The sequence below is a fragment of the Xiphophorus maculatus genome, chromosome 1 (assembly GCF_002775205.1).
Source record: "Xiphophorus maculatus strain JP 163 A chromosome 1, X_maculatus-5.0-male, whole genome shotgun sequence".
Taxonomy (NCBI): Eukaryota; Metazoa; Chordata; class Actinopteri; order Cyprinodontiformes; family Poeciliidae; genus Xiphophorus; species Xiphophorus maculatus.
In genome coordinates this window covers 21,797,867-22,854,752 of record NC_036443.1, presented here as the reverse complement: position 1 = coordinate 22,854,752, position 1,056,886 = coordinate 21,797,867, and the positions used below count along the sequence as shown (strand labels likewise).

Sequence of the window (1,056,886 nt, the reverse complement as noted above, 5' to 3'; positions counted from 1 at the left end):
ACTGCTTGAGAGCAGAAGCATCATTGATTGCTAAAGTTTCTGTCACGTTTTGCTTAACAGTGACCAGTTTATATCCATCTCATCTAATATGGCCTACTAGTTTAATTCTGCTTGTGAAGTTATGTAGCTGTGAACTTGGCAGGTAAAGGACCTGATAATTCTGTCAAATGATGTTAACAATGCTTCTTTATTCTGAAAAGTAAAACATAGTGCCATTGGCCTGCAATAAAAAACTCGAGAGGAAAAAGTCAGAGGACGGTGGTGATTTCAATTTACATAGTCACAAACATGTGGTTCTATTCCTGGAAAAATAAACTCACTGACAGGTACTTCTGCTTTTGGAATAAGGTCTTACACATACCCTGTGACACTCAACCAGCTAAAACTGACTGGTAATAACATGATGACATTTGAAGTGTAGTGTAAGCTAAGCCTCGCAAAAATAATACCTGGCCTGGTGAGACTGTTTTGGCTGCAACATTTAGCTAATAGGGTCAAAATGTAGCTTTGATGAAAACATAGATATCATGTCATGTTTCAGTGCTTCATACTAATGACTGTGTAATGTGGAACACTTTATCAATTGAGCTTTTTTAGCCCTTGTGTTGTATTTTTTCTACAGCTATTTTTAGCTGTAGAAAAAATACCCTAAACTATCTTTTTCACACTTGAAATTTTATGACTTTTCCTAAATTGACCCTGTCATTAGAAAAAGTTATACTTTGTTTTTGTTTATATTTTCATGTGGGCTGTACACCGCTAGAGTACAAGGAATGTCTTGGGTCATTTTGGACCCATGCATTATAAAAAGAGTTCAAAGGCCATACACAAACTCTCTTTAGTACACATACACACCACCCCACTCACACACCTGCCCCCCCACTTACACCCCCACACGCACACGCCCACCCATACATACATATCATAGAAACTGGATTGATGTATGAATTGAACTTGCATTTTACCTGCACCTGCACTCTCATTCTGCAGCTAACTCCCCACATCACACAAGTTCCCAACACAACAGAAAACAATCTCATACATAATAAAAACAAATTAGGTACAGAGGATATGAAGGTAGCTATGCTGAAACTGAGTACAGCTAGTTGGTTTCTTGCTGACGCCATGAGTAGACGTTTCACTGCCCAACAGGTGCTATGTTGTATTTTTGGATATACTGTCCTACATGGGATCTTCAGCATAAGCCGTTGACCATCTGATGTTGAACAATTTCTTGTGCTGAAGATGTTCAACTTAGGAGCGTCTTCATATGGTGAAGAACATCTTCAAGATCTTCAAGATTTTCTTGAAACTCTTGTGTTGAACATTTGTGTTCAACATGGGATGTTCTTCATCTTATGTTCAACGTGGGGAGTTAAGCATAGGATGTTTTTGTCTTATGTTGAAGATGTTTATCATAAGTTTATCATAAGAGCATCTTTATAAGATGAAGAACATCTCCACCTCTAAGATAAGATGTTATTCATCTTATGTTCAATGTAGGTTAGGAAGGATAGGAGGTTCTTTGGCTTATGCTGAAGATGTTCAACATAAGAACATCTTATAAGTTCAACATCCTCAACATCTTATGTTGAACAGATGTTCATCTTGTGTTGAGGATGTTCAGCATAAAAACATCTTCATGAGATGAACATCGTCTCGTGAAGATTTTCTTCATCTTATGTTCAACACCTTATGTTGAGCAGAAGATGTTCTTGTGTTAAACATCTCATATAATTATGAGATAAGAGCTGATGTTAAATTGTTCACAAAATCAAGCTACACTTTGTTTTGTTGTGTTACGAGAGGTATTTTTGTAATTCACTGCCTAAAAAAATATAAAGGAATGAACCGTTGACTAAAAAGTTCCAAACTGGTGACTTTTTGTTCCGTTTCAGTATAATTAATCCAGAAGTAATAACTTCACATTTATATAATTACAATAATAAACCTTTACTGTGTAAAAGAAAGCTGCTACAAACTTGGTTTGTGGTAAAAAGTAAAAAAAATGTGGAATACTGTTGATTGTCTTTTTGTATTGTGCAACAAAAATACATGATAAAAAAAATTAATTAAATTGAGTTGAATTGATTAATATCAGATTGTTTCATCATGCAGAATAAGATTTTGGATTTAAAATTCAATTAATTTGCTTTATTTTGGGGCTTTTGTTAGGGCGGGTCATTTTTGACCAGTAGGACACGGGGAATAAACAAAATGTTAGGATCGCATGAGGGTTAAATGCCAGAGACATTCTGAGAGTTTTCACTGACCGTATCTGTCCCTTTATGACCAGAGTGTACCCAGTCTCTTATTACTACCTCCATCAGGATTATGCACAATGGCACAAAGCTTAAATCATGTCAAACTGGTTTCTTGAACATGACATCGAGTTCACTGTATTCCTATATGGGTTCCACAGTTAACAGATCCATGTTCAATAAAGCATCTCTGGAATAAGATGGAAATGGAAATTTGCATAATGGATGTTCATCTGACAACACAATAGTAACTGTTCGATACTATAATGTCAGAAAGGACCGAAAATCCTAAACATCTAAAAAATGTCTCTGATACCTTGTTAAATCTCTGTCAAGAGGAATTAAGGCAGATCTGATAGCACGAGGGGGTCCAACACTCGTCCACAAAGTGGCCAGTGAGTTTATGTTTTGATGGTGCATCAGTGACAAATTTTCTACAAAATAAAGTGCAACATTTCTACAAAGCATGTTAGCCACATCTAGAAACACGTGTTTCATTTGGAATTTGTTTTTGGTTTTTGCCTTTACTCCATTGATGAACACAGATTTATTTTATTTTATTTTATTTTTTACAGCTGGTATAGTTGGCACCAGTGAATTTACCAATTTGGTACAAAGATAAATATCAAAAATAATAATTCTATAAATGATCTCTGTAAACCGTCCTAGCTGTGATCAACAACAACAAAAAGTTAATAACATTCAGTGTGTCAAATTTTTATTGCATTTTATATATGTAATGTAAGTTATGTTCGTAAAATTTACTTTCTGTGTTTATTAACATAAATGAAAATATACATATACATCTGATTCCACGTAAATACATTTGGCCAATTTTGGGTTGTGCTCATTTGACTGCCGCTGCTGTCGCCTTGGAAACGGCTCATTGGCGCCGTGTTCTGATTGGTCCCTCCCCGCCATATGCGGAAGTTGATGCCTTACCTGTCTGTACTCCTGAAGGTGGGTTGACACCTGTACGGTCAGCACCTTGCGCAGTTTTGTTTCCAGGAACAGCCCCCAGCTGTGCGAGGTTTTATGTCTGCTATGGACTGAGAGTGGACAACAGCCTTATGTGTGTCTGTGAGGACAAAGAGTACCGAAGTTGCTGCGGAATACAAAACTTTCTGTGCGCCCTCAGGTAAGTTATTGGGAAATGTTCCTGATGTGACGCGTTTCTTTTATTTCCGAATGTGCATGAAGGAAAAGAACGCTGTTAAAACCCATTAGTACTTACGCATGAGTTAATAAAAATAGACTTCTGTGTGGGAGCCGTTTTAATCGAATTTTTTCTCGTTACAGATGAGGCTTGTATCTCATTTTCTCTGCTTTTCGTGAATCTGTCGTTATGTTGCGTCGATATCACTTCGTTTTATTATAGTTTTTTGTGCTTTAGTGAATATTGATTGAGGAACAAGTGCTAATATTTGCCTTTTAAAGTAAATAAAAGCTCTTCAGCACGGATGGCTGCCAAGCTAAACATTAATGAACTATTTCTATTCACTCCTGCAGGCTTAAGCTCCTCACTGTGGCGCTGCCCCTGACCTTTTGTATGGGCTACAGTAAACCATTAACCAGTTCAAGCAGACCTTCTGCCATTGAAAACATACTTAACATTTTTTGGACCTTTTGTGTACTACCACGCTCGCAGTTTTACATTTGGAGCCTGTAATTTATGGTACTGGGGGTTTTAACAAGCCTGGCTCACAGAATGTACTGATGGAAACTGCTGATTATCCCATTTTAGTCAAATAGTTGTAGGTGTTTTTGCTGCAGGTGAACTGTGATAACCAGTCCCTTGGCTGAATCAGATTTGTCTCGGAGCCAAGGAAGCAAGTAAAGTGACATTCCTGACACCATTAGGTCTGACTCAGCTGTGGGTGCCACTGTTGCACTGCAGGTTTCTTGTCCTGTTCTGCACTGGAAGGTGTTGTCCCAGTTGGCTCGGTCCTGCATTTTCTGATCTGAGTGTCCTAATGGGAGGGACAGTAATTAGCAGCTATTGAAGCTTTCACACGGAGACCAATATGTGTTTAGTCAACCCCCTCATGTTTTCAGAAAACATTTCTTAATGTGGGTGTTTTTTTGAAGATCAGGTTTTTCCCCAGCTTCCTATTAGCTGGCTGTTTATGCCAGCACTTCCAGAATATGAGAAGCCATTCTGGTGTCCTGCAATGTTTTAGTTGAATTTGCAAGTAAAATGGCATGATTTGCAAATTAGTTTCTAGTATCTCATAAAATAAGGCATTTCCCTGTGGATCAATCACTTCCTATCCTTTCAGTAAACAATATGATCTTTGTTAGAATTTGTCCACATAGAGTGAACTTTGGTTTTCTAGCTTGTATTCCTTGTAAATTTTGATGATTATGGATTACAGATTATAAAAACTCAATCCAGGGTCTCAAAAAAATTATAAAAGATGAATAGAAAATACTATTTTAAACAAAAATGTCAGACTTCTAAAAAGTATCTCCATTGCTATGCACTCAGTATTTGGGTGGACCTCCTTTTGCATGAATTTCTTCAGCAATGCAGTATGGCATGGAAGGAATTAGCCTGTGGGCCTGCTGAGGTGTAGAGGAAGCCCAGGTTGCTTTGAAAGCAGCCTTCAGATGCCTCTGTTGTTGTCTTTGGTTCAGAAATACCTTATCTCATTGACAAGTGTATCCTATGTGCTGTATACGTCCTTGGTGGGTCTGGAAGGACTTGATCCACCTTGTGAATCTCTTCTAAAAAATGTTAGCAGATTTTCACTAGAATTCTCACAAGACTGCTGTTATCCCTGTACTTGGTGCATCTTCTCCTCCACCCAACTTCCTATTGATAGGAATGACTTCAGCACTCAAAGATGCATGTTTCTTACATTTTTGTTTCAGAAAGCAGGACTTTTAAATTTCATATTTCAAAGGAATGAATACAATCTCATAAAAGTGAAGAAATAGACTGAAATAAAAGTTGGTCCTAAATAAGTAAATAAAATTACTTTTAGTGCACGATTGTTTCTACAGACTTGAGTTGTGCGAACATACTTGTATCTGAAGCCCATTGACTGCATTTTTCAGCTGAACAGTTTTGGTTTTTTTTTTATAAAGATTTTATTTTACTCAAAACAACATTTTGAGCCATCTGGTAGATTGATGTGTTTTGTTGTAAATCACTTTACATCTGGGCTGTACTATAACATCTTGAAGTTATAATAGGCCCAGGCGGTGATCAAGAAAAGCATGTAAAGGATACACTGCATGTGAATGGAAATGAGATAGTTATGGGGATATACTGGGGATCTGACAATTGTGATTTAATGTATTTTTACTTTTATGTATTTATGGTTATTGTCTATTGTTGTACTGTACTCTTGTCCCTGCTTCCAAGACAAATTTCTCCTATGAGAGACGAATAAATTATATTTTCTTGCATCCATGCCAGGCAAACTTGTGGAAAACAAAGCATGTGTGCAATCTTTATTTTTGCTGTTTCGAAGCAGTTACTCAAATATTCTGAGATAAGAGAACAATAAAAGGCATTCTTGCTGTACTTTGGCAAGCGCCACCTGAAACCTGTGTGCAGGTGCAACAATGTCATTTACAGTACATTATATTCTATTTATTTGATGACTATACTGTTGTTTTTACTGATGCAGTCAAAGTGAAAACTCAAGTAAATCTGTAAGTGCATATCTTTTAGCTTCTTTTTCAGGTCAAAGGTTTTTTTACATCCTGGTAGCCTTTTTAGTAAATCACGACTGGGTGTATTGTTTTTGTCATGCATGCCTTCCTCATGACTGGTCTGTCAACACCAAGTAGTTACTTGAAATGACATCAAGGAAGCAGAGAAACATTCCGTAGCACTACACAGCACATCAGTTGTCTTTGCATAAATTATACATGGTGCACAGTCCACTATTCCACGTCTCACCATAGAGCTTTTCATTATTCTTAATCTCTTCTGTTATAGTACTAAGTCAAACAATATTAGAATTATGATTGTGTTCAATTATGTCCTCTTCTGCATGTCCAATTTTAAGACAGAATTTCAAGTTTTCTTGAAAAGAGGGGGAAAAAAGTTCAAGAGTAGGGTTTAAGAATTTCACTCGAGGCCAAGTTTGTGATCTAAATGCACAATTATATTCATGTACTTTACAAAAAATTAATTTCACATGTGAAAATCGCATGTAAGAAGCATATACCATATGAAAAATGTAAATGTGGTTCACTTAACCCTTTCATGCATGAATTATGATCCTTTGTGTCAGAATTTTTTTTCCATTTTTAAAATTGTTTTTCTTAAGGCATAAAAAAAGGTAGGAAAATATTTTTTTATTTTTTTTTTATTTTTATGTGATCAATTGTAATTTTGTCCAAATACAAAGTTGTTATTTGAAAAATACATCAGTAGTATTGTTCCTTAGGGGTTATCTGATGTCACAATATTTTTTTTACTTGCAGTGGAAGGAGGGACCGGGTCGGTTCTCATGCTTTTTTGTCTGTCGGCCATATTGTATTTAACAAAAATAATTTCTTGCATTTGCAGCTGATGGCCAGTAGTTGATGGTATATTTTATGATGCATTAGTGTTCACTTCAGTGGTCTGTGTGCATTTATAACATAAAAATCCACAGGAAGCACAAGAAAATGGCTTTTAGATAGCTGTCCACTGTAGTGACCACTATGCATGAAAGGGTTAAATTGTCACTTATGAATGTGAACATTTTATGGTAGAAACCCACTTTATTCATGGGTTTCATATATATTCACCTGTAGGATTTAAATATATATATATACTGCTCAAAAAATAAAGGGAACACTTAAACAACACAATATAACTCCAAGTAAATCAAACTTCTGTGAAATCAAACTGTCCACTTAGGAAGCAACACTGATTGACAATCAATTTCACCTGCTGTTGTGCAAATGGAACTTTGTACAGAACAAAGTATTCAATGAGAATATTTCTTTCATTCAGATCTAGGATGTGTTATTTGAATGTTCCCTTTATTTTTTTGAGCAGTGTATATTTTTTAGAAATTCAAAGTTAAAGAAGTTTGATGCACTTTTGTATTCAGCCCCATTTACTCTAATACCTGTAAATAAAATCCACTTCTTGCCTTCTGATATCATAATTAAAATTTGATCTGCCTAGAAAATATTTAGAATGTTGTTTCCTTTATTAAATCAAATGTCAGTAAGTTGCATTGAGGTTCTTGTATGAACACTTTTGCAAGGTTCTCCATTCTTCACAGAAAACATTTAGTTATTTTGACTTGTAAATTAGATGTTTCATGTCTAACAGACCGTAGAAGTTTAAAGTTTACCAAAAATTGCTTTTCACTTTATGATGAAATCAATTGAAGAGAATTATTTACTCATTACTCGAAGTGTTTGCATTTCATGGTAACTAACTATCTTGTTAATGTTTTATTTAAATGCAAACACTGCTTTCCATGCAAATGTTTTCTACTTCAGCTATTATTTTTATTTAATGATCTCATTAGCATAAGGAGATGCATTTCAAGACAGTTGTTACATTATGAAGATTGTTGAGCTGTCAGTAGTATTGTTGTGGCATTTATCACTTTGATGAAAACGTGCCTTTAAATGTACTAATTTGCTGGCTATATTTAGCCTCCCACCCCATGTTTATTATTATTTAAGAGATGCAGTTTAAACCGATATTCACAATATTGATGTCTTGAGATCTTTCTTTAGCATGTTCACTTAAGTTTTATTCCACATGCTTCCATTTATTTTCTTCACCCAGTCTCTCTTGTAGCAAAATACCAATAGAAGATGCTGCTACTATTGCCTCATTTCACAGTTGGGATGGCAAGCTTCAATGGCTTTATCCTGTCTGAATGGCATTTTACCCCAAGCCAGTGTAGGACTCAGCAATCAGTAACAATCTCTTGCCAGCAAGTGTGTTCATAGGGTCTTGTGCTTTTGTTATTGGGTTGAAACGGACATTTTACACTAAAGTTAATCAGTTTGTTGTGTGTTTATAGTTGAATATTTTAATCAAAGACGAAGTAGACTTAACGGCGTGCACAATATTCTTCAGTTTTCTCTTGATGTAACACAAAGAAGCAGAACTAAATGTTCAGCAATCAGAGAAACTTGTGGTGACCTGGATGTTTCTTATACACTTATTTGTTTGTCTTCTTCAAACGTTCTCTTTTTCACTTTACAGATTCTCTCCCAGAGAGGCTTCAAGTGAGATTTACACAAGCAAGACTGGATAGTGACACATAGGTCCAGCACTAACGCACGTCTTCATGCAATGTCGAAGAGTGGCACATGGCCAGGCAACGTTGCCATGGAGTCATTGAGTAACATGGACAGTGCAGGGAGCTATGACAGTGTAATCAGCACAATCTCTGCCTGGGTGAGTGGCGTTGTAAGTCTCCTTATGTCTTTCATCAGATTTTTGTGAGATTATCCCATTCTTTAAGGTCGATTGGCAAAATAAAGGGAAGAACAAAGATTTGTGATTGGTTGTAATGACATATTTCAGCAAATTTACAGACCTAATGAAAAAGTCTCAGTATAAGTAGTTGTATAAAGTGTGTCCTTTAAAATGAACCAGGAGGAAACACTAAAGGGCATGAGTCATTAGTTTTACAGGTTTTCCAATTTAATTGAGTTTAGACATTTAGCTTATAATAGTTCTTCTTATTAAAAAACATTGAAAGGAAAAAAACAAGCACAAGACAGCCAAGAACACAACCAAAAGGTACCAAAGCATGATCACATTTCATCTGTCACACTATTCAAATGCCATTAGTCTGTCTGCAGTATTCTCGCAGCAACATGCCCTTCGACCCAAAAATATCACTTCAAGTTTACGTTACACATGTTGTGGATTTAACAGAAGTAGGAAAACTGACATTTGTATTTAAATTTTCCTCTTTGGCTAAGACCCAGGAAAAAAATGCCACTGAAGCAAGTTACCAGTAAAGGAACATATTTTTACCTGAACAATGTTTTGCTCAACACGAGCACTAACCTCAGTGATCTGGCTGTTGACGCCATCTGCATTCTGCATTCCAGTCATACCATACATTGTGCTCGTCCCTCAGCTTTGGCTTATTGGTTCCCTTAGATCCAAAATTCTAGTTGTTTCTTAAGTTATTTGCAATGGAAGGCCTATTGTTGGAGGATGAGGAGAAATCTGCCCTCTCTACTTTCTATGGAGCTCACCCTCATTTCCTGCATAGATAGTTTTTCCAGCAAAAACTGCTGTAGCCACACATCCATTAAAACAATACATTCCTGTTCTGTTTTGTGTGTATTGCCACAGAGCATGACAGGCTTCAAGATGGAGGACATGTCATTATCATTGTCTGGTCTTCCTGTTTTAGATCTTACTCAAAAAGCCAAGTGTTAGAAATGTGTAAGATCAGGTGAAAGAACAATGGCATTTCATTTTTTTTTGACTTTGAACTTTGAAATGACTTCACGATACTTAGGCTTTTTTATTGTTTTGCAGAGCGAGGATAGTATGGAGTACCTATCTGCTGAAGAGAAGGCATGTCTAATGTTTCTGGAGGAAACAATCGAAGCACTGGAAGTGCAGGAAGACAGTGGCTTATCAAATGACGAGCCAGACATGTGGTCAAAGACTGAGACACAAGATCAGATAAGAAGTAATGGTATGCTTTGCCAAATACTTCTTGGGTGATTTCTACAATAGTTGAATGTGACATGCATTGTCTGTATGAATGACAGTGAATGAACTGTTAACAATACTTTTGTTTTGTTTTTTTCTTAGATGTTCCCACTGAAATGCTCAAATCAGGAAGTCTCAGGATATCCACCTTAAGTCCCCACACAACAGCAGATTCTCCATCTGCTGGATTAACCACAGAGTGTGGAACTGAGCATCTCGCTGCAAATCAAAACTCCAACCCACAATCTGCTTCCACGTCTGCAGTCGGCATGAAATATGTTAAAACAGAGGACCTGGGAGTTGAAACTGGTCCTTTGGTGTCTAACTCTGGCTACACAACCTCATCATCAGATAAAACAGTTGACGTTTCAAAGTTGGATGGAGATCTTGTCCTTGAGAATGTCACAAATTCTGGAGATGCCTCAGAGAATGATCTGGATATAATCCCTCCACCAACAGACTTCAGAGATGAACCAGAACCGGACTTGTTACCGGAAGCCATGACGGTGGTCCCGCCACCAGCAGCCATGACCGTGGAAGCCATGACCGTGGTCCCACCACCGGAGACCATGACCGTGGTCCTACCACCGGAGGCCATGACCGTGGTCCTGCCACCAGAGACCATAACTGTGGAGGCCATGACCATGATCCCGCCACTGGAGACCATGACCGTGGTCCCGCCACCAGCAGCCATGACCGTGGAGGCCACGTCCGTGGTCCCGCCACCGGAGGCCACAGCCCCACCCCCACCATCAAACAGCTTCACAAAGCAAAAACAAACTGTTGATGTGGAGCAGATGCGCATGAGAGCCTCTGTGAAGAGATCTGTTGTAGACTCTTCTGCTGCTGAGGATTCTTCTAGCAAAGCCTCAGAAGTTGCTTCACTTTTACCTCAAATGAATCCCCCTACTGAGCCTTCAGAGCCCAGAAACCCACCTGCTGTGGCCCCAAAACCTAAGAAGCTACCTTCAAGCATTATTTTAAAGTCACCGACGACACCAACACATGGAAACCCAGGGCATTCGGTACCCTCCCAAGGTGACCGGATGTTGTTGGACCCTCAGAAGGTTCACATGGAGGCCCTCAAAAAGCTTGGACTGCTTAAAGACAACAAGGAGGAAGCAAGTCGTGCTGTAAGCCCTAAGATTTCTCTGAAATCTGCTTCACACAAATGGTCACCAGCGAGCCCCTCTCCTCCAGTCAGTCCTGCTGCTCTTCTCACACCCCCTGTAACACCATCTCTTACCCCAGTCATTAGTCCCCTACAAGCCATTGTACCCCAACAGTCTGTGCTGGCTCCTATTATGTCACCATCAGCTTCTTCAGCATCTCCTCCCATTGAGGATGTTGATATCCTCCCAGCACCTGCAGCTTTCAGCGATGGATTTGGGCTTTCAGGTGATGAACTTCCTGCTGTCACAGAGGCCCCTTTCAGTACCCTGCCTAACACATCGCCACCAAAGGTGATCAATATGAAATCGGCAACCTTGGAGCGATCTGGTTTGGGTCTGAGCAGACAGATGTTCAATCAGAGCTTATTGGAGATAACTGATGGCGAGCAAGATCCAAAGCTCCTGCGCAACACTCGACCAAGACCTGCCTCTCTGGGGACTAGGAAAGACTTTTCTCACACTAAAGGTGAGGGTTTGGTGGCAAGCGGAACGTCAGAATCCCAGAAGCCCCAACCTACACAGGCATTCCACCGCAGAGAGTCTTCTAAGCTGCCTCGATCTCAAGGCATCAGCGTGATGATCTGCCCTCGCGCAGAGAATGAAGAGGACCGGCGCCAGGCCCTGAAGAAGCTGGGACTGCTCAGAGACTAACTTCCAAAATGTACCTTTATATATTGTAAAAAGACTGATGCAGACTATATCTGGGTTTAAAATGCTGAAGGAGTGCCTTAACCACATTCTTATGCTTCTGTTTTCCACTGAATACCATGTGGTTGACTGTATCCGTGTTTCCTTTGACCATCGAAATGTCAAAATTAGTGTATTTCACAAAACTGCAATGAAATTTTTTTTGCATCACACAAGTCATGTGATCAACAACTGCATGTTACTACTTGTAGAAAAGATTAAGACAGGAAGTTGTAGGAGGATAATGGCGCTGCATTTTTTTAAATGATTTATTGCGTGGAAAAAGATTATTCACATGTGATTTTAATTGCTTATCTTATTTAACGGAAACACCACAATTGTGTAATTGTTTTTTTTGACATTCGGAATGTCAATAAAGTTTTACACACATTTATAATGGAAACGGAGCTTGTGTTTCACTTCTCTTACATCAGACTCATGGTAGCTATAATGTCTTTGATATTATTTACCTTTTAGAGTCTGTAACAACATATGTTTTTTTGTTTTTTGTCTGCTGACTTGTTTGACTTAATTCCAATGGGTGCTGCTGACTGTTTCGACCCTTCACCATTTCATACTTTTGCAGTTTTGGTCATTTTGTGCCTAACGTTTTTGGGTGCTAATAGGAGTCATCTCCCACCAGTTTTTTCTCACAGACCATTTGTGAATTTGTTCTCACCTAGGGGATGTTTCTTTACCACTGTGATTTTCAATGCTTCAGAATAAGTTTTTTTATCTAATCCACTCGTAGTCGACTGCATTTAAACGTGATAATGAGACTTTGACTAGGAGGTCTTCCATAGTTGTTTTGGGCTAGTAAGGGGTCATAATCTCATATATCATTTGGCCCAAACAGGAAGCAGAATTGCAGTCAGTTAAGTAGGAAATTGTAGGCAATCATTGGAAAATAACAGATTATCCGAGGTTTGAGTATTTTATAAAAAGTTGTTTATGAATATTTGTATATAAGGAAGAAATGAATTGTCCCATGGGCCTGAAATGGGGATACCAATGGGCAAACTGACCCAGAGTCTGTTCTGTTTTTCAAAGACTTTTTCTCTATTTATTGTTAACCGTATCCTGTTGACTTCCTCAAACAACTATTTTTATGTTTTCATTAAATATATAACTGTATAAAGCACTTTCTACTTGTGTTGAAGCCTCTCTTTCTGTGTCTTTAAAAACAAATACGGTACATGATCAAAATCTGAAACATCTGCCTTGTTTGGCTCATACATTAAAAACAAAACTCTACACTTCAGCTACAGCAATGTGGAGTCAGTCTGGGAGCTGTAGGTATCAATGCTGTAGGTATGCAATGAAGATGATATAACCTGCATTTAAAGTGTGTCATAATTATTATTCACAATGATGTCAGCCTCCATATGTCACATCAAAGCAGACACTGAAGCACAGATTCAGGTTTGGTTTTCCACTTTTGTGTGTGTGTGGGGGGGTGGGTGTGGCGTGTGTGTGTGTTGGTGGAAACACAGGTGCGACCTGTTTTTCAGTCCTGATGGAAGATAGTTGCTAAAATCACTTGACTGAGGAACTTGAGATCACCTGTAAGCTTTTAAGTACAATTAGTTTTGCTCTTTTAATCTCTTTTCAGTTCACTGCTTGCATTGAAAATGGAACTAAAAATGTGAAATGCATATCATGCATTACTCTGCATTAAACTTCTCCCTAACCTATCCAGCGTGTTCCTTGTACTTCATGATACCTCTGTTCATTCATTTTCTTTAACAAACTAATAAACCTTTATTGGAATTACTGTAATTGATTATTTTAAACAAAGCTGAACTCTATCCACCAATTCAGTGTCTTTTAAAGATCTTATTTAGAGGTATTGGAGTCAAAAGCACAGAACACAAATGTGCACAACACTTTCCAAAATTTGATTTGCACATATATTGAAAATTATGCATCTTTTACCTTCTATTTCAATATGTTGTGTTTCTCTATTATATCTCGCACAATCCCATTGCTGTAGATTGATGTTATTGATTGTAAGGAGGCAAAATGCGACAAGGTTCCAGGGATATGGACATGTTTGCATGGGGCTGAATCATATATCCAGTCTTTCTTTTCTTGATTTCATTTAGCACTTTCTACACATGTGAGGCCATATATTAATTAGCAACCCAGTTTGTTCACTGTGAGAACAATGCATCTCATTTAACTACATAACTTTGCATACCATTAAGGGTGTGGTGCAAGAATGAGCCTTACACCATCCACCATTAAAAAAAAAATTTTTTTTACTGTTGTTGTTCTGATCACATCTGAGATATTTTCTGAGCCTAACTTTGTATCCAGCACCTCATTTGCAACACTTGTTGACAGAATATTTTCATATGTTGATGTGTTTATTTTTATACATCTTGCACAAAAGGTGAACTGTCAGGGGTAGCAAACACCAGCCAACTAAAAAGGGAATTTAAATGTTGAATATTAGCAAATAAAACACAGGTGTACTTGGTTGTATTGTAGGCTTTGCAGTCAAATGTACAAAAAAGACATACATTTGCAGTTAATTTTTTTTTTAAGATTCTGTACAGAAAAGAAAATGGAAGAGAAAGCAACTCAGTGTTGGCAAACAAACACCAGAGGCTTTGTGCTGCTCTGTGGCATGTTGCTGTGTGAGTCGACTCTCTTCTGACAGCTGACCTTACTGAGGAGGAGTGTGTGACAGCTCTCGTCACTTTACCTGTTACCTTCACAAGCCTCGTCTATCAGGTGCTTTGAATTACATACCACCATAGCCTGCAACCACAATGTGCAGCATTCCTACTATGAACAGTTTGCAAAGGTGACACGTCCCCAGAGACGAAATGAAACTTAAATAATTCAGTAGTTGGCAGGGTTAACTTTCCATCGTGTCAAACATGGTTGACAGACAGGGTTATTTATTTAAAACTAAAAACAAAAAAAATGTAAATAGTGTATTTCAAAGAGGATCAGTCTAAGAGCATCAAATCTGCAGTTGAAAGTGAAATGACAGTTGTGTTCATCATGTGACCCCAGCTTTAAAATATGGCAGACCACAGTAGAAACTCCTCAGAGAACTTTAGACTCTGCACAGTCTAACGTGCAGAGTCTAGTGTGAAATTAGTACTACAGCCTAACAATGGAACATTAAAGAACTGTCTGCAACTAAATTAGATGTGATCCTCACTCATTTCCTATCTGTGGAATAATAAAAGCTGTTTTAGAAGGGCCCACAGTGTTTGAGCTGTGACTTTATCTTCCACTAGAGGGCAGTCTGGATTCATCAACCAAAATTTCAAGCTGTCGGAATCACATGTTGAATACACAAATATTTTACATGTATATAAACCCTTCAAGTTTTATGACGATCATATTAGTATATAGGAAGTACTCTTCTTCTGCTCTTCGTCTTGCATATTTGTGAAAATAAGCCCTTTTACGTTCTGTTGATTTAAAGAGAGAATAATCCATGATTCCATGATTGTTTTCCTTTTCTCTTAAGTGCTGAAATTACAGGCAGATAGGCTATAAAAGAAAATTTAAAAAAAATTATGAAAATAATGTGTAATTTTACTACTAACTGTAATTTGAAACCAGAAAGCACTGAATTGTGTTCTCTAATTGTGCTTGCAATGCACTTTCTGTTTAATGTTTTTGATTTGTTTTTATGATTATTGTTTTTTGAAGGATTCTTACAAAGTGAAGAGTATTTGGCATTTGTTGGTTAGTTGTTGGTCTGATTTATATAATAATTTAATTGTTTGTAATTTATTAAACCCAAAAAGGAATTTGGCATTCATTTGCTTGTATCAAACTACATATTCAAGTCCTTTTGAAGCTCAAGAGTTGAAACATTCACAGTAGCACATAGTCTGGGAACACATTTTTATTCCTTCTAGCTCCTGTTCTGGTTAAAAGCTCAGCCTAGACATGAACCCTTATGTCTTTAACAGAAGTTTTTTTTTTTTTACTTTTGAAAACAGAATTTCTTTGTCTTTTTCTGTGAAGAGGAAATGATTCAGATTTGGGAATCAAAACAGAGAATAACGTAAGGACTAAATCTGGGCGATTTGCGGGAAGAATTTACTCACTGAAGTGAGTAAGGAAAGAACACCCTAAGCTTGGAGATTCATCAGTGGGTTAATGATTTTTTGTGGTTTGATAACAGTTAAGTGTAGTTTTCTGTTTTTCAGATAAGCTGAAACTCTTCGAGACTCCTTGGAAACATTTCCCTTGTGACAGGAGCCAGAAGAGGCTTTCATAGCTGCTGGAATATCTGGCTAGACGATGAGCTCATGGGACTTCCCCACCATATTGGCCTTGTTCTGTACTTACCTTCTTACATATTGTCTGTCTGAAGCAAGCCACCCTCCCCCCCTTTGACCTTTCCTCCACACATGAGTTGATCATGGAGGATTAGTTGGGACAAAGTGAAACAGAGCCACCACCGAGCATGCTCAGGTTTGAGCATGCCTAGCCAAGTTCTGCATCATTAAAACAGTTAGCTGAGAATAAATGTCTATCATCTCTGCTGTGTTTGAAATTGCCTGCCAGCAGATATACTTTAAGCACAGTACACTTGAGGTTAGATTATGCTTCTTTGAATGATAAAACCACAGCGAGGATTACATTTGGGAAAATATCCATCGCTTTATCTCATTTGATCTTGACTAGTCCACTTGATTGTAGGCGCTCACGCACACTCACACTCAGCTCAACACACAGCTGCTCCTGCATGCTGAGTGTTACCTACATATCTCCTGCTGTAATGGTAAAATTCACAGCTGCGGGAAATAAGAAGGCATAATCTAGAGAAGTGGAAAGACTCATTAGAAACCTTCCAACACAGGCCCTCTGCAGCAGTGCTGCTTCTTTCACAGTACTGCTTTGCTTCTTAGAAAAACTGACATGGCAAAAGAAAATCTACCCAGGATTCTTTTGGAAATCTACCCTAGAATTGGATTTAGGGTACCGGTAGTATTTTACAAGATAACAATATTGCGCGGTGAGTTATATGACACGGCATGTCAATAGAGACACAGTAGAGCTGAGTTTAATTAGGCGTATCGATAAGCAACCACTGAAGATGTTCATCTATGTTGAAACTACAGTTTGTAGTGTGAGAATTCAATGACTCTTTGAGGCCCCCCTTCTAATGAGCTGGGGCGCTACGCAGTAATGTAGTTTTCTTCTGCCACTGACTCTCTGGGAACAGACATGCAATACCAAAATCTGTGAGTTACAGTAATTTTGAAGACATACCAGAAAAAGAGTTTTTCCAAGTTAGTAGAAGATGAACTTTTGGATGCAATCACAGCGCACAGTATTTGTGGATAGATCTCAGTCAGCCTTTCACTTCTGCTCACTGCAACTTTACTCCATTTCTTCATTGCAAAACTGCTCAGGCTCCATCAGGTTGCCTGGGGATTGATTGTGAACAGCCCTTTTCAAGCCCCATCACAAATTCTCTACGAGATTAATGTCTGTCCTTTGACTGAGCCACTTCAGAACATCCACCTTGTTGTATTCAAACCATCTCTGTGTAGCTTAAGCTGGATGCTTCAGGTCGCTGTCTTGATGGAAAATAAATATTCTCTTGCAGATGTAAACAAATGGTCCTACAGGATTTCTCTATATTTTTGCTGCATTTTTTCTTTTACCTTCTACCTTTACAAGCCCTCTGGGCCTGCTGCAGAGAAACACCCCACATGGCAACAGCATTTGCAATGGCTTTCCCTACAGCATGATGCTGCACCGCAACACTTCACAGTGATGACGTTATGTTTGAGTTGATGTGCAGTGTTCGGCATTAGCCAAACATTGTCATTGAGGTGGTGAGGCAGATGCTGTAGATCCAGGTAAGATGAATAAATGACTTTAATAACTAAAACACAGTCCAAGCAAGCCCTGGCCGAGCGGAAGCCAGGGCTCGACGCCGGTAGCAACCGTTAAAACGACTGGATACACGGAGGACGGAATGCACATTAGACGAGGAACCGACAGAGACGCAGAGGTGACACTAAATACACAGGGGGTAATTAGGGAACGAGAAACACCTGGGAGTAATCGAGGGGAGAACAGGACAACACGGAGACACCGAAAACTCGAAATTAACACACAGAAAACACAGAACATGACAAACATAGCAACTTATCTGACATCCAAAAACTCCATTTTGGTCTCACGAGAACAAAGAACTTTCTTTCACTCGACCATGAAGTTACCAAACTAGTTGGACTTTGATATGAGTTTTCTTTAGCAATGGCTTTCATGCTGCCACTTTTCCATAAAGTGTGACTGGTGCAGAACCTGGACAACTGCTGTTGTATGAAAAAAAGACTGTAACTCCTTCAGATTTCAACTTTTTCTCTAGTCTCCTTACATGGTCATGGTTTGTCAGGGGGATCTTATTTACATAGATTTACACATGACATATCCCTTCCATTTCTTGATAATAGATGTAACTGAACTCCAGTTACAGCTCTGTGCTTTGGAGATTTTTTTAAATCAATCTCTTCACTTACCCTTTTCCATAACATTTCTCTGATTTGATTTTAATATTCTTTTGTCTTCATGCTGTAATGGACCTTCCATTACAGCAAGAACACAGCTGTCCTTTTATTTTGCAATAAAGCAAAAATCCAGATATTGTTGCTCATGACTGATTTGTAAAAGCAATAAAAAGGAAAAGACATCCAAGTGTTTGAATACTTCTTATAGGAACCGTACATGACACATCTTTCTCCAGATTCATTAAAATTTCAGATGTGTTGATTTTATTGTTCTGGGATGTGTATATTTTTACTGCGGTGAAAAAAAATTATGAGCAAAATCCAAAATGAACAAAGAAGCTAGGTGACATCATCAGAACTGTAATTACCAGTGAGGTATATAATTCTAGCAAAAATAAACCAAACCCTGAAATAATAATTACTCTTGTGGTCTAAAAGAAAAACATTTTTAGTTTTCATTTTTATTTAACATTTTTGTGCAAATACAGTGAACCTGTGACATTTTTACTCACTGTCGTACTGCTTTGAGAATTTCATTCCAGTAAACGCTTAGATAGCCGGCATTTGACTCAAAACTCTGCTTCTTCTCTCTTGATAACTAGATTTCCTCTTGAACTCTTTGCTCTCTGTTAGTGCCAGTGACCGAGGCTGTGGTCGCGAGGCATTCCAGGGGCAAGCCCGCAGCGCTTGTGTGATGACTGCACTAAAGTGTTGAACTCAGCAAGCCACTCTGTTCCCCTGTGGTGCTGGCCTGGTGAGTACCAAGACATCCTGCTGGGCCTGCGGTGGTGTTGGTAACCTCGCATATAAAGAGTGTTTTTAAAAAAAAAAAAAAAAAGAAAGAAAAGAAGAGGAGAAGGGGAAAGTTCTGTGCTGTGATACCAAGTGGTTTCATGTATAAATCTTTCACATGATCGGAGGGCAGCTTCTTACACATTTGAGGTGTCCCCAGCTTAACTTGTGGCAAACAGCATTTGCAATGGCTTTCTCTGAAGAAAGGGTTTCATGACAGCCAGGTTTAGCGCGAAGCTAACCGTTGTCCTGCCAAAAGAGCTGCTACAGACTTAGCATTGGACCACTACAAGGTTGTCCTTATCCAGGGTATCATTTCATTCAGACTTTAAGACACATTTTATACACAAATGGATTGTTGGATGCACTGTTTGCACTGTGTTTTATTTAGGAGTATCAGAAAGCAAAGTACTGTATACAAATCCACATCACATTTAAAAATATATGTATTTTTATTTTGTTTTCAACATTTTAATTTTGTATTTTTGCTTCAATTATCCACTGCTTTGGTCAGTCTATTAAAGCCCCAAAGGAAATGCATCGTAGCTTGAGGTTGCAACCTTGCTGTTGCCTTTGTGCATATCACATCTCTGGAAGGTGTTGCATAAAGCTATCTCTGTCCCCATAAATTTCAGTCCAATTTCACTTACTAACCATGGAAGACCTTTGTTGCTCTCCCGACACCTTCTCCATTCTCCCTTTGCTCTTTACCTAACATGCAGCCAAAGTCCTCTTCATGAGGAGTATCATAAATTAAACATCACCTATGTTTCCCTTGTGTGTCTGTCGGTGTAAAAAATAGCTCGTCTCGGTGCGCAGTGTGTTGCCCGTGCACAGCACTCTGTCTTTAATGACGCGTTGCCAAGAAAAGTGTGCTGATCCTCTGCAGCAACTCGTGCTCGGTCTCGGCTGTAACCGTGTGCACTGACTTTCTCAAACTCCCAGAGTGGCTGTGAGCTCATTTGGTTACACAAGTGCTCACAATTACCCAGAGATTTGGCCATGGAGACACGGGATATTTCTATATCCATGTCGGATGTTATTTTAATTACACCAAACTGCTCGACTTTGTGCTGCAGATTGACATGGTTTCTTTCTTCTTCTTCAGAGGCGTCTCTGAAAGTTTACCTGTAACCAAGTTTATTTCTGGCAAAACAGAACAGAGAGGCTTGCGAGACCATATTAAATCACATCTTGTATCAAGGCTTTTAATTTAACTTAATTACATTATCACAAGTCATCTCTAAAGCACAGGTAATGACAACATTCAGATAGGATGAAAGATAATGAAAATCTGCCTCGAGCCATTTAAGTTTGTATGTGTGTCTTTAATTCTCTGCGAGGCAGAGCTCTTATCTCCAATCAGCATCATTGTGAAACCCTAATTATATTTGATTGAGTAAAAGAAATTACACATGAGAAAAGGGATGATAATTATAGTGCAGAAATCTGCGCGCACCATAAAATGCAAACATAAATGCATTAACACAGCTGATTAATTCAGGTGTGAAAGAGGCGACAGGTGTGAGGATGCAGATGGTCTGAATGCGTTGACGCTTCTTGAAATAAAATTGTTGGGAATCAAACTCGTCAAGGATCGTTCTTTGATTTGGGGGTTAATTTTGTGCTCATAATCAGGCGTTTGCAATAATGACGGATATAGAACATCTTTAGTGCAGCAATTTTCACTCGGGAAGCTTTAATGTCCTGCTGTTGTCCTATTTTCAAAGAAATGTTCTTTCTTTAGAAAGACTCCCAATATTAGTGACACCAGACATGACTTATTTGATAAAGAGAAAGGAAAATTCCCACTGGGAAAGACCCTGTACTAACAGGCAGATAATATGGTGCTGGTTATGGTTTTGGATCAAGATGACAGCCAACAGTATGTGCATGCAGGTGTTTTGGTAACCATATGATTCACATAAAGCTTTCACCAAAGCTCCTGTAAACAATTACTGATTATGAGTTATTATACCTGAGGAAGCAATTCATTCTGGGTTGCACTTTAAACAACCGCTGTAGCCCATTCTACATCTTAACTGAACATAAATAATGCATTTTTAATGTAAACCACTGGTAAATACAGGTAGAGAGCCTTATAACAAATTTTATACAGAAGCATAATTTCAGTCTGAAAAATAGAACAGGGCAACACAGAAACACACATGACAAAATGCCAGTTATGGCTTGATTCCTTCATGTGAGTGGACTGGATAAGTTGCTACTGACGTCTGATGAGAATTTTATGTCAGCTGTGCTTGTAGAAATGTATCTGTAATGAACCTCTATCTGTTAGAGTCCTGAGTTGTTTTGAGGTTTTATTTTTTTGTTCCTCAGTTTCTTTCTTGGGTCAGTGTTGTGTCTATTTAGTTTTAGTTCACTCACTCTTTGTGACTATATTTTATTTTTTGTCTATTTTTTGTTACTCTAGTTTAATTATGTTTCTTAGATCTATTCTTCAGTATTATTTTCTAGTCACCTATGTTCTCTCTCTCATCCCTTGTGCCATTTTTTCTCTCTCTGTCCCCTCACACCTGCAACCTGGTACATCATCAGCCCAGGTCTTTTGTTAAAGCATTCACCCTCCCAGAATTTAAACCCTTCTCTTGCTCACACTCCTGTTTGGTTCCTCCTGTTAATCCTTGTTACTTCCCTGGATTTTCCTGAATTTGTTTTGTTCTGGATTCTTGTTTTTGTTTGGCTCTGGCTCCCTGTGCTGCCATGCTTTTTCCTTACTTTTTTGTGTCTTAATTTCTCCATTAAGTCTCTCAACGTGATCCATGCTCCTAGCTCTTGTCTGCATCTTGTCTGCATTTTGGTCCATTCTCAAAATTACACCTCCTGCCAAGAGATCACTTTCAGAATGGCATTACTGAAATAAATTAACTTTTCAAAGATGTTCCAAGTCCTGAAGTTAATGTTGGATTGCTAAGTAATTGTAAAACAAGCTTTATTGAATGGAAAGTGGAAAAAAAGAGAAAAAATTTCCTGAACATGTATCATAAGAAAAGGGGGCCCAACAGAAGTTCTGCTCTGGGCCTCATATAACCATGGCTCGCCTCTGCTTTAAATTATCAGGTATAAATGATGATCTCCACGCTTTACTGGGTAACTACAGAATGCAATCTCCAAGCTATTACTTTTGTCATCTGAGGCGTTTATAAACCCATCAACCCTGTTGCCCCCCCTTAAGCTCTCCACCTTCTTACAACAATTGCTTTTTACCACACTGCCGTGACGGCAATTTATGTTTTTGCGCAGGTGCACGAGCCGGACCCGCACCTCTGCGCACGTGGTAACCCCCTGCTCACCTTGAGCCCAGCCAGCACCTGCGTATAAGTTCCTGCAGAACAAAAAAAGAGAGAGAGGAAGAAAGAGAGAGAGGCTGAGGTAGGAGCTGGAGCGTCGGAGGAGTCAAGAGCACTGATCGGACGCTCCTTCCTCTCTCCTCCCCCTTTAGACCCCGTCGAGCACTCCATCTCTCGCTCCTTTCCCCCCTCTCTCTCTCTTTCTTAAATTGGCACCGTCTCTGAGCTCGAACCATGATAACAGAACAGGCTTATTGCGCTCCGCGTTGTAGGGCTCTCCTCAACCCCGATCACTTTAAACTGAAATAAGAAGACGTTTAGAGGAGAGAGAGGGGGGAGAAGAAAAAAAAAAAAAAGAGGATCGCACCGTATCCTGTCAGCGGGTGCTCAGGAGGAGTAGCAAGACACTATATTTCTGCCACACACACCCTTCTATGTTCTGTGTGCTCCTGCGCATCGCAGATCCCAGAAAGTGTTCCTGTCGTGTTGAACTAAAGGAAAAGTTACCATGTATCTGCACGCTTTGGTACGCGCAAGCCTTGGATTTGTGGGTTTCCTTTTGGTCGCCTTTGTCCAACAGTCAGCTTCAGGAAGTAAAACCACTCAAGGTAAGTTGTCGCCTCCAAGTGCCTTTCATTTTACTAATTGCAGCCGATCATGTGCCTAAATTAATCAGACTGAAAGCAAACACGTGTCCAAACCACTTAGAATCAATATCAGGGGCGCCCACAGAAAGTTTTCAAAACGGGTGGCCAGATTTTTTTTTTTTTTTTTGAGGGGGTGGGGGGCACATAATCTTGGGGGTGGCACTTAACAACCAAAAGCCAAAACTAAGTTTTGTTGTCATGGGATAGAAAGAGGGCTAAGGAGCAAGATTGGATTTATTAAGAAGCACCAATCAATCGGGTCAATTTTTCCTTTATCCGTTTTGTAAAATGCATAAAAAAATAAGTGAGTTAAACCATTTTAGACCCACAAAAATGTAATCCAGGACCATGAACACCTACTTTTTTGAGTTGAATAAAAATCAGGCAAAAGTTCAGGTAGCTTTAATGTAAAAATGTGGGAAATCTTTCAATTTTAAATTTATTTATTTTGTTGACAAAATAAAACAAGAAATACAAATATATATATATATATATATTTTTTTTTAAGTACCAGCAGAACAGACCTAACAGAAAACTGGAAATTGGTATTGGCCAGGAAAATGGTGATCAGTGCATCTTTAATTATTACTTAGTAGTTGTGCACTGCAGTGGACACCAAAAAAACTTACTTTTCTATCTTAAATTATTAATAAAATATAGAATTTAAAATGCTACAAATGAGATTTGGTTGGACAGAAAATTTATTTGTCAGACATTATTCATAAAACATTATTTACAGATTAAAAATGACAGAGTGCATTATTGTTGTTAAACAATGTAAAAAAAAATGTCATGTAAAATTTATAATTGAGAATATGCATTCTTAAATGAGGAAACACCAGAGACCGGTAAAAACTGTGCAAAAAATAATAATTTTGTAAGTCTAAACCACAGACGTGAAGTTCCATGTTAATCATAAGGGTGGACAGTGTTGGCACCACAGATCTGAATCAGGCAAACCATGATTACTTTGAAACAAAGATCTATAGTTTTTCAATTCCAGTTTTTTTGAAGCAGATGCTTCCTGTTTATTCTACGTCTCATTTTGCAATTATTTAATTGCTTCTTATTGTCATTCGTGCTGTGTCAATCTGCACAGTTGCTTATATTTATGAAGACTTGCCAAGACAAAAACAAACAAACAAACAAAAAACCCACAGTGAGACTTAAATTAAGTTTTGTTTTTTTCTGAGTTTGCTGTTGTTGGAATGAAGCTGCTTGCTTTGATCTTGAGACGGCATCGGTTGTGTGAACGGTTGCGTTTTGTAGGTAATCCTGCAGGTAATCGTAGCAAGAATACGGGGAGGTATTTGTCACAGTCTAGACAAGTATTTGACACCAGCCTGCAAGACACACACACGCACACACAAACGGTGGAGTCTCTGTCTGTCAGACACTGCAGCTACAGTGCTGTCCTCCTCCCTCATCTTGTGAGAATTCATTCAGACCAGACTGACCCGACCACCTTACAGGAACAAGAAAAGACACGGTGTAAAACCTTCGGCTCTCTGATCCTCTCTTCTTTCTCATTCCACCCCCTCTCACAGGTTTTCATCACTTAATTTTCCCACAATACAAACGCCGAGCAAAGCTACCAGAGTATTTGCATGCAAAGACACATCATGGTTTGTGTGTGAGTGGCTGATTGTGGTCAGTGATGTTTTGCACTCACAAAAAGACATCTCTCGGGCGGTCGGCAAGGCAAAAAGAGAGAGAGAGAGAGAAAGGGGGTGGGTGACTATTTTGCATCCTGGGTGGTCTGCCCCCACTTGTGGGAAAACTCAATATTTACATTTTGCAATTAGAACTACTTTTTTCTCACTTTATTCTCCACAACATCGATTACACACTTCCTTGTAGCGTGGAATGCTCCTTGGGAGCAAGCGGGGCTGTAATGGCATGCACCTGTTTGTTGGTCACCGAGTGAAATGCTCCGGACGATCCACTTGATCGACTTCTCCTCCGGTTCCTGTTTATCGGTGCAAAGTGTGCTCCTTTGCTGCGGCTCTGAAGCTATTTGTGAGCATGTTGTGGGCCTAACTGCAAATAAATATTGTGATTTAATGTTGATGTCAACTCCAAGATGCTGAAAAGTCTTCAAAAATGGAAGTGGTTTAAAGAAGAAAACCAGAAAGAGATGAACAATAGCTGGATTAAAACAAAAAACAAAACAAAAAAAACACAATTTGTTGGTTGAGTATTTATTCAGTGCAGATGTTGTCTTTCATCAAAGTCATTCTAATCATGGCACTGTTTCTGGCACCAGCCATTACTCAAAGAAAAAAAAGGGAGTGGGAGAGGAGAGAGAGAGAACGAGACAGGGAAGATTTGAGGATGTGGTGGAGAGAATGACAAAGAAGGGGAAAAATGAGAGCAGGGGAGATTAAATGCACGGAGAGACCAGCTACAAGTGAGCAAAGAAAAAAAAAGGGAGCTGTACACGTCATGGCAAATCACTTTCCCCTCGAAAGGAGTCAGGATCTCTTGCGGTAGCACCAAGGCAACGGTTGGTGTGGGGCTGACATGCTGCTGTGGCTGGCTGTGTTGGTGTAACCTCTGCTCCGGGGCCCTGAGGGTCTAAAGACGGAGAGCTGCCGGAGTGGGGTGGAAGGCCACATGCAGGCCCTGACACACTGTGGGAACCGAGCGGCCTTAGTAATATGAGGCCCAAGTGACGGGGAGGCTTACCTTGAGATGCTAACTGAGTCTGCTCTGGCTGGGTGCGATGGAAGGGAAGAAGAAATCCCCCAACGCTCACTCACCCCTCTCCTCTTGCTTTGTTTGCTTTGTCCCCGCTTCCTCTCCTTTGCACTTAATGAAGGAGCCATGCTTTTTCTTAGTCAAATGCATCCAGTGACTGCATTACACCCACTCTGTCAGCCATCGCAATCATCTCAGATGATGATTAGCAGAGCTCCATTTCATTGACTTTTATCCATTCTTCTTTATCTTCTGACATGACCAGATGTTCAGCAGGTCTGTGTAAGACCGCAGCGTCTTTATACAGTGACTCTTCCAACATTTGGGCAAAGTCATGAATCAGTTTCTGGAACTACTGTGATCCAAAAATGCCTGTTGCTAACACTGTTATCATGCTGAAAGAAGGCAACTGTACATTTCACTCAAGTACAACAAAGACAAATACAGTGGTTTGGAAATACATTATAAGGTTTTCCCCAGAAAACTTGCTAAGCCCAGTAGTTGGAGCTCTCTGCAGTAATTCATCCAGCAGCTCACCGTGTATTTGAGTTTTAAAAATGCTTCAAGTTGACATGAAATTTGAAAATATCACTTGATAATTATGTGTTATTGAAAGATGCATAAATAAACACAAACTATAAAGTATTTAAATATGCAAACATTAAAATAAAAAAAAAACTTAAATAGGCAGTGCTAAGCCTGGTGGGGGCACGAGTAAAGCCTGGTAGCCCACCAGACTTATAACACAGTGGGAAAACCCTGTATTATATTTAAATACACTCCATAGAAAGACGTACGATTTTGGAGATTTGTTTTTTACATTAAATCAGACAGAAGTTTTTCTGTAATTCAGATTACCAAAGCATTTATATTTGCTAGATACTAGTTTAATAAGAGAAATAACTTGTAGGGATTTTGTTTTATTACTTTCAAGCAGCTTGCAGTATTACAATTCCTTTCAAACAACACTTGAAACACACACTCACACATGGCCATGCCGTCAAACTGGTCTGCCTTCTAAGTAAGAGAAAAATATGGGAGTGTTGTTTCAGCCAACTGATTGACAGTGTGCAGCAACAAGCTATACTAATAAAAAGAGGTTTTTACAACCTTTGAAGGTCAATAATTATTAATGGCAATGAGAGTTTAAAAAAACAAAACAAAAAAAAAACAAAACACACTTTTTACCCTTTGGCCAGATTTTATCTCATAAAAATGCAAGGAATAATGTTTTTGTACTACTCAGATATTTTCAACAGCTTGAGGTGTAACCATAAGTATAGCTTTTATCATTTTAAATTCTCATCCATTTTGCAAGGTATGAGAATAAGACCTCCATTAAACAGCTTGGTATGAAGCTCTCTCTTTTTATCATCTCATCATCATTAAGGACTGACTCACAGGAACAGTATGATAAAACTTTTGGTGTTTTGAAACCCAAACTGTGACAAACCTTGACATCTTCAACTGGCCCATGCGTGTATATTGGAAAGTTTTCTCATAATCGTCTAATTTGTGAGAATAAGGATGGAAGACTCCTTCCATTCATAAAGCTTTGACATTTTTATGACTTGTAATGTTGGAGGGATTGCAAGAACCTGCCGTTCTTAAGCATAAACTTTATTGCAATCTCCTTGTGTGGGTTTTCAGTAGGCCTTTCACTTTCTATATAGGGTTAGTTAACCTGCTTTAGCTTAATTGGTAACTATGTAAATCTGAATAGATTTTATTTTTGAGTACAAAGAATCTCGTATGACAGTATGGACGAGCATCTTCTCCCTGTGATGACATCCTTGTGTCACGTTGTTTAATTTTTAAATAATTTTTTAGAAATTTAGATTTCTAAATTTTAGAAATTTTTAGAAAATTTTCTATGGTTTTAGAAAATTTTCAAAAAATATTAAAATCTCAACTTTTTCGCATTTTGTCACACTGAAACACTAAACGTCAAGAGTTTATGTAAAAAAAAAAAGAATGGCACAGGAATGTGATTTTAATTATTTTCCTAATAAAAATCAAAAAAGTGGAATGTCTAGATATATTTAACCTTTCTGACACTAATAATATTTAGCCTCCATTTAATATTAGCAAGAAAAGTTTCAAGATTAAAGGACACAAAAACAGGTCAAAAATAAATGTATAGAGTAGCTTCAGCCTCCTATTGTCATCATGAGTCAAAAACGTACAGCAGTAATGACGAATTGACATATGACAAAGGAAAATATTTTGCAGCGCTTTTACACCTTGCAAGACACCTAAACTGACAGGCCTGGCAAGGAAGGCCTCTAGAAATCAAGAGGGCCATTCTGCCTTTGGAGGAGCACCAGAGATCAACATGTATATTAAAAAAAATCTCCCTATAAGACAAAAAACAAATGCATACTACACTTTTGAAATGAAAACCATGCATGCGTTACCTTCCTTTTCACAGTTATGCGCTACTTTGGGTTGGTTTGTTACTCCTTACAAGATATACTGTATGTAAGTTTGTGCTTGTCATGTGAAAAAGTTACCAATACCTTTTCAAGGCATTTTAAAATAAAGTTTTTGACTTCATATTTATGCCCTTTGGTTGAAAGAGTTGAAGGTTGAAAGGATCATTCAGACAGAGCTTTACTCCTGCCAATCGCTGTGGCCTTGAACTCAGTAGATTGTGCTGTTTATCAGAAAGGGAGAAAAAAAGACTGGTGGCCAGAGACTGCCTTCTGTTATGCCGAGTCATAATGCCTCGACATTTGGACAGGACTTTAACGTCTCTCGTCATATTCACTTTTCATTTCACTGACTGCCTGGTTGTTGCTCTGTCCTCTCACTGTACCAATGGAATATGCAACTGTCAAACCTTCCTCTGAGAATGACATTGCCTTTAAAACAAGCAGACTTAAAAGTGCCTACTTGTCTGCTTAGGTGTCATGCACAAATGAGAAACATAAGATGTTCTTTATTCAGGCTTTCTTGGAAGGAAATGCTTCCAAGAAAGCACAGAGTACATATATTTTTGCAATCAGCATACTCTAGGAGCTTTTCACGTTCTCATTATGATCAGAGCGCTCGAGGTAAGTTCAGCCTTGTCGTGACCCCGGGTCACTCTCTGATGAGTGGGTGGAGGTTACCTGTCCAGTTTCTCTTTAAGCAGAAATTAAATGTTAGCATCTCATCTGTTCCTTTAAATCACCCCTCTGGGACAAATAGAGTTTCATTGAATTGTTTGAAACTGGTGCTCCTTGGAAGCTGTGGATGTTGTTCATGAGAAGAGAGACTTTATCAATATTATCCTGGCATTAGTAGAGTGGTGAAAAAAAAAATCTAATTCTGTCTAAAACATTAAATGTATGACTGATTGTTTTCTGTAAAAATGTCAAAAACTCTGGGTTCAGTTTTTCCACTGAATGTTAACAATTGCATCAAGTCAATATACTTCCTAACATATTAATGCATCTTGGAGTTTTCTCCATATTGCTATGTTACAATGTCAAGTTTCGAGGAATCTCCTCAAAGCTTGTTTATCATTTGTGATAATTCTACAGTGAAAGGGACATTATTTATGTTCTTTAAGTGAATGTTTATATATATACACACCCCCACATCTAAAACGTGTGTTGTGCATTTGTATTCATCCCCAGTGAGGGAAGTGTCTACACTAAATTTGCACATCTATAGATTTAAACTTTTGCCCACTCTTCTTTTGTAAAATAGCTGAAGCTCTGATTGCATGCAGATCATCTACAAACAGGAATTTTCATCTCTTGCCAGTTCTCAGTTAGATTTAGACACTTGAAGCTTTTCTTGGAACTGTGCCATTGTAGTTCTGACTGTATGCTCAAGATCATTGTCCTGCTTGAAAGTGAAGTTGTGTCCCAGTCTCTTCAGGCTCTTAAAGATTTTCTTCCAAGATTGGCATAGATTGGCCTGTGCAGCTTCATCCATCTTTCCATTAACTCGAGCCAACTCCCCTCCCTCTGCCCCACAGCATAATACTACCACCAACATGTTTTACTGTAGGGCTTGGTTGTTCAGTGTTGGTTCCTCAGTACATGGCGTTTTGCATGAAGGTCAAGAGCTTAACATTTTGATCTCATTTGACTTGAAAACATTTTTCCACAGAAAAAGTTTTTGTTGTTTTCCTACACGGCTTGTAGCAACATGCAAAGTCAACTCATTATTGGCTTCATTTAACAATGACTTTCTTCTTTTCACTCATCTCTAATAGTAGTTTAAGTCTAAGCCTTTTTCTGTCTAAAGATTTTTCCACCTGAGGTGTTGATCACTTCAGCTCCTCCAGAGCTTCTTTGTCGGTTTTAATGTCTCTTTTAATGTCTTTGTAAATCCTTTCTCTTTATTTGGTGTGTGAGCTGTTCAAAGATTGATATATGTTTTTTAAACTGACCCGGCTTTAAACCTCTCCTCAATTTTACTTTGCCTGCCTGAACTGTCTGTTGTGTTCCTCAGCCTTCATGATATTTGATCACTGATATTTTCTGAGGGCTTCACAGAACAGCTGGATTTATACTGAGATTAGATTACACACATATAGCTTTACTATTTTCTCATTAAATAAATTAGGTGGATTTGTCTATTACAAAAAGTTCAGATATAAGATTTCAAGAGTGTATTTGTTTTGTGACAATGAATACTTTTGCAAGGGACTGTATTTGACTTGGTATTTTCTACAGTAACTGCATTTATAGGTGTTTTAACCTAGTAGGAAGTGATTTCTTTTCTTCTTGTATTAAAACCATAAGCCTAAATCTCCACAATGCTTATTTAAAGGTTGCTTGGGTTAATGAAAGACTAATTACACATAATGTTATGCATTAGCTTTCTCACACATTTACATCTGATAAGACACAAGCTTTATTAAAAAGGGATTGAACAATCACAAAGCAATTAACACTCCTGTGTCTTCATTGTCATATTTAGCGTAAGTAGATTTCTTTTCAGTACGTCACCTGATAGATCTGTAGGAATGTGAAAAAGCTGAAAACCAATCAACATGCTTTTATGCTTATTTTTAAATTTTTGTCTTAATTCGTTCATATAGTTTGTCTGGCCTGTAACTAACCAGTAAGTGTCTTGCAGCTATTTTTTTTAACCCTGCTGCAAATCAAAATGATCACAGAGGATTGCAAAGATATGTTGAACTTAGCTTTTCTTGAGATGCCCTCCTTTGCTTTTCTTTGATAATTAAAACTGATGTCATTCCTAATACCTTGTGCAACTACCTGAAACCAGGCAGAACAAAGACCTAGTTTATTCCATACACAATCCAAGGTTTTCCTCTTGTTTGCTCAGCCTTGCTATGTGAATAAAATGTAGGGGCTGATGTCAGCATGCAGTTCAGTAAAGCTTTGCAGAGACAGTTTGTACACAGAAAGGAAATCACATCTCAACCTTCCTGATATATAATTTAACAACGGAGAGGCAAATAAAGTTGAAATTTGCAGACTTTAATTTGTTTGTATCTCTGTTGGTTAGACAAACAAGTTCATCAACTAAGAGATGGTTTATATATTCAGAGAAGAGGCAACGCCACAGAGTTTGTGGGAGAAAGAATTCACTGTAAAACATAATTTTACAGGATCATTTCCCGACCTAATGACCTTTCCCGCATGTCTTCCCCCTCTCTCATTACCCACTTTTCTGTCTGAACACTAGACACTAGAGTCAATAAAATCTTTGTTAAAAAATGCAAAAAATTTGGTATCTTAATTGTGTGACTGACGTTATAAAATCAAACTACATCTGGCATAACGAAAGCAATAAAATGGGAACCAGTTTGTCCTGAAAGGGCGTACTGCTGTGTTGTGCTGCATGTCTTACGGATGCAGAGATGGGCACCAAGGCGCTGGCACAAATCCTCCAGCTCCCTAATGACCTGTTTTCTCTGAGCACTATGGCACGAACCGGTGTTGTTTGGTATGCTGTGTTCTGGTCCGACGTTTTCAGGAGATTGCTAGACTCTGGGCAGGCAGAGTTAAACCCAAACGTCTAACTCACTAGTAAATCCCATTCTTGCTTGCAACAAGAACGGGACGACCGTCAGCCATCAGGACCCCAGAAACCAACAAATCATAGTGGGTGTTCCCAGTCTCCTGACACCGCCATGGTCACTCACCCCAAGCTCTCAAACCCAGTTTCACCCCATTCATGCTCCCACACCCTGAATAACCCAAGCTCGAAGAAGCATTTTCTTTCGCTGTTGCTGGAATATGCCTTACAACAGCATGAGATCTTTCTGAAAGTACTAACATACTTTGCTTATCAAATCAGTAATGAGAAAAAAAATACAAAAAGAATGGCTTGAATGTGTATGTAAACAAGATGCATAGCAAGGTCTAATAAGTTTATCAAACAACTTGCAGAAGAGCTGGATTGAAGTTTAATGTCAGCTGAACTTCTGAGACAGTGGAAGTGACCTCTGCTGAAGAAGATTTTTATCCTCCTCTACTTACAATTTTTTACTTAAAATATCAGAATGTTGGAATATCAATGATATAATGTGAAATAGTACCTACATAAAATCCAATGTCATCGTTAAACATTCAAAATCAGAAATCTAAATGGATTTGTTGTTCATACTTTTAAGTAGAGTTGGAGAAAATAGATAAAAATACAAAATTGATCAAATTTTTGTATATCAAAAACAACTTGCTATATAATTTAACATCCTCAATTCCCCAAATATCAGAGTAAGGATCTGAAAATATTCATGCCTGCTAATTTTCCCCAATTATCTTCACACAACCCTATATTTCCTTTGCTTAAATGTTTAAAACTTGTTCCTTCTTTTATGATGTACATTGTCACAATCCACCTATTTCAATTTCTAATAGCTGCCAATCCAGATGATTTGAGAAATTATTCCTGGATCCAAGTCTCAACCTTACTGCCAAATGGTATGCAATGATCCCCAAAATAATCAATAATGCTACTTCTTTTTATCTGCACACATTGAGCCACTGCTAAACAAAACCGTAATGTGTTGACACAGCAGATACCCTGCGCAAGGAACCTATCAGCTATTGAAAGCTTCTTTCAAGGTACCTTTCCCCCCTTTCCTTTTTCAGAAAAAACACTTTATCAGCAGCTGGTGAGACCTTGGCGACCTAGACTTCTTTCTTTGGTACATCCACAACAACTTTGAACCTAGCGGTTTGGAAACTCATCAAAGCTTTACAGTACAGAAAAATACAGAATGCACTTTAATCTAAACAATGTGGTCCAAATGATGGTTCTCTTAATGTGGCATTGTGGTTAAATGTAGAAAACTGTCCTCTGTCATGCTGTCCATGGCCTTCCTGTACAGATGTGGTAGTTTATTGATGACATCCCTGTTGATGAGTTGGTACTGATGGAAGTCTGACCACCATTCATGTAATATTGCTTGGATGCAATATTACATAGACTAGAACATGTCAGGTGAAATTGTATTAAAATCCTGCTTTCAAATAACCATTCAGTCTTAACCTCATATTTTGATACCCCTGTATGTCAGCTGAAGTCTTGGTGAGACTTCAAAGCACCCCAGCCAAACTCACCAGGTCTTAGATTATTAATCCATTCAGCGGTCGCATCACAGACTTTGCATTTGTTTTCATGTTTTATGACTTACTGATTGGGGAACTGTGGAGAAGATCTCAGATGTTTCTCCATCCGTCCTTCCTTCTTTTGCCCTCCCACTTATTCTTCTCTGTGACCTCGGGGCTGAATAATGAGGCTGCGTCTGTCTTTAAGAGTTCTGTGGGGTCAGGGAGGGGCGTCATTATTAGGCCAGTCTATGTTGGTCAGCCTTGTTGGAATGGGGGGTTGGGGGCCGGAGAAAGAGCCTTGTTTACAGACTGTGCATGTTTACATTCCTAATGGTAAGCGCCAGTTTTAGTGACTGCTGGAAGTGAAAGGAAATGCTCTTATTCTGCTTAGTAATGGAAAAATCCAGCCCCAATACATCCAGGAATCCAGATGAAAAAAGCCAAGTTATTTATTTGGTGGGCTCTGGCCTGTGCATTGTGGGCAGAAAGAGGAATGACTTCACTGATGAATCTGACACTTCCTAAATGGACAAGGGCATGGGAAAAACTATACAATTCCCTGCTGTATTTAGTGAACCCCACTGAGCTCCACATTTAAGTTCATTTTAGGTTGTTTTTGTAATAATAGAAAGGTGAATCCCTGGTTTCATATTTGTCATCCATCATGCAGGCATTTAGGTATACATATTATTTTCAATCTGTAAATCACCTCTTTGTTTTTAAAATGAGTTTAATAAATTATTCATAAGTGTAGAAATGGTCTTACTAAGCAGTCTGTATCTCTCAAATGCTATATATGTATATTTTGAAGATAAACTAATTTACAACTTCAGAAAGGGAGATTATTCACACTCACTCAGGAAAAACTCTCTACAATAACTGTGGAGGAGCTGCAGGGACCCATGGCTTAAGTGGATCCACAGAAAGACTTGCACTGTATATTGAATTGCTTCTCCCATTACACAGTTAATATATGCAATGTTCCAATACCAAACGACAGCTTGGATGCAATATTACATAGACTAGAACATTTCAGGTGAAATTGCATTAAAATTCTGCTTTCAAATAACCTCCATCCCCAATCTTGATTACAATGATCATCACAATTTGTCACTGAGATCACGTCTCCGTCATGATGATGTGATAATTATTGACATAGCCATTATGATTTGTTGTAGGTTTTCCTACAGCCTTAGTTTTTAATTACCGGTACAAGTTCTGTTAACATATTGACTTTTTAATCTAGATTATTTTTTATCTTTCTGCATTCACCTGCCTTCAGTCTGACTTGAACATCAGTTCTTCAGTTTATATACATAGTGGTCGTTCTGAGTGGTACCTTTTTAAAGAACCTTGTTTTTCCTCATACTTTTTCATAACAAGCTCTTTGAGTTCCTGGGTTCTGTCTGAAATTTTTTGAAGGATCTTTTTGAGGATTATGCGCCTTTGAAGCACTCTTAGTTTGTTTGGTTATTCATTAAAACTTAGTTTGTCGTCTGTTGGCTCTGCCTGTTTGAGTCCCAATTTGAATCCTCCAATTATACATCTCCTGTACCTCTGCCAGAAAAATCTGAGGCAGAAATTAGTAAACAAAGCCAAGAGACAGTCTACGCAAAACGGTTTCACTTTGTTTTTATTAACACATTGCTGCTGCTTTGTGTTAAATGTGGGATGCATGCACATTGAAACCATTGGCAGGCATACAAAATGTGAAGAGAAATAGACGTTTTCGCTTGTTAGCAATTACCAGTATGTTTCCTCTGATTGATCATATCAATTGAAATTCAATTTTTATTTTAAATGATTATTGGCAGGTCTACGCTAAGTTTTTAATATCATTTATCCAGGTTTAGACCTACAGACATAAGAAATAATCATTTTATTTAGTTTTTGTTTATCATGTTTTCAGGGTCTTTACTAGTAAAGTTTTTTGAGCTTTCTGATATTTTTGTGTGATGTACTTATTTATGTATGCATTACTTTATGTCAAAAACAGTAAACAAGCTAATTGAGATCACTTTGGTTTTTATCTGGAATGGTGCTATGCAAATAGTTAAACTTAGTTACAAAACTCAAATTAGGTAAAAAAAAAAAAAGATTTCTGTTGGGTTTTGTTACAAAGTAGCTTCGTTTAAAGGAAAAAAGTGAAAATGTTACGTTTGAGCTTCTCAGAAACATTGCTTAGTAAAGGACACGCTTTTTTTTATGCAAAAAGTTAGCATTTCTAACTTTTGCTTTGCCCTGTTGAAACCTATGACCAATAATCCTTTCTCCCATCAGCCTTATGTGAGCAAAAACTTGTATCTGATTTTAAATCTGTTAGTAAAGTGAACCCAAAGGAAATGAAGCATTTTACAAGCGAGAGGTTAGTGAGCTGGCTCGGTAATGAACTGCACATCCAGGTCACTGAGCTCCACCTTTTGCAAGTAGCAGTAGTTAATAGCTGCTTTACAGCTTAGACAGACAAGCATTCACTTTATACGTCCGTTTGACAGGAAACAACTAAAAATATCACACCCGTGCTGTAATTGCTACTTTGCTGTCTTTATAGTTGGTACTGTATCTGGCCAAAGCAGCCACCAATGAATGTAATTGCTGTGTGCAAAGTGGAAAGTGTCATGTCAGTTAGCTCTGCTTGGATTTATATATGTTACACAGCTGGACTAAGTGCCACCCTTCCTGCGCATAAAATATGCTTCATGAGGCTGCAAGAAATCACTAACAGTTGAGGAGAAATGCTAAGAGGAAAGAAAAATCTCTTGCAAGTAACAAATTATATTTTGTCCCTTCAGCTCCTCGTAAAAGATTTTTAGTAGTAATGTTCATCTAAAGACACGACTTCTGATAACGACACCATCATGTTAGCTTCTGTGTATTGAACTTATTATTACTCTACGATTCACTTAATTACTGTAATAAGTGTTTTCCTTCAGGAGGTGGTCTGGAGGTTTGTGACTCATAGTCTATTAAAGCCACACATGGTAAAGGAAAGGAACCAGATGCCTGGACCATCAAAATCACAGAATGGCCACTGTTCAGTCAGAACTTGAGGTACCTAGAGAAACCCTCAGTAAATGACACGCTTTTTATTCTGATGTTTCCAGGCTTTCGTCCTTTCTGTTTCACTGAGAGGACTATGAAATGTTTATGGAAGTGCTGACAGATTGAAGAAGCTGGCACAAAGATTCAGTGTTTGCTGGTGTGAACTGCCTCCCATAATTGACACAATAATACAGGTTTAGCATATACAGCACCCTCTACAGGAGGACAAATTTTTAGTTTGCCGGCTGAGTTCAGCAGATTTGAATTTAAACTGTCCTGGTTATTCAAAGTTCAAGTATCCTGAACTTTATCAAAGTTTTCTGGCATTTCGAAAAGAAGCAGACCAAGACTAAAAGCTGAATATTAGTCTCCTCTGACAAGACCAAATGGTTCCAGTTAGTTTTAGTGGTGTTTAGCAAACTCTTCACACTTAAACTTTTTACACAGAGACCTGGTTCACATGTGGATCATTTTAGCCATTTCCTGACTTCTAATGAATACCACACAATTTCTCTTGTCTTTTCCATTTTCAACAGTGGCTTGTTAGACTGGCTTCTTTATCATTTCTTGTGCATATATCATGGGGGGAAAAATCTGAGTCAGTGGAATCAGTAGAGGATATCTTTTGATTAACTTTTGGCTTTTAATCCTATTTTAGAATAGGATTTAATAACAATAAAATACTTTTCGCATATGAACAAACTATGGACCCACACTCTCCACCTATCAAACCTGCTGCTAACAGTATGACATTGCATTTAAATTTTTTCCCAACATTTGATCTTTTTCTTAACTTTTTGATTTTATTCTTCAAATCTAATATCAGATTTATTCCAGATAATTTAACTTTATTGTATGATAGAAAATTAAACTAAATCAGCAAAAAAACTTCACTTTTTTCTCCTTGTCACTTTTATTCTCTTTTGGAGAAATAAAGACTTTTTATTCCCTATAATTACATTAATAAAATGGACAAATAAGACAATAATTTACGTAAGTTGAAATTTGACACTATTTTCTCAAATTACTAGACATTTGAGTCAAGACTTAATTTTATAATATTAATTCCTAAAATTTTGTGTTGCTTCTAAAAACGTCAAACTGTGACCTTTTATGTTAATTTGTGGTTTTTTTCGTATGAAACAGAATTTCCTACAGTACGCCTCTGTATTTTGTACAACCTCAGTTGGCACTATTCAGGTCTTTGCTTGACTGTAAAACTTTTTTGCTGCATGGTCTGCATGCAAAATGTGTTGTGTGCACCTTAACAAAACAGTTATTTTGTTGCAGACATTAGCACTAATGAGTGGATCCAAGCAAGAAATAAGCCCCTAAAAGCCTGCTTACTACTTATACTTAAATGCCTTGCATATAATGGCAGAAATTAATGCATTCATAATGTATTTTACCTCGCTAACTTGTCTGAATCTCATCTTGCATGTTCCTATCTACGCCTCTGTTTTCATTGGATTATTCTGAGGCTCAGTGGTCCAAGCAAGGAGGGACATGGGCCTCTGAAGTTGTGATCACAGTATTTGAAAGCCTAGGATCAGTCAGTGGTTATGACTCCTAAACGTTTTAGAGTGTGTGAAGGATGAGTGTAAATATCCCAAATGGAAGCGGTGGATATTTTTATTCAAAACCTTTTAGAGGCTACCTGGACAGCCAACAGTGTGTCCCTTCATTAGCTCAGAGGGAAAAATGGGCAGTAGCTCTGGTGAGATGCTAAATCTTGTCTCATGTTGACGTCTGCATTTCATCTAAATCTTTTTTTTTTCTTTGTGGTTTGGAGGGTGGCCAGTGTGCTGCCCTGATTGACCTAAAAATGCCCCGGTGTGCTTTAAAGGGTCCTCTCAGATCCACGTTTCAACAAAAAGATTCAGACGGCTTTGTATCAGAAATGTAGGTGATGAGGTGAAAACTCCCTTCAAGCACTCTTAAAAATTCTTGTCAATAAACATAAGAAATTATTTTTATTGTCATTCACACTATTAGAAACAACAGACATTGCATAGAATATCTAGTATTATAATTTTAAAACATATTTAGTTTAGATCTTGAATCTGATTTGTTTGTTTTTCATCTTTATGTCCACATATAAGTGTTCAGTAACCAGATTTCAGCCAAAGCTTTGAGCATGTTCAATTCATTTACTTTCTGGACTTGAAGAGGAAAACATCTCTTGTAGTTGTGAAGGACTGCTAGATGAGGACTGAACCACCTGTGAATGCTTTGTGACAGACGAAGGACCCACAAAAGCAACTATTGTTCATTGAGAAGAGTTAATAGCAAAATAGAAAAAGAATGCTAGATAGCTCCGAGTACTTGCCAAATACAGCCACTAAGTTAGCAGTGAAACATTGAAAATTTAAGTATTCAGAACATTTTAAGATTCACTTGACAATATTTTTACATGCACAGATTTTTCTGATGTCTGCCATTTTAGAAAATGCTTATTTCCAGATATGATGTCTGGCTTGAATGTCTGGCATTGAAATCCGATTGTTGCTGAAGACCCTCACTCTTTGTTTCCATACAGAGTTTCTGCTCAGTTCCTAAAGTATTATTTAGACCTTAACTCCGTCTTGCTCAACCGCAATCTGAACTGTAGTGTAAGTGTGGTTTAAAGATAGATAATTACAATACTTTTCTCTGTAATTATACTCAGTTTGACAAACACTGTGATCACAGGAACAGTCTTTTAAGGTCTTGAACTCAGTAGCCTTCCTCTTCTACCACAAAGAGCTGATGAAAAGGAATCTGAAATGGACCTTGTGGAAAAAAAGGGAGTTGTACTTTGCTTTTCCTACACATATATCTGTTATTCTAACAATTTTTATTGCTCCCGTAAAGAGCATCAGTCATTCTGGTGCTATAGACTAATATTTAGAAACTCCTTGCAGGCACCGTACATTCTGCTACAATATTCGGATCTCCAATCAGTCTATTTCTGTCTCTGGAGCACGGTTGATGGGTCAAAAGGGGAGCAGGTTTGGGGCAAAGCAAACAGTGAGGGTCTCAAAACTCCAAGTAAACATTACCCTGCATATGAACTGCACACCTTTGGGCCTGCAATTCTCCCACACACTCACACTTGTGCTCCAGCTTCTCCAGTCTCGTTTCTGGTCACACACTCTTCAGCCGGCCCAGTTAAATGCGCTGCTTATCCTGGGGCCTTCCCATAAATCAGGGAGGAAACACACCTCTGACAAGGTCTCACCTCCACAGCCAGCAGCCCTCTTAGGCACCTCTGACTCTAATGTGAGGCCTGCTTTTGAAAGAAGCAGAATAAGTTTACACTGAAATGCTCTCACCAACTTTTTTTTCAATTTAATTTGTTTGATTCATCTACAGTTGGGGGCAAAATAATGATGCCCTACTTTAGTATTTACTTTGTTCAAAAGAAATATTCACATTGATGTCTTTCTTGTTTATTTGTCTCTGTAAAAGAAAGTAGCATGATTCCAGATAAACATAATAAATTAACTTTGTTTTAATAAATAAAGATATGTTGTACTTGGTTTATGCGAAACATACAAAATCACATCTTAGACTCTGTCCAAAAACGATTATTCTAGAAGTTCTGGTCTTTGTCTTCATTCTTTCTGGCGAACTTGTTGTTGTTAGAGAGCAAAGATTCTTACTCACCTCTGAGGAATATTAAATGTTCGCCATTGATTTATGATTGGACAGGAGTTTACTTTCACATCAACAGTTTTGTGTGAATTTGCTTGGACGATCAGAGCTGAGCATGTTAGTGGTTGTTTTTAATGTCCTCACTTGTGTATTGCTTTCTATTCTGTGAAATGGCTGCGTGAACGGTTCTTAAATTACTTATCTAGTTAAAGCTGCTAACGTTTTCTTTCTGACGGTCTCAAACAACTCTTGGGATGTCACCGTGGTTCTCACTCTAATGTAAACTGTTAAGAGCAGACAATCTAAAGTCTTTGGTTGCGTTCACACCAAATGAGTTATGCGTGTCAAAAACGCATCTGATGCTTCAAGTTTGACGCGTGTGCAGTTTGAATGCAGATGCTTGACATTTTGCTCCACACCTAGCATTTTGCGCGTTGGGCATATCTGGTTTACATTCAAAATCTATGTGGAGGTGCGCCAGACGTGTCAAAATTACTCTAGGCGTTGCCGGGCGATTTGTCGGACACGTCAAACGCTCAAAACATTCCAAACGCTTAAAATCTTAAGCATCTTAAGCGTGTTTCGTGCATCTTAAAATTGGATGCACGAAACACGCCACGATGGACCACAAATGGACTTTGAATGTTAACCAGATGCGCCTGACACACGAAATTGGTGTGAACGCACCACTGAATGTGAAACAAACTTCTCATCTTACACACCTGATGTCATCCATCGAAAGTAGGAACAGATGTAGAGGTGATCTAAATTATTTTTCACCAGATATAGTTTTTTTTTGTTACATTAAAAAAAAATAAAAGATCCTTTTAAATTTTATTATTTAATGATATTTCCTGAATGAATGTTATTAATCAGCATTGTTGAGAAGGATATCAAATATCCATGTCCAAAAATATATTTGAAAAAACACCCAAATGTCCTAATTTGTCATGGCTGTGTAAAAATGCCCTAACCTACTGTCATCAGTCTTCTTTGCTGAGGAAAAAGATGTACGTCCAGGGATTTAGTACAAGTCTAACAGCAAATTTTAAAAAATTATTGAGCAAGAAGAACATCATGTGTGAATCACTTCCAGGCAAAATGTTTTTCATTATTCTACGACTTCCTCTCATCCAACAAAATCATTAAATTCAATATTCCAAGGATGTCAGTGGGTTTAAACAAAGACTCGCACCATTTGTGGATTTAATATGCTTAAGTGCCTGAACCAGAGGAGTACTTCAAGAGCAGCAATATTCAAAATGACACTATCCCTGGAGGAAACTGTTTAAACATCTGAGCCATTGCCCAACATGTCTTTCTACTTTAGTTGTTTTGACGTTGTTTATCCATCCTTGTCTCAAAGCGCCGACTTCATTCTCAGCCGCTTCAACTTGTTTCCAACAACTGTGATTCCTCAACACAAAAGAATTAAACTCTCAATGAAAAACACAATCTTTTCATCTCAGAGCATGAGTCAATTACCAAACAGCATTACTGAACACACTGTACTCAGAGGATCGTCTCCTGGACTGGAGCAAAAAGCTGTATTGGTTCTGACATGTTTATTTCCATGGCAAAGCCTCTTTGGCTTTCCAGCAATACCAACACATGTAGCTTTTGTTGTCCATGTGTCTGCTGGAAGGCTCCCAGTCGCCTTCATGGCTTGATTTTTAAACAGTGCTCTGACAGACGTGGATTATTCAAGTTTATGGGGCCAGCCTTTCTTCAGTTGTATTTATTTGATTTTCCTTGGCTGAAATCAAAGACAGCGGGAGAGTGTGAGACCCATTTAACATTTAACAAAGGTGTTTTATCACTAATCTGGGAACTTCAAACAATTTCAATTGGTTTGACCAGTCAGTTGTTTATTCTTACATCTAATTAAGATACAAAAAATAACCCCATAGTTGAAAAATCAAATGTTAAACTCAGTACTTCTCCTTGTAGAGTGTCAAATAACTTAGTAAAATGTTCAGCTCTGGTAGTTGCTAAACGACTGGTGAAGAAAAGCTTCAACATTAGCAAACCTAGGAAAACAGCCTTATTGCTCCATGTGGACGCTGTAGATGTTGATGCAAAAGACTGAATTATCCTAGCAAACCACCCAACATGTGTACTTCATTTAAAGATAAACACGAGGCAGAAGATGTAACATTACATTTGGCATCAGTGGTACTAAAGAGATAGATGGAGTACTTCAGATGTGGAGCTTCATATTGAAGATTTATCAAAGATCTTAGCTGTTGAAAGTATTAGAAGTCCTCTGTCCATTTATGTTGTTTTTCATATCTTGAAAAAATCTAAACATTTCTATTTGTCCTTGTTAGTTTCCAGTGTTTCCAGTCTATGTTAACTGCAGTTAATGCATATTTCTATGTTGGACAAAATAGCCAAGTGAGAAAAATGGTAGTATGCCCTCCAGCCCTTAGCTCAAGATAACCTAAGCCACTACAACTATAAGTTTTGTCCAAAAAAAAAAAAGTTTTAGGTGCAGTCTTAAAAGTAGATAGGGATTCTGCCTCACAGGCTGAACCTGGGATCTGATTCCACAGGAGACTACACTTTTAGAAAATCTGCTTGATTATTATGAGATTTTTACACAAGAAGTAGATTTTTAAATGGCATGCTGCATTTAACAGAGAGCAAACGAAATTGAGCTATAAGAGGAAACATGATCTCTGCTTTCAGTTCTCGTCAGACCTCTTGCTGGAAGAATTTGAATAAGATGAAGGCTTTTGGCTAAATTTTTGGGGCCTCTTGATAGTAAAAATTGCAATAGTACAGCCTTGGAGTAATGTACTGACTAGTTTGTCTGTGTTAGTCTATGACATGTTTGTAATGTTGGCACTCTTGCAAAAGTGAAAGGAGAATCTCTGTTCATTTCCAGTGCCATTTTCTTCACATGAGGATTACGGATTTTTCATTAGCTATTGGCTTCTGGTACTTACTGTTTTACTAGACTTGTGTTGAACAGAATAACAATTTATTGGAAATTATGTGTAAATTGCAACTTTTCTTAAATGCCAAACAGTGTATATTATGCAATATACATATATATTACTATATATGTATATTATGCAATTTAAAATATTACTATATCACACACATTTTCAGAATAAAAATTAGAAAAACAGAAAAAGGACTAGCATGTGACATGTTCTTACATTAAATCTTTATAAGAGATGTGTTTTTTTTTACATATTTGTTAAAACTGTTACTCTATCATGTCAGGATGATATTAGACAGATAATCAGTGTAAAAAAAAAGAAGGCGCTTCTCTGCCTTGTCCCAGTGCTAACTAGAAACAACCAATCAGAACTAGGAGGACAGTTTTAGCACTGTCAATCATGCTTGTGTAGTTTGTTGTGGCCCAACCAGTTTAGGTCTAGGGAAAAAAGATTGTTCTCATTTGACCAGGATGTTTTGGATAGATATTTTCTTATCACTTGAAACCTGCATTGTTTTGTATTCTCTGGTTATTTGATCTGATATTCAAATTACCTCTCTTCTTACTTTTGTTTTTAAATGTTTTAATGATTTTGTCCTGCTGTACCTCTGAGCTTCTTCTCAACCCCTCAGGTCAGCCAACCAGCAACTTTTGTAGGTTTTGAGGTCCAGGTGAAATCTCAGAGGGGTCAGCGCCTTTTCTGTTGTTGCCCCTCAACTGTCTAGTAACCTGTCTCTGCATGTTAGAGAGGTTTCTTCCCAGCTTGCTTTTAAAACTTGTCTAAATACCTATTTTTATTATTCAGCTTCCAACAACAGTAACAGTTTGGCCTTATTTGTTCTTTCGTGTTTTGTTTTGTTTGATTGTACTTAATTTTTGTCAGTCATACTATATTTGTCATATATGTTTTTCTTTTTAATATGTGCTTTTAGTATGCAGTTATGTGCAGCACTTAGTTTCCGCTGTGGTTCTTTTGAAGTGCATAAAAAATGAATAAAGTTGATGTAGTATGATATTAAAACTAATTTGATGATCTAAAACATGCAAGTGTAAGGAGAAAAAAAGCAAAAGCAGAAAAAAACCTGCGAGCTGGCAAATATCTTTTTACAGCACCGTATATTTAGTTTTAAGCTCCTGCAGTTTTAGTAACAGGGATTTACAGCATGGTTGCACTGTGAAATAGTGGTTAGCAGTGTAGCCGCATAACTAAACTGTCTAAAGTTCATATCTCTATGCTGAGTTTTCCTTCCTTCTCAGTGGGAGTGTGTTTTCAGTTCTGTTTTCTTCCACAGTCTGAAACAAAATACATGCTTGCTTAATTTGTTACTGTGAATTAATCTTAGTGGTTAGTGTGCATGGATGCATGTCTTGTATCCGGCTGCATTGTTTGTGTTATGAACGAATAAGTTTTAGTGTTGACTCCATGTCTTATTTCTTGAGTGCTGGAAATAGACACTTCAACTCTAAGGAACTGAGGAATCATAAATTAAAGGTTAGCTGCATGATTTTACTAGCTCAGGTGGTGTTGGCAAACACAGAAGCTGTATTATTTAATGCCCTACATGGGCTACAGACTGCAGTCTGCTATCTCCGATTTCTGTGAAGCCAAGCATCAACATAGAAGTTATATAACATCCCAAACTCTTATAAGCTAAAGCGCAGAGCTGTTATTTTGCAGCCAACAGGCAATAAAAGCATCAAACACGATTAGAATTTTAAACAGAGAAAGAGAAGGATGTCCTGAATACACAACAGTGTGTATTTGTCAGTTTGTGATGTTTATGTGATCATTGCAGTATTCATTCTGAAAAATGAGACTGCTCTCCAGGTGAATCCTTCATCCATCTTCCGCAAAATGTTTATGCCAAATTCAGATTTTGAATGCATTTGAACATGTGAGTGGTCCTTGCAGACCAGAAAGATAAAGTGAACAAGTTCTCCAGGGGGGAACATTAATAACACAATGAAAAGACGAATTCTTTCAGTTTCTGCAACAATGAATCTCACCACAGAGCTTTGCACCAAGAGCCCTGACAGTAAGACAGATATGTTGCTGTGATTAATACCTCTTCTATTAAAAAGCATACTTCTTCACCCCTTGTGCCCCTGCTCATAGTGTAGACGACATGAGACAGGATAGAAGAGCCAAGCTAAAGGGCTAATATCCCTCTTCCATAATAATCAATGTAAGCTTGACAAAAGTCCTGCAACAAACTGTAGAAAATTGTAAAATATGTGCCACCTACTCAGAAACGGTGCTGCATACTAAAATACACCATAAACTCACGAAGGTTGATAAATCATTATTGGAAAACACTTAAGATCCACCAGTGTACGGTGTCAGGTTGGATTTCATTGTAGAGACAAAAGAAAACAAATGTTTAATTTCTGTGTGTTCTGTGAGTACAAACCCTTTTCCAAGGTTAGAATGATAAAATGTTTTTTGTCTTGAGGTTGACTCAGATAGAGACATGGTATTAACTTTGCAGAGAATACTGTGTTCTGAGAAATGTTGAAAGATGCACTCTAACAGTTATACATAACTGAACCAAATTGGTTGAAAAAAAAGCTTTTAGATATGGTTATACTCTATTTATTTATAAAATATTAGATTTAATTCTGCACCTGTTGTAGTTTAATTTAATTTAGGGTTATTAGGTAACACCAACTTCTGCATCTCAGTTCAGTCTAAGATCTTATTAGGAAACTACACATGGTTTTTCTCCCTAATTTCTCCCTGTGGCTCCCTCACTGTATTGCAATGAAAACTTTTAACATGGCCATAAAAAAAACTTTCCCTAGATTAATGTTGTAAAAGGCAGATCTATAAAGCTTCTGATGGAAATACAGAAAGGGCCATTTATGCTAAAGCCATGAAGTCTCTTAATTTGTTTATTTGCACATGCAGCTGAAAAGTATTTTTATTTATTTTTTTTTAGTACCTGTTTTTATTTTTTTATAAAATGTAATTTCCACAGTTTGGAAAACAGGAATTTTCCTCTTGTGATTGTTAAATGAAATGTTCTAAGGTTAACAAGTGAAAAACAAGACGAAAAAGAAGCTGATACCTCTCTCCGGATTACATTGGAAAATGAAGCCAAAGCCTCTAGCAGAGCATACTGGGCCCTGGAGATCCAGGTTTAGGGATCACTGCTTTATACCATGTTGCTGTTGCCATTTAATATAGAGCAAATCATTTATACCAAATATTTAATCAAAGCCACCGCTAGTTCAAGAAACAAAAGGCTTTCGAAAGGCCTAGTAAAGACTTAAATCTAATTGAGGAGTTGTGGCATGACCCTAAAGAGGATGTTCATGCTCTAGATCCCTCCAATGTGGCTGAATGAAAACAATCAAACAAGAGTTGTTCAAAATTTGTCCGCATCAATATAAAAGACTCGTTACTAATTGCAAACACTCGATTAGATGAGATCACAATTTTGTGGGCTCCTCAGACTCTGGTCTGTCTGCAATTTTTTTTTTTTGCTCCTTTGTGATTTTACCTCTTCCTTTTGTAGTTATGTCTGAACATAGTTTACAAATTTGAAGCATTTGTAGGTTTAAAAAAAGCCCAGCATCATTTTGGTGCACATTCATGCCGAACCAAAAGGTCCATAGTGAAAACCTTGGCTATGAATACATGTACAGTTACACCCTTTAGCAGGAACATCCTGTACTCATAAAAATACCATGTTTAGTCACCTCTGGTAGCTCTCCAAAGCAGTCTGTTTGGTGCGCTGTCGTTTAAATGAATGTGGTCAAAAAGTCATGGTAAAGAATTTAAAATACATTTGATAAACCATATTGCATTTATTGGCTGATGCGTACAAAATTTTCTTGGAGTTAGACGTTGTGCTGTTTGTCAGAGTTCAATATTAAATTGAATATATAAATCTTTGACATTGGCGGTCAGTGATGATGTATCAAAAGACTGACATGAGCTCCAAAAAGTCTTGATATTCTGCTGCGTTTTTGTCATTTCCCTTTGCCGCCTGCAGACTTTATGTGTAGCCCTATGTAGCTGATATGCTAAGCCCAGAGGTTTAGGTTGTAGGTCATTTCCCATTGGGCTCAGGAAACTCCTGCAAAGGGTTTGTGATAAGAGTGAATTTTGAGAGCTATGTAAACCTGATTAGGCCATTCTTCCCCTGTGTGCAGGAGGGTAATCCCAAACACCTGGGCTAGTTAACTGAGATTCTGGGGGATTAGGAGCTCTGTGAAGGCAAACCTGATCTTGCTTCTGGTTATACCCATTTGCATTCTTGTCTGTTTATATTCGCTTCTTTTGTCATTTGAAATTAGCAGGGTTTTGATAACATTTTCTTTTTCTCCAGAGCAACTTTGAGATTTTGCCAAAATCATCTATTCGTGCTTTCTTTCCGGGTAGATATGGACTGCACATTCGTCTTCGATGAAAGATTGTAATGAAGGAAATGTATTTCAGACTGCTGGCCAATTATTGTTTTAAAAATGATTTTTCATTTTTATCCATTAGTCAATAGGAATGCATGAGCTGATCAGTAGGTTAGTGTTGGCTCTATGAAATTCCTGAAAAATAATTACACGAATAGAAACAATTGATTTACTTCTAGAGGTGCTATATAAATCTTTTCAGAAGCATAAATATTTTGTTATAAAGTACTACAAAACGGCTGGTTTTGTAGTACCAGCCATTTTCCATTATACTTTGATGTTTTAATTATAGAGTTGTCTTATTTGGGGTGTCCAAATCTTTTTGTGTTGTAAGAATCTTTTCAAACTGACATGAAACATTGTTGACTCTGACTAAGAAATAAAGACCAGGCATCAGTTTTAAAGCTGCTAACCAGCTAATATCAGCTTGTTATCTTTGTCCTACTCTATACATATCAGTATAACAAAATTGGATTTTTTTTTCAGTCTTTTTAATGAAAACAAAAGAACAGTAGCAATAATTTCTGAGTTTCTTTTGTATAAAAGCAATTCAATATAAATTTGTTTTAATATTTTGAGTAAACAATGATGCTGTAGTGTTTTTATTTAATGTTACAAAACCACGGGAATCTCCAACAGCCCATAACTATAATATGAGGATGTAAAGAGTTGACTATTTCTCAGTTTTCAATTCTACATAAGTATTCAGCTTCCATCATATTCTCACAGATTTTTAACTGAGGAGGTTTTCAGTTCTGCATATGGACGCTTTTACTCCAGAGCCAAAAGTTATCGAATTGAAAAAGAAGTTTCAATTTGAGACAAGAAACTACATTACTGTCCAAAATCCTCCCCCTCTGCTTATTTGAGCTGCCGTCACACTGATTAGACAGGGTTAATCTAGCTTATGACACCATGATGACATGCTGGAAACATTCACTGACATGGTGCCTTTTGAGAGAGGTAGACCATTTTTGTACAGGAGCCTAATCTTCATTGCAATTCCAATTGATATTGTTTCAGCAGCTCCAAGGTTCAGAACTAAGCAGCTGGCTGGTTTATACTTTCATTTTTACTTTTTTTTTTTTAGACTGTCCAAGACAACCGCAAGTGGCAAGAACGTTAGATTCTAAGATCTACATTTCAAAAGCAGGATTTTGTTTGACTAAAATTCGGGGAAATCAATTCAGAGATAAAGCACACGCAACAGATTTATGTCTATTGAATGTTGTTTTTGTTGATTCTCCATCTTCCAGGATGCGCTATATCTTCAAGTGCTTAAGAAAAAAAAGGTCTACTGGACCCAACACACATCCGTGGTTATCTGTAACAGCTTATTTACTGCCCTTTCTTCCTGCTCTTTCCTAGATGTGGATGAATGTGCAGAGGCTCTAGACAACTGCAGCATCGACGCCATCTGTCAGAACACCCCAAAGTCTTATAAATGCATTTGCAAGTCTGGCTACAAAGGTGATGGCAAACACTGTGAAGGTAAGTCCCATGGTGCCTGATGTCTGAGATTTAAACCACTGCAACCCTCTGTGCAAGCCTGCGAGGAATGTTGAGAACACTGCGATGCATTGCCCTGTACAGCTTTATATACGCTTTTAAGGCCAGTGACAGGCTTGATAAGAGATTCTGTCTCAGCTGAAATAACTCATTAGCTTTGCAATTTTCCCAGCGAGGGAGGAGGACCAGCCGAGAAAGCTACAACCAGAGGAAAGTGGAAGCCAGGTGCAGAGTGCTCCTTTGTGACAAGATGAAATGAAGCAGTAAATTTCCTACACATGTTTGAGGAGAAAATTAAGATAGTGGCTGAAACGGCAGTCGGAGGCCCTGCCAAGCTGTCGGGGATATTCACACTGCCAGCAGCAGGACTTTCAGCCTAAAACAAGTTTGTTTTTGTAGCCTCTTTTAATGTGCTCAAAACCCTCAGATCATTATATCCAACCAATTTTATTACTGCCTTTATAAAAACCATATTTCACAATACTGTTTGTTTTAAACCAGCATTATTCTTTCATGTATTCGACTGGGTACTTTTCATGGCCTTGCGCCTTAGGTTATAAAAGTTTGTTTTATTGAGTCTGTTGTAAAAAATTTCAGTTTCCATTGAAGTGTAGGTTAGTTGAGCTTCTTAAGGACGCGAGAAACAACATTTAAAAGCAACATTCATCAAATTAAAACATATCAAAGTGTTGCATTAAATCTTGGTACAACTTATAAAAGAATCTTTTTTGGCTGACAGCAGAATCAACTCTCACATCAATTTTTGATTGTTCCGCTGAGGTGAGCCATGCAACAATATAAAGAAGATGCACACAGTTTCTTCTTTTTATGTGGAAGGAAAATAATAGCTTTTAAGTTCTTGTCATACATGGGAATCTCAAAAGTACGGCATGTGTTTGTATCCAGGTCCCCTCCATAACTACTTCACCAGTACCTTTACCACAATTACAGTTCCAAGTATTTTGGGATATGTTTTTTAGGATTTAGAGACAACGTTTGTACCAAAGTTTTTGGTGATTATACAAAAAAAAAAAAAAAAAATTGAAATATTGTTTAGTAATTTAAGCCTGCTTCAAACTTTTCCACATAATAATTCCTGACTTGTCTGGTGTGTTCTTTGGTCATCATAATGCTGTATGCTGTTCTTTCCTTAATGTTCTCTAACAAATCTCTGAGGCAAAGTTATGGGCTATGGAGCCTTAATCTCACCATAAATACAGAACAGATGTATTTATACTGATATTAAATAACACTCAGCTGGACTCTACTTTCTAACTTGGTGACTTCTGAAGGTTTTTATTTGTGAAAAAGCATTAAAAGTGTGTATTATGTTTCTTCCATTAAACAGTTATACACTGCTCCGTGTTAGTCTAGCACATAAAGTCCTAATGATATACTCCGTGGTTTATGGTAAAGTTCAAGGCGGATGAACACAACACTGTATGTTGGTAGTATATGTGTAGAAACCTGGGGCATTGCACAACCCGTCACTCATTGACTGCGTAAAGAAATTCCACATATGAGAGCACGGTGATGATAGAATCATAACGTTTGTAAGTTTTCTTTCTCCGATGGCAACAGAAAGATGGACCAGGGTTTAGGAATGCTCAGCAAAGTACAGATTATTTATTAAAGGATTTTCTGTGTGGTCAGGACCCCAAAAATGTGCTACTTTACTTTCCAACAGGACAACATAAACTAACCAAGCTTGAAATGTTAGAAAATAACTCCTCCAATAAAATCTGGAAATCTTGTTTAGTAGAACAGAAAGGGCTGAATGCTGCCTTTGGAGGCTACCTATTTATAACATTTGAATTTTACTCATTTTAAGCAGACAAAAATGACAATAATATTGTAAAAAAGTGAAGTAATCTTAACATGATATTGTAAAATGGGAACACTTGCAATGATCTGACAGCTTTAACCAACAAATTCATTTAAACCCTCAGAGAAATGGCCTCTAAGAGGGGATTAACAACAGGAATGATCTGTTTTCTGTGGACTACCTTGTGTTAAATGGAGTTATTTTATGTTCTCAGTCCACCTTGTTTGGGCTCCCATATAGGCCTCTCAACACTAATCATAACTCCACTTAGGCTGTCATAACAATCTCCTATCTTCCCATCTCTCCGTCTCATTTTTTTCTTTAATGTACCATTTCTTCCAGTTTCAACCACTCAATCTCATCCAACTGCCCATATTTGCATTTCATCAGTGATTCATAGTTTGTCTGTAATGTCATCATTAAAAATAAAGCAAAGACTAATTTTATTCCAGATTCCTTTCTGACTGCATACATGCTTGTGAAATCATTTTGTTTACTTTAACAGCTCCGTCTCTTTAGTGTCCTAGCCAAAAATATGTTTTGTATGACTAGCTGCATATTTTGCCACTGACTTTGTTCTCTGCTTAATGGTAGAGACTTTTAATGTCCAGTGTTTAGAAAAACGCTGTTGATACTTGTAGAATGCTGCCTGTAATAAAATTCCAAGGGGGGTGAAAAGGGGATGTCTTGGCATGAATTTGGTCAAAACTTTAGGGCATTAAATATAGCATAAAACCTTGGCTGTCAGAATGAGGCTTTAAAAGCTGAACAATAAAAGTCAGAAAAATGGTGGCGGGTGTCCAAGTTACATCAGTAGCAGGTGAATCAGCTTTTTGCCTCAGCTTGTTACTCCTCTGAAGTACTCGTTAGGGAAGATGAGAGCAAAATGGGGGAATTTATACTTTTTAGAATTGTAAGGAATACATTTTAATTTAATCATTGAACATTTAAAAATGGAATTCTTTTAATAGTATGAAACTTGAAACTTTGGAGCAAGATAATGTATTTTTGTTCTCATTAAAATCAATCATCTTGTGTTGAGGGTTCAGAGTTTAGACATTTCCCAGCTGAGTGATAATTTGTATGAACTCCTGGAGTTTTACATCTGGAATAATACTGTCACTATGCAAAATGAATATCTCTGAATAAAATGGTATAGCAAATCAGCAAAGTGCTGACAACCCATTGTCTACTCATTACTTTAGCTTAACTAAAGTGATTCATTAACATTTTACATGTTGTTTTGCACAGCAGGTAAATGTGTAAATTTATCTGTCAGTAAAGTAATATAATCTGAGTTTGAACATTTTAGAAAAAATTTGACCTTTAAGTATATATTTATTCATGTTAATATATGTTTGGGTTTTTTGTTGCCATTTTTAACCTTCTCAAATACAAGTAAAAAAAAAAAAGAGAAGGAAAAAAATACACAATGCTGAAAAACGGGCAAAACTAATACAGAAACAGATCATGTCGATGGCCAGAACACAAAGTGTTGAAGTGTTTTTACAAAATTACCAATTTTTCTCCAATCTTGTTAATACTATGGACAACCTTGTTTGGATAATACTGTTTTTTCTGTGTAATTTAACTTCAATTTATTGCAGAACACTTGCCTATTTGTGGATTTTGTCATAGAACATAGGAAAATTCATCCTGGGATGCTGAAGTAACTAGGTGCAATATTACTTGACACAATCATGGCTGGCGTTTGCAAAGCAATTAATCCACAATTTTTTATTTTTTTTACTTTGGCGCTGATTGGCTGTATCCCCAATAGCATAAGTTAAAAAGACTGTAGATGTCAGCTTCTGTGGTATTTCTAAGATGGTTTCCCCTGTGCTTGTTAATGAATATTAAAGTATATTTGGTGTGTGAACTGCAAAAATAGGGAGTTACAACTGTTTTAAGGGTTCAGAATTCATATATTTTAACTATTTGCAGGCTGTAAAACATTTGTATTGAAACAAATTATAATCTCTACTCTGCTTGGTTTAATTTGTTTTGGGTTTTTTTAAATTTAAAACTTGTTTTTACCAGTTCTGGTTTTGAGCAGTTCTGAATTGATTTGGCTTTGTGTTTTAGATTAGTAGCCTCCTGACATGTTTGACAAACTATTTACAGCTTTTTGGCAGAGGCCAGAACATTACTTTTAATGACCTGATTTTTCAGAGTTCATAATGCCATGAAGTCTAATGAGGTTCATTGGGTGTTGAGAAGTTCCTCTACCCGTAGCATCACAGATTCTTCACCACAGTTAATATTGAGCACGAGATGCTTCTGGACGTTGGAATCTTGGATTCATGTCGACCAATGTAGATGGATTGTTACAATAAAGCTTAGTTTTAGTCTCACTCCAACAAAAACTTTTGTTCTATTGAAAGTCACCACAGCATTTAGCAAACACCACACCTTTTCATTTGTGATGGTAGAGCAGAAAGTATGTTTTTCAGGTCTCAGGTCTGAACACCTGGTTGGCATTTTGATAGTTCTAATGGTTTTAATGAGGATTTGTTGACTCCGACTCCAAGGAGCCACTGTTTGCTGCAGTTCTCCCACACAAAGTTTTGGATATTTTCTTTAACCTTTCTTACCACCATTGTGCATATTTGCAAGATAAATGAAGTGTCCTGAATCAGCCTACTGGCCAGTAGCTTAATTAAATACATACCTGGTTCATGTCATAGTTACACCCCAAGGAAAGATGAAGTCATATGTTACTAATCAAAATGTCCTTTACACTCTGATCAACTTAAAAAATAAAGTATAAAAAATGCTCAGTCACATTAGTTTTATGGGAATTACTAGAGGTGCAAATAAGTGTGGCACTGATCATTTTGTAAAATGCAATTACTTACTAACATTGACCTTTCTCCTCTGTGAATGATTACACTTACGGTAAATTAGAGGTTGGGCTGCTAATGTTTTTTTATGAAATTATGCTACTGAAATAAAAGACAGATTTGTTTTTAAAGCTGTTGCACATCTTGACCAAGGGTACCAGTAAATGTGTAGTGTGCTATAAACAGAAAACATAGCGTGCTTCGTAAAATCCAGTTTGGGAAATAACATCAAACCTTGCTCTGTCTCTTTATGGCACAAATGAAGACAAAGGGTCTGAATGTTCCTAAAAGAATTATAATGGAAAGTGCTTCAAAACACCTTTCATTATGTCCTTAAGCTTTAAAAACACTTAACCATCCTTTGTAAATCAAGAGATTATTTTGTCCCCGGATTCTTTGAGACTGCAGCTCTTTAAAGGAGCTGTAACAGACTTTTACTAATTAATATCCCTGCTAATAAATATGTGTTTGAGATGTAAAGTGTGAACAGCACAGCTGAACAGCCAGTGATATTTAAAACTTTGCAATATTTTTCTTTCATTTTTCCAACTGCTTTTATGTAGCAATATTTGTTTGTATTTAACCAACATCACTAATACAGCAAAGCTTCCATGATGCATTGGAATAATCTATGTATTTAAGTGAGTTTTTGCTGACTGTTTCAAGTTGCAGTTTCAGTGATGCAAACATCACGGCTTAGCTGGAGCTTCGTGTCAGTCTGTTTCCCTGTTACAGTGCAGCTTTCTTTGCATATTTCCATAATCTCATCACGCTTAAAACTGCAAACATTAAAAAAAATATCTATGGTAAAATACAACCAGAAATCATTTGACTGTTTAATGAGACTGAACAAGATAAAGGAGTTGCTCACAATAAAGCAAAGTTGAGTTTCTGCGTATTTCAGCTTTTTCATGCATCAGCGTTTGCAAGTTTCTGTTTTGCTGCTTTCTGTGAAAGTTTTGCTTTGCAATTTTGGTTTGAAATTTTCTTGCATGTTTATATTTGACCTTCAAAGCAGGCAGTAAATATCATAAAAATTACATTTAACATTAAATCATGTTTTTAAAAGCACAATTAAAAATTTTGAGTGTCAAGAACTGTGCAGAGCATGATAGTAATAACACAAATAGTTTTCCTTTTTTATTTTTCATTGAATTTCAGCTTTTTGTTTCTTTAGTTGAATGTTGCTATTTGAAATGTACTCTTCTCAAAACACTTTATTTTTATTATTTATTATTCATCCCCTCGTAGAATTAAGGTTTAAAGTAACTTTTAATTTAACCAATTGCGTCTGGTTAAATTATAATAAATAAAATAAATAATGTTTTAGACTCGCTCAGCCAGAGTCCTGACTTGAATCCGATAGAGAATTTGTGGAGGGAAGAAAATATTATGGTGATGGTAGGGGAACAATCCAACTTCTAAGACCTGAAGTTCTTCACCAAAGATAAATTGTTCAAACACTTGTAGAGTCACGCAAATTTAGTCAGCATTTAAAAGATTTTTCATTGATTATTAGTATAATCATAATAAATTAAAGGTTAAGGTATAATACATCTTAACATTACATTTTTATACATTAAAACATATATAATTGTGCTCAAAACTGGTACTACTTCTATTATGTTATCTTTTGAAGGTTTCATTTTGTAAAAACACTTGAATGAACATTAAGATTCATATCTGTGGGGTGTATCAATAATTTTGAGTTCAACTGTAAGCATGTTCACATTTGTTTATTTTTTTTATTTCCCTGCAGATGTCGATGAGTGTGCGACTGAGTACAACGGAGGGTGTGTCCATGAGTGCATCAATATCCCAGGAAATTACAGGTGCACATGCTACGACGGTTTCCGTTTGGCCCATGATGGGCACAACTGTCTCGGTGAGTAAAACTGCTTGCATAGTTCCAGCAGCAGCAGCCTTTGTTCTGCATGTTTTTGTCAAATGATTTAACTGTAGAGCTGAAGTTTGTCATGGAAAAATCCTTTGTTAGGAGGATATTTATTAAGAATATGTATCACACTTGGTCTGATTTGGGCATTAAGTCTGTGTATAGCTTGTTTTTTTCAGCATGAATAAGGTCTTTTTAGGAATGGTGATGTATGACTGAAGGCTGGTTTGAACTGCTGCTTTGGATATCTGCTACTTCCTTGCTCAAGGAGCGGTTATTCTACACATATGTTTTTACAAAACGAAAGTTGAAACCTTTTTTATAATAAGCAGGATGAAAGGGAGAAAAAAATTATGAAAAGATTTACACTGAGCTGAGAGCTCAGAGCGAGCCGTGAGTCATTGATTTTTCCCATGGTGTAAAATTTCACCATTGTGCCGTTCAACCTGGCCTCACACAGGACCTGTAACACTTAAACTGTTGTGAAATTAAGGGGGATACAGCTCCCTTGCTGCTGCTGATAGTTGCTTAACATAGACATCATCCACCCACCCCCATCCTGTTTCTCTGTCTTGCCCCTTCTTTCCCGTTCCCCCACCCTACATTCCTTTTGTTTTGCTTTGAAACCCTCAAGTCAAACCCGCTGCTCCTCAGAAATCATCTCTCCAGGCTGCTATTTCAGCATGAAGCGTCTTCTTTGATTTCTTTGAGGAGGAAAAAGGCGTCTTGTTACAGCAGGTTTAGCTCTGAGTTCAAGTGATGATTGAAAAATGTATCAACAGTTAACAGTGATTCAGTGTAAAAAGCTTTTACATGTGGGCACTGTGGTAACACATTTGTATTACTCCCACATTTACCCAATGAGCTACATGTAAGGCTGGGATTAAGGTACGCTGGAATGGAAAATGCATTTTTAGATTAGTAATAATCTTGTCCTGACTTGACTGTGAACTCTTGGCTCCCTTGTGCTTTTGCCTTTCTCTCCCTCTATCTTCATCGCTTGTGTCTGGAGTATAAATTGGGACTATTTTCCAAGTCATTTAGCAGCAGCGTCCAGCGGCTCATGGATCATTTGTCGTACCATGGATCAACTACTGCCTTGCGTGCAGGTGTGTAATTGTAATCCGTGGTTGTCTGGCTGCTGCGTCAAAGTTGCATCTATCAAGCCCTTTGATAGTTTCTCAAAGTGAAACTTCCCCAAGCCAAGAGAATGTTTGTTATATTTTCACGTAAACCTGATTTCGGTCAGACAACTCACGTGTAAATCTTTCAGTACATCTGTCATCCAAACGCTTCCAGGTTCTTGTCACTTAAACGCCGTGCTGCTCAACATTGGATGATGAGCACTTCTCTACTTGACAATGTTTTTTGCATATCAGGAAGTGATGAGAAGTTCTCTGATCTCGGAGCCCAAGGGGCATGCTGGAGTGGTGGAGGGTCAGAAGCAGCAGCAGCACAGGCTGGTGCAGCATATAACATTCAAAGTGCAGCTGGAAGTTTTGAATCTTAAATAGATTGGCCAAGTAATTAGGGTATTCTTTACATATTCTGCAGAATGTGAGAGTCATCACATGTGATGCAGCAGCACATGTTGAGTTGACTGCTGGAAGTAGCTTGTAGCGGTTGCTCCATTTGTTGGAAAGTGCACGAGCCATTGTGGAAAAACTTTGAGATAAAGTTTGAGTCCTTTCATTTTTTTCTCAAAAAGAATCCTGATTCTGCCAAATTAGTAAACCTACACTTTATATTTACACCTAACTCACTGATATTACGCAAGGATTAAAGGGACATGTCATGAAAAACAACCCTTATGTTGCGTATGAAGACGCTTGCCTTTCCTTAAGAAATTAAAGTTCTTTTGGAAAGTGTTTCTATGCAGTTTGTTCATTCATTTATATACCCACAGCCCCTCCACCCATCTCTCCCCCTGTTCATCCATCTGTTTGCCCACCATCCATCTGTCCATCCATCTATCAATTCATAAACCCATACATCGGCCCATGCATCTCTCCTTCAGACCATCAATAGCAGAGGTGTCAAACTCCAGAGGTTCTGTGTCCTTCAAGTTTTTGATATATCCCAAGTCCAGTTCACCTGAATCAGATCACTAAACTGCACTCAGGTTCATGAGGAGGTAATTAAAGTCCTGCTAATCACCTAATTATGCAATTCAGGACACATGTAATAGTTGCAGAAGGTTGACCCTCTACAATTGGATTATGACACCTCTGTCATAATTTAGTCCATTCAGTCATCAAGCAGTCTGTTTATCCATCTATTACTTAGATTTAGTATTTATATCGTCAGAATAACTACAAAATTATTTAGGATTTTTGCTCAATGAGTAGAAACCCAATTTTAAAGAAGTGTCTTTTTCCTAAGAATTGAGTTCCTTAATACCTGCGCTCTGCACTGCTAAGGTAATAATCCTCAACACAAGCACAAGCGAGGAGAGGAAGCAATGCAGCAGAGGTTTCATGTTAAGACTCCAGCTTCCTTTTCCTGCTTTAAGCTCTTTTCTGGCCCCTAGAGAAGACTGGTATTCTTTGACCTGGGAATAGAGAGCCGAAGCAGATGGTTCCCACACAAGGTTAGATCCTCAGAGCCCAAAGCAGGAGAGGCACACCTGATTCCTAAGAGTTAATTCAATTTCGAGTTCGCAATCTTCAAAGTGCATTACCCCATGTTGTTCTTCCACAGAGCTGCATTGATTTGATCTCTACATTGCTTTGCTCTTTGTGGTCATGGTGCACTTTGAACTCAGAAGGAGGTACAATGCTTTTCTGTTCCAGGAAACAATATCTGTGACTGTCACTTAATTAACACAAGTTAGGACAGCGTACATGCATCCTTGTCTACTTCCTGCTGCATGTGCCTCACAGCTCCTGAAAATTGGATGGGTTGGCAGTGTAATAACATTGGGCGGTGGCAGAAGGCATTGAAGCGTGAAGCAGAACGCTCCGCTGTGTGCCTCACTTGGGGACGCTCTGGTTTCTGAGGTCTTCCCTCTGTCGACCCTGAACCCCCACAAAGATGTCAGAAAGTCAGCAAGGTGGAAACAATGCAATATCACAGCAGACCGCTTCTGTCAGCGTGGAGAGAGATGTCACTCACTGTATAATTTATTTCACACAGAGCTATTGTACCCGACAGGAAAAATGGATATGAACCCTGTAAAACTGTAAAGAGCAGATATTTTTGTATTTCAGAGACAAAAAATTAAGAAACAAAATCACATTTAGCATTTTAATGTGCCTTTTAAAGGAAGCAAGTTATTTTAAGACACACCTATTTCAAAGAAAAAGAGTTGTTTTTATTACAGTCAATAAAACAGGAAAGTATTTCCATCTATGTATAACAACACAACTTATGAAACAACACTCTCCTTAAATATTTTATGTTGATGACAGGATGTTGCTATGCAAAAAATAGCTTTTTACCAAAAATAGATTAAATGGTGCTTATTGGCAACATTTCTTTGTGTCTGAGCTTTTGAGATCCTTTCTCATCCCAACATATGTAGCATTAATTTAAAGTGACTTTTTTGGACTAAAGTTAATTATTATGAGAAAATTAATTGCATTTAACTCGTTAGACTTACTAATTTTGAGTGGCTTGAATAATTGTAGCATCGAAATAACATTTTTACATCTTCATTAGTATATTGCAAGTGACACATGTGAGACATTGAGTGTGTAGAGAAAAGCGAGACTTGCACAATTTCCTAACAAAGCTTTATGGTGACAGTTTGGAGAAATAGGAGGGCTGGCACCTGTGAGCATCAGAGTAATGATGCTTGTCAGAAGTGGAGCAGAAATTGTTTCAAATGTCACACTTTGTGTTTTCCCTCTGCATTGAAACACAGACAGACTTGGCTTTGACCAAGAGAGCTCTTCAGTTGTTCCAAAAGGTGCCGGTTTGACAAGTCTCCAAGCAACCGCACTCCTACTCAGACCATATTTCTCCTGACCTCTTCCTTATATCACCATTTAAATGTTCACTTTATAAACACAAATTAGAGCTGGAGACTTTGACCTTACTTCTTTTGTGTTAGGTGGAAATGTTGGTAATCATTAATGCCAGACTTCAGTTACTCAAATATAACAGCATGACTTTTCTGGAACTTGTGTTTGATTTTTTTCCCCCTTGTGTTTGATTTTTTTTTTTCTCTTTTAATCTGACAGTTCTTTTGTTTTTACATCATTTTTTTTAGACTTGAAAATGAGTATAACTATCTTGAGCTATGAGTTTGATCAAAACTGAAACAAAAAGTTGTCACAATTATGACTTTTTATTGCATATTTTTTATTCATGACAGAATTATGAGGAAATTAATTATTTAATTGCACCTATTCCATGGTGAAACTATAAAAAATATGTGCTTTTTTGAGTCTGAGGAAAAACTAAGGAATTAGTGTCAATTTAAACCAAAACACACATCCTCTTTGCAATGAAAACCAGATGCAGGAAGCCTGATCGGTTCCCCACCATAACACCAGCATCCCCACATTTATGACCTGTGTGTTTTGGTTAGGGTCCCACAGAAACCAAAATACACTCTTATCATTGCTAACTTGTCAGTCAAGCAGCTTAATATCATAAGCATCTGTATAGACAGCCTCTTTCCTCACAACCACAAATACGTTTCTGCTTTTATCTGGAGCTAAAAGACACAAATAAAGATATTTCTTTCAGTTCTGTAAAAAGAAATGCCACGGTGGTATACAGCCTGAGAGTGACTCACTTGGGAAAGCAAAGGCAGGCTTGAAATAGAAATTATAGATGTTTGACAAGAGTACCACCAGACCTGTGTCTCTGCCTTGTTTACTTGCATTCATCATTCTGCTCTGTCTCGTGTGGCTCCTCTGTCGCACAGGAACAAATACACACACCTTGGCAGGCCATATTCCTTTGATTTTTATTGACCGACACTGATTTGGTTTGTATTGATTGAAAAGGCTTCAATTCCCTCTGCAATCTATAGGGAAATGAATGTGCTTTTACTTTAACCTTCCCCAAAGACGCGACATGATCTATTACATAAAAGCAACCTTATGGGAGAAGCCTCTGAGGTATGGCTTTGAGATGGCAGGTAGGAAAAAAGTCACCTCCTTTCACTCTCTTCGCTTAATGGTTGTAATTGTACCGAGACATAGTGCTATGTAGGAAATTCGGATTTGTCTCGTTTGAAAAACTTTGCTTGGATGAGTTTTGCTGCAGCTTTCATAATCCCCAGAGATTAAATGAAAGGAAGCAGCATGCTGATGTATCATTGAACAGGTCCTGACAGCGAAAAGATCAGTGACCTTCATGCTGATTTCCTCTGCAAGGTTTTACATCCATTTGCCTCTCCTCCTGATGCAGCGAACAAAAGCTGCACACCTCTGACAGGAGCTCACACTTGAATGTAACTTTAAATTACTTTTCCTAGCCATATTCTCAATTTTTACTTGTCATCATATGCTTATGGGCATAGAAGTCTTTGAAATTTACCCCAGTATTAAAATAAATCTGTCCATTTTTTTAGTGTTGTCAAAACAAGATCAGAGAATAAGGTAATCTACCAAAGAATCTTTAGTGTAGCTATTAATTAATAGCAAGGCAATGATGGAATGACCCCTTCATAAGGAGGGTTCATAACCGTCAGGAGAAGAAATTTAAGGTACTATTATGATCAGGAAAACCTGAGCCGAAAGGCAAATCTTTCGATTTATTAATCAATTAATGTTTCAACATTTGGCCATGATTAGAAGATGTGGATCACGGCAGTTAGAGTGAAATCTCTGACACAAAGTAGCTAAAAAGTAAAATGTTTTTCCATTGGGTGAATTAGTTCTCACTTACTGTAAAATATTCAGAATATAGTAACTGCTCCTCCACACCGTGAGGAATCAGCTGAGTTGCCAAAACTTGTAGTCAAGTAAGAGTGGCAATACTTCAATATATTTTTACTCAAATAAAAGTAAAAAATAGACATCCAAAAAATACTGAAGAGTAAATAAGTACTTGGTAAAAAAGTCTGTTGATCATGTTCAAGTCATTTTATTGTTGTATCGTCCATCCACTGGGTTTAGCCACTTGTCCCTTATTAAAAACAACAATAACAAAAAATTTAATATCTACAGTAGTCAGTTCCATAGTGGGCAGTTTTTTATTTGTTTCTCTTTATTAAAGCAAAGCTAAAACATACTGAATTGTGACTTTTAAGATAATGTTTGTAGCAATCCATGGTCTGAGTACTGCTATAATCCTAGTTACAAACACATGTTGTCTTACCAAATATTACAAATGTATTTTGCAGCATTTAAAAATGCAGGTTTGTGACCAGTTTCTGATTTACAGTGTAAGATTTTACCTGCCATTACCAGTTTTACTTGATGCCAGATTCTCTTTAAAACCCAAAGGAATATGTCAACCCCAGTATTATTTAGAATGTTTCTGCACAGTTCCTGATGACATTGGTCATACTGCATATGCAAGAGGAGTTGGGGTAAAACTGCTCATTTTTTATACTAAAGCACAGACAGAATCACACCAGCTGATTTTTAAACCGTCTTCAGGACTGTTGAGAATTAATTATTCTGTGTTTTTTCCTTCTATCTCTTTTAGCTAGTTGCTAAGCTAAGGCTAAGCTAAACCTAAAGGAAATCACATGTTAGGAAATCCAAATGAGAGCTGGGGTAAGGGATGACACACTAGATAACGCTCTCTTTGGGGCGTAGCTCAGAGAGACAAAGGGAATGGGAAACTCTTGTGGGGTGCCTTTTTTTTTTTAGCTTTACTAACTGCAAGCTATGGTCTCATGGTGTACTCCATTCAGCCTTAACAAGCTGCAGATAGCCCATCTCTACACATGCCAAATAAAATACATCTTCTTTTATCTTCAGTGCTCACTCTGACTTATGTTTAACACATCACTGATATGGAAAATTGTTAATTTTAAGTCTTCGCTCAGTGATAAGATCTATGCTGAAGAACTATCAAAATGACAGAGTAGCTCTTAATTATGATTGATTCACTGATTGAGAAAAGATCAGATTGTTTTTATTATTTCTGACTGGCTGATTGGTCCAGACCAATCAGGCTGAAAATTATTCTGCTTTGGTCAGCAACCAATTTATCAGTGCATCTTTGACATTATTTAATAATCAGTAATCCAGCCGTTTTCTTTAAAAAAATTCTTTTTGTCTTTGCAATCATAAATTGTGCCATTTTCTTTTTTATTGTGAAGTTTTTGTATTGCTGGAACCATGTTCTTCTATGTCATTTATTTAGTAAGTTTCAGCAAATTGCTTTCATTTAGTAAAAATTTTCATGTTCGTAATCTCTTGAAGTTTTAGCCTGAACTGAAAATAATGTTATTTGGTTCAGGTCGCTATAGCGGCACAATGGCTGAGCTCTTACAAGTAGTTTCACAGCCAAACAATGAAAAGCTATTCCTGACGCCGCATGGAATCGGATAATTCTTGTTCATTTCTGACAACCTCATGGACGACAAGTCTGCCGGAGCTGACAAGAAGAAAAAAAATGTTTTTGCAAGAAGTCTCCCTGTGAGTGAGAACAGATTAAGCAGCACTGGGAAGAGTGGAGTAATGCTGCATAGTTGGAATACAAGTGTAGTTTTCTAAAAACAATCAATTGTTTGTGGTTTTCTGACTTTGGAAACAAACTGCTTTGCAGATTTTCGCAAGAATGTACAGATGAGTGAGACACGCAATCATGTTCACATGCAACAACCCAAATCACATTGTTAAACCACTCATCATTATTACATACATATACATTGGAGCTATGAGTTGTTTTATTGTTTAGGCTAACATAAACTGTCAGGTCTTTGAGTGAAAATGTGAAATTGACAAACACAGCTATAACACAGCAGAAAGCAAAAAATGTGCTTTTCATAATCCCCTATTAAAAATAACTTGCAAAGACAAAGGTCTTTACGTTGCAATGTTACATTAACAATGGTATAGTCAGTTGATACCATTGTTTATATTTAACACACAGTCTGCTATTTATTAGGCATATTTTACATTTAAACGCAAGAGGAAAATTAGCTCAATTTAATGATGTGCAACCAGAAGGTTAGATTCAAATGCAACTTATCTCAGTAAGCAGATACTTTGTATTTGTTGTGACATGCACAGACTCTGGTGCCTCTCCACAGCTCAGAGGAAAGGGACTAAAGTGATGAGTTACAGGATAAATCTGAGATTAGAGTATTAGTTGGCTGCTGAAGGCTACCAACTCTCTCGCAGGTTTGCTCAGCCCCATCCACCATGAAATGAACATTTCCAGCTGAACCCACCGGCGGGGCTTTAGGAGTGGGAAACTCAAGCCTTAGACTGGGCTTAAGGTTGTAAGCATGCTGTAGACTGGAAGCCGTCAGACGTCAAGGCAAGGCCTCTTGTCCTCTTGGCAAAGCGATGGCCACTCAAATACTTATCCTGGGGTATTGTTGTTTAAATGCTTCCAGACTCGCTTTGGAGAAACAGTGAAATTCCAGTCTGGATGTTTAGGAAAGAGTTTAGACTTGGAAAGTTTATGCCAACTCATCAAATTTGGTACCTGGGAGTCTGCCTTGGTTGTAGAACCAGAAAAATTGATTTAAATCAAGTATTTGCTTCGTATTTTTATTTGTAAATGAAAATCAACAGCTAGCAGATATTTGGATTTGCATAGCAGATGTGAACAAGCTGCGTGTAAATAAACTATGGGCGAGATAGAGGTGAGATGCTGGGACTAATAAAAGGTTTGAAGCGGTTTTTAACCATGAGTCTGATCAACTTTGAGTTTCCTGCTGATGAAAAATCAGGATTTTATGTTACTTAATACATATGCAAATAACAGGTTTCATTGTGGGTCTGAAGATAAAATGTAATGATAAAGGAGCATTTGGCCATATTTAGTCAGGTTAGAGTATAAAAGTATTGTGCAAATAAATGTTAGTTAAATCAAAGTAAGTCATATCCCAGAAAGATTTAGGGTTAAGATGTTTTTGTTATAAAATTTGTTTCTAAAATGAAATGAGACAGTCATCTTTTGAAATGTAATTTAAATCAATCTAAAACAACAAGAATTTAATATTGATGAGCTGCAAGTCTTTCAGTTTGAAAGACCTACTTGCCATGACCCTTTTCTTTCTCATTCTGGACGCATCAAGAATGTTAATTTTACTTCCAATTAGAAGAATCTTGTTTCCAAAATTAAAAATTACTTTAACGATACATCTGCCAGCAATCTGAAGTGTACGTCAAACTAATGTACAAAGGATTTATCAGTTTCAGGAATAGATATCATCATATCATTTAATTAATTATCAGTATGATGGATATGCATCATCAAGAGGCAGCTAATTTATCATATAATTTAACGGAGCAGCAATCATGTTTAATATAGTTATCCAAATGTTTTGTTAGTCAACAATATTTACATTTTAACTGAATTTGCGTGAATATTCAGGAAATGGCATTGTCAATCATAAATAATTCCTTTATCCAACTAGAGAAACTGAATTTTCAGAATATATTGTAGCTGATTAAAACTTAATCAGTCAATCAACCTTTGAGGAAAGTGGTTTAGTGGAAAGCTTTGAGTCAGCCTGACATTAATTTGAGTTGAAAGTTTGGGAAAGGAAATGGAGAAATGAAGTCAGTGGGGGCTGACTTTCGATCCAGCTGCTTGGCCACCACTGAACTGTCAGAGATATAATGTAACAGATAAGCTGAAGACTTACTGTGGTTCGAACTCAGCTATGGTATCACCGCTCTCTCTCTCATCTAATTTTTTTCCTCAGCAGGTGCTACTCCTATTCCACCCCTTTGCTCAGCTCACAGGGAATATTTTGACACAGTGTTACATCTCTGATCTGACAGTCATTCTGCGCAAGGGAGGAACTGACCAGTTTATTTGGTTCAGGTTGTAGGATGAAATGGACATGAAGGAAAAGATGATTTTAAAGAGAACTACAGAGCCTTTCATATGGGTAAAGAGAAAAACAAGTTTGTGCATGTGTTGTTCATATAGCATTTCATACGAATGGCGATATAAAGTATGATAGATGAAAATAAAAGAACTGATATATTAAAAACACTGAAATATACATTATTTAAAAAAACAAAAATGTATGAAATACACAAAATATGTCAACAACCAGTAGTAAAAATGTAAGCATCACCTAAAAAGTAACAATATACTGCATGTCAACAAATCAAATGCTAAAACATAATAGAATTAAGCCGATATTTAACCGTCAGTAAACAGCTAATCCTAGTTTAAAATGGCTGTTTTAAACCTCAGGCTTTCAGATTGGTGGTTCCAGCTTTGAGGAACAGAAAGTAAATTCTGCCTCCACTTGTTTAGTTCTGGTCCAAGAAACACTAAGTGAGCAGTTCTCAGAGGACCTGAGAAGTCTGCATGGTTCATAACTGACCAGCAGTTGCTTGAATGATTTTTACAGAGTTCGATTCTCTTGCTGTTCATTTAATGTCGGACTTATGTGTCTGTCAGGTCTTTATGGCATGGTTTCACAGCGGCAATAAGTCAAGCTGTCTGGCATCTTCCATTATACAGTGTGACAGAAGTTTATGTCAAGATTTTATACGATCCAATTTGCACAGTGTGACATGTTAAAGTACCATACAATTTCTTAAATCATCAACAGTCAATCTATCATCCAACCAGACAACTACACTGGCCCAAAACTAAAAAACTGTTTCTTACTGCAAAATACGGGTCTAAAATGATGAAACTACAGGGTGTGAAGTTTAAATACCTTTCTAACCTCTCAGGCCTGTTATAATAACTCAAACCCAAACTGCTAGATGGTTCTTTTGCAAGCCAGGATTCACTTTGAGAAAAAATATCTTCATATTAGAAAAGCTGTGCCACTATCTTATTGTTATTGTAAACATTTGCTACAACATTGAATGATAATATTGAAATATTTTCTGTTTCTTGGTTAGCTTGGGTTATCAGTCACTTGCTTAGCATGTTGTTATCTTAATAAAACTGATATGGCGGTACTAATTTCTCGAATCTATATCGCTGTGATGAACTCTACTCTGGGCATTTCTAAAACTTTCTCTCACATCTAATTATAAAGACATTGAAAAGTTGTTTTTAAAACATAATGATTTAAATCTTGGTATTCCTTGACACCTTTTTATTTCTTCCATCCCTTCACCTCTTGCAAGCGAAATGCCAGGGGAGGACGGTGTCTGTCCACTCACCTCCTTGTCTATGGTCTGTCTGGACCACAGAGACATTTCTGAGACCAAGCAGTGGGATGGATGCACAGACAGCTTTGATGACAGATAGCTGCAGTTTTTCACTTTCTGGCCTCAAATAAAAGTCGGAGTCAGCTAGAAACTCCCGCAAAGTCAGTGAACCCTCTAAAAAAAAAAAAAAAGAGGGAGAGAATGAAAGAGTTGAGTATTTCTCCAAAATAAGAGTTCAGGAGTTTTTGTAAGGCAACCACCATGTTTACATGGCTCTAAAGCTCTGCGCGAGGCCAAATGTTATATATACAGCCAAGGCTATCTGAAAAACCAGCGGACATGGCCTCCGCAAATACAACCAATCTCCTAATCTCTCTCAGTTTGAATTCTCCTTTTCCTCTCGTCTCCTCAAATGAAATAAGGTTAGAGCAGAGGCTTGTCTCATTTTTCAGGAGTGAGACAGCTCTTTTAACTTGATTAAAATGTTTTTCGTTTCTCTCCGGCCCTTTAGAGAATTCTTAAAAACTGTCTAAAGCCCAAATAACATGAGCACTTCTTCAAGCCATGCCAGAACCCCTTTCCGCTTAGAAATATTTGCTTTGGACGCCAGCCTTGCCCAGCACACAACACAGGCAATTATGGGAGCTATTTAAACAAGGGAGATCTACTGACAGCCGACGCCTCATTTGGAGGGATGAAGGAATCAGGAAATGAAACCTTCATTGATGCACTGAGGGTATGGAAAGAGAAATCCCCTTGGGGCCCCGTCTGTGGCCGTTTGCGTATCTCATGGGCATTTTGAGTGTTAATACTTGCAGCATTTGTTTAACATTTATATGTTTGGATTTTTTAAAGTTTGTGATTGTGTTTAAAGGAAAATCAGGCAGAGACTTTATGCATATATTGCAGGATTTTTTTTTTCTTGCTGGAGGTTTGTTGTTACCTACTCAGTTTATCTCCAAAGGTGCAGCTGCAGTTTGCTGGCAGCTTCCAGGGTCCTTTCTCCAGGGACCATAAGTAGCTCCCTTTTTCTTTTAGTGTCAGTCTCACTGTCTTTCTCCTTCTGGAGAACTCTCCTTCACCTGGCGGTAGAGTGACACTTTTCCCATCAGCCTCAGCAGACAGAACACACTGTTTTTAGTGGGACAGAGACAATTTTGATGACTGGATGTGAGAGCAGGACAGAAAACCTGGCAGTCTGACGAGGGTGATAAGTGCTGCTACCTGTCACTGACCTTCTCGTCAACTCATTCTTCTTAGAATGCTGCATGTGTCGTGACACTGTGATTAATTGAGCTTTTAAACAGAAAAAGAAAACAAGAAGAGTGATGTTTTATTTCTGTCTCCTCCTGAGATGAGAATTCCCCAGAAAGAAAACTTGATCCAGAGGTTTTCTCAGACTGGACAAATAGACAGTAGATTAGTTTCGGATGACATTTTAATAACATTAATCATAATATAAAACTTGTGTATACAACAGTTTTATTTATTTATTTATTTTAATCATGGATAAAGTTGCAGTATTTCGGGTTGTTCTCAAATGGGAGTTGGAGATAGATTAGATTAATTTGGACTTTGTAAGCTGAGTTTTTTTCTGATTTGTCGTGGTGGAGAGAGAGCTGAACAAAAAAGTGAAGCTCTCAGTTTACTGCTTTACCTGTGGTCATGAGATTTTGATCGTAGCCAAGAGAATCCGATCCCAGATACAAAGGTCAGGGATCTAAGACCAAGATGGAGGCTCAGCGTCTCTCCAGAATCTGCTCTTTAGTGGTTTTTTATCTATTCATTACTGGACTTTTTTCCCCGAATTGCACAGCGTTGCTGCGCTACAGCAGACATGAACTTCTGGACATTTGGAGCTACAATTTTGACTCTACGATCGCCGATCTCCGACTAATCCCAGAGATCTCCAGAACACCGGAGGCTGCTCACTTCTCCCGGCTGGGTGGAAGTGTACGCAGGCCGCGACGAGAACGTAAACAAAGGCGGGGTAAGCGTGGAGGGGTGCGAGCTAGGCTAAAGCTAACACCACACGGGCTCCCTTTACCCAGCCTTTTCCTCGCCAATGTCCGTTCTCTGGCTAATAAAATGGACGAGTTACGACTATCCATCACGACTGACAGACGGATTATGGACTCAAATGTCATGTTTTTCACCGAAACATGGCTAAACTACAGCTGCCCGGACAATGCTATCCAGCTAAGTGGATGCCACACACCGAGCCGACAGGACAGCAGATGACTCCGGCAAGACCAGAAGCGGAGGTTTGTGCATTTATATTAACAAAGCTTGGTGCACAGACTCTGCTACTACCGAGAGTCACTGCTCACAGAATGTGGAGTTTTTAATGGTCAAATGCGGACCTTATTACCTCCCAAGGGAATTCACCTCGATCGTCCTCACTGCCGTGCTTCCGGGTTTTGTTTTTTCTTCCCCGCCTTGCTGCTGCTCACTGTTGGTTGTCGTGTTGGTTGTTTATAAAACAACCTGAAGTTTCTGAATCGACTCATCACTCATTTAATCTCTAAAACTTGAAGATTGCGGTTGTGATCCATTGACAGCTGGTAAACCTTCCTGTTTCGAGCAAGTTATCATTTCACCCACCTCCTCAGATAATCCGTTACTCGAAGGTCAGATTTTTTTCCCCTTGCATTGACTCACTTGATGACGGAAGATGGCGAGCTACCCACCCACCATCTGGTGGTAGGAAAACGGAACTACACTTTCCCTACAGGAAACGAACTAAACTTTGAGTATTGAAAAGGGAAAATAATTATTCTCTCTTTGTTCTTGGATCTTTTGTGGACTCTATTACGTTTGAAGTATCACTGATTATTATTATAATTGTTTTTGTTGGTTTGTTTTTTTCCCCTTCTGTTTTTTTTTGGAAATTTATTGTTTTGTTGTTTTGGTATTATTATTATTATTATTATTATTATTATTATTATTATTATTATTATTATTGCCACTGCAATAAATAGCAATATTAACAAACTTTATTTTTTTGTATCAGTTGTATTAATTATTCACCCCACTCATGACTCCGTGCCGTACCTACTTCTGATTATACAAACTGGTTAACACTACCCCTCGCAGTCAGATCTGCTCAGTTGAGAAAAGCGCTACACAGTTCTTCCCAGATTCTACCAACATGTCTCCTGCCACACCAGAGGAGACAAGACCCTGGACCATGTCTACTCCAATCTGGCTGGAGCCTACAATGTGACACCCCTCCCCAACATCGGACAATCAGACCATCTCTCCCTGTTCCTCACACCTCGGTACTTACCACTCATCCAACGTGTGAAACCTACCTGAGGACAGTAAAGGTGTGGCCAGAGGGCTCAGACGCTGTGCTCCAGGGCCGGTTCAGGAATACAGATTGGACTATTTTCCACCATACAGACTTGGATCAGTACGCCTCATCTGTACTGAACCATATTTCCACCACCATAGAACGTGTCTCCACCTGCAAACGCATTACCATGTACCCCAACCAGAAACCCTGGATGAACCGAGATGTTTGTCTCCTGCTGAAGGCCCGCAACATCGCCTTCAGGTCAGGGGATGCACAGACTTACAGTGCAGCCAGGGCTGAGCTGAAGAAGGGAATCAAGAAGGCCAAACACCACTACAAAAGGAAGGTGGAGGATCATTTTTCTAACTCCAACCCCCGACGTATGTGGCAAGGCCTTCAGATTCTCACAGACTACAAGAACCCCAATACCACCCCCGCTTCTACTGATGTCTCCTTCCTCAACGAATTTAACAACTTCTATGCTCGTTTTGAGGGAGGGAATACCACAACTGCAACCAAAGCAGCTACCACCCCAGGCCAACAGCCACTGACTTTCCTCCCCACTGACGTAGGAGCGGCTCTGAGCAGGATTAAATCCCACAAGGCTGCGGGTCCTGATGGCATACCTGGACGTGTCCTCAGAACGTGCTCTGGGGAGCTGGCAGGAGTGCTGACGGACATCTTCAACCTGTCCCTGGCCTGCGCTGTGGTACCGACCTGCTTCAAGTCTACTCCATCGTCCCAATCCCCAAGAATCCCAACCCAACCAGACTCAATGACTACCGCCTGGTAGCCCTTATCCCCATCATTACCAAGTGCTTGGAGCGGCTGGTCCTGGCACACCTCAGATCCTGTCTCCCCCCCACACTAGACCCCCACCAATTTGTATACAGGCAGAACAGGAGCACAGAGGATACAGTCTCTATAGCGTTGCACTCTGTCCTTTCTCACCTGGACAGTAAGAACACTTACGCCAGACTTCTGTTCTTAGATTTTAGTTCAGCATTCAACACTGTCATCCCATCACAACTCATCACCAAACTCACAGACCTCGGCATCAGTCCACTCATGTGTAACTGGTTGCTCGACTTCCTGACCAGTCGACCTCAACATTTCCGGCTTGACAACTACTTCTCATCCACCATCATCATAAACACCGGAGTGCCACAAGGCTGTGTGATGAGTCCCTTCCTCTACTCCCTCTTCACCTACGACTGCAGACCTGTCCATGGCTCTAACGCCATCATCAAGTTCGCAGACGACACCACGGTGATCGGCCTCATCAGAGATAATGACGAGGCCACTTACAGGGAGGAGGTAGACCGTCTGGCTGAGTGGTGCGACAAAAACAACCTGCAGCTGAACACCGAGAAGACCAAGGAGCTTATCGTGGACTTCAGGAGGAACTCTGACCTACATCCACCCATCCACATTAAGGGGACAGTGGTGGAGCGTGTGGACACCTTTAAGTTCCTGGGAGTCCACATCTCCAAGGACCTGACTTGGACGACCAGCTGCTCCAAACTCATTAAGAAGGCGCATTAGCGCCTCTTCTTCATGAGGACCCTGAGGAAGAACCACCTGTCCTCAGAGATCCTCACGAACTTCTACCGCTGCACCATTGAGAGCATCCTCATCAACTGTATTACAGCTTGGTACGGGAACTGCTCTGTCTCCGACCGGCAGGCGCTGCAGAGGGTGGTGAAAACTGCCCAGTATATTGCCGGGGCACCGCTCCCTGCCATCAAGGACATCTACAGGAAGCGGTGTTTGAAAAGGGCCAGGAAAATCACAAAGGACTCCACTCACCCAACATACACACTCTTTTCCCTCCTGCCCTCTGGGAGGCGTTACAGAAGCCTACGGACCAGAACCACCAGGCACCGGAACAGCTTCTTTCCCACAGCTGTCACGCTTTTGAACGCCTCCTGACATAAAACATAAACTATAAGGACTGTACTCCCCTATCCTCTCATGCAACAATAACACATGGACTATCCTCACACACACACATCATGGACTGTTTTCTTCACACACACACATACAACCTGTAAATTTTATCTGCCATTATTTATCTTGTGTTATATTATATACATATATAATCCATTCCCTAACATTCTCGTATATTCTGTATATTCTATATATTCTGTATAATCTGTATAATCTGTGCATATACAGTAGCTCCCATATTTATATTTATATTTATACACAATATCTATATCTTTTTGCTATAACCCCTTATAGTCCATACATACATAGTCTTGTACATCTGTAAATAAATATTTATATCTCGTAGAGCACTTCTGGATAGACGCAAACTACATCTCGTTGCTTGTACTTGTGACAGTGCAATGACAATAAAGTTGAATTCTATTCTATTCTATTCTAAAGCAGGATCAAATTATGAAAATAATTAGTGATACAACTGCAAATCTACCCAGACTTGGCCGTTGACTAAACTGACTGGCTGCAAGTAGAGCGTCAATCAGAGAAGCAGCTAAGAGAGTAAATCTGGAAGACTGGCACAATGAGACATGGTTGCAGTAGTATCATGCTGTGGGGATATGTTTGTCCAGCAGGTGAAAAAGAACCAGGTCAGAGTTGTTGGGAAGGTGTTGGGGAAAATGTCTCAAAGGCTGGGCCAAAAGTTCACCTTCCAAAATGGCTCAGATCTAAGCATCTTCACGTGTTCATGGGCAAAAACTTTGGTTTCCAGATGTTCAGCACCGTTTGAGACACACCTGGAAGACCTGCAGCTAAAATTACAGACAAATCTGACTCAAGGGTGCTGAACACAAATTCCCTACATCGTCTATATATTATATATTAGGTGAAAAAAAAAAAATAGAATAATAAAACAAATAAAATGCATTGAATCTTGTGTTTATAGTAGGACAAAATGTGAAAGGTTTGATAGGTTTCTAACTATTTTTATATTATATTTATAAATAATTTAAAATGTCTCAAGATACTATTTTATTTTCTGGCTATATAGGAGGAGTTACTTTGGGGGTCATTCATAGTGAGTGTCCCTTTTTTGCCTGAGCTTGAGGCAACGCTTTGCTAAATACTCTGTACGTACTTGAAGTAGATTCTCTCCCCCACTGACTTTGAAAGAAAAATATCCCACTCTTCTCTTCCTATCTAAACTTTTCCTCCCCCTCTTTCTCGTCCCTCTCCTCGCATTCCTCCCGTCACAGGGCTGACAGACACTCGTCATCAACAGGTACTCTGGCCCAGTTGGATCAGGTTTCCCCTCTTTAACGGATTGTGCTGCATTTGCATTTTTATAGCTCAGTGCTGAACAGTTGGAAGTTTTAAATGGAGCTTTCAGGTTTTTGTCTAGTTTTTTGTTTGCTCTTAGTATTGCTTTTACTCTCACATCACAACTTAAAAGTTTTCAAAGAATTTCATTAAATTTAATTTATTTGACCATGTTTTTTTTGTTTTTTTAAAGGAAGATGACCTCTAGATTCTTTCGGAATACTTAAATGTTTAAATCATGTTTGCATCATCTGTTTGGCCCATGGAGCAAGTCACAATTCAATCTCAGACAAGTCCCGCACAGACTGTCTGTGCAACATTTGTTCTGTTTTGAACTGTTCTCATTAATTTGTGTGTGGTTGTGTTTCCTGGCAGACGTGGACGAGTGCTCGGAAGGCAACGGTGGGTGCCAGCAGATTTGTGTCAACATGATGGGCAGCTATGAGTGCCGCTGCAGGGAAGGATTCCTCCTGAGTGACAACCAGCATACATGCATCCAGCGGCCTAAAGGTTATTCACCTGCACACACGCTTTAGACAGATCATGTATTTGTTCCCTTACAACTTTCTCCTGTGCTAGTTTTTTTTTTTGTTTTGTTTTGTTGTTTTTGTTTTGGTCACACTTAATTTTAGATAAACTAATTTATAAGATATACATAGTAATACCAAAACACAGTTTTCAGATTTAATTTAATAAATGAGAAAAGCAATCTAAACCAACCTGGTCTTATGTGAAATGTAATTGCCTCTATTTTTCAATTAACCAAAATGTTTTGTTTAGCTGCATATGCACCACTAATGCCTAATTACTGCCTAGTGTGTAGCAAATAGAAATCGCCTAGTAGAAGAAATCAAATAGATTGTGTATCATCCAGTTGAATAGAAGAGCTCAAAAACAACACATAATGTCCCAATCAATAACAATAAAGAATAAATCAAGAAAAGGTGAGAAACAAAGTCTTTACTAATCCATGAGGTCACAAAGAAACCCACAGCCACATGTTAAGCTCTGCATGTCTCATTTGCCTCAGTTTAGGTGAAATAAAGTTAAGTTCACGATTCAACAATAAGGAATATGCTGAGCAAAAAATGGCTCAAGGTAAAACAAATTGCTGACTAAACGGAGAACAAAAGCCCGTCTCAGATTTGCCAAAAAAAAAAAAACATAGTCCCAAAAAACTCTCAAGACTTTTGGGGAAATATTTAACAGAGTAGCAAGGCCAAAATGAAACATTTTGAAACTTGTGGGTCCTGAACGCAAATGGAACACAGCACATTTGAGTGTGATTTTGTGGGGCTGCTTTCCTGCTTCAGGACCTAGACGACTTGCCAAATTAGTTGAAACCATAACTCTTCTTCTTTTACTACAACATTCTGAAGGAAAGTGTTTGGTCATAAGTTTGTGACCCAAAGGTTAGGCAGACTTGGGTTGTGCAGCAGAACAATGATCCAAAGCATACCAGCAGTTCCACCGCAGAAGAGATAAAAACGGAAAGTTTTTCAGTGGCCTTGTCAAAGTCTTGACTGTGATGTGACTGTTAGTGTTCTTTAGCCTTGGTTGCTGTTGCCAACACAATCAGTTACTAAGTTAAGGGGAATTATTTTGCTACACATAGCCATTTTGGTTTGGATAACTTTTCCTTTTAATAAATGATATCCTCATTTAAAACAGCTTTTTTGTATTTTCAGTGTATTTTCTTCTGACTTTGGAAGTAGTTTATTGATCTGAAACAGTGAAGTGTTAACAAAAAACTGAAACATAAGCAGCGGACACTTCAACAGCACTGTGGTTTCATTTTTGGGTATCGGGTCTTGCCCTTACTGTACAGTTTGCTCAAACATGATTACGATACATTTTAAAATAATGATGCTGTCAAGTCTTTATGTAACTAGCAGATATTCAGGAATAAATGGAGGGCGGGATTAGCCCTAACAAGCCCTACAACAAGTTAAAACAGTTAGGTTGCCACTCTTCAAAGAGAAGAAATGAAAAGAGGGGGAGAACAGGGATACATCTTTTTGTTTTCCACTCCCCTTTTCAAATTGAACCTATCTAGCACTTGGCTGCTTTTCAAGTTATCTGTGGTATGAGAGTGGCCTGCGGGGGGAACTGCGAACAGTGAAAACAATTAAAGGTGTAGCCCAGGGCAGACACACCTCTTGTTTATAGAGCGTTCCTATGGGATGGAGACGTGACAGGAAAAGAGCCAACTTGCTCTGAGGCTCGCTCACCACACACAGCAGCTCCACAGACATGCAGACGGTTTTAATGTCAAACTAAGTTGTCAGGAAATGTCTTTGGTGGCTATGAAGCGCTGGATTGCACAGAGCCTGTAACAGCTCTACACTACACTAGCTCTTTTTTTTTTTACAGTGTACTTTGTGTAGGATTTTGTTGCTTTCTTACTAAGAGATTTAGAGATTTTTCATTGTTTCTGCCAATCTTTGTGATACATATTTTTAAGAAATAATGTTTTCATAAATCTATCCTCATGTTTAGAGAACAAGAGGAACATAGCTTATGAAAGCAGATATTAGGGTTGTAAAATGACTTTATATTTTTATTAAACCGATACTAGAAAAAAATATATATTCAAAGATACTCATTTGCATCCAAATCAATATAAACTGACCTATTTAAATTTGCCCAAATTGTCTGGGAGCAGCGCTACAATAACAGGCCCTTAGTCCCTCCCTTCTCCACAGCCGCTCGACTGACTGAAACAAAGAATTGCTGTAAGTTTCTTACATCCAGATAAAACATGAGCGGCCATCTTTAGCAGACCAACAGCATTGTTCGGACAGATGGAAAGCTAACTCTATATGTTTAATTAAATATTATCTTCACAAACACAAACAGTCCAGGAAAGGTGCTATGTTGGTCTGAGAACCCCATGGAGATGCGCTTCCCAAGTTCCAAGTCACGCTTTGCTCAGTGCCAATTAACACAAAAAATTGTTCAATACTTGTTAGTTTTGACCTAATAATGGAAGGTTTGGCTATATATCGCAATTAATCGTATTTTCTCTTAACTAATAAGAATTGTCCATTCCAAAAATGTTGCTGCTTGGTATCGGTCTTGAGTTTAAAACTTTAGCTTTGTGCCAACCCTAGCACATATGAGATACTATATCTACTAGAAATGTTGGAAATGCTCTATACTGGTGATTTCCAAACAACAAAATTGGTCGTGGGCCAAAAAAATTAACAAATTTAAAACATTTTTAGAAAAAAACAAAACTAATTTTATCTTAATTTGTTTTTCATTATGCTCAAAAATAAACTAAGCGTGCAAAAGAAAAAGATAGTCAAATATTTGTATGGAGGGCGTGTAAATAATGGCGTTAGCCTTGTTGAAAGAAAAGTCTCCAATAAAGACTTTAGTGGCACACCGTTTTCTTTTTTCTTGCCCAGGATTTTTTTTATATTCTAAAAAAAATTAAACAACTAAAAAGCACTTTCTACATTTAGCAAAGTTCAATAAACTAATTAAACACATCTAGTTGCACCAAAGTCTGCTTTCAATTAAAAGTCACTGGATGTACAGTATGTAGTCCTACTAATTATCAAATTAAAAAGAAAAACCAAAGTGTGGTTATTAAAAGGCCAATAAGTTCTGTTGTAGTCTTGACATTTAACAATGTAAGAGGATTATAAATTGTCAGCAAACAAAGTCTTCACTTGCATCAGCTGGTTTTGCTGCAGGGTCAAATTTATCAAACTGCAATTTGGGGCCCCAAACAATCAATCTAGGGGCCACAAATGGCTCAAAGATCTGGTATCCAGTCTGAAAAATTGTATCCATCCATCCATATTGTGTATTTACAAAATTCAATAAAGAAGCCTGAAAACGTTGGCAATTAAAGGCTGTAGAAGTGTGAAAATTTGACAAGTAAAAATTGCAGAATTGCTGTGTTTGCGTTTTGACTCGGTTTTTTGCTGCCCTACGCAACTTTGCTCAGAGCTTCCAGTGTTTCTGTGAAGCAGCAGACATAATGACCAGCTGTTATCACTGTCAGAAAGTTCGTTCATTCGAGGAATGATTATCCAGCAAAGGCTTTTACAACTCCTCAGTTCCAACAGACTAAGCAGTGTTGTGGATGTCCTTTTTTCTAAATCTGACACAGTTCTTCCTGTTCTGTAAACCCCAGACTAACACAGCAAGATTCGAGTGTCTTCTCATCTCCGTCTTTTTCATCCCTCTCGTGTGTTTTCTCAGCTAAGTACTCGTATGGAGAATCATTAAATTGAGATGCTCATGATTCTCCCGTATGATGAAATGAGGATCTTGGAAGTTTAATTTATGAGCTCCATCTGGCCTACTGAAGTGTCAATGTTTACATTTCATAAATGCTGTGTGTGTTTTTTTCTTTTTTGAATGGACTGAAAAGCTTGACCATGAAATTTCAAGCCTTTCTACACATCAGCGCTATCAGAAACAGATTTAGAGCAGTCGTCTGATTTTGCCAAGTTCCTCCAGTCTTTCGTCTGTTTATGTTCATGATAAATGTCTCCAGTTCCTGTTAATATTCCATTTTAATATTCATTTTGTCCTTATTGCTCCCAGATGAGAGCCATTGAATTCAAAAGATTAAAGCTGCCATAAATCTGCAAACTTCCTGTGCTCATCAGATAGGCGCCTATTTATTGTTTCCTTATTTTTGAAAGACCAAGAGACAGAACAACCACTCATCTGCTTATTATTACCGCTCTTATTACAAGAGTATGTGCCTGAAGGATAATGGAAGTGGTTAGGAAGTGACTTTGCAGAGTTTTTGGGCAACAGCCCCTGAAGAATTGCTCTAAATATAAAAAAAAGAATCACTAGAAAATGGATAAATGTTTAATCCCCTCACTCAGGTCGATTTTAAATGGAACCATTGGTGCATCCTGCCAGCCCACCTCTTAAAAAGCAGAGTCTGGGTTGCAGTTTGATTATGAGGTTTATTGTCATCATTAAAAAGACATCAGCTTCCCATTTCTTCCGGTAATAGCTCAGGTGTTCCATCGGCAACGTGTGCTGATCTTTCTGGGTGCAGTTCAGAGCTGGTCATAGAAGCGCCTGCTGCCTCTGTTCGGTTTCTCCTGCTGATACAGAGCCACTGCTTGGAGGGAGCCGGTGCCAATTAGGCAGCAGGGGTCTTTCAGCCTCCCGGCTAATGACAAGGCTGCTGCTGGCCTGTCCCTTATTATACCCACCCTTTCCCCCCTCCCCTCAGCAGGAGCAACTTTGGCCAAATGAGTTTCTGCACCGTGTTGTTGGCCAAAAATGTAACAGTCCATTTATTCACTTCAAACATCCCCAGCCTAGAAATTAGGCTTTTCACGAAAGTCAAGGTGCTTAGCAGTTGAAAGGAATGCAATTTGGATCAGGGAGGGTTCCTCCCGCTTTACATTTGATTTATTTTCACTTTTATTCAGGACAACAACGGGGACATTTGTGCTTGAGATGAAATCCAGAACATTGAGACTCAGACATTTTCGGTTTAGTCAGCTGACACATCCATAATGTCGGTCCTCTTTCTTTTTGAAAAACCAGGCAATAACTTGAAGTGTGCACTGATGCAAGTCACTTATGGTGACTTATAGGTTCAGTTCATTTGCTTTTAGTTGTGAGTGCTGAAAAAGAAAACATACTCAGGTCAGCTGCATCATAAAAACCACATGCTTCATGTTTTAAAGGGATTCAAAAGGGAGGAGAACATATTCTAGACATTTGTTCAGATTGTCGGTTTTGCAGTCGAGAGACTTTTTGCAGATTGGATTTTTTGAGGCATGAGTTGAAGTCCAAAACTTTAAATTCAAGTAGTAAGCAAATCCCTTGTCTAGTTATGCAATTTGATATAAGTAAAATAATTTTGATATTAATGTATTATTTTAAATTGTACTTTATCCACAAGAAATTGTAAAAATTGTCTAAAAGCAGTGCTGATGTTGCTTTCAACTGAAAATGTTAACAAAAAAACAAAAACAAACAAAGCATCCAATAAATTAAGAAATGTAGACTGATCCATAATTAAAAATATACATGAAATAAAAATAATTAACACAGTACAAACAGCTTCAAAATTATACGAGTAATACAAGATTATTAAAATGCTAAAATGATTTCAAATTTTATATAAATGATGTTGAACTGTTGACAGTGATTTCTGTGATAAAGGTTAATTTTAAAGACTTAACTGTAGATCTGCTAACTGTGAGTTGGATGTCCTGATTTTTTTGTTTAGTTTTATTTTTTCAAAGAAAAAAGACTTTCATTATGGCTTCAGGGAAGACATCATAGTTTCTCTCTGTCTTGGAATATTTTGCATTGAGTCCATCACCTTAAACAATGGCCAAACATTAATGCCAGCTCTGGCAACCCATACATAACATCGAGGCAGCCGCAGGCAGGACTTGCATTGGTTTCTCCAGGGTTGCAATTAAGAATCACTCTGAGACACTTACTCCTGTCTGGATTTAACATCTTACTGAACATTATGAGAGTCCCACTGCTCAGCAGCCTATCTGCTTTTTGCGTGATGCTGCGCTTCACTTTGCTTTTCTGTAACTTTTTGCCCATGTCCTGGAAGAGGACGGCTCCTTCACTTTGTCAAGAAAATCCGAGCTCATCCCACTTCCCCATGCTGGAGATTTTAGTTTAACAGTAATAATAAATAAAGTTATCTTTAAAATGAATCACTCAAGTGACATCAGGGCCCAGCAGTAGACTTAAGTGTCAATAAAGTTAGTTTAACAGTAATAATAAATAAAGTTATCTTTAAAATGAATCACTCAAGTGATATCTAGGCCCAACAGTAGACTTAAGTGTCAATAAAATAAATCTAGTTGTGTGTGTTGTTTTTGTCTCATGCAAACTTTGCTTTAATTCTACTTTTCTCTATTTAATCATAAGAAATCATAGTCAGTCAGAGAGAGTCATGAAGCAAGAAAAGCAGGTTTCCTGGAAAAAGAGGAAGTAAGTTCCAGCCTGCAGATTTATAAAAAATAGCTGAGACTATTTCTTATTTTAAATCATGAAAGTTTTAAAGAATGAAATCTAAAACATTTTGGGTAATTTGATAAGATTCAAAGTAAAATACTTATATTAATATTGGTTTACTTGTAATAATATTTACACGAACATTTGTGGGAACAGTTACAAGAAAAACAAGTAACTGTAACTTTGGCATCAAATAATTAGAATCATGTATTATTCTTGGTTTCTTTTCAGAAAAACATCTGTAATAACTCACATTAAGATTATAATAAGTATAATTAATAAGTTATGGTTATAAAATCATAAATGAATGATAAATCAGAGAAGCTGAAGAAAATAAATGTGATATAAGTTATGGTTATAAAATTATAAATGAATGCTAAATCAAAGAAGCTAAAGAAAATAAATGTGATATAAATGTGATTTTGACATTGAACTTGAAATGGTGTAAAAGGTGTAACTGCAATTAAACATCACTGATATGTTGGAGGTAGAGAGTAGGTGAAAGGTGAAAGGCAAGGAACTAACAGGAGAGCAGAGATGATCAACGCCTTATTTAGAGAGTAGGTGAAAGGTTGTGCAGGCAATGGACATAGGAGGTTGAGCAACCCTGAGACATTAGCACAGACATCAGGAAATGTCTGTAAGACAGTGATGGATATGAGATCATCTGTCTGAGCAGTCAGAAACCCTATAAAAGGTGAGTGCAAAAGAGGAACCGTTCGTTGGATCCTCCGGGCAGCTTCGAGCCAAGATCGAGATGGACAAAGAACTCTGCAGCTGAAGAAGAGCCGGGGCCACGGAGCCGAAGACTGTCCGGCCATGGGGACCAACCCGTCAGCCCCACAACCTGTGGCTTCAAATCGCACTTCTCTCATCGGCTGGGTTCAGACCCCAAAGACAAAGATGAAGACAAAGGCAAAGACAAAGAAGAAGAACTGGTGCCTTCCTTCCTGCCAGCACCAAGTCCTGTGTGACCTCACCATCCATGCGGAGAGGAGGCTCATCAGACCTACAGAGATCCTGGCCTTCATCGATCGGCGTCTTCCTCCTGCTGCAACACCTTCTTCATCATCAGACCTGCGGAGATCCTGGCCTTCATCGATCGGCGTCTTCCTCCTGCTGCAACACCTTCTTCATCATCAGACCTGCGGAGATCCTGGCCTTCATCGATCGGCGTCTTCCTCCTGCTGCAGCACCTTCTTCGTCGTCGTGCCAGGTCTGGGGTTCGAGGCGCCATGCTCCGTCCGTCTCTCTCAAAGGTTCCTTTTTTTTAGTTCTTAGTATCAGCAGTAGGGAAAGACAGACTAGATGATTGATTTTACTTATTTGATTATTTCTGCTACTGAATTAAGCTGTACTGACCCTTGCAAAAATGCCTTACTAATAAAATATTTAGCATAAAGAAAATCTAAAAGATGTTGTGGACATTCAGTTAATGAGTCACCTTAAAGTTCTTTGATGGTTGTAAAATAGCTGTGATGTTTGATTCTGGAGAGGAAAAAGTTTAAAATGTTTTTAAGTTGCTGGTAGCCCAAATTTAAAACGTCATCCTTGGGACTCGCCCGAGTCACTAAAACCTACCTGGTTCAATAACAAATGCAAGTTGTAAAATAAGAGAACGAGCGACCGTTAACAGGTGTGCTCTGTGAAACTAGTTGGCTGTAGGCTGCTCAGTCTGGCTAATTCACAGAGGGAAGAAGGGTGGGACACCTGGATGTAGGCCGTTAAAAATCAGGTGAATCGTTTCTCGAAACCAGCTTAAACAGAGTTTACTTCAGTTCTGGACAGGGTAAATCCCGGCAGATTTAGGAAACTCAATTAACCCGTTAGATGGAGAGCTGGTAGCACATCTCCCCTCTCAGAAGAGGAAGCAGAGAGTGAGACAGTAGAGACAGAAAGGAGGGGGGGGGTGTTGCGCAACAACAACTTTTATTGCAGGATAGAGTAAAAAAATTTAGAATCATGGAGGTTGGATTTGAGTGGAAATCCTTCTTTTCAGATTTGGAATATGTATAATTTCTCATCAATTTCGCAATGGTGTTCTCCTATGTGTAGGTCTATAGCCAAAATATTCCAAAAAAGTGCACTGATGTTTGCTATTGTAACACAACAAAACCTGAAAAGGTTCAAGATGTGTTAATACTTTTGTAGGGCCCAATATTTTACGTTTATTAACTTCAGCGTCTATTGCACTTAAAATGACTCAACTAAATACAGTCCAACATGACATGACATTTTTGCAGTCTGCGATGCAACGAGTGCATGGGAAAGGCAATGCTTTTGCCCTGTGGGAGAGTTACTATTAATCTGGAGTCTTGTGTGAACTGAATATTTGAAGAGTCTGCTAACACTTATAAAGCAGAACGTTGCCTGAAAATAAAAAGATAAGATTTAGTTCACCTATAATATGATTTTAATAAGTGACTGACTGGTTACACAAGACACCTCATCTCTGCGCAGACTTCCAAACAGAGCAGCTTAAAGAAGTCAGAGGAAATAACCACTTGCAAAGACGTCAGGTCCTCCTGGATCAAACTTGCTCTCACAACTAATCAGTATGGCAAAAGGGAAGGTTTCTACAGTATGTGAGCAAAGCTTCAGAGCAGCCACAAGGACTCTAATGTGATCATCAGGCTGGTTTAAACTAATTCGGGAAAAAGAAAATTTTGATTACATCAGCCTCAGTGCTTTACGTTCAGCTTTTGTTGCTGAAGGAAGCTCAGCATACAGAGGTTTTTAAAGTTTCCAGAAATAAGGATGTCATTCAGTACCCTCCACACGTACTGGTTCCTCTGATGAAGATGTACAAAAGCCTGAAAATAAAGTCTGTATTTAATGCAGTATCATTATCTAAAAAAATGTATGATTCTATCTTTATTTTGAGTCTCTTTATTCAGTGTGAAAACCCCCCCCGTAATAGTTCAACACAATAAATGTAGATTAGGTTTTTTATGTGTAAGTAGCTTAACTGAGGATCTGGGAGCCTTTAATTGGTAATTCATAACATCCCGAGAAGGCCATGGTTTAAAATAGAAATTGTGCAAAACCTAACACCTACACATCTCTACTGTTAGAGGATTGCTAAAATAAAATAAAAATGTGGTTGGACAGGAATTCAAGCTTATCCTGCCATTGGAAACTTTGGGCAGGATGTTAAGCAGGCTAAAATAATCTGAAAAGCTCACTGTTGGAGAACTGCAGCAAACAGTGGCATTTGGAGTTGGCCAAGTCTTCATAACAACCTTTAATTGTTACTACATGTCTACAACTTGTTTCTCAACCGTGCCTATAAATGTCTGCCATTTGTTAAATACTACTGGGGAATTTAGCTGCTGAGTGCTTCAGCAACCAACTCTCCAGGTGGATCAAGCATAAAACAAAGGTCGAATTCTGTAATTTCCAAACTATAAACTGCTACTGCTACACACTTTAAACACATCAATGCTGTTAATATATGGATTTTTACCAAGTTTTGAATGATGAAAGAGGACAGCACAGGCTCAAGAGCAAATTTTCCCTGACACAAAAGTAACATTGAGGGCAACAATGAAAGAGAGAAACTGAAGACGACGATTTTAATGGGTTTCGTCCCAGGAAGTCATTGATTGTGGTCAAATACTTTTCCTGCTAAGCTCTTTTTTTCTAAGCAGCCATGATCCAGGCACTGTTCAGAAAAAAGCACTTATGGTACATATTTGTGTAAAAATCTTTCAGTGTAGATACCTGCGACTTATAGTCAAGTGTGGGCTAAATGGGTTTTTTTTTCTTATCAAAGTTAATTACATTCAGGTGTGCTCAATAGCTCTAAAATAACATTATGTGACAAAGCACGTTTTTGTAATTTCCTGTAGATTTAAATTAAATATCTCCTGTAGTAGGAGAGATCTCCTGTAATAGGAGATGTTTAATGTAAATCAGGTAAACTAAAAATGGGTCATCATTGGATCTACTTCCAGGATAATGGTCCAAAAATGCAACCATATAATGATAATTGAAAATTTTCCAATTTCGATGGTCACCTGGCCATCTTTGTTCCTTAAACCTCTAGAAGCCATAAGCTTATGAGTCTTTATAAATTCTCTTAAGATCATAAAGAGTAATGATTAAAAAAATGCTCTCTGTCTAAATGATGTAATTTAGCAAAAATATGGAGTTGTATAACGTATTAACATCAAGTTATCCACCAAGTGTGCTACACATGTCTATAATTATTTTCTCCAAACGTAACCTCATTTCCCCCTTTTCTTCGCTCGATTGTGGATTTAAGTGTTGCTTTTATGTACACTCCTCACACCAGGAAATAAAACTCTGCTGCTATTCTAGCCACATTTAATAGCATTTCAGAAGGATTTTCCCCCTTTAGTGCAACAAATCTCTCAACACAATGGGCATAATTACACACACCATCATTTGTACAGGCACACACCTTTGTAATTTCATCTCCAGTGTAATCCTGCTGGAGGCAAGCTGTCATGCTCTTCATTGACATTTAGATGAAGACTAGCGTGTTGACTTCGGAGAACATCGGTTCTTTGTTGTCTCGTGAAGTAAGAAGTTTTCCATTTAGTGTGATAAAATCCACAACTCCTAGGCGCATTATATTCTAAATTAGAGTTCCAGGTGCAACATTCCTCCTGTGTAAAATCACGCCCTGGATCTAAGAACCCTGCTTTATTGCTGTTTTTCTTATCTGAAAACATAATGTCCGTGTAGTAGACGGTTTCACGTTGTAATGTCGTGAGGTAATGTGCTGATAAATGAGCACTTTCAATTATTCCAGTGATGCAATGTTTTGAGCTGTGGGCTGCCAAATAAAATGTTTGTAGGATGATTTGATTTACTTTTTGTTCATATATTGCACTGTTGTTTCCCATTGTGCTGGAGCCAGTAGGGTTCTCATATGTTCCCCCTGTTGGTTGTCAATAAGCCTGCCCTCCTGCCTGCTTGTCTGTGCATTGGCCACAGAAATGTTTTTACAAGTGCAGAAGTCACTGCTCCATTGCTCTGCAGCCCAACCGTATAACCAGGCTCTTTTCCTATTCTGGGGAAGTGGAGCAAGGGCTTTTAGCTGCAGACACAGCGAAGTGACACGTGAGGCTTTTTTTTTTGTCCCCTTTGGATTTGTCTTCCTTCTTCTTTTATCTCTGTATATGTCTTTTCAGCATAATCTGCCCTCACCCTCCCTCTTTGTCCAGCCTTTGCTCAGTTCCCGTGCCCCCAGTACTTTCCCCCTCATCCTTCAACAAATATACATCAGTGGCTGGAGCTTTTTCAAATGTTTGCGGCCTTGCTGCTGAATTCTCCTCACCTCATTTGAGACTGGCATCCCTTTTTTCATTGCTTTCTTCAAGGCCATCCCTAAGCTGGCCAGCCCTACGTGGGCTTGCTGATTTTAAGAGTGCTGGAGGGGTTTTTCCACCAATACTTGGCTGCTATGTCTTCAATCAAAGTGCTAGACTGAGCTTTGGAGAAACAAATACTTTGATTTTTTCGGGGGGGAAACGATCTGTGCAATACCAGCCAGCGTCTCATACAGTTTTTATGTCTGTGTTAAACAAGGTGGGCATCCTGGTTCTGCTCTGTTTTCCTGTCTTTTGTGTTGAGAGGGTACTGGGTTCCTTTGGGATTGCACAGTGAGGTCACCTTGAGAGAATGGGAGGAAGAGTGAAGCCGAGAGGGGGAACATACGCAGCAGGTGCTGCACAACTGTCTGTGACACAGATGGGCAGAATCTTACTGTGTTTGCAACATGCATATATTATGCAAATGCACCTGGGTGGCTGTTCATACATATATGTTAATGCTCTTTCGCACAGATGTAGGACCTTACAATGTTTTTAAAGTAAAACACAGGTCATGCACACTAATAAGTTTTTAACAACCAGTGTCATGTTTATGAAAGCTAACAGAGTTAAATATACATGTATTTTGAAGTTGGATAATTCAAGGGTGTATGTAAAATGTTGAGACCTTGAGACTAGTTGGAAAACTACGGAGCCCCTAAGGGGACATGGAGAGAAAAAAAAAGGAAAGAAATCCCGACTTATTATCTCGAGATCCCGACTTATTATCTCGAGATCCCGACTTATTATCTCGAGATCCCGACTTATTATCTCGAGATCCCGACTTATTATCCCGACTTATTATCTCGAGATCCCGCGACATTTCTGAAAAATCGCGAGTTACTTTTTTGGGGGGGAAAGGCATGTTTTTATGCGGTAAACGTGGGGGAGTGTGTCTACATTGATTATGGAGGACGACTTATATCATTTTCTGCGGTCCAGAGATGTCCCAGAGGAGGATATCATGCACATGCAATTTAGCGTACATCCATCGGTAACCGTGAAGCTGTCCAGAGGACTGTAGCTGGTTATTAATGAATTCTACCAAAACTGCCAAGTCGGAAAAGGACTTGCGCCGAATGAGTCCCCGCGCTCTGAAAACTCTCTTCAGATGTCTCTCACTAATACTAAATCCATGTCTGCTGTCAAGCGCTGATTTAATGTGTTTATACTCAAGCCCAAGCTCGAAATAAAAATCTATATATCTACCACAGTGATGGAGGACACCCACATGGGTGGGTGTCCTCCATCACTGTGATTAGGTCGTTATGTACTGATGTCGGGATCTCGAGATAATAAGTCGGGATAATAAGTCGGGATCTCGAGATAATAAGTCGGGATAATAAGTCGGGATCTCGAGATAATAAGTCGGGATCTCGAGATAATAAGTCGGGATCTCGAGATAATAAGTCGGGATTTCTTTCCTTTTTTTTTCTCTCCATGTCCCCTTAGGGGCTCCGTAGAAAACTGTTCACTTGCAGATGTACTTTAAGTTTTGAACTTGTCCACAAGTTGTCTGGGTCCCACAGTAAGATAATTGTCCCGATTTGTGACCCGATCTTCCTGTTCCTACAATCTTAAGGATTATTGAGATGATGCTAAAGATAATTTCCTGAGATATTCCTCCTGTGTGTGTTGTGCTAAGAATGATATTGTCACCTTGGAAGAACATGTAGACCAAGAAATGTGAGTTTGGGTCTCTTCAGACATTGGGGCCTTCTTCAACAGATTTGTTGTGGTTTTCTATATCTACATGGTTTGTAGCAAACTTGAGTTCATTTTTTCAGCTCTCTTTCACAATTGACAGCTTTGAGGAATATGTGACTAATTGTTGTCTGGATTCCTCAAATTCTCCCACCAAAGCTGTGTGTCACTGCAGGGATTTTCCATAAGATGATGAAACTTGGGATATTGTTGCATTACCTAAATCTGGGTTAGAATTCATAACTTTATTCCTGACCTGACTGGTGTATTCTTTGATCTTTGTGTTGATCTTTGTTCTCTGATGTTCTCCTAAAATCCCTGATGCCTTCAGAGAAAAACTGTATTTATACCGAGATGATATTCCTGAAATATTTCATTTGGTGGTATAAGAGTAAATGGGGCTAAATTCAAATACACACCACGCATTTCCAGGTTTTGGTCATCAAGAAAATCATCCTTTCTTTTAGTCTGTCACAAGACACTCCAAATGAAGTTCTCAGGTGAGTGTGTTTGTAATGTGAAAAAATGTGGAAATCCTAAACTCTTCTGAGCATTTTGCAAGAAACTTAAATTGATTCTTTGGAAACAAACAAAATCACATAGTTGCCAGCTGTCTTTTCCATTCTCTGGTTGTTCGTGCTTTTAATGGATCCTTTCTGGAAAAAGGGGTGAGAATGAGGTGTCTCAACAAGGCGTTTGGGACAATCACAACCAAAACCAAACAGTAGCACTCTGATGACTTTCCTCAACTCTATGGACTGACTTTGTGGGGAGGAGTTAATCCCTCGACCAGCTCTTTGCCCTGCCTGACCATCTGCTTGGCGGCGCAGCTCAAAGCAGTCCAGATATTTTTCCCTTTCTCTTTTGCATGCGCTGACATTTTTATCCTCCCATTAAAACTTTTAAGGGCCCATTATCTAAGAGGAAGGAATGCTGCTTTAATAGTGTGGTGGCTCCATTCTTGGGCCCCTTCTTTTCAGCGTGTATCCACCCAACTCTTGGTGGCGGCTTAAAGTTCTTCTGCAAAGAGGCGACCGTCTCCACTCTGAGCTGCATGACAGCAGATTGGGTCAGACCATGACCCATCCTTTCACCAGCCCATGCTCTCAAAAGCAGACTACTAACCCTTGACATGCCTTCCACCACTCCAGCTCCTTTGTTTCAGTTTCCCTTCTACATGGTTCTCACATTCAAGAGATCTTGCAGATTTGGTCTTAAGAACTCATGCTTCCTTTGGTTCTTTTGTTGGAGGATTGAAGGAGTTGCCGTTTTATCTGTTGTTAATTTGTCTCCTGTTGCACAGTTTCTAGTTCTCGGTTGAATAGTTCTCATTATAAATGTCACGTTTCCATTAGCTATGAGTGTAAAATAATCATTAACAGAAATATAGGCTCGCAAATATTTATTCTGTCTAATTAATCTATATAATGTGTTTCACTTGGTGAAATACTTCCTAAACAACACCTAAATCGTTTCTTAACCATGACCAACTACTTTGACGTCTTTCAGTCTCGTGAAAGAGTCTTATGTTCACCACAGTACTGAGACTGCCCTTGTCAAACTGTTCAATGACATCCACATAAATACAGACTGTGGAAGAACCACAGTGTCAGTTCTGTTGGACCTCAGCGCAGCTTTTGGCATGGCTGACCACAACATAGCTGGGCCTAACTCTCTCGTACAGAAATGGTTTGAGTCTTACCTAAAGAACAAGCTCCTCAGTTTGGACAGAAGTCACATATGGGGTAACCCAAAGTTCAATCCTGGGAACCCTCCTATTTAATAGCTACATGCTCCCACTAGCCCAGGTCATAACAAGCTACTTAAATAACTACAGAGATGATACACTGCTCTACATTACAATGTCATCAGGTGACTTTGAACCCGTCCAACCATTGAACAGATGCTTAGGACAGATAAATGTATCGAGGTGACATGACTGTGGAAGAACTAGACTCTAGGAGAACAAAAACAAAACTGAAGTTAGTATTTTTGAACCTAAAGAGGATGCTTAAATTTCAGCTAGAATCTAGCTGTAATTGCCCGAATTCTATTTGTGGTGAACTTTGAGAGTCACATAAAGACAGTTACAAAGTTGACAAACATTCCCAGGATTAAATAACTAATGTCCCAACAAGATCTAGAGAAACTTGTCCCTGTGTTTATCTTTAATTGCTTTGATTTCTGCAGCAGTGTCTTCACAGGTCTGCCTAAAAAATCAGATGGCTGAAGCTGATCCAGAATGCTGCTGCTGATGTTCTCTCTAAAAACAGGGCTATAGGGCATATCATCTAAAGTCCTTACACTGGCTTTGTTGTATCAACCCTTCAAAATCATCAGGTCATTCAAGTATTCTGGTTCTAATCTCTTTATCCCCAGAATCTGGAGAACATGGAGAAGCAGCATTCAGTTTTTATGATCCACTTATTTGGAACATACTTCAAGAAAACTGCAAAACAGCCAAAACATTGGGGTCCTTTAAACCCAGGTTACCAGCAGACTTGTTTAAAGTTGATTTTCAATAATCTAATTTATTGAACTTGACTGTAAATCAATTCAATTATTTTCAGAATAATAAGCCTATCTAAAGAGACTTTAACAAATACAGACACCTCAAATAAAAATTTGAGATGTCCATGGATGCTTGTGGGTATTAAATTATGAATACAAAATGCTATTTTTGGCAACCTAAAGTAAAAATATATTTCTAATGTGACCAAGTTGGGGCAAAAAAAAGTCACCCAGCTTGCTCACCACCAACAAGTGGAAAGAAATCCACCACCAACTACTACTGAGAACTGCACACATGCTCTCACACACACACGCCCACACACACCCCACACACATCTGCAATTTAGGGAGCAGATTTCCGCCCCAAATAACCTCCCCCAACAATCGCACTCTAAGTGAGTAAAGGAGGGAGTTACCCAACCAACACTAGAACAGTCACACAATTAACCAGGAAACGAAACTGCAGCCAATTACGTCCATCCACAGAACGTGGCCAAGGGTTTCCATCGATGACGACACCCTATGAACTGCAAACCATGCCCACTGGTAATCTACAAACCAGATTTTATGTTTCCTACTGGCAAAACGGAAATTCATCATAGCCAAGTAGATGCCTACCTGACAAAATAACACCATTTTGGCTGACAACTCAGTGCAGATGCCTCGCGGCTGCACAGTGATCTGGTAAGATAAAAGAAAAAACAACCGTCCAGTGTACAGCTGCTTTTAAAGAGGTTGATCCATTTATTCTTTTTTTTTACACCCCTATCCCTATTGGGGTTGGGAGGGGTGCTGGTGCCTATCTCCAGCAAGACATTTCGGGCGAGAGGTGAGGTACACCCTGGACAGGTCGCCAGTCTGTCACAGGGCAACACAGAGACAGACAGGACAAACACCCCTACACACACACACCCACACCTAGGGAGAATTTAAAGATACCAATTTACCTGACAGTCATATTTTTGGACTGTGGGAGGAAGCCGAAGTACCCTGACAGAACCCACGCATGCACAGAGAGAACTCCATGCAGAAAGACCCTGGACCTGGAATCGAACCCAGGACCTTCTTGCTGCAAGGCAACAATGCTACCAACTGCGCCACCGTGCAGCCTGAGGTTGATCCCCAGTCCTCAATCATTGATGCAAATGAAGACTCCTGAAGCAAAGCTCACCTTGTCACACTAATTTTGATGGTATGTTGATAAAATGTGTCCCACCTGTTAAATAAGAAGCAAAATCTCAAAAGATATGAGCAAAAAGTTTTATATCTGCAACTTACACAATTTTATGTGTGTCAAACACTAGGTAGGTAGGTAGGTAGGTAGATAGATAGACATTGAAAAAGTGATCTCATTTTGTTTATCAAGTAAAGAAACAAGCTGTCACATCTTGTTTTGTGAAATGTCTGTGGCAAAGTAAAATCCGTCTAAAGTCTTCACTTGTTCAGACTCTCACTTGTCCACTTTGTCCCCTTCTTCCTCTGAGACCATTGTCCTTGATCCCTTTTGTTTCAAGTATTTATTTTTTTTGTTAGACCTTATCAGGCTTAATAACACACCTTTAAAAATATCTCATTATCATGTCGTCGGGCTGATAAACACAGTTGTAAAGTGCGGTTTCTCTGCCCATGGGGCATTCAAGGGCGTATTCGGGCTGGGAAATGTGCATAATGAATGTCAGCGTGGCATCACAAAGAGTCAAAAGCGCAATGTTTTAGGATTCTGGTGGTGGTGTTCACTTAATGTCATGTCCTGCAGTTACTCCTGCTGATGAAGCTGAACTTCCATTAAGTTAATGGCAAACACACAAATTGAGTCCTGTTCAAGAAAATTAAAAAATACCTTTTCCTAGTTGCTTCCTCCCAGAGGACTAAGTGGTTTATTTCTGTAGGTATGAAAATAAGAACTAGAAACGTAACAAATTAAAAAAGTGCTTATGGCATCAGATGGATATTTAGAAGCTACTTCTCATGGATTTGAAAGAAAAGATAGATAGATAAAAAACAAAAAACAAAACTTTTAAAGGCAAGAAACACACCGATAAAACCCCCAAGTTATGCTTAGTGTCACATTTTAGCAACCTTACGTTAAAAACCTGGTTCTATCATGATACCAGGTGTTGTTTCAGTGCATTTTTCTGGACCGCATTCTTCTGAAAAGGTTGATAGTAAACTGGTTTTTGTGTTGCATTGATAAGTCTGCTGGTTATTCATTCTGCAGGTAGTTATCAAACCTTATAGTTCACAAATAAATCCTGAAATTTGCTGGCTTCTGGCAGCAGCATTACCTTTAAGTGTTTTGTTCAGAGGTCACATGCTGTGATGGGAGGACAAAGTTATGGGCACTTTAACATGCTCTTTCATTTCAATATTCCCTGTTCACCACAAGTGCCGAAACTGGATGGATCCGTTTGGTGTTAAGCTTTGTGAAAAACCATATCCCCTCTGATTTGCTCTTTAGATGACATTTAAATTAGCCTTATTCAGCTACAGGTCTGTTTCCTGTCCAGATTTCTGAATATGAAGTGGTCTGTAATAAACAGAAACATGGGTTACCGCTTAGTAGAAAGTCTGATTGACTGATTGTGTGTTTTGTTTTAACATTTTGCTTTTTCTTCATAAAATATTGGCTTCTGTCTGCCAGTAAGTAATATCCTTCCTGGATGGTAGTTAGAGTGATGTGCTTTGGGCAGATGAAAGCTGAAACTGGCCCCATCTTTGTCAACACTTGGACTTGAATTGGTCCTCAGAGAGATGAGGAGCCAGGTTTTGGCCTCAGTCTCACATGTTATGGATAGGTGGGAGTGTTGTATTCACATTCATATGAGATTATGAATTCAGATAACCACCTTGGTCAGTAATCATAAATGGCTACAAGAAATTTACTCTGGTGTAAATGGATGAATGCATTCTGCTCTGGGTGCAGATAGAAGCAGAGAAAAGAAACCAGGAAACTCCACATTGGCTTCAGGCATCCATGTGACAAGCTGTGGAAATCCTTGCACTTTAAACAATCAGATATGTTGACACACATTCAGCTTAGCATGGCCTCTTTCATTTGGGCGTTCATGTCTGATGGCCCCAGCCTCTTGTCAAGGATGTAAACAGCTATCACAGGAAAGTGGGAGAGGATTGCATAACCTTCGTGTGCTTGTTGACAGACTTAAAGTGATGGACAGCACATTAGTCAGAAGGTCAGAATTCTTGATTAGGTTGACATCACCCAAAGTTACCCAACTCAATATCAGTGCCATCAGTATAAGCAGACATGCAGTGTCTTGCAAAGTGCAAAATTATTTGCACCACTTTAACTTACAATCACAAACCTTTCCATATTTTTATTGGGATCTTATGTGATAGACTGGCAGAAAGTAAGGTATAATTGGGAGGGAAAATGTAAAACAAGTGCACCAAATATCATAGTTATAGAGTTTATCTTTTGTACAATTTAATTTCAGTGAAAATAAAGCAGATCTGTAAAGATTTCAGAGGTTTGCTAGAAAACATTCATGAAAACACTGCACCATGAAGTTCAAGGAACACAACAGACAGGCCAGGAATGAAGTTGTGTGGAGGTTTAAAGTACAAAAAAAAAAAAAATAAATAAACATTATCTAAAGCTTTAAACTTCTCACAGATCAACCATGAGAATATTATAAAACTATGGCATAGGTGCAGCTCTGCCAAGTCATGACTGTACAGCTACACTGGCAGTCCAGACATAAATCAAAGAAGCAGTAAAGAAGCTTATGCTGACCCAGGAGTTGTTGCAAAGATCTACAGTTCAGGTGGGAGAATTTGTTGACAGGAAAATTGTTAGTCATGCTATCCAGAAATCTGTCCTTTATAAAACAAAGGGACATAAAGAAAGTGATGTTCAGTGGAAAGGGATTAAAAAATATAAAGTTTACAGGTCAGGTTTTTGGAGTTTTCTAAAAGAAAATTTAGCTGAAACTATTTGCTATGTTAAGACAACAGTAACGTTGATCTTTCCAGCTATAAACACTCCCAGGTGAGTTTGGCATCAAAACAATGGATGAAAATAAAAAAAAACAACATAGCTAAAGTCATTTGACAACATGCTTAACATTTTTTATGTAAACCCTGAATAGGAACCTTTGATTATTATCCATGACATTTTGTTTTCCTTCGGTACAAACAAAGTTTGACATATTTCCCATTTCTCTGGGCCTCTAACAAGAGAACATGCCATTTATAAATTTGCCACTTGCTTAAAATTATCCACATTTATAGTCAGAAGCATAATTTAAAAAAATAGTATCAAGTGGAACTGCAATAAATAAGGCTGGACAAACATCCATGTTTATCTTGCCACCATGGACAGTTAGGAAGATGATACGAGAGGGAAAGAAAATCTGCACGGAGTTGAGATCTTCAGTAACACCGTGCTGTCAGTCACCATAGGAACTATTTATTTTACGGATTTCAAACAGATGTTTAAAAAGGAATCAATAATTGCAAATGGTGCTATGTAATTTTTGGCTTTGGAACGCTTTCAGGTGCTTGTTGTACCTGTAATAAAGTAATCTTACATTCATCTTTCGGAAATTTGTGTTGCAATAGTTTAGTCAAATACTTGCAGACGTAGGTCATGCTTTAAGTCATGGAAGTGTACACTGACAACCTTAATTTACTGGAATGAGTTTTGATCTCACTCTCTGCTGGGGGAGTTTTATTTTTTTGTGTTCCGTGTTTCTTTTCTTTATGGGGGATTACTCCAATTAAAATTACAGCTCTATGGAATCAGCTCCTGCTGGGAGTTTTATCCTTTTCTCTTGGCAGCCTTTCTTTTTATAGCTTGGAAACGGTAAGCATGCTCCAACAAGAACCTGACTCTTTGTGAAGGGATACTGAGCATGTCAGTCACCAGCAGTCAGCAGGCATACAAGGCTCCTTAGGTCAGAATGCGTGACAGGCATTTGAACATTTGTAGTCCACTTACCATCTCTGTGATATTTAATGTAAACCAAACTTGGTTTATGGCATGCTCTGTGGCTTTAAAAACAGTGTCTAATCTTCATGGGAGCTGAGAGATAAACTTTCTCTACAAACTATACATGTCCTTCTGTTTTCTTCACAGTGCAACCAGAAGGCACAAAGGAGGGGCCCACCTGCATGGACAAGAACCACGGCTGCGCTCACATCTGCAGGGAAGCGCAGAAGGGTGGCATCTCCTGTGAGTGCCGACCTGGATTCCAGCTCACCCGGAACATGAAGGACTGCAAACGTAAGTCATCCTAACCCCATGGGTTGCATGGAAACATGCACAAATGTCAGTATGGCTGCTTTATTGGCTGCTCAGGAAGAAGGTGATTGTGGTTTGGAAACAGGCCGGGGGATGGATAATCGCACTCACCACACAAACGTCTTCCAAAAAAAGTTTGAAGTTGACATTTATGTGGCATTACCGAGCTCTGACTAATCTTCTCACTGGTGCTCGTAAAAAATAAAAAAGAAACATGTTTTTCAAATAAGTAGGGATCATTTACACAACCGGGGCAAGTGTTGGAGGTTAGTCGAAGGGGACCGCTCAGACAGACAGCGCGCACTTCCTGTTGCCGCGCAACAGAGATCATCCTGTCAGAGCTGGGGGCCAGCGCCTGATAGGGTGGGGGGGATTTGTCTGTGTTTGGATAAGGATTGGAGAAGTGTTATTCTATGGCTTCTCAATGACAGCTCAGGAAAAAGGCGAAAGGTGTTGGGATGGGAGAGTTCAGATAGGATGACGATGGAAGCCTCGGCTCGACCATGCTCTTTTTCACTCTGTCATCACAGGTTCCTTTGAAAGGTTAAGCTCTTTATACGCTCTGCTCCATAAATGTACTTCACAGAAACATGCAAAATTGCAGTAAAAATCAAAGGCTTCCTGTTATGATTCATGAATTGCTGCAAAATTAACTGAGCTTGTCAGATTTCCCTCACAATCTCACACTTCAGACTCAAATAAGGTGGCTTTTGTATTGATTGTAATGAGTGCTGAAAACAAGAGGTAATTATTCCCTATAATTAAATAAAAATGTTTCCCCTTTGGCCCTTTTTGGAGGTACTAGCCAAGCTGTATGCTTGCTTTCACCTGTGATAAAATATTCTGCCACAATCAAATTTTGTACATATTTAAGTTTTTACAGACTTTCACATTTTTTGAATCACCATAAATAATGAAGTGATGTGTAGTTTTGATCACTTTAGGTTATATTTACATTATTTTACATCAGATCATTCGTGCATTAAAACCGTACAATTAGTTTTGTTCTCTTCCTCATAATATGACACTTCTAATTTGTAAAGATCTGTTTTCCCAAACAATTCTTCTGATCTATCTTTTGAGATTATTCATAATAAGACCTAGGAATGTCTTTTTGTATGTTGGGAAAAGCTGCTGTGATAATTAGTGTGTTTTTGGTGTTTGATTTACTAATGCTGGCTGTAAAATTGATATCAAAATAGAAGAAAAAAAACATGCAGAGGAGTTTGCACTGACATCAGTGCAATAAGAAATTTCCTTAGTGATTAAATGTATTCAAATTAAAGACTGGACTTATACTACTGCTTTAAAAATAAATTTATTTTAGGACATTTTACACTTTAACCAAGGTTGAAGTACAGGCATTGAGTAGTGTATTTAGCATGAGGAATGAGGCATCCTGCACAGATTTGGTGTTATTACAGAGCAGCTCATCATATAGCAAGAAAATGCTAACTTGTTTGCTAGCATTGCTCCATTGAAACAGGGTTGACTTTTAATCTCTGCATTAGCAGCAGCTCAGGCAACAATCAGTGCTTCTGATTAGGTGCTCTTTCTGAAACAAACCTTACTGAATGTGTCTTTGAAGCCATGGGAACGACTGGGTGCAACCTAAGTTCAGTGTTTACGCGATGGAGCATATGGCCCAGTGAAAGAGTTGCATGTTATTTACTCGTTCTCCACTTCCTGACACCTCCTCGCTGACTGTTAAAAATTCGAGAAAAAGTTGTGTGCACACTCCTCTTTAATTAGCTCGTGTTTACTCCTGCCTCCTTTCATAGTGACGTGCAACTACGGCAATGGAGGCTGCCAGCACATCTGCGAGGAGACGGACCATGGCCCCAAATGTTCCTGCCACATGAAGTTTGTCCTCCACAGCGATGGAAAGACTTGTGTAGGTGAGTCATCTCATCCAGAAACAACCACAAATGACAGGAAATAATTCTTGTTGAATGAGGAAATTACAGCACAGTGGGATCTGAGCAAATTTAATTAACATTTAAAATGGGGTTTTACGTGATAAAATGCAAGCTGAGAAACAGGCTTTGTTACATTTAAGAGACACTGCTGAACTTTTTCTAATGATCCGTGACATGCAAGGTCAAAGGGCTACCGTTCACTGTTCTCTCCTTTTCGTGCTACTTTAGCGTAAACTCCTCGCTCCTGCATCTGCTTCTGCCTCTCTTCCTCCGACCTTTTACTGAACGCTGTCTTTTTCTCTCTCTGTTTTCCACAGTCATGTCAGAAACACACACCCTCTCTCAACCTGTGGGTCACTTACTTCACTGCTTCCTGTCTGAGATTAACTCACACACCTGATCTAACCTTCCGCTGGCATGTATCAGTGTTTGCCTCAGGTTACTTAGTTTGAGGGAAAATCTATTGGCTACTCGGATCATATTGAGCCATTCTGAAGGGCATTTTCTAACCAGACAGTATGTGTCCAGGAGAGTCGGAGCATAGTGCTTGATGGATAACCATGCAGAAGATTGTTGATATTTCAGTGATGGAGTAGAAATAAATCTGATGTTAATGCAGAGACAAAGTAGCAGTACAACCTTTGTTTTTTACCTCCAGTGCTTGCAAAAATATCTTCATACACCTTCCACTGTTAAACATTAGGTCCATTTATTTTATTGAACTTTATGTGATAGACCAACATATGGTCCTGCATAATTGTGAATTGGAAAGAAAATATTAAGTTTTCAACCAATTTCACAAATCAGAAATTTGTATTCAGGCCGTTTTACTCTGATGGTACTTCAGAATAATAATAATAATAATAATAATAATAAAATTAACCAGCTGCCTTCAGAAGTCACCTCAGAATGGCAGAGAATAAAGTCGTGGAGAAGTTTAAAGCAGATTAGTTAGGTAATAAAACATTATATCAAGCTTTCAACATCTCGCTTCACCCTTATCCACCCATTATGTCAAACAGAAAAGACTTTGCAACTCCAAACCTAAAAAGCCACGGCAGTGGTACTAAAATGACAGGCTAGAAGCAAGGAGGGTGATAATCAGAGCAGACCGGTGGTAACTGTGCAGGAAGACTCTGTTACTGGACAACTTTTAGTGGTGCAGTGGACAAGTCTGTCAAAAACACAGCTATTGTCAGGAGAAAGCTGTTCCTCCCATCTGGAGTTTGACACAAACTAAATAAGGGACACATGAAAGATTTAGAAGCATTGGACCAACATTCACCTTTTTAGCCTGCATGCAAAGAATGTGTGGAGGAAAATGAAAACTGCGCATCACCATAATACAAGAAGAAAATATGTTAAGAGGCTCGAGATTCAAGCCTTTTGATGTGTTTATAAAAGCTCAGTTAACTTCAGAGTTCTTTCACTCCAGGACAGTTCAGGGGACTAAGTTGAACTTGCTAAGAAAATGTTGAAAAATTGACATTTTTACTTGGTTTGTTCAAACTGTTCCAACCAATAACAGTCTCATGCAGCTGCAACAGCTGTTCATTTGGCTGCTATCACAAGAAGTTTTAACATAAAGAGAGCATTTTTTCTTTTTAGTTTAAAAAAGAAAAATAAATAAATAAATATCTTTATTTATTTATTTATTGGATTATGGATCTCTATATTGGGAGCATCTCATTGAAAACTTTACATTTACTTAAACCCATTCTTGCTTGTTGCTGCAAACCCAAAACTTTTAAACAGAAAATATGATGGGATTTGAGATAGCTAAAATGTTCTTGGGTTTATTAGAAAAGTATATTCTTACCAGGAAGACAAGAATGATGGATATTGAGCTAAAAAACACCCCTGGCTATTAAATGTTAAAATGTCTTGCCATAAGAGAGACAGTCATCAGGATGCTGCTCTGTATCTATGCCCCAAAAGATTAAAAGATGGGGACTACATCATTCTGCTTCTAAAACAAACACACCCAACCCTTTTCAGATTTTTTTATTTGTAAAATAAACTATCTAACCATGTTTTTTTCCATCCAGTTTACAATTATACACTTTTTCGTTGGTCTAACATAAAAACCCAATAAAACTCATTGAAGTTTGTGGTTTGCAACACAAGAAAATGTGAAAAAGTTATGCAAACTTCTTACTGCGCTGTATTCAATCAATGAGCAGAGTTATTGTCTGCAGTTCTCTGAGCGTAAAATTAGATTTTGAGCAAGTTGGATAAGACTTATCTTGAATCAAGATGAGCATCGAATTGATTTTGGTAGGTGCGTCTGCAGCACAGCCCGGTGACGTTGGTGCTCGGTTTCAGCGGCTGTTAAGTTTGAGAGCATGGTTTGAGTAGTGCCTGATTAGCTCAGTGTTTCTGGATCCCTCTCACGACCGCAGTCCTGATGAGAGCCAGACCCATGTCAAGGTCTGGTCAGCCAACCTGTCATTATTGCTGTATCCCCGTAGGCCAGGATGATACCACAAAGTTGACCTCAACCAAATTATACGTCTTTGCCAGTCGTTTTCGAGGCAGAGCAAATGCACGTTTGTTGTGCCAGATTAGGAAGCAGTCAGCCAGTTAAAATCTCCGATTTCCCCCCACAGAGTCTGGGGTTGCAGCGGTGAGGGAGCCATACGCCGCGGCAGGCTTTTGGGCACTCCATTTCTTGCTCTCTGTATTACTTAATAAAGTCTCAATCAAAACAAACACTCATAGAAACCACTGATGAAAAAGTGAGCGACAAGGATGATGGTGCAGTCTGAATAAGGGAACTCTGCACTGGAAAAACTTTATAGGATTAAAACGTTGACTTTAAATGCAAAACATACTGAAACATTTTGAAATCAAAATTGTTGTGTCTATAATATTTCGGTTTTCTATGCCAGCTTTAATTCAATAAGTCATCCATCTGGGGAAAACAAAAAGCAAGAGGTAACTTTATATTTAACCATGAAATCTAATTTCCGTTCGAAATGCCAAAATTAAAACTTTGTGAATGTCTCCGTGGAACATACTTCCTTTCTTGTAAGCCAGTGTATCCAGCAGATAATCTCCAGAGGCATTTTGCTTTCTTACGGGTTTTGCTGGTGGATAGTATGCTGCAGCTTTTCCATCAGTCCATCTTTGAAGGGATTTTATGTGTATTCTGTCACACTTTCAATCATTTGTTTTGTGGTGATTCTCCTTAACCAAGGGTTACTCTTGCTTATCTTTAATAATGCGCCATGCGTCACTCGGTTTGAATCTTCATTTTTCATTCTGCCTGTTTCACTTCCGTTGGTGTCCTGCTTGCTGCATCTAGAAGGCTTGTATGGATGCAACACGTACACTGCCGTCCCTTAGACAAAACGTTCACAAACACAAACTACTTGAAGTTCGATTTTTCACAAGTGTTATTTGGTGGTGTGCAACAGGAAAGTTCAGATATCAGAGATGAGAAGTCACCATGTGGTGGCATTTATGTTGTTAGCACAGCAAATCATAAACACTCACAAATAGCAGGCAGATGCAGGAGTTCAGTCATTTGAAGAGTCAGCTAAACGATGCAACGCACACACAAACAGTATGAGAGATGCATTTTATGTATGAAAACCATAAAAACAGGGACACAAACATATAGTGTCCTACATAAATGCATGCATGTAAACACGTGCAGGTTACATGCATACGTCCATGAGATAAACAAATTGCTCTGGGTGGTCTGGATTCCCACTTGTATCGCGCAGCACCCTGTACGTAAAACTGCTTTTCGGATGCTGCATGTTGGGACAGGGAAATGTTGTCTTATCTGTGCATGCCTTTGCTGTTACCCTCTTTACTTCAGCATCAGATTCACCTGAAAAGGGCCACCTGTGGATGCCGTGATGGCATTCTGAAAAATATTTTGGTTTCAGTGGTAGAAATTACATTTCTACCAATAAAACATAAATAGTTCAAGTGAATATTTAAAATTATGATATCAAAACTGCAAACTAGGCAACAAACTGCTGGGGCTGCATGACATGTCAATTCATCATTAGTCTACTTCCTCTGTATCCAATATCATATCCCAAAGAACTGCTAATTATGTAAATGTCTTGCATTTAGGTTTGCTACGCCACTAGTGTTTAATGCAACATAAATATGTTTCTGAAGTAAGCATGTGGTAAATTAGTCAATTCATTAAGAAATAACAACTAAGTTGCTTCATTGTCAAAACAGCCAGAAACAATTTTTTCAATAAAACCTTGTTGCTAAGATGGAAAGAAAGGATTTCTTCCCCCAGTAGCTCATTATCTGGGTTCTATGTTTGTTATAAACTCAAGTACAGAAAGACTTTAGGTGCGTCTGCAGCACAGCCCGGTGACGTTGGTGCTCGGTTTCAGCGACTGTTAAGTTTGAGAGCATGGTTTGAGTAGTGCCTGATTAGCTTAGTGTTTCTGGCAATTTAATTATCTGTTTATTTATTACAAGTCATATTGTTCTCCAGCAGCAGGTTTTCCTGATATTGCGTAGCCTTACACTATGCCATGTAACTACTAAATTGTATTGTATTTTAATTCTATGCTAAAAACCAAAACGAGTGTTATGAAAATGTGAAGTGGAACTGAAAAGATGCCTGGTTTTAAGTTGTTGCAAAAAAAATCTGAAAAATGTGGCAATTCCTCTTTATTTTGATGCCCCTAAATATATTATAGTTCAACCAATTGTCTTCAGAAATACTCTAATTAGTAACCAGAGTCCACCTGAGTGTATTTTAGTCCCAGTATAAATACAACTGCTCTGTGAAGAACTTAGAGATGATTTGGAAAATATCAGCAAACAAACTGCTTTATTGAGACCAATAAACACAGCAGAAAGGTAAGGGACAAAGTGGTGGAGACTTTTAAAGCAGCATTAGATTATAAAACAATATCCCAAGCTTTGAACATACCGTAGTGCACAGTTCAACACAAAAACAAATGGAAGCATACCAAGAAAGAGCTCCACAGTTCAGGTTGCCAGATTTGTGGATAGGCCCTTAAGCACTTGTTCCCTACAGTCTCACATGGTGTTGGCATGGTGTTCCAGAAATTGAAATAAAGTGCTTTCACCAGTTAAGTAGAAATGTACCTTTATGCTTCCCAACCCTGGCCCTCATGGCACACTGCCCTACATGTTTTAGATGTCTTCCTTCTTTAAAACTTCTAATTCAGATAATTCAGTTCAGCAAATGCCTGTTAATCAGACATCAATTGAAATTGATGTCTGAAACATCCGGGACAGTGTGCCTTGAGGACCAGGGTTGGGAAACAGTATTCTAGCACATTATACTCAACACAGCATTTCATCATTACCTTTGTGGAGGATAGTAGGAGCTAAACGCAGGAAAGAAAACCTGTTAGAGGATGCAAAAATCTTGAGACAGGGGGGTATTTCAGCATTCCTCTCAAAGTCCAGACCTAATTGAGGATACATGGCAGACTGAAATTGATGATGGCACACACTCTTGATCTAATCAGTTGCTTGAGATCATTTTCACAAGAAAATGGCTGAAAACTTTAGTTTTTAGATGTGCAAAGCTGGTAGAGACAATCAAAGGATTTCTATCTGCGCTGACTCAAGTTGGGGATGGGATGGTGACTACAACTGCATGCCATACTTTCCAGATTTTATTTGTAAAAAACGTTTAAACCATTTTACAAATACGCACAAATATGTTGTATTGTGTTTCAATTAAAGTCCAAATGAAATATATCAAAGCTTTTGCTTGTAATGTGACACATTAAATGAGTGTAAATACTTTGGCACCCTACCGTCAAGGGTCAGTGTTGATTCTAACGTAAAGTAGTTCATGAGTACGATATGGTACTTGGAAAACCTCACCTATCAGATTTACAGGAAACTTTATTCACTGTAATTTGAAATTGAATTCGTCATAAAAAGCTAATCTCTCTGCTGCAGCTTTTATTGACAGCACAGCCGCTGTCAGGCCGCCAACAGTGTTTTGACAAAACAGCCTAACAAACTGAAATCCTGAATGATATAACCATAAAAGATCTCAAAAGACACCATAAAGTGCAGAACTGAGTCTGGCTGTCCTTGAGTTTCAGCTTTTGCAGCACTAACCACCACTTGATCTGTCTGTCAAGGCTCATACTAACCAGCAGAAGCCTCCTCTCATACGCAAACAGCAAAAATGTCTTTTTGTCGGCAGTGTGTGGAACATTTATTTGCATGACTGCATGTTGCGAGGTAACACTTTTGCCTTGATATGTCACCTTTATTTCAGTTTAAGCAAAAAATAATAATTTAAAAACCTGTCATTATCCCTTTGTTTTCAGGATTTAGTGTATGATAACTACTTTCTGTTGAGTTGTGACCAGGGAGAGGCTGAATCCAATTTCTTGAAAAAATATCAGGTCATTCTGTTGTATCTATGTCGTCTCCTGTTGGTATAAACGAAGATTAAAGATACTTGATGCAGAAGAAATAGTTTTTTTATTATTATTATTCATGCAGTTCATCAGAAATTTCACTTAAGTTTTTTTTTTTTTTCATTTTAACTAAATCAATCTCTGCAAGAGTTGGCACCTGTGTTGGGGCTATTTGGCAGATAATGGATGTGGGGAAAAGCACATTCTCACACTTTAAATGAGGTAATGTCATTTTGACTCAACCTGATGATGTAGATGATGTGAAGTAGAGGCTTTTAATATTAGGAATATTATTATTCTCCATAAACGCAGCTGAACAAGCCTTGATGTAGTTCAAGGAAAGGAGAAAATTGTTCACAGCTGCACAAGCGATGAAACTTAACTACTTAACTTTGGTTCTGGTTACAAAGCTTGAAGACAACTTGATGATTTATGTTTTTATCATAAACAGGAAAAAAAATCCAAATGAGCTAAGAAAATCCAGGCAGCCATCTACAGACTATAGACTAAGCTATTAAATTCACAGCTGATGATAAAAATTGATTATTACATTGTGGTTAGGAAATATAAAATTTTGCCATATAATGGTTGCAGAAATCACATACAGTGTCTTAGAAAATGTTCATAAACTCATTAACATAAACTCATTTTATTGTCATGTAACCATATACTTAGAATTTAGTGGGATTCTATTTGAGAGACCAACACAAGTTGTGCATAACATGTGAAGTGGAGGAAAGATTACATTATGTTTTGATTATTTATTTTTTTTTCCAAATTCAAATCTTTACGGCTTGATTTGCACTTATCCTCTGGGTCCACACTTTGTAAAAGTGAATCCTGCTACATTTGCAGCAACAAGTCTTTTAGGGTGTTTACACATCTAGAGATTTTCTAGATTTTCTAGATTTAAATTTTCGCACATTTGTCTTTGCAAAATAGATTGAACTTAGTGGGTCTGATTGGAAATATATCTATATAAGTATAGAAAACTACAGCCTATATCCAAATTCTTTCACCTTAAAATTATACCATCTGCTGCATTGGTAGATCACATAAAATCCAAATAAAATATAAGTCTAATTTTGTTATTGTAATGTGGCAAATTGTGAAAAAGGTCAGGGGTATGTAGAGTTTCTTAAGACACTGTATGGGAACGTCCCGTTTAATGTTTATTGATATTAATTCAGCCACAAAATCTCTAAGAAAATACAGTACAGACCAAACGTTTCGACACACCTTTCTAATTCAATGGGTTTTCTTTTTTTTCATGACTAATTATAAGGCAAGAAATCCCACTTATTAACCTGACAGGGCACACCTATGAAGTGAAAACCATTTCAGGTGACTACCTCTTGAAGCTCATCAAGAAAATGCAGAGTGTGTGCAAAGCAGTAATCACAGCAAAAGGTTGCTACTTTGAAGAAATTAGAATATAAGGGGTATTTTCAGTTGTTTTACACTTTTTTGTTTAGTGCATATTTCCACATGTGTTATTCATAGTTTTGATGCCTTCAGTGTGAATCTACAACGTCAATAGTCATGAAAATAAAGGAAACTCATTGAATTAAAAGGTGTGTCCAAACTTTTGGTCTGTACTGTAGGTTATTATACAACTACAAAACTGCTAATTAGAACAAGGAGGATATATTGTTACCTCACCTTTACATTGTCCCGTTCAAGTGCACACCAAACTAAAGTGTGTGTGTGCATGTGTGTGTGTGTGCATGCAGGGGAGAGGAGTGTCCAGTCCCAGGCAGCCCCACAGCTGTTCCCCAATGGTAAATATGTGTTTATCTGGCTCCCCTCTCTCTCTGGGGGTCTGTGGGTGTGGGGAATAGAGCAGTCTAACTGAGCAGACACTGCTGAAGCCCCTCCCCTCAGGACAATGTTGTTGAGGGATGGGGGGGGCATCATCCTTCTGACCTTTGACCTCTGGCTCCCCCCACCAGCTTCCTTTTCCTCCTGTGAATGCCCTCTCAGTAACAGCCACTGCCTGTGATAAACCACACCTTTTCCAAACACAGCTGCAAACAGGGAGCCTGTGACCTGCTGCGGAGAAGTTATATAACAGAGATGTTTCAGATGTGCTGCGTTTCATACCGACACACAGGGAGGCACACACCTATCGCCTTCAAGTCACTCTCACACCGGCACATTTTCTCAGTCAGCCCCAAATGTCAATATATATGCATATACTGTATATGCTGATGTCTTTTTATTGTTCTGGGCCACAGAAATCAAAATGGGGTAATACTGAAGTTTTTATGTTATAACTCATGCTGGGACCAAATGTCAGATTTATGTCAACATACATTTGTTGACTAAAGTTCTTACATTTAAGTAAATGTTACAGTTTTCTTTCTAAAAATCTACCTAAATATACTTCTTTCTACCCTACAGTTTTCTTCAGTTTTGGGTTTTTTGTGACACCTTGTCATAAAAAATGTATTGGATTAGATAATCTGAGGGTAGAATCCTAATACAGATTTGATTAAGGCAAAAAAGCTATCTGCTTGAGATTAGTTCAGTTTCACCATCCACAGCCACAGCTGATTGCTGCTACACCTGTAGAATCAAGAAATCACTTAAATAGAACCTGTCAGAAAATATGAAGTCTGTTAAAAGGCTTCTGAAAGTCATACCCAACGCTTTGATTTAAAAGATATTCTGTGGATTGGAGAGACAAAAGTGAAACTTATTTCAGAAAGTGTGTGTCTCGTTGCGTACAGTGACAAGGTCGTCTTCATCATTTCAGTGGAAGCACAAACATGGTGTTGATGATGTGATGGTCCAGGACTGCTTTGCTGCATCAGGGCTTGGATGGCTGCCATAACTGATGGAACAGCGATTACTTCTCTCTTCCCAAAAATTCTGAAAGATAATGTCTGGGCAGCAATTTGTGACATAAAGGTCAAGAAACCTGTGTTATGCAACAGGACAAAGCTTCAAAGCGCACTAGCAAGTGGAAAGTTTTGGATTGGCAATTAAGGAGCAAATCCTTTTTCATAGCACTGTGGATTTTAATAATGCCACAAATCCTTCTGGACTCTGTGATTATAAGCTGGCGTTTCATTCATTTGGTCTGTTTTAATTTTCTGTTCCTACTTGCTTTCTGTTTTGTTTTCTATTTTTTACTGTTAAAAAAAAGGAATGTGGCTTCATATGCCACATTTGTACATTCATAACTGACCATGTACCAAAATGGACAGTTTTGTACATTTACGATTAAAATGGATTATGTATTTATCATGCTTTGGGTTAAAAGCAAAAATACTAACAATTTAATCTTAAGGTTTTTAGTGTTTTGTAATGATCGGGAGGTATTTGGAGTTTACTTGTTTTTTCATCAGCTTTTTTATTTTCCCCACTTGGTTTTTGTTTAATAAATACTGCTATGGTGGAACCTGACTGCACATTGAACTTTTACCTTCAGTTTCTTAAATCAAAAGTCGTAGCTCACCACTGCACTAACGGATGTGTTGTTTGTGGGTGCATTAGCATATAAAGCGAATAAGATTACCAGAAGTCCAAAACAATCAGATTAACTGTGCTGTTTTTACGAGTCAGACCAAAGACTTCTGCTTTATTTGTGTTTTGATATGACTGATGTGAGTGAAATTAGGCTTGCAGCATTTCAAACACTCCGCCGTGGTGTTCCTAAACTCCATCATCATGGCCTATTAGCTGCAGTGAGAAAGCCAATAATGTGTCCATGGTTTAGATTTACTTTTTGCAAAAGATAAATCACAGAACTGAGTGAGCCTCCTCTTTTTATATGCATGTAATATCATGTCCAAAACTCCGGAGCATAATCCTTTTGAGGAGTTTCATCTTTCGCTGTGTGGCCAAAAGTGATTTCCTTCACTGAGAGCACTGAGATGTGATTATATCAGCTGAGTAGTTCAACCCACTTTTCAGGATGGGATGCATTTTCATTGAAATAGCAAAGACAGCAGAAACATTAAGTCATAAATCTGTGAAGATGTATCAAACCCTTATATATCAAAGAGATTTACGATTTAATGATAGTATGTAAGAAACTTGGAGAGTAGGTTTGCTCTCAGAGGAAGAACAGAGAGTACATGAGGGGATTAAGGTACCATTTGTTGCAACTGTATCTACATGAACTCTTACTTCCACACATCCTACAGTACAACCGTCTGACCTATTTCAGTATTTGGTGTCCTAGTTTCTGTGCCTTTTCTCAGAAACGAAACATAGGGAGACGTGTTTTGCGTGCAGCTCAAACAGGCTCGACTTCTGATCGTCTGTGTACCAAAAGCCCCAGATCTATCTGTAGCCCATTCTTCCATGTTTTGTTTGTCTGGTTTGTCTGTCTGTGTTTTCAAGGGGCTTCAAATCAAGGAAGTAGTTACATAACCACGAAAAAGTATTCATACACCTTTAACTTTTTCACATTTTTCCTCATTACAGCCAGAAAGTCGAATGCTGAATGTATTTTATTGGGATTTTATGCAATAGTAGACATAACTGTAAAGTGGAAGCAAAGGTTTTTTATTTTATTTATTTTTACACACATTTGTAGTTACATTTAATTTTTTTTACTCTGTCACTCAGTAAAATTTAATGTAACCTTCACAAGTCACCTAACTATTAAAAAGAGTGCACCTACGTCTAGTTTAATCTCAGTAGAAATCCAACTGTTCGCCAAAGGTCTTGGAGGTTTTAGAAAATATGTAACAAATTGCAGAGAGCTGAGGAAAACAGCAGACAGGCCCCCTCTGAGCATCCAACGCAGAACTGTTCGTTCAGTCCTCTGAAAATGGAAAAAGTGTGGCACAATTACAAACCCACTTTGACGAAGCCATTCACGCCAACAGACAGGCCAATGTAGAGCGTATTAATTAACTTTAAAATGTCACAGTTGGAATGCTATTCCCAGGCTGTCCCCATTTTTTTTCCAGGAGTTCCCAATCTGTGATACAATCTGTGGATGTAGCTGGAGATTATTGTGGCGAAAAGAAGACCTTCCAATCTGGTAGACTTGAATAAATCACAAGTGGAAAAAATTGGTCAGCTATCATAGGAAATGATTGACTAGTGTAATGGTGTGTTGATCTATTGTAAAATCCTCATTTATAAGATGTATGTCTTATAGTAGTAATATGACAAAATGTGAAAAGCTTCAAGTGGGATGAATACATTAGACTGTTATCTTAGAAGTCCAAACTTACTAAACTTATTGTAGTTGCAGGCTTGACTTATGGGGGAAAAAACCTCCAGGGTTTTCTGAAAACAACATCTTCTGCACCCAGGCCATCCATCCCAAGCAAGACTCTGATTTTAGCCTTTTTGAGGATTTTTTGAGGATGACAAGACGCTTGTCATCACCTCTGATGCAAGTCAAGAGTTACTGTAACTAGAAATCATGTGGTTTCTATGAGATTATGATCACTGACTTAGCAGCGTCTCATATATTACTGCGGATCAGCTTCAGACCAAACACTTTATTGGATAATATTTGCAAAAGTCTCTTACTGTAATTGCGCGTCCCAGCCCTGTAGATGCGCCGATGTGGCTGGTGTGCTTCCAGAATACACAAAGAAACGCCAGACCGTTTGTCTGTCTCCTGCCTTTACAGAATCATAATGTTAGAAATGTTTCTTCACTCTTATAACACATGGTCATTACAATTTGATGAGACAGCTGTCTGACTGAGCATTTTGAAAGCGTGTCCCAACCCTGTCTTATTGTCTAGTCTCTGCAATTATTGAATCCACAGCACTATGCTCTAACGTCTGTCGAAAGACTGGGATTTCAAACACCATCATGAGATTTCTTCCCCCTGCATAAACCAGTCAGAGCAAATCTGTGTCTTGATTGTTTGTCCTGATGAAAACACTTGCGAAGTTTAAATGAGAAATGTGTCTCCATGGCAGACGGATAAATGAAAACCTCTATCAAAAAAGACATCACTTCAGGGTGGAGCAACTCATTCCGGGGCAAAACTGTTGATTTTTGAACTCATCAACCAAACAAACACACCCATCCTGATCCACATAGAGCAGCTCCTTCAGAAGCTACTCCTCCCAGATTCATCAACACAGGTTGCCATGGCAACAACACTAACAACCAGCCCAAAAAGAAGCATTCCAAGTGGACATCCCTTTCTCACAGCAAAGCAGAAGTATCATAAAAAGCCTCGACGTTAATTAATGTAAGCATATTGTCATGCGTGATGTCGTTTTTTACACAATTTGTAATGACAGAAAAGAGAATCAGAGTATTACATTTTGATAGAATCAGAAATAGTTTAGCCCCTGTAATACTTTTCTCCATTTCTGCATCAAGTCCGAAATATCTTCAAATTGTCAAACACAAATAATTCAGTTTAAAGATGCAACCTGGAGACAGGTCCAGTTCACACCAGTTGTACGGAATCCAGCTTGGTCCAAATTCAGTTCATATCAATTTACTTCATTGTAATACAATCCAATTATATAATCAGATTCTGGGTCTAGTTACCTACAGTCCCATTCATTTTTAATTATATTGCAACTAATTCTAATATATTTGGCTATGTATTACCAATTTGTAAGAAGTAAACTTGATTGCATCAAGTCATTGACTTTGCAGCGATCCCTAACACATGGTGGCAGAGAAAAGAAAAAAGCTTTTTTTAAGACTTCTGTCAGAACCAGGCCAATTGGCTGTGAACAGCTCAGGAATAAGAGAAAAGGGAAGCAAAGAACACAGGAGCACTGGAATACAAGTACTTTTTATCTAAAAAACAAAAAATTCACAGAGATTATTACTAGAGTATCTCTGTTGATAGCTACATTTCAGTGATAAATGGCTGAACGCTGAAGCATTTAACAAGTAGTAATGGTCTTTGGGGAAGAAAAGCAATAGGTCAGTGGATTCAAAACAGGTCAGAAATCAGAGTTATAAGGAAAATAGTCAAAACAGTCTAGATCAGAATATATCATGCTGCCTGACTTACTGGAGACCTAGTTACCATGTTTGTGTGAATATTTAATTGATTTAATTGTGCATTAGTCTATCTGCTGCAATAAAACCAACCCTATGATTCATCTGGTGCTCTTCTAATGATGAGTAATATGTTCTAGCTTTTGTAGCTTTATAGAGGATTTGTAGACGGCTTAATTTCTCCAACTTACTAGAGGTCTGCTCCAAATAAAACCAGAAGCAAACCTCTTTTTATGATCACCTTGTTTTTCGGGGGCTGCATGGTCTACTCACTCTATGACGTTCTATGTTGTGCAACCTATAAAACTTTTTCTTGCTTGGTCGTGGATGCTGAACTTATGATCAGGGCACAAATCCAATCACATGGTCTGTATTTTACCAGTGCTTAATTTCTAGCAATTACTACTACTATTGATTTAAGCTTGTACGAGAGTGGATTCGCCGTTTATGTTCACTTTAAAAATTGGTTGGGCAATAAGTAGTTGCTCCTCATATCCTTATCATTTATTCAGACAAAATAGACACATGTACATACAAATAAACATATTTAGTCCTCTCATAAACAGCTATGTGACAATGACACATGTGTCAGCTATGACACAATTTAGCTGTGTTTGCTAGCTATATTTCCCAGTCACTACTTTTCCCCACACCTCCTTAAATTTCTTTTCTAATATTCTGCTTCATCTGCTGTATTGGAGTCTGCTCCGAGTATTTCTTTTTCTTTTCTCTCTCTCTGCTTCAAAACATTTAATTAGTTTGCTGTTCTTATCACCCCCTCCTGTTGACAATATTAACACTGTTGATGATAGCGTGGCTCCTAATTTTTGCTGTAATACCAGTACACAAGCATGCTGTTTGAATAAGTAGGTCAGGACAACAAATTACTTTGTATTTTCATCTGCCTGCTTGGTTCCTTGCAGAGACCTGTGCCGTGAACAACGGCGGCTGCGACAGCACATGTCACGACTCGGTGACAGGAGTTCGCTGCAGCTGCCCTGTCGGCTTCACTCTCCAGCCAGACCGCAAGACCTGCAAAGGTAAATCGCTCATCAACCGCACATCAGGGCGGCGTTCACGCTGCACCTGTCCTGCTGTCATGAAATTAATTTCCTGTATGTCCTGTTGCCACGCAGAATAGTCCTCATCTGTCCTTCTGGAGTTTTATATTAATAAAAACTCATCAAGATGTTTTCTGCTTGCAGTTATGGTTGTAAATATTTTTACTGAAATCTTACATTACTTTCTGCTACTGAGAAGATTTTTTTTTGAGACACCAGCATCCATTCTCACCTTAACCTTTCAGACGCTTTGCATAGGTCTACTCTGCATGATATCTTCGATCGTATTCAACTCAGACTCTATGACTACATTGCTGAGAAAAGCAAAACGATAGCAGCAAACATTCTGTGATAAGGCCAGACTGAGTCACACTTGAGTCTCAATCAACCTCTCGAGAGTTCATTTCAAAAATCTTTTTGTGTAGAGCAAACTTCTTTTATTCTCAATTTTAAACTTACATTTTATTGCAAAAAGTTTAGTTTTTTCTCTCCACCACAAATGTGCTAAGCTACCTCCGGGGACTTTTTTTTTCCATGCCTGGTTCGGTCCTGGAGTGAGAAACCACCCACATATACAACAGAGCAAAAGTGGATTATTCCTCCATTCGGAAGAGGGACATAGGTGACTGAACACTGGTGCAGAAACATAATCTGGTTCAGGGAAATACAGCTGCTTGACCCGCAGGTTCTCTTGTCCTGCTCTGTCACGACGGTTCTGGTACAAAAAAAAAAAAGGTTGCAGGGACTCTGAATTCATCGTTCTCTTTTTTTTCCTTGTTAAAAATCTCCACCAAGTTAATGCTAAAACTTAAAACTTTCTTTACACAGAAACATCCAATAAAAATTAGGCCTACATAATAAACCATTTTATGATTAACTATAAGTATTATCTTTGCTTATATGAAACTAGCTGTATTGGAGAAAAAAATAGAATCCTCTTGCTTCTGAAACTCTGACATTTCTTCAGTTGTCAAACTATTGGTAATGAGTTTTTTTTTAAAGATGATGATTCAGATTATTTATGTTCTCTTATTTAGTTTATTCAAGCTTATTAACTACAAATATGATCCTATGTCCAATAAGCCGTCGGCAAATTTTCTTCAGAAAAATCTAAGGAAACTCGTAAAACAAAGACATGATTGTTCCCAGAAGAGCAAACTTAGATGTCTGCCTGTTTTGTTTGACTTGTAAGGTAAGATGAACACTGATAAAATCACAATGACTCGTATTAGTTTGGTTTGGGGGGAAACAAGAGGAAAACAAACCCAGGTGGCATTGGCACAAGAAGACAGGCGCTTGCTTAAGGCAAGGCACTTGAAAAGGGGATAGAGATGAACGGAGCAAGCAGGAGATTGATTCATTAATGCCACTTCTTATGAAGTTATTCTAACCAGATGATGAAGGATCCATTGAGAAAAAGACACTATGTTTGTGACAAAGATTTAGAATTCATCTCTTTAAAACTTTCCAAAGTAGATAACAGTGAAAAGCCAGGATGAACAGATGACACATCAATTATCTCTGTTGTATCGTATCTCCCCCACCCTTAATAATACCATGGAGCTGCTGTCTGTTTAAAAGCCACACAACACAGCCCACTAATGAACATTGCAAAACAAAAAGTAGATTACTTTCTGCTAAATCAGAACAGTAGTGTAGTGTTTAATTTACCGCTTCCTCTGCAGGTTTATCTCATCCCTTCCGTTGTGATGAGTGATTTGAATTACCCACTACTCATTTGTGTTTTTTATTTGCAGACATTGACGAGTGCCGTCTGAACAATGGGGGGTGTGATCACGTGTGCCGAAACACCGTGGGCAGCTTCGAGTGCAGCTGCAAGAAAGGCTACAAGTTGCTAACCAACGAGAGGACATGTCAAGGTTTGTAGCGTGTTTTTTTTTTGTTTTGTTTTGTTTTTCATTTCTCGTTTTGTTTTCTAACTCCAAAATGTGTTTCACTGTGGATAAAAAAGCTGGTTAATAATCAGAAAAGGCATGGAACTGAGGAACAAAAGGGTGATTACTCAAAAACAAACAGGGGTGTATTTATATATACCAGGTGTGGATTAGAAAAATAAAAGCACAATTCAAACTTGTACAACAATTTCTGTTTTGTTTTGTGTTTTTATTTATGAAAGTTGAAGATTTGACTGGAATATAACTGAAGTTTTGGAATGGCATAAACCAAAGCTCAGACCAAATCTGTCAGATAATCTGTAGTAATCTGAAGTAGATGACTCCCTGTAGTCTGTTAGATTTTGAGAAATTTTGCAAGGCTGAAACTGAATCAAAGGTGGAATTATAAAGTATTAGTTTAAAGGTGTGCACAATATGCAGAGCTGTCATTGCACCTTTATATTTCACTTTATTTATTTTTCCCTCCAAAAAAAATTATTTTCTAGGTGAATTATTGTGGATAAAAATATTTTTAAAGGATTTATCATAGTCTTATGTTTTAAGTCAGAAAAACCTGACTTTAAATCAGGTTTATTTCTATAGCCTCCCCCTATAGATTTATTTTATATTCATTGTTTTATTTCTTGTCATATTTAGATTAGAGAAGATCCATTATAAATAAAAACCTTGAGCTATTTATAAGCATTTAAGTTTTACATCAAATAAGGTTTGCATCAATACATCTGTCTTTAAAAGGTCCAGATTAATTTAGCATTTTAGCTTGATGACTGTATGTAAAGCTTTTGATTAGAATATTTTTATAATTTTTTTGTAAATCCGTAGGATAACACTTCATTTTAGGGAACACAAATTAAACATAATTAGCAGCTATTAATTTGCACATCAGAGACATAATGACTCTTCATTAGTCATCCTTAAGCAGTTGTTAATTGCCTATTTGAAATTGACCCAATTCTACATGTAAAAAGGCCATAAATTAGGAATTTTCTCAAGACGTCATCTGATTATGGTCTGTTGTCTTTGTAAGTACTTATAAAGAGATGGTACAAGGAGGATAACACCTCTTTTTGTTTTCTTATTTAACAAAGAAACAAGTTTCAAGTGTCTCACAGTATTTCTTTTGAGACATTCTCTATCGCCTCAGGTATGGAAGAAATCTTTTATATAGACGTCCAGACAGCTTTTGGTTTTACATTTAAGCTGCTATGTAGTTACTGGTAATATTCAGTAGAAAATAAAAAGAGGAAATTGTTTTCACATTGCAGCTCTCCAGACTTTAATAAAGTAGACATTTTGACATTTCCTGACTTTTTTCTTTTTGAGATTAAAGGGGAAGCAGGCTAGTGCATCCAAAGCAACCCATTTCTTTCAGGGTGCAGCCCATCACTTGGTTGCATAAGCAATGTGCTCAAAAATGACTTTACAATGTGTCAAGAAGACTCAGTATTTGAAAGCTACGTCAATGAATAAATATCAAACTAACAATGAATTGGCGACCTCACTACAGAATGGAAACTTGCTTTCACTCCTTTAAGGAGTTCATTGATTGTTCTCTGGTATCAGCTGTTGTAGTTTGGTGTTTTGTTGAATAATAAAACTCTTTTTTAGATGTTATGAAGTGAGACAAAGTTATTATCCTCGTAATAAAGCCTTTTATAAGTTGCATGTTGAATAGAAGTTAAGATCAGAGTTCACAGAGAACAGCTACTTTGCTCAATATTACCAGAGAATCACAGGTATGATCTTTCTATTCTAATCACTGCATAGAATTTTTAAATTATCATCTTTTACAATATATTGTTATGATTACTAATACTGTTGTAATTGTTAATCAGAACCTGAGTATGCTGTTACACCTGAATTTTGCCTCTGTGGGAGAAAAGACTATTTATTCTACTGTGTGCATGGAATTTCATCAATGTGCATGGAATTCACATAAACAAGTTATTTCCCTAAAATAAGGTTTTATTAATAGCAATAAAAATGGATAGCTTCTCCCTTGATGCTATAAAATGAATTTTAGCATATTCTTTTGCCTTCAGAGATACCAAAGTGAGCCTTCCTGACTTGTTTTTTGACTTTTGATTGTAGTCATTGCTCAGCAGAAAACTGGTCATCTAGCTGGAGGAAAAATGGTTTGTCATGGCTGGGTAAAGTTTTGCCATGGCTTGGGTCCAGTTCGAAAAGCTCCACTAAGTCTTGGATGGATCCAGTCACTAGAAAACTTTGTGTTAAAAAGAAACAGGCAGACTTGAAACGTGGGGCAGATCTTGGCTTCTCTCCATGTGGAAAAACAGATGACTTTTTTTTTTCCCCCTTTCCCTCTCATTGATGTGGTCAATCAATACTCAGCCTGGTTTGCATCAGTGTCAGGCAGTGGGTTTACAGCTGGTGCTCTTAATCACACCACTCTCTATACACCAGTTTAACATCTCATGTGGTCAGTAAAAAAAAGAGAAAAAAAAGAAAGAAGCTCACATTTGGGGCAAATGCCTTTCTGTCATTATTTGGTGCCAAGCAATGTAAAGTTTATTTAGCCACAATAACACAGATAAGTGAGAAAATGTGGCCCTTTCTTGGTAGGAATGTAAATCACAGCTTGTTTTTAGTGGCACGGTGCCATAAAGGAGTCATCGGTGCGCTGTTGTGCACGGGGTCAGTGTTGGAACACTGTTGTCCTTGTTTGCTCCTGTGTGTTTTGTCTGGAGACAGGGGTTGTGATAAAGCTCACCTTGTGTTGAGTGAGGTGCTGCCAGCTTCACACACACACTCCACAGTGCTGAGTCACCTGTCAGCCTCTTAACCTTTCTTCTCATTCCAATCATGTTTTCTCTCTTCTTGGATTGATGGAAAGAAAAAAGGGTGCAGTCTTTCCCGGTGAAGATTACATTTTATTCAAATTGGTTCTGCCCTGATTAATGCAGCTACCACAGGAATCTGTGGTGTCAGGATATTATTAAATAACTGGCATATTAAAAAAACTGGCTCATTAGAATGTAAACAGTAGTTTCTCAGTGTGGGGTAAGCTTGAAAAGCATTGCATCTACACAAAGTTCTGTAAGTTGCACATAGTTTAATTACATTTTCTTGAGTCATCTGTCACCATGTTTTATGTAAGATAAACTTTTTTAAGCTTTACTTCATGTTTAATGTTGTTTTCTCATCAAAAACATACCTGGAGTGTTGCTTTGATTCTTTCATGCATGTTGGAGAAATCTTTGAATTCCCTGTGGCAACCATTTGGATTTGTAAAACGCTCGAGGGGACGAAGCTCCACATTCCACACACAGGTCGTCTTCTGAGCAGCAGTTTCCAAATCGAGCTTCTGCATTGCAGTTCAGTGCTCCCCTTCCCCACGACTCACCCACTCAGCTCCTTCAGACTAGCCAGCAGCAATTAGTAAACACCTGGTGGAACTGTGCATCTCATTACATGAACTATTTCTCTTTGTCCAGTTCTTCAACAAACATTTGTAGCCACTTAATAGAGGAATGATGATGTGATGAGGTGCTGAAGGAACAGAAACTTAAAGAGACAGAGCCCTAATTTCAATGTGTTAAATTGTGAAATTTATTTTAAGTCATGTTTAATTTATACAGGTGACACTATAGCGATTTGGAGAAAATCATGCTTGTCAGACTAAGTTAAACTTGTCAGACTAAGTTGAGAGTAGGGCGGGTGGATAATTGGGCAAGCATGAAACTGCTGTCCTCTGGTCACTTCCCCTATTGCAAAAAAGGACAGAAAAGTTATGTTTGTTATGAAGGGCAAAGTAAAACCTGACTCTAAAAGCCTTCAGATGTACTGTTCGGGACAAATTGACACCACACTTTGCATCCTACCCATTCAGCAATACCTGCATCTAAATCAAATCTGACAAACCAATTACACTATACCTATTTCCTCCTGTGGTCTCTAAAGACGTACCAACTTTTCATATATTTCAGGGAATTCAGACATTTAACTTGTCCTTCATTTTACCCTTCTTGCTTGGCTGCTTGACTCATTTCTGTTGGCGGTTGGGGCATTTGTCACAGCGTGCAGCTCAGCAGCACGGCTGAGCATGCTCTGTGCAGTCACAAACCTTCACCACATGTTGTAAGCCATTTGAGACAGCGGTTTTCAGAGAGCAGTGGAGCGCTTGTCATGTTCTGTAAGGCCCATTAACGCATTCAGACTTCAGGCTTTTTTTTTTCTTTCTTTCAAAAACAGTCTAAAACCTGAGGGTTTTCTGGAAAATTGAAAACTGTCCACTGAAACCTTTTATCTTAGCCTTTGAAGAAACAAAGAAATAAAAAACATGTAAAAGGTCAACCCTTTGGCTTTTGCCTTTATTTAAATACAGCAAAAAGTCTGAGGACAATCTTGCATCAGGACTGAGATCCATCCATCCATCCATCCATCCATCCATCCATCCATCCATCCATCATCAGCTTATCTCACAATCAGGTTGTGGCGGCAACAAGGACACCCTTACATCATTCTCCCTGGAGGTACTACAGTTTGTTCTGAGGAATCCCTGGTCGTTCCTAGGTTTGATGGAAAATATAGCCTATTCAGAGTTCTTAGTCTGCTTCAGGGTTTCCCTGGAAAACCTCCAAAGAAGGCATTCGAAAGACTTTCTGATTATATAATCCTTTTTATTTCAAAGAAGCATTCTCAGACACAAGCCTTGTCTTCAAAGGTAAATGTTTTCTAATGGGGCAACAATGAACGTGCTTGAGAAATTATTTGTTGGTTGGTGTTTATTAACTTTACATTACAGTTTTTTTCCTCTGTGTGGTATATAGTTGTCTTTGTACCAGTAAAGGCAATTATGGTACTAGCACCATTTCTCCATCCATTATCATTAACAAAAGCCATTTTTAGTTATCCAAGATAAAAAGAAGCAAATAATGAGTGCAAGATCAAACTATACACCTACACTCAGTGTAATATTCTGCCATATATTTAACATGTTAATCCTGAATGCAGTGATTTTGCTGTAATTTGGATGGGTTCTGTTGCACTGATGCAGACATTTGCTGTCATTTGAAGTCTGGAGGTATAAAAATTAAACCTAGGGTTTAGTTTTTACACTAAACCTGGAGTGTAGTGTAAAAGCACTAAACTCTAGGCTAGTGTTTGTTGGTTTGTAAGTTAGGATGGAGCATTCGTGTGAAGCTTCCATCAGCATTCTTTTAAAGTCCTGATTCACTTATGATGCAATTTAAGAAGCTCATCAGAACTCATGTTGTCTGGACAAAGAAAATGTTTTTGGAATTCAAGCAAAATGTATTTATTTCTTTTAATCAACCCCTTTTAAAAAACAATGAGACCTTGCTGAAAACTGGAATGAATGGAAACTTGTTTTTTGCAGCCTTGTAAATAAGTGTTGTAGCAATCGTCAGCGCTCTGTACTTTGGGTTAATGCTAAACTATGTAATAATAAGTTACAGATTCACTTGTGGCGTCAATGTTGCAATAAGAAACCTTTTAAGGATAAACTCAGTCACGATGATTATTTTCCATTGGGATTTAGAGTAAAGTTTATCCTTAATTTGCCAAAAACAAACACTTTTTTTGCAGCGCTGCACACAGTGTGTGCCAACAAGGAGAGCCATCAGGACTCCAGACGTCATCAGTAATCAGTAAGGGCTCTCTGTGGTGTTGGAGTTCAACAAGTCCATTAAAATCATTTAAATTTTAAATATTTTTTTTTTACCTAAACCGCTTGCTAACCCATTAAATGAGATAAAAACTGTCTAATCTCTTACTGTTTAGAGTATGTCTTTGTCAGCTTTGAACTTTCTAGTGATTACCCCGTATTTATGAGTTTGTGTTGGTCTGTTGTATAAACTGCTAGTTAGATTCACTGTAGTTTGTGGTTGTAACCTGACAAAATGTGAGAAAAGTTCAGCGGGTATGAATACTTCTGCAGTTGCAGGGTAATAACTTTGTCATCTTGTTGATGAGCCCTGGGGCTATTTAAAAACCTAGAGGAGGTTCACTTTATAGCAGATGAAAGCATGATATTCCTGGGAAAATCCAGGGAAACTTTAATAAACAAGCCAATTAGACATCACGGAAAGTTGTTGCAAACCCCTATTTTCTCCCAGCATGTGCTGCCTGAGCTTGGCAAAGACTGACACTGACATTAAAGAAGAACTTCATCAGAAGTCCTAATGGCATGCAGGCTTATGAGAGCCTACTGACAGACAGACAGGAAGATGCTTTTCTGGCTGTGGAAAGGGGAAATCAGAAAAACAGAAACCACTGAAAGCTGCATTGTAGTCTACAATGGTAAAAATGATCCAACATTAAAGCACTTTTAATTTTAATTTGATGCTGGATTGAGACACTGATTCATCGTAGCATGTCTAAAGTGTAGAGAAGGGAGAAGTTTGTCAGGTTCAGCTTCATGAACAGAAGATATGATATGAGGGTGGGACGGCAGAAGATCCAGATTCACCTGCTTTAAATCATTTTTTATTGCTTTGTGTTTTTGTCTTTGCAGATATTGATGAATGCTCTTTCGACCGTGCCTGCGACCACTTCTGTGTCAACTCCGCTGGCAGCTTCCAGTGTCTCTGTAATAAAGGCTACGTCCTGTACGGCCTGGCCCACTGTGGAGGTGAGCCAACATGTCTGTCTGGGGGGGCAAATCTCCTGTCTGTCATCCTTTGTCTTCATCCCAAACAACCTTTTTCTAATTCTTTCATGTCTAACAGAAAAAAAAAAGATTTGCATAAGGTATTAAGTATTTTTATAAGCTTTATACATAACTTCACTCCAATTTTACCCAACCTTTTTGAAAACACTCGTATGACAGATGATTCAAACACTTGCCATCCACTGTCGATGCATTTTAACTATTTTTGATGGTATCTCTCATTTTCCATCACTGTCATCAGGGTTGCATTTACAGCTTGCAGTTAAATTGTGTTTTATGAATACCTCAATCTTATGAAATCAACACATTTTCCTCAACTTTCCTTCCTAATACTTTTTAATGCACTGGTTTACAACCAAGTGAAAGTCTTCAAAACAATCTTCAGTCCTGACAATGTTGTCCCATGCCTTTATGTCAGCATATGCAAATAGGAAAACCTTCTTTACACCAGAGTCTGCAGTCTGAAATTAGCATTCAGTTAAGAGAATAAATGATCCTTTGGAGAGTCTGCAGAGATTATCTGGGGTCCACTAAGAATGATTACCCAGGATGGTGGGCAAGTGTTCCCTAACTGTTTTTCTTATGCAGAAAATTTGTAGTGATTGTTTGGATTCTTTTTGTTGTGGCATCAGAAATCTGGATAGTTTTCTTGGAGGAACCATTTCTACACCTGTGACAGTTTAGTCATGACATGTAGTCCATGGTTATCAAATACTCTGAAGCAGAACTGGTCATGCTACCCTCATGTCCAAGTTATATCCTTGTCAATCTTACAAAGGCTTGGCAACGCTCCAAGCAATTTGATGGAAAGATCTCACCACCTCATCTGAAATACAATCTGCTTCCCAGGTTATGGTACATTTAAAGACAAAAGCACAGAACCTCATTCATACACTTTGACACGTTTTATCCCTTGCAACCTTTTGCATGTTGCAAAACTTGTCACATAATACAAAGTCTGATGACTTAACTTCCAAAGTATTGGCAGGCAACCCGGATGACAGAAAATCCATAAAGTAAATGGCATCTAGCTCTACATCTGTGAGTTGAAAACTGCCTGCCAAGGAGCTACAAACCGAATTGAAACAATACTTTTATCTCACCTGGCTATTACCCTTCACAGGACAATTTATTGTCTCATTGAAATGAGCCAAATCGGACATCACTAATACATCACATTGTTAAAACTTTAGCTCCACTGATATCTTCTACAACTCAGGGAGAGGCATATGTATTCACCAAGTATGTTAAATATACATTCCTTTGCACTGATTTCTTCTAATTATTTTATTTCACTGAACAGTTCTACTAATATATTGTTGTATTTATTAAAGTCATTTAAATCACCCCAAAAGTTGTCGATTCAGGTTAAAAAAAAGAAGACAGAAATACTTCAAAAACATAGAGGCCATGTTGTTTAAAGTTTAGATTTTCAAGAGTTTGCCTTGCGATGAGAAAAAGTTTTCTCTGCATTCACACACAATGCTGTATCCAGGTTTTCAGGTTTATTAGGTTCAAGAGATCCGTTCCACAGACGGGTGGCTGTATTAGCTGTCAGCTCCGGGAATAAATGCCCCTGAATTGGATTTGCAAGGCTTTTTCTCACCTGATGGACGGCGATCAGGGCCCGCTGGGCTGCTGAGAGGAGCAAAGATGGTCTCAAGTAAATGGCTCTCCATACTATTGTTGAGTGAGCAGTTGATGAATGATTTCCCCTCGCTTTTCAGCACTGCTGTCACAACTGTTAGATAACCCCTGAGATTTATGGTGCTCCCAGTTATACTTCTCTCATTCTTCTGCACAACTAAGGTTATGTTATTTCCTTTGTAATTTATGAGCTGGAATACGGCTGTACAGGAGAGCGGCGATCTGTGTTTGACAATAGTCGCCTTTAACGAAGCCAATTAGGTCAGTGTCCTTCTGTCAATAAGTTTCCCTTTGCACAACAGTTCAAGCTCAGACAGATTGGATGAAGAGGGAGAGCACATTTTTAAGCTTTGCCTCACATTCTTAACTAAATTTAAGTCTGAATTTTGACTTTGGCTTTTAAAATATAATTATCCTTTGATCATTGCCATATATGATCTGTAATCCAATAGATTTTCTGCCAGTACTGCCTTGTTCAAGCATTGCTTTCTGAAGAAAAGCATCCCCACAGCATGCCGCTGCCACCAGCAGCTTCCAGTGGATAGTGTGTGTTAAAGGTGATGTGCAGTATTAGTTTCCTGCCACACATTCAGCTTTGAATGTTGTCCAAAATGCTCAGCTTAGCTCTTATCTGATTTGAACAGCTTTTTGCACATGTTTGTTATGTCTCCTTTAAGGCTCGTGGCAAACTTTTAATGGGGATTCTTATGGAGGCTTTCTGCTCTCCAGCCCTTTGTAGGGGACTTACCAAGAGCACAACTAATAGCTGTCCTGTGGACAGATTCCCACCTGATATCTCCAGCTCCTTTCAGAGTTACGATTAACCTTATGGCTTCTTCTCTGATTAACGCTCACTTTGCCCCTGCCTGTCAGCTTAGGTGGATAACCGTCATTTGTTTTGTTTGCAGTTTTTCTGTACGCTTACCAGTTTTTAAATGATGGATTAAACAGTGCTCGGTGAGACCAACAAAAGATTTGAGTACTGGTAATCCTGCTTAAAACCTTTCCATATTGTTATCCCTGACCTGTCGAGTGTGTTCCTTGGTCTTTATTATGCTATTGTTCATTAACGTTTTTCCCAAACAAACTTTTACAGTATTTATACTGAGATGAAATCACACGTGGTTGTAACGTAACAGTTTGTGATTTGCAAAGCACTGTTAATAAGAAAATTGCTTAAGTTTTGATTAGGATGTTTAGTTTTTAAAAAACACTTTTTAAGTTCTTGAGGTTTTTAATGAAAACACACAGAAAAACCTATTGAAATTTAAATTCGATGACATTCTGATGAACTCACCTACTCATTCAGAAACTCCTATGCCTGACGCTTGGGTGTCTGAATGTCATTTTATCTTTCTTTTTAATTTGGGGATTTTTCTTCCCTTGGCTTGTCTCAGCACTGATGAACATGCACAGAGATCTGGAGAAATGTTAGAATGCAGCATTTGATGATAAAAGAAGTCTGGCAGATGAGCTCCTATTCCATCAGATATCCATTAAAGGTCTTTGTCCTTTAAATTGAGTGCTTTGATGCGAAGGATGAACAGCACATCCCTCACAACGTTTTCAAGCAGCCAGCTCTGCCTGTTGATGAAGTCATCATCTTCTTCAGAGAGTGAAGCAGCAACGCAGGCTGTTTTTATCTTTTCACGGTAAATAATTAAATGAGACAAGAAAGAGCTTTTCATATCAGCAAGCCAGATCATCAATCACGGCTATTATCTACGTCTGTTTCCTCCTTATGTGTGCGCCACTTGTCCGCGGCCTGCTTAAAGAGCTCGGCTTAACCCCGCGAGCCAATTCTCTGTCTGGCCCCGAATGCAGCCAGACTCCATCTGGATCCCGGGTGCTTTTTGCGGTTTTAGCTCAGCATGTGTTTGAAAAGGTGATTATAATTTACTGCTTACCACACGTCTTCCTCCCCAAAGAGCCCGAAAACTTCTGACCATGAAATTGAATGTGGGTGACATCAAAACAAGAATTCACTTCTGTTTACACGCAAACACATTAATCTGCCATGCATCCAAAACCAACAAGGAGAACTGAAGCAATCATAGAAGAACTCTTTGCAACTGGAGAAAGCCTTACCTTCTACAAGATCTAGTGCTCTCGTGATATTATTTCCTAATACTTCCTTTATCATTATTTTTTTCTTTCTATCATTCTTTTTTCTTTCACACAAAATCAGTTGTGCCTATCCTGTCATGCTTGTTCATAAAATGTTTCTGTCACTGCGTCTTTTCGCAGATATTGATGAGTGCAGTATCAATCGTGGAGGCTGTAAATATGGCTGCATCAACACTCTGGGGAGCTATGAGTGTACCTGTCCGTCTGGATACAAGCTTCACTGGAACAAGAAGGATTGCATTGGTATGTGACAACAGTGCCCCCTAGTGGCTTCTTTAGGAGTGTGTGTGTGTTTACTGTTTTACCTAAAATTGTTCAACCCCAACAAAATACCCAAGCTACTAGTTTAAAAAGTTTGACACAACTGATATTATGAGTGGTTTCTCCAAACTGAATGCAGAGAGACACTTTTAACGTCTTCTGTTATTTCTAAGTTGCTCAACTCCTTCATATCAAGCATTTTTAGGACTTAGCAAAGAAACCTTTTGCTGTTGACACCTGCTTTAAATGAGATTCATCGGTAGATATGACCTTCTGCCAGTGTTCCTAAAATATATTATTCCATAACTCAGGATTCAATATCTGAAATTGAATTATATTCCTCTGTTCTTTTTCAAATACCATCTACATCTTACATTTTTGAAAGAGTTTAAGTCAGGAAGCTATGATGGCCACTCTATCTTCTAGGATGTCCCATGCAACCACACATTTGCTTTTTCTTCCACATACTTCAGGTTTCCAGTGTCACATGAAGCAGCCTCAGAGCATCACTGAACCACCACCATGCTTCACTGTAGGCAGGGTGTTGTTTTCAGCATTCACTTTCTTCCATTGAGTTTGACTTATTGCTGCACATACCGGCAGCCTTTTGGCTAATTCAAGCTGAACCTTCAGTGCATGCTACTGCCAAGTCTTTCTGCAGTTCATTGAAAGGTTTTTGACCACCTGCTTCTTCTGGAATCTGGTGGCACTGATGGCTTCCTCTTTCTGCCACCAGGTGGTGCACCCACTGCTCATATGACAGTGAAATTTGTGAACTATGCTTCCAGCTGAATCTGTAGAAAAATCCAGGGCCTTTGCCATTTTTTTGTATCTGTTCCTTGTTTGTGTTTGTGAAAGACAATAATCCCTTTTCTGGGGATTTTTCCTTTTGCACAATTCTTTTGACTTTGCATCTTTCTAACATCCAATGAAATGTTACCTTCTGTAGTTCAGGTGTTTGAAGTGTTTTATCTCAAGGACATCTGATGTAACTAATCAAGCCTGTGATTTGCTCTATCTCCATCTCTGAGTGTGGAGTGATTTACGAGTACCTGTTCTTATGAAGTACTCACTTCTGGGCACTGAATTTGCAAATATTCACTAAATGTATGATCTAGTCTTGAATTTGAATGCAATCCTTGTATTATGAGTTCTTTTGGCTAATTAAACAATTTTTGTGTAATTTATTTATTGCAAATGCCTCAACAATTGTGCATTTTGCTGATAATCTGGTATGTTGTGGGTGTCAGATAATTGTAACTGCAACTCCAGCAGCTGTTGTGCAAGTTTTGGACATTTACCTGTTAGCTTTCTCTCTTGTAGAGCTGGTGAAATGTCCTCCTGGACTTGTGGCACCGAGGGCCACCCTGACCTGCAGCAGGACGGGCAAAAAGGAGAGCTGTTCTCTAACCTGTGCTTCCAAAGCCTACTATCTGGCAGGTATATATATCACACCGAGTCAGGGTACAAACACAAAACAGCAAACTGGAGACATTTGATCAACAGTTCTTGCTCTGGCACACTCTCTTTCAGGGACAAATAACAGCTACTCAGTCAGCTGCGGCATCCCGATTCTCACGGGCAAGCCCCCTACGAGGATCAATTCCAGCATCATTCAAGGCTGCGTAGGTTTGTTATCTGTTGGTTTTTATTTAAAATCAAATATCATGAACTATAGCATCACAGGTTTTCGTCTGATTGCTGGTAGCAGCATGATGCTTCAGTGTCCTTCCACCCACCAGGCTGTGTTTGTCTGTAGAGACTTTGGCGTCTCCAGTGAAACAGAAGGCTTCTTTCAAGATTAAAAATGCCAAATGTCACCTGCATCCAAAGCTGACAGGCAGAACCGAGGACAGGGGACGGACACTGGGACCAGGTCAGTCTCCATTAATGTCTGTTGTTCTTCACTGATGGCTCAAGATCAAAATTTTACCAAGCCAAGTGACACAAGAGTCCCAATTGGATACTAAAATAAAGTTCATATCTGTAGCATTTTAAATCACATATGGTTTAAAATTAAAGTGTGGTAAAATAACATATCGTGCATCAGTATTACATAGTGTTAGTTTGTCTTGTGATTATGTTCACCATTATAGTAGTCTTTTGTTCCAAAAGGAGTTTCTGCAGAGCCATATGCTTTGTACACATCTAATCGGTTCTTTTTGAAAATAAATGTCTCAACCATTTCATTTGAAAAAATAAAATGTACACACAAAAATTGGTTTAAGAAAAGTGTTCATCCACACGCACCAGATGTACAGGTTGAACGACTTTTAAATGTCGATTTGGAATCATGTCGAAGCAAGTATGTGGATTAATTGGTGCAGATTGTTATGCGCTGGACCCTAAATCTCCATTTTCCCCTGTACACATACAAACACAACAACAGAGGTTTCTCAAATCCCCTCCTTAGTGAGAGATTTTAGCTAGATGAAAGGCCAACGTGCATAAAATGGTTTTAGTTTTTCAAAATATCTGTGTCTGTGGACCAGTCCTTAGAGTGCTGCTCCAGTATGGGGTTGCCTCAGTTAAGTTGAGGTAATAATGCAAAACTTACAGCAAGATGCATTCTTGAGAAAAAAAATATATGTTGACCAGTGATTCAGTGTTACTGAGAGGAATCTGCAAAGCAGGTCACCCAACAAAGGCAGAACAGAAACTGCAGCAGCCAATATCCTCTCTCTTTCAAAGTGAATATCATTTATAAAAGATGGAAGACCTAGATTGTTTAGAAAAAAATGAAATGTATTATATTCCAGATAAAAGATGCACTGCCTCTAGTGCTTTTGTGATAAAGTTGTAAAAAGTGTCAGAATTGTCTGATTGAACTGTGCAGTGCTTCCTCGTGGTTTTCAATAACGTTGTCTCTGCAGGAGGGGGGCAGCCTTGCAGCAACTGCCAGGTAACATTTGTTAACCTTACATGTGACTCCTCCAAGAAAGCTAAAGGGCGACATGCTCGCAATCCCTCTAACAAAGGAGTAACACGCATCACTTTGGAGCTGGAAGCTGAAGTCAAACCTGGAGACACGACAGGTAAGTCATCTCACTACCGCTCTATGTTGATCCTGTTGTCCAGACAACACGTTTCATCATTACTCTGAGTCACAAAACGTTTTTAAATCGAAGTTTTTTACTGATCAGGAAGCTGCAACCTCAGCTGTTTGCGGCAGCGCATGGAGAAGCAGGTGAAAACGTACATCAAGGCTCTGAAGAAGTCCATCAACCAAGAGCGATTTCTGATCCGGGTTGCTGGTTTGGAGTATGAAGTGGCCCAAAAGCTTCCTCAGGTTGCACCCATTCAGGACCACTGTGCCCCAGGCTGGGAGCGGGTCAATGGCAGATGTGGTAAGGCTGGACTAGTAAGCTCAGTTAATTCTTTTTAATGCTGACTCATCTCTCACCTGTGCTACTTTTTGATGTTTTTTTTTTCCCAGTTATGTGCTTGGCAGGATCCTACTACCACGGGGGACAGGAGCGCTGTGTCCAGTGTCCACCCGGGACTTTCCAGGAGAAAGAGGGCCAGCTGGCCTGTGACCTCTGCCCTGGCAGCGATGGACATGGGGCTGTTGGAGCACGAAACATCTCCTCTTGTGCAGGTGAATTAAACTGAGCGTCCATCTCATCTCGTGCAGCTCATAGAAATGTTCTAATAACCATGTTCTGTGATCCTTAAATCAAATGCAGGCCAGTGTCCTACTGGTTACTTCTCCAGCGATGGCTTCAAACCCTGCCAGCCGTGTCCTCAGGGCACCTACCAGCCAGATCTGGGAAGGACACTTTGTTTCCCCTGCGGTGGAGGCCTGAGCACGAAGCGGGAAGGTGCCAGCTCCTTTCACGACTGTGAAGTCAAAGGTCAGATTTGTTTTGAAAAATATCTCAAATATTAGATTTCACTGAATCAGCTCTTCAGTGAAACATTACTACTGTACATCCCTCCTAGCCTGCCATTCCCTGAGATGGGCTTTGTAAACTAGTGCTACAATAGTTTGCAGAAGTATGCATACTTGTGAAAGTGTTACATTAAGTGCACAGTGTACGGCAGCAAACTGATAATATGACATTTTTCTCAAGATTTTATGAAACAAAGTAGTTCATAATGGTGAACTACTGAAGTAAAAGAATACACACAATTCCAACAGTTGAAATTGTTAAAAATATAGCATGCATTCATGCAGCTGTCTGAAGATAAAACAAATGTTGGAGTAGATGCTGTAATCTGTTTAAGTGTAAGATTTATGGCCTAAATTTGAAAGATGATGTGTGGATGACATCACTACAGATGCTTCCTCTTGTAACACTTTATTTGACGAGGTGTGAATAAGACTGACATGACACTGTCATAAACATGACATAACACCTGTCATGAACATGAGTAAGTCTTCATGAATATTTATTATGGTTGTCATAAAGTGTCTTTCTTTAAATCATGACACTTTTAATACAAAGTTGACATTATTCAAAATGCCTTTGTGACATTAATTAAAACATTAATCTAGACAAAAATGTCTTGGTTATGACAACTTGACATTAACCAAGAATCATCATATGTCATAAATAAGTCATGATAGTAGTCATAATGTCAATAAGTGTTTTTACACTGTCAACAGCTTTAACAAAACAGTAATTAATATTTCCCCCTACCTGAAATAAAGTGGAACAAGTAGGACCAACAATAAAGATTTCATTAAGCTTTATTACACTGTCAACAACTGTCATTTAATAACAGTCATTACGTGTCATTACAGTGTGATTAATATTATCTCATACCTCAAGTAAAGTGAAACAAGTAGCAACAGTTATGAAAATGTCATTAAGTGCCATTACAGTGTGATTAATATTATCTCTTGCCTCAAGTAAAGTGAAACAAGTAGCAACAGTTATGAAAATGTCATTGCCATTACAGAGTCAAATGCTATATTAACAGTCATTAATAAACACCTGGAAAACTGAGAATTTTCAGACATGTTTTGTTTGAGACAATATAACACTTTCTTAAACAACTTACATATTTACACTTCAAGCTTAGAAAGTTATGCATAGTGATTAATCTTGATTAATCTGATGCATTTTTTAATCAATTGACAACACTAATATTTACATTATTTACGTTGCACCTCAATGTTCAAACGGTAATGCAACAAAATAGGAACAATTTCTGTGCATAAATGAAGTTAATCAAACTAATTTGATCAGAATTAATGGTTTTTTTTAACTCCACCCTGCAGTTCAGTGTTCTCCAGGTCATTACTACAACACCACCGTCCACCGCTGTATTCGCTGCCCAGTGGGGACCTATCAGACAGAGTTCAGGCAGAATTACTGCATCACCTGTCCGGGAAACACCACCACTGACTTTGATGGGGCCACAAGCGTCTCGCAGTGCAAAAGTGAATTGGAACATTAAGACCTAAAATCTTCATATGTTTTTTATTATTATTATTATTATTTTCAAGAGCTACAGTCTAACCTGGCCTGCTTTTGTCTGTCTAGACAGGCAATGTGGTGGTGAGATGGGCGAGCTAATGGGTTATATTGAGTCACCTAACTATCCTGGTAACTACCCTGCTAACGTGGAGTGTATTTGGAATATCAACCCACCAAGCAAGCGCAAGATCCTGATCGTGGTGCCGGAGATCTTCCTGCCCTCAGAGGATGAGTGCGGCGATGTTCTGGTCATGAGGAAGAACTGTGAGTTTTCTCTCTCTCTGGATTCATTAGAGTTAATAGAGGGCATAAATAATATGAGGAAGGATTATCTGTGCTTGTGCAAGGGTCAGCGACATCCATCACCACTTATGAGACCTGTCAGACGTACGAGCGGCCCATCGCCTTCACTGCTCGCTCCAGACGTCTGTGGATAAACTTCAAGTCTAATGAGCTCAACAGCGCCAGAGGTTTCCAGATTCCTTATGTTACCTATGATGGTACGTAGCATCCTATCCTAGTTCACCTTGGTAGACAGTTACTTCTGCAAAACATCACATACAGTTAAGCCCAAAATCATCCTTAGTCCTTGGAAAATTAGGGCTTAAAGTAATCTGTTATTTGGTTAACATGTCTTTTTTCTGACTGGAAGTAACAATAACATTTTAGAGCAGCACAGTGAGAGTCCAGACTGAATCTAACAGTGAATCTGTGGAGAAAGTTAAAGATTAGGGTGATGGCAAGGAGGTTTTCTGACTTCAAAGATTATGAGCTCATCGCCAAAGATAAATTGTCAACATACCAGCAGAAATATGCGCAAAGTCAGCTAAAGCTTATCATAACGGCTTCATTGCAGTAATGCCAATAATGATTTTTCCACTGATTTAGAAGGATTTAAATAGATATCGCCAACTTTTTAAAATATCAATAAAAACATATTTTACATTTTATAATTTTTCAGAGATACCTGTCTCATTTCCTGTCAGAAACAAACTTCTCAGTTGGTTTCAGTAATTTTAAATCTAATCTGAATAATTTAAACTCAATTAACACAGTCCTCCTCTATCTCAACCAGAGCTTGTGTTTTTATAATGTTAGAAAAGCTTGCACAGAACAATTCACTTATTTTTTTACAACGTTCTCCAGCTTTTGAGTTTTTGTCTTGCTTTTATGGACAGTGAAGTGTTAAAATAGCATCAAATAGCATCAATTTTACTTATTTTACTTATTTTACTTTACTTATTAAACGTTTTAAATTACTATAACTCTCGCATCTCGACTGAAAGAGATTCAGATTCCAGCATTGGCTTCTGCAGATGATCAGTCCCACTGCACAGCTCACAGGATCCAAGGCATAAAGACAAATCCAAAAATCCTTTGGTTAATTCTGAAGTGGCACAAATACATTTTTCATATTCGCAGTGTTGTGATTGGTTAACATCCTATATGTACATCTTTTAATCTATTGATTTCTAAAATGGAGACGCTAACCTGTGGAAATATGCAGCAGTGAAACCAAATACAGTGTTAATCCATTCATGGTCATGACATACTTTTTATGATTCAGTGTAGTTTTCATCACAATAAATGATCTGAAACATCCCAGCAGACAATGGTAACATGAGTTAAAAGGAGCCTCTGCCTTGAGGGGAACTGCCTATGGATTATATTATTTAAAAAGCTAAATGCATTATGGGTTGCATTGATGATTTTTTGTGTTGCTTTTATTGATTTCAGAGGACTACGAGCAGCTTGTAGAAGATATTGTGCGAGATGGAAGACTCTACGCCTCGGAAAACCATCAAGAAATCCTTAAGGTCTGTGCCATTTTTTAGGTGTTAGTCATTTATTTGTACATGATGCAGTCAGATTTAGGATGATTCAGTTGAGCTGTGAGTTTTTATTAGCAGGGTTTTAATCCCAAACAAAACTGCTGTCTTTGAACATAAGCGAAGTTGAATAATATGGAAAATATTTGTTGGCATTGTCATACTAGTTGTGTAATTTGTCTAAAGTGTCTTTTGAGAGGAGTCACACTCCCTTGATATTTTTTTTTCACTTTTGTTTACATTGCTACTGCAAACATTACTGTATTTTATTGACGTTTTATGTCATAGACATACTCATAGTAGAGTGGAAAGAAAATGATGAATGATTTTCAATTTAAAAAAAATTACAAATCTGAAAATCAGTGTTTTATAGAAACTACCTCTCATCATTAACTATAGCTGCAAGCCTTTTGAGGTGTGTCTCTACCAGCACACATAGAGAGTGAAATTTGAAGCCATTCTTCTCTGCAAAATAGCTCAGCCAGTTTGGATGAAAACTGTACGCGAGTCTTTACTGCAAATTCTCAACTGGATTTTTTTGTGGCCTTTGACTGGACCGTTCAAACACATGATTATGCTTTGATGTAAATTATTGGCTGTATCTCTGCAGGTCTTCTTCAAGCCTTGTCCTGTATTTAGCTTTGTTCATCTTTATATAAACTCTTGAGGAGCTTTGCTGCTCCTGCTAAAGAAAGGCATAGGATTACCACAGCATCATGTTGCCACCACCATGCTTCACCATGTAGATGGTGTGCACAGAGTGAGGTAACATGTTAGGTTTCCACCACGCATAAACTGCACTTAAGAAGATCACATTTACTAAATTGGTTATTTGCAGTGAATTTTATTCAGGGTATTCAGAGTAAAGGGGGGTTGGAAGTGCACGCATTCTACACTTTTCAGCTGTGCTTTTGTAAAAATGATTTTCATGTTCCTGTCACTTCACAAAACAAAGTCCTGTGCTTGTAATCCGACAAAATTTGAAAAATACTCAGAGTATCAACACTTTTCTAAACTGGTCAATTATGAGGGAGTTTTTAATTGATTAATGCAGAAATTTTGTTTGACACCTGATTGTTGTTTTTTTTTCCTGCAGGATAAAAAACTGATTAAGACTCTTTTTGATGTGCTGGCCAACCCAAACCACTACTTTAAGTACACCACTCGGGAGTCCAACGAGATGCTTCCACGCTCCTTCATCCGTCTCATAAGCAGCAAAGTGTCAGCGTTCCTGCGGCCATACAAGTAAAAGCCTGCAGCTGCAGAGAGGTACCGGATTGCAACACCCACCCCACCGGCCCACGCCTTCTCCCTGCTCCTCTCCCGACATTCCCTGCCACCTTTTAGGCCACAACTCTTCCAGGACTTCTTAACACAAACCCTATGAGACACTTCACTCAGCAGACCTGAGAAATGCCCGACATGTCGTAACCCCGTTTGCTCTTTAGGTTTATTCTGTCTGTCTCCAGGTTTGTATTCCTGCGCTCTAGCATTTAGTGGGAATGTTGAGTATGTGAGTGGTTTCTGTTGTGTTGTGCAATGGAACCACGTATAAGGAAAAAAAAAAAAGCTTATTTCAGACAGTAGGAGTGTTGTTTTGTGTGTGCGGTTTGAGCCTGATTAGAGCTTGTTATTGTGTTTGCTCCAGTTCCTACCATTAAGTGTGACTGTTTGTGTTGTGTAAAAGTGTTGTGTAACTCTGGTGCCATCGTTGGTGTCTGAGCGCTGTCCTCGAGGAGGAGCGGTCGCTTAAATCCTGAGTTTTCCAGCTCCATTGAAGCCCGGCTGTATTTTTGAGCTCTTAGAGCCTTTTCCAACTGTTAAAACAGTTCTACCGTGTTTTGCTCCATCTGTTTAGACTGTACCCGTGTTTCCCAACCTCCGGGTTATTTCTTATGGTCGTTTTTTATTTTTTCGTTCCAAACCAACTACAAAGCAAACACAAAAGTGTGGTTTGTCATTCCACGGAACCCAGCGGTCATTCGGGAGATAAATGATTGTGAGAGATGGGATGATGTGATGTCTGGTGGAAACATGTTTCAGAGAGTGAGAGTAATGTCTCTGTGGGACATTATGTTTGCTGCTTCTTTTTAAAAAGGTCACTTTAATTCTTCAGTCTCATTGTCTTTCTCATGTACTCTTCATACTAATATTCTGTAGGGTTTAAAAAAGGGAAGCTCAGAATCCACAATAATTCTGTTTTTTTTTACAAGCATTATGTTGATAATCTCTCATTACTCGTCTGTGGATTTACGAATTATTTTGTTTTTGTTCTTGTAAATAGTGAGATTAATCTAGACGAGGGTTGAAATCTTTAATCCTAATTTTTAGGTCCAGTACACTTCTTCCCAGATCCAGTTGCTTCTCCGCCCCTAAGCTCCCACTAGTCTCAAATCCAAAGACACTCAATACCCCCAACTCGCTCTGTGTCCTGTCTCAATGAAGACAGCTCTTCCAAAGACCGCTCAGATTGGGCAGCTCGAGTAGTTTTCTGCACTAGATTTGGAACCCACCGTCCCTTCTGGTTTTTTTTTTATTAAAGTGCAATGAAAAAAGAAAAAAAAAATGGTTCCGCTTAGTTGCGACCCACATGGAAATTTGCAAAATCTGTTTTGGGCTGTGGTCTTGTTGAGATTATTAATCATCTAATAATACTATTATCATCAATTCATCGTAGGCAGAAATTATTTAGGCGTAAATGAAAAAAAAAGTAAAAAAGCAAGAATTTGGTTTGTACAGTAAAACAAATTTTAAGAGTGACTAAACAGGGTAAAATAATTTAAGTGTAGAGAAAATCTAACAATTCTGGCTTGTATAAGCCTCAGCCAGAATTACTGTTTGAGGAAATCTTCTCATTTGCCTTTTACATGAGATTTTACGAAAAGAAAAGGTTTGTTTGATATTGGACACAGGATTCCTTCACATTTTTATCTCAAAATGCTGTACTTTTCCAGTCTCATTGTTCCAAATGTTTGAATTCTTTGTTGGTTCAATTTTAAAGTATAAACACAAAATTGCTGTTGCCTGAAAAAAAAGTATGGATGAATAAAGATACTGAGTTGAAATCCACTGTCAAATTGATGGGGGATAAAGTCTGAGAATACACATTTTTAGACCTGACAAATATTTTCGTTCAATTCCAGATGTTTTTCCAGATTGTGTGGGAACCCTGTGTACAAAAACATCATTGTCACCTCTAAAAAAATCACCTTTTTACACAGATTAATTGGTGTGCTGAGTTTGGGGCAAATGTCACTTTTTTTATGACCAGGCACTTCATTAACTCCTCCCAGTGGGAAAACTTTAGCCCAAGATTTAGGAGGCGACGCCCTTCAGTCAGTATCACTTTAAGCAACCTAGGAACAACGAATGAATGGTTAGTCAACACGTGACCCTAAAAATCCACTGACCTGGACATTCATAAAGAGAAAGAAAACTTGCCCTCCTGTATGTATGTATTTTTTCCCATTTTTGTAAATAAAAATTAGTTTGTTAGGACACTATATCCCATGGACCATACTGGATTAAACAAAGGGAATATGCCCTCACTGTCAAATCTGAGGGTATTGTTGGGTCAGACCTCTTATATCAGTTTATAATTTTTTCTATACACATTTCACTTATACATCGGACAGAATATTCTCTTATTTTGGTGTGCTCGTGTGACCCACATGCACCCTCTCTTCCTACCAGAAAGAGCTTCTTTCCTGCATCCTGTTATTGTTGTTGTTGGTTTTTAATGAGGTGTTGCCTTTAAAGCAATAGTTTGCTATGATGTATTGGAGTTTGATAATGATATTTGCACTTGAAATGTTATTGCTCATGTAAAGAATTGTCTGGTTTTTGTATTGTCTTTTTAAATGAATGCAATTTGTGTTCCTTTTTTTTTTCTTGTAGCTTGTTTGTTCATAAGATTCTCACTCACCGTTTAGTCTAGTAGAGATGATACAGTGTCAGCAGTTTGGAGAAAAAAGATGGGAAAAAAACAACTTTGTACAGAGGGAAATCAAACAGGTTTACACTTGTTACTGCCCAAGACACTTATTAAAAATAAACATACTGTACTTCAGCTTCCTTTTCAACATATTTAATGTCTTTGTAATGGTTGTACACAGGAGCAAAAATAATAAACAGTGCATTACTAAAGGTTGATTTTAACAGTAATTATGCTAAAGGCATTGATAAATGAGTGTATGAAAATTGGATTAAATATTATAAGATCAAAGGTTTGTCAGCAGATTAGCCCCTCTTCATTTCTGCAATATAAAACAAAAGTGAAGGCATTACTGAAAAACGTTCCAACACTTGTAGTAAAGTTGCATCTCAGTAAGCTAGAATATATGGGAAAAAAATACTGTATTTGTAAAGTCAAGAGTCAAACGGATAGATTGATTACACACAGAGCTATATATCAAGATGTCATCTTTGTTTTGTTACATGAGGTGTACTTCTAATTAACATCCAATATGTAGATTCTCAGATTTGCTTGTATATGAATATTAAGAGAAAGATGAGACCCCAAAGCCAATGATGCAAACAGGTAGAAGGCCTTTATTAAAGCCACCTGGACTTAAAGCAGAACAACAGACTGACCACGTTCATGCTTCTCTGTTGATGCAGTAATTTGTTCAGTGGGACTCAAAAGTTTTCTTTACATTGGTAACCTTGGTCTAAAAATTTGGTTTACTAGCTATATACTTCAAAGTTTACATAAATAAATGTTTGAAATATATTAGACTGTGTGTAATGAATCAATATCAGTTTCACTTTTTCAGATTGTATTAACAAAATATGTACTTTAGTTATGCTGTACTATATTTTATGCTCATTAGTTTTTTATACCACAAAGAGTACTTACTGGGAAGACATTTTGGAAGCCTCTGCAGCCATTGGCCCTCACTGCCACAGGTGATGTGTGCTGGTCCAGAAAAAGTATAGCCAGACTTGCATTTAAATGAACTGATGGCCTCCATAGGGCGATACGTTTTCTTGTGAGAGTTAATCCAGAAGGCATTGGGAATATTTGGTGACCGGCATCTTATAACTGTCAAAAGACAAAAGAGATTTTGTAATTTTATTTATGGAATGGGGCACAGGGTGCAGAAAGTTGCCTAAAACTCTGTGACAGATCATGACTAATGACCTTTGCATTGTGGAGGAGGTGAGCTCCATGTCCCATTGTTGGTGCACCATATCTCCCTCGATCCCACAAGGCTCCCCACTTGGCACCCATATTGAATCACATTCCTGAATGTGTATGGCGGCTCCTGGAAATTTCTCCTCTGAGCATTCGTCTCTGTTGGCTCTTGACACTCGACAGCTGCAGGGTGTGCAAGAGTTCGGAGATGACTCCATGTATTAGCAAATACACAGGTCCCAAATGGACAGGCGAGTTAGCAGACCTCACCTTCACAGACAGGAGGACGACCGTCCCAGCCGTTGCTCATGCAGTGCCTGGTGGCCCGACCTACGAGTATAAACCTGGTGAGAGATCGATCAAAAAGTCAATTCCTAAAATGTAAAGAACAACGGGAGATAAAGAAATATCATATTGCAGGGACTGTTTGTCTCACCCCTCATCACACACAGCTGTAGCTGTATCTCCAAACTCTACACCGGTGTAGACGAACTGTCCGTTTGACATGTCTCCAGCGTGGCCACACAGCTTTCCTTTAGACACAAAACAATACAATAATGTTACGGAGGGTGAATGAATGAACCTTTTCACATTTAACCCAATACAACAAATAGAAATGTGCGTTTGTCTGATTTTACAGGTTCGATAACCTCTTTAGCTCATGACAATTTTGCTGATTGTTTTTGTTTTTTCCAAAATGATTTTAAAGTAAAGACAAGGTTCAAAATTTAAGAGCTTATTTCTGTCAATCAAGTAGTAAACCAACAACATAATGATTCTAAAAAATGTAGAAGCTTCGGATTTATAAATCATAAGCACAAATTTGCGAACTGAAACACTTTGTAAATATTCAGTTACTTTTTTCTCCCAAACAGTTATAAATACTTTCATGAATTTCCAAAACCAGAATTGTTCAAGTCTTTAGGAACATGTCAAAAGTTTGAGGTGTCACTCTCTCTTTTACAGCTTTACGTGATTATTTAGTACTTTAAGTATTCTGGAAGCATACGTAAGACTTGGGGAAAATGTCTTGGACGTTAAATGTAAACTTTCCTACGTTCACATTTTAGCTTCAGAGGCGTCCATTTTCCATTGTCACATTTGCGAATCCTGCTGCCACCCGCTGGAGTATATCCCACGTCACAGCGGTAGTAGACTTTGTCGCCAGAAGAAAACGAGGTCATAGTGATGTACTTGTCAGCAAGGTTGGCATTGGCGCTGCTGAAAATGAGTGGTGCATCACATCCACCTGCTGTGTATTTCAAAAATAGGGGAAAAGTTCATGTCATGGGGGAAAAAAAAAATAATCTAACGTATTGCACAAAACAAAACCTGATCTAGTCTTTACCAGCGTGACCGTTTACAAATCAAGTGTATGAAAATACAATGGATGGAAAAGTGATCATCAGTGATCATTTATAAAAGCAGATGTTTTGGAAGACCTTGGAAAGAATATTAAATGTTAAATTACAAGGGACAGCAGCTTCAGAAAGAACAGTAAGGACTTCATTGGAAGGCTTCTCAAAATAAAATGTACTTTTTAAAATAAAATTAACCTATTCTGTAACTATTTTCCGTGGCACATGAGACCAAGGAGAGATGTCAGGCAAAAACCGCACAAATGCCAGATACCAACTATCTGGCATCTGGTATCCACATTATGGATTCATGATGTGGGCTTGTTCTGCTACTACAGCAGGGGTCCCAAGCCCAGCACACCTGCTTAAGTGACTTTATTTACCATATTAGCAGAAGATGGCCAATCACCCATTTATGTAAGCCAGATGTGCAAGCAGCAGGAAGACATGAAGGGCAGCGGGTCCTGACGACCAGGTTTGGATCCTTCAGGAATCATTGAGTAAACCATATACAACTCTGTATACCGAAGTATTTTAGAGTTAAATCCAAGTCAGACTGTTAAAACAGTTAGTAGTTAATGATGATGATAATGTTAAATAAAGCCATGTCAATATCGGTCGCATTTAATCCACAATTTCCTGCATTCACAAAAATCCATGTCAGGTTTTTGTATCACGGGCAGTGAAAGTCCACCAGTTGGTCACTGTTGTCAAAATATTGTTTTCATACATTCAGATCGTATAATAAAGCTGTGCAATTCACTTCCATAGCAACCAGTGTATACCATGCTTCTACATACATTTCTGAAAGATTGGGTCAGGAGCTAGTGAATTCCAGCATTGTACTTTGATAAAAAAACACCTGTGCAGAAAGCCATCCATCATATTTCCCTTCCGCTGCATATTTCACAGACAACTGTTAGTGGTAATATGACAAAGTAGAAGCAATTCAAAGTGGCAGCAATTCACCCACAAAGTGATGGGCCTTGTAAAATCTCAGAACTGGAGCAGCAGATGCTGAGATGTACAGTGAGCAGCGCTCCCTAATTTTCTGCAGTCAGACCTCCAGATTAAATCCAACACAGTGCATAGAAAGTTTCATGCTGAGGGCGTTCAGCTGCACCAAGTCTTACATAACAACATACAAAATGTTGGAGGCAATAGTGTAAAATATGTCCCCACTGTTCTAAGAGCGACAAGTCATGTTTATCTGACAATCCAGCGGATAAGTATGGATTCATCACTTGCCAGAACAGGACTTTCCTGACTGCTCTGTGTCAACAGTAAGGTTGGGACAGAAGGGATTATGGTGTGGAGCTGCCTGCCAGGAATTGGGTTTGGCACCTTAATACCAGGAAAAGGAACGCCTAAAACTTCAGCATTCCAAGACATTTTGGACAACATCATCGCTCAACTTTGTGGGAACAGTCAGAGGAAAGATAGCTCTTTAAGGACATAGAGGGGCAAGTCTGGTGTGGAAGGGCTTGATTGGCCAGCACAAAGTCCTGACCTCAATGAAGATGAATTAAATTGAAACTGGGAATAAGGCCCTATTGACCTAACACACTTCTAGAAAAATGGTCAAAAGTTCCCATAAACACATTCCTCAACCTTATGGAAAGACTTTCCAGAAGAGTTGAAGCTAATATAGATGTAAAGGGTGAGCTGACACATTGATCTTACAATGATAAATTCAATTTGATATACTGTACAGCATACCTGTGTACAATAAAAAGAAATAATGACAGTGGGAGATAATGTTTTTGTACACTTGAGATTAGATTTAAACAAATTTGGATCGTGGTAAAACCATTTCATTTATACTATGTCCCTATAAAAACACAAGAATTAAAAAAATTACTTTCTTTTTCCCCAAGATAAACTGTAGGAGTAGATCTTTCAGATAAAAAGGGATGGATGATGGCAAATTACAAAAATAAAATAAAATATATGACTAGCTAAGAAATATCATATGTGCTTACCAGGCCTTTTATCAGGGGACAGTAAACACTGAGGGAGTTTCGGCTCCCACTGGCCATCGGACCCACAGGTGAGCTGCTGTGCTCCATCCAACTGGAAACCAGTGCTACAGGTGATGTTCATGGTGTCTCCAACATGGTGAACTGAAACCTCCGTGCCACTCTTCACTGAGTTGTTCACCACTGGACTAGAGCATGTGATTTTTTTCTCTGGTGAGACAATTGAATTGGTAATTAATTTCAGCAAAGAAGGAAGCATGGAAGTTTTTATTAAAGCAAATTGTGTTTTTAACATGTTAAATATATATTACATAACGAGACCCATCCTATGACTGATTAATGAACCGTGTGAGGTATATCCAAGCAGTTCAACGTCAGGTGTGTCTCTTCCCGCCGTGGAAAGATGATATTCTTGTTCATTTATCTTTGTAACATTTGTAATAGTCAACAAGAGCCTCAGTTTTTAAAAGGTTTTCTTCAGATTTCCCTTTATTTAGCTCCAAATATCTTCAGATCAACTCTGAGTCACTTCCCTATCCCTGAAAAAAAAAAATAAAAATTGCTGATAATTTGTTGTCACCATGCGTCACCATGGCAATGGTGGGTTTGGGTTAATGTGCAGCTGCAATCAAGCAATTGGTGCCACTGGATTTTATTTATGGGCATCAGAATACAGTAAGTGGGGGTAAATCCAAATGCACTTCATACTTTTCAGATTTTTTTTTTTTTTTTTTTAAACTAAACCATGTATCCATTTTCTTCTACTTCACAATTATGTGTCACATTGTGCTGGTATATCACATGAGACCTTATTAAAATAGTTTGAAGTGAGTGGTTGTAACATGGCAAAATGGATTAATGTGAATACTTTTTAAGGCATTTTGTTTTATAGGTTTGTGTTTTTAGTTTTTAATGATAACTGGTCATTTTAGATGGGAAATGGGTGTGGTGAAAATAGTGGTATTATGACCTCTTCAGTAACACACCTTATTCGGCACAAGACATACTGTATGTATGATTAAATCAAAAATGATCTCATAACTAATGAGCTCTTACAAAGGTGGAAAATATGCACCAAACAACTAGGGGATTAGATGAGCTGATGTCACTTCTCGTCATATTAAGTGTCAGAATTCCCACCCATACAGAGTTGCTTTTCATCCTGTTGCAATTGCAGAGCGTCACTTTATAATCTTGCAGTTTAAACACCCAGCCGCCTACCTTCACATGATGGAAATTCACCAGTCCATCCAGACCTCTTGCATATCATGTAGCTCATTCCTTTCAGCATGTATCTGTAAGCATGGAAATACAGTTTAATATACACCATAACGTTTACATGTCTTACAAAAATTGTTTCAGGCAAAGCTTACCCCTCGTTGCATTTGGCATAAACTTTCTCCCCAACGTACGTTTGGCCTTCATAGCGGAAGTGTCCATTGGGGAGATCTCCGGCGTTGCCACATGCTATCTCTGTCAGAAGTTGATATGAGGAACAATGAAAAGATGAGGATGGAAATCCCAAGATTGAGTTAAGGACAAAAATAAATCTAATTCTTAACACCAATGAACTTACCAAAAGGCAAGGGGTTCATGTCTAAATGAGCATTGCCGTATATTATGTTGTCTTCCACAGAGATTTGTTTTTATAACGTTGGAGTTTCCCATTTGGTCTACAGTCAAATATTTGAAAATGACAATACCATACTGTGCTAAAGTATTTATAATCCTTGAAAGTTTTGTTCAATGTTACAATGATAAAATTTAATCTATTTTATTGGGATTTTATATCCCAACTTCACTTGTTGAAAGTAAAATTTTTTTTATGGGTATCAGAGAAAAGAAGGCTAAATACAACACATGCCACACTTCCAATTTTATTAAAAAAATATTTTTGTTTTCATTCTTAAAGAAAGGAAAATATCGTACCTTGCTAAGTACATCGTGTAAACTACATGGGAAAGTAAGTATTTTTGTTTCAATCGTCTAAGCATAATATGGAAGATGGTCCTTACGGCCATACTCAAGCTGACATATGGGTTCTGATTAGGCTAAATATTCAGATTAAGGTTACCTTTAAAACATAATGTTTAAGCAAGTATTACACTTTTCAATAAGCCCATATCTCTTTTTTTCTTTTTTATTGACGTAATATTCTAAAGTTAAATGTGTTTTCATTGGCTGTAGGCAGAGAATCATTCTAATTAATGGAAATAAATGCTTGAACACATCAGCCTGTGTGTAGTTACCGCACATAGTGTATTTCACTTCGTGAATTAAGTTACTGAAATGAATGAACTTTTCTATAATATTCTAATCCACTGAATAAGACAAAAATTTTAATTGGCTGATAAAAAGAGAAAACCAAAAGAACGTTCCCCCCTATGCTCAGCAGAGGGCGTGAAAGAGCTTATAAAATTGGTCCAAAGGCGCATTTTATTTATTTTAATAAGCATTTAATCCTGTTAATTCGTTAAAAAAAGCAAAGTCTGATTATTTGTCACTCTTACTTTCGCATTTTAGAGTCAGTTGGGTCCACTTTCCATTCAGACACTCCACAGATCTGCTCCCTTTGGATGGAGTGAAGTCCTCGGCGCAGCCGTAGTAAACCTTCTCCCCGCTGCTGAACTTCTGTCTAGACGTGAATTTGTTTTCCAGTCGGGTGTGCGGATACTCCAGCGGAGCGGAACACTCCTGCGCCACCTGAGCTGTTTATTTAGTCCATGAAAAATTAAAGATATTTAATATGAAAACACTAACAGACAGACGGACGCACGCTAATGAGTTAAAAAATATCAATTTATCTATTCGGGTTTTTTTTTTTACCTGTTGCTAAAAAAGCAAACGATAAAATCACAATGGTCCCAGTGGCGATCCTCATGGTTGTTCTCCTGTACAAGAAGCGATTATGCAAAGCAAATACCAACGGGAGAGTCAGATGGAGTGATTTATAGAAGAAGGCTGGCACAGCCCTGCTGAGGGCAAAGCTTTCAGAAAAAAAACAGACGCAAGGAGACAGTGGGAAGGGAAGGCAAGGCGAGGACGAAACGTCAACAATTGGAATATTTTCAGAAGCATTTCAAAAGTGTTTTTTAATAAAAAGCATTTATTTCTATTGTAGGAAAAACGTAAATATTTGTTCCATTCCCTATAATTAAGTATTTCAATATGTTTGATAGTAAAAACGATGCATATTAATAATAGTTTTCTTTTTATATCAATAAATAGTGTAGTCTTCCAGTCTCCAGTCAGCCTTACAAACATTAAATAGAAGACGAAGAACAAGATGGTTGGAAACACTTGACAGCTCCTCACTAAAACCCCCATTAAATCCAAAACAATAGTGTGAAGTCCCTTTTTATGTCATGAAAACAACTAAAAATATGAAGCAATACAGCTGAATAACAACAAAAACAAGTGTATTTCCTAAAACTGATATGAAAGTACGCGACACAATGCAGTCAAAATTTAAAGCCGTTATTCAAATCAAGAGACTTTGAATACATTTTAATTTTATTTTTTGTGGTCTAAATCTATCAAATATTATCAGTAGCTGAGCAGTCTGGATCTTTGGAGGAGGTTCAGTTCAGCACTTTTCACTTGTTGTGTAGGAATATCGTTATTTTCCAAGTTCATGTAGCAGCTCATCCAGACATGAAAATGTTGTTAAAACCCTTTGAAAAATCAATACTGAGAAAAATGGTTTTAAACCAACAAGTCAAAGATAATTATTCAGTTCTTGCAGATAAAGTGGCTTTTCTGTTTAATTTTTTTTAAGATATGGATTACCCAATAAAAATCAACATTTATCGCCCTGTTACATGCTTGACTTGGCAGGAAGAAAACTGGCAGCATATTATTTAAGATTGCGGCCCACTGTTAGATATCTGTTGTTTAAGGTTTGGTTATATCCTGCAAATCCTCCATTTAGACATCTAGTCCCATTTGCTTGTTCTATACCATTCCATTACAAAGTTTAATACATTTGGAACTGATTAATGTTCTCATATTAAATATACTAAGTATCACTTTGACTCCTAATCTAGAGTATGTGAAGAGATATTTCCAGTTTGAGCATCTTTTGACAGATAATTTGTGACCTTGTCTTTTTGTTTGTTCACAACATCTATTCTTTAATTAACACTGAGATGTAAGCTAATAAAAAGTGGAACATGGAGGTTACATTTACCATTATTGAGAAATGTTGCCCATTTAATATGTTCAATCCTAATAATAAATTATGACCTTGTGGTGAATAGTTGTCATGGTTTATGATTCATAAGAACCCAAGTGCAGAGCAAAGGAATTTAATAACAAGACAAGCAGTACTTGTAAGAGAAACTCACATGAAGCAGAGTAATAAGAGGAACGAACAAAGAACACTGAAAACCAGGAGCTTAAAAACTGACTCAAGGTCAGAGAATGACATTGGATCCAAATGAGCTTAATCAGAGGAATGTGTAGCAGCTGTGAAAAGAAAATGCTGAGCAGGAAAACTGAAGAAAGGAGACTAAATAACACAGAAGGAGTTTAATTGAACACAGAGAAGAAGCATAGGACTAAAAAATATACTAAAATTCACAATACAAAGACGGGAATGAGTAGAAACCTGAACACCAGTGAATGAACAAAGACCTGACCAAACCATAAAAAAAATTGATAAAGAAACTCTAAATGGCAATGAAAAAAACTTAAAAACAACCATAAAACAAACAAATGAAACAAGTGAATGTCAAAGCCATTTTCATTCTGGGCCATATCAAGATCATGTGTATTCGCAGAATGTATTGATAAAGCTTATTAAACTATATAACTTCACAAGTAAGCAGTGTGGAAAAAGTAAAAAAAATACTGCCACCTGCATGTGAGAGATAGCAGTCACTTAAACCAATGTTTTGACTATTTTTGTGGAAAATATTTGCAATAACTTTCAGTTATGCTGTAGCACAAAAGATGTGAGGACATGTTGATTTTGCGAGAATTTCTGTGATCATGGAATGAAAACCAGACAGACTAATTTCTGTAATTTAATTTATGAAAAATAGAGAAATAGTTAGACAATGTCCTGATTAGAGCTTTTATATGACAGTGGTCCTTTCTCAAAATATCTGAGGTCAGAGAGAAAATGATCTACAACTCTTTATCAATGTGCAATTATTCAAGGACAATCACAGGCGTCAAAATAATTTTAGATTAGTCTCCGAAGGACTGATTGTCTGTTTCCTTCCACATTTCCCTTGTGACTCATTTACTCTCTGATGAAAGTGTTTTCATGTAAAGCAGATTATTAAAAAATGAGCCAGTTTTACTTTTTAAATTTTAAATCTGAAGAGATTGGGTTAGTGTTGGTTGTAAGTTACAGTATTTACAGTTGCATATGTGTTGCATCACTTGTTTGCTTTTAAACTGGAAAAAAACTGAAACAGTGACTCTTCTGAGGTCATCACAGCATTTGATGTGTTTTCTTGCTGAAGGAGGTTAGGTTTGTCATCAGACGTCATAAAAAGACGTCACATAAAAAAGTCCCTCGCTGGTCTGGGCCTGGTGATGCATGTCTGCTTCTGGAGTTCAGGCTACACCCAACAGAACAGGAACATGTTGTTTTAAATTAAAACAGTGTGCAATTGCAATACAAGTCCTTTCATTTAATAGATGTGTGCAGACTTTAAAGCTCTCTTTAAGACGTACAAATACATCAATATTGTATTCATTCGATGCAAATATTACTTTGCAAATCATACTACTTTGAATACTGTTAAGTACAGGCCTTAACAGAGTCTCACTGAAATAAATAAAGGCACTTGCTCAATTTAATTCCAAAATAAAAAGCCAGCAACATAAATAAAACTCCAACATTACTAAGTGGTTTAAAACTTCTTTGGGTGAATTCGGTATTGTTAATTATACCTCTAGTATAACAGTAGAAAGGAGGGATACATTCAGACATAACAAGACATCAGAAAAGAGAAAAAGCTGAATTATTTTTCACAGACTAAAGAGAAAAGTGCAATCCTGCACTTTTAAAGGGCTAGACAGAGTGTTTCATTATTTCTTTATAGCCTTTGTTTGTGAGCTGAATCTAAAAAGCAATTCCACAAGCTTTAATCACAGTTTAAAACAGGGTAGTTACATCACTGTCAAATTACAGCAAGGAAGGGCACATTGCATTGGAATGTTTACAAAGGAAATAGAAAATCAAAAAATTATCAGAGGACAAATCAAGGCTGTCTTCAAGAGACGCCCTCTTCTTCCCTTTCATACTGACTGAGACTTACAAATTATGTCGCAAGTTTAGGTCTTTTTACTACAAATCTTTCATTTGCATATTTGGCATGAACACAGTGCAGATATAATGGCTATCATTCAGAAGCAGTGAGTTCATACATGTACGTGCAAAACCATGCTAAAATGGACAAACTCAAAATAACATAATGTTACACAGAAGAGATGCATTTTCTTAATATGACAGCTGGAATTTTACTGATGATCGGCAGAGCTGGGAAAACGTTCCCACAGAGGAGTCAGCCTTGGACGGTTAAAGGAAGGAGTGAAAACACCGAGGCGAAGGCGACTGAAGTTGATTGTGCAGATTAGAGGAAAATACCCCTATGTGCTTTTTTCTCCCGTGTCTGGAGTGCTGAAACAATCCAGAGAGTTCTGCAAAAAGGAAGAGTGGAGTGCATTAACAGAAACCGCAGAGCCAAACAGAAATGAGGTGTTTGTTTTGACTGGTGCTGAACAGGAGTTAATATTGAACTCTGAGGTTTCAAGTCAGAGTAAGACAGGTTGGTTGCAGCTTTCTTGGCTTCAGAAGGGAAGCTATGCTAACAAAGGTCACTTTGTGGGCAACAGCGCAAGCAATAACATTGGAAACACTAGTCACATTCATTATAAAATAGCCTGCATGTTACATTTTTCACTTCAGGAACTGTGTTCAGATACTTTAAGCAACAGACTGAGCCTTGCTATTTGAGTTTCCTTTATTTTCATGACTATTGACATTGCAGATTCACACTGAAGGCATCAAAACTTTGAATAACAAATGTGGAAATATGCACTAAACAAAAATGTGTAAAACAACTGAAAATACCCCTTATATTCTAGTTTCTTCAAAGTAGCAACCTTTTGCTGTGATTACTGCTTTGCACACACTCTGCATTTTCTTGATGAGCTTCAAGAGGTAGTCACCTGAAATGGTTTTCACTTCATAGGTGTGCCCTGTCAGGTTAATAAGTGGGATTTTTTGCCTTATAAATAGTCATGAAAATAAAGAAAACCCATTTTAATTAGAAGGTGTGTCCAAACTTTTGGTCTGTACTGTATATCCCATTTTGTCACGTTGCAACAACAAACTTTAGTGGTAATTTTATGAGCCAGGCCAAAAAAATAAAAAAAAGCCATGTACAAATTTAAAGAGAAAGCCAAATACAGTAAAAACACGAAAGGTGTGGTCTCCATGTGTTTTCACCCCCGCACCAAGTAACCGCCCTGTGTCACACCAAATGTTTTCCCTATTAGCATTTTTTCAAAATGACTTTGAGACAGATTTGAACATCAGTTTTTAATAATTGCAACAGATTCTACATTGGATTTAATTGTGGACCATTCTAACACATAAATATTATTTGATCTAAACCACTACTGCTCTGGCTGGATGTTGACATTCGTCTTCGTAAAGTGTTCAGCTCCACCCATCAACTCAGACCAGATTCCTTCTCTGGACTGAGGAAAAGCATCCCGATAGCATATAGCTATGTTATTCTATGGACGTTTGCTCTATGTGATCTGTGTTGTTTTTGGCCATGTGTAACACTTTGTAGTAAGGCCAGTTATTTCAGTTTTGGTCTCATCAATATTCCAAATGTTTGCTGTTTACATGACAAATTGCCAATTTATTTTATTTTTTTTACAAAACAACTATAAAGGGCTATCTGGGATTCTGGAGCCTTTAAGTGGACCTTTAAAGGTTCCATTATTGGTCTTTTGATGTACATTTTTCCTGATGCCGATTAACCACCCAGTGAGACGTGTTGCAACACCTTAAACTGAGGAGGTCCTAAAGTCATCCCAGATGCCAAATCTTTCATGTGGAGGATGAACCAGTAGTTACTCCAACCTTCTCCCACTGAGCTGATCTTCTTTATGTATCCCCAACTCCAGCTTGTAAATAGTTAAAATACTTTTATTAACAACCCAATTAGTTCAGGGTCACATTTATCTTTCACACAAAACTTTCCAGTGCTACTCCAATGCAATGTGACCTTCTGCTCTGTGTTACCAACAGTACTGAAGGCAATTTTTTTTATTACATCTCATAGTTGGCTTTACAAGCCTTCAGTGGCTGCGGGAGGTTTCTGCATGACGGTCCATCATTTGCAAAAGGCTAATTTAAAGTCTCAAACTGCATAAACAGTTTGCTGCTCTGGAAAACTCTGTCCACAAATGTTAAGAACAAAATCGGCGGCAAAATAAAATCCCTGCAGGAGTACTGCTCCCCCTGACGAATTATGTTCTCACTTCGATTACACAGGAACTGAAAGGCCTGCAGTTAACTCCTAATGTAACATCCACAGAAAACCACAAGGCCTGCTCAAAGTTAAAACATTTTAAATACTGTTAGGGCCAACTCCCATGGCCAAACATCTGTTTGCAGCAATAATATAAGCATGATTGGCTTAACATTCAAGCAGTAGCTAATTTAGTTTATTTGTTATAGTTCTGAGCAACTCTTAAATTGTTTCATTTCATTTGTAGATTTAAATAGAGTGCCTACAAAAAGTAATCACCCCCTGGGATGATTTAGCCTTTTCTAAATTACTTTTACAAATCCATCCTGATCCAAAAAGGTTTGACAAGAAACTTTCATGTAAAAGTGAAAACCGATTTCTACAAAGTAGCATAACATTAGTGACGGCATAAATATTCACCCCCTTTGTGGTGGCTTGTTTGTGGTGATGTATAGTGTTTGGTATCTGCCAAAGATAGCCTGAAGGCCATCAGTCAAGCATTTCGGCCTTGACTGATAGTCGAAATGCTCCATTATGATCTAATTTCTTCCAATTGACCACAGAGTTTGATATGAGTTTTCTTCAACTGTGGTTTGCTCATTTCCACTCTCCCATAAAGCTACGACTGGTAAAGGACAGTAATTATATGAATGTATCCAGGAATATTGATTAATCAGTGAATGGACCTCATGGCTGTTTTTATACTACAATCACTTGAAACAATGTCACTCCACTCAGGTGATCTCTGTTCTACTTGTTGTGAGACTACGAGCAATAATTGGCTGGAACTCTGTTGAATTAGGTCAGGGGGTAAATATTTAGGAAAATCACTTATTTTGTGTGAAATATTTTTACTTAACCCATTTAAAAGCACCAACAACAATTGCCAGACATTTTTTCTATCTTATGAAAGCTCTAAAGGAATTGTTTTGACTTTTGGCTGCCAATTGAAGTTTTAAAATAAAATAATACTCTGTCTACTCGAAGCAATATCAATTTCATGTATCTAGTGTGAAAGGTCACATGACCAGACCTCTTTACTTCCTGCCTGTATCGCTGGAGGTAAATGTCTGTCTCAAACTTGCACAAGAGGAAGTCAGTAAAATATACTTTAACAAACAAATATAATTACAATATTTTGTACATATGAACTTAAAATGGTATCCCTTAATTCATCATTTAATCATAAGAAGAGTAAATGTAAGCATGGCAACAATTGTTGCAGCTAGCATAATACATAGACAGCACTATGCTATGTGTCAATGGCTTGCCTGTTTATTCTATATGCCTTGCTGTTTCCACACAGCTTAAAAATATCAGATATTTTAGATCCTCCAGACCTGAAGGAACCTCAAAATTATGTCTTCTACATCACTGTCATTCTCACAGTGGAAACCCTTCCCAAACCTACACTATCCCTAAAGGCAACCCTTTCCACAAAATGTGGCCTATGCTCTGAATGACAACTACAAGATGATGCCACGCCTGAAACTAGTTTAGGAGTCGGACTGGGCCAAAGTGTAGTGCTTGGTCTGGTGGAACAGGTAGTATTTCCTCCCAGATGCACATTTGTCATACTAACATTTTTACCTGGCTTTGCGTCTTTGATGAAATTACTAAATGAGGTTAAAGAGACAATGACATCTGCAGGATGTAGCATTGAATCTTTATGTATCTAAAATATTTCTGAACACTCTTGTAACTATTCTTTTTTACAATAGATTATGCATGTCACAATTTTTCTTATTCTTTTATATGTGTACATAGGCCAGTTTTGTGTAATTTAGACTATGCAGTTTCCCACCAACAACAATTGTTGCCGAGTATAAAACCTACATTTTCACTAACATAATCAACATAAAATGTAATAATTCATAAATATCATGTGTTGGGGAGGTCCAAGGAATGAAATGCGTGCACTTATTTTGCAGGACAAAATTTGGGATTAAACGGGTTAATTGTCATTATTTTGTAGATATCGGTTTTCAGCTTCACATGAAAGTGCTTTTTGGTCAAAAAAGGGTAAAACATCCAAAGGGTTGAGTGCTTTTGTACCACATCAGGGAATGAACTGGTATTATAAATTACAGAATGTTTTTGCACACTGACTAAAAGCAGTTACATTTTTAATGGACACTGACCTCTCTTTGCAGCGATTTGATGCCCTTGGATATCGGTGTACTGGGAAAAGCTGGAGGAGGGAGTGCGGGTGAAGGTGAAACATTGCTCATACTGTACATACGGGGCCGTTTAATCTGGTATTCGGTGGACAGCGGATCAAAGCTGTTCCTGCGGAATAAAAGTGGCGGCGTTCTCACTTTGATCTGTTCAAAGAGGAGCACAAAAACATGTTTGGGTAAATTAGCCATTTGTTCTAATAACTTTGTAGGTCTGAAAATACTTGTACTCTGAAACAAATCAGCACCAGTGAGTAATCCGTTACCAAAACAGACAGAAATGCCATGTTGGTTTCAATAGGCAGCATATTCCTCACTACAATAGCAGGAAGTTTCTCAAGAAATGTGTTGCTGCATCAACACACACTGTCTGAACGCCTGGCAATTAACAACTATTTAGAAAAAAAACTCCAGAAACAAGATCAACATTTGCGTGTCACTTATTAGAGCAATTGGATGAGTGTGTCAGAGGAATGACTGTATGGGATTGCCTAACCCCATCTATTTCTGGATGAATCTGATGTTTGATCATCCCTGAATTGCTCATCAACAGCTCACCCCATAAAGCTATTCAAAGGGATTCAGTCTCTAGTGAATGACACATCAACACTCTCCGCAGCTGTGACGCAGCTTCCCCTGCTCATATAATATTCCTGGAGTTGTTTTCTTTCCACCGGTATCTGCAGATTTTCTTGTTTTATTGAGTGACCCGGTTTAAAGGCAGTTTTCCATTATTACTTTTAACACAGTCTTTTGGTGAGCTAGCTGTAGCGTCGCACTTTGAGCTGACGTCATGGCAAATAAACGGTCGTTTATATGCAGCACTTTGTGGACCACCAGAGGTCCGGGGACCACAGTTTGAGAAAACCAGGGTTAAATCAAAGTTTGGCACGGTGCTGGAACGAATACAGATCAAATCTGAGACTCAGGAGTGATGCTGTATGTTATCTGATGTTTGTGTATTACTGCAATGAATATGCCTCTTCTTGATAACTGCACAAGTTGGACTGTTATACCTAAAATTTTCTAAATACATGTTAAAAAAAAACAAGCTAGTAGTACGGACTCACAGATGGATAGATGGACCTTTCATCACTTGAAACAGAGATACAAAGAATGGTGGATGGATAGATGGACTGAAAATCAAGTCTGCAAAAACAAATGTTTTTTTGTTTTTTTTTTTTTCATATTTACCAAGCCCTGGAAAATCCTTCAATCATATTCCACACTGTGTAATTCATATTAATAATGGAGTTTCTTTCTGTAGCTTGCATTTTTGTGAATCTGAGTTAAGATTTTACCTGAGAACAGTGTTATTTGGTGTAGCTGGGTGAACGTCTGACTTTTTTAAGCAGGTAAATATCGTAAGGTATAATTTTGGTTGGAATTCCTAAGGAGAGATCGGCTCCAAGCAAGTCTATCCTGTCCTGACAGGTCACACACCTTAGGAACACGTACTTTATTTTAAGCGAGGCTGATGGTGATGGCCGAACTTTTTTGTATAAAAAACAACTTACCAATGGTCTGTCCCTGTGAGTGTTAACAGCTTCCACTTTCAGATCAAACATTTCCACTTTGCATCCTAGCAGAGGCAGACGGAGCAGAAATGTATCAAAACAACAACAAAACAAAGAAATATGCTGTTTGACTTTCCTATAAGCAGAATAATGACTTACCATAAGCCACTGGGGTGAGTTTCAGGACAGTGTGCAGGGGACACTTCATGTAGGGTAGATCATCTAAAGCCAGAAAAAAAACAAAGTGACTGGTGAGGTCATGTTGTATTTTTATTCAGTCTTACTTGGTTTGCTGTCTTATAAATGTTTGTGTTTTTTGTTACTTTCTTAGAAAGACACACCCATGCTCTGCTCTATGAGCTATACACCACACGCCTTTGTGGCAAACTCTGAAGAGCCACATGTCCACTGGTGGAAATACATTCAGACAAAATACCAGTCAGAGTTGGAACTCATCTAATTGTAGCCAAGCCTTAGGCAAATGCTGACCCATGGACCACTTCCAAAAACTGAGGAAATGTCTGCACATGAATAATTATAGTTCTGTCAAAGATCATTTTTCAGTCATTTCCTTAAATGAAATAAAAATAAAAGGATTTTTAAAATGTTTCTGTGACACTAGCACAGTTATTGACACTCTCTTCTAGGAGGATGGACTAAAAAAAAAAAGTGTTAGTTCCACTGGCAGGTTATTTCACTTCCAAGAGTTTTCCTGTGTTATTATAAGTGAAATAATCTGCTAATGGAACATGTACTGTTTCCATCAATGTTAAAGAATTATTGATTTAACACAAGCTCCTATATTTTGTAAGTTACTTTTATTTTATTTCAAGTATACTCAGATATTTGTACTCGAATCTAGACCAAAAATACTTGGCAAGAATTTGTGTTTTTGCAGTGTGCAATGTGTTGTTTCCAAGCCTATTAATGCAAAACTTTTGCAGAAAGAAGAATGTGGGACAAAAGGGTGCACATGCAACAGAGACAACCAAAGTCTTGAAAGAATTGTGTCGCAAAGCTCGATCAAGCTTTTGGGGAAGCGTTGCAAAAAATATGGGGAAGTATTGCTCCTGCCTTCAACCACAGTTTCATGTCAGTATTATTGCAAACTGTAAAAGAAAACTGATGATCAAGACAAAGTTTCGTCCTAAGAAGAAACACATGTATGATCCAGTAATGGGTTTAGGTCAAAACGCCAAAAACACACCCAGTGTTACTGCTCTGCAATAATCTGGTGAAGCAGGACGTCAGTAAAAATATAAATATCTCTATTAAATCTCTTCCTGTGCTAAAAGTGGGTGTATCTGTTTTTTTTACCGAGGCTATAGACTTTTCTGAAACTACACCTCCCATCTTTAAGGTCTGGTACTCCCACCACCAAAGGTCTGGCATATGAAAAAGGTAAATAAATAAAAACTGCTACACATTTATGAAAGTTGTATTGATGTTTGTGTGCTATTACTGTTCAGCCCACTTGCAGTGAGTTGCAAAACTATTCATACAACCTGGACATTTTTTTTACTTAGTGTCACAATACACCCACAAACTTCAAAGTATTTTGCTGGATGGTAGCACAAAGCAGCACATCATCGTGGGTTGGAAAGGAAATTTCCTTCAGCCAAGTTGATGGGAAGATGGGTGCAGCTGAAGTCTTTTACAGAGACTGTAAAAGACTTAAAACTGCTTCATAACACAACACTCACATTGAAATGGTTTAGATCAAAGCATGTTACGAGTAAAAATGGCTATGACTAAATCAAATTAGGAGTCTAGCAATACTTGAAAACTTCAAAGAAGTTCTCCAACCAGCCACTTCTTGTGTTTTGCTAAGAAACATTTTAGTATAAATATGCAAAGCTGGTAGAGACATAAACCAAAATACCTGCAGCTACATGAGGTGGTTCAACAATGCCATTTTTTGTTTTTATCTAGAAAAACAAATCTGAAAATCATTCATGATTGCCCATTTATTCTACCTCAGAATCATGAACTACTTTGTGCTGGTCTATCATATAAAATCCCAATAAAACATATTAATGTTTGTGGTAGTAATGTGACAATATAACTCCAACGGTTATGGATACTTTCACAAAACACCTAAAGGTGCAACATACACATTTATGTTCAAACCTGCATTTTTACGTAAATAAACCTTGTTAATCAAGATGATCTCAGTGAAAATATTTAAATTTGCACAATTTGACAACTTTGTGAGCCCACAGTAGTGTAAATTTGAAATGTAAGGCAGAGTAAGTGATTTATGCTAGTAACCTGCGCCCTTGTCCAAGAAATAAGCGAGCAAACAGCGCATGACAGCCTGATGGCAGATGACCAGAACGTTGCCCTGTCGCTCCAGCTCCATGATAACCGGCTCCAGACGCTGAACCAGGTCTTGGTAGGACTGTTAAGAGCAGCACATATTTTGTTCAAGACTATTAATATATTACAATTTAAACCTCCTTCAGGGAGAAATAAAAGGCTGTTACCTCTCCACCAGGGTAGCGGTAATGGTATTTGTCCTCGTCTCTCATAGCAAACTCCTCTGGGTACTTTTCCTCAATCATCGCATAGGTCATTTCCTCACACACTCCCTGAAACATAACCAGCATCAGTCAGTCAGTGAGGACTTTCTGCATGAATCTGACCCTCCAGCTGGTTCATAAGGACACACACAGCGTCGATTTCGTTAAGTATCTTCCACTGCTCGTAGGGGACACCCAGCTCTTCCGCCGTCTGAATGGTAGGCTTCAGCTGGCTGGTCCAGACCTTCAGGTCAGAAAGATTTTGCTCGTTCACAAACGCTTTCAGTTCCACAGCAAACTGTGAAAGACAGCATACAAGAACACTCAGGCTGGCAACTAAACATGTTACACGGTATCTGAAGGTATAAGACTTTTTAAAGACCTTTTTAATACCATATTGAATGAAATTTAAGAGAATAAAACTGATATAGCTGATTGTTGGGGGGGATCCTGCTGGATTAATATAAAGAATAGTAAAAACAGTGAAACTTGTCAAGTCTGTTTGTGGCTCTTGCCAGCAGCTGTGTGCTTTTCACACTATATATGGCTCTCTATAGCCTGGAATTTGTAATCATAAATCTTTTTCCATAGGCCTACTTGTATTTTTAATACATCTGCAGATTTGCAAAACATCTTATTTGGAATTTCAGACTTTGCCCTATTTGTAGGATTTTAGTCAACCGAGACAAGATTTATGGTTAAAAACACGCAAGTTCACCTTATCACTTTGAACACACTATGACAAGAGACTCGTCGGTCCATAGAGGTTAAACGTATCACATTTGCAAAAAATTATCTTGTGTATCTTTTGTATTTAAATATTTATAGAGGTAATAATTAAAATGTCATCTATAATTAAGTAAATGAGCACCTTCTTTCCTCTCTCTGAAAGGCCAGAGTCGCCTCCCAGGCGTCCCTCCAAATTGTGGAGGCTCTCTCCATGCCGACAAAGGTAGATGGAGTGGGTGTGCACATGGATGTTCATCAGGTAGTACACTATCTTACTTTGGATGGAATCCTGCACCTTGTTCACCAAGAAGCGACGGCCAACGTTAATGACCTTAATAAAGGACAGGTTCCTGTGGGTCACAGTTAAAAAAAAGTAGCAGTTAATCGGAAATATTTACATAAACAAAGACAAGAAGACCATCAAGGTTGAAAAAAAGATTGCCCTTCCTGTGTTGTTTAAAAGTCTTTGGAAACTTTCATTCTGTAACCTTGTCACATGTACACAGGACGTAAGCTGCAGTACAGAAATTTATACATTTTCAAGCTTAGTTTGAATCTTAGTTTAGATTTACTGACTTATAAGATACACTGTTTCCACCTGCTGGACAAAGTTGGAAGGACACAAAAGTTGTTGTTTTTTTAAATGGCAACAAAAACAAAACTGCTTTTCACCCTAAAACATTCTGCTCGAAAATATTCTAAGAAAAATAAAATAGATTTAGTTTAATTACAATAGTGACAGAAATAAAAACCTACATATCAACTAAGGCACCTTACATGTCATGTTCGTCCGGTTCTAAAGGTTCATAGGTGACTTTATAACACTCTATTCTCTTTAGAAAATCGTCCATGACAAGTTCTCTGTCCCTTTCAGGGTAATCTGGGCTGGAGACCTTCACTTCCTTTGAGGGACAGAGATTTAAAAAGGTGATTCAGAGTGAGGTTTTAACATTTAAAGAATGGATGTTTAATTGAATACACAATAAATAAATAAAGCAATATTTACCATGATGTTTTCAGCTATGACCTCTGGATCATCACATACTGATTCCACAAAAAAGACCTAACACAAAACAAGCAGAATTTTTTATTTTTTTTAAATATCACAGTACAACTGATCACTAGAAAAATCCCTACTGTAGGAAAAGTAAGATTAATAAACCCACAGTGAATAGCTGAAGCCATTGAAACCCAGTGAAGCTCATGTTCAGTCCGAGTCTGAAAGTATTTATTTCTTATTTATTAATGTTTTTCTGACCTTGAATGAATTTTCTTGTGCAAAATTAAGGATGAGTGCCCTCCTCTCCCTGGTAGTGTTGGTGGCATCAAAAACCTGACCAACAACAGAAAACATCTTAGAAAAATAAATAAAAGAAAAAAAGAAATCTTTGTGTTTAGTTTTAGTATCCTTACAGCAATCTGACCTCCTTCCTTGCTCAGATAGGTTTTAACATCCTGCAGTGCCACCAAAGCACACTGTCTGTGGAGGCAAAAATAAATCACCTTACAAAACCATGAAAAAGTCTTAAACGAAACTTAACATTTTGTTTTGAGTGGGTCACACAGCCACAGTTGGAGAATAACATTAACTCTCCAACTGATCCTGTAACATATCTAGACATGTTCAGTGGTTTGACTTAAAAGAACTAAAGACCTACAGCGGATAAGCAGCATCTGAAATTCTTATCCTTAAAATACATTTTACTTTTGTTGTTGATGCAGTCTAAGATGTTGGACCAAATTATCTACATATTATGATAGGATATGCACCCATAACACTAAAATACTAGTTTATTCCTTAATTTAGGTTTGTGTTTTATGACTGAAATACACACAGATCAGTTTTAAATGACAGTAAAGTGATAATTGTGAAGTTGAAAGAAAAGAATACACTTTTTAATACCATGTTTCATTCTCCTTCCTTCACAATTTTGTACTACTTTGTGTTGGTCTTTCAAATAAAACCCCAAGAAAATCCATTATGGGGTTCCCAAAATGTGTGAATACTTTTGTAACCCACTGTAAAGAAGATCTTTGTCACTCACGTTCTAATTTTCATTGCCTCTTCATTGTCATGTCTGAAGAAGTCATAGGACTTGTATGACTGCACTGCTTCTCTCCTATAAGCCCCAAGATTAAAGACTGCAAGGAAAACAGAGTGGAAAAAAAGAGATCGAAAGGCAGAGATCAGGATTAAAGTCTGTGCGCTGTCTAGGCAGTGACCTGTGTTTAAACAGCCTGAGCCACGCAGGTTCTACTGCATTCCTTAAAGGTGAAAACAGAAACTACAACTTCAAACAGAGCAGTGCTACAGGGGGCGCCACTCTCTGAAACTCCTTAGCCTGAAGCCCAACATTTTTATGAGTCATATGTTTTAAAAGTACTGCAACATTAACAAATAAGCAATGTACCGCAACAACTTTTTTCATGTGGTTTCCACTGTTTTTATTTGCTTCTTGTCTTGTAGTGCGATCAAAATGTTCTCCCCTGAATGAAGATCCTGCATGTTTTGTGAGTACTGACCCTTTGTTGGAACTCCGATCCAGTTGAGGTAGCGTGTCAACTTCTTGGAAATGTACGTTTTCCCCCTTGCAGGCAACCCAACCAACACAATCAGAAGTGGAGAATTGGTCATGTAATAGGCCCAAGCTGCAGTTCAGAGACACAATGAAATAACAGCATTTAGGCTTTTGAATTTGTGAAAAATATTTTATGGCCTCTTGGAGTTCCTTCAAGGCCAAGGATTCAAAGGTTTAGCGGTCAAACAGACATATTTTATAAACAACTACGGAAACACACTGAGTACACTAGCAGCAAGATGTGGGAGTGTTACGTAATGATCCAATGTCACCTCTGCACATGTGAACTGGGTAATGTTTATAATGCCACCTGTTTCAGGTTGCAGTTCATGAATAAATGTTCCCTGTGTTCTGGAGTATAGCCGCCGGGTTCAGTGTTCCAACCCTTACAGGCTTGAATTGGGAGTGAACAATGTAAAAAACATTTTTTCTTTTCTGCTCTAAACTGCACAGGGAAAGATAAATCTATCCAAACAGGGGGCTGGCGAGAACAGACTTGACTGAAGATTCTCGGAACAGAAACTCAGCTGCTTGGAAACCTTCATGTTGAAGATTAGAGCTTACAAGAATTCTTGAGAAAAAAAAATAAAAATAGACAAGTTTGAATGTCATTCTACAACAAAAGGTCTGATGACAAACACTTTTATAAACAGGGATTATTCTAATATTTACAGACCTTTTGAGTAAATGCATCAGTGCATACCTTTACAAACACACTAACACATACCAGTAATGAGAGAAAGTGCATCACAGTTGACATTTAGCATTGTGTGCTGGCTGAAACTATATTATCTTCTGTTGCTCGAGCCTCACAAAGCTGGGACTCTTTATCAAGTGAACATTTTGAAATTTACAGCCCAAATCTTAAGAGAACATGCTAAATAATACAGTAGTTAAGGGGCACACAGAGTTTAATATTTTAAAAAGAATGAGTTGGGAGTTTCAGTTTTGCATTAAACATTTTGAAAACAGAAAAACAAATCACTCACAGCCCTTCTTCTCATTGCTCTTTAGGTCCGTCCTTTTGGACTCAGTGGAGCTTTCTGAAGCAGTACAAGGTTTCTTGTGTATGGCAGCCATTACTGGGCTTGATATGCCTCCTTATGTCCAGTTACAGCTGGCGTAGGGACAGCGATCGCTGGTCTCTGGGAACCATGCTATAACATGTCACACCCTGCATGAAGAAAAAGCACAACAGTCAGATTGCATATAATCAGATTCAAGGGAAAGTAAAGACAAGACTTCATGCAAATATAGAAATCATTGGGAAAATATTTTACATGTTTAGTAAAGTATAATAGGCATATTCTCAAAGATAAAATAACAATGTGGTTAAGTTAACAATTTCTAATGCTAATTTTATTCATATATCTTGTTAAATTAAAAATGTGGTGAACAAAAATGCAAAAAAATGCACACCTTCAAACCAAAGAGTGAAGTTAAATAATACAATTGATACAAATTGTAATACAAATGAAACATAACGCAGTGTCCTTCTCATGGGCTTATTTAATTACCTTTGAATAAAGTGATGCTCAACGGTTGAACATGTTAGCTAAAACTTCCGCATGTCAGTATTTGCATGTCAAAGCTGTACAACAAGCGCGTTGTAAGTACAAGGGTTCGAAATTTTAATGGTTTTAATATGAACATAAATCGCCACTCTGGTTGTAAGACTAAGGGCAGAAGTCACGATTAATCTTTGTCAATTTGTTACTACTGTAACCGGGAGTTGCTACTGTACATGAACGCGCACCGACAAGAGCTGAAAACTTGTACGTTTACAAATAGAAAAGGCATCCTGAGGAGAAACTCTGCAGCATAAAAGCTCGACTGAAGAAAAAAATAAGGATAACATACCAAAAACCAGCCCAAGTGGATCTAATATCCAGTTCACTTTCGTCAATGATGCTACAACTTGACCTGAGACGCGGACGTCACTTCAACGTCCCTTTCTTCCTCTCGGCTTCAGCTCCGCCCCTTCTATCTCCGTTCTTCTACGGGAAGTTCAACTCTGAAGTTAAAGTAGCAGTTCCGGTGAATAGTTTCAAAATAAAGTAATGACGTCATTCTAAAGCTAACTTCTTCCTGCTGAGACTGCGGTGCACTGAAAGTACTTTACCTTGTTCATCTAAGATACACCTTATTTGCATTGCTGACTATAAGTATTAGTTAAATCATTTTTTATTGTGTTTCTAAGTGTTTCTTCTACCGGAATCTGCTATTTTGTAAGCATGTTATTTATTTGTATTTATGTCTCCATTTTGAATAGCCAGAATTTGCACATAACCTTACATTTTTATCTGTCTAAAGTCATCATCTTTATGTATTAAAGTCAGATGATCATATCAGTTCCTTGAGTAGCCTTTTAGGAAATATGTTTTATTAGAGAGTTACTTTTTACTTGTACTTGTTATGTATTGTAGGTGCGATACTTTAACTTCCTAGTTAAAGAAAGATGTGGTCCATCTTGGGTTGTGAATTGCAAATTGATTAAGGCTATAAATGCCAAAGTATTCAGTGTTGCTTAACTCTTGTCCCAATGCGAATAAACAATGAAGAAATAATAAAAAAATAACTATATAACAATAACAAAAATAAGGTAGGATAATGTAAAGAAGGGTAACTTAAGACTTTTTTCTGTTATATTTGGTCGCATTTAAATAACAAAATAAATTTTTGGATTTCTAGTTTGTTAATTTAATTTGTTCTATGGTTTTGTATGACCTTCTGTTTTCTAATAATATGTTTTATTCTAAAAGTATTTTTTTTTACTTTGTTTTAGTTTTGTTGAAAGTAAAGAAGAACAATTAAATAATACTAAACAAACCATCAAATGTGAGTTAAAATAATGTTAGCTAGGATTGCATAAGGAGTGAAAATTCGTTGAAGTTTTGAAATAATTATATTTTGTAAAGTAAATAATCCCTACTCTTCATTGACTGATTCAACATTTAAATCGATAAATCTTTTTTAAAGTTTGTCTTTGACAACAAGCCAATAGGGGGAGCTATAATCAAGAAATGGACAGGTGATGTGTACTGAATTCTTTTTTTCTTGAGGTTTTGTTAAATGGGTCAAGGATGAAGTAACTTTGAAATGTTTATAGAAAAGCATTCATGATGACTGTGTTGGATTGTGTAGATATGTAGAAGTACACATAAAGCACACACATTGCATCCATATGTGAGAAAATTACTGGGACCAGTACAGAGTCATTACTTCTAACAGGTTACTTTTTACAGCCTGAATGCTTGTTTTTGTTGCTGCTCTACAATCTGCAGCAACAAAAAACAAAGAGTACATCAGATATCACATTAGGTAATACCTGCTGCAGTTTCTGTTCTAGACAATCCGAAAAATAGAATATATTGTCAGAATTTTCATAATACAATTGTCCATATTGAGCGAATGGACTGCAGTTTTTGTTGTCCTTATGGCAGGTGCTCTTTTTTCTTACTAGGGCTAATATGAAGCAAAGGAAATCAGTTACTGATCTTTGTTTTATTTTTGGTTATAAAGCAAATGTAACAACTGAACACAAAACAATTTGGAAACACAAAGACTGGTTTGCTGGATATTTTTTTTCTCTGTGCCATGTTTAAGAAGAGTTAATAGAATTGAGACAATTCATTAATTTTATACACAATAAATAAAAATATGCATTCCAAAAACTCAGTGGCATTCTTCTTTAATTCTACATCTTATGTAATACAGAAAATATGCCACATAAATCATTGCAATCACAATTCTTATCTTTGAAAGAAACTAGGCTCACAGTGTCTAACTAATACACAGTTAACTTTAAACAACCCTTCATGTGTAAGATATGTGCTTCTCGTGTAAAATTATCCAGTACAACAGATTCTGGAACTACAGTTTTTGCTTATTTGACTAGCTGGCTCTCTGAGAGGACAGACATGTGGCCAGGGAGATGAGGCCACTAAGGATAGGTTCTCCAGTAAGAATGTTTATTTAATGATTATGTGTTTCAGTCCATCCAGCAGCCACAATAAACAGATTCCTCACATAGCCGGAAAAATATTGCCTCACTCATGGTGGCTGAAAAGCACATTAGCAAAATGCACCTCCAGAGTTGCACCTTCCGGTCAACGTTTGTCCATTTTGTAGCCCTTTGAAACTCGGGAAGTACTGGTAAACTGTCTAAAGATCCCTGATCGGAGGTCTTGCTCTCAGTGTATGGGCAGGTAAAGGGATCCGGCTCGAAGATGATATGAAAAAAAGAGAGAAAGGGCTTTCCACCATTCGTCACAGTTATAAACGCCAACGCACAGTACATACCCTGAATGCCTCACACAGATCATTTGCAAGACCCAGTTAAAGGAACACTGAAAGTTTACTGGTAAGAATCTTTGTATATCTTATATTAAAGAAAGGCCATGCTTTCAGAGATTACACAGTAACAATAAAAGATCTGCAGTAATGTTTAGAATTTACTATAGGTGTAATATTAACTTGGCAGCTAATATTACCATTGGATCATGAATGAGTGCAATAAAGAAAGACAGCAGGAATGATGACCAGGACATGTAGCAAAGGGATGTTTAATGATTTCTTTGGACAATGAGGTGCACATGTCCATTGTTGTTATACAAATAGAACTGATTATGCAGCGCTGTATCAGCATTCCCAGTTCAACATCCTTTGCTTGATCATTTATGACTGACTCAAAGAAGAAGCAATACATGTTCCGAGTGTCACGCATTATCTGACCAGTATGGGGAGAACCAGCTCTTAGAGAAACAATCTTTACCAACCTAAAAATGGAGGGGCAAAAGTGCCAGAATTCTATTTTAAAAAACCCTGAAATATGTGATAATGTAATTGAAATTGGTAATGCATAACATAAAGTATCTCTAGTTACAAATATTCCAATTTATAAAATGCAAAAATATCAAAAACACCGTTTTAAAAAACTGAATTTATTACAAAAAGCATCTATGCTTATTTTATAATCCTGTCTGCAACAATTTATTTGATTGGTCAGATTTACTAATCAAAATGAAATTATGATCAAAATTATGATAGACAAGGTGATTGTTCTGTAGTTCTCTGCTGCACAGACAGATTAAAGCAATCAGGCATTAGGGTCTACTGCGGATGAGCAAGTAAAATGAAATAATGATAGGATGCTTAATGATTAATTCATATTTATTTATTTAGATGTAGTAAAATATTTAATCTATTTTGAACTTGTTTCATGTAATCATCTCATTTTTAAGCAATCACATACTACATAAACATTTTTAAAAAAATCTATTTGGTGAATTGTAGCACTTTTGCCCCTCTCTACCTGTATGTCTGAAGGATCATTTGCAAAGTCCAGCTCCAATCATAAAGTTCTCAAATTTATTGTTTTGAAAAAAATATTCTAATTAAAATCTATAAGACATGACATGTCACATGAGGCAAAACACATGAAAAAAAAATTGCAGTTGAACTTAAAACATTTAAATAAAAATTTAAATAAAGTGATCAAATGAAACTGAAATGAGAGTTGCTAACTTGGCAGAGTAGAAATTTTCTTGCATTTCAAACATTTGTTAAAATTACATGTTTATGTAATTTATATTAAAAATGAAAGTCAAAAAATACGTCAAATTACATTAAAACTTAAAGTAAAACAGTTGTACCTCGGTTTGATTCTAAAAAAAATTAAATAAAATAAAAAAATCATGATGCAACAAATGAGAAGACAGACATGTCATTCGTCATATTAAGACTGTACAAAACTGCACCACACTTGGGAGAGGGAGGAGAATCTCTTAGAGGAACAATTACTATGTCCGGATGCATAAGAAGTGTTTTCGAAAGGTTCAGAGCATTTGGCCAAATGTTTTAAGCTTATATAGCAAATATTCAATGTATAGTGGTTTTACTATCAAGTGTTCAACCTGAGATTTTTCATTCCAACAGTACAGTTCACTTTTTTTGTCCTTCACATTAAGAAACAATTTAAGAATGGACACCTGCAACTTGCATTGGTCTGAATTATTGCTTTCCTATTTTGATTCCTTACCAGGAGTGAGTAACCCTCCCTTCACCCTCCCCACCTCACGCTGCGGCTTGGTTGAACGGGAACGCCACATTGAGAGGTGAATGTCTTGGTCCCCCACATCCCATTGGGATGCAGTGAAAAGTTAGAATGATTAGGAAAACATAAAAGGTGGCCGAACTTGATCTGTCGTGAACTGAAAGTGCGGTGACCAAGTCATAAGTTCATACATTCCACTATAGATGATTAAGCAGTCTTTCCATAAATCCCTTGCTCAAAAATCAACATAAGATTGGATATTGATCGACAGCTTCAGATGAATGTTTGTGAAAGGGAGGAACAGAGGAAAAAGATGAAGTGAATGATTGCATCAAGCGCTAATATATCATGACAGTAAATGTACTCGATTTATAAAAAACTAACTTGGTGCTTAACACTGACCTCTTTCTAACAATTATTCTGGTATACAGCATTTACAAAATTAACATTGTAATAGTGTGTTATTTATAATATATGCTACTGCCTTCCTCTTGTTCTCTTCGGTTCAAACGCCATCTTGTATTCCTCACACAGTAAAGAGCTTGCACCACACGCCAAATACAAAGAGAGAACAGGAAGACTCTGTGGACAGTGAGTACACCTGCATGTGTGTCCTGAGTGTGTGTGTGGATGGTAGCTCAGCTCGTAAACCGCACAGCCACAATTTGCCGGTAGACTCAGCAGTGAGGGTTTTTATTTTTTTTTCTAGAACGTAAACTTCTGGGATACCAAGATTTTTCAGTTCACAAGGTACATGATGTCCTAATCCAAGACACTCGCACAATTAAAGACAGTCTTGAAATATTTTAGGAGATAATTATAATATCAACAATAACAATGAGAACAATAGTATTAAACATCTGTGAAGGTTTTTTCTGTCCCAAGGCGGCCAGATCACGACCTGGAATATTACAGTGCCCTGTGATCCTCACGTCTTTTATCCATCAGCCACGCTGCTAAAGCAGATCGGCCTCTGTGCATCCGTCATACACGCGTGTGTGTGTGTGTGTGTGTTCATCTCACAACTGTGTTTCTGTGTCAACAAGTATCTGAAAACTAGTCAGGATTTTGTTTCATCATCGGTGGTGGCTTGTTCTCAGAGGCGGGTCTGGGCTTCGGGGACGTAGATTTCGATGCTGTCAGCACTTTCCGTGGCGGAGTTCTGTCGTACTGACGCCGCCTTTTTCGCTGCCATCAAACGTTTTCTGGCTTCCTGCCGCTGCTTGTCCACAGCAGAGTCCACGCTCCTGTCCTTCCCTGTTGACAGCCGTGGCTTGGACGGCTTCTTTGGCACAGATGATGGAAGCTGCTTGTTTTCATCCTGAGAAAATCATGTTACAGGTAGAGGAATGTGAGGGAAACTAAATGAAGACACATCAAGTCATAATGATAATTAAAAAGTAGTAATAATCTCAAAGTTGAAAACAAAGCAATCAGTAAAAAATTGGACCTTATTTAAGGTAGCAATTTGATGATTAACAGTAACAATAGTACTAAACATTGTTCTCATTGTTATTTATATAATGACTATGTATGTGTAATTGTTGTACATTAGTCTGACAGAAATCACCTTCTTCTCTGGCTTCTCTGGAAGTTGCCAGTTGTTTGCTTTTAGTTGGTAGAGCTCATCGAATTTCATGCTGATGTCTTCTATTGAGAGCTGCAGCAGATCCCAGAAGCCTGCAAGGTCTTGTGCCGTTGGTCTTGGGTTGGCATTCAAGTTCTATTTTTTGAAAAAAAAAAATAAAAATAAAAATCCATTTAAAAAATTTTATTAAATCAGAAATTGAAGGAAATATTTGACTTTTCTTTGTTAATGCTAAACTACTAGACCAAGAGAAAACACATCCTCACCATATGTAAAATAGGAATAGAAAACTTTGTTCTGATGAATATACAAGTCATCAGTACAGCAGGAATCATATCACACACAAAATGAAAGTTGATGGATCAGTTTAAATTTATAGGGCAATTACCAAATTTTAGAGTCACAAAACCTATAAATTAAAAAAAGGATGTAAATACAGCAGTATGTCTGTAATTATATACAATACAATTACAAAACTAAAACAAAAAGGAATAAAGAAAGCATGGTTCCACATGTCTCTTAAAACTGAAAGCTTAAGAGATGATTGTCATTAACTTCATCTTTTTCCTCTATGCAGCCTAATAGACTATTGTTGTGCAGAGGACAGACGGTTTTCTTCATTAAAAACAGGAATAATTTATAAACATGTGGCCATTTAAACACAGAACATTGACTGAATCAGCCCTTATGCTTGATCAGGGAATCGAGATGTTTGTGAGCATAAAGTTTGTCAGGTAAAAAGCTATTTCCTCCAATGCCACTTTTACCTCTTTATATATCCTCCTTCAGTACAAAAGCACTGATATTTAGCCATAAAAATTTTAATTAGCAGAAATCTCTTTTTTTTTTTTTTTTCACGTGAGCCAAATGAAAGAGTGACTGCAAATGCAACTATTGTGAGCTACAAGTCTGACCAAACTGGCAAGTAAATCGCACAATAATGAGAATATCTACCCTGTAAATAGGGTAGCATTAATCTGCAGAGAAATACTGAGGGTGTAATAAAACTACTCACCAGATTCTCGTTGCAGAGGCCTCTGAACTGCTCAAACTTCTGTGAAATGAGAAGCTGAGCACTCCCTACTGCACTACGGATTGTCCCCAACACTGAAATTGGGAAAGACACACAACACGTCTTTACACTTCGCACAAGATGTAAAATTATGAGCAATGTTTGTTCGTCTTGTCACACTAAACAGCTTTTTTACAAGCCCTTCATTCACTATATGTTTTGCTTCTAATTCAGTAATTTTATTCCCTGTATTTGCATGTAAATGGGAACTCATTATCGAATGTCTCAGAACAGAAAGAATGACTATTTGAAAAGCCTTTTACTGCTCATTGTCTTCCCTCATTTATATTTCAGAAAGTAGATATTGACTGGTCTGACAGCCTGCTTCGTATTCTGGAAGATGAAAACATCACATGACTGCAGTGGAGTTAAACCATCTAAAGCAGAGTTTACACCCACTTTAATGGTCTGCAGTAGTTGAGTTAATGGCAGTAATGGATGCACTGCTTTAACTCAACAAACGCAAACACATTTCAGACAAACTACAGAAGTCTGTGAAATTTGTCCTTGCTTTAAAAAGCAAGGACAGAAAAAAAAACTTAGTATGGATATATGAATAAAGTACGTACAGAAGAGGTAAAACAGAATCAAATGTTGCCATGAAAACCAAAAGGAAATGGATTAAAGCCAACAGTCATATAAGCTGTAGACTCTGCCCACCTCACTAAACATTAGCATGAAAAATGCAAGTTCAAAGCACTTGGAAGATTTTGGCCAAATCATCCTTTGCAATACAAATTGTGCATGCAGTAATAATGCTATGACTATATATTCATATTACATTATGCAGCTCTAATGCATGTTGTAATTCATGAAGATGGCAGACATTCAAAAGTCGACTGGGGCTAAATGTTTTGATGTTCACTTACCCTCCTCTGAGAGATTGTTGTCTTTGGTCTCCTGCTCCATCTGTTGACACCAGCCCTCCATGCGGCCTGTTTCTGCCTGCAGAAGCTTCAGGAACCAGTTCCCGTCTCGGAGGCACGCTGGCGTACTGGAGTGCACACCGTCTCCCTGGGAGCTGCAGTTCTCAGACTCGAGGCTGGGGTCTGGAGGCGGCAGGGAGGAGGGGTCTAAAGCTGGATCCAGAGTCTCGGGAGGCAAGCTGGATGTCCTTGATGGTGCCGACGTGTGTTTAAGGTGATGCTGTTCCATGGCTTTGTCTTGTCCGTTAGTTGTGGTGCTATTCAGAGTCTGGCTGTTGGTGCAATTGGTTGCGTTTTCTGTGGGTGTGGCATCCTGCGGCTGAGACTCAGCCTCTGTATTTTGTCTGGAGGCCATGCTGTTATCCCGACTGAGACTGCAGAGATATGAACAAAAACATCAGCTTCTGACAAACCTAAAGAAGATAATTGGACTTTGGACCCATACTATGAGTTTGAGGACAGACTGCATTAGAATCCAAAATAATGAGGCATTAAGAGCCCAAAAAAGACATGACATACGGGACAAGACAGTAGGAAATCTGGAAAGAAATGTACTACGAAGCATTAATGTTTATGAAACTGCTGTCATCTGATACAACAGGCAGGAGAAAAAGCAGCAAGCAGTCAAATAAGATTACAGCAAAATTACTCGGAACAGAACATATTACAATGGCCAGCTTCACTCTAGGTTCCGCTCAGTAAAGTCAAATTAAGAGAAAAGAGAAATCAATCAGAGGTTTGTTTTGCTGCAAAGCTAACTGCCAGAATCACCAACAACCAAGATGAACTATCAGTAAAGCTTAGCTATGGGGGAATAGAGGCTGGAAATACACTACTTACACACATACTGTACATAGGTGTTCATGGAGAAATAAAAATAAAAAGGTTAACATACTACTCAGCATCAGAATTCTGTGACAGTACGCCAACAATGACCAGGTGTTAATGTTAATCGGTGCCGTTTCTAGGATGCGATTCACTCCAAATTATGTAAGAAACTGGTTTGTGCCAGGAATCAGATAAAATCTACTTGACCATTATCTAAAAATGAAGTCAGTGGAAGCACAAAACTTTAAGGAGCTATTTAAAAGACAACTATTTCCTACTGAGGCATTTCAGCTGCTCACTCAAGCTTCTACAGCAGATGCGTAGACTTTATCAGGTCCTGGTGATGTTTATCATTTACAATTTCAAAGTTGTGTTAGGCTGTTCTATTAATGATAACCTGATTAAATTAGAAAAATAAAAATATAATAAATTCTCAAAGTAAGATCTCTGAACTTTAAAGTGCTTACTGTTCAGTGGAAATGTGTTTTCACTGGGACAGTTATTGTGATCTCACAAGATGCTTATGTTTTCATCAAGTTTGAAATAATGAAAGAATTGCTATTAGAGCAACAGTCACATTCAGCATCCTGAATTATCATTTATAAACAGTGGAGATGTGAGGCCAAACTGGAAACTATAATGCTCCTCACAGCTTGAACAGATCAGATATTTTACAATCATCAAGAGGAAATCAAATCCAGTTTTAGTGATGCCCTCATTACCTTAAAGAGATTAAGGGTTAGCAGTCGTTTGACACAGTCACAAGGTTTAAATTATCAACTGGCACACTGCTGCATTCACAATGTTAGAGAATCCAGCTCTTCATGAGAATAATAAACTAATTACGCTAAAGATTTCCCAATAGTTTATTTCTGGACAAAGAAAATGCTCTGGCAAAACCAAATGTTTATATGGAACTAAAACACCCTGGAAAGAGTCTAACATATAAATAAAAAAAGACTAAACTGACTGTAGATGGAGGGCTGAGATATCTGTTTGCATGTGTAAACATACAGTTCTGATGGAAGGAAGAAAGCAAGCCTAATAAAGTAAAAAGGTGGAGCCTCAAAAAAAATGTTTGGGAGTAGTACAGAGTTCAGAAACGGCTGTCACACTCAGTGTGATGTCACTTCTGAACGGAAATAATTATTGACCAATCACAGCAAGAAGGATAGAAAGAATGATAATACTTGTTTGTATATTTGTAATTATCAAATATATTCAACGCTACTTACGGCCTGCCGTTCTCAACTTGAACGCCAATCGACTGAAACTTTAAAGGTGCAGTCAGAGGTAAGGGCTCCTCTCTTGGGACTGGAAGAATACAATCCACCTAAGATAACAACAACATTAAAACCTTAGAGGATTGTAGCTCCAAAGGCTTCCAAGTTTGTATGTGGAAAACCAAAGCAGGCTTACCTGGATTCCAATAGAGGAGAGCTTCCTCTTGGGTGCCGTTGGAGGCTGCTCTAGGCTGGCACCAGGGCTCACGGTGTCATTTTGGGACTGAGTAGATGTTGAGATGGTGGTGGTCGCAACAGTGGTGGAGGAGAGGTCACGGGGGGCAGGAACCGGGGGCCCAGAGCCTGCAGCGAGTGCAGGGCTTATGATTGAGATGAGGGGTTTTGGGGGCTGGATTCTCTTCAACAGGCTGCCCGTACGTATGCTACAGAGACTGTCGGATGAGTTGCTGCGCCCCGATTGGCTGTTGACTTCGCTGCCCCGGTCTTGTTGGTCAAGGTATGTGTCTTGGGCCGACTCAGTGCTGCTCTGCAACGTCACAGAGATGAGGGGCTTTGAAGTGGAGCGAGGTGGGACTGGTGGTGGAGCCTTTCTATTGCTGACTGTTTGTTCACAAGAGACAAGAAAAAAAAAGAAAGCGTAAATTTAAAAAAAAAGCTCTTATCTTTTTCAGAGTTAAAAATAATTCGCAAAATTAAACTTATACAGTTAGATTTAATAAATTAAAATGTGTTTCAATGAGGCTCGTCAGTCAGATTGAAAGTACCTTTTGAAAAATAACCAAGAAGGCATTACACATACTTGGCATAGCACCACATTTCTGTATTACATTTTTTTATTAGTCTGATGTAATATTCAAATCTTAAATGTCATGATTTTATTAGCTGTATGTGGAAAATTCTCATTAATAGAAATAAAATCTTGTATAAATCTGAGTGCAATCGATACATATAAAGTGCTTCATTAAGTGACATTGAAATAGGGGACATTTCATTAATATTCAAATTTATTGATTGGTTCTGCACACAGTTTGGACATATGGGAGATATGAAGGGCCAAAAGTTAAAACCGTTAGCATGTCTCACTTGAAAAAACTAACCTATGCTTTGCCTTTATTACTGCATTTATGAAGTAGTACTGACTGCTACCTCTGTGCTTCTCTGAGATGAGTTTGTACTGATGGTTGTGTTTCACTGATGTCAGTGTGTCTCTTGGGATCTGCTCTTACATGCCACACCTTTATATGCTTTAAGCTCTAGGGAGTTTCTTCTGACTTGCCTGTTAACAGCCTTCTTTCATGACCACAGACTGACAGACACAAATCTAAGACCTATGTGCATTAATTAAAAAAAGAGTTAGACATCATTTTGGATTTTGCGTTACCCACAGCATGAAAGGTTTTGCTAAAAAGTATAAATAGAATGAAAGGGAAGTTGGAAAGCAGAGAGATTGGATTAAAAAAAAAACTGACAAACTAGATCTTACTTATCTATGCTTTAAAATAGAACTGAATTTTCAGTAAAGCATATATAAATTTCTCTATTACCGGTACTTTGAAATGCTTCCAATGCATTTATGCCATTTGATAATGTAGAAACATTTTTAGACTAAGAGCAGAAAATATTGTGAATCAATTAAATTCAAATCAAAAATACTTCTTTTATGGCAAATGTAAACTTGGTGTCATAATCCAAGTATCTTCAAAGAGTTGTTGTGGATGGTGATCTCTTGACATGCACACAGATTAATTTCCAGGCAGCAGACATGATAGCCTGTGTAACATGTCCTGGATGACAACATGTGTTCTTGGCAAGTACTGCCAATCCCCCTAGTGGGTTAGCAGGATAGTGTCTCAAAACTACAGTCCACAATATGAACAGCACGTCTGTTAGGCAGCAGAGCACAGGCTAGCTACCTGAGCAAACAGCCTGACTAATTAATACACTCATTTACTAAAGGTTATTCTATGAGAATATCAAACCAGAACACACCTGCTCGGTAACAGACCTCTCGCTCACTAGTCTCCTTTTTGAAGGGTCACTCAGTTTGATAGGATGACCTCTAGGCAGACTTGCACATGAACCATATATTTCTTCCATTTGATGATGGATGTGTCGGATCTCCAGGGGATGTTCAGTGCTTTAGAGGCTTTATGTATCCGTCCCCCTCACTTATACTTTTTAATAACCTTATTTCTGATTTCCTTGAAGGGTACATTTGTCTTCATGCTGTAATGGTAGCCAGGAATACTGATTAGCCAGTGAAAGGCCCTTAAAGTCATAGGTGTCTTTCTAATACAATCATTAGAGATACAGCCACTCCACTCAGGTGATTTCCACTGACCTAATTACAAGACTAGCACCAGTTGGCTGGACCTCTGTTGAATTAGCCCTAGCACAAATATTAATTGTGATTGGGGGAGAAAAAATAACCTTTTTTTCTCTCATGAGTAAAAACAGCAGGGATGGTGTTAGATGATGCAGAATTCCCTCGTCTTGTAACATTTAGGAGGACGGGGGACAAATGTCACCACATGTTGATTATCAAAACATTACTAGAACATTAGAGAATCAAACCATACCACAACCATCTGGCAGAATACAGGTCTTAAAAAACATACGTAATGGATAAAATACTTGGTTTAAAATAGCTGACCAGGCAATTTAAATTACTTTTGCTAAAGATTGAAAATTCTGTGGTAATTTTCTCCAGTAGTAGCTTCCATCTAAATAGCAAACCAACACCCTGTAATTCTGAGAGAACTGCACTTCCATCAGCAGCCAGTGACGCAAAGAACCAGTAAGGCCCTCATTAAATCCCACTAACATACACAAACACGACTCTGGAATCCAGGTCATGCAATTCAAGTACTGCAAGCTTCTCTGGTCTGCAGTCATAGTCTAGTCTCACAAAACTCCACTTCTCAAGGACACAAGATAACATTTATTCCAAATGAATGAGGCGTCTCATACAGAACTTGGAGCACAGATTGATAACATTCCTCTTGTTGAAGAATGTGGCCAAGTAACTTTGAATGACTGTTACATTTGGTGTCTACGAGCAAACACTTTATCAGGGAAACACACATCAGCTTCTGAAACTGTGGACCTTTATCAGCCTTTTAGTCTGCAAGACATCTCACCATTATTCTTCAAACTCAAACGCTGAGCACCTTTTGGGTGTGTAATATAATCCCCTCCACTTAAATCAATATGATGTACTTAGAGGCAGACAACAGCTACGTCTAGAATATGACGGACGTAAACATGACTTGCAGTATTGTGTCAAAATGAATCTATAACCGTTGGTTCTTGTTACAATTTATTTTTTCAGGGGCCCAAATACTTTTTCATTCATACATATTTCCACACGACCAACATCAGCTATATCAAATAAACAAATTGTGTCACATTTCAACTCTGCTTCATAATACTCCAACTCCATAAACAGGTTAGGTCAGAGACATCAGAGCACTACTAATGGACTTCTCACATCTACCTAACACTTCAGTATGCATGTGATGTTGACATTTCCATTAATGTATCTTTACTGAAAAGAATAAAATAACTTTAAGTTGATATTTTAAAATGAAATTCAATCAATAAGGCTGACATCTGAGTTTATTTAGATACTTTTTCAATTAATAAAAACTGAATTTGAGGTTTAAAAAAAACTGGTTATGAGTTTCCATTGAAGCACCAAATTTAGTAATGCAGGTTCTTGCTGGAGTGACTCAGTAAAAATTTGAATGAGCCTAGTATATGAGAAAAGGTGGTAGGCGAGCCTCTTTCCACCATTTGTTTGTTTTACTCTGCAGGCTGACAGGCCGTGGGAATCAGGTGAAAAGATTAAAACAGGGACACTTTCAGACTGGAAGTACATTAAGGACAAAAGAGGCAGCATAAATATATTTTAGCCTTGTCTGACTCATTAACTGCAGAAGTTTGCTTTAGAAATAAAATATTTTCAAAGGCTTTTGGCTCTAAAATGATCTTAAACAACCAGAACAGATACAAAGTCTGATGAAAACATAATCCTGTGGTGAAGACATGGAACAAAAAGTACACTGAAATACGCTTCACTGCATTTATTCAAATTACTGGTCAGGATCAAATGATTGAATGCAGGCAAAAAGGCCTTTGATGGGACAAAGTTACACATCAGTGCTTTTCCCAGCTGTCTTGAATATAGCATTACTGTCATGCCTAGTTTTCATATTTTACTTGAGAAAAGCCTCAGTTTAGTGACACATGAATATAATGGTAAAGTTAATACACAGTAAACCTACGAGAAAGGCAGACAAACACATCTAAAGCATTTGAACATATCTCACTTCTCCTTTGAATGTTAATTTTGCTTCAGATAGCCTGCATCATAAATCAGCTTCCTATAACAATTTAGACAAAGTACTTGTGTTTTCCATTGAAAACAGCAAATGAGTAACATTCCACACAATACTGAATTTATTCTGTTCTCTTGTTTATACGTCAAATCCAAAAATTAATATGTACAATATTAGCATAGTACTCAATATTTTTTAATGAGCAGTCTGGTGCTTTTCTAAATGACAGCAATTAAGACAACTTTATACAGATTTGGTTTGAATTTTTAGTTAACATGATACTGTGTCATTTTCATAATGAAAAAAAATTAATCTAGGATGCTGTGTATATTTGTGAAACTTTTATTCAAGTTTCACAAATATAAAACTGCTGTGGTTCAGCAGAACAGTAAATGATTTTACAGGGTGTTAAAGAGCATGTTTTAAATAAAACATATTATGTGCAAAATAAACTAACCTTTAAAAATAAAATCTCCCTTTTAAAAATGCTTCAGAGTTTAACCCTACACCATGATATAATAGAAAGCTGCAAAAGGTTAAATCTTGGGTTTCATACACCCGGGTCTTTATAAAAATGAAGATTTCCGCCACAACATTTTAAAAAATATACACACGGGAGAATTGTTTTAAACATGCCAAACCAATAGGGGGCAGTGTAGGGCAAAGATAAAACCTGTCAGCCAATCACAATCCTTCAAAACAACCACAACTTCCTGTTGGGGATGACTATCCCTAGGAGGTTCATTTGTGTGAACAGACAGAGAGGTTAACTACTTTTAAATACAATGCTGGAATATATTAAGTTCATAAAACACAAGACGATGTCGAATGTATCAAACCAAGTTTGAAGATGTTGAACAGAACTGTACCTCCGTATTGGGAGGAATGTCTGGTGTAATGCAGCTGACCTCCAAGCATTTGTTCTCCTTTGCAACTTGTCAAATTAAAGCAGCTGGCGAGAACAAGCAAAAAGCGTCTGGACCGACATAAAAATCAGTACCTCAGCAGCTACTTTTCCTCAACTGCATGGCCAAACAATAACAATGGCCACACAGACTGTGATGTGTGGACCTCTAAATCACCAGTTTAAAATGTCCACATGCAAACACAAATAAGGAGACTTCTCAAATCTCCACTTTGGTCTGAGTTCTTATTAATCTTTTTTTTTCATATTAAACAGAGTTTACATGTGGATAAATGGCCAAATTGCATTAAAATCTATTTGGTTTCCCAGATATCTGGCTACATATGGATTAGGTCTTACATGTCCGTAATGATTAGGACATCTGTACATTTTTATTTCATTCATCTGTCACAGAAATCTCAACTGAAGTACATGATGATCATACCAGTCCATGTTTTGTCTTATGTTAATTTATTAAGAATGTCTCATACATAATCTTATGCCTTCTGGTATAGTAACTATGACATTTGTTTCTCAATAAATGCTTGCATCACAGCTAAAAGCTATATTTGGATGCAAAATGATCAGGCTGCCTGGAATTCTTCTACATGCCATTAGTGCTGGAAAAGGATGACTCCTTCCTGTACACAGCTACTGGCATGATGCTCATCACTAAGACATCTGCAGCTGAAACTACAGTTGGTTTGCCCATTCAGTTTAGAGATTACCTCATCAATGAGTCTGGGAGGAAGAGGGTGTAAAACTGTGGAGGATGACGCACAGTCTATCCATGGTAATACACAGGCAGGCTCTGGATTAACATGAACACACCCTGTAACCACAACGAAGCTTCAAACCTGATTTCATGACGTCCAGCAGCCTTGTTACATGTCTAGTATTTTAGCCCGTCTCCACAAATGTAAAATAATCTTGTTTCAGTGTGGATGTGGAGTTTTGATGCACACACCAGCTTGTTTAAAGGTGATTTTCCTTAAAAGCCCTCTGAAGAGTCTTAACAGCTAAATTGCACTACAGTACAGTAATCAGATGAATTATCGATTGTGTTCCTATAAACTGACTAGAATGTAGCTGCTACATGGAAACGGCACACGTCTCTAAACAATAGATGCACAAATCGATCAGCCAGAGACCAGAATTGGACGATTTCCCCCTGAATGGCTGTGGGAAAGTTTTCCCTCTATCAATAAAATGAGTCAAATCTAAAAACTCAAACCTACTACCTGTGTTAGAGAACATAGATAATTTAAAAAAAATCCTCTTAAATGTCATAGTAGGAGCGAGGAATAATCAACATCAGCAAAAGTTCCGTAGTACAGACTACTGGCCTGGGAAAGAATAATCAATTAATCTTTATTGTAAACCCAAAGTCACTCAACTGGTGTCAGCAGCTGAATTGAAGTCTTTAAATGTTTATGCTCAAATTAGTCACTGCATCTACTCACCCTAAATGAGATATCATGTAGAATTAATAAATACTTATGTCTACTTTTGATTATAAAACCCCCAAAACAGAAAACAGAACGTTACTTGCTAAATGGAAATAAAATGAAGTACCATGCAGTTTGGATTTTGAACAGAGATTAACTGATGAATACAACAAAATGCAGCCGTGGCTTCCCTTCGTGTCATTGGAAACATCACTGTCATATAATTACACTAAACGTATCGGAAAAAGCGATTAACTTAACCTAAAATCTATTCTTAACTCAAAAAGGAAAAAGCTGGGATGAAACGAATATCCAGTAAAATAACCCTGAAGCTGTTTCCTGTTATTCCGGATATTTTTTTCCCGTTACTTTGGATGATAGTTCAGTCGTAATTGAACAGCGTTGAATAAAGATAATCCATTTCCTCAAACTAAACCAGGTAGTGCAGTGTGACTGCTATAATAAACGGATTGATTATTAATTTTCCTGGATGACTGCCATGTCCATACCCGGAGAGTTCACACGACAGCTCCGCCGGTTAGCTTTCACTGTTAGCCGAGAGATGCTCGCCGCAGCGTGCTACCCACACCGGGCATTTAACGGTGTAATGGCCCGAGGCATTATGTGATATGATACGGGCGTGGAAACCACAAAGAGAAGGCTTTTAGTCTCACTGCCATTACTCTTGCCAGTAGCAGCCACGTTACTACCTCTCAGCCTCGCCTGCCGCACACAAACGATCCTCGTTTTTCTAATCCTAACCGCTTTCTTCATCCACAGTAGCTAGCTACCAACACCATCAACGTTAGCTCGGGTTAGCTTGCTGTTGCTAGACAGTCGACAACAAGTAACAGACCGAACAGTAACGGTTAGTAGTGATAAATTACATAAAATCTTACTGTGCTGTTGGTAGCTCTGAAATCCTTATTTTCTGTTCATTCATCAGCAACAGACAGACGGTAGACGGTGCCCCGCTGTTGGATACACAACGACGGTGTAAAGAAAAGATTTGTGGTGCACGCCCTTAACGCTGACGATTGGAGTCCACGCTGTTGGCGGCTGATGTCCGACAACGATTGGATAGAGGCGAAGCTCGAGGTCATCGAAGATGAAGGTGATTGGCTTACGCGTCAGCGTTACGTTCTGTGTGTGAGCTTGTTAAGGGTAGGTGCGTTGCATTTCGAGAGCGACGCCGCGGGAACTGAATCTAGTCTAGACGCAAGAAAAACAACCTCGGATCCAGGCTATTGTGGTCTATTGTTACCTCGGACAACAAAGCAACTCTTGATTTGAGCCATTTCTGTTGCATTGTATCAAAAATATATAAATAAACATGGGAATCGTTGTGAAAGATGAATTGTGAAAACCATCCGTGGTTACTGCAAAACCAAGTAATCTACAATCTGAAAAACGTAAAAATATTTTTCAACGTTTTTATTTGAATATAAATAAAATAAGAAATATTTTAATACATTTTAAATAAATATTTAATAAATATTTTAATAAGTATTTCTTGTACATTATCTTAATATCATGACGATAATATGCATGATGGTACATTATGGTCATCTTTCATATAGGGTTTGACATCAGGATCATATTTCTGCTCTCACTAGTTAGCTTCCTTCTTCCACTTGGTATGTCAGGGTGATGGACGTTGATGAATGAAACCCTCTATGCATCATGAGCAGCTTCCTTGTCTTGGTAGAGGTGGATTTGATCTTTTTTTGGTCATGATATTATTCTAACAGGGTATCTGATGACTGACGGGGTGTATGTGTGTGTGTGTGTCCTTTCAGGTGATTTTTTAGATGCATGCTTACATGCTGAATTTCTTGCAGGTCCACCACTGTGTCTATTCATCTGTGGGATCTTGAACATCTGGTATGTTTAATTCTAGTCATTCAACCCTTTCTGTTATAATCATCTTACCGAATTAGATAACATTTGACCAACTCGAATTTATGTTTCAGTGTCCAAGGTGAATGTCGTTGTTAGGTGAGCCAGTTTGTCGATGTAATGCTCATTCTTGGCATACAGCTTGATGCGATTCAAAGGGTGAAGTTGTCATCTGCAAACACTGCTGCTCCCAGTTGGTGTAATTCTTAACTGACGTCAACAAGTAGACTTTCATAAGGCTAGTAGACTTTCAGAAGGTGCTGTATTAGTTAGCCTTGGTAAAGGGCCATGATGATTCAATCGTGATCTTATAAGTCAGCTGTGAGGTACCACTCAGATGGTGTTGTACAGAAATATATATAAATAGACAGATGTCATAACTGAGAGCTGCCACAACTTTCGTTTAGGAGAATGCAGAAAACTAATATTGACTTCAGATACATTGCAGCTTTTTACATTCTTTTACTGTAAGCTTTATTATTTAAAGAAGTTGAACCCTCATTCTATCATGCAGCTTAACACAAACTTATTTTTTCATCCTATATTAACAATGCAAATAATTTGCATTGTGCGTGTATGCAATTACTGTGTAAATTGCCAAATGGGATCACGCACAAGAAGCCTGTTTTTTTCTTAACACAGGACTACTGCACTTAAAGATCCTCCTCCAAGTGGTACTCACTTGTGTTGGAGCTGTAGCTGTAGCCTACAGCGGTGGGCGGTGGTGTCTCTGAGTCCACTGAAGTTGTGTCTTCATCCTGGGAACAGCCCGCCTGGATTGCCCGCAGGTAACTGTGACTGCGAGAACGGAAGCACGTGGGAGCAGGCAGATCCAGAGCCTCGACTGCCTTTGATTCCCCCTCACAGTATGGTAACGAGTGTCCACAGCCCTGAGCGAATACCTGAAAGAACGTGTGCAGGCTGACGCACTGAGGGCAGAGGGCAAGCTAACAACCATACATAGGCAGATTTATGCTCACATGGGGGTGGGAGTGGGACTGGGGGGTCCCGAACTAACATAAAGATAAGTCGCTGAAAAAAGGTTTTCACATAGGTGAAGCATAATCTTTACATTTTGTAGAAAAATCTTAATATTTTTTTTTAAAGTTCACTATTCGTGCTAGATATAATTGTATGTGGGTGAAATAAATGAGTGATTCTGAGTGTATGACTTGAGTCACCTACACTGAGGACAAAAAATAAATCTGAGTTTAAAATTTAACCGAAGGAGAAGGAAAATATTATAAAATTACATAGTATTTCCTATTTCTAACCATTAGTATTTAGGGTAATCTTGCTGTAGTCTGCATTATGTCATTTAAACTATCACAGATTTAAAACATAACAGGATAATGCAGACTTTTTAAAAAGAGGCTTTGTTAAAAGGTTATAATCAGTTAATATCTTGGTGGCAGTAAATAATTCTCTTAGTATGTTTATTTAGTAGTTAGTTGTGCCTGAAGCTAATAGCTAGCCTTAAGGGTGCCAAGACCAAGGAAGGCTTCTTCTTCCTAAAGGAACTTCTATTTCCAAATTACTATTTAGTGTGAATGGAATTAATTTTATTTTATCCCTTAAACTGTCCTCACATTTGGATTGGATGGTTATTTGCAGAGATTTTGAGTATTATTTCCAAAGGAAATGAAGGTAGAAAGTGATGCTGCATCGATTACCTTCCTATGTCAAATGTATACTGAGAATGAAACAAGTTAAGGATTTCCAGGCAAAGTAGCAGTTTTATATATAAAAAAAGTAAAGCATTGTAAAGATACAAAAATAATCATAATGATTTTGGTAAACACTATATTGTTGATTTTTACGCTGTCTTACTTTTATAACAGTGAGCTACTCGGACCAGAAATGCTTTACATGTTCTGTTCTCGGTATGTTTTACACAGAAAGATAAATGTTGATGCATTGGCACCTACAGGAGGTGTGCAAAATGAATGACATGATGAGATTTATCTGTGTGAGGAAAGACATCTGCTTATCACCTTTTAATAGAACTTCACTTTAAATACTCTCTCTTATAGAGAAATAGTCATTTTGTTGTTGGTAAGGTTAAAGATGAAATAAAATGATTTCATTTCATGTTCTCCTAAAAATAGCTTTTCTTTCATTGTGAGAACAAGTTGAGATATCTGGAGCTATGCTAAGGCTTTAAAAATATTCTTTTGTCTATGCAAAGAATTTCAGTAACATAAATAAATAACTTGTAGGATTTTTTTTTGGAGGGGAGATAATGAAATCCCTAATAACATTTGACTTCACATTTATTCAGATGTATATAAAAAAATAACATAGTATGACTGACTTTACCTTAATCTCAGGATAACCTGATTCTTTCAATCATTGCCTAGTTTATGCAAAACATGTCCAAATATAGCAGCGTCTTTGCTTCTCTGCAGTTCTATTTTTGCTTCAACTTATCATATTAGGTGGTTCAGCATTCAAGTCAAATTCTGGATGAAGTTTTCCAGTTATCCAGGTAATATATTTTAACAATCTGCAAATGTTCTTTGAGCACTTTTATTATTGGGCATATTCAAAAACTATTGGGTGTTTGAATACTAGTATCTAACTGAAACAATAATCATATATCTTGAATGTTTGTACATTTTGTCACATTACAATCTTGTATAGTATTTATATTTTATGCACTAGAACAAAAGAAAGTATTGCAAACATTTTAAGTGAAAGATATATGACTTGAGGTTTTACATTTTGAATCTGAAAAGTGTGGCTTGTATTTCCACCCACCCTCCTAAGTCAACACTTTGTAGAATCACCTTACGTTGCCGTTGCTGATACACTTCTTTTGCAACAGTTTTTCTTTGCAAAATTGCTATGGTTAAGATGTATGGACAGTCTACCAACATTCATGTTCAACTGTTGTCACATATTCTCAATTTGATTTCAACCTATACTTGGACTGGACCATTGTGACATGAATATGCTATGATCTCAACCATTGTGTTGTAGCTAGGGCTGTATGTTTGGTGTTGCTGCCCTTCTGAAAAGTGAACCTTTAACCAGTCTCATATGTTTGCAGCCACTAACAAGTTCTACAACAAGTTTTACCACTGTTGATTTTTCCATAATCTCCAACCAATATGCCATGTCTCACCAGTGACTCCACAGATTGGTGTCAACACCATGTCTCACGGGATAGTGTTTTCAGAGGGATGTGCATTATTAGTTTTCTACCACTAGGAATGCACGATATATTAGCATTAACATTAATATTGGTATATTAATCAATTGGTATCTGTCTGATATTAAGAAGTCATTTACTTTTATTTTGTTGCTGTTTGAGTATGTGTTTTGGGACAGAGGACAGTGGAGGATGGTGGGATATTTAACTGAAACAGAAATGCAGTTTTCAGTGATCTAAAGAAAATATATGTAATATATACAATACAGGTACATATTGGATGTCTGCCATTACAACAATATTAGTATCAGATACTAATACCAGTCCATCCCTGTCCACTACATTCTATGGGTGTGAATAATTTTGCAAGAGACTGTATATGTCAGCCCTAATTTTACACAGCTGGTAGAAATGTGAATTTATGTAGATTTGGCAATGTTAAAATAATTACACACAGACCTTTTACCTGTTAAGTAGGTAGTAAGGAAAGAAATAGTAATCGCAAATAAAAGAGAGTGCAACACATTTATTCATATTGTAGACCTACCTGAGTGCCCAAGCCTCTGCCCAGTGTGCCGGAGCATTGGCTGAAATCACTGTTCCTGTAGCGAGGAGGAGCCTCCACAGGGCTAACCAGGCAGTCCAAGTTATCAAGGCTCCGATTAGTAGGCAGCTCTTTGAGGGACGGCAGGGAGCTGTGGGTCGGGAATTTGATTATTAGCCTCACGTGAGTTTGAGAGTGGAATAAGTGTAGGTTGTGTTTAATTGATGATTTTCTGGGGATATTTTAAATCAGAATCTTAAAAAAATTCCCTGTGGTGTTGAAAGATTAAATACTGCTGAAATGTGTGGATGGTGATACCGTATGTATTAGCATGTAAAAAGCAGCACAGAGGAAACAGCAATTTATAAGCTGTCAAAAAAGTTTGTTAAATACCGTAGTCTTTTTCATTGGCTTGGAAATCAATTTCCTCTGTTCTGGCTTACAAGGCTGGTTGGTGCTGTTAGTGGCAATGTGTGCACTAAGCAACAGCACATGCTGAAGGGATTTGCATGAAGCTAATTTCCATGTTTTTACATCAAGGTCTTGAGGAAGCAAGTTTAAAAGTCAAGTGCAAACATGAGCTTCAGGGTACCTACAAGGTGAAAGATGGTACTGGTACATCAAGGGCCAAAAATGCCACAATAAAACAAAAAATAAAGACGTTTAAAAAACATAGACAACACTAAAAAAAACCCCACCTAAACAAAATAGATAAATGAAATGCATAAGAATTATTTAAATGTGGATTTTCTATTTATTATATTTTCAAATTATTATTTCAAATTATAAATATATATTTGAAAATATTTTTTTACAGTTAATATAATAAATTAGTAGTAAAGTAATGAACATAGGTTTGTTTTTTCATTCATGCTTATTATACATTTAGGTAATAGTTTTTTCAATTTATGTTCATCTTATGTAATATTTCTTTTTAAAAATATGTATTTAATAAACATCAAGGTAATCAGTTTATACTGGATGATTGTGTCAAGGAACATGTACGTGTGTATATATATATATATATATATATATACAACTCAAAAAGCTTGTTTGTATATCTTTTTAAATAAATAGACGCATGTTTTACCAGATTACGTTTCAATATTTATGTATGCATGCTTGTGCTTATTTATTGCACTGTGGCACTTTTGGCCCTATACTGAGGCACTAAGGAAAAAATATTAGGCAAGTGAGGGCAAAAAACAGGTGGTGGGTAGTAGAGGGAGGGCAGGTGAGGGTGAAAGGAACACCACACTGCCTGCCTGTGGATCACACTGACCTCAGATGCTGCATAGAGCATGCACTCTGCAGAGGAGACCACAGAAAATCCTCCCGCATGAGAGCGTAGCAGCGAGACCTGTCCATGTGGGTGTAGGAGTAGAGCACACCATTTACAGAACGATGCTATATGTCTGTTCCCATATGCTCTAATTAAATCGCAGCTCCACCTTCATGCACAGCCTCTGTAACTCGCTTTAATAAACGCTGCGGTTGTACAATGGGATGGTTGTTAGTGAAGGGATGCTGCCACCTGCTGTTTATCTTTGAGGAAACAACGTTAACAAAAATAATTTACTGGTAATTTATATTTAAAGAAAAAACATAGACTAAAGGAAAACGATAAGCATGGTAGCCAAAGCCAGAATTTCAGTGTGACTTATTTAAAGTTGCTCACTTGCGAGGTGGTGGTGGTGGCTGCTGTTCACTCAGGGATGACTGGGTGGCCTTCAGGTAGCTCTGGCGACGTGCTGCTGATTTCGGAGAAGGTTTGGGGCTTCCCTCAGATTCCTCACTGTCTTCTGGGTCTCCCATTGCTTTAACATAGCTGCCGCTGCGCATCCTCCTACATGGGATCTCCGTTCCCTTGGTTCTTCCATGACCCAAATTTCCGGTCCAGTCCTCCAGAGGAACCTGTATAACAAATACTTTCATGTTTTCCTCATTTTAGCTAAGTGTGATAAAGTGACTCTTTATTTTCCTGATAGTGTTAGCAACATTCATCTCCAATTTTCTGCAAGTGAATAAATGTTACCTATAAAGGATATGTAGCTGAAATCTGCCAATTGTTTTAAAAATTTTAACAAAACATTATGAACAATAAACTTACTAGAGAATTGAGGTTTGTAGTTGTAACTGGACAAAACATGGACAGGGTTAAGGAGTAGGGTGTAAAATTTCTCTGTAAGTTGGAAAACTCCTACCTGTAGAAACTGTTGTGCCAGGTCCTGGTGACATGACTTTGTCTTAAGCAGAGTCCTGTTGACAGTAGCAGAGCCTTTCTGCAACACTTGCCTGGCCTGGTTCAGAGTGAGCGTGGACCAAGTGCCCCTTTTTACCGACATGTCATCCTTGCTCCCCCTGTTTCTTGGCTCCTCTTCCTTGGCTCCGACCTGCATCGCAGGGCATGCCAGGAACTTGAGGTCGCTGCTGCTTTTTGAGGTTTTAAGAGAATGTGCAGAAATTGTGTTATAGCCCTGTGGAATATGTCTGAGAGCAGTCTGGCTATCTGACACCGCTCTGCCAAGAGTCATCATACTCAGTGGGTTGCGGTAACCTACAGCAATAGTGCCAGCTTTGGTAGTGTCAGTGTCCAGAGCGTCATCTGAGCCCCAAAGGCCTAGTGTATTAGGTCTAGGTCTCTGTTTTGATCCCTCAGTCTTAGCCCTGTCTTTACTCTTACTCCTGCGGCTTGGTCTGCCACCTTCCTCGCCACCTCCTGTTGAATTTAGGCTGCCTTTCAGCCCCGAGTTCTCTAAAGACTGGGATTTGGCGAACAATTTCTGCACAGAGTGCATGATGTGGCGGATCCGACCGGGGCTCTCACTGCGCTGCTTAGACATTCGTCCTCTGTGAAACTGTAGAGTGCTGAAGCCATCTCGCTGCAGGGGCAGGTGCCTCTCAAGCTGATCCAAAAGACTTGAGGGCAATCGGTTCATCTTAGCTGCTGCTGCAGAGGATATGGTGGCAGATCCACTGGTGATCATGGGAGCACCAGTCAAACCCAGACCCAGTCCCATACCCATTGACAATGAGGTGGACAGAGCAGCGGCCCTGCCCCCTTGCCCTACTACCCCGCCAGGGATACAGCTCTGGGAGCAGTCGAGCTGGTCAGAGTGGGGGGTAAAATGCAGACGAGGGAAGGTGCTGCTATTGGGAACCTGGCTGAAAGGCAGCAGACAGTCAGGGGTCAAAGAGGTGGGGCTGGTGGGAGTGTAGTGATGGAGATGTGGGTCCAAAGTGCCATAGTGGTTTATTGTAGGACTCAACAGAAAGGAGCTGTGAGGATCAGACGTCAGGGGGCACAGAGGCTTCTGAGCACACCCTGCTGGTTCACATGAGTCAGACAGGTGGCGACTGCGGCTGGCTCCTAATCCTTTCATGGTGGCCAAGATGTCGAGCTCAAAACATGTCTCCAATCAGTCTGGGTCCAATGATGGGCTTCACCTGCATTAGGAAAAATGGAAAGCAAAAAGAAATGATTAAATGAACTGAAAATGATTGTTTAGTATTACACTTGTACTGAGCTAAATTAGCAAAACTTGTGTTCTTTTTCTAATTAATTATGCATGAACAATAGTTAAAGAGCCACTTGTTTACAATCTTTGAACTGCAGAAAAGACTTTTACTCCTAAAGCTTAAATGAGTGAGAATCCAATTAGAAGTGTTTAATTTTCAGAAAATTAAATAGGGTAAAAAACTAAAGAAGTAATTTACAATCTCTGCAGCACGGGGCTTTTTACAGCATTACAAAGCCTGTCTCCTCTTAATAAAGTTTCATCAATAGTGCAGTGAGTTGTTTTAATAAAACTAACCAGCAGATGGGGCAATAGTAGAAGTTACACAAAAATCGTTTAAGAAAAAAAAACCCATTTATATTGCAGCTAAAAACACTAACATTTAGGAAATCCATATTAATAAATAATACAGCACTAAAATAAATGGGTGCAGAGAAAAAGAACAAATAGATGTTCTTTAAATATGTCTATTCAAAGATCTTGTGTTTCAGCTGGGTTTTAATTTAACATGTTTAATAAAATGCATCTTTTATCTGGTGTTTTAAAATATTTTACTTTGATTAACAAATTAAGTATCCCTTTTTAAAATGTCTCAAAGAATTTCATTTATTTTTTAAAATTTATTTTATGTTAAAACATTTTCAAATGTAACAAGTTTGGCCTAACCGTTTCAGTTTTAAAATACAAGCTTTCAGTCCACCTACTATTTCCTGTAACCAAAGGTTTCTTCCAAATTACCACAAAAATTAGATCTTCAGCTATATTTTTATGGTAGTAAATATGGACTTCCTCAGATAAAGCAATGATGGGTTTATGTAACTTGTATAATGTTATGGAAGTCATAGGCTGTTCTGTTGAACTTATGAAACTTCAAGAGCTAATGTTAAAATCAAGACAGTTGTTTAATTTTAAGCTTTTCATGAACTTTAAATAAAGAAGAGACATACATTATTATTGCCCCCATTTCTGCAGGCCAACCTTCCAAATCCCATAGCATGGGACTTGGAAGTCCCATGCAACCTATTCTATTCTATTTTGTAGAATGGACCATTTTGTAGAATGGGCCTTAGCCCATTCTACAAAATAATGAATTTGCTCATGAAGCTCATTTTATACTGACAACCTCAGAACTTCATTTGTATATCTAGAATTAAACATTTATTGTTCTTTTTATTGTAAAAAATCAGCTTCTCGTTCTCTAATAATTTTATTAAGACCTCTTCCTGTACTGCGCATTCATGTTTTAATAAAGAAAAAGGTTCTTATGGAAAAATTAGACCTCACAAAGATCTCACATTACATAAAAATCACAAATGTACGTTAAATATAGTTGTAATAAATGTTTAAACTATTCCGGTGCACCATTTCTTTCTTGTCACCCGAGTGATGTATACTTAAAACTTAAATTAAACGTCTTTGGTTTCAGTCACAATCTGCTTTATTCTGCCACGAATCACATAAGAGAAAAACCAGAGTTATTATTCTCAGCAAACAGCACAGCTTTCTCTTTTTATGGTATGAATTGGTCCAACCAGACAGCCACAATCTCTTTATTAAACATCATGGTGATGTAGAGCTTTGAGGTATAACACTGACAATGCACAGAACTTTTTTTATGACTCATACATGTAAATGAGATTAATATTTAAGAGCTGCTATTTGTTCCAGGGAGTTGGACCCTCATTTCCACAAATCTTATTTTGTGTCTTTGCCAGCCTCCTAAAACCACTTACTGCAGCGTTTGCGGTATTTTGATTCTTTCCTTTAATACCAAGAGGAGAACTTAGATACAGGATAAAACAATTATTCTGCTTTAATTATTACATCCACTGGGAAAAGTATGCACTGTTTTCTGGCTGAATTAAGTAATTTATCTAAATCCTGAATTATTTTCTGTCACCACACATTACCCTCATATTTTTAGTGGCATCTATGGTTAAAAAAGGAGGCAAAAACCCTAAAATTAGAGAGACACCAACAAACAGGCCAGAACTTGAATCATATGATTTTACACGCGACTTGCCCTGCTTCATAATCGCTCCATATGATCACAAAAAAAGTCAATCTGTTTTCAATCATTGAACACAACACAGATGAACGTTGTCAGGTTATACGGACAGCAACATTACTCTGAGTATAAGTTGCTACTGAAAGAGGAAGATCTATAGCTATTTTCAGTAACAAGAAGCACAAAATATGTAGGAAGCTTCAGGAAATGATGGAGGGCTTTTGGAGAGGCCTGCCAGCCAACATGCCTTCAATTTCCATATTACAGAAAGCCAAATTTTTCACACTCTTTCTGGTCTAATTAGTGATATTTCTCATGGATTTAACTTGACATGAGTATCTAGGATCTTTACATGACTCCCCTTTTCCCTCAGACATAAATATGTGACCCAAACGTAGATATTTTATTAATGGATTCTTCAAAATAAGAAAAACAAGAGAGCATTCCTTTCAAAATAAGATGTATATTGATTTTAATAAGTTATGAAATTGCTACATAATTAGCTACTTGCCCAAATGTCTCCATATTTACAATGAGAGTCCTGATTGAAACATTTAAACCAACTGGAAATGTGATATACGAAGACCCGTGTTGGTCTTGGCACCATGCACAGTGAGTAGGAGGGTAAAGCTCACTGTTAGAGAGAGAACTGAAGCTGACTTTTCAAAATTAGATCATGCGAGTAATGTTTCACATATATTTAACGAGGATTACCAGTAATTATCAGTAGGTTCCCAAATTATTTTATTTCTGTTACCGTATTAAGCATAATGATGCTCAAGGTAGAGGAGTTGGCAATACTTTACCAAAATGACCAGAACTAGCACTGAATGAAAACCAGGTACAAACGTGAGTGAAAAACTGATACTTTAAGGTGAGTCTCTACAACCGGTTGGCACATTGTCAAAGCTGACTTTGAGCAGAAGGCAAATTACACCAAGGTTATGAAAACTTACATTTCACGCAGCAGAAATTCATGCTGGATTAAATTCAGCCTAACAGATGCTGTCTGTATCTGAGTGGAATGACTCACCAATCAGTCAATGGTGAGAGCCCTCTCCCACAGCAAGCATGAAATCTTGCCTGGGAGCTGAACGTGGAATGTTAACTGCACACATTTTCATTCCAGCGTGTTGCTTTGCCACTTCTTGCAGCTCTCTGACCTCCCATACAATCTAAAGTGTGAGAGCAGCCACTTATCTGAGTCAGTGCTCCTGGTCGCTCACAGCAGAGTGCTGACAAATACACCAGCGCTTTACGACGGCACAGCCTGCCGCAATTCATCCACCCAGGCTGACTGCAGCCCAACATGTTCGCATCCTGTAGGCGCCACTGCTGACAAACTGACACACACCTACACAATGACACACCAACACACACCGACACACACGTCGATGTGTTAAGCTGCTCACCCACCCATCTCCCGCACAAATGAAACTCTGACAAGTGTTGAGTATCGCAGGGGCAAAGATGAAAAAGGAATAACGTTCACAGTTCATGTCATTCCATCAAAGGTTCAGTGCATCTATGTCTACGTGTGTGATGGAGGCCAGTGGGCTAATGCATAATTACAGGGTGGGTGCAGGTAATGTTAGCAAATACAGCATGTATCCATGGAGGTTTGTGGATTCATAGAATCACAGGAGTCGCTTTGACAAGCAGAATCGTGTGTGTATTCCCACATGTGCTCTGAAAGCGGCATATTAGTTGCATTTGTGGCTAAAATGGCTGAGATTTTACAGTTCTTTCAGGTATTAAGTTATGTAATAATTCCAAAGTGATAGGGACACACTGGAAATTTACAATCAAAATAGAGACTGGGGTTTTTCTGTGACAATTATTATATCCAATTTGATGTATGATGTTTGCAAAAGAAACAGAATATATCTATATGTGTAGTAAAGTTAAAATAATGTAATACCTTTTCCCATGTTTAAATGTCATTTGTACATCTTTGTGTCATTTACTTTGCTTTTTGTATTGTTCAGCCATTGTCAAAAAAGGTAAAGGAATACAAAAAGTGGAAAAGAAAATCATCCACACACTTATCAGAAGGATAAAAAAGACTTCTACTGTAAAGTATATGACATCCACTGCCTGTTCCCTTACTGCATTTAGGCAACGTTTTAACAAGGTCCAAAATGTAAAATTCAGTTGCTTTTTGATGACTGTTTAAAACTCATAAAGACATCAGTGGAAATCTGTCAGCTGAGACACAGAGAGGTTATAACAACTGCACTAAAATCTGGTTCCTGCTCAGGCATAAAACCTGGTTACTCTGGATGCAAAGTTTAGATACACTAAATGAACCCCTTATGCTAATGAACTGCGTTTTCCGGTCTGCAGGATGTACTGAAAGTAATTCTGCGTTCTTCTATTTCCTGACCATTTGGGAAAACAAAAATAATCCTGTAAAAATGACACTGACAAATGACTGGCAATTAAGTTGCTATCTTTTGTTTCTTTTTTGCAAAAGGCTTTTTGTGCATATAGAGGAGCTTTCTGGCCAGCTAACGCATTTAAGTGCAATAATCTCCCTCTTTTTATGTCTATTTAATGTCAAATAATTCCTGAGGGGAATATCTAGCCACTAAACGCTCCACCATGGAGACCAGCTGGTCGCTAACTGTGTGTTTGATGCCGAGTATGTAATGCAAAGCAGGCTCAGAGTACTTTTTTTTGTACTGTAAACAGCTGCGTACTGCAGAGGAAAACAACAACACAAAATTATGAGCAGTGAGTTTGATCTGAAGGGAGCTGCAGAGAGGGGTAATGATTCTCTGCGGCTTCATTACTACCAGTGGCTCATTCACATTAACCATAATCATTCAGATTAGTATGCAAAAATATTGACTGGAGTTGCTTTAAATACCAAGAGACAAAAACACCCCTACACCACAGTTACACAAAGGTAAGAGACAAGCAAAACGTAATAAAGGCAGCAGTTAACTCAATGTGACTACATCAACAAAAACAACAAAGTAAGACAAATTAACAGATATTTTTTCTCTCTTAAATACATTAACATCACAAAATTCTCAAGTAGAAAACTGACCGCACTGCAACAAATTCACCTGTTGCCATTACTGCATAAAGGGAACACATGGGAAAAGCTACTACGTCTTGTCTGAGACATCTTTACAGCTCAGTTTATTGTGTGCCCCAGCAATCTGAGCAGAAAACGACTTCCATTCAATCATGCCTTGATACAGCACTACACACCGCCTTGATTGTGTTCCAGACCTGGGACCACACCTAATGCTCACTGTTGGAAGATGTCTGAGACTTTGTAAATTTTTTTTTAATGCACTCTAGTTCCCACTAAACTGCATCGTCACATGGTGAGTAAGTGTGATACTTCCATTCTAGAAGCACCAGACTCTTCTGCCTGAAAATAAAATATATTCATGAACGAGCTGCAAAAATCGATCACACCAGTAATAATGATCTTTGTGATCAAAAACCATGAAATTGTGTTTGACCTTACAGTGCACTGAATTAATTTAATGCCAAAGTCAATAAAAGGTGAGCAAAGTTGGGAAATCAGGTAGATTTTTCAAAATTAGAAGAGTGAAACGCATGAGCACACAGAAGCCGTGATTAAACTTTTGCAACATGAAGGCTTTATAGACTAATTTAAAAGTGAAATCAGTTCTGATTGCACTTATTCTCTTTGTCTAAGCCAAAAAGGAAGGACAAAAAAACATTTACAGTTAAGAAACAGAAACACACACTCTAAACTCACACTAAATGAACTTTGGCACAGTCGTAATCTACCCAGGGCCAATGTAATAGCAGCTGCTTTGTCAAACCTTCATCGTTGGCCCGCTGAGAGGTCACGTTACGAAGCCTGACGCTGAAGTATGGCTCTGGTTAATTCTGCCGCCAGGCCTGCTAACAAGCAGAAGCACAAGAGCTGCTGGTCTGTGTCCCACAGAGCCACCAAACAGGCCTGTAATAAATGTTTCTTGTAACTGTGCACTTCCCCTGCAGCCTGCAGTGATGAGCAGAGGGAGAGGCGAGAGAAATATCGATCTGTTCTCGCTCCTTGTTCTAAGGGTGAATATACAGCTGCTGGCTATTGGCTCCCACAGTCTCCAGCAGTAATCACCTCTTTCCTCTTATTGTTTCTCCAAGCCATCCACCCTCCTTTACCCTCATGTCCTGCACTTTTTACACAACAGTCCACTACGATTACTCACTGCAAGAATGAGCTGTAGTGCTTTAAGTGATTTCTGTGGCTCATTTTTTAAGTTCCTGTTTGTTTGCCAGATTTTCTAGATGAGAGTAAAATAAAATGCTGTGACATCCGGTGAAAATGTATCCGTCTTCTTCCAGGCTTCCACAAGTACAAAGTGCATGCTTTCACTAATAACACTTAAGATGGGCCATCCGCTATCCCCACTGTCTGGTGAGAATATACTAATAGCTTGTTGCACTTGGGAAGTTATGTCATCTGTGCTTCCTGTGGATAAAATAAGTGTTATTCTCTTCTGACTCAAGCAAGCAAACAAAATTTTATTTATGGGGAGCACAGGGAAAATTAAAGTAAAATTAATTTAAAAGAATTTTGACAACTTTATGAATTTGTCTATCAGTAGATTTCACGCAGTGGGGCATGGACATGGAGACAGAAGAACACAATAATTCGATGTGACAAATATAGGGTGAGAGGAGAAAAATTAAAACAAGAATTAAGGAAATATGGTGTGGAGACATGAAAGATGACTATTGGTTGAATTCTATAAAGATTGTAAAAAAATGAATTATTTTAATTTTAAAAAATGGAGATTAGCCAAAAATAAATAAATAAATACTCCTTTCATTTTCTCGGTGTTGTATGGAATTGAACGGTTTAATACAGCTAAATGTTTCAATTAAGGTCAACATTGAAAAATAGCTTTTTGTTTTGGGTTTTGCATAATCATATATCCAACCAGTAATGAACCTGGCTGCACGTCATTGATATGTCCTTAAAGTGGCAGAAACTAATACTTCCATGTATGTTTTTTTTTGTTTTTTTTTACCGGTGACTTAAGTATTTAAAACAACAATGCAAAAATGTTTGTGTGAGATTTAACGCTACCTTAGTAGATACAAACAGTCAATAATTTAACAACAGGTCATTAGGGTGATATTAGGGCGATGGAGTTCCTTGGTTGATGCAATTAACTGGATGTCTGCTGCAACAAACTTTCCCTACTGCACAACACGGATCTGAACAAACATAAAACAGGAACTTTTGTTTAGTAAATTTATTTTTTTTTAATTCAGAAAAGAAATTGCTCGCAGTTTTCCTGTCTCATGTTTTGGAGCCCTAGCCTTGACTAGTTGCCTGGCAACTATGTAGAGGCAAAAAAACATGCTGGTTTCTTAATATAACAAGAGGTCCAATTAAAACTTTTCTTTAAGCTCTAATATTCACTGGTTCAATGAATTTAAACCCACATCAGTTGCTTATGCAGTTGCGTATCTGTGCTGTGTTTAATCATCTCTTTGCAAAAGCCGTGATAACACTGATGTTTTTCATTTGCCATCACATCACAATCTTTTCTTTTCCAATAATAATTAACTTACCATCTCAAACTGAAAGTTCAGTGCTCTATCTATGGCCAATGATTATTAGCTGAGTTATTCTCAAATCCAACCCTGTTAAAACAAACAGTGTTTGCAGAGCAAAGCGTGAGATATTGTGTTATAGGGTAATTGTTTGAAAAGTGTATAATATTTAAAAGTGTATAAGGCTGGCTTAGCTGGTGATCAAATTGTGGATGCTACAATGTAGAAAGGCAATGCCAGAATGGTATTTACAGAAAATAGTTCATCCATGTATGTTACAGAAAAAAGGCTGGACAAAATATCAATAATAATATGTCATAAACACATGATCAATATCAATAGATAATATGCCTGATTCAATATTAATTTTACAGAGTATTCACTGAACTCCAATCCAGCACCACACAGCATTACCTAGAAATAGGACAGAAACTTAATGCATAAAATCACTTGAAATGATAAGCACTGCAAATTATTTTAGTGAGTAAAATAATTCCACAAGATGAGTAACCAAGAATATAATAAAAATTTAAAATAAGCCAGAACCCAAATTCCTTCAAACCAACCTGTAACAGGTTTGTTAAATAGAGGGTTTTTTTCTTCCACAAAATAAATAAGACCCTATGGAAAACCATCTTCTGCATTGGATTAGCCCGGCATTTTGAACAAAACAGAGAAAGCATTTTTTTAGGTAAGAATATTAATGAGTAAAAAAATCTCTAAATTAATTTTTATTCTGTTGAATTATTGTATTAATGCATCATCTATGGATCAGTGATTACAAATTTCTCATGTTTCCTGTTTCTATGCCACAGATAATCTAAGTACGTTCTCTTTTTAGTGCCTGGATTTCAAACTGCAGAGATGGCCAATACGACTGCATGTCCAGTTAAATACCAGAGACACACGGATAAAGCTGAATCATTCTGACAGTGCAGCTATAACTGGAAAAAATATTTGTTTTAGGCATTGTTTATAACATCAGAGGCTGAAACACAGAGAACCTCCCCGTAGAGAGGAATTAACAACCAAATGTTCAGTTATTTCAAGACAGAACACATGAAGCAGTGAAAGTTTATTTTATCTCTATTTTCTCTCTGCAACCTGATACATTTATCAGCATTTTAAGCTGATGACACTGTTTAGCACAAGCCAGTTGACCCAGATAAAACCTGTAGATCAGACTTTTACTATGGGGCTTGTCATGTTTTGGGTAAGTCACAGGTACTGTGGTGAAATCCTGGGAAAGACAGTGAGCCAGATGGGCTGTTTCATGTTGCTTCACAAGCAAGAGCAGCTGACAGCTTCCGTGCTGCTCCTTCTGTGTTTACAGAAGCTGTGCGAAGCACCTGCTTAGCTCTTCCAGGGATGTACATGTCAGAGAAAGCAAACATGCGCTTCAGAAAGTGAAAGGCTTTTACGGCATCCGGCGTGAGCTTCGCTGCTTCCCTGTCACCCCTGTTTGAGTCTCCCCTGCTGGATGAACTGGGAGATCATTGGAACGATTAAAGGTCAATTCTTGCAGGGGCGGAGCGTCAGGGGGGCCTGGGGGGCGCGTTTTTGAGCCAAGACAGCAGTATGGTGTTTATAGTTAAGCTTTACATTGGAGCCGTCTGGAAAAGCATCTTCCAGATCGTCCAGTTTGTGTGAATGGCGGCGCGCGCGGTCCGCGCCAAATTACAAACATCCAGAGGAGCACGAGGCTCTGCGACACGCTGTGCATGCGGCGCCTGCTGCGTGCTCGGTTCAACGCGTCAACAATAAACGTAGCTTCAGCAGTTGCTAGCTGCTCCAGGCTCTGAGTTGAAATTGATAAAGTGTCTAAATGAACCCATCAGTGGTTCTGAGCGGATTTGAATTTGTGTTGTTTCATCATTAGTGACCAGTAGCCTGATGTTTCTGTTGTTCTCTTGGTTTGTTGTACTTCATGTCAGATGGATTTCAGAATGACATAGTCGCGCTCTGTGGTGGTGAATCTTGTAAGATCCGCTGTTGCAGGCATGTCTATGTTGTAAAGTTAAATTATCATGATACTTATTATTTGGGTATGGGGCCCGGTCATTAGCCCCGCCCCCTGGCCCGACGCTGACTTGTTCCGCTAGTGAATTCTTGTCTTGCATTTTGCAGTTGCTGCCAACATATAATAGCAAAAAGCTCCAACTCTGCAGTTGTGCATGACAGAATGCATGTCATAGTGCTGCAGAAAGGAACAGAAATAGGATTTTCATTTTGAATGAAAAAATGCATATCTCGAAACCAGCTGACTTCAGAATTATTAGCCCATCTGTATAATTTAATTCCAATATAAATACAGCTGTTCTGCACAGAACTTAAAGTTTTGTCTTAGACAATTTGTGAACAGTCAACCTCAGACAAACCAGAGATAAAGTTCTGGAGAATCTCAAAGCAGTGTTAAAATATAAAACAATAACACGCCTCATGGAGCCTTGCTCAATCCATCATTTGAATAAGAAAAGACGATGGCACAACTGCTAACCAAGTGAAATAGAGCCATCCATCTAAACCAACAGACTGTAAAGCAGGACATTAATCAAAGAAGCAGCCAACAAGCCCATGATAATATTGGAGGAGTTACAGAGACTTGTAGCTTAGGTGGGAGAATTTGCTGACTCGACAGCTATTAATCATGTATTACATAAATCTGGTCTCTAAAGAGGAGAGGCAAGAAGAAATCAGCTGTTGAAAGAAAAGACATTAGGAGTCCAAATTTACCAGAAGCCATACAGCGTCTAAGTTTAATCAGAAGAGAATTAGACATTTTGACCAACATACAAAATGTCGCAAATCACCTTAAACACAATGATAGTGGCAACATTAAGCTCAGGCTTTTCCTTGAGCAGGCAAAGGGAAGTTGATCAGGTGGAAGCAAAGAATAAATAATGGTAAATGGAGTGATATTCTGGAGAAAATTGTGTTGAGACTGAAAAGGAGTTAAAACTGTTCACCATGAAAGCCTCATTTAACGTTTAGCCAGAACTCCCATTTAGAATAAAGCGTGTACATATCTTAACCTCGTCCAGTTAAAGTCTAGGCCTGAGATTCTGCTACAATAGCCCTGTTTCCAGAAACAGTTTGAAGTGTTGCATTAGAAAAGGTTGATGGAAATGGCAAGGTTGGAAATAACTTACTCAATTTTGCAAAAAAATGTTTTTATGCTTTTATGAGGTGTTTTCTTGGGATGAAAACACAGTTTCTGAATAAGTTCGGATGTAGCAAACACTTCCCTCACATGACTGATCAGCTATCGCCATAAGGATAATTAGAATTGCATTTTTCATGTAACATCAGCAAAACCAGTTGACATGACAGAATAATTACAACTTGCCCGACAGCAGCACAGAACCTCGCTCCATTTTTCTGAGATATGTGGTCTATACGCTAGTTTGCAACCTCTACTTCCTGTTATTACATGCATAATATCATCATCCGATGACATTACACTTTGCATAGCCTGGTCAATTCACTTCAAATAAGCACATGGAAATACCCTAATTTGCATTTTCTATTTTTGTCTATTGGAAAATTTGGAAACATTTGAAGGCGTATGATTACTTTAGATATTCATGCCAGCAAAAGTAAAACTGATTTAAAAAAGAAAAAAATTTCTGAATTTAAATGTGTGCATCCCTGCCTTTCTACACCAGCTCTGTATTATACGCTGTAGGGGGAGTTTATTGAAAACTGGAAATTTTTCTCTGTGTCAAATTGACTTTGACGCTGTATTGGTTTAAGGCAAAAAAAAAGAAAAAAAGACCAAGAACCCAAAGGCCTGCACGTGTTAACCTCTGCAGTCATGTGTTGTTGTGTCACGCGTTTTAAACATTCACATCCCAGTGTGTGCAAAACTAAAATCAACCAGCCATAAATTCAGAACAGGAGTTGGGCTGTGGGGAATTAATGCAGCTATTGGTTAGTAGCTGGCAGGGTGAATCCTCCAATGGTGCTTGTTAAAAGCCCTGCCAGAGCTGTAATAGCCCCAGAGGGTTAGGCTCTGAGAGGCCGGGCTTAAGTCTACTCTGGATAATGAAAAGGCAGAGGAGGCCGCAGTAAAATGGCTTTGTTGGAGCTTTGTTTAAGTTTTAAATCTGCTGCTTGGCACCCATGGCAGCACGATTACTTTAATAGTCTGCTGGATAACTAACCTATTTTTAAACTGCTAAGGTTAATTCCCTGCAGCCTTGATTCAATCCACTATTTGAGCTAAAGCTCTGTGTTGTTTATCTGTTTAAGTACTGAATGTATGACAGGACAGTGACCTCAAATGATCTAATCGCCTGATCCTTTATTCAAATCAGAAAAATTTATGTATTATTTTAGCCAACGGGGATCCTAACGACGATAATCATTTCACAGGGATGCAAAATTCATGTGGGAACCAACATATTTGAAGGTCAGTTCCATATTTTTTGAAAATTTGACCTACTGCAACATATTGCAGCACAGGGAATTTACAGTTGCATTACCATAAATCACAACTGCTCCAGCTACAACTTAGTACAGCTCTGGGGTGTCAAATTAAACGGGATTTCTCAGAAATAGTCCCACGTAAATCCCGCGGGATGTAAGCTCGGGCCATCTGAGCTGCAGCTGTCCCAAGCTGCTCAAATTGGCTGTAGGACTAGAAACAAGATGAAATTAATATGCTGTTTTCCTCTGTGTTGTGTGGATTAGAGAGACAGGATTTGGGATTCAGAGAGTAGTGCCTGCACATGACCAGAGCAAGCAGTTCAAGTGCAAGCAGTCGGAGCGGTGGAAAGCTGAGCGAAGGGCGCGAGGAGGAGGAGCATATCTGCTCATTAACAGCCATTCTTAAGCTGCAGCTGAGGCTGTTGTGAAGATTACAAGGTCATTTTAAAACGCACTGATATTCTTATCTATAAAAAGCACCACAGTGTGGTGGTGTAATTAAAATGAAAATCAAAGCTGCAGACAGCCAGGAGTGAGAGAAATGGAGTAACAATCCCCAGGATACCATTTACAACCATAAGTGTGTAATTTACAGACATGATATAAGAATTACTGCAGGTTAGAATTATCCATGTTGCATGTGTGGCATGCATATATCTACAGCAGACTAGTAGAGTGTGATGATATCTAAAGCAAAATAATGTTTTAAAACAACATCCCAAGTTTGGGACATCTGACATCAATAACGGTTACCATGATGATCCTTGAGAAGCTGGTCAGACAGAACTTGGACAAATCTAAATACAGGGAATCATGAAAATCTATTATGCAAAGAAGATTGGCAAAAAGGCAAAGCTGGTAGAGCAGGGGGCTCCAAATTTTTCTGTCATAGGACAGAACAGGATTTGAATCACTTTATTTCAAAACACTTGTTAAATTTAGCTAATTTTAAGCAATTAAATAAAAGCCGATTTGGGTGCAGCTAAGTCATCTGTTCAGTAAAAGTCTGGATAAACAGCTCTGGAAAAAATCAAGAGGCCACTGCACTGAACCTCATTAAAACCTTCCTGGTTATTCCACCAAATATTGATTTCTGAACTCTTCCTGAGTTAAAACATTAGTATTGCTGTTTCTAAATGAATATGAACTTGTTTTCTTTGCATTATTTGAGGTCTGAAAGCACTGCGTCTTTTATTTTGACCATTTCTCATTTTCTGCAAATAAATACTAAATCTTTGCTTGGAATTTGGGAGGCATGTCAGTAATTAATAGAATAACTATAATTATAATAAATAATTGACTCAAACATATACCTAGAAAGAGTGGAACCAGAAAAACTGATTATTTTAAGTTTTTTTTTTTTTTTTTTTTTACCAAATATGGTTCTATTTATTATAAAATCTTGTCATAAAAAGACATACTTTGCATTGTACTTAAAATTTTCCATTGTCCATTTACTTTTAAAAGGTTCTGAAATTCATGTATTCTTTTCCTTCCATTTTATGATTTTATGTTGGTCTATTGTATGCAAACAAAACATTAAAAGAAAGCTTTACAAAATCTTGAGGTTGTAGCTAAGAGTTTTGCAACGTATAAAATGCAGAAACCGCTACCAGAGTTGTTGCACGTTTCTGGCTGGAGGTTTTGGAACTGATTTAGGGAGGTCAGTGTGAAATTTTGGGATGCATAGAACTTCTTGAAGTCCTAATCAGAGACTTAGTCCACTTATGCTTTTCTGCTTGTTGCCCTCCCTTAGAAATTTTGTATAATGTACATAATGTGTCACTGGGTTTCAAAATTTAAAGGAATCCTGGGAAATGTCTCACTTCAGAAGATAAGTCTTACATTTGATAAATCTCTTGAGCTGCTTTGGTGATTAGGCAAGTTCGCTTAGTGATATAATGATTCGGTCGAGGAAGTCTTGGTCACAGAGAAAGCTGGTTCTTCCATCAGAGCAGAGTCTAAACAGGCCTGGGGTAAAAAGAAAGACACATGGTGACAAAGGCCGCGGCCACACACTCATCTGTGCTCACGGGCGTGAACAGTCTTCTGCACAAGAAGGAGGCTTGAGGGAAGAAGTTGTCAAAGGAATAAAATTTCAGCACAGAAAACGTTGGTTGAGGCAAACAATGACTAATGTCAAGGCTGTAGCAGAGCTTGTGGCAACTGCAACACTGTTGGTCATTTTATTTATGTCTGAGCAGTTAATGAGACCAGATTCAGCTTCATGGCTGAAGGCAAAGCAAGCACACAAACAGCTTCAGACTCACGTCTTGTGTTGTCCCTAACATGTTGTCTTTGTCCAGGGGTGCTCTGAGCTTGAAAAGCATCACTTGAACGTTATTCTCCCACTTGGATTACTCTTAAAGAGGGAATGCTACATTGTGTGTAAATCACTTTTTTCTTCACTTGGCTGCTTTTAGTTGAAATCCATATATTTAAAAAAAAATCCAGAAAAAAATAAATCTGGCATATTTTAAATGTCTTCTGTGCCTAAAGTATTTTCACTGACATATTCAGCTGCATGTGGAAGAAATACGAAATACATTATCTATCCTCCTGCCATAATCTAACTTTAAATATGAATTTTGCTAACAAATTAAGAAAAAAAAAAAAAATTGTAGGATTAAAGAATTTAATATCCTCTGAAAACATTTTAGTATAATATTCAAAAATGGAATATGTTATTTGAAAATTTTCTCAGTTGTCTATGTTTAGTGACTCAAAATGAGATATGTAATATTAATGATTGGTTATCATGACTATAACAGTATGGTTCCTTATGCAGTCTAACACATTGTGGCCCATTCTTAGATCATCTATGGAGAATCTGTTCAGATTATCATCTCCAAGCATAGGAATGGTCCCAACCTTGTCAGAAAAAACAAAACCTAATGTAAAGATGAGTTTTTATAATAGCATGCTTAAATTGAAAATACTTCATAATTGTTTTCCATTTATGAGGAAGTGTTGAGTTCAAAGAGGTCATCCTTATTGATATTTGGTTACATTTCTGGATCTTTAATGCCTTACTTTCTTCTCCTTTAATCTGAAAACACTTTAGGAAGTCTTTACTCAAATAAAAACTGGAGTTTAGATGGTGAAATGATCGCTCCAGTAATAGCAGATGGGGATAGTTTTGAACCACAGAACTTCATGCACATATGCACTTTCCATAAATGGCAACTTGTGCAAAAAATATCCATGTCTTTTGTGAGTGTGCCTATATCTGTAGCTCACCTATAATACAGTTGGAGGAGGAATCTGGCAGAAAATGCAGCCTGGAGTTCCTCCTGTGAAATTTGACAATGTGAGCCTTGAATTGCATAAAATCCAGCCAGCACTTTTTCAAAAATTCAGAAATATTATACAGCCATCCCTTAGCAGGCAGTCAGTGTGGAGCTGATGAACCGGAGGTGGACAGAAACCTCCACCATGTCTCAATAATGACACGCTGTAGCTTCAACTTGGGAGTACTTCCTTAGCGTCCCATGTGATCTCCATGTTGACAAAGCTAATCAGTCACTGCGCTCCAGCCGGTCCGGTCCATGCATGCGTGTCACTAGGGGGACACGAGGGGCAATAAATGCAGTTTACGGCACGTAGCGGGATCCACGTCCAGGAATGCTGGGCAGCGTTTCAGCCAGTGCAGTGTCAAAGTCATTTATTCTCCACCGTGTTGTCATCTTGGAGAGAAAATGAGTGACTAAGCCTTCAGGGCGGGAGGAGTGAAAATAGAACATCTGTCTGTGGGTTTAAATGATCCACTCAAAGCTTCCAGCAGCATTTTGTGTCATACAACTGTTATACGTTTCTTTCAAGCCACAAACACATTATCCCACATATAAACCGGAGTGCCCTGGTAACAGCAGAAAAATGGGACTTCAAGTGTAATCTCCACTGTGTCACACACCAGCTTGACTCATTTTTATTCCCAGGACGTGCTGCTGTATACGCATCTGCTCTGCTCATGATGTGCTTGCCAGTACACTGAGAATATAGTACAGTACATCTACATATTTAACTTTCTCTGCAAAGAAAGGAAGACAGGAAAGGAGACACTAAACCACAAGAGAAAAAAAAAACCCTTTAATTAAAGTTTAAAGATAAGAAAAGACACAGAAAGGGCCAGGCTTTATTTCATTTTACTTTACTCTGATTCTATGCTTCTGCAAGAACCTGTAGGTGCATGCAAACCTGGGAGAAATGATAGTTTTTAACATAATTAGTGAACTGAAAGTGGTTAATTTAATTCTTCTTTATATAAGCATTACCATATGAACCATACTGTTATGCCCAAAAGTAAAAATATCCCTGCAGAATTGGATTTAAAAATTACTTTTATGCAATCCAGAAGTTTGATTTCTGATGGGAAATGAGACAAGCGTCACTCAAATAATAATAAAACAATGTATGTGTTTTTTATTTACATTAGATTTTTAAAAAGCATGTCAAAAATGATTTTTTTGACATGCAATAATCCACTAATTATTGACATACTCAATAAGCAGTAGAACTATCTGTATTTGCTCAGCAGCTTTTTTCCCCCATGTTTTTCCTGGTGTTTTGATTATTTACTTTTAATAATAGACTCAAAGTCTCTGAAAAGCTAAACTTGCAAAGATCAGATATTTGATTTGTTGAAATCCTACAATTGACAGAGGGTGTGCCTACTTTTTTATCATGATTATAAAAACAGATCAAAGCCTGATTAGAACTGTGGCAAAGATTTCAGTGATTTATTTTCTAAAATTCTGCGTTATTTTATTAGATCAATGTTTCAAAACTAAACTAAGACCACACCAGCATCAATTGCAAGTAACATTTGCATACATTTACATAACATTTAATCTGTTCCTGCTGCTGCTGGGCAGCTAATTAGCTATCTGGCCTCCAAAATAACTTTAGCTGTAATGTGATTAAACATTTGTTTCCTCAGGATGAGACATGGATTCATGTTTCTGAGATAAACGCTGCAGCTTTAGCAGGAATGTGGGTTACAGTTCAGTATCGATGCTGCCTGACTCAACGTGTCCCTCTGCTCTACAGAACATTTTATGAGCTGCTGAAATTTGATTGGATCTATCAAACTAAGCTCCTATAGGAAGATCTAAAAGTGGGAAGCTAATTTCAACGATATGCAAAGGAAATACAAAACTGAGTAAATATATTATGACTTGCAGTGCCAGCAATAATTATCAGTATCCCTCTGGAAGACGCATAAAAAAGAGGAAACAAGTTATTTTCTATTTTATTAGTAAAACCCAAATTTACATTTGATGTTTTTCTGGACCTCCTTCTTCTGCAACATCTTTATCAGTTTTTGATTTTTTTCATTCCAGTTTCCTTTGTAGTTTGCATAACAATTGAATGGTGGTCCGTTTAAATGTCTTGGCAATTAAGAGTATACTGATGTTATTTTCATATATAAAAGTGTTTAATGGTATAAACTCTTAAAAGGTTCTACAGTCTTTAGAAAAGAAGCAGCCCCAAAGCATCACACATCCTCCACCATGCTTAATTGTTGGGTGAGAGATGTTTTTCCACATATTAATGCTTTGTTTAATGGCAAACACACCAGGAGTTTTATTTTTTTTATTTTTTGCTAAAAAGCTCAGTCTTTGTTGTCTTTGTAAACTCCACCTTTCTTACTTTTACTTTTGTGATGGTGGGAGAGAAAAGCCTTTTTTTTTAAACACATTCAACAAAAGCTTTTTACGGGGTTACCAATAACTGTGGTAGCAAATATTTTGTTGAAAAGAATACTTTTGTACCATTTTTACTACAAACAATAAATAGCAATCGAATTAAAGGTTGGAGATTTCACGTTTCTTCAGCGTGAAATTATTTCTTCATATTTTTTGATTATTTAATTTAAATTTTTTTACACACCACACTCATACCAATACTATATATTCCAACATTACATAGCTGTTGATACAGGCTAAGTGTGCTGCTTTTATTTTTGTTTCTCAGCTACAGTTTAAACATACTTCCATCAAAACCTCCTCTTTGTAGACAGAAATTACAAAGTGTGTGAAGAAGAGGACATCGCAGTGGAGCTCATACCAAGCAATATCCCTCCAAGAGAAATAGGAGTTTTATTTTCTGCCTTCTGTGAGGTTTTGTGCTAAGATTAGAGCATCTAAATCAATAATTTCGATCAAATGAACAAATGCTGTTATGGAAAACAAATAACTGTCCAGAGTACAAGTGAATTCAACAGCATATGTAAACTCATTGTTTGCTAAAAACAAAACATAAACATATTGATTCAATTCTCTGAATATTATTTCATGCTTTTTTTTTAACTGCCACATTGCTGCAGGAGTATGAATAGATCCTCAGAGGTCCATTTCTGCTTCTTACATTGTCTCCACCATAATTATAATAGGCTCGTGTGGTCGAGTCACAATATTCCTGATAACAATGGCAAACTCTTGGCATGCTTTGCTCTCCAAGCGTCAGATCATCTCAAAGCAATTCTACCAACAAAGCATCAGTCATGACAATAGAGTCCTACTTTTCTTCATAAACAAAAATAAATTACAAAAGCTTCCGAATGTGTGGAACATTTTATTCAGCAAAGAAATCCATTTAAAGCCAGCCAAATGTGCCTCTAAAGCTTCTCTAGGATTTTAGTTTTTATGAATGCTTCCTTTGCCTTGTGGAGATAAACAAGGATGAATCCAAGCTCTGCTTGATGTTTCTGGTCATAATCCAGTTACCATCTCTGCTTTAAATTACTAACAACACCAAGGTTTATTAACACAATTAAATGCAAACTAGATCAATTTCACTTTTATGTTCAAGATAACTAAATGATAGAGAAACTTTTAAAAATGTTACATCTTAAGCTACCTTTTATTAAGTCTTTTAATCATCATTTTTTAAGTTTTTTTTTACCCCTAGAGTCTTTTGCACTACAGTCTTTTGTGGGCTCTAGTGCCCCTAATATGAAAGTAGGCTGACAGGAAAGGGGGAAGACATGCGTCAAATATCGTCAGGTCCGGGAATCGAACCCGCAACGGCCAAGTCGAGGACTCAAGGCCTCCAAACATGGGTCACGCTATCCCCTACGCCACCACGGCACGCCCATCATGTTTTATGTTTTGATATGTTTCCTGTTGATGTAATTCTGACAAAGTGTTTAGTAAATGTAATTAATTTAAATGAATTACATGGTTAATTTTTATTTGTTGCACTAAATTCCTTCTGCACAAAAAGAAACAAAGCAAACCCACACAGTGTAAGAATTACTACTGTTGTATTGATATTATTATGTAATTTTACCGTTGGGATTTATTTTTGCACTGCACTGAAACATAGGAACTCCAATTGCTCTTATTCTATAATAAACCTTGATTTGAAGCTGTTTGGAAATCACAAAGTTAAGCAAAGGGAATTCTCACATCTCTGTAGCCAGCCACTCTGTGCTAATTGCAAGTATAACATAAAATTTGCCATCTTTTCTTTAGCATAAGTAAAGTTTACTGTGACTCTTTGTCTCTTTCAAGTGGTGTGAGCATTTCTAAAACAAATAGTTAATGACGGCTGATGGCAGAAATGCTTGAAAAGGCTCTACTTATCGTTTTAAAAGAGGAACTTGGCTTCAGAGAAGCAGAAAACTGCAAAATGACTACAAATGTCTGAATGATGCATTACTAATCTAAAGTCATGCAATACTGAATCACTTGGGTGTTGTTTACAATTTTTCTTAGTCAGCTTAGTGAATTTCTCACACCACTATAACATTTGCAAAACAGTAAGAACATTTCTTAAAACAATACAAAATGCAAAACCAAACCTGATAACCTGCAAAAGTGAATCTCAAAACTGATTCACATCAATAAAAGTGTCAGTGACATCAAATGAAGTTGGGACAGCATTGTTTATGGACAAGATAGACAAATGGCTTTGTCATATTTTCATTAAAATAGTTCAGTCTGTGTTTTTCCATGCAAAACAGACAAATCTTGCTGACACTATGTGAAAATGCTCCAGACAGCACTATAGACTATTTGCACAGCCATTTAAAATCAACACTACTCACTAAATTCAGAAGGTTAGACACTACTCTTTGTTGGTAGAAGATATTGAATATGTATGCTTCACATGTTGAGTCTAATTCTGATTTGTTCACAGACTTGAGTAAATGCAAAGTACACATTTTTTACAGTAAATATAAGAAACACTGGGTAAAGTGGTGCATAACTGTAAAACAATATCGCCAGTGAAACCTGAGGTTGATCTGAGACAAAGTGCACAACTTAGCAGTTTTGTTTAATACTTTGGATATTAATATTTTCTCAGAATATTTTGGATATTCTGAGAAAAATATCTCAAACACTGGAAACTCCAAAGAGCTGAATGTAACATTAGAGTCAGAAGACAGACTTTTAGTAATGTAGATATTTCATAAGTAATATAAAAGTAATTACCAATCTGCTTTATCACCCAGTATCTTTACTGGGGAAAAAACAAAATTTTTTTACTGGATTTTAGTCTGTTTAGGAATTACGTGAAACACTAGTGATGTTTCACTTAAAATACTAATAAAACAAATAAACAACAAGAAAGGAAACCATAAAAGACAGTGAATGAGTGTATGAAGCCAGAGTAAAATCAATAATATTCTCATCAAATTATCAAATGTTGAGCTAGCAGTCCAACATGAAGCTCCTCAACACTGAGGGTACTTCACACTCGCAGTAAATGTGGTGTAATCGGCAGCATGACCTACAGACCAACCGTTTGCTCAGCTTCTCCATTTCTTCAATAACCAAGTGCAGGATTGGAGGATGAGAGCTAAATCTCTGACTTGATGAAAACAGTGTTCCTCAAAGTACCCTCTGCTGGAAGGACACTCATTTAACAGATTGATAGGGAGCTTTATTGCCTGCCTCCTCTTATGCTTAGACTCTTACCATCCCCTCATCTCCTGCCCTCTCTTTTACCTATTTCTCCTTTTATCAGCTCCCTTTCTCACCCTGACTGTCTTCCTTTGTTGCAAACACAAACACACTGCCTCTAATGCCTTCTGTGTCCAAAATGACCTCCTTACCACCTTCCCTGTGTTCCTCTATATCTCTCGGTTCAGATTTCATTATTGACTAATCGATAGCTTTACTGAGATATCTTCTATTAATTTGATTTGTTTTACACCCAGGTTCTTCCAAGTAGTTCAGGTTCCTGCCATTACCTAAAAACAAGCATGCTAGATTAATTTGTGACTCTAAATTGCCCGTCTCGTGTAAATGTGTGTGTGTTATTGAATAAGAGCATCACAAACTATCCAGGGAATTAGCCACTCCTCTTCCACTGACTGTGATAAACCAGCATCATGTAGCGCTGCAAAGAGAAAACTGGTAAAGAAAATCAAAGAATAAAAACCTAAGAAAACAAAACTATAACGAGAAATGACTGACATGCACTACAAAACGGGTTGGTGACTATAATTAGGTGTTGTTTGGGTTTATTTTCTAGCTTGAGTTGATTAATGAACATACTTTAAGCAGACAACTAACTGAGCAAAGGGAATATTTCCCGTGTAAAAAATGAAGTCAGAAGAAGCACAAAGATGCGAAAAGCTAACTGAAAAACTGTATTCTACAATATGTCTTAACAAGGGACATATTTATGTGGTAATTTTGTTTTTTTAGAAACTAAAAACACATTTAATCCCACCAATGATGATCTCCAGGGTTAGTAGCGCAGCCCCCTCCTTTGTGTGTTTCTCTGCTGATGGCGTGCATCAAACAATGGCAATAAGCGATGCAAGAAGCACCGTTTAATGACAGCGTAATTAAATGAAAAGGCCCTGGATAATATGAGGGCTAGTAAGGGCGAATAATGTTATTGAGAGTAGACTTTGTAAGTAAATTTTACAACAGAACCTTATATTTTCATCCGACAATGATATCTTTATTTCTCAGGTCCAAAAATGATTAAAATAACTTAAAACATTCAAGATTTTTATTTTAAATTAGAATAAAAGAAGACATTTTGAAAGTAACCCGCTTGTTGGTCAGATTCAGCCAATGGGGCTAAAATGATGGCAGTTTATGATGAAACTGAATAGGAATACAGACACTGAAAAATATAATTGTAACTGAAAATATTAACCCTGACTCTGAAATAAATGTATTGAAAATTTTGAAGTGAAGCAAAACTGATAGTGAAAAAGATTAATTGATAAATGAGAGATAAATTAAACTAAGGATCTACCTTCACTGCTGTTTACACTAAACCTGGCCATGCTAATTGAACTACAAACCTAATAAAATATTCAAAAGGAGGAATAAAATATTAACTGAAATATATTGTCTAAAGTAGTAAAACCCTGTTTTACAGCAACTCGACTCTCAAACCTGTAGTGTGACGTCAACTTTGCTTCTACTACTGTATAAATATTTAATGGCCAATCTGGTGTTCTCATATCTTTTTATAATATCACTCTTAAGGATAAACTGGAATTGGCTAAAATCGTTATTGGAAATCAGAAGTCAGTAATAGTGCATGTTGAGTAAAAAAGGGCATCAGGGAACTTTTAGGCAACTTTTGATAAGTCACAATTATTTTTTAGGTACTCGCACACGTTTTTAAGTTTGAAGAACAGATATTTTAAGAAATCTGGAGTGGTAAATTTTATTCATTCACAGCTGAGGAAAAGGGCCAATAAAAAACCAATGAAAAGGACAAAAGAATAAAGAATGTGTAATTTTACGAGACATGTGAGTTGTTTTTTGCCCCACTTAGCTTCAGCAGTGTCGTATCTCCAAACTGCCTCCTCATGCATAAATAAAGACCACACATGGCCCCTGGTCATATGGTGCACATTTCATTTAATTCACTCCAAAATCAACCTGATGCTCTCTCTCTATGCACCTTTTTTTTTTTTTTTTTTTAAACAGACAACTTTAAGGATGTAAGAAACCATCAATTAAAGAAGAATATGTAGCAAACCCCCTGAAGAGGACTGACAAACACATAGCTGTGAATGCCACTGAGCTCATTGCCCCTCATTGACCCCAGAACCACCAAGGGCAGTGAGTGATGAGTGAGTGTGTGTGTGTTTGACCTTGGGGACTCTTTCTATAATACAGCATCCATACTCTCCCCTCCCTGCTCTTCCTGCCATTTCTATCCGGTAGCCCACACAGTCCAGCTTACAGCCACCCTCACAAAACACAGCGGCTGCATTCAAGCTGCCAGCAGAAGACAATGCATGTTTTGTTTTTTCCTCACTCTGTTTGATGTCTAAAAACAGCTGGCAAGAGGAAGATGGGACCACTATTTCTGTTCTTATCCAAAGCACTGTCAGTAACCTTAAACACTGAGCTCAAACAAAAACGCACCTCTAAATTAGAGCTCCCTTTTTTTTTTTAAAATGATTCTTGCCAAAATTGTAAATCAGTGGAAGGTTATTCCTGCAGAAAGTTTATTAATTGTGTGGCCATTATCATCGATTTCCCCAAAGTAATCACAATTTGTCATATTTTAGACAATGAAAGATTTAATGCAGTATCACAAATGGTTTTCAGATGAACAGAAAGAATCCTCACAGGAAGCAGCAGTGCAGGGACTGTCCTCTTAAGTCTGTTCATTTGGGAAAAGCTTTCCTTATTGTCTGACCACAAATCCAAAAATATAACCAGCGTACAATCAGTATTGAAGATGGTCCTTTTGCAGTTGCTTACACACAACATATGCATATGCAGCAGGTGTCTGGAATAGTATTTATACCACTTGATCCCTTTTATGCCACTAAACAACCTTAGTCTTTAATGTCACTTATTCACATTTTATTCAACTTAAATAAAAACAATTCAAACAACTGGTTGTAATGCCTCCTCTGAGCAGTGGGCACTCATCATAAATTCACAGAATTTCCTATGCCTATGCAGGCTCCTTTGTTGGGAAAAGGAGCCTGCATAGGTTAATCTGAGTACAAAGGCAGCAGTGTGAAGATCTGAGGTTTTTTAGAGAATATTTAAAACAAACAGCATCAGCAAGACTAAGAAGTTTTAATCAGGGTTAAGCAAAGAGCATACCAAACTTTGAACATCTCACTGAAGTCTGTGCAAGTATGAAAAACCTGACTTATCCCTCAGCGTGACCTAGGAAGGAGCACAGCTTAGGTCGGGATAATCTGTAAATGGAAAAACAGCTAGTTGTGTATTACTAGTACACAAATGATCTCTTTCTGAAAGAGTGAATGAAAGATATATGAGAAACAACAACGACAAAAAATCCTGCTTGAAGCCGGTAACATTTGAAAGATTTTTGCTTTGGAAAGATGAGACCAAATCTGGGTTGCTTCTAAAATTTCCAATAAAAGACAAAGTATTCTGTAATATTTTCTATCTATACTCTATGAATCACAATATTTGACTAAATAACTCACATTAAATCGAAAAACAGCTGCATATTTCCTGCCGATCAGCTTAGAAAGATTGAGCAAACCTCTGCTTTTGCTGAGCAGTTTCAGAGGACAGCTCCATCAACCCCAGCCTCTCCGTCAATCAGCTCAAAGAAGAGCCATTTGCAGATCATCCTTCTCACTTATCTATAATCTAAACCTCTGCCTTTACAACACAGAGCTTCATCATCCGTCGCTAAGTTTCTAGCTGTATCTCATTTGTGCTTCTGGGCTGAAAGATCAAAGGTCAGCCTGTTTTCTCTCTTTATCAAACGCAGAGCAATGATGAGAGCCAGAAATAGCAGTCTCAACTTTAATCTCTTGCAGACAAATTTATTTGAAATTAAGATCATCAGTGCAACTTCAGCTGAGGTCAATCAATCCTAAAGCAAAGTGCAAAAAGACATAATAATCACAGCTATTTAATGATCTTATCCTCATTGTGATGACAGAAATTATACCATGTCTGCATAACAGATCATTCTTCATTTTAACAGATTTACAACTGAACTATTATGCTCTCCTTTACTTTTGTTTATTTAAATCTTAAATTCTCAGAGGACACTCTTTCCACATGAAAGACATTTGACAACCAAAAATGCTCATTCTTATTGTCTGCTTTCTGTATCTGTGATGTAATGCGGCTTATTTCTCTGTAGGGACCAGAAATTGAATTTAATACTTGCATTTCCCCTCATTTTAACCGTAAAAATATAAACCACAGTCTGATGCCCTAATTACTCAAAACTTTGCTTTGCAACGCCGCCTTGGTTTTTATTGCCTACAAGCCTGAGCATCAAAATGTTGACGATAAAGATTGTCCATTTTGAATAATTTTGCCTCTAATTGTGCAAAGTTTCTTTTACATTCCTTGTTTCTTTGAACCTTCAAAAAGCCTGCTTAGGTCACAGTGCTTAAATCAGTAAGTTCACACAAAATCTGTTTACTTGGAACAAATTATAAAGACTGCTCTTATGGCTATGTTTATTTTAAAATATCCAACCTTCTCTGAAAATATAAGTAAATTCAAAGTGTGGCAGATATATTATGAAGCCAATCCGACTTAGATTAGTCTCAACAAAATGTGAATTAGCAGCAATATGGATAAGCATGTAGCATAGTGACGTAAAACTAAAGTGCACACAACAGGAGCACAAAAAAGACGGTCATTTGAAACTGCTAATGGTCTGTTTAATGTGAAGGGATTTAACACAATCACATTACATGCAGAAGACTTTAATGAACATTTGGTGATTGTAGGTATGTGTGATCAGGCCCTCAAGTTAACCACACAATGCTGCTATTTTAGCTTTTCTTCCTTTCCAGGAACATTTTCTCTGCTATGTGGCTGAGTTCAGGCCTCTTTAATACAGCAGTGGAAGAGAAAGGGGAAATAAAGCAGGAGACAGTAAAGAAATGAAACAGAACTGAGAGAAAAGAAGTCTGCGTGAAAGATTTAGAGGTTGGATTAAAAATGCAAAAAGGAAAAGGAAGGCTTAGCTCCCACCCAGAACCTCTTGGCTTTAGTTTTTTCACAAGCAAGGACTTTAGTGGGAGATGGAAAAGAAAAGTCAGTACAGCAGCTTGCAAATGGCTCAGGTGAATCAGAAATAAGCCAGTCCATGACATAACTCTATTTTTTTTTGCTACATAGAAATGTCTATTCATAAAATGACTTTAGAAAAAAGATAACACATTGATGTACTCTGTATTTTTTTATATATATATATATAATTTCTTTGTTGTATTCAGATGCTCCTCAGACATCTGCAACCAAACACATCATGAAAGGAGGCACAGATGGGCAGGAGGCAATAAAAATCACACCCCACCACTGTGTGTAACACTACAAATGGAAAGGGTGAGGACAGGCAGCAGATCAGATCCATGTAAACAACAAAACATTAGTCAAGGCATCGATGAGGCCATGGCCAAAGATTATTGACTAGCACCCGGCAGGCAACCAGAGAAAGATAAAAGAAGCCATTTACATCAGATGGAAGACGTTCTGCAGCAGTAGAAACCTCCAGGTCTGGAAACTTTTAGAATTGCCCCTTGTGCAACACACTTAATGTGTCTCCCAACATTAAGGAAATTGGCACCGATAAATCGATGAACCCCTAATTTTTTTTACCCCTCCAGGGGGTCTTTTGTGGGCTCTAGTGTCCCTTATATGACAGTAGGCTGACAGGAAACGGGGAAGACATGCGGCAAATGTCGTCGGATCCGGGAGTCGAACCCGCGACGGCCGCGTCGAGGACTCAAGGCCTCCAAATACGGGTCGCACTAACCACTACGCCACAACGGCACGCCCCGTGAACCCCTAATTTTAATCTGAATTTTGTATTATACATCAGCGATTGTATGATACAATTGCAGTAATCAATAAGGCAGGTGTTTCCAACTCCACTCCTTCAGAACCACAGCCCTTCAAGTTTTAGATACATCTCTGTTCCAACCAATGAATGGCTCATTACCAGGCCTCTGCAGAACTTATAAAACTTTATAAATAAACCTTACTTACTTCAACTCACGCCATCAGCACTAGTTACTAAATGTCTGAATCTTTACCTATCAATAATGTGACCAATAACACAATGAAGAATTTATATAGTAATAGTTCTTTGTTCAGGAGCTGCAAAGCACAAAATGCTGATTTACTTTGTAAAAGTTATTTTTGGGAGCCAACAAAATTCACCACGAGTTTGCCAGATATATTTAAGCAAAATGATTTAATATAATTCAAAATACTTCTCTTTGAACACTATTGCTACGAAAAGTGAACCAAGGGTGAGTGAAAATATGACTTTACAGAAACCTGAGCCTTGTTTTATTTTTTTCCAGTTAAAAAGTTTTGCTGTTTATCTCGTGTTTACTTCAGGTCACAAAGTTTTAGCAAAGACAAGGAAAGATGTCCTCTTTAATTTCCCTGCACTTTCAAGCACAATTTTGTCTCACATTTCCAGTTTGGCATGAATTATTCATGGCAGCGGAGATAAGGAATGTAAAAAAAGCAGCACATGAATCTCAGTGGTTAGGAATAGTTAATTAGTCTATCCCAGGGGAAGGTGATAATACAATGGTAGGCAGCTGAGACAGCTCCTCAAAGTGATTTTTTTTGTCCTTGCAGGTCATTGCATGTGTTTAGTTGAAATTTGCCAGTTGCTTTGCTCCTCCTCTAAAATGCAAACTAATCTGACGGCTACAATGTCATGTGAAATTTTTTACCAGGCACTGCCTGGTAAAGAATTAATTTAAATCTTCATATAATGATAGCTAATCTAATTTTCTCTTCGGCAAAAAAATGGATTTAATTCAGGTAAGCACTAAGGATTAACTTTGTTTTGTTGTTTAAACAAGCAATATGGCTGCATTGTGACGCCTCACTGTTGCTTTGCAATAAACAGGTTCTTTCTGCATGTGCTTGTGACAAAGTGGTTTAACTCAACATTTACACTCACACATGAAAATGGCTGCAAACAGACAGGCAAATGTACAAGTGTACATTTTTGAAAAGCAGAAGTAGAGCCTCCTGCACAATCAACAAAAACGCTGAATGGTAAGTCAACTAGGATGTAACGATTCTTCGAATAATTTGAGTACCTCGATTATTAAAATTCCTCGAGAAAAATGTATCTGCCTCAAAGCTTTGTTAAATTATGTTTTAATATTTAGCTCACTGTGTTCCGGCCGGATCAATATTTTTGTTAGGCAGCACTCTCACTTCCGCCTATGAGTTGTTGCTAAGTGCTAGCAGCATAACGTCAAATCTCTGGGGGTTTTATTGTGTACACTTGGAGTATGAAAGTCTTCTCCTCCCGGAACCGCATGATGACCGTTTCAAAGCAAATGGTGAGAAGAGCGCTGCTGATGAAAGACAGAGAGAGAGAACCCGAGTACTCGATTATTCATAGCACTACTCGGTAGAGTATTCAATTACTAAAATATTCTTTTACAACAGCCCTAACACACTGATACAAACAACTGAACAAATGAGCTGTGTTCAGCTTGGGTTGCCAGGTGACAGACTGGGCTTTGCTGGGGTTGCTAGGTAACGTGGCAGTGCCTGCAGATTTGTGATGTAACGTTCCAAAGGTTTTTGAAACTGCTCCTTTTCCAGACACCAATAAACATAAACATATTACCAAAACCTAGCTGGGTATTTTTCTAAGAGCTTGGGTTGTTTTTTAAAAGCAGTAGAAACACAAATGGAGGTACAACAGCGTGTAAATTGTGAATTTTGCAAAACATTCTAGTTTACAACCCAATAGCTGTGAAGCTTTGGACAGCAGCTGCACAACAGCATGTACTTTCCTATCTGCACAGAGAAACATCGCTCTGCAGAAATGGGGTGGATTACAATGACCTAGTTTGACATGGGTTACTGGAGCAAAACGAGTGTCAAAATGTGACAAATCTCACAGAGCCCTAAATTCCCAAGTCTCCTTTTGTTCGTTCCCATCGCCATTCTAAAGAGACACTCTATCACAAGAGGCACTGCAGTGCTAGAGGACATGACTGATTTATCAACAGCATAGTGGTTCTCTGTCTGAAGCAGAGAACCACCTTTATTAAGGTAAAGGTGAAATTTACCTTACTTTTTCTCTTTTTTCTATGGCTGTAATGCCTCCTCTGAGCAGTGGGCACTCATCATATTGATCCAACAGTCTGGGAACCTTCATGAAATTCACAGAAAATCTTTTCACAGTCCGAGCAGAGAGATGTGACATGAGAGGATAGAAAGTGGTGCGAGTGGACATTTGCACTGGCACACCGGCTCCGATGTGCAAGGCCACAGTGGTTACATGTCTGTCAGGTCACAGGCTGCAGTGAACTGGTGTCAATTGGTGTCAATTAGCAACAATGAGCAACACTCTTACAGGCAGTCGATACTCTAATTTCCAAAATGATTTTCCCATGAAAAAAGACAGAATGAAAGAACTTTCAAATCAAACTGGATAAATAATTTTTTACCTTGACCTTTCAGTTTGAAGTTAAATAAATGATTAAAAGAGAAATAGGAATTGTGTATTTATTTACAATTTAGGTGAAGTGAAATTCTGAGAAAATCTGAAAATCCTAAATAAAATCCAGAGAAACTAAACTGCCCTTGCAATTTAGTTGCTAAATGTGTAATTTTAGCAAAGTGCAGTTTAAATTGTGAAATTTATGCAATTTGCGGAAGGACATTATGGTCAACAGAAACCATATAGGGGCCAAATAATTTACACTCCAGGTAAGTTGGTGTGGAACATTTTAAAACAAGGAGTAGCTCATGAAGCAGTATCTCAATATTTGAAGATCCCACAAAGCAATGGAAAAAAACCTACGAAGACAAAACCGTCCTTCAAACTGATAGGACCTGCAAAGAGCACAGTAGTCACAGAAACCCCAGGTTTACTCTGGAGGAGCAGCAGACATTCACAGCTCAGGTGGGAGAGCCTATTGACAGATTAACTCGTCTTTAAAAGACTTCAGATTCGGACAAAACCTTCCCTTCGGCCAAAATACACTGAAGTGGTCCAGACTTCAGAAGAATGAATACTTTATTGAGACATTGGATGTTGACGTTACTGGTGATGAGGCTGTTGAGTGAAAGCCCAGTTAGATATCAATTATTCAGATAAAGGCTTTTCTTTACTCTCCCCAAAATAATCACAGTCTGAAATATTCTCTAAACTGAAAGGGCTGAATCAGACTGGAGGTAACTATTTCACAGCTTGTGGCCTCAGACCATTACGCTTTTACTCTTAAGTGCAAACAGTGTTCACATGAGTCAGCCGATTTTTATTTAGGCATGCTGAAAACGAAACTGGACACTTCTTTTCTTTTTATTATTCCCCTGATATTTATAGCTTACTGAGAAGAAGAAGCCACAGAAAGGGGATGTAGCATTCTCCAGCCAGTCGTTTTTAGCACAGTATGTACCAAAGAGTGTTGAGTTGTGTGCTTCCCTGCATCACCTGCATGTGTCCTTTAAATCCATCTCTGTATAATTAAAGCTGTGAGTGCAAGTAGTCACGTCCTGCTGGGAGAGATGAATGCACACCGGAGTTCAGAGAGAGTCAACTCATTCCTGATTATGCTGGAATAAGCTTTAAAGTCAGTCATCGTTTCATTATGCAAAGTACACTGACTGTGTTTTGTAACATTAAATGCAATGTTTAGCATTGTATGCTTAATTAAAATTAAGCATAAAATGAGAAAATAACTGTAGTTTTCATTACCTTTTCATAGCTATATCTACAAAGTAGAAAAAAATGTTCTATATTTTCTCATTCTATTGCTTTATTTACAAAGAGAAGAAAATATTTCAAGACTTTATTTAAAGTAATTTAAATGATTATGGCTTCCAGATAAAAAAAACTGAAAAAAAAGAATTTAGCGTCTTGGAAAACTAAAATATCAGATCAATATGGGAGGGTATTCTAATAAAAAGTGTCATTCTTCTGAAAATTATGTTCATTTCTGTTCATTCAATACTTGGTTGGGATTATTTGTGCATGAAAAACTGCCTTAGTGTGGCGTTGTATGGAGGAGACCAGCCTGTGGTTCTGCTGAGGTGTAATGAAAGTCTAAGTTGCTTTCATAGCTGCCTTTGCTGTTGCACCTTCTCCAAAAAAATTTTCTTCCACTTAATTTTCCCCAAATGTGTCTGGACACAGTGCTCTGTGAATAACCAGTATGACTTTTTCAGGTCTGAAACCCCCTGAAAAAATCTTCTGAGACTAAATTTTACTCTTTGTACTTAATCTGAGTTGCACTTTCTAAAATGATAAAAATTATTAAACTTTTGAATGATATTCTAATTTTTTAAGATGTACCAAGTTCTAAAAGCCTGTTTGTGTTACTATGCATGACTGTGATGTATTTAAGCATAGGTTCAAGCTTTAACCTCATCGTATTTTCTCACTGTAAATACAGCACATCATACAAAAATCTCTACGAGAGCTGCAGCGGACGTGCATTCATCCTCACCCAAAGGCGTGCTCTTTATCTCTGCTACTGCTGCTGCATAAATGCTTCCTCATGCTCTCCTCCTCTTTTATCTCGTTGTCTTTCTCTCGCCCTCCCCTCAATGTGAGCACAACACTGAAACAAGAAAAAAAGAAAAAGAAAATGTGCTGACTGAGAGAGGGATGACGCAGTAAACATAGCTGCTCTGAATATCTAAATTAAAAGTGGCCTTGTGTATCGTTTGAATTATTCATTATGGTAAACTGGATGCAGCTGCTACTACAGGGTAAGTGAGCCTCTCCGAGTTAAAGTCAGATAGATTGCTCCATTTGACTTGCTAAAGTGGTGAATTGTAGTTAATTAACTATAGTCCCGGAAAAGCATTTAGTGGCATGGGTGAAATCAGTTTTATAAGCTCCTCCAAGGCAACAACGCAGCTCCGAACTTAATAAGTTACTCCATTAGACATGGAGGTAACTGCCAAGCCAAACAAACTACCACAGACAGTTTGACAGATTATGGTGAACTCCATTAATCTTAACATTTTATGCACATAAATTACTTTTTCCATTTAAATTCAATACAGACGAAAGCAAAGTCATATTCTATATTAGATGGATTCCATATGAATAAAGTGATTATGTGTACTGACAGTTTCTTGATACTTTATTTAAAAGAAGTAGGTGAACCTTATTTATATAGTTCACTATAAACCACAAAGTGCATTAGAATAAAAAAAGCTTTTACCTAATGGATTATCATAATCAACAAGAGAGCATTGCTTTGTTGAAAATACATTATATTCCCAAAGTATTCTCCCATCTGCATTTACACACATATGAAAGTATTTATTGTAGATATGGACAAGTCCTTTAGAAGTGCATTTGAGAGGTCAGACACTGATGTTGGACAAGAAGGGTTTTATGAGATTGAGGTCATGACTCATGCACCTCGGTGATTTTTTTCAGATCAGGATAATTTGCATATTCACCAAAGTTTAACAGGCAAGATAAATATAATGTCTGTACTACTGCAAAAACTAACATTTTCACAGGTTTCAGTGTTTTCTCCTCTTTCTTCTGACATTTTTTTGATATTGAGGTAAATATAAAAATACCAGATAAAATTTTTTTAATGTAAAATTACAATTATGACTTCAGATAGATTTACCAAAAGCCCTTAGCAGATTTTAACCACTTTTTGCTGTTTTGCTAAGTTGTGCTAAGCACAATTTACCTTTAATAAAGAGATCGATATACTTAAAACCTGAAGCCTTAATATACTATATCTTTACGTCAGCCAACTTGTCTTAATAATACAATAGTTCACAGCACAGAATATTTTATTGAACAAGTCAAAAGATCCACTGACTTTTGTCATAACAAGAAGACTCCTTTCCATTCATTAAAATAATTTCAGTAACACTTTAGCTCAAGCTGCATTTGTGTCGTTGGCATTGAATCCTGAATAGTAAAGAGTCACATAATAAGCAAATTAGTCAGTTTTTCTTTTAGATGGAACTTGTCAAAAGGTGTAAAGGGTGCAGTGGAGAATCCAAATGTAAGAATCACTTGCTGGATGCAGCCAGATGGGAATCTAAGTCTTTAATAAGTAACTGCACTGTACCCAGCACAGAGCGCTGCAGAGCTAAAAATCCTAAAATTACAAAGTAAACAGGGAATCAGAACAATAAACAAACCATGAGCCAAACAGGATGAAAAGCTAACACGAATCATCTGGCAAAGAGCAAATACCAGAATAAACTCAGAGGAACCAATCACAGCACACAACAGGAAGGCGGTGAAGAAACTGGTTCTATCACAGTGGTAATGGAAATGTGCTAATTCAGGCTAGTACCTGCAAGTGATACTTTCTGCAAGAAGAAGTTGCTTTCTGTATGACTTTTTCAGTCTCTCACATCATTATGGAGGAATTCTCACTGATTCTTCTTTCCAGCGATGGTTTAGATTATTAAGGCAGAGTATTTAAAGGTGTTTTTTGTTTCACTGGCCATGGAAACTTTTTTCCAATGAATTAGGGATTTCAATCCTGGTTCTGTACGTACCATGATTTAAAATGTTAAAGTTACGTTTTAGTACGCCTTAATCAAGAGAAACAGTTTTTTTATTTATTCAGTAGTGAAAAATTCGTCAAAAAATAATTTGCTTTTCTTAAGTTTTGGAACTTCAGAAAGTGGCTAGTAAAGAACTGACTGTAGATTTGGTTTGATTATTTTCATTTAAGGATAATCAGGTAGCCAATTGTTGGATAAATGAAATAATAAATCCACCTGGAAATAGTAATGGTTATTATTTAGGAATGCCTCAATGAGACTGTGCTGATATCTGAGAAAATGTTCTCAAATGTTGATAATCCAGATTATGTAGTGTCCCTGAATGCAACTTAAAGGTTCAGCTGTTGGGATATTCCCTCTCTTAATGGAAAATCATGTGCAGCATTTTAAGATGGTTGAATGCTGCTGAATGCAGAAGGATTTTGAGCTTGGCTAATTTTATTGTTTCAGTGAGTAATTAAGCTATGCTTTCAAAAATACTGGTAGACCTTGGGCATGGTTCTTCTATTTTCTTTGAAAAAGAAATTTCAACTACGCTTAAACAACAGACTTTTGTGATAATGGGGAGCCCACACTGTTATGATTTGGTGTCAGATTTTAAAGTTGTGCAGTGGACAGCTCTGCACATCAAGCTGTTCATCTGTAAAGCAGCACTGTATTAATTCAGAGCATGTATTTGCCAAAACAAAAGGGATTTGCCAGTACATATTCGTGTAATGTAACACCTTCACGTTAAGTCTACATAAATTTAAGCAAACCTTGTATGGTCAAACAATGAGTAATTACACTTTTAACAAATTTTTATGTTGATCTAATAAATTATAGAGGATGGCAGTGTAACACAACATCTTAGTACTATAATTATTTTATCCCCTAAAGACATAAATGGGAGCAAAAGTTGCAAAAAATGTATCTTTCATTCACTATAGAACTTTGATTGAAACTGAATCTGCTCTTTTTATTGGGAAAAAATATGTCCATGGCATTTTGTAGTGTCAATGAATGTCTGTTCTCAGCACCAGGTTGTGTCCTATGAAAACCAGCAGCAGACCAGTTGCAATACCTTGGATCGAAAACATGATGGAGTTTAACTCTAAAAGTATTCACAGACAAACCCTGCACTTTAACTGCAGACAGGAAATTCCAAATCAGGCTTGATTTATGTTATAATAAGGTGGAAAAATCATTCCTCTGATTAGTTTTGATGTAAGATTGTTTTACTTTTCCATATCTGGTCTCAGCCTTTTCAGAATACCTCGAAGGCCTGGTGATTCACCGCCGCCTTTCAAAGTAGAAAATACGTCCAATCTATAGCAGTCAGCACTGTTGTCTTTCCAACTGTACTGATAAATAAAGCGTAGCACCTTCTGCATGATGTTAACTGTGTAAATTAAAGGCTTCTGAGCGTCTCGGTGTGTGAAATGATTGGCAGGAGCTCTGGTTGCTCTTTACCAGACAGAAATAATCTCTTGCGATAATCTCTGAACTTCATCTCTTAGTGGAAAGTAGGAGAGACAAGGGGAGTGATCTCGGGTGCCGCTTGAACGAGAGCACCTGGTCCGGCCCCTTGTTCTACATCCCCCCTTCCTCTGAGCATTTAAATCTCATTCTCTTCACAAGAGTCACATCTTCACTTAGATAATGTATTATGAATCCCAGCTGAGATGATATTCAATATTGGATGAACCACACATCTTCATTTGGTGACAGTGCCGCCACTGCCATGAGGGACAGTCCCTTCTATGCAGTACAAGCGCAGATACAAAGGAAAAGCTCATTACTATTAATATTAATGATGGGGTGGCTCAAGCAAAGTGTACGTGCAATGCTTGTGTGGGAATACCGTAAACGTGTGCATGAATACTGGTTGTAAACGTGCAAACAGAAGATGTGCTAGAGTCTGACGCAGGCCTGTTATTTGTGGACGGTTTTCACGAAGGGAGGGAAGAGAGGTAGGAGCCACTACAGTCGCTATAAAACGCGCCTGGCTGTTGTTCCTTCTGCCTGAATACACATGAGTGGCCAGGCTTATCTTTCCCCTGCTCTTTCCTCGCTGAAAAACACCACGAACACAGAAATGTACTGTACATTAATGAGAACACGGGCCAATAGTTTGTCTGAGGACTCAGTGGAGCATTAGTAAATATATATATAAAAAGACCGAAGCGAGCGGCCTTTTGCTGCTGAACTGGTAATATTGTTCTCTACTGTAGATACTACTTCTGTAGATTATGTAAGCTTACTTATTTCTGTTGGTATATAAAAACGGAGAGTGAAAGTAGTCTAGCACTTTAAATATTAACACAGTGTGCCATAATGCTGCGTACGTTGCATTGCATGAAGATGAGTGGTCATAAATTTTCAAAAACTGAGCTCAGTTGGGGGGAAATGCAGAGCACATGATGAAGACAAACATGGATGGAAAAAAGGAGAGCACTTCCCCCATCCCTCTTTGTTAACGTCACCCAACGTCAGTCACAGGCAGTTCTTAACCTGTCACAACAGTATGAATCATTAATTATAAAATAAGGTAGAGGTTATGCTTTGTAGTGTTTGTAATTCTATGAATTAGTCCAACAGCTCTTAAAAACCAAAAAGAGATGGAGAAACAGTTCACAACCACATATTTTTTCTCCCGAGTCTCTGGAAATGACTTTGCAAAGAAGGTTAATTCCTACATGTAATGGACAAAACTGATCATGCCATTTATGAGTCTGTCATATGAACAGGATGTTCTTCAGTCAGAGGCTTCTTCAGATGCAGTGTAACACAGACTGCTGCAGAAGATCCTTCCAGCCTACAGTCTTCACCATCTACAGCAATCAATATGAAAGATTGTTTTGAACTCATAATCAACACAATGGGAATTACACTAACATTTTCATTCAGTATTGCAGCTAACCACAACACAATAATTGCATTCAGTGCGGAAATGCATTTTTTCTGATGTAAAAAAATCATAATAAAATAACCCTTATTCACACTTTTAGCTTGTATGATTCATTTGAAAAAATAAAAAGCTTTTTAAAGTGTATACTGCAATAACATGGTTGCATAACAAGGCCCGACTTTAAACAAAAACTTTTCTACATCACTTCTTGATTCAGTTACAGCATTCAGTCATCTAGCCTCAAAAACAGAAACTCTTGTTAACTCCAAATAAATCTTTTAACTCCAAATAAATCTCATAAGAACGTGTGGAAGAATTTCCTATGATCCAATGAAGCTAAACGTGAAATTTTGACTACAATCCCAAAACAACAAAACACAACACGCCTCCAAAAGAAAACCATACCCACACACTTTTTTTTTACCCCTCCAGGGGACCTTTTGTGGGCTCTAGTGTCCCTTATGCGAAAGTAGGCTGACAGGAAGGGGGAAGGAGAGGAGAGAAGACATGCGGCATCCGGGAGTCAAACCCCGGGCCCAGGGACATTTGGAGGCCGCGTCGAGGACTCAAGGCCTCCAAATATGGGTCGCGCTATCCCCTACGCCACCATGGCACGCCCCCCATACTCACACCATGGTGGTGGCAACAACAATTCAACATGTGGCTGTCATGATTTATGGGAGTTGAGGACCAAAATTGAGACAAATGGCTGGGAGGAACAAAGTAAATAATCTGAGTTTAATCAAGTTCAGAAAACTAACAAAAATCAGAAAAGACACTTGAAACGTTCAACCAGGAAAAAGGGAGTAAACAGGCTTAACAATGGAGTAGCAATGCAGCATATGAACAGATTGTACAATTTACTGGATGGTTGGAAACTGTGAACAAAAATAAATTAAAACACAAAACAAAATAAACATCAGCAGCAATTAAAGCTTAGTTATTCTTAGTTATTTGCTATTCTTAGCAATTAAAGCTTAGTTATTTTTTATGACAGCAATTATCTGCAATATTTTTTTGCCATTCCATCTCTTTTCTTATGGACCTGATCCAGTAGTGGAAGATCTGCATTAAATGCAACCAAGACCCAAGGAGAACAAGTTTTTCTGTACATTTTGTTTGCACTGAAACTGAAACTCCACTGAAAAATGCTATGAACAGAATAACTGAGTCATATCATGTCAAAACAGAAAGTAGAGATAATAACATAAGCTTACCGCTATAACAAATCTTGAGAATAATAAGCACATTCTAGGTTATAGTGTCACAACATTATAGACACTTTCATAACCGAGTTGAACTCAAGTTGGAGCAACTTCTCAAGGTCCAATTGGAATAAAAATATGTATTAATTGGTTTTTAAAATAGATCCTGCAGCATCTTAGTTCATTGGAGAGTGAGGTAAATGTGACATAATCATTACAGTAATGTTTAACTTCTAAGTTTTTGAGACATCCTAAAATGAAAGTTTAGACTATCACAAGAATACAGTTACTTTATCTCTACAAAGAGAAATTCACAGTTAGGAGTTTATTTTGTTTGTTCAATAATTCACTTTACTTCCATATTTATGTAAAGTTCTTATACATATGATTTCTTTTCATACTGCAGTTTCATTGCTGCAGATTTGTATCTGAATCAGCATCAGAAGTTAATATAAATGAATTAGTTCATTCAAAATTTCTTCCAGCATAATCAGTCTATAACTTTATCGTAGGCTCGTCTGAAAAATCAAAGATATGCATAACCTCTAGAGAGCTAAAAAGATTGAATTTAGTTTAATTTGATGTCCTATTCATTATTTTATCTTTTTCCTGTTAATATAGGCATGTCAGACCGAACTGAGACACTTCAACCTTTTTCAGCACATAAAAGATTGGAGTTCATGAAAATTGTAAGAAACCAAGAACATGTTCAAACAATGATCATCAAAACACAGAATAAATAGTCCATCTCCGTGTTCAGAAAGGTTCAGAGGTTTTATCTCCCATCATTAAAGCTATTAACATGGTCAGCATAAATCTGAATCAGGTTTCCATGAATATTAAACTGAACTGGGAGCAAAGTGATGACGCTAAAAGCTTGGCACTATGAGTAAAAGAGCATTTCTAAAGCATTTACCAGAGCTTTGTTATCAGAGGTGTGCAGTAAGAATTGAGGGTTTGACCTGAACCAAGGGCTGAAAGTGAGGATCACTCTATACCTGCTGCTTTATTTAACTTCATTGTTTCAAATAATCACTTTGAGGATTATTTAAATTTTTGGATTAGATGTTTATGACTCAATTCTCACTATAACCAATCTCTGTGTGATTGTAAATCTCCATCTTTTGGTTTTGTTCTGTACAAAGGACCCTAGTAGTTTTAAAACATGACATTGTAGTAAATTAATATTAGTAGTAGTAAACTTTATTCCAAATATGCAGATCAAATTATTTGCATTGCAAACACAAAAACCTAAATGTTGCAAATGATAGAAAAATAAAGCAAATATAAAAACCAAAGAATAACAAATTCAATCACATATCCAAAAAGAGAAACTTATTTAATCCCGCACTCTTTTCCAAATCACATATAATCCACCTAAAACAATTTATCTGCCTCATCCTTTATTACTTTATATTTATATCAACGCATAATAATAATTAGAATTCATATACACACACATATACAGCTCTGGAAAAAATAAAGCGCCCACTACACTGAACCACATTGAAAACCTCCTTGTTATTCCACCAAATATTGATTTCTGAACTCTTCCTGAGTTAAAACATTAGTATTGTTGTTTCTAAATGAATATGAACTTGCTTTCTTTGCATTATTTGAGGTCTGAAAGCACTGCATCTTTTTGTTATTTTGACCATTTCTCATTTTCTGCAAATAAATACTAAATTTTTGCTTGAAATTTCAAAGACATGTTGTCAGTAGTTCGTAAAATAAAAAAAACAATGTTCATTTTACTCAAACATATACCTATAAAAAGTAAAATCAGAGAAATTAATTATTTTAATGGTCTCTTAAGAGCTGTAAATGTGTATATGATTCACTGGAGAAGTACCATTTATTTCATCTCTAGTGTTGTGACAGATGAAATGATCTATAAGCAGAGGGAAAACTGTTTTAACCACAACATGCCCCTAAAAAGCATGTAAATGCTACATTCAACTCCCTGAGTCCCATTTTCACTACAAACCAAAATATTCCTCCTGTTGTATGGGTGACTTGGTAAACATTAATGGCATGACTGACCGCCATTGGCTAACAGCAGGTCAGGCCATGGCTATTATAAAGAGACAAAGGTAGCAAAGGCCAAAAAATATCTAAAAGGGGCAACAACAACAACGGCAGCCAATCTGCACACCAAGCCTGCAGCAGTCCACCAAAATTCAGACAATGTTGCAGCGAGGAAGACTGCAAAGCTAAGCAGTCTTCCATAGGATGATATTTCCCTCTCTGCCCATGAAAATAACCCACAACTGACCCAAAGACTAACTACCAAATAACTACTAAATGGAACTACTAAATGAACACAAACATCCAAGTGATTCACCAAGACATCCATCTGAGCAGCCATCTCAACAAGAGAGAGCGCCAGAGGGTCAACCATACATAAACTACTCCATCAGTGTGTGTATGACTGGATGAATGACTGACTGTTGTCTGATGTGCTTTGGAGTCCTCTGAATTGATAAAGCGCAATACAAGTGCAGCCCATTTACCATTTAACCATGCATGAACATAAAATAGGGCATTTAAAGGTACCTTAGTATATTGCATTGGGAAGAAGCTGAAGGAAGAACGAGCAAACTCCAGGTAGAAAAGCCCTGGCTGGGATTTAAATGCAGTACCTTCTTGCTGTAAGGAAATAGTGCTTAAAACTGTGCCACTGAATAAACAGAGAAGTTTAAATGTTTGCTTAAATTCCTGTCACAGCATAGAGGATGCTCTTCAGTGTAAAATACTACAAATCTAATAGCAACATTATAATCAAGGTCCCGCAAACCCCTATTTCACTAACTCAAAACAACTTGTATTCAACCCAGTTTTTATGAAAACAAAACTGAATATTAAAATAGAAAAACTGAAAGGGGAGAGGAAACCATGTGATGTCTTGCAGTAGGAAGATCCCATGTTTGAATCCCAGCCAGCTTTCTACACGAGCATGGATGAGTTCTCTTCCTCACCCCAAAAATGTGACTTTGGTCTCTACTCTAACTTGCACAATGCATTCAGCCCTTTCAAGTGACAAAGCATTGTCCTTGAATGCTCAAGTACTTTATGCTGCAATGTACTGTATTTAAGCAGAATGCTGTCATGCTGCAGTAGTGCGGTCTACTCATTATCTTGTGCTGTTTTTGACAGCGCCGCTGAATCACATCGCCCTGAGACTTTACCCAAAAGGGGAAAAGAGTCACAGCCACACTAAGGTCCAGATGACAGGGAAAGTGAGCAATAATAGTGTCCTTGTGCTGCCACTGGATTACATAATAAACTCATGATGTCAATCATGCACTAATAGGCAGTGTCCTCTTGAAACTTTTTTCAGATAAGTAGAAAAGAACATGAAATTTGTCAGGTGGAAGCTTACATGTGCATGTGCAGTAACTTCAAGTTCCCACACTTGCCTATTCTTATCTTCTTTTGTTCTCTGGAAATCCTTTTAACAATCTCCAAGAGCCCTTTCTAAACACTGACGTACCAAACAAAACGCAGAATAAATTTTAACCTGGTTCACCTGTCAAGGATTTTGTGTTTGCTTTTCGCAGCTACAAAGAGAAAATACTCTAGAGGTGCTTAAATGTCAGCGTGACAATGAACTGAAAAGCATGGGGAAAAAAAAAAAAAGAGTGCGTAAGATCCAGAATCAGTCAACCCAAGAACAACATTTGGCTCTTGGGAAGTCATGGTAAGAAATCAAGGCTAAGTTTCAAATTCAGAATGTTTCTGCTGTAAAATGTCTGGGTTTGTAGCCAAAGCAGGACTACAATTTGATAAGAATTAGGCAATGGTTAGCAGAGAAATTTAGTTTCTCATTAAGAAGATTTTGATTGTTGGATCTAACTTAAGAAAGCATTGTAGATTGGGGAAATTTTTATTATATTTCATTGAAACTGTGAAGAACAAATCTTGAAATAATTTTTCATTTAAGGCGCGTTAAGGGAAACAAAATACAAACAAAATGCACATTTTAGTTTAGCTGAAAAAGAAGTTGGTGGGCTACCTTTGATTTAAATACAGCACAAAATTACAATTACACTTTTAACAAAATGTAAAATAAAATAAAAAAATTGAAATATACCAGTAGAAATAATTTGTGTTTATATCCTATTAGATTATGTTTACGTCCTAAAAGCTTATGTAAAAATCATTTTAAAGTTTTGAAATAAAGAGCTTTTCACATACGATCACACATTGTTCTTTTGACAATATATTGTAACGTATCATTTTGTATTGCATGGCTTTCTATCAAATGATGTATCATGTATCGTATTGTAAGTCATGTCATCATATTTTGATGAAAATCATACTGCCATGTTGTATCATGTATCACAATGTATCAAATATTTTTTATCATATTGTATCCAAACTGATTATATCATTTATTACAGCATCATATTGTCTTGCATCATATTTGGCATATATTTCACATCACATAATGCATCAAAACAACTTATATGACCCTTTGACAAATTAATGCAAAGTTTTTAATGCAAAGCACATTGAAAAAGCAACAACCAAAATAGATATAAACAACCTAACTCCCAGAATGAAGGTTCACAGGGTTTGTTTTCAATTCATTGCTTAAAAAACCCAAATACTCAAACACCAGAAACAAATGGACGCAAGGCAATTTCCTAACCATTTAATCTGTTTATCATCTCCATTTATCTCAAAACATGTCTGGCTGATGTCAGTGGCAGCAGACTCTGCAAGCCGCCATCTGAGAATAGACTGCAGAAGACACAAAGACGAAGACAGAAGACTGTAAATAGCTTACAAAAATCAAGGCACGGCACAGACGTCATGCTGATCAGCAACAACATGAACACAAATAAACTGATGAATATGTGTTCCTAATCGTTCTGCAGACAAAAAAAAAAACAAGTAAACAGATACAAGAGCAACAGCTCTTTTGGAAAGGGAAAAATGTGGATACTGTAGAGCTTTCCCAGATTGTTTTACTTATGGATGTAGAAGATCAAAATACACCATCATGATTTCAAAACTCAGCAGTGTACTCTTTTTTTTTTTGTTGTTACAAAGAGCTTTTACACTTTTCTGCCACGGTACAACAGGTGCACTCAAGACTGGATATGCTCCCTGTTTTTGGAGAAACTCACAAATTCACTGTGATGTTGTCAGAAAAACTATCTGCATCTCTCTAGAAGTGCATTTGTTAGGTTGTCAATCTCTCAGGGTTTTTCTTGTCCCTTTCTTTGTGCGTTTTATTTATAGACCACCTGTTCCAGTGTGACGTCTGAATTGTGCCCAAATGTGGCACAAAAATACTTTCTTTTGAAGTTTAAATTGCTACAATATGAACAGGCATTAAAGGCTGTGACAATAATGTAAGTCTTCATTATTGCAAAGTTTTTTTTAATGCAATAAAAACTTTGCATTTAAAAGTTTTTATTGCAAAGTAATAAAACTTTGCCATAAAAATTTTTATTACTTTGCAATAAAATGGAGATGTAGCAATCCAATATATTAAAGGAAAGTTTTACTCATACACTCCATAATCCTGACCTACATGGAAGATTTGCAAGAACAGAGGCATTGTTTAAAGAAATCAATAAGAGGTTTAAGGTTTGCATAAAGCAAAACACCACAGACATGTGGCAGAAGGTGCTGGAAAATTAACACCCTGAATGCACCAACCTCAAAATGAAACATAGTGTTGGCAGCATCATGCCACACTTTTACAAACCTGGACAGCTGGAGGCATGCATTGTATGAAATCATGCAGAAACTGAAAGTATGAGCTTTGTACTGAAGGAGGAAGAATAATAATCCAGCCCTCCATCCTGTTACCAAAACAATCCTAAGATCTGATTTTGCTATTGCGCTGTTTTAGTGCCCAGCCATCTAAATGTTGAATTATTCAGGACTTGTAAATTTACCTTCTGTTTGTATTTATCGGTATGTTTTTCTTTTCTAAACTGAAGTTTAGTTTTCAGAGCCATAAATAAAAATTTGATTTTGTTTACACAATGTCCTGAATCTTCTCAATAAAGTTGAGGATTGTAATATTTGCGGTGAGTTTTCTAAGACCCTCTCGTGAGGTGAACATTTTTCTTTGTGTCTTCTTTGACATTTTCCTTCCAGCTAACAACATCCGTGCTGACAATGCTGCACTCTTGCATCACTTTGTCAATCTGCCACACTCACCACTCACACTATGTGCCCTTGTACTAACGACAAACCCTCTCTGATCAAATGTCTGCCAAAGGCTTTCCAGAGGACAACACCCAGGAGACAGCTCTACACATCTTATTGATCTGACAGCGACATTGTGCCTTAAGTCGAAAAACCCCTCACCCACCCGTCCATGACCACAGGAACTATGTGGAGGCAGCAGCCATTATAAACGAAGAAGAATCCATCTCCTTTGGGTGCAGTTGTCTTGAACTGGTCAATTTTCAACAGTACAATTTATGGATTTCTGGTCAGTGTCACTGACAACATGAAAACAGGCTTTACACCTTTTAAGCCTTGATGGTGTCGACTATAAATTAGATATGAATGACCTCTAAAACATGTTAGGTTTATTGCATTTGGGAATCAGGTGCATGTGTGTGTCAAAGCCATTTCAGGCGAGCCGGGCCACTGGTATCAGCTGCCGTCATGCACTTTTCATTACTCTGGTCATTCTGCTGTGAGTACTCCATCACACATGGCCTGCCCAGTCCTGTCAGGCCTACCACACGACCACATGTACATTTCTACCTTCACAAGGACTTTGCATTGACTTCCATTCATTTTTAATTTATTTGTATACCCTAACCCTGACCTTTGCCCTACACCTATCCCAAAAAACAACACTTCTCCTTAAGGGGCTTTGAGCTCCGTAGGGAGCAGTCGGTCCTCACAGTGTAGTATTGGTTGGAAAAACAGACAAGATGAGAAATGCCATAACACACACACATGTTAACGTTTCTCTGTTTTTGCAGGAACTTTACATTGACCTTGACCTTGAAGCTAACCATTACACATCAATCAATGCATCGGTGTGCCACAACTTTCTCCATCTGAACAGATACAAAGCTGAAGTTCTTATCTTTGGAGCCAAATGATCTACATCTAGAAACTAGTGATCAGGCCAGAAATCTGGGTGTAGTGACAAACCTTCTAAGACATGAACATTCAAAAACATTTAAAGATAATTACAAAGTCAGTCTTCTGCCACCCGAAGGACATTTCCAGGATTAAAGACAATTGTCCCAGAACAATCACAAGAAACTCATATATTTCTTTATCTTTAGCTGCATTAATTACTGTAACAGTGTCTTCATAGGTCTTCCTAAAAAAAAAAAAAAATCAAGCAGCTGAACCTGATCCAGAATGCTGCTGCTGGCGTTCTCACTAAAACCAGGAAGATAGAGCACATCACCCATTTCTAAAGTCCCTACACTGGCTCCCTGTAGCTCAGAGACTTTACAATACTGTTAGTTTATAAATCACTGAACAGCTTAGCACCACAATACGTTAAAGATTTGCTGTTGCTCTATCAATCTTCCAGACCTCTCAGGTCTGGGTTCTGCTCTGCATCCCCAGAACCAGAACCAAACGAGAAGAAGCAGCATTCAGCTTCTATGCACCACTAATCCAACACATTTTCAGAAAATTGCAAAACAACCAAATCACTTAGTTCCTTTAAATCCAGACTAAAAAAAACACAATATTTAGAGTTACTTTTGACCCATAATCACTGGCACTTTGACCAAAATATCTAATGTGCATTGATGATTTTGTTGATGACATTGGACAAAATGTAATGTTCGTTAATGGCTTCATATCTGGTGACTGTATGAAGTTTTTATGACCTTTCTGTGACGTAAAGCGCTTTGAACTACTGAAATGTGCTATAAAAATAAACTTGAAACTTGATTACCAGTCCATAGCTAACTTTAACTTTAACTCAATTCTTCTTAGTCCCAAACTAACCCCTATCAGCTCTTCTTCTCAGTTGGTCACCAGATGTAGTATTGTTAGGAAAATGGTCCCTACAATCTATCAAATACAAGGCTACACACACACAAAAACACACAAGTAACATTTGTGACACAGCTTATCACCAGGCCGAGGACGGCTGTCAGGGCTGAGATCTGCTGCATCAGTGAGGCTCAGATCATCACCAGAGAAATCTTAAATGTGAAACTGATGCATAGCTGCTGGAATGTCACTTTTTCAGTGGATTGGTGTCTACACAGCCGAATTATAGCTTTGAGAAGGAATAATAAACTGTGAGCAGACAGCAGGGATGCTGCAGCAAGTGCAAATCACCCCAATAAAGAGAGAATTGTAACACTGTAGCAAGGTATTGCTCACAGATATCTTACTGAATACAATAAATAACATCAAAAATTACCAATTTACTTTTTGCTCTGTGTGGCCTAAATATGAGGGGTTATTTTATTAAATGATTGGAATACAAAGAATTACAAGAAACATTTTTTTCTGCTCTAAAGCCTATATTTACAGAAAATGATGAAGCTTTGTGGTCAATTCACTAAGTGGAAATGGTATAAACCAGTAATCTGACAGTTTTTGTTTTAGCTGTGGGCTTTGGCCCCGTTTGAACACACATTGGGAAACGTCACATAATTTACCTCCAGTGACTAAATCTTTTCATGTTTGATTAGTAACAGATCTGGTTTACTTTTACAGGCATTTATGTTAGATATACACATTTACAATTTGTCATCAATGCAATTAATGTCTTAAAATTGGAGAGATCAATTGAGAAAGCTTTCTGCCAGTTTTCAGAATAAGCTTGTGATATTGCGGCACATTTCTCCTGACATAAATGATGTGATTGAATCAAGTGCAAACACGATCTCAGTTCAATCGACATTTTTTTCATTGGTTCAAGCCCCTTTGTGATGATTTCTTCAATACCTTGATTCTATGCGAATCAAGGTATTTAACAACATTTGCTTGGATTTTTACTTCCTGGCTCATGCATTAACCATGTTTCTGCGTGTATTCTTCTGTTCTTTTGGTGCCATCAATGTCATCCCGTATTTGATTAGCAGATTTTATGTCACACTTTGTCTGTAGAAGACTGAATATGTATCCTTCCTTGCGTGTTAGGATTTTATGATAGTCAACACCATATAGCTGTGAAATGAAAGAAAACAGATTGGTGCCTTTGCATTTAATGCTTTATAAAATCACCTCTCACTATAATTACAGCTGCAAACCTTTTGAGATTTGAATATGTATTGCTCTAAACTAGGGCTCTGCAACCTTTACAATTCTAAGAAAAATTTCTGCCCTCAGTTCAACTAAATTAAACTCCTTTAGAGCCACAAATATTGCATGACCTTTTGAAAAAAGACAGCTTATAATCTGAAACATTTGCAACAGGAAACTTTTAGTGTGACCATGAAAAACGCAACAAATACTAAAAGAGATGTTTGTTATTATAGCTATATTTTTTAAAAACATTAGTTTGTTCTTACACCAGTGTGTACTTAGCCCCTAAAGAGGCATTGAAGGTTAAAAATAATAATAATAAAGATAGTAAAAAACAAATATCTTTTACACCCAAAAATGTAATACAAAATAAACTTTAAAGGTTTTTTGAACAAAGGGTCAATCTTGTGCACTGAGGGGATTTTCATACATCACAATTTCTAATTTTATTCAAATTACATATTATTAATATGTGGGTTTAAGTAATTTGATCACATGTTTTTTTTTCTTGACACTTGAAGTTTCTGACTTTTGTCAGAACCAGTCGTTTTTTATCCCAGAAGTAAAAATAAACCACTGCCGTTTTTAAGGTTTCAGTATACTCAAGGAAGGTCAGGATGTTTATACGGAAATTAAGTCAGGCTTCAAAGTCTAAAGACTACTTTGCAAGCTAGTGTGAATATAATTACATATAATTGAAGCAATTGTCCTTTTTTTTTTTTTTCAAGTTTATGATTCAGTCTGACTGGAAGGACCAGAACCTAACATTGGCATCTGAAACATGCTGTGAGTCAGCAAGATGGATTGCTAGTTTGCTCGAGAAAAAATGAGTCAGAACCTTCCGAAAGCTTCAAATTAACATATATTCCCCTAAGGTTTCTGCTAAAGAGGGGGTTTGCTTGAACTATGAAACAAAGCTATATGTACCTAACGGGAGGGTAACTTATATGGATCTGACAGATAAATAAAAAAGTGGAAGGAAGCATTACTTTTAGTCTGAAAACATTCTCATTTTGTAACTTTTTAATTGTATTTAAATACAAGGGAAAAGTTCTGTTCCAGAGACGTTGACCTTTCTGGATCAGCTAATGGTCTAAGTCATCTAAGAGTATATTATGCCAGTAGGAGAGCATGTCACGGGAAAAAAATAACAGTGTTCAATATTTCCATACCAAACAGCAGGCACATAAATAATGCAAGAGTTACAGTTTCTTTATACAAGGATACGTCAGTCAGAGTCAGGGATCAGCATTTTGGGTGCCAGATACTTGGAGAGGTCTTTGATAATGAAACGCTGAAATGCTATTACCTGACCACATGTTGAGCAGAGGGGAATGCCTTGATCTCAGAACAAAGTTGATTCAATCGATAGAAGAGGAGTCCCATGAAAACAGTACAGTAGTGACGAAGGCCTGTTTTAGACAGCTAGTGTATAGTTCCTGTAAGAATTAAGAGACCACTGCAGTGAACCCCATTAAAAACCTCCTGGTTATTCCATCAAATGCTGATTTCTGAACTCTTCCTGAGTTACAACATTAGTATTATTGTCTCTAAATTAATATAAGCTTGTTTTTTTTTCCATTATTTGAGGTCTGGAAACTCTGTCTTTTTTGTTATCTTGACCATTTCTCATTTTTTGCAAACAAATACTAAATTTTTACTTGGAATTTCGGAGACATGTTGTCAGTCGTTCATAAAATAAAAGAACAATATTCATTTTACTCAAACATTTACCTATAACAGTAGAATCATAAAACTGATGATTTGGCAGTGGCCTCCTAATTTGTTTCATTTTTCAATATCTAGGCTTAAATAAACCACAAAAAAAAAAATCAAAACAAAAAAAGGAATTAAAAATAATAAAGAAACAAGACTTAAAGTATTCATCTTTTGGATGTTTTACCCTTTTTATTGCATTAACAAATCAATCATAAGCAACATATTTTGAAATTTTATGTCAGAGGAGAGTTTTTCGTCAAAGTAAAGGCAAATAAATAAAAATGTGAAACACAAAATATCACAAGTCAAGTTTTCTGAAACAAACAGCTATCTTGCAATATTTTTCTGTAGCTATTTCAGAATACCTAGCTATAGATATTTGTTGTGCTAATTCATCCATCCATTTGCGTTAAAGCCATATTTCATTTCTGCAAGGTTCAGGGAGCTTTATATACAGTAATGGAAAAGTTGCGAAAATAATCTAACAACATTGTTTTATGATAGTGTAAATAATCTCTGAGAGGCCAAGCAAACATGGGGAAACATGCTTCCTCTACAATGAACGGCCAAAAAAAGAATAAAATAAATCCTGACAACAAAGAGAAATACTGCAGGATGAAATATTCTAATCAGAAGATGAAAGCTTCCAGAGAGACTGAAACATAAAAGTAGACCGGACAGAGATGTGAGGCAGAACAGTAGACAAAGAGTAGAGGGTAAATGAAAAAACATAAACGATGAGATGAGACTACTGCTCGACAGACCTGTCGCCGCTTGATGTATGGGACTCTCATCTAGCAGGACCAAAAGCACCATCAAAAACAGTAAAAGAAAATGTCAATATGTCTCACTGGGAGAGCACAAGGTGCAAAAGTGTTGGGTATCAGCATTTCTGAGTCACGCCTGGAAAAACTCCCCCCTGCTGCAAGCATTACTTTGCAGCAGGTGTGAAGCAGAGCCTACAGAACAACTATGACTGAAATGCATCGTCTTAAAATTTTGTGGAAAGTTGTAAACAGCACACAGTGGGGGGAGAGGGGGCTGTGTGGTATCACAGCCTACTACAGCTACGCATTGTCTTCCAATTTATTTCACCTAACGTCAAGGTTAAGTGAAATAATAATAATACCTCTGGTATTTACCTCTGATTATTTGTTTTTTTTATGTTGCAAAATTAACAGATCAGCCGATGCTGTGAGGGCTAAAAACAGAATATTGTAATATCAGGTGACTTTGCAAAGCTGAGAGCAGTCATATACTTATTGTCACACTGACTGAATGAAACCCAGGAGTGATGACAGAGTGGAGCAGCGCAGAGTGAGAGGAGAGTTTATCCTCTGGCCTCGAGGCGGGGCGAAGGACAATGGAGCTCAGAGGGAGAATATATTTGCTCAGGTCTTTTACATACTTGTACTGTCATCCACTCCTGTCAGTCATGGACAGAATAAACCTCAGTTTGCTTTGATGCTTTAAAAAAGTGGAAGAAAAAAGGACAACAGGGCCAGGAAAGGCCTGTTTTCTTCAGCTGAACAGTAACTCTCCAGAAAGTGGATCAGTTAAATGGGACACGTTAATTTAAACTGTGATTCATGTATTTCTTGACAGACTTACCCTAAAGTCAAAGCAGCCCAGATGACAAAACGCAGTGTTTGAGTGTTAGTTTTCTGCATGTAAACAGCTTTGAGCTAAAATAAGCGGCCTCACTCTCTTCACATCAATTTCAAACCCTCTTAAGTCAAATTATGTTCTTTTAAAATGCTTTTTTTTAAACCAAGCAAGTTGCTTTGGTGTCTAAACAGACTGAGCAGGAAGAATTAAACTAAAACCCATTGACATTTCACAAGATACTTCAAGCGCAGTCTTGTATGTAAAGCTATAACAAAGTCACGCAATGGTTTACTTAGTGTTAATGAACAAAATACGAGTCGTTTACATAAATTTACTAAACTTCACATGGAGTAACAGACACTAATGAACCATAACGTTATGACCACATGCTTCTTTTGCTATCTTAATAGAATCTGTGCTGTGGTATCTGGCAGCAAGAATTTATATATATACAGTACAGACCAAAAGTTTGGACACACCTTCTCATTGAATTCAATTAGAAAGTGTGTCCAAACTTTTGGTCTGTACTGTATATATAAATAATATATAAAAATGGGAAAGTTTATACAGGTAGCCTTTCCTGAAGGGCATGTTTTCTGGTCTTTCCCATTTTGAAGAGCTGCTTAAAGAAACGATCCTCTGTTTTCCACACTTATAACCCAGGTAAGCATGGAGGAAAGGATTACTAATAGAAATGCATAATGTATTTTATGAATATGAGTTAAAGAGAGGAGAAGACAAACAATGAGTTGCAGCATTAACTTATTTATTCATTCAGGGGGATTTTTTGTCCTTCATGGCTCTCCACTTTAAATATTTCCAAAACACTCCTGGATGCAGCCCTTGATGTGGTAATAGCACAATAAATTTCTGTTAAGGTTTTTTGGTTTATGTGTGCAACTTCAAGATTATGGCTGTCCCCCTTCTGGTTTGGAAACATTTCAAGAGATTTCCCTGCACTTGTTTAAAAGGAGTTATTTATTAAAGTGGAAGGTTTTTTCATGCTGAATAAAAGTAAAATAAAAAAGCATATGTGAGACTTTGCTACTGCAAAAAAGTATTTATTTATAGAATTTTTACACATTTTTACCGATACATGTGGAGTGTGCTACTTGCAATGAAAAATAATACATTTTCTGTGAGCATGTTTTTTTCTGACTCTACTGCTGTGTTTCAAATGTCATGTGAGACATGCTCTGCACGGTTAATAACTACCAGCTCTGAAGAAAAAAACATTTCTGTCTCTGTAGCACTGCCTTAAAAATAAACAAGGAGAAAAAGTTGTATTTAAACTTCATTGTATTTCTTAAAATAAATGGGACATTAAATTTTAAGGGACTGTTCCCCAGAAATACCACATTTGCACATTTTTCCATATCTCTTTATTTCGTTATTTCCCCTGTTTCTACATAAATCTCTTCTGCAATGATCTTTGATTTGTTTCTATCTGTGCTCCTGGGATTTAATTTTCACACTGTTTCCTTTTCCAACTGCTTAGCTTGGCTCCCAAACATCTGCCGCCTCCTTGCTGAAACTTGCACGTGACGACGTTTTCCCTCAGTGTCCTTACCGTACTTGGACACGGCCACCTGTGAAGCTTCTGAGACTGTCAGAGTAAACAAACAAATATTGCGAGCTAGTTCAGCCAAACCAGCTGAACCAGTTCCAATTAAAATCCAACAAAACAGACATTTCCACACATAAAGCGAGTTCTGTTCACTTTAAATCACCCAAAACCATGATGTGAACATCAATGAGTCACTTGGTTGTTTGATTCCAAAAACACAGCAAACCTTGAATAGTATATTAGTTTGACTCAACAGCACTCTCAGGCATCACATGTTTTGATAGGCGCTTGCATCTATTTATTGTAAAATATATTATCATTGCAGAAATGATAATGGGCAACCAGCAAGAACATTCTACCCTCTTTCCGTCGTGAAGTAGATCTGACTCATCCAGGCAGCAAGCCACCAGCAAGTCTTTTGCCGGGTCTAGCATTGAAACAGCAGCAAGGGATCATTTGCATTTTGGAGATTGCAAGTTGGAGACTTGTTCCAACAAACTTCATGTGTGAACTTGACTAAGTGGAACTAAAAGAGGACACATACCGGTAATTTTCTAACTGTTTTGCAAATAAGAAGCAAATAAGCTCCTAAGCATTTGCATTCAGCCCCTTTTACTCTGACGCCTCTCAGTAAAATTTGTGACAACCCCTTGTGTTTCTAAATCACCAAACTAATGCGCATACAGATCCAGCTTTTCTGTTAGGGCCTCAGCGGTTTGTCAGAAAACATTAGTGAAAAAACATCACAAAGACCAAGAAATCCAGCAGACAAGATTGGAAATCAAGTTGTGGAAAAGTTTAATGTGTTTTCAATGTACCAAGACATTACTGGATGAAAAGAGTATGATCAGGAAGGCAGACATGTTAACTCTGGAAGAGCTGCAGAGATGATAACTATTATCTATAAACAGCACTAATGGGGCCGTAATGGAAAAGTGGCTAAAAGAGAACAACTGTTGAAAAGACTTGGTCCAGTCAGATTGAACACAAAAGCAATGCTTTGGCTTTCATGCAAAAAAAAAAAACAAGCAGGTCAAAGTTGGGGAAACTTGTTAGATGTTATTAACCATGGCAGAGATTCTGTCAGGTAATGGGAGTTTGAAGTTGGACCAAACCTGGAGAAGCAAGAGCTCTGGATCAGCATAACAGAGAGTTAAATGAGAGGGTTAGTAGTCTTACAAACTGTGCATAAGAATAACAGGACATGGAGCAAATGTAGCACAAACAAAGGAAACAATTAAAAAATGGATTTTTACAAAGAAAAAAGTCCCTGTAACCTGATTAAGCTTAAACCGTAAATAACAATAGCAAAAATCTCTGTACACGTATGCTAGGCTGGCAGGGTAAACTTCAAAATATGTTCAGCTGCAAGTGCAGTGAAATTTGTTGTTTTTTTAAAGAATTGACTCAAATGGGAAGATTACAAATGCCTATAAATTTTCCATTTACAAAAACCTTCCATATTTCTTTGTGTTGTTCTAACAAATGAACCGCAATAAAGGAACTTTTTAAGGCTTTAGCATGACATTATGCGAAAACTTTCGAGCTATCTGAGTAATCTTGCAGGACGCTGCGCAAGGAAATTTCTTTTTATGTTAGCTGAGCCATGCTTGGCTAGTTTCCATTCTGCTAGGAAGAACCAGCTTGTTAGTGAAAGCAGCTCCTTTCAGAGCGGCCCACGGCCTTGGAGTAACGCTCAAGCTGCAGTAACATAGAAAACACAGGCTCCAAAGTAACATCTACATAAAAGCTGAGACCAAACACTTTGAAGCAGAGCCTTTTTACTTACAGACACGTGAAATTGCATCATGAAGCGTGATTTTACCTGCTGCACATCCCATAGCAAACATCTCCTGTGATGTAATGATCAGATTAGACGAAGAAGAGCTCACATCATTTGTACAGGGACAATGCGGCAGGCAGGCAGCTTTACTACTACAGTGTATGGCAGGTTCAGCTGAAGGAGAGGCGCTGACATCCATACTAATGAGACTCTACACAGCGCAGTGACCAAGCGTATGCAGGCGGAAACAATCACCCAGCTTCCACTGTGCATGCTGCTGAAAGCCTCCCAGCTCTCCCCTCAGCTTCTCTTTCTATCCCACCTTTGGGACACCGAGGCAAATAAAACATCTTCGACAAAGAAAACCCATCATAATTGGTGCTATAATAGCAGCAACCACTGAAGGACAGGAAGTATAAAAATATGCAGCAGGCCAAGGACACAAAGCGGTTAGAAGTACGAAATATTCATTTCAACACACGTAGTACATGTTTGCAAAAATTTGAATTTTTGTTCATTTGCGGTCACACTGAGCGCTAGTTTATGACGATTAACACTTTCAGGAAAGCAAAATGCTCGCTTGCTGGAGGCTTTTTGCAAAGTCAGGAATTCCTTTACAAGCAAAAGAAAAGTTATGCAAGTTTTAGCTCAGGTGTTGTTAGAATAATACTAGGAACATGCAGAGTAATGAGTCTGGGAGGTAAATATACAGAGGAGGGAGTGGAGATGACAAAGGAACTAATTACAAGTAACTGATTGCAGCTGGGGAAGAGAGACTAATGAGGAGATGACAACCAGCTGGGGAGAAGAAGAGTAAATGGCAAACTAACTAAGATAAAAAAGCAAAGATGGAGCCCCAAACAACAGAAACACAAGAGGAAATAACTGAGTTAACAAAAGGAATAAACTGGGATAATTTATTAAGGCATCAACAAAAGGAAATAATCAGAAACCAAAAAGTCCAGATAAGGAATATGACAGAAAAGGAATTGCATAAAAATAATCAAATGCTAAAATGTGAATTTAATCCTAAAGACACTTTGATCAAAAGCTGTAGTGAACAAAAATGTTTTCAGTCTCAATTTAAAAGAACCAATAGCTCCTGTGTATCCCAGGTTTGTTCCAGAGCCGAGGAGCAAGAAAGCTAAACACTTCCTACTTAATTTTACTTCTGATCCTGGGAACTGGGTAAGTCCATAAAGACCAGATGAGTCTACATGGTTCATACATGACAAGCAACTCAGACCTGTATTTAAACCACTTGGCACTTTTTAGGCCAATAGCAACATTTTGAAATGTTTTTTTTTAATATAATTAGAAACTGCTGTGATGGGACAGATTTTCCTGGTGGTGGTCAGGACTCTGGTAGCAGCGTTTTAGAAGAACTGCAATTTCCTGATGCCAGTAAGGAGACCATCACAATAATATATAACTTATTGAAAAAAAACAACATACACTTAATTTTTTTCTGACTCCTATATGTAACACTGACATAAAATATGCATTTTAAGATCTTAGATAATGAATTTCTATTTTACCAAAAGGATGATTTGACTTCTCACAAGACATAGCCTATTTAAAGAGCTTTATGTACAAAAGGATAAATTTTGCAAAGATATTTGTCACAAAGGTGTTCTGCCGTCATTTGTCAACTTTTTTATTTTTTTAAGGTTGAGTAAGAGGTGGTACTTCCTTTGTTTTGATTTCTAATAACATATATTTTTTTCATCATGCTCTTCTTCACCTCCTCTCTGCGTTTAGATCCATGAGAACCATCATTCACGACAAGTTTAAGCTAAATTTTTTAAAAGTAGATTGTATAAAGTATTAATTTCACTTAACAAAAAGTTGGAGGCATAAAATACCATTTATTTTGCTTGTAAGTTGCAAGCAGATTTAAAAGAAGAGACTTGCTTTTCACTATTTGATCTGGACATTTGACCAAATCTGGAAATCAGATTTGGACCACTGAAGATGAAGTCTAAAAATTCATGCTCTGGGAAGTAACTCACCCGATGCCTGGAGACAACTGGGGTTGCTTCAGGCATCTTGTAGCTCAACAAATTCAAAGATTATAGCACCAACTAAAGTAATCCCTTAAGTACCAAGGCCAAAAATAAGAGCAAAAAGCATTTTTTTTGTTTAGTTTCTGTGCTATGCAGAGGCATGTATGACCTTTGGATAACCTGGTAATATTCCACAGGAAATTAATTTGCACCCAACAGATGAATAGAGTGATTGCCTTCTGATGACGGGCAGATGTTCTCTACGCAGGTGGTGAATCTCAGGCTAATATTAGCTCAGTCATTAGAAAGCTTCCTTAGCCATGCATCAGAAAGCAAAGTAAACTATGAAAATATTCAAAGTTAATTTAGATTTCTTCCTTTAGGGCCTATAGTGCAGTCGATCTGTCACTTTGGAAAGAGCCGAGACTCAAATCTTCCTTATGGAGTTGCCTTCTAGCCTTGTTTAAGCCTCAGGAGCATGTTTCTGTCGCTTTGCATAGAAGTCTTCAAGAACTGCCTGGCTCCCACCCTGCTGTGAATTATGCAAGACTGGAGCTCACAATGAAGGCACCCTGACTGTGGAAATACAAGCAAGGATTTTTAACCTCAGTAGGACGTGGTTGGAGGCCACAATAGTCGGGTCTTGTTGTTTCACGGCTTGTGCAACTGAAATTTACAACAAGACAGCTCAGGGTGACCTGCCTGTTGAGTGACACGCTGAGTTGTCGAAGAAATTGTGCAGAAGTGGTAACCTCTACACCACCGCAAAGCCGCTGGAGATGAAATATTTTTTAAAGCCAGTCCTGTGCGGGTGTTGCTAATCCTGCGTCAGTGCTACAGAGCAACTCATTTTTCATCACACACCTTTATGCCCAGCAAAAAAAAAACAACAAAAAAACTCATCACTACTGTTTCTCAGTTTTTCAGTAATCAATTAATTGGCCAAATTAGTTCCTGCTTTTGTCTTGGAGGTATTTTATTTCCCTTAAATCTAAGGTGAGGAGATTTATCCGGTGCTGTGATAAACTCTGCTCTCGGTGTGTATTCTCCGCTATCCATGCTACTTTGAGTGATACTTAAATTTAAGCTCCACTTTACGCAATGACTGTGGATGCTAACAAACCCACAATGAATAATATATAGACAGCTAACTGAAGTATAAAAATGAGAACAGCTGTGATAAGCGTTAATTCCCTCGATACATTTTAACGGAGTGAACATGTGATTGCATTGTTATGCAAATCTCTTTCAGTGCGAGGGCACCAGATACTGAATCTTCTTAGTTTGGGAGGATTTACAATTCTGAGATTAACAAAGGACACCAAAACACCTCCTGACTGTGAAAATGTACATTTCTGAAAATAAATGTTTCTGTATATGATATTGCCAAAGTCATAACTTGGAACAGAAAGTTTTTACACCAACACCTCTTTACGCTTGCACCCTGGACCATGAAGAGCCTACTTGTGGGCAAGCGCCTCTATTTTTCTTGCAACATTTTGCACATGCTGCTTACTAAATATATGAACACCTATTGAATCCAACAGATGCAAGTAACTTGCACCTATTTTGGCATCAGGTCGCAGTTGTCCTCTCTTTAGCTGTAAAGATGCACACATGAGGTGCAGAAGTGATCAAAGATGTAGAAACAAAGGGAAGAACAATGTTTCTGAATCAAAGAGTGATGCATAGGTTTTAAATGTACTGCTGGTAATGACAAAAAAAATTCTATTTTATCTCCTTAGCTGATTTATTAGAAAGATTTTGCATACAGTTTGTGCAAATATGTAATATTCTGATACATTTTTAAAGTTAAAAACACAAAGAGGTTTGCAGTTTGTATTATATAGTCACTTCCCAGCCCCTCCTCCCAATCAGAGGTGGGTAGAATATCCAAAACTTTTACTCATCTCAGAGTAGCAGTACTTCAACATTTGTTTACGCAAGTAATAGTAAAAAGTAACCGCTAAAGAAATTATTCAATTATTTAATCCTTAGAAATGATGTCATCGACCAGATAAAACTATGAAACTATTTGCAAATTCTGATATTTTTAAGACTAAACTGAAAACAGCTAATACAAATAAATAATATGACATTACATCATATTACAAAACAACAAATTCAGGTAAAAGAAATAGCTTTCCAAATCCAATTGGTTCAAATTAGTTATTAGGTAATATCTATACAAAATGAGGGCACCTAACATCTAAATCAAAACGCAGAATTACCTCCTTGGTACAACAGTAACATTTGCAAAGACTAGTCAGTTATTAATTTTATTCAGGTTCTGGAGTAGCAGACACACGATCTAAAGGTTTCCTACCAAAATGGTTTCAGCTGATGGAACTGGTTGCATAGAACCAAGAAACTGTTTCCAGTTTCACCAAAAATCATCTAACCTTTCTGAATAAAACTCATTTTATGGAGGATGGCTTGTGGAAACCAGCAATCACTTGAAATACTGTGAATAACATGCTAAAACTTCAGTCCCTCAAATTCAAAGACATTTCAGTAGAAACTCAAAGCTTCAGTGTGACAAAGCAGTTTTGGCTCTGTGAAAACACAAACTCCATGCATCCCATCTTTGTGTCCATCACACAGTGAATGTAGGTCAATGCACTGCAAAGGGCAGAGCTGCCATTTTCAGCTCAATTTGTAAACACTGCTGGGTTTTTTAAGTTCACAAGACAGTGTTCATCATCTTGGGCCAGATTATTACCAATGTTTCACTTAAATAACACAACATGCATTTTGTTTTCACTCAGGGTATCTCTGGTTTTAAAATTAGCTTGATGAAACAGTTAAGTAAGAAGCAAAGCAGTCTGTCAGGTGGCAACTAATTTTTTGCTACACTTTTATATTCAGCAATATGCATTCCTGACCTTTTTATCTTGAGTGTTGAGTTTTGTATCTCTTTAATGGCAGCTACATAACCTTTTATTGCAAATTGACAAAGGAAAGCATATGCAAATATAGATTAAGACGGAGAAAATGTACTGAGAGAGTCAAATGTCAAAGTTAAATGACACTTTATCGTAATACACAAACAAAAATTTAACTTCAATATCTAATTTTCTCCCAAGCAAATGACCCAACTTACAATTTGACTCAGGCTGCAGCCCGACTTTACAGAAATATGCAAAATAAACACCAGTTCTCTGGTTTAGGAGAAGGCCTCTAATGTGTTAAAATTACATGACAACCCCACAGGAAGCAGCAAGCTTCCATTTCACTGACCTGGTTACTGTGGTGACAACACCAACGCTTCTGCGAAAAAGGCTATTCAGGGAAGTGATAAATTAATGCCTCTTTCACAGAAAATTCAGGATTCCCAATCTATGTTTTTCTAACCATAATCATAACAATTTTCTGTCTCATTTAAACTAAAACGCAGGTCAAAATCAAAGTGGAGAGGAGCAGAAAGATCGTATGTGGTGTCAAAAGAAGAATTAAACTTGATGGGAAGTCAAAGTTTTCTGGGTTGATGTCATGCATACTACTCCATCCTACCTTGAACAGGAATCAGAATCTGAATTATATGCTTTACAAATCCTTATTAAAAATTTATTTTAACTCATATTGGGTCATCTCTGTATACGCAAGGTCCCACTACAAACCAAACACATACTATAAAAAACAAACTTTTGCTTAGAGGTGCACAGAGAAATCATTTAGTGATCAGAAATTTATTAAATTAAATTAATGTTTAACTTAAATGACTCTGAATATTGACCAGCTGGCCAGAAAGTCAAAATCTAATTTTAATCAGCGAACCCTGCTCTTCAGTGTGAAAGCTGTTGCTGAAGAAAGAGGACTCAGTCCTTTTCATTATCATTGAAGTCTAAGGATACACACATGAAAATAACTATTTACCAAGGTTATGGATCTTTAATGACATATCTACTCTGAAATTAGGATGTATTGGAGAAAACACACACAGAGAAAAAGCAAGACTTCAAGTTCTGTCCAGGAGCATGCCTGATTTGCAAATCTTTACCTATGTTTAAATATCTTAGAAACAGGATGAGGATCTACATCTTTAAGCAAAATACACACAGAAACTGCTATTTTAATATTGATGAGATGCTAAAGATAGTTTAAAATGTCAACTGTGTAATATTTGTCATTCTTTATAATAGTAATGTCAGGTTCTGTGTTTTCTGTGTTCATTTAGAGTTTTTTGTGTCCTTGCGTCTCTTCGTTGTCCTGTCCTCCCCTTGATTGTTCCCAGGTGTGTCTCGTCTCTGTGATTACCCTCCCGTGTATTTAACTCCACCTGTGTTCCTTGTTCCTCGTCGGGTCCTCGTCTATGTTTCGTCAATGTTCATCATTGTTACGTCTATGTTTCGTCAGTGTTTCCTTGTGCCTGCTTCTTGTTACTGGACTTATTTACAATTAAATTCATCATCACATTCATCTTACCTGGGTCTACAGCGTCTGCCTCACCAACCCTCACCACACCGTATGACAGTAGGACCCGACCAGAAAGTACGGTGAGGCACGCTATTTTACATCATGGACCCAGCTGGAGTGAGGTTCCCTCCAAAAAGGCAGAGCGGAGGGAGGCGGAGATCTGGCAGGGAGGAGAGGGAGCTAGCTGAAGCCCTCGCCGACCTGCAGCGGGAGCTATTCCGGGGGACAAGACTGGTGTTGGCACCCCCAGGATATGGCCCCCGTAGATTCCTTCGTCCGGGAAGCCAGCGACCTGAGCCGCCGGTGGAGCCGGCCCCTCGTCGCTTTCCGGAGACACCTCCCCCGCTGTCTGCCCGGAGACAGCGACGTGAGCCGCCGGTGGACCCGGCCCCTCGTCGCCTTCCGGAGCTGTCACCTCCGCTGCCCGTTCGGAGACAGCGACGTGAGCGGCCGGCAGACCCGGCCCCTCGTCGCTTTCCGGAGCCGCCACCTCCACGGTCAGCCCGGAGACAGCGACGTGAGCCGCCGGTGGACCCGGCCCCTCGTCGCCTTCCGGAGCTGTCACCTCCGCAGCCGTTTCCAAGGCTTCGCTGCGGCTCGCCCCCGCAGCCGTTTCCAAGGCTTCGCTGCGGCTCGCCCCCGCGGCCGGTTCCAAGGTTTCGCTGCGGCTCGCCCCCGCGGCCGGTTCCTAGGCTTCGCTGCGGCTCGCCCCCGCGGCCGGTTCCAAGGCTTCGCTGCGGCTCGCCCCCGCGGCCGGTTCCTAGGCTTCGCTGCGGCTCGCCCCCGCGGCCGGTTCCAAGGCTTCGCTGCGGCTCGCCCCCGCGGCCGGTTCCAAGGCTTCGCTGCGGCTCGCCCCCGCGGCCGGTTCCCAGGCTTCGCTGCGGCTCGCCCCCGCGGCCGGTTCCCAGGCTCCGCTCCGGCTCGCCCCCGCAGCCGGCCCCGAGGCTCCGCTCCGGCTCACCTCCAGCCGGCGCACCCGAGGCCGAATCAGCCGGCGTTCCAGCCGGCGCACCCGAGGCCGAATCAGCCGGCGTTCCAGCCGGCGCACCCGAGGCCAAATCAGCCGGCGTTCCAGCCGGCGTTCCTTCCGAGACTCCCAGTGTTCCTTCCGAGACTCCCAGTGTTCCTTCCGAGACCCAGACCCCCAGCGCTCCGACTCAGACTCCCTGTGTTCCTCCAGAGACTCCCTGTGTTCCTACCGAGACCCAGACCCTCTACGTTCCTTCCGAGACCCCGACTCCCGAGACCCTCTACGTTCCCTCCGAGACCCCGACTCCCGAGACCCTCTGCGTTCCAACCGAGACCCTGACCTCCTGCGTTCCACCCGAGACCCTGACCTCCTGCGTTCCACCCGAGACCCTGACCTCCTGCGTTCCACCCGAGACCGAGACTCCCTGCGTTCCACCCGAGACCGAGACTCCCTGCGTTCCACCCGAGACCGAGACTCCCTGCGTTCCGACCGAGACCCCCTGTGCTCCGACCGAGACCCCCTGTGCTCCGACCGAGACCCCCTGTGCTCCACCAGAGACCCTGCCTCGGGGGGCTCGTCGTCGCCGTCTGTGGGCGGCCCCCGGGACTCATCGCCACCTCCAGCGCCGCGGACGGCCGCCGGACCGCCTCCGTGGTTCCCGCCTCCGGGGTTCCCGTCTCCGTGGTTCCCGCCTCCAGCGCCGCGGACGGCCGCCGGACCGCCTCCGTGGTTCCCGCCTCCAGCGCCGCGGACGGCCGCCGGACCGCCTCCGTGGTTCCCGCCTCCAGCGCCGCGGACGGCCGCCGGACCGCCTCCGTGGTTCCCGCCTCCGTGATTCCCGCCTCCAGCGCCGCGGACGGCCGCCGGACCGCCTCTGTGGTTCCCGCCTCCAGCGCCGCGGACGACCACCGGACCACCTCCGTGGTTCCCGCCGCCGCGGACGACCACCGGACCACCTCCGTGGTTCCCGCCTCCTTTGCCTCCGCCCACCCTGTGGGTAGTTTTTTGTTTGTTTATGGACTCTTGGCCCTTCTTGTGTTTCCGCCCACGATGGTGGGTAGTTTTTTGTTTTTCTGGACTCTGGCCCCCCGTCCAGCGCCCCTCCGCCCACCCTTGTTGTGTTTTTGTTTTTTCTGGACTCTGGCCCCCCATCCGGCGCCCCTCCGCCCGCCCTTGTTGTGGTTTTTTTTTTTTGGGCGTCTGGTAGCCGCCCTTGAGGGGGGGGTACTGTCAGGTTCTGTGTTTTCTGTGTTCATTTAGAGTTTTTTGTGTCCTTGCGTCTCTTCGTTGTCCTGTCCTCCCCTTGATTGTTCCCAGGTGTGTCTCGTCTCTGTGATTACCCTCCCGTGTATTTAACTCCACCTGTGTTCCTTGTTCCTCGTCGGGTCCTCGTCTATGTTTCGTCAATGTTCATCATTGTTACGTCTATGTTTCGTCAGTGTTTCCTTGTGCCTGCTTCTTGTTACTGGACTTATTTTCATTAAAAAAAAACATCATATTCATCATACCTGGGTCTACAGCGTCTGCCTCACCAACCCGCACCACACCTCATGACAAGTAAAGCCTTGTTTAACAACAACTGCTCTCTACAGAGCCTCTTTTCTTAACATGAATAATAAATAGTAACTAGAAATAAATAAATAAAAACAGGAGATTGGAGTTTGACCACAATTGCATCTCTCATTTTGTTTAAGATGAGATCAGTGCAAATTGAAAGAAAAACTAAATCTACACATTTTTAATATTTTGATTTGTTGATTATACCTGTATGGCATAATACTTGGGATTACCCCTGGAGTTGTCTACCTTTACTTCAGTTTTTGCTCTGACTTACTGTGCAAGAATCTGACTGTGTGCAAAGACGGGATTAAGTCAAAGCAGCACCCGATGTGATTTCCCAGTCTCTGACTTGAGCTCACTTTAATCTGCAAAATGCCAAAGTATTCCTTCTTAAAATGCTTCACTGAAATAGCTTTTTTTTTTCTGAAGTGGAAAGTGTTCACATTAACCTGGTAATGTGGACACTAAATGCTTCTTGCAGTGTTGCAAGTTATTCTGTCATCTTGCTAGCCTGATTCTGCCGCTGCAGCATCAGGACATGACAGATGAACACTGTGTTCAGCATGCATGTATATCACAACCAGACAGCGGGTTTTTTTGGTAAATAATTTAATGCTGCTTGGATGCCGACTGTTGGGTTACTGCTCTTTCAGAGGAACCATATTGCTAAACGAAGGATCTGTGTCCTCATCCTCAGGCTAGAAGAACTAGACATTTTTTTGAAAGCAAAATCTCCTGCTTAATTTGGAAGGAAATTACAAATCATAATTTGCAATTTCTTTCCAAGCACGAAGAAATCTTGTGTTTGATGATATCTCTAGATGATTTAACGCTCGATTGAATACGAAGCATATTTGGTTTCAGTTTAAGTTACCTTGAAATGAATTGATATTTTTCTAAACAAACTGAAAGAGTTTGAACACGTTGCAACTATTTCTTCGTAGGGTAAGTTGCAGTTGCAGTCACAATCCCCACACATGAGACCAGATGGCCTGCCTAAGCGTGAGGGATCCAGAAGTAAACAACGCCCGCCTGCAATCAAAACACAAAAGCCTCCTCGCTTCCTGCTATATCTGTAAGTTAAACAAAAGAAATAGACGACTGAATTCCTGCACGTCTGAAAACATCCGGGGGGGACACAGGCTTAGGGTGAAGTCACAAAGTGTATATGAAGTGTACTTTCACAAGAGACTGACCCCATAGTCATTGTAAGAGTTGCTATTATCGACTACTTTGGATTTGAAAACTGGCCCACTATTTATTCTCACCTTTTAAAAGGTTGGTTACTAAAGTTAACCCTGTTTTTATTTATTTATTTTTACCTTCTCTGATTTTAAGTCAGCTGGATTTATACTGGAAGTCAGTGAGTCTTGCTGCTTCTCAAGCTAAAGTCGCAATTTCTTTTTTAAAGTCCTGTTTTTGTACACAGAGCTTGCAAAATACATATAATTTTTTTTAAATAACATAAATCTTGATTTTCTGGCACAATCATCCTTTACAATAATATTTGCAGTAGAAGACTGTAAACGTCTGACTGTATTGGACGTCAGACGACCTGATAGACACAGAGTGAAGCTGGAAACATGGGAACTCCTGCTGAAGCACCCCAGATAGTTTTAGAAACAAACAAGTCAATACAGATGAATCAAGATATTTTATCAGACATATGGAGTTGCATATATATCTTGTCCAGCAAAAACTCTTTCTATAGCATCAGATTGGGACTAAGTATCAGAAAACGTCTTTTTCAAAATGCATCAGACAAAAAACTCCTGATCAGGACAAAAGTCTGAAGAAAATGAGAAAGGGAAACTAGAAAGGATTATTAAAACTTTAAAGCATAGTTGGGTTTTTTTAAGTTGTTGTTTGCATTCAGTTTACCTTTAATTTGGGGAACTCATACCAGAACAGAAAGTGATATACAGTATGTGCTATTCAAACAAGGAAATGTGAAGCTTTAACTGTGTGATTCCTTTTCATTTGTATTCTTACTTTGTATTTTATACCAGAAACTCCTAATGAAAATTACCTTGTTTAAATTACTCTAGGACATTTCCATAATAGACTATATCATACATGTATTGTTTTCTGCATTGTCCCGTCCAAAAATTTAAAAAAATACGGTAAATATAAAAAATGTTTGCACAAATGTTTACGACTGTTGTCATGAAGTGGTGTTTGGTAAATAATGACATTTTTAATGCAAAGTTGCACTAAAACTGACATTAAACATCCATTAAAAGTGTCAACTTTGCATTAAAAGTGACGTTATTTACCAAATGATAATTCATGACAGCAGCCATAACCATTCACGAAGACTCCTTTATGTTCATGTGTTATATTACGTTTATGGCAGTATTATGTCAGTCTTATGCACTGACATAAGACGGACATAAGTCAGTCTTCAAATGAAGTGTTGCCGAATTATTTTAAATTCTTTTAAAATATTTGTCTTTTTCTCCTTCTTTTTATGGTTAGCCAATCGGTTCCCACATCCCTATCAAAACATCCTAACTAGGGCTGAAACGATTCCTCGAATGATTCATCGATGAAAATTTACCTGCCTCGAATCTTTGTTAATTTAAGTTTTATTATTTAGCGCACAGTGTTCCGGCCGGAACATTATTTGCATTGCGTGGAGCTCTGACGTCCGCCTCTGAGTTGATGAAAGCTCAATGTTAGCGGCATAATGTCCAATTTTTACATTCGGCCCGTGGGGATTTTATTGATTGATGATAATGCCCGGATTTTCATCGCTTTTGGGGGACCAATAAGCATTCTTAAAATGACTGACGCGATGCCTGAAGTACGGCAGCCTTTCTCCTCCGGGAGCTGTTGGTTAAAAGCGAACGGCGGGAAGAGCGCTGCAGGAGTATTTATACAGGTGAGCGGACAGACTGAACACGGCAGGCGGCTGAATAGTTCTTACGTTCGTTCCCTGGTCTACCGGTCGATTTTCCTCCCTTGACTTACGTTCGTCTGTCCCCTGGTCTATTTCCTCTTCTTCACCCCCATCTTACGTTCGTTCGTTCGCCTTTTCTAAACTACAAGAAAGTACTTGTTAGGGATGCTCAAATATCAAAAATTGGACTGATATTGATATCAGATAGTAAAACTGGTGTTATGCCAGATTTATCAATATTTTATTTTATAAATCAGATTACTCGATTAATTGTAAGAATAATCAATAGATTACTCGATTACTAAAATATTCGTTTACAACAGCCCTAATTCTAACCTAAAAAAGATACTAACAACAACTGATGTGTAAAAAAATACATACAATCCTTTTAATTTCCAATATTTACAGCAAACAGGTTTTTTTGCTCTTCGCATATCTTCCAGAATAAATGTAAGTCTGGGATAAAGTATTACGTTAGAAAATGTAACAATCCACATTCTTTGGATTTGTTTATATTTTTTTCCATTGAATCTTGCCATTAATGGTTTCCCTGTATTAACCACAGCGATGCATTTCCAAGGCTGCAGATAATCCTTTGCTTTGATGCTTGCAAAATGGTGATGCATCAGGCGTGATAACATGAAATCCTGGGTCCATATGGTACTCAGGGCTGAGATGCAGACACACCACACCCCCCGGGTCAAATCTTAGTTTGAGTGAGTGTAATTGATGACATGAGGCAGAAGGCAGACAGTCAGTGGTGTTAATCTTTAGAGAGCTCAGAACTGCTCTCTGACCCTTTAATAAAACCCAATATCTCTGCATAATGACTTTCACTGTTGAGCAAAAGATGAAACCGATAAGAGAAACACGATTTGTAAATCTAACTATGGAGTGTTTAGATAATTGGATTAATAAATAAGTCTTTTATTCAGCAAAATGCAATAACATGCAATACCTTAACAAAAGTATTCACATCCCTTAATATTTTTCTTTGTTTTGTCAGAAACCTTCAACCAGAGGCTTCAATACGATAAAACTAAAATGCATTATTGTGAAGAAAGAAAATACATGGGTTCAAAATGTATTAACAAATAAAAACTCTGGGAGCTGAGGTATATCTTCACTCTGAAATCCTTAAATAAAACCCAAAGCAACAAAAAACCTTCAGATGCAGCATCATATGCAACAGAGATCTCATCAGATGAGCCTAAAATTGAACAATTTGTCAGAAAACTATCAATTCCAACCATGAAAACCATGAAAACTGGTGGCAGTATCATGCTGTGGGGATGACTTTCTTTGTCAGGGTCAGAAAATCTGTTCAGAGTGAATGTGAAGATGAATGTAGCTAAATGCAGCCCAACTCCAGCATGACAAAACATGTAGCCAGAGCTCCAATGACTTAGGAATTTAAATTAAAGCATATTTATGTGCTAGAATGGCCCAGTCAAAGTACAGACTGATTAAGAATCTTTGAAAAAACTTGAAAACTGCTGTTCACGGGCACTCTCTTTTCAACCTGACTGAGTTTGAGCTATTCTGTAAAGCTGAATGGGTGAAGGTTTGTATCGACTCATGGGTGCCAAATACCAACGCACACCACACTTTTCAGATTTTAATTTAAATAAAATGTAAATAGGATGATTTGTTTTCATCTTGCTTTATAATAATCAGCTATTTTGATTTGCTCCACAGAAAATCTCCATAAATCACATCAAAATTTGCAGTTGTTACATGATTTTTCTTTTTTTCTTTTGACATAAATCAAGAGGTAGGCATACTCTAGCAGGGCACTGTATTCTGCATTACAAGTGTTTGTTTACAGTGTGCCCACATGCTTGTTCAAAACAACATCACAGTGAATATTAGAGCATTTCTCTGTTATCCCGCTGGCCTCCAAAATATGCATGTGAACTGGTTGAGACCTGCTGCAGAGAAACAGATTTCTGAAATGCAATTTATTTTAGCACCTGGCTTTTTCTCTCTCTCTCTTTAGGTCTACACAGAAATAATTAAAGCAAACTTAGGATTCAAGGCCAGTGGATATTACAGTGAAACCCTGAGAGCTGTGGTTCCATCCAAGGAATATTTTTACACGCACACCACCACCTACAGACACCAATGACCTGCCACAGAAATCCAGGCAGAGGTTGAGGAAATTCTCCTTTATAGTTACAAAATAAAACATCCTAAAGCTTTAAGTACCACTTTGCTTCTCTGCGCAGTTTTGTATTTCTTCCTCTGTGCAGCAAATATTCAGTCATAATGATTCTCGCCTGAGTTAAGGAGCAAAAACAAGCAATTCAGTTTGTGCAAACTCAATTTAACTAAACTAAATATCCAGACAAATTTATCTTTGTTGGGGGTTTTTTCTGAAGGATGTGTGAAAAGATGAAAACAGTAACATAAACAAACAGCTGTTCCCAGGTTGCTTTGGACACATGAGACATAATTAATCACCATGGGACTCAGACTCATTAATGGCTGCGTGCTGATTAATTGTCCCTGTAGAGCGCTCAGCTGAACATGCAAATATGTGTCAGAAGATCCATTCTGCGACAGAGCCCAGGCTGGGACTTTTTTGTCAAACAACACACACGGGGAGATAACAAGACTCTTGTCAGGAGGCTTACTGTAAAACCTCTTGCTGCTATTTTGAGCTCTGAAGCAGGACTTAAATTTGACGGAGATGCTTAAAAGAAAATAGGGAGGTATCACAGAAACGGAAAATCTTCATGATCTTTATGACGTTTTGTCCTCCTTTTATTTTTATTTGCTTCTTTTTGCTGTGGAGTGTAAAAGCGGGAGCAGGGAAGGAAGAGGGATCAGGAAGAGAGGGGGAAAAAAACCGCTTGTTGAACACAGCGACCTAAAGCCAGGAAAGGTCACTGACTCAGCAGCACTGAGAGGCATCAACGCTGGTCGACTTTCATGACCTACAGCCACCTTCATCAGCTCCCGTATGAGATGGACTCAGAACAGCATTGCCCAAGTCATAAAATCACTCTCAGCGGAGACGATATGGGATCGGAGGAGCCGCTCTCTTCAGAAATGAAATCACGCCATTCCCGCTCTTCATCTGAGTTTTCTGCCTCCACAAATTTAAAAGGGTGATGATGAGACAATGGATGAACAGATGGAGCACTAAGACATTTCACCAGTGATAGCGAGGAAGCGTAAGCGAGCTCATTCTCCTCTGTGAACTGGAGTTACACTTGTGCCTTGTTGCTATGGTAAATATAGTGAAATAGTGTATATAAACCAGTTTCCCTGGCAGTGAGCATGGTGTGATTCATAAAAGAGCACTCTCATATGCCTGTCTTAAAACCTGGGTAACTTCTGTGAGAAATATTTTAAATCAGACTCGGCCTTGTGATTTTCCTCCATCTGTAGCATTTTTTAGAAAAACTGAGGCACTGACATTTCCAGAAAGCCACATATTCTGCTCCAGATGTGCTTGGGGTTGATACTATCATCTGTTTTTAGGAATGCTCCGATCAGGTTTTTAGCTGCCAATTCCGATACCGATCATCCACGAGGCCGATCTCTGCCGATCACCAATCTTTGCCTGGAATGGCTGTTAACTTTTCAGTTTAGGTATAAATGATAGGTTATCTGGCAAAATGGAAAAATTATCTTTCAATAAATTCACCTAATTTAGACATAATAGACATATTTTAATACATATCTAAAAAAAACCATTTTTTAAAATACATGCTGCAGCTTTAAGCAGACGTCCGGTGTGAGAGTTCACTGTCTGGTGGAGGTTGAGCGGCGCTACGTCTGTGAGATATTAGTACCAGTAGTACGCAGCGGCGGTCCAAGAGCGAGAGCAGAACCAGCGTATTACACAGCTCAAAGACTTGAATTATTTTTCGGGTTATTTGTTTAGCTTTCTGATCATGATGCTAATCCGGGTGAGTGTTAGTTGTGCGCTGCTATACCAGTTACCTGGCCACTCCGGATGTTCTTTTTTTCCTGCATTGAACCTCAATATAGCCAAACTCCATCAAGTGCTTGTTTTTGCCTTATTAGATTTGTTGTGTTGATGCATTTTGACGTGCTTCACTCACGACGTCCCCGTTCACTGTCAGAGTGTTATAGTTCCACACGACAGGATTTGTTGCCGCGCGGTGGCAGTGTGAAGGAAAAAGGAGATCAGCTGCACATGCGAAGTGAGATAAATGTGATCAGTTTTGGTGATCGGCAACAAGAGACAGTGATCGGCAATCACCAATCATATACTTTTTCACGGAAATCGTCTGATTATGATCGGTGGCTGATTGATCGGCACACCTCTATCTGTTTTAATGATCAAATTGATAAAATTATAATTGCAATTTTACTTAAACTGTCATTAAAAGTAGGAGTAGGAAAACAAAATTGAAAAACTGTTGACTTGTCCAACAAAAGCGGATGTGCTCAATGAAACTGAGATTGTTTGACTCCCAAAAAGCACAAAATGCCTCATGAAGCTAAATTTAGGCCTCAGCACCAGAAGGCCAGTTGAAATCAAAGTTCTTCTGCCAAATGAATGATCTTTTAGGAGGCTCTGATATTATAAACATGTGAAATTTTGTTTCTAGTATCATCCCTCGGATCAGTCGGGTGTACGACCAGGAAAAACTGAATCTCAACACCATTTGTAGAACAAACCAATGTGAACAAAAAGGCATGACTCAAACCGAAAACAAATATGTTTACCTTCTGGAAACACTTACAAATTAATCAAAAAAGGATAAATAAACACATTCGAGAGACAGCTATGGCCCAACAATATTAGAAAATGTTGCATTGGTGATATTACATGTAAATATTTTGAACATTACATTTGAACGTTACATGCACTGCAGTGAGACTCCATCCAACAAACTGGAAAGTTATGTTAGAATAAGTTAACCCACTTATCCATTTGTGCATTACAAATTGCTCTTTTGTGATACTAATATTGGGCAAACAAAAAATGCAATTATGATATATTTGTAAAATAATAATAATAACAAAATTCATTGGAAAAGAAGAATAAATTACGCAGAGCTCCCTGTTCCTCAACAGTTCTGAATCTCAATCATTTTTAAATATGAGCAAATATAACAGATGATGAGATGTTTTTGCTTAAAATCTACTTTTACAGTATTAAAACTTTATTTCTATGCACAGCAACAGTCCAGGTCAGTTGATTATATTTCCGCACTACAAGTTTGGATCAAAAGTGAATTTAGCATGAAGTCTGAAGAAAAAAAGCTTTTTCTGATATTTCTACCATCAGGTTGTAACCAACTCCATGGATATGTTGCAGTGGAAGGATAAGCATAGCCTCCATAGCAAAGAAAATGTTGTAATCCATATTGATTTTGGTTGTAGCTCTGCATCATTCAATATAGTTTGGAATAACAGCCGACTTGAACGGTGTGTGAAACCGCAGGATGGGAATTACCTTCTGTTGATCTAATCTCACACGCAGTATAAGGCTGATGTTTGGAGAGGTTGGCTCGGGAACGTAGCAAGTTTATAAAACAGAGGAAGAAAAGGAAAGAGGCTTTTATGTCCACTTTTATTCAAATGCCAATTAGGTCAATACTTTGTGACATTTCTGCTCTTTCTCCTCCCATGACAAAACGAATGCTACCCTCCATTAGTGTCCATGTTTCAGACTTTTTTATAATGAAATTAAATCTTTCCTCCTTCACATTTTTCTGCCAACACTGGAAGTGTTAAGATATTATTACAATGTTGTTAGATCATAAAAATATACCACATTCTGTGGTCGGGCTCTTGATAACCAGGTTAAAAGTGTTATATTGTAGAAGAAGATTGAGATTTAGAAACGGAGAAAAATGTTTCGCAAGTAGCAGTTTTCGTCAAAGAAAAGAAATCCAATGAAATGCTGCGTTGCTGAAATATATTAAATATAACTATATTGTAGACACAGTTGACATTTGCAAAAAAAAAAATCACAATGGATTACTGTATACCTAAAAAGTTTTTCTTTTTTCCTCACAGTCACACCTCATTCTACTTATGTTGCATGCATTAATCAAAAATACTATTTAAAACGATCATCTGTTTTCTATCAACAATACTAGTTTAACTTCTTTCAAAAGAAACATCTGTCAGCATGACGGATTTGGTGAAAAAGTATTTGACCGCTTACAGTTTGTTTTTTTCTTTGTCCCTCTTAAACGTTTTAGATAATAACGTATATTTCACTGATGAAAAGTAATGTGATAAATAAAATATGCTGCTTAATTTTTTAATCTTAATTTAATTTATTAATGAAAAAAGCTGCCCAAACCAACCTGGATCAATGTGGAAATGTAATTGCCACTTTAAATTTGGGGTGCGTTCACACCACTTTTGGTCCACTTTAAATGGACCAGAGTTTGCTTCCCCTGTTGGTCTGGATATTTTGTACAGGTGTGAATACAATCAAGTGAATCCTGTGCAGAATGAATAACCGGACCAAGACCCATTTTTTGAGGTGGCCTGAGTCTGATTACAACTGAACTCTGGTGCAGTTTGCTTCTGGTGAACACAGACCGGCTTCATGAGCCATTGTTGATGAGCATCATGGCAAAAATGAGCTATCGCTACTACTGCAGGTACTGAAGTCATACCTGACCCGCCGTTTTCTGCTTAGCTGCTGGCAGCATGTTGAGGGTCGAGGGCTGAAGAGCACCTCGTCTCATTCAGCTTGCAGCATGCATTGCTGACGCCGTTCCAGAATTAGAAATATCACATAGCAAAACGGGCATTGCATGAGCTGCTCTTGACATTCAAAATGGTACTGCAGTTTTAATAACAGCACAAATATGAAAAACAGAAATGCAAAAAGCAGGACTTCCAACGTTTGTTTGTCTGGGTCTGTGATTGGTCTCACGCTCTGTCATTTTTGTCCAATGGGAGCAACGATCGTCACAAGGGCTGTTTGCAAAACAATACAATGTGACAACAAACCTCACCAAATTTTAAAAAAATAAAGTACGGACCAAATAAGCGAACTGGTGTGAATGCACCTTAATAACAGTTTAGAATTTTACCCATGAATGACCTGTTCAAGAACATGTCACAGCATCTCAATCAGATTTAAGATCGGACTTTGATTAGGTCATTCTAAAGCCTACATTTTGTTTTGGGGGTTTCTGACATTCAGGAGTGGGTTTGCTTCTGTGCTTTGAGTTTTTGTCATGTTGCATAACCAAAGAGTGCTTCAGCTAAAGACAGACTGTTCTTCATAAGAATGATGGGCAGGCTGCTTTAGGTTAGTCATTTTTTTCTGTGAGGGACTTTCTAAATCCTTTTTCTAAGCTAGCTGACTGGCAGTGCACAGAATACACGGGGAAGGGGCAGAACCGTGCTAGGCTATGCTCCAAACAGCTTGAGTAACTTCTGTCATTCTGGAAACTTTATGATATTAAATTACAAAGGACTTTAAATGATAGGGATAATAAGATGGGAAATAAATTACAGTTTTGGTACAGTAATTCAATAAAACTTTAACATACCTTAATATTAGAAACACATTTTATCTTCTCTGTATAATGAAGCCTAGGCGCAAATTCAAACTGGAAGACTCTTTTATCCCCACCGGGACCCGTTAATTGAAGCGACCTGCCCACAATCGTCGACCTATCAACGCCGGACCAAGCCACGTCACGTCCAATCACCGACCAAGTCCCAGCTGATAAGGACCTTCATTCATGGCGTCCTTCGCTCTCCAGCCGAGCTCAACCCACCACCACCCCTTCTCCTCCATTCGCCCGGTCCTGAGGCCCGCACCCTTCTTCAACCTCCACCACCAGTGCCGGGCCCCGGGGGATGACGTTCCTAACAGCATCGGGGATGCTCATCTGAAGCCTATCGCTAACGCTGCGATAACCGTTATCCCCAGCCGGGGCCCGAGCGCCAAAGACTTTAAATTCTGTTTGTCAATAAACTCTTCTAATTGTCTTCTCATCTCCGTCTGAGTCTCTCCAGATTGAATGATGCAAGCATTAGCGAAATGCCAAATAGTATTGCACCATTATAATCCAACAGTTTTTGACTGATGTTTTAATATCCACATTTCTTTTTCATTATTATGATAGAAAAACTTGACCGACAAATAAATCTCCAACCTCCAACTCTGGCTATTATGTTAAAATCCTTTCTTTTAATCTATTAGAAGCTCAGTATTCAAATATTATTCATATTTCTTTTAAAACAGCCAGTCTGTGAAATTACTTTTTTTTTATTTCAGGTATTCATTTTTAATAGTAAAACTCTCAGGACTTTCCCAGAAATAAGAAACAGTATTACCCTTTTATTCTCAGTAAGGGATTTTAGCAATTCCTAGACAGATAGAAGTGTGTTATAGTGAAAACTGAAAAGATAATTCATAGACATTTAAGTATTTTAAATAAACAATATAGAAGATTTGTAGGACGAAGGATGTCGTCACCTTCCTAAAATAATGACCTCAGTCTTATTTTTTTTGCCAATAAAAAAAATCCCTTTTGGCGAAACTACTTAGCAGAAGAAGATCCATAAAAGTTGTCTAAATGTTAACTAAAGTAATTCAGTGTGACTGTTGTGTAGTTCTTCCTAAATTGATGCAATATTTCCCTAGGTCCTGAGGTGAAAATACTTTAAATACTTTGCAGCATTTCGGCGTTATTGATATGCGAGTGCTACTGTTCTCTATCTTGTCCAATCTCTTGCTGCAGTATAGCCCTGACTAAGCCAGTTTTTAATACACCCACCACACTGGAGCAGAGCCAGCTGGGTTTCCTTCTGTCTCGGTGGTAGAGCCTCAACATGGGCAACAGATGTGACACTGACACCACAGTGAGATGCTCCATGGTCCACCACCAGCAGGGCTCTTCCTGCGCTGCGTTTGTACAACACACTGAGTCTGTGTGATCTTCCGCTTACAACCCTGCACTCATTAAAAAGGGCAGTCTGGAATCAAAACCTTCACTATCCAGCAGGCATTGTAATGCGGGTGCCACAGCACTGCTACGCTGACATGCTCCAGCACGCCATCTGCAGATTTGTGGTCACATTGAGCAGCGGATGAAATATTAACCAGCCTTCTGCAAACAAAATTAGCTTTTAATTGGAGCAAGTGGTGCTAAAGCAGCACCGCTGAATCATGGCCCTTGTTACAAATCAATCGTGTTGGATTGGATGGCGACTGGAGATGGAACTATCAATCCAGCAGAGATCGGAATCGGCCAATTTTACCTCAGTGATCAACATGTCAAATACTGAAAAGGATAGCCTTTGTTTGTTTAATACACCAGAACTTAAAACTCCCAACATTTGCTGTGTATAAATGTAATTACTAAGAACATGTCATTTTTTAAGAAAAGCACTTAGGCTTAGCATGTCAGCAGAGAAATAAATACTGAACACATATATTTTTAACTGGGATATTGACTTGAAATTTACACATTATTTTGGTAACTGTCAAAGTTATCCAAATGTACAAAGTCACAGATATAAATTAGTTCATACTTTAATTGGGATAATGTAACTGAATGACACAGGGAACAAACGTTTACTGAAATCTATTTACTACATACTTAAAAAGCATTGATGTTACTGACAGATTCAAAATGTCACCTGATTGGAAAAATTAACTGCAAAAGTTGCTCAGCTGTGATTTTGACCCTTTTCTTTTTTCTTTTTTTTTTTTTTTACAAAAAACCGTTTTCAAGCCTGGAAGGTGAATTTCTCTTTCATGCAACCTAATCAAAAGTTTGTCAGATTAATCTCAAAGGAGCAAGTAGCGGTATCAACCAGGAAAAGTCATAATGGTGAATCTCTGAGGCACACTTGTTTCAAGATTCACTGCTGATTAATGTTAGATTATGGAGAACGGGAAGGAAGATCTTGGCACTTCTTTCAGTAAGAATGATAACACTTCAAACAGATGATAGTTCTTGATCTTATAAGTCAAAGGTTTTGCTCATTCATAAAAAGAAGGGGGAGATTGTGTAATACAATACAAGCAAATGATTATTAAAAACCTAATAAAAATACAGATTTTCCCTCTCCAGACTAAAATTGTGTCGGTTTTTACCAAAAACAACAGAACCAATTTGAGTAATTTAACATCCACAAGTCATTACTTCATGAAAAACGAATTAAATATTCCAGGTGCCCTTCTCTCAGCAAGGGTCCTGCTAAAGGCAAAAATAAAAACAGGATGTTGACATGACATAACAAGTTACATATCGGCATCCAGCAGCCACACTCATGAGTCGACAGGTGAAACAGACAAAATCATAAATTTCAACTCAGAAGAGGGACTGACGATGCAACAATGCATCCTGATGAGCATCATCCGAGACGTCAGTCTATTTATTACATAAAAACCGCAACGTCCCGTTGATAACACAGAATTTATCAGCGGTCTTACCTCTTTCATTGTGTTGTAATCAACTGCAGATGGGTGTCGGTCACACAAGAATAGTTATCCAGCTCCTACATGCCGTCAAGCCAGCTGTGTATATCTACCAGCCTGACGAATTTTCACAACGTAATAATAGTCCTCTTCTTATTCCTCTGTAATTGCGAGCCGGTGTGCTTTCCGCGGTACAGCGGTCGTGCTTCAGCAGCTTCACCGGTTTCCACGGGGATCCATCGCGGAGGGGGGGAAACGCAGTTTGGAGGCTGCCGCCGGTGATGCTGCTGCTGCTGCGGCTGCTGCTGCTGCTGCGGCTGCTGCTGCGGCTGCGGCAGCGTTCAGGTCCGTCGAGACGCGGGATGAGAGAGGTGGGGGTGGGGACATCCGAGGGCCCACGACTGAGCGCTCGGCTCCGAAAATGAACTCATCGGAGCCCAGATCTCGGCTGATGAATCATTATGAGTGAGCATCATCAGAGAGGGAGGCAGCACGGGTGCGTGAGCGTGTTATTTATTCTTTCCGTGTGTCAAGAGTGATGCTGCTCATTGTCGATTCAAGAAGAGAGAGAAAGAGATAAACGACTTTAAAGAGGAATTAATTTTGAGAAAGGAAACATAAGTTTTGAACGAGATCGTTGGTTGATCAGTTTACTATCCTGCGACCTTTCTCGTCAAAATCTGTTGCGTCATTCATGCGAGCAATCAAAAATAACTGATTCTCAAAATAATATAGCAAAAAGTGGCTATATTTAATCAAATTTCAATCCCTACAAAACTCTCATCTGTGATAACTCCCCATAAAAATGCAAAAAGCTCTACTTGAAATCATTTCAACATTCATGTTTAACTTCAGTATAGTAAAAGAAAGGCGACCATGGAGAAGCATGTTTTGATAAGGGGCAGTTGCTCAGGGTGGCATTAGAAGGGGGATATATAATTACAATGACTGTTGTGTTACCCTTATGTATTGTATTGTCAGTATTTGTATTTCAAATGTGTGCAAAACTATCTGAAAAAACACAATTTTGTAATTGTGGTGTTTCCATTAAATAAGAAACTCAATTAAAAACACACCTGAATAAGTTTGCTCATGCGATAAGTCATTAAAAACATGCTGTGCCATCATCCTCCAACTACTTCCTGCTACCTCCCACTTCGTGATTTCAGCCGGTGGTAACAGTTGTTGATCATCTGACTCATGTGAAAAAAGTATTTCTCTTGCAGTTTTGTGAAATAAACCAATTTCAATACAACAACTAAAACAACCATTTCATTCTGCGCCAAAACTTTTTAATAGAATTTTTTTTTTCTAAATTGGTGTGTTCCCATTAAGCAAAATAATTTTTTTAATGTTAAATTTCAGAACGATAGCCAGTGAAGCTTTGCTGAACAGGCACTTCCTGTATTAGTTTATGTTTAAATGACTGAATGACTTTATTTGTTTCTGTAACATAGAAATATATCTGCAACTGGGAAAAATTGAAGCATTGCATCCCAGTTTTAAATGGTAGGAATGGATAGTATGATTAAGATGAAGCTTTTTAACGCTTTTCTTTTTGTCTTAAATATTTCACAAAATGATCAGATTTTTTGTCATGTTCTTAGTGTTAACAGAATAGGATAACAGAACTGAATTAAATAGTAAAGAACATTATTTTATGCCCTCATTTTAATATTCTTCAGAAAATTGCTGCAGAACTGATAACTTTGTGCTTGTTAGAGGTACTGCATGTTCCAGGTCTCTTTTTGTTTCTTGTTTTCCCTGACTAGCCTAAATAAAATAAAGGAAAGAAAACCAGCAATATCTAAAAATAAAACTTACAACTTTTTTTGTTGATCTATAAGTTGTGAAATTAAATGTGTTTGATTGTAAATATGCAGGCATACTCAATAAAATAAAATATTGTTGAAAGTGAATTTATTTACATAACTTAATTAAGTGAAACACATTTTGTAGATTATTTACATATAAAATAATGTTTTCGAGCCTTTATATCTGTTAGCTCCACCTACAGCTCATGAAAAGATGACATTTCATTTAGGAGTATTAAAGCCACACTTTTCAGGTATTATTTGTATAACATTGTGAAAACTATATATTCTTCTTCAAATTTCCAACTATGTAGTACATTAAAGCAAAGAAAGGTTTGTGGGGGTAATGTGATAAAATGTGGAAAGGTTGAAGTGGTCGGAACATTTTTTGTATAGGAATTGAGTTAAAGGTATGGATAAAACATAAATCATCCTTGTGATATGCAGTCTCTTCAGATTCCAGGCAAACTCCCAGTTTGGGAACCGCAATAGCTTTTGTCCTCTTTTTGTTATCATCAAAGAAAGTCTGTTCATCTGCTGACGTTCTTTAAACAGATAAAAAGAGGTACGTTAATCTATAAATAGTACTGTCTGTTTGAGCAAACAGAAAAAAGAAGAAGAAGAGGAAAACAGCAAATCACGTGTCTTAATGCCTAAACGTATCCATCACTGGCCAGTGACCCCTCTGCAGCTTAAGTGCTTGAGCAGACCCCCCGTTTAAAAGAATATTTCTACCCACCTTTCCTTCAAATAAAAGCCACTTAAAAATGAAAAGGTCTCTTTTATGCAACCATGAGGTCTCTGCCTCCAGCAGCTGAATAAATATGACTAATCCCCAGGATGAAATCAAGCTGACAATAAAACGCAATCTTTACTCCCCAGAGTAATGCCCATGAGCATGAGCATTAAGGATGGCTGACTGGATAAGACCATGACGAATCTCATCATCTGATCTGTGGTTCAATATCCAAAGGAGGGACAGAGGCAGCCAGTTGTGCAATTTTAAAATGAGTCATTCAGCGGCACCTTTTTCAAAGAGCAGAGGAAAGTTATCTGGCAAGGTGTCTCTGAATAGATGGATGATTTCTATCGCTCTGCTTTCATAGCTTCATTCTGGCATTTTGGATATCACTTCATCAATTTTCTAAACGTGCTGAAGAGTTCTCAAGGGAAGGTCAGTCTGTACCTTTTGTGGGCAAACTGCAAAGAAAATATAAATTTTTAGTCCGAATCCTGGCCGATGGTGACACTTTTAATCATTTTAATGCTTAGAATTGATCAAATTTTGTTGGATTCTGTTTGTCCTCCTGGTTTTTTGAAAGCTGACCACAAGATCTCACTGGGTCATAATACACAAATTATCACCAAACTATAGTTGTATCATGCTGACATTATTACAAAGGGCAGTTTGTCCTGGACGACAAAACAATTTTCAGAGGTGTCTCACGTTTTTCTGGTACTTTTGTTGGACCAGGATTTTGTGTCTTTGATAAAGCTTGAATTGAATATATCAAATAATAAAAAAAAGCTAATGAGAAAATAAAACTTTCCACAAGCACATCTGCTCCTCTTTTATAGCATTCACTCTGCCACTAAGATTGTCTGGTTTCAACTGTAATGTTTCACAGCTTCAGCTGTGCTTACAATATGATTTTTTATGAATTTTGGCAAAAGCAAAAAAAAAGACATTTATTTGTTCATTCTTATTTATTTTTTTAAAATGTATTATGCTAAAAGTGTTTGCTATAATAATTCATCTCACAATAATGGACAATAATTCCGAATTTGTGTGAAATACTGCAACTAAAACTGAAACTGCATAGTTTGCAAAACACAACATTGAGGAGGTTAGCTTTAAGCCACACACAGTGTTTCGTTTGATGGAAAGAAACTTGGGTTTTTTGGGGCTCCTTTTTCCTAAATTTTCCCATTTTTTCGTTTGCTTTGTAAATTTATCTCACTGTCTGTTTAAGCTGATGACTTAAAAAGTGGTCTATTAGATGGCTAAAGTTTGAAATTTTGTGTTCATACCTACGACCCACTTTTAAATTCTCCATAAGCTTATCCGTAGCATTTCTGAAGCCCTCATAGAATAACTGTATGTTTACTAAGATTAAGTTCTGCACACAGATTCAATTTATTGATTAGGTGACTTGGTAAGACAGCTAACTATTTAATCGTGTGTGTTCAGTCCACTAATTGAAATCCAAATGACGTTTATGGTTGTAGTGTAACAAAATATGGAAAAGTATGATACTGATGTTATGCAACACAGTCTGCACCAAAGGAAGAAATCATAACATCAGTGTCATCAACAGAGAGAACGTTTTTAGCCCTTGCCTCTTCTTTCACTTTTTGTACGCACAGTGGCCGTTAATTGATAGGCTGAGTTCAGTCAGATCAGTCCAGTCAGTCAGTGACAATGTCCTTTATGTAACAATTTCCACATACAGCCCTGGCAAACTGAGTACCGATAAAGTATTGATGCTTGCAGTTTTTCAAAGCTGGGAACATATTTTACATAATAAACTGCATGTTGGACTGTGAGGCGGTTAGTAAAACGATGTCAAATGACAAGGGAGTGAATTCTGCTGAAAGGCTTACACCGATCTGCTCTTAATGAGAATACTTCCAGTTGAGCTGGAATTTAAACATGACTATTTATTTAGATTTTCTGTCAGATTTGTCTATGCCCATTTTCCTTCTGGTGTTTTTTTGGATGCACATGCTATCTGGCAAATGCTTTTAGTTGGACTAAACATATTTGCTGATAAAGTGTGGAACAGGGTGTCCCTGATGCAGCCTGCAGCCTGCACTTGATCCAGGCTTCAGGTTATACATCATTACTGCAATATTTAATTAGTATGTTACCTACTACCTGGAGCAGCTGGGTAGACTGGGTCAGTCTGTTATTTGGTCACTAAATTGGTAATGAGGTTTTTTTCCTCATCTTTTATTTTTAATTCATTGTTAGAAAGAATAAATGCTGGTGTAAGTGTTGTTGCTGACATGTTTATACAAATGAAATAAAATTTACATTTAATATATACACTTCAGGAATTAGAAGAAACTTAGAATCCAGATAAATTAATCTAGAGAAACTTCTCATTACCTTAGATCAACATTTAGGACCATCTACTTTATAGAATCAAACATAGAGAACCAACACTTAGTTTTATGCTTCATAAATTATGGAGTACGTATACTCACCTAGCAACCCAGAACAGGAGCTTCAAGTTCATATACTTTATAAACTGTGGAGTACTTATTACTTTATACCAATATTTAGCTAATTATTATCCAGAGTAATTATTATTACTCCAGAACTTATAAATTCTGGAGTACTTAAACTTATAACACGAGCGTCTAGCTTATATATTCAGGAATTAGAACAAATTGAGAAACCAGAGAAACTCCTATTAGCTTAACTAGAAAAACTACTCATTAGATCAACATTAACAGAACAAGAATCCAGAGAAACCCCTACTAGTTTATAAATCACAAACTACTTCTTAAACATGGAGTTATACATTTTTGTTTTCTTTTTTTCTTCTTCTTTTGCCCTTTCGTTTGGTTTATTGTTTTGTTGTATTTCCTTTTAATTCATGTAAAGCACTTTGAATTGCCTTGTTGCTGAAAATGCGCTATATAAATAAAATTACCTTACATTACATTGCTTTACTAAATCTCATATTCATCTAGTAAAGCAACAGGCCATAAGTAGAGATGAACTTAATTTAAATGGGCTACTTTCCATCGTCATGCCAGTTCCACAGTCAGGACTAAGCACAGCCTCCTTTATGCACATGTCTTCTGGAGAATGTGTAAATAGAGTAAGATGGACCAATAATCACAGCCTATTAAACGCAAAATTAGGTTATGACTTATTTAGCAGGCCTGTTCCCTTCTCACTTTGCTCTTAGCAGCTTTAGGCGCAGCTAAAATCACATGCAGACCTTTTAGCAAAACGTTTCAGGAGCTCTTTAAATGGTACGGCTGTGGCTAAAGAAAATGCTCTGTAGCAAGCAAAATGAATCGCTGATAATAATCCAACCTTTTTGTAAGTACTCTCTAGTATGTAATGAGAATATCATCATGGCCGAGTAAGTGTTTGGAACAGAGTTTTCATTAAAACGTGGCTATTGATCATGTTCTAGATGGCGAAATAATTAAATGTGGTTGGATTACGGAGTCATAATGTAACTTGAGAGTCTCTGATCGATTCATATTCAATTATGAAACAAAATGTCACTTCCATGTCTGGCCCTCAGCATTTATATAAATACTTTAATATCTATTCATGCATGCTGAGGTGTCCTGACTGACCCTGCCTGAACTTGTGGCAGAAAATATATCAGTTACCCACTAGGTAGTAAATTATGTGTTAAAATTCTTGACACATGCCCACATCTACTAAAGGACGATAATTTATTTGAAAATAAATTTTACTCGTAAATTTGTCAATTTACAAGTTACGTGTAACCTGATTTCAAGGAGATCATGCCCAGCACCATGCGTGACTGGGCTCTTCCTGTGGAGGACTGGCATGCAACTGCAAACTGCTCCTGCCCCCGAGATATCACGCCAATTATTCGTCTCTGTGGGGGAAACCTATTTGTGGAAGATCCTCTGAAAATAAGAGAGGGGAGTCGCAGCCTCTCCACATATTTCTGCTTTCTGAATGGACAGTTTACGCAGACACGTGTCACCGCTCGCTGTTACCCCGCAGGGCTATCTAACTGTGGCTGTGGCAAGATAGTGACGTTGCAGTCGCCACACAAGTGCAGGCATTTGGATCTGTTCACACCCCTGTTGGGACAGCTCAGTCCCGCTGTGCAACCCTGTATCTCTATTTTTGAGAGTTTACAGATCTGTACATCTTGCCCAAAGCTCTGACGAGATAAATCCCAACCTTTGTCTTCCCTGGATGGCACAAAAAGCACATCCATGGTTTCATTTTTATCCAGACTGAAATTACAAGGAAAGATATACTTGTCAAATTGCTTCACAAAATGTAGAAGATGTTATAGTGATGTCCTGTTTTCCATCTCTTCGCAAGTCATGTCATTTTTAGAATAACTATTTTTCCCTAAGAGATGACTCAGTAATCGCCTCCATGGAATTGAGAGAATCATCAAATTTCTTACTGTAACATCAATCAATCAATCAAATTTTATTTGCATAGCACCTTTCAGCAACAAGGCATTTCAAAGTGCTTTACATCATAAAAACACAAAAATACAAAGTCATATGACACAGTGAACAATTGAAACATTTCATTCTGCTGTCGTTACACATCAGAAACTTAATTAATGTTTCATTAATTATGTTTCACAGTCAACTCTGTACAGGTGGGTTTTTAGTCTAGATTTAAAGGCACTCAGGGTTTCAGATATTTTGCAGTTTTCTGGAAGTTTGTAATATTAGATGCATGTATTTCAAATATTTCACAGTCAACCATGTTTGTAACTCCAAAGATTTGCTATTTTCAACTAGAAATTGTGGCTGGAAATCCAGCCTTACCAGTGAAAAGTGCAACATATTCACTTTGAGAGCTGTGTTCTTTTAGAAGATCAAAACAGCTGCATGAAAAACTGTTTTGTGGACATTTCAGGTCTGAGGAAACTGGCTAATACAAGTAAGTGGCTTTCAAAAGTGTGGAGGCGATTTATGATTTGAACATATTAAACTCTGTTCAGAACCATCAGTGATGTTCGTGTGTTTTAAGAAGAAGTGGCGCAAATAAAATTTAAATAAATAAATCCAGATGTTTCTGGTCCAGTATTGGAACTGCTGGGTTTGTTCAGTGGAATCAAAAGTACAATATTTAAAATCATTCCCTTTCTCATTAGATGTCAGCATCTAATATTTTCTGTTTCTTTTTTATATTATATTTTTATTCCATATTTTTAATTAGTAACACTTTATTTGAAGGGGTGTGTATAAGAAACACATGACAGATCTGTCTTATCTGTCATGTCTGTCAGATAAGACAGACATGACTATTTGTCATGTCTGTCTATCTGTCAGATCTGTCAGATAGACATGACTATTTATCTGTCGCTCTTTTGACTATAGACAGATAGTCATGTCTATCTATCTGTAGTCATGTCTATAGACAGTAAACTCTTTCATGTTTACTGTCTTAAACATGAAAGAGTCTTCATGAATATTTATGACTGTTGTCATGAAGTGTCATTAGATAAATAATGACACTTTTAATGCAAGTTTTAATTCAACTTTGCAATAAAAATATTATTTACCAAATGACTCTTTAAGACAACAGTTATAAACATTCATGACAACTCCTTCATGTTCATAATAACGCTGTCAGTCTTATGCACAACCCTTCAAATAAAGTGTTACCTTTTAATTTTATACTTACTAATTCAATTATTTCTTTTATTTTTTTTAAACAGAAAACTGAAGATGTGGTAAATATCATCTGCATTACACAGAGGGGAATAAGGGGCAGCTGACAGGGGCACGTTAGGTGGGCGATTGACATTTTGTCGTACAGTTGCTGAATGGTAATCAATGACCACTCATGAATGGAGGAAAGAGCAATGAGAGAGACAGAGAATAAGAGGGCCAGTGGGGTGTTAGATGAATATGTGAAAGAGAAACTGGGAAAATTGAACATTTAGAAAGACTTAGACAGTAGCATGTGAGGGGAAAGTGGGAGAAAATTAGAGGAATGGATCATGAGATGGAAATTAGAGTGTGGTTACAGAAGTAACTGCTTAACAGAGGAGGCACCAAAAAGGGTGAGCATGCAGATTGGTAAAGCTGAAGAGCTTGCACCTCCTCTCACATCAAAGACTTACACTAATTAAACGTCTTTTGTTTGGGACAGAAACACAAATGGCACTTGTTTTTCACTTCACATATAAATTCACATTTACAAAAACTAAAAGTAACATTTTCCACAAACAATGCAGAGGTAGAGCATGTTAAGCCCTACAGTAAACTTGCTCAGCTGTCGCTCTTTTGAGAAAATTATAAATAAGACACAGTGTATGCTTTGTGGATCTGTAAACATGCGCACAGCTACACTGCAGATGGCTCATAAAGCAAACTCCCATATCTACTGCCTGAATTCATGTTTCAAACATGAAAATAAAGAAACAGGAAGTGGTAAAAGAAATTGCTGTCAGAGTAGCTGAGCTCGGTTTTCTACCAGTGAGAAACCAATCTACGGAGGGCACAGTAATTTCCAATCTATGAAAATGAGCCACAAAAGATGCATGAGCCATACGTACTGGATAAATAACAGCACATAAACCCCAATGTCAAGGACATAATTTCTGTTACAGATTTGGTTTATAGAATATTCAGGGGACTATAAAGGATTGGTTGCTGACAGTAGAAGGCCATTCTGCACTTGAACTTTAAAATGGGGCCGCCTTGACGTACATCAGATTAATGCACATGCGCACAAGTTCAAGCAGACTGCAGTTTTAACATCACGATGCTCAGCTATGGAGCAACTCTCAAGCTCTTTGACTATCAACCCTCTAAACACCAAACGTATTTCTTAAATTTAATGTTTCACGATATGTTTTCATTTATTATTTTAGATTTAAAATAAAGAAATGCAGATTGATAAAATTTGAATGTCAAACAATAGAAATGCAGAAGGCATTGTAGAGTATCTTATTGAAAGAAACACAATAATCAGTCCTGATATGTTTAAAGGAAAAGTAAAACAAACATTTCTAAGCTAGAAAGTTAATTTGTGATGTTGCCGCAAAGTTATTAGAGTCAAAACAATCACACAGAACTTTGATAACTTATGTAGCATACTATGTATTTTAATAGTTGCTAAACAAAATATTGCAAAAAGATTTTAAGTTTATATTGCCCATCCGTTATGTTCTTATAGGGGGATTATTGATGAAAAATATTGAATAAAAAAAACAAAAGAAATTATCTGTTTTATGACTAAAATATTGAATTATAAGTTCTTCATATCTCAAAATGCTAAATTTGTGATATGAGTAAATTGACGAAATATCCTTTTCTTTGTGAAATGATGTACTTCATTTTTTATGTCTGTCATGTTATTATTATTATTATTATTACTACTACTACTACTCAGAGCAGCTATAACATGTACTTTTCACATATAGGAAGGACGTCACGTCGGGGGAAAGACTGCCACTGCAGATTCTTGGCACATCCTCACACAGTGTTACTGAGCCATCTGCTGGATTCATTTACAAATGCAGTAGGGGGGCAGCATAACCTCCAGGTCTGCTATCGTTTAAAACACACACAATGTGGGTAATACCGGTTCCCAGCCATGGCCAAATGAATGCTTAATGTTTCCACAGGGCAGTTACCAGTTAGGGACTATACTGAGCATGTTGTGTCCCTATCGGGTTAAGAATTGCTATATAAAAGGTATGCATGAGGAAAATAATATATGTTATCTTCTTTATTGACATTCATTAATAAATCAGAGTGTTTCAGGGAAGGTCATGCAGGTCCTGAAGTGAAAAGTAGCCCAGGACCATTACACCACCACAACCGACAGAGAGAAGTTTTAAGTAAATGTGTTATGGACCTGTACTTGTATTAATATTTCTCATTTAAGCCTATAGAATATTATTTGAAACAGCATTTCTTCTGCTCAACATGTGTTATTTTGTAGTAATGTCATTTATTTATATTAATTTGTTCATTTTAGTCTTTAAAATACCTGAATTTGTCTGATGACATCATTTTAAGTGAGTAAATCAAATGTTATGATCATTTATTCTGACTTGAGTCATTTTTATGAAATACTTTGACGGCAACTTCTTATTTTCACTTAATTAAAAATTTGGTAAATAAGTGCTACTCTTACTTGAGGAATTTTTTGGTGCTTTTCCCACCTTTTTAACGACACATAAATTATTCCAGTGATTTTTAAGACATGTAAATAGCATCACTGGCCCACAGATTCATTAACGTTGTGGTGTTAATAAAATCAACCCCTTTATACAAATCAACATAATCTGATAATATGTGAATACTTGCTCCATTTGCTCTTCCGTGGATGATGGGCGTGGACCCCCCGGTGGGCGGGGGTGACCCGGCGGAGGGGCGGGACGGTGACGGGGTCAAAGTTGTTTTGTCTTTTGTGCAAAGCAGAAGAGAAGAGTGGAGTCCGATCAAACAGCGGCGTCTTTTCCCTCTTCCCCGGGTCCTCTTAAAACTCCCTCCCGAACCTCTCCCCTTCCACCCTTGCCACCCTATCCACCCCCTGGACACACTTCAAGGGACGGTTCGGGTAAGTCTTCCAGAAATCCGTCTTTGTGAGCGTGTTTTCTTTTCTTTCCTCTCAGAGTGAAGGACGGGAATAACTCGGCGCGATCCGTAGGCCGCGGGATGCGGCTATTTCCTGGATCGGAGGATGCTAATGCTAGCGTGCTGTGAATGGAAAATTACCGAACTGTGTTTAACTTGGTGGCTGCCTGTGAGTTAGTGGCGACCCACTGCCCTTTCAGAGTGTATTAAACACGTAGGGATTGAATGAATTTATCCGTTCAGCTTAATTTTGTTGCAAGTGGGGAAAATATTTGGGAAGTTGGGACAGCTCCTCCTCGGCGCTAATTCAGCTTTCCCAAATTGTGCGTGGCGCCTTTTCGCAAATATTTATTTGCTATGTTCACCTTATTTATTCAGCTGTCTGTTTTTCATCTCCACAGTTGGATGCTACGAAGTGTCGAACGATTTAGACCCCACATAGATAGGTGAGAGAAAATTAAAAAGTTAGTTCGCCACAGCTGCTCAGTGTCAGGAAATAGACACAGCACCAGGGACACAGTGGGTCATTGTGTCAGTGAGAATGAGTGGACTCGGGCCAGTCCAACATGAATTACTGCACTGAAACGTCTCATTCTTCCAAAGTGACACACTCGCCTGCAAAAAGAGAAAAAAGTGAACTGCCTGCATCACTCCATTGATCTGCTGTACCAGCGTTTTTACTAGCCACCAAGGCTTCACTCTGGGATGTTATCCCTGTGTTCCTGTAGCCACATTTTTCTCTAATCTGCTCATTTTTTATCTCTTCTGCAGACATTCATCCAGTCACCAAAAACCTACTTTGTTGGCCAGTGTGGACTGAACTGCAGCGATGGACTCCAGTCTAGTTGAAGGAGGACTTAATGTCACCTTAACCATCAGGTTGCTCATGCATGGGAAGGTGAGTGAAGACAGGATTCCTGCAGAGTCATACATAAACAGAAAAACAATTAATTTAATATAAGAATAGAATATATCCTGTTTTCCAAATTCACTTAAGTATTTGAATTGACTTGAACAAGTTGGTTCTGCCAATGTGTCTTTTCTGTTTTATTAATAAAACTTACATGTGGAAGCGTTGTGTTCATTCATCCATCAATCTACATATCCTGCAATTCCTCCTTCTTTGTGCGAGTTTGTTCAGCTCCTCTAAATCCATGCATCCAACAAGTCCTCCATCTTTCCATCTGTCTACGCTATGGCTTCTTGCACCTGTCCAACAATTACTTCTTCCATTTGTCCATTCATTCATCGCCCAATGATCAATCCGTGTTTCAGTCTTAAACTGGAAATTGGAAATAGACATTGTGCTGCACCTTTTTCTTCTTCCATGTAACACCCAGGTTCCAGGACCCGACCATTAAACCTCTTGGAGTTATTAACTTGAGAAATAATTAGACTTGGTTAAGTACAAAGCAGGCTTTAATGCTGAAAATGATCAAGTGTTACAAATCAAACAAATGGAACAGATACGGAGTAAAGGATGCTGGCCTGTTTTAATCAGTTTTTGTTTATATCACCAGTCTTGTATGTTATGGTTCTGTAGTTTGCAGTAGTGTGCGTACAAGCAGAAAAAAGAGAGAGAGAGGAAGGACACGGACTGGTATAACATTGATGTCAGAAACAGAATGGACTTTTGAGACTCCTACTGACTGCTTACACTGTCTTTAACAGGGCTGCTAACGATTGCTCTGTGTTTTCTATTTTACCCCCATGGCTTTCTGCATGTTTGTAGGTTTGAATTCTTTGCATTAAACTTTGAGTTTAAAGCTGAAGCATCTTCTGCAGAACCAGGGTGTCTGCACATCCTTAAAGTCTTGCGTTGGTGTGTAAAATTAAGGCATTAAAGTGTCTTAAATTCATTACAAAAATGCAAGTAGGTCTTAAATCTTCTCGTGGCAGGATTATTTAATGTATTTTCATTTTCTTGTGGGAGTATGAGGCATCTTTATGGCGTTCTGTGACTTGACGCGGTTGAGGCTACTGGCCTCCATCATATACATGAAGTTTTCACAGTATATGCTATTCCTGATTATAATGCAGCAGGTTCCCCCTAACTATCCTCTATGTTTACAGTTTTTTCTGTCTTAAATTTAATTGAAAGTAGCGTTAAAAAGTCATAGATTTGACTTGCTGAAATTTGCAGATAACCTGAGAACCTTTAGTTTGTCAGTACATTAATTAACACCTGCCTGGAGAAAAGTACTGTACTCACTTTGTCAACCACTAAAATAATTAGAATTAAAATAAGTTCCTGCATTTTACTAGGCTGATGTAACAGATGTGGTGTTATGATTGTAATTTATAATTCCCACCACTACGCGTTGTTTTGGTTTTCAATCAGGGGTCATCATATGTCACATTTCAAACTCAGCTGGCTCTTATGTGTGAGTATTTGCCACAATAATTTATATAAATAATGTCCAGATTTGCAGTTTTTAAAACACGTAAGGGGATAAAATAAAATTGAAGTTGAAATTCTTCCTCTAGTTTCCTTCTTTATAGATCCTGTTCAGTTACTGCAGGTGCAGATTTTTAAATAAGAGCTGCAAGCTTTGCTTCTTCAATGCTGACTTCAAGGGAAGATGATTGTGCAACAACAAAAATAAAACTGGCCATTTCTGAGTTTTTTATGTTCGTGTGGAACTACTGTCCTTTTGTCATTCACAATTGAACAGGAAAAAAAGGGCAGAGAGACAAAATGAAAAGATGCAGCCATTCCTGCTGTACAAATGTACTCATTAAAACCAGTGTTCAGTCTGAATAAGTTCTATTTATTAGTTTTATTACATGTGCCTCATTAGCCTTTGCAGATTTTGTATTTAGTGGCCAACCTATGCAGAAATATAAGTGTTAATTTTTGTACTAATACTTTAAGAAAACTGTGAACTCAAAGAGTTTTTAAATCTGTAAGAATGTTCATTTTTTATGTGAAAAATGTTTTACAATCCTAGAACAAAATGCTCTCAATATCTAAAATAATCGGAACATTTAGAAAATGTTTGTTTTGTCGAACTGTTTGCAGTTAAAGTTGCCAACGTAACAGTAGTCCTTCTACTTGTGCCATAAAGCGTGCAAGAAAAGGCTGCGGCAGGGCTCCCGCCCTACATATTGATCCCTTGCGCTCAGAGGAAGTGCAGGCCTAAATGCCCTTTCCCTCGTGCTGTGGGAGGGAAGGAACAGGTGGGCCTGACAGAAGGGCTGCGAAGACTCCTACACAAGTAGTCAGGCGCTACTCTCGATTCGAGAGTCTGAGCGAACGTGAAGCTTCGCTTTATTTGAAGGAATAAATTGACTTAATCTCCAGTCTGTTTTGTTCTGCAAAAAAAAAAAAAAATCTTATATTCTTGCAGCTTATGTCCACGTCCTTCATGTCGCTTTAGAGCAGCTAATGTTTTAAATGTTTTTTAAATTTTAGTATGGTTAAGATTATTAGCGTTATTATCTTAGTTATCTGTTTTTAATAGTTTTAGAAAGTCAGAATTTACAAAGTTTTCTTTGGTTTGAAGCTTTAAAATATACACTGCTCAAAAAAATAAAGGGAACACTTAAACAACACAATATAACTCCAAGTAAATCAAACTTCTGTGAAATCAAACTGTCCACTTAGGAAGCAACACTGATTGACAATCAATTTCACCTGCTGTTGTGCAAATGGAAATTTGTACAGAACAAAGTATTCAATGAGAATATTTCTTTCATTCAGATCTAGGATGTGTTATTTGAGTGTTCCCTTTATTTTTTTGAGCAGTGTACATGCTACTCTTTGCATGGCATGTGAAGCAAATTGTTTTGGGTTTTAAGAAACTTTGCTTCACTAAAACGCATGAAAAACACAGAGCTGCTAACGTTTTCTTTTTGTTTTGTTCATCTCTGCAGGAGGTTGGAAGCATAATTGGCAAGGTAGGATGTTTTTTACTGTTGGACTGATGCAATCTGCTGCTGGTCTCTCTGTGTTTTGAAAATATTGCATATCTGCTGTTTCTCCACAGAAAGGAGAGTCAGTGAAGAAGATGAGAGAGGAGGTAAAAACTTTACTGCTCCCAAACAAGAACAAACTTGATCATAGCTGCACCTCGCTGTTCTTTTCGGCGGCGTCTGATGAAGCCAGCTGATTTCTGTGTTGTTTACATTTCTGTATCTTTCAGAGCGGCGCTCGCATCAACATCTCAGAGGGGAACTGTCCAGAGAGGATCATAACCCTCGCAGGACCCACCACCTCCATTTTTAAAGCCTTCTCTATGATCATCGAGAAACTGGAGGAGGTTAGGCTTTCTCACCGCATCTTTACTGAAATTAGAAACATTTGCATTTACCTAATAATTTCTGCGTCAAATTTGCAACCTGGAAGGCTGAGCTATAAAGCAAAGGATTATGTGAAACAGAAATCCTAGGAAAAATATTGAAAAAATCAGTTTGACAAAACGATTTTTCTCATTTTGGTGTTTAAATGAAAGTTATTAAAGATGTGAAGGTGAGAGGACCGTGTTTGTGAATTGCAGAGTGAGTGATGTCGTCAGGTTTTGTTAGTAAAAACCCAAATTTGACCTAAATCTTAAATAAGCCGAAAATGTTATTTTGTAAGACTGGTAAAATATATGATGACAAACAATTGACCAAAAAAAAAAAAACGCATGTTGTAACCAGTTAGAAACTTGAAATTGTGTTTTCTAGCTGAAAATTGTCAAAAGTTGGTCTTCAAAGACCCTGAGGTGTTTCTGTGGGTTCCCTCGTGTGCTCCACCTGTGTCCCATTGATATGAGAAATGCTCTTCTACATATTGTGCATCAACATACACAAAAGTATTCCATTTGGATTATTAACGTTTCTTTTTATTTAATGTCATGAACTTGCATAAAGTTTGCAGAAAGAGACCAAAAAAAGTAAAAATATAGCCTTTGTAATTAAATTATTTTAACGTAGAATTTGTCTGATGTTCTCCAAATCTCCTGCAGGACATCAGCACCTCCATGACGAACAGCACGGCCACCAGCAAACCGCCAGTCACCATGCGCCTCGTTGTGCCTGCCAGCCAGTGCGGCTCGCTCATCGGCAAGGGCGGCTGTAAGATCAAAGAAATCCGAGAGGTTTGTTTTCCTCCTTCTGTCCTTAAGCGTTAAACGTTTGACATCCTTCTCATATGGGACGTCCCCCGACTTCTCATTTTTCCCTGCAGTCGGCAGGAGCTCAGGTACAAGTAGCAGGGGACATGCTGCCCAACTCAACAGAACGTGCCATCACCATTGCAGGGACCCCCCAGTCCATCATCGAGTGCGTCAAGCAGATCTGTGTTGTCATGCTGGAGGTATAAATTGTGATTATCGGATTAGTTACGTTTCCATTGACCATCTAAATTTTATGGAAACATGGCAATTAAAAAAAAAAAAATCTTGTTTTTCAAGAAAAAGTTCTTGTGCCAGGGTGAGTTTTTTTTTTTTTTTTTTTTTTTTTCCATAGACAAGAAGTAGTTTTTTTTTTTTTTTAATGATGTGTGATTTTAATTCTTTCTCGTTTTAGAAAACCTGGAAATTGTGTGTGTTTTTTTGGGGGGGGAGGAGGGAGGGTTCCGACATCAGCAGAATTTTGACAAAGTTTTTTGCACATTTGTAATGGAAACGCAGCTACTGATGCTCTTAAACGTCAAACCATCTTCCTAAGTCAGGATGTTCTTTCTTTCTTAGTCTCCACCAAAAGGAGTGACGATCCCGTACAGGCCCAAACCCTCAGGCTCTCCTGTCATCTTTGCAGGTGGTCAGGTAGGCGACATTGTTTTTTTTTTACTGATGGTTCCTTCGTATTTAGTGGTTAGAAACGTTACACATCGTCTCCCCATTTAGTAACGACTCTGCTGGGCGTGGCAGACACAGCTTTGTTCTCGTACCACGCCAAGGGCAGAGTGCTGATGGATCTGTACGCTGTGTCACAATGCCACTCCCTCCTAACTGCTGTGCTCTCCTTGCAGGCTTACGCTGTCCAAGGGCAGCACGCCATTCCACAGCCTGATGTAAGTGAAGGGCCCTCTGTAAGTGATCCAATGTATTTAAAAACTTTGGTCCTGGGAAGCCATGCCACCCTCTTATTCCATTTCTTTATTGCCACCCATTCTGGATCTACACCTCCATATCCCCTGCAAAAGTGTGCATGCCCTCAAACTTTCATGACGTAATGTGAAAACCACAAAATTCAATCCTTTTTTTTATGTCATTCAAAATGCAAAATGACTGGATGAAAATGCCTGAACATCACTGAGCAAACCTTGCCGCAGGTTCCTGGTTCCAGACCTGTTTGGTTTTAGGTCTGGACTTTGACTAGATTTTTTTTTTTGCACACTCCACAAGGTTTTCTTCTAGTATTGGGCTTGATTTAGCTCCTTACACTTCAAATGAACTTTGACCAGATGCCGTTTCAGCTCAAGATGAAACCACAACATATTGCTGCCACCACCATGCTTCAAAGTGTGGATGGTGTGTTCAGGATGATATACAGTGCTTAGCTTGAAGACCAAAAAGTACAACTTTGGTCTTTTCTGACTATCACTTTATATTTTGTTTTGTTTTTTCTGCTTTTTGAATGAAAAACTGCGAGTTGTAGTATTGATGGATTCTCCCATTTGAGCTGCAGGGATCCTCAACTATTCCCTATAAATCAAAGGGCCAGTGGCCCTTATGGCTCTTTGACTGACGCCCTGATTAATGCTTTCCTCTCTTTGCCTGTCGGTTTAGTTGAACAACTACATTTTGGTAGATTTGTGGTTGCGCTATTGAGTAGTGCTGTGGGTGATAATCCAACTATTAGGTAGATTTGGTTTGATTGAGACCAGAATCGCAACATTTGTTACATTTTCATCTGGTGCGCTTCGCTTTCAAAGAAATAACTGAAGAGATGGGTGCAACTTCCTTCCTTTTGTCTTTTAGCGTTTATAGGATTTCTTTTTTTTTGTCTTTAGTAAACGACAGTGAGTCATTTCTCCCGCTGGCGCTAAACCTGCCTGTTTGTTTTGGTTGTATTTACCCAGAATAACCTCTGTAAAGCAGGGCACTATAGAGAATGCCCTGTTCTATAGTTCGCTTTGTGCTTTTGGAGCGGTCTTCAATCCGCTTGGCATTCACACATGCCTTTGATCTGTGCCAGAGTTCACATCAGCCGAACAGAGACCTAGGTTTTTATGCGGACCAGAGTTAGCTTTTTTGCTTCGCATCAGAGTTTCTTTACATATTCACACCGCCCCAAACAAACCAGACTTACTAAGAGGATGAACTATTTTGATTAAAACAGACTTAACAGGGCTGATGTGAATACAATTTAAATGACTTAAATGACAACTTAAACAAATGCACTCTTGTTTACTGATAAGGTGACTTCTGAAATTTAAACAGGACTTGATAAGAAATCCACTGCACACACTTCCAGTTTGGAAAACCATCCCTGACTTTGTTTGGCTCTCTCAGAGAATCCCATTGAAAGACATTGAAATTTGTGATTGAAACGTGACAAAAAGGGAAAGTTTAAGGGTTATGATTACTTTTGCAAGATGCTGCAAGTTCTGAGATGATATTAAATGCTTCAGTTTTTCTATAATAGAGCTAGACCAAATCATGGACTCATTTCACAATTTCTGCTCATTATCATTTTTAAGTACATACAAAAGGGGAATTGCAACATTTTAGACTAGGATCATAGGTTTTTTTCCCTAACTGTATTTTCTTTTTCTCTGTTTTGCTTTTTTTCCCCCCCTCAATTGTTGGTAACAGCTCACTAAACTTCACCAGCTGGCCATGCAGCAGAGCCCCTTCCCCATTGCACACGGCAACCAAGGCTTCCAGGGTAAGTGGATCTACTGCTGCAGAGCGTTTTCCTCTTGCATGTGTTGGATTTCTTCTCATTGGGCTTCCTTTTTCTTCTTAAAGCTGGGATGGATGCCTCTGCACAAACTGGCTCTCATGAGCTAACCATTCCAAATGATGTAAGTATTTTCTGCAGGGCAAACATTGCTTTTTAAAGTGATCGTTTTTTGTCTTACCTCTTCTCCTCCCCTAGCTCATCGGCTGCATCATAGGCCGTCAGGGTGCAAAGATCAACGAGATACGTCAGATGTCAGGGGCCCAGATAAAAATTGCCAACCCGGTGGAGGGCTCGACTGACAGGCAGGTCACCATCACCGGCTCCCACGCCAGCATCAGCCTGGCCGAGTATCTGATCAACGCTCGGTAAGACTGCAGCAGGAAGGGATTTTATTGTTTTATTTTTACGGCTTATTGCCTTTTTAATCTGACTTTACTAGGCTTCAGTTTTCTTGTGTGTTTAACCAGTGGGTTGTTGTCGAACATCTGACACAAGCTAAGAAAAACAGAAGGTTTTATGGAAGGTAGCTCTGGCCTTAGCACAGCTGCGTTGCGGATATTGCTGAACTGTTTCTTTCCATCGGAGTGTGTGAACACACCCCTCTAACCTTCCTGATGTAATGCAGCTACTGCCTGCACACTCTCTTCCCTTTAACGAGTTCATTGCTGCAGACTTTTGTGTTCTCCTGTGATGCAAGTGAAGGCTGGAGAGTCTTTATTTAAATTTATACAGCTTAACTAGAGAGGCAACTCCGGTGATGTGTTAACGCTGGCGGGGAACAGATAATGTCAAGTCTTCAGATAAATGATGTAAAACTGAAACAATTCACTGGAACTTCACGAATCGATCAGCAAATTTAGGGCTGCAGCTGACGATTATTTTAGCAATTGATTATTCTATCATTCTTGTGACTGTTAATGAGATAAAAAAAATTGGGATATTCTGCAAATTGTTACACATTGCTAGAGATTAATTAAAAGATGCAAATAAACAAATCAATTCCAATATAGCACTGCTTTAGTGTATGCCTTATCATTTGTATCAAAAGAGCTAAAAAAAAATACTTCTAACATCAACATGTGAAAAACTAGGACCTTTCTGCTCAACTTATCATTCAATACAGTGTAGGACTGATTTGTTAATTATTATTGGATTAAGCGGTTAATAATTGAATAGCAAAAGGTGCTGAATATAAGCTTTTGCTTCCATAATTTGAACCAGGTGAATCTAAAAATGCCACAGACTTACAGACAGAAGGTTTTTCATCTGAAGAGTAAAGGTGCGTTCACATCAAACACGTTTTGAGCGTCGGGCGCGTCTGGTCTACATTCAAAGTTTAGGGCCCGGTGTCCAGCAAAATGTCAAGCATTGACCTTGAAGCGTCGGACGCATTTTTGACGCATATAACGCGTTTGGTGTGAACGCTCCATGAAATGTATACATTTTCTGTACAGTTTTGGCTTAATTATTTCTGCTCTGAGTATGTTCTCTCAGCAAACGGCATGTTTTTGAATCTTATTTTTCTCCAATTCACAATTAACTGATTACAAAATTAGTTGACGCTTATGTCAGTCGATCAATCTGATTAATCGTTTCAGATCTAATCAAAGTGATTATTGCGTATCAGACACAGGAACAACAAAAGCTCAAAACGCTCCAAACGGTTTAAATTTTCCGCGTTAGACGCGTGAAACGCCTCACAATGGCCCTCGACGTGCCTCCACATCGACTTTGAATGCAAATCAGACGCGCCCGATGCTCAAAACGCGTTTGTGAACGCACCGTTACTCTTCAGATGAAAAACCTTCTTTGTCTGTAAATGTGTGTCATTTTTAGCTTCCTGCCTAATAATTTCTAACAATCTACTTGACTTGAAATGTCTTTTCTTGTCTCAGGCTTTCTTCTGAAGCTACTGGCCTCGCAGCCAACTGACATGGAGGATCTTCATCAGCATCTACTTTAACCCCTGCCCCGATTTTTTACCAAGAGGTCCCTTGTTGAACTTAATGCAAAAACCAAGTACTATAAATTCACAGCTTTCTCCTGCATTGGTTTAGACATCTACTTCAGTTGTAATTACACCATCAAGCAATTGATATTTTATTTATTTATTATGTTTTTAAATTCTGTTGGCAAATAGTTTTCAAAGATCTTCTTCTGTTGTATTTTTCCTCTTATTTTACTGTATATCTGTAAGATCTTCTTGATAAACTGTAAGTATAATGTTTTAGAAAAATCTGAAAAGGCATAAATAATGTTTTTCTTACGTCAGATTTTTCTTAGAAAAATTGAAAAAAAAAAGGAAGAAAAAAACTCAATAACATAATAGATGGACTGTTCTTTCCCTCCTTTTTAAATATCTATTTATTTTTATTTAATATACAGTTCCTTGTACAAGTAGAATTCATTAATATTTGGCATTTGCTGTTTGAAGCTGTACTTCCTGAATGAGGCATTGTGGGTCTAACGGGTTTTAGTGTGCGATAAGGAGCTGAATATGTATGCAGGAAAAAAAAAACACTTTAGAAGTCTGAAGGTGATTTCTCTTGTTTAGTGCAGGTTGAAAGAACCTTTTAAGCTATATCATGTCTCACCTCTAACTTGCTCAGTAATCGTTTTGTGTCATTCCTGTGTTTCCATCCGTTTATTTTGTTAATCTGGACTTTTGGAGCTTTGTGTTGATCTGATAAAGGTTGGTGGACCTTGGATCGCCAGGAGTGAGCCTGGACGTGAGGAAAATGTTTTTCTTTTCTCAGAAATAACTAAGACCATAGTGGTGGTGTTGGTGATAACATTGAAATATTTGTTTTAAATAGAGAAAATATTTTTTTTAACTGCAGGGCTGGGGAATGCTGCAAGGGGCAAAACTAAAATACATAATGGTCTTTATAAGTATATCAAGCTGAAGTATTAAATTATGATTAACTAGGAGAAATATAGAATTAACACTAGTTTCCTGCTATCCTTTTTTGCCTGGGTCAGATTTTATTTTTTTTATTCTTTGCAGGATGAAGAAACTCACGTTTTTTGTGCACGTTTTCAAACTATTGTAGATCTGGGTGCAATTAAATTGTCGAAGAATTGAGATGCAAAAATAAAAGATGTGAAATGCTTAAACAGTCCTTTGTCATTCTTATACAGGGGCATTAACAAATTGGAACATTTTAATTTCATTTTCAATTCAAATGTTTATAGATTTTATTAGTAAACATGCAAACAAACAGTCTGTATATGTTTAAGAAAGGAGAACTAATTAGGTTTTACACTAGTTATGTACTATTATGTAATACAACTTACTCAAAATGATCAAGTTGTGTGAAGCTTATACATGGTAACATTCAGATTTTTGAAAACTTGGGATTTTTTGAGGCAATGAAATTAGTTTGCTTACATTTTTAAAGCAAAGTCAATTTATTGCACTTTACAGTGCATGTTTTTCACTCTAAGAATTTGTGAATAAATATAGTTTTAATATGAACATCATAGTAGTAATTTATTCCATGCTGTCTGAGGATTTAGGCCTATAGTAAGCTAAAGAGAATTAACCTGAGCACTGAACCCTGTGGTACTACACAACCCTGGAATGTGAATAAAATTATTTACACAAAGAAACTAGAATCTGTCAAATAATAAGAATAAAATCAATAAATGCTAGAAAAGCATAACTAATGATTCTGTAGAAAAGTTTCTCTCTTTTTTTAGACTAATTCCTGAAATAAATGCAGTTTTTAAGAATTCTCATGTACTTGATATGTTTTTCTGAAGTGTAAAGAAAAGACATTGCAACATTTTGGACATGCTTAAAGTCATTGAAAATAATTTATTTCTCATTCAGCTGTCTCACGTGACACAGCGACAGAATAAACTGCAGCTATAACATGGCCCCTTCTTTTTAAAGTTCACACATTTGTTTTTAACCAATACATTATTTACTCTTGCTCATTATATTCTGCTTTTGATATAATTTCTATGGTACTGGTACAATGTGCAATGCTGTATAAAAACAAAATAGATACTTAAACCCAACAGATACTTAGTTTTCTAGAAACCACCATGGAGAAGTGCTCTATTATTTATTCAGCTTCTCCTGCAGTCACCTTAAAGGGTCAAAGGAAAGGTTGAGGTTTTTAAGAGGCCAGAAAACACCATGAAGTCCAAGGAGGCCTTTTGGTTCATTACAAAAAAAGGATCACCTCCTAATTTACACATTGATTAATATTAAAATTCAACTGAGTACTATTGTGACCTCTTTTAATGCTTCTTTCGTGGAACATCAACATAAAGGGAAACTTTCAAACTTGGAAGTGTTTGTGCACCCTACCAAGGTGATAAGCCCTTTGCTAACCCTGTAGTTGCATGAAATAAAAAAAATTCAAAATGTTCTATTGAACTTTGTGTAGCTCCAATAACAGTTCATTGGGTTCTTCATATATTAAGAACTGGCTGCACAGAATTTAATTTCAGTAACATGATCTAGTAAGGTCAAAAGTGGAAAACATATGGAGTTAGAAGCAGTGTATGTTTAATTATATTACAACTTTGCAGCTGCTTAAGACTAACTGAGGCTGTTCAACATAACTAAAAACTTCAGTTAGCATTAGCAGCTAACAGTGTGAGTTATTAATGTTAGCGGCGAATTTTTACAAATGAGGCAAAATTGATAAAAGAAAAATCTTGCTTGATCAGAATTAATTGTTTTGTGATATTGGTCAACAAGGACAAAGTGCAGTGTGGAAAAGGTTTAAGTTCTTTAGTTTGTCTCAGACTTTTGGGTCAGCAGGCCCAAAAGACTTTAGTTATCATTAGCAGCTAGCATAGTGTGCATTGTAATAAATATTAGCGCCAAGGTTTTACAGAAGATAAGAATTGGTGAAAATGAAAAAAGGCATTGCCTAAACAAATTGTCAGTTGTGACATAAGCAAGGACAAAGCGCTGTAATAAAAGGTTTAAATTTTTAGTTCATTAGGACAAAAGTACTTTAGTTAGAGTTAAGAAATGGTTCAGTTTGCATTGAAATAAACTTTAGAGCCAAATGTTTACAAGTAAAAATTGGCAAAACTTAAAAATATATGTTCTTCCTTCAACAAATCAGCTTTCGCTTGAGAATGTTATCAGCAAGGACAAAGTGCAAAATTAAAATGTTTACGTTCTTTAGTTCAGCAGACCCCTAAAAAATAAGAAAAATCATTTAGCATTAGCAGCTAGCACCGAGCGTGTTGCAAAATTAGTGCCAAATTTTACAAGTGAGAAAAGTTGGTGAAATTGAAATAAAAAATAATCAGTTTATCTTTATAAATGTGATGATGGTCACCAAGGACAAAGTGCAGTCGTAAGTAGGTTTAGGCCAGCTTCCTCAGTTCAGCAGGCCCAAAAAACCTAAGTCAGCATTAGCAGCTAGCACAGGTGCATTGGGATTAATAACTTTGAAGAATTGGAGGAAAAAGGAAGATATGTCTGCCCTTCCTAAAATGTTCTATAGCAATAAAATAAAATTATTTTTTTGGAATTTAGTACACTTTGAATCAGACTTGGGGAAATCAAAAGCACAAGATTTTGTGCAGACATTTTATGTTTCTAATGCCAAACAACATCAAGTTGAAAATGGTAGAGGTGCATTTTGATTGAACCATAAAGTCTTCCTTTTTGTTGCTGATTTACTAAACCAATAAAAACCGTATGCGTGCCGTTAGTTTAAAACTCAGTAAGAGTTCAGAAATAATATATCACCTACTGAATTCCCTGTTTAAGTGTTTCCATGATGGTTTCATTTGTTGTATTTTTTTTTCTTTTGTGATGCTGACATTTATTAAACAAAAAGTAGATAACTAAAGTAAGACTTTCAGGATTAAAAAAGTGTAAACTTTCACAAAATAGAAAACAGATACATTCAAACCATAAATTATAAACATGTAGTCATGCATTTGTTCACAGGGCTGCATACAATTTAATCTTACATTTTATCTTACATATAAAATAAAGTTAGACATTTCTTGTGGTTCTTACTGTATATTTACATTATTTCTCATTAGTATTTGATGCATTAGAGTGTGGAGAGTCATGGAAGATGCTCCCAGAGTGAAGGTTAAAGTGTTTTAAGGACTACTTTAAAGAGTGTAGTATCTTCTTGTGCATGCGTGCACATCTACTGATGGGTTTTTGCTGAACTGGCGTAGTGCCTAAGGTTAACGTGGTAACTATGTTTCCTAAAAACAACCCTACTTAATGTAAATGACATTTAACTGATGTCACAAGCTGCCAAAATACAGTATTTGATTATATTTGTCGTGTTTACGCCAAACGACCTATGTCATCTGATACAGGTTTACCAGCCAACAAACTTATGAGACACCATAAGCTACTTGTCATTGTCTGAGTGTTGTTGTAGGTGTGGTTCTTCATGGCAACAGTAATGTACTGCACTGACAGATTGGTGTGCGCCTGTGATGGTTGCTCATTGTAGGGTGGCCGGAGGTCTTTGTTTTGCGTGTGGTGATCTATGGAGGATGTCCAGTGTTGGGCATCTGTGGAGACCCTTGATAGGGTTGGGATGGCGACACCCATGCTCCGGCACTGGGAGGTCGACTGGGCTCTCCGCTGCCTGACTGGTCCAGCTCGGCGCTGTCACAGTCAGAATCATCACACAAGGCCCGGTTCTGAAGAGAAAAACAGTCACATGCAGGATATATGTGGAAAATGATATTCTGTAATTTTGAGTTATTTTTTACAGTGGTGTGTGCACTTTTTGGCTAATTCGAATCTTCCCAAATTATATGCTATCTTGTCTGGATTACACATAATCCCAGTTTATACAGATTAATTTAGCAAATTTGTTGTTGGGAGGGAACAACAGAAGCTAATTGAAGTGAACAGCTTTATCTTTTCTCTCTGTGTAATAAGTGGAAACAAGTTTGATCTGAATGCAACTTGAAGCAAAATAGTGTCGCCTCATGCTGAATCACTGACTTCTGAATCCAGATTTTAAAGGTAACAGTGTCACAATGACTCATCCACTATGTTAAAATATTCTCCTGAGAGTAATTGCAAAATCTCTCTAGGTTGGTGGAGTAGATATTGTTGTTTGTATGCTGAAAATAAAATAAAAAAGCTCAATTACGTACTTAAGTTTAAAAAAGGAACTTGCAATAGAGCAAATAAAGTAAACCATCACTAATTTTACCTTGTAATCCAGTTAAATCTACATAGAATTTATTTGAAAATTAATCAAGTCAAATCATTGCTGTTCTCTTCTGCTAAAATATACAGTATATCACGATGCAGTAATTCAAATATCACGTACCGCTACTTTCAAGTACATCTGTGCTACAGATGTAAAGTTTCCAGTTCAAGTTATTTCAATGTTAGAATCAGACTAAGTCATCTTAATGTGCAAAAGAAACAGACATACATTTTGCTGCATTATGACCATCTCAGGAGTTTTATTTGGTCCAATAAATAATATTCTTTCTCCTAAACCAAGCCAGTGTAGATCTGTTCATAGGTTCATGAATGTAGATGGGAGTTTTGATTGTGTATTTTGCAAACTGTTTTTGTTTTTTTTGACATTCTTTCTTATAAGATCTTTAAAGCATGGGACACTGTTTTGTAACTTTATCTTGTTTTAAGCTTCTCCAAAGCCTTCACCACAGCCTGTCTGTTCACTAATGTTCTCTAAAAACCTAGAATACCTAGTCAGAAAAGATGGATTCAAAATATCTGCTATTTTTTTAGTTTTTCTAGTTGGTTGCACTGGATATTTTGTGAAGAATACATATATATAATTCACTCTTTTCAACATCTTTATATGTAAATTATTTGTGACTTTTTTTGTTGGTCTGTCATATAAAACAAAATAAAGTTTAGTTGTTTTTTTTTTTTTGCTGTAACACAAAGTAACAGGTGCCAGTGAGATTCTTACATCTAATTTTAGCAACATATCGTTTTTTTCTTTGTTTTTTTTTAGCTAGTCGTGTTGCTCTTTTCTCTTTTCTGAAAGAACAATAACTGACACATGCAAACCTCTGTGGAGTTTCCTTTACCTCATTAGGATTCTGCCCGGTGTCCAGCTGAGCTTTGCTCTGGCCCGGAGCGCCATCCCTCTCCGACAGGCCGTCAGACGCCTGTGCAGGATCGGTGTTGTCTGCCGGGATCTCTGACCCCTGGGAGAGGAGGTCATCGCTGCGGTCATCCAACCTGTCGTCCGTGTTCGTGCTGACGACGTCGGGCGTGCCGCTGTGAGAGTGGTCAGTGGTGTGGCCCTCCTCGCCGTCTGACACTGAGAGGTTTTCTGAGCTGAATGTGGAAACCGACTGGCACTTGGTGATGCTGGTCGGACGGCTAGAGAAACAAATAAAAAAATAAAAAATCCTAAGATTTAATAAATTCCTGTTTCTGAAAACCTAACAATACGAGAATTTGTCTAAAGAAACATTACTAAATTGTTGTCTCTGGATAAAATGAGTACGTCCTGAAAAAATAATGTTGAACATCCTTTCGCGCTGATGTAATTTAGCAGCATAAAGTTTCTTTGATTTTATTGATAAAATAATATCCAGGCATACAACTATTTATTTTTTCATGGCCCTCTGGAGTCCAGAGGGCCTCATAAGAAGCTACGGCAGGTCGGATTTGGCCTACAGGCCTTGAGTTTGACACGTGCAGAAAATGAATGAAACAAACAAATAAATAAATAAAAACCTGGGAAAATTATTCTTATTTCTATTAATAAATCTGTAACTTGTCAGAGATGGAGATTGGCTTGAGGGATTTTTCCAGTGACGAAGGACAGCAAGTTACTCACCGTCTCCGTGGCAACTCAACCTCACTGTCAACTTCACCCTCCTCCTCTTCGGATGACACCCCACGTCTCTGTAGGAAAAAATAGAAAAATGTACAAATCAGAAAACGCTCAGAAGGTATTCGGTGCTGTAAAAAATTAACAGCAATAATTTGGTTTGTTTAGCCTGTCATAGAGAACTAACTAAATATTTATCTTCCAATTTTATTTCCAAATTAAACATTTAGTTTTCAAACTAAATATTGAGGTTGCTAGCTAAATATTAACCTAGTCACTAACAGTTCCAAATTGTATATTTATTTGATAACTAAATATTTAGTTTGCAGACTAAATATTTAGCTCCAAATTAAATAATGTAACTCTGACATTTATGAATGTATAAACATGATGAAAACATGACTTTGAAATTTGAACACCAAATTTTTTTTTTTATGAAATTATTAGGCCTGTGACAATAACAAATGTTTCTGGACGATAAATTGTCCCAGAAGTTATTGCGATAAATGATAATATTGTTGTTGTGAGATCATTTTCAAGTAACATAATGGTGATGATGTAATAATAATGCAAGAACACATTCTCAGAGGTCAATAAACTTTAAATTCTAATGAATATTTGACTTTGGCACTGGAAGAGATTCTAAATATTCAAAATAAATACACAAAACAACAGAAACAACAAATAAAATCAATTATGAAGTCTGTCAAATAGTCTGTCAAAGAAAGGACTGAAGTCTTTTTTCATCCTACTTTTGGTGGAAAGAGAAAAATGATAAATTATGCAAATAGAAATTATTGAGTTTGTCTTAATTTATCATGGGATTAATTTATTTATTGCTTATTGTGACCTAGAAATTATTGCTGTTTATTTTTACTTCACAAACAGCATCCCATAAGAGGCCTGTTGAGGAACCTGAGCATTTAGTCAGACCTCTACCTGCTTGCGTGTGATAGCTGCCCTGTACAAAATGGCTGAAGGTGTCAGGTGCTGAGTCCCGATCCCCCCGGAAGCCCCTCGAGGTATCCTCACGGCGCTGGCTCCTTCATCCTTGTCGTCGCCGTCATGAGGAAGACGAGGAGATCCCAGTGATCCTCTTCCAGCTGCCCCTCTCCCACATGGCGAATCTGGGCTGCTGGAGAACGGGAACGAGGCGGCGTCCTCGCTTGGAGTGTCGCTGCGTGGAGGCGTTTCTGTGAGGTCATCCAGACCCCCAACCCCGCCCTCTGATCCCCCTAACCCAGCTGAGGCGCTGAGGCTGCCCCCTCTCTCTAGTCCGCTGGCTGAGGGCTCCCTTTTCCTCTGGCCCTCCGCCTCCAGCGTGGTGCAGATGAGGTCTGGGCTGGAGGAGGACAGCTGCCTGTGCTGCTGCTCGTGGCTGAGACCCCGCAGGGCCGCCGCCGGCTCCAGGAGCTGCTTGGAGTTATTGGTGGTGGCGTTGTTAGCCTGCGCTGATGTCTCCCTGTTGGAGGATGACTGGTTTGCTTTGAGACCAGCTAGGTCCCCGCTGCTGCCCTTACCGGGCTTGCGATGGCGGGTTTTTACTCTCCGACACCGGCTGGGAGAAGTGGAGCCCCTGTTGGGGCAGGCGGGGATCGTGACTTGCATCACAGAGGAATCCATTTTGGGAAGGATTACCTCAGACTTCAGGATGTCTGGCCTACAAAGGGGAAAGAGAATCGTCAGCAGTTTCCCTCTTTCAGCCACATGAATATTTATTCCTTTCAAAATAGGGCTGGAAGATATGGCTGGAAAGTATCATGATATAAGTATTTCGTATCAGTCGATATCGATTACTATTGATTAGGTTTTTATTTAAATAAGTGAAATACTGACAATCTAGTGACGTAACCAATCCTGATTTATAAGCTGACGAATTGGGGCTACTGTAGATAGGAAAAAAGGAGTAGATTTCCGCCAGAAAACAAGAACATTTTAGGGCTTGAAAAGTCGAATATTGGCTAGAAATTTTTTTTAGATGAATCTCAGAAATTTTCTAGAAAAAAAAACTGAGTTTGAAAAGTCAAAAATTTGCTAGAAAAAAACTCGGAAATTTTGAGATTAATATCAGAATTTTTCTAGCTAAACTAAAAAAAATTCCTCGAAGAAACTCCTTCAAATCGTCACATTGTTCCTGGCTCTGCCTACATCCGCCAGAATGCTTTGCGGTTCTGGACCTGAATCTGAATTACTGAGACTTTTATCAGTTGTATTATCTATTGACAATGATCATGTGTCTATTGTGATATACTGTATATTGTTATTGATTTATTGTCCAGCCCTATTTCAGAATTACTCTGTTGTCAAATGCAGGCAGGAGCAGAGAAACTTCGTACCTCTTTCCGGAGGGCAGTTTCTGTGGGACGTTTCTTTTTTTGATGAGCTTGTCCATGGAGTTGGAAGAGCTGCTCTGTCTTGAGCTGTGGTGCTTGAACAAACCCGGATACTTTTTATCCAAAGACTGCTCTCTCCTGAAAGGAAATGATCAATTCAAACCAAAATACCCGAGGCATATTATTTTTTAACATCACTGGTATTTAAACAACTTATTTATACCTTTGCAACTCTTTCTCTTTAAGCTCCAGCTGCAGCATCACAGCACTGAGCTCCATGTAAAGGTTATTGGCCCTCTCTAGTTTCCTCTCATAGTGTTCACGAATGTCCAAAGCATGCCTGAAAAAAAGAAAGAAGTGGTTCTTGTCATTGTGAATCTACATGAGAGAATCCAGACCCTCTTCAACAGACGTGCACTCAAGGCACTTACACCATCTGCAGGGACAGACAAAGGAAGGGCATCAAAAAGTGGGATCGGAGGAAAATGACTTCATGCAAAAAATATCCATTCCCTTGATTTTTTTTTTCACAACTTGTCAAGTTACAATCCTAAAATGCATTTTATTTTTTTTTACAAATAAAATCTAAAAAAGGGTAACATGTTTTTTTTTTAAATCAGGTCCTCAGGAAAAATATTTTCTAGACAATTTTTTCAATAAAACATATTAAATGAATACTTATTGTAGGTAATGTAATACAAATGTATGTTAGAACAGCACTTCCATTAATAATTTGTTTTGACAGTAAAGTCACTACCTCCAAAAGGCTGAGTGAGCTCAGCAGATAGAAAACGACTTTAGAACAACAAAGCTTTCTACAAGAAAAGCTCTTCTTCTTCTTTTTCTTCTTCTTCACAACTTTGTTCATTAATATTGTCTAACAAACATTTGAGACTTTCACAAAACAGCTGGAATGATACTGAGATTACATTGCACACAGGTGGATGCTATTTATTAAGTGAGGTACTTGTTCAGATGTCTGATTGCTCTTGATTTTGTACCTCAAAGGTACAATAATAAGGAGAGATGGATACAAGTGCATAATTCACTTTTTTGATTGTTTAAAAAAAGAAATAAAAACATATTTCCGTTTTTCTTTCACTTTAGGGCTGAAACAATTAATCGGATTAATTGTGATAAATTGATTATTGAAATAACCATCAACTAATTTAGTAATCAATAAATCATTAACTGGAGTATGTCGATTAAAAAAAGGTCATTTGCTGAAAGAAATAACATACTCAGAGCAGTAATTTTGGAGTAAAAATAAAAAAATCAATAAACTTTGTCTGTAAATATGTTCTATCCAGAACTCCTTCAGTGCCATAGCTTTAGTTTCACCTGATTCAAATTCTTTTAAAAAATCAAATAAAATCTCCTATTAAACACATTCTGTGTTATTAATCAGTTAATCCAAAAAATAATTAAGAGATTAGCCCAACTCTGCATTGATGTTTAGTCAAGCAGAAAGGACTGAGCTTTTCACATGTTGAGGTTTGATGCATTTTTAGCTGCAGATGGAAAAGAATGCTTTCTTATTGCATTTTAGGCAATAAAGTGCATATTTTCTTATTTAATAAAGGAATTGATTAGAATTTTGATGTAGTTCTAATACTTCAGAAAAAAGGTTTAAGTGGTTAAATTATTTCTTTTTCATCTGATTAATCGTCAGAATAATCAAATTACTAAAATAATAATTTGTTGCAGGTCTACTTTATAACAATGCACTACCTTCAGGTTATCTATCCTGTAAGTCTGAAGTTTGCAGGCATAACGTAACAAAGGGTGAAAAAGTTCAGAGGACTGTACACTTAAGTATATATTTTGGAAGAGTGTGAGCTCTTAAGATAAAATCTATGAATATACATGAGACAAACAAACCTGAGCTCCTCCCTGCGGCGGTTAATCAGTTCCTCGTCGAGCCGATGAAGACAAGTGCCCTCGGATTTAATCTTCTCAAAGTGCTGTTTCACCTCCTCTCTCCATTCAGCCTGATGAGAGCACATTTCTGTTCACCAACTCTGCACAGCTCACACTGCCTCTCTTGTGTGGCATTTCATTTAACTGATTACTTTTGAGCCTGTGTGTGTGTGTGTGTCTGCTTGTGTACATCAATATACAGTGGTATGTACAAATTATTGAGTATTTGCAGTCGACCAAAACAATAAACTGTTCAATTGAAACATTAAAAGCCCAAAATTGATATGACATACATCCTTATAATCAGTCTGAGTAAACTTTTGTCTGGAGAAGTACATAAATGCATACTAAAATCAATACAAAGCAGATAATAAAAATGAAAGCAGTCATACCTGAGACTTAAAGTATGTTTCTTGTGGGGTGGAGAGTACATCAGCTGAGGCTATATCCAGATGAAGGAGGATCTGTCGGAAAGAGGGCCTATTTCTGGGCTTACAGGTCCTGCATACCCAAAACAGGAAACACAGCTGTGTACACGGCCCATGCACAGTAAAATCAATAAAGTCCTCAAAACTGCACACTAACACCTCCCTGTGCAGCCACTCTCAGAGACTGGCTCCACAGCCCTCATCATTAAAATCATCTGCACTGCTATTCATATCCAGGCTGTGCTCACCAGCACTGTCTGAGGAGGATCTTGAAGCCGTCAGGGCAGCTCTCAGGGACAGGCAGCTGCAGGCTGTTGTTTCCCACGCCCCAGATGATGGCAGAAGAGTCGACATCTTTGTAGGGAATCTCCCCAGTTAGCATCTCCCAAAGCACCACTCCAAAGGACCTTTAAGTTGAACCAAGATATAGGTGTTGTCACAGAAAGCACAAGACAGTTTAGGTAGCGAGAGTTAAAAAATCAAGCTTGTCTGCCTTCTGCCTGTGGACCTGCTGTCATCTACACAAATACTCTGCTCCATCAGAACCACCCAATCAATGCTCATGTACATGCTGCTCGCACCCTCCGTCTTACTCTCTGCTATGCTACAGCAGAGTCTGCCATGGTTGCTCAAGCTAGTTAGCATGGCCACTGATGAAACAATTTTCCTTTCTCCACCATTAGTATATTGAGCAGCATGTACACAAGCTTTACTGACATCACTAAGGTCCTCCTCCTGGCTCCTGACCCTAACTACAGCGTTACATTGCTGCACTAAATAATAATAATAAAAAAGAACAAGTAAAAAGTTCACCATTCGTACCAAATATCCACTTTTTCTGACACTGGTTCGTTCCGAATGACTTCAGGAGCCATCCAGGCTACAGTGCCGGCAAATGACATCTTGGTGCTCTTGTCGCTGAGCTCCTTCGAGGTGCCAAAGTCAGAAATCTTCACCATGTCATCATGTGTGATCAGCATGCTGAAAAAGACATGAAATCAATCAGTTGTGAAGCGTTCTCCCGAAAAGACATTTTCTTCAGGCTGATGGATCCCAGTCTTACTTTGGAGATTTGAGGTCTCGGTGGATGATTTTGTGGAGGTGTAAGTAGTTCATGCCGCCTGCGATGCCCATGGACCAGTCAACCAGGAGGGAGGGGGTGATTTTACGACCTGCTCTCAGCACCTCATACAGCTGGCCTTGAGCGCAGTACTCCATCAGGATACAATAACACGGAGCCTGGGTGCACACACCTCTGGAAGGAAGAAGGTCATTCAGACAGTAAAGAAAAGGGAAGAACAATCAGGGGGAGATGACTGAAAGGTTGTCACAGTGACAGCTTCCTCACTTGAAAGTGATGATATTTGGGTGCTTGAGTTTGCGCAGGTGTTTGATCTCGGTCTCTTTGATGTCCCGCACTTTCTTTACAGCCACTTCTTCTCCGTGCAGCTTCCCAAGGAAGACGGCCCCCTGCGCCCCGCTGCCCACCCACTGCAGGTCAGAAATTTCCTCAAAAGGAATCTCCCAGGACTCTAAACATCAACCAGCGAAAAAGCAAACTCAGAATTAAACATGAAACTGTATAATGCTCTACAGAATATCGGTATTTAGAGGCATTTTTGTGGTAATTACTGGTAGTTCATTAGAAAATAAGTCATACAACTAGAGTTTTTTCAGATTTTATCACTATACACCCTCAAATCTAATCACATTTTATTGGTAATTTATGTAACAGATCAATGCAAAATTGCCAAGACTTACGAGGTTCAAGGTGTAACATTATTTTGAAAATAATGTGTCTTTAACCTCCTTTTTTCTGTTATTGCTAAATACTTTGCAGTGCATCTTAAGGTTATTTTAACTATATTAAATCCCAATAAATGCACCTATTCTGTCAGTAGTTTGTTAGAGAGCATTAGTAAACAAATAGTATTCTGAAGACCATTGAAACCACTAGATAAGTGATCCACAAATTTAAAAAGTATGGCAAGCAGAGCTCATAGAGATGCAGAGAATCTGTTGAGAGGACAAGGATTATTTATCCACACAAAAAAATATGGGCTTTATCAGAGAGTGGTTAAAAGAAAGTCATTTTAAAAAGAAAAATACATAAAATGCTCCACTTACAAGACGTTCCATGTAAATCATGTGGGAACAGATCAGATAATACCTAAATTGAGGTGTCTGGTTTACATGCAAAACACTTAACTATATGAAATTAACACAGGAGATCGCCCTTAACACACCATCCCCATGGTGACACACGGTGTGATCATGCTGCATCATATCAAACATACAGCAAGAGCTACAATGAAGTGGTTTACATCAAGACATATTCACGTGTCAGAATGACTTCGTCGATGTCCAGATTGAAATTCAATTGAGAATTTGTGCTTTGCAAAGTACATTTGTACATTTGGCTCCACCAGATGTACAAATCTGGTGGAGCCAAAACCTAAAAGGCTGCAGCTGTGACTGCAGTGAAAGGTGCTTATGTAAGATAATGGCTCAGGCTGGCTCTATATGTACAGTACCTCATTATTTTTGGGAGTTTTTCTTTTTTTAGAAAATTTTGAAAACCGCGCGTCATGTTCCTCTCACTTTACAATAATGTACTTCCTGTCTGATACAATCCCAGTAAGCTACAGTAAAAATGGAAGCAAATTGACAAAATGTGAAAAGCGGTCTGAACCCTTTTGCAAAGCACTGATAGATAAGATAAGCTTGCCAGCATGTAGAAAGTGGAGGGTGTTAGCAAATACCAGGCCTGTGTTTGTACCTAAATGGCGCAGAAGGACAATCACCATCACAAGATTCAACTTCAGTGGTCAAACAAGAGGCTCATCAGCGCTTTATCGAGCAAACCATTGCATTTGCGTCCATAGATAAGAAAAACACAGAGGAAAGAAACTCAACAATTCACTCATAGTTTAATCTGTCTGTCATCTGTCAAACTGACATTGCCTAAATGGCTGTGAAGGCTTGGTCGCTAAAGACAGACAAGCCTGGGAGAGTAAAAGAGACACACAAATCAATTCTTCATGATGTCCACTGAAGGGTTGAGATCTCTTGGGAGCAGCAGCTGTGGAGGATGATGATGCACAGGATGCCCTCCCCCAACCCCATCCGTTTCCCTCTCTCCACCTGACCAGCTGTGACGTTCACTGAACTGGGCTGATGGAAAACACAGACACGCTGCCAGATGGACGAGGTAACATTCAGTAAGCACCGAAAGTAATGAGTAATGTTAGTTTTCTAATACAATGAATATAATAAAGTGGTGTTCTAATTATAGCTTCAGATTCAGTGGCTTGGATTTATCTTCTTCTGCCACATTTTGCTTCAGGGCTTCAGACGTTTTGCAATACAATACAGTAGCAGCAGTGGTAAATTTTAAAAATATATCAAATACTTGAATGTAAAAACAGTAACTAGTCGTGTGAGTTCCAGCTCAATTAAATGACAACTGCTAACAATCTTTATGTTCATCTACAGAGGTGGAGATTTAAATTGTGTACTTTATTTATTCCTTCTACACATTACAAGTTCAATTTCAGAGTGAAGAATAGTGCACACGAATACATCAAATTTGGACTTTATTGAGTTTTACACCATATTTTAAGGTCTAACAAATCAGATGCAAATCAGATCGGTTAAAAAATCCTACCTAAGAGCTTTGAAAAGATATTTGCTACCTTAGAGATTTCTTCTGTTTTTACTTTAGGTCATAATTTAATATTTCATATAATCAAATAAATTTTTATACCAGAGAAATATGACTGAATTAAATGTAAAAGGCCCTTTTCAAATCATGGCTTAATTTATTAAAGAGGGAAAAAAGTCAGTATAGAGCAGTAATTGCTCCCTAAACTTAATGATGGTTAATAGTTTCTGATAACCATCAGGGAGTCGTTTACGTCGCTGGTGAGGAACTCTGGCCTCCGCTTCAACTGTTTTTTATGCATGAATGGCTGCTTAAAGTAATGGGTCCAGACTTTGAGTAGGTCATACATTTCTGAGCCAAAGGGCGGTGGATTTGCTTTGGATCATCGTATTGTTACAGAACCTATAATTATAAAGTCACAAACTGATAGACAGACTTCATAATTTACAGCTAAAGAGTAAAATTCATCGTTTCATAGCGAGTTGTCCTGGTCCTGGAGTAGTATAGTAGCCCCGACTGTCAGTATAATGATCTTTGTCTGAAATGTTTTGTTAAGTTTGGAAACAATTTTCACTTTTTCTAATTCAGCTAGCACAATCAAGACTTTTTGTTGTAAATGTAACCAGTTTGGAACTCTCCTATGGACGATAATTTTTCCCCTTTTCTTTCTAGATGTTAGTATGAACTCTGTCCTTAACTGAAAAAACACCTGCAGTGTTTTAGATGTTGTCCGGGTTCTTTCTGATCTCCTAGATGAGTCATTCATGAGTTATTTTGGTAGGCCGGCCACACCTGGGAAGGTTCACTGCTGGTCCATATTTTCTCCATGTGAGGATAATGATAATGACTCTCACTGTGGCTCGCTGAAGTGCCAAAGTCTTAAAAATGACTTTGTAGATCTTTTTTCACTGATAGATATCAGTTTGTTGTTGAATTATTTAAGGTAGAGCTGCTTTATTGTGACAGATTTGTCCTATCTTAAGGATTTCTTATATTTTTAGATTCGGCAGCAATCAGGTTTGTGTGGAGAGAGCGAAATTGAACTGAAGAATTTGAACAATCGCAGTTAATTCATGAAAGCAAAAAAATTCATGCCACTTTTTGACTGTTTGTAGGATCTCTACAAGAGTTAGGCTTGAACAGAGGTTTTTTCCTGAATTCCTTCACAATATTGAGTTTCGGTGTTTCTTTATGTGAAGGCTCTCCTTTTGCTAATTTGAAATGTCATTAAACTCTAAAGTAATCCGGAATCAGTCAGTACTTTAGGTATTGGCTAATGTGTTTAACCTTGACCTATCTTTTCATTCATTTGAATGATTATGCGTTTATAAAAGAATGTAAAACCACCAGTCATGGAAGCATTTTGTCTGAATGTATATTTTTCCTACATTCTCCCTCGCTGTAGACCACTTCCTGCTTTTGGACCGGTTTCCGGTCCTCTTAGCATTCACACATTCACATTGTGCCAGAGTGAAACTCAGTTGAAGTTTTTAGGCAGACCAGAGTTCACTTTTTTGGTCTGTATCAGAGTTCGATTGCACATTCGTGCCCCGCTCTTTCCAGGTAAACAAAATGCCTACGTTGATTAAAGCGGACTATCAAGGGCTGGTGTGAATGCACCTTAGATTTTTTAGTTTTTGTTGGTTTTACTTAGCTAAATAAATCTCATATGGATTAACAATGAATTTTGTGTTTGATTACCCTAATTTTCAGGGGCAAATGATTTATCTATTAGTCCTTCCACTTTGGTTGAGATGTAATCATTTTAGAGATTATGGAAAATATGTCTACTCCTGAGAAATATACACTATATATAAATTAGCCATGTCCAAAGGCAAGAAAATTATTCAGACTTCGGATTGATCTTTGGATTATGAGAGTTATTGATATAGTTTGTTGTAGCTTCCTCATCCTACAGCTGAATTTAATGCACAGCACAATAAAATAAAGTCTAATAACAAACAAGGAGGCTGACAGAGAACAAGGGTGTCGTACCTTCCTGGTTATGTTTGTGTTCAGTGGAGTAGGCTTTTCCAATCATGGTCCAGACTGGTTTCAAGCAGCCAAATAGTCCCTCCAAAAATCCTCCACTGCCTGACTGGAGCCTATTGTTCTCCGACTGGCTCCGAACAGCTCCAGCCTCCGGACTGTGGCCCGCCTCGGCCCCGCCGCTGCCGCCACACTGGCAGGCCTCATGTTCATGGAGTTTTAGCACGCTGTTGTCAAAGTGGGCTGTGCATCCATCGCTGGGGCTCGGGCTGCTGCCGCCTGGCGCCCCGTGCACGGTGGGTTCAATGGACAGTACGTTACGAAGCACACACTGTGTGGGGGTCAGGTCCGTTTCGGGGGTACAGGCAGGGGTGTCTCCATCGAGTCTCCGATAGGGGGGTTCTGAGATTGGGGTGCTGAAGCCTGACAGGGAAGGGGAAGGGGCGCGGGGCTCATGGATACAGGTCCCACTCATCAGGGGTTTCCCCACACTGCAGGTTAGGGAGGATGGAGGAGCAAGAGGTGAGAAAAAAAGCCTAGAGGGGAAAAACAAATACATCAGAATGTGCTTTATGGCTTATCTAGTTGTTCCCTCCAGAAATATACTGTTCGAGATTACAACAATATCTATCCACTAGATGTTTTTTTTTACCCACTGACAAATAACACTACTAGATAATGAAGTATGGATTTCCACTGCAGGATTTCATGAAGAATATGCTTTTTCTTAAAAAGTGCATTTAAAGAAAAAACAGCTCCTTCTGCTTGGTGTGTATTTGTCTTGCTGACATCACAAGAAGTACAAAATCTGAGCTTTTCAGCTGGCATGGTAAACATTTTGACAGACAAACGACTTTTCACAGATTCTGAAATAGATTGTCCCGTATTTAAGTTTTGCTTTAGTTGCAAGAGGTTCGACCTTACATGTTTGTGGCAGAATTTGACACTGATAACTCCCAATTCCCACGTTGAAGTCACAACAAAGTAAAGTGTCTTCAAGACTAACTGGTACAAATCTGTTGTTTAGCTTATCTATTTGGTATTAACCCCTCAACATGATCCCCTAAAAGATTACATTGTATGTGTTGAAATGTGGACAAAACATGAAATATGATTAAATAGGAAAGCAAAACCTCTACATTCAGTGTACTTCTTTGAATAATTTCAGTACAGGTTTGATTAAAGATGATTGATTAACTTTAACTAGCAATACAACAGACTTAAATTAACATCCAGTGTTTGAAATAAAAAGTCTGAGGCAGTTCTCAAGAAAATACTGTTTGGACTTGAAAAGCGTCTTAATTAACCAGATAAAGTATGTTTTTTGTTAACAATATGGAATGAAACGACTGCTAGAGCTCCACTGACAATGACGTCTGTTCTACTCCTGTCGGATTCTCTCTGCAAACACTTACACATATTTCACTATTTCCAAATATTTTCCAACAAAAAAACATAAATTACAAATAAAAAAAATGCATCCATTGCATTGCACCTTGTGATGTAATATGGAAGCTTGTTAGGGGAAAGGTAAATAAAATTTTGACAAAACAAACATTTACAACTAAATTAAAAAACAAAACAGAAAAATCTGGGCATCCCACCACGTTACACAAGTGAGACACTACATATAAAGTAACTTACAAAGCTGTCCGGTGCTGAATTGACTGCCTTTACCACTACACATATCTGTTGAAGCTGACACTAACTTTTCTTCCTGAAAACATTAAATTATTGACCTGAGCACAACCAAATTTTGACAGAATAAACAAAACATGTGGCCAAGTTTATGAATGAAACGCATCTGAATTGTTCATTTTTAGCAGTAAATTTGCAGAATGAGGAATTTCACTAAAATGTGGGAAAACAACAAGAAAACCTAAATGTTTGTAATCAGAACAGCTCTTATTAGTTGCCTCTGGTGAGATGTCACTATGCGCATGTGCATATAGAAATTTATTTTTTAGAATGTTTGTTTTAAATTGAACTACAAAAAATATAGCTAAACATATACAAAACATCCATGAAATGATCATGTAAAGGTAACAAACTATATCTAAAGTGAGTTATTGAAATGTTGAAGTGACCAGAGCTGGAAAAAACTGGAATCCTCACTATGAGTCTCTTGTAAAATTTCACTGACTTTACTTCCCTAAATCATTCACCATAAAAAAAAGTATTCACAACTGTTTAACTTTTCACATTTTGTCAGATTATAACCTCAGTGTTCTGTGTATTGGGCTGCAAGAAGGTCCTGGGTTCGAGTCCCGGCCCGGGGTCCTTCTGCATGGAGTTTGCATGTTCTCCCTGTGCATGCGTGGGTTCTCTCTGGGTTCTCCGGCTTCCTCCCACAGTCCACAAACATGACTGTCAGGTTAATTGGTCTCTCTAAATTCTCCCTAGGTGTGTGTGCAAGGTTGCTTGTCCTGTCTGTTTCTGTGTTGCCCTGCGACAGACTGGCAACCTGTCTAGGGTGTACCCCGCCTCTCGCCCGAAACATTAGCTGGAGATAGGCACCGGCACCTCCTGACCCACAAAATAAAGTGTGTAACTGTGAAGGAAGAAAATGGGTGGTGTGTAAATCCATCATCCGAAAATGGAGCCTGGGTTGGCAACTGCAAGCCAACCCAGACATGACCATCTACTAAAACAAGCTCCCATAGGGCTCATGGTAACTCTGAAGGAGCTGGAGAGATCCATAGCTCAGGGTGGAGAATCTACTGAATACCTATTGATTGCGTCTTTATGAAAGAGTGGCAGGTTGCTTTTAAAAATGCCGTAAGAAGTTGTGTTTGCCATTAGTCCTGTAAGAAACACAGATAACATGGAAAAAGTGACTCTGGTTCAATGAGATCTAGTGTAACTTTTTGGCAAACATACAAATGTAGTGTATGTAGGCGTGCATGTGTGTGGGGTGTGTGTGTGTGTGTGTTATTGAAAAGAAAGAGTCTGAAAACACCATTACCTTGTAGAAACAAGGTGTTGGTAGCATCATGCTGTGTGATGCAACAGACAATGACCCAATTCATACAGCTGGAGCTGAAACTGAACAGTTCAGATGTGTTAGAAAGAGTCAAGTCCAGACTTAAATTCATTTTGGAAGCTGTGGCAAAACAAAACACAAAAAACCCCCAAAACGGTCCACTGCATCAAATCCACATAAAACCATTAAAGTGTGTGGTTGTAGCATGGAAAAACACGTGAAATGTTTTAAAGGCATAGTCACTTCTTTAAGGCAATGTAGCGAATCCTCATGTCTGTCTGTGAATGGGAAACCAGGACGGCCCAGAGGAGTCATCGCCAGAGGAAATGGGCTTTATGAATGAACCCACCAGTGGACGTGAAGGTTCTTACACTCTTCAACACACCTGCTGGTCCCCTCCCCTTTCAAACTGCATCAATGTGTGACAGCCACGACCAAGAGCAATGCACCCCAGTGAAGACCCATTGTGTGCGCTGGAGAATTGCATAACCACCACGGTGCGTATGTATGAGCCGTGCATTGGCGGGGAAAGGCATGTGTGAGAGCGAAAGCACATGTAGCAGAAAGCACATACCGTCCACCAGCTCGGCGCCTTGTGCTGCACCACTGCATGAGAGTGAAATGAGAACGCGAAAACAAATGTATCGGGTAATAAACATCCAACGGGCCTGTGCGAGGCAGGAGTACACGCGCACCCACACGCGCACGCACGCACTCACGCAGGAAGATCAATCTTTAAATAACCGAGGATGTGATGATGACACTCAACAGCATCATAGCCGACGTGCATGAATTGCGAGCCTACTATGGTCCATGCCAAGTGAGACTGCCGCAGCGACTGTATACGCGGACCCAGCGTTGGCACCAACACTCTCCATATATTTCGCAATGTGCGCTTTCTGTGTGCACAAGTATGATGTTTGTAGCCCTCATCGACGATCATTCGCTTCTTGGAGGCATCAGTTCTGTTGGTGCAGTGTGAGCGGCGTGAAGCCACCGCACCGCTTAAAACCTGCCTTAACCGTCCCCGTGATGCCGACTACTCATTCAATCGGCATTTAACCGGATGGCATGACATTCCCATACCTTTCTTGCCTTGGTTGATGTCGCGTTGTCAAGTGAGAGGGTGGGCTCGGCTTTGTATTTGTCCGCCTCAGTGAGCTGGTTGTTGTTTTCCTCCGTTCCAGGCAAGCCTCTCCGGTTCCCAGCGACTATTTTCCACGAGTTGTTCCACGTTACTGGGATGGATCCCAGCGGGTAAACGGTGTTATCAATAACCGGGGACCCATGCAACGTGAGGCGCGCTGGGTTTTTTAGAGGGGAGGCGGGAGTGGGGAGGGAGCTGTCTCTTTCCCAGTGCTGAATTGACGTCACGGAAGTTAGAGCTGCGCCACAAGGGGGCGTCGGGAGCCAAAACACAGAAGACTATACAGGCAGGGATTTATTTTTCTTTTATTTCAACCGCAAAATGTGACAAATAGTCAGCATTCCCTCCATTTATTTTTATCCTTGAGCTTCAGCTGATGGTTTGAGGTTAGGAGCATGCGCACTGACGCGCCTGCCGCTTTTGCAGCTGCTGATGTGCCATCCAGCAAGACAACACTTTAAACTCCCTGCCGGCCACAGAGATGCTGGTGCTCCACCACCTATAGTTTCTGCCTCCATCGATGAAGAAGAAAACTGCATCATTAGCTCCATGTAAATAAGATGGACAAATACTTGAGATGTGGATAACCTTATGACCCTTTACAATGTCACAAAATAATAATAATAATAATAATAATAATAATAATAATAATAATAATAATAATAATAATAATAATAATAATAATCTATAAAAGAAGACAGTGATTCGACTCAAAAACATTTTACATGAAGAATTCAACAAAAACAAAAATAAAAGAAAGAAGGCTAAAAACAAAACTACACGCACCCAGCAAAATATAATTATAAAAATCAAAAAGTAAAAAAATTGATTAGATTAAAAAAAAAAAGATAATATTAGATTAGGTTATTGATCATACCAAGAAACAAAAAATAAATTCTACAAACTACCCACAACAGAAAACAGCTAAACGTGGACAAAAATAAGAAAGTAGATGTGATGTATGTAGAATATAACATGTTAAAGTACATTAAAAATCAAATCCTTTCAATGCAACTTGATATTTTGGCAGCCTTTTGCTTACAGTTGAACTGTTATTGCTCATTACTTCAAATTCAACTTAAAAATCAATAAAACATCAACCAGTGTCATTTCTGGACACTCACATAGAGCTTTCTATTCTGATTTTTTGTGGTAGCGCACACAGTATAATTTTTGACGCTATTTTGTTTGTTTAAACACTCTGTTCTGATGTTTAAGCTGGGTGCTGAATACAGTGATCTCATCGTTTCATTCATCAAATCTCTCCAACAGTTATTTGTTTCTCTTGTTTTGTGAAAGTTTGTCTGCAATACCACATTGTGTCCAGATGGGGGTAGCAAGCCGCGGTTTATTTTGCTTTTGTGTCATTTAGAAAACCTGCGCACTTTTTTCCCTTTAGAGTTGCCGTAGCTTAACACGGCGGGATCAACTGAATGGATAACAACTTAGCATGTGCTACCAAACTGTCTTTAAGATCCACTAACTAATATTTAACCAGACGGTTGGGAGAGCTGACAGCACAAAGTAACTTTACAGCTCATAACCTATTATTTCTAAAACGAACATTGTTAAATTAAGTGTTAATTTGGGAACTTATTTAGCTAGCTAGCTGAGCGTGTCAGCTGTGAAATACTAAGTCTGTCTCTCTCTGTGTTTGGTGGTCCACGGTGTTTCTCCGGGGCCTAGAAGCAAGATTTGACCGCGGTGAAGATGTGCTCTCTGGCTCTGTTTCCCCCTCCACTGCCCCCCGGACAAACCACTATGTGCGAATCCAACAACGAGCTTCTTTCTGGAGCCAACAACTCCGAGGCGAGACAGGTCCGATTGATTTTGGTTATCATTGCAGTTGTATCCACCAACAACAACGATGGTGGATAGCCGTTCATCCACCATCCATAGCCATTCAGATAGATCACGGTGCATGTTTTCGTGCAGGACTCCGGTCCGCTGAGTCTCCATTTCCCCAGAGAGTCCCTGAAGCTTCACAGCCGCACAGAAAGCAGCAGCAAAGCAGCTTTTCTGGACCACTCGGAAACTCTGTGGATGAGGAGCGCTGCTGCTTGGTAGGAAACTAAAGACATGTTGTTATTTTATCCGCCATGTATGTGATATAACAGCTCGATGTGTGCAATCTCTGGATTATTTAGATCTTTAGCCTGACTGATAGTCTCTAAACACTCCCAAAATGTCCAAATTTTCCTTGAGGAAAAAGAAGTCAGAAGAATAAAACTGAGAGGATTTTCTGTGATAGTTAAGCTTTCCATGTTTTTACTGAAGTCTCTGGTCTTTTTAGGTATGTATGAGAACAGGCTACATTCCCCTGAAGAAAAAAAAAATGTTTTGATTTAAAGTCTTTACTTTTTTTTTTTCTTCAACCTCATTTTTAAACATCTCACTCATACTAAAAAAGACAAACGTTGCATTTTCTTTTTGCTGCCTCAGCAACTGTCTCAAATGAACAGGATTACTTGCTTCTATCCATCCATCTGAATGTAAAGCTTGTATAAATTTATTTCACAACACACAGTTGTATTTCAAGCCTTTTTTTTCTTATTGCAATTTTCCTACTTATGACTTGCAGATGCTTAAAACCAAAACTCAGTGACTATTACAGACCAATAAAAAATATATATTTTTAAGGCTTGTGAAAGTATGTTAATTTCAATGCCCTCAATACTTGGTTGGTTTTCCTTTTTAATGAGTTACTGCATGGATGTGGTTCTGATGAGGTGTAATAGACGTCTAAGTTGCTTTGATAGCTGCATTCAGGTCATCTGCATTGTTGAATCTGATGTCTCTCAACAAGCATCAATTCTCTATGTATTTTTATATCCGGAGAGTTAACTGGTTAATCAAACACAACAACACCAGTCACTGAATCAACTTTTGGACTTTTCTTCAGTGTGAGCTGGTGTTAAGTCCTGCTGGAAAATGAAATCAGCATCTCCATAAAGTTTGTCAGTAGAAGAAAGCATGAACTGCTCTAAAATTTACCCAAGATGTGAACTGTCCTTGGTTTGACTCCCAGATTGGAAAACTTGCATCATTTCTTTACTTTATCTTCTTTTTCAAATAAGAAGGCATAAAAACTAGGCTTAATTTACCTGATAAGAGATTAAAGCTATTAGTTATGCTAAAGGTATTATCACATGTTTTTTTTTAAAACCATTTTTGAGGCAAAATCATCTCGGCATGTTTTAATAGTATGAAGTTCTACTTTAAGCACAAGTGCTTTACTCATTGACTCCTCATCTCCTTCAGGATTCTGTAAATCTAAGTTTTTATGAAATATCTTTGTGGTCTAAAAATATTTGTTATGCACAAAATTCACAGTTAAATGTGTTTTTAGCATTTTCTGACATTTTACATTACGTTTTTCTTCTTAAAAATATTGAGAACTTGCAGATCTTTTACCCTCTTTCAAAGCTGACATTACCATTTGAGCTCATGCTGTCAGTAAAAGCTCCAAAAGAGCCATAAATGGCTGAAAAGGGCTCAAACTTCCATTAAATCTCGACAGCTAAATGAAAGGATACAGCTGCGTCTCATAGTCATGCAAATCAGCTTGACGTGCTAGGCAACTTTTAGCACATTTCCTACCTCTGATGTAGCAGCTGATGTCAGTGTTTTACAGCTTTTATTGGACTGTCAAAGATCGCTAATTAGTTCTGTGTGTTCCAGGCGGGACGGTGGGTTCACTGGGCTGCTCAATGAAATTACAACCTCACATGCAGAAGGTAAGGAAAGCGCCAACATCTCATGTGTTTCATTAAGTCCTGTTGCAAGGCGCCAACTCTCCTCTTTAACAGTGCCAAAGTGGCTGTCGGTGACGTCTGGATGTATCCTGGCATTGCTCCGATGGGTCTCCTCCTTTCATGGCTCCCTGTATCCTCACGTCACGGTAAGCTGCCTCTGTTGGCTCATTTGAAATACAAAGCATGTGGAATGATGCTGAAGTTTTTTAATTTTATTTTAGCTGAGCAGTGAGGACATGATCGCTGAGTTTTCTCAGGTGCTAAATTGGTAAGAGGGGTTTTTATGTTGTATTCTTTTATATTTTTGAAGGATAACAATATGAAACTGTAATCTTTCTGCTTTGTTGTATTTATTGAAGTCGTTCCGTTTCTGTGTTGCCAGGTCTGATTGTGTGGTGCGAGCCTTCGCCTGGCATCCACACACTGATAAGTTTGCTGTCGCTTTGTTGGACGACTCCATCAAGATCTACAACCCCAAAAGGTACCAGAACTACGGACTCAGCGGTGCCAAAACGGCACCAAAAGATCCAGCCAGTCAGATTTCTAAGCAGCACAGTTTTAGTTTTAAAACCTTTAAAACTGATTTCGGCTCTTATTACCAAAACAGCATACATACTGTATATGATTTTCATGCAGGCATTTTATATTAAAGGGCAACTTTTCAGGTTTTCACCGCTTTCAATAAACAAATTGAAACAGTTTGTCATTGGTGGGAGATATATTATAAAACTGACATTCAAGACAAAAGTAAAAATCAGATGTTTGCTTCGTGGCAGTTCCTTACCAGAACAAAACGCTCATCACTTAAAAACAATTTAAAACAAGTAATATTATTGTTTATAAAACATAAGCTCTTTTGATGTATTGCTTATCTGATTAGGCACAAGAACTTTACAATTAGTAAATTTTGCAGAAGTAACAATTAGGTGTTTACTTCGTGGCAGTTTGTTGCCAGGAAACGCGTTCATCTCTTAACAACAGATTAACAAGAAATATTGTTATTGTTCAAAAAACATAAGATTTCTTCTGCGCTTTTGAAATACTACTTATACTTCTTTTAACAAGAATTGTTCAGTTGGTGAATTTTGCAGAAAAGTGAAGATGTGTTTTTTAGTACATCTCAAAAATGATAGACACTCCTAACACCCCTAGCAGTCATTTCACTAGCCTGTACTGTGATGCTCATTGGACATGAAAACTCTGGAAAATGGAGAACTTTCACTTAATGTGCAAATATACATGTTAACATAAACATTAAGCACAACATTTAATGACTTGCATTGCAAATGTGTAGCTACACTCTATTAAATAGAATTCCTTTCACAAAAACTATTTATTTATTGCAATCTAAAATAAAATTTTCTTGTGCCACCTGATAAAATTAGGAATATCCTTTAAATTCAGCTTTTTATGATGCCATATACGATTCTCCTTAACTTTTGCAGAGTATTTTTAACGGTACAAATAAAAATCAATGCAAGTATCTCTCACTACCAGCCTTCTCACATTTTTCACACCTTTTCTACAGTAGCACTGCAAATAATATTTCTAGGCACAGCTAAGTGTTGGTGTTGAAAAATGAAAACAACAGATATCAGGACAATTTAAAAGAAACAGCGGAACAGAATACAGAGGTGTCATTTATATTTACCTCTGTATTCCTATGTGCCATTTACCCTAACACACACAGCAACATGTAGAAACATATATTTGTATTAGCTGTGAGGAGAATGGTGTTTCACACCACAAATAACCAAATGCAAGTACAAAAAAGACAAAAAAAAGCAACATGTTTTTTTAAATATAGATTTTAAATGTTTGAAAGAATTAACATGTTCAATAAAACGTACAGATGCTATAAATGGTGAAAAAGGAGAAGTTGATCAAATTTGTGATCAATCATGACACACAGGCCTCTAATAATCTTAAGTTTTACTTGGTTCACAAATGTTGTTTTCCTCAGATGGAGTCATTACATTTTCAAATGCTCTTCCTGTGTATAGGGTTCAGCATTTGTCTAAATGACTGACTATGAAGTAACCTTTCCAGTTGGCATATGTTTATACTGAAGCTTATGCCTTTGGTTTCTGAGTAAATCTGAGACATTTTTGTCACACTTCTGTCATTAAAAAAAATGAACAAATCTTCCTCAGTGCCATCACTCCCACACTGAAGCATCGTCTGCAGAGGAATGTTGCAGCCGTGCAGTGGAAGCCTCTGTGTGCGTCTGCGCTGGCGGTGGCGTGTCAGAACTGCTTGCTGGTGTGGAACGTCGACCCCTGCTCTCTGTCTACCAGGTACGTCACACCAAGAACATCTAGACCTGCAGTAGAATCCACACAGTTATTATTAATTCAACTGAAATATTTTATGCCAGATGTAAAGCTTTGATGTCGAGCGGTTTTGTAAATACTTCTCCATGAAGCATTTGGCTTTTCCATGTGGGCAGCTGCAGCTTTAATCTGAACTCAAAGGTGTTAATTTCTGAGCAAGATTTTTTTTTTGTTAGTCAGTAACGTCTCAGTGAGAAATTTGCTTCACTGTTGATCCTGGTTGTTCCAACAGAACTGTGATTCCAAATGCACATAAAAGTTTGTTCTGGGCTGGGTTAAGGAGGGAAAGCTATGCTTCCAGAACGGCCTTTCCAATAAACCAGCTTCAATGCTGTTGAGAAAATATGACATTTCTTAAAATCCTGGTCCGTTAAAAGATACTGACCAGTGTAAGTAGAGTCTGCCAGGAAGAGTGTTCAAATATTCAGCAAGAATTATATCAGAAGCTCAAAAAGTTTCTGACATTAAAAGACACAACCTTTAAATAAATCGAAACTTTTACTGTTTTATGTCAAGAGTATTGAAATTATTTCTATTTCCAAAAAAACAGCATAATAGAAGACTTTTTTTTTGGAGAATTTTTGTTAATTTCTTTAACTTCAAAGATTTGCACAGATTATAATGCAAAAGATGACGCTCTGACAGGTTAGTTTAAAGAATTTGAGTTAGCCAGAGGGAATTTTATGGGTGTTTTTAAAGGAAACATCTCAGACATAATGCTTATTAGATGATATCGATACTTACTTTCCTAATTTAAGTTTTTGACACAACTGTTCCTCCCTCTTTGCAGGCCTTCTTCTAGCTGTGCTCAGGTTCTGTCCCACCCTGGTCACTCCCCGGTCACGTCCATTGCCTGGTCTCCGAGCGGATCTCTCCTCGTGTCTGCCTCCCCGCTGGACACCTCCATGACGGTCCGAGGCAGCTGCTTCTCCTTTAATCCTCGCTCTGACTGTGCTGCTTCCTGTTTTCACAGCTGTTCCTTTGATATGGATGCATGTTTCAGGTTTGGGATGTCGCTGCAGAGAGCTGCGTGCCTCTGCAACGTGTCGGAGGAGGCGGCGTCACCTTCCTGTCCTGGTCCCCAGACGGCAGCCACATCCTGGCATCCACACCGTCTGCCTTGTTCAGGTTGGAAAAACAACAAATACAATAAACCTTCTCTGTTCTAGACTGGCTGAAACACATTTTAAATAAAGTGTAGATATTAATCTCTGTGGTCAAATATATTCTCCTCCATCTTATGAGAGTCAGTAGTCGGAAAGCAGCTTAGTCAGATAGTGGCACTTAAAAGTGCACACACATAAAAAAGTGATATGACTATATTATATGGTACATATCTTACATAATGCAACTGAAAAACATATTGTGTTTTGTTGTTGGGCCTTTTTACTTTATTTCAGAATTTACTTTTCTTAAACTTGACATGTCAGCATTTCTTCAAGCTCATACTAAGTCATAGAAATTGTGTTAACAATACTTTTAAGCCTTAAAAATCTTGAATTCACTCAGAATATCCATATTAAATTTGAATATTTGTTAGTGTTTTACATTGACTTTTAATGCTGTTTTATTTAATTGTTTCAGTTGTGCTACATAGTCAAATATATTTTTAAAATTTATACAACTCTTCTTCCAAAGAAAACATCAAATTCTTGCTTAAATCTTCAAGAATATGTCATGATCTGCGAAAACCTAGCCTAAACCTTTTGGCTGCAGGTCCAAAAGTTATGTTTGGCACAAAAGCAGCAGTTCACATCACAAAATGACCACACACAATTAATCATGCCACAGTGAAACATGGTGGTGGCAGCATCATGCTAAGGTTTAGCCAAGGTGGTTTGAATTATTAACAGTTTGATTTACCAGATGTTTTCGTGCTAAAAATATGAAAAGGAAGGGGGGTTTTATTTTATTCCATGCATGCAGATCAAATAAAGTGAAATTCAATAGAAAAGAAAAACATTTTGGAATGACCAAAGTCCAGAACTAAATTGGGACAGAAAATATGGTTTTGAGGTGGCTTTTGCATCTAAGATTTACTGTCAATTAGAAAATAAATGTTTTTCTCCAGGGTTTGGGAGACCAGGATGTGGACCTGTGAGCGCTGGCCGTGTATAAAGGGGCGCTGCCAGGTAAAAGCTCATTACTCTGTACGAAATGGTTCATTCAGGGCAGAATGTCACGTGTTTAACTTTTCACTCTTTAGTCTGGCTGTTGGAGTCCAGATGGGAGTCGGCTTCTCTTCACAGTTCAAGGAGAAATGGTCATCTACGCTCTGACCTTCTCTGGATCGCCAGGTTAGCCCTCCATGTCTGCTCAACATAAACTAGACACTGTTAATCTACTTCATAAAGGTAGCTTAGCAACTTCTGCATAAGTGAAAGTTAATTTGTTGTGGTATGGGATAAACGGCAACCAACAGATGATGTGTTTGTGTTTTGCAGGTGTCCCTCCGGGTTTGGTCAAAGGGCCACAGATAGCCGTTGTTGTTGCTGACCTATCAGAGACAACCTTTAACAGCCCAGATGGAGACATCATGTAAGAGAGCTTAATGCAAGCCAGATTTTTTACTTCGACGTGTTTTTTTATTGTTGAACTAGTACAAAATAATCATTTCCTCGTAGATTTTTTACAGAATATTAATCAAATGAGATCAAAATGTCACTTTCTGATCGCAAGAAAATTGTAATGTGTGGCGGAAAGATGGATGGAGCTAAATACAGGGTGGACTCAGAATTTGATCATAATATTTGGTGGTACTATTATAATGACGAAGAAAGTTATAATAAAAAAACTATTTATTGTGTTTGCGTCTTTTTTAGAAAAACATTCCCATTTAAAATAGGCTTCTTCAAGATGCTACTTCTTTAAAGAAGTGAGATTTATATTACTACACACAGCAACTGCATTTAATTATAATTTTGAGTTTATTGTTATTCATTGATGCTCTCATTAAATAAGAAGTGGGGAAAATGGTAAAAATATAATTGGCGATAATACTGTCAGTTTTGTTTTTTATTTAAAGTCATGCATTTAAATTTTTTTGAGACAATGATCAACCAAAATTCTTGTCATTATAATAAACTTTGGTAACACTTTATTCGAAAGGGTGTAAAAGTGTCAACTTTTAATGCAAAGTCGACTCTTTTAGTGGGCTCTTAGTGCAAATTTTAATAAAATTTTGAATTCAAAGTGTCATTCTTGGCCGAATAATACAAAGTTTACATTTTTATTGGAGTTTTAATTGCAACTTTTAGTGCAACTATGTGTTAAAATTGTTATTATTTACCAAATGACACTTAATGACAACAATTGTAAACATTCATAAAGACTTCTTCATGTTCATAACAGGTGTCATGCTTATGACAGTGTCATGTCAGTCTTATACACACCCCTTCAAATAAAGTGTTAAATCTTCACAATAATTGCCCATGCCTAATCCTAAAAGACTTCAAAATACTTGAATCTGAAGGAGGTTTATCCAACCACGACAAATCCATAGTAATAACATTAACCATAAACCCAGAAGTTCAATATCGTGGCATAAGACATGAAACAAAAACTCTTGAACCAAAAAACGTCACTCTCCAAATGAACTCAAAAAGATTTCCAGGTGTAATTGTTGGAAAAGATGGTTCAATGTATTTTGACTTGACTGAATTAAAATGCTTTTCAGATTTTTATTTGTAAAAAAGAATAAATATACCATTTTCTTTTACTTTGTGTTGTTATTTGACACAATATGAATAAAATTAAAGCGACATGAAGACTTTTATAGACCTAAAGTCATATATCATGTGATTGATCCTCCATCTTTGTTTTTTCCAGTGTTGGTGGAGAGATTCAGTCTCTGTCGTGGGATCCCAGGGGAGAGCGGCTCGCAGTTCTTCTTAAAGGTTTGATGTTTCTTCAGTTTTCCCTCACGAAGCTCACGATTGGTTACATTCAGTGACTCATCTCAGCCTCATCCGTTTTGTCAGGCGATCCTGAAGCAGCGAACCGGCCTGCAATCATTGCTGTCTTCAAAACAAGAGCCAACCCTGTCTTTGAGCTTCTGCCTTGGTATGTTTATTGAGATATTCATGTTTTATTTTTTTTCCTAAGTGATGATTTTTCTTGTACTAATAAGACTCTTTATTCTTACTAAGTGGGTTCGTTCAGGGAGAACTGGGCGCAGAACCGAGACTGCTGCAGTTTCACCCAAATTTCCAGCATGGGGCTCTGCTGACTGTGGTCAGTGATACAATACAAATTAATACTATTATTGAGTTTTTTGTTGTTAAAGTGCCAGTAGTTATTTTATATGTTGAGTACAGATAAACAAAAACAAAGAATAGAAAAATGTTTTGATTTTACAAACCTTATTCTGTATTCTGTCTATAAAACCATTAAGCTGTTCATCCATCCATCTGCTTTCTACCCATTGATTCATTTGTATATCATCTATCATTCATTCATCAGTTTTATCCATATTCACTGGTTTATCCATCTATCCATCCATTTATTCATTTGTCTGTTTTGATATCTATTGATTCATTTAGCTGTTCTAATATCAAGTCATCAATTTTTTTAAATATCTGTCTGTCCATCTGTTTCTGTTCATTTGGTTTTCCATCAGTTGTTTCATTTATTCATCCATCCATTCTTCAGTCTGTTTTTCAGTCCATTTCATGTTCTATTAATCGTTTTGACGTCATTTCATTTATCCATCTCGTCTTTCTTAGTTTTTTTTTCTCTCTTGTTTTGGTTTCATATTTAAAGTCAGACTTTTGTAGAAATATCTGCCTGATCCTTGGTATTCATACGTTAGGAATGGAAAGCTATGGATTTGTGACCAGGAAAAGGCCTGGTCCATTTACAGATCGGTTCTTCTCTTGGATAGTTTGAGCTTAATGAATCCTGACCTTGTCGTAGAATAACCGCAAGCTAATTTTTCAAAAACAAGAAGCTACAAACTGGATTGGTTTGAGTTAAACGATTTATTACCAGATGAAAAATATTTATCCGCACACCTCTCTCCCGCTTGCTCAATTTAATAAGTATGCTGGATCCTCCATATGCTCCAAAATAATGTTTCTGTTTCTTTCTTTTTTTTCAGTGTTGGTCGAGTGGAAAAATTACACACATCCCTTTCTACTTCCTGAGCTCCGACGTCTCCCAGGTTGGCCTCAGCGGGAGTCCGCCGCTGCCTCACCTACAGGAAAGACCTGCAGACTTTTCTAATCAGTCGCTCTTCACGGAGCTCATCTCCTGACACAACATCTACCAAAACCTCTCTTCGTCTTTACAGGTTGTTAATAAAATTGTGTAAAAACATCTTCGGCTTACTTTTGTGTCAAACATTTAAAGCAAATTAAGACATTTTGAAGTATTTGTTCAATTTAATTAAGTGCATTAGACTATAGAAAATAAAATTTGCTGTTTGTAACTATGACTTTCTTTATGAGCACACTTAAAAATGCTCAAATAAAATGTATTTATTGAAAGACATGATGCACAAAAACTTGTCAAATAAATTTATTGCATTTCAGGGACAAGTTGTTGGACCAGAAAAGATGAACATTCAGCCACACTTCTGCACTCAAGCAATAATAATGAATGCAATTCTGAATATAAAAAAATCAGTTCTATTAAAAACTAACCCAATGAAAAATTAAATGTCATAACTCAGATCATCCAAGTATATTCAAAAAGTAGTTGTGAAGGATGGCTGGTAGCAGTCAATCTTGCTACAGATCTGAAGATGCCTCTGACTGAAGCCAGTCTTGGATGACGCTATTAGTCATTAGCAGGCCCTGCTAATCCACCTCATTTGCTTTTGCTGCTCACCTTAAATCTCTGTTTGGCTTTTTGGTTTGACTTTAACTCTGCTCATTATGGTTGAGGGAAGAGATGATTCAAACTTTCTCTTCTTTCTGCTCTTTGATTCTGCTCTGCAACCAAAAATCCTCCTTTTCATCTCTTGGATTTGGGGTCACAGTTCAAGTATTTTTTGAGATGGTAATCAGCTGCCCCTAGATGTAAAAACACTACCTTGTTGCCATGGCTGTGGATCATATAAACTATCCAAAAGTAGGAGCAAAAAATCTGGAGTGAATGTTACTCTACAAATTTGGATATTCATTCTGCACGATGCTAGAAAATTTTGCTATATTTGCAAGTATTGTGATGACAATATCAGGTTTATATATATTTTTTTCTTCTTTAGTCTCATTCTAATTTGTGCTTCTTACTCTGTGTAACCTCTAGCATTTTTGGCAATGTCATTATGTGTGTCTGATTTGAGCTTTTGCTGTCGTGAGACTGTTCTGATAACTAAAAATTGTATTAGCACAAAAAGTACAACTTCAGAACTCTGACAAATATATTAGCCAAAATAGCGCTCCAAACTGTCCTTTCCAACATAAATATTGTGATAACGGTATTTTCACCGTATGTTGTCCAGCTCAAAACACACTGGAATGTGTTTTCAGTTCAGCTAGTTTGAATATTAAACTATATGCCTTGATAATCTATTTTCAACTTGCAGTAAGGACAAAGTTGGCCACAATCAGGAGAAGTAGTAATGCAGTTTTGTGTTGCACAGCTGTTCTTCAGTGAAAACCTAAGTCCTTGTTTCAGGGCCAGTTCTGTCTGGCCCTGAATCCTAACAATGATTACAGCACTTTGTTTCCTTCTTGTTAGATTCTTCAAGTAAAGACACACACTTTACAGCCTCTCACACCTTCTCACAGAGTATCTGATGTGGAGTTACCCAGGGCAAATAAGCACACACGAGATTCTCTTAGAAGAAACATCGCCGCACCATTAATTTTTTATTCAAAACTCAAGTAAAAAATAAAAAATCACATTTATTCTGAATTTGGTTTTTCTTTTATTTTCCAATTTACATTAATTAGCGGTGTAACAAAACAAAAACAATAAAATTTATTCAAGAGAAAAAAAAAAATGTACATTCCCTCACACACATAGAGACAACCCACCCTGGTTGCTTGTGAGCGACTGTCCTCAGAGTCCCAGGTTAGTTTGTGGGAGTCCACGGGGAGGCCTCCGAGCCTCCTTCCAGGGTGGAGTGTGAGTGTGTGCTGTGAGGCTAGTGGGAGTCAATAAAAAGGGTGTGTGGACGGGATGGGGCTGGGGAAGGTTGAAGGGAGCGGGGGGGAACTCGTAGGACCTTCAGAGAAAAGAGCAACCCAAAACAAAGATGGCCGTCGGGTCTTAGACGCATATGAAAGCTAACCGTTTTGGTCAGCTCACATCGCAACTCGACATTTTCATTTGTTTTCTTTTTAAAACCGTGAGGTAGCTTTTAGGAATCTGGGCGACTACATGAGAAATTTGAGAAATATTTTCCCTTGTAGTTCTATAAAGCCAATCTTTTTTTTTTTTTTTGTGGGACGAGAGCGGGACCTTCTGACCGGAAGGTAGGGGGGTGCAGGACATGAAAACATACAACCAGAATGGCACCTTACTTTCCAAAACAAGTATTGGTGTGCATATAGACACATGTACACGTTACGTGGAAATATATATATCTATAAAACCATCTGGTTGTTTATAAACACAGACTTTTACAACATTAGAACCAAATATTTATTATACACAGTAAAGTTTTCTGCTCACGATGTACTACTCTGGAGTAGCAGGGTAAATTTAACTTGCTGAGAATAAAATTTAATAAAGCGAATTTGCGCTTGGTCTACACTGATTTTAAAATTTATGTGTCGGGAGGGAAACGAGGAGGGAGGCGGCGTAGGACTGGGACAGAGGTTGTGCAGCTGTTCTTTAGGGAGAATCGGGGAGGCTTCTGCTACTTACAAAAGTGAGCCCGTCCCGTCCTATCCCAACTCTGCCCACTTGGATTAGACAATAAATAAGTGACGATCGAGTCATGTTTCTGTTCTCCATAGTTTGGTTTCTTGGTCCCACTTCTTCCTCCTTCCTGGCTCAGACTCATTTCAGTCAACGGCTGGGCCTGGGAAACATGACTGGATCTCAGGAAGTGGGGCTGAGACAAAATGCTGCTGTGTTGTACAGATATTGCCGGTGCCCTTCAGTGCTCACATCCAGGAAGTACAACTAGGAGAGCACTTTGTTGTGAGGGAAAAAAAGTATAACATTTCTCTCTTTTTTTTTTGTTATTTTCCAGTCTCCTTTATTGTGGAAGTGTGTGGAATGTTTTCATGGTCAGCTTTTTTTATTATTATTTTTTGGGGGGGCATTGTGATACTCCAATTTACAAGAAGCAGACGGCGCCTATATCCACTCCGAATTCTTGATCTGCTCCTCCGATGTCCATTGGAGCAATGTCTACAATTGGCAGACGGGAGGTTTTCTGTGTTTTGTACTCAAAGACAGTCTTGCCCCACCGGCCTGTGTGACTCTGTTCAGTGAGAAAAGAGACATTTGCAACTTTAGAATTAAAATACCATCAGAAATACCATTCAATAAAATTTTGTTGTGCGCCCACCTTGCAGCCATCCTCCAACACGCTGTATGTGAAGCGACTGTTGCCCTCGGCGCGGATCTCCACGTCGTTGGAGCCCTGCAGTAGCAACGCCTTCTTCAGGTTTCCTGAGGCCTGATCCATGTAGGCAATGCTGTTCTTGCAGTGATAAGTAAAGTTCTGGGACGCTTCAGTGGACAGAAGCCTCAAGAAGGTCAGTTGGACGTTGGCAGCGCTGGCAGCAAGACCGTCCTGAGCATAGCTGAACTGTGGCAAAACCAAGTAGCAGGTTAGCATTCTGTTCTGAATCTGCTGGGGGAAAATAACATTGCAGTTTTTGTGTTCTTACGTGGAAGCCGCCATTCATTGTCTCTCCGAACCAGATGTGTTTGCGGTCCTTGCTCTTGCTGGTCCACCAGTTCTTCTTTGGTACTTTTGTGATGCTTGGGTAGACGCAGGTCTCTCCTGTCTCCATGTTGCAGAAGACCTTGATTGCGTCGGCTGTACTTCCGAGGTTAGGATCCACCCAATAGTCACCTAAGAAGATGAAAGTAAAGTAGTGCGGTCAATAGGAGGAAAAGCCTGGTGTTTAAATGAAAGATTTGGTTAAATGTTGTCAATGGGAATCCTGCCTTTAGCATTAGCCTGTATCCCAGGCTAGGTATAGGCACAGGTAAAGTATTCATATCACTGTGACTGGACCACGCTAATCCTTGAGTGTTCTTTGATCTAAACAAGTGTTTATTAACCCTGGTCCTCAGGGACCACTTGCCCTGCATGTTTTAGGTTCCCATGCTGCTACACACCTGATTGAAATGAGTGTGTAGTGTTCACACTGCAGCCTGAACTGACTCAATTCCGATTTCTTTGGACGTAATGCGACCTGTATCTGATCTTTTCATAACAGTCTGAACACCACTGGTTGAATTTTGTTCGAATGCGGCCCAGGCCACTTAGATATCCGATACGTATCCGATTCAAATGTGACCTAACGTCCAGGTCGAATTCATCCGACTTGAATGTCATTGATACTCGACAAATGTCACTATTCTGCTCCCTGACACACCCAGCAGGAAGAAAAACAACAACCATGGCAAACTATAATGAAGGATATTCTTATAATCATAAGCTAAGCTCCACCGTTAGCATCCATGTTTACTTCTGCAAACACTTCTTCTTCTTATATTGTTTGGCAAAGCACTGAGAATGCGCTCTATGTGTGACGTTATTGGGCCCTCTACTGCGCATGCAGGACACTTTCAGGTTGTTTGCAGTTCACACTGGAGAACACATACAGGTTGCATATACACTGCTCAAAAAAATAAAGGGAACACTTAAAGTGTTCCCTTTATTTTTTTGAGCAGTATATTTGTAATGGCTAGCCCGAAAAAGACGATTTGACAAAAAGATTGGAATTGTGTCACTTTGGGCTGCAGTGTGCACCTAAAAGACTCAGCTTGGATTGCTAGGTGACGTCCAAAGCTCCACTGAGGTTGCTAGGTAACAGTTGGGCTTCACTTGGGCTGCTTAGGAAGGGGCAGTGCCTGCTGATTTGTGGTGTTACATTCCAGAGGTTTTTGAAATGGCACATTTTCCTGAGTCCAACATAAACTTTATTGGGGGAAAAAAACTTATGGTAGATTTAAAAAAAAAAACGTTTGGGCTGATTTTAGAAGCAGTACAAAAATGTGCAACATTTTTGGCACTCCTTTATGTAGCATCAAACCAAGGGGAGGTTAATACAAATGAATGCTACACATTTCTGTTCTGTATTTAGAAAAATACTTGTAAACCAGTTATCATTTACTTTCTAAGTCACAAAATACATGGCAGCTTTGTTTTAAAAGATCGTGGGTTATGAATGCTTTTGGAAAGAATTGTATATAATAATTTATTTTTGTGCAGGTTTTGTAAAAATATATTGATTTTACTGTTTATCATCCTAAAATATCTGTTATTCAGAAACATTAATGTTTGATCCACTTACCGCTCTTCCACTCAGGGTGGCACAGCTTTAGGTCATGGCAAGAGCGAGCCGGGTTCTTCTGGGTGCCGTCAGGGTTGCGCAAGTTCTCAATCTGGGTGTTGAGGGACTTGATTGTGGAATCGACCTCAATGTCATGCTGCCTCAGGGAGCTGGAGGCCTCATCAGCCCTCATGTACCTGAGAGGATCGGGAGACTTCTCAGTCTGGCCCAGGCCAGCGAAAGCGGAGATGTCAATGCCTGGACCTGGTGGGCCAGGAGGACCAGGGGGCCCGGGGTTCCCAGGAGGACCCTGAAAGATGGCAGAAACAGGAAATGTGACCTTATGGAAAGAGTACAGCACACACGGATATGAGGATTGTAAATGTTGCTTCTACATACAGCAGAACCAGTTTCTCCAGAGCGTCCTCGAGGTCCGGGGGGTCCAATGGGACCAGGCTGTCCATTGGATCCGTCTTTGCCAGCAGGTCCAAGTGGACCAGGGGGACCCTACAGAACCAAGTGTCAATCAAAGCAAAAGTTAGCTTGGAACTGGCTTATTTCAAAGAGTTAGACTTCATTTGGTGTCTTAGCTCCACCTTGCAGCCTGACTCTGATAAAGAACTTCAAAAGAATAGTTTTTAGCTTCTCATGCTTTCCCTAATATCAGTGAAGATAATTTGTGTGATGGTTTTCTTATCATGCGGTTATCGTGCACTTCTTAGCTAATCTGTGTTAGTCACTAAAATCCATGTTCCAGTCTTGGAATGAGTTTTTTTCCACAAATCAAAATCCTTGCTGCCTGTCTGCCACGTTTCTTACACACAGTAATTATAAAACGCAGCGATGGGTAATTAAAAAATGCAGCCTTTCCGCTCTTCATCTTCATCTTTTGATTGGAGACTTACAAAACGTCTGACCTGCCGCGCACTTTACTACCATTGCAAATCTGCGGCCCAGAATGGCTTTAATTGACTTTTCCACCCTTATTTTCTGCGTCCTCACCTTGGCGCCGCTTGGTCCAGCAGGTCCAGCAGACCCGGAATCTCCAGCGGGACCCTGTCAGAACAAGGACAGCCACAGTTTAACGGAGGAAGTGAAGTTGCAGATGAAAACTGGCACAGTAGGGAAAGTCTTTTAGATTTCTTACTGGAGGTCCAGGAAGACCCTGCAGACCGGTGAAGCCACGGTGACCCTTCTGACCTCTCTCTCCAGACTCACCCGCCTCCCCCTTATCTCCACGTGGTCCTTGGGGTCCCTAGAGTAAAGTTTTACCAACTGATGAAATTTAAATCTACGTGGGTAGCTCTTTAAAATGAATAAAAGATCATACCAACACTGATATCTCAGTTAGTGTTAGCAATACTTACAGCAATTCCTCTAGCGCCAGCCAGTCCTGGAGGTCCTGCAGGTCCTTGAGTGCCCTAGAAATAATGATTCAAGATACTTTGTCATGTTCATGTTAAATATTATCTGATTCTAGGTTATACAGTATTTCTGTGTCATTAACAATGCAGTGTTACTTACAGCCTCTCCTCTGTCTCCCTGTTTGCCTAGGGGTCCAACTGGCCCGGGAGCCCCAGGGGCGCCTGGAGCTCCGGGAGCGCCTGCAGGACCGGTGTTACCTCTCTCTCCCTAGAGGAAGATATGAGGTTATGATGCAGCAGAATAAAAGTTATGCAACATATTTCACATCTGCTTGATTTAAATCAAATAGAAATTAGCAGGCTAGTTTTGAGGTTGTACAGCAGAGAAAATAAGAACTGAACACAGCAATCATCTTCACAGCAAAAAGATGTATAATGATGTGAAATTCTCATCAGACATCAGTAACAACCCAAATATAAAAATGCCAAAACAAATTTGCTTATATGTGAAATAAAGTAGGATGTCAGAGGAAATAATTATTGATAACTTGAACAAAATAAGCAGCTAAAAAGTAAAAAAGCCTCATTAGAACCTCATTATCAAGGTAGGACACCAAGAAAATGCTATTATTGTTGCAAAATATTGTCTTGTTATTGGTTACTCACATTTTTTAAAATTTTCTGAATGCTTCATTGAGTATGAGCGCCATTAGAACCGTCGCTTGAAAATGGGAATTTCACCATAAACCAGATACAACCAGATGCTCCTCAAAAGAGTTGTCAAACAAAGACGACTGGGATTAGTAGGTACAGTTTTTTTCATGAAAACATTAAGTAATTCACTCAACCACCATTGTTTCTATGCTTCCTCACTCCACAAGACTCCACTTAAGAAGAAAAAGCCTGGTGAAGATTTCTGGAGAACCTTTAGACAGCACAAAGAAACAATGGAAGACTAGAATCTGGTCAGACCGTTATGAGCTTTGAAAATATTACATCATCTCAATAACACCTTAATGGTGAAGCTTGGAGAAGTAAACTTTATTATTTAGGGGATTCCTTTATCAAATGGTACTGGTTAGACTTCATATCATTGAGGGAAAGATGAATGGAGACATTTTTATAAGAATTTTTTCCAGCAAGACAGTAGTTCCAAACACACAGGATGAGGATCTCTGTTGGTTTCAGACAAAGAAAGTGAAGGTCTAGAATTCTCCGACCAATTATTTACATTGAATCCAAAATCTAGAAAGAACCCAAGAACAGATTGCATAGAAAAGATCCACTGAACGTTTAAGGTCCGAAGAGCTTGTGAGGAAGACTAGGACAAAATCCCAGTGAGATACGCTGGTGCTTATCTCCAGCGGTCATTGGGTGAGATACGGGTTCCATCTTGGACAGGTCACCAGTCCACCACATCATATAGCATTTTTGTGGATTACATGGGCCTCCACTAATACCTGGTGTGCATTTACTGTCACGTTTACATATTCAATGCTTTCTTTTCCCACTGTACCTGCAGCCAAAAGTCCTCACCTTGACTCCAGCAGATCCATCTCTACCAGGTGGTCCATCTGATCCAGGCGTACCCTAGGAAATAACAACATCTTTTTCACGTGACGGAAAATCCCGTAATAATAGGTTGCAGAGCTGTAAGTATAATTGTTTCGTTGTTATTGCTTAGGTCTGACCTCTCTGCCTGATTCTCCTGCAGGTCCGGTGAGTCCAGGAGGCCCAACGGGTCCAGGCGGTCCTCGGTCACCAGCACCACCAGATGCTCCCTGTTTACCAGGCTCTCCCTAAACACAGAGGACACACCGATTAAGAAATACAACACAACTCCTTATAAAAAAGAATTTGAATTCCAGTGAATTATTCAGAAGCACGTTTAAGACCAGTTTTTCAAAGTGGGGGCCACTGGAGAGCGCTGTGGGAGAGAAAAGATGAGGGAAAAACATACAAAAAATAAAATTGAATCCTATGAATTCTTTATCTTAATTTTTTCATTACAGTTTTTGTTTTCTGATTTTCAATCTTTTTTTTAATAAGATATAAGCTAAGATAATTTATTTAAGTGTTATTTCTGCTGATTAGTCTCTGATTGGAAACGTTTCTGACAAGAAAAAGACCAAAGGAATCGTTCAGCAACGCTGTGGAGGATTCTGCTGCAAAGAAAAAGCATAAAGACTATAGGAATAAAATAACATCTGATGTGATTAATATGAAATATTACATATTTACTTATAATCAAAAGTGGGGATTGTGTTGAAAATGTGTATTATCTGGTAATAAAGTGATAATATAGCATTTGATAATAAAAAGTTTTATCACAGAACTCATGGCCATCTAAAATCAGAAGGTATGAGGCAGCATTTATGCTAAATGAATGTGGTAATTATGGAATAGTGCATAAAAAAACAATAAAAGTTGATGCTTCTGTACATATTTTGTAGCATTTTCTGTGGGTTTCATGCCAGAGGTTGATGCTCTTTGGGAACCTCGGGAACCTCTGTTTTAAACTACCAAAGGTTTATTTGTGAAAACTTTATAAAACGTGTTTTAGAGTTCATCTGATGAACTGAGGGTTTCACACTGATGATATGAAGGTAAAAATCATCTGGACCAAGACTCTTACAGAAGGTCCAGGGAGCCCAGGGAAACCTCTCTCACCGCGCTGACCAGGCAACCCAACAATACCACGACTTCCAGCCAAACCCTGCGGACCTGAAGGGCCATCAGCTCCCTACGGAGGAAACAGAGATCCCTTTGTCATCAAATGGTCTTGTTAAGCCACAGCTGGATAAATCAGTTGGTAAATATGCCACTAAATTAGCTGGTGATTGATTCAGACTGTTCTCTCTTAGCATCGGCTCAGTCATAGATAATACTGGGTCTTTATGGGGCAAAAATCTCCAACTCACAGGAGGTCCATCCTCTCCAGGCTCTCCCTTCTCTCCTGAAGCTCCAGGTGGTCCACGAAGCCCAGCCTCTCCTGGCCGTCCTGGAGGACCGGCGTCACCGCGAACACCTTTCGGACCGTCCTTACCAGCGGGACCAGCAGGACCGGCACCGCCAGGGTTACCCTGTGATGGACGGGCAGAGAATTTCAGTAGGTAAAGTTATCCAAAATATTTTAAAACTTTTGAATTATTCTTCTTTGCTAAAGTTAAAATACTCACATTGGGACCAGGAGGTCCAACTCTGCCAGCAGCACCAGGGAAACCTGTTGCTCCCTGTCAGTGAGAAGAAAACTTTGTTGTAAAAAGGCTTTTGCTGCTTTTATTATTATTTTTTTTTTTGCGTTTTACCTAAAGATACAAAGTTGGAACTATTTTTAAAAAGTGACAAGCACATGGTTAAGGTGTGAAATTGGATCAAAAAGCCATTTTACTAATAAACTTAATAAACTTGTCATGAAAACGCAACATTCTGTTTCTTTGTAAAACTAGAATATTACATAAGCTCAATTAAAATAAATATTTGAACACAGAATATTCAACCTACTGAAAAGTATGTTCATGAAAGAAGGATGAAATGCCCTAAAATTTTGTGTTCGACATTTGAACTGATTTTGGATAAAACACAGTGGACCAACAACAACAGATAACACACGACTATAAATCATTGCAAAGTAACTTGGATTCTGTTCCTCTCCTCTCTTCCTCCAGACTTTGAGCCACTGAGCAGCAGTCCAGTTAGTTTTTTTTCTTAGAGCAGATAATATAATCTCTCGTTCAGCAGTGGTTGTAGCAGACATCCTGAATGTGTTTGTGTTTGTGTCTGACTCCACCACCAGTAAACACTGTCTGAATATCCCATAAACTCTTAAACTGGCTTTGCTTCACAATCCTCTTAAGTAGGCTGTTGGTTTTTTACAGTTTTAATGCCACACTTTTTCCTTCCGCTCAACTTTTCTTGATATTCTTGTAAACAGCGCCCTATGATCAGCTAGCCTCCTTAGCAATGTTCTTTTGTTTGCATTGCCCTACTGACAAACCTGTAAATTATCTTTAGATTACCTGGTCTTTTTTGTATATTCAATTAGACAAATAAAAATCCAAAACCGATAAGATTAGCCAATCACTACACATCGATACAAACATAAACCGTGCAGGACATTTCCACACTGACACTACTTAAATTTGTAAAATCGTCACTACAGTTATAAATCCTTTTCTTCTGGTGTTTTGATTATGTAATTCTCAGACAACTACCCTGTATGACACAATCAAACCATGTTAGAGTTTAAACGAATAGACATTTTCTTACTGATAACATCTGAAAACATTGACAGTTTTCTGAATTAATTGAAAAATAAACCAAACAATGGTGGGATCACATCAAAGTTTAGCAGATTCAGAGTCCTGTTTTTGGTGCAGCATTATTAAGGCTGACTTCACTGCTTTTTCTTCTTCTTTGAATAGTTAAAGTGTCCACAGTGAAAAAGGTTTTTCGTGCTGCCAGAGCTGATCGTAGTTCTGTTTCTATAATTAATGAAGGCTGGAATCCATTTATAGACAAATGTACCATCTTTAGATGACTGTGACTCTCAAACGCAATGTGAGACTTTTAGTGTTATGTAATGCCGCCTTTTGCTTAATGTAATATTTCTGCTAATTCCCTCAGTCGGTACATCTGAACCAGTAAAATAATCCATAAAAACCTCAATATTGTTGGTAATTTGTTAGCTAACTGAGTTGCTAGCATGACCTGTTGCTTTAGTTGCCACCCCAAAATGTTCTTGGACAAAATCAATATCAAATACACATACTTTAATCTTCTGACATGTTTTTACAGTTCCTAAAATGCAGACATGTATATTTGTATTAATTATAATCAGATTATCCTAAGTGGTTTTAAAAGCTGTTCATTACCATCATCAAATATTGAATTAAAAGTTTGAATATATCTAACTTTTCAGCCTTAACCTTAAATGTTTTATTTTAATTTCAGAATTGTAGCATAAGTTAAATATGCATTGACACAGACATAAACATCTTTAGGTCTGATTGCATCAAGGTGACCTGAAGGGGTTTCCTGCAATGTGATCAAGATAGGAGCTGAGGGAGATTACCAATCTGATCAGATGTTATGAAACTAAGACTAAAGTGACAAAATCAGATGATTCAGAGCTATAAGATGAATAGAAGTTACTCACAGGAGCTCCCTGGGCACCGCGTGCTCCCTTAGGTCCAGATATGCCAGTAGGTCCCTAAAAAAACAGCAGCAACAATCACTCATGTTGTTGGTAACTCTACAGCAAAATAAAAATATCTCTTCTATATTCTGCTGTGTTTACATTCCTGACTTAAAATGGGTACAAGATACAGAGCGTTATATATACAGACTTTATTTTTGGCCCATATACTCACCACAGGCCCAGGAGCTCCGGAGGATCCCTGAGGTCCAGAAGCACCAGCCTCTCCTTTCTGTCCGGACTCACCGAGCTCTCCCTTAGCACCTGGCTGACCATCTGCACCCTGAATGTCATTTAGAGCAGCCATTAGCACAATGTTATTGCTACGATTTTAATTAGCAGAAAAAAATCGTCTTTTATTTACTCACAGGAGGTCCAGCGAAGCCCGCAGGCCCAGGAGGACCAAGCTCACCGCGGTCACCCTGCAGAAATGGAGAACAGACAGGTTGTCAATACCGACTGTTCAAACAGAGAGGAAGACTGACACAAGTCAATCAGGACTTCCCTGCGATAAAATAACAAAGCTTGGTGTTCTCAGTGAGGAAAACACTCATAACAAGATCAGAAAAAACAATATGCTGTGTATTATTTAACCTTAAGTTTGTTTGTTATTTTAAAATAGTGAAGGAAATAAGTATTTGTTCCCCTAATGAGGCCATAAGTTTCAGCCCTTAAAAAGAAACAAACTGCCTCTATTTTTATTGTTATGTTTGGATGCAGTGTGGACAGAATAACAAACAAAAATCCATAAAAGTGAAAAAATGTATATGTATGTCTGAGTGAAATATTTCGTCCTCTACAACACGTGACAAACTCAAGGCCCGGGGGGCCAAATCTGGCCCGCTGTACCTTTTAATGTGGCCCTCTAAACAACAAATTACATCAGTAAGTCTCTCCACTTTTTCACAAATGTGCAAAACTCACACAATATCAACAGATTCCAGCATTTGTTTCAGATTTTTACTGCAAATTTCTCTCAAAATTGCCCAGAAACTTTGGGTTTAAATGAATCTGCCTCAGCCTTACTTGATGTCAAGTTATAGTCTGTGATTAATACGGCGATTAATAAAAAGTCACGTTTAACGTCATACTTTAGCACGAATATTGTACGAATTCCTTACAAATATTTCTAACTTGGTGCCACAAAATCTGTGATTTTGATAGCAAAAAAAATACAAAAACGATCAAGAAATCCAGGATGGACTGATCAGTCTGAAAAGATGATCAATATTATTTAATTTTCAGAAACACTTAATGAATGCTGAAACAAACAGCTGTTTAATGATAGTTTAACTGGCACAACCGGCCCTTTAAGAACATTCAGATTTTTGATTTGGCCCAAAATGAAAATGAGTTTGACATCCCTGCTCTACAAAAAAAGCAAGAAATACAGCTCCCACCGTTTATTAATGTGCCTTTAGACCAATCAATGAATAACTCAATCAATCAATCGATGAATCATTCAATCAATCAGAGTTCAGTTGGGACGACAGCCACCAAGAGCGCCATTAGCAATATCTATTAGTGTAGCATTAAGCTGTAATAAACTGCTATGCTAACGGCTAGCATAGCATTAGGCTGTAACAGAGTGAAATCTTCCAACTCTCTGCTATCGATGCCTCATGTAAGGTTTGCCAGTGAACATCAAACTGGTTTACAGAAAGCTTTTATGGAGGATACTACAGTATAGTCTACATGAGTTAAACTAAAGGCCCGCGGGCTAAATTTGGCCCACTGTAACTATTTCTGTGGCCCTGTAGACTTTATGACAGTCCAGATTGATTTTCCTGACAAAAGTATGCTTAAGTATTATTTAATCAGTCAAATAAAATCAGTTTTTATTTGTTTTGTACCAAATTACTTCAATGTTAGATATTATTTAATTTTTTAGAAAGACTAATTGAATGCAGAGAAAGTTGGAATATTTTAGTTATTAGTTGCTTTTATTGATTCTGCTGTCATGATGATGTGGCCCCAGATGAAAATGAGTTTTACTTCCCCGCTGTAGTCAGATCAGACCAAAATGGAGGACTTTGGTATCGGTTTGACCTTCAGTGTTTGGAGGAAGGGAATATTTAGAAGATCTGGAAGATCATCCACATTATAAAACAATGAGCTGAAAACATGGCGCTCTGGTACTATTTTGTTTTATTAAGAGCATGACGTGACTTCAGTGCATTGAGGGGCCAAGAACCATAACATCTTGGACAATAACCTTCCCTTAAATAAAACAGTAAAGATAAGTCATGGATGAGTATTTCAGGATTACATTGACCAACAAGACAACAAACAACTGGCAAAAGAAGAACCACATGCTATGTTTCTGTTTGTCATGGAAGTACTTACAGGAGCACCACGAACCCCAGGAGCACCAGAAGGACCAGTTGGTCCAGTCTCACCCTAAAACAAGAAGGAAACATGGGTAAAGTTAAAAATAAACACCTAAGTAGGATCTAGATTTCAATTTAAATTCTACTGTGATTCTTACCTTGGCACCGTTGGGTCCAGATGGGCCAGGAGGACCAATGGGACCAGTCAAACCCTACACAAGAGAAGACCATTGGTGAAGATATAAGAAGAGATATGCTAAATCGATTTATAACGCCAGTTTTAAACACAATCACGAATCTAAGCATATATTTTGAACTTACTCTACCACCGTCTTTTCCAGGAGCGCCTTCAGGCCCCTTCTGTCCATTATCACCCTGTCAAAAAAGCCACAGAAACTGAAAGTATTCTTTTGGTTGTTTGTTTTTCTTACTGCAGTAGAACTACACGGTATTATAAACATATACTATGCCTTTACCTGTTAGATAATCTGTTTAGTTTAAGTTTGAAACACCAATTTCTGTTTCTTACTCTGTCTCCCTTGGCTCCTGGGATGCCTCCAGCTCCTCTCTCTCCAGGCATACCCTGCAGGCCTGGGGGTCCTTGACCTCCAAGAGCTCCAGCTGGTCCAATTGCTCCCTGATAAAAACAAGGTGAGTATGAAATCCACCATACGGTATAATTATTCTCAAAATAGTTGATCCTGTTCCCCTTCCAGCTTACAATAACTTAGATGTTGCTTTAATTCAGCAATTAAGAGGAAAACATTATGCGTATATTTTATCCATTACAAGCATTCAAGAACAGGCATTTCACTATTATTTCCCTAAGCATTAAATATTGAAGTGCACATTATTTGTTGGCACTAAACTTTTCCTTATAGATTTATACTAAAAACATGAACAAGAGTTTATGTTTAATTCAATTCTTTGATTAAATAGGATAATTCAGTCATCCTCAGCCAGACTTCAACAGTATGAGTCTTTAAGCTTAGCTTAAAAAGTTGCAACAAAGCTAAGCTAACTAGCTAAGGTAAAAAGTTAGCTTTCTTTAAAATTAGTCAAATTCACCAACACCTCAGATGTTGTGTTGCTCCTGCAGTATCTTCTTACTGCCTTTACATCAATTAATTGGGCTAAGCGATTGACCAAAGCTAATTTTTGTGTTAATCTAAAAACAACAAAAATAGAAAACTCTGAATTTTCATTATTTTTAACTCTAGATTTTTTTTTTTTTACGCTTTTTTACCTTCATTTTTGAAGGTGAATTTATTTGAACTGTTGTCTCAGAGTTAATACCATTGACAGTATTTTCATTCAATTAAATGTCAAATGTTGTTTTCTGGACTCCTAACGCCATAGAAGTTGCTTTGCAACCTTTGCAACTAATAGAAATTCAAAAAAATTTTAAGACTCAGTCAAGATATGTTGCTTTTGAAGATTATTTAGCCTACATCATCTCATGATGGCAGAGCATAATCAGCTCTGCCAAAGCTAAATGAATATTTCCGAACAGATACGACCACAAACAGGTTTTATTTACTATAAGTCTGAAATGGTAGACTATATTTGTTTGGAGGCTTGTAATTTTTCACTTGTCTTTAGAGAGCTGTTAGTTTTTGAGTTACACTTAGGATTGTGTTTGTCCTCAGCCTAAATAAAAGAAGAGATCAGAAATGCATTGATGATTTATAGCTTCACTGTTCAACAGGTTTAACTGGATGACATTCTGGTCAGAAACAGAAATCTTTTCTGAAATCTTTGTACACTTTGAAGCAGCAGCTTAGAAGAAATATGATTTGAAACAACTTCAGATGTCACCTTTTCATTGCCACAGTTAGTGAATGTTTATCAGCCTGTAAGAGATTTAACCAAACAAATATTGAAGTTCATGTAGAAATCAGCTGCTGACCTTGGGTCCGTCACTTCCTGGTGTTCCAGGAAGTCCGCGCGGTCCTTGAAGACCCTGAGACCCAGCGCCACCGCGCTCACCAGGGAAACCACGCTCACCCTGTTAAAGATGGACAGTAAGACAACTAACCACTTAAACAAAAAACTGCGAACTTTAAACAACAAAGTAAACGCCTTCAGGTATGAAAGCAGCTTGCTTTGCTCTGACAACCCTGACGATTAGAAACTCGGTCACTCACTCTGGGTCCAACAGCACCAGGAGCTCCACCCTCTCCAGGAACACCCTGGGAATTACAAGCATAAACTTTTCATATTTCATGATTTATCAACACCAACAAATACAAATACTGGGTAGTTTTCACGTTATAACAGCATCCTTGCCCTATACAGAGTAAATAAAATATTTATTTTTGTTACTGTGGGATTAATAAACGACTATTCTATTCTATTCTGTTTTTTGTAGTTACAGATATAGGATTTGATTGAAAATATGTGATTTAATTGTTTTATGATTATCATTTTGGATCCGTGCTGTAAAATATCTGCAATTTCTACAAAAGATTACGTTTAATGTCATGAAGGATATATGTCTTTATAATTAAAAACAGGAGAAAGTAATTACAATTAGGTAAAGTTTAGTTTGTCATCTACATTTTAAGCTCTTTTGCCAGCGTTTCTGACATATACTGAAAAAAGATAAACCAACAAATGCAAAAAAAAATAAAAAATCAGTCTGTAACTAGAAAATTTCGGAAGAAATTTAGCCGGGGCCTGCCAAGGCGCGGCCGTGGGGTTCGGGCCCGGCGTCGTCGCGCCACAAATCGGCGTCGACGCCAAAGAACGCCGCGACGTAAGCAGTGGCACGCGGAGAACCGCAAGAACGTTAAGCGAGGCGGACGTGCACCGTTCGGTACGATTTAAAATGTTGTCAAGGCTTTTATTTTGGAAGTTTTGTTAAACTTCATTTCAAAGGGCCAAACTAATCCCATGCGTAATAGTCCTTGGGTTAAAATAGTTATATAATGCTCAAAACACAAGTAGCTGATGTAAAAATATTCAAGGCTTTTATTTTGAAATTTTCAGTATGCTTCATTTCAAAGGGCCAAACTAATACCACGTGTAACAGTGCTTTGGATGAAAAAGTCAAATAAAGCCAAAAAGAGCAATTACGTCATGTAAAATTATTCAAGGCTTTTATTTTGAAATTTTCAGAATGCTTCATTTCAAAGGGCCAAACTAATACCACGTGTAACAGTGCTTTGGATGAAAAAGTCAAATAAAGCCAAAAAGAGCAATTACCTGATGTAAAAATATTCAAGGCTTTTATTTTGAAATTATTATTATGCTCCATTTTAAAGTTCCAAACTAATCCCATGTGTAACAGTGCTTTGGATGAAAAAGTCATATAAAGCCAAAAACAGCAATTACCTGATGTAAAAATATTCAAGGCTTTTATTTTGAAATTATTATTATTCTCCATTTTAAAGTTCCAAAGTAATCCCATGTGTAACAGTGCTTTGGATGAAAACGTCAAATAAAGCCAAAAACAGCAATTACCTGATGTAAAAATATTCAAGGCTTTTATTTTGAAATTATTATTCTCCATTTTAAAGTTCCAAACTAATCCCATGTGTAACAGTTACTGAGTTAAATCAGTTATATACAGCCCATAGCAGCAGGTAGTTCTAAAGGCCAGTTCTCAGTCCTGATCTGTTTCAACTGAGGATAGATAGAACTACAACGATGCGTATTCGTAGTCCAAATCAGCAGCCAATAGCCTCTTGAGTTCCGTTGCTATGGCAAATAATGGTCTCAGCAGGTGTGAGCTCTGAGCTGTGAGCTCTCAAACACACAAGTGTGTTTGAGCAAACACACTTTACTGAAAAAAAGCATTGGAAACAAATCCTTCTTGTTCGGGAACCGTAATACATATTCGAAAAGCGTTTCGAGCGTATGACAGTTCAATGTGTCTTCTGCGATAGTCCCGAGATTCATATCTGTAACTCACTCAGAGCATTTACAGTGATGAGAGAAAGAAATGTTGTGCCCATATCTGATCCGAGGTCGGCTGTCACTCTAATTTGAGCAAAAATGAGAAACTTTGGGTCGCTTAGAGGCAAATTGTGGACAAACCATAACTGGTATCGACGAGCCGTCTTCACTTTCGAAGAGATCACAGACGTATCTACAAAATGAAATTTGAATGGCATTTCTAGGTGAATTTGTGACGACACAGCAAATCCTCAAAAATAGGGTATTTCTAGGATTTTTCCCATTGAGTTATAATGGGGTTTTTTTCGTAGTTTTTTGCGAATTATGTCGCCACGTTAAGCCCAAATCCCACCAGAAGTAATAGCTCCAATGGCGTGAATTTTCTGCACGTTTTGATACCTCATTTGTAGGTGTGCACCCAGCGGTACGAGCCGCATTAACGGTTACGGAAGAAAAATAAAGATTAAAGAGACGCTTCTCTCCGACAATAGTAATAGGTTCCTGCCATTGCTTTGCATGGCAGGCCCCAATTATTATGTCTCACCTGATCTCCAGGTTTTCCGCCCTCTCCTGGGGAACCAGTTGGGCCAGGCAGACCCTGTCCGACAGGAGAAAAGAAACGAGTGAAATCATATTACACTGAAAAAAAAGAAGCTTTTATATGGTAATGTTTTACAGTAGACTTAGTGATGAAGCAGGCTTATGGAAACATGAACCCACCTGGAAGCCAGGAGGACCAGGCTGTCCTTGCTCTCCTCTCTCTCCAGCAGGCCCCTAAATTGATATATTCAAACATAATAATCAGTCAATCTGAATGTCAGAATCTATGTTAAAATGATGTTGAAATACTGAAATACTCACAGCGGGTCCAGAAGGTCCAGAAGGACCAGTCTCACCATCTTTTCCAGGTAGTCCCTGTTCAGAGAGATGAATTTTATTATTTATAATTTTGGGTAAAAAGGGTAAAGTATTTTAGGTGGAAGTTTACTACTCACTCTCACACCAGATCGACCAACGAGTCCCTTCTCTCCTGGTTTTCCAGGTTCACCCTAGTAAAGAGAAAATTACTTTAATTACATGGTACACAAACATGGAAGAGTTTCATCATCTGCACTTATTTAAATTTCTGCGTGTGCTGTAATCAGATCTTTCAGCTACGAACATTTGCTCCTTTTGGTCCAGGGAATCCCATGACACCCGGCTGTCCACGTGCGCCCTGGGGACCAGGTGGACCGGGTCGCCCGTCCTCACCTGGAGCGCCCTGTTAACGGCAACAAGAAACAGGTCAGATGAACAGCCACAACTGAGGCCTGCAATAACATCACATTACACATTACAATATGGCTGAAATGAGTACCACGATGTGCTCATTTCTGATCAGTAAATATTGATAATTATTGACTAGTTTTTTGTTTCAAATAGCTGAAATGTTGCCAAACTGGCGGCGTGAACTTTTCTGTTTTATCCACAGTTTTCATTCCTCGCCGTTTTTTTATTTTTAAGCAGTTATGAGGCAAAACCTGAAACTGCTGCTGCACCAGTTACTCAGAAGGCTTGTTGCTAGGTAACCAAAGTTAGGGGGGGTGGTGGAATTTGAAACTGCATGCTACCGAACAGATTGTTGCTCGGCAACCAAAAGTGAGTGAGTGAGTAAGTCGCTTCCACCAGCATTACTAAGCTGGCTATGAGAGGTTGAACGGCTAAAACCTTTCCTCTGCCTACATTTCCCAGAATGCCGTGCGGTTCTGGATAGGAGGTCAAGAATATTCTATATGTTGAATAGAATGTATTGATATTTCGATCACATGTCTATTGCAATATATATTGTTATTGATTTATTGTCCAGCTCTAATATTACTCCATTGTCTGAAAAAAGCAGACTGTTGCAGGAATATTATATTATTATTGTTTGGCGAAGGTTATTTTAAAATCATTATTCTGATTTAAAGTTGCATTAAGATTCTTTATCAGCAAACCTGCTGTGATTATTGTACTTTGTGAAATTGTTCTTTTTATGTTGGGTTTTTAGTATTTGCTATTCTGAAACAGATTGTATCTAATGCTTTAAATATTTTACTCACAGAAGCTCCAACTTTGCCCTGCGGCCCAGCATCTCCAGGACGACCAGTAAGACCCTAAGAGAAGCACATTAATGTTTAATGTTTAAGATTGTAAGAAACTAGTTAAACAATGAACCAAATGAAAGTATTATAAAGCAAACCAAACCTGACGTGTTTAGGTTTGGTCATGTTTAATGATGTAAAACTCACTCTGGCTCCTGGCAGGCCGGCCTCGCCTGTACGTCCAGGGTCTCCAGTGGCACCTTTTGGCCCAGCAGCACCAGAGACGCCACGGTCACCAGGGGCTCCCTTAAGGTGGAGCAATAAGTTTAACACCAATCAACTTTACTACAGTCATCATGCAGAAAAAATACCAAGTTTTGACAGTCAAAGAGGTAAAATTCATTCTGATTGAGATTCGTTTATGTAGGACCAACCTTTGCACCAGCAAGACCATCCTGACCCGGGAAACCACGGTTACCAGGAGCTCCCTGCAAGGAATCACAAATTAGATTAGCATGTGTGCATCTTCTAGTAAATATATTCATGGTAACATCCTCTTATTGACTTCTTACTCTTTCTCCTGGAGGTCCGTTTGGCCCAGCAGTTCCCGGCTCTCCCCTCGCGCCCCGCTTCCCTTCTTCTCCAGCAGGGCCAGGAGCCCCTTGAGGCCCAGCGGGGCCCTAAAGTACCAGGATGTTTAGTTCACACTTCATCTACTCACATCACCTGAAATCTCTTGTCGGTCAAAGTGGAGCAACTTACCAGCTCTCCTTTTGGTCCAGATTCACCCTTCAGTCCTGGAAGACCAGGATCTCCCTAAATAGAAAAAACAAACTGGGTAAAAATTAAACCACAGAAAACATTTCTTTGGTTTCTGGTCTTCTGTAGACGGCTTACAGATTGTCCTTTGGGCCCAAGAGGTCCAGTTGCTCCCTGTGGTCCAGGTGGGCCTCGGGGGCCGGGGAAGCCAGGTGCGCCAGCAATGCCAGGAGCCCCCTTCATGGAGAAAGACGCAGTGAAGGAAAAAAATGTAAAAAAATATTATTGAAACCGATTATTAGGGAGTAATTACTAAACCTTTGAGTAATAAAATGGACTTACAGCAGAACCTTTAGCCCCAGGAATACCATCAGTGCCGGGGTTACCCTGCAGACACCAACAAGAAGCAATAAATTATAACATATCAACACTGATGCCTACTGATGGGATGTTGAAAAAAGCAACCATGACATAATATAGTCCTGACAAACTAACCCCCGCCCCAGCTGGTCCAGGTGATCCTGGTGTGCCGGCCTCTCCGCGGGGTCCCTGTGCTCCTTCAGCTCCACGGGCGCCAGTAGGACCTGCTTCACCCTGACAGGAAACAACAGATTTTTTTTACTTTTGTTGGAAAAACTAACTCACTTTTCACTCCTTTACCAACTGAATGCAAAATTTGCTCCACCCACTGACACTATTGAACACTGAACCTGCTGTGTTTTACACAAAACGGTGTTTTATAACAATTAAATTGTGTGGTAAATAAGTTAGACGCTTTGATTTACAGTCTGCAAAACATGACATTACAAAAACAGACAAGTTCATTGAAAATATGGGATGTATTTGCAGATAAACAGATAAAATATCAAATATTAGGTTCATAAATGTTAAATATTTGTCATCAGGACAAACCTTGGCGCCTGGGGATCCTGGGAAACCGGGAGCTCCTGCAGGACCAACTGGGCCCTAAAAATTCACAAAAATCTTTACGTTAGATCTCATATTTCAACTTTCTGGTTGCTATAATGAAGATAATATAGTGGTGATTCAGATACGAAACAACGATACACACCGGGGGACCAGCTGGACCAGGCAAGCCATCGTTTCCCCGGGCTCCCTGAAGAGAGCAAAGTTGGGAGAGTCATTGTCGAATATGAAAATTAAGGGTTTTTTCTTAAAAATTACTACAAATGTCAGATTTGCCCAGTTTAAAAAAGAGTGAGTTACTCACTGCAGCTCCAGAAGCACCAGGACGTCCCCTCTCACCAGGTAGACCCCGAGGGCCCTAAGGCAGAGGAGATAAGTTACCAGGGCATTTTATTTAAAACTCTTACTTCTCACATGACTACAGTTTAAATCTGTGCTATAAAAAGGCTCACCATCGGTCCATTACTGCCGCTTTCTCCAGCAGCACCACCCTCACCCTGAAAAGATGTATGAAAAAAATTTAAAAGAGGAAAACACACAAAAAAAGAAAAGAAAGTATTTTATTTTTGATTGATTATACCTTGGCTCCAGCAGCACCAGTCTCTCCCTTTGCTCCATCCAGACCAGGGTGACCCTACAGGGAAGCAGGACGTGACAGCATCAGAAGCTAAACCTGACCGAACCGACCCATTTCTACCGGTCAGTGAAGGTTATAATTCTCACTCTGTGTCCTTTGATTCCAGGAAGTCCAGGTGTCCCAGGGAATCCACGAGCTCCCTAAGAAAATATAAACAGGACATTTTTATCCATGAATTTCTTCTTCTTTGGTAGTGATGAAGTTAGTTTTGGGACAAATGAAACATTCATTTAGGAATATATTCGCTCACCTGAGGCCCGGCAGGTCCGCGCTCACCGGATTTCCCAGGTTTTCCAGGATCACCCTAAAAAAGCAGAAATAAGTTAATTATTCTCTAAAATATATGCAGGTGCACAGTATTTCCCCAAAGTGGGAGGTTGCTGCTTGATTAACGATCTCTGTACTGGCACTGTTCAGAGAGAAACATTGCCCTCTGCTGGTAAAGAGGGTTTATTCACAAGAACTGTCAAAATTTCTACATCAGTTTAAGATTTAGGTCAGAAACGGGACTGAAATAGTTATAATTTTTGTTTGCATCTTAATAATAAAAAGGTTGAACTTTTTAAGCATTTAATTTGGCTGCATAACTTACAGGCCTAACCTGATTTTGTGTGAGGTGTTCAGTGAACAACATATTTCAGGTGTAGATGACATGTTGAGACTTACGTCACTTCCTGGTTTTCCAGATGGCCCAGGTGGTCCACGAGGTCCAATCGATCCCTGTCAGAAACCAAATGAAGACTAACATGACTTACTGTCATGGTGTATGTGTGTCACATGATGGACATGCATAATCATTTTGTGACATAACGCTGTCTTATAAATCCCAATCAGTGAGAAAAGATCTTATTAGACTTTATAAACACATTAAAGCTATAATGTGTTTATGAAAATTGTTTATCTTCATCCTCAAATCACTGAAATCAGTTTTTCCGGCATCCAGATTATATTCTGGGATTAATGTGAGATCTTACAGCTGGACCGGGCTCTCCAGTCTCTCCGGGTGCTCCTTGGAAACCCTGAGGCCCCTGTTGGTGTAAACACAAAACAAACAATTAGCATATGTGTTTACCAACCACATATATGACATTTAATATGAAAAATCTTAGAATAAAGTGGATTAAAATATGAATAAACTTACAGGAGCTCCGCTAGGTCCAGGGGGGCCACGGGGACCCATGGGACCCTGTGTGGACACACAACCACTGTGAAGCCACAATCAAAGCTACTTTGTATTTTATGAAAAGATTATGATATCTAATTTAAATGCTAATTCAACTTATGCTAATTCAAAGCATAAAATAAAGCATTTTAAATGATAAAGACGATTTAAATAAATACTCTCAAGGTTGAAAAGCCTTTTTATAAAATCCAGTTATGTGGAGTTTTACATTATAATTCATTTTATACTTGATATGGCTATGAATGTGTATTCATGCACAATCCATGTACAAATGTATTTCTAAAACTATGATATCATCACCTTCCTAAAATGATGGCCTCAGTTATTTTTAGTCAAAAGGGATTTTGGCAACAAGAATAACAACAAAAATGTGATTTAACAAAAAAAAATACGAGAAAAAGAAACTGGCAAAAATTGACTTAGTCCATTATTTTAGGAAGGTGAAGATATTGAACACAAACTCCCTGTGGTGGAGATAAATAAACGGCCCACAAGGTGGCAGTGCTGCCTCCATCTGTGAAGAGCTTCAATTGGACTGCGTTTTACCGTGTTTTTTTTCCTTTTATATATTGATCAAATTAAAATTTCATGAAGGTTCCTGCTTACCATTGGTCCTTGCATCACACCCATCTGAGCACCTCCAGCCTTTTCATCAAAGCCTGCAGACATCTGAGCAGCAAAGTTCTGCAAAAACACAGAAAACACACAAAGATGGAAAACAATTTATTTAAACTCATTGGTCCAAAGGCAGTGGTATAGTCTATTATAATGAACTTAGGTGTGCTTGATAAAATCGTCACATAAACTATTGTTTTATCTGCTGTGTTTTTCCTTTTTGCTGTTTTAGAAAGAGTTTGTGTTGCTCTGTCAGGCCAACTACCTTCCTGAAAACACTTTAAGAAATCTCCATGCTTTGCTTTTCCTGTGTCCTGGCCTCACTTTAAACAAGAGATGAAGAATGATAAACACAGCTAAGAATCCCTTATTTACTCGTTTACTCTGTTTCTTCTGTGACGTTTCTCAGTGCAGCTCTACTGTAAAGTTTGTCTGTTGTCCAAATTGTTCTACAGAGAAGTGATGCTGTGTTATTTGAACAGAAATCTGACATGCGCAGGTTCGTTTCCTCATACTAACCCCTCCCAGCCCTGGTGGGCCGGGTGGTCCAGGTGGGCCGTGGGGTCCGGGGTTTCCAGGTGTGCCAGGTTCGCCATCTCTTCCTCTTGGTCCAGGATTTCCCTGAGGAAAAAAAAAGTTGTTTTTCATTAAGTTTCTGTTGACTAACCAAGGGCTTTAATAAACCCTCATTTGAGGTGTTTATGAGGAATTGTTTCTATAATATCTCATTTCTTTCTTTACACTGTGATTTTGGTTACAACCCAAATAGCTTCAGTTCAATTAGCTTAAGATTATGTTTTAATTTCAATCGTATGTCAGTATTCAACAACCCGTTTATGACGAGGCTAAAAGTCCAATAAATCTTAAAGCTTCCAGTCTGCTACAGTCAGAACAACTTTGTTTTGTGGGAATATAGTTTTCGTTTGTTTACCTTGTCACCCTTTGCGCCAGTTTCTCCACGCGTCCCCTGCTCACCTGGGGGGCCCTGCAAAACAATACAACATGTTTAATACTTCTAAACCTCCGATTCAAGGTAAAATGAATCTTCTTGTACTGAATGGTCATTATTTGGTGCAAGGAATGACGTGAAAAGACGGACAAATAATCACCATGGGGCCTGGTGGTCCTCTAGGTCCTACGACCTGGACAAACACATAAATATCTTTTGTCAGGTTTCAGTAGATGTTTTCCTTCTGTCACATTCAGAGACATTTCTCTGCACCACAGAGCATTCCAGCTTAGCAGGAGGTGGACTCAAACAGACCCAAAACATAATCTGACATTGATTTAATATGACAAGATGATTTTTTTTTTTCCTCCTCTACACCATCACTTTCTTTGACCTCTAATTGGGCTGAATTTTGTCACCTGATGTGAACTTGAAGAAAAGCTGCTGGGAAGAACTAAAAGGATTTTACAGGGTTCATTATGCAGCCGGAATGCTGGGTTTCTCCTAATTTTATATGGCAGAAGACATTACAGATAGTTTGGTCATGAGGAGGAATCAGCATAATAAAGAAGCCTTAAAGAAAAGGAGCAATAGATGTTAAAAAATGTTCGCAAATTCAAGAAAATGTTTTAAAACTCTTTAAATAAATTTGTTAAATAAGAATAACTGCAATGCAATAATCATGTGATATTTAAAACACGAGATGAGGAGCTTCACTTACATCTGCAATCTCTCCTGGTTCTCCCTTCTGGCCCTGATGGACAAAAAGCACAAAGTTCTCACACACAATAAACCAAAATGCAATCCTGAGTCCGGTCGTAGCTTTTTCTACTCAAATGTCAGTATTTTAGTTTTGCTCGCTGTCTCACCTTAGCACCAAACGCCTCTGCAGGTGGATTGATGACAGAAAAGGAAGAAAAACACCATTAAAAGTGACATCTTGAAGCAAAAACATTTCAAGCACAGGATTTATTTGGAATCCAGTCTATGATTCCTGAGAAATGGAGACCTGCATGCTGCAGAGATCAGACACCGCTCACCAAACCCATTCTAGATCATATCAAAGAAGCAAAGGAAGAAGCAGAAGCAGGAGTGAGCTAAGAGCACAGCGTTAATTCTAGCTATTAATGCAAACTGTAAGCATAAGTAATGTTCAATTGGTACTAAATAAAGTGTTTACAGCTGCAAATACACGTTTTGTGTACCAATTTGGCATTGCTAACAATTTGAAAATTGAGCAAAACCTAAATGTATTTCTTGCTTTTACAAAGTTTACACAACTGGTTGCGAACATGTCACTAAATATGTTTTGAGGCATGTTCTGAATTTAGTCTCAACTTAAACAACTTAAAGCATATTTGGCTACATATCAGTTGATTTTCAGTGGTGCCAATGCATTTATAAAGAAGACATCTATCATGAGATTTCTAGTTCAACTTCATGTATAATTTGGTCTTGAACAGAGCTTTGGAAATACTTTCATGAAATAAAATGAGTAATTATTGCTTCAGATAAACGGCAGATTTTGCTTTGTGGAAAACTGAGCACTAGAGAATATTCAGGTGGAGACAACAGGCAGCACATCCTCCAATCTAAATCACACTTTTTAAAGAAAGTGATTAAATCATGATAATGTTGCTCATCTTGTCTCCATAAATCACATGCAGAGATTGACTTTGGAATAGGGAGCAAAACATGGAGCAACCGGAGCTAACGTGACAAAAAGCTGTAATCAGTGACTTCCTCTGACCTCATCAGAAATCAGAAAATGGCTCCAAAGTGTGCTCCCTAGTCAAAAGTCTCAGCTTGGGATGGCTTTAAATGCAAGCAAGGAGAGTAATTTATTTATAGGTGTGTGAATAAATAAATTACAACCAATGGGGGCAGTGGCATCAGCGGGGCAGATGGGGCAGCATTCTCCAGATGGGATGATAGGGTTGGCACACTCTTTGATCTCCTCGCAGATTATCTCATCGCACAGAACCGCTCCGCTGTCACACACACAGATGCGGCACGGCTCTGGCTTCCACACATCCTTATCATTATACACCCGGGCGTCCTGGATGCAGCCACCTGCCTCCTCTGTGGTGGCCAGCAGGGGGCGGATGTCAGGGGAGGGACAGCAGTGAAAAGTTACACACGGAGAGAAGAGATGTACACAGTGGGATGAGTTGGTAGAGAAAGATTATGTTGGATTAGGAGAAGAAAGTGAGGATGAAGGGTCAAAGGGGGAAAGTGAGGAAGTGGGAGGGGTTAATGAGCACAAAGGAGGGGCATAAAAAAGTCATTTGGTATCAAAACATAACATCTCAGCTCTTTTACAAGATATTCATAACCAAACATGATTCTTTAATTTGCACGAATACAGTTTAAGGAAGTTTTTAAATGATGATTGCTATGATTTTACAGCTATAAATAATTAGCTGAGAGTCACAAATGTTCATTTGGATGATTGGATAGAAATATGCAACACGTTATCACCTCAAGAGAAAATTTATAGCTGCAATACACAGAATGTCAACACAAACTACAGCAAACGGTTGTGTCTGCAGAGTGAGCTGAGGTATTTCACAGAGCAGGCTGAGTGTATTTAACCTGCTCCACTGCCTGTATGAATGAACCTCTCTTATGGGGATACTGGGCCCAATTGACAGGCTGGTGCTGTGAATAAACAGAGGCTCCTTCTACATTTCTCCGTCTGGGTATCGTTGCCATGTAAAGCGCCAGTGTAAACACACATGGTAAAGTAAGAATAGGTGATTTGTTTTATGTATGCACCACAGGACTGGGTGTATAATCTACAACGTTTTAACGACATGCCAAGAAAACCCATAACTGACCAATGGATACACTTTTAAATAAATGCAGTGATACAGCAAGGAAACACAGTACACCTCTAATTTGCTAATATATATATATATATATATATATATATATATATATATATATATATATATATATATATATATATATATATATATATATTCCTTACATGTATTATTGCCTTTGACCCCTTGTTGTAAACACTGTTCTTCAGTTTGCTCTGTTTCTGCAACACTTTAAGCCTTGATGTCTGAGATCAAGCTGTGTCTGACTTCATCTCTTCATGTTTGCAGCTCTATTTAATGTTACAAAAGCATTTAAATACTTTTATAGAGTCTCGGAGCATCACACACAGCAGGAAGGTGTGAGAGGTGAGAACAAATCACTTTCTCCATCTGACACAGATGAATCTTGACACCTTTATCTAAACAGATGAACAGCCTGTCTTAGCAAGACATTTTTAAGGCCGTTTGGCAAAATAACCTAACAAATCCATATGAAAACACTAATACAAAATTAAAATTCTTCTCAGTTCATAAAGTAAAAATTCAGCAAAAAAAAGTATTTTTTTAAAGTGACTTACGGTCATCTTCTTCCTGACATCTGACCACGGCTAGTAAAACAACTTGAGATGCTACAAGTAGCAGAACAGTCCTTGAGTCCACAAAGCTGAACATGTCTAAATATTAGACATGCAGGAGCTCGGGTGAGAAGTGAGAGGGACGGCGGAGACCGGGCTTTTCAGTCAGGTGGTGTGTGAGGTAGGGGTTCCCAGAGACTTATGGCACCATGCAGTCAAACCTTCCAGAAACTAAGTGGAATCCAAAGCGGGGCCCCAGCTGGCACTCTGCACCCAGCTCGTCAGGGCAAGCACCGCGGTTTTATGTCCACCGTGTCTTGTATGGATCTTCGTATATTCCAAAATGCCAGTCCTTCCCCCAGACCTCCTGTCAGGCTGTAACCTGAACCTCCTTTCCCTCCCCTCTTAATCTGGGAGCAGCTAAGCTCTCAGGGTTATTTTTTTTAACCAAATCCCTCCTTCATGACTTGACCTGCTGGCCAATAGATACACCTCCACTTTCACATTAAGAAGACAATGAACCATCAACATCAGAAAACGGATTCGGATGCATGCAGCTTGGACATCTGAGATTTGATGAAACTCCTATTATGATCTATCAAATGATCAAAACACTGTTGCTTATGAAAACAGATAAAGTTCTGATAAAGTCGCATATCAAATGTACCTTTGGTATATGGCATTATTTTCTGTGAAGAATTTTTGAATTTCTTATATTTAGTTAGCTTGTGTCTTTTAATCTTGTTATAAAAATGCAACACAAAATCAGCTCTGGTTTATTGCGCTGTAAAATAACATTTGAAATTGGGATATCTTATTAAAGTGGCTGTTTTGTTGCATTCTTTGTAATGTTAAACCTACCAAAAGGTCAGACATGAAAACACGTGACACCAAGCTGTGAGATCCAACCTGAAGAACAACCTTACGAGGATCGGTGTAAAATTTAATTTAGCCACCAAGCTAAGACAGGTGGTCTGCCAAAAAACCTTCACATGTTACATTTTGGTGGCTCTGAAACACTTTCTTACTTTAACGACAGACATTTTTATAAAATTGCACTCACAGGCCAAGAATCTCTATTGTGCAGCTGAGCCAGAGGTGTGATGAAACACATGAGTGATCTTTATTAAGTACGTCTACAGGAGATAAGCCCAGATGAATGAGCTTCTTTGTTCCAATAAGAGGCACTACGATTCTTGGGTTATGACCTTCCAGTAAGCCATCTTCATTCCTTACATGGGACAGAATAGTTTAAGAATTCACCTCTAGCGAGTCGATAAGACTGACAGATTGGAATTACATTTGGAACAAAACTTAGGAGATTAGTGATTTGATATCCACCCCTGTCAACAACAAAAAGCAAATGGTTTTGATTTTATTTAGGATGTGTTTTAATTTACCCCCAGCTTATTAAACAATGAAGAAGTCAATTTGTCATACAGCAGGTAAAGCAACTGCTTGAGGAAAACATTGCAAATTTATTTGAATTTGATTTGAATAAATCCTTATCTTGCTGATGGATTTAGGGAACAACAAATATGAGGATTGTACTACTGTAATAAATAAAGCAGCTAAATTAATAGTTACTAAGCAGGCACAGACACACACTGTTACACATTGCTCAAACTTTGTATACAGAGCTGCAAGTTTAGGTCACAGCTAAAATGTCATATGATTAAAAAATGTGGTTAGTGAGAATCTCTTTTAATTTAGGAGATAACCAAGAATAATTCAGGTTTAGAATAATTGGAATCAGACTTCAGTAAAACCTGCTGTAGGTTTGCATAAAAAATTAGAACGATAACATAATCTGGTTGAGCTAGAATACAGGTGGCAAACATGATGTAATAAATGTGTTAAAAGACTTGCTGACACTTGTTATTACATGAGAAACGGGTTGCAACCACCTGAACAACACACTCAGGTGCAATGGTGGCAAAGTACAAGTACTTTGTTACTGTACAAAGATGTAAAAAGATGTACTTAAGTACATCTTTTTGTGCATCTGTACTCAATCGTGCACTACTGACTTTTTACTCCACTACATTTTACATCAAGTATCTATACTTTCAACTACAATGCTTTTCTATAGTGTGTTGTGTTATGTTACATTCATGCCACATTGTGTTATTTTTATTTATTAGTTTGAAGGTACCCAATGACGAATTCACATTATCTGGTTCTATAAACGACTCCATGTGGCTCAACACTTTAAAACTTTGAAGTATTTTTAAACAGTTGAGGTGGGGCGTGCCGTGGTGGCGTAGCGGTTAACGCGACCCGTATTTGGAGGCCTTCAGTCCTCGACGCGGCCGTCGCGGGTTCGACTCCCGGACCCGACGACATTTGCCGCATGTCTTCCCCCCTCTCCTTCCCCGTTTCCTGTCAGCCTACTATCATATAAGGGACACTAGAGCCCACAAAAGACCCCCTGGAGGGGTAAGAAAAACAAAAAAAAAAACAGTTGAGGTGATGGAAAAACTAGAGCTAAAAGGTCTACTGTCCCTTTTTTCAGGCAAGTAACTTTTATTTGAATGCATTTGCAGCAGTTAAAATACAAATAACACATTAGTTTTGCTTTGTGTTAAATAAAAACGTTTAAATATATAATCATTCCTGTTTCTTATCTTTGCTTAACGGCATTTAACTCTGCATGTTATCCCTGAATTTTGATGCACAGTTTAAACTGTGTCACAGGCAGTAATGATATTCTAGTTGATTACATTAGGAAATACATCCAACAAGTACTGTTACTTTCAGTAATTTAGGTACTTTTACTCAAGTAAAAAGGTACTATAGTGCATTTTTGTCTGTTTATTTGTACTTTTGAGTACTTTCTCTGCCAATGCTCAGTTGTGCCACATCAACAGCATCCAGTAACTTTCAGCACAACATCACTGCAGATCCATGTCAGTATATCGAGTCCATTTCATCTCCGCACATCGGCTTTCTCTGTTGCTCTGACTGTATACTGCCTTCTGCCGTCTCGCTGTGCTCACAATAGGCCTCTGTGTGCACGGCCCTCGGAATGCTGCGAGATGGCAGGGCAGTGGGATAGCTGAACGGTGAGGATGGGGGATGGTGGGTGAGGAAGGGTGTGGAAGCTAGGAGGATGAAATAGAGGAGGCGGGGAGGAAAGGGGAAATGAAGGGATGGCTACGATTGGAAGGAGGTGTGTGTGTGTGTGTGTGTGTGTGATGTCTGTACTGTACGGGTTCAGAGAGGCTCCAGGGGTCTACAGGGTGTCCAGGTTTGGACACAGTCACCGTGTTCAGGTGACAAGAGCACTCACCTGCAGAAGTGCAGCGGTTAACGCGTAAGACTTGAGGCTTTGTTGTTGTTGTTGTTTCAGCTAAATAAGAAACACACAAAATATATATTTTTCACAACTGACAAGAAAGGTGGTTGCACTTAATGAGGCTGCTTGGTGTTGCATACTCAGTAAATAGTGCAACTTGCAAGACATGTAACACTGACAGGTGTCACCAGTGCAGCTTTTGTCCAGAGTTCATTATTTGTTTAGGGGTCAGAGGTCGTTGAGGCAACTGGAGGAAGGAAGCCCTTTTAAAATAAGGACTCATTTTCCCATGAACCATAAATTACTACAAAAACAGATACAAGTAGAGGTGGGATGTTTGCCTTCGGAGCTGAACATTTGAGGGATGACTTCTGATTGGTTCAAGACTGTTTAAAAGCAGAACTTACTGATCGTTTACATTTTTGTTCCAAGAGATTTGGCAGAGTTCTTACTTAGCTTGACTCCAATTTGTCTATCTCTGCTCTTTGTGATAAGTCTGTTATTCAATTTAATCTGTTCCTATTCAAACTCTGTCACTCTGTTAGGAAACACGGAACACTTTTGGATTCTTATTATTATGTAAGACTTTGACACTCAAGCGTGTTGACGGTTTGAGGTTTAAATGAAGCTAGAATTGGATTAAATTAGGACGTTTTAAGCAGCTAGGTGCCACACACCAAACAGAATGCTCCCTTGGCGATGGGAGATATGAATAAGTGAGCACGCTTAAGTAGTTTTGAAATTTAAATATAATTAGTGTTGTGAACAGAACAATGAAAGTGTTTGCTATTGCTTTAAATGCCCCAGAACTAAAAGATATTTCCTACCATGTTCATTGCATCACATTGTCTACCTGTCTGACTCACTACAGTAATAAAACGTATGTATTGTATATGATCCAAAGGTTTTTTTTTAATAATTTCAGAAATGATTGCCTTAAATTGTCAATCATAAACAACCTCAACACAGGCCTTCTTAGCCAAGGCTTTATCCAGACCTCCAGATTACAGAGTCTGAATGAAAGCACCAGCACCAGCATGCTTCCTTTCCTGTGTTAGGTGGAGGGGGAAGAGGTTAAGTTTGTGGAGGCTTGGTGAGTCCAGCAAGGTGGGGGGTGGGGGGCTTTCTCACATAAGATGGAGGCTGAAGGGACAAAGGTGGCATTCATTGGCGAAGGAATGGAAAACATTTTCTCCTGAAAACAGAGAAGCTACAACCGGCAGCGGTAGAGCAGAGGCCATGGGTTAGCATGCACCCCGTAGGAGAAGTCACATGCCTGGCAAAGCAGACAAGGCGGTCAGAACCCTTGTTTATTTGGGAGATAAAATCGTGTCACCTTCAAAGGTCCGCCTGGAATGCGACACTGGAAAGTCTACCAGACATGAAACCACGCATGTTTATGCTCTGAAATTGAGCATGGGCATGGCAGATTGGAAGTTGTTGTAGGGCACTCTTGTAAGAACCTAAAGTTGCTGGAAAGAAAACAAAAAGGAGAAAAATAACGTCTCAAAGAACAAAGATGCAACGCAAACACAAAAAGAACAAAAAAAAAAAACACATAATTTTCAAAAAAATCAACATTACTGACGTCTTTATGTTTTGTCCTCTAGGTGGCGCACATTTTAGAAAATACAGCAAATTGGAAAAATACATCATTACGGTGAACACAAAGACAAAACAGAAAATTAAAAGAAAACAAATATCTCGGTGTGAAAAGGACACAATAATATAACATTTCAAATACAACTTAGTTTCTTGATCCTTCATTGATATGCATGAACTACTAGCATAACTTTTGTTTTATTTAAGATGTATTTCCTATAGGCTCCTTAGGAAAAAAAACAAAACGTATTTGTTAAGCCACTGTATATGTAGCAGAGTGGAAGACTCTTAAATACATCCTTGTGTTCTTAGAAAAGTTAGGGAAGAGAGTGTGCGCCACCTAGAGGACAAAACAGAAAGACGTCAGTAAATCATTGACAGAAAGCCGCCATGGGGTGTCGCCATTTTAAAGCAATAGGAATATTTCACAGGTTACACTTGACTGCTCATGCAAACACAAGCTTGATTAAACATACCTGGCGTTATTTTATATGTTTTATCATTATATTCACAGATAACTGATTAAATATATCCAAATAAATCATATTAAAGTGATCATTCTTCTTAATGTTACTTCTATGTAAAACAAAAATAAAGATATGTTTTAGTTCTAAATATGATCAACATGAATATTATTATTAAAATAAGCAGGCTAAGGTTGTTGTAATACACATGTGAATGGCATATATTATGTAATCCACAAAACAGTTGTAAAAAAGATGTGAGTAATTGAATCGTTTCAGAAAACTAACAAACATTTTTATAAAGGATATGTAATAACAACTGAGTAAGCCAATAAGGCCACATTAATGTACATGTACATCTAAGTAAAGTAGAGTATCTTTGAGAAGCAAATAGTTTAATTATAAAAGCAAAACTCCTACATATAGTATATCTTAGTTAATAAAGTTTATTTCTGTTAATTTAGATGATTATGGCTTGTAGCTAATAAAAAAAGACAACATTCAATTTCTATGAAAATAAAAATAATGGAGAAGATCGGTAAAACATGATTTTTTTTTAAAAACTCAGAAATATCAGTTTACTTTAAAGTATGTCCATGTCCTATCTAGCATATCTACTCATCAATACATGATCAGTCCTTCTTTTACATAAATTGCTACATTACAACAGTGCTAGTAATCAGTCTTTGGCACTGCTAAAAAGTTAAGGAAGCCAAAGTTGTTTAAATAATGACATTTAGCTGGTCTTCATTATTGGGTTTGGTATTTTTCAAGTTCTTCTTCATTATGCCTCTCTTCGATTCTAAATAGGGTTTGAGTGCCGTGGGTTTCTTGGTCGTGGTAATTAAAGCAGGTAGTGATGGCTTTGACAGTGTGGGCTTGTGCCCTGTCCTCAGTTTGGAGTTGACAAACCACAGTGAAACAGCATCAGCAGATGACATGACTCACTCAACACCATCACCGTGTTAAATTCCCACTGGAGCCACACAACCTGGATTCTGTGCTTCCCCACGCTTCCTCTAGGCTCTGCTATATTGACATGAAATTTAAATTTTACTTTAATCTAAAAACAGCCCACTCCTTTGTTTTCCATCAGTAAAGTTAAGACACATCTGACCTTGATGCTCATACAACATCTGTAGCTCATTTTCTGTATACTTTTGCAATTCATGGCTCTCAAAGCCCTATCTCAATGTCTTGTGAATGTCCTCTTAATTCTTGAATGGGTATTGTTCAATGTATTCCAGTTCTTAAGGTGAAGGTTTTTCCTATTGCTTGCACACCCTTTTTTATATTATATTCTTCCTTCCACTCAGTTTCCATTAGTTGCAAATGGCTAGCTGCTTTAATGACCTTTTGTGGCTTATCCTCCTGAAGATTGTTAAAACCACAGTACATAACCCTTTTTTTTCCATATTTATGAGGATAAGTGATTGACAGCGTTAAAACACTCCTCCTTACTCTGATTGGTCGTATTCCTGAAGTTACTAGTACTGGGAGAATTGGGAGGAGGCATAGGCAGAGGAGTTTCATTGTTTTCAATAGAATAAATCACGTGTCAAACTCAAGGCCCGGGGGCCAAATCTGACCCACCGTAGCTTTTTATGTGGCCCTCTAGACTCCAAATTACATCAATAAGTCCTTCCAGTTTTCCACAAATCTGCTAAATTCACACAAAATCAACAAAACTTCATATTTGTTTCTGATTTTACTACAATTCTTTTTCAAAATTGGTCAAAGACATTGAGTTTAAGTGACTGCTGCCTCAGCCTTACTTGATGTCAAAATATAGTCCGTAATCGAAGTAATAATTTACCATAATAGATTAGCACAAATATCATAAAAAATCCTTACAAATATTTCCCAGTTATCACCACAAAATCTGTAATTTTGATTGCAAAACCCCTCCCCCACAAAAATGATCACAAAATCGTGTAGGAACAACTATTTATTGATATTTTAGCAGTTTCATTGGTTTTCTGGCACAACTGGCCCTTTAAGAACATTAAAATTTTTGATATGATCAAAAATTAAACTGAGTTTGACAGCCCTGGAATAGATGGAGTATCTGTCTTTTATTGTACGACATAACAAATATGTAGAAAACATATTATTTTGTAAAAGTTAAATTCTACAGCTTTAAGACGGACACTTACGAGAGCATAATAAAGGATGTGGTTGGCCTATTTTGCCGTTTTCTAATCACGAACTTGAACTAAGACGGTGGCAGCAGTACCTGGAAGCCTATCAAACTTCACTTCAGTGCGGTTTAATGAGCCGCTCAGTCCTGCCCCAGTTACAGCTCCGCCCCTAGTAACAGCCTGAACAGTACATGAGCCACGCGGGGAGACAGCAGCTGCTATTAAAGCTCCGAGAACCAAAAGGCCACCGTTCACATTTATCGACCAAGACCAGCAGGCGGGTTGAGAAACTAAAGCCCTACCTATCACAATGCATTGCCTGAAAAGTCTGCGGACGACCAACCCGGGAATCTTGCAGCTGTTTAAAAATGCAGTTATCTCCACCAGACTTGGAGCTGACATCTCCAGGAGTCAGCAACCTGTTCCTCTCTGGACGGCAACAATTCAATCCCACAGAGCCTTTCATCCTCATCAGAAAGGCCCTGATGAGGACCAAGGACACTGCAAGTAGGTCACAAACGTTTGAAACTATTGTATTCATCAGCAGTCGTTCAATAAACTTTACATTTATTAGTTTCAAAATGTGATGTTCTGCTTCCTTGAAGTACCATTTGGCTGTTGGAGCTCAACTGGATCTCTCAATTATTAATATTATTGCTAGCAGTAGTGATAGCTGTAACTTTATTCGTTATTTATTTTAACAGTATTGATACTTGCCAGTCATTATATTTAATAAAGTGCCAAATACCAATATGCAACTTTTTTGCATGACAGAACCCCAACGGTTGTCGATTTGAGGTTGCTAAGCAACTCACCAAGATACTTAACGGAAAATTGTTTCTCCGCCATTGAACAGCTCTAAGACCTTCTGGCTCTGAAAAGTTGTTTCTGACCAGGAGTTTCCTTCTTTTATTGATTATCTATCTCATATTGTACAAGAGACAAACATTTAAACATATATTCATATTTTACATAATATAAAGATTACACACTGCAGCTGCAAGATGAGCAGCTGCCATTTTGGTGTGCTTGCGCTAGCTTGTTTAAAACGTATAAAAAGTAGGCTGTTCTGACACAGTAGGAACAATTGATACACAAATTTATATAAAAACATAATTAGATGAAAAAATGTTTTATCAACCGGGTTTTGGCTTATTTTGGCTAGCAGCATATAGTTATATTTAAGGAAAGACTTCGTCCGCCATGTTTGCTAGTCGTCTCCTTGACGACAGGTTACAGTGGCAAAATAAAGAGTTGTAATGAAAAGTTGATGTAAGTCAGTGCTTCAGTTATTATTAATAAAAAGTAAGTCTAAACAAATGCGTTTTTAGCACTGAATTTAAGGAACTCAGTGTTTTACAGTTTTATGGAAGTTATTCCATTTTAGTGGAACTTCCCCATGTGGGGTTCTGACATGGGGGACGCAAAGTAGGCTTAAAGTTACTAAAAAAATTATTTTGGTGCTAAGCCATTCTATAATTTATTTCCAGACAAAAGTATGTTAAATTGTATTCTCTGAGCTACAATGAGCCAGTAAGGACTTTAGGACTGGAGTAATGTTCTCTTTTTTCCCTAGATTTAGTGGTGCGAGGAGCAAGTCAATAACATGAATTTAAGCAACAAAAAAAAGCATCCTTGGATGATTAAAGCTTCCCAAGTAATAGACCAGAGCAGTTTTGGCTCTCCGTGAAACATTGAGCCAAATAATTATTTTTATAGTTTAAGAAAAAAATTATTGATTAAAATTGAAAAGAATAAATTCAGGTAAAGAGACTGAACATCCAGCAAAAAAGACGTAATATACCCAAAAACTCTTAAAGGGAACGGAAATGACAACAAGGAGAACTTCTTGAAAAACAGCCACTTCAACTTAATCCAAGTCCACTTAAGATATTCAAGCCAAAGTGGAAAATTATCCTTTGGCCTGACAAGTGAAAATTTAAAAATCCATTTTAATCACTAACTCTAAGTCCTCCAGCCTAAATAGAAGAGGGCTCATTCTGCTTATCAGCACTGGGCTCAAATGCCAGAATCCATTTGAATAAGGGTCTGCTGCCGTGAACATGTTGTGAATAATTTAACTCATCATGCAAGTCAAATGATATAAACAGATATTAAAACGGCCAATGTTGCTATCAATGTTTGACTTTTTCAAATAATGTCTTGCATATTTCAGTAAGAGGTTGTCAAATAGAACTTTGTGAATATTAAATGAACACCATCTTTACTAAACGATAGGATGTCTTGGTGAAAAAATGATTTAAGGGCAGCACAGATAATTGGTGCAAGATACACGTCACCACGGCGTACGTTGAGCGGTGTACACCATTGTGACGAGCAACTAGATGTGCACACGTTAGGATGTTCAGTCAGAGAACAGAGACTGACTTGTGAACCACAAAAGACAAGTAGCACATTATGAAAAGAAGTTAGTCAAACTGTTAAAAACAGCAAGTTATGACGATAAACTTTCACTATTAAAAAGGGAGTCACTGAAAATGTAAATAATATTAAAAGATAATTAATTGGCTATTGCCTCTCGCCTGGAACGTTAGCTGGAGATAGGTACCAGCACCCCTCCCCACCCCACTAGGGACAAAGGTGTTAGAAAATGGAAGGATGGATGGATGGATGGATGGATGGATGGATGGATGGATGGATGGATGGATGGATAATTGACTATTAATTGTTGGACCAAGTAATAAGAAAAATAAGAAAGTCTTAATGTGTAGCAGTTCTTAATTAAAATCTGCTAACAAATTTCAAGGGAAGTAAAACAACACATAACGTATTTGCCCATTGCTTTAATAACAAGTCATAACAACGATTGATTAACCACTTACGGCTTTCTCTGATTTAAAACAATAAGTTCTCTTTTATTGTTGTTTGGTAATGGTTATTGTTCATAATAATTTTAAATCTAAGTCTGCCTAGAAAAGTCTTAATAGTTTTTTAATTTCATAAATAAAAAAAACAGCATGTTAAGTACAGTGGGTAACGAGTGGATATAATGTAACAAATACATTTGTGCTCGAATATTAAATGGTAAAAAAAAAGCAGTTTACACATTAAGCTTCTCATTTGTAATATTTCATTGTTTTTGAGAACACTTTGAGGGTTGAAAGGTGCTACGTAAGTCTGATGTTATTTAATTTCATTCATATTTTGTGATTAATTGATGATTTAATGGTAGTTCATTAACATAGCATTTATATTCATTCCTATATTATATTTATGCCTTTTTAATAAACACACTTTCACAGCCCTTGACTGAGGTCAATATCTGGCCAGGTGCCATTACCTTCACTGCCAGTGTAGTTGTTGACATAAACTTTGAGCTTCTGCTCACAGTTTTGACTTAATACATTGGAATCCATCCAGCCTTAAAATCACAACACACTGTGTTGTGTTTTGTTTTATTTTGACAGAAGCCGGCTCATGTCCAGCATAGAGGACCTGCTTTTTTACACCATCACCGACGGGAAAGAGATGATCCCCATCTCTCAGTTCATCTCTGTGAGTTAGTGCATCAACAAGTGCTGATTTGAGTTTCCGAAGCGCGCATGTGAGCATGTCCATAAAGGCAATCTGCCACAGACTTGTTATGTTTCCTGAGAACACCTTTTATTAGATTAACCTTGGTGAGAAACATTACACCCCACCAGAAGAATCCAAAGCGTCTCCTGCTCGCTGGAAGGAACGGTTTAAAGGGTGTTTATAACCACCTTATGGACTCAGTCTAAATATACTTGGTGTGATGCTGCAGATTCAGGGAATTAACATAAGCAACTAGCTGCTTTTCACGTCTGAATGTTTAGTCTCTGGGCTTTAATTATATTATCTGTTACATTTTTCAAGTCATTCTTAAGTTTCTATATAACAAACAAATTAAAATGCTGTATCCATAGCTAAATAGCCTGCTAGGCCTTAATCAAGGCACATAAGGCAAAATACCAAGCAAATATTTAAATAATGAACAACTACACTGATGGAAATAGACAGTTTTCTATAAGAACCTATGATAATTATGTTATAGAAAAATAGACATCTGGTGAAACGATGTCTATAACAACTAAGTCATTTTAAAAACAGCCATGCGTTTAGGAGCCATGTGTCAACACAGGTGGCAGCTTGTTATGCCACAGACCACTGGAGGTGTTTGTAGAGGCGACTCAGGCAGAAGATGGATGGTGAGAGAGCTGCTCAGACTCTTTGGATTAACAATAACAATGGAAAAAAAGAGAACACAAAGCCAACCTCGTGACTTCTATACGATGTTACTTTGGACGTATGTAGTTTGACAATAACAACACTGGGACATTTGTAAGTTAGTTTTTTCAAGCAAATAATACTGTTTTGCAGATTATGCACTATTGCTTAATTAAATATTAGAGAGGCATAAGAACTAGTGACACACAATATATCAATGTTGACATCAGGATCAAATAATAATAGTCATTTTTAACTTATCAGTATTGGTCCACTAAGTTGCTCACTCCTAATAGGAACGATTCAATCTTGTTTTAAGTTGATAGCTCACACTAATCTAACTACAACATAGGAACAGCCTGCACAGAGTTCTAACTTCACTATTTCTGCCTTGAGGCTAAGAATTTCACAGAAATCAAACAAATGCAACAGCCATTTGTCAGGTTTGTTTACACTTTGAAGAGCTTGTCAACTATGATGAGTAAAAAAAAAAAAGAGCCAAGCTTCTCTGGTCAGGAGGGTCGAACACATGGTATCCCCAAAATAGACCCATGTGCTTTGTGCAGTGTCTGTCAGTGACACCAGCAGCAGGAGTGAGATAGCCACTATCTGCTCTGCTGCCCTCCTCATTTCCTTGCAGGCACACCTGTGCCTTTGAAATCCCCTAACTGTGTATGTCAAAGATTCCTGCAGCTGACAGGAGAATCCCATAGTTTCGACTTAATACTCCGGAGTCCGTACAGTAATAGCCACCATTAATCACCGTTTCTACTATCCCTTCTGAAAAAAAAATTTGTTAAAATTCCTCTCTCCACTGTCTCCAGGCTTTGAGAAGAACAGGTTTGTTAACGTCTGACCCTCGGCTGCGGGACTGTATCCATCAGATGAGACAGTCTACGCTTGACTCCATGGGACCAGTCATGATGGACAAAAAACTTTTCAGAAGGTGAGAATACTTCTGGACAGTTGCAGTGTTTTTCAAAAGCGTCATTCATGGTCAAAAACTTCCATGGGTACATAAAATTTAAATTGGAAGTTTTTGCCGCTTTATTCTGATGCCTCTAAGTAAAATCACCACCTCCTAAAGCTAAATACTCTAAGCTAAATAATTAGCTTAGAGTAATTTGATCTCAGTATGAACCCAGCTGTTCTGTGAAAGTCTTGGATGTTTGTTAGTAAGCATCAACAAACACAGCTAGAAGAAAGTCGGGGAGAAATTTGTGGAGAAGTTGAAGGTTATAAAACAATATTTAAAAGTTTTACCATGTTTTAAACCATAGCCCATCCATCTGTTCTGACTGGCTGAGTGAGGAGAGGATTAATTAAAGAATAAGCCAAAAGACCCAGTGGAGATCAGGTGGGAATTTCTGTCAACAGTAAAAGCTATTAGCTGTGTGCTCAATAAATCTGCCCTTTATGGAAAAGATGTAAGAAGAAAACCCATTTGCAGTTTGCCACAAGCTATAGAGGGGTTACATCAAACATATGGAAAGTGGTGCTCTGGTAAGATGAGGCAGAAAAATGAACTTGTTGGTCTATTAACAAAATGCATATGTGTGGCAGAAATTAACACTGCATATTGCTTTGAAAATCCAATCCCTACAGTAAAATTATGTGGTTTCTCTTCAACATGGACATGGAAGCTAGTCAGAGTTGATGCAAAGAAGTAGCTAAACACATGAAAGAAAAAAACATATTTAAAGTCTACAAACAACTATCCTAATCACACAGCTGGACCCAGAATTTATGTTTTATGTCAAAGCACATTTATGTGTTAGAATGACCCAGGCAAAGTCCACACTTAATTAAAATTAAGAATCTCTGGCAACACTTGAAAACTGCGGTTCACAGCTGCCAGTCTGACTGGGTTTGCACTATTTGTTTTACAGACTGGGAAGAAATTTAGTCTTTAGATGCAGCATCTAGGTGTGATCCCAAATGATGGTTTTACAAAATATTGACTCAGTGGGGGCGTGAATACTGATGCATGTCTCATTTTTCTGGGTTTCATGTGTGAAAAAAAGAAAAAGAAAAACATGAATCATTTTCTCCCAATTCACAAATGGTGTATCATGTATAATCTTAAAAAGTATAGTTGGAACATGACAACAACAAAAAAAACAAGGAGTGGGAATACTTTCATAAGACTGTAAGCAGAGAGGAGACAGAATGCATTTAGTCCAACAAACATTCTGGATGTGTCAATGCTGTGCAATTAATAGTTAAAACTAGCATGGAAAAAATAAGAAATGAGTACAAGGTGTTGGGTCAGATTAAACTGAGGGACTCTAATGTGTTTTTGTTACGTAAGAAAGGTGATTTGTGGTCAGCTCTATTTGAGTCCTGGAGACTGACAGACACCGGTGTTTTATAGCTGACAGCTGCTATGAAGCAAATTCATGTGCATGCATGCATGCCTGGCAGCCAAAGCAGAGGAGCTCGGAGGGAAGTAGTGAGGTCTCTGAGTCTGCTAATGAAAGGGCATCATTCTGGTCGAGCTCCAGACTGCCAGCTACATTAGTAGGCTCAAAGGCACCACACTCCCTGCTTTCCTAATTCTATAATTTCCTAACTGAGGTGTAATTCTCAGACTCATCTTCTGTTCTGCAGCGGCACATTGCTATGTCTGGCTAAATGAATCAGTCGTAATGTTTCTGCTTGTTTTCTAAAATAAAGAGACTGTGGGAGCTTTAGCACAAATATTCTGCTGGAATAAAGAGAGAAATCATCTGTTGGTTTTTGGAAATGGCCAGCATAAATAATGCAAGCTGCAACCCACTCTCTTTTCACTTTGAAAGCCTCACTAACATCACCTGGTCTCAAAGGCTGCATATTTTAGTTTACACCAGTTGAGGGAGAATATACCCTTATCATTCCTTGAAAGCGTACCGCGTTGTTCACCAATTATAACAATGGTTCTGACTCGAGACTCCACCATCTTCTGTACAATACCAACTAGGGGGACTTAAGGTAATGTCTAAGTATGACTTCATGTAAAAGTGTTTCCTATGAATGAAGATGGTTGTAATAAACAACTGGAACGGTAAGGGATTTACTCCTTGTAAAAGCCTAAGATAAATTCATCTTTTGTTGGAGAACCACAAACTCACACTGAACAATTTTGGAAACTTGGTGGGGGAACATCCAACTGCCAAACGTATTGTCTGACATAACACTGACAGTAATATAATTTAGACTTGTTAGGTTCTTCCTGTTTTCCTGGGATAATATGGCATGACACACTGTTTTTCCTTTTGACCTAATGCCCTCATGTCCTACCATCCATTCTAGAATCTGTGTTGCTGTGGGTTGCTTTCTCTTCTTAAGAGAAGACTTTCATTTGTCCTGTTCCCTAAAAGTGGTCGATTTTAGTTAAAAAAAAACAAAAAAACATTTGTATTTCCATAATCTTTCCCCAATGAACTGAAATTGTCAAATTAAAGGCAATATTTTTCAATGATGTTGAATACTGTTGGTTCAATAAAAAAATCATATTTAAGCTTTTTGAACATATTTGAGAGGTATTTCAGTTCAGGCATCATATTGTGTTGCAACCTGCAATAGACAAATAGGTATGTTTTTATACTTGAACCAATGACGTTCTCCACCCTTTGCCACTGGAATGTTGTTCAATCTAAAAAAATGGAGTAATGAAATGATAGCAATTAAAATCTGATAATATATACTAGAAAACAAAGCTTATTTGACAATTTGTCTTGTTTTTTATGTTTTCTTATTAAATAAAAAATTACATGAGTTGATTAAAAACGTTTGCAAAATCTCATTACTTTTTCACAGGTTTCTAAGAAACCACCAAGTGCCTGTCTCATTTTCTATGTATGGAGAAAAGAGAATCCGACTTAAAAAATGTTTTTACATTTTTTAAATTCTCCACCTTCTGTCTGCAGGTGTGTCGGCAACAACATCATGTTGCTGACAAAGGCTTTCAGAAAAAACTTCATCATCCCTGACTTTGAGGATTTCACCCACCAGATCAACAGGATGTTTGAGAATGCACAACAGCAAAGAGGAGGGCATGTAAGTAAGAGTTGCTCAGGCTCAGCATTTGCTTAGTCATTGTCGTGTGATTTCATGGGTTTCATTTCCTCAGGTAGCCGATTACATTCCTCAGCTGGCTAAGTTCAGTCCGGATCTTTGGGGCGTATCTGTTTGCAGCACCGACGGTCAGAGGTAACACAGCACCGGTCTTGGACGTGCTCTGCTCTTTGTGTGTGCAGCCTTAATAAGACTTCTCTTGTTTGCGCTTCTCCATTGTGACCTTTCTGCTTGCAGATACTCAGTGGGCGACACCAAGATTCCCTTCTGCCTGCAGTCATGTGTGAAGCCACTCGAGTACGCCATCTCTGTGCATGAGCATGGCACTGAACATGTTCACCGCTTTGTGGGCAAGGAGCCCAGTGGCTTCAAGTTCAACAAACTGTCACTAAATGAAGAAGGCAAGCAATTTATGTTATCAACTCCAGTCGCCTTCTCAATGCAAAACAATACAAATATCCGCCTTTATTGACTGTTGTATCGCCTTTGGATGTGCTCAAATCCACTTTGTTATTAACTCAGCAGAACGTCTGTCTCCACAGACAAAAGTCCTCCCAGTTGTTTGTATTTGTCCTTGTGTCTGAAGTAGCTGCTCTGTTGTTTTTGGATTGGTGCGGTGGTCATGTAGTCATTTTTCAATACAATTTCTCCTTGTGAAATGTCACACAAATCAAACAAAATTGAGTTATGAACCCAAAGACAGACCAAACGACCACTAAGTAACTAGTTCTGACCGCAGATATTGATTGGTAAGATTGACAGAAGAGATAAACTAAGTAGATCCTTAAACTGTTTGTTTAAGTAAGTCCAGAACTGACCTGCCAGAAGCTATATGTTTGTTTTCTGCCACAAATTGGGAATAAAAATAAAAAAAAAATATTAACAGAAAAGAGTTAGAATGGTATTCTACTGTAATTGATTACCATTTTATCACATTTTTTTTTGCCATTGGTTTTTTAATTTGGTTTATAGCCTAATGGCTCCTACAAGTTCCCCACATAAAATTGACCTCCTAATCATTGTCACTGAGTGTTTTTGTTTTGCTTCTGGGCAGATAAACCACACAACCCCATGGTGAATGCTGGAGCTATCGTCATTAGTTCTTTGATCAAGGTAAAGCCTTACTATTTCTATATTTTTCAAAGAATGATCAAAGATATACAGTATTAATACATATCAAAACTGCATTAAATTGTCTACTTTTTTTCTTTTATTTGTCACAAGAGCTAAATAGGATTCTTAGGAAAAATAACTTTTTTTGAATGAGTAAATTAATGAAATACATAAAGCTAAATATTAGTACTGTGTATAAAATATGAATCGAGAGAAGGGAAAGGATTAGGCTAAAAGTAATAAACTGCATTCAGACTAATAACACTAAGTTACTGAAGATTTAAAATATCTGACAAAGAAGTCGGTGTTATGTGATGCACATAAAATATCTGATCCCCAAATGCATCCACGAAGGGATGCAAATTTGTAAACATTCCTAAAAGCTTCAACAAAACCTCAGCTGTCTCAGGCTAGCTTAAGAGATGTGACTATTCAACACAGAAATAGTTGATTTAGTAAATCTTTAGAGATTTGGACTCTAGAAGCCTTGAAAAATGCCTTATAACACCTGCTTGATGCTCAAAATATCAGGCTGTTCTCATTTTAAACATAAACAAGAGTCAAGAGCCATTAGCGTGCCGTATATATTAGAATCAGCTCTGATCTAATTGGTATTGTGAATATGCAGATGCTGACACTTTACAATATAATATGAAACAATTGACTAGTAGCAATGCGGGTGTCAGAGGGAAGCAAAGCGAGAACTTCCAGTAAGCAGCTGGTCATGTCTAACATCATGAGATTAAACTCAGGCCTCAGGCTCTTAGCAGCAGCACATCTTATTCTCTCATACAGTTATACTCCTGATGATATTTATGAGCTTTCAAGAGCTTTGTGCTTATAGGTCTACATAATCACATTGTTCTGAAAGGTGTCACTGTTATCAATTTGTTTTAAGAAATTGAATAATAATTTCCTTGTTAGTAGTTTTTTTTTTCTTTTGTTATTTACTGAAATTAAATTTCAGTGTGGCTTGAGAATCAAAATTACTTTGTGTCAGTTCAGAGGCTAAATCCTAAGCCTTCCCTGTGGCAGCTGCATTATGGTCATAGCACCTGATGTGAACATGCGTTGCAGTATTTTAGCCATATATGGTCACGTTTCCTCTGTGGAGACTTTTCAAAGTTTCCCAGCTGACTAATGCAAAGGTCATTTTGAGGGAGAAACCCGGTTTGCGTCTAACCAATCACAGCTGCTGAGGCGGAGGGTACATTACCATGTGCGTAAAAGTGTTTAAGCAAACATGGTTTTATCTGTGTTTTTTTAGTCTTTACTGGGTCAAATGCCTCTACACCTACAACAACAAAAATAAAAAGGTCAAAGGACAAAACTGATAAATGCTCCTTTTTTTTAAACTCCTCCATGATTATTTGAGTCTCTAAATATGAATCCTGCTCCTTCTTGACAAATCCATGACCTGCTACTGATCCTACTAGTGGTGTGTGAAATTCAAGCACAGCCATAAAACAGCCGCCGGGCCAAACTGAGCACATCGCCACATGGAGTGACACACTCATCAGCGACATTTATCCGTTGCACAACACCCATCCAACCAAGCATGCTGTCAAATATGAGCTGCAGCACTGAAACACTGCCATCTGTAGGATCCTGGTGAAGCCCTGTAAAGCTCCTCCTAGTTAAATATTTTCTTTCTTCTGTTTTTTTTTAGCCGCATTCAAATAAAGCGGAGAGGTTTGACTATGTGAGTAAATGCTTTTCAGCTTCAGTTCTTTCAAACTCATCTTTCTGAATTGGGTTTCCGACTGAGCGCGCTCTAAATATGTTTCCACAGGTGATGGAGTTCTTGAAAAGTATGGCTGGTACAGAGTATGTGGGATTCAGCAATGCGACGTAAGAAAAAAAAACAAACTGGTTGTTTTCTGATGTTTTTAATCAAATGCAGTTTTTCATACCTGTTGTATTCTTACAGTTTCCAGTCAGAGAGAGAGACTGGAGATAGAAACTATGCAATTGGTTATTACCTGAAAGAAAAAAAGGTTTGTGTGTTTATTTTTGTATCTGATAGTCTTTTCTTCTTTCTTCTGGTGAAGAAAAAAACTTAAATCAGTGTTTTAATTTGCATATTAATTGATCCAATTTTAGAAAAAAATGACAGTTTTTATAAACAAGTTATGCCACACTATTGGTATCATATAAGGTTTGAAAAGACATATTTAACTGAAGGTTCTATGATCTATGTAATTTTAAATATAATTTAATAGTTGTAGTCCATTAGTTTCTGTTTTCTTGAACTATAAATATGCCACGAAGAACAGGCTAATTATTCCTCCAGCCAGTCGTCAAACTTAAAAAAGCAAAAAATAAAAACACAGTTTTTCTTTCTTTACAAGTGAGAAATTTTTTTTTAAAAAAACAGCTACTAACCTAAATTTGCTCATATCTGCAGTCAGAGCATTAGAGTCCCAAAAGCTGATTGTTAAAGAATTGCTACAAAGTGGAGAGTTGAACTTACCAAATCCAAATTACAACTATTAATTTATAGGCTTTTGTATACGTCTTTTCCCTGGGTGTTAATACATATATAAGGCGCTGCTTATAGTTGAGGGTGTGCTAACTCTGATTGTTATTCTTGCAGTGCTTCCCTGACAGGGCAGATATGATCGGAGCCCTTGACTTCTACTTCCAGGTAACTATTTATAGTATTTCACCGGTTTTTTCAGAGGGCAAAGTATTGATGGAGAAGTTTTGCTTCCAGAAAAATATGTATAGAAAAATAACCTTTGTTCTCTGATTCACTGAACCTGATTTAAAAAAAGGTATTTCTTTTAGGATTCATGATGTGTATATTAAATTTATACAAAATTACTAAATGTTATTGACGTGGCTTAAGAAATCTGACATTTTTCCAATATGTGGGAATCAGTTTTAAAGTTTTTATTTTTAAAAATTACTCTACAAAGAATTAATTAATCATTATTCAATTATTAAAATATAAAGAAACACATTTTTTAAACAATAAACTACTTCTTAATTTACAGTAAAATGTGATTTGCTTTTAATTTCTATTTTCAACGTTGCACATCTAAAAGATTTTACCCATCATTGTTTTGTTTTTTTGAGATCTTGACTCAGAACCTACACATAAATACGATCCTACATATTTTCTTTTGTTTGTTTTGCTGTCAAGTTCTCAAAATATTTTCAGTCAGTAAAATCATTGGTTCAAGTTTGTAGGTACCTGTAGAAAATAATGCTATTTATCTCTGTGTCCATTTTTATTGTTTGTTACAAACTTAGAGGCTCTTTTTTAAGGAGAAATGTTGGTCATTTGTTGGTTTCTGTTACTCTTTCATAACAACCACCTGCCTGCATGGGAGGCATTTAGTAAAAATCTGAGAATATTTCTCAGGAAATCTGTGTCTGTCTCTCCATTCCAGTTGTGCTCCATTGAGGTGACCTGTGAGTCTGGAAGTGTCATGGCTGCCACACTGGCCAATGGAGGCATTTGTCCAATCACGGGCGATCGTGTGCTAAGTGCTGAAGCCGTTCGCAACACGTTGAGTCTGATGCATTCCTGCGGGATGTACGACTTTTCTGGGCAATTTGCTTTCCATGTAAGTGTCTTAGTTTGTATTTAGCAAAGAATTTCGATGACTGTAGGTTAGAACCAGAATGTTTGGTCTCTTTTTTTCCATTTTGTACTCATAAACATACCTTTGCTTTCCCAGTCAACAAATCAGTTTATTTTCTCAATTGTTTAATTAATTATGGAGGTAAATAATCATAAAAAATTTAGTGAAATTAGATATTTTTGTTCCGGCTATTTTATTCTACACAATATTTCAAATAATTTTCAAATTCTTTTTTGGGGCTTGTAGTATATTCTTGATAAAAATTTAAAAAACCATGAGCGTCATCCTTCTTTTAGATATTTATTCAGTCACAACACATTTCAAACAAAAATAATTAAAGAAAAGAACTTACATTTTTTGCTGTAAAAGAATCCTGGAACAAAAAGACCAAAGCTGAAAATATTTCAATTAGGCAGAGAAGCGAAATGACTATTTCATATTTCAATGGATTGTTGTCTTCAGAATAAATTATTCAGGTTCCGGTATTGATTTTTGTTCTCCTGGCTTAGGTGGGGGTGCCTGCCAAATCTGGCGTTTCAGGGGCTGTTCTGCTGGTGGTTCCCAACGTTATGGGCATGCTGTGTTGGTCCCCGCCGCTGGATCGGCTCGGAAACAGCGTCAGAGGAATTCACTTCTGTCAAGTAGGCTGCTTATTTCTTATCCAGACAAATATATTTCAGATATAACCATAGATTATTAAACAACAATAATTTGATCCAAAAGGAGCTTGTTTCTTACTTCAACTTCCATAATTATGACAACCTGAGGCATTTCACCAAGAAACACGACCCGAGGAGACAGACGGACGACGATCCAGTGAGTTTAGTGCCACAAAAGACCTACAATCTGCCTGTTTTTTTTTAACCATGAGACTGCGTTTGTAAGAATTTATAAACTTTAATTTTCTTCATGTTTTCCTTCAGAACAAGTCAGTCGTTAATCTGATGTTTGCCGCGTACAGCGGTGACGTCTGTGCTTTGAGGAGGTCAGTAGAAATAAACATTTTCTTTCTCCAGCACTAGGATCAAAATAAAATACTGCTGAAAAAAAACTGTGAAATTATTTTAGTCAAATCATTGTCAGTATTTTTTTTCCCATTAAAGATACTCAATATACAGTATAACATACTGTAAGTTGTAAAGCAGCTGCTAGGGATCATGAAACTTTAAATTGATTTAAATTTTAATGTTATTCTGAATAGCATACCTTTGCTGTAATTGTTTTAATATATAATGTTTGTATATACACACCTTTTGTCCTTATAGCTTACCTCCACACAGCAAACATCTCTCTCTCCCTTCATTTACAGCAATATTTCTTTATTCGTACCTCCTCCGTCTCCGTCTCTCCCCCAGGTTCGCGCTGTCAGCTGTTGACATGGAGCAGAGGGATTATGACTCTCGCACCGCTCTCCACATCGCTGCTGCCGGAGGTAACACTTTGCATGATTACTTCGATCATCCTTAAATTGTGTCGGGTTTGGCATTTATATAAAACTCAATGAAATATGGCATTTCAAATGCTGCGTGGTTTTTGTTCATGCTCATTTTCCTCCTAGGCCACGCGGACGCTGTAACGTTCCTGACACGAATATGTAAACTGAATCCGTACATTAAGGACAGGTAGGGGGAGGGGGTTGCCACCATTCATCTGATACTAACTCATTTTACTAACTATAACAGCCCATCCTTGTCCATTTCACACTGTCGTCTATCAGATGGGGCAACACACCCCTTGATGACGCCATGCAGTTTGGCCATGATGTTGTTGTTTCAGTCCTGCAAAAGTACCAACATGAGTACAAAGACTCGTCCAGCCGCACAGAGGAGCAGAACCCCGCTCTGGACACGATGAAGAACTCTGTTTAAGAAATATTCATGAAAGTTTGGATTGAAACCTTCTGCTGCACAGCGGGAAAGAATCACAGGACAGAAGGTAATTGGGAGAACTGATGAATGTTTGTCTTTATTCTCTTTTTAAGGGAACATGCCTTCTGAAAAGTCTGACATTTTTACATTTTCCAACCAAAGGCTATAAAAGTGTAGTAAAAAAACATACTACATAACTACATCAATAATCAATTACTACTAACCTACATTCATTTTTTGGGTAGTAATATTCTTGTTTTGTACAAAAATTTGATTGAGAAATGTTACTGAGATGTAAATATTTAAAAATTGTGCTATTTAAGTTTTATATCTTAAAATGTGTGTTTTTCTTTGGCCCCCTTCACACTAGAGTGAGATCACTGTACGACTTTAGCCAGAGTGGTGAAACTCAGCAGGGTACTGGAAAATGGTTCTGGAGTCAAAGCTTCCCATTACTGTTAGTTCACACAAAGCCCACGTAGAACATTAATGGTGATTTATTGTCATCTCAGCAGCATATTTGCATCATACTATAGCCAGTTTAACAAAGGAAGCATCAGAAGCAGTGGCATGCATGAGAAAGAATCCCTGTGAAAAAGAAGTGCACACGCCTCCAAATTGTGTCTGAGCTTGGATGTGCTGGTTGCTGGGAGACTGAAACATGTCGACAGCAGTTTGAACACACTCCTGGATTTCCTGTTTGCTGCGATCCAAACTGTAACTCCATAACTACATTATGGAGTCTGCATGATTCCACCTCCTCTCAAGGATATATATATATATATATATATAAGTAGAGAGAGAGTGGGAGAAATTGTGTACATCCTGTAAAGGTTATGCAGCAGAAGAAATAGCCGTGCCTGTAGCATAGTGATAGAGTAATATTTTGGTGTGATCTTACAGGGCTGTGGTGTCCAGTGTCTGTCCTCAAGTGCAGGCCTCCTACATGTTTCAGATATTTTCCTATTTCAACACACCTGACTCAAATGAACAGTTACCAGGAACCACACAGTGCTTGATGGCAGGCTGAAGAGGTTATTTGTTCATTTCGAATAAGTTGCAGCAGGACAACAGGCCTCCAAGGACCAGAACTGGACACCGCAGTTAGAGGGCACTGCTGAAAGTCTAGATGTGTAGATGGTGAGATGATCAACATGTGAATGTGCTGCTGATCTCCAGACCACGCCGACACTGCAGGAGAGCCAATCAGAGAAGCAGAAAATAGCACTAAGATCTGTCTGGCGACTGCTAGATGTAGCCGTGTCATGATTGCTTTCACACTGAAGGAGGTTTTCCTCATTTGCAGCAATCCAAGCAGCTTCTAACAGGTAATTAAAATAATAGAGGGGATTCATCCAGTGTGAACAGGGCCTTAATTAAACTACTCTGGGGATTAAACTTCAATGTGTCATTAGAGATTTATTTAAAAGGAGCCTGAAAGCTACTGGGACTGTTTTGTTGGGAAAATAATATGCACTTCAGTATGCTCCCTACCAGCTGGGTTTTGTTTTGTTCTTTATTGATATGCACATGCTCACTATGGTGTTTAGGATTTATAAAGACTGTATAAACCTTCATGTTAATTTTTTTAATTTTTTTTATTAGGCGGTAATAATTGTGGGACTCAGGGCCAATACTGCGGCTACAGATAATTAAACCAACCAGTTGCATTGATAGCCAAGATATATAGTTTCCTATTAGGTTTTAATGCCTAAAAAAAATAAGACCCCATATTTATATATTTTTAAATGTCCACCTTTATTATAACAGTTTTTGAATAATTCAACTGACAAACCAATAAATTTAAGAAAAAGATTAAAAAAGTTCAATAACCTGGAAGCATAAGAGTGTACACTTTTAAAATAATACTTTACTGAAACAACAGTACTGGAATATCGGTCAGCAAATTTTAAATTTACTTTTTTTTCTGGTTGAACCATTCGAGTCCACATTCTCTCTTATGTAGAGAGATCCCAAAAAAATGTCCTGTTTCATTTTCAGCCATTTAGCAGAAACCTTAATGAGCTAAAACTGAGTATTTGGAACAGCACACAATCTCCTCCATCTTGAAAAAAAAGCCTTGCTCCATCAGAAGAATTATAATCCCAGAGCATCATGCTGCCAACACCATGTTCCACATTCGAAACACTTTTTCCCGCGCAGTTTTTCAGAAATTTGGAAGGACAAATCAGGATTCTGTTTAGCAAACTTATTTTATCAACTAAACTTACAGTAAATATAGCAGATATGCAGTTATGCAACCAGGTTATAATACTCTTTAGCTTTGCTATATTTCTGCTTACAAATTTGTTTGTCAACTGAATTGAAATGAAAATTGAAAAATAGTTTCTAAATAATTTATACTGGTCTTATTCTTTTTAATTTAAAACCTGTTTGTGTATATTTGAGATCCACTGCATGCAGAGATGCACCAATCAAAAGACTGGAATCAGTCGATATCTCCTTGATCATTAAATCTAAATATGTTCAATATTTTTGTACTACAAACACATCATCTAACAGGAAACAGTTAGATACATTTTAGAATTGAATATAAGTCATATAAAAAGTTAAATATCGACATATCGACTCCAGGCATAAATAGCAATTGTTCCATAATTTCTTCCATGTTTGTTTGTGTTCAAAATGGCTACCTTTATGAAATGTAAAATGATTTCTTGCAGGTTTTATGTGTCATACAAGAACTGATCAGAATATGTTAAATTCTGTTAAATATTTGACAAGAGGGCATCAAAGATAACCAAAAAAACGGAATCGACCAGAAAAAGCCTGATCGGTGCTTCTCCATAAAAATGTCTTACTAAAAGTAACAGAAAAGTTTTAAAGTGTTTAAGCCCCACACTTAGATGACTTTTTATGTTTTCAATTTCGAGCTTCATAACCTTTACATTTCACTCGTCATAAAACTTTAAACATTGATTGGTTTATTTTTCCCATTACCATCAGTTAATTCTGTTGCGATGTCAACATGTTAAGCTAGTAGTTGGTGTATCCTGACTGTATTTTTTGTTTACGTTTAAATTTATCATTATTACTTACAATCTACAAGTTTGGAAACATGAGTAAAGTCAATGGAGTTTCTCAAAATAAGGTTTAAACATGTTTTTACTTTTAAGGAAAATATCAAACACACCCTACATGTAAATTTAAAATAAGATAAAAATGTAATATACTCAACTAATATATCTAAAAGTGTTTTTTTTTCTAAGTTTAGGTTTTACACTCAGCAAAACTTCTGTACAAATCTTCAGTTCACTTTAAATATTTACCTGTAAATAAAAAGAAAAATGTGGAAAATTTCAGTGAAGTTATTTTATTAAACAATACATGGTTTGAATATGAACACAGAGAAGCTCTGTGATGTTTTAAGGAGTACATTTGTGGACAATACCACAGCATGCATTGTATAAGACAAAATTGGCAGCAAATATTTCTCAAATCTAACCACACGTTCCTTGTTTCCTCATTTAGTCTCTGAGGTAATGTTCCATTACACGCAGAAAACACACACAGAATGAGTTTATATTATTCAAAGTGATGATTTGCTGAATTACACAGTAATTAATCATCATTGGAAGATAAGTCCTATTGCTGTTTGACCTGCACAGTTATGTAGGATGCTGATAAATGCTGCCTGATTATCCATGGCAGTCATCTGGGTTAATCCAGCTTCACTTCAAGCCTTCTGGCTCCTCCAGACCAGAGTGTGTGAGGATTTCCCCGTCCCAAAGCCCAAACGCCGGGCAAACAGGAGCCGTGAACCGAGCTCTGAGTGTGTGAATGATTCTGGGCTTCTCAATGTCCACCAGCCCCACGAACCCGGCGTCGTAGTCTAGCAGGATCCCCACTCGGTCCGGTTTCCCCACCAGAGTCACAGGAACCACCTTACTGCCGGTCATGGCGAACCACTTCCTCTGAGCATAGCCGAACACCCAGGAGGAGCTGCTGGTACCCACGCACTCGTCTCTGGACATCACCGCCTCCGCGACCCCCAGACGAAACTCCTGGGACTTTTTCACCGTGACCTCCCAGTAGTGTCGTTCGCTGCTAATCGTTTTGTCGCCCAACACGACGGCCCACTCTCGGAAACGCTCGGGGTCGTCTTGGACCTGGGAGGGGTCGAGGCCCAGCATGCGGTAGATGATGCCTGTGTCTTTCTTGAAGAGGTCCAGGCTGCTGTGGGCCGTACGCTCATCGAGTCTGAACTGAAGGTCTAGAAATAAAAAAAACACAAATGTGTTATCTAATAATAAAAAGTCTAAATATTCACATAATTTATATGCATATTATTTATGAATTAACCAAGTTCCCTGTAAATTTTCCCCAAAAAATACAAGTGCATGATTGTCACAATAACAAATTTTGCTGGATGATAAATTATCCCAAAAGCTATCACAATAAACGATAAAATTATTGTTTTGAGACCATTTTCAATTAATATCGTGGTAATGACAATCATGGGGTTACTAGATTATCTTTAGAAAAATACAAATGACATGTAAAACTGTAAAAAGTAAAGTTGAAGCTATCATGTTAGTGTAATTTGTCATTATTTACATATTTGTACAGAATCTAGTAAGGCTATAGTCAAAGCAGATTACCATCCATTCAAAATACTCAAATCCACCAAACAGTATGTCTATATTAAGAGTTGTTATTTAAAGTCAAGGTCCAGCTCTCTGAATGAAGTGTGTTACAAAACTACTGGCGGACTTGTCTCTGCAAGTATTGTGTCAACATGCAGCAGCAAGCTGCTCCATCCATTATCGGACAGAGTGTCTGTTCAGTATTTCAACAAGAGTCCTTGCGTGTGCAGCGGGAATGGCTACAACTAAGGTTAACAGTATTTATATATTTTTTTTATACAGTAAACGCTTGTTAATAGGCCCCTTTTAAAGACACTCTTGTGTCACATGAACTTTTTAATCTACCCTTGATCTTTTGTTGCCCTTTTGAGGTCAAGGCTTCCCTCCACCCTTCGTTATTTTAAAGTTTTTGGATTTGCACTCCCAGATAAAGCTGCGCTTTTTCACATGAAGGGCAAATGAATCGGATGGTTAATCTGGTAACAATAACAATCTTTTGTGAATAGCTCTCAGACTGAGCTGAGCCTAATATCGGACATTAAGCTCTGCGTTAGCATTGCTAATAATTAGCTTCCATAAAACATTAACTTACGGTTTCCCGTTGATGTGCATATAAAGCGCCTTTTCGCTGACAGACTGACTTCCCGCCTGTGTCCCGCAGACAGAGAGGACAATGTCCGCCCTGCCCAGCGACAGAGAGGGGAGATCCTGATGGGTATCGCCATGTTTTCCCTCCTGCTGCTGCTCACATGTCGTTCTTCCTTCTGCTGGTAGATGTAGTAATGTTTGCGCTCTGGCGCCCTCTGCAGCCTCGGAGAGGAACATTACGCTACAACAGCACCATGGACAGCAGCCAGCCACATAAACGCGACTGTCTCAATTTTTTTTAAAGAAAAACTGATTTGTAACTGGGCTTATATCAACATTTCATCGAATTTACTTGGATAGTTTGTTTTTCCTACAACTGAAAATAATTTTTAAATTAATTAACAACATGTCAGTTTGATAAGACATACAACAATCCAAAAGGACTAAAGGTAAAATAACATTAGTAGTAAATAAAAACAATTATGGAAGTAAAAAAGAATAAGGCTATTGGCTTTTAAAAGAAAAAATCCTTACCAAATCTTGTACATTTTATGGAATTATCTGCAAAAAAACAACAATTATCGTACAGTTTTTCTTTTTATGTTCAGTTGCACTCAGAAAGTAGGGAAATGTAACAGTTTTTCTAGATAAATTTTAAAAAATGTAGCTTATTGGTTTTATAAATAACAATTAGAACAATATTTGTATCTGCCTGTTGCTTGACAGCCACAACATTTTTTCATTTCAGGTGAAAAATAATTAGCTAGTTTCGTTTTTTTAAAGATAATAAGATCAATATGTGATAAATGTGTGCCTTTTAAATCCAAGTCCACAATTTATTCAAGTGCTCAGTAGACTTATAACTAATCGCTTAACTGTACAGAATACACCTTATAAGAATAAATGTTTTTAAAGCAAACCATTGATGGAAGATGCTCTCTTCACAAACAGCAGGAAGCTGTCCTGCTGCTTTGCTGGAAGGAGGAGCTTCGTCCTTGAAGGCGGGGCTATGTCCGCCCAGGCCTTTTGCACAGCTGAATGGTTGCTACTGGAAATGAAAGGATTTCTCAAACATGCATGAAGTAATCAAGGCAACACCACATGTATGTTTTTCAAGAGAAAACACCATTATGACCTCGTGCAACATTCAAAGTGGTCGATTTTACATAACATTGCCCCTTTAATGATTCACATATTATGCTGGAGCTAATTGGAGAAGAATATCAACACCAGAGCATCATGTATCCTAGGTAATTCTCAGTGATGACAGTGGATAATATTACTTAATCAAAATGCTCACGAGTCACTTTCTCTCGGGTACATTCAGTTTTTTCCCTCCCTCTCTTTTCTTTGTCCTCCTCGTTTCTCTCTTTTTCCACCATTTGGTCGTTTTGACCCGATGTTTAGCCAAGCAAAACAAAAGCTAAGCAGGGAGCCATGGCAGCACACACACGTGATCAGATGCATTAGAAATATTCTGCACACATGGAAATCAGGTTTGCGTTTTCTTCTTTTGAGCCAATCAATCATTCGTGTGCGCGCAGCCAGCTCTCTGACAAATAAGACAAATACATAAAAGTAACTGTAGTTTAAATTGCTTGTTTGTGAAGCCGCTGGTGCAGCCGTGTGTGTGGGAGCCACAAAAACCTAAAGTGACAGGTAAACAGCAGAGGAGCGTCAGTCCGCTCTCAGACTGACACACGCACAGGAACGGAGGAACACAACCTGCCCTCACGACTCAGTCAGCACCGACCACCGACTCCTCTCTACGGCGTCCAGAGTGGACAAATTCAGCCTTTATTTAACGGGTTGAAGCAACTCCTGCCGAAGTGTCCAAAGATATTCCTTTCCGTCTCGAAGCTCCGAGGTTTCCTTCTTGCAGCCGTGCAGGAATTATCCGCGCTCCGCCGGACTTATGATCGACCAGCGATTCACGACTTCTCCTCTCCGGCTGAGAAAGCTGCAGATCGGGACTGTGGCGCTGTGCTGATGGACCCGGGCTCCGGCAGCTCGGCGGTGCTCTTTGCAGAAGGCTCAAATGTTTTGCTTCAACGCAGAGCTGACTGAGTGATGGCGACAAAACTGCATCAGGTCAAAGACTGGTCCTCTGCACGCTCCGAGGGGTGATAGCAGAGCTGCTCTCTGCTGAAGGAATACTTTCCCAGACTTGATGCATTCAAACCCTCGCATGTTAACGATGGATCTGAAAGTGGAGCCGGAAGAACTGGACTCGAACCAGCCTCCACCCATAGAAGTTTTTGCGCACAGCTCGACCCTGCACGGAATCTCCCACATCTTCACCTACGAGCGCTTCTGGATCAAGCGGTTCCTGTGGCTCGTCTTCTTCCTGGCCTCGCTGACTTTCCTGCTCTACGTGTGCGTGGATCGGATCCACTTCTACCTCGAGTACCCGCACGTCACCAAGTTGGACGAGGTCTCGACCCCGGTCATGACGTTCCCGGCGGTGACCTTCTGCAACCTGAACGCGTTCCGCTTCAGCCAGTTGACCCGCAACGACCTCTTCTACGTTGGGGAGCTGCTGGCCCTGCTCAACAACAGGTAGCAACATTTAACCTCAGTTAGAGGCTTCACTTTCACATCCAAAACTCTTAGAGCCTTTCATTTTGTTGCTATGGTTCTTGTCAACTTCTAAGATAACATTGGAATTTAATATTTCGCACATTTTGCTCCGTTATAGCGTTTAAGGGACTTAAAGCTCATTAGGAAACTGCTGCACAGTAAAACCTGTAAAGGTGAGACTTTTGACTTGTAAAGCTACTTTTCTTCACTTTTTCCTGCTTAGTTTTGGCCCATTATTAAGGTGGAACCTACAGTTTTGCAATAAGAGAATCCATTTAAAGGCAAAGACAGTCCCTTTACTGGCTCAGTTCCCTTTTAGTACGGAATACTTTAGCAAAAAAGAAAAAACAACACATTCTGCTGTAATGTTTGAACAATGAAAAAGTAAAACTTTTATTTTGGTGACTCTGAAATCTTAACTTTGAAACCCCTCAAACAAACTCTTCTTCACATCAGGTCTAGTTCAACTAAAAGATACTTTTTATGAAATACATTGGCTTTTATACTGAAGAGCATTGTTACGTTTTATTTTTGAAATGTCATCATAATCCACTTTTTTAATGATGGATTCAGTTGTATTTGTTATCTAAGTGTAATAATCTAGATTAACAGAGGTTTTTATTTTTAAGAATATTAAAAGTATTTTATTTCCAAAGGTCATTATAATAATTTCTTAATGGTCTGTTTTGTTTCATTAGTAATGTGAAATCTTCTTAAAACTTCCTCTTAGAAAAATTGAAGCTTTTATTTGAAAAGTATCTCAGAGCTTTCTTTATAAAGACCAACATCTATTTTTCACAAACGGTTTAGTTGCCTTAGTCGTGTTTAATCTTTCTTTGTAATAATCGACTAATGAGTATTATCTGTCTTATCTTGAAACTTTGGCTTTAATTAAAAAAATATATATTAATATATTATTCCTTTTTACTTTGCAAATGAATGAATAGCTCATTTTCAACCTATTGAATCAGTTACTTCAGACAAGATTTAAGTAATTAATCCTCTGCTTGTAATTTGACCTTATTGCAGCCTTTTTCTACCTTGCTCAGTCACCCAGTGGCTGCAGAGCGTGTTTGTCTCTCTTGAATTAGGTGAACCATTATAATCAGAGGCTCCAGCTGTTTTGTTGATGCAGCTGGAGGCTCTGGATACAGGAGCTGGCAGTGGCACCGCGTACTGTACGCACCCACAGCAGGAAAACAAGCTGGAAGACCTCTTTGATTTCGAGCGAAACCGCGAATGCTCGGGGCGTTTTTTCCATTCACACATTCTGATCTCAGAGTGTCTGAAATTTTGTGCAAAGCTGCAGAGAAACTCTTCTCATCCACAATTAGATTCACTTGCACTTGAGCTGCTAAAGATTTCAACAAGGAAGGTGTTTCTTTGTTCTTGTTTTGCATGGATAGCACGAAAAACATTTTTTTCTGTTGCTGTTTTGAAATCATGTCCAAGAAGCACAAGAGGAAATAAAGATCTCACAGTGGGAGGCAAGAGACTTGTCTTAGCTGTAGAAGCTTTTTGATTGCATGCCCTTTGGTGCTGTAATATTTTTCCAAATGTCAACAGAGGCAGCAACAATGAAGCAATTAGTGAAATGGTTTCCTTTACTTAGTGCCTTCAGTACTTCAGGAGAACAGAGTGTCAGATGCAGCAAACAAGTTTTTAAAAGCAAAATCAGTTTAACGCTCAGAGCACTTTGGATATTTTATATTCCAAAAGTGAACATTTAAATGTTTATTCCAAAGTTATGGTGCATAAACATGAACCCTCCTGTTTTTTTCCCTGCATCCATATCCATGTACTTATCTTAAATATTACCCCGTAATCTGTTAAGATTATTTTTGCTTTTGTTGCCAAGGAAGAAAATCCCTGCAATGACAGTTTAAGCTGCCAGAAATACAAGTGCTTGTGGCTTGAAATGCATTTATGACTGCTTTCTGCCCACCTCTGGCAATCAAAGCCACTGGTCTGGGAAATGTCTTGTGGCATGATATTTGAGTTGCTCACCCGCTGAAGGGTCAGTCTTGGCTGTTTTCATCAGCTTGTTCTTCTGGGATTTTATCTCATAAGTGCCTTCCTGGCAGATTTGTCCGATTTATAACCCGTGCAGACTCGGTGCCTGTGTCCAATTAAGTTTTTTAGTTTTAGTCAAACAACAAAAACAGCCTCCAGATTTGCCCAATCTCACTGTCACAAAACATCAATCTATGATATAAACCAAATTAACATTTTTACTGATGAATTGCTTGGTTTTACTGTTAGAAGTCATGACTTTTAAGTTTTGTAAGAACTTCAATAAGACCTATGTAGCATGTTGCCAGATATGAATTCATTAAAGCAAGCTGCTGGATCTAATTTCTATTAAATAAAAATGTGTGTAGTGCATAAACGGTGGCTGTCATAACAAATCAGCAGAGGGCTGCATTCACTTGATGATACAGCAGTTTCTAAAAGGATTTCCAATGGTGCCAGTGTTTAGGTTCAAATTTAACTGTGAAACTCTTTGGTGAGTACATTAAAGTGGTGACATTTGAATAAAAGCCTGGTGGGAGATCGCAGCCAGGGTAAAGTGCAGGAACATTTATAGTTATGCTGCTTTCTTTTAGAGCAAGGCAGCGTGTGCAGATTTCTCCAACAGTTCAATTCAGTGAAAGTAAATCTCCCCGCGCCTCAGAATAATGCTGTGTGTGGTGAGGGGTCTCCAGCGCCGTTTAGCTTCTAAAAAGACTGGCAGGCGGTGCAAACAATGATTTGATACAAAAATGTAGCTGAAAACTACACTATGTGAAATGCAGAGATGTTGGAAAATGTCAAAACTTTGTAAACAACAACTTTTTATTTAATACAATGTCAATTTTCTACTTTTATTATATTGCTTCATTATGTTTTGAGAGACATCTGTCTCATTTTCTATCTATTTATCAATCTACCTTTATATATATTTATATATATGTATACAAACCCCACTGCCCCCATTGAAATCCTCGTGCTTATTCCACCAAACATTCCTGAACTCTTCCTGAGTTAAAACATTAGTATTGTTGTTTCTAAATTAATATAAACTTGATTTCTTTTCATTATTTGAGGTCTGAAAGCACTGCATCTTTTTAGTTATTTTGACCATTTCTCATTTTCTACAAATAAATACAAAAATTTTTGCTTGGAATTTCAGAGACATGTTGTCGGTAGTTCATAGAATAAAAGAACAATGTTCATTAGATTCAAACACACAGCTATAAAATGTTAAATCAGAGAAACTGATCATTTTAAGTGGTCTCTTCATTTTTTTTCCCCCCAGAGCTAGTTTTATATTCCTTTATTTAATCAGGTAAACCCTGTTGAGATCTAGATCTCATTTTCAAGAGGGACCTGAGCAAAAAATTTGCAATACATAACATTTATACCAGCTGTTGTCTGAAAGCGTGAACAAGACGTCGTAAATTTCTATTCTACCTCAGTCAACAGAACAGTGCATTCACATTGGAGTAGGAAAATAAACACACTGTCTATTGTCACTGCTCAATTATTATTAGCCTGTCTGTAGATGATATTTGCTTGCAAAGAGTTATGATTGAAATCGTGCACGTCTAGCGTTGCAAGCCTTCATCAATGCGCACCAGCATGGCTCATTACAGGAAACCAGCCAGTTATAGCAATTATCATCTGGCCAACAACTACATGAAAATTGAATGAGTCGACACAGATATCTAACCCTGTGTTTTGCTGTAACACACCAGCAGAACGGCTCTTTTGTTTGTTTCTGCAAACCTGATCATGCCATAAAAGGAAAGAGCTTCCCCCCCTTTTTTTTATCGAACTGATCTCTTTATTCTTTAACTGGGTTTTCTATATTTTGATTCAACTCCCAGTCCAGAAACTATTTCAAATTTATTTTTTCATTTGTCCCTTGTGAGCAGACCATCTATGAAGGGAAGCATTTGAGCTAGATGGAGCCTCATGGAGCCTTGGGTGCGTTCTGTTCTCAGAGCTGTCGCCTTGTGTTAGTTGGGAGACACATTAATGCCAGGTGTGAACATGTCAAGTGAGTTTGCTGACTATGTGCTGCTTAGCAGAATTTTTTGAGCTGCTAATCAACCCAAAGTGGCGCACACTAAGAATATCGCTTTGCAATTTTTGTTGTTCTTTGTAGCGACACAAAAAGCTCAATTTCAGAAAGAAATAATAAGAGCATTTAGTAAAATCCATCATTCAGGTTTGAGTTTAAGTTTAAAAAATTGTGAGCTGAGAATTGTTCTTTAGTGGCTTAATAACAGGTCCTGCTCTAAATCTCCAAACATTGTGATGAATATGAAGGACAGAAACTTATCAGAACCAGCACTTTCTATTACCATGAAGCCCATATGAACCCATTCAAGGGTTGAGCAGATGCGTAAAACATATCAGTGCGTTGACATAAGATAAGATAAGATAAGATAAGATAAGATAAGATAAGATAAGATAAGATAAGATAAGATAAGATAAGATAAGATAAGATAAGATAAGATAAGATAAGATAAGACTTTATTGATCCCAAATGGGGGAATTTGGTTTGTCCTAGCGTAGCACACAATCAAAATTAAAATTAGTAAATAAATTATAAATATTAAATAAATAAAATAATAATAATAATAATAATAATAATAATAATAATAATAAACATACAAGAATAAATAACAATAGCAGTCGATAAGTTTGATGTACCATAACTTTCTTCAGGTCAATAGAAACAAAACTGAATTAATTATTTTTGGACCTAAAGTTGAACCATCTAGAGTCAGCATGCAGCTTTTTCTACAACAACTGGACTCTACTGATCTGAACCTTCAGAGACACATAAAGACAGTTACAAAGCCGGGCTTCTGTCGCCCGAAGAACACTTTCAGGATTAAAAGTACTAATGATCTGGAGAAATGCAGCTTTCTTTGGTCGCTTTGATTACTGCAGCAGTGTCCTCACAGGCCTGACTAAAAAGTCAATCAGGCAGCTGCAGCTGATCCAGAATGTTGCTGCTCATGTTCTCACTAAAACTAGGAAAATAGATCAAATCACCTCAGTTTTAAAGTCCTTACTGGTTCAGTGTCGCTCAGAGAACAGACTTTAAAATAGTAATGCTAGTTTATAAATCACTGAAGTCTAAGTGCTGTGCTATTGCCAAACGAGGTTGCTTAAATCATTAGCAGAAGTATCAATCATTTGTTACAAACATTTATTTATAAATATGAGACATTGAATAAATGTCCTCTAAAATGCTTGCTGTGAGATTAAGCAACAGCAATAAAAACAATATATACATAGCTCCACTTTTTGTTTATTATGCACTTTTAAAACTCGCAATATAACAAATCATGTAGATCTGAACATCCAGTGAGCTTGGAGCCATGAAGTTGTCATGCACTGAACTATTTATGGAATTGGTGAGTAGTGAACACAAATGTTTGTTTGGTTGGCATGTTGGTGGTGGTAGCCAATGCTAATTGTTTGATCATCAATTGTAGCTTCTTAAATTCAATATGTGTTTAAGATAATGAGATGAATGCTGATATCTTTAATTTGTCTGAAAGATTAGATTGTGGATATAATTGCATTTATTTCTGTATATAATAACTGAAACAAGTCTAGTTAACTAGCAGGCTGGTAATTTACTGGTCCTGTTTATTTCAATACAGGCCAGGTGATCCCTTTGTAGGATTAAAGGATGGTGAACTTCTGACAACTGGCTGGAGCCAGGAGAACCTGAAATTTACTCCATACTGGTCTGGTAGGAGTCTGATGGTCCATAACATTTCCCCCTCCATCTCACTACCTAGACACACAATCAATTATTCATCCCTTTTCTGGTGGAAACAAATTGCGCTTGGACATTTTTTCATCTCAAATAACTGGACAATTAAAACATGGACTTTTAAATGTGTGTCGGTCAGACAATGTGCTGACCAGCGGGGAAAGTTAGGACTCTTTGTGCACATCTAAATAGAAGATCTACTGCAGTACTGTGTATATATATTGTATTTATTTATTTATTTTGGTTTCCATGTATGTTTGTGTTTTGTGGTGTTCACTTAATTTTTTACTTTAAATACATAATATTGAAAGCAGTTATTCTTTTGTATTGTTTTATTGATTACTGACAACAGCTCCAGTAGATGAATCTAGTCTTCTGGTGTTATGCCATCTAGTCCCTTAACTACATTAAGTAGTGCTACACTTGCACTGTAGATGTTTCCAACAACGATATTTTTTTCTTTGGAATAATCTGAAATCATCCAAACATTATTGCTCTAAAAATCCAGCTTCTAGCTGCTGAGCACAGTGGACCAATTAGGCCGAAGAGCCGGTTTTAGTCCAGAATAAAGTACACACACAACTGCGCATCATTTCTTCCCCCGGCTCTGAGCGGCAGCGCTTTCAGTTGGGATTAACACAGTGGTCTCTGTGTTACAGTGCCAAGACTCAGCTTTAATTTGATGAGGCCCAAATTCAAAGAGTTCATTAGTAATTAGACACTTGGCTGCTAAATCGTGCTTGGCAACTGCTTGTTTTGGGTTCATGCTCAATAAAACTCAAGAGTGGCTCAAAGCTCTGCTTCTGAAGATGTGATTTAGTTAGTTGTCAATAAAAGGAGCCTATATATCAGGGAGACGTTAAGATTTCTTTTTTTTGGTTTTCGTTTTGAGTCTGCTGTTTCCAAGTTCTCTCGACACACTTGATTCCTTCACATTGCTCTTCCTGCGTGCTAAAAACCATCGGATTAGATTAACAAGATGCTTTAAATCTGTTCGTCTCGATTTGTTAGCCTTTAATTAGCGTTCGGAGCGCAGCCAGACTCTCAGCGAAATGGACTCCAGGGTGTTTGTTTGTCTGGTGGTCTGAGCCTCCAGCTGCACTGATATTAACTGCTGATTTCATCACTTCCAAGAAAAAATAAAAATCCCTTTACCATACTCCAGATTTTAATTACTCACCCAGACTCATGTTATTGTATGTTATTCTGGTGAACCATTAAAGTTTAACTAAATGTCTCCTGGCTAAAGCAAACTAGTCAGACAAAATTTAGGAGCCACCAGTCAAACCCAAGCACATCTTTCTTTAGGGTCCAGATAGGTGAGGCTTCAGCTGAGTAACTGTGTATAGCCCAGAGCTGCTGCATTGTCAGTGATTGGATGGCTGGGTTTATGGGTCTGTGTCTGAACTTTATTATGAAACGTTCAATAAACTGTTCCACTCTGGCAATGCCCGTCCATTTGAGAGGCAGCAAAATGCCACAGAAAAACCATCATGTTGAGCTTTATAGTCAGTTTTCTGTCCTTTTTGATTTATTCAGGAATATTATTTTAAGCTCCAGCTGAGCAGAGAGAAAGTTCACTGATAAAAACTTAAGAGACCTTTCTGAACGGTGTGAAAAATGAAACTGAGGTTCACTTTTTGTTCGGAAGCAGGTGACTGTTCTATTCAGGATTCTGCAGACTCATAACTCCATGCTAAATTAAAAGGCATTAAATTTGCATGTAAAATAAAAGTGAATATCTGTGGGGGAATTTTTCTGCCATAATAGCACTTTCAGTTCTGCACACATTTTCAGTCTGAAAGCAGGATTTCATGTCTTTTGTTCTCAAAACTTTTAATACTATTGCTTACATTTTTATTTTGAAAGCAGGACTTCATGTCTTTCTTCACAAAACTTGTGATGCCTTTACTAAAAACTTCTGCTTGCTTCTGGAACTAAAATGCACTGTTGCCTGGCAACCTCTCAGCCAATAGAATGAAAGTGTTGTACTGGGTGCGTTTGTTTCCTTCTAGAGGGTGTGCCTGTGTGGTTACTATCAATTGTAGCAACCTGCGCCACCCACTGGATGTAGGGAGTGGGTTGGAACAAACTCCTGCCTAAGATCAGTAGCTGTTAGCGATCAGTAGCACACTGCTAGCGGATGTTTAGTGTAACACGGGGCAGAAAGCTGAGGCTGTTGTCAATTCTGCGTCCTGATTCGCCCATTTGGGAAGGAAAACAACAACCATGATGGACTATATGAGGATTAAATTGTTAATATGCTGGATCCAGTCGGACAACAACTTCAAATGTGTAAACTATGCTCCACCGTTAGCATCCATGTTTACTTCCGCAAACAGAGCACTGCTTCTTTTTAGGTTGGTTGGCAAAACACTGAGAACGATGACGCTGTTGCGCCCTCTACTGCGCAGGTCGTTGCCGTTCACACTGCAGAACACATTCAAGTCGCATTTATTTGGAAGTGTGAATGGCCGCCGCCAAAAAAAATTTGGTTTGACAAAAAATTGGAATTGGGTCACTTCAGGCTGCAGTGTGAGCACAAAGAGAAGTTTTTAGTACAAGTTTTGAGAAGAAAAACATAAAGTCCTGCTTTCAAAATAAAATTGAAAGCAAAAGTATAAAAAGTTTTGAGAACAGAAGACATGAAATCCTGCTTTCAGACTGAAAATGTGTGCTCTTGGATTATGGCAGAAAAATTCCTCAAATTTCTCTCTCTTTTTCTCCAGGTATGAGATCAGGGACATACACCTGGTGGAGGAGAGCGTTCTGGAGAGCCTGAAGCTCAAAACCGACTTCCAGAACTTCAAGCCGAGACCTTTCAACATGCGGGAATTCTACGACCGCACCGGCCACAACCTCAACGACATGCTGCTGTCCTGCCACTTCCACGGCACAGAGTGCAGACCGGAGCACTTCAAAGTGGTGAGTTTCTCTCCTCAACTGGGTTCATTGTAAGGCTGCAAGCCCTCGGCGTCAGGAGCTGCCAGTAAATATTTGGAAGCTGGATTGCAAATATTAGAGCCAATGCTTTTCTTTTTCCACACACATTACATTTTGGGCTCTTTGTTCACCCTCTTTAGCATTTCACACAATGTTCACATCCAACCAAAGCCCATGCAAATGAGACTGGTCAGTAGAGGCTAGAAAACAGAAAAGATGAAGCATCAACAGGTTTAAACTTTCATGTTTTTTCTGTGCATAGATGCTGTTCAGGTCCTGGACCATTAGAAAGCATAAAATACTAAACAGGTTGCAAGGAATTATTTAACTCTGAAAGCAAAGTAGGAGTAGATGGTGAGAAGTTTTCAACCCCTCGTCGCGGTCATGAATGCCATTTTAATTTAAGGGTTATAACCTTTTCAAGCCATTATTTTTAAAGGGTGAAGTCATTATGCAGCTAACAAATTTAGTGAATTTTGGCATATCAGGTGACCAAATAAGTTGGAATATAAAATGAATGAAATTTGGATTTATGTCCTTTAAATATTTTCTTTTTGTATTAATCAAACATTTGACATGCCTGAATGTTTGATCAGCTTGTCAGAATCGGAACCGATCGTTTAAACTGGTTGGACGGAACCAGGCCTTTAAATAATGGATGATGATGAAGAAGTTAAATGTTGTTTGGTTTTGCTGTTGGTTTGAAGTGAAGCTGGAGAATCTGGAGGAAGTTATTAATTAATTATTGCACCCACTGTGCAACATACTAAGTCATCCCTCAGCATCATGCTAACACCGCCTTGCTACTTGGTACAATGTTTTTGCTTTTGACAGCCTCATCATCACCTCTGATCATTTTTTCTCTTTTAATCATTAAACTTTTCTCCAGAAGACAGTTTGCTTTAATGGAGCTACCATTTCTGTTTTTACCATCTTATTTCTGTTTACACTCTCAGTGCTTGGTGATATAAAACACACTCTTGTTCCAGCTGCTTTTGGATCATAGGGTTTTTCCTGAACATCCCAACCAAATTTCTGTCATCTCAGAATTATTTTATTGGACTTTGTTGCGAACATGTATAGCGGACCCCGCCTATTCTTGCTGCAGACTTTGTGGATTTACCTCTCCGTTGTTTTTTCTCGTGGAAATGTTTCAGCGAAGTCCGACCACGGCGTTGTTTACTTTAAAATGGAGGTCTGTGATGAATGACGAGGTTCTGACTGTTAAAACTCTCCAGGCAGTCACTGAAATGTCACTGAGAAAAATTACGGTGGTTAAACTCGGATCATAGACTAGAATGAAGCAACTGCTAAAGTCATCACCTCTGCAGCTTAATTTATGTGCCTCCCCTAAAACTGAAGCGGTGTTAATTAGACATATTATTAACATCTGCCCACACAGATGTTTCACCAGGAGCCAGAACTGAAGTGCAGATACTTTTCAGCATAGTGTGGAGTTGTACAAAGCAGAATTAAGGTTATATTTTACGTGCTGCAGATTGTGAGCGTGTTTGGAAATGCAGATGATTTTCTTCACCTCCATAACAAAGAAAATCCCTAAAGGTCCGATGATAAATAACCTGGGGTGTAAAGTTTCTCAAAGAAATCCAAACCAGGTATGGCTGTCTCTTCCTTTTTAAAAGTTCGGTCAACACGGACTTGGTTTAATTTTTAATAGGGTTATCATTAAATATCAAGTTCTTTAGATCATTTCTAGTATTTTCCTTTTTTTTCCTCTTACATTTTTACAATATAATTTCTGTTTTCACTTTTTGTACTTGCAAAAGGGAAAGAAATAAAATTTTTATCTCTTATGATGCTGCTGAGTTTTCCCTCCTGCTTGAGCGCTGCTGTTTGTTCAGTAACAACACTGCTGGTGCTTTCAGCCTTTCTGCCAGTTTAAAACCAGCAGAAAGGCTGAAAACCATTTTAACAGTCAAAATGACCCAAAATCAAAAGCACTCATTTTCACCTTGTGCTGTGTAGATATTAAAGAATGTTCTTAATTTCCAGTCTTTGAAAACAGACAAAACACTCTAAAATTACATTATGAACTTAATTACATCAAATATAAATTGCAGTCTTTACTATTTTCTTATTTTTTCTGCCTGGATTTTATCCACTGACTTTGCTTAGATTTCAACACATTACATCCACACTAAACTTATTCTATTTTATTGTGTTTGTATGTCATAAACCAACAAAAAGTAGAGTATAAAAATTATTTTACCACTAAAAATATCTTAGCTTTACATTTGTTTTCATCCTCCGGTAGTCTGACGCATCTAAATAAAATTTTGTGTAACCAATGGCCTTCAAAATTCAACAAATTAGTAGGTCTCGAAGAGTTCAATTAATTTTCTCACTATTACACATCTGTAAACCTACCAAGAAGAAGAAATTTCCAAAATTTAGAGTCCGTTTGATTATAAACTCCACAAAGCACATATTCATGGAAAAGTAAGAAGATACAAATCAACATTTGTCAAAAGTTATGAAGGGTGCAGAGCAATAATGTTAAAGACAGGGATCTAGATTTATCTTAGATTATTTTCAGACCTTTATCTTTTTGTTTGTAGATCTTTAAGTCTTATCTCAGCTCATTCTGCGTTAATCAGTCTCCTCCTTTATTTCCCTGCTTTGTCCTCTGATTAGTTCATCTGGTTCCTTTGTGATTCTCCACCCTGCCTCAGTATTTAGGTTCCTGGTTTTTCATTATTCATCGCTCGGTTCTTCTGTTTACTATCCACGTTCGATGACCTTCTCTCCCTGCGGTTTTCCCTGTAAGTTCCTCTTATTTTATTAAAGCACTCTGTTTAGCCACAGTTTTCTCTACATTTGGGTTCTTTCTAATCTCAACCAGGACAGTATCCTTTTCCATATACTTACCAGCTCTCTGCTACTTCTATTAATTAACAATAAAATTAAAGTGTTGGGTTGTAATGTGACAAAATGTACTCGTTTATGAGGAGAAAGCTCGTTACATTTAACTAACAAAATAATGAAAACTTAAATAAAGAAAAACGGTAATTAAAGTGAAAAACGATTACTATCTGGAAATATATTGTGCTTTTATAAAACTAACTAAAGCATATTCAAATTATAGATATAATATCCTCCGATTTCGTGTTTATGACTCTATTTATTACTCTGCTGGTAAATTACGGTAGTCCATACTCGGTACTTATACTAGTCGGCAAAATGGTGACACTAAAAGCTGAGAGAAAAGTTCAGCGTCATTTGGTTGTCCAATAATAATTTAATAAATGTTTTGTTAAAATGTTGTCTTTTGTTGAATAATCATTACCTGATTGGTGTAAATATGATCACAAATACAATTCTTTTAACCTCTTTGATTTCAGCACATAAAAAATAACCAAAGTATGAAAAAATTAAAACTACTACTTTAGCTAATAAAAACTAAATTAAAACTAAATTAGGTCTAATTAATAAAAACTAATAAAAACTACCAAACACAATTAAAACTACCTGAATTACACAAATAAAAAGTCACAACAAAATAAACAATTATAACCCTGATTCTGGGAGAAATGTTTTCTTTTGCAGAAACATTCTTCATTTTTTATAAATATTTGTACATCAAAGATTTATGATGAGGTTAATGAAACTCATTTTCATTTTGGGCCAAATCAAGATCCTGAATACTCTTTAACGGCCGGTTGTGCCAGAATGTGTTCACAAACTGCTAAAATATCAATGAATTATTAAAATTAAATAATATTATTGAACATCTTTTCAGTCCCTCCAGAATTTTGTGATTCTTCTTGCTATAAAAGTGGAAATATTTGCGATATTATTTATGACGGTAAATGCCACTTTTTACTACTCACTGTATGGCTCATGGACTACAATCTGACATCAATTAAAGCTGAGGCAGCTGTTTAGTACAAGTAAGAAAGTTTTTGACAATTTTTGAGAAATCTGCAATAAACTCCCAACTGATTGATATAATTTAGCAGTAAACAGATAAAAACGGCATTGATTTGATTGAAAACATAATATTAAAGCACACTTAATGTCTAGTCTCGACTCTATAGGGCCACATAAAAAGCTGTCGCGTGCCGGATTTGGCCCACGGGCCCTGAGTTTGACACCTGTGCTGTACATGCTTTGACATAAAACCTTTGTGATAAAGAAATGTTGAGAACTCTAACTGAAGTTAGCATGTTGGAGCAAGTCCACTGATTTTCTGTACTTCTGTCTAATGCGACTTAGTGTTGCTGCTTTTGCAGACAAAGCAATAAAGTTTCATCAACTGTGACCACCGTTTAACTTGTCTTCAAGTTGCGTCATAACAAGGCCTCTAATGAGTTTGTTTTCCCCTGAAGTGAGAACAGGAAGCATAATTTCCACCACCAAGCGGTCCCTTTGAGTCGTGGGAGGAAGCTTGTGGTTGTGTGGCGCTTTAATGATGCCAGAGCAGAGAGCATGTCTCCTTAACCCGAACGTTGCATCACTTCTCTGCACCGATGGGCACGTCTTGTCCAACATTTGATTAGTTCTGCCTCGGCTCTTTCAGATGCTGAAATATGAAATGTGGAGACGTGAACGCCTGGAACATGAGGCGCGCCTCTGATTCCTGCTGAAGCATCTCGCTGATCTCTCCGTGTTTCAAATAAATCGAAAATAATGACATCTTCTTGCAGTTGGATCAGTCCAAGAATCATTTTCCTATTCCTTTTCTTTTTTTTATTTTGTCAAAATGTAATTGAGGCTGTAAGGAAGGGCTGAGAAAATTAAATTTGGCAAGAACAGAGTGACAGCGGAAAGGTGCTCAGCCCCCGGAGAGGTTTAAGGTCTTGATTTCTTTCCTCTCGTCATCCTTTTCTAATCTACATCACATCACATCCACCAAACTGTAAAACACACTTCCTTTGAAGGCCGCCTTTGATGCGAGGCATTGTTAATCTTTACGGCGTTCCACGGCAACGTGCCTGATGAATAAAGAAAGAACTATATCCCAACTGGCTGATCTTTGTGAAAAGATCAAACCGAGAAACGAGGCCGATAAGACTCCGCCTCATACTGTTTGTTAAAAGAGCGCAAAATCAGCTCTCAAATGATTTAACAGGATCTATTCTATTTTTAAAAAATACGATAAAAAACAAAAAGTGTCTAAATGTCTCCAAGACAATTTTTTTAAACAAATACTGAAATAAAGAGTATAAGCCCTTTTTAATATATTATAAAAGGGGTTTATTTATTATAATTTAGCTGTGGTTGATAAGTGGAGTCCCTGCAGAGGAGAATTACACCGTCATTGTTTGGACTTGACAGGTTTAAGAATATTTTTTGGGAAATATAGCTTGAGTTTAATTAAAATTGGAGTGGATGTTTTCTTTTTAATGAATGCTCTGAAAAACTGAGCTGCTGCCAAATTTACCAACCTATGAATCTGTCATTAATATGCTAAAACGTCTCACTGACTTTGACAGAAAAGAGTGCTGAGCTGTCGGATTCAGAAGTGTGAGCGAGGCACGATAATGACATAGTAAACAGGGCATGTTGGCGGCCATGTTGGACACGTTGTTTGTTTTGGGACAGAATCTGATAAGACATTTAAAATCTGGTACCTTTTTAATGTCATGTTCTGTTTGGTAAGAGTTCAGCAAGTAGTTTGTCAAGATGTTGTCTTTTGTTAATTTTACAAGACCCAAACAAGATGTGCAACATAATAGTTAAAGTCATCAGTTAAAGTGACAATTTATAAATTGTCTGGAAAAGAGAGCGTGCCTCACAGCAGATGTAATCTTTCTATATTTTGCGAAGTTATTTTAATATTTTTAGTTTATATTTGTGCATTTGTATTTGACCTTTCAGTGCGAATAGTTTGTAGAATCATCTTTTGTTGCAACCACAGTTTCCTGACCCACATGGAGAATCACAAATGAATAATTAAATGAGTTAAAATCACAAACGTGCAAATCAGAGAAGCTCTATGTTCGAATTTCAGCGAAATCTGAGGATGAGAGGAGATTTTAGAATGACAAGGGAGTTTAGGAAGATGAATGTTAAAGCAGGTTTGTGGTTCTGGGTTTGAAGCAAAGATTTGTGTTCTAGAAAAGTTCTGGGAATCATTGGGGGGGAAACGGATGTCCGGATGACTCTGAACAGAGAAAACTGGAGAGTTTCCAGCCGGAGATAATAGAGCAGCAGTGGGCGACCATAGAGCATGTCTCTGCTTCTGAGGTTCTTGTTGAAAAGATTGAGAGATTGTTGATGAAACCAGCAAGACAAGAAACAAGCTGGAACCAGGTAAGATCGGAAACGTCAACAAGAGACTGGAAATGCTCTTTTTGTGGGTTTTACCTTCCAGCTTTAGACATTTAGAGATTATGACTGGACAATAAATCAATAATAATATCTATATAGACATGATCAATATAAATAGATAATACATCTGACAGAATATTCAATAATTTCACTGAACTCTGATCCAGAACCACACAACATTCCGGGGAATGTAGGCAGAGGAAAGACTTTAGCCAGCTAAGAGAGGTTTTTGGATTCAACTCACTCTTTGGTTACCTAGCAACAACCTGTTGCGTAACTTGCGCAGCAGCAGTTTAAGGTTTGCCACTGTGCCTCATAACTGCTTAAAAATAACAAAGACAACTTTTAGTGAAAACTGTGGATAAAAGAGGAAAAGTCTCGCCACCAGTTTGGGAATATTTAAGATATTTAAAACCCAAAAAACTAATCAATGATTATCAATATCGGCAGATATGAAACGCTTACATTGTGAAAAGTTTTTCAGATTTATTAGAGAATAAAACTTTGGTCCATTGTTCTTTGCAGAATATCTCAAGTTCACTGAATGTGAGTTTTCAAGTTTGGTCTGGACTTTGACTGAGCCATTCTAGTAAATTAGCTCTGGTTGTAGGTTTAGGGTTGTTCTTCTGTTGTGAGCATTTTCAAATCTTTTGCAGCCTCTGGCAGGTTTTCTACCAGCGTTTCCTGCATTCAGTTCAGTTTTATCTTCCCATTAAATTCAGACTAAACATGTATCCCCACAGGATAATGCTTCCACTACCATGTTTCAGCAGGGGTTAGCGGTTTTAAAGAAGGACTGTACCTTAGGATTATTTTACTAATCGATTTTATCAGTTGATTATTCTGACGATTAATCAGATTTTAAAAAGATTTTTCATTAACCGCTGAAGCATTTTCTTTACACAATATTAGACATGCATTAAAAGATGCAAATGTTTCTTTAATGTTTATTGGTCTTTAAGAGGGGAAACTTGCATTATTCTGCCATTCTCAATACATTTCTTGAAAATGGTCTCAAAACAACAATTGGGACAATTTATCCACCAGCTAAATTTGTTATTGTGACAGGGCAACCCGTCACTGCTGTGATTGTGAGACACCTGCAGAAACGCTCCCACCTGATCAAGTTTCTTTTTCTGAAAGGGAAGGGGGATTTTACACACTAAACTAACTTGTTAGAGAAATAGAAATAGGTACATAAAGTGAAAATATTTTGAACGCTAAGAGCAATCGGAGTCACTTGTGAAGTCCTTTTGCTCCGAGCTTCTCTCTGAGGACTGGATAAATGCTTTACCAGTTGCAGCAGAGTTATCAGAAGCCCCCAGCGCCCCTCCTGAGCTCCTCAGCGTTTGAGGGGAATCATCATGGCTAATTGGACTCTGAGGCATTTCTGGTGTTGACAGCAAACTGTACTCATTTTACAACCCACTCACCAGTGAACTCTAGCAAAGGGGAACCAAGAGAGAGTCCCACTCTGACAAGAGCTTCTCTTGGTCTAATGCCTGGCCCTTTTTTGTTTGTCAAGGAATCTGACAGCTGTACCCCGGGAATAGATGTGCGTTTGTGAGCCGCGCCGTGCTGCAGAAGTGACAGTTGCCTTCTAATTTCTGTACTCTGATTGCAGCTGTCATGTCTCAAGTAAGAAACATGCATTTGGAGATGCTGCAGACAAAATGAAAGATATGTCAAAAAAAGAGAGGAGGCAGCCTTGGGAAGCTCTGGATTTTTATATTTCATGGCTGGAGATGTGTTCTGCTTTAAAATTAGACATGCAAAACTTTAAGGATAATTCTGCCCACTTTAAATTCTTTATATTTTGGTTATATGTCTACACTCCTTAGAGAAATCTAGAGGTGAACACTTTCTGTCTTGATGTGACCATAAGTTCTGGATTATCCGGCTCACATTTACAGGTTATAGATTAGTTTATGGTCCCTGTGGAGGAGAAACAGGCCCACAGCATCACAGAGCCGCCATCAGACTTAAAAATGGGAATAGTTCAAATGTTGACATGAAAGAAAGAGCCAAATGACAGAAAGATGTCCTAAAGACGGAAAAAGAGAATAAAAAGTGAGACATGGGGATTAAAACAGATGGATCTGACAATAGCTGAATGTGAGTCAGGAGTATAAATACAGCTGAGGATGTTTACTGGGACAGAGAAGGGAAAATAATTGACTGAAATAGACATAAAGAATTATTAAATCTATAACTAACATGAAAGAAGCATATTGAATAACAAAACATAAAACAACTCAAAATATAAGAACTAGAACTCAGGAGAAACTGAGCTTGAATTTTGACAGATCGTAGCAGAATGAGCTGCTTTTCCCTTTATTTGGTCGTTTTACGTCAAACTCCTCAACTGTTTGTTAAAGAAAATCTTAATCTACCCGTAGCAGCTCTAGTTACGTTCAAGTTAAAAAAAGAAAATGTTTACATTTGTGATAATATAAAACAGGACATAAAACAGGACAAAAACAATCAGTTAGCTTGTAGGTGGTGTTTAATTTGTTGCTATGAAGACTTGGTAACAAGAGACCAATGTTTACTGCAGGTCCCTAAAAATGGACTTTGGAGATTTCATTTCGCCTCCGTTGCTGTCCTGCTGACTATTAGTGCTGACAAGATAAATGTGGTTTCTCCTGCAGCCTACAGGCCAACGACCAAAAGAAATGGGCCTCTGCAATACTTCATATTTATTCCCCAGGGGGGAAAAGTTGTATATTACTAATTGTAGGTTCCTAATTAGGCTTAAGTTTTACGGGTTTTTACACATCTTTACTAGCGGTGCCAATAAATGTGCCTGGTGCTGTATGCATTTAACCAACTGAAGGCCTTTTGGTAATGATGTATTTTCTCTTGCTACCTTCAGGGAGTTGATTCTTACAATGCCTTGGTATGAACTGACCCAGTTTCAATGTGGAACATATGAAGTGTTGGGAAAATATTCAGCAGGACTCTGCACTGACTGCAGAAGTGGATTTCAGTGGCACTGAAAGTTTTATTGTGCCGTAGGATTGCTGTTGTACAGTAGACACACTCAGAGTGTCTAATTAATTATTTGACTGCTGGAGAGTTCATGTACTGATGATCTTGAATTCTTAAGGAGTAACCCTGCAGGGGACACTGAGCTCAGATTTCTCTGACAGCTTCGGCAATCTGGGGGGCTGGAATAGAGCCAAGCTCAAGCAGGATGGTGTCGCATATTTCATTTGGCAAAAATATTCTTAAGGCTTGCATCTCCTCTGGGTTTTTAGGGCCTGAGGCGACAGATGTGAAGCGCAGCCACCACCCACATCGCCCAGCGGCTTTGGGTCAGCACAGCTGCTCTTTGCAGTCTGGCTTCTGAAACTGTCGTCGTGTGCCGAGCGAGAGAATGCGTGCCAGCTCTGGCTTTTCTTTCCTCTCTCTGCCAAAGGTCTTTGACAGTTTTCTGCATTTACCCTTCATCACTTTTCCTGCACAGCAAACTCCTCACATCCTCTCCCATGGGCATGACGATGCTCATTATGCTTTCATCTCTCGTCTTCGTTCTTTCTCTCTCTCCTCCTCTACATCGCTTCTTTGCCCTCCTCTTTGTTCTCTCTGCTCCTATTATACACTCCTTTGACTTCCCAAGTCGCAAGCTTTTGTTTAAGTAAAAAAATAGAAATGCTAAACATTGGGATGAGCAGAATTGGACAATAAACAGGAAATTAAATTTCCTTCCACCATCAGCAGCACAGTGATTAACTTATGAACACCTTTGAGAGATGAATATTTCCCCCACAGTGCTGAAGAAGAGGTATTTACTGCTGACCAACCCCAAATGGTGATTGCTGCCACATTACCCAGGTCGCCGTAAACCCCCAGCACAAATAATAGATGTTTTATATTAAAGTCAGGCTTTATAACAAAGCAGGAACCCCAAAGCACTACTTTATTACAATTATTTTAAGTTAACGATTAATTGATAAGCAGCCATTTTCTTAAAAACCTGAGTTTTCTCTTCTATCAAGAGGTTTCACCATCTTTCCAAAACATAAACCTTTTATAATATGCTGAATTTACAAAAGAAATCATAAAATTTTAACATTATTTTGTGCGAACTGTAATAAATACTGACTGAATAAACAGAAAATTATGGTTCTCTTACATTTGCTGGTTTTTGGATGATAAGCTGACGCTGCTTTGTCATGCAGCTCGGATGAATGAGCGTTATTAAAACTTATAGAGCTCGTTGAGTGTTTATATCTTTTTAAACACTCAACTTATTAAACACTCACCCACCTCTAATATGATAAAATCCCTCTACTCAGTATTAAATCTGACAATTTACCTATTTGTTTTGTCTCAGATCAGTTATTTGGCTTCATTTACCATTTTAACATTTGAAACACATTAGTTATGCGCTAATTAGTTGATTTTGAGTGGTCTCCCCTCAGTTCAAACATCCACACAGAAGAGTGTTGTTTGTGCACCCTTGTGGTGCTGATGTTTACTGTAGGAAAATATCCCAAAGTGTGCCAAGAGTAAACTCCTGTCACCAACGGCTTCATGGTGCGTCTCTAATCAGCAAAGCTAATAAAAAAAATCTTCATGTAAAATTATTTCAGATCAGTTAACTACAAATATTGATCCCAATCATTCTTCCAATTAAACTCCAACATCCGCTTCAATAATCCCAAACAAATCTGCTCATCCGAAAGACATTTTGGTTCCTCTTAGTTTTGTTTTTTTTGGGGGTTTTTTGCTACAGCATCTCAATGTCTGATTTTAGGATGGATCAGTGTTGCTGCGCTCAGTGTCTCTGATGCCAAGATGGGGGAAACACTTTTTCCATAGACATCTCAGACCGAGGAAGGAGGACAGTGGGGCTGAAAATAGTATTGGGCTGGCTGCACCGCTGTGCACATGGTTTATTCATTCTGAGGATTAGTGCAGGTGACTTAAGGGCCCGGTTCTGTGTGAACTGGTGGCAGGCTTGCAAAGGGCTGTCTGGTACTGAGACGGACTGGTTGGACTGAGGAGGCTGGGGAGGAATGATGCTGCAGTTTAGACTGTGAAGCATTGCTGCACTCAAGCGACCACGGATCAGCCCAGATGCATATTTTTAGAAGTTTCTGTTGGATGCTGGCTAGTCATCTTCAATAATGAGAATATTTAGTCATGTGCTGAAATTGTTGTTTTCTCGTGAGCAGATTTAGAAGTGAATTCGGATGCAGGATGCATGAATCATGGAGGTTGAAAATGCCAAATGAAAACTTGTTAAAGGATTTTTATCCTTCATCCCAAAGAAGAAAACACTGAATCAATAATCAAAATCTGAAATCAAAACCAAAGTACACAAACGCCGGCTAGAAACAGGAATAAAGTGAAGACCTTAACAAGAAAAACACTGAGATTTTTATAGAGGCATAACTTATGCATCACTTCATCTTCTGTCTATGACCCAAAAAAGGTTACCCCAATCCCTTAAAGGCATCACAAGATCTGGACCAGATAAAACTAACACAAAAAATATGTCTTTTCTAATATATGTTTTCAATCTGATAGCTTTATGTAATGTTTCAGACTGACAGCAGCATGATAAAATTCATTATTGTGGCATTTTCCTCACCTCTTTCTGTCCCGTCTTTACTAGGAACGGTTGAGATGTAAGGCAGCGGTGAGCTAACATGTAGAGACGTGCAGAAAAAAGGTGTCCTAAATACGTCTGAAAGTCCAGGACAAAAAGGCCCAGAGGAACAAGATCTTACTTAAACTTGATCTCATCACATCTTAAGCAGCATGTGGAGAAGAATTGGGAGGATAAAAGAGGATTGTTCATGGAGTTGTGTGAACAGATGTGACCTTTACAGAAGTCTTTTAGTCAGCTTTGACACTCGAACGAGACCAGTTTGTAAAAAGAGTAATACCATATCTCCTGCAAACACTGCTTATGTAACCAGGTTGTATTTCTCTTTTGTTATAATTACACAAAATGCCTTTTTTTTGTTGTTTGTATTGTTCCTTACCTGACTGAAACACCTCTAAAAAATCTGTCATTGTTTTAACTGTTTAAGATCGGAAGACCTGCCTTTTTATTTCTTCTTCTGTGGTACTGTCTTTAAATTGTTTGCGCCCCTTAGGCCCTCCCCTTTTGTCATGTTGTCCTGCTGTTTATTTTTCATCTTACTACATCCAGTTTATTTATAGATTTATTAAGTTAATTTTTGTTATGTACTTTTGTTTTGTGTAGGACGTGGAGCGGACAGCCTATAACACTGTTGTTTTCTGTTTGTTGTTGTCAGAAAAAATCCAGAAACCATCCTTTTTAAAGACAAACCGTGTCACGGTCTGATCAATCAATAAAACCAGCACAACGCAGAAAGGATCCGGTTACACTTACACAGCAGAGATCTAAATTATGATGGTGTGTCATTACCAAACAATCAGCTCTGAGCAATTTAGGTGGGGGGAAATAAACTAACTTTTAATAGGAGTAATAAAGCCGCCATCCTTAGCAGAAGAAATTGCAGTAAGTATTTTTCATCCCACCAGAGGAATTTTGGCCCATACTGCTATTAACAGTGGCAGATTTGTGCATATACCGGCTACTTAAAGTCATAGTATGTATCACAAATAATGTCAGTTCAAGTTTTGCGTTTTGATTTTCTTGTATCGTGTGAACTTCTTAGTGTGTTCCAGGTTATTTTCCTCTTGGTAGCCAACATAAGCTGGCTGGTCAGACATTTTCTTTCAGGATTTTCTAGTAGAGACCAATGTTTCCATCAGGAATAGTCATCTAGTTCCTGCAGCACCAAAGAAGCACCAAACCATCACAGTAATATCAGATGTCAGGTTGCCAGGTTATTTGGGTATTGTTCTTTTTTTCATAATAAATGTAGCTTTTTGTAGGCTGTATTTGTCAAACTACTTGGTTCATTGGAAGCTTGTAAGTGTGGGAAAAAAGCACAAAGAGAAATATATAATGGGACAAATAAAATTTAATGACATTGTATCTTCCTCAATACAGCTACAGCCTTCAACAGACTCCCATCTTCCACTTTCTGGCTATTTGAAACAGAACATCTTCGTGAGATGCTAGACTAATGCTAGCATGTTTACTCTGCAATGAATATGGACGGATGACAATTTAACTTGTAAAATCTTTCTAGGTAATTCCAGGCAATCATCTGCAGACAGAACTTTCACAAGTTTCCTCCTGCATCATAAACTTGATACTGTTTTAAACGTCATAAAATTTAATTACTTGTGTTTCAAAAATCTGGCAGATATCAACAGTTTAAGTAAATTGTGCCAATCAAGCCACCTCATTACTGAAACACATCCGACTTGAGAGCCTTTATGAAAGTGCTACAACCAACAATAAAAAAAAAGATTACAAAAAAGGTTACAGCACCCAGCTGATTCAAAATCCTAATGTTTTAATTTGTAGCAGCAGTGCAAAACTAAAAAACAGACAAATCAGATTTACTTTCCTTTCCTTTACAAGCAGATAGATGGGCATGAAATGAAAGATTTCCCAAATGCAAATGAAATTAAACTAGAATCGTCCGAGCAGTTGTATAGTTAAAGCAGGTTATTGAGCAAGATGCCCACACGCACGCACACACACACACACACACACACACACCCACCATCTCCCCTCAGTAATCCTGTATTATAAAGGAACACGTACTGTAAACACTGCTGATTGATAGCAGACAACAAGTAAACCGGTAAACAATCCAATAATCCTGCCACAGTACAAACAGCAGCTGGCAGAGACACGAGAGCTGAGAGAAGCAGCATTTTCAAACAAATCCTGCTTTCATGTGTTTTTTTTCCCCCATTTGTGTAAAAAGCACACAGGAGCTGTGGGCAGACAGACGAGGGGGCCTCTGTGTGTAACAAGGTCGCTGAGATGGACGCAGGGCAAGGCAAAGTGAGAAAGGACAGATGGGAGCAGCTGTAGTGACAGGTGAGGATGTAGCCGGTACGAAGCGCCGCAGCCAAGGGCTCGGCATGAGGCAAGGGCGAAAGGATGAAGGAGAGGGAAGTGAAGCAAAAAGAGCGGGAGGCATTTTGGCCAGCAAAAAAACAAACAAACTAGAATTATAATATGAAGAGTTGGAAGAAGAAATACTCTGGGTGTCTAACGCTAACACAGCTCTAATGAGTATTTATTATGCAGGAATATTCTCTCTCCTCATATTAAACACATTTATTAGTGCTGTTACTGGTGGTCTGCTTGACTAATTATCTAGTTTAAAACAAGGATATTTTTTTTAAAACATATAATAAATTAAAGGAGACCTGATGTACTTCTATTTGAGTCTCGTTTTTTGTTGGTGCCTTCCGAATTCAAAAACCTTCCGAATTTAACGTCACAAATCAGCAGGCACTGCCCGTCACCTAGCAACCTTAGCGAAGCCCAGGCCTTTACCTAGCAACCTTAGTGAATATAAGCCCGTCACCTAGCAACCCAAGCAGAATTCCAACATGCTTAATTATTTTACTAATATACTGTGTTACATTTACATGAGTAACTTTTTGGACTAATGTACATTCCTAATTAGTTTTTATTACTCTTTTATTTGGGTAATATTTCTATGAACCATTGCTACTCCTACTTTTAGTCAAATTTATGGATATTTTACAAAACGACTTCAGTGAAAGGAAAAAAAAAACATATTTTAATCAAAAATGTAAGAGGCACAGACACACAAATGGATACTTATTTTAAATATAGACCTGTATTTGTTCACAATCTTTGTTGTTCTCATGCTATTTTCTATCTGCTGAGCCCACAACTTGTAGATAGTGAATATACAGTCGACAGCTTACATCATTGATGGAAGTACTTTACCCTTTTCTAACATAAAGTACTTATTACCTATTGTAAGTATTACATTCATGTATTTATTTATTGATAATAATTGTTTAGAAAGTGTTTCTCCTGGCTGAATTAGTTATTCTGTTATTCATTTGCATTAATTTAGTCTTTAAAATGTAAATATTTGCACATAATTTTATATTTTCATCAGTCTGATCTCATCGTTATTAAATATTACATCATTGGCTATGGTTAAACAGTTACTCAGTATTCAAAAATTGCTTCTTATTACCTTAATACTTTCTTAGGTAGCTTCTTTTTACTTTTTCTTCAGTAAAAATAAGTTGAAGCAGAGCTTGAGTAAAATTTTTAGGTACCAGACAGTCATGTTTTAGGACTGTGGGAGGAAGCTGGAGTACCCAGAGAGAAACCTTACTTGCATGGGAAGGACATTTAAACTGTATGTAGAAAAATCCTGGGCTATTCACTATTTATTGAAAACCAAATCCTGAATGTATTTATCTGTCTGCCATGGACATCCGAGTCTGTGAATAATGCTACCGCTGCTCTTGTCAGAAGCTGACATGTTGGAAAGGTTAACCAATCAAATGCCTCTTTGACAAGTACTGCAGTGCAGCACAGAAAATAATAAAAAAATATAAAAATACAACAAGAGTACTCACTCCTGACGATGTATGTGTGCACGTCCTTAAAGTAATAGTTTGTTGAACCACTTTTTGATTAAATTTAAACATGTGAGCGATGCTGAGACAAACTTGTTATAAAAATCTGTAGTCCACAGACCAATTCAGGAATGACGTAAGTTAATTAAAAACGGAGATTTAAACAGTACAGTTTTTTCTAAGACTGCTCTGAACTCTCATTTATTAATATTTTTGTATTTTATCACTTGGAACCTACAAAGATTAGCACCTTTGGTGGAAATTAATGGGGATTTCTAATAAGTAGACAGATAAACTTATGCAACCACAGTATCAAGCCATATTCCAATTTTCTTTGTTGTTTATTTTAAATGGAACGTTACGTTTTTGTTAGTCAGACATTTATTTACTTATATAATTAAACTATGAGCTATAGAAAAATATTCTATAGCGGTTTATTTATTCCGCTATGCTGCTTTTGGCAAGCAATGTAAAAGAGCAGGAGGTGGGAGGCTTTTATTTTTAGCTAGTGAGCCTAAACGGAGTTGCACACATGGACACATAAACATGTAGCAAACCGCAGATTAAAAAAGAAAAAAGAAAAAGAAACAGTGGCAGGATGCAGTCGCATTCACAACGAGAGAAACTGCAACCGCCTGCGAGAAAGCCTCGGAGACTGATTAGTATTTCCTGAATATGCCAATGCACTTTCTTTTCTTATCAACCTCAGAGTGGCATTTCCACTGCAATTACCGAGCTAATCAGTAAACCAGCAATGGCTCCATTTCCGTTTGTTGTTTCTCTCTTTTTTTAAAAATTGGTTTACGGGAAATCAGAGGTTTCCTGGCTGACGTTCCCTCTGCTCGCTGCCAGGGAAGCCGGTGGGTTTGTGTTTGATTTGTTGGGACCTTGTCATCACTGGATGCTGAAGTTTCCTGAAAGATTTTACGATTATGACATTTTGTGTTTACGGCACTGCAGACTGACAAGAGGGAAGGCGATAAAGAAAAAGACATGTAGACGGTGACAGGAGAAAAAGAAAAAGAGAAACCACCAAGCTTTTTGGCAGTAAAAACTGAAACTTTGATTAACTTTATTAGAAAACATCTGATAATCATTTGTTAGGTGCAGATATTTAATTCTCTCCCTACAGAGATCGCTGTAATAACATTTAGGGGGCATTTTTACGATGAATTTCCACTTTTGCGTGCTGCTATTCCAGAAATCCCCCTCTCCTTAAAACTATTGTAATCAGTGTTAACATTGCATCAGACTCTTGCTTATGCATCGAGTGAAATTGATTGCTTAAGGTGACAAACCCACCACTGACGAAGCTCTTATATCTGCAGTCCCCCACAGCTCTGCTGAGCAATTTAACGTTCAGGAAACAGCTATCATTTACAACCCACATTCATGCTGTTCTGGCTCACTCTTAGTGCTTTCCCTGGGTCTTGGAAAAGTCTGCAGTGGGTAAAAAAAACTACTTGAAGATGGATTGAGCTGTGCTGAGCTTAGTAGTTAAGGTGACAAATGTTTGTTTTGGGGACTGGTTGAAGAGCAAATCCGATATCAAAGGTCCTCCTTAAAGCAGGGATCCTCAGCACTCTTTAAAAGTCTGGAAAAGTATTTATTTTTGCTTTGATCATTTTCCAGGTTGAGATGAGTAAAGAAAAGTGAACACCAAACATGTGGGAAAAGTTTCCAGACTTTATTCCATAATCTAAAAGAAAAACTCTGAGTTTCTGTAACATAAAGTGTGTTTTTATGTTGATTTGTATTTAAATAGCATACTTAGAGTTACCACCACTAATTGCACTGATCATTTTGACTTATTGACAGAGAAATACACTCTAAAGTTTTTGGTTTGTTTTGAAATCTTTTAAAACATATATTATATAACATATAACATATATTGAAAACACAAGTTAATCCTGCTGATATAAATTTATCAGATTGATAAAAGATTAGCAAAGGGTTTCTTTACCACACAGTTGAATTGTCTTGTTTCATGAGTTTAAGAACAAAGAGATTTAAAAACCAAACTAATTTAATGCTCAATAAACTTATAGACTTTTAAAAATCACTTCCAAAATAAAGAGAATCTGGAAATTAAAGCTTCAAGCTATTATTCCCAGCAAATCTCATCTCCCATGAGTTAAAGCTATTTTATCCTGACACGACATGAGAGACTAATGATAAATATAAACTGGTGGTTTTGTTACCTAATGCATTAAACATTCTGTTCTCAGTCATTCAAAATTAAAACTAAATGTTTTTCTCAGCTGCCAGCTGGCTAAGCCAGAGTTTAAACGCTCGCTTGATTGAAGCTCAATCTGTGCCGCTATGTTCAATCAGCTCACAGGCGCCATTATTCATCAACTTCCTTTATTTTGAGTGTCAGATGTGAAGAGCTTTAATATCAGTGGAGTGGACAAATATTTGATTACTGCAAAATCAAAGCCCAATCAAAGAGTGAAATGCTTTGTTTTTATTAAGATAAGTTGCAGACAAATCAAGTGGTGACAGGAGGTCTAGTTTTTTTGGTTTTGTTTTACTGGATATCAAATACGTTAGAGGATAAGTTAATATTTTTTTCCGTCCCTCAGAGTCACAGCAAATATGATTCTGCTTTATAATAAAACTGAATGAAAGGCATTAGTCATGGTGGCTTGCAGTGGCATCAGGTAAAACAGGGATTACTATTATTGAGTGATGTTCAGACAGCCAGTTGGAGTGGAGCGCATCAGTCTTTGCGGAGTGTGGCTGCGGTTTGCAGTGACAGATATATCTGAGAAGGTAAATTGATTCATTGTTGCACGTTTACTCCCTGTTGGTCCAATACGCAAAGCTGCAGCTGAGACGGAGTTGTCAGGTGTGCCGTCTTGTCTCTGTCTCTGTCTTTGTCCCCGGGACGACTGGGACGCACCTGTTTAAGGCAGCAGCAGAAGCTTATTATGCTCCTCCAGTTGTCACTGTCTGGCCCCTGCAGATGCTGCTGTCTGCGCCGCAGGACCCTGCTGGTCCGATTGCACCTTCGCCTCGGCAACAACCGTGTTCAAAACTAGACCCTGACACTTCATTTCAAAACATCTTTCACATATAATACGACATTTCCTCTGGAAAAACTCACTTGAGAAAAAAATCGTCTAGTAGGGGAAAATGAAAACGTATAAAAATGTGCAATAACCTGATAGCAGAAGTGCACACAGCTTTACATTTTGCACATTTTTATTCTTCCATTTGGGTTTCTACCGCTTCTAAAAAAATAAAAACACCCATCTTGGTGTCTGCAAAATGAGCCATTTCAAAATCAGCAGGAACAGCCCTGTCAAATAGGAACCCAAACTGACCTCCAGCACATTTGGTCAGCTGGTTTTACTGCTGTATTTGCTGTGCAATGGCTGCTGGAAAAGACAAGTGTTTTGTTGTTGAGCTAACATTCAGAAACCACTTGATACATTCTTGTTGGTTGTGCTGGAGGCTCTACTTCTGCTTTTCAAAGGTGTATGGTTGTATAACTGTGCATCTGTTTGCAGCCATTGTCAGATGCGAGTTGAGCTGGGGGCGTGGCCAGCAGCAGCTTATTTGGAATAAAAGTGGCCAGAGACTCTAAAACAGCTAGGCAGAACTGACCAGGTGAAATATCAGTATCTAAGATTGATTTTATGCAAAGAAAAAAAAAATGTTAAAATGTTTTGTAAAGCCCAAGAAAACATTATTGGTCACATTTGAACTTTGTTGAAGCAACAATTCTTCAGATGCTTTTATTAAAGTAAATGAAATCATGGACAGTTTTGGCCCAAAACCTTCAGCTGAAGGTAAAGAGGGATTTTATTTTCTCAGGATCAGAGAATATGTCAAATTACAAATAGCAATGACAATATGAAAGGAAAATGTGTCTTTAGGTCCAAGCCTTGAACTAAATTCAGCAGAAAACCAATGGGATCACCTGAGGAGGGTTGTGGACAAAATATGTTCAACATGTCTTCCTCAGATTTAGTGAAGTGAAAGATGAAATTAACCACAATGTTCTTTTGTTTTTGTTGTCTAACAAATGTGAAAATGTGAAAAAGTTTTCAAATGGGTCGTTAGTTGTGGGAAAGCATTTTAACATGAGTGTGTACAGTTTCCAGATCCATTACAAGTCTTCAGTCAACCGATCCTGATGGTAGACGAGGCGTCACCACTTTCTGAGTTTTCATTTTTAAATCCAGGTTCTTAAAGGATTCACAGTTTATTGTTCAACAGAGTATGAGATTTTCACCTCAATGCAGCCGAGTTGATGACATTTGATGACCTAAAGCTGCCGTCAAAATTACCTTTTGCTTGTAAAGAGATCAAAACATGATGTTACATCAGGGCCAGCTGTCTGCTAAATTCTGTGACTCATTTCAATTTCATCACCCAGAGACTCATTCATTATTTTTTTATGAAAAGACGGCGTGTTCCTGCAGCAGTTTGGGTCTCAACAGACCAGACCGGCCGCGTTTCTGGAAATGAACCTCACATCCTGGCTTTAGAAAAGAAAAGTAAACAGGTGCTGACCTTTGGTTTCCTTTAAACAAGCCAGGGGGCTTATTTTACTTCCTAAAAGTCTGAATTTTTACTGATAAAACGCATCAAAATGTCCTTGTTTTGCCCTTATTAGATACATGTCCTGCTATGATTTATGCATTCATAAGTAGTTGGAAAAAGACATTTGTACACTTTTTCCCTAGTTAAAAAAATTTGTATTAGTTTCTTTTAACTGAATTTGATAGAAACTAGTTCAGACATATTCTAAGTAGATTAAAGTATTAAAAATGTTATAAGTTTTTATTTGCAAATTTCATGGATTTCTATTTTTCTTTGAGGTCTGACTCGCTGATTTAGATTTTGGCCAATTTTCTAGGATTACAACATCTACAACAAAATAGGTAGTTTATTTTAATTCAGTAATATTATAAACATTAAACATAAAGTTTAAAAAATGGGTTAAAGTCGATTTATTTCAGCAAGTCAATTAACTAAGTGACACACACCATGTCTAATAATGTTTTATTTTTCTTAATTATCATTGTTTTTTGCTTTCAGCTAATAAAATTATTATTCTTAGAATAAAAAACATTAGTAGCAAAAGGAGGGTCTAATAAAAAGTATATTTAATACAGAACAGAGAGCTGAATATGATATTTTTAATATCTGCAGTATTTTTTCTTATGTTGTAAATTTGCTCCCATTTTGCCACTTTGCTGCTGGCGCACCCGAATCTCTCCACAAAGGCAGAAAATATTCTGTTCTGTTCTATTTAAGGTTATTATTTTTAAGAGGTACTTTTACTCTGACCATCTAGTTTTATCAGAACAAATATTCTCGTTGACTGAATATGACTGTAAATGCAATAAAAAAAATGATAGGATTGCAAAATTATTCTCTTTTATTCATGAAAGTGTCACTTTCTAACCATTTTCTGATTTTGATGCTTTTGTTTATGTCTTTGCAAAATTAAAAAAGTGTTGGTTTTCAGTTTTAAGGCAATTAATGTACAGTAAAAATCAATAGGCTTGGTAAATTAATGATTTTTTTTTCACTAGTCAGCAGTGATGAAGCACTTATCAGTTCAGAGATGAACTGAAGAATGAAAATTAGCTTTAGCATAATGCTGCAGCATAACTTAAACTATTGTAACTAAACACAATAAGTACGTTATTAAAGGACTGGCAGTAAGGAGAGTTTTTGTTTTTATATTGGGAAATTACTCTAATGTTGCTCACATTCAGGGAGTGTCAATGAATGTGTCTATATATACATATGTCCTTTTTTAAAAATTGTTATCAGCACACTGCATTGTCACCTCTGACACCTTATTAAGGACAGAGTTGTTTTAATTACACCCTGATATCAGTGAGTGGAGATAACTCTGAGTGAGTGGCAGCCATTATGGGCACCATTAGCTTTTGAAGACAGACAAATGAGTTCCACTTTGTGGAAGTGGGCTGCACACACTCAGATACGGTGAAAGAAAGGAGGGATGCATAATGAAACGTTAGGAGGGGCAGAAAGCTGCTGGAAACCAGAGATGAAGATAATATTCATACAATTAAAACTGTCACTTTGGTCGAATAAAGTGAGTAAAAAGAGAGTAACCTGGTGGTGAGGCTGCATGTTTGGATGTGTGGATGGAAAAAAAGAATATTTGTAATTAAAGAAGTGAATGATAGCTGCTACTTTTTCAATTTCTCAGCTCACTGTCACACTGGCATGAGAAAAAAATGGGGTTATTTCATGTTTCTTTCAGAAAATATTTACTGGGAAAATAATTCTTTCACTAAAAAGATGTGTTACTGTCTGTACTGTCATGTCTATCGATTAAATATATATTTTTTGCCATATTTTTAAAGCCTATGCCCCCATATTATTGAGCAGCTTTAACTTTACCAAGTTTTTTTAAGAGTTGTGGCCTAAAAAACATAAAATTAAAGATTATATCCATGCTAATCATAAAGTTTCTGTTATTCAAATTGTTTAATGCTACATAAACACGATTGTTTTTTTATTTTAAGCAGTATTTAAAAAGGTTTCCAGCATTTGTTACTCATCAGTAGAACCATGGTGAGGCTGCTTTGTGGTGCTGAAAGTCCCAAACTGAACCTGAAGTCTTAATATTTTTCATTCCTCCTTGTTTGTGTTGCTTGACCTTCACATGCATCTAGAGCCAATCATTTTGGTCTGGTCTTCTAACACCTTCCACTTTAATCAGAAATCAATAATATCTTATTGAAAATCAGTTTTGAGAAAAGCCAGCTAATACCAAAAAAAAGTTTTTAAACAACAAGACTTCTCTGTATTTTAATGGGATTTTTATGCAATAAATCAAAACACAGATATGCATAACTGTAAAGAAGAAGGAAAGGGATATATCTGGGATTTTATACTTTTACAAATAAAAATGGGTAAAGTGTGAGAGCAATTTTTTTCACTGCCTTTACTCTGATACCCTTAAATAAAATTCTTTGCAACCAAATGATTCAGAAGTCACTTAACCTTCTAAGGTCGATGCCCGCTCTGGAGATTTATGACCAATAATTTTCACCATTATTTTGTGTGCATTTTTCGCATTTGCTGCTCATTCAGTGATCATTTTGTGACCAGAAAGTGCTTGAAGGCTATATGAAACCCAATCGCATTGTGTTTTTCCAATTTCCTCAAATGCGCCGCATTTCTGAAACAACCAATGAAAAGGTTTTTGTCGGCATCCTGGGAGAGGAAGAATGAGAGACGTGGTGCAAAAGGCTCTGGATAGAAATATAGAGACGAGAAGAGAACGAAGCACAGAGACGTTTTGGATTTTTGCTAGGAGTATTTTGGACGATAAGTGTGTTGGGGTGAGTTTGTGAGTGTGTGCAAACCCACAAACTTAGAGGGTTAAAACCATAGTGGAGGCAGCATAATGCTGTGGTGATGCCGTGCTGATGCTAAGTTTGATGAAGCTAATCAAAAGTTAATCCTGGAAGAAAATCTGTTAGAGGCCGGAAAAACTTTGATACTGGACAGATGCTCTCGGTCCAGTTTAACTGAGCTTAAGATATTTTACGAATAGAAATGTACTTAAAATTAAATGTGTAGATGTGCAAAGATGTGATTTGTCTGTTGCATAAAATCTCAATAATCTGTGCTCATAACGTGGCAAAATGTGAAAAGGGGTTTGAATTGTGTATTTGTATAACAACTTATTGCTTTAAAAGTAAAATGCAGAGAAGCACCTCGTTAGTGATGATTAGATTGTCTATTATCAATCATGTGGATTATCTTGAGAGCTTTATCTGAGTACAGCAGGCAACGTCTTGCAGGTGAGAGTCCTGCATGCAGCATGTGAATGAGTGAAAACCCCAGATGATTACCTCAAAGGTTAGTACCAAATGTACATCCTCCACCTCCATCTGTCCACTTTCTGTAGCAGCTTGGCAATTTTTAGGGGCACAGGGGGAGAGGACCTAAATCCCAGCATGCTCTTGGATGCCCTCAGGTCTTTCTTTGCTTTGAGTAACCATCGAGGCATCTGATCATTAGACATGTAGCTTCAAAGAACAGGCTGGAAGTCGTTTTGGGGGGCGGGAAAAGGGGAAAACAATCGGCGAACTTTTCATATATTATTCAGAAACGCAGGGAGTTCAGATACAGAAATGTTGGGATTCTTTGCATGCCGCTCCTGAACGCAGTGAGAGTATCTGTGAAACCATTTCAGCATACAAGAGTGACTGAGAGTCAGCTGAGGTTTTACTGAAGGGAATAGAGAACAGACAGCCAACGCTATAAAATGGACAAGTGCTCCACTTTTCTTTTTCTTTTACCCTTTTTCTCCTCTCAAAACAAGTCACCCAGCTCGTTCTGTCACACCGCTCCCACTATTAGAGCCATGTGTTTCCAACGCATGCTGAAGGCATCGGCTGTCTGGATCTCCTCGTCCGTGGCTGAGAGAAGTTGGTGTAATGTTGCTCTGAAAAGTGTGCCGCGCATTTCTGGGACCGGGTTTCTCTTTGATTTGTGCCGCAGCGAGACACTCATCAAGTTGTCATTTGATTGCATTATTTATTTTGATTTGAAAAGGAAAAAACGATGTGGTTGCTTTGAGTGATGCTTCTCAGCCGCTCCTCAGACCTGTTACTCCAGACTACATAGATGGCTGCAGTGCTTGTTTTCCTCGTCTTTTTCGTGATTTTAGCAGCTCTGTTCACAGAAGATTACATCCACAGCTGTGTTGTTACATGCCCACTGTGAAGAACCCATATATGTGTTTAGATGATGGCAAGCTTCTGCCTGAACAAGCTGTCGTGTTTTCTTTTCTGTCACGATGAGGAACAGCACTGACCCTTAGCCTCCACTGAAAATAATCGCATTATAAATCTCAGTGGGATTACTAAAATTAATCAAAACCAAACAAAAACTGGAAAAGAAACTAGCAAACAGAAGCTTTTCTGAACATCTTACTGATAAGAAAACAAGTTAAATCCATATAATAATTATAGTTTGTGTGTTTTTGGAAATGGCTGGCTGTGTAAGAGCATGTTTTTCTTATCAGTCTGTCACAGATTGCTTTTCTCTATCACTTCACTTCCTGTTTCTGTTCAATATAATTTGAAATATTGTTCTAATTTTCAAGACTTTCTGGTTATTTGTGAACGTTTCCCATGTGGGTTCATCCAGCTCAGCTTTACACCCAGCCTCCACAACCTCGTCCACCGTCTCTGCTTTTTTATGCCTAATGGCCTCTTTAGTGTAGCTTTCACATGAAACCTGATCTAAGTTTCGCTCAAGCCGTTATTACCCTGACTGTAAGAGGTGTGATTCTCACTGAACATGCATGACGGCACTGATGTCAATACTTACAAAACTGCAGGTGTGAAATCAAAACACAGATGGCCTTATGTCTCGTTCTGTTTTGTGAAAAATTACTTTTTGTTTGTATTTTAAAGGGACAGTCTTGTGTTTTCCAGCCATTTAGTGCCATTTTGTAGTACAATCAAGTAATTATGTTAACTTCAGTTGTTAAAAAAAGCTGCATGTACCAAATATGACGTAAAATAAATGTTACTTTGTGATTTAATGCTTTGAAATTGGGTCTCTGTCTCTTTAAAACCTTCACGTTCAGGAAGCCATAACAACATTGCTACTCTATTAGTCCTTTAACAATGTTTTTACCATCGTTGAAGTGGCTCATATCACCCGATGCGCAGGTCCACCAGGTGTTTGCTAATTGTTGCTGGCTAGTCTGAAGGAACTGAGTTGGGGAGTCACGTTTGAGAGCTGCTCTGTTATACAGAAGCTCAGTAAGTTGGAAACTGCAGCTCTGATGAGGAGCTGCGTCTTGAAGGCGGAGCTAGGTCCACTCAGGCATTTTTCACCGCTGAATAGTTGCCATGAAGATTAAAGGATTTCTCAAATATTAATGAAAGAATCAAAACAACACTACATGCATGTTTTTGATGAGAGGATAACATTATAACATGGATGTAAAGCTCACAAAAGTTAATTTTACACAATACTGCCCCTTTAAAACTTTTTTTAATGGATTTAGATCTGACCTTTGACTGGACCGCTCTAACACATCAAGTATGTTTTTGATTTAAGCCACTCAGTTGTAGCTCTGGCTGTATGTTTTGGGTTTTCATGCTAGAAGGTGAACCTTTACACACTTTAATTTCTTTAAGAAAAAGTTTGAAATCTAGCTCAGTCATACATTTCTTTATTTAAGATCCCCCCAAAACTCCTTTCAACGTAACAAATGTGGAAAGGTTTAGTTTATTTTGTGTCAGTTTATTTTGACTGTGCAGTTGGAAACTGCTTTCTTACTGTGTTTCAAATCTTTGCTTGCGGTTTCGTGTCAACACTGCTTCAAAGGCAGAACAGAAGGTCGTTCTGACCCAGACTTCTCCCCGGTTCGCCAGCAAGAGAGGAATTTCAACGCTATCCCATCGATGTACCCCGTTTTCAGAAGGAAAGAAGTGCTGTTCCTTCCCTGCAGCTTTGAGCCTGTTATAAAAATGTTAAGAATAAAACAGCTTTTCATCTTTATTATGATACTGTAGTTCAAACAAAAGCAGCAGATTTATAAAGGTCACAATTTGGCTGAGCAAAAATCAAACGAATTGCAGTCGAGATTTTCACAAATTCATTTTAATAAATGGTGGTTCGCATTGGCACACGCATGCTTCACTCATTTCTTTTATAAATCTAAGCAGCTATACCCATTTATTACACAGAGTGAAACAAAATGCAGTTTATTCATTATTTAGGCCAAAGATTAGCAAATACTTCAGTTATACAACTTATTTATTTCATCATTTCCTTTGACAGCTATGATGTGACGGTAATGATGCAACAAATAATGAAGAAAATGAATGCATAGCCGACAAGTCAGAGGAAAAGATATCATGATGCAAGAAATTCAGCGGAAAACATTTCTGTTATATATATTTTTTAGCAACAATTCACAAATTCTGGCATCACTTTAGCCATGAAGAATAATAAAAAATCTTTATTTTTATTATTCAGTGGACACAAAGTTAGGCTCAATTCAGAACAAGCACAGATAATGAAGATGAGCTAATGGCAGCAGGAAAATAAAAAACATTCAACACAGTAAGACTCCTCCAAAAAAACACATCCCAGTTAATAAAACAAACAGAAGATCTCCCTACACCATATTTGATAAGTTTTTATTCTGAATCGATTAAGATAACAGGTCTCAAATGAAGAACTTTAGAAGAGAAAATCCTTGTGAATTATGTGTTGACTGAGAGGAAAACCCAGTAACGGAGAAAAGTTATCTACAAGTTTTATTTGCAGATTTTCCTGATAGCTTTACTGAATCACATTCCTGGAAATTCCCACTGTTGCCAAGTGCCTCATTTTTGTGATCTACTGTCGAATAAAAATGCTTCTTCCACACAGAGAGATTATAAAACACACACAAATTGATGCACTTTACGAGAATAAAGATATTAAATATTGCATGTTGAAACGCGTTTGTGCAGAACTCCCAGCTCTTCCGAGATTAAATGTACCATTTTTATTTGCTCACCAATCTTGTGTGTGCAGCTTTTGTTCAGTAGTTGACCTTAGTCCTAAACAGAGCTGCTATAAAAACATCTCAACAAACACTTCCTGCCTCAAGGCCGCATCAAAATTTTATTTCTTGCTCATTACCCTGCTGTTTGTGTGGTAATTCAATTTGTCAGTTCCAGTAGGTAAACACTGAGTCTGCTCATTTTCCTATCACTGCCACATAGAAACAGCTGCAAGCAAAGGTGAGCAATAGTGGAGGACTTTATACCTTTTAGGAATAATTTGGGATTTTGGCCTGGAGATTCTGTTAAAACCTTAAAAGTCTAATAAAGACACACATCAACATCGACTGAGTTCTAGTCAGAGAAACTGGTGGGATTTGCTAATTGTGGTGGAGATCAATTTCATTAGTAAAAATAAAATCACATTTCTTACAACTCAATGCATTGAAACCCTAAAGAAACTTATTAGCAGAGAAAGATTCTACTGTGAAACTGCTTTAATGACATCAAGACAGCAAATAATTTGAGTGTGATATATTTATTTTTTCTTACTTACAATGTAGACTTCTGGTTTTGATGTACAAGAAAAATGCAGCTTTAATATCTTTAAACTTTTCTCTATATGATATACAGCGGCTAGCTAAAATCATTTTTCTAGAAACATTTACAACTGCATCTTTTAGTAGCTTAAACACTAAATATAGCTTAATATTATGAGTTAAAATGGAAAGGATTTCATCACTACTGAATGAAATGTAATCTACAATATGCTGTATCTCCACTTTTGGGAGACAGCCAATCAGCAGCAGGGAAAATGAATAGCACTCCTTGATTGGTTGTCCTTTAAACACCAGCCAATGGCAAGTCAATGAACGTTGTGCATTTGTGTTTCAGCTTCCCAAACTACTTTTCTTACAGGTAGTTTAGAGATGTAAATGTTCCATAAATAAAAAAGATTACATTCCATAAAATATCTGTGACTCCACAAATAGTTGTTAGTTTATCTGAAGCTAACATCAAATTTGAGTGTGTGACAGAAACTTTACCCATCTTACAACAAAACCTAACCTCATAATCCAAATTATGCTCAGAAAATTTGCAACTTTAAAATATTCAGAAGAATAAGCAGCTTGGAAAGTAATCCAGGAGCAATTTTCATTTTGCTTTGCGGTGATTGGCATTAACCCCAAAAGCAGAAATAAGGAAGACTGTAGAAGTTAGCTGTTGTGCCAACATGGTTTCCACTCTGTATATGAATTCATACTAAGAAATATTTGTTGTGTGAGCTAATGAAATAAGCAGTTATGAGCATTTTTTAAATTCAATTTAATAGAATATATGTTCTGATGCGGCTCATTTCTTAGATTAAAATTACCTTTGAAAATGACTTTTTGGTTGGTATTAAATACAGTTTTCATTAAACCAATATATCTGCATCAAACATGTTTTTCTTTTGACTAATAAAATGCAATATTGTAACTTTAAATGTCATATTTTCATTTTTGTAAGCTGAATATATAATCAACAGAAATAAATGCTTGAAAACATAAATCGAAATGTAACCTAAAATCCAAAAACTGGCAACTGGCAGTTCAGCGAACAATCTTCGGATAAACAAGGAAATTATTATAGATTTCTATAATATGACAATCTCATCCTCACCTTACAGACAAAAACAAATTTTATGATTTATTTAATTAAATACATTTATAGAACATAAATATTAATTTATCTTCTCTTCATGTGAGTCAGCATAGAATATTCTGTTGCAGATCTTCTAGACTAAAAGCATCAAAAACATCTTTTAGCTCAAGAGGAACTTATATTTCTAATATTCCTCCAACATTTTTCCTTCATTTGACAACAAATATATAATAATTCATAAAAAAAAAAAAATTCTCAGTGAAAGGGGAAACAGAAATCTGATTTCCATGTGATTCCAGAAGCGTGTGAGCTGCCGATGTTCTGTGTGATGTTTCTGTGGTCGCCTGTTGTCCTTTTGACTCTGACAGCGCGCAGCAGGGAAGCCGAGTCTGGCGCCACAGTAAACACTGCTGCTCCTTTCCTCCCGCTGTCTTAAGCACACAGAAAAACGTGCATAAAGGGAGGCGAACAAAAAGGAATCGATTCTTTAAAACACTGTGCACAACAACAAAAAAAACAATATTAGCTCCTTTTCCATAAAGTCTCACAGTGAAATATTTTCTTTTTCTCTTTTTATGAACAGTTAAAGCTATTCAGGTGGTAGGAACATTTTAGAAACAAAACTCTTAAAGTATTTCAAGCCTTGTGATAATTCAAAGTTTCACCAGTAGAATATAACAGATTAAATTTGGAGAAAATAATTCATTTCAGCATCTTGTATCCGTGATCTTCTATTAAATTAACTGTGATTATACAACTCTGGAAGAAATTAAGAGACCATTGCATTAAACCCTCGTGGTTATTCCACCAAATATTGATTTCTGAACTCTTCCTGAGTTAAAACATTAGTATTGTTGTTTCTAAATGAATATAACCTTGTTTTCTTTGCATCATTTGAGGCCTGAAAGCACTGCATCTTTTTTGTTATTTTGACCGTTTCTCATTTTCTGCAAATAAATAAAAGAATTTTTCTTTGAATTTCAGAGACATGTTCTCAGTAGTTCACAGAATAAAAGAAGAATGTTCATTTTACTCAAACATATACCTATAATTTTTCCTAGATATTCACAGGCCTGATTAGCAAACATTTAGAGTCAAGAACCTGCCTGGCAACATGAAGTAGACTAAAAGATCAAGCTTTCATCCAAAAATTTCAAATGCAATTGAGAAAGAAAGTTTCTACCATTATAAAGCCATCTCTACGGTTTTGTGACTTTGGTGAAACTCAGTGAAAACCGTTTTCCACAAATGATGAAACATGGACAGGAGTGAATGCTCAATCATTGACTCATCCAACAGCGCAGCTCTAAACCCATTGGTTTATCTCTAAACCAGTGGGTTTAGAGCACAGCTAAACCTACATGATGCCGGTTCTCAGAGATTTACCGAAGCAGATGAAAATCACTACTGACTAGAAAGCTCCATCTCTGCAAAAACACAGAACAGAACATTTTGGAAAATATTCTGTGGAACGAGGAGACAAAGTTTTGAAACATTTGGAAAATGTTCATCCTGTTACATCTGGAGTAAAACTAATATCAACTAATATGTTGCTTTCAGAAAAGCAGCTGTCAATGCTTTAATTGATGCCTGAATTTAAGCAATGTTTGGGCCAAAATGGCTCTGCAGTGACGTGAGAGACAAATCACATGGTACTGCAAGAGCTTGTGGCAAAATTACCTTTTCACATGTGACCACGGCCATTAGGAAAGCTGTTTTCTCTTACTATAAACTAGAGTCATGAAGCAAAACTGTATGTTAAAAACAAAAAATATAAACACAGAGACAATGGCGTTCATTGCAAGTGTTTCAAAGCCACACAGGTGACATATTTAAAGGTTTTCTATAAATAAGAAAGCAGCCAGTGGCTCATGGATTATCTTAACATGGTGCAACATCTGTTCTAGTCTCCACACTGGGTATTTCCTTTGATAGGTCGAATGTGGCATGCTGTCTGTTATCTTTCCCCGCAGCCTGAACTTCCCATGCTGCTGTGGAATTGGACAGGTGTGTGCAGCACTTTTTTTTTTTTTTTTTTAAGGGGAATTGCACTAGAGTTGCTTACATGCATTATCTGCAAAACGGATTTATCTTTTAGTATTCAGCGAAAGCATGTGACAAGCTGAGATACCTAAAGTCTCAGCAGATTTATCTCAGCAGAGTGTGAAATTTGTCACACGGAGGAGGTTCACTCCGGGGGTTACAGCTGCAGGGCCCGTTCTCCCTCCTGACAGCTTTCCCGCCCTCTAAACTGCACCAAAAGAAGAAAAAAAAGATACTGTTAGGAGTCCCCTAAGTACCGCCTGCGTTCATTAATTGCGGTTCGTCCCACCTTCAGCTGGGTGGTATTTTGGGAAAAGCAAGACGTGAAAGATGTTTGATGAAAGGAGGGTTTGTCAGCTGCACGGGAGCGGAAAGGTGCTCTTCTCCAGCGCAGAAATAAAAATGCTCCAGCAGCGCTTCTCTATCTGTCTGTTGATGTTTTCTTATTAATGAGGGTGATGGCTTCCTCCTCCTCTGCTGGGGTTGCAGTCCCAAGTGATTAGTTTCTCTGGTAAACAAGAGCTCAGGACGCTGCTCTGTCTGGCTCCCAGTTCAGTGTGGATCTACTCTGTGAGCTGGTTGCAGCCCATCCCCCCCCCCCACCGGAGGTCATCTACTTCTTATTACAGCCACTCAGATGTTGAATCATCACGTTTTTCCTAAAATAGGTCTACGAGTGTGCAGCTACACTGCTATGAGAGGTTTTCTGCAAGAGATTAGAGATGCATTCAGACCGAATAAACCTTTCCACATTCTGTCACATTGCAACTGCAGACTTTATGGTATTTTACCAGGATTTTCTCTGATAGACTAAGAGAAAGAAGTGTGTGATTTTTTGACCACAAAAAATCTGGCCAAAAAATAATACATGGTTTCCAAATGGTTTCCAAATAAAAACTGGAAAGTGTGATGTTCAACCTGCTTTTAACGGATATCTCTAAATAAATCCATTACAATAGGTTGTGTAATTTAATCTCGGTGTAAATACAGTTCTTCTGTAGACAAAAAAGCACAATGAAAACTAAAGAAGACAGATAAGCTGAGAGGAACTTTAAAGCAGGATTAGCTCATAACCTTTTGAATATCTCAATTTATCTTCAAATAATGAAAGCAGAATAACACACAACAAGCCCAACTACCAGAATGGAAAACCAGAGTATTACCCAGAAGATATACAGGAGCTTTAGAGATCCACGGCTCAGATAAGATGGGAGAATCTCTCAAAGGGCCTTTTATTAGTCATGGCAAGAAGAAAGCCATTGTTGAAAGAAAGTCATAAGAAGTCCTGAAAAAGAGAACATGGAAAACAGTGCTCTGTTTTGGCTACAACAATCAGTAGGTGTGGCAGAAAGCAAATATGCACAGCACTCAAAACACACCAGTTCTATGTTGAAAAACATGCTAAAGGGATTTGTTTACTAAAGTTAGGACATAAATGGAGTTAATAGGGAGGTAGGAGGAGCTAAATACTTGTCAAAAAATAGCTGAAGCTGATCCAGAACACTGCTGCTCATGTTCTGACTAAAACCAGGAAGATAGAGCACATCACCCCAGTTTAACTCTCAGCTCAGTGAATAGACTTTAAAATACTGTTGCTAGTTTATAAATTAGCACCAAAGTACATTAAATATCTGCTGTTGTTCTGTCAACCTTTCAGACCTCTCAGGTCTTCTAGTTCTGCTCTGCATCCCCAGAACCAGAACCAAACACTGAGAAGCAGCATTCAGCTTCTATGCACAACAAATCTGGAACAAACTTCCAGAAAACTGTAAAACAGCTGAAACACTGACTTCCTTTAAATCTTGACTAAAACACACTTGTTCAGAGTTGATTTTGAAACATAACAAATGAAACATTGACCAAAAAATTTTATGATTTTGATGATGGCACTCAACAAAATGTAATGTGTGTCACTTGGTGACTGTGTGATGTCTTCATGATTTTTTATTTTTGTGTAGTAGAATGGGTTCTGTCAAAGTATGCTCATTAAAACACATAAAAATAAATGTTCGTAGCTAATGTACTGAATTTGAGATATTTTATTAGATGTGCAAACCTGGTGCAGATATATTCCCAAAAGTTGTGAATGGTGGTTGTACAAAGGAGCTACTTAGGGCTGTAATTGCAAAGGCATGCCACACTTTTCAGAATTTTATTTAAAACAGGACGAAAACGTGCATATTTTTCATTTCTATTATCTCCTGGTCTGTCAAATTTGTTTGTGATTAAAACTAAACATAAACGTCCGAAAGTGGTAAAATGTAAGAAGGTTCAATTGGTGTGAATAATTACGCCATCCATGATACTTTTACCAGGTATGTATTTGTTTCCACAGCAACAAATGACCATGCTTACTTGGAGTCTTCTTCTTTTGTTTAACTCTTTTATTTTAGCGGTTGGTTTGAATCCGGGATGCACAGAATGTGGAGATTTTTTCCTCGTCTGCCCAACATTCGCTTCAAAGTGGCATTGATGCTGCTCAACCACGACATTAATGGGCATGGATTGAATTATTTTATGCAGTTTGAATAATTTTTAAAAACAGTCTGACACTGACGTAAACGTGGCGAAAATGTGAGGCAACAAAAGACGTGGGGAAATTTACGTCAGCGCAGGAAAAAGGTTGCGTATGCAAATGGAAACTTGCAATTTAAACGTCTCCTCGGGGCCATTAGTGGGTTTGTGTCAGGTGGAAGACAATGTGGCAGCTTTTAGGCTCTGCAAAATAAATTGTTCCTCATGCTGCCGAAATACGATCAGGGCTCATCATTACATGCAAAATATGATTGAACATGCATGAACAAGATGATATTTGCAAGTTTTCAAAAACCTTTGGACACAGCAGACAAAATCTGTCAATACAAATCATCCAGTTCTGGTCAGACTCATCATCAGCACAAATGTTTTAATAACTCATATTTTGTGTTGATTTTTAAAACAATAATTTAGTTTTGGTTGTTTTATAGATTTAATTTAATATAAACGCACTCATTTTTGGTTAAGTGTCCTTCAGCAGGTTGTAGACACACCAGTTTCTGGCATAATTTCACCCCTTGTTTGTTCAGAAATGTTTGTTCATTTAAATTGGTTGATCCCTTAATATTTAATCATGGTAAATAAATATTAAATATGGCTGGGGTATTTCTAAAGCCTAATGTCAGTCTGATTTATCTGTTCCAAAACCAATTATAATTCCTGTTTGGGGTCATTTTCCTGTTGGTACATCTAAATATGTCCATGTTTGAACCAACTGGCTGCTGATTTAATATGAAATTGAATAATCTAGTTTGTCCTCCACTTTGTGCGCAGCACCAGTTAAAGTGAAACAGACCTTCAGCATCAATCTGCCACCAACATCCTGGACAATCGAGTGTTTTTAGACCTAAATGTCTCATCCAACATTTTTCGTCTTATTGTGATCTGAGAGCAGAATACTTGCAATCATAAGGTTAAATGTATCCATGTGGGCAACAACAATTCAGTGATGTGTCACTTTAGCACCAGGTTCATCTTTCTTGGTCAGAATCCAATCCTCCTTTCAAATCTAATTGCAACTAATCCCAACCCTAATCCCAACCCCAATTCCAACAACTTCCAACCCTAATTCCAGCCCTATTTCCAACTGAAGATACCCTTAATTGAAGTCCATCATTAAATCCCTTGTTGAGTTAATTTCTAGACGTTGGGCTGGAAGTGTATAACAAGCAGCGTCCATTACAAAGAGTCACGTTTTACACACAGGTAACACTCCGTCCTCGTCTCAGGCGGACATGCAATCATCTGGCTATGTGGTCTATTTTAAACTCGACAGAAATAACCCGTCGTTACCAGGCTCTGCTCAGTCACAGCTCTTTCAGACCAATTGTGAGCTGCTGCATCGCACAGAGCATTTTGCTCTGACAGTACAGCAATAAACAGGCAGGGGCACCAAAGCAACCGGCGCTCCTGTGAGTCAAGAAGGAGTGATGCTGAGATCAACCGTCACAAAAACTACATTTGTTCAGTCAAGGGGTTCAATTTTGCAATTTTGCTCCTGGAAGTGGTTGATTTTATTCTTTTATTTAAGCTTAAAGCCAAATATTTCAATGAGGAAATTTTGCAGTAATGCTGAAATATAATAAATATCTTGTGTTTTAATTTGCTAAAGGAAAGCTATATAAATGTATTTGTGCTCATTTACCCGACCCTGAACAAGACAAAACAGGAAGAAAAATCCATGGAAAATATTAACACTATAATGCAAATCTTTGTACAAACATACATACACCTCAACCCAAATTATTAAAAGTCTTTTGATTGTTTTCAGTAATAATTTTTCTCTATTTTTCATCATGAACTGAAAAAAAATGTACAAAGCCTTTAAGCGAAACATCTAATAGCCTTCAGGAGGATTCATTCACATTCAGTAAATTAGAGCATTGCTGAAAAGTTCATTTAATTCAATAACTTATTTCACTAAGTGAAACAAATGACAGAATAATTGCAGACGGATGTTTTCTCTCTGTTGCCGATGTTAATTATGATGGTTTTCTGTTTACAGCGAATGAAAGCAACATTTGAGATTAGAACATTACATCAGACCAATAAAAACATTTTTATACACAAATCTGAGCTTATTAAAAATCATGTTCAATAGCTGGTTGCTGTACCAAAAAGACATTTAACACAATAAATCCTAATTTATTAATACAAAAAGTGACAAAATGGGTCAAGGAGGTTTCATAGTTATTGTGAAGTTGGGAGATGTTTGTTTTAAATATTTGGATGTTATTTGTGGAGTTCCTCAAGGCTTAGTGCCTAGTCCCAAATTGTTCATAATTTATGTAAATACCCTATTGCACATGAGATAATGAAAAATGTACTATTTGCTAATGATACAAATATTTTTTATGTTGGACATGATGTGAAACAGCTATTAAAGGATGCAACTCATTAAATGAAAACAGGCTGAGTAAAATAGAAATAATTAGTTGAGAAGTGCTGATCACATAGAGGAAAACAGATACAAGGCTGAATATTGAAAGATTTGATGAAGATGCATTTTTAGTTGTCATTATTGATGCAAAATTCAGAAATGCTCTAGGTAAAGTTTCAAAAAATATCTCTGTTAAAAATGTCAAGTCTGTCACAAAACAAAAGCTTTGCATCTTATTTAAAAATCTGCGCAAAGATATGGGGCAAAACTACACTGCAGGCATTCACAATACTACAAAAAAGATCAATAAGAATAATTCATAAGGTCGGATATCGAGATGATATTAATGCACTATTTGTACAATCTAAATTATTAAAATTTATTGACATAGTGAAACTACTCACAAAGTAAAAAAGCAACAAATGCCAGAAAACATTCAAAAACTGTTTAGGAAATCAGTTAAAATTTTAAAAAATCTCTATTACTTTTTGAATATGTACAAGAATACTTACAGCAAAATGTCAAAACCTTTGCTTTACATATTCAAAGGAGTAGGTGGAAGTGTAAATTTATCTATATTCCCACTTCTTATCCATTTATCTTCACATCGCCTACATAACCTTACATATATTACATGAATCCAATAAACTATACATACTAATTTAATAGTTAACCCATCAAATGTATATTTAAGTTTAATTACTGATTCAGATTTTTTTTTTTCTCCGAAGAGTTTTTGCGGTGCTAGTGGCTCGTATTTTTTTAGACAGTAGGCAGACAGGACGGAGGGTGAAGAAGACATGCGGCAAAGTTCATCGGGACCGGGAATCGAACCCGCGTCGAGGACTAAGGCCTCCAAACGTGGGGCATGCTAACCCCCTGCGCCACCACAGCACGCCCCTACTGATTCAGATTTAATTAAATTTAGTTAAGAACAATCAGAATTTTGTTTGAATTGACAAAAACCAAGAAAATAAACAAACAAAAACTGTTGTATTACTGGCAAGAGAAACACCAATAATAATAGTAGTAATAATATTATCCACATTATTTCATAAACTGACACACAGATGGGGTTTTTTCTAATTGTTCTGAATTTACACATTTTAATCTGACAAATGAGCCTCATCTGGACACTTATTCTAATTTATTAAATGTGACTGTATGTCTTTTTCTCAGACTGTTCTCAATTAAATTAAAACCAAAAGACAAATGCATTTTCCACAGAAAAAAATGGTGACTTATATTCATGAAGGAACCAACTGGTAAGATAATAAGCTCGTAAGTGCTGCAAGAAAATGGGCGTCATTGTATTCCTTTCAGTTTATAACCAACAATTTCTTCCTCTTTCTCTCTGTATGTTTGTACAGAAGCCCATTAGGCACAAACTGAGAGCATATTTTACAGCCAGCTGTGTTTAGCTTTTAATCATAAGTTTGTAAGAGATGCTCACAGTTGGTTGCAATCTGCAGCTTCTACACTAAATTTCACCAAATCATTTATACTTCTCCTTAATGTAAGCTGAACGAGTTGATTATTATGTAATAATTGTGAGAATTTAAGAGCTAAAGAGTCTAAAATACCGAGAGAAAAATGCAGCCATATGCAACTCTTTAATTTTTTTTAATTGTGGTCTATTAGTACTTTAAACTTAGCAAATTTGACCCAAATGGCCAAAAGTTTGGACACCATTAATCTACACAATGCATTTCACATTTACTGGCATGTTTGAGATGTAAAATCAAAACCTAAAATATATTCATGTTTTATTTTTACATACATTTTTTAAGAAAAATCCAACCTTAATACATTTATCCAGTGAGGAAAAGAAGTCCATATTAAGAAAATTTGTATTGACCTCAGAGAAAACCAGATCTTGTAAAAAAATATTATTTCTTTATAAAAAAAATTCCTATTGCTTAATAAATGTACTAATATCAAAGGTGGGATTTTCCATATACCATTAAACTGCTGTAATAAGTCTCTGTAAGTACACTGTAAGCATAGAAAATATGCAGAAAAATAAATAAACAATGAATTCCTGGTACTTGTCAACTTGTAATAAATTAAATATAGAATCTGTAATCTATATTCCCAGAGAATGTGATAATTTTATTTAATATTAAGAGCTTTTCAGCTCCTTTATCTACATGACAAATTACTGCACCTATGATTTAAAAAGGAAAACATCCTGAAAAATGTCAAGCAGCCAATAACAAGAAGTCTGAACAAGAAATCAAAAAACATCTAAAACCTAAAAAGTCTGCAGAATGTAATTCAAGATATATTTGTTCCCACTATTTAGGCCTTTAATGCCAAAAATTCAGTAGGAGAAAATAAAATCCTTGGAAATGTAGACAAGTTAAACAGGCTGAACTTTAATATTCATCGTTCATCGAATTACCACGATTTCAAACTTCACAGAATATTTTTCTTCCAGTGTTTCTGCAGAGGATCTATCTGTGGGCCGAGGATATTAGCAGAGTGGACTGTGTGCCTGTGACATGGAAAACCCCTGAGGTGTGATTGTGAGGATCTCACAAATCTTACACTGATTCTCTTCAACCCAGAGACACAATTTGGCCTGAAGAGTAAATTCAGGTTATCAACTGACATTATAATGTAGCTGTTTCAGCGAAATGCTAAATTATATTTAAAAATACTTTCTTGAGAGCTGCTTTGAATATTGAAATGTAACTTGGTGCAATTATCTACAAGTACTGCAACATTACGAAGAGCTTAAAGGGGATGTATTATACTACAAACAATGTTTGTTTTCGGGTTTCCATTCGGGTTTCCACTGCTTCTTTTAGAGTGATTTAATTAAGCGTTTAAATAAATAACTGTGACAGTTTTTTGCAATAAATTAATGTTCTGGAAAACGACCCGTTTCAAAAACCTGAACGTAACATCACAAATCAGCAGTCACTGCCCCGTCACCTAGCAACCACTGGGAATCCCAGTTCCTTACCTAGCAACTCAAGCTGAGTTCCAGCACGTTTGTTCAGCTGTATGTGCTGTACAATGGCTGCTGGAAAAGACAAGTGTTTTGTAGCTGACTTACCATCCAGGAACCATTTGCTGCATCGTTGTTGGTTGTACTGGATGCTCTACTAATGCTTTTCAAAGATGTGCGGTTGCATAATTGCAATTTTTTTTTTTTTGTCAATTTCACACGCGAGTGTAAACGTTGAGTTGGGGGTGTGTGGCCAGCAGACTAAAATCTCATTACATAAGAATGGTTTTGTGCAAAAAATCTAATAAACACATTGTATTTAGCCCATATACCTATCCTTTAACTTTTATTCTGGTTCACCATTTGAAGGATCTTACTATTTCTACATTTGTAGATAAATAAAAGTTGCAAGCGAGCCACCTTAGAGTCTTGGTTGGTCTGTTTCTGTGCAGTCCGGAGGGAAACTTGGTGGGGAAGCAGCTCAGAGAGGAGCGACCGTCTTCCTGCTTCTCTGCCATTTCTCACGCTGCCGAATGTGAGCGTGGGATGTGTGTCGCATGGCTGGCTCGCGCAGGCTGACAGGAGATTTGTAGGCGATTGTAGTGATGATTGAGACGTGCAGGCAGGAGTCAGGCAGAGGAGGTTTTAGCATCCCATATGGATCGGCTCATCGAGATTCACTGACTGGGGAGTTCCTGTCCAAGAGCATTTCCATGTTACAATTAACTGTTGTGGGCTGTGGATGTTTAATTTAGCAAACATATATCATACTTTACTTGCACTGCTTGGCTTCTGTTCACTTTATTCTGCTTGACAGTCCATGTTAAACAAGTAAAAAGTGAAAATTTGACTTCAAACTAAAAGATCTTCAACTTCTCAGCTCTAACATCTCTCGTCAGTATTCCCAAGATTATATTTCACATTCAGCTCATCGTCTGCTCTCTGGAGATGTTTTAAAATAACAATTTTGACACCTTTCAGCAAAAAATTCTCATTTTTTTGTTTCAATTACCAGTAAAGTAAATTTCCTCACAGCTGTTTGGGTCGTGTCGCTGCTCTCCATCTACCATGATTGCTTTAAAACATCAATTAGTTGTCCTCGGAGACTGGCAAAAGCTTGCAGGCTCTACTCAATCAGTCATTATGTGGTTCTGTTACAAATTTCCTGTTTTTCCATGTCTTTTTATTTACTCGCTGATTCATATCCCATCTTTTACTTCTACTGTAAAGAAACATCGGTGCTATTTTTAGCTAAATGACTCAAGCTTTTCTTTCAGTAGAAGAAATGCTTAATACAGTTTTCCAATTAAAAGCCAAGTCATATATTTCAAATATAAGATATTATTTAAATATAAAAATAAATAATAATTTCAGTTTTAGATGCTCACTGCAGATTTCTATGAGTTTATGAGTCGCAGATTTGTTTTAATTTATACTATTTCTTATCTTATTCTTATCAGTGTTAGACGTGCAAAGTTATTTGAATTTCTGACTAGAATTATTCAGATCTTTACCAAATTTTTCTCTCCATTGATTTGTTAGATATGTAGTAACTGTACGCATGTGGTTAATTTGATACACTTACAAAAACACCACTACAAATTGGCTTTTACACAAAAAACTGCTGCAAAGACCCTTTTTTTTCTCGACTGTTTGAGCTGCCAGGAAGCTCCAGTTTCTCCAACATTTTCATGGTTTGCGTCTCATTGAAAAGAAACTGCAGGAACTGTGCGACTGAATATAAAAAACCTGTCTGTGCTTAGTTAACTACTCTGTTGGTTTGCTTTGCTTTGATGATTATTTAGAGAACAAATTGCTTGAAAAACATTCAGCGTTTTTTGGTTCCAGGACAGTAAAACGGTCTTTCTCTGTCTCATAAGTCACTGGTGCAGAAGAACTATTTGAATCTAGTTTAAACACACCAACATGAACATGTTTCCAGTGTAACTCCACCTTTTTTTTTGGGTGGTTTTAAGTTGTGAAAGCTACCAGAGTTACAAAAATATAAATATATTCACTTATTAAAACACTATATAGTGTTAAAATATATCTACCTCCCTTCAAAACAGACAGTTGCACCTTCAAGAGGTCATTCATTATACTGTAGTTATCTTACTTTGACAAACTTTAATGCACTAAAGGTTGTAACAAGCAGCCATATGAGCCATACTTCTATTCATTATTTATTATTTATGTTATTACAACACTTTCCTTGTTGCACAAATTACATTTTATATGATATTCTTCCTTATGCAAATGTCTGCAGTGCACTGTTGTCATCTTATAGTGATTATTAAAGTTCTAATAGACTTTGCGTTGTTTTCTTGTTTTGCAGTGCAGGACTAATTTTATATTCACTCTGCCAGGCTGCAATAAAGCGAAGGTCAGCATAGTCCTGACTTTCAGATCAGGCCATCTCTGAGAGCCAGATACAACTTTAGTGAACACATACTTCCACATTTTTCTCTGTTTTTTTTATGTGCTTTTTGGTTTCCTGCAGTCTCCAGGGATGCCCCCCTTACTCAGCACTATGATTCTATCACCTCTGAAGGTGATGGGGACCAAGAGCTGGACAGTCTTCTGGGAAAAGGATGAGAGAGGAGGAGGCTCTGTCTCTACTGGCCTGTGAAATATTCATCAAATGAGGCAGGAGTGGGTGGGGAAGTGGAGCAGGAGAAGGAGCGGAGTCGCCAGGGAAAAGAACATCATAGTTCAGGAGACGTGCGGGAGAACAGTGCAAGCCAGGGATGAAGGAAGAGCCTGGGGACAAGAATTACTTTTATTGTGCAGGAGCCGGTTGCTTTAATCCCACATAAAGAAAGAAAATCCTATATCTGGGAAGGCTTTATGTTATTAATTTACAAAGAAGAGACTGGTGTTGGATTTCTTGAGTAGTAACAATTTGACGTGCTGCAATTTTCTACAAGTGATGAAGAAGTTAGGCCGGCAGCTGCTTTTAGATTTCTCATTACTGCTCGGCTGTCAATAAGCATCAGGTGGGCCGGCTGTTCACAACGATTAGGTGATAAATAACACAGCGCTGCCCTTCACCCTGTGCAGCAGCAAACATGAGATCCCCAAGTCAATGCGCTGAGCCTGTTGATTTACATGATCAATTCTCATTCATTATTCTGACTGTGACCTTCAAATAAAAAGAGGAAAACCGTTTATTTGCTTTCGGGTTTTGTAGATTCCTTTCCCCACAATCAAATAAACAACAAATTTCTTGAAGCGGCAAAGAATCCTTTCTGCAAAGACCACAAATAAATCAGCTAAACAACCCCCAACTAGTTAACTTTCTGCTCTTAGTAGATTTTTTTTTACATAAATTTGTGACTGCCAGACTTGCACTGTCTCGGTCTGCACTGTTGTGCAACTTTTAGATGCATCTCTACTCCAACCAGACTTTTGCAAAGCAGGTAAATCCGTTTTGTGATTCAGGTGTGTTGCATCTAAAAGCTGCATGACTGGAGTTACAAACTTCAGTTTCTGTTTTCCTGATTTTCCAAATCTTAGAACCACTGGTTCTGTTTTGCATTTCATTCAGAAACATGTCTTTGCAAATGCAAATCTGGAAAGTATATATTTAGCCCTATTTATTCATATGTCCATTTAAAATACACAAAACCCAAATGTCTTCATTCTAGTTAGAGACACACGAGACAAAAAATCATGTCGACTGCTCACCTGCCTGCAGTCCTGTAAAACAATATGTGAGGGAAATTATTGCTGAATATCTCCTGAACCAGTCCCCACTATAAAACATGGTGGAAGCAGTATCATCCTGGGGGGATACTTTTGTTCAGCAGACACAGGGAAGCAGGTTGGAGGTAGTAAGATGATAGATGGAGCTAAAAAAAAGAAGATAAGCCTAGAAGCAAACCTGTTGCTAAGGCGACTGAGGCAGAGATTTAGCATCATGCAGGACAGCATGAAGGCAGAGCTACAATGAAATAATTTCAGTCAAAACAGATCTGTGTCAAAATCCAGACCCAAATCCTGTTAAAACTTTGTTAGAAAACTTCACATGTAATGTTCAGAAACTCTCCAACTAATCTGATAAATTTTTAAATACTTTTCAAAGAAGAACGGACAAAGATTTCAGTCTCCATGAGCAAATCTGGTAAATAAGTACAAGAAAAGACTTTCAGTATCCTGAAAAGACTTAAGGGGTTAAGATTTACATTTGTATGAAAATGTATCTTTTCTTTTAACGTTGCAATTAAAGCTTAAAATCTCATTAAACTACCTAGAAGTTTGTGAAAATGTGGAAACGTTTAAGGGGCATGGATGTATTTGCAACACGGCGCTGCATCGGCCCGTTGTCACATTAACATGGTTGGTATTAAACACAACAGAAAGTTTAATTACAATGCAACAAGGGAGTCTTGAATTGATGAATAAACTCTTTGACTGAACTGAATATGTTTTGTTTCCCGCTGTGCATTTACCAGTAATTGATTGTTGCTGATTGTTTTCTGTGTGCTGCACATTCATCTTCGACGCAATTAATGCCACGATAAACCTTGATCACTTTGACGAATGGCTGTTCTGCGGCTCGTCCTGCTAGTAAAAACAAGCAGGCATTGCTTATGCGCTTGTGACGGGGATGATGTCTGAACGATAAATTCTGCAAATAGTTTTGCCTTTTGGAATTTCTTATTATTTTTCCAAAATTTTATCTGTGTCTGCGTACAAAGTATTTAATTTAAAACTTAAAATTTCAGGCAAATTGAGACAGAAGTGGTTAGTAGCAGAGTGTGCATTACCCTGGATTAGAGTTTACTTCCTAGAAGTTGTGGTTTTTAAACACAAACAGGTGGAAATATTATCAATTGCTGTAGTTACTAAATATTCCACTGAATAATTATTTAGATAATCAACTAAACAGAGGTACATGTACTGCACAGGATCCACCCAACTTTGTTTTCTTTAGGCCTCATCAGTAGTTTTCATAGTGCGCATAAAGAAATGATGAAAAATGATCATTTTAAATCAGTTTCCAACTATAATGTGACATTTAATAAGTACAAAAGTGAAAATGAAACAAAGATATATGACGCATTAACATAATTGAACACTGAAATTCAACCAAAAGAAATTTTAGCAAAGTTTTTTTTATTTTTTGCTAACTTACTGTTTAGATTATATTTGGTGTAAAAATATTGAAATAAATTCTCCTGGTTTATTTTATACAACATAAAAACCTGTCATTTTAACAGAAATCTATTAAAGAAGCTTATTCAGAGCTTTAACATCACAGCATCGCTGCCATCCTTTAGATTAAAATGTTTTAATCTGATTTTGCTCTCCACAAAGCAAAGCATTTCAATAGAAAAGGACATAGATCTGCTCTCTTTGTCTGTTTAAAACATTACTTTTGTGAGAATACCTTCCCATTTCCTTTGATCTCACTTCAAAGTACAGCACAGTTCTCATAAAATGCATTAGATTGAGTCACTGCAGGCTTTCAGCCCATTAGTCTCATAACTAAATGCATATTTGAATAAAATCTCTTCTTAGGACACTTTCAGTCTGACCCTGGTGCAGCTTCTCTGGCTGCCCATCTGTGGAAATACAGAAACTTAAACACGGTCAGCAAACATAAAGCAACAAATGAAGCCACAGAGCCCATTTGGCATGTTTGTGTGAGGTGGAGTGTGTCCCTCTCATCAGACACACTTTGTGAAAACACTCCTTTGATTGGTCACAGCAAGTTGAAGAGAAGCAGCTTGTTAGGAAATTTCTTTTTATTCCACTAAGACGTCCAAAGAAAGTTTTATTTTGCAACTTCATTAAATCACGTAGTTTGTTTTTATCAACTCTTTCGCAATTTAGCTTCTTTATTTTGACACATGGTGATTCAGGGTTTCTCTGACACTGAAAATATTGCATAGTCTTGTCATTATTAAGACAGGAAAACACAAACATCCTGCCTCTGGCGCCGGATCATGTGCACATATTTTATTCTCCCTTTAGAGCGGCTTTCGGTTCCACCTGGTTATTAGTATGGTGAGTCAGCTATTCATCCAGGCCCTAATGGCGGAGGAGGAGTGTGTGGTTTTGCTCTGAGGCTTTTATTTATTTCCAGCTTTGTTCTGGTAACATGAGTGATCACAATGAGGCAACCTTCAAAACCGCCTGCTGAATATTACAGAGACACAGAATGCTAAATTTACTACACAGTGCTTTCTAAGGTAAATCAAAGAATAAAAATTATTTGGATGACCTGGAGGAGTTGACCACTCCAAAGGTAAAAAGATTAAAGATTTTTTTCAATGTCATATTTGCAGACAGGATTAAGTTAAGGACAAGTTTCTATTATGCATGCAAAGTGCAACAGACTGATATTTAGACCTGCAGACCAACCTGGAGGTTAAAATGTATTCACTGCCTGCACTGTAAAACATCTGAGCTGCATTTAGTTGTGTCTACTATCTTCTACACTTTAAGTCAAATAAATTTAGCGAGTTTTAGATTTTGAACCTAAATGTGTGAGTTTGTGAAAGATAAACTAACATAGTAAGTTTATTAACTTTTTATTAATTTTGTTAAACCTCCAAGAGTTGAATAAACTAAAGTTTTAGGTTAGCAATTAAAAAAACTGAAAGAAGATAAAGACAGGAGTGGGAACTATTTCCCAGAATGCTTAGCGGCATATTTTTGCATTCTGAGATGTAAGTGTGTTACGTTGATCTGATTCTTTTGTTATTAAGACAAATGTTTATTTTAAAGCTTGAGGATAATGTCCTGTTCACACTAAATGGTTTTGAGCAGAATTCATTGTCATGTTTAAAACTAAAATTTTGTTCATGCAACAAGAATTTTAATTATTCTAAAGTAAAATTTTAACTTGATATTGTGAGTAAAATAAAAGAGAGAAACGTGGCTCTTTAACCAGGTGAGGGCAGTTTGTTTTTCTGAATATTGTGAAATAATTTGCCTCTCATGCCTCTATTACAGTCTTGAGTTAACAGACTCGGTAAAAACATTAGCCAAGTCAAAGGTTAAGTTGTGAACAATTTCACTATAGCACATTATCCATCGCTCTGAACAACTTGTATTGTTAGAGATGACTAAGATACCATGGATTTGAGTGAAAAATATTTATTTCAGTTGTTTCAGTTGACTTGGACTTTAAAAAAAAATATCTTGTGCAAGAGTGGCTGAAAGAAAGACAGAAGCCACGGTACGGTAACCATGTAGAAGAAGAAACTGTTTACTATTAACTTGTTTTACATGTAAAGTCTGGTGAAAAATTACCAATCACTACCCTCACTTAAAACCTACCTTCACCATAACGAATGATGGTGGTGAAAGAATCTCAATAGGAAGACGACATAGGCCAGGAAACCGGTGCTAGTTGAAAATCGCTGTGGATACAAACAAAAAAGAAAAGGTTCGACATTTCAAGCCCTGTGGGCCCAAACCAGTGTTTTCTCTAAGAGACATCGCAGAGAGACAGCAACAAAAACATCACACTAACAAAAACATCACACCTTTGCAAATCGAGGGCATTTTTGTTTCTGGCAGTCCATTTTTCACCATCTAGAAGTTAACGAACAGAGAAGTAAAAAAATGAGACCAGGATATTTGCATATTTTATGCAGAACAAGAGGACAATAATCTCATAGTCTCTGATTTATGATGTCCCCATAAATATTTTATTCTGCCGTGCAACCAAATCCTTCAGACATGCTCCCATTAGGAGTGGATGTGTAACTACCATAATACATTAAAATACATGCTGTGCATAAACATTTCAACATGCTATGTTAGCATGCTAACTTTAGCATACAGCTGGCAGCAAGCTAGCAGCCTAAAAAAATGTCTGACAACCTTAATATACATAAAGAAAAGTAGAAAAGTTTTTGCTATTTTGTATTTCTTAAGCTGAAATCCTGATTGAATTTGTTCTGTTTTGCTTTTGTAACACGCTTTAGCTTTTATTGTTGCTCTGGTCACTGTTGACTGCTCCTTGCTTGCCTTTCCCAGCGGTAGGTGTTGAAGAATACAGCTTAATAACAGTGAAAGTGTTTGCACTTCACCGAGACAGCTTTCAAGTCTTTAAAACCGTCCCTATTAAACAGGGAGAGCGCTAATGGACTGAACTTAGCCTTCTGAGACATCTTTTAGCCAGCCACAGATTAGAAGGCTATATTAAGACCTTGCTAAATGGATGGCAAAGTGCAAGGATTAGCCTTTTAGAGATTCTTTGAAAACCTGACATGCGTATATAAAACAGATATACATAATTATGTGCATAATGATTTATTACCGCTGAGCTCTGTTGAGAGCTTTTCAATGCATGAAAAATTACGTGTGAGTGACAGTTTTATAGATCACAAAGCTACAATCATTACAGTCTGTTTGAAGTATAGAAGATAATTAATTACAGAATGTCAGGAAGGATTGATTTGTAGTTTCTACGTTCTTCAGATTGAAACAAATAACTTTTTTTTCTTTTTTTTCTGGTGCTGAAAACCATTTTTATTGTGCAGAAAAGCTCCACAGACTTTGTTTTGGTGTAGCCTACAGCTGAGGCCAAGTGTTCCCTGAAATAAACTCACATCTGTGGATCGATCACACTGCTGGAGAACATTATGCACCTCTCATATACACCATTTAACATTTATACAATGATTGATTTGTTTATGCCGTGCCGGTCAACGCATTTTTCCTCCGACTGCAGGAGAAAGGACAGAGTCCTTCCTCTTTTACAGATGTTGAGCCAGCCATCAGGCTGTGTGTGATCAATACGTGAAAATGAGTGTGTAGAGAGCGCCAACTCCAGCAGAGAGAAGAGGAAAAGAAAAAGATAAAGGCTTTTCATGAAGAGACTTTAAACTCAAAAGGCAGCAGCGTCAGTCAGCCGATCAACTCTGAAATAGTTCAACAACTACAGTTACTGAACATATTTCTTCTAAATATTCAGCTTCGACCAGTGAGGATTAACTCTGCAAAATGTTTTATTTTATGTAATGTGTATTGTGTCTTGCAGCTGCAAATAACTTATTGTTTAATAGATGCAACAAACCAAAAATGACTAACACGTGACGTCCAGCCTGTGCCACAAATGCCAACACAGCATAAATCATATGAATGCTGGGACCAGTAATAACTAACCTCGAATATTTACATTGTGGCGTCTCTCCTCTTGGCAGGTTTGTGACTTAAAGACTCTCAAACAATACCTGGCTGTAAAATAGTTTTTGTCACTTTACAACACATTCTGGCAGTTCATGAGCTCCACACAGAAATCTATTCATGCTGAATTTCAGTGCCTGCCAACAATGTTCTCCAATTTCTGGTCTTCTCCCAGCTCAGACTCATTTCTTTCACTCCAGAAACATTTGACACCTACATACCAAACCTCAGCAACATTACGCTTTCAAACTGTCAGATGGCCAGATTTTATTTTGCCTGTTGTTTTTCCTTACACAGCACTCAGATAGGAATCCAAAACAGGTTTCTTAATCATTATTTAAATCCTTTTATGTCCTAAATTTTAAATGTCTGCCTGGATATTTTTGCTTATTTTAAGTTTACACAGTACTTTAAATGTCCTGTGAACTTTACGATTAAAATTTTTCAAATATCTTGATGCTTTCTGTTTACAAATTCAAAAGAAAGCTAACTAACTAAACATCTTTTTTTTGTCCTTTTTGTTCGCCATTTGAATAAAATAAGTCTGTGCGTTAAATTTCCGATGCAAAAAGTCTAGCAGTTTTTGAATCCTAAATGACAAATTTGTGTATTTTGTGTTGGTTGGTTGCTTTGTTTAAGAAATAGCGTGATTTCACAGAATATAAATATAATAGAAATTATAAAATAGGCTGCCAGAGTGACTGTCAGTGGTGACAGAGTGATTTTCTGACAGATTGCGTTAAAATAAGTGGAAGAAAATGTGCCGCAATGTTGGTAGGAACTAATGTGCAAAGTGTGCAAAACTTATTTCAAAAATGTTCGATGTTTAAATGAAATATTACATGTTTAACGGGGAAATGTTATTTATGAATTTATGTAATTTACAGTGTTTTCTCAGAGGATTGGGAATCCACATTACACACTTCCTTTTTAATTCTGACATAATTATACATTACTAGTCCTCAATAAATTTATATTACACTTTAGACAATTGTTATAATCTGGCACATTTTGATTTAAGAGAGAACTGGACCTGAACCAGAACATCTGACTGAATCAATAAGTGATTTCTGCAGATGCTTCTTAGTTTAAAGCAGCTTACCTTGATAATAAAAGCTTGTATCAAACTTAAAATATTAATAAATGCTTTTACTTAGTTTGTGGCTGAAGAACTGCAACCTGACACAGAAATATCTGTAAATTTCTCCCATTGGACTTAATGAGCATAACTGCCACTGTGTGAGTTTGTACAATCAGCTTAATAAATTGTGCAAAAATAAAGCAAACAACTGATGCAAAAACTGGAGGAGATTATGTTGCTTTGTGAAGATGTTAATTTGGAGCTTGTATTAACATGTTAAATTCCCTTGGTCATCTTTCTTATCAGCATCCAACCAGCTTCTCATTAAATCAACATAATGATGGCACTCGCACTGAGGCAAACTCAAACATTTAAAAGAGATACAAATTTAGATTTATCTATTTTATGTATAATTGCACCTTGCAGCATGAAAACTACAAATGTGCAGCAAATTAAACACTTTAAGCTTTACCATCGAGCTTGGTGCATTTATGGCGTCAGTTTGGAGCTAAAACAACGCCACTCGGAGGTAAAACCACATTTTGTAATTGCTGTGAAAATTGCTGCACTCAGCCGTTTGAACCCATTTCGAGCTGGGTGTGAATATTTTTGTGATGCTTTCAAAAGACAGAAAACACATAAACTCAAATTGCTCGCAGTCCTGCACTCATGCTCCCTTCACATTTTCGTTTTTGCATATTTTCAGTGTGAAGCACTTGAAAAACAAAGTAAATACCGAGGCCTAATGTGCCTTCCCATCGCCTTTTCAGCGCTGAATGTTTTTCTCCACCTCAGATTGATGTCTGCGTCTGCTGCAACCAGCAACAGTCCCTCGCTGACTTTTCATGATAGATGGCCCCAAATGTTGCCTGCAGCGAGATCCAAACTCTTTCTCGGCAATTACTTGTTTGGCTTGCTCCCTCTAATCGTAGATATGTCAGTCCGTGCCCAAAAAAATGGCGAACAAAAGCTTGCTCTGAGCAACAGAGGCTAAACTCCTGCTATCTTCTTCACTTTGCATCCCAACTCTCCGTCGCTCCCTGGCTTGGTTTATGTGACTCACGCAGCACATAAACAGTGAAGGACTCTTGCATTAGACTGTTGATATTGTTTGGTTTCTATGTTCCTATTTCACAGAAGCCCGATTCAACATCTGTCTCTCAGCTTTCCTTGAAAATTAAGGCAGCATTCTTTCTGGCTGGGATGCTTGGTCTCCATGGTAACATCAGGTCCATTATAAGTGCCATAAAGAGCAAGCAAGGGAATGTTAAATCACCAGACTGCCAGTCTCCACCACCTCACTGGGTTGATTGTGTAACTTACACAGGCACAAGGGGGGGAAAAAGACCTTTTTACCATTTTCTCCCTCTGCTCCTCTTTCTGCAACAGTTTTTCCGCTCTCTGTTTCTGTCATGCTTTATCTGTCAAATACATATACATGTTATCACCAACACCTAAACACATGCACACATAAACCCCAAAAAGTAAGTGCAACACTGACCCCCAGTGGAAAAGTATGACATGTCATTTCTGAACTTCCTTTGTGTCACTTTAGGTCTTCACTCGCTACGGGAAATGCTACACCTTCAACGCCGGTGGAGATGGGAATCCCCCCCTCATCACCACCAAAGGCGGCATGGGAAACGGTCTGGAGCTCATGCTGGACATCCAACAGGATGAATACCTGCCAGTCTGGGGAGAAACAGGTCAGAGACCCATTTAGTTGGTGTGTGTGCAGGCAAAAAGACTCATGTCAGCGTTGTCATGCCTCGGTTGGCGTGAAAGGGCCATCGAACATAGAAAAAAAAGAGGAGATTTCTGCCCAAAAAAAAACTCTGAAATTTGTAGATCTCAGAAATTTTCTACAAAAAAAACAAGTTTTGAGTTTGAAAAGTTGGACATTTGCAAGAACAAAACTCAGAAATGGTGATGTCGATTTTTTTTAGTATTATTATTTCTTAATTTCAAAAGTCAGAAATGTTTGATGATTCAAAAGTTTCAAACTTTCTTGTTTTTTTTTAGAAAATTTCTGAAATTAATCTCAAAATTTCTGAGTTCTTTTTACATTTTCAACTCAAAAAATTCCTTGTGTTTTCTAGAAAATGTCTGAGATTAATGTCAAAATGTCTGACTATTTTCTAGAAAATTCTCAACTTCTCAAACTCAGAAATTTCCTTGTTTTTTTTCTTAAAAATTTCTGCGATTAATCTAAAAAATTTTGAGTTTCTTTCCTTGGAAATTTTTGATTTTTGAACTCTGGAATTTTCTTGTTTTTCCAGAAAATGTCTGAAATTAATCTCAAGTCTTTTAGAAAGTTTTCAACATTTCAAACTAAAAAATGTCCTTGTTTTTTCTAGGAGTTTCCTGAGACCAATCTCAATTTTTTTTGTTTTTCTACTTTTAAAACTTTGAAATGTGTTGTTTTTCTAGAAGATTTCTGGGATTAATTAAAAATTTCAAAGTTTTCTCTGGTAAAAGATTTTTTGGTGTAAATGCATTCCTTTTTTCTAGCCCTGATGCGCCATCTCTTATCAGTTATCTCACTCTCTTCACCTTTGTCTCGCCTCAGATGAGACTTCCTTTGAAGCTGGGATCAAAGTTCAGATCCACAGTCAGGAAGAGCCGTCCTTCATCGACCAGCTTGGATTTGGTGTTTCACCCGGATTCCAGACGTTTGTGTCTTGCCAGGAACAGCGGGTACGAACTCTAGAGTCTGGAACTTAGATTTTTGCCTCCTGTTTTCACTTTTTGCCATGTAAAATGAAGTTATGTGCACAAGAGTAGGCATGAACCAGATACTAAAGCTTTTGAAAACTACAGCTTAAAAAACCCCTCTGTTATTATGCAGTGCAGGTCATCATGTTGATAATATTCCTAAACCTTTGGGGTGATGTAATGGGCAACCAATATTTGGAGCATATCAGTCCTCTACCAATCAAACGGTTTGATCCCCAGCCCTGGAGCATTTAAACACACCAAACAAACTGAACAGACATAAGACTTTTATCTTAAAAAATCAATCCTAAATCGAACATCATTTTTACTTTTTTTAGTGTTTTATCAGTTTGTTGTAATACTGAGTCAAAATCCCAACAGCAAGGTATAATTTATTTAATGAAGTACTAATCTGCACAAGCTTTCCTGTCTGCAAAGTTCAGCTTTAACACTTTTACCAAATGATAAACAATTCTGAAATATTGGCCAGTCAGTGTGTGCTTGCAGTTCCCAATTACAGACACTGTTTGACTATGAGAAACAAAAATATAGGAAAAGTGATGCAAAAATAGTTTTGGCTGGTTTGATTTTTTTGTTTTGATGTTTTTCTTGCATAGTTGCATAGATTTAAAATCTGAACATTTTCTGATAAATAAGCATCTAAAGCATCTCATCTTTTTAGTTTTTCCACCTGAAAATAATTACTAAACTAACTAGCAGCATTTAGAGAAACTTATGTGTCAATTACAACAAAATGTTGCCTTATTTTTCATCAGATAACCTGAGATTATGTATAAGAAAGAATGACACTACATGGTATTAATCTTAACCTCTTCAGAGCAGCATACAGAGTAAAAAAAATACAGCCCAGTTTGTCTTACTGTTTTACTTCCGTGATTTTTCATTTTAATCGATTTCTGCAGCCTACCTTTGGTCCATGCTGCTCTTTCCTTTACCTACTATTTAATCCTCCTCATATTTCAAACTGCTTCATCCTCAGCTATTAAAGGTTTCATTTGATTTACGAAGACTAGACGTGTTTGTTGTCATTGCAGCTCATATATCTTCCTCCGCCCTGGGGAGACTGTAAGGTGACCCCCATGGATTCAGACTTCTTTGACACTTACAGCATCACCGCCTGCCGCATAGACTGTGAGACGCGCTACCTGGTGGACAATTGCAACTGCCGCATGGTGCACATGCCTGGTAGGACATCTGCGGTATTGAAGTGAAATCAATACATGTCTGTGGATGCTTGGAGAAGGGAAAAAGAAGAATGCATTCATGTGTGTGTTGCTTGTGCTGCAGGCGACGCTTCCTTCTGCACACCCCAGATGTACAAAGAGTGTGCTGACCCAGCTCTTGGTAAGAAAGGTTGCCTTCCTGCAGAGATGCACTTCAGAACATGTTTGCATTTTAAGGCTTCAAAATGCACCACCAAAGCATTTTCTCTCACTCTGATTTTAGTTTGTAGTTTTTTTTTTGTTTATGATAGACCCAAAGAAATGAAATGGAAAGATAACTTTATTTTAAAAAATCTAATCTGTGCAGGAAATATTTATATTCAGCCCTGCTGAGTCCATACTTTTTAGAGAAACTTTATGCTTAAAATTAAACAAAAAATATTTTGTCTTCACCCACTCGTCATGTTTTAAGGACAGAAATTTTTGCTCATTTGTCTTTGCAAAACAGTTGATAAATGATAGTTGGATATATGATTTTACTCTAAACTTAAGTAACTTTTAATAATACAAGGTTGTGTTTCTTTTTCTTCTTTCTCTTAAACAAGGAATCCAGAGTTGTTGTCATTTTTTAAGTGAAACCTTCCTTTTCCTTTTCTAAAAGCTTTTCTTCCTGAATAGTTTTGGTTTTATGTCCATCTGTTGTCCCATTAAGTTTGATTAGCTTCACTTCCCCCACTAAAGAAAATGTCCCACAGCATCACTCTACCACCACCATGTGTCACGTAAGGGATAATGTGTGTGATATTTGGATAATAAACCGTGTTGTTGCTTTATAGCTACAGTACGTAGCTTCTATAAAAACTATGTTTTTTTACATGTTTGTTAAAACTGTCACCATGTCGTGACAGTACGATAAGAGACAGATAATCCGTGATAAGATCAACTTCCTCCATCTTCACCGTGAGCTACTATTACCATCTGACCAAAAACAACCAATCAGAGCCAGGGGGAGGGTCTTAATGCTGTCAATCATCCTTATCTACTCGCTGCAAAGTGTGCTAACAGTGGAGAAACATCTTACCGTTACAGGAAAACCATTTATCCGCCGTCATCGGTGGCTGTGCTAACTAGCCTGAGCATTCATAGAACAAGGGGGAAAATAAAGGAGTAAAGAGCAGCGCCACACAGAGGGATGATTGATAGCGCTAAGACCCACCTCCTGGCCCTGGTTAGTTGTTTCTAGACAGCAATCAGAGAACAGGAAGGAGCTCTTTTTTTTTTTTTTTTTACAGATTGTCTGTCTATTTTTATAAAAGTTACATACTGCAGCTTTAAACCTTTCCACAACTTTATCCCTAACTTTAAAAGTCATCGTCTATCCTACCATGTTGCCCTGTCACATAAAATAATATATGCTACTAAAACACATTGAAGATTGTTCTTGTAATATCACAAAATGTGAAAATGTCAAGAGGTGTGTGAGGGCAAGGTTTGTGTTGAGAATTAGCTTTTCTCCACCAGAATGAGGAAGGCCCCACCATTTGTTGCACTTAACAGCATGAGTTTCTCCAGTCCACCCACACACTCGCCCAGCAAATCTGTCAGTCCACGAACTGATCCAAAGGTCAGGCTGAGCCATGTCTCCCTTCCCCCCAGATTTCTTGGTGGAACAAGACAACGATTTCTGTGTGTGCGAGACGCCCTGCAACATGACCAGGTACAGCAAGGAGCTGTCCTTCGTCAAGATCCCCAGCAAGGCCTCGGCCAAGTATCTGGCAAAGAAATACAACAAAACAGAGCAGTACATTAAGTAAGTAAAAACTACAAATACTCCTTTGGGTTTTCACTTTTTTTAAAATGCAAATGAAGCACCTGGTTGTGTTCGTTTTCTTTAATCAGAGGTTTTAAATCTGAAAATTACTGTCTTACTTTCACAACAACTAAACCTATTTCTGAGTCTAAACTCCAAATGACCTGATTGGGGTCAAATCACCGAGGTTGGGTCGCTTATCACAGGACATGGTCCAATAAAAATCCAATAAAACCTGGAAAAGAAAATACAGGTGCATCTCAATGAATTTGAATTTAATTTATTAATTTATTTCAATAAACAATACAAAACGTAAAGCTTAGAAATTAAGAAAACCTAAAATTCAATTTTAGGCAATTCAAAAGCATTCAAAAAGCTTTTGAATGGACTTCAAAATCCTGTATTTATCACTGTTGCTAGTGCCTCTTTTTCTGCTACAGTTTTTCCTTCCAGACAACTTTCCATAAATATCCTAGATACCAATGATCTTTTGTGGCTTAATTTACCTTCTCTGTGAAGAGTGCTAAAGTCTGTCTGCTGCAAATCAGCATTCTTCACATTAATCTTGGGCCTTAGCATAACATTTCTTTATTAAGAATCCTCTTTTTATTGCTTATTTAATAATAAATACATCACAAATATATTATAAATATAGATTTGTCAAAGTCTCAGAGAAGCCGATTTTTAGTTTTTCCTCAGCTCTAAGCCATGATGAATGAAATTGACAGGAAAAAAGACTTTACAATAAATTATGAACATCTATAATTTCTGTTCTTCCCTTTCCCCATTAGCTTACTTTTTAAAAAATTAACTCTTCGATAATATTTGTTTCGCTGATATAGTAATATTTTAAGATGTAGCTGTACATTTTAATATCTAAAAGAGAATTTACGTCATTATTTGTTCATCTTACCTCAACAGGGACAACATTTTGGTTTTAGACATCTTCTTTGAGGCTCTGAATTATGAAACTATTGAACAGAAGAAAGCATATGAAGTGGCCGGACTTTTAGGTATTTCTACGTTTTGTCAAACATTGTGTACTCTCTTATTTGTGGTCTTGGGTTCAGTATTGTGGACGATTTTCTTTCTTCTTACTCTAGGTGATATTGGTGGTCAGATGGGACTCTTTATTGGTGCGAGCATACTGAGTATTCTGGAGATTTTTGACTACCTGTATGAGGTGAGAAAGTTTAAATAAGAATGCAACAATCTGATGGTCAAAATAAAAGCTAATCATGCAAACGTTACAGGAGGGTGGATGATATGGCTGAAAAATAAGCGTTTCATATCGGTCGATATCGATAATTATTTAGTTTTTTGTTTTAAATATCTGAAATATTCCCAAGCTGGTGGTGTGACCTTTCCTGGTTATATCCACAGTTTTCACTCTTTGCCGTTGTTTTCTTTATTTTTAAGCAGTTATGAGGCGAAATCTTAAACAGCTGCTGTGCCAGTTACTCAACAAGATGTTGCTAGGTAACCAAAGAGCGAGCGAGTCAGTTGATTCCACCAACTTTGTTTAAGAGAGATTGAGCAGCTAAAGTCTTTCCTTTCCTTACATATTGATTTTTTTTTTTAAATGTGTTATATATTGTGATTTGTATTAATGCTGTTGATTTATTTAGACTCAGTAAGAATAGAGAAAAATGTCGGCTTTTATTTGGAATAAAGCTCGGATTGAAAACCAAAGAAATCCCATAACCATTAGGATGTTTTTTACTTCTGCTGTTGCTCTGGTTGAGACTGTTATTTTTAATCCTTCCAGGTGATAAAATACAAGCTGTGCAGCTGCTCCGATAAGAAGCACAAGCACAGCAGCACCGACCAAGGAACGGTCCTGAGCTTGGACGACGTCAAGTGTCACGTCAGTAACTTTCATTAAGCCTCTGCCGCCGTCTGGAGGAGGGAGCTTCTGCCTGGACTTTGCTACTGCGACAGTGTGAGGATGAATGAACTGGGCCTGGTTGGGCTTAACTCTCTGCGAACACGGTCAGGCAGCCAACAGAAGCAGACGGTCACGCAGGCAGTCAGCTGGCCTGCAGAAACCAGAGACCAACCTGGTCAGATCAACTGCATGGTCATCTGAAACATCCTTTAAAGACAGGAGCAGTGAAGCGGACATCTGCTCCTTGAAGGTTCATAATGTGTGCTGTGCTGTGCTGTGTTTATCTGTCAGCGTGATTAGGCTTTATGTAAAATGATTGTTCGTTTGCAAGAATTTTCTCTGCTCTGCACTAGTCCTGTTGCCTTTATTCTCCTGTTTTTCCACCTAAAAAAAAAAATCATTTTTATATTCCTGTCCTCCATCCTCATCTTAAGAGCCCTTGATAAACTCAGTGCATTCTGCCAAAACACTGTACTACCTCAGCTTCCAGTGCAAAAGCACCACTATGAATTTACAGACCAAGCTAAACTGACGATCAGTAAAGTGATTTTTAATGAACTGGAAAACGGTGAAACATATGTGGCTATAAATCTGTTAGGAGGTGCAAGATTTTAGTTAAGGCTCTTTTCTTTCAAAAAACATTTCAGCTTTTCAACACTATTAACATGATGATATATTGTATTTTGACAAACAGAACAAAGAAGCTGAGTCACAAACCTGTTCTAGATCTTTTTGTGATTCTAAATGAAATGTCTTTCTTTTAACTTAAACCTTCTAAAGTCATCTAATGGTTAAACAAATGTCTTCTATTTCACTTGGAGGACATGTTCCTTCATGTTTAATTTTTTTGAAGAGTGGCTAAGAAAATTGGGGACCAAGTAAAGAAAGTAGCACTTATCAAAATGATTCAATTGCAATTATTTTATAGCAATTGTTAGTAATTGTTGCAGCAGTTATTTTGTTTAACTAGTGGGTGTATTTACTCTCTGGATAAACATAATCCAATTAAAGTTTGGATTTTTCTCAAATGTTCAGCGTGGAAATTATGCTTCTGCAATTGAAGATGAATTTATTTGAAGGATTTTTACACAACTTTACCAGCGGAAGGTCTAGAGAAAAAGATTAACTTATTATAAGAGAACCATCCCTGTTCCTGTAGTGAAGCTAGACTTTTTCAGTTTGTTAAATAATGAAAAACAACTGCAATTCTTATTAATAAGCATTGTATGTTTGGTTGGAAGAACCAGATTAATGGTACAATACTTTAAATTTTCACTCAAAGTCAAACATTTCCATTCCCAACTAGAAAAATAGTCTGGAGGTCAAATGAAGTCAATATTTGGGAAAGAGGAAAGTTTCTCCCTAATTCCCATTTCAAAGTCCAACACTGGGAGTCTGTCTTCAAAACGCAGGAATAGCTGTAGCAGAAAACTGTTTATTTCCACATCTAGCAGTGTGTATCTCATGAAATCGTTCATACATTTAATACTACACAACCTCTGTTAGTCAGTGTGTTTCTTAAGTGTTTTAGTACATACAAAGTGAAGAAAAAATAAATAGCTTGTGTTGCTGATAGTGATGAGCTTGTCGGTGATAATAGCAGTTACCATATTTGCCACCAGAACATGTTAAAGTCGGGTTAGAATAAGTAAGTAGGTACTAGTACTTTCTGGCAGTGCAGTTCAGTCTGTTTCAGGTTTTGACTGATATTTTTGCCTGTTTCTGCTTATTAGCTCTGCTAAAAGTTTCCACATTAGCAGCTTATATTTTGTGTCATGCAAAGCCCCAAAGCCGTCGACCACTGATGGAGATCAACTATGTCCTCAGAATGAATTTCTGTAAAGGCAACTTTCACTTATACTGCAGGTTTACCTTTACCTGTGGTCTCAGTGTTTTATTGGCATTAAGTTGTCTCAGATTATGGTTTTTGTACCTTGGGGCCTGTTAAAAACACAGTGATTTATTTGGTGTTGTCACATCAAATAAACTTGCAAATGGTCCACCTTTAACAATCCTTAAATCGATTTATCAATAAAAACTAGATCAAGCTATAAAAGGGAAATTTAAGTTGCAATAAATGCATAGTAGGATGTTGTTCAGAAGTGCTGTCCAAATTTTGAGTCCTTTCAGTAAGGCTTATATTTACTGTACAAATTTATTATGTATTAATTTCAGCTCCAAAATTTTACGTATCAAACCAGGCAATCAGATATGAGTGAAAATCAGTATTTGTCACATAAAACCAGATTATGTTAGAAGATGTCACATAGTGCAAACCTTCCCCTACAAACTCACGTTTAACTAACTCTTTAAATCTCAGAATAACAACAACAAAAAAAGATTTATATGGAAAAGTTCTAAATGTTTATATTTGTCATATTCATTTCCCTCCAGTCAATGTAACACTAAGCGATCACATCAACGAAGATGAGTTTACTGAATGTGCTTTTCCTTCTTCTAGGGCTCTGACTTGCATGTATCAGTGCACAGCAGGTGTCTTAAAAATGTTTGTCCACGTCCATCATTTGTGTCCTCTGTCTGCTTGCAGTATGCTTGACGATATTTGCACAGTTTGTCCTGCCTGTGTAGGCCATGGAAAGTGAAGCGGATGAGGGGGAAGATGGTAGATGCCGCCCTTTGTGAACATGTGAGCTCTGCGGGTGCATGCTCATGACTTACTGTTCTGTTTACATCTTAAATGTTGTATCTTCCCTGAGCTCTGTGTGCAAGCTTCAGCAGGAAATGGGAATGTGTAGCTGTGTTGTGGTAGCATCCAGCACAAACATACCATCGGCTGTAACTAGATGTAAATACTGCAGTGACCATGGCCCTGTTGTACTAGTGCTGTTTGCGTTGGGTTTATTTAGCACAGACTAGCTCTCTGTCTCAGTTTTCTGTACATATGAGTCTTGATGATTTATTCATCCAAAGTATATTGATTAGAAAAGCTGTGTCTTTTTTTTTATTTGCTTTGTAACGATCAAAACAGCTCTTTTCATTAGTGTGTGTAAATATAATGCCAAGTTGTTATTTTCAAGCTGCATGAACTCTTGAATCTCTGTGAAAGTTCACAGGCTGACGAGCTTTCTGCTTTTCTTCCAGCCTCTGTTGTAAACTTTAGATTTTTGTTTGAAATGAAGAAATTTGATTGGAATAAAGGAATGTTGTTTCTGTTTGTAGATTTATGGATCAAAACAGACTTGCAGCAGTAGATTTATTAAAGATGACATGTTAACTTTATATACTTGTTTTGTCATTTTTTGTGCTACGTTTTTCAATTGTTTTAAATTCTACTGGACTACTTGTGTATTTTATTGGGCTTTTAATGTAATTGATCAACAGGGTGCATCATTGTGAAGTCATACGGATTCATAAATTGATTTAGATCTGAACTTTGAGTAGTGCAGCCAAACACATGATTATACCCACCTCTTGGGACATAATAGGAGATCATAAATCTTTCTATAAAGGCTAGATTTATGGAGTACACAATTAATAGTTTCCCTCAGCTCCTGTAGTTACCATGAACCTCTTAGCTGCTTCCCTGATCAATATTCTCCATACCCAACCAGTCAGTTTAGATGGAAAGCCATGTCTTGGTATGTTTGCACCTCTATCATTCTTCCCTTATTCAGATAATGAGTTGAACAGAGCTCTATTTTATGTTGAAAGTTGGGGATATTGTTCTACAACCTGATCCTGCTTTAAACTCCACCACAATAGCTCTGACCGGTCAGCTCTGCTCCTCGCTCTTTATGATGCTCTTCATTCATTATTTTTCTAAAACAAACCTGAGATCTTCACAAAATAGCTATTTTTATATTGTTTTTAAAATACAGACAGGTGGGCTCAATTAACGAGGTGGGTTTTGGCTGACTGGGTTTTATTTACGGGTATCAGAGTTAAGTGGGTTAAATACAAAATATATGAAATCTCTGCATCCTTTTCCTTTCACTTTACAATTACGCACTAATTTGTTAGCTTATCACATAAAATTTTTAAAACATACACTTGTGTTTGTAATGTAACCAAAATGTAAAAAAAAAAAGAACAATGTATTTCAGTACTTTTGCAAGGTAGTCAGGTCTTTATAAAAACAAATATCTCTGCTATATCCTTTTTTTTAAAAATATCATACACACTGGATTAGCTTCAGAAAAGTTTTCATCCACATGAACCCACACAAATCCACTCCTGAGTGTTGTTTTAAACATGCCAAACCCATAGGGGGCAGTGTAGACCACAGCTAAAACCTACATCAGCCAATCAGGTCCCTTGAAAACAACCACAGCTTCCTGTGTGGATAGACATATAGGTTGAACTACTTTTAAATAGCATATTAAAATGTAAAGTTAATAAAACAGAAGACAATATTGTGGCTATATTGCTGCATTATTTGTCGCAGACTGTTCTGTCCCGATTTCACCAGGACGCATAAAAATTTGTTTTCTATGAAATCAGGCTGCATGTGAAATAGGCCACAGTCTTGTTTAGCTGTTCTGCAACTTTAAGCACTTTTTCTTTTTGAAGAAAATTACCTCCACATGTTGTGAAAAAAAATTGGATAAAGTTGAACTAAGCTTCTCCAAAATACTTCAAAGAGGAAGTACTTTAGCATATTAAAAGTGTGACTGAGTTTCATGACCATTTGCCAGCAAAGTAAGCTGGATTTTCCCACGTTGTTCCTGTGTTCAGAGACCAGACTGCTGAGCTCAGTTCCTTCCTGCGTGGCCTCTTCTGTTTGCTGTCCAGACCTTATGCAACAAGGTCCTCTTTTGTTTGAAGCCACCAGACCAAAACTTTTATCCCACAGAGATGTTTCTGACTTCTAATGGGTTTGCTGCAATTTATTTAGGTAAAAGGTCAACAAATGCTGGAAGTCCATAAGAATGGCTCGCTGTTCAGTAAACAGAGAATGTTATTGATACTGAAAAGCAATTTCAACAACCAGATAAAGAGAACAGCAGGTTTTTATGGTTGTTTTTGACCAAGGAATTTGCTCATCACATTTTAGTCAAAATAAATGTTAGATTTAGAGTCAGACTTTAAGTTCTGTTCTAACACAAACCCAAATATCTCCCGAACAGTTTGGTATTTCCCAAGGCCAAACTGCAGCTGAGCACATTCTAAATTCCTAACTTCGAGAAACTGAACACGGACAAATATTTCTAGTCAGTGAGAATGCGTTACTGCATTCTAACTTATTAAGATCCTACTCACATGTTTTGGTCGTTAACTACTTCTACTAACTTCAACTAATTGTGCTAATTCATATAACAAAACGTTCTGCTTTTTCTGGACATTATTGAAGTTTAGTCTTTTGCTAAACTTCACTATTTAACTTTTTGAAATTTTTGTGCAAAAGGTCCAACCAATGACTGATAAGCCTGTGGCTTGAAAACCTTCAAACAAAACTGTGTTTTGTAACATTGTTTACCTTTCTGTGATCAAATAAATGTAAAAAATATGAAGTTGAATAACTTCAATTTTTTGCACTGTCAGCTATCCAGCCGTTGCCTATACTTCTTTGTGTCTCTCCAGCAGAGATAGAGTAAATATATCCTGCACAGGTCACCAGGATTATATTGGAGAGACATAAAGCTAACAGTCTTGTTTCTGGCGATAAGCAATAAGTAGTAAATAAATTAATCACATTATAAATCAAATCAAGCTCAATCATTTCCATTTGCATGATTTATTGTTTTTTTTTCTTTTCTCTCTCTTTCTACCTAAAACTGGATGACAAAAGTTTTCAGTCTGGTGCTTTAGTCTTAACATTTTTTTTGAGAACAATTTTGTGCACAGAGTCTTCATGATTTATTTTATTTGTTGTCTCCGTTGCTTTTAAAATGTCTTCCAGTTCCAGTGTAAAATGTTCATTCTAATTTAAGGTTTACTCATCTTCGAGAATGTGTCCTTGCATTATTATGCCTTCACCACTATGCTACTTGAAAATGGTCTCAAAACAACAGTATTATTGTTTATCGCAATAACGTCTGGGATAATTTATGATATTGTAAAAGGGAGACCATGCAAACTCAATGCAGAAGTCAAGGCTGGGATTTGAACCTCAGACCTTTTTAATTTTACTTCAGTAACTTTATTATGACATATTTCTACTCTTACCTGAGTAAATCTTCTAGATATTTGACCCACTGTGAGTAACTTCACTGAATAAAAAAACCTTGTTTTAAGTAAAACTTCACCAGACATACACCTGGGCTTTTTAACGTTTCATAAGTTTTAGAGTGAAAGAAATTGATTTGGAAAAATGTTTGTCTAATTTTCTTATTTTATAATGAGATTTTATATGAATAACTTTCATTTTGATCTTTAAAATATCAACATTTCCCATAACTTTACATTTTGCTCCATCTGTTTGTGTAATTTTTAAGTATTAAATTATTAATGTTCTGATCACTTACTCTGTACTCGAGTAGATTTTTTTTTCTTTTATACTCTTAGAGTTAATTTCTTGGATACCTTTCACTTTTACTTGAGTAAAAATATGTTGAAGCAGTTCTACTTTGACCTGAGTACAATTTTTAGGTACTCTGACCTGCTCTGCACTGCAAAAACACAAAATTCTACCAAGTATTTTTCTCTAGTTACTTGTGCAAATATCATAGTCTACTGGAAATAAGACAAAACTAACTTACAAGTAAATTTTCAGCAAGATATAAGAGTTTGTTTTAAGTCAGTAATTCCTTAATATTGATGAAAATATGCTTGTTCCATTAGCGGATTATTTCACTTGTAACAAGACATTTTCACTTGTTACAAGTTAAATAATCAGCCAGTGGAACTTGTACTTTTTTTTTGTCAATATTAAGGAATTATTTACTTAAAGCAAGCTCCTATATCTTGCCGAACAGGTACTTGTAAGTTGGTCCTGTCTTAAATCATTTACATTAGAAACTAGACAAAAAATACTTGGTAAGATTTTGTGTTTTTGCAGTGTAACTGTCCAACTGTGCAGCCAAAGGTTTGTCGTGTAAAAACCCTAATAAGACATTGGAGTTTTCCACAGTAAATACTCGTAGTCGGATCTTTAATCTGCTAACCTTTGCCCTCTGAATGAATCGCCAGGCTCAGCCCTCGCTTGAATGGGGCGGGCCGGTGTCTCCCCCCGCGAACAGGCCAATAAAAACAGAGAGTTGTTTCATAACAGGACTGCAGTCGGTGCAGCTCCAGTTTCACCTCCGGGACTCAGCGCCGCATCTCCTCACCAATGGCAGCTCCGAAGAAAGTCTGCATCGTGGGCTCCGGAAACTGGCAAGTTGATGTGTTTATGTGACGGGCTGTCAGGATGCGTCAGGTTTCCTGCGGGAAGTCACAGCTGACACGCTGTTTCCAGTGTCGCTACCTAGCAGTTCTCTGCAGTGGGGAAGGTGAATGGAGCAGTAACCTCCTACCGCTGCTGCAAAACGCTTCATTAGCAGGAACAGCAGCTGCTTTCAGTCACATGCTGAGAAACTGGCTGAGTTTTCAAAAACACTGACCGCATGTCAGTCACGATTACTGGGGTGTTTTTTGCCCTTGAAGTTAGCCATAACAAGTGTGCATTAGCTTAGCTTGTTCTCAACGCCAGTTGTCCATTCATAAATCTTGGACGTTAAACTCAACGTGTAGACTTGACTTTTTTAAAAAGAAATATAACACAATTTAAATTAAGAAAGCAGTTGCTCTGTATTTACTAATAAAATCGGCTCAAACCTTAAATTTCTATTCCAACCCAAATTTATTTCTATTAGATTTATTTTATTTTATTTTTTTTTGCTAGAAATGTAGCACACTTTTTAAAAAATGTAAAACAATTTTTATGCCGAATTCTAGTGTTCATCCAGATAATTATAAGAATTAAATGATTAAAATTGGACTATTATTAAAAAATGTCTAATTTTATAAGAGAACGCCATACATTTGTGCAAAAAATTTTCAGAACAAAAATTATTGCATGATTAGATGGGGGATGTGGTTTTAAATATGGAAGATGGTTAGGGCCACTTAAAAAAAAGTCTTCAAAAAAAGTCACAATTTTCCTGTTTACATATACGTTCTATTTTGCTGAAATTTCCAGGTTAGAAGAACATTTAGCAGAAAGGTTACAAGTCGAACTTCTAAGTAAAGTCACAGATTTTCCCCAATTATTTCAAAATCCAACATGGCTGCCATGAATACACTTTGTGATAACTAAAGAGAAGCAAAAACAAACGTGTCTTATCTACTGATAATGAATAGATAGAGGATTTAGTTTTAATCCTGCAATTTTTTTTACTCTTAAGTTGAAATTAACAAGTCATTAGAAAAATTAACTGAAAAATTCTTAAAGGGGTTGAAATTCAGAGTGGGAAATTCAAAGGTTTCTCACCAATTCTGATTTAAAAATCCAAAATGGCTGCCTTGTCTGTGAAACTTAAATAACCGTTATTACAAATCACAAAAAAGGAATTAAAAAATTGTAATCACTAGCCGTGTATGATTAGTTAGATAATGAGATTCAATTATGTCATGTTGAAAAAAATTACTGTTTCTAAATGTGAGACGTTTCTCTCCGACCTCAAAAACTAGTAATGATTAAGTCATTAATGTAACTCTCCGATACCCACAGTTGACTATGTTCATTTGTCTATCTGGAAATTGAAAAGAGCAAAGCGCACTATTAAGTTTTATTGCTATTCTTTGTTAGCCATGTCACTGAGTATGACAGTCAAGCAGATCTCCCTTTTTTCAAATTTGGACCTGATAGAAAATCAGCATTAAATTGGATGTGATGACAGTTCAGTTTATACGAGGTGTTCTCTTAAGTTTTTGTTAAAGTCACACAATAGATAACTCCTTCATAATTACCTGGAAAATAACTAAGAGTTTCCTCTGAGTACCACCAGTGGTTAGTTGCGCCACAGTTTGAGAACCAAAAAACTAGAACAAAATCAGTTCATCAGTTTTGATCAGCCTTTTGGTTTGTGCAGGTCAGAGAACGGAGTGTGAAGTCTAAAGAGAAGCCACAGATGTTTTGTCATATACATGTCTGACCCACATTGTCAGATATGACAATGTGAGTCAGACACTAACGTGTAATTGTTAATCACACAGGGGCTCTGCTATTGCCAAGATTGTTGGTGCCAATGTTGCTCAAAATCCCAAATTTGACAACACTGTAAAAATGTGGGTGTTTGAGGAGACTGTGAACGGGCGCAAGCTGACCGAAATAATTAACACCAGCCATGAAAATGTGAAGTACCTCCCTGGGCACAAGTTGCCAGCAAATGTGGTAAGAAACCGTTAATCTCTAACATTTTCATGTAATCATCAGAGTATGGAGGGATAGAAATGCCACAATCACCACAAAATGAATGAAGAAGTACTACATAATTTTCTACATGTCGCAGTTAATGCACATATATTTAACCACAGTAAATTAGATAGGTCACTAATTATTGAACTATCATCCTGAAAAATATTGAGAAATAATAGTACATTAAAGTTAAAGAACATGGTGACAAAGCCCCATAAAGCTTTGGACTGGCCCTTTTTAATCAGCTATATGCTTCTGATCTTAAAGCATCACTTTTAATTAGAGTGAAGAGGCGGGCTTTTTAATAAAAACGTTCTTGTTTTGCAACAACTTCCTCCCAGCTGGCCGTGCCGGACCTGGTGGAGGCGTCCAGCGACGCAGACATTTTGGTGTTTGTGATCCCGCACCAGTTTATCGGCAAAGTGTGCAACACGATGAAGGGAAAGGTTAAAAGCGACGCGCTCGGAATATCCCTCATCAAGGTCTGACTTTGCTCTTTGTGCCTGGATTTTAAAATCAGATATGAATGTTTCACCTTTCATCTGGGAGCTCTGGCTGAGTGATGCAATGCGATCTTTGACCCAGACACCAACTGTTTCACGTCCTGCAGGGCGTAGACGAGGGGCCTGATGGGCTGAAACTCATCTCTGATGTGATCCAGGAGAACCTCGGCATCACAATGAGCGTGCTGATGGGAGCCAACATTGCCAATGAGGTTGCTGATGAGAAGTTTTGTGAAACCACTATTGGTGAGCCTGATGAACTACTGGCAACGAGGCTGCGTATTCTCAATTTGACCTTTTTAACATTTTGTTGCTTCGTCATTTCCTCTCTTTGTGTGTCTGTAATAGGATTTACTGCCAGCAAACCTCTTTAGGCAGAATTAATACTTGTGGGAATATTGAGTCAGGACTGAAAAATTCAGCCTGTCTCTTTGTTTTAAATAGGACGTATTATGCAAAATTCACATTTTGTACTTCCATTTGGGACTCTACTGCATCTAAAAACAGCCCAAGCACTTAAAAAAAACATTTAGCTACAAGTTAATGTATTGATGTGAATGCATGCATGAATGGAAATGATTGATTACAATGTAAAGTGTCTTTGAGGACCCAGAAAAGAGCTATAATTTATTGGTGTCTGGAAAATGAATCTCATAAACCTACAGAATGTAACATCACAAATTTGCAGGCACTGCTTGTTACCTAGCAACCCCAGCAAAGCCCAGCCCGTCACCTAGCAACCCAAGCAGAGCTTCAGCACATTTGGTCATCTGGTTTTACCGCTGTCTGGGCTGTACAATGGCTGCTGGAAAGGAGAAGTGTTGTTTTTGTTGACTTGCCATTTAGAAACCACTTGCTGCTTTCTTGTTGGTTGTGCTGGAGGCTCTACTTCTGCTTCTCAAAGATATACAATCCAAGGTTTCCCCCGGAGAACTTGCTAAGCCCGGTGGTTGGAGCACTCGGCCTTCGTTCATCCAGCGGCCCGTCATGTTTTTGAGTTAAATAAATGTTTAAAGTTGACAGGTAATTTCAAAATATGTCTTGATAATTATGTGTTATTGGAAGATTGATATCTGAAAGTCTTAAAAAGTGCAAACATTTAAAAAAAAAAAATTTAAATAAGCAATGCTTAGCCTGGTGGGAGCACAAATAAAGCCTGGAGGCCTGCCAGGCTTATAATACACAGGGGGAAACCCTGACAATCGTATAATTGGGCATCTGTTTGCAGCCATTTTCAGTTTAAACGTTGAGTTGGGGGGGCGTGGACGGCAGCAACTTATTTGTATTTAAATGTAATGAACATGTTTTGTACACCCATCCTAACCCGTTCATGGAAGCATAACGTGTCACCTTTAACACAGCCAGTTGTTTTTCTTTTAAACTTGCAGGCTGTAAGAATAGAAACCACGGGACTCTCCTGAAGGAGCTCATGCAGACCAGCAACTTCAGAGTTACGGTAGTGGAGGAATACGATGTGGTGGAAATCTGTGGCGCCCTAAAGGTGAGCTCTCAGAAAAAGGTGTGGTGTCATTGTTTAACATGAAGTTCAAACAAGTTCTTCTTATTTTATTCTGCTACGTTGGATAGAAACCATTCACAGCATCCTGCAAAAATATTCACTATTTTTACTGCATTACAATCTAAAACTTCAATATATTTTATTAGGGGTTCACTGTAACAAAATATGAAAAAACTTAAGAGTATGAATTATTTTAGGAGATGCAAAAGTACAAAATTGAAAAAGGTTGCTGTCTGAACCGTCATTTCCTTTGTCACAGTGCGATGTTTTCTTCCAATCAATACATTCATCATATTTAATGTTAAGGGAGTTTTGAAAGTGCATGTTATTGCAAAACCCATTGTTATGGTTGTTTCTAACAAAGACAGCAATTGTGGGCACATAAGAAGTAGGTCAGCACTTTATTGATTGTAAAACTCTTTGTTTGTTCAGTCTGTGTGGAAAACACACACTCTGCAAAAAGAAATAGTAAAAAATCTCAACATTTCTCCCCAAAATCTGCATTTGTATGTGGAGAATAGGTTCACAGAGGCAGGAGAAAATGTCACTTTTTTGCAAAATTAGTGCAGGCAGGGCCAGTGTGTAAATGTTTTAAAATATAGAAACACTATTTTCAGTTTTGAACCTCCCAGAATCTGGTTTTTTTTTATTTTTTTGGCAGTCTATTTCAGAATCTGCTCTTAAATGTGACCTTTAGATTTTCATATGAGCTCTGCTTCTGTCTCGCAAATATTTCTTCAGTTAGTCGGTAGTTTTGCTGGATGTTTGTGTCTGCAGTGCTCAAACATTCATGCACAGCTTCGTTGGAGGAGAAACGCGCAGTGTAGGTGTGTGTGGATAAAAGGGAGGAGGAAACCAATTTAGCCAGACTGAGGTTATAATCTCCAAAAAGCTCAGAGGAATAAAAGGGATGTGATTAATGCTGCGGATTTAATGAGAAAGATGATGAAGCTTGTTCATTCACTGATGGGACGGATTAGTTGAATGTCATTAATTCTCCAGATTGTCTGCAGAGTTTGCAGGTGTGTCTCCAGGTTTTTATTTCCACCTGCGGGGTTTGCTGACGCTCCCTGCTTCCTTTGTTGTGCAGAATATTGTTGCGGTGGGCGCAGGCTTCTGCGATGGTCTAGGCTTCGGGGACAACACGAAGGCGGCGGTGATCAGGCTGGGCCTGATGGAGATGATTGCTTTCGCCAAGATTTTCTGCAAAGTCGGGCCCGTTTCTTCTGCGACCTTCCTGGAGAGCTGCGGCGTGGCCGACCTCATCACAACCTGCTACGGCGGCCGCAACCGCAGAGTCGCTGAAGCTTTTGTAAAGACGGGGAAAGTGAGAAACTTGTCTTATTTCTCTAAAAAAAAAAACTTTTTAAGTAGAAAAACTTTCACAACTGTCTTATAAAAGGTAGAAATTTCAGTGACAGTCATGCTTCCTTATTTTTTTTGTTTTTTTCTTTCAGCTCTTTATCTCAGGCTGTCGGTAAACCTTAAAAAATGTTGGAAGGTACCAACCAAGGTTTTAAGAAGTCGCTGTTTCAAAATAGAAATGCTAAAGAAAACTTTGGCAGGAGTTTTCTGTGAATGGCTGGATCCTAAAGATCAATCTCAATAAATTACAAGCTAATTTAGTTCAGAAATTCAACTTCACAGTACATCAGACACTCTCTATGCAGAGGGTCAGCCATAAAAGGTTATTGCTAAAGAATCTGGCTGTCCAGAGTGGATCCAAGCATCTAATGGTGGAAAGTTAAGTGGAAGGAAAAGTTTGATCATTCAGGAGTTTTGGGAGATTCAAGGCAGCTGGGATCAGAGTCACAACACCCAGATGTTACATTGATTACGTTAAGTTATTCCTGAATAAGACCTGTCAGAAACCTCCTACCTGGGCTAAAGAGAAAACAGACGACTGTTCCTCAGTTCTCCAGAATAATCTCTTCAGGGGAAAGTAAACTGTAGATTTCATTTGGAAATCAAGGTTCCAGTGTCTGGAGGAGTTGTGGAGAGATTTCCACTATATGCTTATATTGCACAGTACATGCATTTCTGTATTAAGTCTTTTTTTCATCCTTCTTATGTGATATTAACATTTTCCCAGCATCAGTCATAATCATCCAAATTAAGAGAAATAAATATTTGAAAAATTCACTTTGTATAATAGTTGTACAAAATATGTAACTAGAATTTGATTACTAAAGGAATGTTTGGGTGATATATACATTAATTTAGATGAATAGTAGCTGACAGGTTATTTCATGTTGACTGCTGATTGCAGCTTTGTGGGCCTTGTGGCTCTTTTTTTAAACAAACTTTTGCATTTGCTGTTGCATGTTTGGCTCAGTCCATCGAGGAACTGGAGAAGGAGATGCTGAACGGGCAGAAGCTGCAGGGACCAGCAACAGCTGCTGAGGTTTATCTCATCCTCAAGCACAAAAACCTGGTTGATAAGTAAGTCGAGAAGGAAAATGAAGAGTGATTGTCACTTGTTTCATTGTTTAAAACTCTATTTAAACTTCCATTAATACTTTGTAGATGTGATTTTATTTTTCTGTATGATTGTACTTCATAAGTTTATGATCAACTGAAGGTTTTCCCTGGGTTATATTATATATTTTTTTATTCTTTGGGTGGAGGTTTTATATAAGAACATTGGGACTTTTGCCTCTTCCTGCACTGTTATATTTTTTTAAAACTGCGCCAACGAGACGCGCATTGAAAGCTTTTGTCCTTGGACAGGTTCCCTCTGTTCAACGCCGTGTATCAGATCTGCTTCCAGGGCAACCCGGTGTCAGAGTTCATCAGCTGCCTGCAGAACCACCCAGAGCACATGTGATGAGGTGAAACCGACAGAGTGCCTTCTCTACGGAAACGCCGCAGCCTCTTTTCTGTTCAAGCTCGAGGAGCACAACTCGTCATGTTGCGGATTTCGCGCGACGTGTCGACTCCAGGTTGAAGCTGCGCAAGGTCTATTTCTGACATATCGTTTAGGGATTTCATCCCATTTCCAGATGTGAAGAGAAACTTGAAGGATAATTTCTGTCACCACATAGCGGTCAGACAAAAATGTTTTTATGTTTCTATGCTTGATCTTAATCAGATTTTATGGTGTCCATTTTCAATTACAGCTAGACTGAACTCCACTCTTTGTAGGACGTCTAAAAAAATGTGACCTTTCATTATCAGTGTTTATATGCTTCTACATAATCTGCTCTGTTATTAATGTTTTTAATAGTTTTATTATTACAGCATTAATGTATCCGTCCAGTGAACCACCATGAGTTATTGGATTACATACTATCTCACTAACTCTGCCCTCATGTACTGTAAACGAAGGACGATTTTAACCTGCAAAGCTAATGTGCCTTATACTGTAGGGTTGGCCTTGAAACAGGAAAATCCAAACTGTGCAGTTGTTCCAAACTTTTGATTTAAAACTGAAGATTTTTCAATAACTTAGGTAGATTACTCCTTAAGGCAGCCAATTTTCTGTTTGTCAGAAGACAATTTTAAATGTTTAACTTTAATGATCTTGTGTAAATTATTGGTCAATGGTGTTAGAGCCCTAATAAGGGACTTGGGTTTCTTTTAAAAAGAGCTGTGTTGTATTGTCAGATAACATCCATCCACTATGCCATTTGTTACTGTGATTCAACCTAAATATGTTTCTAATTTAAGACAATATGTTAAAGAATATCTTCTTTTGTCTGAATAAATCACTCCTGTTGTTGAATCAAGTTTGGAGACATTTTTCTTAGTAATGTTAAACTGAAATGTTGCTGTGTCACTTTTTTGTGCCTGAACTTGAGGCACAAACTAATGGCTGAATTAAGTCCTGAAACAGCCTCTTTTTATCTTCTTTTATGTTATTTTACAAATGCTGCTGCTAGTTTTATGCCAGATTTATCTGGATGCAAAACTTCCAAAATGTTCCACGTATTTCCTGGTAGTCCACAAAATATTTTCTCAAAGGTTTTTGGAGGACGATTGTAGTTATGCAAGTGTTGGTCTCTTTTTTTTGGTTAGCAGGTAATACACTGACATCAACTTAGATAAGGGAGGCCATTTGTGTTTTAATGGTTCAGTGATTTTGTGATGGGCTGCACAGTGGCACAGTTGGTAGCACTGTTGCCTTGCAGCAAGAAGGTCCTGGGCCACCATGTGCATGCTTGGGTTCTGTCCAGGTACTTGGGCTTCCTCCCACAGTCCAAAGACATGACTGTCAGGTAAATTGGTCTTTCTGAACTCTCCCTAGACTCACTGCTGTAAAGTAGTCTAATGATTGACAGGGTTGTCCATAATTTTTCTTGATTTTATGAAGAATCCTTCTTTGCAACACAATCTCCAGATCTTCCTCTTCAGTCCCCAGAACAGAGCCAGCGCTCTTTATCGGGTTGTTGAGCCTTTTTAAGTCCCTGGATCTGATGCTGCTGCCCCAAAAGATGACAGAAGAAATCCAGAACAGACTTAATCAACAGAGTATTTCTGCAGATGACAGAACTCTTGATTTGTGCTGGAGGTCTGAGGTGTACAAAGTGAAACTAAATGGTGAGACTACAGTTCCCTGTTAGATTTTATGTAGCTTCCTTAGGTCAACCTGATTCTTTTCAATGTGTCAAATTATTTTGGGCTTTAAAACATAAAACAATAAAACAGAATAGAGAAGCAAAACCAGTTTATTAATAGAAATGGAAGTATCGCTACCGTTACATAAAGAGAGCAGCAGCATTCAATATTACATCCAGCCGATTTGTAGCCAAAAAACCTGCTGCCTGGATGTGTCAAAATATAGAATCAATAAATGAAAAACAAAAAATGTAAACACAAAATGGAATGAAGCTTTGAGTTGGGCGAATGCAGGCCCAGCTTGTATAGCTTGTTCTGTACAAAACGTAAAGGCTTGTGATAATTTATGTATTTCTATGTCTTTGGTCCCAAACAGGGGAAGCAAAACAATAATCTTATATATGTTACTACCAATGCAGAGCAAGTTTAACAGCATTACAATCAGAAGTTAGAAATAAAAAAAAAGTGTAAGACTCAACAGCTGGTGTCCACATGTTGTTCTGCCATCAGCCGATGTTCGCTTGTTCCTTTTACCAAGTCATGATTGGAAACTTAAATTCAGCTTCATTGCTTTTGTCAATTAGATCTAAGTTGGTCTCGCCATAAAGTAAGACATTTTTTCAGTATCAAAAAAAATAATTATTAAGTATCAATGACTGCTTGGGCACTTGCACTTAATTCATAATACCTGAGGACATTAAATGTTTTGAATTTGTTTCTTGCTCTTCTGGATAGCTCACTTTTTCTGCTGCACCCCTCCTACTCTACCTCTGCTCGTCCCTACGCCTGCATCTCGTTACTATTCAAAGTTTGTGAGGGTTGACCCATTTGTAAGTGCCTTCATAACGAAATCCAACTCTCTTAACTAGGTCATCTGCTTCTGAGGGGCCACGACTGAGAAAGAAAAAAATAAAAGTTACAAACTGGGTTCATGGCAAGAAAAAAATATATATATACATTTTCCCCAGAGGGCAGAATTTGTATTCATTACCTTCCATATTTATAAGGAATCGGCTTTGGCTTTTCTTTATCTATCTGATGGAGAATAGGGGTGAAGATCCGCCATGCTTCTCTCAGTTCATCACTGCAGACAACAAGAAGAGTCACAATATTTAAAATTTAGTATCAACTTATTTGCAACTCAAATATCTTAACTGACCAGACAAACTGGTAATGCACGTTGGCGCCATCTAGTGAAGCTCATGCAGGATTACCAAATTTAACAGGCTTGTGAGGTGGGATAGAAACCGACCTGCGTACAAAGTGCATTTGGCTCCCACAGAACACGTCAAGGATGAGTCGCTCGTAAGCGTCTGGGAGTTTCACATCCTGAGGAAAGAAAAACTTCGTTAGTTTGTTTGAAACATCTGGTTTATGTTTATAACCTTATTCAAACATTTTCCCACCTTACTGTCTGACAAATCCAATCAAGAATCTTATTTTAGGTTGGATGGGATTACCAAAATTATTTCGATTAGCTAAAAGCCGGAGTCAGAATTGTAGGTGGCATTTCTCATATGTGATTTTCAAACTAGCAACTCTGAAACGTCGTCATTGTGTTTAATCTCCTTTATAGCTGACTTAGCTGTATGATTCAGGTTAATGTCCATGTGGAAGATCCATTTGTGCCCAAACGTCCCTCTTGATGTCTTGAGATGGTTAAATATTTCCACATTATGCTATTTTCTGAATTACACGCAACTTAATTCCTATCATACCTCCAAATTTAACTAGAGTACAGAGAACTGCATAACAGGAACCAGGAAAAGGTCCTCACTTTACCCTTTGCTGGTAAAAATTTATATTTGTAATATATACACAAGTAAACCAAACTCTGATGGCTATAAATTTGGATACTTATGCTTCTATATGATTATTTGTCTCTATACTCAAAAAGATACCAGACTTGTAAAAGTCCAGAAGTTATTTGGGCTGATATCTTTGCATTTTTCCATGATGTCAAACAAGGAAGCAGTTTGTTTTCTTAAAATAAACCACATTCATACCTCCAAGATTGATTACAAATCAATGACATAATCATCGAGGCATTTTCAAATTGCTAAAAGGCACAGTAATCACACATGTAAACTTCTGATGTGAAATAAAGTTACATTTGATGTCATGGCACTGACAAGTTTAAAATAAGAAACAAATCAAGTGCAGCCTGCCTTGTATCTGCTCTTGTAGGTGAGGTCCAGCTCCGTTTCCTCAGGGCTGAAGTAAACTCCGGGTTTCTTGCTCATCATCTTGGCATAAATCGCCTCGTTGGGTTGCACTCGCACCACCAGCTCGTTCCTCTGACACTTGTTGTCAAAAATGTCTCCTGGGACATCTGTGAACTGCAGCCGCACCTCGGCTTTTCTCTCGTTCAGAGCTTTCCCGCAGCGCAGGATGAACGGGACGCCTGTGCAGGAACATTTTCAAGGCCTTACAAGAAGAAGATTAAAGTGCTAAACTTTTAAAGAGTTGGTTCTCTTTACCATCCCAGCGTTCGTTGTGCACATAGAGCACAGCCGTGGCAAAGGTGGCCTGAGTCGATCCTTTCGGTACAGTGGGATCGTCGAGGTAACCCAGCTTAGCGTCTCCTTCACCCTCAGGATTCCCCACATACTGACCCAAAACCACATCCGACATGGAAACTGGAGTAATACACTTCAGCACCTTCACCTACAGCAGGAAAATAGGTTTTGAACGAATCAGTAATAATGGAAAATGTGAAGCATTTGTTTGTTTGCAGCAGATAAATTCAGCACCTTTTCATCCCTGACATCGTCGGAGCTGGTGGAGGCTGGTTTCTCCATGGCAACCAAGCAGAGCATCTGGAGCAGGTGGTTCTGCATGACATCTCTGATCGGGACAAAGGGAAGAAACAGATCGTTACACAAAAGACACAATAACGCCTGAGATCACAAGGAAACTGTTCAGATAAACGTAGAAGCTACTAAGCACCGTAAAGCAAATGTATTTTATGTTTCCTAATTTGTTACAAGTAGCTGCAAAATCAATTCATTTTTATTCTATGAGAATAATCTCACACCCTCAAAAATCTTCTATTCAACCAGATCAAAAAATCCACATGAAAAAAAACCACTCAAAAGCCTGGTTCCTATTGGCAAATGAACCAACAAACCAAACTTTTTATTTATGCTTTAAGCCTTCATCAGATCAGTTTTTTAAAGTCTGTATTAGTAAGGTATTGCTCATCAAAATGTGGCTAAAACTACACACAGAGCAATAATGAAAAATGTTTATAGAAGCTGGAGCTTTGAGAAAAAACTGAACAAGGACAACTTATGTTCTTTTTCTAAAGATTTTTTTATGCTCTGGAGAAATTCACTGAATAGTAAATGGACAGGAAATGGAGAATAGAGGGAAGAGAAAGATATACAGCAAATGCCCTGAGCCTGGGATCGGCCAACTTAGACGGCCAGCACTGAAAAACCTGGTCATTTTTGCATCTTTCCGTATCATAATTATCCTAAAAGTATGGATAAATCAACATAAACATGATCAACAGGAATAAAAAAAAAACAAACCTTATTTAATAAAAATTAACTTGTATCATACAGGAAATGGTGTTTACACATTAACAGCAGGGGGCGATGTTGGTGTTTTTCTTAAAGTAAAATCAACATGTTTGAATTTTTTTTTTTTTTTTAGAGTTGCTATATTGGCAAAAAATATTATAATGTTGTACAACATTAATACTTTGTGTAGTTTTTATTGATATTCATTATAAATCAAGGTTATTCTAAAATAGTTCTACCGGTAGTGAAATATTTGTACATTTCAGTTTTTTCCCCCCCTCCCTCACCGAATGATGCCAAAATCGTCGAAGTATCCTCCTCGCCCCTGAGTGCCGAATGGTTCTTTAAAGGTGAGAACAACGCAGGCGACACTGTCTCTGTTCCAGATCGGCCCAAAGATTCGGTTCCCAAACCTGCACAGAACGCCACATTATTATTCCAAGCTCAGCAGAACACAAAGCAACCAGACAGCTGCTCATGACAACACACAAACATTTATATTCAGCTTTGTTCTTGATTAATTTAGATGACTCGCAGGAGCTTTTATAAAAACAGAGAGCAACTTAATTTAATCCTGCTTTAATCAGATAGTCGTTTCAGCATGAAATTAAAAACAGAGAGCTCTGAGAGTGCATTGGGTTTTATTAAAATGCTGCAGGTCAGTCAGACACTGCTACAAGTATCATATAGCAAAAAAGAAAATTGAAGCAGTATAGCAAGATGGGAGGACGGTTTTCGTACCTGAGCACCATGAGGTTCTGCACCATTTCTTTGCCCAGATAGTGATCGATACGGTAGATCTGATCCTCACTGAAGAGGGAGGAGAGGTGTGTGGACAGCTCCTCTGAGCTCTGGAGGTCGTGTCCAAAAGGTTTCTCAACAATCACTCTGTTCCAGCCCCTAACCAACACACACAGGAAGACGATTCAACATTCAGAAAACTCATGAATGAGTTTGCTTGTCTCAACAATTACATTTTAAAAAGTTTCAACATTTCCACACTTTTCCTTCAAAAAGTCACATTTCCAAGCCCCTCCCTTGATTTATTGATTTATGTTCATGGTCAGTGGGAAGCTGGAGATTTTCCCACAGACACAAAAGACGACTAAATACCACGAAGAAAGCTACGCTTAGCAGAGATTAAAACCAGAGGCCCTCTTGGCATCACCTGACAATCCTAACCACAAAACTAAGCTATTCTGAAGACATCAAGTAAATTACATGACAAAGAAGTGAAGAGGAAGCTGAAAGCAGAATAATTCTGATTTATTTTTGCTTGACATTTGAAATAATCAAAAGCTCCTACTGAGAAACACCAAATGTTTACCATTTATAAAACTCTGTAAATGTGCCATGCAATTGTATTCAGTGCACTTTACTCAATTCAATGCAACCACTTTCCGTCAACTAGTGAGTCCAGTTGTGTGTGAATAAATTGGTCAAAAGCAAATGTGGAAAAACTATTCTCTTCAAATAAGACTAAAATGCTATTTGTGGCAGATTGAGACTGCAATTCACCGTGGCTAAACCACTCTCTCAGTAAAACACCATAGTGGCAGCGTCATGCTGTGGGAATGCCATTCTTCATGGTCAAATTTAATAGAAAGAAGGTAAATTAAAGATAATTAGATGCTGTAAAAAGGAGGTTCACATAACCCGAGACGTACAACCGGGACGATGAAATGGTTTAGGTCAAGGACATCCATGTGTTAGAATGGCCTAGTTAAAGTCCTGACAGAAATCCGATAAGGAATCTGTGGCAAAACATCTACGTTGCTGTTCTTTCCCCCTCCATTCAATCTGGCTGAGATTTTTTTGTGAAGAGGAACTGAGGGGAAAAAAGTAAAAATAAATAAATCAATCGTATACAACTTTGGAAAAAATTACTAGACCACTTAAAGTGATTGGTTTCTGATTTTCCTTTCTATAAGTTTGAGTAAAATGAACATTGTTCTTTTATTCTATGAACTACTGAGAATGAAACAGCAGAAAATGAGAAATGGTCAGAAGGACAAAATAGATGCAGTGCTTTCAGGCCTCAAATAATGCAAAGAAAACAACTTCATATTAATTTAGAAACAGTAATACTAACGTTTTGACTCAGGAAGAGGTCAGAAATCAGTTTTTAGTGGAATAACCATGAGGTTTTCAATGAGATTCAGTGCAGTGGGCTCTTATTTTTTTCCAGAGCTGTATGTTTGTGCAGAGCTGGTGGAGACACACGCCAAACACTTGCAGCAAAAAGTGGTTTTAAAAAGTAACGGCTTAGTGACACTGAAAATAAATGCAGCTAGCAAAGAAAAGCTTTTTAGTTAAATGTAGAAAATTTCCAATCAAAAATCTGCCGATGGTTCCTTTTGTCACACAAGCATCTGATCATGCCACTGTTGTGTGTTCAATGCCATTCAGAAAGTGGAACAAACACAATAAGAGCAGAGAAATACAGAGGCCAGTTGGTACCGACTTTGTGCTCATGCAGTGCTGCTTGATGTTCTTGGTGACATCGTGGTAGACTGTCGGCGGCAGAGCCAGGTAAAACAGCCGGTTAGCCTCTGGTCCTCCCGGCAGAGCCAGCATGTGTGCATTGAGTTTGGAGAAAGAAGCGTCTTCTGCATATTTCCCGCTGATGTAAGAGTTTCTGGCGAAGAAAGCAGACAACCGCTCTGCTTCCATCTCCGTCACCTACGTCAGAGGGCACCAAAGTGGACGCAGCTATAAGTAGGACGTAACTTAGTTTAATTTTATGAAGCTAGATGTCAAAAAGTCAAATTCTACCTTCATGAATGGCATGCAAGCAGTTCGGATGGCATCCACTGTGAGGTCGGAGCGAGCGAAGCCGACAAAGTATGTCTCCTCAGGGAGGAGGCCATCTCTAAACAACCACCTGGGAGAGAAAACAGGAGAAGATTTTTTTTAATTACTATCCACTCCTGACGTTACATATTAGGAAGCTTTTTCCCCCCATTAGGCTCTGTTCTACAACTGAGGATCACTTACCACAAAGTTGGGTAGATCTTTTTCTTTGCCAGATCCCCCTGCAGGCCCAAACACATCATTAGAAATGAGTTGGAATCATTTATTTTTGTAGTGTTTTAGCCAGATACATTCCTTTAAAACACATTTGCCACAACACCCAGATCTGGTTCAGCATTACTAATAACTCCATATAGTTGGATAAAACACACAGCTTTGTCTCATTCAAGAGTTACACAACCTTGGTAATCCCACTGGGACAAAAGCAAACCACAAAGGCACAACAGACTGAAAGACTGACGGACCTGCTGCTTCCTGAAGAACCTGTTGCTTCAAAACTAATCTACATTTACACAACTATTGCTTTGTCTGTCGACGACAGATAAGCATCGCAGTAACTCAGAAACCAAGGATGAGCAACAGCAATATACAGTCTCTCTGAATAAACTGAAATATTAAAGTGGATTTCTTTTCAATAACTCAAATTAAAAAGTAAAACTTGTATAAACTACAAAGATATTGCTCAAATATTTACTTAAATTCATCTGAAATCCAGTTTCTGTTTAATTTATTAACACAAAAGAATGATTTTTATAAACAGAAATGCCAGCCTATTGAAAATCGATCGCATTATCAGCTTTAGGATCTCTCATCTTCCTCCTCCAATACTTCAGTGGAGTTTAATTTGTTGGCTTATAAAGTGCAGTGATAATATGGTCATTAATCCAGGGATTGGCACTTTTGGCCAAACCCTGGCTATGATTTCACATCCCAAACAGTCACTGACTGACTCACATACTATACTGTATTAAGTGGTTAAATGAAAACTTTTCACTGGACATCACAGATTATGTTTTTTTTCCCCTAATTTTTCTTCATTATTTTTGTAGAACATAACATTTCTATAACAGAGGGTTTTATTATCATTATTATTTGATGTAATTAAGGCTGAAACAATTAATCAGATTAATAATGACGTATCGATTACTGAAATAATTGTCAACTAATTCAGTAATAGATTACTCATCAGCTGAAGTATATGGGCTCTAAATCTGTTAATAAAAATAAATAACCAACAGCTCATCACAGCATTGTATTGCTGTAAAGTCAGCCTGAGTTTTCACAAGTTAATGTTAGAAGTATTTTCTTAGCTGCAGATAATCAACCATTCACTAAAGAAAGTCTATCACTGCATTTAAAAATGTATTTTTTCTTTTCATTTAAAAATAATTGACTTGCATCTTGTGTTTAAGTGGTTAAACTGGTAGAATGTGCCAATTTCTATCCAATTAATCAGAATATTTGATTGAATAATCCATTGCTAAAATAATTGTTAGTTGCAGTCCTGGATGTAGTATTCCAATTTTGTGAGAAAATTATCTAGCAATAACAAAATTAATTGAAATACATCACTGCTACTTTAATAAATTAGTTGAACAGAACATCCAGATATCAACTTTCCAGTGGTATTCTAATCTATTAAAATGCCTCCTTAATTAAAGTACAAAATGTGTGACATGCCTGAATATAAAAAGTCAACTTAATTAAAATGTAATTCCCGTAACGATAAACTTCTGACCTCAAATGCAATCCAACAAGCTTAGCTATTCCTCGTTTCCCTCTAAAACACTAATCCTCGACTGGGAGCTCCCCCAACTTGTAACTCTGCCACTTTGTTTAAGATTGTTTCCTTCCAGAGAGAATTTACACTCATTACTCTGATCAACAGCCTGTGACGCAACACTTCAATTCTCCAAAAACAACTAAGTCAAGGAATCAACGACGGGATAAAGAATCTCTCTGTGTTAAGCGCCAAACTCTCTATTAGAGAAAGTAGTTTTACAACCCAAACATCCATAAAAGAGGCACAACCAGCTGAACACAGCCTGGCCTTGTCCTTGACACGGCTGCAGATCCCATTGAAAGAAAAGTGCTGACAGACAGTGACGCTGCAAAATAAAAGCCCACTCTGTTGTACAAAGAGTAAACTCTACAGGAGAAAGAAGCACACCATCAGTCAAAACCTCAAAACAAAAGTGGTTCTTTAGAGATTTAATACCAGACGCTTGAGCTTTAAGTCTCAAGAACAAACTGCTAGAGGAGAAAGAGAAATATGAAAGAGTGAAAACCTACAAGGAAGATTAAGCAAATTATTATGAAAGACAAAAAGAAAGAAGGAAATTAATAGTCGCAGATTGCATCAAATGGTTCCTGAAACCAGACGATTGAAAAGCAGGAACTACAATCTTTTTCCCCCTCCTATAATTAAGCTGATGAAGTAGCCAGTAGATTTAATGACAGAAAGATGCATGAGGAACAACAAAGACAATTGGATAACTGAAGCGTTTTTCAGAAAAACACCAAGTATGGCTTTAATCTGCAAAAAATAAAAACAGTATCTTTTAGTTTTTTGCCAAAACACAAAGAGGAACTATCAAAGTTTGATGTTTTGAAAGCGGATCAAGCGATATTTGCTCACAGGTTGTTGAAATCAGCGCAATTGTTACTCTCTTTATTTCAAAACACTTTCCAGGAAACAGTGGCCAAAGGTTCAAGCCTAAAAGTGGAACTACAACCAAAAATATAAACGGCAGGTCAGAGAGAACCAGTCGCAATCTCTCAGGTCTGGATGCTCACCGACGCTCCCATGATGATGAAGATGTGCACATCGGACTGGTGGAACTTTTCATCGTCGTAGAGCTCCTGGCGCAGCTCGCCGAACACCTCCGAACGAGAGAGGGGAAGCGTCATTTTCTCTGAAAAATCAGAAGAAAAACAAAGAAGAAGAGGCAAATAAAGGGGATTAGGCCAGAATTATGCCCAAAGTTTTACTCAACAAAAAGTTTTTAAAGTCTACAACAGATGGGATCATTCATAGAGGTGTGAAGGACATGATAGATCACCATCAGTTTGGTTCCTACATGTATCATAGAGTGACCTTATGACCTGGTGTTCAGGACTCTATGAAGGCCTTACCAGGTGTGGCTGAGTCTGAGGGCACTTCCTGGTGACCGGGTCCGTGTTTTTGGAGACGGTGGCGATCTGCAGAGTGACACGGGAAGAGATACCAAGTTGATGCCAAGGCTTTATGAATCAAACAGCATTAATACAAATCCAGAAACATATAATTCAATCAAACATTAAAATGATATTCGAGACATTCCAATTCAATTATTGTTATAATACAGTGTGACAATTTCAGTTCATGGTGCCAATTTGTAAAACGTTATAGGAGTTAAAGTAGTTATTTCTCATCCTGGAGAAAAAGGTAAAGTTGAAAAGAACCGACTCTCGTATTAAATAACAAGATGGTCTAAAGGTTTTGGACAGAACTGCTTTAAAAGTTGCATCATACATTCCTCATACAACTTTTTCTAGATGGTTCTATTAATTTTACTTGAGGATGTTTTTAGTAATAATGTGAGTTGTTGGAGTTAAATTTAATATCGGTGAACAACATAATTTTGGAATAATGTAATTATTTTGGTCTGATTTTTGATAATCTCAAATTTCTTCTAAAACAAATCAAAAGAAATATGCAAGGGGGTAAATACTTTTTTTCCAGAACTCTAATAAAAAGGATAATAAAAGGTAACTGTAAGGGACTTCTTAATTTATAAAGCTTGACATCTTCTGCTGAGCCCTCAGGATTGTGTAATACCCCATCTGCTCCTCAAACTCAAAGTAGTAGAACTGATGCTTTCATAAACATTAGAAGACATATCGATCTAAAAATAATATTCCAGACAAAAACCATATGAAGCAGTTTGAAATATTCTCAACAGTATGCAAAGCAAGCGGAGGCTTTTTATCCAACTGCAAAAATGCTTTTCTTTTCCTGACATTTTTTTCTGTCACTACATGTCATATATTTTATGTCCAAGCTGTAATGCATGATATTACTAAATATGCAACACTAAAGAAAAACCTTTTGAATATTTGCTCATTTCTAAATTTCAGTAATATGCCTTACATCCGTTTTTCGTAAAAAAAATCTTTAAAGTACAAGCAAAAAAAAAAGCACACATCACCTCAAATTTATCAAAATATTGCTTTAGTGTTACTGCAGTCTGCACTGACTTGCAAAACAAATTGCTAAATTGAAAACAATAAAGTAAATAGATAAGCAATGTTTTAATGTTCCTGAAGCCTAAAAGTAATAATCAGGTTTCATTCATGTGTAACTTAATGGCTAAAGATTAATTTTTAACTACTACTTATTCAAATATGCTAAAGCTAAACGAGACCATAAATTCGGGGCTTATTGTTTTCCATTAATCAAAAAAAAAAGAAAGAAAGAAAAGCCATACATCCTACTTAACCCTGTTTATCGGGTGGGGCAGTGGTAGAGCCTATCCCAGTAGTCAGAGTAGTCACTAACCATAGGAGGGAAGATGCAATAATCTACCAATGCTTTGAGAGATGTTGACTTTTTGAGTACTTTTAGCTTCAAAACTCTTTTTTTATTAGTTTTAATTAGATTTTTCTTAGTATCTTTGTTCTTGTATTGTCACGTTGTCTCTGAAGCACTTACATTTTTATTGTTGCTGTAAGCTTATTGCCCTTTTAAATAACTATATTTTACTTGGTAGTTTATTCATCACATAAAACATGTTGAAATCACTACTTCTGAAAATGTACAACATAAAAACTGTATTATCACTGTTATACTTACTAGTATCATGTTAAATTATTTCACTAACATTACTGCAAACATTCAGGATTTAGACAAAAAGACTAGATCGACTAAAAAAATACTAAAATCAGCTGAAGTTAAGCAAGCAAATGAAAAAATGTTAAGAAATACTACAGTAACAGAAAGCCAAGGACTCATTGCTTGAAACTGTAAAAAACATTACTAAATGCCAGTCAATTGCAACTTTATTTAGCTTAAAGTCTAAAAAGCAGTGAATTCCTACTAATAAGGAGGTAGTAGTTTGTTCAATATTTTCTCCTGATATGCTAGGTCTCTTTTACAAAGCACACCTCACGCCCTTTGGGTTCATGTCAAAAAGGCTGCACACAACCAACCGTAATGATATTAGTCAAATCCTCCCCAAATCCTCTATTTAGAGGGTTAAACCTTGCAGCACCACAAAAGCTGACAGCAGCGAACATTATCTTTAAATATAGCTCTTTGTTGACAATCAGGAGTGATTGCTTTCATGAGCAGCAGCTGTGCTTAAAGCCCGATAACAAAGCTCTCATCCCAGCTCAGCCATCAACCCCCAAGTCTCACAGGCTGTTGTAGCAAGAAACAAACCCCAAGCTGAAGCGCACAGCAAGCTAACAGCCTCTAGCTTAACGGCAGCTAACGATAACAACCGTCAAAGTTAACACCAGTGAAGCGAGCAGTCCTGCTACTTACTTACAGGTTTGTTAAGAAGATGACAACCTGGCTATTAAATCCTGAACCGACCCGGAGACGGGACGCAGGCTTTCTGCAAACTCCCTCCCTGCGACGGAAGCCAAGCCCGGAGACGTGAATTTGTAAGTGCTGCCTACTTCCCTGTTGAGATGACAAGGCAAAACTGAGAGATTTTATTGGTTTATCACAAACTCACCAGCGCTCGCGGCAGATCCCATCGCTGAGAAAAGCGAGTGACGTCATCGAATGTGCGTGTGGGCGGGGCGAAAGATAAAGAGACTCCGCCCCCAAACAAACGCTTTCCTGAAAACTATAGTGTAAAAGAGCAAACTTAGAGCATGTTATTTTAATCAGTTACTCATATAAAATAATCTACATATATTTAAAACTAATCATAATATATTTCAAGTGCAAAATTGTTTAATCTGGCAGAAAATAATTCTGAAATATGTGTGAGTTCTGGTATTTTAATGCCTAAATCAGGGGTGTCATACTCCAGTCCTCAAGGGCCGCTGTCCTGCAACTTTTAGATGTGCCTCTGCTGCACCACACCTGAACAGAATAATTAGGTCATTAAGGCTCTGGAGAACTGATCTACACAAGGAGGAGGTAATTAAGCCATTTCATTCCAGTGTTTTGTACCTGTGGCACATCTAAAAACTGCAGGACTGTGGCCCTCGAGGACTAGAGTTTGACACCTGTGCCTAAAGTAAAAAATAAATAAACAATATGATTATAATAGAGCACATGCTTCAATGTTTCTTCTTTGTTTTCGGTGTGTTTCAGCAACTTTGTTGCATCACCTTGATAGGTCCAGCTCTGTTGCAACATTGTTTTGGGCTCTCTTTTAAGGTATGGAGACAATTCTAAAAATAATATGTATACAAGGTACTTTTTGCCTTTTTAAAACAGACCTTAGCCGGAACCTGTATTTACATAAATGTAGCACAAGTTCACAAATATTGATTAAAACAGTTTATTCAGTATGACAATATAAAATTGTGAATGTTGAAAAAACAAGTGGGATTTAATTGATACTGTACTTTCTCCCCTTTTTGTTTTAAAACACGGCAACCCCCCCCCACACACAAAAAAAACAAACTAAAAAACCCACAAACTTTGTGTCCACACTAGTTTAATAAAAAAAAGCCCAGATAATAACCAGTTTATACCTGCAACATTTCCCATGTTTTTATACATAACAGCCTTGTTGGAAACTGAACACTGGGCCATTCAGAGGTGTGTTATCTTTGTAATTGGAGGTCAGATTTTCTGAATTTCTAGTCATTAAAATAGTAAGAGCACCTTGTGAAGTAAATATGTCAACTGTGAAAGTTGGAGGTTGCCAGCAATGCCTTGATTTAGTTTTTAATTTGACTCCTAAGTTTATTGAATATAATAAAAGTTTCAGGTATAAACAATCTGTTAACACTTTGGCTGGTTTGGTTTCCAAGACATGTTGAATGCACCACAGAACCTCCAACTTACCCTGACTTTACAGGCTGTTCCTGTTGAATTTTTGACAAAGAATTTGGAAAATACACAATTTGATTTCAAACTGAACCCACATTAATGTCACCCCAATTAAAGAGATGTAATAAAAGTACCCCAACATACATACACACATTTTAAATAAATTAACCAATGCCAAGTACAAATGTATGACTTTATTGTGTTGGTCAAAAAGTAGCTACAATGACTTACATAAATTATATATATAACTTGACTTTAAATAATATTATTAAACTTCATGCATACCCATTCATATTGAGTTCATACTTTCAAATGCTCACTATTCCACACAAAATATGCTTAAAAGTAAAACAAATATTAATCCCACTAACACTCGCCCTCCCTATAAATATTTTTAACCAATTAAGTGAGTAACAATAAAATTGTTAGCACATCTTGTTAGTGCACACTATGTACAACTCAAATAAGTTAAAGTGTTAGGCTTCATTTTATTCAATGTGGCTTTAAGATATTCCTCATTCAACTTTATTAAGGAAAAATAAAGTTCCATCATGTGGTGAAAAATACTCTCTAAAGTCCAGTTTGAAGCTACTGTAGGTATTAAGTAGCAATACTTACTAAGATGGTTAAAGTGTTAATTTAAATGATATGCAATCCTTTAAAGATGAAAATCACAAAGTGCTTCACAAAGACAGGGCATAATAATTCAAACATAATTACCGTAATATGATTAACAAAGTCAGTCAAATACAAAATAAACTGCTCAGGAACTCCAATCCAGTAGGGGCCTCTAGGCCTCTGACTGAATACCAGCACTGATTTGTGTCTACAATAATCTCCTGTCTGAGCCACAAGGAGGAAAAGAAGAGAAAAAAATAAATTATGTTTAGATAACAGCCTCTGGGTTTGTGTGAAATAGATAAGTATTAATAACTCTTTGTTCACAGTACAAAGATTTGATTCAGGGGAACCACTTTCCTTATTTGTTTATGTTTAAACCTTATTCAGGAAACACTGGTAGCAGAGGCAGGCCACATGCTCGAAGCCGCTTACTTCGCTGGGATGAAGACCCAGCTCTGATTCTCTGAGGTGGATCTGCATTTAGACAAAATCACGTTGCCACCGGCGACTGACAAACACTTGCCTGATAAAGGGTTCTTCATTTGGTTTTTCTGAAAAACAAAAAAACAGTAAAAACGTAGAATGTCATTTTGAATATTTAAGAAGTGCACAACTGAGCAGCAAGAATGAGGAAATTGAAATCTTTCTTCTTCCCTTTGCAACAAAGCCAGTGTTGCAACAGCAAAAGGTATAGATGATGTGGAAATACTGTATATTAATTCACCTTTGTGAAGATCCATATTTGCTCTTGTGCTGCTTTTCCCTTCGATTCGCACAGCTCAAGAAAAACCAAAGCCATTTCAGAGTCGGCATGTAAGCACAACTGATTGGCAGCACTGAGTCGAATCTCTCTCTTGGAGGTATACTCAAAATACTAGAAATGAAAACACATAACGGTCAGATGAAGAAAGTGATCACTTTCATTATTATTAATATTTTTAAACTGCTTTATGAGGTTATTTATAGTTCCAAACAAAAACAACTGTGGAAAAAATCTAAACGTTTCCCATAGTCTTTATATATAAATTATTAGTCATAAAATTTTGGTTTGTGCAATTAAGAGTCATTGTGGAGGAGCCAGAGCATTGCATATGACTCTGAAGTCGCAGGTTGCAGATGTCTGGTCTAAATTAAACCCATGTCAATAGTCAGGTCGATAATTAAAAAGTTTAAAACAACTGGAAACATGACAGTCAAGAAGGAATAAGGACCTATGTGAGAAATCATTTTTAGTCAGGAGGATGTTAGGAGGTAAATAATCTACAAAAACTGTTAGAGAACTTCAGCCAAACTGGTAGCTCATAATTATAACTGGATGATGTCTCCAGGCATTTTCTGACCCACTATCACAAATGCAAATATGTGAAGTTTGCTAAATGCTGCTAAAGCTTTAATACAACCACGTGTTTTGATCAATCAAGGCATGATATATGGCAAAGCACCTCACGTGCATTGATAAATCATATGGAGTGCTTTAGATGTTTTGGGGCTGATTCGGTTTGATAGGCCTTTTCTTGGAGTGACTGTCACCATGAACTCTTTGAAATACCAAATACCTTCAACAAAGAACCCAATGTCCTCTGTCAGTAAAATACAAATGGGTTGTTATTGGATCTTTCAACAAAACAATGATCTGAAGACCAAATCAGCACAGACATGGTTACTTAGATAGTGAATCAGCCTTCCTCTGGTACTCAGTCTCAGTACCAGAGGCCAGACCTAAATCCTGGAGAAAACTTATAGCTGAAGGGAAGAATATAAGAGAGGACGCTGGATTATTTGAGACATCGTTCAATATCCCTCTTTAGGTATGTTCCAGCCTTATGAAATGTCATTTTGAATTTTTCTACTGCAATGAAAGATTGGTTTATTTATGGCATTTTAAATATCTGCATAAGAACTAGCCATGTTTAAAACACTGATGCCAAATGGAAAAAGGAGGTGGTTGCATGTTGAATTTAAACTAGCTTGATGGTTGATAAAGTAGGAAATCAGTTTTGCAGGACAAACATCCTAATTTCATACAATAAAAGGGCAGATTAGTTTGTATTAGATTACTATTTGAACTTTAATCATGCACCGGTAACTTTTCTATCATTCTCAGGAGCTGTCCACTATCAATAATAAACCAACAGAGAGTAATGAAAATGTCTGTCTAATTATATTATGAAAAGTATATGAGAAGTACATGAGCACTATTTTATTATTATTGTTTGGCATTGCTTTTCACAAAAGTTTGATTCATAGTTTTCTATTTGAAATTGCATTTACTGTAGCTACTCACAAAAACAATGGTCCCACAAAATGCAAAATCAAACTCCAAGGTGCTCAAAATATACTTTCTTAAAATAGATACATAATTATAATGTGGGATCTTGTCTTAGAAAAGCTGATTTGACCAAAGGTGCAATACCTGCGCTTCACCTCGGTTGTTACATTTGAAGATTTGGCCCTCCTCCCAGCGCTTTCTGACTCTTCCCACATCCAGCCGGCAGTCACAACCGGTGTTGTTTAACTTCATTATAATGAACAACAAAATGATGAACTGTGAGGTTTGTGAATCTGAATCTCTGAATACCTTACTTGACAACATCTTAACAATGCAGTCAAAATTTTTTGTAAAACACAAACAGTTGGAAGACAAACTAGGTACCTGTCCATAGATGATGGGCCTGATTTCAGGGACATATGCCTCTGGGTAAATATTGTTCAGGTACCAAGAAAAGTCCTTGCAGTTAAGTTTTTCTCTGAGTTTACGGCGGTCAGAAACATCGCCGTATGAGTCCTGGGAAGTAAATGAAAACATATAAACAACAAGGTTATGTGAATAATGGCAAAGCAATAATAAAATGCTTAATTTCAAGATATTATTTATTCTTACTGTTCGAAAAATTGAGGCAGCCTTTCTGTTTGCGCGATAGAAGACCCACTTGTAGTCATCCATCCAGACCTCAGCCAGACGCACCAGGTTGCGGAGGATGGTTATGCTACCATTTGGAAACCTGTGAGGGCTCTTCTTGCGGAAAATGTGGCCGACAACAGAACAAGGAACGATCTCTAAGAGGCCTCCACACTGCCAAACCTGCAACATAGAAAAACATGGCAAGAGAACACTTTAACTAAAAAATTTCAAGGCATGTGGTGCCTTGCAAAAGTATTCATAATGCTTGAATTCTTTCACATCATAAATCTTAATGTTATTTGTTAAGATGTCATTTTGAAGAATTTTGAATTAATGAGGTACAAAGTATTTTTGACTTAATGTGACAAAGGAAAGGAAGTTAGCAAGAACTTCAAGTGCAAGGAAAAGAGATATATTGTTTTAAAAATTATTTCTCCATAAAAGCTGCAGTATAACTTTTATAAAAAATTGTGTTTTTTACATATTTGTTAAAACTGTCATTATGTCTTGACAGTATAATACGAGTCAGATAATCTGTGAAAAAAAAGAGCTCCTCTGCCTCCTCTCTGTGGTTCTATCAGAGCCAGGAGGAGAGTCCTTCCACTTAACCAATCTGCAATACTTGTGCTAATCTGTAGAATATAGAACAATGCTAACAAGCTTAAATGGTACGATTTAAGCTTGCACTGCATTTCATGTACATTTCTTACCCTGAAAGACATTTCTAGATTCTCCCCTCCCCAGAACTCCATCTGGTCATCATAGGATCCAATTTGCTCAAAGTAGGATTTCAAAATAGAGAACAGGCCACCAGCGAAGGTAGGCGTTCTGCAAAATATGACGGCAATGTTACTTACAGCAGCAATGTCAAAGTATATTTATGTAAGATTCAAAAACAAACTTAATCTATTGAGTAAATTCATGGTATGAGCAGAGTTCTCTTTCACTTAGAAAATAATTCAATTCAATTAAATTCAATTCGGCAGCGTTCAGACTGCCAAGTGACCCAATTCCGATTTTTTTTTTTTTTTTTTGACGTAATATGACCTGTATCTGACCTTTATGGCAGTCTGAACAAAACTGGTCGGATTTTTTCCGAATGAGACCCAGACCACTTGGGTATCCGATTCAAATGTGTCCTAACGGCCAGGTCGCCTTCATCCGACTATTCTGCGCACCTGATAGGCGCAAGAGGGAAAAATAACCATGGCGGACAATAGTGAGGATTAAGTTGTTAAAGAGCTGCTCCGGTCGGGCAGCAACTTTAAAAATCGTAAGATATGCTCCACCGTTAGGATACATGTTTACTTCCGCAAACACTTCTTCTTCTTCTTCTTCTTCTTCTTCTCTCTATGTGTGATGTTATTGCGCCCTCTACTGCGCATGCGGGTTTGCAGCTCACACTGGAGATCACATACAGGTCACATATATTTGGAAGTGTGAACCATAACGGCCACGGCAAATAAATGCTATTTGACAAAAAAAAAAAATCAGAATTGGTTCACTTCAGGCTGCAGTGTGAACGTAGCCTTTGTTTATATTGTGCAAATCCACTACAAATGTCGTCTTAAGGCACTACAAAAAGTAATTTTAATTTAATCTCACATACATTCAATTAATTATTCAAAGTTTCTAAGCAAACCCAACAGATCAAAAATCTAAATTACTTCACATCAAAAATGAGCTCCAACCTCTTTATCAAGAAAGACAAATGTAATTTCATCAATTATTTCAGTAAAATCAGAGAAAAATAATTTAACGGGTAGTTGTGATGTATATTTATTGTTCTTTGTATTAAAAGGTTACAACTTGATGAAACTTATACTGTCTTTATTGTATCTATTTGTATTTACCTGATAGGGTATGTCTCATTCTTTCTGTGCTTCTTCTCCTTGTCTGGAACACGTTCCCATCCAAACTTGAGTCTCCAATCAAAATTTCCTCGGCTGTAGTTTTGCGGTTCAGGCACTGGTTTGTGAAATCTCAGGCTGTGACTATCGATAGACGTGATTCTTGGGCTCACCACGGCTCTGGGCTCTTCAGCTATTCGAGCCAGAAGAGGCTCCAGCCAGCCAGGGAAACATTCACCTATAAAATAAAAAGAAAACTGAAACATATTTTCACAAGCTGGAAACTATTATATGAAATACTGCTGCATAGAAATGCTATTGTAATAACAAAACACATCGCCAAGCCAAATATTTGTCCTCTGCATGTAAAAAACAACAAAACTACAAACTCACAGTGGGAATCTAGGAAGGTAAGGACCTCCCCCTGTGCAGCCTGAGCTCCCATCAGCCTGGCTGTGATCAGGCCTTTTCTCTCCTTCTGACGCAGGACACGCACTATTCGCAGCCTCTGCACATATTCATCCAGTGGAGTCTTTAAGAGATCTGACGACATAAATACAAAATTAGAGCTGAGGGAGGGCAAATATTAGTAATGAAATCTGGCATTTTGCATGTCTTCACATTGGAGTTATATTGAAGTTAGAAGGGTTGTGATTTACTGCATATTTGCACTCTGAATGCAGAAAAAATATGTTTTAAACACTTAAATATTTATTCAGATTTTTAGGACATTTTCAAACATAAAAACGCTTTAACACAACCCATATTTTTTCAACTCTTGCTGCAAATCACTTCCTTTCCTGCTGGAGAGTGAATCTCTGCTCACCATAAAGCTTTTTCCATTTAGCATTGTTCTGTTTTTAGCTCCTCACATCTTTCCATTAACTCTGACCAGCTCCCTTCCAGTTAAGGAAAAAATGCATCTCCACAGCACAATGCTGCCAGCCCCATATTTCGGTACATTTTGCATCTAGGCCAAGAAATTCACTTTTGTTCCCACCTGACCAAATTACCTTATTCCACATGTGTTGCAAAATGACTCATTGGAAACATTTTCAGGCTTATAGCAAATCTTCCATAAAGACCAGCAGTTTGGAGTGCATGACATAATTTTCCTGATGTTGTTTAAGATTAGCTCTGCAGCTCCTCCAGAGTATCAATAGACTCTCGGATCAATGATCTCCTTTCAGTTTAGGTGGTTAGTTAGATCTTGGTAGGTTTGCAGTTGTGTTCTTTCCATTTATAGATGATCGATGAAAAATGTTTAGGAAAAGCTCCACAGTTTTATCCCTGACTTGTCTGCTGTGCCTCTTGGTCTTCATTACTTTTATTTATTCATTTCTGAAACCTTCACGGATCAAACGGATTTAACCTGAGGTTGAATCAAACACAAGTGAACTCTACTCTGTGACTTCTGGGGGCAGTTAACACTTTTCTTGAAGGTAACCATAAAAAGAGAAAATAAAAAAAAACCTAAAGTACGTATCATTTACCTTAGATTTAATAGTTATCTGCTTTCTTGGGATGGTATTTCTCATAAAATCCCAAATAAATACACATAGGTTTTTGTTTCCCTCATGAAAAGGGAAAGTTGAGGCATTGTGAATACTTTCTGCAAGGCACTGTGTACAGTATGTGAAAGCATTAAGATATATCATTAATTACCAGTGATCTCACTCACCATCTGTGCTGGCGTCGTCCACCAGTAAGATCTCTGTGAGCAGAGCAGCAGGAGCTGTGTGCAGGACGCTGTGGACGGTCCTGAGCAGAGTAGACCAGGCCTCGTTGTGAAACACTATGATCACGCTGGTGGTTGGAAGGCCGGGACATCTCAAAAACTTCTGCTTCAAGCAGCTGTCAGAGCCAGACTGGAAGTTAAGAGGCAGCTTTTTAACAACGCATAGATTTATCTCTTGCCTGAAGGGTGATGTCGCCAATAAACGATGTTCTCCTGAGATAAACTCACTCTGGATGCCGTGTGTCTTTTCCTAGATCCCGGTGCAGAGAGATGCGATCGCTGGCAAACTGGTTGAACTGGTTTTTCTTGAAACCACTTGATTCCTCTTTCTGTTCCTCAGCAGTCATAGAGCGCCACACGAATGGCTTGCCGTCTACTCCTGGTTCCCAGTGATCTTGGTAAGGCCTCCGAAAGTGAGGCCTGAGCTCCTGCTTGCTGTAAAATCCAGGAGGACATTTGAGGACAGAGGAATTTGTAAACATGGTGGTCTGGTCAGGGACGGATCCACTGAGTTTCCCCACACTTCCCTTGGGAAGGTGAGGGGAATGCTGTGTCGTTGTGTAGTTGATGTAGAAGTATATAATGAAAGAAAAACACAAAAAACTGAAAAATGCTATCTTCACTGAGCGTTTATGTCGAAGCAAATAAAAATGCATGATATTCAGAGAGAGATGGGGACCTGAGAAGAGAAAAATAAACAAAACGCAACATTATAGACAACAAAAAAGTATATAAAAATGTAAATAGTTATTTCACCTGATCAACAGCTGCAGTCTAAAAAATCCCCTTTACGTCATGCTTGGAAAAAACAAATTCTTTATTTGCATATATTTGACTATTCAAAAAGTTATTGCTGTCTTATTTAAACAGTAATACAAGCCCCAATCATTTTAACAATGACAGAAAACTTATCAGGAAATGAATGAAGTAGTGACTTAAATATGAGGTAACTAATTTGACAAGATAAAAAAACACTAGGAAGGTCCTGATCAAGCATCGATGTGATCATTTGTTAGAAGATCCTTCAATCATTTACAAAGACCATAATGTTTGAAAAATAACTTTAGCAAACCTGTGTTTTTGACTAACTAACAACACTGTCTTTATTAAATAAGAAAAGTACTTACTTTTTGCTGTAATTTATCTCTGTGTTGTCCTGTTTGCATCCCACGTCTTACAGAGACTCTAACAATGAAGTGCACAGGTGCTCAGTCGGGTCAGTGTGGATCAAGGAGTGTTTGCAACCGCTCAAACCGGTTAAAAACATCTGACTCAGTCATGCAGTTGTGGACAGACAGCCAGGAAATCTGTTCTTTATTCCTGGTTTCACTTCGGCTGAGTTATTTTTAACTTCCATTTTACTTTTAAATTGCATTTCTTGTAAGATCACGTTTATCCGGTTATGAGAGGAAGGAGAGTAAGAGCACCTTCTGCAGGATTTCTCAGACTAGTAAATGTTTGTCTAAGGTAAATGGCAGAAGAAAATGAAAAAAAAAAAACAATACAAACCAATCCATTGTTAAATAGTCAAGTCATGATTATTTATTCAAACTTACAAAGTTTAATTCATAAGTCATAGTGACTCCAGTGCTCCAGTAAGGAGCTCAACCGAAAATTACTAACCATTATCGTAAATTGGAAAAATATGTTCTTCACATAAAAAGCTCTCTTTAATTCAAACAAAAGGGAACAACATAGGTTCTATATATTTCTGTTTAAGAGGTAGTTTTTACTGAATTTCTGTCTTAATTGTAAGTCTTCATAACAAGAAGATCTGGAGTTTCCATCTCCTTTCTGGGTTCATCTCTGACGCTTTCTCCAACAGTCGAAAAAGAAACACAATTGAGCCACTCTGTAGATTTGATTGTGTTCATGCATGGCTGTCTGTTATGTGTTGTGTTTTTGTATCATGTGGGTATCTGTGTTGCTAATAAGAGAGAGTGATGACCTGTCCAGTCAGGGTGCACCAGTTCTCCCACCTAGTGACAGAACTGGAGTAAGTTCTTGACTCTGGCAATCTTAGACAGACTTAAACTGTCAATGTAATGTTGCAAATAATAATAATAATAATAATAACAGGTTTAAAGTTCGGACGTAAAGGCTAGTAAACATGACATTTGGAAGAAACCTTATGTTTTATTTCATGGTGGCTCTCTCAAAAATCTGTATAACTTTAATGGGGTTTTAGGATGTATTTACTGCATGATCAGGAATTCATTGATGTGCAGCACTTTCCTTAATCTACCCGTTAACAATAGAGAAGAAAGGATTGACTTTTGGGCTAAGAAGATTAGCAAGCAACACGACTTCATTACAAAAGCAAAAAAAATAAAAATAAAAAATCCTCTTGTATGTTTGTCATACAGTTAATTAAGCCAGAGATAATTAAAAAGCAAAGAAAACAATATTCAATGTATGAGTATTTTAAGTGAGTCTTTTGTAAGATAGATAGATAGATAGATAGATAGATAGATAGATAGATAGATAGATAGATAGATAGATAGATAGATAGATAGATAGATAGATAGATAGATAGATAGATAGATAGATAGATAGATAGATAGATAGATAGATAGAATCTCCTGTCGTTCGTCGCGTAATGAGGGCGGGGTTTGTTGCCAAGGTAACACGTAAACAAAGTTATGGTTATTTTTGAAAGCTAGGTGTAGTGAACAGGACATCGACTGGATAAAGGATCCGTAACACATATGACTTTCTTCGGCTTGACCCAGCTGGGTTATCAAAACCCAATCGGTGATAACATGCTCATAAATCCCCGGGGAGTGCCTCCGTCTCAGGGTAAGAAGAAGCTAGGCTAAGCCTTAGCTGTGCTGAACTCTAGATTTATCATGGCTGCAACCTCAGTCAAAACAGACCTCAGCATTCAGTTAAAATGTTTTGTAATTAAGTTTAAATAAAAGTGCAGTCATTTATTTAAAAGTTAAAACTAGTGTCAAACTCCAGCGCCATATAACTTTATTCAAGAATTAGACAGGCATGCATTAAAAGACATGAGTTAAAATAATTTAAAAAAAACAGAAATAGAATAAATAAACATAAAAGTACTTTACTGATTAAATAATTCAATGTCTTTATACTGATGAGTAGAACATAAAAATCTGAGTTCAGCAAATTGCCCTTGTAGTAAGTAAAAACACATTTCAATGATTTTTAGGGGGAAAAAAGTTTAAGAGCTAAGTCACTGTAATAATTAGCTTCATCCGTTGAAACATTTCTGTTTTTAGATGACTGTTTTACAGTCAGAAGAGAATTTCAGCCATTGGTTAAAGAACAAGGAACCCTCATAAACCCAGAAGTGACCAAAGTACTACTACAGCCTCATTGCTACAGCGTTGATGATCATCGAGGGAGTCATCAGCGATACGCAGAAATGGTGAAAAAGGCTCAACCACCCAGGCGTAAGCTAGCAGACTTTAAAAAAAACACTTGTTATGGGTTCCTTTAGAAGTTTGCAACAAAAACTAAAAGCCTCTTCTGTCCTCCAGTTCCCAACCAGCTGTATGTAATACCTCTGACAGAAAACCAGAAGTACGGATGGATGAGACACATGAGCACTGAACCATGGACCCAATGCCAAAGGTTTCCTCAAAAAATCAGCGAGATGACAAGGCGAGTATCATTACCATAACACATAAATAGACTTTTCCACCAATCTAGGCCTCTGTCTGTATAATCCAACTGTTGTTTTCCCAGGTTCGTTGGTACAATGACCTTGATACACCGAGACTTCAGCTTGTTCTGACCTCCCTCATGTTTTGGCTTCATGAAGCAGAAGCTGTTGTTTTGAAAGTCAAAAAAAAAGCCTGCAACTTTTTGACTCTTCAATCTTATTTTATTGAATAAAATTTAATTACTTTGTTGTTCCTATTGGTTGTTTCTTTTTATATATAAGTGTTTGTATGTATGCATGTAACCGGGTTTGTCTCGTTGAGATTAAAAATTTCTTTTTTTAAGAGAAATTTGGCCAAGACTCTCAGCAACACACAGACAATCACAAATCAAAAGTACAAAATGTGGCCTTAAGTACATATATTTAACAAATAATTGCTCTAATTAATGGATATTGTACACTATTTTAATTGTGCACTATGAAATGTGCTATAACAGTGCTATAGTACTCTGTTAAATCTCTAGTAAATACAAAATGTACATGCTGACATTATTCTAATAAGTTGTTTTTTGAGCTGTAAAGAGTTGTATTCACTGAAATTCAGATAACATGAGCAATTACAAAAAAAATGTTTTGCTATGGGATTAATAATGTATTTATTAATTGAAAATTCAGAAATGCTAGATGGAGGTTGAAGCATCTTCATTCCTACTGAATGTGATCCAAGAAAGGAACAGCAGAGAATCGGCGGCATTGTTTCAAATAGGGAACAAAACTACTTCTGGATTTTGTGATCCAATCTTACAGCTTATACTGCTAAAAGATTTGTAGACCTTCCTTTCAAGATGGAAACAGTATTCCCTGATGTTTGTTACCTTTAGATCTTGGTCCAATCGGCAATCAGAGCCGTGTGCCAAACCAGGAAGTGTGATTCTTGGTCTTAGGGAGTTTAATGGAGTCCATCTCTGGATGGGGTCAGGAACCAACACATGATCAGATCAGTGTTTTTTTTTTTAACATATATTCTTGATGTTTTCACTCCGATCATCTTTAGGCTTCAGTGACACTAGTGACCCCTAGAGGAAAGTCGGGTTAATTACAAGAAAATTTGTTTGTGGTTTTGTGCAAAACTATGGAAGCCCGTTTCGGCCACTCTGTTAAAAAATAAATAAATTATCATTATAATAAGATACTGTCTCAAAACAATGAGATAGTATCTCATTATAGTGAGATACTATATTTATCTCCAAATAATGAGACAATTATTTTTTTAACAGAGTGGTGGAAAAGGGCTTCCATATAAAATCTGCATAAATGGAAAATGGGAGTTATATTAAATATTGTAACAGTCAGAGTGCCTGCATTGAACTGTTTTTTAAAAAAAACATTTTTAAATAAAAATTATAAACATAATAAGGGAAGCCAGAAGAGTTTGAATCATTGCAGCTACACTTGATTCCTCATAATGTTTCTCAAAGCACTCCAGAGCTAACATAAATGATGCAGCTTAATCAAATCTTCTATGATGAAGTAAACTTAAGGAAAGCACTGTTTTATTTTAATAAACAGATTTTTAATATTTAATAATTGAGTTTAGATTTATTTTCAATTGGTGAATTTGCTTAGTGTTTAATAGCAATTGGATAACACTTTCTTAATTATAGTGCTAACTTATTTTGTAGTTTTTAGTTGTAAAAATAAAAATAATTGGTTTGACATATTTTATGTACATCAATCAATATGGTAGTAAAAAAAATCACTAACGGAGAAAAAAGTACTTGTTTTACATTTTATTTTTTTCTTCAAGGGGAAATGTTATTTTTCTCTTTGTCATAGTCCTCAACTCTTCTTTTCAACTGAGCAAAACACTCCCCTTTCAACTCCTCCAACTCAGGTAAAATACAAACAAAAAAAGAAGAAGAAAACAAAGCAGAAGGATTCACCGGGCCTGAGCAAAAACACTGTTTCAGTAGTATGGGGAACACATTCCTCCCGGCTCCCGTTTCCCCTGAAAGCATCCCAAGAGTTAACAATCAACACAAGTCCATGGACAGCTAGTAGAAATAGAATAAATACAATGAACATCTTTATGAACTCATGTCCATTCTATAAACTCTCTGCTTCAGGCTATTGGTCACAGTTTGTGTGATAGTTGGTGATCTCGGTCGCGTCTCCGGATGCTCCCAACGCACCCAGGCCTCCGTTGCACAGGAGAAACCAGTAGCACAAGACTGCTTGAGCTGGCTTTGGTACAAACGAGATCAACTGTTTGCTGCTGGAGATAACGAGGACGCTGCATTGGTGGTGAAATGGTTGGTTAAAATAACTTTCAAAAAGCCCTTCATTTTTGACTCATGTCAGCGGACCAGGCATGGTAAGCAGACACAGATATTTAGCAAGTTTTGTTTTTTTTTTAAGTTACAGCTTCTGCTCAAATTTTACATCCAAGTGGATGATCCTGAAGTTTAAAATGAGATGTCAAAGAAATAATTGAGTAGGACTGATGTTGCTCTCTTGTTCCTCAATAATACAAGACAAATTTGGCAGTTTGGAAATATTTCTGGTCATAAAAAACATTGACGATGCTGATGTGGAAACTAAGATCGCGCCACGTATCGCCCTCGTTAAGGCAACTCTATTTGTACACAAAGTGCAACCAGCAAGCTAAAAGTGTCTGTAAAGCAGCTAGACAATAGACTAACTAACCAGCTAATATCATTTGGTTGTTTTTGTGGTACTCCATAAAGAGCAAAAACAATTAAATGAATAGCATTCTGCTCAATAAGCATTGAAAACTACAGCTAAACTTTGTAGGCGTTTATTGCATATTTTCACTTAAGTTTATGCATCAAATGTGTCAAAACCAAAAAATAAACACAAAAAACTATATAATAACATTATTATAACTGTAATAATAAATTCTATTATTTAAGTAGCAGTAATATTTTTTTATTTCTATTCTCAATTTTTGTGAAAATGCTGTGACATCGTGAAATCGTTGCTCAAGGTTATCATGCTCATCTAAAACCGTTTGGAGATGCACGTAGAAGGTCAATTGTTTCACATTGAGAGAAATAAAGAAAAATATAGAGAATAGCTCTGTAAAAAAAGTTTTAAAAAAGACCCTCAGAATATTAAATTAAAATAATAATTCATTTTTTCATGTCAACTGGGGGGGAAAGGCAGTCGAGGACAAAATGTGGATAATAAAGCAAATTGCCACATTAGACTTCAGCAACATATCAACATATCAACTGAGGAACCAAAGTATTAATTATTCTGGTTTTACTTCATGATTCCATAATAATCTGTATTTTGTTTTCCCAAATCGACCTGAACAGATATCTCGCTAATTTTTATTACTGTTGCATATTTTACAAGTCATCATGAGTTTTTAGTTCATGATTACATTTGTTTCTTCAACTGAGTAATTACATGTCCTTTTTCTTGAATCAGATCTGAAAAACAGTTATGCCATGAATTACATCACTTATTTTTTTATCATTATTATTGGACGCATGCTTTACACAACCGAAATCTTTAATTGTTAACTAAACCATGGTCATTTCTGTGATTTCTTTTATTTTAAAAAAAGTCTGAGTCGTTTAGTTTTGTTACAAAATAGCGAGTATTGATTCCGTATGGGCTTCATACACTCAGTTTGTCAGATTAATGTGGATAAAAAATGTCAACCTGCCTGTCCTGCACCAGCCTGTCTGTATGGAGCAACACCAGTGATGCTTTCTGTTTTTTTACCGCTGAAATTAAAAAGAGGGCCTGTTAGAGCCTGACTGGAGTGGATTAAATAAAACACACAGTGACTCACATGTGCTAAATGCTGTCATTTTCTCAACCGTGCTCCTATCTGGGTCAGTGGTTCTGATTTCGATCCCATCTCGCAAGCAGCAGAGCTCGGCAGTTGATCCGTTGGTACCAGTGAGCTTTGAATTTTACAAGAAAGCGTGCTGTTCTTCATCGGAAATGGAATCATCATATTAAGCATAATAACTAACCAGAATCATCATAATAACAACACTAAGAATATACAAATGATGGGTACATAATTTATACAAAATACCCTACGTTGAAACAAACGGAAAGCAAAAATTAAAAATGAAAAGAAACCACAGTAAGACATGCTCAAAGCAGTTATGTTTGGCAAGAAAGCAGTTTTGTTGTATCATAAAAACCTCACAGTGAAAATAGTTATGCCCCTTCAGGATTACAAAGCACAGTATTCAGTCGAAATCAGCGGATATTTCTTTCCTCCATCTACTTCTTCTTCATAGAAGAATCAAGCTGCATGACGCAACTGCGTTGAAATCCGTAGTTTCTGCCCCTCCTTACCTGGAGGTTCTGGAACAGCTCACTGATTTATCCTCCTTCATTTCCACCCCCCGCCCCCAAAAAAAGAAAAAGAAAAGAGACAAAAAGGAGCTCAAACCAGTGGAGAGTCCTCTAATCCCAATCTGAGCTCGATCTTTGTTTTGCTCAGATAAAAATATATAACCCCTCTCATAGCATATCTAGTCATCTTTAGTCACTTTTAATTTCATCTGTTAAAATGATTGAGGGTCATTTTATTATTTAGAGTTAAAAATCTGTTCTCTGCTGCCTAAATGATAGACAAAATAAATAAACTCTGTATTTTATGAGAATGAGCCTTCACTGCCAGAAGTCGGGCGAAAGAAACAAAAAAAAAACCAAAAACAAAGGTGGTGATCATTGCTGACTTCAGCGAAAACATATCACAATATTTGCCTTGCTTTTAGTAAATACTTTAGTCTTTGGTCAATATATTCCTCCTCAGTTTATACATATAGTCATACACACACAAATATGCATGTACATACACACTTATAAACGTGTAATAAACTGGATATTTGTGCACGTATGTGTTCACACTTTTTTTCATAAAGGACCTTTAGCACAAAACATCAAGACTGAAATAAATAATTAAAGCGGGAACAAACGTACCTGTTCATAAATTGTGTCAAACGAACAAACAAACAAAAAAATAATAATAATTACTGAACAAAAGAACAACAAATAAAATAAAAAGTAGCCTTATGTACAGCGATAATTTTCTTTTCACACAGGCTAAAAGGCGTTGTTTTAAATAAACAGACTTTGCATCTTTCAAGAAGCCTGAGAGAGAGGCTAGACATGAGAAAAACACGTTGTCCTCCAACATGTACGCGGGCCGAGATGGCTGTCAAACAAGAGCTTTCTCCTCCCGTCGAGAACGCTTTCCCTTCTCCGGAGTCCTAAAAGTTCATGTTTTCCTCTTTGCTTGGGATTCAAGTGATGGCGATTGTAGTTCTCAGCTGTTTCGCTTGCGCTGTGAGTGCTCGCTCAGTGGTGCCGTGTCCTTGCAGTGGGTACCGACCCAGCGTCCGCTGCTGCCATGGCTGCTAGCTGTTGGGTGGCCCATCGTTTAGGAAGTAGGTCGTCATTTCCCCTTTACCTTTGACCTTAACGACTCCGCGGCACTCCAGCACGTATCCTTTGCTATCAAGCACCTGGTAGAGGTCTGTGGTCACCTGGGGAGTTTAGAAAATATCAAATGAGGATTTAGGGAGATCGAGTGATATTCTGAGGTACTATTGTGATACCAATAAAAATATATGGTAAAAAAAAACAATTTATTAGTAGTTTTGTAAATAACTCTATGGTTGACTTCATAGCACCAAACACATAAACATCCCCATTTAAAACAGACTTTCTGGACTCCTCTTACTTAAAGAAGCAAGATTTATAACACTAAACTAAACACAGTAACATTCAATCTTATTTTTGAATTTACTGATATTTATTGATGCTTTCATGAAACAAACAGTGGAGAAAATGGTAAAAATGTCATTTAGGATAATACTGTCACTTTTGTTGTTATTTGGTATTGTTAATTGAAATTTATTGAGACGATGATAAATCAATTTCCTGTTAAGACAATAAGTTTTCCACAATAAATGATGAAAGACAGTAGCAGAAACATCAGGAATCATGTAAATACTATCCATCCCTGGATGTTGAGTTTGTGCTTTACTAAGAATACTAAGTTTACCTACGATGCTGTACTACTGTTTTGTAATACATCGTAGTACATTGATAATGAGAAACAGTAGCACTATTTATTACAAAATATTACTACTTCTAATTGACAGGGAAAATATTTGGTGTACTAGTGTAGTGTAAAAAACTTGCACAAATACATCCCAAACTGAACTCAGGGCTATCAAAGAAGTCGAAAAGGAAAAAAAAATCTAAACTAAAATTAATGTAGACCATTTTAATCTACATGAATTTTTTAAGTTTGAATAAATGCCACTCGTCCTTCCAAGTTGAATTCCTATTGTATGTATTGTATGTATGTTAAAACTTACCTGAATGCGGTCAGGTACACCTGTGCTGTCCATGCGACTGGCCACGTTTACTGTGTTTCCCCAAATATCATACTGGGGCTTCCGGGCGCCAATAACTCCTGCTACCACTGGCCCAATGTTCAGACCTGTGAATTAAACACAAACTTTGCAAAAACATGCACTGTGAAGATCAGGCTTACAATTTTCCCCATAATTTTCTCTCCGTACCTATCTTCATCTGGAAGTTGTTGAAGGAATGCTCATTGATATATTTCATCTGCTCTCTCAGTCTCATAGCATAGTCTGCTAGCGCTGTAATATGAGAACGACCCTCTTTGTCATAAGTAGAGTCGTTAAGACCGGAGGCCGCCATGTAAGTAGAGCCAATGGTCTTGATCTTCTCCAGCTGCCTGTACTTCTCTTCACTGATGATCTGAGCCATCAAAAAAAAACAGATGTTCATTTTCACCAGGTTGCACTTTAATACTGTGATCTGAGTTTTGTAAAAAAAATAAAATAATTTATTACCTCATCGTAGTCAGCGATGATCTCATTGAGCAGCCGGAGACACTCCACCCCTTCGTTGTTGGCCTCCAGCTCCACGTAGAACTCAGAGAAATTGCTGATGGATGCGAACATGACGGCTACGCACTCACAGGACTGGTAGTACAGCTCATCGTTGCGCCGTTCTCGAGCCAAGAAGTGAGCAGCCACGTCCTTCGGCAGGATGTTGTGAAGGAGGCGGCGGTTGTAGGCCTGCAGCTCCTCCATCTCTTCCTTCTCCTCGGTGGCCTGGCAGGAAATAAACAGCTTTGATAAGGACCCTGGTGCCACAACAGAGACATAATTATTCACCAGGAATCCAGAGTTTGGTAGTAACTACTTACATTCAACGTATAAGAAAAAATTCACTTTTAGGAGTATTTTTATTGTACTTTTTACTTTTACTTGAGTAGTTTTATTATGAAGTATCGCTACTCTTATTTGAGTAAAATCTCTGGATACTCTACCCATTTGAGTAACTTCACTGAATGAAGAACAAGCTTGTTTTATATAAAAATTTCACCTGACTCATATCTGTAGTTTTTGTTAAATTTTCATGTTTCTTTTTTGTTGCTGTTGTTTTCTCCCTCTTTTTCCCACTTCTACCCAAACTATTTGTAACTCTAGATTAATCAAAACAAGTCAGAAAATAACTGCCAAGATTGAAAGAAAAAAGTATCCTAACCCAAATATGTTAAGCAATTAATCTTTGTTGTGACACCACTTGGTTATGCGTTATTTTATCTTTGTCTTAATTGTATCCATTTTAATGTGTACCTCCTTTTTTTGTTAATTTAATTTATTAGTTTTTTGTTGTTATTATTCATTCTCTTATCTAATTTATTTGTTTGTCTGTAATGTATGTTGTGTATGCACTATGGCGAATAATAAGCAAAAAAGTTTAATTAATTTTAAAGTAAAAGAAATTAAGAAAACGTTTCTTTTGTCCGATTTTGTAATTATATTATTCATAAGAATTATTGTCATTTTGGTATTTAAAATGCAACAATTTTCACATAACTTTATATACTGATAATGGTAATTTTTAAATATTAAAAAAAAATATGTTTTGTTTTAACAAATACTTTTTACTTTTACTTGAGTAAAAGTATGTTTTATTAGTACTACTCTTACTTGAGTACAATGTTTTGGTATTGTACACACAGGAATCACAGACGGCCAGATCTAAACATAAAAGTGACCCGACAGCACCCTCTGGTGGCCGTACCTGTAGTTTCCAGAGGAAGTCGAGGCGAGCCGTAGATTCAACCTGCTGTGCGTGCAGGTACAGCGCCAGGACGAAGACTGTGAGGATCACAGGAGTCATGACTCGCAGGGACACTTTGGTCACAGAGTATGGGCTGCAAAGAGACCGAAACTCAAACTGAAGGAAAGAAACTCAGAGAAATGATTACATTTTTAACAAAAGCAATTGAAACAACATACCACTCAACTGTAGTTTCATTGAAACTGGACCTGAAATTACAAACAGAAAATTATTTTTGTTTGTTGGAGTTGCAAAATATGGGAAAATTTCAAATATTATTACTATTAATTTTAAATATTTAAATGCTAATGAAAAAATTAGGAAGCACAGTAAAAATGAAATTCCTTCTTAAGGAGATAAAGGCGTGCTTCGAAAAGAGGACACTAGTAGGACACTGTAATATTTTCTTTACTTTCCACTTTCTTCACATATTTTAAGGTCATTTTATGAGTAGATAAATAAAAAACAATCTAATGTCTTATATTTATTCATTCCGGTAGAGATATAAAGAAAAAAAATTATAAAAGTTATCTCATAAATGTAAATAAACAGAACTTACCAACTGGTTTCATTTAAAGCACTAAAAGAAAAAAAAAAAGAAGCTCAGTGAAAACACAAAAAGTATTTAAAAAAAACAGTCAAAAATGAACTAATTGTAATTTTGATATATGAATATTTAATACCAGTTTTAACAATGGTGAAAGATTCAACTAAAGTGATCCAGCATTTAAAACTGAAGACAGCACTTTTTCACTTTTTTAAAGTAGTAAAAAATACCTAAAAAGATTAATTCAACTATTCATGCTTAGTTTATTGCTGAATAGGTAAAGAAAAAAATCACAACATTTTTGTTTTTTTTTGAAAAACGCTATTTTTTTGAGCCGGGAGTACATATGAGAGGAAGATTTTGGCTTTCATGACAAGAAGTTGGGAAATTATGTGTTTTGTAACAACAGAAAAACATCCAGATCTTAAAAGTGCAGCATGAAACTTTTATGAAAACTATTTATTTGCGCATTTGTTGAAATTGTCACTATGTCGTGACAGTATGATATGAGACAAATAATCTGTGAAAAAAAGTTTGCTCCACTGCCTTCTCCTGATGCTAACTAAAAACAACCAATCAGAGCCAGGAGGCGGGTCTTAGCAATGTCAATCACAATGTTGTATGGCGCTGCTCATCACCCTTCTCTCAGCCTGAATATCCTGTTGTGAATGCTAAGTCTAGTTAGCATGGCCACCGATGAAGGCAGATAAACGGTTTTCCTGAAAAGGTACTGTAAGTTGATCCTCCACCATTAGCACATGCAGCAGCGAGTACATGAGTTGATTGACAGCGCTAAGACCCTCCTCCTGACTCTGATTAGTTGTTTTTGGTGCATTTCTTCAGACGGCAGTAGCAGAACTGGAAGGAGGTAGAGGAGATTGATTTTTCACAGATTATTTGTCATGACATCAAGACACTTTTAACAAATATGTATAAAACATCCTGTTTATAAAAGTTACATGAATACTTTTTTAAGTATCAAACTCTATAGAGATTAGTTGAAGAATGAGTCAAATAATGAGCAAACAACAAAAATTGGGTGATTTGATGCCAAGTTTTAGACAGTTTTAGTTATACAACCAAAATTTAAAATCACAGGACATAACTGCTTTTTTTTTACCGCAACACGCTGCTGCACTCACATGGCATTGGAGGTGACAAAGAGGTCTGCGTTGTCAAATAGTGCTACTTGTGGCCACTCCACGAGCAGCAGGAAGGTGAGCTGGATGAGCAGCATGAGGGCCAGCTTCCCTATGCTGCTGATTTGCAGGAACACGGAGCAGGCCAGCAGCGTCAGCAGCACACTGTAGCTGAAATACTGGAACAGACAGGAGACAGCCACGACCCGCATCAGCAACCACGAGTCACAGAAAAATTTGCTTGCTTCTTTTGGAGGCCGCTCCAGAGGAAAGTGGTGTAAGATGGTGGACTCACCTCGGGAAAGGGGCAGGAGGGGCCTTGGCTGGGGCAGATCTCCAGGCCTCCTTCGATGGACACATTCAAGCTGCGGATCAGACACGGCGTCACCAGGCCTGCAGACGTGTTCAGCTGCTCGGCGACGCATTCTGTCAAGCTCTGGGTGTCGCAGGCGAACTGGAGACAATCATCCAGAAACGCATTCAGAATCACGTCCTTAAAACAATACATATCTTTTTTTTTGGTCAACTCTGAGCTTACCATATTAACAAAGGCAGAGATGAAGACAAGGATGATGGAGAAAACTCCAACCAGGGTGCTGTTGGTGCGAGACTGGACAATCTTCTTCGAAACGGTTTGCATTGCAGCTGGGAAGAGCTGCAAACACAAAGGATTTCCACATTATATATCGTCCCAGTACAGTGCCTTATAAAATTATTCATACACCGTAAATTTCTTTCATTTTGTTGCTTTACAACCACAAATGTCAGTCTTTGTTATTAGGATTTTATACAGTAGAAGTGGAAAGAAAACATTACACAAAGTATTTTTTTTTACCCCCGGTTAATGAATAAGTCATAAAAAATAATTCTGTTCAATTCTGGCAACAAATTCTTAACTGAATTTAGTTCTGGCCTTTAACTAGGCCGTTCTTGCCTATTATTATGCTTAGATGATCTGGTTCTTTTAGGTTTTCTTCCAGGATTGTCTTGTTTTTGTTTTAAGCTCTATCTGTCTTTCCATCAACTAGGACCAGCTTCCCTGTCCCTACTGAAGAAAAGCCCTGCTGCCGTCACCGTGTTTCACCATGAGCATGTTGCGTTAAGAATTTCAGTGGTATTTTCCGCCTTTGCATTTCGAGCTATGTTTTAGTCTCAACTGATCAGAGCATCACTTTCCTTCCACAAAATCTTTCTTCTTATTTGTGGAGTGTACGGCTAATAGTAGTCCAGTCAACTACTGCGATGAATGCAGCTATTTCTTTACAGGGTTTAGTTGTTTCATGTTAATTCTTTTTATAAAACATGCATTGAGCAGAACTACATAATATGTTCAAAGCTTGTGATTTTGTTTCATAATTATATCAAATGAGTTTCATTTACTAATTATGTGATTGCTGAAAGCAATTTTTTACACTATATTTTATTTAGGGGTATCAAGTTATGTTCATTTTTGAAAACATGATCAATTCAGTTGCCCATCCTTTGGATCATGAGTTTCTAAAAACTGTACAGTATTTTCTGTTACAGTTTGTACATTATTTTATTATTGTTATTGTTCATTTTATTTCTTTATGAATTGTTTATATAGCTACTTTTTAAGTGGACATATACAGTATATTAGGGCTGTGTAATTTTACCGATTCTACACTATTTATCAATATATTTTTCTTCCTTGTAAAGTATCGATTTTCCATCCTTGAGTATCGATACATTAAATCCTACTCAAATCCCTCATGTTCCAACTTTCACATGTACATTAAAAATGGCATGTAACGAAACAACCAGTTACAATTAAATAAATAATGATATGAAATAGATAAATTACATTTTCCAATATAACTGAAAAAGACAAAAAAAGGTTCCTTTTCTGCATAACCAAATACACAAAGCCACACAATTAACATTTAAACAAAGCACATGTATAACAAAAACAACATTTATTACACCAGTATTACACAATCAGTTCAATTAATTTAATCCAAGTTTATGGAACAGTCACAAAATGTCAACAAACTCACTCTGTCCCTCTAAAATCTTTCAGAAAATCTTAAAAATGTATCGAATCGCAGTTTTCTGAATATTATGATATATATCATATCGTGAACAGAATATAGTGTATAGTATCGTGAGATTAATGTGTTGCTACAGTCCTGCCATATATTTCTTGCTGCTGTTACACCAGAATTTTTTCTTTGCGGAAATATAAACATCTTCTATTACAGGAAGATGACTAAACATGAACACCACACTTCAAAACCCCTTTTCATTAACTTCACAATCCTTTCTTCTTTTATTTTAGTCTACAGTATAAAAGACTAATAAGAAACAATATTTGTGGTTGCAACCAGACAAAATGTGCCAAAATTCAAGGAGCAAGAGTCGTTTTGCATGAAAGAATATGAGCAACACTTTTGTAATTGTGCCCAGATGAGCTGCTCCGCTACCTTGATGCAAGAGTATATGGCACAGATGAAGAGAATGTTGGCGAGGATGATGAAGATACTGATGTAGATTCCCAGCATCACCGGAGTGCTGCGGGGAAAAGAAACACATAAACAGCTTCAGAGGTTCATTTAGGATCTGGTTCAACAAATGTTGGTTTCTCTGCGCTGCAATTTTTACTGAGAAAAATCAACTAAATAAAAATGATTTTAGGCCACCACATGTGCATCCATGATGAATGGTTTTGGCGTCCATCATGGTGGAGCGGGTGTTCTATCAGATCATCATACGTTGTCAGAATAGCATACATGCAGTGAGTACGCATGCCTGCGCATGCGCATTAAGAAGTCCGACCGTCAGAGGAGCTGCCAGTTCAGCGTACGCGTCAAGTTGTGATGAAAATAAGTCATTAAATTGTTTTCAATGATAACTAGATAGATATACATGCATTGTCGTGGTTTCAAGGTGTATTTAAAGCAGGGTCTAGCTACAGCTGCAGTCAACTACAACACACGCCCATGTAAAACTCATTAACCTACTTACAGCTGTTAATAGCAAAGTGTATGACGATCGACGTCATGATTCTATGTTGCTGATTAAATAAAATCATATGTTAATGACAGTATATACTTGTCTGATAGATATAGCCGTCAGTTTGTGCTAAGCGTATGACAATCTGACAGAACACGGGCCGAGTTTCGAAGAGAGTGACGTCACATGCAAAGGGTTAATAAATGCAGCTGAGATAATAGTTTGGAAAAAATACATATATTTTTAGAAGTGCTTTCTGTTATGTTAACAAGTCATTCGTTGGTCTGTTAAAAGACCCTATTTACTGAACACAATGGATTTTTATAGTGAAGTCAACTGTGTAAAATTAATTAGCATTTTTCACTGCTACATTTAGTATCACTGTGAACATACTTTACAAGTAAATTCATCCTTTTGTGACTCATTCTGACATCGTCAAAGTATCATAAGTGCTACTTCTCCACATTTTCAGCTTTATGCAGAGGAGCGTTGGCTAGACTCAGCAAAAAAATAAATAAAAAATCCCATAAAGTTAGTACAAATAACTTCCCCGCAGTCCAGAACAGTTTTTCTGCAGTTCTCTGGTTATTATTAAATGAGCTCAGTGAAAGCAAAACTAGAGTTTCAACATTTGCAGCTTATGACAGTTTAGTTTGGAAACCTTTAAAGATGTTTCTGTAAAATTTGAAACAATCAAAGCAGAAAATTCTGTTAAAAACAGTAAATATTGAAATGTCTAAACATGAAACAGACAGACGCTGTGAGATGTGAAGTACTCACTGTGGAAAGACAACAATCTGTATGAAAGAAATGAAGCAGAATACTAGCAGAGTACAGGCAACATATCCCCCAAAGCGGTCGTCAACTTTCTTGGAATACTGCAACATAAAAACCACAAAAGGAAATAAATGTTTTTGGGTTTTTGGGGTATGACAATATTTACTAATGTAGACACAATGAGGGCACTGGTATCACTGTCAGTGCCTTAAAATCCTCCTCAGATTATTGCTGCAGACTGCTAGTCAGCTGGCTATAAGAAGGCTCCATTCTTGTCAGAGAAGCAAATTGGAATATCATGCCTCTGAAACCAATAAAGTGCTACTTATTTTTCTTATTACAGTAAATAGTTGGGTCACTATTTTGACACAGTGAAAGTGTAATATTTGTATTAAATGTTATCATACTGTAAAGGAGCATGCTTACTTTGAAGTACAAAAAACTAAGCATTTTTGTTATTTTGCACCTTTTTTTCCAGACTGGACGTCTGGAAGGTGAGAAGGAATTTCTTGACGTGATCTTTTCTGAGCTGGTCAATACTCCGAGCATCGATGGCTCGCCCCAGAAATTCATCCACTTCATCTTCTGGGTTCATGGCCTCCTGAACACCTCGGCTTTCATAAAAGAAAAAAAAATACAGAATGAGTGTTGTTAAGTAGTAGTAAAAAAAAGCTATGACAAGAAGCGGCTAAATAAAAAAACCCACAATAATTAGTGAATGGAAAAATATAACCAAAGAAATTTGTGTTATGCAACACTTTCTCTAACATACGCTACAAAGAAAGGAGAAGAATGCTGAAAAAACTGGATGTCGTTTAATAAGCTCTAGTTTTGCTTGACCAGCATCAAACTCAAAAAATAAAACTCGATATAATCATGATTAGGGATTAACCGATTTATCAGTGCCGATTTTCTCAATTTTGGGATATCGGTAATCGGCTGATGCTTATATCTTATTCCCTGATTTGATCTACCTCAGCAAAGATTTAAAAATCCACCACTTCTCTTCTGTTCTCCCATGAGAGACATTTGACTCCGCGTCATGTCTGCACGTTTGCAGATAACAATAGTAACCCCACTGTTGCCAATTAAGCAACTTTCTTGCTATCTTTAGCAACATTTCAGACAAAAACAATTGGTAATGGTCAAAATGAGAGTCAACAGGAAAGGCTTTTTAAAGATCAGTAATCGACGTATCAGCCAGAAAACGATCGGTGGACCGCTAATCATGATTCTGGTGTAATCTGATGCAACCCATTTTCCCACAGGCTTACATATGAACTACTGCACATGCTTGTTATGATGACTTTATTTGTCTGTCAAAATGTGTTTTACTGTTGTTTCTAAAAACAAAATAAAAATAGAGTTTAAATAAGGAAAAAACAGAAACACAGGGAGGCAACGGAGCAAAACAAAAAAAATCTAACAAAGTAGTGTTCGGACTTACTTGTCTTTACTGGAGGACTCATCAATCCCCTAAAAAAACAAAGGAAAGGAGACAAAATGATGGATAGAAGCTGCAGCCTGTCGCTTTTCGCCAACGTATGGATTCTCAGCCTCACCATTTGTCTGAAGACTTTGGAGTCTTTGGTCCTTGGGAAAGTTCTGTCAGGCACCCAGCGCGGCATCAGCCCCTCGTTAGAGTTGGCCCTCGTCCGCTGCATCTTTGCCATCATCGCCTTCTCGTCCTTCTGCTCAGAGAAAGCAACATAAAGGCTTGACCAACTGTTCTTGTGCAACACAACACACAGCGAATGACAAAACAAGTGACTAAGGGCACTTTGTGTATCTGGCTTCTCTCTGGTAGACTGGACAAGCAGACAAGCAGTTGGAGAGCTTTATTTACACGTTTGTCAGTGGGAAAGAAATTACACACTTGTGGTTTTTCGTGTTCAAAGCAAATCGTTAAAACAACCAAAAATAACAAGTAAAAAATTTATCTATTTTAAGGACTAAAATAGATTAATAGGCTCTGACCAGATTCATCTACAAAGCTCGCATCATTTCTGTCATGCCTCAGCCTTGAAAGGAAAAAATAAAGGTCTTATTGTTCTAATCAAATGTTTCTGTTTTTGTGCACTGACCCGTTTCTGGCTGCAGCCCAGAACCAGGAAGGTCTCAATGCTGTTTTCCTTCAGATACGCGTTCCTCTCTCCTCCATAGCCTGGCTCCACTTCATAATCTCCATTCAGGTACTGCAGCGTGGCCTTGGTGATGTGGATCCGCCTGGTAGAATCAAATGACAATTTTTTAACATTTCATTTAATTTAGCTTTACTTCTTTTTGTCTTGCTTTGTTTTTTATCCATTTCTTTTGTAATATTTGAGTTTGTTTTCTGTTCTGTTTTACTATCTTTTCTTCACATTTCAACTTTAATTTCAACTTTTATTTTAATATCTTGTTTTATTTACTTTTATTTAATTTACTTGTATTCGTCTTAGATTATTTCACCTTTTTCATTTTATAAGGTATAATTTATTTTTATTTGTCAGTTTTATTTAATCTTATTTTGCTTAATTCTCCTTTCTTTTTGCTCTCTTTTTTGCTTTATTTTGTTTTTACTGCCTAATCAGACTCAATTTCACTTTATTTTATTTTTTTCATTTAAAAAGGTATGATTTATTCTCATTTTTTACTTTATTTACTTTTTATTTTCTGCAATTCCCCTTTCTTTTTGATTTTTTTTTATTTTACTTTACATTGTTTTTTAGTCTAATTAAACTGAACTTTACTTTATTCTACTTTATATTTACATAGGAACAATTTAACCTCACCCTACCAAAAGTCTTGCAACAATACATCAGCAACTTACCAAAAATATTGTTTAAGAGAACATAGAATAATTTTTAATGAATTAAAATATGCATTTAGATCAGGCTTGTTTGTCAGATTAAAAGTACCTTTTTTGTAATCAAAATAATTTTTACTGGTCTGATTCTAATATTGCTTTAAGCAGAAAATCATCATAATTAACATAAGTAAAGACTTAACATCCCTGTGTGTGATAATAACCTATATAATAATCTTTTCCACTAATTATTCTAATTTTTTAAACTGGTATGTAAAAATGACACAACCTGCAGAAAGTCTACAACTGATGTTTGATTATGACTGAAACCATTTCCCAGCAACACAAAAAATATCTTTGCTTACAAGCGAGACAGTAAATATGTGACTAAAACAAATATTACTAACCTGGCCAAATATAAATAATATTTCTACAGTTATAATAAAAATAAAAATCTTTGGATAAGGATGAAACTAAACACTATAACCATGATACAAAATAATTTTCATGACATTCTATTTGTTTTTCTTACAAAAAACATTTACACCATAAAGTCCCTGAAAATATATAAAAATATAGTTTTTTGTTGATGTTTAGTAGGGGTAGCGTTGACTGCATTGATGAAAACAGATTTAAGAAATGCAAATGTGATTTTCCCCTCACCCCGCTTTGCCCCCTGCCTCCATGTGATTGGCCAGCGTGACGTCATTCGACCACACGTCAAACTGCCACTTCCTGAGTCCCAGCACGCCGCAGTGGACACGCCCACTGTGGATGCCGACGCGCATGTTGACGTTGACCCCCGTCACCTCACGCACCAACCTGTTAACATGGGCACATCAGCAAGCGAAGCCCAGAACGTTTTTACTTCATTTTCTACTTACGAGATGGCTTCGATCATGTCGACGCCCATCTCCACGCAGCAGTGGGCGTGGTCGGCGCGCGGCTCGGGCAGCCCCGACACGCAGTAGTAACAATCGCCTAAAATTTTGATGCGGAGACAATGGTTCTCCTGAGAAACAAGAGACGAGAAAAAGAAGGAATAAAGACAGGATGTCATGAGCAACTTGTCTTCCAGAGTATAAAAAAGTTAAGAGATTAATCAGTTTCAAATCTGCTTCTTCTTAAAACAACGATTCTGAAAGCGAGGGCTTTAAGTCATGACAGTTGGCGAACCAGACGCTTCCTGATATTTATCTCTTTGTTTTTATTAAATTTGTTTCGAGTGGAACTACTGCAAAGTCCTCCATTGTTGCCGCCCAGACTTATTTCCACTTAACATGATCAACAAATTAGCATTTCCATGGTGACAGAGACAAAACATGGCTACAGTTCGGTCTGCCAACATATGACGACCAGTGGACAAGAAGTTTATGACGTCAGATAAGAAAAGTTTTTATGACATGAAATCAAATCTAGGACCCGTCTAAGTAACGACAACATATTCATCGGCGCTGTGCGTGTTTCTGTTTGATGCACAAATTAAATATAAAATATATAAACAAGAATGAAGAGGAGGGCAGGAAGGGAAAGATTATTATGAAAGGTAAGAAATAAACAGAAAGCATAACATATAATCATTCTGCAAAAATATTTTGACCCCCTTTTAAGCCCCATTATGTTTTTAGAAAGAAGTAAAAAAAAAACAACAAAAAGGACAATTATTTTAAAAAATACAATGGTGGGACAGATTTGTTCTTTCTATTTACAATTAAAATCACAATAATTAATTTGCTTTTCATATTAGGGTTGAGGAAATATTGGAATTCAACTAACATGTTTTATTTTAGTTGAATATTTTTAACATTTATTTATTTATATACAGTCATACTGAATTACTTACATCACTCTTAGGTATAAAAAAAAAAAAAATTCCCTTCTCACCCACCGCGGGTGGTTCTTATCCTCTGAGCTCGGGTCCTCTACCAGAGGCCTGGGAGCTTGAGGGTTCTGCGCAGTATCTTGGCTGTGCCAAGGACTGCACATTTCTGGACTGAGATGTCTGATGTTGTTCCTGGGATCTGTTGTAGCCATTGGTCCAGTTTGGGGGTGACTGCCCCGAGGGCCCCGATGACCACAGGCACCACTGTGGTCTTCACCTTCCAGGCCCTCTCCAGTTCCTCCCTGAGGCCCTGGTATTTCTCTAGTTTCTCGTGCTCCTTTTTTCTGATGTTGCAGTCGCTTGGTATTGCTACATCTATCACAACGGCTTTCCTCTGTTGTTTATCCACTACGACAATGTCTGGTTGGTTCGCCATTACCATTTTGTCTGTCTGGATCTGGAAGTCCCACAGGATCTTAGCTCTGGCGTTCTCCGCCATCTTTGGGGGTGTTTCCCACTTTGATCTCGGGGTTTCCAGTCCATATTCTGCACAGATGTTTCTGTACACTATGTCTGCAACTTGGTTATGTCGTTCCATGTACGCTTTCCCTGCCAGTATCTTGCACCCTGCTGTTATGTGCTGGACTGTCTCAGGGGCCTCCTTGCACAACCTACACCTTGGGTCTTGTCTGGTGTGGTATATCTGGGCCTCTATTGCTCTGGTGTTTAGGGCCTGTTCCTGGGCGGCCAGGATGAGGGCCTCTGTGCTGTCCTTGAGTCCAGCTTTTTCCAGCCATTGGTAGGATTTACTGATATCAGCCACTTGGGTTATTTGCTGGTGGTACATCCCATGTAGGGGCTTGTCCTGCCATGATGGTATCTCTGGCACCTCAACCTCCGTTCCCTGTTGTCTGAGATATTCACTGAGCACATTGTCTGTTGAGGCTTTGTCCCTGATGTATTTATGGATCTTAGTTGTTTCGTCCTGGACTGTGGTTCTCACACTCACTAGTCCTCTGCCTCCTTCCTTGCGGCTCGTGTACAGTCTCAGGGTGCTGGATTTGGGATGGAATCCTCCATGCATTGTTAGTAGTTTTCTAGTCTTAATATCAGTGGCTTTTATCTCCTCCTTTGGCCAGCTAATTATTCCAGCAGGGTATCTGATTACTGGCAGGGCATAGCTGTTTATTGCGCGGATTTTGTTCTTGCCATTGAGCTAGCTTCTCAGGACTTGCCTTATTCGTTGGAGGTATTTAGCTGTGGCTCCTTTCCTTGTGACCTCATCGAGGTTGCCATTTGCTTGTGGTATACCTAGGTACTTGTAACTGTCCTCTATGTCTGCTATTGTTCCTTCTGGGAGTGAGACCCCTTCTGTGCGGATGACCTTCCCCCTCTTTGTGATCAGCCGACCACACTTCTCTAGTCCGAATGACATCCCAATGTCCGTGCTGTAGATCCTGGTGGTGTGGATCAGTGAGTCGATGTCTCGCTCACTCTTGGCATACAGCTTGATGTCATCCATGTAGAGAAGGTGGCTGATGTTGGCCCCATTTTTGAGTCGGTATCCGTAGCCAGTCTTGTTGATAATTTGGCTGAGGGCCTATGCAGAACAGTAGCGGGGACAGAGCATCTCCTTGGTATATGCCACATTTGATGGACACTTGTGCAAGTGGTTTGCAGTTGGCTTCAAGGGTGGTTTTCCACAGCTTCATCGAGTTTGCAATGAAGGCTCTCAGAGTCCTGTTGATGTTATACATCTCTAAGCATTCAATGATCCAAGTATGCGGCATTGAGTCATAGGCTTTCTTGTAATCAATCCAAGCCATGCACAGGTTGGTGTGTCGGGTTTTGCAGTCTCGGGCAACTGTGCGGTCTACGAGGAGTTGGTGTTTGGCTCCTCTGCTATTTACACCGATACCTTTCTGTGCCGTGCTCATGTGTTTATCCATGTGTTTGCTTATCTTGGCCGCTATGATGCCTGACATGAGCTTCCATGTTGTGGAGAGGCAGGTTATTGGTCGGTAGTTGGGTGGGACTGGACCCTTTGATGGATCCTTCTGGATTAGGATTGTCCGCCCTTCAGTTAACCATTCAGGGTGAGTCCCACTTTGTAGCAGCTGGTTCATTTGGTCTGCCAGTCGCTCATGGAGGGCAGTGAGTTTCTTTAGCCAGTAGGCATGGATCATGTCAGGCCCTGGTGCTGTCCAGTTTTTCATACCTGAGACTCTTTCTTGGACATCTGTCACAGTGATGGTTACCAAGGCTTGCTCAGGGAGGTTATTATGGTCCTCTCGTAGAGAGATCAACCACTGTGCATTGCTGTTGTGGGACGCCTCCCTTTCCCATATGCCTTTCCAGTATTGTTCAGTCTATATATATATATATATATATATATATATATATATATATATATATAATGTCATATATATATATATATATATATATATATGACATTTTATTACTTATTTCTATTATTAATATTTAACAAATTGGATGGGTTAGCCTATCAACACATAAGCAATTTCCCCCCTGTGGATCAATATATTCTATTCTATTCTATTCTATTCTATTCTATTCTATTCTATTCTATGTTTCTTCTCTCAAAATCTCAAATTACAAAATGACACAAAAATTGTTTCTCATTTTTGTGAGAAAAAAAAGTTTGAGGTTAGAAACAAAGCAGCTAGCGGCTGAACGCCTGCCTGGCTCCTTACCGACGCCAGCTTGTCGAATCGGGCAAAGAGTTCATTGAGCGTCATGACCAGCTCCTGGGCTGTGCATTGGGACGCCAGGCTGGTGAAGCCCTCAATATCTGCAAACAAAATACTGAAGCAGAGGAAAGACAAAGAGAAGCAGAGTTAAAAAAGCATTTTTGTAAAGGGACACAACAACTTTTAGCTTACAGTTGTAGTTTGTTATCTGCAGGGCCGCTGGCCTTGGCATGAGGTCTGACCTTAAAGTGGGCTCAAGGACTTCTGTGTGTGTGTGTGTGTGTGTGTGTGTGTGTGTGTGTGTGTGTGTGTGTGTGTGTGTGTGTGTGTGTGTGTGTGTGTGTGTGTGTGTGTGTGTGTGTGTGTGTGTGTGCGTGTGTGTGTGTGTGTGTGTGTGTGTGTGTGTGCTCAGGGCTGTAATTGAATGTGTGCCGAAGCTCTCCATCTTTGGGGATTATCTTATCTTGGCTGCGGGTGATTAAGTATTCCCTCTCTAGTGTTAATTAGCCTCCACTCTGCCAAACCACTCTACCCTCCTCTGACGCTGCGAGCGCGCCCGCACATGTGTGTGTGACAAGCGACAGCCTCGGCGAAAATTTGGAGAATTTCTTTTTTTTTTTTGGAAGAGGGAAACAAATCTTACAGCAATTTTTATATTTTACCGCGCCAGTCAGAAACTGTTCCTGCCAAGCTGGTATAAATGAATACTTTTCAGAAAAAAATAAACCCGGCTTTCCCACCTGACATTGTCGTGTTTCTGGATGTAGATCTTATGAAACATCATGTCTTCCTTCTTGGCATTGATGTCAGCCTTCATCTCCATGGCAACGTGCCTTGGCAACACTGAAAGCAACAGACGTTCCTGGAAAACACACACACACACACACAAAAATATAGAAAATGCAGAATGTGTCACTCACAACATCACTGTCTGAACGCAGAATGTTAAGGCATGCTTCTGAATGTCTTCAGATTAAAACGTGATTCTAATCTATCACAAAGATCCGTTAGAAGTTAAAGAATTTAATTTGGCTATTTGTAGGTAAAAATTACTGCAATTTACAGAAAGGATCACAGAATGTTAATGTATATAAAGTAAACTGGATTCAGATTCAGGATAAAGTGTAAGAAGTTGTTATTTAGCGTTGGCTTAGACATTCAGGGTTTGTTTACCATAACATGAAATTTTAGAACAAAAAGATATGCTTTGTTGCTCCATTTTTATTTTTCATGAACAAAATAAAACAACAAACTTTCCTAAGTTTTTACAAACTAGCAGCTTTGTTCATATTTGAACTTAAAAGAGCTTTATTTTTTAGTAGCTTATAGTTTTTTTTCTTCAGAGATTTGTATTTGGTTCAGAGTTTGAATTTTACTCAAAATATATAGTTCTACTTTTTTGTGAATGTCACTCATTAAAACTATATTAGATTAAAAAATGGCTTCTTCTTAGAAAAATTTTATTTTTCAAAAATTGATCTTTTGAACAACTCCTAAAAGTGAATGGCTTCTGAAGATTTGGTTCTCTTCAAAGAGTCATAGGTCCTGTTGTTAGTTGACAATCAATGCTGGGGATGGGTTTATTGTAAAGTAAAGTAAACAAAAAAAACCACCCTTTGTTCAAGGAAACCCATTATGCAAAACTCACATTCTTCAAGTTTTTGTGCTTCCTTACGGGTCTCAAATGCATCTAAAAGCATTCCAAGCGCTTAAAAAATCACCCAGAGGTTTTTGGCAGTAAGTGAATGTTTTTTGGTTTCTGAAAACTGACCCATTTCAAAAACCTCCTGATTGTTGAGTCACATTCTACAGGCCACGCGCCGTTACCTAGCAACCCAAGTGGAGTCCCAGCCGGTTTGGTCAATTGGTTTCACCGTTGTACGCTCTGTTCAACGGATCCTGGAAACAACATGTTTTGTTGTTGACTTACCATCCAGAACCAATTTTCTACTTGCTCGTTGGTTGTGCAGGAGGCTTGACTTATGCTTTTCAAAGCTTTATGGTCGTACAATTGTTCATCTGTTTGCAGCCATTTTGTGAGTGTAAACATTGAGTTAGGGGCATGACCAGCAGCAGTTTATTTGGATCTAAAGAGACAAGAAAATCTCATTATCTAAAGACGATTCTGAGAAAAACATGTAATGAACATGTTCTGTATCGCTCATAGCTCTGTCCAAACCTGTTCAAGGAAGCATAGGTCACCTTTAACACCTCCAGACAGCTGATTGGGTTTGGAGACAATTCGTCTGAAACGTTGAGGGCTGTTTTTCTAATTGTTATGCATTTGACATCGTTTAAAAGCTTAGATTGCACATTTTAGGAGTCTGTAAATATCTCAAAATGCTGCGAGGAACAAGTCTCGCAGACTTGTCACATTTGCTATTTTGATCTGAATTTGAAATCTTACTCAGTTCGAACTGATAATGTGCTGAGAAAGACTGCGTCTCCTTGGAGTAGTACCTGCTGCTGATTCTCCCTTTGCAGGTGGAGCCTGGCCTGGATGTAGCCTCTGGTCTCCTGAAACGCTTGTCTCTGGGAAACCTCAGCCGGGTAGTGGGTGCAGATGCCGATGATGTTGGTGCACAGGAAGATGAGGACATTGGCGCTCACCTGGAGAGAGCAGAAAATTTATTTACGAGTTATTTATTGTTTCCAGTAACATATAATTTAAATATTTGTAATATTGCCTTTGAAACAAGCTTTAAATTAGCAGTGGGGATAGGATTTTACTGATTCTCATTTTATATTAGAACATGATCTCATAAGGTTTGATACGCTCTGCTTCTGAGAGTTTATTATTAACAGGTTTCAAGTTATTTCATAGATGATACATTTCCTGTATTTATTTCATCTTTCTCCCTAAAACTGTCCAACTGTTTTTGGATTATTAGCAGAAGCTCTGCAGAACCAAACCATGCAAAGAGAGATGCTTTAAAGCTGTCTTCAGTCTGCGCAGGAAGTCACATCCTGTAAGATCCGATTATGATTTGATCAAATGTAATCAGACACATCTGTCAGCCTGTGCAGCCTGCAATAACTGTTAAAATGGGTTAACTAATTATGGTGCCCTTTAGTTTGTCTGATCATCATGACATTTATCCTTCTTATTAAACAAATATATCACTTGAAAAAGTATTTACGCTTCTCCATTTGCTGCGCCTATTAAACATTAAATTACATCAAAGTTGATTGCAGTTCAGGACTAAAATTGCAAAAAATACACAACAGTAAAACTGGTGGGAGGTTGAGAAGATTAAAATACTTAGAAGAGGTGTCAAATATGTTTTTTTTTCAGTGAGATGCCAAATACAGTCATAAGTGCCACTTCTCACACTCCTTGTATCAGCTTGAAAGCTAAATCTCACACGTGCTTGTTGCCAAAAACAATGTTTGTGCTCACATAAAGATGTTTTTTTTTATTGAAAGGTATGCACATTTACTGCAGATTGTTTTTGTCTGATCGGCTTTCATCAAAAATAAATAAAAAAAAAAAAAACAGACAGCATTTGATTAGTTTGTTTCCCCATTTTATAATTCAGTTCTTTATTTGGCCAGGAAGGTTTCACTGAAATACAATCCCTGGAAGCCTGCCTGCAAATGGTGTCTGAACCAGGTTATCCGGATTTCTGTGCACACACACGCAAATGAGTAATGCAGAAGACTAAAACAGTACAAATTCAGCCGTACAAAAATCAATTTCTCAATTGCTTTATTAACATCTAAACCAGAACACTTTGGAGAATTATCTGTGATGTAAACTAAATGGACATCCACGGTGTAGATCAGACTAATAAAATACAGATTATTCCCTTTCAACTTTCACTGTGTGTTTAGATTAGATCACGTGTCAAACTCAAGGACCGTGGGCAAAATCCAGCCCGCCAAAGCTTTTTATGTTGCCCTCTATTATAGACTAAACACAAATTTTGCTTAACTATTATGTTTTCAATCAAATCAATCCAGTTTTTATCTGTTTATTGCCAAATTGTATCAATCAGTCCCTCCAGTTTCTTGAGAATTATCATGCAAATTGTCAGAAACTTTCTTAATTGTACTGAACAGCTGCCTCAGCCTTAACTGATGTCAGTTTGTAGACTATGATCCATACGGTAATAAAAAGTTGCATTACCGTCATAAATAAACGCAAATATGGCAAATATCTAAGTGTTTTAGTACCAAAAACACTTCGATTTTTATTGCCAAAAATCAGAAGAAGTATCACGAAATCCTGGAGGGACTGAAAAGATGTTCAACAGTATTATTTAATTTCAAGAATTCATTGATAAATTAACAGTTTGTGAACAGAATTTTTTATTAACACATTCTGGCACAACCGGCCCTTTAAGAGCATTCATGATCTTGATTTGGCCCAAAACAAAGATGAGTTTGACACTGCTGGACTAGATGTTCTCCTCAAACTCTTTTCTCATGTCTCTGTAGCATCCAACTACTTTTCTCCCAGGTTTCCATTTAGTTACCTCCATCCATCTTCTAATTAAGCCTCCCTGTTCCACCTGAAGAACAAACTCCCACAACATGATACCAACTCCACCATGTATTTCTATGTTCAGTGATAGATTGTTAGTTTTTATCCTTTTATAGATGTTTCTACATAGAGCAAAGATCTCAATTTTGTATTTTCTTCTCTTACGTTTGCTTTATTCCGTGCCTGAATTGTTGTAATTAAAAATGACTTCTTCTTCTTCCTGCCACTCTTCCATAAAGACTACTCTTAATTTTTTCTCCCCTTAACAGATTTCATTACTTTTGAAGGCGACTAAAGAGTTTTATTCAGGGGTTACTGACAGAGTTAACGAATAATTTTCCTTCTACTCTCCATAATTTACTGTTCAATTACATTTAATTCCAACAAATTACATTATTGATAATTGTTTTGTAATAATAGATTTCTATAACTGTAAAATCTTTCACATAAAAAATATTTTAGTAATTTTTTTTAGTCAAACACACAGAATGTGAACTACATACCTCTCTGTGCCTTTACATTTTCTGTCAGATAACATGAGGGAATATTCACAACATCCTTTACATCTTTCTTGGGTTTATGTCTAAATCTCTCGGTGAAACTGGGCCTGTTTCTGTTCATACTCATACGAAGCCTCCATGCTGCGGTCTGTTCAGAAGCGCCTGCATTTTTTTATGAGACACTATGATAACCTCCAGCGTACGATAAAAACTTTCAGTCTGCATCTTGGGAATAGCTGCCGACCCCACATAGGGACACTTCCTTTAAAAGATGAGTTCCTGTTTCCACACTGTACGTGACGCTCGTCACTGCGGAGGCCACATGTGGACACGCAGAGAGGCTGAGACTCCAGAAGAGGAATATGACCTGAATTAAACTCTAACAGGAGCAAAGACGAGGATTACAACCACCAGGTGCTCTGATGTTTCACACTAATTTTTACTTTGTCCTTCTGCTTCTTCCAGCAGCTCCTGTAAGCTAAATGTGTCACAGTGCCATCTACTGGTTGAAAAGGGGAATACGCAAAGGTAGAGATACTTTATAGTGGAGACAACAGCAGCTGTAAAGGTAAGATACGACATATAAACCAGACAACACAATGTTGTGCATATAAAACAACTAGCTGACACTACAAAGACAGTTCACATTCTTATATATTACTCCATAACGCTAAAACTTGAACTTTAAAGTTACTATTAAGACTTTCTGTAAATGGCTTGAGGAGAACGTCATGGTCGGACTTTTCTATTTGTTTTGTTATTTTTGCTGTAAAATGTTATTCAATAAACATAAAATCTATCCTCCCTTGTGTGTCTCTGATGACATCACAAAAGACATAGCTGATCAGAAATATTTCAAGTTCTTGTTTTGACCTGCAGCACAGCCTGTTCTATCAACATCCAGTCATCCAGACCAGAGGAATTAAGAAAGGCTGGGAAAAAATACCACTGTTCAGCAGTTCAAAACGTTGGATTTAACTCATTTTAGATTCAACATATAACTTCAACAAATAGCTACTATAAATAATAAATAACAATAGATAAATAATTTCATCATCATTTGTAAAGAACCACTGTTTCATTTCTATTTTTAAGCTTTAAAACACAGGAAAACATAAACATTTTTGCAAAAAGAGGTGCAAACATTTTCCTTTTGTACTGAATTTCGATATTTATGGAAAATTATGTAAAAAAGAAAAATCACAAGCGGTTAAAATAAATTGTTCTAGAAGATATTATTGATACTTTTAGAATCATTCTGTTGTGAAATTTCAGTGCAAAAGCTATAAAACTGCAAAAACCTGCAATTATTACAAGATCCATTTTCAAAAACATTAGTTAATTTGACATTTTTAATGTTATTAACATTAACATTTTACAAGATATTAAGAGTCATTAACAACAACAGTGGATGGTCCAAAGAACCACTTGTGGTTGCAAACCTGTGACTCCACATCAAATCCCAATGAAATACGTCAAGGTTTTTGGTTGTAATATGACAAAATATAAAAAAGTTTAAATTATGCAAACACTCTTGCAAGGCACTTTACAAATACAGTATTTGTGCAATATCTTATTCATAAACCCTCATAGAGTTCAGCTTCATAACTAAACTTTACATAAACATGAGAAAAGGTAACTCAACCAGCTCACATCAAATAAGGAAGCCATTATCTGTTGTGGAATAAAACATGTTTCATCTGTTCCTGAAAATTTTTTCACACCACCGATTAGATCATATTACTCTTTTTAATTTTAAAGGAATGTTTTGCATGACTAAATATGGATTGTAAAGTTATATTTGCTTCAGGTTATTAAATTCCCTTTGGAAATCTTTAAGCTGTGAATATTCTGCTGTTCTGTTTTATTATCTTCCACAGACATTAAGAACAAAGGTAAAAGCAAAAGAGATAAAGATATCAAATCAAATAACAAATGCTTAAAGGAGCCTGAATGTAAACAGTAGGGGTTTATTGCGCTGAGGTTCCTAGAAACTTCTGAGAATAGTCAGTGTAGAACAGAAACAAAAATAGAAACAGATGGGTAATGCATTAACAAGTTTACAAAGAAAGTAAACAAAAAGTGGATTATAAAAAAGGAACTGCAGCATAATGGACAAGTTAGATAAAACTGAAGAACGACAGCTGTCGGAGGAAGGAAAAGGAAATAAGAGGTACCAAGAGAAGGGGGTAGAGGAAGGAAAAACACAATGTAAGGATGACAGGGGTAGGAAGAGTGTGAGTAAGAGGGGAGCGGGGCAGATATGGGCCACTGCAACATTAGGCAGATGGCTCAGAGCGCTCAGCACTGTTTACTTTACTCTTACTGTTCAAGCAAAACCAGCCGTGGCACTAAAGTGAAACCTGCAGCACCGCGCCTGCTTCCAGGTGGACGTGGGTATCGTGGACAGTCGAGAGGAGGCCTCTGTGTGCAGAAAGGGTTTTTTATTATTTCCATATGCAAATTTCTGCAGCGACAGTAAGCATACATCAGCATGGATTCCCACGATGTTGGAGTCACACCCTGCGCACGAGCCTGAGTAATTGCTTGCTTTTCTTAAGAGGGCATGGACGAGTGGGTTTACAAAGCACACAGTCATGTCCTGTGTTTATGCAGCAGCACTCCACCTCTTCAGCAGCATTTACCTGCTACCTGCACAGAGCACACCTGCTCAGTTCAACAACACACTCATTAATCTTGACTCCTGTCCACCATTAAAATCCCTCCTCTGTGCTATATGTTATCTACATCAAGATCACTTTGTGAGCATGAGAACAAATCGTGTATCAATTTTTTGTATTTTTTTTTTCCTGTAATAAAAGCAGTTGTCGTTTCGGCCAGGTTTGACCCGGGAGGAAGCGGCCAACCGGCTGGTCTGTGGAGAGGCCCTAATCCCTGGATATCAAAATGGCCTTATGTAAGAGATGCTGCGGACTCCACAGGACAGGAGAAGCAGCAGTAATACTGGCTACTCTGCAGCGTAGATTAAAGTGCATTTTGTCACAAAAAGCCTCTGCCAGCTTAGAGAGGATATGCCGGCTTAATCAATAAGCGATCTACATGGCCATATGGATGCATTGCAGAATCAATAATCAGCTCTTTTCATAACCAGAACTGTAAAGATGTTGCATGGCACAACCAAACCAACAAACACAGCAGGAGTGTGTGTGTGTGTGTGTGTGTGTGTGGTGATCTCTTATTTCTCATGTGTTTCTCATGTGTAATCCGAATATATTTATTTCTCCTAAGCATTTAAAGCCGTTTTTTAAAGATGTTTTTTTCTTAAAATATTCTTATTGTTTGTGATTACACACCTCATGTCTCATTTTTTCCAGGACTTTTTCTTGGATTGTTTCTAATTTAGTTTACATTAATAAAAGTTGTTTTTTTAACTCTCGTACCTGCCAAATAGCATTTTAGTGTTTCTGCTACAAGTTTTGGCTTCTTAAATCATCTTCATGGAACAGTCATGCAAACGTACTGTATTTTCCAGATTATAAGTCACAATTTTTATATAATTTGGCTGATCCGGTAACTTATATACGTTTTTTTTTTCCTGTTTATGACACTTTTTTTTATTTATAGTGAGGAAAATACATTATTTTTCTAATTTTTGTGTTTTGTCACATGTATTTCAGATCACCCAGCAGATTTTACTATCTGACATAGGCAACATGAGTAAATATAAAAAACAGTTTTTAAATTCTACCATTTATTCACAGAAGAAAAGTTATTCAAATAAACCTAATCCTTTGTGATCAAGTGACATATTTTATGGGTATTTGAGCATGAGCAGCTTGTTTAAGATCTCTCACATTCTATTTTGAACTTTGACTAGGCCACTCTAAAATGGCGGTGGACCCGGTAGTGCGCTTTGGATTATTGTCCTCATAACTTGAGCTTAACATCAGAAACGGATCGCCAAGTTTATCAATTATGGCAATTATGGACAAAAATAAAGCTTTTGAGTCTAATTTCCCACAGTATTATTAAAATGATCACTGTCGTTTTGACTTTGATCAATAATAAACTGATACATGAAGCACCAAAGAAGCTATGAATTTTAACTCCAGCTTCATAGCAAGGCATAACAAGAGTCACTCTGGAGACCAGTACCCTTGTGAATTCAAATAATAGCTCCTATTTTTACAGTTCCCACAGCAAAACAGCCAACATGATGAAAATACAACTCAACTCAGAATTAGAAAAAATACTTACTTCATTTGTGAATTGTACATGTTTTCCTTTCTTTTCTTTTCAGTAACTTGATACTTTCATCGCCTTCTACTCTAAATCTGTGCTGGTGAAGCGAAAATATCTGAGCAGTGCAAGCAGGTGAAAATGACAGAGAGCTAATGGAATATTCCAGTAATATATTTAAATTTTTTCTCCCCCATTTGTGATTAATTTAACACAGTGCTCATGTATTTCATCAGCCCGTTCACAATCCTGACAGTGAGTCTATAAACATGGACTTTTAAGGCCTTTTCAGACCAGGGGAGTGAGTGGGAGAGCTGGGACAAATTAAATGCTTAGCTCTTTCTAAGGAGACAAAGAACCCTAATGTGCTGCATCAGAATCCCATTATTTACTGCAACTATAATCAATATTTTCACATCACGAATGGGTCACAGTCAAGGAAGGAATGACAAACCCACCGCTATTTTCCATGACTGATGCTACCATCACAACTATTGAGTGGTTTCTGCCTTAGTGTTTCTGTTTTCTGCGGTTTGCCTTTATGTCGCAGCGTTTAAGAAATATACAGGGTTATGTTAGATTTCCAATCCGATACTAATGCCAGGTATTTCCCTGAAAACCCAATAACTTTAAAGTACTTTAAAGTCTGCTGCCTGAAAGCAGGATGTGAATGATTGTTGGTAATCTTGACCCAGTTTCATCTCAATTTTCATCTAAAATTATTCAATCTCAAACCAATAATTGTTTAACCGTGTGTTAACAAAGCGCAGAAGAAGGTCACATGTCCCCTCCCTTCATCCCGCCGCCTCTCAGTCATATGCAGCCCAACACGTGTCAGAAGGAGAAAAAGAGGTCAAAAAAACTGTTACCTTAGTTCAGGAAACTGTGCAGAGATTTTCAAACTGTTAGTTTAGTTACTTATTCTGCCTGAGGAAAGAAAACACATCAATGGCTGTCAACACTGCAAAAACACAAAATCTTACCAAGCATTTTAGGTCTATTGCTAGTGAAAACATCGTAATACACTTCAAATAAAACAAAACTATCTTATGAATAACTTTTGAGCAAGATTGTTTTAAGTAAACAATGCCTTAATATTGATTTAAAAAGTGGCAGATTATTTCATTTATAACTTGGGAAATGTTACAAATTAAATAATCTGCCAGTGGAACTAGCACTAGTTTTTAAAATCAATATCAATGACTTATTTGCTTAAAAAGTTCCTATATCTTGCTCAAAAGCTACTTGTGCTTTACTTCAAGTGCGCCAAGATATTTGCACAACTAGACCTAAAATACTTGGTAAGATTGTTTGCTTTTCCAGTGAAATGTTTCCATTTCTTGTGCTTTATTGGAAAAATGTAATTAAAGAAAAGATGGGGGAAAAAAGGATGGTCTGTCGATGTTTGATGTTTTTTCACTAAACCCAAAATCCAAAATGTCTGCCATGACTGCAATAGCTGAGTTACTAAACTGTTTCTTTGCATTTCTAGTTTGTACCATCACAGAAACAACATCTTTTTTAATGGATATTTCTCTTTAGTATTTGACCATAAAACAACTGGAAAATCCTTCAGGTTTTCTCTCTTGTTGTTATTGCCTTACCCAAGTTCTGATTGAGTAAACTCTGTAAAATCTCTAAATCAACACAAGCAAGCCATTTTCTAATCTTACTAATGTAATAACATTAAATGTCTGCTTCGTAATGTCTGATTTTTATTTTTACTTCATCTGATTGATTTTTTTACCCTGCACAGCCCAAAATATGTAAAATCCTTAGAGGACCTTATTTGCACCTTCACATTGCCCAGGAATGATGGATAAACAATATCTTTAAGGCCTAATTTAGTACATTCAAAGGATGCCTGCTTGTTAATAAATAAACCTAACCATGCCAATAAACCACGCCTAAGGCATCTTGGGCATGACAGACATCGACACGACGATGACTCTAATATGCTGATGCTACTAAAGCGTCGCTCCGGCTTCGTTTGTTTGCCAGAGCTTCTTTCTCTGCCTTGTGAAAGGTTCTGCTTGGTGTTGGCCTCAAACTAACACCCACGGAGGCTGTGAATTATCAGAGATGCCAGTCCAGCTTTCACTTAGCAACTCTCACCCACATTCCTCAGTCTCCCTCCAAAGAACCAGAATCCCCTCCTCAGGTTCAGCGAGGATGCAGCGAGAGGAGCGACCAGCTGAACGAGGGAGGTGGAGAAATGGAAGCAATTGAAACCAAAACAGTCAGATTGGTTTGTTTTGTTTTGACTTCCTATGTGCCTATTTCTGTTTTATCAACATAAGATGCTAAACTGCAATGAACAAATCCCTGTATTTTCCTGTTTCTTCTCTTTGAAAGTATGAATTTAATGGACAATTTTGAACCATTTTGCTTGTTAATATGTGTGTTTATTGAATCGATCTATTCAGTAGATCATCACCAACCTGCAACCAGCGCAGCTAGCTGCTTGCAACAAACACACTGAGGGTTAAATCAGTTTACTTGCTTCGTTCTGAAGAGTGATTTTTATACCAAACACATAAAAACCCACTTATTCATGTTATTTTGAATATTAAAATGATCTTAACAGCTATAGTGCAAAGTTCATCCAGCTTACATAAACTCACTGAAATTATTGAAAATGCAGCAATTTGTCTGTCAAAAACTGAAAAGCATTTTTGTCATGGAGATTTTTGTGTTGTTCATGTTCAGCTCTGTCAGTGGTTTGTATTGTTGTGTTTAGACTGAAAGCAAGTTATAAAAAGTATTACTATCATTATTTCAAAATGGATTATAACTACACTGAAAAACATTTGAGACCAGTCAATTCTTTCAAACGTCTTTTAAGAGTCACTCCTGTATATTGGCCTTTATACAATAATAACCTTTGTTAAACCAGGTTTGAGATTAAAAAAAAATCTCTTTTACAAGACAGATCTTCACTTCAGAGTGTATGTAATTATTTCTATACTCTTTCACTTTGTTCATTTTTTCCCTATGAGCTCACTGTCACTTTCAGCCTTTCTCACAGGGAATATGTGTGTGTTTGGTGCCAGGCAGTTGCTGGGTTTGTGTATTCAGACTGAGCGTCATGTCTACACACAGCCTGCACTGCCCTTATCTAAAATGACCAGAACCCAGAGCACAGATAAAAAGTCAAACCCCTCCTTCTTTTCCTGCTCCTCTAACTCTGCCGGGCAGTTTTCGCACCGTCCGTCTGGAACGGAGCGTCAGCTGACCCCGATGCCGCACAGGCAGACGTTTGTGTTTCACGGTGCATAAAGCACCATCAAAGTAGCAGAAAAGAAAAAATATTTCGGAGACGAACCACCTGTGGAGCCAATCTGTCATGAACCGCAGAGGAAGGTTTCTCAGGAAACTAGTTTCCAGGATGTTTCCAAGACAGAATAAATTTCAGTGACAGGAGCTATTCTTAGTCTTTGGCTTGTTCTTAGTCTCCAGATTCTGTCAACATTGTGAAGGACATGAAGGAGTGTCATTTAAACAGAGAGAGAACCGTTCTGGTTTCTTCTGCTTGATTCTACCTCTTATTCCTACCTCACATTTTTAACTACAGTCATACCGTAAAAGTGCTGGTCTTCCTGTTTCTTTTAAAAACAAACAACATAATGTGTCTGTGTTTGACTGTACAAAACAAAAGCTTCAACATCCAGGCCTCAGCAGATGTGATGAATCAGAAAGCGAGAGTCTCTTGTCGGTCAAAACACGCTGCAGTTGAGCATTGCAAAACAACTTCACTACAAGACGTTTATATTATAGTGGTGCAGCAATATCTTCTAATGCATTGTATGGTGGTGGTATCCAACTCCAGACATCAGTAGACGTTAATCTGCAAGTTTTAGATAATTTTCAAATTCACCAAAACTGATTTGTGTTAAAATATTCAAATATTCATATTGCATGAATATCATTAAATGAAACTCTTTCACAAATCTTTCCAGGAACTTATTTCTCTAACATAAAACTTAAATAACTTGTTTTGTCAATAAATGTTGAAGTGGGGTGATTTTTTTTTGAGGGGGGAGGGGCGCTACTGTCCAGACTTCTTCCATTTCAGTGGAAATGGAAGAAGTCTTTTTTATTATTATGAAGAACCCAAAGTAACAACTTTGGGTTCATATTGAACCCAAAGCTCGGGTACAAAAACATCTCGGGTTCGGGATGTTTAAAATCAAAGTGGAAACTCTTCAGATTTGGACCATCATGGCCGACAAGCCGAGGAGCCAGGTCGGCTCATGAAAAATGCTGAAAACACACTTGTGTTTTTTTTTTTTAAATTAAGTGATGCAATGATTTTCTTTCACATGATGTTAGCTTAAAACCAACACTCAGGAAGTACGCGGCAGATGCCACAGTCATACATACCATGCATAACATTATCATGACATTTGTATGGCGAGTCAGGGGAGGGTTGTCCCATCAGACCGTCAGTTCTCAAAACCACACAGAAAAAACTTCATTAAATCAAACACAGGGTCAGTGCGACCCTGCTGGACCGCGCACAGGGCCCTGTCTCTTCAGACAGCAAGAGGATTAAACAACACTTAACACTCTTCTGCAGAAGCTGATGAAATGCACTTGAGGAATTTAAGCATCTAAATCAGGAGGGCAGGAAAATGATAAAACTGTCAGGACTGTGGCCCCGAAGGACAGGATTTGGAATAGAGACATCTTCAGGTCAGTTCAAGTAAAAATTTAGATTTTTCAGGGGAAATTTCAAGTTAAGTCTCAAGTTTCTGAAGACCGAAATTAACATGCTGTCATCTGACGTATACAGCCTAGCAAATCTATATCATATGAATTAACATTATTTTCCTTAAATTTACTTTACTGATTAAACATTTATCATTTGAATACTACAAATTTTAAAACATAATATTCACCAACTAAACTTTTTAAAGGAAATAATTCAAAATTCTGAAAAAAAAACAGAAAGTGGTTTTCATTTGAAGGTTTGTGTAGTCAGTAGCTTAACATCCAGAGAACAAGATGTTCACGTTAAGTTAACTTTGTTTCTTTCTGAAATGACCAGAAGTCTTTTCAAGCAGAGTCCACTTTGAGAGACTTAATATAAGCCATTAATAGCTCACAAAGTCCACAAACGTCCTTGGTTAACAAATCGAACACACCTCTGTCAGAGCTCTGATCTATGGCTTAAGTTCTGCAAATGTTGCTTAATGGCAGCAATACATTTAAAACCATATGTAGAGGCTTGCAGTAACTTTTTTAATGGCAAATACTTTTCAGAAACATTACAGAGAGCACATACAGTACATACCATGCATAACATTACCATGACATTGGTATGGCGAGTCAGAGGGGACAACATTGATCATTTCCTCAAACAATCTGGACTTACTGCCATACTTTTACCCTTAAACACATGAAATTGAAAGTGTTACAGCAAATTTAGTCGGAGTTACAGACCACCAAAGGGCTTCCAAAGAAAATCAGGCCTGGTGAAAGAGACTGGTTCTTAGTTTCTTCAGGAACAAAAATTTAGTTTCCCACAGTCAAAGATCTGTCACATCATTACGTCAGTGAAAACATCTCTTCCAGTAAAATGTTGTTCCTCCCTATGTTTAATTTAATTTCCTGTGGAGGATCACTGATCAGGATGACAACATCGCAGTATTTGATCCTTAATCCCTGTGAGTAAGTGCGATAGCATCACCAGATTAATTCATTAATCTTGATTTATACAACAGTCGATGGTTGTGAACACACCTTAGAAACCTGGCTGGTTGTTCTCACTATTTTAAGCAGATATGTTAAAAAGTCAAAAATGAAATTACAGAGATAAATGAAAGTAGGGATTGCAAGAATAGTTCTGTTTAGTGCATTAATCTATATTAACAATATAATGAGCAATATTAAACCAAACAACAGAGGCCAATAAACATTTTAATGTTGATGCTAACCTGATTTTTTATTAAAGTTGGAGCTTTGTGATTTTGTTGATGCTATTCTGAATTATTGAGAGTGAAAGAGTCAGAGAATATTTAACATTTTTACTGATTATTGGTGTCTTTAGCCAGCCTCCAGAAAAAACTAAGTGCTGAATTAGCACCAATTTTATAGGTTTTGGTGGTAAAAAAAAAAAAATGGAGCTACCATTAGTGCCAGTTTTGCATCAGTTTGGCAGGGAAAACAAACACCAACAAAGAATAAGTAAGATTCAAAAAATGTAAACAAGAAAAATTACAAGATTGTTTTAATAAATCAGTTAAACAAATAAAAATCCAAGCTCTTTCACTTGATTGTGAAGGACACTTTTAAACATAAACAATAAACATTATTCTCATTATTGTCAATATTATTGAGCAACAGGTTAAGCTTCTGGAAACTTTTGTCTCAGAAAACAGTCTAAACTAAACTGAGGGGGATTTAAAGGGAATCTTAGTTTGACACCAACTCTACTTGTTCCAGCAAATGATAAACAAATTCAGTCATTTGTTTATTGTAGTTTACTTTTGAATCTATAAGTATTTATAATGTACAAGCAATTTATACGAACAATTGTGACTATTTTGTGTATTTAATCAAGAAATATAGGGTAAAATAAAGGAAGTGGCTGGGATACATCTTCAAAGATTCATTCCTGCTTTTAAACTTTTTTACATCACTTATATTGTTAGAAAAACATGTTTTCAAACACGCGATAGACTCAATAAATCATCCATGAGGAGTGAAAATGTTCCTGTTTCTTCTATCAGAATGTACAAACATTACAACACAAGTTCTGTCTCAATACCTCTGCTTGGTGATTTTTTATTTTGATTTTTGGCAATAGAGGTTTACCAACTTGTAGATTTCTGAGGCATCCTAGTGAAACACGAGACCCCACCACACATTCCATAATTGATGCTCAGCTGAGTCACGATCAATCCCCTTGTAATGTAAAGACAGTTAAACCTGATACTGCTAAAGGTCATCATTCTCAGTCAGGTTTTTATAAGCATGGATCGGGGACAAGCTGGGGGTCCTAACACTGAAAAGCTACACGCCACACTTTTCTTTCTGCAAGTGGGCGAGTGTGACTTCTGTGGAGAGAGTGTGACTATTGAGGCTTTCTGGTGCTGGAGTTGCCAAAATGTGTGTTTTTTTATTGTTATTATGCAAATCAGACATAAACTTGCATTTAACTAAAAACCTTCTTGAAGTCTTTTCTTTTTCTCCGAGACACATGGAGCTCCCACAATGCTTCCCAGTTTCACATATGGTGAACAGACAACACATTGAGGGACAGCCGGGACAACAAAAACCCTCCCCAAATACTATCAAATAAATGTAAAGGAGTTGGAAAAAAACAAAACCAACTACAAAAAACAAATATTTACTTCTAAATGCATCTATGTGCAATATAAGTGGATGCTGTATATTAAAAATACATCTCTGGAAAAGGTTTATGCAAAATAGCTTAAGGTGAGTTTAACCTGGTTTGAATTTTAAATCTAATGTTAGCTCTGAAAAGCTAGCATTAGCTAATATGCTAGTAGAAACTAACTATAGATGGATACATTTGGAGGTTATTTGAAGTTAGCTAGCATCAGATTCTATCCTTAAAGCAAAATGCTATTGGCTATGATGATAAAATTAATACTAGCTATCAATAGAAAATAAATGCTAATATTTCTGGTTTTCTGCTAGCATTAGCAAACATGCTATTTATTATGTTAATGAGCATAATAGCCTTTTTTTCGTTGCTTGGTGTTTCTAGTTGCAAGGTAGAAAACATGCTTTTTGATTACATTCATTTATTTGTGTGGATAAAAATAATTAGAAAAGTTATAGACAGAATTAATAACATAACTGATATTTGAAGAGTTCAGCTTCTTTTTTTCCCAAGTAATGATTTACAGGGGTTTGACTTCTTCTATCTGGCTCAGTTCTCCAAAGTAAATATCGACTTTTGACCAACCTGAAGCTGATTATTGGCTGAATCTTTAGTATTTTTGACTAATCTCTCTGTTGGAATTATATATTTTTGAGCAAATGAGATTACATTCGCTGATTTTTGCTAAGGTTGTTGTTTCATTTCATTTTAGTTTCTTTCTTCAATTTTATTCCCTAACTAATGGAAAGCATAGGTATAGTACACACAGAGAGGTTATGTAAATAAAATTTGATTGATTCATTTTGAGTTATGTATTTTCTACTCTCCCATCAACTTTTTAATCAAAGTAATTTTTTCTTACTAACAATTTCTGGTATGAATCATGCTAATATTTTCAGAAAGGAATCCACCATAACCATGTAAATAAATACATGTTTATTCACAGCATGAATTACCTTACTGACTGCTATTATTTTGAACATACAATGTTTAATAAATTATTCATTTACACAACCAGCATTACTCTACTACATTTACTTGTAATTTCAACTCTATGGCATCATTCACAGATATTATTTGCGACAAGAAAAAAACCTAGCTCTACTAACAGGCCTACAGAGTCGAAATAAACATTTATTCCTGAAGATTTGTGTTACTTTGAGTCCCAAAGCACATGTTTCCACAGCAGCAAGGACACAAAGCTGCCCTGTCACAGCAAGCCGACCACAGATAAGCTCCTCTGAAACAGACAACTGACAAACATCGTCCTGTGAAACCCCCCCCACCTCCTCTCATGTGACCTCTTCCCCGTCATCGCCATGTTTAATTATGGACTGGCTCATTTGGACCGCGGGGAGGGAGGAAAACAGAGCAGAAATCCATCCAAACAACCAAACAGCACCACATCTCCACAGCTCGCTTCAACCTGCCCTGAAGTCGAAGCTTCAGGGCAGAGGTAAAAATTAAGCGCAACAAATCAATTTTGACCTGATTTTTGCAATTTTCCTCTCTCCTCTTTTTTCCCCTCCTTTTTAAATTTTACTTCAGTCAACAGGGAACAAACTGGGTCTCGGCTGCTTGAGTCGTAGCTGTTTCCATGGCAGCCACTGGACCAACTCGACACGAGCGCTGACGGAGACACTTAGCAATGCTGTTTATTCCCTGTCAGTCTCAGAAGTGATGCTAAACTAACAACTGCTTCCCCAGAGCAGATTGGCTGACTGCTGATGGTGGCCTGTGTGTCTGTTTGCATACAATAATGTCACTTTGTAATAATAAAACGAATACGCAACGACAAAGTATGCTAAACGTGTTTATGCTGTGATGTAAATCTCAATTCCCTTCTTTTTATGTGGCCTGTATTTTTCTGTATTTCAGGTTTAAGGAATCCCATCTGTCTGCACCCAATCCCAGCCGTGAGCGAAGCACACGTGTGACAGGTATCCTTGTTAAAATGCCGCGGCCAAGTTAAACACACAAATTATTTATCAAGGAGGCTGTGGAAGGAGAGCATGGGGAGAATATCAGATTCGTGTCTCGACGCACCACCTCGCCTGCCTCTTCCTTCCTCCGTTACACGGCCGTGTTCTACAGCGGCGGCTTTGCACAGGTGATCATCACAGGCTGACACTTCCTCCGCTGAGATCCGACTCTATCGTATAGATGCAGAAAGCACACAAGGTTACTCCCGCACCGGAGGCTTCTGTGAAGCTTGGAACAGCTGCTCCTGAGGGTTCGCTGGGAGATTTGCTGGGACACAAATGCACAAGTTCTTGGCGAAATTTACTGGAATTTTTAATGTCTGGTTCAGTTTGTGCTGCATAAACCAGCTGCTTTTTCACATTTTTTAGAAATTGCAACTACAAAACTACAGTGGATTTTTTGTGATATTGAAGGCAAATGACTACAAATAAAGATCTGTGAAGGGCTGTATGCATTTGTTTTTGATCTTCTTTACTCTGATGCCCTAAAATAAGGAGCAACCAGTTGCCTTTTTTGACCTGATGAGCGAATAGAATCCACCTGTGTGTTGTTAAACAAACCAAACAGCAACGTGAACACCAAGGAATCCACCAGACAGGTGAAGTTTAAAAACAATACCCCAAGCTTTTAATATCTGACAAGCACCCGCATGCAGTAACTCTGGAGGAGCTTCAGAAATCCATAACTCAGGTATAGAAATAAATAAATTTTTGGTTTTGGAAGATTTTATTTTTGGAAAATCTGGATTTTTTACACCATTCCACTCTTTGTAGTGCATTGGTGTAGAGGTAAGCTAATTATTTTTGCTATTAATTATTTTGCACATATTTTCTCTTCCCCTGGTTTCTTGTTTTCTTTGTTTTTAACAACCTGTTTGAAATAAATAAACAAAATAAATACAAATTTGGGTTTGCATAGTTTGGAGTGATGTCGCACGTCCAAGACCGCCATCTTGTTTTACAGCCTCTACTTATTTGGACCTTGAATTCAGGTCAACTCTAAGAAGAAATATATAAAGGTCAGGCTATGACTTTTTTTAATGACATAAAGTCATAACATTACAATAGTACAGGCGCAATATTAGGAGAATGAAGTAGTAATTATGGGAGAACTTCAACGCCAAACATTGCAGAAAATTAATAAGCCAAACTTTTTTGTCATTAAAATAAAAGTAATTTGTCATTAAAGTAAAATTGCATCTATATTCTACTAATATTATGACTAATCAAAAATGTTGTAGCCTGGCCCCAATAAGCCATCATACAACTCACAGAAGAGATGATTGAGATAAAACCCAAGTTTTAGAAATGTTTAAGAGAGAAAAAAATAACTTACAATTGGAAATCGAATACCATATGAATAAATGGGAGATTTTTACGCCATTTCGCACAGCCCTACTCAGGTGGGAGAATCAGTTGACAAAATCACCCTTAGTGGTGCAATCTATATTGTCTGAAAGAAAGAAAGCAAGAAGGAAACCAGTGTCTACATCTTGCTACTATGTATAATAGGAGAGTGTGGCTGAACACATCTGGAAGGCACCATACTTACAACATTACAAATAAATGAACCTACTTGAAATAAGAGTTAAACTTTGATGATTTTCTGGGGGAGATGGAGGGTGGCCAGCGCTCAAAGATCCATTAGATAATGCTTCATTAACACACACACACAAAAGAAACAGTGTAAGATAACAAAAACGCTGGACTGGTTGTGAAAATCCAGGCCTGTGTGTATCCAGAGAAAAGCGCTGGATGGAGCGTTGGCCTGCCTGTTGCTTTGACGCAAGCTCTGATAAGACAGTTCCCTGTGACGCAACGCTTCGCAGAGATGCCGAGGGCCTGGTATTTTTAGGAACCAGTCTTTGACCTCTAGCTGCAGTCGAGTCAACAGTGCTCACAAAGCAAGGCTAACCATTGTCAGAGGCCACAAAGCAAATAACTCCAGGGTGAAGAATGTGACAAAATCCAAAGAAGTCATTGACAAGCTTATCTGCAGAGACCAGTGTGCAACTTTTGAGTGCCTGAAATGTGCCTGCTGCAGTTGTCTGATCGAACGCCGGGGAGAAGAACATGCAGTACATGTCAGCTTGCACGCCCGAATGGACACCCACACGTGAAGGCAGGATGGCTGCTTTGTGATGTAACTTCCCAGAGAATAACAAACAGCAGCAATTCTGACAAACATTTGACAGCGACAAAAAGGGAAGGCGTCCACCATAACAAAGAACGTGGGGCGCTTGTGTGTTTGGAATGATGGGTGGAACGACTTTATGCATTAATGTCCAAACTGTGCTGCTGTGGCTAATTGATTTCAGCTGAAGATCAGGAAAATAAAAGACTTATAGATGAGAGAAGCTTGCATGCAACAGGACATCTCCGTCAGAAAAAGTTTCTATGAATAATTCCTGCACTTCCAGGTGCTGCTGGCAGCTTTGTGTTGAATTGTATTGTGCAAGCATGAAGAAAAGCACACAATAAGATCCTGGAATGGCCACCCAGCTGTAAAAACACACATGCAGTACAGTCAAGGAAACAATCATTCAGCCTGAATGGCTTATTATTGACTTGTTTGGACAAAATGTCATTAATTTCAAGAGTGGACCATGAAGTAGTCCACATTTACAAACCAGAGACCCTCAAGATTGAGCGCAAGAGTCGCCGCAGGTCCGACGTGACAGATTCATCCAGCAACAACAGCAAAAGAAAGAAAACACAGGCAATCCCCATCAGAATAAACACACTAATGCTCATTTTCATGCATGAATGCAATGTAATCAGGTTCAACATTTTCACAACAAGATTTGTCTGATTGCATTAGGCAATAGTCTGCACAAAGAATCGGTTTAATGAGTGAACTACAGCCCTTTTTTGTACCTGTCGGATGAAGTTTGTCCTTTAAATGATCTTAAACTCTAAAATATTAGCAAGTTTTGATCCCTTCGTTGAGGGTCATGTTTCTCCGATTAACAGCATGCGAGGAATATGCTGGTCTCAAAAGCAGAAAATATTCTCATTTTGTGAGAACAGTTTGTCTTTAATTTGACTGACAAATGATAATCTGAAAGTATTTGTCTTGAAAACCAAGACACAAAAGAAAAATCACAAAGAATTCATGTTAAGGAGTCCAAAATCAAACATAAAAACACAAGAAAATAACAGTATCCACTAAAATGCTTACTTTGTAAACAACCAAGAGTAAAGGAAGCATGTTTACAAAGGACATAAGACTTTTTAGTGACCAGAAAAAGCCAGAGCTTTCATGTCACTGTCAAGGCTTTTTAAACAAGCGCTGAGACTGTTGTGAATTTCTGTGGCCGTGTTCAGATGTGGCATTAATCTGGCTGATTCAGATTCAAGTAGACAGCTTTAAGAACAACTGTTCCCAACAGACAGAATAAAATCCGACCTGAACAATCAGATCTGTTTACTGGTGTTACAGCACACACAACCTGATCTGCTATAAAGCTACATTTCAGAAACAGACATTTACCGGTGACTAATGTATGCTAGCTCCTCCTATAACCCACTGAATATTATCCTGACAGAATGTAATCTGTTATTGTGAAATTCCAGCAAGAGGCTCACGAAAACAAGTTTATTAAAACGTTTTCGGTGATAAAAGATGTCTTAAAAATATAGAACAGAGATAATATATAGAAAAGAAAGGCTTTGTAAATGTTTAAACCTTCCAGTGCGGATTGTTGGTTGAGGGTTAGGGTTAGGGTTACGGTAATACTAAGTACTAAGTAATACTAATACCCAGCCCTGCCAGATGTTGTTGTATGCTGTACAGTATAACAATCAGAATCAGTGATAACTTTGCAACTTGAAAGAGTCACTTAAGTTCAACAGCTGGTCCTTAAATGGACAGGATGGAGTGGCTAAGCTAATCGAATGCCCAGATTTCTTGCTAAAAAACGGAAAAGCACTTCTGGAGGAAGAAAACAAATGAGATTCTTTACACTACACTGATATGGGTGAGGGGACAATATAAAAATATTAGATTCTGAATTATTAGAATGTCTTGACAGCCTGCTAAGCATAGAGATGATGCCGTGGTCTATAGGCTACATGCTATGTGTTGCAAGTCTGTTACACATGTTGCTTTAATGTAGTCACTTTTGTTGTTGTTTACTTGTTTCCAAAGGGACAATGCACATCACAAAATATGCCAGAGTTTGAAAAAAATAAAAAGCCATATAGTACAAAAGTTGACCATAAAACTAACAATACATAAAAAATCAGAATAAAAATAAGATTCTTATTTAGGAATAATCTTAGTATTACTAATAAAATCCAAGTCTTGATCTAAACGATGGGAAACACTCCTCTTGAAATACCCTGCGACTCTCCAGTCTGCTACAGAAATAAAACAAACACTGTTTATCTTTTTATAAAAGGGAGGCAGGAAGTGAAATCAGACATCCTGAACCAGAAGGATTCCTCGTTTCAGTGTTGGAATCATCCACGGCCTCCATCGGCGCTACAGTATCCCCGAGGTTAATGAGTTATTGGAGAAAGAGGAAATACTTGCAGAAAAGCATGAAGCGGTGATTGATGACAATGTAATAACCGTGTCACACAATACAGAGACGACCTCAGAGATATGCTGCTCTCGCTGGGCCGCAGCTATCTCGTGACATTCGTTCGTTCAACGATGGCAAACAACACCGGGTCTGTGATGGATAATGCCACAATATATCATGCAGGAGGCTAGGCGCAGTACTGTAAACACCAAGTTCCCATCGAGCCCTGATGTTTGCCCCCTCATTTGTATTAAATTTATAATAAACAGTCACAATATGAAGTTGTTTGCTGAGAGCGAATTCAGAAGCAGGACAAATTAGTGAAAGGATATCGTAATGAATGCACACCTCGGACAATCAGCAATCATTAAGTCTGATATCCTCCCATTGTTTTCATCTAACGGCCCTCCTGTTATGCTTTACATAACTCGTCTTCGAGGATATGACTGTCGTAAAACAGCTAAGATAGTAAAAGAGGCAAACAACCGCAACAACCCTCCTGCCCCCCGTCCCTTTGCGGCTCCCTCTGTCCTCCCTTTTGGCCTCACCCCCGTCACCCCACCAGAGCAGAAAAGTACAAAGTGTCCCTTGTGAAAGAGCACAGAGATCTGAGTGTTGCTGCTTTATATCATGGTATTCTCCCATTGTCACAGAGCAGCACACAGACACACAGTGCTGTCCTGCCAGAGTGGTTCATTCAGCCCACTGACCTTCAGCGAGCCCTCAGGTCCTTGGCATGACGTACAAGCGGCACACTGTGCAGCGAGACCCTGTAAGCCCCAAATACGCAGCTCCGGCACGGTGACAAATCACAGCCGAGCGGTTCACACTGCAGCGGCTACGCTGCCAGTTCACACACTATCGCCCCATCGTAAATATCAAGTCTGTGTTTCCGTGTAGCCAGACATGAAGCCACGCGGTCAGGAGTACATAAATGTTTGAGGGATAGATTTTAATAAACACGCATCTTTAACTCAAATATTTCACAATACGTTTTCAGAAATTATCACCTCGTTCATTTTACTTTTTTGGTATTTATAAGCAAAAACTTTCAAATTTCCCAGCTAACCAGTAAAACCCTAGCAGCCTGAACAGCTCAGTCACTAAACTGATCTGAAAACTGGCATTGGGCTTTAGTCAGTGATTCATGAAGTGGTGAGGAACCCCACTTGAAACTAGCGCTGCTGTTGTTTCATGCAGACCGGATGTGAAGAGAGGTATCTCTCTGGAGGTTTGACATTTGACACGTCACTTTTACAGTGTGATGAGATTACAGCCGTGACAGTGTGTACAGCTTGTTCCCACAAACTCCCAAAAAACTACATAATCCAAATGTTCTAGTTAATGACAAATATTTTTTTTATGGTTTAGCTGAACACATACTTTAATTTTTGTCTCCATTTTCAGGGGAAAAAACTCTAAATGATGTGAGTTTAGTAGTTAATGTAACTGTTTTTAATGGAAAGTGTTGTATCATGTATGTGAAAAAAGAGGATGAAGCAATAATATAGCTGATGATTGCTCCAATAGACAAGAAGACAATGTTCTCTAAACAGGCACTTCTTTTACAGATAACTTGTTGTTTTAAAGGTAATTTTCTACTTGCTGAATTGTTTTATCTCTTCCAATTCAGCAGAAACTATGAAAAATAAACAAACCACTGCACATCCCAAGTAAATTGTTCAACGGTTTGTTTAAAATGAAAATTTAAAGCATTGATTTACACAAATTATCTCTTCATTTTTCTTCTTTGTTTACATAAGTTTATGTTTAAATATATATTCAGTATTAGTGCTGAGCATTATAAGGGAATCTTGCTTTGATTGAAAATGTTAAATTGTGATAAAGACTCAATATTCAAAGGATTCAATTTTGGGCACTATCTACATGGAGTCTTTATCCAATAGGGTGAAAATATTATTTATTAAAACTTAAGACTTTCAGTAGGAAATGTGTATGTTAGAAGATGGAGAAGGACTTAGAGAGCCCAGAAAAGTTGCTTTGAAAAACACCTCAGAAATCAAAAGAATGTCAAAGCTTCACCTGAAGAGTTTAGTTGTCAAGTGGTCCTTTGTGGCTCTTACCATTTAGAGTGAATTCACACCAGCCCAGTTTGGTCCACTTCAATCAAAATCTAGTGTGTTTGCCAGGAAAGACTGATTCATTTGGGGAGGTGTGAATTCGTAACCAAATTCTGATGTGGCCCAAAAGAGCAAACAAAGCTAATACATCCTAGGTCTCGATTTGGTTGAAGTGAATTGTTTGAATGCAAAGCAGAACGGAGTCTGCTCCAAAGCAGGAGGCAGACTTTAGAGCAGGGAATTCTGGGTAAATTCAACCAAAACAAATGTAAGAGTCTAACGCCTGTGAGAGAAATGGCTCGTGGTCGTTTACCAAAGACAAAAGCAAAATCCTACAACTGCTGAAATCTGGCGCTATTCCATTTTTGTTTACATTTTGTGAAGAAGGAAGTTATACTCATGTTTCATGTCATTTCCTTCAGTAGTTGTTTTTACAGCGCCACCACAAGTTAGGAGGGTAAACAGGTTTTTCAAAGGGTTCGTTTGACACATTGCATTTTGAAAATGAAGCAAATGTTGCATCTTTGGTCTCCAATCGAATCAAGTGTACTGGATTATCAGGTTCGAAAACAACCCTTGTGAGTGTCGGGAGATGAAAACTGTCCAACTGTAACAGTGTTATTTTGTTACACATGCATCTATACATGATGTAGGTTGATCTGGAGACCTGAATTTCTTAATTCACCTGGAAAAACTTCTCTAATTTGCAGCTGACAAAGTAATTTGACATCTTTTCGATTCATGTTTAATACCCAGAGAGACAGCAGAGAAATTAAACAGGTCGTACCTGTTTCCAGAGGAACTTGTCTTCCTGGTTCATCTGCCATGTGGTCACCACGTGAATGATGGACAGCACCGCTCCACTCAGCACCGCAGCCCTCATCCTGACGGGAAGCAGCGTGTAGATGATGTAGATGAAGAACACAGACCACCAGATTCCTTCTGAAGCACTCCTGGGCGCCACCATGAACACTCCGAACACTTGCACCGACAGCAGGACTCCAATCACCAGGTAACTGACCATCCACATGTAGTCCTGGTGGAAGCCGTTGCGGTTGCAAACCACCATGAGAGCCATGAAGAGAGCCATGGCCACGGAAAGGGCTGATGAGTAGGCCACGTCCGGAGCGGCATGGACACAGTGGAAGGTCAGCATGATGCCGCACACGATCACAAGCACCCCCATGAGCATGGTCAAGGAGCTCTGGTTCAGCCTAAAGAAGTAACGCTGGTAAAGGCGTTCCAGTTTGCGGGACTGGAATTTTTTCGACTGGAATACACGCACCACCCTGAGCCAGCAGTCTGCCGCCGTCACCACCCCGCCTGCCCCGTTGGGACTCTCGTCTCCCATGTCGCCGCTTCCTCCGTTGCATCCCCCTTTCCTGCCTTTCAATTCGCCATCCTCGAAGCCCAAGTCAACTGATTTCAGCCCCACCCCTTCCCCGGGAGCCCCTCCCCTCTTGCCGTAGTGGTCCTCCTGCCATCCGCAGCGGACGCCGAAGTTCCCCCCGCCTCCGATAGCCCCGGCCACCCCTCCACGATGGTGCTGAGGGAGGGGGGCTCCGGAAGGGGGCTCCATAGCATCCGGGTCCCGCAGACAGCTCATGTAACGCGGGCTGCAGAGAGAAGAGCCTCCCTTCCGTTTGGACTTCTTGCCATTGCGTTCACCCCACGCAGTCTTGCGGTCATCCACTCGGGCAACTAGGAGACCACTGAACCAGGACATTCTGTTTGAGCAGACAAACAACAGTTAGCATTGAAGCTACGTTGGACAACTTGACGCCTTTCCCCTCCTTTGACTCCCTCTAGGTAGGGCTAGGCATTACGGCTTAAACATTAATCAGATTTTTTCCTGTTGGCTCCTATTTTCTATTTTAATTGATTTCACTTTCTATTTTAAAAAAGAAATTACAAATGGCTGAAAATAATTCAAAAAAGTGGGTTTCAATCAGGGTTTTCCCCAGTGTATTATAAGCCTGGCAGGCCACCAGGTTTTTACTTGTGCCCCCACCAAGCTAAGCATTGTTTGTTTATTTATTTTAGTTTTTTACACACCTGTAATGATAGTTAAAGAGTTTTCTTGGCAAAATGGTTGAAACCACAATGACAACACAGTCTGGTCAATGTGTGATCAGATAGGAATACTGAGTTCAGATGTCTCTTTTACCAGCCTACACGCTAACAACTTCAGCGAATTAAGTCACAGATAAAAGATTTTTAAAAATTGGATATCTTTAATTAGAATAAAACAACTGAAGTGCCAAAAATTTTAATTCATTTGACATTTGTCTTTTTAAAAATATAATAATTGGTGTTTAAGTATTGTCAATAAGGTCAATAATTTCTTCCAATAATGCGTAACATTTTTTTAACTCAAAAACACGCCCTATACCACCAGGCTTAACATGTTTTCTGGGGGAAACTCTGTCAATCTTACATTCTGTGAGTTGAATGATGGATTTTTAGGGTCAGTTATATGACAATGTTTAATTGCAAGGATATAGTCAAAATATTAGCAGAATAATTGTACCAGAAAACAAATAACATCTTGAAATTATGAGAAAGTTTTCTTTCAATGAGAAAAAAAGCTTTGATAGATTTATCACTCTGATATGAACAGCTTAGTTCAACAAATAAACACAGTGGTTTGCAGTTAGTTTAGTTTAGTTTAGTTTAATTAGGATCCACATTTAGTGACAGCTATGTTGCCGCTATTCTTACAGACGTCCACATATCACTTCTTTACATTAATAAAACAATTTTTATAAATTACAAAAAAACCAACCAACAAAAAGCAAACAAGAAAGACATGGAATAATACATGTAGTATTAGGTTAAACACATAATTAAATCTAGTGTAACATATTTAGTTCACAACCAGAAACCTACATTGTTTATACTAAAAATATATGTCCTTTAAATTTTTTAATATTGTTAAATATGACTAGTAATGCTAGTAATAATAATTTGATGCTGAAGTGTTAAAAGATTAACTATTTCTAGTTAATAGTTTTAACTACTAAGTGTAAAACTTAAACCAATGTATTGTTTCACAAGATCCTCATGTAATTTTTTGTCATTTTTTATGCTGGACTACTTTATTCTTGTGATATTACAACTTATTTCTCCTAATTAATAAAAAGAATCCGCAATAGAGCTGAATTTAAAGTGAAAGTAAATAAAAGCTGTAAAACACGATTGTCAAACATGGAAGTGCTGACTGTGGAAACCCACGGTGAAAAACGATACAGATTTTCTAGAAAGTAGTTCTTCAAAATGAAAAAATTCAATTAATCAATCAAAATCAATTTACCGCCCAGCCCTACCTGTAGGAGCTGTTTATTTACCTGTCAGGGTTCTGGTACATGTTCCAGCCCTTTCCCTTACGACCGGTTCACTCATTTATCCCCCTGGACGAAATTTTGACGAAGAGAGGAGAGGTTTGCAGGCGGCGTGTTGCACGGCCGGAGGCTGGGAGTAAACAGCGGGCTGACTGACACACCAAACTCCAGATGGTGGTACCACACCCAACAAGTAGAGCCTAATTTAAATAAGACTCGAGTGCCAGGCCTATCTCCACGGCTTCTGCTGGCTCTGGAGGGAAGAAAGTCAAACATACAGAAGAGCAACAAGTTGATAAATAGACATGTCATCGTGTTTTAACAATAAATGAACATATAAGAGGTAACATCAGGATCTGAAAATTAAAGCAGATATTTTGGGGGGATAGCCCTCTTGAGTCCTGATACACAATATATTTCTAAAATAGCAAATAAATCAAAATTTCATTTAATTGTCATGCATAAACTACACAAATTCCCACAAATTGCATTTTCTACCTTTGTGGTAGCAAACTGTAAGACAGTTTTATTGGAGAACAGCCTCCAAACTTTAGCAGCAAAGCAGAAGCTACAGAGTTGTTTTATTTTTTCAGATCCTATTTGTGGGCATAGGTTCATCCTTTTTGACTCCAGCATGACCCATTCTCTGATATAACCTCTCTAAAAAAAGCATTTTGGAGTCAGCCAGGACAAAAAAGAACAGATGGACTACCCGAAGCTCTGTTTATAATCTCAATCAATGATAAACAGACAAGTAAAAACATCCAGATAAAAGCTGCCAGACAGCAGGACATTGTCAAAACCATAATGTTTTATTCAAAGTGACAGACTCTGCAGGCCTGTGGGCTGAAATAAAAAGTACAAATAGAAACATCCAGAAAGTCAGGGTGTCAGGGTTTCATCCACATCAGAGGTTACAGCAGAGGATTTTGGCACTATGGATTATTTGCTATAATGATATTCTAAAAATATGCATCTCACTTCACGTTGGAGGTTATTCTGAAGCTGAGGTGTTGGATAAAGAACAAGAAGGACGGGTAGATGGATTAGAGCTTCGTTTGCAGTAATGTGTGTGTCTGCTCTGTTGAGATGAACCAGAAACCAAAGCTCTAAACCATGTGTCAAATTCAAGGTCCGTGGGCCAAATCTGGCCCATTGCAGCTTTTTTGTGGCCCTCTAGACCAGGTGGACACATAAATAGAAGCATCAAAATAACAGTTCTGAGCCTAAATTTTATTTTATCAGTCAAATAAAAGCAGGATTTTATTTGGATAACTCCAAATTACACCAGTCAGTCCTCCCAGTTTTCACAATTCTGCAAAAGTTCAACAAATCCCCACACTTTTTCATTCTGATGCATAACTGAGTGTATTTGAAATTTTCTGCAAAAATATTGGGGTAATGCGACTGCACTGCTGCCTCTGGCTTACTGGATGTCAAATTGCAGTTCATGACTGATATGGCGAGTAACAAAAAGTCATACATTATTTAAAGTCATACACTAGCGCAACTATCACAAAATGTCTTGCAAATATTTTTAAAGTACCACCACAAAATCATTAATTTTGACTGCAAAAAAATAATTGCAAAATCCTGGAGGTACTGATCATGGTGAAAAGATGTTCAATACCATTTAATTTAAATCACTACACAACTATTTACTAATATTTTAACATTTTGTTCATGGGTTTTACCAATACATTCTGGCCCTTTGAGAACATTCATGATCTTGATGTGGCCCAAAATAAAAATTTGTTTCACACCCCTGATCTAAACATTCAACCTCTCACCTATGATCAAAAGATATTGATCGCCACCAAAACAATAAGATTTTAATTACAAGCAGCAAAATCTTTCATCCATAGGTTAGCTAAGACTAACAAATAGTCAGTTGAGGTGTTTCGTCTATCTGGTCGTTATTGCGCGTGGTCGCCTCCCTTTAGAGGTAATTCCCACTAAGTGGAGACTCTAGGACCGAGGAAGAAAATACTTTCTGCTTGATGATTGCCTCGAGTTTCCCAGAGCAGTGTGGAGAGAATCACCAAGAAGAGGAATGTAAGGACGGACAGATGGATGGACCCAGATATGCATGCATTTCTTGTACAACTGATCAAGCAGACATTAACCTCAGATACATGTAACGGTATCGGAAGTGAAAAAAGTGGATTGGTGCAACAGAAATGCACATTGATACGGAATTGACTTAATCTGTTTCTCTTTTAAAAAGCAAACATAAATGTGATGAACTACAAATTTATTTGATAACTGCACCAGTACAGAACATTTAAATGTACCAGTAGCTTCACAAGCTAGTATATTCAAATATGTAGAAACAACACAACTTTAATTTGCTCAGTCAGTGGAGTTAGGAATATAGCACCAATGTAAAATAAACAATAAAGAAACTGACCAAAACAATAGGGCAACCATGTAAAATTAAACTGCAACAAACCTTTTAAATTGTTTAGAAAATAAGGCATGACGTCACTCAGAGCACAGAGCATAGCATTAGGCTGAATAGATCTGCCCTTATTCTATATCTAGAATAATTTTCAATATGAGGATCAATACAAATATTAATATCGGATTTGTGCATCTCTAATTGTGATACAAATAAAATGACGATAAGATCTATTTATGATGTCTTTCCTAAGTAACACTATGGCTGTGACTGAGAGGCACAGCATCTATAGCACCAAGCAAAAATACTACTCTTAAAAACGTATCAAACTTTTCCAGGACTTCACTTACTTAAAAAAATATGATTTGCATTCCTAGTCTGTGCATAGACACTTAATTTAATCCTATTTTTTAATTTACTGAAGGAAAAACTGTGGAGAAAATAGCAAAACAATAACATTTTAGTCAGATTTATTTTCATTAACCAAAATGTATCTAGAACTTTTTCACAATAAATGATGTTAAATGCCCACCCGTAGCTGAAACCAAGATAATAGCAGCAGATCTTTCCAGTCCTTTTACTTTAAGAGATCTATTTATCCAGCACATCCCATAAATGCTCAACTGGATGGAAATCTGCGAAAACTGGAATGCAAGTCAACATTCACATGTTGTGTTTCTCAAATAATTTTTGCTCTGTATTGCAAAAGGACTCCACAGCCATTGGTGATACTGATTCCATGAAAGGATGTAGATAGTCTGCAACAATGCCTTGGTAGGTGTTTATGTGTCAAAGCAAAATCCAAACTGATGGTGGGACCCAAGGCTTCCCAGGAGGATGTTGTGCAAATCCTCACACTATCAGCGTAAAAGCTACCTTCCTGTGCAATTCTTTTTGATTCAAATCTCTCTTACAGCACTACCTGGGATTTCTCCCATTCACTGGGATTCCTCCGGTTTAATTTCAACCGGGTCAATCAGCGAACACAAGGACAAGCTGAGAACAATGATGTCAATTTTCTGTCCTGTTTTAGAATTGTAGTTTCCTTGTGGTTTTAACAAAACAGCAGAGGAAGTGAACAAAATCGGTGTTGGCCACACTCCCAAATATTAAATAACATCTTGTTCAGGTCAGTGCTTCTCTCTTCGCAGTGGACGATGGCTGTTTACAGCGCAACTTCCGGTAAGCTTCATAGCGTCGACCTGGCACATTACGTACTTCAAATGTTATTTATTGGGAAAAATGTAAAACTTAAAAACTGTGATGCATTCGGTATTGTGTCATCTTTTAATAAGAATCAGCATCAACGTCTCTGACAATCTCAGCTACAGCATTTCATCCGTTGTATCGAGTCCAATGGGTCTGCCTTCCTGGCCTATTTCAGCAATTTATATTTCAGTCTTTATATTAACTTTGGGGTAACAAGCAATTACAGCCTGGGTAATATTCTGATGATCATAGTGCTACAAATAACCCATAATTTCACTTTCTTTCCATCATAACAATAGAAAAGAAACCCCAAACCTTGCTCTCTCCAAACCTTAGTGTGCTGAATTTATACCAGGTCAACTGGTCAAATGTATCATCAGCATTCAAAGCTTTACTGAATTGCACTTCAGATTTATTACCTAGTAAACACTGCGTTCAGAAACTCTTTCTCACAGATTTGATATTGACCATGCAGACCAGTCTTCAAGATCCAGTTCTTGAGATTCATTTAAATTTTTACGGGTGCCAATTTTTCCTGCAACACATCAACTTTAAGAACAAAATGTTCACCTGCTGATGTCCTGATAAATAGATACTAATCAGTGTGTTCACTTCACCTGCCAGTGGTCATAATGTCATGCCTGATCAGTGTGGGTAATAATAGAAATGCACTGTCCGGATTTCTGATTGGATCATGAAAAGGTCACATATGGTGGACCTTCCCAGGCCACCAGTCGACCAGATCCTCCACGGCTGCAGAGAGACGGAGCTTCGCTGCCTTGTTGCAGAGAAAACAACTTCTTCTCGCCGTATTTTGCTTTCTTTCGTCCAGCACCCCTCCTCCTCCTTTCGCTGGATCGACAAGATTCAAGGGGAACCAGTACCTCCCCTCCCCGCCCCTCCTCTTCGCTCCCTTCCTACCTCTACCTCCCCGTCTGCGTCCCTCGCTCCCCCCCGCACAAGGTCGACCAGCTCATACCCACTTGCCCAGCCTCGCGTCGCGTCTCTGCCATTCGCTTGCTTGGTGCCTGGCTCAGCTCTCCATCCCCTCCCCCCTTCCCTCTGCTAAAGGGGAGCAGTGGGAAAACGAGAGAGGCAGTGGCGGGTAGGGTAGGTGGGTGGGTGACCATTGCTCTAAGGGGGCATTTTCAACCGGACGCTGGCCGCAAACAGCGCGCACTGACTCATTCATTTCGCGCGTGCACCCCTCTGTCCCCAGGTCACTTCTCACCCAGATGATGCAGATGCAAAACCCTTTCAAGGAAATTAAAAACTGCTTAATTTAATTTTTATTCTGGTTTTCAGTCCCTGCATCTGCTGCGGCTCTGGTGTCTGGATGCCGTGCACACATAGGCAAGGCAGTGTGTGTGTTGGCGTGGGTGTGCGTGTGTGTGTGTGAGAGAGAGAGAGAGAGAGAGAGAGAGAGAGAGAGAGAGAGAGAGAGAGAGAGAGAGAGAGAGAGAGAGAGAGAGAGAGAGAGAGAGAGAGAGAGAGAGAAAGAGAGAGAAAGAGAGAGAGAGAGAAAGAGAGAGGGCCCGCATTCAAACAGCGTAGGATTCCTGTTACATAACACCGTGGCCTATGTGACAACCACAGCGGGGACCAGAAAAACCATTCCCGAGTCAGGACACAAACACGCCTCTGCCAGTCAGAGATGCACGCATTGTGTGTTAGCTGCAGTCAGTGTCCTTCAGTCTGCAGCAACGCGAAGCACTCCCAGGATTAAGTGCACCGACAAAACGTGAAGTACACGGGAAATAAACAAGTTATTATAATGCTGCACATTCCTCAGCATCAGCCAGAAGATGGAGGAACAAGCATGCTCTAAAAAAAGAATAAAAAAATTCCAACCCATTTTGGGACGCTTTGGTTTGAAGTTGTCATAGAGAGAATTGCCTGTTTTAACACCCTCCGGAGCCGTCAGCTGCACCAAGAAGCGCAAACGCACAGCTATGCGTCTCATCCTCCTCTACCTTCCCCGCAAACACAAGCGCAGAGATGTTGTTGCTGTCCGCCAGTACAGAACATGTACTGACCGTGAATCCTTTTGCCACCGCCACTAATGTGAAAGCGGAGGCCTCGCAGGGTCTGTCGCCAGCTATGTCATTCTCTCCGGCACAAATGAAGCGCTCGGCGGAGAGGTGGCAGACGCGCACACGGTCCAGAGAGAAATAGCGTATGGCGCGTTTGTAAGACATATATGGGGTTCATCTCGGCCTGCAGCGTGTAATTCCAGAGAAGGGAGAGAGAGGGAAATAAAAAGACAAGAACGGACTCACTGTGATCATCTTCTGTTTCTACTCCCGGACACGACTGCAGCTGGCAATCCGATTCTCCGCGCTGGTCGGTCGGCGCGGCCAGGGTGGAGGAGCATTTGTAGCCAGGCTGGTCAAGGATGGCTCGGTTAAATTGGTCACCCTGTGGAGGATCTCCTCCTGTCGTAATCTCGCTCCACACTCACTTGCCTCTCCTCCCCCTGACCCTCTCGGCTTCAAGCACCACTGTCAAGGCGGAGAAAACGCAAACGCCGCACATCCGATAATGCTTTTCAAAATAAAACACTCATACCCGTGATTAACACATCCACAGTCTCTCATGGTCTGATTCATTCCATTGTCCTTATTTACTTTTATAATGATTTATGACTCATGTTTATTTCAGCAACAAGGCCATCAAAGTGCTTAAAAACGTCATAAAGATATCTTATAGTCAACCATTATGAAAACTAGAAACAGCACATTTTGTCAAGTGCCATCATTAAAATCTTCAATACACATCAAATATGTTGCTCAATATTCCATTTATTATCTTTCAAAATAACACCACCTGTTTGATACCACCTGTCAATTATTCTAGGGGGTTTGTCACCAATCAGCGGTCCCAATTTGTCCCGAAGTTCACACCACTTATCTAGAGGAACTGAACCTCCATCAACATTGCAGGACTCATCATGGCTAATGCGGTCAGAGAGATTTTCGGAAAATAATAGGAAATCATAGTCAAATGTTGGCTGCAGGCAACCTCATGTCCACTTGAATGAAAGTGTGATCGATGGAAACTACCTCGTTCGTCTGCACAAAGGTAACTGGTGGTAAAATCCAATTTTTTGTCATAGTGGCACTTTTTGATAGTCAAATCAAAGATCAATAAGTGATGGTAGTGTGTAAATTTAATCCCAATGGTAGCTCAATGGCAGCATAAAAACATGTGCTGCAGTAACTGCGATATTTACATCTAAGCACTTTTTTAATCTAATGTTAATTTTTAAGCATTTACTCACCCGTTTTGTACGTGCAAAATGTGTCTAACACAACTTTCACTCTCACATCCAGTGAGATTTTGTGCCTCTCATTCTTCCTCCTGCCAAAAAAAACTTTAGCTTTAATGTTGATTTCTCTGTTATTTTCTGCAAATAACTTTACAGACCTAATTTAGGCTAAGTGGAGAATTTTCTTGCCTGTCCTCTTTGCTTCATTGTTTGCTTATGAGGCAAACATTGACTCAAAAAATGTATTACTCAAAATGAATTCCACTACCTCTGCCATTATAACGCTGTTTGTTTGTAGGAGGTTTGATCCGCATGGGGTGGAGCCAGCATCATGTCAATAATACTATTTTTAACTCATATCAAGTTAGTTAGAAAGGTTCATATTTAACTTTTGATTTGTTTCTGCAGGACCCTAATAGTTTTATTGAGACTCCGAAAAATGAAGTTTCCATTCATTCATCCATATTTACAAGTATGAAGACCCAAAATGCCCAAATTGACATGAAGTAGGCAGAGTCTAATGTAAAAATATTACAAAAGAACTTTAGTATATATATATATATATATATAAACATTATTTTAAACAAACGCAAAGTGCAGCCTTGGATGTTGTGTTATTATTATAAGTTTAAAAAAATATCCCTTCAGTACAAACCAAATTACAAACATTTTTCTACTCCGATACATGTAAAAAAATATATAATAAAATAAAGAAAGTAAGATATGACACTACAATCACCAAGACAAAAGGTAACCACTATGAAATCTCATCAATGTGAGCCAGAAGTCAGTCAGAAAAACACGCAAAACTGCAAGAAAGACGTTCAAAAGTAGCAAAAACTATATTTACACAGTTTACACTCCTTTGATAGTTTGTTTCTCTTTTCCTCTGTTTTTAAATTTCCCTACCCCGCTTGCTTTGCTTTCGTTGCTAATTTTTTTTTTTTTTTTAACGAAACCGCGTTCAGTTCCGGTGTGTCGGTCTCTGATTTCGGCTGTTTTGACGCAGCTCGGTTCGGCCCAGGCGCGCTGCTGCTGCTGCTGCTCTCACCACTCATTCCCACTCGGTACTCCCTCTAGAGGCGGACAGCGATGCCCCAGCTGAGACTCCAGCGAGATCCACACGGAAAAACTTGCATTCAGTGATCAGATGATGTCTTTTATTTTAACAAAATCTGTGATAAATTTGACCCTTTCTGTCGTCTTCACGAAGATTTAGGCCTGATTTTACTGGAAAGTAAGTTTCTGATTTTTCTCCAACAAAAGTCGACATGAGCGATTTCATCATGGTACTCATGAATATGTGAATGCATTATTTATTTATGACATGCTGATGTATTCTGTAAAATCTTTGTTAAATATGGACACATTTTATAAGATATTTATACAGTAATATCTTCCAGTTTGCAATTTTACAGAACAGCAATATGTAAGAAACTGCTTAACAAGTCCTATAATAAAAACATCTAATATCTAAAATGTTTAAAAGTACAATAATATCATTATTTTCCAGTGGATTAGATTTATTGTATTGTAATGGATATTGAAATGCTATTTTTGGTTATTTTTTAAATGTCTTATCTATTGTTAAAATGTCAGATTAAAACCAAATTAATTGCAATTTTTCCCAAAAATATTTTAGATTAATCATTTCAGCTATCATAATGATCAAATATCAAAATAACAATATTTTGATATTTGTACTATTTTTATAGAATTATAAAAACTAATTATAAAAGTGCAATATCATATAAAACTAAATCAAGCAACCATGCATGTAAATGCTATAACTCAAAAGACAGTTGCTACTGCACACATACTTTTACTGGTACAATTTATTTTCTTCATTTATAATTTTCTGTACTGATACTGCAAATACATTTACTGCTGCAGTACCACAAACATCCCACAATTACTGGCTTGCATCCTGCTGCCAGTAATTGTGCATTTTACAGAATCAACTGAGCAAAAAATGTACAAAAATGTAAATAAATGAATAAAACTGAAAATGTTTATTTAACAGAAAGTGAATACATTAGCAGTAAAAACGTTACATGCACTGACTGGAGGTGTTTTAGCGATGTAAACTCATGCAGCAGCTATTTTGGCTGTTATTCATTTAATATTTTATCTTTTTCTTCCTTTTTTTTGTTTTGTTACATCACAACATATTTAAGTGCATAAACCTCCAGCATGTTCTCTAGATGTTACCTACCATCACATTGTTTTCCTCTTTTTTTTTTTTTTTTTTGATATTGCATTTCATAATATTTTACAATACATGTGTTGATGGAGCATTTACCAACAGCACATCAAAGATTGAGGATCATATTAACAAAAACAGCAACAAAAGAAACGTAATACTCCACTTGACCTCATTGGGGCGAATTTTATTGCATGTGTATTAACAACAGAATATAGAGCAGCCTAACCAGTGGAAGAGAATCAGTTAACTAGAGGAAACTCACCAAACTGGCTGTGCAAGTACAAGAAGGCATTGTTTCTTCGAAGTGCAATTATCTTTATATCAATGGATGCATTCAGTTGCCTGCGCTCTCAATCATCGCCACATCTTTTCATGCAGATTTCATACAGATAAAACAGGACATTTTCAAGAAATCATTAGAGGAGCCGTTTTAAAGCTGATGGAGGGAAATGCTGCTGTTTTCTAGGTGTGACCGGCGTCACACGAACAACCAGCAGGGGTCGCAGTCGCGCCTCGATCTGAGTGACAGAAATATCGCGTTTGAAATAAATGCAAACATGTTGAAATTTTACATATGTAAGTCATATTCTTCCAGTTAATGAGGGGAAAACTTAAAAATTTAACAATGAAGTATTATTTAGTTATGTTTTCTAAGTTAATCCAACTAGAGTTTCACGTGTTTCCCCAAATGTTATTAGTTGCTAAGACACAAGGAAAGCGTTTTGTAGGTAAAGTGCCATGCAGTCATGCTTATACCACTTTATCACAAGATTTAATGTGTTTTATTAGGATTTTATGTCAGTTAAATAACTACCTTTCACTGCAATTAAAGCTGCAAATCTCTCTACTAGCTTTGCACTTCTAGGCTGAAATTACAAAATACTTCAAACTCAGTCAGATTGGATGGGTGGCATTTGTGAACAGAGATTTTCAAGTTTTGTATATTTTCTTAAATGGGCTTAGGGAATGGTGAGTTCAGGATAATGTGCACTGCTAGTTTCTTCCACCGCACCTAGTATAGAGTCATGCACATAAGGAAAAAAAATATTTGTTTTAGTTTCATTTGACTGGAACAGTCTCTTCCACATGTTTGCTCTGCCTGACATTTGGTAAACTCCAAACAGGGTTTTATACAATTGTCTTTCAACGATTGCTTTCTTCTTTTTGTTGTTGCACAGATGCTAAATTTGTGGAGTGCATAGGAAGAAGTTGTTGTGTGGACGGATTTTGCAGCTTCTCCAGAGTTACTGGCTCCTTCTTTTACTGCTGCTCTTTTTGTCTGGTCATTTTCTGATAACCAGAACTTTGTGAGTTTGTTTTTTAACAAACTCCTACCTTAGATTTCTCCACAACTTTCTGCCTGACCTGCCATGTTTCCACAGTGCAGTGAAAAAGAGAACCCAGATCGTATTTCTTACCTGAGCAGAACTCTGAAGGATGATCCAAAACATATAAAATCTTTACTCTACAAAATCTGGTATGGAAAAAAAAATAACAACAAGTGTATTGAAAAAGAAACAAAATGTTGTCACAGTTAAATTCTTGGAAATTTAACTGATGGTTTAGTTTCTAAGAAGGATTATGTCATTTAGTGTCAGATACGATAGAGCTGTTTACAAAAGCTGTCAGGTGATAAAACTGGAAGCTCTGAACAAACATATTTGAACCGGTTACAGTAGACAAGGCAAACTTAGGTCAATAAACACGCCTGAGTATCAAAAGATGAGTTTTGTTTTGCATCAAAACCACATGATCATATTTTCTAGTCATTATTGTGACTTTTTTATGGCCACTACGTATCAAGTAATCCAAGATAAGAGCATGATGCAGGAAGATGACGTAAAATCCTCTATAATATTTCAAGCATTAAATCTTAAATTCACTATTTGTGATTAGAAAAGCTAGAGATCAAACTGCGTAACCGACTTAAAGGATCAAGTGAATTTAGTTTTGCCACTTTGACTGCCTTTATGTTTGTTTGTGAATTCATAAAACAATGCTTTTAGAAAAATATAAATTGGATCTAGCTTCCTTATAATGTTCAGTTCTGGACTGATGGTTTGGGATTTTCATCGTCTGATCAACAAGTCAAAGAAAGAAAGAAACAAAAACAGTTCAGGAAACAGCAGAAATACTTTTGATTGCAAAATATTTGTAAAATAAAAATAGAAACCTCAAAAACAAAAAAAGATTCTCTCAAATAAATCTTTCTGTCCAGATGATGCCTGCTTTAGCTTCTGTATCCTGATGCTGCGGAGTATTTCTGGAGTAAAACCTGAAACAGTGTTGGCAGTAACAGACTACATGCACCCATCAGCTAACATACACTGAAAACCAAGAAAGTAGAGCTCCAACTTTAAGGAATTTAGTTGAAATTAAGTTTATAAAACTTAATTTATTTACATTTGTGTAAAATGACAACTTAATGAATGTAATATATTTACTTGGATTAACATAATTTGATTACTTGTAGAAAATTAACTACATTTTTAAAACAGCTGGTTACCATGGAGACTGTATAATGCAGTTTGACTGAACTAAGATGATGCAAAATTAAATATATAATCCCACAAAAGTTTAAAATCTCAAGTCAAATAAAACAAATATTCTTTCGGTGTTATGTCTCTCCACTGCAATGTAATGTTTTTTGTTCTTTTATGTTTTTGTTATGTAAAGTAATTTTCGACTACGGCTGCAATTTTGTTTTTTGCTGAAATACTATGACTTAACACGCCTGAGTCTAGTCAAATCATGTTTGTTTGTACAGAATATTTCAGCAACAGGGCAGTTCAAAGTGCTCTGCATGATAAAAACATAACACAGAAACCAATTATGAAACAACCAGTCAACATTTTGTCCATTTTGAAGGCTAAATTTTATTTCCATAGGCAAATCAAACAACCCGACTGTACAAGGGGTTTGTATGACAGACATGTAAATAGTGATCCTGTGTTGTGCTGCCATGAATTGGTGTTTTTTGTGTTTGTGCAGCCGGACACCCCCAGCAGGACCGAACACTTAGTATGGACCCGAGGACGCTGAAGTTGGCATCAGAATCGTCACTTCCGATTCGGCTGGATCATCGGTAAAGGGACATTTCACCACTTTTTAGGAACGTTCTCTACCTTCGATCGGGTTCAATTTCGAGTTCAGGTGAGACGCTTGAGCTCAGATGTCGACGAACATTTTTACAAGATTGAACAATCCATACTTTTGGGAAATGGCAAACAAAATCAAAGTAGCTTAATTGCAAATTACTCGAAAAGAATACTCCTTGTATTATTGTCATGGTTCTAATGTCAGAATTAAGTCCAGATATTGCTTGAAAACGTAAAAGTGGTAAAAGTTGCCATCTTCAGCAGCTTTATTTTTCAAATCAATGTTTATTCCTGTATCACATTTGCTCAATTATGAAAAAAGGATGGAAATGTACTGTAAAACAGCATTTTAAAGAGACAATTCAGATCATTCCAGCAAAGCTTTTACAAAACAGCCTTCAAGCTGCCAGAAAATCCATATTTTAATTTTTATACTTTCATAACTAGAAAAAACGTTACACAAATAACATATATAATATGAGGAAGATAAACTGTTTTGGGTTAACTAAATTTGACTTGAGGTGGAATCAAATAAATCGTGGTCCTTTTCATCTCTTTCCGGACTGAATTCATGTTATTCTTTACTACTTATGTTTGTCTTCTCTAGTCTGTTCATATTTGCGATAGTGAGAAATGGATCCGCATGTTCGGAATACAGATTATGACAGATTGCTTAAATAATCTTGTCAGAATCGTGGAGTAACTCAACCCATGTTTAAATCGTAACCGGGTTTCAAGCAGAGAATCCACAAAATTCCACAACATTTTCAAAACTGCTCTCTTTTGACTTTTATTAATGAAGTTAATGCTTTACAAATCCCAAATAATATTTTTTTAAAGATCTAATTAAGCATTACAGACTCGTTCAGTTCATGTTTCTAATCTTGTAAGCGGCACTGAGTCCTAAAAAAAACAGCGAAAAGGCTCCGAATCGGACACCAACTTCAGCGACGCACGGACCTGTAAGGACTGACGCCTCGGCGTTGAAGGTTTAATTTAGCTCCGACGTCTCTCCTGCTCGCTGCAGTCTCTCTACCCTGTGATATAACGATTGTTTTTACTCTATCATAGGGAGGGAAATAGTTTGTTTCCCCTGGCTTTGCATGAATGTTACGGGTCGCTTCTTCCCTCCTTCCAGTGTTTTTTTTTTCTTCTTCTCCTTCCTGCATATAGATGCATTTGGTGCGTCTTGTTTCCTCCTCCAGTAACGCATGTCTGTGTGCCGCCCGCTTCCCTGCGCTCTCAATAGATGGTGCAAGTCAAAATGTCCAAATCGCCCGTAGACCCTCTGTCTGCTGTGGAAACCGGCTCCCAGTCGCATTATTTCCAGGTAAACCCACTCACTCACTGCAGCTCCGTCCTCTCCGGACAGGTTGTTGGTGGAGACCGTGTCAGATGCTACTTGTTGTTCCGTTTGAGGCGCCGTGGTTTGGCAGTCTTGTACTTCTGTGCTCACCTCATCTTTCAGTAAAACCGCAGATTTTATTTTATTTTTTTACATTTTTTTATTATTATTTTACCGGAGCCACAGCATCAGGCTCAGACATGGAGGCTTTAATCCACCCACACATTGAAAAATGAAATAAAATTAAAAAAAATAATCAGACCTGCTGCTTTTTGGCCCAAACTCACACATCAGGCCTTTCCTTTATATTGATCTTTTATTATTTATTTCTGTGCGGGGGGGTTTTCTAGCCACGCATCGTCTACAGTAACGGAGAAAAGCACAGCAGCAACATGACGGGATTGCAGCTTTTTGAATCAGGTCGTGGCTCCAACTGCAACCTGTAGCCTGAAACCAGAGGCGCTTCATGTAATACTCGGTGGGGAGAAGAACCTCTGCGTCTTCGCGACGGCAAAATCCGAAATATGTTTTATTGACATTAATTGATGACCACATTTAGGCGAAGTAGTGATGGAAACATGCATGACTAAAACTTAACCGATGAGAAAGACTCAAAATAACCACAAACCCTGCAAGAAAATGTGCATGTTACAGACTGTCACAGCGCCTTTCAGGCCCGGACTAAGATTTTATGGGGCCCAGAGCAGAATCTGATATTCGGGCTCAGTTTCGCATTCAGATTTATTTGTAAACTGTCACATTGTGTTCTACATGCAGCAGCGGCAGCTATACAAAGGTGTAGTAGAAATGATTAAATAAGAGCCAGCTGAGGCATATCGGAGTTCAATGGCTGCTTAAGGTTCCCCCACCACCAGGGGGCCCCAGAGCACCAAGCTAGCATGATGTAATTTAAATATCTATTTAAAATTACAGCAATTTTCATGTTATTTTTATAGTTTAGACAAAGAATAGGTTAATTTCTTCCCGCTGTTGCCACTTTTTTAAGATATTAAACTTGTTTACTGTAAATTTAGTGTTTATCAGCTGATGTTGCTTTCAGCTAATTAAAATAAAATGACACACTTAAATACCACAAAATACTGGTATGATGTCAGCTAATCACAAAAGATGCTAATGATAGCAGGTGTGTTAGGAATGATGAAGCATCTGGTTGTTGGCTTGGGGGGCCCAAATAAAAATCTGCTTAGGGCCCCAAAAAAGGCTTGGACCGGCCCTGAGGGAAATTATATTATTACTCTGTTTCTTTTGAGAGTCTGTAGCAGGAAAAGGATTATTTTTGCTTATATGTTGGGACAGCATTTTTAAAAATATTGTTTCTTATTTTAAACTTTAGAATTAATGGTTCTTCTGGTAATATTCAACTAAAGTTTTGTCATTTTGGTATTTTAGAGTAATTCAGACCAAAAAATATTGTAATTCATTGACACAATTCTATTTTGAATGCAATTCACAAGTTGTAGAAATGACAGGATTCAATTAAATTGTGTAATTTTCAGTATCCTATGAAAAATGTAAGCAGTGTTTTATTTTTATCTTCAGGCAGATTAGTTGGTTTATTTCTTTTTTTTTTATCACTTTTGTGCAACTTCTGGCCAATTTTGCTTTTACATCCTTTCACATTCAACTGTATTTTTTATTTTTTGTTGCATTTATGGTCTTTTGTATTGTTACGTATCTCTTCAAATTAACTTTAGCAAGAAACTGGATCTTTTTTTCATACAATTATAGCTTTTTTAGTCTATCACAAGTGTTAATTTAGACATTTTATCAATCGATATATCTATTAATTTTATGTAAAGCATAATAAATGTATTGTTAATAAAGTAAATTCCCAGCACTATGGTGCAGTCCTTTTATAAGGAATCTGGTTGTTATTTTTTAGGAATGACTCAAATGAAACACACACTTGTATGATTAATATGCTGAAAGTTTTTTTTTTTTTTTCTCTACACAGCTGCCCAGGAAGTTGCCTAAACGCAAGAGTCGCTTCAAACGCTCAGATGGCAGCACGTCCTCAGACACGACGTCCAGCTTCATCAAACGACAGGTAAACGTTTCCTGAATTATTAACAGCAGAGAGAAGAAACTTTTTCTAATAAAACCAGCAGAATGTGTTTATCCCTATTTTTTTATTTCTAATGTAACAGCATTGAGTTTTAATGGTCTGGATTTGAAATGTCTGCTGTTGCAGGTGTTGTTTGTGTCCAGTAGAGGGCAGCAAAAAGCTTGACAATGGAGGAATGTTGCTCTGAAATCCCAACGCAGCCCAGAAATTTTTAATTAGTAATTTCAGGTCAGACACTTTTAGAAAACTGATTTGGTGCTTTTGTGTTATTTAAGATTTCTGCTGTGATTAAAATAATATTCAGGTTGAAACTGTTGTGACAAGTTGCTTTGGAAGAAATATTTGTTCACATCTATCTTTAGAATGCGTGTCCGGCCCATTGCAGCTTTTTATGTGGCCCTATAGATTCTAGACTAAACCCTAAGTGAGCTTAAATATTATATCATCACTCAAATTAATGCAATTTTTATCTGTTTATTGCCAAATTGCATCAATCAGTCCCCCCCAGTTTCTAGAGAAATGTCGTGGAAATTCACAAAAAATCAATAAACCTCGGCACTTTTTTTTGGCGCTAATTTTAAGTTTACTGCAGATTTTTCTCAAAAATTGTCAAAACTTTCTTACTTGTACTAAACAGCTGCCTCAATCTTATTTGATATCAGATTATAGTCCATGATCTACACAACGAGTAATAAAAATCACATTTACCGTTATAAATTACCACAAATATTGTAAATATTTCCAAATTTGTTTGATTTTTATAGCAAAAAATCATTAAAAGAGTCACAAAATCCTGGAGGGCCTGAAAAGACGTTCAATAATATTTAATTTTAAGAATTCATTGATATTTTAACAGGTTTTATCGATACATTCAGCTCTACCCGCCCATTAAGAGCATTCATGATTTTGATTTGGCCCAAAGCAAAAATGAGTTTGACACTCCAGGATTAGAAGAAGCATTTGACTTAATCTGACCTTTTTAAACAAATTAAACTGCTTTTAGAGTCCATCAAAGATTTGATATTGGAGTCCAGTCATTTAATAGGGGGCTGTGCAGACAAAGTGCAACCTAAATCATCACAGCCTACTTTCCTCAATGTGTGAAAGAGGACAAGTTGCATTCAGTGAAAGAAACTAGTGGCTAATGCAGGAAATAGTCTTCTGCCGGAGGGTATTTTAATAAGAAAACTGGACTCTGAATGAGTATTGGGAGCTCAAATATTCTTTTTGTTTTACTTTTCTTGGTCTATTGAGACTTAACAAGCAATTTACTCAAAAAGTGATCTGCTGCATTTAGTTTCTTTTAACTTCTTCCTTCAGTCGCAGCTCATTTCTGTCAAACTTCGGTCCTTTTTCAGACCAGGGCCCTTGTTTTTTCCTAGCAATGATCCTAACTATTTAAAAATTCCCAGCAGTAGTGCTGTTAAAAATCTCTGAATGTAGAGACAACTAGGAATTACAGTATGTTCTCATTGGTATCTTCTAAAAATATATATTGTTGTTTTAGTCCTTGCAGTCAAAACATTTAAAATATTTTCTTATATTCTTCAATGCTCTCTTAATAAAAAAAAAAAATTCACATTAAAACCAGAAACCTTTGTTTATTCTACTGAAGTTCATTCTATTTACAAAAACAAAGCAGTGCATAATTTTGAGATGAAAGAAAAATGTTTAACAAATAAAACTGTGAAAAGTACGATGTACAAATATATTCAGTCCCATTCACTCTAAAATCTCTATGAAATAAAATAAAAATATAAGCAGAGTTTAACTGTGTCAAGTTTGGTGGAACACAACAGACACGTCAGAGATAATTTGTCAAGAGTTTTATCACAAGTTTATATCATAAAATATATTCCAATCTTTGAAATGTTGTTTGTGTATTCAATCTGCTGCCTTTATCCACAAAAGTTTGGTGAATTCAGCTGTTTAGTTGGTCTGAAAGATTCATAAACTGTTGTGTTGTGAATTTCTTACTCTCGGAGGGTGTGTGTATGGAGGAACAGATCTGTTGACACAATCTGCCATCAATGTCTCCACCACCAGATCTATAGAAGCATAGAAGGAGCTGAACCCTTCTCATTTCATCCAACTTCATCCGGTTTATCTATTCCCAATTTTAGTTTATGAACCTGAAAGATAGGGAGAGAAACATCACATGACCCAGATACAATCAAAAGAAATATAAAATATATTCTGTATTTCACCTGCTTTTGTCCTGGTTTAATGCTTAATCCAAGTTCTGTTCAGTTAAATATTAAACCCATGTTCGATGAATCAGTCCAGTCCCAGAAAGCCCATTTCTAAGTGATGGTTTTATTCAGGTCTTTTTTCCTTGTTTTACACAAACATGACTTTCAGACACTGTGTGAAGAGTTTTTTAAGCCCTGAAACGTCTCATTTTGCTCATTTTTAAGCTCACGTCACATTATGCTCTTGTGTGTAGGAACACAACAGGACTGAAAAAGCAGTTTCATATTTCAAATAAAACTTGGAAATGTGTTCAGAAAGCCTGGAGAATTGTTCATAAATCCACAGTAAGAGATTTTAAGAAGGATCCGCATCGGCTTGTTAAGAAATTTATGTTCATTTGAAAGTTTTTCATGACATCCAGAATCGTTATGAAGTGGTACCCGTTAACGCAGGGTTTTCCAAAGTGCGGCCCGGAGGCTGTTTGTGGCCTCAGTGTTGATTTTCTATGGCCCCCAACTGCAATTCAAGAAGAGGACAAATTTGTCCCCCAGCAAAGACGATTTACAGACATGGTGACTATTTTATCTTTAACTAGGACAGAAATATAAGAGATTAAAAAAAGTTAGGCACAACAGAAAATATCGATCTTTTAGTAAACACTGTTTTTGTATTTTCCTCAGTAAGTCTGACCACATTTATTTTGACTTTAATGAATCCAAATCTGCATTTAAATTAATTAATCATGACCAAATACAGACTCAATTTTTGAATGTGCAAACTCAGTATATTTCTTTTTTATTTTTTTTATTTGCTAATTTTATTCAAAATTATTTACAAGTGTCCATCCAAACAATATATTTCTTTTAATGAGGCACAACTCGTTTTCAGGTTTTGCCTCAACATTTATATTGCTTTCCTTTAAAACAAAAATGGGACTACTTTGTTTTACTTAGATATTGCTTCCTTAGATCATGTTGATCAGGTAAAGAATAACTCACATTTTTTTAATAATGGCTTTTTTAAAAGTTACTAGTCTTGGTTTGCAAGAACTTTTGACTTTATGATGCACTAACACCTGCCTTAAGATTCAAAATGCTCACATTTTCTTCTGAGAATGTAAGAAACGTTTAAACGAGGAGAAGCAGCATTCTGCTTCTATGCACCACAAATCTGGAGCAAACTTCCAGAAAACTGTAAAACAGCTGAAACACTGACTTCCTTTAAATCACAACTAAAAACCAACCTGTTTAGAGTTGTATTTGAAACGTAATCAGTTCCGAATTGAATGATGGCACTTGATTTAATGTAATGTTTTGATTGTTGATTCTATGTTGCATGACTTTGTGTTTTTGTGTCTCTTATGATGTAAAGGACTTTGAAATGCCACGCTGATGAAATGTGCTATACAAATAAAATTTGATTGATTGATTAAAAAAATACATCAGTTTCATATAAGGCAGTGCTATTATTAATATTATTATTGTTATATGTTATAGGTAATGTGGAGCAGTGTAACAGTGAAGCAGAATAGGAAAAGTGCTGAGCGGGCGTTTCCTTCAGCAGAGACATTAGTTATCCCGATTTGAGTGGGAGCTTAATGAAAACCTCCAGATTTCCAGGGAATGTCGTACAGCTTCAAATATTCATGGTGAAGGCCGATGTGATGCTGATGTGTGGGTTCAGTGTTCAGACAATCTCCTCCAGTGTCTTCCCAATCATTCTCTTACCTCCACACACACACCCGCACACACACACCACCACCTTCTGCTCCCACTGACAAAGGCTTTCACACAGAGAGAGTAACATTCACACACAGAGCAGATAGTTTCTTGCTTGTGATAGGGGTGGGGTGTGACTATGGAGGAGCAGCGGAGTATGACTCATTTCTGCAGCAGGATACTGTATGGATACATGTGTTAGATGTAGGACATGAGCAGGAGGAGAAATCTTAAGGGAGGCATCGATAGCAAGAGCAGTTTCACCCGATTCTACTCTCGGCCGCCGCACGTTCACTCGGAATCACGGAATAATAAATGAGAGTGATGTAAATTTGAGGAGGTGGGTTTTATCAAGTGACGCAAATGCTGCGTTGGTTGTTGTGTTGTGATGTGAGGATGTGGGGTAAGAATAGAAAAGAAGGTGTTGCCAGTTTCTGCAACACCAGTGCAGGTCGTCCCTTTTTAGGGAGCGGGACACAGCGCAGTCCGTCTGCATCCAGCAGGTAGTGTATAGAGAGGGAGGGACCGGCAGCAGCAGCAGCATCATCATTAGCTGAGTAAGTATGAAGTATTCCTGTCAAAGATTCCCGTGTTGTCTTCCATCACCTGGTCTCCCTCCCCTCCTTCAGCGGGGCTTTTATTTCCTCCTTCCCTGCACCTGTTTTACTTTCTGGTTGCAGTCCGGCTGCATGCGCTCTGCACAGGCTCTTGCAGCCTTTGGTTGATCGATTTTACATGCAGCGCGGCTGATATTAACAGAATGATTTATTGCATGGTGCTTTCGAGTCCAGTGGATTGTTAACACAGAAGCTGATGGCTAATTTTTTGGGGGGATGAATGTTTGGTTTGGGATTTTGGGGGTTACAAACCTGATTGTGGTTGTTTCACTTGATTTTGACCAGCCTGCAGAGATAGAGGCTAATTTTGTAGCTTTTAAGTCATTTGATCATGCAGCAGATGTTTGAGCGTTTGTGTTTCTTACTGTGGTTTTTAAGTCTGATTTTTGATTTTAAGTGACAAATTAACAACAATTGTTTTCTGAATAAAAATCCGAAAAGCCTGGCATGTATTTGTATTCAGCCTCCTTTACTCTGGCACTCCTAAATTAATAATAACTCACGCAATCCGCTGCCTTCATCATCTGAAAATGTTAAGGGCACAGCAGAGCTTCAGAAAACTAGTCCACACATTGGAATGTGGTGGTGGCAGCATAATGCTGTGGGGACGAGGACAGGGTAGCTGGTCACAGTTACAGGAAGATGGATAGATATAAATACAGGAAGGTTCCAGAAAAAAAAAAGCTTGCTAGCATTCCAGCTGGAAATTAGCTCTACAGATCAAAACATATTCATTTGTTTAAGTGGCCTAGTCAAAGTCCAGACTAAATCCAAATGAGAATCTGTGGCAAGAATCTAACATTGCTATTTACAGATACTCTCTGTTTAATCTGACAGTTTGAAGGAGCTTGCAGTGAAATAAGCAAAGATTTCAGATTCAGGCATCCAAATCTGATGCAATCTAAAACATTTAAAAAAAAAAAACACGCATCACTTTCTTTCCACCACAAAATTATGTGCTACTTTGTTTTTGGTTTAATTATATAAAATCCCAAAAGTCTGATTGTAATGTGAGACCAAATATGAGAGTCATGAATGCTGGGTTTCAATAGAAAACAAAACTGTCCAGCAGAAACGGTGACAAAATTAAAATTCAAAAATACTGTATTAATCCCAAATGGAAATTAAATGAAAATTAATTTAAAAATGGCATAGTGTTCAAAATAATACAGAAATATTGTCCTTCTTGTTACAACATACTGGAACAAACCTGGCGGATGATCTGGTATAGTATTTATTTACATCCGTATTTTACTATTTGTGGGAGTTTTACTTTAAAAAACTAGAGAAAAGAAGAAAAACATTATTGTTTTCTCATGCCTTGGTTAACATTCAATGAAGTTAAATGCTCTCTACAGCTTCCCAAGTGGTTCAAATATTATTGGTTGAAACTATAACAAAAATATTATTGATTCAAACAAAAAATAGACCAGACTTCTGAGCTGAGTGTGAACATCTAGCATGCTGAGGTGAGTGAACCTTCGTCGGTGCAGATGCTGCGTCTGCACTGATGAAGTAATGTCTTTATTGGGTCACTGTTGTGATATTTGTGTTGCATTTTGTACCAGTAGAGCATATTTACAGTATATATGGGTCTTTCTGACCATTTCCAGAAAACACATAGGAATGTGGATTTGCTGGAGAATAAATAGTAAATGCTGCAAAAATGAAGACAGAAATTGGTGGAATGCTATTTATTCTTTAAAAAACATGCATTTTTATATATTATTGCTTAAAAAGCAACACTTAGGCACTGTTACTGGGGACCAAGATCTAAAATTCCCTCAATACAGTGAATAAATATTGAGTTTATTTTTTTTTTTAAATCCTTACATAAAATTGTATTAAATGATTTACAGACAGGAATACATCTTGTACATTTCACCAGTCAGTCACGTCCACACACCGTCGCTTAGATCTAAGGATAGTTTACATTTTGAATAAATAAGGACTAAATAATTCTTTCTGAGTCAACATACTACAGCAGATTTATGCAGAAACTACTTGGTGAAAAAATTTAGATTTTTGCTGCTCTAAGACAGTTCAGCTGAAGTTGAATGAGGATGGAAAGATGCTGTTACTTATGCAACTGGGGGATTTCAGAAAGTTGGAGGGAAGACATTTTAAAATAAGAATTGTTATTTTTTTTATTAGAAATGTAATCTGTTTTTCAGTTATTATTGTAAAACATAAGTTAAAATAACTTATTGAAGATGTAGAAATTGCTTTTGTTGTCTCACAAGAGGAGAAATTCAGGGAAACGTTATTTGCTGTGCTCTTCTCTTCTTTATTATTGGCTGGCAGTCAAATGTATCAAGCTGTTTTGTTCATAAAGGTAAAAGTAAATATCTAAGAAAAGCTCATAGCTTCATAAGCAGATTTGTTTCCTCCTGGTTTACAGATAAATCGTCAAAACAGTGAAACTAGGGCTGGAGTTAAAGTTTCATCAGGATATTTTGTGGTACGTTTGTGATAACGATAAATGCGATGATAAGATCTATTTGTTACTTCTTTTTTAGGTAAGTGAATGATGACTGTGATTGTGTGTCACAGCAGTTTTAGCCCCACAAACACAACAAATGCTCTTGAAAAACATTCCCATTTGTAATGTGCTTCATTTATTTTTTGGGTTTATTGGTATTTATTTATGCTCTCATTGAACTAACAGTGTAGAAATTACTAAAAGTATCAATCCTGACAATAAGGACAGTTTGGTGGGGATTTAAAGGTGATTAATTTGAATTTAGAGTGACAGCAACAAATCATAATTCTTATGATGATAAGAATATCAAGATAAATGGTATGGGAAAACGCCCAGCCCTAATTGGAGCTTTATCTGTACATGTTTTCTAGTATTTATCTGGGGAAATGCATACAGACACTGCAAAACCACAAAAGTATTTGTGGCCTAGTTTCAGTGCAAATGCGTTGCTACACTTGAAATAAGACAAAACTAACTACCAAGGAACGTTTCATCAACAAATAGGAGCTTCTTTTAATGAATAATTTTCTAATATTAATGACATATTATGTCATCATGTCTTGACTTATTCACTTATTTCTTGCTGAAAAGTCTCTTTTAAGTTAGTTTTGTCTTATTTCAAGTCTACTGAGACATTTGCACCAGAAACTGGACCAAAAAATACTTGGTAATATTGTGTGTTTTTGCAGTGAAGTAACAGAATAACTCCAAATACAGAACCCTGTGTAGCACCATACATGGCTTTGGTATGACCAGATGATTCAGCCACAAACTGAAATCTGTCAGCAGTAAGCCGACAATCCAGAGTCGGTTTTTAGAGCAACCTTAAGACCCGCTGTTGATTAAGAATAAAACTTAAGCAAACAGCTAACTGGGTTCGCTCTCGTTGTCTCTGTGAACTCTGTTAAGTGATTTTTTTTCAGCTGTTTGTGTAAACACTGTAATTTTAACGAGATAAAAAGAATAAACTAAGATTTCTGTAAAAACCCTAATGTATTTAGCGTTGAACTCCTTTGTTGAGGAGCCGCTGGCTGGACTGCTGGATGATTTTGCCCTCTCTGGGCCCAACTAGCTGGGTGACACACTTTTTTTTTCTCACTTGGCCCCCAACCTGCAGAGTGGGGGACATCAGTGTTGCAGCGCGTGAAGAATAATCACAGAGGCAGAGGAGGAAGGAGCAGAGTTAAATTTAGCCTGCAGACAGAGATGTTAGCAGGAATAAAACAAGACATCCTAAAAAATAAAAATAAAAAACAAAAATGAAGATGTTGCTTTCGTTGTTACAGTCTGCAATGCAGTGAAGCTTCTCCTAGATAGGCCAAGTTTTCATGTCCTGCTACTATGGTAAAGCGTTTTTTAGTGTGTTTGCATTAAACAAGTGGCCAGGAGGCCAAAGAGCAGGCTGGAGAGGTTTCCTTTGTCATCTCCAAGCAGCAATCACCTCCTGTTCTGTAAAAAACCTTAAATGTAACACCTCTACTCTGCGCCCACTGCCACATTTATTCTGCTTTCATGTCTGTGAGGGTTTGTGAACGTTCCCAGTGAAGACAGGGACGCCGCTACAGTCAGAAATTTCACATTCATGTCTTCATCAGGCTCTAGTGCCGTGCTCCTAATCAGCCAGGTATGCAACTTTTCCTCATATCTCCGTCTCATATTTTCATTTTCTTGTTTGTCCTTTTGCATCTCATCCTTTCCCTGGAGGTTTCCTCCGCTCTTCTTCCATCTAGCCCCTCTTCTCTCCTGTTACTCGAGCCCTCCCGTCCTCTCGGTGTATCTTTATACGTTGCTCTTATCTTTCTCTCCCTCTCCGTTCTCCTGCTCACCCTCCTTTCCTCTCTGTCAGCGCTGCTCCGGCTCTGGTGCAGTGGTGCCTCGCAGAGTGCTAGAAATCACATCTAGTTATCTAACATAGACGCCAGACCAAAAAAAAGAAACGAGGAGAGGTGTTCGCTCGCAGAGCTGCTGTCAATAACGCTTCGTTTTGGGTTCCACGCGAAGGTTGTTGGTGGTTCTGGTTTTTGTTTGGGAACTTCTTTGCAGATGTTGGTTAATTGGAACTCTAGAGGATCCATGTTGGCAAGATGGATGACCAGCACTGAGCCTTTACTCTCAGTGAATATAGTACCACACTGTTCAGGTGTGTAGGGCTGCAGCTAACGATTATTTTAGTTATCGATTATTTTGACACCTTTTTCTTAAATCAAATATTAGAAATATGTTAAAAGATGGAAAAAAGCAATTCACTTCCTTTTTTAAATACGTTAATAAACAGTCTCTTGCCTTAAATGACTAAGTTCTCTTGTAAGTCTGTGTACTCCAGTTACTGAGTAATCAATTACTAAATTAGTTGACGATCATTTCAGTAATCCATTAATCATGATTGTTTCAGCCCTATAAAAATGTGCCTTTTCTTTCCAAGAACATTGGGTTTTTTTTACCACCTTTCTGTGATATTCTTAGTTTGTTCTGGGCTGATTTCATTTTGGTTTTGCTGTGGCAGTTCTTCTCACTGACAGATTCAGGACTCTCACATTCAGGACTCTGAAAAAGCATTTACCTCCTTCCAGATTTTTCTGTTCCTGCTTTTTTGACGCACTGACATCAGTGAATACAAAATGTCGCACTCGGGTTAGGATTTATTTTGTAGAGGAAACAAAACTGTCCATATTAACTTGTTAAAAGTAAGTAAATACCTCCTAAAAATTAGCTTATTGTCAGAAAATACTAGTTGGCCCGAACCATCACACTCCCACTCCTGTGTATGACTGTGCTGTTAATCTTGCAACAGATTTAACAGGATACATGCCTTCAAAAAGTTCCAGTTTTGTCAATCCATTTTTCTCCTGTCTATATTCCTTATTGCTGAATAAAGACCTAAGCTGAACCAAGTTTGATCTCACTGTGATTTGGTTGTGCAGCCTATCCCAGACTGATAGACGTCAATGACGTTTATTCTCATTTGTTCTTAAATTGCTTTGGGTCCGGGTAAGTTCTGCCTCTTTTTTAAGATTTGTTTGCCTACTTCTTGTTGTCAGACAGGTCCTACTTAAATGGTTTCTTAATTCTACATGTCTGGCACTAATCACACCTATGTATTGCTTGTGAAATTGAAGCCAGCTCTCCAAAATCATGTGGGAAATCAAACTTATCCAAACGTGAAAGTTTTTTATTTTTCCAAAACAAATTCCAGTCAAAATTTCCCTCATGTATTTACTCGACATATTAGCCCAACCGCTAACCCAGCTTAAAGCTCAAACGGTGTTACACACATCATGCATAACAACAAAAATGGTGGGTTATATGTTTGTGATGGTACTGCAGCAGCTCTACAGAAGACCCCACTTCCACTTTGCTGTTCGCCAATTCTTGTTTTCTTGTGTTTGCTGCTATTCTCATATGGAGGCTTAATATGCATGCTTCATGTTTAGCGTCACTTACAGGTAAAAATTTGATGTTTTCTGTGTTTCCTTTGTGGATGGAAACATTTTTAAACAAACATCAACATTTCTGAATGTGTTTTTGAAAACGACAACCCACTTTAGAAAAAAAAACATTCGAAAGATGACAATTACTTACAATTACTGGGTGAGAATTGCTTCTTTTGCTTAATAAATAAAATTATTGTTTGAAAACTACTTTATGTTTTAACTCATGCTTCTCTGAGATTAAAATGTATCTTCTAAAACATGTAATGACTATAAAGTTACTGAAATACAAATCTGCAAGCGTCTAGCAAGCTAGCACTCTATCTTTTGTTTTCAGCTTAACGTGCTAGCCATTCCTGGGACGTGTTCTGAAACTGCTTACATTGAAAAATGATAACCAGTGTGTATTTCTCTAATGAGAAGAAGTCTCTGGAGGATAAACAGGGGAATAAAGGATGTATGTGCTGCATTGAGGGGGATGTTGGAATGGATTGGGGCCAAGCGGGAGAGAAGAGGAAGCATTGCTTCCTTTGTGCTATATTTGGTCTGTCATAAGATAGCTGGTGTGGGAGAGCAGTGCATTGTTTCATAGATCCCCACATGAATTCGGTCATGAATGCACACAAATATTTACATGCACACCTGCATGCAGACAGTCTGCAGAAGACAACACAGATGAGAGCAGCAAAAACAGCAGGTCTGTGTTTCTGCTCTCAGTTTTGCTCCTCGGAGGTTTTAGCAGAAGATGTGCAAAATGAATTAATCTCGATGTGATTGTGTCCTGACAGGGGTCGGCTGATTCGTATACCAGTAGACCGTCGGATTCAGACCTGTCAGCCGAGGAGGACCGCGAGGCGTATCGGCGTGAAGCCGAACGCCAGGCACAGCAGCAGCTCGACAGAGCTAAGGTTTGACACCAGGGCCGCCTCCACACAGCTTACAAAGAGCGACGCTAATCATTTTAGTTTTAAAAAACAAAACAAAAACCCATAATTTCAGGAATTGTGTTGATATTCTGACTATGCAGAGTTATGTCTTTAACCTGCAGGATTTCTTTTGCATTTTTTTCTCTGTTTTTTAGCCTGTAGGAGGACAGGAAGTCTCCTGCAATAGACTTTTAAATACTTTTGTTAGTTTATAAATCACCGAACGGCTTAGCATCAAAATACATTAAAAGATGTTTTGTCATTGTATCAACTATCCAGACCTCTCAGGTGTTTTGGATCAAGCTAACCAAACATGGAGAAGCAGCATTCAGTTTTTACGCACCACAAATCTGGAAGAAACTTCCAGAAAACTTCAAAAATAATGAAATGCTGTTATTTTAAATTAACATGAAAACTTTTAGGAAACATGATTACTTTTAGTTTGGATTCCACATTTTTATGATTTTCCTTAACAATAGTAGTGCAATGTAATATTTTTGTTTGATGTTTTATGGTCATATAAAGCACTTTGAGTTGTCTTCAGTGACAAAACACAAAATCTTACCAGCTTTTTTTTTGTCTAGTGCAAATATCTTAGCACACTTGAAATAAGACAAAACTAACTTAGGAGACATTTTTGACAGAGAAGCAGGAGCTTCTTTTAAATCAGAAATTCCTTAATATTGATGAGAAAAATATGTGTTCCATTGGCAGATTGTTTCACTTATAACCTGGGAAACATGTCCTGTTAGAAATTAAATAATCTGCCAGTGAAACTAGTACTTTTTCATCAATATTAATGAATTATTAACTTAAAACACCGTGTGCACAGAGACCTAAAGGTATATAGGCATGAATTTTACTTTAGTTTTAGTAATCTGCTTTCCCAATTTTCACCTTATAGTTTTTAAATACTTTTGTGAGTACGTAAGCATAATTTTTAAAGTTTAATTTTAGTGTTTAAGCAGGGAAGCAAATTATTTAACAGCTTTAGAATAATTAAGCCCAAATGTTCAGCATTTCCCATCACTGATGAATATTCTTGTCGGTTTTTTTGCTCCACAGTCCAAACCTGTAGCGTTTGCCGTAAAGACAAATGTGAGTTACTGCGGAGCTCTGGATGAGGACTGTCCTGTCCAAGGAGCTGCAGTTAATTTTGATGCCAAAGACTTCCTGCACATCAAAGAAGTGAGTTATGGCCCTCTGCTAAAGCTGATGAATCCTCTCCATGGATTGATTTGACCCTTGACCTCCTGGCTCTAACAGAAGTACAACAATGACTGGTGGATCGGGCGGTTAGTGAAAGAAGGAGCGGATATCGCCTTCATCCCCAGCCCTCTGCGACTGGAGGCCATGAGGCTCAAACAGGAGCAGAAACAAAGGTCAGGGGTCATCACATGTTTGCTTTTGTACTTCCAACATGATTTTGTTTAATAAAATGAGAGCTATGAGCCAGCATGTTGCTGCTGTTACAGGAAAACAGGAGGCAACTCCTCAAGTTTAGGGGACATGGTGTCTGGAAGCTGGAGGACCACACCGCCATCTGCAGGTGAATGTAAGTACTACAGCCCCATCTTATTTCATTGAGACACGAACTCAGTTTCTGCTGCCACTTCTGGTTTACTGTCGTTTAATGTTATGTTTCTGTTATCACAAGCTAAACAGAAGCAAAAACAGGTATGTCTGTGCTCTTTTCAGTGACAAAGAAGAGTTGAATTGTGCACAGTGATTATACAATACCTGAATTTAACATTGTTGGGTTTAACTTCGAAAGACTATAAAATAATGGCCTCTTCCGAACATGAGACTGTGCGAGTGAAAAAGGAGATTTTTTATTTTATTTGTCCTGTAACAATAAATAAATCTGTTCTCGTTGCTCCTCCATCCTTACCTATTTCTGGCAGGAACATGTCCCTCCCTATGACGTGGTGCCCTCTATGAGGCCGGTGGTCCTGGTGGGACCATCACTGAAGGGCTATGAGGTCAGTCTCTCTTTATTTTACCCCCAAAATCTGTTTTTTCTTCAACAAAAAACAAAAAATAACAGATAGTTCTTGATTTAAATAGATGCCAATGTGTGGAATGTGAAGAAAATCTTCTTTCTTTTGAGAATATAATTTGAATCTAGGAGAGGGAGTCCTTATTTTCAGTATCAAATTTCCTTCAAATATTAGTTTTCTGCAATTTGATTTAATTTAACACACTGATTTTCTCTTTTCCTGTTTGCATCATTCTGCTTTGTCTTCCCATTGCAGGTTAATCCTGCTTGCTCACTACTGTCCTTTCTGCTTGCAAATAAAAATAATGTACCAAAGTTTCAGACGTATAGTTTTAAATTAGTACAATGTATGTATCTGTTGGCAATCAGTAAACTACAATGTTAAAATCTGGTATGTTTGCTGTCATATATTGTAAAACAAGTGCAACCCAAGACAGAGCCAAGAGCTTTCATTCTATTGGTTGGAATTGTTGCTAGGCAGAATTTAGTACTTTTGTCCTGTAGAGAGCAAACAGATCCTGGAAGCGAAAATCACCAGTCGAGTTTAGGAGGAAGGTTTTCTGTGACGTGAAGGAAATAAATAGAAGAAGAGAAGATATGGTAAAGTCTGGTGGGCCACCAGGCTTTACCTGTGCCCCCACCAGGCTAAGCATTGCTTATTTATTTAAGTCTTTTTTAAATGTTTGCATTTTTTAAGACTTTATAGTTGGTATTCAGGTGTAAATCTTCCAATCTTTCAATAGTACCTGATTATCAAGTTATATTTTCAAATTTTCTGTCAACTTTAAACATTTTTTAACTCAAAAACACGACAGGCCGCTGGATGCCCTAGTGTCCAACCACTGGGCTTAGCAAGTTCTCTGAGGGAAACCTTGATTAGGGATGATGGAGGATCTATAAGTCAAAGAGAGCATATACAGCCTTACATCTTTGAAAAGCAGAAGTAGAGCCTCCTGGACAATCAACAAGAATGCAACAAGTCATTTTTCTGCTGGCCAGTTTCTCTTCAAAAAGCTTTGTGATCCTTGTTAGACTTGGTGTCACACTCCAAGACACCAAGAAATTTTACAAGCCACCTATTATTCTTTGAACATTTTAGGATAGGTCTGTGGCCTATTCAAAACATGCACATAAAATTTTCAGAATGAGCTGTTTTAGGGTGTCTTGTCACTTTAAATCCAAATAAGCTGCTTCTGGCCACGCCCCCTAACTCAAAGTTTACACTCGTACATGAACAAGGCTGCATACAGATGCTTACGTATACAACCGTACATCTTTGAAAAGCAGAAGTAGAGCCTCCTGCACAACCAACAGGAATGCAACAAGTGGTTTTGTTGTTTTTGTCAACAACAAAACATTTGTCTTTTCAGCGTTAAAACCAGTTGACCAAACATGCTGAAGCTTCGCTTGGGTTGCTAGGTAACGGGCTGGGGTTGCTAGGTAACCCATTGTTTGAGATTCAACAATATGGAGGTTTTTAAAACAGCTCATTTTCCAGACACCAAAAATCATTAACTTTCTACCAAATAATGTATTCTGAAGTGCTTGTGTTGTTTTTAGAAGCAGTAGAAGCCCAAATGAAAAACATAAAATTTTCTAAATAGATCCACTTTAAATGAAAACCTAGTGGATTAACTAGAAAGTTGTAAAGTCAGTTTTGAAAGATACAATTCTTCTTCTGCCAGTGTATGTCTTTTGTCCTTTCCTCTAGGTGACAGACATGATGCAGAAAGCTCTGTTTGACTTTCTGAAACACAGATTTGAAGGAAGGTCAGTAACATTTCTCACAGGGTTTTGAGTCCCAAATCCTTTTGTATGTTTATTTATATTAACTGAATTTACAGGATCTCCATCACCCGTGTAACTGCCGACCTGTCCTTAGCAAAGAGATCCGTCCTGAACAAAAGACCCATCATGGAGAGATCCAACACCCGCTCCAGTCTCGGTAACAGAGCAAACATCAGCACAAAAAGCCTTTTTGCTTCAGTTATGACGTAAGTATACGCCAAATGCGTCTCATCTGTGCAGCGGAGGTTCAGAGTGAGATTGAGAGAATATTTGAGCTCGCCAAAACCCTGCAGCTGGTGGTTCTGGACGCTGACACCATCAACCACCCCGCACAGCTCGCTAAAACTTCCCTCGCTCCCATCATTGTCTACGTGAAAGTTTCCTCGCCAAAGGTTCGTTCTGCTCTGCGTCATTGTCTTCAGGCTGCCTCGTCCTCTCAGGTTCCTCACAGGGTTTCTGCTTCGTCTCTCAGGTGCTGCAGAGGCTTGTCAAGTCCAGAGGGAAGTCTCAGAGCAAACACCTGAATGTGCAGATGATGGCTGCAGACAAACTCTCTCAGTGCCCCCCAGTGAGTGCTCAGAGTCTGGAGCTTTTTATCCATAATTTGCTAATTTAATCACTACTAACAATTATGTATTAATCTATATTTATCTCTATTTGAGTCAATATAGATCAATTTTGCAGTTGCAGATCTGTCAGTTGATCTGCAACTGACAGATCGTATTGTTTAAGGAAGATACTCATCATTTGAGTCTTGAATTTCTATGTCTTAATTACCTCTTTTGCACCAGTTTTAATATCAATATATACATGGAAGATAAACTCAAACCAAAAGTAAAGATAGAGCCGACCATCTAAGATTCAAGTCCATAAAGTAGAAATGTATTAAGTTATTTATCCAGTGAGGACCAGGAAGTCAGGAGAAACCTCTGAGACCTAACAGACTAGCACCTCATCTAGGTATTTAAAAGCACTCTGTGCTTGTGACCATTGTAATTTAGAAAATAAACAGTCTGGACCAGTTCAAGTAGATTTTTGCCCAGATTCTGACCAGCATTGTTACTCTATTGTGCAAATCCATCAGCACTTCCTGTTTTTATTTTAACTACAAAAAGATCAGGTTATTACGATAATTTCACCCCCGCCGTAGAAGGGAATGAAATTCTCTTTTAGCAGACGGTAAATTGCGAAAATAACTGCTAGATATTGAGAGTTCCAGTTGTTATGGATAAGTGGGCAAATATATTTACTCACAAGACATTTGAAGAACTGCGTACAATTAAAATAAGCAAAAATATCCAGGCGGGCATTTTAAACTCGGGTCGTAAAGGGTTAAAGACAGTGTTACGTGTTTTATTTCAGGATATGTTTGATGTCATTTTGGATGAGAACCAGCTAGAGGATGCTTGTGAGCATTTGGCCGAATACCTGGAGGTCTACTGGCGCGCCACTCACCTGCCAGGAAACACCCCTCTGAACCCGCTACTGGAGCAGAGCCTGATGACCCCGCCCTCCGCCATCTCCAGTCTACAGGTAGGCCCACCAGCCCAAATCCACACCTTTCAGTCTTGGCTAAAGACTCTTGTGAAGCTGAATGTTACTGAGTGTTTTTGTTGCCATCTCAGACTCACTCGTGTGTTTTGATTTGTCTCAAGTTGTCCTGTCTGTCCTCTCGCTCATCCCTGCTTAACACTTTTGCAGTTTTCTGAAACACAGGGATTAATTGAATGATCGCTTACACAATGGGGTGAGTAGTGGGGTTTATATGTTATGTATGTGCACCCCTCCTCCTCCTCCTCCTCCTCCTTCCTTTTACACACCTCCTGACACCTGAACACAACACAGCGGCTGGGGCAGTGAATGAACCATGTTTTATTCACTCAGATCTCGCCAGAAATGGTTTTTGTTTGCTTGTTTCTTTTTAACCGCACCATGTATTTTGTTCTTTAATTTATGGTTTTAGGTGAATTCCTGTTTTACCGGCTTCTAGGGTGAATTCATAATGTAGTAAAGCCGCATTTCTAAGTCATAACTGAGATAAAAACAACATGATTTCCCCATCATTTCATTTTTTCTGCAGAGTTTTTATCCTTTTCAAGCATGCGTTGTGAATGCTCTTCCTGCTCACAGTGAATATTAAAAGAAAAGTGATCAATGTTTAACGCAACACGTTGCTCTTCGGCCCTTCAACTTTGGCTTCAGTAAAATCAAATAAGTTGACTTTTTTTCATTTAAAAAGGTGATAATACAGGGTGGTTATTTTAGGAGTTCTGCTATATTATATTTATGCAATATTTGCATAAAATGTCTACAACTGAAGGCCTCCAATGGACAAAAAGCTTTAAAAGTAACTTAATATTTTAAAGTTTGCTGCCTGTCTTTCTTTTATATTTATGGAATGCACTCACTCACTATCACTTTATAAAAGTTAGATGATTCACTTTGTTCTAAAATCTGAAAATACGTATATTTTAATTTAATTTCCTTAGCTTTCTAAAATAGATGTTTAGTAAAATTTGCCTAATGTTGCGGCTTGTCCAGCTTTGAGCACCTCAGGTTTATTTCTTTCAATCTACGGCAACATGTTGGTTCCAACTTTCACCAATTTCCAATTTTGTCGGATAAACAAATTTGGTAGAATCGCTATTAATTTAGTCAAATCTTATATTTTACATCAGCAGATTTTGTTTTAAACACTTAATTCTGCATAAAAATGTGTTAATAAGGAGTAGAAAAACAGCTTGTTACCTGATTAATGAACTACTTTACCACTCAGTGACAGCATTTAAAACTATGCCATTTTAAATTATGCAGGTTTCTTACTACTGTTTACTTATCTACTAAATTTAAACAATCATCCAGTCAAAATAGAAGATTAATTCATTGCATACCTACTGTACAAACAGCTTAACTTAGTATATAATTACGTATTTTATGAAATTTTAGTGTTTATGATTACAACAAGTATTTGAGATAATAAAACCTTTTAACTAGTTTGTTTTTTGTTGTTTTTTTTAGTTGGTCATATTGTACATTTTAACAAAATCCAATGCAAATCTAAATTTGAGCTGCATGTTTTTTTTATTTCTTTTTTTCAGTCATTTATTATTTACCATTTCATGGAAATGTTCACTGCTAAAAGAGAAACTCAAAAAAACTGACCAGGTCTCAACGTCTCTCAAAAACATACAAATATAGACTTACTGCTGGGGGATTTTCAGCCAGTTACTTTATTTTATTGCAAACAAAAAAAAGATAGAAGAACAACTTGATATAACAGTTAATTTTTATTATAGCTTTATATAAGGAAACATGTTTTTAAATGAAAAAGAATATTTAACAACTTCCTGGCCATTGTAGCAGTTGCCCAGGGCGGCATTCGAGGGGGTGGGCATACAAATCCCAGAAAAAAAACAAAAACTTATGTGTTAGATGTGCCCTGAATAAGTTTTAGTATTGTTTATATGCATATGTAGTCAATGGGGAGCTGGAATCACCTGCTTACTGCTGAGAACTGAAGTCGAACTCTTTCTGCCAAGAACTGCCACCATATAGGTTTGTAGGAAGCTTTCTAAAAACTAGGATGTTCAGTTTTTAAATCTTTCAGTTCTCTCTCATCTCTATCAACGTTATTTGATAAAACAAATATGAAATGACTGATTAAATATCCTCTTTTCTGCAAGAGTTTGTGGAAACTTGGATTCTTTTTAGTCAATAATACGTCAGTAAGTTCTGTCTTGCTTGAATGTTTAGGCATTGAAAGAAATATTTGTTTTTGTTTGTCAGGATTATTTATGAAAGTATAATCTGGTAGAAGAGCTAATTAACTTTCCAGTTGTTCTTTTTGTTTAGTGAAGGTGAATGCATTTAATTAAAATTGTGGTAACTTGATTAAAATTTGAAGCGAAATACTGACAAGAATACCCTGATAGTTTTTCATGGCTTCAATTTGAATTCATAGCAGAAGTTATCGAGTTATTTGACTGAAAGTACAAATATAAAACCTGAAATGGTTAAATCTGACTGTGGCCACTACAATATATTGTACTGGCAGCTTTAATAAAGGCTAAACTTGCAAAGTCATAACATTTCAGTCTCCAAGGGGATGTAGAGTTATGATGGCTGATCATTTTATTTAAACTGAAAGTATTCTAGTAAATTTTAGCTTGATTTTTTTAGTCATTGTTTCTAATACTACAGCCTTATTGTCCAGAAAAGATGTTTAATCGAACATTAAACATTCCAGCATGGCGGATGTTTGTCTGCATCTCCTCAGTTTTGGGTCTGGAGAGGAGAAACAACTGTAGCAAAATGTAATTCCTTCAAAGGGACATTTTGGCATGTGAGATTGGTGTTAAAGCATAACTTTGCTTTATTTTTATCAATCATATTTCTCATTAATGTGATTATTGTGAGTCATGCAAACATTGGCCTCTGGAGATTTGTTGAAATTAGGAGGTGGACAATAATTCACGAGGTTCCCAATCTGAATGACAGTAAGACTTTTGTTTCTAACTGTAACTGATTTGAAGACGTTTGAACAAAAGTTTATTCATCTATTTTCAAGTCAGTGATGCGATTGAGTTCGGTGCTTGCATGACCTATGACCTGATAAATACATAAAGGAATCATACACCAGGCTAAAATTAGAAGCAGTTCTTATCCTGTAGGATTGACTTCTTCAGATTCCTTTTCACATCCAGTGTTTTACATTCCTGTCTTCTATCTGATGTCTGAATCTTAAAGGGATTGTTCAAGTTTTTATTTTACTTTTATTTTATATTTTGAAGTAAGGTTCTGTGCAGTTATCTGTAATGGCCCCCTTTCCTGTTGTAGAAAGATGCCAGAATTGCAGTGATTTTTTTAGAAAAGCCTTAAAATGCAAACTGCTAGTCAGATGGATCCAATGCCTTAGCTGATTATTGCAATTTAAAACAGCTAAAAGCTTAAGATATTCATTTTTCATGGCACACAACAATAATAGATATAATAAACTACATTTTTATAAGAGACTATAGGTTTGTTGCTGTTTTTCTAATCACCTTACTAAGTCAGTGAAATGCTGGTTAAGGCCATTGCTCCATCATAGTTTTTGTTCATGAACTAAGATCATTGTTTGAATAAATAAAAAAATAAAAAAACAAGATCTGTGGCAACATTTGCAAAAACTTTAAAACCTGGAATTTTGAAATATATTTTTTTACATCTACAGCTTCTTTGTTTCATGTAAATAATGTTAAAACAAATGAACAACATGCAAACAACTACATACATGATGCATTTATAGGAAATAAAGCAGTGAGGCCTTGAATGGCACATCAGCTTTTACAACCTGCAAAAACATCAGTCAACATAACTTTGTATAATAAGACATGTTCGGCTCAGAAACTGGAAGCAAATTTACCAGCAACTTCTTGTGAAAGTCTGGATGATTAACAGCTACAAATATAACCGTTATCCCATCACACAGCTCCTCTCATTTTTTAGTTGGAGTTGTTTTTAAGAACAAAAATCTGGAGAAAGGGGAGTGAAGGAGAGTGGTGGTGCCAGGATCCATCAGATTAAATGTTTGCTTGAAGATTTGTTTACTTTTCTACCAATCCACTGTGCTACAACGCAGCGTCTGCTGCAGGTTAGAGAACTAAGATTGATAACCCAAACTTAAGCTTACTCCAAAAACATCAGAACTATTCCTGTGAGCTGCTTTCAAGATGCAATGTGTAACTTTTATGTAAAACAAAAAAATAGATATATATATTTTCTATGTATTTATTAAAACTGTCACTATGGTGTGACAGTATGGATGAGACACGTAATTTGTGGAAAAAATCAAGCTCCTTTGGCTTCTCCTAGTGCTAACTGAAGACATACAGTGGTCTGTCAGAAACAACCAATCAAAGCCAGGAGGAGGGCCTTCGCACTGTCCATCATGTCTGTCTACATGCTGCTCACACCCTCCCCTTGCTCTCTGCTACCTGTTAGCAGAGCCTGCCATTAATGCTAAGGCTAATTAGCATTAGCATCGCCACCAATAATGGTTTTCCTGTAATGATAAGTTGTTTCTCCGCCACACAGGTTGATTGACAACGCTAAGACACTCCTGGCTCTGATTGGTTGTTTTTGCATTTGTTTTCAAAAATTACTTGTCTCATATTTATACTGTCATGACCTGGTGACAGTTTCAACAAATACCTAAAAAAAACAGATATTTTTTTTATAAACGTTACATACTGCAGCTTTAAAAGTGTTTGTGTTTTCTTTAGTCTCTTTTTCCTCCTAGTTTCCTTCATGACCGTCTCAATTCTGCAGAACAAGAACCAGACACAGCCGCAGGACGCAGTGGGCTTGGAGGGCGAGGAAGAGGAGGAGGAGGAAGCTGGTGAGGAAGCCCACTCTCCGCTGGAGCAGGACAGTCTCATGCCATCTGATGAGGCCAGCGACTCGCTGTCCCGTGGCCGCAGAGGAAGCCCATGCCACACGGGGGTCGAGGAGAATGAAGAGGAGGAAGAAGAGGAAGAGGAGGAAGAGGATGGTTGCGCCTCCCCCTGTCATGGCTGCTCATATAGGGACAGGTACCCCTCCCACCGAGGGCATCCAGGCAGCGACCACAGCGCCAACGGGCACGAATCACAGGACAGGCTGCTCCAGCGCGAAGCCCAGCAAGGTCACAACCAGAGGAACAACCGCCAGCGCAGCCGGCCCTGGCCCCGAGACAACTACTAGGACCAGCGCCCCCTTCTGGCCTCCAGGCCACCAACACGGCTCCCCTCCTCTCTGAGCCCCCCGGCTGATGCACAGATCCAAACACATTATTTAAAAAAAAAAAAAACGTATCAAAAGTCCAACTCTTTACTTTGCAGTCAGTTATTGTGAATCGGTAATCTAGTTCTTATTCCTCCAGGCTCTTATTTTCTGTAAATCGAGATGAACGCTCGTCTCTCCGGGGTCAAACAGCTCCAGTTAAATTCATCAGGGCTATCCACCTCTGCAACAGAAAGGTTTCAGGCTACCAGCTGAATGCAGACTCAGACGTTAGCTGCTTTGCCTAAAGGTTTCTCTATTGTAGGATGTCGCATATACTGGCCTTAAAATTCCTAAGACTTTTAACTATCTTTACTATTGCATGTATAATTATTTCAAGACGATTTGCACATTACGGCAGTACAGGAAGTGAATGATCTTTATGGAATAAACTAATGTAGGAATGTCCCGTGTTTTATCCATTTAGGGTTAATTGTAATGCATTTGAATACAATGTATATACTGAATGGCCACCTGGTTTTGTTTCATTGCTACTTTCTTTGTCTGATTTTTGTGGCTATGGGCAGATATTTCTTGCCATCCATTTGTACACGTATCACCTCATATGTCACCAACAGTGCAGTACGTTCTGGACATCCCTTGTCTTTGCTGTTGCACAATCACTGACACCTCTATTAATCTAAAAATGGGCAAACAGAATGTAAATACAACCAAGGAAGGGAATGTTCAGAGTATTCCAGGGGACAAATTATTTGCCAAAATGTTTGTTTACATCAATTCATTCACATATGTCAAGCACATGCTGCTGCCCAGCTGCAGCTCCTCTTGAAATCAATGCTTCACCGAATGTAAGCTCGCATGCCTTTTGCACCTCCAGCACCACCTGGTTTCTCTGACCTGACCAATCGCAACGTAATTCGATTGTAGCACGCTAACTGATTGTAGCATCCACACTTCCCGCACAGATCGCACCCTCTGTGGAAAACATGGCGTCATTTCTGTGAATTCCGCAGTTTTAAAAGGCTGGTTTTTACCAAGGCGGATCCTCAGGTGTCAAGTCCTCAACTCCACGTTACAAACTCGTCGGGCTTTGAAAAGACTCGTAGCACCCATGATGCCGTGTCTGTCCGTTCTTGTGTGGAAGGCCAGGAGAGTCAAAAACCTGTGACTTTTTGAGTGGAACTGCATGCCATACACTCTGTTTGTTGCATTGTTTATATGTGGAAACATGGAAGCAATGCATCGATGACAAAAAAAAATGTTTGTGACCCTACCTGCCTTCCATATAAATACTACTGTATGGAAAGCCAGAAAAGCCAAAAATATCTACTTTGTTTTTGGGGTTTTTTTTGTAATGCTTGCATGTTAATGTTTTCACATTGGGCATAATTTATTATGTACCTAACACACAAGCAACACTTAAACAGTAAAAAGTCACATGTTTGATGCTGTATGGAAAGCCAGGAGGGACAAAAAAAATGTGACTTTTTTAATTAAGGCTATAAATATGTTTGTGCATTGGTAAATGTTCTATTCACATTGTTCCTGTGTGAAAATTTTATGTCAACAATTTTTTGTTTACATGCAAACATTTCACCACAGATCAGACACAAATAGTCACAAATTTTGGCAGTCCTGGCCTTCCTAACGTGCCGTTTCCAGTCCACAAGCCAACGACTAGTTTGACGTGACACTGACGAGCGATGACCCATCTCTGTTCCTACACAGGGTCAGTGTTTACTCGTTTTCTGCTTCCACGTGTCAGAGGTATTTATTTAGTGTTCTGTATATTTAAAAGAGAAAAAAAAATCAGCATGGTTTAAAAAAGAAAAAAATCTATGCAAGTGTTGCATGAATTTCTGATTGTTTCTTTTTACGGTTAAGTATTTCAGTAATGCATTAGTTCTGACTCTCCTTGTCGTCTTGTAGTGATGATAGTCTTGTCTTTGGGGCTACTCACTCCTCGCTACAGTTACAAACCCCTGAAAATTTTGTTTCCCTCTCCAAATGCCTCAACATGAGGAGATTTTACTACAATATTTGCTGGTTGCACTTTTAAAGTCACTCCACAGAAAAAGAAAAAAAAAAACAAAGTCCCAGATGAAGGCTGTGACAAAATGAGTGAGTCCTGCATGTCTTAGCTCAACAATTAGCTACTGTTATTATATTTTGGCAGAGTATGTATTTTGAAGCGGACCAATTTAGCAACTGATAAAAGCAGTTGAGGTTTTTCAATTTTGAAGCACAATTTTTACAAGGGTTCTGATTTAATTTTCTGTCTTATTCTGTATGCAATATGAAGCCTAACATTGAAAAACTCTAAACGCCTTAGACCATCTGGACTTCCTCTTTTGTGTGAGTAGAAAAAAAAAAATTGCACTACTTTGTTTTTTGGGATGGTTGCTTTGTAATGCAATAACTGCACTAAATATAACCATGTATCCACCAGACTACCACAGCGTGCTAGCGTGACCCCAACACGCCTCTTCCCTTCTGTTTATCAAACGAGACAGAAAAGGTGTAAAGAGTGAGACATTTCCTGCCTGAAGCTGTATAGAATGCTTTCTATTGGAAAACAGATTTACGATGCTAAGTGAAATATGAGTTAAACTAAATAAACATGACATTTTATGTACTTTTAATTGTTTGAGTTGTGTGTGTTTTATAATACAAAGGAGAAAATTTACAAGTCAATTGTTGGAATTGAAAAAGATGACTAAATATAGGGACCTGTTTATACTTTAAACATAAAGCTGAATACCACAAACTGCTTTGAATTCTGCTTTTAAAAATGTTTTTTTTATTCATTTTCGTTTCTACTTGTGGGGTCGGCATGAAATGACCAGAGAAGAGAACGCCTTAAATTATGAATAAGTTAAAGACACATGAGCTAAAACAGCTTCTAGAAAGTAGAATGGCTGCAAAGAAAAGTAAGTGCAGGAAAATAACATTTTAAATTCATCATGTGATAAAGATTAACTGCGGACAATTGCATAATGGAAAACATATTTCTATTATTACTCAAGTTTATTTACGTTCCTAACATTTTCATCCAGCCTTGTTTGTAATTTCAGCTGTTTTACACTTTTTAATTATAGCTGTTGCTATAGAAGAGATAAATTTATAGTTTCTTTGTGACTAAACTGCTAAATTATCTACATAAGGTGAAAAATATCCATCTCATGTAGATACTTTCTCACGTTTTTTCTCTGTTTAACTATATTTATACAGTGAATAACAAGAATAGATGTGGTTTTAGCAGTTTTTCAGTTTTCACACGTAACAATTACATTGAACTTTGACAACAGAATGCCACTAAAAGTTCCACTAATATGTTTTATAGCCTACTTTTTTAATCATTAGCCTGGAAGCCACACTTTGTTTTCATTGATACATAACTATTGATTAGGTGTTTTGTTTTAAACATACTGCCAAACTGGTGGTGTGATCTCTCCGGTTTCATCCACGGTTCTCACTTTTACGCCATCGTTTTCTATTTTTAAGCAGTTATGAAGCACTCTGACTGAACTTTAAAGTGCTGCTGACCAAGTTCCTCAACAGTCCATTGCTAGGTAACCAAAGAGTTGCTAGATAACCCAGGAGAGAGTCATTTGAAGCCACCAGCCTTGAAGCTTAGTGGGTCGTGAGAGGTTGAGCGGCTGAAGCATTTTGTCTGCCTACATCCCCCAGAATGCTGTGCGGTTTGAATCGGAGTAAAGTAAAATTATTGAATATTCTGTCAGACGCATCATCTACTGATATTGATCGTGTGTTTATCTTGATATATACATTGTTAATGATTTATTTTCCAGCCCTACCTGCGAAACAAGCGGCACTTAAATATGTTGTAGTCAGGTCATACAAATGTTTAAAACATGGATTTAAACAAAGGGGACACATCCAAATCATAAGAAATGAACATTTAATCTGTTATTGGTCTTTTACACATTATAATCTGGAGAGGATCCAGATCATAATAACAAATATTAACTAAAAACGGCACCTACTCAGCATCATCAACACTGTCTGCTATTAATCACATTTTTTTTACTTGTACAGCAATCCTGGGTCCACATTACTGATGTTATATCAGGTTCGAAAACAAATTTAGCAAGTAAAATTCATCAACCCGTTCACCTTTTGGTACCGAGTAATCTTTTCTTCCACAAACGGGCTGAAAAAAACAAAACACCAAAACAGAGGTAAAAGAGGGGAAGATGAATATACATGATAAGGAGGCATAAACTTGAAGTCCTGTGTTCGGTAAATAAAATTGAAACCAATAAATCAGGCGAAGATGGTCTCCTCACGCCTCTTCTTGGTCAGGATCGTTCCAGGTTTGTGTTGGGCGTCTGGGTGGTTAGTGAGCTCCGGCGGGCAGGTGGACACCGGGCTCTCCAGGATGGCCTGCTTCAGGTCGTAGAACACCGCAGAGTCCTCCTTGGTCAGGAACGTCATGGCCACACCACTCTTACCAGCACGACCAGTACGACCGATACGATGGATGTAGTCTTTGGGGGAAGAAGTGAGACTTGGTTATGTGTTGTTTTTAGAAGTAACAGACAGAGGTGGGCAGAAAACCCAAAAATGTTACTCAAGTAAGAATAGCACTACTTCAACATATAATACACACATAGTCTCTAGAGCTATGCATTTTAAATGTTGAATATTCAAGGTTTCCCCCAGAAAACTTGAACTTGAAACCTGGTGGTTATCTTGTTTTGGAAACAAGGTGGCCTCCTCACCTTCAATGTTCTTTGCCATGTCGTAGTTGATGACCATGGAGACGTCCTGGATGTCAATTCCTCGACCAGCAACGTCTGTGGCCACCAGGATGTCTTTGGCTCCAGCCTTGAGGTTGGAAAGTGCAAACTCTCTCTGCTCCTGGCCTTTGCCGCCGTGCAGCGTGCAAGCATTGTACTGAAGAGAGCAACGGAGGTACGTTCATGTGTTACAATGTTATACTATCTAGTCAGGGCCCCTACTTATTTTATTGTTTACATTCCAGACTCAGATTTATTCAGTCTTCCTTCTGTCTTACACATTTTAAAGTGTAACGGTCCCCCTGATTTTTATTGTATTTTATTTACATTGACAAGGGTTTATGTAAAGATTCAACAAAAACAGACCCTGTTAGGAAATGGAGAAAAAAATCTGACAGAATGAGACAGAAAACAAACAAAAGATGAAGGAGAAAGAAGGAAAAGATGAGGGACAAACAATGGGATGGAATAGATGAATAAATCAATGAATTTATAAATGAAAACAAACTGAATGGATGAACAGATGGATGGAAGAATAGAAAGAGATGAATAGAAAGATGGATGGATAAATAAAAGGAAGGGCGGAAGGAGAATAAATAGAAAAATGGACAAATGAAAAAATGGTTGGAAGGAGGGCAAAAGACAAATAGAACGGATAAATAGAAAAACGGACAAGGAAGGAAGGAAGAAATGGATGAATAGATAAATAGATAGACAGACAACAAGAAAGGAAGGATGGATGGATGGATGGATAAACAAATAAACAGATGGATGGATGGATGGGTGAATGAATGATAAAGTCAGCAACAGATGTATTTTTTTCCAAGTTTCTCTGTTTTCTTCTTCTACTGTCAGAGAACCGCCCGCCTGTTTCACAGTAACTCACCCCCATCTTCTCCAGGGACTTGGCCAGAACATCGCAGCCCTTCTTCTGGTTGACGAAGATGATGATGGGCGGCTCGAAGCCGTGCGCCAGGACCTCCAGCAGCTTCTTCCTGCGCAGCACAAAGAAGGAAACGCTCAGCATGCTGCGGTTTCTGTGATCCTCGGAGGTCGTGTTGGTTTTCCTCTCACCTCTTCTCTCCCTCTGACATGAGCAGGACCTTCTGCTCCACTCTCTCGTGGGGTTTCCCTGCAGATCCGATGTACACCACAGCAGGGCGCCTCAGGTAGCTCCTCGCCAGCCTCTCCACAGCGGGAGGCATTGTGGCGGTGAACATAACGGTCTGCAAGACGCAATCAAAGAGTTCAGAGAATACCTGGCGCCAGCGGCGGCGTGGAGCAGAAAGATTCACGTACTTGTCTGTATTTATGTTTCCCTGACTCGAAGTTCATCGTCATCTTCTCTGGGTCCTCGGCTTCGTCGGTGTCCGGTTTCTGATTGGTCACCGGGATGTACTCCAGAATCTTCTGGACGTCCGGTTCGAAGCCCATGTCGATCATACGGTCGGCTTCGTCCAGGACGACGTAGGTGCAGCGGCCGAGCACCAGGTAGCGGTTCTCCAGCACGTCTATGAGACGACCGGGCGTTGCTATGACGATCTGTTAGAAGAGGAAAAACTCAAGACGTTTATGAACCGAAAAGTTTCCGCTACCTGGTGAAAGAGAAAGCAGGATCTCTTACAATGTCACAGAAAACTACAAAAGTAAGTCTGCATATTAAGCAGCTTTTAATCAAATGAGTTACTTTGTCTTCAATTGATTTCACTCAGTTCTGACTTTAAAGATTGAGTGTTATAGTGGTTTTGATACTTTGTCAGGGCAGATATTAAGTATTAATGTTTCACCTCGCAGCCCATCCTGAGTCGGAAGCCCTGGTCTTCTCTGGAGATTCCGCCGATCACCGCCACCGTTCGGATGCCGAGCGGTTTACCAAACTTGATGGTTTCTTCTTCAATCTGCTGAGCCAACTCACGAGTCGGAGCCAAAATCACAGCGTAAGGCCCCTGATCGGAGTCTTCGATCCTGCCACACAGAGCAGACCGCTGTAACCGGCAGGATGGAGGAGGATTGAAGGGTTTACTGAGGAATAATGAAGGATTATTTCTGCTACCTGTCGATCTTCGGCAAAGTGGTAATCCAGACCAGCAGAGGAATGAGGAAAGCAGCCGTTTTGCCGCTACCCGTCTCAGCCACGCCGATGATGTCACGATTCTGCAAGCCAATAGGAATGGCTTGCCTCTGAATGGGTGTTGGGTCCTGAAGTTTACAGAAGACACCAGTCAGCGCTACAGAAACCAGTGCTACACATCAGAGCAGGATTAAGGACTTGAACAAACTTTGTAGCCGCATTTGTCGATGACTTCCAGGATGTGAGCGGGCAGCGAATACTCCTTCCAGTTCCTGATGGGGTTGGGGATCTTCCCTCCCTTGGTGGTGATGCTGTAATCTTCCCTGAAGATTCGCCAGTCTCTGTCCGTCATCTCATCCAGCTTCTTCTGGGACCAGTGCCGGTCGTCCCAGCGCTGCTTAGCTTCCTTCTTTCGCACCTTTTTCAGTCGTGTCCTGTTGGGAAAACAATGTGAGATTCCTTCAACCAGACAGATTACACCATTTTATATCATTATACTCACTCTTCCTGCTCCTTCTCTTCCAGCGTACGCCTTTTCTCCATCAGATCGCCGTAGAAACGTGACTGCTCTCTTTTCTGCTGCTTCAGGTCGATGCCAGCGATGAACCCGCGCCCATAAAGCTGCACCTGGTGTTTCTCTTTGTAGCTGCAGGGAGAAATTAAAATCTAACATATATACCTGGAAAAAAAGATTAAATAACCAATTCAAGATAACGTTATAATCCCCTCACATCGGGTTGTAGTCGACTGAAGTGTCTTCAGAAGCATCCCACTCGAATACAAACTTCCTGTCGTTCAGGTGGCGAGTTCTCCGGCGTTTTTTGATTCCACCCAGATATCGTTCCTGTAATTAGGTTAAACTATTAGCATGCATGCTGTTTATCATCATTTTAGTTTCACATTCATGTTTACCGTAAAAATATGGAACCTTAGCAAAAAAATAAACACATTTTAGACCCAGAAAACCTAGAAAAACTCTAGGTTTTAGTCTCTGTTTTTGAAAGCAGATAAGTACTTTTATAAATACCATTTTGGGCTTTATCTCTCTAAGTAGAAAAGGCGTAAAGGTCATACTGAACTAAATTAGAGAATGACTCCCTTTTGATGGAAACTAGATCTGCACAACATACTCAAATCACCATCGCAGTATCAGTATGCGCAACATTCATGTTGCTAAGGACTGTTCGGAGTGCAATAATTGTTGAGTTCTTTATGTGTTTTTTTGCTGATGCAATATTTAGTCAGTAGGACAGGAACGCATGTAATTAATTTTTAATCAAAATAATACAAAACCTAAACTGGACTGATTTCAGGCATACAAACACAGAAAACATTAGATTCAAAATGAAAAGCAATAAAAACAATATCATATATAATGCAACATATTGAAAAAACAAAAGAGGAGGATGATTTTGTTGTTAAAGGCCAGCCTAAATATGGTACAGCACCCACCTTGAGACTCATGTTAAATAATTTAATTGCAGACCTCTCTTGAGCCTGGTCTCTTGAAACTAACCTTGATGGCATGGAGCTCTTTGCTTTTGTCTTTCTCCTCCCTGAGTTTTTGTCTCCCATCATCTTCATCATTCCCATTGTTCTCTCGCTCCATTCGCTCTCTGCGCTCCCTTCTTTCCCTTTCTTGGGGATCCTCTGTGAGAAACAAATCTCAAGTCTCACAAACATGTTTCCAGAGCTTAGCACAAGAATGTCATATTTTCAAGCTAAAATGTGAAATAAACCTAGCATTTTTCTCCCAATGTCCTGGAACATCCGTCTCTTCTTTCTTTCCTCGTCTATCATCTTTTTCCTTTCCTCCACCTGCTGCTCTCTGCGCTTTATAGCCTCAGCTTCTCGCTCTGCTCGAGATAGAAACTTTGGCTAAAAACAAAACAGATAAAGTTAAAGAAAAATATTAAAAATCAAATCTCTGAAAGAAAATAAGCATGCGGTGAAAATTCTCACTTTTGCCTCGGCTTCCTCTTCTGCTTTTTTCTTGGCCAGAAGCTCCTCCAAAGAGAGTGGCTGAACCTGAGACACATAACATAAAATAAATAATAAAACGTTTAAAGAAAAGAGCACTCAGTCCATAGATGCTGCATGAATAACTACATTTCTACTTCGAAATATTATGGAAAATGTTTCTTTTTCTTTGCAAAGTTTCAAATTCCTTACAGTAATTCAGTTTTATTCAATTCTTGCAAACAGAAGCATGATTTACAACAGTGATCAGAATTGAGATAAGATCTGCAGAACAAATAAACCAAATGAAAACACAAGTCCAGAACGTACCTTCTCCTTCTTCTTTTTGTCATCTTCTTCTTCCTCTGTTTTTATATCCTTCTCCTTCTTTAACTTGCTATCCCTTGACTTTGGTGACAGGCTTCTAAAAAGGCAACCGCATGACAGTTAGATATTTTACACAAAACTTTCATATGCTCACCATCTCTAATTTAGAACCAGCCAAATATGAAATCAGGCACTGGTCGATGCATTTCTTAAATCTTAATGTTAGCAACACCAAGATTTGGAAGTAACAGTAAAATAAAAATAGAAGCTGAATTTCAGAGGAAGATTTTAGGTGTTTTTTTCATGAAAGGAAACAATAAGTCATGAAGGTTAGGCGGAGATTGGGTGTGTAAATCTTTAGAAATTATAAAATTTAAGTGAATTGGAGACATTTCCCTTGAATGTGTAATCATATTTTAAAGAAATTCCTTTAAAAATATATTTTGTGTGTTATGGTCATACAAAGAAAACCAATTACACCACATATTTTTGTCGGGATTGGCATTATTTTTTAGTTGCATTTATTTTCTCAAAATTTTTGCTAAAATATTCATATTTTTACAGTAGGATCACATTTGTGTTTTTCATACCTTGACCTCTTGCTGCGATCTTTATCGCGCCGATGGCTGTCTCTGTCTTTGCGGCCCCTGTCTCTGTCTTTGTCTCTGTCCCGGTCCTTGTCTCTGTCCTTATCTTTCATGCGACGATCCCTTTTTGTTGTAACACAAATTAGAAAGAAGCAAACAATCCACAGCACATGTACATAACCACTTAAGTTCTGTTTGTGTGCCTCAATTAAAGTCACCTGTCTGGAGATTTGGAGCGGTTTCGTTCACGGGAACGATGCCGTTTACGTGAAGGTGATCCTCTGCGATCCCGATCTCGTGAACGGCTCCGCTTCCTGTCCCGGTCTTTGTTCCCTGATGATTCGGCATCTTTCCTGTCTGTGTCAGCGGCCATCTGCGAGTTAAACAAGGCGCAAGTACATGAGTGAAGCTTTTCAATGCATTTTAGCCCTGAAATAGAAGAATAAACCGCCAGGACCAAATTTATAAAATCTAACTTTGAGTACCTTTTCTTTTAACAAATAGAGCCTGATTTTTTTTTATTTTTGCTTTATTGTTCTTTATCTCCATTCCTGACTTCTGAACAAAAACTAATTCTTGCAGTCTGGAGTAAAGTAATTTGAATAGTATTTTTGTAAAAATATAATCGGGGAAAGTAAAGGCAGAAACGTGGTCATCTGAAAATAGCTGAACAGATGTTTATTCTGGATTTCTACATTTATAAACACATTTCCGGATTTCTCTGTCAGTTTTTGACCTATATGTTATATAATAAAAAATTGTCAAAAAGGTTGTGTCCCTTGTAACAAGTGGACGTTTCATAAACTAAAATAAATCTTTATTTAAGCAAGACGATAACGGGTAAAATACATAAAGCAATTACAAAAGTACTACAAAACAGCGCAACTATATTCAGCAATAAATACAACATAGCATAACGTCTCCTGTATGATACAGACAGAATATGTTTTCTGCAATCTAGTTTGGTGTTAGGGCATGTCTTTCAACAAACAGTAAACTACAGTGTAAAAAAGGCAGTATTATAAAGATGCTCTCAACATTTAAACAAACGAGAATTGCAATGGAGGGAAACGAATAGGTAATTTTACTTCTGTAGTAACAACGCCAACCTTCAGACGTTGGCTAGCTAAAGGCTAAACGAAGATTCCATTTGTTCCCCCCAAAAAACTGCTCAACTGCGCAAAACTGAGACTACTTTACCTCCAGCTGTGAGCAGAGGGCCAAAACCACCAGGAAAGTTTAACTATAACTAAACTCACACTCTCGTTTTTTAGCTTGTCAACAAAACACCAGCGATCTATCGACGATTCAAGGAGACGCCATAATGCTCTGCACGAGCAGAACGAGCAAAGGCTTCTGGGATGTGAAGTCCAGGGTGCTGTTGTGAGAGTGAGATAATCTCTTGTGGAAACTACATTGTCCATCACGAAGCAAAAGCTCTGTAAGGACCCCAGTTGTTTAGCACACGGGCGTCTAAGTGCCTTTTTTAAAAAAGACTTGTGGTGCTTGGAAGTCGCGATGTCAAAAATTGACTACTGCATACTGATATAAAAGGGTTGATTTCACGACTGTAAACTTCTGATTGAAAAATAAGCAAATCTGCTTCCAAATTGAGTGTTGCTATAATAACAGTGGCACTAAAATGTACATTCAACTAATTTTGAGCAGTTGTTTTTACGCAGTGACAGGAGGTCATTTTAGTCAAATTAACAGCTTCCAATGAGAGAAAAACTGAACATGATCTCCAAATCAATGTAAGAAAGTACAACTACTGCGATGTACAATGCTTTTGTTTTTTCCCTCCCCTCCAGGGGGTCTTTTGTGGGCTCTAGTGTCCCTTATATGAAAGTAGGCTGACAGGAAAGGGGGGAAGACATACGGCAAATGTCGCCGGGTCCGGGAATCGAACCCGCGACGGCCGCGTCGAGGGCTATCCCCTACTCCACCAGTGCACGCCCCTTACAATGTTTTTAATTAGATTAATATGAAAATATATCCAACCAGTAATACATCTAATACCTTTTTTGATTTTTAAACTGTACAATGGCATAAAATAATGATTTATAGGTAAATGTGAAACCCTTTAAAAAACAGTTATTATTATTATTATTATTATTATTATTATTATTATTATTATTATTATTATTATTATTATTATTATTATTATTATTATTATTATTATTTCAGTCTTTCTAAATTATCCAAACACATAATGCGTTAAGCTGGATTTATCTGTTTGGCCACCAGGTGGCGACAATAAGTTGCAACATAGGACCTTTCTTCTTTTCTTGCTTTCTTCTCCCCTTTCTTTTTTTCTTTCTTTCTTTCTTTCTTCCTTTCTTTTTCTTTTGTTCAACAAATAGCAATTTTTCACGATTTTCACGAACTCACTCAAGAGCTTGATAATGGCGTTATGTTTGGATGGACAGAAAAAAGTGTTCAATAATTTTTACATTAATTAATTGACAAGATAACTAAATTGTGACATTTAACAAGTACGTCAAAAATTCAGTGCAAAAAATAATTTCATGCCAACATTGTCTGGATTCCCAGAGTTTGAAAAAGGAAACACAACACAATACTATATTGTAATGCAGACCAGCAGCCATGATGATGAAATATCCCTGTCTGCTCTGTACACACAAGCACCATCCTTTGCAGCAGATTAAAATTCAAGAACGGCTGTCTTCCCAGGAATCCGTTTTTTTCTTCTTCTTGTAATTTAAAGCAGTGTCTTCTCTCTGTGTGTGTGTATGTGTACAAGCTACTGCATGTAGATAAAAGACATGTTAGATGCTGCTGTGTTTGAGTCAGGATTGGCTCGATCACTTATTCATATTCTGGACCTTCCTTTCCTTCCATCCTCAGATCAAAGGAGATTTATGGAGCCCTTCTGAAGGTGAACTGTTTCAGTGGAGATAATCAAAACTAATAGTGAAAAAAACAATTGTTAAACATACATAAGAAATGAAAAGCTCCTGAAGTTGAAAACAACAGACTGGTGAGACCGAAAAAGTTAACTGGATTTTATCCCACATTGTTGCTAAAAGACAACAAGGATAAAAGGCTGACTGTCTTGCTGCACATAATATGTTCCATTAGTTTGTGGCTTTTCATCTGAGCAATTAAATGCTACACAACAGGTTTATTTTATGCAGTATGTATTCTTGTACATCTGTGGAAAAGAAGCCCAGCAGCTGCTTCTTGAGCATGCAACAAGTGTTACAATAATGTTGCATACAACATGTGTTTTGCATGCAGCAAGACAAGCTACCTGTGGGATACTCATCTTATTGCATGACCAAATCTGGTCCAAGTCTCAGCTGGTATACAGATGCTGCAAACTTAAGTTAAAAACTACTTTGAGTGGAGTCAATAATGGAAGGTGCTCAACTACACGATGCAACAAAAACAGTCGAGTAGGTACAACTGATCTTAGCGTCTGAGAAGATCTGGATACAGTCAAAGCTTTCACATCTCAGTATTATTATTGTTTCTTCTTCTGTTTTCTTAGGAAGTAATCAAAGTCAATGAAGTTGGACCAGGACAAGTTTTATAAATGATATGTTGGCAAACAATGGGTAACCGTTAGGTGATAAAAGATTTCTTCACACATTGCCTCTGGAAATCCTCCAAATCACTTTAGAATAACTTAAATATGCATACCAATTGACACTAATTCTATGCACAAAAATCCATAATCATTGCATGAGAAAACATAATAGTTTTAAAGGTGAAACACAAGCATTATTTCTAATTAAAACTAAAAAGTAATTCACACTATCAAGCTTTTACATAAAAAAAACTAAATCTAGCTGCACATTTGTCAAGCTTCAAAGCAAAGACAATACAAGACTGTGTGATCTGAGGAGAAAACAAAAAGTTAAAACTGCGTCTTATAATTAGGGTAATATTCATTCATTTTCAATGAGTTAAAATATTAATTCAAATTAGGCTTGTTGGTCAGATTAAAATTACATTGTCAGAAAAACAGTCTTTAAGCAGGTATTAAACATACTTTTTTTATCAAGATCACACACCTTTATTAAAACTGCTTTTTATTGGTGGTAAATGTCTTGTTTTCACTACCTGTAAGTAGAAAATAGTTACATAAATAAAAGCTAAAAATATCTGTCTGTGTGTAATTAAGATGTGTGTCACTTGAGTTGCTGAAATAAATGAACTTTTCAATTATGTTCGTCTTTATTTATTTGTTGAATGTACTCAAGTCCTGTATACTCAGGGGATTATTCACCTAATGAGTCTTTTTTGTTGAGTTGCAAGCTGAAAACTGTGTGGCTTTAAACCATTTCTTTACTCTGCAGTGAGAAAGATCAATTTCAAATTCAGGACAGCTTGGTCTTCTAAACAAAAAAGCACTTTTTTATGTTTTGCTATAAATTACAGTGTGTTTCTGCTTGCCCAGAGGCTGAACTGTTTAATCTAACATTGGATATTATCGTTTGTTACATCACTCTGATCACTAACAGCTGGCGACTGATTAAAGCGAGGTTTGTGTAAATAAGGAAACAATATCCAGGGTTGCTTAAAAATAATTCAGCTCTTTTGGAGTCAACCAGTGTAGCTGTAGCATGTTTGAATAACAAGCAACAGTAAAAGTTTGGCCCCCAGTAACAGGCTTTAGCTGGATTCAGATCATTGGTTAACACAGATATGATGGGGTTTAGCTGTTCCCCAGCTGTACACCCTTTATCTAAAGCATATCCCTTAGATCCTAACTAAAGTCGACCCCGTATACCGACGTACCTCAGCTGCCCCTAGCACTGGGACCCCCTAGCCCCCTCTCCATACTTCTGGATGCCAGGCATAGTTGCCTAATTAAGCTGCTGTAGAGCGTTCAGTCTTGACATGCCCTCAGGGCGTGCCAAGCAGGGCACATGTGCAGGATGAGGGAAGGGAGGTTAGATCTGTAGAAGGTGAGCAGAGCCATAAAATATGGGGTTCTGGCAGAAAGGTTGAAAGGGGAGGCGGAGGGGGGGTTGGGACCAGGGCAGAGGCGACCCACCAAGGGAATTTATTCCACTCTGGCAGGGACATGATGGGGGAAAGGGCTCCATCACCATCCTCTTCTTAGCATGTATGAATCTGGCTCACCTTGCTGCGATTAAAACTAAGAAAATTTGCAGACCATACGAAATAAACTGCTTAGCACGCGCCACAATCATACACCAAATCACATTCACATATGAATGCCTCTAGCTGCAAATACAGACTTTATAAAAACACACATGAACTGATAATTAGACCGTGCCAAGCTAAATTGACCCAGTGACACACATTACTCTCACACTCATTGACTTCTGGCGCGTTTTTGCATCACAGGATGATGTTAATAGAGCATAATTTAGTTAGTATTAACACGAGTCCTCAGGCTGCAGGACTGAAGAAGGCTTACCAGCAGTCTGTTAGCTGTCTGATGCTCTCACTTCGGGCAACTTTGAAATAAAAAAAAAAAAATCATAAATATGCGAATGGACTTATGAAACAAAACTTCAGCTTCAATAAGTCCTGTGAAATCGGAGAGGGTCAGCACTGATTTTTATCATTTCTCTGGCAGTTATGGGGCAGCCAGTCTGGCCTTCTTTTTCTTTCTTCGTCTAGCCTTTTTTGATGAAAGACGGGAGAAACAAACTATGACATGACTTGACTTTGACAGCTTGTATTTTGAGAGGATATGTTGGCTGACCTTTTTGGAAAACATTTGCTTTTTTATTTCATTTCCCGGAACAGGAAGATTGATCGCACTCTCATATCGCTCATGGAAAACGTAAAGTGTCTTACAAAAGTATTCATACCCTATCAAGTATTTCACATTTAGTCATGTAAATAAGTAAACACACTAATTATTTACTTCTGATTGAAATTAGTTGCTGGATTTGTTCTACAAGTTCACAGCACATTTTTAAAATTTCTTTAAAAATTTAAGATAAATGATAATAGTGTCGTTTTGATAGCAGTTTTAACTAAAATAAATATAATAATAATGCAAGTTTTCCCTCCTAAAGACTAATACACCTTAATTTTGTACAGAACACTCCACACTGGGGCTGCACAGTGGCACAGTTGGTAGCACTGTTGCCTTGCAGCAAGAAGGTCCTGGGTTCGATTCCCAGCCTGGGGTCTTTCTACATGTTCTCCCTGTGCATGGTGGGTTCTCTCTGGGTACTCCGGCTTCCTCCCACAGTCCCAAAACATGACTGTCAGGTAAACTGGTCTCTCTAAATTATCCCTAGGTGTGAGTGTGTGTGTGTGTCCATGGTTGTCTGTCCTGCAACCTGTCCAAGGTGAACCCCGCCTCTCACCTGGAACGTTAGCTGGAGATAGGCACCAGCACCTCCTGACCCCACTAGGGATAAGGGTGTTAGAAAATGGATGGATGGACACTCCATACTGAAATTGGAAGACAATTTAAATATCCAAAATAAAACCACACACAACTGAAATCATGCAATGTCTCTGGAAACAGGTGTACCGCCAAGATAAGCAATTAAACAAAAAAAAGCTTATATTTATCTCTTGCATATAATACCTGGATTATCAGCAATAAAACGAGCTGAAGAATCCAAATAAAGTAACATGGAAAGACACGATGGAGTCGATGTTCCTTTGACTGAGCCGCAGATAGTCAAAGACAACTCTAATTTTCTCTCCTCCTCGCCTGGCTGACACGTTGACATGCACTCCTATTTCGCACACAGAGACAGGTGTTACAACACTGCCAGAGCAGCTGTGACAGAGCCTGCTGCATGAAGGAATGCTACCCATATGTCAGGCTGCAGATCGCTCGTCACCAGCATCCAGGCTGCAAAGCTTTTTCAAGCCCTCCACCCCCTCATCATCTTCTTTCTGCTGCTTCCGCTGCAGTGTGAGGTACGTCTGAGGGCTTGATTGCGAGAATGTGTGACCCTGCTTCTTGCGTGTGTGTGTGTGCGTGGGTGTGTGTGTGTGTGTGTGTGTGTGTGGGTTATCGGCACCATCCCGTCTGATAGATTAAGAGATTACGTGCCAGTGAAAAATGCCACAAACCAACCTTCTTGTCTAAATTTCACAGAGGGTTTCAGATGGCAGAAGTCTTTTTTTTTCATCCATGCCCCTTTTTATGAACGTCAGCACTTCCACCTTCTCTGTTGGAGGCTAATATGTTAGCTGAGAGGACTGGACACACGTCAGGTCGACAAAGATCAATCCGGAACAATCCGGATTGTTGGTTCATGTCAAACATGTCAGAGTAATTCAGGTTTTCTTTGTCCTGTTCAGACCAAATTTCGGGCTTGAGCTTATTGTCAAAACCTACTGTAGATGTCAAATTCAACATTTTGTTTTTAAAAAATGAACCTTTAAGGGATACACATTGTTTTATACTATCTTTACCAAAGAATTTGAGACTCTCTTCATAGATATCATACTGACCTTTTAAACTGATTCAAGATCTTTGCCAAACTTTGTCCAACAAGTTGCCCATGCTGGACAACATGAGCAACATGGGCAACTAAACATGTCCAACATGTTTAGTTTTGTTGCCCAAAACTAAAGTGTCAAATCTAAAACTTGCAGAAAATCTTTATTCTGATGACTAGTTTACAAGTCATAATTTTAAAGTTTGTGTTTGTTTTGCATTTGTATATTATCAATGTCACTCATCTGTTCTCCATTCAGTAATAACCTTTCCTATACATACAGTTGAAACAAAATGATTGCGTGCAATGTAGTTTTTTCCCCCTTACAGCCTGACATCAAATCAAACTAAACTTTTCCTGTTTTAAGTCACTTGCACAATTTATTTCTATTTGTTTAATGATCAGTACAAAGATCAAAAACGTTTCAAAATATTTTCCCACCATTTTATCAACAATAGAAGAGGGTTTCATGTTTTTGGAACAACAAAGTATATTAAGAAGTTGTTCAAGTGTTTTTATTGATTAGCCATAGTAGCGTGGGTATGCAGATCATATCTACATACTTAAATTTGTAAAAGCTCGTTTTTAAAGATTCATTCAACCTGTTTTATACAAGCTAAGAAACTCAGATACTGATTTATTTACAGTATATCTCTTGTGACAGTTTTTCAATAATATTTTAGCTCCACAGTATTAAGAAAAAGACAGAACAAACCTTGAAATAGTAGATGCTTTTGTGAAAGGACAGTGACAGGACTGGCACCACATCTACCATGGATGTGCCAAACTGCATAATCACGCCCTGGAGCGACAGGTTTGTCATAAGCCTACCTGATTTGATGAGACATGTAACGTTCTTGACAAAATGAGACGGGGAATCATAAACGGCAGAAAGAGATAGGACAGAGGAGTACAGAAGCAGCTCCGCTTATCCAAAAGACGATCAAGCAGCCATTCTGCGTTAGCTGTATAAAATCAGCCTCGCAGCAGCAAATATAAAATTTATCGGAGGTTGCTAATTCCCCCAATTGGCCTGTCTGCTGTTGTGTAAAGGTAGCGGATAAGCTGTATCCTGTGTGATAGCTCAGGAATGGCAAACATTCAGGCCACTTCATTTATATGGTTTCATCGGAGAGCCAACAGAGACAAGCTGATAACGGCAAAGATCTGGCAAGTCATGATGGGAAAGACAGCAAACATTGTGACGGAGCAAATGATGGATGGCTAAGAGGAAAAAGAAAGAAAGAGGCAACAGAAACATAATATCAAAGGAATTCTTTTTTATAATATTTTGAATAAAATTATGAAAGTTTTACTGCGACACTCCAAACAGTAACGTTTTTCCATCCCTTCTTTTCCAAAGCATAAATGAAACTACGGTTTTCTTTCATGAATACTTGTTTTTTATTTTCATTATATATATTTCTTTCTATTTTTTATGCAGTCTTTTCTACCTCAGATGCAACACAACAATTAAAGGCTTCATTATTCAAGGTTTATTCTGAAAACAAACATGCACTACACAGCATTAAAGTCATACAACAGGATTTGCGCATAAACAAAATCAGCTAGCTGTTTATCTTTCATTTTTTTGTATAAACATTATGTAAAATGTCTTGCAAAAATATTCACACCCCTCAAATGTTTTCACAAAAGATCATGTTAAAACCACAAACTTGAAAGGATCTTTATTAGAGTTCTGTGTAATAACCAAATGCAAAGTAATCCCTATTTTGTAAAGCAGAGATGAAATGGATGCTCTGATTGCAAAATAATGTGGTAAACATGTATTATAACCCCATGTCATTTTGTAACGAGCAGCTTTTCACATTGAAATTTGAACCCATTATTATTATTTTAAAATAGCTCAAGTTCAGTCCACTAATGCCAATTTTAATCTAAGTCATGTTGTTGTAACTCAGGCTGTATGGTTTGGTTAATTGTCCTCCTAAAAGGAAACTTCTACTGCAGTCTCTTTTTTTTTTTTGAAAGACTTTAGCAAGTTTTCTTCCAGGAATGCTTTGCATTTTACTCAGTCCATCTTCCTTTGCCCTTGGTTAAAAAATGAAGATATATTATCGGTCATCTTGAAGTCAACACAGACAATGTGCCACCAAGCTATCAGCTGCTCACTCCATAAAAGCCTTGAGTTCAAATAAATCCCCAAAATAGCTTTTAATTCTACTTTGATAGTTTCTGATAAGTTTGAACTTTGAACTTACAGAAGAGTTAACGTCTCAACTCATCATACATGTGAAGTGTTGCATATATGTAGGATTTCTACACTTCCTATATTTGTCTTTTTAATATATATTTTTAATTGAAATTGGTGTTTTTAACTCAGAACATAAACATTCTAACATAAAAATTGACTTGATTTCATAATATGTCCATCAAATGTTTATCTTTTATTGATTTATCACAGAAGTAACACTTGTAAACAAAATTCAGGCATATTTACTTAAATGAAACCTTTAAAGACGGTATAACAATAACAAATACAGGATCTTGGCAATAATTTAAACCATGAGGGGCGAGTTCATACAAGCATGTTGTTTTGCTTCAATAACATTCCTCTGTGGGAGTAAACAGCTCTATGAAGAAGATTATGTACAAAACAAATCTGGAAAAAAAAGAGCAAGAGAAGCCGTGAAACAGTGTAATTATAATTAACTAGTTTGGGATGTATGGGATACATACCAAGTCAGTGGTTAAATGAGCACCACAGCACAGCTTGAAGATTCACATTTAAAAACTTTGTGTTGCTTCCAGTCTAAAGCAGATGACTGCTACTAGTATGGGAGGCCTTTCACTCCAAAAACACAACCCTTTGAAAATATTTCCGGACTAATTTCTATTGCAAATATCTTAGTACACTTGAAATAAAACAAAACTAACTCATACATAACTTTTCAGCAAGATATAAGAGCTTGTTTTACGTCAAAAATTTCTTAATATTGATGAAAAAGTTCCAGTTCCATTGGCAGATCATTTAACTTATAACAAGACATTTTTCCCATGTCATAAGTATTATGTATTTATTTTAAAATAAAATAAAAACCAAGAGAACAAGTGCATGCATAAACAAGAACATATTAATTTGTTTACCATGACTTTTCTGTTTGAAAATGAGTAGCAACACTTATTTAATCCCCTTATCTCAATTTAATGAAATATTTTACCTACTGACTCAACAGACAAAATGGTTACAAACTATCTCTCTAGAGACAAGAAAATGTACGGATAATACTAACAATAGCAATGACAATTGTAAATAACAACCTGACATACAGCTAATGTTCTCTGTATAACATAAGTAACATAGACTACGTTCACACTGCAGCCTGAAGTGACCCAATTCTGATTTTTCGTCAAAATCGGATTTTTTCCCAGTGTGAACGGGCAAACAACCTGAAAGTACCCCGCATGCGCAGTAGAGGGCGCAATAACGTCAGTGTTTTGCCAACCGCCATAAAAAGAAGAAATTCTCAGTGTTTGCGGAAGTAAACATGGATGCTAACGGTGGACCATAGCTTACACAGTTGAAGTTGTTGTCCGACCGGAACCAGCATATTAACAACTTAATCCTCATTATAGTCCGTCATGGTTGTTGTTTTTCTTCCCGCTTTGCGCATATCAGGACACAGAACAGTGACGTTTGTCGAGTATCAGTGACGTTCAGGTAAGATTAACGTGACCTGGATGTTAGGTCACATTTGACTCGGATACGTAAGCAGCCTGGGTCGCATTTGAAAAGAATCCGACCTGTGTTGTTCAGACTGTCATGAAAAGATCAGATACAGCTCACATTACGTAAAAAAATAAAATAAAATAAAAAATCGGAATTGGGTCACTTCAGCCTGCAGTGTGAACGCAGCCATAGCTTTGTATTTATTTTTAAACTGGTTGATGCTCGGACATTGGACAAGTAAAGTAATTTTACTTGTCCAATGTACTGATTCATCAAAATTAAGGAATTACTGACTCAAAACAAGGTCCTATATCTTGATGAAAAGTTACTTGTAAGTTAGTTTTGTCTTATTTCAAGTGGACTAAGATATTTACACTAGAAACTGGACCAAAATTACTTGGTAAGATTTTGTGTTTTTGCGGTGTTCCAACCAGAAAACACATGTTGAAGACACAGCTTCTCCCTGATATGTCCCGCCGTCACCTTCGCTGAGGCTTCAGTCTAATGCTACAAAGAAAAGGTGAGGCGCGCTTCTCTCGGAGACTTTACCCCTCCTCTCCGTCGGAGATATAGGCATGGCCCTTGCTCACACTGTTGCTAGGCAACGCATTAAATTCCACCGCTGTGCACATTGCTGCTCTTCCCGGTGCAGACCCACAAATCATCAAGCCCTCCATTAGCCAAGCTGTCAACAGCTTAATGCCAGGAGACTCCAGTGAACACAACGCCAGAGAAAACAACAATAAGCAAAAACATCCAGCAAAAAATAAAAAAAGTATCAAATTTTCTGCTCTCCATAATGATTGGAGAGAAAAGAAAATGCATACAGGACCAGCCTGTTCGAGGGATTCAACTCATGTTTTGTTCTCATGGGATTTACTCTGAGTGCAAATTAGTCCTGTTAGCTTAAATATAGAGAGTTTATATAAGTTTGTGTTGAATAAAGCCTTAATTGGGCATTGAGGTGACAAAGTTTGTATTTTTTGCATAACAGAGCTGAGTTTAGTGCAGATATAAGAAAATCTTTTGTTATTAAAATTTATTTCAGTTAATCTCTGGATGTTAGCAGCCAGAAAGGAGCATTTTATTTTCACAAATTGAAAGAGTTTAAGGTATCAGGCTAGAGGTTCCTCGTTACAGAAGCATGCAGCACAAACTCCAAAACCTAAATGACAATGGCAGAAAAATAAGTGATAGCCCATGATTTTTGAAGTGGGATTCTGTAGAAGGTTATGAATAATTTACAATTCTCCTGCAGTACATAGTTCTCTCACCATCCACCGTTGCTCCTGGAGACTATATAAAACAGCTAATCAGAGTAGCACTTCCAACTTTTATTATCTTAAAATCTCACAATAACAAAAATGTCATTGTGGTTTATGCAATGCTATGTTATTAATCTTTAAATTCTTGTGATATTTGCATATCACAAGTTTGGACACAAAACCTATGTTTATTTAAACAGGTAGAAAATGGAGGTTGTTCACTTATTTATTTTTTATGCACTATATTACTTTTTTATAATTTATTCTGAGTGGAAAAATGTTCTCACTACACGTTTCACAGGGAAGCTAATTGATGGCACACTTTTAGGACTGTGGAAGTCTGTATTGTGCTTAGCTATGCTTGGACTAGCAGTTAGCTTTAGCATCTGTTACCAACTAATCTCAATTCATACAAATTAAGATGCTGTGAGAGTCATCAGATCTAAAGAGGAAAAATCTTGTAATGACCAATGTTTTTAGCCAGGTCCCTAAAACAACAAGTCCATAATAACAACACTCTTTGGTGTTAAAGTTGTTACAGTCGGAAGAAGTCTGGTTCCATGTCTTCAGTTCTCTCAGGCTATGAATGAGAGCAAGAATTTCAGCAGATAACACTAAGGCTGACGACTGTCATGGCTCATGCTGAATTTTCAAGTCTTAGCAGGGTTTCAGAAATCACAAATCGTAATCTTTTAAAGCCTGCTTCAGAAATTCTGAACTTTCCCTTTAAGAACAAGAAGGTCATGGATGAGGACGGCACAATGTTGTTGTGTTTACTTTCAGCTCTTTGCTACAAGATCCTACATTCTGTGGAGTATGGAAGGCAAAAAACATGCAGAAAAAAAGATATATCAGGTTTAGTTTTATTTTGGGGTGCTAACTGATTAGTCACTGGTGTGATGTCTTCTGGCCAGGTTTCAGGACAGTAGGCTGTAATGAGTACATATTTGTAGAACCAAGCTGAACAATTTTTCCCCTTATTGTCCGTGAGGAAGAGTATTTCTGAAACATAGACAATCCATTTACTTATTTTGGAGCACAAAAAAATCCTCTTTTCTTGGTCTCTTCTATATAAAAAAAGACTAAGAAAAAAGTAAACAAAATGAAAATTGAACCCATTAACAGTCTGGAAATATAATTCCTCCATGTAACGCCACTAAAATAAATAGCTATGGTTGCTGAACTTGTGTGGTGATGGTGCATGGCAGAGAACCTCCTGAAAACAGGTGGAAAGTATTTAACAAAATGCTTCCACCCTTTTCGACCTTGCGGCTCATGGTAGTGCTGAATCACATTGCACTTCTTCACGGACTCACTTTGTCCTCCCACTGCCTTCTGCAAATGAGCGCACCGCTTGCCAAATCCCTCCCTTTTTGTCATCTTTTTTGTTCTGCTGTCAACTTTAATTTCAAAATAGATATTACGGCGAGAGCTCTGGTGGGGGAATAATTTTTTACGATCTCCTCAGCTAGGTTTCTGCAGATGCAGCTTCATTCTCAGATTTTACGTTCTCATCACTCAGCCTATGCTGTGACCTTTAAACGGCATCCGGACAGAGAGATGGATGGGATACGGCACTGCTATCAGAGCTTTAAATGGATTTCATCACTTTAATGGAGAGGAAACAATGCTTCCTTCATGAACGAGTTAAGAAACGGAGCATTGTTAAGCTGATTCACAACAACCTTTATGTGGGGCTGCAACATGTTTCTCTCCATTTGTACAGGATCATGAAACTCCACTTCAAATAGTTTCTCTCTGTGGAAACTGTGGCAGCCAGGAGTTAGAGGAGGATGATGCAAAAGAGTAAAAGGTTTTGTGAAAATCTCGATGATTGCTCTCTTTCCCTTGCACACCCTGAACCCCACCTGAACCAGGTAGAATACTGTCCTCTCTTTCCATACTCCGAGCACGCTCCTTGCTGTGTTCACATGATGGAGCAACTTTTGGACTTGTCCTTGCTAAGGAGATCTGTCTTGTTGGGAAGGTGTAGCAGTCTTTTGGAGAGGCGGCGGACCGGGCTGGGTTTGTTGGGAGGCTGCAGTTTATTCATGCAGGCAAGAGCTGCGGTACGGAAAACACTGTGGATGCTCTTTTCCGAAGTAAAAGCCGAGCACTCCAGATAAGCTTCAGCACCGAGCTGCTTGGCCAAAGATGAACCCTACAAAATGAAGAGGAGCGTTTTTAATAAAATGGGTTTTTTAAAAAAACTAAATTCTAAAAGGGTTAATTTATTGTATAGAATAAATGCAGTGTGTCTGTATGTCTATGATAATAATTTTGATTTATTGTTGTCAGGATAAATCCCAATTAATGATGTTTACATTAAACTGTCCTTATTACTGGATTTGTTAGTTTTACTATTTTCTCCACTGTTGGGTCAATGAAAACATCAACAAATATCCAGAAATTGGAAAGTATAATGAAATTAAGTGAAGATTTTAAGTTTAATTAATTATAAGAGTCAATAAAATATCATATTAAAACTTTAAGTCCATATTGCCCACCTCTAATTGAGAAAGTCATATAAGTACATTAAGAAGGAAAAGGGAACCAACAAAAGCTCACCTGTTCATGGGAGACTGGAGCCTGTTTCTGATTGGACAGCTCCATGCGTGTGCACACATCCGTTCGGAGGTCTGTCTTACAGCCTATGAGCAGGATTCGAGTGTTGGGACAGAAGTCCTGAATCTCTGCTTTCCACTGCAAATAAAACAAGCAGGTTTATTATTATTAATTATCATTACTGTAGACAGCAAAGCAAATATGCCACCTAGCAGGAATCTCAGCTGCTCATACCTTCTTCAGAGCACCATCTACTGTGTCCGGCCGGCTAATGTCAAAGCATAGCAACACTGCGTCTGAGTCGCTGTAGCAGAGGGGCCTGACGTTGTCGTAATATGGAGAGCCTAAAGGGGCAGCAAATAGTCAGATCAAAACTTTATATAGCTGAATAGGAGGTTTGACATGCTAACAATCAACATAAAATCATAAATATAATGGGGCTCAATGATATATGCGTTTCATATCAGTTGATATGAATAAATATTGATTAGGTTTTTTGTTTTAAATATCTGAAAAACTGCCAAACTTTAGATGTATCATATAAAATGTCAATTACATCCACTACTTATGAGGATTTAATGTGACAGTTTGTGAAAAAGATCTATGGCTATGTAAATTTTAGCAAGGACCTGCACTTCACACCTGGAAATTAAACATTTAACAGCAGTGGTGCATAACACGTCAAAATGTTTCCTCAGATAATTAACTGAAAACAAGAGCAATCACTCAAAACTGTATATCATATTAGTTGTGTTCACTGGCCTTGGGATTCCCCCTCAGGTATTGTGAAACAGAAGAATGAAGGACACAAATTCTGCTTGCATTTCTATAAACAGAACAAGTTCCAGAGCTAAAAACAAATTGGCAGGATGTCCGCACTCTATTGTCTTCCCTCTGCCACCTAATCACTACCTACACAACCACAGCAAGCTTCAATTTCCTCGTCCTGTCCTCGGGGGCCAAATGTGCACAAGAAGCAAATATAAGAAATGTAATTAGGACAGGAATAGATGCTTCTGCTAGCAAGAGCAACCAACAATCAGGGCGTCCTGGTGAAATGTAAAGTTTTACACCCATAGGTTTTATTTAACCGGTCTTTATTGTTGACTTAACTTTGCAAAGTAGGATGCGTTACACAAGTTGTGTCTATCAATATACTTTTGTGTTCTGTTTATGGAAAGCAAAATCCATGTCCTATATAACCATCCGAGGTGATGTAAGACTTGAGAAAGAGGAGGCAGACAGATCTAAAGAGGACACAACTTGCTCCTACCGCCTCCCACACATTAGCACCTCCACCTCGCCTGAACACACAAATAATGCTCACTCACACAAAGATGCACAATGCTTTCAGCTGAGCAACAGAAGCCGATCTGTTCAAACTGTCTGGCTTACTGTGAAAGACAAAAAGAAATGAATGGTACGCCTTCACTCATCAGCGTATCTTGGGAAAAGATGCAAAATGAGACAAATACCAGCTATATAAGAAAAAACTTGAGGTTCACATAAAAATTGTCCTATTTCTGAGTACGAATTGTTATTTAATATTGATATGGGGCTGCTGGCCCATAGGTGATCAATATAAAGATCTGACCAGCAAATATAGATATTAGCCAATTCCAACTTCTCCTTAAATGGCAAATTGGCCAGCATTTTATGGCGTATCAAGTCAGAGGACTCCAAAGCGGCTTACTCTACTTTTAGTCATACATACACACATTCACACACTGATGGTGGCGAGGTGAATGAAGTGTCTTACAGAGGAAACAACTGAGATGAACGGAGCGAGTTTTGAGCTGGCAACCCGCTGGTTACAGGACAAATTTCTATTCCAGAATTTAAGCATTTTTTTTCTCTCTCTCTGTTGCGATTGTATAATGAGATAGTGAATTTGTTTTTGAGCTAAAAGAAACATTTATTAATTTAATAGTAAAAGCTTTATTTTTGCTAAAAATAATATTCAATATTTAGAAAAGCCTTTACCTAAAGCAGTATGGCATACACGTAAAGACGACGTGGATATTTATGCACAGTGCAGTGACGGTGTGTTTATATTTATTCATTCAAATGGAAATCAGTCTTATGCAACACTTCCTCCAGAAGGGGTGACTGTCAAGAAAGTTTTTCCGTCGTGGGAGACAAATGTACAAACCCAAATTATCTCAGTGCTGCTTTGGGTTACATAAGCATGGAGGTCAAGCACATATTTTCTCTCAGTATCCCTCACTTGTGCCTTCTGTTCACAACAACAACACACAGAGACACAAGAACCACGATTGGCTTCACTCTTGCAGACTTCCAACCCCCGTATGGACGAGGCATCCCCCCCTCTCCCCTGTGAAACAACCACTCTGAAGGCCAACTGGCACCACTCGACTTCCTCTGAACACCAAGCCTCAGGCTGCAGCCAGCACTGTTACAAAAGAGCCCTGCTGGTGCACTTGGTGGCTTTTCTTATCGATTTAATTTACATAATGACTTCTGTGTGCTTAGATGACTCGGCGACTGCATGCGGTTTATCTTTTCACACGTTGAACCAGAAACCTAAAAGCCGTTCTGGCTGATTGTTTTATCGATAAATCTGCAGGTTAGCTTCACAATTAAACGTTTTGGGTTTTTTTTAGATTTTTACAATCCAAGAACACATGTAGTCATTTAATATCTGCTGAGGGATTTTGTTTTCTTTAGATTAACCTCAGACAAAAGAAATTACCACATAGTTAAGTCTTTGTGTAAACAAAACAGATTAAAATTTTTTTTCTTTGACCAGGGTAACAACTTCTTTCAATGTTGAGGTTAGAAAAATTGGCTTTCGCCAACTCAGATGAAACAAAAAAACTACAAAGTGGGTGCACGACTGCTGTACTCACAATGGGACTAAGAACTTTAAAAATCTTATTATATCTGCTATAGAAATATACTAAATAGACTAATAAAGATTCAGATGTTTTTCCCTAAGGAAAGGAAAAACACATTGAAGATTTACGAACAGAGGTAGTGCTTTTGAATCCAAAATGACAGAATTGATTAAGCATTAAAACATTGGTTCCTAACCTTTAATTAAACTCTAAAAGTGCTTTAAAGTATATGACATTGCATGTTAAATCTATAGACGGAAAATTGTATACGTTCTTTTGTTTTGATGCATTTAATGAACAGGAAAAAATCATATTTTTCAGCATTCAACCTGCAGATCAGAGCTGATAAAGATTTTGTTTTGTTGTTTTGTTTCATAAATGCTAAAAGAAATATCAGGATTAAGGGTCAATACTGTAAAATGGAACTAACTTGATGCCAGAAATCTCTGGCATTGACTGTTGTATCTCGTTTAAGCAAAAAAGATAAATAAACAATTTGTTTCCTATAGTTTAATATGATTGTACAGTTTTATATCCTTGACGAGTTATTACTTTATCCGAGAAATCTAAGCTTCGGGTAATTTTTACAATGTTATGGCTTTTTTGTCAGGAGTGATTAACCCAAAGATTTTACGTAAGCAGTAAAATAATTAGATAATTTAGATTACAAACATTACGGACTCTAAATTGTCTGCTTTCAGCTATCAAGCAGACAAGATTCCTCAGAAGATTTCACACTGAATAAAAAGCTCAAACAGGACAGACAAACAGGCAGAGAGATAGTGAAGCCTGCGTAAACAGCACAGATAGCACTGCAAGCAACCAAAAGAATGAGACCTTGCTTTATTTACAGTCATAATCGTTATCCGGCTCCTGGCTGGCCGAGCTTAATGGGAGAGTAAACATGTTGCAGATATAACACATCAATACGGCTCTGAGACTGAACTTACTGCTCAGCCCTGACCAGACTGGGGAGAATTTTAAACAAAGATGGAGAACACAGGAGATCACATCAGGTTTCAGGAAATTTAGCAAAGGAAAATAGCATCGGAGCTTGTGAATCTCACCTGATGTGTCCCACAGACTGAGCTCAACACGCTGGTCTTCAAGCTCCAGACAAGCCGTGTAGTTCTCAAACACAGTGGGGACGTAAGTCTGGATGAGGAGGAATGGAAAATGGGATTAGGAAACATTCTCATCACATATTCACAGTGTTGCAGGTTTCCATTTTAGATTAACTCTAAAGGAGTTGGTGGATTTTGTAATAAACTAATCATTGCTGCTAAATTCTTATCATTATAATTTCTTTAATTTTCTTATTGACGAGGTTTAGTTATATGAAAATCTATATTCCAAAAATTCAAGAATTTTGTTCTAACTAAACTACCTTTCTCCTAGTATAAGCTTGATATCATACTAAAGTAGTCTCCATACTCAAATCCAAGGAGTAATCAGAAGGAATCAAGAATGTTAGAATATTCAAATTTAATATAAAAACGTACAATTACATACTGATAGTTTTTCTACCTCTAAGGGCGTAAAAACAGAAAATCTTTTTAATATATCCAAGTGATTTAGATGTGAGCAGCAGTGTCTTACCTCTGGATAGCAGTCCTTCACCAACACTTGCAGCATCGCTGTTTTACCGCATTGAACGTCTCCAACCAGGACCAGTTTACACCTCGCCACAAAAGGCTGCGGGAGTCTTCTCTCCTTCATTGTTATGACTGCAGCCCAGAATAAAACTGGAGGAGAAACGAGTGGGGATAGTCTGGTAAACTGTGGAGTGTTTCTGAAGCTGAGCAGCAGTAGCGGTTTAGTTTCAGTCAGTGAAGGAGCCGCAGACGCAGCGGGACTTTATGTTGTCGCGCCAGCCAATGAGAGCGGCGCAGTGCGTCGTGCACGAGGACCGCGCACGAGAAGATGCCCACCTTCTCACTAACAGCCGCAGGGAAATACTCAGCGCACTTATCGCTACAAATACGTAGAAATGTAACAACTTTTATTTAAAAAAATATGAGAAAAATCAAAGCCATCTCGATATAAACCGCAATTTTACCGTCTAGTTATTGCATGTGACAACATCTATTATCTGAACAGTTATTTTTGTATTGATCTACAGTGTCAAACCTAAGGTCCGGGGGCCATATGCACCCTGCCACAACTTTTTACAAGGCCTTCTAGACATATGGGATTCCATTGGTGGCAAAAATATATGCCAAAAAATGGAACCCCATACATATAGACAAGGGGTCTGAAACCAAACCAAGAGCCATTTTTGTCCTCAGTCTGGCTAAATGAAACTCCTTTAAAGATGCAAAATGTAACATAACCTTTTGTGAAAAGAAAACCTAAAATTTCTCAATATATGTTTACTATAGGAAATGTGTTGTTTTGAGGTTTTAAAACAAAGAAAAACATAAAACATTTACAAAAAGAGAATTGGAGTTTTTTCTACAGGATGTTGACATTTAAGGAAAATTACCTAAACAAAAAAGCACTTAGCTTCTAATGTAAGAATGAGAATATACAGTATATATACTGATAGCCTGCGAAAGACTGGCGACCTGTCTCTCATTGTGTCTCTCTTTGGTGTCTCTCATCATCCACTAGACAAGACATGATAGAATTTAGGTCAGGAAATGTACCTGGCCAATCAAACACAGGAACATCATGGGTACTGATTCAGCTTTTGGTACCTTTAGCTGTGTGAACAGATGCCACACCCTGCTGGAAAATAACATCAACATCCCCATAAAGTTTGTCTGCAGAAGGAAACATGAAGCGCTCTAAAATGTTTTGGTATATGGTTGCATTGACATGACATGGCAAGAAAAATATTCACTGAGCTGTGGAAGCATCAAGCTGGACTTCAAGTAAGGTGGAGTCCACTTTTTCTGCAGACTTGGACTTTCATTTTCTAATGAAATGCAAAGTTTATTTCCATCTAAGAAAAGAGGAACAGTGCAGATATTTGTCTCCTCAGCCCAGGTAAGACACTTAAAGCCCATGTGTAGGATACGTCTAGTTTGTAGTAGCTCTTGATGTCCAGCCTCACTTCTCACTGTTTGACAATCCTCTCACGGCTGAGATTATTCTATACTGGTGGACATTTTCTTACCACACTTCTTCCTTCCACTTAACCTTCTATAAATGTTCTCTCTGAACAACCAGCTTCTTTAGCAGTGACATTTTGAGTCTTACTTTCCTTGTGGAGTGTGTCAGTGACTATCTTCTGTCAAGTAGTGATCTTGTAACCAAGTGTATGTAATATTCACATTTTCTAAACAATGAATTTTTGGCTGTCATTATCTGTCATTTTAAATATTTTACTTATGTCATTTTCTGAATGTAACTTTTTTTAGTTCTACTTTTAACTTGTCACTGATGCTGTAGATCGCAAATCTCCTTAGATAACAAGATAGCACAGGACAAGTGGGAGAAAGCAGAGGAAAGCAGGTGGTATTAATTCAGCGTTTTGCATTCATCCACCCACCTTGCCGTGCTGAGTCGACAGTTCTGCCTGAAATCAGGCAAATCCCAAATATCATTAAAAAGTGTGTCTGAGAAGAGGAAAACAGACAGAAAATCCTTCACATCTAATGGATCTCAAAGTGAATTCATTTACATATTTCAAGTCAGACGAGCCTGAGAGCTCTTGCATTATGTAAATCAGGACATGATGAAAGAAAATACACAAGTGCAATCATGAAGTGGAAATATGCTGCTAATAGCTCCTGTTTAAATCCTCTTAGCTGCGGCCGTCCACCACTGAAACAAAGCGGAAACACACCAGACACCATCTGCTTTTACATGTTAATAGGTGAAAGATGGCAGCAATACCACTGTCCCAGTTGGGTATAACTAATTACATTTACTCAATTACATTTACTTGAGTAACTTCTTTGACAAAATGCACTTTTAGGAGTATTTTACCATGCTGTACGTTTTACTTTTACTAGAGTAATTTTATTACTAGAGTAAATCTTCTGGATTCTCTGCCCACTGAATGACAAATAAACAAGGCAGTTTTTGTTAAAGTTTTCATAAGTTTTGTATTGAAATGAACCAATTTGGGGGAAATTTTTTTTTTCTTATTTTTTTACTTATATGAATTTTTTTTTATTTTTTTATTTTTTATTTCTTTTGTGGGCTCTAGTGTCCCTTATATGACTTTACTTATATGAAGTTTTGACAAAATTTCCACTTGACTTAATATTTTTGTCCTTCTGATGGTGTAATTTTTAAATGTTAGAAGATTGATAGTTTGATCAGTTACTCAGTACTTGAGAAGCCTTTTTACCAAACACGTTTTTAGTATTACTTCAGTAATTTCATGGACGGCTACCTTTTACTTTTTCTTGCAAATATGTGGTTTATTGCTAAATATGTGTCTATTGGTAAATAGAACCTTTCTCTTACTAATTTTTTTTTAAAATTATCATTTAAGATAAGTGAACAAATTATAAGACAATTTGAGAAAATACAACATTTTGCTTTCAAGTCATGATTATGTTGAAAATAAAAAAGGTTTCTAATTCAATCTGACACCATGTGAAAAAGTAATTCCCTAATAGATGTACTGGCTGATTGTGCCATCATGGGTGACAACAGCATCCATTAAGTGTGTATTTATTTACATTTTTTTTCCTCCAGCGTTTGCTATAATGTTCAATAACACTTAAATTATTGCACACATTTTTGGGCCTTTCTTCTTTGTAGACTTGCTTTGATTCAGCCACAGTGATGGGTTTCTATTAGACTTTCCTAAGCTTTTTAAGGTAACACCACAGCACTCCCTTTAGATTTAAGTCTGGAGTTTGACTAGGCCACTCCAAAACCTTAACTGCCCAATTGAGTCTGTCAAGTGTGCTTAAGCTTAAAGTCATAAACTGAGGGAAAATGCTCCTTGCCATGTCTATTCTCCTTCACAAAGCACAAAGTTTTGGTTCCATCCATTCTGGAGAGTTGTCTGGTTCTTGACGCAGCAAAGAAAACCCACATTATCACTCTGGCTATGTTCTTAATTTGAAATGCTGTGTAATTTTTAGATCATATGTGGCAGGATAAAAATGTCTTGTTCTTCTCATCTGTCAACAGAATTTTCCTCAGGTTATTTTTAAGATGTTTCTGGCAAATTTGAGATATACCTTTATATTATGTTTTAATATCTTTTAGCATGTTTTATGTTGTCAGACAGGTTGTGCTCAAATTATTTCTCGGTTCTTCAGGTCAGTCAGTAATTAGTCCTGGATGTGGCTTGTAAAACTGAACTCAGCTTCAGCTCCCAAAAGCTGGGATTAATCACAGATATTTATGATTTAGCAAGCAAAAGCAATAATTTTTATACATGCAGACAGTTTGAATTGCTTTTTTACCTTTAGTAGATAAAAATCTTCATTTACAAATTGTTTTTGAGACAATAACGGAAAAGCAGAACAAACCTGTAAGGGGAGAAAGCACTGTACATTAAAAGGCAAAAATGAAACAGTGTTTTGTTGTGCAGAAACAGCTGACACCAGTAAATTTTCTCTTAAACACTCTCACTTTGTAATTACATGCACTCAAGTTTTCACTGAATGATTAAAATAGCATCCAGTTCACAGTAACCGCCATTAATGCTGTGTTACTCAATTTGTTTTTTATTTTTCATTTGCAACAGTCAAAGGCAAAAAGAGGACAAAACAGAATAAATAAAATCACAGAGGTTCATATTTAATGTGCAACAGCAAAGAAAAGGTGTGGCTGTTAAATATTACAACTACAATAACCAGCAAGAGCTCTCACCACTGCAAAGCTCTCAGCCTTCACACTGAAGAGCATCGCTTCGGTTTAGAAAATACAAACAGTGGAGAAGACATAACAATGTGAAGCTATAAGCTGTCAGGGCAAAAAATGGGGGAAGGGTGGTGCCATGTTCTATCATAATAAAAAAAAAATTTAATCAGTGGTTGCCTCAAATTTAAACTACAAACACCTTCAGCAGATCCTTGGATTTCTGCAGTCCTGTGTTTCTGCAGCTCCATATTCTTTTGAACAAGACGAAAACACACATGTATGCAGTAGATTGGTGCATTAGTTCCAGCAGGACAGAAACACGTTAACGTCCAATGTGGTTCAGTGTAGCAACATTTAAAATATTGCTGTAAAGCTTCACTGCCATCTGAAGGTGTAGAGCACAAAGTGCAGAAAAGAAGAGAAATAATCTGATGTTGACAACCCACATCCCTGCCAACAAACGCAGTTTCCTTTTTAAATGTGGCAAATAAACAAGCTTTACAACAGTATGAGATGTTTTTCCAAGAAGCATTTTTATAAAGAAATATTCAACAGAAAACAAATTTCCCTACTTCTCATGCTGCATATGTATATATTTTAATTTAAGTTACTTTTGTTCCATCAGAAATTATTGTTTTACTGGATTAACACATGATTTTTAAGCTCTTTAAGAATTTTGAAACTAAGTTCAGTTCTTTAAACTGAACTGAAGAGTGTGACAAGAAATCTTTATAGTGCAATGTGTTTCCTGACTGAGGCTGTAATTTATTTAAACAAGGGATAGTAAATGTATTGCAAAGAAGACATTTGTACAGATAGGAAAAAAGAAGTCAGTTTTCAGACAAGGAGACCTAATTAAATGCATGTTTAGGATAAATGAGGAAGAACAAACTCTGGTTGGATTGAAAATACGGTTGGGTATGATACATTCTAGATTACAAATGTCTACAGCCTAATTAAGCTTTTTACAGCTATGAATATTTAAGACTTCAAGTGTGTTAAATGTATGGTACTATATTATTAAAAGTAGCTCATTTTGAGAGATTGTTTTGTCCATTGTCCTATACCCTCCTATCCTCACAGGGTCAGAAGAGGGACTGGTGTCTATCTTCAGGGTCAGGAAGGAAACTTGAAGTATACAGCCTGCACTTTTAAATGTAATATTCTCTTTCTGTGCGTCACGGCCGCCTTTTGTTGAAGTCTGCACCATTTTTACACTGATGCGCACCATGGCCACACGAAAAATGGTCTAGTCAGTGCACCGCCAAGCAGCCGGCAGCTGTGCCGAGAAAGCAAATGGAGCGCACCCGGTAGTTGTCGGCCGAGTTGAAAAAAACCTTCACGTCAACGTCATGACATCACCAGCAGCTATTTCAGGTTTGTAACCAAGGTTTTAGCTACCCAAGATTTTCTAAGATGTCTTAAGATTTCTGTTAGTTTTAAAGTTGATAGAAATTATAAATATGAACATAGTTATATTATATATTTGAAAAAAAAAAAGCTTATAAATTAGCACAGTTCCTTGTTCCGGTGACGTCTTTGTCCTGACCTTACGTTATTGGTCGTCTCTGTTTCAGACGTTTCCCGCGCTGTTCTCATTAAGCTGAACTATCGCCAGTAAGAGTTAAGAGGGTTATATTTAAAATAAACTCCAAACGTCTGATAAAATGCCGTCCTCAGCCTACGATCCGGCGTGTTTGCCGGACTTATTGCCGCTCTACTATCGCCGCCTGTTTCCCTTCGCTCAGTATTACCGCTGGCTGAACTACGGGGGAGGTAAGTGTCCTCAAACAGGCCGGGGAAGAGAGCAGAAACCCTGGTTAGGAAGCTGGAGGAACCCGAGTGATGTGTGGATGATCTAGCTGGATGTAATTTCTGCAGAAAATGTGTTCCTCTATTCCCTATTGAAGTGCTCAATACGATAATCAACTTCTTTTTTTTTTTTTTTTTTAAATCTGGTAGCTTTTAAGCTTTAGATTTGTGGTCTTATAACATTTTTGAACTTATATGTAACAAATTACTTGTGATTTTACTTGACATTGGCATAAAAACTTAAAACTGATATTTGTAAATTGTTGCATTTTTAACATAAAGCCTATTTGGCTCATGAATTTTAAATAAAAGATTATTTGGGGTTTGTTTTTAAGACTCATTTCGGTTGTTTAGTAAAAAATAAAAAAATTAGCAGAGGCAATTCTTTTTAGGGACTTTTCTTGCCTTGCTCAACCTTTTCTTTACCACAACAAACCAAAGGAGTGTCCATCCTGTAGATGAGCAAAAAGTACAGAGAGAGACAGAAGAGATCATTGTAGATTACAAGAGAAACAGGAATAAGCCAAATATTTAAATATGTTTAGAAACAAAGAAGGTTTTTCATCAGAAATGCAAAATGTATTTATTTTTTTGTATAGTTTTGGCTTGCTCTTTCAGAAAATTATTTTTATAGTCTGTATTCTCCAGTGTGATTAATCAATTAGTAAGTTAGTTGACGACTATTTGAATAAACAATTAATAATAATTAATCTGATTAATCGTTTCAGGACTAGAGGAGATTCAAAGGCACTGCACAAATGTGTTTCATAGCAATCGAGTCAATTTTATCTACACCCCTGTTGAAATATGTCACTTGTTTTGTTTGCCTCCTTTCCCTGACTTTTACGTTTTCTACATCCTCAGTGCAGAAGAACTACTTCCAGAACCGGGAGTTCTCCTTCACGCTCAAAGACGACATCTACGTGCGCTACCAGTCGTTCAGCTCACAGAGCGAGCTGGAGAAGGAAATGCAGAAAATGAACCCGTACAAGATCGACATCGGAGCGGTGTACAGTCACAGGGTAAACCTTTCCAGTCTGTTGCGTGCCTCTCTGGGTCATGTGTCGTTGCACATGTTTAAAGATAAGTTAGCGTTCCTATTTGTCGTCTGCAGCCTAATCAACACAACACAGTGAAGTCAGGCAGCTTCCAGGCTCTGGAGAAGGAGCTGGTGTTTGATATCGATATGACGGATTACGATGATGTTCGAAGCTGCTGCAGGTAAAACAAATTATTTGACTTTTTTTTTTTAAGGATCTCTGTTTGCACATGTTCAAAAATTTACTCTCTATCAATAACATTTTAAAAACTTTATTTCAGTGCTGCAGATATTTGCTCCAAGTGCTGGACACTGATGACCATCGCCATCCGTATTTTGGACAGAGCTCTTCGCCGTACGCTGCTGATTTATTTTAAGAGGTTTTCTTTTAATGATTTTCTTCACAATCACTTGAGTTTATTTAGGTTTTTTTCTTTCTGCAGGGGACTTTGGTTTCCACCACTTGCTGTGGGTGTATTCGGGCAGAAGAGGAGTTCATTGCTGGGTGTGTGACGAAGCTGCCCGGAAGCTCTCTGCAGCCGCACGGTCCGCTGTGGCAGAATATCTCAGCCTGATTAAGGTAAAACAGTTTCACTTCTCTTTTAATATAAACTTATTAGCAAAATCACATTGAATACATAAGAAACAAGCTAAAATTGATAAAAGGCTGTATGAATAAGACATAAACAACAATAGGAATCTTTAAGTAAGGCTTAAGGATGTCAACACTTTGAATGTCCGCTCTACAGGATTCATTTGCAAAAAATAGAAAATTGGATTTTAAGGTGTGAATAAATATAAAAAATAGATTGTGGAACAATATTTGTATTTCAAGACTTCATTCTCTGTGTAAAAGGACTTGGTTGTCTAAACGTTGTCTTTTCTGAAATCCATATATGCATCTATCTTTGTTGGTTGATCCATTTGTCCATTACTGTGTTTAATCTTTAATCGATCCATCATTCTTTCCATCCATTTCAACCCATGCATCTATAATTAAATATGTTCGCCTGTTGTTGCTTTCTGTGGTTTCTCCAGGTTCCATATTTAAAGTCTGACCCCTTTAGAGATATAATGAAGTTGTTTTTTTTTTATCCATATGTTTTGAACTGGTTAAAAAAAATTAATAACTTAGAATGTTTTTGTCTTAAAAGTTAAACAAACTGACATGAAAACTGTAGAAACCATCCATTTTTGCACACATCTCAGTCAAGGAAATGTGTGTGCCATTTATCAGTTGTTTTCAATTACACATTTTTGTTCGATTTAGTTAAAAACATATTTTGGATTACTATAACTTCGACAATTGGGTCCCATCCCTAGTTAGGACCATGACTTTTAGGATAATCATGAGGCTTTCTAAAATGATTACTGTTCTTATCCAATATCAAGACTTTAGCGACAAGAAGTACATTTTGACTTTTTAATTTCTGTTTCACAGGGTGGTGAAGAGACGGTGAAGAAAGTGATGCTGACAGATCCAATTCATCCTTTCATCAGGTAAAGGGATTTGACATTTGTCTCTAAAGTGACTGTCTTATTTTTAACATTATTTGCTTATGTGGCTTTATGTGTTTAACAATTTGCATTTGTAATCTTAACAGAGAGTCTTTAGAAGTGGTGAAGCACTACTTTCCACAATACGCACTACAGGATCAGAACATATTGGGACGCAAGGAGTCCGAAGAGAAAGTCCTGGCTCTCGTACCAGAAGATATCCTTTCCATTTTTAATATTCATATGGCTGCACATTAATTTTACGTTTTCGTTACCATCATTTTTCCAATTATGCCCATGGTAAATCATTAAACATTTATTCGTCAGGTATCGTGAAATTAGAAAGAAATGTGATAACAATTTGACCTTAACATAATTGGTTACATGTTAAAAAAGAATTACAGGAGATATTTCAGGAGGAGAGAAACCCAGAGAGACGCTGGCGTCATATTGAAGTCCAAGCCAAAAAGAAACAGGTTGGTTGTCTTATACAAAGTCTTTTTCCAGAAATGCTTGAAAATCTGTAAATTTTTATTTTGTTTGTAAATTGGTTTTGACTGATAATCGTTCCTCCTCCAGCAGACTGCCAAAAAGCGGCAGTACTTTGAAAAGGAGATCATGCTGCAGTACTGCTACCCTCGACTGGACGTCAACGTCAGCAAAGGCGTGAACCATTTACTGAAAAGCCCTTTCAGTGTTCATCCCAAAACAGGTGAGCATGAACCCTCACTAACTGTTTTCACCAGGGAATGTTTTTTCTAATTTCACCTCTTTGCTTGTCCAGGGCGCATCTCTGTTCCCATAGATCTTACAGACGTGGACAAGTTTGATCCTTTTGCTGTGCCCACAATCAGGTGAGTAATGAAATTGTTTTGATGTACTATTTCGTGTACTATACGTGTAACTTTTATTGATTGATTTATTATTCAGTCTGATCTGTGAGGAGCTGGATCGACCCAAGGCAGATGAGGACGAAGCAAAGTCAGAAGACACAAAAGGGAAGGAAAACGAACAAGACTCAACAGAGAAGAGGAAAATCAGAGGTGACAAAGGGGGGCGAAATAAATCACAAATACACTTTGTATGAAATTGTCACAAAATGTGTCCTCTTTGCAGTATTAAACTGGCCTAGCTGCTCAGATCTTCTGCCTGGCTCGATGCTGTAATTGAAGTAAATTTTGTCTATTGTCTCCTTACAGATTACAAGCGAACCAGTTTGGCAAAGTATGTGAAGTACTTCGATCAGTTTCTGGCTGGAATGGCTGATTCATGGAAAGGAAAGCTTCTCAAACAGAGTGGTGAGTGAAAGACAGGTGATGCACATTTTAAAAACTTTATGCTTGATTTGTTTTTATGTTTTCTTCTTTTAGATCTTCAGAAAGAATTTTGAACAGGATCGTCAATCTGAAATCACACTTCCTGTCCTACTGCTCAATGTAACTGAGGAGCCATGCTTATGGTTCAGTTTGTGGAGATAACGTACTTTTGGACAATACCATCTGATCACACCAGTTTTGATGCTCTTTTATTCAGTCATGTTACATTTGTGTTTTAAACCTCCAAATAAAGCTGACTTTATCGCAGAAAATTATTGCCAAACAGCAGCAAATTGCTGCTGTGCAGTGAAATTAAAATCATATGTTGTTGTAAACCTTGTTTGAGATTTTTTTCCCCTTTCATTTTGATTGTTTCACTCACCTTTTGTGTAATATTTTCAGCATTAATATATTTTATGAGGTACAAATGTGCTCAAATGATTAAAACATGATGAGCTGCAGAAAACTGCCTGCAAATCTAAATGATCTCAAATGGCACCCAAATCCATTAGGACTTGGAATAGATATTTACTCAAGAGTAGCACTACAATATATATTTTACTCAAGAACAAGTAAAGAGTAACTTTTCAAGAAATGACTACCTTACTCAAGGTAGAGTAGGGTAAACAAGTATTTGGTAAAAGAGCGATTTACAAGTGAGTCACTGATAACATTCGGTTATCAGTGACGGTTATTCGCTCTTTTACCAAACAAGTATTTGGTAAAAGAGCGATTTACAAGTGAGTCACTGATAACATTCGGTGTAATATTTAAAAATGTCAGATAAAATTAAATTCTGGTATTTCAAGGACTAAAAAATACAAAAGCAGAAGAGACACTTTTTCAAAACAACATCTTTTCAACATAACACTAATGAAACAAATACTTCAGATAAAACATATTGTCCAGTTTTCTGGCTGGAATGGCTGATTTGAGATTAGTCCCTAATCTCAAATTGGCACAACGGGCTCATAAAAAACAACAAAAATGTTTGTGTAACAAGCTTTTAATTTTACTTTAGTAAAATTAAAAGAGTAACAATACTTTCTAAAACACTGAAATAATAAACGTTTGCATTACCAAAATATTGCTCAAATAAAAATAACTAGATGCGACCAACTTTTGATTATTTTTTATTACTAGAAAAGCTGAGAAATTATTGTTGTAATATTACAACAATAAAATTACAACAGGTATATCTATATATATTGGTACAGCTTGACTTCTCAGTTTTGCACGCTTCTGTGCTGCATACACACTGCTCAAAAAAATAAAGGGAACACTTAAACAGGTGTTTAACACTTAAAGTTAAGTGTGTTCCCTTTATTTTTTTGAGCAGTATATATATATATAGAGAGAGAGAGAGAAATATTGCTGTTGATTTAGCTGACCCGGATGCAGAAGCGGTTTCTCCACCGGATATTACATTGAATCTGAGGTCAGGCGTTCTCTCTCACAGCCATCTTGGAAATAGCGTCCTGAGTCGGTGAGTTCTCCGCTAACAATCCGTCTACATCCCCTTGTTTTTCACTCATTTCTATCTTTGCAGTAGGTTTGGTCTGTTTGATAAAAGTTTGACCATTAGGCCGTTACAAGTATTACTCTATAAGAGCTCTCTGTTTAACGAGAATCTGCCTCGGTTAGCGCTGATTACCGGCTCAAAATGGGGGAGCATGATGTAAAACACACTGCTAGCAGTTTGTCAGGGCCGCAGTTACTTGTTTATCCCGAGATATTAATTTTAATATCAATGACAACCACCTGGATTGCTATAAACATGACTAACAGGGGGGAAAATGTCAGTATACAGTTATTAGCAACCATCTTCTTTCAGTTGAGGCTAACAGGCAATTAGCTGTAGCTAGTGTTGCTTAATGCTTTACAAACGGCTCGCAAAGCTGAAGTTTGTTCTCTGTTACCTGTCCAGCCGATCTCCGCAGAGTTCTGTGTTTAGATTTTTATGTGTCGACAGAGGCAGTATTTGGTTTCAGAAAGCTCGAAAACAATTTAAAGCCTGTGTTTTTGTTTTCCCTACCAGCGACCATGCCTGGCGAAGCAACAGAAACGGTCCCAGTCACCGAGCAGGAGATGCAGCAGCCTCAAGCGGAGACTGGTTTGTACAGCTTGACTTCTCAGTTTTGCACGTTGCTGTTCTGCATTTTTGCAAAGTGGGGTGCTGGATCTTAAAGAGGTTATACATCTGTCAGCGAGTGGCTTCTGCTTGGATGTGATTTGAATCGAGAATTGTGTTTTGGTACGTTTTCGGTTTAGGGAGTGGACTCTGCAGGATAAGGTGTTGATATAAACGCTGACAGCATTCATGTGATCCGAGATTGGTGACAGTATGTGTCCGTTTTAGGATTCGGAATAAAGCGTAATCCAGGACCCCTCTTTCATTCACTCAGACTCACAATGGAGTGTGATTACCAGGACTGGCTAACTGGATTTGGCACACAATGCATGTTGAGTGGTGTTTGTGTTTCTGCACAGAATGACTAACATTGAGGTACATCGTTGTAACACTGCTGCTTGTTAAAACATTCTGGTGTGTGGATTTGATGCTTTGGCAGATTTAGGTTGTCTATGCATTTTGATTAGTTGAAGCTGGGACTAAAATGTTGTAGTTTAGAATAGGCTTTTTGATAAAAAATCAAATTTTTCTTGTCAATATGTGCTAGACACATGAGAAAGCAAAATTGCGTTTCTCGCCATCGCCTGTTGAAACAAATTACTTAAAAATATCACATAACAATAAATAAGAACGGAAACAGGAATGTATGTGTGATATTACACTTTCATAAAGAAAAACAACACCCATTTATACAGACTATCAAGACACGCTACCACACCTTACCCACAACAAACCTACAATACTGTCTAAAGGCACTAATGAGTTAAATTCACTAACGAGAATTTTATTGGAATATAATAAAATTCCTCTTGAAGCTCTGAAAGGTAACCAAGAGTACAAAATAGGACTCAAAGAAGTTGAGTTCCTAAAAAAGAGCTACTGTTAAGTCCTTTTAAGATCATTTAAAGCCAACAACCTTCTAACGTGAATAAAATCAGTTTGTTTTTTAGTCTAAAAATCATTAAAAGTGAGTTTAGAGATGTGAGATTTCTACAACCCTTAATTCAAGGATGGCGTCTTCTGTGCGACTCTGTTTTAGCCTTTACATAATATTTTTTCTCAATCATTCATCAAGGTTGCAGAGCAACTCTTCTATTTGGTGGTTGTCTGCTACCGAACATTTATATTAAATAACTAGACGTGGAATTTTGTCACTGGAAGAAAAGTGGTAAGAAATAAAGGGTCTTACTGTAAGATGAAATGTATTTAATAGTGACTGTATAGAATTTATCACAGTAATAAGTGTGATATTTGTTAGTTTTTCTAAACTTCCTAAAAATAAAACATGTCTTCACTGCTGTCACATTTAAACACTGCATGGAGTTTGGGGCATCGTCACTGTTCATCAGTCATTTCATCACCCTTTAGTTTTTCCAAAACCAAACAAGTTCATGTTTTATATTCACATCTTTTCACTTGTGGAACACATTTTCCCTTTATTTGCTTCTGTGAGGTCTGAAGTCTTACCTCTTGTACCTCCTGTCATATCTGTTGCTCTTCCTTCATCAGCTCCTGGAGTTTTGAACGCTCCTCTTCCTCCCACAAAGAGTAAAAATCCTCCAGTAACAGCTATATCTGCTCAGGAAGTAGGGCTGGCAGAAGAAACACAAACTCATGCTTTCTGTGATCAAGCCAACAGTATAGCTGTAAATCAAGAAGTGAGCAGCTTTCAGGCCGTAGCTGTCCCAGAGCTAGGGCTGGCTGCTGTCTCAGCAGAGGCTTCAGCTGGTCCGGCAGCTCATGAGGAATGTGGCCCTCCTTCTGAGGCCTCTTTGGCTCCCTTGGGGCCGCATGTGGTTACTGCTGAAGGCCAACAAAGTGATTGCTTTGTTGCGGTTGAAAAATTATCCACACAAGATATTGAACCAGTTTATGATGATGCAAAAGCATTTGGAGAAGATGTTGGTCCTGGACATGAAGATGGGAGGATTGCTTCACCCAAGACCTCACTTGATGGTCAAGCTGATGAGGATAAAATGTATCCCCATGTGGTCCTTGAGAATATTTGTGACATGAATACACCTATCCTTCTGTCAAAGACTTTTCAGACGAAGGGGACTGATAAATATGAAGCTGCCCATCATCCCTCAGGTTGGTTTATCCTCCATGAAAACCAAACCCATGCCCATTTTTTTCCATCTTTTTTTTTTTACATGCAGTTTGAGATTATTCTTTTGCACAACAGGAAGACTTATCATTGGCTGCCTTCATTATTAGTTTTTGTTGATATAGATTCGTAATAGAACCAGTCAAGTTTTCAACTTAACTGCAAAACAATTAACAGGAGACATAGTGGCTTTAAAACGTCACTATGTGGTTAATACTTAAATACTAATTTAACCAGGGATATGTGTTTGGTATAAGTTAATTTCCAAAATATGGCATAAATATTAAATTTATAATTATTATTTATTGAGCTTGGAAATAAACTTTTCATTGCATTTAAAAGAGCAAAACTTTATTTTTTACAATACTGAAATATATCAAGTCCAAAAAAGAGCATTAGTGTTACTTTAATAGAGGAAAGGTGTCATTAGCTTACATCCTCTATGGATAAATCAACAAAATATTTACAAGGAGTTGAATCAGCTCTGTGTGGCGTAAGTTAGTTCTCATTCTTTGTAGATATAGAGTTTTTCATCCAACAGTAATTGTAAGAACTGGTTTAATTGTCTGTTGTTGAGGTCTCATTACAAAAGACAGATCAGAAGCAGCAGGAACTGATCAGTCTCAGATCTTTTATCAGGGAAGTCATTGAGGTTTTAAGAAGTTAAGGTTTGTCAAGACCACAAGTCGTTAGACCACAAGCACAAATTAAACAATTCCCTGATATTCAGAGTTTTATTGTAGATTCTGATGCTTGATTTGTACATCCCAAAAGTACAGTGGCAGGCTAATAATAATGGCATTTTATTTATTTTTTCTGTCATAATTTAGTAAAGAATGTAATAAAGCAGAATTATATAAACATTTACACCATTACAATAAGTTACTTGACATTTCAAAGTCATTATGAGTACTTTTAAATGCAAGTGTTTGAGTGGAATTTTTCAAAGGATGTGCAGTATTTTATGGGACTTCTATTAGTTATGCAAATTTCTTTCCCCAAACTATTTTCTAATGTAACAAGGTTTCTGTGTGGAAATATGCAGTTTGTGTTTTGTGGTGCTAGCTTGTATTAAAATTATGGAAGATGTGTTGAGGTTTTGTTTTTTTCTAACGTAAGCCCGAGAGTGCTTTTTGGTTTGTGAATGTTCAACCCGCATGCCTACATCTTGAAGTATTGGGATACCATTTTAAAAGAATCTCTTTCCTGTTCAGCTCCGCCTCCTGCCCCAGCTTCCACCCAGCAACCTCAGGTAGCTTCTGGCCCTGCAAAGGCCAAAGGCAAAGATGCCAAGAGTGGGCAGGGTTATTCTGCCCCAAAAGCTGTACCTGGCAGAAGAAAACGTTCCTCTATGTCTGCCTCTTCCTCCTCACCCACTTCACCTAAATCTACTCCCTCCTCTACTCCCCGGTCACCCGTGGTGTCACCTTTGACATCACCTTTAGCATCACCTTTGGCTTCCTCGGCCAGTAGCTCCCCTGCCAATCGTTCTGCCCCAAAAGTGGTTAAGGCTGGCAAACAAGGAAAGGCTAAGAAAGGAGAGGCATTTGAGCCTGCTCCTGTCCAGGTAGATCACAAAGTCCCAGACGTAAAGGAAAAGTCAGAGGAACCTAACTTGAAGAAATCTATGACTACTGAAGCTAAAGCTTTCCCAATTGAGACAAAATCTCAGCCACCCCCTGCATTTAAAGTCACCCCAAAGCCTGCTGTTGCAGCACCAATTTCATTCTCGGATGCTATTGCTTCAAGCCCCCCAAAATCTGGTGAAAAGGTTGCTTCTGCAAAACCCGTATTGCTTATGGTCGATGATGAGCTTCCTCCACTTATCCCACCTGAGAAGCTTGGTAAAATGCAAGTCTCTGCACCTCTTGTTGCCAAAGAGAGCACAAAGCCTGCTATGTCTCCTTCTGAACCTAGTCCTAAAGGGGCTACTTCTGCTCCTCCAGAGGTCAGTAAAGCCAAGATGGGTATTGAACCCAAACCTTTGCCTGTCGAAGCTCCTAAGGCAGCAGCCCCAGTGAAAACTGTAGCTCAGGAGGTCATTAAGCCTTCTCCTACAGATTCCAAGGCTAAATCTGCTGCTGGCAAGACTGGCCAAGACAAACCTGCTGCTGCTGTGAAGCCAGCAGATGAGACCAAATTGATCTCTAACACAGGTCCTAAACAGGTTGAGGACATTAAAGTTGCCAAGCCAAATGCTGGTGTAAAGTCAACCCCTCCTGAGGTTACCAAACAAGCACCCGAAAAGGGTGCTGTGGTAGTTAATAAGGCTCAGTCGGTTGACTTGAAGGCAACAGCTGCTGAGGCCCCCAAACAAGCCAAACCAATAGCTGCTGAGGCACCTAAAGCAGATTCTGAGACTCCTAAACTGGTCAAACAAACCGAGGGACCCAAAAAGGCCAAAGCCACCTCCACTGAGGCACCTAGGCCAGCCCCGGAAGTGGTGAAGCAGGCGGCCACCGAGACATCCAAACAGGCTAAGCAGGCAGCCCCCGAGGCACTCAAGCAAGCGGCTGCCGAGGCACCCAAACAAGCCAAGCAGGTGCCCAAACAGACTAAGCAGGAGAGCCCTGAGGCACCCAAACAGGATAGAAAGGAGGCTCCCGAGGCACCCAAACAGGCTAAGCAGGCGTCTCCCGAGGCACCCACACAGGCTAAGCAGGCGTCTCCCGAGGCACCCAAACAGGCTAAGCAGGCGTCTCCCGAGGCACCCAAACAGGCTAAGCAGGCGTCTCCCGAGGCACCCAAACAGGCTAAGCAGGCGGCCCCAGAGGCACCCAAACAGGCTAAGCAGGCGGCCCCAGAGGCACCCAAACAGGCTAAGCAGGCGGCCCCAGAGGCACCCAAACAGGCTAAGCAGGCGGCCCCAGAGGCACCCAAGCAGGCTAAGCAGGCAGCCCCAGAGGCACCCAAACAGGCTAAGCAGGCGGCCCCAGAGGCACCCAAACAGGCTAAGCAGGCGTCTCCCGAGGCACCCAAACAGGCTAAGCAGGCGGCCCCCGAGGCACCCAAGCAGGCTAAGGAGGCGTCTCCCGAGGCACCCAAGCAGGCTAAGCAGGCGTCTCCCGAGGCACCCAAGCAGGCTAAGCAGGCGTCTCCCGAGGCACCCAAGCAGGCTAAGGAGGCGGCCCCCGAGGCACCCAAACAGCCTAAGCAGGTGCCCAAACAGGCTAAGCAGGAGAGCCCTGAGGCACCCAAACAGGATAGAAAGGAGGCTCCCGAGGCACCCAAACAGGCGGCCTCCGAGGCACCCATACAGGCTAAGCAGGCGTCTCCCGAGGCACCCAAACAGGCTAAGCAGGCGTCTCCCGAGGCACCCAAACAGGCTAAGCTGGTGGCTGCAGACGCCCCTAAAACATCTGAGGCTTCTCCATTGGCCAAAGCAACAGCCTCTGACAGTGCAGGCCAAACCAAGCAGGCCAAACCAGTCGAGGTGCCCAAACCAACTGCTGCTGAAGCACCTAAACCAGCTACTGAGAATCCTAAACCAGCTAAACCGAAGGCTGATGAGGCACCTAAACAAGCCAAGCAAACTACTGAAGTTCCCTCAAAACCTGCTCTAGTTGAGCCTATTGTTCCGCCCCCAGCCCCACGTAAACTTACTTTTGCCGAGGCAGTTGCAAAACCTGCACCTGTCAAGCCTGACGCTGAGAAAATCAGCACTGCTCCCTCTAATCATGTCATATCATCTAAACCTGCTGAAACCCCAGCCAAGATGGAGTCTGTGATCAAGGACGACAATGGTATCTGTTCTTTCTCTCATTTTTGTGCTGTACGTTTCCCAGCCCCATGTTCTGGAAACTTCTAAGATTTTTAGATAGGGTCATTCACCTTCACAAATATCTAGTGTGGGAAGTTTACATTGACTTGGGTTGACAGTGTCAGCAGTTTTCTTTCTGTTGGCAGTTTTGGCAGTTTAGCATTGTGTTCATTGTGTTTGTTTTGACCTTTTGTTAGTGTTGATGTATTGGGTACAGAGATTACCTGTTGGCGCATTAAACATGGGTTTGGCTCTTAACTAAAATGTTCGGATTGTTTGGTGCAGAATCTATTTATATGTGGCTCCTTTGTAGTAAAGTTCAGACCCACTGACGATGTTTGCTTTTTTTTTTTTACAGCTTATTTCTAAAACAGTTTGAAGGTGTAGCCTATAAATAAATGTGGTGTTGGTTTCTGTAGGATCTGGCACAGAGTCGGACAGTGATGACTCAGTTCCTGAGCTGGAAGAACAGGACTCTGCACAGACACAGACACAACAAGCTCAGGTAAGGATTAAAGTTCAGTCCAGCATATTTTTATTTGTATTGACCACGGTTTAAATTAAACATGCTACATTAAAGTAGCATGACTTTTACTCTTCAATGATGATTAACATAGTGACTTTCGTTCTTCTGAGCTTACTGAAGCCACTTCTATGTTCTGAGATTTGTTTTTCCATGTTAAAAATTTATTAATGTTCTCTTAATTTCCATGCTGCCCTAATCCATAAAATTTCTATTTCTTATAGCTTGCAGCTGCTGCTGAAATAGACGAAGAGCCTGTAAGCAAAGCCAAACAGAGCCGCAGTGAAAAGAAGGCACGAAAGGTATTGATCGTGCTCTCCTTGTACAAATGCAGACAGCTTTTTCTGGATTTCTGCCACATTTGTAACACTATTCCACATGATTGCAGGCCATGTCAAAGCTTGGACTCAGGCAGGTAACAGGGGTCACCAGGGTCACCATTCGCAAATCAAAGAACATCTTGTTCGTCATCACCAAACCAGACGTCTACAAGAGCCCTGCGTCAGATACATACATCGTCTTCGGTGAAGCTAAGGTAACCGGCCAGCATCAGTGTCTTCAACAAGAACCAAACCACTTTATAATAACTATTTTTTATTAACCTACAGACCAATTTTGTTTTATCATCCAAAGAAGCTAATTATTTAAAATTGTTTTTTTTGTTTGTTTTATTGCATATACTACATAGTATGCAAAGATTTGTACTTGAAGTATTAATTTTATGAATTATGTGCTCAATTTAGCATGACAAAACTATAGGAAAAAGAAAACCCTCATGATTTACCAATAGAAAAGCCAAAGTATTTAACATTTCAAATATTGGATTTTGATGGAAATACTCAAAAATAGGCCTCACTTATATGCTTGTATCAAAGCATCAACTTAATATGTATTAATGGAGGCTGAAACTCACTGTCGACTTGTACATATGTTTTTATTGGGTTCAAATGATTTATTTGGACATCATTCTATCTTCTAATTAATTAAAATTGATTTAGTCAGCTATACAGAGTCTACAAATGAGAAATGTGTAAACATTTCCATAAACATTTTTTCAGGTGATAATATAACAGACAATTTAACCCTCTATGGCATGGCGTTGCCCTCAGGCAACAAACCACATAGCTGTACCTCACATTGCTCCTTTATTTTATTTTTTGGGGGGCATGATTTTTGACATATTTTTGTCCAAAAAATAGTTCTTTTATGAATATAGTTTTTGTTTGATTTGTATTTCATTTCTCATAATCAGTGTAGACAATCTTGGTGTTCTAGACCAATGTTACCCTGAGGCAACAAACCCAAACCTGGTTCCAGGAGGTGTCAGAGTCCGATTTTATGATTGACATGTAATTAGGGACCACCAAGCTCCCAAAGAATGCAGGAAAATATTTCTTCCCCACAAAAATAAAAAGTCATGCCATAGAGGGTTAAGTTCAGTATGCATTTTCCATCTATTAAATAAAATTTTTCATATCTCTTTAGAAGCCACTTCGTCATGCATGGCACTTCTTCTTCTGCAGTTCACAGAACCTGACAGCAGCAACTGCTGACTATTACAGCTTTGCTCATTTGGTAGTTCGACGCTTTATATGCCATGTTTGTTTTAGAGGAGAATAAAACAAACATGGAGGAGAAGAAATTGGGCAAATAAGGATGCTCTCAAAAAGATTGACTAAAAATATCAATACTGACACTTCCATCATAGAAGTCATTGATTATGTTGACGAATGACGGCAGCCCTGCTATTTATAAATGCCTCTAATGGTGTCATATTGATAGCGAATCTATTGAAGCCTACTCATGTAACAATCTTTTTTTTTTTTTTCTCATTTCATCTGTGCCACAGATTGAAGATCTTTCTCAGCAAGCCCAGCTGGCTGCAGCAGAAAAGTTCAAGGTACAGGGAGAAGCTACAGCAAAGATCCAGGACAACACACAGACGCCCACAGTACAGGAGGAAAGCGAAGAGGAAGAGGTAAGATGTTGTTATTCTCCAGTGGTAAATTAATGCTGCTTTGTGGTAATGAAAATACGGGAGGGAAAAACATAACATTACTGTAATTTTATATGTAGGTTGATGAGACCGGAGTCGAGGTGAAGGACATCGAACTCGTAATGTCACAAGCCAACGTGTCGCGGGCAAAGGCTGTACGCGCCCTGAAAAACAACAACAACGACATTGTCAACGCTATTATGGTGAGAATTCAAACCTTTTATTGGTGAAAATTGATTTAGTCAACAATGTATGACTCTTCAGTGATGATTTAACACAGTGACTTTCGTTCTTCTGAGTCTACTGAAGCCAACATTTCTGTCCTGAGAAGAGAGAAACTCTTAGAAGCGCCTTTTAACAGTGTTTTGAGCTCGTACTGACCTTTTGTTTTTTGTTGCTTTGCAGGAGTTGACAATGTAACGGGATCCGGTCAACAAAGAGTTGAAAAAAGGTTGCTGATTAAATCTGAGCTCATTTATACAATTTATACCAAGATGGAAATAAAGTTGTGGCTTGATGAAATTAAAATCTGGCATTTATTGAGACTCTTGGGGAAACGGAGGGGAATTTCACCTGATTGAATGTTAAAAAAAGACTTATAGTACTTTTGTTTTTTCAACTGGTGAAGTATTTGTCCTTGTACAATGATGAAATCCAAAGTAGTCGTAATAAAGGCTTTAAACGTCAATTTTTCAGAGTGATGAGCAGGAGGAGTTGCAGCTGTAACATTACACCATCCTCCAGATAAGGAGAATATCATGTCCTGTGCTGTTTTATTCACCTCTGTCTGTAATTGGCTTATTTATTTACACCATAAAGACTAAATGAGTTTTTAATGTCCTGATATGTAAAACAATAGAATTAAAACTTGGTGTACTCACATTTCACCTTTTCTTTACGCCCATGCATAATTTAAGATTACATAATAAAGGCAGGATTGTATAGTTCCCATTCATGTCTTAATGCTATTTCTGACAGCTTGTGCTTTACCCACACCAGCTTTTAGAAATGAAGATCACAAAAGTGAGGAATAAAAGCTGATTGGCTCTTGCCTCCCACTCAACTGGTACAACAAAGTAGCCACAGCGACACTGACATAGCATTTAAGATTTTATTTCATTGGAACTATTCACTAATGTATTAGCAGGGCCGGCCCAAGCCTCCTTGGGGCCCTAAGCGAAATTTTGTTTTTTGGCACTTTAGTTCTGTTAACAATGTGAACTGGCTGCAATCAGCAGTCCGATCATTAGATCAGTCACACACCTGCTATAACCTTATTGCATCTTTGGCAGTGCTGTTTACATTATATACATGTATGATATAGGACACATTTATTGGCCAACTGATTTATCGACCAGTTGATTTCTGGGCTTCCATTTCCTTAATTTCAGGGGATTGTGATCTGCTGGTACTTGCATGTGAAGCCTATCTTATCCCCTAATCTTCATCAGCAAAGGTTTAAAAATCAGCCTCTGTCCTCTTCTGCTCTGCAGTGAGAGGTTTGACTGACAGACCGGCCCACCAGGTCATGTCTGAACATTTACAATTAATATTCACCCCACTGTTGCCAACTCAGTGACTTTCTTGCTATATTTAGTGACATTTAAGACAAAAATATTCATATCAGCCAAAATCAAAATCAGCAAGTCAGGCTTTTTAAAGATTGGTAACTGGGGATCGGCCAGAAAACTGCAATCGGTGCAACCCTACACACATATTCATGACATTCTTTGATTAAATAAATTTCTGCATAACTCCAATAGCTAAAAATTAAATTTATACCAGGTGAGTCTTTCTCCCCTGAGAATGTGGACTGGTACTGGACTGATTCTGTGCATTCAAACTATTTTAACAGAAGTTTCACATAACTTGGAAGTTGATGTAAAAATGTTTGTTTTAGCCACAAAATGATTATGCTCAGCAGCAAACAACAAATCCCCAACTACAGCTTAGAGCAGCTCATCGATGTAGCCTGACATAAAAACATTTTGCTAGACAATGTCAAACACAGAAGTTTTAATTATCAAACATTATTGAAGTCAAACCACTATTATCAATTAAGAATGGAATCAAAACAGAATTTAACAAGATTTGCTAAGGGAACTTTGGATAAGGGAATATTTGGATGAATATTCAAATTCATAACAGGCCTAACTATTAAATGTCAACTTCTCTATTAGATATTCAAAACAAGGTTTTACCCAGGAAGGAGCCAGATATGAAGAGGTCTGCAATTCTCTTCCCAATATCTCATTTTATTCATTTCATATAATCCACAGGAGTTTTATTAACCTATCAGAGGCTTACAAAGTCATGACAACATTGTCTTGGTTTGCCAAATTGAAAGCATATTAATATCAGTGTATATCAGCTAATGACTTGATAGAAATTAATAGCTAAAACTCTAGAGAACTGAATTGTTAATTTTTTTATGTGTTTGACTACTATTCCTATATATATATATTTTCTTTTTTTCTGAAATTGTTTTACACGATCTAAAAAATTAAGCTTTCATTTTATGAAACTAATTTAAAGCTGCAAATGTTACCTGACTTTTTTTCAGACAAATTTTCAGTAAATGTTTTCAGGAAATATCATTTTAAAGAACCAGCATCTTTATTTCTACTTTTAGTCTTTAAAATAAAGAAAAGAAACAAAACTTTATCAAAAAGTGGGTGGATACATTTTCTTTGGACGCTGATATGGAAAGTGATGTAAAAAATAAAACAAAAACATTTGACCATTTCCAACGGTAAAACAGATCAGAAGAGTATTAATGGTACTTTTTGTCATTTCCTTGTGGAAACTTAATGCAAATATAGTCCATGAAAAAATAGCTAAAATCTGCATTTTGGTTTTTATATCCACATTATCATTTTCAGGCAAAGTTATTGAGCCATTGTGGAAAATCTAACGACAACTGGCCAAGCAATTATGTTCTACTTTGTGTTGATCTATAATATCTGGCACATGTAAAAATGTCTTAATAATACTGCTTATGTTTTCAGCAAATCTTACATTTTTACGCTTTATCTTTAGACCACGTGTGAGTAACATTAGGGTAATTGTAGATAGAAAAAGTTTGTACACTTCCGCCAAAACTCAGGCATTTTGAGAATAATTTAAGAAAATTTCCAGAGAAAACTTGGAAATTTATGAGCACCAAATGTCCGAAGAAAAAAAGTGTTACATTTTTGAGTTTCAAAAATCTAAATATTAAAAATGTTAAGATATCCCAATAAATTCTAGAGCTCCAAAAAACTCCAAAGTTTTGAGTTCAATCTAATTTAAAAAGTCGAAAATGTTCGACTTTATGGACTCAGACGATTTTTTATACGTTTTTTTCTGGAGAATTTCTTTTAAAAAATTTCCTAAAAAATTTTTGTTCTTGCTAAATTTAGTCTTTTAGAGCTCAGAAATAAAAAATAAAAAAAATCCAGAAAATGTCTTGGTTTTTTTCTCGCAAAGTTTCGACTATGGTGTTCATACGTTTTTTTCTTAAACATGTCTTGGCTTAACGTCAGTGCCCTGATGTTTTTTTCCTCTATCTGCAATGCACGTCCTTATACGTGTGAGACATGTAAACTAAAACAAGTCACTTTGAAATAATAGAAATGATCATTCAAAATCAAATACTTTGTTAATCCCAAATTAAATGTTTTAAATTATATTACTTGATTTTGCACACACTTATTTTTTCTGTCCGTAAATAATTGATCAAACTGTATTTCACTGAAAGCATAGCGGGCATGACTTGGACTTTACAGGAGGTTACGCCGTGAAACGCTCCGCCTCTCTCATGGCTGAAAGCTCTAGAAACATCTACTTCACTTCCGACAGCGTCAGTTCTGCTATTCTCGTTCCAGTGTACGTAAGAAAATCCGGCGTGTATCCCACAAGCTAGCGGCGTTTGCCCGGGTCGTGTGTGAGCGGCGGTTTCTTTTTAAAAAAAAGAAAAAAAAAGAAAACAAGCATTATCATTTTTCTTCTAAGGCTGGTTTGTCTTCTGGAAAGAAGCCCACTTCACGCCGAGAAATGTAAGTTGTGGAGAGGGAACGGGAGGAGGCATCGTGTGGAAAGTGCGGTAGCTTTGGTGTCGCTGCCCTCATAACATGCTTTTGCAAAGGCGGGAGGTTTGGCCTTGCTTATATGTACTGAGAGTTTGTTGACGTCAACCTGACTTTAACTTGACATGTGAAAAGCAAGCAGTGTCCGGTTACAATAATATCCAGTAAGCCCGCCGTTAAACCGGGAAGCTGGCTATTTTTTGCGGGCTCTGCGGGGGCACCGCATGGTTTCAGTGAGGACGGTAGCCTTGTTAGCATAGCTAGCTGTGCTCATTGAGACTTCTGGAAGGCTCAGTCATTAGATTAGCACCAGGGCTGTGGAAGTAGTCCGGATGTTCCCGTTGAACAGAAAATCTGATGGATTTTAACAGCAAATCCAAGCCTTTAATTGCTACTTTATTTTTTAAGAGAGAGCAATTGGAGAGACTCAAAAACTAAAAGCTACTAGCTAAACTTAGCTGTGCAATTAACCAAACTCTCTTTAGAAATGGTTTGCCTCCTATCGAATTACCTTTCGTTGTATAGTTTTCCTTTTTAGTTTTAATTGGAAAAAGGAAAAAAAGAAATAATTTCTCTTAAATACAAGCGTCCATGTGCACGTGGTTCTGATGACATCACACCAGGCAGCTAATAGCTTTACTTGTATATTTTAAAACAATTCCTTGTTCATATGCGTTTACTTGTATTCAGAATAAAACAGATGGCCTCCCTGTGAATTAACACACGGATTTCAGTTACCTTTGGCACAGATAAAACACACAGAACTAGTTTATGTCAAGTAACAGGATGGACTGGTATATACAGATTTGATCAAAGGTATCAGATCATTCTTTAGCTAATTTTGAGTGGAGTTGCACTACATGACGATGTTTGAGTCCCAGTGATTCTTTCAACATTATTCCAATGTCAACTCAAAATAAACAAAATATAAATAAAAAAATATTCACCAGTCAGAGTAGTTAGCTAAAAAGGTGTTCAGACTTCCTACCCTACTACAATGGGGATGCATGTAACTGTTTAAAGGGATACAAGAAGAAAAGTTAATTTTATATCCTGAAAAGTATTCATAATTGCTTACTGCAGGGGTCTCAAACTCCAGTCCTCGAGGGCCGCAGTCCTGCAACTTTTAGATGTGCCTCTGCTGCACCACACCTGAACAGAATAATTAGGTCATTAAGGCTCTGGAAAACTGATCTACACAAGGAGGAGGTCATTAAGTCATTTCATTCCAGTGTTTTGTACCTGTGGCACATCTAAAAACTGCAGGACAGCGGCCCTCGAGGCCTGGAGTTTGAGACCCCTGGCTTAGGGCCATCTCAGCCACATTAAACACCGGAGACAGCCCAGATCGCTTGAATGTTTCAACATGTGTACAAAAAAAGAAGCTCCTATACCATGTAATCAAGGTTTTCCTTCCTTTTCAATGCACTTTTTAAAAACTGTCTGCTTTTTTGTGATTTTTGTGTTGCTGTTAAGTAGTTAAATTAAACACAATTTAATAGTATCTTTTTAATGTTTGGATAAAGGGTCTGTTTGTTTTTGTGAGGACCTGACTGCATCTGTTGACAGATTTATTGCCAAAAAGGCAGTCATTGACATGAGTAAATTATTTTTTTAATTTTTTTAATTAATTAATTTATTTTTTTACCCCTCTAGGGGGTGTTTTGTGGGCTCTAGTGTCCCTTATACGACAGTGGGCTGACAGGAAACGGGGAAGGAGAGGGTGGAAGACATGCGGCAAATATCGTTGGGTCCGGGAGTCGAACCCGCGACGGCCGCGTTGAGGACTCAAGGCCTCCAAATATGGGTCGCGCTAACCACTACGCCACCACGGCACGCCCATGATTAAATTATTTTAAAATAATTTCATTGCATATCACAATATTTTGCCAACATTTCAAGTCTGTGTCACCAATTCTTAGTCTTTAATAACCATTAAAAAAATTTACATAGATGGGTTAATTATTTAAAAGAATGTGTAAAGGAGGCTGGACCAGACCATTCAGAAACATGAAGCCCAACGATGAAAAGTTAAGATCAGTGGAGTAATGCCAATTCTACTGTCATATGTAAACGTTTCCCTTTTGTCAAAACACCAGTCTTTCCATAGTAGTCAATAATTTAATGAATTGTTAATTTAATAAGCCTAACATGTCAGGCTTATGAATAAAAACAATTGAGGATGACTGATCTTAATTTGACTTGTCATGCTTGAGTATGCACAAATACTTTACTTTTGTCAGAGAAGAGTCTGTAACGTGAGGCTCTGTGGCAACCTGACACAAGGTCTTGTTGAAGGCCATCTGTTCTTACAGACATCAGTAGCAAAAATATTTGGTGTGTGTTGATACAGGTAGTCTGTAGTTACCTCTGCTGTGCGATAAAAAACTCTAGATTTAAAAATAATGAGAAGTTTAATGAGATTATACTCCCACAACTGTGTTATTAAACATTTCCCGATTGAGAATTTGTCATTACAGCTGCACATTAGCATATATTTTGGTTTTCTCCCAGCTGAGGCTCAGTAAGAATTTTTTTTGTAAGAGATGTGATTTAGATGCAGAAAAACCACTGATGTGACTATTTAGTCCTAATAAAAATTATGGCCAGCCCTTCAATGGAATGAAATATGGTTTTGTAATTAAATCTGTGCACCGTAATTAACCAAAACTTGATTTATGGCACTTACCATGATTAGTTTCATCTGAAATGGCAGATTCCCTGACTAGGCTTTTCCTGGCTGATGCCAATTTCCAGTTTTATTTCATTTTTTTGGCCTGCAGGTTAACAATTTCCTTAGAGTTTTTTTTCTCAGGTCTATAACACTCAAGAGAAATGTTCTGCAGGTTCTTTGCTAGAAGTTGTGGTTTTGAAATCAAAGAAAATTAAGGCATTGCAACACTATGTGTGTTGATGTAACAAAGCATATGCCATTTGACGCTTTAATTGAAAATGGTGGAAATTGTTAAAAATCTGTTTTTATTTCAGTATTTAGCAGGTTATTTAACAGTCTGAGTCAATTCAGATAACTGATTAGTGCATCTCTGCCTTTTGCTTCTCATTGAATAGTTATAAGAAGTCTTAACCTTCTCTATGTGTATTCTTATTCTTTCAGGCTTCCAGCAACTGCTAAGTGGTACGACAGGAGGGATTCTGTTTTTATAGAGTTCTGTGTGGCCGACAGCAAAGATGTTAAAGTTAACTTTGATAAAACAAAGTGTGGATTCAGGTATGTGTCCATATAGTTGGGTGTATAACAATATTGTTGTTAAATTCATGCACAAAGATAAAATTTAACACTTTATCCTTGCAAATTTCTCCCACAGCTGTGTTGCTGGAACTGATGATGTTAAATTGGAGAACCAAATAGATCTTTTTGAAGCTATTGATGAAAATGTAAGTTACAGCTTTATTCAATAAATAGACACAGCGCTGAAAAGTTTCATGAAAAGTTTTTGTTTTTTTTCTCCCCCCTCTGTCGCGGATTCTCTTGTTGCAGGAATCCAAACATAACCGCACAGATCGTTCGGTCTTGTGCTATCTACGAAAGGCACAACCGGGAAAGGCGTGGCCAAGACTAACAAAGGAGAAGGCTAAGGTTAGTTAAGTATGCATGAAACACTGAGAATAAAGCAGGTTCACTCTTACGGAAAAACTTGAGCACTGGTGATTTCCAACTTGCTGAAATTTCTGTACAGTTGGCAACCTTAAATTTATAATGCCATTACAGCAGTTACTATAAAAAAATAATCCTTGTCTGAGGATAAGATTGGTTTGAGATGTTGAATAAAAGAAACATCAATTTTATTACTTATATATTTATACGCATCTTTTTAAACAGGTATAGGGCAAAGATAATAATCCTGGTCTTCTTTGTTCACAGGTGTCTTGGCTCAGTGTCGACTTCAACAACTGGAAGGACTGGGAAGACGACTCAGACGAGGAGATGGGCAACTTTGATCAATTCTCAAATGTAAGCGCTTTGAGATTATTACTATTGAGTTGGAACATAAAAGAACATTTCTCCATTGAGGCTTGTAGGTGCCTTCGTATGAATTAGTCCCATTAAGTTGATTTTTTTTAAAAAAATTTTTTAAAGCAATTCAGTTTGAATAATAAAACTCATTCACAGTCTATTAAACACCTCAAATATTGACCTTCAATTCTGATGACGCTTACATACAGTTATTGTAAATCTAGTAAATACAAGAATAATACAAACATGTTATTAAATAAATGCATTTTCAGCATGGCTGCGTTTTTGGTTATCCTGTGATGTTGGTGTTGATCCTTACTTGCAGTACACATGGTGTATATTTTTATCATCTCTCAAACAATTGTACCAGAAATACTGATCTTGGTGTCAACTTAGCTTTTAAGTTGGTAGCATTAGGTTGTTTGAACAAAAATCAAATAATGAATGTAATATTGACTTTATTGTTGCAGATGATGCGCAACATGGGAGGAGAGGATGACCTGGATAATCTAGATGTTGATGCAGATGGTGCAGATGATGTAAGACTTAATAAATTTTTGTTTTACTTTTTATGGTTTATTAGGTTTTCAATCTATAGTGAACTTAAATAAACTTGCTTATCAAAACTCGAACTCAATAAATCTGTGATCTGAAAATTTGTGATAAGATTTTCAGACTTTATTTCCTCTTTCTCATTTTCAAATAAAAATCTAGATTTCAAAAAAATACTTACGGAATACATTTTCCTTTTATAATCTTACCGATTATGTATACCTACCAAAGCACCAATCCTAAAGACGACATTTGAACCAATATTTTTGCATGACTGGAATTTAAAAAAAAGCTTATTTAAGGGGGTGGTAGCAAGATTGAGGACATAGTCTGCCATCTGGAATCATAAACAAGAGAAACACTGAGCTTTACCATGAATGAAGATGGATTTATGGATCCATTTCAACACTTACCGACTTAGCTGCATGATTTATCTATCTTTTCTCCTAAAAAGCAACTAGTGACAAATCTAGAAGTATTTTTTTCTGCTGTGGACATTTTTGTTGAGTAAATCAGACACTGCACGGCAACCGTGCTGTTTGCTAAAGCTGACAGTCAAGTTTATCTCTTTAATCTGATCTTTTCGTTTTTGTCTTTAAACTGTAGGATGACTCTGCAGATAGTGACGATGAGAGTAAGTATTCACGAATATTTCTACAGAGCGCAACCAGAGCAATAATTTTCTTTGCATGGATTCAGTGATGCCCATTTTTCACTTTCAGAAATGCCAGACTTGGAGTAAGGTGTCGTAAAGAAGATGGAAGAAAGGGAGGATGAGGGAGAAATCATAACAAATGTATATCTTGAAACTGAAGACAGTGACAACCAACTGTACATATGAGTCAGTAGCCATATTTAAATCCATAGCCTCAGCTCCAAACTCTGACCAGTCAGTCTATCTAAGGTTGATTTGCATGGTATTGTACAGAGCAGCTATCTCCATGTCCATTTGCTGTACTGCACCTGTTTTGGGGTATCTTGTTTTAATGTTAAATATTACAACTAAGCACACATTTTCTTTGTTGGGGAAAAACTGTATAGTTGTACCTAACTGAGCAATACATGTTAAAAGTTGCAGTTTTTCAAATGAGTTGCTTGAAAATGATTGGACCGCCCTGTAGGTAAAAGTAGTCGATCTAGTGTAGTGGATCTCATGATTTAAGAATTAGATGCATTGACTGATTGGGTCCTCTAAAGACTTCCATGTGCTGTAATTTAGTTTTCCAGAAAGCCTGTATCTGTAGCTTGATCTTGCAGCTTACATGTCCCCCTTTCACTTGTTAAATGTCTGTAAACCTGGTTCAATCTAAAACCATCGCAGGATGACTTGCTTTTCTCCAGTTGTCTCCTACTGCAACAGCTTGGTTTCCATTAATTGGATGACTTTATTAAAAGCTCCTCTCTTATTCTATCATCTAGCTTTCACATATACCTGAGAAGAGGCAAATTATAGTGTTTTGCAGCTGTTAAAAGTTTGGTTAAGCCTCAGAATTATTTGGTTTGTTGCTCTCCTACAGTTTTTTTTTAACCCATACTCCCTCATGGTTTTTGGACATTGTTGGAACTAAAATAAATAATGACCAAATCATATTTGCACTGTTGAAAATGTAAGGAGAAGCAAGTACTATTCAATTACAGTGAAAATGTTTTTGTTTTTTACTGTCTACATCTTTCTAATAAACAGTTTAAGAATCTATGTCTTTCTTTTTCTGTTCTAGGTTTTGACTTTACACAAAACATTTGATCAGATAATTATTTTTGCCATTTGTAAAGCCAATTGTCTAGCTATGAAATAACACCTGAGTTTATGTTGGACCTTTTCTTAATAAATTAAAAAACAAGTTGTCGATAAAAGCCCTTTTTTTCTGTAAGTCATTACAGAGAATGATAAAAATTGTGGCATTACAACCATAAATGTCAATGTATTGCATTGGGATATTGCAATAGAGCAACAAAGTTGTGGAGTGAAATAAGAAGGATGACTTGTTTACCATTTTGAAAAATTTTCCAAAAGGTCTGGGAAACAACTTTTTATTTATGGATTTATAACATTAAATGGTATTTGCAGAATACCTAAAATGGCTGGTTGTGAATATGAAAAAGCAGTGGGTCAGCTGAACTGTACAGTAGGAATGAGGACAATATAACTCTTCAATAAGGCCTGATACTGGAGATTCATTGAAGACAGGATGGTATTGATAATTTTAAAATGCTTCACTGCAGTCTAAATCCAGACATATTCAGCTGAAAATATGTTCAGAGATGCTTTTTATACATCTCTATCTACCTTTAAAGTGAGATTTAAATTTTAAAACCAAATGACAATGTCAATGCTAAAACTACACTTGACCAAATGTGTACTTTGAGCACATTTGGGTAGCACATGTAGGTTCATGTGCTACCCAGGTGCTCAATAAAATATTGTAGGACGTAAATCTAGACCAACTTTATTAAATTCAACTAGATGTATTCTACTAACAGTGCTAATTACCTGAAAATTATTTGTAATACTCATAATAAAAGATGCTTTCTGAGTCGTAGACCATCGGCGCTAGGACCCAGAAAGCACCAGGATTTAAGGCCTAGAATAATATATTAGCATACTTCCTCTTTAGGCCCGATTTCCTCATAGATTGCCATTTATGAGAAAATTGCCACAAGATGTAATAATCTAGCTTCCTGTTTACACACCCGACTGCAATAAAATAAAAGTTTGGAGCTAAAATAATAAATTGGATATTGTAAACATAGTTATTAAAATTTTTGGAAGTGTAAATATTTAAGATGGAAAAAATTCAACGAAAAAATTGCTGATTGATACGAGTGTTAGACGCTAGCAATAATTATGTCAACTGTATTTTACAAATGTATTCTATATTCATAATTATTTTACTTGCTGAATCAAATAATGTTTTTTTACTAAGTGATGAAATAGTTTGTGCCGTTGGCTATAATTTAAATGGATTTGTTTTTTGGCTTTATTTCCCTGCTCTGTGTGTATAAATGGGTCTTGAACTTTGTTGAAGTACTTTTACCGGATGTGTGCGCGCCTCATTGTTGGGACGTTAACGCGGCTCCAGCTTCACTCCGTTCTGTGATCATGGCTGCACCGGACCTCAACAGCCATGTTTGCTAATTTAAAACCCAAAGGTTAGGGAATAGTTGTTTATAATTTATCGCTGTGTCATCTTCACCCACGCTTATCCGTTAACACGGAGGGAGTTTAAAGCCGTCGGCGCCTCCGGAACCCAAGGACTAAACAGAGAAAAGGTTGGCCTGTTTTGAGTGGAATATCGGTGAAACTTTGGATGGTGGCGGTGTAGGAGGATGATGCTCTGCAGAAATTGTCTGTGTGCGTAAACAATGTAACTTCATCTGGCTGCTAGCTAACGTTAGCCCGTCATCAAAAGGGAGTACGCCTCCATTTATTAATCCGCGAGTCTGTTTTTTGTGAGTTCGTTTTTATTTTTAACAAACCGGCTTGAATTTTTTTGCATTCACCACGGGATAAACCAGCGTGGTTATGGTACCTGCTAACGTCGCAGCCTACTTACTCCGGATAAGGATGCTATTAGTTAGCTTTATCTGTTAGCTTTGTTCTTTTGTGATGATGTAGCTAAATAACCTTGGGGGGTGCTAGGCTGATATTCTCTGTTATATATTCCGGACATGAAAAGTTGCTGGGATCCCTTCGGACTCGCACTTTAATCTAACATTAAGGATAAAATGGCCAGCACAGCCGTCTGGCAGCGCTTTAAAGTAGTGGTTGGTTCATTTGAGGGCGCTAAGCTAACGCGGCGCCTGCTGTTGCAACGGCCTCGTTGAATTAGGAAATCAAGATCCCGGAGGACTATCGAAAACTGGTAAACAGCCACTGCTGTCGTCAACGGTTCTTTAAAATATCAATACATTATTAGTTTACCCCCTCGCCTCCCTCCACTGCCGCCCTGATTATGTTTCGTGCTTGTGTTTCTACCTGTAATGAACGTTTCTAGTCTGTGCCCGTATTAGCAGCGCCTCATCAGCGGTAATGATGAGCTCCTACCGTAATATTCGGCTTGTCCATTACACTCGCTCGGGCCTGGCATCTGCTGCTGCTGCTGGCTGCGACATTTTAACGGCTGCTGCCGTTGGTCCCAAAATGCGGTCACAAAATCATTCAATCAGGCTATCTGAAACAAAACAGAACTTGGTTATTTGTGATTTCTCGAACTTTAATGGAGACTAACAACAGACTAGTGTTGTGGTTCTATTTTATTTTGTTATTTTTTTTTTCTTTTAGATGGACTCAAATAACCATTTCAACTATGGCACCTCAACAAACTCAGGACTGAAACTCTCCTCAGGGGATTCTCTTTATACTAACGGGTCCTCCATGAGTTTTCCTCAGCAGGGGAAGAGTGAGTATTACATCCTCTAATACACATGTTTCAAACTCAAGGTCTGGGGGCCAAATCCGGTCCATCATAAGATTCTATGTGGCCCTGTACACTCTAGAGGGTCACATAAAACCTTCAAGATATCATCTTGGCATTGTGTTAATCCACAAGCATATTTAGATAACTGTTGAGAGAAAGGCAAATTAGTATGTATGTTTTTATTTTTTTAGCGAAGCACCAATATAAAAATTTGGTCCAATATTTGATATAAATACTGCTGAAATGGCTGATAACCATTATTTGCCTATACTGTAAATATTTCATTGTTCTTTTGACACCTTCAAAAAAATATTTTCAACACTATGTCAGTTAAGCTTCCCAGAATCCTGCACTCCCTCTCTATCACTGTCACATGACCAAACAAATACCACATGACCCTCTCCTTCCTCTGCCCTCTGTAAAAACAAATGGCAATAAGATGGAAGTCAATATCGGTTGCTGATATCGGCTCAGTTTTATTTATTGGGCCGATATTGATGTATATATAGACTGTGTAGAAAAGCTTATCCAGGGATAAGTGCTGTAAATTAAACCAAAAATAACCATGATACAAGCATGGGACTTCAGTTTTATTCAGTTTTTATATGTTAATGTGTCTGTCTATATCAAATCAACCTAATAAATAAATAAATGTTAAAAAAAAGACTAAAATCGTCTGATATTGATGTTGGTGTTAAAATGGTGGATCCCTAATTTTTTTAATCTTGGTGCCTCTGTTTGTTGGTCAGTTTATGTATTGTAAAATATAGAACTTCTGGTTAATTAACTATAATGTGAAATAATGATCATAACACAGGAGAATCAATGCACACATTTCCTGAACTAAACTCCTCTTAATTTATTTGTTTTTAGGAATAAACATGTCTTTCTGTTTGAGCAGCTTTTTAAGCTGTTTCTGCTCTCTAACAGATCTAAATGGCGAAATGAATGTGAATGGCGTCACTACTGTACACGGGTCAAGCGTGTCTGGTTCCCACCCCCCGTCAGCTCCTTACCCGCACATGAGCGGCCACCACCAGGGCGCAGTTGGCTACGAATACCTGTGGGGGGGGCTCCCTCAGTATGGCTCTGGCATGGGCCCGTCATCAGGGCAGGGGGTCCACCAGAAGCAGCCGGTGCCTGGGATTGCACAGTCTCAGTCACAGCACCACTTCCAAAGCCATGGCCAGTACCAACTGAACGGCGGCGTGGAAGCGTCCCACCAGCCCCCCATTGCAAGCCAAACAAACGTCCCTCTAACAGGCAACAGCCAGTATTGGAACAGGAGCAACCCCACCCAACAGCAGATGAGTTATAATTCCCCCAGCATGTATGGGAGCTTCCAGAGTCAGTCTCATCCTGGCGTTACGCCTTCCCCACATCACCAGCAGCAGACCTTACAACCGCCCCCCCATCAACCATCTCAGCAGCCCCTCCTCTCCCACCATCAGCCGCACCATCACCACCAGCAGCAGCAGCAGCAGCAGCATTACAGTATGATGACAAATGGGATGCCCTTCTACCAGCCCCCCCAGCAGCAGCTGCCACAGCAATCTCAATCCCAGACTCGCATGATGCCCCCCGCTGCCCAGAACTTCACCCCACCCCGCGGCAGCCCACAGCACCACAGCTTGGGCAGAGGGAGCTGCAGCAGTCCTCTGCCAGTGGGGATGTCGCCAACACCGGTTGTATCACCACCAATACAGGACAGTGGGTCACCCAAAGGTCTCAGCAGGGATCGCAGCCCTCACACTAGCAGTGCAGGGATGTCCTCTCCACTGCAAGGTGACTTTTTCTAATTATGATGGTATATTCTCGCTGTTTCCTCAGATCTTCATTTTGATATGTTGCACTGCTGCATGTTGTCATTGCTGCCTTAAGGTTGACATTTTGTGTCTTTGATTTTGATGACAAGTCAAACGTTCCTAGTCTACAATCTATTTCCTCCTTCTAATGTCTGGACATGAGTCATGCTCGTCATATGGTTGTATTTCTGCTTTGCCATTACTGACATTGTCACCTCTGCTGAAAACTTGCACTTCCGTGTTAACAGAAACTATAATGGAAATGCAGTGATTGTGAAGTCTCCAAAGGAAAAACAGGCTAAGTTGTAACTTCACTTGTGTGTCTACTGCATTATTAGGTTAGTTTCAGCTTTTACAGTCAGGCGTTGGGATAGTACTAACATATCACCAGCAGGTGTCAGTGTTTTGCTTTTGGAAAATGTCATCCAGAATATTTGTTTTGGGGGAGAAGCCTTTTTATTTACAGGAGGCATGGGCGATATGGACTTAAAGTTTTAACATAACATCTTGTGGTACTATTATGATAACAGTAAAAGTGACAATAAGAGCTATTTTTAGCTTTTTTAGGATAACTGTGTAGCGCTACAAACACAACTACTGCTCTTGAGAAACATTTTCTTTAATAATACTCTTCTTTAGAAAGTGTGATTTGTATCATTAAGTTGCACAAACTAACTACATTTAATGGTATTTTTAAACGTATCGATATTTATTGATGCTCTCATTGAAAAAGCATTGAAGAGAAAAAATAAAAATAACAATCCTGATCATACGTGCATTTTTTAGGGGTGTAAACATCATTGATTAGAATTTATTGTGACAATGATAAATCAAAATTCTTATAAGAAATTTATCATGATAAACAATATAATGAATACCCACCACTAATTTACAGCGATATTTAGTTGTACATCTTATAAAGATGTGAAAAGCCTTCTGTAAAGATTGAAAAATCACACTCTAAAATTTTATAAAATGAACCATATGGTAAGAGATAATGAGAAGAGTTTCTCTTCTCCTATGATTACAAATATAAACATGTACAATTTGCTAATCTTCACTAATACCATCAAAACACTAATTTGAAAATGTTCAACAACAAACCTTCCAAGGAGATTTGGTGATAAAAGATGAAAATGCGGAAAAGCTCCTCTTTGCCACTGTTGTTTATTAGAGTGTATGGACGACCTAAGACCTGCTTATGTTTGAAGGACCCTGCCAGCCTTGTAAAACTTCAAATTTTAAAACACAAGGACAGTTGTAATAAAAAAGAAGTGGAGAAAAACAATTAAATTGGGTCATCATGTGATCTTCCACAGAGAAATGGTTCACGAGGCACAAAGTCAACTTTCTTTTATGGCTGTCTCAGTTCAAATACCTAAAACTTGTAGTACAAACTCGAGAAGAGTATGGAGCATAAGACTTTGACGTCTGTTAAACATTTTAGGAGACTGTCCTTTTTCCCCTCATTGAATAAATGTAACCAAATTATAGGTTGAACTTTAGTCTAAATCTTTCAACAAATTTGTCTGTGTCTGCATACTAGGATGTTGTTTATACTAAGATGAAGTACCAAATGTACCATTTATAAATGCTTTTGATTGAGTTAACTAATAGTTTTGACATTTTGATTCTTTTCTCTTTAGGGTTTTCACGGGAAGCTATTAAGGAAGTTGATGCAAGCCACGCTGGCAGTGAAAAACCACCTATTGTCCAGAGGTCACCAAAGACTGACAGCTACCAACTTACACCTTCTGCTCCTCATGCGAGTCCTAAAAGCGATTATCGTCAATATTCCGATCAACCAGCAGCTCCGTATCCAGAAGTTACTCCCCCTGTCAGAGATGCAGTCGTTTCCTCACATCTCCAGCATGTAACCTCTCCACTTTCGGCATCAAGTTCAGGGGCCTCGATGTCTCTTATGAAGACTTCGACTCCACCAGGGGTCTCTACTTCATCTGGATCTCCAACATCTGCCTCCGGACCTCCTGTAGTGTTATCCGGTGATGTGGACGTGCCCTTCTCTTCGTCTTCTGCTGCTTTTTCAAGAATTTCCTCACCTCCTATTGTAGTCCAAGGCCTGAGGTCTTCTACTTCTCGAGTGTCGGAAACATCTGCCCTAGGATTCAAGCTTCTGCCACAGGGGCACTCTTCCTCTCTGATTCATTCAAACATGTCGAGTGAGAGCATGTCTGTTGGCACAGTTTCTTCGGGCCCTCCTGCCTCGTCTTCATCTGAGTTTTTAGTTGATCAAACCAAGTCTGTACTTCCTCCTACAGCCTCTAAATCTACTTGTGTTTCTCCTACTGCCGCCGTCTCCATCACTTCTCAATCGGCAACCGTTGCATCTCCAGCGTTGCTGATGCCTCACGGGTCCAAGCCAGTTTTGCCGCCATCTGTCGCCAATGCATTTGGAGATCAGCATGACATACCTGCTCCCCCGAGGTTGATATCTGCTCCTTCATCTTTGAGCACAAATTCCTCATCTCCCAGTGTGGCATCTTTGAAGATTCCAGCGTCTTCACCTTCAATGTTATCTGTCCCCAGTTTATCAGCGTCTGCAGGAGGAACCCATTCAGTTGGCAGTAAACTTTCTGAACCAACTTCAGCAACATCCCAGTATCGCAAACACACTCCTCCAGCTGTCGACACAAGTCTTTCCACTGCTTTTGCAGCATCAACGCCACCAAAATTGGTGAAAGCACCCTCTGTGACAGCCCAAACCGGCTGTCCGGTTCGACCTCCATTCACCCTACCTCTAACCACTCAAGCCTCCAGGACTGCACCTTTGTCCAACCCTCCTGCCTTGGTTTACATGCCTCCGCCGATGGGGATGTCTTCTAAAGCTGTCGGAAACTCTGACTCTCCAAACCTCCCAACTTCTTCTCTGATTTCAGAGCGTCATGCTCCCGGTGAGGAGAAGAGGGAAGTGGAAAATAAAAGGAACGGAAAACCAGAGGAGAGCCTATCCCAGCTGGATTCAGACCTAGTAAGCACTGAATCTCATGTGGTTGCGGTTGAAACCAAGAAGCCGGAAGTCTACCAGTATAAATCTCCCACTGATCTGCCAGGAAAATCGTTACAAACGTCTGAACAAAATCCCCAAAACGCTTCAGATTTAGAGAAGCACGAAGTGAAGAGCAGCATCCTCTCAGACGCAGCAGACTCTCCTGTGGCGTCTACTCCAATCGGGAAGCCCCCGCATCTCAAAAGCACAAGGTTACAACATCAAACCAATGAAGAAGGCTTTGACAACTCCTCTGAAATATCTCTTTACGACAAAGCAACATTTGACTCCCCCTCTAGACTCTGTGCCAGCTCCATCTTAGAAAAGACCTCACATATCTATGGCGATGCCTCGTTTTTAGGTGATTCTTCTCAGTTTGACACCTCTCATCTGGACACCACGTCCTGTGCTGAGGAGAACCAGTCTGCTACATTTGACAGCTCCGCAGAAGGTAGCTTCTCAGCGGAGGACTCCAGAGATGACACCATGGAGTCAACGAGGGAGGAGGAAACCTCCGAGGTGGAAGCGACCAGAAACAGCAGCCAGGCTACAGAAGGTTCAATGCTGGAGTCGTCTTTAGATACAACCACTCAGACCGGAGACACTGCTGCTGACTCGAGCCACGTGAACAACTCGTGTTTATCTGGATCGTCTCAGCCAGTTTCTCAAGGTACATTGACACATTTCTGAATTTAAAGTTAAATTTTCAGTTTAAAAGTTGTTTGTTTTCTTTATCTTCATAGAGGGTTCCTAGGTAGACTAGAGAAGTATCACATAGCCTGATATTAAATGTTTCCAGAGGTCATAAAAGGTCAACCAGTACCAAACAACTGTGCTACAAAAATTTGAGTTGCAAAAAGATAGCAAAGTTAAGTTATATAAATTTTGTGTAATTTATAATATATATGTATAAAAATGTTTTTGTTTTTTTTTTAATCTTAAAAATTATAACAGTACAAACAAAAATTTTTGCTGCACAAATGTAGCAATTATGATTCATAATTTGTTTGATTTTGTAAATAAAGACGGTCCAGTTGACCTTTAATAACCTCTGGAAACATTTATTGTCTTTAAAATGATAGCAGCACAAACGAAAATGTTTTCTGCGCAAACATTTGACACCAATTGTGTTTAGTTTCAGGGTGGTGAGGGCCGATTTAATATCTATAACGGGTTTTAAAAGTAACTGGCTTCAAACGATGCTACCTATCTATCTTCTCTTTCTATATTGATTTTAAAAAAGGGCTAATTTCATTCTGCATATTTTTTTCTTTTATAAGAGGAATAATTTGTTCGAAAATCTGGAAATAAAAATACATTTCAGTTTAAATTAAAGGTTCATAATTAAACATTCTATGTTGTGCATATTTAGAAAAAATTTTGCGGCTCTAGGCAAGTTCAATTTTGTGTCTTGGATGAAAAAGGTTGCTTCAGTCTTATCGGTTGCTCTGTCCACTGCTCCTCTTCTCTTTTTTCTGTTGTTCATATATTTAAAATCCTTACATTTTTGCTGTAAAGTTCAAAGTGAAAATTTCTATTCATACTTTGAAAATTGCTGTTGAAAAGGCAAAAAAACCCCTCAGGAAATCTGACATAAAAATGTGTAGGAACTCTATATCTCCAATATACTTGGATGCTGTTGTTAAGTGAATTTTGTAAACAGTTTGATGTTGTTTTTGTCTCAGATTCTGAAGGAGACTGGGAACCGAGCGGACATGATGCACCAGACTCAGCTGGACACGTTAAGAGCAGCGCCGATGACGCAACAACCCCGAGTTTCACAGTGAGGGAGGACAACTTTGTCGCCTTTAGTACGCCAGCAGAAAGCACCGCTGTGCATCCTCTCCAACCGGTAACCGGGCCGACCGGCGAAGCTGCAGGAGATCTTCTGAAGACCACAAGCAAACGACGCAGACCTCGAACTCCAAAGACACTGCTGGTTACCACTGCAGGTATTCCATATTCTGATTTCTACGTCAAAGTTATCATCAGATTTCCTTTTTCCAAGTAAATCCTGTCTGGGGAAAAAAGGTGAAATTGATTAGGTCATTGTTTTAAATATGCAAAAAATCATAATTTGTGAAATATGACAGAAAATTAAATAAAACATGGAAAATAAAAATGTTATTAAAGTACACTTTTTTAATAATTCAAACTGAAACTTTTTTGTTTGAATTTTTACTAATAAAAATAATGGAGCTGATATAAGTTTGCCCACATGCTAAAGAAGTTAGCTTTTTGCAGACCTTGAGGTCACCTACAGCATTCTGTTTATTAATTTATGGAATATGCAAAAAATGGTAAATGTTGACAATGCTATAAAAAAGTTTTTTTTTCCTTAAGCTCCTGAGAACATGCGAAAGCCTCGGGTTCGAACACCCAAAGCGGAGAAGATGAAGACCGATGAAGAGGGAGGGATGAAAGAGGAAGGAGCCGTGGGCAGAAAGAGGAAGAAAATGCTCAAGGTTGATGTTAAAGAAACAAAAGAGGCGTCGGGGGAGGCTGGCTCTCTCGCACAGGAGGTCGATCCAATAACGGCTGCAATTAACGCCGTTCTGGCCAACGCTTCTGCCCTGAGCACAATAGTGCAGAAACCCAAGAAGATGAAGCGGGTCAGAAAACAGGACCAAGACGGAAGCGCGGTGGGAGCTCAGAAACGAGATGCAGAGACAACTGCTGATGCTGATGAAAACGATGACAGCTCCACTGCAGGTAATAAAGAAAATTCACAGATTTGTACGTATTATGTCAGGTGGCTTGGTTACAGGTTTGGTTCTGATTGGGCTCTCTGTCTTAAACAGGCGAATTGAACAGACGACGGGTGGCAACAGAAGAGCAGGTCCAGTTCCCGCTCCAACACGGGTAGCGATCCAATTTTTACAGAAATTTCCTCTAAATCCCAGGATAAGTTAGATAATCTGAGTTGTTTTATGGAGTTGTTGTGTAGAAGAAAAACCTGTTTGTTGCATTAAAAATGTCTTATGAGTAGAAACTGTTTCCTGAATGACGCTACTCCAAATTTACACCAAGCTCTCTTAATTTTCAGGTGGAAAAGGGAGATTCGTGTGAAGAAAATGGATAACCGCATGAAAGGGGAAACTTGGTATTACACTCCATGTGGAAGGAGGATGAAGCAGTTTCCAGAAATTATCAAGGTGACTTTTGCCATTTTTAAAACGCACGTGTTTTTAAGAACACATGCGTCTTCCTGCTCTTAATTCTGCGTCTGGTTTTCCCTAGTGGCCTTTATTTTCCTCTTTATTCTTTATTGACAAACCTTATTATTCTCTCTCAGTACCTCAAGAAACACTCGGATGGCGTGGTCTCCAGAGAACACTTCAGCTTCAGCCCACGCATGCCTGTTGGAGACTTTTATGAAGAAAGAGAAACTTCAGAGGTAAAACTTTTGTTTTCTTTTTTTGGGTTACATTATACCTTGCAAAAGTATTTAAATCTCTTGAGCTTTTTCAATTTTCTCTCATTTTATTGGAACTTTATGTGGTGGACCAGTGCGAAGCAGAATATAGCTGTGAACTAGAATGAAAATGATTATAAGAAAAAGTCTAAGGTGCAGCGTTCATTTCCATTCTGTCCCTTTTTGATATCCCTAAATACAACCAGTACAACCAGCTACCTGCTGATGTCACCTCATGAGTAAGTCAAGTCCACCTTTGTGTAAATTAATCTCTGTGTCAATGCAGCTTTTCTGTGAAGGCTTCAAAGGTTGAATAAACAACAAAGACTAAAAACTGAGGCAGAGGTTTTCTGCTAAAGAGCAAGGATTTAAAACATGCAACCAAAGCCATAATGAAATGACTTCGGTCAAAGCTTAAGTCATGTTAGAATGGCCCAGTCAAAGTCCAGACCTGTTTAACTGAAAATCGACTTGAACATAAATCGGACAAAAGTTGAGTTAATTTGCGAACAAAACATATGTTTTTGTGAATTTTTAGCATAATTACAGCAATGACTGTGTTCATTCAGTAAATTGGCATTCTTTTGAGTCTGTATACTCAGGATATGACACAAAATTTGTTTATTAATCGACTATTGAAAAAATCGATTAATCCGATTTGTATGTGTGACAGGGTGTGAAGTGGGTCCTGCTAGCTAACGAGGAGGTCCCATCGATGATCATGGCCATCACCGGTCGGCGTGGTCGACCTCCAAACCCAGACAAAGAGAAACCTCGCCGGATTGGAGCCCCGAAGGCAGGACAAGCCCGTCGCCCAGGTAGACCTCCTAAATTCAACGCCGTCGACCTTCTCAGCAAAGTTGATGCCAAGCTGCTAAATCGTCTGGAGGCCAAGGGTGAGCGAATATTTGTGTTTGGCTTGTAGAAACCATTATGCAAGTTGCTCGAAGGAGAGCAGACGTGACTTTCTGGTGTTTCTGCATTTCCAGAAGCTCTCACCCAGGAGGAAAAGGAAAAACTAGCAAAAATCAAAAAGAAAATGAAAAGAAAGGTATGACCTCCTAGCTGCTTTCACAGTTGGCTCGTTAAACCGTTCAGATCTCATTATTCTGTTTCTGCTGCTCCGTCGCAGGCCCGAATGAAGAGAAGGGAGGATTTAAAGATTAAGAAGATGAAAGAGGAGAAAAAGAAAGCCAAGGTAACGCTAAATAATATTTTGCCCTCTTGTCACGAGTGTCACTTCAGCTTCCAGTCAATATTTTCTGTTGTTCTGGCTTGTAGCTCGAGCAAGATGTCAAACTTCTGGAAGGCGTCGCTGAGCCGTCGGATCCAGCAGCTCCACAGCTCATGCAGTCAGAACCTGCTCCGGAGCCCAAAAAGCCCGGCCGCAGGAGAGCCGCCAAAGTTGAAGCCGCCGCACCCGCCCAGCAGCCGTCCGAGGAGAAGGTGGTCCAGAGCAACAGGGTGGCCAGCGTCCGGAGCAAAGCCAAGGCCTTAGCTAAAGCCCAGGCGGAGGCGGAGGCAGCAGCGCAGGCCGCTCTGGCGGCGAAGAGGGCGGCGGAGCGGAGAGCGCAGGCCCAGAGACGCCTGGAGGAACGCAAGAGGCAACAGCTTATTGCAGAGGAGCTGAAGAAGCCCACAGAAGACATGTGTCTCACTGATCACAAAGTGAGTTTCTACTGAGCCCGGTTTAGTTGAACTCTTTGAATCTTTTGAGTTTTTAAACACTTTTAAAACTCTTATGTCCTCCAGCCTCTGCCGGAGCTGAGCCGTATTCCCGGTTTGGTTCTTTCTGGAACGGCGTTCGCGCATTGCCTGGCGGTGGTCGAGTTCTTGCATGGCTACGGAAAGATAATCGGCATCAACGTGCCAAAGGACATTCCCAGCCTTTCTACCCTGCAGGAGGGTCTGCTTGGTCTGGGCGACAGCCAGGGAGAAGTCCAGGACCTCCTTATAAAGCTGGTGGAGTCAGCGCTTCATGATCCAGGCCTCCCGTCCTACTACCAGGTGAGTAAACTACTTTAGGACAAGTATTTTTAACACATGAACAAGCACCAACATGTTTTAATTCATATACTCTAATCCCAATTCATAGTCTGTGAAGATACTTGGGGAGAAGTTGGTTGATTTGGAGCTGACCCGCAACACAGTTTCAGAAGTTCTCCGCATCTATTTGGAGTCTCATGGCTACGAGACGGAAGTGTGCAACACGCTGAGGACTAAAACGTTTCACATCCTTCCTCCTGACACCAAGGCAGCCATCCTGGGTTTCCTGGTGGAGGAGCTGAACAGCAGCAACATTGTGACGAGGTCAGGCCTGCGCAACTTCCTGCTCTAATAACACCCAACACAAGTTCAGTTACTTTCCTCCCTGGCCTGGTGTTATGTTAGCTTTAAGGTTTTAATGATTCATCTCAACTTATTCTGTTTTTTTTTTTAATAAGAAATATGTTTACAAGTTTGAATTTATTGTGGGTTTTCTCTAATCCACTACATTCACCCCATAAAACATTTGGTAAAATGTCCTTTAGGAAGTTACCAAGAAACTGCAAGTTTTTTGTAATCATCAACAAGTTTATTAGCATAATTCTGACTGAGTATTGGACCACTTATCAGAACTGGAAGAGGTAATTTAGCTTTAAAAGTGGTTTAGCAGGTCCACGCTTTGCGAACACCATACCAGAAGCTTAATATTATTCTGCTTCAACCACATCATCATCTCACCCTATTTACAATCTACGCTCTAGGGCTGCGATTACTACTAAATACATCTTGTATTAATTAGCACTATCTACTCTTCACATATTTTGCTATTTGTTTTTTTCTCTTTTTTGAAGGAGTAGAAGCAGACCTTTATGATGTTTGCTTGTATTTTGTTTATTTTTCCTTCTCTCCTGTAATCTTATTTCTTTCTTTTCTTTTAACATTTTACTCCACCTCTCCCTTTTTTTTTCTCTTTGCCTTTTTCACTTCCAGTGCATTTGGAGCATTATAGTGAAAGCTGTAATGCTCCACTTAGGAAAGTAAGTTGAATATTTATAGATTTTGAAACAGAAATCCATAGCAGGAATCCAACCAGTTGAAATGACAACCAAGATTTCTGGTCAAATATGAAACCAGAATTATGCCGGAACCTCGAAGGCTTCAAAAATGTCAACTTGATAAATGACATTTGACCACATACTAAGGAGCCTTCTTATTATATTTAAGTCCAAATTTATATTTTAGATCTTGTGTGGATTAGAGAAAATCCATAATGTAATTAAATTAAAGTAAAAGCTGAGGATTGAGGACATTCTTTCAGATTATGGATGTTTGTAGCCATTTTTTTGATCATAACATGGCTGACTTTGTGTGTTTCAGTGACATTGACAACACGTTGGAGAACATGGCAACATACAGGAAGAATAAATGGATTATTGAGAGAAAACTTCGCAAGTATGATCACTTCTCCCCCCACCCCCATTTTCTTCTTAAAAAGTGGAGTCCTCTGATTTTACCAGATGTCCATTAAAAACAAAATTATGTCACTGATGTTTGGATTGTCCCCGTCAGACTGAAGTCGGTGCTGGCGCGTCGTACCGGACGCTCGGAGGAGGAGCTGTGCTTCGAGGAGAGGCGGCGCAGCGCCAGAGTCGCCGAGGAGGAGAACTTCAGTCTGGAGGAGAGCGGTCTGGTCCTGGAGAGAGGAAGCAGGCGCGCACGCAAAGAAGAACCCAAACTCAGCGATGTGGGTATCTGCTCTTGTGTTTTAGAGTTAAACCTCAGCCACCATAGTTATCCAGTTTTTTTTTTTGTTTGTTTTATTTTGGTTACAGAGTGAGAGCCCCACCACTGCCAGCATTCCTGAGCTTGAAAGGCAAATAGATAAGCTAACTAAGGTAAGCCTAATACAGCTCAGACACGGCTTCTTTTGTTTTGGTAAAGACAAAATCAGATTTTCTTTTTCTTCTTCCTCTGTAGCGTCAAGCGTTTTTCCGTAAAAAGCTGCTCCAGTCGTCTCATTCCATGCGGGTCGTCACGCTGGGTCAGGACCGTTACCGCCGCAGATACTTGGCCCTTCCTCACCTCGGAGGAGTTCTGGTGGAAGGACCCGAGGAGCTCCTGAGTGAGTCCCAGACGCTGCTGTGGCTTTAAGATTTAACTCTTGTTTTCTTAATGTGGTCTGTGCATCCTTAAAAATTTTTTTAAAAGCCTGGAATTCATGCATCTAAAATTAAGACCTTAAATGTCTTCAATTCATTAGAAAAAAGTAATTTGGCTTTAAATAATTAGATCACAAGTCTTAGATTTTGTCTCGGAACGAATCTCGTATATTATATACAGTACAGACCAAAAGTTTGGACACACCTTTCTAATTCAATGGGTTTTCTTTATTTTCATGACTATTTATAAGGCAAGAAATCCCACTTATTAACCTGACAGGGCACACCTATGAAGTGAAAACCATTTCAGGTGACGACCTCTTGAAGCTCATCAAGAAAATGTAGAGTGTGTGCAAAGCAGTAATCACAGCAAAAGGTTGCTACTTTGAAGAAAATATAAGGGGTATTTTCAGTTGTTTTACACTTTTTTGTTTAGTGCATATTTCCACATGTGTTATTCATAGTTTTATGCCTTCAGTGTGAATCTACAACGTCAATAGTCATGAAAATAGAGGAAACTCATTGAATTAAAAGGTGTGTCCAAACATTTGGTCTGTACTGTATATATATATTTTTACCCCTCCAGTGGGTCTTTTGTGGGCTCTAGTGTCCCTTATATGACAGTAGGCTGACGGGGAAGGAGAGGAGGGAAGACATGCAGCAAATATCGTCGGGTCTGGGAGTCGAACCCGCAACGGCCGCGTAGAGGACTCGAGGCCTCCAAACATGGGTCACGCTATCCCCGACGCCACCATGGCACTCCCATATTTGTATTTTTTTCTCATGTCGAGCATAAGTTTGAGTCACATGCAGACATCTTCATTGTATTTTAGCTAGTTAGTTAGCTATTTTGTGCTTATCATCATGGATGAATTTGTACATTTCTTTGGCAATGCAGGTCTTAAATTTCATTTATATTTGCCTTAACATCTTAGAAAGTCTTACATTTCTTTAATTTTTACGCCTTCTCTTGCAGCTTCAGCAGAAGTCTTCGTTGCAGAGGTTCCTGTCACATTCCTGAAAAAGGAGCCCAAAGTCGAAGAGATCCCAGTGCCAACCTCTCCACCCGCTCCTGCTTCACCCTCTGCTCTGTCCTCTGCCAAGCCGAGCCAACCTCAGACCGCCTCTGTGGAAGACGACCCGCTTCCTGGCACCGCGTCCCTCATGAGCACACAGAGGGGCCGTGGTCGTCCCCGAAAAATCAAACCGGAAGTCGAGTTGCACCTCCGCACCGCGAAGATCCGCCGGCGGCGTCGAAGCAGCGCCAGGTCTGTGGGAGAGGAGGGGCCGGGGTCGCCCAACAGCAGTCTGCTGGACCTCACTCAGGCGGCATTCAAGAGCTGGCTGAGCCAGTCGCAGGACGTCATGACCAACGGTGGCGGCCCTGGGGTAGCGGGGGACGCTCCTGAAGGCGGCCGCTCAGAAGAGAGTGTCAAAGAGATGGCGGAGAAACAAGGACAGTGGTTCAACCTTCTCCCCAAGCAGCCGTGTGATGATAACTCTCTGACCGAGCCCCAAACGCCGGTGTCACCGGGTTCCCCCCCCAAACTCCTCCCTCAGATCCCGAGTGCGCTGCCTGCGCTTGCTGCTCCGCTCATGGAGGTTCGCCACTGCTGCTCAAACACTTATTAAAGCAGTTAATACTTGGGGCCGATATTAAAACCAAACCCTCTCTCTTCTTTAGCATGACCAGCTCCTGCCTACTTTGACTCCTGCTGACCCCGTGACCCCACCAGCAGCTCCTCAGGATGGTCCCCCCACCGATCTGGCTCCTGCTGCTCCACCCACAGCCTCTCCGCCAGCTGCCATCGCTCCTCCTCCAGCTGCTCCAGTTACTCCTGGACGGCCCGGTCGGAGGCGTAGGCGGGGCAGCAGAGGCAGCAGTCCGGCCCGCAGGGGGCCCCGCGGCGCAGCGGCAAAACGCCGCGGCCGCCCGCCAAACGCCGTGTTCCAGGAACTGGAGCAGCAATACTTCACACAACTGGTGGTGAAGCCCATACCAGCATGTACGTTGGGGTTTTTGTTGTTTGTTTTGTGCAAATTTACGTGACTGTTGAATAGTTTGTCAAATGTTAAATATACAAGCTGCTTCAAAAGTGCAAACGCTTTGAATGTTGTGGGATTACTACTTTAGAGTTTTTCATTGGACTCTTAGCCAGCTTTATTTATATAGCACCTTTTAGGCGATGGCAATTGGAAGTGCTTATACATAGAAGTTAAGATAAAACTCATCAAAACAGATTTAGATTAAACAGATTAAAATATAAAGTAAATTAAAAACTAGGATTAAGAGTAGGCAACAGCAAATAAAAAAAATCTTGTTTTAATAGAAGAGGTGAGAGCATTCCTGCAGTGAATCGGAAGCTTGTCCACATTTCTGGTGTATAAAAACTGAAGGCTGCTTCAGGCTGTTTAGTTCTGTGTTGGTTTGATTCAGGTGATATTAAAGATCTTAATGGTTTATAGCATTGAAGAAGATCAGATATGTAGTATTTTTTACTTTTACCGGTAAGTACTTTGTAAACCATTAGTGAAATTGATGGATGGATGGAGTTAAAGGAGAAGAATGCATGCTTTTCTATGCTTGTTGTATTGTCTTCTAACAGATACAAATCTGAAAAGTGTGGAATGCATTTCTGCTCATTCTAGCAGGGGATTTCCTTTCTGAAATCCCCTTTAATTGCTGTTGTGTGATGTGTTTTCTGATTTGCCTTCCAGCTATGGTGCGAGGATGGTGGTGGATCAAGGATCCAGAGGAACTGTACATCACGCTGCAGGCGCTCCATCCACGCGGCATCCGGGAGAAAGTTCTCCACAAGCATTTGGCCAAACACATGGAGAGCTTAGCTGAGATTTGCACCAAACCCATAAACGGTGAGACCACCATCCTGTCCGCCTTTCCCTAGTTACCCCCTGCACACCTGTCGCCACGTCGTCGTGTAATCCTCTCCCCTCACATGTCCTCTCTGCGTAGATCCACTGTTTGAGCTGAAGACGGAGGACAAAGACGTGCTGCTGGAGGCGCTGCAGCAGCCCTGGCAGGTGCAGGAGAAAGCGATGGAAGTGGATGTCAGCGCCCTCCAGTGGGTGGAGGACCTGGAGCAGAGAGTCATTGCTGCTGATCTACATTTAAAGGTTTTAAGAAAAACTGAAATTCACTTTTTAAAATGGTTCATAAATGTGTTGAGATTTCTAAAAGCACAAAATTAAATATTTGTGTTAAAGTGTTGATGTATTTTAGTAACTGTATTGTGTTTCTTCAAGGCTCTTCCTCAGGGTGCTCTGAACGAAGCTGAAAACAGCACAGAAACACCAGTGACTGAATTTCAGGTGAGCTCTCAAATGTTCCGTCAAAATAACTTACTGTCTTTATACCAGGGTCTCTGTGGGTGTCTGAAATCCTTGAAAATGCTTGAATTTCACCAAGGTGTTTTCAAGGTTTGGGAAGTGCTTGATTTCTGTATAAAGTCCTTGAAAGTACTTGATATTCTATCTGCACAGTTCTGTAATAAAGTTCAGATAAGCTTTTAGGAGAAAATACTCCTTACAGAAAGTCAAGTTATTATTTATATTGCATTGAAGCATTTACGTTAACACAAAGCAATTTGTTCAATGTAATGAATATTTACTATTCCTAATGGCTCGATGATTTATTGATCTGTGTAACTGAAATACATTTGTTCTTATATTTTGTTCATTAGTTATTGAAATTTAATTGAAATCTTCTTTGTTGTTGTTAAATTTGTGTTTTCTTCTCACACCAGTCAAGGGTACAGGGAGTGTATGAAAAGAAATTTTCAAAACATAAAATGTTATATTTTAGTATATATTGTCCCTGCTGTGTAGAAAATTATCACATTAACAGTAATAAAAAAAATATCAGTGAATTGAAATTGTTTTTTTTAAGTTAATTTGTATTGTTTTCATCTCCAAAGTGCTGGAAACTTTCCTTGAAAAGTACCTGATAAAGTGCTGTGAATGTTTCCTCTCCTTCCAGCCTTACACCATCCCAGACCCAGACTCCACCCGCGACGACCTGCAGTACTACGAGCACGACGTGGACCCCCGCGACGACTGGATCGTGCGGACCAAGAAGGAGTGGTCCGGTTTGCCCCGCATCGCCACGCACCCGCTGGACCTGGCCGTGCTGCGACTCGCCAACCTGGAGAGGAACATCGAGAGGCGCTACCTGAAGGAGCCGCTGTGGAACCCGTCGGAAGTGATGCGCCTCGCGCCGCTCACTCCGACACCCGGAGAGGAGCTCTCACTAGACGTGTTCAGGTGGGAACGAGTGGTTCAAGATCACAGAAGAGTTTAGAGACACGTGTAAATGATCAACAGGAATAAACGTGATGAATCAGTTTATTTTGAGCAGGCAAAAGGTAAAAACAGGAAGGAAAAATAAAACAAATTATCATGTTTTCTGGCATGCAAGATCAAAGGAGATCGAAGATTCAAGACCTTGTGATTTCTTGCGCCTAATCGTCAGTGTATTAAGTAATCAATAAAGTAAACATACTAAAAAAAAGCCTTTTTCTAAAAGAACAACATGTCAACACTGTACAAAAAATACATACATTTTATATTTAAGATAAAGTCTTGTCTGTAAATCTGCTTTACCCAAAACTCCTCAAATGACAATTTCAGCATTATTCTATTTTAAAAAAAAATTTAAATATTAAACACCTTCTTGCTAATCAGTTAATAAAAAAATATTCAATAGATCATCCCTTCACCATATTTAGAAAGCAGAAATGTCTGAACTTTTCATATGTTCATGTTAGACTGTTTATTTTAAGCTGCAGTAGCATGCTTTGCTACAAATAATAAATTGTGCACTAAAGGAATGCCTTATTATCTAATTTTAGACAAAAAAATGTTGATTTTAAAAAAGGAAGGTATCTTTTTTTTAAAGTATTTCTAATATTGTATAAAATAAGCTTAAGTTGTTAAATGAAAAATCTGCAGAATGGACCTTTTTTTTTTTTAATCGATTAATCGGTCACCAAAATAATCATTAGTTTCAGCCTGATAGACATGTTGTAACTGATTTGTGGCCATTTTCTGCTTCAGTCTGGAGAGTGAGATCACGTCTCGACTGCGGACGTGGCGACAGGCTCTGGATCGCTGCCGCAGCGCGCCACAGCTCTGCCTCTGTGTGTTTCAGCTGGAGAAGGCCATCGCCTGGGAGAGATCGGTCACCAAAGTGGTGAGAAGTCGTGTTTTATTGTGACAGATAAAGACAATGGAGGCATTTTGGTTGATGGAAACTTGATTCATCCACACCAGTCAGGTTTTCAACTGGTGAAGAAAATCATGTGGTACATTTTAACCCAGGCCTCTTCTGACTTTCACTGTAACTGTGCATTAAAGGTTCAGGTTTGTGGAGAGTATGAGGAATAATTGTCCTTCACAGTAATAGTCTTTAAAAAATATGAATTATATTTCTTTGCATTTCATAGCTGTGTATTACATCGTGTTGGTCTATGACCTGGATTTTTAACAAAATGTTCTCAGTCTGTGATAAAAAATATGAATATTTTTGCAGATTATCTACTCATGATTGTCATTCTAAGCCTTTTTTGTTTTTGTGTAGACCTGCCAGGTGTGCAGGAAGGGGGACAACGATGAGTGCCTGCTGCTGTGTGACGGCTGCGATCGAGGTTGCCACATGTACTGCCTGAAGCCCAAAATCACCCAGGTTCCAGAAGGAGATTGGTTTTGTCCAACCTGTGTCCCGAAGGTGATTTGGAAACAAAGAAAATGTCTTTCCTTTTCTACATCCAACCATACTGTCTAGTTTCTGACATGTTGCATTTTTTTTATTTTTTATTTTTGTCTAAGATGGAAGACGAGTTGCAGAGCTCGTCCAAAAAGCGCACCAGGCTGAAGAAGAGGAGGTATGAAGAGGACAGCAGTGAGGACGAGACCACAAAAAGACGCAGCGGCGGCATGACAACGCGGCACAAGGAGACCCCTGTGCCTTCATCTTCGTCGTCTACCCGTTACTCTGGAGACGGAGGCGGCAGCAGCAGCAGCAGCAGTAGCAGCAGCAAACGCCGGCGCATAACGACACGCAACCAACCTGACCTCACCTTCTGCGAGTGAGTCACTGTTCAGTCCAGCTAGATTCTTCAAACATCATTCCAGTTCTTTTTAGAATTTAAAATGAAGTTGATGATGTAAGTTGGTGATCATTGACTCAAATTCCCACCAGGATCATTCTGATGGAGATGGAGGCTCATGTAGACGCCTGGCCGTTCCTGGAACCCGTCAACCCCCGACTGGTGCCGGGCTACCGCCGCATCATCAAGAACCCCATGGACTTCCTCACCATGAGAGAGAGACTGCTGCAGGGAGCGTAAGAAAAGAAACTCGTCTTTTAGCTTTCGCACACAGGAAAGCTTTTGAACATTACAGTTCAAAAGTTCAAATTTAAGGGAAAGAATTCCCGTAACGCTCCATTTGCCAAATGAATCTGTTAATTCAGGTGGATAATCTACCACTACACAAAGATATGTATAAATATTTTTTCTGAAATTATTGGCACCAATAATAATAATGTTTCTTCGTCATTGCTTCCTCTCTCTACACAGCTAACATCTAAATCAGGAAGTGGTAAAATATTTCAATAAAAAAAGGACAAACCTTTATTAAAGCTGTTAAAACATCCATTGATGCATATAAATATACATTTATTTGACATATCTTTTTTTTTTTTATGGTGTTAATCCTGAAGGAATCAGCAATTTTTTATGCTTATTGAGGGAAAACTAAAATATACTGGTGCATCTAACTGAAATAATAGTAATAGTATTGAATTTGTTTTTATTTAAAAAACAAACTTTGAACCAGGTGAAGCTAAAACTGTGCAACATGGAGTTTTTTGTCTGAAATGCAAAATGCACATATTTTTTATACTGTTTTGACTTGATTACTGCTTTGATTGTGTTTTTTTCAGCCAATTGCCTTTTTTGAATCTTTATGCTCCAGTTAACGATTAATTGATAAACTAAGTCGGTTGACGATTATTTCAGTAATCATTTCATCACTTTTAAACTGATTGTTTCATCCCTAGATGATGATATTCTAACTGAAATGTGCCACAGATTATGTAGCTCTTCCAAAAATGATATTAATCTTCAAACATGAAGGATTTGCTTGTAACTCTTCCTGGTTCACGCCTCACCCTCCTCTCTTCTTCTCCTCTCCAGTTACTGCAGCTGCGATGAGTTTGCGGCCGACGCTCAGCTGGTCTTCAACAACTGCGAGCTGTTCAACGAGGACACGTCGGAGGTGGGCATGGCGGGTCACTCCATGAGGCGCTTCTTCGAGAGCCGCTGGGCGGAGTTCTACTCCAACAAGGACAAATAGGAGCCTGCCAGGATCGGCCTCAGGGTGGCGCTGTGGACTGTTGCTGCATTCTCCAGTGCTGCGAAGACTGGCTGGAGTCCTGCTCCGGCCTCCTGTTTTATCTCATGTATAGGTATATATGTATAGGTTTTGGCTCTTTGTCTGTTATCGTTTCCTGGACAGGTTGAATCTTTTTCTACCGCCGTTCCCCCGTCTCTCCACCTCTGCCCCTCATCACGTGCTCCTCCCGTCGCGTCCCATCAGGCCGCTCGGCCGGCTCCACACTCGCACTGAAGGTCAGAGTGTGACCTTGTCACCGCATCCCGGACCTGCTCGGCGCCGCCCGACGACTGAACGCACCTAGACTCTTCTGAGCATTTCTTACCTGTTGTTTGGAAATGTAATGTAACGTGGTCTTATGCCTAGGAGTAATTTTTTTCAATGGCTCACTATATTTTTATTATATATTCTATATATAAATATATATAAAGATTACAATAGCTGGGATTATTTAATAGCAATAGCTCGTAGTGAATGTGTACAGACGACCCAATAGAGATGTTTAGACATTTTATGAAAAAAAAAAAAAGGCCAGTGAAACTTAAAGGAATCTGTTGTTGGACTGTCACCAGTAGATGTTGTATAACCTCCACTTAAAGACACACACACACGCACGCACACACACACCAGTGTATACGTAATTTTACCCACAACCTCACCTGCTGCTCTTGTGGGAAACACTCAGAAGCTGGAGGGGTTTTAGATTTGGTCAGTTGTAGACTCGTAGACGTCGCTGCGAAGAGCAAAACGTTCTGCGACCAAGAAGCGTTCTCGCACCTGTAAATAGGCTGTGCTGATTGGACACTAGGAGGAAGTTTTTGCTGTTGGCAGTTGCAGGTTTTAGGAGCGTCTGTGCATGTTTTACACATCAAATCCGCAGCTGCAAGCCCTGCTCTGGAGCAGGGCTTAAATTAAATCTCACATTTTGTTTTTAGCTCATTATAGATTGGATAAAAAAAAATAAAAATATTTAAAACAGACTGAAGTTTCATTTTAAAGAATAGAATGTCTCGAGAGCTGATTTTTGACATACTGGGCGCATTTCTGCCTTCTTCCTCTGTCTTACATTCCTATTCATTGATTTTTTTTATTGTTTTTCTTTTGTGGGGGCCAACGTATGATGCTGCACGATTGGTTTGCCATGAAGGTGACAGGATGACTCCACCGTCTGGGTTTATTTAAACTTGCTCCTTACACTGAACTTTTTTTTTCTCTTTTCCTTTTTCAGAAAATGTATTTAAAAAAAAAAAAGAAAAAAAAAAAGACATGACAACCAAATGTGGTGTTAAGTGAATTTTTAATAATGTACAGTTTTGGTGACTTTAAATTTGATTCTTTATATTTTTAGGACCAATTCATCATTTTTAAGAGGAGGTATTACAGGACTCTGTTGTATTAAGGTGATGTAACACGTGTGCATCTGTAGAATGTACTGTGAGTTGAATAAAAACACATCTTGTAGAGAGTTGTTGTTCTGCTGCTGTTTTTTTGGTTGTTGTTTTATTTTAACCTTAATTCTAATCAGATACCAGGAACCAACTGTAAATAAAGATAAAATAAGAATGCAGGTTTTAGCTGTTTTGCAGCCAAGATTGTGTCCAAACAAGAATTTTAACTTTGATTTCAAACCTTCACACTTAATTTTTCCTCTAAAAAGGAAAATACTTGCAGTGATTCTAGTATTTTTGTCCAAGAAACCAGAAATGGAACAACAGTTCAAATATTTAGTGGTTATCTTAGATTCACAATTTTTTTTAAACAAGTGAAATCTTGTGAGAAGAATTAAATTTAATTTCTAATTTTCAATTTACTGGAAATAGTTTCACTTTAGAAAGTGGGGAGTTATACTACGATGCAGTGATTAACCCATCATGATATATTGCATAATTTGGTTATGGTCTTGCAAAACATTTGTAAAACCAGATATCGATTTTATAATTAAAGTATTTCCTATTCCATAGTTTTGTTTTGTGATTTTTATCACTGCATTTATTATGTGGTTCCACATCAACGCGCCACAGTTCCCACAAGTCTGAACCGGAAGTGATCGGCGCAACAGAACCGCCATCTTGTTAGGCAAGAGTAGCACAAAGCATAGATGAACCATGCTGTGAGACGAACAAAAATAATATCAAAAGGTTTAAGACTTGATTGTTGCTCTGTACTTATATTGTTAGATATGAACCAGGCGGAAGCTAGTTCTAAGCTTGTGGCTCGTTTATTGTTGTCATAGCAACTCCATAGCAACTCCATAGCAACTGTCATGACAGTTACGATACCTACCAAGATGGCTGTCAGCTACAAGGTTCCTGAAAATGTGATGTCACATGAGAACTATTTATCGGACTAGCGATGGAAATTAGTCACCTAGTTACAGTGGATGTTCATTAATACGTATTGTCCTCCCATGTTTTATAAACTAAACTTGAACTTGACAGTGAAAAATGTTAAAAATATTTGTGTCCCATAGAAATATTGGGAGCATCTGTTTTTTTTTTTTTTTTTGTTCTTTTGTTATTTAAATGAAATATGCTTTGCAGAAAATAAAAAGTCCTGTCTGGAGCACATGCTGCTGGAAACATCCTGCCGTCACTTCCAGCTGTTCAACTGTGATGGAGGCTCCAGATTCAAACTCACTAATGAATCTACAATCAAAATCAGGAAAAACAACACGGTTTTTCTTTCATTTTCTTTCATTTTTCTTTTCTTTTCTCTTTTTTTTTTAACCTTACATTCATTTCCAGAGTCTGTACCATATTAATTCCCCGTTGCTCTGTAGCGCAAAGCCCTGAGTTTGCACTTCGAGTGTATGTGTGAAAATAGCGTCAGTGTCAGCACTCTGGGTGAGTGAGGCGGCCTGAAAACTCCTCACGCCAGCGGGTTCCAGAGCCGCACATTTGGGGCTTACCGCCACAAAAGGGGGGATAACAGTCACACAGTTGCCACAGTGAGGAGGGGGTAATCCATGACATAATGGGGCAGACCAGCAGAAATCCACCACCATCACGTACCGGTCATTTCTGCCCCTTCACTCAGTTTGGAACCAGAGCGGTTCCTGCAGCATCATCTGATCGAAGTGCAGTGCGTGTTGATATCAAAGAGAGACAATGAAAAGAGACGCAGCAGTTCACAAGCCTCCATGGTAACAGCATCATGAAAGAGACGGTCCCCATGGTGATCAGAGGGATACCTCACAAGCACCATGTAGAGAGGCGAAAACGGGCTTTTTGAAACGACTGAAAAAGGTTTTAGGGATTGATCGTATCTGGCACAGAAATGCTGCATATTAGAGAAACAGATGGTTTGAAATCAAAGCATGAGGTTTGTTCTTGTTGTTCGCCTCACTTCTGCTCACTAATTGGCTCCTTCTGCTATTACTGGTTTGAAAGTCATGCTGAGCGGCAGTTTCTAGGTGACCAGTTCACACCAAACACAGTTTGACAAAAAAAACAAAACAAAAACCCAACAAACAAACAAAACAAACGTTTTGCTAAATGGTGTACATCTGAAATCTTCCTGAAGAAAATAAATTCTTGGCATAAAATAAGAAAGGAAACAAAATTATAAGCCAAATAGCCATGTAACAAGACAAGCATTTAGTTTAGGTAGACGTCTGTTCTCAAGATTGAAACAGTTCCTTGTCAATTTTATAGACTTGTAAGTGTAATTTATATTTAAAAAGCAGCAATCATTTGATTTTGTGTGCTGCTGGTGTAATCAGAGGGAAGTTAGAGATATCGCTAATTGAAATAAATGGATGGAGTATTAAATATTCTGTTATTTTTAACTATTTTCATAATCTCTGCACATGATTTAAACAACAACAAAACAACATAGATTCACTTATTAAACAAAATATAACAAAAGATCAATTTTGATTTCTTTTAGCTGAAGAAAATAAACTTTTTAAAAAGTGACCAAAGTATTGTTCTGTGACATGTCTGAAAAAAATCGTGGGTGTTTTAATACGCTTTTGTAAATGTTGAGAATGCAAATGAAACAGATTGTAAGATAAATTTTATAATGTTATAAAGTAAATAAATATAATGTAACTAATGTTCAAAAGGTTTATTCTCTGCTGTCTGGGTTGGTATTTATTGTAATTTATTATGATAGGTGACTATTATTGATATTTTTATTAAAATGCTAAAATATAAGAAAGAAATCTTTTAAAAGATAAATGGAAATATATATATAGAAAAATTAAGTCTAAATTATGTTCAAAGTGTTAAATCCAAACTATGTTGGAGAATTTTTACCTAGTTTTGTGGATTTTTGGCAAAATGTGTTGCTTTTAAGTTTTAATCTGGCATTGTGTGTATATGTGTTTATGTAATTTGGGACGAGATTTAGTGCTGACAAATTGTATCAACTGAGAATTAACATACATCACCTTCATATGCAGCACATTTTGCAGTTGTGACCATCTTTTTGATTTTATTTATTGAGACATTTTGCATGCATGTTAGAAGCCCTGCAGATTTCTATAGAGGCATAAGGTTGATTTTTGGAGGACAGGACATTAGACATGCAACCTCAAAGGGACGTCTTTGCTCTGTGTGTGTGTGTGTGTGTGTGTGTGTGTGTGTGTGTGCGCGCGCGCGCGAGCAACAGGAAAGCAGAGAAGGGCCTGGAGTGCAGCGGAGAAGGAGAGCGTGAGGCGGAGAGGGAGGAGGCTGTTCTCATCAAAAGAGCTCTCAAGTTAATGAGACCCCAAAGCCCTCAGACCCCCACAGCTCCACACACAGAAACAGAGATAAACAAGGAGCCGGAGGGAAACGTCTACTGGATCTGAAATGACGTGGCGGGAGGTGAGGATTCTCATTTAATGCTTGGATTTGAGCAACAGGAAAGTTGTACATTTTCTTTATAATTCATAAGTATATTTGGAATAAAAGTGGTTGTTTATGATGATTTAGTTTTATTAGCTGGAAGTAATTTGTAATTTATGAGTTTATGCTGAAGCTCCCGATCACAGGCTCTTGATCTGACCAAATTTATCTCAGGTTTTTGATATATTCATGTTTGCTTTTAAACAAAGATTTTCAAATTATTCCAAAATTTGGCACTTAGTTTTCCCCTTAAAATCAAATCTTTGTTTTTGAGATCCTAGAGTACCAACTGCAGTACAAGTAAAATGTTTCTCCGTTGCACTTGGTTTGAAAGTCCTGCGTCCTGAAAACTCAGAACCATATTATTTTGTCTATATCACAGATCCAGATATAGACAAAATATAGCTATAATATTGCAGATATGTAGAATATGAGCAAAAACAAAAACATCCTGTTCTTATTTTGTCACAATGATGGACATTCTCTAAAACATAAATACCAGCTTTTGCTGAAAAACCAAAACTTTAAATCACTTTTCTATTTTTCCTCAGTTTTTCTACAGGGAACTAAACCAGATGTGCCCAACAAATGACCCAAACAACTCAGGCCACACTTTGTTTACTTTGGATTTATCAAATCTTGTTGTAAAACTGTAGATCACAGCATGATTCTCTGTTTATCATTTTATAATCGATCATTGCCTCACTCCTAGTTAACCTATTTTTTAGGAGATGTTTGTCATTATTTTATCATTGTGTCATAAATGAGACCTAAATCAGGATATGTTTAGCAGAAACATGTATTAACCTGTTTGAAAGTCCTTTTTGTTGCATATATTTACATTTCAAAGTCCCCCTAATATTTTAGCAAACACATATTTACAAACCTCTGACTTTCAACAACATTTTAGTTTCGTGTTTTGATTCATTTAGTCATAAAAATTGAATAGAAGAACTAAATACAAGCTAACTTTGTTCATGTGCCCTTTTTCCGCCGAGGAGCTCCGCAGTAGGCAATTCTGGAGTGCCGTCTTAGCAGAGCTGCTTGGCACCCTGGTGTTAGTGAGCGCTGTGCTGGGTGCCTCTGTTCCAGGGCCCGGCGAGGCCCCAGTGGGGCCCCTGTATCCAGCTGTGGCAGTGGGTGTGGTCATTATTTCACTGGCACACTGCTTTGGAGAAATAAGTGGAGCGCAGGTAAACACCGTACAGCGACATTTAGAAAAGAAATTTTTATTTTTTTCCACAAAACAGCCAAAAGGATGTTGAATAAATGTGATGAAATTGTCCATTAAATTAAAAGTTGGTAAAAACAGAAGATTTTATGTAAAGTTAACCAGTTAGTAAATAATTGCAGTTTCTCTTTTGGCTTCTGATTTATTGATCGAGTGCTTCAGTAATGTCACCTTCCTAAAATAATGACCTGATTTTTTTTTTTTACCTAAATCATCAAATGGCAAAAAGTGGAGTTTTTGTTGTTGTTGTTAAAATCACTTTTGGCAAAAAATGGCTTAGGCCATCATTTTAGGAAGGTAACAATAATCAATATCAGGATAGAAATAGTTTAAAAAAGAAAGCAGAAAATACAGTTTTCCATTAATTAGACATACACACATGCATGTTTTTGAAAGAATCATAAAATAAAAAATACACTTTGTGAAATCTTGTAGTGAATGCCGACAGTGAGGTGAAATTCAAACATGCTGAAATTGATTTTATTAGAAAGTAGAGAAGCAGTTTGTGTCTGTGTGTCTGACCAGGTGAACCCGGCTGTCACACTGTCCTTGCTGGCCACCCGGAAGCTGGACGCTCTGCGGGGGGTCGTTTACATGGTGGCTCAGTGTTTGGGGGCCTGTGTAGGGGCCTCGGCCCTCTATCTGGCTCTGCCCCTCAAAGCCACAGCTGAGCACTTTGTTAACAGGGTCAGTTTGCAGAATGCAACTGAGTTTCTGCTAAATATTTCTCATACTTTTCTTCTTAATGCTTCCTCTGTCTCGATTCCTCTTAAATCACACTCAGGTTCCTGCAGATTTGAATGCAGCGCAGGCTCTGTGCATCGAGGTTCTGTGCACCTTTCAGATGGTTTTCACCATCTTCTCAGTGGAGGAGCAGAAACGGAAGGAGAGCGTGGAACCAGGAAATCTGGCCATTGGACTTTCTCACACTGCTGGAGTGCTAATAGGGGTAAAAAACAAAAAAGCTAGACTCCTGGTATATTTGTTTACATAAAAATTTTGAATTTTAATAGATAGACCAACAATAACTAACGCATTATTATAAAACCGAAAGGAAAGAATGCTAAAAATTTCAGAATATTTTATAAAACAATCTGAAAAGTGTGGAGTGCATTTGTATTCAGAACCTCTTTTCAAAAACTGTAAATGGGGTTTTCCTCAGGTGTCTCACACACCACATTCAGATTGTTATTTGTAATATCGCATACAAATATTATATTACAGTTTGTTTTTGCTTTAATTGAGAAAAGTTTGCCATTAAATAAATACATCACACCACCAATTAACAGCAACAACAACTGTGTGTTAGGCCCGTTTCTCTGGTGCCAGTATGAACCCGGCTCGCTCCTTGGGTCCAGCCATCATCACTGGATTCTGGGAAAATCACTGGGTAAGACACACTTTTCACTCTGCAGCGTGGAGATGCTTCATATTAACTTTTTTAAAAATTATTTACAATAAGTAACTAAATTTTTATTCTTTCCTTTAACCTTTTATGCTGCATTAAACAGGTTGCATGTAATGTGCTACAGGCAGTGAGAGTCATTAAATAATTAGCAAAGATTTATTGCAATCTAAATTCATAGTGAGGACAATGGTCGTACAAATTTTTGAATTTTGTTCAGTTCACAGAGAAAATCAACCTTAGCTCCTCCTCAGGTGCGGTACGCTCTGCTACTCTGTCATCCACCTACAGGTATACTGGATCGGTCCGATCATCGGCGCTCTACTGGCCGGAGTGTCCCATGAGTTCTTCTTCGCCCGCAGCGCCTCTCGCCAGAAGCTGGTGGCCTGTTTGACCTGCAAGGACATTGATATTGTTGAGACGGCCAGCATGACCGGTTCGTCTCTGTCCACAGTCACTCAGAACGCCATGAGAGCCAAACATGCCAACAAACAGGAAAGCAACTGAAGACGGACGGTGGTTTCGTCAGGCTTCGATGGTGATGAGCGATGGCAGGAGCAGAGTTACCAACGGTTAAGCTCCTTAAACGTCCTGTGCCAAAAAAAAAAACACAAATCAGACTAATGATCTGAAGATTGTTGTGTAATAAATAAAAACAAATCTGGTTATGATAACTTGCTTAAAACAGAAGAAAACCGTATCACAATCTAAGAGTTTCATATCAGTCAATATCAATAATTATTGATTAGTTTTTTTTGTTCTAAATATCTGAAATCCTGCCAAACTGGTGGTGTGACGTTTCCTGTTTTTTCCACAGTTTTTTTTATTTTTAAGCAGTTAAGAGACAAAGTGGTGGAACCTTAATCTGCTGCTGCGGCAGTTACTCAACAGGTTGTTGCTAGGTAACCACAGGTTACTCAACAGGTTGTTGCTTGGTAACCAAAGAGTGAGTGAGTGAGTTAGTTGATGCCACCAGTCTTGTTTATCTAGCAGTGACAGGTTGAGCGGCTAAAGGCTTTCCTCTGCCTAACTCCCCCAGAATGCTGTGCGGTTCTGAATCAGAGTTTGGTGAAGTTATTGGATATTTTATCAGACTTTCTATTGAATTTGACTTTGAAGAATTTGTCCTTTGACCTTGAATTTGCCCATTACTGTCTTGTTTTGGTTAACCAACAATCTTTTCGTAATTTTCTCGATTTTATTTCCAAATCTTTAATGGAGATGATGGTGGAAAAAGGGATTTTACATTAAATTAAGAAAACCCTGAGCATCCTCTTCATGAGACTAATTTTTACTGAGAATCATAAAACTTCCTAGGCTACAAAAAATAAATCATATTTTTGTCATTTTCACAATAAAAAAAAAACCATTTACATGACATAGGATAAGTACTGCCTTTATTGCCATATATGAAGCTGGAAGCTAATGTCGCTAGGTTCAGTATTCTCTTTCACATAATCAGAATATGTAAATAAAAAAGGGACTAATTAAAATCCTGCTGAATAACAGCCTGATGTTTCCAGATGCATCTTGTGTTTGTGATCGCTTTGAAATGCTAAAGCGGCTCTTCGCCGGCGCTGTGGGTTCAGTGATGCTCTCAAACAGTCCGTCCACGTCTGTCTCTTCTCATACGACCTGCTATTCACAGGCAAATGGACCTCCATACCTCTGTTGTGGTCCAACAGGGAGAACAGAATAAGCTTTGTACTTTAAAATGGAAACAATGGGAGTATGAGCACAGTTTCTGAAGAAATGTTTTGTTTTCGTAAAACCTTTAAGAATTGTTGTTTCTCGGTATGAACTGATATTTATCTAATTTCTGTTAGATACTAGCTGTTTTTATTTCTAGATTTTTTTTCCTATGACAAACACAAAAATCTACGTATGTCTTTTATTGAGAGAAAATGATGCGTGGTTTCAAGATGGTTTCAGAACCAGCTTTTATTGCAATAACAGCTACAAGTCTTTAAGATGTATATTTCTACCAAATCTGCATATCTAGAGAGAGAAATGTTTGTTTATTCATCTTTGCATAACAACTCAAGCACGTCCCATCTTTCCACACGTCTCATCTCTGGTTTCATCAAATGATGCAACAGTTTGGGACGTTTTGTGTTTTAAATTGTTTGTATGAGGCTTCTACTAGTACCGTTTGCGATCAATTGCAACTCCAAAAATCTGATTTCATTCACGTTTGTAATTGGAATATTGATCATCACAAGACTGGACTTTGTTATTTGTGTTGCATAAAAAAGTTGTTTTGCTATAGTTTCATGTTATTTAGTTTATTTCTGGTGAGTCTGAGGAAACCTTTAATATTCTCTTTACTTACCTTTCACCAAACTGAACTTCACCGCCTTTTTTTAATGAACGATCCAAATATAAATAATCTGAACTGAACTTGATTTATTTCTGAAACTATTTGAAAAACATGAATCCTTTTCCTTCTGCTTCACAACTTCTTTGTGCTGGGTGGTTACATGAATACATAAAAGTTTGTGGTTGTTACATGAGAAAATGTTTAAGGAAAACTTCTGTAAGACACTCTTAAAGACCGACCCTTTAAAACAAGTCAATGTTGACTATTATTGTAAAATCTTTAAATAAAACTCTTGCCATAAATGAGCAATGCTCTTACTGTGTATATTCTGTTTGCACATATGCCCACACACTCAGAAAGGCTTGCAGTTTTACAACACACTACATAAAGGGGTTCACACACACACACACACACACACGCACAAAATGCACAATATCTACCACAGGACCAGCATTGTGTGTGTTCTTTCTGACATGTATAAAAGGCAGTTAAAACAACAAGATCAGCGTTCTGCATTCATCACCGCCAACACACACTAGCAGCGACGGCTCTCTGCTGCTCAGCTCTGGTGAGCACTGATGTTACTCAGTGCCGCTGATCCCCCTCATCATGTCTCTACAACACACACACACACACACACACACGCACACACACACACACACACACGCACGCACGCACGCACACACACGCACACACACCCACACACACACACCCCGAGTCCACTGTGATCAGTCAAAGTCTTCTGCCAAACACAGAAACTAGCAATGCTTTGGTTATTTACTCGTGGGATTCTGGTTGACTTTCTGGTTTGCAGCTCTGTTGGCATTCTTGGTTTCCTTTTTGCACGAATCACTTTTCTTTATTAAATACTGTTTGATTTTAACAGCATTTCAATCACTTCAATCATCACATTTCATCTTTAGGTGTGCGTTATTTTTAGGTTATTTTTGCTTCTGTTGTTCATTTTCCATCTAACTGTCTCTTGCTGTAGCAGAATCAACCAAAACCCAGATAGTCAAGTACAGGTTTTAGATTTTGTCACCATTTTTAATCCTCAGCGATGGTTTAAATGTCTGTAAAACAACGGCAAAGTGAAGCTGCAAAACATTCCCCTGAACTTCACTGCATTTGTATTTTTGTCTTGTCTCTGAGCATATGTAGCGACCTTGCTTGTTGCAAACAATGGTTTCACAGGGTCAGGCATTTCAGTGTTAGCGCTGTTAGCTTTGGGCGTTTCTGTGTGGGGCCCCAACTGTATTATCTGCATGCGTGTGTGTGTGTGGGGGGGTGGGGGCGCGCGTGTGCACACAAGCATGCATGTCTCGTTGTGCACAAGTGTGTGCTTTCTGCCCTTGTCCATCAGAATTTATATCTGCACGTTGTGACAGTTATGATATGTCAACAGATGACATGTGCCCTCAAGAAAACCGTCTCCTCTGAGTTTCAGCTGTTCCTCCCAGTGGAGGTTCGGCTCCGCTTCTGAACTGAATATACAAAAATAACCCTTCTTGATCCTATCAGTTGTCTGAAAAGATTTGTTTTTCTAACATATACTTCATCTGATTTGGCTCTTTGGTGGTTTTAGTGGAAGTGTAAGAAGAGAAGCAACAAAAGGGGTTCAGTTAGTTTGATTTAGGATGTTTAGCGCTGCAGTACCTCACCACCTCCCCACCCTCAGCCCAATAGGGGGATTATTACGTCACCTGGGGCCTCAGGAGGGGGTTTTATAAAGCGCCTGTCTGGCCCCCTTCCCTCCCTCACAGAGGCTAAAAGGTCCACTGGACGTCTATCACCGTCTGTGCTTTACAATCCCCCAGTTAGCATTGATGCCCACCTACTTTTGAATAATCTAAGCATCTTTGGTCTGTACTCACATCCCACATCATCTCACACCTATGTCTTTGCCACAGGTGGAGAGAGGTGGCAAGCAGCTGAGTTGACTTTACCAGCGTAGTGCACAGTTTGGTAAAGACCAGCAGAGTCCAGTTTTGCGTTGAAAGCGGCTGTTTTTCAGCTGACACTACAACAGGAGATTTTTTGTTGTTTTAGCTGTTTCATGAAGGACTGAAAAGGTAAATTACCTTTTCTTGAATCACCAACACTCTTCTCTTGACTAAGAACTTCAAGCACACATCATGTGGGAGTTTCGGTCTATGAATTTTTGGCGGGCGGTCTTCGCTGAGTTCTTCGGGACCATGTTCTTTGTATTTTTCGGCATGGGTGCCGCCCTGCGCTGGACCACCGGGCCTTATCACGTCCTTCATGTGGCCCTGTGCTTCGGTCTGGCGGCCGCCACCTTCATCCAATCCATTGGCCACATCAGCGGCGGCCACATCAACCCCGCGGTTACCTTTGCCTACCTTGTCGGTTCACAGATGTCGTTTTTCCGTGCCTTTTTTTACATCTTCGCGCAGTGCCTGGGCGCAGTGGCGGGAGCTGCAGTGCTGTACGGGGTAACGCCTGGGAACATGCGAGGCAACATGGCAATGAACATGGTAAATATCAAGGCTTAATGTTCAATATCCTATGGGTCAAACATTTGCTGCATCTCTTAATTTTTGTGCCTCCAGCTGCAGCCTGGCATGAGCCTGGGGATGGCCACCACAGTGGAAGTGTTTCTCACCTTCCAGCTTGTTGTCTGCATCTTTGCTGTGACCGATGAGAGGAGAAATGGCCGTATGGGATCAGCAGCCCTCTCCATCGGCTTCTCTGTCACTATTGGGCATCTCATGGGGGTGAGAGTTGCAGGAAAAGGGTAAAAGCAACACAAACTTGTGCACATAGACAATCTTTAACAAATGCATGAATTGTGTTTTAGATGTACTACACCGGTGCTGGAATGAACCCTGCCAGATCTTTTGCCCCTGCAGTGCTCTTCAGAAACTTTATCAACCACTGGGTAATATCTTTATTGTCATTTATCATTATAAGAATTTTGATTTATCAATGTCATGCTAAATTCTGATTAATGATGTTTAACCAAAACTCTATGTATTTCTGTGACTGTTAGCTTCACTATTTTTTCCAATGTTTGTTTATTGAGAGCATCAATAATTACCAAAAAAATTGAAAATATAATTAAATGCAATTACTGTGTGCAGATTAGTGATTCAAATCCCACTACTTTATGTAACTAGTATCCTAAAGAAGCATATAGCACACAGGTATGTTCTTTCAACAGCCGTTTTTGTTTTCCTGGAGCTAGAATTGCTGTATCGGCCACACAATTACCTAAAAAAAGAAATAATAAATACTTAATATCATGACTTTAGTCCTTACCACAATACTATAAAATATGGTGATAAAAAAATCTTAAAAATTAAATAAATATAGAATATAATATATATAAAATAATAAAAATAATAAATATAAAATAAAATAAAAATAAAAAATCCACATCGACCTATCTATCTATCTATCTATCTATCTATCTATCTATCTATCTATCTATCTATCTATCTATCTATCTATCTATCTATCTATCTATCTATCTATCTATCTATCTATCTATCTATCTATCTATCTATCTATCTATCTATCTATCTATCTATCTATCTATCTATCTATCTATCTATCTATCTATCTATCTATCTATCTATCTATCTATCTATCTATCTATCTATCTATCTATAGATTTCTAGCTAGCTACCTAGTTAGCTAGTAAGCTAGCCAGCTAGCTCGAAACTTTCTCTAATAATAAAATAAACTAAACAGATACGTATATCCACCATTATCCAAAAATAAGATTACATAAAATTTATTAGAAAATCACCTAAAATATAATAACAGACAGCCGTACAAGTGTCTGCACAGCTGCGAATGGCATCGTGTAGAGCTCAACCATTGACAACTTGCATGTCATTTCCTGCAGGTGTACTGGGTTGGGCCTATGATCGGGGGTGCCATGGGTGCCATCTTTTACGATTTCATGCTGTTCCCCCGTATGAGAGGTCTCTCAGAGCGCCTGGCCACACTGAAGGGAAGTCGACCCCCCCAGAGCGAGACTCAGCAGGACACTCGAGGGGAACCCATCGAGCTCAAAACGCAATCCTTATAAGCTGACCCAGTCCCCGTTTCTCCGATTTTGGGAGTCTGGGGACGAGGGACAAATCCCTGAGCTACGCTGACCCCCACCCACCTCAACTGTTCCCTCTCGACCTCATGCCTTCATACGCTCCTCTGTACAAGACTAACCCAAAATGTTCTCAGATATCCTAAAATGTAGGTTCACCACCTTCAACCTCAGCACACAACGAGAATCCTCAACCCCTCTTCCCCCCACATAGTCCTCTTTCTGTACTTCCACCTGGACATTGTGCTTTTTAAAGCCTGCACTACTAGCTGTCTCGACTCTTCACCGCCGTCTAAGATGCAGAAGGGTGAGGAAAGCCTGATATCAAACCGAGTGGTGAGGGTAGAAGCGTGTTAGAAAGTGGGAGACGGGAGCAGGATGAAGGTCAGAGGGAATTATAGAGATGGGAGTAAAGCGGGAACTGGGTTTGGATATGACAGAGACGGGAACGCTGTCAGTTTTAGGTTGTGTTAGAACAGTGAAGATGGGCTTGCTTTTCAGTATTCATCCGAGCTTATCTCTCTTTTTTTCAGACACAAGATGAGGATGTAAAAAAAAACAAAAAACGTTTGATTTTAACAGGGTTTCAATCATTTCAATCACCACATTTTATCTGTTGGTGTGTGTGTTTTAGAGAGAAAATGTGAAAGAGATTGAGAGCGAGAGAGAGAGAGAGAGAAAGAGAGAGTGTGTTTGGAGGTGAGTGTGTGTATATGTGCTTACTTGTGTGATCAAGTTTGCAGATCCAGTTGTTCTTATTTTTATTTTCATAACCACTCATCTGTTTTGTACCATTACTTGTGTTCAGTTTGTCATGCCATGATCATTTCTCCTCTCCCACCTGCTTGATGTCTCACAGTTATTTGCTATTTTATTAATTTTTACATAAATCATCTGCTTTTTTTGTTCTGAACCAGCATAATCCACAACAGATGTTGTATCCCAGGCATTTGGTCTTCTTTTAGTTATCTGATTCGTACTGGGAGCACACGGTGTTTCAATAAAAAAACAAAAAAAAAAAACATAAAAAATCTAAACTTTACACAAATGTTGGCTCATTTTTTTAATTTTATTTTAACCTGCAACTTTTAAACATTTGAAGTACATTTCTAAACAGCGTGAAAATAAAACTTCCATGTATTTTTATGTGACAGACTGTCGTGGACAGTGTTTTTTCCACGACACAGACCAACACAAAATAGTTCATAATTGTGAAGTAGAAGGAAAATGAGATCTGGTTTATTAATTTTTCTACAAATAAGAATCTGAAAAGTTTTCATTTGTAATCACCCCCCTTTACCAAAATACACCCCAAGATAAAATCAAGACACAGTCCCAGATGTCCCTGTATGCCACACAGCTAAAATAAATATTTAGTTTAGCTGAAAATAGTGGGAAAATGTGCATTATGTTTGGTTTAACAAGCTCTATTGCCCTTTGTGCTGGTCAGAGGGACTCAAAACTTGACTTAGACAAAAGCCAAGAGCTTTCCCTTTTAGATGATACCAAGCCTCTTGCACGATACCAGAGATGTTTGGTATCATACCGTGAGTCAAAACCGGACATACACCAGCCTCAAAAAGCAGAATTTATCCAAAGCGGTTTCTAACTTCATGAGGTGATAACTATGACTAAGCTATCACTTTGAAAACGCTATCATACCAAAAATATTCATATAGAAACGTGTCGTTTAAAAAAAAAAATGTAATTAGGGTTTGCCACCATGAGATGGACCAAAATTATGCTGACTAATTAAATCAGTGGTACTGCCACATAGGCCATGTTTCTTTTCCCTTTTGCTGCACAGTTATTCGCCACTTTGCATTGGTTTCTCACTTTATGTTGTGCACAAACCAAAATTATAAAGGCATCATAATGGACGTTTGGGAGAGTTTAAGTTGCAATGTAAGACCATGACCAGAAGAGGGCACAAACAACACACAAAAAGCCTTAAATAGGAAATAGAAGCACTCGGTAACCTCAAACAAAATAAATATGAATAGTGGTGTTTATGGTACACTATTTTGGAAAATATTAAATTAATGTTCAGAAAGAGGGGAGGCTTTTTTAACCCTGAAGCAGCTGTGATTTTGGGTAGATGCCACATAATCCATGCCCCAGGAGCCCAAGATGAGAATAATCTACAGCTGGAAAAGGGCATCAGTCAAAGCTTGTAAATTAAACAGTATTTTGAGTTTGATTGCAAACATTGACAAAACTTTTGTTTCTTTTAAATATTATGTTTGTCAGCGGTCTTGATAAATAATTTCTCAGGCAAGTAACAGCCAGAATGACCAATTTGGAAAATGAAAGAACATTTTTATAACTTTTACTGTACAAACGAGAGATAACTCCCCAAAAATCAAATGAGAGGCTGTAAAGTTCCCTAAAATGCAGTTTCAAAATAGAATGAGGCAAAATAGGCTAATATAATGGCTTTTATATTTACAGTGATGTATTACATCTACAGCTCTGGAAAAGACCACTTAATGATCAGTTTCTCTGATTTTACTTTTCATAGGTATATGTTTGAGTAAAATGAACATTGTTCTTTTATTCTATGAACTACTGACAACATGTCTCCCAAATTCCAAGCAAAAATTTTACATTTATTTGCAGAAAATGAGAAATTGTCAAAATAACTAAAAAGATGCAGTGCTTTCAGACCTCAAATAATGAAAAGAAACCAAGTTCATATTCATTTAGACAAAACAATACTAATGTTTTAACTCAGGAAGAGTTCAGGAATCAATATTTGGTGGAATAACCACGAGGTTTTCAATGGGATTCATTGCAGTGGGCCTTAATTTTTTCCAGAGCTGTACATCTGTAAGTTAATATTTGCTTTTATCAAATTGTGGGTTCTTGTAAGATAACGCAAACAGGCTAACTAAGAACATACATGCTCTGAAATTCGTGGTAAAATTCAGAGACAGTACTAATTTAGCATCACATTACATCACTTCTGCTGTCCTGAATGTTTTGGATGCATCCTTACTCTAACACGCCTGAATCAATGATCGGTTTATTACCAGGCATCCAGGAGGAAACAGAAACTAGGACAAACCAGTTAACAACTAAATCAAAAGCTTAAAGAAGGAAAAGTGATTTTATAAAACAGTGTAGAATCATGATATATAGAAGTGTCCAGCAAGTTGGACTCCACTTCTAATTCTAGTCCCACGAATCCTTGATCTAATGCAAAATTACAGCTTTCCAATTTTTGTCATAGCATATGCCAGCTATTTATTGGTCTGATAACGACATGAGACTGTTGACAAATTGAATGCTGTAAAACACATATAGTATATATTTTAAACCTATTCACCTACTGTACATTTGCACTATAAAAAACTTATAGTGCAAAATACATTTGCACTACTTCATATACTATACATTTGCAATGTATAGTTCATGAATCTCTAGGCTGCTGCAACAGTTTCAGTAGATAACACTCATAGTTACCAGAGAACTAAGAAACCGAGAGCCACCCACTTCAAACATTCATTTTTATTTTGCATATTTGTTTAAAATCTGACATATGGCTTGGTTTAGACCACTAACATTGGTGCCACAGTCTTCCACACCAGAAGACTCCATTATCTTAGCTAAAGAACCTGTCTATATAACATAGCAAAAAGAAAAAAAAAAACTGGACAATGGTACAAGAGGCTGGATGAGAGCTCTGCAGTATGCTGCAACGCTCTGAGTCCCATTCACACATACAGGCTACCAACATTCAAACACACGTTTCAATGCCCTCCACATATATTGGCAAACCAATATCCTTACCAGATATTTTGACTAGTTTTTTAGTACATTTGAAAGCAAGAAACTGGACCTTGTTTTAAGTCAATTATTCCTTAATATTTATGAAAAAGTACTAGTTAAAAGTGAAATAATCCATCAGTGGACATTTTCACTTAAGATGGAAAAAATGTCTTGTTTCACTGGCAGATTATTTCACTCTTACCTGGTACTTTTTAAATTTAATATTAAGGAATTATTGACAAAAGCTCCTATTTCTAGCTGAAAAGTTGCTTGTAAATTAGTCTTGGTTTATTTGAAGTGTAATAAGATATCTTCACTAGAAACCAGACAAAAAATAATTTCTGTTTTTACAGTGTAATTAATTACTAAATGATACTCAACTGCAAAAACACAAAGTCTTACCAGCTCTATTTGGTCTAGTTTCTAGTGTAAATATCTTAATACACTTGAAATAAAACTTAACTCATTTCCAAGTCATTTTCACCTAGATATGGGAGCTTGTTTTAAGATAATAATTCCTTAATATTGATGAAAAAGTTCCATTTCCATTGCAGATTATTTCACTTATTATGATTTTCCCATATCAAACATGAAATAATCTGTCAATGGAACAAGTACTTTTTCATCAATATTAAGGAATTATTGACCTAAAACAAGCTCCTATATCTTGCTAAAAAGTTACTTGTAAATTAGATTTATCTTATTTCAAGTTGACTAAGATATTTGCACTAGAAATTAGACCAAAAATATTTTCAGCTCTTTCAGTTTTCTTTGGGAGTAAACCAGATTTTTTATTTAAAACGTCCCAGCATTTTAAAGAGCTTATGATTTCATGCTTATAACAAAGTTCCCTGGACTTTTATGAGATAAACAGACCCCCAGCATCATACATCCTCCACCATGCTTAACATTGGTGCATTTTTACATATTAATAATTTAGTTTTTGCTTATTTAAATTCTTAAAGCTATTTACCTGACCTGTTTGGAGAGTGGCTAAGATATATTAGTTCCTTTCTTGTGTCATATTTAACTCACAAGATGTAGAATATGACTAAAAAAGACACAGATCAACTTAAAAAATATATATTACAGTTGTATTTAAAGGTCACAGTAAGTCTGACATAATAATTTTTTCTGAATGTGGGATTTTTTTCAACTTAATTGTTCTTGAGCTTCTTCATTTTTTTACTAGAGCTGCTAATAGCTGTGGAGGGCACTAAAATGAAAGAAACAGAAAATGTGTCCAGAAGACAAAAGAAGTTAAAAAAAAAATCTTATGAATGTTGTGTTTAAATCCTGACAGAGTTGTGCTCTGCGTAATGCTCTAGGAATAGAAAAACAACAAAAACAAAATGCCAGTGTTGCCTACCTAGTTCTTACTCATCCTTAGTAATCCTAATTGCATATTCTGTGAAGATGCTCATGTTACAACCTCCTAGCAGTAGATAACAGGAACAAAGAGGGATTACAATAAACTTTTTTTTGTTCCTCGCTGAAAGGAGAGAGTAATAAAAATGATAAGTTGGGTGCAGAGAGAAATCGTCCTCTCAGATAGAAAGGTAACCTTGAAGCAGAGGGAACAGGCCCCGTGTTTCAGAGAGAACCTGGCTCTCGGATTGGCTGAAGTCCAGAATTCAGTGCAGTACCTTTGGAGAAAATGCAGCTGCAGCAACATGGCAGAAAGACGGATTTCTCTTTGTCTTTACTTTACGTTCCCTCCTGCCCAGAAGAAGCATCTAAAAGATCACAACAGAGTCCTGCCGGTTCTGGAAAAACATTCACAGTGTGTGCTGACGACAACGCAGGATGATCATTATCTGTTACACCGAGGAAAGAGAGTTCTCTCAAAAAGCCCTTTTTATAAACCCGGTCCAGCCTCCAATCAGCAGCAGTGTTTTGATTGGCTGCTCAGGTCTGCTCACTGCATCCGGTCGGGCTGGTGGAGGGGGTAATGGAGGAAGGCCGGCGGCGTGGCGGACACGGCGGTGAGCGCGGCCAGGGGAGGATGGATGGCTGCTGGAGGGGTGGGAGGAGCGGTGAGCGCGGGCGTCGGCGTACCCGGGGAGAAGCTGTAGCTGAGGTAGCCTGTTGAGGGCGACGGCGAGGGGACGAAGGGGTACTGCTCCAGTCCCGACGGGGCGTAGGGGCTGTAGGCAGAGCTGTACTCCAGGTAAGGAGAAGTGAGGGCTGTGGCGGTGGGGCTCAGGTGGGACTGCAGCAGCAGGCTGGGCTGGAGGAACGCCTGGGGGTAGACGTACTGCTGGGTGAACCTGCAGGAACAGAGGAGCAGGTTAGAGCTGGGGGATGAACGAGGAAGGCTTTGAGGATGATGATTACCGTCTGTTTTATATTATTTACTGACAAAAGTCAAACGGTTCTTCCGCAGAACGATAGATGACTGAAAAAAATTGACAACAAAACAAGCAAAAAAAACCCCCATAACCTCTTTTAAGTAACAAAAACTAAAAATATATTGGTACATTAATGTATATTCACTGTAAAATAAGATATCTTTCCTCCCAAAAGCCATTACAACCTACATTTTAAAATAAAAAAACATTTCTAATTTACATTAAATACCACCAGAATATTACTGTATAAGTAAGGTAAAATTTTACCGTATTTATTGTATAAATGCGGTAAAATTCTGGCAACCACAGCAACTGGTATTTTACCTTAAATTGGAGATGTTTTTTTTATTTTTTTCCAGTGTACCATAACTCTTTGAAGACTTTGAATTAATGAGTTGCAATGCCTAATTTCCCTTTTGAATCAATAAAGGGGTTTTGTTTTGTTTTGTTGTCCATGAAGTATTTTTGAATTTGTATGCCAGGAATTAGGTCGGATTTGCTGCCATTTTTGTTCTAAAATAAGAATTTTTAGTCCTAAAAAGAACAATGCAGGTCAAAAAGACAAAAACCATAATTGTTTATGTACACAGAAATGTGACAGACATTACAATCTTCTTTAAGAGATAAGTGGGTGTTAATATGATTCTTCCAAATATGTTTGTGAACTGGCATTTTGTTTGGCCTAAATGTTAAAATGTTCGATTTGTTCTTCTGGACGTATTTATTTCTCTTTCTGTAATCTCTACTTTTCTTGTTCTTCTTTCCATAGAAAGTGACTCAGCGCTTCTTTGTTTTTCTCCTTCATGGACAGAGCCAGTAATGTTTTCTTTTTATTTGTCTTTCCTCTGTAAGGCATTCCTTCCGCCGTCTTTTTGTGTTTTATTTCTAAACAATTGGTGCGTCATCTTCATGCACCAACTAGAAAATGCTTCTGGTTTAGTACTTCTGGGTTTAGTTATCTAAATTAAAAACTGTCTCTTCACAACACTCGGGTTGCAGAATTACTTCACAGTTAATGATTCAATGCTATTATCTTGGAATCACTAAATAAATTACTTTTTTTCAACTGGAATTAAACAATAACTACATTGTAATTGAATCTAACTATATGACTGGATTGTAGTAAAATTAATACAACTATTTGATTGATATTTGGACCCAGCTGGGTTCTATATATTTATAAATGTTGCTACATACTGTATGGAAAGTCCTTTTCATTATATCTAAAGCAATGATCTCGTTACAGGCGTTTTCCACCTCCCTTAATTGCAGTTCTCATCATTTGGTTTAAAATAGATATTCTCCCCTGAGTTTAAATTTAATTAGCACGCTGACTGAAAAAACGTAAAACAAATCCTATTTTAATCCAAATTAAACATTTATACATGATTTCATACATTTCTGAACTGAATGTATTCTAGTTTCTGAACCATGTGCACTCAGAGACAGAAAATGCAGCAGTAGCTGCTCTTTATGAGAACATCAACACTCAACAATGAGAGAAAAATCTCTCTACTGTCCTCCTGTATTCACTCATGCCCTTGCCTGAGGCTGCCCACTTAACCTAGACTGCCTCAGTTACATCTGGCAAAAGCAACAGCAATCATGTCAGAAGAATTAGGTTACACTGCGGTGTTAAAATGCTAACAGCAGAGCGAGGCAGTTCTCAACCCTTGCGTTTCTCTTTTCACGCCTGGAGACGTTCCGGTTATCGTGACTGTAAGTTTGTCATTGAATGGGAGCAGGTGAAAGGTGCTTACCCATAAGCACAGTCAGAGCAGCGATCAAGTGTGCTTTCACAACAAACACAGCGTCTCGGCCCGTTCTCACCTACTCTGCTGTGTTCACAACACACAGACGCACACCAGAATGCGCCTGTCATCACTCTCATGAAGCCCGTAAAGTAATTCAAACAAAAATAACTCCACTTTTAACCCCTCTGGCCCTGCTGGGTCCCAATCAAAAACCAACTAAAAGAAAATGTGTTTAATTTAGCTAATGTAAATGAGGCAAAACAATCAAATACAAGACCAAATGTAAAGTCATTCTATGCGTAAGAAGAGTCCGATATCATGTTGGTCAGTGTGCGATCAAGTTAAAAAAATGTGTAAAGTTCAATATTTGTTTCTAAACACAGCAGAAGACATTTTTTCTTCAATGTTTGTTTTCTGTTTCTGGGAAAAGACAAGATGGCGTATTAGTCCCCTTATTTGGGGCTTAAAGATATTCCTGATGTTAGTGTGATAGTTTACAGTAAAAAAACCATTAGCAATGACCTTAAAGGAGCAGTTGAATACCACTTGAATATCTGGTATAATATTTTAGTAATTTGAGATCCCTTATTCTACTATGAGAAAAAATATTTACAAGTGGAAAACAGGTGAAACGAAAGCCAACAAAGAGTTAGAAAGTGCAAAATAATAACCCCAAAGAGATTCATTTCAGATGCTACAGGTATGAATTAGTATGATAAATACCAATGTGACTGACAGTTCAATTATTAAAAAAACCAAAATAAAACTACAAAGCAGTACATGTTTGGTTCAAGACAAAAGCCTGTTTCCTCTCAAAAAACCTATTTCCAAGTGTGGAGTGCAGGGAAAGAAGGGCGATAAATTGAGTTTGTTTTGTAGCCTCAGGAGCTTCGAATGTTCCAGATTTGAGATGATAATGAACTCTTCTGAAGTGTTTTATAGTCAAAAGTGAGATTCAGCTCAGTTCAAAAATACTTTATCACTCTCAAAGGGAAAATAAATAAAATATAGATCATCTTTGTGACAGCTAAAGCCCGGCCCAAGTTGGGTCATTTAAGCAATGAAGCAATTTTGTATAAAGAGCAAGAAAACAAATCCTCCACAATGACATGAAAGACGATATAATGCAAAGCTTTTCCACTTTTAAGTTAGATTTAAATAATTCTGAACCTGTTTTTTTTTTTTTTTTAGCTATATTTGCTGACAAAATTCTTGGTCCTTGAAGTTGGGTAAAAATCTTTGCCATCACCTTAATCTTTATAGACTTTAGCTGAGCCACTCCAAAATAAAAATATTACTTCAGGTCAGAAGAGACATGTTGGTCGAACTAAAATGTTACTTTATAGCTAAATCTGCAAAGAGATGGATAAATTCACAGCAAAAACTCACAGTTTTACCATGTATTTTTTAGTTTGTAGTGCAGATATCTTTACACACTTGAAATAAGACCAAACTAACTTACAAGTAACTTTTCAGCAGGATATGGGAGCTTTTTAAAAGTAAAAGAAATAATTCCTTTAATATTGATTTTAAAAAGTACTGATCCACTAGCAGGAACAAGACATTTTTCCAAAGTGAAATAGTCTGCCAGTGGAGCTGGTACTTTAAAATAGTATTGATGTAAAGGTTTAACCAACGGATACTAATTTTAGGATGGATCTGTGGATTACAATTTGGACAGATATCATATGTTATACTAAAAACTATAACAGAAACAGTTGAGAACAAAAACAGCAAAAATACAAAATCTTACCAAGAATCTTTGTCTGGTTTTTAGTGCAAATCCAGCTCCGGAAAACATTAGGAGACCACTTAAAATGATCCATTTATCTGATTTGGATTTTTATAGGTATATGTTTGAGTAAAATTAACATTCCTCTCTTATTCTACGAACTACTGACAACATGTCTCTGAAATTCCAAGAAAAGAAAAGAAGTATTTATTTGCAGAAAATGAGAAATGGTCAAAATAACAAAGAAGATGCAGTGCTTTCAGATTTCAAACAATGCAAAGAAAACAATCATATTCATTTAGAAACAACAATACTAATGTTTTAACTCAGGAAGAGGTCAGAAATCAATATTTGCTGGAATAACCAGGAAGTTTTTAATGGGGTTTGGTGCCGTGGACTCGTAGTTTTTTCCAGAGACAAAATAAGACAAAAATAACTTAAAAGTAACTTTTTAGCAAGATAGAAGCTTGTTTTAAGTCAATACCTTCTTAATGTTGAAAAAACAGATTATTTCACTTATAACATTAGAAAAATGTCTTGAAATAATCTGTCAGTGGAAATAGTACTGACTGATCTAGAAGCCTTACAAGCTTCCAGATCTACAAAGAAAGTTACTTGTAATTTGGTTTAGCCTTTTTCAAATTGTACTAAGATAATTGCACTAGAAACGAGACTAAACATCCTTGGTAAGCTTTTGTGTTTGTACTCAGGTGTTTGTGTTATAGTTTTTAGTATAATATATGAAATTAGTCCAAATTGTAATCCACAAATAGGACCTAAAATCAGTATTGGTTAGTGAAACCCTAGTGTGTGCCTCTCTATTAGGATTTCATAATAGTTAATTAAATACTTTGTTAAATACTCTTTAATTAGCCGACTTTGTATTTAATACTTGAAAATGTTCAAAGATAAACACACTTAATTTGAATAAAATAGTGAAACCATGCCGTTACATTGGACATATTGAGCAGTTCAGACCTAAGAAGCTGCAAGCTAATGGCATCCAGCTACATGTGAAGTCAAAACAAAGCTCTTCCTTGTCCTCTCTGAATCCCGTCACCCGGAGCAGAAGTGCAGTGTCATTGCCGCGGCCGCCCGCCCGCCCGCCTGTGCTTCGGCCTGACTGATCCGATGTGACAGCGTTATCGTAGGGAGGGAGCTGTGCCTCGCCTTGACTCGCCTCGCTCCTTCCCGGGCCTGACATCACTGCAGACTGTCAAGCACACACGCATACACGCACACACACACTGAAGATGTAAGCACGCTCAGACTCATCACGTTCAGGGAGAGCGAACAGGCAAGACGGTAATGCACATGTCTCAGGTTGTGTGTCGTTAGTTTAGTAGCTTAGAAGGAGATGTGTGTGTGTGTGTGTGTGTGGTGAATGAGTGGGGGTTCAAGCATGGCAGGACTAATTGGCGCAGCTGCATGGGTGTACGCTCACTAACAGACTCATGAGAGCAGAATAACCTCCGCTGACTCCCATCTCCCTCCCCTCTGTGGGCTTTACTCCCTCACAGCCATCTTCCACTAGAAAGCACTCCCCCTCACCGTCCGCACTCCAACCAGGCATAGGATGAAAGAGACAGCAAACAATGACTACAGAGAATAAACGTGAAAACATCCGCTTATTCCTCTGTCTTTTTCCCTACGAAGGTCAGGGTTGCGTCTGAGGTGAAGGATCGGCGACGGTATCTCTCACGCCTTGAGCCAGCCGCACTTTTAAGCGCTCGCATGAGGGATGTGAGTCAGTCGAAGAGACGCACACTCATGACCCTCTGTCCTCATAAACACACAGAGGCTTGAGGGAGTGTGGGCCGGCGTCGGAGCCGGACGCTCGGTTCAGGCGTTTCTGTCTGTATCACCAATCCCTGTTTCAGTGAGTCAGAGAAAGCAGAAAACAACTGACGGGTTTACTGGATAATATCACAACTCAGTCATGATGATTTCTGTGCGCCTTAGACTGCACTCTGAAGGGTATGTTACACAGTTGGCGTAATAAATGAGTGAGTAATGACCCCCATACTCCCAAAATTGCTCTTGATGTTCTAAAAACCCAGATCTTAAGAAGCTGAAAGTGTTTTTTTTAAAGTATTTGTACTAGAGATCACGTTTTTATTGGTCAAAACTGATTTGATTAGCTGATTTTTAGTTTGATCTGTGCAGTCTGATAACTCCAAAATTTGATGTTTTTCCAGTCAGTGTGTTCATAACATCAATGCTGAGATCAACAGGCTGAACTCAGTGAAGGCTTAAAGTTGAATTTCAATTAGGTTAAATCAGAAGTCTGCAACTTTTACAACATAGAGAGACAGATTTACTCATAGATCAGCCAAATAAAACTTTAGAACTGCAAATGCCACGACTTTTCGAAAAAAGACAACCTAGAATTTCAGATATTTGCTATATATATGTAAATATCTGTTATAGGAAATTTTCTTTCTATTTTTAGGATTTAAAACAAAGATAAACGTGAAATTTCGCAATTTCTTTCTGTAGGACGGAAAATAATGTATAAAATAAAAAGTACATAGATTGCCAACTTAATTGCAAGAAAAACGCATACTAGTAGTACTTTCAGTGTCATTCTTTATGAAATTCAATCCAAATATTGAGGTTCAAGCTCTGGAGCTGCAGGTTTCAGATCTCTTTGTTAGATATATCACATTGATTTAGGAAGCAACATAAAAGTAATCAGTATTCGGTGAAATGTTGAGACATTCCGTTCTGCGGAAAAAAAAGAGAGAGCAGCATTTCCAGCAGGTAATAGGAAGGCAAAGTTTTTCTGTTCATACCTTTAGAAATTTTAACTTATGCATGTTTAGAACAAGTTGCATTTTTAAATGCTCGTCATCTCTGGGAAATCTCAGAATTAAGATAAGGATTTGTTTATCTAAGTAAAAAAAAAAGAACATTTATTTTTTATCTGTTCTATCTAATTGTTCTAACAGCCATCTAATTGGCTGTTCTATCTAATAAAGAGTATATACTGTAAGTACTCTTATATAAGAGTACTTATACAACTCTTATATAAATACCACATATATAAGAGTTATTAAAGCTCAATGATGTTAAAATAGGCAGAGACACACTGCCGCAGTAAAAACTATCTGAACTGAGCGTGTTTATTTTAGTTTTCATGCCTGGTCCAAACCAGTACATGATGTTCAATGTGTTTTCTTTTAAATGTGGATGAAGTTTCCTCAGTGGTCATCTATAATAGGTTAAAACCTCAAAGCAGCGATGATTACCAGCTCCATCTCCTCAGAGAGCGTTCACCTCTCTGCTTCAAGTACATCAGTTATTCTAGTATTGACACAAGCAACTCAATATTTGGATGGAATCGGAAAAATGTCTCACAGACCTTCACTTTATATAAATCTGCCTGCAAGCTGTTGATTTCCATTCAGCTGCTCTGCCCAAAGGGCTGGGCTTTATACTAATGTCAGACAAAAACTATTGACTGGTCTATCATATGTCTTCAAGGGCCTGAAACTGAAAAGACTCCTTCAAGTGCAGTGGAGCTGTGAGCTTTAGCTTTAACGAATAAACGCACTGCAGAGCATCCAGAGCTGGAAAAAAATATGGATATGCACAACAAACCAAGCCAAAAAGTTTGTTTTTAACCAACTTTAACTCCGTTTTGCATCAGTATAGCTTTTTTTAAACGCTGGTCATCAGAGCCAGCCCAAGACATGTGCGAGTTATGCGGCTGCTTAGGGCCCTCAAGGGCCACCAGGGGGCCCACAAGAGCAAAACGCGACATTATGAGAAATTAATAATAAAATGTATTATTTTAACTACTTGAAAGTAACATCAGGATATACCAGTATACTTACATATATATGTATGTATATACGTGAATATATACATATAGATGTATATATGCGTATATATAATACAAACTATTTTATAGTTGTAAAACTAAAACTTACATTTAGTTGGTATAGGTTTTGCAAAATAAATGTAATTACACGTGACAATTTTGATCTATTTTTTATAGCTATATATAATAAATATTTGTGTATTATAGGTACACAAATAAAACATAAGGTATTATAAGTAGGTTGATTTGATTTGATTTAAATTAAGTAAGTGTTTTTCTGCTGACGTTACTTTCAAATATTTAAAACAATATATCAAATTAACATACTTACTAATTGTAGTAGGTATTTTACACATTTAGAGTAGCTGAGGAATTATGAGCCAGCCTGTTGGCATGGGGGCCCACCAAATGAAAATCTGCTTAGGGCCCCAAAAAGGTTTGTGCCGGCCCTGTGCTTATCTGTAAACTCTCTAGTTCCCCTTCGCTTTTCTCTCCCCCGTTCCTTATCTGCCTGAAGGCGCATGATATACACAAAATCCTTAAGTTAGCCTGAAATACTCGACAGAAACTTGCCTCTACGTATATCTTCAACACTGTTCGCATACATTCATTGCTCTGACAGGAAAATAGAAAAAAAAAGAGGTGGCAGCTGAATGTAGCACTTTGACACACACTTCACAGGAACAAAAGCTCAAAGCTGAACGACAACAGCAGCATTTTGAAAAGCTTTCAGCTGTGTTTTGCTTTCAGATTTTTTTTTCTCAGACTTTGTATTTTTTCATCCAACAGAAGGGCCTCCTCTAATTAGGTCCCTAGCTGAGGGGGAAAAAAATCCACCGGAGGGTTTGTCATCTATCGCAAAGCCCTGAACAAAGAGAAAATGATAACTTTAGATGAAGAGAAATAGGTGAAAGGAAAAGAGAGAACAATCAGGGTGTGACTGTAAAAAATAAGAGGAAATATAAGCACTGGGGTTTTGGTATGAATATATAAAATGAGCTCCAGCATTGTGTCCATCACCAGCTCTGGAGCTGTACTGAAGACCCTCGGCCACAGGTGTGTGCTACGACTCTGTCACCCCACTCAGTTCCTCTGCTTCAACAGGAAATCCTCCCCCAGCTGCTCCCACACCATCTTAAACACGTCTCACCACACATTCATCTCCGTCCTCTCTTAGTTTCTCTCAAGAAATAGAAACATAAAAAACCTGTTGGGGGGGGGGGGAGCAACTTCCTTTCTGCTAAGGAAATGCGTTAACCTTGTCTCTGCAGGCAGACGAGCGGGCGACCACAGGCGACAGACGCACCCTCCCTCCAGTCGCTCCTTTAAACTGGAACCACCCAGATTCAGTTGTATCTCAGAGGCACATTTAGCGTCGAGGCGTACTCCGTCTTCTTAAAACTTTGAGCAAATACGCAGAGGCAGCAAACAGAGCTGTGCCTTGTTTATCTTTGATATTTGCTGTTTATAGTCTGAGTGTTTGTCTGAGCAGACTGGTGGAAGAAAAGGGGTGAAAGCAACCAAATTCCTGCTGACACATTTAAATAGAGTTTATGTTTATTGTGAAATTTATGGAAATAAATCTGATTAGCTTATGAAACTCCAGATATTTTTGTATCCTAAATAATCAGATTAAATTCTTTGATTCCTCTTGAAAATTATATTTTGTTTGTTGTTACAGCTAGGCCTCTCACAATATGCAATACATCAATTAGAATAGAATAGAATTATTTTATTCATCCCAGCAGGGAAATTATTTTGCAGTTACAGCAGCATAGAGACAAGACACACAACAACCACCACTGAGTAGCAATTGTAGACAAAATAAAAATAAAATATAACATGCTGTCAATATAAAAAGCAGCTTAGAGCAGTCCTTGCAAAGATTAAAAAAATGCAGATACAGTATGTATATGTAAATATATGTACAGCAAGTGTGCCACAGTGCAGTTGTGCAAAATTGGACTGATTAGTGCAGAACAATGATTTAGCTTTTATTGTACAGTGAGATGGCATGTGGCAGGAAGGATTTCCTGTATCTGTCCCTACGACAGCGGAGCTGGAGCAGCCTATGTGAGAAGGTGCTCCGCTGTCTGTCCACTATGTGGTGGAGAGGGGGCTGTTTATTGTCCATAATAGACAGAACCTTCTTCAGTGTCCTCCTCTCCACCACAGTTTCCAGGGACTCCAGCCTTAGTCCCAGTACAGAGCCAGCTTTCCTGATGATTTTGTCTAGTCTATTAGAGTCGCTGGCTCTGATGCTGCTTCCCCAACACACAGCAGCAAAGAAGATGGCACCGGCAACAACACTGTGATAAAAGGTCTCCAACATCTTGCTGCACACATTGAAGGATCTCAGCTTCCTTAAAAAATAGTCTGCTCATCCCCTTCTTGCACACAGCGTCAGTGTTAGATGCCCAGTCCAGTCTGTTGCCGATTACAACTCCCAGGTATTTGTAATCCTCCACCTCCTCCACCACTTCCCCTTTGATCTTTAGTGGCCGTGAAGGTATCTTCTTCCTTCTGAAGTCAATCACCATCTCTCTGGTCTTACTAATGTTGAGCCTCAGGTGATTCTGGTCAGACCACTCCACAAAGCCGTCCACCAGTGTCCTGTACTCCCCCTCCCCTCCATCCCCTATACACCCGACAACCGCTGAGTCATCAGAAAACTTCTGTAGGTGACATGACTCAGAGTTGTACTGGAAGTCAGTGGTGTACAAGGTGAAGAGAAAGGGAGAAAGCACAGTTCCCTGTGGAGCTCCTACGTCACTGACCACCGCATCAGACAGGACACTGCCCAGACGGACAAACTGTGGCCTGCCCGTCAAGTAGTCAGTCACCCAGGAGATCACTGAGTCGTTGACACCCATCCTCCGCAGCTTCTCACCCAGCAGCAGAGGCTGGATGGTGTTGAAGGCACTGGAGAAATCAAAGAATGTGATTCTCACAGTGTCTCCTCCACCATCCAGGTGCGACAGTGCTCGTTGCAGCAGGAAGACGACAGCATCGTCAACTCCTAAGTGGGGCTGGTAGGCAAATTGCAGGGGGTCTAGAAACGTCCTCACCCGAGGCCTCAGCTGGGCCAGGACCAGTCTCTCCAGGACCTTCATCACATGAGATGTGAGAGCAACTGGTCTGTAGTCCTCTGGGTCGGCTGGCCTCAATTAGTTGTGGGATAAATTAAAACAAATTCAATAATTTCTATTTGCATGATTTATCATTTTTGTACTTTTTTCAGATGACAAAAGTCTTCAGTTTTGGTGTCAACTAGCCCTTTTTTTAAAGGTCAATTTTGTTTACAGAGACTTCATAAGTTGTTTTTATTTCTTGTTTATTTATTTTGGATATTTGAAATGTCTTCAGGTTCCAGTGTTGAATGTTCATCAGAATTTAAAGTTTATTGATTTCTGTGAACGTGTTCTTGCATTATTAAGCCGTGGCGATCATATTGCTTGAAAATGGTCTCAAAACAATATTATTGTTTATTACAATAACGTTTGGGACAAAATTTGTTATCATGACAGCCTGGTTACAGCTCCCAACGTTTCTTTTTAGTAAAAATGCACCAATGGACCAGCCAAAGCCTGTTTGTCATTTTTATGTGTAATTAACAGGTCAAATACAGAAAACAAATGGTTTCCCCGCTCATTTCCTAACCCTTGTACTGTCCTACAATTAACCATCTACACCTCTTTGTATAAAAAATGTAAACATACAAAAGAATAAGTCTACAAAATGGGCGAATCTGGTGAAATACTGTAAAAATGTCCAATATCGCCACTTTTATCCAAAATGAAAAGCAGATATTACAGAAGTTTATACTCTAAAGGCAGAGATTAAAAATAGTGTAAGTCATTTGGATGATTCTGGCAATAAAGCTGTTTCGTTCTTTGTTGTCAGCACTGCTTAGCTTGAACCTTTAGCTCTGTTTTTTTACTTTTGCCTCTCATAAAAACTCCCAATATGTTGCCAACAAAAGCTGCGAACTGACTGCAGTCATACTGATCATGTCAAAGACACACACAGCCTCAGAGCAAAAACATCCGAGCAGAGACAGATGTGTCCTTTGCACATGCAGGACAAAAAAATAGATATTTATTTATTTATTATGTCACAGGTTTCAGGATTCTTTGGTACCATATTTAAACATGAATTCAAAGTGAAAGTTGAAATCTACTTAATTAAATTTAAAACATCAACATTCGCTCATATCTCTTTCCATCGGTTTAGCTCTAAAATAATCCTTGACTTCCTACATTTATAACACAACATTTGAAGTGACAGTATTAAATCTAAATTGACAAATTATTGTTTGTTTGTTTTCTCAAAGCACAATACCTCATGCAGCTGTGCAGCACCAAGACCTCTTGAGGTTACCAATGTCGCAAGCTCTGGTCTCACTTCTTGTTTCACAACAGATAAATAAATTGCGGTGAAACACAAACTGATTGTTCGACGTCTATTTCAGAGATTTGTGTTTGAGAATGAAAGAAAACATGCAAATATTAAAACTGTTACCTGATTAAAGGGGGATTCTGCTCACTTTCACAACACTGATAAACTTTACAGAAGCTGAGAAAAAGAAAAGTATTTATCCTGCTGGGCTGCATGAAGACAATCTGCTCACATCCAATCAAATAAAAATAAATGATAAGATCAGCAACAAGAAAAATACAGAATTTATTACCTAATACATGAGACTAAGCAATCAATTAGAAAAGAAATTAACAAATTCTCTTGTTTTACATCTTTGATTTGAGCCACATCAGCCTTAAGCTGATGAAAGAATAGTACATCAGGACTAGAATCAGAAATATTTTCCTGAAATGATTTCAGATCTGATTGAATCAGTGATGCTTTCCTGGCAAAATGCAAGCAGTGACATTTGTATTAAGATCAGTTTTTCACTTTGGATTCAGTCAAGAAAAGCAAACAAACAATAGATCTATAATAATGAACATAATAACATTTGATTACGAAATAATTTCAAAATAAACACCATCCTGCTCACAACTTTACTTTTTTTTTAACTGTGTTCAGGCTTGCAGCTCTTAATTATATTCACTTCTAGGTCTGAAATCTAGAAATATGTAAATGAAGAGTGATTAGAGACTTATCAAACCAGCACACTGCAGCGGGATTTAAAAGCTTTTTGTGGTGAGACTACTCTACCTGAATGACCATGTATAACAAAAACTGTACCTTTATTTCAGGTTAGATGTTAAAAAGTTTGCTCCAGTTTTGACCAACAACGTAACTCCAAAGCTACAGCAACTCCACATCTCTAGACATTTACTTTACATAATTATGTTTCACTTTAAACTTAAGGCCTAGATGCCAAACCACAGATAGTTTTTCTTTGCTGACAGTGTTTTGATTAAATAAAATATACACCAAAAGGTTTCACATTCTGTGTTCATCGCTTGGAGACCTTAGTGACTCGTAGGTGAGAAACCTCAGCTGAGAAAGACCATGCAATCCAATCCAACCCGACTTTATTTATAAAGCAATTTCAATTAACACACGTTTAGTAAAATGACAGAACTACAACAATGAATGCTTTAAAAATGACATACAACCAATCATGCCATTAAAAACTAAGCTAAAATAAACACAAATTAACATAAACATCCCGTGTGGTGTAGCAGACAGTTATGTAGCCAGTCTGATTTGGCATGGTTGGTGATTATCCATTTTAAGAGCTGCCACAGCAAGAGTGATGCCTCCTCTAAGCTTGTGATCTGTTTTTGGCACAACAACCCTAGAAGACCCTCAAGAGCTGAAATAAACTACATTCAGTAGCTCAGTACCTTAATTCTATCAAAAAAGCACAAAAGTAATGTTGTTTTTCATGAGAACCATGTCAAAAAATAGTTTTAGCAATGAACAAACCACTTCTAGTTACTAATCTCACAGACAGACCATTGCCTCTCTTGCTAACACTAGCTGATCATTTCAAAACTTATTTTTCATTCACCATTTCCACGCCGTCCTTCATAACAGTTAAGATGTCAGATACATTGAAGCACACACAAGCACCTGAACGATAGTCCAAAATTATACTTCTGCTTCTCTGCTTGTCACCCATACAACCTTGTAGCTTTATCAATGCATTTTTCCAAAAGAGCTTCCAAATAATACAACATAATCTGGCGCCCATGGGTGCACACTCTGTGGAAGTAATATCTTCAGAGCGTTCTTTAAAAACTTCCTTTCATGCAGTAGAAATGTTTATCTGCTTATTCAGTGAAGGTTTTATCATAACTGTCCAGCTGTTAGAGAAATAAAACACAAAGTTGTCTTGTAGCTTTAGTAGATGTTTTCAGTTAAATCAAAAATAAAAATCCAAGACTAATTAATAATAAATATTAGCTTTAAAGATTAACGTTAAAAGCAAAACGTTCACTTTATTTCAACATAGAAAAACTTGTGCTTAACTTCATTTTTTTTAAAAGTTAAAAGCAAATCCACGTATTTGATCAATTATTTAGACACCATAGGAAAAGATTCCAAAAGCTTGAACTGGGGGGTTTTCTGTGTCTTGTCTGCGTTCGCCTCACGGGTGTGTCTGTTAGTTTTAGCGTACCAGGTGACGTTTGTTGCCTGCTTTGTTTCCATCTGTGAGGTGTCAAACCGCGAGTCTTCCTGGAAGCAGAGATTAAAAGACCAAAAACGCTGTGTTTCAAATGTCTGCCCTCGTTCTGGAAGATTTTCTATCACACCTCATCTCATCACTCATTCATAGGCCCATCTGGGTCAGCTTAAACTCCCTCATCCCTCATTCACAAATTGAGGGCTGCAATATTAATAGCACTCGCAACAGTTTTGGTTTTTAATGGGCTTTTTTGTAGCTGCAGCACGTCGGCCTGTGGGAAGCCGGAAAGGGGTGATATTTTTTTCAAATAATTGAAAACTAGAAGATTCAGGTATCAAAAGCATCTTTCTTTATTAACTAAAGAATAACTAACCCTATGAAAACAGTTAGTAAGAATCAAAATGTATCCTGATCTAAGATCACTTCATACATTGAATCTGATCGAAAACAATGACTGTCATAACGGTTCTGTTGCCATGGCGACGACTGTTTGGACGCAGCTGCGATGGCTCCTGAAAATATCGGACACTTACATTTATACTTATTATTGTTTATTTATTTTAGCTATTTGTCATGCTTTGTATTTATTATTTCATGTATTTATTTAATATTATTAGAGTCTTGCAACACGACATGTACTTTTTAAATGTGCAGTTAAATGACAATCAAGCCTGAATATGTTAATGATTACAAATGACCTGATGGATGCCATCTGTACAAAGGTATTAGTCCAGAGAAAAGCACAAAAAGTTAAAAGGTATTATTTATGAACCATGACACAAAGTAATCAGTGATTAGAGAGAGTGTCGGATGACTAAAACGTTATAAAAAACTGGAAATTTCATTAAAACGATTCAAAAGACGAGCTTGAAACTGGTGAGGGAAGGAACCAATAGGCTGACAGCAACACTGAAGAAGAATTTAGTTCTTAAGAGAAATCTAAAATCTTAAACATCCAGGTCCAATGGTTGAATCTCCCTAAAGTCTGATTGGAGAATGCTTCCTGGTGTGATGAAACCAATCCTTGTTTTGAGCAATAATGTTTGGCATTAAAACAAAACTGTTATTATCGAGAGAACACGTACACCATGTTAAGTAGTAAATTTGCGCTTGCTGCACAGTCTCCTGTTTCATATTCGTTTCATCTGTTTGTATCTTTTACACCTGAATTTCAACAAATTTCAACTGATCCTCCATCTAGAACCATCCAAATTTATTTTAAGTGAAATATATTTTCATTAATTAGATGACAGCAGCGCCCTTTATGAAATTCACATCTTAATACGATTACTTCTGTTTTTATTATCGCATAAATCAAGAGTAGCACCTCCTTTTGCAACTCCCAAACAATGAAAATACAGGAAAACATCTAAGCTAAGTTGGTGGAATCAACTAACTCACTCAATCGCTGGTTACTTAGCAACAGCTAATGCAATCGTTGTTTTTTACCTAGAAACAACCTGTTGAATAACTTGTGCAGCAGCAGTTTAATAACTGCTTACAAACAAAAACAACAAAGTGAGAAGAATAGCTGGAAAGTGGCTAAAAGAGGAAAGGCCATGTCTCCAGTTTGGCAACATTTTAAATATTTCAAATAAAAAACCAATCAATAATTATTGATATCGACTGATATGAAACCCTTATATTGTGATGTTTTTCAACCATATCATCCAGTGCTAGCACATCTACAAAACTACGACTAATGATTGTCTTATATACCAAATCTGTACTTTATTTTCAAAAACAAAAGCCACAGTAAACATTAGCATGGTAACATATGTAGCTTAATGTTTTCCTTATTATTGCCAACAGTATGATGCTACTTCTGTTGAATAAAGATATTTTAAGGGTATCCGTGTCTAAGCATCTTTTCTGTCTCTTTCTGCCTCAGAAGACAAGTTTTAATATCAGTAACAGTGCGCATCGAGTGAAGAGGAGTGTGTGTACGATGAGAAAAAGAGGAGGGAGTTGAACTAAATTCCTCTCAGCTTCAGTGAAGCTCAGCTAATGTGTGTGTGAAATTCAGAATTGAGCTTCTCACGCATTTAATGGACCAGAAAGAGAAGCAGACAGAGGATGCATCCAGTTCAAGAGTATATTTATAGACACAGTCCTCTAGTCCGCGATTTAGAGTTTATACAGACATCATTTATTTTGAGTGTTTTTTTTCTCCAGCACTGCAGGGCCACAGTATCCAAAACCCAAGTCACAGCAGGATGCAGGGATCCAAATGTCACAAATTAGAGAGAGAGAGAGTGAGGTGGAAACAGCCTTATTGATTGTTCTGTGTCTTACCCGTATTGCCTCTGAGCCCACGTAGGAAGGACTTGGTGAACTCCAGCTGAAAGAGCTGCACAGGAAGACAAAGAGAAAGACAGAGGGGATGTTTTATAGCTTCTGGTAGCACAGACATCCAGAGTGAGAGCTGCTTTTCTTCCTTGAAGTGTTTCTGTTGTTTCACTCAGATATTAGCATGCTTATAATGGTATCACAGACTGTTACACCCTCAACATTTACTGTCACACAAATGGAGTTGCACAACATTCTCTGACAAACATCTGTGACCTTGTTGCCTCTAGACTTCATCAGGAATCAATTGGGGGATGAGTAAGAAAGGAGAAAGTTGTCCTCCTCCTCTTCTCCTCCTCTGCAACTTGTTTTCTTCATTCCTCCGTTAATCTATTTTTCTTTACCATGCTTGTGTGACTTCACCATTTCTTTTGTTCAAACATATATTTACGCGCACGTTTTCGTTCTTTGGGAGGACAAAGACGAGACAGACATGCTGTTATTTCTTCCCCATAACGGTCCCATCCCCTCTTTCTCTAGGCATTGTCTGCCTCCCTGAAACACAATAACAAAATACCAAGCGCTGCCATCTCCCTTCAGCTGCATGCTCGGGGAGTTGCGTTGCAGTGCCGGGCTCCAGAATAAAGGCAACACAGTCAGTTGTTGTTGGCGCCACTGTTTGTCAATCACACCTACGCGTGGCTGTTTCAAGCCGAAGGAAAGAGGTTCTCAAGGTCAGACCTCAGAGGGAAAGCATGCAGCATGTGCGGTGGTAGATATCTCTGAGAAGAAAAAAAAATGGCGTCAGGAAAGCTAACGCAAAGACCAAATGTAAGGGTGGAGAAGGGCTGATATATTCAGTTGAGTGGCAAGCATACCTGTGGTTTACCAAGTTTTATCCACCTAACCTAAACATACACAGATTCTAGTAGGGATGGGGGATAGGGCTTGAAAATTAAACATATGACTTTTTCTTAACAGATTCAAATTCCAATTTTAATCAATTTTTTCCCCTCTCGCTTTCTTTTCTAAGAAAGAAACTACAAATGACAGAAAATACTTTGAAAAAGTGGCTTTTATCTCAATCGTCCCTTCTGTGAGTTGTACGGCAATGTGCTAGGGCCAGGCTATGAGACTTTTTATTTATTTACAACAATATAGTCATAATATTAGCACAATAAAGATGAAATTATACCTGAAAAATTTCTCAAAATTACAACAAAAAATTTGTTTTAGTGAGGAAAAAAGCTTTGATAAAGGTAGCAGGATTTATAGTAAACAGCTCAGTTCATGCAATTCTTTCTTGGAAACAGGTACAGTTTGCAAAATCGTCTCTGTTAATAATTTTATGTGTTAAAAGATTAAGTATTTCTGCAAAGCACTAAAAACTTACATCAATGAATAACTTTACAAGATGCTCTACATTCCTTTTTTGTGTTGGAGTTCTCATAAAATTACAAGTGCAAAGCACTAAAAACTTATATCAATGAATAACTTTACAAGATGCTCCACATTCCTTTTTTTGTGTTGGAGTTCTCATAAAATTACTACTTTCTTCTTCTAATATTACAACTGTATTATTGTAATATTATGACCTTATTCTTCTAATTAAAATAAATAAATCTTAGCCTGACCCTTATATTCTGTCATTAATTCAAACTCCAAATGAATAAAACACGCTTGTCAAACAAGATGGCGGCTCTGGATGGGTTGACATCACTCTGAACTATGGGAAAAAATCCAGAAAAGCCAAATATTTGATCAAGTGATGTGTTAAGAAGGTGAATTGAGAAAAATATTCGACAATACTGGAAGGAAGAAAATTGTTAGAAGCTGCAAAAGACCTCAGGCTGAGGCGGAGGTTCACGTTCCAGCAGAACAACAAATCCAAACACAAAGCCGGAGCGACAATAGGAGAGTTTGGATCAAAGCACATTACAATATCAGAATGACTCATTCAAAGTGCAGACGTGAATCCAACTGAGCATCTGTGGTAAGACTGGAAAACTGATTTTCACATACTATCTCCATCCAATCTGACCAAGCTTTAGATATTTTGAAAAGAAGAATCTTCCCATCATTTCAGCCTCTACAGTCGGACTCTGCAACCTGAGGGTCCGGAAACGCCAGTGGCTCTTTGGATCTTCCACAGTGACTCTTAAAACCTTTCCCTAAAAATAATAAAGAGCCAACTAAGGTTTTTTAATTATAGACATAACAACAAACGCAGGTTTTCAGTAGTTTTTGTCATTGAATATTTACTTCAAATTATTCCATCACAAAAACAGAAGATGCCAGTTAAATGTGTTACTTTTCTTTATCTTTAGGTCGAGAACTATGTGATTTTTAAAAATATTATCCTTATATTATTTGCAGACAATTTTCTGCAAATATCAGCATCCGACAGAAAATAACTGTATTTTCCCTTTTTTTTAATCATGCAGATGAGTGAAACTACCACCACTCTTGTACAGAAGGTTTGGTATTCAAAAGCAAAGAGAAGCTAATATTTATGATAAGATGTAATGGCATAAAAGGCACAGTGAGGGATTTTAATGCATAAATGATGTTACAATCTTATGCCAGAGAAAAAAAGGTGCAAAACTCTAAATTCTCAGATTGATATGGAGGCAAAAATTAATTTTAAAACTAATGTTATGTTTTTTTGTGTGTTAAATCATAAGGAAAATAAGAATATTGTTTCTATGATATTGTGAACTCTTTATATAGAGAAATTATGAAGATAAATATTCATATTAATCAGCTTAAATCTCCTATCATTGCCAGTGTATCCTAAATATTTCTCTATCAGCAGGAATTAAAAAAACTAACTTGATCAAATATATACAACATGTTCATTTAAACAAGCTCAAATTTACCAATACACTTCTGTCATGAAGAGGAAAGAATCAGTCCTGCTTTTATTAGGGTGTTGTCTGTTTTTTAAACGATCATCATCGTATAAAAAAACTTTTACACTTGTTATATATTTGTACCAGCAGATGAAATAAGGCGTGTTCAGCTGTAATCGTACTTGTTTGTGAGCTGCGAGGCTTTGCTCCAAGGTACGCCAGGTTCACGTTGGCCTTCCTGCCGTCAATGATGGGGTTCGGGTCTTTGCACGCCCGCTCTGCTGCTGCCCTGTCCACCATGGTCACCTGCAAACAATGATGCTGATCAATATCCGTTCAGAAAACTCTCTAAAGCCACGCGCTGAAGACAAAAGGGGGCCTGTGACCTTACTGCAAATACATTTACTTCAATGAATTTCCTTTGGATTTTATTTGACCAGGGATCTGCAGCATTAAGACGCCAAAGAGCTCAATAAGCCTCACTACAGCCATAAATGTTACATGACCTTTTGACCAAACACATTTTATGTTTTTTGAAAGAATATCTACTGAAATAAATGTATTATAAAAAGTTTATTTATTTTTAATTTTTAAATTAAGAAAAACATAAAATTTTTTGCCAAAAAGAGGAAAATAAGTTTCCTTATGTTGTGTGTTTGGCAAATTTTCAAACTAATGACAAAAAAATTGACACAGTACAACTCCCTCATACTTTTAATGTTAACACAGTGGAAATTGAATGCAATTATTACATAAAAAACTGCTAAAATTTGAATATGGTGTTATTAGAGCTGCTTTTAAACACATTAGGTGAGCCACTTGTGGCTCTGGAGCCGCAGGTTGCAGACCCCAGTGATAAATCAACACAAGATGGTGAACATTCATAAATTTAGATTGGATCGGATATCTGGTTTTCAACATCTGTTGTAAGAGAAAGAAAGCTAAAAAATGTAGTATGCCTTTGTAGTCAGCCCCCTTTACTCTGATTCCCCTAAAAAAGATCTGATGCAACATCCAATGAGCATCAAAACAGATGATCTGTAAGGGCCTTATTGGACCTTATTAGATCAGTGGTTCTCACATTTTTCAGTTTCCGACCCAAAACGTGACTCTGGAAGACTTTCTTAACCTCAATTATTAGTAAAGTATACCAGAATTACGACTGAGTCACTACATAAGGTACAATGACAACACAAACAGTTTCAGAAGCCACTATTTTGCTAGTTTCTATTTACACCATAAACATAAAAGACGACATGATTTTTATTATTTTGTTTCATTTCTGAAGATGATCTTAAGACTCCACACTTATTTATTCTCAATCTCAATTTTGGGAAACACTGTGGAAGAGAACATAAATAAATAAACAGCACCAGGAATAAGAAACACACTAGAAAGGTCAGAGATAACATAGTAGAGAAGTTCAAAGCAGAATAGGGTTATAAAACTTCTGAGCTACAATAAAAAATTACCTGAACTTTAAATATATCACAGGTCAATCATCAAGCAGACAGATTGGGCAAAGATTATTCAGAGAAGTAGCAACAAGATCCTTGGTAAGTCTGGAGGAGCTGCAATTAGGAGAGTCTGATAAAACCAAAAATTTTACTTTTATATACGACTGGCAAGAAAACAGCCACTGCTGTGAGACAAGTTTAAGGATTTATGTTTAAAAGTTTGGCTAAAGTTTGATTAACATTTAAAGTTTGGCCAAGACAGATTTCATCGGCGTAAATTAAAAATGCAGTGTGGAGAACTAACACCCTGACACACCACCCCTATGGTGAAGCACGGTGGTGGCAGCAGCATGCACTGGAGCTGGTCAGAGTTAAAAGGAAGATTACTGAAGCTACAAATAGAAAAAAGCCTGTATCCTGTAATTAAAACAGGGATATAAATTCATGTTTCAGAAGGACAACTTTAAACATACAAAGTTGCAGCAGAATGGTTTATATCAGGGGTTTCCAATATGAGGTTGGGGGGCCATTTGTGGCCCTTGGCATAAATTGATGTGCAGTTTAGATCAGTGAAAATGGAGCTTATGCAGATAAAAGCTTTCTATACATGGAAAATGTTGGGAAAGTCTTATTTATTTTAATAACCATGTTTTTTACTTTCATTTTTAATATTATCGAAGTGGAAAATTTTCTCCTTTTTGTTGCTGAGATTAGACAAAAAAACATTTTCAAGACCAAAAAAATATAAAACAAAAAGTTAGAAACCTTCACTCCTGTCGTTAATTAATAAGCTTCAATAAATGATTCTTTCCTACTTTGTTTCATGAAAATATTGCATGTTTAAATCATAAAAAACAAAGATTGACGATAAAACTATTTTGCATTTTCATTGTAGCAAAAGATGCCCCAACCGAGTGCTTTCAATTTGGTTATTTTCGTTCACAGTGCAAAACAATTGGACATCCCTGGTTTAGATCAAAGAATACCAATGAGATAGTATGTCCATACTAATGAGAATATGTGGCAAAACTTCCTAATGATTATCACAGACAATTTCAATCTAATATGACTGAGATTGAGGAATTTGGCAAAGAAAGATGGGCAAAAATATCTGTAAAAGACTTGGAGCTGAAATTACATTAAAGGTACTTTTTATAAAGCATGACCTGAATACACATACATGCCGCACCTTTAAGATTTTTATTGAAGGTGAAAGTGTTTGAATCATTTGCATCAGTTGGTAAATTCCTGTGTTGAGTCTGAAGTTGTGGTTGCAACCAACAGAAAACGTTTTACAACCACTAGACTCCTGTCTGTTCAGAAAATCATTCAGTCTCTCTTCCTCTCTCTTTTTGTTTTTGTGTAAAAGCGAAACAGGACCCCCTTTCTGCCTGATGAGAGGAGGAATCTGCATTTTTATGCCAGGCGTCGGGTCCGGCGTGGGCTGATCTGTGGTGGGTAGGAGGATGAGATACAGAAATTTACCTTGAGGGAGCGAGCTGAGGAGGGAACAGATGGAAGCTGGGCGAGCCGATGAAGGTTAACAAACACCCACAGAGCTGCTACTCTTCATATACAAGGTAAACCACAGCTGCAGATGGCTCTACCACCACGAAGTGGGGCAGTGAAACGAAAAACATACCAACATTTGGTTTTGCAGATCATTTTAAAGGGGCAGTATTATGTGTTTTCCATTTTACAGCACAATCAAGTAATTATGATACCTTCAGTTGTTATAAAAAGCCATGACTTAAAAGAAATTTGACTTTGCAATTTTTGTAAATCAATTTTTCTAATTTTACTGCAATCCAGTCATAAAGTCAGCATGAGATTCAAAGACAAACATCCCAATTCAACCCTATGATGCAAAACTGCCGACTGGTAAAAAGTGATTCCAGTATAATCGCATTAAATCATTAGATAAGCAGTATTATGTAATTTTCTGACACATGCTATCATTTTACAGCACAATCAAGTAATTATGCTTCCTTCAGTTGCTTTAAAAATGCTTTATATATATCAAACATGACTTCAAAGAAATTTGACTTGAAATTGGGTCTCTGTCTCTTTAAGAAGCCCCTGCTCTTTCCACCAATGTTCCTCCATTAAGCTTTTGACAACATTTTTGCACTGATAAGTAGTTTCTATAACAGGTGTTTGGTAACTGCTGCTGCTATTCTGGAGGAGCTGAAACCTCCAGGAGATTCAAGGTTTTCTCAAGCATTTATGAACGAATAATAGCAACACTCCAAGTATGTCTGATAAGAGAAAAGCATTTCAGCATAATATAAAGCTAAAAAAAAAAGTCAATTTCACACAATACTCCTTCTTTAAGAGACAAATTATCAGCCCAACCGAGAGGAAGTGCAATACCCACAACTCCTTCTCATTTTTTTTTTTTTTTATCACTTTCAGAAACTCACAAACACCCAAATCTGGCAGAAAGAGAGAGAGACGGGGTGGAGGAGGAGGAGGAGGAAGTCATAATGAAACTACATCAGCCTTATCTCGCACAGCCAACCGACATGTCACACCTCTGAGACTGAAGACTCCCTCCTCTCCCCCAGCAGAGACATCTGCCAACAGCTGCAGCTGCTTTTACAAAGCGGAGTGTTTTTGCAGCTCATTTGTAGTTTAGGAGGACGGGGATAATTAATGACACACTTTCAAGAAATAACCTGCTCCTCACGCCGCCAGCATGTGACCGCCAGCATCTGACACGCTGCATGCGGTTGTTGCTTAAACAAAGTGGCAGTGTATGCGTGTGTGTGTGTGTGTGTGTGTGTGTGCGTGTGTGTGTGTATGTGGAGGAGGCCCTGACAGGAGCTGAGACACTATTTAAGAAATCAGTTTGCAGTCAGCAAAGTCAATCTGCGTCATTTTTTTTTATACCGGCTGAAAACAGATATCAACTCACAAAGCCGTATCCTCTGGATTTCCCCGTCTGCTTGTCCGTGATCACCACCGCCTCGTCGATGTCCCCGAAAGTCTCGAAATATTTCCGAAGTGAGGCGTCGCTGGTGTGGTAGGGCAGCCCGCCGACGAAGATCTTGGTGTAAGTTGTGTCCTTCTCCATGGTGGGGGGCATTATTTCTAGCGGGACCCCGAGCAGCTGACCCAGAAACAGCGGCGAACTCATAAAGCTCGGTGGAAAACCCAAAACTAAGCAGCGAGACGAGAGAAAGGAAGGATAACTTTACGCGCAGCGGTCGCACAAACCTCCTATAATATTAATAGTAACAATGAGGGTAAAACCGCGTCCATGCTTCAGCCTCGCTCGGAGTTTGTAGGGAAATGCGGCTCAAGCGGACAGGTGCCTCCAAACCTCCCGTCCTGGAGGAAAAATAAAAACAAAAATCCCACGCAAAGTCTTTAAGCTCCGGCGGACTCTCACGGCGCTTTCCTTCTCTCCGCTTCTGGTCCAATCGACAGGCGGTGCGTCTGTTCCAGTCGGAGCATCCCGCCCTCAGCTCCACCCTGCCTCCGCAGCACGCGCACAAAGGAAACCCCCACCCCACTGAAACCATAACACGGAACTGTTGAACACTTTGATAGAGAGAGTCATAAAAATACATGTTCACTAAATGAATCAAACGATTCATTAAATCAAACTGATTTAATACGTATTTAGCAGAAAATATACAGTATATTACTTATGTAATATTATTGACTGCTTTCGCAGGAAAAATGCATAACAGCTTTTTCTGCCATTGTCTCATTTTTTGGATGTTTTCTGTACAGGATGATTGATATAACAAGACCTACAATTAATTTATTAAAAGAATGGGGTGGATTTTGTATTTTCCAGGCACATAGCGCCATTTTATAGCACAACTATGTTGCACTGAGAAGTTGATGGTATAATGAGCTCTGAAGACTCGCAGTTCCAACAGGTGTTTGGTAATTGCTGCTGCCGCTAGTCTGGAGGAGCTGAGTGGGAAGAGGCTTGGCTGGAGACCGCAGCTCTAAGAAGGAGCTAATGTTAATAACAGGGTTTCAAGGATTCCTCAGAATCAAAGCAACAGTACAGATATAATTTTGATGAGGGAATAACAGTAAAACATGATATAAAGTAAAAAAAAAAAAAAAAAAAATCAATAATAAACTGGCTCTACCTTTCTATTCTGGTCACACATTGCTGTGGGATGCCGTTCCATTGTTTAACCAGTATTAGTCTCATTTCTGTCAATATGAACTTAAGTCAAAATTGTATGGACTAAGTGTGAACAAACTTCATTAGACGAACAAAGAAATCAACCAAACACAAATTTCCACACTTTTTGTGTGAAGTATTTTGAAGCACTGAAAATATTCTGCAAAGATAAACACATTTCATATCCTCAATGCTTTGAAATGATGAAGAAACCAGAGAAAATTGATATTGCTGGAAAAGATGTGTATAAAAACATTTTAATAGAAAATTATTCCAGAGACATGGTGACTCCGAAAGTTTTCTCCTGGACTTATGGACAGAAAAGTAGGTTAATTTTGAGTCTGATGAATAATTTCTTTAGCAGGATTTTAAATATGGATTCTGTGTTTTCAGTTTAGACATTTTTCATTTAGCATCTTCTTTAGAGACTTTGAAATAAACACTCTAACAAAGTTCCCAGTGAATCATCTGACCAGCCTTTTGCATGTTTATGTATAGATTCACTTTGAATAATAAACTCCAAGTGTTTAAAGCTGGAAGGCCTCCTTACCATCACCCTAATCTGTAACTCCCTCCACATATTCTAACATTTTCATGAATAACAACATCAGCCAGAAAAAAAACATGATGGCAAAAATAAAATAAAAAATCCTTAATCATATTTTTGGTAATTGAGGATAAGTTTGAAACACCAGACGATTAAATGTTTAAATTAAATCATAAGGTGCAAACAGCTTTTGTTTAATGTTGTGCATATTTATGCAGTCAGGTTATTGCAGCTTCTTTTATTTCATTGTTACTTCAAACAGGTTTGTTTGATTTTCATGTGAATTGAACAGCATACGTGTAACACAGAAGGAGGGTGATTTACAGTACAAAAATCTCCAACAAACTAATTTTGATCTGGTATATAGAATTACAGCAAATGTTTAAATTGGTCTTTTATCAAGGGCAGTGCATGAGTGAATGAGTATCAGATGTCAGCCTATGATATAAAAATAGTTTGTATTTTTTAAAACTACTTCAAAAGCAGTAGAGCTATCAGAGTGTTTATAAAAATTAAAAAACACAGCAGCTTCTGAACATAGAGTCAGGTTTTTAGGAGTTTTAGAAGTCCTTGAAGAGTGGTGTAAGATCATTTAAGAGGGGAAATACAAGAAAGGAGAGCGGGTCTCACATGTAGGAGGGACAGGAAATGAGGAGATGAAAGTGAGGCTGTAGACAACAACATGGACAATGACTCAGACTTTTTTCACACTCTCATCCCCTTCACATGTTGATAGCCCCTCATCCACTCAAACACACTCATGGTCCCTTTTAATCCTGGCCAAGGTTTTTTTTTTTTTTGCAGTTTTTTCCTCCTAAAAGGAATAGTTACAAAAGTTTATCCAGGCTTATCCAGCACTATACTGTAAAAACACACAATCTTACCAACAATTTTTGATCCAGCTTCTAGTTCAAATATCTTAGTATGCTTTAATTAAGACAAAACTGGTCACTTCTACCTCTTTTGAGCTCCTTTCAGAATGAACTGCTTTAGGGTCTCTTGTTACTTTAAAGCCAAATGTGCTGGCAACACGCCCACAAACTCAACGTTTGCACTCGCACGTGAAAATAGCTGCAAACGTATTATATTGCTATACATACAGCTATACTACATTGAAAAGCAGAAGCAGAGCCTCCTGCACAACCAACAGCGATGCAGCAAGGGATTTCTGGATGGAAAATCAACAACAAAGCTCCTCTCTTTTCCAGCAGCCACTGCACAATGTTTACAGTGATAAAACCAGCTGATCAAACATATGGCAACTCAGGTTGCTAGGTAACGATTCAACGACTCAACAATCTTGTTGGTTGTCCATTTCAAAATTGGGAGGATCTTGAAATTACTCATTGTCCAGACACCAAAAAACATTAACTCTTTGCCAAAAAGTGGCTAGGAGTTTTTTTTTTGTTTTTTTTAAAAAAGTGTTTTGGTATTTTTAGAAGCCATAGAAACCAAAACAGAAAGACAAAAACATCCAAAAAGTGAATTTTTCTCTTGTAGGTCCCCTTTAAGTCAATAATTCCTTAATAAAGATTCCTCAATATGGTGAAATAATTTGCTATTGGGCCTAGTACGTTTCATGAATATTAAGGTATCACTGACTTAAAACAAGCAACAAGCTTGTATTTTTATTTTATTGCTAAAAAGTTACTTGTGAGTTAATTTTGTCTTATTTAAAGTGAACTAAGATATTTGCAGTAGGAACAAGACCAAACATATTTGGTAAGATTTTGTGTTGTTATTTGGGGAAAAAAAAAATCACACCAGACACATTTTAATGTTTAAATATAAATTTGTATTTACATCAATATTAACATCAAGAAACAAGGTAAGAAAACAAAACCCAACAGTATTTTACATCCTGTGATCATGATCGTGTGTTTTCCAGATTTGCTCCTGCGACGTCAAAAGAAGAGCAACATTCCCTGTTTTTAATATTTATTTTTCCTCAATTCCAGCCAATTCCAGTTGTTTTGACATAAAAATAACACAAATCATGAATAAAACCTCTTCTCCAACTCAAAGGGACATTCTTGATGAATGTAAGCACCACATTAAAATCAACTGGCTGTAAGGTTCACAGAAAGAAAAGGATTTATACCACCTCAGCAGAACCGGACGACCTCTCTACTCTATTTCAACTAGATCAGAGTATTTTATACGGAATCCAACTTTTGCTCCCCTTACATTATATGCAACAGCAAAAAAAAAAAAACACACACACACACAATCTACTCAGCTGTTTCTATGCACTGCAGGATGACAAACAGAAATCTTTGGATTGAGCGTGTATTCAAAGGTAGATTTCTCAATAAAAACCTCCACAGGACAAAAAAACAAGTGAATTATGGATAAAATTATGATCTAAATTCCTCCTTTTATAGCCTGAATTTGAGTTAAAACTACCGATTTTTGAAGCACCTCAGGAGAGGATTGACTGGCAAGAGATCTGGGCCTACAGAACAACACAATCATGTGTCACTTCTTTTGCTGTATAGACATATTTCTTTTTTTTAAATTCTTATTTTCAAAAAAAAAAAAAAAACTTATTTAAAAAAGCGTAACAACCTACTAGCACCTGTATGCTTTCCGACTACATTCTAGGAAAATAGGAAGAGGTTCATGATTTAAGGATTAGAAATAAAAAAAGTGCTTCCAGACAGCGTGAAAATGGCAGTATATCAAAGAAATATACATGTACTGCTTCCAAAAAACAGCCGTTTTCCTCCCAATTAATGTATCGAAAAGAAGAGCTGATCTATGACAGAATAAGAAAATTACACCTTTAAATATCAAGCCTTACAATCTGTGCAAAAAACAGTATGTGAGCTAGAAAAGCATAAATATATTTATATATAGTACATTTGAAGCATATTTACAGATCATATTTACAGAAAAGAAGAGGAATAAAATGTTCCAAACAAGACATCGAGCTAAATACTGCGGTACCAATCTTTGGGTGAACAATGTGTCAGCGTTGTCCTCAGAGGGAAACCGGGAGGAAGGATTATTGCTCGATATTTGAGTCCAATACGATCATCTAGCACTTTGTTTTGTAGTGCGAGTGGATCTAACTTCTGTGAAGATAATTAGTTTAGTTTATAGTAACAACCTGGACTGGATTTGCAGCTCTGAACTTTCTTTTTTATCATTACAACTTTAAAAGATCAGATTTTAGCTTCTGACTGGCTCACCACTAATTTGTCTTGGTGAGGTGTAAAACAGTCTGGGGTTTTTGTGCATCTTTATTAGATGAATGTGCAGTTTGAATTTTTTAATATTTCTAGAAGGAACCTCAAGGATGGATCCACATTTTGTATGAGTTGTGGAGGAAATGGCATGGTCGCCATGAAGTGGTTTAAACTTGTCAAGGAATATCTCCATTTATAGTAATAATTAAATTGCAAAAAGATTACTTCAAAAATTTCTAAAACATTAGGAAAGTTACCCTTTTAGGAGCAATTTTAAAATCTTAATTCATCTTCTTATAAACATAACTCTTCTCTGGTTCCCACTGAGGAGCAAAACCTGCAAAGTTTACCCAATCTTAAAGAATGTAAATGGAAAAAAAAAAGAGGAAATTTCTGAGGCTATTTAGTAATTCATGAATAAAGGCCTCTAAATTGCCACAATCCGTTCGATGTTGGCTTTCCTTAAAGTGCAACGAGCCAACGGGTTAGTTCGATCCTACTCAGCGGCATCCTGGACGACGAGACGATGTGCTACTTCTTAATAACATTCATGTGAGCGTCACAACCCGACGGCTCTTTAGCTGCTGGCCGTGTCTGCAGGGATCCTACGGGAGCAGCAGAGGGATGGCGGATGGAAAGTTCAGAATCGACATTTTTACATCTGAATATAGCTTCATGATACATTCGACAAAACAGAGGCTGTTTAAATACATTTGTCCATATAATGTAGCTTCACCGTTTGGTCCAATGAAAGGATATACAGAGGAACACTGGCTGCTCAGGAAGGGAGGAACATTAAATTCATGTCCGTCTCTCTGTGCATGATGGATAAACAGTTTGTCAGATTTTTAGGAAGGCTGTGTGTTTTCATGTGACAGTCTGTCTTGTTTTTCCTCCGGCGGTGAGACTGACATTACTGGCCATCATTCCAGAGGGAAGTTCACTCCCCCGTCTGGTGGGAATGTGGCGCTACACGGAGGATCATAACACGCCAGGTTTATTTCCACACACACTGCAGCTCAGAAGCCGTCTGCCAAATCTGGGTGGAGATCACAGTGAGACAAAAGCTTCTGGCGCGTTCATCAGCAGTATTTCTGGATCATCAGGGGGAAGAGAGCAGAGTGTGAGCATTTAAAGAGAAACCCACCAATAAAAACATGCAGAGTTCATCGTAAAGCAGCAAAGATTATTGATTCCTGTATCTGAAGAAAAATGATTGTCATGCTGAGATGTAGCAAAAAAAGGAGACAGAAATTAGATATTTGAACAAAAAAAAACAAACAAAATATTTTTATCTAAGCTTATAAAATGGATCCCTTTGTTAAGAAAGATTGAGACCAAGAAGACATTTTTTACTATCAATAACAAGGATCTCCAGAACCACAAGTAACTGTCAAACACTTTGGCTGAAAATCATAGCGAACCAACTAATGTTTTTAGATAAAAATGTAACAACAAATGCAGGTTTTAGCAGTTTTTTCATGCAATAATTGCACTGGAGTTTCGCAACAGAATTAGACTGACAGTACAAATATTATTTATTTATTTGCTCCTGTGTGACAACAGAAAAGTGCTTGTTAATATCATTATATTATCCAGCCTGGATGGGTTTTTTTCTAGCCACTTTTAGTGTATGTGAAGCTAAAACTGATTTTAATTTAAAATGTATTATTCGCATATTTTAGTTTTGAAAAGCAGAGGGACAACAATAGATCCCTGTGGCACTCCTCTTGTTGATATCCTTCTGAGATGCATTCAGATGTGTAAACCATCCTCAGAATAAACAATTAATGTTCTTTCAGTATTGAGACTCCCACTCTTTGCACATACCTGATCAGGCCCCATAGGCATGCGCCCCATCACCATTGGGTTCATCCCCATCTGTCCCATGTGACCACCTCCTCCGCTGGCCGGCATGCCGCCGTTCATCATCATGCCTCCGTATTGCCCGGGATTTCCCTGCTGTCCGAACTGCTGCTGACCAAGCGATGCCTGCGGCCCAAACTGCTGCTGAGGGTATGAACTGGGGATAAAAAAAATTTAATACAGACAGGATTTAAGTAGGGGTGCATTCACACCAGCCCTGTTTAGTCCGCTTTAGTAAAACTACGGTTCGTTTGTCTAGAAAGTTCAGTTTGATTGGGGAGATGCTCAGTCTGATCCACCTACAAGCGTAGATCTCAATGAACTCCAGAGACCACTCCAAAAGCAGGAAGCAAAGGGCATTCTGGGTAAATACAAGCAAAGCAAATGCTTGAGTCTGCCGATAGAGGGAGAAATGGCTTATGGTTTTCTGCCAGACACGAGAGAAATCCTACAATTGATCAAATCTGATGCTACTTGCTTTACGTGTACATTTTGTGAAGGAGGAATTTGCTCTCATTTCTTCGGTGGTTTTTAGTACACAGATGAAGGGCTAACCAGGTTTTTCCAAAGGGTTTGGTTTGATTGACACAGTGCAGTGGGAAAGTAAGCTGCACCAGCTGAAAATGTAACTAACGTTGCAGTTTTGGTCCCCAATCAAACCAAGTCTACAGGACTATCCAGTGAAAATCATCAGGATAAGTGATGGCGTCGTACCTGTTGCGTCCCATGCTGCCCTGTGACCAGCCTTTCATATCAGCTCCTGGGTACATAGGCCCCCCCTGTGAGTGCTGTTGCATCATGGGGTTTTGAGGCCCCATGCGCCCTGGCATCATGGCATTGGGCGGACTTCCACCTGATGGGCCAAAAGAGGGGTCACCTTGCTGGGTCACGCCTGTTGAAAAAAACCCTAAACCTTCAGCTCGCTCCTTCTACACACTGAAAATATCAAACATCAGACACCAAAGATAACATTTAACCTCGTTAGGTCCTCTGTGAATAATTAACTTTACCAAAAGTTTGCTGCACATCTTAGATCCACCACAAGAGAGCAGCAGCATTCACTAAACTCACCATAGCTCCCACCGTAGCCAAACTGCTGCGGTCCCGGCTGGCCCATGTTTGGCCCCCCCATGGGGCTATCCATGCCCCCTGGAGCCGTGACGTTCGGAGGCGGACTGAACCCCCCTGCAGCTGCTGCAGCGGCTGCTGCTGCCTGCTGCTGTTGCTGCTGCATCAGCATCATCATGCGCTGCCTCCTCATGTGCAAGTTGACAACGTCTCTGTTACGCTGAACCATCATCTGAGCATTTAGGAAGCCCTGCTGCACAAAGCAGATGTAATATTGTGTTTACTCTGATGTTTTGGTTATGTTTTGCACACATTTAAGAAGATTTGAATCATTTGAAGGAGACATTTGTCGTATGGAAATCATATTTATCCTATTTATTGGTAAAATTACCATAAATAGACTTTATTTTGCGATATTCCAAAAGTAATTCCAATAATCTACCTGTCCTCCCATGCCAGGCTGCATGCCAGGCCTCATGCCAGGGTTCCCTCCTGGGTTCTCCATCTTCATCGCCATGCCCTGCCGTGTCTGATTCATAAACTTGACAAAAATAAATAAATAAATAAACATTAGAAAATAACATACAGAAATATTTAAACTTTCTGGCAATTAATTAGTCCAAAAGACTAATGTAAAAGATATTTTTCTCTAAAATCAAGTAATAGATTACAGGGACAGGATAGTTGCAGCTAATCACGATGGTACAACTAAATACAAAAAAACTAAACAAAAATTGAATGCATAACCATGTACATTGGATAATTTAAAAATACGTCTGCTGATTTAATCATGAAAAAAGTTTAACAAAAAAATTATCAGCAAAGCCTGTAAAATAATAAATTTAATCTATTGTTTGAAAATAAAACCATGGATGGATGAAAAGACAAACAGATGGATGCATAGATGAAAATCTCTCAAGCTCTACTTTCCTTCTTCCTATTTATTCAAACCTGAATAATATTCTAAATTAACTGCACCATTTTCTAGACTGACTGACACCGAATTTCTTTTAAATATACATATTTTAATTTTCCACTATTTTTAAAACAAAACTTAATCCTATTTAGTTCACAACATAGCCTGAGACGTACTGATCAGTTACTTTTTGTTTACACCCAGAATTAGGAAAGAAATTGTTCATTGGGGATTTCACCTTAAAGCTATTATTGTTTTTTTTGTATTATTAATTTGTAACGAGCCCCTTGAAAATGAGACGGTACGTCTCAAAGAGTCAATAAATAAAATAAAATTTAAAAAAACTTATACCGAAATCTCCCAAAGCTGTAACTGATCGTTGCGTATGTTCAGCGTGGCGTCCTACCTGCTGTCCCTGGAGCCGCTGCTGCAGCTGCAGCCTCATGGGCTTGTTGGCGTTCATCATCCTGGGTCGCATCATGTTGGCTCGAGGATGCCCCATGCCGCCCATCCCACCCATACCGGGAAAGCTCCCGCCTTGGCCCATCGGTGAGAGCATGGGCCCAAACCCGGCCTGCTGGCCCTGCCCCTGCATGGGGTTCCCTCCGTAGCCAGACTGCATTGGCATAGCAGGGGGTCCGGGATAGCCTGCTCCATACAGAGGCTTTTGGTCAAGCAGCATGGATGGGTCCTGTCCTCCAAAATGCTCCAGCTGCTGCTCTGCTCCCTGGGTCTGCAGCACACAAGACAAGGAGGACAAAGACAAGTTTGTCAAACTTCTCAGTTTAATTGATTCATCTCCGCCTGGTCGGCTCAGTAATTGCCTTTTTCTAAGCAGCACAGACGGACTCCTTAAGGCTCATCTATCTCCCTTCAGTGAGACGACAGCCTAGACACACTGAGTCATGACTGAAATATCCAATGCAAAAATTAATATGATGGTCTGTCGCGACTCACACTATGACAAATAATCTTTTCCTCCCGTAGCAGCACTTTCAGGGAGCACAACGCTGCAGTGTGGCTCTTTCTGACATCTTACCTGGCTGACAAGGTCTGGGATACCAAGAGCTCGGTCTATCTCCTCCAGAGCGATGCCGTCGGTGTTGTTCAGCAGCGAATCCAGCTGGTCTAGAAGCGCCCTCTCATCGCTCTGACCCTCACTGGTGGTGGGAGGAACCAGAAGATCATCTAAGGGGTTGCCAAACTGGCGTCTGCATCATGCAAACAGAAAAAACATAAAAAGGTTTGAATCACGTCTGTCGGTTAGATATAAACTATAGCTTCCATTAAAACATTACAAATATGTGCAAAATTTTTTTTAAAATAGTGCGCTAAAGTTTAAAAAAATTATTTTGTAACTGCTGTGTTTCCATTAAATTAGAAACACAATTAAAGTCACATGTGAATAAGTTTGCTCAAACATGTCGCATCAGCATCTTCCTACCACTTCTTGTCATTTTCTTTGTCATTTCCGCCAGTAGTAACATCCAGTTGTCAAAGCGAAAAAAGTTGCAGTTTGGCGAAATACACAAATTTTGATACAGCTAATAAACCACCTCATCCTAGTTTTCAAAATGGCAGTGTTTCCATTAAGCAAATTTATTTTTGTATTTCCAATTTAAGAAATTATCATGAGCAATGCAGCTCCACCCACCTGTTTCCCTCCATGTTCATCATGGGTTCATGCCAGGATGGGGACTGGCTAGGCTGGCCCTGCTGGCTGAAGGGACTCATACCCATGCCCATATCAGAAGAACCTCCTAAACCAGTAAAGAAAGACAAAAGAAGTTAATAGTGAACAAGAAACAGAGGTTTTAGTAGGTATTCTGCAACGAAAGTCCAATTTCTGCAAAAAAAATGCAAGAATAAAGAGAAAACTGTAGGCGTTTTAAACCATGATATACTAAATGATTCATAAATGGATTATTGGAGCCTGTGCATCAATTAGAAATACAATTTCACCTTCTGTTATCGTTAATTGTCCTACTCTATTGTTCACCTTTAACCTGTGGAAACAGTTTCTGACCAATATGAAATAAACTTTGAAGGTTTCTTTGAAGGTTTTGTTTCAGTACTTATTTCTGGGTACTGAAACAAGAAGTTTCAGTACCCAGAAATGCATCTTTACCACTGATCCACTGGGTTGGATACCAAGTTGTTTCTCTGCAGCTTTGAATCTCTCCCATATTCTCAGTTTTTTACTTAGCATCACCACAAGGCAACAGTTTGAGCAGCGTACCCATATCCATGAGCTGCTGCTGCAGCATCGACCTGTTGCCCGGCACGCTGTTGGAGCGGCTGACCATGGGTCCTGACATCACGCTCTTCCCGTTGTTGTACTCCATGCCTGGGCGCATCATGGATGGATGTCCTGCTGAACTCACAGGGCTGATGCTGGAACGAGGCTTCCAGTCCCCAGAGCCCCCCATGGGAGACCTCTGGGGGCCTGCGCCTCTATTGATTGGCCCTGGATATGCACAAATGACAGAAGAGCATTAGTTGGAATTAGGATTGCAAGTTATCGATTAAAGAGTTAATCTAAAGTTGACTGATCTTATCCATTGACTAATGATTAATTGACAAGCGTCCATTTCTTAAAAACCTGAGTTTTCTCTTGTGTCTAGAGGGCCGACCATAATTCCATAAAAAAAACACAAATTCATTATTTCATGTCAGTTGTATTAAATACTGACTGAATAAATGGAAAATTGTGGTTTTCTCGCATTATTAAACTCATTTATAAAATAGAACAAAACAGGAAGTTGCTGAATATAAGAAAAAAGAAATTAAAAGAATAAAATATGTGATACACTTAATTCCCCATGAACAGAAGTACCACCTGTGGTTGCTGTTGACAAAATGTTAAAACTTCACTCCATGAAGCACATTATTTAACTCACAATCAACCTTGCTTATTGGCAACATGTGTCTTTTTCACCACATAACAAGTTTTCTCTACTATTCTGTTTTTTTGCCATCACATCCTCGCCTAACTTATGTCTGAAAAGTTGATGCTGCTTGAAGTTATGCAGCTCGGCAATTTCCTGCTCTGGTAAGGCCCCGCCATCTTTATTTCTGTATCAACTGGTTGCGCTGACCAGCTGACCAGAATGACCAGCGCTGCCCTCTGCTAGTTGGCAATCAAATTACAACAATAAATCGTTTTTGCATCCCTAGTTGGAATCTTCGATCGGTTTTCTGGTCTTGGTTGCTAAAATGTAAGTCCAACTGTAGTTGGATTTGGAGTTCCAGTATCATGTTGAGCTATGACTTATCCCAAAATGCTTGGAGATCTATTTGAACCCACACTTGTTCAGATTTTTATTAATAAAAGACTGTGTGTGTGTGTGTGTGTGTGTGTGTGTGCGTGTGTGTGTGTGTGTGTGTGTGTGCGTGTGTGTGTGTGTGTGGTTGTTTACAAGAAAGTGTAACGCAATTAATTGAATCTGAGAGCAGATACCAGTGAGAGAGAGGCAAAAAAACAATAGAGAGGAAATATGCTGAGACACACACCCATGTTTCCTGGGAAGCTGTCTGGGCTGCCCATCATGTTCTCCTGCTTGATGAGCATCGGACGTCTTACAGCCCCTCCAGGCCCGCCCAGTGGCTTCCCATCCAAGGACATGGTCCTCTGGAAGGGCCCTCGAGGTCCTGGACCCATTACTGGACTCCCTGGACAGGTCAAGCAAAAAAAGAGAAAAAAAACCTTTTCAGAAAAACTGAACCTTGCTTAAATATTACATACATACAACATCTTGCAAAACAATTACTAATCCTTGCAATTTTTTTCACCTTAAAACCAAATACGTTGGTCTTTTCTATTGTTTTTATAGAAGATAAACTAGAAAAGTAATACATAATTGTGAAGTAGAAGGGGGATCTTAAACAGCTTTCGAATGTTGTTAGAAATTAGAAAAAGTCTTAAAATGTGGATTTTAACCCTGCTAGAATGAAATCATATAAAATTAACTGAATGAAAATAACTGAGCTAACTAAAACATGATTTACAACTAATACACCTGACCCTGAACACATCATCCCCACTACACGGTGGTGGCAGCATTATGCTGTGGCATGACATACCTCAATACAGTTGGAGATTTATTTGAAGCCTCACTTTTTGAGACTTTTATAAATAAAAGACTGACAAAATGTGTCATTTTTCATCCACTGTTGTGTGATTAACACAACTGATTGTGATTTGAATCAATAAAATTCCAATAAAATGTATTGGGATTTCTTGTTATAACATGGCAAAAAATTGGATATGAATACTTACGGCGTAGATAGTGACATGCACTCACTCTCATTTTAACACTACTGCATTTACACACACTTATTTATACAGATAAGGAAGATATAATGAATTTTCTGTACTGTGAACCAAGCAGCAATGCAATTCTGAAACACCATTTCAACATTACATACATCTGCAAACAACATTTTTCTCAGACTAAAATGCTGTATTCCAGTAGGACCAATTATAAACCAGAGAACAGGGCTGGTTGTCTCTTTCAATTTATGTTAAGTCTGTTTTTTCAGTTTATTGGTATAAAAGTACCAGTTTCAAAAAGACACAACTGAAAAAGACATGACATTTGCTTTAGGAAGAAAGCAATCCAAAAAGACAGCCTCTGATGGTGCCAGATGCAGTTTCAGTGGCATTTTGTTTTGATATCATCACATGTGATGTTACAACACCCACCCTGTCTGAAACTGTCACTTCTCATAGTTATTTAGTGCTTGAACCGCTTACCCTGCAGGCCGTCATCAAGGCACCCCTGTGGTTTGTTTCCTGTGTTGTTTGCCCCGGCACCTCCAGTCTGATCAGGGTAAAAGTCGGAGCTTGAACCCCTGAGATCACCCAGAATAGACTCCAGGTTGTGCAACTAAATTTTAAAAATAGAGCAGTTGTTTTTATTTTTGTAAATATCTATAAAAGTCCCTATCATTTAATAGAAATATGCTCTTACATCATCAGGAGGTTCTGATTTGATCTTGCTCTCAGCATGCTCCGCCACAGGGCCGCCGCCGCCGCCGCCGCCGGCTCCAGGAAGACATTTCCCTTCTAGATCTTCAAGTTTGGGCTTCACGTCTGTTTGTTCTTTGGAGTCGTCCTTGTTGAGGAGATAGTGGAGGAGAGCGTGGGTCTTCTCCTTCTTCGGGCTGTGCTGCTCCTGTTTGGGGTCCGCGATCAACCCAGGGCCCGACCCGGCCGCCGAGCTTCCAGCTGCACCTTCGCCACTCTCCTGGCCTCCGAGCGTCACTTTCCCCGTCGCCTCTGCTGTGATCTTAGCGACTTCATCCGGAGTGTTGCCGTTCTGAAGAAGCTTGTGGAGAATTTTGTGCTTCTCCTGCAGCGACCCGGTATAGTGAGCTGAGGCCGATGCGCCGCCCTGGCCGGGCGCCGGCCCCGTGCCGCCGCTGGCTGAGGAGGAGGAGACCCCTGTGGAGGAAGGGCTGGTCATCCCGCCAGTGGCTTCTTTGCTGTCTGACCCCGCTGAAGCGCCGCTGCTGTTTGGTGGAGGAGGTCCAGCGGGCCCCGTAGGTCCGCTTCCACTGATCCCCAGCTCCTCGGTTGGGGAAGTCAACAGCTGCAGCAACTTCTTGTGTCCTTTGCTGTCCGGCAGCCTCCGAGGGGGGTCTGTGCCCGCCATCCCCGCCTCGCCGCTTGCTTCTCCACACTCTTTAGCTGCTGTAGCTGCCTGGCTGTCCGGTCGCTCTGCAGAACTCTCCGCCTGAGGATGCTGATGATGGTGGTGGTGCACCGGGAGGTGGTGGTCTCCGGGTCCGGGCCCCAAGCCCCCAGCCGGACTTTTGGAGCCATCTTGTCCTGGTTTAGCTTGATGACTGGGCTGGGAGGAGGAATGGATGCTGGGAGAGCTGTCTGGTTTGTGGGCTGCTGAGGGGGACGTCAGAGTGGAGGGGAGCGAGCTCCCGACTCCCTCGCTGATGGCTTGGAGAGCGTTCAGAGAGCTGCTGGAGAAGGTGCAGGTGTTGCCTCCGGCTGCTCCTCCACCGCCGAGGCCGCTCATAGGAGAGTGCATTCCTGCAGCAGAGAGATGTGGGTTAGTGCACTATCAAAGAAAACATGGTAAAACTGTTTCTAGTGAAATTTAAACATGTTTAAATTACCAAAATAATTTGTTTGGAGGTTGTTTATGAGGTTCCCCGCGGTTCAGTGTCGAGACTAGTGGTGTTTATTTTAGTTTCTTAATAATATTTAATATTTAATGTTGTAAACTGATAAATTTGTAATGCTGATGACACAAAGCCTCGAACGGGTGTGGAAAGGGTTTTCAATATCAACTGCAAGCCAATTTTTAGCTTTCTGAATAATTTTAATTCTGATTACAAATTTACCACTACTATAAATGAATCAATGTTATTAGTTTATCATTTTATTGTTCGTTTTCCTCACACTTTAACTTATAATATTGTCACATTCCTAAAATAATGGCCTAAGTGATTTTTTTTTGCCTAAAGGGATTTTGGCTAAAACAAAAAAAGACTCTTTGAAAGTTGGGGATATGGGAAATATGTCTTGTTATGCTGGGAAATTATTTCACTTATAACTATACGTTTTCATCAATATCAAGAAATTATTGACTTAAAACAAGCTCCTGTTTCTTGCTAAAATGTTACTTGTAAGTTAGTTTTGTGGTATTTTCAGTGTAACACGACGTTTGCATTAGAAAATGCACCAATAATACTTGGTAAAATTTTGATTTTGCAGTGAAAATGTCTCTTTTTCAAATTTAATGCATTCAAATTTCAGGTTCGTGGTAAATTATGATAATTTTAAAATTCAGTGTAAAGAGATAGGTTATTTTTTACTTGTCATTAGTATTTGAAGAGTATAATTTATATAAAAAATCCTCCAGGATCCGGGTGATGCATGAAAATCAGTGTAAAAAAGGTTAACTTTTGCCTGTATCTTATTGTACTTCCAGTCCCAAATCATTTTGAGTCAACGATTAACCCTTAATATTAATGAAAAAGTTCTAGTTATAAGTGAACCAGACATTTTCCCATATTATAAGTTAAAATGTTTCACTTAGAGGAGTGATGGAGCAATGTCATTTTTAATCATCATCAGTGTAAATCCTTACAGGTGTGGAGAAGAAAATGTTTGGAAGGTTAGAATAAAAAAAAGTGAGTTTCTGTCTGATTCTTATTTTATTTCCAGTCCAAACTAAAGAGATACAATTCAAATCAGTAAAAACAAAAAATCCTACCTCCAGGTGAGAACTGGTTGGCCCCCATCTTTGGGCTTCCCCGGTTCCGGGGGGACATCAGCAGTCCTGGCTGGGGGCCGCCCATCCTGGGGCTCCCTGACGGACTGTTCATCCCACTGAGCCCGAAGCCTCCGGCGCTCTGGAACGGGGGCTGCTGCTGCGGGTGCTGCTGCATGCCCGGCCCGGGGTGATTCATGGGACCCATCTGACTCATCTGATTCATGTGCCCCACCTGATTCATCTGGTTCATCTGATTCATCTGCATCATGCGGCTGCCCAGGCCTCCGCCACCACTTCCTCCTCCGCCGTTCCCTCCGTACACAGAGCCGCCTCCCATCGGACCCATGTGGCCCATGTGGCTCTGCTCGCTCATGCCGAAGCCCCGGTTCATGCCCCCCATTCCTCCCATCCCCATCCCGCCGCCTGCATTCACGTTCATCTGGGGGTTCATGTTGGCGTTACCCATCCCTTGATGCCTCATGTTGTTGGGCATCATGTTGCCGCCTGGTGCCGAGCGGTAACCATTGGGTTCCCTACGTTAATAAAACAACAAAAAAGTTTGGATAAATGGGAAAACCATGAAAATATTGAGGTTAAGCTTTGGGTGGAGCACCAAGTATTACAAAACTATTCGGTAACATTTATTTGAGGTAGTGTGAATAAGACTGACATTACATGAACATGAATGTTTATGATGTTACCATGAAGTGTGATTCTGTAAAATCTGACACTTTTAATGTAAAGTTGCATTAGAAGCTGCATGAAAAGTGTCAACTTTGAATTGTTCATTAAATAATGACAAATTTGTTTTAAAACTTGCATTAAAGGTGTCATTATTTACTGAATGAGAATTCATGATAAAAACAATCACAAACATTCACACCCCTTCAAATAAAGTGTTACCAACAAGTCACATTCAAACATTTATCTTAACAGTTTAATTCTATGATTGGTGCTCTGAGCCACATCATGTTTTCTTATTTATTTTTAAATTATATTTAATATTCCTGATTGCACTTTCTGAGCAATTTGAAAGAAGGTTTATTGCAGTTTATTTTTTACATCTTTCACCAACGTGGCACAAGACATTTCCCCCGTATTTGAAGTTGAAATGTCTTGTTGTCTTGTAACAAAAATCAGGCAGACGAAATATTTTTCTAAATAAATTTTTTTCAATATAAATTCTATGAAACTAACAAAATCTGCAGGTGTGCGTCTGTGTCTGGTGAATGTTTTGGTTAAAACGAGCTTGTTCATCATGAAGTGAAGTTAAGTGGGAGGAGAATCCAGAAACTTCACTCAAGTAACAGTAGCGACACTTCATATTAAAATTACTCAAGTCAAAGTAAAAAGTCTAGCATAGTAAACAAACTCCTACAACTACATTTTGTCCAAAAATATATTCAATGTAACTGAGTAAATATAACTATTTACTAACCCACTCTGGAAGTACTCTGTACAGCTCTGGTTAAAATAAAGAGACCACTGCACTCCATAAAAACCTCCTGGTTATTCCACCAAATATTAATTCCTGAACTTTTCCTGAGTCAAAACTTTAGTATTGTTGTTTCTAAATCAATATGAACTTTTTTTCTTTGCATTACTTGAGGTCTGAAACTTGAGGTGCTTCAGACCTCCTTTTCTGCAAATAAATACAAAATGTTTCTTGGATTTTCAGACATGTTCTCAGTAGTTCATAGAATAAAAGAACAATGTTCATTTTACTCAAACATATACCTATAAAGAGTAAAATCAGAGAAATTGATCATTTTAAGTGGTCTCTTACTTTTTTCCAGAGCTATATGTGTGCTATGTGTTTGATTGCAGAGTTTCTGACCTCTGCAGCAGGTGAGTGGAGATGAATCCTTGCGGCTCGTTACTCATGGGGTGTCGGTACAGCTTGCTCTTGGTCTGGGCTGTTACTGGGGTGCCGTCAGACAGGGAGAAGCGGTACAGGGGTGTCTCGGCATGACCCTGGAGAAAAGCTGCACACAAATCGCAGCAAAAATAATCCCTCAAACTTTATTCATTGCTGGGGAAAAAAGCAAGTCTTTTTCTAATCAGTAAACACACCACACATACAGGCTACCAGGTCACATTAACAATGCCGTCTGTTCTGCGTAAAGCTTATCTTATGTGAATATTACAAGGCTTTACTTATAGTCAGGGATTGGTTTGCTGATGTTTGATATTTTTTTGCTATGTTTATGCTTCCTTCCAGATATTTTAAAAGCTGCAGAGTAAAAATATTAAAACAGTCAGAAAAAGTACCTAATATCCACCTGGTTATGAGTTCACAACTGTTTTCCAAGTAAGACTTATCCCTTATGTTTTCCTGTGATTCATGGGTGAATACAATATTTTATAGTAGCAAAAAGTTACAATATTGGTTATTTTTAAAACTTTTTTGGTGCTATTAAACCACCACTGCACAGAGATCCTCTAAAACTCACTTTGTAATAAATAATAATCCAGTGATTATTATTTAAATTTGTGATCAAGAAATGGTAAAGTTAGTGAGACCTCAATTAGATGCAACTTATTCCATGAGATGGAGGAGAAAAACCTAAAAGGTGAAAAAAACACACATTTTCTTCAGCCTTCCTGTTGTCTGCTGAAGTTTTTGTTCACCCTCAGCTTTGTCTGAATGAAGCCACAAAAACAACTTTTGAATCAAACAGTGTTGTTGCTTAATCCAGTTATCTCTTTGCTCGCACCTCCAGTTTTCTAATTATTAAAATAAAAAGCGCTGTAGTTGTTGACAGCAGCTGTGAGGTTCCAGGTCTGAACCCACCCTCGTGATAGTGCCGCTTGTGCGACCACGGCTGCCCGTCGCTGTGCTGAAGGAACATCTGGATGCAGCGCCGCAACAAATCTTCCCAGCCTGGACGCATGGACGCTCGCAGGGAGCTCTGGTCGATCTGAATCAGTTTACCTGAGACACGACAGGACAGAGGGAGGACGGGTCAAACCCACTCATGACCGAGTCAACACAGCATGCTTTTGGACGCCACTCAGTCAGAGTCCAGCTCCTGACCTGACAGCTCATGTCGGGTGTTGAAACTCTCGGTCCGCTCCACGGCTGTGACCCGACGGGCCACGCAGATCATACATGACTGAAGGTCTGCACAGGAAAGGAGAGCAGAGATGGAGTTAACAGACAAATGCTGGAACAAGTTATACTGGTTTTTAATTTAAATCCCAAAAATATGCCATTAAGTGTTTCTAATGATTCTATTTATCTTTTTTCTGATCTCATTTTATTTTTTGCTTTAAAGAATATTAGGAAATTTTTGCTATATAGACGCATTGCAGCGTGACATTTAGATGTGCTAGATCGCTACACTGCTCACCAACCAAGAAGTACATTATATGTAAATCTTTAATTAAATATTTTATTTTAAACAATAATCCAGTAGATTTTGAAACTTTATTTCAAATGTATTCAATGTGAGGCTTCCAACTAAGTGTGTTGTAGAGTATTTTAATGTGTTGTGAGAGTTGTTAAAAGGAAAGACAATGTCACACACATGCAGGAACACATTTCTGGATCTAGTTGCCCATTTTTTGGCCATCACTGGTCCCTCCACCTACCTTCTCCCTCTTCGATCATGGCTTTGGGCTGTGTGAGAGCAAAACACTGCATTGTCTCGTAGCGCGGTCCTCCTGGCCCCTCCTCCATTGGGCCGTGGGCGTGGCCAAATTTGACCAGCATCCGGCAGGTGAAAGTGTGACTCTTCTGTCGAGTCGCCTCATTCCCCCACGACACGCCATTTACTAAAAATACAAAGCAAACCAAGAAACGGTTACTTAAGAGGAATAAACCTAAAGCCTCTGGGACTGAAAACCACAGGAGCTGTAAACCGACTGCCTTTAATTAAATATCACCAATGGCTCACATCCAATCGTACAAACAAAGCAAAACAAACAAACACCACCACAAACAAGCATTGTGTCTCTAAAACTGAGAAGCTAAAGCCTCTCCCGCTGGCTAAATGGACCATGGGATTAATGTAGCCAAGGCGTCGATTTCCAATATTTCTTTCTCTCAGTGGCTCTGCAGCCGCCGAGGCCGGGGACATGCAACCATCTATCCTCATTTAGGTCCTGACTACTCATCACAGCACACAACCACATGCACACAGATGCTTTTGGATGGGGTCACCTTCACAGAGAGAAGGAAAAGGAGGCAAACTTTAGAGAGCGACAGAAAAATGTCCTTTAGCAGTGACTAAACCGTTAAAGGTTTTATGAACAGGACTCTTACTTACTCTGTAAGTAAGATTTGGGATTTAGAAAAGACCTAACTTTTGTAAATTTTTTTGCACAAAAATTATTCTTAGATAATGAGATTTAAATCTGGTCAGTTCTGTCAGAATGAGCTGTTTTGGAGCCTCTTGTCACTTTAAATCCAAATAAGCTGCTCCAGGACACGCCCCCAACTCAACGTTTATGGTGCGTTCACACCAAACATGTTTAGAGCGTCGAGCACAGCACGATTTGAATTGTTGTGAGTGTTTCGAGCGTCTTTAGCCTTTGATGCAACCAACGCGTCCAGCGCTGGAGTTGGAAAATCTGAACTTTCGCTGCTCGACACAGAGGGTCGACCAATCAGAGTGACTCTGCTACGTGGGGTAGTGGTGCATTTTCCAACGTGATCTCGAGAAAAAAACAACAACAACAACTATAGAGGATAAACTAATTGTCACTGTTTGCTCTTGTCCTATAATCTACGGCAAATAAAGTTGTGACTACAGAGACAGGAATGGAAAGAATCATGCTTGGAGGAGGATAAGCGAGGAAGTTGGACTGTAGAGTTAGTTATAATTTTTACCATTTGAAAATATTTCCCCGCTTTTGAGCTATCCAGCAAAAACATTGAGTCACGTTAAATAAACTTTATAAATGTATTTATGTGGACGATATAACCAGGAGATCGTGGAAGAGTTTGAAGGAAACTTATGCCAAGGAGTTTGCTCTTAACTTCCGCCTAGAGCGATTTTGACACGTCTGACGCGCGTCGAGAGTAAAATGTCAAGCGTCTGACTTCAAAGTGCACACTCGTCGAACTTGACAGATATGGTTTCCAGATGGTGAGTCAACAACAAAACACTTTTCTTTTTCAGCCGCCACTATTCAGACCTTACAGGGAGTAAAACTAGATCATCAAATGTGCTGGAGTTCCGCTTGGGTTGCTAGGTGACGGGCTGGGCTTGGATGAGGTTGCTAGGTAACGGCACAGAGCCTGTTGAATGCGACTTAATAATCTGGAGGTTTTTGAAGAGGCTCATTTTCCAGCACCAAAACACACTATTGCCAAAAAATGACTGGACAGTTTTTCTTTTAAACACTTGGCTTGTTTTTAGAAGCAGTTGAGACCCAAATGGAAGTGTAAAAACATTCAAGATGTTTGGAGTTTTTTTGTCTGGAGAGTAAATCAGCTGGCAAAAGGTTTCTGTTTGGCAGGTGTAGAGCAAAAACAATATCTCACAGAGTATTTCTTGTATAGTTTCTAGTGGAAATATCTTAGTACACTTGAAATAATACACAATTACTTAAAAGTGACCTTTCAGTAATATATAGGAGTTACGCAAATATTTCACTAATATTGATTTTAAAAAGTACTGTACAATGTGCATAGCATAATGTGGGGAAAAATGTATGTAAGTGAAATAATCTGCCACTGGAACTAGTAGTTTTTGCATCAATATTAAGGAATTAATTAAGGAATCTTGCTTAAAAGTTACTTGTAAGTTAGTTTTGTCTTATTCTTAAAGGACAGGAACATTTAGTTTTTATTATTACTTAGATACTGTGGAGTACTCATTACTTTTACAAATTCAGAGAATAATTAAGAGGTCCAGAGAATACTTACTTACTTACAGTATACTTATTTAGCAACCCTGAACAGGAGCACCTAGTTTACATACTTTAGATCAACATTAGATAATTTTTTTTCACTTTACTCTTTCTTTTGGTTTGTTATTTTGTGTTATTTTAATTCCTGTAAAGCACTTTGTATTGACTTGTTGCTGAAAATGTGCCATATAAATAAAATTACCTTACCTACCTTATTTCAAATATACCGAGATATCTGCACTAGAAACTGGAATAAAAATACTCTAAGATTTTGTGTTTTTGCGGTGTAATAAAATTAGTTAGATCTGAAACGTGTAACGTTGACAAAAAACAAAAAGCAAGCAGTAATGGAGCACATACCTTTCGAACTGCAAAAACACAACATCTAACTATGTCTCACCATCAATCTGTGTTTTAGTTTGTGTGTATAGCTGTAACCACTGTGCTATGTGTTCATCCCACAGGAATGTGCACAGAGAAGGCATTTCATTCATGGGCCAAAAAGATAATGCAGACACAGGGAGAAAGAGAGCGAGAGAAAAAGAGGGGTGGGAGCGGCAGAGAGGGAGGCAGCCTGAGAAACAGATAGCCACAATATTCATCTTAGTAAGCAGCCATATTAAGTATGGATGAGGCTGAGAAGGAGCGAGCTGAGGAAGGCACCAGGGACGGCGAGAGGAAAAGTGCATAAAGAGGGATGGTTAGAGAGGGAAAAGCGAGAGAATGAATGACGGGGCGCAGAGGGAAGCAGGCGGCCAAGTCGATGAGCCGACTTCTGCTCGAGAACGTTACTGCAGAGCTAATCGAGAAGCGGGGTCAGCCAAGCACACACACATCCATAATTAATCGCCATTATAAATAGCGCACATACTTATGGGCTTACACGCTCATGCTGCTCCCTAAAAAATGCATCACTGTCATTTACACGTCAATACAGAGAATAATGAGGGGGTGTAAATAAGTGAATTTACTCAAGTACAATATTAAGGAGCAAATCACGGTGAAACACATGCTGAATTAAGCAGAGGGGAGCGAGGAGGCGCATTACTCAACCCTTATGTGGTAGCAGTGGGATCTGAATAGAGCCTGGCCTGTTTTACGCTGTCTGGACCACTGAGCTTGACAGACAGCTGCGCTACGCTCTGCCTGATTAGCAAAGAGTAGGTGGGAGCATCCGCGTAGCGAGTGTATGTTTTGTCAGGTGTGTATGTGTGTATGAACAGCTCTCGGGCTTCCCAGGAGCTCCTCATTAGAAAGAGGAGCTGAGAAGCGTGAATTTTCATGTAATTTGCTCACAAAGTTTTATCGACTTGGAACATGTCATCTGGTTTTAACTTCTGAGTAAGAATAAAATGTAAGCAGCGAAGCGTTTGATTTATTGAAGGTGAAATAAAACAACAAATCAGCCACCAGTATTCAATATATTTACATCTGTAAAACTGAGTAGGACACTCGGACTGATTTAATCCTATTTCAAACACCCAGATTATCTCCAATAATAACTTTAATCTGAGCCAATTCCAGAATTTCTTTAAAATGTTCCACAATTTCACACCTTTCATACAAACCCAGATTAGATTTTGGTTGACATTCTCAAATCTAACTATGTATAATTCTTTCGGCTCTTTTTGCAACAAGTACAGTAGTAAGTGTTTACCCAAACCTCTACAAAATAATTTGAATATATGGCTACACCAAAGAAAAGAACGTAAGGAAATTATTATTTTTCTTCTCAATATAAAATTTTGAACGTTTTCCAGCAAATTTTGATATTGATTGTCACACTCAGGAATTGCGTTTTAGGTACTTTCTACATAAAAGTCTTCAATTTTGTCAGATGTTTTGCTTCACGTTACCCAGAAACTATTAATTTAGATTTTTTAGATGTTAAAGTTGCTAAAAATTCTGAAAAAAATTGATTCAAACACACACCCCTGTGGTACACCACACACATTTTCCAAGCATTCAGAATTACATTCTTCCATATTCAGATACTGTGTGTGTGTGTTTGCTCACTGTTGGTCCTGGGCAGGTTCTTGTGAAATTCCTCGCGGTCCTCCTCATGCAGGATGTTGTACACGCTGGTGTTGATGAGCTCCTCCTGCTTGTACTGCAGGTACTGGGTGACGTTGTCGGACACGAACACGATGCTGCCCTCCCGGTTCACCACAAACAGAAAGCCGTCCAGAGCCTAGGACCGTACGATACGTACCACAAAACATTTTTATCGCAATATTTTGTGGTACTATTGTGACAATGATAAAAGTGAGGATAAGAAATCTTTAAAATGTCTTTTTTAGGTAACCGTATAAATGGAAATGCATGGAAAAAACATTTACATTTGTAATGACTTTGAGACACCAGTAAAATAACGGTAACTGCATTTAATCATATTTCCAGATTTATTGATATTTGTTGATACTCTAAATGAACAAACTGTGCGGAAAATAATAAAACAAACAATCTCAGACAGTTTTTCCGGGGGATTAAACATCATTAATTAGAATTTATAGTGACAATGATAAATCAAAACTCCTATCATAATACGAAATTAATCACAATAAATGATAAACGATATGATAAATGCCCAAGCTAAACAGAGTCTGCTGGCGTAGAGACAGAAGATCAACCATTATCATCACCAACAGATAAAAACAGAAGAACCTTCGATCAAATTCGGACTCACCTGCAGTAGAAGCGGCCCAAGGTGGTCCTTGTCAATGACCCCCTGACCGGTTGACGACACGTCTGATTTCTGGACGTCGTCATCGTTGGATGAAGCTTTTCCTGTGGGAAAGAAAGCAGAGGAATGTCTTTAAAAACAGAAAAAGAAATCGCCTGAAAAAGCCAAAACTTTAGCATTTTACTACCTAGATAAACCAGCAGGGGGCAGTGCTTCCACAGTTTCCAATTTCTTTCTTTTTTTTTTAAGGCAGGGAGGAGGGGGAGGCAGATGGGGGTTAAAACTACAGGTGAGGAGGGAGACAGACAGAGGCAGGTTTCTGCAGGGAGCCCGTCAGAGGAGCATGTGGAGCAGGTAGCTGCTGTCCTCATGCTTTATATTCAGTGTCAGACTGTGAGGGATTGTCTGAGAGAGAGGGAGTGGGAGAGAGCCAGAGGAGCTGTGGAAGAAGCCGTAATGGTGCAGGGGCAGGAGCTGAGGCACCTGAATTAATGGAGCTGGGACCAAGAGAAGGAGGGAGACAGGGGCATCCAGGGGGGACATATAAAGACAAAAAAAGGAAGGAAGAAAGAGAGGTCCGGGGCGATGCTGGGAAAAACTAATAGTGGTTGGGTTGTTGTGTAAATGTGGGCTTTTGGAGTGTGAGCGAGGCAGCGGCTGCTTGACTACAGGAATTATTCTGTCTGATTAGCTCCCAAGAGGCACAGAAATCCACACAAAGGGGGTAAAAAAGAGGACACTACCACAAACAACTACTGAAGTTCAGGAAGATGAGCAGAGAGACGAGGGGGAAAAAAAACAAGAAACATGGGAGATAAATGCTCTGAGCGAGCCTCGTCGTGCAGTTAAACAGACGAGACAAGATTTCAGGAAACCAGAGAAGAACTGATGGAGTTCAGAGAAACAGGAAGACTGAGCAACTGAGAGCACGCGGAGGGGAAACGAACAGGTATCGAGTGGCCAGACGAGCCTCAACGCCCGTGTCATGTCTGTCATCACTTCCTGTAACCACGGCAACCTGTCAGCAGCCAGTCAGGGCTGGCCGTTGCCTCTTCCCCTTCCTGTTGAGGTTGAAGACACTGACTGACTGAGCCCCAATAGAAACAAGAAAAATCAGCAGAGCTGTCTCAAAGCAGTTCAGCCTGAGTGCAAAGGAAATATCACACGTGCTCCAATCCAGAGTCACGTAAAAATATTCACAGTCCTGGGACTTCTCCACATTTTGTCACACTGTAATAAGAGATTTTGATGTATTTTCTAATGGTATTTGATGAGAGACACTAATGCAGAGTTGTGTTTTTGCAACAAAAAATCTTAAAAGCCTAGTCAGCCCCACTTTAGAGACCCTTTATTGTTTTTTCTGCATCCAGAAACTGAAGGTTTTACCCATTTTTCTTTACAAAATAGAACAAATCTTAGTGGACAAAGAGCGACTGATATTCCAAGACTGTGTGACTGACTTTCTAAACCATTTAATTGCAGCTCTGAATGTATGTTTAGGGTCCCTGTTGTGGTGGAGAGTGAACCTTTGCAGCCATCTCAAGCTGCTTGCAGCCTCTCACAGGTTTCCCCTGCCCTACATTTACCTCCATCCATAGACCTATCAACTCTGAGAAAAACATTCCTATAGCACTGGATGGTGAGTTCAGGGTCACATTTTTACCCAGAAATAACGATTTGTATGTCAATGTGGTTATCAGAGCATCTTCTATCACATGCTTGCAGAGTTCAAACATAGATTTTGTTTAAAAGTTTCATAAAGATTTGTGGAGTAGATTACTGAAATGTGTTTGGTTTGCTGATTCTTCCACCTGAGCTGTGTAAATTTAGGGGCATCAGTGAAGAGAGGGCCTTAGTTTTAGGGCTGCAACTAACAATTATTTTAGTAATCAATTAATCCCTCAATTATTCTGACGATTAATTGGATAAGAAAATTGCACAATCTACAGATTTGTCATTTAACCTCAGAGGTATTTCTTATATGTATAATATTAGAAGTATATTAAAACATGTAAATAAATAATCAATCAAATGTTTTGAATAAGAATCTAAGCATTTTATTGGGTAAAATGCAAAAAGCATTTTATAAATCTGAACCAAGTGAAGTTAAAATTATACAACTTGTGGAGTTTTACCTAAAAAATATTTACAGACAAATGTGTTTTTATCTTAATGCAACATTTATATAATTTTTTTTCTCCAAAGAGTTTTTGCGGCGCTAGTGGCTCGTATTTTTTTGACAGTAGGCAGACAGGAAGGAGGGTGAGGAGAGAGGGGAAGACATGTGGTAAAGGTCGTCGGGACAGGGAGTCGAACCCGCAACGTCCACGTCGAAGACTAAGGCCTCCAAACCTGGGGCATGCTAACCCCCTGCGCCACCACAGCACGCACCAACATTTATATAATTTTTATACAGGTTTTGTTTAATTAATGATTAATGGATTACTAAACTAGTTGACAGTTATTTCAATAATTGCCTAATCATAATTAATTGTATAATTTTCTTTTCACAATTTTCCTGGTCACATAAAACTCAAACAAAATATGTTGAACTTTGTGGTTGTAAAGAGGTGTGTATGGTGTTGATCTGTTCCCTAATGGAGCATCTGCAAAGCAAACGTCGAAGCCGGCAGCTTTTCCATGTGGCTGCTGCAGGAAACAGCAGAAACATACCAGATCAGAAACTGAGAGAACAGCAGCTGTAGCAGAGCTGATTACCTGGCCGATCTGAAGAACAGAGAGCCATGTGTCTACCTGCAAACATCCAATTAGGCAGACCCTGGCGAGGCCAGCACACAGCTGTTCATGATCATACACGCACACAAACGCCACCCAAAACAGTAAAAGCTGTGAAATTTGTGAGAGATGAATGGGTGATTTGTCCTTGAATCTGGGCTCAGAGGAGTGTGTGTTTGTGCGGCCTTTATGATTCCAGACGTGGGCGTACGCTCACCTTGCTCCTTGATCTGGCGGATCTGGCGCACCGTCTCTTTGAGGATGGCACATTTGTCCGGTTTGACGTTGAAGCTGTCGATGTCGCTGAGGTTGGCCGAGATCAGCTCGGCCAGCTCCTCGATGTACTTGCTCTCCTGCTCCCGACGCTTCCTCTCACACCTGCAAGAGACAAGTTACAGAAATTGGAGCCAAACTAAACCATTGCTACATTTTTCTATTATTTTCAGTGCACCTCATAATTCTGAAAGCATTAGCTGATTGCTTCAAAATACAGTAGAGCATAATGCAAAAGTCAGTAAATCTATCCTGTTTTGAAAAAAAGCTCTAAGTTATAGACGGGAGATGGTGTTGACGTGATTATTTCCATTTTTATAGCGTCCACAAAAAGAGAAGAGGTTAGTGCTAACCAGCTTCTCTTTTAGCAACTTTAGGTTTCTGTTCTGTTTTTGAGGCATGATGTGTGAACAACACAGGTAAACATCTTAAAAGTAGGAAATGAAAACAAATGGCGCCATTGAATCTGAACGGCTCTTTGGAGAATAATCTGAACAAAAGCAAATCAGAATTATTCATTCATTACCTGAAAATGTAATGAATGAATCAGAGAGGAAATTATACAGGCAGAAGAAAATTATGAAATTCTAACATTTTGTATTGGTCAGTCTGGGTTTGATGTTTATTAGTGGCTTAATTTTGTAAATTTAACTCTCAAAAATATTTACAAAAACAAACCTAACCAGGCGCTCTCAATTGCAGATGATTTTATAAGTCGTAGGAATTTTTAGGATTTAATACCACGTATAAATAATGTTCCCCTCCCAGTCTGACATTACATCAGATTTTCATTATTTAAGCCAAAGTTATTATAAACATTATGCTTCTGATGGCTCATATAACAACATTTGAGTTAATTGGCAGCACACCTGTGGGAAGATTTCAAGGCGACACCTGAAACATGCTTCTTATTTTTCGTCTCATCAAGGAGAAAATCAAATGAAATCAGAAAAAAAGGGAAGATGATTGTGGATCTCCACAAATCTGGGTCACCTCCAGGTTGAAATTCCAGACGCCTGCAGAAGCCACGTCCCATCTGTTAAAACAATACCCAAGTATAAACACGAGGAGAGGGGCTCTATGTTTTAGAAATCACTTCTTCTTGCTTCAAAATGTGCATGTGAACCCCAAAGAAGAAGAAAAAGACCTTGTCAGGAAACTGGCTGAGGTTGTGTCATTATCTACAGGAGATGAGTCCTGTACCAACACGGACTGAGAGGCCGTTCAGAGAGGAAGAAGCCATTTCTCAGAAAGCAGTAAATAAACCAGATTACAGCTTGCAACTCTGGATAAAGCCATTCATTTTTGAAGACATCTCCTCTGTTGCTGAGGAAACTAAAATTGGAGTGTCATGACATCATCCCAACAGAAAGGCAATTCGTTTTAATTCAGTTTATCTATTTAGCGCCAATTCACAACAAATGTCTTCTTGTGGTTCTTCGTTAAGTAACACACGTTGCAGTTGATCCTAGTTATCAAGTAGAACAGAAAGCTATTTATTCAAAGTAGCTAAAAAGTTTGTATCTTAGGAAAGATTGCATTAAGGCACTGACTTGCAGCATTTATTCCTTCTGGACGAGCTGCATTGTGTCGTTGACTTTACATCAATTTGTCGTACCAAGCATGCATGTAGCGACAGTGAAGTGACAAAACTTCCCTTTAACAGGAAGAAACCTTCGGCAGAACCAGAACCAGACTCTGTATCTTCCATGACCTACTGGGGGTTTGAGAGGACAGAGAAGATACTCAAAAAGAAACTTATTTATGTATTATTTTTTATGTTTGTGAAAGGAAAAAGATAATAGAAAACCAAAGATCTGAATTTGAAGAAATCAAACAATAATCCCTCAATTGTTCTTGGTTAATAAAGTTAATAAAGAAAAAATAGACATAATGTCTTTTTATACAATATAATGTATACTTTACATAATTAAGTAATCTAAAAATAAGAAATGGTGTGTGAAAGAGCTAACGAACGAAAAAAAATGCTGATTAAGAAAAACCAAAATGTGAGATCTTGTATTTTGGAAACATCTCACTTTAAAACCAATCAGAAATCTTTCAGTGAAGTCTTTTCATTGGTTGAGTTTTCTCCCCATCACAGCAGACTTCACTCTGTTCATGTCTGGGTCCAGGCTCCAGCAACCACTGACTGACCCACTAGCCCACTTTCTTTCAGTTCCCCCCTCCTCGTGTGCCGACGCCATAAACTTACCCCAGACCAGGCGTGTCGCAAGTGGACAGTTTGCGTTTGCGGTTTTCCGAGCTCAGAGGCTCCATGGAGTTGTCCCCCAGTCCGCTCATAGTGTGCACATATCAGCACCTGAGGGGAAGACGAAACAGCAACACACATTACAGCAGAGTCTGGGATTATAAGGTCACTTATAGCCTTTTTAGCTGGGGTTTCTCTGCTAATTGTGAAGGGAAGAAAGACAGTTGTCATGTAGAAAGAGGCACGATTGTGAAGCAGCAGCAGCAAAAAACAGAAGGGGGAAATATGCTTATATCATGCAAATCATATTCTCCTGGCAGCGACTGACGAACATAAACATGTCTCGTCAGCATCCTCCTCCTCTTCCTCCTGCTCCTCCTCCTGCTGCTGCTGCTGAGTGGAGAATGAGAGGTTATGTTTGGTGTGTGTGAACCCGTGCATTCACGAGTTCATCAGTTCAGTCCACACACACACACACCGGATTAGCAGTGTCTCTGATGATAAGCACAACTAACCCCATCAGACAGGCGTCTCTCTCCCATAATGCATCACACTTCGTCTCCAGGAAGTGAGCTGATAAAGGTTGTGGGGAAGAGACGCAGATGGGATGAATAAAAAGAGGAGGAGAGGGAAGGAGAGGAGATATCAGCGAGAGAGGGAGCAGCCAGAGTGAGAAAGTGACTGCTGATTGGTCACTTGCCTCGCCACGGCGACAGCAGCCGACACTGGGGAAAGGTAGGAGGGAGGAAAGACAGGAAAGCAGAAGCATAGGGGGAGAAAAAAGCAGAGGGATAATAAGAGAGAGAGAAAGAGAGAGAGAGAAAGGCATGCCAAAGAAAGAGAGGAGGAACGGGGAGCAGGTGAAAGGAGGAGGAGGGAGATGTGGAGCATCCAGAGTGTCTGGAGTGTGTTTTAGATGCACGTGTGCGGTGCAGAGAGCGCTGAACGCATCAGTACCCCTCTTAACCTTCACAGCCAGCGCAGCTTTTTCATTCCATTGATTACACGGTTATCCTGTGACCAGATGACTGCCTCTGCCGCATGGCAAATCAGGCCAGCAACAGGGGAGAGATGCCAGGCCGTTATTTAATCATCACGCAGCATCATCTCTGACTCCTTCATGGGAGATCCGAGGAGCCCAAGAAGCTATGTAATTGAGTTTGTCTTCGTTGGCAACAAGGTCCTAAACACACCTTTCTTTCTGGGGCAAACTCACAGCCATTAGGCATTAGGGATGCAAGTTATCAATTTATGAATAGACCTTATCAATCAACTAACGATTAATTAATAAGATGGTTGACTGCCATTGAAGAGGGCTGAAATTTTCATAGTATACTGAATTAAAATAAAGCAATATTTGGTGTCTGAATAAACAGAAAATTAAACATAAACATCTTTGTAAAATATAAACACAGGAGGCACAGAGGGAACATTGGGAATTCTTTTAGTTTGTGTTACCACACAAAAGTATTGCAAGTAAGTTGATAAATTGTTTGCATTGTTCTTGCATGAATGGTGACAAAAGCGAATACTTGTGCACTCTCAAAAGTGTTGCCCCGTCCCTTCCTCTACAAGTTTCTTTCAGATTTCTGCTTTAATCATTCCCTGGAGTCCCTCCCATCAGACTGGCTGGCTGTCTTTGTCTACCTGCCTGCATCGCCTCTTGTCTAAACTCCTGGTTTGCTTCCTGTCTACCTGCTTCCCACTCTGCTGCTCTTCATTAGACAAAACCAGCGCTCGAGAAGGCGAGCAGCAAAGGGAGGAGGCGCAAAGTCGGTAGGATTGAGAACTCAAAGTGCTGGAGTAAAAACTCTGCCTTTGCTCTTGCACCGATCAAGCCCGCCTGCCCGCTCGCCTATTGATGGAGTTCTCAAAGGGGGAGCCGCTCTAATTGCAGAGTGAATGAGGCTGCCCCAGAGAATGGTTGATTAGGAGGCTGCTGAATGCCCCAGGGAAATGGGTCACCTCCAGCCTGGCGCGGGCCGCCCGCTTATTCCAGCACGGGGAGAAAGTCAATTACACGCTACAGGCATTGGGGCCTGGTGGCAGAGGGTGCAGCAGGGGCTGCGCTTGGTACAATGCAGCAGCGCTGTGGGGGGGTGAGATGAGCACAGAGGGGAAGCAGGAGAGGGTGATGGCAGAATCGAGGGCAGCAAGAGGAAAATAGGAATGGGCATGAAGAGGGTATTTTAAAAATCGAGTGGGCGGATAGGGTGGAGAGGTAAAAGTAAGTCACTCAGCTTGATTGTCTCAACTTTATTTACTGCATGTTTTAGGCTAAGTTTGGGTATAATGGGAAATAATGACCAAATACAGTTAAATGTAAATAGAAAGGGAGGATGCAGCCTTTAAATATGAGATGGTTCATCATACATTCAATTTCTTCTTGCGTTACAACCACCAATGACAAAATATTTCATTGGGATTTTATGTAGTAGACCAAATAAAAGTCTAAAAAATGTGGAGCTCAATTGCATTCAATTTCTTTGAGTGGTAAGATAAGGTGAGGCAATCTTATTTATATTGCAACAAGGTAGTTCAAAGTGCTCTGAATTAGAAGGAAATACAAACCAAACAACAAAACCAAAATAAAGACAAAAAGGTAAGGATAACAGCAAAAACATAAACAAAAGAAAACAAAACAGAAAAGTACAAGACTAAATATTGGTTCCACATGTTTAAAAAGAATAAGTAGTTGATAATTCTCTGAATCTTAAGTTTGTTATTGGTTAGTGAAGTATAAAGCTATATGTTGGTTCTCCATGTTTGATTCTTGCTTTCGGTTGCTAAGTAAACTAAAAGGAGTTTCTCAGGTCTTGCTCCGATATTAAAAGTATAAAGCTAAATGTTGGTCTTGACAGTACTCCACAATTTATTCACAATTTATAAAAGTAATGAAATAAAAAGTATAAAGCTAAAAATACAATATAGAACTATTTTCCATAACATTTCCTTACCCACTTTAGACATACAGGAACTGATATTTTTGCCAATTATTTCTTGCAAAACAATTTTATGTATTGTTAAGTCTATCGCAATCAGCAATTTGTCAATTAATCATATTAATTAATCACATGACAAATTAAATCGAGCTTCATAATTTCCATTCTGATGATTAATTTTTTTTGAATGGCAATTTTGTTTACAGAGACGTCATCATCCATTCTATTTATGATTTCAGTTGTGTGGGGTTTTATTTCAAGTTGTTGTTTATTTTGGATATTTAAATTATCTTCCAGTTCCAGTACAAAAATGTATGTTTATCAGTGATCAAGAGAGCGAACTTGTATTATTATGCCATTATCAATATATTACTCGAAAATTGTCTCAAAGCTACAATATTATCGTTTATCACAATAATTTCTGGAACAATTTATCGTCCAGTAAAATATTTTATGGTGACCAGCCTATTTGGCACAGTCCCGTTCCTCATCAACTCTGACCAAAACAACAAACAAACAAAAACATTCCCACAGCATGATGCTGTTTACAAATTCCAGTAGGTCTAAACCATGTGGGGGATTTCCATGAACGACTGAGGGGAAATCTTCTACTTGCAGGTTTTCACAACCTAATTCTGCTTGAAAACTTCTCCACAACTTTCTCCCTGACCTGTTTGTTGTGCTTTTCTTTTTCTTTTGTTTTTGGTCTTTGTAATGCTGTCTATTCTCCAATAAACTAAAATAGGAAAATTGATGTTTATATATAAATATGAAAAGCATGCCTCATTTTCCTCCCACTTTGCTTTGGTCTATCACATAAAATCCATAAAAGGTTGAGGTTTTAGTGTGAGAAAATGTGAATAACTTCAAGTGATGTGAATACTTTAGCGATTCCAAGTTGGAGCTGCTTGTTTGGATCGGCGATAGAAGGAAGCATCCAAAATGCATGTGAAACTAAAATCATCTGGCTGATTTTACACCCCTCCACATATGCGGTGCCATGCTGGGATAAGCGCAACAGAAGAGTTAAGGAAACTTTACTAAGTGCCAAGTTTTCCTCAGATGGCTGAATGACTTCAGAAACCCCCCGTCCATGTCCTCAGGAAATTTCCAGCATCAGCATGGAAAATTTATGTCACAGAAAATCCAAACGGGTCCTTGTTTGGGTGTGGTGTTGCTTTCTGATGGGGCTGAGCAAACTTCTGCATAAACTGGCTCTGTCTGAGTGCAATCCTGCGTATAAACCTGCTGCTTTTCAGCATCTCTCTCTCTCTTTTTGAGATCCTTAGACAACATAAGGAAAACAGGAGAGTTGTTTGAGGTAAAAATGCTAAGAAGCACACCCAGCAGGACATCAGAGGTGTAAAAAAAGAAATGAAAGGGGAAAAGGTCTTGGTGGGAATTAAGTGCAAAAAGAAGAGAGACACAAGAGCCACTTAAATGGATAAGATTGACTTCTTCTGCGAGCTAGGAGGTTTAATCACATTGCTGAGATTCAATAAAGGCATCAAGCAGGGTGAGAATGCTAAAGGTCTTAATCAGAGCTGCTTTTAGAGACTCGAATCATTCAAACTTATTTGTTAGGCACTTTTCATACAATGTTGTGCAAAACAAAATGTTTTACAGGATTAAAAAGAGACCCTCCCACCCAAAACACCCAAAACATGTCAAAAAAGGTAAATGTGCACAAAACCCCCCCCACGAATAAATAATCACAGAAATCAGATAAAATAGTTCAAATAAAATGGTCCAAAGAAAATATACTGAAAATTATTATTGTTGTTAAAAATTCAACATAAAACTCTTTGGAAATCTGGCCAAGAATAAAAAGTCTAAATGATGTTTAAATGCTAGATTTAAAATTTAAGCACAAAACTTGCTTTTAACACTTTCGGTTATTTTCAGGTGTTTAGAGAGTCTGTTGCCGAAGTGAGGATTTTAATGGTAAGGAAAGACAACAGCTCAGCTATCAGCCCGTAAAAAGTTAGAGCGTATTTAATGGCTCTGAACCGTGAACCATGAACTCTGACCTGACTCTCAACCTTGATCTTGACCCAAGGGGTCACGACCTCCGCTGTGACCTGTGTATTTTCCAGGTCAGAGGAATCACTGGATCAACACCGATGTGTCATCACCACTTTTAAAGCTAAAAGATCCAAACCAAACAGTGACCCTGGGAGTCCAGCTAAAGCTCACAATCCAAAGGTTAAAGGTTAAACCTGAAGAAAATTATCAAATTAAAATGCCTCATAAATCTCATACTCCAAATGATCCAAAAGAGCTTTATTTACCCCATTTGCCCTAAAAATTCATATTTCCTAACCTACCCATAACTTAAATTTGGTAATTTTTGATGAAAATGACACTTAATTGAGAGTCAATGTGTAATTTTAGAAGCATATTTCTATTTATTTTCTGTTTTTCTGATCCAAGTAACTTTATGAACATGGTTTATGCCTAAGTGTGGGAAAAAAGTAGTTTTTACATTCCTCACCACCAATTAAAACCATTTATTATTTAACATTTTAGCTTCGAATGTTGTTTTAACATCAAATTTTATTCTTCTAAGCATACAACGCTGCAAAAACATTTTTCACTTTCTCATAAATACACAAAGACAATCGAGGTAAACACAAACATCTGCTTTCAATTTTATTTTTTTTTAATAAAAAGTAATAGATCCCTAAACCTAATAACTGGTTGTGCCATAAAGATTTTTTCGATGAGTCTTTTACATCATTCCGGTCCAAGAGTTGTTGTATTTCAGCCACGTAGTCTTGACTTTGACTAGGCCACTTCAAAACCTTAATTTTCTATCCATTAGGAGGTAGATTTGCTTGTGTGCTTAGATGATTGTTGTGCTACATAAGTTGGTTGAGTGTGGGCTTCAGGTCTGATCTGTTTTATTTTACTTTACATTGCCACCTTTTTCATATTATGCAAACCACTTTAGATTGTCCATGCTGTGCATGCAAATGTTCTTTGATTGACTGGCAGGAAGTGAAACAATAGCAATTCATGATTTCTCAGGTGCCTTCTCACACCTGGTCAGGATTTTCTGGGCAGCTTTTCCCCCTTAATAAATAAAATCATCATTTGAAAACTTCTTTTTTGTTTAGTAAGATAATCGTCGGATGACATAAACATTTGTTTGATAGTTTAAGACAGGAAATAAAGAAAAAAACTGCTACTCACCTTAGCTGGCCAATAGAGTCAAAGCAACACTTAAAAGTTTACAACTACAAGAAGAAAGGCTCGACAAGGAGCCATGTTTATCTTGCCACAAGTGAAGAGGATGACTAAAAGCTTCCAGTGTTTTCAGAGATTAGATTTAAACTCTTTACAGACATTAAATCATATTGCTTCATTTCTACGTTAATGTTCTGTAATTTCTTATTTGTTGTAAAATGGCCTTTAAATATCTCTAACAGCTATTATCTTTTGGCATCAACTGATCTTCAGTTCTTTTACATTAAAATTCAGTGTCTGGTATGTTAAAGTTTTGACAATCAAGAATGTGCAATGGGAGATTATTGTTTGAAGGTTTGAACAAAATGAAGGCAAGAAAATCCCAAAATCCTTCCAGTGCCGCAATAAAAGGAAATTTGAGAATGCATTCAATAATTTTACCCAAAAGCTGTTTAAAATGTGTGAGGAGTAATCCTAAAGTATTGAATGTTCATATAATGGATGCTAAACAGCAAATACTCAAGGGGAGAGAGTTTTCTTCAGTCACCTCAGGCGGTTGTTTCTGTCTTCAAGTTTTTGCGCGTTGTTGCACAATCACTGCAAAAAGCGACGAGGAGCAGATCACTGGTTAACTAAGCTAACGGACTTTAAGAAAGCAGAATCAAAATGGATGAACGGCGACTGCAAAAGCAAAACTATGGTTTTGGGTAGACAGAAAACACAGCTGAGAGACGACAGAACTCCCACAGCAGAGTGAGTCATGGCGTACGTGGGGGGATGTCTGAAACAATGCAACAAACAAGAATATGAAGCAGAGAGTTACTGAGGGCAGACGAGGAAAGCATGAGCAACTAACGCCACCTTGATCCACAGTCAACTTGTCATGAACTTCATTAACAAAGGAAGGATTATTCCTGTCTGAACATCATTAACCTCTAGGGAATCCCCACCCTGATCATAAAACGCCTCATTCAGGCCCCTACACTTCAAGAAACACAAAAGTACTCGAGTTCATGAAAGAAAGTTTCATTTAATTAGAAAATAAAGATCTGTTTTAACAGCTTGACGGCTTCACCGCTGACTGAAATGAGGAAACCGAGATGCTCGGAGGCATCAAACTCCTGAAGGGATCCGTTTCTATTCTCTTCATTAAAGTTGACAAAACAGAGAAAGCAGCAGGGTCAGAGCAGGCTGCTGCTGACAAAAGGCAGGAAGGTGAAGAGGTAAAGTGACAGAGTGAGAGAGAAAGGACAGCACTAGATAAGTGATGCAAATAGCCGCCTGCCCAACGCTCTTTTATAATATCTGTTGGCAAAACAGAAGCGCACAGCCCAGGTCTGGACATGTGAACTCATACTGGTGACATATGGCTAAGGGTAACCACTTATCCAACCAGAAAAAAACAATTTAAATACATTTTCAGTCAGAAGATTACATACACTCATCATCAGTATGAATATCATGAAAATTGGGAGCTTTAAGAATGTTTTCACACCTGATTTTCAAATTACAACATTTGTTGCATTCTCATCTGGTATGATTCGCGTTCACACTGAAACCATTTCACCTGTACCCTCCCTAACCTGTGGTGGCGCTGCACCAAGAACCACTGAAGAAATCGACATGAAAACCTTTGAAGACATGAGTACAACTTAATTCTTCATGGTATGGAAAAAGAAAATGAAGTAGCATCAGATTTTAGCAGTTGTAGGATTTCTCTTTTGTCTTTGGCGAAAGACCACGAATCATTTCTCCCGTTAGCGCTAGACACATTAGCGCTACGTTTGTTTTGGTTGTATTTATCAAGAATGCCCTGCGCTATACAGTAGTTCACTTCCTACTTTTGGAGCAGTCTCCGGTCCACTTAGCATTCACATATGGACTCAAACTGCGCCAGAGTTCACTTCAACTGAACAGAAACTAAGGTTAGTAGGTGAACCAGAGTTTGCTTTTCTTCTCTTCTTTTCTTTTCTTTTTAGGCCTCCCCAAATGAACCAGACTTGCTAGTCAAACAAACGATACTTAATTAAAACAGACTGAGTAGGACTGGTGTGAATGCACCCGAAGTTATACAATTGATTTGTGGGGGCAGAAGGATAAACTGCTTACACATTAAATAACAGCAACCATTTTATAAAAAAATTCAAGATTGCCTTGAGAGCCTTGAAGATTTATTAGAGACCATTAGTGAACAATCAGCATCTTGAAGAACAAAGATAAAAAAGATAAAACTCCAGGAAGATTTAAAGCAGATTAAGGTTATAAACCAACATCGCAAGCTTTGAACATCTCACACAGAACTATTCAACCTTTCATATGAGGATGGACAGAGTATGGTATGACTCCAAACCTGCCAAGACACAGTCGGCTGCCTTAACTCACAGGACAGATGAGGAAAGCCTTAAAACGAGAAGCAGCCAAGAAGCCCATGGTGACCGTGGAGCTTCACAAATCTGGCTTTTATAAAAGAAGAAACAAGAAGAGCATTGTTGAATGAAAGCCATAAGAGGTTCTGTTTGCAGTTTGCCTTGATTCATGCAGGAGACAGAGCAAACACGGGGAAAAGGTGCTCTGATAAGACGAAACCAAATGTGAATTTTTTAGCCAGAATACAATATGTAATGCCAAGACAGCATATGTGACAGAAAGGTGACAGCCTAAATAACATCCAAAAGGCGAAACATGGTGGTGGCAGGATCAGGCAGTGGGAAAACTTTTCTTCAACAGGGACAGGAAAGTGAAGAAACCTGTTAGGTGGCTGAGTATTGTTATTAGAACGGCCCAGTCAAAGTTCAGCAGAGAATCTTTGGCAGGACTTGAAATGTGCTGTTCGAGACACTCTTTGTCTATTTTGCAAAGGTGAACAAGAAACCATTTCTGTCTGTTAAAGCTGAAGTATGTAACTTTGATTAGAAACATATTTTTAAATATTTGTTAAAACTGTCACCATGTTTTCACAATATAATAGGAGACAGATAATGCATGAAAAAACTGAGCTCTTCTGCCTTCTCCCAGTGCTAATTAGAAACAACCAATCACAGCCATGAGGAAGGTCTTAGCGCTGTCAATCACCATTCTGTTTGGCACTGCTCATCTCCTTTTTCCCCTCCCGCTTGCTCTCTGCTAAGCTGCAGCTAGCATAGCCATAGTCATGACTGCTAAGATTAGTTAGCATAGCCTAGGATGACGGTGGATAAACGGTTTTCCTGTAACAATAACTTGTTTTTTGTGAGGTTGATTGACACCGCTAAGTCCCGCCTCCTGGCTCTGATTGGTTGTTTTTCAGTGCATTTCTTCAGATGGAAATATCAGCACAGGGAAGAGGTGTAGGAGATTGGTCTTTTCACAGTTTTTCTGTCTCATTTCATACTGTCATGACATGGTAACAGTTTTTACAAATATATAAATAACTTATTTTTATAAAAGTTATATACTGCAACTTTAATGTATAAAACTGGTAGAAAATCTGCAACTGAGGTGAAAATTGGTTTCACCAACTGATCGGCTGAAATGGGCTGAATACACGCCACGTTTTTCAGATTCTTATTTATCCATTTTTTAAAATGTATTCAGCATTTTTCCTTCTAATTAACAATTAGGCACTATTCTGTATTGTTCTACAACATACAATCTCATTAAAATTCGTAGTTGTAACCTCTCAAAACACTCAAACTGTAAGAACACATTTTAGACACTGTGTGAGTTCAGTTTTAGTGGTTGTAGAAAAACTCCATCTCTCGTCTCCCGAACTCTTAGTACTTTCAGATTTTCCTCTTCCTCACTGCCCTCCCCCACTCCAAATAACTTCAACCCTCCCACCGTCACTCCTGCTGCCTGTGCAACAGCAGCATGTCTGCAGGAACATTTGTGTGAGAACGCACATGAGCGAAAGAGAAAGTGTGGTTTGGTGAAGCCTGGGTACAGTACTGTGTGTGTTGTTGTTACCTGCAGACTGTGGGTAGGGTGGGGGAGGGGGGAGATTAATGCTCTCCTACAGCCTCTGTGGCAGGTAGAGCACAAAGAATAATTTGATTTCTCCTTCTGTCTCCTTGCTGTCTTCCTCCTCCTTCCTCATTTTCTCGACTGTCTGAAAGTAGTCAACTCTCTTTCTTTCCTTTCCTATCACAAAACCCATCAGGGTTTTTTTTGAGCAAGCTATTCCGCTACCCAAGATTTAAACCTTAAGCATACATGCAAGAAAATAAACAAAAAACAAAAACAACTAACATCTCAACAAAACATCCGCATAAGAAAACATGCAGTGTTCTCTGAATTTCAGGGTTCAGGTCAGGAAGATGTTGCAAGAATGTGGCAACAACAAGAAACTGAGTCTGACAAGCGGCTCATCCTAAACCCACCAGGCCGTTTCCATGCCAACCATACAGGATGTTAGCCCACCTTGTGATGGCGCCAAGATGACAGACGGTCAGATGGCCCCCTCCCCTCACTCTGGGGGTGTTCTCCTATCTGGGTTGATCAATTGACTCTGGAGAGAAAAAAGAAAAACATGCAGGAAAAGTTTAGCTCTCACGTTCACCAGTGTAAGTTCATTAGGGCAGTATTAATGAATAACCGGCAGCATATTAATCAGAATCATTAAAAAAAACCAAACAGGAGGCTGTGTTAGCTCCCTAATGAGTAAGGAACTATGAGAGAGCATCTGTATGCACTTTTGTCTTCATTATGGGTGCAGAGCGCACGCACTGTGGCTCCTGCTCATTTGCATTGATGCCCAGACCACTCCCACTCACCAGACAAAAATGCCCGACCACACACGCACAACTACACACAGAAAAAGTGACGCTGAGACACAACTTTTACAGGAAGCCACACAGCTGAAACCTGAAAATGGCACTTCTAAAAACCAGCCAATCAACAGAGAGCACCTCTGTATCTTTTCATCTAAAACAAGCCCTACAGATCCAGAAAAAGAGGAATGATAACTTCAAGAACTTAATGTCAAAGGTCCGTGCTTGAAGGACTTAAGAACAAAAGTAGAACCCCCCACCCCGCCAGCAAACTATTAGGTTAAATTGCAGCGCTAATCCCAGTAGCATATAACAGACCAATTTGTGCCTATTTAGATCCCGATAAGAACCGGAGTGTGTTCGCCTGTGTATTTTGGCTAGACTGAGTTGTTGCAGTAGCTCAAGTGTTCTGTCTGAACAATCACAAGAGACCATTCCGTAGAGGTAAACAGTTCGTAACCATGAGAACACTGGGCGTTTCCATGACACCCTGTCATCCGTGAAGCACACCAACAGGAACGCTCATCTTCATCTGTCTTTGCGCATCAATATGTTTGTGTGTGTGTTGGTTGGTTTTTACATCATGAAGGGGTCCAGACCTCTCGATGATACGTACTTTGGGGACATTCTGTGAATGCGGGGACCAAATTGCTTTTCCTGCAGCTATGATGTAGTTTTTGAGGATTAAGGTACAAGTTTAAGGATTATGGCCACAAAAGCACAAGGTAAGGGTCAGGATTAGTTAACTGCACGACCCTTCACACTTATACCCAACTTATGAGATAAATGTATAAAAAATAGGTAGAATACATTTAATATTAAGCCTGTCCCGATAACAAATTTCTCTGGATGATAAATTGTCCCAGAAGTTAATGTGATAAACAATAATATTGTTGTTTTCAGACCATTTTCAGGTAATATAATTGTAATACAAGAACACATTGTCAAAGATCAAAATGATCTAAATATTTAACATTGGAACTAGACAACATTTTAAATATTCTGAATAAATAAACAAAACATATAAAATGAATAATGAAGTCTCTGTAAACAAAACAGTCCTTCAAAAAAAGCTCTAGTTGAAACAAAAGCAGCAGACTCAAGACTTAGCACAGTTTCTGGTAGAAAGAGAAAAATGATGAATCATGCAAATAAAAATGATTGAACTTGTTTTAATTTATCATGCAATTAATTACTTTATTGATTGTTGTGAGAGGCCTATTTATTAGTGCCGCTCACAGTTAAAATATATAAAATAAAGGCAAATTGTGTTTTTTTTCTCATTAAAACTTTAGCACATGTTCTTCAAACTGTGGTATAAGGACAACGGGTAGATATAACAAATGTCATAACAAATTTTGGTGGATGACAAATTGTCCCAGTAATTATTGCAATAAATGATATTTAATTTTACACAATTTTCAAGTAATATATTGATAATGACCACCGCTTGAAGACTAATAAAGTTCAACTTTGTAAAGAACACTTCACACTGGAACTCGAAGACATTTTAAATATCCAAAATGAAGCACAACAATCAAAAACAATAAATAAAGCAGAAATAAAAACCACACATAACCAAAGCCATAAATAACATGCAAATAAATTTTCCTACAAAAAACATTAATTATCAGAATATAAATGATGAAGCTCATTATAATTTATCATGGGATTATTTGATTATTGTTACAGTGTTAGTAGTACCCAGAGGAAATTTTGCTATAAGCTATTTAGGTAAATATATATAACAAATAAGTGAGAGTACTTAAATTAGTAATTCAAGAACATTAATTTTTGCTTCAAAACTTCCATAAGTCCCTCTGGGAAGATGTTGCTGTGTTAACAAGTGGCGGTACTTGTGTTGCATCCCATTTTCCACAAAAGTTGGAACATAAACATGAGAATAAGGCCAAATCTGGTTTAATTATGTTTTGGTTACAAGTAAAAAACCAGAAGAATTTGATAAGTGCTGTTTAAAAGGATTCTTGTTCTTCATTAAAGGGACACTTTTCCAAATAGAGGCTTAAATCAGTTTATCCAAATTAAGGGTGAATATGTGGAGAAGTAAATCATGTCAGCTGTTATGTACAGCAGAAGATCTGTGATGCTGTGGGTTTGTTTATAACATTTTAAACTCTCCACAATACTGGAACATTTAGACAAAATATGGTGGTTTCAGCCAGAAACTAAATATTTAACTTCTTCTTTGGTCATGGCTTTGGTTAGGGCTTCAAACAACAATTATTTTAGAAATTCATTATTTTATTCTGATGATTAATCAATTAAATTGGGTTAAAGAAATGCCACCATATGCAGATTTTCCATTTAACCACGTAAGTCTTTTTATATAATATTAGAAATTATTTAAAAGATGCAAATAAGCAAATCAATTACTTTAATAGAAAAAAAACGTATTGGCTAAAATGCAAAACGTTGCATTCCTCTAGGTTATGCTTGATCACTTGCAGCAAAGGATGCAAAAATACTAAAAAATACTGTCAACTAATCTGCTGATTATTTGTTGGATTAATAAATAGGTGGCAAAAGGTGCTTAATAGGAGACTTATTTATTTTTATGTTTTTACAGAATTTGAACCCGCGAAGCTAAGTCTGTCACTTAAAGATTGCTGGGTGGAACAGATTTACAGACAAAGATGGTTTTTCATTGTAACTGCAAAAATGAATATATTTTTTACACAGATTAGGCTTAACTGATCCACTGACTGTGGGTTTTTTTTCAACAAAAGTTAACCATTACTCGACTACTAAATTAGTTTATGCTAATTTCAGTAATCGGTTTATCATGATTAATCTGATTACTTTAAGTCTTCATTGCTCTTTATCATGATAAAAAGTGTTATGACAAGAAATTTCTCGATGAAGAATCTTGTTTTAGAAATACATGATTGAATAAATTCTGCAACAAAGTACACTTTTGTTTTTCTTGAGTGGACATGCAGAACATCGCAGCAGGGAGGGGACGTTTACAACCAAATCTCTAAGTCCAGTTCAAATGTGTGTATGTTTGCATGGCTGATCTAATGCCTGGAGTGGCTGCAGTGTGTATGTTTATGTGTGCAAGTATGTTAGCACGTGCCTGACCGCTGGCTGCACCCCTGATTGGGAGCAGATGGGGACTGTCGGGAGTGTGCATGTGTGGGTTAGTGGGCAGGAAGGGAAAGGAGGAGGAGGAGGAAGAAGAAGAAGAGGAGGAAGAGTGGGTGCTCTAGTTTAGGTGATGTATGGTACTCTCACAAACCAACAAAAACCCCATTTCAAATTATGTGTTTCCTATTAATAGCAGGGGTAGAAAATAGAGCCAACAAATCATTGTTTAAGTTAGGAGAATCTATAGATCTGCATTGATAAAGACAAACTAACCGATTCATTTTTTACACGTGTTAAAAGGTTGTAATTTGGGACACGCACGAACAGGCCCTTTAGTGCCTTTAGTGTGATTATTACACTTCTTTGTGCTCACTTTCACACAGCCATGAAAGGTGGGAATGAATAAAATGATAGTTAACGGCATGTGGGGTTGCTCATACTGGCGTAAAGCCTTGAATATAAAAGCGGTGTGAATGAGCTTAAGATTGTGAATCAATGGAGAAATGTTCGGCTCGCAGACGCCAAGGTCTTCTCACAGTCAGCTCTGGTATTAGAAACCTCTCTCATCGTCTACCTGCGCTTGACAGCCAGAAAACTGAATAAAACCTCCAATAGCATTCTATAAATTTTTACTGGCTTGTCTTTTTCCAGCGCACTTGAGCAATACCATAATCATCTTTCAGTTGTAAAAACACAAATTTAAGGTTCAATAAATATGCACCTCAAGTGCAACTTTGGCTGTGACGGGGTGAACAGAAGCTGCTAGTTAGTTGTGCTGATTAGCAGCAGAAGGAGACTCGCATGTGCTGCAGAGATCTTATCTCAGTGACATTTCTGCATTTCGAACCGTCAGAGAAACTGATTTAGCTTGGTGCTAGGTTTTCAAAGAAATCTTTCCACGGCGTCCAGGACAAACAGATGAGTCGTTGTGGATATAAAATCTTCAGCTTTTGTGAAAGTCACATCTTACAGCCTTACAATTCACCCAAGACCGGTACCAGTCAGAACTCGAGAAACACTTGCATCTGTTTAAAATCACAGTCAATGTATTTTCTCATTAGGACACGGTTCATGACAGCAAACTGGCAGAACTTCTTCAGTGACGCCAATAATTGAAAGATCAGGAGCAGTGCAATTGCTGCACCTAACTGCAAATTGCCATTTTAACTATAAAATTTTATGAACTGAGAAAGACTAGACTGAATGTTGGCTTTTTGATTAATTTATTGTTAGTATTTTATTAGTAAGTATTAGTTATTTATTGTTAGTTATTGTTTACCTGGCATATTTTCACAATTTTAAGAACATATAAGGTCAAATAATTTATTACATATTCAAATTTATACAAAAGTTGGATGAGATTTAGCTTCCTCTAAAGGATTGATGAACACTGAGCTAGTCTCTTGCCTAATGCAACATTTGACATTAATTTTGATGCAACCCTCCCCCCCAATCCAGATTTAGTCCATAGTTTATGTTGGTCAGGAAAAAACGTAAACTGTGTTTCCCATCTGATTGAACTTAAGTCTTCAGAAAAAAAAATAACTTGAGCTTGTGTTATACAATAATATTGAAAAAGGAACATTTTTCAACAAAAGCTGTTAAAATCATGAAGCTTTTAAGCATAGAAACATTTTGTTGAATTTGATCCAGTATGGAATCCTCTTACGAAAACCCAATCCTTTGAAATCCCTCATCAAATCTGATTAGGTTTAGCTTAAAACATTAGCAATTAAGTTCAGTTTTAAGGAGCTACAACTTCACGCTTTAATCACACTTCCTTCGGAGTAGTTAACATCAGTGAGAAGTTCCAAACTAAAAATCAGAAAGCAACCTGGAGACAAATATTATACATGTGTGAATGATATAATTTATTTCTAATGTAAGTCACAGTTTATCATCGACTGATTTTTGTTATATTTGACGTTGTAATAACCAGGATGACAGAAAATGTAAGAAGGACACGTTAAAGCAGAAACTATTACTAAGGCAAATCATTTATTTATTGAAGGGTGTTTCAGTCATTGAGTTGGAGCTGCTGACACACACTCAGAATTTGTTCCTGACTCATAACAAACTGAGTCAGACAAAAGTTGGCTGCTACTTACAACTTTTAAAAAAAACAAGATTCTTTGCCATTTCAGCGGAAACTTTGAGTTTTTATGTCAACTCTATGTCATTGCTTAGACCTTGGTGCCTGCATCATTCCCACCCTCTGCACAGCAACGACTGCAGGGTTGCTGGGTAAAAACAATCAATCCTGCAAAAGAAAATCTCCAAAAAGTGTGCAGCCTTTGGAAATGATACAATGCGTGAATCAAAAGTTGATGGATTGAAAGTCAGCTTGAGCCTTGAAAAGAGCTGACAACTGTTTTCTTCAAAGAGTAAGAAGCACAAAAGCAATAACAGTTCTTTCTGGTATTTTGTTTAGATTTTTGTTTTATCCAAAATCTAAATATAAAGTTAAATTGTGTCTCCTTTGCATTTCGCAGCCAAATAAGGCAGGCAAACCCCCTAAGACATTGTTTCTATGCTTTTGATACCAGCATAAGTGACAACAACATGCTGTAAGATACATAGATATGTTTGCCCAAGGTGAAGTCATTATGTCCCTTCAACACTTTTAATTTATGGTTGTTTTGTAATTAATAGTTTTGCTACTAAACGGACGCGATGGTGCTGCATCTTTTGAGTAGACCATGTGTCAGTTCGTGTTGATACACTTTTAGTTTTCTATTACATACTATTTTTTCTGTTTACCATTAGAAAAATGTAGTTAAAGGACTGGAATGAGGTAAAATATTAAATCTTTAGAGTCATGTTACCATGACATTGGGCAGTCCTAGAAACCATTTTACTAGGACTTTGTTATATTTCTTTTGTAAATACAATTTTGAGAAGTCTGGTGTGCATTTGCAGTTTTTGTCCTATTATAAATAAAACGCCTTCCTACTAAATGCTTTAAAAAGTAAATAGGATCCACTTGGTAGTAATTTAATTTCAGGATAAACATAGTTGTTCTGTGAAAAGCTCATAGGTTTGTTGCACTGTGAAGATCTGATCATATGAGAAGAAAATTGACTTTTTATCTCACAAGCTAATGAAATGAAAAACAGAAACTATTTATCACCTCGAACATGCGTTACCAGAGTGAAACATGGTGGTGGGAGCATCATGCTAAGGGAGTGATTTTCAGTAGAATCAGGGAAGATGTTCAGCATGGATGGAGCTAAAACAGGAGAGTGCTGGAAGAAAACCTGCAAACAGGCAGCAACAGACCTAAGAAAGAAATAGAAGTTCACCTTCCAGATGGACAAGGTTGAAAAACATTGAAAGTACAATTACGTATTACTTTATAATGGTTAACCAAATACAAACCCAATAAAATACTATACAGTTTGTTTATTGGGAGGTTACAAAATGAAAGTGGAATGTGAGCAAAACATGTTCATTAGGTATGAATACAATGTTCTTAACACTATTCTCATAAAAGGGTAAAAGGTTTTCAGACATTAAAAGTTGATCCACGGTTACAGTTTGCTTCTTAGCAACCTTTACTCTTTTTCCTCATTTTACCTTTTGCATTTTTCTTTTCTGTGAAATGATTTCAATCTAGCAGAAATCCCATTTGCTAGTCTTCTACACAACAGCACAGTGAGGAAAACCTAACAGTACATCGTATGGAAGTGTTTGCACTCTGGATGACTCTCATTCAGCCCCCGTCCAGCAAACCCCAAACCCAGCGAACACATTGGAGTAAAATACGAGCTAAGCCACATATTGGCACCTTGCCTCCTCTTAAACAAATCAGGCCATGGAGACTAATAAAAATATGTCTGAGTGCAACCCTTGCTTCCACAGACAAGGAGGTACCAAAGAGGGGAGCTAGCTATTCTCAGCTACCCTGCAGAAGACCGAATAGTGCTATTCACAAGAAGCACAAAGAGCAAGCCTCACCTGCACATGCATACATACACAACCGCCCTACATTACTGTTAAATGTTGCTTTGGATTCATATTGTTCTTTGTGTCTCAGAAAACAAACTCACTTGTTGGAAACAAATTGCTTCTTTAGCTCAGAGACAGAGTGAGAGTGAGGTCCATCTTTAGACCAATTACTGCCATCACAGAATAGAGGCTGCTGCGTCAAACTTCACACTCCAGAGAGGGAAGAGATGGGGTGGCGGATGAAGAAAAGCAGAGTGTCTGTCTGGCTCAAGGAAGAAACAGACCCATCAGGTCTAAAACTCAAACTCATCCAAGCATCCAGGTGCGTTGGCTGTTAGCTGCCATCATAAGTAGATTTACATTTAAAAAAAAAGAGTTTTAGGTGTGTGAATGAGTCATCCTCACCCAGGAATTCAAGTGCAACATTTTATTACCTATAGCCCTAATAAATAATATACAGAGATACAGCAGCGAATCTCTGATGGTGGATAAATCTCAAGCAATAAAACAACTGATCTGTTATTTTAGCGCATTTTTTTTACATTGTTGTTAGTTCATAAATCACTGAATGGCTTAGCACCAAAATACATTAAAGATCTGCCATCCAGACCTCTCAAGACTTCTGGTTCTGGTCTGCACAATCTACAACCCACAAATCTGGAACAAATGTCCAGAAAACTGCAGAACAGCTGAAACACTGAGTTCCTTTAAATCATGACTAATAACATGTTTAGAGTTGCTGCTGAACCGTAATAAATGAAACAATCACCAACATATTTGATGTGAATTGATTTTATTGTTGGCACTCGACAAAATGTAATGTTTGTTACTGGTTTCATAATTGGTGACTGTATAATGTTTTATGACATTTTTTATGTTTTTAAGATGTAAAACACTTTAAGCTGCATTTATTTATTGATTGATTACTTAGAAAAGTACCGTATTTTTGGGGCTATAAGCCACTACTTTTTTTCCACGCTTTGAACCATGCGGCTTATAGCCCGGTGCAGCTTTTCTGTGGATTTTTCTTCAACCACCAGGGGGCTCTTTAGCAGGAAGTGAATCATTGGAAATCCATGGTTCGGCGTTGGAGACGGAGGGCTGCGTCCTTAATAGCAAATTTATTAAGGATGCGTCCTTGTGGAAAACCGAGAGCGGCGGAGATACCAGCGGCTTATAGCCCTGTGCTTTGTGGGTGCGGCTTATAGTAAGGTGCGCTCTATACTCCAGAAAACACGGTAATCAAGATGCCACTGGTAACTCTGGAGGAGCTGCAGAGATTGAGTTAACATGAAAACTATTAGTCATGCACTCCATAAATTTGGCCAAGAACAAAAACTTTGTTAAAGTAAGAAATCCTGTTTGCATATAGGGACAAACATGGAGGTGGCAGCATCATGCTATGACAGTGCTGTTTTAATAGGAAGAAAAAAGCAACAGATGTGGGGGAAAATAGCCTCTTAGATCCTACAAAAGACTTAAGACTGAGATTACTTTCCAGGAGGATCAATCTAACTTAAAGATAAAGCCATAGGGTCAATAAAATGGCTTAGATCAAATCTTGTGCGTTAGAATGGCCCAGTCAAAGTCAGAACTGAAATCTAATTGACATTTGCAAAGAAGTATGGGCAAAGCTGGTATTGGGACAAAAATGGGGAAAAAAATGGGTGAAACTACATTAAGGGTTTTGCAAGACACCATAGATAGCACTAACACAGTTCATAGTTATTCAGTCTAAAGCTGTAAAGGTCTTTTGTTTTTCAAAATTGTGTAACTTCATGTGTTATCACTGATCAGCCTCACTTAGGGCCACAGTGGGGATCTCCTCTAACTTAAAAAATGTCACCATTAAAAAGTTTTGCTAAGTTGTAAACACATTTTGCTACAGCAGCTGAAAAAAAAAGTTGTAGACACAATACAAAAACCTAGGAGCATTCCAGTGTGTCGCAAATGTTACAGAAAAACTAAACTTCTCTAAAAACAAATGCCTAGTATAGCATGGGCATACTCATCTGTCAACTTCGGCTAAACTGAGAAGAAAACTGCGGTACAGGAATAAATCTTGTGAAAGTGTTGAAAACCTTACTGGTGCTCACCAACTCTGCCAGGTTTACGCACTACTATATCAAAGGGATTCATTTTATTAGAAATGTAACAATTAATTATACAAACAGGGTCATGACTGAATGCTGGAAACATGTCATTAAAGCGAATAAATGAACAAGTAAAACCTGATCTGGTTGAAAAATAATTGAAAAGGTCAGTTCCTTTTGCTTTTAATTGGCCTTTTAAATTAATTAAAAATAAACAATATCAGTTTTATGGTTGTGGTCGACTTTAATAAGCCATACAGTGCAATGAACAAGTCACCCCCTTTCTCTTTAACCACAAACGTGATTATTAATCTGCTGCCAAGGCAACAATCTACGCAAACAACAACCAACTGCTAGTTAATGAAAACAACAGTGCAAGCTTACATAAAGACTCACACACTTACCTAAAAGCTGGATTTATTACCAAATTTTATTAGACTTAAAGTCTTGTAACTGTATTTTGCATCACTGGCCTGTCTGCATATGTAACCACTGCTAGAAAAGCCTCTCTTGCATCTGTTAGGCTGTTTGATAAAAAAATTACTGAAAAATTGTCACATTTATGTAAATTAATTTGGTCTAACTGAAGTGTTTTGTTTAGTTAAAGGATGAAATTGGCTCAGTGAAAATCTCTTCTATCCAGAAACTGTTTTATCACTAGAAGCAGTAAACTGCATTATGGGCTCTATACACTGAAATAGACATATTATATGTTTATTGAAATTTAAGGTAGATGTGCAAACATTTCAGATGTGCAGCCAGTTTTTACTATGCAGTTTTTACAAACAAGCTAGTACAAACTACTTTCTGTTTTTTAGGACTTTTAAGAAACGTTTACAAGCTACTGTGTAAAAACATACATTCATTCAAAATAATCGGTGCTTTAACCTCTTCAGACAAAATATGATCTCATGTCACTGAAGCACAAAAATGTTATGAAGTTTATAAAATAGGATATGAGGTTTTGTCTGCAATAGGGATGGGAACTGATAAGAATTTAATGATACAGATTCCATTATTGAACTCACTTATGAATTAGTTTCCTTATCAATTCTCCAGTCATTCAAAATATGCATCATGTTGCATTCAATTCAGACAAAATTAAAGCTGACTTAAAAAATAAGAATGTACGGACAACTTTGCCTTTTCAGGAAGGATTTTTTCAATTGTGGAAAACACCCGTTCACACGTTATTCATTTTCACTTCTCTCATTTTACTTTTCCCTGCCTCGATGAAAGGGGTAGCTAAAAGTGTGGATTAACAAATCCAAGGAATTTTCTACCAGAACCAATGAACTGTATCAACATAGCGTTAGCATTAACCTAGCACAGTCCTGGAGATCTACCATCCTGCAACTTTTAGATTCACCTGAATCATATTAATGGTTTACTACCAGGCCTCTTCAGAGCCGAAGGACTAAATGGTGATGAATTCAGTTATTTGATTCAGGTGTGCTGGAGCAAGTAAGTATCAGAAAGTTGCAGCTCTCCAGAACTGGACTTGGGCAACTCTGGTCTAAAGCGCTTTAGCAAACATTTCATCTCCAGATGAAAACATACTTGGCAGGAGCATCAGAAAGTTGTTTAACAATGAAGTAAGGAGAAGCATAAAGGATGCAAGCATCTTATAAAAACTAGTTGTCATTGGCATGACGACTAGTCATTCATGCTGCTACAACATAGAGCTACTCTTTAGCTACAGACGGTCATTTTGCTCTTTCGCCATTTCATACGAGAAAAGTAAGTTTTATTGATGTTTAAGTGATTTGGGGAATGGGTAAATTGACCTGGAGTAACAGGAAGGCTGAACTGTACTACAGCAAAGTTATTCTCAATTCTCTTATTGCAAAGTTCATATAAGTTTACAAAAAGAAATTGCCACCAAACTAGTTCTGTGTGAGAGCATTACAGCCCCCCACACTAAAGTCAGGGAAAAAACTGCATGGTATAAAATAAATACAAGCAAAAGTACTTTAAAGATGTTGTTCCTCACAAGATTACAGACAAAAGTCTGTCTAGGCCAACTAGCACTTCTGTCGGTATTTGAGCGCGGTGACATAAAAGCCTGTTTGAGTCTTACTAACATTTATAACACAGGTTTTATTTTACTATTTAAAGTGAGATCTTGATGGAAGCACACCATTTTCTTGTCCACCTCTACCTTCCTCTTCTCGCTTGTTTTCCGCTTCAACAAAGAGGAAGCGGCTCTTAGCAACCTCCTCCATCTATTTATTTCCTCCGAGTCCAAAGAACTGCAAAGCATCAGGAATAAAACAGTAGCAAAAGGGTTGGAGACAGGTACACAAACACACACTGCAAATTCATCTGCGCACACGTGGATGGGACTCGCACACAAACACACACTCCTGGTTGAGCATCTAAATCACATTAGCCGCCTGCCTGCCATCCATCACTCCCACAGACAAAAGCACATGCAGGAGAGGCGGGGAAACTGCATGGCAACATGTATAACCGCACGCAAACAAACACACACAATCGGTCATAGAGCAGCAAACACACCTTGAAACCAGGAGACAGCACACAGGAAAACGCAATCTCATTACAAACAGTCACAAATCAACTTCCATTCGCTTCCGTGCATATCACTGTCAGCTCACATCTATCGCACATTTAGAGATGGGCTCATTTGCAGAGCTGTAGCTGCTCACTCCAAAGTTACACAGAAATCAGAAACAAGAACAACTAAACAACAACATACTATGGTTGCTTTGAAATTTTTAAGAACGAGCTAAACAACACGTAATCTTTTGTGACTTTATCAATCTTCCTTACTATTAGAGGGGGAGGAGTTCCCACATCCCAACGCTCTGTTTGCGTAGATGTTTGTAGACCCAAGTGTTTGTTGGAGGCGCCTGTTATCTTGAAGATGGTGTGTGCCTGTGGGGCGCTCCTTACCTAATGAGATGCATGGTGGGAGTGTGGATGTCTGTATATGTTTGCATGTGTGTGTTTTATCTAATGGGCTGTCTCTTGGGTGAAGTAATCACCTAGTAAAGCAATAAAGGGGTCAAAAAAGGAGAAGAGAAAAGATGGATTAGAGAGGCAGGACAAACTTAAAGCTTGCTATTTATCTATCCATCTGTCTATCTATCCATTTATCCATTTTTATCTCTATATCTATATCTGTATATATATAGATATATATCTATATATATTCTGAAGTCTCCTCTCTTAGCTCAAGACAAAGAACGTTACACTTCTTCTCAACCACAACTACCTGCTCAATCACCTTTCCTCCAAAAACGCTGCTGCAAACGTTCAACTCACCACTAAGATTAAACTAAATTAAAGGGGATTGTTTTATGCCTGTTTCATGCGGCAGTATTTTAAAATGTTCTGCCAATTTTCAAAACTTGAGGGACCCCCATGATGATGAAAAATCTTAAGTATAACAAGTTTGGTCATACAGTGTGTGGTTTTCAGCCTCACGGCAGAATCAGCACACAGCTCACGCATGAGCCGATTTCACTCAAACATTCTGATGTCGGAAGGGAAATCTCTGGATTGTCTGTCCTGTTTGTTTTTGTGTTTTCCCACGATTCATAAAACAACCTTTCGAAGTGGTTCCCTGACTTTTGGCAATGGACTTCTAGAGATAGGGCACGGACTGGTAAAGAGGATGGATGGATGGATGGATGGATGGATGGATGGATGGATGGATGGATGGATGGATGGATGGATGGATGTGCTCTTGGGAACACACAAAGATGCAGTTATAAATGCTAAGAGTAATAATTGTGTAAATCTCCAATAGAAGACTAGTAGATAGTAGAGTTCAAAATTTGCACCTTACTTCACGCCTATGCCTCTAAACTTAACTCCTAGTCATAAACAAGGGTGTCCACTAAAGGTGCACTGATAAATCAGCCAGCCGATTTGCTTAATTTTGCGTGACTATCTACAGATCTTATCGACCCCACCAAAGGTCTAAAAAGCAGCCACTGTCCTCTTTTGCTCTACTGCAAGACACTGAATGAGTCATGTCTGTACGTTTGCAGTTAATGATAGTCACTTCACTGTTGCCAACTCAGTGACTTTCTTGGTATATTTAGAAAAATTTCAGACAAAACAAATTCAGTGTCGGCCAAAATCAGAATCAAACAAAAAACTGGCATCCAAACCCCTAATCCTAGACAAGAGTGTCCACCTTAGGCCCATTGGTCTTCAGAAGGTCAGTAAATATGCAAGAAATGGTCCTAAATAAAGTAGTTAAACAAGTGCACACACACTTGCACATGGGAGCATTGCCCTTATTCCTAAAATGACGGCTAGAAATAAATATTCTGAACACTGTCAATTACAGATCTTAGAGGAAAATCAAAAATCTGCATCAGCAGGTTTAAAGTCGATAAAACATCCCTCATCTCTATTTTTGCTCGCGGTGTGCATCTTCAGTCGGCCCTGGTGTGTCTGCTTGTGAACAGCAGTGAGGATTAGACAGTAATTCACCTCACTGTACAGCTACAAAACAGCTGCTGACAAAACGCATCTGCAAGACTGTATGTCTGCCCACGTGGCATCAAAGCAGCGAGCGACTCGACTGCTCCTTTACTTGGCTCGTACAGTCGTTTAAAATCATCTGCACACGCACACTCATACGCACATACCCCCGTCCGTTTGATGTGTAATGAGAGAAACCATTAGCAGTAAAAATGGGCTCTCCCCGCCCCACTGCTCAGCAGATCTTAGTCAGAGCTGCCGTTACATGTCTATTTATACATTCACTCCTCTTTGGATTTTCTTCCCCTCTAACAGAGCACAGTTTGTGCATAACATAGTCAACAATCCTGCATTCCTCCTGCCCTTCTCTCCCCATGTCTTCTTCTGCTGCTGATTCTCTCTCTCTCTCTTTCTCTCTCTGTCCTCTCTTCCCATCCCCCCCTTCTCTGGCAATCTCCTCCCACTCTATACCCTTCCCCCTGCTCTTTCCTGCTCTGTACCTCCCTCCCTCCTTCCCTATCTCATCAGGCTATATGCAAGCAAGGCACAAATTCATCAAGAGGAGGGAGAGAGAGAGAGAGAGAGAGAGAGAGTGAATAAAAACCAGAGAAAAGGGGGGAAGAAATGAAAGGGAGCAAAACAAGCCCAGATGACAAACAAACAGGGAGTAAAAAGAGGAGCAAGGCAGAAGATGGAGGATGGAGAAGGGGTAGGAAGGTAGTGCTGAGAAGGAGGAGGGGGACAATCGCTCTTGATACAGCGATGGGCGTTCCTCTCTACGGCTCCTACGAGGTCAAAAGTTTACAGTGGTTTTAATTTCACCTTTCAGCAGCCAATCAGGACGCGTCTCTGGGTGCTGGGGGAACTTTGACCAACTCCAAGAATGTGACTGGAAAGATCTGAAACTCGCCTTTTCTTCTAAACCAACCCTCTCCTTTCTTACCACTTTGGAAATTTGTATTTTTCAGAGCAAACCTGTACCTGTGTTTATTTGAAAATACTTTAAGACAGAGGAATAAAGAAAAGTGTTTATTTGAAAGGATACTGAAAAAAATGGCATTTTTCTAAACACAATAAAATAAAAATAAAAAGACCAACAAAATGTTACATCACAGGGCAAACCAGAGTCCATGTTAAGGTCACTTCCAAACAACACACACATAAACACAACAGCGACACACCCCACATGCTGCCAGAGTGCCGTGTGAGGGTGTGTGTGTGCTCATCCACATGCCAGTGCAGGGGGAGGAGGCTGCAGTTAGATCATAGCATCAGGCAGGGGAGGGGCGGCACTGCAAATAGAGAGTGGGCATCATGTCAGGCAACGACACGTAGAGCGGCTGCGAGCCGCTCGTAAGGAGACAAGGAAGTGCATATTAATTGTGTGCATGTGTGGTGTGTTTGACTAATTAACAGCTACTGAAGAAGCTCCCCGCTGCTCTATTCTCCACACATCAGCAGCACAACTACGGCTGCGTCCACCTGTCTGCAAGGCGCGCGCATGAGAGCGCATTTCCTCCGAGGGAGCAGCCGCCGTGAATCTTCTGGAGGAGCCCAGACAAAAACTAGACAAAGCAGACGGCGAGACAAGACGAGATATACGGCCTGCTTCCACCTGTGGCGGACTTTTGCCTTGCAGGCGCTGCTTTTTCACTCAGCTCTCCGGGCACAGAGAGTGAAATACATCCACTACAACAGCTGCACATGAAGGACGAGCGCTTTGAAACGCTATAGGTCCAAATAAAAGAGCAAAAGCAAATCAATAGCCCAGAACCTCAGCTGTTCTGACATGCTGTATATAACCATTTATAGAAGCTCTACAGCAGAAATATTCTACTTTCAAATGTAGAATATCTCCTATTAGGACAACAATAAATCAATAGCAATACATATCCCAATAAATATGTCAATAGATATTCGATCTAATAGAATATCCAATTTATAGAGTATTCACTGATATCCAATCCAGAACTGCACAGCAGAGGAAAAACTTTAGCCTTTCAACCTCTCATGGTCAGCTAAGCAAGGTTGGTGACATCAACTAACTCACTCACTCTTTGGTTACCAAGCAACTCACTCATTCTTTGGTTACCTAGTAACAACCTGCTGGATAACCTAGGCAAGTTGAGTAACTTGCACAGTTTCAGATTTTTGCCACCTTTTAATGTCTAACTGTTTAATATCTTACAAGTAAAACCTGAAAAGTCTAAGTCAAATCTAACAGAAAAAACAGGATGCTGTTGAAACTAAAGTGGTTTCAAACCCATTCAATGAGACATTGATGTGATGATGTCCTTCTTTCTTAGCTTCCTCTTAATGTTTAAAGCCTTCAGAGGTAAAAATGGTCAAATAATGACAAAAACTCTCAAACCAGACCAACTTTCTCTAGTTTAAAGGTCACACTTTGAAACCTCTCCACCTCAAGCAGTGATACCCATAGATTTGAGGCTACACAATAAATGGAAAAAGCACTCAGTGTCAGCCACATGTGCTGTTTTCAACTCCAACCCCTCCTGAGGCAATACAATCAAAAACCGTTCCCTTTACCCTCACCTTGTCACCTCTGGTCTTTTGTGCAAAAGGCTATTAGGTAAACTGTAAGAAAAATTGAGCTTGTGAACAAAATAGTACATATCACAGCATCTTAGCTCTAATTGAATGTAAAAACTACCGGCAGTACAATGTTTGTCGCAGTTGTCAGAGAGCAACAAGTCGACCCTGCCACCTTTGACCCCTCTGGCTATATTTCTGCTCTTCTGAGCAGCTGAAGTGCGTCAGGACAAAGGTTAAATGCAGAACAGCCGCAAATTAGTTTGGAGCTGTCGAGGCTGAATATATGAGAGTGTGCATCAATGAGTAATGCTATGTCAAAAAGGAGCAATAATACTCCTAAAGCAACTGGGAATACAAAGACAAACTGTTCATCTTTAGGAATCTGTATGAACAAATTCCTCGAACATAAATTGTTGTGCAGTTAAAATATTGTGAACTTGGAGCGTAGGGGTTCAGTGATGACATTTGGTCTCGCTGTGGTGATACTCTCTGTTGTAAACTCGGTTGAGCAACAATGTTTTATGCAGCAGATTAAGTTTTCAGGTTAATATTCTGCCAATATAAACTATTTCTATTTCCATTCAGGAAAGATCTGGTAAATGGTGGTGAGAGCCAAACTGCTCCTCCTGTATTTGACCTTTTGGCAGTCCGTCAAAGCCTCTGTTCGAACAGGCTAAAGTAAACATTGTATGCAGAGAAACTGAGAAGTGTAATCCCTCAGCTGAAACAAATTCCAGATGCAAAAAGCCTTTAAAAGTTTTATGCCAGTTTTATTATTAAATTCAGTTGTTCTGTTTGGCTGAGGCTGCACACATTTATTTACATGATTAAGATCAAAGACACTTGACAAGTGTGCAAGTATTTTTACACACATGGCATCAGATCTAAAATAGATCTTGCATCCTGCATGGGCCGCTTCATGGCATATTAATTTGTAATGTTATGACAAAGAGGTTGCTTTTTCTACAACTTCTACAACTTTTGAGGATTATGAAATCCTCAAAGTGCAAAGCTGTGCAGATTCTATCAGGTTCAGTCTTTCAGCAAACCAATCTTCTTTGATGATGCTTCCTCTTTTTTCAAATTAATTTCTGCTTTTTATGCTAGAACCATTTTGCATGCCTTCCCACTGTTGAGCACCACTGACCAGACTTAAAGGTTGAACTGGATGTGCCCTGCTGGTAAATTATTAATGGCTTGTTGTCATTTCCTGCCTTAACCCTTTGGGTTTCCTCTGTTCATCTCTGCCCTTTCTCCGGCCCTGTTTGAGAAAGTAGAGTTTCACAACTCTACTTACACCATCCTCACATTCACCTCTCTCCTTTTCTCCAAGTCTAGCACTAGAAATGGTTTTATTTTTAGCTTTCAATGAGATAGCCCAGAACGATCACTCTTCCAAAAACAGACTCACCACAAGGCCTTTACTGGAAACCTGTCACTGAGATGTAAAAAAAAAAATCAGTTTCTACAAACGGTAAAGTGTGCGCACGTTTCCAAAGTGCGTTTGTCAGTTTACTGTTGCATCATGTGCTGTAAGTAGTGCTCAGCTATATCCCCTTCAAAAGTACAGCATCTTTGTTTAAAAGAAAGTTACTATAAATCAATACAACAAAAACAAAGCCCAATGGCTTCCAGGGGTCAGTACTCCAACCAGTAGGTCCTTTCAGACAGCAAAATCTATTTCCTAGGTCTTGAAATCTATTGGTAGTAGATCTCCTTCTCTTTTGTTTCAGCACTCCAGGAACTATTTCCTATTGTAGTTTCCAGTCAAGTTTATAGGTTTCAAACTGCTGTAGCTCAATGATAACAAGTGAATGAAATAAAATCACGACATATAAAGGTATGGGGATTGGTTGGGAAAGCTCAATTTTCTACCAGAGCCCATCCAAGATGAGCCTTTAAAGGCATCTTTCTATTATACAGTACTATCCTGAACCATTATCTCCCATAACCTAAACACCCTGAACCTTCAATCTCCCCTGGGTTGTTCATCTTAACTATTTCCACGACTAGTACTGTTTATGTTCCATGAAATATCCTTTTGTCTCCACTGAACTGTGATTTAAAATCTAAAACAAAAATATCCTTAAAATAATAGAATAACGAAAAAGATTCTCTTGTGAAGGAATATGCTGTTTTATGCTCGCAATACTGTACTGATCAGTTCATGCGGCATAATTGAATATTGTAAGCCCTTCTTACAGCGGCCACCGTACTTTCTGCCTTAATACAAGGTTATGTAGTTTTTCTATGTAAGCTAATATCTCCTTGTGAAATATCTGACATTTGATATCTTTTTCCTTAGTATCGAAAGGCACCACAAACCTATGGTATAAACAGAAACTTTTCATAAGTAGGAAAGAAATAAAAATACATCCAAACTCTTTGGACTAGTTCTGAGTTATTATTGAGGGTAGTAATAAGTCATCTGTCAGTTTTGACTGTGTCTCTGTTGTGTTTGTATTCTGAATGGTTTGAAGGGCCATTTTCATGTTCAGTTGTTTATATCATAGATTTGTGGTGCCTTTCTATCCTACAGAAAAAGATATAAAACTTCAGATATTTCACAAAGAGATATTAACATTCATGGAAAGACCTCACATAACCTTATATTAAAGCAGAAAGTACGGCAGCCACCGTAAGAAAGGCTTACAGTATTCATTTATGCCGCATGAACTGATCAGTACAGTATTGCAAGGGAACACAAAACCTTTTGGTTTTGAGGAAAGGTTGTCACTAGTTTGGCTATTATTTGGATATTTAAAACAAATAAGGAATCAATAATTATATTATATGAAATCCTTATATCTTGATATTGCCCAGCCTTGAGGCAATGCAATATAGCTGTACAGTGATTGATTATGGCAACAAAAATTGTGATAGAAAAAATAACAGTAATAATTTCCAAGTTTGTTCATTAAAAACACACATTACAAATTAATTCTTTATAGCAACATACAGGATTTAGGCTACAAATTTTAATTAAAGTGAGTTACTTAAACAATATGACCAAATACAAGTCAATATGAATGTAAACAAACAGCTGAGGAAAGGAGCAACAGTGTTTTTATCTGATGGAAAAACTTAATCATTCTCTAAATTCTTTTTTCCCACCATTTTGATGGTATTGTTGTGCTTGGCAGAGCAACAAGAGTAAAAACTCTCAAAGGCATGTCGTACTTCAGGGAGCGCCCCAGTTCATGCAACCCAAACAAATGTTTGAAAGTGGCTGAAATTCTAGTCGCTCACCCTGGTTACCGGAGCGGGCAACAACAGGAGGTGATATTTCATCCGGTGCATCGTTCTTAATGGTTGAACTGATATGTGGGGCTTAGTGCAAGGTCTGATTTACTTGGAAATTAAAAAAAGATTAATGCTAAATAACAAGAACTGCAAAAGAAACCAAAATTGTTGGTTCACACTGGATCAAATCAGTATCCAAATTGCAGCCTATTTTCTCCACAGAGCTGTACACTGTTTACTACCACTCTTTGTGAGGGAGGGAGAGAAAATGAGAGGGGTTAAGTTTTATAGAGGAAAAGCTGATTCGACTGAAGACACTCCCCCTGCCTGAGCTGGGGCCCCTGCGTGGAGAGCTTCTTTCCACTTCTGAGCTTGGCAGAAACACATGGCATAATGGCAGTGACCCCGCTCACTTCTGGACACCAGCAAAATCAGCAGCCTGTCTGCAGCGTGATCCTGCAGGCTCTCGCATCACATCACATGATGAAATACATCAGGATCTCCTCATTCAGACCTTCAGCTGAGCAAGAAAATAATAATAAAAAAAAAAATAACTGTTGCACAACAGTTTTAAGGAGGCGAAACTTGGCTGCTGCGTCTCATTTGACTTTGTGTGCATGCAGTCAAACGAAGCAGTGACGAAAGCTCAGTGCTTCTGCTAAATGCTGCAGTGCACAGCAAACTAAGCTTGACAGGAGGTACAGATGAACAAGCTCCAGGTGTCGTCACAACACCAATATCGTGACCTCAAAGGGGAGGTGGAAACACAGCCAATAAAGTAAAGCCTGCTCAACCAGTACACTGGCTCACACCAAGGTGACACACCTGGTTGGAGGGTGTGGGGTGGTGGACCTTGTGTTGCTTCTTCACCGTCATATGCTGCTCGTCATGTCGAACACTGAGATATGTTGGTGTCTTTATACAGCTCAGAATATGTCGCAAATTTATTGCTATTGGTGGGGTCGGCATTTATTGTACAATTTATCACTTATCATGATAAATTTCTTATTAAAAGAATTTGATTTAACAAGTTAATGATGCTTAAAACATGCCCAAACTGTCCATTTTGACGAGATTGTTAATTTTACTTCTTTTTTTTTCAATTTGTTCAATGAGAGTATACCAATAATTTTAAAAATATGATTAAATGCAGTTATTGTGTTCAGTTTAGTGATACAAATCACACTTCTTTATGTGACTGGTGTCTTAAAGAATCGTGGTACAAGTGGGAATGTTTTTCAGGAGCAGTATTTGTTTGAGGTCAGGATGGCCGTGCCATGCAACCACAGACATACAGTTAACTAAAAAATAAGTAATAAATAGTTCTTATCGTCACTTTTATTGTTATCACACTGAATCATAATAAAAGCTTTCCCTCCTGAGCTGTGGATCTCTGCAGCTCCTCCAGAGCTGGTTCTTTCTATGACTAATCTTCTGCTCACCCAGCCTTACAGTTTACCTAGACAGCCATGTCTTACTTGGCTGGCAAGTGTGCCACATTATTTCCAGATAATGGATTAAACAGTATTTGGTGCAATGTTTAAAACTATAGAGTTCCAGTTTTATTATCTAACTTTGCATTAAACTTTGGAAAAGTTTAATGCAAAGTGCTCCTTGGTCATTGGGAGGGTGTGTGTTCTCTAGCAAACCTCTGAGGTCTTCACAGAACAGCTCGGTCTCTACTGAGATTAAATTACTAACCTTTGGACTTTTGAAGGTAATTGGCTGCATTGGGTTTTATTTGGGAGTAAAGGAGTTACACAGGACTGAAAACGCATGCATACAACATTTAAAGGGGCAGTATTATGTAAAATTAACGTTTTTGAGCTTTACATCCTGTTAAAAAGTTATTCTGTCATCACAAACATACATGGAGTGTTTCATCCACGTTTGAGAAATTCTTTAATCTTTCACATTTTTCATCTGTGAAAAATGTCTGGCTGTACCTAGCCTCGCCTTTGAGACACAGCTCCTCCTCAGAGCTGCAGTCTCACTCTCCCCCATTAAGCACCTTCAGACTAGCCAGCAGAAATGAGCAAACTCCTGGTGAAACTGTGCATCAGCTGATCTCTTTATATGAGCCACTTCTCATTAAAACACTGGTAAAAACATTGTCAGAGGATTAATAGAGGTGCATTGTTGTGATGACTTCCTGAAGGCGGAGTTTCAGAAAAGCAGAAGCTTCTTAAAGAGACAGAGGCCCAATTTAAGGCATTGAATTACACAGTCAAATTTCTTTTAAGTCGTATTTGATATATACAGCATTTTTAACAAGTGAAGTTGACATAGTTACTTGATTGTGCCAGCCTGGACGTTACACAATACTGCCCCGTTACGATTTTGCATCATAACAAATTTTGATAACTGTGTCCTTTTTGACGATGGATGGACAAATGCATGGACAGAAAATTTGATTTATCACAAACCATAAATGGAACAAAATCCAAGGAAATAAATTTAATTTTGTGGTTGTATCGTGACAAAATTGAGAATAAGTTCAAGTGATATGAAAACATTTGTAAGTCCACACTGGCATGTATTGCGTTGGCTATGGAGGGATGTGGTGGCTGAGGGGGAAGGCTGGACCAGAGTGAATTAAGTTGAGGAGGCGGTCATGTAGCAGCTGGGTTCAGGCAGAGTTAAAGCCCCCTTGCTTGCTGTGCTGCAGCTGGTAACATTTACCTCAACTCCTACCCCATAAAATGCTGCGCATGTGTGCGTGTGCGAGTGTTTAAGCAAGGAGAGGAGCCTTAAAACATATAAACTGAGCCTAGATTTTTTTTTTTTTTTACAATGGAAAACGAGTAAGAAAAACAGAACTCTTCTTGTTAGAAACACACCATCCAAGGACGCCTTTAACAAGCGTCTATTACCTTACAGCAAAGAGGAAACGTGAAACTATCCCCGACCTCCTGAATGGTGCTCACAGACACGTTGTGCTTTTCTTACTTTTAAACAGTTGTTCACACACAACGGCCTTTCAGCATCACGTTATCGGCCAATAAGAGTTAAAAAAATCCAACTGTGCTTCTGTTTGAAGGAAAATCAGGTAGAGTCAGCATGAACAGAATGCATACTGTCAGGATATGATAATAGTTTTACAGTGCTAACACAAAAAATTTAACTAAAACTGTTTACCATAATCTATTTGATCTTATTTAATGCAGAAAAGTTAAACCGAATGCAGAAATAAACTAAAAATTAGACTATAACATCTGTTTTTCATCTATCCATTGTCTACACTCGCTAATTACTTTAAACCGTGAGAATAAAATTACTGAAATTTTTAAAACTGTAACTTTTAAAACGTTTAGATGCCTTATCAGTAACAAAAACAGAAGCAACTCTTTTATTTACTTACTGAAGTAAGACATTAATTGTAGATTAGTTATATTGCATCCCAATTTTAGCAACCCTAACCCATATTAACCAATGAAACACCAATCTGGACAAGTCTTTTTTTTATATTATTGTCTATAGCAGTACTTTTCTGTCTATTAAACAAACGGACACTTTTTTGTTTTCCAAACTGCCCCTTTCAAAGTTAATCATAACGACGCAGATGATTCCTGAATATTTACTCTACAAGCCCTGTGACATTGGTCACTCTGTGCAGGAGATTAGATCTCAAAAACAAACAATGGGTCAAATATTTGGCAGCAAAGAGAGTACCGGCATTGAATGGCATCTGGACGACAACATGCTGGGTTTTTAAAGAACTATCTGCTTCCCAAGACTTTAACATCCGTGATTTTTTTATTTTTTTTATTTTCAGAGATTCAATTTCAATCACACAAAGGAAAAAATACTTTTTAAATTTTTTTTTTATCAAAACAACTTGATTACAAGCTGTAAATGCAATTGAATTAAACTGGTGCCAACTTTCTTCAGTTTTCACTACCACAAGAAACTACTTTATAATAATAGAAAACATTAAATATCAGTTCCAACTATTGGCTGGACAACAAGAATGAAAGACTTCCTTCAGCAGCTTAATGACAGGCTAATGAAGACCAACGATGAAAATTAAATTGACTTTATCTTAATATAATTTCAGATGAAATCACAAATCTTCAGTAATAACAAAAGGCCATATTAACTCTGGGATAAAATGAGCTGTCTCATTTTAGCTCTTTGTTTTGATATTGTCCATCCTCTGCTATGCATTGAATTGTGCCAACAACTTGTGGTTTGTATCTGTTCTTTATAGAGCCACTAAAGAGGAGACAATAGCAGGCCTAGCAGTGTCACAACTGGTGGAAAAACCTTAATTGGGAAAAACCACTGCTAACTTAATACCATGTTAGCAGTGGTATTAAGTCGGATAATGTCCGACATTAAACGGGCATTATCCGTTTAATGTCGGATAAATTTAGACATATAGCAAACAATTTTGTGTTTCTATTTTGTGTTTATTTATAATAAAAAAAGTTTGAAAATGTATGGGAATGCTAATAATTATATTAGAAAACAGATTTCTGCTACAAATATATTTCAATCTGATGTGTTTGTTTATTGTGCTTTTGATTTTATTATGTGATGCTCTGAAAATGTGCTATTTAAATTAACTTGACTTCACACTATTCAAATTAAATTATTTGGGTTCCTAATTCTTACTTGTGTCAAGAGGATGGTGATATCTCCAGTTCCTCTAAAGCCACAAGTCAGATGGATGAAAAAATAAAATAACTAGAGCAGCTGTGTTCAACTTAGCCTACTTGTTGATCCTGTACAGAGGTAAAAAGATTTTTCAGTTGTTTTTACTCCAGCAATTTGAGATAAAACTCCCACCACTTCTAGATTTTTCATAGAAAAAACTAAAGCTAATTTATCTTTTATTTTCTGCTTTTCTACTGTGAAATATTTGAATGTGCAGCAGACTTTGACAGCAGACCACACTTGTACACTGAAACTTTAATCTCGCAAGCTAAAAAATACATCCATTCACACATTTGAAACATTTCTTTATAAACAATTTACATGACTGATATGTATATTTTAAAAACGTCTAAAAGTTTTTGGGACTTTCAGCAACATGCTGTTTGGAGCAGATGATAGATCGATACCTGACCCACGATGGACGCTGGTAGTGAGTCTGATACTTTATTCCATCACTAAACATCTAAAAGATTATTTTACACTAAGAAGAACATATGAATGTTCTCTTCCCCTTCTTTTCCTCGTCTGACAATACTGTAACAGACAAATAGCTATCATATGACTGGATGACATGGCTGAAAAATGAATCAAGATATTTTCACGTTAGTTGATATAGAAAATTATTGATTAGAATTTTGTTTTAAATATCTGAAATACTGCCAAATTGGTGACCTTTCCTGTTTTATCAACACTTTTCTCTTGAGTTTTTCTTCTCATTTTCTTCCTTCACACCATTATTTTTACATTTGAGCAGCTATGAGGTAAAACATGAAACTGCTGCTGCGCAACTTAGTCAACAGGCTGTTGCTAGGTAACCAAAGAGCGAGCATGTCGCTGCCACCAACCTGACTGACTGAGCAGCTGAAGTCTTTTCTCTGCCTACAACTCCCAGAATGCTGTGTGGCTCTGGATTGGAGTTCAGTGAAATTATGACTTATTTCATATTGATCATGTTGCAATATATATTAGTAATTTGTTGCCCAATCATTAGCTAGTCTAACAACATTTAGAGAAGAAAGTAAACATTGTAGTTTTCATTTTAATTCAATACTAATAACTAAATTAAATAAATTGACCTGATTGCACCAGTTTTCAGTAGCCTAGCATCGTACTCTGAAAGCATGAAAATACCAGTATTACCAGTATAGGCATGTCATGTTAGCAGCGGTATTAAGCTGAAAATACCACTCTCACAGAGGTCACACTGTATTACGTGTAATAATTGTGTAAGATCTTTACAAAGAGACTGTAGAAAAGCTTTCAGGGTACAATGTGTGCAGCTGCCGCGCCAACAAACTCCCAGGAGATGCTCCTGCAGATTTGTCTGTGGAAGAGAGGAGAGGAGGTGGAAGAAGCCCCAGGTAGCCTCACAGCAATGCACCATGAGAAACAGGAAGAGACAGAGAAAAGCACTGCTGCTCACATCTTTTCCAGCCAGTGAATCCCTCCGTCTCCCACTGACCAGCTAAATATTGTATCAGCTGGAAGGAGAATCTACCGGTCTCAAGACTGGCAGGGATTCTTTTGTTCGATTGTTATTGTTGTTATTTGTTCCTTCATGTAGGAAAGTACTGGTCTATCTCTGTGTGTCTGTAAATGTGTGTGTAGTGTGTGTGCGTGCGTGGGTGCCTGTGAGAGTGTCAGAGGGCAGATGAAGGGACATCTGAGATTGTTCCACTGACCACGCCGTCACTGGAGTGCTTTTGATTGGTCACTTTGAAGTTACCCGTCTGTTTTCCTCCCTGCCTCTCTCTCAGTGCACATCCGATGTGTGGCGCGCTGCTGCTCGGTTCAGAGTTGGATGAACGACCTTGAGCAGTCGCGCAGGGCTGTGTTGCCATGGCAACGAAGCCTCGCGCAGCCAGTAACAGCTGGATGCAACAGCACTCCCTGAATTTTAGCGGGTGCCACGATGTTAATAAAGCGACTCTCTCCGTCTCCTCCCCCCTCCTTCTTTTTTTTTTACTCCTCTGTCTTCATCACCGCCTTTATCTCTCAAATCTTTATAGACTCTCATGGAACTGCACTACAAGCTGCTTTTCTCTTTCTGTGACAATTTAGCTTGTTTTACATGAGCTAATTGTGTTAATTGATGCGAGTTGGCCATGTGCAGTCCTGGCAACCAGCTGACTGTGAGGCGGAGGGAAAAAATAATAATAATCCCTGACAAGTTGAGAGGACAAAGACAGAGGTAAAGAGAAAGAGCCAGAAATCAAGAGTGAGCCACAAGTTACAAAACAAAACGAAACAGAAAAAAGCGCATTGAGATGGGCACTTGACATTCCTCTCACAGAGGAAATAGCTCTCGGAAAGAAAAAAAAAGGCGGCAGAGGACATGAGCTGCACTGAGGCATTCTTGGAGAAAGAAAGGAAATAGAAAGTGAGGATGCACTGCACGATTCTGACAGCCCATCAGCTCAACCCACACATCTCCTTTTGCCTCCTCTCACCCCCCCCCCCAACTTTCCTTAATACTTAGTTAATCTTTTCTGCCTCCTCCCCCTTAAACTTCATTCAATGCTTAATCTGACAAAATAAATGGTATCAACTAAATTTAGCACGCTTTTCTTCCTTGAATGAACAAAAAGATTAACCAGATGAGATATTTCATCTGAGTTTTTGGTTGTTTGTCCTCATTATCTGAATAAGGATCTCTTTCTTTCAGGTTTTGATGCCGATTTGTTATTAACCATTTTACAATCAAAAAGACCTGTCTCTAAATGATTTTGAAAGTTATTTTAAACTCGGTTAGTTTAGCCTTCAACAGAAAAACATTCCAAGATGAAATATTAGGCTTGAAGCTTTCTACAAGATAAAATATAGTCAATGCAAGAATATACAAAAAGATGATTGCTATTTTTGTAATGCTGGTCATGCTAATTGCTAATATGATGGTAAAGGTAATTTAACCAATTAAATGGTATAGCGCATTTCAGCAACAAGGCAGTTCAAAGAGTTTCACATCATAAAAACACAAAAATACAAAGTCATAGAAGACAATTTTAACTCTGATTAAAGTGGACCAAGCAGAATCCACCCTAAGACCGTTATTGCAAACTATAGCTTGTTTGCCTGTAAAGTCCAGTTTTATAGGGGAGAATTACGGACAATTAAACTCTGATGTGGACCGAACTCTGGTTCTCTTATAAACCTAGACTTTGGCTTGGTTGGAGTGAACTCTAGTGCGGTTTGAATGCATATCTAAATCCCAAGTGGACTGAAGATCACTCCAAAAGCAGAAAGTGGACTATAGTGCATGGCATTCTGGGTAAAAGTAACTAAAACAAATGTGCGTGTCTAGCACTAGAGGGAGAAACGGCTCGTTGTCTGAGTCATTTGTTCTAGAACAAAACATTTTAAAAGATAGATGGAAAAAAAACAAAATATTTTATTAATTTATTAAAATCCAGTAATTTGAAAAATAGTGTGCTTTATTTTTAACCCTGAATATAGGATTCATTGATCTAATACAACTTGGCAAGGAAAAATATTGCATGTCATTGCTTAAAATTAGCTACCAGCTAAAAACAACCCGAAAATATCTTCAACATTGAACATACTGGTACAATTTTTATTTTTATGGTCCATCAACTCAAGCATTCTCAAGTTGTTTGCCTCTGATTGCCCACCTTGTGTCTTAATCCAGCCAAGTTCCCATGAAGGCTGCTCACATTCACATATTTTTGGTTTCTACTCTCAAACAGTAAAATAAATCTGAGAAAGCTCATTGCCAGCGAAAGTCACCAATTATCTGTATATGAGGAAAACAAGTTATTGAGAGGATCCAGCTGCAAAATCTGACCATAGACACAAGAAGAACACAGGTGAGAGAGAGGTGCTGCCAAATGGAGCATTAGTCACAATGCATCTGTGCACTTAGTCTTCCAAGTGTCTCTGCAGCCCAACAGGAAGGTTTTAAAGATCGAGTGGATAATTACAATCAACATGTTGGCAAACCCTGTATTGGAAGCCTGATATCACCTTCATATCAGCCACCATGTTTCTACAATACACCCGCAGGGACAAACCAAGCAGGAGTTCATGGAGAGGGCATATCCCATATTTACATATGCTTTTTATATTTCCTATTTGGGAGAATGGAGGGTAAGCCACTAGTAGTTCACAGGCTTCACATTTAACGTGCAGGAATTCACTAGTGTTTATGGTTTTATCATTTCATTTAACACAAGCTGACCTCTTTCTTTTCTAACCAAATAAGACGATGAATTTATAATCTCCTTTAAAACATCGCACGCTTCATTACTTCGAGACTGTAAAAGTTTAGATATTTTAGGACGTTGTATGAAAACTCTTTTCCGCACATACAATTGAACAAAACCAGTACCTACCACTTCACAAAAAAAAAAATATGCTGCTGATTGTGTACTACTATGCACATAAATATAAATATTTAACACCCTCTTGTGCCTTTATGCCTTTGGAAAACATCCTCCAAACCTAATGACGTCTCATATAAAACTGCATTATTAAAAAGAACCGTCTTTTATGCAGTAGCATAATCTGACACTGGAAATTGCGCTGCAATTCACTTAGTCTCATTAATGTACTACTTTGGAAAGATTAATATACATCTGCCTTACTTGAATTGCATGTTCTCTTGTCTTTCCCATTTTGAGAAGAGGCTAAGTAAAATGGTTGTACAGTATACAACACATTAGAGAAGCTAGGATCATGATCCACTTATTAATTTTCTTTTTTTTTTCATATATTCGCATTGACTCATACTTTTCAGAGTTTTTTTTTTTAATCATCATAGATTACAGATGAAAGAAAAATATTAGCCTTGCTGAGAAACGGTGTTTGTGTGAGACTATCATCACTTCCTGTGTTGTCTTCACTCAAACAGGCCAACAGGTTCTCGTTCAGCAGCTGGAGCTCCGACTCTAACTAACACAGGGCTGCAATGTGACTTAAACTACTCATAATATAAGCAGCAGCATTATGCATGTAACAGGGACAGAAATTACAAAGTATTATTGTATAAATATTTAGAAAGCTCCAGCTATGGAGGAAAAATCTGTCATATCATAAAAAATAAACAATAGATTTAAATATTTAGCATTTCAAGAGACACTTCCGTCTCTTCTAGTTGATAAATTAAAAACAATTCAGGCGAGGACAAATTAAAGCAATTTTATAGACAAGAGATGTTTATAAGAAGTGAGCAAGAAAGCAAAAAGAAAAAAAGAGATGATTTGGGTGGTAAATACAAACTCAACTTACACATTAAGCCGCCTGCCAACCTTCAGTAGAGCAGCAGGAAAATGTGCCACTTCACATTTTAGCTTCAAGCTCCGGAAAGAAGCCTCAAACTTTATCAAACATTTGAGCTAATAGCAGCTGAATAACAAAAACATCAGATTATAACTGGAGGTTAAACTCCAGGTCATTGCCTTGTTATAAAACTTGTTACAAAATTTGAGATTCCTTCATATTTTTTGTTTACATATTTTTCTACATCCTGATTTTTCTCCCAAACTCTCTCTGAGAAAAGCCACCACATGTTGCAGCCGCAGCTGTGCGTGGCTGTAATGGGGATTTAAAATAATGCTCCTCAGTAATTTTTTGGAATAAGGATAATCTCAGTCTGAAGTGATAAGACCTTTCCTCCTCTACTGTGAGTCATTCAGGCTCCAAGTTTTATGCCTTTTAGAAAGCACATTCATAGAACAGCAGCATAGAACTCAAGTACTCTGGAACATGCTTTTGTTTCAGGAAACTAAATTCATCTAGTATGTTTTTGTTTTGGTTTTTGAAAATTACAAAAGTGGATTTAAATGTTGGAAAAACATGACCCATAAGAAATGCTTAGATTTGAAAAAAAAAAGAAAATAAACATGAAATAACTGTTTCTTTTTCTATGGCATATTTGCAGCACAAAGTATTTCCATTATTCACTATCCAGTTCCCATATTTTTAAAATGAAGTTCAGTTTATCACACAACTAACCAGCTAATTTTCACCTTAATTTGCAAAGCTCAAGTCCCAGACCTTGAGTCCAAGTCAAGTCACAAATTTTCCTGTTTGTTGGACTTAATGGTGGCTCGGTTTCTCATCTATTGCTGTTAGGAAACAATTAATTGTGATGAATCAATTCTGGAAATAAGAGTCAACTAATCTAGGAATTAATTAATTGTTAACTGGAGTATATAGACTCAAAAAAGAACAACATACTCAGAGCAAAAACTGCATAAAAATACAAGCATTTTCCATTTAAAATAACAAAAACTTTTTCTGTAAATATACTGTACCCAGAACACATCAAGTGGCACAGCATTACCTGCACCTGGTTCAAATTCTGTAAAAGAAAAATAATCTCCCATCAAGCACCTTTTGATATCTAATTATTCATTGGTTAATCTAAAAAAGACTCAACAGATCAGTCCTGTACTGTAATGATGTGGAGCAGAAAGAGCTGAGCTTTTCACATGTTGATGTTAGAAGCATGTTTTAGCTGCAATGCATCTTTTGCTACAAATGATCAGGCGCTCATTAAAGGAATGCTGTAATTGCATTTTAGGCAGTATAATGTTTATTTTCTTATTTAAAAAGAAATGAATTATTTGTTTATTTGCATTCCTTAATTATTTCTAACATTGTATGAAAAAGGTTTGTGGAAATCTGCCAGTTTTTTTTATCTGACTAATCGTCAAAATCATCAACAGCTTAAACGATTACTAAAATAATTGTTAGCTGCACTTGCAGTCCTAACTGTAATACTTCCTGTAATATCAAGTTACACAATAAAATGTGGTATTTTAATGCTATTTAAAAAATATATAGAATAGAAAAAGGTGTGAGCGTCTCGAGTAGAGATGCTTGAAATCTGGGAAACCTGCTGAAGATTATTTCCCTATTTAACATTTCCTGACATGGAGAAAGAGGTCTCTATAACAACAGCACAACAGATCCGCTCACTGTGCTGCATTCAAGGGGATTCCGGGAACAGTGAGAGGAGAAGTCTACACAGCAAAGAATGCAAACCATCTGATCCCATAAACTTCCTGATTCCACAAGAGAGGTGACAAAGATTTGAGAAACAAGATCAACCAGGATGGGCACAAAGGATAAAACTGCCAGGCTGATATCCAGCAGGATGCCCTGCCTGATCCATCTCTTCCCAGCATTTTAAACATTCTCCCTCTTTCTCATACCAATACACACACCCAGACCAACCCTGCTGGTGTATGAGGTTCTATCTCCAGAGCCCCGGAGCCTGACCCAGACACCAGCATCCCCAGTTCAGCTTTGTCCCTCTCTCCCCCACCCCGATTCACCAAACATAATGCATCACTGTCACCCTCCTCCACATCATCAATACCACCGTCCTTTCATCCACTTAGGAAAACCCCTCACACGGTTTCCACAACCCAGCCTCAAGGCCTTGCGACCGGGCTGTAGGCGAGTGTGCAGAGCAGCAAAACTGACAGTAAGTCGGTGAAGAGCACGATGCTGTGGCTTCGACTAGTATTGTTGATTATTAATGTATCGTTTTTAAATCAAAGGAGCAACACTAAACTTACCCAGAAGAAGGGTGGCAAAATATGTGAAAGTTAAATTTAACCCAATGTCATTGTGACTGATAAAAAACTGCCTGGAGTGATTTGCAAAACAGGCAGCAAGGACTGCAGGCAGGGACTACTGTCATCATTTTTCTAAATGAATAACTCTGTGTATAAAATTATCTCCACCGCAGTTTCACTGACTAATCTCTTCAAATGCCTTAAATCTAGGTTCATAATCACAAACAGAAGAAGTCAATGTCTGCATTACAGTCTTGGATCTTCTAACTAGACATAGACCGGTTGCAGATATGAAGGTAAACCTAAGTTTGGGATTTTTACACTCATGTTTGGTCAACTTTGAATCACCTCTTCTTTTGGACAGGAGTGGAAGCCCATCAGAAATCTGATGCAGACAAAACAAGCAAACTCTTTTTCTCTGTACTGCTGCATTAATCTTATATATAAACAGTAATGATTATAGATTTCTGTCTCATATGAGGCAAAACATTTTAACATCCAACAACCAGGGTGGATCTTGAACAAAATATATTACAATTTTTAAATAACTGTTAATAATAATAATTATTATTATTATTATCATCTCTTCCTGGTAAAAAGAAATGGATATCCATGATGATATTCTTTTTATTAACAATAAACATTTCATCGATGTCAAACGTTATCCTTCCAAAGAAAAAATTATGTCACATTTTTGACTAAATCTAATAATGTCTTGCCATACTCACCTGCTGTTAATACTAGGCAGCTTGTTGCAATATTGTGTCAACCCAGCAGCTGAAGTTAATGTTTGAAATGGTTAAAAATGTTATGCTAAAGTGAATCAAACCAAGTGAAGATGTAATTTATTTTGTCAAACAGTCAAACCGAGTCGCCCAAATTATCCTGGTGTGACAGAAAACTTGGTTTCAAAGCCAAAAAAAAAAGTTATCCTCATGCTTTAAGAAAATAATAGAGTGAAATGAGAGTTATCTCATTCCATGGAGCATACAGTAGAACTGCCTCTCCCCACATGTTGCTGCACAGTGTCAATCAGCTGGCTGAAACAGAATTCCTGTGGATTTTCTTGCTTACGACAAAGAAAAATTAGGGTAGAGTATTTGGAAATTTTTCTGGTTGCTAAAAATATGGACAGACGTGGAGTGCAAAGTAAAGCAGAATGCCTAGATTTATCAGGTGTTTGTTTTACTTATAAGTAGATTTTAAAATAGTAATACATAGATTTCATACAATGTTGTAAATAGTAATAAATTTTATGTTATTTTTGCAGCATTAATTTAGCAAGGTAATTAACTGACACTAATTTTGACCACTTGCAGAATAATCAAGAAACTTTTGACAAATTTAAAATGTTTGTTTTGTTATAACTTTCCCCAGATTTACTTATAAATGGAGGGGGACACATTACCCTAAACATTCAGATTTTAAAGTACTTAATTTTGAGTCTACATAAATCATCATAGCAAGAAATGAAATAAGTCCTTATTCGTTTTTAACAAGGAAGATGTTAGAGGAAAAATAAAATAAATAAGAAAACAAACAAAAGTTTCATATCCAGTTTGAAAAGAAATAGGAAGAAGCAAAAGCTTATTAAATCCTACAACCATTTGTCTTGGCCAAATATATCAAGACATTTTTGGACAATTGAAAGTTAATTTAAAAGTGTTTTCTAACTGAACGGTTTTCTTTCACATGTATTTAGTGAGGGTAAATGGCAAGAAATTATCCAGTAAATTTGTTTCACATTTCGAGTCAGATGTTATCTAAAGAAAAGGGGGGATGATGTTTTTCATTAATGTTGCACAAGTCATTTAATTTTACTGCGGGGGTTTGCATGATAAGGTGAAAAATCATGGGTGTGCACACTTGCGAAGATGCAAGAAACAGAAGAATGTGATCGAACAAAGAAAGCAGAGATGGGCTCAAATGAAGTGACAAATGAGGAAAGCATTGACAGTACTGAAAATTTGGACGCAGCTCCAAATTATTTGTTCTGATAGTAAAATCTTAAACAGACTTATTAAACTTATTCACGGATTTCACTGCAATTACCTCAAGCTCTTGTCTCTCACCTGAAGTCCACACATCAGCCTTGCATCCATTCAACCTGTGTTTGCACACACACTGAAAAGAAGACTGCTATTATCCCCGGAAAACCTGTGCTGTAGTAAAGATCTGGTGTCACGCTCAAGGACACGGTGGCTTTTTTTCCCCCTGCATGTGTGCGCACACAGACTTACTCACAGCAACACATGCCTGGCTGTGTCAGGGATCAAACCTTGAACCTTACGAGGCGCAGAGCAGCGGGAGCGCACAGGGCCACGCTGCTGCCCCCTGCAGACCTACACGGGCACATTTTATAACAGCGAGCAGAAACTGCCAAATCCCTCTTTCTTCCGCTACACACACACACACACACACACACACACACACACACACACACACACACACACACACACACACACATTTAAAGACAATGCATCGGTTATTCAGTGCACAGTTACGACACATCACAGAGCCGCTGCACTTTTTTCTCTCCGCTCTTATACCATACAGTCCGAGCGAGAGCAGTCAGCATCGCCTGCATCCATGCACGGGAATAAAGCTGTAAAAACAGCAGGGCAATCTTTGGGCAAACATGGTGCATACAAGTAAAAATTAACAGCGTTTCAATTCCTTTAAGTTACGACAGAGGTGTGTTCAGGTGTGACTGTCCAGTCTTTGAGACCAAACGATTAGAATATAACCATGCGCTGTGTTGAACTGTGCAGAAACCATGTTAAAAAAAAAAGTGTGAGCTGTTCCTCCTAAACAGAAAAAAAAACTTCCCCGTGTTCCCTGAGCTCTATGTTGGAAACCCAACTGTGATCCAGCAGCAGCTTGCGCGTAAACGGAGCCGCTTGATCCGCCAAGTTAAGTTGATTAAAAGCTGCACATCGACTCGTTTTGCAGCCCCGACTGTCACACAGACGTGACAACAACCGTGCACCCCAGAGCAGAGATCAGCGGGGTGATCTCCCTGCTGTCATGCACTGAGAGACCGTGCACTGTGCCCTCCGCAACGCACTGATGCCCGGCCAGTTATCAGTGTGTGTGTGTGTGTGTGTGTGTGTGTGTGTGCGTGTGTGTGTGTGTGTGTGTGTGTGTGTGTGTGTGTGTGTGTGTATGCGCGCGTGTGTGTGTGCACAGCCACTGGAGACCCGTCTCAATCCATTTCCGACTTGTGTCGACATGCAAACCACAAACAAAGTCCGGCTTAATTAGCTGAATGTCTTCCAGCACGCAGCGCGGTCTTACCTGGAGAAAAGCGTTATCTCCCTCCCGGATCGATAATTTCTTCTTTACACCATTAACTCTCCGCCATCTTCGGCACTGTTTGTTTAAATGGGAAACACTCCCGGAGCCCTTAGCCAGGTCTGTAAGTTGAGGAGGCGCGGTGGCTTCTGGGGAAGTGAGTTCGGAAATGAGGAGCAGAGAGTTTCCTGCTGCCTGGTTCAACACGGAAACGGACTACAGACGAGTCTCCACCAGACCGGAGGAGGAGGCGGAGGAGGTGACAGAAAAGGCACCGTCTGTCTGGCAGCCTACAGACGAATGTCAGCCACTGAAGAGAGGATGATAGCTCGGTGTCTTATCTGTTCACCAAAGAACATATACTAAAGAACACATCTATAAATCAGCTCTCTTAAGTTTTTCTTCATTAAATTAAATTAAATCAAGTTAAATTGCATTTCTGTTGTTTGGATATATAAAGACTGAATACAAATTACCAGAGCCAGCTCAGGTTTGTTTGAGGCCCTGAGCAGAAATTAATTTCTTCACCCATTTACAGCAAAATGTTTCCCTCATATATCTTTTTTCTATATATATTTTTTTTCCATTACTCATCAAACATCAGCCGGATATCTGGGAAAGCAAGAACATTTTTCACGCGTTTCTACATTTCACCAAAACTGTTTAACATCACCAAAATCAATTATTTATAAAAACGCTGACCAAAGTGGAGATTTGAGGAAACTACGTCTTTGTATTTGCGTCTGTACATTTGAAAGCAGAGATTTGTGGTCTGGCACATTACAGTCTGCAACAAATAATTCACCAATATATCCATAAAGTTGCTTTGACATGATTCCCAGTTGATGTTGTCTTGTGTCTTATTAACTTTATACTCTAATATGTTACTTACAAGTCGTTTATCTATAGTAGGAGATATCTGTCCACTCAAATGAACTTCCTGGCGCCATGTTTAATACCTAAGAACAAGCCCTGTTTGTTTTGAAGCAATCTGATTTTCTGAAGTAGGTTTTAGTTTTGAGCTACACTGCCCTCTATGCGTTTGGCATGTTTAAAACAACCACATGTGTGGGATGAAAACCTTTCTGAAACCAATTCTGGGAATACATTGTTATTTTATTTTTAATGTAGCAGAGATATTAATTTTTATAAAGAACCAGCTATGTGTGTACAATATCTGATGAATTTTGGACTTTTTTTTTCAGGATCATCAAACAAATTAACATGTCAAGCCTGGACTTTGGTCTAGCCAGATATCTGGGAAAACTAATACATTTTTCTATGGAACATTACCATGGGTGGCAAAGGTCTAGGGCCAAAACCACTTGATAACATTTAGTTTGTTGCCCAGACTTTTTCAATTTGGACACTGACCTTAAGGCAAGTGAAGCCTGTCTTAATTTAGATGCATTATGTTCGTTTTGTCATGATTTCCCTGTTTCCTGCCATGATTCATGCTGCTCCTCCAAATATTTCCCTTACCTGCTGATTTCCTCTTTGCTCTCACCTGTAGCTCTGCTCCTTCTGCACTTGTTGGCAGCTGATGGCTGATGGCTGTCACCTGTGCTGCTGTCTACATAAACTTTTACTTTGTACTCCCTTAGGGTGAGATTTTCTGTTGTCAATCACTGGTCAAGCATTCTGATTTTATGCTTGACCTATTTTTTTGTCTTCTTACTGTCACCTTTGCCTGCTCCCTGCCTTTCCTGATCACGTCTCTGCATTTTTATGGGATACAATAAAATAAAACAGGTTTCATTTCCCTTTTCTGTTGCTGGCCTGGACTATTTACCAGACCAATAAACTCAATGTGATCTTTAACTTCACCATGATGAAACCAGATCATCCCTGCACACCAAGGCTTCACCACTCCCCGTTGCCAGCACATGGAGTTTCAGTTTCTGTCAAGTCCTGCGGGTGAAACAATCCCCAGTAAATGGACACTCTCCTCTATCTTGTCGCCTTTACTTCAAATAACCCAGCATGTCAATGTTCAAAAATCCAAGTCAGAAAGCCAAAGATCTCTGGTAGAGATACTTCCCTGTTCCTGCTTGGATATTTTCACATTTCTTGTCAATAAAAACTATTTTACGTTTATTAGGTTGTGGTTTCTGTTTTGGGTCCACAACATCATACTTAAGCACTCATTTAAATTTCAAAAAACAAATTAGACAAGGATATAGTTGACATCAAATGGTGAATCATAACTCCTTTTGCTCTTTCTGAAGAATCAAACATTCTTGCCTAAAACCCACATTGACGTATACCTCTCTGCACTCTAAATATCCGGTTATATGAACCACATGCTTGTATTTGTTTCATCCCTCCAGTTGCTCGTTGTTGCAGACAAATACTAAATGTCACTTCACATCCTGTATCCTTTACTGAACTGGTCCTGTTTCCCCGGAGGGGCTGCGACTTCTTCAGGCCACGCATCTCTCACGGATGAGACCCATATGTGGGCTCCATATGAAAGCTGGCAGGGTCGACGACGAGCAATGGTGGCCTATGAACTGGGATGGAGAGCTCTGAAATCCGTCGCCATGGTGATGCCAGACAGACAACAGCACAGATACACAGACAGATAAAAAAAAAAAGAAAAGAAAAAGAAAGTGACAGATACAGAAAGGGATCCTGCTGTGTCAATAACACTGAGACTGAGCAAGAGGAGGATGCAGAGAGAGAGGTGAGACAAGATGATGGGATTGTGGAGTACAGTTAGAAGTCTTAAAAGATGCAGGAACATGAACACAGATTAAAATAATTCATGTCTGTTGCCTAAAAGAGGAAAATATAAAAGTGCCAAAGACGAATGAATAGGTAAAGAAATGAACAAAGCTTGAAGTGTGGCAAGGAAGACGATTGTACTTTACATTTGAAAAGTAAAGTATGAGTCTCGTGGTGCATTGGGCAGCAAATAACACTGATGAGAAAAAGTAATGTTGAAATATTCTGGACAGTATTAAAATAGAGTAACGACATAAGTTATTAGGCTATATGAAGAGACATAAGTAAGACCTGAGAAGAGGTGAAGAATAGAAGCAGAGATTTAGTTGATTACTGGAAAAAAAAGACTTTTTTCTCAGAATTTTAATTGTAATTTTTTGAGATCAAAAATTTAAATTTTGAGGAAAAAAGTAAAACTTTTATGATGGTGCATTAATTTGGGCCATAATAGATAGCAAAAAACTAAAAAAGTATTTAACTTTTGGAAATTTTGGAAATTGCTGAAATTTTTATGTTTTTTCTAGAAAAGGTCTGAGTGTTTTGGCACAAATTCACTCCTCTTTTTCTTCTATCTACAATGACCCTAATACATTTATGAGAAAAAGTCTGAAATTCTTTTTTTTTCAGTGGCGCTATTCCTCCTCTATACAAATCTCATGTAAAAATGCTGTTTTGCATTTGCTACTTACTGAATTTCTTCAAAATTCCCAAAGCGAGTTGCACTAAATACATGCAGGTTGCAAACCTTAAATCCATTTGCAAATTTTTTTTTCCATTGGGTTGCAGTTTTCCTCTGTTCAGCCACAGCCACCGTAGACTCAGCCAAGTTGTCAAAGAGATGGAGAAACATTGTTTTATTTTGAATTATTCCTATAATTAATTGAGGATTCTGGCTCCTGCCCTGAGAAAGAAGTTTTAGAAACATTTAGAACAACATCTGACTGGAGGAGTTACAGTCAGAAAAGTTATTCAAGTTGAGCTCTGGGTCTGGTTTGGGGTCGCCTCCCAGTGGGGAAAAAAAACCCCCCGCCAAGGGTCAGTGGCATTGTAATCAAACTCTGAACCAGCTTGACTGACCCTGTGAATGCAGAGAAGCAGCAGCTCTTATCTCTGAGTCTAAGCACCGCCACACTAGAGGAAGAAGTACTGTTCAGCTGCTTGTATTCGTTTTTGTTTCTGTCTCAATAAATATGTCTGAACTGTAGGCGAGCTTAGAAAAATAGGCAAACTGCTAATCTGAGATGTTCACTGTTAGGTTGAGCTCTTTTTTCACCCCCACTGGCTTGCATTACTGCTGATCTGCCAATCCATCACCTGTGGAAAGAAGTGAATCTGGTGCTAAATTCAATTACACCATTGCATAATTAATTAGCCAATCTTTCTATTTATCATGCTGAAGTGAGTTATTTGCCATCCTGTTGAACAATTTCTGTCATGCAACAAAAAAGAAAATGAAGTTTCTTCATCTAGAGCAGTGCTGCAGTGGCTTATACAAAATCTATTTTTTTTTTTTATTTCTAATAACTATGCATCTTACTGCTTTATTTAGTTTTTTTTTACTTTTTTTGTTTCTTTTGGGTTTTATTTTATGGCGAAACAATTTTAAGAGGAACATTTTTGGCAAAGATGTTTATAAATACAAAACACCTAGATAGTTTAATTCTTTCAAATGGACATTTAGCTCGCTTTGATCTAGCTCTGAAGTCCTGATTGCAACGTTAAAATAAGGCTCTTCTGGGACATTTCTCAAACCTGTTGTTTTAACTAATTTCACTGATAAGTATTTACTGAACGGTTGAGTGCTTTCAGCAATAGTATTTGCTAATATTACTTGTTGGGTAATTTTCTCTAAAATTTTTCTGTCACCTCAAAGACAACAGATTTTGACAAGGTTGCTATATATAAGCAAAATATATATATATAATAAACCCCAAAGCCCACATGCAAACTGACTAATTAAATTTTTATTACATTACATTTCATTACATGCTTATTATAGTTGAGTTTTCCATAAAGAACAACATTTAGTTTTGTTACAATGTAGATGACAGATTTACAGCCACTTGAAGCATTTTGGACAATCTGTGTTTTTCTAAGATGTTTGGATGAATTAGTATTTAATATCTACATTTTAACTAGACTGAGAAATAAATAACAAAAAAGGAAGAAAATATATTAGAAATGAACATTGAAACAAAATCTAATTTCTGGAGAGGAATAAATTAGAACACACCAGAGTACACTGGAAAAAAAACACAATAACTTAAAAAGTATTTTTGCTCGAGTTTCTATTACAAATATTTTAGCACACTTAAAATTAGACAAAACTAACCTACAAGGAACATTTCAAGATATAAGAGTTTTATTTAAGTAAATTATTCATTGATAGTAATATAAAAAAAAACTGATTCATTTTTCACAGAGTATTCCACTTATAACTTTTGATTTTAAGAAAAATCAACTCTGTGAGCTTATTATAGGCCTCCCCACAGAAATATTTCTGATGGTCTTTTCCTTATTTTGACTCCTTGTGGAGCATTTTTAAGCTGCGTTAAATTAAGTACCAATCAATCATGACCTATCCGAAATCAGTCTGAAGGATTATTTCTGACAGGTCAGGACGCTTTCCTTTGAACTTCCACATAAAAAGAAGCAACATTTGTTTGTCAGGATTATTTCACAGGGGGAAAAAAAATGAACATTTCAGTCAAAAACCCAGAGGCATCTAAAGCTAATCATTAATAGAACAGAGACCTAAATTTCTTATCAGCGCTTCATTTTTCTATCTTTTTTTTCTTTTCTGTCAACCTTGTGTTTCAGATCCTTGAACAAATTGTTGTTTTAACTTGAGTAAATACAAAATGCCGTTTTCAAATGATGATTTAAATAAAGAAAAAAAGATAATTCATAAAGGACATTTGAAGGGAAAGCAGTTTTGCAGTTGAAAGGTCAAATCTGAAGTTTTTTGTGTGCACTAGAGTTGTTAGGTCACCTAAGCAGTTATATTTAGATTCATCCTCATAAATTTTCAGCCTCCAAATGTCTGTAAAAAGTGCTTCATTTACAGATGCTTTTAAAAACAACTCAAAATAAATGTTTCTCTTTGTATATTTTTAATCATTCATATTTGAGCCATTCCGCAGTTTTCTTTATTCTAATGTTTCCATTTGCTTATTTTGGATGGTTAATAGCGCTATGGTCAGATATTTCATCTTGAATGTGAAAATAAAGTTGATTTGATCCAGTCTGTTTTCATTTCTTTAGATGCTAAGGTTGGATTCAGTGTGGCAGTGTTTTGTTAGGTGGAAAATATTTTATTATGGAGACATTTTTTCCGTGAGAATCTAGAGGACTGCAGAGAGAGCTGCAGGAAGGTGAGAGGAACGAGGAAGCTGTTTAAAATTCGAAACAGGTAGTGACGAGCCTTCAGGAAGGAGGTGGAACACCTCCCAACATGCACGGATACACACACACACACACACGCATGCACATTCACGCTTGGATGTGTGCAGAAACATATGCAGAGCGCACTGGCAGATTTGTATGTGGAGTTAATTTGAATGGTCAGCTGTGTGACTAAATATAGGGCTAATTATTCTCATAATGAAACAGGACATAGAGCAGGTTGGCTTTGTGCTGCTAATAAGATAAAACACAACATTTCAAAACATCAGCTTGGCCTGTAGAAAACTGTCTCCAGCCCAAGGCGTTTCTCAAGTGGCCCTCAGGTGAATTTATAACAAAACCGAACCTAAGATGACATTTTTGAACAGAACTTCATGTTGTTTTCTGTTTTATTACTTATTTTTTTCAAATATCCTGACAAATCAGTCCACAGTTGTTGTTGGATTGTTTTTTTTAATTAAGCTGTTTGTTATTAAAATGATAATTTGAAGCCCCATTTTTAATGGTAACATGGATAAAAATATACACAGAATGAATGTAGGAGAAATGGGAAAATAATAATTGCAATGTCTCAACTAATGACTAAGGTTATTGCTCAGCTCCCATTTTAACCCATTCAAACTTAATTTCTTTTCAGCTGTTTAGCCAACTGAGTTTTACTCCTCTTCAGCATGAAATTAAAGTGAAAATAATAATATTTTTTTACAAGCAGTTCAATAAAGTCTGAGGTTTTATGCTCTAAAAAACTTAAAAAGTAAAACTTACAGTGAAATCAGGAAAAAGCATTAAAATGCTTATAGATGGTAACACTACGACTAATATAGTCCAACTCCTGGTGTCCATTTGGATGGACATTCAAAAATGTTTTTTACTATGAATTTAAATTTAAAATATACCATGAATTTAAATTGATATTTTTGGTTGTAAATGAATGCTTATTTCTATTCTTGCCTTGTGCGATTAATTGGTCAATAAGAAACCGATCAATAGTGAGCATTGTTCAAATGCAAAATGCAGCTTAAATCAACAATAAATGAATCAAATTTATTTGCATAGCACAATTTTAAAACATCATAAAAACACACACAAAAAATACAAAGTTGTAGAACACACAGTCAATAATTGTCAAGTGTCATCACTAGACATCAAAATATTGATTAATGTTTCACTGATTATGTTTCATAAACATCTCTAAAGAGGTGTGTTCTTACTCGAGATTTAAAGGCACTCAGAGATTTAAAGGCATGTCCCTCCCAGTGGACGTGAAGTCTGGAGGGGTTCAAATTACAGACAAACTTCATTTCTGTTTTTCTCTCAGCATCCTGCAATGCAAAATCAATACAACATGATTGAGCAGTTAAAGCAGAAATGGGCGCAGTTGTTAAATTGTTGGCCTGATAGCCTCAGGGGACCATAAAGTTGCTATTTGTGAAAAAAAAAAAAAAAACAGAATGGAAATGCAACGACTGACAAAGGAAGATGGCGTCTGGGACTGTGTGTTTACCATCTCAATGCACAAACTGGGTGCCAAGAGGGTTTAGGCAACAAAAAGATTGATGAGACTGTAATTCATGTGACCTGGTGCTGTCAGCTGACCCTAACCGTGCTGTCGTACATGTGTGTGTGCTTGTTAAGTGCTCACCTTCCAGATCCACAGCCTGTTGTTGCACCGCTTCCTGCTGGTATAGAAAGAGCATCGTTAGCTCATCATAGTTAGCTTCAGATAATCACGGAGTTGTATTTCATATTTCTATGTTACGTCCAAAATAATAGCAGTTCAGCATCACCTACCAGATTAATAACTGCTTTAGTGGATATTATATTTCTACATGACAAACATGTTAGTTATGCATCTAGCAGAAAATAGAAACCCACCAGAGTTGGGATGTACATGCTGCTTATGTTTTGTAAGTTAATTATGAATTAACAGAGACGTATTTAAAATAACTGTTTATCAAATGCTATAGACAATGGATCAGTTTCAAAACACTGAAATAGTAAAAGAAGTAATTTGGTCCAATTCCAGAGAGGAAATGTCCTTTAAACAGGAGCAGCTGTTATTAAAAAACAACCCCAGAAAGACAGGAGTATCTTCGTTCCTTCCAGGCCAATATTAGCTTTGTGTGCTATTCAACAACAATTTAAAACAGGTTGTAACCAGCTGCATGAGAACAGACTGAGCTGATCTGGCTTTATAAGATTTATTGTTAAATCAGATTGAAAAGGCCAATGAAAACCTCTTGGTGATCTGATTAACAAAACAGCATCGTGCATTTGCATAATCTGATCTGTTTTTATCTGCTGGCATTCAATATATATTCATTCTGTGCCTGTTTTGGGGCACGATTGTTTTTAAAGGTGTTATTCAATAAAAATTCAAATGAGATGGCCAAGTATTGAGTTAAGAACAAATTGCTGTATGAAAATGGTTTGAACAAGTGGAAATTGAGCTCCGTTTGAGCTATTTTGAAAAGAAAAACGAGGAAATTTTCAGCCTCCAGAGGTTCACAAATAAATTTAACTGCATTTTTTTCCCCTTCTACTTCACAATTATTCAGCACATTATATAAAGAATATTTACAAAACTGTGCTAATGTTTCTTTCCCATCACATAAACCCAGCTCTGAAAACATTTAAATTAGCATTTTAATGAGTCATTTCCAGTTATTTTGCAATAAATGAACTTTTGTACAAAAGCAGTGCTGTTTAAACTTACAATCTTTAATTATTTTTCTCTATTATTCTCCTCTCTATTGTTCTCCTTCATATCCCTTGACATTTTTTACTTTTTCACATTTTTAGTCAAATTGAAATGACAGGTTTATTACCTTTTATTAGCATTTTATTTGATAGAACATTAAGTAGGGTGGCACTGTAAAATAACAGGAAATTGATGGTTTTCAACATGTTTTTTACGAACCATGTTGAAAAGTGTGGTGTAAATTTGAAATTAGTCCCCTCTTAACTTTAATATACTTTCCAAACTGAACAAGAACCCTCAAAAGTCACAATTGGTAAACTTTTAACAATTATGTCAACAAATATTTTTGAAGTTATGCACTCCACAAATTTGTCTGTATTGGGAATTTAAATATAAAATGACTGAAAACTGTAAAGGGACTTGAATATTGGAAATATAATTGAAATATTTCTGTTTTTGGGGGCATGGAGGTTCTTCTCTAGTCTGGATTTAATTGTTGATGTATTCTGTTAATTTTTCTTATAAATTAAAGCTATGAAGAGTCAAAATTGTATATTTAACTAACACATAAACACATATAATCTGAGTAGTTTCAGCCTCCACCTTTTAGATTTATACAACACCTATTAATTATTTTTTAATTGACTTTGTTTTGAATTTCTTTGATTTGTACTTGGAGTTTTGTCTGTACCAACTATAATGTGTGCCTGAGTGTTTTAGATTGGATAAACTAAACAGCTCAAAGTGGTCAGAAGAAAGTCAGCAATGAAAGAAAATCATAAAGAATCCTGTCTGCAATTTGCTTTAAAAAAATGAAGGAACCAACAAAGAAGGTGTTTTGATTAAATGAGACAAAATAGTAACTTTTAGACTTACAGGCTGAAAGCCTAAAAGCTATTTGTAGTGGAAAACTAGTTCTCCATAATGAATTCAGGATATTTCCAGTAGCTGGAGTTTTGCCGTCCAAACAATCTTAAATACACAACCAGAGATACAAGAATATGGTTTTGATCAAATCATAGTAAAGCTTGAATGCCCCAGTCAAAGTTCAAACCTAATCAATATTTGCCTTTTTCTTTTTTGAACAAATAAATAGTGAAAAAAAAATCACTTTCCAGATGTACAAAGCTGGCGTACAGAAAAGGTTTACTGCTGTAGGTGAGTTAAAACAAATAGATATTCATGCTTATCATTTGAAATTTTCGTTCATAAAAATAAATGTAATTAAAAAAATGAAAACCATGTTTCCTTTTCCCTACACTGCACAATTAATGCACATGTTTGCGTTGATCTACCCGATAAAAACATTTTTGCAAAGTGACATAATCTGAACAATTTCCAGGGTAAGAATTCTTTACAATGCACTGTAGACATGCAAACTCCAAATGGTGCAGAGATGTAAACTACTAGTGGGACACAGGTATTTATATCTTTTATTTGAAGACTGTCTTTTACTTTCTTACTATGGCCTTGTTTTTATCCGTGACTCTAAACATTACCTCTTTTGTCACCTTTCAGCTTCTTACCTGTTATGTACGAGCTTTATTTCCTGGATCCAACAAACAAGGGGTTTAAAAACTCTCATCACCCAGTCTGTTATTCAGCAGCATTCTTATCAAAGCATTGGCTTGATATTTCGTCTTTAAAAATCATTTTGGCCACTCTTCATTAATGCTCATTAGATCCTTCCAGATGTTTTCATCCCATCTATGCCCTCCCCTTTCATCAGTCTGCACCTGCTCTACAACACACCTCACTCACACACTTCCCCTTTCTGCTCCCCCTTAAATGACCAGGAGGGTTCTGAGCATTTTTATGTCTTCAAGCTAGGTGGATCACCATAAATAAACCAGACTGGGAAAGCAGCTGCTGTCCAATTTTCCTATTTGGGACAATCAATGATAATAACACTGAAGGGCTACAATACTTCTGAGAGATTAAACGCTCTCTCCCTTTCTCTCCCTACTCTCACACACACAAGCTCCTGTCCTGCTAATTGTTGGCTATTAGTCTGCAAGTCTGGGATTACATGTCTTATTAAATACAGAATTCCAAATGAGCTTCGTTAAACAAGAAAGTACTCCCAGTTTAATGAAGCTAATTTATATGGAAATTACACATAATACTGACGATTCAGCGGGACATTTATCCTCATTGGACGGAGGGGGGTAAACGAAGAATGTCTCACTCGGTCCCTGCTTTTAAACTTTTTTTTCCCTGCGTTTTGGGACCACCTCGAGCATATTCCAGCACTGTATGTTTGGGTTTAGGATGCAGCCATCAGCGAGCGCCTGTGCAGTGATGGAGAGTATGTTAGTGAACTCCTGTCCTTGCGCTAACCCTGCAGAGCTTCGGCCTGCCTCTCTGGTTCCCTCTGATCCATCAAGCTGTCTGATCGGCTGGAGAAAAGCCATTAGTCTGAAACAACACAATGCATGGGCTGGGAGCTGCAGGTGTCTCTTGTCTGTACTGTGATTCTTCTTCAGCCTTCATGGATGTCAAATTTCCAATGCTCCAGCTGTCAAAAAGCAGGAAGGCGTAGATTTTCTGCCTGAAAAACAGGATTATATCCAGATTAAGATATTTTTCAGACCATTGTTGTTGCTTCTTTGGCCCTTCTGTCTGTGTGAGGGTGATGTGCAAAATATTTCTTCATAAAACAACGTTTCTGTCTTTCTGCCACTGAGTACTGATTTATTAATGCAGGTTTGTTTGCAGCTATGCCCTAAGACTGCCTCTGTCCCTCAGGCAAGCAGCTCTGCGTTGCCCCCTGGTGGTATTTAGGTAAAACAAACAGACGGCCGTCCACTTTTCCTTCTCAATTACTGACCTTTTAAACCCATCCCACATACTAGGCAAAGGTCGACACATCCTGGAATACAGCTGCATCAAAAAAAATATTTCAGCAAATCTACTGAAAATGTGAAACTTGTAAATACAACCATATTTGTATATGGTAACATAATAACACCTGCTTTTTAAGGTGTTTAAGGTGTACTGTAGTGTCTAGTGTCTAGTACACATGAAATAAAAGAAACTAACTTACAAATACCTTTTCAAAACATATTGAAGCTTGGTTTACATGAATAATTTCTTAATATTGATTAAAAATGACTAGTTATTTCACCTATAACATAGGAAACATGTCTTGTAAGTGAAGTAATCAAACTAGTACTTCTTAAAATATTAGGGAATTAGTTACTTAAAACAATCTTCTATGGCTTACTGAAAAGTTGTGTATAAGTTAGTTTTGCCTTATTTCAAGTGTTCCAAGATATTTGCACTAGAAACTAGAACAAAAAAACTTGGTAAAATGTTATGTTTTTGCAGTGTTGAAGATAAATAGCTGTTATTTATGGCTTAGTTAATAAAAACCAAATATTTAGCTACTCTGAAAAAATAAACATTGCCTAAAATGAATAAATGAGAAATTTCATTATGTAAATTAAGCCCCACAAAGTTATGAGGATGATTGCTAACTTGACAGTTGTCCAACAAAGAGGTCACAGAAGGTCATTGCCAAAGCAGCAGATGTTCCCAGAGGGATGTATCAAAATGTATTAAAGGGACAATTGAGTGGAAGAAAAAAGTACACAAGCGACAAGGGAAAACTGCAGTCTGGGGAGGACTGTGAAACAAAGTCGTTTTGATACTTTGGGAAAGAATCAGTAATGAAATGACATATTCACAAGTTATTCAGGATTCAGTGGCACGTTCTGTAGTCAGTAATAATTTAGGGTGGTGTGTCATTATGCTGGACTTGGTCCAATGCACCTCATACTTCCATCTGTTCACAACTTTATAAAACTGCTGATTTCATTTTCCAGCAGGACTTGGCACCTACCAGTGTTTCCAAAGGTACCAACGCCTTTTGATTGATTTCCAAGCAAACTCACCAGACCTAAATACCACAGATAATCTATGGAGTATTTATTTTTTAAAAGGAGAGACACCAGACTCAACAATGAAGATGAGCTGAAGTCCACTTTCAGAGCAAGCTGGGCTTCAACAACAGAGTTATTACATCAAAGACGCAATACATTAATTTATGCAAAAGGAACCCAAACCAATCTGAATACATATGCTACAGTACGCATACATGCTTTTTGGTAGGGCGAAACTTTTGCGTGAACATTTCTTGTTTTGTTATTATGCTTAGATTCACATTTTAAACTGTACATAAAAACTAGCAGGAATGAACACTTTAAACATATCAAACTGTGTAACTCAAAAAGCAAAAATATATGTACTTTTCAAATGTTTTCTAGTTTATCAAAGTGAACCTGTAAATAACAGAGGGTTTCACAGCAAATGCACCAAGAGTGTCTCCTGCATAAAATATATTTTCCTCAATGGTCCTTTTTAAAAACTGAATTGTTCACAGCCATCATAATTTTCTGTGCACTTTGTGTGTTCTTCCATCAAGTTTCCATGGAGACCGATGAAGAGATCAGACAAAATTATGCTAAAAACATATGTTCAAGTTTTGGATAGTGAACAAAAGCTTTATTCAAACATGAAATAAAAAAAAGTGACAGAAAAAAAAACTAATAAGCAACAATTTGCATAAATATATATTTATATCTATCTATATATATTTTCAGAGAAGGTCAGAAGTGACATATTTCAAAAGGAAAATATACAAAAACATTATAAAGAAGCTGCAAATTAAAAAAAAAATGGTACAATTAGGTACAGTTCAGAAAGTACAATAAATGTGCCTCTTTAATGTTTGGTGTTTATATATATATATATATATATATATATATATATATATTAGGAGTGTTGAGGACTGAGAGGCTCCACATACATTTATTTCCTTGCTGCTTTCTGTTTCAGTTTTCAGCAATCATGAAAATGCAGTCCAGTTTGTATTTCACCAATAGCAGTGTTGTGGTGCGTAATGCACACAACACAAAAAGAAACAAAAACAATCAACAAGAATTATTCTTCTTAGATTAAACTTAATGTTTTGTGTCAGAGTGAGGGGGGGAAGTTATACATTTTCACAGGGAAAAATCCACATACTAAAACTCCTGCTCCAAAAAAACAAAACACCTCATTGTAACTATAAAAAATGTGTAGTTGTGAAAGCTGCAATGTACATCTGCAGCTTAGTGTTATACAACAGAGTACAATTTGCTCTAATAAGGCCATGATTTTACATAAACCAATAGGTTATATAAAGTTTACACTCATACCACAATGTTTATACACTTAACAATTCAGCAAGCGTCATTCTATTTAAAAATAATATTCCAAACAACTCATAACATGGATGCAAAACAAATATTCACACGTGTATACTAAACAGTCAATTTAAACAGTTTTCCTCCCCTTATAAAAATAGCTTAAAAATCTGACACATAATTAAGTACAGTGTACATTTCTCTGTATTTTAAATATTTTGCTTCTAAAATAGTTTAATAAGAGGCTGGTATATTACTCCACTGCTCTTCCTTTTCTCCCTTGACAATGCCACACAAATGTTACACAAATTGCTCTTAAAGGCAACAACAACAAAAAAATCCCCAAGTTGCTAAAGCTTGGATCCTCGTGTTCTTCCTTGTACGCCGTTTTCGGGAATCAAAGTAAACCAAGGTTTTAAAAAGTCACAGTTTCAAAACCACACAAGTTTCCATCATACTCTTCCTAAGATTTTAAGACCTTTCATTAAGATGCCAGATGAATGTCTGGAGTTACTGGAGTTTTCAGTGGCTGTTTATAGCACAACATATTGTTGTGCTCCAGTTTTACTTTCCCTTAGGTAGCCATTTGTAGTTTTTCAGCCATGTTGGGGAAACTACAGTTGGTTTGCTACTGGAGCAAAGACCTTGACAAATTTACCATCTTGTTATACTCCATATGCTACGAGTGTTTATCCCATATTTTCACATAGGTTAGTGTAAAATTAAAATAAATATGATAGATAATATAAACATACCTAATAATTAGGGATGTCCTGATTGCTGATAATTTTGACAAAAATTGTTTCAACCCTTGGCTTCCAGAATAACTATAATGAAATTTGATATTTTTGTTTTTAAAAAAAGGCATGCATATGGGAGGATGCGACATTTAGAGGACATGCTGCTTAAAGCAGTAGAAAATAAAAAAAAAAAAGTTAATTTGTTTAAAAAGAAATAGCTTTAGTTGTATACTCCTCAAGAAGAAATATTTAAATAGTAAATAATTTTCTTAAAGATATATGTATATAGTAAAATGTGTTAACTGAAATGTAAAATATAACTGACAAATTTACCAAGTTGTGATCAAAATCAAGTTTACTAGTCAGAAGATTGACAAACTAATTCAAACCTGCTGAAAAAATTATGGTAATCTCAATAAGAAACTTAGAAACTAAAGAAATTTAGTCCCTGCTTCAGGCTTTATCAAATTAATACACATGTTTGCAAACCCAGTATGGATGCTTTAGTTTCTGCTGTTCTTCCAATTGTCCCATTTCTGATTAGCGACAATTATTTTTGTCACAACCAGTGACTGTAGGTCAGTGATAACACAACTGACCAAGAAAGCTATGCGACTAACAAAGCATCACGTTGAATAAGCAATTTTATCGTTTTTGACTCAACATAATGGTTGTTACTGACGTGTTTTTTTTTTCCTCTGGCGTAGTTAGCTAAATGCTAAGCTACTAGCATCTTTAGGCTTCGTTTCGAAATGACTTGCCCCAACATTTCGTTGGGTTTCCTGCGAATTGTTAAAAGACAAACTTCGAAAAAAGTTCTAAGTTTTTTCAATATTTATTCAGAAATATTGTTTTTGGAGTTGTAAAACGTAATGCCATTGTTCCCCATTGTGAGCAGAACACCATTTGGGCGAAAAAGGCTTCGAAGCTAAACAGAAATGATCAACAAATAACTTCATGCAAACTAGCAAAGTTTCTCAAGTTTTGTTCAACTAAATAGGCTTAATTTTTTAAAAATGGCATGGAAATCAAACAGTGCAATTGCAGACAGTAGCTCGACACTAGATATCAAGATGTTGTATTAAGGACTCAAAAAGTTGATTATTAAAAAGTAATAATAAAACCCAATCATAGAAACACCCATACAAACGTACCTTTCATCGGGACTGGGACATCCCCAATTATAGATGTAATATATATGATTATTATTTTACAATTAGTAGGAGTAATTGTTGCTTTTGTTTTTAAAATAAAAGCATATAGAGCATGTTTAATATGTGTGTTAATATTTTGAAACCATGGAATATTTATGGCTATTATAAGCAATCGATCTCAGTCTCTAAACTGTTAGCAGCCATTTAGTTCAGACTTTCCTGGGAAGGGACATCTTGTGCACAGAAACTTCATCCATGATCATAAAGACTGCATGGGCAATGCCAGGATCATTGAAAAGGCGAAGCAGGGAGACAAGAGCATGCCCCAAGTGGCAGGGCAGACACATTAAACACAGAAGCATTTAGTATCGCACCAACCAAAAAAACAAAACAAGAATCCACAATTCAGTGTTTTTACACACAGAAGCATTTTGGGAGCCTTAGGCAGGTCATACCAGAACAGAACAAAAGTATAATGCCGGTGGTGAAAAGAAAAAATAATAAAAAATATCCAACAAAAGGCAGGAGTCATTGAACAGATTGTCACTTTTCCATGCTCCGCACACAAGCATGTTTTTTTTTTTCCTTTAAACAAGACAAGCAATAAACCATCATTCCCAGTTATAATTTACGAGCTAAACAACACTGTACACGCACGAGAACACCCCCACACGCATACAAAACACAGTCCCTCACAAACACACCTCCCATTGAACCATGGGACGCAAGTTATGGTGTGAGCGGTAAATAGCTTGTCCCCTGATACCAAAGGGTTGCAAAAAACGCAAACAGAAGGAGTGATATAAACCCTCAGCATTTGTAAGGACACTTGAAGAAAGATTGTTTCGTTTGGATTGATTAAATGCAGTTGCTATGTACCACTGTGTTTGCTGGTTATAGCTTTTAAAAGCATATAAAATAATAACTCTGTTGTTTATGACAAAAATAAATAACTGAAACATCTTGCAGCAGTTGTTAAAAAAGGTCACTTAATGTTTGTGTGTTTGTAGTAGTATGTAAAAGATGCAAACTCAACAGCACAAGGAACTAGCCGTAAAAACCTTTAGCCTGAAACCATCATGCATTGCCATAGAAAAGACCAAAATGCATCCCCAGCAAACATAATTTCCATCATGCCAATATAAAGATTTAACTGTATACAAACCATACAGCATCACAAGTTAGATTACGGATTACTCTTGATGGGTCTCCCATCCCAGATGAACCCCCAATCCAGGTTTGAATACCAGAGTAGTGACTGAAATATTTAAGTGCCTCAATCCTGAAACTTGTCAGACTTCAATGGCAGAGGCTGTCAGATAATGGCAGTAAATGTTCTGAGAGTTCAGCACAGGCTTTGTTGTTCACAAATATTTGCCTCTCTTATTTCATTTTGCATCTTTTCCTGGAAAACAGCAGAATGTTTAACAACAAGGCCAACAGTTAAAATGACACCCTGTGCTGATAATCTGTGCACTGAACACTTTATGTTCCCCTGAAGTAAAGTATTGGCTTTGTAAGGAATTATGAAGGGATTCCGTGTGAAATTACTGAAGAAGTACTCCGTTTTAAAATTTTTTCCATGGAGTGATCGCTGTTTTACACAAAAAGGACACTTCAAATAGCTAAATCCATCATGTTAAAGCGTCAAAACCAGCAGTGCCCAGGCAACATCCCCATTCAGCAAACCCGAATGAACAACGAACACTTGCAGCTCACAGTAACACTGACATTTTCAGAAAGGGGGTTTTTCAACCCCAGAGGGGGATTCGTATAAAGGTTTCTTAGCGCGCAAAAATTTTTCATTTACCCCAAAAGAACAGCAGATGCATTTTTAGATTTTATAAGAAGCAATGTTTCTTCTGACCAAACTTTTCTAAGAACTCTTGGAGAACCTTTAGTTATAGGAATCCCTCATACAGCAAAGTAATAAGAAATACTACAACTTTTTTTTTTTTTTTTGCTTGCATTTGCACTGCCAGAAAAAAAGTGATTGCATAGCAGTTGCCAGACGATAATTGTGGCAATGTTAGTTATGCTTGCAACATTCACCAAATTAAAGCCACAATAAAAGGACCCTCACAATCAGAGCCGAGTCTCTGTGTGTATGTTGCGTTAAATAACTTAGGCAGAGTTGGAAGAAAGAAAAAAAACCCATCAGTTTTCTGAAATTGCTGGTCATTTCATCCCTTCTCCATTTTGGCCAAACCAGACTTTTTTGGGTGAGATTGAGAAGTTCCTGTTAGAGGATTTATGAGAAGATTCCATTGTTTTAGTGAGTAGAGAATTTTTCCTGGATCTTCCATGACAAACATGGCTCCGGTTTTGTAAAGTTGCCTGAAACTTAAATTGTACGATGTCACTTAGTGATTGTTTTACATCTTCAACATGACTGAGACTTTGAATTGACCCATCATACCAGGTCAACCTGACCAAGTTGAGCCAAGTTGACCTGGTGTGAGAAAATTCACTATTCAGATTATTTTTGAAGATCCACCAATTGTGAGCTCCACCAGACATTTTCGCTTGAATCCCACTCCACCCTTTTTGGACCGCTAACAAAGGTAAGAACTAATGTTACTGGCCCATGTCAAAGAGAGACAGATTTCCAGAAAGAGCTGGAAATCTTCTCGTTTTGAGTTAGTGAAAAATCAAACTATAAGAACCTGAAAAAATAAATCTGTTAAATAAGTAGTTTCCTAAACTAAATAAAAACATCGCTCTTTTAAATTCAAGGTAGAACCAAGTCACATCACACTGATACAAACATTGAGTGGTTGATAAATATTAGCCTGAATGATTAATTACAAAGTAACACAATTTTATATGGTGCTAATTTGTCCTCAAAATATTGGTATCGTTAAACTCTGCTATGAATGAGCATTTAGATATGTTAAATATTTTATGTTTATTAAATTAGCAATACAAGATTAAATTTAAAATTTTATCTCCTCCTTTAGAACCCATAAAAAGAATGTGCGATTCGGGACTGATGTCTGTTTACACAATATAAGAGCATTAAAAACCATGTCAGGACAGAATTGATGTTGTACCACTTCCTAAAGGGAATGTCGTGTTTCCTGGACGTATATTACAATCTACCTGATAACTGAGGTGGATGGAGAAGAAATGGGCGTGAGAATTGATGAAGCAATGAAGTGGCCTGGAGCGTCTTTACAAAACCCTGGAAGTTTAAGGTTTCTAAACGTCTATCTACATTAAATACTTAAAATGTTGAGTCTATTTTTACCGCTTGCTTCTCTACCTGATACACCATCATGAGTGTAATCTTGGATTTTTTTTTCTGCAATTCTGAATTTCCTGCATATTTTATTTAGAAGTCCTCTCAGTCAGGTAAGACTGGACTTAACTTCTGTTTCGCTTCATTTTGGTGAATGTTCTCAAATCTGTTGTGTACAGTTTGGGTGCGTTTCTAAAACCTAGACAATGACCAAGTGAACTGACTCTACCAATCTATATGCAACTGGGCCACCTATGTCCCCGATTGCAGACGGAGGGCTAATATTGTGAAGCAGGATCTTAAAAACACTCGTTAAAAGCAGCTCTGCAAAGAGGCCATGGTTCCTGCAGCGCAAATATAAACAAAGAGAGGAATCCGCCTTAAACTGTTATGAGAACTTTTAAAAAAGTTCCTTGCAGCCTGAAACAACCTGTAATGTCACATTATCAGAAATTATTTTCTCATCTCTCCAAGCTTGTCCGATTTTATGAAGCTTTGGCTTTTCTTGCTCGTGGTGACATTTTATCCTCAGACTTGACAACTCCATTGGCAGCTCCTCCTAGCAAGATGAGTTGAGTGAAGAATTAGTAATTATAGCAGGTAAGCTGAGCTGCAGCAAGCAGGAAACACTGCATCTGTGCAGACTTACCCTTGGTAGTTTCTCTTTTATGAGGCTTGCTCTTTGGGCTCACTGTCTTCTTCTTTGATGCTTGGATTTGGCTGTGCTCTCTCCACTTTTTTAACTGGAAATTAATGAACTTCCACATCATCCAGGCCTGCGTCAGACAGATGGCTGCTAGGCAGGTCATCCTGAGAGGATACAGTTTACTTTATTTTACTCCCATCTGGATGTTTGCTGAGTATACACTGAAGCACTGAGAGCTTTTTCTTGGGCATACCTGACGGTGAGCACATTAAAGTTGCCTTCTGCCAAGGAAAAACCGTGGTTTTCCGTACGGGGCAGACCAAAACCAAATGTCAGCACTGACAGCGTGAGGGTGAGGAGGCGGGCAATGACAAAAAGCAGCGCCCACAAGGTGAAGCTAGAACCAAAAGTAAATGGTACTGTCAAATACCATTACCCCATTTTTTTTTTAAAAAATGAATGAGAATAAAACAAATACCCTTTTTGCTTGTTCTCGTCACTGAAGTAGAAAAGGCGTGAAGCGTGGAACAAAAGTTCGACCAGGTAGTGAGGGACCAGCAGCACCAGGCCCAGTCGGTGGAGGCTGACAAACAAACAGGAAGAGTCAGCTAAAGACGGAAAACTCAACTTCCAGGTTCCGACACATTTTTTAGACTCAAGTTTCACACTTTTCTGTACTTGAATTTTTCTGATACATTTTTAAGGTACCGATACAAAAGTTAAATAAGACCCTTTTATTGAAGTCCTGCTTTGAATACAGAATCTGTAAAAACCTGAGAATGAAGGGGTAAACAGATGGATAATGGTCAAATTAAATATAGACTAGATGGACAGATGCGTTGGAAGGGATGCGTGGATGGACTAAAGCAGATGTATTCAACTCCAGGCCTCAAAGGCTGGAGTTGGAAGAGTCTCTGGTTCATCAATACATGGATGGAAAAAGAGAGATGGAGAGATCAAGATATGGATAATTTGATAATGAATGGAAAGATGATTGGCACATGGATGTTTTGATGGATAAACAGAAAGGGAAAGTTGGTTATTAAACAAATTCAATTTTAGTCCTTATTCCAACATTTTGTGATGATTCTAATGATAACAATGGAAAAATGTAAGGTTTGTTGCTAAATAAATAAACTTGCCTTGCTTAGGAAGATGGATAAATGGATGGACACGTGAATGAATGAATGAATGAACAGGAGGGCAAATTGGTAAAAGGGTGAATGGTTGAATGGTCAAACTGCTGGATGAACAAATCAATAGATTGTTCAAAGGAAGGTTGATTGAACTGACGGACGAATGGATAGCCTGTCAACTAAAGTGAAGCATTAAAATGTACCACCTTCCATAAGCAGTAACTACAGAACACGCCTGTGGGCTCGGCAGCATCCCTGCATCTGAGATCAATAATGCTGAAGGAAAGAAGATGAACACATAGAAGAGACTCCAAAGACTGAAACAGTGAGGTCTGAGGTCAAAAAGATTTTAGAAAGCTTCTGGTGTTGAAATCTACAGGCCAGGAAAAGGTGGCTGACCTGACTTTAAAAATGAAGAACATAATATGAGTGCATGTACAGAGAAGAGGATACTGCAGTAACGCAGCAACTATTACAACTTCATAAGTAATTAATTACAGAGAGCAGATTAGTGTCAGTCAGCAGTTTTCCGGATGTTAAGCTTTAATGACTAAAATCGTTCAAACTATCTCTTTAGAAGCTGCTTAGAGATCATAGAATTGATTTAATGAAGATATTATTCTTCTTGTAAAAGTCTCAAAGCAAATAATTACCCCTCTGACTCACTTTAAGATGTAGGCACCAGAGATGTGGACAACATAAAGGCAAATGTAATAAAGCTGGCGGGGGATGTCCTCCTATGGAAATTAAACAGACAAGGAGAGTTACTGTCAGTATAAGCAGAATTTCACATAAGCATAAAGGTAGGTAAACACAGCTAAGCTGGAAACAAAAGCACATTTGAGTTTGTGGGGTTTTTTTGTCAAAAGATTGTTTTACTGTAATTAACCAAGTGGCAAAATTACATTTATTTTTAAGGCTTTATGGGATATCCACATCTAAACAGTATGACTGGGTGATTAAAATATTTAAAAGTAAAACCAAGACATTTATTTGGTCCCAACTTACTTTGATATATTATATGTTTAAAAGAGATTTTTAAAAAAGCAAAAATATCAATCTAAACAAACTTGATAAAAGTACACTTAAAAATAATCTTTTTATTATTATTATATAATGATGAAATGCTGTTATTAAAAATAAATAAAATAAAAAATAAGCACAGGTCAACCTCACCTTTCGTACTTTTTGAAAGTACAGCTCAGGAAGTGCATGAAGCCAATAGGCAATTTGGCAAATGTAGAAGAATTTAACCTGAAAACTAAAAAGAAAATAGGTTGAGCAAAAAAACAAGAGACTAAGACACGTTAGTTTTATTTTATACATGGAGAAGAATTTTGTTACTACTAACTAAAATTCAGAGAAATGCAGAGACAAGCTCAGTGATGAATAAGCAAATTTTGAATACCAAAAAAAAAAAAAAAACAGAACACTTTGTTTAAAAAAGGAAAAACTCTGGAAGAAAGCTATTTCAAACTGTGCTTCATCAGAGTTACTTTTAAATAAACTTTTAACATCATTCCACGGTGTGACCTTATACCACACAGCTCTCAAAGGCGTCTTTACTTACACCATGTTAGTGTGTGGGTACCCCTCCCATAAGAAAGTGGGATTTGTTGCAAACTCCTCCTGTCAAAGGACAAAGTAAAACCCCCATAAAGATGAAGCCTCGTACGACATGCAATAACGTTTTTGTGACTCCTGAGCCTTGTACCGCTGTTAGGATGCTGCAGCCCCAGATAAAGGAGAACAGGTAGAACGCTGCTAGCTGGCCAGACTCATTAAACTTGCTGTGTTTGGTCTTCGACAGGTGCAACCTCCTATTAATTTTCTGAAATGGAGAATAAACACGCAATACGAACATAATTACACAGAGTGTAGATCATTATACGGCTGTGGGCAGCAGCTATGAGTGAACAGTGCATGGGAAGTTCAAGAGAAATTCACTTGGAATCAATAAACTAACAGCTTCCAGTAGTGGCCTGGTTAAAATGAAAATTTCCATAATCTAAATCAACTCAAACTTACCAAATACATTTTTTTTTTTTTACACAGACATTAATAAATAAAAATTTGCTCCTGGCGGACTTTGTGAGCAACATGTACACTCTTTCTTCAAAACAAAAAATAAACAAAAATGATTATAATAGGAAGGTTTTGGGCTTCATTTGTTTCAAGTTGAGTAGACTCACTTGAATTTGCATTAGTCCACAAAGCCAAAAGAATGGTTCCTTAATAAGAAAATAAGATAAGCCTGAAGCTTCTCTACTGTAGGTAATAAAATGTCTGCTAAGTACTTTACAAAACCCAGTTTAAAAAAAACCCAATAAAATCTACAGTGTTGTTAGTTCTTTTACTTTCTTAATTTTAATAATGCATGATCTTTAAAATGTAATAGTCTGTAGTTTCTTTTACCTCTTTTTGAAACAACTGCATTTGTTATAGTAGAAGCACAAATTAATAAAGAAACAAAATAAGCAAAAGCTGCCTGAGGACATTTTTTTTTCTGATAAAAAAAACAACATGTTTTTCAGAACAAGAGCAGTACAACCAAAATTAATAACAATAGTGTGACATTAAAAAACAATCTTAAAACATTCCATTGCAAACAAAGTACATTGCATATTTCTGTGTGGAAATGAGGCATATGCATGATTGCAAGCAAATAAAATAGGAAAAATCCAATCACAAAGCTCATGAATCGGCCCTTTGAAGTGAAGTGTTTTGAGAAGGGTTCTTTCAAAAAGGAGCTGGATTACTGAAGTGTGAACAGGTTCATCTGATGGCCGTTTTAATAAATACACAGAAAACAGTCTTAGGAAGAGAGAAGGTACGCTTTAAAGCATGTTCAATTTTTTTTGTATTATAATATTTGAATAAAAACAGCCTGTCATGCTTTGATCATTTTGGATAAAGGGAAAAGAAGAAAAAAAATGTTTTTAGGCGAATAAAGCTTCCATCAGTCCGTATGAGTTACTTGAAAATATAAATATATGTGACATTTTTCCTCAGGCATACATTTTTGATAAACAACTCATGAGAAAAGTGGTGTCTAACTGTACTCACATCGAGAATATATTCTTGAATCAAGGCGTGAAGGATGACTGCTATGAGCAGATAGAAAAACACTGTAGCCACATCTTTAGGGCCGTACTGGTAAAGGTTTACTGGCTCGCTTTTCTCATCTGCAGAGAGAAGGAGATTAGATTATTTAAAAAATAACCTAAAAGTATGAGAATTAAAGCGGAATTAAGAAACAGGAATGAGCAGAAATGCAGCAAACAAGCTTACCGAGAACTTGAGTTACATTGTACTGGACTGTGATGAACATGATGGCAAACTTTGCCGTGACCTGGAGTGATAAGAAATAATCGGAATTAATTTTATCGCTTCAGTTTTCATCGCTGATGTTTTTTAAGATCACTTTGTGCTCTACTTAGCATTCTTGGATACAAACCAAATTGTTTTTTTTTAAAGATTGCCATGTATCATTAAATGTATCCATATTTTTTCCCTATGAATGCAAATTGGCACCATGACAGATTTAGATCACTATAATTAGACAAGATTCTGTGTAGCTGCTTTAATACAATCCTCCACTGATGTTCCTTGAACACAAAGTGCTCTATTTGCTTTGAAAGACATCAGTAACATCAGTTCTCACTAAACATAAATATTCAACAGTTTTCTGAGCTTTTAGCTTGTTAAATGTGGGTTTTAGTTATTGATGTCACTTTTAAGAAAAAAAAAGCTTTCCTTCCAATCCCATATATGCAAACTGGAATTTTTGATAATAAAAGTAATAGCAAAACTAAAATAGCAGACAATGAAATAAAAACACTTTTCTTATATTTCCACAATCTTAGCTCCTTAAATTTCAGCTTTGGTGATCAAAAAACAAACACAGAAAGGCTTATGTTTACCCCATCTATATGTGCAACATGGATATTTTTTATTAACCCAGCCTGGAAGGAAGCCTGATTCTGATCATTTTAGGGGTTTTGTGTGTTTAAAGTTACTCAAAATCCATCACAATTATTTTCTTCTCTGTCCCATTTCCACCCATCCCAATTAGTAGATTAACTGCACATTATATATATATATATATATATATATATATATATATATATATATATATATATATATATATATATATATATAGTGGGAAATAATAAAACATAACATTTGAAAGATTGGAAACCAATTAAAAAATGGAGTTTGAATGGGAATAGGTGGTAAGATCCAATAAATCCACTGTACCATATAGTCAAGATTACCCTCAACCGAGTGAAACTGTCAAAGCATACCTGCCTGCTCATTTAGCAGCATGTGTGTGATTTAAGCAGCTCTGAAAGAGCCTGAATTCACAAATGATCATAATTGGGACCTATAGAGATATCCAGGAGCTGCCTGGAGGGGTAAATAAGTGAGGAGGTACATCACTCCTGCCACAGTTACATCTTGTGGGTTGTGTGCGTCGCACTTTAAATTAAGTATGTGACAATGACACTTATAATGAGAATAGTTTAATTTAAAAATGGATCGTAGAAGTCTGAATGATGCATCTGGGGTGGGGACAGGTAAGTGAGAGAAAAGCTATTTGGTTTTATTCAACCGTGGCGGAGTACTTGTCAGCTTTAGTTGCAGCCTCCAGACAGACATTCAGTCTGATCAACTTGCTGACCAAAGCATTGGTTAGCTACAGTGGAAGGCGGTGAATCAGCAGAGAGAGCCAGCGGGCCTCCTGCACATCTTCTTTGGCAATCAGAGACACATGAGAAGGGAAGAAGACACGCTAGCGCCCTGCTGTCATGTGAGCTAACGTCAGCTAGCAGCGGCTAACAGCTCCGCTCACACACCGAGTACCTCAAACATTAGGCCGAGGAGGATGATCATGGCCAAACAGGAAACCATGTCGGCGTGATTCTGGATCACAAACTCGTGGCTCAGCACCGGTGGGCTCTTGTTTTTCTTGCGGAACCCCATGGCTCATCGACACGACTCTGCCTCCCTCTGGTTCCGCTGCTGCTGCTGCTGCTGTGGCCGCTGGCCTGTTCGTCTCAGCCGAAGGATGCTGTCCCTGTAGGGTGAAGATCCCTCCGCTACAATCCGCAAACACAGACGACCGCTCGCTGCTGGGCTGTTTAAAAACAGTCATGAAGGAGCATCGCAGCAAAGCACATCACCCACTTTCTTCCTCCTGCCTGCTAAAGTCAGATGAGGGGCCCTCCCACTTCAGAGCCCCATTCATGAACCGCCCAGCGTAGTTGACGTAGAAGGAGAACCCTACGCCGTGATGTCATCACGTACTTCACGTACGCGTTCTGCGTTCTAATGTTTTTTGAAAGTGAAGAGATATAACGGTTAGATTAGTACGAAAGAGAATTAGAGCTACTGATTTTTTTTTTACTTTATTTAATCTCAGAATCCTGATTTTTTTTCTCCCCTCTCAGAATTCAGATTTTAATTCAAATGGCACCTAGGAGCAACCATCTTTAATGAGAGCGCTGTGAGTTGTATAAGGAGGAGAATCGGGAGGGTCATAATGGTTTGAAATGACATTTTACGTGACCTATTAATGTCAGAATACCCGGAAAGAAATCTGAATTCTGACTAATCATCTTCTATAGTCTTGACATCATACTCTATGTAAAAATAACAGGGACTACCCCTCTAAAGAGAATAGTTGTCAATTTAATTCATAAATACTTTGTTCACCCCAAAGGGAAATTAAATGTAATAAATGAAGTTTCTTCAAAGTTGTCTTAGCTGCAGTGCAAGAATTATATAATGTAGCAGTAGGTATCACAGCAAATTTGAAAAAGCCTCTGACTGAAAACGATCTATTGTATCATTTTAAGATTGAAGTAGTTTTTCATCATCTTGAGGCAGTTTTCCTTTAAAACAGAGGTTTTTTGTTGCTGAAGCACAAACTGACTGTCACTGTATTATTTTGAATTACTGCTGGATATGAAAGGAAGTTTCATATTCTTCCTTTAGAATTATTTCACATAAAAAAGTATGCCTAGCCTGGTGCATATTTGTTTATGACCTCAACTTGTTAAAGTAGACTGATCTGGTGGTCCTGTGAGGTTTTTCACATCTTCAAATGGTATTTTTCAACTCAAATGTCACCTACAATCCTCAGGAGGGGAGATTGTATCAAAGAGCCTAATTGATAAAACATGTTTCTTTGCTTAGATGGATACATCATTGGCATTTAAATTTTTTATTTACTAAATGTAATTGTATTGCATTAATATGCAGTTTGGTGATATTTAACAGTTTGCACACAATATCAGTTTAAATCTGCCTTTTGTAGTTTAAATAGAACTTGTATGAATTGGACTGAATACACTTAGGACCAAATTGGATGGATTTGGACAAGGACTAGACCTGTTTGCCATCTGTAGTAGCCTGAGATGGCCTATGTTGTGAATTGGCATTGCAGGAAGATTTTTCAGATTTTAGTTGTAAATGCGGAAAATGTATTTTTTCCCATTCCATTTCACAATTATTGAACACTGTTTTGGATAATGTTTTATTTCTATTTGAGTAAAAATATATTGATGTATTACTTATCTTATCTTATAACAGTTTTTCGCTACTTTTCATAGCTTATCTTTTAGTCACTCCGCCTTTTTTGTCCATTGTTACAGTGACCGGAAGTTGCACTTGGGTTGGCGTTACGTTGATGTCGCCTGAGAGGTATGTCCATTTACAACTCCAAACCGTTTATATGCAAATATTTCAGTACTTATGAACTTACATGTTTTAATCAGTTTAGATGAATTATTTTTAAGTCCATTACTGTCCAAAGTTGACAATGTAATGTTACGGAATAGACGTACGTAGCACATTTAGCTACCAAGCACCTAAAACTATTTTTAACCAACCGTTACTTAATTTATTGTAAAAAAAAAAAAAAAGAGTCACTATTTACCAATAAAATACAAGATTATTAATTTGTCTTTCGTACTTGGCCTTGAAATTAAAGATACAGCCGAACATAAAGCACATATACTATATTTTATTTCTGATATAAAGGTATTTCACTCGAAGGAATCGCTTGTAAACAGTAGAGGGCAGTATTAGACAAAGTGCATGCTACACTTGCTGGTATGTGACGGAAAAATGGCGCCTGTTTTCCTGAGTTTCGCAGCCCGGCTAGCTCAGTCGGTAGAGCATGAGACTCTTAATCTCAGGGTCGTGGGTTCGAGCCCCACGTTGGGCGACCAAATTTTTCATTTCCTAGAATTTTAAATGCAGGCATCAGTTGTCTTAGTGTAGATACGAAAAAAACTTAGTACAAAAATATGATTGACCGGGTATGATTAAACCTGTTATTTATGAAGCAATTTTTCATTTCTTTAATGTTTCATGTTATTTAAATACCTGGCAACAATTCTGGGGGTATCTGTCAAACAATTATTCCTTCTTTTCCAATAGCACAAGTCTTTATTTTCTCAGGTTGAAAACTTATGAACTAAAAAAAGCACTACAAATATTTAATAAAAGAATAACTGATAAGACAATCAAGTCAAACAGTTATGGGGGATGAGGAAACACAATTGTGCTATAAGCAAATAGAAAATAAATAGGAAATGTTTGAAAAACCTAAGACAAACAATAACTACTTAATGTTTAACATCCAAACGGTGACTAAACCTAAAATAATGGCAAATACATTGCAGCCAATATATAGTAAACATATATATAAACATTGGACATTGAAAAGTTTTGAATAATAAATATATTAGCAAATACATAAATAAAATAAATGTTAGTTGTCACTTAAAGTATATAAAAATATATATATATATATCTGAATGAGTATACTTTACATATACTTTACAATATATGGACATGCTTCTCAGTAACACCCTTTTTTATGGGTCGTATGTATGGCTGCTTGGTAGAACAGTTAACACTAAAATGTTGCAATAATGTGTTTGGTTCAAATCCCGGCCTCCTTTTGCATGAAGTTTGAGTGTTCCCTCTGGCTTCTTCAGGTTGTTCCTTCCACAGTCTAAAAACATGCATGCATGTAAATTAATCTCTCTAAATGAGCAGAGAGTTATTGGTGGTTAATTATGTGTGTACTTGTGATGGATTAGTGACATATTCAGAGACAGCACCTCACCTCTTGCCCAATGACAGCTAGAGAGAGGCACCATCCCCCCCACAACCCTGAAATGATAAGTGGGTGTAGACAATGGATGGATGTTCTCATGTATTGTTGTAAGAGACTTCATTTGAGGGTTTTATTAGTTGTAGACTATAGTAATCAAAATTAAATTAAATGACTGTTTGAAATATATCACTCTGTGTAATTAGTTTGCTGATTTTTGAATTAAATTGCTGAAATACAAGGAGTTTTCAATGATTTTCTATTTATTGAGATTTACCTATATTTGCTCCAATCCCTTCCAGAGCATAATATTGTCACAAAATATGCTGTCAGCTTAGAGTGAGGTTTTTATTGGGATTTACAGTATATCTACAATGTGTTTGATCCCACCCCCATTAAAATGCTTTTTGGCTATGTCATCATTAAAAAAAACATTACAACTGTGTGAAAATGTCCTGAAGTCCCAAAGAGGCAACAAAAATAAGGTATGGGAAAACCTAATTAATCAACCATTAGCAACTGAAATGCTAATCATAATTCAGATGTTGGATAAATGCATTTTTATTTGGTTGTCTACCTCTGGGTGACCTTTTTAGTTGCCAAGATTATGACTTCAGTAACTATATTGAATTATGTTTAAATGTCATGTTAGTCTATTTGATTCCCTTCACAACAAGCTGTAGTGTAAGTCAGTGTAGATCATTTATCACTCGCAGCTTAATTCTCCCTTTTTGCATTCTTAATAGGTGCAGAGCAGTGGCTTCTTCTCCCCCCCACCCCCTCCAAGTCTAGAGGAAGCAGAGTGGGAGGGAGGAGTTTAAACAAAGGCCCTCTCCACATAAAAAATGGAGGCTTGTTCAGGGAAGCCATGGTGTCCTGCTCCTAACACTCCACAGGCTGACAGTTTCACTCTTTTAATCCTCCACTGAGAGAGCTGCCGACAGATTCTCCTCCTGGACGCTTCAGAACACTCTCACAAAGGGTTTGTATGTCAAAAATGCTCCTCTTAATCATATATTTGTGTGGATTTAGACCTAGCTCTGTGCTCATTTTTCTTCCCCTGCCTCTGACTCTCACAGAGCTGCCCCTGCCTGCACTGAACAAAGATAATTACTCAGGAAACATTTCGGCCAATCAGGCGCAGCTTTGTATCTCGCCTGCGAGGGAGGCGACCAGTCAGGATCTGGCTAACATCGCCGGGGCCTGATCGCCTTGCCTGAAGAGCGGAGCCTTCCCCGGCTGAGGGCTGAGAGTGTCCTCCATGTTTTATAAGTGTTGACATAACATTGTGTCAGGCAGCCATGCATCCACAGAGGTAAGCTCTGTCTTTTTTATCTCAGCCTTCTGATAGCAACATGGCTTCCTTTCTTGTTGTCGTGCTGACTTGTGGGGTTTCTCATGATGAATATGCACACCTTTAAAGTCAGCTTAGTGTGCAGCAGGAGGAAGAGGAGGAGGAGCTGGGCTGGATTGGAGGCCTCGTCAGGCCTCTGCGCCTTCCACCGGGGTTTTTTAGGGTTGGGGGGTTGGTGGGTTGGGTAACGACAATCACCCTTGCTCTCTCTCTGTGTCTCAGGGTCACATGTGTGCCCCAGACAGCCAGGCTGCCATACAGCAGGCAGATCCCACCATTTAAAATCCTTTTACTTTTTCCTGTGTACAAGGCAAAAGAGAGCTTGATCTAAAAGTTGTACTCTCATCTCCTTGCTTCTGCTGCTGCTCTCGTGTTGTAGCCTGGCAGAGAAACAAGGGGGATGGGCAGGTTGGGGGTACTATGTACCCTGTGCAAGTATACTTGCTCTGCTCTGGCTTCTTATCTCATGCCAGGCCCAGGGAGGAAGAGCAAGTGGCAACATGCGGGTTTGGAAGAAGTGAAGGTAGTTCAGGGCAAAACTTAGAGCAGTTTAAAACATTTTGAAACTGAAATCTGCATGACTTTCTGTTTGTTGACACAGGAGTTTCTATTCTTCACACTCCTCAAAGAATGACTGCAGCTTCAAACCTGTTTTTGAACCCCTCTTTCCCGCCAGTCTAATCTTTAAAGCTGAAAAACACTAGACGGGACTTATTAGAGTCATGGGCCTGAGGTTTCCGCCCCTGACTTCTTCAACTGTACTGTGAAGCTGCTTCCTCCACTCTCAGACACACACACACACTCACACTCACGCACACGCATACACACAGTGGCCATTTTGTGTTCAGAGAGCTCATGTTGAAAGAACTTTACCCTCCCTATTGCAGATCAGACACCAGGACAAAGAAACAACACAAGATTTAAGAGGATCTTTGTATTATGTAATATTTAAACATCTGAACAGGATTTAGGAAGAATTTCAGTGATTGGATCTAATCTTTGTTAGGTTGTTTTTCTCGACCTACTCTTGCTGCTTTCTATTTTTTTTCGTAGCTTTGAACACATAAACAAAAAAGCCAGCTAGGTTTGTCTTCAACTAGAAATTCAATGTAGGAAGTCGGACAAAGGTAAGACAGGTTATTTTATATTCAAACATCTCAAAATGACTTCTTTAAAAAAAAGATTTTATGTAAAAAAAAATATGAAACAGATTACTCAAAATGTGAGCAAATGCTTTGTTGTGTCATGCTATATTTATCAGAACATAGGCAGAACACCATGTTACGTCATGTAGCACCCTTATAGCAATCTCAGCTGCGTGGGGGAAACAAAGAGGGATCTCTTTCTCTTGTGGGCTGACATGAGGCAGTTTTGATCTACATAAACCCTGAAAATAGGAACATTACAATCAGAGAGGGTTTTTTGGCCTGCGACTAATTCACGTTGTAAAATCAAAACCAAAAGTCAAACTTTTACTGGCTTGATTATTAGGTATCAAAAGCATGCCGTGTAATTTTCTCACTGGTAGTGAGATAAGTCGGGGAACCAAGCTGGGCCTCCTTCTGAGGCAACAGGGTGACAGATGTTGAATAGTAGAGCCATAAATCACAGTTGTATATGCACAAATGTAATCGCCCATAAATCCTTGATTAAAATCCCCCTTTTTTAGAATTTTATGCTGCCATTATTAAGATGGGGAATAAGCTAAACTGAGAGGAGAAAAATAAAACCGACTAATGCAGGTGGAAAATCTCTGCATTGCAGCAAAAAAGGCTTTTTAAAGAGGAAGAGGGGAGCCCGCACACTGATCTGTATGGCACAGTGCGGCCGACCAATGGCGTTCCAGCCTGTTGGCCTTCCAGCCAATTGCAGCCAGAGCTGAGGTTAAAGATTGACAATCGGAGGGAGCACGGCAGGGAGAGCAAGGGCCTTCTGGAAAATTCCACAGCCATCTTTGGTTCATCCTGTACAGCCTTATATAAAAATCCAGGTCTAATATTTTTCTCTTCTACAGGATTTATTGTGTATGATAGCAATGAATATTGTTGTGATAAGTTTTTCTATTGCAGATAAATGCATTATTTTATCAAATGTAGGAACTAATTAGTTATTTAGTGACTACTGGGTTGGAAAACTGAGTCTCTTTGGTGGTTTTGGATCTTCTGAGTTGTGTTGTATAGCTGAAAAATGGTTTTCTTGTTACTTTTATGTTGCATTCTGCTCCGTATGCTTATTTGTTGCTCCTTTTTTAGCCAGTGGAACCAATCTAAGTTGCTTTCATTTGGAGTTTCAGTCCAACATATTGTTTTGCACATGATAGATCGTCTCTGTACTCTGAAATTGCTTTGTATCAGATATTTAGGAATTTAACAAGCCTCTTATGAAATGGGCTCGTCAGGATCTGACTTTGGTTTCACATTCTGGGTCTCTCCTTCCTTAAAAATGACATCTAATTATTCTGCGACAGTGGTGTTCATAGAGGAGAGATGGAAGAGGATCGAAGACATACTGAAAGAGGTGGAGAGGTGGGGGGTGGGAGAATCCAGACCGGTGCTTCTCGTCCTGCTGGATTTTCCCGTGTCTCCTCGCTGTTGTTTTCCCTCTTGTTTCTGTGATTGGTCATGAAGGTTTGTCCTGACACAACCGTCTTTATTTTTTCAGAAATGTTGGACTGTAATCTCCACAGATCTCTCGCCGGTCCTCCTGCGTGGATGTGCCCGTGCCCGAGTCTCAGCCTTGGAGTGGGGGATGGGGGAGAGTGGGGGGGAGGGTAGCAAGCTGTGGCCTCCATTTTCTGTGACGAGAGAACCCTGCTCGTCTCTCACAGGAGTGGAATCTGAAGGCAGTGACTCAGTGTTGTTTCCTTTTTGTCCATCAGGTACTACAGTACTTGCAGAAGAGAAATGTGTGTGTGTAATTTTTTTTATTTGCTCTTTCTGGAATATATCTGACTCTCTGCTGGGGATTTATTTGCCTTTAAGTCTGCTTGCTGCTTGATGGATATGAAAAAAAGCCCTTTTGGATACCTTTTTACTCCAGCTCATCTTGTCTTTTTGGTGGCTGCAGAAATTTCTTGACAATGTTTCTAAGAAGGTTTTGAAAACGAGGTTGTTGTGCAGCTCTGCTGAAGAATGGCGAACGTTCTCTCCTTTTCAGGGCTGTGGTGGAGACTCGGCTAGCGTCTCTTATTTTCATGTGGGCCTCGTTTGTTCACTCAGTCCGGAACAGGAAGGCCCTGAAGGGGTGTGTGTGCGCTTGTGAGAAAGCTGGTCTAGCTGAAACAAGATCTCCATGTGTCATAGCTTAAACTTTGTTTAATGTTTTTATTTCAGTTTGATAAACTTTCTCTAATTGCTTCATTTTTAAAGTCTCTCCTGGTTTGAGTAATGGTCATTTTGTTTAGGTCTTTGGGTTGTAGAAGAACCACAAAGAGGAATTTAAGTAACTACTGGCTGATTGCATTATATCTGGGTTTCATTGTTTGTATCATTGTTTGTATCAAATCTTATCTTTTGGATCATCTGTTCACATTCAGACTTTTGGGCTTACATTTTATCCATCGTATATCCACAGCTTGGCTGCAATTTAACCAACTTTGTCTGGAGTTTCTCTGTAAAAATGGAGTCTGGAGGCGTAAAGAGGATTGTTTTAGTTTTCCAAGTGAAAATAAAACCATCCCACAACTGTGGGCATTCGAGTTGCAGACTGAAACCCTATCATTCAGCTGGAAACCAGAGCTGCAGCAGCCAGAGCTATTAACTGATCGAGTGTGTGACCTGTCAGGGGTTCTCTGGAGGGCTTCTTTCCCTGGTCTTTTGAATAAAGGGCACATCCTTGGAACGAGGCCCTGTGTTGCTTGGACAAAAGAAGAGCCAAAGACCCTCATTTATTGCCAAACCCTCTTTTTATTCTGCTTTTTGTAACCACAGAGGGAACGAGATGCTTTGCAGGAGCAAAGACGGGGGGGAGTGAGGATTATTTATTTTTATTATTTATTTTTTGTCAGAGGTTAATGGTTTGACTTCTATGTTGAGCAGGCTTTGTGAAAGCGAATCTCTATAGTTGGTGGATTCCAAACAGATTATTTGGTAAAGATTTTGTTCGAGAATATTGAGATGACCTGAATGGTCTCCAAGAAAAGGCCTAAATCCTCCAGAGAGTCTGCTGTTGTTACTGAAGGGGCTTGGAAGGTGGTAGAAGTGTGTACTGTTAATTACAATGAGAGGCTGTCCTCTTCGCATGGGGCAGCTCTCTTTGGATTTCTTGTTAGTCTAGGTCTTTTCGCCAATTGTCATAAACAAAACAGGCCGTGGCCCAGTTGAGCCACAATTTTACTTCGTCTGTGACATCTTCTGACGAGCGCGGATACTCGGTAATGTTGGCTAAGAGGTCCTATGTGTTGTTGTGATCATTCATTTGTCAAATTAATGTTGCCATGGTGATTGTTACTGGTCTCTCTGTTGGAGTATAAAGAACATTTTCCGACTTGATAGTAGCTGAAAATGTGGAAAGCGTTTGAACGTCACATTAAAAGTCAAAGATGCGTTCAAGTCTGATGAGATGTAAAAAAACAATGGAAACTGGTAGAATCCCTGTTGACAGGTCCTCTGGGACCCAGTGCCTTAGGTGGTGTTCTACTTGTTTACAGATAACGCTGATGTGGTTTCTGAACACCCTCTCTGACTCTGTGTTTGCCCCTCTTCCTGTGTTCCTGTGTGCTCGTGTTCGTTGCTGTGCAGTCTGGCTGAGGAGGAGATAAAGAAAGAGCCGGATGTGGTAGAGGGGATGGACGCTTCTCTGCGATCGAAAGGTAGGTCTCTTAAGGCCGTGCATGTCCTATCAGAAGTCAAACATGATGGTGTCGGAGAACACAACAGGATTTTCCTATTGGATTTTGAGAGGTTAATGCATGCTAATGGGCATTAGATCTGCAACAGTGATATGTTATGACTGTATGGCTTTTTCCATCAGGAATCAGCACACACCCTTCACCTTAGATGAAGCCTTTTAGAGATTTGTTTTAATGTTTTAATTTATGTACTCAAAGATTTCAGGCATTCCTTTATTTAGCTATATTTAAAATGTTTGGTTGCTTTTGCAGTGATGTAAATGGTGTTGAAATAAATCTTTAGGTCAATGAAGGAATCAAACTAAAATATTGCTAGGCTCTTGTTAGGATATAAATCTCTATGATTTTATTTCCCCTTAATTGCCTTGTTAGTTGTACTTGGATGTAATAAATCGTCAAATGAGTTATATCAGAGAGATTTGCCCAAGTAAATACAAAATGCAGTTTCAAAATGATTTCACCTTAACTATCCAAACTAAACTGTCCCTATGTGAAATAACCACTGCTCTCTAAGCTTAGAGATTACCTGCAAACAATGTGGAAGACTTTTATTCCACTTTTCTTTGCAGAATTTTCTTAATTTAGTAGGAGTAGCAGATTGGAGGATTTTCAAGCACGAATGGGTCTTGCATCAACATCTTAGTTAGATTTGGATGGATTTTTATTTTTTCAACAGAATCAGCAGTGGTTTTGGCCTTTCCCATGGATGTCATTTTTGCCCAGTCTCATTTACATTGTTGAATCATAAGCACCAATGTTTTAACTGAGGAAGCTGTTGCTTGTAGTATTTTTGATATTGTTCTGGGCTCTTTTTGTGACTTGGATGAATAGTTGCTGTGCTCTTGGAGTAGTCCTGTTAGGGTTTTGGTTTATGTTTTCTGGAATTTCTGATTCTTAATATGCCGTTTTAACCCCCTTAACTTCTTAACTGATATCAATGACTTTGTTTCTAATGTGTTCTTGTGTTTCTTTAGAGCAGGACATGGTGTGTTGCTTAATGAAACAATTTAGCTTACTGCTCTGCTTAACATGTTTTCTTGGTAATGGAAATTATCTGTTGGAGCATTTATTAATTTATTTTTGGTCTAACTTGTCTACTTTTATACAACAAGTGGTGCAATTCGAATGACACAAGCCTTTTCATCTCAGCACCTGATGCACCAGGTTCAGCGGAACGATCAGCAGCACCACAGAAGCGAAAGGTGTCAAGTCCGACCCATTCCTCCAATGGACACTCTCCTTCAGACACTTCTCCCAGTCCCCTTAAGAAAAAGAAAAAGCCAGGAGCTGTGAATTGTAACAACAAAGACCAGGTAAGGCTCCTGGAGGCTCATCGCAAACTCAGGCCTGGCCTGCTGCTTTTATCGGATTGTAAGAGATCGTCAGGGGTCCCTTTAACACACAGACTTCTCTTCATTAATTTGGAAGTGTCTTTGTGTTGTGTAACATTTTAAAACATAAATATTGTTAGACCAGTCCCTGGCACTAGTCCTTTTTCTCTCAGAGCAAAAACCAAACACATAATCTTGATTAAATCCAAATTATTTTCAATTCACTTGTAGTTGTCCAATGTGCTGATTAAGCCTGCAACATATATCATAATAACAATATCAGTGTGTGCAATACTCGTACTGCAAAGGACTGTTTGGAGTGTAATAATTGCTGGCTAATGAACTTGCAACGTTCATGCTAATATTTATCCAGTTGAACTGTTTGAGCTACACGGTACTTTCTTCACACTTAAGATTGGTTGAAAGGCCCACAGAGGTGAATAGGTTTCCTGACAGTAATGAATCAGACTTCTCTATACTTGCTTTAGTGCTACAAATAGCGGAAGGTATGCAAAGAGAAATGAGTCACTGAAGAAACGTAGTCCAGTCCCTCATTTTCCTAAAAGAGTCAGCAGAGCTGTTTGGCATGAAAAAACATCAATATAAGCATCATGTAAACAGATTCAACCAGCAGAACTGAGAGAAATAAAAATACTCTGCTGATCAATAGCAATGCATAAAAAGTCACTTATTGTGCATATTGAGCTTTGACTTAAGTGCATTTTAAACATAACCATGTATTTCAGACACTGAGTTTGTTTTGATAAGTGCATCTATTTATTTATATTTTGGTTTTTACTCTGACATGAGCATATTTTGTCTTAATATGATTGTCATTAAATTCACTACGCTGCCAAAAGTATTTGTTCAGATGCCTTGAAACGCATGGCATTGAGTGGTATCCCAATTCTAATCCATAGAGTTTAACACGATGCCGGCCCAACTTCTACGGCTTGCACTAGCTTAAGAAGCTTTATCAGGTTGAGGTCAGGAACTCCTTGATTGTCCTCCATGAACTCACTCATTTTTGGACATTGCTTTGTACAGTAATGTTGGAACAGGAAGGGACTATCCCCAGATTTTTCCCCACAAAGTTTGGAGGTTTATGCAATACAAGCATTGTCCAGTGAAAGGAACTGACTCTCAGTCTGTCAGTTGGTTATGTAAGCTTAGGACACAGCTTCTCATCATGGGGAATCCAGTTCCATGAAGCTCTCTACACACAGGTTTTCAGCTAATTAGAAGGCCACATGAAATTTGGTGCTCTGTACTCAAGTGTCTGTTCCGAAAATTTGACCTTTATCCCCTGAATGCTTCACCATCTCACTGTTATGTGATTTTTACATGTCCTACCACTTATTGGCTCAGTTGCTGTCATTCCTGATCTCTTCCATTTTGTTATAATACCACTACAAGTTAACCGTATTGTTTGGAAATTTTTACAATTGCGCAGGTGGCATCCTGTTATTGAACTTTGCTGCAATTCGCAGAGCTCCTGAGAGGGCCCATTCTTTCACAAAAATTTGTATAAGCAGTCTGCATGAAAAGATGCGGGATTTTAAACACCTGTGGCCATGATAGCAATAATTTGGATTCATGAATGAATACTTTTGGCAAAATAGTTTATGGTTTGACTCTGTTAAATTTTATCACTTGTATTCACCATGAGCACAATCAAACCATTTATGTATCTTTTAAAAAGGGAAGCCCAATTTTAGTGGATTTGATTTATTGTTCTCCTATTTGCAAAAAGCAACATTGTGTAGGTTTTGTTGCCTTTATTGTCCCTTGTGCCGCTTACCCTGCTTGCCTCACCTTAATACTACCTTGTTTCTGTTGCACTGCACCTTTTTTTGTGTTCCTGCGTGTTTTTGAAACCTGCCCCCTGTTTCTCTTGCCTGCATTTCAGTCAGAGCTAAGACATGGTCCCTTTTACTATATGAAGCAGCCAGCACTCACCACAGACCCTGTTGATGTTGTACCGCAGGACGGCAGGAATGACTTCTACTGCTGGCTGTGCCACCGCGAGGGTCAGGTGCTCTGCTGTGAGCTCTGCCCCAGGGTGTACCACGCCAAGTGCCTCAAACTACCAGCCGAGCCCGAGGGCGACTGGTTCTGTCCAGAGTGTGAGGTATCGCACGGACGACGTGTGTTTGTGTGTGGGTGTGGGCGTAGGCAGATGCTTGTTAAATTCAGCATGGCTCAGCTGACAAAAATGAGGTGTCCCAGTGAAGACATAAGTCAGTGTAATGACCTGCTTCAGCCTGTGGTACAGGCCGAAACATGGAGACAAATGACCCACCATGGTACATCATCCTGTCACTACAGGAGATGAAGATCTGCACAAAATAACAAAATGTGACTAACGTGGGCTCAGGTGCAGCTCAATAAATAATCATCATAAAGTAAAAACTTGTAATTACATGAATTCATTATACACACACTGATATTTTCAGATGTTATTTGAATGATTATAGCTAATGAGGGTGGCCTTCATAAACACGAGGAAGATGACTCACTTAAAAGTTATCCTGTAGTCCTGCAGACAGTAGCTGTACTGCGGCCCAGGTTTTTCAAAGGCGAACTGCCCTGCATGTTTCCCTGCTACAGCTCCCTTAATTTCAGTTTAGGCTTATTATCGGGATTTTGCTGAACTGCAGTCATCTGAATCAGGTGTGTTTAAAGCAGAGAAACGTCTAAAACATGCAGAGCAGTCTGCCTGGAGGACCAAGGTTGGGGAAACACTTCTTTATCGAAAAATTTGAATGAAAAACTGAGTGGAAGAAAGAGGTGTGGTGGGAATCCCACAGCCTCGAGAGGATTGTGAGAGTTTTTTATTCCCTCTAAGCCATAATCAACAGAATTACCTGAAATAAACACTGGAAATGTATCACTGTGTGTAACGTCTAATGTAACGTGTAATGGGTTTTGGTTTTTGAATGGAGTTACTAATATATATTTAACTATATTCTAAATGATGTACAGGTGCAACTCAAGTAAAGAACCTTGAGCAGGGCCCAGTGTAAATGTAGATGCAATTGCTCTGCATGCAAAGTATTGCTAAAGCAGGTGCTTGATTTGAGTGGAAGTAGTTTTTAAATTTTTTTAATTTAGATCAATTTCTTAGTTTCCCTAAAAGTTGGTCACCTGTTTAATAAAATTCAAAATGACAAATTAACGGACAAATACTTAATATCTGATTGATATTATGACTACAGCTTGCATATTTACAAAACGATAAAACTGTAATGTTAAGTAATGAAATATGAATATAAAAATTATAATGTTATGTCTCCTCTCTAATCTTTTTTACCACTTCCATATTTGATGATTCCTGTTTAATTTGAATTATTTATTTGAAAGTAATCTGTTAAATAATTTGTTTTGCATTTCTCTAAAGCTGTTTCTATTTTTTAACCTTTGGGAATGGGAGTCAGTGATGCCCCTGGCTACACTCTGCATTTGCGACTCAGTTTGTGCAAGTTCTGATTTTCTTATAGCATCGGGTCTTTCAACCTGATGCTATAAGAATACCATGAACTGGGGCTTTACAGAAAAAAAACTGGTTTATTTTTTAAGATGTATAGCTAAAATGACCTGTGGGATAAATTTTACAAAGTTTAACTTTGCTTGTTTATTATTATTATGATTATACAATAATTCTTGTCTTCATTTTATCTTCCTTCAGAAAATAACAGTTGCTGAGTGCATTGAAACCCAGAGCAAAGCAATGACAATGCTAACGATAGACCAACTCTCCTACTTACTGAAATTTGCACTCCAAAAAATCAAACAGCCTGGGGTAAGGAAGCCATTTTATTTGTTGTATTGTATTGTACACAAATTATTGAAATAATATTCTAAAATCCTGCAACAAACAGCAACCTTTGAAAACTATGCTTTAAAAAATTCCTACAATTTTTATATACAGTTTTTTTGTTTTTTCATTGCAGTTGCATGATCTCATACTGAAAGATTTAGAAACCAATCCAAGTCCAATCTTTTGTTGGAGTGTACTCGCTCTATAGAGCAGAAAATCTCACAGTAAAACTAAAGTTTTAGTTCCCTTTAAAACAAAATTCCTATAAAACTGTGTCCGGACCACAAAAAGTTTAAATTGTACACTTTGAATTTAAGTTTAATTTGGTCAACATATCAAGAATCTTTCAATAAATAATCCATTACTTAATGTGACAAACTGATACATTTCTCTTATCTGCTGCCCACCAGTAAGAGTCTGGAACAGGGAGGTTTTAAAAAAAAAATCTTCAAAATCTTGCAACAAAATTTTCAGTGTGGGATTATGCTACTGCAATAAAATCAGAATTTATTTTAACTGCATCTTGGACATGGATGCAAAGGGTGCTGTGGCTTCAGGAGGTTAGTCTTTCAAAGTTAAGCCTTTAACAGTTGTCCCATGCTTGTCTTTAATGAGCAGACAGAGCCGTTTCAGAAACCCGTGTCACTAGAACAGCATCCGGATTATGCAGAGTACATCTTCCACCCTATGGACCTAAGTACTATAGAAAAGGTACTAACATTTTTAAGCACTCAAAGCAAAGGACAGCTTTACCAAATGCTACTTTTTTCCACTAAAATGTTTTATTGTCCTTGAATATGTAAATATATATTTTTTCCCTCTTGATAGAATGTGAAAAAGAAAATGTACGGCTGCACTGAGGCTTTTCTTGCTGATATGAAGTGGATCTTACACAACTGCATTATCTATAATGGAGGTTTGGCAATTTGTCATTTATAAATATTTATACCTACTCCTTTTATTGTGCAAATCCCCAAAGAAAATAAAATTACAACAATTTCTTTTTCAGGTAATCATAAATTAACAGCAACTGCAAAGGTCATTGTCAAGATCTGTGAACATGAGGTAAAAGTTCTCTTCTAAATTGTTAAGGACAGAATAACAATAAGTAGTGTGTCATTAATGTTGTTTTTAAATTCATTTTTAGATGAATGAGATTGAGGTGTGTCCGGAGTGCTATTTGTCTTCTTGCCAAAAAAGGGATAACTGGTTTTGTGAGCCATGTGTAGGTCTTTGCTTTATCTTGAGTACCATATTTACAGAGTGTTTACATATTTGAAGCATATTGAATTACTTTTCCTTGTTTTCAATAGAGTCAGCCTCACCCTCTGGTTTGGGCTAAGCTGAAGGGTTTTCCTTTTTGGCCGGCAAAAGCACTCAGAGAAAAGGATGGTCAAGTAGACGCACGCTTCTTTGGGCAACATGATCGGTAAGAGAAACAGCTCTTGTTGCGAATCGTTTAATAAATTTTCCTAAGTTGCTGATTTTCATATTCTTTTTGCCGTCGTCCATTCAGCGCCTGGGTTCCTATCAACAACTGCTACCTGATGTCCAAAGAAATCCCTTTCTCTGTGAAGAAAACAAAGAGCATTTTCAACAGCGCCATGCAAGAGATGGAGGTCTACGTGGAAAACATCCGCAAGAAATTTGGCATTTTTAACTACGCACCCTTCCGCACTCCCTACACACCCAACAACCAGCTGCAGATGCTGGCGGACCCCAACAACCCCAATGCCGGGACGGTGAAAACAGAGAAGCCAGACAAGCTCCGCTTCAACTTTGACATGACTTCCTCTCCCAAGATGATCCTCAGCAAAAGTTCTACGCCCAGCGGGATGAGCCGGCGGGCCTCAATGATGGAAATGCCTCGGTCTCCAATGAGCACCAACTCCTCGGTTCACACAGGGTCTGATGGGGAGCAAGAAACCGAGAAGCCGAGCAGGAACCCTGCCTTACACTACAGCACTGGAGAGGAATCGATGGACTGCACTGGTAGATCATATTTCAAGTTTCCTTTTCTTTGGCGGCCATGATGACGATTTTAGTGCTTTTGAAATTCTTAGCAAAATCTTGTAATTACAGCATCTCCTGTATCGGGGAAGCCTGGTCCAACTGCTAGTGTGAGCAGCAGTCCAAAACCCATAAACTCTGCACTGGTTCCTAAGCAGGACAGGACAGCAGGAACTGGAGGCATCCTCAACCTTAACCTTGGTCAGTAACACATAAAATAGTATTTATGATGGATAACCCAGTAACAATATATAGGTCCCTTTAAGTTTTTATCATATCTCAACCAGAAACATTAGTGTATTCAATTTGGATTTTAATAACAATGCAAAGTAGTGCATGTTTTTAAAAATGAAAAAAAACTTACTTTCCATCCCTTTTACTTTGATACGGCCAAATGAAATCCAGTGCAACCACCTGCATTCAGAAGTCATCTAATTTATTACTGAAATAGTAGAAGTGGTAAAGCTGTGTGTAATTCTAAGTACAAAGATATATGATACATTCCATGTATCATATATTATATATTAGCACACATGTCATTAACATGTGTGCTAATAACATTCAGACTGTTGAAAAATGGAAAAGTTGGTCATGCCATCACAATATTTTATTAAAATATGGTCATTACTTGTTTTCTGTCTTTTTTGTTGTGGTCATGAGGTTTTATTTTAGCTGAATAAGTTTAGAATGGCACAGCCGCAGTACTCATCTTAACCAATTGGGAAACTGTGACAGGACTTGACTTGTCTACACACATTCTCCATCCAATCTGACTGACTAAGTAATTTTACAAAGAAGAATGAGCAAATATGCCAGTGTCTACTTGTGGAAAGCTAATAGACGCATTCCCCATAAGACTTACTGCTGGAACTCTGGGAGGCTGATTGCATGTAGGCATCACTTGTAAGATTTTGGTTTGTAAAAAAAAAATGTATTAAATAAAATCTTGAAACCCATGAGAACTTTTCTTCCTACATCACAATTATGCACTTGTCTTGTGTGGATTTATTGCACAAAATCCCATCGGAATGCAGTAAACATCTTGTTGACTGAATTGGAAGGGTGTACATAGTTGACATATGATAATCGTGACTGTTGTCTTGTAATTTATGTTTAACTCAGATCGAGTGAAGGCTGAAATGGACCTGAAGGAACTAAGTGAGACAGTGCAGCAACAGCAGCAACAACAACAAGCAGCCCCCACTACCGTCACCACTACGAAGAGACCCATCAGGAGTCTGGACAAGACCATTGAAAGCTGCAAAGCACAGCTGGGTAAATATAGATATACTTTATAACTGTTTGAAACATGGATTTGGATTTGTTAATTATATAAAAATAATTAATTTGATCATTTTTGACCAACAGTTTTGAGTAGTCTGACACTATCTTTGTATCTTGTGCCGATGTAAAACAATCATGTCAAGCTACTTCACAATAGAAATGGGTACAGTTTAAATCAGACAATTACATGTAGTCCAATTCAGTCCAGAGATTGTGTATTTGTGTGATTTACTACAATAATTGTGAACTTTACATTTGCCTACACAGGTATTAATGAGATATCTGAAGATGTGTATAAAGATGTGGACCACAGCGACTCTGAGGACTCTGAGAAATCTGACTCCAGCGACAGCGAATATCCCAGCGATGAAGAACACCGGTCCAAGAACTCTGCACACGAGGACAAGGAGAAAGCAGAAAGAAAAAGGTCAAAGGCGAGTGCGGAGGGAGAGGGTAAGGAGGGAGTTACAGCGACGGGGGATAAAACCGCTGTCCCTGAGCCTTTGCTCAAAGAGAAGCCGGGCTGCAACGGTCCAGACAGGGATCTGCAGGAAAAGCCCAGGACACCTCAGTCTCAACCCGTCACTGAAAAGCCTAAACCACCAGAAGAGGGCAAGACAGCTTCTGCATCCGCTGAACAGGACTCTGATTCTGAGAGAGAGCTCGTCATTGATCTGGGCGACGAACATGGAGGACGGGACGCAAAGAGGCAGAGAAGAGACCCGAGCTCCGCCGCTGCCAAAAATACTAAAGAGTCCAACGCTGCCAAGGTGGAAGGTGAGGCTTTGTCCACTTTATGGTTGTGCTCTGTTTCCATCACATTTTAAGACAAAATATTAGTTAAAAATAAGCCTAAACTCAAGTACTGGTAGGATCATGCCATGTCTACTCTGCTGCTCATGGTTCTTGTTTTTTTTATTGTCACAGTGATGCTGGAATGTCTTGATTGGATATGTTGGTATAAAACTATTTTTGGTAGAATAAGTACATTTGGATTTGTAGATATGATTTTCAGGTAATTCTCTGACAACATTTTCAAGAGACTACCATTACCGCTTTTTGCACTTGTATGATCGCAAGAAGCGACAATTTCCATAGTTTTCCTTAACATGGCAGATTTTATTTAATTTAAAACATTCAAACCATTTTCTGTTTTTAAGACAAACGTTTAAGCCACAACCCTAACGTATGAACAACTTTTCCTATTTTTACTCTTACCGGTCCCATAGTTTTCAAATTTTAATTTCATTTGTTGTTAAAGACTAGATTTATTTTAGCCTTAGTTTAGTAATTATTATTTATTATGTTATTACACTGTGCCAAAGCAACAAACCCCATGATGCACAGATGCAACAAGGTCAGTGGAATGTTTCTCCTCAGTCATTCAGCCTCTGGAGTAATCCTGCAAAGGAATATTGCTCCTGCAGCTGTCTCAGTCCATGTTTAAGCAGTTTAACGTTTCATTATCTACAATCAGCTTATGGGCATGATTATTTTTTATTGTGACTTGGCTTAAAACTGGAATTTTAATTGTGGGTTGAATTCTGTTGACAGTAACTGGCTTAAATAAAACGACAAACAGAAGGAATACATTGAAGTTTGTGAAGCTTGCTATAATGCCAGAAATCATCATTTTTCATACTCCACTTGGGTCTTAACTTTTAAATCAGAATGGTCTTAGATTTGGCAGAACTTGGAGAAAGCTGCAAGAAGACTCAAACCCTGTGATTATACTCGGGAGGAAAAACAGGAAAGTGTAATTTTCTTCTACAAATGTTGCCTGTCTGCATCGTAAATTTGCATAAAATATTTATTGTTGCGTATTAAACTTCGGAAGAATCCTTGAAATGTGTAGACATGCTGGTCAAGTGATTTACACAATGCAAACCAAATCAGATTAATGCAACAGTCTGACTTCAAGCTCACTCTTTGGTTCCTTTTTTAAAATGATCTCTTTCTCCCTCAATTAAAAAAGAAAATATACATCTTACATTCTACAAATGGGGTTTAATTGTAATGCTTTTTCACATCGTTTGGGTTTCAAATGCTGATGTTATAAATCCAGATTGTGCGGTGGATTATTAAGCAGTCCTAGTTATTCTTTCTTGCTTTTTGTTTAGGTAAGCTGTCTTCATCTGCTGCGTCAGCTACACCGACACGAGAAGCTGCCTCCAACCTGAAGGACTCTCTGCAGCCGTCCATCACAGCAGCGCTCAACCTTGTTTCCAGTGCAGCATCTGGTCAGCCCAGCACCTCCACAACCACCAGTGGATCTACCACTGCGCCACCTTCTGGCTCCACGACGTCCACAACACCCACAACTGTAAAAAAACAGCGGCCGCTTCTTCCTAAAGAGACGGCTCAGCATGTGCAGCAGGCGGTGGTCTGGAATCCCACCAAGTTACAGACGTCGTCGCAAAAATGGCAAGTGCAGAAGCTCCAGAGGCAGCAGAACGAAGAGCAGTCGGGTGTCCAGGGTCAGAGTCAGACGCGCAGCCAGCAGCTGCAGTCACAGCAGAACTCCTCCAGCACTCGCTATCAGACCAGACAAGCAGCTAAAGGTAATATAAAAACACCACTGGGATTATGCACCAAAAAACTTGTATAACTATTTCAGGTTGTTTAATTTCTCTTAACATTTCTCCATCTTTGTCAACTGCAGTGCAACAAAAAGACCCAGCTCAAAGCTCCTCATCAACAGCGGGACAGATCACATCTGCTGCGTCGTCTCTGGTGTCAGCAGACTTGCAGATCCCCACAGTTTCAGCAGATGTAGCAGCAGATATCGCCAAATACACCAACAAAGTAAGTCACAATTCCCATTAATAATATTACTAATAGGTTTAGAAACCTTCACATAGATTTTCTAATATTTAAAGACAAATATTAAAACCTAGATAAAGTTACTGCTCTGTTCTCTGGATTTGCTTTGCAAGTATTTAAAATGTATAACTTTATTATTTTTCTCACAGATTATGGACACAATAAAAGGGACAATGACTGAAATCTACAACGACCTCTCTAAAAGTACATCAGGAAACACGATTGCTGAGGTAATCCCTCCCTCTCATATTGATGCCTCTTCAAAAGTTGTTTAAGAAACTTGTAGTAATAACAAAGTAGCTTGGAGGTCTAGGGTGTTTAGTGGTGGGAAGAAAATATGTAGTTTATTCTTCCTTCTCTGCCCCCGAAAACCACTAATGCCACAAAAACAATAAAATGCTTTGAAACGTTTGTCGAGTTTTGAAACTGGGGTTTTATGAACTGAAAGACAAGAAGTACATCTGTCTGTCCCTGCCTCTACTATGATGAACTCCTCTGTATATAAAAGTATTTCTAGAGTGAAAACATTACGATTTTTTTTTTTTTATACAGCAAAAACTTGCCATGATATGTAAAAACAAGGCAGATTAAAATGACTGATTAAGTTAATTCTGAGTTGTTGAAGTGTCCCAGTCAAAGTCCAAATCTGAAAGTCTGTGGTGGGACCATAGCAGGAAGGAATGCCAGTAAATCTCATCAAATAAGTGAAGCAATGTAGTGAAGGAAAGAAGACCAAATGTCCCAGCTGGATTATATAATTTAGAAGAAAATGGTTTCAGTGTATTTCTGCGCCTCAGTTAATTATAGGGTTTAACAGTTTTGTTTAATGGCTGCTTCTGTGTTTTTATAAAATAAATGTTTTACCTATGCACTTTGAAGATCTTTAAAAAACGAAATATTGTTTGCTTATGCCTATTTAAACAGGTTATACTTTTATTTTAACCACAACTGATTTCTTGATCGTTTTTATTTTTTGCTACAGATTCGACGTCTGAGGATAGAGATTGAAAAACTCCAGTGGCTTCATCAGCAGGAGTTATCAGAGATGAAGCATAATCTGGGTAGGTTTTTGCTTCCAGGGCTGCATGAATATCATGCGATTACCTTTTATTTTCAAAGACGGTTAGCATGGCTTCATGTTGAACTTACCACTTGAACGCAGAGCTGACGATGGCGGAGATGAGGCAGAGTCTTGAGCAGGAACGGGAACGTTTGGTTGCTGAGGTGAAAAAACAGATGGAGCTGGAGAAGCAGCAGGCGGTGGATGAGACCAAAAAGAAACAGTGGTGCGCCAACTGCAGGAAGGAGGCCATCTTCTACTGCTGCTGGAATACCAGCTACTGTGATTACCCCTGTCAGCAAGCACACTGGCCTGAGCACATGAAGTCCTGCACACAGTCGGGTAAAACAAGAATTCTGTCAGTTTTAAGTTATTGTACTGTTTTTCAACCTGCTTTAAAACGTAGCATCTGTTGCTACTGCAGCTTTCAAGCAACCTTAGCTTGTTTAAAAAGTTAATGTCTAATGTCTGCAAAAGTATTCGTACCCTTTGTCACCCTTTGGCGATCACAAATTTCCATGCGATGAAGCAAATTATTCCCACAACATAAGGTTGCCACCAGAATTTTGCTGTTGTTATGTACGTCGACCAACGAGTTCAGTTGTGCTCCAATGTTTCTTGTGTTAAACTTCAAACATGCATGCATAATCTGTGGTTCTCTGCGGCTCTTTCAAAGTTGCCATGGATCTCTTAGCTGTGCCTGTGATTAATGCTCTTCAGGTTGATGAAAAACCATTTCTCTGCAGGTTTGCAGTTATGATTCCTTATCCATTTTAGGATGATGGACTTGTTGAGCTCTCTCGGTCATCTAGCACATGGGTTATTATTTTATAACTGAATCTTACCTTTACTCCTGACTCACTTACTCAGTTGTGTTTCTCTAATGAACCCCTGAGGTCGTTACAGAACAAATTAGGTGACTTAAAGGCAGCTGGTTGCAGTGGATTATATTTTAGAGGCATCAGTTGAGGTAAAGGGGTTAATCACATATACAAGTTTGGTCGTAACTAGATCAGTCACGATAACAAATTTTGCTGAGCAATTAATTGTCTCTGTCTCAAAAATTATTGCGATAATCGATAATATTGTTTGAAGACCTTTTTAAACTGATGTAATGGTAATGACATAATAATCCAAGCGATATCCTGCCAAAAATAGGTACACGTTATTTTCAAAAGAACATTTAACACTGAAATTCGTAAACAAAATAAAGAAAACAACCAAAAACAAAACTAAAATTGACTCTCAGTCTCCATTAACAAAAATGCACTTGAATAAAATCCAAACAACATAAAATCAAAGTGGAAATAAAAACTGCATTCAACCAAAAGAGTGCAGATTATAAAGTCTGTATACTATATTGCCCTTCAATAATCATTAGATTTAGATAGAGAAGATGGGCATATCCGACTACCTGATGCCATAGTTCAGTCCTCCCTTAAGCCCAGTTCACACTACACGATTTGTTGCCCCGATTTTCCCCTTATGACAATCTTTGAATGACCAACGTTCTTAGATTGTCGCTTGCGTTAATTGTAACCGATCATCCTGTATTGTGTGTTAGGACTGATCGGGTCCAGTCGGTAGAACGTCGTGGCCGCTCCGATCTAAAACAGGCATATTCAACATGTTGGATTGTCTTGGCCAGTTTATTGCAGTGTGTGGAGTTTTCCCAGGCTGGGAGCGAGAACGCAGCCTGTTGAATGTGACAGGTAGCCAATCAGAAAGCACGGATTCCAATTCGTGCTTTCTGAGGGGAAGGCACGGAGGAGAATCCCAAACAGCTAACACGGGGCAACCCAAAGTTCAGCGGACATCGGGGATGATATGTGGAAACAACATTAATGTTTATTCAACATTTCGTGCAAAGAATATCCACAGAAATGACAAGGAGAGGAGTTGGAGGGAAATTGCTACCGCAGTTGATAAACCCGGTAACTTTTCAGCTGCTCATCGTTAATGTGACATAACTAGGTTATAATGCTATTCATTCAGTCAGGACTGACACTAGCCACATGCATTGCAGGTAGATTCTAGAAAAACATTGATTAATGCCTGGTTTTAAAATTAGTTATCTAGACTTGTAGCCGTTATTTTGTGCCCATTGTTCTCAATGTAATTTTAAACATTAAAACGGTAAATACAAATTAACCGATGAAGCTTAAACACACAAATGGTAAAGACGAAAAAACAGAATAACTCACCTCCACATCATAGTGCAGCAAGTAAAACCCGTTCTCCACTCTTTTATCCAACGCCTTTTCTTTTTGTTACATCTTTTATCGCTTAAAATAAGCTCACAAACGATCGCTATTGCCTCTATGTCATCGGCCATGTTTGTTTACACTAAATTCACGTGTGATATAGTGGCTTTTACCGGATTTTCTGTCTGAAATCTGAATGTCGGCGAGAGAAATCGGTTCGTGTGTGATGTGTTGCTCTTGCAGTGTGACTGGACAAACTGCACGATCGAACCCGTTATACCTACGTTTTTTTGTCTACTACTGTGTCTCTCAGGTTTTGAAAATGGGAGACCCATTACCCATCAATAGAAAGAGAGAAAGGCAGGAAGAAACAATAAAGCCGATAAATTAAAATGAGGTCTATAACTTTCATTTATCATGCGATTGATTGATTTATTGTTTATCACGACAGGCCTAGTCGTAACCTGACATGATGACAAATTTCAAAAGCTATGATTGCTTCTTGTAAAGCATTTTTGTGTGCATTGGCAAGGTCCCTTTGACAACTGAAGGAAATTGAATTGTTTAATATCAATTTTCTAGCCTGATTTGATTTTGTGTTGCACAAAAAGTTAAAAAGTCACTGTCAAACATAAAAGTGTCTTCTCTCTCATGTTGGTTTTTGCTCTTTCCCAGCCACAGCATCCCAGCAGGAAGCAGAGGCAGAGCCCGGCTCGGAGCCGTTGGTCAAACCATCGGGCCACTCTCCCGCTGTGCAGTCCATTCCCTCAGCCGCAGGCTCGATATCGGACAAAAGCAACTCTCCCACCTACACTGACAAAAACAAGGACAGTTCTGGTGTCACTGTGACCTAACTGATACACTACAGACACATCGGTGGAGTGAATGTGAGGCAGGTGGCCTCGAAGTTGGTGCTTCAAGCCCTGCACCTTGACGACAAATCACTTTTTTTTCTCTCTCTCTCTTTCATTCCCATTTGTATATGTGGTCACTGGACTGTTTTCGGTTCACTTCTCATTTTCAGTTTCCACATCTGCGTTTAAGTCAGTTAATCATGTGAAAATAGTCTGTCTCGAGATGTGAAATGTTTTTCATTCTACAGTTTTGCATTGTTGCTCAGATTATATCAACCCACAGGATAATCTCTTCATTTCTCTTTCATTGCTGCTCCATAGGACTTTGCTGCTGTTTGATTGCTCTCCATATTGTGAGACAAAACATTTGAAACAGCCTTCAACAATTATACACAATGATTATGGTGCCATCACAAATACTTAAAATGATTTATTTTTTCTTTTCTTTTGGTTTAAACCACACTTGCTTAATGTCGAGTAGTGCAGGTTTAAATGACACATTTCAGTCCAACATGTTTGCTTCATGTCAGTGGTGGCGTTTTGGTTTCATACCAGTTTTGTATTGTAGTTCTGTGTTATATAGCCACACATTTAAAATGGAAAAAAAAAAATCTGATTTATTAAAAAGCCTAAACAATTTAAACTGTACAGCTTTTGTAAGAAGATACCTGAACAATATTTATAGTGTTACATGTTTTTATAGTATGTTTATTGCAATCACATTTCTATGTGTTGAGAAAAGTTATTTGAAATGAAACTTCTTCACATGAATGTCAGCTCCTAGTGAAGTCTTTGTGTAGCCAGTTACCCAAAGCAGATGTAAATCCAATCAAAAATGTGCCCATCTGAGTAGACATAAATATATATTGCTTTTTCAGCCATATATTTCCTGTGAGCATGTTTGTGTAGAGCTTTGTCTTGTTACTGTTTACATATTGTAAAAAGAATAAATGGACTTGTGAAGAAGTTTCTCAACTTATTTGATCTGAACAGACATAAAAACACATTTTCTTTCTATTGCAGTGTTGCAAATATATGTTATTGATCATCCAATTGTAAATTGGTGATAAAACCAAGAAGCAAAGAAGCTGCCTGAGCACCCTGGCATCGCCGTTGCTGCGTTTTACAAAAGCATTTTATTTTTGTGAGAACAAAAGCGAACTGCGAGGAATTTACATGGCAAATTTTCAGGTAATTTGGTGACTGTTGGATCTGCTGTGGTGATCTGATGGCAAACAACACAGGACTCCTCTATTTTACAATATGAAGAATGAAAATGTAAAAAAGTACAAATGTATTTTCTTCTTTTCCCCGTCGTGCTTCAATTTTTCAGCTTACCAAATGAGTAAATTCTAAAAGCAGTTTGCAAAAGAAGAGAACCATATATGGACAAAAGATTACCTCAAAAGTTAAAGATTGAGCCATATTTGGCTGCAACAAACACAACTGTTTGTTAAAACTGGTGATAATTTTTTTAAAAATATATATCGTGCATCAATTATGAGCCATTCTTCTTTGCAGAAGTTATTTAAGTCAGTCACAAAGGAGGGGTGTTGACAATTATGTACTAAGGCACAACAACATTTTTTATTTGCAGTATGACATGCTGATTTACCTTGAGTGTCCTTCTGCTGCTGTAAGAAAAATAGAAGTTTTGGTAGCGAAGATGCTGGATATTACCAAAAATATTTGTCCACCTATCTTTAAATATATGAATTTGACTGGCATGCCATTCTTAAGCCATATGATCTAATATGATGCTGGCTCACTCTTTAGACCTATGTACGTGTAAAAAAAAATGGTCTAAAAAAAGAAATATTTCTTGCTGGTTATCTCACAAGGTGAAATGGTCATTTTATAGAATTTTGACCATTTTTCCTGAAGCGCTATTGTGGGGTCAGACACTTGTGATTAAAAGGCATGGCCTGCAGTTTTAATTCATTTCAGAGATGTTCACTGAATTGATGTTATGGCTTTAAGTAGGCCATTAAAGTTCTTTCCCTTTGAGCTCACGTAGATCTTTAAGAAGCTAGATTTAAGTGCTGGTGTGCAGATCTGTTGAAAAAGGAAATATTTTACATCAAAAATACATAAACTGTTTCACATTAGGGTTTTTACAAAGCAAGTTAGAACTTATTACAAGTAACTTATGCTTAATCAGGGTTGGTTGTATAATGTAGTATTTAATTTCTAAATTCCAAGCTTTCAAATCATTTTTTAAAATGTGATTTTCTCTTTTAGTAATAATGTCACATTGCTATTTTTATTACGAATAAAATGGACATTTCATTGCATAATTTTTTTTTAACATCTATAAACCTAGGTAGAACATGCATATTAGAGATTATTTAATTCGAAAAACTAAGTTAGGAAACAATCAATTTCAAACTTTCCACTCGCAATAATGAGATGGATGCAGCGTCAACACTGCTTCCGCCTCTGGCGAAATCTCGCGAGATTCCAAATAGTAGGGCAAAGAAAATGGAATCCCATGCTAGCATGGTAGCTGAACGAATCTAACAACTACTGGAAAACAGTATCATATACTTCAAGGTATGGTATTCTTGTCTGCTACTGGTGTTCGCAGACAGCATTGTTAAATACAGTTAGCTTTAAAATGTAGTCCTTTGTTACCAGTTCACCGTCACGGCTAGCTAAGTTAGCTACAGACAACAATGTCGGACGCTTTTAACTAGTAGCCATTATCCCCTGTGGCCTAACGGAATAACTCGATTGTGTTGTCGAGAGAGCAGATAAATCGTTTTGATTTCGTGGTTTCACGCTGGTTGAGATCTATTATTTAAATTTAGAAGACTAGCTTCATTACTACTTATCTAACTAGTGTTCTCGACGGTCAAAATGCATTTCAATGTTGTTAAGGAGTATGAGCAAATACTAGCACCACACTGTTTCTGCTCTGGTAAATAACATGATAAAATCTAGTCCAGACACAAGGGTCAAACGTTTAATTAACAATAACATCGAGGTTATGACATATATTCAAAGTACAGACTACAAAATGAATCATTATGTGTAGCTTTTATGCCGAATCCACATTTGGTGTTAAACCTGAAAGGCCAGCCTCGCACAGATTATTGCAACATGCAGATTCTTTGCCGACTTACAACTGAAAGTTTACCAGATAAAATTTAACATCTTTACTTACTTTTGCTAATATTTTTGCAGGGGTAAATTAAGAACACCACTTCCCTGTAAAATAGAGCTCAGATGATTCATCTGATGTAAACGGTTTTTAAAAAAATTTTCCCTGAAAAAGGAAAGCTATCTTAAAAACATTATGCTTGTGTAAGTAGATTTTATTTAGAATTCTTTTTTTTTACTTTATAATAATCCATTTTCATAAGTATTACTTTCAGATTCTTGTTTTCTCAATATTTTACTTAAATAAAAAAAAAAACTTTTTGTCACAGTAACTACACCAAAAGGAAACCTGGACCAGGTCAATTCTTCTCATTTTGTATGCATGTCTTGCCATTTTATTCTTCCTACTTCCACAAATTGCTTCATTCCAATTCACTTCATTATCACATCATTAATGTTGTAGTGGAATGTTTTTCATAATTTATAGCAATATTTTTGATAGAAATGCTCAAATCAGGCCTGTAATGTAGCTTGATTTATTTTGTTTTCATTTGGCCTTTTTCAACGTCTTTATATTTTTATCCTCTTAGGCATAATTAACTCAGGAAATATGAGAGTAAGATCCCAGGTCAAACCCAAATAACTTTAAATTTACATCCTCTTTGTAGATATTTATGGACTGATAGAACCCCGTTTCCTTATAGTAGATACAAAAGACAGGACTTAGGACTCTTTCCAGCCCTAAGGTGCCTTAGGGTTGTGGTTGAAGTGAATACAAATTGATGCTGCTACTGAGATGGATCTCACAATTTGTTTTAACTTAAATTGTTTGTGAACAGGACTGCTGGCTACTGATGTCAGCATGGACTCAATAGAAAAGAACAATGCAGTTAATGACGATGGTAACTCAGGTACAACAGGTACGTGGACGAGTTTCTTAAGCAAATGGCTAAAATATCACAGTGTTGGTTCTATTTTTGATCATTCATTTTCCCTGCAGATGAACAGAGCCAATCAGGCGGGGTGGACTCCGGTGCCAGGCCATCCTTGTCGCAGGTTAAAAAGTCCTGGGGCTTCAGAAGGACAACCATTGCTAAACGGGAGTTTATGGAGGAGGTCGGAGACCTGACCAACAATCCCCCGCCGCTTCGAAGGGGCAGAAGCCGAAGAACCAACCAGGCGCCAGAGATGAACACAGAAGAAGACACCAAGCAGAAAACTACTCGATCGGCTAGGAGTGTGATAGAGGACCTGCAGTGGTCTGCCCCTTCCTCCCCTGCGTCAGAGGACAGCAAGGGGCCACCAGAGACCTCTGCTGGAGGGAGCTTTGATCCCAACTTATGGCAGGACTTTGGATCTGCTTTCCACACAGCGTTCTCCCTGCTTGGTGGCAACGAAGGCCTGTCGTTGACAGATGCCCTGGCAGTTCCTAGTTTCTTTGAGCCTGCTAATGAAATTGAGCCCACTGATCCACAGCCTGTAGAAGAAAACGAGACCCCTGATAACCCGGATGACATGGAGGTCACACAGCCTGTTGCTCCTGCCAATGTCGGAGAAAGAGAGAGCAATTATGTTGTTGTGATCTCCAGTCAGGAAGAGGACAGTGATGAAAAGACTCTGATGGAAATTAAAGAGCAGCTGGCCAGAAGCAGCAGACAGGGAGACTCAAAAGCTAGAGGTGGGAACGGTGGAAGAGGAAGAGCCAGGGGCAGAGGGAGAGGCAGGGGAAGAGGCAGAGGAAGGGGGAAAGGTAAGGGAAGAGGCCGAGGCAGGGCAGCGGTGCTTCAGTCCATTGTTGCAGTCAACAAAGACACAGACGATGAAGTGGTGCTTGTTAACGCAGATGAGCAGCAGGATTTACCCAAAGATCACATCCAGAATAACCCACAGATCCCTCCTGAGATGGAATCAACATCTGCACACTTTGGTATAACTCTGAATGCTGCGCTGCAGTCTGTCAGCACAGGCTGCGTAATCCTAGACAGCGATTTTAACCAAAGTGGCGCCGTAACTCATGGCCAGTTTGATGATGCACCAGATGAGGTGGAAGGAGAGGAAGACAAGAGCCAGGGGGAGATTATAGCAGAGATTCCCAGCAAAACAGGGAGTGAGGGCCAGGACTCCAACGCCACGTGCTTCGTCTGCAGCCAAACGCACATTAAGAGGTAACAAAGTCTCTTAGCTGAGAGATTTGCATTCCTGTTTTTTTATGCCTGTTTCACTTCCTGAAAACGTCCGTTTTTCAGGTTCATGATCTGCTGTAGCAGCTGCCAGGAGTGGTTTCATAGCGCATGTGTCGGTATCAGTGAAACGTGGGACGGGAAGATAGAGGAGAGAGACCAAGACTACATGTGTTTAACCTGCACTACAACGAGGCAGAGCATCATCCATCTAGAGTCGCATCTTGAGCCAGACCTTAGCTTTCCTGAATGTCTGACGCTGAGTCCTCCTGCTGTGGAAACGGAGCCACAAGAGGAGCAGCAGCAAGTTGTCAAGGTTTGAATTAAGTTTGGATTGTTATCCATTCAACAAAAGGTTCAGAGTGAAGTTAAATGAAAATGATAGATGTTTTTGAATTTTACTCTGGTTTATTTTAAGATTTAGCATAAGTATGACAAATTTGAATGAGTCTGCATTTAATTTGGTGATCTGTGTTTAGGAGGCTGATTTAGTAGAGGAAAAGGAAAAAGAAGAAGAGGAGAGGGAGGCTCTTGTGATAAAGCCTCAAGTTGAAGCTGAACCTGAGGGGGAAACAAAAGCTGAGGTGGAAACAGAAGTTGAAGCTGAGGTGGAAACAAAAGCTGAAGCGGAAGCTGAGGTGGAAACAAAAGCTGAAGCAGAAACTGACCCTCAGTGTGAGATGGAGGCAGATGATTCGTTCCCTCTCTGCACTGGGCCTGGCTGCGCAAAACCAGCGCTGCCGGACTCCGTTTACTGTGGCACCAACTGCATCCTTCAGCATGCTGCAATCACCATGAAGACTCTTTCCAGCCCTAAGGTGCCTAAATCCAAAGGACGACCTCAGAGAAAATCTGCTGCAAAGGTGAGTAAATACCTAGACTAGGTGAAGCGTTTTAGAGTTAAGAAAGAGTTGTTTTGTAGATCATGGGTGAGATCTTTGATGCTGATATGTTTTAAAATATTCCATGCAGGCTGAAAACTCGTGTCGAACATCTAAGAGGTTGGCAAGAAAAGCTGTGGAAGATGCTGAAGTGGAGGCGGAGGAAGATCAGGCAGAGCTGGAGGAGCCGTCCGCTTCTCCTAAAACCTGTGACCCCAATCTCACAGATGTTCAGTCCACTTCCATACCGTCATCTAACATAAACACGTGTATGTACCACTCAGTACTCGTACACATTCAGGTAGTTTATTCACCATGCACAAAGCACCTCCTCAGATACTATAGAGCTGTCCTTCCCTTTAAATGGCTACATAAAACAAACACACACTCCCTGTACATATACATTTACTCTCATGGATGACTGACAAGTAGCAGGGGTCAGCTCTGGGTAAGTATGTTCAATTTTATTGTTGCTCTTGGATTTAAATACCAAAAATGTTGTGTTGAGAGAGTCTTAATGCATCATATTAGGTAAAACCTAAAACAAAACGCCTGGGTACTTCTGAATTTCTGTGTTAATACAACTTCATTTCACTTTTAAACTCCCAAGCTCGCTATAAATCTCAACTTTGAAGGATCATTTGAACGATGAACTAAACCTCACATGTTGGAAACAACTTTTTTGGGGGGTTGGGGAAGCATTACTCATCGTATAACCAGTAAAACTATCAAGATCTTTTCCTAAAGCTTTGCAATAGGATTTTATATTTAATCTTTATATTATGCACCCATGTTTAACTTTCATTCAAGAGAAAAGTGCAGACAGGCTGCTCAGGCCTGCTGTCTGCGTTTCAATCAGAAACGTTCCTCAGTGACAGTGTTTCACTTTTACTCTTACAATATCTCAATAATCCATTTCTATGGTTGCTTCATGAGAAACATTGCTACTCTCTTGCTTCGTTTTCAGTTTAAAACGTAAACATGCTCTCACAACATAAAGGGCGGGTCAGATCCCTGACACATTTCTGCTGGCTTGTTGGAAGCCCTAGGGATGAATCTATCCACAAAATCTGCATGTTAAACATACCTCACTAATCACTTTCAGCCAGAATTTGCTGCAATTTTCCTAGTTCTTGATTGTGACAATGTTTTTTTTTTGTGATTGTACGGTTTTTGTGTATTTATGAAGCTCACACCTCATACAAAAAGCTTAGGAAAACTCTCAAAGTAAATTAAACACAAATATTTACAGTATGATTTTTTTTTGCACAATTTATCACCAGTTTTACAATACATAATACTACTAAATGAATGTTGCATCAGAGCAAATCAACAAGTCAAATGATTTTCTATTTTAGCAGTCAAAAATAAGAATACTTGATTTAAAGCATTGTTATTCTTGTCTATACTACCTTGCAGGAGAATTTTATTCTTTAAACATTTCAATATTTGTTGCAATACAACCATAAACTGACCAAAAATAGATCAGAATTGTAAAATGGAAGAAGAATGATCCAAAAAAATATGACGGGCAAATATATTTTACTCTGATATAACTAACAATTTCAGTGCAATCATTTACATTCAAAAGTCACTTAATTATTTAATATATACAGTCCAGTTTTGTTTAATTTGCTCCAAATAGAAATACTGGAGTTCAGTGGAGGCCCTTGATTTGAGGATACAGAAGAACAAGCCAGGGATGGAGTTTTTGGAGAAATATAAAGCAGGGTTAGGTTATAAAACAATTTCCTAAGCTTTGAACATCTTGCATAACTTTGGAGGTGAAACGTGGTGAAAGCATCATGCTGCGGGGAAAACATTTTCAGTAGGGTTAGGGTATTAAACTAGGATAACCACAGCCTGATGTACGGCTGAACTTGTAGGTCAAAACACATCCAGGTGTTTGAATGAATTTGTCAAAGTCCAGACTTAAATCCAGATCTCGTCCATCCAGTCAGACTGAGTTTGAGCTATTTTTCAAATGATTAAAATAAACGTTATTTCTAGGCGTTCAAAAATGATTGTGACATAGCACAATAAGAATATTCTACAAATTATTGACACGAGGACTAAAAAGACTAATTCATGCCACATTTTTTTAGATTTTATGTGTGAAAAACTTTAAAAACCAAGTTATGTGAAAAGTTTTGAGGACTATAAATGCTTTTGGAAGATATTTTACATTTTAAGGCTTCATATTAGGTCGACACATTTCCTGTCCAGTTTCCAAAAGGTTAAATAAATGTTTAGTTAATGACATTTAATTTTAGACTGCAATTTAAACTCCCTCTTTATGCTATAAAATTCACTGATGGCCATTCTCTGTTCTTCTTCAGAGTTGCTTCTTTTGATGAAGTACATTTTTAAGAAGGTATTCAACCTGATGCCACCAACAGGCAACATTTTCCTGAGATATTTTGAGGTTACATTTAAGCACAATCTGAGTGCAACTGAAGCCTTTTGTTGCATTAGATGCTTCCCTGCATACACGTAGCTTCTGCATTTTAAAACTCCCCATGTTCATGCCGTCTTAAAGTAGCTTTCTTGATACAGAAAATCTCACATTATGCTGGTTACGCTTCCAGTAACCTTAGTAGACATCTTGCTTTCTTCAAAATGGATGGAAAAAGTCTTCAGCTGACTATTGAGAGGGCAGCTGCTTTCGAGCAGGAAGAGTTTCTACACATGGTACATAAATCTGGTATACACTATTTGAATTAGAGTTTGGTGACAGTGGAGGGAAGATTTGTCTGCATCAGTGAAAGACTGTCCTCCTGCTTAGCCTCAGGGATGAGTAACAGTTCGTTTATACATTCAAGCCTCCACTGGAGCAGAGCACCATTTTTGTCTCGTTGTGGAGAGATAAAAGAATATATCTCCAAAACTAAAGTTGGATGACAATAAGCCAACTTTGCTCTCAAGTGATGATGTGAATACAGCAATGTTAGCTGTGTCAAAGTACTTTGAGTATTTTCTACTCAAATACATGACAGCATACACATTTCTTACATATACACACGGACTGCTGCAAACTACTTTTTCTGACGTTTTTTGAGATTTTTATTTTTTATTTTACCAGGGTCAGCTTTTGATATTTTTTCTTTTTGATTTTTTTTTTTTTAAATGATCACTCCTCAAACTCAAGTGGGTACTGAGGTACCTACTGTTGATGCTTGTACAGTCAGCTGATAAAATTGCCAGAATTGCACATCTATTTAATATTTGATGGGAGTGGACGGCTGTTGATGCCTTTCTGTTTCAATCCCTTTGTAAAATAAATGGATTAATTACAATAATATCAGGGTCCTGCCTTGGATCCTAATATTCTTGGCCGAGTCTTGATATATACTGATGGCAAAAAGAAAACGTTCCCCACAACACCAGTTGTCCTGCAGTGTATCATAACCAAGGGACAACCTGTTCTCTGCTCAGCACCTCGTGGAACCACTGAGCCTCTGGGTGTGCAGCTGTGAAGTGCTGGCACATTCCTGAAGAGGATCCCGACTGAACATCTGGTCCCTGGCAGGAATCGGTCAAGTCTCCAGCTGTGGTACAGCAACACAGCGCACAATTTCTCGCTGGGGTGGACATCAAGGGATGAGACAACCTGAGACAGCGTCTTCACTCCATGATCTTCCCTGAGCAAATGTGATCACAGGGGCTGAGAGCAGAAGTTTTGTCCTGATGAATCAAAGCACTCCATGTGATCTTTTTAGTTGATCACAAATATTGCTTTATGGTCCTTATTCCAACTATATGTTTCTTTTCCATCAGTATATACAGCAAAAAGCAATACAACCCTACTCATTTTACAGAATACAGCCTGTTCATCCAGACGTGGTAATTTGCTATTCTTTTGTAAGGGTAGATTCGCTTATTTAATAATGCATTAAGGAGGTTTTGGTTTCCAACACCCACAACGTAGGGCACTAACATCATGTCAACAGGTTAATCAGGCATTTATATGGAATTTATAAAAGCATACAGACTAGATTATAAATATCATCAAATGCTCAGTATCCCCAAAATATTTTTCAGCCTAAATACCCAGCCATTTTAAATATTACTATCAGTTAAACATCTCAGATTTTGAGCTTGTTACAATATCAAAAGTGAGAAGTTATCTAAATCTAAAAAGGTGAATTTCCGCTCTTAATTTTAAATCCCACACTTCAGTAGGGCTTAAATTAAAAAATTAAAAATGAATAAAATCAGAAGAGAAACTTCACTGTTTTTCTTCAATGTCAGTGCATTTGTTTTGCGAAAAGATCTGTAGAGCTTTGCATGTCGTTTATTGGAGATTCCTGAGGACCCAAGACGAACCGAGATCATTTGAAGTTTTTCATCTGTTATAAGTTGAGGTCAAAGATTTGAGGAGTTCCTAGATTTTGCTTGTTAATTGTCTCAAGCACAATTAAAGGCAACAATACTAGTAGTCACACAATACACAATATCGTAATGGTTTTTTTTCCAAAATACAGTAAAAAATTATTATACAAGGAAGAGTCTGTCAGAAATCGGTAAAATACAAAAGCCATAGCAGTATATGTTTATATGAAGTTCGTAAGTTAATATACTCAATAGAGATGGACTGACTATCAGTATATTATGAGCTACATGAGGCACAGCAGTAGTGCTGTACTTACCCATACTTGTATGGGTAAGTATAGCCACACGAGATGGCTACTACATGTTTTCCGTTCCCACAAGGCAAAAAATAATCAACTGCTTCCAACTATTGAGTCACAAAAAATAATGCCCTTCATGACTTGGAAAAATAAAGGATTGCCATCTATCACAGTATTAAAACTATAGTTTGCAAGCTACTGCCTGGCAACCTGAGTAGATATCCTGACTAATTTACACGTTTAATTCTACATTTTCCTTGGCAAAATAAGTGCATTCATTAAATCCTTAAAAATCTCTAACACATATTACATTTTTTTTTTTTAATTTATGTTAGTATTGTTAGTGAAAGTGTAGGTTTTACACTCAGCAGCAGTGGTTACCAGTGGGTAACTACATCGTTTTGTAACTTTAATTTGCCCCTTTTACACACATTTAAAATGAGAGTAATAATAACATGCATAATCTATAATAACAAGACATGGTTACAAGTATGTTCAGAACTACTTTAGATACGTAAACATATTATGGTACATCATGCAGACATCAGTGTCTCAAGGGACCCAAAACCTTGCTTGGTTATTTCCTCAGTGAGGATAAGTGAAGTAAAAAGGTTACCATGCACAAATGAGCATCCTGGAGGAACTTCTGCCTGTTCTGCCAGACCAAGCACTACACTCACATTAAGAAGATGTGTGTGGACTTCACAATAGGGCTCCATGTGAAACATGGACACTGGGGGTAAAACAAGGCTCCATGACTTCTACCCAAATTTCCAAATAAACTGTTTGCAGCCTTGTTTGCTATAATAAGAGTACCAACAATGGATGCAGTCTTGTGTATGTCGTCATTTCTGCAGGAATCTTTCAGTGGACTGAAGATGGGCAACATTTTGTAGAAAGGGTTGTCTGCTGCCTTTAACTTATCCACCAGATGAGTTGGGGCCATTATTTCATGAAAGCGGTTGCTTGTTGCATTTGAGATGGTTTCACTTTAGACATGACAGACATATGACCAATACATGTTCCTCCATTGAAGCCAGAAGTGGGCAGAATCACATCCATGTCCAGATCAAGTACCTTCCCTTTGGTTTGTATTGAATAGGCATTTAACATTTCAACTGAGAGCTCCCTCCGAATAGGAGGATATGTCAACACGAACAAATCAACGGGGTTGTGTTTAGTTTCTTTAATGAAATCTGCGTTGGGCCATAGGTCACAAATTCTGGTATATTGGATGTGGCTGGTAATTGTGCCTTTTTAAAAACTCAGTTTTGAAGGGGTTTTTTAAAACGTTTTTTACATTTTTTTTATTGGGTTGCAAAGTTTCATTTTTATCTGCGCATTTTCTTGTAGGGCATCGGTATCTTTTAGGCATCTTTTTCGGCTTGGCGCTGTGGGAGACTCATCATCACGGGTCATCTTCAGTTTTTTTTTCTGACCTTTTTGGGGTATCATTGATCTCGGCATCTTTTTCTTGGTCATGTGGTCTCATTTATCACAGGGAACCTTCTTTTATTTGCATTGATGCTGTGGGAGACTCACCAAGTAGTGGCAATGGTTTTCTTCCAACACAAAATGTTGCAGGAGTGAGAGATGAGGGACGGGGGGAACTGGGTGGATGGGATGGGAGTGGAGGACGTTTGTGGGTAGGTCCAGATTTATAATATTAATATCATCATTATTATTCGGTTAAGTCATTTCTGCTTCACCATACAACAGTTTAGCAGTCAAGTGGCCTACTTCGGCTTGGAACTCTCTATCCGAGCAGTTGCTATGACTGTCACTTTCAGTTGCATCCTTTTTAACTTCAGAAATGTTTGTAATGTAGCACACATCAATTTGGAGTTCTTTAAGGTGTAGAAGATCTACAACATCTGGTAGTTTCAAGCTGTGTGGAAAAATCCAAGATAAATAAAATGAACAGCCGAACTCTTGGCACCTAGCATTGCGATGTGGTATGGTAGCGACAACAAATATCGCTATTTTTAGACTTCTTTTCTTATGCTCAAAAGATGCATGCAGACATAAACTTCTCATTTGTATATTAATATTAGATCTTTTAGAGAATATATGTACAAAACATTTCAGGTAAATCAGTTAAAGTATTTTACTCATTTCCTCTTGTACATGTTTGAAGCAGACGTTCACCTTCAGCAGTAAAAGGAAATAAAAGGGTCTGACCATGTGACCATTCACACTCGCTACATAAAGTTGATATTGATTAGAATAAATTACATAACTATATATAAATAACACCTCAATTAGCTGCACAAAGCTAGAGCAACACTTTTTTCAGAGGTTTTAAAAAAAAGATGTAAGGCAACAATTGTTGGTAGGACTAAAAGGGTTGGCTGACTAATAGCAGCTTGTCACTGTTCTACTAAAAGTAAAACAAAAATGTAAAACTGCCTTTGTTAAGAACCTAAAAACTTATTTGTTTTGTTTTTGCTCAAGTCTGAGTATATAAAAATAATGGATATATATTACATAAGCATTCTGTTATGATTATTGTGTTAAAACAGAATAATTGTTGCTTTTCTGCTTATATTATTAAAACACCAACAGGTTTTAGAATTAGACATATATCAAATTGTTAATCACAGGAAAGATGTATCAATTTATTTTATTGTATTTACACATTTTTTACATAGACATGATAAATCTGATAAATTAAGTAATATGGAAGAACTATACTGTTACACACATGCTATTTGCGATAGCATGTGTGTAATACTTTGTCAGAAGTTATATTTGTAGCCTACTCTCTGGTTATACCACTGTGACAAAGTTTAGCATGTAAAAGTTTTAAAAGACGATTCATTTTTATCTATATAGTCACTGTGGCTTTATAAACAGACATGTTTCTGTTTTGTTCATTTTTCCATTGACTTTAAGTCTTGGTTGGCTTTGCTCCCTCTCCTGACTGTGCTAAACCACGTTCTGTCAAGCAAAACGGAACGTAAACCCTGAAAGAAAAGTTTTTGTATACTTGTAACTTGTATTATATCACTGACAGGGACAGGACGCATTGTCTGTGCCAGAAAATGTTAAATATTAAAAATTGCTATAGACCATAATTATAGGTCAGTTATAAAAGAGCAAGAACATATGATCGGTTTGTGATTTTAATGATTGTTTGGGTAAATCATTACCTTACCTCTCGTCAAGTTTAGGTCCATGTACTTCAGTCTAAACAATAAGTGCAATTAGTTTTCTTTTTAGTTCACAGCATCTTGATTTATCTTATCACAAGCTGTAAAAAGGTTTGAGGGTGATGTAGTTCAGTTGTACACATGTCTACATATCCAGTCTCCATTATGTGCTGTGAAATTAAGTAGAGTAGCTTGTAGATTTTCTGTACAGAAAGGGCACTTGAATGAGTTTTTCTTTCATTGTACTTCCTGAAGTATAAGCTGACACTTTGTTTTGCTTTTCCTGTGTGTAATTTGAGAAAATTAGTCCCAAGCAGTTGTAATGGGAAAAGCATGACATGACGAGGGTCAGTGTTGACAGCATTTTGTTTATTTTACAGAGCACATTTCTAGAATGTGTTAGATTTAGATTGGTTGGATTGTAAAGTGTTCTACTTTTACATGCGTTCATGGCGTACATATCTTGAAATCAATATTCCAAGTAATTGTTTGATAATTTAATCACTCCACAGCAGATGACTAGATCAGCTGATGGTAACACACAAGCACCCTCTACTGGCCAAAAGAAAAACATCCATAGAGTAGACCAAATTTAATATTTGTAGTATTTCAAAATTTATAATGTCTGCGTGAGAGAAGATTTAAAAAATTCCGGGGACCTCTGTGGAGAAATGTATTATAAAAATATAATTTCATAGTAATGAGGAGTTTAAAAAAGTACTTTACATACTTAAAATAATTATCTTAAAAATAACTGGATTTATGTGTGAGTGTTTTCCATGTTTGGAAGGTGAGAAAATATGAATTAGAACCAGCTAATATTCAAATGAAATTATTTTAACATTTCGTAAGATTGTAATTAGCCAACTGGTAGGTAATAGTTCTAGGTCTGGGAGTAAAAATTATACTTAAACAGAATAACTAAGCACTTAAAGGCTTGGATCTTGATTATTGGGTGTACTGTTTTAATAATTATAAGATTTAGTATCTTATAAATCTTATATAAGATACTTTGTAACAAACTTATGCACACATTTTCAGCAGCAATGTCACATCTATTCACAAATGAACTTTCTTTTTTACTCAGGCTGTTCCATGAGCTGCCACACGTATAACTACTGTTTTGCATGACGTGCAACTTTGCAGCATAGGTTCAACCTGTCTATACATTCAAACACATAGCACATAGCTAAATATTGAATACAATTTTTGCCAAAATGTTAATTGTATAAATGAAAATTCACCTCATCAAATTCACATAAGCACCATTCATATACCTTTGAATTATATTAGAAGTTGTTGAAATTAGAAATTCATTGACATTCATCTTTCTTTTTCTTTTTAAGGAAAACTACAACAAACTCGTGCGTTTCATATTTTTTTTCTTGGTGGCTTTCAAACCTGCAAACTGAATGATTTTCACCCGATAGAGCTACTTTAGAACCATATTTAATTTTTATTACTTTATTGTTACCAAGTATTTTTACAGTCATTTGCTTAAGCATCATCAAAAATAGTCTGTTATTTTGTGGAATATTATGGTTTAGGTAAATGGTAGCAGTTTTTGTCCTTTTTTAAAATGCAAACTAGTGACTGTAGATGACTACATAGAGGATCTCCAAGATGTTTATATCACCTATTATTGAAAAAGGTAACTACTGTTTTGTAGATGCAGAATTAAAACACCAGATACCAGAAAATTGAGACAGACGTTCATGCATAGGTTCATTCATAGGTTAAACAGGTCAGGCTATGCAGGCTTGGGAATTTTTTTAAAAACATGACACTGAAGACTGTTTCATTGGCCTGCTTGAACCCTGGTTTATAATGAACTTGGTTTTTGTTTTGGATAAGTAAAGAATTGGTCTGACTACAACCTGGTAACCTCGATCATTTCTGACATTGTTTGAAACACGAATAACTGGCCCTAAACTACTCTGTTGCTCAAAACACATTCTGAAAATGTTTTGGTATAAATTGCCTCTTTTTATCCCACTGCAGACGCAAGGTAGCCACTCTTCTGCTCTAACTTGTTAGACAAGATACCTTAAGATATAAGGACTTTTTAATTCAAAGACTGGAGTTGTCGGGACATATTTTGCAAAGATTTAAACAATGTTTTCACACAGTTAACATGCTGCAAAAGTTTCGTAAACATACCTTCTGATCTGCTCAGAAGCAAATAAACAAAACACAGCAGGGTTAACATATGCTACCTACAATATTTTATTAGACTCTGACCACAGAGGCAAACAGGAAACCACTTTAGCTAGTTTAGATTAATTTGTTTGATTGCAACAGATAACAGGGATTCTTGTTGACATTTAGGACAGCTTTAAAACTAACAACAACCTGGATAAAGTCAGAGACTCACCAAAGATGTCTAAGTGTACAGGTGATTCCAAAGTCACCTAAGATAAGATAAGAATTTTGTCCACAGCTTTTTGGGCAAAATTTTAAATCCTTTTAGGGATTAACTTTCACCAGACCTTCTGCTCAAATATCTCCTAAGATTTATTGAATGCATACTAAGTGTTGCATGTTAAGTTGCTGTCAAGATTTTCTTAAGAGTGTATATTCTTTAGCTATAATCGTGTGTATAATAAACCATGAGTCCACTGTACCGTAAACCCATAATTATATCGATTGGAAATAAGCGTTTAACTGCTTAATTTTCGGACTTTGCGCCATACACTTAAAAACTAAATGACATTGTTACCATTAATGATGCATCTTTGTTTGGATCAAGTCAAGTAGGAAGATAAAATACTGAATAATCTTGTAATTTATATTCCTGAAACTACCTGCACAAACCTGACTATGCAAATTAAGGCCTGAACATTCTCCAAAAGAACAGCTCAAGGCTACATAAATAAAGTTCTTGTCAGCAAAGGCAAGTCATAATTTTGAAGAAGTAAAGTGGAGAACTCCAAACACCACACAAGAAAAAAATGTCCTGCCCAGAATATGCATCAAGAACAAGCAAGAACAGAAAGACAGCGTTTCTCTGTTGTATGTATTGGCTTTTAGTCTGAACAAGAGAGCCTGAAGACTTTCATGAGCCATTTACCTGGGTGATTGACAGGAAGTATGAATCTAACAAGATAAGAGTTGGAACATTTGAAAGAAAAATTCCTTCACTCCTTCATTTTACCTTCATTGAGGTAAAACATATGTGTATAGCAAAAGACAATTTTGATCAATTCAAAACAATTAGAAGGTTGTAAACGCAAATATTACAGTTAGTTCAAGAATACATAAAGACATCAGGACAGAAAACATTACAAAGCAAAAAGTATGCAAATACACAACATAAATAACTAAACAGGAGAAAACAAGGGTAGGGTTGGCTTATGTGTGACTTTCCTGGACAGTGATATTTGGTAATAAATCCTGAATAAGCATAAGCCCGAGGAACTGATGGTGGAACATTTGATTTGTGTGATCCTAAAGAAACGCATAAAGACGACTTTCTTAAGAAAATAACCACGTTTCCAAAGTCATTGTTGATTTATTTTTGGAAGGGATGTTCAATAAAGACAACAGAAGAGAAAGAATGTCATGCATATATGCAGTTAATGCAACAATTTCTTATCTAACATGATAATGACCCAAAGCACATAGCATAGATAACAAGGGAGTGGCTTCAGGAGCAATTTGAGTCTTTGGAAAGACCCAAAAATCTCTTCACCTGCATTTCCAAACTACCTGACAGAGGTCAAGAAGGATATGCCGATAACAAGTGGGAAATGCTAGAAAGCTGCTTTTCCAAGCTTGCAGAGATATTACCAGGAAGACTTAGGGGTGTAATCAGTGCCCAAAGTGCTAAAATGTTTTTTTTTATAGAAATGCTGTACATGTACCTTGTTCTTAAGTTTACAAAAAATGATAACATTTGTTAGAGGTTCTAGTCCTTCACTGGAACCAGGTCTGATTCTATCAAAGAACCGGTTTGATTCTCTACCACCCAAGAGCAACGTCATAAACATCTCATCCAGTTGATATTTGATCCTAGTTGTCTTTTTTTGTGTGTGTGCGGTGGATCACTGTGGATGGAAACATTTCAAAAATACATATCATATTATTTACCCCAGTTTCACAAACTGTTGCCTTAAGTTTACAACATAGTTTTATACAAAAAGTGATGGTTGTGAATAACGCACGATCTTAAGCAGCTGACGTTTCATACACACCAAAAATGCTGAAAAGATGGTTAAACACAACTTAATAGGACGTTTTCTCAACGCTACCAATGTTGATAATAAGGGCAGCTTATAAGACCCATTTCCCTAAACTCTGCAAGATAAGAGACAGTTAGCTTGTGATATTCTGCTAAACTGACATTTCATTATTGTAAAGTGCTGTGCTGTTAAGGATTCATGTTTTAAATTTGACCAATCAAAGATGATTAGTCAAATTTAAAACAGGTCAATGGACCGGTTTGTTTTTCCACCTCAAACATGGTGGCTTTGAACCACCATGGCATTTTTGATTGTCCGTTTGCCATTTGTTCGCCTTTCATGTCCTGATGAAAGTAATAGTTTCCTCTGGTCCAGCATCAAACTGGATTTTGTCAACATTTAAATTGTTTGGGGCCAGAGGTTTAACTTTTTCAGTGGAAACACAGAACTGGAACTGGTTTGGTGAAAATGGCCCTTTTGTCAGAAAACAGAATGAAAAACAAGGACTAGAGAAAGAGCAGGAGTACCGTATTTTCCGCACTATGAGGTGCACCATGTTATAAGGCTTCAATGAACGGCCTATTTTAAAACTTTTTTCATATATAAGGCGCACCGCATTATAAGGCGCATAGAACAGACGCTACAGTAGAGGCTGGGGTTACGTTATGCATCCATTAGATGGAACTGCGTTAAAGGGAATGTCAACAAAATAGTGAGATAGGTCAGTCAAACTTTATTAATAGATTACAAACCAGCGTTCTGAAAACTCCGTTCATTCCCAAAATGAATAAACAGCTGTTTTATTATTTTCCCCGAGGTAAAGTAAGTGACGTGGTATTTCCGTGACACAGTTTATCTTTTAACAACAGCAAGGTATAACGTATAGTGGAGGGGAACTTTTCCTTGATTCAATAAACACATAAAAAACAGTCTGGGGGCGTCCTGTGGTGGCGCAGGGGGTTAGCACGTCCCACGTTTGGAGGCCTTAGTCCTCGATGCGGACGTCGCGGGTTCGACTCCCGGTCCCGACGACCTTTACCGCATGTCTTCCCCTCTCTTCTCATCCTCCTTCCTGTCTGCCTACTGTCGAAAAAATACGAGCCACTAGCGCCGCAAAAACTCTTCGGAGAAAAAAAAGAAGAAAAAAAAACAGTCTGATACTGTTACTGTAAATCAAACGTTAGTGCAATCACAATATATATCCACTTCTGCACCATTGATTCGTTCATGTTAAATTCTCTCGCTGCTGCTCTATTCCCGTGTCCTACTGCATGACTGATCGCCTTGAGCTTAAACTCTGCGTCGTAAGCGTGTTTTCTGTTCAAAGAGCTAATTTAGTTGCAAATTTTATTGCATGTGCTGAAAGTGAAAAGTAATTATAAAACATTGAAAATAAAAAAACTGAAGTTAAAACATTATTAAACTGTTTAGCATGAATGGAAAAGCACACTTTTCCAAAGACAGCCTTGAAATATAAGCAAAATGACAAAAAGATGAACTGAAAAATGTGTAGAATTTATTCAAGGGAAAAAATGTCACAGTAAGGAAAAAATCTCAAGCAATATATCCATTGTTTTTTGCTGCTAATTCATAAGGTTTTTCTTATTATTTATTCAGCAGCGAATATGAATTTATTCTTTCCTCCCACTCTAACAAAATGTTTCATCTGTAAAGTTCACATGATTAGAAACTATGCTGGATCTAGTCTTTGTGTCTTCACATTATTGTATTTTTTTTTAAGAATTTAAAATTCTTTGCTCATTTGCTCATATTTTATTTCACAGCTTTTACTTTCATAGAAAGTGAAATGCTACCTAGCTGAAGATCTTAACATAAATCATACAGACTGATTAGTTCATTCAATGATATAACTTATTTAGTTATATAAGTTCAGTATGATTTTTTTTTCTTGGTTACATAACTGCAGAAATTACCTCTAAGAGTTACTGCATTGAAACTAGACATGATTCTCTTGTACACACCAGTCCAGAAATAAAAAAAAAGAAAGTTGTATGCACAAATGCAAGTGAAAAAGATTGTCTTTTAGATAAGAACAGTTTTTTTTACCAACATCTTGGAGACCAGATCCCTTCTCCTGACCATAATTCATATTCTGGTTCATTCATAAGTGTGAAACGCTGGAATTAGAAAACAAAATTATGTTCACTTCATGTGCATCTTAATCAAATATTCATGTATACAGAATAAATATACTAGAGAAAACTAGAAAGATAAATAAGTAGTAATCAGTGACCAATTTGTGCACGTTTTTCCTCATATTTATAAAACGCCACATTTTTTTCTTTTGTCCTCATTTTTAGCAGCTGATGAGACCAGTGACAAGCCAGAACCCAACACTGAGGCCATATCATTGAAACAATGTCAAGAGGGGCCCACAGCAGACGCTCCTCTACTCCCCCAGCCTGTAGCCGAGGAACCCCCATTACAGAATCCGTTTCAGGAAAAGGAACCTGAAAGTACTGATGTGTCCGATCAGCAAAAAGCTGCAGAAGGTGTCTCACCACCACCAACATCTGAGAAATCTGATCAACCTGCTGCCACACAAGCTCCGCCCATTTCAGCTGTTCAACATCTAGAGATGGGCGCCCTGATCGTCAAAAAGACGACGTATGTTATACCAAAGAAACAGCCTGTACCTCAGTCTTCATGCAGCCAGCCGGCCCAGAAAGCGTCTGCAGTCCCCGCTCTGCTGAGCGAAACTCGAAATCTGCTGGTGCCTCCAGCACCCAGCGCTCCGTCCTCCAGACCCTCTCAGCCCAATAACCAGGTCCGACAGAGCATCCAGCGCTCCCTTACCGCCATCTTGTTTAAGAGGTGAGAACCACTTTAGAGACTCACATTAAAGCCTTTGAAGCATATAATTAACTAATTTTATTTTAATTGTTTTTATGATGAAATTGGGTGAATACAACTTTAATAAAACAAGGTTCGCTGTTGTAAAGAAGATGGAGCCAAAATTCCTCAGTAATGCTTTAAAAGTCGAAATTAGAAAATCATGCAAAACTACATTTATTTCAGTGATGAAACTCACCGATCCAAGCCTTGTGAATGTGCCCCATTGCTTCTTAATTGGCGTTGCTTCCACATTCTCTCAAAGCTGTGCAGTCTTTTTATTACTACACTTTTTCCTTCCACCCAATTTTCCAATAATATAACGGGATAAAGTTTTTTATTTATTTATTGGTTGTAGGTATTGGACTGGGGTTTTCATTAGCAATAATTGAGACTAGTACGAAAACATTTTAAATGTGTTACTCTGTGTCATCAACTTAAAGGGATTAACTTTTTCTAAACCATTAATAAATAATGGTTTGATTTCTTGATACACCTGTAGTTATTCACACTATTGGTGGATGTACAACGTCTAAAATATTATTTGTCAGTTTTTTACACAGTGCTTCTGTCTTTTAGCGTTTTTGTTTTTTTTTTACCAACATGTATAAGAAACTTTTGATTATATCATGTTTACCCAATTTAGCTGGATTATTAGAAAGAAAGGCCATTTTCATTATGTCCTTTTGAACCTCTTCAGTACCATGGCCAAGATAAGAAGAAAAAAAATCACAGAATAAAGTCATAATATAATAATTAATGTTGAGCATCGTGTGAAGTTGTACTTTGGTATCGGTTTTACAAATAAGAAAATACTTAATTTCACACATCAGCATCAAATTATTATCAGTAGCAGAACTTTAAAACAAGTGTGCAAACGATTGTTTTGAAGAAAGAACCCCACGGTTTTGATTTCTGATCACATCAGATCTTCATGACTATCCAAGCTTTTTTCCTCATTAAAAAAATATTTTCCCCTCATAATTTTATGACTTTCTTCTGTAGATATTGCATCTTTTTCTGCAACTATTATGACTTTATTCTTGAAAAAAAAAATTCTCTTAGCTTGGCTCTAATATTCCGTTATACATCAAGAAATGATGCATAATGTGTTTTTGACACGACTTGTATTGGGGACCAAGAAAATTCATCCTTTTTGTCTGGATCTCAAGAATAACATTTCCATGTTGGTGTGTAAAATGACTGGAGATATATTTTTTCTTTCTTTAGGGTAAGTGACTGTGAAGATCTGGAGATGCCTGAGAGCGAAGTTGTAAAACTTGTTGCTGGCATTGAGAAGGAAATGTTTGACATATTCCGCAATACAGACAGCAAATACATGAACAAGTATAGAACTATAATGTTCAACCTAAAAGATCCAAAAAATAAGGTTGGTTGACATCTTAGTGAACTTTTTTTTTGTATTATTATTTTTCTAACCTCTCGATGTTCAAATCTGATTTTTCATATTGCAAATGGGATCTTTTTTTCCCATTGTGAAATCAAATGTTGCCTTTTACTGTTTTCTAGGGCTTGTTGTATCGGGTTGTAAATGGAGAAATAAGCCCTTTCAGACTGGTCAGAATGACCCAAAAGGACATGCAGGCTACTAAAGCCCCTGAGCCAACTACTAAGGAGACAACTCAGGTAAAGAATATCTGAAAACAAAAAGAGATTTTAATGAATTATATAAAACAAATAAAAAAGATTGAGTGATTTGACTGTTTTTGATTGTAAAGGTTAAAGTTGAAGTTGCTAAGGGGACAAATATCCCGAAACCTGAAGCAGTGAAGATCGATCTGCCCAGCTTGAATCCTCCTAGACCTGAAAGAAAGCCTGAGAGCACGGTCTGTACTATTGTCACTACTGGTGGAACTTTTTAATGTTTATTATACTTATTTTGTATTTTTATTTTACATTTGATTCTTAGGAACAGAAGAAAGTTCTTCCTCCTCAAGTTTCCAAATCTAGAGTTGTGCAACCAAGCAAGAACAAAAAGATGCCAGATATACTTTCATGCATGCTTAAGGATACAACATCAGAACACAAGGCTCACCTCTTTGACTTGAAATGCAAAATATGCACAGGTAAATACAAAAAACAACTTTATTAACTGATTCAACTACTATTATACAGTAAATTTGATGAGCTTCAGGTTTGCTTTGCTCTTTGACTTTAGTGCTGTGTTGTAGCAATAGAAACTGCTTTGTATTTTTGCTTAGTATTTTACACAGAGAGGGAGAAGAAAGTCAGAAATGATATTTGATAATGAGATTGGTATACAAACTATTGAAACTTGTTTATGTGCATTTAAAATAACTTTTTGAATACTTGAAAATATTATCTATGTAATCTAAATACATAGATTTAGATGTATTTAGATGTCATCAATAATGTATCATTGGTGAGCATGTAAAGTTATCTTAAAATGTATTGGTTAAAATGATTTTGTATTCATTCTCAAAGGCCAGATGCAAGCTATTGAAGGTGAAGAACCTGCTAAGAAAAAGTCAAAGGTCTCTACATCAAGAGACAAGACTGATAAGATATCTTGGAAGAAGCCTAGGGGAGATGAGTCTCCTCTGTTGGCACCACCTGACACACCTGAAATGGAGTCTCCTACATCTTCACTGATGGAGCCATCATCCCAAATTGACATTGATTCTCCAAAATTGACAATTGTTGAATCTCCTGCTTCCTCGACGATAGATTCTCCTGCCTCCCCAGCATTAGAGTCTCCTGCTTCCCCCATCATGGAGTCTCCTGCTTCTCCAACTCCAGAGGGATCCACAGTGCCTGCACTAAAGAGATCATATACACCAGTTGTGATTCCCACTGTCTCCACTGTAACCATTACAAGACGTGACCCCCGAACTGCAGCAAACAGGTTTGCTGCTTCCTCAGGTGGCAACTCTGGCCTTAGTAACATTGTTTCCAAACAAGCAGCTCCATACGCTGCTATAAAAGGTACCCTGGCACCAAGCTCAGCACCACCACCCTCAGTACCACCACCAAAAACATTACCCAAATCAATCTTAATGAAGCCATCCTCCTCTTCTGACCCAAGACTTAGTGGTGCATCCTCCAGGTACTTAAAGAGTTTAAATTCTAAATCTTGTTTTAGTCTTTTTGGGAAGAAATATGGGGATGTAAATTGTATTCTGCCATTGCTTGTGTTTCAGAGCCACAGTCGCTAAGACCCCAGCAGATGGTGATACTACACCGTTCCTAGCTAAGCAGGGCATACTGTGGAAAGGCTTTGTAAACATGCTCACGGTGGCCAAGTTTGTGACGAAGGGATATCTGGTTTCAGGACCGGCTGAAAATATTAAAGCGGTATAGTAATGCACAATGATGCTTAATGCTAGCTGAGCACATCTGCCTCTCTCATAGAGGAAATCATTATAAAACTACTTTTTTGTGTTGTGCAGGATTTGCCTGATACCATACAAATCGGGGGGAGAATCTTACCTGAGACTGTGTGGGATTATGTTGTAAAACTGAAGACCTCGCTTACAAAGGCAAGCAAGATGTTTTTTATATTTATGCCTTCACCTTGCAAGATAGTTTTGAGGGTGTATCCGTTATTTTTACTCATTCTTCTGTTTTGTTTAGGAGTTGTGTGTGATCCGGTTTCACCCTGCAACAGAGGAGGAAGAGGTAGCCTACGTGTCTCTGTTTTCCTACTTCAGCAGCAGAGGCCGTTTTGGTGTCGTTGCCAACATAAGCCGTTCCATCAAAGATGTATATCTTGTCCCTCTTGGCGCAAATGAGTCGATCCCATCCATACTACAACCTTTTGAAGGTCCAGGTATGAAAATATTTAACTTTTATGTTTTATCATGCTAACATCATGTTAAGTGACGTTTAACTTCACCCTATCTTTAAAAGTTCTTTTATTTGACTTTTATTTTGACCAAAAATGCAGTCTGTCTCTGACCAATTCAGATTTTTGCTGCTGATTCTATTTTGATAACATTTGATTTTTCTTTCTACATGACGTATAAATAAGAAAAAAGTGCAACAGTTTTGTTGATAGAGATAGGCGTTTAGAATCCAACAGAAGATGAAAGAAATATGACTTTCCCTAACCTTCTTTAATTTTTACTGATGAATTTGATTCTTTTAAACACAAAAAATAGTGAGAGTTTTTAGTTTTAAAGAAGTACAAAAAAATCTGATTTTTCTGACCTGCTAATCACTCATTAGGACCAATAAAGGGAAAATTTTACAATTCATAGGTACATCTTCTGAGTTTACATTTGCATAGAAAAGTACCTGTTTTTTATGTTGCCTAAATTCAGCTAAAGTGTTGATATACATACAGAAACTTGTTAGAAAGGTCAATGTTTTTGTTTCTAATTGTCAGTCAGGAATATTTCAGAGCTTTTAAGTTGTATTTAAGTAAAATAATTTGGAATACTTTGTTTAATTGATTTTGTTTGTTTTTTCAGGCCTTGAAAAGAACAGACCCAATCTTCTTTTGGGTCTAGCAATTGTCCAGAAGTTAAAGCGTCCAGGAAGCATGCCTCAGGAAATTGAAGAGAAAAAACCCAAAGTTAACATGTCCAAAGACCCTATGTGGATTCCAAAACCACCAGTTCTCTATGGTTCTGACAAGTTGGACATGTTCAAACCATATGATCCAGAGACTCCTGCTACTTCCTCCCCTCCTGGTTCGCCATCGGATTCTTCCTCTTCTGGCTCAATTACCATACCTTCCCTTTTAAGTTCCATTAAAGCAACTCCTTCAGTCTCATCCGTTGCTGCCACTGAGTCCACATCTGTTAGCAACTCAGTCAAGAATGTTACACCATCATCCAGCAATAATAACCCATTACAGACTATTTTGAAGACATTGTTTGGGGGAAAGGAGTCGGACCCAACAACCTCCTCTGACGGGAGTTCCCCCAAAGCAACAGAAAGTTCCAAGAAGAAACCAGTGTTCCCTAAAGTGTCTGGACCTATGGTTGATCCAATAGTCCAGCAGTATGGACAGAAATCAAAAGTCAAACGGGTAGAACAAGAAGAAGAAAAGGAAGATGACTTTGACAGACCCTATGACCCTGAAGAGGAATATGATCCTGCAAAGGGATACAAAATTTTTACTCCACAAATCACAGACAGTAACAAGACTGATGACTCTACATTATCAGGCTTGGTGGAAGACGATGTGGCCTATGATCCAGAAGATGAAACTATCTTTGAAGTATTTCAGAGTGATGCTCTCGTAACAAAGCTCCCCATTCCAACCCAAAATGCAGAGACACCAACATTACCAACACCGGTTTCTGATTCCACTCCAACTACACTTAAATCTAACCCAACTTCTGTAGTGTCGTCTTTTCATACAGGCGCTGTAGTTGTCTCAGCTGCAACACTGAGTGAACAGCAGCGGATGCTTGAGGAACTTAATAAGCAAATTGAAGAGCAAAAGCGACAGCTAAAAGAGCAGGAAGAGGTGCTGCGTAAACAGAGAGAAGCTGTGGGTATGTTTATGGCTCACTTTTCTGTTTCTGATACATTGATGTCTCCTCCCACAAAATCTTTGCCACTTGGTCAGCTGTCAGCTGTGCAGAGTGCTGTAATACCAACAGGCTCAAAGCCTGCAGATAAATCTGACAATGTCAACAACAATACAGTGATGGAGGATAATTCTGCTGTAAAGTCAGAAACTGTTAAGCTAGAACATACAAATGTCAGTGATAATTTAAAAGATACTACAAATACACTGACAGAACAAATGGGAATGAAAGAAAATGCAAAGGAATGTGAGAAATATTCATCTGCTGGAGAGATTGAAGACTCTGATGTAGCTTATGACCCTGAAGATGAGTCACTTTTTGATGAAATCCAAGATGATGTATTTAAGGGAGGGAGTACAAAGACTAATGATGGTTCACCAAGGACTGGGGATAGTGTTGGGAATAAAGGCGATTCTCCAAATTCACACCACAGCAGAAGGCGAAGGTTGTCACCTAAAAGACGGAGTCGTCGAGAAAGGGACCGCAGAAGCCCTTCAAGAAAGTCACGGAGGCGTTCTCGGTCACATTCTAGGAGACATAGAGACAAGGATAGACACCGAAGTGAAAGAGAGAGGTCAAGGCACAGAACCAGAGATCCATCTGATTTTCCAGGACACCATCGAAAAGACCATGCTGCTGGCAGACATTCTCATGGGCTGAGAAGGTCCTCATCTTCACCAAGAAGAAAACAGTCTTCCTCTCTTTCACCAAAACGCCACAGGGGAGCTCCTTTACAAGTCATTGATAAAACAAAGCACAGAAGTGGTCCATGCAATCTTTCTGAGACCGTAAAGATATCAATAGAATCAACACCATCAGTTGTTGGAATTAAAAATGAGCCATGTGAACTTAAGCTTGAGTGTAATCTTGTTGAGAACCCTGTTAAACACTCGGTTGCACTTATTCAAAATGTGAAGACTGAGATTTTAGAACCGTCAATCAGTCAATGCGATAATCAAATTAACAGTTCTCCTAGTCAAGAAAACAAACCGTCTCTGCAGGAAACATGGTTTCAAGACAAAATTGAAAGCAAAATTCCTCTGAGAGAAATTGATCCACCTCTTCGAGATTCTCCTGAAAGTCCAGATCCAGAACCACAGTTTTCAAAACCTTTCAGCACGGAAGGTGACTGTGCTAGAACTGCAGATTCTGAGGAACAAAACAGTGCTTCAGCACCATTTCTTAAGGATGAAAATGACTCTGTGGCAGTTAGTCGTCAAACAACCTCCAGTCTTCAAAAAGGACCACACATCCAGGACTCAGGACCAGAAAGGGATGCTGTTTTACACAGTGTTCTACCTGGTCCAAGTTTTCAAAGTACTGGAAATCCAACAGCAAATATAAAAGATTCTGAACAGAGTAGGACCCAAACAGATCTAGTGGACAAGAAAATTGGGTTTACAGGGCCTGATAGAAAAGGGCTTGACATGCAGCATATAATGAGAAATGCTTTGGGACCTGCTCCAAACACTCAGAACACTCCTGCAGATGGTTCAGAGAGAAGTGTAATGCAACAAGCAACATGCCTTCAGGGCTCAATGTTAAATTTGATAAAAAATCATAACCCCAATGTAACTGATTCACAGATTATCCCAAGAGTTGCAGAAATAACAGATAAAATGCAAGGGACAGAAAGCTCTTCTTTCCAAGTCATTAACCAAGGCGTAACTCGTCCATGCTCTGGTGTGATGCAAAATGTTGTGCAAAGTGCATCAAATTCTGAAATTCCAGTATTAAGAACACAAATTGAGACCCAAAATCAATTTGTTAGAAGCCAGTTGTCAGATAGACCTCTGCCTGGGTCAAAAGATTGTATCTCAGCTGTTCAACATCGTAACCCAAATATTAATGACCAAAATGTCGGCTATTACAGAGAACCTTTGCCTTTTTTGAAAACAGATGAATTAAGATCGCAGCCAAAGAAGTCAGACAGCAAGTCAGACATTATGAAAATAGACACATCATTTGGGAGTCCACAGTTTGAAGGAAGGATTTCACATCCTGGGACTTTGGCTTCTCATATTAGAATGGTTAATAAAACAGGTCACAACCCAACTTTTTTTGGATTCAGAGGAGATCAGACACATTCAAAACATGCTGAATGTCTTTCCTTTGGTGAAAGAGGGCTCGGGAAAAGGGAATCTCAACCCATTAAAGGAGATCCAGACTGCAGTGATGGTCTAGAATGTGGAGACAAGCCAGATGTTTCAAATCCAGACTGGAGAGGTCCAGGGTCATTTCAGATAAATCAAAATAAGGGCCTTTGTCCACCTGAAAGACCTTTATGTTCAAATCCCCCACAGTCAGACAGTGGAGAAGCTCAAAAGGGATTAAATAGGGAGTTAACACATCTGGTCAGAACAGGTACATTTACACAAAATGATTGGAGTACCCATCAGTTTGGTGAAAGAGTGAAAAATTTGGAGAGTCAGGGACCTTGCAAAATAGGCACTCAAAACTTTCAGTATGGACAAAGAAATAAAGAACAAAGTCCAGACCGACAAACTTTCATGCATGATTTTAGGGGACCAAGAGGGACAGATTTTGTAGGACCTAGAACTGAAATAAGAAATCCTGAGTTGCACTTCACAAGGAATGACATTAGTCAACCTGTGTGTTCAGATATGATGGGGAAATGGTCAGAAAATAAAGGCCCTGACATTGAAGCCTCAATCCATGGCAGGAGAGAACCAGTGGGTCCAGATTTTAAGATACAGGAACCCGAATGGATAGGTCCTAAGAATGAGAACCCTTTGCATGACAGTAGAGGACCAGGGCGTCCAGATCTCGTGGGACAAAGACTTGAACAAAGAAACTGGCCTGAAAGGAGAGGACCAGATGCTCCTGGTCTAGGGATTGATCAAAGGGGTCCAAATATGGAGGGTCCTGGGAATGAATGGAGAGGAAGAGGAGGTCCAAATTTCAGAGGAGGGCCTGAAACAAGAGGCTTGTCAATGGAGCAACACAGGTCCGAAAATCGAGAATTTAGAGGTTACAATAAAGGAAGTCTTCCTATTGAAAATACTGGTCCCCCAGGTAGAGGAGGTAGAGGTTCAGTCTTCCGAGGGCCAGGTCCCAAAGGCAGATACTTAACTGCACAAAGACCTGGGCCAGACAAAATATCTGAACATCCAAATTTTATTGAGCAAGGGTTTGATAATACAAATGCCATCCTGGGTGGCCCAAAAATCGACAGGAGAATGACTGGAGGTCCAGATTTCAGTAGGCCTGTAAATGAAATGAGGAGTCCTGCTATGGATAACCAAAATTCTGACAGGAGAGGATCACAAGAACCAGAAAACTGGGGACCAGGATCTGAAAGAAAAGGAACATATTTGGGGCGTGCTGGGCCTGATAGCACAGAACAAGGACAAGCAAGAATTCTCCCGGGTTTAGAAGGTCCTAAGCCTGTACAGGGAGGACCACACTTCAGGGGAAATGTAACAGACGTTGCATGTCTAAATTTGGAAGGCTCAGAACACAGGGGGAGAAGTCCAAATCTCAGAGGTCCTAATTCAGATATGGTGGGTTCAGAATTAAATAGAACAGGACCAGGGGTTCCAAGAAGTGGGAGAATAGGTCCTCCAGTTGAATGTCCCGAAGGCCCAAACATTAGAGACCCGTGGCCAGAAAGAGTGGCTCCAAATGTGAAACAAGCAAACAGAAGCCCTCCAAGAGACTCACAATTCAGGTGTCCAGAGCAAGGAAGAACAATTTCAAATATGGAGGTTCTGCAGCCTAATAGAAACGTGGTGCACCCTGAAGAAGTGGAACATAACAGAAATGTGGGAGGTCCTGGGACTCCAAGGATAGGACCAAGATTTTGTAGGAGACCAGATTATGAGGGCCCAGTCCCTGACAAACAAAATCCAGGGGGCCCAAGCTTTAGAGAACCCATGCCTGTAAGACCACGTCCAAGCATGGATGGCCGAAGACCTGACTGGAGAGAATCAAGTGATTGTAGAGGTCGAGGTGCCAGGGAGGAAAGGGCAAATACAGAGGATCTTGGATATGACAGACAAAATGACTGGGGGGATGCTGAACCTGTTCAAGAATTTCCTGATTTTGAGGTCTTAGAATCTGATAGGAGAGGTCGAAATTTCAGACCCTCAAGGGTAATGAGAAGAAGCATCAGAAGACCGGGACCAAATGCCCGTGGCTTTGCACCGAGTCGGAGGGGTGGTGCCTTTGAGGGGAAGTGGTTAGGCAGAAGAGGGCCAAGATTTGAAGAGCTGGAGGGAGGTGAATCTTCTGGAGATATTTGGGATAACAGTAGCGACAGAAATTTAGAGACTTTCCGAGATCATCCTGATGAACAAGGTGAAGGCCTTAATTTCCATGATAATCATAGTGAATGGACACAGGATGGAGAAAATGTGCAGTTTTCTGTTTCTGGAGATGACTGGGATGGGCCTGGTTTTAGGCATCCAGAGCCTGTTCATGACAACCCAGACATGGATTGTCCTGGCCCTAATAGAGAAAGAGAAGAACATGAATGGACTGAGCCTGATAGAGAAGATTCTGGGACATTTTTCAGAAGGAGAGGGGGTCCATGCAATAGAAGACAAAGCTGGGGTGGAGTCCGAAGTAGAGGACGAGGTTCGGTTCAGCAAAGACATGCAAACATGGATGATGATAGGAGACATCATGACTTTGAGGGGGATATGAGAGGCCATGATCGTGGGACGCCCTGGCCTCAAAGGGTAGCCAAACATCCAAACAGGAGACCATTTGAGATGGAGGCTCCAGGAGGTCCAGATTTAAGATACCCAGAAACATCCTACAGAAATTTCAATGATGAAGGTCCCGAGTCAGATAGGAGAGTTTCAGATTTTGGGGAATCCTGCTCGGAAAGGCATAGTACAGACATGGATGCAGGAGCAGACCCTGAAGGATTTGAGCATAACTTTAGGAGAGTAAGAAGGGGTCCAATAATGAGACAAGGGCCTAGCAGCGCAGAATGTAGGGGAGTGTCACCCAATAATTCAGATTTTAGACCTGGTAGATGGGATTCAAACTCAGAGTTTCCAGAATGTGATAGAAGAGATGTAGATAGGAGGGAAAGGGAACAAAGACATCCAGGTCAAACAACTAGCAGGGGGAGAAGAGGTCCTCATCAAGGCAACCATGGCCCTCATGAAGGACCTCCAGCACCATTTAACAGGACTTTAGGTCCCAGTCCAAAGAGAGAAGAACATTCATTCCATGACTTTGACAGCCCACAAAATCAACAAGCTGTGCAACCTCAAAGACACAGAGGTGCCTTACTTCCCACTCCTTCTGATGGTCCATTACCAGTTTCAGATCCTGTGATGAATAGTCATGATGCCTCCTCTATGAAAACACCACAGTTTGGCTCCCCATTCAATAGGAACAGGGGAACAAGTAGAGGCAGAGCAATGGATAATTGGTTCAGAGGGCGTGCAAGAGGGCCAGGACGAGGAGCTCCTGCTCGTTAACAAAATGTAGGGTATGAAGATGGAATGTCGTTAAATTACTAAAACAGAGGTTTAACACGGCAAAGTTTTAATAAAAAATAAACAAAGTATGGACAGTCTTGGATCTTAAAAATGTAGTGATCTAATATTGAGACTTGCAAATCCCTCAAACTCTCAAATTATATATGTTTTCTTTAGGATTCCAAGGCTATAAGACACTTTAATATTGCTTCCTGAAATGTATGGTTTTGTAAAGGCAGTTTTCATTTATATTACAACTTGATCCACAGGCAAGCCCATTGGTAAAATCTGTAATGGTTAACTGATACAGAAATGCTGAGTTTTTGTGTTAATTATGTTCGACTTTGTTTCCAGTCATAGTAGTTATTTGATTATGACCTACACCTTGTAAATTGTTGTATATTATACCATCTAGGGGTACTTCTGGAAGGAAATAGTTTAAAAAGCTTTGTACAAAAGTAGTTTTTTTTTTTGTTTTTAAGAGTCATAACATCACTGTATTACGTTTTCTTGTTTGTTACATTTTTATGCTCATAAAAATGTAACTTGTTTCAGTGTTCTTTTAGAATGCTACAAGTCAATAAAGCGACATTTTAAAACTTGTAAAAAATTTAACTTGTCAGTGCTTCTTCACTGGATTTTTGTTTTGATTAGGTCCATCAGTACAGATATCCATTTATGTTGAAATCATTTGACAAAATAAGCTATTAGTTTGGAAAATTAACTTTTTTTATTTTCAAAAAGAGTAAAAACTTCTCAAGTTATGTCATCTACCCCAAAAGTGTGTTTTATATTTATGATAAGGTGGAAGGAGGGTTTTCTTTGTCTTTTTTAGGAGGGTGTTTTAATTTTACAATTAGGAGAGATGTGTTTTTGTTGAAAGGCTTCATTCAATGGTAAGCATAAAAAAATTATCAACAATGTCAGATTGAAGACAAGAAGGTCAGATTTGACCTTCACAATTTCTTTTTGGGGGTTTTGAGGGAATCTGACATTTTAGTAATAACAGGTTACTCCATCCAACATTCTACAGCTGCACATTTTTGCATAGTTATGTTTTTTATTTGCAGCAGTTTGATATTACTGAAATAATTGCTCTCATAACCCACATTTTCCAATATTTCACCTGACATGTCATTACATTAAGAATTAATATTTTATATATAAACACACTTATCCTTGATGAGTTATGAGGGGAACTGGTGCTTGTCTTTTCCTCGCACACAGTGATTCTGAATATTTTCTGTCACTTTTCTAGGGTTATTAGTGCTGTCATGCTTTCAGTAAACTTTACTTGATAAAGCTGGCATTTGTACATTTGCGTTTATGTTGATTTATCAAAGTGAATGCCAAAATAAACAAAAACTTAACATCTAATACTCTTTCTAAAATTGAGTATATGTTATATTTTAGATAATTAGGTTTTCTTTAAAATTCTGATACATTGGGGAACATAATTGACGTCGTACATCACTTTTCCGACCATCAATTCAGAAGTTATCTCTGAAGTAAGCAAAAGGGATCTAGCTGCAAGGAACTATTTTACATTTTTATATATGCATATATATAAAGTAAACTTTTATAATTAATTATTTTAGGTATGGGCATTGGTATGGGTATTGTGTAGTGCATTCAAAGATGGCGACGGTGTATGTAGCCGAACGTTAGTGTGGTAGTCGCTTAGCTAAAATGCTAATGTAGCGTTCACCAGCTATCTGCTAATTATGGTAAACAACGCTTAAATGCTGAAGAAACAAAATTCGTCCATTTGGAAAGAAATACCTCCAACAACCGCCTCGTGAGTAAGAATTATTCGTTGATATCGGTATGTTTAGGTACATTTGTTTAAGAATTTATCAAATAGTTTTTTACTCTTAAGGTAGCCGTTTTTCACTGTCTCATCATAAGCAATCTCTATACGTATTTTTATGCTTTTGTAAATAAAAATTTAACTTAATATATGCCGTGCCATAGTACGTATGTGTTAATGTACGCATATTTTGTCTCAGTATAACCAATAAACTAATAAATTCCGCATTTTTTTGTCATTCTTAATGAGAGGAAGTTTTGTTTAATTGGATCAACCAGCAGCGTAATGTAGGGCTCCTTAGTACGAAACTTTTAGCTTAACCATTATAAAAGTCAAGTAGCTGAAGAATTTATACTTTTGTTCACATTTTCTTACGCAACCACCACAATCATGAATGTTTTACCAGCTAACAAAATAGCACACGATACTTAAGTGAAGACAAAATAGTTTCTAAAGTTCTTTTAAATATAACATCTGAAAAGACTGGTATCTGTTTGTACGTTTTTGAGTCAATTTCTAACAGAATTTAGGTCTTCACTAGCTTAGCATGTCTTGAGTTCAATTTTATTTATTCTTTTGCCTGTTCTTCTATGCAAAGTAACTCAAGATTAGGACCAAAATGTTTAATCTCATCTATCCAATTATCCCAATTGCATGAGCCAGCCATCACCTTGTGTCATCATGGGGCTAGTGTGGCATGACTAATATGTCTGTGCATGATTTCCCCACCTGAGCCATGACTCTGCAGCCCCTCCAGAGTTACTATGGACCTCTTGGCCGCTTAAGATTCCTCTCACCTGGGCCTCTGAAGCATTCATAGAACATCCGTACTTATACTAAAATTATATTATAAACTGATGCAGTCTATTTACTAATTTAGTGACATTTTATTTAGGGGGGCCAGAGTAAAGTTGAGCTGTTACAGATGCATGCCAGACTTGCAGGTTTTGAAAATGGCATAATTTTACTTCCACTTTATACTTAAGTGCTTAAGAAAATACACTGGCGTAATGTTTATTTAATTCAAAATGTTTAACAGTGATTAACCTGAAGTGGGTTTTGGCCTCTAAAATAAGTCATATTTTTATTTATTTCATTTCTATCTTCAGAGTGAAACATGTCATCCCTTCACCCAGTTTATAAAACTCTTCATACATCATCAAGTGAACACACCTCTGATGTCATCGGTTTGATTTGGAGCCAAGGTGCATGCGGGACCCAGAGTCAGGGGCTGACAACTAGCTCAGAGTTTGATCTAACAGAGATGTCAGATTTTGATTACTCTCACCTTCAGCACCTCAACCAGTCGCAAGTGGAGCCTGGGCTTTCAGACGACTCTGATACCAGTCCATCTTCAGCTATAGTAGCAGTTCAAAATGCCACTTGTTCTACAGGGATTTCCCCTAACACGTCTAGTCAAGCCATTGACTTGTCAACTTCAACCTCAAATGATGACCACAATCTGGTAATGCCAGGGGAAAAGACTCCTGTGTTTTATGGTGAGGTTCCAAGTTTTGTGCTGGCCAGAATCAGAGGTGAAGAAAGCCCAATCAAGGTGACCGTCAAAGAGGAGTTTTCCAAGAACCGATCCATATCAGCTGCAAGAGTGTGTCTGGAGAAAAGATTCAACAGCATGTGTGCCGACACCACAACGCAGCCGGATAGCCACTCTGCTGTTCTCAGCAAGTTAGTTTCAGTTATATAATGTAATAATTTTTTAGGACGTGTAACGCTGTTGTGTTATTATTTTTGTACTGTGTGCAGCAACCTTTGCTTTTCTGTTCTCTTCAGTCTTTTGACAGTATTTGAACACTCAGCAGAGGCTCAAGAGGCATCCACACATCCTCAAACACAAAAGTGGGTGAAAGCTGACCGAGCAAATTCTTTTAAGCTCTCTAGCTCTCATGTCGGAGGTGTTTTCGAACCGATAACCAATGTCTTTGGGCAGGTGGGATAGAAATTAACGTCACCAATCAATTTCATAGATTTAGGCAGCACGTTTAATCAGACAGTTTAATCCTTAATGTTTTCTGCTGCAATTGCAGGTTATTGCACACATGGCTGAGCCCAACATACATCAGGGTTTAATAATGCCCCCCAGTTTTTCATTTAGCTTTCACCCTGAGACCTCTGTGATAAAAACCGTCTACGCTGACAGCAGCAACCCCAGAGAAGAGCAGGAGTTGATGTTCACTGAAAGTACGAGTCATTACTCTAAGTAGAAACTCTGTTAATTTCTTTGTCTATTAAACTACACAGCATTTTTTAAGTCTGTGTCCCATTGCTGTTTTACACAGAGGATGTGGTGCCACATGCTGTTTACAGAGGGCATTGCAGCAGCTTGTGCCCTGAACCTCCCAAAGCTGCTAAAACTGCTCCAAAACCATCCAAGAAGTCCAGGAGGGGCGGCTGCAAAAGAGCCCGATCTTCATTGTCACTGACCCAACGCAAGGAGAAACACAACAGCAAAGAGAGGGAGCGCAGGTGAGCCATATTAAACTGTGTTAGTTGAATTTCCACCTCGTATTTCATCTTATAAAGTATTTTCTTTAGATTTAATGTTGGCTGCACACTCAACATTGCTTTCTCCGATATTGCTCACAAAATCCACAACTCATGTGGATTATGTATTAATTTAAATTAATTAATTGGATTGATTTTGACATGTTAAAATTTTTAACACAATTACATTTTTTTGGACATACAAAGGTTCGTGCTGGAATAGTTTCTCTTGGTACACCAGGGGATAATTTTTGCTTCAACTGTGGCTCTGTGGGTACAGTAGTTGTCTTGTGATAGGAAGGTTGTAGGTTCGATTCCTTAGCCCCAAATTGCCTACCGATCTGCATATCAGTGTATAAATGTGTGAGCGTTTGTGAGTGCAAATGGGTGAATGTGACTCTAGAGTAAAGCGCTTTGAGTGGTCAAAATGGTTGGAAAAGCGCTATATAAGTTCAGTCCATTTACCATTCAAAAAACTCTGATGAGACACTGGAAAAGACAGTTACTGTGTGCAAGTTGTGCAAAACGGAGTTAGCAAAACATGTTGCAGCAGCACAGACGTCCCCAACACTAATGTTAGCATCCTCAGTTCACTTTTCTAAAGAATAATTTTTTTCAATGAAGTTACATGAATGATCAGGGGTTCCTGAAACTCTTGAAAGCTGTTGAAACAAAATTGCTGAAACAAAGAAATCATAGGACTTGAATAAATTATTAAAAGATAAACATAAATAGTATGTGAATCTTAGGAAATGACTCGATAGACAACAATACAATGCTACTTGATTTACTGTATGTGTCTGGTGACGGACAGGAAGAGGATCCGCTCCTGCTGTGATGAGCTGAACACCATGGTGCCGTTCTGTGACTCGAACACAGACAAAGTCACGACGCTGCAGTGGACCACAGCTTATCTAAGATACATCAAAAAAATGTATGGAGACAGCTTCAAGGAGGTAAGCCTGTGTAGAATATCAACTTATAAAGCCATTTTCAGGCACTTTCTTTTGTCTTGAATTTATTTCTGTTTTCAAGATATGCCTGTATGTAGACCTGTTTTTTTTTTGTTTTTTTACTGTAAATAGCTTTTTCCTTGCAGTTATGTACCCTGTGTGCACAATTATGAAGTTTTATTTTTTTGCTTGAAGAAAAGTGACTTCTAAAAACTGTCAGTAGTTTTAGGAGTTGATTTTGAGTCCATCTTCAACTAGAAGATGAAGATAGACTCATCATCTTCCAGCAGGAGAAGATGAGTCTTCTCACCTCCACCTTTCTGGCTTCTGAGTTGAAGTGCAGCTCTGTTACCTGTTACTGATCCAGCCACAGGTCCGTCCATCTGATCCAATTTTCTTCTAATATTTCTTGGCCCAGTTTCACCTTGTGTGTCCTACGCAGTGGTGGTTGGGTTTCAATCTTTCTTGATCTTGTCTGTTGAACCTAAACACTTTGTATTTATCGGGTCTCCATTCAGGTTGCATTTCTGGAATATAACAGCTCTGGAATAGAATAGATGTCTAGTTGATTCGTGTTTATGTCTTTTTAAAATTAATTTTAACTTTTCAGAACCAGTTAAGTCTATTTCTTCATGTTTATACAGGTAGGAAAACAAAGAAGTATAGGTGAATGTTTTATTGAGTCCCAGGCGGTGCTCACAATGAGGCTTCCTGATAAGCTCCCTCTGTGAAGGTGCTTCCAGTAAATGGTCAAGAAAACAGCTGAAAACAGAATCTTCCATCAGGCTGTACTTTTTGGTGATGATCATTATATTTTTGAGCATTATGGAGAACCATGTTTCAGGACTAAAATTACATTGAATTACTAAAAGATTACATATTGAAGTAAAGGAAAGCAGAAGCTGACAAATTGTGACCAAATCACAGAATAATTAAGATCGGCTGTCAATTAATAATTATATCTGTAAATTGTGTGCATTCCCAACTTATAAGATGTTGTTAATTGTTCAGTTTAGTATAAAAACAAAAAACTCCAAAAGTTATCTTCCACTTCTGAGACCTTTCTCTGATGACTGTAGGTAGGCTGAAAATATCTGAAATTAAAATTTCTTCTTTGGCAGGAGTTTCAGAAGGTCTTCAAAAATGAGAGAGAGAGGTTTTTAAAGTCCAGCCCCTCTCCAGGTAAACCATCCAACCCAAAGAAAGACAAGACACTGAGCACTTCTCTTGCAGCTGAGCAATGATCTGCTTCACGTTTAATCCACATGTAAGACGGCACTTTAAATTGAGTCAGTAAACTGAGGGACTCTGTAGGGCTTAACTGAAAGGTTTATTTTATGTGTTTGAAAAGTTTATGATTTAACTCTGCCTTAGAGAGTGGAAAGTTCCCTTTGTCTGATTGAGAGACACTCAAAGATAGCAGGTTTTCTGCAGTTGCATTGTAAGACCACTAAGTGTCACTTTAGTATCAGAATTGCCAAAACCAGTTCCATTCAGCTGCTAAACTTTAAAAACTGTATTTCACACTAGATGGCACTGTTTTCTTTTGAAAAATTGAATATGGGAATAAGACTGCTCTCGACCCATTTTGTTTTATTAATGTGTCATTTTTGTATTTTATTTAAATGTTCTGTTGTGTTACTTTTACAGCTGATGTTCTTAAACTTACAATACTCTGTATATTGTCTTTTGTATTAATATTTATGCATTTTTATATATAACCTTGGGACAATAGTGAATTAATGGAGTTATAATGAAGTGTTGGGCTCATTTGATATGTAGAGAAGAGTATTGTTTTACTGAAAAGTGGCTTTATTTGTTCTTACAACATGTCGCTGTAGCATCTTACTGTACATACAACAGTCACCCACAATAATAAATAGTATTTAAAGTAATGTATATTTAATAGTTACAGCACCGGCGGTACACAGTGGATGTGGTCATTGCTGATTGAAAAACCAAAAAATAAAAATACACTTTTTCTAATTTCTTATGAATTATACAGGTCTGATTTATGCATCCACAAGTTTTATCTTGTTTATTCTCTTACCTTTAGTGAATCACCTTCACTAAAGATGAATATATAACTTTTACAAGTTATATAAAAAAAACAAGCTGTAAACAAAAAAAAAGCTGTAAAAAAAACCAAACAGTTTTTGTTTTTTTGCATTATTCTACACAATTTCGGGGCACCTGGGAAATTGTTATTTTATTACCTTTATAGTACATATACAGCTCCAGCACCTTTGTCCATATTTTACACTGTCAGTTTGTATATTGAAGTAACACCTGTGATTCACATAATAAGCCGTGTCAAATGGGCGTTCACATCAGAGACGGTCACAGTTGTCACGTTGATGATAATCGAAACAAATGGAGCATCGAAACATTTACAAACTTATGCCAGTTGTTATGTGACACTTTTGAGTCACTACAGTTGTTCTCTTGTTTTCTTTTCCTTGCCTGATCTGCTTTATTTCAAGATGTTACCTGTAATCTTTTGGGTCTCTCGGTTGCTTTGGTGTTCCTGTCACTCTTGGGATGTTCCTCCATTCACACTTGTAGATGTTATTCCTCCCTTGTGATGCATGTATTTAAATAAAGAGGACTTGTTGTGAACGCTCTCTTGTCATTCCTCTCCTCCTCGTGTTAACCTTCCCTCCTAAAAGCGGAGCGGTAAGGCTGCAGGAAGTCATGTTTAATTGTTTTTGGGGTTTGAGGATTTCCCAGCTGGTGACGTTCCCTGGCAGGCTGTTGTATCACAGATCCCTGGAGGACCCTGATGCCCAGTCCTACCTGCCCTGCCAGACTCTCCAGGCTCACCCGGATCTCCAGGAGACCCATCACGGCCATCTTTGACAATCCCACGTACTCCAGGAAGACCTAATGAGGGTGAGAAAAGGTTTCCAAGGTCAGGTAAGTGCTGGAGGCAGTTATCCATATAGTGATTTAAAATATCCGCCTTATACCTTGGTGTCCTTGGTCTCCAGGAGGCCCATCAATGGCTTTACCAACAGGTCCCTTATCACCTGCTTCACCAACATCACCTGTTATTAAAAAAACATTTATTTCCAGCTTTGTGACCTCTGAAAAAAACCCAAAAGCTAGTTGTATTCGCTTATGCTGCATGTAATACCAGTTTTGTACCTATAAGTATATTGCCTTCCTAAGTAATTCCTCCCAATTCTAATCTCTCTTCAATGTTCCGTCTGGGCTTTCTCCCATTCACTTGGATTTCTCTGGTAGAATTTTAACCCAGCGAACAGAGGGAGAAATTGTGAACAATTATATTGATTTTTTGCTCTGCTTTAGATTTGTATTCTGCCTGTAGTTTTAGCAATGGCAACAGTGAAAGTAAACGAAGTAGTTCAGTCCACATTGACCATGCTTTCTAAACATTAACAGCCATCTTGTTTGACTCGGCACTTCTCTCGAGGGTGATTATTTACAGCATAGCTACCTTCCGCTAAGCTTCATAGCGTCGAACTCGTACATTATACAAGTCACAGGCAAACGTTATGAATTGGGTAAAATTTAAAACGTCAGAGTCCATGCCTCCAGCGACAATTGTTCAGTCCAGACAAAGGAAAGCATAAAACAAGTGGTTTTTACCAGGTTAAGTAAAAATCTGGTAAAAATTGTTAAGTAAAAACAGCTTTTGAACTGTTCTTTTTGAATTAGTGATACAACAAACAACTTCAACTTTGAATTTCCAAATAATATGACTGCTTTTTATAGTGTTGATGTCAGGGCCTTTTTAAAATCTTAAAATCAGCCTGTTTCATCCATTTCAAAGCACTTTTGAGGCATAATAATGTTTTCGCTGGACAGTTACAAGGGGAATTGAAATATTTGGAGGTAGTGTTCTGTCTTAAATATTTCACTCAATTTGTCCAATGTAGCAGCACCACTGGCAGCGAAACGATCTGCAGCATGATGCTGCCGACATGCTGTCACTTTGTTATGACGTTCAATAACAGTCCAGGAATCGTAAACATTCCAGCCCATCATAAAAGGTAAAGACAGTTTAACATTATTGGATGCCAATAATGGATGACCCAAAATGCTTCTGGAGAAAAGATTTACGGTCAGACAAGACAATGATTGATTTATTTGGCGACATTGATGAGGCATGTTGAGAGGAGTCAATATGAGGACTCATTTTGTGCACTTTGTTAGAAACTGTATAATTTCTCGTACCTCTGGGACCTGGATCGCCAAGTTCTCCTGGCAGACCTCTGTATCCTGGCGGTCCACGGGTCCCTGGATGCCCGACCGAACCAGCAACCCCTTGCTTTCCTGGAGGACCCGCGGGGCCGGGCCGGCCCACTGTTCCTGGGGCCAAGGGCCTCCGCAGGTTGGCCGCTAGCTGTGCAATCTGGTCTGGATGACGGAGGACACGATAGGGTAAGTTCTGGTAAATGTGTGGATCATGACTGGAGAACATGTTTAAGATTTCTCACCATCGATCATGGAACCACACAGCTCTCTGATGTGCTGCTCACTTGCTAATTTACCCTGAAACACAAGAAGCCATTTATGAAACGTAACTTAAAGTCAGACGTTAAAATTAGAGCCTTTTGTTAAAACAATCCTACTCACAGGTACGCCGGTCTTTCCTGCGATTCCTGGCAGACCCTGTTCCCCTTGGAAGCCCATCAGTCCTGGTTTTCCTGGAGGCCCCCTGGCCCCGATCTCACCTTGTGGACCTGTCACACCTTTAGGCCCCAGTTCACCTCTCTTTCCTGACTGCGTGCGGTTAGCAGGATTTATCAATTTAATTGCTCAGTATGTTTTGCTGAAACAAGTAATCTTTTATCCAAACTTCTAAAAACCTCCTTGAGATTTAATAGCTGACTAAACACCACCAGGAAAACAAACTGGGCCTGTTGAGACAATGCGGGGGTGGGTTCATATGGACTCTTCTTGCCTGATAATTACTCCAAAGAGCACAGCAAACAGTAAGTGAGACTAAGGGAGTGAAGCTCATCAGCGCTGTGTCGCTAATTACACAAATTGTGCTGCAGCTTAGTGTGACTCGTCTTTCCCTCATGGCGATAGCAGCAAACAGGCCAATAAAGCTAAAGCTGCAGTGCCTATCTCTAAATAATCCCATTAAACTGGGAATGTGCCGTCATGTGCCGTGACTTTGACGTGCGGGCAAAAACGGCTCAGAGTGAGGCGCCATTTTTAATGTTTGGAGAAGGAACAGACGCAGAGGGAGTTTGGAGCAAACTTGCACTGCTAATTACACCCACACAGCATCTGATGTATGTTTGGCAGACACACTGTATTTGGAGAGACGCTTTGAAGGGTGAGATTCTGTAAATGTAGGACAGGGGAAACTGATTATCTTACCTCTCCTTTCTGTCCAACTGGCCCAAACGGACCCTGAAAATAGATAAACACCTTAGTTGTTCAAGCATTTAGTTTCAGATCAGAGTCAGATGAACAAGGCAGATGTATTTCAGTATATTGTCAAAAAGTTCATTTATTTCACTTATTTATATATTTTCAGAGATTTCTGTTAGTTTTGGTGATCATTGGGTTACAGGTAATGAAAACCTAGTATTCAGTTTCTCAGATATCTAAAATATTACATAAAAAGACAATTAAAATAAGGATTAAAATTCAGAAATGCCATCCCACTGAAAGGCTTTTCCAGACGTTTTTTGATAATAAGAACAAAAGGGGCTCCTTTTGCTTGAATTACTGCATTGAGTATGTGATCAGCCTGTCTCACTGCGGATGATTTAAGGAAGTCCAGGTTGACAATACTCCAAAGCAATCACAAAAATACCATGATCATTGGTACTTTTGGCAGTGTGGGCTGGTGCTAGGTCTGCTGGAAAATGAAATCAGCATCTCCATAAATAAAAGATAGAGACTTTTAACTTTATCTTGTCAGTAGAGGGAAGCAGTAAGTGCTCTGAAATGTCCAAGCAGACTGCTGACCTTGGACTTGATAAAACAGAATGGACCAAGACCAGCAGAAGACATGGTTCCCCAAATCGTCACTGAATGTGAAAGCATCACACTGGACTTGACACAACTTGAATCATTTTCCTCTCTTCTCTTTCTTCAGACTCTGTGAGGTTGATTTCTAAATGGCATGCAGAGAGGACTTTGTCCCATTGAACATCAGTGTTTTTGTCTTTTTGAAAGTGATAACCGTGGGCCAACCAAAGGACGGTTGAGGAGAGAGCCACATATCAGTCCAGGTTCAGTTTATCCTGAAAGTAAGTAATACTAAAGCACAGAAGTTGAAACCAACTAACTCTCCTTTGTCCTGAGGCTGAAGTGAATGCAGAAAACCTCACTGGAAGTCTGTGAATTTCACTTATTAGCTTCTTCTTCTCCCAAACTCTTCCTTTTTTTCCTTCAACGTTACTGCTAGGTCATAAAATTAGAAATTTTATTTTTTATTCTCTAGTATCTGAAAATCAAATGGATACTAGAGAAGCTTCAAGGTTTTAATCTGTTTAAATCTTGTAGAAAAATGCCTCCCATTTTTTTCTAAGTTTGATTGAGTAGTGTGCAGTTTGTTTTATTAGTTTACTAATTTTATTTAATATGTATTTTTCTAAAAAAGTAAATGTAAAAACTTGAAAAATAATTATTTTAATGTTATCTTTAATTGTGTAATTGCTCAACGTTCAATGGAAAGCTATGATTTATGCTTCAGATAAAAATGTATTGATAAGTTAAGAGTTTTATTTTAGTTTTAGCAGAGTTTTGCTGTAACATGCAGCTGACTGGTACTAAAAAAAGTTAATTTTACTAGTTAGATTAGGACAAAATACTCACAGGTTCTCCATTCTCTCCCGGTAAACCATCACTTCCTGCCACGCCCTAAAGAAGGAGAATTTGTTGGTTAAATGCTGTTTAAAGCATCATATGTTCATTAACATGGAAGAACAATAACATGTTCTATTGTTTGTTGAGAGCTGGAGAGAAAACACTCAAGAGAAACATTGTAACATGACAATCAGAGACGGTTTTGGGTGACCTACTATGTCTCCCTTTGCTCCAGAAGCTCCAACTGGACCCTAAAGAGGTGGGAAACAGAGACGGAGTCAATATATAAGAGACATGTAGAGAATTTGTTGCTGCGAGAGTGGGAGGGGAGCGAGGTGGGCTGGTTGAGGGGAACCTGGACGGACATAAAGGGTGGCTTTGTTCTGTCTTCAGGTTCTGAACAGGAGGCCTCCTTGTGTCTCTACGTTCTCCTGACTGCAGCCTGACTTTTAACTGATCAGGATGAACGACCTGGTTACTACCTCATATGATCACAGACTTCTATGTAGTGTTTGTGTGGAGGTATTGTTTACAAACTTTTAAATTTCTTCAAACATTTTGATTGTTAACTCCAACCAAACAGAACCACTAGGGATATCACGTAAGGCTTGTTTAACTTATTTTCATTCAAATAATTTCAAACAATCTGTTAAAAGAAAACTATCCATATTCAAGGCTTAGTTGGACCCATTTTACTGCAGGAACTCACTCTGTCACCAAACTCCCCACGGAGTCCTGTTGGCCCTGGAAGGCCTGGGTCGCCCAAGGCTCCTTTGACTCCCTGCAGCAGATTTCACACCCACACACACACAGAGAATCAGTTACTTCACCATAACATATTAATAACTTAAAAAAAAAAACATGATAATTTGTGATTCCATGTTGCTGACCTGGAAGCCTTTTACTCCCAGAGGCCCAGAATTGCCTACTGGTCCGATACCTCCCTGTTAGGAAGAGACATAATCATGTAATCCTGCTAGACTATTTATGAGGCTATTTCAATTCAGAGAACAGGAATTAAGCAAACTGATGCCATCGCTGTGAAAGATTTGTTATGCAGCACAGCATGTTGTATGTTTTTTTTTTTTTTTTGTTTCCTGAAGACTAACTTGAGACAAAAGCTTTTCTGTGTAAGCCTTACTAAGTCGTGATTTTCTTTTCTGGTCCCTGCATGTATTCCTCCATTTCTAACTAACTCTACTTTGGTACATTTGTAATTTTTTAAAATTGCTTTTGCAGCATGTAAATACCTGCAGAAGCCAACTGTTTATTGTTGATCTGATATTTGAACATTGGTGCTTCATATTATTTCCATTATCTGCACTTATCAAGCACTCAGACATGCAAACTGGAGTAGAGATCAGTTTATTTTAACATGTTGGAAAATATTTAACAGTTTAGTCTCATGGTTGTCTTGATGAATTAATTCATCGTGTTACTATCTGGCTGGTCAGCAGTTTATAGTGAGTATTTAACTTACAGCCACTCCTCTGGGACCTTCTATCCCCCTGTTTCCTGGAACGCCAATTTCACCCTGAAGAGAACAGGTTGTGGACAAGTTAGAAGATGCCTGACAGTGCGCATCTAGAGGTTATGTGACTCTGCGGAGCGTTGATGACCCTCCCAAACAATCCCATCAGATACATACAGGAATACCTGGCTCGCCAGAGGGTCCTTGCTCCCCATTCTTCCCTGGATCACCCTGGGATAAAAAGTAGTGAGGATAAACATCTCTTCTTCAAACCTCTGAACTTGAGGTTCTGACAGTTTTCTTGTCAAAATACTCACGATTTGTCCTTTTGACCCCTTAGCTCCAACTTTTCCAGGCAAACCCTTGAGAAGAAAAGAGAGGATATTAAAACTTAAAGCAGTTTCTAATCCATCAAGAACTCTGGTTCTCAGAAATGCCACAAAAATTATACATTCTAGTAGTTTAACTAGAAATTACAAGTTGCATATAACAATGCCTTAAAGATGATTCTTAAAGACATCATTGAATGCAACTTACAACTTCTCCTTGCCACATTTTAGTAAATATTATTTCAAGTGAGCAAAAAATTGAGTCCTGCTGTACAGTATATCAGCACATTTTAATCGACCAAACTCTGGCGCTGAATGGAGAATAAAGTGATAAATCAGAGAATAATGACTTGATTATGTATTTACAGGAAGTCCATTTGGTCCTTTCTCTCCAACTACTCCATGGCGTCCAGGATCACCCTGTGAGCAGAAAGAAAAACCTTCTGACCTCTCAGGTCTCGGCTTTTGCAGAAGAATATTCCCGGATGAGGAGGTCCAGCTCACCTTCTCGCCATCTAACCCCGGCGTTCCATCTTTCCCATCTCGTCCAGGTGTACCCTGTAAAAATAATCAGATATGACCCTCATATATCTAAATGTGCATCACACATTCAGTTTCTCCTAATGTGAACTTACAGGCTCCCCTTTGGGTCCTGCTCCACCCACTGCTCCTTTGGGACCAATTTTGCCCTGATAAAAAATACATAACATCGACTTTATTAACTAGAAGGAATATGTCTCTTATTTAAATGTTGATCTGCTGAAAAAACTGAGCTGAAGCGGAAAATGTTGTTGAAGAGAGCAAATAATTAAAAATATATTAGCAGAAAATGCATACATCGAAGAATAATAGCACATTAGACACAGTCTGATCCGTACATATTCAGATGTATTATAAGAACATTTCTACTTTTAAAATGGTGCTTTAATAAAATGTTGTAGGTTTAAAGCTCAATAAATGTGTTTAAAAGTGTTTCAAACTTTGTAATATTTAATATTAGGAATTAAAACCTGTTATGGTAGAAATTACATGGTAAAAAAGAGCTGAATGTTTTCATATGTGAATGGTTGAAACAGCACAAAGATTGCAGAAGTACTCCGAGGACAAAAAAGAACATGATCTAACTAATAGTTTAAGTGCTTTACAGCATCAACACAATGATTGTGCGTCATATAGATGGAAAATTAAAGTTCTTGTATCTTGACTTACAATCTCTCCTTTAGGTCCCTTGAACCCCTGCGGTCCTTTCTCCCCAACGTCGCCCTGCAGACATCAGATGAAACACACCCAACTATGCTTTGACCAGCCATCCATTCTCACTGTGAACTACCAACAAACACAGTCACTGTGATAAAAAATGAAACAAACCAGGAGTGACTCACTGTCTTGCCGATGATTCCAGCTATGCCAGGTTTGCCTCTGAAACCCGGGAAGCCCTGGAGACAAACAGAGGAAGCTGAAGTCAAACAAAGCCTCCAGACCTGTCTGATTCTTGTAGAGGGGCTGAAAGTGAAAATGAGGCAGGAAGGAGGGATCCTGCTTTAAAGATGCTTACTCTGTCCCCTGCAGATCCCATTGAGCCCTGTAGACCCCTCAGACCACGAGGGCCCTGAAACACACCATGAATGAACCATGAAAACAGGCATTGAGGATTAAATAGTTGATCAAATTTGGTATAATTTCCAGTAATGAGACAAATTTTCACCTGCAGACCAACAGTTCCTGGAACACCCGGCTGTCCCGGTGGACCAGAATCCCCCTGGAGACGGTAGCGAACACTTAAAACCACCGTCAGGTAAGTCTCATAAATAACAGCTGATTTACTTGTCTCACATGTTCAGTTCACCTTCTCTCCATTTTTTCCGGGCTCTCCTTTGTCTCCTTTGTGTCCAGTGTGTCCCTGTGTGGTGAAGCATGAGTAGGAAGAAGCAGGTTAGTTGACTTGGAGCGGCAGTGTTTAAATCCAAACAGCTAGAAATAAATTGTTGGAGCAATTCATACAAAGCAAACTTACAGCTGCTGTAAACAACACAAAACAAAAGCAATCAGAGTAATACATAAAGTGGGAAATTGGGAACATGCAATTTCATTATTTTTTAAATATACTGAAATTATGTGACCTTGTAAAATTCAAAACTATACAATGTATGTTCAAAGAAAAAAACCTTCAACTTCCACACAATATAAAAAAAAATGTGTTGACACAAAGACGGCGGTTATAATTTAAAGGTCCTTATTATGCTTCCTTATACAGGTTGGATAGATCGAAACAAAGCCTGTTCTTTACATTTTTGCACAAATTTATTCATGCACAATAAGATTCTATTTTGCTCAGATCCGCCTATTTGTAGCTCCTTTCAGAATGAGCTGTTTTACGGCCTCTTGTCACTTTAAATCCAAAGAATCTGCTGCTGGCCACGCCCCCCAAATCAGCGCTTACACTCGCACATGAAAATGGCTGCAAACAGATGCGCAAATATACAACTGTGCATCTTTGAAAAGCAGTAGAGCCTCCTCCACAAAAAACAAGAAAGCAGCAAGTGGTTTCTGCATGCTAAGTCAGCAACAAAACACTTGCTTTTCCGGTAGCCATTATACAGCAGTAAAACCAGCTGACCAAACATTTTGAAGCTCTGCTTGGGTTGTTAGGTAATGCACTGGGCTTCACTAAGGCTGCTAGGTAACGCATTGTCCTCAGATGGGGTTCCTAGGTGAGTACCTGCTGATTTGTGACGTTACATTCTGGCTGTTTTTGAAACGGGTCATTTTCCAGACACCAAAAAAAACATAAACATATAGGCAAAAACTGGGTTGGTTGGTAGGTTTTTTAAGCACCTTGGCTGCTTTTAGAAGCAGTAGAAACACAAATGGAAGTTTTAAAACGTTCAAAACGAATTTTCATATATCAGTATGTGAGGTAACTCTATGGAATGGACTAAATTATGGGCTCAAACATAAAAATACAAATATAAACAAGCTTAGAAAACTGCAAAAATGAACTGATTGGAGCATATTTTGTATAGGATGGGTGTGTCAAAGGCCAAAATTGCTGTTGTTGATGTTAATAATGGGCATTAATTGTACAGTCAATGATGGAATGTGAGGTTTATGCGTCATTTAATGTGGAAATACTTTAGGAGTTTAACTGGTGTGGTACGTTTATGGATGAGTAGGGCAGAAAATAATAGCATCTTTTATCTTCTACCTGCTCCTTTTTGAAAACATGTGTCAAATTGCATGTCAATTGGCATTACTATTTGTCTTGTTCTTGTTTTTACTTTTTATTGTCTATTTGAAATAAATGATTAAATGACATTTTTACCTTAAATCCTGGCATCCCGGGTGGGCCGGGGGGACCAGGAGGACAGATAGCAGGACACTGAAGATGACAGAGACATGATGCATTCTCAGTTTGAAAAACACATATTCAGATTACAGAATTTGAGGTGTGCATTGCAGACATCTTACCAGAAGGTCACCATTAAGATCTTGAAGAGAGCCAGGAAGCCCCTGATGGAGGGAAAAATGCACAGATCACATCTATTTCATTTCCTGCATCACTGTATTGTTTGGTTCCCATTTAGCCACCAGCTGGAAGCAGCAGCAGATATAATGTGATGATAACTGCACTTACCGGGGGTCCATCAGGGCCAGAAGGTCCTGGAAGTCCTGGAAGACCCTCTGAACCCTAACAGATTATAAAGGCACGTTTTCAGCAGCTCTGATTAAAACATAAAAGTCCTGACTCTATCTTTAATTCAACCTGATTTAATCTCACTTTGGTGCAAAGCTTAAGGTCCACCTCTAAAATAAATCTTACAGTAACATTCGGTAGTTTCACACAATAAAGATGATTACAGTGCCTTGCAAAAGTATTCAAACCATTCCATTGCAGCTGCAGATGAATATTCAGGATCACTCTCCTTCTTGGAGGTAATCCTACGACCAATTTTTAACCATTAACCGAAATTAAAATTTGGGCCGATGTCCGATATTTACCAACATTATATACAGCTAATGAATTTTATTAGTCTTTCAGTACTTTTTCTCCAAAATCCTGAGCTCCATCACTATCAATGTCACATGACCAGTCTCCTTCCCCCCATTAAGAAGCAAATGGCAACGAGATAAAAATAAATATGGGTTATTAATATCGGCACAGTTTTATTTATCAAACAGATACCAATATGTTAAGTGATAACTAATATCAACCGTTACCAATGTTATATTATGCATCTCTACCAACATTCAGGTCTTTAGCCTTTAGCAAGGTTTTCTGTCAGAGGCAGCCTGTTTGTTTTCCTTCTCTGTCTGTTGTTGTGAAGTTAAAGCCTAAAAGTTGTCCTGTCAGTGATTCTTCAACCTAAGCTGTGAATCTCTGCAGCTCCTCCAGAGTTACCAAGAAGTTCTGATTGATGCTCTTCTTGCTCTTGGACAGACATGTTTTAGTTGGCTTGTAGTTGTGCCATAGTTTGATTTTTTTTTAAGATGATTGATTGATATGTTTAAAGCTTGGGATGACCTAACCCTATTTTAAACTTCTCCACAACTTGATGTGTTTCTTTGCCTTAATGAAGCTGACTATTGATTAATGTTCCCTAACAAACCTCTAAGACTTTCACAGAACAGATATCTTTATACAGACATGGACTCTGCTTATCTGATTCCTGCTTAGAGGCATTGGATTAATGGGGGTTGAATGCATATCACACCTCAGATTTCTATTTACAAAAAAACCTGTAAGTGATGTACCCTCTTCCATCCTTTTCACATTTGTGCATTGATTCATGTTGGTCTATTACATAAAATCCAATTATAACGTACTGATGGTGTGAAACAGGTCAGATTTATACATTTGTAAAGCACTATAATCATCACTTTTCTGCACCTTTACACTGAAAATAGCCTCTTGTTTAATAGAAATCCTTCCACAGAGAATTAAGCGTAATTATGACCTTCTGAAATATCCTTAACTATATGTATGAGACGGACTCACTGCTGCTCCCTGAGGTCCGACTACGCCCGGCAACCCATTGGTCCCAGGTAATCCCTACAAACAAAAGTGTTTGTGTTGAAGCCATCAGAGTGCAACAAACACAAGCTCCCAGGGTGCAATCAGAAAACATAATGACATTGTTTGAAAGAAAATGTTCACTCACTGGGGCTCCTGGTCTCCCCCTGCCCTACGGAAGACACAAGAAGACAAATTAAGTCACACCAAGAACCGGGATTTTACTGACAAAAACAACATCCGTTATATAGCTTTTACCCTGCAGCTAAAGCGTTTTGAATTTCAGTGGGTTTTTTTGTTATAAATTAGATGTCAGCTTCAGATACTGAAGGGGAAACAGCATCATGTGTGTCCTCTTCATCTGGTGGTGTGTTTAGAGATGATTTTCACAGCATGAACATATCCAGTGTTTCCCTGAAGCAGCTTCATGTAAGAGTACTCAAAGAGAAACATCTGCTGTAGGTGTGAAGTGTGTGTGATTGCTTACAGGAGGTCCAGGTGGCCCCGGAGGTCCAGCTTCACCCTGTAGCCAACAAGAGAAAATCACTGACAAATCCATTTGGTTTACAGTGAAAACTGCAAAAATTGGCACCATTAGTTCTCATATGAAGCAGTGAATTGTATGGTGCAGCTAATCTTTTCCTCTGTTGGTTCTGAAAATCTAAAATTGTTAGTGATTTTCTGCATAACACTGATAGCTAAAGGAATGAAGCCTTTTCAGGACCTGGATCCAGTTATGTTTGGTTGAGTCCATTTTTTCTCTTCCAAAACCCCCCCAAAAAACATCCTGTTATCAGGATTTGTGCTTCTTTTTTTTGCAGGTTTCTCCAATGAATTTTAGGGTTTCAATTGTTGAATTCCCTGCTTTTGTGTGTTTATATCTTTGAATGTAGATCCTTGGATTTTTTTTCTCTTTTAGAGTAGCTTTATAAATATAATATTTTTTTACTCCTTCTGTACAATACATCTTCTTAATACATGATGCATTTTTAGCCATTCAGCAGTAGACATGCTGGTGTGATCTGGGAAATCGTCCTGCTGAATAATCTGAGAGAATTTGAACTTAAGGTCCCAAACTGATGGCTGGATTTTCTCCTGCAGGGTTTCCTGATGTCTGGTAGGAAGCAGATCTCAATGTCCTCCAGATCCTGAAGCTGCAAAGCAGTCCAACGCGCTACAACCGTCACGTTTGACTGTAGGTCTGATGTTCTTTTCCTGAAATGCTTTGTGTTTTCTAATAGTTGAATCATGAACATTGACTTTAACTGAAGCGCTTTAGACGTTGATCTGGGGTCTTTGTGACCCTCTGGATGATCTGTTGAAGCTCTCTTGGAGACATTTTGGTCGACTGTTCACTCCGAGGACGTGTCACATCTGTCCCATTGTTCTCCATTTTGGATAATGGTTCTCATAGTGGTTCACTTTAAAACCTAAAGCCTTAGAAATTACTTTATAATCCTTTCCAGACTCATACATGTCAATGATTTTGTTTCTGGTCTTGAATTTGTGTAGATTGAGACATGATAAGTTGCTCTTTGAGATGTCTAGCCTACTTCATGTCAGACTGTTTCTGTTTAGGTGGCAAAAATTTTGACTTTGTGTGGCTTGTGAAACTGAACTCCAGGAAGTGTGATTAAAACAATCAGTTTTTAGTTTAACCACGGGAAAGGAATCATTTTGACATGTCGGTTCAGATACTTTATTTTCACCACATACTGTATATCATGTATTTGATAATATGAGACGATAAAGTGTGACCAAAAAAAGCAAACAAGAAGAAGAAATATGCAAGGAGGCAAATACTTTTTCACAGCACTTTACATAAATGTACATAGACTACGTAAGTGTTGTCACAAAATAATAATTTTAGGTGAAAAATGATGGAATTATTGAAATACAGGTTTGTTAGCTGTATCCTAGCTTAGCTTGAGGTCAACACAGCCCACTTAAATTTGTGAAAAGGTTTATAAAAAACTATGATTGTCATTGTAGTGTGTTAAAAAAAGGGGGATTTCTGGTTGAAAGTAGAAATAGTCAATAAACTCATCAGCTGCTGGAGCAGCTGCTCATCACACTTCCTAGTTGCCGTTGATTTGAACATTTCCTCTACAATTAGGTTTAGAAATTTAAAAACTGCTTGGTTAGACTTATTAACATATTACCTAACTTAACTTCCAATAACTTGCCATATTTTGAAGGCCTTTTTGTTCTTCATTTTGGATGAAAACTTAAAACAAATGTTCAACAACATTTATTTTGTATCTAATCCCCATAAATCTGTGTTGCATCTAAACTTTGCGTTACCCGTAATCACTCAGAGCCAGCCGTCACAGTGTGGCTATCTGTGTAATTAGCGACATGAGTTAAAGCTGGCTTCCTCATTAAGTCTGCTAATTAGCTGGGAGGGGGCAGTAGTCACTGATTCTCTGATATTTCATAAATCTGATGAATTGTGAAAACTACAAGTCTTGTTCAATTACAGGATGTTGTCTTAATGACCATTCAGAGTTTATGGGTTGTTTCCTTTAGAAAAGCAGTTCATATCTTCTACTTTTTTTTTTGCGAGAAATGGGTCAGATTCCAGGCCGGATTAGGGAGAAGCAGAAAATTTAACCTCATCCTGATCCCTCATTAAAAATATTCCTAACCAAGAAGTTGAGCCAATTAGACAAATTTATGGTGACAGAGAGCAGAGGCCTTGTGCCTGTTAAAGCCTCTGGGTTTAACAGAACCAGAACAACCTGCAGGGTCCTGATGGATCCTGGTGGTTGCTGACTTCAACTGGTTGATGCAGGAAAGGGTAAAATCTTTTAATGGAACCTTAAAACATGTGAGAGGTTCAGAAGATGCACTCACTGCTTCCCCTGGGGGTCCGTCTCTGCCAGCAGGACCATCAGGACCGGTCAAGCCCTAGAGATGTATAGCAGCATCATTACTTGTTCCTCCTTTTAGATAACCTCAACAACCTACAGCTTTCTTGTGTAAGGTTGATATTTCTGTAAAACCTGAGGATTTTGGACCCTTACATCAATTCCTGGAAGTCCTGGCAGACCTGATTTTCCTGGTCCTCCTGGTATTCCTGCTTTCCCTTTTGGGCCCTGCAAACGATCCAAGAGAAATTTAATAAAGTCTTTTCCAGGCAGATTAATGCGTACACTTTCAAAATGCAAACAAATAAAGTGTTTTTGTGTGCAGCTGAATAATCCTGAGAACTTTAAAAAAGACTGCATTAATAGGATTCATGGTGTAAAAATGCTCAGATTTCAGGAAAATCTGAATAAAAGCCTTTAAATAGTTTTTAAAAATGATTTTAACTTATTGCAAAGGAACATGAAAATGTTACATCTCTAAATAAAACCTTTTGTGTCCTTCCAGTTTGTCGTAATGACTGGATTACTTACAGCTTTCCCTGGCAACCCAGGAGGTCCTGGTTTCCCCTGACAACAAGAAAAAAAAGGTAAAAAAGTTAGATTTCTTTTACAGCATTTTCAGTGTTGACTTCCTCTCAGGTGTACAGCTTTCCAGCGGTTGGCTGCCTCTTAATCATCCATAACCCAAGCTAGGAGCATCAACTGCTGCACTGTTTAGTGTTTAACTTCTCTACCAGCGGAGAACAAACGGCTCCAAGCAGGATCGATGCGGGCTGGTCACATGTTCAGACCCTCAGTGCGGTCTGAAGACGGTGCAGGGAGGAGGTGCGAGCTGAAACCCTAGATGCTCTCACAGGGCTGGGGAATGTATGAATGGGTCCTCTGTGTGCCCAAAGTTTACCGGAGACATAAAAATATTCAGAGCTAAAATGGGACGAAATGTTCTGATATAGGTGACATTTAAAAAGCAAACGGTTTTTCTGTGTTAAACAACACTGAAAATTTATAGTTAAAAACACAATGGAAGCAAAATCACATATAAATGCAGACACACCTTTAAGCCCTGCCTACCTAAATCCAACAGGTAATCGTTTAATAAACGCAGGCGGAGTAGTCAGACTGATGAAATGTTTCATTTTTTAGACATTTTACTCCATTTACTCCTTTTTCTTTCACAAGCAACTTGAATCTAAAATTAAAAATGCACCCTGAGAAAATGTTTTAATTTGTAGGTAGATGGAGGCCATTGATAACAAAGAGGGGGCTTCACACTAAATCCAAACTCCTGCAGTCATTATACAGCATACAAAATAAATAACTAAACATTGGTCATTGAGGTTTATCAAAAAAATTACAAGTGTGAGAGTGGTTAGCCAGTTTGAGGCATAGAGAGAACAGCAAATATACCTTCGCTTGTGTCACCGAATCACAAATAATGTAAGAACTGCAGAGTCTTTCTGAGGCAGAGGTTTGTTCCTGTTTTTCCAATAATTTAATAAGAGTTTAATGAGAGCCAGTTAGTCTGATCAGTACTGGTTTACAGTCCAGGTTCCAGACAAACTCCAAGAGCACATCTAGTATCTGGTCAACTCACATCAGTGCCGTCCCTTCCTGGTTGTCCTGGCGGTCCTTGGGTTCCTCTGGGGCCAGTCCTCTGCAAGATAAAACACAATATAGCTGGACGCTTGTGCCTGAAACACTCTAAGAACCACAAAAAATAAAACAAAGTCTAGATATTATAGGCAAATGTTATCATTTCAAAGCTCTCAACAAGACAGGTTTTATTCAAATCCAGGAATATAGAATCAAATAAATCCCAATACAAAGCAACAAAACACAGAGAAAATTATTCAGAGAATACAAATAGATCATGCTTTAAACCTCCTTCGTTAATAGTATTTTACAATAAAATGTCAGTGTTTCTTTTGCTCAGATTATTGAATAAATGGACCTCTTTGAAGACTTTGCAGAACTGAGCTGCTGAAAGAACAGAGGCTGCATTGTGTGCGCTGATCTCCAGTCTGCACATTCCACAGGTTCAGGGGAAACATTTACCTCTGACTGCAGCAGCTACCGAGCAACCAGTTCACATTTACTCATTAAATGAACAGGTACATGGTTTAAAACTGCAAAAATGCTCATACACGGAACACCGAACAGAATAGTAACTGTACTTTCATTGAGATTTGAATTTAATTGAGTGCAGAAAGTGCAGGAAAATACATAATCGTTACAAGAAAGCAGAAATGTAAATATAAGGCCTTTGAGTAATCATCCTCACAACATGAGGAAACCATCATCACACTAAGATATGCAGCAGGTGTGTGCAGCAGCTGCTTGAGGAGCCTTACCTGGGCTGAGGAGGACCACAGCAGCTGGCACAGGAAGAGCACCCAAAGAGCTGAGAACACCGTCATCGTCCGCGCTCGTCCTCACAAGCCAGAGTTTAATGGAAAAGAGGTCAAATCCTCCGGACTCTCCTTCCCCCCCCAGCAGTGGAGCCTTCCTTCACCTGATGGCGCGCAACTCCTGAATGGCTTTCTCTTTGCTCCCAGATAAACCCGAGCCTCCAGTTCCGGCCGTCCACACACAGGGGTGAGGGAAGCAGAGGAGGCCCAGCTTGGACGCCCAAGAAAGTGGGCTGAGCTAAAAATGTTAAAAACATCAACTGACCAATCCGAAAGTCGCCAAAAACAAACGGAATAAGGAAATTTCATTTTGTCAGCTTTCAACCACAAAACTTCAAGCTACTTTGTTTGGATTTCTGAGTGACAGAGCAACAAGATGTAATTCATGACATGAAGGGAAATAATTTATTTTAAATTATTTACAAACAATAATCTGATACCTACAGTAGAGCATGTTGCCGTTTAGAAGTCGAGTAAAAAAGTAGAGTATGCATGCTTAAGTTGGTGAACATTAAAATGGAAAGAGATTAAGCAAAAAGTTCAGGTCAGGTTGTTCCTGACCTGATCAAGATTAAGACTGTTCACCTTTAAAAGCTCTAAATCTCTGAATAAATCTGGCTTTCCTATAATTTTCTCTTAGGTATTCACTGTCCTGACGGAAAAGAATGTCTTTGAAGAGCTGCACAAGTCAGACTTTAATTTTGTAAAAGATCCTGAAGGGAGTGAAAAACCACTATGTTTTGAGCCGTAGGAGGGATGCAGAGTTGGCTGGAGTCTTTATGAATGGAGTCTGCATGTTCATGAGTGGGTTCTCTCTGGGTACTCCAGCTTCCTCCGTCAGGCCAAGATCATGATTGTTTGGTTAATTTTCTCCCCAAACTGTCCTTACTTAAGAGTAAATGTGCATTGTTGTTTGTCCTGTGGTAGATTGTTGACCTATTCAGAGGGTGACCCTTAATACTATTCTCACTCTTGGTTCTTCCTTTAGCTGAACTTTATACCTGATTATGATTCACAAGCACAAATCTCTTCAGATTTTCATATCGTATCTCTGGAGAAAAGGAGATTATATTGCAAACAAAATTCAGTAATATAGATGCGAATTTACAGTAAGGTTGGCATAACACAATATAATAACCACATGACTAACTTAAGAGTATTCTCATGATTTCTGCAGTTTGATTAATATGAATTTCCTGTATAAACTGAAGACAAAGAAGAACAGTATTAAACTTAACTTGAGCAAGATAACTATAACTGATATGTTTGGACTTTTGCATCAAACTCCAGTCATTTTATGTAATTAACTTCAAGACCTTCTGGCTGCTGTTACCCAAGAGAGCCTGTATTCAAATACATAAGATAAGTCTAAATATATTATATTAAGCAGCAAATGAACAAACATTAAAGGTTTTTTGGACTTCAAAAAATCTTAAATTCAAACAGATCATTTTCAGAAAATAGGATGACTTTTATTCAGATCTCATAACAGCCAGGTGTGTAACTGGGAAATTATTATAAAGGTCTATTCAGGTAAAATTATACAGTAACTTCAACAAGTCATAGCAGAAATCAGTGCAAATATAAAAGGATGCCTGATCACACCGGATCTGCCATTTTCATGGACTGCATCGATTTCAAAGGAACATACAGAGTTTAAATTGCAGCCAAAGCATTTCTCGTTTCATTCAAGACAAACACATTGTACAATCAACCAGTCTCATCACATTTGTTTTTTTGTTTTTTTTTGGCAAGGCTTTCAGCTGCAATCAACTTCCCAAATCAGCATGACAGCATACAGTATGCAGCATTTTCTGAAATACAACTTCAACTTCATTTGAACAGCAGGATTTAAAAAAACACATTGTTTTACAAACACAAAAACAGCCCAAAGAGAGAAAAAGGTTCATAGAAATCAATTAAATCTCAGTGCAAGAAATGTGGCTAAAATAAAATAAAAACCTCTTTCAACCCGCATTTAAAACTGTATGCAGATATTACATTTCTGCTGCAGTTAATTTCCACCCCAAACATAAAAGAGGTGCATCTAAATAAATTTAAACTTCAAAGTTCATTTATTTGAATAATTGAATTCGAAAAGTGAAACATTATTTAGATTCATTACATACACATTTTAAATATTGTGGCTTACAGGTAATAAAAATGCAAAATTCAGCTTAAAAATAGGGGATTACATAAAACCAATAATAAAAAAGTATTTTTAATAAATTCTATCCATATATATATATACGTTCCAATCCATGGTCAGGAATATTTTTACATGAATTACTGCATCAGTGAAGATAATCAGCCTGGGCTGATGTTTTAAGGAAGCCCAGGTTGATCTAATTGGGGCTAACATTGATACCGGATCTGCTTTATATAATCTATTTTTTTTTCTTCCACTAAACTTTCAATTAATATGCTCGGATACATTTTGACCCTCTTTGTGGATGTATCAATATCAAGTCAGCAGTCTTCCCTGTGGTTTTGTAGACCATAAAATAACATTTCTGTACATAAAAAGGCTTTATTTGGTCTTATGTAATAGCCAAAATTTCTCACCCTTAAACAAAACACTGAATACATTACATTTTAGTATGATTAGTTTTCTATGTTTGAAATCATTTTTTTATTCTAATTTTCTAAGAAACTGAACTTTTGATTTTTATTAGATGTAAACCATCAAAATTAAACCAAATAAGAATATTGAAATATATGAAACTAGGGTATGTTTTTAACTCTGAACTGAATTACTGAAATAAATTAAACTCCTCCATGATGTTCAAATTTGTTGAGATGCACCTGTATGTAGAGAAATTATCTGGCTGATGTTTACATTGTCAAAGAAAAAATCTATTTTAGTTAAACCAAGGCCTTATTCAGCTGACAAAAATATACATAAAACAATAATTAAATCACTTCTTTTCATTACAGCTGCAAATCTCAGCATCAGAGAACTTTTTTCCTGTTTTGACACCACTTCATGTGATTAAATCTTAAACTATGGCATCTGATTAACATATTGCTGCTTTTGGTCTTTTCAGTTTTTGTCTTGAAAGTTTTAAGAAACCCAAATGTAGAATACCATAATTCATTTAAAGTGAAAAGAATGAATAATATCTTAACATCAAATATAGTAGAAATAAGGCCTAGAAAATGTCCAGTCATATTCGGTCCTTATAATACATAAAATCTAAGTTTATATGAATTTCCTTCTGTCACTACTTATTCATGAGGCTCCCTCATTGTGATTGGAGCTTGAGGGGGTTGAATCCATGGGAACGTCCTCCGACTCCGTCCCGTTGCTCTGTCCTTCTACGTCTTTGCTGCTCTGCATTCCATTTGAAGCTGAACTATTTTCCATCTCGTCTTCTTTTTGATCCGACGGTTGAATAAAATCCGTCCTTGGGATCTTTTCCTCCCTTTCAGAAGACAGAGAGGGTGAGTGTTTTGAGCTCTTAAGAGGAGTGTGAACTGAAGAGCTTGTTTGACCTGTAGCTTTATTAGGAGCAGCCTTTTCCTGCACCAGGCCGGCGGCAGCAGTTGCAGGATCGTTGTTAGGCGGAACCTCGTCGTCTTCCCTTTTCTTTTTTGGAGGTTTTTCGGGCTCTCCATCCGCACCGGTTAGCATGACGTCCAGATCTTGACCGTCCTTGGCGTTGCTGGTAGATTTCTCTTCACTGTCTGCAGTGGCCTCCTTCTTTCTGATGTCGCAGTCTAGACTGGGGGACTGATCCATTTCATCGATGTCGTCATCATCATCATTTGGAAATTCATTTCCATTGCTCATATTTTCAATATTCGACCCCGTTTCCACGTTTCCGTTCCCAACAGTCTCTGTTTCTGCTGGTGGCTCATCAGACTCCTCCACCTGTTTGCTCTTGTCTTTAATTTTATCACTTCCTTCCGGAGGCTTAGTAACATTATTCATCCCATCTTCTTTCTGCTGCACTGCTGCATCCCCGTCTTTTTTACTGTGTAAGACATCGTCTCCATTCCCGACGTCAGAATTTCTGGAGCCCTTCCTCAATTGTTTCTGGATCTTTCTGGGACACCACACAAACTTGTCCTTTGGCTCGTAGTGATGGTAAGCAAAGCGCACAAGATCCTGGCGTTCCTGCTTTTCCAGCACGGCGAACAGGAAGTAGTCTAACACGCTGCGCTTGACGTTACTCAGCGTCTTCTTGACCAAAGTCTCTTCCAGGAAGAAGCGCACAAGCGGAGCCTGGTAGTGCTTGAAGCCAAGCTCCCCGAGGCTTTTCAGGATGCGAGTTATTCGGAGGTTGTTGTGCATATTTCTGCAACACAACAGACAGATGAAGCTGGAATTACTGACAAAACCATCAAGATCTGAGAATTTACTGAAATTGGTGTTTACCTCTCCAGGTTTCCAAAACGTTCCTTCCAATTTTCTGCACGCTTCACTTCCCCCGTCTCTTTGTTGACAAGACGTATGCCGTAGAAACCCAACATGAGTTCATATGCCTCCACCAGCCTCCTTTTGGCATCCTCATTCTTCTTGAAAGCCTTTTGGGCAAATAGAATAAGTTTAAAATGCGCATAAATTCAAAAGGTTTAAAGAGACAAGGATTATAGAAGCGCTGCTGTTTTGTTTTAGTGTCCCATTGGTCTTTTGATGTGTAAGGTGTTGTGGCTTTTCTGGGTCGTACATTTGGCTTCTTGGTGCCGATAAGAAAAAATGTATCCAAATGTTGAGGTAAGTAGGTAGATAAGAGACTTAATTCAAAAACATAAATTCACAATTAAAATATTAGAAAAATGGAAAGCAAATGTAAAAAAATAGAAAATAGTTGACATTTTTAAATAAATAAAAAGTCTTCTACATTTAGTTTATTTCCCTAACTTGATTTAATCATGTTCAACAGTTTAGTGAAGGGAGATAACATAACAGGTTACAATGGCAGAGTGTGATTAGTTAGTTGATTTTTCATCAAGACCGCCATGTAGGACAGAGGCACTTAAATAGTTTTTCACCTGCTTCATAATGTGAATTTGAACATTTTCAACTGACTTAGTGTTTCACACTGAGGCCTTAATTTGTTTGTTCGCATCTGCAAACTTTGCAACCAGTTTGTGTCAAATAAGCCACATAAACAACACCAGCGGGAATTTCCATTCTCATTCAGAAGAGGATTCACTCATGTATTATTATAGCTATTTGTAAAGTGCCAGGGCAAAAAAAAATAATACATAATCCGCAACCTATTATCTAAAGCACTCCGCACCAAACTAATGCCACAACAGCTGCTAATAATAAAACACAGATGGTTGAAGACACACTTGCTTTATTTTGAGAACCAAATGTAAAAATGAGGCAAATGATTGTTTAATATTTCAGTCTATTTTTTGTATTTCCTCTTTAGTGGTTTAATTCTTCACTAAGCACACAGTAAAAGCTAAATCATAAACAAGTTTTATTTTTTTCCCCTTTATGACATGATGTTGTGCATTGGAAATATGACAACTAAAAGAAGGATTCAATAAGCAAATAGTTTAGATTCACAGAAATAAGTGCATCAAGACAAAATTTAAAATACCTAATAGAGGTAGTTGGATAGGTGAGTAACATGACTGAATAATTTAACAATTGTATGAAATAATATCCAGCATGCAATGTAGAAAGCACTGCATGAAAACAATTTATATAGTACCCATAAGAACACTTTTATTACAAACAATAAATTAGCACTCCAAGCACATAATATTTACAAACAGAAAACATTGTCAACGTGAACACTTTCACCATGTGCATAGATGTGGTTTTGCTTTTACAGGACTGTTGAGAGAGCAGGCTGCAGCCTCCCAACGCCTCCACTCCAGCTCAACACACTCTTGATCTATCTTTTCCTCACTTTGTACCATCTCTTGTTTTACGCTGCAGTCCAAAAAGCCCAGTTGACAGCAGCTGCTTTTTTTTTTTTTTTTTTTACACAGATGTCAGTTAGTAGTTGAATTAAGTTGTGCAAAAAAAAAAACAACAGAGGTTGCAAATAGATATCAATGTATTATGAACTATTTGGTAGGGAATTTATTCATATTAGCAATTTTGTCAACATTTTAATACTAAAATAAACATTTTTCTGTGAAACAGCTTAAAATAAAACTTTGAAATAACACCAATGTCATGTCTCAACGTTGAAAATGAACAGTTACAGAATTTTAAAGTCATAGACTACATTTTTTGCTGAAAAAGTAAATGCTTATACATTGGCTGATTTTTAGTAAATATTTAAATACAGGAAGTAAAAGACAATTAGGTTATTTAAAAAATTTGGCAGTCCTAAATTTTAAAGAGCAACAAACCTGTTTAAAGTCATAGTTCAGTAGTAGTAACTTACCTCAATTTCCTTCTTGGTGAGCTCTGAAGCCATATAATTAACCCCTGGTTCTCGCAGTGGAAACAACCTTGTAGATGATTGAAGAGAGAAAAACCAGTAATGATTGAAACTGCTCTACAGATATGCTACAAGCTGATCTTTGTAAACGCAATAAAATTAAGTATTTCTTTATCCCAGAAAGCAGACAACAATGCAGCAAATGTCAAATCCAAACATATATAGTGAACATACAGCTTTAAATCTATTTAAAAACATGTTTTTGTCTTTTTAGCTACAGATTTAGCTTAATAATTGAGGACGATCTGACATTACACGCACAGGAAACGCTAAAATTGTTCAACCCCAAAAAACCTTGAGCGGCATTGGTCAGCCGTTGTCGTCCAGGCAGCATCTCTTAAATGCTCCAACACATCTGGAGAAAGTCAATTTATCTTAAGCTTAAGCTTCATTTCCCTTCAAATTTGAAAAGGTGTGGCAAATCATGAAAACAGCTAAAACCTGCAGGGCAGTGTGGCCGAAGAACCAGCATTGGGAAACTCTGATACACGGCAAATATGACAAAATCGTGCAGCTGCTTTGTTTCCAGTTCTGTTTTATGTTGTATTGAGACTGCATCCTGCGGCCTATGAAACATTCCATCCAAACAGTCTTTTGCAATTGCAATATTAAATAGAAACCAGTATTGTGTATCTTCAGTATATTTGAATAGTGTTAAACACTCGTATAATACATACCACTGGATGTAAGAGTGAACCCTCTCCAATTTTTTGTAGTCGTTTTTCCATTCTTTAAGAAAGGACTCAATATAGATATCTGTATCAACAATAAAAAAAATACAATTAGAACAAGACAAAAACGTTTTAAAAATATAAATACCAATCTTTAAAAAAAACATAACTGTGTTACCATCAGGAGCAGATGGAAACTTGTTTAGATAGAACTGTAGGTTGTTCATTTTGTCTTCTGAGCAATCATCATCTGTTAGATTCTGTGAATATTAAAAAAGCTCATTACTTGCTCTAAACGGAAATTATTTTTTAACTGCCACGTATTACTTACAGGATATCCTCTTCTGTAATTCTGCATGTCTTTTGCTGCCCTCATATTTCTGGGTGTGTGATGCCACTGCAATAAATAAAAAAAAAAATCGAATTAGTCTGCATATAGTTGCAGCCAATTAGCGCATCAAGACTATACAAGTCAAATAAAAGCAGGATACATATCGTTACTTCTGGTTATGTGATCTGTAAGACAATGAAGCTGAAAAACTCTTTAATAAATAATAAAACGGAGGCTTAGATAAAAAAAACGTAAGCCAAATATTTAAAAAAAGGAAGTTACAATGGCTAGCTAAGCTAGTTAGCGAGGTTGCAGCAGTGAGGAAACATTAGCTAACATTAGCTTTTCCACTAGAGTACGTGGCTAAACGGCAGTGAATGATAGCAAGACAGGGTTTTTGCGCATTAAAACTGAGCTGGCCTGCAATGAAAGCACTTACAATAGCCCAGGAAGACTTGTTTTTGTCTTGATTTGACCGACGGCTCTGGCTCTCTCCGGCCGGGTCGTCTCCATCGCTCTCTGTGTCCCATGTCGAGTCGTATTCACACACATAGTCGTCTTCCATTTTTTTTTTTTTTTTTTTTTTTGTAATTGAAAAAAAAATAAGGGTATATAAAAGGTAGCCTGGTTCGGTACTATAACCGGGTTTTAATCAGTTCTACTTTCATGTTCCGGTTAGAGACGGGGACGGCCCTCACCATCCGTCTCCGTTGCCTTCCGTCGTATAACGGCTGCAGTGATGACGCTGCGTTCAGGTGCTTGCGCTGAGTGGGAAATGTGACAATTAACAAAAAAACTTTACTAAGGAAAAGGGGTACGTAAATATTAGGTACTTTTTATATTAGCGTAAAGGAACCTCTACTCTTATAAAGTGAGTCTCCGATGCGAACTCGCTTTTCTGATGATCGTCAGGCAACTACAATTGGAGATACTGACAATAATAATCAACACAGCTAAATTCACCTCAAGTTTACCTTCAAAAACAATTTATTTGAGTAAGTCACTTCTTCTTGTCATATGATTAAAGAGGGAATTTACTTCAACGTGATTCTATTTGGCACTCTAATAGTGTTTTTCCAAGGATTCATCATTTTATATTTACGATTCTACTTGAAGGCAATATAATTTCTGCGTTGGCTGTAAGTGTTAAAGTGCAAATCAGCTGAGTCAGACAGCTTATTTTAAGTACAGAAAAAACTATTTTTTCATCTGACAGTTATGTAACGGCAGAGCAAAAACATACAGGTCAAGTGCATAATAGGTCTATATAAATAAAATATGTGTAATCTATTTTATAAATAAATTTAGGAATGTTTTAATTAAAACGTAAAAATATTACTACAGGCTATTTGTAAACCAGAACACAAAATCACAACTTTCATAATATCTGTCTCAATTCAAATTTGAATAAGTGTATTTCTTTAATTTATAAGTCAAAAAGTCAAATCAAAAGTCTTCTCAGTCTCATTAATAATGTTGAATTTTTTTTATTGGTCTCTATCAAATTTGAAGCAGAAGACTAAGTACTTTCTCTCAATCAGTATGATCTAATTACAAAATTAAGATCTCTATTTCTTCTCACACATCTAATGTACAAAATGCAATAATGAAAAAATAATACAAATAAACCAATTAGTAATAACTAATTTATTTTATTTAATAGTAAATTATAAAATGCAACATAAGCAAATAACATAAAATCTAACTTATTAACGAGGAACTCCAAATGGAAGTGATAATAGATATTTATAGTATGATTAATTGATAAAGTTCTATCTAGAAATATTCTATCTCTGTTGTTTTATCTCTGAAACTCAAAAATGAGGTTAAATTATGTTGAGATTTTAAATCCTTGACTTTGAGGAAAAAACTGTTTGTTAATAAGGACAGACAAGTTAGAATATTGTTATGAAGATCATAAATAATGTATCTTATTGCAGTAATCACTTGAACAAACACTAGTAAACAGCAGAGGCAGCAGTCCAAATATCAAAATCTGTACATGATGTTGCAGTGCAAACGATAGTGGAATACACATAATTTACAAATTGTAAATTATCACTTTATGCAGCTCGGTTTGTACCCTGTTGTGCCCTTTTTTCTGGAACAAGATAAATCTAAACTATCAGACCACACAACTTTCTTCCGTTTCTCCGGAAACCAATTTTTATGTTCTTGGAAAGGTTACAAAGTCATTTTCAAAGTAACCCAGAGAACCTGCAAATGGAGAAAAAATAAAACAGGGGTAGACCTTCTCAGGCTGCCCAAATTACATCAACAGCACTCGGCTGATTCTTCCAAGAGGTCACATAAGAACAGAACAACATCTGAAGCATTGCAGAGATTACTAAACTCAACTAAGGCGGGCATTTAGAAAGAGACTGGGAGAGAGTAAGAATAATAACCATGTTATTTGTTAATAATTATGTTATTTGGACATGTTTTTCTCCACAGAAAATCCACTGTGTCAGATGCACTAAGCTGCTCTGACCTAGAAAGTCAGGAAGGAATTCAGATTTGAAGAGATAACAATTTAAATATTCCAGCTGCAAGAGAAGAGATCTGCATCAGTCACAGAACGGACTGGACTGGTTGAGAACGCTACACACACAAAGGTAGACAGGTTTGAGAGTCTGGGGCTGGGTGACTTATTATTTATTTCAAAATAAAAATGTAAGCAAAAGTATTAAAAGTTTTGATAACAAAAGACATGGAATCTTGCTTTTCAGACTGAAAATGTGTGCTCTTGGATTATGGCAGAAAAATTCCCCCATACATTTGTCAACCTCTTCTGGGACTGAAGATACTCTGTATTCACATATTGTTCACCAGAATGTAATTCGGTGGAGATGATTTTCCATCTCTTTCTTTTTTACCTGATCAATATCAGTTCCTCTTTCTCTTGTCATCCTTCAGGTACCTCCTTTTATTTACTTGGATACTTAATCAAATAGTGTGTGTGTGTTTGTGAAGTTCAAATTATGATAGATCATTTTTTCCTTTACTACAGTTGAGTGTTTGTTCACACCTGATTGTCACATTTGAAAGTACTTGTTAATGCCAAAAGCTCTCACACAGCCTGATGTATGACATGCATGAGTAACATGTTGTAGCTTTGTGTTTTTTTTTAATGTATTTTCTTAAAGAAATTATGGGCAAGTGTTAAAATTAAGTTGAAGATGCCTAAGGGTGGATAATTCCTGAATTGTAGAAATATCTGTGTATACTTGTGCATGCAATCCAAATAGGTACTTAATAAAGGATGGTAACATAGCTCTGTTTCTATATTTTGCAGTGTCAGTATAAGTCCACACTGTAAAATCATTGAATGTGAGTAGTTTTTCCTGACATTGACCCAATGTCCTCAACATAAACATGATTTGTACATAACACACACATTTCTAGTCTGAAATCTGACCTTACTATTCACCATGAGAGGCTGTGCTGTAAGAGCCGGCAGCAGAAATAGGGATATCAGAGGTGGCAACATGTAATCGTTCCACGTTCTTCATCTTTTGACTGTAATTGGACTGATACATTTATACACCGGCTTATTTCACCATTAGAGGGTATAAATAGAATCCTGTGTTATCACTGGGGGTTCGGTGTTGAAAAGATGCTGGTGTGGGTTACTATTTTTGCACTCAGTTACTGTGGTAACCGCGGGGCTCTGCAGGCATCCAAGTGTTTGCTGTTGTTATTTTGTGCCTCTGCTTCATAAAACCCCTGTCACCTTTCTCTGTGTGAGATCAGCAAACCTGAGAGGTTCCGATTCGCTCAGATTCACGTTACATGTAAAATGTCTCAGTCACCGAAATACAAATGTTCCCTTTTCCGTTTAATGTTGCTGAGCAGAAAACTTTATACACAAATGCAGTATAATAATGAGGCTGACAGTAAAAAGAACAAAAAATCAGTTATTATAGATGACAATTTCCAGTGAAGACTATATGAGCTACTAATGGCAGCATCTTGCAGAAAATATATTCAGCAAGCTGTAAAAAATACCCAAAAAGCCAAAATTATAATATTACCCCTAGCTGCTCATTTTTAATGCAGGTTAGATTTTTATTCCTACTAGTCTATGTAGAGCATGTGGTAAAAAGGTGCCAAGCAAAGTTGTAATTGAGTTGCAACAAACTTAGGAGGTGATTTGTTACTCTGCGGCAACTCAATTTTCTCGCCACCAAGTGAGACTATAATCAGTGAGAACGCTCTTCAGCAGGGATCCTTCCTAACACAGTCAGACTCCACTGTGTTAGAAACCGGTGCTTCCCTAAATATGAGCTGTAAAACTCACAAACTAATAAATTTATCCCATAGTTATGTGTATTTTTTTACCTGGTCCATGCTTTACTGCTTTTTAAGAAAAATATTACTGAATGGCACTAAAATACATGTTATAATAGCAGATCAGGCAGCAGTGCCTTTCTATTTTGTGTTGAATGTGTATTTTACTGAAGGTTAAATAGTTCAGTAGAGATTTTAAGCAGTACAGTTACTTTTCTTAGGTTCGTCGTTCCTAAGAGTTGAGTGTTACTGATATTTTAGAGTCCAAATCAAGGCCACACTTTGGTAAAGTAACAATCATTTGAACCGAAAATATGCTTTATAAAAATAAACAACCCACTCAATACTTCGACAAATGTCTTTATTGTAAAGAGGAATGGAAAACTTTTATTTGTGTATTATTTGATTAACGCAGCTTAACTTGACTGTAGCTGCCAATCTTCCAAAGGCAGGTTTTAGTTGCTTCAGATTAACGTTAAAATAATATAATCAAAATTAAATTAACATGCCAGAACACTTTTCTGAAATATGAATGGCCATTTCACTTAAAAAAGTTTCTGCTTTAAGAGAAAAAAACCAACATATTTTTCATGCTTGTAATGCAAACTTCTGACGTGGAAGAAAACATAGTTTTGCAAAACAAACTCTAAAAAGTATGATGTAGATTTATATTTCGCATAGGAGTGATTGTGTGAGTGCTCATCTGTTTTATTTTTATTGATAAGAACTGAAAACCATGTATATTAATAGCCCGTTCCATCCAGTTTTTATAAGACATGTTGTGTGTGTTATATTTGTCCATTTTACAGATTTCCATATTTAATTGAACACGGCAGAAATTAGAAACTGAAAAAGGCAAAAGGAAGCTCCACAACAGATTCTTAGCATCTTCCCTCCCAATCACCGCTAAGCTTCCCAGGCAAATGAATTCGTCAGTGAAACCAAATTAGTTCTTGAGAAGTTTATAATGAGATTTCTACTCCAAAAAGTCTTATCGGGTATTCATAATCTGTCCACTCTTTAATCAGAGGCGACCAGCAGATCAGCATCTCTGCATGGGCCTCCTGGTGAAAAGCCAACAATTTACACTTTTATCTCTTTTGAGATTCTTCCTGGGTTTTAATGGCCTGCCCCGACAGGTGGCTTCTTCATTTATAAAGCCGCTCTGTCAGATTTACTTCTACACCAGATGTAATGTTAGAGGTTTTTATTTTATTTTATTACAAATTTCATTTCTTCAACACAGAAAATACCTGCTGTACACTGAATGTCTCTTGTATCTTTAAAATGTCTTAGAAAATCTGTGGACATACAGAAAGTATAGCCGAAATGGATGTATCAGCTAATATTTAATAGATTTCTGCAAGGAATATTTTTTACAAACTTTTTAGCATGGCAAAGAAAATCAAATTGTCAGTTTTTTTATGTGTCCTAATGGGAGACACTTTATTTTCACAGGTTTTTACCCTCTCACCCAAACTATCTTCTTAAGACCAGATTTTCTGACGAGACAGTGATCACAAAATTTCCTTAAAGATGGTTCTGGGACGGATGGAGCAGTCAAGCATCAGGCTTCTGGAAAATCTCACTTTCAATCTTAATAAAAATAGACAATAAGTCAGTTTTGTCACAGGACATCAACTAATTTAAATTCATTGCGAAAAGACGAATGGTCAGCCAAAAAGTTTGTGGTTTCTCTGCAAGTTCCTAAAATAAAATCATACTAAAATTAGTGAGGAGTGAATATATGTCTTTAACCCTGTGGATATACTTTTCCTTTATGTGGATTAGATAAAATTGACAAAAACTTTTGCACCAAACACAGTAATTGTAGGTTGTTGTTGCAGCAACAGCTAAAAATAAACATACATTTCAAACCAGTGAGGCATGCATGTGAACTTTCAGTATTAGATGATAATATACAGTGTGTGCGGGTGTGTGTGCGTGTGTGTGCGTGTGTGTGTCTCCTAATGCAATGTACCTTTGCGAGAACAGAGATAGCAGAGCTCATTAAGTGAAGCATCTATCTCTTTGAGTCAGTGTAGCCTCCCTCACTTTGTCCCACGTCTGTCGGCAGAGAAAAGGATGTGACTCAAAGCCGTCTGGATTGATTGGTGACTGTTGGAGCATCAGGTTTCTCTCTTATCAGCTGAGATATAATTGATTTATGGAGAGCTGGTTGAATCCAAACAAGGACATAAGTGTGCTGATTTAACCACTTAAGACAAAAACAGGAGCACATAGAGCAGGATGCTCTGTGAGAACAAAAGAACACGTGAAAATCCACCTGCATTATTCAGATGCAGCTTCTTTTCTTCGTCTCTTTGTTTCTTTCTTCCTTCATTTTTGTTTCTTTCTGTCTTTCTCTCTTTGCTTTTTCTTTCTTCTTCTTCCTCACATTTGACTAAGACAAAAGCTGTGATGCACTGATGATATCATTTACCAGCCAAGAGCCATGATCATTACGTTTCTATTAGCTTCATCCTAACTGATGGCCAAAGTCTGTGCCTCAGATACAAGTGCAGTCACCATGGCAACCGGCATCACCTACAGTAAGGAAGCATCTAGCCAACCTGTTTTCTTCACTCATGTTGTACATGTTGTGCCAGCATTTTAATATTGAGAAAAAAACATCAGCATGTTTCTCTGATCTGACGTTTTTTTTAAGAACGTGATGCTATTTTTAAATAAAGGTTTTATCACTTCTTTTTTTTAATCAGTATAGTTAAACTGTTAGTATACTGCAGTGAAGAATTAATTTTATTGGCTATTTTTCCATTTTTCATTTAAAATCTGTTTGTATAAAATGCTTTAATTTAGTCATTTGATAATTAAAACCAGCAGCAATACCATTTAATTTAATTTTATTTGTCACAAGTCAAAAGCGTATTATTTTGAAGCTTTAATATAATTGGCTCGAAATATTAGCTTTCGATTTAGCTTTAAACTGGCTTAACATTTTGGTTTTACATACATCTGTATGGAAGTCCAAAAGTAACAAAATTAAATAAAAATTAAGTAATAATAAAGTACTATTTAAATGTGCCCTTCACCTACCCATAGGGTGGCTATCTCCAGCGGCCATTGGGCCACCAGAGGCAGGGTACAGAGTGGACACACACACACACACACACACACTGACACAAACTCTCTCTCCTGATGACAATCCAGAGTTACCAATGAATCTAAAAGTCATATGTTTGGATTAAAGGAGGAAGTCAGAGTACCAGTACAGATCCCATGACATGCACAAGGAGAACATACAAGCTCAATGCAGAAAAACCCCAGTGTGAGTAATTTAGAAAACGTCTTAATTAGTTTCTGTAATGCAAATATGTTATATTTTTCATTTAGCATGACAAAACGCCCCGCTTCAGCCACTGTCTTACCTCAAGCTCCTGTTGTCTCTTTAGAGATGTTAGAAACTGTTTATTATGCTTGATTAAACAATTTACACATGCAAAACTTTGCACCGCTACGATTTTATCTACCTTTATGTGTTACTCAAATAGAACCACTGAAATCTCAACTCACTGTAATATTAAGAAGAAAACAGGAGGGATCATTAAACGGTTGTTCCGGTTTTTAATGCTTTGCTTCCATTGTTTTCGGTTTAAGTTAATGTAAAGCATTGCGTCTGGTTTGTTTTGCCAATAATCTTGTCGTATTTATCTGAAAAAAGAAATAAAATGTTTACTATCATTGTTATTATAATTAGTGGGACATTGTGGCACTGTATATTTCAAAGTCTACAACTGACTGAAATCCGCAGGTTGCTGTCCGTGGTGCTGAAGCCTCTCCAAACACACACCTACATTAAAGACAGCCTTTCACTGGAGGTTGCTTTGCGCATGCGATGAAGTAATGCGGGGCCACTTGTTTAAACAGATGGCCACATCAAGAGCAGGTAGGCTGCATACGCATTTTTATACATACGCTGAAAACCGCTCAAACCGCACTTGCAGGCTTTATTTTCCTGCCTGCCTGCCCGCCTCCGCTGCTTTGGTTGAACGCAACAGGCTGCAGCACCGATGTGATGTCTGTACGCTGAAAAGCCGCACCACCTGTAACTGCAGCCTCCCCACCTCTCCTTCATCCTCCGGACTCCCCATGCCGACACCGAGGATGAAGAAGCAGAACGTCCGGACCCTCTCGCTCATCCTCTGCATGTTCTCCTACCTGCTGGTCGGCGCCGCGGTGTTTGACGCGCTGGAGTCCGAGTCGGAGAACTCCCGCAGGCGCATCTTGGAGCAGAAGCGCAGTGAGATGAAGAGGAAGTACCGCTTCTCCGAGGACGATTACCGCGAAATCGAGCGAGTGGTGCTGCAAGCGGAGCCCCACCGCGCCGGGAGGCAGTGGAAATTTGCTGGCTCCTTTTATTTTGCCATTACTGTCATCACGACCATAGGTAAGTTGAGGCGCAGCTTTTTTCTCCTTTCTTTGGAAGTAAGAATGTTTTACTTTCATTCAGCTGAATTTCAAAGAAATATTTACCTCATGTTGTATCTCCTAAGTGTTCCTTCAATATTGCCCTTTCTTCTGTTTACCTCTCTGCATTAAGGGTATGGACACGCTGCACCAGGAACAGATGCAGGAAAAGTCTTCTGCATGTTCTACGCTGTTCTTGGCATTCCTCTCACTCTTGTGATGTTCCAGAGCCTCGGAGAGAGAATGAACACGTTTGTCCGCTACCTCCTCCACAAAATGAAGCAGTGTCTGGGTTTCAGACGCACCGAGGTGTCCATGGAGAACATGGTCCTGGTGGGCTTCCTGTCCTGCATTGGAACACTGTGTGTGGGAGCCGCAGCCTTTTCCCACTTTGAGGGATGGAGCTTTTTCCATGCATACTACTACTGCTTCATTACTCTCACCACTATTGGCTTTGGGGACTTTGTGGCCCTGCAGAAGAAGGAGGACCTCCAGGAGAAAACGCCTTATGTCGCCTTCAGCTTCATGTACATATTGGTGGGGCTGACGGTAATCGGAGCTTTTCTCAATTTGGTGGTCCTGCGTTTCCTCACCATGAACACCGAGGATGAAAGACGGGATGCTCAGGAGAGAGCTTCGCTCAAGAGGGACAAGGGTCTTTTAGAGGGGTCCACCGGCCTCCGCATTGTAGGTGAACAGAGGGAGAGGACCAGCAGGGACAGCATGGTGCACGGCCGCAGCCACAGCACACTCTTCCTCCCCATGCAAGAGGGAACCAGTCGCACCAACCTCATCCCTTCCCCAGCTGAGGACACAGAGAGGCAGGAACGTCCCTGCAGGCACAGGCTGCATTTTCGGATCAAGCCAGGAAGACGGAGGGAGGAGACGAGCGTCAGCTCCCTCTGCTCCTCCTGTGTGTGTTACCGCTCAGAGGTTTGTGACGACCCTGTGGTGAACCACAGCAAACACCACAGAGGCCACGTTAACTCAGTTTACTACAACTCAGTCTCCTATAGGATCGAGGGCTGCTCGTCGAGATCCAAGGACAATACTGGACTCTCCTCCCCTGGAAGCACACTGTCGCCTGAGCACAGCTTCCAGGAGTTCAGTAGTTTAAGGAGGAAGTCGGTGTAAAGGGCATTATTGTAAGGGGGGAAAGTTTGCAACGACAGTAAGCTGTATTTAGCTGTATTTATTTGTTAGATTTTTTTTGCGCATGACAGAATTCTGTTTGTTGAATAAACTGTCTCTTGTAGCTACTGAAGCTGATTTTATTCATAAAGCAAGAATGTCTTTGCTCCTTGTTACTGTATAAATATATATATGTTGTGGGTTCTGCTGTTTTGCTTGCATGTAGCAATGCATGCTAAGGAGAATGTAAAGCACTCTATGTGAATGCAGGAGAGCTACATTTAAAGGTTTTTTTGTGCCACGTTTAACACAGAGATGAAGACTCAAATCTTTGACTTAAAGACTTTACATTCTTTGCAATAACTGAGGAATCTGTCGGTTTATTCAAAGAACAAATTTAGACCAAATCAGAACATTTCAAACTTCACAGCAAAGTCAAGAGCAGAACTCTGTTCTTAAGTGAAATGTTGACAAAACAAAAACAAAACACAACATTTCCACTTTTTCCTGGTTGTCACTAATGACAACCAGCTCAAATTTCTGATAAAAAAATTAATTATTTCCACACAATGTGTTGAGAACAAGCTGCAAAAACTCAACCATGTCATCCTTTCCTCACAGCTCCAGAAGCAAGAACAAATTTCTTGGTTTATGCAGAATATGTAACGATGACTTCAGACTCGACTTACACTCTAAGTTTGAGACTCGAGTCTCATGTAATGCAGGTGAACAGTTCACCTGTAGCTCATTTTAGTAGGTAACCAATAAGGCTACCTAGTAAAGTTTCAAGTTGGTCTGTTTTGGTTTCATGCTAAAACTGATCACCATTTAGTTCAGTAAGTAAGATGATAGCAGAGCTCTGATGCAACAGGGTTGCGTTCGATTAATTAATCAGGGATGCTTGCAGACTACAGACCATTAATGGCTCATAGCTACCGGTTCATATCTAATGTAGCATCATAGTAATGACTATATGGATGTCTCTCATTTTGAGTTGTGACTGGGTTATTTGAGGACACACTCAATTTACATCCAACGTCTTTTTAGATTGGTAACAGCATTAAAATAAAAAGTAGGGGTGGGCAGTTTTATCACAATATTTTGTACAACTGTGATTTTTTTTTTATCAATAAAAATGACAATAAGAACTATTACTTCAGTTTAACTTAATAGCTGTGACTGCATGACAGAGCAATTGTAGCTCCACAAACACAAATACTGCTCTTGAAGAACGCTGGTCACATAAAGGTCACGGTAACTGGTTTAACCATATTATCAATTTGATTATTGTTTATTGATCTGGACAATAAGGACAGTTTGGGTTCTTAAGCATCAATAATTCTAATTTATCATGACAGCGATAAATCAAAATCCTTATCATGAAAAGAAATTCATCAGGAGAATGATAAATGATACGATAAATTCCCACCTCTATTGAAAAGATTTGCACTGTCCTGTTCTTATTGAAAACACTTCCTTACTGATCGAATCAAAAACTAGTTGTAATCTATCTTTCATTGAGCAATTTCATATTTTAATTGGGAAGACATTTTGTGTCTCACAATTAAGGCTCATAATAATGAGTTATATCCATAACAGTAACTCTGTGGTTTCCCCCATGCATCCAGTGTGAGAACGTTCAGAGTACTTAGAGACTCATGACTTGACTTGAACTTGGAAAAAATGACTTGTGGACATCTTTTTAGTAAAAGGTTTAATAAAAGGAATGGGTATTTTGCTTACCAATGAAGAGACTTACAAACCCCCCGGAGGGCTCTTGCTTAAAGATAAGTCTTAAATTTTCCTGCCATAGAAAGATGATGTCATAATTCTAGTTTTATATTTAAAAAGCCTTAAAGAAGTTTGACCAAGCACATCAGATAAGTGACTATTTTACACAATGAGAATAATACGATATTTTATTACCTGACATTGGAGTGAGGCGGTGAACACTCCGATGAATAAAAAACTTCATGTTAGTAGTTGAACTAAAATGGATGTAGCTTGTAACATATATGTAGCAGGTTATTAAGGTCTGCAGAGGTTTTTATCTTCCCACGACTGAAGGTGTTATTGTAGTCCTGACTGAAGTTATTCTCTTCCAGTATTGTTTGACTAAACCAAATGAGCGTACCGTTGAATGTGGTTTGTTATTTAGCCTCTTTCTTATTGTACGTTGTTATATGATTTTTATTTAAATTTTTTTTTGAAGATTCTGTATTCATTTGTCTTCCCTTCAAATGTGTGTTTTTACTTTCAGAGAATAAAACCTTGTAACCATTAATCTGACCATCAGTTGAACTGACTTCAATTTCCTTAAAAGTATTTAATGTTCTTTTGTGTTACACTTTGGTTTAGATGGTCAGAAACCTGATACACATACCCCATTATGACCCAGATCGACAAAAAGACATTAAATTAAACTAAAATAACAGGGAGGCTCACAAAATAAAAGATTTATTGCAGTTATGAGAAACCCTTTGTTTGGATGGATGTCAAGAAATACTCGTTAAAGTAAATGATCCTAGTTCATGTTTGTAACCTTCACTGTAATTTTTTAATCTAGTTTCTTTTCTCCTAAAATCTAAGCATCAATGTCAAAAGAACAATTAGTAATTTTCAACTTTGATAATGATACATGCGCTACAAATACTAAACTCCCCAGTTTAGTATTTGTCTTGGAATGATTTATGTATGCTGCAGGAAGCAGTGAGAAAATGATGGACATACACGAGAGAAACACACGACAGTCTGGTAATTTAACAAGTTCTGGATCAACTCGAGTTAAAATAGAGTCGCAAAGTTTTATTTATCTTAGCTTTTTTCTTTTATTCTCCATTTAATTTTTAAATTTTAGCAGCTTTGTTTGTTCCGCCTTCATGCACCTGAGGTAGAGACCAGAATCCAACTTTTTCTGCAAGATAGTTTGTAGAACTTTTAACAATTTAGTATTAAGTCCAACTAAGAACCGACCAAAACATTTAGAGACCATCTGACAGTCTGAAGATGACCTTTCTGGTCAAACAGCAGCTGTGTCTCAAGATGTTCCCCTCTGACAGCATCAGAGTGTACAGTAACTGGAAGTGCAGAGGTCCAAATATGGTTTCCAAGCCCTTTTTCGGTTCAAGTTGACCAGAGCTGGTGGAGTAAATGTGACCCACTTAGAGTTCATTCTTTTTTTTCACCCCAAACATGGCCTTAAATTGATCCAGGTATTTGAAACTCAAAATTATGCAGACCACAGCTTTTACTTTGACATCAAAGACTTTTTGGGTGAAAAATGTCAAATTTTGTTGATCCTGATTGAGTTGTAAAAGCAACGAAAGGGTAAAATGTCAGAGGGAGCAAATAGTTTTTATAGACTCTGTATTGTGATTGAGTATTATTGCCTCTATTGGAAGTTACAGACAATTTTATTACGGCAAAACAAACAAGCCAATAAAGGGATCTAATCGACATTTGTATTATGACACTTTGAAAAATGTCACACTTAGCTGAATTATTGATGCGTGACCATTATACAGTAGGGCGCTTTCTGAACTAGGCAACAATTACACAAAGGATGTGGAACAGAAAAAAGAACCACAATGAGGGAGAATATTCTCTGAGACAAAGGCAGGAAACATTGTACACACTATTCCAGACATTAGCCTGAACAAGTTTTAGAAACTGACAGGACAACACTGAGCCAAGATGTTTCTGGAAAGATAAATGGACAGATAAAATAGATTTCTTTTTGAAGCAATGCATCACTCACGCCTTATGAAAGAGTACAATCAGTGCTGATCTGGACTGTTATTGTTAAGGATGAGTTGGTTTAGACATTAAGAGCTGAAGATGAAAAATTACCTCCTGGATGTGCTGCAAATTTGTCAAGAAAATAATTTATCTACCGGTGATGGTGAAATAGGACTGGACATTAAATTAATAGCAATATATATTGCAATAGATATGTGGTCGATATCAATATTAAAATAATAAGTGTGACAAAATATTCAATAATTTCACTATTGAAATGACTGAGCATTCTGGGGGATGTAGGCAGAGAAAAGACTTTAACTATTCAACCTTTCATAGCCAACTAGCTAGGTTGGTGGAATCAACTAACTCACTCACTCTTTGGTTACCTAGCAACAGGAAAGTTAAGGAGGGGTTGGTTACCTAGCAACAACCTGTTGAGTAACTTGCACAGCAGCAGTTTAAAGTTTTGCCACTGTGTCTCATAACTGCACAATGGTGTGAAATGAAAACTGTGGATATCACAGGAAAAGCCACTTCACCAATTTGGCAGTATTTCATATTTAAAAAAAAAAAAAGTGAAACATTTGATTCCACTAACTAATGTCCAACACAACCATCAGAAACCACCCAAATAGTGGAGAGCAAGAGATTTGTTAGAAAATATTAGTGAACAAACATCTTTCTGAAGGTTGAGGAACACAGCAGATCAGGGAAAACGTTGTGGAGAGTAAAGCAAGATTATGTTGTAAAACATTTTCTCAAGCTGTCAAAACCCAGCACTAGAGGAGCTGCAGAGATCCACAGCTCATGTGGGAGTATATGTTAACAGAATGTCCATTGGCTGTCCTGTAAAAAACCCCCAATAAATCTGACAACAAGTCTGACTTTTTTGGAAGAATGAGATAAAGAAAGTCATTGCTGAAAAAAGGACCCTTGTATGCGGTTGGCCACAAGACATGTAGGAGAAACAGCAAAAATATGGAAGCAGGTGCTGCATGGAGGTAATCAAAAGGGATCTGTAGTGGAAAAATGAGAGTTCACATCATCATCTGAACACAAACTATGGGACAAAACAATAGAGTAGCAGCGTGGGGATAATGTTCCGCAGCATCAATTGATGGAAAATTGAACTGGAGCAAAATACAAAACAATCCAGGAAGATAAGCTGTTAAAATCTGCAGCTCTCCTCCTGGAAAGTTTCCTCTACACATTTAAATACTTTATATAAAGGAATATACAAGATAGAATGATCTAGTCAAAGTACAGATCTCAATCTAGTTGAGAATGTGTGGCAAGACTTGACAAAAAATGTTTAGAGTCTCTTTATCCAATCTGACTGACTTATTTTCCAAAAACAAAGGGGTAATTTTTTTTACACCTAAACCTAAATACTTCCAGCTGTATTTGTGGCTAAGCGTGATTTTACAACATGCTTACTCAGATTAATCAATCTGAGTAAGTTGAGATACAGCTTAATTGTTCCAAAAGGCATAATCCTATTAATAAATAATAATAAACATCTTTTTTCTTTAGTTTAAGTATCATCTTGATATCAAATCTTGATACAAAAAGTACATTTAATGTATTAACATGTTGTTATTGTGATGGTTTCTATTCTCCAGAGTCAATGAGCCAGAAACTGCACCATGTGAATAAACAGACACACACAGGACAAACGACCATGAAGACACACACGCTCATTCACCTTTAAGAACAATTCAGAGATGGGATTAAATTAAGTCAAAAGGGCTTTATCTTATTCCCACTTCTAAGGTATAAAATATTCAACACTAAAATGGCAAAAACGAGAGAGAGATGAACCTTTACTTTCTTGGTTCTAACCATGACCATCCCTAACTTCCTCTTTTTTTTCTTTTTTTAAAAACCATAAAACAGAAGAACATAATGTAACATTTACTTTCTTCCATTTGCTACTTTTAATAGCTGGTTGCAATTTGAAAGGAAAAATGGCAATAAAATGGTTACACAACTGTCTCTAAGCATCCATTTCAAACCATCTGCTGGTTTGCTTGAAAAGCCATCTACTTTACACAAATGTAAAAATGACTGGGTAATAGCGTCAGAAATGGTGATTGGATATTAAATACCATCTGCTGAGGCTGCATGTGGGTGCACATGGTGAAATTCACTCCGCTCTCTCTTCGCCACATTAGTGTATCTTCCTTAACTTCAAGTGAGATGGAGCTACATTTTGTCCTGTTCTCACTACAAGGCACACGGGATTATAATCTACTTTTTAAAAAATCATTATAGGGAAAAGAAAAGTTCAATAACTTAGACAAGAGGGCCCTCTGTAGGTGATAAAAAAATGCTTTTTTCCTAAAACCAATTTTAAAACCAAATAATGGTTTGGCCTCTAGAGGGCAGACTGCGGCCATGCAACAGCTTGCTGAAACACATACAGGAAAAATATGTTTTTCTAACATATCCTGACAGAAAAGATAGTTAAGAAATTAATGGCGTGTAAAAATGTGAACAATATAACTTTATTTCGTAATTTAAAAAAAAAAATTTAATCATGGACACCTTCAGTGGAGCAACATAGGAGTAAGCCTTTATTCCACACAAGCAAATGCTGAGAGCTTTGAGTAAAAAATTAGCAAAATGCTGAAATTCAGATGCTGATACTGAACACAAACGATGTGGGTCTCATAGAGATTTTTTTTAAAAAGAAGAAAAAAAACCCCGTCATGCCCTGCTAAACATATGAGACCTCAGCATTGGTCACTTTGCTTGCAAGATGAAAACCGAAGTCACATTGTACAAACACATCTTTCACACAGACAAGGTAATAACACTGCAGCCTAGAGAAGAAGAAAAAACCTAGTGGTAGAAAAGAGAAACCCATTAGAGGTAAGCATCACAAGTGCTAACATGACTGATGTCAGTGCAAATATCTGACCTATAAAAACATTAAAAGAAAAAAACATGAAGCTTTCATGACAGGAATAGACAACTTTTTCAATAAGCTTTCAGTCATTACACATCCACATCCAACAATCCTTTTTACTATTAGAGGTATAAATGTTATCCTTTCACAACAAATACACAATGGTAATGGGATTCATCAGGAGCCATCTCAACAGGACTGGAATGCTTTATGCTCAGTGTTATGCAGAGGTATGTTAACAACTGACATTTTTATCAATACTCAAAATGCCTCTTTGGTAGACCTGATACTTTGGGTGGTAAACAGAATTCAGGCCTGTTATCCTAATACCCCTGTTACACTGTGTTTCCATGGTGCTCAAATATATGCAGCTTTAAATGAATAACATTCCAGCATGGCTTCTTTGCATCTGATACCATTGCATACACAATTTGAGCTCCATCTAAGATTGGTTGGCCACAGATAATTTTCAACATGTTTAAAAATTCTTTTGCATAATCCTCACTTCTTATGGCATTCTACACATAAAGCCCCATACGTAAAAATGTATGCAAATACTTGGAAAAAGAATTAGGAAGGACAAGGAAATGCTGCTACTTACACAACGCTTCATGACTGCATGCTAAAGGTTTTTTCTGTCTTGTCTACCTGGACAGTTGAATGTATTTTCTGATGAACCCAGTTCATTTATGATAGTTTGACCTCTTGTGGTTATTTATAGATTACATATAAAGCATTTAAATTTCAGTCTAATTTCAATCTTTTCTTTTCTCGGGATCTTGTTCACGAATGGGGGAAGAAGGGAGCGGGAGTACGACAGACGGATTGGCGCAGCGTCTGCCGTCAAGCGGGCGCTGTACCGGTCCGTCGTGGTGAAGAAAGAGCTGAGCCAAAAAGCAAAGCTCTCGATTTACCAGTCGATCTACGTTCCCACCCTCATCTATGGTCATGAGCTTTGGGTCATGACCGAAAGAACGAGATTGTGGATAAAAGCGGCCAAAATGGGTTTTCTCCGTAGGGTGGCTGGGCTCTCCCTTAGAGATAGGGTGAGAAGCTCAGTCATCCGGGAGGGACTCAGAGTAGAGCCGCTGCTCCTTCACATCGAGAGGAGCCAGTTGAGGTGGCTCGGGCATCTGGTCAGGATGCCTCCTGGACGCCTCCCTGGTGAGGTGTTCCGGGCACGTCCCACCGGGAGGAGGCCCCGGGGAAGACCCAGGACACGCTGGAGGAACTATGTCTCTCAGCTGGCCTGGGAACGCCTTGTGATTCCCCCGGAAGAGCTAGAAGAAGTGGCCGGGGAGAGGGAAGTCTGGGCCTCCCTTCTGAAGCTGCTACCCCTGCGACCCGACCTCGGATAAGCGGAAGAAGATGGATGGATGTAATGAGACTTCTATGTGAACGGTTTATGTCCCCAAAGAGACCCGCATGCGCAGTAGCAAACTGTTGACGTCACTCAGCAGCGCACTATTCACAAAAATAACACCCATAGTCACCGTCTGTGGATCGCTTTTAAAGTTTATTCAGCAGAGGGAGCTGACAGAGTCGTCACAAGGTTACAACAACACAAAGGATGCTAAAAAATAGAAAAGCACAAGTAATAGCAACCGTGTGTTTTGGAGCAACCAAAGCATGAAAACAGCTTGACAGCACTTTTATAAAAACTACTACATAGCTGTGATTGAAAGTCCATATTTAGCCTCACTGAATTGATGGACTGTCTGATAAAATTACTCAAAAATGCATTTCTCATTTACGGGCATGTTGCTGTAATTTGATTACAGGATCAATACCTGTCAAATCAACATTTGCAAACATAATTTCTAATAAAAATTAGGCAGCAGTGTTTATACTAAATACATTGATTCAAGCATCACATTATCAGGACCAAACTGCTTAAATAGTATAAAAAGAAGCACTGACATGATATTCAGAACATGATTTATTTTATGATGAAAAATACCAGCAAACTTTTCGAACATAAGAGCTAAAACAGTCTCAAAATAACATAGACATAGAGTAGCCACTTCACATGTTAATCTCATTTGGATGTCCTTGGTTAAGAAATCCAGGTTAAGTAGCATGAATTTTAATATTACTGATCTCTCTACTGATTAATTTTCTAAACCCATATTTACTTCACTTATTTATTTATTGTCTTCTTTTTCAAACAATAAACGTAACCTTGACTAAAGCCAAGTGAAAGCGATTTAAAATTATCACTCAAACCTGTAACATGCGAATAAGATAAACCCAGGAAAATTACCTCAGTGACCCCAAACTCCCTTCATCTTTTGCAGCTATTTTATGATCCGCCCAAACAATTTCAGGTTGTGCTAGACTCTCTGTGCCTGAGGACACGGATCAAAGTAAGGTGCGACTGAGCATCTACGGCTAAAGTGAATGATCTCGAAAGGGATAATCAAATAGAGACTCATCAAACAAAATGTAAGATGGTGCTTGTAGCATGTTGAGAGATAATTGAGCTCCTCTGAGGGTTTCTGCAAATTGATTTAAATTTAAAATTGTAGTGTGTTGCAAAGTAACACGATGCATCCTTTTAGTCACCTTCAGTCTGTCTTCTCCCGGTAGAGAACAGGAACACAGTGATCATCCTCCGGTGCGGGGGATGTCTTTGCCATGTTATATTTTAGAAAATGAGTCTCAAGATGAAGCTTGTATTCTCTTTAAATGTCATCTTTAGTGATAAAGATTATGGGTCAGATTTAAAACGTCCATCACATTTACATGCTGAGGAGTGCATGTTATTACAGATCAGAATCTTTAAATCAAACCCTTATGGGCGATTATTCTGCATACTCCTGCCTAGTTATTGAGCATGAGATATGACAGTGATGACCAGGATAAGATGTTTGAACTGATTCTTGTCAATTCTGACCCAAAGAACAGTTCACAACACAGGAAGTAAAGGGTGTTTATTGACAATAAATGGATGAATAATAATGTTGAAACAGGAAGTGAGGTTTCACCCTGTTGAGTTGGGTTGCTAGAGCCAACAGACTTAAAATACATCAGCTTTGGAAACGTATAGGAGATTTTGCTAAGAGAACAGAGAAGATAGGGTTTTCTGTTTACTGGGGATTGTTTCGCCCACAGGACTGTAAAGATATAGAGACTCTATATGAAGGGAGCTGGGAGTGATGACAGGAAATTAATTGGAGACATGTTAAGCGGCCTCAAACGCTCTGAGCAGCTTCATTGACTGACATATGGAAATCAGAATCCCAGGACATAAGTGGGTTTCAGAACCAGAGGCTCTGAGAGGTCAGGAGAAAGAAAAAGGTTGGGTACATAATCAGAGACAAGGACATGGACAGGAAGAGAAGAGAAGAGAAGAGAAGAGAAGAGAAGAGAAGAGAAGAGAAGAGAAGAGAAGAGAAGAGAAGAGAAGAGAAGAGAAGAGAAGAGAAGAGAAGAGAAGAGAAGAGAAGAGAAGAGAAGAGAAGAGAAGAGAAGAGAAGAGAAGAGAAGAGAAGATTGCTTTCTGTTTAGTTTAGCTTATTAAAAGGCATGATGCACATTTTTAAGAACTTTTGTAAATTTACAAAATTTGTTTCAAAGGTAGTCCTTGGATAGATGCTTGCAAGAAGTCAGTGCATAAAAATCTGTTTATGTGGCATAAACAAATCTCTCAAAGTGGTTCTCAAAAAAATCAAACCCAATAGAGCGTACAACAAGTTACAATGCACGAAACAGAAAAAACCCTGCAATTAAGGTCATGTTTTGCTAAAAGCTTCTGAAATGAAAACATCTTCAGCTGTTTTGCAAATTATCCACAGAGTTCAAACTGAAGAAATATGAAGGCATTCTGAATCGGAAAGATAGAGACTCTATATGAAAAGACTCAATCGATGTAAAAACTGTCAATGTGTCTACTGAGCCATGTTTAGGTTTCTGACCCGCATGCAGAGAAAACTCAGAGATCGGGCTTATTTTGAGAAGTTTATAAATGATAGAGGCAGGTAGGTTGGATATTTTCTTTGTAGGTGAAGGTTGCTCTGAGGGGAAAAGGTTTAGTTCAGCTTGGAGATGAGGTGCAGACTGAGAATGGAAATGTTTCTGATGATGATGGAGGCAGATGAAGATTCCAGAGGAGCTTAGGGAAGGTGAGAGTCAGGTTTGAAGGAAGAATCATTCTGGACTAGTTCAGCGGATAAGGGCATCCACTTAGCTCGGTGGATGCTGAGCAAAGTGACCTGCCTAATGGTGGTTGACCGTCAGGCTCTGAATGTTGGTCAAAGAGCTCAGAAGTAGATGAGTTGATAGCGTGACTGCAGCGCAACTAGTAAATCTTTAGATTCTGAAGAGAGGCGACACAAGCACACCTAGTGGAACGAATTTTCAAAACCATTTCAGGTTATTAAATGACGAAAGATGACGAGGTGTATGACTGAATCAAGTCAGCAACAGAAGCAGAAGCCTGAAGGTTAGGACCCAGATTTTTAAATAAATGCTAAAACTGACTGATATGAGGCGCAGCAAAAACTATATGAATTATTCTGGAGTAGAGATTCATAACCTTTGCAGTGGAATTTCAGTGTTTAAGTGTTTAATGTGTTTAACATTACAACAATGTATTGATGTAGGTTGGCAGTGACTCCATTCATTGCCACTGCCAAACTATGCAACTCTAAAACATTTGCGAGAAACATACAAAACTTCTCTTTTTGTCCTCTCATTGAAATTCAACTGGAGAAATCAAACCCAATGGGAGAAATCCCAGACAGAGCCCTGAAGGGACATGAGAATCTGCTATATTTTAAGGAAACCAGACTGAAAACAGTCATAAAAGCTGATTTCTTTTTCTAAGAAGGGTATTATGTGCAGCTTCCAATACTGCAAGTCAATGCATAAGGCTCCTAGCAATGTAATATGAATAATTTAGTAGGGATGTGAATTACCCTTCAAAATACTTGTCACTAAAATGTTTATCTTTGATTCAGGTTATGTTGGTTAAGTAAAGAGTTTTTCAGAACTACGTCCTGAAAGACCAGTCAGTGAAGCAACAATCTTACCTGCTGTCCTTTCAGTATTTAGTTATCAGGACCCTGAACTGCAAAACAGAGTAGAAAGGTGCAGAATTGTTTCTCTGTTTGAATTTTAAAGGTTAGAAGATTATGGGGCCTTTTCTCAGGCACATACAGGTGAAGGTTTGTGCTGGGTTTCTTGGGCATGCAGCTTTCACAGCTTCTGATGAGGGGCAGTGGGAAAAATTATGCAGGCTGCACTGCCACTAAACTTTAACAGCTGTTGCTCTCACAATAACCTGCTTCACCTTCTTTTTTTTTTATTTTTTACAACCCCCACTTATCCAAGTATGACAGGGAGTCGAGCAATTATAAATGATACTCTGGTTATAAAAGAAGAAGCCAAACATATTAACAGATATTTACAAGCACACCTGTCACCATTTATTTAGGGGCAAATACTAACAGAGAGCATAGCAAAACAGTCCTTAAACCTAATTTAATACTAGCTTTTCAAACTGATACATGAGCGATTGAATTGGTCACTGGCGTACAAACACACGTGCAAGACGGACAAAGTGTGCACATCCATTCTGCTACATTCCCTGCAGGAAAGCCATTAATGGATTTAAATGAGGACGAGCTGCCTCTGATACAACGGATCTGTGTGTGAAATGGAATTAAGTGGAGGAGGATGACAAGTGGAATATTTTACAGGCAATACTCATTGCTCATTGTGGCGTAGTAAATGATGTTTTTTTGTCTACTGCTGAATGTTTAACAAATCAAAGTGATGGCCCATATTTAACTTCTCACCGACGCATGATCAGTCATTATCTATACGGCCGCTGATAAATGATCTTTTAATCTCCGCTGCCATCTGAAAAGGAGCCGCTACAGATAGTAACTTAGTACATTTACTCACGTACTCCATCATAATACTGCGGTGCCTGTGACTCAGGAGGTCACCTATTAATCACAGAGCCGGAGCCCTCAAGGAAACGACAACACTTCCTTCGTTCAAAGTGTCCTTGAGCAAGAAACTGAAGTCCAAGAAGCTCCCAGTGGGGAGGTCAGCGCACTGCATGCCGGTGTGTGAATGTATGTGAAGAGTGGCTCTATGCAAGCTTTAATTTGTTCCACATTTCTTAGGAAAAATGACATATTTACTTACTGTTAAATACTGTAAAAATCAACCCTGAATGCAGAGAAAATGTATGAAACAAAGTTTTTTATTCTATGCGAAATGTTGTTTTTTTTAATCTCAAGACTTTGACACAATTTAGTGTTACGCAGTTCAAACAGTAACAATGGCATTCAGAATGGACTCAACATCAGAATGAATTTTATTTTTATTTTGTGGTTTTAATAATTAATTAAGTCAAGTTGTATACACCAAACAACTTCAGTGATGATTCAAATGGTCGTAGTTTTAGGTGTAAATTTTTGTTGATCTTCTTGAACCTGCTCAGGGTGCAGCTCACACATGCAGGCTCAACCATGCAATCTAGAGATCATTTAAAGGTTTTTCATTGGAAAACCATTGATTTATCCAGCTTTGGAATTATAACATTTACAGTTTATTTGTTAGTTTGAGCTAAAGTGAAAGAATTTGGAGGTAGTATACTTCAGTTTCATAGTTTGCATAAGGGATCAGTGTTCAATGTTCTTAGGTTTGAATGTTTTGTTCAATGTTCTTAGGTTTGAGTATATTTGTCTTGTCATTGGGGCAAGCACATCATTCTTTTCTTTAGCCATCACAAAGGTTTTCTCCAGAAAGTATTTGGATTTGCTTCTCCAAATTTTACTTTCGGCTTGGAGAAGTTATTTTTTCTTGTTTGACATCCTCTAAATCCAAACCATTGAAAGAAAAAATGCTTCACAAAAGACACTGTTGTGTTTACATCTTATAGGTAATAATGGACCGGAGCCTAACCAACATTTTAAATTAGCTGTAATAATTCTGATGGAAACAGTGCTTAACCTTTCAGTCAGAAATTTTATACTCAAAACATTTCCATTTCTTTCACTGATGAATAAAAATTACACTTTTTTTTGGTTAAACCTTTTCCCTATAATTATTTTTGACATCTAGCTCACAGAGCAAACTGCAAAGAAAAAAATTAATAGTTGAGCAAAAAAGACCTGATCAGAAACGAGTCTAAGCTCAAGAGTAAAAGCTAAGACTAGAAATAGAGCTACAAAGACAAGCAATGCCAAGGCTTTCTGAGTTTTGCAAAGAAATAGGTCAAAAGAAAAGCAAAAAAAAAAAAAACGTAGGAATTGTTAAAAATTAGTTTCATAATGGTGTAAACATACTGTATAGAAATCTACATTAACTGGCATCATCAGTAAATTGTTTGCTCCTCATCAAATCGACATGGCAATCAAATAATCACTAGATGAAATTCAAAACGATTTTAGCGACTTTCACCACTTTAAACCAAGCAGAGCTAATCCTAATCTGATAAATGTCACATCAAAAACGTACAAGTAGCTTGCAGTTCAGGGCGACATAAATGGATATTTTTTATGAATCTAGCTGCATGTTGATTCCCATGGACCCAGCTTGACCCAATTTAAAGATGCTGCAAATCCAACCCTGAAATTTTAAAAACTGTCCACTGTTAGTAAAAGGTAGACTAGTTAAAACATGTTAATATAGAGAATAACTTTTCCATGTACAGAGCCAGGCTACGACTCATTTTTCTCACCACCTGTCAAATGCAAATCCTCTGGCGGCTGCTTCTAAGCGCCAATTTACTGTTCAGGGATTACAGATCTGGGTTCATCTGTTGTTTGTTGCTCAGTAGCATCACACAGACGATTTTAAAGCAGAATTAAATTCCAGTTGCAGCTCTGGTGATAATTAAAGGAAGGAGCCAAAACTAATGACAGCAGATAAGCCAGAAACCTAAACAAGTTCCATTGACTGTAGGGATAAATCCCTTTTAATAAGGAGATCTGTTTTATATTACAGGTGTGATTTATTTATCAGCCAGAGATTTGAATTAATACACTCTTACATCAAATTAAACAAACAAAAAATTGAAGATTTTAAGCAAAGATCCTCAATTTCCGTTGTAATTTTGTTCTTTTGCTTGGAGCGTCAAAAAAGGTCACCTCTGTGAATTTTTGGCTTGTCGTCTGATCATTTGGGTAAATCACATGCGCATATCACCAGAGCTCCAAACAATCGATCTGACCTGCTGGCACTCCTCATCTCCTCATCCCAGTGTCTCATGTTGGTCCCAGAGCAATTAGCCTGCTTGCATCCCAGTCAGTAGAAAGCACACACTTGGCTAATCCCACTCTCTTCTCACTTCCCCCCTTTTCTTGTATCGATTCTTCTATCCCCCATTGGACATTTTGTTTCTTTTTTTCCCTTATCAGAGCTTGACTATCTGACACATTTAACTGGAGGTGTGACAGCTTTTACACTAATACCCTTTATTTGCCTGTAGAAGGCTGTTGTTGAGAACTCAGAAATGGATGTGCACGTCTCGTGCTGTCAGACCTTTGCTCGTGAGTGTGTGTGAAGGACTGTGTGTTCCTCTGCATGAGAACATGTTGTATTGTAGCAGCGCCATTTCTTCAGGAGATTTATTAAAAAAAAGAAAAAAAAGGAGCCGTCACTGATTTACAACCTCAGTAGGTGATTGCTTTGTGTGAAAAATTCCTTGTTCAAAACTGTTTTCTGAGAGACGCTGAAAACAGCAAAATAAAAATTCTTAACTTTTTAATGACTTATAAATTTCTAGACACTTGTTCACTTTTTAACAGGGCAGTATTATGTAAAATCGACTTTTTTGAGTTTTAAATCATGTTTCAATGTTATTCCCTCATCAAACACTTACCTGGAGTGTTGACTTAATTCTTTCATACATGTTTGAGAAATCCTTAAATCTCCATCTCTGTGAAAAATGCCTGGTCAGACCTAGCCCCGCCTTCAAGGACGAAGCTCCTCCTTGGAGCTGCAGTTCCCAAGCTTCTGCATGCAGCTCCTTAAGACTAGCCAGCAGTAATTAGCAAACACCTGGTGGAACAGCACATCTGCTTCTCAGAGAAATGGTGGTAAAAATGTTGTTGAAGGTTAATAGAGAAGCAATGTTGAGGTGACTTCCTGAAGGCAGAGTGTCAGAAAGAATAGGAGTTTTTAAAGAGACAGAGGTCCACTTTCAAGGTAATTATAAAGTCAGTGGGGGCACAACCCACTTTCCTGCCTGACCACTCTCACATAAAAGCTATTAGAGCCAATAAAACTTACAAAAAAATAATAGTCACAAAGTAAAATTTCTATTAAGGGATGTTTAATTTATACAGCAGCTTTTGAACAACTGAAAAAAATAGCATAATTGCTTGATTGTGCTATATAATGACATTATGTACCTGGATAATAAATAATACTGCCCCTTTAACCAGGAATTAAACCAATCAAGGGTCAAAATTATAATCACCCATGATGGTTAATCATGTACCCATTTTGAATAGCAACCTCCAGTAGTTTGTTGTAGTTGTAGACAAATTTCCTCATGAATCCTATTTGAGTGCAGGCGGGTCTGTTATGCTCCCTTAGGTCTTCTGAAAATATCTCCTACTCTGGAGAGGAGAGGAGGCGGAAGCTCATTCTCATCCCGTATGTGGCTGGAGTTTCAGAGCAACTAAGAAAGATAGTTTCTGAACACAATATTCCTTTTTAAATCTGGAAACACTGTCAGACAATAGCTAGTTCACCCCAAGGACAAAACACTTTGTGGTGTAGTATGTGCAGTTCACCTTAGCAAGGAATGTTCATATCTCTACATTGGAGGAACAAAACAGCAGCTACAGTAGAGGATGGTGCAACACATAATAGCAGAATAGCAGAATTCATCTACATCTCAAGAAAACAAAGACAGTAACGTCCACATTTTTGTCCACAGAGAAGTCAGATTGTTTGAGAGATATTTTTTATTTGTAACATAAAAGAACAACCTTGAACAGAGGAGGTGGCCTAACATCTTCAGTGCAACCTTCACTCAGTTTCAAACCTTGACATATGGAACCAAAACAGTGCACATGTTGACATTGTGTAGGACTTGACTGTCAGTGACAACAACACTTAAAGAAAATTTAGTAGAAGGGAAGTCCAGAGTCAGATTTGACCTTGATGGCCAAAAAAATAGACAAGCAGCCTCCACTCACATAATTTTCTCATGTCTAAACAGACTTCTTGTTTTTTTTTTTTGGCTTGATGCATACTCAATGATAGTTCATAATTTTGTTTTATCCTTATATATGATGCACATTTAAATACACTGTACGCTAAATAATGAGTATATCTATTTTATTAAATACATTAAAGAAAGCTGTCTCCACCAGATAAGATCATCGTTTAAAAAATGTCTCTAGATCTTCACCTATTGCCGCACTAAAGTGTAATCAGACCTTTGTAAGTAAAGCTGGTTACCTTTATCAATTCTTCCCTGATGTTGAGAATTTTAGAGAAATAATGCATTTCCATAAACAAATGGACATTAAAGATCTGCGTGTTGGAGCCACAGAACTGTGTGCCGTGTTGTTGGTTTCTGTTCTCCCGCCTTCCTCCTCTCCAGGGTGTGATCGATGGGTGCAGCTTCCAGCTGATGCTCATCAGCCCTCATCAAGGAGCAGTATTTAGAGGAGTGGATTTTCTGACACAAACGCCAGATGGTTGAATTACTACTTGTGGTAACTGCAGAGTTCTTAGTAGTCGTATGATGAAGCTCTTCTGCTACTCTTATCTCTTGTGTCTCTTCCTCTTTGGAGACTGTTCCTCTCTGAAGGATTGTTCTTGGTCCTCTGCCTTTCACTTTCATGCTGATTCTTTGTGGCTCCCGTTCACCCGCATGCCCTCCCTCCGACGTTCGATTTCCACCAGTAAAGGAAACAAACACAATCAACAGCAAACCTTTGCCACCAGCAATTATACGACTTCAACACCGGTTCTGGATCATCATCTTCACAAACGGTAAAGATACCCTAGTCTTCTTCCTCTGCAAAAAAAAATGGTTCAGTGTACACCTGCAGCCAGACCTGAATTTGTGCTTCTGCCCCTGCAGACAATCATCTCTGTTCAATGAACTTATCTCATTCCCTTTTGTCTGTAATTTTTGCCTGCATGAGCATCAAAATGTTCACTTATGATACTGTGCTGCTTTCATGAGTATACTGTTTAACTCTTATCTTCTGCGTATGGTGACTAAACATCCTTCACAAAATGGCTGGTAATGGGAATTTGATTATTTCTATGCCTAAACACTGACCAATCTATCAAATTTCAAACTTTTTTTCAGTGAATTTGAAATACTTAGACATGAACAACAGTCTTTAATTTGTAAGAACCCAGAATATCTAAAGTACTGCTTGTATGCTTTGCTTAATGTTGGTATTCATGACTTTAAGCAAAGACTGCACAAAAATGGTATCAGACTAATTTCAAAAATGGTATTGGATGTCTCACATTTGCCAAAAATCGTCTTGATCCTAAAGACCTTTAGAGAAATGTACGCTGGACAAACCTGGAACTTCTTAAGAAGATGCTTGTCTTTTTTGGTGTAAAGCTAACTCTGCAACTTGAAGAGAAAGAGCGTCATGCTTGAAGTCAGACATGGTGGTAGTATTGTGATGGTTTGGATCTTTGTTTCTTTAGGAACTAGACGACTTGACACAACTGAAGAAATTATGAATTAAAAATATTGTTTAGAAGAATAAAGAATGGTTTGTGATCAAAAGAAAACCAGAAAATCAAACTCTGAAAGGCTCAAACAAAATGCAAGTTTGAGTGGCCTAGTAAAAGTCTCTATAAATCTGATTACTGAGATTTGGGGGTGGGGGGGTTGTCAGAGGGGGACAACCAGTCCAAATAGTTTTTCATAGTGAGGATCAGGTTGGTTTGGATTGGGTTTTTTTATTAATAAAGGTTGTCATTATTTTTATTCTCATTTCTGTATTTACTCAGATTAACCTTTGACATCCTAAAATGACAATCAGAAATAAGAACAGAAGAACTCCACAAGGGGGCAAATATGTTTTGTCATTAATGGAAGCAAACGTGTTGAGGTTTTAATTTTTCTAAAATCTATTTTAACTATCCAAAGCTTTTTTTCCTCTTTTTTTTTTTAGGAACCTACTTGTTCTGTTGGGGATGAAATGTGTAAAACTATTCTTTAAGCTGTAAATAAAGTTCAATCTCAAATCCATCTTCACTCACAATATGTCTTGATGAAATAGAAAGAGACAAATGTGGACCGCACTTAGTTTTTAAACTTACCAAAAAACTAATCAGCGCTTCTTGTTTTACTTTCTTCAGCTTGCAGCCAAAAGGCTAATGACACAGTTGCCTTCCAGCAGCAGAGTAAACGCGGCTGAGGCTCCCTGCGAGCTGCTGCATGCAGTGACCTGGGACAGAGTCGTGCTGACTCTGTGAATCGGAACACACAGAGGCTGACTTGTCACAGTGCCAAGCATTCGATTTGTTTAGAGACACAATATGGCCATTTTGGCTGTGTGCTGAAAGAGATGCCAAGGGAGTCAGTGTTTGCCAGCCAACTTTTTCTTGTTGCTCTTCCTCTCTTATTTTTCAGAGTGAGACTGCTCTCTGCAGGGAGCATTTGAAGAAAGAGGGGCGGGGGAAGTGGTTTTTATGGAGGATTCAAAGAGTTGATTCAAAGAGGTAATCAGACAAGCAGTGAAACTCAGCTTTTTGACACTTTAATTGGTCTCCTGCTTGATTTATGACTTTCCGCCTCATATTATATTCATGTGGCAGCTTTTTGTAAAGTTTGTTTTGGACATATGATTTAAATCTTTGATGCAAAACGTCTGTCTAAAAAGGTTTTTTGAATACATAAAATTCATGACATTTCTTTTACATCATAACTGCATTAATCAGACTGATGAAAGGTTAACTGTTAAGCTACTGCTCTTGAAATTTGCTTTACTGTGTAATGTAATATTAAGATTTATTAGAAGAATTAAATATATTAATACTGAACAAAGAATTGTGCTTTTTTTCACATTTTGGATGCTGCTTGTGGATTTAGCACCAGGCTCTTAATTTATTTGGGCACTGAATCTGCAGGTCCTCTCAGATGATGTTTGGATTCTTCTGAGACTTTCAATTCTTGTATATTCCTCTCTCAGCTAAGTAATCCTGCAGTATATACTCTGTTCATACTAGGTCTCTATCTCCATCCTTATTGTATTCATCCAAGAGTATTGTTTTGAGACTTCCTGTTCCTTGTTTTTATGGATTTCGAGCTCTGCTTTCCCTCTGGTGTTTTCTCCTGGCCTTCCTGCCAAACTTTCTGAAAGTTACTGTTTTTGTGTTTGGGGCTGAAAAACAAAACTGTGTCCAGGAAAAAAAAAAGTTTGCTGTTCCATCACCCCGTAGTAACAGGACACTTCTCCCACAAAAATAGCAGAAAATCAATCTGTGTAAATTATATCAACATCTGTACTGTAAAGTACATGAACTCAAAACTTGGGCTGAGCTCCATGAAGTATTGGCATGGTACCTATGAACAGATTAGGATAGATCTATGAGCTGTACAAAATGTATTTATTACATTTTTTGCACAAAATCCTTCTGAGATAATGATATTAGTCTACTCAGTTCTGTTTTGAACTCCTTTCAGAATGAGCTGTCTTAGGGCCTCTTGTCACTCTAAATCCAAATTACCTGCTGCTGGCCTCGCTCCCTAACTCACCATTTACACTTGTATGTGAAAACGGTGGCAAACGGATGAGTAATTATACAATCATACATCTTTGAAAAGCTGAAGTGAAGCCTCCTGAATTATTAACAAAAATGCAGAGAGTGGTTTCTGAATGGTAAGTCAACAAAACTGTTGTCTTTTCCAACAGCCATTGTGCAGTTCATACAGTGGTTAAACCAGCTGGGTTGCTAGGTAACAGGCTGAGCTTCTCTGGGGTTGCTAGGTGAGTAGCAGTCCCTGCTGATTTAACAAGTTATATTTGGAAGGTTTTAGAAGCAATTAATTTTCCAGACACCAAAAAACAGCAAAAAGTGGTTGGGTAAATTTCTAAGCGCCTGGACTGGAAGCAGTAGAAACTCAAATGGAAGAACAAAGATGTGCAAAATGGGAATATTGCACAACACCTCCCCTTTAAGAAAGTTTACACGGATTTAATTGCAGATTTCAGCTTGTCTGCATTGTTGCGTCTATTTCTCATTTTCCTCTTGACGGTTATATTAGATTGAGAATCTAAGTGGTAAGTGACGTGAGTTTGCTGGCAAATCAAGCATTAAACTAACTTTTGGCACCAGGGGAAGGTGCCAAGTCCTGTAGGAAAATGAAATCAGTATTTCCACATTGCTTGAAATATAGGTTAGAACTTGAGGACCAACATCAAAAGATGACAGGGCTCTACAAATTAACCTTTTCTTTTGTTTACTGAAGTCTAAAAGTCATGGATCTCCCTGTTTATTAAATTTCTCATACAACTTGGCATAAATAAATGCCCATAAGTTAGTCGCGGTTGGAAGCGCCTACAGGCAGTTTTTGTTTGTGTTGTGAGCTTAAGCTTATATATTCCATCCTACACTCACTGTATTATTGATGCACATGAAAGTGTCGGTTAAAGATGGAAGCAGAAATTGGGCATTAAAATCAATTACCAATTTGCTATCCGGCAGATTAGCAGATGTAAACTTGTTGCGGGCTATTAGTGGCTGCAAACCAATTTATTCAGTACTTTCTTTTCTGAACAGAGCTCAATTTTCAGCAAAACAAAGGTATGACTAATGAGACACCCCAAAGCAGAAAAGCGTAGGAAATGTTTGGGGGGCAGAAAGGAATAATTAATTGCTAAATTAATTAAACTGTAGAACCAGAGTGTTTTCTGTTTGGTGCTATTTACATAATTTGATTAGTTAAAAACCATTTGTCCAAATCAAAAAAAGACTAGAAATTAAAAATCAAACCATGATGTACCTTTTTTTTTTCCTTCAGCCAAACCTTTGCGATGTGTGCAGAATGCAGATCAGCATTGCCTTGTTAGACAAAAAGAATGGAGCTCTGTGGAAAAGCTGTCGTCTTAAAGGCACCAGATGTTTCTGTAAGCTATCAAGGTAGTTTTTTTCCCCTTAATGTAGTAATAAAAGACGTGGGAATTACCTTTGCCAACGGTGCTGGTACAATCAAAGAAAGTAGATCTTGCTTTTTGGACTTTAATGTCTGTTTAATGTTCGTAATTACTCTAAAATGCCACACGTATTGAAATATCTTTTTAAGTGATCAAATTCAGGCATTTCAATTACTTTAATGGCCATAGATGTCCAATTCAAACTATACAGGCATTCAAACTGCTTCTACAATGCAGGGCCAGTGAATGATGAGGCGTATAGTGAGCAAAGGTCTCCAGACTTATTCTTGCCTTCAGATTATCTCAAACAACCTGGTCACACAATGGAGAACATCAAACTCACAGGGCAAAAAGTCCAACTTCTATAAAACTTTCCAAAACGGTTTTTGTCCAAAGCTTCTCAGTTAAACCATTGGATGAATCTTTATTTTTCGGTTGTCTAGAGAATAATACTTGACGGTATGCACTGACAGTTAAGGATTTTGGTTTGGGTTTAAGTTTAACACCCCTTTACTTGACATTTTGGACAATTTTGTGGGGACAGTTTGGCAACACTAAGTCCTTCTAGACATGGATGAACAAAGTTGAGGTTGAAGAACTTGACTTGCCTGCACAGACTTCTAATTTCAAGCTCACAAAGCAAACTATCTCATCCAACATCAGTGTCTGACCTCACTAATGATTTTGTTCATTGGATTTACATGTTACCTTTTGGAAAGCCTCTACAGAGCTATAAGAAGCCAGTAAAGTTCACGTCTTGATATGTTTTGTTGTAGTTGGTTGATTATTTTGTATATATTTTTCATCAATGACATCAGCATTATTTTAATTATTTCTTGTTTGTATTGAACCGAACAGGTAAACTGGGAGCTAAGAAATTGGAAAATCAGTAAGAGCAGAAAAGTCTTGGCAGATCATATAAAAGAAACCATAAATTTCATACTGAGTAGAAGTTGAAGAGTAAATCTTCCTTTTACCACGAGTGTGTTCTGTTAGAATAATTGGCCCGGAGAAAGAAAAACTGTGCGTCAAGAGTGACCTAATTAGTTAGAGCAGAGACTTTTAACATTGCATACTGTCTCTTAAGCAAATTGCAGGCGAATGGATCGGAGAACTACACCTCTTGTGTGTGTCGATAGAAGAAAAAACATGCAGCTTCTTCATTTGTTCTGTGGTTTAAAAACACGGTGCCTGAAAGGCAGCATTAAGACCGATCATGAAAATATTAATGATCTTCCTGAGATTAATTGCAATTCAGGGAAATGGGATACAGCTGATCGATAATAATTAGAAGTCAGCTACGTAAATAAATCATTCATTAGTAAAACCGATGTCAAAAACTTGCTTCCACTCTGTTTTTGATTGCATTTCACACAGCTCATTATATTCTGCTCTAATTTCTTTGTTTGCTCTAATCTCTTGCTTATCTATAATAGTATCATTGGGATGTCATACTCGTCTCCCTGTTGTCTTGGCAGTGAGGTAGAAACTTTTTCCCAGTAATGGGCTCGCTATTGAACATTAACAAGTAATTGAACAGTAATGAACTGTTCTGTGACCTGTGGTGTGTGAGTAATTGATTCTGAAAGCAGCATTTGCGGGCACAATGTGTGTCTACAGGGTAGGCAGGCGTGCACTGTGTAAAAGGCAGCTGTCGCGACAAAGAGCTGTTGTTGCACCTTTGGCCTATAGATGGCGATGCTGCACCGCTTGGATGAGTGAAAGCGCCATGAATCCAGTGTGATACAGCTTTAGGTGATGATCCCTCCTTAAATAAAAAGGCAACTCTGAGCAAAACCCACCAGTGTCCACCTCATATGGATTAAGATTTGTTTTGTTGTGTTTGGGGATTAATATGCTATCTTGGTGTGTGTTTCCACAGCTGTCTAAAACATCACACTACCTCTCAATTTTTTATCCCTGCTCTCATTCCTTATATATCTAACTGTCGCAGGGTGTAATGCTGGGATTTCATTTCTCTCCACATATCTCTTATTTAAACTAACCCGACCCTGAGCAGTGATTGTCATCTGCTTCAGTTCAACAAACCCCATGGATGGTCTGTGATTTACAGTGAGCCCACACAACAAGAAAAACATATAAGATAAGTTGGAGCTGAAGAAATACCTGGACTTTCCTAACTCCTAATAAAATGTTATTGTCCAATAAAGCTCAAGACAATACTTAATAAGATTCATAAAGTCCAACATTTTGTTCGATTTAGTCACTCTGAAGCTCTCTGACAAAACTACATGGATTTTGTCCATGTCTTCAGCAGAAGTAAAGACTTTAGCTGCAGCTATAAAGGGTTTTGTATGCACATGCAAAACATAAAAATAAGTGTAATTTTAACTATGCCCACCTATATTGTGACTTTCATCTGATTAAAAATGTACTGAAAAACAAACAAATGTATTAGTGGACACAATTTGTTAAATGAAAAAGTTGCAAAACCCTGATCTGAGTGTGCAGACTCTTAAATTAATACTTTGTTGAGGTACATTGAGATATCATAAAAGCAGATTCTCCTTTAAGAAGCACGAGACTACTAAATTTGGTCCACTTAAATTTGAGTGGACCAGTACTCAGACTACTGGTCCACTCAAATTTGTGAAAGTTATGTGATTAGATTACGAGAATGTTTCTATTTCTCAGCTGAGCCCCTCGTTTTGCTGTTGCCTTTAGCTCTGCGCTCTGATTATCATATTCCAAATCTTTTTTTTTTTTTCTGGTAAGGATATATTTTGTTTATTTTCATGTATTTTTGGACTCGGTGCAAAGCAGAAATTTTTCATCTTCATGTTTGTTTTCTTGCAGGTGTTTGGTTAAAAGTGATTGTTTTTTGGATTTTAGCCACCTTCACAAAAGCACAGTTAAATCTGACCCCACAGATTTCTGCTTCCACCACTATATTTTATTTTATAGTGTTTAAAACATTCTTTTTGTAAAATTCTGCTTTTGTTCGAAATTTACTCCTCTGAATTTTGGCCCAAAGGCTCATGTTTGTTTGTTCATCAGAAGGTAACATGTTGTTCCCCCAAAGTTTTGGAAGATTTTAGGAAGGTCTGGATGTTTAATTTAGCAAAAAATGCTTCTGTGCTGCTACCCTGCTCACTAGTCATACAGGAGATCCAGGAGAGCTTGTCACATTGAGAACATCATCACAGCTTCCTGGCAGCACCCCTGACCATTTTTTCTTTTTTAGCAGTTTTCTGTGAAGTATGTCCAGTTGTCCCATGTTACGTCTTCTCTCTGTTATCTTTGTACTGAGATTCTTTTGTAACTTCTCTACAAACCATGATGCTTCCTTGTGCTTGCAAGTGAGCAGCTGGCAACTGTGCTCATTGTGGGTCACATAAACTGTCAAGAGGTGTAAAGATTTGTCGAGGTAAATAATGGTAAATTTTAAATTGAAAGGTGCTTCAACAAAGTAAAAGTTTAAGGGTACTGTTTTGTTGTTGAACTGTAGAGGATTTTAGTTTTAAAAATAAAGATGGAAGATTATTTTACTGCGCCAGCATGCATAAAACTTCTGACCTATCTGATTTACGTAGCAAAATGTCTGCTAACGCTAATTGACGTGGCAGTTCTTCTTGGTGCAAATCATCATGGTATCACATGATGCTGTTTATCTGAACGACGTCTTAGTCCAGGCTTTTAGTTTGTTTATCCTGATTCTCATTGTAAACTGAGTCTTGTACTCGAAAAGCTCCAAAAGAAATTTTTACCCATTCTTGTTAGCTCAGCCTGATGAAGTCGGCTTCGGTCGGGATTATTATGATAAATTTTGTTAATTTATTTCTAAAACTGTGAACCAAATTTTAATTAAAAATTGTCAGTGCAATTTCAAGTAATTCAAAAGGACATGAAAACAAGGACATGTCTGCTTTGCATCGCAGCCTGCACAAATACAGTACAACAGTCCTTTTCACTAAACTAATTTTTTATCATCCCTTTTGATTATACAGTGCAAAGTGGGGTTGCATTAACCTCACAGTCACCCCAAGGCTCATTTCTTTCATTGGCCCCACAGTGCAGTGACTGCGGAGGGCTTTTGCCTTGGGCACAGATGGTGAGCATCATGAGACTCTGGGGACCATCCAGGCTTGTGGCCAGGTTCTGCTTTCTGTGAGAACAGGTAAGCCAATAGCAGAGTGATGGGGGACGACAAGAGAAAAGATATAATTGCCACAATCATTTCCTTATGGCTGCATCATTGAATTTAGGTGTTTGTTATTGTCCTGCCTCCTGCTGAAAACAAGCAATTATTTAAAAAAGTCAAAGAAGAACTAATAGGCTGGAGAGATGGTGATTTGAGCTGGCGCGCTCTGCCGTGTTTTATTCCGCAATTTGCATTGTAGACAGAGACGTGAAAAGGGGCTGAAATGGATTTGATTGTGAAATGATGAAATGGCTCACCACACATGTCGACTGCTCGGGTTATTGTGACCGTCAGCTAGCCTTCATTTCCTGCCTCTTTGGAAACACTGGGATATATTTAAGTGTGTCTAAACCCTACTTGGGTTTCATAGTAGCTGCAGTTTCAGTAAAGGTTACATAGAGCTATTTTTCTGAATCCAATGCCTCTTCCAAGCCAAGATGCATAATGAAAATGCAGGAAAAATAATGATGCATAACTAACTTTGGGTATTTGAATGGAATATTGAAAATATGAGCTTAGTATTCGCTTGACTATATATAATAACACAGTGTGAAGCCAAGAGAATATCTTTTAGTTTAACTCGGATGATTTAATATGTGGAATTGATAAAACCAGATAATTAATTAATTCTATTTCATAAATGTTGTTGTACATGACTCTCGTTCAAATAAACCAAAGTTTGACATCAGAAACCTCAGTACCAAGCATGCAAAAAATGTAAATTAGGTCATTATGTAGTCATATAAAATAAGCATGGTTTAAAATTTTTAAATAAGCCCTAAAACAGCAAAATACAGAAGAATCCAAATGACTGTCTAAATCACTGATGGGGTCTTAGTTTAATATGGAGGGATTAGTTCTACCTAGTTTGTTGTGCAGTGTAAGAAAGCTCGTCCAATGCTGTGCAGGTGCTGTTTACCTCCCGACACAAGACTATGTTGACGGTCGACTGGAAACTGATGAAATCAAAAGTCTCAAAAGTGCATCTCAAAGAGCCAGGAGAGCATTTCCTTTCATCACCGCACAGTTAAATTATTTAGTTATGTAACCTACTTCAACTATAATCAGAATACATTATACAGGTATTTTTGTGGCGTAAACAGAAGCGGATAGTTAGCTTTGCGCTACACCCAAAGGCTTACCTGGTCTCACATCAACATATGAAAAATCAATCCTTCTCAACAACACAAAATGTTCTTGTTACACCATGAAGACTGCGAGGCTGTGAAAGGTTTTTCTTCAGATGTGCTGTAAATTTAATTGAGCTATCAGCTGCACAGCTTCCTAAAACCTTTTCACATTTTGCCACATTAATAACAAACTGTGGCAATGCTTATTGCTTTTATTGTAATTTTGTACACCAGACCGAGACAACCATGCATAATTGGGATGTGGTTTCTTTTTTTTTTTTATTACTACAAATAAAATTATGACAATTTGTTTTTGTCCAAGTTCCTGCAGAGGAAAAGCATTCCTACAGCATGCTGCTGCCACCGCCATGTTTTACCACAAGAATAGTAAGTTCAGGGTAATATACAGGTTTTCTCCACAAACAGTATTTTACTTGCTATTTATTTGAAAACAATACTTTTCATAAGTCTTTTTTCAGCAATCTTTTTTTTTTCCTGTTGCAATCGAGTACTTTTTAAAAAAACATTTTTTTTAAAGGAGTTTCAAGAAAAAAAGTACCTTCAAAAATCTTTGGAGTTTACCTACACATACAAAAAAATTGTTGGCTCCAATTTAAATAATTACAACATACTCAGATTTATAACTTTAACTTAAGTTATGCTCACTAAAATTGCACGAGTCAATTGAATGAAAATTGTAAAAATGGAGAGTAGTTTGCATATATTTTTAAGTAAGAGCTAATTACGTTTTGCAGTGTAGCTACTGTCTTTTTAACTGAGCTATTATCAACTTCTATTTGTCTGCTTTTCTCCTCGATCTTCATGATATTATTTGTTCACTAATCGTTTCTAACAAACCACAGAAACTTTCACAGAACAGCTGAGATTAAATCACGGTAGACACAGGATATCTCATTTTGGTGACACTGGATTTTATTTCAGGGTATTGGAGTAAAGAGGGGTGAAGATGAATGCAGTTTTACTTGGATTCAGATATCTGGTTTTGCTTCCATTAATTCCCCACTTTGCTTTGGTCCATCAGATAAAATCTCAATAAAATACATTGAGGTTTGTGGGTTTAGCATGACAAAATGGGGAAACATTTATTATGAATACTTTTGACATTCTATGATTCACTTATGCTTCCTCTTATCTTTTTTTACAGTATTTATTGGTTCTTTCTATAACAATGTCTAAAATCATAAATGCACATTCCAAAGTGTTTTGTGTGTGTGTGTTTAAAACGATTAGATCAATCATGTTACAGATTTTGATACAAACCAGACTAACTAGGCATAACCAAATCATTGGGCTTTCAGTGCAAAATGGCAACAAAACAAGATAATTTCCTTCTCCCTTCAATTCAAGTCAGTCAGCGAATATCTTTGCTGCATCTTCACCCTGTTTTCGTTAAACACCTTTTAAAGTAATCCTCTGAATTTAGAGGCCTCTTTTGTGCGCCTCACTCAGGTTGTGTTTTTTTTTTTTCAGTGAAGGTTAAAAGACTTGATTTGACACCAGATTGCGATTTAATTATTCCACACACGACATGTCAAGTGCTACTTTAATACTTCTGAGGCAGTTAGAAAATCCAGTGAAGGTGTCGTGATGAAAGCGTGGGAATGCTGACAGTATAATCGAGCGGCTTATAGCACAGATTTGATTACGGTGTATGTCGCCCTTCTGTATATGCAAGGCTCCCACAGAAATCTACAGCGATGCTGTTTACTCTATAGTGCGCAAATTCACCCAGGTGATCTCCTCAAAATGACTACAAAGTGCTGCCACATTAAAAAGCAGCCAGAAAACGCAGGTTTCGATGAGTTTATGTTGGATGGGAACAATTTTTAAAAGCGGCAAGATTTTATCTCCCATCTGTGCACAAGCAGGGTGTCTGAGTTTCTGTTTCTTATATCCATGTTTAAAACATCTTCATCTGCTACCTGTCCAGCTTCTAATTAAATTTCAATCCTCTGAAATCCAGAAGCTGCATCATAGAGTCCTTATTTGTTGATGCATCATAAAATCTGAAATTTTTTTCAGCTGCTTAGTTTGTGCTGCAACAACAACAACAAAAAAGCTGCCTGGATGTGACAGCCAGGCAGAGACTCAAGATGAGCTTGTGGAGAATATTTTGCTCACAGAGGTGATTAAAACACACGTTTGAGTCGGGAGAATTACTGCTTTTGGCTCAAAGTGTTACAGATAAACCTGAAAAAGATCCACCTCAGTTTTTCCCGCTTCTCTTTAATTATGAATCTGTGTTTGTTGCACTTTTCCTTGATATTCAGTAATATTTTTCTCATCAATGGACAAAACTTTAGTTTAATCTGTTCTTCTATTGTTGACTTTTAAGAATGAACTCCTCACATTGACTTTTAATTGCCACACATGGAAGAAGGGGGTTGAAGCAGACTATGGAGGCTGCAGTAAGGACTTGTAAAGTGCTTCGGATAAATAATCATACTTTTATGCACCCACGATGCCGGAAAAGCACCATCTGGAACAGGCCTTGAATTTGCATTACAATATAAATGGGAAGTTGCTGGAGCTGAAAGGGTGAAAAGTTTCTCAGCCAACCCTCTCACTCTGGCAGGTTGCATCTTTCTCCTCTTACCAAGCAACCCTTTGTTGGTTGGTTTATCTTTCTGTAGTTCATTGCCTGGCACACCATTCCCCCTTTTCTTTCTTCCTTTCTTTTTTTTTTTTAAAGATGCAAGCTCATCTGATTTCAAATCCCACATTTCTACAGTCAAGTGGAGCTGTGTATGCATCACTGTGTCTATTAGAGGAGAGCTTCAGTAGACCCTCAGTGCTCTGTGTTCACTGAGTGGTAGGCGCATAAAAGACAAGGGGATGTGCAAGGAAGTGGTGGCAGGAGATGTGCTCATGAAATACTCCAGGAACATAATAAAACTTTTTCAGTTTGTGCAATGGAGACAATAGATGGCATTTCAAAAAGCACCTATTGAAGAAATAACCTTGAGCTTCTCATCTTACTAAAGGTCTGTCAAATCATGCAAGTTTATTGTTTACAACTCGGCTTCAATGTTGCAATATTTTTTGTAGTTTTTTTTTTTCTGCATCTAAAAAAAAATCTGCATGATCCATTCTCACTATTGTGTTCATTTTAATCTAATATTTTTTCAGCTGCAAGTTTGGAAGTGTGTGCATGACTGAGCAATGTTGGCTGCAGAGAAGTGTGAATAAGCATCCTTTACAAATGAATGATTTGGTTGTAGGCTGACTCAGTTTGCGCTGAGCCTGCTGAAATTGTCTCTAAGTGGTATATTGTGTTCAGTGGGGCAACCAGGAGATTATGTTTACAGGATGAAGTTGATGATTCTGACATGCTAGGAATATTCAGTATTTTACCACAAAAGAAGAGCGACAGTCAAAAACTGAGACACCTGATTTTACACCAGGAGTGTCTTCCATTTTACTATTTACCTGAAATTTAAAGAGATGGTTCAGTATTTTTAAAGTAAGGTTTAAAAGATTGAGTTAATATCTTTACTGCAGTAGATAACTGTGGGTTTTAAACAATATGGTCATTGGTGATGCATTATTGTCTATCTGTTTCTTGTGGAAATCACCATTAGCGTCTGTGTTAGGAATTCATCCATCTATCTCTTTACCCAGAAGTCATAGACATCATGTACTATAACAAGGTTCCTAGAGCCTTTAAAAAACCAAAACTGACCCGCAGCACCATGGACTCTTCACCAGACCTAACAGTGAGCATGAGGGACATTTTAATATAATTCAAACCTTATTTGGCCATCTGGACTGTTTATTACTAAAAAGGTCAGTAACATTACAAATACACTCCTGATCAAAATCTTAAGACCAGTCAAAAACTTGCAAGAATTTGCATTTTGCACTATTGGATCTTAAGAAGGTTCTAAGTAGAGCTTCACAATGTTAAAAGAAGAAATCAGCGTAAGAGACAAAACCTTTTGAGTGGGGAACTAATTGAAAACTGCATTTATTCTCAAACATGATTTTTTCAGCTGATCAAAAGTTTAAGACCATAGCTCAAAAAACCCCGAAAACCCCCCAAAACAGAAACAAAGTGTCAAAAAAAAGGACTCGGTAATGAGTAGCTCCACCAGTCTTGTTGATGACTTCAAACAATCGTTTAGGCATGCTTGATGCCAGTGTTTCCAGGAGGCTAGTGGGAACGTTGCTCCAAGTGTTGAAGATGGCTTCACGAAGGGCATCCACTGTCTGGAACTGATGTCCATTTTTGTAAACTTCCCTTGCCATCCATCCCCAAATGTTCTCAATTGGGTTTAGATCCGGGGAACATGCAGGATGGTCCAAAAGAGTGATGTTATTCTCTTGGAAGAACTCCTTTGTCAGGCGGGCATTGTGAACTGCAGCATTGTCCTGCTGAAAAACCCAATCATTACCACACAGACGAAGGCCCTCAGTCATGAGGGATGCCCGCTGCAACATCTCCACATAGCCAGCTGCTGTTTGACGCCCCTGCACAACCTGAAGCTCCATTGTTCCATTGAAGGAAAACGCACCCCAAATCATGATGGCGCCCCCACCACTGTGCCGTGTAGAAAACATCTCAGGTGGGATCTCCCTGTCATGCCAGTAACGTTGGAAGCCATCAGGACCATCAAGGTTAAATTTTTTCTCATCAGAGAAGACAACTTTCTTCCACCTTTCAATGTCCCATGTTTGGTGCACCCTTGCAAAGTCCAAACGGGCAATTCTGTGGCGTTGAAGAAGACGTGACCTTTGAAGACGTTTTTTGTTTCTGAAGCCCTTCTCTCGCATATGCCGTCTGATGGTTATTGGGCTGCAGTCAGCACCAGTAATGGCCTTAATTTGGGTAGAGGATCGTCCCGTGTCTTGATGGACAGCCAATTGGATTCTGCGGCTCAGAGCTGGTGAAATTTTTTGGGTCTACCACTTGACTTTTTTGTTCCATAACCCTCAGGATCGTTTAAAAAATGCAAAATGACTGTCTTACTGCGTCCAACCTCAGCAGCGATGGCACGTTGTGAGAGGCCTTGCTTGAAGTGTAAAGACTTCACAGAAAATGACATGGAATCCAGATGTTTGCACAGCTTTTGGCTTTTAAAGACTATGGTCTTAAACTTTTGATCAGCTGAAAAAATCATGTTTGAGTGTAAATGCAGTTTTCAGACAATTCCCTGCTCAAATGTTCTTGTCTCTTGTGCTGATTTGTCCTTTTAACATTGGGAAGCTCTACTTAGAACCTTCTTAAGATTCAATAGTGCAAAATGCTATTTCTTGCAATTTTTGGACTGGTCTTAAGATTTTGATCAGGAATGTATATAGAAAACTTTTCCAGTTCTCCGCAAAACCCCTCCAAAACAAACACACACAATTTCACTTTGAATTTGAGTTACAACTTCAACAATTCTGGAGGTTTAAAGATCTGGTGAGGTGAAAACTCAACTTTATTAACAAAGCAACATGTTTCAGCTTGTAACTTTCATCAGGGTAATTATAAATCACCATAATTATACTCACAAAAGCTAAAAGCTGAAACATGTTGATCTGCTAATAAAGTTGATTCTTAGTACTTCAAACTACAAGATATCCAAAATATTTTTAACAGAATAAAATATTTTTAAGTTCCAACTAAAAGGAGCACAGCTTGAAGTAAGTAAGTAAATTAAAGGAAATTAAGGTTTTATGAGTTTTATTTGTCTGGAATTAGTAAAAACTAAATACTTTGTATGTCGAGTATAATGGAACAGAATAGTTTAGCGGTGGGCGCTCAGGTACAAAGGTGATACTGGTGACTTTTTCCAACCTATTCATTTTGTGCGTCTGCAGCTGTGCAGACCTTTCAGTCCAGCATCCCATTGTATTTTTTTTTCCTGTGAATCCTGCAATGTTCTTCTGCTTAAAAAAGAAAAGACTGTGAGGATAATAACAGCCTTTGTTGGATCCTGCTTGTAAATATCACATATTATTAGATGCCATTTTAGAAGCGTGGCTGCAGTTAAGTTGAAATAAGTTCTGATAAGCCTCACATGAAGAGATAAAACTCATTTAAACAAACCTCGCGCCACATGCATGCAGAAACTGAAAAGGAAAAAAAATATATTGTTTGTGTTGGATATTCTGAGAAATGAAGGTACAAAACCAGTTTCAGTTTCCTAAACTAGAAAAGCATAGACCTTGCTTTGCCCCCATACTGCTGCTCTATATTTTGCTGCTGTTTCGTTCTTACCATGGATCCACTTTAGGCACTTTTTCTCTTTAAACTGAAGACTTTAACTTTAATCAGAAGTTTAAAACAACTCTGACTCATGATTGCTTAGTTGTAGGTGATAAAAGGATGTTAAAAAGAAAAGCTTCACATGCAGCAGCGCTGAGACAAGAAACAACTTTTATGTGTTGTTGATTTGTGTGAAGAGAGACCTGAGCCTCAATCAAACAGGTCGGAAATCAAAGCACAGAAAGAATTGTCATGGAGAATAATTGTGTGATAAAAGCACACTTCACATCGATTTAATCCCAGCCGACAACTTGCAAGGGTAAATTTCATTCATCACACAGCAGTAAACAACGCCAAAGTTTTCTGTTTCCAAAAACTTTTCGTTTTGTTCTGGACCACAAATCTTTACTGCAGTTTGGACATTGTGACAGCTCAGCTGAGCTATTCTCAGAGCCGTATTAATTGTTGGCCCGCTCTTTGATTTGCCTCATTTAAAGGTCTTTGGTTAATTTAATGGATCGCAGAGAGAGATGTTCAAAGGACTGCTGGGTACGAAAATTCCTGAGACTAATCTGACATCATTAATCTAAAAATATTTCACACAAGAAGTTTGCTTTATCTTGAGTTAGTTTTGCACCAGGATGACATTTGAGCAGCCTGAAGTTTAAAGAAACCTAAATGAGCGTCATCACAACACAGCATCAAACAAAACATTGTACAGACTGACTTCACTCAGCTTTCTGCCATATTCTCAGTAACTCATCAACTACCTTACAGTGCAGTATTTTTTTTAAATCAAATGCAGCATTTAGGAAACACAAAGCACACAGAATGGGAATGCTACTACTAAAAATACTGGATCATCCATTTATGTTTAATTTCTCTAACCTTGTACTTTCCACCTTAAAATGAATTTTGCTTTTACATGGGATACTAAAATTATAAAACAAGTCAAATGTAAAATGTGTATATATATATATATTTTTTGCTACAATCACCAACTAGCTGTTAATAATAAACATGCTAGTTGAATATTAACTCTTTATTGAACCCTCAGTAATGACTTAAGTTATGATATGATAAAGGAAATTAAAGTTTTATTAAAACAGTGTACTGTCATTTTAATTCAACTGTCAGCTTGAATTAATTCATATAAAGAAATAAAATTAAAAAAAAATTATATATATATATATATATATATATTACATTTGTCAGCTCAAATGGTTTTCATGTGCAAATTTTAAATGACAAAAATTTGAGAACACCCATCTCCATGTATTACATTTTTTATTTTTATTACAATTTTAGTCAGTAACAATTTTGAATTCTTCAGTTCTGATTTATTTTATTTCAATGTTAGCTATATTGTATTAAGTATCATCAACTTGCATTGCTGTGAGATGCCAGTGTTTTAGATCTAAGTTTAATATTCTTATCCTTACTAGCTTACTGTTAATTTTTAAATGGTAAATGGACTGAATTTAAATAAAGCTTTTTCAGTTTATCTTCGCTACTTAAAAGCACAAATCCACACATGTAGAAACAGATATGCAGGCCGGTTGGGGACTTGTGGTTAAATGCCTTCATCAGAGACACATCAACATGTGTAGAAAGCTGGAGTCGAACTTACAACCTTCTGATTGTAAGACAAATACCACAGAGTTGGTGCTTTGATTTTGCGTTTTAGGTTTTTTATTTTTTATAAATGTTTTAGACATTTTATATGTGCATTTTCATTTTATCTCTATTTCCTGACTAAATCACTGTTCTCTCTGCTCTAAAATACATTTTTATTTCTACTCATTTTGATCAATTAAGTGCGTCTCTATCTCTCTGTTCATTGCTTACTTTGTGTGGTAGTTTTCTTTATAACTATAACTCTGCCAATAAAATTTTTGATCGAAATCATAACATTAACGGTCATCCTCATAAAGCACCAACAACTCATAAAACAGTCACTCGGAGAAGAATATTGTTGTGAATGAGAAAGCAGCAATGTCAAAGTTCATGGAGCTGAAACAAAGTGTGGTGGGGCAGAAACATTAAAATATATGTATTTTTTTTTATATACAACCAGATGAGTTTCTTTCATGTCCAAACTCTCTCACACAGTGATTGGTTTTCAATAATTGAATAATCTTTCTTCTTTGAAGTACTTTTCTCTGTGATGATGCAGGCCAAAGAGCATATTGGAAGTTGAGAGGAAAGCAGCTGTGGAATAAATAGTCAAAGTAAAAAAGACAAAAAAAAAAAAGGTTGTGCTCGGAGCTATGTCCCTTTAGAAGAAGTAAAGTGGATTTGCTGAGATCTACAGTGCAAGAGTGTTTTCAGTGGTTTAACTGCACAGCGACTGTGTGTGTGGTGGGTGTGCGTGTGTGTGTGAAATTGTGGCGGGCTCACAGTCATAAATCAATGTCGTGTTTTATTTAAAGACATGGCCAGCTCTCAGTGACGCCCTCCCCCCTGCCCAACTCTTTGAATCCCTGAGTAAAGACAGCTCACATGAACTCAACACCAGCCCTACCTTTTTGTTATCAGCTGAATCATCACAGGAGACATTACAATATCCTTCTTATTTTTTTTGCCACCTTATTCTTTTAGCCTTTCATTTTCACTCCAGCCCCCCTCCGTGGCACCACATTCTGAGACATACATTAAACTCAGCCTTTTATGATGAATTCATAAAACTACAACAATGATGGCACACACGGCGAGCGCTTTATGGAAACTCATTACATAGTATCTATCTTTGCCTGTCCGTCTCCCCCTCTCGCTCGCTCAGACACGCACACGTCTCTCGACTGCACAGAGAAACGAAAGGAGAAGCACAGCGATGTGAAAAGTTTGGCTGTGAGCTCTCTGTGGAGTGTTCTGATAAGGCTATCAACGCTTGGCTGGCTGATACACTTGGTAAGGCAGCAGTCGTTTTTCTCAAAAAGCCCCTCTCAGATCACTCAAACTGTCTTTTTGCCACATTAGGCTGAGAGCTGTTGATTGAACTAGAAAAAAACCCAACAATGATAAAAACTTCAAAAAAACAATACTGATATTAAAACTGGGGGCATTAATATAGATATACTGTATATACAAACAGGAATGGGATTCATCTAATACATGAAGCAGTACTGGTGTTCACAGTATCATGTGTTATTCGGTTGTTTAGTGCACATTACTTGTGCTTTGATAGAAACTAGACAATTGTTTGGCACATCTTCTGTTTGAAAGAATTTAATTTTGGAAGAGTGATATTCATTCAAGCTGCATGTCACACGAAACAATTCAGAAAAGAGCATTCTTCAGACAGGAAATTGGAAAATCCTTACACATGGAGACAACTGAGCTGAAAAGGGGGAAAAAAAAAAGAACGGCGACAAAAAATAGCAGCATTCGACATGAGAACTTCACCTGGCAATGCTACTATTTTCTTCACATGAAGAAAGAAGAAAATAAATAGATGGAGGAAAAATCCATGTAATGACCTCTTATTATCTGCTGTGTGCACTGAAAGCAGTGTCTGAGTGGCCTTTTTTTTTTTAATTTTTTTTTTTACTCCTTTGGACTTCAACAGTTTTTATTCACAAAACTATTTTTGTTATTGTTCACAATGATGGAGTGTTGACTCAAAAGATTTTAAGGTTCCTAGTCATTTACCAAAAAATGGAGTCCAGAGGAGGTTTTAACTAAACAGGAATAGTTGAGAGCAAGCATTATTACAGATTACTGCTGCATCTATTGTAAGTGACAAAGTCAAGTTTTGCTGAATTTTATCCTAAACTGCTGTCATTGGCTATAAATGTACTTTTGTAATTTTTAAAAAAATATAAATGTGTGTTTAAAACAGCACTAAAATACGTCTATGGCGCGCTATATATATATATATATATATATATATATATATATATATATATATATATATATAGACTGTATACAAGTGTCATTCCTTCCTGAAAAAGATAGGGCTGCTTTACATTTTATGGCATAAACCTAGTTTTACTTTTTTTTTTTTTTAAATAGCATAATCAAATGTAAACTTATTTAGACCCATTTGGTGTCTGTCGGTTGCCTCCGCTGCACAATTCCTGGGCGTGGCTCTGAGGAGCAGCCTTAGTTTCCATCTTGCACTGAATACTCAGCATTGCAGCAAAACATTTATTCTCCCTGCTCACATCTCTGTCTGAAACCTTAACTGACCTCAGCACCAGCACCATCTCTCTGATTACCCAACATTCACCACAGCCCCTCCAGGTTTGTCTGAATTAACTATCTTACCATGCTTTCCAGTCTGATGAGAAAACTCATGCATCCAGTACAAGCCGAAGGCTGAGTTTCCTTTACCGACCTAGCCGTAACGAAAAACTGCACGCTTTTCTGAGCCACTCTCACTTCTGCAGGCTTAAATTGGAGCAGGGGGAGATAACTCCCTGTAACTCCAGGTGAGTTCGCCAACAACAAGAACATCATCAGAGGGTGGCAACTCTTTGGTTAAAAATAGCTTTGCATCGGCATAGTATGCCATAGTTTATATATAGTTCCAAATTGGATTTAGAGTTTCCTGAAAATCTTTACATGAACGGTTCATTACTTGTAAACCATTCAGGCTCTTAGGTCCTGATTCATGGATCGATTAAAATTTGTTTTTAAACAAAATTTTCTTGTTAAAGCTCTTTGCTGACATTTTGCTACATTAAAAAAGTGTAAAATAATCAGTCTTTTAATTTGTTATCCCTTGGCTTGCAGCGTTTAGTCAGCAAAAAATGTATGAACAGTATAAAGGTCACTGCAAAATGTCTTATTGTAAGGGGCTTTTTTCCTTTTCATAAAGAAGGTGCTTGCAAATATCACCATAGAGAGTCCAGGAAAACTATTTGATATATTACATCAAATTTTTTTCCCCATTATAACCAGTAACATTAGTGTGTTTTTATTAGGATTTTACAAGACAAAGTGGAAGTAAAATGATACATAAGATAAGAAACCCCTACCACTCTTCAAGATTGATGGTTGGTTATGTCTTTTATTAGTATTTTGCAAACCAATGTAAATAAAGCTATGCATTCTGCTCCTATTGGTGATGATGCCTTGAAGATATTTATGAATAGGCTTAGAATTAATGACTATTTTCATTGTGTTGTGACTGTGAAGAATTTTATTGCTTAGACGAAAACTAAGAAAAGACACATTGTACTTACATTAATTTATCCCTTATGAATCTGAATCCTTCTTCCACCTGATTGTTATTTCTAACAGGTAACAGTCTGTAATGTCAGTGTTGACATTTACATTCACACCATCTTTATTTAGGATCTTGTTTTGAGCTTGTTTTTACAGATCTGGTTGTTTCTTTCAATATCTGACAACACCATTGAGTTTATACTTTATTTTAATGCTTGAAATGAAGATTAAGTTTCAGTTATATAATAGTTTTTTTGTTTTTCTGAGGGTGGTTTCATGTGTATGGTTTTGTTTTTAAATAGTAAATTCTTTGCATATTAGATGATAGCCAAATAATTTACTATCTTATTTGATTTGCAAACTTTTTTCACACCACATAAAGAAATGGGAATTGATGTACAGATCAATAACTGAAATGGCAATTTTAGGGCTGCAGAGAGCCACCAAAGTAAATACATTATTTATAATAACTTATTACAAATAATACTTTTTTCAAAAATGTATACCAGAGAAAAAAAAATGTGCTCAAATGAGAGTTGTTAATTAAGATTAGTTTTTCAAAAGTCCTCTGGTGGTCAGGTATTTTGCTCTGTAGTGGAAGCTGAGCTAAACAAAAGGAAATTCCCCAGTGTGGTCTGTATCGGTTGTCCCAAGGACCCAGAGCAGCAGGATTTTGTTTGACTTGAGGGTATAGATGAAGTGTTAGACGGAGCAGAGATACCCTGGGATATGGTGTTTTTTTCCCCCCTCTTTGTGCACACACCAAAAAATGAGGACAGCAAGTTTGAATTCTGTCCTGGGGTTGATATAAGGCCTGGATTTTGAAGGAGGACTTTGAGAAATATGCTGCTTGTGTTTATTTGTTTGCAGTGGTGGTAATCTGGGTATTCTGGAGGATTCAACTAGAAATAACAACATTCATATCTGGAGGGAATGATTGGCCTGGACCTGCTTTGCTGACTCCTCCGATAGTGCAGCGGTCATATTGCTTGTGAGACTCAGGATTGACTTGAAGACAGATTTTATACACTGTGCCTTGCAGAAGTATTATTACCCCTTGAACCTTTCCACATTTCTTCATCTTACAAAAACAAATTTGAATAAGATTTGATAAACCAATTTTCTCCCAAGTTACCTTTATTATGGGTCTATCATGAAAATGGAATTAAGTCAATGAAGAAAAAATCATACAATTTGTTTTTTAAATTCTGCATATATTTCAGCAACCATTACTCTTATGACTTCAATAAAAAGTCAGTGCAGCTAATTCCCTTTAGAAGTACCTATTTTGGGAAAACAAACTATGAATAATTTAATCTCAGTATTAAATCCTGACAGTTCAGTGAAGGCCTCAAAAGTGTTGGTGCATAAACAGCTTCATGATAACCCAGCAACACAGCAGAGAAATCAGGGATACGGTTGTGGACAAGTTTAAAGGAAAGTTTGGTTAGACAACAAATTGAATATCTCATTCAACACTATTCAACGTTAATTAGAAAGAGCATTACACAAACAGCAAGTCTACTGTCTACCAAAACTAACTTTATGAGGAAAGGAGCCAAGAGGCCCTTTTAATTTTGAAGGAACTGCAAACATCCTGACCTCAGGTGGGAAAATCTACTGATGGGAATCCTGTCAGCCATGTAGCAAGAAAAAAGTTGTTGGTAAAAGAAACCCAGATGGCATTCTGGTTGCAGCTAGCCACAAACTATGTGGCGAACACAACAAATACTAGAAAGAATGTGTTTAGGTCAGATGAGACTAAACTGAATTCTGAATCCTACATGTAAAATATGTGTGGTGAACCAAGAAACCTCCCCTAACACAAAAGTTTGCAACATGTTGTTTCCAGCAGTGGGGGATATTGTTCTTCAGCAGGGAAAATTCCAAAATTTGATTTGATAAAGAACATATATAAAAGTAAACATAAGGCAATACTGTAAGGAAAGCTGTAATATTAAAGACTTTAGTCGAAATTCACCTTTCAGCCTTATGGCCAAAAACTTACAATTAGCGCTACAGTGGTGTGGTTTAGATGAAATTATATTTATGAGACGTCCATGTTATGATGGCCCGATCAAAGAGCAGACCTCAATCAAATGAGAATCAGAATTAGGAAAACACAGAAAACTGTACACCAAATAAACAAATTAAGACAAGCAGAATAAAGATGGAAACTTAATTGGTTAGGCCCAGATGGACAGAAACAAGGGAGAGGAAATTCAGTAAGAGCAAGCAGTGAGGGGCTTGTGGCATGATGTTTGCACATTGACCTGCAGACTTTCTGCTCTCTTTGTGGGAGTTTACTGGAAACTCTGTCTTTTGGGGGACTGTGTCACAGTACATCACAGTAAAAGTTCAACAAAATTTAATTTTTCAGCAAGCCGATATAAGGCTCAAGACTTATTTTAGTGCAAATTCACTGATATGCATAACATAGCATTTAGATTAATAAATCAAAGTGCAGCACCAAATGAAGATACCTTTGGTGTAAATGTCACTTTAGTCCTTCTCTTGGGAAGGAGAGGGAATGGGGATCGTTGAACTTCTGATTCATATTTGTGAAAAGCACAATTAAGCATGAAAAGAACAAACATCCTGCAGTTCATCTAGTAGATGACCCCGAGCTACAAATCAACAAAAGAATGTTTCTGAAAACAAAAACCAAAAGAGCAAGAGCAAGAGGAGCAGTAACCACAAAAATAAGCTGCTGTACTGCCTGTGTCAACAGAGGATTGCAGAATTGCCTAATACCAACAAATTCAACTACTTACAAGACAGTAAAGCTGTGCTGTCACAGTAGCACATAACAGAACAAATACATAAAATTAAGTAAGTACAAGGATCCTCATAAAAACACTAAATACACGAGGATTTATTAAGACACAAAACATTCAGATTTGTCTAGTTAACCTAAAATGAGGCTACAGATAAGAGCAGTTTGGAAGCCAAAACAGTCGGCTCCTTTTTGGGAGCTGCACCAACTCCACTCTCCAAAGAGAGCCTCACAATTCTCAAACACTGAAAAAGCAGATAAAACTTTACTTCCCATTTGCCTCACATAATCCTATCACAACATAAACTTGGTTTGACCAATAGGAAAGATTTCCTTCACTGCAAAATTCACATTTATAGAGTTCACCTTATAAATCAGATACTTCAGAATAATTAAACAAAAACAGAAATTCATTCTGATATCTCGACTTATTTTCCAAACCCATGTTCAGATATGCAGAACTGTTTTGAATACAAGGTGGAACATCTATGCAAAATAGGAAAAGTAGTCATTTTCTATTTAAGTGTCTAGGATTGTCATTACTTTCAGAAAGAATCTACACCCACATACAGGGAGCCTCATGCAGTTAATGAAAATGTACATTTGAAGTCTGATTCTGTGTGCATACACTTGCACTACATGATGTTTCAGAAAATTCAGATCTTAGACAAATGTTCCCTAGACAGAACATCTTCAGCATTTTAAATGAAATATGATCAAACTAAAATGTCTCTTTTTTTTTTACGCTGAAAGAACATAAAATTATTCATGTGACTTTAATAGCGACTACATTTCATCTAAATATGAGCCTTTTTAAGCATCGTAGCAGACTGAATGGTAAATGACTCTCCTGTAAAGTTTTCAGAGGTCGCAATATTTTTCGCGAGAAAAGATGCAAGTAATAATCCTTTCTCATTTCATTGTCACACATGATGGCTTATATATAGATTCACTCCACATAAGAATAGAATAATGCTCGTATACACAATATACACACACAGAAATCTGAAAGTCAGAAAGACAAAACCCATAAATAGTATCTCTTGCATGAAAGAGGGAGCAGGTGAAAGTAGTTCTGAGTGTGGTTTCTGGGTTTACGTATGCATGGGGGTGTTATGGGATGGCAGGAGCTTTATCTGGAGAAAAACTAGACCCAAATAAACAACACAAGTATAGCAGAGAGTAGTGAAGATGGTACTGAATTAAGTGGGATTAGAGATAATTTAAGCAGAGTCAGGAATGTATTTCACATTCCCTTTACCACAAATCATTCTGATTCAATAAAGAGAGTCTTCTTAGATGCCAGTCAGATACAGAGAAGCTGATTTACTTACTGAATTTTAAATGCATCTTTGAGATGTCATTATTCCTGGGTCTTTTATATAGTCAAGGTAAATTGCACAATTATTTATATGTGCAGGAAAAAACTGACAATGTGTGGCATGGATCCCGCTAAATGAATATGGAGCCTCTACTATAGCTGCACGAAATAGACCAAAAAGAGTGAAAAGAGGGCAATTTTCTTCCTGCGGAGCATGGAACAGAAAGTTCTGCCGTGGTTCCAGTTTTGTCATTTTCCAGTGGTACCAGAGATAAGAGCAAAGCAGTGGATGGAAATGACACCAACGCTGCACACACAGGAGGATACAGCTGGTCTGTAATGGAAGGAGATTGAGCAGATGTGAAGGATGGAGGATTGGGAAGCGAATGGCTCGTGCGCAGATACATTTCCCTGACCAGTCTTTGTCATCAGTCCTCATTCACTATTTTATTTCTTGGTCCATCTGTTTTCTTCACTGCCTGCCTGTCACTTTTTCTTGTGCTCTGCATTCATCCATATTTTATGGCTTGTACTCCCCAAGACAAAAGGCTTGGTTTAAAGAGTTTATAAAAAGTCATTCCCTAACCTAGTGTGTGAGTTGTACTGTAAAGTAAAATATTTTATTATTTTCATTTGTGCTTTGTTGCTTTAGCTTGTTTTTAATTTAATAACATTTTTAATTCAATTAAAAAATCTTCAAAATATACAGTACATTGTACTATGAATCAGTTAAACAATTTATAAGAAAAAAAAATGGTTGAGTCTCATACACTTTTGAGTTAACAATGAGGGGAATGTTTATGTAATATATATGGCCCTGAAAATTGATTTTCTTATTTATATACAATATTTTTCTTCTTCCTTCTTCCTGTTCACTTGTGCATAGTAAGTGTTGTAAGAGAATTTGCTTGTAAAGTAATGAAGTTTATTAAATATAGTGGAAAAAACTGATTTAAAATTGTGTAAAAATATGTTGATGATGGTTTTAACTGTACACACATTGATGAACATGTCCAGAAGAATACAAAGCTACCTTGGCAGCTAATTCCTCATTAATCAGTTCATTTCTTGAATTTGTATATAGTAATTGGAGAATTGTGTGTTGCATGGTTTCCAATGTGGAATTAATTAATTACATGATATTATTGATCTGTTTATGCATTTATTATCTGTGTGATTGTAGAACAGTGTGATGTTTCGGTGTGGTGTAAGCACTCTGTCCAAAGGTGACAAATACAGACACTTTTACTTTGAAACCACAGCATGTTTTAGAAAAGTAGTGATTGCCAGAAAAATGACTCCGAGCCAAGTATTGGTTTCTGTTTTCTCTTGTCATGCACTTAAAACTTCATATGAAATTAGCAGTAAATACACCATTGTTTATCTCCTAAATAGAAAAATGCAGCTTGCCAGAATCAGAAGATTTTCAGCTGATTAATTTTTTTCTGACCTATGAATGCACCATATGTAAATCCTACAACTGATGGCAATAATAAAAAGTATATATATTACATATGGGTAGATAAAAACATACTGTGTATATATATATATATTTTTTTTTCATAAAAGTTACCTACTGGATCTTTAATGTCAGCTCTGTTCCTAGTATAAATAATTATTAAAAGTTCATAACAGAAGGGCTACATTTTTTTAAAGCTAGCCCTGTATCATTAAATCATCCAAATCTGTTCTAGCTGCTCAAATCTTTACAAAAAACAAAAATTTAAAATTTGCCACAAACCTCCTCTCATCTATGAACATAATTTTTGTCTACCCTGTTTTTAATTTTTTTCTGTGTCCTCAAATGGTGCCACTTTCTTTTTCACCCACCGTTCTCTCTTGACCCAGTACTAATTGGAGATGAGTTTCTATGGAGACAATGAATCTGCCATGTAGCGAATAATATATATTTGCACAGCAATTTTGTGCTCCATTGGCCCTGAAAGTCTAAGCCAGGAAATAAATAGATAAACAAATGAAAACAAAACACTTCACTGCCAATTAGACCATGACTGCACCTACAAGTTTTAAAGTGCTGCTGTGTTCATGTCTGAACAATAATGAACCTTAAATTAGGCTTATAGCTGCTATCCTACCTCTCCCTGTCTCAGAGTATAAAGACATAACCATATCTTTTAGCTCTCTCTAATGAGAAAGTTTAAAATGAAACCATAAATGTTTTCTCTTTAGCTCTTCACACTCCTTTGTAAGTCATACTTTCTTCTTGCAATGAGAAAAATCCGGTTTGTAAAATAAATCAACAAAAAATAAATAAAATGAGTGTTCACTTACTGAAATACATTTTCATGAAAGATTCCAACAAATTAATTGTAGCTGTGTGATGGAATAATAAAAATATTAAGCTCTGATTAATTGATCATAGTGACCTAACGCTGTGTCTTGACCTTCTTAAATAAAATCCAGTGCAAATGTGAAAATATTCAGGGGCTTGGATACTTTTTAAAAATATAATTTACTCCTATGTGTAAGAAAGCTTTGATCATGCTTGATAATACACATCATATGATTACCTGATTATGCTACCCGAAAAGTTTCAACTTGCAGTTGGTATAATATTACTTCCTGCAGCCTTTACCTTTTAATATTAACACTACAACTAATATGTTGAGTTAATTTACATCCAGAACATATCAGCTAACTTGGCTTTAGCACTGCTAGACAGACTGGACTTCATACATGCTGATGAAGAGCCAAGCTTATAGGGTTATTTTAAAAAAAGAGGGCAAAACATTGATGACCTTTAAATTATGCTCCCTGTGAAGAACTTAATTTGCAACAAACAACATTCCCAGAGCCTAAAAATGTCATTCTGATTTTGCTGGATTTGAAAATAACTTTTGTATGCTCTAAGAAGGTGGAACTACTGCACAACGTAGGAGTGTTATGTACAAGCAGGACAATTAGCTCATTATGCTACCAAGCTCTTGGGAAAAACAAAAAATCTTTGATTCTCTTAATTCCAGAATCTGTGGCCTTTGTGAGACTGTTGGAAGATAGGACATTTATTTATTTTGGTCCATAAATCCAGGACTAATATACATTTAGCATTAGGTTACAATGAAATATGGATTCTGTTCTCTGTACTTCTCCTGATAAGGTTTTAAATTATATTTGATGTTCGCTCAGAATGGTTAGCTTAATTTTTTATATCATTCTTTAAATGTCATAAAGGCTATGACTTTTGCCACTGGCAAAAAAGGAGAAATAAGTAATAGTGGCATAACTGAGTTTTATGATTATGAGGTGATTTTTCCTGTCCTTGTTGATCTCTGGTTTTCTTTAACTGTGCAACTAACTTTAAAACTAACTCAGATGCTGACAACTTACATTTACTTACTGGATGCTGCACAGTTCCATTTCCAAAGCTTTCCACCATGTCACACCTGCCCTTACGCTGAGCCCACACTTTAAAAATCAAGTATGAAGTAGAAACTCTACGTTGCATTTGGCAAGGACTCCTCTATCGCTCCGACTTCTACGTTTTAATGACAAAATATAAATGTTAAACAACATTGAGCAACCAGAGGTGGGAGTTATATTAGGGCAGTAATGAGCAGTAGGTGTAAAATATTTTTACATTATGAGAAATCTTAAAACTTTGATTTAATATATTTACTCACTGCCAGGTCTGAGATTGCAACAAAAGCTGTCACAAGCCTAGATGGGTGAAGATTAAATCAAAGATTAACAAGTAATTTCAAGTAATAAGTGGAGTGTGTGCATCCCATTATAGTAGGCGTCACTTGTGGAAAGTGAGCTATCATAAATAACTGCTCAAGACTGATGTACAAATGAATGAAGCTATTTAAAGGTGGTAAATGTGAGTAAAGCTGGCATATACTCTGCAGTCTGAAACTAGAAATAAAAGCAAATGTGTTTCTAAAATAGTGGTATAGAGCAAAAAGCTTCTCTGTGTTGATGTAGTTTCCTGATATTTTGATTATGTATTCATGCATGTTTTCCCTGGAAGATCTGCCTATAATTACATATATATAAACAAGCTTGTCAGTTTCAAAGACCCCGGCTCTTTGCAATGACATGTACGTACCTAGAAAAAATACAATCTGCTGAAAACTGGTTGTAATCATGATTCAACAGAAGAAAATGTTTAAAAAGCAACAATTTGTTCTTCAGACTTTACAAGAAAAAAAAAACAATCCAAGGAAGATAGACTTCCTGTTCTCTTCCAGTGAAATCTTTCTGCTAGTTTTGGGAGTAATTTTTCAAATGAAATAAATTATCAAAAAAGTTTCTTTTTAACTATAAAATACAAGCCAAGCAATTTTGGAACCAAACATTTTTTTTTACAGACAGAGCTCCATCAACAAATTGCGCTGAGCGTGGGGTGATGGTCTGATTGAGTTCTAAAAATTAGAGTTCAACCAGTCACCATTTTGTCTTTTCTTACATTAAATTAAAAGGGATGTAATCACACACCAAGTCTCTTTTTATACTGACGTAATTAAAAGTTACAGAAGCATAGACCACATTTAACAATGTTATAATCTCAAACATTTTTAATCTCAATTGTTTGCTTTTCAAAGATATTCTTAGCAATTAAACATTTCTGTCTTTTATAATCTACAGCATCAAGTACTGATTTAGAAATGCCATGGTGACATGATTCCTGCCCCATCTTGCATTGCTTCTGCATCTGCTTTATTTGTGGCTAAAAAGAGAAAAGCCACACACCACTGAACAAAGACTGCAAATGTAAGTAAAGTTTAGTAGGTTTATTTTACAGATTAAAAAGAAAATCAACAGTTTTTTAAATTTAATTTTTCCATTTTATATGGCAGCATGTACAAATAACACTAGAGATAGATGTACAGTACTGTACAACATAATAGTTGTTCCAGCTGATTTTCATCTAAGGTCTTAGTGGCAGGTACAAGAAAAATCTACAAAGAATACAATAAATGAGAAATTTAAAGAAATAATTACATAGATGAACTGTCAGGCAGAAAAATCAATCATATAATATTAGAGAGTACGAGGTTATAAATAGCACATTTGTCAAATCTATGTAAAAATATGTGTTTCATTCTGACTGGCTTGCCAACTTAAGATCCATATTCTTGCTTCTCTGGAAAGAAACATAATTTGCAAATGTTTTTAACTCTGCAGGGAGGTTGTTACACGCTTTTATAGCTTTAAATGGGAATGCTATTTTCCAAAAGCAACTATTTCTCTTAAAAATAAAGTCCTTAATTGCACCACTTAGAGAGCATAGGCCTTTCCAGATTCCTATGAGAGCAGACAGCAGACCAAACGGGTGAAATGAACAAATAATTTGAATAATATACAGCATGCCACAGCACAGATTCACAATTGAATGAAACTACACATACAGCTTTAAATGTTTTAAATAAACCTGCTGAACTTTATTTACTGAAATAAACATGAAAAACTAATTATTTAATGTATTTTGTTTTCTTTTCACTGCAAGCAGTTTCCTATTCAAAGCAAGCAACAACAATTAATTGAAAACTATATAAAACATTCACGCATCATAATTCTGCCACCACCATACATTCGATATATGGATGGTGTTCATAATAATGAACCATTATCTATACCTGCTTTTCCTTGCCAGGTTGGGAGGCAAGGAAAAGCCTCCCAACATATTAAGTTTGTTATGAAAGTAAACGATACATTAAAATGTATGTGTAACAAAAATCAGACATCTGAAGGCCCCCGCAGTTTTGCAAGTCTTGCTTTCTATGTAGCTAACACCTCATTGTCTCTTGCATTTCCTAAAGTACACAAAAATAAATTCCTAATTTTAAAACAACTTGTCAGCAATTAAGTTACATTCACTTCCCCAGATTTTCTAAGAAGGAAATTTTTGATCCATTTCAAACGGTGGTGCCATTTTATCAACCAGAGGGAAATCTAGAGTTCAACACAGCCTCATAATACCATGCAGCAATAGATGTATGAAGATGTTAGACAGACCTAAGGAAGTCATAATTTATTGAATGAATGAATAAATTAATTTATTCATTCATTCAATAATTCTCTATGTTCATGTGACAGACGCTGAGATCGCTGAGCTACAGTGAGTAGATGTTTTTTTTAATATAAGGACAAAGTTTCTGTTAGGAGTGCAGTGTAAAACACTGGTTTACAACTTAAGGTCCTGCATTCAAACATCTCCGGATCCTTTGTCACCTAAATATTTGATTATGGCTTGTTTTGATAGCTTGAATATGTTTTTTTTTTTTATTCTAAAAAGAATTCATGTAAAAGCCCTGTATGAAGCAGAGGCTATCAGCAGGTGCTTAGTTAAACAGATTGTTTAACCAGCTTGACTTATTGCATTGCTCTGAAAAGATCCTGTCATTTTTGAAAAAATCAGTACAAACAGAGTAAAGAAAATGCCAATCGATAAAGCATTACACTGCAAAATAGCATTGGGGAAACAAAAAGAGAAACGTTTGCATTGTTTTCTTTTAAAGATTTTTTTCAATTCCAGTGGTCTTTAATTGACAGTGATCTGACAGTGATCTCTCTCACAGTGGTTGTGAGAGAGGAGGAAGACATGCAGTAAAGATGAGCAGGCTGGGAATTGAACCAGTGACAACCAAGTGGAGCACTAAGGCCTCCAAAACTATGGGACCCACAGTCTACCCCTGTGCCATCACCACACCCAAATGTGTGCATTTAAAAAAATATATTGAAAAATTAAATGTTGCAAAATCTTCTCATAAGATGCAAGACTGCCGTACAATCTCTCATGTGAACTATTGTTTTTCTTTCGTTTTTAGCAAACTTTTCTCTTTTCTTATTTTCTATCCAGTTAATTATAATTAATTGTGCTTGTTTGTCTTCATAAGAAAAAAAAAGTATCAAAAAACATGACCTAAGCCTAAAACTTCATCACACATTCGGTATTGTGTGCTTTAATTATGACCAAAGGATCATGAGAAAAATGAAAGAGGTGTCAGGCTCAAATAACTTAAAATAAAGGGAAAAGAATAAACAAAAACATGAAAGAGGAAGAAGCACCAAGGATTCAGCTCCATATATTTAACAATGTACTGTGTCTTTGTAATATTTGCTAGGCCTGACTTCAATAAGAGCAAAAAATAAAAAATAAAGAATTGAATAAATTAAATGATAATGCAACATAAATTTTCATGATCCTCCAGTCACAATAAAATAAAAGTTCAAAGAAATGAACTAGCATTATTGTCTCTTTTATATGTAAGTTTGTTGACAGGTTGTGTTTGTGAGAGGTACTGTGGGAAAAACTTATGATTGTGTTGGCAGAAAATAGACTGAAAGCCTAACGGATCTGTCAAGAGAAAGAAGGAAGAGAAAGAAGCATTCTCAATAAAAAAAAGTTCCACCAATAAGTAGCTTACCAACGTTTTGGACGCGTTTGTTAGCTTAGCCTGAGCTAACAGTGGCTAACTTCAGCTAAACAACCGAGAAAGCTAGATATGACGCCGGTTAGCAAACAGAGCAAGGTAATGACGTCACCTGGAGCTCATTAGTGCCATGAAGACCCTGCATTTTCAGGACCGACAACACAGGTAAGCTCCCAGGAGGAAATTTTGCTCAAAATGATTTCACCATTTAAGAAAAAGTGAGAGAGAGATGTCTTTTTCAGAAGTGAAACAAATATGAAATGAACTCAGGACAACTACGAATCGGAAAAAGAGGCTTTTTGCATTGTCCTTGATGGCCATGGAGTTCTTTCTGGTGAGGCAGCAGGACTTTGAGGACTTTATATGCTAACTTTCCAAGGATAAAAACAGGACGTCTTCTAAAGGTAAGAGCCATTGCGCTTTCTGTGAATTTAGTAGACTAATATGAACTGTTGTGATTGTGCGACCAGATAATGAATATATTTTACTTAGTTGATGTGCTGTTTGCATAACATGTATCCTGCATAATTATGGTGCGGTGCTGAGAGTTGGCTTAATGCTGCATTCTAGTTCCCTGGGAAGTGAGAATTCAGAGCTAGGGTTTGACGTCAGAGCGCCCTTGTTAAGAAGTCGGAATTTCAACATGGCCATAAACGTTGTTTGAAATACATTTCAAACATTATTTTAAACTTTACTTTCCATAAGCAAACTTTAAATTGGTTCAGTTGTGCTACATGTAGCATTGACCCTTACTTGTGTTTAAATTAGACATTTTTACAACACATCTTACCATGGTGATGAGAGGAGCAGCCATATTGAAACGCAAAGTCTGTAACTGGGGAATACAACTTGTAACTTTCCCCAGCTACAAGTTGCAATTGCAACTGGGGGAAGTTGCAGTTGCTCCCAGTTTCCCAGCTGGTGTTCCAGTTCTTTTTTTTTTTTTGATCTGGAAGTTGGAATTTTCTTGTTCAAAGTACAACTGGAACAGAGCATAAAAGCAATAAGTGTCTTTTGCATTGTGTGAAGTTTCACACTGCACACACACATTGGTTACTGTTCTAATGCAACCTGCATCCAGCTGTGTTGTGTAATTGCATGATTATATCTTGAGCTATACTAGTGTGCTTTCTGCTTGGGTGGTTATCAGTGAACACCTTATTGCCATAATTTGAGTCATGTCCTGGCTTGGGGTGACTTAATGCATTGTATTGATGTCATGTGGTTTGTGTGTGAGATGGCAGTACTTGGTTTCTCATACTGGAAAGGGTTATTTTCAGCTGGACTAGTCATTCAACTTTTGGCCATCAGTTACCTCAGTTATTCAGATAACTGAGGTAATTAAGGTGGACCTCATCATCTGTGTGTGAAGTCTGTCTAAAAACAGTCCCAAGGGCTTAGAGTTTGTTGGGTGTCAATAACTTTATTTCCTCCTTTGAAGGGTGTTGTTGAGAGGGGGGCCTGTGAGCCTCAATGCACAGGGACCCCCAAGGTAACTGACATCCACTGTATTATAAACACATGCCTAATGAGGTGTGGTATGATAGAACAATAGATACACTGCTGGCATTCGCAAACAGCAAAGCTACACAAAATAAACACAAACTGCTTCTCTCCAAAACACAGAAACATATTAGATTCACTGTGGGACTGCAAGTGTCGCATATTCTGCAACTGATTTCTGTAAATGTAGCTCTTATAGAAAACTCCTCTATGCAATTACAGCGATGTATGATATGATGGATATTTGCATTAGAGCCATAAACCGCAACACATTTGGTGCGCTCTCCCTTTCTCTCTTTAAGGTACACCCTACCTCTGCTATCTTAGTATCTCTCTTGCTAGCGACCAGCAGTTGTCAGAGTAAATGCTTTGGATAACTGTAAGGTCCTCAACGCATAGGCCGGTGTTTAAAATGTAAATATAATTTTACATCAGCTGAAGGGAAACTTGCTCCCAAAAAATACAATATAAGAAGAACGAGGGCAAAAACTGTGGAAGGAAACTCAAGGTTTCAGCATGAAAGTAAAGGAGCTTGTAAAACCTGGTGACTTTATTGCAGAAGTTTTTATGGATTAAGATGTAGCAGAGACGGAGAAGTGATATGGGAGACAAGAGGGAAGAAAGAGGCAGCAACAGGATTGATGATTCAATCCGAGGAGTTGGAGAAAGAGGTAACAAATTTCAGCAATGGAAATAGTTTGGATAATCTCTGATACCAGCTCAGCAAATGTTAGAAGGGCAGTGGCAGGGAGAAGGTCAGGGAGAATGGCAGAGAGGGCAAGACATACAGCAAATGGCCCAGGGCCAGGAATCAAACCGGGGACGATTGTGCTGAATATTGTAGGCTTTGCATTTGGTGAGCCTGCTTTGCCACAGAGTCCTCTTTCAATAGACCAACAATCTCTTAGCATTTAAGTCAAGTTTATTTGCATAGCACAAGTTTTTATAGTTTTTTAATGTTACAAGGAATCTATCAGTGTGGAAATTCCTCCTTCCAAGAAGCACATCATTCCACTGGGTTAATGACATGCATTCTTAGAAATGGAGTTCTTTACCTGTGTCTTTTGTGCTCTGGTCATGTAGTTCAAAACTTGTTCTTCATGTGAATAAACCTATTCTATGCAGAAATCTATGCTGACATCAACATCATTTTTCTTGCTCAGTAGATCAGTTTATGTCTAACAATGTCTGCCACATTGGTTCATTTGCAGTTTAAGCAAAAGACTTAAACTGCAGAAATATTATTTTAAAGTTATAAGTTCTGACTTGCATTATTTTATGGGAGATTATGCATTTCTTTTATTGTTTAAAAAAATAATTCTGAGAAACTGATAACTATAGTGGAATAATTACCATTTATTAAAAGGAAGCATTTCACCTCATGTGGGTAGATGTTTTGATGTGTGGGTTGTGAAGCTCACAGCAACAAGTTTTGAAAACACTATACTTGACCCCCCCTCCCCCATAATTGTGCTAATGAAATGCATCATACACACATTACGCTATGCTAAATGTGTGTTTGTCTAAACAAGCTTCACACAGTAAACACTTTGAAGTCCATTAAAAATATGTATGTCTCTTTGTTGAGGTGACTAAATGATAGAGAAGGGGTCTTCAAATCCAAGGGACAGTTTCCTGCACTTTTTAGATGTGTATCTGCTTCAACAGTCTTGAGTCAAATAACGAGGTCATTAGCAGGACTCTGCAGAACTTGACTGCGCACTGGGAAGGTAATTCACCCTTTTAGATTAGGAGTGTTGGACAAGGGACACATCTAAAAGTTGCAGGACGCCCTGGAGGTTTTAATTTTAGACCACTGCGATAGTGCATGAAGTGAAACACCACAGCTTATAGCACATGTTCAGTACTGACAGATAAGGAAAACACAACAGAGGTTCTTACAGTGCCTAATAGTCAGACCAACAAAATGTAGTTCATAAATGTGATGTGGAATAAAAGTTGTACATGTTTTTTTTTTCTTTGTCTTGTACTTGGATTCTCACACCTGAGCTCACAGCCCTACTGGCTGCTAATCAGATTAATGCTCTCTTTGCCTAACATGTCACTTTATGTGAATGTCCTATTTTTACCACTTAACAGGTTGTGTTAGTCTACCACATAAAACTCCCAATAAAAATACAACTGGGTTTGTTGTTGAAATGTAAGAAAATGTAAATGGGTTGAAGACTACAAAAAAAATCCTGAAGATCACTTAAGAGCAATATATTATATGTTGGCAGGTATCCGTCACTTCTTGACAGACTAGTTATTTTACTTATGAAATAGTTAATTATGAAATATAAATCCACTTTGAGTGTTTTTTCTTTTCCTTTTTTTAATCCAGTTGAAAGTTTTGTATGTATGGATCATGATTCTAGTCCAATTCAAAAGTATTTTTAATGGCACACAGATCACTTGATTGTTTATCCTTCAGTTTGTCTTCCTTTTTGGTGAGTGTTCAAATTTGTTGCTGAGAAGCTTACTAATATTAATTTTTTTACATAAGTTCCCTGAATAGTTTTGTTTTGTTCATGCTGTGTGTCGTTGTTGTTTTTATGAAACTATTTTACCACAAAATCTCTGAATTAATTTTCCATGCAAATAAAAATCACTGTTTATTTTTATTCTGTGAGAGAACATTGTGCATTATATCGTACCGGCAGTATGCTTAAATTGGCAGCACGTTTATCTTCAAATGTTCTCAATTATCTCCTACAGTCTTAAATAATTTACAACTTTTGTTTTTACTGGAAGGTAATGTAATGTAATGTGCTTTTGTATCAGATAGATGGCCACTCAGGCCCTTATTGTTGCTCAGACACACTAAGTGTACAATGAGAAATCTAACCACCATGGAACCCATTAACCTCGTCTTAAATTGGGCAATCTGAGCTTCGTCAAGCCTGAAATTGTTGTGATTGAAAGCAAAAACTCAATCATTGCTATGCATAATTAATTTCGCTTGCATGTTAATTCTATTATGGGCAGACAAGAATGATTTTAATCAATTATTTTATGAAAATCTAGATTTGAGAACGGTGAATCATCTGGACAGCCAGCAGTCAAAAAATAATTTTAGTGACACCATAGCTCATTGTACATAAGCTATTTTACTTTAGATAATTATGCCATGATGGAATTCCTAATCGGAAATCATTTTATTTTGCTTGTGACTGCAAAAGAATTTTCTCTAATAGCAATTTAAGTATTACTGTAAATGTAGTTATATATAGGCATTTCACAATTGCTGCCTGAGAGCTTTTTTTTAAATATTGTACTTTCACTTCAGTTATGGGCACCTAGTCTAGAAATGCATAAAAAGAGCACAATGTATGCTTTGGAAAGGGTGTAAAATGTGGTAATCGGAGGCTTCATCAGTTGTTTATGGAGATAATTTAAATGCAGGGATTTAGAGGTATAGTTGTTATAAAAATCTGCTGAGATATTTACGCATTAATGAAAAAATGTTATAGATTTTAGAATAACCAGGTTTTATGGCCTTATGCAGCCCTGCTTAATTTAGCACAACAGACCTAGGTTATTAACCCAAACAAGTAATATTAGGGTAAACATTACCTAGATTATTTTATTCTTGCAGCCTAGATGACAACAGACAATGCAAACACACATCAAGTTGGGCTAACATGCAAGTTTTTGGATCATAGAAGTAAGACAGAGTACCAAGAAAGAACCCATGAATGTACAGAGAGAACATGTAATCTCCACAAAGGAAAAAATAGACTCAGATTTAAACCCTAAACAAGCCGGTAGCTTGCTGTTCCTCCGCAGCCTTAAATGACATTAATTTTATATATTGAGGCAGAGATGGGCGATAACAATAGAACCAGGTGAGATAATCGGAGGGGATGTGAAACAGCTGCGGCAGACTAAGGGCAAGGAAACTGAGGGAGGGAGACTATTTAATACACAGAAAGCTGAACCGAAAAACAACACAAAAGAATCAAGAAAGAAAAAAGGAAAAAACAAAACCCCTGAAACTAACAAATGAGAATAAACCAAAATTCATTTTGGAAAGATTACAAGAAAAAAGCAAGAAACTAATAGAAATGAACTTTATGAAAACACACTAACCACAATAAAGATCAACACAGAGGAATGAACTGAACAAGGAAAGCCATAAGCAACAGTAAACAACCCAGACATGATTAGAAGGGAATCACAAAACTAAATCTCAAACATGACAAGATCCAGCAAAGACGAGCAGAGGAAGTTGATAAGTGCAGCTGAAATGAGAGCACAGATGTCTTTTATTTCTTTAACTGCATCTCTGGGTACTGTGCTTAATAAGTATCAATAGTTTATTCAAACAAACATTGTGGTGTTTTAACTACCTTATAGGACTGTATATGACTTTTATTGATCTAGAATAATTTTCAGTCCTTTTTCCAAGTGAGCTTGAACTTTATTGAATGAATGATTAAGCTTGCCCAACACAGCTAATTTTAGTTATTTAAACTTAATTAAATTTAATTTAGTGACATCATAAATGCAAAATAATGTTACATTTATAAGTTTGTCCCCTTTTTACTCTTAAATGTAACCCAATTTAATCTAAAGTTAGCTTCAGACTCTGTGTGTTAAGTCAGTTTGCATTTTATGTTTGATTTAATCTCTCAGCTTCCAAAATGATTTTCTGCTCCACTTGATGGTTGAATTTACCTCAATGCAGTAACAAAGAAAGAAGCAGAAAAAGGAAATGTGTAGCAAAACTTTAAAAAAACAACAAAAAAAACTGCAGATGTGAAAACTGATTATCATGTTCAGGAGGGACGGTTAAATTGTCCTCTCCGTATTTTTTTTTTTTTGTTAACACAGGCAAACTTGTGAGACTTTAAAGACTTTAAAGTTGTGTGTCAACTTTAAAGTTGACACACAACTCCACGTCCATTCCCTGAGGCCTCATTAATAGTGCTGGTGCGTAGGACCGCACAACTTAAGATATTAAGAGTGTGGTCACTGTACAAACAACAGCTTCAAAATGAGCATTGCAATGACATGCATGCACTGACTATACACAAAAAGGTACAGTACATGGGCATTAAAAAAATGCAAAAAAAAAAGGCTATTGCAAAGTCCCTGCAAGTCCATTATTCATAGGTAGTCAAAGCTCATTATGACAATGGAGCACACCTCAGTGGGAGCTTGACTTTGTTCATTAGATTTTATTTTAATCCCCTTGTGCTTTCGTTGTTGTCCACATTCACACATTGCTGACTGTACTCACAATTTGATACTGATGTGCTGCAGAAAATATCGGCTAATTGTAGCTCAAAATAATACATCGGTCCTATTGGTTTACTTAGCTGTACTCTAAATGGTTTCAGAGAAACTCTCTCTGGTTATTTGTAGCAGAGAAAATTGCATCACATATTGATCCAATCATGGAGCATAAACATGACAACATACTGAGACAATTTACAGAAGGGCTTTATTTACAGCATGGGCATTGTCAAATAAGGTATTATTATTGTTCACTCTGTTAATGTGAAATATGCTTTTTGTTAGAGTATTATATTCATAGGATGAGAGGCCACAAAAAGAGGAAAAAACAAAATTGTGATTATAGCACAAGCAGATTTGTGCAGCGAGTCATTTCCATGGTGAGTATTAGATATGTATCTGAATGCTGCTTGCTGCTTTCCTCAAGGCCAGCCAGCTTAAATAATGATGGTTCTGCCTAGGGGACAGCTGCTAAAGGAATGTTTTTTCTAATTAGATAAAGCCACTTTCCCAATTTGCTGGCTGCTTAAACATAAAGCATGGAAAAGCCTCAGAGCCGTCTTGAGGTGCTGCCAATCCCCATCTCTAACACCCAACTCTGAAAATCACATCACCCAGGAGACAATATGTTGTTAGTGCATCTAACTGATGGAAATAGTTTGTGCCTGCTCCAGAAACAATTGATGGTGAAACAATTTTTATCTGTTGCCAAAGAAAATCCAATGAAATAACATAACCGCCGAGCACTGACGATAATAGAAAAGACAAACAACATAACAAATGCTTTTGAGTTTTGTGTTTTTAACAATCACTAACACAATTTGCATACTGCAAAGCCTTACTTAAAGCAGCCTTACTTACTTGGTGCTTAAAAATATGAACAGATTCTGCTTTTCCTGGCTCCGTGGGACACAAGACTGAACATCCAAGATCATTATGTTTTGACCTCTAAGCAGTTGTGGAAGAAAATATAATTGCTTGAAAAACAGCACATTGATACCAACGAATACAAGCCGTTCCCATTTAACAGTACTATAATTAAAGATTGAAAATGTTTATTAAAGAGGGCACAAAAAATCTGTACAGCGCAGTAAAACAGAAAACAGTACTTTGAAATATAAGAAATTGCCCAAATTGAAAGTCTAAATAAAACACTTGAATCAATCAATCTGTCTTCATTTGGAGAGCATGTTTAATACACATTTAGAGAATTGAAATACCAACTTATCTAAAAAAATACAAGAAAAGGCAAAATACAATACAGGGTTTGTTGTAAAGGTTTTACTATATATTAGGGCTGAAACGATTCCTCGAGTGATTTGAGCACCTTGATTATTAAAATTCCTCAAGGAAAATGTATCTGCTTAAAGTTTCGTTAAATTATATTTTATTTAGCGCACCGTTTTCCAGCCGGGTTATTTCTTGCTTTGCGCAGCGCTCTCACTTCCGCCTGAGTTGTTGACAAAATTTCAGTGTTAGCAGCATAACGTCCAGTTTTTGAGTTCGGCCTGGGAGGATTTTATTGATTGGTGATAATGTCTGGGTCTTTGTCGTTTTTCGGGGGCCCAATAAGCATCCTTAAAATGACTGGCACGATGCCTGGAGTACGGCAGCTTTTCTCCTCCCGGAGATGCTGCCTGTTGGCCGGTTCAGAGCGAACGGCGGGGAAGACCGCTGAAGGTGTATTTATGCAGGTGAGCGGATAGACTGAACACTGTGGCTAGATGATTGACGTAAGTGTAGCTTTATCGTCAAACCGGAAAATTTATTTCATATCATCCCGGTCTCAACAAATAGGTTTTGGAGTGCATCGTGGTGGCACGTAGCTGGTAGATTTTTCTGTGTGTGATGAACAAAGGTGTCAAATCCTGTCGCTAACATAAACACAAAAGCTATAAATGTCTAGGCAAGGTGAGAGTTCATCTATTAAATTGTCTGGAGAGGAATACATAATTGAAAAGCTGGGATATAGGCATTTTTTATAAGCGTATTTGTGAGCCTGCCTCTTTATCATTAACTTGAATATAATTTAAGATTTTTGTATAACTTTTCTTCAGGTTAACTTAGAAAGTGAGCTATTATTGTAACAGGTTAATTTTCTAAACTACAGAAAAGTTATTGTTAGGGCAGCTCAAATGTGAAAAATTGGACTGATGCTGATATGCGATAGTAATACTGCTGTTAGATTTACCAATGTTTTATTTTATTTATCTTTTTTTTAATCTGCTTAATCATAAGAATAACCAATAGATTACTTGATTACTAAAATATTCATTTACAACAGCCCTACTATATATAAAGGTACACCTTTGCACATCTATACACAGTGAATTCAATTAAACTCAAACTAGAAATGCAATAATATTTCATATTTTATTAATAAAAGATAAATTAGAAATAATCCTAATTATCAAATGTCAGCTAAGCCAAACCAAGAAGATAAATCCCAGGGTGGCTTTTAAAGAAATCAAGTCTTTACTACTAGCAGAACATCAAAAAAACCTCTTTTAAGGGCGAGGGTCATAACATAAAAATTAAAATAAATTTTCCAGACCCGAGGGATGTAATTGATATATTATGTTAAAAGGATATCTAAGAAGACTGACCTTTTTTAATAATTTGAGAACTAATTTAAAGCATTTAATCTTTTCTACACCTGTTCTAAGTCCTGTAAAGGTAACCAATGTAGACTTCTGTCTTTCTTATCTTCCTCATCATTCATGCTGCTGAGTTTTGGTGTAACTGTAAAGGTGCTATTCTTTTTAGCACACTGACAAAGCAGGGGATTGAAGTAATCTATTCTGCAAGTGATAACAGTGTGCATTAAAGTCTCTGCATTGAGCTGATAGAGAAATTAACCTTCAGGTACTAAAATGCACTCTTTGTAAAATGTTTAATGCAAGGTAGGAAACCTAAGTTTGAATTGAATATAACAGTAAGATTTTTAATTTGATTTGAAGGTTAATTTCAATCTCCTTTTCAGCAACTATGAGTAAATCTAAGTAAGAAATGAGAAGAAATATCACACATGGACTCACACTCTTAATTAGGAGTGAGACAGAGTTCACCTGTGGTGGATTTAATTCAGCACCACAGGGAAAGAGAACATCTAAGCTTTGGGTCTATAATCACGACGGTACAATAGCTCAGGCCTGGGGGCAACTGCACATTATCTAGACAAAGACTCTCTTTTTTGTCTGGCAAGATTAAATGGTACTTATGTGGATAGCGACCTTCAGTTTCTCTTGCTTTAAAGAAGCATGACAAAAATGGGCAACTCCTAACTCAAGAGTGGTAATGTTAAAATACCCTATTGAGGATTTGGTATTCCTAGCACTCATTAAAGGAAAGTTCTGGATGATTGATACATTTTTAAAGACTATATATTTTTTATATTTGTTGAAATACAAGAGTTTTGAAACTTGAGGTGAATTATGAAGGATATTCACAGCAGGATACTTCTGCTTGACTCCACTGAGATAATTGAACATGTCAAAACACTGCTAAAAACCACCTGGGGCTAATTTGAAGAGTGTGTTGAATTAGGTTTGTTGTAACTAATAACATTTTGTTCAATCTAGGAAATACAAGACTGTTTCACTCCAAAGGGGTTCATTGCAAATGATGGTTTGACACTTTTAAGGACAGGTCTAATGCAGTAAATGTTTTGCATTGATTGTATGGTCCAAACTACTAAGCAATTGCAAAAAATTATAGTAGATGGACTTTATTTCCAGTCCAGTGGGTTAGGCTACTGTAGACTGACTAGCTTCAAGGATTTTAAGAAATCATCAGGAATTTCACATTGTTTTCCCATCCTCCAGATACTGAGTGTCCCTTTGATATTTAATGAAAGATCATGAGAGAAACCAGATTAATTTTCATATGGTTTGGCCTCTTGAACAACTGGAGATGCCTTCATGTTTAATGGATTTCTTTTGCATTGAAATCGCACATGTATTTTTATTTTATATGGAGACAACTAAAAGGTCAACTAAAAAGGGTTAACCACAGCGGTGCCATTCCAAGTAGCACTGGCTCTTAATGTCTTGATGTCTGCATTTAGAGATTTTAAGTCCCTTCAACCCAGACAAGGCTAGTATCTTTTGCAGTTCCATCCCTGGTAATCAGATTACAGACTCCAAGAAGTTAATGAGTTTATTCAGAAGTAATGAATATGTTCACAAAATGAGATGTAATAAAAACATGACTGCGCTCTATCAAGTCGGTGCTGTTTACCACAGACCAGTACATTTTGGCATTTAAAAAAATATCTCGTATAAAACATTTTAACTTGTTTTACTTACCTATGCTGTAGGCGTTATATAGTTTGCAGCTCAATGTCAGATACCAGTAGAAAGTGTATCAGACATGGCAATGCATTTCTTTTGACATCAAATGCTGCAGTATAACCCAGAGCATCATACAGTGGTTCGCAGGAACACTTTTTCCCCCCTTAGTCATTAAGCATGTTTAATTCAGTGTCGCAAACCCAGTCACAAAGAACATGTGATGCCAAAACCAAATTTTAAGTCCTACTATTTGCTTTTTTTAAACCTATAGTTTTAACCTACAATCTTATCTATAGCCTCACAAAAGCTCTCAAGTCTGAAGATGTGAAAGTCTACTCTGCTGTGTTTTTAGCCAAACTTTGAGCTTTTTGTACTGGTTCATTCAAAGTCAGCTCTTTGATTTTTTTTTTCAGCCAAAATGACAGGGCACTGTGTTGATGACACAGAGGAGTTGCCACCCTTCCCATTCACCTCTGCAGCTATTGGCACAACAAACAACTCTTTTTAATCTGCCTTTCCTTTACCAACTCAAATTAACAGTTAGACTCACACATAATTATAAGTTATTACAGTAATATTTCCATTTTGCCGGATAGTAAATAGTAATTGCTAATAAAAATGCTGATCCCATAAAGCGCCATCAGAGACTCTAATGACTTGAACTGTAGCCAAGAATATTTTCCCCCATTTGACGCTGTTTCAGCCTAGGGGCTTTTAATGAGTGTCATAATTATGCACCCTAAACATAATCTTGAAATGAAACTCCAAAGGGGAGGGTGGTGGGATAGCGGGGTGGAAGCATCCTCTTCTTAGGCAGCTGTTGCGAGGTTGAATGTGAAATTGAAGTTCATAATGTCATGGAAACATGTTTAGTTTTTGACATTAACTTCTTTCTGTCTAGCACAGATTTAAAATGGAGTACTAATAGCATTCATCAATATAATATTATGATGGTGACAAAATCAAACTTAGATCTCTTATTTATGCATGTATATGCAATGCTTATTCATGCATGAACCATAGATTTGCAGATTAACAAAATTATACTAAAAGTTTTAAAGTGAACATGTGTGTAGCACTCATAAATGGAAGAGTCCTCCGAATGAAGGATGCAGACTGGAAACAACACTACAGAAAAGAATGTTCCTCCCTCTCTTCACTGAATGCTTCTCTTTTCCGTAATTACTCAAGCAGCACAGACAAGAAGTAACCATGCCAAACATCTAAGTTTGTGAGGAATGAAGGCCATGTTGTTTAATCAACTTAATGTAGCTAAGCTACTGTGGGCCCAGTTAAACCAAAACTATTAATTTGCGATACAACCTTTATGCAGCCAGAATTGACTACTTTCCACTGAAACATGCAGTAAGCTTTGGGAGAGACTCAATAAACTTTAATTAGTTTTGCAAATGGTTGTAGTGAATAAGAGGTATTTTGTCTAATGCACAGCCTTGACATAAAAGACAAATTTCAACTACCTGATCACTTAGACCCTAACAGTATTTTGAACAAATTAAAATCTCTGAAAACTCCTTCTTGGTGTGAGCAGCCAAGTCCCACAAGGACAAAACGAAGTGCTCAGTGGTCACTTTTATAGGCTATCTTTTCCATTAGCAATGATGGTTTCATTTTGCAAAATGATGATTGAGGATGTAGCTTGTCCCAGTTGGCATTTGTTAAGAAACAAATACAATAGACGTCCAACATGGAGCTAACGCTGAAAGACAACCTTTATCATGGTTGTCTTTCAACCATAGTAATGGTTGAAAGAATTGATTCTAAACTATGATTCTAAACTAAACTGAACTATGGTCAGTTTAGAATCAATAATTAAAACGTCTTTCATGTCTGCTGATGGTGAAAAAAAAAAATTAAGTTACGTCTAACAGATGGTCTCCTGTCCTGGTAGCCAAGGCAACAGTGTAGTATATTTCTTTTGTTGCATTATTGACTTCACTGAGTAAATGCCACAATGGTCCACAAAGTAGATGCTGAACAAACATTACAAAGATGGAGTGAGGTAAATATGAAAGATAATAAAAATAATGGTGGCAAACAAAAAATCAATAACGACATATGTTTAAAAGTAAAATATTTAAATATAAGCTAAAAAAATATGCAAAAGAGAGGCTTTGCCACTGCCAGAGCCAGGAACTACCCCTGGTGGTATTCCCGCAGCTGAACAACCCCTTTAAAAGAGATGAACCACAATGAAAAACCGTTACTCCATCTCCAGCCAAACACATGACCCAACAAACACTGTGCAGTCTTATAGTAGCACCTTATTGTTCCTGAAGTATTTCAAAATGAAGGAACACATATTGTTCTGCATGATAAATCAGTATTAAGAATGTTGCTAAAATATGTTTTTGATCTGGAAGTAATGACTGATTCCTAAAAATAACTAAGGCCGTTTATTATTAACATACTGGGCGTATATCTCTTGTGCACTTGTGACATTCATATTAAGTCGTTCACATGACATTTCATTAGTTAATCATTAGCTACAGTTTAACTGAATAATAAATACCGCATATTGATCCAATATTTAATATCCCTGAGTATGCTGTAGTTTTACTATTTCTGTGTCCTTTCATCTACAAATAAGCAACATATTAAAGCCCAACTAAGCCATTTATCTCTGCTTTAGGATTCTTCACTGCATCACTGCACCAAATGAATCATATTGAACTGAAGGCAGAGAGAAAAGTTAACATGCAACCCCAGGCCTCGAGTGCCACTATTCTGCAACTTTTGGAAGGATCCCTGCTCCAACACCTGAATCAAACGAATGGTTAATGATTAGGACTATTACAAAACTTGCTGATGTGCCATGAAAGTAATTCAACCTTTACATTCAGGTAATTGCTATTTGTGGATTTTAGCAGTGCAAACAACATCATTTCAATCTGGAGAGACTCACACAGAGAAGAAAATAGCAGTTAAAAAGATTTACTGGTACAATTTCTTTGGCGCTCGGACCCGGCAGAAGACCGTGAGCCGAGGATCGCCGTGAGCAGGCGGTCTGCTCGGCGAGCTCGGGGTAGTCTTCCCCCCCGGGACCGAAACTGGTGGTGGAGCGGAGCTTGGAGAGGGAGAGCACAAGGGATCCTGGAGGACGACCCTCATGGTGAAGGTGGAGATGGGGAGGAGGTGGGTCGAAGCACGGCTGACGAGCAGGAAGACCCCAGGGTAGCTTGGACTTTTGAAGGTGTCTTTGGACGATGATTGGCTGGAGCGGCGTGAAGCTCCGGTCCGGATTGGCTGCGGTCGGGCGTAGTGATTAGATGATGTGGTGAAGCTGGTCGAGTCTCCCAGTTTGAATTTTTGCCAAGGCTCCATTACTTGCATAAAGTAATGTTTTCAAGGCTTGTATACGTAAGTTGGAACCTATTCAAAAGAAAAAGTACTGATAACTTCTGCAATGTGAGTGATTTAATTTAGAATACTTTATATTATCACTAAAATACTGCTTTCATTCAGGCAGTAATATCTAGAAAGCAAACGTATTACTTGGAAAGTAGAAAAAAACTGTTTAAATGCTTCTTTTTGAGTATAAAAAAGTTCATCAGTGAAATCCAAGTAGAGAAAGTTGCATGAAAACTCATTGGTAATTCCTGAAAGACTGGTAAATCCAATCAGACTGGTACAGGTTGGGCATCCATGGAGGTGTTTTTTATTCATTTTTTGCCAGAGGGAGGATAATTCCACTTAGTGAAGTTGGGGTTGGAAAAAAAGCCATTCAATTGCTCCACATCCTCTGACTGTGCATCCCTAAAATCAGTTAAATTAATTCATACCCAAGTTATGAAATGTAATTGGATTTAGTTAATTATTATTCTGGTTGTATTTACAAATTATCGAATGAAAAACAAGCCCAAGAGTTACAGACTTTAATTTGAAAATCTGTAGAGGGATGTATTGATTCCTTTGCTAATGTGTTCAACTTAAGACTGGGGTAGTCAGCCAGGTGATATTGCAATCTCTTTGAAGCATGTAACATCTCTTACTTCTGGCTATGATGAGGTGATGTTAGAGGCAAGAAGAACACCTCGAGGTCATTTATGCCTGAGGTAAGGCTTAGTATGGGGTGCAAATGAGGAAATATCACTTACTTGAAAACCTTCATCAAAGGTTACTAAACATTAATTTTGGTGAAGAACATATATGTGTCTATATATATATATATATATATATATATATATATATATATATATATACATAGATGGATAAAGACTAATTTACATACAGAATTGATGAAGGCAAAAAACAGGATGCCAATTTCAGCAAGCCTAAAGTAAACATTGCAGACCATTCAACTTCTTTTTAATAAAGTTCAGGTTGTTTGAGAGTTGTAAAGTTGTCTTCATTATTATGAGTATGCTGATCTAGGTAACTTACTTCACTAAATGACAACAAGCAGGTTCACAAGTTTAGAGAAATGCTTGGCATATGCAGGACAATCTGCTTTATAGAGGGATAATTTGTAAACACAACTTGACTGCAGAGAGAGCCGGTTGGCCTTTAAACTGTCACCGTTTGCCATGGTTACCTGCATTTATCTTGCCGTTTTAAAATTAGTCACCAAGTTGTAAGCGTAGTACAATTGTTTACCACAGCGGGATAAAATAACTTATGCTACCAAACTGACATTAGTGAAAGGGAGACGCATTAATGACCCAAACATGTTCCATCCAGATGAGTGGATAAAAGACGAACAAAAAAAACGGCTCAAACTTAATTGGCCATTAGATTTCACTTACTTGGAGTATTAAAGTAATTTTGTTCATACTAAGATCATCAGCACTTATGAGATGGGCCGAGTCCTTCTAAATAAGGCAAACATATCCATGCTGGGAAAGGGTGTCGGAATAGGGTTTTCTAAAAATTTCCTGTACATTTTTTGTAAAAAAAAAAAAAAAAGATAATTATGTTAAATGTGCAAAGGACAAATTAAATCCGATAATTTCCTCCTATTTTGGTTATAATTGGTAGAAAAATGCATGTGCAGCTGGAGCAATGAAGGTGTGACATTGACTGATAATCCCTCTAGAGTGCACTTACCCCACTATAGCAGAGAAATCCTAGAGACTGTCCTCTGAGTTTAACTGCTTACCTAACCTTTTTTGTTGATGAGCATATATGACCCCTTTATTTCAAGTAGGCCACCATTTTACCATTCAAACAGCTCTCACCTCTATTGACATTAACAGAATATGTAGGTGGGTCCTGGTGTGTGGATTTGTTGGTAAGGGATTGTGGCTTGGAGATATGCATTTTAATCTGGGTGAACAGATTTCCAAAGCAGTTTTCTGAAACCCCTGTACTGTTGTGGGAAGGTAGGGATAATTGTGTCATATAGAGGACAAATTGATCTACAAAGAAGAAAACTTCACATTAAAAGGGGAAAGACAGTAAAGAGGGCTAATTATAACTTAAATCAGTGGTGGACAGCTTATGTGGAAATCAGATACATTCACAACTCTTAGGGGAACTGATGTAATATCTCAAAACTGGGAAACCTTTTAGTAAGCGGATTAGAGGGTTAAGTTTTAATATTTGCTGATTTTTAAAACACTGATTGAAGCTTGCTGCTCATGAAAGCAAAGAACATAATATCAGAAAACTTGTCACTATAGGGCAAGATAAGTGAAGCACGGCTTGTTGTGATGGGTAAGTAATGAGGAAAAAACCGAGGAGGAAGGCTCTTGCTATTCATGGAGCTGACTTAATGTCCTGCAGTCAGACTCGGATCATTTAACTAATTAAAAGTTATTTTGCTCATATTTTATGGTAACCAAAAAGAAATCTTTGTTTAAACTGTGGTACACATATGTAATAGACGCAAAGAAGAATAAATATTTATCAAAAAAGTGAGTTTCTTCAATGTAACATAGCAATCTCTTGGTCTAAAACTTTTCATGTTGTACAGATGTTGCATGTGCCATATTATCATATTTTTATTAGTGGTTTTAATGCTCACTGCTCAGGATGAGATATTTTTAGTAATGAAGACACTTCCTGGGTAAAATCAGACATTTATCTTGACTCAGTAGACAGCAGTGAGCTTATTTATTTTCATGAAAGGTACCCAGCAATGAAAGAGAAATTTAATGGGCTCAGGGACATCTAAAGTAGAACAGGTTGTTTACGTTGAAACTGCTTAAGATACTCATGGAATGTCAGTTTTCATTTCAATAATTTAATAATGTGTCAAAAAATTGACAGTTTCAACATGTTAATGTTTAATTCATTTCCTAAACTGTTGATGGGTGATATGATGATGACTGAGTGTCAAACTTCAAAACGTCTCCTGTATACTTTGCTTCTAATAAGCTATGCAAGGCAGAGTAAGAGAACTGACAAATCTACATTATTTCACAAACTGTGATGCCTATGAAGGAGCGCCTCTTTTAGGTCCATTTTTTATATTGAAATAGTACCTAGTTAAAATTCTTTTAATAGTGTTTTTAATGATACTGGCCACCTGTTCAGGTTGCACACTAAAATGTGAAATACTGGAATAATGTTCAACCTAACAGAGAGAAACCAATTGTTATGCAGTTAAGATAAAGAGCAAAAGATACTTAAAAAAAAGAAGTTGTCAGCAGTATGAAGTTTTAGCACATCACAATCAAAAACATCTTCTGCACTTTAAAAAATCAGAAGAGGAGCAACTATCAGATGTACTGTTCTGTAAATGTGAAGTCTTTCAGTGATCTCTAAACTAACGAGAATATAAAATTACACAGAAACTGGAAAGAACCCAACGTGAATAATTATTTAATGCAACAGTTGTAATGACCTCTCGTATTAGTTTTTATTAGGTTTGGATTATTTTTTAGATTGTTTTATTAAGCTTGACATTACAAAAAGAATTTTTTGGCCAATTTTGATTTCTCTGTTTCAGAAGATAAAGAAGCAGCAATTATATCCTTGTCCTTCCTGAAGTGAGGATTCAGTGTTTTTATTATTACCAGTACTTTGGTGTGAGAGTTGCTGAAAAATAGTTTTACGCTTAATTGAAAACACAGAAAATAATGACATCTTTGACAATTTGAAGAATTTTCACCAACTGATGTAATCAATTAGCACAATTAGTTGAACTAAAATTACTATAATGGAGGTCTGCGTTTATATCTTTTTCTGAACTTGTAGATTATTACTTTAACACAGAAATTCCAGACATACCACATTTTAAATAGCTTTTTGCATCTCCTTAATTCTTTTTTTTTTTTTTTAAAAACACATCTTGATATGTAAAAAAGATGAGTTTTCAATTTAATAAAGTAAATTTTTTTTTTTTAGTTTCTGACTGGCAATTTACAGGACATCAACTAATTCCAGTCACAAGATATTTACTTGGTCACGTTGCATCTCTAATTATTATTGCAGTTTTGACTTGGTGTCCGTAGTTGTTGCCTACACAAGAGTCTCACTCTCAACAGCAATGACAAACAGGGAGTGGGAGCTGGTCAGAGTTCTTAAGCTGGAGAAAAACTGTTGGATGAAGTAAAAGAGATGAGACTAGAGTTTATGTTTGTTCACATTTTTAATCCTGTCTGAGGGAACTTTTGCTATTTTACATAGAAAAATGGGCAAAACTTTCAGTCCCCAAAAGACTTTGTTACGATGGCTAAAGGTGGTTCTGAAATGTATTTGCTCAAAGGGGCTGAACACAAGTTCACACAACACATTGTACATTCACTGAACAATTATGTCTTCCCTTGCATTTGTCGTTAATAAAGAATCCAAGTTAAATAAACAAAATTGAGTGATGGAGTGACTCGTTTATTTAAAAACCAAGCAAACTTCAATAGAAATTATTCTCAACTTTCTCTCCAAAGTGTATTTTTAATTTTTTTAATATATATTCATATTTTGACTTTGCTTCAAGACACAACTATTCCTTCAAAAGAGTCAAGCGATTTTAACTGTTAACATCATACACAATGCATCTTTTAAGAATGGTGGCAAATCCAAAATATATTCCAAAGCTATTCATTCATATTATTCAAGCGATATGTGCGGCTTTAGAACAGATCAAAACAGAAATAAAAGTACCAATTGCATATTCAGTGTTGGCAAGACATAGGGGGGGAGCTAATTTGTAAGAACCATGTTTGTCCTTGCTTTCAAATCAGAGTAGCTGTAAAAGCAGGGAATGCAAGCACAGCATAATGCTACAACATTTTAATCAGCACAGCTTGAAATGGCCTCGACTTAGAAGAATAAAGACTTTATCTTATTTAGGCGAAACCCCTCCAGCTTCACTGCCTATCTATGTCTGGCAAGAGGAACAGTTGGATAGGTTCAGTAAGTGACGAGAGATGTCTTGAAGGAAAATTTAATTACTTTTCTTTACAAGATGCACAGTTTTATTCAGCGGCAATAAAAAAAAAAGTTCCCTTAAATCGTTTTGCTATGGTTCTCTCCCTTACTCACTCTCTCTCTCTGTTTTGTCCTTCCCTTTTCCTTTTTTCTATTATCTCACAGATTCTCTTGCCTATAAAAGAGTGAATCATTTGAAATGTTCTTTCCCCCCCCCCACATTTCCTTCTTCTGTCATTGCCTCAGGCTCAAACTCTAACATGGATTTAAAGTAACTTTTTTATATTTTAATTGGTAAGTCTTGTGGTTTTATTTCTGACGATGTGTGCTACAGCTCATTTCACCAGTAACTTTGTCTCTTAACTTTATGATCTATGCAACTTAGAGGAAACACTTTGCTAGTCCTAAAATATATTGATCTCCCAAACAGATCTAAACTCTTGGATGAGAAAAATGTGTGTTACGCATCCAAACTTTTACACGTTCTTTTTATGTCCTCCCCTCTACTTTGAAAGCTCCCCTCTCATCCACATGTCATGTGGTACACCTGTTCATGCCCTGTAGTAAGCAGGTGAGACCCAGTCTTCCTGCCACGCTGACCTTCAAGCTGACAGGAAGGATGACAAGAAGAAGCAGTTTGGGGCTGACCCCAAACCAGCAATCGGCTCGGTAACGGCAGGGCACTTGCTGCCACCAGAGCCAATTAAAGTCCGGGCAGGCAGCTGCACACTGTGGACCAGAACCGTCAACAGGGTTAGCTGCTGTCCCTAATCTCTTAATACCTCAGCTGCATCTGCAAGGTGACCCAGTGCCACGGCAAGATGAAATGCGCTTACTCTACACTCACCATGAAGAAGGTGGGAGAATGTTCTGCAGTCGCAGCAAGTGTTGCAAAAACACTTATGTACATACAGAGCATGATGAGATGATATTAAAGTGAATATACTCACTTTGGATCCTGCATGGGGTAGATGACATAGTTGCCGAAATAGAAATTGTAATATACCTTTTTTAAATTGCCTTGCATTACAGGAGACATACCTAACATTTTAAGCTGCGTGGACTCGGGTACTTTTCACTGTCAGGTCTTCTAAAGGTCATAGTATATTATAACTAAACTTTTCCTTTGCACTTGTATTCTCTGTTGCAGTTTGTCGTAGATTATTTTTCATATCTCAAATGGAGATTTATACCAATATAGAAAAAAGAAAGCACCCTATAACTTAGCTGGAAGTTCAGGATGGTACCGATTTGGGACAGCGAGGCCTGGTACAGGCGAAGTACACAGAGCGACAGAAATGAGGAGTTGGGTTTGGGAGCACTGGGGGGGAGAAAGTTAAGTAATGAGCAAAGAACCATAAATAAGCAGCTTCCGATTGTTTTTCTATGATATTGCTGACCACAAAGCCATGTGTAGTCTTTGTTAAATGAAGATACCAGTCATAGCAGGATCAACAACAAACTTGACCCTGTCATCTACCAAGACACTGCCAAATTTTGCATTTTTGCAAAACTTAAAAAAAGATTAAAATTTAAAATTAAATGAAGAGCCATTTGGGAGCTCAAGGGCCAACTCCTCTGAGGGAGATGTGCTGAAAGAGTTCAATGTTTCAGTACAGAACAAATTGGCATCACCCGGGGAATGACGTTAATGTATGCTACATCAAATTCTGGTATCCATGCATAACAAAGTTACCATGGGAGACAAAAGTGGCGATGCCAAAGCCTCCAGCTCAAATCTAAGTTCATAAAGTGATAATCTTTCTGGCAGTTTTTCCAATGATGTATATGAATTCAGGAGAAATGTAGTCTGACAGACAGTAACTTTGAGACCTAACAGTCCTGACGACATTTTGCGCTGAGCCCAGTCTGACTGCAGTTCATGATACCAATGAAAGACAGATAGTGACAACTGTAATTCACAAACCAGCGATTTTGAAAGGTAGACATTATTTCTGCTCCTGTTCTGACCAGCATTTTACATTTTTTTGTGGACAGATGCAGAAAGCTAATTTGGCTAAAGAAGGCGTTTTCAGACTAAGTTTATGTATTTTGGTGATTTGTGGACAAAATCAAACATCTTGTTCTGATAGAGGACATTATCTGTCATTTCTGTGTCATGTATTGTGTGTTTATGCTCTTCAGTTTTGCGTTGCCCATAATTCTTTCACAATAGTAAAGCGCAGAGTTTCTTTCTGAGTGAAAAAAAATCTAACCACTCATCTACTAAAAAGAACAATAAAAAGACTTTAAAATGTATGTATGTATGTATTTATTTATTTATTTATTTATAAGATTTTAAGGTTTTCAGGCTCAAATTCTAATTATGGCCTTTAATATTGACAGCCTGATAAAAGTTCTGTAAAATTTTCAGAAGTGTGAATCATCAGTTGACTCAAATGTTGTAGAGAGCTGACAATCAAATTCAGACAGAAAATGAATCCATCAGAATAGATTGAGGTCTCTTCTCAATGGTTGTGTTTTTCCTCCTGCAAGAATGCTAGTTGTTACAGCAAATGCATCAGTATGAGAAAACCGCCTCACTCTAATAGGCTTGTATAAACAAAAAAATGAAGATGATTATCTGACCAAACCTCAGAGGTACAAAATATGCAAACATGACACATGTATCCATCCTGACTTGTGCTAAAATGTTCAGTTTGAAGACTAAAGTTCTAGTTATTCATCCTTCTGTCACACTCTTTTATAAAGTAAGTTTCCAACTGCTGGACTTCATGCTTTGTACCTACAGATAGCATCTGTTTGAAGACAAACTTAGCAATTCAGTTGTGACAAAGTTTTGCCCAGGCAGCCTGAAAATGACTGTTCATTTATGAAAATTAAAAAAAAAATAATATATATATATATATATACACGGTAATTTGTATTTTGCATGAACTTTCAAGTGGCTTTTGAAAACTCTAAAAAGGAGAAGCAAATTACAACATCCATGATACCAGAAAGGTAAGCCACCTTTGGCTGCATTCCAGAGCATTAACAGCCGTACAGATAGCTTTTAATTAACAGACTAAAACCCTGCTGTATTTTAAATTGAATGCATCAGAGTGGATTTTGACTTCAACGTCACTGATCTCAGGTTTATATATTTTTGTGTATTTTTCCAATTTGTTGTGTTTTCAACTGATAAAGCTTAATGTAATATATTCAGCCTGAATCTCTCTGTGGTTTGTTATTGTCCTTCTTTCTGATATATTCAAAGAATATATTTGCTTATAAACTCTCGGGAGACCAAACACAAGGAAAAAAAAAATCTAACATTAGAGAGACATTTGGAAATAAATTACAACCTTTTCCTAAAATGTGCCTCAGAATTTATGTTAATTACCTAATGGATTCCAGGGAAAAGCAAGGCGAAGCTTTAAGGTCATCACTAATGTTTCAAGAGTAAGGAGTGATTATAAAGTTAAAAACACTCATGTTTTTAGTGGAGTAGTCATTTGCATTTCTGAAAAGTAAAAAAAAAAGTTTCAGCATAAAAGTGAAATAACCAACCATCTTTGCTCAACTGAAAGTATTTTTTTCAGATTTCCTTTTGTATAATTTTGCTTTTTTTTCTTCGTTAAGAATGTTTCTCATGTAAGAACTGACCTCATGTCCTGTCAAATCTAAAATATTATTTAAATGAAGCTAAACATATATATATTTTTAAATTTCTGGTTAGGTTTAGAACTAGTGTGTCAAACATTTCAGTCAAAGGCTCTTACCTGTCATGTCATTGCAAAGTATCTTTATGATTCATAAGACATTGGGGAATATATTTTGTAAACTGCTGAGACAAAGTGAAACTTTTTGGAAGGTCTGTGTCCTAACAACAATCCAAAGCACACCAGGAGGTCTGCCACTAAAGGATTTAAAGTAACTAAATTTAAGCTTTTGAGAGACTCATTCAAGGTCTAGACTTAAATCTATGTGAGATGATCCAACATGCCCTTACACAGCTTTTTAAAGCATGGAAACTCTCAAAGGTGACTGACTTCCTTAATAAATGTCTATTCTTCGATCTGAATAATTGACCTGTGACGAAGAAGCAAAAGAAATATGTAAGGGAATGCTTTAGTGGGATGTTTAGATTTGCTGTTGTAGGTAATGGCATCCATTTCCATTTGCCTGAATAACAGGCAAATGTTATTCAGGCATTTGCCTGAATAACATTTGAGTGTACTATACTTGCAAGTACACTTTGTCTAAAAGTAGAAGACACACTTCAATGATGTATTAGAGCAAAGATTTTTGAAAGTGTAAAAAATGTCAACCCTGAATAACTTAAGAAAAAGTTATTGGTATTTGTTTTTAGATACTGTATATCTAAGTAAACCTGATTGCTGGATATATTGTAAACGGCCAATAGACTGTGATTGACACACAGACCTTGGATAAATCATTATTTGTTTAGATTTGTCCGCATTACATTACATTGTTCACATAACAGTTTTACATGTTTAGTTGCAGACTGGTAAAGAGTTGTGATTTCATTGCACCTGCATAATTTATCATTTGGCTGTATAATTTAAAAAGTTCCTGGGATATTTACTAATGCACAACTCACTTAGTTTTGTGTGGCATGTTGAAGTGTTACATCTAAAAGAGGGTTACTAGGTTCACTATTAATTTATCCAACAGAAACATAAATGAGGAGCTGAAATCAATTAAAAGTAGGTGTGTTTATGCATTTTTATTTCTGCAGATGTTTAGGGACTAAAATAAGTCTTTGACAGTATTGGTTTGCTGTCATTTGTCTTGGTCTAAAAATACCCAGGGGTCAAAATGCTGAAATACTGACAACTCGGGTCTGGAAATTCATTGTAAATACCTTGCTTGTCTGCATGTGATGAGTTTGGGGCTTTAGGGCTGGCATTGTGAGACTTGAGACTGAACCTAATGTTACTGAAACCTGAATCAGTGAACTGGAGGTCTCATGAAACCCTGGTTTTGTTAGTGGCAGCTTTTTTCTTGTGTTGAGAGATTTGACTGCAGCATTGTCATGCTAAAAGAATGGGGGAGTGTTCCAGGTTTTGAAGCTTCATTTGGGAGCGTAGTTGGCATGGAACTGAGTTTAATTTCATCCTCTTTAGGCCCAGATGTATGAGGATACGTTTAAGTTGATGGCAAGCCACAGAAGAACAGACTTTAATGGAAGTTACTCACCACAAAAGAGATCCCAAAGTCAATGGAGACTTGGGCCTCACAAAAGCACAAAGAAAAGTTTCTAACACTCCATCTCATAGGTTAATAATAGTTTTTATTTTTTGAGAGGTAATTTTTTCCCTAAAGTTTGGTAAAAAATAATTTGCAGCATAGGTAAAGTGCTATTGCTTGAAATATCATTTTTGGAGAGCAAAACACCCTGACATGTAGGCAATCATGCCTGAAATGCTGTGACTGAGCATGTTTAAAAAAGTGCTGCAGTTTCTAAAAACATAAAATTTAAAGCTAAACTGTGTTCTGTTAATTACCAATTTAAAACATTGAGAAGGGGGACATTATCTCATGTTCTTCTCTCTTTTTACTCAGAAGTTACCCCTCTGTTTCTCTTTTTGGGTTAAGAAACATCTCAAAACAGCATTGTTTTTGTTCTTGATAAATTACCTAACTTAAAGAACAAAAGGAGTAGGAATTTTACCACACCACTCATTCTTTTTATTTGTTTTTGTATTTAAACCATGCAGTGTTCAACTTTGCAGTTTCTTTGGCATTTTTATTCAAATCCCCCCCCACCCCGAAAAAAAACACAGTATATCAGAGACACCAGAGTCTTCAACAAGATTGATATAATTTGATGCTCGTTAACTGACAAAAAATAAAACGTTTAGGGAACATATTAAATGTTGGGAATGCAAAATTCAAATCCTGAAATAGTGTTACAAACTAAGGTGGCTCTACAAAAGCCTTATTCTCACAAAATATTGCAGCAAACATCGAATCCAGTACCATTTAAAGCCACATTAATCACGATCTAGATTTGATTACATTTTTATGTGAAGTACCATTTAGTTTAATACATCAAAAATTACTGAGCTGTTTCACTTAAAACAGCCCATATAAAGTTGCAGTTTCTCATCCTGTTTTTCTGTGCTTGTATTTCTCTATTTTGTCCAGATTTATCAAAGCAGAGGCAATGTTAAAGGTTGAGGTAAAGGGAGTCGGTAATAGACTTTTTCTTGTATTTCTTATTTTCTCAAACAATAATCACAGCAGTCTCAAACTGATCTTCTTGTATCAAGGGCAAACAGTATGAGTCCCAGCACAGGGACAAAGCTCACAGCATTCTTCACAATGGAAAGCTGTAGAGTCTCCCAGCATGCACCTGCCCATCCATATCTTACAAGGAGCTTGGTGGCCAGAGACCATCTACAAAGAGAGCTTGTATACTAGCAGATCCAATTTTCACTGTTGTTCCTCTCCTGTTAGCTTTACTCATACATTTCAGTTACTGCAACTCTATCAAATATATGACTATTTGATTCAGACTCAGAAATGCTTGTGGTGGTAACAAATAAAAGTTTTCAACCACGGTTAAAGAAAAATTCCAAATATAGTCAGACTTTAGGCACACATAATTCACATACAACCACCATCTTCAATGTACTTTACTCGGATTTTATGTGATAAATCACTACATAAAATAGAAGGAAAATTAAGTACTTTTGCATATGTTCAGAGTCAAAGTCCAGATTTATCTGGCTGAGCTTTTGATTCTTCCAATAATCTCAATTTTTTTTTTGTCAGAGAAAAAATACTGTGACCTTTTTTAATGACCTTCAAACTTGATCCCAAAGAACCTCTTAATTTCTAAAATCTTGCTTTGAGTTTAAATTGTGCATCTTATTTGTTTAATTTTGTCATTATAATGCTGTGCATTCTCTCAAAAACACCCTCAATGCCGCACGTAGGAGTTTCGTGGAATAAAATAGAAAGCTTTGACATCTGTATTTCTTATAATTTCCCTTTTTCTTGTACGTTAGGGTGTTTAGATGAATGGTTGCTGGAGAGGCAAAATTAATCTTAAGTGTATGCTTCTCCCTTTTTCCTCTTGTCAGAGCAACATTTACCACTGACATGCCCTGCCAACATAAAAGCAGTGATTACAGTGAAACTTTGAAAGGTTCATAGCTAAACCAGACAATTATATTAAGTGATTTCATGTCCTCATTTACCAAGAAAGTCCCTCGATGAGGCAATACAAGAATAAAGCAATAAAGGATAAATTCACATCCTAGGGTGAGTTTAAAGGGTTTGATTTAATTCATATCAATCTATGTATACATAGATAGATACTGTATGTCTATCTAGATAGATAGGTATATCTATCTGAGGTGTCAATTGTTTAAAAAATGTATTTAGATTAATCACTATGCCTAATTTTGTTAGCTTGAAATATAAATATGTATTCAGTTGTGCAAGCCCCTCTTGCTGTACTACAACCAATGCCATGAACTAGATATTTAATGATAACCTTAAAAGCTGCATTAAAATGAGACAAATTTAAGGTTGATTTATACTGTTTGCCTTGTTACAGTGATGTATTTGAACACCAATGCCACTCTGAGGAAAGAGTGAATTATGATTTGAGCTAGAATTTCTTCTTAACTCATCATGTGAATGAATTCCTTTTTACTTCTGCATTTCAACCATTTCTTTTTCAAGATGGGCTGATCATAGGAGATACTTTACAGAATTTAAAAACCTGATCAAAATGATACAAAACCATATCACATATGCATACACATATGTAAAAGTGAATTTACAAATTTGCAATGTTCCTTAATGGTTCTTAGACTACGCCTCATTGTCTTAACCAGTTTGCTAAATGTGGTCAAATTCAAAAGAAAAGTTATCGCAAGACGAATATCACAACTAGTTTTGTAAAGGATAAACTAGGCTAACATTAGGCTTGTGGATTGACCTTCCAGTATATCATTTGTCAATTTTTTTTCTCCTGAGTAGGTTGGATAAAATCTACACCAATTTAAACTGACACTTCGTTGTTGTTGCCAAATAATAGTAGTGATGTCATTCATCAGCTACAAAAAAAACCACATTTCAAATGCATTATTAAAAAGCTACTACTGACTGGTGAAATATTGTCTCATTATTTTTCTTTCTTATGAAGAAATATTTGGATACATTTGCAGACATTTTCTTTCTGGCACATTTTAGCATTTAGTTAGTCTCATGTGCTTAATCATTAAATGATGGTCTGCTTTGTATTCTGTTATCAGTTTGGTGATCAGAGCACATTAGATGTTATGCAGCTTTAATAATTCAAACTGTTTATAAGACCCATTTAACATGTTTTTATTTCATTATTAACTGGAATTCACTACAGTGAAGATGGAGGTTTTCTGGGGGGGGTTTTTCTCGGCGCATAATTTTCATTCATGATTGTCCTCCGAGACGACTTCACACAAAGCACTGTTCACTGCTGTATAAAATGACAAGCATTAGTATGCGTCACAAGCGAGGCACAGTTTTGCAAGTGTAGCATAATGTGTCACTTGAGAGAAAATGAGTCAAGTTACAAGCTCAAAGTAGCCCACTACTTCCCTTATCATTCTTCCCGTCATCAGAAACAAACTACCACGTACAAACGGGAAAGACATTGAGACACATTTTGTGCTGTGGTATTTGCTTTTCTTTTAACAGTTATTTTGTTTTTACATTTTTTTATTTATTCCAAAGCAGTATATAAATAATGCAGGCTTATTTTAGTAATTTGAATTATTCATGCACCTGTAACTTGTTTCATACATTTAAATTCAACATTGCAAAATCACAGAGTGAAATTGCTGTAATGTTTTGCCAGTATTGTAATCTGGATTGGAAATGTGGATTTTGGGAAGTGTATTTTCTATACACAGAAAATACTTGCAGGAATATTTTCTATGTATGTAAAACTTGTGTACACATATGTCTGACATGGTGCCATTTATCCCTAATGAGTTCCACTTAGTTTTATGTAAGATGCAGTTAAGATTTTTGCTGATCATTATGTCATCCTCCGGTTTTGTTTGTTTTAATCAATATTTACAGCGTGGGTCATGTTTCTGCCTTCATTCTCTTGTTTGTTCCCTTGTTTCATTTACTCAAGTCTACTGCTTCTCCCAAATGTCTGGTTTCATTTACTAATCGTCTCATCTACCTCTAAGTAAGTTATAGCTCACTCAGTGTGTTTAGTGAATGAGCTTATGTAACAACTTTAGAAAATGTGCTTTTATTTTTTATTGTAATGTTTGAAATTTCACCAAATCCTGATTAACACTGAAGAATCCTATTTTTTTGTTATATTTTAAGAGTTGTATTATTGTACTTATTTTGATAAACACTAGTATCTGTACTGTCACTTTAAGAGAGCATCTTATGACATCAGTACTGTACTACCCTCAGTTGGGGCTAGGCTGCCTGAGAAGAGGTAGGAAACTTTCTTTCTCCCTTCTTCAACTGAACACAACGCAGAACACATCAAGGTTAACCGACTGTTTAAGACTAGGTTATCAGTAAAGAACACTAATACTTTACACTTACACTTACAATTCCTCTTTATTAGATCAGTTTGTTTCCTTTTGATCATATTAGCAGAACAAATGCTTAGCTCTGAATTTTAGGTTCATATTTCCACATTTTCCTGTTATTGCAGCGCTTTAATTTGGTTATTTATTTGCTAATTTTGATGTTTATTGAAGTTAGTTTACAATACAAATTACAATAAGGTCACACCTGTTGGTTGTATTGCTATATGTTTATTCTAAGTTCCAGTATATTCCCACCAAGTTAAAGCTATTTGGGTTACATGCACAATGTTGGACGTTGTTTTTCCCAGCTGCATGGGAACCAGTCTGTTTCCCATGCTTTGGATCCCTTATCCCTTTGTACAAAACTCGTGTTGTCTCTGCCTGGCAGAGCGTTTCATCCAGACCTGCTTCATTACTGATTGTCCTACAAGCTCTCTGTATTGTGCACAATATATGAATAAACCTGATTAAGTGATTTCACCTGAACAGTGCTTGGAAATGGTACTTTTTCCATGACAGCTGCCTCATTTATTAGCTTTCTACTGGTAAGCCCATTTTTCTAATGTGATGGTGCATCATCTCACATCAGCAAAAGAGGAAGCTTGAAAACTTCAGAACGCTATCTGAAACGGAACTATGAAGTGTAGGGGTGTGTATCAGGTTATGTCAGGCTGTTTTGCTGCAGGAGAGACTGGTGCACTTCATTAAGTAGATTGCATCATGAAGACAGAATGTATATTTTTCTATTTCTTTAATTTTAACTTAGTTTTAACCTATTTTGTTATACATGTCCTTGATTTGGTGTGTTGTTGAAATTTACAGAAGGCCTTTGCTGCTACATAGACTTTACAAGGTTATGTTAAAAACATGAAAATGTTAATACAGCAGAATAGTGTAGAGAAGGACTATGGACCCAGAATACACAAAAGCTGTAATGCTCTTATTCATAGTAGCCATTTGAATATACTTATGGTCTTTATTTTTCCATTTGTTTTGCTTAATTAATCCCTAATAATACCTTACAGAGTAAAATAGTTTGTTGGGCATAATAAGCCTGTTAAGCATGTTATTAGGGTAAGACGTGCTGACTCGCACTCATTTCAGGTTTTCTTCATTTTACCCTCCTGGCATATCCTCTCTGGTTTCATTAAATAGAAAACATTTTTTTGCCACAATATGCTGAGGTATTTAATGACACTATTGTGGCTATAATAGCAGGGGATTAAAGCTAATCCACTCCAGAAGTTTTGCTGACAAGGATGCACAGAAAAACAGCTGCAGGTACAACGGCTACTATTAAGCTGAAATTATTTAGAAACACGTATATATATATATACAGTACAGACCAAAAGTTTGGACACACCTTTTAATTAAATGAGTTTCCTTTATTTTCATGACTATTGACATTGTAGATTCACACTGAAGGCATCAAAACTATGAATAACACATGTGGAAATATGCACTAAACCAAAAAGTGTAAAGCAACTGAAAATACCCCTTATATTCTAGTTTCTTCAAAGTAGCAACCTTTTGCTGTTATTACTGCTTTGCACACACTCTTCATTTTCTTGATGAGCTTCAAGAGGTCGTCACCTGAAATGGTTTTCACTTCATAGGTGTGCCCTGTCAGGTTAATAAGTGGGATTTTTTGCCTTATAAATAGTCATGAAAATAAAGAAAACCCATTGAATTAGAAGGTGTGTCCAAACTTTTGGTGTGTACTGTGTATATATACAGTATATATGTACTGATAGGATGAAAGTTGAAGTTTCCTGCAACATTGCTGCCATGACATGTAGACCCCACTGGACATTTTCTACATGGCAGTAAGGAACGGGCTTGAATATAATCTTGGAGCTTTTTTCGTTTGACGGAGCTTCAGGAACAGGGGCATCAAACCATGACTGGCCCTGTGGAGATTTTGCTGTGGGCATTCCTCATCACTGATGGGCCTTGGCTGTGCGGTGATGACTGGGTCTGTCAATAGGACAAGGCTGCAGTTCACAAAGTCCATCTGACAATAATTCTCCCAAAACGAAATCCCTCTTCTGATGTTCCAATGATTTAAAGGCTATTAAAAACATTTGGAAATGTATCACAATAGAGATTTACAAAAGTGGATATCAGTTCCACTCTATTCAAGTATTCTTTTAGCTATCAACTAAGAGCAAAGCACACTACAAATGCAAATATTTTATGTATGTATGTAGGCATGTAGGCATGTATGTATGCATGTATGTCAGTCTCAGATTTTCATGCTCTTACTCACTTACAATTTTTTTTTTTTAAACTTTGGTTTGACAACTCAAGATCATCACTCCCTCATTTAGCCCTCTTTAAAAACTTTCAGAATACACTCCAGCTCATAAGTCTTAAAAACACATTTGACATTCAACATAAAACATTATTATTCAAGCATTATACTGACTATTTTGAATATGACACACTACATTAATACTCACTGGAGAGTAAATCATAGCCAATCTTGGTCAGATTGTAGCCTTGTACTAAATTAGTTGGCTTCTGGCTGAATTAATTATTTAAGACAGAAATGAAACTTGAGCCTTGATGCAGAAGATGTTACTGAAATTGTTGTGCTCTTTTTATAGTGTCAACAATTGTGGTATAATGAAAAATAAATTTCAGCAGCATGGCCACAAGAACTTACTGATTTACACAAAGAGGGTTTTTAGTTTTGTTTTTACAAATCATCTAACCATTTCGTAAGTTCAGTTTTTGATCAAATGTAGTCTTCTGCCTTTTCTGCTTTGAAAATGCCTCATCAACAAATGCCCTTCTGTAACATATTTTACAAACACACTTCCTGTTAGTCATTTAAAGCATGTAGCACTCAGAAATGTAGATAGGATGAAAACATGTCCACTGTCTAGATGTACTCAGGAGAGAGCTACACACTAAATGGATGCAAAACTTAAAAACAGAGTCCAGCCGTAACCAGTGTGAAGAAAATTAATTAAATGAGAAAAATCATTCATTAGCATTCACTGAAATGTTCAGTGCAATTTGTGTTTACACAATTAATGATTTCATCAGCGTGTTTCTGCAGAGAGGCATCACCGTTCTAGTATTTTAAGGTAACTTTGTCATAAACAGATTTTGGAACCCTAAAGGCAAAAAAGATGCCTCAAAATTTCTTTTTCGTATAGAAATTTATACCAGTTTTCTCCTGCTTCAGCATGATTGCTGATTGGATAGGGGGTGGAGCTGCACATATTAAGCCCAGTGTGTCTCAGAGGGAGCAGAGACAGGTCACATTGTCTTTACAAGCAGCGGGATGGATGACACGGTGATCTCAAACAGAGCGATTGTCTTCAACATCACAACAGCACTCCTCCCTTCTTGTGGCACCAACTCAACTTCTAAGAGTGTGTCAGACAGAGAAACAGACAGCTTGACAACATGGCTTGCATCTCCTATCCTAAGTCTTTCCACAATCAACCACTAAGGGAAAAAAATACGAACAAACGAGAGGCAGAACTGAAAATGTGAAGTCAGCCTCTGAGGTAAGGCTGCCTGTGTAGGTGCCCTGCTAGTTAAACATAGCCAAACTGCCTCTCACATCCCCATTTAGACACAAAGTTTGTCACTTGGGAGGAGGTCGTCACGGTGACAGTGATGAGACGGCCCAGACGGCAGACATGCTGTCAGTGCTCGTTAAGGTCAGCTCATTAAAGAATGAAATAAATAAACCGGTAATGGAAAGTGTGAGACGGTGAAGGAAAACGTCTCTGTGCCTCTCCTCCCGCTCTAAGGAAGAATCCAGCGAGGGAGATGGATTGTACCGATTGAGCTGTAAAGCCCTCACGACGCAGCTGCATTTTCTGAAGCTAATGATTCTTTACAGAAAACGGATCAGAGCCGAGGCACTTGTCATGTGTCACAGAGTCATGCAGCTGCTCCCCCTCCCCACATACATACCAATCCGCTCAGCGGCTGATCACAACAGAGTTTTAGAGGAGAGAGTTGCAGAGATTCGAGGGGGGGAGAGGTGAAAGACGGTGACGCTGATTGATCATAGTCAGAAACATGGACGATTACAGATGAGAGGACAGCCATGTGCAGAGAAATGCTGCAGAGACAGGCAGATCTTTAAGATCTGATGTAGATCCTTCAGCTGTCAGTCATTGAGAGCTAACCTGCTTTTTTCCCCCTGAAAGTGCATGCAACCCAGAACTAAAACTTTTTTATTCTGCCCATTCACTTCAGGTGAGAAAAGTTTTCTAAAGGCATTGCTTTAAATAGAGGGCATTAAAAGTCCTGACAGCTGCCAAAAATATCACAAAACAATGAAATGAATGTTTACTTGTTTCACTCTACTGGCCTTGGAAACATCTGTTGGATTTGCCTCGGTGGCCACTGGCAAAATTTCAAATTGAATGCCAGCGGGAATGATTGGTGTAACAAACAAATGCTGTGTGTGAATAAAAACAAGGTACTCAAAGAGGCATGGAACAATGTTCTTGATAACACAAATTCAATGTATCCTAGTAAAGTATGCAGCTAAAATCTCATTCTTACTCCTAATACTGTTACTTCATGCTGCTTTTCTCAGTTCCACTAATTTGTTCCACTAATTCCTAATTCCTGGGTGGGATGGGGGTAACCAAACAAAAAAACATATGAACTTTATGTATTGTGCTTCCAAAATGTGAAAACTTTTTTTAAATTGCCATTGTATGCTAGTTTACACGCATCCACAGCACTGAATATACTTGGACTATAGTTGAAGTCAAACTGGTCCAATATTCCCCCCCAAATAGCATGTGTTTGTACAATTTTAAATGGATTGCATAAACAGTTTTGAGTAACACAAAATATTCAAATTGTCACTTTAGTAAAATTTCAGCATGCAGTGTTTGTCTTGGAGCTGCTAGTTTTGGATTTTTAGTGCTTTCATAAGTCACCTAATTAGTACAACTGGGTGTAACTTGTTCTCTGTCTAAGTACAGCTGTTCTGTGAAGGCCTCTGGGACTTTTCCAGAGAACAATAGTGAACAAGCAGCTTCATGAAAACTGAGGAACACAGCAGACAGGTCAGGGATAAAGCATTGGAGAAGTTTGCAAAAGTTAGATTATAAAACAATGTTTCAAACTTTAAATCCCTCACAAACACCTCTATAATCAATCAGTTGAAAACTTTGGTGAAGGAATATGTCAGCAGGAAAATGTTTTGTTGTGAGCTCCACAAATGGAGCCTTATGTAAAATGGTGACAAGGCCATTAGTAGAACTAGTTTATCCAGCCTTTTGCTCTTTACCCAAAAATGGTATTCAAAGTTTATGGGAGAATGGATGGCAGTAGATTCTTGGAAGTACTGTAAAAACAAAACATGTTAGAGGTTGCAAAAGACTCGAGACTGAGGTGTCCGACAGACGGCAACCCCAAACATACAAACACAGGTTCAATAGGTTGGCTTAGATCAAAGCATGTGAATCTGTTTGGACAAAATCAAAGCCAACACTTAAATCTAATTGGGAATCTATGGCAAGACTTGAAAACTGATGTTCACAAATGCCCTCTACCTGACCTGAACTAAGTTGAGCTGTTTTGTAAAGAAATATGGTAGAGACATACACCAAAGTAGTGGCTAGTAGATAATGCACAGATTAAAGTATTTTTCAGCAGATTTCTTGTGTTTTCTCCCACTTACTAATGTCAGAAAGAATCCACCATCAGTCATTTCCTCCTTGGCTGTCGATAGTCCCTCCTTACTCCAAAGCCCCATGAAGAGAGGGAACAGTGATCAATTTCAGATATGGCCTGAAGCACAGGGTTTACCAACAAAACAGATTTCATGCACTGTTAAAGCTATTGAGTGGCCAGTGGATTAGCTCACACTTCACATTAACCCTGAAACTCTATGACAAAGGCCCATTTAACAAATGCCCCGCAACCTACATCGCCCGGGTCCACTTAGGAGCCGATAGCATCGGCTGTAATTGAGATACTTCAGAGACGGCAAACAGCAGCGTTTAAGAGACACAGATGTTTAATGCCGTGTAATCCAAACACAGAGGGAGGGCGCTCACACTACTGATGTCCGTTGGAAACATACGAATGCGATTAGAGTCAGGGCATCTATTGATTGAGAAAGTGCTTAGATTATTATATCTCATAGGTTGTTGTTTAGTGTGTTATGTGAAAGATCACCAGGCTTTCATGTTCAACTTTTACCGCTTCTGCCCATTAGCTATTTTTGATCCCTCGTTATATCCTTTGAATCTATGGCAGTTAAAAAAAGAAAGGAGAGTAGAAAAAAAGCTGTGGCCAGGGGTTATAGATTTTCCTTAATTGGATTTTCTGACTAAATAGCAGCTAATTATCTGAACACTGTCCACACTTTAAATGCGTACTTCAAAAGATGTTCTTTATGAGAAGAATGAAGACTATTTGCATTATTAATTTGTCTACTGTGATGAGTTATTTGCTTTCCTTTAATAAAGCTGATGTATAGTAGAATGTTGCACTGCCTGAGAAATATGACAAATAGTCTGCAGCATAGTTTTAGAGTGAACAACTTAAAATACTTTGCAACAACAGCGCATATAAGAGAGGACATTTTTTACAGAGTTTTCAGGACACATAATCATCCATCACTGCTTTGTTACAATAAGGACTGACTGTGTAATTTGTTTTGCTTTGTTTGCTGACAGCGGTTGTTTGCTGAATCTCAAGTTCCTTTGGAAAATGAAGGGAGAAAAAAGTGAGAAGAAAAACTGAAACATTTTCAGAAACTCTATTACTTTCATCTCTTCTACACTTTGTCCTGCTGTGTCTTTACAATTCAGCATGCACCTGCAAAATGCAGTGTGACTATAGCACTGAATAAATGCAGCTCTCACTGCTGTTAGCAATGATGAGTATTGCTGTTTGTATTAAGTGATAGTATTTTTAAATTGTCATTTTTTCTGTTGGGAGTGGAAAGCCTAACTCGTCAACATCTCAACACATTTACAACGAACCTCTAACCTCATGTGTCTGCTTCACTGATTCGTGAAAACAATTTAAACTTCCATCAGATTCATAGTTTAGACTTTAGAGGCTAGATTTTTTGAATCATCCCATAAATGATAGTGAACCGCGACAGATTTATCCAAAACCATAACTAGTCCATGTACTCAGGTCTTATGTCTCGTATTGTCAAATATATCACTGACCAAATGTGGATTCTATGGGTTACATTACAATAAAATTGATAAACTTACCTGAGATCTACAAAATGTTCACATGATCACCTGCACAACACCTCCAAATTACGATTTAATTTGACAAAACCAACATTTGCACTGACATTTTATGTTAAAACATAACAGATACAAGTCAGTAGTTAATCTTTCATGAATATGTTTCTACTTCTGAACATACTAGGCAGGTCACATTATTGCAAGGTAAGCAGATGTGACAGTAGGAAAGAAGGACATACAATAACTATGATTATGCAGTCTTATTAGGTCGGTAAAAGCATAAGCAACTAAAACATTCAACATAAAACTGGTAGATATCTTTTTACCTGTAATTACACAGCAACATACTGTACATCTTTCATCTGTCATGCAGCAGTGCTTTCAAAGCATTAGCACTTTTTAGTCAAATAGTTTAATGTCTCCCCAAGTAAATGCTTAAAGTCCAGAGCTCACCGCTTGACTATTGGTACAATATACACTATATATACTTTGGATTAACATTTAATGTAGGAGTGTCCAGGATAAATACTTGAGAGAAGAAATCCAACAGCTTGTCAATGCACCCCTTTTCCAACACACTTAAATCCAATGAATGGCTCTTTACCAGGCCTTTAAATGACCTTCTGATGAGAGAATTCAGCCATTTGATTCAAGTGTGTTGAAGAAGGGATGCATCTTAAAGTGGCAGGATAGCATCTCTCAAAGACTAAATAAATAAAGATATAAAAATGGCATAGGGGACATGTCCAGCTACTTCAAAAATAGATTGTTTCATATGATTAGTAGCCAAAACAATCCACTCCATTGTACCTTTCACTATCTTACAGCAACACCATAAGGTATAAGGCGAATACACATCTTGGTTATTGGGGATAATTTGCATGGGCAACAGCTGAAAAGTAGCAAGTGACTCATTAGGAAGCACATAAAGTGGTGTTTATCAAGATAGACACTGGGTAAGAGAACTACTAGCCAGGTGCAGCTTCCAGCATAAAGATATTACACCACTTCTTTCATGCTTATCCTTATCCATTAAAAAGCTGGTTACTTATGCAGCATGTACACTCAAAGCTAAAACAAGGCTGTGCTGCAGTTTGTGATTTTAACCACAGGAATATCTCTCTGTAATCCTATAAGACCTGCTGGCAGTGCAGGTTGAATCTTTTTGTGCTGATCACAAAAGTGACTCTGAATCTTGACTCTTTACATTGGCTCTGAAAACAAAATTGAAAACCAACAGCACCATACCTTAAACTGGTTGTCAGCTATAAGGTGCAATGACTACAAATATATTTTTTGTCCCATGTTCAATTAAAGCTCTTAATGAACTTTGTCCAAACTTGGGACATTTTGATTAACTGTTGTTTCCCTTGCTGATATGGTCATTGTTATTATTAGGTGTGCTAATTGTGTTGACTGGTGTGGGTTATGCCTTTACTGTCTTTGCCTGCTGATGTGGACCACATTTTCCTTTGCGAGACAATGAGGAACAGAACACTCGCATTAAATGGTTCCCCAACATTAGGTGACCTTCTTTAAGAGGTAATAGTTTTGATGCTGAAGCTGAGGAACAACAAAGTCTATGAAAGAAATGCAGTTTAAATATACCCATCTTTGTTTTTGGTACATTGCCTTTAATTCCATTCGAAATTAGATTTAAGCTACAATTTAAAACGCACTGAAGACATAAAACCTTGTTTGCTTTTTGAATAGTTTTGTGAGATGGTTGTGAAGAAAATTGAAGAGGACTAAAGCTGTCATTACAGTAGATAGTGGAAAGTTTCAATACTAACAGCATAAACAATAAGCATACTCTTTTTATTCATCATTTTATATGTTGCGGTGCAGAGGATGAACAACTAAGAAGCCTGTATTTTCAGTACTTTTAGATGCTCCTGTATGTTTTTTTTCTATGACTTCTAAAGAAATCCATAATGTTCCAAATATAATTTTGTTAAATAGAAAACATTGCTTGAGGCTTCCCATTGTCTTATGAGCTAATTAACTTGGGAAATGAATACATCTCACATATATAAAGCTGTGCCAGTTTTTCCCCAAGATCTGCATCCTAAGCTAGAGATTACTGCCACTTTTTGATCTGTTCTTAAACACAGATTTGCGTGTGCGTTTCCCTCTGTTGACATTTAAAAAAAGAGAAGCGATTAGCTAAACCAGAAATCTCATTACGCTTTCAATGCAGTGGCTGTGCGAAACAGGCCACATACACATAAATGTGCACATTTACAGAATGGATGCATGTTCACAGCCATTCATGTGTAAAAAGAAGACAGACTAATTAAAGTGGAAAAAAGGAAAAAATGTTTTGTTCAAAATGGATAGACTAAGACTGTGAACAGGTGCAGAAATGGTGCCGGTTCTGCTTGTGTGAGTGGTTATTGGTGACTGACTGGAATAATATCACAGACTATTCTGTCTTTATTTACCCATATTGATCTGTTTGTTGCAATAGTCCAGACGACTGTTTGAAGGGAAAATTGAAAGCAATAAGGTCCGACGCAGCTTCCTGCCTTATACTTGTCGCAGGTTAAACAGATGCTCTGCTGCTTCCATCCATAAACCACCTGTTCAGTGACTATAAACCATCCGTTCTAACGTACCCCCTAAATGATGAGGACATAAATAGGGATTTTATTACCTGTTAATCTAAATTCAAGGACTTTTGATGGCCCCGCTACTTTGCTCAAGCTTCTCCTGCATTTAATTTTTGCCATTCCTCATGAGCAAGTATTTGCCTTAAAACAGATGCTTTTATTTAAGAAGTAATGATAGTTTTGAAAAGTGTTTTGTTGCAATCAAATTTGATCAGTCAGTAAACCTATTATCAGTTTTCCTTTATTATTTGAGTTAACTGATTAATTTTAAAAAATATATTATGTACCACAACACTACTTTAGCAGCTTTTGTGTTAAAACCCTCAATCCAAATACATGTTTATAGTATGTAAGATCTTGAAAAATAAAAGGAAAAAATGTCTCTTAATTAGTAGCTATAAATATGAATCATTATAATACAGCCTCCGTTGATTTGCTGTCTGCATTCCAAGTGAAATGTGAAAGTAACCTTGAAGCATGATGCAATGTGTAGTTGCAGTAATACTTTTTGCAGGTGAATATCCTTCTCTTCACCTGCAAAGAGAAGGTGAAGAGTCACCTACCTGAGTTACCTCCTGCTTTGTGATCCAACCCAGCAGCTGGTGCAATAGTCACACTGGTAAGTTGATAACGATGGATATTCAGTTTTTATTGTGTGAACTATTGTCTCAGTCAGAAAAAAACTAAAAAGCCAGAGGTATGTTTCCTTCAAGGTTACTTTAGCTTGGTAATTTTTACATTGTCTCAACATTTTTTTGCCTTTGTTTTATTTACTTACTTTTGGATGTGGCAGTACACTACCATGCTAATGTTCACATAATACATGAATTTTACTACATTTATAATACAAACTTAAGGATGTTTTTTATTTTTAGGGGCAGACCTGACTGTTTAGGGATAAAGTTATGAGAAAGTTTAAATCAGGGTGAGGTGATAAGACATGAACTTGAACTTTAAAGATCCCACAGGCCACTTTTCAATCTATCATACAGAAATGGAAAAAGTACATCACATCTACTTTGAGATAGCTACCCATTCAAACTTAACAGGAGGTCATTAATCAGTCAAGCAATTCAGGATCCCATGTGGTAACTATGGAGAAGCTGCAGAGATTCTCAGCTCAGGTGGTGCTGTCACGACAACCGTTAATTTTGTTCTTCACAAATCTGGTCAATATATATGACTGACAAAATTGATGAATGAAAGTCTTAAAACATCTGCGATCAACGATTGAAATGTGTAAGAGGAACAAAGGGGACCATTTTATGGGTCAGGGTGCTGGTTGCCCCTCTATAGCTAGAAGAATAGCACGTACATGGGAATTGCAGGTGTATATCTATTCTTATTTGTCTTTGCCAGCCGTGAGTGTCTATATGTGCATGCATGAGGATGAGAACATGTTTGCGTCTGTGTGGGCTTGGTTAGGTTGGCCACATCTGCTCTTGAGTAGCTGAAGTTGCTGTGGGCTCGTCATTGAACACCCCTGTGCTCTGTGGCTGCTGGGCTGGTTCTCTCGGGGGTCCCCTCTGCTCTTCTCTAGGGTGGGGGCTGGCGGGGTGGTCTGCTTGTCACTGTGATGGATCTTCTGGGGGTGAATGATTGAATGTATTGTAAAGTGCTTTTGCGTCCTGTGGACTAGATAAAGCTCAATACAAGTACAATTTATAGTCGACTTCATGAAGATGTCTCGTATATGAAACCTCCACCTCAAATAAAGCTGTATTCAATCCTACAAAAATTCCCTTTTGTCACAGGATGTAGCAAGTGACACTTTACATTTAAAGTGAAATGCATTTCAGGATGGATTCAGTATGACGTAGGAACCTGCAACAGAGAGAACAGCCCATGATGCCGATGATGTTCTGGCCTGATCCACCATAGATGTGGAATGCAGAACGACAGATTCGTTGCTTCACATCATCATTTAAGGCATGCATCAACTTTTCTTCTTTGCGTCCATCGGCTATACCCGCTGTTCCTTATTGGGTTTCGGGAGGAGCTGGTGTCCAGTCTATCGTCAGTGGTCATTAGGCGAGAGGCGGGGTACATCCTGGACAGGTCACCACTCCAGGGCAACACAGAAATACACAGCCATGTATACACACCTATAGTTGAGGGCAATTTAAAGACCAATTAACCAAACAGTCAAGTTTTTGGAGGCCCCAGATAGAACCCAAGCATGAAAAGGAACATTCAAACTCCATGCAGAAAGACCCCAGGCCAGACTCAAACCCAGAATGTTCTTGCTCCAAGGCGATAGTTCTACCAGCCGTGACACTGTGCATCAAAAATATGATTGCTTCTTTTTTCTCAATTTACTTTTACTTTCGGTTATTTAGGTAAGCAAATGCTACCCAAACATTTTTTATACATTATTTTACTTTCAATTTTATTTCAATTTACTGTTTTATGATTTTAATATTGTGTAGACTAAGCAGTAGTTTGTATTTCCTAAACTACATACTTTGCTTGGTATTAACTATCTGCCTCAAATCTTACTATCCTATCAACTCTTCCCTTTTCCCTCCCAGTGATTTGGCACCTCTCTCTGCCTTCCTTGCCTGCCTTCCTACACATGTGTTTGTTTGCTGCTTTATGTGCTGTGACTGAGTAAATGCTGACATCCACACCTGTTTGCTAAAGTTCACCGTAAACCTGTCACACAATTCACTCACGCCTACACACACAAAACACTTGCAAAACCTCCTACTTCCCAGTGGTGGGTTCAGGTTTTATGTGTTTTTTTTCCCTCCAAGATATGTGCAGCTGTTAAAAAAGCCCAGTTCTCAATCTCTCCTACACATTCTCCACTCACTGGGTTCTGATTGTCATGATTTTTGGCTGTCATGCATTATTCATATGCGCGACCTTGAGTCTTTGCACGAAGTCGTCCTGTACTTGTAGTGTTTGTTTGCTCGTATCATTAACACATCATTTCACAGAGAAGGAAAACATCACCCTGGGTCTCTTAGCATTAGCAACCCCACTGCCCACATAGTTGTCACACAGCTGTAATTAGCTGTGAGAGGTACAGCCTCTGGTGGTGCTCATTGTTAAAGTCACCGGAAAAGCCATAGAAACATATTTGTTTTGCTACCATTGCCGTTAAGCCTCATTATATTTGTCCACAAATAAAGTTGACCTTCGGGACAATTTGTCATCATCAGAAATGTTACATGGTGTATCATATGCCCATGGTAAACCTAAGGATGCATTATTAGAAACCTTAGGTGACGGAACTAGGGTAGGATTAAAAATGCATAAAAGAAAGTACCAATAGAACATTTTATAGTTATAAGACCACTTATGAAATTTGAAACAGTTGCAACAGAAACTTTTCTCCATATTTTTCCCCAAAAGGCACATTACGTATAATACAGGCACATAAATATAAAATTTGTTCAGGGGTGGATAACTTTTACTTGTAAAGTGAATTTGCACCACTAGTGAAGGAGTTGATGAAATTATTGGTGTAGCAGAGAGGAGGTGGGCAAAGACGGAGTAAACTGGCTGATTCTCATGAATTTAAAGAGGGTACTTTATTGGGTTAATATCCATAAATGCTGCCGCAGTTTCATACGACTGCCATGCAGATTTTGTTTTTTAAATTCAAAGTGGTTAGACATCCAGCCTGTTTTCATCACCATCTCAACCACCACAGCAAAGATAAAAAGATAAGTCAGAAGTGAAAAACATTTAGAGGGTTTGCAGTCATTGCAAGTAGAAACAAAATCCTCTTTAAATCTCAGGTTTATATATATATATATATATATATATACAGTATATATAAAATGTAACATGATTAATGTAAGCTGGTCTTTACCAAATTTCTAAATTATTTAAATATAACCTCAAGTGTAGAGAAAAAAACACATTTCCCCAGTTTGTAAAATAAAAATAGAAATCTATGTATGCCCAATGATGTAATAACTTGTAAATCTACGCATAGTAATAGGTGAAGAGTTTTAAGCTACTCTTCTTTCAGAATTTACTTAATTTACTGAATTTACTCGGGTTTGCAGACATTTGTATCTCCACATCACTCTTAAAGCTTCAGTGTGTAACTTTTATATAAAAAAATTTTCGTTTACATGTTTGCTAAAATTGTCACCAGTGCAGATGGCAACAGTAGAACTGGGAGGAGGTGGAGGAACTTGATATTTTTTCACAGCTTTTCTGTCTCACAACATTCCATTGTGACATAGTAGCAGTTTTCTAAGGTAACACCACAATATTTCAAAGAGACAGCTGAAATCTAAACTTTGATTAGGTCATAGGTAACCTGGTCATTGCTTTCCTATGCAGTTCCACTCAATTCTCATCTCCCTTCAGTGTGCCCTATGGGATTTGTCCTTATCAGTGCATTAAATTCAGTTCATTATTTATATATGCTTAATAGGATTTCTGTTTAAATAAACCTGGCCGATTGCATTGGGTGATTGACTTGCAGCATTCACTCCTTGTTATTTTTTTTTCACGCAACAGTTGAACTAAAAAAGAGAGAAAAAAACCCTTGGTTTTGTTTTTGCACTTACTTCCATAAATCATTCATATCAGGTCGACCATTGGCATAAAGAGATTCAAAAGAAAAGAGAAAGAAAAGCTATAAAGCCTCAATTTCATCTTTATTAATTTTAATTTATATCAGTCCGTTTAATGGAACTTAAAAATATCTTTATTTTTACTGCACTAAATTTGATCCTTGTGGTGTTTTCAGAATATAGCTACACAAAAGTACTTTTTAGGGAAAAAAGGAGCACTATCACATAGACAATAGGGTTTTTAATGAATTTGCAAGACATTTATTTTGATCCATCAGTTGCATCTGTCTTTTAAAAAAAATCTTAACTGTTCAAAACTCTAAATCTATAAAATGAGCTTCAGTGGGCATACGTATCTTAACCAGTACGAGTCTGGTCAGATCTCAGTTTCTTTGAGATCTCAGCTTTCCTCTGAGACTTTTTTTGGTGTTTCCACACTTTCATTCAAACCTGACCCCCAATTTGATTCAGATTTTTAGCAGTGTCACTGGCCTCTGCAAAGGGACCACCATTCTAAGTGTAAGGCCTTTAATGGTGCTTGGGGGCTGTTAGGTTAGAAAGGGTCTGCCTCCCTTTCAAGGACATTCCCCTTGAGGTTTTGTTTGGGGTCACTACAGAGTCGGCCTGCAGTTGGCTGTCTGTCCTTTGGATAAGTGCTCTGTTTCATGTCGGTGTGAAGAAGCCAGGGCCAGCTTCAAGTTTAAAAGCATTGGTCTTCTAATGTGACACATGTGTTTAAAGAGGTATTCAAAATCAAAACCTCTTTAGACAGAGGACACAATTACACAGAAAAATTGTGTCCCGGTTTTTTAATAATTACGTTCATTAGATAATGTGGAGGGAACATTACGCTACCGTCAAAAATTAACAGTGCTATTCCAGACATTAATTTGTTATGGTGCAAAACATGTGTATCATCTGCAGAACAACCTGTGAAGAAAAGTATCATTATCCTCAGCAAAATGATTTCTGTACTGACATAGGCTGAAAGGCCCCATAAAAAATCTGCCCCATTATTCTGGATCGAATGGCAAGAGAAAGGAGCTCACACCAAAAGCTTCATTACTCACAAATCAAGCTAATTACTGAAGTATGCAGAGAAAATACATATTTCCTTGAAATCTGTTGTCTTTTGCCATTAACTGTTATTGAAAACACCTTTGTCACAACATCATCAAATCTAAAACATTTCTCATTTAAAAACTTTTTTGTTTGTGTCTTATATTTAAAGTGGTAATTTGAGAAAGTGAGTTATTTATGCTGTTTTATGTCTTTGCTTCTCAAAAAATCTATTCTAGGGATGATGCGCACATTTTGCAACAAAACACTTTCATCTCTGCCACACAAAACCACTATGATTCCTAAATTGTATTAGGGCTGTATAATTATATCAATTCTACAATATTTATCGATTCTTTTTCCACCCTCAGAAGGTATCGATTTTTCATCCTCGAGTATCGATGTGTTAAACCATAGGGGTCCATAGGCTTATACCGTCTTTTTAACATGTCTAGTTTGTGATGACATCGCAGCAAGACTCCACCTCCCCCAGTCTCACTTTCACCTTGTGCTTAAAGTACACATTATGAACTACACACCAGTTTTTTAATTGTGTTAATAGGCCAAGTAAAACTGGAGTTATGCTAAAATAAGTAAACCATATTTTTCCTAATGTCAGAGAAATGTCAAAAACCGTCTTTTCCGTTTATATGAAAGGGAATGAGCTTCCAAACGTAAAAAAACGAAACGCAACATTAGATTCCTTTGTTTTTGGGAATCTCAAATCTTCAATAAATAACAATGGGCTTTATTTTGTTTCTAAGAAACGAAGTTGCGCAAGTAACCGTGAAAGAGAAGCGGAACGGAGTAGCGGTGCAAACGGAACAGCGGCAAAAGCAGTGAGATCGCGAAATTAATGCAAAGTTTGGATATTATAGCTTAGTGGTTTCTGTTCTGTATATAAAGGATTACCTGAAGAATGAACACGCAGCATGCAGTGGCGCTCTGTTTTGAGCTGAAAAACGAAGAGGGGAAACCCGCAGCCGCAGTCTGGGCACAGTGAGGATTTCCATGATGACGATGGCGCATCGATCATTCTTATTAGCAACTGACAAAGAGTATCAGAGACTGAGTACGATGAGATCCTGGCAGTTTGAGAGGCAGCTACTCAGAGATCCAAGCAGGGGAATGGCGGCGCTGCCACTCCCCCAGCAGCTAGTAGTAAACCGCTTACAGCCACGGCTAACTCCAGGAGCCAAGGTAGAACAGCCTTTTCTCCACATCCAAAATACTTTTTTTTTTACTCCAAAACGCAGCCACAGTATGTCCAAAAGAAAAACATAAGTGCAATCATTTGCATATTGAGAGTCTACAGAGGCTGATAATCTCCCCACTCAGCTCCTGTATCACTGTTGAAACTTTGAGTTTTTGAGAAACTAATTTTCTCACTGCATCTTTGATTCATTTTGTCCAGCTGTAGACTGTCTGTCCAATCAGAGTCAGGTATTGTGTAGTTGGTGCTTTTAATCAGTTTTCTGTTAATTAAATCAAAGGCCTATGGAACACAGAACGTCACTAAAATCTCTCTGTCCTTCTAAAATCTTTCAGAAAATCGTAAAAGGGTAATTGTATCGAATTGTATCTTTTGCCAAATATTGTGATACATATCATCACAATATGATCAGAATATTGTACAGTATCGTGAGATTATTGTATCACTACACCCCTAAATTGTATGGTGGTTTATTGTAGCCATGATCTATATACGTCCATATAACATCTCCAGATATCTTTAAATTTTAAGTTCCCAAACTGTCTAAGGGCATAGTAAACTTAATATACAGTATGTCTAATTCTAGTTATTTTAAGCATTTGTCAAGTTTCTGCATTTTGGGCATAAGAAGAAGCTGGTACCAAGTTAGCTTTTGTTTTCCTTCCTCTTTTGTTACAGACCACACCTGTCATGGATTTTTAAGATTTGGAGCACTGCAGGTAGATTACCTTTGCCACTTTGTTTGTACTTTATTTCCTATAAAGTTCTTCAAAGTATTCAGTCCCTGTGAACAAGATAGTTTAATGATTTCATTTCCTCCTTCTGTTTGACTTGAATTGCTCCTCTCTGATCCTTAAACATGGTTTAAGGAAAACTTCTGCTTCAAAACTTCTGCTCTTGTTTTGTTGTTCATATTTAAATTGCCTTAAAGACAAAATTGGCTTAGCTATTTTTGAACAAAGGCAATTCTAGTAGTAAAACTCAGCACAGTTGAAATCCACAATCTATTTCTTCTAAAGAAGTGGAAAGACGTTAACAAAGCCTTTTGTGTGTTTGGCAATTTTTGCATTTCTAAGTGTTTTTGCTAAATAGCCTTTTTAGGATAAATTGAAATCAGTTTTAATCAGTCTCTTTTGTATTGTAGAATAGGAAAAGTATTTGTTTGACGCAAACACTTTGAAAAACACACAACTACAAAAAGTTAAACCAACAAAGTATACAGAAAAGTAAAATATCTGCTATTCATTTTAGATTGTAAATGCTAAAAACTTATGTAGATTCTAAAGTTAACATTTTTCACATAAAAATACTCCACTGACTTCAACACTAACACTCATTCCTACTTTGGCATGTATCTGTATTTCTAATGATGCAGAATTTTATAATAAGTACACCCAAACTATATAAGCAGCAAAGAAAAATAAAATTCAGAAACGGTCCAGAGTTTAGACCCTCTGTACGAAGCAAAACGTAGAACAAAGGGTTGATTTTTAGCAGACTAGTAACAAAGAGGATACGGGTTCAGGTTAAATGTTTATATTAATGATATATTTCAAACATATATTTACTATAACTTTGATGAATATAGCTTACAACTAGTGAAAATACAAAATTAGTTTTCTCTGAAAACATGTTAGAATTTTAGCATGCAACCTGCAGACATTTCTTCTCTTATATTTAAATCAGACATTCAACATGAAAAATGGTTCTAAGACGACTTGAGAGACTGTTATTAGCTTAATTAAATAATGAGGTAAATCATTTAACTGAGTTTTTCGGTGTGGACAATTGCTTAATTTGCAAATTTCAAACAAAGCCTGATTTTGTGAACACGAGAAATAAGGAATCAGCTGAAGAAATTCTATGTTCATATGAGAAATGTTTGCACATTGTCAAATGTGTTGTTGTTGGAGAGTAAATTGAAAGGGAACCATAGCAACAGCTATTAAAATTACACTTTCTATTATTGGTTGTTATTGGCAGAAACACAATAATATCCTAAGATCAACATGGAATATGTAGCTTCAGTGAAGACTCAACTAATTTTAATTCCCCTCTGCAAATAGAATGCCCCACCAGTTGTATTTTGCATGAAACAAGAGCTGCATTTTTCAGTCTGAAGGTTTTTTGCAAAATTCCTTGATAACTGTGGTCTATAAATGTTGTTTGCAAAACATCACCTGATAAAGTGATTTAAATTAATCCTGTCGTTTTCAATTACACAGCATGCTCTTGTTTTTGTACTTGGTCCGCTCGCACAAATAAGTTTTCCTCATGAGCAAGTCAATACTGAGCCATTAAAATGTGTGAAATTGAATAGTTTCATCTCATTTGTGAGAGCACCGTGTTTAGAGATAAAGGACTAAATTTGGGGAAATGAAATGCTGTTCTTTTTTTTATCTTTAGCTAATAACAATACATGCATAAAACACTCCCAGCTTTTACATTTTCTGTGTTCTTCATAATCAAATATTCATATTCTTTGCTATATTCATATTCTTTGCTCATCTATTGGTCGCTGGATTGCTTTTGAACAATGTGCTCCTCACCTCTATCACCACAATTTCTTTTCTTTCAAACCACATCGGCATATTTGTGATACAGTAGATGTCTCTGACACCACCCTTTGCAATTATTGGCATTCTTCTATAGATGTGATTATAATAAATGTATGTTTTTGTTGTATCAATGTCAGTTTGCATTTCTAAATTCAATCTTTATTTTAAGTACATGTATTTGCTTTGAGGGGAAAAAAAATCCAAAATATGCAATATACTTTTAACATCAAATTATGTATATATTGGCACCTCTGCTATCAGTACTTTATGTAAACTTTTTTTTTTTTGCCAATAGGGCACCATTTAGTCTTTTTCTGAAAGGAATCTTAGCCATTCTGATTTTTGTTCTGATGAATCATTTCTGTGTTGATTTGGGAACATTTTTTGGATTACATATTCCAAAAGGACCTATTGAACATCTATTTTAAATTTACTGTTATTTTAAAGAAGATTTTTAGTTAAAGTGGTGTGGTATTTCAAATAGTGTATCGTCCCATGCTAGCATAATCACAGATTGGAAAACAATGGTTACAGACTGTGAACTTCTTTCTCACATATTCATTCTTTGTTTCATGCCAGATGCACCAACAATCCACAGTACTTCCCAGACACTCAAGTATGAGAATGATAATAAAGAAAATCAGTTGTATATATTTTATAGAGCTTTTTAGGGGTATCAATAATTGTTTCATTGGTTGTTTTTTCCCTTTTAACTATTGGATTCAAATTAAATCTGATTTTTTTTTTCTCATTTTTGCATCAAGGAAAGGAGGTAGGTGAAGGCAAACATTTTTACATGTTGTGCAAATAACTGAAGAACCAGAAACATGGGGACATTTGTTCTCAAATCTTCAGAAATAAGTTTAGAAAAACCATAAGGATAACAACACTGACTTTTAAAGCATATTTTCAGTTGTGCATATTTTCCTCTGCTCAACACAAATAACTTGCATTGATAGATCAAGTAAAAGGAACCCAAATTTTCCTCCAGGTACTCACCAGTCACACTCTTTTATCCCCCACCCCTTTCCTCCTCTGACCCAAGATGTCAGATCTGAACCATCCCAGGGTATTTAGCAGTGTTTTACCCCACTGAACCCTGATCCACCTCACAAGTCCTCAGGGGCATTTTCTCATGGCCCAATCTGACTGTGAGCTCTCCAGCTGGGGTGGACAGCCTCAGGGGCTAAGAGGTGGTGATTCTACTCTCAGACAACAGCAGCACGAAAAGCTCCAGACAGTGACAAGAAAACCCAAGGACCTTGTAGTATATTTTCACACACTTTGTGCCACATGCATTCATCCAACAGTGACACACAAGTAAACAAAGAGCAGTTTTATTAAAACATCCATGCTAGTTTCGGGTAAACAACATGGGCAAATACCTTTATTTCATAAGCAACATCTTTTTCCCTGGTGCCATTTCAGCTGTATGTGTCAGATGCTTGTTTACATCTTTCTGTCGAAATGTAATGACCATACAGTATCTTTTCTCTGTCAGACAAAAGGCTGTGCACAGTGTATCTGTTCTGTGCTTGCTCTGCATCGTTAACATCTGGAAACACTCCTAATTTAATGTCTCACTCCTGTTCAAAGACTCGGAGTCTAAGATATAGAAGCCAGAAGGGAATGAAATGCCTTTGTCAGCCTTGCTGTAAACTTTGAAATAAAGGAGTAAGGAGTTAGTGGGCACTTTAATGTTTAATCTGTGCTACTGATCATTAAGCGAAGCGCACGGCTCTCTGCCTAAGGGATCAGTGTTTTTTATTATAAGGGCGGTAATCCCTAGTAATCATAATCACCCTGGCATTTTCTTTTTATCAGCACAGAATCGACCATTCTTGTCCTACGGGCTGTGTTGCTATTCTGTCTGTATGTGTAAGTTCATGAGTGAATGTATATTTGTGCAAAATTCTACCTTAGCACCCAGCAGGATTTTGGAGACACAATCTAAGAATAATTGTGTCTCCGATCACAATCATTGTGATGATTGTGATAATATATACACAGTGCATCACAGTTTGTTGTATATGAGGTCCCACAGCCTCATATTATTTAGGCCAACCCATGTCCAGTGCCAAAGCACCATCAAGAGGCATGTCAGCATTGGAAGGGGACAACACAGTAATGGAAGAGGGTGGTTTGGTATGATTAATTCAGTTTCTTTTGTACCACATGGCTGGACACGTGATCATTACTGATCTGGAGAAATCTTGGTTACCATCAAACACTAGGGTCAGAAGACAAGCCTGCAGATCAGGGGTCTCAAACTCCAGTCCTCGAGCGCCACTGTCCTGCAGTTTTTAGATGTGCCACAGGTACAAAACACTGGAATGAAATGGCTTAATTACCTCCTCCTTGTGTAGATCAGTTCTCCCAGCCTTGCTAATGTCCTAATTATTCTATTCAGGTGTGGTGCAGCAGAGGCACATCTAAAAGTTACAGGACTGCGGCCCTCAAGGACTGGAGTTTGAGACCCCTGATCTGCAGGCTTGTCTTCTGACCCTAGTGTTTGATGGTAACCATTAAATGCAGTTTAATGCTTTCTGCAACATTCTATTTTGAAAACTTGAATCTTCCATCCAAATAGATGCCATTTTGATACATAGCACCTACATAAGAATTGTTTCAGAAACAATATTTTGGGGTGGTTGTGGTCTCTTTTGGCAGGGAAATATGCCCTGACACAAAACAACAAATTTTCTTGGGGAAGGTAACACAGCACACCTTCAGGAGTCTCACAGGGTTCATGACTTGAAAGGGCAGTACTGTTTTGTATAATACATCAGGTCATAATGTTATGTCCTGTTTATGTGTATTCACTATTCATAAGCTCAAGTTGACTTTCTGTTGGCTTATAGATGGTAAAAATCTGGACTCACTGCCCCCATCCCACAGTATGTGATGACAAAGCTCTGTCTTCGACAGGCTTGTCTGCAGTACTAGGCCCCACTGGGAAATGTGCTGGCATTGTTCATCGTCACCCTTTATACTGCAGACTTCTCCATCAACGCCCCACGCTACCATAGTTCTGACACCTGACAGTGGACTCAGGATTTTGTGGCCAGGTGCCTCCAGAACCACCTCCTGATCAACCTGTGTGTTTACCTGAACAATAAACTGGACTGGACTCATAACACTGATGCTATTTATAGGAAGGGTCAGAGCAGACTCTACCTGCTGAGGAGCTTGGGGGTTTTTGGAGTGCAGGTCGTGAAGACTTTCTGTGGTGGCATTGGTCATCTTCTATTGTGTGGTGCAGCAGTTTATCTACTCCTCAAAGGAAGCGATTAGATAAGCTCAATAGGAAGGCCAGTTTTGTCCTTGGACGCCCCCTCGACCCAGAGTCCTTCTGGTGGGAGACAGAAAGACTCTGGCTAAAATAACGTCACTAGGGGACAATGTTTCACTCTCTATCTATGAGGGAGAAGGAGAGCTCCTTCAGTAACCAACTGCTGCATCCTAGGGCCACTAAGGAGCGTTACCATAGCTCCTTTCTCTCAGCAGCTGTTAGACCCTGTAACCATCTGCTCCCAACAAACTCAATAAGTGTGTTTATCCCTGCTGGTATCCATGCAACTTTGCTCATTTTGAATAACATCTGTAACATTATCTGGACTATCTACTATCTAAAAATGTGCACGATTATCTACTGTTGCACATCTTAGGTTGTCACTAATTGTAAGCAGTCTTAATGATGCTCAAATAGACATGCATAGACTGTAAATCTTTTAATTAACCAACTCAGTTCCACATTCCTTTGGACGGGAGTACACTGTTTTATATAACTAAATGGTGTTTTTGTCTAAATTTTGCCCTGACTATATAGTATTTTTAATTCTTTTTTTTTATATATATCTTCTATCTGTGAGTTTACTTTCTTGGATTGCCTGCCACTTTGCTTGATTTTTGGGACAATAATGTTTCTCTTTGCTTCTAAATGGTAAATGGCCTCAACTTGTGTAGCGCTTTATCTTTATATATGTTTTTAAATTTCTCTGTTTTAAAGATTGTTTTATTAGCCTTTTGGATTTGGATTCAAATTATATTTGAATCCAAATCTATATATTTTTAGTCATTTTAGCTTACATACTGTACATTAGATACACGATTTCATCATGGTAACTCCTAGCACATCTTCTGTATAATAGCTAGAGTGCTTGCACCCTCAATTTCTCCTCGGTGCTTTTACCCAGATGCATCATGGGGACAGCATGGCACTTACGCAAACAGCTGCTAAAAGCTGCCCCCCATTGACACTCACCTCTGGGTAACACTGTTAAATACTCAGCTTTAGTGTCACTTTGTACCAATGCTGTCTCTGTGTGTATTTGTTAGTGAGTGGAATAAGATAGCCAGCATATAACATGTTCTTTTGTTTTTAACTAAAATAAATGTTTAATGTATGCAGTAGCAGTGAAAAAACCCCTGCTATCATTATCATTTAAGTCAGTAGTGTGAGGCTCACAAGCAAAAACTCTAAGCTGATGTCTGCGATGTACACCTGAGGAATCTGAAGCCATAGGCTTAACTGTGAAACCAGGAGAGACGTTAGCAGTGATAATCTCTGCAGGAGAGTAATTAAGGACCACTGAGATCAGCTGTTTCAACAGAGGAGTGACTACTTCTCAGCATTCTCATCAAAGATAAGTCTCTAAGTGACTGAGCTGGGAATCACTGTTTATTTTTTATAAGATGTGTGTGTGCGTGTGTGTTACTGGGGGCACCAAAATGCTCATTTTCTCCAAGGTTTTCTGCTGAGCACTCAATTAATATGTTGCTCAACCACCCAAATGATTATTTGTTTATTCGTCTTTTGTTGACTGCACACAATCCCACACCCCAGAGTCACACTGGCCCCCTGTTAATTATTTTGTCAACCCTTATATCTCTTTTAATTATTGTGAGTGTGTTTATCCTGGAGATGAAACTGAGCTTGGGGAGGTTTGAGCTGGGTGCTAACTCCGTTCTGGATCAAAGATATATGACTCTGTCAAATTGTCTGACGATTTGACACACTGACAAAACCACTGTGAGACGTGCTGATGTTAAAATGTCACTCTAATTCACATTCTTTTAAGTAATATACTTCTATGGCCAGCATACCAATTTTAGACATCCAGATTTTATTACAAGACCGATAATCAAATAGGGTTATTATCTGCCCTACATTACATTTTGCAGCATGAAGCGCTAGGGGCTGTGGAACTGTTATTTCTGTAAGTGTGGCTGAAATTAAGAGGGTGCAGTAATGTGGTTGTTTGCCTGAAGGAATTATTAATTCTAACCAAATAACAGGCTATACTGATGCATATTTAAATCTGTGCATAGAGGATATTCCCGTTTTGTGAAGTTTGATTTATATATTGGGTTCATTCTGGTTCCATCAGAGGCAGATGTTCCTGAAGCGGCATTTAAAGACACCATTTTCTAATAAAGCATGTTACAAAGGTTATATATATATTAGGGGTTGAACGACTACATATTTTTTAGTATTTAGTATTTATTTTTTCACAACTACTTGGAGGCTTTATTAGCTATTTTCACGGCAAATATTGACCCTCCCCCCCCCCCCCCACACACACACACACACACTCCCCTTCTCCTGCTTTTACTAAGTCTATTATGGAGATTCTTCGTGAGCAGCGGGGAAAAGTTTGTTGCACAAAGTCGGGTCTGACTTTTTTTTTCTAAACACCGGCTGATGCTGATGATCTCTGGATAGTTACTATAGGAGTCAAATGATCACACTGACTACATGGTGCTTTTGGAACATCACAAGCCAAACTTGTTATGAACGGATCCCGTTTGGTTACAGCTGAATTCAACGAAACCACCTGCTTCTCCTCCGCCCGATGCGCGGCAGGAAGCTCTGCTGACTCAGCAGATTGAACGATTTAAGATATTTTCTAGTCAACGTCAACATGATAAAAGTCGAGTCGATGTCGAGTTGACTAGTCGTTGTGACATCATAGCGACGCAAGACGCAAAGCTTTGGAGTAACGTAGAGGCTTTATTACCCGTTTTCACGGAAAAATACGGCATTTACACAGAACAGCAACAAGTGAAACAACAAAACATCGAGATAGTTTATGATAAATAATAAGTTGCTGGGAAACCAACATTCAAAAGGAACGCACATCTTTTAGATGGCATGTAAAAACAATAAAAAGAGGTGGCACGGGGGCAGGGGGGGTAAATAAAGTTCACTCGCTGTCAATATTCTCTTCGCTAAGAGTTGTTGGGGTTTTTTCTTGGTTGACATGTAGGAAAACAAGGGCATCAACATGAGCCAGATGAAGGCTTGCCCGCTTTCTCGTAATGGTATTCCCAGCGAGAGAGAAAATCCTCTCGCTGGGAGTGCTGGTTGCCGGAACAGCTAAATATTTTCTGCTGAGGTTTGCCAGACGGGGAAATCTGCCCTGGTTGCTGGCCCACCACTGCAGCGGGTTCGCCATGGTGGGGATCTGCGGTAGCGAAAAAAAATCAAGGATTTCTTCGGCAGCAGTGGTTCTGTGTGTGTAATGTATTAGTTAGATCGTCGTGACAAAGACACTCGCGAGCCGGCTAAGTGACATCCTTAGCGGGAAGGGGGCAAGTTTTAGACGGCTCGTGTTTTGTAGTGGACTGCAGCTGCAACTCCATCTCCTTTTAAAAACACTGTAAAACCACAAATATGCATCCATCTACATATCATTTAAACTAATGTATTAACTTATTTTTCTTGTGTCTTGTGACGTATACTGTGCTGTCAGATCAGCGCAGGCTGTCACCACCGGCAATCACATGACTGCGACTAGTCGACATGAAATGTAAAAACTCGCGAGACGTCCTAGAGTCGACTAGTCGACTAATTGGTTCAACCCCTAATATATATACTGTATATATATATATATATATATATATACTTGGGTTTTCATGCATGCAATTAGGTTCTCAATGGAGAAAACATTTTATTTTAGTTTTCATTACCAAAAATATCTCTTTCAAAAAGTGCTTACTAAATTTTAGTAAACCTCTATACTCCCCAAGCCGTGTTAACCACAATTCGGATGACTAATTTCTTTGTATGTGGTTATTATTTGGGTTGTTACAGACATCTTATTCACAAATGACAGATCACTAAACTGAAGCTTCAGTCATTAAACCACTATCACTCAGAAATTCACCACCCTGATTTGGTCTTCTGAACATCATTTAATATTTACAAAAAATTCTTGTAAATCTACATGTTTCAAAATTATGCAACTTCACAGCTTATATTTTTTTGCAAGTGAAAAATATAACTTAGAAATTACAGACAAATGTCACTGTCCATAATATAAAACAAATAGTATCTCACATTTTAAGAACAGTATCTCAAAAACATTTTTGTCATCAATCATATCTGCCAGACATTACAGTGGACTGACTGATCTGAATATCGAGAACCACTGTATGTTGATGCTGGTATTAGAAATTTATTATGTTCTGCTGTTGGCTCTGGAATCAGACAGACAAATTTCTCTTTCCTTTGAAGTGAGAAGAAGTTTGAGGAAAAACACAATATTTTTAATTGCAACATTGCAAACTCTGTAAATGCAGAAGGGCCATCCACTACTTTGGCAATATTTTGGCACTGGATACAAGCAAATGAAATCTACAAAAAGTTTTTTTTTTTTTTGCCATAAACTTTTATAAATCAGAAAGAGATGCTGTAGTGGGAAATAGTTGAAACAAATAAAAAAAAAGCCAGGGAGATCTGCAAAAGACAACACCACAAATAAATAACTAAATCATTTTGTTCATTTTGGGGAAAAAGAAACCAAACAAAATTCCAAAATACCATATGCCTTACAAATTATGTATATAGGAAAAAACCCAAAGAATGTCTAACCAATGTGATTATTAGTGCAGCCAGCTGCCTGCCAGATTGTTAAAATCACAAACAAGTCCTTCCTTTGGGGAATTTCAGTTTCCTTGATAGATATGTTTCTTTTCATCTGATATTTTGGTTTCCTTCCACAGCCAAAACCATTCATGCTAGCTTACTTTTGAATTGATTACTTTTGAATTATGTGCGTGCCTGATAGTGAAATGTTTGTATTACTTCCCTGAGAAGTAGCAAAATCACATATCCATCAGAAGCTCTAAAATACCCACTTCAAGTAAATATTTGCATAGCCTAATGATGCAGGGAAATTACTGTATGAAAAATCACATGAGATACTAGACTTTTTTCTTTATTAATTTAAAGTTTTGATATCGTTTTCTAATTACATTTAAAGAATTATTAGCTTTACTCAAAGTGTTTTCATAGCAGAGTTTTTTATTTGCAGTTGTAAAAGTCATCCAATTTGTTATAGTGTTGCATTACCACAGTCATCAATACTCTATGCTGTTAGAGGCTCAGTTAGGAAATCTGTAGAGGCAAGGTCTTACTAGACAGGCAAAAAAACAAGCTTAAACTTTGTTGAAATCTATTGAATATTGTAGAAATGCAATTAATTCAGATTAGCACTGTAGTCCAACCTATCACAAGTCCTCTTGGACCCAGAAAGTGCCCTGACATTATTAGTACACTAATTTGCCAGTACAAGTGTACTAGTTGCATGGATGAGCTCAGAATTGATTCGAAAAGGGAAAGTGGCACTGCAAAACCTGGGACAAAGGTTAGAATACCTTTATTTAAGGTTGATGAGCTGGAGCATATTCCTTATGTCAATTGCAGTTCTAGTTGTAGTTTAAGAGCTAAATTGAGCAGAATATTATATCTCCTTAGTTTTTGTTCTGTGTTTTATAGAGTAACAGAATTGTAACAAGGAGGGAAACTCTGCTAGTGAGGTAAGCACATAGTATACTTTTTCAGTGTCAACAATCCAATACACAATCAGGGAAACGGTCCATATTCACAACAGAGCAGGCAGAGAAGGCAAAACAGATGCAGAATTTGTGAGGGAATAATCGTAAAGCAAGGTTTAGAGCCAGAATCAGAGCCACTTGCTAAACAAATGAGGAGCAGGCAGAAATGACGGCCAGGGCTCCGGTTAGAGCCACCATCAGAAACAAGAACATGGGACGGGACTGTTTTTAAGGCAGCAACGAGGACAATCTTGCACTGAGTCACTACAGAGCAGGAATTTATATGGGTAGCAGCACAGGTGGGAACAATCAGCAGGAGTGGGAGGGACAGAGGCAGCAGGAGAGACGGCAGGAGCAGGGAAATCATGACATTAAAGAGGGGGAGGTATTTTGTAAAACGACTTTTGCTGCAGACTAGCAGCAGCAGCAATTGGCAGACACTTGGTGGAACGGAGCATCGGCTGAGCTCATTATACAAACTACAACGCTGCTAAGAACGGTTGTAAAAAGCATCAGTATATGGCATGGGGAAGCGTTGTGATGACGTGCTGAAAGGGGAGAGATGGAAAGGCTAAGAGGTTCCTAAGGAGACACAGGCCACTTCAAGGCATCAAATACAGCTGTGAGGCAAATTCAAATTTCTTTTTGATACATTTAGACGACTGAAGCTAACGTAATTACTTGATTGTGCTATAAAATGGCACTATGTGCGTTGAAAATATGTAATACCTTTATCTGGCTAATTAGGAAGACTATCTGCTTTGGTAGCAAGCCTTCAGTCAGCTACTTAACTAATATGCTGCTTGTATCTTACTGAATATAGATGGAAAACATTGTCACCCCATATGAATTATACGTGGTGTCCCTTTAAGTTTTTCTCATGGTGTTTGTTTTCTTGCCAATTATGTTGCTGACATATAAAAGCAACAAAGTTATTTTATTGAACCATGAATTCCCACAAAGGACTCTTAAGTTCCGTGACATCTATTAAATATGTTTGTTGCTTTTGATCCACCCCGTTATGTGTCATAGTGCATATGTATTGGAATTAAGGATGTAAAATTTACTTTAAAAGGTAAAAATGTACAATGCTCTCACCTTGATATGACCAACTCGAGTCATTTTTTCTGTGCTTTATGACTTGAAGATTAAAGTTCAATGCCCTGTACTGAGTGAATCAGTTCTCTGTCAATTAATTATTATGTGAAAGTGAGTATTTCAAATGAAGTCCCACTAGTTAAATCTTCATCAGAAACATAGCGTCTTCATACTGTAACATACCTAAATGTTACAGTATGAATCTGATAATAAATTAAGCAAATTTATTATCAGAACATTACTACAACATTTAAGCATGTTTTAAAAGAAACTACATAGCTGTCACCTATGATCAATATAAAGTATATGATGTACCAGATTCAGGAACGGACAGGCAAGAATTTTCCCAGTTGGCCAATGGGTTAGTAGGCCGGTATCTATGTAGCTGTCTATCGAGCTAGCCTTTTAGAGTGATAGAAAATTTAAAAATGAATGATGTTGTTTAGGATTCCTGTTTGCTATGTTTTAGTGGAAAAGTTTTACGGGGTTTTTGACCTCAACCCTGTGCTGCCATAGACGAGAGAATGTTTAATATATCTGATAAGGGTAGATTGAGAGAAGGGAAGTGAGTTGGGGGAATCGGGTTCTCTTTTCAGTTTTTTTCCTTTTGTCTGAGTTATCTCCTGATACCCTCCTGTTTGTTCTTTAAAGTCTCATTTCCTCCCATTAAAGTAATTGCATAACTTTGAAATCTGCCTGGCAACTAAGTAGTGATTGACTATGTAAGTTATGTTGTACTTGGGGCTTTTCTTCTGACTGACTTCAGTGGGTAGAGTCTTCAAACACTGTGTGCCTTCTAATAAAACACACCTTAAAGACAAAAATTTTATCTTTCTGTGATTACTGAAACAGTGTTTCACTCTGTTAAAATAATTTCAATCACAGTAACTATCGAGATGTTGATCTATTTGATTATAGGTGACCTGAGCAGTCGAAGGTGGGCCAGTCTGTCAGGAACTCCTGTATGGTCCTGACCAGATTTGTGATGTTCACTCCATGTTTAGAGATCTGAACAAATTTCTGAAAGACTCCCTGAGGCAGTGTTCAAAATGTGCATGGTACAGTGCCAAAGAATTGCAATCCTGAAGCATTATTTTTTTTAAAGCTTCATATCTTCAGAAACCATTGAAATCGAGTTAAGCACTAGTATTAGTGTGTTTGATATCAACAGCATGACTGTATTTTCATGACCAGAAATATTTCCTCTCTTTCTTGTAAGCAAGGGTTGCACAGCTGGTACCACTGTTGCCTTGCAGCAAGAAGATCCTGGGTTGAAATTCCAGGCTGGCGTTTGCTTACTCTGCCGGTGTTCTTCCTCAGGTCCTCCAGCTTCTTCCCACTGTCACTAAAAACATGATTGTCAATTGTCAGGTCAAGTAGTATCTACATTGCCTGTAGGTGTGAGTGTGAGGGCATTCATGGTTGTTTGTCCCGCATGTGATGAAACCTGTTGAGGTTCTACCCCACATATATGGTCCAATGTCCTTCACAGATGAGTGGGTATAGATAATTAATGGATGGATTTAAGCAAGAGAGAAGGTTAATAGCTGTCTTTCAGCAAGCTGACTGGCAGTGCACAGCAACATGATTACACCTGGCTGAAGAGTGTTTGAGGTGTGGATTAAAAATCTTGCCAGGGCAGAGAAATTAAATAAAATTTTCTTGTTTTAAATCCTTGTATCAGATTTCGACCATGTCTGAAATCACTGTGCAAACCACCACATTCCCACCAGTGAAATCAATTTAAGCATATTCTGAGATAAAATTCATAGAGCAGAATTATTCTTTGTGTATATATTTTATAAAAGCCAGTCAGGAGCTGCAGGAGGAGGGGAAAAGTAATCATTTTTCCCTCTGATGTTAAATCAGCAATGCAGGCATTTTTTATTGAAACATTTGATAAGTGACGCTGAAAGTAAATAAGGTTACACTTTAAAGATTCAGCTGTGTTTCATTTTTTACTGTTTGGCCATTGACTCAGCATCTCTGCTTGTGCTATCTATTCAGGCTTTGGCTGGAATATTTCTTTAAGCTTCCGCAGAAGGTCAGAAAAGTAATTAACCTTGTTCTGTGTGCATCAACACTGCGACTGAGACAAGAGTGCTCTTCCTTCCTCCCTCCTCTCTATAATAAAACCGACACCCACTCGCCTACACACACGCATCCACACACATTTTGTCCAATTTAAATTAATAGAAATAAAGAAGGCTTTACCACATTGTCCAATACTCACATCAATTTAGACTTTACAAGGCCCACTCTCAGGCAGACAGACACTGACATTTAAATAATAGCACTGTAATCACAGGAAGCAGGAGGAGACATTTTGCTGTTTTGCTCTCACTTCTTGTTGGCTGCACCGTCCGTCTCTCACTTCTTTTTTCTTGGCATTTGTCTGCGTAAGCTTTACCCTCCTGCGGTGCTCTTTCACGCTCCAGAGTTGGACATTTTTTAATTTAGGAAATCCACACAGGTGTTGAGAAGATTTTAATGTAGCTGGTGTTTCTCAACCCTCTCCCCTCCTCTCTAATGTCACCCCCTACCTACCTCAGTTGGTTGCCTGGGGGCTTATTCTCATAGGCTGAGTGATTTCTTACTGTGCACTTAAATGACACAACCCCTCCTCCGACTTGCATTCACATTACCACTTCTGTTTTCACAAATAAGCTTGTTACATCACTTAATACCCCCTACGCTTACACAGCAGGCTATTTATGCTGGGACCAAATACTTTAGAAAAAGATTTTACAGATTCTCCACCTTTTCTGTTTCCCTTTCTTGAAATCAAAGCATATTTTTAGGGGGGATTTTCACAGTGTGACTTGTGGTTAAAACACATTTTCTTTTGAAGAAATAAAAATATTGTTGTTAGTTGGAAAGGCCCGATGGCCTGGACAAAAGAATATACAGAGCTAACAAAGGTTTTTAAAAATGTATTGTCAAAATCTACACATAAAAGAAGGCTCGACAGTGTGTTCCTCTCTTTGAGGCTCTGAGCTCAGTATGGTATTTTCACTCCCACAAGCAAGCCAGGTTGTTTATGATGCATGTATCGTACTGTCATCACATAACGCTTTTGATCACAGAAGATGGATATTCACTTTCACGCATCATTTAACCAGAAGATGACAACTGTGGCTAGAAACGTCAGTTGCAACAAATCCAGATGCACCGATGCTCGTTCAGTCGGCAGATAGTATATCTAAAAAAGGCTGTTCAAACCCCTTGTATTTAGTTTTCATTGTTACATTTTTATTCATTTAGATATTACTCATTTGCAGAAAGCCTCCCATTGTGTCCTAAACTCTTACCAAAAAACAAATGTGTGTGCAGAGCACTAAGATGTTTTCTTAAAAACTATGATTTTTCACTTTATCCATGGGGTGAGAGGCTATGGTTTCCACCAAATTAACTGCATTTACATGATAAAGACAAAAGCATTCAATCATTCCGTCTTGCAAAATAGTAATGAGAATCTTTATAGTTAAGCAGATGTATAGTTAAGTAACTTTAACTTCTAACAAAGAGCTCAGATCAACATGCTTTGAGTGCTTTGCCATTGCTGGTGCTATAGGCAGTTCTTTACTGGTTCTACTAAAGTACTGATTTGTTTTTCTACAGACAGAAACTAGCTTGATGTCACAACATTACCTCATGAAAAACTAAAGATATCAAGCAGAGTCCAGGTGCAGATTGTGGCATCTTTAAATCATCAGTAACAGGAAACCTTTACAAGCTGTATACGTATATATGTGTGCCAAAACTGTATTATAGTTGGTTTGAAATATCAACCTTTTGCATCCTTTAAATGATGTAAAATTAGAAAGAAGACTAAAGAGAGAAAGAGAGAGACTGTACCAACATCTTTCCTGCCTGTGTCATGTGACCCGACTCGCTTTGCTAGATCCACTCAAATATCCACTGTCAGCCTTTGGTGCCATATAGAAACACTTGTCAAATGTTTCATAGTGCTAAAAAGTGTGAAGTTTTAAATCAGAATAATAAAATAATGCTGTAGTTGTTTGTCCACACAAGGTCAACTGGAACAACACTGAATAGCAAAAATGTCGGCAATCGAGTTAGCATATTTTTCTAATTCTGAAACTAAACAAAAAGGCAAATCTGCTCCTAAAAATAGCTCCATAGATTAAACTGCATCTCTCTGTGCTGCCCACATTTAAATTAGTTGCATTAGTTTAGGATTAAGCCAGCATTCACAAAGACCACAAGTTTTAATTTATAAACATGGCATATGCACAAAACATGGCCTGAAACTGATGTATGTCATTTTTTAAAGGTTGTGTGGAAAAAATAAACCAATACATGCACTTGGTTTGGAGACATAACCTGGTGACACAGATGGCGAGGTGGGGAATTGAAGCCACACTGCAGCATAATTCCTCTCACTCCCTATCAAATTTTAATCATAGAGCAACTTTATTTTAAGCATTCAAAACAAATTTTTGCTGGTGAGCCATACACATAAGGATCTTTCAAATAAAAAAAAACACCAATAAGTAAAATCTTAAATCAAAGTTCGCATGACATTTCATCAACGTTTTCTCATCATCACATTTCTCTTCCCGAATGATCATCAGGGTGATGTGCCACAGATTAACGCATAAAATGTGACAAGGTGTGAGGCAATCAGACTGATTGCTGTAAACATCTAAATATCGTGGTGACAGTCGTGTGTCTGTGAAATTAATGCATTGGTACAGCTAGAAGACATAGCAAACCAGGAAGGAGCTGGTTTTTACAGATCACCAATATTTCCTGGCCCGTGACGATGAAGGGCTAATATGTTGTTTTAGACTCAAGACATGCATGGATGCTGATCTGTAAAGATGCAGTTGTTTTCTTTAGGTATAAATATTGGAGCAATTTTAGTAAGTGTTTGAGTTGGACTACTTATTGGCTTATACCTCTTCTTGAATGATAAATGAACCTTTATGGATTTGTCTCAATCCCAACCAACTGATCTCTGATCTAATCAGTATTGGCAGCATTGTAAGCAGGAGTTGGCCTTCAATGCCAACTACAAAAGTCTACAAAGCATTTATTTAATGCCAAGATAGATGGGCTCTGAAAAATAGCACTTTGCAACCAGGTCTATGCGGACACTACTACTACTACTATATGTTGTATCAATATAACTGTTTCTGAGCTATTCTTTTGTATTATTGTTTTTGACTGAAACTAGCTTGGAAATTTCAAACATTTCTCCTCAATGATTGTCAAATATTTGTCAAATCCTCACCTCAGGTGTTGATGAAAGTGATTCTTTCTTGCTGCCACGTTATGAGTTATTTTTACTTTTTTTCAGTGCTTGAATTAATAAAAACTGGTGCGAAGCAAGGTTTGGTAGTGGGAATAATATGAGCCGCCACTCCCTTTGTTTAATTTGAAGAGTGTGTTGTTGAACTATTTTCTTCAGTTTTATTTTTCACTTCTATTTAAGAAAAATTTTACCATCAAAAACTCGCACAAAGATAATTAATGAGAACTGCGGAAAAGTAATTTTGGTTTTCACCTTAAAATATGAAAGACGGAAAGATAGGTAAAACCAATCTGCAAGTGTCTTAATTAAGTAAAAAAAAAATTGAATGGCTGAAAAACTTTTCTTGAAATACATTAAGAGAATCTGTAATTTCATGAAGATGAACAGTAGTGATGGACAGCTTTCCTTTTTTTAAATTAAGGATAAAGTTTTTACCCTCCTGATTAAACTTTGCATCCTGCTCACTGAAGAAAGGGTCATGATAGGAAGTAACCCTTCTATCCACCTAATTCTTTTAGGTGGTTTTAGTTTAATTATTTGTCCCCATCATATAGTTGGAATTATGCTGATGCCTGCTGTCTTAGTGAGGAAACTGCACGTTCAGCTGTCAGAAGACATTAGGTTCGTCTGACCTCCCCTGAGCCACCTGCCCACACAAATCACCATTTTTTTCCGTCCTTCTTGTACTTTATTAAGAAGTTTGGCCAAGACTGCTATAATTGTGTGTAGGCATCTTATTATCTTTAACAACTTGTGATGCCTCATAAGTAAATTAGTTTAAAATTATCTTTGCGTTTGCACCACAAAGATAAAAAAAAAAAAAAGTGCCATCAAAGGTAGCAGACCAGCTGTGGATAAGAGGAGCGCTTTCATCAGAGACCAACAACAGATACCTTGCCCAATTATACAGCAACAGTCAAGATGAGAATCATCACTTCAATCACCACCTTTGAAAGATAATCAGGAATGCAGTGTTAGAATCAACAAACACCAAATGGTTCTCACAGGGGCATGTCCTGAGGAGCATGAAATGCATAAAAAAAGTTAATAAAAAATATATTTCCTGAACTTGTCAGGTGTTTGCTCTGACAACAACACACTCACAAGTATAAGAAAATTCAACCCGAGCTCACTTTCGAGGCACTAAATCACACAAATGCTTTTTTCCCCCCCTGCATTTTGCCATTCAGGAAATTATTTTCTAATGACTTCAGTGCATAATTTATACACAGCATCTGTTGTTGGAAAAGGCAAATTGCAGATTTTCTTGCCAACGGGATTCAGGCTGAGACATAAACACAGAGTCAGTCCTTTTCTGGGACTTGGAACAGAACGCTCTCAAAACATACAGTGACATGTGTGGCAATTAAATTAGCTGCTAAAATATCCTTTCTTACTCTGTGATGGAAGTCAAAATCCCCCAGCATTGGAAGGCTTTCTAAAATATTTAGAAAAATAGTATTTTCCCGTCACAGTTTACAATGGTATCACCAGAGTTTACACGTTTTTGTTGAAAGATGAAAGCTTCTTTGAGACAGCTTTTATGAAACCACACAAAAATGTAACAGTTTGTGAGATTTTATTGTTTTGTTACGGCAATTAATTAGATATTCAGCCTAATAGATGAATTTCTGGCTTTGTTAGACTTAATAGTATCGAATGACACTTTATTCACAAATGAGTAAGTCAAACTGCTTTGTGATAGGAGTGAATTATTTTCCCATCACTGTATTGGCATTGTATTGAGATGCACATTTTGATGACCAAATATATAAGACAAGATCAGTTTTACAGGGCAGTTTATTGTGGTCTGTAACAACCAGTTTAAATACTGTTTAAGGTCTATGATCTACAGTATCAACACTACTGTGAGCACTGATATAGAAAAGAAGCAGACGACAGGAAACAAGCTGGGAGACAACAAATGATACAGAAAGATGTTGTAGAATAGCCCCGAGTGAGATGTGGCACAGATGGTGGGGAGGGTTAGTAATGGGGAGGCTACCATCCTGTGTTCTCCAGACACATAACTCAAATTCACCATTATAACATTGACACAGTCATTGCTTCATAGACATTTCTGTTTGTTTTCTACATTCTCACTCAGTTGTAAAAATATAAATATTTTTTAAAAAAACCCACTGGCATAGTTTATGGAGAATATGTAGGTGCTGAACAGAGAAATATATTTTCTCATCTGTGAGGGGAAATTTTACTACTGACAGATTTATTAACCCTGAAGATAGCCTAGTGGAACTTGGAAAATAATAAAACACTCCATTAATTTCAGTGCCATCTTTTCAAATAAGAGTGGATGTTGGTGATAAACGGTAGGTTCCACATCTCCCTCGTTTGTTGATTTCATTGATCTCAACAGGATATCTGCAGCTTTTATTTGGATTCTTCTATTCCTCAACATTGACAAACTGCTGTCATTGGATTATGAGTAGGGTTCAACAAATTTCCTATCCAAACAACTTGTCAAAAAAAAAAAAAAGAAACTGAACAAAGAAATTATTAAAACACAAAAACAGTTGTGCCCATCTAACAACTACAACAAGAACATAGTGATGATGGTTTTTCTCCTCCAATGGTCCGCAGTTATTGGGCAGTTTGTTATGTTGCCAGGCCCCCCGGGTTTGTAGCTGAAATCTTACAGCTGGTGAGTAGAGGTGTTCCAGCTGGAAAAGTCTGGCTGCACAGTCAGGACACTGCAGGCCGTCTGGGGCTGCATCCTTTATTGCTGAGCTCTAATTACCGCTGGATTTACACTTGTCAAGATCTTGAGATAACCATTACTGATAACTGCGTGGTAAAAGAATTCAAAATCCAATTAAAAACCTATTTTCTGGTCATATTCATACCTCTTTTTCAAGAATTAAAGAAGTTGCTTCATTAAGATCAAAATACTGCTAATGTATTTTAGCAGTATTTTGTATTTAAGAAGTTGATACACAATCAAATTCATAATTTTAATACATGCATGGATACAAAAGTGTCATAAACAAACAGTCATACATGGCTGCATTTTTCATATTTGTGAAAACCTCTACATAATTTCTTCTCTTGTCTTGTATGTTGGGATTTTTAAAACATGCTTTGGGTCTGCATACAGCAATGGAGTCCCTTTGGTGAAATATTAAGTCCTGTCATGTCTGAAGTATGGATGGTGTCAATTTGATGATGTGAAAATGAACATTCAATGCGTTCTGCAAGATCTATGGGCACTAACAAATGATCAATTCAATATTAGCATGAGTAATCAGAAAGTAGATCAAATTGTGTCTCACAAAGGTAAAAGAGTCTTCATTAGTGCCGATAGAACATCTGTGTAGTATAATATGAGATCTAGTGAAGTTTTTAGTCATTGGGGTATCATTGTTGTAGGTCTTGTGCTGATTCTGTACCAATGATGTATATATGTGGTATAATGCTGTCTTCTGCTTTGTTGCTGTTTGGTGTCTCCCTAACAATTTGTGGCTTCCTGATGTAGCTCGGATCCAGATTGAATCAGAGGTCATATTATCTTTCTATGCAACTGAAACAGATATGCAATGCTATGAGAGGGTTATAAGAAAAAGCTACCATATATCCACATACAAAACTCAAAACAATCAAAACAGATTTTTAAATATATTTTAAAGAAGAAGGACAAATGTGTGTTTTTTGCAAGTACATTTACTCTTATTTCACAAAACAAAGTAGCATCTCAGCATGATTGTGTAAGCTGTAGGGGTAAGACAAAGGGTTAGCAGGTAGGGACACTTTGGGATTAGTCAGATCTGACACTGCAGACATCTGAAAGACAGTCGGCTTTTTATGTAAGACGTGTTCAATAATACACAAAAAGCCAAGAGTCTTAATGAAAAAATTCCAAAAGGCAAATGTTGTTTTACGTTGTTTGCAGACAAATTAATTTGAAATGCGGTGGATCTCTTTTCTGTTCCCACTCTATTGTAGTCATGTCCTCCACATTGTTAACAATAACTCCCATCTTGTCTTGTCTGTTTTGTCACAGACAAAACAGCTCCTTCTGTTGTAGGTGATATTTCATTTAATTGGACAAAGCAGTTCTTTCACCCCAGTCTTTCTGTAACAAAAGAGAGGTAGAACGACTCCTTTAACCCTTCACAGTAATGTCAACATTCTCAGTCTTATTCAGACATAAACTGCACTTTTTTTGTTTTATTTTACTAATTTTCTTTGTTCATTTATTTTTCTTGAGACATCTGCATTAATTTACTACTTATTGGTTTACAGATAATGCACAGACACTAAAATACTCAATGAATATGGGTAGAAATGGCTGGTTGATACGGTTAAGCTGTTTTTTTGTACATGTCATTAACTTCACTCTATTCTAATGGCCTCCACAGACCCCAGATGTTCATCTGACAGGACACCTTTGAGATGTGGTGCAATGGGATATTATATGGAAGTTAAGCTGATAAATCTGTAGCAGCTGCATGATGCTATCAAGACCAAAATCTCGGAGAGATGTTTCCAACACCCTGTTGAATCTGCGGCACAAGTAAGTCAGTTCTGAAGGCATGGGGGGGGGTCCAACCTAACAAAATGCTCATAATAAAGCTGTTGGTGAGTGTAATTTGGTGTCAGAAATTAACTTTGTTTACCAACAAAAACATTTACATATGCATTAAAAACAACACACATAGTACCAGCCCAAGCTAGATGCCATGGGCATGTTTAAAATAACTAGGAAAAACACTATGAAAAAATCAATCTTTACTTGTTGTTCACATGAGGCTAGCATACAGTTTTATAGCTGTATTTTACATTTTAGAAAAATGTATTTGATCATTTATACTTTCTATTATTCCTATAAGAATTCTTTAGAACTATTATTATTATTATTTCAAGCAGGAGTTTCCTTTTGCTTTTTTAGCTGGGAAATGACTGTGAAAGACTGCTGCTGCCTAAGTTCATACTTGCGTAAATAGTAGCTTGTTTTTCAGCTTCAAATCACCATTTTTTCCACTACAGGTAAGGTACCTTTGGTCAAGGCTGACAAGCTTAGCGCTGCCATGGATAATAAATCTGACACTGTTACGCATGTATGCACACCGCATTTTGTTTTGACTGTGTTAGCTATCAAGCTCACATGGGTGCTGCTGCTGCTCAGGTGCATATAAATTACTCGTCCATATAAACTAAAGCCTTAAACCTTGACCTCCTAACTCCCAAAAGGTGGAGTTGGTTGTTTTTATTACATCTTTTTTCTATGAATGTATGAATATGAATGCAGAAGTTTGTGCACTCAGTGGTATCTCGTCTTTAACATAAAACACAAGTTTGGGTGAAATCCAAACCAAAAGCAAGAGCCAGTATACTGATTAAATCACACAACTTTGACCTGCTGAAAACTCTCATGGCCAACTTGAGAGAACAATCTAACAGAAACAGTGAGTGGTTCGCGAGGAGTCATCACAGTCTTTGGTCACGTAGGCTCCCTAGATTAAGTGAGTTGGGATGAGCAGATTAGGAGGGAAGATAAAACAAGTGAAAGAATGGGAAAGATAAAACAGAACGTAGACAGATGTGTCTCTTCCTTTCCTTTGAGCAGAAAGGGAAATAGCCCTTTATCCTAAGCATCTAGGCCTTTTCCACGACAAAGCGCTACAGTCCCACTGTGCTGGAATGCAATAAACCTCTTAGGAAAACGGAGGAAATGGCTTCTCTTCCAAAGCTCGAGCCAGAAAACTGACAACCATGTCTGCAAATCACATCTCCACAGTAATTCTTCACACTTCAAGGAGGAGACATTGCTATTTTCTTGCTTATTTTATCCTTAATTTAATCAGATGATGAAGCTAATGGGAATTACCATAAGCATCATTTTTAAAAGGGTAGCCCTAATTTTAAGTGGCTTAACATCCAGAAGGAAAATGGGATGGAAAAGGGGATCATACAAATAATCCTCTTAAGGCGATCAATATCACTCCTTGAAGTGCCGATCTGGACAGAGTAATTGTAAATCTCAGGCTATCAGTAAAAATCAGGCATTGTGTGTTCTAAAAGGCTGTCTTGGGTCAAACAGATCTGTAGCTTAAGAATGTCTCATTGTTTTAATTTATTTCCGAACCTGCAATCTGTAACAGCAGATAGTAGCAAATGAGAAGGAAATGGAAATAGAACAGAGAACAAGAGCTCATCAAAAGCTTGATTGCATTTCAGTGAAGACCAATCATGTCACTTTCTTTGTTGTTCTTGTTTTGTTAGGAGTACAAAAAAAATGACTGCAGACAAACAATGACATTCAGAAGAAAAAGAGCAGCAAACAAAGGAATCATGGAAGTGAGTCTCATTCCACAGATGTACATGAGTTGTTGTTTTGTTTGTTTGTTTTTTTTTAAATAAAAAGACTCTCATGGTTTACAGAAGAGTAAAATAAAGTGTGTGCTCACCTTTCTAGATGAGGTGCAACAGAAGGGTCTTATATTGACTCAAATAAAATGCTGGTATATGAGAGGTTGCTTCAGTATAAACATTTCAAAGCAGGGACTTGCATATTGCAAATATGAGCCAAACATGAATCAACGTGTACTCAAATGGAAACATGGGAGTTCATAGATTCTTCTGTCTGTGAAGTGGTTAGAGTGCCCATATTTTCGATCTTTCATCTTAAAAAACAAGCAAGACGAGTGGAAACCAATTCATATTTCCTTCTTTTGGTACTGTAATCAAATCCCAACAGTCACTGTAATCTTTTTTTGATGTTTTAGAACAAAGTTCTGGAGCAGTCTGTCATTTTCCTTGTGAGACCAATGGGCATTAATGGTTCCAATAGGCTTATAGGTGGACATTAGAAAATAATCTTTCCAGGACTTATATATAACCTCAGAAACCTGGATGTTGCAAATCTATGCAAATCTTCTCTTTTGACTTTTAAAGTGGTTTTACCACCATTCATTCCCTTGAAAGGCAGGTTGCAGGGAATGCAGTTCATAATCCACACTTCCAGATTAACAGACTTCCTGTCAAAACAACCCAAGTTTATAAGACCAGGGAACTATAATTTTTGGAAAGTAAGGTACAGCTATGTCATCCTTTAAGGGACTGTTTTAGCTCTATTCCTGGTTGGACTGTGCACAGTCTGATTCTAAATACAAATCAAGATCCTGCTACATTTAAAAGAACTCAGATGATATATATATATTGTGTTAAGAATGGACAGGAGCAAGAAGGGAATTCATTGTCTCTCCTATGGACAGCACCAAGCTGCCTCAATACTTTGTGAAAAAAGCCAGTCTGGCCTTTGGCAGAAGGTTGGACATGTTTAAATATGTGGTGGAGAGGGTCACACTGGACAAACTAGAAGCTGTAGTGGACAGCAGTAGCTGTCTTCGCATAGAGTCCTGACAGTGGCAGCTGGTTCCTTAAATTGCTTTGCAGAACTGAGTGTTTTAGGATGCTTTGTCCTTATTGCAATAAGAATATTTCTGCCCTCTGTCACCTTTTTGAACAGTAGTTTAATGTTGTTGAGATTTTCTGTGTCTTCATATTACTTATATGCTCAGGCCCTGCTGACTTATTCACATCATCAGCAGTTTACCTAAATAGCAAAAACCCATCCTGAAAACATCCATGTGAATTGTGATTTTGGTAATGTTCGTAAACAAAAAAGAGAAAATGCCTGATAAGTTGCTCCAAATATTTAGAAATAAACTTGTATTCACATGTATTGTGTCTTGCAAAATGTGCAACTTGGTGAATTCATGTTTACTGATGCACCCCCAAACTATCACAGATGGTGGGTTTTGAACTATGTGCTGATACCCAGCCAGATGGTTCCTCTTTAGCCCAAAGGATGTAGAATTTAAATTTTGATTTATTAAGCCACAGGACAGTTTTCCACTTCACCTCATTCCTCTTTCTACAGTCAAGCTTTAGCCCGTCGAAGGTAATTCCATTTAGATGTTTTCGTGTAACATTTCTGGTGACTTCCATAACAGTTTCCACTTATATTTCACTGAAATGTGGCTATTTCATCTATAAACTCAAGTCTGTATGATTTGAGGGCCCCCAAAGAGCCCTGTGAATCTGTACTGGTTTTCAGGTGTGTCCTAGATATGTTTGCACATTATATTAATCTTTAATGACTTTTTAAATTGTTAAATATTTTGAGAAACACACTTCTCAAATTATTCTATCTGCTCAATAAAATACTTTTAAAGTTGTCAAACAAAGAGACTAACTCTTCTGAATCTTTACTTTGAGACAATTATTTCATATCTTATGTACACCATTGACCAACTACAATATGGTAACAAATGCCCCAGTAGGATTTATTTGTAACATATTCCTGTCACCTGTCACAGCAAATTTAAAATCAATGTAGATTTTTTTAAGTGCAAATAATTAAATCATAAGGGCAATATTTTTAAATGATTTTGTTTAAATATATTTATATTAATTTTAGTTTTAATCATTTACACTGTACACTCTCAAATTGTTAGTGTTACTGAAAGCTCTTCTATTCTGGATGGCTAAACATGACCACTGGCAAACAAACATACCATCCCAGTCATAGATGAAAACAGAAAAATATGTAATTGGTGCAAATTTACTGTATATTAGGTTTTACTTTGTGGTTTATTATGATTAAGTTATCTAAATTTCTGAATTATATGACCAAAGATCTAAGAACATTGTCTACTTTTTTTTTAAATCCTTTTTATTTTAGGGTTATAAAGTGTTAAGAAAAGTTTTAATTGAGCTTAACTATTTTCAGAAGTTGTAACTGTTGTGAAATGTAGAGTTTGTATTCCATGATAAATTAAATGAATTAAAGAAAAAAAAAAAAACATCATCCCAAGCAATGGACATCTTAGATTTAATCCATCATCTCTACATAGAAAATCTGTCGCACATCTCTAAACCTACCTGGACAAAACCATCCAAACAAACTGACAGACCAGGCAAGGAGTGCAAATCCACAACTCAGCTGGGAGAATCGGTCAATAGGAAAGATATTAGTCTTGTACTTTACAAATCTAGGGTTACAAAAAAAGTCATAAGTTTGTAATAACTCAAGCAGAGCACATAACTGAGCACATTGGTGAAAGTGCTCTGGTTAAATGAGACCAAATGTTATTGTTTTTTTTAATCTGCAAAAGGTTTTTAAAGTGACCACCTATGACAATAAATGTTTAACAGAAATTAGACGTGTGTGGGCCTCCCATCCACATTAAGCAGCTTTTTCGGGCCTCCAAACATGATGATCCTGTTCATTTTAAATTTCCTGTTCCTACTTCATTGTTCTGTTTCTCAATCATTTTATGTCAGAGAAAAACTTTTGAATCCATCATTGCATCTAGAACTTTGAGGTATGAAAATACCTCTGTGATTTTTGTCTGTGCAAATCAGATTTAATCAGCCTCAAAGAGTACAGTCAAGCATAAAATGCTGACCTTGGGGGGGAAAGAAATGCCCTAGTACTCAATACTCAGAACCAGCTCCAGTCCTCTAGGGTTAACGATCTAAAATTTCTCTAACATCTCAAAGTGCAATTTAGAATGAATGTTTCTTTGCAAAATCACACTTTTTTTAAACAACATGAACCTGAAGGTTTTCCTTATATATTTGAAAACTGTTTTCCCACATTCTAATTTACTCCTTTTGCATTATAGTATACTGTATATACTGTATATTACTCATATTTGTAAAGGAGATTTAACTTTGTTGCAGTAATTTCTTTTCAAATCAGTGACTCTTAGGTAAATAGGCCACAACTCAAACTACACTGAGCTCTCATGGTTGCCAACTACCCTGGAGGTAAGGGGACAAGTGACATATTGCTCTCATTGCCTAACACTTCCAGGATTAAAGATTAATTCACAAAACTTTAAATCTTTAATATCGGGGCATGTGCAAGGGAATTCTGTGAGTTCAGCTCACTTAAGTTATGTTGGTTTGGGGATAAAACAATTTATTTTTCCGATAGGTTCTTAATTATGAGCTACATAAACATTCTTGCATTGTTTGTTAAACGAGGTGGAAATAAGAGAGGTGTTTGTTTGCTTTTGCACCGAGTGATTAAAATGGAAATTAGAGGGAACCAGTGTTCATTATGTAAAAATGTCCAGGTAGGTTTTATTACAGGACATATAATAACCTGAATAAATCAAATAAAAAATTTACAAAAACTCATATTTATTTATATGTCCAGATGTCACACATAGAATCCCAATATTTTTTTTAGAAACTCAACCTTCTTATCAAGAGAAGTCATGTGGTATGTGAACATAAAAACACCACTTGAAAGAATAGCAGAAAACTGCAACTCTAAAAATGGCCAAATTCTCCATTCAAGGGAAACCGAAGTAGTTCCTTTGTAATGCTGTTCATCATTTTGTTCGTACAAAGTGATGATAAAATGGAAACCACAAGAAAAATGATAATTTACAGGAGGCAAATCATAAAACCAGTTAATTCCAATAACTTAATTTATCTGTAGCCTGATTCGTTTTAGGGCATGTAAGTCAAATAAACTGCACAAAGATGTCCAATGTGGACACTTTGAGTCCTAATCTAAAAAAAATAATAGTTAGTAAAAAGATATTAAAGCTTTATTGTTGAGGATACCAAAGATTTTGCTTCTTTCAATGTGGGTTACAGACAAAAAAAAAACCTTTCATGATCTTTTCATGGGTAATTTTATCATAAGTTACACATTATACAGTTAGGGCCAGAAATATTTGGACAGTAACACAATTTTCGCGAGTTGGGCTCTGCATGCCACCGCATTGAATTTGAAATGAAACCTCTACAACAGAATTCAAGTGCAGATTGTAACGTTTAATTTAAAGGGTTGAACAAAAATATCTGATAGAAAATGTAGGAATTGTACACATTTCTTTACAAACACTCCACATTTTAGGAGCTCAAAAGTAATTGGACAAATAAACATAACCCAAACAAAATAGTTTTTTTTCCATTTTTGTTGCGAATCCTTTGGAGGCAATCACTGCCTTAAGTCTGGAACCCATGGACATCACCAAACGCTGGGTTTCCTCCTTCTTAATACTTTGCCAGGCCTTTACAGCCGCAGCCTTCAGGTCTTGCTTGTTTGTGGGTCTTTCCGTCCGAAGTCTGGATTTGAGCAAGTGAAATGCATGCTCAATTGGGTTAAGATCTGGTGATTGACTTGGCCATTGCAGAATGTTCCACTTTTTTGCACTCATGAACTCCTGGGTAGCTTTGGCTGTATGCTTGGGGTCATTGTCCATCTGTACTGTGAAGCACCGTCCGATCAACTTTGCAGCATTTGGCTGAATCTGGGCTGAAAGTATATCCCGGTACACTTCAGAATTCATCCGGCTACTCTTGTCTGCTGTTATGTCATCAATAAACACAAGTGACCCAGTGCCATTGAAAGCCATGCATGCCCATGCCATCACGTTGCCTCCACCATGTTTTACAGAGGATGTGGTGTGCTTTGGATCATGTGCTGTTCCCTTTCTTCTCCAAACTTTTTTCTTCCCATCATTCTGGTACAGGTTGATCTTTGTCTCATCTGTCCATAGAATACTTTTCCAGAACTGGGCTGGCTTCTTGAGGTGTTTTTCGGCAAATTTAACTCTGGCCTGTCTATTTTTGGAATTGATGAATGGTTTGCATCTAGATGTGAACCCTTTGTATTTACTTTCATGGAGTCTTCTCTTTACTGTTGACTTAGAGACAGATACACCTACTTCCCTGAGAGTGTTCTGGACTTCAGTTGATGTTGTGAACGGGTTCTTCTTCACCAAAGAATGTATGCGGCAATCATCCACCACCGTTGTCTTCCGTGGACGCCCAGGCCTTTTTGAGTTCCCAAGCTCACCAGTGAATTCCTTTTTTCTCAGAATGTACCAGACTGTTGATTTTGCCAAGCATGTCTGCTATCTCTCTGATGGATTTTTTCTTTTTTTTCAGCCTCAGGATGTTCTGCTTCACCTCAATTGAGAGTTCCTTTGACCGCATGTTGTCTGGTCACAGCAACAGCTTCCAAATGCAAAACCACACACCTGGAATCAACCCCAGACCTTTTAACTGCTTAATTGATTACAGGTTAACGAGGGAGACGCCTTCTGAGTTAATTGCAGCCCTTAGAGTCCATTGTCCAATTACTTTTGGTCCCTTGAAAAAGAGGAGGCTATGCATTACAGAGCTATGATTCCTAAACCCTTTCTCCGATTTGGATGTGGAAACTCTCATATTGCAGCTGGGAGTGTGCACTTTCAGCCCATATTATATATATAATTGTATTTCTGAACATGTTTTTGTAAACAGCTAGAATAACAAAACTTGTGTCACTGTCCAAATATTTCTGGCCCTAACTGTACATAAACAAAGAAATATTTCTAACCAGTTTTTTATCTGGATATAAGTAGCTTCTGTATTTTTGTTGCATAATGAGACTCAGATACAATCGATTACAATCGATTAAAAACATACACGATTCTGTATTTTAAACTATCTAGTTGAAACATTCTTTTCTCAACCTTAATTATAACCCTTTGCCTTATTATTAGTGCAGCAATCCAGTGAAACTATTTGAAGCAACTATTATAATTTATGTTTTTTATAATCTCACAAATATTTTTTCAATTACAACAGGTACCCCAGAGCACCTTAGTGACATGAGGGTTGAAACAATGGATGGATTTAGTGTTTTGAAAATAAATACTTATTGAGATTTATTTATGCTTCATGCTTTCAAGATGAACAGCCCTTTGATTTCAAGTGAAACAATTAATGTATTTTAAGCACCACAAAGAACCAGAACAGATCAACAAAGAAAACATAATGTAAACTCACTGGCTTAGCCAGTACATTTACAGTATGTAAATGTACATATGTTGATATTTCGTCTTGCATATAATTTAGATTCGTAAAACAATTATTTTTGATTGCCTGATAGATTCCAGAAAGTCACATGACTCAATGAGTTCATGGTATATTATTTCATAAACCTCTGATTTTTTTTTATTGTTGACTTATTGTTCATCACTGCTGCACCTCTGCACAATCAAATAATTATAGATGCACAAACAAAGTAGAAAATATGCTTTTGTGAGCTGAGGGAAAAGCACTCAAAGGATAAAATATAATGGCTAATAAATGTAGTGATGGATAAAGGTACATATACCTCCATCTCCACTTTGTTACAGAGGAATTATTTTTTCTCACTCCCTTTTTAAAAAATATTTTAAAACCAGTGTTAAACTGTAGTGTTTGGGCAATGAAAGCATATGAGCTAATTCCATCCAGTTTACTTTGAAAGAGTCTTTGAAAAATTTCCTACAATTTGTTACCACACAGAGCCTTTTGCTTTTAGATTTTGTTGACCTGTCCTCATTAAATCAATTTTGGACACAAAGTCTTTCAAAGTTTTGCAAATTGGCTCATTTCCTGTCCAAGCTGTGACACTGTGTAATTTTTCGTACTTCAAATAACAGAAAAGATGACTTTAGTGAGGGTGGATAAGCGTAGATAATGATGGTGGTGTGGTTTACGATGGCAGTTTTAATAAGCTTTAATGTTTGCTTCAAGAATAGTGGTTTAAAGGCTGATACTGGGAGTGAGGGGGGCCCAAATGTGGACAGAAGGCAGGAAATATATTGATGTCAGCTTAAAAATTAAATAAATAAATAAAAACACTGGTGTTATATCACTGAAAGGAAACCACAAGCAGAAAGCAGTTCCACTTGGAAAGAATTGAGGCAACAGATGAACCCAAGAATGATTATTAATGACATTATGTAAACACTAGAAAAGTTAAATATGAAAATAGTGAATAAGCAAATCACCCAATATCTATAGGTAAATGCAAAATCTAGTAAAAATGGTAAATAAATCCAAAATTGTCAAAACTCAGATCACAAGTCGCCTTCTCTAGGAATGGAGCATTTATGTGTGGGTCCATCAGATACTATACAGCCTTGTTCCTTTCAGTGTTCACAAGAGGTGCCTATAATCTTTTATGATCTATGGAAGAATATACAGTTGAGCTTTTTATGGGGAAGCTGTGTGGTCAACTGCTGGGGAGGCAGCAACTCAGACATGTAGAATTAGACTGGGCTGCACAACAACCATGTATATATGTAGAATCACATTGTAGTCTAATTTTATTTTTTGGTAAACAATCAACTGTAACTACTACAATCTGGACTTGATGTGAGTATCTTACACTGACAAGGTTTTTGGAGTTTTTCCTTAGTGTGTTTAAATCTATCTATATAGAAAGTGTGCATGGATGTGTTTTCTATTGACAGATGTAAAATGCTAAGCTACCAATTCAATAATTAAGAGGAGCAGGCAAACTGTTGCATTAAATGATTTTCATTTAGATTTTATGCTCAAAGCTATACTCTAAGCTAAACTAACGGGAGTCTTCAAATCCAGGACTCGAGGGCAGATGTCCTGCAACTTTTAGATGTGTTTTTGCTTCATCACACCCAGAGCAAGTAATCAGGTCATCAGCAGGACTCTGGAGATCTTCACTCCATTCTGAGGAGATGATTCAGCCGTTTGATTCAGGTGTGTTGGAACAGGAACACATCTAAAGTTACAGGACACTGGCCCTCAGGGCTGGATTTGAAGAACTATACTAAAATATTCTTTTCTACAACATTTTCTTTGTACAAGAATGGACTAAGAAGCGAAGACAGCATCTGGTGTTCCTTGCTTTTTCTGCAGAGACACAGACCTCTGTAGTGTTTTAACTGGTTAAATGAAGCACAGTGTAGTGTTGTTAGCTGAAGTCAATGTCTACAAACAAGTAAAACACTTCTATGGCTTTGTGTTTCTTTTTTCCCTTGGGAAAGCCGCGGAATGAAGTTGACAAACATCTTTCCTGCCCAAATTTTAGGCCACCACAGCTGATAGTTACCATGGGAACTCATGATGGAGGTCGGTGGACAGACATTGCAGGACCAGGTGCTCGAAGACATATAACAGGTGCTGCATGCTTCCCTCCATTTGCAGTTTGATCTGTAATATCAAATGGGTTATATTTTTATAATAGTGTTCTGAAAAAAGAAATATAATTTATGTAGTTTGTATTTTAAATATGAAAAAGATTGATGTGTCCTTGGTATACTGTTAGAGCTAAGAAGGAAAGTAGCACTGTTTAAAATATGAGCTCTTAAGCAACTTTTTGACAACGCACCCTTAATTAGATTTTTAGGCAAAAGTTTGCAAAATATGTGATGCAATTTTAAAATTTTCTAAATACTTTATCACAAATCAACACCCATTGACTCTGCTGAGTGGCTGTGTAGCCCTCTCATTAAAATAAATTATGCTTACCAAGCAAGACAATGCTACAAACTGAATGACGAAGCACTTTCTGGAATACGTTACGCCAGTTTGCAATGTGCGTAAGAAATGGCAACAGACCATATGCAAAACGAGAAGTTTAATGGGGAACAAACATTCCAAGGAACCTTCATGTAAATTAGAACATCAGTTTTGATACTTAAAGACCTCGACCTGAGTGACATTTCACTTTTATAATGGGCAAAGACATAAACTTACCTTCACAGTTCAGTCAGAAAAGTTGAGACTTTTTCTTGTATTTCTAACTAAAAATTAAACAATAACCATTTGCCAGTGATTAGCTAAATGTGAAGACGGGTTGAGGAAGAAGAATTTCATGAGAATTAATTTAAACGTCAGCAAATAAACAACAAAAGAAACACTCCAGGTTAGTTGTGTATTTAAGTAATGCAAATAAAAACAGAAATTAAGTGCAATAATGAATATATTTATTTTTAACTAAAACTTTAGCACACAGAACACAATCTTTAATTAAAAAACATGTTTGTTGCACTTTGCATGAAATTCTGCTTAGATATTAAGACTGAAACATAAATCACTGTCAGATGCAGACTGATTATAAGTGGATTAAAAATAATTAATCATTCATTGTTTAAAGTAAGACCCACAGACTTAAGTCTGTATTTTATGTGATAAGATGTATATCTTTATTATCATGGTGTCAATTGTTTCTGTTTTGTGCTGGTCAGTTATTTGTGTTTCTGAAAGAGACAAATAGCCAAGTGACCGTTTGAGCAAATAAAAGAAAAGCTTCCAGATTAATTTCATTCTGCTTCAATCCCAAAAAATATTCACCAAAAATATCAGAAGAAAATTTGAGGATTTTGCTTATGATGCATCTCTTAGCGCTTCCTTCATGGTGAAAATAGATTCAAGGAATTTTTGACAGTCCACAGTTCTCTGCAGCTGCAAGTCAAAGTATGAATCTACCAGCATTGCACATGTAGTTAAATATTTTCTTTGCCTTTTATGCTTGCTAAATCAATCAAGCTCAGTAAGAATGGATGGATCACATCTGTGAACATCAGCTTTAACTCTTTCCACAGATTTGTAATTGCATGTTTAAGCACATGAACACACTTCAATCTGAACCTTTGCTTTGCTTCTTTAGGTTGTCGCCTTACAGGACGGTAAACCTCCACCCAATTATCTGTCTGGCAGCTTCTCTCAGATTTTCTTTCAGTATTGCCTTGAATTTAGCTTCACCTATCTTTCCATCTTTTCTGCCCATTTCTCCTGTCACCACATGAACAGTATACCTACAGCATGATTCTGCCACCACCAAGTTTCTCTACATGAATAATGCTATATGTGCTGATGTGATGTGATGTGCAGTGTGTGAAGGTTAGCCAAAAAGTTCAGTTTTGTTGTAACTTGATCAGTACATCATCTTGCCCCTCTCTTCTCATACTGTCACAAAATGACTGTACTTGTTCAAATATTTTTTGGTACTTGCTGCCTTTAATCACAGTGGTTTTATACTGAAACGAGGGGGGAAGGGAAGGAGTGAAGCCATGCAACAAAGATCTAGAGATATCAGGAGTCAAATGGTATATGGACTGAATTTATGTAGTGCAGTTTGGTCCTTTTAACCACTCAAAGCACTTTACGCTAGAGCCACACTCATAACAGCACGCACATTCATACATCAATAGACACATCATATTAGAACCTTCCGGTACACGGACAGGCAGATGGCTGCATCTAGGACTAGTAGGTCTATCACTTTGCCAACAGCCCCAAAGGCTGTGCTTAGACTGAGATAAAATTACACACAAGTGAATTATATTTACTAATGAGGAGAGTTCAGAACACAGTTGGTCGCCTTGGATTTTGTTCAAGGCTATCAAAGTGGGGTGAATACACATACACAATGACTTTTATATATATATAAATATAGATAGCAATATATTTCTTTCCCTTACTTCTTACTAATGCATATATATCAGAGCTTATGCTTGTAATTTGACAAATGTTTAAAAAAATAAAATAAAAAACTACAAAGTTCAACTGGTATGAACATAATCCTACATAAAATCAAGCATTTTCATAATAGGAGGCTCTGTGATTGTTTTGGGAAGGTGGCAGTTTGGACCTTGGTTGCAAATGCCTTTCTGTTACATACTGCAAACCTGCATAACTAGAGAGATTACTTCAGAATGGACTGTAAAATTACCAAAAAGGACATTGGAGTAGTGAAATAAAGAACTTTAAAAACAGTCATGCAAACTGTATTTGCTTGATTGTTGATTACATTATGATATAATGATCTCCAATACTTATAAATAATATTAACACTGCTTTTATTTCCGCAACTCAATTTACATCAAGCCTTTACTTTTGTGATGATATTCCACTGATAGGTATTGAAAATACATATGATTTTAGACAATTATGTAGAAAACATTCTTAATACAGAAACATGGATGTAATGAAAAGCATGTGTAATGCCTGCCTAAAGGTTATTTTCAGAAAGTGCTATTAATTGACAAACAAACCTAATCAGAATCCATATTCTAATTTATTGAAAGTGACTATATGGTAATGTTTTCAGGAAAGTGAAAACTTGCGTAATGAATTTCAACTGAATAAACAGTAATAGGAGGCAGTTTGTCAAATTGTTACATTAGTGGACAGGTATGACACTCGAGGAACTTGTACTAAATGCAACACAGGCCTGTAGAAAACATATGTCTCTGCATTTGATACTTATAAAAGCTCAAAGAAAAAAATATCTGACTATAACACAGCTCACCCCCTCTCTCTCCCCTATTCTTTCCTCTGAAAAGTTGACATTGCTGCACAAACACCTCTAAATAATGAAAATGCGCTCTCAGGGTCAAGCGCCTTCTGAGCTCAACCTGTTTCCTGTCAAACAGTCAATATGGTGTTCCAGTATACTGAGGAGCTGGGTGGTGAGGGGTGGAAAAAAAAAACTCCTTTGTCCCTGAGAATTGAATGCAGCTCTTTCTGCAGTGGAGAGGCCAAGCCAGGGAAACAGTAGATCTGTCAGTTACTGCTCGTTTCTACCATTGGTACCTTATAATTCATCTTGCCTCCCTAATCTTTATTATAGGCTTTGATTTGCCCCTGCAGCAACTCCCCCACCATCACCACCGCCTTCACCTCTGCCTCTATGATCATTTCACTCTTCCTCTTCTCTTCCCAAGCTGCATAAATGCTTGGTGCAATAGGACATATGCTGCTGCTTTCCCTTTTTTTTCCTTTTCTCCATGCTATGACACAGCTGCAATCATTTTACTTGTGTTTATCATTTGTTTGATGTACTGTATAATTGCAAGCTCTACTAGTGTATCAGGATATCATATAAAACATTAAAGACATTCTATGACACTATAGAAAACAGTGCCTGGAACTCAAAAGCACTGAAATCTCTTCTATCTGTATCCTTATTTCTGCTGAAGCAGATTGTACTGAATGTTGATGAAAAGATGGACATCAATTTGAGTAGATGAGAGGAATTTGTGTAAAGTTGTAGAGATGCTCTTGTAAACCACAAACACAAATTGAAGGTTTTATAGAAAATACTTTAATATATAAAGTTATTTATAACCAAAAACCCAATCCACAGATCTGAGTAAGAACTCCTAAAGACTTTAGGGACAACATCTGACACCTGGACTGAGTGTTTTTTAGGGACGTCTTGATTCAATCAAGACATGATCGGAAATCGGGCCCAGGCTTGAAGTATCCAACTGTTTCCAATTTAGCGACATCTTAGCTATATTTGGCAACTTTTCAGACTCCTTTATCAACTTATGTTCAAAAAAGCAACTAGCAACAAATCTATCTACTTTGGTCTACTCTGGTTTCTCTGGCTTATTTGTGACTTTGGAGACAAAACTTTTACAGTGTGCATTGAGAGCTGGCATGAGTCCCTCAGTCCACATTGCAAGCCACGACCTTTAGTATGAGGTGGAGCTGTTTGCAGACGAATGCGAAGCATCCAAAATGAGAATCACTTCCTTCCGGGCATGTCCCACTGGGAGGAGGCCTACATTTCTCTTCTGCTCTGAGAATACTATAGGGTCTCCAAAGAGTGAGCTAGAAAGTGATGTTGAGGAGAGGTCTGTGTAGATTTCCCTCATGGACCTATTACCTGTCGGATAAGTGAAATGATAAAACTGTCTTGAGGAATGATGTCAGAAAAGAGATATGAGTGCTGCTACAGACGGCAAATGTCTGTGAAATGAGGCATTTCTTTAATTAATTTATTTGAAGATTAAAGTTTAAAATGTACCAGGTTATAAGATTATTTCACAAATTCTATACCAGGGGTCTTCAAACCTTAAGGGCCGGTCCTCTGCAATGTTTAAGTGTTTTTGCTTCAACACACCTGAGGCAAATTACTGCAGGGTACAGTTTTGTAAAGTTACACAGTCAAATATTAACAACAATAATTTTGATTATTTATTTAGCCTGTCAGAGATTTAAAAAAATAGGGGGTTATTTTTTTTCTTATGTTCACCATGTTATTGATTCATTTATAAATGTTGCCGTTTCAAACTAAATATACAATTAGCAAGCTAAATATTTCTTGTTTGAGCAATTTTAGGAGCAAATTTAAGCTTGCATCTCGTTTTAGAGACAGCAAAACAAAATAAAAAGTAAAGCTGGTCCAGAAGCAGTTTTGATAGTGGCGTGCACTTCTCGCAAGTCTTTTAACATGTCATTTCTACAAGTAAATGCCAGGTAGAGTTTGGAATTCAGTTGCTTTCTCACAGCTTGCATTAGCAGTCAACACGCAGGAAGCCCCTTAGAGTCCAGATTATCATGCAGAATCGCTGAGGAACCTGCACCTCCCACACTCCATTAAAACATCGACCCCAAGGTGCCAGAGGCAGCAGGAAACAGAGAAAACTCAAAATGTTCTTCCTTCTGCTTCCACAGCTCACCACATGTGCTCCAACGTGGATCCATTAAGGTTGCTTGAAAGAGAGGTGTCACAACACCTTTGCACCTGGTTTCCGTGGAAACTGTTTCTAAATACAAATGGAATTTTAAAGGTACTTTTCTTTTTTTGCCACTAACGTGTAATCTGAGGCAGAAGATTTTGTTTTTATTTTATTTTATTTTTTACATTTTATGTAGATTTTTAAAAGTTAATGTCAGTGTTTTCTTGCCCTGCTATGTGAACATAAATAGATAAATAAATGCTTCTATCTTGTGGAAATGACAAGACACCAAACAGGCAGGTACACAGAAGCAGATATTAAAGCACAAACATGCTGTTTAAAAAAATAATGCTATGAGGGAGTACATGACTGCACTATCCCCAAACCATCACTGACTGTGGAAACTTCCCACAATTCAACATGAATTCTGGTCCTCAAGAGTCTTCATCCATACCGTGGGATTTCTAACATACTTTCATCTGAAAACAGCATTCTGGATCATGAGCAATGCCTCATGATCCAGAATGAGCATTGCTCATTGGGGAATGTAACATTCCCCAATGAGCAATATGGGGAATGTGACATTCCCCATATCCTGAATGTCACATTCAGGATATGGGGAATGTCACATTTTCAGCCCATGTCTATTATTCGTTTGTGTGTGATTTTCTAGAAAATGTGACAGTAACACTATCACACATTTCTATCCTGAAATTTTTTTAAATAAAGAGAAAACGGATAATGGATATAAGCTTGTCAAATCCGTAGACTGAACTGAGAAATGTAACATATGTGGGTGCTCTCTAATGTTTTGGAGGTTGACATACCATTTTAGGGAATACTTTGTACTTCCATGGCCTGTCCCTTGGCAACAGTAAGAGAATGTGGGTGCATAATACCAAGAAAATGTCACCATGATAAATCTAACCTTTCCAGGGAGCCCTGAGTGTCTGCATACCTGTGTACTTGCATTAATAACCAGATCTATCAAAGGGGAGTTTTCAGCTGCATTAGTGTTTAGAGAGTAATTGATGTCAGCAGGTCTGGCCATAAATCCTGACACCTCAATCAAAGTGGCTCCATACATCACACTTAAAAAAACTTTAAATCTGATGTACAGTTTCTTTTTGCCCTCCCCAGTGGCTGAAAACTGTTAGACAAAATAACTTGGTAAGCATTATATTTTTTGAATTTTGTAAAGAAATCCAGCTACCACTTTTCTTGTAATCACGTGTTATGTTTTTTATTTTTATTTTAAATAAATAGAATACTCTCTTGCCAGATGGAGATGAAGAGGTTAAATAGCAATTGTTTTGGCTATAATCAAAAATATAACCAGTGTTAGTATGATTGATTGTTTTTATGCTGGTTGGTTAAATAGCGGCACAAGCTGATAGATCTTACAGCAAACCGTTTCACCACAAAGGGGGGCTAAACAAAGCAGTGCAACCCATTCATTTTTTTCACAGATATGTTGCATACACAATTATCTTTTTTCTGCATGAAAATCACAAAGCAGGTACCACCAGCTTCCTGCCAAAGCAAACATGCTCTTCAGCTTCAGCAGAATGGAGCAGTCTATGCCAATTTCTGCTCCAACCACAAACAGCGCAGGTGGCAGGTGCCATGAAGTCACCAAAAAATATGAGAGAAAACTGTGTTGTTGTTGTTGTGAAGTCTTGTTCATATCTTATGAGGCATTCTTCAAAAACTTTAGAGGACAATCTAACCGGAGGAATCACATCAGAATGGCATTTTCTAAATCAATGTGATATTCTAGATTGCGAAACATTGTTGGAACAGTGAATTTCTTTGTTTTATTCATTCAGAGATAAAAAGCATTGAAGTTACAATTGTATCAGCTTCCAAATTCTATTTTCTTAATTAAATTGTAATCAGTCATATTGACATCTGAATAATGAAGGAACCTGTCTATGATTACAATCAGATTATTTCACCAAACAAAATGTCTGATTCCTCACCAGCCCCACTCATGGGGCTGTCTCTGATCTCACTCTCTTACTCTCCCTGTTATGTCCTGCATAACTTCTGTCATAACCTACATGTGAATCATTTATTTCACATGTAGGTTTCTCTGACTCAAATATACACAGTAAAAAATGCTGGGTTATTTTCATAACCCAACTTCTGGGTAAGAGATGCTGGGTCATATGTTGGGTTACTTTGACCCAATATTGGATCAAAAGTAGTGACCCAGCGGTTGGGTTGACTTTTTTTTTTTGTTTTAATGAACTCCACTTAACTGATTCTGTTAGGTTTCAGGTTCAGTTGACTCAACACTTTACCCAATTGGTTGGGTCAAATACAGTTTGACCCAACCAATTGGGTAAAAATCCATTGCCCTCTTCACAAACCTCCATTTTCAACTGGACTGTGACCTGATCAGACAACACTGGATTTCTCAATTCAAATAAAACATGGTAAGTTACAATATCATGGCATAATATTTTTAAAGTTTATAGGGTTATTGTATTCTTCATATACTACAGATTTTTTAAATTAAATTTATGTAACTTTAATTTAACACTAGGATGATACAGTTTTCGAGTCCTTCCCATATCGGCTCAGCAGGGCCAATAGGCCGGAGTCCACCCTGACGACTCTGATGGCTCAAATTAGCATCCCTTCTTCAATTGTAAATGTGGTCGTTGACCGTCAGGCCAGAAGGTAGGAATGTGAATAGTCCATGTTGGGGGTGGGTATCTATGATACCTGCAGGAGATCAGGTCTCCTGTAGGTAGTGCTCTTCAGTTTAGTTTTGAAGCATACATGAAGTGTTTTTGGAGAGGTGTGACCTTTTGCAGCTGATCCATGATGTTGTGCTGCATTATCCAGGTCATTTTGCCAAATGTACATAGAGTTTGCAAAACATAGAATCTGTTTCAAAAAATATGCAAAGGTTTTTCTAAAAGAAATTAGTAATGTTTCTCTTTGAAATAAAGCTAAGAGGGTATAACATGACAGTTTAGAAATAAACTAACCAAATTAATTGTGTTGATCCACCTCAAAAAAATCATGCAAAAAGTGTAAGCAAAAGAAATCTGGGAGACTTTGCACATGCAAATTTGCATGCAGCCTTTTGTGCTGTGGAGGATAAATAGGTGACTGCTTCACCTATTTAGTTCACAAGAACTAATGGCATTTATTTCAGTCATAATCTTGCGGGGGGTGACCAAGGTTCCATCACTATGTGACAGCTGGTCAGCAAACCTGGCAAACATGATTGACATGGCAGCACTGAATGCACATGTGCTTTATCAGGCATGCATTGGGGTGCAGGAGAGACGGGTGGACTTCCTGGTTGAGCTTGCAAAAGAGTTCGGTAACTCTCATGTGAGTGAGAAGAAGGCACACAAGGAGAAACTGCTTCGGCAACAACCTTCCACACCCAGCTCAGGCAAAAGGGCGAAGTGTCAGGTCAACCATCGATGCAGGATGCGTGTCCTGAGGCCGAAACATCATCAGTGACCCCTCACACCCCCACCATGGACTGTTCTCCCTGCTGCCCTCTGGAAAGAGGTTCTGCAGCATCCGGTGCAGGCCCACCTGGTTCCGAAACAGCTTTTTCCTACTTGCCATCAGACTTTTATTTTACTCACAACATTGGAACTTCAAACATTATCCTGAGCCGTATGCAACGAAATTTCGTTCTTTATACACCCTGTGCATTGAAAATGACAACAAAGTCAGTCTAAGTCGAAGTCGAAGTCTAAGTCTATTGTGCAACTGTGAGATGCGTTGAGGCCATTACCAGGGTACTGATAAGGTAATGGCCCTATTTACTGAACAAAAGCACCTGCTAGATAAAATCCTTCAGGCCAGTTGGACTATCGAAGCCGATATAGGTATACGTCAAAGTGGACTAACTCTAGCCATTCTAGTTAATTATTTGATTTAACCTATCATCTTCGTTGATAGGGTAATGTTTTTGAAATAATTCATTTAATTCAAAGATAATTTATCCAATTTGGTTTAAAAAAAAAAGGTGAGGGTGTGGGAGGGAGAGATGGCGCTTTGCTCCCTGGTTTTCGCGGGCCTCGTTCACTAGCGCGCGCAAAGGGTGGTAGCTTAGCCAGAATGCTAATAACGGATCTATAGCGACAAGTAGGGACTGGAGGCTTTGCAGTAGCGGTGTCCGAAGCGATACAGGCTATACAGGTATTCATAGTAATATATCAGTAATATAACTGTTAAATGCCATTTTCATTAAGCCTTTTATTTCTTACTGAACACACTATGCTATGCTATTATACGGCTAACCTGGGTGAAACCGATTGAGGCAGTGGAGAAGAAAAAAAAAGTATGCACCAGCAATGGCAGAGGAGGGGAAGCTAAAGTTGGATAATATGCTTTCTGTCAAATAAAAGTAACTTTTACAGATTTCTAGTGAAGATTTAACTATGTAACAATAAAATATCTGCTCGATTTATTGAAATATCTCTTAATTTAAAAGTGCTCTGACATGTTTGGAGTCGTCCCCACCGGTGTTCTGTCAGATCAGCACACACTGCGATGGCATATGCTTAACACAAACTGACGGCTATACTGTATCTGTCATTACCATATGATTTTATGTAAGCAGCAACATCATCATGACGCAGAAATTAGATAATGCGCACGTATGTTATTCTGGCCATTATTAGCCACCAAGGTGGAATTAAAAACATACAGTTATTAGTGAAAACAGCTGGATTAACTTTTGGGTTTACACAGATCTGCTTCATGTTGTCAGGTATCAGGTTGTGCTGGTGAAAACAAGACTGAACAGTGTGATCTCTCCTGGTGTCCCAAAAAGTGATGTTTTACATTTGTTCAGGGTTATTAGCTGCTAAACATATAGTCAATGTCCTATTATTTTTTCTTATTTGCTGTAAAATATTTGGTGATTGTCCTAAATAAAATATTTTTGCACACATTGTACAGGTTATTTTCCACATAGGAAAAAAATGACTCAAATTGTATCACTTTTTTCCCTGAAAGATCTGAAAGATGGATGAGTTTGTAAAACAGAAGCTGACTGAATGGAAACTTTCTGACCTAATCCCTGCTTTTGAAGGTAGGTTAAGTATATACATGTGTGTGTGTGTGTGTACTTAAAAGCATGCATTGGCAGGAATTCTTTGGATTGAAAATATTAATATGTAATTTCTAATATATTTCAGCTGAAAACATTGATGAAGAAAGCTTCTTTCTTTTGGATGCTAACTGCCTGACATCCCTGATTCCTCACCTTGGTCCTCGTCTGAAATTTCAACGTCATTTTGCAAAATTTCTTGAGGTATGCTTTGAGTCATAGGACAAGACAAAATGGGATATGTGTGTTTTAAATGTGGGATGTCTTTAGGACATAACATAAGGAATTTTTTTTCTCACCTAAGAGTAATTCATAACACATATTCAACTTCAAGATAGTGTGCTCCAGTGTGCTCACTTTGAGCACACTGGACATCTAGCCCTAAAACAACTGAAGATGCTGATCCTACACCACATGCTGAATTAGAGAGTGGAGTTTCTTCTGTTGGAAGAGCAGCATTTGTAAGTTAAGCTGCACAATCAACCTTTCCTACATAACATATTGACATCCATTCTTACTAATTAAAATTAAAAATGACACATCTCATCTTTTCTTAAATTTCTAAGAATATTAAACTGCAGCTAAATAACAGCTATTTTATTTTTCACTATTTATCTGTAGAACATCCGTGAGATCCTCAGTGCCTCCCCTGAAGGTAGACCTGTGGTTATCAGTCTTGATGGAAATCAGCATATATCCATTCGTGAAAGACGGTGCATGGTCAGAACACTTGTGTCACACCTGATGGATCAATATGGAGAAAAGTGAGTATTTCTTGTAAAAACTGGATCAATTAGGTTGTTTTTGTGACATTTTGCTCTTGGTGAGAACATTAACGGCATTGTGCAGTGCTCACCTAAGTAAAATTTCTCCAGTAAGAAGTCTTAAAGTATGTGTTGGGCTAATAAAAACTGGATTTTTTGGAAATTGTTTGTGTTTTAAGGTTTCTGCTCTATGTTTTCATCTTACAATAACTAATTAAAATAAAATATTTTACTTAAATAAATAAATAAACTCAAAATATATAAGGGTGGTTAATTGCATGGATGTTGCCATATTTAAATATGGCCAAACTGAATCAGCCTTGAGAGACACAGTTTGCTCTATAAAACAATTTTAGGACCAAATGTGATGTTAGTTTTTGCTCTGACCCTCAACCTAAAATCTCAATATATAATAGAAGCTAGAACGCTATTAAAATTAAGCAAGTTTGATTGGTCCAAATGTAGATGTGATATTTATGTCATTGATTTGTCTCTGCCTACATGGAGCCTCCTTGTTGAAACCAGGCCTCTTGCTCAAAGGGAATGAATGCTCTGAAAAGCTTGGCTTATGTTTAAAAAACAAAACAAATACATTTCTTTCTTTCATGTGTTAAATGTGCCTTTGGGGAAGACATTTAAAATCAGAGGCAGATAAAGCCTGCGTTTCTGCAGGTAATCTGATTATGTCACTATTCATAAAGCACAACTCATTAACGGCTTGCATCAAATCATTGTCAACATCAAGAGGTTCTCTCATCCAAGAAAGACAGAGAGGTGACGTGACACAGTTTATGGCTTTGTTTTGCATGCTACAGCCATATTTTCTTCGTTCCTTTTTGACAACTGTTTCATAAACCTTCGGATCCGTTGCTTGAAAAATGCTAATAATTGATTTAGGCTTATTTCTTGTCTGTGTTGTAAACACTTATACATTTCTGGACTCACTTTCATCAGGATATTTTTATGTTTTCCCTCAGTTTGTTTTGCATTATTATTTTCCACCTCTCCTTTGAACTCTTTATTCATTTGCCCTCCTTATACATGGGGCAATTGTGGCCGAGTGACAATAGCCACCCAGTCTCTGGCTCCCACAGGGCCTTCATTATGACGGACTGTATTATGTAAAGCACTTTAAAATGCTTAATTATGCTTTCTGCCCGGCTCTATTTTAGTTCCTTAGAGCTGCAGTCTTCTGACTGATGCTCCTTGGGGACTCTTCATTTTGTTTGAATTTTTTTTTTTATTCTCATATCTTTTTTCACTTGACACAGCATCGTCAGATACAGACATCTTCTGTAGGAATAGCAAAGCTTATGGTGTCAGTGAAGGCACAAGCATTCGGCTGCCCAGACAGATGAAGTTAAAGAGCATTTTGTTGGTAGTTTTAAGATGAAAACTGCAATAATTAATTCTTCATGAGGAAAAAGCATCTGCAGTTTATGAATTTGTTTTAAAATCGGACAGTGTTTTTGTTTTAGTATTAAGTTCTTAATGATTGAGCAGAACACTTAGACTAACTGCTTAAATAATTAAGAGAGAGAAAAACCATTGATATTCAATTCACTTCATGTCAATTGGAGCATTTTTTATGGCTGTTTCTTTGAATCTTTGCATGGGAAGTGATAGCATAATGCATTCTGAAATGAGACAGATTGTGCATATGGCATTTCCTTTGCAGTGAGTAATTAAATTCTCCGCTGTATCTTTACTGATTGCTGCTCCGTGTCTCCATTTTTAACCTGTAATGTTTCTTTTAACTCCAACTTCACACTCAGTCAAGCTTCGAGTTTATGTTTTCTCAGCTGCGCCTTTGCGTGGGTGAATTGATGTGGGTGTGTTCAAATCATGGAGATAAAGCAGAAGAGTGAGTGTGATTCACTGCCAGTGTAGGTGGAAATTTTGGTGTGTGTATGTGATTGAGTTGTTTCTGATTCTTTCAGAAAATTACCATAAACAGAACACAACAAATTCCCTAATTGTTTTGGCTGTAGATTTGCTCCAAAGATGTCTGCAGCATATTACATTCACTGCAGATTGCTTATGATCCTGCGCGCTCTAGGGAGCTGAACCATAATCAGGTCAACTCCAGGTTACACTTAGGCCAGAGCTGAAAAGACAGCAATACATCATCCCTTATATATAAAGAAGAGGAACTGTCTCAGAGGTGACTGAGCACAAAGTTTATTTGGCCAATACTGAGCTGTGAACCATCTTGTCTGTACTTCATTCATCCATATAAGGCCTCCTTTGGGTAAAATTCTCTGCTGGGTTCTTCTATGTTACAGGAGCCAGAGCAGATGGTTGACTACTGACGTGCAAGGGAGCCTGCCTAATGCAGGCAGTGTGCTGCACTGTTACAGGCAATGGGGGGAAAAAAGGTTGATTGAGTTTAAGGTGGATTAGCGGTGTGTTTCATTACTGATCATTGCTATGAAAGCTAGCAGGTTTTTTATGGGGACGACAGTAAAGAGTAAATGATAGAATAATCAAATGAATATTTGAAAACTTTGTCAAACTTATAAAAGGAAAACTTTTCTTAGGTTACAATCAAACTGATTATGATTGTTGTTAGCAATAATAAGAATAGATGTTGTAAATCTGTGCTGCTTATGTCAATTCCATTGCCGTTTTAAACACATGCAGTACAATATAAGCAGTATCTCAGAGTTGTCACAAAATATTTTTTATATAAGAAAAGGGAGCCTGGCATAGCTACAGATGAAATGCCAAATAATGACCACTGTTTCCCAAATGAAGCATGATATTGAAATGCAATGGCGAAATGTAATTGGGAGATCAAGGCAAAAAGGGAAAACCCAAATTTGGTGAATCTCTGCTGAATATAGATAGAAGTTTTGCTATAAGCTACATTTAATTTTTTTCCAAATATACTGCTCAAAAAAATAAAGGGAACACTTAAACAACACAATATAACTCCAAGTAAATCAAACTTCTGTGAAATCAAACTGTCCACTTAGGAAGCAACACTGATTGACAATCAATTTCACCTGCTGTTGTGCAAATGGAACTTTGTACAGAACAAAGTATTCAATGAGAATATTTCTTTCATTCAGATCTAGGATGTGTTATTTGAGTGTTCCCTTTATTTTTTTGAGCAGTGTATAATAAATCATAGAAATGTAGATCTATATTTCTAATCATAGCTTAATGGGTAACAAGTACTCACTAAATTTTGACAGAGTACTGAATGTAATCTAGACATCCAATCACTTCCCATTTTTCAGAAAAGCCGTCACTCTGGCGTAAATTGTCCTTCAACTATAGAATGACAGTTCATCACGTAAACAATATAGAAGATCTCTATTGAAAAAAGAAGTCATTTAGCTTGTTCATCCTTTCCTCTTCTTAAATCTTCTATATCCATTTTACCTTTGCAAACCTTATCAGGTAATTAACACCCTCAATGGAAGTTTAATGACCATCACACCAACCTTGTTTAAAGGAAGTAGAATTAAAGATGGTATCTTAACATGTAATAATGCAGGAGGAGCCAGATATCAGGAATGGCAAGCTTGAGCGTCAGTGTCATCATCCCTCTGATCCGGCACCGAGTCGTCCTCATGCATTATGAGAGCCCTTAAGGCCGCCAAAGGCTCTTGACACTTTCAGATTTTTCTTTTTTTTTTTTTTATATGTCCGGACTCCACAGCACAAAACGAATCGTTTCACATCCAGTAGTTGCGCCGGTGCCTAGTATGATTATGGCCATGTATAAAAATCTGTGTAGGTTGGTTGTACAAAAATGTGAGATCAGAATCATTCATACAATAGACTTAAAGTAAAAATGAAGTACAAAACACAAGAAAACACTAAAAGACTACATATTACTTTCCAAAACATTTCCCAACACAATTTAATTCTGTGCATAACAGGACTGAGCAGTTCTTCTGACTGATCATAACTTAAGTTTGATATAATGCCATCTTATTTGTCTCAAAGTGCAAATCATTCAGGTTAAGTTCTCTTAAACCAGGTGTATCCAGAAAATGGAGCAGATGGAGGTGGACAAGGTTTTCTTAGGGCAACATGATACTCTGAAAAGTATTTTAAAAATTCTAACTTCTTAAATGGAAATATTAAGCACTGTAAGGTTTATAATAAAGTTATTTTATATTGCCTCTGATTGTCTGATAACCTCCACTCCATGTAGCATTGATGCAGTAATTAATGCAAAAGGAGGCCCAATCAAGTGTTAAATACACTTACTTTTCAGAAGTCTGAAATTTTTGGTCAAAATATCCTTTTTATTGTTTTATTTTACATTAGAATTTTCAGAAACACAGAATTTTGGATTTTTATTGTCTGTAAGCTATAATCATTCAATTAGAATAAATAAAGACTTTTAATATTTTACTCTGTGGGTGTTGATTTTGTGCAAGTTAAACTTTCAGAAATAAATTATTAAAACTACTGGATCATTTTGCAATATTCTAATTGTCTGAGCTTACTTGTTGACTGAAATAATTTTCTAACCAAGAAAACCAAACATTGACTCAAAACGTTTGTAAACTACACATTCCTTTTATTAAGAAAACAGAGACCCTTTTCAGACTTTTCTATTTTGTTTCATTAAAGTATTGCATGTCCACTTTTGAGGTGAGCAAGTGAAAAGAAAGACGCCAATAAAACTATTCTGCTTTTTAGATGGAGGGGGAAAAAACTATGACTCTTGAATATTTTCAACTTGCCAGCTTTGGCCTCTGGTGCAGGAATTTAGACACCACTGTCTTGGACAAAGAGATGTTAAAATTCTTGACACACATACATTTAAAAAATACATTAGAGGTGAATGGAGCAGAAACTTGAATACTTTATTTGCCAATAAAGTACTAGCAAATACTTTATTGGCAGATGGTATTTCTTGCCATCTGCCAATGGCAATGGCAAAAAATTGCAATGGCAGAATAGAAAAAGTGAAGATTTATAAAGTACTGCTCAGAACTTTACATACAGTCATCATCAGCATTAATGCCATATAAATGAATCTGTTGCTCATATATTTAAACAGTTTTTTGTCCAGATCAGTATTTATGAACAAAAAAACTGAAACACTGTTTTTTTAACTAAAAGCTGCAGATTGTGTCCTAACCTTATAAAAAAAAAAGGTTTTGTACATATTTGTTAAGACTGTCACAATGTTATATATTTTTCTCTAAAAGTTACATACGGTAGCTTTAATGAAGGATTTGTTATGATCCGTGCAGGATCAAATTATAAAGACTGAAATGTTTAAATACACCCCCATTTAAATTTGTTTAAATGTCTCACAGCAGGTCGCAGAGAAACCACACACATTTTGCAGCCATTAACAAGCTTCTTGTATGATTCTGGCATTTAAGCATATAGTCCATAACTCTTCAATAAAAAGTTGACAAGCTCAGGGCCTTTCCAGAAAGTTAGTTTTAGGCTATAAACTTCTGACGTTAACTCAATGTGTTATTATTTTTATCTCTTTACTGGGGTGAATCACTGACAAACTGTGAGGATAAATTAAAAATAAATAAACGTGCAAACTTCTTCTTACTTGTTAAACTTGCAGTCCAAAACCAAGAATAACAAATGAGAAGTATATTTTATTAAAGCATCAAGGGGAATCAGCATATCTAAGCAAAATATTGCAATTGCAAATAGCTATATTATGTGCCCACTCAACAACTGTCTTGTAAGCTCATTCTGATCTTTGGGTGCAAATGTAATAGAAAAGCCACCTGGAAGACAACACAAAATGTGCCTCTTAAAACCTAAAATCATAAGTACTTTATATTAAGCACTTACGCAAGCACAGAATGAGCAAAACAAATAATATTCACTATAAACTAACTGACAAATTTGTCTTTTGCATATTCCAGACGCAGAGGCATATACTTTTTTTCCGAGTTGCAGTTAATGAATGATGTTAACACGAAAGTGCTGTTAAATCATATTTGTGACTTTTTTTAATACTCTAATTAAATTTTTACACTTAAGCAATCTGCTAATGCAGCGGATACAACACTTCAAAACTGGATATCAAGTAGACTCATAACTGCTTATAATAACATACTTTATTAATCCAAAGCAGTAATCCTTAAAATTTAGGGCTCCTAGCAGCTCAACGACAGCTCCTTCTTTTAGTACAGCAACACATTGTCCCAGATGTTCATCAGGGTTTCTGTCAAGCTTTGAATGATTTCAAACCTTATGGTTTTTTCACCCATTCTTTGCCACTGGCAAGCTGCAAGAAGCAAACACACTATGTTATTTGGTTACTGAAGTCTTAGTCGTGCTTACCCATTTCATACCATATCTCTATTTAGCAAGCTCAAAGATTTTTAGCCTTTCAAAAGGGAGAAAACACTTTTAGTGCTACAAAAACATACTGCAATAGTAATGCTTCATGAGGTCTCTGCTAACCGGGGAAAGAGAATGGAAGCTTCTGTATCAGCTTCAAGTGTAACTAACCCAAATCAACTTTTCTTTTGGTGATAAACCAGTTAAAACGATTGTTTAGAGTTCTATCTTTATGTTTCTGTGTAAATGGACATTATTGCAGAATAACATAATACAATATTTTTCTGAAAACCATCTCAATGCTGGCCTCCTTTGTTGAATTCTCCTATTGCTTGCAACGGTACACCATTGAGGTTTAAAAGCATCTCTCAAACACATGCCCCTAGTGGTGAGTCAGCGAGTCTGGGCAGCATTGTGAGCATTGATTGATGGTAAATGGACTGAATATATACATACAGTGCTTTTCCAAAGTGCTATGCATATAGCTATATTGGGGTTAAGTGCTTTGCCCAGGGGCAAACATGGGCATGTGATAGGAGGAAGCTGGAATCCAACCTACAACTTTCCGATTACAAAACAACTTCTCTACCCACTGAGCCACAGTCACCCTCTAGGCTTTGCATGTGTGTGATTTATTTGCAATGTGGACCCAGAGTGGAATCAGTCTTCTCTGCTCTGGTGGCTCTCTGTATGCTGCAGACGGACATCTATATAAGACTGACTGCAGTGCTTAGGAGGTGGGAGGGGCACACAGTTGCAGAGCTACCTAACATGCCGCCATAAAAGACTCCTGAAAAAGACAAAGAAACTAGATTTATCACTAGTCCTTTTGCTTTTTTTTTTTTAAAGTAGCAAGAAAGGTTTGAAAAACTAGAGCCACTGCACTGCGCATCTCTCTGCTGGATGTAGGAGACAAACGGGGAGATTTAATTTATGTGGCACTAGTAGGGACAAGAGTGCTATGCACTTTTCCGTTATGTGACTGTAGAGTTTTTAATGCGCCACAGAGGCTATTAGTTTTCGTAGGCCAGGCTTTATGGGACAAGTTTTTCTGATCGCTGCTCTTTGTTGTCAGCCAGCTGGCCCCGTCATTGTTTACAGGTCCACTCCCGGCAGAGCGCTGAGATCTACCTGACTTGAAGCTTTCAAAAGCAGACACTTACTTTTGTATAACACATTAATCAAACTTTTAATTTTTAACAAAACACTGCAAACAAATCTACCAAGCAGACCCATCATAATAATTTATCTTTGTATGATATTGTTAAACTTTAGCATGATGCTGCTTTGCTTGCAGATGTCGGTTATATTTATGGGTACAGATGTGAGGAGGTGCTCCCTAACCTGTCCGTGCACACGTGAGTCCAAAAACATGTCCAAAAACATGACTGTTAGGTCTCTCTAAATTCTCCCTATGTGTGAGTGTGTTGTTTGCCCTGTCTGTCTCTGTGTTGCCCTGCGACAGACTGTCGACCTGTCCAGGGTGTATCCCGCCTCTCGCCCAGAATGTTAGCTGGAGATAGGCACCAGCACCCCTCCCAATCCCACTAGGGACAAGGGTGTTAGAAAATGGATGGATGGATGAATGTTTAAACTCTAGATAACACTTGAGACATGGGTGAAGGTCTACCTTCCATTAGGAAAAATACTTGGAATATATATCTAAAGCTTCAATGGAGTGCTTAGATTATACATCATTTATAGACACACTCGAAGTTTCAGGCTGCAGTTGAGCTATGTAGGCTTACTTTTTTATTTGACAGCTGTTACTTCTTTCTGGAATGTTTTTACTTCTCTCTGACCATGAGACTGAATGTGCCTACCTGTTCTCCACCCGTATTCTCCCTGTGCTGTCTGCTTTATCTTCTTTGCATCACTCAGAGGTAATTTACAATGCCTGTGGCGTGATGGCTCCTCGTATCCCTCCCCACTGATCATCAAACAAGCCTCCAGCCGTGAACTCTGACTGCTGCCTATGCCGCCTCCCTATCATCCAACTCGCACCAAGCGCCAAACAGAGAGGAAGGCAGATTGTATTTATAGAACGAGAGAGAGCAATCAAAAAGAACACAACGAGAGAGTTATCAGTTAGACTGAACGACGTTTCTTTTCTCTAGTAGCATGGAGGAGATTTCATTGAAAGGCTTTTGCGGTCTATCGATTGGCCCTGAGGGATAGATACTGTGAGGATACTGAGAAGCCATAAGAAAGGTTGTGGGACTCACAAAAATGAGAGAAACGCAGAGGGAGAAAAGCATTCTGTTGTGTTACAGGAAAACATGACTGAGAGAAAGAACAAAGGAGAGAGACGGAGTCTTGTTCTCTCTGTTGCAAAGTTTTTTTTCTTTGTTAGTCCATCTCTGTAGCCATGAGCTGCTTGTAGATCTGTAAAGGAGGAAAAGAAATACAAAGGTCAGAAAACAGATGGATCAGATGAAGTTGAGTACGCCTGTTGAAAAAAAGATTACAAAAGACATTGTGATTTAACTGCACGATATTGAAATGGTGGGAATATGTAGGTGGTTTTGGTTGTTGGAGTCTGAAAGAGGTAGCTGTATTGATTAGAAACAAACAAAAACATTTTTAATATAGTTTCAGGAAGAAAAAAAATCTAAGTTGTTGTTCCCTTGGGAGAGAAAAGAGCAGCATTTGAACAAAAACTAAAAGCAAAATAAACTTAAGTGCACATAAGAGTAGGAAATCAGCTTTGTTGATAAGGTTTTGTAATATTTATTTCTAGTTTGTGTTGCAAAGCTGGCTTATATTGAGGTATATAGAGTGTAATTTATTGCTTATAAATTATTACAGCACCATACAGTTCTTGCAAAACACATATAATAAAAAAGGAAGTTTGAGTCTGCTCCAAAACTGAAAAATGACAGCACAGCTTTACTTTATATGGGAAAAGTTGAGGTTTGTTGTTTTATTTACCAAAACAATATTACTCAATGCAATACATAATCAAATAATAATGTTTTTGCTCTTTTTGGTCTTTTTTGTGTTATATTTTTAACATTTACATCTTATTAAACATTTAATAAGTTTTCTAATTCACAGTCTGTTCTATACATTGATTTAATTTTTCTAATGTTTCTTTGTTTTAAATTTGTATTGTACTCTCTCGTTTGTGATACTTGGTTTTCCATTATTTTTTAAAATTTATGAATTAATTTGTTTTTATTATAATTTTTTTAAACTTTGTGCTTGTAAGAACTTTGAATGATTGTGTGCATGAATGGTGTGATAAAAATGAACCTGCCCTGACTAACATTATCATTACTCATTACCTGAAGTCAATTAACAAAGAAAGACAAGTTTATTAATATAACACTGTTCATACACAAGGAAATCAAAAAAATACCATACAGGACAACAGGGGAAACATAAGCAGAAAACACTAACATAAACCATTGTACATAAGAAACCAAAGGAGATACAGATACTAAAGGCATACATAAATCAATTATGGATATACATTTGTTAAAGGCTAATTTAACTCTCACGTTGGAATGTTCTATCATTAAAAATTTGTGTCCCATCCAAATCTTATCTAATGCTTCAAACAAGCAAACAGCTCATTAGTCAGATTATTCTATCAAAAACTGCAGAAAAGAAAATTATTTTCAGTCCAGATTTAAAGGAAATACCATGAAAATAAAGGCAGTTAAGTTGTTTTTAGAAGGAAGTCTTTTTGGAAGACATACTTATTGAAATGGTGTTCGCTTCCAAATATCACCTCTGTTTATTCCACAGTTAGTCTTGGAGAGAAGTAATCAAAAATTTTGTTTAGTTCATAAAAATGCAGATTTCTATTCCCTTTTGTTTATATTCTCAATGCTTATCATGAAAATGTAAATACATTGTTTGCATTAAAGGACCAGTTGTGGCCAAACACCGCTACTTCTCAACTCTAGATAGAACCAACACCAACGCATTTCAAAGAAATTAGCAATCAATCCTGATAGCAATGTTTGACTACCTTAAAAATCTACCCATATTTTTCTTGCACCATGTTTATACTCTTATATGCTGTACATTATATGAAAATAAGGTTTTGTTTTTAGTATGCAAGATGCCATTGTTTTATAAATTGTGCAAACATTGATAACATCATTATCAATATTTGGACAAGGTAAATAAAAAAAAGCTTTACCCCAAGGAAAAGTTTAGATTGTCTTCATCCACACTTTTAATTTTATGGGTGAATCTCACTAACTTTAGCATTGGATTTTGAGAACCGTATTTTATTTGTGTACCATCTCATTAATTTGCTGATGACTGTCAAGTCTACTTCCCTTTAAAGCATAATAGTTCTATTCTCCTAGACTGTCTCAATAATATCAGGTGTATCATGAGAAAAGGTAATGATTTTTAAACCTCGTGGTGGTATATGTATTACTCCTTTGACTTTCCCTAATTGGCCCCATATAAAAAAAAATCAATCATCACTAATTTAGGGGTGAAAATTGACACACGCCTAAAATTTGACTGGCATGTCAACACTGGTTAAGTCCTCTTTCTTTCGGGGGAAATTTTTTCAGCAAAAACCAAGCTCCTGCTTTCTAAGTGCTACCTAGCGTTAGTGATCCATACTTTAATAACTGAAGCCTGGATTATTGAAACTCCTTTTTGATCAGAGTTTGCCAGGCCTCCCTCTCACCTCTACAGTTGGTCTAAACCTGAGACTGATAACCTCACAGTAAGATTGAACTTTCTTTATGTTGAAAAAATCCTGGCATTTTCAGTTCAGACTATATCAAATGTAACTGACAGTCTAGATCAATTTTATATTGTTTCTGTTTCCATTAGTTCTAGGAAACCCATATAGTTTTTGGACACATGATACAGTTCCTAACCTGTATCATGTGTTCTAATAAAACTAAAATATGTAGCTCTGAAGACCTGCCAAACAAACTTAAAAAAAGCACCATTAGGGTTCTAAATTCATATATAACATGACAGGAAGAAAGATCCATCTTCAAAAGTAAAGGATAGAAACCTATTGTTCCTGGAGTCCCACACCTGTCAACCCTAGAGTATACCTAATGAGTCCAACCCCTCCTCCAGCTCCTTGAGCGCAGTAATGAAACCTTGGATCCATCCAGGGTTAGAGAATGTCCCGTGAGAGAAAATCTGGTCAGCAGGGTTATATTCAGCTCTGATGGATGACTCCTGTGAGACAAAAGATGGCTAAGGTGGTCCTTGTCTACCTTTGCCTTGCTGGTGTATACATCAGAACATAACAGCACATAGACACATAGATATGTACTGACAGTGTACATGTGTAAGCTTGGATTATGACCTTACCTACGACCACAAACCTAAATGCCCATGCTTTGGATTAGGAGCTTCCTATGGTGAGGGTGTGGGTTAGGAAAAAGAGGTTAGATATGATGATGATAAAATGCAGAGATTGTCCCTTGATAGATGGGGGACAAGGCCCCTAATCGCTCTTGATGTCATGTGGATGACCTCCCTGGATACAGAGCACCAATTCATCACCCAGCGCTCTGCTCTCATTTACCACCAAGTGAATCAGTGGTCATGATGTACTGTACAGGTATGCCATAAATAGCAACTTTCACCTGGAAAAAGCTTCCACCATGCACTGTTCTAAGGCCCCAGTAAGATAAAACTCTGCTGATGTGGTGAACTATTATTGCTGAATGAATACATTGCAAAACTAGTCTAGTTTAGTTTTTTTTTTTTACCCGACTTAAAAAGTTTGACAATAGCAAACTCATTTTTTTTGTAAAATTTAGAATCTATGTTGATTTCAACAATAAATTGTTCAGCACAGAACCTATAAAATTATTCAGTATGGTTTATTTTACTATATGATTTTACTATTTGATTTAAGACGCTGCATTCACACCAGCTCTTTTTAGTCCACTTTAGTTGAACTATAATTTGTTTGTCTAGAAAGTCCGGTTTGTTTGTGGAGGTGTGAATGCAAAATCATACTCTTAATACGGAGTAAAAAAGCAAACCCTGATCCACCTAAAAACCTTGGTCTCGGTTTGGTTGAAGTGAACTCTGACGCAGTGTGAATCCAAGTGAGTCGGAGACTCCTCCGAAAGCAGGAAGCTAACTACAGTTCAGGACATTCTGGTCACTATATTATTCTCTGCTCTGCAGGTCAGTGGAGGTGTTGTGTCGCTTGCCATGGCAACGGGTCTGCATGTAAAGCCGACCCCAAGAACGTGAAAAAGCAGAACATAAGTGGTTTAAAGTTATTTTACACCTGTTTATCAGTTTGATTTTCCTTTGCTGAGGCTCAAAGCCGTTGTCATTTTAAAACCTTCAATAAACAAAAAAACTGGACTAACTTGTTTGTAGAGTGTGGCAATATTCAGATGAATCATCAAATAGGATTATATATTTATTAAAATATGTGAGACATGGTTTGTTACATTTGAACAAACTAATTTTAACAGCGGCAATTGTGTATTATTAAATTATTGACCAATATAAAAGACAAATTTGCTTAGTCCTTTCTTGTATCTTGGAAGAAACCGAACTGTTTATAAAGTTATATCCAAGGAAATACATATTTTACCTATCAGAACATCAGCAATTTTCTCAGCTTTAATATAAAGCCATGTTTTATAAAAACTGCATAAGAAATAAAGGCACTAGAATCATTTTAGTGACATATTCCTGCTCATCCCGCATTGGAATAAAATGGTTCTGTGAACTCACTGCATAATAATGGCGCCTGCAGGAGCGTCGCTAGTGTTAGTAGCTAATAGGCGATGTCCCAACCAGTCGTGCATCAATGCAGAAATTCAACTTCTAAAATCTGGTACACCTCCATTTTTGTTTACATTTTGTGAAGAAGGAAGCTGCGCTTAGTGTCTTCTTCAGAGGGTTTGGGTCAATTCCTTCAGTAGTTGCAGCGCCACCGCAGGTGAGGGGGTAACAGGTTTTTAAATTAAATTGGATAGTTTGACACAGTGCAGTGTGAATGTGAATCACAGCAGCTGAAAATGTAACAAATGTTGCAATTTTGGTCCCCAATCGAACCGACTCTACTGGACTATAAGGTGTGAAAACATGTTCACTAAAATACATAGACATACTCAGACCACTCTGGCACTTTTACTATCCATACTAATGTGTGGAGACTTTCATGTTTTAAAAGGCACATATATACATATATATACAGTATATATATATACTGTGCCCTGCGACGGACTGGCGACCTGTCCAGGGTGTACCCCGCCTCCCGCCCGGAACGTAGCTGGAGATAGGCACCAGCAACCCTCCCGACCCCATTAGGGACAAAGGATGACCAGAAAATGGATGGATGGATGGATATATATATACTGTATATATATATATATATATATATATATATATATAACACTCAAGAAGCAACAGAAAAGGGTTGAGAATTTTCAGTTTTACATGCATGAAGAAAATGCACTTTCTTTTTCTCAGGCATGTATTTGAGCATGTTTTCTTACTGAATACGGTTTCTAACCTTATATTTCACATCAGTAATGTTATAATGTAAAATTTCGTTCCACTTTGAAATGACAGGAAACTTAGCTTTTACACGTAACTCATTTAGTTTAATACATTTGGGTAGCAAACTCCCCCATTATGTAGTTTCTGTTTTTCCTCCACAGCGTTTCCGCTCCTTGAGCTTCATCTGTATTCAGCCTGGTGGTGTTTTGCATGGCCAGCTCCATACTCAGTGTATCTATTGCGATGCTCTGTGTACCGTGGCTGTTGCCTGTGTATCATCTATCAAGGGAAAGCATAACCTCACTTTAAAATCATATTCCACTGAATCAGAATTCAATTCCAGAATCCTCCAAGAAAATATCATAATAATACATCTCTCCTGGATTCCACTCGGCCTACTGTCACACTGCTTCCTGACTCATTGCCTCTTCAGTAATTTCTCAATAATGTCTTTGACAGAGACATGATGAAACATTCAGTGAATGAATTTCATTGGCTTTGGTTGCAAAAAGTCCACAGGAAGGTGTAATTTTTAGATGCATGAAATCCAAGGGTTTTTACACAAATTGTCCACGATGTTATGAATATGAAATGCCTCAACCATGTTTCATATGACTTTGTTATTCATAAATCAGAGAAATGCCACTGTGTGATGGAAGAAGCAACTTTGAAACTGAAATAAATGCTGTGCTACCTCTTTTCCAATGCGCTGTATGTTTGAAATGCTTCTTGATTGTGCGACGGTGACACTCATTTTCTTCAACGTGGTTGAATGTTGAATAGAGGTAATGAGATTGGAGCTAAATAACAACAATAGAATGGATAACTGTACCGTCCACAATGCCAAGGCTGGACAGTTTCCATGATTAGCGGTACAAATTTAATACTTGTTAGGCATAATGTAAACATCACTGAAGTAGATTATTTGTCAGGCATAAATGGATTTAGTCAGACAGTCTGTGCCATGCATACAGCCTTGTGTACTATGGTAGCTGCAGATTAGTCAGAATGTTTTCTTCAGTTGAAGGCCTGAGTGCAATCTGTTTTTGTAATACTGATAAGTAAAATATGATAATGTAAGACTATTTTTAGCAAACATGCACAATTTTACCATATTGCCTACTTTATACCATAATATCTTAATACCTTTTTTCAGAGAACATTTTCATAATGTTTCCACATGATGCTGGTAGATCTGAATGGATGAATGAGTGACACATAGACAAAATAGAACTAAAAATCCAAATTTGAAAATTGTTTGTGGAAAAATATTTTTTTCATAATATTTATTTACCGTAAATTTATTTGTGTGATTTGTTCTTTAAATTGCCATTTATATTATAATAGCTAATACTATTAAATATTAAAGAAACTATCTTTCAAATTTAGCATCTTAAACAAATAATGAAACAATAATGGTCTACGAAAAACATAACAGCAAACTGAATCGATAAGTACAATGTTCTATACCATATAAATCCCAGGAGATGATTGAGCGACGAAGAACTGTGACATTGATGTCTGGATCTTCTGAGCCTTTAAGTGTTTGTAGTCTTCCTCTCTCTTGATCCAAGCTGTCTGATAGCAGACAGTCCACCATGGGCCACTAAATGTCACTGACACATTTTAAAAATGTGCCTTTTTTTTCACCCTCACTGACACTTTTCAGCCCGGGATGTGTCTTCTCACTCATATCTGTATCTGTAGTTTTGCTTCTAAGGACCTGCTGTAGTATCAGGTGGACATTTTAAAAAGACGCGAGTGTTGAGGGCAGCTCACTTAGCCTGAGTAGTGTCTGTCGCTACGCAACCAGGACAGCAGCACCAGTAACAGTAATTAGCCTACATGTTTGTCCAAGTCTTTTCTGTGAGCCTTGGACAAACATGTCCAAGTTTGCATTTATTAAAATTGTGTTAATAAAGGCAACTCATCAGGTTGTTTTTTACTTTTGTGTGCATTCTTTTGGCTTATAATGTTGCTGAAAATTATCTTACAATGATTGCTGTAGGACGTACAACCATTGCTGCAACGTTTTTTCTTCCGATGACGCTGCCTCCTCCATTTGGAGCTTTTTGGAAGGTGGACCTTCAAACCGTCATTTTAATTTGATCTGTATTAATGTGGGTGATTTATTTAACTAAGGCTGTTAAATGTCTTTTACCTGTTTCTGTGTTAGTTTTGGACCTTATAATTTTTTTGTAATTGTATTCTTAAAAAAAACTTATTCAGTTGCTTGGTGACAAAAATAACAAATCAGCCAATCACATTGCAGCAAATCAATGTATTTAGTCATTGTCTTAATGTAGTGAAGAAGATTTCCTTATTTTTAAACTGAGCATCACAAAAGGCAGTACAGGGAATATAAAGACTTTAAGCACATTTTGTTGTTCGTTCCAGGTGAGCTGATCAGAGTGTTTTAGAAACTGCTTATCTAAGAGGATTTTCCACATCTCTCAGGTTTTGCAAAATAAAAAGTCAGAAAATCGAGAAAGGCGAGTGTCAGTTTAGTGCACAGAAATGACTTGTTGATGTCATAGGCAAGAGACAAATGGTCAGACTGGAATGAAACTGAGGCTGCAGTTCACACAGACCCATCAAAGCTGGATAAAACGGATGGAAAAAGTGCTGCCCGGTATGACAAGTATCGATTTTAGCTCCAACATGGTAGGGTAAGAATTTAAAATAAACAACATGAAAGCATGGATCCATGTTGCCTTGTGTCAAAGTTGATGCTGCTGGTGGTGTGATAGCGTGGAAGATATTTTCTCTGCCAAATCTGGATTGCTTGGTAACAACTTGAGTATCACACAGTCTACCTGAGTAATGTGACCATGTCCATCCATGCATGACCACAGTGTAGCCATCTTCTGGTGACGTCTACCACCAGGGTAATGCTCCATGTCACAAGCTTCAAACCAACTCACTGTTGTTTACAACATGACACGGAGCTCCCTACATTCACCTTCACCGTCATCATATCTCAATCTATTAATGTTTGTGATGTGGTGGAACAGACTAGTGATGACCTGTCCAGGATTTACCCCGCCTCTCACCCAATGACCACTGGAGATAGGCACCAGCAACCCTGCAATGACAAGCAACTATCGTAAATGGGTTGATGGATGGATTCTGAAAAGCACCCTGTGTCTTTTAGTTAGCTTATATCATTTTGCTCTTGATTAAATTTGAAAAGTTTTTCCAGTGTAGTTAAGTACATGTAAACAATACAATCACATAAATGACAGAACGCAAGTTTCACGCTGTGCTGTTAGTTGGTCCTTCTTCAATTAATACACTAGAGCTATGTCCACTGCTCACATAGCAGACGAACACAGATCAGGTCCTGGACACGATGTACAAAAAAACAAAAGTGTGAGTCATCAAAACATTTGACCTTCTTCTAATGCTTTCGGTCCAGTTTAGTACCTTTTTAGAGAGGTGGTGAGTCATAAAGGAAAACTGCATTCTGACACCTTTTTGTATTGCAATTAACTTTTTACCAGTATAATATGCAATAGCTCTTATGTAGTTCTACTTTTTCTTCTAAAAGCACAGGCCAGGCCTAATTCTCAGTGAGTCAGTAAGCTGCCCACGACCCTGTCACTGGTTCATCAGTTTTCTTCCTGGGACAACTTTAGGTTGGTCCTAAGCATAGCTGACTGCGATGTGGGAACGTCTCAGAGCTGTGGCTGTATTGTTCTGTGACCCAGGCATCTTACCATCCCAATTTGGCACTTGTCAAAGTCACTCAAATCTTCATCCTCTCATATTTTTTTCTTATTCCAACACATCAAATTTAATGGTACAACATTTTACACAAATATGTGTGGCACTTTTATTTATAACGTCGGAGATGACAAAGTAAATAGAAAAAAGGTAATTTTTCAGAGTAAAGAATCCGATGTATTTTGAGTTGTTTTGATGTCAAGAATAAAACTAAATGAAGTGAAATTGCAGTGTATTCCAGTGATAATGATGTAATAATACTCACTACCTGTCTTTTGAAAGGTACTGGCCCAGCCTGTAAAGTTATTTAATTTCACAGAATTTACTAGAATAAAATATTTGGATGTTTTTATGAATATTAATGAGGCAGAAAATTTATTACGGATGATAACCAGACCCCAAAGTAAAACCCAATGAATAAATTAGTGAAAGTAAGAGGGAACTTTTTTTTTTGAAGCTGCTGCACATAAAAAATGCAGTTGTTCAAAGCAAATCAAATTAAATACGTTTTAGACTTTCCAACCATTTTATATTTGATTTATGTAAAAGACTCAATGCTACTTGAATGCTAAATTCAAATGACAGCTGGCACATATTGAATTTAAACTTGTACATGTTATTTTCCATGACCATAGTTTCATTTTTATAGGTCAATCAATGCATATATCAATGTTAACTTAGAAGAAGTTTGACATTTTGACATTGAGCATATGTCTCTTTCTGACACTCATCCTTCAGGACCTCATCACAATGTTTGTTCATTATGCCATTTACAACCGCTACTAAGAGCTTTGGGCTGAGAAATGGTTTGAATTTTAAGCTCAGAAGGCACACAGTTCCTCCAGGTGTCTGTTAATTGCTGCTGCCACTAGTCTAGAGGACTGGAGGCGCATGGCAGCGGTGCTCTATTGGTAATCAGAAGCTCGGCTGGGGGCTGCAGCTTTGTGGAACTAGGTCCGCTTTGTGAAAGCACACGTTTAGGCAACCGCAAATGGCTGCCAGGGGAGAGTAAAGGATTTCTCAATCGTACATGAAAGAATCAAAGCAACACTAAATGTATGTTTTTGATGAAGGAATGCCATTATAACATGATCTAAAGTTCAAAAAAGTCGACTTTACACAACACCCCACTTTAATAAACTGCTGATAAGTCCTAATTTACATTTTTCAGTTAAATAATTGTAATGGTCAATATTCCCAAAGCCATCGGTACCACATGCACTTTGAATTTTTCCTGAGCAATAGCTGAATTATTTCTGCTAAACCAAAGAACTGGACTTGTAACCTTTTTTGTGGATTAGTCGGACAAAAGGCCAGCAGAAATTAAATAAGTTCCTCACACCATCAATCAAAACTACATGTGGTTTGTCTGGAACTATTGGGCATTTTGCTTATGAAGCCCTAACCTCTGTGCAGCCACAGAGCTCATGTAATTACATTGGTTCATTCATGTGTGATCTGAAGCGTAGTGCCTCATCTGCAGGATCCATGTCTCATTGAATACAGAGGCTTAAATGCAGTGGTGCAAGTGCAAAGTCTGTTTGTCTTTATCTGCTGTAACATGTGTCCTTTTCATTTATTCACTCTGTTCTTCCTCTGTTCAATTTATTTGGCTATATTTGCTGACCTATACAGAATAGTTGCAGATTCAAAGGGTATAGGGAGCTTTGTGCATTGATTAACTAAGCAATCCATCTTTCTGATGCTGTAGTTTCACCACGACTTCTTATTTTTTAACAATTGTTTTCATTATTCAACACATCAACTAGAAGACCAATAAACACATTTTAAGACCTCACATAAATGTATATATTTCCATTTTACTCCACCATTACACAAACTGATTTACTTGTTTTCTAGTGAATTTGGTATATGAAAAGTATTTGTCTTTAATTCATGGCCAACTTGATATTCAGCTGTAGCTGAATTGGTACTAATCTTGCAATGTCCCAAGATTTTAGGTACCCAGCTTTATGACTTTAGGCTATTTGCCTTCCTCTCTGTAATCATCACACATTTCTACATGCTTCATCCCCCTTTTTTTGTTTTGCTTTTTCTTACTGAACACGTCTATAAAACTAGAGTATTTTCAAGCAAGATTCCTTTCAGATATTGTCTCAGTGGAGACAAATCAAGGTCTGTCCTTGTGAGACTAATTATAAGATGCCACTTGCTTGGTCCAAGCGCTGTGCCACTTGCCTTGCGAGCCAGAAGACATCTGTAGCAAAAACTAATGAAATGAATATTTTTATGTATTCAGTTTTGGGCAGACCAATCATTCCCACAGCAAATTTTGAATGATAAAACTAGCCACAAAGATATTTTTAACTATTTTTGCAAATGTCCTTGTGGTTTCTTTTCTGTGTCAATTGACTTTGGTTATGGTAGAAAGAGTAAAAAGACCCAGCAGATTTTTTCCTCAAAGCAACAGTGTGAATTTACTCTGTGGTTAGATTTGCAGTTCCCTGTCCTTAGGAAAGTCCTATGGCAGAACTTCATTTCACAAGTTTTGAGTTAATATTTCTACACCTGTAGATTTCAGATTTCCTCTTACTGATCTTCATTTAAACCAGGTAAACTGTTTAGTTTGTCATTCTGAGAACCAAGAAATATATATAGCTTATGATTTTTGCTTTTGTTAGAAATATTTGTATTTCTGCTATCAAATCCCAGCACACTCATTAAAACTTCCTAAGTAAACACATAAGCATTTTCAAATCTATATTAGTTTAGTACCTTTATACCCATCCAGTGTGTATACATATTTACTCTTTATAAAGTGAAAAAAAGTAGTCAGTAGCCACTTTTGGCTACTGACTACTAGTAGCCAGAAGTGGCTACTAGTAGTCAGTACATTTTAATATGTTAATAAAGTTAAAATATTGTCAGAATATCTTAACATTATTTTTTCATTATTGATTAAAGTTAAAATATTTTTACGTTATTCATCTCTCGTCTAAATGTTATCATGGTGCATATAAAACCTGGACTTTAAAGAAAAAGGTGTTGAACAATTTTTTTTTCTGCTGGTACACTCCTTATATACTGCATATACTCTAAATACACATTACATAAACCTGTTATTAGCAGAAATAGCCACATATGATCATTCAGATTTATGAAAAGCAATGCAAGTAAATACTGTCTACTATACACAGAGAGAGGTAAAGCACATGGGGATTTTTTTTGCTATTTTTCTTGTTTCATAATGTTCTGTCAATTATTTTCTGCTTTGTGCTGTGCTGTTTTACTATTTTGATATCTTAAAGGTACTCTATGGACCTTTTGTGATATTAAATGACTAGCTGCTGCCAATCTATGTCACATGTTTAAAGATTAAAAAATTACTTTGATAACTTCTTGCTTTACCAGAATTTATTTTAAGAAGCTCCTCATAGAGTTTGTAACTTTACTAAATAAAGTTCAATGCACAAATATGCATACATATGTTGTACCTAATTGGCTGATTATTCATTATAAATAAACTGTTTTTAGTTTAAGAAGCATGTCAAGATGAAAACAAATCAGTTCAGCCAACTCAAAATATTATTTCAAATAAGGTCTCTCCATCCATTAAAAGAGAGAAACTGTCAACATGGGGAAAAAAGCACATGTCAAAATTAAAGGAAGGAGAAACTTGGTTTCTCTGTGAAACACAAATGAAGAGAAAAAAAGTTTCACTGCTCAGCCACTTAAAGTGAGGCCCTGCTGAAACGCTCAAAAGATGTGTTCCTCTAGGGAATATGTATGAACAAAGTGGAGGTAAATAAATAATTAAGAGATGAATGGAAGGCTAAGCAGACAGCTGGTGAGGCTGATCATAGGAACGGGGTGAGTCTGGTCCTCTGACGCTGTCAGCGGGGTGTAAGGGTGAGTGGTGATTAAAACTGCTTTCCTCTTAGCCGTCAGCAAAGATGAACAAGCGCACACACACGCACACACTATTTCTGCAAACTGCCTTACAAAATAAACAGCTTAAGCCACTGTGATGTGCAAAACAGATGATTTTTTATGACTCAACTCTGACAGTCCCATTTGACTTGCTCTGCATTTCTCTGTTCATATACACAACTTGTAAGTTGATGTTTCACAAAATGAAACTATAGTTTCATTTTTTAAAACTGAAAAAAATGAAAAGAAATAAACTTTATATCAATTTGTCAGAGTTTGTTTTTGTATTACTTACAGAGTTGGTTAGAGAATGGACTTTACCAGAAGAAAATCTTTTACTGACTTCTGACTTTTACTGATTTCCCAATAAAAAAAAAGAGTCTTCTCTTTATCTCACAACCCCACTGCCTCTCTATGATTCAGCCACAAGTCATACCAACCATAAAAGGTGTATGATTCAGTGTACAACATGGATCGAGATTTTTTTTTTTAGTCTTCTCCTGTTTTGATGTTTTGACAAGACCATTGTTAACAGAGGCACCCAGCCAGCAAATGTTTGGAAGACATCCTATCTACAATAATTTATAATATGAATTGATTGAAAAATGTGTAGGACGGTGTGGGGGTGAGGTAAAGGCGAAGAAAAAAGAAAACCTGCATTACAAACCAAAATCTGAGATCAAGTTAAAATGTAAAGAAATTTTAGTCTTCAAAATATATACTATAATTAACTGCAGTGTAAAATCAGATCCAATCGTTTATAACGGTAACAGAGCCCACGCCTTTAGCATCTCAATAGCCGAGGCTCCAGAACTTCTGTACGAAGCAAAGCGTAGAACAAGAAGCTGGTTTTCACAGGCTAGTGAAGATATTGATGCAGGAATAAATTCAACTACTGTAAAGACAAATGAGTGAATTTTTAAATTTTTTTTCTGAGTGAAGCAATCCACACATGCTTTCCCCAACAATGGACCTAAAGCAGGGGTGTCAAACTCCAGTCCTCAAAGATCAGAGTCCTGCTATGTTTAAACGTTTCAATGCTTCAACACACCTGAATTTAATAATTTGGTCATTAGTAGGACTCTGTAGAACCTCACTGCATGCTGAGGAAGTAATTTAGTAATTGGATTCAGGTGTGCTGAACCAGGGAGATGTGTAAAAATTGCAGTACATCAGACCTTGAGGATTAGAGTTTGACGCTCCTGGTCTAATCTTGGTTCCGCAGACTTGGCTCTGGTGTGTGAGGTCACAGCTGGTTTGCCGAAAAAACAGGGACATAATCACATAATTATAGATCAGAGTAAAGTTGGGGTTTAAGGTCTATTATTAAGTAAAATTTATCAATTATGCATTAAAATATGCCATACTTTCCAAAATATTATATGTCAAAGCTATTATCAAAGCAGAATGCCATCATGGTCCTTGGGAACCAAAGCTCAAAGTTCCCTGGTCACTGAGACTTAAGGACTCAATTTAATCAACATTCACATACTGTGACAAACCATTAGACATTAACCAACTGGAAAATGGATGACTTAATTTTTGATCCTGGTAATGTTAATAATCTACACCTAAATGAAATTGAAGTTTGCATTATTTTGCACGTGCTTACAGTTTTGAATTGAGTAAGAAAATTTCAAAATTGTTTAAATTTTGGTTCCCTCTTTATTTAATGGAAATGTTGGGACTAGTAGTTGGTATCTTTGTATCCTGAAGGTCAGCTTTAAATAATTTGAGATAATTTAGATTGTCCTAAATTAAAAACCATCTGAACAGACAATTCATTAGTTCTTTTGTACTTCTTTTCTATGTATAATAAACCAAAAACATATCACAATTAGTTGAATCATAATTAAAATACAGTCAAAAATTTTTGAGCTTTACACTTTCAGAGTATTGCAGAGATTGATTTACTGTGTAAACAAAACTACAAAGCACAGCAATTGCAATTAATAAGCCTCTTGAAATGAACATCTTGGCACGTTTGATTGCTTCTTGTTAATCTGCCCTTGTCCTGACTCCTAATTTAACTCATCTGGCTGGGTGATGTTTGTGAAACCTTCAAGATTTCATTTCTGGAAGCCAGCTCACTATCCTCTGATATATATTTCATTACTCTCACTTTTTTTCTTTTGAAGAAAGAGGTTTTCAAGGTACTTTTTTTTTTTTGCATTTATGATTCCAACTTCCTATGGACACAAAGAAACGGGTTCAATTTCAGTTCAGTTTTGATTTTAGTTGATCAGAAATACTTCACCATTTTAGCTGTTTCCCCTCCATGTCCTGTGACAAAGGTTGATAAAATTAAGCATGTGTAATATTCTGAAATGTCAACATTAACCCAAAAGAGACTAATTCTTTTAATTGTAACTTTCCTTCTGCCTTGACAAAAAGTTTTTCTCTGTCTCGGAGAGGTTTAGTTTTTGAATTAATTCATTACACACAAAAACAAATGTGGCAGAGCAATAACAACTGATACAGATAAATACAATTGACCTTCACCCTGTTTGGACCTAAAAAAGTCAAATGAATAATCACTATTATATTTAACATGCTGAATGAACTAACATCAGGTTATTTAAGCAGTAAAATGTGATGTCCATTACCCTAAGCCCAAAGAGCAAAGCTGCTATTTTCACAAACATGCACATATGGTAAAGCTTCACCTTTGGGAAGATATACAGTATGTTTTCATTTGGAAAGAATGTAGCTGAAGCTCTAATGAAATCCCCCTGCGGCTGCACAAAGCTTGACATATGGTCATTGTTTGACTCCTTAGTCTTGGTGATTTGCTTCAGCTTTAAATCCTCTCACATGGTTGGGAGAGCATCCCAGGGCACCTGTGAATGTCTGCTTTCTGCGGCTGTGTATATTTGCCAACGTTCGTTTAACTATTTCTCCTCAGCAAAAGTTCATGTCAGCTCCCCAGAGAGATTCAGAATACCTATTTCATTCAACAATGGGCTGAACATCCTTTGCAGCTCTCTCCTCCGATTCTTTGTCTGAGGCGAGATAGCCATCTTCTCTGTGTCCATTCAGGAGGTTTCCGATGGTAGCAGGAGCACTGAATTGAAATGAGTCGTTTTTATTTATTTTTTTTTGGATGTGCCAAATTCGATTTTTTTTCTTCTTTCATGATATGAAGAAACTGTGATATTGTCAGTTTGGGTTGAAATATAATGAAAGGTGATCCCATATACCTCACCCTACAATAAGGCTAACGTGATGACTCAGTTTAAAAACTATTTCCCCTGCCCTTTTTATAACTTAATATTCCACTAAACAACATTCTGAACATGAAATATTAACCATGTTTGCAGTGCTTGGCCAGCTATAATGTAATCACGAGCTTTAATTGCATTATTGTTCTCGAGGGGGCTCTTCAGACTCTTCCCTTGTTTTCCCCTCAGTTCAGGCGCCTAAGTGTTTATGAGACAATTTGATTTAATATCTGTATAAAATTGCTCTTATTTTATAGGTTTTGTCCAAAGAATTGACCTATGCAGGCATTTTATGATGGCGTAAAAGTGTCAAACATTGTAATTCTAGAAGCAGAGTGGTCAATTCAGTAGATATCTTTGCCCTGGTAGAGTCACATCACAATTGTCTTTTTGAAGGTTTTGCACTACTGTAATAAGACAACGCCATGTGATTAATTGGTCATGTTCCTCCTAATCAAGATTGACAGGGCACATCTGCAGAGGGAGCTGGTTGGCTCTGAGCAAAAGAAGACCGGGTGTGAATTTTAAAGCACTTACACAACTATACAGAACATCTGGACAACAGGATTCTGAGCTTGAGGGAAGGAAAGGTGTAGAAAACCAAAGTACTACTCAAATCAAGTGTAATGTATATAGATGAATTACACAAGAGCCGATTTTGAACAGCAAAGTGTAAGACAGAGAAAACAGTCTAAAAGTAATAATAGGCATAACAAGAGAGGCAAATTAATTATTGGAGTAATTAAATTAGGAAACAATTTCTTAGATTAAAGGTGTATGTGTGTGTACTGGTATAAATATCCTATTTAGGACTAATAGTAACTTTCTGAAGACGTATGGACCAAACCCCAGTCTTGATAAAATAAATGGAAGTCAATGCACACTCCCTGTGACGATAGAAAGGCGGGGTACGCGCGTGCGTGTGCTTATTTAAAAAGACAAGACACACCTTCAGTATAAGACTTAGTGTCAGGAGTAAAAAATTCAGAAGCTGCCACTATTTTGCTTTTTTGCATCAGCTATCTCCAAAGACGCGTCTTTGCCTTTTCTTTGTTTTTTTCTTTCTCTATTTTTCCTGTCTCAAGGTAAAAATGTATATCTCTGTCCCTCTGCAGTTCTGTTGTTAATTCATGCGTTGTATGGGATTAAACTCTGTGATTCTGTGACGTCAACGCGCAGTGTTGTTGTTTTCCCTGTGGCTGCACGTCGCCCGCTGAGGACCCGGAAGATTGAGGAAGAGAGAGCCAAACGTTTTGTCCAAAGTTAATTTTAATTTATTCTTCCTTAAACTACTAGTAGTTAGATTTAGATGTATGGTTTGAATAAAGTTTAAGGTTTGGAATAAACTAGCAATTGTTACGGTTAGAGAAAATGTCTGCTTTAGGGATAAATGCAGTTCTAAAAATGAAAGGAAGTCAATATAGAGTCATTTGTAGAATTACAAAGATGTGTGTGTGTGTGGGGTGTGTGTGTGAAAAAGAGAGAGATTTCAGTGCATTTGATTTGGATTTCCTGAGCTGTCTCTGACACACAGCCAGCAGCTCATAGCTGTGAAATGTAAGACAAATTATGCTTACATTGCTTTTTCAAAGAAAACAGCAGCATTGTTTGATAATACATTTTATTTTAAAAAACAAAATCAAATATATGAAAAGACAAAACACAAATGCACACCACGTTTTTGTTTTGTTATTTTGTTACACAACTTGTACAACGTTCTTTCCACGTCACAAATATATGCTACTTTGTGTTGGTCTGCCACATCAAATCTCAAGAAACTGAATATGTCTCTGGTTGTTGAAGGCATTGTAAACGCAATGCAGAAAAACTATAAATACTGGAGCAAGCCTGCCAATCACCCAGCAGTGCAACACCCATCCAACACTCTGTCCGTTCACCTAGAGGGAGAAGCCTTCCCATGATTCCATGATTAAGTCCCGTACTGTCATTCCTTTTGAAGGACAGGTTGTCAGCATGTGACATGGTTACAACACCTAAAGGTCTAACTAAAACCGGATTAATGACAAAGCCACTGTTGTGTGCTTTTTTTCTTTTTTGGTTCTTTTTTTCACTTTAACATACGGTAATTATTTTTGCTGTGCTTCTTGCTCCCTACTTTCAACATCCCAGTTTTCACCATTAAACACATCAGGCTGGATAGACTGCAAGATTTATGAGTTTACATGTTATGAAATCATGGATAAAATTGCAGTTTTTTGTTTATTGTGGTTATTTTTTGGCACGTTGTCTCAGCAAATTCCGCATAGTTGTTTTGGCTAAATTGAAACAACTGCTG

At 37.9% G+C, this 1,056,886-nt stretch overlaps 35 protein-coding genes, 1 long non-coding RNA gene and 3 other non-coding genes across 69 annotated transcripts; 23 read left to right on the top strand and 16 right to left on the bottom strand.

Annotated features, from left to right (window-relative positions):
• Positions 1-3,213: 3,213 nt before the first annotated feature.
• LOC102220260 (specifically androgen-regulated gene protein-like) lies at positions 3,214-13,459 on the top strand. Of its 2 annotated transcripts, none has more exons than XM_023340881.1 (4): positions 3,214-3,399; positions 8,443-8,637; positions 9,742-9,904; positions 10,024-13,459. In XM_023340881.1, exons 2-4 carry the CDS (start codon positions 8,533-8,535, stop codon positions 11,742-11,744), a joined length of 1,989 nt encoding a protein of 662 aa, XP_023196649.1. In that variant the 5' UTR covers positions 3,214-3,399; positions 8,443-8,532; the 3' UTR covers positions 11,745-13,459. The 2 variants fall into 2 exon arrangements, with proteins under 2 accessions (XP_023196649.1, XP_023196638.1); XM_023340870.1 differs by having other exon boundaries at positions 8,443-8,649.
• A 9,024-nt stretch (positions 13,460-22,483) lies between these two features.
• scube3 (signal peptide, CUB domain and EGF like domain containing 3) lies at positions 22,484-135,221 on the top strand. Of its 2 annotated transcripts, XM_023331796.1 has the most exons (23): positions 22,484-22,994; positions 48,672-48,794; positions 55,240-55,365; positions 73,531-73,665; positions 94,795-94,941; positions 96,741-96,857; positions 105,013-105,060; positions 111,157-111,273; positions 113,052-113,174; positions 119,707-119,823; positions 123,757-123,879; positions 125,221-125,337; positions 125,431-125,526; positions 125,657-125,773; positions 126,771-126,932; positions 127,041-127,244; positions 127,334-127,495; positions 127,584-127,751; positions 129,125-129,286; positions 129,390-129,587; positions 129,671-129,823; positions 131,061-131,140; positions 132,249-135,221. In XM_023331796.1, exons 1-23 carry the CDS (start codon positions 22,895-22,897, stop codon positions 132,399-132,401), a joined length of 3,048 nt encoding a protein of 1,015 aa, XP_023187564.1. In that variant the 5' UTR covers positions 22,484-22,894; the 3' UTR covers positions 132,402-135,221. The 2 variants fall into 2 exon arrangements, with proteins under 2 accessions (XP_023187564.1, XP_023187569.1); XM_023331801.1 differs by lacking the exon at positions 105,013-105,060.
• A 2-nt stretch (positions 135,222-135,223) lies between these two features.
• LOC102229931 (complement receptor type 1-like) lies at positions 135,224-142,584 on the bottom strand. Its single transcript, XM_005801737.2, has 11 exons — positions 142,453-142,584; positions 142,137-142,334; positions 141,000-141,099; positions 140,848-140,921; positions 139,630-139,836; positions 137,347-137,541; positions 136,726-136,822; positions 136,560-136,633; positions 136,296-136,472; positions 136,011-136,196; positions 135,224-135,408 (listed from the first exon to the last, which is right to left on the bottom strand). Exons 1-11 carry the CDS (start codon positions 142,505-142,507, stop codon positions 135,392-135,394), a joined length of 1,380 nt encoding a protein of 459 aa, XP_005801794.1. The 5' UTR covers positions 142,508-142,584; the 3' UTR covers positions 135,224-135,391.
• A 2,672-nt stretch (positions 142,585-145,256) lies between these two features.
• On the bottom strand, positions 145,257-159,628 carry LOC102220526 (6-phosphofructo-2-kinase/fructose-2,6-bisphosphatase 2-like). The gene is made up of 16 exons (XM_005801785.3): positions 159,518-159,628; positions 158,647-158,831; positions 157,602-157,727; positions 157,124-157,220; positions 156,492-156,558; positions 156,337-156,411; positions 156,085-156,141; positions 155,856-155,980; positions 155,221-155,428; positions 154,501-154,647; positions 154,314-154,418; positions 154,099-154,228; positions 151,987-152,049; positions 151,828-151,892; positions 150,275-150,457; positions 145,257-146,283 (listed from the first exon to the last, which is right to left on the bottom strand). Exons 2-16 carry the CDS (start codon positions 158,735-158,737, stop codon positions 146,233-146,235), a joined length of 1,590 nt encoding a protein of 529 aa, XP_005801842.1. The 5' UTR covers positions 158,738-158,831; positions 159,518-159,628; the 3' UTR covers positions 145,257-146,232.
• A 2,575-nt stretch (positions 159,629-162,203) lies between these two features.
• Positions 162,204-261,301, bottom strand: LOC102220789 (disks large-associated protein 4-like). Of its 3 annotated transcripts, XM_023336058.1 has the most exons (13): positions 260,872-261,301; positions 216,572-216,685; positions 183,864-185,106; positions 183,338-183,573; positions 182,942-183,019; positions 181,663-181,810; positions 178,644-178,863; positions 169,546-169,970; positions 169,362-169,459; positions 167,242-167,672; positions 166,316-166,407; positions 165,283-165,435; positions 162,204-165,033 (listed from the first exon to the last, which is right to left on the bottom strand). In XM_023336058.1, the coding sequence occupies exons 3-13, from the start codon at positions 185,040-185,042 to the stop codon at positions 164,809-164,811; spliced, it is 3,285 nt and encodes a 1,094-aa protein (XP_023191826.1). In that variant the 5' UTR covers positions 185,043-185,106; positions 216,572-216,685; positions 260,872-261,301; the 3' UTR covers positions 162,204-164,808. The 3 variants fall into 3 exon arrangements, with proteins under 3 accessions (XP_023191826.1, XP_014325253.1, XP_023191831.1); XM_014469767.2 differs by lacking the exon at positions 216,572-216,685; XM_023336063.1 differs by lacking the exons at positions 182,942-183,019; positions 216,572-216,685 and having other exon boundaries at positions 260,872-261,298.
• A 10,467-nt stretch (positions 261,302-271,768) lies between these two features.
• LOC102226554 (poly(rC)-binding protein 2) lies at positions 271,769-282,920 on the top strand. 3 transcript variants are annotated; one of them, XM_023335744.1, is made up of 13 exons: positions 271,769-271,947; positions 272,736-272,862; positions 275,841-275,864; positions 275,954-275,986; positions 276,110-276,226; positions 276,917-277,048; positions 277,138-277,266; positions 277,643-277,717; positions 277,924-277,965; positions 279,713-279,785; positions 279,869-279,924; positions 279,999-280,168; positions 281,699-282,920. In XM_023335744.1, exons 2-13 carry the CDS (start codon positions 272,794-272,796, stop codon positions 281,733-281,735), a joined length of 957 nt encoding a protein of 318 aa, XP_023191512.1. In that variant the 5' UTR covers positions 271,769-271,947; positions 272,736-272,793; the 3' UTR covers positions 281,736-282,920. The 3 variants fall into 3 exon arrangements, with proteins under 3 accessions (XP_023191512.1, XP_023191502.1, XP_023191506.1); XM_023335734.1 differs by having other exon boundaries at positions 277,924-277,983; XM_023335738.1 differs by lacking the exon at positions 271,769-271,947 and adding an exon at positions 272,350-272,410 and having other exon boundaries at positions 277,924-277,983.
• Positions 282,921-283,603: 683 nt separating this feature from the next.
• On the bottom strand, positions 283,604-303,253 carry LOC102221308 (mitogen-activated protein kinase kinase kinase 12-like). Of its 2 annotated transcripts, none has more exons than XM_023342111.1 (14): positions 302,999-303,253; positions 298,936-299,465; positions 294,625-294,808; positions 294,340-294,531; positions 294,099-294,257; positions 293,525-293,683; positions 293,241-293,349; positions 292,810-292,919; positions 291,152-291,268; positions 290,932-291,066; positions 289,535-290,255; positions 288,602-288,669; positions 287,841-288,138; positions 283,604-286,457 (listed from the first exon to the last, which is right to left on the bottom strand). In XM_023342111.1, the coding sequence occupies exons 2-14, from the start codon at positions 299,402-299,404 to the stop codon at positions 286,299-286,301; spliced, it is 2,880 nt and encodes a 959-aa protein (XP_023197879.1). In that variant the 5' UTR covers positions 299,405-299,465; positions 302,999-303,253; the 3' UTR covers positions 283,604-286,298. The 2 variants fall into 2 exon arrangements, with proteins under 2 accessions (XP_023197879.1, XP_014325265.1); XM_014469779.2 differs by having other exon boundaries at positions 298,936-299,420.
• Positions 303,254-304,469: 1,216 nt separating this feature from the next.
• Positions 304,470-314,464, top strand: aaas (aladin WD repeat nucleoporin). Its single transcript, XM_014469774.2, has 17 exons — positions 304,470-304,583; positions 304,746-304,877; positions 304,995-305,122; positions 306,741-306,796; positions 306,869-306,960; positions 307,036-307,082; positions 307,197-307,295; positions 308,968-309,111; positions 309,938-310,058; positions 310,151-310,275; positions 311,219-311,279; positions 311,354-311,444; positions 311,592-311,685; positions 312,976-313,043; positions 313,128-313,209; positions 313,296-313,380; positions 314,246-314,464. Exons 2-17 carry the CDS (start codon positions 304,770-304,772, stop codon positions 314,399-314,401), a joined length of 1,557 nt encoding a protein of 518 aa, XP_014325260.1. The 5' UTR covers positions 304,470-304,583; positions 304,746-304,769; the 3' UTR covers positions 314,402-314,464.
• Positions 314,465-316,433: 1,969 nt separating this feature from the next.
• On the bottom strand, positions 316,434-343,227 carry LOC102230194 (collagen alpha-1(II) chain-like). Of its 2 annotated transcripts, XM_005801738.3 has the most exons (54): positions 342,890-343,227; positions 341,359-341,565; positions 340,353-340,369; positions 340,205-340,237; positions 339,644-339,676; positions 339,466-339,519; positions 339,054-339,155; positions 338,526-338,603; positions 337,878-337,922; positions 337,711-337,764; positions 337,403-337,456; positions 336,987-337,040; positions 336,823-336,876; positions 336,680-336,733; positions 336,552-336,596; positions 336,404-336,457; positions 336,245-336,289; positions 336,085-336,138; positions 335,668-335,766; positions 335,515-335,559; positions 335,311-335,409; positions 335,176-335,229; positions 334,986-335,093; positions 334,848-334,901; positions 334,621-334,719; positions 334,432-334,485; positions 333,513-333,611; positions 333,346-333,399; positions 333,212-333,265; positions 333,071-333,124; positions 332,895-332,948; positions 330,598-330,642; positions 330,360-330,458; positions 328,980-329,087; positions 328,772-328,825; positions 328,609-328,662; positions 328,467-328,520; positions 326,489-326,542; positions 326,296-326,403; positions 326,082-326,135; positions 324,103-324,156; positions 323,845-324,006; positions 323,559-323,666; positions 322,615-322,722; positions 322,460-322,513; positions 321,084-321,191; positions 320,927-320,980; positions 320,707-320,814; positions 320,562-320,615; positions 319,959-320,066; positions 319,581-319,869; positions 317,943-318,130; positions 317,618-317,860; positions 316,434-317,530 (listed from the first exon to the last, which is right to left on the bottom strand). In XM_005801738.3, exons 1-54 carry the CDS (start codon positions 342,981-342,983, stop codon positions 317,384-317,386), a joined length of 4,473 nt encoding a protein of 1,490 aa, XP_005801795.1. In that variant the 5' UTR covers positions 342,984-343,227; the 3' UTR covers positions 316,434-317,383. The 2 variants fall into 2 exon arrangements, with proteins under 2 accessions (XP_005801795.1, XP_005801798.1); XM_005801741.3 differs by lacking the exon at positions 341,359-341,565 and having other exon boundaries at positions 342,890-343,226.
• Positions 343,228-350,594: 7,367 nt separating this feature from the next.
• LOC102221824 (glutaminase kidney isoform, mitochondrial) lies at positions 350,595-368,542 on the top strand. Its single transcript, XM_005801788.2, has 18 exons — positions 350,595-350,898; positions 353,820-353,907; positions 355,425-355,546; positions 358,509-358,638; positions 358,712-358,791; positions 358,894-359,057; positions 359,711-359,769; positions 361,439-361,471; positions 361,562-361,620; positions 361,700-361,766; positions 362,366-362,416; positions 363,168-363,344; positions 363,872-364,003; positions 364,086-364,178; positions 364,286-364,347; positions 364,718-364,794; positions 364,921-364,984; positions 365,080-368,542. The coding sequence occupies exons 1-18, from the start codon at positions 350,702-350,704 to the stop codon at positions 365,228-365,230; spliced, it is 1,806 nt and encodes a 601-aa protein (XP_005801845.1). The 5' UTR covers positions 350,595-350,701; the 3' UTR covers positions 365,231-368,542.
• Positions 368,543-368,548: 6 nt separating this feature from the next.
• spryd4 (SPRY domain containing 4) lies at positions 368,549-370,784 on the bottom strand. Its single transcript, XM_005801743.3, is given in 2 exon segments — positions 368,549-369,464; positions 370,430-370,784. Coding segments are annotated over 2 exon segments (813 nt in total). The 5' UTR covers positions 370,701-370,784; the 3' UTR covers positions 368,549-368,922.
• An 89-nt stretch (positions 370,785-370,873) lies between these two features.
• LOC102231419 (acid-sensing ion channel 1A-like) lies at positions 370,874-441,658 on the top strand. Of its 2 annotated transcripts, XM_005801744.2 has the most exons (10): positions 370,874-372,984; positions 381,517-381,712; positions 432,377-432,527; positions 433,391-433,518; positions 434,592-434,742; positions 434,845-434,901; positions 436,377-436,530; positions 437,452-437,543; positions 437,634-437,713; positions 438,299-441,658. In XM_005801744.2, exons 1-10 carry the CDS (start codon positions 372,596-372,598, stop codon positions 438,413-438,415), a joined length of 1,515 nt encoding a protein of 504 aa, XP_005801801.1. In that variant the 5' UTR covers positions 370,874-372,595; the 3' UTR covers positions 438,416-441,658. The 2 variants fall into 2 exon arrangements, with proteins under 2 accessions (XP_005801801.1, XP_023201755.1); XM_023345987.1 differs by having other exon boundaries at positions 437,452-437,713.
• A 3,922-nt stretch (positions 441,659-445,580) lies between these two features.
• Positions 445,581-453,462, top strand: LOC102231684 (glycerol-3-phosphate dehydrogenase [NAD(+)], cytoplasmic). The gene is made up of 8 exons (XM_005801745.3): positions 445,581-445,693; positions 447,515-447,692; positions 448,058-448,198; positions 448,327-448,465; positions 449,608-449,720; positions 450,829-451,065; positions 452,074-452,180; positions 452,469-453,462. Exons 1-8 carry the CDS (start codon positions 445,650-445,652, stop codon positions 452,563-452,565), a joined length of 1,056 nt encoding a protein of 351 aa, XP_005801802.1. The 5' UTR covers positions 445,581-445,649; the 3' UTR covers positions 452,566-453,462.
• A 925-nt stretch (positions 453,463-454,387) lies between these two features.
• On the bottom strand, positions 454,388-466,317 carry LOC102232098 (glucose-6-phosphate 1-dehydrogenase). 2 transcript variants are annotated; one of them, XM_023340019.1, is made up of 14 exons: positions 466,164-466,317; positions 463,772-463,837; positions 463,433-463,551; positions 460,820-460,857; positions 460,598-460,706; positions 460,287-460,504; positions 458,564-458,722; positions 458,110-458,235; positions 457,049-457,142; positions 456,776-456,962; positions 456,464-456,699; positions 455,548-455,624; positions 455,287-455,379; positions 454,388-455,189 (listed from the first exon to the last, which is right to left on the bottom strand). In XM_023340019.1, exons 3-14 carry the CDS (start codon positions 463,544-463,546, stop codon positions 455,099-455,101), a joined length of 1,542 nt encoding a protein of 513 aa, XP_023195787.1. In that variant the 5' UTR covers positions 463,547-463,551; positions 463,772-463,837; positions 466,164-466,317; the 3' UTR covers positions 454,388-455,098. The 2 variants fall into 2 exon arrangements, with proteins under 2 accessions (XP_023195787.1, XP_005801804.1); XM_005801747.3 differs by having other exon boundaries at positions 466,168-466,317.
• An 808-nt stretch (positions 466,318-467,125) lies between these two features.
• Positions 467,126-475,982, bottom strand: LOC102222093 (polypeptide N-acetylgalactosaminyltransferase 6-like). 2 transcript variants are annotated; one of them, XM_023345104.1, is made up of 11 exons: positions 475,875-475,982; positions 474,976-475,182; positions 474,691-474,863; positions 473,403-473,552; positions 473,013-473,247; positions 471,870-471,987; positions 471,139-471,339; positions 470,911-471,042; positions 470,671-470,772; positions 468,982-469,131; positions 467,126-468,808 (listed from the first exon to the last, which is right to left on the bottom strand). In XM_023345104.1, the coding sequence occupies exons 2-11, from the start codon at positions 475,092-475,094 to the stop codon at positions 468,686-468,688; spliced, it is 1,503 nt and encodes a 500-aa protein (XP_023200872.1). In that variant the 5' UTR covers positions 475,095-475,182; positions 475,875-475,982; the 3' UTR covers positions 467,126-468,685. The 2 variants fall into 2 exon arrangements, with proteins under 2 accessions (XP_023200872.1, XP_023200848.1); XM_023345080.1 differs by having other exon boundaries at positions 474,976-475,426; positions 475,875-475,981.
• A 1,370-nt stretch (positions 475,983-477,352) lies between these two features.
• LOC111610567 (testis-expressed protein 49-like) lies at positions 477,353-478,633 on the top strand. The gene is made up of 4 exons (XM_023345183.1): positions 477,353-477,546; positions 477,993-478,166; positions 478,254-478,377; positions 478,462-478,633. The coding sequence occupies exons 1-4, from the start codon at positions 477,456-477,458 to the stop codon at positions 478,508-478,510; spliced, it is 438 nt and encodes a 145-aa protein (XP_023200951.1). The 5' UTR covers positions 477,353-477,455; the 3' UTR covers positions 478,511-478,633.
• A 1,528-nt stretch (positions 478,634-480,161) lies between these two features.
• On the bottom strand, positions 480,162-533,880 carry adcy6 (adenylate cyclase 6). Its single transcript, XM_023344998.1, has 24 exons — positions 533,670-533,880; positions 527,787-528,033; positions 525,227-526,166; positions 501,768-501,917; positions 500,048-500,169; positions 499,311-499,422; positions 495,659-495,786; positions 495,438-495,596; positions 494,071-494,212; positions 493,549-493,677; positions 493,434-493,462; positions 492,453-492,600; positions 491,990-492,087; positions 490,681-490,768; positions 488,775-488,891; positions 488,532-488,690; positions 488,240-488,415; positions 487,110-487,130; positions 486,730-486,759; positions 486,512-486,644; positions 485,269-485,532; positions 484,969-485,173; positions 484,762-484,886; positions 480,162-483,921 (listed from the first exon to the last, which is right to left on the bottom strand). The coding sequence occupies exons 2-24, from the start codon at positions 527,804-527,806 to the stop codon at positions 483,793-483,795; spliced, it is 3,624 nt and encodes a 1,207-aa protein (XP_023200766.1). The 5' UTR covers positions 527,807-528,033; positions 533,670-533,880; the 3' UTR covers positions 480,162-483,792.
• A 7,034-nt stretch (positions 533,881-540,914) lies between these two features.
• Positions 540,915-567,948, top strand: LOC102232874 (voltage-dependent L-type calcium channel subunit beta-4-like). Of its 2 annotated transcripts, XM_023337768.1 has the most exons (15): positions 540,915-541,292; positions 543,283-543,375; positions 554,620-554,739; positions 555,823-555,945; positions 556,024-556,139; positions 556,233-556,312; positions 556,415-556,434; positions 556,662-556,739; positions 558,468-558,526; positions 558,601-558,701; positions 558,785-558,936; positions 559,017-559,112; positions 559,907-560,077; positions 560,246-560,291; positions 564,854-564,941. In XM_023337768.1, exons 1-14 carry the CDS (start codon positions 541,212-541,214, stop codon positions 560,273-560,275), a joined length of 1,320 nt encoding a protein of 439 aa, XP_023193536.1. In that variant the 5' UTR covers positions 540,915-541,211; the 3' UTR covers positions 560,276-560,291; positions 564,854-564,941. The 2 variants fall into 2 exon arrangements, with proteins under 2 accessions (XP_023193536.1, XP_005801805.1); XM_005801748.2 differs by lacking the exon at positions 560,246-560,291 and having other exon boundaries at positions 540,916-541,292; positions 564,854-567,948.
• A 1,263-nt stretch (positions 567,949-569,211) lies between these two features.
• ddx23 (DEAD-box helicase 23) lies at positions 569,212-576,366 on the bottom strand. 2 transcript variants are annotated; one of them, XM_014469778.2, is made up of 17 exons: positions 576,214-576,366; positions 575,232-575,386; positions 575,017-575,136; positions 574,430-574,523; positions 574,103-574,168; positions 573,880-574,018; positions 573,657-573,790; positions 572,872-572,984; positions 572,643-572,786; positions 572,349-572,574; positions 572,123-572,268; positions 571,857-572,034; positions 571,369-571,611; positions 571,144-571,295; positions 570,956-571,064; positions 570,052-570,226; positions 569,212-569,817 (listed from the first exon to the last, which is right to left on the bottom strand). In XM_014469778.2, exons 2-17 carry the CDS (start codon positions 575,384-575,386, stop codon positions 569,594-569,596), a joined length of 2,418 nt encoding a protein of 805 aa, XP_014325264.1. In that variant the 5' UTR covers positions 576,214-576,366; the 3' UTR covers positions 569,212-569,593. The 2 variants fall into 2 exon arrangements, with proteins under 2 accessions (XP_014325264.1, XP_023196225.1); XM_023340457.1 differs by having other exon boundaries at positions 576,273-576,362.
• An 11,863-nt stretch (positions 576,367-588,229) lies between these two features.
• LOC102233587 (rho-related GTP-binding protein Rho6) lies at positions 588,230-594,670 on the bottom strand. The gene is made up of 5 exons (XM_005801751.2): positions 594,410-594,670; positions 593,878-593,965; positions 590,187-590,296; positions 589,956-590,090; positions 588,230-589,548 (listed from the first exon to the last, which is right to left on the bottom strand). Exons 1-5 carry the CDS (start codon positions 594,527-594,529, stop codon positions 589,315-589,317), a joined length of 687 nt encoding a protein of 228 aa, XP_005801808.1. The 5' UTR covers positions 594,530-594,670; the 3' UTR covers positions 588,230-589,314.
• A 5,477-nt stretch (positions 594,671-600,147) lies between these two features.
• Positions 600,148-604,577, top strand: prim1 (DNA primase subunit 1). Of its 2 annotated transcripts, none has more exons than XM_023330263.1 (13): positions 600,148-600,364; positions 601,265-601,422; positions 601,515-601,621; positions 601,721-601,794; positions 601,883-602,019; positions 602,881-602,939; positions 603,044-603,153; positions 603,321-603,412; positions 603,519-603,648; positions 603,721-603,790; positions 603,867-603,979; positions 604,136-604,234; positions 604,307-604,577. In XM_023330263.1, the coding sequence occupies exons 1-13, from the start codon at positions 600,256-600,258 to the stop codon at positions 604,324-604,326; spliced, it is 1,278 nt and encodes a 425-aa protein (XP_023186031.1). In that variant the 5' UTR covers positions 600,148-600,255; the 3' UTR covers positions 604,327-604,577. The 2 variants fall into 2 exon arrangements, with proteins under 2 accessions (XP_023186031.1, XP_005801809.1); XM_005801752.3 differs by having other exon boundaries at positions 603,516-603,648.
• Positions 604,578-605,662: 1,085 nt separating this feature from the next.
• Positions 605,663-615,651, top strand: naca (nascent polypeptide-associated complex alpha subunit). 7 transcript variants are annotated; one of them, XM_005801753.2, is made up of 8 exons: positions 605,663-605,738; positions 606,291-606,365; positions 612,670-612,755; positions 612,998-613,075; positions 613,162-613,308; positions 614,623-614,751; positions 614,850-614,972; positions 615,175-615,457. In XM_005801753.2, exons 2-8 carry the CDS (start codon positions 606,296-606,298, stop codon positions 615,187-615,189), a joined length of 648 nt encoding a protein of 215 aa, XP_005801810.1. In that variant the 5' UTR covers positions 605,663-605,738; positions 606,291-606,295; the 3' UTR covers positions 615,190-615,457. The 7 variants fall into 7 exon arrangements, with proteins under 7 accessions (XP_005801810.1, XP_023189333.1, XP_023189329.1 ...); XM_023333565.1 differs by lacking the exons at positions 605,663-605,738; positions 606,291-606,365 and adding exons at positions 609,718-611,782; positions 611,816-612,233 and having other exon boundaries at positions 615,175-615,651; XM_023333575.1 differs by lacking the exons at positions 605,663-605,738; positions 606,291-606,365 and adding exons at positions 609,719-611,725; positions 611,783-612,233 and having other exon boundaries at positions 615,175-615,651.
• LOC111610046 lies at positions 612,846-612,918 on the top strand. The gene has a single exon (XR_002753473.1). It is a non-coding gene; the product is annotated as a small nucleolar RNA SNORD59 (small nucleolar RNA).
• On the top strand, positions 615,027-615,101 carry LOC111610045. Its single transcript, XR_002753472.1, has one exon. It is a non-coding gene; the product is annotated as a small nucleolar RNA SNORD59 (small nucleolar RNA).
• Positions 615,652-618,615: 2,964 nt separating the features above from the next.
• Positions 618,616-625,060, top strand: ptges3 (prostaglandin E synthase 3). 2 transcript variants are annotated; one of them, XM_005801754.3, is made up of 8 exons: positions 618,621-618,806; positions 621,952-622,065; positions 622,163-622,232; positions 622,336-622,434; positions 622,720-622,809; positions 623,283-623,351; positions 623,971-623,998; positions 624,087-625,060. In XM_005801754.3, coding segments are annotated over exons 1-8 (492 nt in total). In that variant the 5' UTR covers positions 618,621-618,804; the 3' UTR covers positions 624,107-625,060. The 2 variants fall into 2 exon arrangements, with proteins under 2 accessions (XP_023186028.1, XP_005801811.1); XM_023330260.1 differs by lacking the exons at positions 623,971-623,998; positions 624,087-625,060 and having other exon boundaries at positions 618,616-618,806; positions 623,283-623,438.
• A 1,373-nt stretch (positions 625,061-626,433) lies between these two features.
• baz2a (bromodomain adjacent to zinc finger domain 2A) lies at positions 626,434-649,032 on the top strand. 2 transcript variants are annotated; one of them, XM_023330653.1, is made up of 30 exons: positions 626,434-626,634; positions 627,647-627,764; positions 628,713-629,567; positions 631,234-633,264; positions 634,280-634,546; positions 634,938-635,306; positions 635,396-635,456; positions 635,641-635,749; positions 635,890-635,991; positions 636,683-636,905; positions 636,999-637,060; positions 637,142-637,207; positions 637,291-637,677; positions 637,762-638,016; positions 638,105-638,319; positions 639,373-639,447; positions 639,565-639,739; positions 639,828-639,890; positions 639,973-640,117; positions 641,131-641,756; positions 641,839-642,160; positions 642,873-643,028; positions 643,129-643,289; positions 643,419-643,484; positions 644,152-644,435; positions 645,228-645,363; positions 645,751-645,897; positions 645,999-646,258; positions 646,372-646,515; positions 647,369-649,032. In XM_023330653.1, exons 2-30 carry the CDS (start codon positions 627,647-627,649, stop codon positions 647,526-647,528), a joined length of 8,040 nt encoding a protein of 2,679 aa, XP_023186421.1. In that variant the 5' UTR covers positions 626,434-626,634; the 3' UTR covers positions 647,529-649,032. The 2 variants fall into 2 exon arrangements, with proteins under 2 accessions (XP_023186421.1, XP_023186426.1); XM_023330658.1 differs by having other exon boundaries at positions 626,438-626,514; positions 647,369-647,528.
• Positions 649,033-652,296: 3,264 nt separating this feature from the next.
• Positions 652,297-655,684, top strand: LOC102222608 (aquaporin AQPAe.a-like). 2 transcript variants are annotated; one of them, XM_023338890.1, is made up of 6 exons: positions 652,297-652,378; positions 653,401-653,592; positions 654,156-654,317; positions 654,415-654,579; positions 654,940-655,020; positions 655,327-655,684. In XM_023338890.1, exons 1-6 carry the CDS (start codon positions 652,364-652,366, stop codon positions 655,540-655,542), a joined length of 831 nt encoding a protein of 276 aa, XP_023194658.1. In that variant the 5' UTR covers positions 652,297-652,363; the 3' UTR covers positions 655,543-655,684. The 2 variants fall into 2 exon arrangements, with proteins under 2 accessions (XP_023194658.1, XP_014325261.2); XM_014469775.2 differs by having other exon boundaries at positions 652,299-652,378; positions 653,398-653,592.
• Positions 655,685-659,122: 3,438 nt separating this feature from the next.
• LOC102234616 (lens fiber major intrinsic protein-like) lies at positions 659,123-662,292 on the top strand. Its single transcript, XM_005801755.2, has 4 exons — positions 659,123-659,850; positions 659,926-660,090; positions 660,174-660,254; positions 661,227-662,292. The coding sequence occupies exons 1-4, from the start codon at positions 659,491-659,493 to the stop codon at positions 661,410-661,412; spliced, it is 792 nt and encodes a 263-aa protein (XP_005801812.1). The 5' UTR covers positions 659,123-659,490; the 3' UTR covers positions 661,413-662,292.
• Positions 662,293-665,925: 3,633 nt separating this feature from the next.
• Positions 665,926-691,505, bottom strand: LOC102222867 (RNA-binding protein 38-like). The gene is made up of 4 exons (XM_005801792.3): positions 690,975-691,505; positions 686,783-686,906; positions 683,755-683,809; positions 665,926-667,468 (listed from the first exon to the last, which is right to left on the bottom strand). Exons 1-4 carry the CDS (start codon positions 691,194-691,196, stop codon positions 667,117-667,119), a joined length of 753 nt encoding a protein of 250 aa, XP_005801849.1. The 5' UTR covers positions 691,197-691,505; the 3' UTR covers positions 665,926-667,116.
• A 3,030-nt stretch (positions 691,506-694,535) lies between these two features.
• On the bottom strand, positions 694,536-766,678 carry LOC102223121 (nuclear receptor coactivator 3). Of its 2 annotated transcripts, none has more exons than XM_023332611.1 (23): positions 766,585-766,678; positions 731,329-731,416; positions 720,803-720,910; positions 718,532-718,692; positions 715,582-715,682; positions 714,912-715,086; positions 710,631-710,813; positions 710,074-710,160; positions 709,831-709,971; positions 708,874-709,021; positions 707,037-707,569; positions 704,772-705,847; positions 704,555-704,687; positions 703,312-703,470; positions 702,038-702,265; positions 701,453-701,558; positions 700,838-701,009; positions 700,205-700,531; positions 699,325-699,423; positions 698,886-699,135; positions 698,529-698,706; positions 697,779-697,971; positions 694,536-697,042 (listed from the first exon to the last, which is right to left on the bottom strand). In XM_023332611.1, the coding sequence occupies exons 3-23, from the start codon at positions 720,889-720,891 to the stop codon at positions 697,031-697,033; spliced, it is 4,551 nt and encodes a 1,516-aa protein (XP_023188379.1). In that variant the 5' UTR covers positions 720,892-720,910; positions 731,329-731,416; positions 766,585-766,678; the 3' UTR covers positions 694,536-697,030. The 2 variants fall into 2 exon arrangements, with proteins under 2 accessions (XP_023188379.1, XP_023188382.1); XM_023332614.1 differs by having other exon boundaries at positions 698,529-698,667.
• Positions 766,679-779,807: 13,129 nt separating this feature from the next.
• LOC102229638 (translocating chain-associated membrane protein 1-like 1) lies at positions 779,808-792,795 on the bottom strand. The gene is made up of 11 exons (XM_005812920.2): positions 792,387-792,795; positions 790,812-790,872; positions 790,587-790,705; positions 789,235-789,351; positions 789,091-789,149; positions 788,697-788,781; positions 788,187-788,257; positions 786,863-786,967; positions 786,638-786,781; positions 786,388-786,548; positions 779,808-786,297 (listed from the first exon to the last, which is right to left on the bottom strand). Exons 1-11 carry the CDS (start codon positions 792,504-792,506, stop codon positions 786,224-786,226), a joined length of 1,116 nt encoding a protein of 371 aa, XP_005812977.1. The 5' UTR covers positions 792,507-792,795; the 3' UTR covers positions 779,808-786,223.
• A 1,886-nt stretch (positions 792,796-794,681) lies between these two features.
• On the top strand, positions 794,682-794,754 carry trnak-cuu. The gene has a single exon. It is a non-coding gene; the product is annotated as a tRNA-Lys (tRNA).
• A 1,728-nt stretch (positions 794,755-796,482) lies between these two features.
• On the top strand, positions 796,483-818,206 carry zmynd8 (zinc finger MYND-type containing 8). Of its 6 annotated transcripts, none has more exons than XM_023335400.1 (21): positions 796,483-796,633; positions 796,731-796,966; positions 801,745-801,815; positions 803,004-803,167; positions 805,173-805,316; positions 806,874-806,987; positions 807,624-807,716; positions 807,834-807,921; positions 808,015-808,070; positions 808,153-808,230; positions 808,319-808,434; positions 808,522-808,997; positions 809,088-809,216; positions 810,138-810,290; positions 810,567-811,076; positions 812,420-812,860; positions 812,962-813,104; positions 813,272-813,352; positions 814,105-814,183; positions 814,285-814,524; positions 817,062-818,206. In XM_023335400.1, exons 2-21 carry the CDS (start codon positions 796,953-796,955, stop codon positions 817,238-817,240), a joined length of 3,369 nt encoding a protein of 1,122 aa, XP_023191168.1. In that variant the 5' UTR covers positions 796,483-796,633; positions 796,731-796,952; the 3' UTR covers positions 817,241-818,206. The 6 variants fall into 6 exon arrangements, with proteins under 6 accessions (XP_023191168.1, XP_005812975.1, XP_023191161.1 ...); XM_005812918.2 differs by having other exon boundaries at positions 805,095-805,316; XM_023335393.1 differs by lacking the exons at positions 796,483-796,633; positions 796,731-796,966 and adding an exon at positions 797,755-798,132 and having other exon boundaries at positions 805,095-805,316.
• Positions 818,207-819,706: 1,500 nt separating this feature from the next.
• On the top strand, positions 819,707-849,835 carry LOC106700088. 2 transcript variants are annotated; one of them, XM_023341068.1, is made up of 16 exons: positions 819,707-819,793; positions 821,182-821,262; positions 821,343-822,507; positions 822,589-822,838; positions 823,002-823,385; positions 823,495-823,672; positions 837,692-838,202; positions 839,451-839,610; positions 839,751-839,867; positions 839,960-840,067; positions 840,151-840,307; positions 840,687-841,308; positions 841,403-841,556; positions 841,652-841,741; positions 841,836-842,031; positions 842,675-849,835. In XM_023341068.1, the coding sequence occupies exons 2-16, from the start codon at positions 821,205-821,207 to the stop codon at positions 849,202-849,204; spliced, it is 10,680 nt and encodes a 3,559-aa protein (XP_023196836.1). In that variant the 5' UTR covers positions 819,707-819,793; positions 821,182-821,204; the 3' UTR covers positions 849,205-849,835. The 2 variants fall into 2 exon arrangements, with proteins under 2 accessions (XP_023196836.1, XP_023196829.1); XM_023341061.1 differs by having other exon boundaries at positions 837,689-838,202; positions 842,675-849,834.
• Positions 849,836-850,079: 244 nt separating this feature from the next.
• Positions 850,080-857,088, top strand: LOC102230422 (transcription factor-like 5 protein). The gene is made up of 6 exons (XM_005812923.2): positions 850,080-852,700; positions 852,806-852,962; positions 853,060-853,213; positions 853,312-853,498; positions 854,331-854,472; positions 855,591-857,088. The coding sequence occupies exons 1-6, from the start codon at positions 852,132-852,134 to the stop codon at positions 855,711-855,713; spliced, it is 1,332 nt and encodes a 443-aa protein (XP_005812980.1). The 5' UTR covers positions 850,080-852,131; the 3' UTR covers positions 855,714-857,088.
• col9a3 (collagen type IX alpha 3 chain) lies at positions 856,350-873,551 on the bottom strand. The gene is made up of 32 exons (XM_005812922.2): positions 873,300-873,551; positions 872,543-872,602; positions 871,480-871,515; positions 871,105-871,176; positions 870,935-870,988; positions 868,566-868,601; positions 868,227-868,250; positions 868,064-868,117; positions 866,702-866,755; positions 866,536-866,577; positions 866,390-866,446; positions 864,914-864,967; positions 864,773-864,826; positions 864,623-864,676; positions 864,450-864,503; positions 864,277-864,330; positions 863,703-863,756; positions 863,572-863,625; positions 863,434-863,487; positions 863,056-863,100; positions 862,916-862,969; positions 862,748-862,801; positions 862,158-862,211; positions 861,977-862,048; positions 861,483-861,518; positions 861,277-861,321; positions 859,828-859,860; positions 859,072-859,218; positions 858,933-858,987; positions 858,670-858,852; positions 857,439-857,516; positions 856,350-857,352 (listed from the first exon to the last, which is right to left on the bottom strand). Exons 1-32 carry the CDS (start codon positions 873,363-873,365, stop codon positions 857,168-857,170), a joined length of 2,028 nt encoding a protein of 675 aa, XP_005812979.1. The 5' UTR covers positions 873,366-873,551; the 3' UTR covers positions 856,350-857,167.
• A 1,252-nt stretch (positions 873,552-874,803) lies between these two features.
• LOC102228924 (opioid growth factor receptor-like protein 1) lies at positions 874,804-882,363 on the bottom strand. The gene is made up of 7 exons (XM_005812917.2): positions 881,217-882,363; positions 880,778-880,843; positions 880,625-880,706; positions 880,453-880,531; positions 879,719-879,785; positions 877,738-877,886; positions 874,804-877,657 (listed from the first exon to the last, which is right to left on the bottom strand). Exons 1-7 carry the CDS (start codon positions 881,340-881,342, stop codon positions 876,589-876,591), a joined length of 1,638 nt encoding a protein of 545 aa, XP_005812974.1. The 5' UTR covers positions 881,343-882,363; the 3' UTR covers positions 874,804-876,588.
• A 5,550-nt stretch (positions 882,364-887,913) lies between these two features.
• On the top strand, positions 887,914-892,897 carry LOC102229896 (potassium channel subfamily K member 15-like). Its single transcript, XM_005812921.3, has 2 exons — positions 887,914-889,475; positions 889,629-892,897. The coding sequence occupies exons 1-2, from the start codon at positions 888,932-888,934 to the stop codon at positions 890,627-890,629; spliced, it is 1,545 nt and encodes a 514-aa protein (XP_005812978.3). The 5' UTR covers positions 887,914-888,931; the 3' UTR covers positions 890,630-892,897.
• A 133,346-nt stretch (positions 892,898-1,026,243) lies between these two features.
• Positions 1,026,244-1,030,050, top strand: LOC111609625. The gene is made up of 4 exons (XR_002753226.1): positions 1,026,244-1,026,570; positions 1,029,131-1,029,206; positions 1,029,313-1,029,428; positions 1,029,846-1,030,050. It is a non-coding gene; the product is annotated as an uncharacterized LOC111609625 (long non-coding RNA).
• The last annotated feature ends 26,836 nt before the right edge of the window (positions 1,030,051-1,056,886 follow it).

What these genes read in the sequence shown, in the direction of transcription:
- LOC102220260 (XM_023340870.1), top strand. Translation starts at nt 8,533, where the DNA reads ATGTCGAAGAGTGGCACATGGCCAGGCAACGTTGCCATGGAGTCATTG. An exon ending in CTGCCTGGGTGAGTGGCGTT is followed by an intron (nt 8,650 to 9,741) that starts GTAAGTCTCCTT and finishes ATTGTTTTGCAG; the next exon opens with AGCGAGGATAGTATGGAGTA. An exon ending in AGATCAGATAAGAAGTAATG is followed by an intron (nt 9,905 to 10,023) that starts GTATGCTTTGCC and finishes TTTTTTTCTTAG; the next exon opens with ATGTTCCCACTGAAATGCTC.
- scube3 (XM_023331796.1), top strand. Translation starts at nt 22,895, where the DNA reads ATGTATCTGCACGCTTTGGTACGCGCAAGCCTTGGATTTGTGGGTTTC. An exon ending in ATGCATCCAGCGGCCTAAAG is followed by an intron (nt 73,666 to 94,794) that starts GTTATTCACCTG and finishes TTTTCTTCACAG; the next exon opens with TGCAACCAGAAGGCACAAAG. An exon ending in GAACATGAAGGACTGCAAAC is followed by an intron (nt 94,942 to 96,740) that starts GTAAGTCATCCT and finishes CTCCTTTCATAG; the next exon opens with TGACGTGCAACTACGGCAAT.
- LOC102229931 (XM_005801737.2), bottom strand. Translation starts at nt 142,507, where the DNA reads ATGAGGATCGCCACTGGGACCATTGTGATTTTATCGTTTGCTTTTTTA. An exon ending in ACTGACTCTAAAATGCGAAA is followed by an intron (nt 141,100 to 142,136) that starts GTAAGAGTGACA and finishes AACTTCTGACAG; the next exon opens with AGATAGCATGTGGCAACGCC. An exon ending in TATGCCAAATGCAACGAGGG is followed by an intron (nt 140,922 to 140,999) that starts GTAAGCTTTGCC and finishes CCATGCTTACAG; the next exon opens with ATACATGCTGAAAGGAATGA.
- LOC102220526 (XM_005801785.3), bottom strand. Translation starts at nt 158,737, where the DNA reads ATGGCTGCCATACACAAGAAACCTTGTACTGCTTCAGAAAGCTCCACT. An exon ending in GAGCAATGAGAAGAAGGGCT is followed by an intron (nt 157,728 to 158,646) that starts GTGAGTGATTTG and finishes TCTGAACTGCAG; the next exon opens with CTTGGGCCTATTACATGACC. An exon ending in TCATAGCTGAAAACATCATG is followed by an intron (nt 155,981 to 156,084) that starts GTAAATATTGCT and finishes TGTCCCTCAAAG; the next exon opens with GAAGTGAAGGTCTCCAGCCC.
- LOC102220789 (XM_023336058.1), bottom strand. Translation starts at nt 185,042, where the DNA reads ATGAAAGGATTAGGAGCCAGCCGCAGTCGCCACCTGTCTGACTCATGT. An exon ending in TCTCCTCTATTGGAATCCAG is followed by an intron (nt 169,460 to 169,545) that starts GTAAGCCTGCTT and finishes TTGTTATCTTAG; the next exon opens with GTGGATTGTATTCTTCCAGT. An exon ending in CAAGTTGAGAACGGCAGGCC is followed by an intron (nt 167,673 to 169,361) that starts GTAAGTAGCGTT and finishes ATATCTCTGCAG; the next exon opens with TCTCAGTCGGGATAACAGCA.
- LOC102226554 (XM_023335734.1), top strand. Translation starts at nt 272,794, where the DNA reads ATGGACTCCAGTCTAGTTGAAGGAGGACTTAATGTCACCTTAACCATC. An exon ending in TCATCGAGAAACTGGAGGAG is followed by an intron (nt 276,227 to 276,916) that starts GTTAGGCTTTCT and finishes AATCTCCTGCAG; the next exon opens with GACATCAGCACCTCCATGAC. An exon ending in ATGTAAGTGAAGGGCCCTCT is followed by an intron (nt 277,984 to 279,712) that starts GTAAGTGATCCA and finishes TGTTGGTAACAG; the next exon opens with CTCACTAAACTTCACCAGCT.
- LOC102221308 (XM_023342111.1), bottom strand. Translation starts at nt 299,404, where the DNA reads ATGAGTGGGACCTGTATCCATGAGCCCCGCGCCCCTTCCCCTTCCCTG. An exon ending in CAGCTATCACACGCAAGCAG is followed by an intron (nt 288,670 to 289,534) that starts GTAGAGGTCTGA and finishes TTTTTCCTACAG; the next exon opens with AGACGTGGGGTGTCATCCGA. An exon ending in CCGGGCAGAATCCTAATGAG is followed by an intron (nt 286,458 to 287,840) that starts GTAAAGGAAACT and finishes TTTTCTCTTCAG; the next exon opens with AACCGGGCCTTGTGTGATGA.
- aaas (XM_014469774.2), top strand. Translation starts at nt 304,770, where the DNA reads ATGTGCTCTCTGGCTCTGTTTCCCCCTCCACTGCCCCCCGGACAAACC. An exon ending in TTTTCTCAGGTGCTAAATTG is followed by an intron (nt 307,083 to 307,196) that starts GTAAGAGGGGTT and finishes CTGTGTTGCCAG; the next exon opens with GTCTGATTGTGTGGTGCGAG. An exon ending in GCTCGCAGTTCTTCTTAAAG is followed by an intron (nt 313,044 to 313,127) that starts GTTTGATGTTTC and finishes CCGTTTTGTCAG; the next exon opens with GCGATCCTGAAGCAGCGAAC.
- LOC102230194 (XM_005801738.3), bottom strand. Translation starts at nt 342,983, where the DNA reads ATGTTCAGCTTTGTGGACTCAAGGACTGTTCTGCTACTTGTAGCATCT. An exon ending in CTGGAAAACCAGGAAGTGAC is followed by an intron (nt 337,041 to 337,402) that starts GTAAGTCTCAAC and finishes CTGCTTTTTTAG; the next exon opens with GGTGATCCTGGAAAACCTGG. An exon ending in GCGGCAGTAATGGACCGATG is followed by an intron (nt 336,458 to 336,551) that starts GTGAGCCTTTTT and finishes CCTCTGCCTTAG; the next exon opens with GGCCCTCGGGGTCTACCTGG.
- LOC102221824 (XM_005801788.2), top strand. Translation starts at nt 350,702, where the DNA reads ATGCATTGCCTGAAAAGTCTGCGGACGACCAACCCGGGAATCTTGCAG. An exon ending in CCATCTCTCAGTTCATCTCT is followed by an intron (nt 353,908 to 355,424) that starts GTGAGTTAGTGC and finishes CACTGTCTCCAG; the next exon opens with GCTTTGAGAAGAACAGGTTT. An exon ending in ATTACCTGAAAGAAAAAAAG is followed by an intron (nt 361,767 to 362,365) that starts GTTTGTGTGTTT and finishes TTATTCTTGCAG; the next exon opens with TGCTTCCCTGACAGGGCAGA.
- LOC102231419 (XM_023345987.1), top strand. Translation starts at nt 372,596, where the DNA reads ATGCATTCAAACCCTCGCATGTTAACGATGGATCTGAAAGTGGAGCCG. An exon ending in GCCAGTCTGGGGAGAAACAG is followed by an intron (nt 432,528 to 433,390) that starts GTCAGAGACCCA and finishes GTCTCGCCTCAG; the next exon opens with ATGAGACTTCCTTTGAAGCT. An exon ending in GTGTGCTGACCCAGCTCTTG is followed by an intron (nt 434,902 to 436,376) that starts GTAAGAAAGGTT and finishes CCTTCCCCCCAG; the next exon opens with ATTTCTTGGTGGAACAAGAC.
- LOC102231684 (XM_005801745.3), top strand. Translation starts at nt 445,650, where the DNA reads ATGGCAGCTCCGAAGAAAGTCTGCATCGTGGGCTCCGGAAACTG. An exon ending in ACAAGTTGCCAGCAAATGTG is followed by an intron (nt 447,693 to 448,057) that starts GTAAGAAACCGT and finishes ACTTCCTCCCAG; the next exon opens with CTGGCCGTGCCGGACCTGGT. An exon ending in CTTTTGTAAAGACGGGGAAA is followed by an intron (nt 451,066 to 452,073) that starts GTGAGAAACTTG and finishes TGTTTGGCTCAG; the next exon opens with TCCATCGAGGAACTGGAGAA.
- LOC102232098 (XM_023340019.1), bottom strand. Translation starts at nt 463,546, where the DNA reads ATGACGCTTCCCCTCTCTCGTTCGGAGGTGTTCGGCGAGCTGCGCCAG. An exon ending in GACGATTTTGGCATCATTCG is followed by an intron (nt 457,143 to 458,109) that starts GTGAGGGAGGGG and finishes TGTCCCGATCAG; the next exon opens with AGATGTCATGCAGAACCACC. An exon ending in ACGATGTCAGGGATGAAAAG is followed by an intron (nt 456,963 to 457,048) that starts GTGCTGAATTTA and finishes TTCCTGCTGTAG; the next exon opens with GTGAAGGTGCTGAAGTGTAT.
- LOC102222093 (XM_023345080.1), bottom strand. Translation starts at nt 475,403, where the DNA reads ATGCATTTTTATTTGCTTCGACATAAACGCTCAGTGAAGATAGCATTT. An exon ending in GGACGACGCCAGCACAGATG is followed by an intron (nt 473,553 to 474,690) that starts GTGAGTGAGATC and finishes TTATGTCGTCAG; the next exon opens with ATCTCTTAAAGACTCCACTG. An exon ending in CTGCCTCAATTTTTCGAACA is followed by an intron (nt 471,043 to 471,138) that starts GTAAGAATAAAT and finishes TTTACTTCCCAG; the next exon opens with GACTCATACGGCGATGTTTC.
- LOC111610567 (XM_023345183.1), top strand. Translation starts at nt 477,456, where the DNA reads ATGACTTTCTTCGGCTTGACCCAGCTGGGTTATCAAAACCCAATCGGT. An exon ending in GGGAGTGCCTCCGTCTCAGG is followed by an intron (nt 477,547 to 477,992) that starts GTAAGAAGAAGC and finishes TTCTGTTTTTAG; the next exon opens with ATGACTGTTTTACAGTCAGA. An exon ending in AAAATCAGCGAGATGACAAG is followed by an intron (nt 478,378 to 478,461) that starts GCGAGTATCATT and finishes TTGTTTTCCCAG; the next exon opens with GTTCGTTGGTACAATGACCT.
- adcy6 (XM_023344998.1), bottom strand. Translation starts at nt 527,806, where the DNA reads ATGTACCAGAACCCTGACAG. An exon ending in GACATGATCGAAGCCATCTC is followed by an intron (nt 495,597 to 495,658) that starts GTAAGTAGAAAA and finishes CCATGTTAACAG; the next exon opens with GTTGGTGCGTGAGGTGACGG. An exon ending in GCTTTAAATGAAACCAGTTG is followed by an intron (nt 486,760 to 487,109) that starts GTAAGTTCTGTT and finishes TTGTAATTTCAG; the next exon opens with GTCCAGTTTCAATGAAACTA.
- LOC102232874 (XM_005801748.2), top strand. Translation starts at nt 541,212, where the DNA reads ATGGTGCAAGTCAAAATGTCCAAATCGCCCGTAGACCCTCTGTCTGCT. An exon ending in CATCACTGAAGGGCTATGAG is followed by an intron (nt 556,740 to 558,467) that starts GTCAGTCTCTCT and finishes CCTTTCCTCTAG; the next exon opens with GTGACAGACATGATGCAGAA. An exon ending in AACTCTCTCAGTGCCCCCCA is followed by an intron (nt 559,113 to 559,906) that starts GTGAGTGCTCAG and finishes GTTTTATTTCAG; the next exon opens with GATATGTTTGATGTCATTTT.
- ddx23 (XM_014469778.2), bottom strand. Translation starts at nt 575,386, where the DNA reads ATGGCCGCTGACACAGACAGGAAAGATGCCGAATCATCAGGGAACAAA. An exon ending in TCAGTCGACTACAACCCGAT is followed by an intron (nt 572,787 to 572,871) that starts GTGAGGGGATTA and finishes TTCTCCCTGCAG; the next exon opens with CTACAAAGAGAAACACCAGG. An exon ending in AGTCCCTGGAGAAGATGGGG is followed by an intron (nt 570,227 to 570,955) that starts GTGAGTTACTGT and finishes TGCTCTCTTCAG; the next exon opens with TACAATGCTTGCACGCTGCA.
- LOC102233587 (XM_005801751.2), bottom strand. Translation starts at nt 594,529, where the DNA reads ATGAAGGAGAGAAGACTCCCGCAGCCTTTTGTGGCGAGGTGTAAACTG. An exon ending in CAGTCTGTGGGACACATCAG is followed by an intron (nt 590,297 to 593,877) that starts GTGAGATTCACA and finishes CTGCCCCTTTAG; the next exon opens with GCTCTCCATATTACGACAAC. An exon ending in CTCCAGTCTCCCATGAACAG is followed by an intron (nt 589,549 to 589,955) that starts GTGAGCTTTTGT and finishes TTCATTTTGTAG; the next exon opens with GGTTCATCTTTGGCCAAGCA.
- prim1 (XM_005801752.3), top strand. Translation starts at nt 600,256, where the DNA reads ATGCCGTCCTCAGCCTACGATCCGGCGTGTTTGCCGGACTTATTGCCG. An exon ending in AATATCTCAGCCTGATTAAG is followed by an intron (nt 602,020 to 602,880) that starts GTAAAACAGTTT and finishes TCTGTTTCACAG; the next exon opens with GGTGGTGAAGAGACGGTGAA. An exon ending in AAAGCTTCTCAAACAGAGTG is followed by an intron (nt 604,235 to 604,306) that starts GTGAGTGAAAGA and finishes TTCTTCTTTTAG; the next exon opens with ATCTTCAGAAAGAATTTTGA.
- naca (XM_023333561.1), top strand. Translation starts at nt 609,842, where the DNA reads ATGTCTGCCTCTTCCTCCTCACCCACTTCACCTAAATCTACTCCCTCC. An exon ending in TCGTCTTCGGTGAAGCTAAG is followed by an intron (nt 613,309 to 614,622) that starts GTAACCGGCCAG and finishes TCTGTGCCACAG; the next exon opens with ATTGAAGATCTTTCTCAGCA. An exon ending in AGGAAAGCGAAGAGGAAGAG is followed by an intron (nt 614,752 to 614,849) that starts GTAAGATGTTGT and finishes TTTTATATGTAG; the next exon opens with GTTGATGAGACCGGAGTCGA.
- ptges3 (XM_023330260.1), top strand. An exon ending in AAAACAAAGTGTGGATTCAG is followed by an intron (nt 622,066 to 622,162) that starts GTATGTGTCCAT and finishes TTTCTCCCACAG; the next exon opens with CTGTGTTGCTGGAACTGATG. An exon ending in TAACAAAGGAGAAGGCTAAG is followed by an intron (nt 622,435 to 622,719) that starts GTTAGTTAAGTA and finishes CTTTGTTCACAG; the next exon opens with GTGTCTTGGCTCAGTGTCGA.
- baz2a (XM_023330653.1), top strand. Translation starts at nt 627,647, where the DNA reads ATGGACTCAAATAACCATTTCAACTATGGCACCTCAACAAACTCAGGA. An exon ending in AGAGATCGGTCACCAAAGTG is followed by an intron (nt 645,364 to 645,750) that starts GTGAGAAGTCGT and finishes GTTTTTGTGTAG; the next exon opens with ACCTGCCAGGTGTGCAGGAA. An exon ending in GAGAGACTGCTGCAGGGAGC is followed by an intron (nt 646,516 to 647,368) that starts GTAAGAAAAGAA and finishes TCTCCTCTCCAG; the next exon opens with TTACTGCAGCTGCGATGAGT.
- LOC102222608 (XM_014469775.2), top strand. An exon ending in GAGAAATAAGTGGAGCGCAG is followed by an intron (nt 653,593 to 654,155) that starts GTAAACACCGTA and finishes GTGTCTGACCAG; the next exon opens with GTGAACCCGGCTGTCACACT. An exon ending in CTGAGCACTTTGTTAACAGG is followed by an intron (nt 654,318 to 654,414) that starts GTCAGTTTGCAG and finishes AATCACACTCAG; the next exon opens with GTTCCTGCAGATTTGAATGC.
- LOC102234616 (XM_005801755.2), top strand. Translation starts at nt 659,491, where the DNA reads ATGTGGGAGTTTCGGTCTATGAATTTTTGGCGGGCGGTCTTCGCTGAG. An exon ending in GCAACATGGCAATGAACATG is followed by an intron (nt 659,851 to 659,925) that starts GTAAATATCAAG and finishes TTGTGCCTCCAG; the next exon opens with CTGCAGCCTGGCATGAGCCT. An exon ending in CTATTGGGCATCTCATGGGG is followed by an intron (nt 660,091 to 660,173) that starts GTGAGAGTTGCA and finishes ATTGTGTTTTAG; the next exon opens with ATGTACTACACCGGTGCTGG.
- LOC102222867 (XM_005801792.3), bottom strand. Translation starts at nt 691,196, where the DNA reads ATGAGTTCGCCGCTGTTTCTGGGTCAGCTGCTCGGGGTCCCGCTAGAA. An exon ending in GCCTCGCAGCTCACAAACAA is followed by an intron (nt 683,810 to 686,782) that starts GTACGATTACAG and finishes CTTCCTGTGCAG; the next exon opens with CTCTTTCAGCTGGAGTTCAC. An exon ending in TGGGCTCAGAGGCAATACGG is followed by an intron (nt 667,469 to 683,754) that starts GTAAGACACAGA and finishes CTGTTCCTGCAG; the next exon opens with GTTCACCCAGCAGTACGTCT.
- LOC102223121 (XM_023332611.1), bottom strand. Translation starts at nt 720,891, where the DNA reads ATGAGCGGACTGGGGGACAACTCCATGGAGCCTCTGAGCTCGGAAAAC. An exon ending in CACCCGACATGAGCTGTCAG is followed by an intron (nt 709,972 to 710,073) that starts GTCAGGAGCTGG and finishes GTCGTGTCTCAG; the next exon opens with GTAAACTGATTCAGATCGAC. An exon ending in AATCAGAACCTCCTGATGAT is followed by an intron (nt 704,688 to 704,771) that starts GTAAGAGCATAT and finishes TTTAAAATTTAG; the next exon opens with TTGCACAACCTGGAGTCTAT.
- LOC102229638 (XM_005812920.2), bottom strand. Translation starts at nt 792,506, where the DNA reads ATGGGGTTCCGCAAGAAAAACAAGAGCCCACCGGTGCTGAGCCACGAG. An exon ending in TACCCACACACTAACATGGT is followed by an intron (nt 788,782 to 789,090) that starts GTAAGTAAAGAC and finishes TTTTCTTTTTAG; the next exon opens with TTTTCAGGTTAAATTCTTCT. An exon ending in TAAAAGAGAAACTACCAAGG is followed by an intron (nt 786,298 to 786,387) that starts GTAAGTCTGCAC and finishes TCATCTTGCTAG; the next exon opens with GAGGAGCTGCCAATGGAGTT.
- zmynd8 (XM_005812918.2), top strand. An exon ending in ACTGGTTTTGTGAGCCATGT is followed by an intron (nt 808,231 to 808,318) that starts GTAGGTCTTTGC and finishes TGTTTTCAATAG; the next exon opens with AGTCAGCCTCACCCTCTGGT. An exon ending in AAGCTGCAAAGCACAGCTGG is followed by an intron (nt 810,291 to 810,566) that starts GTAAATATAGAT and finishes TTGCCTACACAG; the next exon opens with GTATTAATGAGATATCTGAA.
- LOC106700088 (XM_023341061.1), top strand. Translation starts at nt 821,205, where the DNA reads ATGGACTCAATAGAAAAGAACAATGCAGTTAATGACGATGGTAACTCA. An exon ending in GTCATCTAACATAAACACGT is followed by an intron (nt 823,673 to 837,688) that starts GTATGTACCACT and finishes CCTCATTTTTAG; the next exon opens with CAGCTGATGAGACCAGTGAC. An exon ending in CTTAGTGGTGCATCCTCCAG is followed by an intron (nt 841,309 to 841,402) that starts GTACTTAAAGAG and finishes CTTGTGTTTCAG; the next exon opens with AGCCACAGTCGCTAAGACCC.
- LOC102230422 (XM_005812923.2), top strand. Translation starts at nt 852,132, where the DNA reads ATGTCATCCCTTCACCCAGTTTATAAAACTCTTCATACATCATCAAGT. An exon ending in TAACCAATGTCTTTGGGCAG is followed by an intron (nt 852,963 to 853,059) that starts GTGGGATAGAAA and finishes CTGCAATTGCAG; the next exon opens with GTTATTGCACACATGGCTGA. An exon ending in AGCAAAGAGAGGGAGCGCAG is followed by an intron (nt 853,499 to 854,330) that starts GTGAGCCATATT and finishes GGTGACGGACAG; the next exon opens with GAAGAGGATCCGCTCCTGCT.
- col9a3 (XM_005812922.2), bottom strand. Translation starts at nt 873,365, where the DNA reads ATGACGGTGTTCTCAGCTCTTTGGGTGCTCTTCCTGTGCCAGCTGCTG. An exon ending in CTGGAATCATCGGCAAGACA is followed by an intron (nt 864,331 to 864,449) that starts GTGAGTCACTCC and finishes TGATGTCTGCAG; the next exon opens with GGCGACGTTGGGGAGAAAGG. An exon ending in CTGGAGCAAAGGGAGACATA is followed by an intron (nt 861,322 to 861,482) that starts GTAGGTCACCCA and finishes CTCCTTCTTTAG; the next exon opens with GGCGTGGCAGGAAGTGATGG.
- LOC102228924 (XM_005812917.2), bottom strand. Translation starts at nt 881,342, where the DNA reads ATGGAAGACGACTATGTGTGTGAATACGACTCGACATGGGACACAGAG. An exon ending in ACAAGTCTTCCTGGGCTATT is followed by an intron (nt 880,844 to 881,216) that starts GTAAGTGCTTTC and finishes TATTTATTGCAG; the next exon opens with TGGCATCACACACCCAGAAA. An exon ending in GTTCACTCTTACATCCAGTG is followed by an intron (nt 879,786 to 880,452) that starts GTATGTATTATA and finishes ATCATCTACAAG; the next exon opens with GTTGTTTCCACTGCGAGAAC.
- LOC102229896 (XM_005812921.3), top strand. Translation starts at nt 888,932, where the DNA reads ATGCGGGGCCACTTGTTTAAACAGATGGCCACATCAAGAGCAGGTAGG. An exon ending in TACTGTCATCACGACCATAG is followed by an intron (nt 889,476 to 889,628) that starts GTAAGTTGAGGC and finishes CTCTGCATTAAG; the next exon opens with GGTATGGACACGCTGCACCA.